General features: G+C 44.1%; 1 protein-coding gene across 6 annotated transcripts; it reads right to left on the bottom strand.

The window, feature by feature from the left end:
• Positions 1-287594: 287594 nt before the first annotated feature.
• Positions 287595-1044951, bottom strand: KCNMA1 (potassium calcium-activated channel subfamily M alpha 1). 6 transcript variants are annotated; one of them, XM_081250585.1, is made up of 30 exons: positions 1044395-1044951; positions 821203-821364; positions 665849-665910; positions 599498-599591; positions 598538-598649; positions 527089-527164; positions 519249-519324; positions 517067-517237; positions 515375-515466; positions 496638-496748; positions 494003-494108; positions 492190-492272; positions 488196-488265; positions 481597-481752; positions 452120-452229; positions 440206-440274; positions 430937-431023; positions 424284-424360; positions 413748-413921; positions 383580-383673; positions 363231-363354; positions 358987-359211; positions 355245-355437; positions 324035-324148; positions 318709-318839; positions 301928-302122; positions 299780-299898; positions 297651-297875; positions 295342-295370; positions 287595-288312 (listed from the first exon to the last, which is right to left on the bottom strand). In XM_081250585.1, exons 1-30 carry the CDS (start codon positions 1044767-1044769, stop codon positions 288158-288160), a joined length of 3867 nt encoding a protein of 1288 aa, XP_081106711.1. In that variant the 5' UTR covers positions 1044770-1044951; the 3' UTR covers positions 287595-288157. The 6 variants fall into 6 exon arrangements, with proteins under 6 accessions (XP_081106711.1, XP_081106710.1, XP_081106709.1 ...); XM_081250584.1 differs by lacking the exon at positions 413748-413921; XM_081250583.1 differs by lacking the exons at positions 295342-295370; positions 413748-413921 and having other exon boundaries at positions 288194-288309.
• Between the last annotated feature and the right edge of the window lie 108482 nt (positions 1044952-1153433).

Genomic DNA, 1153433 nt, shown 5'->3' with positions numbered 1-1153433 from the left:
TGTCACCTAAACAGTATTTTTCAGTTCCATATTTCTGTAACTTAGCCCACCATCAGGCACATTGTATACGTGCTCATGCTTATTAAATGGATTAATCTGAGGAAACTTGATCTGATTATTATGAGAACATGTTACCTCTTGGCTGTTTCCTCAAGAAGGGAGGGAAAAAAAGAGTGAGAGAAGATGTGATTGAAGAGGAAGGGAGAATACTGAATACATTTAATAGATGTCCCCTCTCCAAAACACTTAAGCATCAGCAAGCATACCCTTGGAGCATGTCTGATGATATTTCAGAGCCTCTCTTCACAGATCACCTTGCAATCCCAGGTCACAAGGTGGGAGCTGCCAGCAGTCCTGGTATTAAACCACTGCACCGGCTTCCAGTCCTCCTGTAAGTGAGGTGGCTTGCGATGGACTAGCCTAGAGTAACTATGCCAACTTACAGCTGCCCTGTCCCTGTCTCCCTGCCAAACAGACTCAGATTTCAAATGAGTAGTTTCACTTGAAGGAATGGATATTTATAAAGACAAGTTATGTCATGGTCATATTCACATAGCATCACCATCAGCTCAGCATCCAGGCAAACCAGAGCCATATCCTGTGAACAGTTGGCTTTATGGAATGCAGGAAGCCGGGAAGAGAGACACACAGGGAAAATAAGGGGCAGGTGGGTCTGACCAACTTAACCACATGGAAGCATACAACCTTTCTTCTTTTCATATAGGGCCTTTGTCAGGGGCATTTGATCCACAGTGGAAAGAGCATGCATCTTAGAATTAATGGACCTTGTTTTTGGTTCAGGGACTGCTACTTACTGGCTCTGTGTCCTTGAGCAAGTCCCTTCCTATCTCTGGGCCTGGTTTCCTTATTTGGAAAATGTCAACCTCATAAAGTTATTTTGAGGATTATAAAGAAATAATGGATGCGAGCATCCTTTGTATAATTTACATCCAATGTAAATTATATTGTCCTGTTTGAGCCATACTGGATGGAGTATGCCTCAAGGCTGTTCAGCATATTGTGTTCAACTCATGTAAATAATGTTAAAGAGAAATATTACCAAACCAGGACGAATTGCTTGTGTTAATAAACAGTATGAGGGGGAAAACTTTGCAATACTTAATGTTCTTATTTATTAACCCACTAGTCAAATATTATTGAATATATCATCACCATCAAAAAGATTTGGGTGTCTGTTATTCAGGCAGCATTTATCAAGTGCTCAAGTGAAAGGCACTAAGTTAGCTCCCATGAGTGAACTAGTAAGGAAAAAGGAGAAGAGAATCCACATTCAGAATTAGTTATAACATTTCAAGGCTGTGTGGATTAGTAATTTCTAGAATTGCAACACATCAGACATGAATGCCTATATAATATCTCACCCCATTCAACTCTTACCTAAGCCATGAATTCTGTCTATACTGCACTTTGATAATTAAAAAACTCACTCCATGGGGGATATTCTATTTCAAGTAGACCTAATTGTTAGAAAACTCTTCCTTATATTCACCATTTGGTCCTATCTTACAACCACGCAGCTAGCTTCCTTCTGTACATGATGGTCACCACTTGGATATTTAAAGATGGCCATCATGCCTTTTCCCATGCCTCCTTTCTCCATGAGATATACATAGCCCATGATCCCTTCCTCTCACCATCCTGTTCTGTCTCTTAGGGGCCTGCTCAGTTTTTTCCTGTGTCCTACTCAAAGTGTCACATTCAATCTGGCCTCAAAATTCCACGAGTGGTTCCACCAGGGCAGAATGGGGTAGGACTGTAGTCTCCATGGTGAAAGTCCTCACTGTAATTTATAGTCCTAGAGATACTGGCAGACCCTAAATTTGTTTACTATAGTGTATCTCCTTTCACATGTAGTTATACTCCCTCATTCTATATTTGTGAAGTTTGTTTTTTAGAACTACAGTCACAACTTCACAGTTATACCTACTAAATTTTATTTTCAGATGTTGACCTAAGCTACCTCTAACACACGCCATTTCCACTATAGTACTGTCCCCACTGGGATCACAGGGAGAATGATTCAAGCGTCAATGCGTAGTTTGTAACTCATGCTTTGCCTCTGAGAATTCACCGGGGATTCACTTTTAATTGCTTCCCACAGTTCTACTTATGATGTCAGTGTTCTTCAACATCCTACAGAAGTTGCCAGGGAAAGGGCCCATGTGATTTATACCAATAAGAATCTCCCATTAAAATTTTGAATAACCCTTTTCTCCAGGAGTCAAAAAACAATTAAAAATTGAAATAAGAGTCAGATAGGGACAAAAATATCAGCTTTATTGTTGATATAATTAAATGCAAGTAAGTGGAATGGCACCAGCAAAGGCTGTATAGCCCTTTTGCCAGTTGGCCACTAGAGGTGCTCTCTGTGCTCCTGTAAGCTTCCCTACCTCCTGGCAACCAGAGCAAAATAGGAAATCAGTAACCTGCAGGCAGGCAGATGGACAGCATAGAAAGAGAGCCCAGAGGGGCAGAGCTGCATAGGCTATGGCTGGAGCCCAATCTCCCACAGCAGATTCACTCCTCCCTCGGGGTGGGCTAAGGCACTACTTTTGAAGAGCAACCTTCGCCCTTTTCTGAGCCAAAGAATACTGAGCAAGGGAGAGAAGGGTTCCTCACATCTCCTTGCACTCACATAGAGGCACTGAGTCCCTTTAGCCTTGTCAACTGCAGGATGGTGAGGCTGGTTTCTGTGGGTGCAGGGACCTACTCTGAGATGACCTCCCTGTCCACACACAAGGGCTATGACCATGCCCCTTTGTCCATGGCCTGTGAGTTTTTGTATGAGGGGCTGACAGCCCCCATGTCAGCCTGGGAACTGCTCACATCTGGCCCAGCACATCATTTCCTCTCCATGGAATTTTGTACTCAGTAATAGCCAGTGTTACTTGATGCTGGACACCTGGATGTGGAGGGAAATATCTGCCCCATGGCTTTGCTTTTCTCTCTCTGAAGTCCCTGTCCTCCACTGTGTGGCCCTGTGTGAGCCTAGAGGGGAAACTGCTGGCTGAGATGAGGAACATTGCTGTTGACAGGCCCCTTCATCTGCTCCTCGGGGACCTTTGAGAGTTGCCTGTTTATATTCCTCTCCCTTCCAGATTTCCCTTTTACCCTGGATACAAAGCCCAGAGAGGCTCCCCCACTTTCACTATCACCCATTATGATCATATTCTTCTCTTTTTATTCCTGGGATCTACTAGTTCTCCTATCTTGTGAAAGTTATGTGGAGCCTTTTGCAATCTCCTGTTCTACCCTAAAGCAATTCAAATATATAGTATGTCTTTTCAGTCTCCTTACTCAAGCTGTGTGTTTCTACTTCTCCTTCACCTTCCAGAAGGTAGTCATCACTCTGTCATACAGATGTGCCTTCTGGGTCTATTTACTTGTCAGATGTGATGGTTGCAAGAAAAGCCTGGTCATAGAACCCCATTTGCAGTATTTAGAAGATATGTGTTCATACTAATTATCCAAACTTTCCGCACCCAACCACCCTCCCCCACCCCCACCCCTTTTTTTTTTTACTAGTGATAACTTTATTCTTTTCAAAATAATTTCATAACCATTATCTCAGTTGGGCCTCAAAAGGATCTCATGAGTGAGGCAAATCATGATTCTATCTTCCCATTCTATATCCAGGGACAGAGGCACAAAAAGGTGAAGTCATGAACCCAAGGCTTAGAAAAGAGTTGGGGCAAAACACCACATCTGACCCTGAAGCCAGCACACCTTCTACTGCATCTGTGTGTACAGACCTCACGGGACAGTTAGCAGTCACTAGGGCTCCATGATTGACAAGATCCCCACAAGAAGCCAGCCCCGTCAGTCCCCAGTTGAATGTCCTACTTTGAGAAGGCACATCCCCTGAGTAAATGGAAAGAATATTTATTGTGGGGGACAAAATAAAACAAAACAAAATGAAGCACAGAGGTTTGGGTTACATTTAGGTGGAAAGCCAGGGTTTAAGCGAACTGGACACTGAGGGGAGATGAAGCAGTAGAATGACACAGCTTAACTCTCTGAAACCTGTTTAGAGTGTTGTAATAGCTCAGATGGACTAAAGGAAAAACAAAACACTCATTTTGTCCAGAAAGAACCCTAGTACTATCTGTTAAATCCACTGGGAAAAATTTGGATGGACCAGAAGCAGCACTTCCTCATTTACATATTTGTCCAAATTATGTTAATGAAAAGAGTGAATTATACACACACATCCACACAGAGCTTGCAACATTGTGAAGGTTTTACTTTAATTAAGACCTGTATTTCTGCCCCTCCATCCTTTATTAAAATGAAAGCATCATTAAAAACAAGAAAGACCATAGACAGCTAAAACCTCCCACCAAGGGAACCTTGCTATTTTGGATAGCTCATATGCCAAATTATTCCACTTTAATGGAAAGAGAAAACTAATGCAAAGGAATCCATGTGTACAGATGACTTCAGTGCATCCACCCATCTCCCGAAGCAGCACATTTCCAAAGGGCACAGATAGCCTCCTGCGATGCCTCTTTTGTTTGCTTAATTTCCTCACAGCGCATCATTCTCTAAAGAGACGTGCTCAAGTTCTCTGTCTCCCACATTGTTTTCAAACCTTGTTACCACTGCATGCATTTCTAAATGTCAAGGCAACTGGGTCTAAACTTTGATATGTCGCGAAAAAACCCAACCTGACAGTTGGAGGGGGCAGAACGGGGAAGACACTGCCCATTCCCCCCTCATCCCAAACGTCATCCCTTCCTAGTGCAGGCTGCCCGGGCAGCCCTGATGAAGAAACAAGCAGACACTTGAAAGTTTCTGACAGGTGTCATGGGCCCAGGCACTGAGAAACCAGGAGTGATGGAGCTTGACGTGACACTGGCAGAGCCACTGAGGCTGGCTCCAGGACATGCAGGGTTTGGTGTATGTCAGTTCCAATCCTTGTCATACTCCCAACTCCATAATGGTAACTGCAAACGGACAGAGCCAGCGGGAAGTGTTCAGAAAACTTAAAAACACCCTTTCCTGACCAAGTGATGTTGCCAAGCCGCAGTAAGGTAGGATCAGCCACCCACAGTGGGTGCACTCCAGCTGGGTGGGGTCAGGAGCAAAAGGCAGGGCTGGTTGCACTGGTCTGCTTTGAAGTTTGCTTGTTGGCTATCTTCGTACCCTGCCTTGCCCTCCAAGCCAAGGGTTTCAATCTCCCAATTCCTTTCCACATCTCTGCATGTGATTTTTGTTCTGCCAGCATCTTCCTCCACCAGTAACTTCTGATGACTCTTAATTCCTTGCATATAATGATCTGTGCAGCAGATCCTGCTTGATCTAAAAATATTTGGCACTCCTGCTCTTCTGACCCGGCTGGAGAGTGATTTATGATGGGAGAGGAGAGCTAGCTTTTCGGTAACACTGTGCAAATAGTTTCATAAATATTGCTCCATTGCATTATTTTGAAATATTACTTCTTTTAACAGTCTGCCAAAGTCAAATAATTCTGCTAAATAAAAATCTATGGCTAGGCCTCTCACCCAGCCAAAGTAACAGGTGGTAACCAAGCTCACCTAGTGGGAGAACCTGACTTGATTAACACCAGCCCAGAAGTGATGGTTAACTCGCATTAAGGCATGATGGATGACAGCAGGTGTGTGTATAATCTTTTACCCAGGCTTCCAGCCTACTAACAGAGGGTGTATTTATTTAATAGTTCTTAACTCAGTACATTGGCTTGTAGTTAAGCATTTTCAAATAACAAAAGGACTTTATAAGTGCATTTATTTTTTAAAAATCCAACCAATAATTATTTGATAAAAAGTCAGTGGCACATATAAGCTCTGAGTCTGATTTCCAATGAAAATTCCTTAGAGCCTCAGGCAGAGTGATAAATCAACTATGGTGTGACTGTCTCCCTTTCCAAATGCCAAGAGTCAATGCTGAAGTTGAAAGAGAATTCTGGTGTCACAGTGACCCAAGTTAAGCCTGAAATTTGAGAATGGCAGGGGCCCAGAGTGGATATTTTTATTGCAGACTGCCCTGTGGAGTGTCAGGATAGGTTTAGGCCACATGTGCTGCTGTATCATAGCTGCAGCCAATTTCTCCTCCGGTTTTGTGCTTGGTGACTGGACAGGACCCTTTTAATAGAATATCTCCTTTCCAGGGGGCCTGCCTAAAAGCAATGATGTTTTCAGCTCGTATCAGGACCCGCAAGTTCTCCCTGTGTACACACCACTCCTGGAATCTCATCCTTTTCCAATAACTCCACCTCAAACATCTACAGTGTTGACTCCTAAATACGGTTTTGTAACCAGTTTTATCTTCCAACCTCTAACTTTCCACCTCTATACTGACAATAACCCCTGAAACACATATATCCTAGGCTGAAGGAACTGGCTTGCTCCCATCAGCCATGTTCTCTGCCGGGTTTCCTACTCTGGTTCTTCCCCTCTCCCTGTGGCCCCGGCTCCAAATCTCAGCAGGACTTTGAAATCTCCTCTTCTCTGCTCCTATAGTCAAGCAGTCATCCAAGCCTGTCGGTTTCATGTCGGTGCTTTGTGTCCACCTAGAGGGGTGGGATAGGGAGGGTGAGAGGGAGACGCAAGAGAGAGGAGATATGGGGATGTATGTATATGTATAGCAGATTCACTTTGTTATAAAGCAGAAACTAACACACCATTGTAAAGCAATTATACTCCAATAAACATTTTTTAAAAATTAAAAACAAATTATAAAAAGAAGTTTAAAAAAAACCTTCTACATCTGCCCCCCTACTTTAATTTTTGAAATAATGTTTTTATAATTTGTTTTGTTTGCATGTTCATCATGAACTTTTCAAACAATATGGCAAAGCATAAAGAAGAAAGAAAAGTACAATCAAAACAAAAAAAATTTTAAATAATATCCGAAATCATATAGCTCATAAAATTAGATAACATTCTTCTAGATTGCTCTTATGCACATGGATGGATGGATGGAAAGAAATCTTAATAAAACAAGATTATGCTACCCATGTTATTTTAATAAAAATATTAAATGTAATCTTATTTGATTTTGACAGGAAAAAAGTAAAACAATGTAAATGAAGGGAACTGTTTAACTTCATGTGTTTCTTTACACAAGAGGTAATAAATGTCTAAATTATCTAAGGATAAAAAGAAATGAACTTCCAACTTTAAGAGATTGTGGAAGTAATATTCTTCTTAAAATTCCACTTCGATTTTAATCAGTAGTGACCAAATTCACACTAAGGGAAGTAAGAGGGTAGCCCTTTTACAGTTCCTGTCAAGACTTCTACTCCCACTTCCCAAATTTACTTACCAAGAGGCATAACATTTATATTCTATAATCAACATGTCCAGAGTTTAATCGTCTCAGTTCTTCATTTGAATTAGTTTATTGCCCACGCTCAACACCAGTCATTTCTGTGAATTTTCTCCATTGTGGTGTGTTGTATTTTTATTCTCTCTGCTTGGTTAGTTTTGATTGTGGAGTACTTTTCTCTAGAAAGAACTTCAGTGCTGCATTCATTGAGTTCTTCACATACTAAAGTCAGACTGTCATTCTCTTAGCAAGATGTAGACATTGTACTATTGGTTTTTGAATTTGAGTACTGCATGCTCATAATGCTACATCATCACCATTCTTTTTCTTTTTTTATGTATTAACTTAATCTCTTTTATTGTCATTGCAGATTTAATTGCTCAGTCACTATGTCCCTCAGCTTAAAATGCAGAGACCAGACCTTGTTGGATGTTTGTTAATTATTATTAGAGCCCAATTAAACAGTTTTTTTTAAACATCTTTATCAGAGTATAATTGCTTTACAATGGTGTGTTAGTTTCTGCTTTATAACAAAGTGAATCAGTTATACGTATACATATGTCCCCATATTTCTTCCCTCTTGCGTCTCCCTCCCTCCCACCCTCCCTATCCCACCCCTCTAGGTGGTCACAAAGCACCAAGACGATCTCCCTGTGCTGTGCAGCTGCTTCCCACTAGCTATCTATTTTATGTTTGGTAGTGTATATATGTCCATGCCACTCTCTCACTTTGTCCCAGCTTACCCTTCCCCCTCCCCATATCCTCAAGTCCATTCTCTAGTAGGTCTGTGTCTTTCTTCCCATCTTGCCCCTAGGTTCTTCATGACGTTTTTTAAAATTTATTTTTTAGATTCCATATATATGTGTTAGCAGATGGTATTTCTTTTCCTCTTTCTGACTTATTTCACTCTATATGACAGACTCTAGGTCCATCCACCTCACTACAAATGACTCAATTTCATTTCTTTTTATAGCTGAGTAATATTCCATTGTATATATGTGCCACATCTTCTTTATCCATTCATCTCTCGATGGACACTTAGGTTGCTTCCATGTCCTGGCTATTGTAAATAGAGCTGCAATGAACATTGTGGTACACGGCCCTTTTTGAATTATGGTTTTCTCAGGGTATATGCCCAGTAGTGAGATTGCTGGGTTGTATGGTAATTCTATTTTTAGTTTTTTAAAGAACCTCCATACTGTTCTCCATAGTGGCTGTACCAATTCACATTCCCACCAACAGTGCAAGAGTGTTCCCTTTTCTCCACACCCTCTCCAGCATTTATTGTTTCTAGATTTTTTGATGATGGCCATTCTGACCGCTGTGAGATATCCAATTGTAGTTTTGATTTGCATATTTCTAATGATTAATGATGTTGAGCATTCTTTCATGTGTTTGTCAGCAATTTGTATATCTTCTTTGGAGAAATGTCTGTTTAGGTCTTCTGCCCATTTTTGGATTGGGTTTTTTGGTTTTTTCATATTGAGCTGCATGAGCTGCTTGTAAATTTTAGAGATTAATCCTTTGTCAGTTGCATCACTTGCAAATATTTTCTCTCATTCTGAGGGTTGTCTTTTGGTCTTGTTTATGGTTTCCATTGCTGTGCAAAAGCTTTTATGTTTCATTAGGTACCATTTGTTTATTTTTGTTTTTATTTCCATTTCTCTAGGAGGTGGGTCAAAAAGGATCTTGCTGTGATTTATGTCATAGAGTGTTCTGCCTATGTTTTCCTCTAAGAGTTTGATAGTGTCTGGCCTTACATTTAGATCTTGAATCCATTTTGAGTTTATTTTTGTATATAGTGTTAGAGAGTGTTCACTTTTCATTCTTTTACATGTAGCTGTCCAGTTTTCCCAGTACCACTTATTGAAGGGGCTGTCTTTTCTCCACTGTATATTCTTGCCTCCTTTATCAAAAATAAGGTGACCATATGTGCGTGGGTTTATCTCTGGGCTTTCTATCCTGTTCCATTGATCTATATTTCCGTTTTTGTGCCAGTACCATACTATCTTGATTACTGTAGCTTTGTAGTATACTCGGAAGTCAGGGAGCCTGATTCCTCCAGCTCTGTTTTTCTTTCTCAAGATTGCTTTGGCTATTCAGGGTCTTTTGTGTTTCCATACAAATTGTGAAATTTTTGGTTCTAGTTCTGTGAAAAATGCCACTGGTAATTTGATAGGGATTGCACTGAATCTGTAGATCACTTTGGATAGTATAGTCAGTTTCACAATGTTGATTTTTCCAATCCAAGAACATGGTATATCTCTCCATCTATTTGTATTATCTTTAATTTCTTTCATCAGTGTCTTATAATTTTCTGCATACAGGTCTTTTGTCTCCTTAGATAGGTTTATTTCTAGGTATTTTATGCTTTTTGTTGCAATGGTAAATGGGAGTGTTTTCTTAATTTCACTTTCAGAGTTTTCATCATTAGTGTATAAGAGTGCTAGAGATTTCTGTGCATTGATTTTGTATCCTGCTACTTTACCAAATTCATTGATTAGCTCTAGTAATTTTCTGGTAGCATCTTTAGGATTCTGTATGTAGAGTATTATGTCATCTGCAAACAGTGACAGTTTTACTTCTTCTTTTCCCATTTGGATTCCTTTTTCTTCTCTGATTGCTGTGGCTAAAACTTCCAAAACTATGTTGAATAAAAGTGGTGAGAATGGGCAACCTTCTCTTGTTCCTGATCTTAGTGGAAATGGTTTCAGTTTTTCACCTTTGAAGACAATGTTGGCTGTGGGTTTGTCATATATGGCCTTTATTATGTTGAGGAAAGTTCTCTCTGTGCCTCCTTTCCGGAGGGCTCTATCATAAATGGGTGTTGAATTTTCTCAAAAGCTTTTCATGCATCTATTTAGATGATCATATGGTTTTTCTCCTTCAGTTTGTTAATATGGTGTATCACATTGATTGATTTGCGTATATTGAAGAATCCTTGCATTTCTGGGATAAACCCCACTTGATCATGGTGTATGATCCTTTTAATGTGCTGTTGGATTCTGTTTGCTAGTATTTTGTTGAGGATTTTTGCATCTATGTTCATCAGTGATATTGGCCTGTACTTTTCTTTCTTTGTGACATCTTTGTCTGGTTTTGGTATCAGGGTGATGGTGGCCTCATAGAATGAGTTTGGGAGTGTTCCTCCCTCTGCTATATTTTGGAAGAGTTTGAGAAGGATGGGTGTTAACTCTTCTCTAAATGTTTGATGGAGTTCACCTATGAAGCCATCTGGTCCTGGGCTTTGTTTCTTGGAAGATTTTTAATCACAGTTTCAATTTCAGTGCTTGTGATTGGTCTGTCCATATTTTCTATTTCTTCCTGGTTCAGTCTTGGCAGGTTGTACATTTCTAAGAATTTGTCCATTTCTTCCCGGTTGTCCAATTTATTGGCATATAGTTGCTTGTAGCAATCTCTCATGATCCTTTGTATTTCTGCAGTGTCAGTTGTTACTTCTCCTTTTTCATTTCCAATTCTATTGATTTGAGTCTTCTCCCTTTTTGTCTTGATGAGTCTGGCTAATGGTTTTTCAATTGTGTTTATCTTCTCAAAGAACCAGCTTTTAGTTTTATTGATCTTTGCTATCATTTCCTTCATTTCTTTTTCATTTATTTCTGATCTGATCTTTATGATTTCTTTCCATCTGCTAACTTTGTGGGGTTTTTTGTTCTTGTTTCTCTAATTGCTTTAAGTTCAGGGTTAGGTTGTTTGAGATGTTGCCTGTTTCTTATGGTTGGATTGTATTGCTATAAACTTCCCTTTTAGAACTGCTTTTGCTGCATCCCATAGGTTTTGGGTCATCCTGTTTTCATATCATTTGTTTCTAGGTATTTTTTTATTTCCTCTTTGATTTCTTCAGTGATCTCTTGATTATTAAGTAGTGTCTTGTTTGGCCTCCATGTGTTTGTATATTTTACAGATTTTTTCCTATAATTGATATCTTGTCTCATAGTGTTGTGGTTGGAAAAGATACTTGATACAATTTCAATTTTTTAAAATTTACCAAGGCTTGATTTGTGACCCAAGATATGATCTATCCTGGAGAATGTTCCATGAGCACTTGAGAAGAATGTGTATTATGTTGTTTTTGGATGGAATGTCCTATAAATATCAGTTAAGTCTATCTTGTTTAATGTATCATTTAAAGCTTGTGTTTCCTTCTTTAATTTCATTTTTGATGATCTGTCCATTGGTGAAAGTGGGGTGTTAAAGTCCCCTACTATGATTGTGTTACTGTCGATTTCCCCTTTTATGGCTGTTAGCATTTGCCTTATGTATTGAGGTGCCTCTGTGTTGGGTGCATATATATTTACAATTGCTATACCATCTTCTTGGATTGATCCCTTGATCATTATGTACTGTCCTTCTTTGTCTCTTTAATAGTCTTTATTTTAAAGTCTATTCTGTCTGATGTGAGAATTGCTACTCCAGCTTTCTTTTGATTTCCATTTGAATGGAATATCTTTTTCCATCCCCTCCCTTTCAGTCTGCATCGGTCCCTAGGTCTGAAGTGAGTCTCTTGTAGACAGCATATATATGGGTCTTGTTTTTGTATCCATTCAGCCAGTCTGTGTCTTTTGGTTGGAGCATTTAATTCATTTACATTTAAGGTCATTATTGATATGTATGTTCCTCTTACCATTTTCTTAATTGTTTTGGTTTTGTTATTGTAGGCCTTTTCCTTCTGTTGTGTTTCTTGCCTAGAGAAGTTCCTTTAGCATTTGTTGTAGAGCTGGCTTGGTGGTGTGAATTCTCTTAGCTTTTGCTTTAAGGTTTTAATTTCTCCATCAAATCTGAATGAGATCCTTGCTGGGTAGAGTAATCTTGGTTGTAGATTTTTCCCTTTCATCACTTTAAATATGTCTTGCCATTCCCTTGTGGCTTGCAGCGTTTCTGCTGAAAAATCAACTGTTAACCTTATGGGGATTCCCTTGTGTGTTATTTGTTGTTTATCCCTTGCTGCTTTTAATATTTTTTCTTCGTATTTAATTTTTAATAGTTTGGTTGATATCTGTCTTTGCGTGTTTCTCCTTGGATTTATCCTGTATGGGACTCTCTGTGCTTCCTGGACTTGATTAACTATTTCCTTTCCCATATTAGGGAAGTTTTCAACTATAATCTCTTTAAATATTTTCTCAGTCCCTTTCTTTTTCTCTTCTTCTTCTGAGACCCCTATAATTCAAATATTGGTGCATTTAATGTTGTCCCAGAGGTCTCTGAGACTGTCCTCAATTCTTTTCTTTCTTTTTTCTTTATTCTGCTCTGCTGTAGTTATTTCCACTATTTTACCTTCCAGGTCACTTATCCGTTCTTCTGCCTCAGTCATTCTGCTCTTGATCCCTTGTAGAGAATTTTTAATTTCATTTGTTGTGCTGTTCATCACTGTTTGTTTGCTCTTTAGTTCTTCCAAGTCCTTGTTCAACATTTCTTGTATTTTCTCCAGTCTATTTCCAAGATTTTGGATCATTTTTACTATCATTATTCTGAATTATTTTTCAGGTAGACTGCATATTTCCTCTTCATTTGTTAGGTCTGGTGGGTTTTTGCCTTGCTCCTTCATCTGCTGTGTGTTTCTCTGTCTTCTCATTTTGCTTAACTTACTGTGTTTGGGGGGTCTCCTCTTCTCAGGCTGCAGGTTCATAGTTCCCGTTGTTTTTGGTGTCTGTGCCCAGTGGCTATGGTTGATTCAGTGGGTTGTGTAGGCTTCCTGGTGGAGGGGACTTGACTGTGTTCTGGTGCATGAGGCTGGATCTTGTCTTTTTTTTGGGTGTCTGTGGCCTTATGATTTTAGGCAGCCTCTCCGCTAATGGGTGGGGTTGTGTTCCTGTCTTTCTAGTTGTTTGGCATAGGGTGTCCAGCACTGTAGCTTGCTGGTCATTGACTGAAGCTGGGTCTTGGTGTTGAGATGGAGATCTCTGGGAGATTTTTGCCATTTGATATTATGTGGAGCTGGGAGGTCGCTTGTGGACCAGTATCCTGAACTTGGCTCTCCCACCTCAGAGGCACAGCCCTGATGCCTGGCTGGAGCACCAAGAGCCTGTTATCTACACAGCTCAGAATAAAAGGGAGAAAAAAAAGAAAGAAAGAAGAAGATAAAATAAAGTAAAATAAAATAAAATTGTTAAAATAAAACATAATTATTTGAAAAAAAATTTTTAAGTAATAAAGAAAGAAGAGAGCAACCAAACCAAAAAACAAATCCACCAATTATAGCAAGTGCTAAAAACTATAGTAAAAAAAAAAAAGCGGACAGACAGAACCCTAGGACGAATGGTAAAAGCAAAGCTATACAGACAAAATCACACACAGAAGCAGACACATACAGACTCACAAACAGAGGAAAAGGAGAAAAAATAATATATCTTGCTCCCAAAGTCCACCTCCTCAATTTGGGATGATTCATTGTCTATTCAGGTATTCCACAGATGCAGCATACATCAAGTTGATTGTGGAGATTTAATTCGCTGCTCCTGAGGCTGCTGGGAGAGATTTCCCTTTCTCTTCTTTGTTCTCACAGCTCCCGGGTCTCAGCTTTGGATTTGGCTCCGCCTCTGCGTGTAGGTCGCAGGAGGGCATCTGTTCTTTGCTCAGACAGGACGGGGTTAAAGTAGCAGCTGATTCAGGAGCTCTGGCTCACTCAGGCGGGGGGGAGGGAGGGGCAAGGAGTGCGGGCCGAGCCTGTGGTGTCAGAGGCCAGCGTGATGTTGCACCAACCTGAGGCCTGCTGTGTGTTCTCCTGGGGAAGTTGTCCCTGGATCATGGGACCCTGGCAGTGGCGGGCTGCACAGGCTCCCGGGAGGGGAAGTGTGGAGTGTGACCTGTGCTTGCACACAGGTTCCTTGGTGGCGGCAGCGGCAGCCTTAGCGTCTTATGCCTGTCTCTGGGGTCTGCGCTGATAGCCGCGGCTCGCAACCGTCTCTGGGGTCCGCGCTTTTAATCGCAGCTCGCGCCCATCTCTGGAGCTCCTTTAAGTCGTGCTCTGAATCCTCTCTCCTCGCGCACCAGGAAACGAAGAGGGAAGAAAAGGTCTCTTGCCTATTAGGCAGGTCCAGACTTTTTCCCGGACTCCCTCCTGGCTATCTGTGGCACACTAGCCCCTTCAGGCTGTGTTCACGCCGCCAATCCCAGTCCTCTCCCTGGGATCTGACCTCCGAAGCCCGAGCCTCAGCTCCCAGCCCCCGCCCGCCCCGGCGGGGCAGCAGACAAGCCTCTCGGGCTGATGAGTGTCAGTCGGCACTGATCCTCTGTCCGGAAATCTCTCCGCTTTGCCCTCTGTACCCCTGTTGCTGCGCTCTCCTCTGAGGCTCCGAAGCTTCCCCCCTCCGCCACCTGCAGCCTCCTCCCGCAAAGGGGCTTCTAGTGTGTGGAAACCTTTCCTCCTTCACGGCTCCCTCCCACTGGTGCAGGTCCCATCCCTATTCATTGGTCTCTGTTGTTTCTTTTTGTTTGTTTGTTTGTTTTTTGCCCTACCCCGGTACGTTGGGAGTTTCTTGCCTTTTGGGAGGTGTGAGGTCTTCTGCCAGCGTTCAGTAGGTGTTCTGTAGGAGTTGTTCCACATGTAGATGTATTTCTGATGTATTTGTAGGGAGGAAGGTGATCTCCATGTCTTACTCTTCCACCATCTTGAAGCTCATACCATTCTTTTTCGTTAGCCTGGATGTCATCACTGAATGGTTTTATTCCCAACCCCACCACCCCACCTCCACAAAAGGAAGAGGACTACAGGTTGCTGTATGCTCAAGTTCTGTCACATATGAAAATGTCTTTACTTTGCTCCTGTACTTGAATAACATCTTGACTCCTTGTTACATTCTTTTTTTTAACATCTTTATTAGAGTATAATTGCTTTACAATGGTGTGTTAATTTCTCCTTATAACATACTGAATCAGCTATACATATACATATATCCCCATATCTCCTCCCTCTTGCGTCTCCCTCCCACCTTGTTACATTCTTAAAGCTTGTTTGCCCCACCCTGTAATGTTTTTTGACATGGTTCCATTGTGTATTGTAGAAATCAGAAGTCCCTTTTTCTTTTTATCCACTCTCAATCGTTATTTATTTGTTTGTATGTTTTATCTTAAATGAAATTCAAGAATAGAGAAAAAAACCTAACAAGCTTGATGCAATAATCAGCCCTCATTTTCAGCAAATTTTAGCATTTTGATTTATTTACTTTGAATATTTTTAACCCTATAAAATAAAACATACAAACTGATGTACATTATCTTGTGCCCCTCCCCCATTTTATTTCCTAATACTCTTCCACAGAGAAATCTCCTGTCCTTAATTTGGTGTTTACAATCCCTGTACATGTTTCTATAGCATTCTTACATATGTATGTATCCAAGAATTATAGATACATAGTATAATATTTTACAGACTGTTTCAGATTCCTTAAATGCTATCATACAGAATTTATAGTTCACACCTTGCTTTTTTCCTCCAGTATTACCCTTGCAAGATCTGTCAGTGTCAACTAACATAGTTCAGTAATTTTCAGATTTCTCTTATTGATGGATATTTAGTTTGTTTCCAGTTTCACTATGAAAAATAATGCTATAGCAAATAAAACTTGTTCATTTGTAGTCTTTGACATGTGTGAGAATTTATAATAAGCATTCAGAGGTGGATTTGGGGCCATGTGTGGACTGTTTGTGTCTTTCACTTTGACATTTCTAAATATCTAGGAACATTTTATATCATAATCAGGGCTGTATTATACGTCCCAATAATTTACATCCTCACAAGCCCTTTAAATTGTCATACTTCTTTTTTCATATTTTCACATTTAATAAACATTAAATGGTACCTTAATATTGGTTCCTTTTACTATATATATATATATATATTATCCAGACCCTGAGACCCACGCAGGTCCAGAGGAGGATAGAGTTAAAATGAAAACTGGGTGTAGGGTACCCTCATTACATCAGAATTCACTGGGAGGTTGTCCCAAGATGAGGCCAAAGTTCACACGTCTATCAAGCTCCCAGTGAAATGAGGACCCCCGACCACTCTATGTCCTTTATATTTCTTGCATGTGATTCTCCTTGGAGAACATGGGCCTGGTCATTCTCAGAAACATCAGTGTTATCTTCATGATGTTTCAAGTCTTGTTTTCAACGTTGTATGTTGTGAAATATGAATGCTAAAACTGGAAGCCTCTACCTGAGTCTTAGAAGCAAGCTTCTGGTTCCAGAATAGGCAAAGTGAAGGAACAACCGCCTGGATAAACTTGAGCCTGAGGGATCCTTTCTCTTCCTGGAAGTGAGATTCTGTGCTCAGACACAGCATTGCAGGAATGGTCAGCATCTGGGCCATGGGACCCTTTTACATTTTTATGAGTACTGAGTACCAGTGAGATGGGGCATATTTTCAAATGTTTAGTGGTCTTCTGTACTTCTTCTTTTATGATGTATCTGCTCATATCCTTTGCCAGTTTTTCTGCTGGGTTGATTTTTTTCTTATTGATTCTTAAGGGTACTTTATATATGCTGATTTCCTATTCATTAGTAGTATTACATGCTGCAAATGTCTTTCATAATTCCATATCTAATTGTTTAACATTTCGTGTGGTATCTTTTGGAATAAGAGACATTTTAATATAGTTGAATTTATCTATTTTCTTTCTTTGTGATCTGCGCTTTTTGTATCTTTCTTAAAAAATCATTTTTAACCATGAGACTGTAAAGATAATCTTGTACATTCTTCTAAAGTGAAAACTGTGTTTTTTATTGACAATCACAGCCAACATTTTTAGTTAGCTTATTTTATATATAAATCTGGAATCATATTCTAAATAATTTTGTGTCCTGATCTTGTGAACATTTTCCCTTGATACTAAATGCTCTTTATTTTTTCTTTCTTTTTAAATTGAACTGTAGTTGATTTACAATATTGTGTTAGTTTCAGGTATGCAGCAAGGTGATTCAGTTATATATATATATATATATATATATATATACACATTTATTTACTTATTTATTTATATATTTATATTATTTTAAAGATTCTTTAAAACACAATATTGTGTTAGTTTCAGGTATGCAGCAAGGTGATTCAGTTTTATATATATATATATATATATATATATATATATATATATATATATATATATATTTATATTCTTTTAAAGATTCTTTTCCATTATAGGTTATTACAAGGTGTTGAATATAGTTCCCTGTGTTATACAGTAAATCCTTGTTGTTTTATACAATATATAGCGGTGTGTATCTGTTAATCCCATGCTCCTCACTCATCCCCACCTCTTTCTTTGTTTTCTATGTCTGTGAGTCTGTTTCTGCTTTGTAAATAAGTTCATTTGTATTATTTTTAGATTCCATATATAAGTGATATCATATAATATTTGTCTTTCTCTGTCTGACTTACTTCACTTAGTATTATAATCTCTACGTCCATCCATGTTGCTGCAACTGAAATGTTTCATTCTTTTTTTTTAATTTTTATTGGAGTATAGTTGATTTATAATGTTGTGTTAGTTTCAGGTATATAGCAAAGTGAATCAGTTATAAATATATCCACTCTTTTTTAAAATTCTTTTCCCATATAGGCCATTACAGAGTATTGAGTAGTGTTCCGTGTGCTATACAGTAAGTCCTTATTCATTGTCTATTTATATATAGTAGTGTGTATGTGTCAATCCCAGTCTCCCAATTTATACCTCCCCCTCTTAGCCGCAAGTAACCATAAGTTTGTTTTCTACATCTGTAACTCTATTTCTGTTTTGTAGGTAATTCATTTGTACCCTTTATTAGATTCCACATATAAGTGATATCATATGATATTTGTATTTCTCTGACTACTTCACTCATTATGACATTCTCTATGTCCATCTGTGTTGCTGCAGATGGCATTAGTTTGTTTTTTTTATAGCTGAGTAATGTTCTATTTCATATATATATATATGTTGTTTCCATGTCTTGGCTATTGTAAATAGTGCTGCTATGAACATTGGGGTGCATATATCTTTTCAAATTAGAGTCTTCATCTTTTTCAGGCATATGCCCAGGAGTGGAATTGCAGGATCACGTGGTAACTCTATTTTTAGTTTTTTGAGGAACCTCCATACTGTTTTCCATAGTGGCTGCACCAATTTACATTCTCACCAACAGTGTAGGAGGGTTCCCTTTTCTGCACACCCTCTCCAGCATTTATTATTTGTAGGCTTTTTGATTATGGCCATTCTGACCAGTGTGAGGTGATACCTCATTGTAGTTTTGGTTTGCATTTCACTAATAGTTAGCAATGTTGAGCATCTTTTCATGTGCCTGTTGATCATCTGTATGTCTTCTTTGGAGGAATATCTATTTAGGTCTTCTGCCGATTTTTTGATAGGGTTGTTTGCTTTTTTAATATTAAGTTGTATAAAGTGTTTGTATATTTTGGAAATTGATCGCTTTCGGTCACATCATTTGCAAATATTTTCTCCCAGTCTGTAGGCTGTCTTTTCGTTTTGTTTATGGTTTCCTTTGCTGTGCAAAAGCTGTAAGTTTGACTAGGTCCCATTTGTTTATTTTTGTGTTTATTTCTTTTGCCTTGGGAGACTTAGTCACTCTTAGTTTTTATTGTTGTAATGATAACCTAAAGGGATAGCAGTCTCTTAATTAACTTCTCTCTTAATCATTATTGCAAGACAGTGACGAGGATGACAGAATTTTGAAGGCAACTATTGTAAAAGTATCTTCTCAGCAGACATTTGCCACATTTTACTTTGATTCGGAATTAAGAGTTAAGTGCTGCATATAATCTAACATGACTCTCCTGGTTAACAAAACATACCTGGTTTTTCATCTTCAACTGGGTTTTTCTATGAGATGTTATTTTTCTCCCTGAATGTTATTTGAAGTTTGGGCTGAAGTATGATAGGCTACTTCTGCCATTAATTGTCTAGTATTAAAACAGCAAATAACTTTAGGCAGTAGTATTTCCAGATTAACTGTGTGTACATGCATGTGTGTGTGCATGTGTTGCTTTTCTTTCTTTTGCCTTGGGAGCTTGATCTAAGAAAATATTGCTGTGATTTATGTCAAAGAATGTTTTACTGATGTTCTCTTCTAGGAGTCTTATGGTGTCATGTCTTACATTTAAGTCTTTAAACCATTTTGAGGTTTATTTTTGTATGATGTGAGGGAGTGCTCTAACCTCACTGATTTACATGAATGAAAGCTTTCCCAACACCACTTGCTGAAGAGACTGTCTTTTCTCCAATGTGTATTCTTGCCTCCTTGGTCAAAGATTAAATGACTGTAGGTGAGTGGGTTCATTTCTGGGCTGTCTATTCTGTTTCATTGATCCATATGTCAGTTTTTTGTGCCAATAGCACACTGTTTTGATTACTGTAGCTTTGTAGTATTGTCTGAAGTCTGGGAGGGTTATGTCTCCAGGTTTGTTTTTTCCTCAGGATGGCTTTGGCAATTCTGAATCTTTTGTGGTTCCATATAAATTTTAGGATTATTTGTTCTACTTCTGTGAAAAATGTTATGGGTAATTTGATAGGGATTACATTGTATCTGTATATTTCTTTGGGTAGTGTGGCCATTTTAACAATATTAATTCTTCCAATCCAAGACTATGGGATATATTTCCATTTCTTTTAATCATCTAAAGTTTGAAGCCTATGGTTTTTAAGTTTATGTCTTTAATCCACTCAAGGAGTGAGATTATGGCAGATTGGCATGAGATAAGAATTGAAATTTATTTTATTTTATTATTATTATTATTTTTTGCTTTATAACAAATTTAATCAGTTATACATACACATATGTTTCCATATCCCCTCCCTTTTGCGTCTCCCTCCCACCCTCCCTATCCCACCCCTCCAGGCGGTCACAAAGCACCGAGCTGATCTCCCTGTGCTACGCGGCTGCTTCCCACTAGCTACCTACCTTACGTTTGGTAGTGTATATATGTCCACGCCGCTCTTTCACTTTGTCACAGCTTACCCTTCCCCCTCCCCATATCCTCAAGTCCATTCTCTAGTAGGTCTGTGTCTTTATTCCTGTCTTACCCCTATGTTCTTCATGACATTTTTTTTTCTTAAATTCCATATATATGTGTTAGCATACAGTATTTGTCTTTCTCTTTCTGACTTACTTCACTCTGTATGACAGACTCTAGGTCTATCCACCTCATTACAAATAGCTCAATTTCATTTCTTTTTATGGCTGAGTAATATTCCATTGTATATATGTGCCACATCTTCTTTATACATTCATCCGATGATGGACACTTAGGTTGTTTCCATCTCCGGGCTATTGTAAATAGGGCTGCTATGAACATTTTGGTACATGTCTCTTTTTGAATTATGGTTTTCTCAGGGTATATGCCCAGTAGTGGGATTGCTGGGTCATATGGTAGTTCTATTTATAGTTTTTTAAGGAACCTCCATACCGTTCTCCATAGTGGCTGTACCAATTCACATTCCCACCAGCAGTGCAAGAGTGTTCCCTTTTTTCCACACCCTCTCCAGCATTTATTGTTTCTAGATTTTTTGATGATGGCCATTCTGACTGGTGTGAGATGATATCTCATTGTAGTTTTGATTTGCATTTCTCTAATGAGTAAAGATGTTGAGCATCCTTTCATGTGTTTGTTGGCAGTCTGTATATCTTCTGTGGAGAAATGTCTATTTAGGTCTTCTGCCCATTTTTGGATTGGGTTGTTTGTTTTTTTGTTATTGAGCTACATGAGCTGCTTATAAATTTTGGAGATTAATCCTTTGTCAGTTGCTTCATTTGCAAATATTTTCTCCCATTCTGAGGGTTGTCTTTTGGTCTTGTTTATGGTTTCCTTTGCTGTGCAAAAGCTTTGAAGTTTCATTAGGTCCCATGTGTTTATTTTTGTCTTTATTTCCATTTCTCTAGGAGGTGGGTCAAAAAGGATCTTGCTGTGATTTATGTCATAGAGTGTTCTGCCTATGTTTTCCTCTAAGAGTTTGATAGTGTCTGGCCTTACATTTAGGTCTTTAATCCATTTTGAGCTTATTTTTGTGTATGGTGTTAGGGAGTGATCTAATCTCATACTTTTACATGTCCCTATCCAGTTTTCCCAGCACCACTTATTGAAGAGACTGTCCTTTCTCCACTGTACATTCCTGCCTCCTTTATCAAAGATAAGGTGACCATATGTCCGTGGGTTTAACTCTGGGCTTTCTATCCTGTTCCATTGATCTATCTTTCTGTTTTTGTGCCAGTACCATACTGTCTTGATTACTGTAGCTTTGTAGTATAGTCCGAAGTCAGGGAGCCTGATTCCTCCAGCTCCATTTTTCGTTCTCAAGATTGCTTTGGCTATTCGGGGTCTTTTGTGTTTCCATACAAATTGTGAAATTTTTTGTTCTAGTTCTGTGAAAAATGCCAGTGGTAGTTTGATAGGGATTGCATTGAATCTGTAGATTGCTTTGGGTAGTAGAGTCATTTTCACAATGTTGATTCTTCCAATCCAAGAACATGGTACATCTCTCCATCTATTTGTATCATCTTTAATTTCTTTCATCAGTGTCTTATAATTTTCTCCATACAGGTCTTTTGTCTCCTTAGGTAGGTTTATTCCTAGATATTTTATTCTTTTTGTTGCAATGGTAAATGGGAGTGTTTCCTTGATTTCACTTTCAGATTTTTCATCATTAGTATATAGGAATGCCAGAAATTTCTGTGCATTAATTTTGTATCCTGCAACTTTACCAAATTCATTGATTAACTCTAGTAGTTTTCTGGTAGCATCTTTAGGATTCTCTATGTATAGTATCATGTCATCTGCAAACAGTGACAGCTTTACTTCTTCTTTTCCAATTTGGATTCCTTTTATTTCCTTTTCTTCTCTGATTGCTGTGGCTAAAACTTCCAAAACTATGTTGAATAAGAGTGGTGATAGTGGGCAACCTTGTCTTCTTCCTGATCTTAGTGGAAATGGTTTCAGTTTTTCACCATTGAGGACGATGCTGGCTGTGGGTTTGTCATATATGGCCTTTATTATGTTGAGGAAAGTTCCCTCTATGCCTACTTTCTGCAGGGTTTTTATCATAAATCGGTGTTGAATTTTGTCGAAAGCTTTCTCTGCATCTATTGAGATGATCATATGGTTTTTCTCCTTCAATTTGTTAATATGGTGTATCACGTTGATTGATTTGCATATATTGAAGAATCCTTGCATTCCTGGAATAAACCCCACTTGATCATGGTGTATGATCCTTTTAATGTGCTGTTGGATTCTGTTTGCTAGTATTTTGTTGAGGATTTTTGCATCTATGTTCATCAGTGATATTGGCCTTTAGTTTTCTTTCTTTGTGACGTCCTTGTCTGGTTTTGGTATCAAGGTGAAGGTGGCCTCGTAGAATGAGTTTGGGAGTGTTCCTCCCTCTGCTATATTTTGGAAGAGTTTGAGAAGGATAGGTGTTAGCTCTTCTCTAAATGCTTGATAGAATTCGCCTGTGAAGCCATCTGGTCCTGGGCTTTTGTTTGTTGGAAGATTTTTTATCACAGTTTCAATTTCAGTGCTTGTGATTGGTCTGTTCATATTTTCTATTTCTTCCTGATTCAGTCTTGGCAGGTTGTGCATTTCTAAGAATTTGTCCATTTCTTCCAGGTTGTCCATTTTATTGGCATAGAGTTCCTTGTAGTAATCTCTCATGATCTTTTGTATTTCTGCAGTGTCAGTTGTTACTTCTCCTTTTTCATTTCTAATTCTATTGATTTGAGTCTTCTCCCTTTTTTTCTTGATGAGTCTGGCTAATGGTTTATCAATTTTGTTTATCTTCTCAAAGAACCAGCTTTTAGTTTTATTGATCTATGCTATCGTTTCCTTCATTTCTTTTTCATTTATTTCTGATCTGATTTTTATGATTTCTTTCCTTCTTTTATGATTTCTTTCTTTCTTTTCCTTCTTTCTTTCCCAAAAACACTTTGGGATGTTTTTGTTCTTCTTTCTCTAATTGCTTTAGGTGCAAGGTTAGGTTGTTTATTCGAGATGTTTCCTGTTTCTTAAGGTGGGATTGTATTGCTATAAACTTCCCTCTTAGAACTGCTTTTGCTGCATCCCATAGGTTTTGGGTCGTCGTGTCTCCATTGTCATTTGTTTCTAGGTATTTTTTAATTTCCTCTTTGATTTCTTCAGTGATCACTTCGTTATTAAGTAGTGTATTGTTTAGCCTCCATGTGTTTGTAATTTTTACAGCTCTTTTCCTGTAATTGATATCTAGTCTCATAGCATTGTGGTCAGAAAAGATACTTGATACAATTTCAATTTTCTTAAATTTACCAAGGCTTGATTTGTGACCCAAGATATGATCTGTCCTGGAGAATGTTCCATGAGCACTTGAGAAAAATGTGTATTCTGTTGTTTTTGGATGGAATGTCCTATAAATATCAATTAAGTCCATCTTGTTTAATGTATCATTTAAAGCTTGTGTTTCCTTATTTATTTTCATTTTGGATGATCTGTCCATTGGTGAAAGTGGGGTGTTAAAGTCCCCTACTATGAGTGTGTTACTGTCGATTTCTCCTTTTATGGCTGTTAGTATTTGCCTTATGTATTGAGGTGCTCCTATGTTGGGTGCATAAATATTTACAATTGTTATATCTTCTTCTTGGATCGATCCCTTGATCATTATGTAGTGTCCTTCTTTGTCTCTTCTAGTAGTCTTTATTTTAAAGTCTATTTTGTCGGATATGAGAATTGCTACTCCAGCTTTCTTTTGGTTTCCATTTGCATGGAATATCTTTTTCCATCCCCTTACTTTCAGTCTGTATGTGTCTCTAGGTCTGAAGTGGGTCTCTTGTAGACAGCATATATATGGGTCTTGTTTTTGTATCCATTCAGCCAATCTGTGTCTTTTGGTGGGAGCATTTAGTCCATTTACATTTAAGGTAATTATCGATATGTATGTTCCTATTCCCATTTTCTTAATTGTTTTGGGTTCGTTATTGTAGGTCTTTTCCTTCTGTTGTGTTTCTTGCCTAGAGAAGTTCCTTTAGCATTTGTTGTAAAGCTGGTTTGGTGGTGCTGAACTCTCTCAGCTTTTGCTTGTCTGTAAACGTTTTAATTTCTCCATCAAATCTGAATGAGATCCTTGCTGGGTAGAGTAATCTTGGTTGCAGGTTTTTCTCCTTCATCACTTTAATTATGTCCTGCCACTCCCTTCTGGCTTGCAGAGTTTCTGCTGAGAGATCAGCTGTTATCCTGATGGGGATTCCCTTGTGTGTTATTTGTTGTTTTTGCCTTGCTGCTTTTAATATGATTTCTTTGTGTTTAATTTTTGACAGTTTGATTAATATGTGTCTTGGCGTATTTCTCCTTGGATTTATTCTGTATGGGACTCTCTGTGCCTCCTGGACTTGATTAACTATTTCCTTTCCCATATTAGGGAAGTTTTCAACTATAATCTCTTCAAATATTTTCTCAGTCCCTTTCTTTTTCTCTTCTTCTTCTGGAACCCCTATAATTCGAATGTTGGTGCGTTTAATGTTGTCCCAGAGGTCTCTGAGACTGTCCTCTGTTCTTTTCATTCTTTTTTCTTTATTTTGCTCTGCAGCAGTTATTTCCACTATTTTATCTTCCACCTCACTTATCCGTTCTTCTGCCTCAGTTATTCTGCTATTGATCCCATCTAGAGTATTTTTTATTTCATGTATTGTGTTTTTAATCGATGCTTGATTCATCTTTAGTTCTTCTAGGTCCTTGTTAACTGTTTCTTGCATTTTGTCTATTCTATTTCCAAGATTTTGGATCTGGGAAATAGAATCTTGGATCATCTTTACCATCATTATTCTGAATTCTTTTTCAGGTAGACTGCCTATTTCCTCTTCATTTGTTAGATCTGGTGGGTTTTTATCTTGCTCCTTCTCCTGCTGTGTGTTTTTCTGTCTTCTCATTTTGCTTATGTTACTGTGTTTGGGGTCTCCTTTTTGCAGGCTGCAGGTTCGTAGTTCCCGTTGTTTTTGGTGTCTGTCCCCAGTGGCTAAGGTTGGTTTAGTGGGTTGTGTAGGCTTCCTGGTGGAGGGGACTAGTGCCTGTGTTCTGGTGGATGAGGCTGGATCTTGTCTTTCTGGTGGGCAGGTCCACGTCTGGTGGTGTGTTTTGGGGTGTCTGCGGACTTTTTATGATTTTAGGCCACCTCTCTGCTAATGGGTGGCGTTGTGTTCCTGTCTTGCTAGTTGTTTGGCATAGGGTGTCCAGCACTGTAGCTTGCTGGTCGTTGAGTGAAGCTGGGTGCTGGTGTTGAGATGGAGATCTCTGGAAGATTTTTGCCGTTTGATATTATGTGGAGCTGGGAGGTCTCTTGTGGACCAGTGTCCTGAAGTTGGCTCTCCCACCTCAGAGGCACAGCACTGACTCCGGGCTCCTCAATTTGGGATGATGTGTTGTCTATTCCTGTATTCCACAGATGCAGGGTACATCAAGTTGATTGTGGAGCTTTAATCCGCTGCTTCTGAGGCTGCTGGGAGAGGTTTCCCTTTCTCTTCTTTGTTCTCACAGCTCCTGGGTCTCAGCTTTGGATTTGGCCCCGCCTCTGCGTGTAGGTCGCCGGAGGGCGTCTGTTCTTTGCTCAGACAGGACAGGGTTAAAGGAGCAGCCTCTTCGGGGACTCTGGCTTACTCAGGCCGGGCGGGAGGGAGGGGCACGGAGTGCGGGGCGAGCCTGCAGCGGCAGAGGTCGGCGTGACGTTGCACCAGCCCGAGGCGCGCCGTGCGTTCTCCCAGGGAAGCCGCCCCTGGATCCCGGGAACCCTGCAGTGGCGGGCTGCACAGGCTCCCGGAAGGGCGGTGTGGGCAATGACCCGCGCTCGCACACAGGCTTCTTGGCGGCGGCAGCAGCAGCCCCAGCGTCCCACACCCGTCTCTGGGCTCCGCGCTTTCAGTCGCGACTCGCGCCCGTCTGTGGAGCCCCTTTAAGCAGCGCTCTTAATCCCCTCTCCTCACGCACCAGGAAACCAAGAGGGAAGAAAAAGTCTCTTGCCTCTTCGGCAGCTCCAGAGTTTTCCTGGACTCCCTGCCGGCTAGCCGTGGCACACCAGCCCCCCTCAGGCTGAGCTCTCGCCGCCAGCCCCAGTCCTCTCCCTGCGCTCTGACCGAAGCCCGAGCCTCAGCTTCCAGCGCTGCGTGCCCCGGCGGGCGAGCAGACAAGCCTCTCGGGCTGGTGAGTGCTGCTCGGCACCGATCCTCTGTGTGGGGATCTCTCCGCTTTGCCCTACCCAGGTATGTGGGGAGTTTCTTGCCTTTTGGGAGGTCTGGGGTCTTCTGCCAGCGTTCAGTAGGTGTTCTGTAGGAGTTGTTCCACGTGTAGCTCTATTTCTGGTGTATCCGTGGGGAGGAAGGTGATCTCCGCGTCTTACTCTTCCGCCATCTTCTATCTCAAGTTTTCTGAAATTTTTTAGTAAAGGAAAACAGTGGGAAGTATTTTTCTTATCCCACTAATTCTAGGCTCTTTATTCTGTTCCATTTGTTTAATTGTCTATCCCTGGGCCAGTAGTTTTAATTACTGTAGATTTATTGTTTTCATATAAAACAGGGTAAAACTCTAACCTGTTTTTCAATAACCTACTAACTTTGGCCTTTGTTGGCTTTATATGGTACAAATGTCTTCTTCCACACTGGGATTTGCCTTTTTATTCTCTTAAGTGTGTCTTTGAATGAGTGAAAATACTTAATTTTATGTACCCTAGTTTTTAAATCCTGTTTTATGTTTAGTATTGTTCTTTCCCATTACAATATCTTTGTTGCATCAGCCTCAGAAATATAGTCTCCTATGTTCATGTTATCTTCTAGAAGATTTAATGATGTGCCATTTATATTTAGATCTTTATTCCACCTTGAGGATCCATCCACTATTTGTATGGTGGAAGGTACTGATCAAACTAGCTTTAACACCTGAATATCCAGTGATCAACACCATTGATTAAAAAGACCTTTCTGTGATGTCAGCTTTGCCACAAAGTATCTCCATATGTGTGGGCCTGTTTCTGGACTCATTTTTGTGTTCCATCAATCTATTTGTCTTTCCTTGAACAAGACCACATTGTCTCAACTAATGTAGTTATATAAAAGCTCCATATCCATTAGAGAAGTTTTGTAATTCGGTTTTTTTTTTTCTTTAACATTATCTTCACTATTTTTGGTCCTTTAAGATTCCATATAAACTTTAAAATCAACTTTTAATTTCTGCAGAAAACCTGCTGGAATTTTGATTAGGATTATATTGAATCTATATATCTCTTTAGGAAGAAATTGTGTCTTTGCCATATTAAGTGTTCAGATCTCTGATGATCATATATCACTCAATTTTTTCTTTTTAAAAAATATTTCTAAAATATACTGTATTTTTTTACAAAAGTCTTCAACTTCTTTTGTTAGATTTATTTCTTTGTATTTGATATTTTTATTAAATTATGAATTTAAGTTCTACATTTAACAGTCCATTCCTATTTTACTGAAAGTTTTAAAATCCAGGAATAGATGGGTTTTCTTTTTTTTTTTTTTTTTTTTTTGCGGTACGCGGGCCTCTCACTGTTGTGGCCTCTCCCGTTGTGGAGCACAGGCTCCGGACGCGCAGGCCCAGTGGCCATGGCTCACGGGCCCAGCCGCTCCGCGGCATGTGGGATCTTCCCGGACCAGGGCACGAACCCATGTCCCCTGCATCGGCAGGCGGACTCTCAACCCCGGCACCACTAGGGAAGCCCCAGGAATAGATGTTTAATGATGAAATGTTTTTTTCAGCATCTGTGGAGTTAACCCTAAAATTTATTTCTGTAAGTCCATTAATATATTAAGTTATATTACTATATTTAAAATATTGAACCATCTTTGCATTTCTGGAATAAATTCCACTTGTTCATATTCTGTTATTCTTGTAATATACTTATAAATTGTGTCCAAAATTATTTAATTTTGGAATTTTCAATTGATATACATGAGTGAGTTTTTATATAGTTTTTTCTTATTGTGCTGTCTTCATTGGCTTATGATACCAATGTTATGCTCACTTCATAAAATAAATTTGGAACTTCCTTTTTAGTAATTTTAAATGTTTTATAGAGATTTTGAACATAGAGTTGTGTTTTGCTTTTATTTTTCCCTATCAGTGTTTATGTACAAACATGTCATTATGAAAGTTTTATAATGATCAGCAAAATTGAAAGACTTTTACAGTGAATGCCCATGAGTTTTGCTTTTTAATCCAACCCAAAATTGTGTCTTAAGAGATAGATTTAGTTCATGTGAAAATATTGATATGTATGTTCTTTTAATTTATATTATTCTATAGTTTGCTGTTTTGTTATATCACTTAAAATAGTTCAGTAAGTGCTCTTTACTCTGCTTTTTTGATTTTGTAATTCTCTAAATATTTAGGAAGTCTTGTACTTTTGCTAGAGATTACTTTCATATCTATAACTACATACTATACCCTTAATCATCTCTTTTTGGAAGTTATTATTTTCTGTGATTATCAGCTTTATGTGTCAACTTGACTAGGTTATAGTACCCAGTTATTCAATCAAACACTAGTCTAGGTGCTGCGATAAAGGTATTCAGTAGATGTGATTAACATCTGTCATCAGTTAACTTTAAGTAAAGGATTATCCTTTTTAATCTGGGTGGGCCTAATTTAGTCAGTTGAAAGGTCTTCAGAGCAGGAAACCTGAGGTTTTCCTGAGGAAGAAGAAATTCCCACTGTGGACTGCAGTATAAGTCCTGCCCAAGAGTTTGCAGCTTGCCTTTTCTGTGGAGTACACAATACACTAGGGCTTGCCTAACCAATCGTACAGTCACTGAAGCCAGTTCTCTGCTCTATGTGTGTGTATACATATATATTTTTTCACTTGTTCTGTTTCTTTGGTGGAACCCTGACTGTTACAGTGTCCTAAAATGGGCAATAAATAAATTGTTAGCTTACTTTAAATTTCTCCTCCTCCTCTGCTACCTGATTTTATTCAATTATATATCCTTCGTAATGTTTTCTTCTTAATATTTTAATTTTATTGGAGTATAGTTGATTTACAATGTTCAGGTGTACAGAAAAGTGATTCAGTTATGCAAATACAGATATTCATTCTTTTTTAGATTCTCTTCTTATATAGGTTATCACAGAATATTGAGTAGTTCCCTATGCTATGTGGTAGGACTTTTTTTGTTATCTATTTCATATATAGTAGCGTGTGTGTGTTCATCCAAAGCTCCTGATTTATCCTTCCCCTCCACGTTTCCCCTTTGATAACCATAAGTTTGTTTTCGATATCTGTAAGTCTGTTTCTGTTTTGTAAATAAGTTCATTTGTATCTTTTTTTAAAAATTAGATTCCACATATAAGTGATATCATATAATATTTGTCTCTTTGTCTGACTTACTTCACTTAATATGACAAGCTCTAGGACCATCCATGTTGCTGCAAATGGTATTATTATTTTCTTTTTTATGGCTGAGTAATATTCCATTGCATATATGTACCACATCTTCTTTATCTATTCTTCTGTTAATGGACATTTAGTTTGCTTCTATGTCTTGTCTATTGTAAATAGTGCTGCAGTGAACATTGGGGTGCATTTATCTTTTCAAATTAGAGCTTTCTCCAGATATATGCCCAGGAGTGGGATTGCTGGATCATGTGGTAGTTCTATTTTTATATTTTTAAGGAACCTCCATACTGTTTCCATAGTGGTTGTACCAATTTACATTCCCACCAGCACTGTAGTAGGGTTCCCTTTTCTCCACACCCTCTCCAGCATTTATTGTTTGTAGACTTTTTGATGATGGCTCTTCTGACTGGTGTGAGGTGATACCTCATTGTAGTTTTGATTTGCATTTCTCTGATAATTAGTGATGCTGAGCATCTTTCCATGTGCTTTTTGGCCATCTGTTCTTAGTGTTACTAAGGTTTAGTGTTTTTGTGCATACTTAAAAAAATTTCATTGCTATAAAACTGTCTCCTAAATATAATAACAAGCTTTGGGAAAAATAGAGTTAGGCTCAGGCTATTCAAAATCTATGTGACTTTGTTATCAGAACAAAAACAATTATAATCCCAACAAAAACACTTGACCAGTAATCAAGCAATCAGTCAATGATGTTATACTTCTAATAAATGGAGGAATGGAAAATAAATACAGTATTTTTAAAAATAAAAGTGCAAGTAGTTTGAAGGGAGGAGGTATAAACAGGTGTTGCATCTGCTGATTTCTGGAAACAAAGGCAAAATTCACAGTGACTGGGGAGTAATGTGCAATAAGCCATCAGAGATAGTGCATATAGAAATAGTGAGCCAAGAAGAGAGATAGTAGCTGGGCTTTATGTGTAGTCTTGTACTCCTCTGGGGCTTGCTATGTTCAGCTGCTGTTCCCTTGTGGTTTGAAATTTAACACTCTGATAAATATCATTCATGGATCTATGTGACTTCCTCAGTACGCCAGCATCATCACTACCAATTTCAAATCAGGTACATATGATCGAATTAGTGTAACAGAAATAGCATTGGGAAGAACAGACCATACTTGATTTGTGAGCTTTAAATGATATACTTTCAGTTCTGGCTGTTAAAAATCAGCAGACTTGTCTACCTCCCTTCTTTTTTGCCTTTCATTGCTCAATTTTCATTTGTATAATTTCTGTATTATTGGAGCATGTATTATTTGCATTCTGTAATGTTGTCCTAATTGCCAAGCTTATTTATTTACTTTCAGTCCTAATTTTACAGTTTAATCTTTGTTATAGACTCAGTATTTAGCTATTAGACGAAAGAGTGCATGCCTTTTGTCCCTCTTAAAGGGCCCTGCTCTGTGCCTGTCATGGACTGAATGTCTGTGCCCCCTTAAAATTCATATGTTGAGGTCCTAGCCCCCATTGTGATGGTGTTTGGAGATGGGGCCTTTGAGAGATAGGTTTATATGAGGTAATAAGGGTAGGGCTGCCATGGTGGGATTAGTGCCCTTATAAGAAGAGGGAGAGAGACCAGAGCTCTTGTTCTGTCTGTGATGTGAGGACATGGTAAAAAGGCAGCCATCTGCAAACGAGGAAGAAGTTCTCATCAGAGACTGAATCTGCCAGCACCTTGATCTTGGACTTCCTAGCCTCCAGAACTATACGAAATAAGTGTCTCAAATCTAAATCTAAATGCTGCTCAATCTATGGTATCTTGTAGCAGCTCAAGTTGATTAAGGCAGTATCCCTTCCCATGGAATAAAGAATCTACAATAACCAAGAGGAGGCACCCACCCCAAGCCCACATAAACCCATCTACACCACGTTCTGATCAAATACTCTAGAGTTGTCTGCGCAAACCACTCTGAACTCACTTCTAGGACTTGAAAACAGCCAAAATAAAGATGCATTACCTTTAAAAGAAATAATAATAGAACAGACAGCTGAGGTCCCAAGAGAAACTATAGCAGCCTAAGGATAACAGAATGATATACTTAAGGTGCTGCAAGAAAACAACTGCCACCTTACAATTCCATACCTAACAGAAATATCCTTTATACGTGAAGAGAAAAATAAAGACACTTTCCAGACATACAGAGACTGAGAGAATTTGCTACCTGCAAGTCTGGGCTAAATAAATACTAAAGAGAGCTCTGGTAGAAGGAAAATAATCTGACCATGTGTGCTGAACCACATTGACTCCATTTGGTCAGCTCCATCTTAGTCCCGCTGTCCTACCCACTCCCCTTTCCCTGTGATGGAACTTTAGCCTGACTCACAAGGAATGTGCCTACACTAGATGCGTTCCCTATCGAATCCTACCCTTGCCTTCATCTAATATGAAATCTGGAAGAATGCCTTTTGGTGAGGCATATGGTTAAATGGTCATGAGACCCTCAGGGAGAAGAAAAATCCCTGGTTCCTGTCTTGCATAGCCAGATTCTATTTTTACCTTTGGCCCCTTGTACCCCTTTCAGCTTCTCGGAGTGCAGCTGCAAACACCTCTGGATCATTGTCCCCCCACCGCCAGCCTTGCCTGTATGTAAGTTCCCCACAATAAACTTCGTAATTACACTTTACAGAGTCGCCTGCTTCATTTTTCGGTCTCAAAGTTTTTTCTCAGTTTTGGAGGATATTATTCAATATCTCTGCCTCCCAACAGACAGAATCAAGGATATGCAAGAAAGAATGAAGAGCACAATGGGAAAGGTAAACGTCTGGATAAACACAAGGGCATATTGACTGTACAAACAGTGTCTTGTGTGGTTTAAAATATATATACAAAGTGAAAATGTATAATAACAACACAAAAAACACCGAAGCTACTAAGAAATAAATGGAGGTTAAGTGTTCTAAACTCAGAGTTATCTGGGAAGAGGTAAAAGTACTAACTTAGGTTAGATTCTAAATAATGCATTTTTGTAATATCTAGGATAATCACTAAAAGAATAGAAGGAAAAAATCCATTGTAATAGCAAGAAAATGAAGAGGAAAGAAAGATAAAAATATTTGATTAATCAAAAATGTTTGAAGCAAGGAGAGAAAAAGGAACCAAAAGTTGGTGATAAATGAAAAATATCATTAAAAGATTGTAGCTATAAACCTAAATGCATTAGTAACAATATTAAATGTAAATTGCATGAATATTTCAATAAAAGGGCAAATATTATTAGACTGGATATGGTATTATACTTAAAAGAAGCAAGATAATTTATAGAGAGACTGAGAATTAGAAGGATGGAAGAGGGCTTCCCTGGTGGCGCAGTGGTTGAGAGTCTGCCTGCCGATGCAGGGGACACAGGTTCGTGCCCCGGTCCGGGAAGATCCCACATGCCATGGAGCGGCTAGGCCTGTGAGCCATGGCCGCTGAACCTGCACGTCCGGAGCCTGTGCTCCGCAACGGGAGAGGCTACAACAGTGAGAGGCCCGCATACCGCAAAAAAAAAAAAAAAAAAAAGGATGGAAGAAAGATATGGAAACACTAACCGTAAGAAACCTGATGTAATATCAGATAAGGCATGAAGCATTACTAGAGATAATTTCCTAATGACAAAAAGTCTATTAGCCAGGAAGACAGAAAAAATGTACATATTTATGAACCTAAAAATTACTTTAAAATATATTAAGCAATAATTGAAAAAAAAACTAGAAAAGAGAAAGAAAGAAATCCATAAGCAAAAATGGGAGAATTTAACATACCTCTCTTAGTAACTGGTAGAACAAGCAGACAAAAAATTATTAGGAATACAGAATCCACTAAGAATGTAATTAACAAACATGAATCTAATAGAGGAGCGAATTGGACAGTGACAGAGTCACATTCTTTTCTAGTAGGTGTGAAACATTTACCAAAATTTGTGACAAGCTAGACTTTAAGGTTAGTGTCAACAGATTTCAAGGTTTCTCATCCTGGATACTCTTGACATTTTGGGCTGGATAATTCTTTGTTGTGAGAAGCTATCCTAGGCATGCATTATAGGATGCTTAGCACTCTCCCTGGCCTCTATCCACTAGAGGCCAGTATCAGGGCCCCTCCAGCAATTTTGACAAGAACAAATGTCTCCAGATATTGCCAAATGTTCCCTGGGGCGGGGGCAAAATCAAGACCGATTTAGAGTATATTATTTTTAAATGGTTTAATGAAGCCAGTAATCAATAATAAAAGATTACTAAAAACTCCCCACAATGTGCAATTATGCAGTACAGTTGTAAATGACCCATGAGGCAAAGATATAATCAAAATGGAAATTAGAAAGTACTTTAAGTTGAGTTATTATGAAATAAAACATATCAAAAAGTATTTAATATGGCTTAAGCTGTTCTTAGAAGGAAATATGTAGAATTAAATGCATATATTAAAAAGAAGAAAGTATAAAAGTGAAGGATATGAAGGTCAAGACTTCTGGCTATGGCCAACTGAGATCAGCAAATCCTTTCCACAAAAAGTTGGACAAAATTGACAAAAATTATCAAGTCATCAAAGTCATATAACAATCTGTGATAAACTGCTGAACTTAGGGCAAGAACAATGGGAGTCTATGGCATTCAGGCTTGCTGCTGGGACTGCTCTCATTAACCCCTCCTCCAACAGGTGATGTGGATGTTGTGCCAGGTGGGGCAGACCATGAGGACTAACAGCTTCTCTGACACAGTTGAAGGGGACTCCTTCTATTTGGGGCCATGCATAATGCTCATGTTCAGTGGAAATGATGTCTCTGAGACAAACAAGTGGAAAGGCCAATGGCTTCATTCTAGTAGCTTGAGGTTGTAGTCCTGATGGAGGCAAATGTATTCTTGGCTGAGTCTGTATATGTGCTCAGTGGAGACACAGCATCTCCAAGCTATTCTCACACTCCTGGCTTACTCTGAGGCTGCACACACAAAATATGAGACTCAAAAGGGACTACAGGACAATAAAAACCAGGGCAGACTGAAAACAGCCTGGATTTTTAATGCCTCCTATTTAGCATGTTTAAATCATTCCTTTACCTAATAATAAGATAGAAATCCAATTAAAATATAGGTAAAGTATTTGAATAGTCATTTTATCAAAGAATATGTAGAAACGGCTAATAAGCACAAAAAATTCTTAACATCATTAAATATTAGAGGAATGCAAATTAAAATCACAATGAGATATCACTACATACCCACTGGAATGGTTATAGGCAAAAAGAAAGATAATATCAAGTATTGTTAAGAATGTAGAGAAATCGGAACCTTAATGTATTGCTGATGAGAATGTAAAATAATACAGGAACTTTGGAAAATAGTTTCCTTAAAATGTACATGTAAATTTACTATATGATTCGGTATTTCTACTCTTAGTAATCTAGTCAAGAGAATTATCTAAAAGAACTATGTGTTAATATTCAGAGATGCATTAGTCATTAATTCATGATATTTATAATTTATGCCTTTTGATAAGCCCCTAGGAAGATCAATCAAGGAAAAAGAGAAAAGGTACAAATTACAAATATCAGAAATCAATAAAGGGATGAAAATACAGCTCCTGTAGACATTATAATGAGGAAATCACAAACACCTTATGCCAATAAATTTGAAAAGCTAGATGAAACATTCAGATTTTTTTTAAAAAAAGCAACTCACTAAAACTGATGCAAGAAGAATTAGAAAATGTGATTTATATATCTGATAAAGAAATTAAAGTTGTAATTGAAATCTCTCCCAAGAGAAATCTTCAAGCTCAGACGGCTTCAATAGTGAATTATTTCTTTTCTATGTGGAAAATAGAATCAATAATAATCTTACATAAACCTTTCAAGAGAACAGAAAAAGTGGGTATCATTCTCATTTTATACAGCAAGCATACTCAACACAAAATATGACAAAGACATTACAAGAAAGGGAAGTTGTACATTAATCTCACTCGTAAGAAAGATGCAAACTCTAAACAAAACACCAGCAAAATGAAATCTAAAGATATAAAGAAACAAAATATATCACAATCAAGTTGGGTTTATGCAAAAAACGCAAGTTTGCTTCAACATTCAGAAATAAACCCAATAATGTGAGGAAAATTCCTTAACAAGGGTATCTAATAAAAATTTACAGCTAACATAATTTTCATTTATAGTCAAATGTTGAAAGCTTCTCCCCTGAGATCAGGAACAGACAGATGCCACCTATCACTACTCCTGTTCTAGACATTTCAGTAAGGGAGGTAAATAAGATAAATGTATGAGAAGTTTGGAAATTAAGAAATAAAACTGTGTTATTTGCAGATGATGTCGTTTTTGTGGAAAATTTAAAAAAGACCCACAGAAGGAAAAAACATTAGTGTTAATCAGTGAATTTTGCAAGCATGCAAGAAATGAAGTTGATATTAAATAATAAACTATATTATTATATACCAACAAGCATTTAGAAACTGAAATTTTAAAAATACCATTTAAAACAGCATCATAAAACATCACATTCTGAAGAATAAGTCTAACGAGTGGTGTACAAGCTCTCTACACTGAAAAGTACAAAGAAATATTGGGAGAAATTTAAATAGGAGTAAATAAAGATAGGGTTGGATATACCCTATTCATGTATTGGAAGATGTAGTGTTGTAATAATGTCAGTTCTCTTCAGATTAATCTATCAATTTAACAATGCCAAATAAAATCCCATAGACTTTTTTATCATTGAAATTAAAAACCTTCTTCCAAAATTTGTGTGGAATGGTAAAAGGCAAGAAGAGCCAAGACACTCTTGAACAAGAAAAACAAAACTTTATGGTAAACTTTCTTATAAAGCTTCAGTGATTAAAGCATACTGTACTTGTGCAGGGGTAAAATATAGGTTGACTTATGGGAATAATAATATGAAGAGGCAGGATGATTACTCTAACAGATAAGAGTCATAAAAAGTAGACTAAATGATTAGATTAACAAGAATTATTTGAAGGCACAGGAAATTGACCAATGGCCATTTCAATGAGAGGAGTTGACTCTTGCTAGACTGCAACTGCATCAGGTGAGCACTGTGGTTTTCTTCTCTTGGGATGCCCCTTAACCACCCTCCTGTACCCAGGTCCGGTGGTGGAAATCTACAGCCTTACTGGCTTGAGATGGCAGGTGGCAGAGTTCACAGCAGCAGAGCAGGTAGACATTGAAGGAATAAGTTGGGAAATGGGAGAGCCACATAAGGGCTGAGATTCAAAATCTTGCACAAATTCCCAGCTAAATAATACAAGAACCCAGGGAGTCTTTTTAAAAAGCAGGCAGAAACTAGAGAAGAAGGCCTAATCTTGAAAGATAAAGTTCATCCTCTTGAGATTTGTCAGCTTGCTGCATCATTATTTGGGTATGTTCTCCAACTTGCACACAACTCAGGCAGAAATAAAGAGGAAAACTTACATACCAGAGACATCACAGGGAAGAACTCAGGGCTGGCAGAGTAACTGGCATTTTGACGGTGGAGAAAAGCTCAGAAGGAAGGTCGCCACATGAAGCATGAGCCCTATCATCCAAGTATAAACTCTTCCCAGATTTCCTACTGTAGAGGGGTACTAAGCCGGCAGAGGGGAAATTCACTCCCCTTCCCTTTCAGTGGCCAGGCTAAAAGCAACAACTTGAGGCTAAAAACCTGTATGATGACATCTGCTGCTATACACTAGGGGGTAGGGCAAAGGAGTTTTTGCAGATTGTGTCCAGGCAAGCAAACTGTGTTTTAGTACAAAACAAACAAAATGACAACAAAACAAAAATCATTGACCCTCAAAAGAATAAAATAAATTTTAGACTTTCATCTCAGTATGTTATCTACAATATCCTATTGGCAAGCAAAATTATTAGACATTTTAAAATGTCTAACAAAGAAAGGAAAGTATAACCCCAATATGGGGAAAAAATAGACAAGAGAAACTGACTCCAAATGGGCCCATATGTTGGGCTTAGTGGACGGGGCATCAAAGCTGCTTTTATAAATATGGTCAAAGAAAATATGTTCAAAGTATTAAAGAAAAATATGTATTAATAAATGGACAGATTGGAGTTATCAACAAAATACTCTTTTAAAAAAAGAAAAAAAAACAGTAGAAAGTCTATATATACAAGTACCATTTCTAAGTTAGATGGAATAAACACATTGCATCCTGTCTCTCTCACTGAAAGCTGCTCTAAACCTTAGGAGCTTTTTGAGGACAGTGAAAAGGTAATAGGTAGAATGTGGAAGAAGATCAGAATTCAAAATACCACTGAACTAGCAGTGGGTTTACCACTTTTTTCCCTTCTGGTATCCTTGGTCTGGACTCAGTACAGTCTGCAACACAGAAGGAGATATTTACATGAACAGTGAAAAGTTTCAGAAGAAGTCCTGTAGTTCTAATGAGGAAGATGTTTCTTAATGCTCAGTAATAATGTGGAAATCTCTGGGGAGTATTTGCTCTGTTTCTCTTCTCTGTCTCTCTCTCATCTATCTGTATCTGTCTGTCTGTCACCTCTCTCTCTAACTCTCTATCATCTATATTGTCTGTCCCTATCTCTTCTCTCTCTTTCTTTCTTTCCTCTTTTCTGGATGGGGTGGTGACAGTAGTGGGGGCAGTGGAGACTGGTAGAAGCCTACGATTGTGAAGGAGGGAAACTTCCTCTCTGACTGGAGGAGTTTTACTCCCAAGAGAGTGGAGCAAATCTCCATTGCTTTCCTCTCTCTGTTCTCCTGCCACTTGGCTAACACAGTTTGTGGGAAGTGCACAGCAGAGGAATCATTCAACTCCCAACTTTCTTGTCAGAGGACTAGAAAAGGAGAGCCCCAGGAGGCTGAGAAGTCTCAGGAAGTTTACAGAGAGGGAGAACTCAGGACGATGACCACTGAAAGTTGTTCGTAATCTCCTAGTTCACCCCCTTTGCAGTCCCCAATTTGGCAATACACATAAACCTAGAGATGCAAAAATCTCAGTGAACCCCAAACAGGAGACACACACACACACACACAGTCCATGCACAGACACATCAAAAACTGAAGAAAACTAAAAACAAAGAAAATAATCTTGAAAGCAGGAAGAGCAAAATGAATCATTAATTAGGGCAGTAATTATTAGAGTGACTTGATTTCTCAACAGAAACTGTGTATGCCAGAAGGGAGTAACATTTTTAAAAGTACTGAAAGAAAAAACAAAACAAAACTGGGCAACCCATGACTCTATACCTAGCAAAAGTATCCTTTAGGGATGGAGGTAAAATAAAAGTGTCTTAGATGAAGAAAAACTAAGAGATTTTATTGCCAGCAACAAACGTGATCTAAAAGAATTGCTAAAGGAAGTTCTTCAGACACAGGGATATGACAACAGAAGAAAACTTGTAACTACAGAAATGAAGGAAGAACAACAGAAATAGTAAATATCTAGGTAAATAGAATGAACTATCCTTGTCCTATTCAGTTCTTTAAAAATGTAATCCTTTGAAATAAAAAATTAAAACATTGTCTCAAGGGGTTTTCAATGTATATAGATGTAATATATGAAAAGTATAACATAAAGAGGGGAGGGTAAAGGGACCAATATTATGGTACACTTCCTACATTACCATGAAATGGTAAAATATTGATTCTAAGTAGAATGTTAGAAGTTAATATTGTATTTTGTTAATCCCTAGAGCAACAACTAAAATAATTATATAAAGAAATATATTTAAATATACAATATACAATTTAAAATTGAATACTAAAATAGTCTAAATAACCCAAAAGAAAGCAGGAAAGAGGACCCAGAGGAAAAAAAACAGAGAAAACAATAAAATGATATACTTACACCTAAACATGTTAATTTCACTACATATTAATCATGTAAACACAATAATTAAAAGACAGAGAATTGATAAATATATGATATAACTATAAGAAACTATAGAAGTCTGGAAGTATGATATATAAGTAGGTTAAGAATTTTTAAAAAGATACACTTTGCAAATACTAACAAAAGAAAACAAAAGAAAGTCTATTTTAATATTAGACAAAGTAGGATTTAGAGAAAAATTTACCAAAGATAAAGATGGACAATATATAATAAAAAAATGTTTACCAAAAAGACATAACAGTCCTAATTAGGTGTGCAACCAACTACAGAGCTTTAAAAATGACCATTATAAGTTGATCATATCCCTCCAAAATACCTGAGTGAGCCCTAATCCAATATAAATGATGTCCTTATAAGAAGAGGTAAAGAGACACAATATGATAGATCTTTTAATAGTTGTTACTTTTGGAGGAGTAGTGACTAGAATGGGTCATGGGGGATCTTTGGTCGTACCAGTAAAGTTGTATTTCTTGATCTGGGTGGTAGTTATATGGCATGGCAGCGCCCACATTGTGGAAAACCTATTGAGCTCTACTCTGTTATGTTTTGCATAGCGTTCTGCACATACATCATATTCCTATAAAATTTTTACTCAAGATATCTAAAAACAAAGAACTAATATGCCTGTTATTACCATGCCTACCTCATACAGTCCAAAAACTAATTTTGACTTCTAATAACGTACTCCAAACAAATAAACAGATTGATGCATGAGAGATGATAGTTACACACATATGTACATACATACATACATGATAGATGATAGATAAGTGATAGATGATAGATGGATAGATAGATAAAGTGATGATAGATAAATGAAGAGATAGATGATAGATATAGATAGATGATGGATGGATGGATGATAGATAGATAGATAGACAGACAGACAGATACCCAGGGCTCCTTGGAGAGTACTCATTACATGTTTGGGCCAGGAGAGAATACCTTGATGTTGGCATAAAACAAAAATATCAGAGCAGTTCCTGGGAATAGTGTTAAAAAATAATAGAGCAGTCAGCCTGAAGAGTAGGATGCCTAGTTGTCCTGTAATAACAATTGAAGACTTTATAAAATAAAAAAGCAATTCTTACAATTACGAAAATTTGTTAACCCACGAAACATTGTAAGTATTTCTAATCTTCAAAACGGATAAATAGACTCACAAAAATGTGCAAATTGTTGCAGTGATAATTAACTGACTCGTTTGCTTGATACTGTAGTTTCTCCTCATTGTGTAGTTTAAGTGATAGCTGTATACTACCCTTAATAAAAACAGATATTTTAGAAAGACGAGACAAAACAGCATAAAAACAAAGCAAAAGCCACAAACCAAACAAACTTTTAAAAATCGACTGAAATGATAGTATGAGAGTATTGACTGTCAGATTAGATGATACACTTCAGGAATGGCTGTTATGCATGCTTGAAGCATGAGCCTGCTGGAGTTCACCAGATCTGGAAAATTAACCATTCATTTATGTGGTCCTGAAGCAGAGAGGAATGTACTAGAATGTATAGCATTCATTACTTGCATCCGATAAGCAAGCAGGACCACAGTTAGAGACTTCATATCAGGCAGGTAGGTTAGGGAAGGGGAAGACAGGACGGTATTTTTAAGAACAGGAGGGTGGCAAAAGCAGTCGTCTTGCAACTGGTTGAGTCCTCCTTCCATGGGGCATTGTTCACCACAGCTGTTTGTTCTGTGAGGGGCTTGGGAACTGGGAAGCCCCTCCCTGTATCTGGTATCTGGGGTCAAGCTCTCATCTCATGCATTGTCAGAACATCATTTCCCATCCTTGACCACTAGAAAAAGTCATACTCTCTAACCATGTTTGTTGATGTCTTTCACTCAGTATTATCATCCTACTGGCCAACCATGCATGTAGACACAGGGAACCAGGCTCTGAGACTCTGAGATTTGCATGCAGGTCTACTGGAAGTATCCTCAGGAACTAGTCCTATAAGGAAGTGAGAGGAGCGGGACCGGGAGAGAAAGTAGTTAAGTTGAATGGAGCTGCACCCTATCCCATAAGGGCCTCTATAGCTGGGACCTTCTTCAGAGTTGTCCTGCCCTGAGGCAAGGGAATCAGGCCTTTGTATCCCCCATGTGGACCAGTCATTGGACGCAAGTGCTCCAGGAAGGGTGGGTGGGGAAACTCTCTTCAGCTTAGAGCAATTCCCAAGGATGGAGGAGGAGAGGATTCGCTTCCTGGCCCTGAAGTAAGGATTCTACAGGCTGATTCCCACCAACCCTTCTCAAGTAGGTCCCATGTTACTCTTTTTTTAATGGCATGGCTATTATTTTCCCTCCTAGCTTTATTATGATTCATAATTACATATTCATGTGTATGTACTTGACTACTGTCAGTCTCCTCCAGTAAGCTCTAACAATCATGAATGTAAGGATGAAGTCAATCATAATCATCACTTTATCCCTAGCATCTAGCAGGATGCCTGCACATAGTAGATACTGAGCCAGTACTTGTTAAATGAATGAACGAGTGAATATTAAAGTAAAGAAGTAAAGCAAGAAAACAGACATGGCTGACATTGGTGGTTGGATCAGAGCAGCAACTCGGAGTGTAGCCTAGACCAGGGAAGGAGGGGCCAGTATTACGGGTCACCTGAAGCCCCTGGGAATCACAGAGGTAGAGACCACAGTGAATGAGGTAGCATAAGAGAGTGTGAGTGTAAGACATACCTGACCAGCCTTTGTTTTGTGGAAGACCAGCCACCTCTGACTTTGCTGGCAATACCAAAGGGCTCACACTAACAGGGTGTAAAGCATGAACCCTGGACCGGAAGAACAATCATGAGATGCTCTGCAGAGGTTGGTGCATCATCAACAAATCTCTAGGAGAATTCAGAGTACTTCCTGTCAAAAGATGGTTCGTCTCTCATATCATGGGGCTGACAAGTGGTAAAATGAACTGTCAGCCAAATAACTTCCTGTGTGGGTGAGTGGTTTCCCAATCTATAATGCATGTTCGCATGGTAATACATTAAGGGTGAGGTTTGACATCAAGGCTAAGACACCAGGTAATTAATCAAAACCCTAATTCATTCCCACGGACCTCTGTGCAGTGCATTGAGCTGAACGTTTTGGTTGATACAGGACTTTCTATTTAAATGGGACAGACTATACAGCTCAAGACAATATGAGGTGTGAGTGTGGAAATAATGTCATTTAGCGGGGAGTACCTTAAAGACTGAGGGCACAGGCCTCATGCCCCATTTCACATAATCTTGTGCTGCAGATTACAGCTTCGACCTCCCACCCAAGGACATGTTTAAGCAAAATATTTCAATAAGAAATTTAACCAGGCTTATAGACAGTGTAAACTCATAGCTACTATCAGTTTGGATATAAAACAAGGAATGGAAGAGGGGCATTTTTTTAAGCCCACAGCTTAAGCCCTGGTGAGCAACTCTGGGTACCTAACTGAGGCCTTTTGATTGGAGGCAGTGTCAGCAGAAGTTCATCATTTATAGCCAGCACATACACCGCGGGCTGTTCCCCCACTTGCAGAGGGTTTGTGCTCCTAAATCTTTAGGGCAATGTCTGTGATTCACGGAATCACCATCTTGGTGTCAGAAGAATAGATCCTGGTAGCCTTGCTAAAATGGTAGTATTCCTAAAAACTTACTTTTCTGTACATGTTGACTTTCCAAGTGTAGCTTCCCAATGAAGGCAGCACAGGCTGTGAACATCCCAAGGTCTGGGAAAAAAACCGAGTGTTGAAGAAAAAGCGAAAATGTCTCAGTGTAAACTGAAGACACGCCACTGCAGAGTTCTGTATGGAGTTCATGTAGCACAGTGGCAGAAGCACAGGTGTTACAGTCAGAACTACTCAAATTCAAATGCCGTGTGACCTTGGGGGTATTACTTGACCTCTCAGAGTCAGTTTCTTCATCAATATCATAGGGCGTTAACTCCAGTCTCAGGGGGACACACATGATGCCACACACTTATTTTCGTAAGAATGGTAGATATTATTATTGTTGTTGTTATTACCATCTTGCCTAAAATACAGTAAGTCTCCTACATATGAACGAGTTCCATTCCAAGAGCGTGTTCGTAAGTCCAATTTGTTCGTAAGTCCAACAGATTTAGCCTAGGTACCCAACTAACACAATCAGCTCTATAGTACTGTACTGTAATAGGTTTATAATACTTTTCACACAAATAATACATAAAAAACAAACACAAAAAGTAAAACATTGTTAATCTTACAGTACAGTACCTTAAAGAGTATAGTAGTACAGTACAACAGCTGGCACACAGGCGCTGGCATGGAGTGAACAGGCAAGAAGAGTCACTGACTGGAGGAAGGAGAGGAGGTGGGAGATGGTAGAGCTGAAGGATCGTCAGCAACAGGAGACGGAGGGTGAGCTGCTGTTTCACTCAGGCCGGACATTGATGGCACAGGTTCTGGTTCCTTGCTCAACCAGATGCACGTTCACATCTTTGAAAGTTCACAACTTGAAGATTTGCAGGTAGGAGACTTACTGTATAGGAGCTATAGAAGTGGGGCCCTCTCCTCAGCAGGTACCCCAGAAAATGGAGCTGATCCAGTGCCCCTTAACCCTTTTGCTGTCAGTCTCATGTGTGGTGTCCTACCCTTACAGCTGGGTGCTGCCTGCAGCTGCATTTCCACAGCAAAAGAGCTACCCTCGACAGAATGCAGCTTTGGAGCGAGTTTGCACTTGGCCCTGGAGACATGGAGAGTAGCAAGAATCATGGGGCTCACAGTCACTGAGGGAAGAGACAGGGAACAGGTCACTCCCTGTGACATGTGGTGGCATGGAGGGGGAAGCCTGCAGAGGTCAGAGAATGCTTTCTGGAAAAGGATGAGTCAGAAGGGTGTGACTGCCTAAAGGTTGGCACCAGCTCTGTCGTGCCTCAGTGCTCTAGCAGGTACCTGCAGTCAGCCCCTTCCTCGCTTGAGTAAGAAGGTCTTCTTCAGATCCAAGGTCACCTAGAACTTGCCATGCCTTCAAGAATCTTGCTCACAGAATACTTGGAAATTAGATGAAAACTTGGATGATTGAGATATAGGGCATCCTAGTAAAGAGCAGTAGTGATGCAGGACTTTAGTGACTTGACAGAACTAGGTAGGAATCATGGGAGAATCACTTGTCTTATAGGCTTTCTTGGTCGGCCACACTGTGTCTCGGGTACGTCGCCAATTGCTGGAATGAACCTTCATGAACTCGGTGCCCTAGCTCTGGGTCAGGAGGAGGCAACAAGTTGCCTTAAAGAGAAAGTCCCCCACTGCCATGGAGCTCTTAATTTGGTGGGTTTGGCCTGGAAGAATGTTTCCAGTGACTAGAGCAGGTGCCTCCTATGTGAATCCTATAGCAAATCCCCCAGAAATTCATTCCCCTCTCAGCAAGACCTTAGACATCTCCACATGGTGTTTCCAGAGAGGGACTTCACTTCCCTCCTTCCCTCCTCCCTCTTCCCCTCCTCCCACCCCTCAGTGGGAGCTCAGGGCCTCAGCATAGCCAGGGGCCCTCCCAATGCACCCACATTGCTTATGGTTGTGGCCCCATCTCCTTACCCAGGATCCATGCTCCTCCTGTGTTCCTCATGTCCTGGGATTCTGACATCCCTCATGGTGAGTGAGTGGTCTAATGCCAGCCAGAGTCTGGGAAATGAGTGAGTCATCCACCCCAGTTTTGGGTATGGGAGGGAGTGGATAGGGGCTGGGGGATGCAGCAGCAATCCCATTACTGGTTCCAGGGGCAGCAATCGCCCCCTCTCCACATTCTCAGCATAGTCACATTGGTTGCATAATATAAAATGATAGAGTACAACACGCTTAAATACATCACTGATTTGCCAATAATAGGTATCGGTATAGAAGTCTAACTGGCAGAACAGCCACCTGAGGGATTGATTTTACTGTCTAATGGTTGAGAGAGATGTTATCTTGATTAATTAGAAGTCAAAAACAAATGCGTCTTCTATTAGATCTCTTGTGGCATTCACCGGAAAAAAATTCTACATGTGTCTCAAAAATGTTGGAGACCTAAAAGGACAGCATGAGGAGAGAACAAAACACTCCTTCCACTGCCTGTTCTGGGTAAAGATAACATGGGTGAGTACTGGGCAAGGTGATGTGAGCTTATCGACCCAAAGGAAAGGGGCTGCCCATCTTTCTTTTCTGTCTAACTGCAGCCTTAAATACAGAAATTAAAAAGAGAAAGCACCACTGAACACAGAGCTTCCCCTGGAGTCGATACTGTAGCGTTTCTGATCTTGGCTGGATGTAACTGTTCCACTTACCCTGCCGTCCCAAAAACTGGTAAACAGTCAGGTACAGGATTACAAAGGCATTTCAGAAGCGCCTATGGGATAATTTCCACAAGTCGTAGATAGAGTGCTGAATAATATTATTCTTAAAGATGAAAGACATATGCATATCATCTGCATGATGGCTAAATTGTGGTCCAAGGATACTTATACAGGAAACACAGGGGAGTTTAAGAAAGAGAAATATTACTTGAGCATTTTCAGTGAACTTTAAAAAAATTATTCATTAGCTGTAAATTACCAATTTATCCAAGATGATAAGGCATCATATAAAACAGAACTATCATGAGGACTGATTTTCTTTTGGATTTGTGAGTTAATTTCTAAAATGCAATCTACGTTAGGTTATTGTTGTTTTTCTGTATTTTTCTTTATGATCTAAAACTTTCTCTGCTCTTCAACTTGAACCCTACCTGTATCAGTGAAGCTGAAGGTGAATCTCCCTGCCATGTAGGCATGGCAAGATGCTGAGGTATGAGCACACCTGGGAAACATTTTGAGCTACCTATGCCAAAATGTAACTGCTCTGCCATTTGTGAGCTGTTTGCCATTGGAAGAGTGACGTGGCCTTTCTAAGCCTTAGCATTCTATCTGCTCTCACTGGTTTATTCAACAAATATCTATTAACAAGTATTTATCAAACTGAGGAGAATACGGTGATACTCAAAAGATGCCTGGTCCCTGCCCATATTGGAGCTTAGTGTTAGTTGTGCCATTTTAAATGGGATAATGTATGTAAGAGGACTCAGGGGTCTGTGAAATGTTTACTAACTATAAGGTACTATTGATATTGTTATTGTAATTGCTAGATGATTTCTGTCTTCACTGGAGCTAAATTTAAGCCATTCCATATCATGTTTATTCAAAAGTCTAAGCTACAGATTTGAAACACTGTTTACCAAGTTCACTTCCCAAGTTCACTTTATTTTTTTAAGGATGTTTTTCCAACCAGGAGAGAAGTGTTTACCTGCAGAGCTCAGGTTAGAGAACAGTCACCTAGGTCAAGGTCAACTTGCTGAAGGCAGCCCTCCCCTTCAGCTTAATTGAGAGTCTGTTTTTCTTGCTAAGTGTCAGGATGCTACTCTTGCCTGAAATGCTTCCCCAATCTCCTTGCCATCCTTCAGTTTCCACATTAGCCAGATCAGATCAAACCAGATCTTGGCTTGAAGTTAATTTGTCTCTTCAATTGACAATGCCTGAGTGCCCACTTTGGGCTGGGCTGTGTGCCATGGGGCAGGGACATGGTAGACTCTTCTGCCCTCATGGGGCTCACCGGTCTAGCAGAAGGCCCTCAGAGAAGTCCCCATTCCTCCTTTTCTGGCAACTTTGAGGGAGAAGCACAGAAATGAACCCTCGGCTGCCTGGGGATGAGGTGGGAACTTGCATGATAATCTTCCCCCGATCCACCTATTTCAGCAGCTCTGCACGCTCAGTGAAAAGAATGGCCTGAGAAAGCTGCCCTCAACACCACACAATTTATAGGCAGAGAGTGGTTTAAAGGATCCAATTTTTAAAGCTTCATGTTAAATTTATGTGCGTTTTTCCAAGGAGTTTACCAGGAGAAAAAATAATATATATAGTGTAAAATGTCCACAGTTTAGCTATTCAATTATCCTCTTCTTCCTCGTGGGGAAGGGACTTCACAAAGGGAAACTCCCTTTCTCTGACCCACTGAAATCATTCACTGAAAATAAGAAGCACAAATTCCTCCCCAAAATGCCGACACATTTATCAGACCTGCCCCCCGGGCAGGTCTAATTGACACTCCATCATCTATCACGTCTTCATATCTTGGCCCATACAATGAATGGGCAGCGCCCATAGCAACCATGGGAACTCACACTTTTCCTCTGATTCTTGTGGGATATGTGTTTAATGGCAAGTGGCTTTTGATTCTTACATGTTCATCTTCTTGAGCAGAGTGCAGCCTATCACCATAATTCCTCCATAAGGATCATTCATTTGAAAATCTCTATTTCATAGAAGAAGAAATTGAGGCCTGGTGATGCAAAGAATTTTCCCAAGATCAGCAAAGAAGTAGAAGGGCCCATGATAGGCCTTATTTCTGTGTCCACTGAAACCTCACCCATTCTTCAAGATCCAATTCAAATCCCACCTCTTCCAAGATACATTCTCTGAGCCCTGTTCTTCCCCTGGGTGAGCTGCTCTTTCCCTACTTTGTGTCTGGCTGGCTCCTTCTCATCCTTCAGGACTCGTTCTCAGTGACCCATCACTGAGATCGGTCATCTCAGTGATGACCCTCAGTGATGACCCATCAAAGAGGATGATGATTATCATCATCCTCTTTGATTACCCAATAAGAATTAGATCTCAGGCTTCCCTGGTGGCGCAGTGGTTGAGAGTCCACCTGCTGATGTAGGGGACACGGGTTCGTGCCCCGGTCCGGGAGGATCCCACATGCCGCGGAGCGGCTGGGCCCATGAGCCATAAAAGAATTAGAGCTCCCCCCAAATTTTCTCTGAGGGAATTCATTACTTTCTTTTATAATACTCATTCTTTTGCTTGTGTTTTGTTTAATGTCTGGCTGTCCCATGGATTGGAAGCCCCATGAAGGCAGGAACGGATGTCTACCTGGTTCACCAAATTAAAGATGGCATTTAGCCGTGTGCTGCCTCAGAGTAGGTACTCCACTGAATGAATGAATGCAAGAACCTCCTGTTCCCATATAATATCCCCCCACAGACTCTGGTAGCATGTGTTTTCATCATCACTTAATGCTTATGATTACATCACATATGGATTTTTTTCTTATATTTTTATATATTCATGTGTTACTTTTTCTGATAATATTACTCGCTAATTATTAGTAACAATATATTTAGTGTTATTATTTGTCAAGAACTGTAGAAAGTGTCTTACACATATTAAAACAATTTGTACTTGGATAAACTATTTTGGAAGTGAAGAAACAGACTCAGAATGATTGAGAGCACTATAATGCTGGGTTGGCTAACTCTTAGGGCAAGAAAGTAGTCTTACACTTAGGGTCATTGACCATCCCAGTGGCTCAGGACTGTCTCGGTGTTAGCACAGAAGGTCCAGGGACCCATGAAATCCCTCAGCCCTGAGCGCAGTGGGACAGTTAGTCGCCCTACTTATACTCCTTTGTAAGTCAAGTTTCACTGTGCTATTTATTGGATCAATAGGTTACATTTATAGACTATCAACCCTTCACATGAAAACAAAGTTCATTTTCTAGCTACACAAGTGTTTGCTGGTTTGGAGTCAAAATATTAGGTGTTGCCTAGGTATTGAAAATTGTAAGGCTCATGTTTCACACAGTGTTTCTTCTCTCATTTGCCTTATACAACCATGAAAATCAAATCTCATGAGGCACATTCATGTCCATTTCTTTGTAGACACAGGAGCCAGTGTCCTCTCCCACATGCTTTACTGTCCTTTACTGGAATATTTGTCCACTAGGGGTCTTGGCTCTTGCACCAGCTGGACAATTAGTAATCCTAAGGACATATAATAATAATAATAATAATAATAATACTGATATATAATATATATTAATTATATTGATACTAGTATATATATCATACAAGTGCTGGGGCCTAAAGTCCATGGCAGACAGCCAAGAAATAAAGACAGATATGGCACGGGGAAATTAAGGACAGGCTGGAACCTACAAGGCTGAGCTGGAACTCAGGAGGACAGTCTGGAACCCATGTTGGTCTCTTACCTCCTATAGACCTCCAACTTTGAGCTGGGGGTGGGGGTGGGCCATAAGAGAAGCTGGTCCTATTTGTCAAGCTGGCACCTGTTCTAGGCATGAGGAAAGCTGAAGCAGAAGACCCAGCAGGAGCTTGAGATGCTGTGGGCCTGACTTCTGTCCCAGGCCACTTAGATGAGCAGACAGATAAGTGACAGTACATGAGCTGCCTCCACTGACCTCCCAAGAGTAAAGGGATACAGCCACACCTCCACTTCCCCCTTCCAAATCTCGTACAAAATGTCTTGTGTGGCCCACGTTAGCTTGGATCTATGCAGGGGAGAGATTTCTGGGAAATGTTGCAGTTTAACTGAACTCATACAATAGAAATCCTCCACAGTCCACCCCTTGTTGAGTTGGCTTCCATCAACAGGCCCCTTGGTTGTAAATAAAGACAATAGCAAATTATGTGAAGGATCCCAGTGTGCCTAAAACTGCCCTAGAAATCCCACAGTCTCAAAGGCCTTCTAAGATCTTTCCTGAAGCAAGTCATATCCAGTGATTTTCCTGCTCCAAAGCTCCTATTTCACCCTTGTTCTCATCACTCTACTTTGCAGGTATATGACAGAGTTCTTTATTCAGTGTTTTTATAATTTTTCTCAATTTATTTCTACCAAACTTTGTCCGGGAGGCAGGTTGGGTTTATTCAACGTATGCAGCAGATTTGAATTTTGACAGCTTGTGTCTTGCCCAAGGCCCACATGGAGGGCCTTGAATTCTAGCCTCCTGACTCTCCTCCCGACTGGGTAACAAAGCACAGGTGAGCCTTTCTTTTCTGAAGTGCCTTAATCTTTTAAAAAGAGAATTCATGTTGCCCACTTATTTTGGACAGCACAAAATAGAGCAAAAGTACCCATGGCAGAGAATACACGAGGTGGTATTTCCAAAGGAGTTGCATTTTGTAACGCTTTCCATCTTTCTTGTAAATGTATAACTATCGTGGGTTTACCTAATGCTTTGAGAAAAGACTCTGCATCCCTGTTTGTGTGCATGTCTTGTCTTCCAAATTAGCATGCATGCTCCTAGAGCAAGAGAATCACATCATTTCTTGTGCCTCCTCCAAGTGTGTCACACACGCGGGTGCCCACTTTTCACAGCAATGCCTGACGGAGTAAGGTGTCATGCCTCCAAAACGGTTTACTAAAATTGCATGCAGAATAAACTTGAAACACAAGGATAGTTTACACAATTAACTCACAAAAGGGCTTTTGGGTAAGAGGTGACCAGGGTAACTATCCACCTTGCCTTCCAGTAAGCCCCAAATGACCCCACAGCAGCTATACAAAGCATAAAAGGCACTTCCCCAGCTTCCATATCATCACCTGAATTGAATGCAGTTGATAGGTAAGAAGAGCTTGGCTAATTCAGTCGGCCTGGCTCTCTCTGCCCTGCTCTGACTGACAGGATGGGCCCCTGCTCATCCCTGAAAACTAGCATCAGGGAATGACATACAGTTTGATAACATAAGATGCTTAGGTTTTTTGGCTCAAGTGAGATGTTCAGAGCTAATAGCCCTGCGAGCTGAGTTTTAGCTGTGATCTGCACCTTGAGATATCTGTTATGTCTGGCTCAGGAAAAAGGGAAAAGAATGAGAGCTTATTTCTAGAAAGGTTTCCGATGAGCAGCATTTGTCATTGAAGGGAAAGATGGGTATAATTAGCTTGTCAGTCTAGTTTGGGCTGAGCAGGCTGTCTCTGCTAAGAAAGATGGACTAACTGCCAGAGCCACTGACAGGCAGTCGATAGCGCAGCAATTAATGTCATAAATAATTCCAGAACCAATTACATCAAAATGGACTCAGAGCTTTAAAAAGGTACAGAATTCTCTTATTCTTCCTGCTAACAGCAAGAAACAGCTTTCATTTTTCTCTGTAATTACTTTTCATTGTATATAGCAATACAGCTGAGCTTTTCTGTCCATATTTAAGCCTTGTCTTTCTCCCAGACTCTTCCCCCACCGCCAGGCTCCCTCCTTCACCCCACAGGACAAGGCTGTTAAAGTCGATCTTCCCTGCCAGAGCAGTGGGGTGAATGTATAATCTTTTAACTTGGCCGTTGCTGGGGAACTCCAGCTACACCTAAATGATTAAGAGCCAAGTTTTCGAAAATGTCATGGACAATGACAGCCGAGTGCCCCAAACAATGGCATTTGGAAATGAAGACATTTGTGAAATAAATGGATTTGTCTTATTATTTTAAAGGTTGCTGTGACTTTGCTTACACTGAATTTATTGATTTTTTTCTCCCTTCTCCTTCTTCTTCTTCTTCTTCTTGCCCTCCTCCTTCTGTGTAGTTGCAAGCATAGAAGCCCCGCCAAACTATTCCCTCTGCACTGCAAACGCAATTCAATACCGCCCATGTGTGCTAATGGGCATTTTTTTTTTTTTAGAAAGATGCTCAGTCTCTTTAGCATAGCGTTTTGCTTAAAAGCTATTCTCTTGAGCTGTCTCAACTCTTCGTCTCATTCTCTGTGCATTACAGTACACATGTAGATAACACAAAGGCTATTATAGCCACAATCGCAAAGACGTACCAGTTACCACTGGTGCTAATAGTCTTTTTTTTTTTTTGCTCTAGCCCCATCAGTTGCTTCCTTGGCTGGTTTAGAGAAAGGAGGGGATTGTGGGAAAGCAAATTACTGTAGTATTCATTCACAGCTTTGTTCCAGGCCTGACAAACATTTCCAACTTTTCAACCATGGTGGCATTTACTCCAGAGGGACCAGAGAAAATGGCTTATGAAGCTCCCACAGCTTCGAAACCAGAAACAGCTGCTGGTGTCGCTGGCAGTTTGCTGAGTGGGCTCTGGCTTTGAGCTCCTGCAGCTGACGGCTCTCCCTTTAGCAGGAGGTGTCACTGTGGTGAGTGGTAATTACAGTGGAAGATTTTAGAGGACATGGGATAATTAGGCCAGCCCGTGCAGGCATAAACACTGACATTTACCATATTAAAAACTGGAGATGTGGGCATTTCCCTCCCTCCCCCTCCTAAGACCACAACAATAGCAACCTCACCAACAAAGACACATTTTCAAGAGAACAAAGGGTCTTTGCTTTTGGCAGAGTTTGGGCGCCTGGTGTTTGGCAGTTGGTCTCAAATGGGTTCTGCTGACCACTTGGGAGAGGGTCTGGCTGAGGTTATGTGGCTTATGTCCTATACTCACACTCCTTCCCCTTGAGTATGCAGAATGCCATATCCTAGGCTTGGATGTTGGAGGGGAAGGTAGACATGATAAATGCTACCCTCCAGAGAGCACCTCTCCCCTTCCACTTCAGGTGGGACATTGGTAGTCTCTCTCCTCCACCTGGTACCGAGGTGATTCTATGGCAATAACATTAGGTGTATTTCCTGGCTCTTTGGCAAATGACAGTCAGGCAGGAGGAAGGTAGGAGACTTCAAACACTAGTCCTATAAACCCAAACCACCCCTCCAAGGGCTGAAGCTGTAGGGATGCCCCTCTCTCCATCCCAAGTAGAAACGGAACAAATGTCTGAAAAAAAGTTCAATACTACCTAGTGTGCAGCTGAAACCTCAGTAGGGGATACCAGCCCGCATCTACTTCTGAAGATACACTTTAAGTGTGATGCTGTAGAACCAGAAGGACCTGTGTTTGAATCCCAGACTGGCTACTTTCCTATTAAAGGGCCCTGGGTAACTCAGATCTGTAGTTTATCCCCTCTATAAAATAAGAAAATACAACTATCTAGCTCATAGGGTCGTTTTAAGGATTAAGAAGTATAATTGTATATTTATAAAGCGTTGTACACACAGAAAGAGTTTAATAAACTGATAAATAAAATGGTAGGAAGAATTTGATAAAATGGTAAAATGATTTATGGTTGCAGAAGTTCATTTGCCCTAAATAGGGAACTGTGTTTGAGCTTGCTTTTCCCGAGAAGAAAGAATGCTCAAGTCCAAGTTTTCTATGCTTGGTAGAGATGGCAGCGGTTAAGTGAGGAACCCTGGGTGTTCTCCGAATACAAGACCGGGAGAGGTGTTTGTGCTGGATAATGAAGTGGTGTGAATCTCTTCTCATATTTCTCCCTCCCTCACCCTACAGATGTAGGGGAGGCCTTTCTTCAGGCTGAGACCAGACTCTAGCTTCTTGGATGGGAACTTCTCAATATGGTCTGGATTTTCAAACATACTCCTAACCACGGAGGCCTTCATGGTCTATCCAAACGTTTAACTTTTCTACAGTGAGGGCTCAGGGCCTGCATCCCCTGAAGTGGCTGGTTGGGAATGGGGTCATGGAGGCTTGTGGTCTGGAGGGAAAAGCAGTGTGGACCCGTGGGAAGACCTGGCAGCCTTGATTTAGGTGACTATGTGCTAACTTATTACTCTGGGCAAATTACTTTAAATCCCTGAACTTGAATTTCCTCACTTATAAATGAGAGAAAATAACTCGCCTCCACCCACCAGTGCTGTGGGAAGGGTAAATGAGCCATCTCAGGTGAAACACCTGCTCACTGGATACTAAATCCCTGGCCCTTCCTTTGTGTAGTCCCCTTCTCATCTGTAAGACACCTGGCCTACCGCACAAGGAGTTTGTGAGGATCTGGTGTCAAATGGTGTATAAATATGGAGTACTTTCTTGTTATTATTCATGGTACCCTGAGGAGCTTTCTCAATGTGGCTATTCCCCTGTTAGTGATGTCTGGCTCTGCGTTCCTTGTCCCGACACTGGCAGCAGTGCAGCCCTTCTGAGAGGTCAGCAGCAGCAGGTGCTAGCAAGCTGAACTGGAGATGGGTCCTGGCTCGATCAGCTGGACTTTCCAAATGAAAAATAAGCCCAATAAACTTATTTCAACTATTTTTAGATATAAAAGTTAGCCTAAGAGTGTTTTGGACACCTAAAAATCAGAATTCCCAGAATATTTCAGTGACTTGTAAAAGACTCAGTGTAAAAGGACCGCATATTTTATTTTATTTTTTTAATTTTAATTTTTAATTTTTATTTATTTATTTTTTTTTGCGGTACGCGGGCCTCTCACTGTTGTGGCCTCTCCTGTTGCGGAGCACAGGCTCCAGACGCACAGGCTCAAGGGCCCAGCTGCTCTGCGGCATGTGGGATCTTCCCGGACCGGGGCACGAACCCGTGTCCCCTGCATTGGCACACGGACTCTCAACCACTGTGCCACCAGGGAAGCCCTGGACCACATATTTTAAATGGTTTCTTTCTTGGACAATTTAGCCCCACTGCAGATAGGCATCCCCACAGATAGGAACGGAGAGGATGGTCCAACAGTGATCTGTAACAAACAAAAGTTTGCCTGCACAGAGAGGGTCAAGGCAAGATTTGTGGTGACGCCAACAAGAGTTTGTGACCTATGAGCAGCATTCAGCCCTGGGGTGGTCTTTCTGGATGTTGTCTAAGGTGGTCCGAAAGCCATGCTCCCTGTGGCCCTCTGCTCTACTAACAGTATTTTCTGCTGTTTAGGATCTTGGGCATCCATTCTTCTCCTCTTTGGCTTGGCCCTAAGGAAGCTGAATTCTTGTCCACCCTATAGGTATTATGGCTTATTGGACAAGCACATAGGTTTTGGAGTCAAGCAAACTTGGATTGAAATTCTAAACCCACTACTTTCGTTCTAGACAATGTTGGACAAACTAATAATTCTTAGTCTTGCTTTTTCTTTCCTAGGGTAGAGTAATAATATCTGCTTCATAAGGTTTTATGGTGAATTACATAACATCCAACAAAGTAATCATGAGAGTAGTACTAAAAGTAATAGTTGTAAAGCAGTAGTAGTAATCATACTAGTAGAAGATACTATGATTTACACTCTTACTCAAGTCACAGATAAAAATGACTGTAGCTAAAATCCCAACCCATTTTCTGACTTGAAGGCCCCTTTTGAAAACACTGTAAAACATGCACAAAGCACTGGGCACACAATAATCTGTGATTATTGGTTTCCTTATTGCTTTACTGGATGACAGTCCTAGGTCCTCTGGTTGAATTTTGGATTCATTTGAGACATGTGGATCATCTGTTGGACTTTTCTTCCTCCCAAGTGGGTTTGGTGGAGATCCTGACTATGATGTACCTGAAGATGCATAGAAGTAGGTGGAAAACTTTAGCCCAGGGTCAGAGATACTGTAGAGTATTGGACATTTACTAAACTCCTCATTGTGTTTTATTTTCTTTATAATTCAGAAAGTACCCAGAGCCTACTTCCACTCCCTCCCCAGCTAGTTTCTCTCTCAGTTTTCTCATCATCCAAGTCTGTCCCTTCTTAATTCTCCTGCTAATAAAGGTGGGTCCCTCTTGGTATGTTCCAAAGTTACTTCTTTCTACTTGATTGTAAGCCTGAGAAGGGTAGGAAATTTTACCATTTGTGTTTATCAATATATCTCTACAGTGGAACATGGAAACCATTCAGTAAATATTTGTTGAATGAAGGAATGAATGAATGGCTTTAACTAGAGCCCTTTAAAATTTCAGATGCTCAAAGAGCTTCTTTTCTCAAAATGAGGAAAACCGTGTTTTCCAAGAGCAAACAAAACCCAACCTCTGAAACTTCTGGTTAAATCTAATTTTCTCCAATGACCAAGCTCTATTCGTATCAGAAATGATTCAAGTGCCTCTACCTGGTAGGCCTTCTACAAGCTCAGGTTGCTGGTGGCTGACTTAAAACTACATTGTAAGTCATATATATTCTGAATTTGAGGACTAATGGAAAAAGCATTGTAGGTATCTCTTTGAGTATAGATTCCTTCATCAAAGCTCTGTGTCATCTGTAGATTTGATAAGTATACTTCATTGTCATCACTGAAGTCTTTGTACAGGAAAAATAATATCAACAAAAACATTTTGAAAAGTTATCTTTTTTATCATCTAAGATATAATACTTATACATGTAATTACATTAAATATAAATATTTATTACTAAATATGACTACTAACTACACACATTTTCTGTGCTTCCTGACTAGGCAAAAATCCAATTCTGTGGGGTTGTTATGTTTTTTTAGATGGTAACTTACACTTTCTCACCGTCACCCTCCATAAATAATCTCATAATAGTCCAGTGTAAATAAATTTCTTTCTATTCTAACAGAACCAGCTCTCTGAATGGACACCCTAGAGTGACACTTGAGTTTATTAACCAGTGAAAATATCGTCAGGAGCAGCACCCAAGAACAGGAGCTAGGATATCATTAAGTAATGCATCCCAAGAATGCGTGCATTGTGAAGAAGGGAGACACCTCCCTCTTGAGCCTATGATTAATAAATAGAATGCAGAATTGAATTCTAGGCTTTCAAACCATCTATCTGCCAACTTACTTGACCTGACTGTGCTGCTGCTCTTGGATTTCAACCTGATTTGAACACATATATTCAAGACTTAAGAGGACATCTCAAAAACCAAATTTAGAAATTTTGTATTTCTTACACTGAACAAACTGTGTCCAAGTTTGAAGAGTAAAGAAGATGCATTTACTTGGAAACCCTATAAAAAGGAGCACAGGTGTAGGGTAGGACAGAATGATCATTCCTCTGGTTTCGTAGAGAGCAAACATTTTAGATTTCTCATGACATCATATGAGCCCGTTTTAACCCAGAAGTGTCTGAAGCCAGTCATGTGAGCCTGTAGATTGACTTGAACTGCGTTTCTGTCTCTTGTAGCTGAAAAAGGCCTAACACAGTATCAGATGGTTCCCTTTTCCATTTAACTTACATTATCTTTCTTTCTTCTTTTCTCTTTCCTTGTTCAACTCATAGGAGTATCTTACCATTTTACACCTTCAGGAAATTTGCAATCTCATTTATCACCATTGCATACTTTATAATATTGATTTTTTAATATAGATGTTTGGTTTTTATCAATAAATTGCAAGTTCATAGAAAGTAAGATCACATACTTCTTTGAATTACACCTAGTATAATTTCTTTGCACACAGAAGGTGTTCAGTTAGCATTTGGAAGTGAGAATTAATGGCAGATTCATGGAAAATTTCACATGCTAAAAGGGTTAATGAAGTCTTCACTCATTAGTTCATTCATCAAATATTTATTAGATATTTACTATATATGTGGTACTATGGTAATGAAATTTGTCTGAAGATACATGTGTTCTTCAGAAATGTCACAGATTCCTGGCGTATTTTCACGGACCATGCAGGAGAAGGAGATTTTAGAAGAACCAGATCTTAGTATCATCTCACATTCAAATACAACATACAGCTCAGCCTACTGGAGAGGATACAGATGAGAATTCCCTGTGTTTAATATCTGTCATTAAAATGACAGCAATAAAGCCTAAAACCCAAAAAGGGAAAATCAGCTGGGTCCTTATAGATTGTTGCAGCCAAGAGCAATAAAAACTAAATCAATCACAGGTCATGGCAATAGATAATTTAGCTAGTACTGGAAATTAAAGGAAAGGACATTTCCAGCACTCAGACCCCATTGTGGGAGGATGAACATGCTCTCAGAATTCAGATGGGCTCACAGAACATTCTAGGGTGAAGATCTGGGAAAGAAGGGAAAATTATTTAAATGAGATTTAAATCGCTTTGTTTCCTCATTCCTCCAAAGGTTGCCTTTGTTATTACATTGCGATATTTAACCATCAACATTTCTGACATACCATGGGTTTCTTGGCATTTCCACTCTCATTCAAGGGGAAGAAAGTAGCTCTGCTGGGAGTGGGCCTGTAGTCTGGGCAGCTAGATCCCAGTCATCAGCTTATTGCTAGGGCCAGTTTTGGAGAAGGGATTATTGGTACAGAGGCCAACGTGGAGAGGGGTAAAGATTATTCCTAGGAGCCAGGAGATCTCTGTTCCAGAACTGTTTCTGCCACTGTCAACCACAGATCAACAAATCTGGGCTTCCAAATTCTCACTGGCAAAGGGAAAAGTTCAGACTCAGTGACCTCTCAGATTTGTCTGGTGGTTAGACTTTGTGATTCCATTATTAATGATCAGTATGTGTCCCAGTATCATGGCCTTGACCTTGAGGAGTTTGGCTCTCTTGAATTTAGGAACTCCTCCACCCCACCACCCCAGAAGACATTATATCTAGAAGTAATGGATGAACAAATGACCAATGGGCAGTCTTCCATTATTTGTGGACTGGCTCTAGTTCACTGCAGTGTTCCCAGTGAGGGACCATTTTCTTATTCCAAATACAGTATCACCTTTTCCTTTGGGCTGATGTAAGGGGAATCTCTGCATCCATTTCTAATGTTTGCTTTCTCTGAAAGGGGACTTCCACTGGATATTAAGCCGCCTTCTCTGACCTGTCCAATATGGGCTATTTGCTTAGTATTACAGCATGAGGGCAAGAGAGTTCATCCCACTTTCAGGAGAAGTGGATGGGGCTCAGGAGTATTACAGCTACCTGTGCAGACAATGAACGAACAAAACACCTGCCCCCTCCCATTGACATGAAGAGTTAATGTAGGCCAGTCAGGTAAATCCAGATGAATGAACTTAGACATAACACGTGTTACCAGTAAGGTGGGGAGTCCAAGTGGTAGTGGGTAGTGCCAAGAGCAAGGAACAAAAAGGACAGAGTAGAGGAGTGACTGGGGAGACTCCTTGGAGAATGTCGGCTGATCACTGAATTTTACAACTATGTCCACGGCCACTCTGAAGGCCTCAAGACATTTCTTTGGATATGAAAGTAAATAATATTTAGTGAACTATTAGTAAAGGGACCTGGATAGCCTCTGTGAAGAACTTTAGGAAAGGGGCCCAGTTTGGGAATTAGAAAACAAGTTAGGTTCTTAGACATTCTGACTTTCATTTCTAGCTTCAGCATTGTGACATGTTTCTGGAACCCAGCAGGCTTTCTGTTCTTCCAGGACCCTGTTTTCTCCAACAACCTACATTATTTCTTTTTCCTCTTTAACTCCCATTTCAAGTCCTCTCTCAAACATGAAGATCTGCCAGATGTTCTCTGCAATCTCTTCACCATCTATTCACAGAACTTACAATAATGGCAAATATTTGGTGAGTGTAGCAGCCTTTGAGCTAGGCACATTACATGTATTACCTTAATTGACCCTATCAAGAGGAAAGTACACTTATTATCCTCATTTAAAAATGAGAAAGCTGAAGCTTAAAGAGGTGAAGCTAATTTCACCCAGTGGAGCTGGGACTCAAATTCAGGCATCCTAAATCTGGGCCCATATGTTGAACCCACTACACTACTGCATTACCTCTACGTAATGGTTAGAGCTGGCCCTTTAGAAATAATTATCCACTGTTTGCTTTTGACATGGTTTTTATTTCTGCATCCCTGTAATGCTATTTAGATCTCTTCTGCCGAACTAGCCCTAAGCTCTAAAGACCCAGGCTCGTGCCCTTTCCTTCTTTGCTACTCCCTCCTCTGTCCACTCCATCCTGCAACCACAGCACAATGACACCAGCATGGCGGGTCTCTCCAAACCCACTCTCTCCTTGGGGCCCTAACTAATTGCTCATTCAAGACCAATTTCCTTCAGAATTGTCCTTTTGTCCCCCTCCTTCTCTCTGCTAAGCTGCAAGAAGCCCAGGAGGCAATGTGAAACGATTAGTCCCCATGTGTACATAAAGCCTCAGCGCACCTGGGCTGCAAAGCCAGTTTATTATCTTAAGAAGAGGATCTGGTTTAGCCTGAGTTTACATCTCATCTGCCTCCCATTCACTAGATGGGCTCCGGGCTCAGCTTTCATTGCATAAACTCAGCTGGTATGTATACAATGCCAGCAATATGGAGGAGGCTAACATGTGTTGAATACATCTACTGCATCTTAGGTCTCTGAAGGTCACTCACTAAAGTAATATATGGTGCTAGTGTTGGTGGCTGAAGGTCAAGCCATCTTGCTTTTCATAATGCATAAACCTGAAACTCACTCAGACACCAATCATATGACCTAAACCTGGGAACAAATATTTTACTAAGTAAATCAGTGAGCATGCTGGCATTTCTATTAACCTTCAATGCACTGCTGACAGAAAATGAATAATGATAAATAATAACTCAAGCCTGTAAATCATGCTTAGCATCAGAAGCAAGAAAAAAAATGCTCGTGTGTGCTACCATCTGTTAGGAGGAGAGCAGGGGGACAGGAGGAGAGGGGTGGGAGAGGAGCAGGCTGCTTGTGGCTGGGGTAAGCACCTTTCGGATTCAATAAACTGACCCAGGAAGGGTAAGCCACTCAGAGTAGGATTGATGGAGTAAGAAAAAAACGCTTTTCCTCCTGTCTCCTGTTTGATGGACATCAGTTCCTGACTTTGATCTGCCACCCTTGGGTCTTTCCTTTTTTCCCCATCTTCTGCCTCATTAAATCTGTTTCCACTTTACCCGCTAGGTTTCATGGCCATTTGTAAAGGAGTCTTCAAACTAAGCAAAACCCTCTTGGGGACATTCCTCCCTTCCCCTCCCCTCCCCTGTCCTCCCCTCCCTTCACTTGCAGCAATTGGTTCTTCTTGCCCCATGGGCAGGTGTAAGAGCTGAATTGTTGCCCCCAGATTGCCACCCTTCCTCATAAACATCTCTGCAGAGGGCAATCCCAGGCAGAATGGCCTCCGGCCTCCCAGCACAGAATAATTCACTGTGATTCCAAACAATTTCACCAAACCAAAACCTGACCCCTAGGTCTCCAAGGCATATGAGATGATAAAGGCTCCAGTGAAACATTCCCCCTATGGGGAAACCCTCAGTTCACTTGGGTGGGGAAGTTCTAGAAGTTGATGCTTGGCATCCAGGAGCACCTCTTCCTGGGGTTGTGGACACGCATTTGCTCTTCTCTCCTCTTTCTTTCAGTGGGGTCAACCTTTGCCAAGTTGGCGTCGCCTTCAGATGCATTCTAGCCAAGAAACAAACAAAGGCATACTCTATGTTCAAATTTCTTGGAATAAAAATCCCCCCTACCATTTTTTGCGGACTCTGTGGGCACCCCAAGTGCCAATGCAGCTCTGGCCCCGGATTCATTGAGAAGTCTGCCTCGAGGTCACACTGACCCTTTCTCTTTTCCTGGTGATAATAGCCTGCCCAGACAACAGGCTGCTGGAGAGGAAGCCGGGACTTTCAACAGGCTTTCCGTCTCAGACCTCATGTCTTTTTCTCCACGAGAAATGGGGAGCAACCATCCCTGCAAGGGCACCAGCTCATTGGGTTGAAAAGGATATTGCTAAGTATAATGTGTGGCCCTGGGGTTCTGTCCAGGCTGGCTACTTTGTGAGTTAAGTATGTTCTTCTCCTTGGGAATGACATAATCAAAGAGAGAATATATTCCTTTTATTGTTTGAAACATGAGTCTTCTTTGAATGCCGGTAATTTAAAGTCATTCTGTACCCCTCAAGATCAGAATTGTGCTAAGTGCTGTTAACCCAGATAGTGTAAATGGAAGAAAAGTAGTGCTAGCTGCTTACAGAAGTTTTCGCTTTGACCTTTCCTTTATTAGCTATTGGATCCATTTTCCCATTTGGATTTGGGACCTCATCAACAAATTGCCAGGGAGATGCAGCCAAAGAGCACTGAGTGTACAGTGGGAAACCTAGTGTGAGATCCCCTCTTCACTGAGTAACTGTGGGCATCACCCCCTGGGCCTCAGTTTCCCCTTCCATGAAATTGTGAATTTGTGTCATAGGTTTTCTTCTCATTGTCTTTTTCCCCTCCCTTTCTTTTTATTTCTTTACCTTCCCCACTTTTTAATTAGAAGGGAAAATAGATGAAAGGAAAAGCAGAAAATTAGCATTTTCTTGGCTGTACATTTCAGTTATTAATATTGCAATTTGAAGTAATGACATTCACAAAATGTAGGAGGTTTAAGGTTCTCCTGGTGGGGTAAACTCTGTCTCATGGTATATGGCTTGAATTTCAAGGTGAGGTTCATTATGCAGAATGCACAATGTGGGCAAGCTAGCAATGCCATAAAACCTTCACTTTTGCATTTCTTGACTTTAATGTTGCATTACTGTAGTTTTGGGGGTTTAATATGCTGTATAAATATGGAATACCTATTTGTAGTACAGGCGCCGTGCAAGGGAGGATTTTTCTGTTTTAAATCTCAGGCTTTGAAAGCCCAACCATGTTTGCTCTCTGCTTGACTTTGTTAGAAAGCAGGTGGGAGAAAGTAGGGCAGGGTGAGTTACCTAGGAACAATGCTCATTTATGTCCAAATCCATTATGAAAGGCAGAGGCTTGCTTTTTGCCCTCACTGCAGTTTGAGGAGGATTTAGTAATGGAGACCAAAGGCTCCTGGGAGGGGAAGCATCAGGATAAAGGAAAGATTCTGCTTGGCTCATCCCTGGCACCTGCCCAGGCCAGCCCTTCCACTGGCTCTACTGATCATCAGTGCCAGCTCCCTCCCTTGTTGTCTCTCCGATTAATGATGTTGCTCCCACTGAGCAGTGGGTGGAAGTCTCTGGGCAACAGAAAAGATGAGAGTAGCTGCACAGTTTGCCTCTAGCAGAGGACTTGGTAAATTCCCTGTACCTTACATGGCGGGTCAGTGAATATGGGATGGATGCTCTACGGGGGATAATGTTGGGTCCTCCTAGGCCCCCAGCCAGTCTGACTAGGTGCTCTCCATTGGCAGAGGCAGCAAAGGGACCACTCTTTTCTCCATTAGGGACGTCATTGTCAGTCTCAGCACTCATGGTTGTCTGATAGGAGGCCCTTTGACCAATGGCTGGGCTCCTAAAGCTATTCCTATCGGGCATGGACTGAGATGGGAAAGAGTTTGATACTGTAAGAGAGACTCATGTTGCTGGAGATACTTTTGGGGGAAGAAAGGCAAAAACCAACTTCTAGAACTCAAAAAGGAGATGCTTTACGCCCCCAGGACTTCATTTGTGAGCCCTTATGCGTGACTCACCAATCTGCCCCTAGCACCGTTCTGATCCATGCCATGCCTCCAAGGTGACAGCATCTCTGCCTCTCAGCGTCACACATGCTCGGAGCCAAGGGAGGCCCTCAAGGTAACACAGCTCTTCTCAGTTCTTTCCTCCACTAAACTGCCATAACCTTTAAGACACGCACCTCTCCTAAGATGCTTGGCAACTTCTACTTTGCCTTGACCATTGGTTTACTCTCCTGTCTCCTCTACTGTCCTTTGAGGTAAGATTTTCTCATGTCCTAATCAATCGACTTAGCATTTATGGCACCTACTGTATGCCAAGCCCTTGATATCCATGATATCCATTTAATGATACATAAGACAATGGTCCCTGCCCTCAAGGAAGGATATTACATGAATAAGCGGTGCCCCATTCATTGTGATGGTGCTGTGATAAATAAGCACACACATAGGGAGGAGAAATTCTCTCTGCCTCAGGCAGTGGAAGCTGGGAGAATGAAAGTGCATTCAGGAAATGTCAAATTGTTTACCCTAACTGTTACTTAGGACAAAAGGGTGGTCCCAGTGAAGTTGAGACTGGAAAGTAGGCTGAGGCCAGGAGGTCAAGGGCATGTCTATGTCCTTGCCTAGAATTGCACACTAATACCTGGTGATCTCAGAACTGGATCTTGAGGCCTGAGAGGACCCACATCTGAAGAAGGTCTTCATGAGACCAAACTTGGGCCTTCTAGCAACTGCAGCCAACCTAGGGCGTCCCCACTGCAGTTAGTAGAGTTATTGGGGTGCTCTGCAGTCTACATGCTGCATTTTGAAGAGCATACATAGTCTCCCCTTTCCTGAAATACTTTTCTATAACCTTATCTCAAAACTCAACATTTCCATTGTTGGTGTTATTCATGTGGGCTCAGGTATGGTGATCTAAAGGCATAGGTTAGGCTCCAAATATTTTACCTGGTGAAGATAACATGTTTTGATGTTATTTGTCATGAAAACCTGAGACCTTTTCAGAACAGCTGTAGCCACCAGAAACCCAGCATGCATCGCAGGGCGTCTGGAACTAGGAGATACTAAGTCCATGATAGAAGCCCTCTTGAAGGGAGTGGAAATGTGGTCCTAGAAGCAAAGATTACTATCTGTCCTGACCTAGAACAGCTCTCAGAGCTCTACCTCCCCAAGTCAGAACTGGGGACCACCCCGGGGCATGTGTTGGTGTGTATTTGTGCTAATCGGAAGGAAATTACCCTCTCAATGCTAGAATACAGAGGCACCAGCTGATACATTAGCATCCTGATCTGACATGGCTGTCAGAAAAATTATCCATGACCCAGAAGGGCCACCCAAAAGTGATTTATCCTCTTACTTGGCTTAGGCTGAGCTCTCCCCAGAGAAGGCCACGCAGATTAAGCAAAAACTAAGGCAAATTGTGTGTGTTGTGGTGCCTGGTGTCAACTGCCTCCCAGAGAGACTTACAAATTAATTTCCTCATCGTATCCTTGTTCTGAAACCAGTTTCAAAATGGAATCCTCAGCAGTTTACCTTCTTAATCTCTTATTCCCTTCTTCATCCGCTTTTTTTCCAAAACAAAATTAAATCATTTAACCATTTTAATAAGCACTAAAAAGTGTAATGAACCAGATAATGAAGAAGAACTCACATTATTTTCTTTATCTACTTTGTACTTAATTTATTTTGTAGTTTCCTTTGCATGCCTATTCTGAGAGTGTTTTCAACATTAGGATTGTAGGTAAATGTTTTTCATTTAGTTGCATTGAAACCTGGTAAAAAATCCAGATTTGAAAGCTGGATGGACTCCTGTCCAGACCACTCAGGACAGAATTTCAAAGCTCATGCCCAGGGCATAGCTCCCCATTTTGGGACTTGGAGTCACTCAGGCTCTAGTGAATTCCCCCTCAAGATTCAAGCCAAATAGATCCCTCCTAGGGCTAAGGAAGCCATGCTCATTTCCACTTTTAATGTGAGGTACAGTCGGAATAGGAAGTGTGGCCCAAGCTGGTCTGACTTCTCCTAGTCTGTGATTATGATCCTTGGGTGAGAGGGTCCAGACTAGGATGTAACTGAAGCAACAGGATCCAAAGTCCAGGCATTCCAATCTCCTAGGAGTCCTACCACGTGGCTGAGCACCATTTTCCCATTCTCTGTAAGAAAAGGGAAATTATTATTATTACTGTTATATAACCTGTGAAGCGTGTATATTGCCTAAGGGGAATTAGGCGGGTATTCTTTCCTAAAATCCTTCAGTGGCTCCCTATAAGAATGGTCCAGGTGATAGGACAAGCAGAGTGAACAGACAACTGAAAGCGTACTGCTCTAACGGACACTGTGTCCACATTACTTACAGTCCCTGGAGTGAGGCAGACTGATCAGCCTGGGGAATTTAGATGGGATGGATAATAGAGAATATGCACCAAAGCCATCTTTTTCCCCAAGTATATAGTACTTTTGTTTAAGTAAAAAGAAAATATGAGTACATTTGTTAAACCCAATCCCTAGGTTTAAAAAAACATGAAGGAAGGGAAGAAGGAAACAAAGAAGGGAGGAAGGAAACGAAGAAGGAAGAAAAGAAGGGAAGGAGGGAGAATGAAGGGAGGAAGAAGAGTAATTCACTTATTTAGGTCACTTATTTAGTTATCTATCAGGACATTTTTTTAAGGAAAAATACGTCTATTAAATGGCAACAAGCATGACCCTGTTTGGAATATCCTTGAAGATGGAATCGAGGACGAGGTTCCCTGAGGCTGTTTAGTGTACAGGATCACTAGCGCCTCTGGAAAAATTACAAAAGGAAAAGAGGTCAATTGTGGAAGATATTTGCCTCCCAGAGGGGCAATCTGGGGCTATGTCTGAAAGGAGAAACAGAATCTGTGTAGGAGGAGGACCCCTGAGCTTCTGGACTCTTGGGAGAAGTATGGACTGAATTATAGAGAAATATTACCCAGCTCTCTCGGGGTCCTTCATGGAAGCCCGGCGTGGAGCAGAATGAGTCATACAACCTGGCTGTGAACCCTGGCTTTGCCTTTACTGGCATGCTGATTTCTCAGGGCCTCAGTTTCCTCATCTGCACAGTAGGCGTGAAGAAGATTGGCCCTATCCCACGGGCAGCTCATGAGTATTACATGGGATTAAACTCAGTGACCCAAGACCATGAACGCTGGTGGGACTTAAAGCCACTGTGGCTTGTTTGGATGCTTCCTGTTGCTCTGAGCCTGTTCCCCTTACCCAAACAAAGGCTCTCCTTCTCCCCTGCAAACTACTGATGTCCTCGGCTTTGTGCTAATAGGGTGTTTTCTGGAGCGGGGACTGATTAAAATGTAGTGGCATACCCTCATTTTGCGTCACCGCCTGTGTGACTAATAACCGTGGAATTCATGCCACAGATAAATAATTGGCCCTTCAGCCATCTTCCATGTCTTCAGAGACATGCAACCATGATCTATCACAGCCGCAGACATCTCAATGAGCATCATCTCTAGATCATAATAGATCATGTTACATTTGTGTATGCTCGGGAACATAATTTACTATTATACGGGGCCAAGATCAACTCCAAAAAAATTATCCTTCCGTGGAGGTGGACTCTTTGACTGCATTATATGCACGCTGTGCTTTTTAAAATATTAATTATATTGTAAACTAAAGGTTTACTTTATGTATCATAAATCTGAGCATCTCTTCTTTCTGTGTGCCCAATAAATACACTTCTCATCAACTTTTAATTATGCTGTTTGCATTATTCTGTCCTGAGGATGAGAGGGCATACTAAATCATGGCCTTCTAATGTGGACTACAGCATAAGTTTAGTTAATTAAACCATATATTTTATTAGTTCTTACACCTCCATCTTGTAAAACTATGCATTATTATGTTGAAGTTGGGGGGGAATAAAATAACACAGCAAGGGTGTTTTTATTGTTATTGTTATTATATCTGGAGAGTCAGATAATTTAGGAAAAGTTGAATTGTGTTATCTCTGTGTGGTCCTGCTGTCCTCTGGACTCTGGCCATGCTGTCTTTCTGAAAGCAGGAGAAGGGTGGACATATTATCAAAAGGCCAGGATGCAGTTTTGAGACCAGTACCAGAGCCAAGGATGGAAACTCAAGCATGTGGTATGGTGTAAGCCCTCTGCCAAGCAAAGAGCAGCTCCCCAGATAGATCCATCCAACCTAACTCTTTTCTTCCTTTATGTTGTGCCTTTGGGCAAATGGCCTTTGGTCTTTAGGACCATTTCTCTCTTCAGTTCACACACAGAATAACAGGGGCTTTGAGATATCATAATTCTTGTTCCAAGTTTTAGAGAGGTTGGCCATGGGTTCTAGCATGGAAGTCTGAGCCATCTCTGCAGGCAAGAAGCTTGAGAAGGGGATGAAGCGACAGAGAGACCCAAAGCCCGATTGGGTGACATTGCATGTCTGCCTCTGCATCGTAGGTCACGTGGTGCTGGTAAGTATCGATAGAAACTTAGGAGCCAAAGGAAATTGAGTTGAAATCTTGCTCTGCCATTTACTAGCCATGTGACCAAGAAAATAGATACATGGTGCTAGGCTCAGTTTCCTCATCTGCAAATGGGGTACATAAAACTACCCCTTCAAGCTATTGTGATGAGTAAGTAAGATATAATGTAAGTCAAGTGCTTAACATAGTGCTGATACACGTGTAATAATTGGGGTACCTGTTGCTGCTACTGCTGCTGCTACTGCTGCTGCTACTCTTACTGTTGACATATGCAGAATCTAACAGGTCTAATGAGTAGCCACACAGCACTGACCTGAGCTGCAGGCCCAGAGGACTAAATCTGCAGGGTCACTCAATGGCTGTACCACAGCACAGCTTGACCCAAGTCACTCTTGAGTGAAGGCGACTGACGCTAATAGGTAAAACTATTGTTTCTGGAAAATTCTCTATGTTCTCTTTTGTGCCCATGTTGACCACTGATTTGCATTGTCCTGTAAGGTCCCAATCGCTCCATCAGCCCATCCCTTGGCATTGTCTGTAGCCATTTTTCTGGCTTTCCCATGGGGACATGCATCCCCATCCTCTTCTCTGCAGGAATAGAGGGAGGCCTGTCACAGAGATGCAGGTGCCATCCCATTCTACAGTGAGAAGGTCCCTTTTGACGCCTGCTCCTTTCTAAGGGACCCCCGAGGAATGTGCTGCCTTTATCAGTTGCCATATTCCCCTCCCACTCCCTCACCACCAAAAAAGTAAATAAAGAGCAGAGGCAAGATCTGTTCTGTTTCAACTTTTAAAAGGCTTTGAAGGCATAGCTATTTGAGAACATTTTTAAAAAAAGCATTTTGTTACTTAGCTGCAGCTCAGGTGGTGAAGCCCCCCTCATCCTTCCCACAGGGAGAGGAAGAAAGGGAGGCTGTGTTTTATGGTTGGCTCAGGCTTTTCTCCTGTCCCCTCCCCCCTCAGAGGGCCCTCCATGTGTGCTGCCCTCCAGCACAGAGTCCTCAGCAGAATTTGCAATAAGTAAAGGCAGTGAGTCACAGCAACATGGCCAGGGTTGACTGGAAGAGCCTTTGCTTGCAGCCGTCTTCCCTGCGGGAATGTGGGTGGAGACCAGGGGAAGGAGTTCCCAGAGGAAGACTTCGTGCATATGATGGATCCCATATGCCGAGGGCTGAGTTCTGATATTCTCCAGTCCCGAAGCACCTAGGCTTTGATTTTTATTTTATTTTTGGATGGGTGGAGGGATAGAATCAGTGTGCTTGAGCCTCAGATCTCAAGTTGACAGTTCAGCATTAAATAAAGCATTAAACACAAATGTTAATTTTTTTCCAGTGTGCTTGCGTGTGGTCTTACCTCCTCCTGCTGCCCTGGGAAGCTCTCAACTCCCTCTCCTTAAGACTTTCTTTATCTACCAGTTTAAAAAATTACAAAGAGGTTTATGCTCTTTAACTATGAGAATGTTATTCACTTCCCCCTCATCTAAGGATCCTAAAGGGAGGCTGACACTTCCCATAATTTATCTCCCTGTGGATGGGATAAAGCTGGGAAAAGTAGGGGAGTGGAAGGGAAGGGGCTTCAAAGGAGGTCCCATACCAAGTGTCAACGATTCAAGTCCAATCGAGTAGTTGAGAGCATAAAAATCTAATTTTGGAATTTTTTGTGCCTTGAACTAAATGTTACATAGACTCCTCCCCTTTTTGTTGCTATTTTGTAGAAAGGAAAGCAAAGAAAGTTATAGCAAGTTCTAGCCTGTTGACAAATAGAAGTCTTCAACTATGTTCTAAAAGTTTATAATGAATAAGGCCAAGCAAGGGCTCCCCAGCTCTATTTTTTAATCTAATGTCAAGTTCACACCCATTTGTGAGTGTAAGGAATTTCAGTAATCAATGGCTACAGGTGGGGAACTTCTGAAAGGACATAAGCTTGAACCGTCATAGACTGAAATGCCCCCCCCCCCAATCCATTGACAATCCAAGAGGACCCGGATGGAGCACAGACCTGGAGCAGTTTGTGTTTGATCTGATGGACTCCTCCTCATCTCCGTCAGGACAAGGGGGCTTTGCAGGAAAGCAGAAGCCAAACTAAATTCCAGATGGAAAGGAAATCCAAGTGTCACCCTGGGATGCCGATGATCTGGTTTAGTCATTAAGAAGCCACAGCTAACAGAAAGCTTCAATATGAGCCGTTAAGAATTTACTAGTTTTGTCTCTCAACCCCTACTGCAGGAGACCCCTGAACCTTTATTTTCCTTCGAGGCTGTCCTGGGTTTTCTTCTTTAACATTGTCCCTGATTTATGGTATGTCCACATTTCCCTGGATAGTACCATCTTTTGAGTTATACATCATCAGAGTGACTCATTCTGATGATGTATGGCCCCAATACATCATCAAAGCTCCTTGCTCTGCCGTTGCACTAATGATATGTTAGTGTAATACATCACCGGGCTGAGCTGCAGCTGTGATGGATGGCGCCAAGGGTGATGGGAGCCCATGGAGAGGGGAGCTGTGGAACAGGAGGAAAATCAGTCAATCCCAAGTCTACCTTCTTTCCTGGTACCAATGCCCGTATTGAATTAGTACTGTGGTGTGCATCTTGCAACCTTAAAGGAACACAGAAACATGCATTATCCCCAAAAGGAGTGTTGGCTCAGGGCTCATGCACCTTAGAGGTACCTTAGAGGAGATTAGATAGATAGATAGATAGATAGATAGATAGATAGATAGATAGATGTCTATATCTATATTTATATAACCATAATTAAAAGGAAGGAGACAGCTGTTGAATTGAACTAGGCAAAGAGGAGCAAAAAAGAAGGTGTGCTCTGGAATAAGGACTTCTTCAGCAGGAGGGAAGTGAGGGCTTACAGAAGAATGCAGGTATCAGAAAGCTGCTACCCTTACTGGTAACTCCCCAGCAGAGTTTGGATGGGAGTGCTCTGTGGTTTCTCAGCTGCTTTTCTCTCTGCCTCGTTGTCAGTGCTTACTCCTGCCCAGACTGTAAACTCCTGACTAGCTGTAAACGTTGCCTTAAGGGGATTTTGAAGCATGAGGGTTTGTTGGTGGACGGACCTAAGTGCTGGACTGAACCCACGTCATCCATTAAAGAGCTGGGACTCAGTTTTCTTATCTGTAAATGGGATTAATAATATAACCTCCCTCGCAGAGCTGTTGTGAAGGTTCTGGGAGTGAAGAGCGATAAAGTGCTGGACAGAGTTTAGGGCACACGCTCGCTAATGTTAGCCATTACTATAGCAGCTGCAATACCACTGTCAAAATCAGACTTCCTAATACCACCCTAAAATCCTGTGTGTTCTATCTCTTACTTGGAAGATGTCAGTGTACACTAGTTTATTAAAACAGCTGAGGTATTCTGCCATTATAAAAATGAAATGCTACTTCTAATTCCAATAGACTTGGTACTCTGACAAATCCCCCTACTAAAATACACCTAGAACTGGGAAAATTACTGCAAACAAATATTTTTTGAGCTGAAATTCACATAACATAAAATTAACTATTTTATAGTACGATTGAATGGCATTTAGTGTATTTCCAGTGTTGTGCACCACAACCACTGTCTAGTTCCAGATTCTCATCATCCCAAAGGAAAACTCTGGACTCATTACGCAGTCACTCTCCATTCTCCTCTTTCCCATTCCACAGCAACCACCAATCTTCTTTCTGTCCCTGTGGATTTAACTCTTCTGGATCTTTGCTATAAATGGAATCATAGAATTCGTAACATTTTGTGTCTAGCTTCTTCTGTTTAGCATAATGTTTTTGACGTTTTTCCACACTGTAGCATGTAACAATACTTTTTAAAAAAAATTGAAGTATAGTTGATTTACAATGTTGTGTTAGTTTCAGGTGTACAGCAAAATGATTCAGTTATATAAATATATATATATATACACACACATATATATATCCTTTTTAAGATTCTTTTCCATCTCATAGGTTATTACAAGATATTGAATATAGTTCCCTGTGCTATATGGTAGGACCTTGTTTTTTATCTATTTTATATATAGTGGTGTGTATTTGTTACTCCCAAACTCCTAATTTATTCCTTTCCCCCCTTCCTTTTTGGTAACCATAAGATTGTTTTCTATGTCTGTGAGTCTGTTTCTGTTTTGTAAATAAGTTCATTTGTATCATTTTTTTAGATTCCACATATAAGTGGTATCATGTGATATTTGTCTTTCTCTGTCTGACTTACTTCACTTAGTATGATAATCTCTAGGTCCATCCATGTTGCTGAAAATGGCATTATTTTATTCTTTTTTATGGCTGAGTAATATTCCAGTGTGTGTGTGTGTGTGTGTGTGTGTGTGTGTGTGTGTGTGTATTACATCTTCTTTATCCATTCATCTGTCAGTGGACATCTAGGTTGCTTCCATGTCTTGGCAATTGTAAATAGTACTGCTTTGAACATTGGTGTGCGTGCTTCGAATTAGAGTTTTTGTCTTTTCTGGATGTATGCCCAGGAGTAGGATTGCTGGATCATATGGTAACTCTATTTTTAGTTTTTTAAGGACTCTCCATAATGTTCTCCATGGTGGCTGCACCAATTTACATTCCCACTAACAGCGTAAGAGGGTTTCCTTTTTCCCACATCCTCTCCAGCATTTATTATTTGTAGAATGTTCATGATGGCCATTCTGACTGGTGTGAGGTGATACCTCAGTGTAGTTTTGATTTGCATTTCTCTTATAATTAGAGATGTTCAACATTTTTTCATGTGCCTGTTGGCCATCACAGTACTTTTTTCTTTTTATGGCTGAATAATATTTTTTATATATACACACACACACACACGTATACACATATATACACACACACCACATTTTGTTTATCCATTAGTTCATTGATAGACTTTTGGGCTGTTTCCACCTTTTGACTATTGTTAATAGTGCTGCTATGAACATTCCTGTACAAGAATTTGCTTGTGTACCTGTTTTAAATTCTTTAGGGTATATACCTAGGAATAGAATTGCTGGGTTTTATGGCAATTCTGTGTTTAACTTTTTGAGAGCTGCCAATTCTTTAAGTGAATGTTAGTCCATGAAATTGTCTGGAAATCTCTCTCTCTTTCATTTTCATTCTGGAGAGTTGGTTTTTCTGGTTACACACTCAGCATTTTACATGTATTATTCATCATCTTTTGGCTTCAATTATCGGTACTGCTTTTATCTCATATCATTTTTTAGTGTCTGATTTTTCCCTTTTGCTCTTTTTAAGATCTTTTATCTTTGGTGTGATACGGCTTTTATTATTATGTGTGTAAGAGTAAAGTTCCTGCAATTTAATAGCATATATTACGTCCTATATCTGTGAATTATATTAAAGAAGATTAAATATATAATTATTAAAGAGAATTACTTGATTGTATCAATAGTTACAGAAAAGTCATTTGATAAAATTAAGCAACTATTAACAAAAAGGAAACAAAACAAAATGAACAAACAAGCCTTAGGAACAGAAGCGTTCTTCCTTAACTTTACAAAAGGTATTTTTTAAAAAAACTACAGAAAATAGCATTATTAATAGTGAAGTTAGAGTTATTCCCTAAAAAGTCAGGGGGAATAAGGGAGTCCCAATATCATCACTTCTATTAAATATTGCAGTGGAGGTCCTAGCTGGTGTGGTAGGAAAAGGGTATAAGGATGGAAATGAGGAAATAACATTGGCACAGATTGTCTAATCATTTACACTGGAAACTCAGAAGAATCTAAAGATAAATTATAAAAATTAGTGAGAACTTTCCAAGGTGGCTGGATATAAGATCCATATAAAAGTACACCATTTGTAATAACAATAAGATATACCTAGGAATAAATTTAACAAAATATCTGCAATTCCTTGGTATAGAAACATTAAAATAAATATTGTAAGATATTAAAGAAACTTAAACACATGGAAAGTATTCTTTGCTTATGAATTGAAAGACTCAAAATTGTAGAGATGTCAGTTCTCCTAAATTGGCAATGTAGAGTCAATGCAATTCCAATAAAAACTCCAATTGAGGCTTGTTAAGATACTTGACAAGCTGTTTCTAAAATGTATACAAAAGAGCAAATGCACTCAAATAGCCAAGGCACTCGTAAAGAAGACGATTAGGATGAGGGGACATTATCTACCTAGATATCAGGATTCATTTTAAACCAAATAATTAAGGTACTGTCACTATTTTGTAGAGAAAGTTAATTTGGAAGAAAATAGAGTCCAGACAGAATTCCATGCATAAATGAACACTTGATAAATGCCAGAGGAAACATCACATCACTGAGGGACCAGTGAATAACTCGTTCAGGGATGGATGGCTTTACTTAGGAAAAAATGAACTAAAATTGTATACTTACCTCATACCACACAGTCAATTCCAGATGAATTAAATACTTAAATATAGATATTAAACAATTAAAATTTGGAAGGATATATAAGCAAATATCTTCATAAACTTGAGCTAGGAAATGATTTCTTAAACACAACTCAAAAAGTGCTAACCAAAAGAGTTAAATCCAGCGACATTAAACTAAGTATTTTTGTTCCTTCAAGGATGTCATAAAGAGACAAGGAAAAAGTGTTTGTGTTGCATGTTACCAAGATTAGTATCTGGGGAAAAAAAATGAACTTCTCCAAATTAAAAAAAAGATACATTTTTTAAAGAAAATAGTTGAAAGAAACCCTAATGATCCCCCACCACAAAAAGATTGTTAGAACTAAGAAATGAATTCAACAAAGTTTCAGGATACAAAATCAACATGCAAAAATCAGTTGCATTTATATACACCAATAATATATAATCTGAAAAGGAAATGAAGAAAATTCCACTTATAGTAGCATCAAAAAGAATAAAATACTTGGGGATAAATTTAACAAAGGAGACAAAAGACTTGTACAGTGAAAACTAAAAAATGTTCCTGAAAGAAATTAAGACAAGATAAATAACTGGGAAAACATCTGTGTTCATGGATTGGAAGACTTCATGTTATGTCAATACTACCCACAGTGATCTACATATTTAAGGCAATTCCTACAAAATCCCACTGGCATTTTTTTTCAGAAATAGAAAAATTCATTCTAAAATTTAAATGGAATCTCAAGGGCCCTGAGTAGTCAATGCAATTTTGAAAAAGAAAAATAAAGTTGGGTCTCACACTTCCTAATTTCAAAACTGATTGAAAAGGTACAGTAATCAACAAAGTGTGGCACCACCTTAAAGACAGACCTACAGATCAGTGGAATAGAACAGAGAGCCCAGAAATAAATCTTGCATGTATATATATATATGTATAGTCAAATGGTTTTCAACAAGGGTGTCAAGATCATTCAATGGAGAGAGGACAGCCTTTTCAACACTATGTTTGTTATGACGATTGCTTTTTGCAACACTTGAGAAAACTGAATATACAAATGCAATAGAATGAAGTTGGATCCTTCCCTTACACCATACACAAAAATTAACTCAAAATGGATCCAAGAAAGATGTAAAAGTATAAAAGTCCTAGAAGAAAACATAAAGGAAAAGCTTCATGATATTGAATTTGGCAGTGATTTCTTGGCTATGACACCAAAAGTGTAGGCAACAAAATTAAAAATAGATAAACTTGGCTACATCAAAATTCAAACCTTCTGTGCATCAAAGGACACAATCAACAGAGTGAAAAAGCAACCTACAGAATGGGGGAAAATATTTGCACATCATATATATAGTGAGGGGTTAATATCGAGAATTCATGAAGAACTCCTACAGCTCAATAACAATAATAACAATAAAATAACCAGATTAAAAAATGGACAAAGAAATGTCTTGAATAGACATTTCTCCACAGAAGATATACAAATGGCCAACAAGCATATAAAAAGATGCTCAATATCACTAATCTTTAGGCTAATGCAAAACAAACCACAATGAGGTATCAACTCACATCTATTAGGATGGAATTTACTTTCTAAAAATTTGGCAAGAACTTGAGAAATTGAAACCCTTGTGCACTGTTGGAGGGAATGTAAAATGCTGCAGCCACAATGGAAAATAGCATCGTGGTTCCTCAAAAAATTAAAAATAGAAAATTACCATATGATTGAGCAATTTCACTTCTGGGTATACATCAAAAGAAGCAAAAGCAAGATCTTGAAGAGATATTTGTACACCCATGTTTATAGCAGCATTATTTACAATAGTTAAAATGTGGAAGGAACCCAAGTGTCCATTGATAGATGAATGGATAAAAAAACGTGGCATACAGACAATGGAATATTATTCAGACTTAAAAAGGAAGTTCTGACACATGCTATATAATATGTATGAACCTTAAGGACATTATCTTAACTGAAATTAGTCACAAAAAGACAAATACTGTATGATTCCATTTACAAGAGATATCTAGAGTAGTTGAATTCTATTAACAAAAATAGACTTGTAGCTGCCAGGGGCTAGGGGAAGGGGAATATGGGGAGTTGTTGTTTAATGGGTATAGAGTGTCAGTTTTGCAAGATGAAAAAGTTTTGGAGGTGGGTTGTACAATCAAGTATATGAATATACTTGATATAACTGTATACTTAAAAATGTTTAAGATGGTAAATATTATGTATATTTTACCACAATTTTAATGAATGGTTAAAGGACCTGAAAAAACATTTCACAAAAAAATTATTATGATGAAATATAAAAATAGGAAAAAATTGATCAAATTAATTAGTAGTCCGGGATATGCAAATTACCACCACAATGAGAGACCATTTCATACCCACTAGGTTGCAAAAATTAAGAAGTTTGACAGCACTAAGTGGTGATGGGATTGTGGAATATTGGGAACTCTTACACCTAAAGTGAGTGGGCTTCTAAGCAAATATATTTTTTCAGGAACTGTGTCTATATGAACAATTAGAATCACCCCAAATCAACTTGTCACCTCTATTCTAGCAGCCCAGTCTCACACAATCCTGCAAAAGAAATACTACGTCAAGCAGCAGAAGCAATGTGCTGGCCAGGCCAAGCCCTGGAGCAGAGACCCCACCTCTGGGCCCCAGGACAACCCCATAGATGAAAGTCTGGGAACTCCTCATGTGTGGGTGGGGCAGATGGATTGGGGTGGAAGGTTAGAGGGACAGAGAGAACCCTAAAAAGACTAAATAAGGCCTAGAATGCCTTACCAGTCACTGCTCCTGGGCTGAGCCAGTGTTAGTCACAGGAGGGAAACAGAAAATTTTCAGGAGGGCAGTTCAAAGTACACAATCCCTTGTGGTACAGGCCTGGGCAGAGACTTCTTGCCTGGGTATAAAGCCAGTACTGTTCTTATATGCTGCTCCTAGAGAATGCATCAATATAAGCACCTTAGGAAACAACGTGCTTTTATCTTGTCAAGTTAAACATGCACATTACTTATGACTCAGGAGTTCTCCTCATAGGTGTAGACATACATGCTAGACAATTTCTTGCATGTTTTCCATAGGCATCATTTATAAGGCTATTCATTCCATCATTATTCACACTGCCTAAAAACTAGAAACAACTCAATTGCCCATCTACAATAGTACAGATAAATAAATAGTAAGATTTTACATCATGGGACATTAACAGTTTCGTGATCTGTAGTTACATACAATGACAGGGATGAATCTTAAACATATAATGATGAATGAAGAAAAAGCAAGTCTTTCAAAACTTTGTACAGCATAATTCAATTTTTATAAAATTGCAAAAAAGTAAAATTAAATGTCTAAACACAAACACATATATATATACACAAATATGTATATATGTATATTATAATACATACATATATATGTACACACATACTGGGGGGCAGTTGAGGGAAACATGGAGGAGTTCACAAGTAGATTCAGAGGCACTGGCAATGTTTTCATTTTGAAGTTGATTGGGGGTTCATCAGTATTTATTTTACCATTAAGCTTCATAGCTTATATGTGCCATATATTCTTTTAATGCATCAAATATCACACATTAATTCACCTCCTTTTTAAAAAAGGAAATAAACTTAGAAAACCCTTTAACTAAGAATTTCCGGGCTTCCCTGGTGGCGCAGTGGTTAAGAATCTGCCTGCCAATGCAGGGGACACAGGTTCGAGCCCTGGTCTGGGAAGATCCCACATACCGCGGAGCAAGCAAGCCCGTGAGCCACAACGACTGAGCCTGCGCGTCTGGAGCCTGTGCTCCGCAACGAGAGGCCGCGAGAGTGAGAGGCCCGCGCACCGCGATGAAGAGTGGCCCCTGCTTGCCGCAACTAGAGAAAGCCCTCGCACAGAAACGAAGACCCAACACACCCAAAAATAAATAAAATTAAAAAAAAAAAAAAAAGAATTTCCCAAACATGTTTCTGGACAGAACATTCTTTCTAGGGGACTTCGTCAATATGCAGAACTGGTGCCCTCGGAATGCTCTAAGTGCCTGATTTGAGAGTAAGCTGAGCTTTATTAATGTGGTTTCCCAAGAGAGAGGGCCAGGATGATGTTTGGTTTTGCATCTCCTCATTTCAACAGAAGTGCCACCCAGGAGGGGACCATGTTCAACCTTGCAGCTCTCCAAAAATGGGAGAGGAGACTATTTGAGACGATGACAAATAATCTAAACCTGATGGTCCTCAGTACTTGACTCCTTTGCTTTACCTTCCTTGTGAGTCTAAAGTATTTTCTATTTAGAGAAACATTAGTTCACTCTGAAACAATAAGCACTATTAGTGCCTTTCTGCCTAAATCCAATCTATCTTGCCCTTACCCACAGCCTATCTCTTCTCTCAAAACCTAAACTGTGAATGAGAAATTATGTGTAAATTGCCCACCACACCTTCATGGTGAGCAGCGCTGGTGTTTGGAGACCCAGTGATGTCAGCCTAGTGCTGGATAAGGAGGTGTTTTGACTCTTTGATCAACAAGTAACTAAAGAAACTAGTTAGACACAATCATCCTTCTCCCCGACGTGAGAGCAGAAGACCTCCAGGGAACATGGCAGTCATGTTCTCTTCTGAACAAACTCAGAAATTTGGTTCTTGGTCGTGTAACCAATGCTTACTCATTCCCAATTGAAGTCAACAGATATCTATTGAGATTTATTGTGTGTTGGTTACAATTCTTGGACTGTGTAATGGAAGAAGACAAAGAGGAATTTGAAATTATCCTGTCCTCAAGGAAGTTAAATGAGAGACAATGTTGAAAAAGAAAGAGGTTCTCATCTTAGCTCTGCTGTGAACTTGCTGGGTGGACCCAGGCCACTCATTTTATTTGTCTGGGGTTCTTTTTCTTAAAGTGTTGGGACTGGATCATTTTGAACATTCCTGCCAAAGTTAAAAATTGATGTTTCTTTGAATCTGGTTGAGTAGATAAGACTAATCAGAGAAACTTCTGATTACAAGCTGTAAAGGTCATTTAGTGATCCAGTTCCCTAGTTTGCAAACATGGAAACCCAGGCTCAGAAAGATGATGGAACTTGTTCAAGGTCACATTAGCCACGATATAGGAAGTACTGGGGTGGGGGGTGGTGGCAGGGAAGGAAGTGTGACTGGGTGTTTTGGATGCACTGAAGTCTTTGTTTAGGTTGGAATATAGTCTGTGGGCTATGTCGGAAAGTCAGTGGACAATGGGAAGTTGAGCTGACCCTCCTCCCTCTCATATTTCTGCTTTAGAAAGGGAGAGAAAAATAGACCCTGTAGATGAAAGAGTTACATGATGAACTGTGTCCAAAGGACCATGTTGCCAAAGAGAGTTTGCGTATAATATAATGGAAGATCCTAAGGAGAATTAAAACAGCAAATGAATAGATATCAGAGCATTTGCTCTCCTTTTAACCACAGCCAGTGTGCCTTCCCCTCTTTTTGGCCTTGGCAACTCAAAAGCACTTATATTCTATTATCATCTCACTTTCATTCTGCTGATGTCCTTTCCTGACATTAACCTGAGTGAATAGAAGGCTTCACTTCCCATGAATCCTGCCTACAGTCATTTATGAACAGTGATCATAGGACATGGGGCAAAGCGGGTCAGTTGAACTCACCACAGGACACTTACAGAAAAATTCTGGAGGAAGGATCTGTGGCCTTATTCCCCAAGCCTTGTGTGCAGGGGACAATCATACAGAAAAGTTATCAAAGATTGGACTTGAGACCATGTCTGCATTGGTAAGAGTATCAGATCCCAAGGATCATTCCAGAGATTTTAGAGCAGGCCAGGAATCTCTCCTTAAGTATTGAGAGTTGGCTCAGTTAGCTGCTGCTGTGTAACAAACTATCCCAAACTCAGTGTCTTAAAACAACAATCATTTATTATTATAGCGTACATATCTGTGGGTCAGCTGGGTGTTCCTGACGAAGACTAGGTTTGCTTCATCTCAGCTGGGCTTGCACATGTGTCTGAGAGTTGTCTGGGGGCTTTGTCCTGAGGTGAGCTTAGTTGAGGCACATTGGTTATGGCACCTCAGGATTCCTCATCCTCTTCTCAGGACCAGTAGGCTGGCCCAGGCATATCTTTCCTATAGTGATGGCAGAAGCCAAAGAGACCAAGCAGAAACACACAACATCTCTTAAGGCCCAAACTTGGAACTGACACACTAAATTCCTAATTCTACTGTTGAAAGCAAGTCACAGGGCTGAGCCCAGATTCAAGGAGTAGGAACATAGATTCCACTTCTTTAGCAGCAAGAATTACACAATCCCATGATCGAAAGGTGGATGGACAGAGGAAGGTGAAGAACTTGAGTCATTAATGGAATCTACCACAGGAGCCTGGAAAGGGCAGTGCTTTTTATTTTCACTTAGTTATGCATTTATTGTTTGTTTATTGAAGTATAGTTGACTTACAACATTACATTAGTTTCAGGTGTACAAAGTAGTGATTTGTTATTTTTATAGATTATGCACCATATGAAGTTAATATATTATTCACTTTATTCCCTATTCTGTACATTACAGCCCAGTGACTTATTTTTAATATAACTTGTAGTCTGTACCTCTTAAGTCCCTTCACTTATTTAGCCCATCCCTCACCCCCCTCCCTTCTGGTTTGTTTCTGAATCTGTGAGTCTGTTTCAATTTAGTTATATTTGTTTGTTTGTTTTGGTTTTTGGTTCCACATATACGTGAAAGCATATAGTATTTGTCTTTTTCTGTCTGACTTTGACTTAGTTCACTTAGCATAGTACCCTCCAGGTCCAACCATGTTGTCGCAAATAGCAAAATTTCATTCTTTTTTATGGCTAAGTAACATTCCATTGTGTGTGTGTGTGTGTGTGTATCTCACATCTTCTTTATCTACTTCATCTGTTGAAGGGCACATATCTTAGGTTGGGTCCATATCTTGATTGTAAATAATGATGCAGTGAACATTGGGGTGCATATTACCTTTTCAAATTAGTGTTTTCATTTTCTTTGGGTAAATAACCAAAGAAAATCTTGAGAAAGAAGAGCAAGGCTGGAGGTATCATGCTCCTGGACTTCAAACTATACTAAAAAGCTATAGTAATTAAAACACTATGGTACTGGCACACAAAAAAACAGACATATAGATCAATGGAAGAGAATAGAATGCCCAGAAATAAACCCACCCACATATGGTCACTTAATCTGCAACAAAGGAGGCAGGAATGTTCAGTGGGGGAGAGACAGTCTCTTTAATAAGGCAATGCTTTTTAAGACATGTTTGAAAAATTGATAGACAATTTTGGGTGAAATATAAAAGAATACAACCTCTCCAAGACAATTCTGTGGTATGTAAAATATACTTATGTCTCTGGGATTTATTAATCCCTTGAAGTCTATTCATGGACCTCAAATTAAAATTCCTGGCCAAGGGGGTTGAGATGACTGACTAAGGGGTGGCTCTGTATTTCTGCTGTGGAGAGAAGGACACTGGCACACAAGTGAGTCTAGGAGGGTGCTCCACGTTTGAGATGTGCTAATCTATTGAGAACAGGAGGTTTTCTATCAAAGGGTTAAAAGTCTTGAGATCAAAAAGTATAAGATCCAATGCCAAAGTATGTACAGAATAAAGAGCTCTGTGTGGGTGGCTATTCTAGAATGTACCACACTGACATTCTATCTTGGCAGTATTTTCATTACATCCAGTACTTTATGAATTCCAACTTTATTGCTTCATTAGCATAGTAGCAGGAAATTATATTTCACTTTTCAAAATAAGATTGTTTCTCCTTAATGGCTTACTGCTTCTAGAGAGGACATAAGCAGTGAAAGGCAGTTTGGCCTGCAGGATAGGTACCAGAGCTAGTTCTTAAGAAACACGGCTCTATAGGCAGAGGTCCCCCCATCTCCCGCCAGCCAAGGAAAATGTGGGCAGGCCCAGTGACCCGCCAATCATGCAGTTGACATGATTGTGCAGTTGACAAAGGAAGCTTGAGCAATTCCAGTGAACTCTAAGAATAACTAGTGAATCAGTAGCTCCCCATAAACATACCTCAGTTTGTCTGTTTTCAGTGAATCAACCCTCTGAGTAAAGTAAGTAAAATAATATCAATTTGATTTATTCATCTCTCCTTGGTTAATTAAGTCAAAACAGATGGATTGTTTATGAAGATTTCATTTTAAAAAGCAGGGAATCTCAATAAACTGACTTAGGAAAACAGAGTAAGAAAGGCTACATGACAATATTCAGTTGCTTACATCTTATAGCAGCAATTGCCTTAGTCTACAAAACCAGACCTCAAGCTAGAAACATTTGCTCCTTTTAGCACTCATCATGTTTTCAATTCTTATTTTATGTCTGCATCCTTCTCTGGATGGTGAACACCATGGAGGGTTGAACCTGTACCTGCTTTTATTCCCTGTTGTATTTCTAGCACCCACACAGTGTCTAGCACACAGTGGGTACTCAACAACTTTGTCAAATGAGCAAAAAGAATACGTGCAAAGCCCTGGGAACAGTTCTTTCCACACAGTACACGCCTTATTGCATATTAGCCATTTAAAACACAAATGAACCTATATTTGTAACTAAGATCACTCTCCTTGGGTTTTGCAGTATTTTCTGGATTCCCTGGGGAGGAATAGGAACTTGAAAATTGTGGTATTATAATGGTATAATTCGGAGTCAAAAATTTATAACGAAGCCGAATTCAACCAACGATTAAAATGCAGAATTTGAAAGCTGTTTTCCCACAGCAGCTGTATATGATGAAAATATTTTTAAGGAAATTTTTTTCTTTTGACCCAGTGTTTAATCAGGAAATGTTAACGTGTTCTATTTTACATAAAAAGCTGAGCTTATTACTAACAATAGGAATATTAATTGATAGTCCCTGTGAACTCTAATACCGTCTAGCCTTTGGGATGAACAATTAATTATCATCACTTTTTTGTTTTTATTTTATTTAAGTGCTTATGCAGCACTTTACATGTTTGATGTATTTGATAACCATTAATTACAGAATTAATGCGCAAACATAAATTTTACATGTTCAGGAAAAAGAATCATCATTAAATTATGAATAAAGGAGCTGTTAAGTTTGTGTAGTTTTTCTCTTTGGGGAGAAAATTCTGCCCATATATAATAGGAGGTTCAAAAAGCATTTTCCTGTAAAGAATGACAGGAATGGTACATGTTAACTGATCGTTATTGAAAAGGACTTGTGGCAGATACTAAAAAATAAGTGGTTTAGCTTTTAAAAATATCTGTTGTTTGCAGAAATATGTATTTTTAGGAGCTTAATGGTTGATAAGTATGCCCAGTTACCCTTGTGCAGCTGAGTGATTAAAAGAGGAGTATTTGTGCATTTTTCCTCCTCAGTGGAGGATTTAGGGGAAGAAAAATGGAGACACAGTTGGAGGATAAGGTGCACCGTGCCTTTAGAAGCAGGGGAGAAACCTGGGTTTGGGATGCAGAGATTGGCTTTGTGAGGGTTTTGACTATGAAGCACAGAGAGGCAGGGGCTAAGGGCTGATGAGCTGGGGAATGTCTGTCACGAGCTCTGGCAGCCTATTTGGTGGACCCAGGAAGGAAAGGGAAGCTTCTCAGAAGGAACTGTGCTGAGAAGGGATTGGCCTTGGCTGGTAGAAAACAGTCCTTGGAACTACCCTTCCTGAGCTGATAAAAAAAAAAAAAAAAAAACACTGTGAGAGGTAAAGTGTGGCCTCTGGAATGGGGTTCAATTATCCACATGCCTTTGGGCAAGTTCTTCCATCTCTCAGATCCTTAGTTTCTTCGTCTGTGAATTGGGAGCAATAATTGTATGTATCTCATAGGGGTGGTGTGAAGGTGAAATTAGTTAAGTTGTGTGAAATGCTTTAAACAGTAGCTGGTATATAGTAAATTCTCCTTATTAGACATTTTTGTTTGTTGCAAAACTAGGCAGCTGTTTGAAAATGATGCACCAGAGTCCCTGTCATAAGAGAGCTTCCTTGAGAAAGGTGACGGTCCTGCTTTGACAGGCATCAGTGCAGGTTCTAAGTTCACCTGCTGGCTGCTAAGGAGATGAAGTATATGCAGAAGAGGGGACTCATAAGAGGAAAGCGATGGAAACCATCCTACATGAAGGGCTTTGAAGGAACTGGGGACATTTTCATTAAAGAAGAACAAACTCAGGTTCAGTTATCTGAAGGAAATAGAGTTGTTGCATGACCCCAGGTAGCAGATCTGGAAGACCTGTGTTTATAGAAACATACAGTTCAGTACTTGGAACAGAGAACCCAATATGTTTGTTGAATGGAGGAATGAATAAATGAGGAAGTAAATTTGTATGAGAAAGAACTTTCTAAAAGCACCATTGAAAGAGAATGAGCCCCTTTCACTGGAGGTGGGCAAAAATAGTATAGGACAGAACAGTGACTGAGAGTTGGACTCTTTGGAGTCAGACAGACTTGGGTTAAAATTTGGCCTGTGCCACTTAAAAGCTACATGACCCTGGGGATTTTACCTAACTCTTCTTAGCTCTTACTCCTCTACCTGTAAAATGTGTACATTAGCTGTAGCCATCTCATAGGGTTGTCGGGAAGATTAAATGAGATAATGCATGTGCCGTAGGAGTTCAATAAATCACAATCATAATAGCTGTAGGAGTCGTTATTATTGTCATCAGGCTGGGAAAATACAGGTCAAAGACATTGTAGGTGGACCTGGGGGATCAGATCGGAGACGAGACGGAATGACTTCTAGCTTTCCTTTCAAATTATAGGTCCTCTGCTTCTGTTTTCAGTAGCTCTTCTTCTCTTTTATAGAAACTTCTGAGAGTAGAAAGTACGTGCCTGTGTGTTACAGAGAGAAACAGAAATCTGTCTGGTAATAAAGAGAGCAGCTTGTGGCCAGGGAAAAGAATAACAATAATAGGTACATCTGAGGAGGGATTACCTTTGTGACCATTGTTTTATTGGTGCTGTACTCTAACTACTAAGCTAACCAGCCATACAGCTAGCCACGAGAGACCAGAGGTCAAAAGAAAAGAACTAAGAGTGGTTTCCCAGCAGCTGTGAGCTTACCTGACAAGCTCTGGGTCCCTCTGATTAGGGCCATTCTCCATGGTCTCTCTATGATTCAGCGCAGGATCAACTAGAATCATCCTCTTTCTCTTGCTGATTTGCTCACTCAGTTCTCCTTGGTGCTAGACTGCAAGCTGAAACTTCTTTTGCTAGAAGGAATCCCTTCATAAGATAGATCCAACCTGTTCTAGATGGTCCTAGACAGCAGAACCCAGGTCCAGGATGTGAGGACCTAGCAAGGTGGGATAAGGAAGAACATTCTCATAGCCATATCAGGGCCACCATGTTGCATAATTCCAGGAAGTGTCATTAACGTTGTGATTCTGTACTACAGCATCCTGGACCAGCATAGAGGTCTTCAAAGTTATTACATGCCTTGTCACCAGAGATGGCTAGGGGAGGTTGGAAGACCAGGGAGTTATGATGAATACACTGAATATTGGCTCTCTTCAAACCAGAAATTTTGGATGCTAAAGACATACATAACTCTTTCCCTCCTTTGGGGAACTCACATTCTCTCTAGGCAAAGGACTCAGTTAAGATACAGTCATGGTGGGGGCTTCCCTGGTGGCGCAGTGGTTGAGAATCTGCCTGCTAATGCAGAGGACACGGGTTTGAGCCCTGGGCTGGGAAGATCCCACATGCTGCGGAGCAACTAGACCCGTGAGCCACAACTACTGAGCCTGCGCGTCTGGAGCCTGTGCTCCACAACAAGAGAGGCCACGACAGTGAGAGGCCCGCGCACTGCGATGAAGAGTGGCCCCCGCTTGCCACAACTAGAGAAAGCCCTCGCACAGAAACGAAGACCCAACACAGCAAAAATAAATAAAGAAATTAATAAAACTCCTACCCCCAACATCTAAAAAAAAAAAGATACAGTCATGGTCATCTGTGACTGAATACCATCACAGTTGCACAGGTAGTATATTATGTATTATCTAATTTGAAATAAAATGCTATTTTCATAATCTGGGCAAGGCAGGAAAGAGAGACTTTACCAGTGATACTGCAGTTTTTTGGTGTTTTTTTTTGGGGGAGGGAAGGGAAAAATGCTTATTAACAAAACCATATCCTAAAAGCAAGAGATTGTCTTTTCACACTTAAATATTTGCCTTTTAAAAATACAGATTGATAAGGCTTGAGCAAGTGCAGTTTGGTACATACAACCTCTGGGTCAGAATCTAAGGTGGTGAGTAAAAAATAAGAAAAAAGACAAGATGAATTTGTTTACTTTGGCATAGGTTAACCTGGAGAGCCAGATGTGGGAATGGAGCTCAACATACATACAAGAGGGTATGTTATTTCTAACATGTGGAATTTATTTTGGGGACCTTTGGAGATGTTCTGTAAGCTATGGATTGTTATCCCCAGAAAAAAAGGCATATATGTGTGCATTTCTGTGCATGTAGATATCTCACACATACATATGCACTCTTACATACAGAATCTCCTTTATGGACCCTGGAATTCCTGGATTCCACATAAGGAACTCATGTGTAGAGTAACCTTCATTGCTTGGCAGTTATGCTCCTGATGTTTCTAGGGTGAAGATTTTGCTTCTGCAATTTGTCTGGACTCTCCCAAAGAGTAAGAACTTCACTTTCCTTTCTAGCACCTTGGTACCTAGTGCAATGCCAAATATAAAGATAAGTGTTTAATAACTTCAAGCCAAATGAGTAAATGTAGAAAGGCTGATTCCAAAGTTAGACCCAGAACTAGCATTTTCTCCAGCCACCCCAAGCCTAAAGAAAAAAATCGTGTTTTGATATGCTTTTCTCCTCTCATAGAAGGTACTCACTGGATAAGCAAGACCTTTCAACAGCTCTGCTTGAAGGAGCACCGCGATTTCTTCACTCTAAAAAGAATCTAAAACCTGGCTCCAAGAAGGAGTTTTCACAGCAGGGAGAAACAGCCCCAAGCATGCAAACAAACATCAGAAAATGTCAAAATAAAATGACATTAAAGAGTGACTGTGCCAGGGATGCCAAGGAGCTTGAGAAAGTTGCCTTGGGGAGGCCTTTAAGGGAGGTTCCCCCACCCAGTTCCCTGCAGTGCCCTGGTCACATGGGCTGGATTTTGGGAATGTGTCTGCCTCCTTGTTCTTGGCCAACCATCCCCTCAGCCAAAACCAACTGGGACATAAGGAATGTGTTCCGAGGGGGTGCGAACGTTACAAGTGGCTCCTTTATGAGCCTTCCTGGAAGCCCAGTGGTGCTCCAGCCCCACGGCTGGGACTCACAAGTTGGGACAGTCCTTTGACATGAACCTGGAGGCTCTTCCAGGCCATGGCTCAGACCCTGGAAAGTGGAAAATGCCATTGAGACCGTTGGGAGCAATTCAGAGAAGACAGGGTGGGAATGCTGCAGTGGGTCAGGCCCCTTCTGTGGAAGGACTGGCACAGGGTCACTGACTTGGCGTGAAATAAGAGAAAAGATGCCTACTGACTAGTTTCACTGAACAACAATGGGCCTCTTGTGGGGAGAGAGAAATAAGAAGGGAATTCAACTTTGCAGCTGCCCAGATCTGTCCTTTTGGGTCCAGGCTGGGTAAGACTGATGTCGCCTGGGGCCAAGACGCTGACTTACTCATTGGCATTTCTGCCAACACTGGGCTCTTGATCAACCCTCACAAGGCATGTTTGCGATTATTTGAATTCTCAGAATCTGGAAGACCAAGGTTTTGTGGCCCATATTAAGCATGAGGCCTTGGGGAAATAATCCACTTAGTTATATTCCCCATTTGTGAACTCAATCAACATTTACCTAACATTGGCTTTGAACAAAAATGAGCAAAACTCAGTTCTTTTCCTCTAGGCATGTACAGTGTGGAGAGGGGCGATGGATATGGACCCGGGCAATTGCAATGACAGAACATGATGATGTACAAAGGCCAAAGAGCAGATTTCAATTATAAAAATCAAGAAGGCTTCATGGAGGAGGAGGTGTTTGAACTGAGATGCAAATACGATGATGTGAGAGGAAAACAGCACAGGCTCCACCCAACCTTTAGAGGTTCTAATAATAAATATATACGTGATTATGTAGTTACAGGGCTGAGATTTCCTTGGAAGAAAACACTGAAGACCTTGGTCTTTGATAATCACCTAATGTAATGACAATATACTTGTCTGACACATCTCAATAGCCAAGCATGAGGAGCCAGCTGAGGCATGACAAATACCGTGCCATTCCGAGAAGAGAAGACACAAAGGCGAGAGTTAAAAGTGGCAACACTGGGCTTCCCTGGTGGCACAGTGGTTGAGAGTCCGCCTGCCGATTCAGGGGACACGGGTTCATGCCCCGGTCCAGGAAGATCCCGCATGCCGTGGAGCAACTAAGCCCGTGAGCCATGGCCGCTGAGCCTGCGCGTCCGGAGCCTGTGCTCCGCAACGGGAAAGGCCACAACAGTGAGAGGCCCACGTACCGCAAAAAAAAAAAAAAAAGTGGCAACACTGACTTTCAGACAGAAAGTGTCCACAGCTTTGGGTCAGATTAACATCTTCAGTATCTTTAAGACATAATGTTGTACAGTGGGATGGTCAGACTCACCTGAGTTTGAATCCTGATTCTGCCAGTGCTACATGGGTGATCTCGAGCAGACTACTTAGATTCTCTGAACCTGAATTTCCTCAACGGGGCAATGGTAACAGTTTTGTTCACCACACAGCATTCTTATAAAAAAAGTAAAAGCAGTGATGCTTGTAAAGCACCTATCAGGTCCTCAGTAGAGGTTAGTACCTCTCCTAACATGTCATAGAATTATGACTCTTGATAAGCCTAATTCAAGCTACCCATCATGATCCCCAATCTACAGCAATAATTCTCTTACTCTTACTCCAGTTTCCATTTGTATAGAGTAAAAACCAAACTTCTTGGACCTGTGTAAATTTCATGTGTGCCTTGGACTTACAGCTAATTGGGTTTAAAATGACCACATGGAGGCTGCAGCCACTAGGACCATTAGCCCTTCCCCTTATTCTCTCCCCTGTCAATTTCCCACTGGGGTCTCCCCCCAGATATTCTTTCCAGAAGGGGCTTTCATTTAGTCAATATAATACATTTTTACCACCTTTAATAACCAGAATTTGAGAGTAAAGATATCCAGTGGGGGCCAAAGCTTTTGATTTCCATAGGCTTAGATCAAGCTGTAGAAAAGATCAGAATTTTTTATGGTCTGAGAGGAGTCTATTCTCAGAGTGTTGATCCCACTGTGACTGCATCTGCCCACATCACCCTGTCAATAAATCTGTTAGTGCAGACACTACTGCCAAGGAACAGGGACCTGCTGGAGACGACCTGACAAGCGGCAGCCTTGATTCTGGAAACGTGGACCATGAACACCTTCTGTCGAATGTGCAGAAAGAATCGCTTTCGCTCCTTGATTCATATACAAGCAGATTCATGGGACTCAATGCAGGCCTAAGGGATAGGGCGGTGAATTGCATGCTTGATGTGTCCTCCAGTAGATTCTCATGCCCACTAGAGTTTGGTATTTACCATCCAGATGAGGATAACAGTGGCTTTCCACGAGCATCAAGTGATGGCCATCAACAAGCCTCAAATTCGTGGAAAGCTGCTATGGCTCAAATTGAGGAAGGTTAGAGGGGCTGGTGAGGTCATGTTTGGTATAGTGGGATGACCGGTACCTAAAGGCAAAACATGACAAGAGGTCAGAATCATGCTGAGTAGACACAGCTGAGGAAACAAAGGGTCAGAGCAAGCAGTAGGGAGCCAGCTAAGAGTAAGAAACATATACCGCCCTTTCCAGAGACTCCATGGGTCCTGTGAGGGTCCTCCAAGGTGCTTGCCCGGGCTCGTGGAGGAGGAGAAAGCAAGATATCAGATGCCTAATCAGAGAGGACTAAGATCATCTTTGGCATTTGTTCACAAAATTCTCCAGACAATCCTGAATCCCAGTGTCCAGCTCCCATCTGTCATTTAGCTCTGATCATGGGACATGAAACAGCAGCCATGGGTCACATTGGTGCAAGGAACAGAGGCATACATCAGACAGTGTCCTGAACATTTTGGATATTAATCCTGACAGAAAAATCTTTTGCATTGTATGGATTAGTCAATGTAAATTCATTAACTACTTGTCATGACTGTAATATAATCTGGCCTGACCGTAAAGTCTCGACAGCACAGTGTTAATCAAATCTACGCAGAAAACAACGCATTTCTGCTTAGACTCAGCCACTCCTCTTTTTGCCAGATCACAGGCTGGTACTTTCAGGAGGAGAAAAGGGTGCTCCTTTGCACATCCCTGGGAGGGGCCCTCCTGTCTAACGATGAGCATCACAAGCCGTGACAACTTGAAGGCACCTTCCACTTCCAGCAAACCTCTCATCCTCCATGTAATGGAAGGCCGTCAATCTCCAGTCCCCATCAGTGAGAAGTTCACAGATAATAAAGCAGAATGTATTCTGTGGGGTTGAACATTTTCTCCCAGGATGAGTCATTACCAGGTTTTAATCACACTCATTAGCCAGCCATTAGAGTCCGGTCCAGGTTTTCACCGCCAGAAATGAGAGCACAGAATGACTGTGGTGGGGCCGCACCCTACCTAGTGAAATACTCACCATCTGTTCCCAGTTGTAACTCTCTGTATGAAGCGTCTTGGTTTATGGCTACAGCAGTCTTAGATCCCCAGCACTGAATCTCCTTATTTCTCCAGATTGAGCCAGGCCTGAGCCTGTCAGAACTTGAAACAGTAAGAATGTGACATTCACTAAAATCAGAGGCAAGCCAGCACCAACTTACCAATCAGGAGCTTTCCGTTTCAGCAGAAATACGCATTTTAATTTCTGTAACTTGGTACATGAAGGATCCATCAAGAACGTGGCTTTGAAAAAAATGAGTGCAATGGATATTACAGTGAACCTGTTTTTTTTTTTTTTTTTTTTTTTTCTGTTCTGGAAGCAACTGCCACTGAATAAACCAACACGTGCCTCATAAATGCAGAGAGAGTGAATTTTTAAGATTTCTAATACCTTACTGTTTGTACACCATTCTCTGTCACTCCCCAGTTGTACTTTGTCTCTGATTGGACTATTCTATATTATCTTTATACAAATCTATGTTTTATTTGAGTAGAAAACCTGAGAGAGGGCTTCATATACTGTAGGTGTTTTATAAAGTTTTGTTGAATGACGGAATAGCACAGATGTATTTTCTTAGCTACAAATTATGAATACGAAGTAATTTCGTTTATTTCCAGCCTAAGAGTTTTTCTTTTTGTGCTTAGGTCTAGTGCCCCAAAACATCCTGCCTGAATCTTACCTTACCTTACCTATTGCAGTATCTTAGCCTTTTCATTTTATAACCTGTGCATTTAGAATTTTGTCTGTACTGTAGAATAGCAAAATTAATTAAGGTTTTCACTGTCCTTCTTTGTTGTAGCGGCTATAAAATCTCTTCTTCCTACATTTGCCTCTTCCTTAGACTCAGATTCTAGTCCACGTTAATTTCAGTGGTAAGTTTTCCTATCTTTTGTCCTTGCTCCTCATTTAATCCCCTGTAGTGCTCAAGGCAGTAAGATGGAGCAGGTGGGTAAGCCCTTGACCTCTAACTTGATGGTCTCCCCTTCCAGTGTGGGAAGTCCAGGCAGGTGGTGAAACAGAGCATCCCAACAGCATAGTGTCCAAGATGGTCCAGGAAAGAGTTTGTATATTCCTGCAGGTAAACAGGTGGAGTTTGCTAATGGGAAGTAAAGGAAAAACCACAGGAAAGTAGACCCCCCTGAGTGGAGAACAGCCACAAGAATCAGGAATAGGACACTCCAGCAAAATTAGAACATAGCCACAGTTCCAAAAGAACGTGGTATTAAAGTAAGACCTAGTCGTTAGCACTGGGCATTTGGCCTCCGGAGTGAGGTAACCAGAAGCAAACCTCATATCCAGAGCCAGTGTGTTCTCTGAATGTCAAGTTTGAGCTCTTAGTTACCTCCTGACCTAGGACAGGAAGTCAAGAGCTCAAGTAGGTTGTGGACAAAGGGTCCCAGCAGGGGGAAGAACCTAGCTGTGAAGACTCCAAAACTAGTTTTCTTTCTTTGAGAACAAGCTGCATTCCAGAAACAATATGCCAAGAGGTAAATGTTGCAGAAGGAGCCATACTGAAACTCTCCATATGGCATGATTGCTGTGAGTTCAGTGGGGTCACTTACTGACACAGAAGTACCCCCATTTCTACTTTTGGCCAAGAATTGCCTCTCTGAAAATTAAGACATGTTCTTACCAAGAACCAGTTTTTTCCATATATACTCTTTTTCCAGTGCCTGTGAATTGGTAGATAGTATGACTGGTGCAAAGTGTTTCTTTTGTTATAAAGATGGTGCTATAATTCATTTTCAAGGGAAAACTTTTAGTTCTCCATTAGGAAGAAGGACAAATAATTTTTTAAGCAAGAGAAGGGATAGTCAAAGCCCTCATCCCTACACCTTTTACTCTACCCCAGACTCAGCATCCTAATAGGACTAAGAGAAGCAAGAGGTTGGGATAGTGACTGGGGCATGGTGGACAAGGAATATAATGAGGCAGGGTGTGCTGGCAACTCCAGATCGCACCTTTACAAATACGGTGTGGGTGTTCATTGCAGCACTATTTACAATAGCCAGGACATGGAAGCAACCTAAGTGTCCATCGTCAGATGAATGGATAAAGAAGATGTGGCACGTATATACAATGGAATATTACTCAGCCATAAAAAGAAACAAAATTGAGTTATTTGTAGTGAGGTGGATGGACCTAGAGTCTGTCATACAGAGTGAAGTAAGTCAGAAAGAGAAAAACAAATACCGTATGCTAACACACGTATATGGGATCTAAAAAAATGGTTCTGATGAACCTAGGGGTAGGGCAGGAATAAAGACGCAGTTGTAGAGAACAGAACTGAGGACACGGCGAGGGCAGAGGAAGCTGGGACAAAGTGAGAGAGTAACATTGACATATATACACTACCAAATGTAAAATGGATGGCTAGTGGGAAGCTGCTCTATAGCACAGGGAGATCAGCTCGATGCTTTGTGACCACCTAGAGGGGTGGGATAGGGAGGGTGGGAGGGAGGGTCAAGAGGGAGGCGATATGGGGATATATGTATACATATGGCTGATTCACTTTATTGTACAGCAGAAACTAACACACCATTGTAAAGCAATTATACTCCAATAAAGATATTAAAATATGTATATATGGTGTGGGGAGCTCTTGAATGAGACAGTGGTGGAATCCTGTCACTGCACTCACTAAAGGATTAATGAATTAATGGATGTAATGCATTCAGAACAAAACCAGATCATAATAAGCCTGCAATCATTGTTATGATCATTACTGTGATTCTTGTATTAAAATTATATACTCCATGGTTCCTTTGTTTGGCAGGAAGGTCTTGTGGACGTGGCACCAGGGAAAGGGATAAGCTTTTTTGATATTAGTCCTTCTGGTGTTAGCAGGACTTTCAGCAGAATCTTGGATTATTTTGGAAGCTGTTGAAGGTATTGGGGAGAAGGCTGTGGGAAATGATCCAATTTAGGTATTGAATTCTATAAGTGATGTATTTTTTTTTTATTTACTGAAGTTTCATTCATATTAGTAATAGAGTCACAGTGTTATAGAATGTTGAGACCCTTCCTTTTGCTCATAAGGAAACCAAGGCACAGAGGCAAAGTACCTTCTTGGTTGTTCTTTATATTTTCTAACTCTTTGTTGAAAACCTCTAACTTCTCACTGTGTGCATCCATTCTCCTCTTGAGTTCTTTGATCATCTTTACAATCATTACTGTGAACTCTTTCTCAGGTAGATTGCCTATCTCCACTTCACTTAGTTCTTTCTCTGGGGTTTCATCTTGTTCCTTCATCTGGAACATGTTCCTGTGCCACCTCATTTTGTCTAAGTTGCTATTTGTATTTTCATCTGTGTGGTAGGTTAGTTACGTTTCTCGACCTTGGAGAAGTGGTCCTCCGTAGGAGGCATCCTATGCATCATAGCAGTGCACTCCCCTCTCATCACCCAAGCTGTGTGCTCTAGGGGTTCCTCCTAAGAGGGCTGCATGGGTCCTTCTCTTATGGCAAGCTATGTGGTTGGTCTTGTTGGCTTGGTTGGCCCCTAGTTTGGTTGGTCGTCAGGTCCTGCCTTGTGCGGAGGCTGCTGGCTGCTGCAGTGGTGCCTGGTCACAGGGTGGCTGGTTGCTGGATCCTAGGGGGCCCCGGGGCTAGTGCTCGCTCACTGGTGGGCAGACTTAGGGTCCCGAAGACTCTGGGGCTGTTGCCCACCCACTGGCAGGTGAAACCAGGTCCTGGGGTTAGTACCGGACTACTGGCAGGCAGAGCTGGGTCCTGGAGTCTGGCTGCAGGGCCCAGGGGTCCCAGAGCTGGTGTCAGATCACTGCCAGGTGTGGGGCGGGAGGGTTCTTGTCACAGTTGGGTATAGGGCCCGGGGTGTCCCGAAGGTCGTGTTGGCCTGCTAGTGGGTAGGGCCAGAGCCCAGCTTGTCCCAGGGTAGCTCTGGCCTGGGTTGCGGATCTTATTTTTCTTGTTTCTGGAGTCTGGCCCCCTGGTGGGTGAGGCTGGCCTAGAGGCTTGTGCAGGCTTCCTGGCGGGAGGGGCGGGTGTCCGGCCGCTGCTGGGTGGAGCTGGGTCTTGGCTCTCTGGTGGGCTGGGCCCAGGTGGAGGGGCGAGTCCAGAGGCAGCTGTGGGCCCTTTAGTTTTTAGCCTGTTTGCTGGTGGGTGGGGCTATGTCCTCAGGCACTTAATTGTTTGGCCTGAGGTGTCCCAGCACTGGTGCCTGCAAGCTGTTCGGTGGTGCTAGGCCTTGGTGCCAGGGAGCCAAGATACCAGCCACCAGCGGCAGCAGTGTTCACGCAGGTGAACGGTCCCCAACATGTCTGACACCAGTGCCTACGCCCCCAGGGTGAACCACAGCCGCGCCCGCCTCTCCCGGAGGCTCTCCAAGACCAGCAGGTAGGTCTGACTCAGGCTCCTGTCAAATTACTGCTTTGGGGGCTTCCCTGGTGGCGCAGTGGTTGAGAGTCCGCCTGCCGATGCAGGGCATGCGGGTTCGTGCCCTGGTCCGGGAGGATCCCACATGCCGCGGAGCGGCTGGGCCCGTGAGCCATGGCCACTGAGCCTGCGCGTCCGGAGCCTGTGCTCCGCAACGGGAGAGGCCACAACAGCGAGAGGCCCGCGTACCGCAAAAACAAACAAACAAATTACTGTTTTTGCCCTGGTCCCGGTGCATGTGAGATTTTGCGCGAGTCCTTTAAGAGTGAAGACTATTTCCCCCAGTCCTGTCGGGCTCCAGAAATTAAGCCCCACTGACCTTCAAAGCCAAAGGGTCTGGGGGCTTGTGGGAAGTACCTCCTTGGGCTTGTGCAGCAAGTAGAGACAGAGGTAAAACGAGAGCCCAGGTCTTCCAGCTCCTGCTCTGAGCCCTCTTCTCAACTGTTTTGTAAGGTGTGCAGGCCTCTGAGGACAGGCCCTGGGGGACAGCTTTTCTGCAGGGCCCAGCACAGCCCTGGGCAAAGAGAAATGCTACGTCAGACCTTGCTGGTTGATCAGATGTTTGACTAGGGCCTCTGCAATGATGCCTTCTCATTTTCCTTTCACTCAAACACCAGCCCCGGCTGCTTAAGACGCCTCCTCATTTCAGCTGTGTGGCTTCCCTTACAGCTCAATCCTTGCCTCTTGAAAACCTGGTCTCCCTTTCTGTGACTGCTTTCCTACAAGCTTGTCATTCACCTTCACTTTGTTTCTGGTGCCTCGGCGGTATCAGGTGGTGGCTAAGAGCTTGGACTGTACAATCAAGCCAGCCTAGACTGAGCTCACACTTTAGCTCTGAGACGTCAGGCAAGTTATCTAACTGCTGTCAGTCTTGGTTCCTTCATCTGTAAAATGGAGGTGATAATGTCTGTGTGTTTATGGGGTGGGGGAGGGTGAGAATTACATTAGATGATTTTTTTTAACATCTTTATTGGAGTATAATTGCTTTACAATGGTGTGTTAGTTTCTGCTTTATAACAAAGTGAATCAGTTATACATATACATATGTTCCCATATCTCTTCCCTCTTGCCTCTCCCTCCCTCCCACCCTCCCTATCCCAACCCTCTAGGTGGTCACAAAGCACCGAGCTGATCTCCTTGTGCTATATGGCTGCTTCCCACTAGCTATCTATTTTATGTTTGGTAGTGTATATATTAGACGATGTTTTAAATTGGATTAAGTTAGGTGAAGTATGAGGAATGTCTGGCTCATGCAAAGTGCTCAAAATCTGACGTCTCTTAATTATAATGTGCATCCATATTAGAGGTGGGGACAGTAGCTGGCAGGATTCAGTGCCCAAAAGCTATATTTAAAGATGTCCCGCTCTTTTCCTAATCCTGTTTCCTGATATCTAGTATTCCATGTTGCCAGTCATTTTTTCTCAAATCATCTTGAGCTCAGAGATAGGAATTCAATACTGTCCTTCATTTATTACACATTTGCCAAGCACCTGCTCTGTCAATCAAGGGGATAGACAGCAGACCCCCTGCCTCCAGCCCTGCTTCCTTTGCAAAGTTGGGTTTGCCATATTGAGGGTAGTTCACAGATTCTATGACCCAAGGGTCCTAGGAGTGAGATATGACATTTGTCAGTTGTATGGAAGGGAGTTTGTCTGAAGGTCTCCCCTGCACTTGAGAGTCACTCCCATTCTCAGACGCTGGGGCTGGGGCCTCCATTGGCTGCAGAGCCAGGTGTCATGACAGCCCTAATCAGAATAGTAAAGAAACATCACTTAGAAGACATCACCAAACCCAGGAAATGAACCACTCACTAAAAATAGTCTTACCCTTTTTGTAATTTCACGTTTCCAGGTGAATCACATGAACTGCCTGAGAACAGGGATCCCCCTTGCAAAGCCGTGCATTGCTTTTACATCCACGGTGCCTCACACAGTACCAGGTGGAGTAGGCATTCGTAAATATTTGTTAAGCAAATGATTTCCAGGTGTCTAGAGGTGATCTTCCAACACTGAAGAGCTTATTATATGCTGGATACCACTGGGCACACCTTACGCAAATTAACCTCTCCACCCTTCAATATTCTCATGAGTAAAATTGGCATGATATTAGGAATAAGACTTATTGTCACGTGTTATGAGTTAAGTAACTTGTCCAAGGTCACATGGCTAACAAATGATGAAGGCGGGCCATCCAGATCTTGGGTCTAGGGGCTAAGCTAACAAGGCCGTAGGGCCATCTTAATGGAGGAGTGGGTCTGGACCCGCTGCCCTCATAGGTGCTCATGTCTCCTGACCCCCACAGGATGGGCTCTGATAAAATAACATTTAAATTGCTTTTTTTTTGCCAACTTGATAGGGTAGGAATGTGTACCAAATTGCAAGCTTGAGGGAGGAAGTTAGTGCCAGCCTCTGCCATGTGGCAGTCCTATGGGAAACTCTGGATATGAAGTACTCCAGACCTCTTCCCTCTTCTCCCAAGCGCACTTCCCTTACCCTTATCACAGACACAAGTCATGAGCTAGACTAAGCTCCGCCAGGACAAGGGTTAAATCTATCTCATCCATCCTATAACTTCCTTGCCCAGAACAGTACCTGACAATAGCAGGGGCTAAAAACAAATTTGTTGAATGAATGAATGGTGAGATTACTGTGTGATGGATAAGGATTTTTTAAAAACAAAGAGCATCGAGTGTAACTGTTCAGGGTTCAGGGAGAAAAAGCCAGTAGACATAGTTTTCTTTTTTTGGGACTCAAGTTTTGAATCAAATCCCAGAACACAGATTCCAGAAGAGATGACAAAAATAATTATCTTTAAAACTCACATTGTGTAGTGTGACTTTTCCTTGGAAATATTCAGTACACAATTTTGAGGATGCCGGTTGGGAGGGAAGATTTTTTTTCCCCTAATAAAATAGTACAGACCACTTCAATTATCTCTAGGAAAGGGGTGTTTGTTCTTCCCTCCGCCCGTCTTTCACTGAGCTGTGCCTGCCTCGTGAGGAACTATGGGAAGGAACGGATGTGTCTGCTTCTTTCCTTCCCTCTAATAAAGTTTGTCATTTACTGAAAACTAAAATGCTGTCCTCTTCCCTGCATGATTCATACCCACCCTCTCCAAGTTTGGACCTCTGAGCCACTGGCGAGGGATGGAGCCCCATTGCCTTCCCTCCCACTGGAGCCTGTTCCGTGCTTGTATCAGCCTGGGCCAACATATTAGCCAAAGGGGAAAGATTTGTGTTTCTTTGCCCCTTACCAGGACTTCTGGGTTGTTTTCTGGCTCTCTGCAGATAGGAAAAGCTTAGATCAAAGTTGGCCTTTCTCTTCTTTGGGGAATCTAGGGAAATATAGAGCACGCCACAGCTAGCCATCTTGGACGAGGGGGCCATCCCAGCCCACATGAAAGGACATGAAGAGATGGCTGTTCAGTCTTCTTGCTGAAGCAAGGGCAGCATCCATGATATGTTGACAGCACATAAGTGCCACAGGGACAGGATCCTTATCTGTTGAGTTTACTGATGTATCCTAAGTCCCTCTACATGTGCCTGGTACCTAGTAGGTGCTCAACAAATACATTTTGAAAGGATGAATAACTCTGGATAGTTTTTCGAAAAACACATCATCTTTCCTCTCCTGGAATGTCTTTCCTGCCTGGAATACCCCTCCCTCTTCTACCCTTCCTAAGGCAAAGTCCCATTTTTATTTCCTGGGCAGCACAGTGTGACCTCCTCTGGGGCATTTTTCAGTACTCTCCGCCCCAGGTGTAGGTATTACTGCTTCTTCTGAGCCCTCAAAGCACTTGATGCATTTCACTTTTCAAGGGAAATGGGCACGTGAAGTTGCAATTATGCAGTTACATATTTTTGTCCTCCAAAAAGGTTTTTTCAATTAGACACCCCATTTGTTCATTTCTTTGTCCCTAGCATCTACTAAAACGATTACCAGTCATTCTAGCATGGTGACTAAATGCTGCCTCTGGAGCCAGAAAACCTTGGTTTGAACTCCAGCTCTTCTATTTGCCAGTCATGCAGACCTGGCCAATTTCTCACTTCATGCTTTTGTTTTCTTTTTTTTGTAAAATGGTAATATTAACAGTATTTGTCTCCTAGAAGTTGTGAGGGCTTTAATGAATTAATACATGTAAAGCACTTAGAACTCTGCTTTGTGAAAATCAAGCACTCAATAGTCACTTTTATTTTTTATTTTTTTAGAGTGGTACTTATAGTTAGTATCTTTTTTAGAATTTATTTTTGCTGTGTTGGGTCTTCGTTGCTGCACACAGGCTTTCTCTAGTTGCAGCGAGCGGGAGCTACTCTTTGTTGTGGTGCGAAGGCTTCTCATTGCAGTGGCTTCTCTTGTTGCAGAGCGCAGGCTCTAGGCACGCGGGCTTCCGTAGTTGTGGCATGCGGGCTCTAGAGCACAAGCTCAGTAGTTGTGGCACACGGGCTTAGTTGCTCAGCGGCATGTGGGATCTTCCTGGACCAGGCTCAAACCCATGTCGCCTGTGTCGGCAGGTGGATTCTTAACCACTGCGCCACCAGGGAAGCCCCTATTATCCGTTTTTAATTTCTTTTTAACAATGTACTTGTCTTTTGGTTGTTTCCTATTCAAGCAATATTTTACCAGCAGTAACCCTAAATCCTAAATCCTAAATCTCAGTCTCTGTAGTTTCCTCAGAGCTACATTCTCCCCTCCCTTCCCCAGTGCAGTGAATCAGGTCTGGCCAGTCATTTCCCTGATTCCATGATTGGGTCAGAGATGGATACCTGACCTCGTCACAGAGAGGAAAGTAGTGTGAAGCTTTTGTTGGGATTCCTGGGATGGAGGAGATTGCCGTCTCCACACTGCACTGAATCTGGAAAGATCTGAGTCGCTACTCCAACTTTCTCACCTCCAGAAGGGTAGGGATTATCTGAAAGCATCAAGAAGAAGAAGAGCTGGACCAAGAGACAGAGAGGGGAAAGCTGGATCTTTGATGATATTGTTTGAGCCCCGATCAATCTAGGCCAGGAGCCAGCAACACTCTTGGACATTCCCTTTTATGAGCCCTGTTCCCATGCTGATGGCTGCATACAGTTGCTCCTCAATTTAGTGGCTTGGACAATGGCAAACTGCATTTTGCTCATGAATCTTCAATTTGGGGAGGGTTCAGCAGAGATATCTCAGATCTCCTCCATTAGGTGTCAAAAGTGGTGGCCCGTGGGCTGGGGGCTGGGACCATATGAGGGCTTCGTGGTTGATGCTGGCAGTCAGCAAGGGGATGGGGAATCAGCTCCTCTCTTTATGGGTCTCCTCCTGTGGGTTTTCCTCATGAGCTAGTCTGGGCTTCCTGCCATCATGGTGGCAGCTTTTCCCCAAATGAGCATCCCACTCTCACCCCCAATAAAAGAGAGAAGCAGGCAAAAACTGCATCCTTTTAATGGAAAGTCACTCGGCACTGATTCTGCCATCTTGATTGGTTGGAGCACTCACAAACCAACTTAGGTTCAAGAGGAGGGGAAGGGCAATATTCTGGAAGAGCATGTGGGACTGGAAATATATAGCTGTGGCCATTTCTGGAAAATGTTATGTGTCACAGACCTTTCTGATAAAGTTTGTTGTTTTCCCCTTTAATCAAGCCACAACCTTTATCATCTTTTGTTCTGCTCCAAATTTGTTTAGGAAGAAAAAAATCTTGGATTGTAGGGAAACCTAACAACAGTGGCATTTGAATAGATTTATTCAACTAATTAGCTTTGCCAGTCAAGGCAGGCTCACTCTGTAAGCTTTAAGCAACATGGCACCCGAGATATATTTGTGCAAGCATTCTTAGCCTCTCAAAGCACTTTCATACCTATGAAATATCTTGGCCCATCCAATAAAGGGGGGCAGGTATTGTTAATTTTGACTTACCTGACCCTGTTTAAAGATTAGCAGGGCTTGATAGCTAGAGAGAAAATAATAGTACTATGTAATAGACTGTAATGAGTTTAATAGAAGTCCTAAGTAAAATTGCTATAGGCTCATATACATTTGGGGAAAGTTGGGATGAAACAAAACAAAACAAGGGTTTCTTTTTAATTTTCAGGCTAGGACTTTCAAAGTCCTTAATGTGTCATTCACCACCAGCGATTGTAGAGCACAGACTGTTCTGAGCCCTGGAACATTTTCTTCTAAGACCCTCTTGCTCAATTCTGGTGCTCCTAGGAACACAGTTTGAGAAATGATGGCATTCCTAAGGTCTTGGAGGCAACTATAAACTTTTTGTATTATTTTTCCTACTTGCTTTTTTTTAAAATGCTTTTTTTATGTTATTATTTTCTCCAGCCTATTAAATTTCATAGTTTTCATATAAACACTCCACAAATGGTGTCCATATGAGAATGACATCTTCTGATTTATTTGGGGGAGTAACCGCTATCTTCCTGGGTGGGATAATGTCTTTCATCTGTAGAATGTGAGACTCTATGGTACGTGGTAACATTGACATGCCACTGAGCAAGATAAGTCTTTCTGCCACCAAGAGAAGTGCCTTTTCCCAGTTCGGAGGGGCTCTAATTCTTTTTGACAGTCTCATGGGTGCGCTGTGTCTGGTATATATTTCCTAGCTCTGGAAACTGGATCTAATCCTTCAGACCAGGACTTCCTTTTAAAGGCAACCCTACGAGCCAACAAACAAATAGTGGATATTCACTTTTCTTTCATAACAGTGTTGCTTTGCTAATACTCATTTGTTGTGTTTCTTTAGTTATCGTTTGCTTGGCACTTGGCCCGTTTGTGATTGGTTCTTCTAAGCAGAAAGGCGAGTAGAGCAGTTCTAGAAAATGTTGGCTTCCTCTCAACTTTTTTCATTTCCCAATGAAGTTCCCTGGTACTTGCTGCCCCCTGAGCATTCTTATCAGGAAACTCCTCTATGGTTTCACATGGTATTTGGTACCTATTGTCAAATATTTACAGGCTGCCAGCACTCAATGTGTGACATGGAACAGATCCCCATTGGATTGAGCATCTACCCAGCAATTTAGAGTTCTTCTGTTGTGGGTTTCTGATGGAGAGAATATCACAAACAGCAGGAAGAAATCTTATTCACCAGATGACACAGAAGTGTTACTCTGTTCCAAATCTCCCTCTCTTTAAGAGAAAATTCAGCCCAATAATACAGAGGTCTTTAGAAAAGAGATTGTGATTCTTATTTAGATCTTGTAGGCGATGATAAGAGAAAAGGGCAAGGAAATAAACAAGGGGCAGAGAGAGAGGGCTGATATTTGAGCCTAACATTGCTCAAAGTATTTTCCAATTAATATCCATTCTTCAGAATAGTCATTAGCTGAAAAAGAGAGAGATTGTTTAGTCAGATGAATTTAGGAAAACTGCCATTAAGAACAGTTTTTAGTGTAGGACTCAGGGAAGCCCTTAATACATTAATGTGTTTATGCATCTCCACAAGGAGGTAGTCCAAAAGGACAATGTTCTAGACATTTCACATGAATTAATTTCTTTTAATCGTCACAATTCCATGAAATAGGTAATATCATTACCCTCATTTTACAAATGAGAAAGGCGAGGTGCAAAGTTAAGACATTTCTTGCCCAGAGTCACTCAACAAACAGGTAGTGGAATTAGAAATTAAACCCAGGTCATCTGACTCCAGAGCTATTGCCCTGACCCACCATACCATACAGATTTGATAAATATTGAGGAAAGGGTGAATGTACCATGGGAGTTATTTCAGGGAAATGAAAGGTCATTGCCTTTAAAGTGGTTTTACAGCATGTTTCAAAGAGAGAATCTGATGGAAAGATATTTGTGCCTTTTCACGTGATCATCATATTCCTGATTCTTTCTAATGGCACCAGCTTCTCCCACTCGCATCATGTCCTTAAGCATGCAGTGAATGGTCTATGGGAGGGTACTGTGAATCATGGCGTTGTATCTGGTGGCTCCTTCTTGACCTTGGAAAACTAATATTCAGGCTTTCCTCTTGCTTAAGATGTTCTTAAATTATACCAAAATTTCATGTGTCTTTTAAAAGCTAACAGACTTTATTTGTTAAAGCAGCCTTAGGTTTGCAGAAAAATTAAGCAAAAAGTACTTACAATTCCCACACACCCCCTTCTCCCCACTCCCATAACCAGTTTTTCCCATTATTAACATCTTTCATTGCTGTCGTACATTTGTTAGAATTGATGAACTGATAGTGATATATTATTATTAATTAAAGGCCATAATTTACATTAGTGTTCACTTTTTGTGTTCTGTGGCTTTTGACAAATATGTAATGTCATGCATCCATTACATGTGCTATTACGGTATCATGCAGAATAGTTTCACTGCCCTAAAAATCTCCTGTGCTCAAATGATTAATCCCTCTCTCCCTAGATCCAAACCCCTGGCAACTGCCTTTTCCAGAACATCATATAATTGGAATCTATAGTATGTAGCCTTTGCAGATTGTTGTCTTTCACTTAGCAATGTAAATTTAAGATTCCTTCAAGTCTTTCACAGCATGATAGTTCTTTTTTTTAAATTACTGAATAATATTTCATTATATGGACGTACCACAGTTTATTGATCCATTCACCTTTTGAAGGACATCTTGGTGCTTCCAAGTTTTGTCAGTTATTAGTATAGCTGCTATAAGCACCCATGGCCAGGTTTTTCTGCGGATGTAACTTTTCAACTCATTTGGATAAATAACTAGGAATGTGATTACTGGATCACATAGGAAGAGCATATTTAGCTTTATAAGAAACTGCCAGACTACCTTCCAAAGTGACTGTACTGTTTTGCATATCCTGCAGCAATGAATGAGAGTTCCTGTTGCTCCACATCCTTGCCAGTATTTGATGTTGTCAGAGTTTCAGATTTTAAGTATTCTAATAGGTGTGTAGTAACATCTCATTGTTTTAATATGCAAGACATATGATGTTGAACATGACATATGATGTTGAACATCTTTCATGTGCTTATTTGCCATCTGCATATTTTCTGTGCTGAGATCTGTTCAGATCTTTTACCCATTTTTAAATTGGGCTGCTTTCTTACTGAGTTTTAAGAGTTTTTTGTATATTTTGGATACAAGTCCTTTATCAGATATGTGTTTTGAAAATATTTTCTCCCAGTCTGTGGCTTGCCTTTTCATGCTCTTAATAGTTTCTCTCATAGAGAAGATTTTTTTTTTTTTTTAATTAGTTTCTGCTTTATAACAAAGTGAATCAGTCATACATATACATCTGTTCCCACATCCCTTCCCTCATGCATCTCCCTCCCTCCCACCCTCCCCATCCCACCCCTCCAGGCGGTCACAAAGCACCGAGCTGATCTCCCTGTGCTCTGCGGCTGCTTCCCACTCTCTATCTACCTTACGTTTGGTAGTGTATATATGTCCATGCCTCTCTTTCGCTTTGTCACAGCTTACCCTTCCCCCTCCCCATATCCTCAAGTCCATTCTCAAGTAGGTCTGTGTCTTTATTCTCATTTTGCCCCTAGGTTCTTCATGACATTTTTTTTTAAATTCCGTATATATGTGTTAGCATACGGTATTTGTCTTTCTCTTTCTGACTAACTTCACTCTGTATGACAGACTCTAGGTCTATCCACCTCATTACAAATAGCTCAGTTTCGTTTCTTTTTATGGCTGAGTAATATTCCATTGTATATATGTGCCACATCTTCTTTATCCATTCATCCGATGATGGACACTTAGGTTGTTTCCAGCTCCGGGCTATTGTGAATAGAGCTGCAATGAACATTTTGGTACATGTCTCTTTTTGAATTATGGTTTTCTCAGGGTATATGCCCAGTAGTGGGATTGCTGGGTCATATGGTAGTTCTATTTGTAGTTTTTTAAGGAACCTCCATACCGTTCTCCATAGTGGCTGTACCAATTCACATTCCCACCAGCAGTGCAAGAGTGTTCCCTTTTCTCCACACCCTCTCCAGCATTTATTGTTTCTAGATTCCTTGATGATGGCCATTCTGACTGGTGTGAGATGATATCTCATTGTAGTTTTGATTTGCATTTCTCTAATGATTAATGATGTTGAGCATTCTTTCATGTGTTTGTTGGCAGTCTGTATATCTTCTTTGGAGAAATGCCTATTTAAGTCTTCTGCCCATTTTTGGATTGGGTTGTCTGTTTTTTTGCTATTGAGCTGCATGAGCTGTTTATAAATTTTGGAGATTAATCCTTTGTCAGTTGCTTCATTTGCAAATATTTTCTCCCATTCTGAGGGTTGTCTTTTGGTCTTCTTTATGGTTTCCTTTGCTGTGCAAAAGCTTTGAAGTTTCATTAGGTCCCATTTGTTTATCTTTGTTTTTATTTCCATTTCTCTAGGAGGTGGGTCCAAAAGGATCTTGCTGTGATTTATGTCATAGAGTGTTCTACCTATGTTTTCCTCTAAGAGTTTGATAGTTTCTGGCCTTACATTTAAGTCTTTAATCCATTTTGAGCTTATTTTTGTGTATGGTGCTAGGGAATGATCTAATCTCAAACTTTTACATGTCCCTGTCCAGTTTTCCCAGCACCACTTATTGAAGAGGCTGTCCTTTCTCCACTGTACATTCCTGCCTCCTTTATCAAAGATAAGTTGGCCATATGTGCGTGGGTTTATCTCTGGGCTTTCTATCCTGATCCACTGATCTATCTTTCTGTTTTTATGCCAGTACCAGACTGTCTTAATTACTGTAGCTTTGTAGTATAGTCTGAAGTCAGGGAGCCTGATTCCTCCAGCTCCGTTTTTCGTTCTCAAGATTGCTTTAGCTATTCGGGGCCTTTTGTTTTTCCAAACAAATTTTGAAATTTTTTGTTCTAGTTCTGTGAAAAATGCCATTGGTAGTTTGATAGGGATTGCATTGAATCTGTAGATTGCTTTCGGTAGTAGAGTCATTTTCACAATATTGATTCTTCCAATCCAGGAGCATGGTATATCTCTCCATCTATTTGTATCATCTTTAATTTCTTTCATCAGTGTCTTATAGTTTTCTGCATACAGGTCTTTTGTCTCCTTAGGTAGGTTTATTCCTAGATATTTTATTCTTTTTGTTGCGATGGTAAATGGGAGTGTTTTCTTGATTTCATTTTCAGATTTTTCATCATTAGTGTATAGGAATGCCAGAGATTTCTGTACATTAATTTTATATCCTGCTACTTTACCAAATTCATTGATTAGCTCTAGTAGTTTTTCGGTAGCATCTTTAGGATTCTCTATGTATAGTATCATGTCATCTGCAAACAGTGACAGCTTTACTTCTTCTTTTCCAATTTGGATTCCTTTTATTTCCTTTTCTTCTCTGATTGCTGTGGCTAAAACTTCCAAAACTATGTTGAATAAGAGTGGTGAGAGTGGGCAGCCTTGTCTTGTTCCTGATCTTAGTGGAAATGGTTTCAGTTTCTCACCATTGAGGACAATGTTGGCTGTGGGTTTGTCATATATGGCCTTTATTATGTTGAGGAAAGATCCCTCTATACCTACTTTCTGCAGGGTTTTTATCATAAATGGGTGTTGAATTTTGTCGAAAGCTTTCTCTGCATCTATTGAGATGATCATATGGTTTTTCTCCTTCAACTTGTTAATATGGTGTATTACATTGATTGATTTGCGTATATTGAAGAATCCTTGCATTCCTGGGATAAACCCCACTTGATCATGGTGTATGATCCTTTTAATGTGCTGTTGGATTCTGTTTGCTAGTATTTTGTTGAGGATTTTTGCATCTATGTTCATCAGTGATATTGGCCTGTAGTTTTCTTTCTTTGTGACATCCTTGCCTGGTTTTGGTATCAAGGTGATGTCGGCCTCGTAGAATGAGTTTGGGAGTGTTCCTCCCTCTGCTATATTTTGGAAGAGTTTGAGAAGGATAGGTGTTAGCTCTTCTCTAAATGTTTGATAGAATTCACCTGTGAAGCCATCTGGTCCTGGGCTTTTGTTTGATGGAAGATTTTTAATCACAGTTTCAATTTCAGTGCTTGTGATTGGTCTATTCATATTTTCTATTTCTTCCTGATTCAGTCTTGGCAGGTTGTGCATTTCTAAGAATGTGTCCATTTCTTCCAGGTTGTCCATTTTATTGGAATAGAGTTGCTTATAGTAATCTCTCATAATCTTTTGTATTTCTGCAGTGTCAGTTGTTACTTCTCCTTTTTCATTTCTAATTCTATTGATTTGAGTCTTCTCCCTTTTTTTCTTGATGAGTCTGGCTAATGGTTTGTCAATTTTGTTTATCTTCTCAAAGAACCAGCTTTTAGTTTGGTTGATCTTTGCTATCGTTTCCTTCATTTCTTTTTCATTTATTTCTGATCTGATCTTTATGATTTCTTTCCTTCTGCTAGCTTTGGGGTATTTTTGTTCTTCTTTCTCTAATTGCTTTAGGTGCAGGGTCAGGTTGTTTACTCGAAATGCTTCCTGTTTCTTAAGGTGGGATTGTATTGCTATAAACTTCCCCCTTAGAACTGCTTTTGCTGCGTCCCATAGGTTTTGGGTCGTCGTGTCTCCATTGTCATTTGTTTCTAGGTATTTTTTAATTTCCTCTTTGATTTCTTCAGTGATCACTTCGTTATTGAGTAGTGTATTGTTTAGCCTCCATGTGTTTGTATTTTTTACACATCTTTTCCTGTAATTGATGTCTAGTCTCATAGCATTGTGGTCGGAGAAGATACTTGATACAATTTCAATTTTCTTAAAATTACCGAGGCTTGATTTGTGACCCAAGATATGATCTATCCTGGAGAATGTTCCATGAGCACTTGAGAAAAATGTGTATTCTGTTGTTTTTGGATGGAATGTCCTATAAATATCAACTAAGTCCATCTCGTTTAATGTATCATTTAAAGCTTGTGTTTCCTTATTTATTTTCATTTTGGATGATCTGTCCATTGGTGAAAGTGGGGTGTTAAAGTCCCTTACTATGATTGTGTTACTGTCGATTTCCCCTTTTATGGCTGTTAGTATTTGCCTTATGTATTGAGGTGCTCCTATGTTGGGTGCATAAATATTTACAATTGTTATATCTTCTTCTTGGATCGATCCCTTTATCGTTATGTAGTGTCCTTCCTTGTCTCTTCTAATAGTCTTTATTTTAAAGTCTATTTTGTCTGATATAAGAATTGCTACTCCAGCTTTCTTTTGATTTCCATTTGCATGGAATATCTTTTTCCATCCCTTTACTTTCAATCTGTATGTGTCTCTAGGTCTGAAGTGGGTCTCTTGTAGACAGCATATATATGGGTCTTGTTTTTGTATCCATTCAGCCACTCTGTGTCTTTTGGTGGGAGCATTTAGTCCATTTACATTTAAGGTAATTATTGATATGTATGTTCCTATTCCCATTTCCTTAATTGCTTTGGGTTCGTTATTGTAGGTATATTCCTTCTGTTGTGTTTCTTGCCTAGAGAAGTTCCTTTAGCATTTGTTGTAAAGCTGGTTTGGTGGTGCTGAACTCTCTCAGCTTTTGCTTGTCTGTAAACGTTTTAATTTCTCCATCAAATCTGAATGAGATCCTTGCTGGGTAGAGTAATCTAGGTTGCAGGTTTCTCTCCTTCATCACTTTAATTATGTCCTGCCACTCCCTTCTGGCTTGTAGGGTTTCTGCTGAGAGATCAGCTGTTAACCTTATGGGGATTCCCTTGTGTGTTATTTGTTGTTTTTGCCTTGCTGCTTTTAATATGATTTCTTTGTGTTTAATTTTTGACAGTTTGATTAATATGTGTCTTGGTGTATTTCTCCTTGGATTTATTCTGTATGGGACTCTCTGTGCCTCCTGGACTTGATTAACTATTTCCTTTCCCAAATTAGGGAAGTTTTCAACTATAATCTCTTCAAATATTTTCTCAGTCCCTTTCTTTTTCTCTTCTTCTTCTGGAACCCCTATAATTCGAATGTTGGTGCGTTTAATGTTGTCCCAGAGATCTCTGAGACTCTCCTCTGTTCTTTTCATTCTTTTTTCTTTATTTTGCTCTGCATCAGTTATTTCCACTATTTTATCTTCCACCTCACTTATCCATTCTTCTGCCTCAGTTATTCTGCTATTGATCCCATCTAGAGTATTTTTCATTTCATTTATTGTGTTTTTAATCGATGCTTGATTCATCTTTAGTTCTTCTAGGTCCTTGTTAACTGTTTCTTGCATGTTGTCTATTCTATTTCCAAGATTATGGATCATGGAAATAGAATCTTGGATCAGCTTTACTATCATTATTCTGAATTCTTTTTCAGGTAGACTGCCTATTACCTCTTCATTTGTTAGGTCTGGTAGGTGTTTATCTTGCTCCTTCACCTGCTGTGTGTTTTTCTGCCTTCTCATTTTGCTTATGTTACTGTGTTTGGGGTCTCCTTTTTGCCGGCTGCAGATTCGTAGTTCCCGTTGTTTTTGGTGTCTGACCCCAGTGGCTAAGGTTGTTTCAGTAGGGTGTGTAGGCTTCCTGGTGGGGGGGACTAATTCCTGTGCTCTGGTGGTTGAGGCTCGATCTTGTCTTTCTGGTGGACAGGTCCACGTCTGGTGGTGTGTTTTGGGGTGCCTATGGCCTTATTATGTTTTTAGGTAGCCTCTCTGCTAATGGGTGGGGTTGTGTTCCTGCCTTGCTAGTTGCTTGGCATAGGGTGACCTGCACTGTAGCTTGCTGGTCGTTGACTGAAGCTGGGTGCTGGTGTTGGGATGGAGATCTCTGGGAGATTTTCGCTGCTTGATATTATGTGGAGCTGGGAGGTCTGTTGTGGACCCGTGTCCTGAAGTTGGCTCTCCCACTTCAGAGGCACAGCACTGGCTCCTGGCTGCAGCACCAAGAGCCTTTCATCCACCCGGCTCAGAGTAACAGGGAGAAAAAGTAGAAAGAAAGAATTAGTAGAAGAAAGAAAGAGAGAGGGAAAGAAAGGAAGAAGGGAAGAAAGGAAGGAAGGAAGGAAGAAAGAAAGGAGGGAGGGAGGGAGGAAGGATGGAAAGAAAGAAGGAAAGAAAGGAGGGAGGGAGGGAGGAAGGAAAGGAAGAAAGACAGGAGGGAGGGAGGAAGGAAAGAAAAAGAAAGTGGAAAGAAGAAGGGTGGGAGGGAGGAAAGAAAAAGAAAGAAGGAAAGGAGGAGCGGAGGGAGGGAGGGAGGAAGGGAGAGTAGGAAAAAAAGAAAGAGCAGGTAAAGTAAAATAGAATAAAGTATGAAATATAGTAGCGTTATTAAAATTAGAAAGTAATTATTGAAAAAAAAAAAAAAAAACCGGACCGATAGAACCCTGAGACATATGGTGGAAGCAAAGCTATACAGAGAGAATCTTACACAGAAGATTACACATACACATTCACAAAAAGAGAGCAGGGGGAAAAATCAAAAATCTTGCTCTCCAAGTCCACCTCCTCAATTTGGGATAATTCGTTGTAAAAAGAGGAAAAGGGCGAGAAGTCTGAAATCTTGCTCTCTAAGTCCACCTCCTTAATTTGGAATAATTCGTTGTAAAAAGAGGAAAAGGGGGGAAAGTCTTAAATCTTGTCCTCAAAGTCCACTTCCTCAATTTGGGATGATTCGCTGTCCATTCATGCACTCCACAGACGCAGGGCACATCAAATGGACCGTGGAGCTTTAATCCGCTGCCTCCGAGGCTGCACAGAGAGATTTCCCTGCCTCTGCTCTCACAGCTCCCGGGTCTCAGCCTTGGACCTGGCCCCGCCTCTGCGCGTAGGTCGCCGGAGGGCGTCCGTTCTTCGCTCAGACAGGACGGGTTTAAAGGAGCCGCTGATTCGGGGGCTCTGGCTCACTCAGGCAGAGGGGAGGGAGGGGCGCGCAGTGTGGGGCGGGCCTGCGGCGGCAGAGGCCGGCGTGACGTTGCAGCAGCCCGTGGCGCTCCGTGCGCTTTCCCGGGAAAGCCGTCCCCGGGTCTCGGGGACCCCGGCAGTGGCGGGGTGCACAGGCCCCCCGGAAGGCGGGGCGGACAGTGACCCGCGCTCGCACACAGGCCCCGCGGCGGCGGCGACAGCGGCGGCGGGCCGCGGCGGCGGCGGCGGCGGGCCGCGGCGGGCGGCGGTGGCGGCGGCGGCGGGCCGCGGCGGCGGCGGCGGCCCACGCCCGTCTCCGAGGTCCGTGCCTTACCCGCGGCTCGTGCCTGTCTCCGGCGCTTCCCCAAGCAGCCCTCTTAATGCCCTCTCCTCGCGCACCAGGAAACAAAAGGGAAAAAAGTCTCTTGCCTCTTCAGCAGCTCCAGACCCTTTCCCCGGACTCCCTCCGGGCTAGCCGTGGTGCACTAACCCCTTCAGGCTCTCTTCCTGCCGCCAGCCCCAGTCCTCTCCCTGCGCTCCGACTGAAAGCCGATACCCGAGCCTCAGCTCCCAGCCCCGCCCGCCACGGCGGCCGAGCAGACAAGCCTCTCGGGCTGGTGTGTGCCTGAGGGCACCGGTCCTCTGTGCCAGAATCTCTCCGCTTTGCCCTCCGCACCCCTGTTGCTGTGCTCTCCTCCGCTACTCCGAAGCTTTCCCCCTCCGCCACCTGCAGTCTCCGCCCGCGAAGGGGCTTGTAGTGTGTAGAAACCTTCCCCCCTTCACGGCTCCCTCCCACTGGTGCAGGTCCCGTCCCTATCCTATTGTCTCTGTTTATTCTTTTTTTCTTTTGCCCTACCCAGGTATGTGGGGAGCTTCTTGCCTTTTGGGGGGTCTGAGGTCTTCTGTCAGCGTTCAGTAGGTGTTCTGTAGGAGTTGTTCCACGTGTAGATGAATTTCTGATGTATCTTTTTATCCTTTGTGCTCAGTCTAGTTTCACTTGCTCACAGGGGGTCGCGTGTAGAGGCCTCACACCCGGACACCCGACTCTTCAGAACGCCTCAGCTTGCTGAGCGTGTGGAGAAGCGCGCTGCACCACACCCCGATCCAAGATGGCGGCCAGATTTTTTTTTAATTGTAATGAAGTCTGACTTATCAGTTTTTCTTTCATGGATCATGGTTTTGCTGTTTTTAAAAAGTCATTGACAAACCCAAGATTTGTTGATTGTGTTAATGTGTACAGTTTCATGCGTACAGCTGTAATGGTATTTTGTTGTGGCTTAAATTTGCATTTCCTTTGTGAATAAAGATGTTGAGCACCTTTTTTGTGTACTCAGCCACTTGTATATCTCCCTTTTTCAAGTTACTGTTCAGAGCATTTTCTAATTTTGAATTAGGTTGTTTATATTTTGAGTTTATAAGTTCTTTACACATTTTGGATGCACATTCTTTGTCAGATATATATTTTGTAAATATTTTCTCATCTGTGATTTGCCTGTTTTCTTAATGTTGTCTTTTGACAAGTGGTGTTACGAATTTGGTGAAATCTAAAAAAAAAAAAAGTCATTGACAAACCCAAGGTCACCTAGATTTCTCCTATATTATCTTATAGGAGTCTTATATTTTTGTATTCTACATTTAGGTCTGTGATATATTTTGAGTTAATTTTTGTGAAAGATGTAACATCTATGTCTAGATTAATCTTTTTTTCCATGTGAATATCCATTTGTTCCAGCACCACTTGTTTAAAAAGCCTACTTTTTGCATTGAATTGCCTTTGCTTCTTTGTCAATGATCAGTTGACTATATTTGTGTGGATCTATTCCTGGGCTTTCAACTCTGCTGCATTGGTCTGCGCATTATTTCACCAACACCACACTGTTTGATAATTGCAGCCTTATAGCAAGGCTTGAAATTGGGTGGTATGAGTGTTTCAAATATCTTCTTCTTCTTCGACATTGTGTAGGCTATTCTGGTCTATTGCCTTTCCATATCAATTTTAGAAACAGTTTGTAGATATCCACAAAATAACTTGTGGAGATTTTGATTGGGATTGCTTTGAATCTAATATCAAGTTGGCAGCTCTACAATATTGAGACTTCTTATCCATGAACATAAAATATCTCTCCATGCATATTTAGATTTTTTATGATTTCTTTCATCAATGTTTTGTAATTTTTCTCACATATTTTTATGTTTATTATTTGTGTGTGTGTGTGTGTGTGAACGTGTGTGTGTGTGTGTGTGTATGTAGTATATGTTTTGTTAGATTTATACCTAAGTATTTCTCTCTTTTTTTTGGTGCCAATGTAAATGATATTGTATTTATAAATTAAAATTTCAATTCCAATTGTTCATTGTTGGTATATGGGAAAGCAGTTGACTTTTAATATTAACCTTGTATTTTGTAACCTTGTTATAATTACTTGTTAGTTCCAGGTGTTTTTTGGGTAAATTCTTTGCACTTTTCTACATAAACCATGATGTCAGCTGCAAGCAAAGTATTATTTCTTCCTTCCCAATTGTATACCTTTTATTTCCTTTCCTTGTCTCATTGCATTAGCTAGGAATTCTAGAATAATGTTGAATATGGTTGGGTAGAGGAGACATCCTTACCTTGTTTCTGATATTATGAGGAAAACTTCTAGCTTCTCACCATTAAATATGATATTAGCTGTAGGTTTTCTGTGATGTGTAGTTGTGGAAGTTCCCTTCCATTCCTATTTAGCTGAGAGGTTTTATCATGAATGGGTGTTGAATTTTGTCAAACACTTTTTCTACATCTATTGATATGATCATCTGATTTTTCTTCTTTAGCCTGTTGATGTGATGGATTACAGTAATTGATTTTTGAACATTGAAATAGCCTTGCTTAACTGGGATAAATCTCACTTGGTTGTGCTGTATAATTCTTTTTATACATTGTTGGATTTAATTTGCTAATATTTGGAGAAGTTTTTTGCATCTATGTTTTATGAGATTTATTTTTCTGTAGTTTTTGTTCTTTTATAATGTCTTTGCTTGGTTTTGGCATTAGGATGATGCTGTTCTCATGAAAAGCAATAGGAAACTTTCCCTCTAATTTTATATTTCTGGATAAGATTGTAGATAAATGGCACAATTTCTTCCTTAAGTGTTTGGTAGAATTCACCCAGTGAAACCATTTGGGCTTCACCAGTGAAATCATTTTGGCGTCACTAGTGAAACCATTTGGGCCAGGTGCTTTCTGTTTTAGAAGGTTTGTTTGTTTGTTTATACATACATACATACATACATACATACATACCACAACCACCCATTTCACCCACCCCTGCCTCTGGCAACCACTAATCTGTTCTTTCTATCTAGGAGTGCAGTTTTTTGTTTTTGTTTTTTAGATTCCACATGTAAGTGAGATCATACAGTATTTGCCTTTCTCTTTCTTACTAATTTTACTTAGCATAATGCCCTCAAAGTCCATCAGTGTTGTTGTAAATGGCAGGCTATCCTTTTTTATGGCAAAAAAATATATACCTATGAATATATCACATTTCCTTTATACATTCATATATATGCATTTCCTTTATGCACTTATATATAATATATATGTGAATATTTATCACATTTCCATTAAGCATTCAGCTGTGTATGAACCCTTGGTTTGCTTAGCTTGTTTCCATGTCTTGGCTATTGTAAATAATGCTGCAATAAACATAAGGTGCAGATATCTTTTTGAGACAGTGATTTCATTTCCTTCAGACAAATACCCAGAAGTGGAATACCCAGAACTACCATAATAGATTGTATGGTAGTTCTATTTTTAATTTTTTGCGGAAACTCCATACTGTTTTCCATAGTGACTACACCAATTTACCTTCCCACCAACAGTGCACAAGGGTTTCTTTTTCTCCATATCCTTGCAACACTTGTTATTTCTTCTCCTTTAGATAATAGCCATTCTTACAGATTTGAGGTGATATCTCTTTGTGTTTTTAATTCACATTTCCCATTATTCATTGTTTTAATTTCTTTAGTAGATATAAGCCTATTCAGGTTACTTATTTCTCTTGGTGTGAGTTTTGGTAACTTGTATAATTCAAGGAATTCGTACATTTCATCTTAATTATCAAATTTGTGGGCATAGAGGTGTTAATAATATTCTTTTATTATCCTCTTAATGTCCATAGGATTAGTAGTGATGGCTCCTCTTTTGTTTCTAATATGAATAATTTGGGTCTTCTCTCCTTTCTTCTTGGTTAGTGTGACTAAATGTTTGTCAATTTTATTGACACTTACAATGAACCAGCTTGTGTTTTCATTAATTTTCTCTACTGATTTCCTTATTTCAATTTCATTGATTTCTGTTCTAACTTTTATTTTTTCTTCTCATCTTATTTGGATCTAATTTGCTCTTCTTTTTCTAGTTTCCTAAGGTGGAAGCTTTGGTTATTGATTTGGATCTTTCTTCCTTTCTAACATGTCCATTCAATGCTATAAGTTTCCCTCCAAGCACTGCTTTTGCTGCATCCCACACATTTTGATAAGTTGCACTTTCATTTTCATTTGGTTCAAGATATTTTAAAATTTCAATTGACACTTCTCTTTGGTCCACGTGTTATTTAGAAGTATGTTGTTCAGTTTTCAAGTACTCAGAGATTTTCCAGCACTATGTTATTGATTTCTAGTTTTATTCCATTGTGGTCTGAGAGACTACTTTCTATGATTTCTATTCTTTTAAATATGTGAGGGCTTTATGGCCCAGAATGTGGTTTATCTTGGTAAATGTTCCGTGTGGGCTTTAGAAAAATATGTTCTGCCATTGTTGAATGAAATATTCTATAAATGTCAACTAGATTCAGTTGATTGATGGTGCTGTTATGTTCAGCTGTATCCATATATAGTGGACCATTAGATCTGTCAATTACTGTTAGAGGGTCATTGAAATCTCCAACTATAGTAGTGAATTTGTCTAGTTCTCCTTGTAGGTCTATTAGATTTTGTCACATGCATTTTGACACTCTACTGTTAAACACATACACATTAAGGATTTTTATGTCTTAGAGAATTGACCCCTTTATCATTATGTAATACCCCTATTTATCCCTGATAATTTTCCTTGATCTGAAGTCTGCTTTGTCTAAAATTAATATAGCTACTCCAACTTTGATTAGCTTTAGCATAGTATGTCTTTCTCCATCCCTTTACCATCAATATATCAGTATCTTCCTATTTAAAGTAGGTCTCTTGTAGACAATGTATAGTTGGTACTTGTTGCTTTTTGTTCTTGTTGCTGTTATCTCCTCTCACAGTCTATCTTTTTTTTTTTTTTTTTTTTTTTTGCTGTACGTGGGCCTCTCACTGTCATGGCCTCTCCCGTTGTGGAGCACAGGCTCCGGACGCACAGGCTCAGTGGCCATGGCTCACGGACCCAGCTGCTCCGCGGCATGTGGGATCTTCCCGGACCGGGGCACGAACCCGTGTCCCCTGCATCGGCAGGTGGACTCTCAACCACTGCGCCACCAGGGAAGCCCGGCAGTCTATCTTTTAATTGGTATATTTAGACCATTCACATTTAAAGTGACTATTGATATCACTGGCTTAATATCCACAGTATTTGTATCTATTTTCAATCCAGTACTCTTATTCTTTGTTTCTTTTCTTCCACTCTTTTTCTATATTCTGTGGTTTTAATTGAACAGTTTACATGATTTCATTTTCTCTCCTCTCTTAACAAATCAATTATAATTTTTTTGTTAATTAGTGGTTTCACTATAGTTTTCAGTATAAATTCACAACTTATCCAAGTCCACTTTCAAATAACACTTTACTACTTCATGGTTAGTGCAGGTATTTTATAACAGAGTTTTCCCATTTCCTCCCTTACATTTCTTATAATATTGTTGTCTTTCATTTCACTTATCTAAATGACAGTCACTGAAAACATTGTTGCTGTTATTATTCTGAACAAGCCGTCTGTTAGGCCAATTAAAAATAAGAGAAACTAAGTTTAATTTTACTCTCATTTATTCATTCTCTAGCACTTTTCCCATCTATTATTTGCTTGTTTGTTTATTCATTTTTATTACAGTTGATTTACAGTATTATGTTAGTTTCTCGTATATAACACTTTAAATATTTTACTCCACTCTTTTCTTGCTTGCATGATTTCTGTAATTTGTAATCTTATTCCTCTATATGTAAAGTGCCCCCACCCTCTGGCTCCTTGCAAGATTTTCCCCTTTTTTAAAATTTTCTGAAGTTTGAATATAATATGGCTAGGGGTAGGTTTCTTAGTGTATACCTTTTTTCACAGTCTCTAAGCTTTCTGGACCTGAAGTTTGTTGTCTGTCATTAATTTTGGAATTTCTCAGCCATTATTACCTCAAATATTTCTTTGGCTTCTTTTCCACTCACTTTTCCTCTGGTATTCCCATTGTGCACATGTTACATCTTCTGTAATTGTCCCACAGTACTTTTATATTCTGTTCTTTTTAACTTTCTTTCATTTTTCTCTCTACCTTCAGTTTGGGAAGTTTCTGTGGATATATCTTCAAGATCACTGATTCTTCTCTCAGCTGTGCCCAGTCTACAGATGAGCCCTTCCAAGACATTCTTAATTTTTGTTACAGTGTTTTTGAATTCTCACATTTCCTTTTGATTCTTTCTTATGGTTTCCATCTTTCTGTTTATATTACCCATTTGCTCTGTAGTCCACCTATTCCATTAGAACCTTAGCATATTAATCAAAGGTATTTTAATTTTCTAGTCAGAGGTATTTCAGAAATTTCTAATTTCTGCCTTAGTTGAGCCTGGTTCCAATGCCTGCTTTGCCTCTTAAAACTGTGCTTTTGCCTCTTAGCATGCCTTGTAATATTTTGTTTAAAATTAGATGTGATGTATTGGATTAAAGAGACTGAGGTAGATAGGCCTGTACTGCGAGTTTCTATGTTTATCTGGCTAGAATTTAGGCTGCATTTGCTGCTTGCTGTGGTTCTAGGTATCAGAGGCCAATTTTTCCTCTCTTATTTTTGTTTTTGCCTCCCCTGGTCTCTCTGGGTTTCCCTAGAGGCTTCTTAAATAAACTCCAAGCCTTGAAGTTCATTCCCCTGTAAAGCACTGTTAACAATACAGGAGTCTGATAGATGTGGTGGAAAATGTGGGAGCAGTGGAAGCATCCTATAGGCCTGTAATTAGTTCTCATTGTTTTAGACTGTGATCTGAACTGTGACATTCAGAAGAGTTTCTCAGCTTTTTTCTCCCTTAGATGAGATAGGAAGTCTAGAGCGTGATATACATGGACATTTCCCTTCTCCTAGATGAAGTCTAGAAGGGCCTAGAGTTGGGTATTTTCCTTCCTCCAGGTCAGTTAGTCTCCAATAAAACCCAAGTCATTAGGCTCTGATAAAACGTTTCTTTTCTTATACAAATTTATTTATTTATTTATTTATTTATTATTTAGCGATATAACTGACATACAATATTACGTTAGTTTCAGGTGTACAACCTAATGATTTACTATTTGTGTATATTGTGAAATGATCACCACATTAAGTCTAGTTAACATCCGTCACCATACATAGTGGTTTCTATGTACCACCATTCATAGTAGTACATAAAAGGGTTTCTTTTGAGGGAAGTCCTTTATTAAGCAGAATGGAATATTCTAGGAGTATTTCAAAATGGTTCTTTCCTTACTTCTCTTGCCCTCCTCCCCACCAGAAACACAAAAGGATATTTCTCCAGCATACATCCTGAGAACCTAGTGGAGCTCCTGGAGGTGAAAGCTCACAAAAGTGCGTGGTCCGTCCCCCCACCTCTCCTCAAGACTTTGTCTCTCAGACTAGTCTACATTGAGCTTCTGGAAATTTTTCAGTTACACTTTAAGTGTTCCTACCAGAACTGGCTTCAGTGGCAGCCTCTGTTCCTGGTCTTCTGCTCTAAGTATCCACCTCTGTATCCACCTCTCTCGCTAGCTTTCAGGGCAGTGATTTATCCTATACATCAATTCTCTGATGACCCAAGAAGAATTGTTGATTTTCACTCTAGTAGCTTTTTTACTGTTGTGAGGTTGAAAATGACAACTTCCAAGTTCTTTACATGTCATACCAGAAACTAGAAGTCAATTTCATGTGCTTTTGAGGAGAAACACTTCCCACACTCCATCTGCTGTCTCTCTGGATTATTTTTCCTGCTTCTGCACCTTCTCTTCTACTAGAAATTCTCTTCCCACCTGTAAATAATGATAAACATTTTACTGCTCATTTGTTCCTCCACCAATGCACAGTGGATTCTCTTCACAGAAAACATTTGTAGTACTTATTCCCTATACCCTCCGTCTGACCCAAACTTTTGTTTTCCTTTGACTTTTTCTGATCATTTTGTGACCCAGTCTTTCCAGAGAGACATGTAAAAGGCTTAAGGTGAACTAAAACAACCTGAGAGTTGATATGATTCCTTTCTCCCTAAGGGTCTCCTGAGACCTTGCAGGGTGAATTCAGAGACAGAATTCATGAATTCTGACCATAAAGGGCATGTCCTCCCTACCTCTCAATCTCAAGCTTCCAGCCACCCATAGGGTGACTTTGTAAGAATAAGAGAAAGGCAATCTTCCCTTAAGAACTCTACTTCTAGCTCTCATTCATTAGCATAGTAATTTTATGAGAGCAAGTTACTTTACTACCATCTGCAAGGAAATGTTGTAATACAGGCACACCTGAGATGCTTACCCTGTGAAGGGAGCCCTCTTGGATATGCGTGCACAATCTGTACATCCAAACTGGGAGGCCCTGCCTCTGATTGCTTAAGACATTTAAAAGGGATTCTCAATCAGAACCATAAAAAAGCAGACCTCTGAATCCCTCTTATTATATTTAAAAGCTAACATTTTATTTCTTTAAATGTTCTCTTTTTATGCTCGGTTAAATCTCTTCTCTGTTCATTTCACTATTATCTGTTCTTCAAAACCCAGCCTAAGTCCTACCTTCTCTAAGACAATTTCAATAACTGCTGCAAACCTCACTGATCTCCCACATCTCTTAAAATCTACACCACTGATCTGCCTCATAGAGTCCATTATATATTGCCATGTCTTGTTCACTGTTATCTCAGAAATGTTAACTTTTCCACCTAAGGAGGTTGGGATGCCCTGAGCACAGAAACAACACTTTTACATTGTTTTATGTCCCCCATTGCCTTTATCTAGGGGCACTGAGTGGTCTTTTTGTAAACACATTCTGGTTAGATGATAGTATCATTAGAAGACAAATGAACTGTAGGTTCTCCTAAACTTTTGTTGCCTCAGCCTTTGATGGTTGAGTCCCTGGGTCTCAGCTATAATTAATCCTCTCCATTTTTTATAACTTTACACCTGGATAAAGACATAAGACAAATCTGAACAAAGAACAATACCCTAGATTGAGAGTGTGAATGAAATAATCACAAAAATGTAAAAGTGAGCAAAAGGGGGTTCATATACATTTTTAGTGAACTTTGGTGGTTTTCTTTTTTGTCTGTTTATTTATTTAATTTTTATTGGACTGTAGATGATTTACACTGTTAGTTTCTGCTATAGAGTTCTGTCCACTTTTTTAGACTGTTTTCCTATATAGGTTATTACAGAGTATTGAGTAGAGTTCCCTGTGCTATATAGTAGGTCCTTATTAGTTATCTATTTTATATATAGTAGTGTGTATATGTCAATCCCAATTCATCCCTCCCGCCAACCCTTCTCCCCCTGGTAACCATAAGTTTGTTTTCTACATCTGTGACTCTATTTCTGTTTTGTAAATAAGTTCATGTGTACCCTTTTTTTTAGATTCCACATGTAAGTAGTATCATATGATATTTGTTTTTCTCTGTCTGACTTACTTCACTCAGTATGAAAATCACTAAGTCCATCCATGTTTCTGCAAATGGCATTATTTTGTTCTTTTTTATGGCTGAGTAATATTCCATTGTATATATGCACCACATCTTCTTTACCCATTCCACCATCAATGGACATTTAGGTTGCTTCCATGTCCTGGCTATTGTAAATAGTGTTGCAATGAACATTGGGGTACAGGTATCTTTTCAAATTATGGTTTTATCCAGATATATGCCTAGGATTGGAATTGCTGGATCATATGGTAACTCTATTTTTAGTTTTTTAAGGACCCTCCATACTGTTCTCCATAGTGACTGAATCAATTTACATTCCCACCAACAGTGCAAGAGGGTTCCCTTTTCTCCACACCTTCTCCAGCATTTATTGTTTGTAGATTTTTTGATGAGGGCCATTCTGACTGTTGTGAAGTGATACCTCCTTGTACATTTTATTTGCATTTCTCTAATAATTAGTGATGCTGAGTATCTTTTCATGTGCCTCTTGGCCATCTGTATGTCTTCTATGGAGTAATGTCTATCTAGATTTCCTGCACATTTTTTGATAGGTTTTTGGGTTTTTTTGACATGGAGTTGCATGAGCTGCTAGTATATTTTGGAGATTAATCCCTTGTCAGTTGCTTCATTTGCAGTGTTTTCTCCATTCTGTGGGTTGTCTTTTGGTTTTGTTTATGGTTTCTTTTGCTGTGCCATACCTTTTACGTTTCATTAGGTCCTATTTGTTTATTTTTGCTTTTATTTTCATTACTCTAGGAGGTGAATCAAAAAAGATCTTGTGCAATTTATGTCAAAGAGTGTTCTGCTTATATTTTCCTCTAAGAGTTTTATAGTATTCAGCCTTACATTTAGGTCTTTAATCCATTTTGAGTTTATTTTTGTGTATGGTTTTAGGGAAGTGTTCCAATTTCATTAATTTACATATAGCTGTCCAGTTTTCCCAGCATCACTTATTGAAGAGACTGTCTTTTCTCCATTGTATAGTCTTGCCTCCTTTGTCATAGATTAGTTGACCATAGGTGCATAGGTGCATCTCTGGACTTTCTATCCTGTTCCATTGATCTCTATTTCTGTTTTTGTGCCAGTACCATAATGTTTTTCTCACTGTAGCTTTGAAGTATAGTCTGAAGTCAGGGAGCCTGATTCCTGCAGCTCCGTTTTTCTTAAGATTGCTTTGGCTATTCGGGGTCTTTTGGGTTTCCACACAAATTGTAAAATTTTTTGTTCTAATTCTGTGAAAAATGTCATTGGTAATTTGATAGGGATTGCATTGAATCTGTAGATTGCTTTGGATAGTATAGTCATTTTGACAATATTGATTCTTCCAATTCAAGTACATAGTGTATCTCTCCATCTGTTTGTGTCATCTTTGATTTTTTCATCAGTATCTTATAGTTTTCTGAATACAGGTCTTTCACCTCCTTATGTAGATTTATTCCAAGGTATACTATTCTTTTTGATACAATAGTAAATGGGATTGTTTCCTTAATTTCTCATTCTGATCTTTTGTTGTTAGTGTTTAGGAATGCACAAGATGTCTGTGTATTAATTTTGTATCCTGCAACTTTACCAAATTCATTGATGAGCTCCAGCAGTATTCTGGTAGCTAGGATTTTCTATGTATAGTATCATGTCATCTGCAAACAGTGACATTTTTACTTCTTCTTTTCCAATTTGGATTCCTTTTATTTCTTTTTCTTCTCTGATTGCCGTGGCTAGGACTTCCAAAACTATGTTGAATAAAAGTGGCAAGAATGGGCATCTTGTCTTTTTCCTCATCTTAGAGGAAATGCTTTCAGTTTTTCACTGTTGAGAATGATGTTTGCTGTGGGTTTGTCATATATGGCCTTTATTATGTTGAGGTAGGTTCCCTTGATGTCCACTTTCTGGAGAGTTTTTATAGTAAATGGGTATTGAATTTCATCAAAAGCTTTTTCTGCATCTATTGAGATGATCATATGGTTTTTATTCTTCAGTTTGTTTATGTGGTGTATCACATTGATTTATATATATTGAAGAATCCTTGCATCCCTGGGATAAATCGCACTTGATAAGGTGTATGATCCTTTTAATATGTTGTTGGATTTGGTTTGCTAGTATATTGTTGAGGATTTTTGCATCTATGTTCATCAGTGATATTGGCCTGTAATTTTCTTTTTGTGTGGTATCTTTGACTGCTGTTGGTATCAGGGTGACGGTGGCCTCATAGAATGAGCTTGGGAGTGTTCTTTCTGCTGTAGTTTTTTGGAATAGTTTCAGAAGGATAAATGTTTGATAGAATTCACCTGTGAAGCAATCTGGTCCTGGACTTTTGTTTGTTGGAAGTTTTCAAATCATAGTTTCAATTTTAATACTTGTGATTGGTCTGTTCATATTTGCTGTTTCTTCCTGGTTCAGTCTTGGAAGGTTGTACCTTTCAAAGAATTTCTCAATTTCTTCTAAGTTGTCCATTTTATTGGCATATAGTTGCTTATAGTAGTCTCTTATGATCCTTTGTGTTTCTGTGGTGTTCATTGTAACTTCTTTTTCATTTCTAATTTTATTGATTTGATGAGGCCCTGTCCCTTTTTTTCTTGATGAGTCTGGCTAAAGGTTTATCAGTTTTGGTTATCTTTTCAAAGAACCAGCTTTTACTTTTAGTTTCATTGATCTTTTCTATTGTTTTCTTCATCTCTATACTATTTATTTCTGCTCTGATCTTTATGATTTCTTTCCATCTACTCACTTTGGATTTTGTTTGTTCTTCTTTCTCTAGTTGCTTTAGATGTAACATTAGGTTATTTATTTGAGATTTTTCTTGCTTCCTGAGTTAATAATATTGTATTGCTATAAACTTCCCTCTTAGAACTGCTTTTGCTTCGTCCCGTAGATTATGGATCGTCGTGTTTTCATTGTCATTTGTCTCTAGGTATTCTTTGATTTCCTCTTTGATTTCTTCAGTGATCCATTGGTTGTTTAGTAGCATATTGTTTAGTCTCCACATGTCTGTGTTTTTTACAGTTTTTTTCCTGTAGTTGGTTTCAAATCTCATAGCGTTATGGTTGGAGAAAATGCTTGATATGATTTCAGTTCTTAAATGTACTGAGGCTTGATTTGTGGCCTGAGATGTGATCTATCCTGGAGACTGTTCCATGTGCACTTGAGAAGAAAGTGTATTGTGCTGCTTTTGGATAGAATGTCCTATAAATATCAGTTAAGTTCATCTGATCTAATGTGTCACTTAAGGCTTATGCAACACAGAAAACAATGAGAGAAATCACATACAAAGGCCTTAGAAAACTAGGCAGAGGGCAGCTTAGGAAGTAGATATCAGCAAATAATAGCTAGAAGTCAGTGGAAGCAATTTAAAGATACCTCGGAGGAGCACAAGCTGGACAGAAGCATACAGGAGAGTTTGTAACATGGAGTTGGGCAGCCTTTATAGCAATGCAGCCCCAACACCAGTACTCTGAGAGCATGATGATATTCAATGGACTTTGCTTTCATTGTGGTCTCTTATCTTCGCTGTCTATTATAGTAGTCACTAGCCATATGTGGGTATTTATATTTAAATTGTTTAAAATTAAATAAATTAATTAAATTTTAAAAAAATTCAGTTTCTCATTTGCACTATCCACATTTCAAGTACACAGTAACAACATGTGGCTGATAGCTACAATATTACAGAATACAGAATAGACTGTTCTCAGCATTGCTGAACATTCTAATAGGTAGCATTGGATTAACTAGCGCTTCCATCATTTCAGTTAATTTTCCCAAGAAACATATGTGCTCAGACATCACACTTTTCTTTTGTTTGCTGAGCAGTTTAAAATAATGAGAAAAAGAGAGTAGAATTATTCTGTTCGTGATAGATCCAATATAGAATCTCCAGTGAGAGGCTTAAGCTCAAACCTGGAATTCAGTTAAAAATGTTGATTATCTATCCATCGCTACACTTATCCCCCTGTGTGCTCTCTTTTTCTCTTCCTCTGAGCATGTCCTGTCAAGTTGGAAAATAAGTGATTATTGGAAGCCAATCAGGTTGAGTAACAGACACCAATTAAGTATCTATTGAAAAGAGCAAACATGATGCTGGTTAATTCTGGCTTTTGGACTCCATGGCCCCCTATTGGTATTATGCAGACCTCCAGCAGGGTTTAGGATATGGTTCTCCAGTTCCTCTGTCAGACACCCACAGGGCACCCTGGATGCTCTTGACAGCATCAAGGGAAGCCTGGAGTTCCAGGACTGAATCTTCTTGTAATTGATGAAAAATATTTACAGCTGCCACATCCCCAAGTTGTAATATATGTTTCTTATCTTAAAGGAAATGTCATGGCACATAGAAGATGTCCTTTTGGTTTTATAAATGTACTGGAGATGAATTGGGAGTGTTTTGAAGCATCAATTTGTAGAGAAGAAACGGGGAATGAGATGGTAACAATCATGGCCAGACGCTATGCTAGAGACTTGACAACAAAGAGTTCCCATTTAAATATGACAAGAACCCTACCCTGTAGGAATTATACCCACTGTTACTGATGAGGAAACTGAGGCTTAGTGAGGTCAAGCGATTTTACAACCATTTCAAATGTTGCCATTAAATGGCAGAGGTGGGACATAAACCCATCATTGTCTGACACCAATTTTGAGTTCTCCACCTTATACTCCAGCAGTATTTGCTGTACAGATAAGAAAGCATGGCCTTTTGACTGGGACCACCTCTTCCACTTTATCAGAAGTCCATGCAGGCTCCAACTGGGAAGTCCTAAGAATTTGGGCACTGTTAAAGTTGGAAGTTTTTTACTTTTGTCAGGGGTATATATGTAGGGATCTTGGCCCACATCTTGTATTTATTGAATCATCCTTCTTCTAGCAAACAGTTATTAAGAATCTATTGTGCATCAGATGTTGGGGATATAGAGATGAATAAATAAAGCATGAATTCTGCCTTCAAGTAGCTCAGAATATCCTATATGATATAGATACATCAGTAAGCTATTACAAAGCAGGGTGACAGATGTAGTGAGAGAAGGAAACATAGGGTGCTCTGCAGTGGCGTTCCAGAGGTAAGATGGTGGGAGGAGCAGACAGGAGCAGGCAGTGAGGGGATGCATTGTGGAGACATTAAAAGTAGTAACAGAAGCAACTAAAAGTGAGGCTTCTTTTTAAATATCACCACGTGGTAATAAATTCTAGGCAATGTCAGCAATAAAAATCTCCTACTCCCCCAAATCATTTCTTGGTCTAACTTCTAAATAATTGCTGGTGTTACTGTTGAATTTAAATAATAAATACATAAACAGGAAATTGGCACATTTTTGCTACCTTTCCTTTAGGAAACCTTTCACTCTACATGGAAGTTAATTCAGAGAACTCCCAGTTGTACCATCAACTCACCCCCCACACACCTCCATCCCCCAACACATACCTAACTACACTCATTTGTTTCCAGAGTCAGTTCATGATCGTACAGATGAGCTCACCTCTGATGTTGTTTGTCTCCAACCTCTGAAGTACCATGTATTCCTGCATTTAAACAGTAGATTCAAAATAAGCAATGAGAGCACAATGGTTGGAAGGATGACAGGACTAGAGTTACTTCATGCTAAGTGACCACTTATTTGATTTAAAATTAAAAACTGAAACAGTACAAACCTGTAATAGTTTTATTACAGGTCAGGAGAGATTTTAATTCATACGTGAAATATTTTACAGATTTTGTGAAAACCTTTTAAATTGGCATTTTTTCTTTTAAAATTGTCAATTGTTTTTAAACTAGTGAACACATTAGGAAAATAATGATTATTATGAATTATTATGTGATTTCAACTGAAAATAATTTCATCATTTAGAAGAGAGAGGTGTTGGGCCTCCCTGGTGGCGCAGTGGTTGAGAGTCCGCCTGCCGATGCAGGGGATACGGGTTCGTGCCCCGGTCTGGGAGGATCCCATATGCCGCGGAGCGGCTGGGCCCGTGAGCCGTGGCCGCTGGGCCTGCGCGTCCGGAGCCTGTGCTCCGCAACGGGAGAGGCCACAACAGTGAGAGGCCCGCATACCACAAAAAGAAAAAAAAAAAAAAAAAAGAAGAGAGAGGTGTTAAAAAGAAATCTGCTCTGGATGTTTGATACACTAGGTCCAGCACTGGTGCTGGAGGTCCAGAGAAGGAGGCTCCTGACACCTTTAGGCTTGAGAGTACCCAGTGCATTTGAAGAGCTCAGGATAGTGGGAATCTAGGATAGCTGTTAGGAGGAACAAGAGCTGAGTTTGATGAGGCCAACAGGGACCAGGTAAGGAAGGCCAGAGGCTTAGAAGGTTTTGAACAGGGAGAGAAATGGTTAAGTTTGTGCATTGAAAAGTCTATTGACAAGAAGTATGACATAGGCAGAAGCCTGTTTTTTTATGTCACTTCATTTCTTTTTAACTTAAAAAATGTTAACAGCTTATTTTAAATTAACTTCAGGCTTACAGAAAAGTTGCAAAAAGACTTTTCAAATATCCTTTGCCCAGAATCCCCAACAATTATATCTTAGCAGGATTGATACAATACTGTAAATACACTACTATTATCTAATCTATAGACCTTATTTGAATATCACAAATTTCCCACTAATACCCTTTCTTTTGGTCTAGGATTCAACACTGCATTTAGTTATTGTGCTTTTACTTAGTATCTCCTCGAATTTGGGACAGTTCCTCAATCTTGCTTTGTTTTTCATGACCTCAGCACTTTTGAGAAGCACTGGCCATTTATTTTGTAGCCTAATCCTCAGTGGGAGTTTGTCTGCTGTCTCTACATGATTACATCTGATTTAATTTTTTGGCAGAAATACTGAAAATTTGATATTATGTCCTCCTCTGAACACATATCAGGAAACACTTGTTGATTTGTGATATTACTGATAATGTTAACATCACTTTGTTAAGGGGACATATGCTAGGTTTCTTCAATGTGCTTATTATTTTTTCCATTTGTCATTAAGAAGTATATTTTGTGGAGATATTTTGAGACCATATAAATATCCTGTTTCTCATCTTTCTTCCACCCATAAATTTTAGCATCCACTAATCATTTTTGCCATGATGTTTCTCAAATGATGATTTTCTATTTCCACAATTTCTTCTATATGCCTTAGTTGGAATTATGCTGTAATGAAAAGCTCTTTTATTTATTCATTTATATCAGCATATAAATGTATAAATGTACATCTATATAAGTATCAGTATATATGAGTATAAAGCCATGAATTCTTATTTTAATCTGTGGCTTATAATTGATTACTGTCATTATTTATTTTGTTCCTTAAAATTTCCCAGACTTGACCATTGGAAGCCTCTTTATATTGACTTCTGAGTCTTTGTAACATGTCCCCAATGTTTTCTTCTTGATCAAGGTAACTAGAAAAAACAGAATTTGGATATATTAGGTCTCTTTTTTCTATTATTGACATTAGATCATTTGATATTGTCTTGCAGCTCTAAGCTGCTCTGTTCTGCGTCTCCCCACTTCCATTCTTTTTTCTCCTTGTGTTTCAGTTTGGGTAATTTCTCATGACCTATCTTCCAGTTCACTGATTCTTTCCTCAGCTGTGTCAATCTACTGATGAACCCATCCTGAGCACTATTCATATCTGTTACCACGTATTTTTATTTCTAGGATTCACCTATGGGTTTTTCTTATAGTTTCTTTATTTCTTCAAAAAGTACCCACCTGTTTATGAATGCTGTTTGTTTATGAATGCTGTTTACTGGCACCTTTAGCATGTTAATCATATTTATGTTTAATTCCCTGTCCGATGTTTTCAACATCTGGTTTGCCCTTGAGCATGATTCTGCTGATCTCTTTGTCTCTTGGCAGTGGGTGCATTTTTTTGCTTTTTAGCATCTTGTCATTTTTGATTGAATGGCAGACATTGTGTATAGATCAGTTGTGGCTGAGGTAAATAGTATTTTTGCCTAGAAACAGGCATATTTCTTCTGTTGGGCCATTAGTAAGGGGGTTTAGTCAGTCTAGTTAGGACTTGAACTGAGTTTGGGTTTTATTGTTACCCATAATGTACTTTATCTTTAAATTCTTTAGCATTACTTTGTGTTTAGGTTGTTGTCTCTGGCATGGGTAGCACTTCTCAGTGCCCCTGTTCCACCTTCAACTGTCAGCCTTCCCCATGCACCTGTGCCACAGAGTGGTTTCTCTCCATGCTTTTAGCCATTCCGTACTTTAGTAACTTCTGTTTTTGATCTGTGTTATTTTCTTCCTTGTGCTTTCTTTTAGTTTATTTTCTTGTACTTTTTTATATTTTTATTGAGCTGAATATTTAAGTTTTTTACTTTGATTGTTTCATTTTAATTTATAAGAGTATTTATGGCTATGCAGTTTCTGACAGTCATTGCTTATAGATTCTGATAATCGGTGTTTTCATTACCATTAGTTTTTAAAAATTCTGTATTTTCAATGTGTACTTTACATGAGATTGTTTTCAATTACAAGTGAAAGGGCATTTTGGATTTTTTATTTTCTTAATGATAGCTAAGTGTTCATTGGTTTTTTTGCATAGTGATCAGACAGTATTAGTTATATTTCTATTTTATGAAACTTATTACTAGTTTCTTTGTAACTTAATATGGGATCAATTTTATGATGACTCACAAGTAGTTTAGAAAAAGGTATATTCTCTGTTATCAGTGTGAGATGTATGTGTGTGTTATCAGTGTGGGATGTTTGTGTGTGTGTGTGTATCCTTGAAGCTCAAGGATTTTTCTTTTATCTTTGAAGTATAATAGTTTTATATCATTATCTCAGTGTTGATCATCCATGGTTAATTTCCCAATAATGTTATGGGCCCTTTCAATATGTAGATTCAAGTTTTTTGTTTGTTTGTTTCTAGAAATAGTACTGAATTACAGTTTTAAATATTAGATATGCTCAATTATTTTAGTTTTCTTGTTCTGGGCCTCCAATTATATGTATGTTATTTCTTCTTTGCCTGTTTTCCATTACTAACAGTTTTTCTCTGTCTTTCCTCCTTCTTTCTTTACCTCATTTCCGTTATCTTGGCTATTTCCTACCTTTATTCAATAGTGTTTATTAAATTTTCATTTGAATCTACTTTCCCCTGAGAATCTTACAATTTACTCTTAATTTCTGAAATAATTTTGCTTGTTTTTATCCTTTTATTTTATTGAACCAAGGAAATCCTTTCTTTTTTTCTTTTGCTTTTTATATATTTCTGTTTTTGCTTTTTGAATTCCTGATTCAAGGTGATTTTTCATATTTCCAAAGTCTTGCTCATGTATATTTAATTAACTTTGCAATGTTGTCTTGCAAGTTATTTCTACTTCATGATTACTTTTTGAGGGAGAATTTACATCAACTAAAATATGTTAAGTCTTGCTTTTTAATTCTTATAATTTTGAATAACTCTTGTTTTCCATTGATTTTTTTTTAAGATTTGATGATATTTAGATTTCTAATTCAATGCTGCCCTTTTCTGCCAATTCTAAAGTCCAGTTCTTTAGTTGGGGGGGGAGAGGGAGATAGGGAGAGGGAGAGGAGGAGAGAGGGAGTGAGGGGGGGAGATGTGGGGGAGATGTCCCACGTCCTCTATTTTTTTGTGTGTGTGTGGTTTTTTTTTTGCTTGTTCTCTTGCAGAACCCTAAAATATTCCAATTTGTTTATTTTATCCTTTACTATTTAATTGTCAAGGGGGTCGTCTCCCTTTCTTTTTGCCTGTTCCTGTCTCTGAAGCCATGCCTTTCAAAAACTGCTGTTTCAAATCATGTGTACTTATAAGCACCTTTCTTGTCATCAATAATCAGATTTGTCAATAGACTTTTTTTTTTTTTTTTTAGTACTTTCATACCTAAGGTGAACTTTCTCTTTCTGGCTGTGGTTTTGAGAAATTTTTGTCCACCTTTAGCTTCCATCTTCTCATTTTCTTGTAGTTTTTTTCAAACTTTTTCATCTTAAACAGTTTTTGTTAGGAGCACGAGTGACAGATCACTGGGATTTGATAATTGTTATTTCCCCAGTTATTTTGAAGTTTGGTAATTCTCCGTGTTCTAGTTATGCTGAGATTGTGGGGTTTGTATAGTTTTATTTGTTCGTCTTATTGTTCTTTCTTATTTTTACAGGATATATGCAAAATGTAGACCTAGGTAGCTGCTATTGTTTTCAACTCTCCAGAAGTTCTCAATGTGTCATTGTAGAACAACACACCAATTTTAAAATCAAAGATTAAAAAAATATTTTAAGCTGTATGGGTAGTATACCCAAAATCATGCAGTTCATCAGTAACAGAAAGTGAGAACAATAGAGTGTAGCAATAAGAGTCCAAATAATACGACAAGATACATGTGGTTTTAAATACAGGTTTCTACTGTGTGACCATGCATGACTTATTTAACTACTCTAACCCTTCCATATCTTCATCCAACAAATAGAGATTATAGTACTTACCTCACTGTTCTCTAATGAAAATTAAATTAGATACACTTTTAAAAGTCTGTACTAAGTTCTCTAATATGATATGTCTCCACAGGTATAAATGGAAGCCCCTCTTTAAAAAAAAATGTTCTCTTTACAACTTTTTCCCAGAGTTTTATAATATCCTACTGCCTGTCTAGCCAGAAAGAACTTTGACCAATGCAGTCTTGGCTTACTCTAAGAAAAAGTTAAGTTCATCCTAGCATGCGAGTATTATTTGTGACCCCAGTATTTTCCACACATCAAAAGTAATGTCTCAGAATCAGAAGGGAACATGAGAGTCTAATCTCCCGTAGCATTCCTAAACCCCTCCACAGGGTCCTCAGCAATTGGTTATTCATCTCATCTTATGCGTCTCCAGTTGTAAACAAAATATCACTATTTCCTAAGCAGCCTATTTTTCATTTGTTTTGTTGTTGTATCTGTGGTTACACAGATGTCTTTTTTGTTTGTTTGTTTGTTTACTGGATATCTCCCTCCCTTAAACTTCCATCCCCTGGACCCAGTCTTCCCATCTAAAAGTCACTATAATAATTCTTCTTCCCAGTGCTCTGAGGGCCTCAGAAATAGGTCTGGCTCACAGATGTTGTGAAACCAAGTTCTCCCTTAAACCTTTCTTCCCAGGCTGTGGAGCCTTCATTGTTTTTGGTGGCTGATTCTTCTCTATTTGTAGAAATAACTAGGCTTCTGCATGATTGTCCCTAAGGTGGGTTGTAGGATGTTTTTCCCTATTTACTAATTGTACCAAACCCCTGTCAGAAATGGTCATTTTGGATCTTTTCTAGATCCCAGCCATTCCATACAGAAGTACATCTGTGGCGGTGATTTCTGCCACAGATGCTGAAGTACATTACCTAGTTATAGGATAGAAACATGTGCCCAGCAGGGCTCAAGACGAGTAATGAAAGCTATCATTTCTGATTTTCTCTGATGCTTTCTCTTATTCAGACTTTTTCTTGGGGGGTGGGGGGGTGAGTGGATGGATTCTCTCACTCTCACTCTTACTCTCTGCATTCCTGGCATTTTATTGTATATGATTGAGTAGGTCAGTAATATAAACTGATAAGTTACATAGAAACATGATGCAAATATAAAGACAGATTTCATCAAACATGTTTAGAATGGCCCCAAGTTTTAAAAATAGTTATAAATAGACTTGTCATGGAACCTCAATTTAGCAGCAGACATGACAACAAAATAGTCAGATCACTGTCTAAAAACTTGTTACCTGTATATCTACCTTACCCACCATACCTATTACAATGCCCTGATTTCAAATAAATATCTTTCACCACTTTAGGTCACAGGTCATAAAATTTTTCAGTTAGTCAGCACAATCACCAATCCCCTAAAGCATGTGACATACCTATTCCCCCAACTCCGTCATTATCATCCACAAAATTGTAGTATTGTTAGTAGCTGTGGTAATAATGATGATAGATAGCTTTTATTGAGTACTGTGTATCCACTGGGCTGAACACTTTGTATTTGTTGTTTAATTTAATCATCATAAAAACCCTTTAAGTATTCCACAGGCAATGCCTTTTCCTAAGTTTACTATAAAATATCTCTTTCTCTTCACCAAACTTCTTGAAAGAGTCTCTACTTCATGACTTGCCTTTGCAGCCCATTAGCATATGGCTCCCGCCCTCACCACTCTTTTGAGATTCATCACCAGTAATCACCTTGTTGACCAATGCACAGGCTTCTCTTTATTTCCTATCTAGGTGGACCTTTCCTGAAGCCTTTGACATTGTTGACCACTCACTTTTTCATGCAGTTTTATAATAAGTGTTGTTATCTTCATTTTATAGATGAAGTTGAAGCTTCCATGGGTTGAATAACTTGCCCAAAGGTACACAGCTAGTAAGTCAAAGATTCAAGTTTGACAAATCTAGAGTTCAAGTTCTTTACCCTATTAGGCCATCCCGTATCCCCAAATTCAAACATCATAGTTCCTTAACCAACTCTACTCCAAAGATAGTCACTTCCACTCCACCTGGGTAAGTCATCTCTGTGGCTATACTTTGCGGACTTGAGATTACAAGATCATAAACTAAAATCATGACTTACTAATCAGAGCCATCCCCATGTAACCATGTCTTCTTCTTTTTTTCCTCCTCCTTCTCTTCTCCTCCTCCTCCTCTTCCTCCTCTCCCTCTCCCCCCTCAATCCTTCTCTCCCTGGTCACATTGCTGCATTCTCCATCTCAACCCCAGCACCAGCTAGAGAATCAGTTAGCTACCCTATTTCTGAATAGTTGCCCTCTGTTGAAAAAGGGAATTATTTTGGGAACATCTTCAGTGCTCTTAATTCTTGTATTCCCATCCATTCCCTTTGCCTCTTTCCCTAAGTCCAGCACTCCACTTCTGTCCCTTCATTCTCAACATATGGAACCTTTTACTTCTTTCATAGAGGCCACAGACATATGAAACAGTATAGTTTCCTCCCTTCGTCCTCCCAACTTTTTACTCATCCTCATCTTCCCACATCTACACCTCAGAGTTAGTTGCACATTAGAATCATATGAGAAAATTTAAAGTTCTCAATACCCGGCTGGAACTCTAGACCAAATAAATCAGCATCTCTTGGGGGTGAGACAAGCATTGATAATATTTAAGGCTCCTCAGTTGATTTCAATGAACAGTCAAGTTCAAGTGGACCACTGCTCTAATCTCAAATATTCCTAGAGCAACTTCCCAAACCTACCTGATCCCCAGGTCCCTCTGTTTCCATGGTGACATTCGTGGCTATGCTCTTAGACTACATTTCTGCCTAGGCTGTGCTGCCTTAGTTGGCCCTGTGCAAATTCTCCTCAAGGTCCTACATTCCTCCAAAGCCAACCTTCTTGGAACAGATACTGGGGTAACCCTTCAGCCATACCGGCCCTTTCCCTAAGAGGAGACACTTGATAGATTCTATTTATAAAACATTTCTCGGGGCCTCCCTGGTGGCGCAGTGGTTGAGAGTCCGCCTGCCGATGCAGGGGATACGGGTTCGTGCCCCGGTCTGGGAGGATCCCATATGCCGCGGAGCAGCTGGGCCCGTGAGCCATGGCCGCTGGGCCTGCGCATCCGGAGCCTGTGCTCCGCAACGGGAGAGGCCACAACAGTGAGAGGCCCGCATACCGCAAAAAAAAAAAAAAAAAACATTTCTCATATTTTTGTCCTCCTCTCTATTCCCTGACCAATCCTAATCCAGGATTTTATTCTTTTTGCCTGGAATTATTATAATAGTCTCTGTGTAGACTTTCCTTGTGTCCACACAGCCATCTGATTACATTATTCCCCTGCTTCGTCATTAATTGCTCTCTATTGCCTATAGATGAAAAAATCTGAATTCCTTAGCTTGCCATACAGATCCCTTCATCTTGTTCCCAGGTACCTTTCCAGTCTTTTCTACAACTACTTTGTCCCCCAAAGTCTTCTTCCCCTCTCATTTCACTTGTCTTGTTTGCTTCCTGCCTCTGCCCCCCGATCTCCCTCCCTCCCTCCCCCCCCCACACACATATACACACACATACAAAAAAAACTTTGGCCACACTAAATCTGTAATACCCTTACGCACCTAGAGCTTCTTAAATGTATAGCCCTAATGTCTCCTGTTTTCTATCATTTTCTCTGACCTCTTTTGCCCTAGGAAGAATGTATCACTTTCATTTCTGTTTTTTAAACTACAGCACCTAATGTACAATATTATATTTATGCACTCAGTTAGCGGTCTTCTTCATTACACTGCCCGTTCTTCAAATGCAGGGACTATGTCTGTTCCATCCTTAACAGCTAGTCCTGTGCCTCACGAATAGAAAGCATTCTATTAATATTAGCTGGTTAAATGGAAATGCTACAATCTTTGCGGTCAAGGGTCTGCAAACTGTAGCCAGCAGGCCAATATGGTCCAGCCTGTTATTGTATATAAAGATTTTCTTGGAACACAGCCACCTCTACTCATTTACATATTGTTTATGACTCCTCTTATGCTATAATAGTAGAGTTCAGTAGTTGCAACAGAAATAATAAGGTCCTTAAAGCCTAAAATATTTACTCTCTGGCCCTTTACAAAAAAAAAAGCAAATGATGAGCCTTGTTTTTGGTTACTGAAGAGTATACTTAGCAAATGTTAAGTGTAATTTTATATATAAAATTTTCATCCTTGATATCACTGTTCTAATTTGTTCACACTAGATCCCATGACTTTAATGCATCAAGAATAAAATGTCCCAGTAAGTTAGAAAAAAATAGTAATTTCTCTCCAAGAATCTCACACTGCTCATTTCCTTCCTCTGGAGTTCTGTTCTGCCATGAGGCACTTCTCTTATTTTGCTGAACCATTGGATGGTTTGGGAAAAAATTGCTGTGGAATCATGGTCTTAGAAGATTTAAAATAAGGCAAAATGTTTCTCCAGGGAAATATATTAAAAGATCATAAGTCTAAAATAATCAACCAGTGCCAGTGGGAAGAGTGGGCTTCCCGGCTTATGCAGAGGAGGCATATTCAGTGAGTGCCTTGTGTCCTTACATGTTGCTTTGGCAGGGTGTTAATGGGATTACCCACGCTTCATTTGGAGGAGGCTTGGCTCAGAATACATATCTGGATGGTACCTAAATACCAAAGGAGAGCTTCCTCCATCATAAACATACCTGAGCCCTTGCACAGATGTTAAAACCTTGGGTGCCTTTGTTGTGGTCCTTAATTTTGTTAATCGCCCTAGGTACAGATTGGCTGCTCTTGTCAATTTAATTCAGCTTCAAACAAAGTAACAAGGTTACTATTTTTTCCCCTTCTCTCTCTCTCTCCCTCTCCCTCTCTCTCTTTGCCAGCAAACAGGATTGAGTCCTCATGTAGCTCTAATAGGCAGCGTGGGGAATCGTTAGTCCACCTCAACGCCCTGACTGATGGGCACTTCACTTCAATCATCTGCCTGAGCAGTATGGCCCAGTACTATTGACACTGTGTCAGCTGCGAGAGAAAATGCCTTAATCGGCCTTGACACCCTCTGCATTGATTTGACAAGTTGCTGTAATGACCTTCTTGTTTCTCTGAAGGATTACTATTTACTTGGGAGGTGCTGCTGACTAAATGTACTTCATTGTCATGGAAACGCTGATGGTGGATGCTGCCTCCCCACCAGGCCTGGGTGGAGGGTGACATTGATAGGAGACTCTGAATATTTCAATGAACTGGTCTGTCCCAATAGTACTAATTCCAGCCCATTAATCAGACCTACTCTGAAGAGCCAACTGGAATTAGGGACCAGCCTTGTCATGTCCCCTGTAAAAGACAGTTTGCTGTAAAACTCATTATTTTCCCAAAATTCATGTTGAGGTTTTCCTTGAAGTGAGAAGGCACTGTTCATTGTGGCCACCTCCTGAGTGCACCTGGAAATTATTATCATTTACATATTATTGAAGGAAGTTGCTTTCTCCTTCACAGACTCACCCTTGCATTAGAAGAAGGGATAAGAATGGAAGGAAAGAAAACACTTTGAACACCTACCATGTAACTGGCAATGTGTCAGCACTGTTACATTCATGAATAAGAATTGCTCTATAAATGGTAGGTTTTGTTATTATTTTATTTCACGCATTCTAAGATAGACAATTTGCCCATCCTAACATTTCTGAAATCAGGCACCTCATAAATCAATCTCAGTGTACATTTGTTGTCAGCCAGATGGCACTTGTGACACAGTTGGGAGAAAATGTTCCATTGACATTTTCTAGTAAGAATGAAAAACAACAGCATCAAAGTGTCTTAGATTCAATATTGCAGATTTTTGCAATGAGTTCTTTATACAATACTTCTTTGAATCCTTAACAAATCTTGTGCAATTGCATGTTGCGTTTGGCTACAATAACAGAACCCTGTCTACAGAGGACTAACCACAAATGGATTTTTTTAAATCAAATAACAAGAAATCTAGAAGTAAGAGTTTGTTGGCATTGTCTCGGCAACTCAAGGATGTCAGAGCCAAGGTCTCAGCAATTCTCTTTGTCTTTTCCTCATGGGCCCAAGATAGCTGCTGAAGTTGAAGACATAACATCCTAATTGCAGATAGAAAGAAGGAATAAGACAAATAATATAGCTCTCAGCTGTATCAGCCCTCTTTAAAAGGATTCCTGTACATCACTCTTAACCATTTCCACTTGTATCTCATCTACCACTTCTATCTGCAAGGAAGCCTGGGTCTTTTAAAAATCATGCATGTTGCCATCCCTCCCAAAACTGGGATTATGTCACTAAGGAAGGAGAGCGGGACAGATATTGAATAGGCAACTCTGACATATCCTATGAACAAGATATTACTATATGCCCATTGTACAGATCGTGAAATTGAAGCTTAAAGAGGTTAAGTGATTGAAGCCTCACAACTGTCCCATGAAATAAATATTCTTATTCCGATACTACAGATAAAGGATAAGCCAAGTTTAGAGATTAGGGAACTTGCCCTGATCGTCACAAGTCTGTCTTATCCTAGAACTTTGGCACCATGTACTACACCACAGGTCATTCTAGAGAAGGCTTAGATTCAGTGGCAAGACAATTTGAAGATGGAAAGAGGACTGGGCTAGGAAACATGATTGAAAGGATGTTTTCCTTCTTCCAGTGATCCAGCCAGTGGTCATGAGCAGAATCCATTTTGTGGATGTGTGTGATTTGTTTCATGTTTATTAAGTGAGCACAGAATGTCTGGCTGCTTTCCCAAGACTCTTGAATGGAGACCATCTGCCCATTTTTACTGCTTCTTTTAAGGCTTATTGGCCAGGCAAGTGTTTTGTCTCTTGGGCTCTTGTTGATTCCTGATTTCCCTGGAAAGTCCTGAGCCATGTCATCTGTAATTTAAAGGATGCTTAGGAGAGAGGAAGAAGAGAAATTGACACCTGGGTGGAGGGTAAAGGGTTGTAGAGTTTTGAATGTGGTCAAATAAGGAGAGATGACCATCTGAGGTGATCTGAGTCAAGGCACCTGGGTAGGTAAGTTGGAGAGGTGGTTTCTACTTCTAATTCCCCTTTTCTGTGAAAGCTACTCTTCCCACCCCACCCCCCAACACACAACCATTACATGTGTTTCCGATGGGGCTGTTTATCATGGAATCCCACTTAGCCCCCTGCCCTAAGCTGGCCTCAAGTCTCCAGGCTAGACCCAAAATGTAAACAAATCCAGGGATTAGTCCAATGACTGGCAGTGTGAACCTAGTAGGGCCATTCAGAAATCTCCCTGAGATTCTAAATCTTGACACTGAAAGAATGTCCCTGTTCTTTTTGTTTGTTTTTTTTTTTGCGGTACGCAGGCCTCTCACTGTTGTGGCCTCTCCCGTTGCGGCACACAGGCTCTGGACGCGCAGGCTCAGCCGCTCCGCAGCATGTGGGATCTTCCCAGACGGGGCACGAACCCGTGTCCTCTGCATTGGCAGGCGGACTCTCAACCACTGCACCACCAGGGAAGCCCTAATGTCCCTGTTCTTTTTGATGGTGAGCTATTAGTATAAGGGTCTGGGGATGCTAACAACCATCTTTCTCACCACCTGGAACGAACTTATCTGAGAATGATATAATCATACACTGGGGAGTGAACCCCCGACATGTCAAGATAGCCAGAGCCCTGACAACATCATTTGAGCACCTGCATCTAGCATCACTTAAAGTTATATATCTACAACCTATTTCAAACTAGGTTAAACAAAGCAACAGCAACAAAAGAACAACAGCAAAGAAATCCATTGGCTGGTGTAACTGGAAAGGCTCTATCACTTTTGATAACAATGATCCCAACTAATGCTCAAGGAATGAAGCACCATTGCTAAATAAAGCCAAGGCACAACCAACTAAAAAGTTTAAAGGAACATAAACAAGGCAGTTATCCAAGACTCTTTGGAGGACAAGTAAGGAATGAGTTGAGAAGAATGCCTCAAAACTGAGTTTGAGAATGTGGAAGATGAGATATAACTTTTCTTCACACAGTGAGTGTATATATTCAAGTATATATATGAAGACATATATACACACACATACATATATTTGTATATACACATGCATATGCACACACATACACATATATACCCTGTAGTATCTCATGGGTGTGTGTGTGCATGTGCAGGTGTATCTATGTGTATACACTGTTATTTTTCAGATCTATTTAAGTGCTACTGTTATTGAATTTGTAGTGCTTATAGACAAATCTGAATTTTCTCCGTTGTCCTTTTTATCATTTTCTAAAGCAACAAATAAGAAAAAAATGGTTCCTACCCCAGTCACAAAAAGGTCAGTGAATTTTTTGGGTTTTTGCTATGGTCTAGTGGCTAACTGAAAACTCTCCCCATCTCTTCCCCTAGAAAGAGCTTCAGAAACACAAAAGGTGATGCAGTGTCCCTAGTTCTTAAAGCTCCTCCTCCAGACTCTTTCCTTTAATGGGTTTAAAAACTCAATACTAACTATGCATATTGGACCAGAATCAATTGTGTCATCCTTGTTTAAGTTTTCCACTATTTTTCTAACATCTTTATTGGAATATAATTGCTTTACACTGGTATGTTAGTTTCTGCTATATAACAAAGTGAATCAGCTACACATATACATATATCCCCATATCCCCTCCCTATTGCATCTCCCTCCCACCCTCCCTATCCCACCCCACTAGGTGGTCACAAAACACGGAGCTGATCTCCCTGTGCTATGTGACTGCTTCCCACTAGCTATCTATTTTACATTTGGTAGTGTATATATGTCCATGCCACTCTCTCACTTCGTCCCAGCTTACACTTCCCCATCCGCATGTCCTCAAGTCCATTCTCTAGTAGGTCTGTGTCTTTATTCCTATCCTGCCCCTAGGTTTTTCATAACATTTTTTTTTAGATCCCATACATATGTGTTAGCATACAGTATTTGTTTTTCTCTTTCTGACTTATTTCACTCTGTATGACAGACTCTAGGTCCATCCAACTCACTACAAATAACTCAGTTTCGTTTCTTTATTTGGCTGAGTAATATTCCATTATATATATGTGCCACATCTTCTTTATCCATTCATCTGTTGATGGACACTTAGGTTGCTTCCATGTCCTGGCTATTGTAAATAGAGCTGCAGTGAACATCATGGTACATGATTCTTTTTGAATTATGGTTTTCTCAGGGTATATGCCCAGTAGTGGAATTGCTGGGTCGTATGGTAGTTCTATTTGTAGTTTTTTAAGGAACCTCCATACTGTTCTCCATAGTGGCTGTATCAATTTACATTCCCACCAACAGTGTAATAGGGTTCCCTTTTCTCCACACCCTCTCCAGCATTTATTGTTTGTAGATTTTTTGATGATGGCCATTCTGACTGGTGTGAGATGATATCTCTTTGTAGTTTTGATTTGCATTTCTCTAATGATTAATGATGTTGAGCATCCTTTCATGTGTTTGTTGGCATTCTGTGTATCTTTTTTAGAGATATGTCTATTTAGGTCTTCCACCCATTTTTGGATTGCGTTGTTTGTTATATTGATATTGAGCTGCATGCGCTGCTTGTAAATTTTGGAGATTAATCCTTTGTTAGTTGCTTCATTTGCAAATATTTTCTCCCATTCTGAGGGTTGTCTTTTTGTCTTGTTTATGGTTTCCTTTGCTGTGCAAAAGCTTTTAAGTTTCATTAGTTCCCATTTGTTTATTTTTGTTTTTAATTCCATTTCTCTAGGACATGGGTCCAAAAGAATCTTACTGTGATTTATGTCATAGAGTGTTCTGCCTATGTTTTCCTCTAAGAGTTTGATAGTGTCTGGCCTTACATTTAGGTCTTTAATCCATTTTGAGTTTATTTTTGTGTAAGGTGTTAGGGAGTGTTCTAATTTCATTCTTTTACATTCAGCTGTCCAGTTTTCTCAGCACCACTTATTGACAAGGCTATCTTTTCTCCATTGTATATTCTTGTCTCCTTTAGCACAAATAAGGTGACCAGATGTGCATGGGTTTATCTCTGGGCTTTCTATCCTGTTCCATTGATCTATATTTCTGTTTTTGTGCCAGTACCATACTGTCTTGATTACTGTAGCTCTGTAGTACAGTGGGAATTCAGGGAGCCTGATTCCTCCAGATCCATTTTTCCTTCTCAAGATTGCTTTGGCTATTTGGGGTCTTTTGTGTTTCCATACAAATTCTGAAATTTTTGGTTCTAGTTCTGTGAAAAATGCCAGTGGTAGTTTGATAGGGATCGCATTGAATCTGTAGATTGCTTTGGGTAGTAGAGTCATTTTCACAATGTTGATTCTTCCAATCCAAGAACATGGTATATCTTTCCATCTGTTTCTATCATCTTTCATTTCTTTCATCAGTGTCTTATAGTTTTCTGCATACAGGTCTTTTGTCTCCTTTGGTAGGTTTATTCCTAGGTATTTTATTCTTTCTATTGCAGTGGTAAATGGGAGTGTCTCCTTAATTTCTCATTCAGATTTTTCATCATTAGTGTATAGGAATGCAAGAGATTTCTGTGCTTTAATTTTGTATCCTGCTACTTTACCAAATTCATTGATTAGACCTAGTACTTTTCTGGTAGCTTCTTTAGGATTCTCTATGTATAGTATCAGTGTCATGTGACAGTGAGAGCTTTACTTCTTCTTTTCTGATTTGGATTCTTTTACTTCTCTGATTACTGTGGGTAAAATTTCCAAAACTATGTTGAATAATGGTGGTGAGAATGGACAACCTTGTCTTGTTCCTGGTCTTAGAGGAAATGGTTTCAGTTTTTCACCTTGAGAACAATGTTGGCTGTGAGTTTGTCATATATGGCCTTTATTAACGTAGAGGTAAGTTCCCTCTCCCCCTACTTTCTGGAGGGTTTTTTATCATAAATGGGTGTTGAATTCTGTCAAAAGCTTTTTCTGCATCTGTTGAGTTGATCATATGGTTTTTCTCCTTCAATTTTTAATATGGTGTATCACATTGATTGATTTATTATATTGAAGAACCCTTGCATTCCTGGGATAGACCCCACTTGGTCATGGTGTAGGATCCTTTTTTTTTTTTTCTTTTTGCGGTATGCGGGCCTCTCACTGTTGTGGCCCCTCCCATTGCGGAGCACAGGCTCCGGATGCGCAGGCCCAGCGGCCATGGCTCACGGGCCCAGCCACTCCGCGGCATATGGGATCCTCCCAGACCGGGGCACGAACCCGTATCCCCTGCATCGGCAGGCGGACTCTCAACCACTGCGCCACCAGGGAGGCCCTTCTGTAGGATCCTTTTAATGTGCTGTTGGATTCTGTTTGCTAGTATTTTGTTGAGGATTTTTGCATCTATGTTCATCAGTGATATTGGCCTGTAGTTTTCTTTCTTTGTGACATCCTTGCCTGGTTTTGGTATCAGGTGATGGTGGCCTCGTAGAATGAGTTTGGGAGTGCTCCTCCCTCTGCTATATTTTGGAAGAGTTTGAGAAGGATAGGTGTTAGCTCTTCTCTAAATGTTTGATAGAATTCGCCTGTGAAGCCATCTGGTCCTGGGCTTTTGTTTGTTGGAAGATTTTTAATCACAGTCTCAATTTCAGTGCTTGTGATTGGTCTGTTCATATTTTCTATTTCTTCTTGCTTCAGTCTCAGAAGGTTGTGCTTTTCTAAGAATTTGTCCATTTCTTCCAGGTTATCCATTTTATTGGCATAGAAGTGCTTGTAGCAATCTCTCATGATCCTTTGTATTTCTGCAGTGTCAGTTGTTACTTCTCCTTTTTCATTTCTAATTCTATTGATTTGAGTCTTCTTCCTTTTTTTTCTTGATGAGTCTGGCTAATGGTTTATCAATTTTGTTTATCTTCTCAAAGAACCAGCTTTTAGTTTTATTGATCTTTGCTATCGTTTCCTTCATTTCTTTTTCATTTATTTCTGATCTGATCTTTATGATTTCTTTCCTTCTGCTAACTTTGGGGTTTTTTGTTCTTCTTTCTTTAATTGCATTAGGTGTAAGTTTAGGTTGTTTATTTCAGATGTTTCTTATTTCTTGAGGTAGGACTGCATTGCTATAGACGTCCCTCTTAGAACTGCTTTTGCTGTATCCCATAGGTTTTGGGTCGTCATGTTTTCCTTGTCATTTGTTTCTAGGGTTTTTGTGATTTCCTCTTTGATTTCTTCAGTGATCTCTTGTTTAATCAGTAGTTTATTGTTTAGCCTCCATGTGTTTGTATTTTTTTCAGATTTTTTTCCTGTAATTGATATCTAGTCTCATAGTGTTGTGGTCAGAAAAGGTACTTGATATGATTTCAGTTTTCTTAAATTTACCGAGGCTTGATTTGTGACACAAGACATGATGTATCCTGGAGAATGTTCCACACACACTTGAGAAGAAAGTGTATTCTGTTGTTTTGGAATGGAATGTCCAATAAATATCAATTAAGTCCATCTTGTTTAATGTATCATTTAAAGCTGTGTTTCCTTATTTATTTTCATTTTGCATGATCTGTCCATTGGTGAAAGTGGGGTGTTAAAATCCCCTACTATGATTGTGTGACTGTCAATTTCCCCTTTTATGGCTGTTAGCATTTGCCTTATGTGTCGAGGTGCTCCTATGTTGGGTACATAAATATTTACAATTGTTATATCTTCTTCTTGGATTGATCCCTTGATCATTATGTAGTGTCCTTCTTTGTCTCTTGTAATAGTCTTTATTTTAAAGTCTGTTTTGTCTGATATGAGAATTGCTACTCCAGCTTTCTTTTGATTTCCATTTTCATGGAATATCTTTTTCCATCCCCTCACTTTCTATATGTGTCCCTAGGTCTGAAGTGGGTCTCTTTTAGACAGCATATATACGGATCTTGTTTTTGTATCCATTCAGCCAGTCTGTGTCTTTTGATTGGACCATTTAATCCATTTACACTTAAGGTAGTTATCGATAGGTATATTCCTATTACCATTTTCTTAATTGTTTTGGGTTTGTTATTGTAGGTCTTTTCCTTCTCTTGTGTTTCCTGCCTAGAGAAGTTCCTTTAGCATATATTGTAAAGCTGGTTTGGTGGTGCTGAGTTCTCTTAGCTATTGCTTGTCTGTAAAGGTTTTAATTTCTCTGTCAAATCTGAATGACATCCTTGCTGGGTAGAATAATCTTGATTGTCGGTTTTTCCCTTTCATCACTTTAAATGTGTCTTGCCACTCCCCTCTGGCTTGCTGAGTTTCTGCTGAGAGATCAGCTCTTAACCTTAAGGGGATTGCCTTGCATGTTATTTCTCCCTTGCTGCCTTTAATGTTTTTTCTTTGTATTTAATTTTTGATAGTTTGATTAATATGTGTCTTGGCATGTTTCTCCTTGGATTTATCCTGTATGGGATTCTCTGTGCTTCCTGGACTTGATTACCTATTTCCTTTCCCATATTAGGGAAGTTTTCAACTATAATCTCTTCAACTATTTTCTCAGTCCCTTTCTTTTCTCTTCTTCCTCTGGGACCCCTATAATTCGCATGTTGGTGTGCTTAATGTTGTCCCAGAGGTCTCTGAGACTGTCCTCAATTCTTTTCATTCTTTTTTCTTTATTCTGCTCTGCGGTAGTTATTTCCATTATTTTATCTTCCAGGTCACTTATCTGTTTTTCTGCCTGAGTTATTCTGCTATGGATTCCTTCTAGAGAATTCTTAATTTCACTTATTGTGTTGTTCTTCCTTGTTTGTTTGCTCTTTAGTTCTTCTAGGTCCTTGTTAAACGTTTCTTGTATTTTCTCCCTTTTATTTCCAAGATTTTGGATCATCTTTACTATGATTACTCTGAATTCTTTTTCATGTAGGCTTCCTATTTCCTCTTCATTTGTTTGGTCTGGTGGGTTTTTGCCTTGCTCCTTCATCTGCTATGTGTTTCTCTGTCTTATTTTGCTTAACCTACTGTGTTTGGGATCTCCTTTTCACAGGCTGCAGTTTCGTATTTCCCGTTGTTTTTGGTCTCTGCCCCCAGTGGGTGAGGTTGATTCAGTGGGTTTTGTAAGCTTCCTGGTAGAGGGGATTGGTGCCTGTGTTCTGGTGGATGAGGCTGGATGCTATCTTTCTGGTGGGCAGGACCACTTCCGGTGGTGTGTTTTGAGGTGTCTCTGACCTTATTATGATTTTAGGCAGCCTCTCTGCCAGTAGGTGGGGTAGAGGGGACTGGTGCCTGTGTTCTGGTGGATGAGGCTGGATGCTATCTTTCTGGTGGGCAGGACCGCTTCCAGTGGTGTGTTTTGAGGTGTCTCTGACCTTATTATGATTTTAGGCAGCCTCTCTGCTAGTAGGTGGGGTTGTATTCCTGTCTTGCTAGTTGTTTGGCATGGGGCGTCCAGGAGTGGAGCTTGCTGGTCATTGAGTGGATCTGGGTCTTAGCATTGAGATGGAGATCTCTGGGAGAGCTTTCGCTGTTTGATATTACATGGAGCCAGGAGGTCTCTGGTGGACCAATGTCCTGAACTTGCCTCTCCCACCTCAGAGGCAGAGGCCTGACACCTGGCCAGAGCACCAAGACCCTGTCAGCCACATGGGTCAGAAGAAAAGTGAGGAAAAAAGAAAGAAAGAGAGAAAGAGAGAGAGAGAGAGAGGGAGGGAGGGAGGGAGGAAGAGAGGGAGGGAGGACGGGGAAGGAAGAAAGAAAGGAAGGAAGGAAGGAAGAAAGAAAAGAAAGTCATTAAAATAAAATTTTTTTAAATTATTATAAATTTTAAAAAATCAAAAAGTAATTTAAAAAAAGAAAGAAAGAAGAGAGCAACCAAACCAAAAAAACAAATCCACCGGGCTTCCTTGGTGGCACAGTGTTCGAGAGTCCACCTGCCGATGCAGGGGACATGGGTTCGTGCCCCGGTCTGGGAAGATCCCACATGCCATGGAGCGGCTGGGCCTGTGAGCCATGGCCGCTGAGCCTGTGCGTCCAGAGCCTGTGCTCCACAATGGGAGAGGCCACAGCAGTGAGAGGCCTGTGTACCGCAAAAAACAAAACAAACAACAACAAAAAAAACAAATCCACCAATGATAACCAGCGCTAAATCTATACTAAAAAACAAACAAACAAACAAAAATGGACAGACAGAACCCTAGGACAAATGGTAAAAGCAAAGCTATACAGACAAAATCACTCAAAGAAGCATACACATACACACTCACAAAAAGAGAAAAAGGAAAGATATATATATATCTTTTTTTTTAAAAAGGAAGAGAACAACCAAGTCAATAAACAAATCTACCAATGATAATAAACTCTAAATACTAAACTAAGATAAACGTAACACCAAAAACAAATTAGATGCAGAAAGCAAACCCCAAGTCTACAGTTGCTCCCAAAGTCCACCTCCTCAATTTGGGATGATTCGTTGTATATTCCGGTATTCTACAGATGCAGGGTACATCACGTTGATTGTGGAGATTTAATCCGCTGCTCCCGAGGCTGCTGGGAGAAATTTCCCTTTCTCTTGTTTGCACAGCTCCCTGGGTTCAGCTTTGGATTTGGACCTGCCTCTGCATGTAGGTCGCCTGAGGGCGTCTGTTTTTCCGCTCAGACGGGGTGGGGTTCAAGGAGCAGCTGCTTAGGGGGCTCTGCCCGGGGGTAGGGAGGGAGGGGTATGGATGTGGGACGAGCCTGTGGCAGCAGAGGCCTCGTGACTTTACACCAGCCTGAGGCACGCTGTGTGTTCTCCTGGGGAAGCTGTCCCTGGATCATGTGACCCTGGCAATGGTGGGCTGCACAGGCTCCCGGGAGGGGAGGTGTGGATAGTGACCTGCGCTTGCACACAGGCTTTTTGGTGGCGGCAGCAGCAGCCTTTGCATCTCATGCCCGTCTCTGGGGTCTGCGCTGATAGCCGTGGCTCGCGCCCATTTCTGGAGCTCGTTTAGGTGGTGCTCTGAATCCCATCTCCTCGTGCACCCCGAAACAATGGTCTCTTGCCTCTTAGGCAAGTCCAGACTTTTTCCCGGAATCCCTCCCAGCTAGCTGTGGCACACTAGCCCCCTTCAGACTGTGTTTACGCCGCCAACCCCAGTCCTCTCCCTGGGATTTGACCTCCGAAGCCCGAGCCTTGTCTCCCAGCTCCCACCCGTGTCCCGGCAGGTGAGTAGACAAGCCTCTCGGTCTGGTGAGTGCTGGTCGGCACCAATTCTCTGTGCGGGAGTCTCTCCGCTTTGCCCTCCGCACCCCTGTGGCTGCGCTCTCCTCCGTGGCTCCGAAGCTTCCCCCCTCCGCCACCCGCAGTCTCTGCCCGCGAAGGGGCTTCCTAGTGTGTGGAAACCTTTCCTCCTTCACAGCTGCCTCCCAGAGGTGCAGGTCCCGTCCCTATTCTTTTGTCTCTGTTTATTTTTTCTTTTGCCCTAGCCAGGTATGTGGGGGGTGTCTTGCCTTTTGGGATGTGTGAGGTCTTCTGCCAGCGTTCAGTAGGTGTTCTGTAGGAGTTGTTCCACATGTAGATGTATTTCTGATGTGTTTGTGGGGAGGAGGGTGATCTCCATGTCTCACTCCTCCACCATTTTGAAGGTCTCCTCAAGTTTTTCACTATTAACATCGTGTATTTGTAAATATTTTCATGGGAGGATGCATGCATATTTCACATGCCATGCTGGATGTGCTTTCTATACAGGTTGTCAGGCGGCAAAATACAGGCACACATGAAATGTTCAACTAGATCATATGCAACTCAGTTAAAAATACTGAGATGACAGACTCTAACAGTGATTCACTGTAAAATTGCTAGTAGACTGTACGTTGTCTGTTATGCCCATATTGTGTTGCCACTGAGTCAAATTAAAGGATAAAGAAAGTTAGGTGTGTGTCACTTTAAATTGAAGCCTGCTTCAATATGCTATGGAGCATAATAAAAGAATACCTATATACCATCTTCTATTGGCATGGTAATGTATTAAGCTAAGATAAATGGGGCAGCCATCTGAAGCAGGAACTAGTGATGGCCAGAGCAGCAGTTAACAAGCTGGGGACCTGACATGTATCAGGTTTTGATAGACAGAGAAAACATTAACAGCCCTGTTGATCAAGATCTGATGAGGGTTTGGGTTTTTTTTTAATTTTATTTATTTTTTTATTTATTTTTGGCTGTGTTGGGTCTTCGCCTCCGTGCAAGGGCTTTCTCCAGTTGCGGCGAGCGGGGACCACTCTTCATCGTAGTGCGCAGGCCTCTCACCATCGTGGCCTCTCCCGCTGCGGAGCACAAGCTCCAGACGCGCAGGCTCAGCAGTTGTGGCTCACAGGCCTAGTTGCTCCGCGGCATGTGGGGTCCTCCCAGACCAGAGCCTCAATCCATGTCCCCTGCACTGGCAGGCAGACTCTCAACCACTGCGCCACCAAGGAAGCCCCGATGCGGGTTTTTTAAAAAAAAAGTTCATTGGGTCTTGCTAACCGCACACCTAAAAGAAAGAGTCACTTTTTGTATTAGCAGTGGTTACAGTGGTTGCAGTGGTTGGGAGGATTGGACCTCCTTATCCATACCTCTCCTCATGCCACCACCCCACCTATGTCATCTCAGGATAACTACCAGATGCCTTAAGGTACTCAGCGAAGTGTACCTCTTGGCAGAAGGAAAAGAAAATTCAAACTGTGAATTATGTTTCAGAGCTTAAATGATGTGGGTTTGGTTTTTTTTGTGGGTTTTTTTTTTTTGGATATTTTGGATTTTTGTTTTGTTTTTGTTTTTGTTTATATCTTGAAAGATTTGTCCGACTCCATCATTCCAGGCCAGAATGCTGTCTCACTCAGAGAGCAGGGTAGTACCATCATGCCTCTGCTGGGCCACAGCCAAGCCCACTCCTTCCTCAGCAGACTCTTAGGCCACGAGCCTGGTAAAAAGGAGTTTGCATTCAGTGCCCCAGCGCTGCCCCACCTGTTTCCTTTTCTGTCCCTCTCTCTCCCATTCCATTCTGAGTGGTCTCCATTCCTCTCTTTTTCTTCGTGCTATATTTTTACTTATTTGTAATGAGCACCTACTGAGGTACCCAACCTCCCATTCTACCCCTGAGATACACCCCCTAAAGTTTTGTTAGGAGATTGGGGCCATATGACAGTTCTGGAGAGAATGTATATATCTGCCTGTATGAGCCCCGAGGCAACTATGACATGGACTGAAATGAACTGGTCAGTGAGTATCAAATTGATTGTGTGTACATCTAAGTGATCCTGACACAGTTGTGTATGCATGTCTATCACAGTCTGGGGAGCATAACGAGCAGTGACCTCTATGCAGGTGAAGACATTTAACAGGGGCCAGATCGACCCTCTGCTCCCTCTACCCCAGTCATGGATAAGTAGATACCCCGATAAACCCTTCTCTACAACTGTATTCTGGAGGAGTTGATGGTAATAAATTACCTTTCCTGCATACACATGTGCATGTTATTAGGAGTCCCGTGGTGACTGGATAGATTAATAAGAATGCTACAATAGTGGGATTTGGAACCTCTTTAGCAGCCATTGGGACCTTCCAGTTCCTCTCAAAACCATCTGCAGAAGCAGTCACACATGTGATCCCTATAAAGAGCTGGGTTTTATCCTGGACAAAACCCCATCATTAACTTGTACATGTTTATTTTTCTCGTGCAGCAACAGAAACATGAGGTCGGTCCAGCCTGAGGCAGTTTCTCCAAGAGAAGATGGAGGAAGGACTGCTAAGTGATTGGAAGTCTGACTTGCCTTTCATGTCAGAAGATGACTTCATCTTTTGGAAACAACAGACCCTCTGTGGTACCTCAGTGGGATCGTTAGTGGTGAGTGAGCCTCTCCTGGACTGGGTGAAAGCTCTGTTACATTTACCTGGCCCCGAGCTGCCTCTTCAGCATCACCTCCTTTCCCTCACCAGCTTTACGTTTCCGGTTGCAGCCAACAGCTCCATTTCCCCAAGTGGCATCTGCCTATTGCCTCCAGATTTGTGGACATTCTCTCCTCCTGCATGTTCACCTGGAAACCTCTCAGTGATAGTCTAGGTCTAGGTCTCAGCTTCTTTTCTCTCTGCGTACAGTACTGTCTCTAACCCAGTAGTCCTCCAAGTGTGATCCCCAGACCAGCAACACTGACATCGTGTGAGAGTTTATTAGAAATGCAAATTCGTGTGAGCCTATCTTGCTTATCTTTTTGAGAGCATGGAGAGGAATAACCATGCAGTTACCTTTCATCGTGAGGTCTTATCCGTCAGACCCATTGTCCTTTTGAGCCGAGATTGTGCCTGTTCTTGCTTGTGTCCTTTGTGCCCAGGTGTTGTTGCTGGGGGAGGTCCTGAGCCTGGCTGATGGGGAGCTCAGTAAGTGTCTCTTGAATGAATGAATGAATGATACAAAAGTGATTCGGAGGCAGAATCATAAGGTGGTCCAATGCCTACGCTCTGTAGCCAGATTGCCTCGGAGCAAATCCTGGCTCCTGCATTCCTGGTTCTGTGGCCCTAGACAGTTACTCAGTCTCTATGCTTGCTGGCAAAATAAGCACGGTAATGGCCCCAATTTTGTAAGCCCGGCATGTGGATTCGATGCGTGAATACTGATAAGTACTTTGAACAATACATGGTATCTAGTAAGCACCCACTATTATGAGTATTAAAAAGGACTTTAATTATGACATATTCCAGTAGCCAGAAGGATATCATTGGATTTCCCCAAAGAATACTTGGGATTAGAGTCTGGAAAATACATATAGACAGTCTGTGACTTCCGACGGTTCGACTTATGATTTTGCAGTGTTACGATGACGTGAAAGCAATGTACATTCAGTAGAAACTGTACTTTGAATTTTTCATTTTACTCTTTTCCTGGGCAAGTGATATGCGTTGCAAGACTGTCTCATGATGCTGGGAGTGGCAGCCACAGCTCGCCATCAGCCCTGACTGACAACCAACATACAACTAGTCAGTACCCAGGCAGCCATTCTGTTTTGCATTTTCACTGCAGTATTCAATAAATTACACGACAGATTCAACACTTGATTATAAAATAGGCTTTGTGTTAGATGATGTTGCCCAACTGTAGGCTAGTGTAAGTGTTCTGGGCATGTTTAAGGTGGGCTAGGCTAAGCTGTGGTGTTTGGTAGGTTAGAGGAACTAAATGCATTTCCATTTATGAGGTACTCAACTCACGATGAACTTATCGGGACATAACCCCATCATAAGTCAAGGGAGAGCTTGACTTATGATTATATATATAATCTTCTGATTCTGTTTCTTGGCACTTTTCCATACAGTGTCTGGAGAAGAGCTTTATTTGGTGATGTCGTCTTCCATCCAATTAACAGTGTTTATAAATTTGAAGCAGAGTTGAGGAGGAGAGGATTTGCTGAAGAGCCTCTCACTACTCCCTTCACACCTCTCCTTTTGCTCAGCTCCCTTCTTCTTTTTTTCTTTTTCCTTCTATTTCCTTTTTCCCTGTTGCCCCTTTTTCTTTCTTGCTTTCTTTCTATCCGTCTCTCTCCTCTCTCTGCCCGCCCTTCTTCTTCTCCCACACTAATGACTTCCTCCTTTCTCTTCCTGTCTCTCTCCCCCAGATGCTTCTGGATCTATCACACTGGTTTCTGCCAAAACTCTTAAACGCCACAAAGAGTCTGAGATATTATAAATGACTCTTAACAGCGCATGGTTTTTAGCCCAAATGAACATGCTAAGGAAGGTTCCAGGGAAAAGAAACATTAATGCAAATGAAGTCCTCGAAGTTATTTTTTCACTGTAGCTGAAACTGAACTTCTTTACTGTGCTTTCAGCTGAGAGCATCTTGTTGCAAATTGTCCCCAAAGCAAAGGCAGGAGGGGCTGTGCGGGGGCCACTTGGGTACACCTGGTATCCCAGCCCACCAGCAGAATGCCAGTCTCACCTGCCTTGCAAAGCAGACAGACTGCAGGTTGCTGTGGCTGCTGCCTTGCATCGGATGCTTCAACCACCCCTGCAGCTTGGAGAGCGCCTATAATGGAAAGAGTCCATGGTCCCCCTGTGTTCAGAGGCTGGGTCTGCCCCTCACAAGTACTGAGGAGAGGATTCTGATGTTTAGTGGGAGGTTGGACAAGATTACCTCAGAGATTCCTTCAAAGTGGAAGTTCTGTGATCATGTCAATTCTTGACCTCCAAACTCTTGCTGGAGGGAACTGGAATTCTGCTGTATTGTGGGTCACCTCACCTCACCCCTCTAACCACGGAGTCCTTTCTTAATGGTCAGCATCCTCTCAGCCCTCTGGCAGTCAAACGAATCTCCTCTGGGTTCCACGTTAGCCCTGTACTCTTTCTCAAGTATAAACAATAAGGCAAACACCTCCCTCTGAAGTGGCCAAGAAGATGGGGCTTTGCCCACCCAGGCCAGCTGATGGTGGCTTATCAGCTCAGACAGGGTGTGGCTCGATACAGGAGGGAAGTGATGGTGACAATGGACCATGCCCTCCCTCGCCTCTCCTCTCAGCAGAGAAGCCCTCTCCTCCTCCTGGGGATGCATCCTCTTCCCTTTTTAAAAGCCAGACCGAATTTATACCCCCTTGTCTCTCCCAGCCAAACAGGTGACTCCTGCCAGGGCAGGGAGAGAAAAAGGCCATTGTCTGCATCTACCTCTGGCTCCCCTTCATTTCATTGAGCTCACGCGTTCCCTCTTCATGTCACTGAAAATGTTATTTATCGATCCTTCTGACAGCAGCAGTAAATAGAGCCCCGGCTGTTTTACATCACTGATGAGAAAGCGGGCTCCATAACTCATCAGGCCCAATCTGATTCTACATCAGTCCTCTTCCCCTTTTTTCTCTTCTGTATCTCATTACAGAAACAGGAATTAATACACATGGACAGAAGAGAAATGAGTTTGGCTGCTCTTAGGGCTTTTGTGGGAAAGCGGGCATCCTCAGTGGCTCCTTAAGAAAAATTGACGGAGGGTCAGCCCAGTTGCTGTCTGCAGGCACGCCCTCACCCTCGCTGAGGACCATTAGCTGTGCCCCGATGATCGTAGGCTGTGGGGTCATCATCACACATATGGGCTGGAGCTGAGATTTGGGGATTACTCTAGAGATAGCCCTCAAGCATTCTTTTGAATCTCAGTGTACAGCTGTGGGCCAGGGGTGGCCTGAACTATAAGAGAAAATGGCACATTTTCTTGGAATACCTATTTTCCTTTAGATTGAAGAGGAAATGTATATTAAAAGAAACACACATTTTAATGTGGGGTTGACCCAAATGGACATGAACTTTAACGGGAAACTTCCAAGAAATTTTGCTTTTGTGATGAGCCCCTTGGAGCTATGCCTCAGACCTCAGTAACGGGCAGTCCCTTTACTCAGGCTTTGGAGCCTTCTCAAATAAAATACTTTGAGAAATGAGCCAACCTACTTACCCTACTCTTCTGAAAGCACCATCCTTAAACAGGGACCTTGCTTTGTGTTGAACCCACAGCAATAGACAGTGAGTCTACCCCAAGACAAGGGGTATCAAGTGGAATCCGTGCTGGATGTAGGGTGGGAACCCTGAGATTATTTTCCAGGCCCATCCCTTTGTTGCCGGACTTCAGGCGTATAGCTCCTTTTCCCCCAAAACTCACTGTCCTCCTCTGTTTAATGGGGGTGGTGGTATCTGCCTACCTGGGCCCTTGTGAGCAATAACTGAGACAAAGAGGGGAACTTAGCTTGTCAATAGTCTCATACATGAGATTTTTCTTCAGTATTAAAGCACAATCAGGGGCTTCCCTGGTGGCGCAGTGGTTGAGAGTCCCCCTGCCGATGCAGGGGACACGGGTTCGTGCCCCGGTCCGAGAAGATCCCACATGCCCTGGAGCGGCTGGGCCCGTGAGCCATGGCCGCTGAGCCTGCGCGTCCGGAGCCTGTGCTCCACAATGGGAGAGGCCACAACAGTGAGAGGCCCGCGTACCGCAAAAAAAAAAAAAGCACAGTCAGCACCAATTTCTGGTGGCAGGTACATCATCATCATAGGGGTGCAGGAAAGGACTCCATGTTACAAACTGTCCCACTATGTAAAACACAATTCTTGTCATTATTGAGCAGCCACTAGCTGAATTAAGGCCAGGCATGGAGAATACTAAGTGGGACGACAAGACGACTCTGATCTAAGGAACTCCCCGTCTAAGAAAATCAGACAATGTCACCAGTGTGGGACAGCTAGCAAGCAATAGCTAGATTGTGCAGGTGAGCTGTGTGTTCAGGCTTTAAAATAAAGAAAATAGGACAATCACAGTGAATCTTTATGGAGGTTTAGTGTATGCTAGGCATTGTCCTAAGGACTTTACCTGTAGTTATCTCTTCTAACCTTGTAACAAACCTCCAAAATGTATCTTCTTTTATAATCGAAGAATGGAAGCTTAATGAGATGAAGAGCCTTGCCCAGGATCCTGTAGTGTTTGCACCAGATTTGTTTGACTTGAAAGCCTCTGACTAAAAGGCCTTCCCAGGGAGCTGCGATCATGTGGGGTAGGCGTGCATGAAAATTGCCAAGGAAGTCCAATTTCCTTCACTTCTTTTTCCCTGAGCACTGGAGCTCCGGGACCTCTCACTGTGCCTCCGTTTCTTCATGTGCAAACTAAAGTGACTGACTTAGTTGATCCCAATTCTGAGGCTCTAGATACACTTGTGAAAAGGGAAACTAGGCAGATTCAACCTCAGTCTACAAAAGCTTCTGATAGGTTTTGAAGTTTTTATTCCAAATGGAATGAGAAAGGGCATGATACAACCCTAAACTAGGCCTCATTTATCTCGCAGAAGATAATGCCTTTAATTTTGGAAAAATAGAGGTAGGACAAAAACTGCACAACTCATCCACTGCTTTGAAATAAATTTTGAATATATATGTGTGCATGTGTGTGTGTGTGTGTGTGTGTGTATACCTATGTATATTGAAATATATAGATGTTTGTATGTAATATATATGGTATATATGTACATAAGTCTATGTATATGCATACAAACATTTATCATTACTATCATTGCAATTTTTATTCCCCTGCTTGAATTTTAGGCTGACTCTCCCTCTCCTATACTCAGAGCTTAGAGCTGTGAGTACTGAGATATTGGGAAATCCCAGCTTTTACTCCTTTATTCGCCATCTTTAGAAGTTGCTGCTACTTGTTCTCTAGCTATTTCATAGTTCCTAACTTTGCTTAAAAGCATTTCTAATTCCTCACATTGAAAAGTGGATTGCAAGTGAAATTTAATACGGAATGTTTTGTACCAAGAAAACTAATGCCCCATTTTCCCCCCAATGAATGCCAAAATCATCACAGACTCAAGGCTCATGAATAATGTATATCATCCAATTAAGTGCATATGCTGTTCAGTTCTTGCAACTGTTATGTGATGCCAGTTCTGGCCTCAGAATGGGCCCTGATGGTGGGGATGGGAGAAGGGCGCTTGAGGACGGTTGCGGTTGTGTGTGTGGATGTCTGACAGCTAAACCCCTACAACTTGTAGCGTGCTCATTATGTCCTGGGAGCTAAACTTCCCATGCTCCAGTCCACAGAGAGGTGTTTTTTTCCAACCATAAATAGAACTTATCTTAAATTTCTAAATCCTCAGTCTCTAATAGCCTGGGAGCTCTTGCCTGGTCATGTAAAACCATCAACATTTTTTGCCTGTAAAACCATCAACTCTAATTGGCCAGCAGACCCCTCTCCCCAAGCTGAACTGCTTCAGGTGGTCAGCCTCTGGAGGCTGACCCTCCGAGGGAGATGCAGCAGTGATTCTTTGTACCCAAAGAGTACCTTTTATTCTTTTGGCTCCTGATCCAGATGTCCTTCTTCACCAAGAGATCCTGGCAGCCTTTTGAGGCTGCTAAACTGGGTGGGATTTTGGTTTTGAGGGGGTTTTTTTTGTTTTTTGTTTTTTGTTTTGTTTTAGCATTTGTTTGTTTATTTGCATACAATACTGTGGTCAGGAACTTGTTACTTCTCCAGGGAAACTGTTTGCAATGCATCACTGAGGCGACAACTTAACAATTCACACTGATCATTCCCTGTGATCTGCCATGGTGATGGTGATGCTTTCGTGTATCATGAGCATGAATTGGGTGTGTTCTTTATCTCCCACTGCCAAAAACACAGAGCCAGGAGGACATGATATCAAGTCACTGCTTTCACACACCTGGTAAAGGTGGTCATTTCACATATCTGGGCCTCAGTTTCCTCATCAGGAATAGAAGATGGTAACTAACAATTGTTTTATCCAGGTGGGTGTATAAAGTAAAAGCAGTATTATCTGTGAATCCTGAAGCCTTGTGCAAATGTTTGTAATTGCCCTCTTGGCTTTGAGTGTACAGACGTTCTCACTTGCAGCCTCATGACTGGACATGACAAATCTCTACATCTTGGGCTTGCCCAAGCCTGATTAATGTTGTTCATAAAAATATTCATTCATCAGGGTTTGCATTTGTAGCATTTAGTTGTGTCAAATATCAGAGCCAGCCAGTGGTTTCTTAGAATTACACCGCCTAATAATGAATGCTGAAGACAGAATTTTTTTCAGCCTAAAATCTCTTCTTACAACTCAGGGCTGTTGAGTACTGCCCTACATTTCACGATGGATCCAATTTAACACCAGACGAAGCAGTGACTCAGACTAACTTAAATATCTCAAGATGAGTTTCACCTTTTCCTCTGAGGCCGTATCAGTTCAATTGCATAAGTGCAAATTTATTGAAAGTGGTTTGGTGCTTAGCTTTTCTCTATTGGCAGTAATGGACTTTAAATTTATAGCAGGCTGATGAATTTCAGATAAGAGAACCATTACCTTACAAAAACATTAAGGAAAAATATATAACTACAGTTGCTGAACCTCAAATGCATATTGTTTGAATGAGGGGAGATGGATGAGGTAGTTTGACATTTGCAAATGCAATTCCTTTCCATCCTCATGGTGCTAGCCCAGGAGTTTGAAAGCATGGCATATTCCAGAAAGGGCTCAGGATAGTTAGGCATTACAAGTGCATTGTAACAAAATAGCAGGAGTAGGATATGATCTAGAGGTGAGGGATTTTTCCTTCTCTTAATTAATATAATTGAAGGTGTCTTTTGGCAGTGGACCAAGGCTGTCATAGGGCTTGGGTGGTTCATTTGGTACCTGTGACGTCCTTTCCCATATGTTATTTTCCTTTTATACATGGCTTTGTCTTCCCACAGGGTGGGACTCTGGCATTGTGTAGACTAAAGTGAAGGATGCCCAGTACAAATGTGAGGTCCAAAGAGACCTAGGCTTCTCCATTTTCTTGGGGCTTCTGGTATACTGGGGGGGTGGGGAGAGGTGAAATTGAAACAGTTATATTTTAAAATATTTTGTTATATTTTTAAATATGCTGAACAAATTAACTCTTTAACTTAAAAAACTGCAATAGGACTTCCCTGCTGGCGCAGTGGTTGAGAGTCCGCCTGCCGATGCAGGGGACGCGGGTTCGTGCCCCAGTCCGGGAAGATCCCACATGCCGCGGAGCGGCTGGGCCCGTGAGCCATGGCCGCTGAGCCTGCACGTTCGGAGCCTGCGCTCCGCAACGGGAGAGGCCACAACAGTGAGAGGCCCATGTACCACACACACACACAAAAATGCAATATAGTTGTGCTACACATAAGATAATCACAGAATTGATAAAATAGGGGTTATAGACAGTATTTTTCCACGATGGAACACAAGTTTTGGCTTGTGTGATGACCTTTATTTTTTCTCCAGTTCTGTCACGCATCTTAGCAATTATGTGAATAACCTCGTTTGGAGATAAAGTCTCTTTTTTAAAGTTTATTTTTATTGAAGTGTAGTTGATTTACAATGTTTCAGGTGAGCAAAGGGACTCAGCCATACATACATATATTCTTTTTCAGATTCTTTTCCATTATAGGTTATTACAAGATACTGATATAGTTCCCTGTGCCATACAGTAAGTCCTTGTTGTTTATCTGTTTTATATATAGTAGCGTATATCTGTTAATCCCAAATTCCTAATGTATCCCTTCGCTGCTTTCCCCTTTGGTAACCATAAGTTTGTCTTCTGTGTCTGTGAGTCTGTTTCTGTTTTGTAAGTAAGTTAATTTGTATCATTTTTTTTCTAGATCCCACATATAAGTGACATCATATGATATGTCTTTCTCTATCTGACTTACTTCACTTAGTATGGAGGTAACGTCTTAGCCTGAGATCTTTTGTGGGTTTGTGTGTCAAATAGCCTTTCTGCTTTTCCATTTCCATCCCATTCCCCTATAGGACATAGCTTTCTAAAAAGTTTCATTCTTGGGCAAGTTACTTATTTTTCTGGCTCTTGTTCTCCTTATCCATAAAATGCATGTGTGTCTGTGGCAGGGGTAGAGGTAGGGGATTCCCAGTGCCACTGTGGTCCAAGATGAGACCCCAAATTTCCCCGGGATGCAAGGCAGTTTCCCTGCTTTTGAAGAGAAAAGTCGCTTCACCCAGCCTCCAGGAAGACCCCTCTTGGGGTGGTTTCGCTGTGGTCTGGTTTCTCTGTGGTCCTCTCTCAGTCCAAGGCCGCTTCTCTGCAGTTGATGCTGTGCAGGGGGAACCAGCCACATCTGGCCCTAAGAATGAGAAGAAATGGAGGAAAAAGACATTGCATTTCTATGAATCGCCCTGACGCTCCTGAGAAGGGAGTGGCTGAGGGATGAGCCATGAAAACTGCCTGTGTCATTTTATTTATTTATTTTATTGATATATAGTTGATATACAATGTTGTATTAGTTTCAGGTGTACAGCAAAGCGATTCAGTTATGTAGATAGATAGATACTCTTTTTCAAGTTCTTTTCCCTTACAGATTATTACAAGATATTGAGTATATTTCCCTGTGCTGTACAGTAGGTCCTTGTTGATTATTTTATACATGGTAGTATGTATATATGCTAATCCCAAACTCCTAATTTATCCCTCCCCACACCCCCTTCCCCCTTTGGTAACCATAAGATTGTTTTCTATGTCCATGAGTCTATTTCTGCTTTGTAAATAAGTTCATTTGCATCATTTTTTTAGATTCCACATATAAGTGATATCATATGAGATTTGTCTTTGTCTGGCTCACTTCAGTTAGTATGATAATCTCTAGGTTCATCAATGTTGCTGCAAATGGCATTATTTCTCTCATTTTTATGGCTGAGTAATATTCCATTATATGTATGTACCACATCTTCTTTATTGATTCATCTGTCAGTGGACATTTAGGTTGCTTCCACATCTTGGCTCTTGTAAATAGTGCTGCTGGGAACATTGGGGTGTATGTATCTTTTTGAATTACAGTTTTTGTCTTTTCCAGATTGGAATTGCAGAACATATGGTAATGCTATTTTTAGTTTTTTAAGGAAACACATACGGTTCTCCATGGTGGCTAAACCAGTTTACATTCCCACCAACAGTGTAGGAGGGTTCCCTTTTCTCCACACCCTCCCCAGCATGTATTATTTGTAGACTTGGATGATTCTGACTGGTGATACCTCATTATAGTTTTGATTTGCATTTCGCTAATAATTAGCGATGTTAAGCATTTTTTCATGTGTCTGTGGGCCTTCTGTATGTCTTCTTTGGAGAAATGTCTATTTAGATCTTCTGCCCATTTTTTTGATTGGGTTATTATTTTTTTTTTTTGATATTGAGCTGTAGGAGCTGTTTGTATATTTTGGAAATTAGTCCCTTGTTGGTCACATCGTATGCAAATATTTTCTCCCATTCCATAGATTGTCTTTTTGCTTTAGCAATGGTTTCCTTTGCTGTGCAAAAGCTTTTAAGTTTCATTAAGTCCCATTTGTTTCTGTTGATGGATATTTAGGTTGCTTCCATGTCTTGGCTATTGTAAATAGTGCTGCAGAGAACATTGGGGTGCATGTGTCTTTTCTAATTATAGTTTTCTCCTGTGTCGTTTTAGACACTGCTCCTCTGGCCTTTGTCCCAGCACTGCAGGCAGGGAATGGAAGTCCACTCAAACTGCCTTGCACACGGAGGGTTCTTCCTGTGTGGCTTGCAGTCTCTGTCCTAGGACACCAGAGGCAGCCCAACACTTAAAACGCAGTTAGCTTTAAGAGAGAATCTTCAGGTTTCTATAAATAATGCCAGAGGGATTTGTGTAGAACGAGACATTAGTTTTGTAGTTACACACACAGCAAATTTGAAAGAAAGGGGGCTGAATTCAGTTGGCTGGTGGTTTATTATGAAAAAAACTAGCTATTAATTGAACTCAGCAAAGTTTGAATGAAATTAAATTGGCAAACACACGATGTTTTGCCAGCAGTTTTCTCAGCCAACAGCTATTGGTGTGGCCCAATCTTGGAAAAGTTGATACTGTCATTCTGGGCTAAAGCAACTGACTGTGGTCCCTTGTTATAACAGCCCATTAGAAAAAACACAGACTAACGTGGCCTTGAGGAGAAAATTGTATTCTAAATGCAAATTACAGAACAGTGTCCATAGCTGATCCAAGAACATCAATTATAATTTTAATGTGGAGTCTTTAAGGCTCTATCAGTAACCCCAGGTTGTTTGTTTTTAATGTAAGGACAATGGCACACACCAGAATAGTAAAATTAAAAGTAACCATAACTATCATATTACATTTTGATTCACAGACAAACATAATTTTGAAAGTGAGAGATAATGAGAGATTATTTAGTTCAATTTTCTTATTTTACAGATGAAGAAACTGAGACCTATAGAAATGACCCTGCCTTCCCTGGGGTGGAGATTCCAGCCCCATCTCCTCCTTATAGTGTCTTGCCTTACAGAAATTGACATCATGGAGCTTCATGAATTAGGAAGGACAGATTATTTTTTTGGTCCCATTTTAATTTTTCTCAAAACTCATAAAATATCATTAGAGTGCTGTTTAATTTTTTCTGAAAAGCAGGAAATCGTAAGATTGATAAATAGTTTAATGTGAACCTGATGGCTTGATTAATTAATCACCAAGCTGAGGAACCACTACAATTCATATGTCAATTCAGACTATTTTCGAGAAATGATTTGAATCAATTGCTAATGAAATTGAGAAATTTAGGAGCTGCTTTCTGACTTCCAAATGACAGGGCTCATATTTAACTCAAGAGACGTGACAGTTAATGACAACATTAAAAAGGGCCATGAATTATTTTCCAGATCATGGGAAAATTACAGCATCTCCCCATTGAAACAGCTCTCAGCTCATCAGCATGAAAATAAACAGCCTTAATCACATGCTAAGAAATCTTCAATGCTGTTTAAAATCTAGGTTCTTTTTCTGAAATAAACAAAGACCATAATCCTCAGGAATAATTGTTATATTTCATAACCTCTTCCTTAATACAGAGTTATAGATGAACCTAGTCTAACTGATATGACTTCTGAAACCCTATGGAAAAGAAATTGTAGATCATTGTTCATAAATCTAATTACTTTAAATCCTTAAAATACGTAGAGTTTAATTTTTCTTCCCTGCTTTAATTCATAGGCTGAGGTTTCCAATCCTGTTTATGTATAAAAGGGCTAGCTTTGTACATCTTTCTGTAACTTTTCATTTCCAGCCAGACTCTTTAATTAATTTAAAGTTACATCTAGATGTAACAAGACAGTTATTATGTGTTAATGGAATATCAGTGGGAAGGGGCACTGATCAATATTTAATCTAATTAAGGTGTATACAAGGCAATATTATTATGTAATTAACTCAAAATAACATAAGTAATGCATGCCTGTTTAAATTTTTATTAATATATTTGTTAAAATTTTTTAGATCATGCTGTTTTATGGGCTTTCTTGAGAGATATAAAATTTAAATGTTTGTCAAGATGCTACCGGAACAACTATTAAATGTGGCTCTTAATCATCTTAACAGTCTTTAAGGTTCCAGTGCAGTTCTAATAGTCTCACTAAGGATGAAAGATGAATTTGCCACAAACAAGAGTCCACATGTAAAACCTTTCTGGAATGGTCTTTTAATTTTTTTCTTCTAAGTTCTCATGCTGCTTTGCAAGGAGAATGTATGACAGGACTTGGACATGTAAGAAAGTTTGAAATATGTTTACTATTTTTTTTTTTTTTTTTTTTTTTTGCGGTACGCAGGCCTCTCACTGTTGCGGCCTCTCCCGTTGAGGAGCACAGGCTCCGGACACGCAGGCTCAGCGGCCACGGCTCACGGGCCCAGCCGCTCCGCAGCATGTGGGATCTTCCCGGACCGGGGCACAAACCCGTGTCCCCTGCCTCGGCAGGCGGACTCTCAACCACTGCGCCACCAGGGAAGCCCTGTTTACTATTTTTAAGTACATTCTTTAGAGAGCTACATGTTGCTGGGGAGAAAAATATATGGAACTGTAAATATCATGGGGTTACTCTACATATATCTCACGGGGTTTTAATACCACAGCTTCACAAATTCCTGTAGAATTGCAATTTGGGGGGTAAACTTTGGTAGGAGTGATTATCTCATACAAAGACCAGAATTGATTGTTATGATTTTCAGAGCTCCAAATATACCAAGTTACAATATGGGAAAGCACTTAAATGAGGATCTTGAAGCCCCAAATCCAGGAATAGGCCACTGTGCACAGAAATTAACATGGGTAGTGCCGTGGGATGCACATTTGTACTGAGTATGGTGAAGAACGGGTTCAAGGTTACAAAGTCGAAGCTCTTTTTTAGGGTCATTGCTGACAAAGTTTGCAGTGTCTCATGGTCCCCTAAACCCCACAAGCAAGTCTAGCTCTTGAACCAGAGAACCATCTACTTGAATCTACCCATTCCATGTACACATAGGTGTGGTTAGAGGCTCTCTGATCCCTGTACCCGCTGGAACACTGAAAATACAGGGAGAATTTTTATCCAAATAAAGATTGAATGTGGTGACACAGTGATTTTATTCCAAAGGCTTCCATTGCTTCCCTCCATCCTACCATTTTATTGTGGAAAGAGTATTGGAGTTGCTGGGAAAATTTATTGTTCTCCGCCATTCCTGGTATGTATATCTTGCCTAAATGTTGGGATGGCATTTCTATGTTTTTATCTCTGTGAATGAGGGAGTGAGGGATAACTCATAACTTATGGCTCCCCATCTCTCCTGTGCGTGATGACAGCAACAGGGTTGAATCATCATATATTATACACACAACATATTTTTCTTCCTCTCTCTTAAGAAGGGCTGCAAATGCTGAAGATGACAGTTAGGGAAGATGAAAAATCCATAAAAGGATGGAATAAAGATGTTCCAAATAGAAGTAAACTTTTAAATACTTCTGTGTGACCGTGTTTGGTAATGAAGCCATTGATACGTGTGTAGCAAGCTAACAAGAATAGCTGAAAATGTTTACCTTCGCCTCTGGGCTTTTTTGACTGTAGTTAGAATTATCTTGAGTCCACAATTCCTGTTGTGCTACAAATCTTTTATAGCTAGACAGATTTTAGGCCTAAGCAGCTGTTAAGGCAAGTAAGGGAAAGAAATGTCCTTCCTTCTGTAGGCTCATGTCTGATCCCAGTCTTATGGTGGGGCAGGACAATTAGTCTTGGAGTTCGTGGGGTGAGGGGGTGGACTTTATCAGCCCAATCACAAACTCCCCCTCCCCCATACTGTCTCCCCACAGAAATGAGGAAAAGAGAATACTGGCATTTCTTTACCCTTTTCTTATCAAAACTGAAATTTTAAAGGTTCTTGGCCAATAAAGGAAAAATTGATCTTTAATCTTAAGGAAAAGGAAACAAACCAGTGAAACTAGGAGAGTTTTCTAGTAGTCACTTCTGAATCTGATGTAATGAAAGTATTCCAACTGGCTTATTATATTATCCTCAGCTCTTAATTCCCAAAGAAAAATAGTTCTTTATTTCCTCTGTCATTTCTGAGCCTTTCTTTTTTATCAGCTTTGTTGAGGTGAACTTTACATAGAGAAAAAACCCACGAATTTTAAATGTACAACTTTATGAGTTTGGCAAATATGTACAGTCGTTTAATAACAACAGTCAAGATGTAGAAAAATTCCATCACCCCCACAAGTTTCCTCCTGCCCCTTTGCAGTCAGCACCCTCCCGTGACAGCCATAGGCAATCACTGATGCTTCCTATTTCTGTAATTTTGCCTTTACTAGAATTTTAATTCAATGGAATCATATAAGATGGTCTTTTGTGTCAGGCTTCTTTTATTAGCATGATGCTTTGGAGATTCATCATGTTGATTATTTCAGTAGTTTGTACTTTCATACTGCTGAGTAGTATTCTTTGAATGGATATGCCACAATATGTTTATTAATTCACCAATTAATATACTTTTGGTTTATTTTCCATTTTTAGCTATGAAGACTGAAGCCCATATGCACATTTGAGTACAGATCTTTCAACAGACCTATGTTTTCATTTCCTTAGAATAAGTACTCAGAAGTGGGAATGCTGGACCAGCGGTAAAGGTAAGTGTAAATACTTAGAAACTGCCAAGATGTTTAAAGTGGCTATATAACTTTGTATTCACACCAGGAATGTCTGAGAGGTCTAGCTACTTCACATCCTCGCTGAGACTTAGGTTGGTGGTCTTTTTATTTTAGACATTTTATTGGATGTGTAATAGTTTTTCATCTGGTTTTAATTTTCATTTCAATTCTGTAGAGATGTTTAGCATCTTTTCATTCCTCATTTAGTCATATACACTCTTTGGTGAATTATCTGTTCAAATGGTTTGCCCTTTTAACAAAGTATTTTTTCTTAATAATCCATTGTAAGAGTGCTTTTTCTGAATACAAGTCCTTAATCAGATATGGTTTTTTTTTGCTTTTTAAAAAATCTTATGTGAGTATATATGATTTACAATGTTCTGTTAGTTTCAGGTGTACAGCAAAGTGATTTATACATTTATATATATCCATTCTTTTTCAGATTCTTCTCCCATATAGGATATTACAGAATATTGAGCAGAGTTCCCTGTGCTATGCTATCCCTTCTTGCATAGCACAGGGAACAAGATAATCCTTGTTGATTATCTATTTTATATATAGTAGTATGTGTATGTTAATCCCTACCTCCTAATTTATCCTTCCCCCAACTGTTCCGCTTTGGTAAACATAAATTTGTTTTCTAAGTCTTTGAGTCTGTTTCTGTTTTGTAAATAAGTTCATTTGTATCAATTTATAGATTCCACCTCTAAGTGATGTCATATGAAATTTGTCTTCCTCTGACTTACTTCACTTACTATGATAATCTCTAGGTCCGTCCACGTTGTCGCAAATTGCATTATTTCATTCTTTTTTATGGCTGAGTAAACTTCCATTATATATATGTACCACATCTTCTTTATCCATTCATCTGTTGATGGACATTTAGGTTGATTCCATGTCTTGGCTATTGTAAGTAGTGCTGCTAGGAACGTTGGGGTGCATGTGTCTTTTTGAATTAAAGTTTTCATTTTTTCCAGATATATGTCCACGATTGGAGTTGCAGAATATATGGTAACGCTATTTTTAGTTTTTTAAGAAAACACATACTGTTCTCCATAGTGGCTAAACCAGTTTACATTCCCAGTAACAGTGTAGGAGAGTTCCTTTCTCTCCACACCCTCTCCAGCATTTATTATTTGTAGACATTTTGAGGATGGCCATTCTGACTGGTGTGAGGTGGTGCCTCATTGTAGTTTTGATTTGCATTTCTCTAATAATTAGCACTGTTGAGCATCTTTTCATGTGCTTTTTGGCGATCTGTATGTTTTTGGGTTTTTGGAGGTTTTTTGGAGAAATGTCTATTTAGATCTTGTGTGCATTTTTTGATTGGTTGTTTTTTTGATATTGAGCTGCATGAGCTGTTTGTATATTTTGGGGATTAAACCCTTGTAGGTCACTTTGTCTGCAAATATTTTCTCCCATTCTGTATGTTGTCTTTTCATTTTGTTTATGGTTTCCATTGCTGTGCTTTTAAGTTTCATTAGGTCCCATTTGTTTATTTTTGTTTTTATTTCCATTACTCTAGGAGATGGATTGAAAAAGATATTGCTGTGATTTACGTCAAAGAGTGTTCTGCCTATGTTTTCCTCTAGGAGTTTTATAGTATCCGGTCTTACATTTAGGTCTTAAATCGATTTCGAGTTTAATTTTGTCTGTGGTGTTAAACAATCTTCTAATTTCATTCTTTTACATGCAGCTGTCCAGTTTTCCCAGCACCACGTATTAAAGAGGGTGTCTTTCCTCTATTGTATATTCTTGCTTCTTTGTTGTAGATTAATTGACCATAGGTGCGTGGGTTTATTTCTGGGCTTTCCATCCTGTTCCATTGATCTATATTTCTGTTTTTGTGCCAGTACCATACTGTCTTGATTACTGTACCTTTCTAGTATAGTCTGAAGTCAGGGATCCTGATTCCTCCAGCTCTGTCCTTCTTTCACAAGATTGCTTTGGCTATGCAGGGTCTTTTGTGTCTCCAAACAAATTAAAAAATTTTTGTTCTAGTTCTGTGTAATTGGAAAGGCATTGCATTGAATCTGTAGATTGCTTTGGATAGTGCAGTGATTTTGACCATACTGATTCATCCAATCCAAGAACATTGTATAGTTCTCCATCTGTTTGTATCATCTTTGATTTCTTTCATCAGCATCTTATAGTTTTCTGAGTACAGGTCTTTTGCCTCCTTAGGTGGTTTATTCCTAAGTACTGTATTCTTTTTGATGTGATGGTAAATGGGATTGTTTCCTTAATTTCTCTTTCTGATCTTTTGTTGTTAGTGTATAGGAATGCACGAGATTTCTGTGTATTAATTTTGCATCCTGCAACGTTACCAAATCCATTGATGAGCTCTAGGAGTTTTCTGGTAGCATCTTTAGGATGTTCTATGTATAGTATCATGTCATCTGCAAACAGTGACAGTTTTACTTCTCCAATTTGGATTCTTTTTATTTCTTTTTCTTCTCTGATTGCCATGGCTAGGACTTACAAAACTGTGTTAAATAAAAGTGGCAAGAGTGGACATCCTCAGAGGAAATGCTTGATCTCAGAGGAAATGCTTTCAGCTTTCACCATTGAGTGTGATGTTAGCTGTGGGTTTGTCATATATGGCCTTTATTACGTTGAGGTAAGTTCCCTCTATGCCTACTTTCCGGAGGGTTTTTATCATAAATCAGCGTTGAATTTTGTCAAAAGCTTTTTCTGCATCTATTGAGATGATCATATGGTTTTTATTCAATTTATTGATGTGGTGTAATCACACTGATTGATTTGTGGATGTTGCAAAATTCTTGCATCCCTGGGATGAATCACAGTTGATTATGGTGTAAGATCCTTTTACTGTATTGTTGGATTCAGTTTGCTTGTATTTTGTTGAGGATTTTTGCATCTATGTTCATCAGTGATATTGGCCTATGTTTTTCTTTTTTTGTTATCTTTGTCTGGTTTTCATATCGGGGTGATTTTGGCCTCATAGAACGAGTTTTGGAGTGTTCCTCTGCAATTTTTTGAAATAGTTTCATAAGGATAGGTGTTAACTCTTCTCTAAATGTTTGATAGAATTCACCTGTGAAGTCGTCTGTCCTGGACTTTTGTTTGTTGGAAGTTTTTCAGTCACAGCTTCAATTTCAGTACTTGTGATTGGTCTGTTGGTATTTTCAATTTCTTCTTGGTTCAGTCTTGAAAAAGTGTACCTTTCTAAGAATTTGTCCATTTCTTCTAGGTTGTCCATGTTATTGACATTTATTTGCTTATAGTAGTCTCTTATGATCCTTTGTATTTCTATGGTGCCCTTTGTAACTTTCCCTTTTTCATTTCTAATTTTATTGATTTGAGCCCTGTCCCTTTTTTTCCTGATGAGTCTGGCTAAGGGTTTATCAATTTTGTTTACCTTTTCAATGAACCACCTTTTAATTTCATTGATCTTTTCTATTGCTTTCTTTGTCTTTATTTCATTTATTTCTTCTCTGATCTTTGTGATTTCCTTTTTACTAACATTGGGCTTTGCTTGTTCTTCTTTCTCTAGTTGATTTAGGTGTAAATTTAGTTTGTTTATTTGAGATTTTTCTTGTTTCCTGAGGTAAGATTGTATGGCTAGAAACTTCCCTCTTAGAAATGCTTTTGCTGTGTCCCAAAAGTTTTGGATCGCTGTGTTTTTGCTTTCATTTATCTCTAGGTATTTTTTTATTCCTCTTTGATTTCTTCAGTGATCCATTGGTTTTTTAGTAACATATTGTTTAGCCTCCACGTGTTTGTGTTTTTCACAGTTATTTTCTTCTAGTTGATTTCTAATCTTATAGTGTTGTGGTCAGGTAAGATGCTTGATATGATTTCAATTTTCTTAAATTTACCCAGGCTCTTTTTGTGGCCCAGCATGTGATCTATCCTGGAGAATATTCCAAGTGCACTTGAGAAGAGTGTGTATTCTGATGCTTAAGTTCATCTGGTCTAATGTATCAGTTAAGGCCTGTGTTTCCTTATTGATTTTCTGTCTGGATGATCTGTCCATTGATGAAAGTGGAGTGTTAAAGTCCCCCACTATTATTGTGTTACTGTCAATTTCTCCTTTTATGGCTGTTAGCATTTGCCTTATGTATTGAGGTGCTCCTAGGTTGGGTGCATATATATTTTCAATTGTTATAGCTTCTTCTTGGATTGATCCCTTGATCATTATGTAGTGTCCCTCTTTGTCTAACAGTCTTTATTATAAAGTCTCTTTGGTCTGATATGAGCATTGCTACTCCAGCTTTCTTCTGATTTCCATGTGCATGGAATACGTTTTTTCATCCCCTCATTTTCAGTCTGTATGTATCCCTAGATCTGAAGTGAGTCTCTTAGAGACGGCATATATATGGGTCTTATTTTTGTATCCATACAGCCAGTCTATGTCTTTCGGTTGGAGCATTTAATCCATTTATGACTAAGGTAATTATTGGTATGTATGTTCATAGTGCATTTTGTTAACTGTTTCTGATTTGTTTTTGAAGCTTCTCTTTATTAAACATTTCTTGTACCTTCTTGGTCTGTGACTCCATTCTTTTTCCAAGATCCTGGATCACCTTTACTCTTAATTCTTCTTCTGGCAGATTGCCTATGTCCACTGCTCTTAGTTGTTCTTCGGGAGTATTATCTTGTTCCTTTTTCTGCAACATATTTCTCTGCCATCTCATTTTGTCTAATTTTCTCTGTTTGTGGTCTCTGTTCCTCAGGCTGCAGGATTGTAATTCTTCTTGGTTCTGCTGTCTGCCCCCTGGTGGGTGAGGTTCTTCCAGGAGCTTGTGCAGGCTTCCTTGTGGGAGGGACTGGCTGGTGCCTTCCCATTGGTGGGTGGAGCCAGGTCTTGTCCCTTGGGTGCACAGGGTTGTGTCAAGTGGTGTGTTGATAGGCAGCTATTGGCTCAGGATGACTTCAGGCAGCCTGTCTGCTGATGGGTGGGTTTGTGTGCCCACCCCGTTGGTGGTTTGGCCTGAGGTGTCCCAGCACTGGAGCCTGCAGGCTGCTGGTTGGGTCCCCATCTCAGTGCCAAAATGGCAACCTCTGGGAGAGCTCATGCTGATGAGTATTCCCTAGGGCCTCCACCACTGGTGTCCTTGCCCTCACTGTGAACCACTGCTGACCCCCACCTCCACAGGAGACCCTCCAAGACCAGCAGGTAGCTCTGGCCCAGGCTCTTGTGCAGTCACTGTTTTGCCCTGGGTCCCAGTGCACGTGAAACCTTGTGTGCACGTGCCAAGAGTGGACCGACCCTGTGTGGCTCCTGCACTCAAGCCTCACTGGCCTTCAAAGGTAAATGCCCTGGGGGCTCTTCCTCCTGATGCCAGACCCCAGGCTGGAGAGCCTGACGTGGGGCTCACTCTCACTCCTGTGGGAGAACCTCTGTGATATAGTTATTTTCCACTTTGTGGGTTGCCTATCTGGTGGGTATGGGATTTGATTATATTGTGAAAGTGCCCCTCCTACCATCTTGTTGTGGCTCCTTTGTTTTTGGATATAGCATATCTTTTTTGGTAGGTTCCAGTCTTTTTTGTCAATGGTTGTTCAGCAGTTAGGTGTGATTTTGGTGTATTCAAAAGAGGAGGTGAGCACAAGTCCTTCTCTTCTGCCATCTTGTGTCCTCCTCCTATTATTTATTTATTTATTTTCTTTTTTTAAACATCTTTATTGGAGTATAATTGCTTTACAATGGTGTGTTAGTTTCTGCTTTATAACACAGTGAATCAGTTATACATATACATATGTTCCCACATCTCTTCCCTCTTGCGTCTCCCTCCCTCCCACCCTCCCTATCCCACCCCTCTAGGTGGTCAAAAACCACCGAGCTGATCTCCCTGTGCTATGCGGCTGCTTCCCACTAGCTATCTATTTTACGTTTGGTAGTGTATATATGTCCATGCCACTCTCACACTTCATCACAGCTTCCCCTTCCCCCTCCCCATATCCTCAAGTCCATTCTCTAGTAGATCTGTGTCTTTATTCCTGTCTTACCCCTAGGTTCTTCATGACCATTTTTTTTCTTAGATTCCATATATATGTGTTAGCATATGGTATTTGTTTTTCTCTTTCTGACTTACTTCACTCTGTATGACAGACTCCAGGTCCATCTGCCTCACTACAAATATCTCAATTTTGTTTCTTTTTATGGCTGAGTAGTATTCTATTGTATATATGTGCCACATCTTCTTTATCCATTCATCCAATGATGGATACTTAGGTTGCTTCCATGTCCTGGCTATTATAAATAGAGCTGCAATGAATATTTTGGTACATGACACTTTTAGAATTATGGTTTTCTCGGGTATATGCCCAGTAGTGGGATTGCTGGGTCGTATGGTAGTTCTATTTGTAGTTTTTTAAGGAACCTCCATACTGTTCTCCATAGTGGCTGTACCAATTCACATTCCCACCAGCAGTGCAAGAGGGTTCCCTTTTCTCCACACCCTCTCCAGCATTTATTGTTTCTAGATTTTTTGATGATGGCCATTCTGACTGGTGTGAGGTGATACCTCGTTGAAGTTTTGATTTGCATTTCTCTAATGATTAGTGATGTTGAGCATCCTTCATGTGTTTGTTGGCAATCTATATATCTTCTTTGGAGAAATGTCTATTTAGGTCTTCTGCCCATTTTTGGATTGAGTTGTTTGTTTATTTGTTATTGAGCTGCATGAGCTGCTTGTAAATCTTGGAGATTAATCCTTTGTCAGTTGCTTCATTTGCAAATATTGTCTCCCATTCTGAGGGCTGTCTTTTGGTCTTGTTTATGGTCTCCTTTGCTGTGCAAAAGCTTTGAAGTTTCATTAGGTCCCATTTGTTTATTTTTGTTTTTATTTCTGTTTCTCTAGGAGTTGGGTCAAAAAGGATCTTGCTGTGATTTATGTCATAGAGTGTTCTCCCTGTGTTTTCCTCTAAGAGTTTGATAGTGCCTGGCCTTATATTTAGGTCTTTAATCCATTTTGAGTTTATTTTTGTGTATGGTGTTAGGGAGTGTTCTAATCTCAAACTTTTACATGTCCCTGTCCAGTTTTCCCAGCACCACTTATTGAAGAGGCTGTCTTTTCTCCACTGTATATTCTTGCCTCCTTTATCAAAGATAAGGTGACCATATGTGTGGGGGTTTATCTCTGGGCTTTCTATCCTGTTCCATTGATCTATATTTCTGTTTTTGTGCCAGTATCATACTGTCTTGATTACTGTAGCTTTGTAGTATAGTCTGAAGTCAGGGAGCCTGATTCCTCCAGCTCCATTTTTCGTTCTCAAGATTGCTTTGGCTGTTCAGGGTCTTTTGTGTTTCCATACAAATAGTGAAATTTTTTGTTCCAGTTCTGTGAAAAATGCCAGTGGTAGTTTCATAGGGATTGCATTGAATCTGTAGATTGCTTTGGGTAGTAGAGTCATTTTCACAATGTTGATTCTTCCATTCCAAGAACATGGTGTATCTCTCCATCTATTTGTATCATCTTTAATTTCTTTCATCAGTGTCTTATAATTTTCTGCATACAGGTCTTTTGTCTCCTTAGGTAGGTTTATTCCTAGATATTTTATTCTTTTTGTTGCAGTGGTAAATGGGAGTGTTTCTTTATTTCACTTTCAGATTTTTCATCATTAGTGTATAGGAATGCCAGAGATTTCTGTGCATTAATTTTGTATCCTGCTACTTTACCAAATTCATTGATTAGCTCTAGTAGTTTTCTGGTAGCATCTTTAGGATTCTCTATGTAGAGTATCATGTCATGTGCAAACAGTGACAGCTTTACTTCTTCTTTTCCAATTTGGATTCCTTTTATTTCCTTTTCTTCTCCGATGGCTGTGGCTAAAATTTCCAAAACTATGTTGAATAATAGTGGTGATAGTGGGCAACCTTGTCTTTTTCCTGATCTTAGTGGAAATGGTTTCAGTTTTTCACCATTGAGGACGATGTTGGCTGTGGGTTTGTCATATATGGCCTTTATTATGTTGAGGAAAGTTCCCTCTGCATACTTTCTGCAGGGTTTTTATCATAAATGGGTGTTGATTTTTGTCGAAAGCTCTCTCTGCATCTATTGATATGACCATATGATTTTTCTGCTTCAGTTTGTTAATATAGTGTATCACATTGATTGATTTGCATATATTGAAGAATCCTTGCATTCCTGGAATAAACCCCACTTGATCATGGTGTAGGATCCTTTTAATGTGCTGTTGGATTCTGTTTGCTAGTACTTTGTTGAGGATTTTTGCATCTATGTTCATCAGTGATATTGGCCTGTAGTTTTCTTTCTTTGTGACATCTTTGGCTGGTTTTGGTATCAGGGTGATGGTGGCCTCGTAGAGTTTGGGAGTGTTCCTCCCTCTGCTCTATTTTGGAAGAGGTTGAGAAGAATAGATGTTAGCACTTCTTAAATGTTTGATAGAATTTGCCTTTGAAGCCATCTCATCCGGGGCTTTTGTTTGTTGGAAGATTTTTAATCACAGTCTCAATTTCAGTGCTTGTGATTGGTCTGTTCATATTTTCTATTTCTTCCTGTTTCAGTCTCGGCAGGTTATGCATTTCTAAAAATTTGTCCATTTCTTCCAGGTTGTCCATTTTATTGGCATAGAGTTGCTTGTAGTAATCCCTCATGATCCTTTGTATTTCTACAGTGTCAGTTGTTACTTCTCCTTTTTCATTTCTAGTTCTATTGATTTGAGTCTTCCCCCTTTTTTTCTTGATGAGTCTGGCTAATGGTTTATCCATTTTGTTTATCTTCTCAAAGAACCAGCTTTTAGTTTTATTGATCTTTGCTATTGTTTCCTTCATTTCTTTTTCATTTATTTATGATCTGATCTTTAAGATTTCTTTGCTTCTGCTAACTTTGGGGATTTTTTTGTTCTTCTTTCTCTAATTGCTTTAGTTGCAAGGTTAGGTTGTTTATTTGAGATGTTTCCTGTTTCTTAAGGTAGGATTGTATTGCTATAAAATTCCCTCTTAGAACTGCTTTTGCTGCATTCCATAGGTTTTGGGTCGTTGTGTCTCCACTGTCATTTGTTTCTAGGTATTTTTTGATTTCCTCTTTGATTTCTTCAGTGATCACTTCGTTATTAAGTAGTATATTCCATGTGTTTGTATTTTTTACAGATCTTTTCCTGTAATTGATATCTAGTCTCATAGCATTGTGGTTGGAAAAGATACTTGATATGATTTCAATTTTCTTAAATTTACCAAGGCTAGATTTGTGACCCAAGATATGATCTACCCTGGAGAATGTTCCATGAGCACTTGAGATAAATGTGTATTCTGTTGTTTTTGGATGTAATGTCTTATAAATATCAATTAAGTCCATCTTGTTTAATGTATCATTTAAAGGTTGTGTTTCCTTCTTTATTTTCATTTTGGATGATCTGTCCATTGGTGAAAGTGAGGTGTTAAAGTCTCCTACTATGATTGTGTTGTTGTCGATTTCCCCTTTTATGGCTGTTAGTATTTGCCTTATGTATTGAGGTGCTCCTATGTTGGGTGCATAAATATTTACAATTGTTATATCTTCTTGGATCAATCCCTTGATCATTATGTAGTGTCCTTCTTTGTCTCTTGTAATAGTCTTTATTTTAAAGTCTATTTTGTCTGATATGAGAATTGCTACTCCAGCTTTCTTTTGATTTCCATTTGCATGGAATATCTTTTTCCATCCCCTCACTTTGAGTCTGTATGTGTCCCTAGATCTGAAGTAGGTCTCTTGTAGACAGCATACATATGGGTCTGGTTTTTGTATCCATTCAGCCAATCTGTGTCTTTTGGTGGGAGCATTTAATCCATTTATATTTAAGGTAATTATCAATATGTATGTTCCTATGCCTATATGTATGTTCCTATGCCTATTTTCTTAATTGTTTTGGGTTTGTTATTGTAGGTCTTTTCCTTCTCTTGTGTTTCTTGCCTAGAGAAGTTCCTTTAGCATTTGTTGTAAAGCTGGCTAGGTGGTGCCGAACTCTCTCAGCTTTTGTTTGTCTGTAAAGATTTTAATTTCTCCATCAAATCTGAATGAGTTCCTCGCTGGGTAGAGTCACCTTGGTTGTAGGTTTTTCTCCTTCATCACTTTAAACATGTCCTGCCCTCCCTTCTGGCTTGCAGAGTTTCTGATGAAAGATCAGCTGTTAACCTTATGGGGATCCCCTTGTGTGTTATTTGTTGTTTTTCCCTTGCTGCTTTTAATATTTTTTCTTCGTATTTAATTTTTAATACTTTGATATCTGTCTTTGTGTGTTGCTCCTTGGATTTGTCCTGTATGGGACTCTGTGTGCTTCCTGGACTTGATTACCTATTTCGTTTCCCATATTAGGGATGTTTTCAACTATAATCTCTTCAAATATTTTCTCCGTCCCTTTCTTTCTCTTCTTCTTCTGGGACCCCTATAATTCTAATGTTGGTGCGTTTAATGTCCCAGAGGTCTCTGAGACCGTCCTCAGTTCTTTTCATTCTTTTTTCTTTATTCTGCTCTGCAGTAGTTGTTTCCACTATTTTATCTTCCAGGTCACTTATCCGTTCTTGTGCCTCAGTTATTCTGCTATTGATCCCTTCTAGAGTATTTTTAATTTCATTTATTGTGTTGTTCATCATTGCTTGTTTCCTCTTTAGTTCTTCTAGGTCCTTGTTAAATGTTTGTTGCATTTTCTCTATTGTATTTCCAAGAGTTTGGATCATCTTTACTCTCATTATTCTGAATTCTTTTTCAGGTAGACTGCCTATTTCCTCTTCATTTGTTAGGTTTTGTGGGTTTTTATCTTGCTCCTTCATCTGCTGTGTGTTTTTCTGTCTTCTCATTTTGCTTATCTTACTGTGTTTGGGGTCTCCTTTTTGCAGGCTGCAGGTTTGTCGTTCCCGTTGTTTTTGGTGTCTGTGCCCAGTGGCTAAGGTTGCTTCAGTGGGTTGTGTAGGCTTCCTGGTGGAGGGGACTGGTGCCTGTGTTCTGGTGGCTGAGGCTGGATCTTGATTTTCTGGTGGGCAGGTCCACGTCTGGTGGTGTGTTTTGGGGTGTCTGTGGCCTTATTATGATTTTTGGCAGCCTCTCTGCTAATGGGTGGGTTTGTGTTCCTGTCTTGCTAGTTGTTTGGCATACGGTGTCCAGCACTGTAGCTTGCTGGTCGTTGAGTGGAGCTGGGTCTTGGCGTTGAGATGGAGATCTCTGAGAGATTTTCGCCGTTTGATATTATGTGGAGCTGGGAGGCCTCTTGTGGACGAGTGTCCTGAACTTGGCTCTCCCACCTCAGAGGCATAGCACTGACTCCTGGCTGGAGCACCAAGAGCCTTTCATCCACACAGCTCAGGAAAAAAGGGAGAAAAAATAGAAAGAAACAAAGAAAGAAAGAGAATAAAATAAAATAAATATAAAACAAAATAAAGTTATTAAAAAATATTAAGAAAAAAATTTTTTTGAAAACAAAAAGCAAAGAACGGATGGACAGAACCCTAGGACTCATGGTGAAAGCAAAGCTATACAGACAGAATCTCACAGAGAAGCATACACACTCATAAAAAGAGGAAAAGGGGAAAAAATAATAAATCTTGCTCTCAAATTCCACCTCTTCAATTTGGGATGATTCGTTGTCTATTCAGGTATTCCACAGATGCAGGGTACATCAAGTTGATTGTGGCGATTTAATCTGCTGCTCCTGAGGCTGCTGGGAGAGATTTCCCTTTCTCTTCTTTGTTTGTACAGCTCCCGGGGTTCAGCTTTGGATTTGGACCCGCCTCTGCGTGTAGGTCTCCAGAGGGCGTCAGTTCTTTGCTCAGACAGGACGGGGTTAAAGGAGCCGCTGATTCGGGGGCTCTGGCTCATTCAGGCTGGGGGGAGGGAGGGGTACGGATGTGGGGCGAGCCTGCGGCGGCAGAGGCCAGCAAGACATTGCACCAGCCTGAGGCATGCTGTGCGTTCTCCCAGGGAAGTTGTCCCTGGATCACGGGACCCTGGCAGTGGCGGGCTGCACAGGCTCCTGGGAGGGGAGGTGTGCAGTGTGACCTGTGCTCGCACACAGGCTTCTTTGTGGCGGTAGCAGTGGCCTTAGCTTCTCATGTCCGTCTCTGGGGTCCATGCTGTTGGCCATGGCTTGCACCCGTCTCTGGAGCTCCTTTAAGCAGCGCTCTTAATCCCTTCTCCTTGCGCACCAGGAATCAAAGAGGCAAGAAAAAGTTTCTTGCTTCTTCGGCAGCTCCAGACTTCTCCCGGACTCCCTCCCGGCTAGCCGTGGTGCACTAACCCCTTCAGGCTGTGTTCACCCCACCAGTCCTCTCCCTGCGCTCCGACCGAAGCCCGAGCCTCAGCTCCCAGCCCCCCGCCCGACCCAGCGGGTGAGCAGACAAGCCTCTCGGGCTGGTGAGTGCTGGTCGGCACCGATCCTCTGTGCGGGAATCTCTCCGCTTTGCCCTCCACACCCCTGTGGCTGCGCTCTCCTCCGTGGCTCCGAAGCTTCCCCCTCCGCCAACTGCAGTCTCCGCCCGCGAAGGGGCTTCTAGTGTGTGGAAACCTTTCCTCCTTCACGGCTCCCTCCCAGAGGTGCAGGTCCTGTCCCTATTCTTTTGTCTCTGCTTTTTCTTTTGCCCTACCCAGGTACGTGGGGGAGTTTCTTGCCTTTTGGGAGGTCTGAGGTCTTCTGCCAGCATTCAGTAGGTGTTCTGTAGGAGCAGTTCCACGTGTAGATGTATTTCTGATGTATTTGTGGGGAGGAGGGTGATCTCCGCGTCTTACTCTTCAGCCATCTTCCTCAACTCCTATTATGTCTTGAAGTTTGGTAATATGAGCCCTTCAACTTTGTCCTTCTTGATTCGGTATTGTGGAACTGTTCTCTGTCTTTTGCTTTTCCCTATCAATTTTAGAATTACTTACCAAAAACAGCTTGCTGGGACTCTGATTGGGATTTCAGCAACTCTATAGAACAAATTGGGAAGAACTGACATCTTAACAATTATGAAACTTCTAATGCATGAGTTTTGACTCTCTTCATTTATCTAGATCTTTTTTTGATTTATCTTACCAGTGTTTTATAGTTTTCCACATACAGAGCCTGTCGATATTTTTTTGATTTACAGCTAAGTAGTTCCTTTTTAGGTGCTATTATATATGGTGTGTTTAAAATGTTTTTAATTTCCATTGTTTGTTTGCTTATGTAAAGGAAAGCAGTTGAGTTTTGTACACTGAGCTTGTATCCTGTAACCTTGCTGTATACCCCTTATTAATTCCAAGGGTTTATTTGTTTTTTATAACATGATAGAGTTTCTACATAGACATGTAATCCATGCTTCCTTTCCAAGCTGTGTAACTTTTATTCTTTTTCTTTTCTTATTGCACTACCCTGGGATTTCTATTATAATATTGAATGTATGTAGTAAGAGATGGCATATTTTTTTGGTCCAAAACTTAGGAAGCAAGTATTCAGTGTCTTATACTGTTAGCTATAGGGGTTCTTTAATATATCCTTCACTGGTTAAGGAAATTCCCTTTAATTCTAATTTTTAAAAATCCTAAATGGGTGCTACATTTTGTTAAATGTCTGTATCTGTTGATATGAGAATATGGTTTTATTCAGCCTGCTAACATAGTGAGATTGATTGATTTGTGATATCAAACTGTCCTTGACTCCCTGGAATGAACTCTGCTCAGTAGTGCTATAGTCAATTGCTATAGTCCATTTACTTGTATTGTGTTAAAAATCTTTTGTCTATGTTTATGAGCTATATGGGCCTGTAGTTTTCTTTCTTGTAGTGTCTTTACCAAGTTTTTGCTTTAGGGTAATGATGGCCTCATAAAATGAGTTGGGATGTGTTCCCTCATGAAGAGAAAATTTTAAAGATATTGTGGAGTATTGGTATCATTTTTTCTTTAAAAGTGTGGTTGAATTCACCAGTTAAATCACCTGAACCTGGTGATTTCACTTTTGGAAGGCTGTAAATGATGAACTCAATTTCTTTAATAGCTGTGGTACCATTCAGATTATCTATGTCTCTCCTTAAGTGAGATTTGGTAATTTTTGTAATTTAAGACATTAGATCATTTTATCTAAGTTATCAAATTTGTGGGCATGGAGTTGTTCATAGTACTTCTTTTTGTCCTTTTAATGTCCTTGGGAGTAGCATGACCCCTGTCTCATTCCTGATATTTGTAATTTGTATCATCTTTTTCAGATTGAGCTGTGTAGAGCCTGATCAATTTTTATTAATCTTTTCAAATAAACACTTATTGGTTTCATTCATTTTTCTCTGTGTTTTCCTAGTTTAACTTCTGTTGCTTTCTCCTCTAGTTTTTATAATTTCTTTCCTCTGCTTGCTTTAGGTTCAATTTGTTCTTCTTACTGTAGTTTTCTTAGATGGAGATTTAGGTAATCAACTGCAAATATCTGTCTTCTTTTCTAATATATGTTCTTAATGCTATAAATCTCCCTCTAAGTACATTTTGATGTTATATTTTCATTTAGTTTAAAATTTCTTTGAAACTTATTTGACCTAGTGATTACTTAGAAGTGTGCTGTTTAATATCCAAATATTGGGGAATTTTCCAGCTATATCTTTCTGTTAGTGATTTCTTGTTTGATTCTGTGGTAATCTGAGAGCATACTCTACATGATTTCTATTCTTTTAAAAATGTTAAGGTGTATGTTATGGCCTAGTATATCATTCTTTCTATTTTGGTGACTATTTCATGTGTTCTTGAGAAGAATGTGCATTCTACTCTTGTTTGATGGAGTATTCTACTTATGTCAATTTGATCAAATTGATTTATAGTGCTGTCCAGGTCACTTCTGTTTTTACTGATTTTTGGCCTGCCTAACCTAATCTATCAATTACCGACAGAGTTGTGTTGAAGTCTCCATAGTCTCATGCATTTTGATGCTCTTTTGTTAGTTACATACATGTTTATGATTTTTTATGTGTTCTTGGAGAACTGACTTCCCTCTCATTATGTAACATCCTTCTTTAATCCCTGACAATCTGTTTCATCTGACATTAATATAGTTACTGAAGCTTAATTTTGATTAATGTTAGCCTGTTATATCATTTACCATTGCTTTACTTTAGCTGGAGTCTTTATATTTAAAGTGGGTTTCTTCTAGATGGCACATAATTCTGCTTTTTTCCTCTGGTCTGACAATCCTGGACTTTATTGTTAAACTGTTTATATTTAAAGTGATTATTGGTATAGTTTGATTAAAATCTGCCATCTTTGAAACTATTTTCTAAACATTATATTTGTTCTTTCCTTCTTTTTACCTCCTGTTTCTCTGTCTCCTTTGGTTCTAATTGAGAATTTTATATGATTCTCTTTTATCTCCTCTTAATGTATCATATTTCCTTTTAAAATGTTTTTAGTGATTTTCTTAGGGTTCACAATACATAGATTACAAACAATCTAAATTGACTTTCAAGTAACATTATGCAACTTCATGTATAGTACAGGGACTGTATAACAGTATTCTCAATTCCTCCAACCATCCTTTGTGACATTTCTTTAATACATTTCACTTACTGATATGCTATAGTTACCCAATACATTGTTCCTTTATTGCTTGAACAAAAAGATGTCTTTTAGATGAATAAAGAATAAAATATTTACCTCTATTCCTTCTCTGACAGACACTCTTCTTTTCTTTAGGTAGATCCAAGTTCTTAATGTAGATAATTTCCATCTGCCTGAAGAAATTCTTTTAGTTTTTTAATAGGACTGTGCTGCTGGTAACAAGTTTGCTATGTTTTTGTCTGAGAAAGTCTCTGTCTCCTTTACTTTAAAAAAATACTTTTGCTAGACATTGCATTGAATTCTATGTTGGCCATTTTCTTTAAACATTTTACAGTATTCTACTTTTGCTTCCCTGGATTCTGATAAGAATATTCTGATGAGAAGTTTGCTGTGTCCTTACCCTTGTTCCTATATGGGGAAGGTTTTCTTCCCTCTTTAGTTTCTTTCAGGATTTTCTTTGTCTCTGGTTTTCTACAGGTGAAGATAATACACCTAGGTGTGGTTGTTTTTGGTATTTATCTTACTCAGTGTTCTCTGAGCTTCTGAAAATTGTGGTTTGGTGTCTGTCAATAACTTTGGTACCATCTCAGCAATTAGTACCTCCCTCAAACATTTCTTCTTCTGCCCCATTCTCTCTTTCTGCTAGTTCTTGATCTATCTTCAAGTTTACTGATTCTTTCCTTAAGTCTACTTATGAGCCACCCAAAGCATTCTTTAACTCTGTTTTTGATTTCTAACATTTACTTTTGAAATCTCCACAACTCTGCTGACATTACCCATTTGATCTTGCATGCTATTTTTTTATTAACATATTAATCATGGTTATATTCCAAATGCCTTACCTCTTATGATGATTGCTTTTTCTCCCCAAACTGCCTTTCGGTAGCCTTTTAATAAAAAGGTAAAAGTTGTCATGTAGCAATAGTAGCTACAGGTAAATAGACCTTTTAGGGGCAGGATTTATGGTAATCTGGATATGAGTTGGACTGTTTTAATGTTTGCTATAGCTACAGAGGAATGTGGAGTCTCTACTACCTAGTGTCATTATTTGTTTCCTCTTTTGGCTTTAAGGCTTTTCTTTGTCCTATTCATACTTCTCAGAGGGGGGCTATGTTTTATAGCTTTTCAGTTATAATTCTCTGCTATGTTTGTTGGGTGCAGAGGAGGTAAGAAATAGTCTTTTAGTGGAGCTTTGTCTCAGGGAGTGGCCTTCCCAACTGTTTCTGTCCCTCTTCAAGGCACATAGTAGCTCCTCCCATCTTCCTTGTACCAAGTTCCCAGTATATTTCCTTGAAGTTCTGTCCCCTGTTAACTTTGTCTTTCTGCTCTTAGGTGAAATACAAATGCTAGAAGGGACTACAAGGGGAAGGAAATCTCTTTCCCCAGGTGAGATAAGTCAGTCTTTGTTACAGAGAAAAAAATGAGAGGCTTACCCTTGCTGCTTTCCCCCTTCCCTTGTCAGAGCCGCAGGAGATTTTTCTTGAATCGATACTGTGCAAAGCTGTAGGGTTCCTAGAAGGAAAGCCCAAAACAGTGTAAGTACTCTCTGATTTCAGCCCCCAGGAATGTGCCGAGATTAAGCTAGTTAGCACTCAGTTTACAGCAAATTGTCAAGATTACTACTAAAGGAAGTGTTTATACAACTTGTGGCTTCCCCTCCAGGTAAGCAAATTTCTAGTGCTACATTTCTCTGGATGGACCAACCTCTCTGATTTTAGAGGGACAGTTTGCCTTGTGACTGCAGTTCTTTGATAGCCTCAAGAACAGTTGTTGGTTTTCACTTTTCCTAGCTTTTTCTTGCACTGCCAAGAGCGAGGACTTGTAAGCTCTTTTACATGTTAGAGCTGAAATAGATAAACCCATGGCTGTCAACTGGGAATGGGAAAAATTAGATGTGCTTCATTTCAAGCCTAGAGACCCACATAATTTGCACAAATTGAAATATGTACATTGAACAATTGAACAACTAACTTTATATGAGATGATAATACTTTAAAACCCAATAAATACATAATGTAATACAGATTTATTGTACCCTCCATAGAATGAAGAGAAAAGTTTAGAGTAGGTGGTGTTCGGTGGAGAAGAAGGCCAGGGCTTGCTCTTTGGAAGGTGCATTCATCATTCTGCACCTCTTTCTTAGTTAACAATTGGAGTTTATGTTTTTACGATGCAAACTCTTATGAATAAAATCAAAGAACAGAAAAGCAGCAATCTAGGAAAAATAAAGGGTAAGCCTAGAAACATATGGAAAAAGTGCACAGACTGAAGAAGCAACTCTTCATCCTTCTCACTTGGCATAAATTCACCAATAAAAATGCTGTGGCTCAGTGAACCATGACCTGCAGTTTAAATTTGTTTCATATGATATTCTCTGACTAGAAAGTGTGTCTAGCAAATTGGTGAAGGGCCCTGCTTGAAAATGTAACATCTTAGAAAACACCACGTCTCAGAGGGCATTTACTTAGTGTGTTTTTAGGTGATGTCATTATGCTGGAAAAAAAAAAGAGTAGTGTCCAAAAAATGGTATACTATTTCAAGAGCTGCTGTTATGGTCCAACATCATTAACTGAGCAGTCCCTATGCGAGGTAATTCTGTAACTTGCTGTAGTTTTTATTTCATTTAAAGTCTGGAATCAGCTAATGAGTAACCAACTATGTGTCCTCCAGACCAATGTGAAAATTTCACACACGTTCAGTTTTCTTCCCCTCGCCTCCACCCCAATGTCCGTGTGGAAAATGCCTAGAATATTAGTTCATATTATTGTTAAGATTCCTTTCTTTTCGTAATAAATACTTATTTAGACCTAGCAACGAGTAGTTCTCACTTCTGTTAACTGTATCTTCACACATACTCCTGCTTCTTTCTGGATTAACTTTTTTTCCTGATGTAATTCAGCCTCTAAAAAGTAGGTATTTTCAGACACAGCCTATAAACTCTAGCACTTCTGAGTTCAAACTCACCCTTACCTGACCAGTCTCTGGGGGCATAGAATTCTAGAATCAAAGAATTTCCATCTGTACTTTGCAAGCGTTCCACTGCCTTCTTGTTTCCAATATTGTTGTTAGAAAACCTAGTGTTGTTACCTGAATCCCTGAAGCAGGTCTGAGGCAAAGATGTGAATACGTAGATTTTTCTCTTTACTGACAGTGCCCTGAGGTGTATACACAATGCGTCAATATAGCTTTGGTGCTGTTGTGGTACTTTATTTTTTAAAATTAATTATTAATTTTTGGCTGCATTAGGTCTTCATTGCTGCGCAGGGGCTTCTCTTGTTGCAGAGCACAGGCTCTAGGCGTGCAGGCTCAGTAGTTGTGGCACACAGGCTTAGTTGCTCCGCAGCACGTAGGATCTTCCCAGAACAGGGATCATGTCCCCTGCATTCTTGACCACTGCACCACCAGGGAAGCCCTGTTGTGTTACTCGTATTGCTTTTCATTCTCTCTCTATTCTTTTATCCAAAACATAATACATATTATGTTGGGACTTCTAGCCATAAAATGTTCTTTATATATTCTGGACACAAGTCCTTTATCAGATATATGTGACTGACTGACTGAAGATATTTTCTACCACTCTGTGGCCTGTCTCTTCATTTTCTTAACAGTATCTTTAGAAGAGCAGAAGTCCTTAACTTGGATAAAGTCAGTTTCTCCTTTTGGTAAGAAAGCTTTTCTCCTACAGTTTATTCTAGAAATTTTATAGTTTTAGGTATTATATTTAGATCCAGAGTTTGAGTTAATTTTTTTAAATATTGCAAGACATGAATTTATCTTCTTTTGAATATCAATATCAACTTTTTTTCAATAGGTATTTATTCTCCATCAAGTAATTTTTCCTTCTTTGTTGAAAGTCAACTAACCATATCTATTTGTAGTTTCTCTATTCTAGTCTAGTCTATTGTTCATTTATCTTGACTCTAACATCACAGTTTTTGATTACTGTAGCTTTAGAACAACTCTTGAAGTCAGCTAGTATAATCCCTCCAACTCTTCAAACAGTCTTCTAAAGTTGTTTTAGCATTTCTAGGTCCTTTACATTTCCATAAGAATTTTAGCAACAGCTTTTCAATATCTACCAAAAAGCCTTTTGGAAGTTTGCTTGGAATTGCATTGCACTGACAGTACACTATGGCCACAACTGATAATATACCTCACCACTTACTTATGTCTTTTTCACTTACTCAGTAGGAAGAAAAATTCCTCAACCTGATGAAAAACCTACAGCTGACATCATCCATAAGGCTAAATGCTTTATGTCCATGATAGAAAAGAAAGAAACAAGGATGTCTGCTCTCACCAGCTCAATATTTAATTTTGTGTGGGAGATCTTAACTAATGCAATAAGGTAAGAAAAAATAAGTAAAATGAACAGATTGAAAAGGAATGAAGAAGACTATATGTATTTGTAGATAACATGATCATCTAAGTAGAAGATCCAAGGAATCTACAAAAAACTATGCAAACTGATGAGTGATTTTAGTAAGATGGCAGGACACAGTGTTAATATACACAGTTGATAGTATTTCTATATAGTATACTAGCAACTGATAATTGGATTAAGTAAAAATACCATTTGCAATATCATAAACATGAAATATTTACAGATGAGTATAAGACAATCTGTACAAGAGGTGTATGCTGAAAACTGCAAAATATTACTGAGAGAATGTCAAATTTTACAAAATTAATGTGGAGCCTCAATGCAATCTCAATCAAAATCCCAAGAGATTTTAGCAATTTGATTCTAAAATTTATGGAAGTGGAAAGGCCAGGATAGTCAAGGCTATTTTGAAAGTGTTGATCCTTGGAGTATAAAAGTAGTTAGCAAGACGTTATAGTAAGCTACAGTAATTAAAACAGTGTGATAGGGCTTCCCTGGTAGTGCAGTGGTTGAGTGTCCGCCTGCCAATGCAGCGGATGCGGGTTCGTGCCCCGGTCGGGGAGGATCCCACATGCCGCAGAGCGGCTGGGCCTGTGAGCCATGGCCGCTGAGCCTGTGCATCCAGAGCCTGTGCTCCTCAACGGGAGAGGCCCGCGTACCACAAAAAAAAAAAAAACCAGTGTGATAGACATATACTTTAATGGAATAGACAGTCCAGAAATAGTAGTGCACCCATATGATTGATTTTGAACAAATCTGCCAAGGAAATACAATGAGAGCAAGAAAATTCTTTTCAACAAATGGTGCTGAAACAACTGGACCTCATATTGAAAAAATAAACCTCAACCCTAATCTCACACCATATACAGTGAATAACTCAGTTATCGTGGATCACACATCTAAAACTGATAACTCAAACTGTACAATTTCTAGAAAAATTTAATGATGAAACCTTAGTGGCCTGGAGTTAAACAGAGCTTTCTTGATATGATTCATGCTTGTTTTGTGTCCTAAGAAAAAAACTGAAATAGTTTCACGAAAATTTAAGAAACACTACATAAGGAGGCCAAAGAAAGACATGTACTTTGAAAACTGTAAGAAACTAATGAAAGAAGTTGAAGAAGACACAAACAGATGGAAAGATATACTGTGTTCTTGTATTGAAAGAATATTGTTACAATAACCATACCACCCAAGGCAAGCTACAGATCCAGTGCAATCTCTATGAAATTACTAATGGCATTATTCACAGAACAAAAAATTTTACAATTTGTATGGAAACACAAAAGACCCCAAATAGCAATCTTGAGGAAGAAGAAGAAAGCTGGAGGAATCAAGCTCCCTGACGTCAGACTATATACTACAAAGCTACAGTGAGAAAAACAGTATGATACTGGCACAAAAACAGAAATATAAATCAGTGGAACAGGATGGAAAGCCCAGAAATAAACCCATGCACCTATGGTCAATTAATTTACAACAAAGGAGGCAAGAATATACAATAGAGGAAAGACAGCCTCTTCAATAAGTGGTGCTGGGAAAACTGGACAGCTGCATGTAAAAGAATGAAATTAGAACATTCTTTAATACCATACACATATCAATTTAAGACCTAAATGTAAGACCAGACACTATAAAACTCCTAGAGGAAAACACAGGCAGAGCACTCTTTGACATAAATCCCAGCAAGATCTTTTTCAATCCGTCTCCTAGAGAAATGGAAATAAATAAAAACAAAGCTAAACAAATGGGACCTAGTTAAACTTAAAAGCTTTTGCACAGTAAAGGAAACCATCAACAAAATGAGAAGACAAACTACAGGATGCAAGAAAATATTTGCAAACAATGCAACTGACAAGGGATTAATCTCCAAAATCTACGAACAGTACATGCAGGTCAATATCAAAAAAAAAAAAGCAACCCAATCAAAAAATGGGCAGAAGTCCTAAGTAGACATTTCACCAAGGAAGACATAAAGATAGCCAAAAAGCACATGGAAAGATGCTCAACATCACTAATTATTAGAGAAATGCAAGTCAAAACTGCAGCTACCTCACACCAGTCAGAATGGCCATCATCAAAAAGTCTACAAACAATAAATGCTAGAGAGGGTGTGGAGAAAAGGAAACCCTCCTATGCTGATTTGGGGAATGTAAATTGGTACAGCCACTATGGAGAACAGTATGAATAGAGCTACCATATGATCCAGCAATCCCACTCCTGAGCATATAGCCAGAGAAAACCATGGTTCACATGCACCCCAATGTTCACTGCAGTGCTGTTTACAATAGCCAAGACATGGAAGCAACCTAAATGTCCATCGACAGTTGAATGGATAAAGAAGATATGGTGTATGTGTGTGTATATATATATATATATGTTTGTACACACACATATACACATACCTACATATGTATGTATATGTGCACACAATGGAATATTACTCAGCCATAAAAAATAATCAATGCCATTTGCAGCAACATGATTGGATCTAGAGATTATCATACTAAGTGAAGTCAGAGATAGTCAAATATGATATCACTTATATTTGGAATCGAAAAAGATGATACACCTGTAAGCTGTGTGGCATGGCCAAAAATAAATTAATAATGAAATACAAAATAATGGCTATAAAAAATAAAAGATGATACACATGAACTTATTTATACAGACTTCAAAAACAAACTTACGGTTACCAAAGGGGAATCATCGGGGGAAAGATAAATTAGGAGGTTGGGATTAACATATACACACTACTATATATATATATATATATATATACACACTACTATATATAAAATATAATCACAAGGACCTACTGATAGCACAGGGAACTCTGCTCGGTATTCTGTAATACCCTATATGGGAAAAGAACCAGAAAAAGAATGGATATATGTATAACCGATTCACCTTGCTATACACCTGAAACCTACACAACATTGTGAATCAACTATACCCCAATATAAAATAAAAATTAAATTTTAAAAAAAGACATGCCTTATACTTCTTTTAGAGACAGTGCAGTTTTGGTGAAAGAATAAATACATAGATAAATGGAAAAGAATAAAGATACCACATAAAGATACCACATAATCACCTGATTTTTGACAAATGTGCAAAGGCAGTTCAATGGAGAAAGAGTAGTCTTTCCAATAAATAGTACTGAAACAACTGGACATCTCTCTTTACACATAGACATCTCAAGAAGAAAACTAGTATGATATACATTGGTTATGACCTTTTAGGTACAAAAACCAAAAGAATGATCCATGAAAAATTGGCTAAGTTGGATGTTATTAAAATTAAAAACTTGCTCTGTGAAATACATTGTTAAGAGAATGAAAGCCACAGACTGCTAGAAAATATTTGCAAATCACACATCTGATAAAGGACTTGTATCCAGAATGTACAAAGAGGAGAGTTATAAGATGGCGGAAGAGTAAGACGCGGAGATCACCTTCCTCCCCACGGATACACCAGAAATACAGCTACACGTGGAACAACTCCTACAGAACACCTACTGAATGCTGGCAGAAGACCCCAGACCTCCCAAAAGGCAAGAAACTCCCCACATACCTGGGTAGGGCAAAGCGGAGAGATTCCCGCACAGAGGATCGGTGCCGAGCGGCACTCACCAGCCCGAGAGGCTTGTCTGCTCGCCCACCAGGGCGGGCGGCGCTGGAAGCTGAGGCTCGGGCTTCGGTCAGAGCGCAGGGAGAGGACTAGGGCTGGCGGCGAGAACTCAGCCTGAAGGGGGCTAATGTGCCACAGCTAGCCGGCAGGGAGTCCAGGAAAACTCTGGAGCTGCCGAAGAGGCAAGAGACTTTTTCTTCCCTCTTGGTTTCCTGGTGCGCGAGGAGAGGGGATTAAGAGCGCTGCTTAAATTTAAGGGCTCCACAGACGGGCGCGAGTCACGACTGAAAGCGCGGAGCCCAGAGACGGGCGTGGGACGCTGGGGCTGCTGCTGCCGCCGCCAAGAAGCCTGTGCGCGAGCGCAGGTCACTGTCCACACCGCCCTTCCGGGAGCCTGTGCAGCCCGCCACTGCCGGGGTCCCGGGATCCAGGGGCGGCTTCCCTGGGAGAACGCACGGCGCGCCTCGGGCTGGTGCAACGTCACGCCGACCTCTGCCGCTGCAGGCTCGCCCCGCACTCCGTGCCCCTCCCTCCCGCCCGGCCTGAGTGAGCCAGAATCCCCGAAGAGGCTGCTCCTTTAACCCTGTCCTGTCTGAGCAAAGAACAGACGCCCTCCGGCGACCTACACGCAGAGGCGGAGCCAAATCCAAAGCTGAGACCCAGGAGCTGTGAGAACAAAGAAGAGAAAGGGAAACCTCTCCCAGCAGCCTCAGAAGCAGCGGATTAAAGCTCCACAATCAACTTGATGTACCCTGCATCTGTGGAATACATGAATAGACAACACATCATCCCAAATTGAGGAGCCCGGAGTCAGTGCTGTGCCTCTGAGGTGGGAGAGCCAACTTCAGGACACTGGTCCACAAGAGACCTCCCAGCTCCACATAATATCAAACGGCAAAAATCTTCCAGAGATCTCCATCTCAACACCAGCACCCAGCTTCACTCAACGACCAGCAAGCTACAGTGCTGGACACCCTAAGCCAAACAACTAGCAAGACAGGAACACAACGCCACCCATTAGAAGAGAGGCGGCCTAAAATCATAAAAAGTCCGCAGACACCCCAAAACACACCACCAGACGTGGACCTGCCCACCAGAAAGACAAGATCCAGCCTCATCCACCAGAACACAGGCACTAGTCCCCTCCACCAGGAAGCCTACACAACCCACTAAACCAACCTTAGCCACTGGGGACAACGGGAACTACGAACCTGCAGCCTGCAAAAAGGAGACCCCAAACACAGTAACATAAGCAAAATGAGAAGACAGAAAAACACACAGCAGGAGAAGGAACAAGATAAAAACCCACCAGATCTAACAAATGAAGACGTAATAGGCAGTCTACCTGAAAAAGAATTCAGAATAATGATGGTAAAGATGATCCAAGATTCTATTTCCCAGATCCAAAATCTTGGAAATAGAATAGACAAAATGCAAGAAACAGTTAACAAGGACCTAGAAGAACTAAAGATGAATCAAGCATCGATTAAAAACACAATACATGAAATAAAAAATACTCTAGATGGGATCAATAGCAGAATAACTGAGGCAGAAGAACGGATAAGTGAGGTGGAAGATAAAATAGTGGAAATAACTGCTGCAGAGCAAAATAAAGAAAAAAGAATGAAAAGAACAGAGGACAGTCTCAGAGACCTCTGGGACAACATTAAACGCACCAACATTCGAATTATAGGGGTTCCAGAAGAAGAAGAGAAAAAGAAAGGGACTGAGAAAATATTTGAAGAGATTATAGTTGAAAACTTCCCTAATATGGGAAAGGAAATAGTTAATCAAGTCCAGGAGGCACAGAGAGTCCCATACAGAATAAATCCAAGGAGAAATACGCCAAGACACATATTAATCAAACTGTCAAAAATTAAACACAAAGAAATCATATTAAAAGCAGCAAGGCAAAAACAACAAATAACACACAAGCAAATCCCCATCAGGATAACAGCTGACCTCTCAGAAGAAACTCTACAAGCCAGAAGGGAGTGGCAGGACATAATTAAAGTGATGAAAGAGAAAAACCTGCAACCAAGATTACTCTACCCAGCAAGGATCTCATTCAGATTTGATGGAGAAATTAAAACGTTTACAGACAAGCAAAAGCTGAGAGAGTTCAGCACCACCAAACCAGCTTTACAACAAATGCTAAAGGAACTTCTCTAGGCAAGAAACACAACGAAGGAAAAGACCTACAATAACGTACCCAAAACAATTAAGAAAATGGGAATAGGAACATACATATCGATAATTACCTTAAATGTAAATGGACTAAATGCTCCCACCAAAAGACACAGATTGGCTGAATGGATACAAAAACAAGACCCATATATATGCTGTCTACAAGAGACCCACTTCAGACCTAGAGACACATACAGACTGAAAGTAAGGGGATGGAAAAAGATATTCCATGCAAATGGAAACCAAAAGAAAGCTGGAGTAGCAATTCTCATATCCGACAAAATAGACTTTAAAATAAAGACTACTAGAAGAGACAAAGAGGGACACTGCATAATGATCAAGGGATCGATCCAAGAAGAAGATATAACAATTGTAAATATTTATGCACCAAACATAGGAGCACCTCAATACATAAGGCAAATACTAACAGCCATAAAAGGGGAAATCGACAGTAACACAATCATAGTAGGGGACTTTAACACCCCACTTTCACCAATGGACAGATCTTCCAAAATGAAAATAAATAAGGAAACACAAGCTTTAAATGATACATTAAACAAGATGGACTTAATTGATATTTATAGGACATTCCATCCAAAAACAACAGAATACACATTTTTCTCAAGTGCTCATGGAACATTCTCCAGGATAGATCATATCTTGGGTCACAAATCAAGCCTTGGTAAATTTAAGAAAATTGAAATTGTATCAAGTATCTTTTCTGACCACAATGCTATGAGACTAGATATCAATTACAGGAAAAGAGCTGTAAAAAATACAAACACATGGAGGCTAAACAATACACTACTTAATAACGAAGTGATCACTGAAGAAATCAAAGAGGAAATTAAAAAATACCTAGAAACAAATGACAATGGAGATACGACGACCCAAAATCTATGGGATGCAGCAAAAGCAGTTCTAAGAGGGAAGTTTATAGCAATACAATCCCACCTTAAGAAACAGGAAACATCTCGAATAAACAACCTAACCTTGCACCTAAAGCAATTAGAGAAAGAAGAACAAAAACATCCCAAAGTTAGCAGAAGGAAAGAAATCATAAAAATCAGATCAGAAATAAATGAAAAAGAAATGAAGGAAACGATAGCAAAGATCAATAAAACTAAAAGCTGGTTCTTTGAGAAGATAAACAAAATGGATAAACCATTAGCCAGACTCATCAAGAAAAGAAGGGAGAAGACTCAAATCAATAGAATTAGAAATGAAAAAGGAGAAGTAACAACTGACACTCCAGAAATACAAAAGATCATGAGAGATTACTATAAGCAACTCTATGCCCATAAAATGGACAACCTGGAAGAGATGGACAAATTCTTAGAAATGCACAACCTGCCAAGACTGACTCAGGAAGAAATAGAAAATATGAATAGACCTATCACAAGCACTGAAATTGAAACTGTGATTAAAAATCTTCCATCAAACAAAAGCCCAGGACCAGATGGCTTCACAGGCGAATTCTATCAAACATTTAGAGAAGAGCTAACACCCATCCTTCTCAAACTCTTCCAAACAATATCAGAGGAAGGAACACTCCCAAACTCATTCTATGAGGCCACCATCACCTTGATACGAAAACCAGGCAAGGATGTCACAAAGAAAGAAAACTACAGGCCAATATCACTGATGAACATAGATGCAAAAATCCTCAACAAAATACTAGCAAACAGAATGTACAAAGAATTCTTAAAACTCAGCAATAAAAAATAAGCCAATTAAAAAAAGAGTAAAGTATCAAGCACATCAGCAAAGTGGATATACAAATGGCAAACAAGCGTATGGAACGACACTTAACAGCATATGTCATTAGGGAAATGCAAATTAAGACAGCAATGAGATACCACTATCAAAACAAGAATGAGATATCACTACACACCTATTAGGATAGATGAAACAAAAACCCCAAAACAAAGTCTGACAACTAAATGCTAGTGAGAATGTGGAGCAACAGGAACTGTCATTCATTGGAAACAAGTTGGAAGGTTTCTTTGTTTTTTAAACAAAGCATATTTGAATTGTGGTAAAATATACATAACATGAAATTTACCATTTTAACAATCTTAAGTGTATAGTTCAGTGGCATTAATTGAGGATATTCGCATTATTATGCAACCATCACCACCATTCATCTCCAGAACCTTTTTCATCTTCCCAAACTGAAACTCTGTATCCATTAAAAGTTTATTCCCTGTTCCTCCCTCCCTCAAACATCATTCTCCAAGAAAAGAAACTAGGGCTTCCAGGAGAAATGACAGCTTTGAAAGCCAAGGCAAGGATATACAGGATGAGCCTGGAGCATCTTACAGTGTCAGAAAGTAAGGAAAACAAAACAAAACAAAACCCAGCAGGGTATGTCAGAGGGACACAGGAGCCAACTGAAAGAGCTCCCAATGTCCAAAGCTGAAACCTTGAGCAATAAAATAAATAACATGTATTAGAATATAACCCAATGTATAAATCTAAACATAAATATCTGAGTCTATAGTGATGTAATAAGTAATTTAATTAATTAATAAGAATAGGCAAATCTCCCATACAGAAGAATTCCTGACAATTTATGTAGTTACTCTCTCACCAAATAGGTGGAGCATAATTCCCCACTCCCTTAATTGTGGGAGGGACTGACTCCCTCTAAATATAGTACAGAAAAGTGAGGGGAGTAACTTTACAGTGGAGAAAGTTGACAAACGCTACCTCAGCCATGTGATCAAGTTTAACATCTTGAGTGATAAATAATATGGGAAGCATATGCACTTAATATGATGTGAAAGAGCTATCACTTTACAAACACTGTGGTCTTCCAAGAACCGGCAAGCCCAATGCAATCAAGAGAAGGAAAAAAAAAAAAAAATCAGACAAACCCAACTTGAGAAGCATGCTACTCAATACCTGACCAGTATTCCCCTAAAGTGTCAAAGTCATCAAAAACAAGAAATAGTTGAGAAATTGTCATACTCTAAAGAGCTCTAAGGAGTCATTAGGACCAAAGATAATGTTCTATTCTAGATGGAATCCTGGGACAGAAAAGGGACATTAGGTAAACACTAAGTAAATCTGAATAGTTTGGACTTTAGTTAGCAATCATGAGTCAACATTGGTTAATCAGTTTTGACAAATATACTAAAGTAAGATAGTTCCGCTCTAGAACATGAATGATTAAGGTCTCTAAAACATGATATATTAATACTAATTTTCCATATTTGACCCCCAGAAGTTTAATAAATGTAGTAAATTATCAAAAATAAATGATCTCTTCTTTCTTTCAGAATCCCATTTCTCATTTCCTCAAGGTCCAATCCTCACAAGCCAGGACCATCCAAGCACATCCCAAACCCATAGTCATTCGTACTGTGACCCAGTGAAATGGAGCTATTGGTTTCCCTACAAGTCTTCCTTCTGTAGATCTTTGTGAAAGCTTGAACATCAAGCTTTGTGAAATGACTCTGATTCTTCACCATATCTGTATCTTCTTCAGTGGAGGACATGCAGTCCTGGAGCTGATTCTAGAATCCATTTCAAAAATAAGGGAAGAGGGAGAGAAAGTGACTCCAAGCAAAATGTCCCTGACATTTCTTCATTCCTAGAGGGTGTTTTTACCATAAGAAGGAATCATAGATTACTGGAGTTGGAAAAAGCCGTGGATAAGATCCTTGTACTGGATGTAGAGATCAAGCCCCATAGAGATTAAATGACTTGCCCTAGGTCACAGTTTGTTAGTCTCTTAGAAGAAATTTTTCTAAAATAGGATGCTTCTCACATTTTAGTCTTTTACTCTCCTTAGCAAATTTAACCTTTTCCATGCAGCTGTTGAGATAACCTACTGGTTGTGTAAGCTACATCAACACAAGGGAAGTATCTCAGAAAATGCCCCCAGACTGCCTCCCTTTTCATTATTGAAAACCACGAGATGAAACTCTTTAATAACTCACTGCACAAGAGGACCATTACTGTCAGCATATACCACTCAGCCATATATTATAGCTTTTTACTTCTCCACACAAAATTGCCTTGAAATTTACATTTGCTATAAAGGATTCAAGTCCATCACCGTTAATTTCCCTCTACAAATTATGTTTAATTATCACCTCTTTCCACCTATAAAGAAGCCCCTTTTGTACTTCTGTCTCCATATAGCTCTCAAGAAGAGTTTCCTCAACATAAATCTTTGATGGTGATTTTATATCCCTTACATGCCCTTCCTTGTCAAGCTCACACAGCCCACTTAGAGATATGGAAATGAACGGCTTGCCTGGCGCCTCATCTCCTGCATACGTATGAAATCTGGTCTCCCTAAGCAGGAGAAAACGAGGAACATTTTCCAGCTTTAGCCTGTGGACAATTAGGCTAGAAACATCCCATTCTAGTATTCAAAGAAGCTTTGAAAGGCTATCCATGATTGATTGCTTAACAGGTCATATACTACGTCTAATCTTTCTGATGCTTCAAGAATCATCTTTATTCTCTCCCTCACTTGTGGAACCCTAGAAGAAATCAGTTTAAGGGAAATATTGAGAAATCCAAAAATTATATTTTACTTTTTTTCATTTAATTTCTATGCTTCCTTAGTACCATATAAAGAGCACGGTCTTCAGAGTCAAAAAATTAGCAGTCAAATCATAACTCTACCAAAAATTTACGTAACTTCAGGCAAATCGCTTATCTCTGAGTCCCTGTTCTCTCAACCTTAAACATAAAGCTATTTTAAGTTTAACTAAGATTAGCATGTATTATGCTTGGCACATTCAAGGAATTCAAATGTTAATTATCCCCTTCCAGATTCAATGAAGCAGTATTTTTGTCTATAATCTACTGTCTGCAGCTGATGGAAACTCAACTCAAACTAGCTGAAGCTAAAATGGAATTCACTGACTCACATAACCAGGAAGTCCTGGCATGTCTCTGGCTCTGGACATAGCTGGATTAAACTTCCCAAACAATGTTGCCATGGCTCTTGACTCTGTTTATCTCTGCTTGGAGTTGCTCTGAACATAAGCACTGACCAAATGACTGGCAAAATAGCTAGTATAAGTTAAAGATCTTCAGCCCCCTCTCTTAGTAGACCCTCAGTGAAGAAAACTGTCTCCTACTATTTACATATCAAGTTCAGGGAAGATTCTAACTGGCCTTGCTTGAATTGTGTGCCTGCCTCCCAGTCACTGTGACCATTGGGAAGGGACTACACAGTTTGGCCAACCTGGGTAAGGACCTACCATTGTGGTAGAGAACAGAGTGCCATGATTTATAGTCGTAGGATTAAATGGAGTGAGGGATCCTCAAGAAACCAGAAGAAGGACAATTAAAATAATACTAGGAGAAAAAAATTAAATAAATGACAACTGTAGCTTCCAGTGTGCATGTTTGTCAATAAATAAATAAGTTCTTGGTTTCCTTATTCATAACCAGATTTTCTTTTGCACTCGAGATTGCCTTGTAGGGGGGTCTGTAGTCTATGTCAGGGATTAGCAAACTACAACCCAGAGACCAAATGTGGCCCACTGCTTGTTCTGTAAATAAAGTTTTATTGAAACACAGCCACACTCTTTCCTTAATGTATTGTCCATGGTTGTTTTGACACTACATTATCAGGGTGGAGTAGTTGCAACAAAGTTCATAGAGACTGCAAAGCCTGAAATATTTACTATCTCACTCCTTTCAGAAAAAAGTTTGCCAACCCCTCATCTATGTTACAATAACAAGATAATGAGAGAGGCAAAAAAAAAAAGAAAGAAAGCTTACTTAGAATATTTGGATTCTGGAGAAGATGGCGAAAGAGTAAGACGCAGAGATCACCTTCCTCCCCACAGATACATCATAAATACATCTACACGTGGAACAACTCCTGCAGAACACCTACTGAATGCTGGCAGAAGGCCTCAGACCTACCAAAAGACAAGAAAACTCCCCACGTACCTGGGTAGGGCAAAAAAAAAAAAAGAAACAACAGAGACCAAAGAATAGGGACGGAACCTGCACCAGTGGGAGGGAGCCGTGAGGAGGAAAGGTTTCCACACACTAGGAAGCCCCTTCACGGGCAGAGACTGTGGGTGGCGGAGGTGGGGAGCTTCAGAGCCATGGAGGAGAGCGCAGCAATAGGGGTGCAGAGGGCAAAGCAGAGAGATTCCCGCACAGAGAATCGGTGCCGATCAGCACTCACCAGCCCGAGATGCTTGTCTGCTCGCCCGCTGGGTCGGGTGGGGGCTGGGAGCTGAGGCTGGGGCTTCGGAGGTCGGATCCCAGGGAGAGGACTGGGGTTGGCGGTGTGAACACAGCCTGAAGGGGGCTAGTGCACCACGGCTAGCCGGGAGGGAGTCCGGGGAAAAGTCTGGACCTGCCTAAGAGGCAAGAGACTTTTTCTTGACTCTTTGTTTCCTGGTGCACGAGGAGAGGGGAATAAGAGCACCGCCTAAAGGAGCTCCAGAGACGGGCGCGAACCATGGCTATCAACGTGGACCCCAGAGACAGGCATGAGACGCTAAGGCTGCTGCTGCCGCCACCAAGAAGCCTGTGTGCAAGCACAGGTCACTATCCCCACCTCCCCTCCCAGGAGCCTGTGCAGCCCGCCACTGCCAGGGTCCCGGGATCCAGGGGCAACTTCCCTGGGAGAACGCATGGCGCGCCTCAGGCTGGTGCAACGTCACACTGGCCTCTGCTGCCGCAGGCTCGCCCCGCATCCATACCCCTCCCTCCCCCCGGCCTGAATGAGCCAGAGCCCCCGAATCAGCGGCTCCTTTAACCCCGTCCTGTCTGAGCGAAAAACAGATGCCCTCAGGTGACCTACACACAGAGGCGGGTCTAAATCCAAAGCTGAACCCCGGGAGCTGTGCAAACAAAGAAGAGAAAGGGAGATCTCTCCCAGCAACCTCAGGAGCAGCGGATTAAAGCTCCACAATCAACTTGATGTACCCTGCATCTGTGGAATACCTGAATAGACAACGAATGATCCCAAATTGAGGAGGTGGACTTTGGGAGCAAGATATATTATTTTTTCTCCTTTTCCTCTGTTTGTGAGTGTGTATGTGTATGCTTCTGTGTGAGATTTTGTCTGTATAGCTTTGCTTTCACCATTTGTCCTAGGGTTGTGACCATCCAGGTTTTTTTCCTTTTTTTTCTTACATTAATTTTTTTCATAATAATTACTTTTTATTTTAATTATTTTATTTTATCTTACTTTATTTTATCCTCTTTCTTTCTTTCTTTCTTTCTTTCTTTCTTTCTTTCTTTCTTTCTTTCTTTCTATTCTTTCTCCCTTTTATTCTGAGCTGTGTGGAGGACAGGCTCTTGGTGCTCCAGCCAGGCGTCAAGGCTGTGCCACTGTAGTGGGAGAGCCAACTAAAGGACACTGGTCCACAAGAGACCTCCCAGCTCCACGTAATAACAAACAGCGAAAATCTCCCAGAGATCGCCATCTCAATGCCAAAATCCAGCTTCACTCAACGACCAGCAAGCTACAGTGCTGGACACCCTATGCCAAACAAGTAGCAAGACAGGAACACAAACCCACCCATTAGCAGAAAGACTGCCTAAAATCATAATAAGGCCACAGACACCCCAAAACACACCACCAGACATGGGCCTGCCCACCAGAAAGACAAGATGCAGCCTCATCTACCAGAATACAGGCACTAGTGCCCTCCACCAGGAAGCCTACACAACCCACTAAACCAACCTTAGCCACTGGGGACAGACACCAAAAACAACGGGAACAATGAACCTGCAGCCTGCGAAAAGGAGACCCCAAACACAGTAAGACAACCAAAATGAGAAGACAGAAAAACACACAGCAGATGAAGGAGCAAGGTAAAAACCCACCAGATCTAACAAATGAAGAGGAAAGAGGCAGTCTACCTGAAAAAGAATTCAGAATAATGATAATAAAGATGATCCAAATCTTGGAAATAGAGAAAATGCAAGAAACATTTAACAAGGACCTAGAAGAACTAAAGAGGAAATAAGCAATGATGAACAACATAATAAATGAAATTAAAAATACTCTAGAAGGGATCAATAGCAGAATAACTGAGGCAGAAGAACGGATAAGTGACCAGGAAGATAAAATAGTGGAAATAACTACTGCAGAGCAGAATAAAGAAAAAAGAATGAAAAGAACTGAGGACAGTCTCAGAGACCTCTGGGACAACATTAAACGCACCAACATTCAAATTATAGGGCTCCCAGAAGAAGAAGAGAAAGAGAAAGGGACTGAGAAAATATTTGAAGAGATTATAGTTGAAAATTCCCTAATATGGGAAAGGAAATAGTGAATCAAGTCCAGGAAGCACAGAGAGTCCCATACAAGATAAATACAAGGATAAACACACCAAGATACATATTAATCAAACTATCAAAAATAAATACAAAAATTATTAAAAGCAGCTAGGGAAAAACAACAAATAACACACAAGGGAATCCCCATAAGGTTAACAGCTGATCTTTCATCAGAAACTCTGCAAGTCAGAAGGGAGTGGCAGGACATATTTAACGTGATGAAGGAGAAAAACCTACAACCAAGGTGACTCTACCCAGCGAGGATCTCATTCAGATTTGATGGAGAAATTAAAATTTTTACAGACAAGCAAAAGCTGAGAGAGTTCAGCACCACCAAACCAGCTTTACAACAAATGCTAAAGGAACTTCTCTAGGCAAGAAACACAAGAGAAGGAAAAGACCTACAATAACGAACCCAAAACAATTAAGAAAATGGGAATAGGAACATACATATCGATAATTACCTTAAATGTAAATGGACTAAATGCTCCCACCAAAAGACACAGATTGGCTGAATGGATACAAAAACAAGACCCATATATATGCTGTCTACAAGAGACCTACTTCAGATCTAGGGACACATACAGACTCAAAGTGAGGGGATGGAAAAAGATACTCCATGCAAATGGAAATCAAAAGAAAGCTGGAGTAGCAGTTCTCATATCAGACAAAATAGACTTTAAAATAAAGACTATTACAAGAGACAAAGAAGGACACTACATAATGTTCAAGGGATCGATCCAAGAAGAAGATATAACAATTGTAAATATTTATGCACCCAACATAGGAGCACCTCAATACATAAGGCAAATACTAACAGCCATAAAAGAGGAAATCGACAATAACACAATCATAGTAGGGGACTTTAACACCTCACTTTCACCAATGGACAGATCATCCAAAATGAAAATAAATAAGGAAACAATAAGGAAAAAATAAGAAAAATCTTCCAACAAAAAAGCCCAGGAACAGATGGCTTTACAGGCGAATTTTATCAAACATTTAGAGAAGAGCTAACATCCATCCTTCTCAAATTCTTCCAAAATATAGCAGAGGGAGGAAAACTCCCAAACTCATTCTACGAGGCCACCATCACCCTGATACCAAAACCAGACACAGATATCACAAAGAAAGAAAACTACAGGCCAATATCACTGATGAACATAGATGCAGAAATCCTCAACAAAATACTAGCAAACAGAATCCAACAGCACATTAAAAGGATCCTACACCATGATCAAGTGGGGTTTGTTCCAGGAATGCAAGGATTCTTCAATATATGCAAATCAATCAACATCATACACCATATTAACAAACTGAAGGAGAAAAACAATATGATCATCTCAGTAGATGCAGAGAAAACTTTCAACAAAATCAACACCCATTTATGATAAAAACCGTGCAGAAAGTAGGCATAGAGGGAACTTTCCTCAGTATAATAAGGCCATATATGACAAACCCACAGCCAACATCATCCTCAATGGTGGGAAACTGAAAGCATTTCCACTAAGATCAGGAACAAGACAAGGTTGTCCACTCTCACCACTCTTATTCAACATAGTTTTGGAAGTTCTAGCCACAGCAAGCAGAGTAGAAAAAAGAAATAAAAGGAATCCAAAATGGAAAAGAAGAACTAAAGGTGTCACTGTTTGCAGATGATGTGATACTATACATAGAGAATCCTAAAGATGCCACCAGAAAACTACTAGAGCTAATCAATGAATTTGGTAAGGTTGCAGAATACAAAATTAATGCACAGAAATCTCTGGCATTCTTAAACACTAATGATGAAAAATCTGAAAGTGAAATTAAGAAAACACTCCCATTTACCATTGCAACAAAAAGAATAAAATATCTAGGTATAAACCTACCTAAGGAGACAAAAGACCTGTATGCAGAAAATTATAAGGCATTGATGAAAGAAATAAAAGATGATAGGAACAGATGGAAAGATATACCATGTTCTTGGAATGGAAGAATCAACATTGTGAAAATGACTCTAGTACCCAAAGCAATGTACAGATTCAATGCAATCTCTATGAAACTACCACTGGCATTTTTCACAGAACTAGAACAAAAAATTTCACAATTTGTATGGAAACACAAAAGACCCTGAATAGCCAAAGCAATCTGAGAATGAAAAATGGAGCTGGAGGAATCAGGCTCCCTGACTTCTGACTATACTACAAAGCTACAATAATCAAGAGAGTATGGTACTGGCACAAAAACAGAAATATAGATCAATGGAACAGGATAGAAAGCCCAGAGATAAACCCACGCACATATGGTCACGTTATCTTTGATAAAGGAGGCAAGAATATACAGTGGAGAAAAGACAGCCTCTTCAATAAGTGGTGATGGGAAAACTGGTCAGGTACATGTAAAAGTATGAAATTAGAGCACTCCCTAATACCATACACAAAAATAAACTCAAAATGGATTAAAGACCTAAATGTAAGGCCAGACACTATCAAACTCATAGTGTTCTGCCTATGAGGAAAACATAGTCAAAACACTCTATGAGATAAATCACAGCAAGATCCTTTTGGACCCACCTCCTAGAGGAATGGAAATAAAAACAAACAAATGGGACCTAATGAAACCTCAAAGCTTTTGCACAGCACAGGAAACCATAAACAAGACCAAAGGCAATCCTCAGAATGGGAGAAAATATTTGTAAATGAAGCAACTGTAAATGGATTAATCTCCAAAATTTACAAGCAGCTCATACAGCTCAATAACAAAAAAACAAACAACCCAATCCAAAAATGGGCAGAAGACCTAAATAGACATTTCTCCAAAGAAGATATACAGATTGCCAACAAACACATGAAAAGATGCTCAACATCACTAATCATTAGAGAAATGCAAATCAAAACTACAGTGAGGTAGCACCTCACACTGGTCAGAATGGCCATCATCATAAAATCTAGAAACAATAAATGCTGGAGAGGGTGTGGAGAAAAGGGAACCCTCTTGCACTGTTGGTGGGAATGTAAATTGATACAGCCACTATGGAGAACAGTATGGAGGTTCCTTAAAAAACTAAAAATAGAACTACCATACGACTCAGTATATACTTTTAATACATATTTAACAGCACAACCATCCACTAAATTCACTCAAGCTCCCGAACTAGGAGCTCTCCTTGAAGCATCCTTTTCCCTCACACTCCACTTCATCCATAACTTCAAATCCTCTCGGGTCTACCTTCACTCTACATCCTAAATGCCTCTACTTCTCTCCATCTTTCAGCTTCCTCCCTAGTGCAAGCCAACACCATTTCTTGTGTAGACTAATGCATTAGTTTTGGGGGGTTTTAATAAATTTATTTATTTTTGTCTGCATTGGGTCTTCCTTGCTGTGCACGGGCTCCTCATTGCCGTGGCCTCTCTTGTTGCAGAGCACAGGCTCTAGGAGTGCAGGCTTCTGTAGTTGTGGTTCACGGGCTTAGCTGCTCTGCAGCATGTGGGATCTTCCCCGACCAGTGCTTGAACCAGTGTCCCCTGCATTGGCAGGTGGATTCTTAACCACTGCACCACCAGGGAAGTCCCTGCATTAGTTTTGTAATGGTCTCCCTGCTTCTATTCTAACTCATCTATACTCCATAATCCCTTCAAGCTCCAAGTTGGACCCTTTTAAAAACAAAATGGATTAAAGACCTAAATGTAAGGCCAGAAACTATCAAACTCTTAGAGGAAAACATAGGCAGAACACTCTATGACATAAATCACAGCAAGATCCTTTTTGACCCACCTCCTAGAGAAATGGAAATAAAAACAAAAATAAACAAATGGGACCTAATGAAACTTCAAAGCTTTTGCACAGCAAAGGAAACCATAAACAAGACCAAAAGACAATCCTCAGAATGGGAGAAAATATTTGCAAATGAAGCAACTGACAAAGGATTAATCTCCAAAATTTATAAGCAGCTCATGCAGCTCAATAACAAAAAAACAAAAACCCAATCCAAAAATGGGCAGAAGACCTAAATAGACATTTCTCCAAAGAAGATATACAGACTGCCAACAAACACATGAAAGAATGCTCAACATCATTAATCATTAGAGAAATGCAAATCAAAACTACAATGAGATATCATCTCACACCAGTCAGAATGGCCATCATCAAGAAATCTAGAAACAATAAATGCTGGAGAGGGTGCGGTGAAAAGGGAACCCTCTTGCACTGCTGGTGGGAATGTGAATTGCAATAGCCACTATGGAGAACAGTATGGAGGTTCCTTAAAAAACTACAAGTAGAGCTACCATATGACCCAGCAATCCCACTACTGGGCATATACCCTGAGAAAACCATAATTCAAAAAGAGTCATGTACCAAAATGTTCATTACAGCTCTATTTACAATAGCCTAGAGATGGAAACAACCTAAGTGTCCATCATCAGATGAATAGATAAAGAAGATGTGGCACATATATACAATGGAATATTACTCAGCCATAAAAAGAAACGAAATTGAGCTACTTGTAATGAGGTGGATAGACCTAGAGTCTGTCCTACAGAGTGAAGTAAGTCAGAAAGAGAAAGACAAATACCGTATGCTAACACATATATATGGAATTTAAGGGAAAAAAATGTCATGAAGAACCTAGGGGTAAAACAGGGATAAAGACACAGACCTACTTGAGAATGGACTTGAGGATATGGGGGGGGGGTAGGGTAAGCTGTGAAAAAGCGCGAGAGGCATGGACATATATACACTACCAAACGTAAGGTAGATAGCTAGTGGGAAGCAGCTGTATAGCACAGGGAGATCAGATTGGTGCTTTGTGACTGCCTAGAGGGCTGGGATAGGGAGGGTAGGAGGGAGGGAGATGCAAGAGGGAAGGGATATGGGAACAGATATATATGTATAACTGATTCACTTTGTTATAAAGCAGAAACTAACACACCATTGTGAAGCAATTATACTCCAATAAAGTTGTTTTTAAAAATTGGGTAATATTGCTTTCCTCCCTAAAGCCCTCCAATGGCTTCCCACTTTGCTTAGACTGAAACCCAACTTGTTGTCCTTGGACTGCAAGTCACTATGTGAACTGCCCCCCTCTTAGCCTCATACAGTCACTCTAGCCCCTCTGCCCCACTCCAGCTATCAAAGACTTCTTTGGTTCCTAGAATATGCCATGCTCATTCCCTCTTTAGGACTTTTCCTTCCCTCCTTCTGCCTGGAACTTTCTACTCCCATCCCCACATGGCTGGCTGCTTTTGCCTGGTAATTCAGGAATCCAAAGGTTACCTCTTCACTGGAATAAAAGGTATTTTCTCATAAATTTTATAGACTATATTATATTGTGGCATTAAAAGTTTTGTTCTATTTTCTAACTGGTTACCACATACATTATGAGATTTGCATTATGTGTAATTACAAAGTAACTGACATCCATAACTTTATTGGTTATGACTTATCATCACATGTTAATAGCCTGACTTTCTAACATGATCTAGGTGGTGATTGGAGTGATATGAACATGATATATGCTAGGCAAATGACTCTTTTAATGAGATGTAGCAATACAATATTCATTTATTTTATTATTTTCATAGACTTTGACTAATTGTTTCATAATTAGCTCCAGCTTATTTACAAGTTTTGTGAGCTTGTTGTTGAAGTTAACAATCATTGGCTAAAATAGATTTGAGGCTGATGTGTACTATGAAAATATGGGTCTATACAGTCTGTTTAGATAATTAAATGAAGCTGTATATTTTGAGCCAGGAGCTTTTGACTTCAGGTAACTCAGACAAAAAAATAAAAATAAAAATCATCATTATGATCAAAGCATCAAATCTTATGACTTTTTAGAATATTGTGAGACAGGAGGTATTTACAGATTTTCTGTTATAGGACATAGAGTTTTAACTGGCACTGAATAAACTTTGATCTAACGGTGTTAGCACTACATAAAAAAAGCTTTTATTGTGCTATGACTGACCTCTGCCGGTTCATAGTTATTCTGAATAGCCACAGGTTGAAATGAATATATTAATACAGGTTAAAACTAATATTTAAATCCATACCTTTTGAACTTCAGCCAAATGCTAACCACCTTACTGAGTATGTCAACCCCATATTTGTCCACAAAGACATTTTGACGACTTGGTGAAATGCCATTTAAAAATATCCAGATACAAATGCTTGATCTACAAACAATATCAAAAACAGGAAATGGGGTTTGTCTGTCATGATTTTTTCTTAATGACCCCATCTTAGGTCCTGGTAGGAACTGCTTTTTCTCCTCAGTGCTCATAAAGCAGCTTGTAATTTTAATCAAAAATATCTCAGATCTGTAGTTTGTCATGCCTTTCAAGAAAATCAGATGTTGTCTCTCTCTTATCATCTAACACTTCTCTTAATGTTAGGGATCTTATTTGGAAGCTGCCTTCTTACCTCAGGATATAAGGCCAACCATAACGAGCTATGCACTCAGATAGAATCACAGCTCACCTCCTACAATCTTGCTAACTATCTAGGGTCTTAGTTGCCACACACTCAGTACTGCAGATTTTGGTATGAAAACAAAACAAAACAAAACATTTCTTTGACCAAAAATACCAAAGAAAATGTGAGTTTTGCCCATTATATGCATTGTTATGAAAAGAGTCAAAGAAAGAGCTCTAGATATTTGGAAAAAAACCTTAGCCTTGTCACTACATAGAATTTTTAGCATTTTCCCCACCATGGAGTCTCATCAGGTGATTGCTTCTCTTACATGAACTGAGAGCCACGTGTCTACCACTCACTGATTAACTGCAGAGACAGAGCTTTAATGGTAGACATTCCTGGAGTTTGAGTCAAGGCATATGGAAAATCTGTGTGTGTGTGTGTGTGTGTGTGTGTGTGTGTTTTGATAAATATGTGACCCATCTGGGGCAGAGAAGAGGAGAATCCCTCAACAGATAATGAATCCAGTTTCCATAAATGGATGAAATCTTGGCAATTTGGGGGTTTTTTTCCTCATCTCTACTTCCCGCTCCTAAGCTCTAGCCCTTCTCTTCTCCCAAGGGCGGGTCATGTTGCCCATTAATGGTTGCCCTGATTTCCCAAAGAGACACTTCCAAACCCCATACATAAAACTTTGTGTTCCTAATTTTTTTTTAAATGATAGACTCTTAGAAAGGAGCTACTAGAAAATTTTGTAAAAAACATTTCTAAGGACCTTGTTGTGTATTGCCAAAATGGCATTCCATTTATTCATCTCAGAACAGAGATCTCCTGTGGTTACAAAGTTTAACTCCCAGGACTGAGAACTCAAGACAGTTCTAGCAACATGATCTTACTCTTTCTTCCTGGAAGTTGTTGCCCACGAATATAAGGCTATAAAGCAATAAATCACTTCACTGTTAGCTTCAGAACTTGTCTGAAAACTTAGTTATATGAATAATTAATTTGCCCATCTAGATAAACAGACCTTCCTGTCAAAACAAGATTGTTCACAGGAGCAAACAGCTCACATATCAAATTATTTTTACTATTTTTACTTAGAAGACTTTCTTAAATATCCTTATCTTGCAGTGCTCACCAGTCTTAAGCTCTTGCATCATACTTTGGCCATTCCCTATCAGATCTTCACACTAAACCTGCCTTAAACCACTTGAGCCCAGATCCTCAAATTGTAGAGGTTTCTACCCATGACCATCCTCTTTTGTGCCATGACTAAGACTCTGCTGGGGTACGTTCTCCCTTACTGCCATAGGTTTAACCAAGTTAGCTTTGCTTAAGCCTCAGTTTATTCTAGTGACGTTTTGGCAAGTCAAAGTCAAAGTCAATGCATCCAACAAATATGTATTAACTCCCTTTTTTGGGCTAGATATGGGGGATTGAGTGTTGACTAAAGGTGACAACAGTCCGTGTAATCCTGGGAGGGAAAAATATATTTGTCAAACCATTACAAATATATACATTTCCATTGTGATTAGTGTTATATGGGACAGTTATAAGGTGTTGTGAGAGCAAATAACCGAATAATGTGACACTTTCAGGGAGAATAAGATGAATGCATTGAGTAAGTAATGTTTGATCTGAGATTTCAAGGATAAGTAAGTCTCAACTAGGAAAAGATGGAGAGAAAGGGGGAGAGGAAGAGAAAGAATGGAAGGGAAAAGGGATAAACACAGAAGAAGGGGAGGAGCAAGGAAATGGAGGGGGGGAGACTAAGGAAGAGGGGAAAGGGGGAAGGGAGAAGAGGAGGGAAATGAAGAGGAGGAGGAAGTGAGAGGGAGGGGAGAGAGGAGAAGTCGGAGAACTTTCTAGGCATATGGAAAATCTGTGTGAGGACAACTGAAAAAAATAAATAAATAAATTCCCCTCATCCTAGAACAGAGAGTAAAGGCAAAGCAATATAAGGTAAGACTGGGGAGGTCAATAGGAACAATATATAGGCATATAGACCAGAAAAGTTGTACAATTTAACCTTCAGCCTTAAGTGTATGAGAGTGTCTGTTTTATCATATTTTCACTAACATTAAGTATTATCATATTTTCATCTTTTCTAACTTGATCCATGAAAAATATCCCATTATCTTAATTTTTAATCCTTTGTTTACTGGTGGATTTACAAAGAAAAGCTAATTTAACATTTTTATTTCCTTCATTATAACTTATCTCTTTATTTCTTGACCTTAATATAACCATTGAGATTCTTGTTTTTCTATCTATTTGAACAAGATTTTATATATTGTGGTATTAGCCCGTCAGCATAATTTTTACAAATATTTCTCCTAGTTTGTTGTTGGCTTTTAATCTTTGTATTGTTTTATAAATACATAGCAATTTATCTTTATACATTATGAATATTTTTATTTGTGATTTTTCCTTTGCTTTTCTGCTAAGAGAGTCTTTCTTAATCCAAAGGTTTAATCACCTAAATATTTTAAAGAATTTTATAATTTGTGTTTCTCCATTTAAATCTTGAAATATTTGGTATTTATTTTGGAGCATATCATCTGCTAAGGATCTAAATATACTTATTCCCCTTAATAAGTTTCCAATGGTTGCAGAATTATTCATTGACTAAACTTCCCATCCTCTCTCTACAAGTTCTTGATACTTCCTTTATCATATTTTGCCTTTTCAAATACTAGCTAGAAGCTTTTACAAAGTCACCTATTCTACTTAGTCCGTTTGTTTATCCCTAGGGCTACATTGATTTAATTATTGGAGCCTTACACTAAGTTTTAATATCTGGTTGCAGCCTGTCCCAGCTCTCACCTGGTTATTCCTCCAGTAGCACTTTAGAATAACAGTATCAAGTGCTGAAGAAACAAATCCTTTTGAAATGTTAATTTGCAGGTTGTTAGCAGGTCCACCTTCTTATACTGTAATGCCATTCCAGACACTTCATGTAGCACATACATTATTTAGCCTGCTAATTCAGGTTTCCAGAGCTGTAATTAGAAATACTAATACCGAAAGACCTGTATTTGAGGTCACATTTCACCACTTTCAGCATCTACTTACGGATGCCTTCTGATTTCTGCTTTCCCATGTATAAGAAGGTGGGCCCTGTGTATCACGTGAAGCTATCACAAGGATGAAATCATGTATGAAAAAGCTTTTGTGAGCAAGAGGTCAAGATATACTAGAATGTGGAGCTAGGCTAGGCCTTCCTCTTGTGGCCATGACTGGGACACAGTTACACCAGCCTCTTCATCTTCATCACCTTACCTGGCCTCTTCAGTCTAAAACCTCCCAATTGTCAGGACCAAGTTTTGCAATTAATATTGTAAAGGCAAATACCTCAGTGCTTAAACGGTACTACAGTGGAATCCTGCTATAAAGTGAAGAGCCTTAAAAACAAACAAAACAGTGGCCCCTCAACCTGAAAGAGCTTGGATTTGAGGACATTGAGTTTTCTCCATGACCAGAGGGGAGAAAATGATGGTTTTCTGTGTGCTCATTCTATGTGAAGAAAGGAAGAGACATAGGCCTGCCATGAGGTCAAGCAAATAGCTAACAGAAAAAAGAAAAGAGGAACAGGAGAGGCCCCTTTAAAATTCCTCCGGCCCCCTCACCTAGGGGGCAGAGATGAATTTCAAAGATGAAAATCCCTACTCTTTCCTAGATGGGATCTCTCTTCCTCCAGCCCAGAGTGCTGTTTGCCCAGGTCCAGCCTTACAGGAAAGTGGATCCCAGGGAGGCATCCCTGAAGGCACAGCCACCCTCTGCTCCTCTGAGGCTGGGCTCCAGGTTGTCACACACCCCAGCAAACCGAACAAGTTAATTTGTAATCTTAGGAGGAAAATGATGGTCACACTATGTTTGTCACTGAGCACTCTCCCTGCCAGTTTAAACAGCTGATTAGTTAGCACCACTGGAATCGATCTGCATCAGTTCCACCTGCATGCACCCACCAGGAACCACTTTATTGTAAATCAATCATTCTGCAAACATCTCACAAAGGGGCCAGGATTTGCTAACAAGCCGTCCCTTCCTGCTGCCTGTTGGCAGCGCCCAACAAATGAGTGTGATCAACATTTATTTCAAAAATTCTCTCTTCAGGGTCTTTTGAGCCTGGGCAGGGGTACAAGATTGTAGACTGGTCTCCCTGGAACAAGGGCCAAGGTTTGACCACACCCTTCCTTTAAAAAAATTTTTTTAAAAAGGGCAAAAGTTTTGAGTAGACTTTTCACAAAAGAAGATATGTGGATGGCCATAAGGACATGATAAAACACTCAATATCATTTGTCATCTTGGAAATGTAAATTAATGCCTCAGTGAGATACCTACACCACGACCAGAATGGCTAAAAAGACCGACAACACCCAACGTCAGTGAGCATGTAGAGCAAACTGAACTTTCAAACATGGTGGATGAGAGTGTAAAATGAGAGAACTACTTGAAAAAAGGGTTTTCAATTTCTTATAAAACTAAACATACATATACGCCATCACCAGCAATTTTACTCCTATTTATTTACCCAAGATAAATGAAAGCATATGTGCACACAAAGACCTGTACACAGAAATTCACAGCAGCTTTATGCACAATAGCCAAAATCTGGAAACAGCCCAGGTAATCATAACCAGGTGAATGGATAAACAAACTATGGTATATCTATACATAGGGAATACTACTCAGCAGTAAAAACAACTGAATTACTGATACACACAACATGGATGAATCTCAAAAACATGCTGAGGGAGGAAACTTACCCAAAAGAGTACCTACTCTATGATTCCATATATATGACACTCCAGAGCAAACCAAACTAATCTATACTGGGGAAAATATCATAATATTGATTGTCCCCAGGGAGGTGGGGTTGTAGATTGAGTAGGATGTGGCATGAGGAAACTTTTTGGAGTAATGGTCATATTCTATACCTTGATAGGGGTTTGGATTACACAGGTGTATGCAGATGTCAAAACTCAGTGGAGGGTCCACTTAAGATTTCTACACTATTGTATGCAAACTTTACCTCAAAATTCACAAGTAAGAGAGAAGTATAAATGAATATTAAATTTAATTAAGGCTATGTGTGCTGACGTATTTGGAGTGAAGTGTACCAAAGTCTGCAACTTACTTAAAATGCACTTTAACGTAAGATGGATTGGTAACTGGATAGAAGGATGGACAGAAGGATAGATGTGACATAAAGCAAGTGAAATAAAACGTAAGTACGGGTGAGGGGGTTAGGTTATTCACTGTAAAATCCTTTTAACTTTCTGTATGTTGGAATTTTTTTCATAATAGTATGTCATGAGAAAAAAGAGAGAAGAGATAGAGGGTCTTCCTCACCTGGTCAGCATTAATAGCACACAGGGGCTTTGTGCCTTGTCTGAGTGTCCCATGGTCTCTAAATCAGTCTTTACCCTATCCGCTGACTAAATAAAGTGATTCAATTTTGACTACCCAGAAGACAAACCTGCCAGGTATAACACTGGGAACATGCTCCTTAGTGAAAAAAAATGTGCAGGAAATATTATAATTGGTTTCCAAGATACTTCTATAAAACAAGTTCAACTCTTTAATTAAGGAGATGGAACAAAAGCATTTTGCCTTGAGATATTTTCCCTCTAGCTCTGTGGCTTCTATGTGAATCTCAGTTTGTGGGCAGGAAAGCCGGAGAAAACTGTGCTCCCATTCTGGGTAATGGAGAGCTCTATTGTTTGAGTTTGGTTAGAAGGCATGAAGGTCATAACCTGATTTTGCCAAATGTGGTCCAGACAGCCTCATGCAGGAACCACTCAGCTCATTTGCTGACAGATGATTGCATTGTCAGCGCTGCATGGTTAAGGGTAATTGTGTGATGATGACTCCCCTGTAAACCTTACATCAGAAGGCAAAACTCTGGGCATAGTGTGAACAGTGGGGAAGAGGAGAATTGGACTGCAAGGGAGAGCAGCTGAATGCCTATGGTCCAGTGACTTCGATGGGGGCTTGTGGAGGCACATAGGGGAGAACCACTGGCTCACTGGGGAGACAGTTACGGTAATACAGCATCACAAGGTAATGGTTACAAGATAACATGGTTGCAAGAACCCTTGGATTGATGAGGACTTGGCAACCGAGGTGGAACAGGATTTAAGGAGGCAGTAGGTGTGTTAAGACTGCTTGGACTGGTTTAGGAGTTAAGCACCCGGCTGCTAAATTTAGCTTTACCTGGGTTCAAGTCCCAGCTGGCCATTTACCAGCTCTGTGACCATGGGCAAATTGCTCTAACTCTCTAGGCCTCTGTTTTACTTTATCTGCAAAACGATTTAAATAATTGCAGCCCATGTATGGTTATCGTGAGGCTTGTGAGCAAGGTAAAAAGCTGAGAATAATGCCACGTGTGTGATGGCATCGTGTCAGTGTTCACTGTGACTTGAGGCAAACTGCCCTTCTGGGCCTTGGGCCATCTTGAGTTACAGTAATACAGTGTTAGGCTTCAAATATTACTCTCTGTTGCTTGGCTACTGTCAGCCCTCCATTCTGGTTGGATATTCTTGTTCTGGGCATGGGCCATAACTTATCAGGGTATAAATGCAAGATATGAGCAAGTCTGTTTTAGGCTGAGCAAGTACATCTTGAGGATTCTTTTGGAGAGTTAAGGCACAGGGTCCCTAAACTTCTGGGTGCTTATCAAACGTTTCTAGGCCTTAGCTTTCTCTTGTTAGACTAGGGATAATAATGACAGGTTTTGCAGAGTTATTGTGAGGATGAGGACAATAAATTAAAAAGTGCCTGTCACCATACCTGGCTTATAGTAATTGCTTGATAAATCATATTTGCATATATATACACACACACACACACACACACATTTATTGAGCAATTAGTATATGCATATATATACAAAACAAATATATACACACATATAGCTGTAGTAATAATTATCATATATAGTTATAACCAGATGAATGAGGGTTGCAGGTGAATATTTATCTAGATATATGAGTACCCTTTTTTTCAGGCCTAGGCAACTTAGAAAGCAAGGATCCAGCAAATGATCCATTTACATATGTTTGGTAAATTTTATTTAATTCTACCTGATTCTATTTAAATATATTATGGTAATAAAACTTATGAGATATTTAATACTCCATGTAGAACAAAGGTTAAAAGAAACAATTTTCTGTGAAGCACCTACTAATAGTAATAGATTGGTAGTGGTTGTTCTGATATTGATGGTAACACAAAGTATTTCCCAGTTTAACAATGTATGTTCATTCAAAGCCTTCTCCTTCTGAACATGTTAAAATCACCAAGCAAAATAACATGTAACTTACTTCTACATATGGCAGATGAGCAAATTGAGAGCTCGGGAAAACACGGAACTTCACTCATTCTTTCATTAAACATGTTTGGTAACCCGTCATGTGCCCAGCATAGTGCACTGAGTTTAGGGCACAAGGAGGACTAAGTCATTATACCTGTGGGTAGGGGATTAAAATCTAGGTAACATAGTGTTTTTCCAGGTCCCACCAGATATGCCCTAAAAATAAATGTCTCTGGTTCAAAAACATCAGTGAATTGCAACATCCTGCTTATGCCCCTGGTGGAGATTTGCAATGCATGTGGGCATATTAAATGTTCTAAGAAGTCCTAGGAAATGTTCACTATTTAACTCTGCACTTCAACAATTATTTGACCACAGAATCTTTTTGCCAACAAGACGTATTCATATAATCTGGGAATTCTGTACTAGAAGAGGACAGACATACACACACACGTGATGGCATATGACAAAGGCTGGGACAGCTTGGTGGCCTGAGCAGCCTGAAAACAGGACAAGGGAGTCAGATCTGCCTCTCTGCATTAAGTACTTCCAGAAGTACTGGGACCATCCCAGAGCACCTTGAACCAGACTACAGTGTTTCTAACAAGAAAAGACAGACTTTCTGTGTTTACTCTTCACACTCAATAAGTATGATTTTTTAAGGTTTGTGCTCTCTTTGAGAAGTTCAGCATCGACTTCTCAACATGTAAAACAAAGAGGTTGAACTTGGTCATTTCTTACTGCATGCCGGCCTTCCATGATTCTCTGATTTAAAGGTACACACATTCTGTAGGGTTTCGTTAAGAGCCAGTGGTCCACAGGCCAGCAGAGCAAGGCATTTCTGCCCCAACCCCAACCAAGCTGAAAACCAAAGCTCTTTACAAAGAGGTTGAACTTTTTAATGATGAAATGTATTGATTTAGGCTGGAGAGGATGCCAAATTGCATCATAATGGATACCACGAGAAAGAAGCTTCCAGGTTCGATTTGACTGTAATATAGAGTTGGGAACTCAGAAAGCCATAAGATAATTGCTTTGACATCTCCACTTATGAAAGATTTCATCATACCAATGGAAAACTCTGGGTTACTCCAGAACCTAGAGTTCTGTTCAAAAGAAATACAAAGAAATAGACTCAAGGACATAGAAAACAAACTTATGGTTACCAAAGGGAAAAGCGGGGGTGGGGGGGGAGATAAATTAGGAGGTTGGGATTAACACATACACAGTACTATATATAAAATAGGTAGACAACAAGGACCTACTGTATAGCTCAGGGAACTATACTCAATATCTTGTAATAACCTATAATGGAAGAGAATCTGAAAAAGAATATATATATATATATAAAATATATATAAGATATATATAACTGAGTCATTTTGCTGTACACTTGAAACTAACATGACATTGTAAATTAACTATAATTAAAAGAAAGTAATACAAAGAAGAGGTACATGTGTGAGTACCTTGTAGCCCCATGTGTATAAGCAGCACTCCCATGCAACCATCCTCCTGTATAGGCTTCACAGAGATCATTAGCATATATGGGATACCTCCTTACTCAAACTAGGGTCTCTAACTCCACAGGCTGACTACATATTCTCAGGAGTTCATAAAAGGAGATTAAAAGAAGATAAAAAGAAGATCCTGAGGAAGAAGAACAAAGCAGGAGGCATAATGCTCCTAGACTTCAGACAATACTACAAAAATACAGTAATCAAAACAGCATGGTATTGGCACACAAACAGACATATGCATCAATGGAACAGAATAGAGAGCTCAGAAGTAAACCCACACACCCTTGGACAGTTAATCTTCAACAGAAGAGGCAAGAATATACAAGACAGTCTCTTCAGCAAGTGGTGTTGGGAAATTTGGACAGTCACATGTAAATCAATGAAGCTAAAGCACACCCTCACACTATACACAAAAATAAACTCAAAATGATTTAAAGACCTAAATATAAGACAAGGCACCATGAAACTCCTAGAAGAGAACATAGGCAAAACATTCTCTGACATAAATCCTACCAATGTTTTCTTAAGTCAGTCTCCCAAGGCAATGGAAATAAAAGCAAAAATAAACAAATGGGACCTAATCAAACTTATAAACTCTTGCACAGCAAAGGAAACCGTAAACAAAATGAAAAGACAACCTACGGACTGGGAGAAAATATTTGCAAATGATGCGACTGACAAGGACTTAATTTCCAAAATATACAAACAGCTCCTACAATTAAATAACAAACAACCCAGTCGAAAAATGGGTAGAAGACCTAAATAGACATTTCTCCAAAGAAGACATACAGATGGCCAAGGGGCACATGAAAAGATGCTCAACATCACTAATTATTACAGAAATGCCAGTCAAAACAAGAGTGAGGTACCACCTCACACAAGTCAGAATGGCCATCATTAAAAAGTCTACAAATAATAAATACTGGAGAGGGTGTGGAGAAAAGGGAACCCTCCTACACTGTTGGTGGGAATGTAAATTGGTGCAGCCACTATGGAAAACAGTATGGAGCTTCCTCAAAAAACTAAAAACAGAGTTGCCATATGATCCAGCAATCCCACTCCTGGGCATATACCCAGACAAAAATATAATTCGAAAAGATACATGCACCCCTATGTTCATAGCAGCACTATTTACAATAACCAAGACATGGAAACAACCTAAATGTCCATCGACAGATGAATGGATAGAGAAGATGTGGTATATATATATATATATATATATATATATATATATATATATATATATACACAATGGAATATGACTCAGCCATTAAAAAGAATGAAATAATGACATTTGCAGCAACATGGATGGACGTAGAGATTATCATACTAAGCGAAGTAAAACAGAAAGACAAATACCATATGATATCACTTATATGTGGAATCTAAAATATGACACAAATGAACTTATCTATGAAACAGAAACAGACTCACAGACATAGAGAACAGACTGGTGGTTGCCAAGGAGTGGATGGGGGGAGGATTGGGAGTTTTAGATTAGCAGATGCAAACTATTATATATAGGATGGATGAACAACAAGGTCCTACTGTATAGCACAGGGAACTATATTCAATATCTGGTGATAAACCATAATGGAAAGGAATATGAAAATATATATATGTATAATTGAGTCACTTTGCTGTACAGCAGAAATTAGCACAACATTGTAAATCTACTATACTTCAACAAAATTTTTCTTAAAAAGAATATATATAACTGTCACTTTGCTGTACAGCAGAAATTAAATGCAACATTGTAAATTTTAAAAAAGAACCTAATAAAACAAATATTAACTAATTTAATTCTTATAACATTATTATGAATATAGGTATTATTATCATCCCCATTTCACAGATGAGAAGACCGAGGCAAAGAGAGTTTAGTGATTTGGCCAAGGTCACATAACCAATAAATGGTAGATCTAAGATTCAAACCCAGGAAGTGTGGCTCTTGCATCTATGCTCTTACATAACATTAATAATTTAAGGTAACACAAGGAGGATCTGTGAATTTTTTAAATATATTGCTCAAGTTTGAAAAACACTGTCATAGACCGTTTGATTCCTTGAGCAAAATGTAAAGAAGATTCAGTATAACCTTCTTTTTATCTAGAGGGAAAGAGGCAAATATTCTTTGGAATTATTCATTTGTTGCCTTGTAGTGTTATTCAAGTTATTTCAATAGTCTCTGATCTCCCTATTCAGATTATGAAGAGACAGGGTTAGTGTCCTTTCTGTCTTCAAGGACCCTAGGACAGCACTGCACACAGAGTACAAAATTCACCACAGCTTAAATAGGCTTGTATGAGATTCAGACCAGTTAGAGATCTAACTGGCTAAGCAGAGCTGGGACACATTTCTCTCCTCCCAACACAGGAGGTCCTTAATATGAGACAGCACGGGCCTTTTTGGGCCACTGGGTTGACCCTAAATATCCACCCATATCAAATGCCCATTCCTTTCCTCATCCTTTCCCACTGACCTGGAGAACTCCTACTAAGATGGGAAGACCCAGTACAAACACTGGTCTCCCTCCTGGTTCTCTCTGTGAGTTAAGGTGACTTGACTTGCTGATTCTCCTCTGTGCATTCTTCATTCTTCTCCAACTATAACATCACTATACTGAGTATCTGCCTCTATTGCTACACTTCTTACACTATAGTGTAATTAACTTTATTTCTGTTTCAATGGCTGGATCCTCAGGGGCAAGAACTATGCCCCATTTATTTTTGTTGCCTTGCATCTAGTGTTATGGGCTGAATTCTATCCCCGCCCCCCTTTAAATTCTTATATTGAAGTCCCAACACCTCCGAATCTAACCATATTTGGAGATAAAGAGGGCATTAAGTCCAAATGAGGCCAATACAAGAAGAAGAAGAGGCACCAGAGGAACACACAGAGGAAAGGCCACATGAGGACAGAGCCGGAGCACAGCCAGAGCTCAGCCATTCTCAGGGAGACTGGCCTCAGAGCAAACCAGATCTGCAACACCTTGCTCTTGGACTTCTGGTCTCTAGAACTGAGGGAAAATAAACTTCTGTTGTTTACCACCTCATCTGTGATATTTTGTTATGGCAGCCCTATCACACTAATACAGTTAGTACAAGACGGTCGCATATGATTGGTACTAAAGATATAGGTGGGTATATATTTGTATTTACAATTTTTTATGTTTATATCTATGTTTTAAAATAAAAGTGACGGGGATTCTCTGGTGGCGCAGTGGTGGAGAATCTGCCTGCCAATGCAGGGGACACGGGTCCAAGCCCTGGTCTGGGAAGATCCCACATGCCGCGGAGCAACCGGGCCCGTGAGCCACAACTACTGAGCCTGCACTCTAGAGCCCGTGTGCCACAACTACTGAGCCCGTGCACCACAACTACTGAGCCTGCACTCTAGAGCCCGTGTACCACAACTACTGAGCCTGTGTGCCACAACTACTGAGCCTGCACGTCTGGAGCCTGTGCTCTGCAACAAGAGAGGCCGCGACAGTGAGAGGCCCGCGCACTGTGATGAAGAGTGGCCCCCAGTCGCCGCAACTAGAGAAAGCCCTCGCACAGAAACGAAGACCCAACACAGCCATAAATTAATTAATTAATTTTAAAATAAATAAATAAATAAAAATAAAAGTGATGCGTCCAAGGCCACAGAGTAAATTGTAAGAGACTGTGAGTAGAAAACCAGCCCTCTGTGCATCCGCCTCTCAACCCTGCCTTCAGCCCCAGGTTTCCATGATGATATGATTCAATTCATGTGATTTTCAGTTTACATGAGGACCCTCCAAGAAGTACAAAGTTTTGGCTTTGGCATCATCAACTAGATAAACAATTTCTTACATTTTGGGAGAAGATGGCTGACTGATTCGATTATAAATATTAGGATCAATTGACGTAAAGAAAGCAACAGAAGTGTGTGTGCACCCACACATGAGCTTGCAAGCAGGCTCTGGGGTGTGTGTGTGTGTGTGTGTGTGTGCGTGTGTGTGTGCAGTCACACCACAAAATTAAACTTATCAGAATCCTCATGGGCTCTTTTTGGAACCACGATCTCATTTATACTTTTAATATTTCCCCCCAATAAATGTTTGTGCTTTAAGCAGCCACTGAAGACAGGAAGTGCGGAAGGCTTCGATAACCCTCTAAGAGTAGAAAAAGAGATGGAAGATCAGCGAATGCAGACATCTGGGTTCCTGGCTGGAAGCTAGAGCCAGGACAACCAAACGCCTGAGACCTGACTCATAGGAGGCAGACATGGAGAGAAACATTTGAAGACAGAGCTGGTGGGAGCCATCGCAGCACATTTAGCCATCTTCTCTCTGAAGCACACTCATGGCTAAGTTCAGTGCTGCCCTTTCTCAGACTTCAAATGCATTCTAAATCCAACTCTGCACGCTGTTGAGTCTCAATAAGTATGTGTTGAATGGATGAATGAATCAAAGGAACCGATTTAACTGGGAACACTTTAATGCTGATCATAGAAAAAGGAGGTAGGCTCACATACTAGCCCACAGGAGAGAAAGCAATTCAATTACCGACACTAACAGACAATAAACTCAGGCTAAAACATGGCAATTTTATGAGACACTTGGCTGCAGCAACTTTGCCTTTCTTTTCTTGGTTTCTCCTTTCCCTTTCCACCCCCTATTGACTATGTGTAAGCACCACAGCATGGTATCCCAGCTTTTTTTCCCCCCCTGAATCTCTTCATCACTGTGTGGGCTATGGGAAGCCTTAGTTGGCTGATTAGTCATTTGTTTTTCTTTTTCCTTCCCATACAGTTGAATAACTCATATGGTCTACAGGCTTAGGTATTTGGCATTGCAAACACTGCACACAAAATGAATGGGAACCTTATTTGTTTAGAACTGGGAAATAGAGTCGGGAAGAAGTTTAAAGCACTGAAAGGCCAGAATTTGCCCTGACTCCCTGGTGGTTGAGCAGGTCAGAGAATAAATGTAACCTTAAGATTTCTGCATCCCTGAAAACAGGGCAAAGGCATTCAGTCCAGGGGATTAGCAAGTCTGTTAGTTAACACATGAAAATGCCTTCACAATTTTCCCTGCAGGAGGTCGGAGAAGTGGTAGGGAAGAGGGATTAGTTGGGAGGAAAAAGAACCACGAGGAAAGAAGGATGCTGATTTTTTAGAAGCAAAGAGAGGACAAAGTCAGACGCTGTTTGGAATCTGTCTTTTGGATGACTGAGGGTAGGATGGAGCTTTGATCTATATTTAGTCCCCAAAGCTCAAAGCTGCACGGCAACCTTTGTTATGCCACAGAGACTCATGTTGGACCCCAGAACAAGGGCAAGAGAGGACAGTGGGAGAGAAGAATTACAGGAGAGAGATGAGGGCTCACAAGGAGGGAGCTGCAGTTGGGGGAAGGGGAACGCTCTCTTTCCCTCCTTTGTGAATATACAGACAAGTCCATCAAACCGGTGGCAGGCTGCAGTGATGAGAAAGATACATAATATGATAAAGCTTGGTAGCAGGCATGTGTGATTGAACAGACCAATGAAGAGATAACATTTGAAAGCTTTACTGCTTGGAAAGCTGTTAGCAAGCTGGTGTCCCCTCCATCATGTTTAATTTTACTTTTACTACCCTTCATTTGCTTTGACGGGTTGATGTTGCCATGGTGCGGTTGGAATTCTCGTAAAAGTGCTGTTACCCTTTCAAGATGGCCATTTTTTTCTAGGGTTTATACCACATTTTATAGTTATGTCAGAAGGTTTACTTGGTTTATGAATTTTCCAAGCTCTAAGATTGCTCTCAAAAAACTCCGGGTTGCCTTCCATTCTTGCCGGTTAATTTGTGATCTCTTTGCAACAGTCGCATCATTGGGTGATGTCCTGACATAATTAGAAATGCATTTTTTTGGTTCATGCAAGTAAACAAAGGGCACACAGAGAAACCAAGCCCACTTTTCCTAGGTTAGAAGCCCCTGCATCTATGTAACTGTCTATATGCTTCTGAATATTGCATTTGATGCATAAAAAGGTAATAAATAAAATAACTATGACCAACTATAACATCTCATGATTAATATGTAACCATGTAACTTGATGACTCCTTGATTTCCTCTCTAACAATTTAAGGCTGGTAAACTGTGTGAGAGGAAGACACTCTTTATTAAATCCCTGAGAGGCCCAGGCTATAGGTTATGAGCAAGCCTTTGAGTAGTTCTTCAACTTCATCAATTATTACAGTCTATTCATGTATTCAAAGAAATTGAATTTCTCACCAGATCTGTGTCTAAGAATTTTAGAAAGCAGAGGAATTCAAGGCACTATGTACCACCACGTGTGAGAGGTAATCCAAACCAAGACAGCCAAAAGAAAGACAGTATGTTAAGATCAGTTACATAATTTCAGTGAATTGGGATGTGGCTTTAGGTTAAGATTTGAGGTGAGACCTCAGAAATGTATTTTAAAGCCCATCTTTCAGGGACTTCCTGGTCAATAAATATTTAGTCCATTTTCCCACATTGCCTTGCAAGGTCTGACATGTGGAAGTAGTTTTGAGAAATGACAAACTACCCATCTGTCTTAGTTTCCTATGGTTGCTGTAACGAATTACCACAAACTTAGTGACTTAAATTTACCATCTTAGAATTCTGGAGGTCAGAAGTGTAAAAGGGTCTCATTGGGCTAAAGTCACAGCAGCAGGGCAGCATTCCCCTGGAGGCTCTAAGGCACAATCTGTATCCTCACCTTTTTTATCTTCTACAGGCTGCCTGCATTCCTTGGCATGTGGCCCCTTTCCTCCATCTTCAAAGCCAGCAATGTCCCATGCCCTCTGACCATTCTTCCAGAGTCACATCTCCCTTTCGACTCTCTTCTTCTACTTCCCTCTTTCACTCTTAAGGACTCTTGTGATTTCACTGGGCCCACCCAGATAATCCAAAAATGCCTCCCTATTTTAAGGTCAGCTGGTTAGCAACCTCAATGCCCCCTGCAACCTTAATTCCTCTTTGCCATTTAAGATCACATGTTTACAGGTTTGTGGATTAGGACGTGGAAATCTTTGGGGGGCTCTTTATTCTGTCAGTCACACCATTCATGGGAGGTAACAAGTGAGTCAGAGGACCCCATAAAGCAGTATGTAGAAGACTCTCACATTAAGTTAGAGTTGGACTAAATGACCAGAGGTCAACTTTTCAGCATAGGGGTTATATGACACTTGAACATTGTACAAGGAACTGAATCTATCTTTAACTTCCCCCACTGCTAAAATGGGTATGGTAGGGCTTCCCTGGTGGCACAGTGGTTGAGAGTCTGCCTGCGGATTCAGGGGACACGGGTTCGTGCCCCGGTCTGGGAAGATCCCACATGCCGCGGAGCGGCTGGGCCCGTGAGCCATGGCCGCTGAGCCTGCACGTCCGGAGCCTGTGCTCCGCAACGGGAGAGGCCACAACAGTGAGAGGCCCGCACACCGCAAAAAAAAAAAAAAAAAAAAAAAGTATGGTAACATTTTATTACCAACAAGCAAGAGTTTCAAAAGCTGCAGAATATTTAATTATATATACATAAAGTATTTAACCTTTCTCTATTTTGCATTTTAATAGGTTTGAATTTTACTATTAAAAATAACACTGCAATATACATCCCTATAGGGCTCTGATTATTTTCTTATGATAATTTCCAAATTGTAATCATACTTGGTCCAATGGTATGAACATCTTTAAGGATCTTGATATTTTCCAAAATGGCAGCGTAGGCACAAGTGTACATCCTAGAGTATGGACAAGACAGGACAAATGAACCTGCTTATGCCCAGGCCGTGGTTCTTGAGGCCTGTCATGAAAGGCTTAATGATACACATTTTTATACGTCATGGCCAGTAAATGCAAAGGAGTCACTTTTACGGTGCTGGATAAAAGAAACTTCAGAAAGAAAAAACCCTGTTGGAGTTATTATGTAGAAAAATGGCTAAAAATGTCAAAGGTCAGTGAGGTTTAGAAATCCCCTCCCATGTTATTCATCATGTGGTCATTTTTATGACATGCAGCTCCCCATTACAAACTGTCATTGGAATCTAGCCTCTGTGTGAGATATGGTTCACTTGCACCAGTGTACATTTGCACCAGCCAAGTGCATTCAATGCATTTATTCAACCATATGTATTGAAACTCAACTATATGCCAGGTCCTGTTCTAGACACTTGTGATGCCTGAGTAAACCAAAGATTCCTGACTTCATGGGGCTTACATTCCAACAGACTACATGTGGCTACTGTTGAATACTGTTGATTGAGGAAGGCATACTTAGATCAAAGCTGATTTGACTAACCCTAACTTGACCCATAAATAAGGCTAGAGACCCAGCTAAGCCATGTCCAGACTCCTGACCCCCCAAAACTGTGAGATAATTCTTAGTGGCCTTAAAAAGCCACTAAGTTTTGTGGATAACATATTCCTAACTTATCTCCTACAAATGTCCATTGTCCCAGCCATCCTTTTGGTTGAAAGTAGTGACATAAATTGCTTTAATCTACTCAACGTGACCTCTTTTCGGGAAATGCTCCACCCCCACCACTTGTTCTGATGGGACTGACAATCATAAGACTCCTTCCCTTGACAGCAGGGTAGGATGATAATCCAAGTAGAGCTAATCAGAATCTCTCCCCTATGGATTTAAATATCGGTTTAATCAGAGAAGACATACAGGAATATGAGACATTTGGTGCCATACCTCAATATGAAAGGGCCCCAGAGAGATGGACCCACTGCTGCAAGCCCTAGAGGGGGCTTGGCTGCTTCCCTTCCAGTGGCCTAGTTATTCTACTCTTCCTTTCAGTCTATGACCCCCCCCTTATCCTTCCAATAAATTCCCTCCTCCCTCAAACCATAATTTTGAACTCTAGTTAATGAGAGTCCATTTCTGTTGCTTAGAATAGAGAACCCTAACAGATAGACACTGGATGCAATCAGCTGACCATACTGATCATAAAGAAATCCAGCAAGGTTTTCATTAGTGCTTCTTTTGATGGACCCAAAATAAAAATCATATAATAACAACACTGTAGGGAGCTTAGTCACCATCTAAAGTAAACTTCTTGCTTTTCAGAGAAGCAAATTTGGACCCACAGTGGGGAGATGACTTGCCCAAGTAGCCACAGGGATTTATTGGTAGATTCAGAATATTTTTATATATTTTAGGTCACACCCGTATCAACAGCAACTAAACCATAAGAGTTACTAGTGTAAATTCTGAGAAATAATGCAACAGTGTAATTTTAATGATTATACGGGAAAAGATTCCATTTCAAGTAGTAGCTGTAAAGATCATACATGTGTAGGTAGTAGTGGAAATGAGAAGGAGCACCTATAACTAATGATTCTATTCTTCCTAGAATGATGACTTTGCTCTAAAAATTGGGAAGGAGGCTAACTGATTAGACCTTAGCTTTTAATTATTGTATGGCGATTGGTCAAGCCTTGGAACCACATTCTTCTGTGTAGTAGATGACCTCTAAGATGATTCCCAGTGATCTCCACCTTCCTGGTGTGCACACCCCTGTATAATCTTCTCCCCTTGAGTATGGACTGACTGACCTAGTGACTTACTTCTAACCAATAGAATATGGAAAGGTGATGTGATAACAATTCTATGATTAGGTTACAAAAGACTGTGACTTTGTCTTGCTAGCAGACTGTCTAGCTGGCCTGGATGAAACAAGCTGCCACATTGGAAAGGCCATGTGGCAAAGAACCGAGGGTGGTCTCCAGCCAACATCCAGCAAGGAGCTGAGGCCCTCAGTCCAACAGCCCTCAAGGCACTGAAGATTGACAACAACCAATGAGTAAGCTAGGAAGCAGATCCTGCTTCAGTTAAACCCTGATTGCAGCCTTGTGAGAGACCCTCAGACCGACGACCTCACCAAGCCATACCCAAATTGCTGACCCCCCAAAACTGAGAGACAATAATTTTGTATTTTTTTAAGCCACTAAGTTTTGCAGTACTTTATTACATAGCAATAGATTACTAATACCGTCCTTGATGGAATACAATTTTTTTTGTTTTCCTGGGAGACTAGGGCTTTCTTATCATGGTCACGTACAAAAGGAAGTTGGGCTATGGGTTTTGAACCCAGTCACCCTGATGGCCCCTGTGCAAAGCAGCAGAAAGTACATTATGTCTGTCAGAGCCAACTAACTCTAAAGTAACTAAGGATTGTGAAACGGGGAATTGGGATGTGCAACTTTTCCATTACCCACACGCAGAGTTTACCACACCTTAAAAGAAACTTCTGCAGGAAAGAAAAGAATCAAATGGCACTAGTAGGAGAGAGAGTTTTTGAGAGATATTTGGCCTCACCAGTGCCCTTAACTGCACATTTTTATTTAGTCTTAGCCAACTGGCAGTTAAACACAATTTTAATTATGTTAGCACTAGAAAAAGAAGAGTATCTAGTTTGAGTTTCTTGTTCCAACTTCCTTTCTTAATTGCCTTTTCATTCAAGCCAAAGACTTATGGTGGCAACTACAGCCCAGTTGAAAAACAATTCATTGTATCAGTGACTGGGTCTCATAACAGAGCACCTTAATGAGACCAAGTTCTGTACTTCCTGACTCCTCAAGATGGATTATGTTCATAGTCCATTATTTGAACAAGGGCATCTGACTTATGGCAAATCTATCTGAAACAGCATTGTAGAACTGTATTTTATCTTTAAGAAATGTATTTTATAAAAGTAAGATATTTACTTCTGTTGCCGGAGGAATTTAAGCAGAAAAATTTCTCTCTAATGTCTGTTGAATCATACGAGAATGATGAGGGGGAACAGAGTGATACATCAACCCACTAACTTGAAAAACTCAGTTGTATTTTTATTTCTGGAAGAAAGGCTAAGCTAAGGGTGCCCTATGGTATTGCATGAAATACTTTTCTTCTTTTTCCAAGTCATGCATATCACCCAGGAATTCACAAGGGTAGCATCTCTGTTCTCTATTACTTAAATTTGCACAAGCATGGGATCAATTCTTCTTTCCTTTCTCTCCTCTTTAGGGCTTTTGAAAGGAGTTGAAATTTACAGTCTTTGAGGATGGCAACCTTTGTTTGGAATCATAGAATCATAGACTATGAGAACTAGAAGGGACCACAGAGATTATCTGGTCCGACCCTCTCATTTTACAAGTGAGGTAATAACCAAGGCCCTTTAACGAAAGATCTTGTCTGTAATTGATGCTTTTAATGACACCTGGGGCCCTGAACCCGGCGACACCAGGGTCAGGATCCACAAAGAGCAAGCAAATCATGCGTACCAGTAAGGAGTTTTAACTTCGTTTTAGTTTTTTCTTCTTCTTTGAAGGAAGTTAGAGCAAGAATAGAGGGACAGAGTTGCACAGACTACAGTGGCAGAGCCCTGGGGTCTCAGTCTGGCTCACCCACTCTCTAACTCTGTGACCTTGGAAAAATCACTTAATGTCTCAATTTCAACCTTGGTAAACCTGGAGAAAAACAATAGGGCCAACCTCTTGAATTGTGGTGAGGATGACAAGAGTGACTGCATGTAAAGCTCTTAGCACAGGACAAGAGCTCATAAAGCGTGTGCAATCGTTACTGTTAGTTTCTACTAGTATTATACCATCTTGGCTGTGCTGATCCTTGCCAATAGCAAATCATTTCACCTGTTGGGCCCCAGTTTGGGCATATATAAACTGAAGGAATTTCAGCCTCAGGACTCTCTTGATCTTGGGTCTTACCTCCCGCTGACCTCAACCTGAAAGCTATCTCCTCAGCCTTGAATGGCCTCTTCCATCAGCTTCTACCCCAGCTGCCTCTGCACCACTGGACCAGAGGTACATTGAGGGTAAAGCTCACAGCTGACCCTTCACTTCTTTTCCCTTAGACCTAACACAGAGTCTTTGACTCCTAGGTTTCCATTTTAAATCAATACTTAGCTATTGAATTTTTATTGCTTCTAGAGAAAAGGCAAGCTAGATAGGTTCATGCAGATGCAAAAGAGAAGATACTGACTAAATAACAGCTGAGGATAATATACGATAAATCTCCAAAGAGAGCTCATCATTAGTGCCAATAGCTCTGGGAATAGCGGGCTAGCAAAGCACACAAGGCTACGGGAAAGCTGGTAGGCGGAATATGAAACAAGAATTGGACCAAGATGTCAATATAAGAGTTGGGGTTGAATAAAAAGATCAGTTTTAATGGAGAGGGAGCCTCTAGTGGGAGGTTAAGCCAGGTTTAGTGGAGGAAGGGGATTCACAAATATTTATTAGTTATTTTTAGTCACTTATCCCTGAGGCAAAAGAAGAAATGGTGCCTTAGTTGATTTTTTAAAAAGTACTTAAACTGTAGTTGCAAGCATGAGGCTTTTTAGTTACCAGCATAGCTTATTCCATGGAGTGGCCCTGGGGTGATTTTTCACCCTTCTCTCTTGCCTTCCGCAGAACTTCCATGACAGGCAAAAGTTTTGGAGGAAACAAAGTGCAGCGTGTCCCCTACTGTCAGGGCTTAAATTTTAAATCATTCTGGCCGTTCAGTGTGGAAGCCAGCAAAGAGCCTTTGTCAGGGAAAGGTCAGATGCAGTTATTAACACAGAGTGACAACTGTACTTCAGAAAACATTTGCCCTCACCCATCCCTGCAACCTTCACAGAAGCCTTTGCTGACAATCTCTTCATTTCTATACCTTGTCAGCAGGATATTTAACAGCACTTCGTTGTCCATCTTTGCTCTCTCAGAAGCGTGGCCTGAGAGAGTGCAGTGTAACTTGGGAGAACAAAGGAGAGAAAGAACATTTTAATCACTGGCCAGGTCAATTCAATGCCACTTCAGTGAACAGTTCCCCCCCTCTGGCTAGCAAGACAGAGCCAACTCTGAGTCACAACCTTTGAGTTTTAGAGCTGGGAAGAGTTCCACCTACTCCCTGAGGAACCCCGAAGAACCCCAGGAACCTTTGACCCTGTGGCCCATGCTGTATTCTCTATGGGGTCCATTCTCCATCACTCTATCTGCCTGAGATCTCAGTTACTAGTGGAAGCTCTTGGTTTCTGGTGACCTCAGGCCAAGTCAACCAATGTGCGGCTGTGATTTCTCAACACGTTGCATCCTGGTGCTGCTTGCTGTTCTCTACCATCATGAGGTTTAATTGAAACTATCCTGAATGGATAAACGAGTGCATTTCTCTAAACTTTCAGGACTGGTTCAAAATGATCAAAGCTGAGAGGATATTTTGTCTTACAGATGGTGGGGAAGCGACAGGGTTAACCCTTCTTGAACAATCTACGTGTAGGAGATTTTGCAGTAATGCAAAATCTCGCAACTTTCTATGACTTTGAGTTATGCATCATGATCTAGGTAAGCCGGGATTACAGAAGCAGAGCAGCCAACTGTATCAATAACCTCCCGTCTAAATGTGTGTCTGTGTGTGTGTGCAAACATGCATGCGAGCATGCTCATGTCCCCAAAGCCTGTCATAGCTGGGCATATGAAGGGAGGAAGAAGACTGAAAGTGTAAGGAGGAATGACACATGAGCTGTTGGCAGCCAGTATTATTTTGCATAAATTCCCAAATCAAGTAGTGACCATGAATTATCAATTTCTGGTCCAGATGCTAGTATGAGTCAAATCACTATTCTCAGTGGAGGAATGGCCTCTGTAGCTCTCTGTTTTGTTAGTGTGCTGCTACCACGGATCCCTGAACCTGGCCAGCCCTGTCCTAGGTAGATTTTATAGGAAGCTCTTTCCCCTTTGGAGCCTGTGGAAGAAAGGGAATCTGCTCCGGAGAGCAATGTTGAAACTGAACAAAGCTGTGACATGTGATAAAGTGATGAGCTCCCTGGGGAAATCTCCACAGGCTTGGCACTAGCTCCATGATTAGTCTTGTCCTCGTTGGGGGATGTACGTTGTCTTTTCCAGCCTCTTGGAAGGAATAAGATATGATTTGGATATTACTCTGCTATTGACATGCTGGCATTTCAGCTTTAACAATTTTTAAAGAAACAAGTAGAAGTTTACGGTGCTGGGTACTTAATAACCCTGGAAGACAGCTGAGGGAGGTTGCATGAATGCATAGTATATTTTCCCCCAGTCTTCTTTAGGTCATCAAATGTACTCCAGGCACCACGTGTAGCAATTTGCACCCTATCTATACTCAAATAATAATTGCTGATGAGGTGGATTTTCAATAGATGGGGTTAGGAATTTCAAGTCAAAATCCCTCCCACATCTGATTTCTTCCTGAAGATTGGAACTTTATTGCGCTAGTGTTATATACACAGCTGATATGTTTCATACCAGTTTAGTGTCAGGGACCATAATTTCCTCCAAATCTGTACAATAATAAGTCTTGCCAAAAATGGGTTTACCTCTGTTTTATCCATCAGAGATTAGATACAGAACCACAGGCAGAGGTCATGGTTTTCAAATCAGTTTTTGGAGATGTCATTCATTGGTCATCACCTCTAATTAGCTCCTGGTTCTCTTAAATGAGTCTGAATCACTTCGGGTCAATGACAGAAATGTATGTTCATTTCCTATGTGGAGGGTGCTGAATGAAAAAAAACACTAAGTTGAGAGAATAGAAAAGTTTACAGCAAGAGGCGAAGAAAGATTTTCTGGTTTACAACATTTTGGTGTCATGAAAGGATCATTTTTTATTTGACTTTTTAAAAAAATGAACTTGTTCCTGTTTATGAAGTTTAGATTCATACTTCTTACACATTAATGACTGTTTGCTTGCTTTTGTTAGGCATAAACACTGAGACCAAAACCACTAATCCGGTGGCTCTGAGGGAGTGTGCAATCGTGGGTGCTGACGAATCTAAATAGTACTAAATTCTTGTTGCACTACCATTCCTCTATACTTGAAGATGTTATCACATGCCATGAAAACCCAAGGCTTCCATCCGAGGAGGTATTTGTTGACAGTGGTCTGTCTTGGCACTTGGACGCAGGTTCAAAGCAAGCATTCTTGATCGTTTTATCTGCCCTCTGCTCTCCAGCATTAATGGAAGTTATATTCCCTCACACATTTTGATTGAAATTGCATGTAATCTATACATAAATTTAGAGAAAATTTTAAAATTGTGAAGATTGAAACTTTTCATGATTAAACACAGTGTATCTCTCCATTTATTTAGGTATTTTTCATGTCCATCAATAAAATTTATTTCTTTTATCCGTGATGTTCTAAAAGCTTTGCTGCTGTTGGGAATTACAGTTCTTAAATTGTATTTTTGAATTGGTCACTGCCAGCATTTAGAAATATTACTAATTTTTCTGTTGATCTTCTACTTAAAAATTTTATTTCTAATACTTTGTAGAGTCTCTTGAATTTTTTACTGTAGAAAACAATTTTCAGAGAAAGGAGTTTGCTCCCTTTCTTTCCAATATTTATACCTTTTGTTTCTTTTTCTTCTCTTACTGTGTTGGTTAGGAACTCCAATAAAATATTAAAGAGAAGCGTCAATAGCAGGAATCCTAAATTTGCTTCTAACTTTAAAGTTACACCACTAAGTATGCTGTTTTTAGTAGGTTTTTGAGAAATAATATTTTATCATATAAGGGAAAGATTTATTCATTTTGCATTTTGGTAAGATCTTTGCCTTCTTTTAATATCCACAATGAATGTTAAATTTTATTAAATTCCTTTTGTGTTTATTAAAATGACCATATACCCTTTTCTTTACTCTTTTTATCTCATGACTTACATATAGATTTCCCGATATGAAATTATCCTTGCTTGTTTAACATAGATATAAATTTCTTAATATATGTACTGATTTCATTTAATAAATATATGAAAGTATTATACACTTAACACCTAAATATAATCTTTAGATACTTAATATATTCAATGGTAATATAGTAGAATACATGGGGTTTTCATCATAATGGACTATTTTTTTTTTTTTTACATCTTTATTGGAGTATAATTGCTTTACAATGGTGTGTTAGTTTCTGCTATATAACAAAGTGAATCAGTTATACATATACATATGTTCCCATATCTCTTCCCTCTTGCATCTCCCTCCCTCCCACCCTCCCTATCCCACCCCTCCAGGCATCACAAAGCACCGAGCTGATCTCGCTGTGCTATGCGGGGGCTTCCCACTAGCTATCTACCTTACGTTTGGTACTGTATATATGTCCATGCCTCTCTCACTTTGTCACAGCTTACCCTTCTCCCTCCCCATAACCTCAAGTCCACTCTCTAGTAGGTCTGTGTCTTTATTCCTGTCTTACCCCTAGGTTCCTCATGACATTTTTTTTCTTAAATTCCATACATATGTATTAGCATACGGTATTTGTCTTTCTCTTTCTGACTTACTTCACTCTGTAGGACAGACTCTAGGTCTATCCACCTCATTACAAATAGCTCAATTTCGTTTCTTTTTATGGCTGAGTAATATTCCATTGTATATATGTGCCACATCTTCTTTATCCACTCATCTGATGATGGACACATAGGTTGTTTCCATCTCTGGGCTATTGTAACTAGAGCTGCAATGAACATTTTAATACATGACTCTTTTTGAATTATGGTTTTCTCAGGGTATATGCCCAGTAGTGGGACTGCTGGGTTGTATGGTAGTTCTATTTGTAGTTTTTTAAGGAACCTCCATACTGTTCTCCATAGTGGCTGTACCAATTCACATTCCCACCAGCAGTGCAAGAGTATTCCCTTTTCTCCACACCCTCTCCAGCATTTATTGTTTCTAGATTTTTTTGATGATGGCCATTCTGACTGGTGTGAGATGATATCTCATTGTAGTTTTGATTTGCATTTCTCTAATGATTAATGATGTTGAGCATTCTTTCATGTGTTTGTTGGCAGTCTGTATATCTTCTTTGGAGAAATGTCTATTTAGGTCTTCTGCCCATTTTTGGATTGGGTTTTTGGTTTTTTGTTATTGAGCTGCATGAGCTGCTTATAAATTTTGGAGATTAATCCTTTGTCAGTTGCTTCATTTGCAAATATTGTCTCCCATTCTGAGGGTTGTCTTTTGGTCTTGTTTCTGGTTTCCTTTGCTGTGCAAAAGCTTTGAAGTTTCATTAGGTCCCATTTGTTTATTTTTGTTTTTATTTCCATTTCTCTAGGAGGTGGGTCAAAAAGGATCTTGCTGTGATTTATGTCATAGAGTGTTCTGCCTATGTTTTCCTCTAAGAGTTTGATAGTTTCTGGCCTTACATGTAGGTCTTTAATCTATTTTGAGCTTATTTTTGTGTATGGTGTTTGGGAATGCTCTAATCTCATACTTTTACATGTACCTGTCCAGTTTTCCCAGCACCACTTATTCTTGCATAGCTCTCATAAATAAGCAGCTAAACTATATACATCACATATATTAATCTTATATATAAATATATATTCATTCTACTGTATTTAATATAAATGTTTGACTTCTGTATATAATACAATTAGTAATATTATATATAGGATTCTTGCATCTATGTTGATAGATAAAACTAATGTGCAATTTTATTGTCTTGATCTATTCTCATCTGATTATATTATCTAAATTATACTAACCTAAGAGAGTGAGCAGGACATTTTCCTGTTTTATAATCTGAAACAATTTACAAGACATATGTTTCTTGAAGGGTAGCACATTTCCTATAAAAGTATTTTGCTGTTGTTGAAGGAAGAAGGGGTTTTAAAAGTTGATTCAGTTTTTGATAGTTATTAATTTATTATTAATTTATTCAGGTCTTCAAGTTTTCTTAAAGTGCAGCAATTTGTAATTTCCTTGTCTATTTCCATTTCATCTACATGTTTCAAATTTATTGTCATTACTCAGCATAGTTTTAAATGAATTTTTTCTTTCCAGAGTTATCTAGACTTCAGCCTTCTTTTCCTTTACTAATATCATTTATTTCCTTTGTCATCCCCATCTATGTGACCTGGGATTTGTCTATGCTATTGATTTTTTTAATAAAAAGCTTTTAAGTTTATTGTGCTTACTTTCACCTATTTATTCTCTATTTTATTTTCTGCTTCTAACTTTATTTTGTTCTTCACTTCACTTACTCTGCTATACACTCATAATTTGTTTTGTTTTGTCTTGTCTTACACAGTTGCAGGATTACCTCTTATTTTCAGTAACTTTTTATTTTAAAATACCTTTACAGGGACTTCCCTGGTGGTCCAGTGGCTAAGACTCTGTGCTCCCAATGCAGGGGTTCTGGGTTCAATCCCTGGTCAAGGAACTAGATCCCACATGCCACAACTAAGAGCTCGCATGCCTCAGCTAAAGATCCCACACACTGCAACAAAGATCCCACGTGCCGCAACTAACACCTGGCACAGCCAAATAAATGTTTTTTTTAAAAAACCTTTATATATTGACGTAAACTTACCTCTGAATAATACTTTAGCTGCATCTCACAAGTTTTACATGCAATATTCCTATTAGGATTCTAAATGTGTCAAAATTTCCTTGTGATTTCTTCTCCAATTCAAGTGTTAAAGACAGGAATGCTCATTTCCAAATTTATGTTCATTATCTTTAATTTTGTATTTCTAACTTTATTTTACTGTGGTTAGAAAAGGTAATCACATAATAATAATTCTAAATTTTAAGTGACTATCTGACCGAATGGAAAAAAAAACCATTCAATTACAAGCAAATGCCATAAAAATGATGCAGAAAAGTTCAATACAACAATTTGAAAAAAAAATCTGGAAAATATTACCAGAAGAAAACTAGTATGGCTTCGTCAATATCAACAACATAATTTAATATAAAAAGTGTGATTGGAAATATAAAGACTACAGACAGAAACAGCAATTTATCAAGACTATATAAAAACTATGGGGGCTTCCCTGGTGGCGCAGTCGTTGAGAGTCCGCCTGCAGATGCAGGGGACACGGGTTCGTGTCCCGGTCCGGGAGGATCCCACATGCCGCGGAGCGGCTAGGCCCGTGAGCCATGGCCGCTGAGCCTGTGCGTCCGGAGCCTGCGCTCCGCAAGGGGAGAGGCCACAACAGTGAGAGGCCCGCGTAACGCAAAAAAAAAAAAAACCATGAACTCATATGTATCCAATGACAACACACACACACACAATTACAGTGAAATATTTCACACAATTTTCTCAGAAATTATCAGATAAAGAAGACCAAAAGATTTTTAAGATATAATGTACATTTTCTCATGTTCTTTAGGTCTTTAATTTCTTTTTTAATGCCTTTGTAGTTTTTCTTGAATAGATACAAAATGAAATTGAATGACTTCTTTTTGTTGGACATTTAGTATGTTTCCAATTTTTTGCTTTTGCAAAGAACACTGTAATAGATATGCACTTCACACTATTTTGCTATAGATTCCTGTAGATTTGAAGTTCTATGTGGTATTATCTTCCTTCAGGCTGAACATCCTTAAGCATTTCTTACAGGGCAGGTCTGCTGTTGACAAATTCTTTCAGGTTTTGTTTGTCCAACAATTTTACCTTCATTTTTGAAGGATCCTTTCACTGGATATATATTTCTTTTTTTTTTCCCCCTCCCCATGTCCTCAAGTCCATTCTCAAGTAGGTCTGTGTCTTTATTCCTGTTTTACCCCTAGGTTCTTCATGACACTTTTTTTCTTAAATTCCATATATATGCGTTAGCATATGGTATTTGTCTTTCTCTTTCTGACTTACTTCACTCTGTATGACAGACTCTAGGTCTATCCACCTCATTACACATAGCTCAATATATATTTCTTAATTTCAGCATTTTAAAGATGACATTCTATTGTTTTTCTGGACTTGTTTCTAAGAAGTCATTGTTAATTCATGTTATTATTTCCCTGCATGTAAAAGTGTAAAGTGTCTTTTTCTCTTTACGCTTTCAAAATTTATCTTGAAATTTTACTCAGTAATTTTACTGTCTTCTGCTATGGTGTGTGTGTGTATCCTACTTGGGGTTTTCTGAGTTTCCTGAATCTCAGAAAAGTAATTTTTTAATCAAACTTGGGAAAAGTTGGCTATTATTTTTTCAAAATATTTTTCTGTCGGGCTTCCCTGGTGGCGCAGTGGTTGAGAGTCCGCCTGCCGATGCAGGGGACACGGGTTCATGCCCCAGTCCGGGAAGATCCCACATGCCATGGAGCGGCTGGGCCCGTGAGCTATGGCCGCTGAGCCTGCGCATCCGGAGCCTGTGCTCTGCAACGGGAGAGGCCACAACAGTGAGAGGCCCACGTACCGCAAAAAAAATAAAATAAAATATTTTTCTGTCTCATCTTCTTTCTTCCTTCTGAGACCCCTATTGCACATATTTTAGGCTGTGTGATATTGTCCCACAGGTCCCTGATGCATTGTTCACTTTTCCTCAACTCTTTTTTCCCTGTTTTAAGTTTGGATAATTTTTATTCATCTATCTGCTTTGCCTCTTTCTTCTGTCATCTGAAACTGTCTATTAAGCACATCCTTTATTTTTTTCCATTTCAGCATTTTAGATCTAGAATTTCCATTTGTTTGTTTCTATAGTTTCCAGTTCTCTGAATAGATTTTCCTTTAAGAAAACCATATTTCCCTTTAACTCCTTGAATATATATTGTTTTAGTTCTTTAAATATATTTGTAACAGTTGTTTCACAACTGTATTGTTGATGATACATTGGAAAGATTCTAGATTGTATTACATTCCTCTGCAGAAAGTTGCTGTTTATTCAAGTATACAGTTAACTTATGGGTTAATCAATTTGAATTTGTATAGGCTTGGTTTTGTACTTTCTTAGGGTAGACCTATGAAAATCCTGAACTCTTTCTTAATTAAAAATTTTTTTACTTGGAAGGACTCATCTTCCAAACTCTGCCCTCTCCATAGATTTTGTCAGGTCTTGGCTTTAGACTTTATTAGGGAGGATCTCTAGAGTAGGCTTTCTAGGGTAGGTCCCTATTCTTAAGGTTTGGCCTTTTTGGTATCTCAGTCTGATGCCTGAGATATCAACAAGGAGTTAATGAGAACAGCTGAACTTGCCATGTTCCCTAGCATTGTGTGACCTCCAGTTTCTCTGTTCTACTCTCATCTCTGATGAACTTCCTTTTTGGAAATCCTCGGCTTATCTTGTTCTGTGCAAATATAGCCCAACACTTAGTCACAGACTTCTAGGGAATTGCCATGCCTACTTCTGGGGTCTCATCTCTGCACAGCTTCATCTTGTCTCATGTCCTACTCACAGACTCCAGTCTCTTCAGCTGCCCCAAACTCTTATCTCCACCTCCTCAGTTCAGCAAGATGACTGAACTCGGTTTGGACCTTAGCTTACTGCACCATGATTTAAAAATTGCCCTCAGGCAGAGATCTAAGACAATCACTCTTAAGTGTGGCCTACTTCTTCGGTTTCTCTTCTTCAGGGACCAGTCCTGTGCTTCCTGTTGTCCAATGCTTTATAAACTTTTGTGGGTTTTTTTTTTTAATTAATAGTGGGAAGGCTAGTTCAGTACCAGTTTCTCTATCATAGCTAAAAGCTAGATCCAGATATAGTATTTTTTTTATTCTAGAAATTTTATTTGATCTTTTTAATAGATTCTGCTACTCTAGTGACATTTTCCATCTTTTATTTTGGCCATCTTTATCTCTATTGTCTTGAATAAACTAATCACATTGATTTTAAGGCCTTTGTCACATGGGTCTGTTTCTATTTTATGTATTATTTTCTCTCAGTTTTTGGTTAGATTGTCCTGTATTTTTGTTTAACTAGTATTCTTTTGAACTGATGTATAACATAAAAAATTCAAAAATCTTAAGTTTACAATTAAATGAATTAATACATATGTGTAATGACTATGTAACAACCATTTAAATCAAGATAATAGACTATTTCTAGGTCCTAGAAGACTTGTTTATGCTTCCTCCCAGTCACTAGTCCCCTAGAGGTAACAATTATTCTGATTTTCTATCTCTACAGATCAGTTTTAAATCTTGATATAAATGAAATAACATTTTAGGTACTCTTTTGTATCTAGTATTATTCACTTTATGATGTCTTTAGATTCATCCATATTGGCCTGTGTATTAGTAGTTTGTGTTTTTTCCCCCAATGTGTGTATTATTCCATTGTCTGAATTTACCACACGTTATTTACTATTCCATTCTTGATGGACACAACAGTTGCTTCCAGATGGGGGTGTTTAATTGTAGTTTCTATGATTATTCTTGTGCATTACTTTTGACATATATAAGCTCTCATTTCTATTGGCTTCATATCAGAGAGTAAAGTTATTGGGTTATAGTGTATATAGATCCTTTACTTTAGAAAATATTTCCAAATAATTTACCAAATATTTTATTCTCATCACTGTAGAACCTGCTCTTTGGGAACTTACAAATAATCTTGTCTTGTGCAAGTACAGCCCAATTCTCAGTCATAGACCTTCAAGGAATTCCCAGACATAAGGTATCCTACTTGTTCTACATCCTTGCCAACACCTGATATTATCAGTTGTTTTAATTTTAGCCATTCTCAGGGGTATATAGTAGTATATATATAGTATATAGTGGTTTTATTTTGCATCCCTCTGATGAATAATGATATCGAGCACCTTTTTACATGTTCATGTCCAATTCCATCAATTTATTTGTTTTATAAATATATAACAAAAATGTAGAGAGGCAAGCTGGTAGTAACTTCTTCTAAAGAAGGATTCCTTTCCCTTCACAGGGCAGGTAGAATGGAGTTTAAAGTGATGATTTCTCTTATAGTTGTTTTCTGTTCCTCTGACTGAAATCCTGTGAGGTGAGAATATACCTGTTCCTCCAGGCCTTTGTCCAGCCTTATTTTGTTGGAGAACTCCTCTTCCCAGGCTCCTCTCTGTTGGAATCCTATCACCACCCTAGGTGATACTCAATGGTAGAATTCTTAAATGGCCCCAGGTTCGCACTCTTTCCTCTGATGGCCTTCCGTGGGCCCATAGGAAACACACGATGCCATGCATTGTTGGGTGCAGGGTTATTTTCAAATGCAGACCTTTACTTTCCCTTGACCCTGATGCTTAGGTCAGCAGCCACAGTCCTTTCTTTGAGATTCCTCAGACATGGATCTAACAGTGGTCAAACTCCAGGGGACATACATCTACTCCCCGGGTGGTTTCCCGTAAGATATTAAGTAATGGAGCAGACACTTCGTCTCTTTTCCTACTTAGGACTCATAGCCCAGCTTTCACCAATTAAATCCTCATAATACACTCTTGACAGTTTTATGCCCAGCAAGTGGTTAAGGGTTTCAAGAATCATGAAGTCAGCTCAGTTACTTGCCTTGAAAATTTACTTTAAAGTTTAAAAGTGTCAACTTACTGTAAAATTTTATATCTGTGCTATTGTGGTAAGCTGAATAATGTCCCCACAAATATGTTTACAAAATTCTGGTCCCCAGAATTTAAAAAATATGTTACTTTACACAATAAAAGGAAGTTTGCTGAAGTGCAGAACCAAGATGGCGTAGAAAGACCCTGAGCTCATCTCCTCTCATGGGCACACCAAAACCACAACTATCTGCAGAACAACCATTGATGAAAAAGACTGAAACCTACCAGAAAAGATCTTCTACAACTAAAGACATAAAGAAGGAACCGCAATGAGATGGACGGGGGGACTCGCGATATAATCAAATCAAGTCCCATACCTCCAGGTGGGCAACACACAACAAATAATTACAGTGCAGAGGTTCTCCCTGTACTTAGGAGTGAGAGTTCTGAGCCCCATGTTGGTCTCCCCCAGCGTGGGGGTCCTGTACAGGAAGATGCGCCCTTAGAGCATTTGGCTTTGAAGTCCAGCAGGGATTAATTTCAGGAGTCCCACATGCCTGGGGGAAAGAGAGACTTCACTCTTAAAGGGCACCCACAAAATCTCACAGGCACCAGGACCCAGGGTAAAAGCAGTGATTCTATAGGAGCCTAGACCAGACCTACCTGCTGAACGTGGAGTCTCCCTGAGAGGTGGGGGGCGTGGGGGTTGCCGCTGCAGCTTACCCTGGGGGCATAGACACTGGCATCAGCCATAATTGGAAGTTGGTTCTACCATCTGGAGGAAGCCAGCACTTGGGCGACATCTTGGACTCCTCCCTCTAGCTCATTGGCACCAAGACCTGGCTCCACCCAATAGCCTGGAGACACCAGTGCTGAGATATAGAGGTATCCCTCACTTTTTAAAAGTTTGCTTTACGTCACTTTACATTTAGGAAAGACCTACATTAGTACCAATTTCAAACTGAAAGAAATCTGAAGATTTTTGCTTTTATGGAAAAGGTGAAAAACACAAAGAGCTTCAGCATTTGTTTTGCAGTGGGCCGTTATAGAGGCATCCCTCACCCCAAGTAGTGAGAGTGGCACCGCCAAGCTCTTCCGGGAACAACACTCCACATCTCAGTGTCAATCCCCCATAGCTCTGAACTGTGTGTGTGAGCATCTGTGCTTCATCTCCATTTATTTGGTGTGTCAGTTAGCAAGAGGTGTCCTAAGGTAATTGCTATTTTGCTTTATACCATTTTGGCTTATGAAAAGTTTCATAACATGGCTCTTCTTTCAGTTAGTGGGGGAAACCTGTATATAGATATATGGGGAGACACCAGCCTAGGCAGCAGTCATTGTTTTGGGGTCTCTGGAAGCCCAAGGTATGTTTTTAATAATTCACTTACCCTGTTTTTTCTGTAGAAGAAAGAAAAGTTGTTTTGTCAGAAAATGGATTTCTCGTGTTCTAGCCTAAGCTTGCCTTTGGCTGATTGCATTTGGGCTGTTTCCTAATGACTCTTTTCATCATGTGTCTAGAAAACCCATAAAAGAGTACATCCTCATTATGTGGAGATATTTTCTTAAATTTGAATGCCAGGTAGCCTCTTAAAAGCATTTCCAGCCTGTGTGTATGAATTTATGGATGTGTATATATGAACATTCTATGCACGTGTTTCATGTATATGTTTGTATATGCATGTAACATTTTGGTTCTCCCTACCTCAGCTACTCTCTCCCAGTGTCACACTCTTTACCTTGTAAAAATCAGTCTACTACCTTCAGAATCTTGATTTTTAATATTCCATTCTTGAGACTGTGCTATATTTTCAGTCCTCACTTTAATAACTCCTTAGCTCTCATCTGACCTCATCAAAAGTTCAGTCTCCAATTCATTAATCCTACCATTCTCTCATAATCCTTTAGTTTTCTGTCCTACCATTCTCTCCTCATGCAGGTAAGAGCCTGTCATCTATTACTATAATTCAGTGTTTGCAATCTCAGAAGTTTACGGGGTCAGGCAGAAAACATAAACAAGTGAAACAGGCAAGACAGAACATAGCAAGAATGTGTAGGGACATGGTGAACCAAATTGTGTTCCATTGAAAGTCATTCGAATGTTTAGTTTTAATAAAGGGGGCTAGCCAAACAAAATCTGTCTCCAGGCTAAATATGCCCATTCATCTCTCCCCTCATTTCCACTTATTGCTATCCTCCAAAACCTCAACTTTTGTTGAACTCATTCCTGCTTTCTCCACGTCTGCATCCAAGTTGCTTCAGATTGCAGAAGGGAAAAATCACTCAGTCAGGCTGACCATTCACTTTCAATTCACATCCTGAGGTGGGCACTCCACACTGAGCATCCATCCTCCCACACTTCCTAATAAACTTTCTCTTCCACTCTCAGAGATGACAATTTCATACTTTGTCCTCTCCACATACCTCCTTATTGGGATGCTCTTAGCTGCAGTAATAGAGTTCCCACCCACCATGGCTTCTATTTATAAGAAATCCTCTCTCTAACCTCAGTTACCTGTTATCCTATTTCTTTCTTTCATTGCAGTCATTATAATCTACAATCATTTGGTTTTGCTTGACTGATTTTTGGTGTTTTTTTTTTTTAATTTCCCTCCAGCAGAACACAAACTCCCTGAGGGCAAGGACCATGCCTCTCTCATTCACCAAATAGCTCCAGGGTCTAGAACAATGGCTGCCATATATTATTATAGCTACTTCTTAAGTAAGGAATTAACAAGGATGAGGACAAGGTTCAACATGTTTGAAATTCCAAGAAATTCGGGATAAAGCATTGTTTCAGGTAAAAGGTCTAGAATAAGGCTTGGCAAACTTTGTTCAACAAAGGGGCAGATCGGGCTTCCCTGGTGGCGCAGTGGTTGAGAGTCCGCCTGCCGATGCAGGGGACACGGGTTCGTGCCCCGGTCTGGGAAGATCCCACATGCCGTGGAGCGGCTGGGCCCGTGAGCCATGGCCACTGAGCCTGCGTGTCTGGAGCCTGTGCTCCGCAACTGGAGAGGCCACAACAGTGAGAGGCCCGCGTACCGCAAACAAACAAACAAACAAACAAAGGGGCAGATAATAAATATTTTCAGCTTTGCAGGCCACACAGTCTCTGTCACAACTCCTCCATTCTGCTGTGATAGCAAGAAAGCAGCCTTGAGTAATACACATTGAATAAGACTGTCCAGATTTGGACCACGGTCATCATTTGCAGACCCCTGTTCCAGATGAACAGATTCTTTGTACAAACCAAACTCCTGGGCTCATACTATTACTTGTGGGTGCTCAAGAAATGATATATGCATGCCTAAATTCACATCTGTACTATCTACTGAAAGGCAGCACATCAGAGGGGTTGAGAGGATGGACCCCAGAGCCAGGTTGCTCTGTGCAAGTCCTGGTCTTCACATACGTGTTTTGTGAGCATTCCATTTCCTCATCCTTGAAATAAGGATAAAAACACTGTCTACGTTGTAGAGGTAAATGAGGATTAAATGAGGTAATCTTCGTGAAACACTTAGAACAGAGCTTGGCACATAAATGCTAAATGTATGTGTTGAATAAATGTGGACTATGTTCTTGCTAAGCCCTTTGCAGACATTGTCACATTTCCTTCTCACAGAAGCCCAGTGAGGTAGGTATAAGTATTAGCTCCATTTTAAAGATATGGATAATGGGATTCAGAGACATTAGGTAGGATTCCATGGTCACACAGTTAGTAAGTGATAGTATTAGGGCCAGATAAATACATTTAGAAATAAAAAGCTCTGAAAAGTATAATGCATTTCTCATCCTCAATATCAATTCAAAATAAAAGTAACTAGTATAGACTGGCTTCTGCACTGCCTTTAAAACACAGCTGCAAATACTCTGATACAATTCTCATCAGGAGGAATCCCCTCCTCTTGAATCTAGATGGATTTGAGACTACTTCAACTGATATAGTACAGTGAAAGTGACACTATGTGACTTCCAAAAGGCCACTCGGATTTTGTCTTGTTCACTGGAACACAATCATGTAGAACTCTAAGCCACTATGTAAAAAGTCCAATTACCCTAAGGCCCATGTTGCAAGGAAGCCCAAGCCAGGCTCTTGCCATGGAGTACTTGGGGCTGCAGCCTGGCAACTCATAAGAGGTCATGGAGAGGACGTGACTGCCAGTTGATCTGCAGGCAGGTCCCGCACACTCAGAAGTACCTCACACGCTCCCCTGACTTAGAATGTCCTTCTGCCCACTGTTCCCTCAGTGGGAGCTGTCCCAAGGACACAGCCTTGAGAGAGCAAGGTGTTGTTGAGGCCATCTGGACTGAATACATGACTGAACCCAGGAACAAGAGACAAGATGGCAGAGGAGAAGGACTTGAGCTCACCTCCTCTCACAAAAACACCAAAATCACAACTAACTGCTGAACAACCATCAACAATAAAGACTCAAACCTACCAGCAAAGATATTCTACACCCAAAGACAAAGAAGCAGCCACAACAACATGGTAGGAGGGCACCTTCACGATATAATCAAATCCCATACCTACCTGGTGGGTGACCCACAAACTGAAAAATAATTATATTGCAGAGGTTCTCCCACAAGAGGGAGAATTCTGAGCCCCACATCAGGCTTTCCAGCCTCGGGGTCTGGCATTGGGAGGATGGGCCCCCAGAGCATTCGGCTTTGAAGGCCAGGAGGGCTTGAGTGCAGGAGCTCCATGGGAATGGAAGAAACAGAGACTCTACTCTTGCAGGGGGCACACGAGTTTTCATATGCACTGGGACTCAAGGCAAAGCAGTGACTCCATAAGAGCCTAGGCCAGACCTACCTGCAGGTCTCGGAGGGTCTCCTGGGGAGGTGGGGGTCAGCTGTGGCTCACTGTGGGGGCAAGGACACTGGCAATGGATGCCCCAGGGAAAACTCTTCAGCATGAGCTCTCCCGAAAGTTGCCATTTTGGCATGGATACTGGGCCCCACCCAATAGACTGCAGGCTCCAGTGTCGGGATGCCCCAGGCCAAACAACCAACAGGGTAAGAACACAACCCCACCCATCAGCAGACAGGCTGCCTAAAGTCATCCTGAGCCAAGAGCCACCTATAAACACACGCCTTGACGTGACCTTGCCCACCAGAGGGACAGGTCCTAGCTCCAAACACCAGTGGGTGGGCACCAGTCCCTCCCACCAGAAAGCCTGAACTAGAACCTGGACCATCTTTGCCCACCAGGGCATAGACACCAGAACCAAGAGTTACAATCCTGCAGCCTGAGGAATGGAGATCACAAAAACAGAAAGTTAGACAAAATGAGACAGCAGAGAAATAAGTTCCAGACAAAGAAACAAGATAAAACCCCAGAAGAGCAACTAAGAGAAATGAACATAAGCAATCTGTTGGGGGGAAAATTTCAGAGTAATGATAGTAAAGATGATCCAGGATCTCAGAAAAAGAATGGAGGCACAGTTGAAGAAGATACAAGAAATGTTTAATAAAGAACTATAAGCTTGGGGCTTCCCTGGTGGCACAGTGGTTGAGAGTCCACCTGACGATGTAGGGGACGTGGGTTCGTGCCCTGGGCCGGGAGGATCCCACATGCCACGGAGCGGCTGGGCCCGTGAGCCATGGCCGCTGAGCCTGCACGTCTGGAGCCTGTGCACTGCAACGGAAGAGGCCACAACAATGAGAGGCCCATGTGCCACACACACACAAAAAAAAACTATAAGCTTTAAAGAACAAAAAAACAGATGGACAATAAAATAACTGAAATGAAAAATATACTAAAAGGAATCAATAGCAGAATAAATGAAGCAGCAGAACAAATAAGTGAGCTGGAAGACAGACTGATGGAAATCACTGCTGTGGAATGGAATAAAGAAAGAAGAATGAAAAGAAATGAGGACAGCCTAAGAGACCTCTGAGATGACATTAAATGCACCAACATTCGCATTATAGGGGTTTCAGAAGGAGAAGAGAAAGGGCTTGAGAAAATATTTGAAGAGAGAATAGCCAAACTTCCCTATCGTGGGAGAGGAAACACTAACTTAAGTCCTGGAAGTGCAAAGAGTCCCATACAGTATAAATCCAAGGAGGAACACACTGAGACACATATTAATCAAAAAGACAAAAATTAGAGACAAAGAGAAAATATAGAAAGTAACAAGGGAAAAGCAACAAATAACATACAAGGGAATCCCCATAAGGTTAGCAGCTGACTTTTCAGCAGAAACTCTGTAGGCCAGAAGGGAGTGGCATGATATATTTAAAGGATGAAAGGGAAAACTCTGCAACCAAGAATATGCTACCCAGCAAGGCTCTCATTCAGATCTAACAGAGAAATCAAAAGCTTTACAGACAAGCAAAGGCTAAGAGAATTCAGCACCACCAAACCAGCTTTACAACAAATGCAAAAGGAACTTCTCAAGACGGAAAAGAAAAGGCCACAACTAAAAACAAGAAAATTGCAAATGGGAAAGCTCAACAGGAAAGGCAAACATAAAGGTAGGAAATCATCCACACACAAATATGATATCAAAACCAGCAATCATGAGAAGAGGGGAGTACAAATGCAGGATACTGGAAATGCATTTGAAATTAAGAGACCAGCAACTTAAAACAATCTTGTACATATATATACCAAAACCTCCTGGTAACCACAAAACAAAAATCTATAATAGCTACACACACACAAAAGAAAAAGCAACCCAAAACACAACAATAAAGATAGTCATCGAGTCAGAAGAGAAGAGAACAAAAGACTAAGGGAAGAAAAAAGACCTACAAAAACAAATCCAAATCAATTAAAAAGTGGGCAGTAAGAAGATAGACATCAATAATTACCTTAAATGTAAATGGATTAAATGCCCCAACCGAAAGACATAGACTGGCTGAATGGATACAAAAACAAGACCCATATATATGCTGTCTACAAGAGACCTACTTCAGATCTAGGGACACATACATACTGAAAATGAGGGGATGGAAAAAGGTATTCCATGCAAATGGAAATTTTAAAAAAGCTGGAGTAGCAATACTCATATCAGACAAAAGAGACTTTAAAACAAAGACTGTTACAAGAGACAAGGAAGGACACTACATAATGAACAAGGGATAAATCCAAGAAGATATAGCAATTGTAAATATATATGCACCCAACATAGGAGCACCTAAATACATAAGGCAAATACTAACATCCATAAAAGGAGAAATTGACAGTAACACATTAATAGTGGGGGACCTTAACACTCCACTTTCATCAATGGACAGATCATCCAGGAAGAAAATCAATAAGGAAACACAGACCTATAATGGCACATTAGACGAGATGTACTTAACTGATATTTATAGGGCATTCTATCCAAAAGCAGCAAAATACACATTCTTTTCAAGTTCACATGGAACATTCTCCAGGATAGATCACATGCTGGGCCACAAAGCAAGACTCAGTAAATTTAAGAAAACTGAAATCATATCAAGCATCCTCTCTGACCACAATGCTAAGATAAGAAATCAACTATAAGAAAAAAACTGTAAAAAACACAAACACATGGAGGCTAAATAATATGTTCTAAGCAACCAATGGATCACTGAGAAAATAAAAAAAATACCTAGAGACAAATGAAAATGAGAACATGATGATACAAAAACCTATGGGACATGGCAAAAGCAGTTCTAAGAGGGAAGTTTTTAGCAATAAAATCTTACGTCAGGAAACAAGAAAAATCCCCAATAAACAACCTAACCTTACACCTAAAGCAACTGGAGAAAGAAGAGCAAAAAAACCCCAAAGTGAATAGAAGAAAAGAAATCATAAAGATCAGAGCAGAAATAAAGGAAACAGAGATGAAGAAAATAATAAAAAGGATCAATGAAACTAAAAGCTGGTTTTCTAAAAAGATAAAATTGATAAACCATTAGCTAGCCTCAACAAGAAAAAAAGGGAATGGATCAAATCAATAAAATTAGAAATGGAAAAGGAGACATTACAACTGCAGCCACAGAAATACAAAGGATCAAAAGAGTTTACTACAGGGCTTCCCTGGTGGCTCAGTGGTTGAGAGTCTGCCTGCCGATGCAAGGGACACGGGTTCGTGCCCCAGTCTGGGAAGATCCCACGTGCTGTGGAGCGGCTGGGCCCCTGAGCCATGGCCGCTGAGCCTGTGCATCCAGAGCCAGTGCTCCACAATGGGAGAGGCCACGACAGTGAGAGGCCTGCGTACCGCAAAAAAAAAAAAAAAAAAAAAAAAGAGTTTACTACAAGCAACTACATGCCAATAAAATGGACAACCTAGAAGAAATGGACAAATTCTTTGAAAGGTAAAATCTTTCAAGACTGAACCAGGAAGAAATTGAAAATATGAACAGACCAATCACAAGTACTGAAATTGAAACTGTGATTGAATAACTCTCAACAAACAAAAGTCCAGGACCAGACAGCTTCACAGGTGAATTCTATTAAATATTTAGAGAAGAGTTAACACCTATCATTCTGAAACTATTCCAAAAAACTGCAGAGGAAGGAACACTCCCAAACTCATTCTATGTGGCCACCATCACCCTGATACCAAAACAGGACAACATTACCACAAAAAAAGAAAATTATAGGCCAATATTGCTGATGAACTTAGTTGCAAAAGTCCTCAACAAAATACTAGCAAACCAAACCCAACAGTACATTAAAACGATCATACACCATGATCAAGTGGGATTCATCCCAGCAATGCAAGGATTTTTCAGTATCTTCAAATCAATCAGTGTGATACACCACATTAACAAATTGAAGAATAAAAACCATATGATCATCTCAGTAGAGACAGAAACAGGTTTTGACAAAATTCAACACCCACTTATGATAAAAAAAAAACTCTCCAGAAAGTGGGCATAGAGGTAACCTACCTCAATATAATAACAGCCATATATGACAAAGCCACAGCTAACATCAGACTCAACAGTGAAAAGCTGAAAGCCTTTCCTCTAAGATCAGGAACAAGACAGGGATGTCCACTTTTATTCAACACAGTTTTGGAAGTTCTAGCCACCGCTATCAGAGAAGAAAAAGAAATAAAATGTATACTAATTGGAAAAGAAGTAAAACTGTCACTGTTTGCAGATGACACAATACTATACATAGAAAAACCTAAAGATGTTACCGGGAAACTACTAGAGCTAATCAGTGAATTTGGTAAGGTTGCAGGATACAAAATTAACACACAGAAATCTTTTGCATTTCTATACGCTAACAACAAGAGATCATAAAGAGAAATTAAGGAAACAATCCCATTTACCATTGCATCAAAAAGAATAAAATACCTAGGAATAAACCTACATAAGGAGGCAAAAGACCTGTACTCTAAAAACTATAAGACACTGATGAAAGAAATTTAAGATGACACAAACAGATGGAAAGATATACTGTGTTCTTGGATTGGAAGAATCAATATTGTGAAAATGACTATTCTACACAAGGTAATCTGCAGATTTAGTGCAATCCCCATTAAATTACCAATGGCATTTTTCATGGAACTAGAACAAAAAAATTTTTAATTTGTATGGAAACACAAAAGACCCCGAATAGCCAAAGCAATCCTGAGAAAGAAAAATGGAGCTGGAGGAATCAGGCTCCCTGACTTCAGACTATATTATAAAGCTACAGTAATCAAACCAGTAAGGTACTGGCACAAAAACAGAAATATAGATCAATGGAACCAGATAGAAAGCCCAGAAATAAACTCATGCACCTATGGTCAATTAATCTATGACAAACTAGGCAAGAATATACAATGGAGAAAAAACAGTCTCTTCAATAAGTGGTGCTGGTAAAACTGGACAGCTACATGTAAAAGAATGAAACTAGAACATTCTCTAACACCTAACACAACAATAAACTCCAAATGGATTAAAGACCTAAACGTAAGACCAGATACCATAAAAACTCCTAGAGGAAAATGTAGGAAGAACTCTCTTTGACATAAATTGCAGCAATATCTTTTTGGATCACTCCTAGAGTGATAAAAATAAAAACAAAAATAAACAAATGGGACCTAATGAAACTTAAAAGCTTTGGCAAAACAAAGGAAATCATAAACAAAACAAAAATGCAACCCACAGAATGGGAGAAAATATTTGCAAATGAAGCAACTGACAAGGGATTAATCTCCAAAATACACAAACAGCTCATGCAGCTCAATATCAAAAAAACAAACAACCCAATCAAAAAATGGGCAGAAGCTCTAAATAGATATTTCTCCAAAGAAGACATAAAGGTGGCCAAAAAGCACATGAAAAGATGCTCAACCTTGCTAATTCTTAGAGAAATGCAAATCAAAACTATAATGAGGTATCACCTCACACCAGTCAGAATGGCCATTATCAAGAAGTCTACAAACAGTAAATGCTGGAGAGGGTGTGAAGAAAAGGGAACCTACACTGTTGGTGGGAGTGTAACCTGGTACAAACATTATGGAGGTTCCTTAAAAAACTAAAAATATTGATAGAACTACCATATGCTCCAGCAATCCCACTCCTGGGCACATATCTGGAGAAAACCATACTTTGAAAAGATACATGCACCCCAGTGTTCACTGCAGCACTATTTACAGTAACCAAGACATGGAAGCAACCTAAATGTCCATCGACAGAGGAATCGATAAAGAAGATGTGGTACATATATGCAGTGGAATATTACTCACCCATAAAAAAGAATGAAAGAATGCCATTTGAGACAACATGAATGGACCTAGAGATGATCATGCTAAGTGAAGTAATTCAGAGAAAGACAAATCATATGATATCACTTATATATCACTTATCACTTATATCACTTACTTATATCACAAATCATATGATATCACCTAGAGATGATCATGCTAAGTGAAGTAATTCAGAGAAAGACAAATCATATGATATCACTTATATGTGGAATCTAAAAAAAATGAGACAAATGAACTTATTTACAAAACAGAAACAGAGTCACAGACTTCAAAAACAAACTTATGGTTACAAAAGGGAAAGGTGGAGGGAAGGATAAATTAGGAGTTTGGGATTAACATATACATACTACTCTATATAAAATAGATAATCAACAAGGACCCCTACTGTATAGCATAGGGAACTCTACTCAATAATCGGTAAAAACCTATATGGGAAAAGAATATGAAAAAGAATGGATATACATATATGTATAACAATCACTTTGCCGTACACCTGAAACTAACACAACATTGTAAATCAACTGTACTCTAATATACAATAAAAAGTAAATTAAAAAAAAAAAAAAGGAAGCCCAAGCCACCTGGAGAGGCTGTACATAGCTGCTTAAGTCAATAGTCCCATCTGAGCCCAGCCTTGGAGTCACCCCTGCCCGGGAGCCAGACACGTAAGTTGAAAGTCTTCAGTCCCCAGTTATGGAGTAACCCACAGACATTAACTCTTCCCAGCTGAGGCCCCAGACATCATAGAGCAGACAGACCATCCCCACTGTGATCTGAGTTCTTGAACCACAGAATACATGAACGTAATAAAATATTGATAATTGGTGGTTTATGTGACTAAGTTTCAGGGTGCTTTGTTAGCACATACACAGACAGAACAGCTTTTTTTCCAGATTTTCCTAAACTAGAATTATAATTAAGTTCACCATTGCTGGTCTTCCTTCATTTCTCAGCGACCTTGCTTTGCTGCTACCTTGAAAGTCTTTTGAATCACCCAGAATTAGAAAGAGCTTGGGGCTTCCCTGGTGACACAGTGGTTGAGAGTCCGCCTGCCGATGCAGGGGACACGGGTTCGTACCCCGGTCCGGGAGGATCCCACATGCCGTGGAGCGGCTGGGCCCGGGGGCCATGGCCGCTGAGCCTGCACGTCCAGAGCCTGTGCTCCGCAATGGGAGAGGCCACGACAGTGAGAGGCCCACGTACCGCAGAAAAAAAAAAGAAAGAAAGAGCTTGGATTTGTATCCCGGAAGTCTTCCTTTGGAGCAGGCTGCTGACCCCTACACACTACTAGATGGTCACAAGCAAATCATTTCATTTCTTTGGGCCTAAAAGCCTGCTTTGCAGGATTGCCATGAGAATCATGATACCATGGGCATAAAACTGCTTTCAAGGAATTTAGACTCCAGGCTTACGGCAAGAGACCTGGGGCAAAGGGTAGTTTTAATCTTCCTGGAGTTCCAGTCTTACAAAGAAGCACATTTGCCCAAACAAATCCATAGGGCTGATGCCACAGCCATCAGAAGAACAAGCACGCTTCTCACCATACGCTGGGGGCTCCTAAAGGGTCTGCGTGTGCACGTGTATGTAATTTTATAGTGGGCCAGCCTGGTGATTTTGAAACAACTCAAGTGTCTGACATGAAAGTGAGTGACAGTACTTGGAACCAGGGCCATGAAAGGCAAGTACCTTGCAAATCACTTGGTCGTGCTGTCAGGGGAATCGTAGTCACCATATATATTTTCTTAAATGTAGTTTCCCAGCAAACCTTTCATAAAATTCATGACTGTGACTGACCTCTGCTACGTGCTGGTCTCCACAGCTTCCCCTTTCCCCTCCAATATAACCCGGGCTTGTAATGCACTTGTGGCAAACACCATTGATTGGCTGCTGAATCGCCATTCCCAGCACCCTTCTCGCTTTCTGCCTCCTTCTAGAGAATCCTGAAAACTGATACTTGCCATCCCAGCTTCCCATGCAGCTAGGGGCAGCCAGCGTCCGTGAGGAATAAGCAAAAGTCTTTTGGGAAAGGTCATTCGTAAAATATTTTTCTTTCCTGCTATGAGGATACATAAAGTCACATAAAGCTGGCACAGCATTTCCCACTTACCCTTTCTCCCGCCTTGAATGCAGAATGGATGCAGCTGTAGCCACTTTGGGACAATGAGGGCAACTCCAAAAGCAGTATCTGCTCTGATTTCTTTGAACCAACCACCTTTCTCTGGAAGAAAACACAGGTCCAGTTTGCGTAAGCCACTGGAATTGTATTTTTCTTTTACTTGCAGATGCAGAGAGTTCTAATATAAAACTTGTACCATGAGCAACTGAACCCTTGTCCTATGTGAGCAGGTAACTTTCCTTTCCCTGCCCCTTATAAGGTAAAACCAAAAACCCTTGAATGTAAAGTCACACTAAGAGGCCACGGATTTCTCTGCCTCTGCGGTCCATGACCTCACAGACAGCCCCTCCAGTAAAGTTCTGCCCCTCTGCTTAGACCACTGCCACAGCCTCCCTGATTTTCTTCAGTTCCCTATCCTGGTGATCTCCCGTCCTCCACAATGAAGCCATAGAGGTCTTTCCAAAAGCAAATGTCCATCCATGTATTCCTGCTGAAGGGAGCAAACCAGGGCTTACTCATGAAATCCTGAACTTCTTCACTCTGCTGAGAAGGCTTGCCTTGACCTGGCCTCTGGGTCCCTCTCCAGCTTCTGTTTCAAGCAATTCTTTTGAACTTTCCCCTCTCTATTCTCAGCTCTTCAAACTCAGCTTCAGCCACACTGAACTTAAAAATCCCCCCTTCTCACTATACTAATCCCTCTGCCTGGGTAACTCACTCTCACCCCAGACTTCTCTGCTCCAGACAGACAGACACACACACACACATACACACATACACTCCGCTCTAGATTTGTTTGTCCCACCACAGGCTCCCATAGTACTCTACACCAGTATTTGGAGCAGCAAATACAAAATACAAGTAAATATCTTTCCCACAAGATGGTAAGCCAGCTGAGGGCAAGGCCTGAGTATATCTGTTCACTGTTGTGATGCCAGTACGGGTATTCTGAGCAACTCCTATGCACCCCATTGACGTGGGACGAATCCTCCACCCTAAATAGTAGGTGGCTGAGCACCCAGCACCAGACAGATTATTAGCCATAAATACTCACAGAGAAGGGGAGGACACCTCAGGCCAAGCAGGACCACACAAGGACTGCACTTGGGAGTAGAGAAAACCAGCAGGGACTGTGGGATTCAGGCTTTGTGGTGAAGAGAGTGAGGTAACCCTTCGTTCACGTGGAGGGATGTGATTGGCTTGTTTGAATAATTTCACGATTTGATGGGGAGGTGAAACCCATTAGGCTGAAGACCAGCTAAGGCGCAGCTGATTCTGCTGATCAGGGAAATTGTCAGGGAGGGAGGCTTTCCTGCTGGGCTGGGGAGGTGGGGCAAGGACAGGGAAACTCACAGCTCGGCATTTGGGGCCGAAAGAGGCTCAAAGTTGTCAAGGCAGCGCTTGAAATTTTAGATTTTACAATACAGAAGAGAGAAAAAGGGAAGAGGGGAAAGGAGGGAGGAAGGAAGAAAATTTCTCTTTATAGTCTGGCCTGACTTAATTCAGTGGTTACTGTGATAGACTATTTCAAGACCAAAAGTTAGGGTGACTTTTCAGTTACCACCTGGAGCACTTATGGATTGGCTGGCCCCAACCCCATTTCTAACCTCCTTTTCTTTATCTATTTTCCAGCCAGGTCTGGTCATGTGTCAAAGTGCTGGCCAATGGGACATGTGTAGAATCATGCTGTGGGATTTCCAGGAAAGATTTTGCTGCTTGATTTAGGCAATATGCTTTTCTCATTCCTCCTACTTTGTTCCTGCTGGAATGTAGATATGATGGCTAGAGCAGCAGCAGCCATCTTGTAGCCACCAGAAATAACCAGGAGAATCATAAAGATGTGCAACATCTCAAATAATTTGCCTTTTATTCATTACTTCTCAGGAAGCTTTTGTATAATTGGGTTTTACTTTTTTCATTTAGGATTTAATCAAATATTTTTCATATGCCACTCAGTAGTCTTCAATAAGTATCACATTGTCCACATAGCAAGAATGAAAACAGGTAATGAGAAATGGAGTCATCAGTTGGGAAATCAATGAAGCATAAAGTATGTTGTGTGGTTGCAATCCAGGATGAAGCCAAGGACACTGAGTCACACTAGGCCCTCTGTTACAGGATGCCTGCCTACAAGGTGGAAGTGGATACAAGAGGTCCCTCTTCAGCTAGATAATCTTACTCTTCATTTTTTCTAGCTATTTTTTCCAACTTTTGTATAGTGTAAAACTATTTCTATATGAAAAAATAAGTTTTAAAAATTGCTCTTACTGGGGCTTCCCTGGTGGTGCAGTGGTTGAGAGTCCTCCTGCCGATGCAGGGGACACGGGTTCGTGCCCCGGTCCGGGAAGATCCCACATGCCGTGGAGCGGCTGGGCCTGTGAGCCATGGCCGCTGAGCCTGCACATCTGGAGCCTGTGCTCCGCAATGGGAGAGGCCACAGCAGTGAGAGGCCCGCGTACCGCAAAAAAAAAATTGCTCTTACTGAAGTTGGGGGTAGGGTGGGTTGGGGTGGAACTGGCCCTATATTCTCTGTCCTTCCCTTCCTGCCCCCAGTGGCAGCCCTTGAGAATGTTCAGTGGATGTGAAGGGATCATAGACCATCCCACATCATTCCTCTGAGCAAAGCAAGGCAAGGGTAACTCACAGTCCTCTGAGAATCTGATGAAATCTACTGACCCTCTTCTTAGAGAAAAAAATGCCCACATAAAACTGCTCACAATTTCAGAGGGTTAAGAATCCCACTTTTAAAACAACAGTGAGGGGCTTGGGCTTCCCGGGTTTGCACCTTGGTTAAGAATCCTCCTGCCAAGGCAGGGGACACGGGTTCAAGCCCTGGTCTGGGAAGATCCCACATGCCGCGGAGCAACTAAGCCTGTGCACCACAACTACTGAGCCTGCGCTCCAGAGCCCACGAGTCACAACTACTGAAGCCTGCACGCCCGGAGCCCGTGCTCTGCAACGAGAAGCCACCACAGTGAGAAGCCCGCACATTGCAACAAAGAGTAGCCCCCGCTAACCACAACTAGAGAAAGCCCGAATGCACCAACGAAGACCCAACGCAGCCAAGAATAAAAATAAAATAAATTTATTTTAAAAATTAAAAATAAAAACAACAGTGAAATTCAGGGGCCATAACTGCCTCTTTCTAATTTCCTTCTGTTACTTTTTTGCTGCTGTTTCTCTACTTTTATCAGTCTGTTCTTTAGAATTATATTCTTGGATCCCAGCCTATGACTGGACATCCAGATGTGCCAAGGGTCTCAGGAAGTGCAGAGGTAGAGTCACTGTGGGACCTTGATTTCCTACCAGTGAAACTAAAGTTGCTTATATCCAACAAGAGTTAAAGATTAGGGATGAAGAAATTGGGTAAACATGACTGTGGATGGCCCCCAAGTATGCTGAGTGCCCCATAATTCACATGGGAACTCTCTTTCCCCATCCAGGTGTTGTGAACCTCTGTCCTCACACAACTTCCCCCCAGAGAGTCCCCATGCTCTAGGGGACTCCTCACACTATAGAATATGCCAACTCCCTTTGGGATAGCCATCAGGTACACAACTGTTCCTCTCTGTTCTGGGCTTCATCCTGCTTTCCCCTGCAAGGATTCTTTTTATCTTTCATCAAGCTTCACTCTACCTTTGTCAAGATGAGCTTTTTCCTGCATTGAGCTTCATCTAGACTCAGTCCCCAGCTCCTAACCTGCTCATCATCTGGGCTCCTCTGCAATTATATTTCTCCATGGGCAAAGTCAAAGTTAGAGATGCATGGAATAATAGGCCAAGGAAGAAAAGCTACCAAGTGAATCAAAAAGCCAAGACCTAAACTTGATAGAACAGACAGTAAGTACTAATTGAGTTCAGAGGAAAGCAGAATTAACAAGGGCTGTGTAAAGCAGGGTAAGGGTCACAGTGATGCCTGGATTTAGGTGAAGCCTTGAAACTACTAGGCTTTATTTAAGCATTTATAAAGCTTACCATGTGTTAAGTCTGCACCAAATATCTCACTACAGAAGTTCTTTTAATCCTCACAGTATCTCAAGGGAGGCATTATTATTATGCTGATTTTGCAGATGAGGAAACTGAAGCTCAGTATCACAGAGCTGGGATTTGACCCAGGTCCATCTGATGCCAAAGCTTTTTATGGACTCCAGAACATGTGATTGATGGTGCCTGGCACATAGGAACTGCTCTACGAATATTTGTTAAATGCATGGAGTGAGAATTAATGAATGAAGCACTTATGTGAGAATGAGAAGGCTCATATATCTTGTCACGTGGATTATACATCCATGGTGGAGGGGGGAAGCTTCCGTGCAGGAAGTGGATGGTCAGCTACTGAATCACTGATATTTATTGAGCATTTACTATGTTCTAAGTGCTTTAACACTTCAGGACAATCTTCTGGAAGTCAACAGAAATATACTGAGCACTAGACACTCTGGCTGGCCCTGTTTTGGGCCCTGAGGATGGCAAATTATCCTCAGGCATTCTCAGCCCAAATGCAAAACACAGACCTGTACTATACTTCACACCACAGATGGGGCTACCTGAGGGTTTAATTTACGTACTCCCCTCACCCTTTACAGTCGTGAACAATCCATCAGGAGTTAGATTTCTCTGGCTCTGGAGATGTTAGAGTGGTCCACGGGCTCTGAATATAGTTGGAATCCACCCCCCCTTTCCCAGTTCTCACAAACTCCTCATAATAGACTCCCATATAGTGCGAGTAATTTACAGTATAATGAATTTGTTTTATTCTAGTTCAGTCTGGGCACTGCGGACCCTGGCTGCCTTCCTGTTGTTTTATTTACTCCTCAGCCATTCTCATTTTTGTAGCTATTCCCTTTAGCTCTCTTTTTTCTGTAAGGTCATTCTAAGGACAGGATGTTGCAATGGCCAAGATGAGCTGTGAACAAGTGCAAGCCAGGTGTGTGTTGGTGATTCTCTCTCTTCTTTTGGGCTCTCTGAAATCTGGCGCATAAAGAAAAACATCACACGCTCAAGATTTAAAGCCCAAATTCCGATTTTGAGGTTGGTGTCATTCAGATGAATGCCCCTGAGCCCAGGCACAACAGAGCAGTTACTGGGAGAGATAAGGTGATTCAGTGTCATACCTTAGTGAGCTATAACTCACAAGGGGTTGGGGAGACATTTTTGTAACCACTAAGATGTGTAAGGCCAGCCTCAGCCCTATATATTGCTGTTTTCCACAATGGCTGTTTCCTGGAGAATCCATCTCTTTCACCACAGGGTGCTGGGGCATTGAGAATTAGTCAGTTTGCTATGCTGGCCTTGTTAACACCTGTGGCAGGACATTAATACAAGATAATAGTAATCACACTGGTGTTAAATATTTGCAGTGTTAGGGCAATAACTTTGAATCTCAACTCACTACATTTGATTAATAGGGATGCTGATGGTGGCACCAAGGAAGGTGGGCTCCTCAGCCTTCTCATGCAGACAGTATAAACACTCCCATGCTGAATGCTTCATTTATATGTGAATACAATTAAGATTAGCTTCTAATTATTTCTGGCACATTCTCTTTAATGCCAGAGCCTTTAAGTCACAACGGTCAAAGGGTAATGCATCATAACAGGTTACAACATCCCCAAGGATTTCTTGATTGACATAAAAATGTTTTTTTTCCTCCAACTGATTGACACTATGGCAGGTGTGAAGTGATGGCCAAGCTTCTAGCTGTCCATTAAAAGATCTTAAATCAAGGAGGATGTGACTTCAATAATTAGCTTCCACATTTGAGGGTTGAGACCAGCTGGGCTATAGATAGTGTTCTTTTAGGAGTTAGGGTACGTCAGGGATGGTGGGACAGTTTTTCAGTTGAGTCTCTCGGTGCAAGCAACTTGAGAAATTGGTTTCCAAAATTTCTGGAGTGTCTTTTTTATTTTCCTGGAGGAACATAAATTACAATAAAGCAACAGGATGAACTCGAGCTAGGGGTAGGAAATGTGCCAGTAAGAAGAGTTAGCCTTTGTCTTTGTAGAAACCCTGTGCAAACAGGTGGGGAAATGTGTTTACCTTCAAATACTGGACCACGTATTTCAACCATTCATTGTTAAAGTGAGCAGATGTAGTGTCTCAGGAACTACAATATACTGTAACCAAATGGGTATATTTGGGAAGGGTTGCAGAACTAGCATCCCACTGTGTTCTAAAGCTCTGTGTGCCAGGAGGACAACATTCCCTTGACCTTCCACAACTAGTCTCCCATTCTCCTGCAACTTGATCTATATCACTGCTTTGATTTGGACAAAGGGTCTTCAAATGCATGTTTGTTAACTGGAATGTTGGAAGTTTTGGAGGCAAGAAATCCATGGATCTGAAGTCTGCAGTCCCCTCAAAAACTCCTGGGGAAAAAGGACCTGGATTTTCCTTATGTTTGGGACAGATAAGCCAATAAGAGGAAGGAAGTAATACGAAGTAAAGATGATCCTAACAGGGCTTCCCTGGTGGCACAGTGGTTAAGAATCCGCCTGTCAATGCAGGGGTCATGGGTTCGAACCCTGGTCCGGGAAGATCTCACATGCTGCGGAGCAACTAATCCTGTGTGCCACAATTACTGAGCCTGTGTGCTAGAGCCCACGAGCCACAACTACTGAGCCCGTGTGCTGCAATTACTGAAGCCTGTGCGCCTAGAGCCTGTGCTCCACAACAAGAGAAGCCACTGCAATGAGAAGCCTGTGTGCCACAACTAGAGAAAAACTGTGCACAGCAACAAAGACCCAATGCAGCCAAAAATAAAAATAAATTTAAAAAATAAATTTATATTAAAAAAAGATGATTGTATCATCCTGGAAAGGCAAACCATACATTTTGCTTAAAACTTAAATCCAGGCGTACCTGTTCAATGTGTGCAATTGAGTTAACAGTTCTTAATCTTCTTGCCTTCAAGTTCTCTACCCAGCTAAACTGAATAAAAATTCACAGTGTCTCCTATGCATGCTGATGCTATAATCAAATGAAAAAAGGCTTTTCAAGGAGCTCACTTTGTAATGAAAGAGTAAGATATACTACATAAACCAAATAATGAATCCTTAGTGCTAAAGCACCTGGAAACTACATTCACCAAGGGGTGTGGAAGTACACAGAAGGAAAAGATTAATTTCTCAGGAAGAGAGAAATGATCTACAAATCTGAGAAAGGCTTAATAGAGAAATTGATATTTAAGCTGAGCCTGAAAAATGAGTATGATTGTGCCAGGTAGGAAACAAATGGGAAAGTGGGAAATTCCCAGCAGCATGCCTAAGGTGGTGGCATCATGGGATCTTCACCCATTGGGATGTCCCAGCAAGGCAGAGAGGAGAGCAGCAGCGAAGCCTCCAAGGGCACATTCATTTCCTCAGGAACTGCTAGTTGAGAATCTACTATGTTTCAAGCACTGGACTATGCAATAAACACTATGATGACGTTGTAAAAAAAAAAATTAATGGAAACCTCGATTAAATAGAGTCAGGAGAACAGAGAGGGAGGGAGCCCAACAGGATAAAGAAAGACTCATCTTCTTTCCCGGCAGGGACTCAGTCAATGAAAAGCCATGAACTCTTTGTTTACTACAGCCCTCCCAACTTCCTCCTTCCCTCTATAAAAGAGTTCTCTTGCCCTTGCCCTGCAAGTACTTGCATGTGGCTCACCATGGGTGCAGATTCCAAATTGTAATTATTTGCTGATCCTTAATATACTCATCTTTATTGGAGAAATATCTGGCAGCCTATCTGTTTTAGGTCAAAATTTTGGTGGCCCATACAAGGACAGGGAAGACCCCCAAAGGCTCCAGGCTGGTGAGCAAACAGGTACAATATCCACAGCTGAGCCCATTGTTACTCACTGCTTCTCTCACTGCCAACCCTAGAGCTCAAACCTATGTCTTTCTCCTGGATCCAAGCTAACTCCCTCTTTGCATTTGAAGCTCTCCAGACTTTTTTTTAGGATCTATTTTAACATTTTCTCTTTCTGGTTAAGGTCTTGTTCTGTATGCAAGTATGCATTTGGCACTTCAGTGTGATTCTCAGATCAAACTATTTCAGCTGAAGCTGACTGAGAAGCCATCAGCCCACTCCTTCGGAATAGAGGCTGTTCTCTGGAAACTGGCTGAAAAAGTCTTTGACCTGGCTTCTCCAGGACCAAGCTATTTCCTTAGAACTGGCTGGTATTAGTTTGCAGGCTGAGTTGCAAGCTGTTTGAATTGAGCTGTTTGTGGTGTAAGCTGTTTAGGCTGTTTGAAAATTGTTCTTTTACTCTGGAGAAAAATTTCTGAGAAATGGAATTTCAGTTATCTCAATATTTTGAGGGCACCCCTCCTACAGGGACTCTGGCCGATTTTACATTTAAAAACTGCAGTCTTTCCTCATGTGCATTTCCAACTAAATGGACCACCCTGACCATAGGCAATTCAGAATATCAATGGACATTATGGGGAACGTTTGAAATCCCCAAACTTAATTTCCTTAAAACCAAACTGGATTACAATAACTTCAACATTTCCAGAACGGAGTGGTATGCCTATTTTGATTGATAGTTTGAGGCTTCCAAACTTTATCAGGTGCCTGAAATTGCCTCTCTGAAGAATAAGAGTTTAAGATTAACTGAGGCAGACCAACAAAGAAAGATAAGACGCTTCCTGAAACCCCAGACTCTTTTCCTTGGCTTCTTTGCTTCAGGTTCTCCCTCCAGCACAATCTTGTGTCTCTCCCTTGGCTCCATGGCCAGGTTCTGCCGCTGGAGCTATCTTCCTCTTCACTGCCTATGATGCCTCCTCTATACCCTAAATTCCCCTGTATTAAGTTTCTCATCAGAACTTCCCCTTTTCTCGGAAATTGTTCCTACTACTTATTCCTCTGAACTTGTCAGACCCTATCCCTTTAAACATAAGCCTCCTGAGGCTCCAGAAGCTAAACCCTTTATTTCTTATATTCCCTGGACCGAAGCTGAACTGGGAGCCATAGTCAAAGATTTCCCCAAAGTAACTGAATATCTTCATCGATTTTTTGAGGCACTTAATATAATCATTCAAACTTAGCAGCCGAGTCTCTCTGACTTATGCTGGCTGGTTCATATGCTTATTGGTGAAGGCCAGGATCAGCATTGGATGAAAAACACTAACTGGGAAAATCCTGGAAGATCTCTAGAATTACGACCGGAGAGCTCGCTAACTTCCATGACCAGGCCCAGGCAATCACTAGGCAACTTCTTCAAGCAATTCCTAGAGCTTTTTGAAAGCTTGTTGTTCGGAACAAAATTCAGGCTTGCACACAAAAGTCTTGTGAACCTGTTCATGATGATTACAATCAACTGCAGATTATTTTTAAAGAAAATTCTGGTGCTCCTTCAGGTGTTGATTCTACCTACATAGCTTTTAACTCTATGCTTATTAATGGGCTGAACCGGGACTTTTCTCTTCATTAAAAAGGACCAGGATGGAATGGCAAACTGTGTCCACTCCAGATTCAGTGAATCTGGCGAACCAGCTCTCCCACACTCTAGATAAGTCACCAAAGTGGAAGACCATCAAAATTCTTAATCGTCAACCCCAGCAGATGAAGGTTCCTAAACAGAACCAAAATCCTTCTAGTTTCTGCTATTATTGCAAAGAGCCAGGACATTGGAAAAGGGACTGTTACAAATCTAAGTGCCTTAGGCACTTTCAACCTTCTAACCAGCCTTTCTAATGCCCTCCCAATTCTAATGACGGGCTCTGAGGAAGTACAGGGGCTCTTCCCAATCTTCCGTCTTAATTAGCTTGGAGAGACATTTCTCCAGAGTGGGGACGAATCTACTCCAGTCCTGACTGACACCAGAGCCACACGCTGGCTGCTCAACCCCACTATTATAAAGCAGCCCCTGCCTTGGAGTTCAAAAACAGTTCAAATAGTGAGGATCTCTAATATACCTCAAGAGGTTTCTGTCCCTGAGCCTATTCCATTTTTCTTAGACCCTTTAAGAGATACACAGTTTTTTCACTTTAGTTCCTCAGCCCCTATGCATTTATTAAGCTGAGACTTCTTAGAGAAGTATCATGCCAGAATTTCTTTCTCTCAAAAGGGGAAGCAATTCTAGAATTTGGCAGTAGTCATCCAATCAGCCAACTAGGTGAATTAAATGACCCTTTCACATGTTTTATTTGTTCCATCTTTGATGGTATTAGAGCTGATTCTGAAAACAGTCACCATCTGTCCCTATTGAATCAGCTACCACCTTCCTTATGGGCAAAATCTCCAACCGGTATTGGCAAAATTCACAGTGCACCTCCCGTCAAGATTCAAATAGATCCCTCAAAACTTCTTCCCAGAATTAATCAATACCCAATGAGTAAAGAAGACTTCAAGGCATAAAGTCCATAATAGAAGATTACAAGTCTCTAGGCCTCATTGTCCCTTGCACTAGTCCCTGTAACACCCCTATTTTACTGGTGAGAAAACCTATGGCCAAGGGTGGAGATTTGTTGAGGATCTCTGAGCACTAAGCCACACTATCATCCCTGGACACCCTGTTGCTTCTAACACTCCTGCCTCACTAGCACCCATTCCCATTGGATGTAAATTCTTTACTATAAATGATCTATGCAGTTCGTAGATAATATTCTTTAATATTTCAGTTGATGAAGCTAGCCAATACCTTTTGCTTTCGTTTGAGAAAATAAAAAATTCACCTGGACAGTAATGCCTGAAGGTTTCACGGAGAGTCCTTTGTATTTCTCACAAATCCTGAAGGCTGATCTGGATAATAAAAAGTTCCCTAGAGGTTCTATTTTGTTGCAATATATGGATTTTGCTTCTTTGCTCTCCTTCTCAAGCCTTCTCACAGGAAGAGCATCCACTTGCTAAAGCCTTTAACCTTAAAGGGACATAAGGTCACCGAAAATATTTTTCAGTTTTCTATAACCCAGGTTTGATATTTAGGGCATCTGCTATCAGAATTAAGGATAACCCAGGGCTTCCCTCGTGGCACAGTGGTTGAGAGTCCGCCTGCCGATGCAGGGGATACGGGTTCGTGCCCCGGTCCAGGAAGATCCCACATGCCGCAGAGCGTCTGGGCCCGTGAGCCATGGCTGCTGAGCCCGCGCGTCTGGAGCCTGTGCTCTGCAACGGGAGAGGCCACAGCAGTGAGAGACCCGCGTACCACAAAAAAAAAAAAAAAAAAAAAAAGAATTAGGCATAACCCAGATAGACTTCATGATGTCTTAAGTTTCCCCAAACCCAAAACTGAGTGCCAACTGTGAAGTTTTCTTGGGCTATATGGTTATTGCCAAACTTGGATTCCAAATTCCTCTCTTAACAGCCAAACCTCACTATATTTTACTAAGCTATAACAACCCTGACCCAGTTTTATGGGGAAAACTGGACAGCATAGCTCTCAAGGCCTTAAAGGAGAGTTTGATGAACCCACATGCCCTTGGGCATCCCAGTCATGAGATTCTTTTTCCTTTTGTATATGAAAGGGAAGAGAATGCTCTTGGGGTACTCACCCCAAAACACAGGGACCACCATCAACCCATTGGGTGTCACAACCAGTAACTGGACCCTGTGGCTCGAGGATACCATCCTTGCCATAGACCAACTATGACCATTGCCTTTTTGATTAATACCACCTAGAAAATTGTGGTGGGATCCCCTTTAACTGTTTTTATATCTCATGTAGTAGAAGCCCTTCTGAATTCTCCTCACACTCAACATTTCTCAGTCAGCCGCCTCACTTCCTATTAATCCTTTTGTTAACTACTCCTCACATAATCCTTTTATGTTGTAGTAACCTTAACCTAATTACTTTTCTCCCCTCCATCATTAACAAAATTCCTCATGACTGCTTAACGCTAACTGATCACCTCCTGACTCCTTGTGATGATTTACAGGAAGCTCCTCTGAGTAAACTGACTTCTCCTGCTTCCCTGATGGTTCTTATTTAAAAGGTGACAATGGCAAATATTGCGCCAGGTGTGCTACTGCAACTCCTTTTGATGTTGTTGAGGCAGCATCTTTACCTATGGCTACTTCTGCCCAACAGGCTGAATTATACACTCTTACAAGGGCTTGTAGCCAAGGGCAAAACTGCCAATATTTATACAGATAGTAGATATGCTTTTGAAGTAGCTTATGATTTTGGAATATTGTAGAAGCAATGTGACGTCCTTACTTTCAGCAGAAATAAAATTTAATGTGACCCGTATGTTCAGGAATCATTGGATGCAATACTTTACCTGCCACTTTAGCTATTAAGATTCCAGAGCATTCTAAACTTTGACTCTCTGGGAAGTAAAAGAAATCACCTTGGTGATATTTCCTCAAGGAAATAAAAGGAACTAACAGCAGCCAAACCTCTGTCATGGTCCAAAGGGATATTTCCTCAAATGATAGCTTTAGAAAACTGGCTAGAGAAGCCAAACAGTTGGACCCAGAAAAGGAAAAACAAGAGTGGAAATTCAACAGTTGTTGGTTTGATAAAAAGAGAAAGCTCTGGTTTGGACCAAATAACAACCCTGTCCTACTGGAGACTAAAATTCCCACTTCTCAGCAACGTGCATGCATTAAACCATTGGTCTACTGGCAAAAGTATAGCATCCATGAATCAATATTGGTGGGGAAACATTAACAAGGCCACAAAAGGTACCTTCCTCACTTGTCCCACTTGTCTAAAATACAACTCAGGGAAGCTTGTTGGTACTGCTCCCAGATATTTTAAACTGTCTAATGGACAATTGGAGGTCTGGCAAATGGATTTCATACAACTTCCTCTGTCTCATGGATATAAACATGTTTTGGTCACAGTCTGTTTTCACACTAGACTGAAGACATCCCTTGCAGACAGGCTACTGTCTCTTCTGTGGATAAAGTCCTTATGGAAAAAATTATCTTTACCTATGGAAGTCCTCTTGAACTTCACAGTGATGAAGGAACCCATTTTACTGGGCAGGTACTTGGAAAAGCCTGTTCTATTTGCCCAGTTTCATAGCACTTCTACTGTGCTTATCGCCCTCAATCCTCTGGATTATTCTACTGCACTAAAGACATTATTAAGACTATTGGTAAAAATTGTAGAAGTCCTTCAAATACCTTGGCCAAAAGCATTGCCATTGGTCCTTCTAAATCTCAGATTTACCCCTTTTGGAGCTCATAAAATCTCACCCTTTGAGATGGTCATAGGATGCCCAATACACTTGGCTCCTTCTTCTTTTGACTCACAACTTATAGAAGGAGAGATCCTACAACATTATAAAAGTCTAATTGCTTCTATTAAAAATAACCATGCTTTGGGACTTCCCTTGTGGCACAGTGGTTAAGAATCCGCCTGCCAATGCAGGGGACATGGGTTCGATCCCTGGTCCGGGAAGATCCCACATGCTGTGGAGCCACTAAGCCTGTGCACCACAACTACTGAGCCTGTGCTCTAGAGCCCACAAGCCACAACTACTGAAGCCCGTGTACCTAGAGCCCGTGCTCTGCAACAAGAGAAGCCACTGCAACCAGAAGCCCACGCACCGCAATGAAGAGCAGCCCCCGCTCGCCGCAACTAGAGAGAGTCTGCGCACAGCAACAAAGACCCAACGCAGCCAAGAATAAATAAAATTGATGCTTAAATAAATAAATAAATAACCATGCTTTGGTAAAGCAATCTTTTCACTGTGCACTCCCTAGGGACAAAGACCTTAAGCGTCACACCTTACCTCCTGGAGATTTTGTCTATTGGAAAAGATACCTCCAGAAGAAGTCGCCTCAACCTTGCTGGAGAGGCCTCTATCAAGTACTGCTAACCAACCCTTATGCCACCGAACTCCAAGGAATATATACTCTTGGATTCACATGACACACTTAAAGAAAGCACCGAACCCTGACTGGCCTGCACACCGTCTGGTGATCTGAAAGTACAGATTTCCCAGGACTGAAGCACATAGAACATCGGATGAGACGGATTTCCCAAGATACCCCGGCCAGGCCCCTTGGAAGTTGGCCACCAAATCTTTGATGATGATATATAACACTTCAAGATCTCCAACGTCTGTGATAAGAAAGGGCTCGAAAGTTCTCCCTCCTACCCCTCCTCGTTACTCAAATGTTAACTCAATAGGTTTCCAGTCTGTACCTTGTCCCTCCCATGTGAAACACTACACTCAGGCAAGGTCCTTCCTGGCACTGAGGGACAAAAAGCCACAGAAACTGGGAAACCTGACTCCTGATTAGTGATGTTTTTAGAGGAAGATCTTGATCGAAAGGGACAAGTGTGAAAAAATAATAATAAACAGAAACCTCAATTAAACAGAGTCAAGAGACCACACTCTCACTCCCTGCGAGGATAGCAGAGCCCAATAGGAAGGAAGAAGATGCCTGGCAGGAACTCAGCCAATGAAAAGCCATGGACGCTTTTGTTTACTATAGCCCTCCCAACTTCCTTTTCCCCTCTATAAAACTGTTCGTTCCCCTTTTCCTTGCCAAGCAAGGACTGGCACATGGCTTGCCATGGTTGCAGACTCTAAATTACAACTCTCTGCTGATCTCGAATAAACCCATCTTTGCTGGAGAAGTATCTGGAAGTCTACTTGTTTTAGGTCAACAGTGTAGATAGGGTACTGCTGCTTAGCTTTTTCTTTATCCCTTTTTCTTTTTTCTTTTCCATCATCAATGTGACGTTATTATAGGAACTCACTACCATATATTATGTATATACTATATATTATATAATATATACTCTTATGTATATAAGAAAGTAACATAAGAAAGTTAAAAGAGTTTGCCTTTTATAGTAACTTGTGTTGCTGTTGCCAAGTAGAAGAGGTGTGCTGAAGTGAGAAAAGGAAATAATTGAGGTTTTTGAAAAGCAATTTTATATATATTGTATACGTACAATAAATATATATTAATACATTATATACATTTCCAAACCTCTAATTTTTTAGTAGTACTAAAGTTCTTGTGTCACAGTACACTTGGTCGTCCCCTCAAGTTTATTTTTAGAACACCAATGTTGAGCACTGATTTGGTATGTGGGTGAAGAACAGAGGAGAAAGGGAGGAAGAGAGGATTAAAAATGGACATGAAAATTGACAGTAGATAGCCAAGGCCTTTAAATATCATTACTTGTAGGGGATGAAGCACCACATAGTTGCTCTGAGAGGATCACAAAATCACATCTAAATGTTAGAAATAGAATATTGTCAGTGGATGGCTAGAGGGTGGCCAGAAACAGGAAGGTAGGAAGGGGACCAGTTAGGAGGAAAAGATATATGAATTGTTGAGGACCTTAGCTATGCCAGTGGCTGTGAGAATAGATAGGAGGGGTCAGGATGGAGAAATATTCATTAACTGTGAACTGATTAGATGTGGGAGGTGTTGGAGCAGAATGAAGATATCAAGATCGATGCTTAGGTTTCTCTCTTAAGCAGAGTCATGAATGTTGTGCTATGACTGACAAAGGAAATCCAAGATGAAGGAGCAATCTGGGGGAATAACATCAAGTGCAGTTCTGGACCAGATGAGTGTGAGGTGTCTGTGGGTGTTCAGGAGAATTACAAAAAGTAGAAGGTTTGGGGAGATGAATACATAACAATTAAGGAACCACTAGATTTTAAATAAAAGGCAGGGAAAGTGTAGGGGAAGAAAAGCCACTGAGGTAAAGACAAATGGTCAGAAAGGTGGGAAGAACTAAGGGAAGGGAAATAATATTTATCTAGTTTCTGTTTTAAATCAGACACTGCTATGTACTTAACCTGTGTTATGGCATTGAATTCTCATAGTAAGCCTAAAAATAATCATATCCCGCTTTATACATGTGGCTGAGATGTTTTGAAACACTAATTGACATTTTTCCCACAATATCTTTGTACCCACTAGCCTTTTCCCTTGTGGCATTCATTGATTCATAGAATAAATGTTACAGAAGTAGGGGGAAAAGGCTTTTGGCTTTAAAGAGGCTATGCCTTTAATTTTCAAAAATAAATAGATATAAAGAATCTGAAAACCAAGAGAGTTGTGTCTCTGATTCTCATTTAGAGCCCTGGGGAGCAGGAAGGCCTGGCTAGAAATGACACCCTGGTGTGCCCAAGCTGATTGGCTACAGGCAGCCTCACAGAGCTCCTGGTGTCTCAACAAGATGCAAGGACAGTAGAAGGATTCAAGATGAGAGTGGCATGGAAGTGGGGAAGGGTCTTAAAGAGCCCCACCAAATTTCTGATAGCCAAAGAAAGCCAGGGAGAAGCAGACTGGCTCCTGGATACCCACAACGGGCATGAAACTAGCTCAGATAGGGGTGGGTCTGATGAGGCCTCGGGTTCACACGTGAGACCTGACTCAGGGGCAACCTGCATGAACTGACAACAAAGATTGGATGGAAATGGGCATCTCAGCAGATGTCAGTGTGGATAGATATTGACTAATCCAGGATGAGAAATCCTCCCAAACCTTAAAACTATATGAGTCCCCAAGAACAAAGGAAAAACCTTGGGAAAAGAAAAGGGAAATCCTTGAAATGGCTTATATCGAGTATTTGTCCCCTAGCCAAGTGGGGGCTTTAAACATTGGAGAAAAATAAAGTTATATTTCTTGTGCTGCTAAAGTTGTGGTCAAAGATTTGTATCCACAATAATCAGTAAAACAGCATTTAGGAGAAGAGGTTAAGATGATCTTTCAAAGGCCACGCAGGTGGGCAATGATGGAGCTTGTATATAACTGTAGGTCCACCTGGCCCCAGAATCCTTGTTCTTGCTACTATTCCATTTGCAATGCACATTCCCATTTTCTAGACTCAGTCTGGCCAGGAAAAAGTCCCTAACCTTTCCTGCTTTTATTTCCCTGTGGTGCTGAGGGCAAATCGTAGAGTAAGTCAGCTAAAGACCAGACCCAGGTCTTTGCCTGTAAACCTCACATTGTCCCTTCTACTTCAAGAAGCTAGCAACAAAGTCATTACTTCTTCCTTTGACACATGAAGGGAAAGGTTAGAGTTGGGTAAAAACAACATAAGTTTAGGAGGGCAAGAAAGTAAGTTAAAAGCATTTGTATTTTACAGTAATTTTTCTTAGTTTTGCCAAGTAGAAGAGGTCAGCTGAAGTGGGGAAAGGAACGGGTTGAGGTCTTTAAAGCAATTATATAATGAAGGTTTACAGTATGCCAGGGGCTGTATATTAGTGCTACTCAAAAGTGCAGCCCGTGGACAAATATCATTAATATCACCTGGAAGCTTGTCAGAACTATGAGTGCTTAGCCTCCATCCCAGATCTATTGAATCAGAATCTCTTAGAAGAGGGCCCAGAAATGTGTATTTTAATAGGCCTCTCAACTGGGTATTATTATGTACACTGAACTTCACCAAGGGCTGCTATAGAAATATGAAAAGCAACTGATCAGAGATGAGGAAATGGATTATGGAGAAATATGGACCCAGGTGAGCTTGGAAATCTTAAGCATGTTAAGTAGTCCATGATCATGGTTATCATATTCTCGACATGAGATTGGAGGTAGAATCAAAGAGAAAAGGCTATGTTGATCCAGAATATGTGAAATTTGCAGGATAGTGGGCAAAAGGTAAAGAAGATAAAACTAAGGAGTCTAAGAGAGTGCAGCTGATGTGATTGACCGACATTAACAACGCAGGGAGGGTAGAAGTAATCCCAGGATGGAGATGATTAATGGGAAGTCTTATCCAAAGTTAAGGAATTTAAGGATGCTGTGATGTCTCACTGCCACTTTCTTGCAGTGAATGGCAGGAGAGGTGGAGGGAGATGGTCAGATAAATGTATGGAGGTACAAGTAGTTTGCTGAATTGGAGTAGAGGTAAAAGACCGTGTCCTCTTAGTCACAATCGATTCCATACTTTTCCTGATTTAACAAGGAGGTCTGGTCACCAGCAATATGGGGACAACTTACTGGTAATACCAGAAAAAGCCATTCCCTTTCTGTAACCTCTTTCTTGGTTTTATTCATCCATGTCTCATCACTCCTCGCCTTCCTAAGATTCTAGTGTTTCCTGAAGGTGAATAAATCTGCAATCCAATTCTGTCTCCCCAACCTGTGAATTAAGATGGAGCTTCAGGATATGCACACACACACACAGGCCTTGTTTCTCCATGAAAGATTATCTTTTCTTTTGCTTGTCTAGAGAAATCACTTGACTTCTGTGTCTTGCGTTAGGCCACTGTCCGTAACAACAGTGGTGTCATTTTGATGTGCTCTATGAGGCAATGGGCACGTTGAAGTTGAAAGACAGAACAGACATGGGTAAACAGTACTCTGAGCAGACTGCTATTGCACCATTAGTGCCAGCAATTATTGCACCGAGTGACACATCTGATAAAAAGTCAGCTACCTTCCTCCGGGAAGTGTCTCAGTAGCTACAGCTAGGGACTTCTGTGGTTGTTGTTTTTTTTTGTTTTTTTTTTAATGGGCAGAGCTTGTGAATTCTCTCTTGTTAAGTCTCCATTTCTCTGGGTGGGGGTCGAGGTTTTAGATCCTGGCTTCATGGCAGCCAGAACAGATTCAAGGCTATTTCCTGGAATGGGATAAGTAGTGGCCTTTTGATTGGTCCTTTCCAGGTTTCCTTTTTACTCAGGTCCTCCTCTGCCTGTCATTATCCTTGACAGCTTTCCTTTTCTGGTTGTGGAAATGCAGATGTGATGGCTTAGAAACTAACAGCTATGTCTAAAGAAGACTTAGCATTTGATGGGCTGTTTTTTTGATCATCATACATAGCACTATGTGCATGGCATTGTCTTAAGCAAGGCTACCAATATTAACTCACACAATCTCCATAATAATGGCTGAAGGTAATTATTATCCACATTTTTTCAGACAGGGAAACTGAGGAACAGACGTGCAACAGAGGCCAACAACTCATGAACAGCAAAGTAGGATTCAAATCCAGGCAGTTTGGTTACAGATGACCCAGCTGCCTTCCTGGCTGTGCTATGCTCTGTGGACAATGTGACCTGGCGTCAATATGGGGAAGGGGGGATCTAGTGTACATAGTGATGAGTTAGAGGGGGTGGATTTGGGCTTTCTGAGATTTGCACTGAGATTCGTCCTTCAGTGCTTGTTTTGGAAGAATAGTTGCTTTAAGTGGCTGACACCAGGACTCCAACTGCTTGAATAGCGACTTCCAATCACAGAAGACCCACTGTGTTTGGGCCACTACAGCTGGGACTAGGACAACTAGCTCCTGATTAGAAAATTGTACAGGGGAAAGATCAGATGCACCCATTGACGGGGAGGTAGTTCCAATGCCAGAGATGGAGTGACTACCCACATGCCATGAGCCTATGTAACTGAGAAACACTCAGGAGCGAGGGAGTATGACCTGAGGCTGGGGGTGGTTGTATCAGGTGCTGGGAAGAGAGTTGCTGGCAGGTATTCGTTGGAGCTGGCTGCCTAATGGTTGGTTCCATAGCCACGACTAGTCTGGCTCAGTCCAAATGGAAAAGTTTTCTGAAATCTCTACATCTCTTTCCCAAATCTGACGCCTGAGGTAGTCCATACTTGTGTGTATTTTCTTTCTTTTTTTTTTTTTTTCTACAAAACTTATTAGTTAGATAGAATTCCTGCTTTAAGCGAGAGTACCAGGACCTGAGAATTTTGCCCATGCCAATTCCCTGGCATGTCAAAGACTATATGGTCTAATCAGATGGCATATTAATGACAATAATGAAGGCTGAACACTCTTACTCTGTTATGTAGAATTGAGGAAGCGTGCCTTATAAACATTAATAAACAGAAACCTCAGTTAAAATCGTCAGGAGGGGGCTTCCATGGTGGCGCAGTGGTTGAGAGTCCGCCTGCCGATGCAGGGGACACAGGTTCGTGCCCCGGTCTGGGAAGATCCCACATGCCGCGGAGCGGCTAGGCCCGTGAGCCATGGCCGCTGAGCTTGTGCATCTGGAGCCTGTGCTCCGCAACGGGAGAGGCCACAACAGTGAGAGGCCCGCGTACCACAAAAAAAAAAAAAAAAAAAAAAAAAAAAAAAATCGTCAGGAGGCCAGAAGGGGAACTCTTATGTCCTATGATGATAGGAGAGCCCAAGAGAAAAAAGAAACGCTTCTTCTTCTTGCCTGGCAAGAGCTCAGCCAATGAGAGACTGTCACAACTCAACCAATGAAAAGTCACTATACTTCGAACTCTCAATTCCTCCAATGGGCTCTTTGTTTACTATAGCCCTCTCAACTTCCTCCTCCCTTTTTATTTAATTTTTTGGCCACTCCATGCGGCTTGGGGGATCCTAATTCCCCGACCAGGGATTGAACCCTGGGCCCCCTGCTTTGGAAGTGCAGAGTCCTAACCCCTGGACCACCACAGAACTCCCCCTCTTCCCCTTTTTAAAAAGCGTTCTTTTTATTTTCACTGGGGACTTGTACTTGACTCGTCATGATTGCAGACCCTGAATTACAATCCTTTGCTGATCCCAAATAAACTCATTTTTGCTGGAGAAATAACTGGCAGTCTATTTGTTTTAGGTCAGCAATCTTTAGCCAGATTTCACTATAAATGTGGCAGAATATTTCTACCTCCTCACCTCCTTCTTTTCTTTCCCTAGTCCTACTGCTAGCTGGGAATTGGACTTTGGTAAAACTGGCTAAAGAAGTGGATTACCATCTGAAATTTTTAAATTATGTTGAAAATATGGCAAGGCAGAGGTTTATTCATCTTGTAGGTATTCCAAATATCAGTTCATTGTAGGTCTTTTTTTTTTTTTTTTTTTTTCCCGGTACGCGGGCCTCTTACTGTTGCGGCCTCTCCCGTTGCGGTGCACAGGCTCCGGACGCGCAGGCTCAGCGGCCATGGCTCACGGGCCCAGCCTCTCCGCGGCACGTGGGATCCTCCCGGACTGGGGCACGAACCCGTGTCCCCTGCATCGGCAGGCGGACTCTCAACCACTGCACCACCAGGGAAGCCCCATTGTAGGTTTTATGCCTGTATCACAATTCCCACTAATCTCTAATATGGATGGAATAGGAGCAATCTAAAGAGCTGAATTTTCAAAAGTGTTACTAAGAAATCTAAGCAAGAAGGTCATTGAGTTACAAGGAGATGGCAAATGTGGAGTCAAAACTACGTAGTGAAAACAAAACAGAGTTAATCCAAATACCTGATGCACCAAAAAGTGAGCAGACTTAAATAGGAAGTATATGAAGAATGTATTACACCCAAAGAGCAGGAAAGTCAGTTTATCATCAGCCTTGGGATCTTGAAGCGGGATGGGTAGTAAAGGTGGAATAGCTGTGGGGTGAACAAAAATAGTGTCTGCCATCTAGTGCTTAGGGGACACCTGAACCCATTCTTTCTTCTTGTGTAAAAGTCTTGTAATTTTCCTACACTTTTGGGCCCTATTAACCAAAGAGACACCCTCGTCCCCAGATCCAGAGGTGGACAGTTGATCCAGGATAAGGAATATGTATCCTCAGACTTTTCCTGGAACAATGATGAATGACAATTTGCACAGCTGCTCAATTATAAGCCTGGGGCTCCTGTTGGCTGTCTTTTCCATCACAGTGGGAGAGCCTACCTGATAATAGAGTCAACTCAGAGGAAAGCGGGGTCTAGGGACCCAGAGACAAAATTCTTATGATATCATTTGAGCATGTGAATCATGCTGCACCTGAAGCCATTACCCTGAACTTCCAGACTCATAATCAAACAGTTCACTCTTTTTGCTTAAGGTAGTTTAAGTTATATTTCTGTGCTTTGCAACTAATATAAACCTGCATTTACTCCCTTGAGACCATAAGAAGTTTTACGCTAAAAGTGTTTTTTTGTTTCTGTCCCATGATCAGGAAGATACACCCGGAATTACTAGGAAAGAAGCATTTAAAGTTCCAGGGGTTGATAAGCAACAGGATATACTGTATAGCACAGGGAATTAGAGCCATTATCTTGTAATAACCTATAACGGAGTATAATCTGCAAAACTACTGAATCACTATGTTGTACACCTGAAACTCATATAATATTATAAATCAACAATACTTCATTTTTTAAAAAAGTTCCAAGGATTAACAAACTTTCTCTTAAAGTACCAGATAGTAAATATTTTAGGCTTTATGGACTAAGAGGCAAAACTGAGGACATTATGTAAATACTTATATAGTCATTTAAAATGTAACCATTAAAAATGTAAAAAAAAACAAAAACAAAAAACAACACACATTCTTAGCTCCTCAGCTGTTTAAAAAAAAAGAAAAAGCCAGCTGCCTCAGTTTAGCCTGCTGGCCCAAGAAAACAATGACACAACTTACTTTGAACATTTTTTCTGCTCCTGTCTCATAGAAGAAAGCATTCTTTTCATTTTCATCCTTCAAGACAAACATCTCCTTACCAGGGAGCTTCCTATGAGTGCCTTGGCTGGGTCTATGGTTCCTCTTTTGTGCTCATACTCCACCAAGCTTATAACCTTTATTTTATTCCTTCACATATTTTGACATTTTTAAATTGTGAAAGTTCAGACATAAAAAAATGATATAAAATATTAAAATAAACACTTGTGGGCTTCCCTGGTGGCGCAGTGGTTGAGAGTCTGCCTGCCGATGCAGGGGACATGGGTTCGTGCCCCAGTCCAGGAAGATCCCACATGCCGCGGAGTGGCTGGGCCCGTGAGCCATGGCCGCTGAGCCTGCGCGTCCAGAGCCTGTGCTCCGCAACGGGAGAGGCCACAACAGTGAGAGGCCTGCGTACCGCAAAAAATAAAAATAAATAAATAAATAAATAAATAAATAAATAAATAAATAAATAAACACTTGTGTAACGTGTAAAACCGAGCATAACAGTTAATGCAATTCCAATATATTTGAAGCCCATTTTGTATATTTCCCAAAACACGTTTCCTCCCTCCTCTACAAGTAGCTACTATCCAAAATTCAGTGCCAGCCATTCTTTTGCATTTCATTATAATTTTATACCATCTGCAATTAGTCTTATATATGTGAGCATAACATTGTTAAATATGTTTAAAGCTTTATATAAAATAAATGGATCCTTCTAAAATTTGCTTTTTTCCATTTTCTTTTTTTTTTCCACCTCAAGATTGTGTCTGTGCATCATCGAGGTTAATTTACATAGTTACAGTTCATTGACTTTTACTGCTCTATTGAAATGCATTTGATGAATATACCACAATCCATCTATATTCCTGTTGATGGACATCTACATTGCTTCCAACTTTTTGTGCATGCAAAAAATGTGCTGCTTTGAAAGTATTTTGCCTGCCTCCTTGTATATATCTGTGAGGGTATCTCCATAGCATATATGCAGAAGAAAAACTGGTTGGTGGTACATTATGCTCACCTTCAAATATACTTGAGATTGCTATATTTCTACCCAAAAGTGTACCAATCTCCCTACTTACCAGTATCTATGAGTACTAGTTACTCCAAAACCTTACTAAAACTTGGTGTTGTCAAAAAATTTAAGTTTTCTTTATGGAGAATTTCAAACATATAAAAAATAAACAGAAGAGTATAATAGACCTTATGTATCCATCACCCAGTTTCAACAGTCAACATCTTGTTGTAGGAGGGGCAGGCTCATGATATAATCAATTCCCACAACCCCGGGGTGAGTGACCACAAACTGGAGGATAATTTTAGTGCAGAGGTTCTCCCGCAAGTGTGAGAGTTCTGAGACCCACATCGGGCTCCCTGGCCCAGGGATCCCGCACCAGGAATACAAGTCCCAAGAGCATTTGGCTTTGAAAATCAGCAGGGCTTAATTGCAGGAGCCCTGCAGGACTGGAAGAAATAGAGACTTCACTCTTAAAGGGTACGCACAAAATCTCACAGGCCCTGGGACCCAGGGCAAAAGCCTGGGCCAGACCTACCTTCTAGTCTTGGAGAGTCTCCTGGAGGGGTGGGATGGTGGGGGCAAAGGGGCTGCACCTCATGCTGGGGACACAGACACTGGCAGTAGCTATATTTGGGAGCTCCTTCTATGCGTGGAAGTTTGTGCCAGGGCACTCTCTTGGGCTCCTCCCTCTTGCTCATTAGCGCTGAGACCTGGCCCCGCCAACAGCCTGTAGGTGCCCGTGCTGGGATGCCTCACAACTAACTGGGCGGGGATGCGGCCCACGCATCAGCAGATAGGCCACGGTTGCCTCTAGACATGCTCCTAGACACAGCCCTGCCCACCAGAGGGCCAGGACTCAGCTCCGCCCACCAGTTGGCCAGCACCAGCCCTGCCCTCCAGGAAGCCTGCTCTAGCCTAGACCAGCCTCACCCACCAGGGGGCAGACTCCAGATGCAAGAAAACCACCATCCCCCAGCAGGCCAGACCCTATCCTGGGACCAGCTGGGCCCTGGCCCTGCCCACTAACAGGCCAACACAACCTTCGGGACACCCTGGATGCCATACTCAACTGTGTCAGGAACCAGGCCCCCCAACCCCCAATAGTGATCTGACACCAGCTCTGGGACCCCTGGGCCCTGTAGCCAGACTCCAGGACCCAGCTCTGCCTGCCAGTAGTCTGGCACTAATCCCAGGACCTGGCTTCACCCACCAGCGGAGGAGGCAACAGCCCCAGAGTCTTCTGGACCCTGACTCTGTCCACCAGTGAGCCAGCACTAGCCCCACGGCCCCCTGAGGTTCTACAGTCTGCTGCCTTGTGACCAGGCCCCACTAACCAGTAGCCAGCAGCATTCACACAAGGCAGGGCCCATAAACCAACCCAGCCAGGGGCATTTGAAATTAAGAGAGCGGCAACTTAAAACTATCATGTACATATATAGACTGCTATACAAAAACCTCATGGCAACCACAAACCAAAAATCTGTAATAGATACACATAAAAGAAAAATGAATCCAAACATAACACTAAAGATAGTCATCAAATCATAAGAGAAGAGAACCAAAGAAGAAGGAAAAAAGAAAGGGGGGGACAAAAAGACCTACAAAAACAGGTCCAAAATAATTAACAAAATGGCAGTAAGAACATTCATAACAATAATTACCTTAAATGTAAATGGACTAAATGCTCCAACCAAAAGATATAGAGTACCTGAATGGATACAGAAACAAGACCCATGTATATGCTGCCTACAAGAGAATCACTTCAGATCTAGAGACACACACAGACTGAAAGTGAGGGGGTGGAAAAAGGTATTCTGTGCAAATGGAAGTCAAAAAAAGCCAGCACAGCAATCACCCCAATGTTTATAGCAGCATTATTTACAATTGCCACGGTATGGAAGCAACCTAAGTGTCCATCAACAGATGAATGGGTAAAGAAAATGTGATATATTGATATATACTCCCAGGTATTCGGAACAACACAGGTATGTTCATTATACCTTTTCTATTAAACACCATACAGGAGGTGTTCACTAAAGCAATAAGACAAAAAAAAAAAGAAAAAAGTAATAGAAGTATAATAACTGAAAATAAAGAAATAATACTCCCATGTTGGCAGATATAATTGTGTATGGAGGACACACAAAGTAATAAAGCCAAATTATTAGAATTGATAAGTAAATTTGGGGAAGTCACTGGGTATATGGTCAATATACCATAATGTACATGGATCTCTATATGTGAAAAACAAACATAAACAATATGAAAATTTAAAAATGAATCCATTTAAAGTTACATGAAAAAGCATTAAATACGTAGTGATAAATCTTGACTTTTGTCACTGTCGTTGTAGCTCACCAGTGCCCTCAGCAAACATTTTCTCTTTGAAAAAGATAGGTAGATAGATAGGTAGATAGCTTTCCTAGCTATTCTCATTGGAACATTTGGAACAATTTACCAGTTTGTGATTATCAGAAATAAAAACATAATCTTTGTCTTTTGACAAGTGGATTTATGCTACTATATACAATATTTTATTATTTTTGATATGAATATTTTTAAAGTAATTTAGTTATTTACAGCTTTAATTTATGCCTTTGAATATTGTGTCATAGTTAAAATGCCTTTCAATCTGAGATTTATTTTTTATGCCTGGCATATTTTCTTCTATTGCTTTTTAATTCTTCAGTTATTTATCTGGTTAGTTGTTTTTATTTGACTGCAGTAAGAACACTTAACATGAGATCTGCCTTCTTAGATTTTTAAGTATATAATATTGTTAGCTATGAGCACAATGTTGCACAGCAGATCCAGACCTTATTCATCTTACAAGTAATTTACTTTTTGCATAAAGAGTTAGATAAGTCTTGTATTAGTTTCCTAGGTTGATAATGAAGTAACACTAACTGGGTGACTTAAAACAACAAAAATTTATTCTCCCTCAGTGCTGAAGTCTAGATGTCCTAAATCTAGGTATCAGGAGACAGGCCCATCTGAGACTCTGGGTAGACTCCTTCCTTGCCTCTTTCTAGCTTCTGGTGGTGGCCAATAATCCTTAGTTTTCCTTGGCTTGCAGACTGATCATTCCACTCTCTGCCTCCATCCTCCCATGGCCATCTTCCATCTGTGTTTCTGTCTCTTCCTCTAAGGACATCAGTCATATTAGATTAGGGGCCCACCCTACTCAAATGTGACTTCATTTCAACTAATCACATCTGTAATGACATTATTTCCTAGTAACGTAACAATCTGAGGTTATAGGGGTTAGGACTCCAACAAGTCTTTTGGGGGGGTTAGGACTCCAACAATTTAATTCTCAACAGGCAAGAAGTTTTATTTTACCCCCATGACTACTCAAGTAACTCAATATCATTTGAATTACCACCTCTTCTCCACTAATTTATCCTGTTCTAAATTACCAGATATTTGGGAGAAATTTCTGGCCTCTTTATTTCTTTACTCTGTCTTTCAAGTCATGCATCAGCACTACAGTTTTGATTGTTGTCATTTTATAATGTCTTTTGTTTTCTTGTGTGGTTTTTTTGTTTGTTTTTTTTTGTTTTTTTTTGGTTTTTTTTGCAGTACGCAGGCCTCTCACTGTTGTGGCCTCTCCAGTTGCGGAGCACAGGCTCCAGACGCACAGGCTCAGCGGCCATGGCTCACGGGCCCAGTCGCTCCGCAGCATGTGGGATCTTCCCAGACCGGGGCACGAACCCGTGTCCCCTGCATTGGCAGGCAGACTCTCAACCACTGCGCCACCAGGGAAGCCCTGTCTTTTGTTTTTTAATCAATTTTATTGAGATATGCCATATCTCAATCTCATTTTATGCCATAAAATGCACTGATTTTCACTGTGCGTTCCATTAATTGTGACAAGTTTATACAAGCACACAACCATCACTAAAACTGAGACACAGAAATTTCGATCACTCCCAGATTTCTCTCATATTGCATGCCAGTCAATCCTCTCCTCTTACACCTGTCCCCATGTACGGTGCAGGTGACCTCACCTGCCAGTCTAACATGGATAAACCATAATCACCCAAAGTCTAAGTCAAACGCATAATTATCAGATCTGTTTCTGGTTACTATTTTGGGTGTGGGCCTGGAACCCCATCGTGGCCAATAGGACCTGAAGGGAAGTGTACTGGCTTTCTCTAGAAAATATTTCCTCTATGTTGAAGAGTCCCACAAGAGAAAATGTCCTCTTCTTCACAGGGCATTGCTGTGTCTGTACATGGCTGCTAAAATAACTGCCACCATTGTTGACCATGAGCACAGATACTGCCAACCTGCTGAAGGCAGCAGGGCACAAAAATGGAGAACACCGAGACTCTTGGTAAAGATGGCTCATTCCTGTCATCAACCAGCCCTGTGGCCAACTCACCTCTGGATTTCCATGTTATCAGAGGATAAACATGGAATGTCTCAGCCACTTTAGCCAGGTATTCTGTTATTTGTAGTCAGAATCATTCTGGTTAATATCCCACATTGAAGAGGGTGTGGGAAACCTGGGTCTCAGTGATAAACGGTAAAATTATGATTTAAGACACCTCCTTTGGGGGATAATTTGGCAATATTAATACAACTAAATGCTTTTTTAAATGACAGAGCAATTCCAGTTCTGGGAATTTCCCCTACTATTAAGCTCACATTCATGCACCAAGATATATGCACAGGATGTTCATTGAAGCTTAGGTGAAATAGAAGAAGACTGAAAACAACCTAAATATTTGTCAGTAGGAGAAAGGCTAAATAAATTACTTTTTACATGGAATACCATGTAGCCCTTAGACAGATTGATGGATGGATTAAAAAATAATCTATACATTATATTGTTTTTAAAAAGCTATATAGAATGTATATAAAGTATATAGCATGTTATGCTTGGATTATGCTTATATATGCATAAACTATTTCTAGAAGGATGAAGAAGAAACTATTAACCATGACTGTCCATAAGGAGGGGAGCTGGGTGACTGAGAAATAGGAGGGAGACCTACTTTCACTGTTTACTTAATTTTATACATTTAATATGTGTGCAACTAATACGTATGCTCTATTATGATTAACTAATAGTTTTTGTTTTAATGGATAAAAGATCCTAGAAAGGCATGTCATTTCTTGGGAAGATGCCTTGTTAAAAAAAAAAACAAAAAAAACTGCAAAACAGAATAAGGCCACGATCAAGGCCAGTGTTGCCAAGTTGAAGTCTATGGAAAAAGGTAGCCTTGGAGCTTGGATTTCAGCAGCTCAGTCCAGGGTGCTGTGTTGGTGCTGGGTATACAATTACAGGAGGAAGAGTTTGTGGTAGAATAAGACACATGCTTGCTAGCCTGGCAGGTCCAGAGCCCAACAATTACAGCAAGCTCTGAAGGGAGGAGAAAATGTCACCGTGTCTCATACTTGCCTGCTATATATAGGACACTTAGAAATAAGGAACTAGGAAATGCAGAGCCCTAGAAAGGTCTGTGCAGTGAACGGAACTTCATTCCCATCCCAATAAAGCTACTTACGTTGTTTGTGGTCTTAGGCCCATATACAGTCATTTTTCCTAAAAAGAAGTGTCTTAAGCACTTTTCCTGATGATAGTTATGCATGTTTAATCTACCTACACCTAAACAAAACAGAAATGTATAAAGTGAAAAGCAAAAGTCCCTCGTAGGTCTCTTAATTTTCCCCCTCTGCCTCTGCCTTAACTTCACAATCATTGTTTATGGCTCGACCTTATTTTCTTCCAAATTTTAATGAATATATAAATATACCTAATAAGTTAACAGTAATGGGATCTGACTATATGTTTTATTTTCTCCCTGTATGCAATATGGGTCAGGAGTCTAAATTTTTTCTGTATAAAGTAAGATAGTAAATACTTTACAGATGTCATACAGTCTCTGATGTAATTATTCATCTCTACTGTTACAGCAGGAAATCAGTTCGAGATGATACATAATGAAAAGGCATTGCTATGTTCCAATACAACTTGATTTACAAACAGGCATCAGGCCACATTTGGCCTATAAGACATAATTTGCCAACCCCTGATATACATAAATCTACTTCATCCTTTGTACTGAGTGTCTAGTACTCCACTGAATGTATGAATAAATTCATTTAACTCATCTCTCATTGATAGAGACCTACGATTGTTTCTATTAGAAGCCCTCTTAACTGAGCACTGCTTATCAACTAGCTGGGTCAGCTGCCGCTCCCTCACTATCCGCCTGTGAACATGCTCACCGCTGTCCGCCGTACACTGACATCTCATGCCTTGTGGGATGCTCCTTATGCTTTTACCAGCTGAGCCTCCCAGCAGTCCCAAGCCAGCTGAAACATTTGTGCTTGTTACCGTAGTATGCAATTGAATTAAATAGTGTGCTAACCAAAGAAACAGAAGGATAAGAAAGAGCTTATTGATTCTACTAAAACAAAGTTGGTGATTTTCAGAAAGACCTGATTAAGGTAACTTGCTTTTAAAACATCTGTCAAATTAGAATTAGACTCACTGACATAGAAGACAAACTTATGGTTACCAAAGGGGAAAGGGGGGTGAGGAGGGATAAATTAGGAATTTGGGATTAAAAGATACACACTACTCTATAAAAAATAGATACATAACAAGGACCTACTGTATAGCACAGGGAACTATATTCAATATCTTGTAATAACCTATAATGGAAAGAATCTGAAAAGGAATAGATAGATATAGATACATAGACATATATATGTATATATCACTTTGATACATAGATGTATGTATGTATATATCACTGAATCACTTTGCTAAACACCTGAAACATTGTAAATCAATTATATTTCAATTAAAAAAAAAGAAATAATGACTTAGCAAAAAAAAATCTGTCAAATTAGGTATGGGTGAGATAACTACAAAAGACTGAAAACCAAGGTGCATGAGGTGGGCAGCGAAAGAGAGGACCCCTACTTTAGCTCTTTGGAAACACCAGGCTAAGGAGCCAGGATGTACCTGGGTGCAGGCACAGCCCTGCTTCCTCTGAAGTTTTCAGAAGCTGGACTGGGCAGGGGAACTGCTTTCTGCCTGATGATACCCCATGGCCCCCCTTATACAATCATTCTTTCCAGGTCTCGGGGGACCTCTTATCTCTGATTCTTAGCCTACATTGTCAGACTCTCGGAATGTGAAAGGTTAGTAAGCATGAGATTCTGTTTCTTCTCTGAAAGCCCTGGTCCATTAACATTTAAAATAGTCCTGAGCCCATATTTACATTTTGATATCATTCATGCTTTATTTCCTTTGCACCCTGTCTATTCTGTTCCCCCCAGTTTTTCTCCCAGGCAGAATCTATCCTATCTGACGTTGCAAAGCCGTTAACATTGATTCTGGTGAATGGTCTACTTTGATTTTTGCTACAGGGAGATTTTAGCACAAATTCACATATATTGTTTTCTCAACAAATAGAAAAATATGTTCCACATTCATCGTGCTGGGTATGTCGAGCCTGCTTTTTTGTAACTCACTGTCTCATCTCTTTCATTTGCTTTCTCTGTCACTGTCGATCTCTTCCTAATACTTCATCCTTTGTGCAGACTCCTTCCTTGGAGCCAAATTTGGCAGTGGAGTTTGCCTAACTAATGGGTACCATATGCTCTGCAATTACATTCCCCAACAACGTTCAGATTTGTTAGCAAATATTGGAGAAGGCAAGTTGAGAAACCAGGGTCCAAAGACAGTCAGGAATTGGCACATTCTGACAGGTGAACCTGCCTTGATGACCCCTGGGAATGAGTTCTGGTTTGGGCTGGTATTGGATTATGTAGAATAGGAATTTGTTTCTCAAAGTATCAGTCAGTTGGTAGATTGTTCTTGAAATGGCTAAGTACTTCTCTTATGCCTTCCCAATGCCATACTGTACTAACCCCTATAGGTTAATTTTTAATACATGACTACTAGCTGTTTATCCCCTCCCAGACTGGAGTGGGGTTGTGATGCTGCTCACTGTTGTATCCCCAGCTCCCAGTAGAGAGGAATGTGAACATAATAGCTATTCAGTAAATATGTGGCTGAGGAACAAATGAGACAATCTCTAGAATACATTCAATGCCAATCATTATACACATTACATACATACAACGTAGGTGGCTTTTCTCCGTTCTCTAGCTCCTTCCTTTCCTCCAGGCTAGACCAGCCTTAACTCTGGGAGTCTGGCCTCCCTAAAAGAGTTCAAACTTAGGATTCTGAATATGATTTAAATGATGGCCCTGAGACCACAGCACCAATTTTTAAGAGGTTTTTTGTTGTTGTCATTGTCTTTCTTCTTTTGCCTTGCAATAAATTTTCATTGATTTCTCTGTGGGGGTGAGTATGGGGCAGGATGAATCAAAACTTCTAAAGGCTGTCTTGATAAGCTAAATGCAAGGAAAAAGAACACTGTTTCGCTATGCAGATATCAGGAAAGGGTAACTAGCTTGGTTGCAGGTGGCTGAGGACAGACACATTCTAGCTTTCCAGGGGCCTACCTGAAGGCTGCCTATTTCTTTAGCAACCTGCATGCTGGAGGTTTCTGCAGGAGTTTGTGGGCCCTCTGGCCATGGTGTGACCCTGGAGGGACTGATTCCCAGGCACCACATCTAATGACAGCAGCTCTTCCTCCCCCCACCCCGCACCCCCCGCCATCCATTGCTGTCTTGGGCTGGTACCCACTGACAGTATCCTTGGAGGTGCAGGGCTCTATTCACACTCGAAGCTGGAAAGGCAATGGAAGGCCATTCCCATGCCTCCTATCAGTCCACAACTTTGCCTTCAGGGAGAGCTACAGCAACCTGATGGAAACTCAGAGACTCCACTCCCCCACCCCACCCCCACAGATGTGTGGGTGCTACAGAGACACAAGGCACGCTCGCCATTTTAGAACACAAATACATAAATTTTTAATCTGCGAAAAATACAAAATGAAACCATGTACAAGTTATGTACAAACCCTTTTTACAAGACAAGAGAGTTATCACTGGTTGTTACAGATGACAGAGTTGAGTAGATCATTTCAGAGCACCAGCATTTAGTCTCTTTTCCAATCCGGTTAGGTCATAGAAGTTCATCATTACCATCATCATCATTATCATCACCACCACCACCATAATGCCAACAATCAAACGTCTGAAAGACAGATGAATAAGCCATGCTCTTTTTCCTTAATGAACCCGTAGGCTGACCTCTATATAAGCATACTTTTTTTTTTCCTTTGTCCCCTGAAGAAACATTGAGTGCAGGTTTTGGTGTTAAGTGGGGGAAGGTTTCTTTTTAGCATGTGGGTGGTGGGATGTGGGCCATAAGTTTTAGGCAGGATGTGACTGTGTCACCTGGGAATGGAACATTTTTAATTAGGATTTCCAGGCAGACCTTGGTTTATGTTTGAAATGTTGCAGTTCTGGTCAAATGTGTCTCAGGCTGTGCTCAGCGGAAGGAAGGGAGGGGAGCAGGCTGCTCTGGGGCAGGGGGCTTTGGTTTAGTGTGGAAGTGGGGCTCCGTCAACCTTGTTGGCAGGGCTCCCCTACCTGCTGGCTGCCTTTCTCACACTGACCCTCAGTCCCATGTGACGGACGCTCTAGTTTGCTCTGGCGGGCGTATGACGGTGCCGTGTGGACATTTCCATCTAAGATTCTGAACAGCGGGCCCAGGAAAGCTTCCTAAGGCAGGCACACTGGAGCACTTTGGTGTCACTTTTGTCCCTGTTCTGCTGAATAGCAAGGTGGAGGAGAAGAAACACAGAAGTCCTCGAGGGGAAAAACAGACCAAAGGAAAGCTTTTTAAATTTGAAATCTACCTAGAAATTAAGATTGATTTTCACCAAAGCCAAAACCCCTCTATCCTCATGCTGCCTGTCCAGAAAAGCCACTAAAGCAAAGGGATTGTTGCATTTGTTTTAGGAATGCTGAAACCAAAGCCGCCAGTGCGTGGAGATGAGGAACAATGGAATGACATGAACAGGGAGGCAAAAGAAAAAGCACACCTCAAGATCCCTCTCTTCTGATCCTTCTCCAGGAAGAGTTCCAGTGACCTAGAAGTCTTATCCAACCTCCATTGCCTACGGCATCCAAAGTAACACAGAGCGACCAACTGACTGCCCACCCAGAGCCAGGCCTCATGACAAGCTCTGGAGATAAAACAAACAAGCAAAGTCCCTGCCCTCTTCAAGTGAGTCCTTTTACTTCTGAGTCACCATCTCCAACACCTTCATTTCCAACCTCATGCATGACCTGCTCTCTCTTTCTTAAAGTTTCCATCTCTGGTTTCCCGTTTTTCTGATTCTGGAGTACCCTAGGTCTCCTTTTCCAGGAGTACCTACTTATTCTGCTCTTTTTAGCCCTTAAAAAAATATGGTTGTAGCTCCCATGCTTTTCTGCCTTCAAAAAATCTTCCACACCTACCTTTCCTCCTTTGGAGAACCCAGCCATACACCCCACTGTGTACATACCTCTGTGGTTCTGACGTCCAAATCCACAGGACCTTCCGTAGCCCTCGTCTCAGCTCCACTTTCCCCATGCCTTTTGCCTGAAAAGCCTGCCTTTATAGATCGTGCTCAGCTTCTTCCACTTTGAACTAATTAACACAACAGTTCTCAGTTGCGTGCATTCTTGCCTATTCCTCCACAGGTTTCCTCTATTGAGGTCCCAATTAAGCGTTCCTTTCACAAAGAACCTTTTCCAGAACTACAGCCAATGACCCCAACAGCCAGCCCTCAAAGCAGCCTCCACACCAGCCCCTACCCTGCCATTTGACCTTCTACAAGTAGTAGGATCTATAGCATTTATTTGAGGAAGGTAGGACTTCATGTGCTGAGTTGTGGACTTGGAGTTTGCACCCTTGAGAACTCCATGCTGCTGAGAGAATGTTCAACTCTCTGCATATCTGCTCTCGATGACTTCCAGGAAGAACTGACTTCGCAAAATATACAACCTAAAAAATGCACAGATATTGGTGTTTGTACTTTGTTTAAAACATTTAGTGGCTTTCCATGAGTTTCCAGAGCAAGCCTCAACCTCTTAGCTTGGCCCTTAAGACAATTTACTTTCCAGCCTCTTCTCTGAAGTCTCATCTTACTTTCCCTCTGCTTCCCATAGTAAATGGATGGATTCTGCACTGGAATTCCATGTCCAATTTGAATGATGTGTCTAGTCGTCTATAAGTAAGGTGACTCACGTCACAATTGGTTTGATTTTTTTCTCTCTTTCTACCTCCCTTCCTTTTTTTCTAAACTGAGATTCTCTTTGACAAAGAAAAATGGTAGATGAAAATTAGACTTATGAATGTAAGTAGCAAAGAAATAGTTGTACTAATGAAAGGAAAAAAAATCAAATAAACAGAGGACGGGAAATGAAGTGAGAAGTAAGACTGGTACCTTCCTAGTGCCCAGACCCACATGCAGAAATAAAAATGAGGAAAACTGCAGAAATCTGGGGGTTGTGAGCCTCTAACTACATATTGGAGATTGGAGATATGGGTTAGAAATGAAGGGATTGATGGAAATTGAGCCTTGAGCCAATAAAAAAGGCAGGCCAGGATGAGATTGAGAAGAAAACCCTAGGGACACACAGAAAAATCAGATCAACATGATTCAGGTGAGTGTGAATTTTGAAATTTGCGTTTTGAACCTAAGGAGACTCCCAAATGTAAAGCAGAGGAATGAACATAACTGCTATGTGACCAGAGCAGAAAAGCCACTACCCTCAGGAGGACTGCTTGGGTGGTGCAGCAAGAAGGACCATTATTCTAGTGCAGGACAAGACTGTCTCCAGAGGCTTGGCTTGTTCCCATGCTCCCCCCCTTTTAACTCATAACACATCCTCTCAGATCTGAAAGGGAGCTTAGAGTCATCTAGATGAGTCACTTTCATTTACAAATGAGGTCACTGAGACTCAGAGAGTTAAAAGAACCTTTTTGAAGTGGATAGCTAGTTATTTGCAGATGTAGCTTGTGAACCCTTGTATTAAACCATAAGTAGGCAACTTGGACTCTTCGCTTTTCAACATGAAAATATCCCCAATGTTCTTATGCCTTCTCACTTTCTCCCTTTCTAATCCTAACCAAACAGTTCGAATTCCCTGTTTATTTAAAGTCCTCAATTAAATTTTATACAAAGTACATTATAAGATGCCCCAAGCTTTGGAAGGAAAGAGCTTCTGGGAGTTCTCCAACATGCCTTAGTCACAACCAGTTTTATTGAAGGTGTTTTATGTTGGTTCAAGGGGCTATTTTAAAATATAAAATTGCTCAGATGAAAGCAAAAGTTTTCTAAATGAGAAAGATGATGATGGTGACGATGCTTTTATCAGCAGGTGCTTTCTGCTTTTAAAATAGCCTGTTGGTGAGTTTGATTCCCAAAGCACCTGAGTTACTAATTTGAGAAAATAGCTTCTCTGGAATCCTAAACTGGGGTGGGACGTCAGAGCCTTATAACATGGACTATACCAATGATGGCCATCGTTGGTCTGTGCTGAACGTAGCCAGGAAGATAGGTCTGTCAGAGCGTGGTGAGGTGAGGATTCCCTCAGGGCCAGAGGGCTCAACAAATAGAAACAAATCAGGAAGCTCTGGCATTCCTTCAAGCCCTTCAGTGATCTTACGATCTCCTTTCTGTTTCCATTTCACTTTCCGTCTACTGGGTACCAGTTTTTGCCAAAGGAGCCACCAGCCAGTCGTTTTGTATACTCCCTTTAAAAAATGCCTTATTTCATTTTCTGGCCCCAAACAATTCATTATTACAAAGGCAAAACAGCACAACCTTGCTCTACCTTAGAAGAAAATGGATTCCGGCCAACTGGTTTTTGGAGGGCAGCCCTTGCTCCAGGAAACTATCTTAGCCATTTTGGTTTAAAAAAAAAAAAAGCTTAGATTCAAATCTCTAGCCATAAAGGGCATGGAGTTTGTACTTCTGTTTCCAATGTGCATTGGTTTGGAGAGATGGGGAAGAGAGGGCAGCAGGCATGGGACACCGTGGCCTAACTTCCTCTAATGGAAGAGCATTTAGGTGGTGGCCACCAGTGGCTGCCAGAGGAGACCAAATAGTTAAGACAAATTCAGAAATGGTTATCAAGTTATCAGGAACCCATTAGGGTTCATGAAGGAAAGAAGAGCATGGATTGATGTACTAAGAATGTACTAAGGTGAACCCAATACAAAATTGTTATGTAGAAGAAGGCCTAGCTTTCCAGAAAGTTGTCAACTCTCAGCAAGGGTTTCGCCCCACAAATCCATCTTACTTCTGTTGGAAACCAAGAAATGTTTATAAGCCTGAAGAGAATGCTGACGTCATTTTAGTCTGCTGAGAAGACTAGTGATTGATTATAAGTAATTTTTAAACAATCCAGTTGTACATACATTATATTCACGATACTTTTATAGAACTAATTCTACAAAAATGTGACGACAGGGTAACCATAGTCTGACAAGTCACTTTAGGACGACGCCTACAAGGTGGAAACACAACTACATTGGCTCTGCAGGGACAGGACAGTGGTGGAAGCTCATTTTGCCTACGTTGGTAATTGGAGTACTTAGTGGACCTATGTTTTCATGATGATTTCATTGCTTGGCTCTGATCTGATTTGCTGTAACATACTACGTACCACGGGGTCATGGCCTAATGGAATAGATAGCATGGGACTTTGGGCGATATTCTGGTTAGTTTGGTTTCTTCAAGTGTCCACAGTTTACATTTTTAAGAAAATAAAAATCACTATCACATCCATGCTGCTCCAGAGATCCTGATGTTTCTATCAAAGATTGATCATTTTGAAGTTGAAAATCATTTGGAATGGAACAATTGCTGGGACACCATTTCACTGAGCATGCAAGCAAAAGCAGAGCTCGGAGACATCGGAATTGTGTCTGATGGTTAGAAAAATCTTTTTGACCACAGTTTGAAGTGGCTGATACATTAGATTTCATTGCTGGTAATTTTCAAAGGCTTTTTCTAACAGTCTATATTAAGTGCATTCATTGCTGTCCTTTTGTTGTTATTATTTTTTAGGTTGCTGTAACAAGTTTGTGTGTTTTGTCCCAGCAACTAAAGGAAAGCCTGCAAAATTTATATCTGGGCAAAAGTCATCTCCTTGATCATGGAACTTTTCTGGCTTTTACACAAAAACTCGAATAGCATGAATGTGTTATCATATCCTATCGTTAAGTAAAACTATTCATTGGTGTTTACAAACTTTCAGGCTAAAAGCCCTGGACTTGGGGAATGGGGAGAGAGTCCACCAGACCTTTCCAAAGTTGCAATTACTGCTTGGTTGGTTTGGAGATATGAAACGAGAAGCATAACAGCATGTAGGAAGGAGTCCCCACCATTAGAACAACAAACAGAGAAATGTCTTCTGTGCATCTGGTCCTCAACTTCCATGTCCCAGGCATGCTCACAACCCTCCTGGTATTGTTAGTTGGCAGGGTAAACCCGATCTGGCATTTGTAGAAAAGCTGCAAGAAGGTCTTCCCTTTAAATATATGAACAAAAGGTGAGAAATACAGGATGAAAACTAAAACTACAAAAATATGACTTTCGAAAATAAGTAACTTTCCATTTATTAAGAGCTGGTATCAGTACAGCCAAAATGCATACCCATCTAGGAAATTCACCTGCCCTCTTTTGTCTTCTTTTTAAAATTTACTAAAATACATGTTTACATTATTGGACCATTTTAAAGTTGTCTTAATAATCCATTTCCCTTAATTATAATTAACTGTGGTGGTGACCATCATTCTCCTCAAAGAAAAAGAGAGAAAGAAGAGAAGTATGCATAAGGAGTCTGGCCACATTCCTTTTGAGTTTGCATTGTTAGATATAGGGAATATATATATGACAATGGAAAAAAAAGAAAAAATATATTTTCCTTCTAATAAATAAAAATAATTTAAAATGCTAGAGGCTATACATGACTATTTTAGTATGTTCATATATAAATGAAATCATTTTCTTTTCCAAAATACATGGAAGCAATATTCAAGGCAAAGAGAAAGATCTGTCTACTTTATTTTTCTTGCAATTCTTGCTTATCCTAACGTTTCCACCAGTGATTCAGCATGTAAGAGGAAGAAAAGTCACGTCACCATTTATGAAGTTTGTCAGGCTTTAAAAAAATAGTTCTGGTCTCCTGGGAGTCAACATTCATCTTCAACTTCTCTGATTGGTGGAATCAAGCTGCTTGTGGATTTATATTGGTTGATCTGGTTAGCCATGTGGGTACTCATGGGCTTGATTTGAATGTTTCTGGGATATGCATTATCCGGTTCATCTGTAAACCATTTCTTTTCTGCTAAAGGGCAAAACGGATAGAGAACAAGAAGGAGAAATGAGAAGTTTAATTAGTCCTAGGGCAAAGACTTTGGAAAGTTCATTGAAAAATGCAAAAAAGGTAATTGAGAGAAGCTGACAGTGAGTAATTGGTAAGAGAGACAGTGCAGTGTAGGGAGAACCCAGGAACCTGAAACATACCTCAGCTGCCCGTAGCAAGTGATGAACCAATGGGCTATTGGGACTTGGAGGCACCAGGGGTGGACTTCAGAGAATAAAGAGGGGTTGGAAGACTAACTCTGGCAGTGTTCCCTGGGGTTCATTTCTTGGCCTAAAAAGCTTTAGTGGCGAGGAGATGGTGAATATAACAAATATTAGGTATGGGCATTGCACCTAAAGAAAGATTTGTGCATCCATTGATTTGAGTGGAAACTGAGGGACATTGTCCCTTCCACAGACTGAGTGATCTAGAATCTTATGCAGGACCTCCTTCTTTGCTTGTACAAGCATACTTAAAGGTATATCTCAATCATACCACTCTTTTGTTTCTTCTGCAGCCAGTTTTGGGGATCTTAAAGTAAGCCCACAGATTTTTGCTGGTCAATGAGGGTGAAAAATCAGAATAGCAACCAATGTTTTCAGAGGCTTTTGAGATGGCTTTAATTTCAAGAAAGAAAACTCTATGTTGCTATAAAGTTATGAAAAGAATTCCTAGTGGCACTATCTTAACCGACTATAATCACCCAAGCTGTCAACAAGGGAGCTTGACGAAGTCTTGGCATTTCATTTCCACCCTAAATCCAGAGATGGCTGAAAGAGAATGCTGAGTCAGGGCATTCAGAGGCTGGGGTGAGGATGAAAATGGCCTAGCATCCTCCTGGCAGTTCAGTGCTATTTCATAAGACTCAGCCCTCATCCCCGCCTCTTTCTACAATTGGAATTTTCTGGGAAATCAGCCATGTGTACAGATACAAAGGGACTGGGGCAAATAGTGCATTCTAACTTGAGAATCATATGCCTCATTTTAGTAGCTTAGGGAAAGTAAAGAAAAAGGGAAAAAGCTTTCAAGCACACCCACTGCTATAGAGACAATGGCCTCTCCGGCCTTCTTTTCTGCCTATCAGAGCAATTCATAACTGCCTTGTCAGTGGTCCTGGATGAATACGTTAACAAAATTGCTCACCTGGCTTGATCATGATAGAGGACCGTGTGTGTGTGTGTGTGTGTGTGTGTGTGTCTCCCTGCATGGCTAATGATTTATAGATCTGGTATGTATGGTCAGCTCACAACCACTCTGCTTGTCTCTCTTTGGACCATGCTTCCTCTTGCTGTGTCCAGTGCCCTGAGCCCCCATTGTAGACACCGAGCTGGAGGCAGGACGAGCCTTGGTGAAAGCTCACTCACTAACCTTTGTTCAGCAGCTTGGTTTACACACCCCAGGAAACTTCCTGCCTCTTGGATCATTCTCCATCCCTCTCTCTCCTTCCTGCACTGGCTCTCTCACCTATTATAATTAAGTTCCCTTTGATTTGAACAGATTGGACGATACGAATTCATAATGCTACATCCTCACAGTGAAGCTAACTGATTAAGTGCTTTAAATTATTCCCCCTGACAGAATGATAAAGTTACAATCTGTTCTGAGATGATCTACAGCTTGCCAGACTCCTACAGCTTCTTTCTACATTCATTTATCTTTTTGTCAAGCAGAGCTTTTTTTTTTTTTTCCTAAGCTTCAATTCCATAGATCTTTTAAAGTCATCAGCACATCTGAATTATTAATGAGGCTGTAGAGGCAAGGTTCCTGATGGGCTGGTTAAAAAAGGTTGTATAGAAATCCGGGACTGTGTACACATCAAAATAATTTCAGCTCCATTTAAAAAAGCATTTAGTTCAAGTGTGACACAGATGAACCATTATACATTTGCGGAAACCAATTTTTTTGTGATCTACGATTAAACTAACCTTTCAGAGAGGAGTAAAGTATGATGGTTATCATGTTTTAAAAGCATTGCCAGGCCGCTGAAACAATTTCAAACTATGACTTTTTCCAATGGTGTATGTATAAAGATGATTTTCAGAAGAGCTGAACCCAGTGTCTGTGCTGTTTGCCTGAGCTGCCCTTGATTTTGGCCACGCCCTTCTGTGGACAGATTTTGCAAAGGGATTTAGTGCTAGGTTGGACATGCCAGGTTGGAAGGGAGAGTGAACTCTACTGATGGAAATGAGTAGGCCTTCTGGGTGAAAGACCTAAGACAGCTGCAATTTGCTGAAATTTTTACAACTGCTGCAGAGAATAATTGTTCAGAATTTAGTCTTTACAGTTCAATTCAAAGTTGGCATCTTGACCTTTCACGGCAGAGAGAATATCCATTTCCTCCTGCTGTCTGTAAGAAAGAGAGCATTATTTCCCCATTTAAGCTTCTTTCTCTCTTTCCTTTTACATTTCTTGCCATAAATATAATCTAAGCAGAGTTCTCCCTGTGTTTTGGCCATTCAGCTTCAACACAAAAAGGAGTTGCGTTAAAGTGTACCCTGGTGACAAGCTGAGGTTTTCGTTATGCCTGAGAAACAGGCTTTTTAATTCGGGTGCCTTGTAAGATGTAAACAGCTGTTTTGTTGGAGACTTGGTTAGATATGATGTTGAAGAAATGGAAATAGATGAATGCTCTGAGCATTTCACTAAAATGTCTGGGGGCAAAGGTGTTTCTCCCAAAGGGCTTGAGAGGAACCACACTTTAACGATTGCCAGTCATTCTGCTCCAATGGAGAGACCTTTGCTATGAAAATGACACTTTGGTTTATCGAATTGTGCCTTCCAAAGGAGCCGCACCACTGGGTGCCTACAATATTGGCCTCAAGGAAGAGTACTCAGGGAAGGAATTCACGTGAGTGCTGAAGTGGTCCAGGGTCGATCCATATCCCTGAGCTGGTCTCCTCTCTCCCTGCCTCATCCCACGAGCCAAAAAGACTTCTGGGGGCTTTATTTTCATCCCTAGGATGAGAAGGGCAATGGATCTGGTTTTGAGGGCCTCCTCCCTGCCAAAGGAAAAGAAATCCATTTGTTAATAAGCTTCTTGAAGATGTGATGCATGATGTCATCACTGTGCATAGACTGTGGCACGTGCCTGAAGTCAGGGAAGGAGTGGCATTTAACAGTCTGTGGCAAGTGATCTGGTAGAACAAGATCAAACCCAGAAAATAACTGCAGAGATGTGACACTGCCATTGGGAGGTGTCACCTATCAAGGCCAGCCATGCCATGAGCCATCCACCGCAACCAAGGAGATGGCATAGAGCAGTAGGTTAAGGTCAAGGGGAGATCTGGTTCTCTCACGTACTAGTTGTGTGGCTCCGGGTTGTTACATAATGTATCTTAACTTCAGTTTCTCATCTGTAAAATGGGGCTAATGGACCTTCCTAATGGTGTTGTTTGGATGAAAGGGGCTAGTGTCCATGAAGCACTTATCCACATACATGGTAAGTCAATGTGAACTGTTAAGACTACCAGTATTATTAGTAATATTACGGGGCATTATAGCATAAAGTTCATGGACTTTAGATTTAAATACCTCTCTGGCACTTCCTGGCTGGGTGACTTTGAACAAACCTGTCCCTTGGATTCTGTATCTTTCACATGGAAATACTAATAGCATCTACATCTGAGGTTATCTCGAGAATTGAATGAGTTAATATACATAAAGTGCTTGGAAGAGTGTCTAGCCCAGGGTAAGCACTTGGCGTTTGTTAGTTTTTAGTATAAGGTCAGCATGGATATGAGTACTCTCCGCGCTAAAGGACGGCATAAGGATAGGTGATGCCTTTTGGTGTGATTGCAGATAAACTAGGGTGGAGAACTGAGGTGTATAAACTTGGGTGCTGGCCAGAAGAAAGGGGATTTGGGCAGCAGAGATGATGGAGAAGGGTTCGGTTGGGTAGCCTTCCTTGGGAAGGTGAGGAGAGGCAGGAGTGACACCCTTCAGTGGTCCTTGTGTCTGAAATATTGGCTTTCAACTTGACAGGGGCCCTACCCCACCTGCAAGCCATCTCTGTCTTCCATTACTACTCTCATCACTGACATTCAAGGGTCTAGAATAAAGGTTAGGACTTCGTCCAGCCATGAGGAATCCCACAGGAGTAGGCTACGGCAGGGAAGGGCTTGAGACTTGGGCTGACATAACTGCCTGGGGACCCAGAAGCAGAGCAACAGGCTGCACTGTGACAACAGAGTCTCTTTGCTGGCTCTGTGGGTTGTCAGTGCTGTGGGATTTGGCCTTTTCACTTAACTACTCTCCAGAGAAGAGAGCATGAAAGGGGAGATGATGATACAGCAAAGGTACTTGGAATAATTGGGCCTTTTCTCGCTGTACCACAAGCTGAAGTTCAGAGAGAAAGGGCTTGAAAGGGAAAGATTCCATTTGGATAGAGATAACAGTTGAGAACCGTTTAAGAGCTAACAAGGAGCCCAAGCCTTCAAAGGTAACGCTGTGTGGTTTCACATCTCACGCTTCGGAGAGCTAGTCTGGCCTTCCCCCCGCCCCCTGCCTAGCAGACCCCAAGGTGCCAGAGGACCCCACTCACACATACTGCTGCCTTTCCTCTCCATGGGCAAAGTATGGTTACTTCACAGAAATGAAAACTGCACCAGAACCAGAGCAGTTTTTACTTATGAAAACTGTCTCGCTCCTTTGCAACTGTCCAGTATGACTCTCTTTGCCCCTTCGAACTGTAAGGCTGATGCTGCCATTCCCTAGGCAGAACAACTGCTCCCTCCTGGCCCTCTTCTGTGGCTTGATCCAGCTGACACCCCAAGGGTGGACTTTTCACTCCTCCCTTTCAGGCGGTAGGGGATGATCCCTCTCACCTCCCTATGTGATGGATGTACAATCTCCTGGTGGGAGATAGTCTACCAAGTTAGTGACAGGTGCCCACAGCTACTTCATCACCTTATGACAAAGCAGGGGTGGGCTGAAAGAAGCTGATTGAGACATTGATTTTTTACCCTGTCTTGATTTCCGCAGGCCCTGAAGTTTCTGCACTCTCTTCTTTCTCCTTCAGGAGCCTGTTGCTATAGGAACCTGGCAGGTTGATTTAATTGTCTCTATTGGGATGCAGACACCTTTCGGCTTTTCCCATGCTGAAGAGCCAGTTAAAAGGTTCCTCTGGTCATCTGGGATCCTGAGGATGCTGGCGGGGGGCAGAGTCAGTCTCTCCACTCACTGAACTTACGGGGGTGTTCCCCTTTCTCAGAAGCTGTGTATTCAGCTTGAGAAAGTGCCAACAACATGACAGTATTGTGAACCATCTACAGGCATTCCTTGAAATTGGCTAAGATAGGCCAAGGAGGTGAAGATAACTTGTCAAATGATTAAAGGTATAAGAATTTTTAAGGTCAATTCATTTAAAAAATATTTATTGAGCACCTATTGAGAGTAAGGTTCTGGGTCATAACCTGTAATATTCATAATAGAATTTGAAACCTCTCCCAATAATGGTAGAAATCTAACTATAAGGGTCCAAGTTTCTCTTTATCCGTTTGAACTGGCTTCAGGGAGGACCCTGGGTAGCAGGTATTAGGGATGTTGATTTCATGATCACCTGAGTGTTGAGGCTGAGAGGGTTTCACTGTGCCTCCTGGTCTATCCACTTACTTAAGGTTCACCCCTTTCAAAGCCTAAAACAAACTGAACTGAACGGCTTACGAACTGCTTCTCTTTTAGAATGGCGCAGATAATTGAGTTTCTAGCTATTGTTCTCTTTAAGTGCACATCCTTTCTCTTCAAAAACTCTTTCGCTTTCCACCCTGACCTACTTGTTTATTTTTGGGGTGGAAAGGGGGAAGAGGAGAGACGTCATATGAAAACCTTGTAAGCCTGCTTCCTAAGAGAACCTGAAAGAAGGATGAGAAGTTTGGGGTCACATGAAAACCCATGGAAGAGATTCTTCATTCAACTGAGGAAAAAACAATATAGTAGTTTGGGCTCATAAAAAATAGAAGTAATAATGATACCTTTTTCATCACTGAATATATCATTAGCCAAGTACAATCAACTCTCAACTGTACGCCTGAAGTCCAGGGAAAATCCCAAAATTTCATCACAAGTCACAGTCTGTTCCCACTCCATTCCCGTCACAAGGTCCTCTCATCAGAGCTGCTAACAGATTGTATAAAAAACATATTTTGGATTTACTTCTCTCTATCTGCCCAGTCTCTGGTTGGGATTTCACAAGTGTCTGAAAGGCAGGTGGGAGAAGAGATCCAGGTAATATAGAGACTGAATCATCAAGCCCCAGATGACTGGGTGTGGGCTATCGAGTTGATATATCCAGCTGAACAGCTTTAATTTGGGGGTCACACTGATCCAACTGCAAGGAGACCAATGCTCTTTACCATTAATAACCCTCCTGGTTTAAATTGAAAGGAGGGTGAACTATTGACCAAGAAGCAAGTTTGCCAAGTGGAAAAGCTGCAAACGTTTTCCAGAAAAGCTTATCACCTGGCATCATCACTTGATTTAGTCGGTCTTGCCAAGATAAACACAGAAATGTGGACAGACTGATGGGGGACTGGGTTGGAGTGGTGATAATGGGGGGAAGTGGAGGAAGCTGGGTTTCTTGATGGGAAAATGCTTTTGGACTTGGAGCAAGGTACCAAGGTGGGCAGGGAGGCCACGTGCAGATTGAAAGGCAAGCCAGATGGAGAGAAGTTTCCCCCAGATCACCCAACCCCAAACCCAGGAACACCAAAACAAACTCTAAGGGGTCTAGCGGTAGCAGCAGGACAGCCTCATTGCACTGAGCAATTTAGAAAGTGGAGGAAGGTGGAGAAGGAGGAAGGGAAGAGGTGGGGAGATGGGGAGGAAAAAAAAAAGCAAAATAAATAAATAAAACCACAAACAGAACAATAGAAATAAAAATAAACAAACCAATAACAGAATAAAATTTGTAACTCCTTTTTTTTTTTTAATTTCACAAAAGTTTTCACAAGGACAACGTTATAGAAGAAAACCCCCAGCAGTGGCTAGGTCATGCAGAACCAGTAATTGTCATACCTTGGCCCATTCTATTCATCCTTGTTGCACTTTAGAGAGAGAAGTAAGCTATGTGAGTTTTACAATGCTTTTAAACTGTCATATTTCCTGTTGAGCACTTTAACTGGCACATTCTTATAGTTATAAATGTTCTGAGGGTATAACTTTATAACCTCCTTTGCAAAGAACGCATGAAGAGCTCTTCATGATCCAAAACTAGGGGATATGTGTGTGTGTGTGTGTGTGTGTGTATATATATACACACACACATATATCTGTATATATGTGTATATATATAGTTATATATAAAAAGATAGTTATACGTAATATATAAATCAATATATATAGGGACAAAAATAATTTGAAAAAAGTCTTCCACTCATAGGGCTTTTTAATATACATGTATACAATGATTCCCCACCCCAATACCGATTGCAACACTGCACTGCTCTGTCTTGGGTGTGGGGACGGATGTTCTGATGGAGCCTCACCATTTTGTCAGTAAAAGTGCTTGTCAATTCACACAGCAAGCAAATCTCCAAAACTATCATGCTTGGGGGGACAGGGAATCCAAAATCTAAACCCAAAACATTCACCATAAAAACACCTTTTTAGAGATGGTTACAGCTGTGACATTTTTCTCCTCCCCTCCACCCTATGTTGTTTGATGGAATTTGTTTTCAAGTAAACATTTCAAATAGGTATATAGCAGCCCAGGGCTAGTCCATCCATACAAGAATTTGGTCATGGTGGAGTTGGCCGATTTTTAAGAACTACTGTACTGCCTAAAGCATGATTTGCATGCATAGAATATCTGACAACTGTATATTGAAAAAAGGGTTATTTTTCTACCTTTTCCCTCATGCTTACTAACTTTAAAAAAAGAAAGAAAGAAAATGAAAGAAAAAATAATTATACCAAAATGTGTCTGGCTCACTGTTGCACTCTTTTTCTACTCTCCCATCTGGTAATGACAAGGGGGTCATTCTCTATTACTGTCATTCACCTGCCTAAGTGGATTGGCTACGTTAAAGAAATTGATGATGAGGAATTTTTCCCACCAGCTTTCTGCTTTGGGACAGCCAGCATCATGCAGCTGTGCCAACAGCTGAAGGTAGTAGCTGGCTTTTGTCTTTGTTGAGTCAACTGTGGCTTGATCCTCCTACATTCTGATTTATTTAGCGTGTCGGCTCCTAGAAAAACATGATCTGCCGCTGGGTTTATCTTCCTCTCTCTACCGTGGCCCCAGCCCTTGCTCCTCGCTAGCATTGGGGCCCTAACTAATCAAACAAAGGGGAGTAAAAAGGTCCCCTGAGAATGCGTGGAAAAATACTTGCTCTTTCCTGAGCATTATTTATTCTGTACATAAGGTAAGTAATTCACCTTTTAAAAGATGTAAAAGTCCCAGGAAGGCAGTTTTTAATGACTTACATCTGATATTTATGATACATATGGCTTTTCATCCCAAATGTCAAAAGTGAGAGGAAAAAACAGCTATTCATATGGCAGCATAAGGAGACAGAATAACAATTTAATATGCAATCAAACCTCTTTTCACTTAAATAAAATGACTAGCATTTGATACTTCCACGAAGGGAACTATTCTTTCCTCCACAGTAAGGGAAGAAATGTTCATATGAACTCCCAAAGGAAGCTAGCTCTGGGACAAAAGGCCTTGGTGAGTAACTAAAAAAATCTCCAATGTTCTAACAAGCAGGTGCTTCATCACCTACACAAATGGCAAAAGCCTTTCAAATGCTTCGCGATATTTCGGCCCAGAGAGTGGAAAAAACCAATATGTTTTGGTTGCTTGTTTCAAATAAACGTGTGTATATATTATTGTGTGTATATATAAAAAAAAGAAAAACAAGAGAAAGAAAGAAAAACAACAACAACAAAAAGAAAACCCAAAGCACCCTGATAATCCTTAAACATCAGAATAAACTTTTCTTCTACATTAACTAAACTTGCTTTGCATAACGGATGTGGATCACAAGCGCTCCCTTCTTATCTGTGAACTCATTCCTGCAGTGAGCTATTTATGTCTGGAGCATGCCTTAGGGTTATTTTTCCCCTAGAATCATAAATAACTTTTGGTCCGTCTGCTTATTTGCTGTTGTGCTCAAGGGTTTTATGGTGGTGGAATAAAAACGACAACCACATGCACGCTATCATACATATGCAAATATGTGTAAAGAAAAGGGGGGGACTACAGGGGAAAATGGGAAAAGTTACTGTTGGAAACACCCACTGGGAAAATGAGTGGCAGATACAGTTTCACACACGGAGGCAGTGGATACACATATCAGAGCCGCTCTTCCTGCACGTACTTCTGTTTGTCTCGGGACTCCCGGGACTTGGGCCGGTTCTGTCGGTTTGCTGTGGATGGGATGGAGTGAACGGAGGAGCTCTTCTTGCTGGAGGACTGGGACGAGTGGGAGGAATGGGAGAGGCTGGCCCGGGACTGGCCGGCGTTGTGGTCAAACTGCATTAAGCAGAAGATCAGGTCCGTCGGCACGAGCTCAAACTCGTACGGGGGGTTGGTGATGACATACCTGGACGCGGAGAGCAAAGAGGTCATAGAATGAGGATAACTCGGTGGAGGTTTCACCTCTGAACCAAACCAGGTCTACCCGAGGATCTGGGAGATGGACTTCCAGCTGGTCCAAGGCCTTAAACAGTATCTTCCAAGTGGAACAAACTCTTCCTCTGTTTAGCTCAACAGAGGAAGTCAGCCATGAGCCCTGGCAGAGATGCTGAATTAGCTCCAGTCATGGGAGAACCAAACGGTACTTCCTGTGGTCTACGTACCCCTTTCAATACAATATCAAGTTCCCTTCTGATCCTGAGTGGCCTGAGGGCATGCAGGAGGTTTCCAGGATTGCACTGCATCTCTCATTCTAGAATGTTCTCACAATCTCAGACATATGTCACAGGATCTTTGTTTACCATGATCTAGCAAAATCTTAATCCTCCCTCCCTCTTTATCGTTTAAAAATCAACCTTGGTAGAGGATTTCACTTAATGGAAGAATATAAAACACTTCCCTGCCTATGTGTCCCTCAGGCTTTAGCTGTTCTCCTCAATTTGATCATGTTTTTCCCTGGTTAACACTAGACATAACTAAAAATCACTTTGTTTCATTTCTAGCAGGGGATTTCAAAATTGTGGTCCTCAGGCCAGACATATCAGCATCATCTGGGAACTTCCTAAAAATGCAAATTCTTTTTTTCTTTTATTGAAGTATAGTTGACTTACAATGTTGTGTTAGTTTCAGGTGTACAGCAAAGTGATTCAGCTCTCTCTCTCTCTCTCTCTCCCTATATATATATATATATATACATATATATGTTCTTTTTCAGATTCTTTTCCATTACAGGTTATTACAAGGTACTGAATATACTTCCCTGTGCTATACAGTAGGTCCTTGCTGTTAAAATGCAAATTCTTAAGCAACCCCACCCAAGACCTACTGAGTCAGACACTCTGAGCGTGGGGTCCAGCAATTTGTGTTTTAACAAGCTTTACAGATGATTCTCATGTTCACCTAACTTTGAGAACCCACTGGTGTACAGCAATTATGCTCAACTCCAGCTCAACTGTAATCTCTGGGCATTAAAACTACATATTTTCATTCCATACCAGTTAAGTCAGAGTCATCAGACTACTTTTTAAAAGTACCTGCAGTGATTCTACTATGCAAGCAGGTCTGAGAGACACTCATCTCTATGGCATTGTTTCCTGGGGTATATTACATGAACACACTGATTTTGGCAATTCTAGGATGTACTTTTAATTTTAGGCTGCTATGTATGTACTTTAATGTTTATTAGAAAAATATAGCTAGCATTTATGAAATGTTATTTTTTTCTGCTTCAGGTAATAATATATAGTTTTCTTTAAAATACATATATAAAAGTAAGTCAATTGAAAAATACATTAAGTAAAAAGATAGGTATCTATGAAAAAGAACATATATATACACACACACACACACACACACACACATTACTGAATCACTTTGCTGTACACCTGAAGTTAACACAACATTGCAAATCAACTATACTTCAATAAAAAAATTATATATATAGGTGTCTAAGACACGGCAAAGGAACCATTTACCTTAAACAGTAGCAATATGAAATATTTCTATATTAGGTACCAACAGAATTATCCCAGTAGCAGGAGTTTGGAGGACATGCTTGCCTTCAGACTTCTGTAATTAGGTGATGGATGGAACTATCCCATAAAACTTGAATTTTTCCCACAATGTCTTTATATCTGCTATTAGTCACTAAAGAAAAAAGCTTCCCACAACCAACAAACTCAGTGACGGATTTAATGTGGGCAGAGTAATTTGCACGTTGAGAGTGTGTATGTAGACCTTTGCCCTCGTTGCGGGGGACAGGAGAGGGCATTTATGTCTCTGCCTTGCGGGTGGGAGTGGAAACATACTCACCTCTTCGTGCATTGGCTGGGGGTGCTGAGGTGAGCATCTCTCAGCCGATAAATTCCAAAACAAAGCATATTATATGTTTTCAGAGCTTTGCAGAACAGATCACCATAACAACCACCATCCTGGGAGTCAACAAAAGAACAGAGAGAAAAAGCATTTTTATTTGCCTGAAAGGAGAGGTCCCGGGGAGAAAAGGGCTTTTTAATGAAAGCTCATTTCAGTGTCTCCTGAGTCGGAGGGTCTGTACCAAGGAACCGTAGCTGAAGAAGTTAGTGTGGTTTACAGCTTACACCTCAATACCGGTGATTTTTGGGGATCAGATAATAATGGGTTTTCCTCTGGTTCTCTCTAGTTTTCCATCTGCAGCGATGAGAGCTCCAAGGAGATGGGGCCTCTCCTTATTTTAAGTGATGGTATAAGCTTGAAGGTCTCAGATGTCTGTTCAGCTGAGGAGAAGAAACCAGCTCTGCAAAATGGTGATGATGTTTAGCCCCAGCTCAGCTGTAATCACTGTGATCTGACCGTGTTGTCAAAACTGCTCGAGTGATAATGAAAATCACTGCCAGGAGAAAAGACCCTACCAGGTACTATGGTGACAGACTCTTTCAGAGAAGGACTGTGTGAAAAGCACAATTTACAGACCTCAGAGATGGCAAGGGTGGAAGGGAATGTGTTTCCCCAGGAGCTGGAGGTCTGCAGGCTGAATAACTGGGATTCACAGTTCTAATCAGTTCACAGTCACCTTCCAAGGGTCTGGGGCCTGATGCGGAATGTGAAAGCAAACTCATTCACTCAGAAATGCTGGCTTCATGCAGCCAGTTGGCTTCAGGTAGATATTATTATAGGAAGGGCACCAAAGGCTGACTTCACTGGGAATAAAGTGACTGCATCTGTCCTTCCTGTTACCGAAATTTTCAGATGGGCATCACATTAGAGAACACAAAAGGAGCCAGATCTTATCATTATTTAAAGTCTTTTTTCTTTTAAAGTGTATCATTGAGTAAGTGATGATGAAAAGAGCCACTAGCTATGGAGGTGGCCTTTTAAAAAAGCCCAGTCTAGCACAGATCCCTGCCCATAACCAAACTAAAATATAGTGCAAGCTGGCATCAGGGTTTCAGAAGAAATGGAGAAAGTGACCCTTTCCTTGGCTCCTTTTCTACTATTTGGACTTTCTGGGTGGCACTATTTTTTGTACAATGGGTTTACTGGCTCCCAAGACTGGTGGCTCCAGCCCTTGAATGCATCCATGGCGTTGGGCTGGGAATAAGGGTCAAGACTGCATACTTGTGCCAGAGTGCTTGAGCCAGGCTGGTGCGTGGAACCCAAAGGGAGGCATGGGTCCCTCTGCAGCAGCAGGGGCATGGGGGAGGGTGACTGGGCCCAGCCTCAGAATTAATAGCCCACGAGGAGTTTTAAAAACCACTGATGGTTGTACTCAGCCCCCAGGATTCTGGGCATGACCCCAGCGCTGGTGGTTTTCAGAACACCGTAGCTTATTATGTGCACATAGACCCGCTGGCCAAACCAACAGCATCTCATGTGGATTCTTTAATGTCTCTAATTCCAGACCGAGGTCACCTAATTCTGAGGCTGGACCCATTCACTCTCCCCCATGCCCCCGCTGCTGCAGAGGTGACTGATGTCTCCCTCTGGGTTGCACACACCAGCCTGGTTTAGGCACTCTGGCAGGCCTATTAATGTGCAGTTGGGCTTAAGTAGCCCTGAGTCATGCTAAGACCTGTAGAAAAGGCTCCCAGCCTTGGCTGCATTTGGAACCCGCCCCCCCCCACCCCATGCCTCCCATCTGTGGCAGAAGGTACCTGAGGGGAGTCAGTAAGCCCACAGGCTCTGAAGCCAGGATCCCTAGTGCAAATTCCTTATAGGACCAGTCCTCAGTCTCTCTGAGCCCCTTTCCTTAAAGCGTCTGATAAGGGAACCTACGTCAAAGGGTCACCATGGGGACTAAAATGAATGAATACATGTAAAGCCCAGTGCCTGCTTCACAGTAAGCCATAAGCATCACCTCTTACAGTTCTTTTCCTGTAGAAAGTAGCAAAGGCAGAGGCCTAGCTTGTCAACTGTCTGACACATTTGGATCCCTTCATTCCCAAACAGCCAGCTCAGGTGCCCTCTGCCCCCTGAACTCACCCCCAGGTCCGCAAAGGGCCCGTCCAGCAGTGCTAACTGGGCCACGCGGCAGCGGTCCCTATTGGCCAGCGTCTGGGGGGTGCTGTAGCCCCCGCGCAGCGCATTCTCCTCGGCAATCAGAGCCTCCAGCTCCGGCGTGGCTCCTCCGGTCACCAGGGTCCGTATCAGGGTGAGGATGTTGTCATTGAAGTATGTCTGGGAAGAGAACGGGGGCGGGGGTTCCTTTAAGCAAACATCCTAAAGTCATGACAACCGACATTCAAATTACAACTTTCCTTGATATCTCCTGTTTAAAGTTCTGGCCTGTCTCTTCAAATAATTTTATGTGGGAAGTGAAAAGACAGCAGCCTCCAATTATTCAATTCTTTTCTCTCCTACTTGGTTCTGCCACGAGAGCCTGACTTTTAAAAACTGATTCAGGGGATTTTCATTTAAGGGCTAACGTCCAAATGGTTGGTGTTTATCATAATCCGTGCTAATTGGGATGTAAATATGGCTTCCTCTCCTGCTTGCTCAGGGACCTTGGGTGTGTGTAAGAAAATGCAGCCCGACCCAGGCAGGACGGCCTCTGAGCTCCTGTAACCCACGTGCCAGGAAGCTGCCTCTTCCAACAATGGCAGAACTTCTCTCTCGGTTGGAACGAGATGCCAAGAGCATCATGAAGGCCACACGTTCAACAATTTTATCACATGCTTTGATAACAGGCTAAACCAGAAGTCTCTGTCAATTAAATATGCCAGATCAATTTATGACAAGGTGGATCCCCTGGTGTTTTTGCTTTTACGTAACCTCAGTGGTCTGAGGTGAATATAGCTTATTAAAGAAGTTTCCCTCTACACGTGTACATTTGTCTCACATCTGAAACATAACAGGTCTGTCAGGAACAAGACAATGGGAGCTTTAAAAATTTAATAGGATGTCAAATAAAAGAGCTCAAAAAGACATTTGTCACACAGCCTAATTTGAGAAAAATGTCAGTTAAGGGTCTGTTTTCCATTTTCCAGTGTAAGAAGAAATCAAACAGGCTAAATAATATCAAGCCGAAGTTTGCCTGTGGCTTTTGAGGATGGATGGACCTTTGGGAGCAGGTTAGGCAAGACAGCTGCATTTTAACTTCAGCAGTTTTTTGGACAGTTCACCTGGCAAAAATCTAGTGGGGTAAGGATGAGTTCTCTCCTGCTTGGCCATCACTAGGCCTAGGTCTTAGGGGAGGTTGCCTAATCATTCTGGGCTTTGATTTTCTCATCCGTAAAATAAGCACTGTCATTAAGATCAAGTTTATATGCAAAGAATTCCATGAGGACTTCTGAGTTAAGATGATAGCTGCTAGCCAGGCCGGAATCACTATCCTCACTGAACTACTCACAAAAATACCCAAAGTGATACAAAATTTCAATAGCAAAGGAAACTAGGAGTGTGAGTCAGAACCAGTCAGACCCTAAGGAGAATGTATCATCTACCAGAGCTCAGATATGCCCTGGGGCAGAGAAGCAGAAGAAGAACAAGTAAGGGAGGAAATGTTGCTGGCGCGGTTAAGGGGTGAGAGGCAGGCTGGAGGTTTAACGCTGACCTCACCACTTAGTAGCTGCGTGACTTTGGAAAGTTATTTCTCATTTTTGTGCCTCAGTGTCATGATCTGTAAAATATAATAGAGTGGTTATAAGGACTATATAGCCAATATGTGCGAGGCACTTAGAAAAGTGCTTCGTGCACAGGAAGCACTGAGAAATACTTTCTGGCCTGATATCAGAGACTCAGGCCTTTGTTGAGGAGAGGTCAACCCATTCCCAATCTTCCCTTTTAAAAAATCTTTTCTGGCTTTTTTGGGTGGGTTGGTGGTGGCAGGGAGAGGGGGGTGGTGCAAACCAAGGCCATTCATTTTACCCTTGAATCTGCACTTCTCAGGCTGCCTCCATGACAAGACCCCATTTAGACTGAGCAAAGGCCCAGTGAGGGTCAAGGGGGACTGCATCCTGGACTGTGACAGCCTCCACAGGACTGGCCACCACAGGTGAACTCTGGTGGAGGCTGGTTCAGGGCACATGTAAAAACATTTCCCAAAGTCTTTGGAGGTAAATCCCCTTCCCTATAGTCCAACAGCCCATCATCAGAAGCAGAAGACCACCCCCCGACCCCAGATCTGCAGCACATTAAATGAAGGAGTGCTGGACACAGAACTGTGACAAAGGCCTTTGTGCTATAATTACCCTTCTAGATCAACACCCAGGGAGGAGTCCACTGGCATGAAATGTGGACGGCAGAACATTCACGACCTCGTACACTGAAAAACAGACCTCTCCTTGCTCCGATGTACAGAGAGAAAGAAAGAGCCAATATAAATATTTTTAAAAAGGGAGCAACAGCATTTAAGATATAAAGGAAAAGCATTCTTTTGATTGGTTAAATAGTTACTGGAAGACGTAAAAAAAATTTAGGAAGCATTTGTTTTAGAATCAAAATCAATTTAAAAAAAATATAGAGTATCTATAACAAGTAAAAGATCAGATGTTAAGAAAGCTGCCTTCATACAACTTATTCAATTATTTTTAAATGTAAGATATTGAAATTAAAATGAACGTAATAAAAAATGGTTAAAAAGAATCCAATGTTTTTTCATGACAAACACACTCAACAAACTAGTAGTGAAAGGGAATTTCCTCAACCTGATAAAGGGCGTATATTAAAAACCCACAGCTAACATCAGACTTATTGGTGAAAGGCTGGATGCTTTCTTTTTAGATCAGGAATAAGACCAGGAAGCCAACTCTCACTGCTTCTATTCAACATAGCACTAGAGGTCTTAGCCAGGGCTAGAAAGAAATAAAGTTATCCATATCAAAAAGGAAGATGTAAAACTATCTCTATCCACAGAAGACATGATCCTGTAAATAGAAAATCCTAAAGAATACACTAAAATGATATTATAGGTAATAAATGAGTTCAGCAAGTTTGCAGGATACAAAAAACAATACACAAAAATCATTTGTGTATCTATGTACTTGCAATGAACAATATAAGAATGAAATTAAGACAATTAAATTAAAACAATTCTCATTATAATAGTTTCACAAAGAATAGAATACTTAGGAATAAATTTAGGAGGTTCAAGATTGGTACACTGGAAACTACAAAATATTGTTGAAATAAATTAAAGAAAATCTAAATAAATGGAAAGACATCTCAACTTCATGGACTGGAAGACTTAGCATTCTTAAGATGGCAATACTCCCCCAAACAATCTACAGATTCAATGCAATGGCTATAAAAACCCCAAAGACCATTTTTATTAAAATGGAAAAACTGATTTTAAAATTCATGTGAAATTGCAAGCACCCCCCAAATAACCAAACCATCCTGAAAAGGAAAAACAAAGTTGGAGGACTCACACTTCCTGATTTTAAAATATACCACAAAGCTACTATAATCAAGAGAGTATGTTATTGCCATAAGGATAGACATGGACTACTGGAATCAAATTGAGAGTCTAGAAATAAACTCATACACTGTGTATCAATTGATTTTCAACAAAGGTGCCAAGACCATTCTACAGAGAAAGAATATAGTCTCTTAAACAAATGTTGCTACCACAACTGGGTATCCACATTTAGAAGAATAAATTTGGACCCCTACCTCACACCATATGCAAAAATTAATTCAAAATGGATCAAAGACCTAAATATAAAAGGTTAAACTATAAAACACTTAGAAGAAAACATAAAGGTAAATCATTATGAACTTTGATTTGAAAACTGATTCTTAAATATGACACCCAAAGCATAGGCAACAAAAGAAAAAATATATGTAAATTAAACTTCATCAAAATTGAGAATTGTTGTGCACAAAGTACACTATCCAGAAAGTGAAAAGAAACCCTACAGAGTGAGAGAAAATATTTGCAAACCATATATCCCATAAGGGTCTAGTATCCAAATATATATTAAAAAATCTTGCAACACAAGAACATAAAGAAAAGTGACTCAAATTTAAAAATGGACAAAATGCTTGAATAAACATTTCTCTTGAAAAGACATACAAATGTTAAACAAACAAATGAAAAGATGCTTAACATCACTAGTCATCAGGGAAATGCAAATCAAAGCCTCAATAAGATACCTCTTCACACCCACTAGGATGGCTAAAATAAAAAAGAAAGATCATAACAAGAGTTGGTGAGGATGTGGAGAAATTAGAACCCTAACACAATGCTGGTGGGAATATAAAATGATGCAGCCACTTAGGGAAACAGTTTGGCAGTTCCTCATATGGTTAAACAAGTTACCATATAACCCAGTAATTCTGCTCCTATGTATAGACCCAAGAGAAATGAAAAAATATGTCCATATGAAAACCTGTACATGGATTTTTATAGCAGCATTATTCATAATAGCTAAAATGTAGAAATAATCCAAATGTCCATCACCTAATGAATGCACAAACAAAATGTGTTATATCCATGCATGATCATTAGGCCATGAAAAGGTATGGAGTACTAATACATGCTCCAACATGGATGAACCTTCCAAACATTATGCTAAGTAAAAGAAGCCAGTCACAAAAGACTACATATTATATGATTCCACTTATCTAAAATGTCCAGAAGAGGCAAATCTATAAAGATAGTCAGTAGACTAATGTTGCTTAGGGCTGGGGGGAAGGAGACAGAGGGGTAGTGGGGATAGCTAAAGGATATGGAGTTTCTTTTTGAGCCAATGAAAATGTTCTAAAATCTACTGTGGTGATGGCTGTACGTATCTGCGATTATAGTAGAAAACACTGACTTGTACACTTTAAACGGGTGAATTGCATGATGTTCACAATAGCTCAATAAAGGTGTTTTTAAAAAAGAGTTAAAAGGTAACTAAACTTGTAATGGCCAGATTTTTATCTGTTAAGAAGCAGTAATTAAAAATACTGTATTGTACACTGAAAAATGTGTTAAATGGGTAGATCTCATATTAAGTGTTCCTATCACAATAAAAAAAGCAATAAGCTGTAGAACTGAAAATCACACATACACACACAAAAAAATGTGGAATTAAAACTAAGAAAATCACCTGAACAACTACATAGAGAAATGTGTAGAGATTTCCTTCCTTCCTTCCCCTTTCTTTCTTTCTTTCTTTTTTTAATGAGAATGCTGGTTGAGGAAAGACAACAGAGGTCAAATTGATAAATAGCAAGTGTTCACAAATGAAAGTTGTAAACAAAATTCAAACAGGTAAAAATGAGCAAGCAAGCAAGGAAACAAATGAATACAACCTGTCCTGAGCTGAGGAATGAACTGAGGATGAGGATGAAGATGGTTCACCGAGTGAATGCAGCCAACACCTAGACCTGTACTAGATGAACATTTGAATTTAAAATAGTAAAGGAAAAAAGTGACCTAACACAATGCTGTTAGGAAAAAAAAATGTACAAGATCAGGTTAGCCAGAGACTTACCTAGGAAAGAGCTATATCAACTGAGTTTTGAAAGGACACATTTATTCCAAGAGTTCTACACATAGCTAAACTGCTGATCATCTGTGAAATCAATAGAAATATTTTTTCTCTAGGTACCTAAGCATTTATGGATTTACTTCATTTAAAAAATACTCAGAAACAAAATCATCTTCCTTCGAGATCTTTTTAAACTTTTAAAAATTAAAAAATGAGCAAATTTTGTTTAAAAATACTGGTGAAGGGGCTTCCCTGGTGGCGCAGTGGTTGAGAGTCTGCCTGCTGATTCAGGGGACACGGGTTCGTGCCCTGGTCCGGGAAGATCCCACATGCTGCGGAGCAACTGGGCCCGTGAGCCATGGCCGCTGAGACTGCGCGTCCAGAGCCTGTGCATCCGAAGCCTGTGCTCCGCAACGGGAGAGGCCACAACAGTGAGAGGCCCGCGTACGGCAAAAAAAAAAAAAAAAAAAAAGTGCTGGTGAAATATATTAAAACATGGAATTTAATAAAGGATATGTTACTACAAAACTGAAGGCAAATGTCAAAAGTCATTCTTGAAAGAAAAAATATGACATAAAATTATCTATTAATACAGTAATATTAAATTATTTTTAAAAGTCAGAAAAATGAGGTAGGAGAAAGAGGATGAAAGTTAAGACATGTAAATTCCCTGATCTTATAGAGGGAGGAATCAAGAGCTACTACATTTTTCTAGATAATAATACTAAGAAAATATAGTTTCAAGTATAGTTATAGAGTATCTGGTAACCACTAACTAGAGTTAAAAATAGAATGTATAATTTTCACATCACTAGAGAAAAGAAGCATACAGACCATGTACCCAAAGACAGATAATTAAAGACACAATTATAGAATTATAAAGCATAATGCAAAATTTTAGCATTGTAGGTTATATAACTAAACATAAATGAGCTAAATGATTTGATAAAAGGGCAAAGATTCTCAAACTTGTTCAAAAACCAAAATCAAACTCTGGTGTCTCAGAGATAAAGAGGAAAAAACAAAACAAAACAGGCAAAGAAAAGTATATTTAAAGGGAAAAATTTTAAATATTACATTAAGCGACTTAACTCTATTTTCATAATTAAAATTTACAATAAATATATAACATATTTATGGAGAAAATATTATAACTGAAATATAGACAGCAAAACGAATTAGCCATTATAGTAAATTAAACATGGACTGAGAGTCATATGTAAAATTGATATGTGAAATATCATTGTGATTCTTGTTTTCACAGCTCAAAGAGACCAAAATATAAGGAAATGAAGGATGTAATAAGGGTATTTAGTAGATTTGTGCTAAACTTCATAACATTTTAGATAGCATCCAAACAATAATTACAAAGTATGATCGATGGCCTAAAGTATAAAATCTCAATATATATAATAAAGTATAAGCTGTATGGTCTATATTTAAAAAATAAATAGAGTAGTAGGTACAAAAGTAAATATCCCAACACTTCCAAGTTTTTTTTTAAAAGTATCCTAAATAACTGTGGGTCAAGATGGAAATCAAACTCAGAATACAAAGTACTAAAAATTAAAGATTGTTTGAAAATGACATATAAAAATGTCATGGATTGAGGCCAAAGCTACAGAGACAAATTCAGAGCCTTAAATGCTTTTATTATTAAATATGAAAGAATTTCAGCAAATAATTCTAAGTATTAAAAGAATTTTTTGTTGTTCTTTTTTATCTTAGAAAAACAGAAGGATGAAATAATAAAGCAACAATTAATGAAATAGCAAGAGGATATTTAGTGAGTTTAGTGAGTTGATATGTTTTTAAACTTGATAAAATTATGCTAAATTTCCTCTGGAAACAGTTTATAAAAATGTCCTCTGAGATATTATAATAAATATTAAAGAGTTTATAACTAAACATTGTAGGCAATATTAAAAATTAGAAGATCAACCAGAGTGAATTGAAAATCAGGGCCTTGGGCCAAATCCTGACTGCCACCTGTTTTTTTTTTTAAATAAAGTTTTATTGAGACCCAGACATGCCCATTTGTTTACTAAAATGCTTTACTAAAATGCTTTCAGCTTTTATGCTAAAATGGCAGAATTGAGTAGTTTCAACAGAGTCTGTACGGCTCTCAAAAGTCTAAAATATTCACCATCTGGCCCTTTACAAAAAAGTTTGCTGTTTCATTTCTTAATATGATAAGGAAAGCATAATGCACCATGGAGAAGGGATGTTTACTCAACAAATGATTTAGGGGAAATTGGTTACCTGGAAAAAAATTTTTTTCAACAATGTGGTAATGATTAAATAAATAATGATACACTTATGTGACTTAAATTGTACAGATATTAATATTATGCTTTCAGAGCATGTTATGTTACATGACATAACATTAAAATATTCAAAAAGCAGGATCCAAAAAACACTATGATCTAAAACTCATGTTAAAAGTGCAGGCCCCCACAGATATAGTTATAGTTATGTAAAACTATTTAGTATTATATAAATACTTAGTATTATGTAGTATTATGTTATAGTTATATAAAAATATTATGTATTTGGTACCCCCAAATTTTACATGGCGATTAATTCCTGGTAATAGAATTCTGACTGATTTTCATCTTTTCCTATAATTTTATTTATTTTATATATTTTCTACTATGAAAATATATTTATTCTAAACTTCTAAAAAAGGCAGTAAATGGAATTTATACAACTCAGTAGCAAAAAAAACCCCAAAATTTGATTAAAAAATGGGCAAAGGAACTGAATAGACATTTTTCCAAGAAGATATTCAAATGGCCAACAGGTACCTTAAAACAGGGGCCATGGACCAGTACCCCTCTGCAGCCTGTTAGGAACCGAGTCGCACAGCAGGAGGTGAGTGGCGGGCGAGCGAGCGAAGCTTCATCTGCCGCTCCCCATCGCTCACATTACCGCCCGAACCATCCCCTCTACCCCACCCACCGCCCCCATCTGTGGAAAAACTGTCCTCCACGAAACCGGTCTCTGGTGCCAAAAAGGTTGGGGACCACTGCCTTAAAAGATGCTCAACATCACTAATCATCAGGGAAATGCAAATCAAAACCACAGTGAGATATCATCTCACACCTGTTAGAATGACTATTGTCAAAAAGACAAGAAATAACAAGTGTTGGTGAGGATGTGGAGAAAAGGAAACCTTTGTATGCTGCTAATGGGAATGTAAACTGATATAGCCACTATGGAAAACAGTATGGTGGCGCCTCGAAAAATTACAAACATAGATAGCTACCATATGATCCAGCAATTCCACTTCTGGGTATTTATCCAAAGGACATGAAGTAACTATCTCAAAGTGGTAGATATCTTTTGTACCCCATGTTCACTGTGGCATTATTTACAATAGCGAAGACGTGGAAACAACCTAGTATCCAGTGAGAGATGAATGGATAAAGAAAATGTGGTATATATACAATGGAATAATATTTAGCCATAAAAAGAAGGAAATCTTTCCATATGCAACAACACAGATGAATCCTGAGAGCACTGAGCTAAGTGAAACAAGTTGCAGAAATACAAATATTGTATACTCTCACTTATATGTGAAATCTAAATAAAATGGATCTTACAGAAACAGAATAGATTGGTTGTTGCCAGGGGCAGGAGGTACAGGTTGGGGAAATAAGTGAAGGTGGCCATAGGATATAAACTGCAGTTATATAATTAATAAATTCTGGGGACATAACGTACTACAACATAGTGCCCACACTTAACAATACCATATTGAATATTTGAAAACTGCTTAAGAGAGTAGACTTTTAAAGTTCTCAGCAACAATGACAACAAAAAATTGCTGATGAGGTGATGGATTAATGAACCTTACTGTTGTAATCATTTCACAATATATACATATAACATTGCACACCTTAAACTTACAGAATGTTATAAATCAATTATATCTCAATAAAGTTGGGAGGGGAGAAGGAGGTAAATGCTATAAAATAGTTAAAGGCAAAAAATATAGCCACAAACAACCTGATGAAAATATAGCTGAATATTTAACCAATCTCAGGATACCTGATGAGTTCTCTTGTTCAGCAAGCACTTTTTAGGCATAAAAACTATAGAAGAATTCACAAAAGAAAATATGCATTTACATGGTTATACACACAAATTAAAATTATGTGTACTTCAGAACTACCATAAACACAATTAAAGGGCCCCCTAAGGAAAATGATAATCAGTGCCCGCTAGAGTGCAAGAGATGGCATTTACACACCAGTGATGGTAGTGCAACTGGTACAATTGTTTCTGGGGGATAATCTGGCAATGTCTACCAAGAGCTTTAAATATGTTCACATTTATTAAAAGCCCGGTAAGTTTATCTCAAGATAATAAGTTGCTTCTTGCTCAAAGATTTATGTACAGTAATACTTATCACAGGGTTAATTATTGTTATAATAAAAAAATTAAAACCTGAAATGCCCCACAATAGATTATGTTTAAATAGATTCTGGAACAACCATATGTCTGAGTCTCAGGAAGTCCTATGGAGGTCTTGCAGTGATACCCAAGAATATGACATAATTAAACACTCAGAAAAATAATAACTTTGAAAAGAAAAAAAAATCAAGATATAAAACTGGGTGATTCCATATTTATCTACCCATCTGGAAGGAAATATACCAAAATACTAACCATGCTGATCTTTGGGTGTTGGGAATATGGTTTGTTTAAATTTTCTTCTTTATATATATATCTGAGCTTTCAAAAATTTCCAACTGAACATGAATACATTGTCTAAGGAAAATACAGTCAATGGTTCTTAAACAAAGAACACTCTAAGTTCTGCTCTGCAACGGTAAGTCAGGAAGGTCATCATGAAAGGCTATTGTTTTGTCAAATCTTTAGGATTTGACCTTAACATGTTTCCCCTTCTGTGTTGAAATCAGTTACACTGAAACAGCATAATCTTTTCGATCAATCAGTCACTGACATTTATTGAGCACCTACTAATCCCTGGATCTTGGTTTGGGCTGAAATTGTATGCTACTCCAAGAGTGGGTCACTTTCAAAATTGCCCATCAAGGGGTATAATTTCAGGGTGGGTCAGAGCATTTTACAGGTCCCTGAAAAATTCTGGAACCACTCATGACACTGAACACAATTCTCTGCCCCTTGAGCTGGGACTATATCCCAGATCTCTCTCCTTTCTCTTTTTTCATGCAGGCGTCAAGGAGCAGTGCTTTGGGCCACAGTACCTGCTGTGGCAGAGAATAATGATGTCTGTTAGCAGAGCACTCTTGCTCCCATTTTGATGCCCCAATATTCAGCTGCAGGGAAGTACTTTGAGCACTGCATATGGGTATGCCCTGAGCATGTTTCAAGGTCTCTTTGTGATCTGAGTAACTCAGTGGAAAGACAATGCTTCTCCTGAAAAAGGATGTCCAGTCAGCCACTTTGGAGGGCACACATTTCATTATGGGGCCAGGGTACCACTCACAGAGTACAGAGCAGTCTGCAATTAAATATCATATCTAGCGCTTTCTGCCTAGGAAGTGACTGTTTCAGCATCATGGGGGCAAACCAGGTGCTAGGACTTCAAATGTCAATCATCAAAGACTATTCCTGTGCAGGATGTGGCAGCTAGAATAAACCTCTCTACAACTCACCTGACCCAGAAGGCACAATTCTTTTCTGGGTTAATGGAAACACTAGATTGAAGAAACACAGAATTCTGTAATACGTAGGTGTGATCCTTTGCCTCCTATGCTTTTATACTGCTAGTCTTTTCTGTGCCCTACCATAGCCCATGTTCACTATGCCTGTGCTAGAAGCATTGTGAGGGAGTCTCACATAGAACCTCCAACCCTGGCAGGACTAGTCTTCAGGGATGCTTTGGCTAGAGGCCTTTGCAATGGCCGTTCCTGTGTCACATGTTTGTTGGGGAACGGAGTTCTCCAGGGTCCTGCTCAGTGCCTGGGATCCAGAGACCTGTGTAGTCTAAGGAATATGGGAGTACCTCTTCCCAGTGCTAAGGTCAGTGTTCCACATCTGGTCAGGGCAGCCTATCATCTAAGTATGGCAACATGGCACCCCGGGATCTATGTATAGACTTCAGAATTCAGCTGCTGTAGTCTAAAATCCCTGCTTTGCCTTTCAATAGCTATGACAATAGGAAAGTTGCCCAACTTTTCTAGGTCTCGGACTCCTCATCCATATAACAGGGATTAAAACAAAACAAAACAAAACAAAACCCAGATTACAGGATAGTGTTAAATGAGATAGTTCGTGTAATTCTAATGCACAACAAATACTCAATAAAGGATTGTTTATAAAAAGAACAACCAGCTAACAGTGCAACCAATTTAGAAAATCCCTTTCTCCCTGTGCCTCTGCATTCTCAGCTCTAATATCAGAGAGCTGGCCCAGATCACAGGTGTGACCCCTTAGCCTCTAAACTTCGGGGATTCTCAGATTCTGTAAGTAGACAGAATATCAGACATTGAGGAAACCCAGAAATGCTGGGGAAAGGACCAGCAGATTACACCAGGGAAATCTGAGCCCGCAGCGCCATCTAGCCTGCTCCACGGAGGCCCCTCTGCGCCTGGGTCTCCAACACGCTGGAGCATCTTCCTCTTTTTATTTTTTTGAAGTATAATTACCAGAGCTTATGTTTCACAGTTAATGCTGTCAAGCCTTTTAAACTAATTGGTCTTTTATAGAAAATTTAACTGAAAATTAACACAGCTTTTAATAACATTGCCTTAACTTTAATGGCACTTTGCCTTTCGTTTATAATTGCTCTAAAATTGTCATTTTCCATGTCATAGCTGCCATTTTTTATATTTGCTAGTTTTCATGGTGTAGGTTTTTATTTTTAGTATTTTTCTTTCATGAGGGATGAGAACTATTTGATTTTCTTTTCCATCCTGGGCCTGCCTGGCCTGATGGGAGAGCAGGTGGCATATTCTGGGTCCATTTGCCACGCTGACAGCGGTGCTAGCTCACCCGTTGCGTGGTGGACTATGGACTGTCTGTCTCCTTGTGAGCTAGACTGCCTAAAGGGTGGCTCTTGAGTGGAGTGTAAGCAGTAGAGCCACAGAAGAAGAATTTGTTTATGTAACTGATGTCACATGGCACTGGGCTGCCTGAGAACTCAGCCCTCTCGGTAACGCACCTCAAGGGTTCAGCCCTTCATGCAAGTACAGTTAAGAGAGTAAATCATGTGGTTCATCTTCCAGATGGTCCTATTCTCCAGTCTTACCAACATAAGTTCAGTTACTTCTGGAAGAGAGCCCAGCTCTCTGCCTTGGAAAGCTAGTTACCCTCACCCCCAGCTGCTCTCTTCTGATTTTCAGTGTCAGCTTCCAAGTTACCTTCTAAGACAGCTTTACTCTGACCACTGTGGCTAAAATAGGTCTCCACACCCATTCAAACTATTTTATGTTCTTCAAATTAGTTACCCTTATCTGATATTATTCAGGCACCCACTGACATAGTTACTGTCACTTACCTAGTGACTGCCCACTAGAATGACAGTTCAAACCACACGAGGGCTTTATCTTTCTTCTTCACTGCTGGATGCCCAGCATGAATAATAGTGCCTGGCATTTAGTAAATGCCCAATAATGTATTGATCAATAACAGGAAATGCACATAGAGCTGGCCATGTGCTAAGCGCTGCACTCATTACTCTTTCAATCATCTCAACAGTCCTATGAGGTAGGTACTACTATTATTCCCATTTTAAAGATGAGAAAACTAAGGCACAAAGAGGTTAAGGTTATACAACCAGTAAGTGGCAGTGCTGGGATCCACATGCAAGCAGTCTGGCTCTTGAGTCCCTGACTAATAATTCTTTCTTTCTAGGGAGGGTCCAGGGAGAACTCAAACTGGGGTGAGGGTAGGGGAAAGTGGGTGCTGTGTGGGAAAGAAATCTAAATACTCATGAGCCAGTTTTACCAAGAGGCTCCCTTTCATCTTTTTCATGTGTGTATGAGCATCAAGCTGGATCATTCTGAACAATACATTTCTTCTGTTCTTCTTTTTAGAGGCATATACCCATAAGCATAATTATTCCCTCTCATCATGTGTTTCTGCTGTTGATTTGAAGGAAAAAGCCAGGAGGCCATGTCTGTAACATCCCTAGCTGTTCTAGGAATGCATGTGATGAATCAAAACATTATTCTTCTTCACAAATGAAGCAGTGAGCAGCAGGAGTTGAATTATGAAGGACAATATTCAGAGAGTGTTTAGACACATGATTAAATGGCAATTTGGGAAGGAGCGCTAGAAAAAGGAGACCACAGACATCTAAAGAGATGTGCGTGTGGATGTAGTCATACTGCTTGTAAGCGAATGCCTGAGATGGAAGCTTACCTCCAGCTCCCGCTGTTTGGAGTCTCACTTTCTCAATTTATATTCCTGCCAACCCTTTTAGTTCCTTCTACTTACTGCCTTGGTACGAGATAATCTCCTATTTTTTTCATAAATTAGGGTTGGGGTGGAATGCCAAGAAATCACAAGTAATCAGAAGGTCTAGATCCAATTGGTTCTGTTGAACCAGATCCAATTTGAGACCTCACTGTGGGACTTGCTTATCCTAGACAATGAAGACAAGGCCTGGAATAAGTGGATAGGCATTTTGAGTAATGATTTGAGAAGTCACAACAGTGGATCAGTTAAATAGGTCTTGCTTCAACACTTGAAGCAGGTTTATTCACATTATTGTCCAAAATAATACTGTCTGCAATAATAATGAAGCACTTTGTACAGTTCTGGACCCTCAATAAATTATGCTGCTGATGATCATGACAATGACGGTTACTAGATTCCTGATACCGCTTTTTCCCAGGCTGGAATTGAGAAGTGCTGCTTTGCTAGCAGACTACTGTATTCATACACGCCTTAGCCACCTTCTCCCAAACATTTTCGTTTGCATTTCAAAGGAGATTAGAGACAGATTTTTTTTTAAATGTCAAACCAATCTACTTTGATTTCTCAGCTGAGTTTCTCTCTACAGTGATGCTGTAGAGAGAATGGTGCAACTCAGATCTCGATGTGTCACTCACTCCCACCCTATGGCCACAGTGTGCCCCCTTGACTGTGTAGAGGTGAAGTGCTTTGGTGCTTAAAAACAGTTTTATTCCTTGGAACCAGGGCTGGCTTCATGGGTGTGTGGCCTGTGTTGTCACCCAGGGCCCATGCTCAGAAGAGGCCCTCATTTGGGTCAATGCCCTGCTGTCACCCTTTTGAAATTCTTAGTAACTTATGAAAAAGTAGGCTTTCAAATTATGTAGCTGGTCCCACCTGGAATATACGGCAGGTCTGATCTGTGGAAACAAGTTTGTAAGTTTGGATTTTTAAAAATTTGGATCGAGTATTTTACAGTGCTGAAAACAAAATCGACTATAAACTGTTTCATCGTCCTTTAGTGAGAACAGTCTTCTGAAATCTGTCTGATTAGGATCAGAAATAAAATGAAACTTCTGAGGAGATGAATTACAGAAATCTGTGTGAAAGGGGACTTGGAGACTGCGAGGACTATTACAGAGAATACAGCACTGTAATAAGCACATCCTGTTGCTTCCATCATGCCCTCTGGCCTGCTTAGGGAGTTTGCCCAAACTAAGCCCAACATCACTGGCAGGTAGAAAGGTGAGGCTCAGTATCCTCAGACCATCAGAAAGGTCATGAGCCCTGGCAAAGCAAGACGGCCTTCAGTAAGGACTGCTTTCTCTCCTTCTTGGCTTGGCAAGCAGTGGGATGGCATGAAGCCCAGTCAACCTTAATTCAGATGAATGTTGTTTCATATTTATTTTTAAATCTATAATTCTGATTTTTCACTAAGATATGCTTGTAGTTGGAACACATTCAGGAATATAGAATAACCTAAATTAGTCTTAAAAAGCTTTATGCTTTTTCTTTCCTCAAATAGAGGTCCTTCTGGGATTAGCTTTAATGAACAGATGAGAATAATGCATAATTAGCATATCAGTTGTTTAACACATGCAGGAGAATAGCCTGCTTTTTCTTTTTTTTTTTTTTTTTTTGAGAATAGCCTTCTTAAGCATTTGAAGAAATATACGTGTATACAAACTCTCTGGGCTACATTTATGGTTTTAATGGATTCAGTAAAACTCTTTTTTTGTGGTTTCTTCAAAGGTCAGTTTTTATCCAGCCTATGTCTGTATTTATAAAAAGAGCGAAGTTGAGAATTCCCAAATAAAAAGACTTTTCTAATACAATAAATAAAGCCACTCAGTGGGAACACTTCATAATCTCCATTCTAGTCTGCTTTGCCTTTTGTAGCTCACGATGGCTTCTTTAAGACGGGACCTACTTTTTAATTGTCATTTGATTTTGGTCTCACAAGTGAAAACACAAATGCCTTGATTGTTTGATGCATATCAAGTTATAAAAGAAACTGAAGATGCTTTGGATCCCTGGGCCAGCCCACCCTCCTCTCTCTGCCACCATTCTGCGCCTTCACTGGGGCAGAGAACAGGCCAGGCCTTGCCTCACACCCACGCCTCTCCCAGGACTGAATCTCAGTGACTGGCAGTGACCTAGGAGACACCTTTGACACTCTGTCCTCTTCTGCCTTTGCTCATATGCAATCTATTCCCAAGTCCTCTCGATTTTACTGACAAACACCACTCAAACCCATCCACCTTCCTCCAGCCCCGAGGGCTCTACCCTACTCCACGCTACGAGAGCCCCTTACTCAGACTTCCCGCTGCCTTCTTGCCTCCTGAGCCATCCTCCACAAAGCTGCGCAGGCAATCCCCTCAAAACGTAAACCTGATCACATCACTTGCCAACTTAAAACCCTTCAACGCCTCCTCACTGCTCTTAAGAGAAAGACCAAAAACATGAAAATGGGTTTCGAGGTCCTGTGGGTCCAACTCTGCCTTGTCCTCCCCTTCCCCTCTCTCACTGAGGTCCAGCAACCCAGGCTTTCTTTGCCTTCTTTGAGCCTGTCAGGTACCCTTCTCCCCACCAGGTCTTTACCTTTGCTGTCCTTCTTTGGGGGATTCTCTTCCCCATAAAATCTCCCATCTTTATTGCTCAGATCTTGAGCAATATAAAATATATATTCTTTCTTTGGAGAAATCTTTCTCTGATCCCGAGACCACATCAAGTGCTTCCCTCTATTTACTCATAGCCTTCCTTGCACTTTCAAGAATTTATAATCAGACGGTTATCTGTGTGCTAATTTAAATAACCTCAGTATCCCCTTCCAGACGGCGAGCTTGGTGTGGTTCGGCTCTCCAGGGTAGTTCAAGCTCCAGCCCATGCCCCTCATGCACTGGAGGCTGGAGGCGCTCTGTCCCTGGGTCCCCATGTCCCCCACCTACTCACCGCGCTCATGAGTGAATCCAGGACGCTGACGGCAAACGCTGTCCCGCATGCAAACGGCTGCGTGAGGTACAGCTCTGTGTCGGGGTCATCGTCATCGTCTTGGTCCAAAAACTGAACATTTGTATCGTTCACTAGGAAAAGCGTAAAGTAAGAATTAGATCAAAAGGCCACATGCGGGCAGCAGAGTCAGAGAAAGAGCAGGCTACTGGTTTAGAAACACTGAAGTCACTGGAAAGGAAAGAAAAGCATGGGAGAAGCTGTTGATGGAGCTCAGGGTGGGGGGGTCGGTGGGACTCAACGGACTGCTCCGAGGTGCTTGTTCAAGGTTCCCAGGCCTGGAGAGCAGTGACGTCAAGCAGACGTGCTCCACGGCAGGCTGGTGGAGCTGGTGGACAGTGCTGGTCAATTCTTTGGTATAGTTTTAGATCGTGACGAAAAACACTCTGAAGCATTTTTTTGGTAGCTAAGTCCTTTGAGAGATGGACATATTTTAAGGATGAGGAGCCATGAGTAGCCATGCTGAGATGGGAAGTTTAGCCACAAGGGAAAGAAAGCAATTTATTGAGAGTGAAGAGCAACAGACTGGGAGCATAGCAAAGGCAAATAGCAAGGAATCCACCCTCCGGCACCATCCACAGCCTGCCCGGGGTGGGGGGATGGGTCTGGGTGTGCCTGGTGTCTGGCCCTTAATCCAGGCCCAAACCCAACAAGTCCTGCTCAATACAAAGGAGGAACCCCTGGCTGTCTCCAGCTGCTTGCTGACAAAGATTTGCTCTGCATTCCGAGGTGCTTGGGGATGCCCACGTTCTCCCTTTCCCCTCCTAAACAGCTCAATCTTTTATGTGCTTCAGCTCAAGCAGACGCAGCATTTGATGTTGTATTTCATTTCCATCTGAGGATTCCTCAAGGACTCCTCTGGCACGCACGTGCAGCCTGATTGGTTGTGTCACCGAGATGTCTTTAACTTATTAAAAATTAAATGACAAATTAATTTCCGTTCCCATCTTGGCATCAGAAATGATCAGTTTTGCAGAGCAAGTAATGGCGGGGAAAGTGTGTGGTGGGGGAGGAGATGAGCGCTTGTGATTTCTGGAATAATTATGGTGCTTTTAGGAAAAGAATAGGTGAGGTGTCCTTTTTCTGATTCCTTTCTAAAGGTATCAGCAGCTAATTCTCTTTCCTAGTTATTAATTTTTTTTTCCGTAAGGAACTTTTGGGATAACTTCTTTTGTTGTTTTTGTTGTTTTTGTTTTTGTTTTGCGGTACGCAGGCCTCTCACTGTTGTGGCCTCTCCCGCCGCGGAGCACAGGCTCCGGACGCGCAGGCTCAGCGGCCATGGCTCACGGGCCCAGCCGCTCCGCGGCATGTGGGATCTTCCCGGACCGGGGCACAAACCCGTGTCCCCTGCATCGGCAGGTGGACTCTCAACCACTGCGCCACCAGGGAAGCCCTGTTATTGTTTTTAACTTTTGTTTGTTTATTGTATGAGGCAGAATAAATAATAGGACAAAAGGCTGGGTATGGAATTATTTTGTTTTTTTGTTTTGTTTTGTTTTGTTTTTTGCGGTACGCGGGCCTCTCACTGTTGTGGCCTCTCCCGTTGCGGAGCACAGGCTCCAGACGTGCAGGCTCAGCGGCCATGGCTCATGGGCCCAGCCGCTCCACGGCATGTGGGATCTTCCCGGACCGGGGCACGAACACTTGTCCCCTGCATTGGCAGGCGGACTCTCAACCACTGCGCCACCAGGGAAGCCCATGGAATTATTTTTAAATGACACCATCTTGTTTCCCTAGAGAAATATCCTAATGGGGGAAAATCTTTGCTCTCTGTTCTTCCAACGTTTATCATGTTTGGGTCCCCACTGTCCTCGCAGTGCTTGAGCTACAGGCTAGTAAAAATGCAAAACCCAGGATGTGACAACTGGGCTTTGAATCCAGGCCCTGTCACTAACTCCCCTGAGCAAAGCATTTTATCATTCTACACCTTAGTTTCTCTCTGTAAAATGGGGGAAACATTACTGGCTCTCCTGAGGCTGTCAGGAGGCTCCTATGAGATTCTGCTCAGTGAACCTGGCCCGGCACCTTGATAAACGGTAGCTGCTCTCATGATTTCACGTTCTGTCCATGTTCTGTTTACACTATGAAAATTCCCAGCTTCCCTCTGCCCCTCTCAGAAGCATGTAAATAAGGCCTTGCTCAGGGATCCTGCCAGGGTCAGACGGTAGCTTTTCCTCTCCTCCCTTCATTTACCCAGAAGCATGCTGTGGGCCACAGTTTAGTCTTCCTGCTTTGTGAATGGGAAAATGTGAACCTGGGACAAGATGCAGAGGCACCTGGTTTTAACTACCTGTAAGAGCTGAGGAGGGCATACTGCCTAAAGCAAGTGTCGGTTATCCCTTCTCATGACGACGGGGAGGGTTTGGTAGACTTGACAGATGACTGGAGAATGTCAGCCAGCTAGGGATTCGAGTCTTTGGGAAAGAACTCCAAGGCAGGAGCCAGAGTTCTGGGTTACCTAGTCTCAAAGGGAGAGCAGCCGGTGTTACCCGAAACCTATTTCACGGGACAGTAATTATGTGGTTGCTAAGAGGTGATGAAAACAGTCACCCCAAAATGTTTGTGATCAAATACAACTGGGAAACAGGTTAAATAGCTTCAAACAGATTTCCTTCTTGTGGAACTTCTAGGAAGCCTGGACCCACTAATATCAACTGGGACTCCCCAAGTGCGTGAAGACTGGAATATACTATACAGTTTAAAAAACTTGTTTGACCTTGAGCCACCTGTGTTTTTTAAAAGGCATTTTACTGGCCTAGTGTAATGCAGAAGACATCTCAGAACAGGTAGGTAAACAGTAAATATTTGTGGGGATGGGGGAGGTGAGGTGGTCAGAGGATGATGGTCTGAGTGCTAAAGACAGTATGACGAGTAGGAAAATTGGGCTTCAGGCAGAAGGTGAGGGTGATGTGAACACACGGAAGGTTCCCTGAGCTCATGAAAGAAATCTGGTGGGGGACAGAGGCTTCAGGAGACTCAGTTATGCTAACTGAACACTTGAATTGTTGCCTCAGATTGGGGGCACCACGCTTTTTCTCTTCTACTAGTCACAAATAAAGATATCCCAGTTAGCTGGCAGCGCATGAATTCCAAATAGACAAAGAAATTCCTGGCAGTGGTGATACTGAAATGCTGCTGAAGTTTTCTGGGACAGAGACGTTTGGATGAATTTTCCCACCAGAAGTCTGGGCCACACAAGCTCCCTGGGTCCCTTACCACCCTAAGGTTCTGAGAAGAGCAATCCAGAAGCCTACGCTTTTAGCCAACTTCTCTAAACATGAAAAAGACACCTGTCCTACTGTTGGAAACAGACAATCGTGTGGCACTCCTTGACCTGAGTGAATTTGTCCTGATAGATAGCTACATCGACAATAATGCTGTGCTGAATGGTGGACGATGTATTCCTTTGTTTCCAGACACCTGGCAAGCAAGATTACTGTGTTAAAAGCCTGCTCTATTATTTTGAAATATATTTTGGGGCCAAGAAAATGGCATGTTAGTTTCATTTGTGAGCTATTTGAAGGCAGATGATCCCTACCTCTCGATCTACCCTCCATCGAGCAGCACTTGCTTTCTCTATTTAGAAGATCAGTCCCCAGTTCTGAGACCTGCTGCTGATGGGTGCTTTTCATAAAGCTATTAACCAAGTCATGGGGAATTGTGGAAGAGCCTGACAAATGCCGTCACGACCACAGGCCTTCATCTTCTAGATAAGTCTGCTCCGAATCTCCCAGAGAGGGCTCTGGGCCAGCGGAGTGGGGGTCAGAGTGCAGGGCTGGGCCTTGGTGGCTGCTAAGCTCATCCTCTGCATCCTTTCTTAAGACCTGGCTTTAGTAAGAAAGGGTCCCCTACGAGCTGGCTGCTTTTATGGCTTCAGAACCAGAGCTTCTGAGAAAGGGCTGAGTAGGAAAAAAAAGGCAAATAAAGTCAGAATAAAGGAAAATAAACAGCTGGAGGGAAGGCACCGTCTTAGGTTTCTTATCTTAAAATTTTTATATTTCTCCCTTGACTTCCTCTGAGAGCTGTGAAGACATGTCAGTCAAACTGACAGTGTGCTGGAAAGAGGAATAGAGGAAGGAGGTGGGAGGGGAGCAGGGGGACACACGGAAGAAAAAAAAAAAAAAAAAAAAAAGGCCCAAGCCAAAGAAAATGAACTAGAGCAAAGATGCTTTGGAAACAACTGCCAGGTCAGATGGGTGTGATCAAAGGTTTACTGATGCTGTGTGGGGAAAAAATCATTAAGGAAGGCTAGAACAAGACAGTCGATTCCAACCAGAGCCACAAATAAAACACATTCAAAGCAGTGCCATGGGGTAGCCTTTCCGTTACAGCCGGTGAAATAAAAAACAAGCTGATGATGGTTGGAAACACGAACCACAAAACAAAAGGAGATACTGATGTGAAAGAAAACAGTGCTTCTTACCCAGTTCAGTTATCATTAGAATGTGCGTCCCACTGTTTTTTTCCTGATTGACTGATACCAAAGGCAACTTGCCAGGTTTAGCTAATGGGATACAGCAGTTAAGGGTTGGGGAAAGGGAGTGGAGGAAAGTACAGAAAAAGAAAAGAGTGAGGGAATAACAGAGGAGACATTCTAAAGTAAAGGGACCCAGGACCACAGGTAGTTAGTGTTTATCTTCGGGGGAAGAGACCACATAGCAGTTTTGCAAATTCACAAATAGTAGCAGGGAGTGCCATGGCCAGGTTAAAAGCTGGATCCCACTGGCCAATGATCATGGCCCTCAAAACCCCATCATTTTTTGGACCAGAGTGGCAGTCACTGAAAATGGCCTTTAGCTGAAAAGCTCAACTAGAATAGATGAAATGTAAAATTATCACATATTAGCCCAATGTTTCTACGCAGTTCTCAAAATGGGGTTGGCTTAGACCTGAGGCTTTGTACCTCCAGGGAGGGACCTTCCACAGATGCCTCCAATGAGAATCACTGGAAAAAATCCTTGGACCATACCTTTCCTCCCTTCCTCCCGCTTCCCTAATGTATGCCCCAATCTCAAACCCTTCATCTCATGCTCCTTTGAAAACAGTGACCAGCGGAAGGAAACTATCTATTCACCTCAGAGGAAAGATAGATCAGTTTTCCCTTGGGTCATCTGTCATATACCCATACCCTTCTCCAATCTCCCCCCAGACAAACCCCATTAGAGCCTACCACACTGAAAGAGCTAAGACTCAGGCCAACCTCCTTATATCCTGCATGGTCGGAAAAGAGGACCAAAAACATCCACCCAAAGCTGACATTCACTCCTACCTAGTTCAGTGATGATGGGGATGTTGACCCCAGTTGTGATGGAGGGCTGGCGTAACATCCCATGTACCGGGCTGTTATCCGGAGAGGATCTGTCCATTCCTGGAGGTGTGAACCCTAGTGGGAAGGAAAGAGAGGAAGAAGAAAAATCAGAAATGTGGAAACTTTGGAAATGATGAAAGTATAGTGTATATACACCATAAAAAAGTAACATATGCATTATTTACAAGTCAAAGATTAGCACTCCCAGGATAAACTCTGATGAGCTGTTTTCAGAAGAACGAAGTAGGAGACCATTATAAAAAATTCTAACCCACTTTGACAGTTCCCTAAAAACCAGCCTTTACACCAATTATTGATCTTGCTCACAGATTTTTGTTCCCTTCTTCCTTCAGGTACACATGAGGATTGTACCTCTGTGCCTCCTTGAAGTTAGATATGACCACGTGACATAGGAAATGCCCTGGCCCATGAAAAGCAAACAGAACAACGCATATCATCACTTCTGGTACAAGTATTTGACTTGCCATCTCTCTTCCCAGGCTGTGGCAACAGTGGGAACACAGGTTACTATGGAGATGAAGGCTGGGCAGCAGCCCTGGACAGTAGCCCAGACACACAAAGCATTCTGAGTGAAAAATCAATCTCTGTTGCTTTAAGCCACTGAGACTTGTTTTATTGTTGTTTGTGTTGTTGTTGTTACCACAGCATAACCTAACCTATCCTGACTGTTATCTTAAACCAATTGATTACTTATTCTCTTGCCAGTGAGGGACTTAAACCTGGGCCTTTGACAGGGTTCTGGCCAAGGGGAAGTGGGAGGAAATTGGCCTGGGCGCTTGAGGAGATGTTTCCTTGTTCTTAAAAAATATCACATGGGAAGAGATTCTCTTTTGATCCACTGGACATTGCTTTTGTGTCTGTAGTACCTGGAACTGTAGCAGCCATCTTGTAACTAGGATGGGCGCCCGCTGAGGACAAAGCCAACTTAATGAATTGGCTGAAGTGAATGATAAAAAGACTGAATGATAGGAAGAACTGTCCTTAGCTCCTGAATTAACCAGCCCTAGAATCAAAACCAATTGATCTCAGGGTTTCTTACTACATGAGATTTTATACATTTATAAGTGAGATTATAATATAAAATGTAGTAATGAGCTTTTATATATATTATACACATAATAATTAGATTATATATAATGTCTGTTTATATATATTTATGTATTTTGTATTATGTATTAAATATTTATGTATATACACACAATATATGTACAACTATATATATATATATATATATTTTTTTTTTTTTTTTTTTTTTTTTTGCGGTACGCAGGCCTCTCACTGCTGTGGCCTCTCCCGTTGCGGAGCACAGGCTCCAGATGCGCAGGCTCAGTGGCCATGGCTCACGGGCCCAGCCACTCCGCGGCATGTGGGACCCTCCCGGACCGGGGCACGAACCCGTGTCCCCTGCATCGGCAGGCGGACTCTCAACCACTGCGCCACCAGGGAAGCCCCAACTATATATTTTTATATATGTGTGTGTGTGTGTGTGTGTGTGTGTGTGTGTATTTATTTTCCTCCCTTTTGCTTAAGCCAAACTGGGGAGTTTTTTTTACTTGCAGCTGAAATCATCCTGGCTGCTGCATATGCCACCTGCTTACAGTGGACCCTTGAACTTCCCAGTGTGCTTGACACAGACTCCGTAAGGTAGATGTGGGCACAGTAAACTGGAGAGTAGCCTACTTGTTCTGACTTTTGCAGTTTGGGCTTCTTTGGGTCTCAGACCCAAATCTCAATACATATTAGAATGAGCTTGGCCCAACCATATTTTCAAGTTTAGGGAGGGTGAGAAAGCATCCCAGCTAGGCCAAATGGCTGCCTCTTTAAGGAGGTACATAGCTGTATAAACACAATACATTTATTTTCTTCATACATTCTTTTGGTGAAAATTAAATTTTGCCACTTGGCAAGTGGCACCGCCAGCTCCACACTGGCCGCCATGCCCAATTGCCTTCCCCACCTTATAGAAGAGGCAGACAGAAGTTCACGTTCTCTTTGTTTTCTCTTCTTTGCCCGTAGTGGATGGCTACCTGGGCTTATCAATGGATTAGGGAATTACAGATACAGTCACTTGCCAAGTTTCCAAGAACAGATTTCCAAAGATTGTGTGACCAGATAGATTAGTGACTCTCTCTGGTAATGCGACAAGACTGGGTTGTTTCTGGCATGAAGGTATGTGTGAATCTTTATCTACCAGGAATGAAATGACAGGTGTTCATAATTGCCTGTTGCTTTGGAAGTACATCATGCATGAAATGCCAGAAAAATATAAACGAGTTTTCCTGTTTTCTGCTCTCCTGTGTATAAATTTCATCAGAGTGTCATATTTTCAGAAAGAAAAAAAAAGTTTTATTTACCATTCACTCCCTGATTGCACTTAATTTTATTCTTTATACTGATACCCTGTGCACAGGGTAAGTAACTTTGAATGACAGTATAGTGTCCATCTTTCTAAACTTTGGAATGTGTGTTTTTCAGCCAACCATGTAACCAAGAACACGCAATTGAAATGCTTGCTGTTTTCTTCCCCTAGAATAGTGAAGGGGGAAAACTAAACTGTTTTCATCAGAAGTTTCATTCAAAATCATGAAAAACTGCAAGTGACAGCTGTGCAGATTCAGTGGATGTGACGTTTTTGAATTTCTTCAACTTGACAAGTAAACACCTTAAATCGGTAATGCTATATGCATAATACATGACCTGTATTTTGACATCCATCATCAAATGCTGACTTGAGAAAATATGGGTTTGTATGTCAAGGACTAGCACCCATAAAACAGGTAAAAATGCAGGTCACACGGTATTAGGAAAACTGTATTTCATTATAGAACCGGCAACAAACCAAAGCATCCTTTTATTTTATCTTATTTAAAGATTCCGTTTTCAGCTGTGAAAAGACTCAATTCCTTTGCATGAAACCTTCATTTAGAAATGACATGCTTGCCTCATAGGCCTCTTTCATTTTGCTTTCAAATTCCGTTTTCCCCTTCAGTCGCCAAGCCTGGTTCCATTAGCATCTGCAACTGACAAACTATGGTGGATGTCCAAAGACATCTCTCCATTAAATGTCTTTCTCTCTCCTACACAGGATCCCAAGAATGGGGTGATTTTGTTGGAAAGAAAACTTCAGCAATGATAATGTCACTTTTTATTTTGCTACTTTTATAGCCACACATTTTTATAAGCAAAGGCAAAGATAACAGAAATAGATTTTATCTTTTTTTGGCCCTTCCTGAAGAGTTGTGTTAAAGAGGAACAGAATTTATTAGCATTGTTTCATTTTTAGAGATCCTATAATGGGAAACTTGTGGCTTGAAACGGCAGAGCAGACCCAGATTCCCGAAGTGGCCTTGGAAAGAACAGAAAATCAGGCACCTTCCTTCCAAAGAGAAGAGGCAGTCTGGCCTTTGGTGCCATTTGATGGTATCTACCCCATTCACCATAGCAGCTGTTAATAAAGGGGCAGGTCTAAATGGTATCCAGGTCCCTGATGGTCTTGCTCCCCATCCCTTTGTTAGCTGCTGTGGGTACATCTTTGGTTGAATTTTAAGTCCCTCTACATAAAGCAGTGCTTCAGTTCTGCATGTGAAAGTGCTGGCACATGGAATATCCTCCAGGGACCCTGATCTACAGCTAGAGGATAGTGCAACTGGGAAACGCTCCTCCTGTTAGTTGAACTAACACTCGGGAAGTTAATTTTAGAAACAACCACTTATTTTGCCAGAAGAGATGATGAAGAATGTTGGCATTGGAGAGATGGAATCAGAAGTTCTCAATCAGGAAAAGATTCAAGTTTAATTAACTACAACCCAAGCTCTTACCAAGATGGCCTCCTGTTTCTTTAGATGGATTCTCTTTCCTCTCTGTTGGGCATGGACATGGGAGGCAAGTTTTGGGCTAAAGATAACTTTAAAGACTACCTGAACCCCTTACACTGAAAACTCCTCCCCATTTCAATCTTCAGGGGCAGATAGGATGGGCTTACTTTATTTGTTCTATTCCTTTGGCATCAGGCAGAAATGGGCCCAACATTGCCCCCTGCCAAGCATGCTCACTCTGTATGCTGAAGGAGAACTTTAGGTCAAAGACTGGGTTTTCTATTTCTTTAAACATCCCAGGTTGTCTACAAAATGCCTGGACCACAGAGAAGAAATGGAGCGGAAGAGCAAAGAGCATGTGCTTTGGAGTCAGATGTCTTAGGTTTAAATTCTGGCTCATCTATTTATAAACCACATAACCATGAGCATGGCACAGACTCTCCAAACCTCTGTTTCTTTGTCTGTAAGCTAGAATTACCCACTATACAGGGCAGTTGTGAGAATAAAATGAAATAGTATATTTAAAGCATTTAGTACAATGTGTGGTATGAAGAAAAATACTTGAAAATGTTGACTACCAACGTTAATATTTTACTCAGTACACAATAAATATTCTGGCTAGGAACAGCATCCACTGCCTCCCCCTTCCCTATGGATAAAGACCTGAGGTAGCTTTTGGTAGAGTTTTTTAAAAGAACTTTCACATAGAGAAAAATCCTGGAAAGTTAATGGGAAGGCAATAGCAGTGTGGATATATTTTGGTAGAAATAATCAGGTCAATCCAGTGATAAAAATACAGCCTAAAATATTTAAGGATGGAGTGTTTTGGATATTGGATGGCTAGGATTTTCTTTAGGTATGTTGAAAAGCTGGTGTCCAGTCTTCATGAAAGAAAGGTTCTTAATGCCTTATAGCAACTGCAGACTCTCTGGAGTCTTCTGTTTTCTAGACCTAATTTCCCACTTCCTTTAATTATTTAAGGACATAATCTTTCTTCTTTTGTTTCTTGGGCTTTTGAAACGGTTTTCACTGCTCTCTATATTCTTTCCCAGAATGTGCGTTCTCAACCATCACCACTGTTGGGTTCAGCTGAACAAAAGCTGTAGCATCTGATTTTCTCTTTTATGATTGGTTATTCAATGCCAGGCAGCACTTGGCCTGTGTCAGGGAAGTTATTGGAAGGTTAAGTGACCTATAGTTAAATTTGACAAGGGCATTTCAGTTTGGATGGCTTCACATGAAAGAATTTAACAAAAGCACTTGACCTATTCCTAAGAAGTTCAAGGAGAAGAGGCTTGGGAATAACAAGATCACTAAGGTTTCATTTTTTAAAGTAATTGTTTTGGGTACCTGCTGCATGCATGCATACAGACGTAGCATCCAAGGAGCACCTGTGGTTACAGGCAAAGAGAGGCTGTGACTCAGATAAGATCTACCAGAGGGCATGGTTAGAAAAGGGGTCCAGGGTAATGTAGTTGTGAGTGCATTTGAAGATGAGAAAGACTCAATGTCATGGTCTTTGTGGAACTCAAAGCAAGGGCAAGAATGTTCTGGATCTAGATTGACTAAGGTAATTCTGAGAATGAAGAAGTCAGGCTTAAGTAGAACCTTAAGGAAAAAATAGTAAAATCCAACATTTACCGAGTGCTCAGCATGTACTAAAATCTGCGCATGTTTTAACTCTAGTTCATACAGCCATCCTATGTAGATACTGCTATGTTACAGATGAGGAAGTTGAAGCACAGCAGAGTTAAGCAACTTGACCCAGCGCATACATTTAGGAATGAGCAGATCGAGATCTCAGCCCAGGTAAATTGGCTCCAGAGCCTCCTTTAAGTCTCCATGGCATATTCCTCCTTATTACGTGCCAAAGCTGTGCTAAGGGTTTTTTCACTGGCCACCTCATTTATTCCTCATAACAACCCTGTAAGTACAGGAACTGCTAATATTACCATTTTGTAGATGAAGAAAATAAGATTCAGAGCAGTCAAATAACTTCCTCCAACACCCCAGTTGGTAAGTGGCAGATCTGGGGGCTACAGCCAGACAGTCTGACTTCAGAACCCAAGGATTACCGTGCTCCATGCTGCCTTGCCTCTGTGTGTGATGGTCTCTCTTTTCTCATGTGCTGAGCTTGGCAGGCAAGTTTGAGGCCTGAGCCAGTCTCACTCTTTTATTGTTTTCACTTTTAAACAATAGCAGATAACAGCTGGGACCCACTGTAGTTATGCTTAACTTGCTTTGGTATGGTAGCATGCACGACTCAGTACATGTGATAAATGCTTTATTACAGTATTTTTCCATAGGGGAAAACAAAGTACTTTCTAAATCTTCCCTAGTTAAATCCCCAAGCTTTTCCAGGGAGAGAGGGAGATGGAAATTCTTATAAATCACCTCCCCTAAAATAGATGGAGAAATGAAGGTAAGTGCCTCCCCACCCCCATAGATTTAACATAAAGGAATAGGTTCAAATGGTGGGGCAAATTATCTTTTATTGTGTGCATATAAATGATGGTTAGAAATCCATATGCTACGTTAAACGAGAGAAATAAATTAGGCAGAGTCACCTAGGTTTGCTGAGACAGGTATTCAATATGAAGTTGTAAAAGGGAAAGATCACCGTTAAAAATGATCTATAAAGGCATGTTAAAATCAAGAGACACATCTCATATTACATCATCTAGGATATGAATTAAATTTCCTGTTAATGCCAGGAAAAAAAAAAACCCAAAGCCAAATGTCAGATGAAGTGAAGATCAATAAAAATATTTTGGTAAGTAAATGCAACAATGCTACTTAACACATGATTGGCAACTGCTGAAACATAAATTATCCAAATTTCCCATTGCTGCTTATGGGAAAATTATGCAGATTAGAACTTGATTAGGCTTATATCATGAGACTCAATTTGGACTTTTAATCTATTAAGCTCCAATAAATGAGGCATCTGAATAGCTCCCCTGAGCAAGTACAGTAATAGCCACAGCAGTCATTTTTTGCAGTATGTATTCCAACAAATTCTTCAGCAGCTGAAGTAAAGAAAATTCCAGGTACAGAAGCATGATTGCTTTCTAACTTGTAGGGGGAAAAATCCACGTGCCCAGGCTTGATTTGGGAAATAGATTTTTAAGAAAAGTCTGCAAGAGAAATCTGGCCAAGGGAAAACCTCAGTTGAACCTTGTAATAGTTTTTCATAGTAGTTTTCAGTGGCTTTCCCCAAAGTTGGAGTCCTGAGTCATGAGAGCCAGGAGCCGACCAGTGTTGACTCAATAAAAAATGATTATTTATCAAGGCAGAAACTTCTCCTGACACTGCCCAAAAGCTACTCTAACTGAGCACTTTCCACTTAGGAGCTGGAAGTGGTGCCAGCTCCCGACAGGTTGCTGGAGGTCAATGCTGGGAAAGGTGGGGCAGGGAACACCCTTGCCAATTTCAACTGTGTTTTCTGCTTTATTCCAGGTAACTCATGAGCTTGGAGCTGATCATTGTCCTCTACCCAGAGCCTAAAGACAGAGCTTAGAAATTACATTAATAGACAGTTCTGAGAAACCTAAACTATACCATTTGGGTCTCTCTTTGCCTCTTTGCCAATCACTCTGTTAGGGATGCAAGAACTTTGGAAATCTTGTAATAATTACCTCCCTTTTACAGATGAAGAAACTGAGGCTCAGAGCAGCGAAGTTACTGTGTCTAAGGTTGCGGATCAGTTGGTGGCAGAGCCGGGATAGTTGATTCTGTTGTTACGTGCTCCCCTTCAACCTCTTCTCTACATGAGGAACCTATTCCCAGTGTTTGGTGGGGGGTAGGGGAGGGGGGCAACCCTGACTCCACAGGGCCAACAATATGGATCCCCATCACCCTGGACACATGGCTGGTTTAGAGATCCACTTGTCCTCCAAGCTGGGCCAATCTGTGTTCTCCCCAAGACCTGATGAAATCGATGCTAAAGATGCTTTCAAAACCACAAAGGATGTAAGTACGGGGCTGCTGGTGAGCATTTAGCTCACCAGGGGACAAATGAAAACAGGGCAAATGAATCAAGAAGTAAAGAGAATGAGACAGAGCTCTGACATCACTCAGGCTCCTGGGCTCAAATGTGCCTAACGCCAGAGACACCCCAGTTGTATGACTTCCTCTTTATTTAAGGCTTTGGGGTTGGATTTCTATCACCTGCAACCAAAATGCCCAAATAGTATAGTAACTGAGAAAAATCTCGGTTCTTTTCTTGGTAAAATGGCTCAAGCATGTCTGAGTTTCTATTGAAACAGGTGACTATATCTTCATTCAAGGTTTCTTGTTCACTTCCAGTGACCAGGGACAAGACCTGGGTCAATTTCTTTATTTACAACAAGTAGCATTGATATATATATATATATATATATATATATATATATATATATATATATATATATATATATTGTGTGTGTGTGTGTGTTACGCGGCCTCTCACTGTTGTGGCCTCCCCTGTCGCAGAGCACAGGCTCCGGATGCGCAGGCTCCGGATGCGCAGGCTCCGGACGTGCAGGCTCCGGACGCGCAGGCTCCAGACGCGCAGGCTCAGCGGCCATGGCTCACGGGCCCAGCCGCTCCGTGGCATGTGGGATCTTCCCGGACCGGGGCACGAACCCGTGTCCCCTGCATCGGCAGGCGGACTCAACCACTGCACCACCAGGGAAGCCCAGCATTGATATTTTTAACAGTACTCTTTTCTAGAGACTGTATTTAATGAAAGCATTGGGAAGCTGCATAAGGTACTTCATCTTTTTTAGAGTTTCTGTTCTGGGTCTAAATTAAACCAAAGCAAACTAAACCAACCAACTAACAACCAATCAAGCAACCGAAGTTCTCTACAGCTATTTGTCCATTAAGTTTCATAAGATATAGTCAGCACTTAGACAAGTCACACACACATGAAACAAATATGTTTGCAAGAGTTGTCTCTCCAAGCAGACAGTCTCTTTCTTTAAAGTAAACTTAAAGAGCTTACTGTCCCTAAATAAGAACCTGTCTCTCAGAGGGGTTGGTGTAAGGAAGGAATGGGGGGAGGGAGGGAGAGAGGGAAGGAAAGAGGGAGGGAATAAGGAAGGGAGGGGGGGAGGGGAGGAGACTAGTTACAACTCAAACACAGTTAAGGCCACAGATTTGGAAAGAAACCTAATATTCACTGGTCTAACCTCTTCATTTGTGCAAAAGCTCATGGTGTCATGATGAATTTTCCACAACTTCTCAATTGCCTTTTACCCCCTCTGATTCATCTTACAACTTAAAAATAAGACGTAATTTGGCGACACAGATCAAATGATTTAAAATTTGACATACCCTTTGACCTAAGCAATTTCACTTCTAAAAATACATGCACAGCCAACATTTCTTTATAGTAAAGATTTGGTTACAATGGTCTTCATTTGTAGTTATTAAGTAACAGTATTAAAATGAAAACAACCTGAATGTCCAGTTTTAGGAAACTGATTGTGTTAAGTATGCATCCACTAAAAATAATGCAGAAAAACATTTCATGACATGGAAAAAATGGTCATGAGACAATTTTGTGGAAAAAACAGGTACATACTATTATGTATGATCCATTTTTGAGGGGTAAACTATTTATATCTGCAGGAACAAGACTAACGTTAACTTTCTTATGTCCGAATGCTAAGATTATAAGGTAAGGAATTCATATTTGTCTTCTTTTTGCTTATACATAGTTGCCAAATTTTCTAAAAGACATATATTTCATTTGTGCAAGGAGAAGAAAATTTACCAAAATTATAAATGAATAAAAGAAAAGAGCCTGAAACCTCACAACTTCACCTTATCTTCATGGGTTGAGAACAGCTGGTTGACACGGTGGAGGGCTCATGCTGATAAGCTGTAACAACCCTAAAGGTCATTTTGACCTACATGAATTTGGGGAAACTAATGCTCTGGGATAGAAGTGACCAAAAGTTACAGATTAAGGGGCTTTAGAAGAACAGAGCAAAACAGAGTTTTCAGGGTTCCCAGTTCTCTACCATTTCAACTTCCTACAATGTTGTAAGAGCCACTCAATCTCAGAGCAAAAGATGCTGAGAGCTTACATGGGTCCAAAGAGCCATAGAAACCCACAATGCTCTGTGCATACAGCTGAGGGGAGGAGCAGTCAGAGCTGGCTTCCAGCACAGAAGAGTGGCATGTGCTGATTCCCATCCCTACTCTCACCAAGTCTTACCCACTTCAGATATGCTGTCCCCTCCCTTCTCCCCTAACTCGGTTCCTGCCCCTCCTTCACCACCTCCAGGAAGCCCGCCTTGACTAACTTTTCTCCCCCCAATGTAGTTACTTCACAAAGATATCTTTGCTGCACTTTTCCTTTCCCCTTTATTCACTATTTTAAACTGTAAGAATTACTACTGATTATGTATCAATTACTACCTAATGTTTAAATGTTTCTAAAGCATCTTTCTTTTTTTTTTTTGCGGTATGCGGGCCTCTCACTATTGTGGCCTCTCCCGCTGCAGAGCACAGGCTCCGGATGCGCAGGCTCAGCGGCCATGGCTCACGGGCCCAGCCGCTCCGCGGCATGTGGGATCTTCCCAGACCGGGGCACGAACCCATGTCCCCTGTATCGGCAGGCGGACTCTCAACCACTGCGCCACCAGGGAAGCCCTAAAGCATCTTTAATGTTCTCTTTTCTTCATACCTATTGGATTCTTCATTTCAATACGGCATGAACTACATCAGCCTTTCCTTTACTATTACCACTTCTGAATTCCTGTCCTGGACCCTCCCTCTTTGCTGCCACCAGAGAGTACAAAGGCTGTTTTGCCACTAATATAGAAACTTCTTCATGCTGGATCACATTTCCAGTAAACTAGAGGCATACTATGCCAGGGAAAAGGTAGAAGTACACATTGCAAGACAGCAATACGAAGTGGATCCTAATAAAACACACAGAAACCCTAATGCTGCCAAGACTATATACCATTTTGTTTCCATTACATCAATTTTTCTCCCCCTTTTGTGAGCATTAATCAAAGAAATGCAAAGAGCTCATTAAAGTGACAGATAGACTGAAAATGTAACCACCTTTACATTATAAACAGTTTCTTTATGTTCTCAGTGTTATGGGCTTTGTTTTTCAGCATTTGTCATGTACTTCAAATGTCCTTTTACATTTAAAACACCAAATGCCAAATGGGCCCCAGTTGTTTGGTTTAGTACAAACCAATGGCCAGCGTAGCAAAAACCAGAGCTAGGAAATCACAAGCAAACTAAAACACCCGTATCTTAAGTGCACAGAAAATTAAGTAGCTGTAAAAGATGGATTTGCCAAGTGGTCCAAGGCATTGCCCTGCAATTCAGGAAGAGAAGAATCCCATCATTGACAAGTCTCAGCCAGCTGTCACTGACAGGTTCTAGAGACAGGACGCCTGGACAGAGATAGTGGCTGACGTTCCAAACATTTGATGGTCTTTTAGAAGAAAGCACTGTAAATGTTTTCTTTGAAGTTTGAAAGGCTTTTCCTGCATATATGATGCTGGCAGATGAATATGTAACTGGAATCTTGGATTTTGAGAGTCAGGCATTCCCCACACTCATAGAACTTCACGAAAGAAGAGGCCGATTGGTGCTAGTTTGATTTTGAACATCTCTGTTTACACCATGATCAATATCCTTTGACCACATCCTGAAATGAGCCATAACATCGTGAATTAAGAACAGGAATTCTGCAGCTAGACTGCCTGAGTTGAGGGCTGCCTCCTTCGGTTCCCAGTTTTATGATCTGGGGCAATGTACTTAAATTCTGTGTCTTAGTCTCCTCACCTATAAAATGGAAGAGTAATATGTCATGAAGATTAAATGAGTTAAATAATACAGATAAACTGCTTATAACAGTGCCTGGCACAGAGTAAGCACTTTATAAGTATTAACTTATTTTTGATGATGCTGATGTCAATGATAGACTGGTAATGCTGACAGAAAAACAGAGAATCAAAAGACACGGGTTTTAGCTCCAGGTCATCCCCTAACTCCCTGCGACAATTTAGATTCAATGTCTTACCCAAACTTGGTTTGCCCATCTGTAAAACTGAGGCACATAAGGCAATGTCCCAATGACTTCTGGCTCCCAAAAACGTGTCATCCTAATTCTGGGGCACTGTATATAATACTGGAATCAAAGTAACTCTGGGTTTGATCACTCAATATTCAGGAATGCCCACAGTCATTCCTGGGGTCATCTTTTGAAGAAGTGAAAGGCAGGAGCCCTCCCTTCCAGTATCACAGCACATAGTTCACATCAAAAAACACACCAGTATAGGCATACAAGAGACACGCACTAGGGCTTCCCTGGTGGTGCAGTGGTTGAGAGTCCGCCTGCCAATGCAGGGGACACGGGTTTGTGCCCCGGTCCGGGAGGATCCCACGTGTCACGGAGCGGCTGGGCCCATGAGCCATGGCCACTGAGCCTGCGCGTCTGGAGCCTGTGCTCCGCAATGTGAGAGGCCACAACAGTGAGAGGCCCGCGTATCGCAAAAAAAAAAAAAAAGAGAGACACGCACTAAATGCACTGCACCATGACAACCATGCAGCGTGCACATTACAACTCTGAGCATGAGACAACACCCTGTCTCAGGAGTAGTCCATAAGCTATAATCATCCCTCCAGGAGCCCTCCATCCAATCCACTCGCTAATAGACAATCCAGTTTCATCTCCTGCTATGTGATCATAGTCATGGCAACTGCTCTTGTCCTCAGTTTCTTCACCTGTAAAACGGGGATGACTCTAAAGTTCCTTTCAGCTCGAAAGTTTGTCTCTTTCACAACCTTAAATTTTAATAATAAACTCATACAGAATAAACTAGCAAGGAGAATCAAGAGGGCCTCTTTTCAGAGGCCCTCACAAGCTGTAGTGCAGATCCTACCTTTCAATTCTGTTTTATACCTTTGCCTGGAGAATGAAATTTCAGCGCCCAAACCAATGAGAAGGATGTACTTTCTCCAAAGTTGCTATAATGGCCAAAAAGGCCATAAATAACCATTTATTAAACAAACAGTATGGGCTGAAGGAAGAGAAACTGCCACAATTAGGCCCCTGGGGCCTGCAGGCACGGTACATAACAGTGGGACTCGCTTATAATCTTGGCAATATGTTATCAGTTGTTCCATTTTCTTGAAGTTATCTTCATAATCAAGATGCTATCCCAGCCACTGTGGGCTTTAGAACTATTTTTAATTTTAATTTAAAGAGCAATTAAAGAAAGACAATGGATATGTGGGATAATAAAGTAAGTGATTTGCAGCATGCAAATGACAGAGGCTTAATGATAATATGGTTCTAGTCTCCAAAGGGCTTGGGGAGAGAAAGCCCTTTCCACATGTGGTTGTTCAGCTAATGTGTCTCAACCCACAATTACAACATTGCTGACACCATTAACCAGTGAAACAACATCATTTCGAGAAATCCTTGTTGTCTCATTAAAATGGAAAGGGTCAGGTAATTTACCAGCGTTGTATGTCTAGTTTTGTTGTTGGTAATTAGCAAACATTACCCAGCATGGACTCCCGCTGGGAGCTGGAGAAACTTTGTGAAATATTAAAGAGAAAAGTCTTTATATTTCACTGGAAAACTGAAAAGAGGTGCAGTAATAGTCTCCCTGTCACTTATTTGCACTTAGGAAAAGGAAGGAGCAAGCTGGGACTCTTTAACTTAGGGAGAAATGTTCAGAATGCATTGGGAAGGCACTATCCAAACCAATAATACCCTGAATTGGGCTGTATACTGGCCAGCAGGGTCTGTGTCCCTGTTTCTGAAAGGGGGTGGGGAGGAAGGGAAAATTGCAAACTACATCTTTATTGTTCTTACTTAAGTTCTCTGAATTAATCTCCTTGAAATAGAGGAAAGGGGCTATAAAAAGTTTTCTCTCTGGAATGCTTTAATGATTTAAATAAGCGCCAGAATTGTTTATTCAGAAAGTTATTTATATATAGTTTTAAATGTAGACATGGAGGAAACATATCCCAGGGCCCTGACTTCCTGCCTCCTTGCTTCCTAATGAAAGCCTCTATAGATATTGGAACTGAGACTCCCACCCGAAACGCCAGCCAACACTTGGTGTGTTGTCAGGAAGCAGAATGGTATCTTATTCCTTAAATGGAACTTTTGGAACATAAAACACATTCCAATAAATGTGAACATAAAATTATGAATTCATTAAACTACTTTGGTATCTTGAGCTATATATAATATTTATATTCTGACTACCGTAAAATATGCTTTAATATCTTTAGGCAACTATAAGGACTTAAATATTTATAAAATGGCTAAAGATAAAGTATGGCCCTCTTATTCCTACATACAGATGATGTAAGGCATGCAATCAAAGACAATAACACTCTCTGCCCATTCATCATCTTAAAGGAGCCGATCAACACGCCATCCCTCGTGTGCCATCTGCATAAGAGTTGTTGCCGACACAGGCAACTCCAGAGGAGTTTGAGCCTTAAAAACTACCTAGAGTGCTATACTTCACAGAAAACAGGGCTTTCTGAAAATGGAGACAAAATGATAAATTTGCAGGCAAAACAGCTCTAAGAGGGGCTTCAAAGTACTGCTGTATTTATCTCTGGGACATTTGGGAATGGTAAGCATTTTGATTTAATATTTCATAACATAGAGGCAATTGCTTCCTTGCATGGTATATAATTAATGTTCATAAAAAGGAGGGTTTAAAAAAATTCTTCAGTATCCTAAATATAAATAAGTAAGTAAGTAAGTAAGAGACGCACCTGGGCTTCCTTTAGAAATGTGGAACAGCCTCATATAACCCAATAAAAAGAAAGCCACTGTGAATTTATAATCACCTGAGGACCTATTAAGAGTAGGTTTATAGATTAAGTGTGAAACTTCAACCCTGACATTCTCATTATTTACTGTCCTTCCTTGTCATTAGAACCAGGGTTTGATTGATTTTCAAAATTTTTCCATTTCCTATGTCAATTAGGCCTTCTGAGACCTCCCTGCCCCCACCTCTCTTGATCTCTCCCATGCACACTCCCCTGGTTTATTTCCTCTGCTCTTTCTGGATCGAGATGGTGTAAGGCTGGGGAACATGTAGACGTTCTTGAGTCAAAGGTCATTTCTCATATATACAGCATTTTCATAATGTCCATTATATACCATCCAAAATTCCTAGAAATCACCCTTAGGAGGCTGCCAGTCTATGGAGATTTAAGCTTAGTGAGTCCACAGCCCTGATATGAGGCTCACAGATGGTTACCTTTGGTAAAGAAGAGCCTAGGCCTGTGCTTCTCAACTTCGATTGCACCTTGGAATCCCTGATGCCTGCACCCTATGCCCAGAGTCTGATTTATTTGCTCTGGGATGCGGCCTGGGCATGGCAGGGTTTAAAAGTTCCCCAGTTGATTATAATGTGCAACTAAGGTGGAAAGCCACTGGTCTAGGTAAACTTCTTGAATGTGTATGCAAATATTTCTGCATACACCTACGGGGAGGTAGGGGAGGGACAGACAGAAGATGCATCATTTTACTAGGTATTTAAAAGGATCCAAAACCCCTTTCCCAATGAACAAATCATTCCCAGGGCCTCAGGCTGAGGGCCAAAATTACTTTTTTTGAGGGAAAAAGAGGTAAAGGAGGGAGGCCAGGTGCCACCTACCATCTAGCTGCAGCAGCATGAGCCCCACTCAGCCAGTAGCAACTCTGGATTGATGTCATTTCACCCAAATGTCAGGACTCCTGCCATAACCAACTGCCTCAGAGCAGATGTGCATGAGGTCTTCCGTCACTGAGCCGAGGCCTCGCCTTTCTGTTTCCTAAAAAGCTCCACTGAGTGGTACCACACTGGCCTGTCTACAGAGGGAAAATCCCAGTGGTCACTGTCAATCTGCCCCCATCCTTTCTCAACACTCTGTAGGCTTTTGTAAGTCTCCCCCACCTGGATTGCTCACCTCCCAAAGGTGTCTTGGTTTCCACCATCATCTACTTGCCATGCACACCTAATGACAAGCAGAATCAACAGGAATTCTGGCTGCTGGGTACAAATGGCCAACCCTAACTTGTTAACTGTTATTTTGGGGGACCAAATGAAAGAAAATGGTAAAGCTATCCAATATTAAGAACAAAAAAGCTAATGTTGCTTGATCTCTAACTACACCCTAGGTAATAAGTGCTTTACATCCATCCACTCAGGGCTGCCATGTATGGTTACGAAGGTCAGACACTGAACAACAGCTCATCAAAGTGGGCATCACTCATACCATGGAATGATATATTTGCATAATTATTATAATGGTTTTTCCTAGCAGATGGTAGAAAAGCATACTGTTCAAACATAATCAGTATATTATGAGAATTTTTCAACAGATGGAAGTAAAGTATCTCAAAGGAAGGAGTGACTTTTTCTGACTCACGTAAAGGTAGCATACAGACTAGAGAAAGCCCTATATCTCATTTATATCTCACAGAAATTTGATGAGCCAGGTACAATTAGTATTCTCAGTGAGAAAACGGAGGCACAGAGAGGTTAAATAATATGCCCAGGCCTAGTAGGTAGCAGAGCTGCATTCAAACCCAAGTTTTCAGTTCTAGAGCCCTCACACACCATGATTAACCTGACTGCAAAATGCGATTTCCAAAGCCCTCCATGTTTTATAAAACCAATCTGTAGTCATCATCTCCTTGGATTCATACACAATCCCTCAGGATATTTAGGTGGGGCTACTGTAACAAACCCCATTTCAGGGATGAAGAGGTGAAATCAGAGTGTTTATCCAAAGTCAAATACCACACAACTAACGTTAAGTAGGATTTAAAACTTTGTCCCTTGACCCTACACGACGGTGTCATCCCTCTGACAGCCCCACTTGTGATTCACCATCATTAAGCAGAGCAACAGAACCCATCTGATTAACTGCCCCCGCCCAGGTGATAGAGCACAATTCGCCAGCCCATGGCTGAGAGGAGTGAGCGTCCATCTCCACGTGGCCAGGGCAGTGCTGAGGAACCATTCCAAGCCCCCTAGAGCAGAAAGTAGAGATGTTTTCTGTAAATTATTGAACTTTGAAGGTCTCAATGCTATAGCCTCCTCAGGCCTTGGGCTGATACTGTGCAATATACCTGTGATGAGGCCAGTAAAATATTGAGGATCGGGAGCTATTAGCAAAGGTTAAGGGAATGGGATGATGTGCACTAGAGAACTCTTGGGCAAGTCTGGCCATAGCTCCTACTGACAACTTCAGCGCCTTCGATCTTTGGGACCCTTGCCCAGTACCCAGCTATCAAATGAATGGAGAGTGACTGAAGGCTGGAAGGAAAGGATGTGGTATTTAATAAAGGAATCGAACTGCTTTACCTCATTGGAGGGCAAACTAAGACAGAGCAGACAGCAAACAAGAGATATGGGGATTAAATCATTTATTTGTTCACTCCACTCACCTCTACTAGGCATCTACTAGGTGTGAGGTGCTATGCTAAGCATCTAAGTATATTTTTGACAGTTGGTGGGAGTGGGAAGGTCAGTAAGATGACAGAAAAGGCCATTCTTGGAGGGTCTATCCAAGTTAACAGTGACCTCCCCTACAATCATTTCCTTTGACACCCTGAGATCCTTAAGTCCCTCAGCAATGTCATTAGTAGACACGTAGCCAAGTGCCTGTCATGAATAAACTTGGCCTTTCCTGCTCATGTGGGCTTCCTCACTCTGCTCCAGCCCTTTCCATCTGCCTGTAGCCCCTTTCCTTACAATAATCATACCGATTTTCAAATTCAACTCCACTTACTCTGGAGCTACCCCCACCTGTGGACCACTGCAGCTCAAAGCAAATTCTGCCTTCTTATAACACACTGTGTGGTGACATCCATGGGGCACTTCGAATGGCCAGTAGAAATTCTTTACAGGAGATATGTGATAAGACACTCCAGGACTACTATCCTGCTCTTCCAGAACCGGGGGAATACTTTCCTCCAGAATTCCATGAAGTATAACCACTCATACCCTTAAATATTCTATCAATCCAGAACTATAGTCATTTATAAAATCAGTTGGCTTCTTTGCAGGGCCATTTTTTTTAAAGGGAAATAAAGGTTTTAGGACTTGACATGAGTTTTCACCTATAAAAGGAAGGGTAAAGACAAAAATACACTGGATGGGTTGTAGGCTCATTTGCTGGCTTGAGGCATGCGTGCTATCTTCATAGCATATGGATCACATTCATGCCTCAGCAAATTACAAATGACTCACACCATGCATTTTGCAAGGTACTCTGGAATGTTCCAGATCCCATATCGTTAAATATGTGCATTCAACTTGTGCCATACAACTTATTTTACACATCTGTGTCACTTCTGCCTATAGATGTCCTTAGTGTCATGATGGCATGGACCATGGAAAGAGCAGGGACTAACCTCAGGCAACTTTCCTAAACTGACGCTCAGGTAAAGAACTGTTGGATCCTTATCTGGAATCTCATCAGGGGCCTCAGAGAGTCTGTGGGATGACAAGACTTCTTTCACCTTCCTCTGCTTATACAACCGCACTTTGCTCCCACAGGACAATTTATCTGGACCATTTTTCTGCACATAACATACAGCCTGAACTCCTAGGCTTTGAGGGCTAGAGTGGTCTGTTCATTCTCTGTCTTCCATGGAAACTTCCACCTGGAAAGTGGGATGAGGAGATAAAACCTGGAAATATTGTATAAGTTTCTGAACAAAAGAAAGCAACATCTGGGTCTCAAACTTTCCACCCTCTTTTTGGCCGCTCCAAAATCAAGTCTATATTAACAGGGGGAAGAAAAGCTCAAGCAATTATACTGTTCACAGAGGCAGGTAAGCAAAACTCTTCTCCCAGCTCTGCCGTTGTTTGTATGGTTGTCGTAGCAATGAAGTCAGGAACCAAGAGGATCCTAGTGTCTCTGACTGCTGGGGTGGGGACGGTAAGGGACCCACAAAACAGGGATGCCCAGAGACAAGAATACTCAAAACAGAGTCAGCCCTTGACTGCAAGAAGCAGTTTGGGAGTCTGGCATGCCTTGAGAGCTTTCCTTTCACTGAACGTTTGTCCCCAGGGATGCTTCCATGACCTTGAAAAGCAGATGTATAGATTCAGGCCCGTTTTCATCAGAATAACATTTGTTGTCTTTTATGCGGCAGACTGATGTAGTGAGAAAAGCACAAGGCTTTGGAATCAGACAGTTTGGGGATCTGAGCCAAGAGACTGTGGACAAGTTGCTGAATTTTTCTGAGCCTCACTTTTCTCATCTGTAGAATGGAGATAAATCACCTCTGCCTGAGTAGCTTATTGGGGGAGATTAAATGAAATATTGTCTATGAATGTGCCTGGTGCATGACTCACCTGAAGAAAAAGGGGGAATTATAATTTTTTAAAAGGAGCCTTAACTAGGCACATGAGCTTGGAGTAGCAGAGCAGCTCATGAAAGCCTGACGCTGGGACAAGGAGCTCAGTCCCACCCCAACTCCACCCCACATCTGTTTTCTGTCTCTGAAGCTCAGATTTCCTCTCACTGCAGTTGTCCCAAGCTGGGCACAGCAGAAGTGAATTCTGCTAAGCAGGCCATTGGAAGGAATAGGCGATATCGTCCATTTTTACTTTCTCTTCCCTAATCCACTCCCCTGGTTAGACCTTTTACGGAGGGCCTAAAAACCTCCATGGGTTCAGAAAGTAGCCCTCACTCCTCAGTCTCTTGTTACAGCTATTGTCGTGACGGTGGTTGCTTTTCCTTGTTTCCTTCACTGGGAATCTACTGCCAGACTAATAGATGGCAGTCTTCAGAGCATCTCCCATGTGGTGAAATATGCTGTGTAGGAAAAAATCTCCCAAGTTGAAGTCATTTAGAAAATGGCTGCAATGGCTGCTTTGCTGAAATACAGCTACCCCACTGTGCTCAGATCTGTCTCATGATGTGTGCAGAAGAAATGGAACAGGGCAGACCCCTTTCTGCACCTGAGACCCACTCGGAGCCCTAAGCCAGATTTTCTTTATTGTTTAGTAAGCTCTTTTAATGAAATGTACTCCTCTTATTATAGAAGACTGAAAATAAGGTCTAAATCACAAACCAATAAAAGAAAGTTATTGGGCTGGGTATCTAAAGTTACTACCTAGAGGCTACTCCAGTGTGGTATTTATAAATCTCTAAACAGTTAAGTATAATTGTCTTTCTGGTTTTTGGGCTGGAAGCCAACAGCCCTTTCAGTTACAACTGAAGAAAATTATTTTAGCGCTGAGCTTTGTTCGTTGGGTGGGTATAAAGAGGAATGGCTTCTCCCCCCACCGCCAGCTCAGAATTGAGAGAGAATATTGTGGTAATGAAATGTTATAGGGGAACAGCTGAGAAAAGGCTTCTCTGATTTCAGGGAGGGACAATGTGTGTAGGATATGTGTATAGGTGTGCTTGCAAGTGAGAGCAGCCCGGGTGTGCAGGGGGTGAGGCTTGGGGGAGGGGAGGAAGGGAGAAAACTGGGAAGGGCAGGTGTTGAGGGGTGACATGGGAGTTGAAGATGGGGGTGGTCTGTCAACTTAATGGAAAAGCCAGATGTGCAGCTGCTCACCCCAGTGCAGGCCACTCCCCATCTTAGACACAAAGACAGTGCCATTCTGGAAAGATGTGCAGGTTTCCACTAAAAGACCCATTATGACCCCAATTTCGCCAAACAGCATAGCTCTCCCTCTGGAGTAAGAAGGTAGATCTTCTAAAACACAGAGCTCTATGTCATCAGAATCAAGAAAATACCAGAGACCCTCAGTTATAAAGGACCACAGAACTCCTCTCGTCTACTTTCCCCACCATCACAAAGATCACGCCAGGAACTTCCATTTGGCAAACAGTCATGCGGTGATAGGACGCTCACTGCATGTTTAGGCTGCCTTTCTTATGTGGGATTAAAATCTGGTTCTCCCTAGTCATTAGCCATCGATCCTGGTTTTGTTCAATGGAGCAGAAGACGGCCCTTTTGGTCCCCTAGCCCCGTTCTCTTAACCGCTGGGCAAGTGACACGTAGTCCAAGCATTTCCCCATTCTGGTCGCCCCCTTGGCAGCACTGCCTGTCTGTCAATGTCTTCCTTCAAATCTTCATAGCTCTTGACACACTCTCTCTCGGACTGGCCAGGATGAAACAATCACTGCTCCAAATAAATTACACCTCTATCAGCAAGGTTTATCCAGCTTGTCTTGAGTAATTATTTGAAACTTAATGTTCAGCAGTCTTCATTCCATTCCATCCCATGGATTTTGTCCCAAAGTTCCAGTTTAAGAAGGTCCTTTTGAATCCTGACTCCTGTGATCCAATATAATTTAGAGATCTTAATTCACATGATCTCCCCCATATATAAAACAGAAGTCACATTTTCTTCCCTGAAACAGTAAGAGCGATCTCAGACTTCAGGATGTACCCTTTGCCCCCAATTAATGTTGTCTCTCCAAGGACTATAGCCATACTTCCAAAGAAAAATGTCATTCCCTACTTGAGGCTCTTAACCTTTGTTGAAATTCAGACAAAGGAGAGCGTCTGCTTATATGTGGACATCACTTAGTGTAACCGTGCCTGAGGGTCACAGAGGGCTGTAGGAACTAAGGTGTGTGTGTACGTGTGTCTTGTGCTTGTGTGCCTGTCGGCGTGTTTATGTAAGTCCACTATAATTTTTTTAAACTTGTGGTTGTAAAGAGACATAAAATATAGACAAATTAATTTAGAGGAGGCAAGAGAAAGCAGGCAGCAGACATTTGTCCCAAAGTTTGAGACACATACTCCTCCCTCCCCAGGAGCACTGGGAACTTGGCTCAGCTGTGGCTCCGTGGCTTGTACCAATGGTTCCCTCTGTCCTTTCTAAGATGGTCCTCAGACTTCTGCCGTTCAACTCCCTTTCCTTTTCCTGTCCCCTGAGGCTCTTCTTGGCCCCTAGAGCATGGGCAATGGGGCGGATCTCTAACTGTGACCCTCTCCTGGATTCAGGACTTCATTTCCACCCATCTGTTTTTCAGGTTCACCTGGATTTTTCCACCAAGTCCATGCGGAAATGAATCACAACTGAAACCCAACACAACCAACACTACTTCGCTCTGCAGCCAGTCCCTCCTCTCTGCAGGCTTCTTCGCATGAGCAGCCACTGTCCTCCATTACCAGGAAGGAAGCTCACATTCACACAGTCTGTTTTATACCTACTCATCTTACACTAGATCCTCCTCTTCTTTTTCCAGTTCCAGGTTCCTGGTCTCCTCCTGGGTAACCACTGTTCCTACCCAGTTTCCCTGCATCCTCTTTTTTCCCACTCCAAACAATGCTTCACTGGGCTGCCAGGTCAATCTTCCTAAAGTTCAGGTCCAATCCCATCACTCTCTTGCTTTGAAACCTTCCGTAGCTCCCCGGTGCCTACTGAATTACTTAGAGCTTCCTAACTCACAGACTCATAAAAAATTATTTATAGCTTCCTAACTAAAAAAAAAAGAAAAAGTTTCTCAGTGCCCAACCCACACTTCAGCCTCCTGTCCCACTGCTGCCCGATATACACACTGTGTTCCTGCCCAACTGTACTCACTGCTGTCCCTCAAACATGTCCCCATGTACCTCTGCCCCTCTTCCTCTGTTCTGCTCTCTGACTGCAGCCAGATCTATTTGTTTCCAGCTGCTGAAATCCTCTGCTTTTTTCCCAGACTGTCTCTCAAACCCACTCTCTTTCTCTTCCTGTCCCTAGTGTTAGCCTCCACAGATGGTAATTCTCCCATGGGAATCAACCAGCATTCTGAAGCAGAGTTATTTATTTGCCTAGGAGGTTGCAAAGACCGGGAATGTGCTTTATGACCCCTGACTCCCCAGCAGTGTCTGCCGTGCACAGTCTGGGCACATGACAGGTGCTTAGTAAATGTTCATGGAATTGGACTGACACCTTCAGGACAGGTAGCATGAATCAGATGAATGCAGATATAACAGGAAAAAGAACACGAGAGGAACCCTAACACCAGCATCCAAATTTAGCCCAGGCATTGATATACACCAGCTCCATCTTCTTGAAGAGACCCAGGGACTGGGAGGGGCACCCTGCTGGCTTTGAAGGTGGGCAACGTTGCTGTTTAATAGCTGTGTGGTGCTGGATCTCAGCCCTGCCACCTTTCAAAGGCTGTGGTCAAGAAGAAGGCCTGGGCTTCCCTGGTGGCGCAGTGGTTGAGAGTCCGCCTGCCGATACAGGGGACACGGGTTCGTGTCCCGGTCCGGGAAGATCCCGCATGCCGTGGAGTGGCTGGGCCCGTGAGCCATGGCTGCTGAGCCTGCATGTCCGGAGCCTGTGCTCCGCGGCGGGAGAGGCCACAACAGTGAGAGGCCTGCGTACCGCAAAAAAAAAAAAAAAAAAAAAAAAATAGAAGAGCCCACTAGCCGCAACTAAGACCTGATGCAGCAAAAAAAAAAAAAAAAAAAAAAAGAAGAAGAAGGCCTGTCCACAGGGCGACTAATATCCTTTACTTATCGCCTTGAGACATATGACAGAAACAAGATGACAAATGTAGCCAGTTGGGCAAAAGCCAGAGCCTGGTTTCCCACTGCCTTCCCCTACCCCCTTTCTCCACTTAAGGATTTTCAGTATTGGGAAAGCTAATGATCATCCACAAAAATATGAAAGGAAGAAGGTAGACCAACAGGTTTAAATAACAGAATTGTTATAAAGAAGCAAAATGATTTAAAGGTTAGGATTCCCAGAAAGCCAGAAGACTCAGGTTAAAATGATTACTTAGCTTCTCAAACCCTCAGTTTCTTCCTGTTTACAATCAAAATAGTAACCCTCTTACTTCATACACTTCCTCTGAGGACCACCTTGGGCAGTGGTTCTCAACCCTGGCTGCACCTGGGAATCATCAGGGAACTTCAAAAACTCCTGATGCCCGGGTTGTGCCCCCTACCAGCTAAGTCACAACCGCTAAGGGGCAACCCAGGCGTTGATATTGTTTAACATTTCTCAACTGATTACAATGCGCAGCCAAGGGTGAAAACTGGTGATGTAAGAAATGCCTGTTGTCTTGGTTGACAAAATATCTACCACATAACAGCAGGAACCATTCATGAAGCATAAGCATTATTATTATGGTTGCTGGTGGTCGTGCTGGTCATGGTAGTGGTGGTGGTGAGGGTGACGGTAGTGAACAGATGGGCTCTGCTTTGGGCTCAGAGTCCTTGTGGAGAAGACCTGTTTTAGCGTGAACATGACCAAGATCTGTTCTGGCTCGGCAAGGAATATGTCATTCTCTGAGGTCATCACATCCTTTCTCTAATCAAACCTCCCACCCTTTGGCACTCTTCTACTCTACATGCCTGTTCTTTGACCTCGCAGAGATTTATTTCTTGCTTCGTTTTTGGCCTCTCTGCCTAGAAGCCCCATCTCTGGTTTAACTTCTCCACCTACCGTCTTAGACCCTGGGACACTCATTTTAATATTCTCTCAACAGCACCACGGAATCCTTTGCCTCCTCCGAATCTCCATCCCAAGCTAAAGCCAATTTCTAGTTTCTGTGCTTTTTTTGCAAAACACTGCAGAGAAAACTGCAGGGCAGTGCTGACTGGTTTTATCATGGTTCCAACCCCAGCTGGTCCTCACCAATGCTCATGGTGCTTTCACCTAAATCCAGTCCTTTCCTTACGTGGTTCCCATGGTGTCTGCTCTGAACTTTTACCACATCAGTTCCCTGTCCCAATTGGCCCACTTAACTCCTCAAGGAAAGCCAAGTTGGTTGCTTCATGAAGAAAGGAGGGGCCATCAGACTGAAGTTTCCTCCAGCTTCATCTTCCCCATCCAGCCCTCTGACTCGGAGGAACAAGGATCGTTCCTTCTTTTTTCTTTTTTTTTTTTTTTTTTTTTCGGTACGCGGGCCTCTCACTGTTGTGGCCTCTCCCATTGCGGAGCACAGGCTCCGGACGCGCAGGCTTAGCGGCCATGGCTCACAGGCCCAGCCGCTCCGTGGCATGTGGGATCTTCCCGGACCGGGGCACGAACCCGCGTCCCCTGCATCGGCAGGCGGGCTCTCAACCACTGCGCCACCAGGGAAGCCCCATTCCTTCCTTTTTTAAAGGACACATCATTTCTCCTGCTTCTCTCTGGTTCTTTCTTTATCGTTTAACAACTCTCCTGTAGCTTCAAACTTTGCCCCTCTATGGGGCTTCACCCTAGCCTACCATAGCCAAGAAATATGGTGTATTTCTCCCTCTTCTAAAAACAAAAAAGAAATCCTTTCTTTGATGAGCTCCTCTGAAATATCCTCTTTCTCTCCCTATCTGCACTTGAAAGAGTAATATAGGGTCTCCAATTCTCACCTCCCATTAAGGTTTGAGTCCCCTGAATGCTCACTTCTACTGGCAACAAGCTACTCAGTTGCTCTTGCTAAGATCACTGGGAACTTCCTGAGGGTCAAATGCACTGTTGCCATTTTTAAGCCCTCATCTACTTGACTTTTCTGCAGTATCTGACAGTGCAAATCACTGTTTCCTTTCAAATCAGTTCAGCCCAGCAAATTCTGCTGGCATGACAACTCTGTGTCAGGTCCTGTGCTAGAGGGACTGGGGACACGAAGATTAGCAAGATGAGGAAGAGTCTTTGCCTCTCAAAGAGCTCAGAGTCTGCTCAAGAAAACACACAGAGCGAGAAATAATTAGGGTACATTCTAGGTCGCGACTCTGGAGTTTATTCAATCCTCTTCTCCTTTACCTTCATACCACCCACTCCTACCCCCCAAAATCTGTGTCCTCAGCCCCTCTCACTGGATTCTCTTCCTCTGTTTGTCCCTTCAAGGTTGATGTTTCCCAAGGTTTCACAATGGCCCATTTTCTCTTAGTTGCCCTGCCTTATCTCCCTTGGAAATATCCACTCTCAAGGCCCATACACTGTCCATCACCAACGACCTCCGAGTCTATAGCTTCAAACCTAACTTTAACCCTGTAACCGTATGTTCTTATTTCTCACTGGATATTCTCCAGAAAATTTCAACTCAAATGAACCAGGACCTAATTGTTTTACCTTCTGCCCCAAGCTTGTTTCTCCTCCTGGGTCCTTTGCAAACTTAATCATTTTTACATCCACCGCGTGGCCAACCTCGAAACGCATTCCCAATTCCTCATCCTTGCTCATCCATACCTCCTTCCCACCAACTAGTCTTCGACAGCTACTCTCTCTGTTTCAAATCTATCTCAATTTCTGTTTTGTCCTTAGTGATGTTAGCATCACTAAGTTGTCCTGTCAGCCCTCATCTCATCCCTTCTAGTCCATTGCAGTAGTCTTCTCATATAGCTCATGCCACCATCTTTTTCCACCTCTAAACCATGCTCATATTTTTGTCTGCTATCTTTCTAAAAGATGGACTTAATCATCATCTTCCTATAAATCCAAACCCTTAGCAAGGCAGTAAGCCTGTACTCTAGACCTGCACTGTCCAATATGGTAGCCATTTGTGTCCTGTGTGCTATAGTGCCTGACACATAGTGGTCACTCACTTATTCCTCTTTCTTTCCCTTAAGACTCACCCTTCCTGGAAGGTTAAGCAGGAAGAAACTATAAATGCTCATTTCATGACTCAATATAAAAGCATAATGGCAAAAACTAAAAATAGAACTACCACATGATCCAGTAATTCCACTCCTGGTTATATATCTGAAGAAATTGAAAACACTAATTCAAAAAGATACATGCACCGCAATGTTCATAGCAGCATTATTTACAGTAGTCAAGATATGAAAGCCACCTACATGTTTATCGATAGATGAGTAGGTAGAGAAGATGTGGCATGCATACACACACACACACACACACAAATATCAGCCATAAAAAATAATGAAATTCTGCTATTTGCAACAACATGGTTGGGCCTAGAAGGTATTATGCTTAGTGAAATAAGTCAGACAAAGGCAAATACTGTATGTTATCACTTATATGTGGAATGTAAAAAATAAAACAAGTGAATGTATGAAACGAAACAGAAACGGACTCACAGATATAGAGAACAAACTGGTGGTTACGAGTCAGGAGAGGGAAGGGAAAAGGACAAGATAGGGGTAGGGGATTAAGAGATACAAGCTTTTGATACTATGTATAAAATAAATAAGCTACAAGGAATACATTGTACAGCACAGGGAATATAGCCCATATTTTATAATAACTTTAAATGGTGCATAATCTATAAAAATATTGAATCACTATGTTATCCACCTGAAACTAATATAACATTGTAAATCAACCATCATACTTCAACAACAAAAAAAGCATAATGGGAAACTCAATCACATGATCCTTCCTTTCAGGTTCTGATTCAAGTGGCTCTCTGAGAATAGACCCTTCCTCCCTCTGTTCACCCGCCTTTCCAAGATCAGACTCAGTTCTTGTCTTTTAGAACCACAGGGAGAGAGTCTGGCAAGAGCCACCGTTGTACCAGCTGATTTAAATCGAAATGTTTTCCCCAGATAAATGCGTGCTAAATAATACACCAGCTCTCCAGCCAAAGGGAAGTGACAGGCACTCTGTAAATAAAGGCACTTAGTTTCTGGTAAAGAGTTGTAAAGTGGTTCTGAGCTGATGTTTGCTGACCAGCAAGAAGTGGCTTCACCTGCTTCATATAATTGTCACTGCAGTCTTGCCTGCTGTATACTAAAACTGCATCTCATAGACCCAACCGTCACCTCAGATATACTGTCCAGCATGGGGTATGCCACCTTTCTCTGTAATTGTTTTTGACAATCAGCCATCACATTTCAGATCTTTTCAGAGAGTATCTGGTCCAGAATCCCTAGGCTGGGCCAGTCCTGACACCATGTGGGCTAGAACAGTGACACTAAAGGGGAATGTGAAAAGAGAAGAGGGAAAAGAGGTTTTGTGAGTCTAGGAGAGCAAATAACACGCAGTGGCAAGTGTCTGAACACAAATCCCAGTGAAGGCTCTACCTCCTCAATGTTAAGACACATCTTCTTGTTTCATTTCATGTTAGAACAACTCGCCATAAGGGTGCATGAATACTCTGGCCCAAGAGTACACACATCGGTCCTGGGTCCACAGTTCTGTCCTGCTGTGTTCTGGAGAGATGGTATCATAGCTCTCGAGACAAAACAAAGGAATGGGTTTCATAAGCACTACAGAATAAAGAGTGATGAAAGGTGGGGTGTCAGTGGCCAGAAATCTCTGTAGTTCCCTCTCATGGGGAAGTTAGATTTGTTCCCCGAAATGAAAAGAGTAAGACGAAATCCATTTTGTATTCTGTAATTCCAATCCACTTGGAGTTTGGTCATGCCAAATGCCCAGATGAAGGGTAACAGAAGTATTTAAACACAGTGGGCATTCCGGTGGGTCACAAGGGTCTCAAGGAGGGGGAGCAGCCGGGAATCTCAACTCGTCCATCTGACCCCATGGACTGGGATGAACCTGAGGCATGGGCTGTACAGTGAGCAGCCGGAGGTGAACTTACAACGCTCACCCATCGGGGAGGAAGCAACCTCCCGTGTTGATGGCCACCACTGGACCACTGCCTTTTGGAAGGTCAGAGTGTCACCAAAGGGGACTATTAGAAACCAAAGACAAGAGAGGAGCAGATAGAGTAAGAAAACGATGGGAAATGTGGACTCAGTGGGGCTACAGCTTCGACAGTCTCTCATTGAGAGCCAAACACTCCACTCCAACGCCAACCAGGAGTCTCTGAAAACCACCACCGGCCACAGGGCACATCCTCTGTCCCTTCTGGTGTGCGTGTGCGTGTGCGTGTGCATGTGTGTGTGTGTACAATATAAGAGCCCTTGGGCTTCCCTGGTGGCGCAGTGGTTGAGAGTCCGCCTGCCGATGCAGGGGACACGGGTTCGTGCCCCGGTCTGGGAGGATCCCACGTGCCGTGGGGCGGCTGGGCCCGTGAGCCATGGCTGCTGAGCCTGCACGTCCGGAGCCTGTGCTCCGCAACGGGAGAGGCCACAACAGTGAGAGGCCCGCGTACCGCAAAAAATAAATAAATAAATTAAATAAGAGCCCTTTTTTTTGCAGGAAGAAATGAGTCCTCTTTTCCTTTCTTCCTTCTTTCCCTCCAAGACCTACTATTCTTGCTTATTCCTGTGATAAAAACAGTAAAGAAGGCTTTTGAGGATCGAGTAAGTGTTTGAAGAGGGGAGGGGAAGCATTTTTTTTACCAGTTTGGCCATCAAAAGGATCTGACAGGCGGGGATAAGGTTTAAGAGAGCTGGAAGGAACACCTATGTCGGATGCATATGTGACTATATTATATGTTGAGATTCTAATCTAGGACCTTGAAAATCACGATTCTTGAATTGCGAGGAAACAGGCATGCTGGGGAAAGGGAGTCTTTTCCTGCCCCTCCACCCCCTATTCGGTTCCATCTCCACCTGGAGGGAGCACTTCCCCTGCTTCTACTTCTTTCCATTCCCTCTGCTAGCTGCTGCCAGGAGATGAGGAGCATCTAATGGGGTTGGTCAGTGTGCTCACTGGACCCAGTGTTGTTAGCATAAAGATTTATTGTGCCTTAAAGCAGTGCACACAAGTCACCTGGGGACGCTGTTAGGATGCAGATTCTGACCCGGTAGGTCTGTGTGGCATGAGCGTCTGCATTTCTAACAGTCCCTGGGTGATGCCCATGCTGGGGTGTGGGTGGGAAGACACACAGTGAAGATCAACTACTTGGGGGAAGGAACCAAAAGCTAGCTTGCCTCTTCCCCCTCCAAGAAGGCCAGCTAACTGTCTCCTCCCATCCTTTGTCACCTCGGCTCCCTGAACAGGTCGTGCAGGAGGCAGGAAAGAGTTAAGGCTCCTTTCTTAGGGCCTCGGCGCATTGCTCTGTGCACCGCTGAGCAAACGGAGACCAAGATTTAGATGTGGGGGAGAGGCAGAGGAGGCTGGAGTGGAGATTGTCAAAACCAAGCTTCAGGCTGTATCAGCCAGGGTTATGTCAAGAATAGAAGCCACTCTATTCCAGGTACAACGAAAATTAGAAGTTGACACAGCCACGGGCAGGGCTGGAGGAGCAAAAGTCAAAGAGGCCACCATTAGCCATTTCACTTGCAGCACCAAGGGGAAGGTTCTCTTGAACTTCACCAGAAGGTGCTGTGAACCTCAGGACCCTCGGGGAAGCCCACACACCAGTCTCCATCTCTAGCAGCGAAGCCAGTGGTTCTCAAAGCTTCCCCTGAGAGCTGCTTTGAACCCTGAAGCTGCCTCCAAAGATCAAGACTTGTTTTTCTCTTCCACTTTCCAGATCTCGCCCTAGTGCCCCTCTCTCATTGGCAGACTCCAGCCCAGAAGCAGGCAGAGAAGGGGCTTCTGGAAACTATTGTTTCTGGCTTCGCTGCAACGTCGGGGGGACCTTAGAAGGAGGTGGTGGTCATGCTGAGTTGGCAAAAGATAATGTAGCACATAGGTCTAGGCGGCAGGATGGAGCTGAGCTTTATCATATCAGTAAGATGGTGCTTCATAGCCCAGCGGCTGCAGTTTTTGTGGGCTGTACGCCCTCTATCTTTACTCCTGGAATGATGGCATTCAGGTCCCTATCAGGCACCCGATGCCACCTATCCAGTAGACCGCATATGACAATGATCCTTCAGTTCATGGCAAGCCCACACAGACGTGTTACTTGGTGGAAAATGCTTCACATCCCACCCTGCCAAGGCCCTGATGAGTGAGGTGTTTGTTGGAGGGCTTCTGCAGTGCCGCCTCTCTGAGATTCCTAGACAACATCTTTACTTGGAACCCTCTGCCCAGGGTCCCAGAGCAAATGACAGGGAAGATCAGGGCAGAGCAGAGGTGGCAGATGTGTGGCATTTAACACTGTCATGCCTCCTATAGAGAACGCACGGGCTGACAAGTGTCACCTTCTGCTAAATGACTTTCAGTGTCCATATACTCCCCACCCTCCAGAGACCACTGTCCCTTGGTCAGCCGATAACAACGCAAAGCTTAACACGCCCCATGCAGCTGTAACAACAGCAAAGCTTAACACAGGTCAATGGCAAAAACAGATGCTGGGGAGAAACACTGGGAATTGTTCAGCCAGCATCATCTCAGTGCTCTGACATTTAGCTGGCGACCCTGGTCCTAAAGCCACTGTTTGCGAAGGCTGAGGGGGTGGCATTGAAAGGCTGGATTAGTTTTGGGGAAGACAGCCTACTGAGAGTGTGGATGTTAGGGTCTCAAGCCCACTGCCCGGGCGGCGAGAAGCAGCAGCAGATGCCCCTTTGAAAGCCACGGCAGCCACGGTGTGTTTCTCTACCAGGCAGGCTGATGTGGGCCTCTATGGATTACGGAGTGAAGGATATCCCTCTTGCCAGCCCCTGTCCCCCGTAGGCACAGCAGAGAGGCTGCCCTTACCTTGGGAATTAGCCTGCAAGACCCCGATGCTGTCATCAAACTGCATAGATTTGATGTTGAGTGACGCCAAGATGCATTCCTTGTCCTGCAGCGAAGTATCATCAATATTATTCTGATTGGCTGACAGGATAACGCACATGTCACAGAGGTTGATGTTGACGGCCCTTAAATCAGCCCGACTTAACGGCGTACCCTTTGGCATAGAGGAAAGAGAGAAAAAAAAAAAGGAGAAGCAAAAGTGAGACTGAGGGACAAGAGGGAAAGAGGGGGGAAAAGAATAAAAACAAATTAAAGATTGAGCTGGAGCTTTGGGAAATTATTTAACAAGTATCTTTTTTATGCCTTGACATTAAGCTGGCCTAACTACGTTCAAGGGAATAGGAGCTGTGTGTTAATCTAAAGGGTAGTCGGTGCTGATGGCAGCATTTTAGGGTTGCTCTCGATACTCGATCAAGCTATTACGAACTAACGAGGGAGAGGAATTATGCCATGGTTCTATATCTTCTTCCTACCTGGAAATTGTCTTGATTTAAGTAACTGTCCTGTGGCAACCTCTGGCTTTCAGAATGTAATGAGGGGGTGGCTTTCAAATGCCTGTTTATTTAATAGCAGGTCACTTCTGTCTCAGGCAAAAAGACAGCAGCTCCAACTAGAATTCCCAAGGCAGCCAAGAGGAAAGAGCCAGGGAGCACGGTGTGATGAAGTGGGGCTGAATTTGGAGGATGTGGGAGCAAGTGGAATTAATGTGCATCTTGCAAAGGGGATATGGAAAGGGGTGAAGCTTCAGGTATATGATTTTAATGTATATTTTCAGCAAGAGAAAAACAAGGAAATCACCTAACTGTCCAAGAACAGAGGCATGGCTAAATACACTATCAGATATATATACAATGGAAATCTATGTGGCAGGTAAAGGGATTGAAAGACCTCTCCGTGTAGGTATTGCCTTGGAAGCATCTCAAGACAGAGGAACAAGCGAAACAAATAAACAAAAGAAACAAGTTCTAGACAATTCAAAAAGTATGATTTCATTTATGTAAAAAGAAACCCACAGAATAGAACTATATATGTATGAATGTATTTATAAATGTACGTACACTCAGAGAGAAAGTTCAGGAAAAGTACACATTAAACTAATAACAGTAATTACCCCTGAGGAGGGAAATAAGATTTGGGGTGAAGGAAAAGTTTGCTTTTGACTTTATATACATCTGCTTTGTTTGAATATTTTATAACAAGAACATACTTGTATATTACTGGAGTAATTAAAAATAAATAAGTCAGTAAACAGATTTTTTTAAAAATCCCATAACAGAAAACAGTGGAAAAAAATCCTCAGGTCAAGGAGGTAATGACAGAGGCCAGGAATGCAGCCACTGGTAAAATAGAAGGGTTTAGGATTGGAGGAGAGGGGCATGACCCCCACCTGCTCTGTGTCCTCGGGAGGGGGGGAACCAGAGAAGAACTAATCAGGCCATCCCATGTGATAGGGTCCCAAGGGCATCATTTTGGAGTTCACCGTCAGCCACCAGCCTCCTTGATCCTCCAACCTGAATCCAGCTTCTGACTTGCCTTCATGGAGACCTGAGCTGTCTTCAGCTCACCGACCGTGTAGGGAGAGGGTCTGTCAACTGCCTATGTCTCTGGATGCCTTCCTCTCGTTCTCCTTCCTGGAAATGGGGCTTTGAGAAGATTGGACTTGGCTGCAGAGATCAAGGCCATCAGCCCTCTTTTATGACTCGGTGGCAGTCATACTATTCCCAGCCTCCAAAATGTAACTGCAAAGTGGAATTATGGAGGAAGAGGCATTTAGTGCTACGGGGCTGGGAAGCTACAAATTCCAAGCTCCAGAGCAGGACCTTTTGAGAGAAGGAGAAGTCTCCCCCTTTTTACTGGGGTCTTTTGGTACAAAATAAGTCTGACCAACTTCCTGAATCATTTCACCAGTGTATAAGCCTCAGTTGCCTACATCCATATTCTTTTAATTTTCTTGTAGGGAATCCACCAGTAATTGTGATATAAGAAAATCCCTGTGCAGCTGTACATGCATGATTTCAAAACTCAAGAAATACAAATGACATACATAGAAACACCTTGTGTTTCTCTGGGCTGGTCCTATATCTGGGGCCCTGTGTATACAATGAAATATGTGGAGACATAGGTGAAGGCCCATTTTGTACCAATATGTTGTGTTCAAGTGTGATATATTTTGGAGGGTTTGAAAAGGCCCTGCAGATAGGAGAACTCATTCATATAGATGCAGGCAGATGAGTGGATGTGTACAAGAGCAAACAGAAGGAAACACACACAACAAATACACACAGAAAAATCACACCCACACCCACACACCCAACACTATACACATACACACATACATAGACTCCTGTATCCCAGAAAACTAATAAGCTATTTACAAAATACTTTTAGACCCTAGTCCATTTGTTTCCAAGGACCATGTGGAAGAGCACATATAGGAAAATAATCATGGAAAGATGTAATCACAACTATCATGTTTCTGAAATTAGGTATATATCTGTTTATGCTCTTTTATGTATATGACTATTTTTCTGCAGGTGACTATTTTTAACCACATGTGTTCACTAAGTCAGTGAATTTGGGGGTCAGCAGCCAAAAAAATATCTGTCTATATTTTTCTCAATTCTTTATATATTTATTGAGTGTCCACTGCGCCAGGCATACGTTAGGACACATGGTATTGATAGCTATGAATGGGCATTACTTGTGGATTGATTCTTATGTCTTCCTTATTGAATTATATTACTTGACTTTTCTTTTTCCATTTCCGAGGTTCTAGAAGCTGATAATAGAAATAACAAATTTCAGCTCTGTAAGTGGGAAAAAATCCAGACTTCTCAAAATATAGAATAAAATCTGTGTTCCTCAGTTTTAGGGATGGGAACTTCCAAGAAAGATGTTTGGAGTATAAGTGATATTTGCATGGATTTGTGACCTGGAGAACTATATCAAAGGTTGAAATGTACAATGCTCTACAATTATTTGAAAGTTAATGGAAAATATATTGATTAACGATTGGGAAGTAGTTAGTTATGTGACTCCCAGATCACGTATCCCATGCCCTCTCATTAAATTGTGCGGTCCCAAATTGTTCCTTTTAGATTTGGGTCCTAGTGTTTTGTAATCAAGAACATCACATGCACACATGTGCACACATGTATACACACACACAATCTCATGAAAACATTACTGGGCTTCTAAATGACTGGGAGGGAGAGAGGGGTTGGCCAGCAGAAGGGGTTGGCCTTTTGTACAACAGAAATAAAGAACTCTGTTAAATACATTTAGTTAAAAACAGAACATGGTAAAATAAGATTTCTCCAAGCATTCATAACGTCATAAATAAAGTGATATTAATAGTTCCTTATGTAAATTCTGCTATAAGTACTATAATATTGCAAAGCGCTGGGTTTGGGTAGGCAAGAGAGAGACTGTATAGACACTGATACAGTTAATACATTTGATACCAGCTAAACTCCATGCCTGGTGAGTGACTGAATTTGGCTGCAAATTCCTTTTAATAAGGTCTCCCAGGGTTTGGATATTCCTAGACAGAGCATAGGGGAAGGGCTGAGTCCTCAGGTCCATAACCAGATGAAGAAGCAGAGGCATGATCAAAGCTACAACCACTCTATCCATCTGGGGGAATTTTTCTTTTGTGAATGAAAAGAAGAAAAAAGCATTGCTAATGTGACCTTGGACTTACAGGCAATATGGACACTTTGGGGAAGTTATGAAGAGTCTCCCATTCCCGCTTGAGGTACTCAATGGAACCCACAAACACAATGTGCTTGAGCTCGTGGTAGTGAAAGTTGCTGGCACGGAGTGGCATCACCAGGTTCCGGAGGCCAATCAGGGCTGAACTGACATCGCCAAAGATGCAGACCACCACGTGGCCACTCAGGACGGTCATGGCGGCTTCACTTCGAGTCTGCCGGAGGGAGAAGGGCACAGGCATTGGAGAGAAGACCTCATGGGGTTGTGAAAAGGACTGAAAAAAATCACTTGTGTAAAATACCAAGTAAACAATTGCTGAGTGCTTACTATGTGCTATTATTTTTTAAATTTTTTCATGTTATATACATGCCATATATATTTATAATTAGAGTATGTGTGTATAAATTACATTGGTGGAATAAATATATGCAAACATATATTCACACATATCACTACCTTCTCTGGGAAAAGATTTAAGGAAGATATGCCATCCATACATAAGAGCTGAACTTTCAGGGGGAAAATAAGAGGGAATAGCAATATTTATGTCATTCGGAAAAGGAAGTCTTAGTTTCCAGGAAATTGTTGATAAAATGAGCTGTCTTGTGTGCTTCTGTTGCTGAGATGATGATAAGACAGTCAGACCCATGCTGGCCTCGGCTTGAGAAATGAGTTCCAAATTCTAGACTCATCAATGGGATCTCATAGGACATCACTGCATCAGTAGGTAGAACACGATATCCTGAGCCCGGGGCTGGCAAACTCTGGCCCATGGGCCAAATCTGGTCTGCCGCCTGCTTTTTCATAGCCAGTGAGCTTAGATTGGTTTTTATGTTTGAAAATGGGTTGAAAAAAAATCAAAAGAAGCATATTTCATAATATGTGAAACTTATATTAAGTTCAAATTCCACCAAATTTTATTGCAACACGGCCAATCTTACTCAATTAGGTATTGTCTGTGGCTGCTTTTACATTACAAAAGCAAAGGTGATTAGTTGTGACAGAGACCGTATGGCCAGCAAAGCCTAAATTATTTATTATATGACCCTTTCCAGAGAGAGTTTGCTGACCAATGTCTACCGCTGCCTTGGGGTTTCCAGGGACATGACTGGAGTGGCCACCTGTGTTAAGTCATCAGAGGAAGACTCCCAAACAGCCACTAAAAGGATCAGAACAGCAAGGGCAACAAGCCCATGTCTTCCCCCAACTTTAGGCCTGTATTTACAAAGGAGACAAATGAAAGAATAAATCACCCCAGTTAGAGCTTCCCAGGAAATGCACATGATTAGCTACTGCTGGCCCCTCTGCTCACTGTGTTCATGCAGAAAGTAACACAGGAGGCCAGTTGTGGGCCTTTCTCTGCCTCTTCCTGGTCTGGTGCCTCCCATCTTGGCTTTCTTCCTCCCTGTCCACCCACTGCATGTCTGGATGGCCCCATGTGGCTTACGATGCTTTTGGGGAGGCATATTAATGTCCCCTGCACATATCAAACTCTGCTCGATTTAATCCCTAGAATTGACCAGTGTATTGATTGTTTAAATGCCAATATTGCAATTCACGATAATGTCAGGGTTATTACAGTAACCCCCAAGGAGAGGAAGAAGCAAGCATTCACTCCCTGATCGTTAGACTAAAGCAGGGGCTGTCACCATTATTGGTTTCTCTCCACAACAGTACAGGGACATCTCAGACGGAGGCCATAGAAAATGTCTTATAAATGGTGACCAAGGAGGACCCACTAGGGAGTCACACCCCACATCACTGCTTCATGGATGATGCCTGGAGTTAGTTATCTTGGCTGCATGGAAGTGTGTGTGCCTAGGTACCACCAGCAGAGGGTCAACCAGTTTGTAATGTGCTGTGATGGGACCCCTGATTAATTTTAACTGACTGGTCATCTGGGAGGCTAGCTCCCTTCAGCAAGCCTGAAAAATACCAAGCGGGTCCAGAATAGGGGCTGGCAATCTAGAATAGGAACGTAGGGAAGGCATCAATTAGCAGAGTGGTCAAGGCACAGGTGCTGACCACAGGAAATTAGATCTGGGGACCAAAACACCAATCCTTAGACCAGCCACAGCAATATCACCTGGAGAACCTGGTAAAGATCTCAATTCCTGGGACTCAGCCTTGGGGAGACTGATTCTGCCAGGTTTAAGACACAATAGAGAAACTACTTATGTGTGTATCTTGAGTTTCCTACACATTCTTCAAGGCCTAGTCCAAATGGGGCCTTAATAGCCATAAACCCCTTCCAAGATCAACTGTTTGTATCCAATAAGACTTCCCCAGCCACTTAAACACATACTAGGTTCAAACAGCACTTTGTGCCTTGTAACGCTTAGCTTTGAATATATTGTTTCATGGTACATTTATAGCTTTTAATTAGATGGTCATTTCCTCAAAATTACGGCCATCTCACATTTTCTAACCCCCAAAGCAGATAGTATCCTGTGCCCAGAAAGCATCCTCATGTTGCTGGCTCTTCCAAGCATTCTCATCTCTGTGCAGGGTTACTTTAGAGAGGGCTTTTTGGGCCACACTGTCTAAACAGCACCTCCCAGTCCCTTTCTAGCCTATGACCTCACTTTATTTTCTTCATAGCACTTTATCAATATCTCAAATGTTATTACATATTCATTGTCTACCTGGAGATCTGGTCTTTGCCCCCACTAGAACAGAAGCTCTATGAGACCAGTCAGGAGTTGTACCCCCAGCAACAAGAACAGGGCCCAACATGTAATAGGTTTGTTATAAAGGTTTTGTTAAATGATATTATTTTTCAGGTGAGGGGAGTAGTAACTGGCCTCACTAAACCCTTTGGTGCTGGCAGGGGGCTCTGAACGTCAGTCAGCCATGCACTCCTCAGGATTATCTAGGCAAGCCATTAAAACCTTGGATCCCGCAATGCCAACCGAGCCTTTGACCTGTCCCGAGGTGGGTAACACCAGGATGAGTTTATATCCCTAGAGCAAAAGTGGGGCAGATACAACATCAGAATGTAAATACATGGAGCAGCTTTGTGATGAAAACCATTTGCACTCCTTGGACAGGGGCTGTTTCCTAAGAATTCTGACTTTCTGCGCTTTTGTCTGTAACTTTCACACCTCCCAGACAGCCTCCAGCACAGAGCTGTATTGGTTCTTAATGCTCCATTATAATTAAATTGAGAAATCACACACACATTCAGATAAAACACAGGGAAAAATCTAATGGATTAGAGCACAAAGCCATTCTGAGGAACTGGAACAGTCCTTTCTTAGGAAGGGTGGCCATGACATCAGAAATGATAGGATTTTCCTGGTTGACATAAAGGAGCAGGCCACAGCAATCTGGGGATTAGAAAGCACAAGGGAGAAAGAACCTTTCCATCTGAACTTCCTGATTATTAATCCATTTTTCATGGATTAGCAAGACAATAAACGGTAGGAGATGAAGGCATTAAAGCCTAAAGCTGTTAATCGGACAAGTCTAAAGAGTAGAATGGATTGTTAACTATGCTGACATTCTTGGGACAGACCAGAAGAAGCCCACTGCTGCTATTGAGAGGAGTCAACCAGGAAACGGGGCTCTGATCCCCAGCCTTCCCGAGGTGGACCATGGTCATCCTTGTCATCATCAGCAAATGTGATTTGCCTGCCTACATCGTGTGCTAAGAAGGATCACAAATACATAAATCAATTATCTAGAAGGATACAAGACACTGTTATAAACAAACGACAATACAGGTAGCATTCAGATTTCTTCATGGCATTTAATATATAATAATAATAATAATAGGTAAGTTTATGGAGTCCTATAAACTTATTAAAACGTATGGGTTTTAATCTTGACTACAATCCTATGAGTTAAGGTCATTCTCATTCCATCTTCTTACACATAAGAGATATAGTGTAAAGAGCTCAAGTGACTCGTCCAAGGCCACACAGCTAATGGCACAGGCAGGCTCTGGCCCCAGAGCCATGTCCACAGGACTTATGGTACATACTGCCTCCCATGATGCATTTCATACCCTACGGTAATGAGCCAATACATATTCAGTGATTGAAAATTCCACTCTCAGGTCATGTTCTGGTGAGAGCTCTAGCTATTTCAATATATGTCCTAAATATTAAGTATCAAAAATAATCAGGCGCAGGGACTATCACCCCACCGTCCAGTTAGGAAAATCTCATTCCTAGTAAACATAATTTGGGACAGAAGAGGATGGCATCAATTCTGCAATCTGTCACTCACCAGGATGACTTTCTCTATCTCCTTGGGTGCACACCAGTGAAACATCCCAGTAGAGTCGTACTTCTTCACGTTGGAGTCCATGTTGTCAATCTGATCATTGCCGGGAATTAACAAGGGGTCATGCCTGGGGAGAAAAGGACAGGAAAACCGAAGTGGAAAATGTGATAAATTATAAATGGAAAGTGCCCCCTGCGTTACATCTCAGAGGAGATGAAAGATGCAGAGGAAGTGGTTGTCACTGAAGGCCACTCTTTTGCTTGCAGAACCCATCCTTTGAAAGATAACTACCTCAAACCACCACTACCACCTCCTGGACATGCAGGTGACCTTTGCCAGGTAGTAATTCTGCCTTTCTCTCCCGTTCCCCTTTTTCTAAAATGGACTTCACATCATTTTGTGGATTTAGTCTCCCTTCCTATGGATGTCTCACTCCTTCTATTCTCATTTTACCAGCTATCCAATCTCTCCATGAGACACACACAAATGCACACACCCTGAAGTGTTGTTATTAGCACTGGCAATGAAGAGGAAGGAATAGGAATAGAGCCTCATGCTGACTGACTAGCATGAGGATGGAAAGCCAATTACTCGCTCTTTCTGACTACAACTTCTGACGTGATGCTCTTCGCAGTAAAAGCTTTAACAGGCTGCACTTTAAATATTTTAGCAATTTGCCCAATCAGATTTTGCTCTCCCTGGCTGAAGCCCTTTAAAGATTCAGCAGCATGTCACTTCAGAGCAGACTGACTACCAAATGCCCACATCTGGAATACATGATTTCAATACTAAACAACACCCTCTCTCCTTGCCTTGACAACTGTATTTGCACTAACTGTCCAATGATGCTCTCCCCTACCCCTACCTTCACCTCCCAACTGCCACACTCCTTAGATGAGAGCCTCAAGCTCAGAGGCATCTTAATAAACTTGTCGTGAATTCTCAGAGCTACAGTCACCCTCTCTTGCCTTGTTTACTGGTGGAAGAGAAAGATGCCTCTACAGAGGCCTCCCCTCCAGTGGATGGGCAGAGCCTTACCAATAACCTCAAGAATTACAATAGAATCAGGCAGCTCTAACAAGCTTGCAGCATAAGAAATATAATCCTGCATCTTGGCCCATATCCATTGTCTAGATTCTATCTCTGATAGAGATTCTGCACCTCTGTTTTCAGGGAGGCATTTGGGTTTCTACAAGAATGACTGCATAAAATTAGGACAATGTCCCAGGTATAGTTGGCTATCTGTGCAGTGGAGCCATTTTCCCTGAATAATCTTGTCAATTCAAGATAGAAAATAAAAATGAGTTGAAATTCCAAAATTTACTGAAAAGTGATTTTACCTTTTAAACCATCTATTTCAAGCATTAAAGAGTGAACTTTATTTAGTTCTTAGTATTTCTTCCTCTGAAATTTCTCTGATATTTCTCATTTGTATGTTCAGAACAAAGACAGTGGGATAGCAATCCCTCCTACATGGTCCAGAGACCTATTATTAAGTCTTCAGGATCTCTACCATGGCCCTCCTAATAGGCCTTCCAATCCCACTTAAGATGGGAAGACTCTCACTGCATTTATTTATTCCTGAGAATTTTCTTTTAGGCTACACCAAATGATAAATATCATGTGAAGCCATCCTGCAAAGTTATCTTCAATGAACACACTAGATTACTATAGGAACTGTCATATCTGATCTTAAAAGGAGAATAACAGTTAGCTCGGAACAACATCTCAGTGGATGGGTTGTTGGAATGTGAGAGGTGTTGTAAATCAGCAGGTCACCTTTCAAATACTGAGCTCAGTCAAAAATGCTAAAATAAAAAGGCACTTGCTGATAAGAATGGGTCACAGATCAGGGCAAGATCAAATTTGAATATTTTTGTCCTTGAAGACTCTTTAAGAGTTCTATAGATATCCACTACCCACCATAAAGAAGAGGTCTGAGAAAATGAACAGAATGGACTCTTTCTTCCCAGTCCTAGAAGAATGTATTTCAGTTGGAAGAGGACCTTAATAAATTTGCCCTGAGAATACAGAGCCAGGTTGTTTATTGGTTGGAGAGGAGGTATTATCTCAGGGAGGTCTGAGACCTGCCCCCAGTGTATTCAGGATTTATATTCATATAATATTAGCAAGCAAGCAAATGCTGTAGTAAGCTGGCCAAAATTCCTTTCAGAAAATATGTGCCTTGAGGGAGAGGAGATACATTTTGATTCCCTGTCTTTTGGGGAAGGAATCATCCCTTGGTTACTCTGGCTTCCAACCCTCATCCTAGGAAAGTAAATAAGGTGGGAAGATGCCGAGTTAGCATCTCCCCACAACTAGGGCACCTGCCGGCCGCTGGTGGAGGAGCCTGACACCCAAGGAGACGGGAGGAACCCCCAAGTGAACTGGTAGGACGTGGGGGGACTGAGAGGGGAGGAGAAGTGGAGGCCGGACAAGATTGGTGCCCCTGAGGCCGGGGAGATCAGGAGAGGCAGGCAGGAGGGGCCCTCCAGAGGAGTGGGAGAGGAGCAGAGGGCGACTGCCCCGCCCACTCCGGCCAGGGAGCCTGCTGGGCCCCCAGGTGAGGTCCCCCGCCCTCTGAGACCAGGGGTGGGGGGCACGCCTGGGCCCCTGCTGTTCCGTTGAGCCTAAGCCCCACCCCCCACAGCCCCCAGGGCCTTTTCCAGCCCAGTGGGTCCTGAGCATTGGCTCCACCCACCGCCCAAGCATTGGCTCCACCCACCGCCCAAACCTCACCCTTGCTTAGGCCCCGCTCTCCACAGCCAAGGCCTTTTACCCTATTTTTTATTTTCCTTTCCCTCCTCCTCTTTTTTACTATTGTGGTACTGTTGTACCTTCCAGTTGTTGATTCATCTATATTTTTATTTTTATATTCTTTCTAACATATCTATTAGTTGCCTAGTCTAATTTTATTTTTTACTGTTTCTTCTTTTGTTTTTTTTAACCACCCCACACGGCTTGCGGGATCTTGGTTCATGAGCTGGGGGTCGGGCTGAAGCTCCTGCAGTGGGAGCTCCAAGTCCAAACCACTGGACTAACAGAGAACCTCAGACCCCATGGAATATTCATTGGAGTGAGGTCTCACGGAGGTCCTCATCTCAGCACCAAAACCCAGATCTACCCAACAGCCCACAAACTCCAGTGTTGGAAGCCTCAAGCCAAACAACCAGTAAGACAGGAACACAACCCCACTCATTAAAAAAAAAAAAAAAAGTGAGATGGCAAAAAAATATGTCACAGATGAAGGAGCAAGGTAAAAACCTACAAGACCAAATGAATGAAGAGGAAATAGGCAATCTACCTGAAAAAGAATTCAGAGTAATGATAGTAAAGATGATCCAGAATCTAGGAAATAGAATGGAGGCACAGGTTTAGAAAACACAAAAATGTTTCACAAAGATCTAGAAGAACTAAAGTACAAACAAACAGAGATGAACAACACAATAACTGAAATGGAAAATACACTAGAAGGAATCAATAACAGAATAACTGAGGCAGAAGAACGAATAAGTGAGCTGGAAGACAAAATGGTGGAAATAACTGCCGAGGAGGAAAATAAAGAAAAAAGATTGAAAAGGATTGAAGACAATCTCAGAGACCTCTGGGATAACACTAAACACACCAACATTTGAATTATAGGGCTCTCAGAAAAAGAAGAGAAAAAGAAAGGGTCTGAGAAAATATTTGAAGAGATTATAGTTGAAAACTTCCCTAACTTGGGAAAGGAAGTAGTCACCCAAGTCCAGGAAGCACAGAGAGTCCAATACAGGATATACCCTAGGAAAAACACACCAAGACACATATTAATCAAAGTAACACAAATTAAATTCAAAGAAAAATATTAAAAGCAGCAAGGGGAAAAACAAAAAATAACATACAAAGGAATCCCCATAAGGTTATCAGCTGATTTTTCAGCAGAAACTCTGCAGGCCAGAAGGGAGTGGCAGGATATACATAAAGTGATGAGAGAGAAAAACCTACAACCAAGATTACTCTACCCAGCAAGGATCTCATTCAGATTCAATGGAGAAATCAAAGGCTTTTCAGGCAAGCAAAAACTAAGAGAATTCAGCACCAACAAACCAGCTTTACAATAAATGCTAAAGAAACTTCTCTAGGCGAGAAACACAAGAGAAGAAAAAGACCCACAAAAACAAACCCAAAACAATTAAGAAAGTGGTAATAGGAACATACATATTGATAATCACCTTGAATGTAAATGGATTAAATGCCCCAACAGAAAGACACAGACTGGCTGAATGAATACAAAAACAAGACCCATATATATGCTGTCTACAAGGAACCCACTTCAGACCTAGGGACACATACAGACTGAAAGTGAAGGGATGGAAAAAGATATTCCATGCAAATGGAAATGAAAAGAAACCTGCAGTAGCAGTACTCTTATCAGATAAAATAGACTTTAAAATAAAGACTGTTAGGGCTTCCCTGGTGGTGCAGTGGTTGAGAGTCCACCTGCCAATGCAGGGGACACGGGTTTGTGCCCCCAGGAAGATCCCACATGCCACAGGGCGGCTAAGCCCGTGAGCCGTGGCCGCTGAGCCTGAGCGTCCAGAGCCTGTGCTCTGCAACGGGAGAGGCCACAACAGTGAGAGGCCCACGTAGCACACACACACACACACACACACACACAAAAGACTGTTACAAGAGATAAGGAGGGACATTACATAATGATCAAAGGATCAATCCAAGAAGATATAACAATTATAAATGTTAGGAGAACCTCAGTACATATGGCAAATGCTAACAACCATGAAAGGAGAAATTGACAGTAACACAATAATAGTAGGGACTTTAACACCCCACCTACACCAATGGGCAGATCATCCAAACAGAAAATAAATAAGGAAACACAAGCTTTAAATGACACAATAGACCAGATAGATTTCATTGATATTTATAGAACATTCCACCCAAAACTGGCAGAACACACATTCTTCTCAAGTGCACATGGAACATTCTCCAGGATAGATCACATCTTGGGTCACAAATCAAGCCTCAGAAAATTTAAGAAGATTGAAATCGTATCAAGCATCTTTTCTGACCATGACACTATGAGACTGGAAATCAGTTACAGGAAAAAAAATGTAAAAAACACAAATACATGGAGGCTAAATGGTGTGCTACTAAATAACCAAGAGATCACTGGAAAAATCAAAGAAGAAATAAAAAAATACATAGAAACAAATGGTAATGAACACACAACAACCCAAAACCTATGGTACGCAGCAAAAGCAGTTCTAAGAGGGAAGTTTATAGCAATTCAATCTCACCTCAAGAAACAGGAAAAATCGCAAATAAACAATCTAACCCTACACTTAAAACAACTAGAGAAAGAAGAACAAGAAAACCCAAAGCCAGTAAAAGGAAAAAAATCATAAAGATCAGAGAAGAAATACATGAAATAGAAATGAAGAAAACAATAGCAAAGATCAATAAAACTAAAAGGTGGTTCTTTGAGAAGATAAACAAAATTGATAAACCATTAGCCAGACTCATCAAGAAAAAAAGGGAGAGGATGCAAATCAACAGAATTAGAAATGAAAAAGGAGAAATCACAACTGACACTGCAGAAATACAAAGGATTATAAGAGACTCCTACAAACATCTATACACCAATGAAATGGACAACCACAAAGAAATGGACAAATTCTTGGAAAGGTACAATTTTCCAAGACTGAACCAGGAAGAATTAGAAAATATAAACAGACCTATCACAAGTAATGAAATTGAAACTGTAATTAAAAATCTTCCAACAAACAAAAGTCCAGGACCAGGTAGCTTCACAGGCAAATTCTATCAAACATTTAGAGAAGAGCTAACACCTATCCTTCTCAAACTCTTCCAAAAAATTGCAGAGGGAGAAACACTCCCAAATAATTTCTACAAAGCCATCATCACCCTGATACACAAACCAGAAAAAGATATCACAAAAAAAGAAAATTATACACCAATATCACTGATGAACATAGATGCAAAAATCCTGAACAAAATACTAGCAAACAGAATCCAACAAAAAAGGATAATACACCATGATCAAGTGGGATTTATCCCAGGGATGAAAGGATTCTTCAATATATGCAAATCAATCAGTGTGATACACCACATTAACAAATTAAGGAATAAAAACCATATGATCATCTCAATAGATTCAGAAAAAGTTTCTGACAAAATTCAACACCCATTTATGATCAAAACTCTCCAGAAAATGGGCACAGAGGGAACCTACCTCAACATAATAAAGGCCATATATGACCAACCCACAGCAAGCATCATACTCAATGGTGAAAAACTGAAAGCATCTCCACTAAGATCAGGAACAAGAAAAGGATGCCCACTCTCGCCATTCTTATTTAACATAGTTTTGGAAGTCCTAGCCATGGCAATCAGAGAAGACAAAGGAATAAAAGGAATACAAATTGGAAAAGAAGAAGTAAAACTGTCACTGTTTGCAGATGACATGATACTATACATAGAAAATCCTAAAGATGCCACCAGAAAACTACTAGAACTAATCAATGAATTTGGTAAGGTTGCAGAATACAAAATTAATGCACAGAAATCGCTGGTATTCCTATATACCAACAATAAAAAATCAGAAAGAGAAATTAAGGAAACACTCCCATTTACCATCGCAACAAAAAGAATAAAATACCTAGGAATAAACCTGCCTAAGTAGGCGAAAGACTTGTACTCAGAAAACTATAAAACACTGATGAAAGAAATCAAAGATGACATAAACAGATGGAGAAATATACCATACCATGTTCTTGGACTGGAAGAATCAATATTGTGAAAATGACTATACTACCCAAAGCAATCTACAGATTCAAAGCAATCTACAGATTCAATGCAATCCCTATCAAACTACCAATGGCACTCTTCACAGAATTAGAACAAAAAATTGTACAATTTGTATGGAAACCAAAAGACCTCGAGCAGGCAAAGCAATCTTGGGAAAGAAAAACGGAGTTGGAGGAATCAGGCTCCTCAAGTTTGAACTATACCACAAAGCTACAGTAATCAAGACAGTATGGTACTGGCACAAAAACAGAAATACAGATCAGTGGTACAGAGTAGAATGCCCAGAGATAAATCCATGCACATATGGTCACCTAATTTACAACAAAGGAGGCAAGAACATAAATGGAGAAAAGACAGCCTCTTCAATAAGTGGTGTTGGGAAAACTGGACAGGTACATGTAAAAGAATGAAATTAGAACACTCCCTAACACCATACACAAAAATAAACTCAAAATGGATTAAAGACCTAAATGTAAGGCCAGACACTATAAAACACTCAGAGGAAAGCACAGGCAGAACACTCTGTGACATAAATCACAGCAAGATCCTTTTTGACCCACCTCCTAGAGAAATGGAAATAAAAACAAAAATAAACAAATGGGACCTAATGAAACTTAAAAGCTTTTGCACAGCAAAGGAAACCATAAAGAAGACAAAAAGACAACCCTCAGAATGTAAGAAAATTTTGCAAATGAAACAACAAAGGATTAATCTCCAAAATATACAAACAGCTCATGGAGCTCAACATCAAAAAAACAAACAATCCAATTAAAAAGTGGGCAGAAGACCTAAATAGACATTTCACCAAGGAAGACATACAGATGGCCAAGAGGCACATGAAAAGATGCTCAACAACACTAATTATTAGAGAAATGCAAATCAAAACTATAATGAGGTATCACTTCATGCCGGTCAGAATGGCCATTATCAAACAGTCTAGAAACAATAAATGCTGGAAAGGGTGTGGTGAAAAGGGAACCCTCCTGCACTGTTGGTGGGAATGTAAATTGACACAACCACTATGGAAAACATTATGGAGGTTCCTTAAAAAACTAAAAACAGAACTACCATATGACCCAGCAATCCCACTACTGGGCATATACCCTGAGAAAACCATAATTCAAAAAGAGACATGCACCACAATGTTCAGTGCAGCACTATTTACAATAGCCAGGACATGGAACCAACCTAAATGTCCATTAACAGATGAATGGATAAAGAAGATGTGGTACATATATACAATGGAATATTACTCAGCCATAAAAAGAAAGGAAATTGAGTTATCTGTTGTGAGGTGGATGGACCTAGAGTCTGTCATACAGAGCGAAGTAAGTCAAAAAGAGAAAAACAAATACTGTATGCTAACATATATATATGGAATCTAAAAAAAAAAAAATGGTGCTGATGAACCTAGTTGCAGGGCAGGAATAAAGATGTAGACATAGAGAATGGACTTGAGGACACAGGGTGGGAGGGGGAAGCTGGGGCGAAGTAAGAGTAGCATCGACATATATACACTACAGAATGTAAAATAGATAGCTAGTGGGAAGCAGCAGCATAGCACAGAGAGATCAGCTTGGTGCTCTGTGATGACCTAGAGGGGAGGAATAGGGAGGGTGGGAAGGAGGCTCAAGAGGGAGGGGATATGGGGACATATGTATGCGTATGGCTGATTCACTTTGGTGTACAACAGAAACCAACAGAGTATTGTGAAGCAATTATACTCCAATAAAGATCTATTAAAAAATGTTTCCTACTGAAAAAAAAAAAAAGTAAATAAACGAGCCTGATGATCAATTGTCCCTCAGAGAAAAGAAAAAAAGACAGCTTTTTAACGTCAAGCCTCATTAACTAGGGTAGAGATTTGGGTACACCAGGTATCATTTGACACTAGGGCTGTAAGCCAGGATTTGCACTGGAACATCTAGAAGCATCAGGGAAGTCTCAGTGGTAAGCCACGCTGCACTCCGTACTTCCTGCAAGCCTCTCAGCCTACCCCGGATCATTTAAATATAAGTCATCCAGGATGTTACTAAAAGGGGCTGATCCAAAGACCGTCAAAAACCTCCCTGAACAAAGATATTTCCATTTCTGATCAGCCATAGTACCTGAAATTTGAACTTTGGTTTCTTGAATCAGCAAAGCAATCAATAAACAGGAATCCCCTCTTCTGTGCCGGGAATGGAGGATACCGCAATGTTGAAGGTACAGTCCCTAGTCAAAGAGAGAGTTATAATACAGCGAGCGAGAGAGAAAATGTCCATCAACGGTTGTGATACACTGTGCTAAGTGCTATAGCAAAGTGAATGTACAAGGTGGTCTAAGAACACCAGGAAAGCTGTCAATTGCCTGGTACTTGAGTAACATCAAGAAAGGCTTTGCAAAGAAGATAACTTTTAATCTGAGCCCTGAAAGGTAAGGAGGAATCTCAGCATATTATAGGCATGATCCACTAGGAGTCATTCAGAGGACTGAGACCCAAAAGAAAAGAGCCAAAGAAAGGCACCCAAAACCATGGTTGGAGATGTCGTATTGCCTGAGCTGAGGTACAGAAGACCTGAGCTGCCCTCAGATGTGCGATGGCAGTCAAGTGGAAGAGATGGATTCGACTGATTGAGTATAACCAATGCAGCTCAGACTAGGGATTTAGATAGAGCCAAACTCAAGTTTCCAGAAAGGAAGAATGTTATACAAATGGAAGGTATTTTAAAAATGACATGGGTTGTTTCCCAAGGCAGTGGGTTTCTCATCATTTGAGACATTCCTGAGGAGCTGCGAATATAGAGGGGGATTTCATTATAAATTTCATTATAAATGTTGGGTGAGCCTAGATGATCTTTAAGCACTCTTCTCTCAATGAATGAGCGCTGACTGGAAGGATTTTGGAAATACTGAACCACTGTTGGGTATCAAAAGGCTGGAGGACATGGAGTAAGCATAGAAAAGTTGTTTTGGGAGCAAAGATGGGAGATAAGAAGCATTGAAGACTGATTACTAGAACTGATCCTCATTAACTAGATTCACTAGACGTCTGGGAGGAAGCTTGGAATGTGATTGATTTCAGCAACATGAGAGTCACTAGCTACCTTGGGCCAGACAGGATACATTTCTTTGCCATGTGTCTGTTCCTGTAGCAACGTAAGTGCCACAGGCTGGCTTAGGCTACTCGTCTACAGGAAATTCTCCTTCTAACTTGGACTTTATATTAATAGGAGAAAGCCCAAGCATTTGCCACTGAGCACAACAACCAATAGTGCTTTGGTTGGGGGAGGAAAGGAGGACCATCAGAAACCTCCCTGAACAAAGCATCCCAACATTATCAGTTTACAAAACGACAAAGAGAATCACTTTCATGGGCTCTCGGACAACTCCTTAAAGATTTACCTGGAACCGAGGCCCAATACTAGATATTGCCTTTCATGTCTTAACTATTTTATATATTTCCTCAACTCAGAAAGTAATCCCACCTCCCCCAAAATGGACCATAATTGATTCAAGGCTCATTTGTCACTTACCACTTAGCCAACGTACAAGCCTTATTTTAGGGTAAAACTATGAGGTGAAGTGTATCTGCTGTGTAGTTGTTATGGCCTGAATTGTATCCCCGCCCCCATAAAATTTGTACGCTGTAGTCCTAACTCCTAGTATCTCAGACTGTAACTGTATTTTGAGATATGGTTTTTAAAGAGGTAATTCAGTTAAAATGAGGTCACTAGGGTAGGCCCTAATCCAATATGACTGTCGTCTTTATAAGAAGAGGAAATTTTTTTTTTTTTTGCAGTACTCGGGCCTCTCACTGTTGTGGTCTCTCCCGTTGCGGAGCACAGGCTCTGGACGCGCAGGCTCAGCGGCCATGGCTTACAGGCCCAGCCGCTCCGCGTCATGTGGGATCCTCCCGGACTGGGGCACAAACCCGTGTCCCCGGCATTGGCAGGCAGACTCTCAACCACTGCACCACCAGGGAAGCCCCGAGAAGGGGAAATTTGGGCACAAACATGTACAGAGGGAAGAAGATGTGACGTCATGGGCAGAAGATGGCCATCTACCAGCCAAGGAAAGAGGCCTGAAACAGATCCTTCCTTCGAGGCCTCAGAAGGAACCAACCCTGCCAACAGCTTGATCTTGGAATTCCAACCTCCAGAACCGTGAGAAAATAAATTTCTGTTGTTTAAGACATTCAGTCTGTAGTACTTTGTTATGGCAGCCTGAGCAAATTAATACAATAGTGCACCTTAAAGAAAAATGGGCACAATGTACCAGATGTCACTCCACTGATGACCCTGGCTGTCTTTCTTGCACCTTAGGGCTCAGCTGTTCATTTAAAGGAGAAAAGCATCCTGCCATCAGTTTAGGAATACATGGAAACATACCAGAAGGACACAGTATCTTCATGAAAGAGTTTGGGTCACATACATACACAATTGGATCTGCTCTATCTGGAAGGAAACTTCTCCCCAGTCTTTAACTTGCATTTGAGGATCAATACTTATGACAGTCCAACCAAAGAAAACAAGAAACCCGGACACTAGCCAGTTAATTTGTTCAGTGGAACCAAGAGAGTTGACCCCCCCACAAGGGAGTGTTTGGAAGTGGATACCACTGAGGGCAGAAAACCACCTATTTCTTTAGTGATTAAGTATACTGGCTCCAGAGCCAAAATGTCTTTCATCAGGTTTTGGTTCATTTACTACCTGCTACATTGTGCCTTGCCTCAGTTTCTTTGTCTGTAAAATGGGAATGTTAAACATCATCATTAGTTAATGGATTCAATTTGAGGGTTGCCTGAGTAAAGACATGGCATGCACTTAGCACAGAACTTGACACACAGCATGCCCTCAATAACGGTTAACTACTGTTATTATTATCATTCTTTATACTTTGCTTAGAACTCACTTATATATTTGTAGCTGTTGCAATGGTGAAAGGAGACAGGAAACAGAAAGTGGTTCAATAATAAAGGTGTGGGGTTCTCCTACTATTACTTTGACTACTAGACTACTACTACTACTACTGTTGCCACTAAGATGACTAGCCATCATGGGTTGAGCTCTTATAAATGTTGCTGTGCTAAAACTTTTACCTACATTTTGTGATTTACTCATCACAATGACACTTACAGGTAATTTCTGTTATTATCACCCACTGGTACAGATGGGAAACAGAGTGGATAAGTAATGTGGAGAAGACAGTGGGAACAGAACTGCTTTGCCCAGAGAGGTCTTCTTAACTGGAAGTCAGTGCAGCGTGGCCCCCATCTCACCCCCTCCCACTTGCAGGAGGCAGCTGGATCGTGCTCATTCCCCACTGCAGCGCCCCAAGCCACAGTGCCCTCTACGTTGCAAAAAAGAAAAGCAGCATGGCGGGCATTTATGAAATGCACAGCTGGTGTGAATTATCAGTAGAAAATTTCCCCATGAGCCCCTGTCAGGACAATGTGCTAAGGAGAGCCTCAATAATCAACTAAGGCTGGGTGAGTTTTTGTCTTGTCCCAATATCTGAAGACTCCATTTAGGAATTACCCACATTTTTGTAACAACCGAGGAGCTCCAGTGAGTTAAATTTTTCATAGCTATGCTTCTTGAATCTCAGCTCATACCTCCAAAGTCTGCAGCTAGATATTAAGCATACCTCACTTCAAAAAAAGAATAAAAGATCATTGTTTTGAGGGTTTGCAGAGCAAGGAATGCTGCTTGCCCTCAATTAATCTCAGGAAGTGAACTAAATGCCCAGCTACAGCAGACACACAAAAAGCTTGCCTTGAAGACAACAGCCTAAAGCAAAACCACAATTCTCTTTTCTAGCAAACCTGCTATGAAGAAGGTAGCATTATATTTTAAAGAGCACAGTTCCCCTTGGAGGAAAATTCGAATTTTTGTGTGTGGCAGTGGGTTCAACGCTGGACTTCAGAAATTTACATTAAAGTACAAGTAACCAAACCAAACCAAACCGACAAACAAAAGGTATGAAAGAGGAAAGTTACCAAATGGTTTTAAAATTGCATCCTTTCCCTTGCTTGATTTTCAGGACCTCATTTCTCATCACATGATAAGGCCTTTCCTATTATTACAAGCGTCCCATCTAGATTGAGGCCAACTCTGCAGAAGTCTCCCTGGGAAACGGGAGGCTTGATAAAATTGGGCAATTTCTCATGCCTCTGCAGGCTTTTCACCCCAGTGGCAAAGACTGATTTTACTGAGTATCTGTTATGTCAGGCACCATAGTAAGGGTACCAGAACACTTCTGAAGCCTCCCGGTTTGCTTCAAATATTCCTCCTGTGCTGTCCTCCTCCATAACCTTCAGAGACAGACGTGGCTTTCCCCTCCTGGGAGCTCTTAACAGAAGTAAGATGCTCTTTCAGAGATAATAATTAGCACAACTGTCTTATCCATCAGTTGGTGATCTTCTTCAGGGCAGGGAAGTCCTATTTTACTCTTCCACACATTTCCAGAACCCAGCAGAGGACCCAGTAAACAACCAACTACCAAGAGAAGCTGATGAATGATCTCTGATCTCTGAATATCTCAAATCATTCAACAGAAACTCCCCAGACCCTCTATGCAGACCAGAAAAAGTGTCCAGTGAGAGCCCCTTTGCCTTTGACATCTTGTAACAATTTGTTTGAGGAACAATCCAGGCTCTTGCGCTGTTTTTCCGCTTTACAGGCACAGTACTTGAAATTAGGGCATCGTGATCGGAAGGAAGGGAGACTCTGTAGTATGTCTCTAACCAGTCAGGCTGCCTGGAATGTGCCTGAAGCCAGCTGCTGTAACTGATCAGCAGACAGGACTCATGTCTGATGTACAAGGTGGTCAACACAGCTGTTCTTAACAAATGTTTAGTGCTCCAGTGCCAGGGCTGAACATTTCTGTGAGAAGGGTCCCCATCATGTGAAGCTCCTCCCACTGCTCTGATTCCTGTAAGTGGTGGTTCTCAAAGCATGACCCCACACCAGCTGCCTCAGCATCACCTGGGAACTTGAGAGAAACGCAGTTCTCCAGCCCAGCCCAGACCTACTGAATCAAGCTCTGTTTCAACAAGGTGCTCCAGATGATTCTGACGCATGCTGAAATTTGCGGATCACTGCTGTAAAGTTTTGCCCAAATGGAGAGGCTCTGTGGTTTGAGGCAATCCTACCAAAGTTAGCAACTAGTCGCAACATACGGACTGGAAGGCTATGGTTCTATTCAGCGAGGCCGGGATCAGGGTGAGGCCATCGAGGGACCTCGGTGCAAAACGGAAGGAGGCACCTCACACGCCCCACTGTAGTCCTGGCCCTGCTATTCAAATGGAGAATGCAGCTCTGGTGACAAAAGTGCACCCAGGTCACCTGCTCTGACTCTCGCTCTGTGACTCTCTGGAACTTGAGGGGTTGTGTCAACACTTGATAGAAATTCCTAACCTGGAAGCCACGCAAATGACTCTCTTGCTGACGTCTACCTCCAAGAGCTAATCAGCAAATAAATCAGCAAAGAAAAGCAAATGAAATATTCTTTCTTATCAAGTGCAACGCTTATAATTCAGTTTTCCACCCTCCTTGCTTCCCATCGCTTCTTCCACTCCACAGAAGACAACGTCGCAGGCAGTAGCCAAGTCCTTCAGGGCAACATTCAGGAGCCGCAGGTCACATGCATGGGTTTCTGGCTGCAGCAGCCACAGGAGACCAGAGGGGGTCTCAGGTGGTCTCCTCAAAAGGGCCCATACTTAGGTTTTCAGCACCATAAATGGTTCTGACTCAATGGATCTGCTTCTTTCTTGGGTGAATTTTATTTCTGGGTGAATTCTATTTCCTGCTAGGTCGCAAGGATCCTGACTTCGGGATTCTGCCCTAACTCATCCTTCAAAGCTGCCTCCACTGTCCTATGTAATGCTCGTCTCTCCTGAGACACGGCTGCCCCCTACCCTCCACCCCCATCTCCCCGAGATGGCCAACCTTGGAGCCACCTTGAGAAAACCTTCAGACCACTCTGGCCAAACTTTCTGTATCTCTCTACTTGCATTTTTTTTTTCTGCCCAACAAGTAAACAATCAAGAACTGCGGCTCCCTAGTATGTCATCTCTTGCTAGACAGCCAACATCCTCAGAGCAAGAAGGAAATTACTGCCTTTATTGATATCTGGGAGACAAGCCGGGAGAGCTGACATGTTCTTCAGTCCTGGAGGAGAGTGGACAACATGCTTCTGAAATGAGGGGACAGGATAATGAGCCTCTACTGTGTATGCAATGTGTCCAGGGACCTGTGTCAAATCCACCGCCTTGGGATGATGAGACCCACCATTTCTTTCTTCTGCAGTCCCGTGAGGGCCTGTCATTTGCTATGTGTTTGTGCATTAAGAGGTGGATTTACTTAGCTAAGCTGTCCTGGCCTTCCTTCTTCATTCTGCCCAGCGAAAGAGATCGGGAGAGTGGCATTCTGTCCCCAACTCTGAGTGGGCTCAGGCCACTCTGCCATTTTCTATTACTACAACCTTTCAAGCTGGCAGTCCTAATAAAAAGACCCCGTGAGAGGTATGCGTCAAAAGGGAGAGGCTGGGACTTAACAAGCAGATGAGTTTATTTCATTTAATAATCAGTTAGGGCCCAAGAGGATAATCTGTTTTACTCCAATCATATTTCTACTCTGATTCAGAAAACAAATATCTAATGTTTCCTGGGTCTTATGACATGAAGCTCCTTTCACAGCATTCGGTATCTGTTTTTAGTACCGTCAGTAATCCTCGCTAGCCTGGCTGGGGGCTACCTCTTTGTGTAAAGCATCCACCCGACACATCCTGGGTAAATCCTCATAGCCCGTGGTACCTTACACCAAGTCCCCTCTAGCACCTGAGGGAAGAGGCGTTACTGTCATTATGTCAGGAATGCTGTGTGTCCTTCTTGGGAAGACTGTTTAGCCCACGTGTGGTCCACTATTCTAAAGCAGACCCTGAACGGTTTGGTACCCAGAGGTACCACGGCTCTCCAGAAGGCCCTGATGGAGGGTTCTAAACCGGTCCTTATACTTTCATCAGTGATCCTCCCAAAACACAAGTTAGGGCACTGCCTCCTCAAAAACCAGCAAGGTTTTGGCCTATGACAGGAAAGGCCTTCATGACTGGGTGCCAGAAGATGCTCATATTTTCAACTCCAGTTATGCAGCTCTAAGAATGCCTTTCTCCAGCCACATCAAGCCACTTGCAATGGCCTGAGCACTCTCCTATTTCCCCCATCAGGCAGAAGAATGAAGCAGTAAACAATGGAAACCAAAGCATCTGGGTTCAAATCTTCCCAATTAGGTAAGACTTACTAGATTTACTACTCTTTACATCTCTGTGACTCAATTTCCTTATCTGTAAAATGGACGAGAGAGCAATCCCTCCTCCTGGAGCTGTAGTTAGGATTCCAGGAATTAACAGGCCTAATGCTCTTGGAATGATGCCTGGCACCTAGTAAACAATGGACAAGGGTGGCTAGTGCTATTAGTCGAGAATTCTCCATATCCTTCACAACCTGGGCTCAGCCTCCCAGACCAGAGGTAATGAGGGCACCCTCTGCTCCCACAGCCCATGCTGGTAGGTCTCTACTCTGTCCTTATTCCGTTTTGCTGTATATGCTTGTCTGTCTCCCACATCAAACCGTGAGCATTTTGAAAACACGTAACCCATGTAACTTGAAGAGTGTAATCCATCTTACTTTACACCCCTCAAAGACCTTCCACAACATCTTGAGTACAGCAGGCTCTCTCTAAACATTTCCCAGATAAGAATTAATCTGAGAAAAGAAATAGAAGCAGGCAGCTAAAATGCATAACCTTTCGGGTTGCATTTGAGGACACAGTGTGGGAGCCTGGGCATCTCCCCCATTACCATCTACCCATCTATGAAGACATATTCTCAGCAGCCAAAAAGCATCTGTGAAGGTAACTACTCGAAGGTGGTTGTGAGAAGAACCAAATGTGATAGTAACTGGGGCCGGGATTTAGGAATCCAAGAATCTCCTTCAACTGGAGTCAAAATGGTGTCCAGTGAACTTTCTTTTTCCTAGAGAGATTTTCTAGACAGATTTCACTAGAGAGTCAGTGGGGTCTGGGAGGCCACCAAATTAAGAACCCTTGACTTAATTATTCAGAGACAAAGTTCCTGCCCTCTAGAGCCTCACAAATGAAGGAAGACAGAGCTTTCCTGACAGGGCACAAACCCACTAAGTAGGGAGAATGGGGCAAATAGGTGCTTGGCGATTTTAGAGGAAAACTAGGAGAGAGGCTCCTTAAATAATTCCCTGTTAAGAGACCCACAGGGAGATGAATACAGGGCCCCGGTTAACTCCTCAGCCTGCTCCTCTGTAGGATTTGAAGCCAAAGGTCTCTATCATGACACAAAGACCCCTGACTTGGAGCACAGACGCTCACCATTTGCTCAGTCTGGCTGTGAGGGTTGTTTTCTGTGTCAGGGTAACTACAAAACATACAGCCTCAGGATCCAGACACACAAAGCGAGGCAGTTCATCTAATGATTGCGCAGAGAGTTAAGCAACACTTAAAAACCACGGTAGACCCTGCTACCAGAACAAAGGGGAGACAAAGACCATTAGTGCAGAGTCCCTGTAGCATTTCCTGCTGGCAGATGGCTTGCAAGGACCCCTCACGCAGGAGCCTGTTTTATTTGCAGAGGCCACAGTGGTAAATTAAAGCCCAGCCCAGCCCATTCTGGGCTCTCCGGTTTCTCTTGGAACTGTCCCTATCACTGCCCGTAGGCCACTAAAACCTGCCCGCATTCAGAATGATTGATTCTGCTCAAGCAGCAAGCCACAAACTCATGTCGAAACACCCACCTCAAATGAGTCATTAGCCTCCTTTATGGATGTTCCAGGTCACAGGGAATAGGACCTGGGAGCCCTATCTTTTGTAGAGTAGAAAGGGAGTGTTGGAAGATGTTGCAGGGGAGGACCTAGAGAAACCTCAAGGTGGTACAGGAACCCCTCTGTTTTCTGTCAATTAGCAAGAGGGAGCTAGAAAAACTAAGCCCCGGCAACCTCACGGCCAGGGCCAGGGATTCAAACCAAACCCAACCAAACCGCCCATGGGCTCTTTGTTCCTACCCAGGAATTGAAGGGCAACAGAGGGAGGGCTCAACACCCTGTCTTGGCTCCCACACCAGACAGAGTCTGTAGAGTACCTGCAACACAGAAAGTCAAGGTGAAGGAGGAGTGCCTGAGACTTTCTGACTTGTCATGGGGCGGCCCGTTCCAGCTGAGCAGCCATCGAGGTCGTCGTGGGCTGGTGGGGTAAAGTGCCCTGGCGACAGTAGTCACGGCCATAGCAGCAGCCCAAAGGCACCAACACCAGAAACCCGAGTTCTGTAGCTTGGCAAGTTTCAGCTCACCGCCTGGCCCCCGTTTAGCAATTCTGATGTACCGCGGAGCAGACAGCTCCAGCCTGGGAGGACTGCCTTCCTCAGCCCCTCTCCGACAGGCAATGAAAGCAAGACCCACTTTGAAAATTCTCCCCCATCATGCAAACTGACACAGGCATGCTTTTCAAAAGCCCACAGCCAATCTGTTGATCATTACTTATTTACAAAGGCCTTCGGGCACAAAGTCCTGTAAAAACCATACTTGTTACAGTACATACTAGTTTTTTCTGCTTGTGGAAAAAAAGTCCCCCCAAGGCTACCTCAAACCATCACTTTCTATCGCACATAAAATGTAGCGTGTAACACTAAAGTATTTAATATATAGGGTATAATATATATACAGGAAAGGCATTTGTGTAGAAGTATGTTACCCTGGATTTGGTAATTTGATGTTTTGCTGAAGGCTACGACTTAAAGAAGCTTCCACCTCGTACAGAAGACCTGTCATCTTGGTACCCAAGAGCCAACAGAAGAAAGAAGTACCCTTAAGCAGCAAAACTTTGACACAGCTTTGAAGCATATGAAAACAGTGTAACTCCTCAGAATTATTATTACTCAAGATCAGAGAAATGAGCCATACTTTACATAGCAAACAGGGACAGGGAATTTGGCTCCAAAGGTTTCAGATTTTTCAGACTTCTCTTTATTTATTTATTTGCTTCTCTAAATTTAGGCAAAAGAAAGCGCCTGGGCTTTACTTGCAATGGATAAAACTATTAGCATGAGATGAGGCGATTACCTAAAGGTGAGCAAATGCAGAGCGGAGGTGAGCACGACAACCAGCATCAGAAAAGGGAGAGGCTTGGCAGTTGGCACATTTTATTCCTCCTCATAAACCGTAAACAAGCATGTAAATCAGCAACACCCAAGCAAGACTGAGTGAAGGGAAGGCAGAGAACTGTTAAGGAAACATTGAACAGGAAGAGGGGATGGTGACGGAAAAGGACACGGGGCTGGGTGAGTCTTCTCCTGGGACCTGCGTCCTCAACCATATGAAGACGGACTGCCCTCTCTCCATCCTAGAAAGGTGGTCATGGGGAGCCAGGAAGATGCAAATGCTTGGAAAAGGGGAGGAGGAGGAGGAAATCGCTGTGATTTTTTTTTTTTTTAATCAATAATCAAAGGGAAGAGAGCAGCCAATGTCAATGAAAAGAAGAAATTATCGTCAAGATGGCAGGTGTTTCCATGGCAGGAACCATTTAGGGAAAGCAGTGCAAATCTGAAATCACTCCTGTTTCATTGAGGTGCTGGAGAGCTAGGATGATGGGGGGAAAGAAGCACTGGGATTGGCAGATGAATCGAAGACAGAAAAAGGAAGATGAAAGATGAAGAGTCCAAGGAGAGGATCCAACAGAATTCTACTGAAAATTGACTTCACTTGCCATTTCCTAGAGGAAGCTGCAGTCAAGACAGAAAGAAGAGAGGGAAGGAAGGAAGGAAGGAAGGAAGGAAGGGAGAGAGAGAGGGAGGGAGGAGAGAAAGAGAGAGAGAGAGAAAAAGAGTACACACAAGCTCTATTTCATAATTAATATTGCTTTTAGCCTGAGCAGAACTGGATTACTTTTGAACTTTGCTTTGGCAAGTCCACAGATTATTAGACTTTTTTATCAGTCAAAATCAATTAACAGAAATTTGATTTCAATCGACAGGATAAAGAGAAGGTAATCTTCAGGTTCATTTTTGATTGTGATGATACATCTCACATATGGCCTTAAGTACAGAAAACAGTCCTCTCGGAGGGACTCCAGCAGAAAGAGACTTGCTGGAGGCAAACTAACCACACGGGTTCCTCTGATTGGTTGCCGCTGTCATTAGTGCCACTGCTGTTTAGGAACTACACATAGACAGGACTTGGTGACAGCTCAGACTTTAAAGCCTATGTATTTTTCAAACAGCTTTTCAAACTGTTTTTCATGACAGAATTTTTTCAGCTCTATCATTAACTGCTGACAAGCTGACAGAATAAATACTTCAGCCTTTAAGAAGCCATCTAACGATCTCGTCCCCTCCTCCGCCGTGAGCCTGCTGGGGAGGGGAGCCTCTGGGCCTGGCAAGGTGGGGAGGGGGCAAGGACAGGAGATGGAGCGAGAGGGGGACCCACCGGTGGACCCACCGCGTGGCCCGGGCCCCTATCCTTACCTCATCAGCTTGGGCGAGGAGCTGGGTGAGTTCCGCATGCCTCCGTTGCGCTGCTTTTTTTTGGGTGACAGTGTTGACGGCTGCTCATCTTCAACTGGAAATACAGGCAGCTCATGAGATTATGAACAGCTTGAGGGCAGACTGTGCAATACAGGCAAGATATCAAAGGACACACACTCACGGCTCAGTCACTCACTAGGAATTCATGGCCACCTCTTAGGACCCAAAGACCAAAGCGTTAGTCAAAGAGGCCGGCTTAGAAAAGGTGAGAGCATCACCTCTAGACACTCCAGCGTTTGAACATGCAATTTAAACAGACTAAAACAGCGTGAAAACACCCTGCCATTAGAGAGAAAAGAAATTATAATCTATCTGTACACCAATACATGTATGTGTGTGTATATATATATATGTATATATATGTATATATACGTATATATATATATAGGAACACTCCATCATTCTGCTTAGAATTTCTTTTTGGTTACTTTGTTTTGCTGGGTAACCAGATAGGTTTTCTTGTAACCAAAATCAGAAATAAAGCTGTATTTGAAGCAGCAGCATAAGAGCTGCCAGCCGGCTGCTTCTGCAAATGGACCAATGTAACCAGGTCCTAATTCCTACATGCCAGAGGAAAAAGCCTTGGAAGGAGGCAGGGATTTGAGGCCTTAAGAGCCAATGTTTCAGTCCGTCAGGACTGGGAACATTGGTATGTTCTGGTTCAAGAATCCCAGCCCAACTCAGCTCTCGTCCCTCCACCCGCCAAGAGGGAGGGCCTGTGTGCATGGGATCCTTCTCTTAATTCATTAAGATGGGAGGAAGGGGCTGCGAGGCTGCAGAACCAGGCCGGAGAAGAGCGCCCAAAGGGAGGAGGAGGTTGCCACTGAATGCTATCTCTGAGGAGGGGCGGGGAAGGAGGGCAGCAGAGGGGACTGGAAACCACAGGCTGTTGTCCAAATGTCTACACCACAGAGATCACTAAGCGATCCAAAGTTCTGCTCACAAACAACACAGCACACTCTACTGCTTTTGCCCAAAGACACCCACGAATAAGCTTTGGAGATGTATTAGGCTGTATCACGTTTCTTTTTAAGAGAGCTGCTTGATAATTAGCAGATTGCATACCCAGCCTGTCACCCAAGGGCACCAGCAGCAAAATCCTAGTCTTCCTCTCCCCACGCCCCACAATACAGGCTAAAGCTGTAATGTCAAGGAGGAAAAATAGGATCCTCGGATTCTTATTGTTGACTGCAACAGACTGGGAGGAAGCACCCCTGAAACTTGAAATAACATGCAGTTACCTTAAAGCTAAGAAGAGAAATATTAGCAGTGACAACATCAAAAGAAGCTTGATATATGTTAAAGGTGTACCAGGCTCAGGTGGGGGGAGGAAATGCCATCTCAGCTACTTGATATTATCCAGGAAGACCCGTATCAGAACATGCATGATATGGTACTTCCCTGAAAACCCTAAATACATTTAGTGTGTTATGATACACGGTCCCAAAGAGATAATAATAATCTAACTACCCTCCAAATCTGTTTCAAGGTATCACTCTTGGTACACTCCTTTATTCTACTGTCAGTCTGGGGTTGTCTAACTTCTGGCTGACACAGGGAGACGGAACAAGAATGTGGTTGGAGATAAGAGCATGACCAGAAGAAATGAAGGCAAAAAAGCACCTGCAAATGCCCACAGTCCTTACTCGCTACCACCTGCTCCCCCCTGTCCTGTTCCCCCAGAGGGCCAGGCTCAGGCTGCAACCATATCAGTCACTTAGGGCTCCAGGCAGGAACTATGTGGCCGGGAGGATATCTCATCTTATCAGAAACGAGTATCCACAGCAAATCACATAGAGACTAAATAGCACTTAAAAGATTAAAGGAAATAAATACAAGCCACATAAATGGTATTGAAAAAAATCACTTAGAGGTGATATGCATCTCTCAGCAAGCAAACAGGCACTCTGAGCTTGACCTGCATTCATCTTCCTTTCATAGGATAGGGGGCCAGGCATCCCAGGCAATAATGGGGTAAAAAGGCAGAGAGACTGAGATAAAGAGAGAGAGAGAGGAGAGAGAGGAGAGAGAGGAGAGAGAGGAGAGAGAGGAGAGAGGAGAGAGGGGAGAGAGAGAGAGGGAGAGAGAGAGAATGTGTGTGTGTGTGTGTGTGTGTGTGTAAGTGTACTTTTGCACTTTCCCCACCTTAGGATGGGGTAGAAGTCTTGCATTGACTACCCCCATAATACAAGGTCATTTTTTAATATGGACCACTTGCAATGGTTGCACTGTGTTCAGGATGACCTAGATTAGTTGAGCAGCATGATGTACTAAATAACGTGTGCATGTGAATTGATCTAGTAGGAGGTGGAAATTCTTTTCTTCTCTATCACACAAGCCTTCTTGTGTGATATCCAAAAAGGTCTTTTAGCTAACCTAGTCTATGTGGCTAGCTTTATTCAAGGCCACCAGATGTTGCCATGGTTTTGTCTAATTATACAACGAGTCTACAGTCATTAAGAAGTCACACTCACTGGCATTTCTGCTAGATTCTTTTTCTTAACTTTTCTTTTCCCATTTGCACTGGGCCAACGATACATAACCCTCTCTGGTTAAGTGCCCATTAACCTTGCACCTTGTCACTGTTTACCTGCAGTGATCTTCAGATGGAAGACTTGCAAGTTAATACCTGTTCACCAGCTCCAGGGAAACACCTTGTTCTGGTGCTTAAAAGTCAGGTCTCCTTCTATGCAAGGAAATGATTTATTTTCATCGCAACTCAGAAAGATCATCCATCATAATCATACTGCATTTAAACTGGGATTTGTTCTCTTAAATGAAACGCATGTTCAAAGGTTTCCTCCTGCACTCATGGCCTGGAAATGCAGATCTTCTCCCTGAAGAGATGGGGGGAAATGTCTCCAGCTTAAATATACGAACGTTGTGTAATGGAGACCATTACGTGCGGCTTAGATTCCACAAGAGGAGCAGTGATAACTTCTGTCTCCTAAGTAGGATATAAACCATATTTAATTATTATCCTTTTATATGGATTCTATCAATTTCTGCATATTTAAAGAAAGCAGATCGAGGAAAACTTTTAGTTAAGCTATAAAATATAATTTTCATTTCATGGCTTCTGTGACTACATGAGAGGAATAAAAATGGAATTAAAAGGGAGACTTAAATTTACTTCCATGAAAGACAAGTATTGAAGGAATGGGCCGCTACCTCACGCCAACACACGTTTCCAGGTTCATAGTTAGCCTGGTTTCTGGCTAAGTACACTACACCCCTGTCTCCAGCATGTCCACTAGAGTCGTCCTGCTGTGGTAGCCGTAGGAAGATTAGATCTTGTAAAGGAACCTGACTTACCAGTTTCCTTAAAACACAAACAAGTTCAGGAATCCAATGTGGAATTTTTATAGGAGCTGAACTCCATCCAATCTCAGAATACTAATAAAATTCAAGGGCTTGTTTTTGCACATCCCTAAGTATAACACTTAATGTGCTGCTGTAACTTCCCAGTGCTCGCTTGTCTAATAGGCACCGAATCTAACAGTTTTACAGTTTGGGAAGACTCAGTGCTCGAAAAATGTCAGGCAAGTCTAATGAGCTTTCAGATCCCTTGGTTTGCGCTGGAATTTAATTTAAACCTACACTGATGTTTTAACATGTTTGCTTATACTTGGCTAAAGAGGATTCATTATTTCAATGACATAACCTCCAGACAATGTTCTGGGAATTGATTTAAGATGTGGTGGTAATTCCAATAGCCTTAATGAAGAGTTGAACATCTGTAACAACATTTTACTCAACTTTTCATCAGCATTCTGCTTTTAAGCAAAAGCAAGGCAACATCTTCTAGAAACACTGGCCAGAACTCTGGGCTCACTTCAAGATGATCATATACTTTACTGGATTTTTTGAAAAAGAGAAATCCCTCTCTTTATTGGCCTAGCTAGCTTGCAAACACTGTGTCAAGGTTCACCAATGCCTCTTTGCGGCTACTTCGAGTAAAATGGGGCAACAATTCCAACTTTCCTAAGTAGTCCAGTGCTAACCCATGATGGACCCAATGCTCAGCTCCAGCCTGGGGGCACATTCCTCTTTCCCTGTTTCCTCAACAGGGTTTAGGGGGATGATGCCCTTTGAGACTTAAAGATGAGTTTGTTGGCTGCAGTTAAAAAATAGTTCAAAGCGAATAAACTAACTCGGAAACGTAATAAAAGGCAAACAACCCACAAACATGAGTCAACTGGCTATCTCCATTACGTTATTAATCACCACATCTGGAGAAACCCACATCTGTACACACTTAGCAGCTCATTAGTAACATCATATTCACACTGGAATCAGAGTAAGAGGCATGCAAAGTGGCTTTGAACGCAAATGCATCTAGCTAACAGGGCTTCCGACTGAAGTCTCGTGCAAGCTGCTAGTTTGGGGTTAGGGTAGTTTTAATGATTATTTATCGTTTTCTATGGGTTTTCTCTTTGGTATTTTGCTGCCCAACAAGCTAAATGCATGCTGAAATCCACAGTAGTCCATCTTTCTTCTCCCACTGAGCTCAGCATGTTAAAGTAGAACATGGAGGGGTGCAGTTATAAAAAATTGGGATGGATTCCAAAACTCCTTCACCTGGCTCGGTCACAAGCCGAGAATTGTGAGTTGTGTTCTTGAACTCAAATGGGTGTTTGGGATACCGTGATCTAGCTCCAACCTTGACTGCCAAACAATAACAAGAAAAGGAAACCGAAATTAATCCTTGGTGAAATTTTTTCATTAGAAAAGTTCCAAACCAGTTTTAACATTGACTAGAACTACAGTCTTAAATTAAAATGGAAGTTTCCTCCCTCACAGCTGAATTGCAGGGTTTTTCTTTTCTTTTCCCCTGATGACTTCTTGAAACTCTTTTTGCTGTGTTATGTCATCAACATCAGATGGGATAATATGTCACAGACAATCTTGTGTGTGTTATCATTTCCTCAAACATACAGAGTTCCCTTCTGCCCTATGACATACACAGACACAGAAAACTCAAGTTTTGCAGGAAGACCAGACCCCTTATTCTCCTGAAACCTGCTAAAAATGCATCCTACTGAATAATCATTATAGTCCAACTCATCAACCCTCAATGTGAAACTCTCGCTTTCATCTCAAACCGCTGGCTTGGTCAGCACCCTTGGCTGTGATATCGCCCGCCTAACTTGCATTAAATGCCAGGGGTTTGCCACTCCTAGGAAAGGGAGATGTGTAGCATCTCCTTGTATCATGAGTGACATCAGTGAAAACTGGGTGTGTGTTTTCAGCCTTGCAGGATGTGAATGTTGTTTTAGTGAAAATGGCAATTTATGAAATCGTTGGACTAGAGATTGAACAGTGTGCTTCCTGTTTCCTGTGGGTTTATCAAACTTCTCATCCCCCCGAGGAAAATCATGTAAGTCATAGTAGTACAGTCGTTTTGCAATAAAGTAATTCACAATGGACAAAACTTCCAAGCTGAGCCAACCTCTCTCTGGTACAACTGCTTAAGACTTTCACCAGGAAATCTGGGCTAGTTAACTCCGAGGTCTTACAATGTGGCCAGGAAAGAGCAATCCCTGGGTTGCAGCACAGAATGGCACCCTTTTTACAGAGGGATGTCTCCTGTCTTACAATCACAGACTACCAGAATACTGGCTGTCTGTCACTCAAACCAGACGGGTGAGAGGGTATGAATATTTCCATAAGCAACAAAGGCAAAACAACAGTAAGAAGAATAACAAATGCCAGATAAATAACCCATACCGTGAGTTTGGTCCTATAACTGCTGTAAAGGAGCACTTGACTATTGTTTTAGCATGAATCTCCCAGTGGGGAATGCCATGGGCCCATCAGTGAGGTTGTGCAGCTAAGATAAGGGTAAGACAGGCATCGCAGCCAAATTCTACGCCTACAGGGTCAGTGGGCAGCTCGAGATCAGAACACGGGGAAGTTAAAGTGGGTATATCCTCTGAATTAGAGTTTCAGGTCTGACAACCTTGGGACAACATATATCACCAAGAAGTCTGGTGAAGACTTTGAGGTCTTATTGATAAAATCAATCCCCCCCCAAAAAAGCTTACTTGTTTTGAAAGATCATGGTGAATATTAATACACAGATAATTAAAAAATGAAGGATGCTTCCTATCAAAAGCAATGCCAACAATAATGTAACCAACACAATATATATAACTCTCTATAATTGAACCATCACTTTACCATATACATTATCAGGCAGGGTAATTTCACAACTTCTAGGTGAGAAACAGCAAACGCATTTATTTGGAAAACCTAGAGGATGTAGGCAGGAAACAACAACGACCTGTTATTATGCAAAATGAGGATGGAAAGAATCTCCAAGCTGCCAGAGCCCAGGCACAGGGAGCAGCACCCCACGGTAGGCTGAGGGGGCAGGGAAGGGGAGGCTTGTTGGAGGCTTTTCATTTCTGGCTTTTGTGGAGCTAACAGGAGAATGGAGGGGGGAGACTTTAAGGAACAATAGGTTATGTAGAACTTAATCACAGGGTATATTTCTGGCTCTATTCAGTGCCTAGGAAACCTGAATTGTGTACGTTTGAGTCCATCAACACAGAGTAATGAGAGAATTCAGCTCCTACATGGGAGAGAGAAAAAATACTCTACAAATATATTAACAGAATCCACATGACCTGGATTGCAATGTTCTCTACAGAAATACTGTGGCCTAACATATCTTCGAGAATCAAATTTGGTGGATTAGATGTACCTGCTGTACTCTCACACCCCATCCCAAACCATAGCCTCATGTTCTATATGTATCCTGGTTAGAGTCCAACATTCATCAAAATCCCCTGCATCTGGAATCTTAGCTAAAATATCTTTATTAAAAACTTGAGCTATCATTATGACCTGCCCAATGCTCTTGCCCTGGTCAGTATTTGGTAGAAAAGTCCTTTTGAAGATCTGGTTGCCTTTGGTTCTTTTCTTTCTTCTTTTCTTAGAATAGACTGTCTCCATCACCTCAAGGGCAAAGAAGAGTCTCAAGCAAAGATCACTCGGTATTAGCTTCTCAGAGATGAGACACAGAAAAGAACAAGGGAAATCTAAAAGCGAATACACAATGGAAATGAGAAATGCAAGAATTTCTTTGAATTATCGCTATGGAGTTTGGAGATTGGGAAGGTAGTAGAAGAAAACTTTTACTCTGAATCAAACAGAAAAAAATTGTACAAGAGTTCAACCCAAACAGCCTCTTCTCAACTTTCCTTTCCTTCTCTCCTTCTGCCCTACTTCCAACACCAACAAGATGGTAAAGACTTTGAGGCCAAAAAGCGTACCTGACTCCTTCTCGTAGCCCTGACACATGCAGTACATGTTTGTGGGGCTGAGTTGCAGAATAGGGATGAAATCTGCCAAGTTCCTGGCACCAACAGCTGCCTTCTTTCTTTTTATATTTCTCAAGTTCCGGGATCAGCAAACTATACTCTGGAACATATCTCTCTAAAGCTTATGAGCTAAAAATAGTTTTTACAATTTTAAATGGTTAGGGGGGAAAAATCTAAGATGAATAATATTTCATAACACATTGAAATGATATGAAATTCAAATTGCAGTGGCTCTAAAGAAAGTTTCTCATAACATGGCCACAGTCATTTGTTTACCTGGCATCTATGGCTGCTTCCACTCTACAACGCAGAGTCAAATGATTGCGATTGCGACTGTGAAGCCCACAAAGCGTAACTTATTTACTAGCTGGTCCTCGATAGCCAAGGCTTGCTGATGTAGATATCAGCAAACCTTGGTTATCTCATGTATCTTCTCACGTTGTCCTAGCTTTCCAGTTTTCAAAAAGGACAACGCTCCCCCCAGTGTGCCGAGACAGCCAGACAATAAAAGCAACACACACGGAACTCACTTCAAGTGCACAGCTGTGGGGAATTCGGGAGGGATGGAGGTAGTTCAGAGACTTGAATGTCCTTCCCACCCAACCTGCTATTTGTCCTGCAGAAAGAACCCCTTGTACTGGGGGAGACCAGTCAGGTTGAGTTTCCCATTTTCCAATGCAAGCTAAGTTAGGTTCATCCACTGTGCACTTCGATAATGAAGGCAAACCACTTCCACCATGAGCAATTCCTTGGAGCTGTCAGTGTGTGCTCCAAGTCCACCCAGCAAGAGCCCATCCAAGACAAAAGATTAAACATTAGACTAGATCTGTTGGAAATATACAGTGTCAACCTTTCCCCAGTTAGCTCAGAGCGATATATAGATGATTATTTCAACCGTCAGCTGCCGCATAGATTTAAAGCCCTGTACAATAACTCCTGGATTCATCTGCCCCTTGTCAAACCTGCACAGCTTTACTTGGAGGATACATGGTGTGGCAGTTTCACTGTGAATCCAGAATGATCCAGACGGCTGCTGTCTTTTTGTTAACAGGAAGCCAAACTGATGAGTTTGTAATGCATTTCTTATCAAAGGTAGTTTCAGAAAAGAAAATGTGCCCCATCAGTTTGGCTAGAATTTCACATAGACTAGATTATGGGCTTAATCAGAACATCTCTGAGATTTTCTTGAGGAAATAGATAATTCTGCATCCATCCCATGGAAATCACTTTATGCCAATGAATGACGTATTTATGAATTTATAATTATCCTTGATTTCTCCCCCTCCCGCAGTATACTTAATAAAAACCATCAGCTAGAGCCTACAAAGCAGTGGTTCTTAATAGATACAAGCATGCTGATATATTTTTTAAAGTTAATGCTGATCTTTTTGAGCTGTGCGTCTAAAATGACCATTGTGAATAAAGGGATTGTAATTTTCAACTTGTATGTTTAACAAAGACAAAATGGACTGTAATGGAATTTATGGAGCCTGTAAAGGAACTCTCTAATATAGCTTATTATCAAATAGATTTGGATTTACTGTAGGACAAATTGGGTCCCTCTGAAATGTATCAAGAGAAAAATGCTTGTAAGGTACCGAACACTGTTCCTGGTACACATCAAGTGCTCACAGAGATGGCAGAGGTGCCATTTGTTGTTCTAACCCCTACTGACTTGCGAAATTCCGTGCTTAAATGCCAGCATTAAAATCGCTATTTATCCTGTCTTTATTTTAAATTCTGACATTACATGCATCACGGATATTTTTTGCATTTTGATTTTTTAAAAAACGACTGCATTGAACTATGAATATTCTTGATGATGGAGGTTTTTGGTGCCCCTTAAATGTGGTGCCCAAAGCAAGTGCCTCTTTCTTCCCACTCTGGTCCCAGCCCTGCCCTGTCCATCTCTCCAGGGTGTTCTAGGTGCTGGTTCTGCCACCCTGCCTGTCATTACAGAGAAGTTACCTTAGTTTGTCTCTGCATGTGTGTCTATATGCTCCCTTGTTCCAAACCGGACAAGGCAAATATAAAACATGAATTATTCTTTTGATCACTTCATGCTGTGTGCATGAGATTTTTCAGGAAAATCCTTGCACGAAAGGCTTCCTGGTGGATTTACAAATTGGCAGACACCCGAAGGAGTGGAGAAAAGATCATGCTGCCTCAGGAATCTGAGATATGCCACCAGCCCAGGGTGAGAAACAGAAGAGAGAGAAAGGGTCAGGTCTCTCCTGGACTTAATTTCACAGCTCACATCAAATTCCCCTGCTGAACACAATATTGATTTACATTTCCACTTTGGGGTAAAAGTTTTTATTTGCTTATATGTGTTGACTGAATTGTTACCTTCCTTCTCTTTTTGTTTTTCCTCCCCCTAAACCGCTTCAAATAAACATGACTGGCAGAAAATGTCAATCATATTTTCATTTCCATTTTCACTTTGCTGTTTACGTTTTTAGAATTAATGCTTGCCCCAATGATTCTATTTGAAGATCAGCCTAGAATCTAATTGTGTGTATGTGAAATTGTTTTCTAAACCGTAAGACACTATACAGATAAGGACCATTATTATTATTAATATCATTATTATTATCGGCTCTTCCATAAACACCCTATCTGCCATTGAGCCAGTTTTGTCAAGAGCCCCCTAGCATTCTAATATGTATTCCAGATGGTTGCACTGATACTTTCTCTGAAACTCAGATAAAGGTAAAATGCATGGGTTTTTAGTGCAACCCAGGTGCACTGCATGGCCCGATGAAGAATGTCCTGTCAGAACACTTTAGAAATACTGTATGCTTTTAACCTTGGGAGGTAAGGACCAGTCTGGATTATGATTTTACACTAAACACAGCATTTAGTATATTTCTTAAGGGCACAGTCACCTTCTAAAGATGTTCTCAAACTATAAAATCATTATCTGTATTCTACTATAATTTATCTTCGGACATAGTCTCTGCAACATTTTAAAATGCTAGTGCACGGTGGGCCCTTGCTGGTCAACACAGTTAGAGAACATGGTGTGGAATGCAGAAGCAGGGCTGGACAAGGTTTAGGGGTGAGCAGACCTCACCCTCTTTGGGCTCAAGGCTCTACTAATATGCAGACCCAGAAGCACCCAGGTTGCTGACTTCTAATCCAGATCATTTGCTGTCAGAATTCTGCCTGTGAGGATAGCATGAAGATAGGGGCTTCTAGAGTCAGGGCAACCGTCCGAGTCCTAGCTCCAACCCTCATTAGAGCTCTGATCTCAGTCAAGTTACTCAACACCCTAATGTCACAAGATCCCTGCTGGACAGAGGAGGACACCAAGATTTGGAGACGCTGTGGGATAAATGAGATAACCAGCAGCCACATGCTGACAGTCTGAGGACAAATACTGTCTTGGTGTGCTCTGCTTGATGCCACCCTGCCACTGCTCCATTGGATCTTATATGCAGGACAATCTTTGAGTCTGAAGATTATCCATAAAAATCTGGGTTTCTCACTTCTGTCTTAAAATCTTGCAGAAGACTAGGCTCGCATTGCAGGAAGGGAACTGTCTCAGGGGACATGAGCTCACCAGCTGCTCAAATATCCCCAGGCTGCCTCCTGGACCCCCCAGTCATATGGCAGGTACCCCATGGTAGCATCTCTGGCTCTGACTCCAATGGCACTCAAGTTTGCTACCCCTGAGATAAGGATTGTAAGGCTGGAAGATCCCTCTACATACATCAACTCATATTGAGCTGCAGTGAGGGTAGCGGTTAAGCACCCAGGCCTTGAAACCTGTGGGCTGTTAAGTCTGAACCTGGGTATTTGGTAAATTGCCTAAGTTCATTTTAATGAACTTAATCAGAGTACTTTCCCCAGAGGGTTATTGTGAGGATAGAGTTGAAAAAAGTGACAAAAAAGAGAATAGATTGAAAAGTGCTTAGAAGAGTTCCTGGCAGGCTCTTGATAAATGTTACCCATCATTATCTTGGCTTTGAGAAATCAAAGCAATTAGAGCTCTCTGTCATCGGATCCTTCTCCGCAGTGCCAACCTGCTTTCTTTTGACTTTGTTCTACTCAAACGGGTGCACAATCTCTCCTCTGCCCCAAGCAACTGACCCGGTATCCAGGCGCTAGAATGGGGTGAGATTCACCACCCCCATCCCAGTTCTCTGCATCCTGTTCGATGGTCACCTTTGTCCCATATTGCATATGGTCCCAAGGAACTGCTTAGGTCAAAATAATTAGGCTATGCCAAGTGTCATAAAAACAAGAAAAGCCAGAAAATGTTTAAATGGGCCTCAAATGAAGAAGGCTGGGACCGTTCAGAGCAATAACAAATGAAAGTCAGACGGAAATGTGGAGAAACCCCACTGTTTCCTCTAAATTACAGGAAATTCATGCTGCCTGCTTGTGAGGGGCTTTTCCCCTCCAGTTTCTGGTGGGAGGTCATAGGGTTGGGGCACGTACTTGGGAGGTGATGGGAGGGGCAGGGGGATGATGAGGTAGAGGGGCAGCAACTCCTCCATTCCTTCCCACCAGATCTTCCTTTTTCCTCCCTACTCTATCCACCCATCAAGAGACAAGTTAGCGTGCTTCCTCCGGGAAGCCTTCCCAGATGACGGTAACAAGGTGGAATCCCTCCTTTCTTTAAAGTGCCTTGGCACTTCTCATCTCACACCCCTCTGACGTCTCATTTTTTTTGCATTATAATGTGTTTTCCATTTCCACGCGTCCTCCCCAACTAGACTTATAAATTCCTTTACGTGGTCTCCCCACCTCTGCATCTCTCAGTAGTGCTGAGCCCTTAGTAAAGTTCCTAAGAAATAGTTCCTAGCTGCCAGAGGTGGCATTGCAGAGGGAAAAAGCACAGCCTAGTAGTGAGGAGCTCTAGGGTCTAGTCCCGGCTTAGATCAAATGTGTGGCCTTGGCAAGACTCTTCCCCTCTGGAGGATTGGCGTTAATTAAGCATAGGAGTTTTTCAGCTCTGCTCTGTAATGGTTCTGGGCTTAATGCTCTCTTCTGTTACTTGACAGATATCATAGGAACCAGCCACGGACTGAAGGCCTCATAACCCTACAGCCACAAATAATTACCCAGAACTTCCTACCAAATTCAACCCCAAAGCACTACTGAATAGGAAAAGCAGGATTCCTGGTACAAGGAAAGTGTGGTCCAGCTCAGTGGTTCTCAACTCTGACTTTCTATAAAATGGACTGGAGAACTCTACAGAACACCAGACCAATTCAACACAAATCCTGAGGAGCTAGGGGCTGGGCATTGCTTTTTCTTTTTTTTCAAAAATCTTTTTAAAGATGCACAATAGAAGAGAACCACAAGTCCAGCTGGAGAAATGAGACAACTGCATTAAAGACGCATGTATATCTCTATAAAATTCACAAGTTATATGAAATAACAGTATGATAAGTGTTGCATGATAATGTCAGGTGAGGGCTAAATGAAATGTTGTACATAATAAGTGCTAGTAGGCCTGGGTGGTTAGGGAAAATAAGACTGGAAACAAGAGTTGGATGGAGAGAGATGTCAGCCTTATTCACCTGCGTATCCCCAGAACCAAACATAGGGCCTGGCGTGCTGAAGCCCTTAAGCCATGATGCTGAATAAACTAGGGGTGGGCAGCAAAGGGTGGGAAGGGCATGCTAGGTGGAGGGGGCAGCTGGAGCAAAGGCAAGGAGGTGGGGAGGCACTAAGCTCAGGAACTCTAAGAAAGGCAGTTTGGCTGGAGCAGGAAGGTTTATTTGAGGGCATAGTTGGGGGATATAGGGGGCAGATACTATAAAGCTTTAAATTCCAGATGGCAGAATTTGGATAATTCTTGGTAATAATCTGAATCCTCTGAAAGTTATTTTTCCTTCGATTTCAGTACTCAGATTCAGAGAGGATAGTGGGTGGTTTGCATCTTGGAAAAGTCTATCAGAAATCCCCCTAACTCAGCCCACTTCCTTTCCAGCCACTTCAAAGTTATAAGGGTCCAAGATAAGATGCACACATATGTGCATGGTACTAATAAGCAGGAGGATGCTGGCAAGGGTCCAGTTCCATTGGAGGTCTCGATTTTATTCTAGAGAGTATATTTGGCAGGAAAATAAAGTTATTTAATGCCTGGGAAAGGGGTCTGTGAAACTCACAAGGCTGCTTCTTCATAGCCCAGCCAGGTAAATCCAACCTTTACACTGGGATGGTTATTTCCTGTCTTCAACTACTCACGTTGATCTCACTCCCTATAAAGAGAACTGGAAGGGAAGCTGTCAGTGTTTGGCTTTAACAAGAAAACTGACTGCAGTCAATACTTCAAAAAACACTTTCAACAAAACCAGTGCTTCCAAGTGGATTCACCGAGAAGGAATGTTCCCCCCCACCAACCCTCTACTCCTTGATTTCACCTAACCAATAACACTTCAGGATTTTCTCTGTCAAAAGCATATAAATGAATAAAATAAGAACATACATGATGTCATCTGGATCCTTAACCTACACCCCTTAGCCCAGTATGCCTAGAAAAATTTAAAAAAAAAAAAAAAAACTCAAAAGAGAAAATTCCTATTGGATACCCAAAATTAATGGTTTGGAACTTTTAACTTACAAAAAGAGTAAAATATTTGCATCCAAATTTCTGTATAGGTAGCATTTAACAATTAAGAAAGTAAACAAATATAGGAGTCATCTTAGAATGTATTTTAATTCTCCCCTTTCATAACCTCAGTAAATCCATTGTCTCCTAAACAGGCCATGTTTATAACCAAACGCCCTGTATAAAAGCAGTACTGTAGGTTAAAGGAAAAAAAAAAAAACAACTTAGTAAAAAGATGTAGTTGTGTCTTTAAAGAAATTTAAAAGATTGAAGAATAACCTGTGCGTGGATGAAAAAATAAATAAATAAAAGTAAGTTTTGCTTGTATATTTGTTTTTTTTCACTCATTGTTGCCCAAAATGACAAGTTGATCAGTCTTTGTGTGGACAACCTTATCGAAAAAAACAAAACAAACAAACAAAAAAACAACGAAAAACCTCTGATCCTGTTTGTCAGAAATTTAGTTCTGGCCTAAGGAGAAAAGCAACCTTCTTTGGTTAACTTTGATTCTAAAGTAATGCTTGATGAAAGAGCATTACATTAAAATTATTTTTATATAGTACACTAATCCAGTACAAAAGCCCCCTTTATAAAAATGTCCCTCGTTATACTGGTATGGAACGAAGCCTAGGGAATTAATTTGTGTAAATAAACAGTAGTTAAAAATGCGACTTGCCACATAACAATGATCAGATGGCGGAGGTAATCCAGTCTTAGGGGTGAGAATCTGGTATTGTGTAGTTACCTTTTTAAAACAGTAACATTTATTTAACTAGGACTTGTTCCAAATGAGCATTAAATCAAGCAAGTTGAATTTAAGGAAATCTTAGCAATTAAAAGGTGTTGTCTTATTGGAGAACTATCTCCTCAACAAACAAACAAATGAACATAGTTTTAGACATTCATTGTAGAGAACTAAAGGAGAGAGAATATGGAAAAGAAAAAGCAGAGAGTAGAGGTGGGGGGTAGGACCTAGAGTAATCCAGGTAGACGGTTTCATTTATAGAAGAGCAGTGCCACCTGCTGGTAGATTCTCATTTCGAGGCCCTCTGCAGTTTGCTGGCCATCATCTATCTTGCAATCTTTGCATAAATATACAGCAGTATTTCTCAGCTGCTGTTATACATAAGAATTTTATTACCAGTCGGCAGATTTCTAACACACTGGTTGCAGTTTAATAATGCTCTATTACCTGAAGTATGGTTATATAAAAACCTAGAATGTTAACTGTTGATAAACCGATTCTAATACGTAAAGCACTGTAAGTCACCCAGTAAATATCCAAATAAATCAAAAGGGATAGCTCTTTTTCCTCCAACAACATGTTATTAAACACCACAACTTGATCGCTTACATAAAAATAATGTTCATACATTTCGATGTACTAAGAACTCAGGAAACGTGTATTATGATCTTACCAACTGAGAGCTTTCCCTTCATTTACAATCTAGAGGAAAGTGTTTTTGCAGAGAATATTTCCCCCATCTTTAAAAACTGTACTTGAACCAAGGTGTCATTTAGGGAATTTTCTCATATAACAAAACCTGAGTTATAAATAACTATGATTACATCTATAAAATGTTATATTTTTTAAATGGCAATAGAGGAGCCATGGAGCATATAAGTCACTGATAGAGTGAGCAAAGAAACAGTAGCTGTCATTTTTTCAGAAAAAGATCACACAAATTTGATAGCAAAGGAACACAATAAAAGGAAGAACAGCCGTGTGATAGGTGACTCTGATTATATCTGCAAAGGAAACTGTGAAATAAATTAACACCCAAGCACCCAGGAAAGGCATACTGTAGCTTCACTGCAAGTGATCGTTATGCAACAGAGAAGGCTGGTGATTTTGTAAGAACAGAATCAACGGGTCGGCTGCGAAATCTGGTGGTGATAACTAATAACCATACTACTGACAACTCTGATTTGATCTCTAACAGAGAAAAAATTAAAAAAGCATTCTATAGGATAGATGTATACAATAGGAATCGGATTTTTCATTTGAAACGAATAAATCCCAAATGGGATCAAAGGGCTCGGTAAGTGAAAAATGACAGTTCCTATGTGGCCCTGATTTGATCTCAAGCAAAACGACCACTCTGATAAGAGCTTAAGAAGAAGGTTGGGCCGTTCTTGGATTGTTATTGGAAGCGAGTGAGTGCCACTGCCCATTCGGCTGATGGGAAGCCCACTCTAATTTCAAGAAGTTATTGAGATTTAATCTCTAACAACTACAATGAAAAAGATTGCTCATGCAGCAACCAAAGGGGCATCCCTTAAAACACACACACACACACACACACACACACACACACACACACTCAATGTTGTTATTTCTGATGGAAACTGTGGAATCCCTTTACATTCCGTTCTTCCACCTAAATTGGCTAAGGCATATGTGTTAAGAGAATCAAATGTCAGAGTGCCTCCTGTAAACTCAAAGCATCTCCAGTTACTTATCACATGGGACTTGAAGAGTAGGGACTCAAGCATGGGCAGAGAGCATCTCATCTCCCACCTCAGCTGCTTCCGACTTGTGTGGACCGACAGGGTTACCAGGAGCAAGTTCAGGCAGATGCAGAGGGTGTGGGGGACTCTGGGAGCTTAGGGCTGTGGAGATTTGAGCTGGGGGCTTGCCCTGCCTCAACGTAACTCCCAGTGGGTCAGCCAGTGTACAAGCATAGCAAGAGAAGGTCCCCACAGCTGACTCGGGTCTGAGTGATGAAAGATGTAAGCCCGGCCTGCAGAGCAGTTGGGATAAATTCAATTAATGGGGAGTCAGAGTTGGATGAAAGGAGCTTGTCTGAGCTAGGAACGTATTGCGGACCTGAAGGGCAGAACGAGGTCGCTCTGGAAGGAGCGAAACAATGGGTTTAACGCGCGTTCCTAACTTGCACCTCTCCCCACCCAGACGCAAAGACCCGACGACTTCTGGAAGGGAATGCGTCAACACCCCCACATCTGCCACAGAACACCACGGGCCTCAAACACGATGCCCAGCAGGAGCAGTGAAAGAAATGCGCTCTCTTCAAAAGAAGCAGTGGTTAATTCTAACCCAGCTCTTCAAGAGTGCTCCAGCAGTCAAAGGAAGCAGCTGTTCAGAAACAAGTGTTTTGGTCAAGATGGCACGAGAGAACAAGAAGCAAGACCTCTAGGCTCAAGATCCTCTTTTCTCTCGAGATACGTGCCTAAGAAGCTATGGAAACATAATCCTGACACAGTGTGCATGTTATTCAGCAAAGAGGAGTTGAATTCCTACTGTGCGCCTTGGCTGCTGTATGCAATACGTTGAGAGGAATCCGAAGACCACTGAGAGTTGTCTGTGGCTTGTTGCTTACTTCTAAAAGGCCCAAGATGAAAACTGCTCTAAATGAGGCTTATAGGAGTTGTTACAGAATTACCGAAGAGAGATCCATCTGAGTTCGGGGGGGTGGGCAGTCAAGAAGTCATCACAGAGATGGCTCCATTTGAACTGTGTGTTTAAAGCAGGAGTCAGCAAGTGTCTTTCTGCAAAGGTCAGGCAGTAACTATTTGGGGTTTCATGAACCTTGTGCTCTCCATTGCAACTATCCATCTCTAGACCTGTCCTCACATCAGGTCTGCTCAAAGAAAGAGGCCAAGGCAGGGCGTGGGTGAAAGATTTGGGCACCGTCTTGACCCTGATCTTTGCACTAATCTTACTACTGGGAAAATCAACAAGCAGCAGAGCCCAACTGCTCATAAAGAAATTTAGAAAAGGTGATGATGTGAAGCCTTAACACCATCCAGACCTCAAAGATGGTTTGAGATCAAGAACACCATCAAGAAAAGAAATTTGGATAGAATTTAAAAGAAATGTTCTCTCTCCCCAACATCTGTTCCCCTCTTGTTTGCTCTCCAACCTTCATCTTCCGAAAACACACTGAACTAACTCCATGTCACTAACTCTATGTCCATTTTAGAGATGGAAAAGTCCTAAGGTAGTTTCAGTAAGATGAGGAATGATGAGACACAGAGTCACAGTTGGTCCATGAGATAGGTCCTATTATTATCTCCATTTTACAGATGAGGAAACTAAGGAATAGAGAGGTTCTGGAGCTGGCCCAGAGCCCCACAACAGTAAGGGAAGACGTCTATTCTGGGATTGCCTAGATAAAATAAGAGGATGCAGGTGCCTTGAGAAGTATGAGGACTCATACATGTGCAAGGCATTACTCTTATAGTAGTCAGCATCCACTGAGCATCCATTTCGTGAACATATCAAAACGTGACTGCACCAGGACTGATTTCAAAGTTCCCAGAAAACACACAACTCTCACCCCTTCTCTCCTTTTCCCTGCCCTAAGCTTTCCTAGAATTTCAGGCTTTAATTTCCAAGGAGATCACTTAGTTCACCCCACAGTGAGGAGAATGGCTTGGGAATCCCCTACTATGATTCAGAGAAAAGACAGGAGATGTCTGCCTATCAGAACCCATCTTCGTCTTCATGGAAGAAATCCGTGAAGGAGTGGCCCTTCCAGCAACTAGCACCTTGCATATTTCACATCTGCATGCCAGAACCTCCAGGCCACATGACCTGAGTCTGTACCTCATCCCTGTCTGCACTCTTAGCAAGTTTCATTCTGTCATTTTCACTGCACGTCCCTTTTCTCTGCAGGTCATTGTACCTCCCTTTTCAGTAACACCTGTTTAGGGCTTTGGCTTGGAAGCATCCCTGATGGACACATTCTCTCAGTTGGTTATGTTACAAGCCATATGTGGACATTTACTCATCTGCACTGAAGAAATGGCCAGATCAACCTTGAGAAAGTGCAGAGAGCAATTCAAAGCCACTCAAAGGTAAGGGAATGCTTGGTACAGCCTGAGAGAGGTCTGTGAGCAATCAAGAAAGCTCCCTGCCCACTCCTTGTCTCGAGCAGAATACACAGAAAAATGACACGATAGAAAATATCCATGAGACACACAGCCTTCAGACACCTCAGGGTGGGAGGAACTGTCACGTGGGTGCCATACGATTGGATCTGCCCACCTCAAGTCAGAGTCAATGATCTTAATAGTCAAGCGTGGCCTCAAATGTGTCTCCACAGTTTGGCAGGCTGACTTGGTCATCTGCAAATGGCTACGGCTCTCTACAAATGGGCCCCTTTTCTCATATTGGTCCCACCTGATGCATTATTATTTTTGTGCCACCCTGACTCACATGAAAGTGATCAGGTTCATCAAAATTAGTAAAACCAAATGCAAATGTCACATGTCCTTGATTTGCTAGGATACACGCTCTACATACACAGGGACACTTTGTGTGGTGCTATCCCTGTCTCTCCTCACTTGAAACATTGGTGGGTTTTTGCCTACTGTGATTTTTTTTTCAGTCTTTGTTTCTAGATCTTCTTTCCCAATGTTTAACCTTCACAAAGAATATGGATTGTACCTCTTAGCTGATAATTTTCAAGATCCTTCAGTTACATCCTAGTTTTCCTTTTTCTTGCTACATTATCCCCTATGAATCTTCTTGTATCCTAATTATGGGATATCTCCAACTGGGATCCAAGTAGATTGGACTCACACACACACTATATATATCTATATATCTGTATCTATATCTTTATCTATATATCTATAAATACACACCCTATATATATCTATATATATACACACACTATATATATATCTATATATCTGTATCTATCTTTATACCTGTATATACCCATACTATATATATCTATATTTATATATGCACACACATATATATCTATATATCTGTATCTATATCTTTATATCTACATACACAGACACACACTATATATCTGTATCTATATGTATATCTTTATATTTCTACCTGTATCTACACACACACTATATTGTAAGCGGCTTAGAAAGTTTTAGGAAACTTCACAGATCCGGGGCCATCCTGCTTCTGGCTGACCATCTATCCCTTTAACCAATGGCTGAGAATCCCTTCATTTATCCGTTCTTTCACTCATCAAATATTTACTGAACTGGAATCCTTCAGGCCACTTCCTACTCAGGTATTCTTGCCAACATACAAAGCCCAGCCAAGGATTCTAGCACAGTACATTTCTGGCCTTGGAGGGAAAGGCAGGCAGCCCCCAGGTCTTTCCTTGACTGAGTGCAATCCAACTGGCTCCAGCCCAGAAAGCTGGCAAGGGCCCAAAGGAAGATCACATTAAGGCAAGCAGTCAGCTCCACTCCCAGAAGACGGCCCTTGCTCTGTGGTCTACAGATGCCCCTGCAGGTACCACCTTGTGTGGCTCCAGCTCTGAGGAGCAGTCTTTCTCATTTCATTTCAAAGTCGTTCAGGGCAGCTGATCATCCCTGACGCGGACCTGTCTCAAAAGCTCCCGCTTTGGGCTTCCCTGGTGGCGCAGTGGTTGAGAGTCCACCTGCCAATGCAGGGGACATGGGTTCGTGCCCAGGTCCAGGAACATCCCACGTGTCGCTGCCGCGGAGCGGCTGGGCCCGTGAGCCAGGGCCGCTGGGCCTGCACGTCTGGAGCCTGTGCTCTGCAACGGGAGAGGCCACAACGGTGAGAGGCCCGCGTACCGCAAAAAAAAAAAAAAAAAGCTCCCACTTTGAGTTCGCACAGGGTTTTCTCTGTAGCTTTTGGAGTATTTGGTGGTACTCACCCTGCTGCGTTGAACGGGATAAAAGCAGGGCTTTCAGCTTTACTCCAAGAGGCCAGAAGCATTTTTCTCTTGCTATTTCCCTTGGTTGTGGGAGGACATCTCCCGCGGATGAGCACATGAAATGGTCAGAAAAGGAAGGCCACCTTGGAATCTTCAGACCTTTTCCCCAGCTCATCTGAGCTGGGGATCAGAAGAATGTCTCCTCAGTAAAAAAAAAAAAACAAACAAACAAACAAAAAAAAAACCTACGGGCTTGTCTAGAAGCTCTCTGCAAACCAGGCACTGACTATTTACAAAAAGGTCTTTTTGATGCTCTCTGAAATTTCAACTGTGTGGGTCTGACAATGCTGAACTTGTTTCTGTCCGGTTAGATTCCCCTTGGAAAGGTGTTTGGCTAGGGAAGCAAAACTCTGGTAAGCAAATATAAGGATGGAGGATTCCTTGATTCCCTAGGTAATTCAACATGATGGACTTCCCTGGTAGTCCAGTGGTTAGGAACTCTGTGCTCCCACTGTAGGGGGCGCGGGTTTGATCCCTGGTCAGGGAACTAAGATGCCACAAGCTGTGCGGCATGGCCAAAAAAAAAGAGAAAAGAATGTCGATTCAGGAGAAAACCTCGGAGAGAATGCCAGGAGTTGGCATTCTCAGCACTCACGCTCCACCACTTCGAGGGAGCTCAGGACTCACGTGCTTTTCTGTGCTGTTTCAATGACCCTCTGGGGTCAAAGGTGTGCATAAATCTCCAGTCATGGGTGCTAACATACAGACACGATGAACGCAGATCAAATTCTTGTGCACAGAGAAATAAAAAGGAAAAGAAAATTGCTCCACGGTACTTAGAAATGCCACACGACTTCCTCAGATTTTGTGTGGCCGTACTTCACAGGGAATGTGTTTTGTATTTCCACCAGCGTCCGATGGTGGTTGGAAACAACAGCGGATTTTCAGTGAATGGGATGTGAAGCACTTTATTTTTTTCCCTCCATAGATGGAAGGAGACGTGCTATCTCCCTGAGAAAGATGGGAGGAGAAAGTCACCTTGCCATACACAGGGATTTAAAAAAGAATTCCCAGGAGCTCTAACTGAAGCCACCACAGGCAGCTCGAGCCACGACCCTCAGGGCTGGCCACATGTCCCAGCTGGTGGCCCTCATTGCTTTGTTTCTGCCGCCCAGCCTGGTTCAGGGCCATTCATGCCAGTGATTCAGAGCTGCCTGGCTCTGCCCCCATCAACACACTCAAGATGTGGGTCTTGTTGGAAATGCAGAGGCTGGTAAGGGAAGAAGAAGAAATACTGGTTCAAAAAAAAAAAAAAATAGATGGAGTGGATCCCCAAACCAGGGGCAGTGGAGACAGTCCAGTAGGTCTCCAGGCCCAGCCAAGATCTCAGGAAATTCTCCAATAAGACAACCACTCCACAGAGCCCAAATGGGAAGCACAATGACTGCTGAGTCAGCTGGGGAGAATTAAGCTCAAGAAATTTAACTAATGGAATTCAACCGCTTCAGCGCCATCAATTAAAATTTCTTTAAAATGATTTTAACTTCTTGGAATTGTATTTGGATAATGTGCTTCAGCTGGGAGTCCTAGAGGCCGTTAGATCATCTTCCTTCCTCAGGCTTCTTGGAGCAGCTCACTCCTGCCTCCTCCTAGCACATCCCCCCCCAGCCCCCTCCCCCGGCCCCCGCTGGTCTTCTCCACCCTCACAGGATGGCTCCCAAGGCCCTCAGCTCCAGCCCCTCTTCCCAGAGCCGCCATTGAAATCCTACCAAAACAAAGCCTCTGTGGTTCATTCCCCTGATCAAATACCTTGAATGCTTTCTATTGTATTACGTGTGAATACAGTGCCATAACAGGGCCCTACTCACCTTTCAAGGCTCCTCTCCCCTTGCTCCCAGGCACAGGGCTTAAGCTCCAGCCAAACTGGGTGACCAGCTGTTAGACAGGAGGCTCCAGCCCTCGGCACCCCCCTCCACTGCCATGCCTTCTCTCATGCTGTCAGGCAGGACACCCTTTGCCTCCCATCCTCCAATGCACATCTGAACTGTCCTCTCCTGTGGGACCTTTCCTCGGCTGACCAACAGGAGGTGACCTCTGGGCCTTTGCACTGCCAAGCAGTTTGCGCCCCTCTCTCACAACGCCTCCCACACTGTCTCCAGCTCTCAGGACTGGAATCCTCATCTTTCTTCTCCTTCTTTGGAGACAGACCGATATACCCATCTTCTTCAACTGAGTAAGGAAATGAGTAACTCGGTTTGCTCCCTAGACTGAAGCACCAACCGTCCAGCCTATCCTCAAATGCCAGCCCCACCACTGACTCACTATGTGACCCTTGGCAAGTCACTTAGCCTCTTTGTGCCTCAGTTGCCTCATCTGTCAATGCACAGATGCCTCAGTTTACAGTGGCCTCAGTGGCAAATAACAGTTACTACCTACCCCATGGTAAGGATTAAATAATATCTGTACAGGGCACAGAGCAGTGCCTGCAATGCAGCAAATGCTACGTGTGGGTTCAATTTGACAATAACAACAGTAACTAATGTACACGTATCCACATACACACACCTCCTTGCAGGGCTGGCAGAGTCCCCTGCATACAGTAAGAGTAGACACTAAGTCTAGTCTTAACGTGAATCCAAGCTAAGCAGTTGGCCATTTCCCAGCACCACCACATAAGCCTTGGTTCCTAGGAATACACACACACTAATAGCAGAGGTGTCAACCTCGCTTCAGAAGAGGAAAGCAATTTTTCAGCAAATCTTAGTAGGCTTCACTCTTCTTTCCTCCTCACCGATGAGTATGACATGTTTGTAATCTCTACATCCACTCTATTCAGAAAACGGTTCCCATTCCATTGTTCTGTGCTCCATCGTTTCTAGGCTTAAATGTGAATCAAAGATCCCAAGCACTGAGAACTTGCCTGTAAGCACACTGGCAAATGTCCTAAATTTGTTGGGCCAGATGACAAATGTCCATCTCAGATCAAGGCGCATCCAACTGAAATGATGGTCGCCGTATGAGAAGGGAGGATCCCCAGGTTTGACTGAGACCAGAACGATGCCCATCAACTGCTCATTTCCATCTGGATGGGATTTGGAAGCAGGATGCGGTGCAGCCTGGGCCGCCGCCCTGCAAGCCTCTCTCCGATGGCTTTACACCATCCTTGGTCTGATGCTAATTCAAGACAATGCCCCAGTGCATCACAACAAATTAGCCACAGACACGCGATAGCAATCAACTCAGGGCGCTGTCCTGAATGCGGGCTGGGGGATTCCCTGTCTCCACGAGCTGCACGCTCCCACAGATGTTTCTAAGAGCCTCTTCCCAAAGGCCCATTTAGAGAGAAATTAAATGTAACTTTGACTTAATTAACGTTTTAAATGATAATGAATACAATGTAGATTCATGGGAGGCATTTACATTGTGTTGTAAAATTGATAAAAATTTAATAACTCTTTGTTAATAAGTTATGTCTCCCCAGACCCATAAAGCCTAAGGCGCTGCAAACTCCAGCCTGGGTCTAATCCAGGCTCCTGGTGCAGGTGGAGGAGGGAAGCAGAGATGGACTTGACATTTGCTCCAAGCCTGCTCTAATTCTAAACCTCTGCTTGTTCATCAGTACTTTATTTCATACAGTAAAGGTCAGGATTTGGGCTCAAGGCACAGCCTTGACAAGAAAGCTCAAGTGAAAGGCGGGCTGGCCCTGGCATCTGTCGCCTGAGATAGCAGGGGGTGGGGGGGATGGAGAGCTAACTGGCCACTTCTCCCCTCCTCCATGGAGGTAAGAGGCAGAGTCCACTGCCTGGTGGTAGGAGCTGTCAGGGTGAGTATGGTGACAACTGGCCACTGTCCTGAAATAAAAATGCAAACATAATTTCCATGTCACCTTGCATAAGGACTTCTGCCTAGCTTACTTGTGGCATGCCAACATCTTTTCTGGTTCATCCTTGAGGAGCCCAGTCACTTATTAAAGCATCATATCCCTGGGGAGGGAGGTGTCCAAGTGATGGGGGTAAACACAGAGCACCCTTTCCTCTTTCTGACCTTTCTACTTGTTATCTCCCAGCTCTGCTTCAAAGGATTTGTGAAAAGTTGGCTGTTGTTTGTCTACTTTTCCCTTTCTCTTCCATCTACATGTGGTACCTCTTCACAGCATATTTATCTTAAAGAATTCAACTATTTTGGAGGAGGAGGAGAGTACAACAGGGTCTCAAAATGCAAGTCAATTACTTCACCTGACACTACACTGAAAAAAACCCAGTTATTTATTATGAATAAAAACATGGTTTGTTTGGAGCTCTTTAGAGATGGGCAATTAAAAGGATTCTTTTCAAAGGAAACCTTGTCCAAGCATGATGGCTGCCTTACAATGAGCTGACCACCATATAAGCAAGTAGGAAGGCATCGTGCTTCGTGTCACCCCGCTGCTGAATGTGGCTACCAGAAAATCAAAGGAGAGGCATTGGCTTCTGTAGCCTTGCCTTCTAACAACAGAAGTGCCCTAAGATGCCCTCCCAGGTCCATTACTCATGGAATGATCAAATGGCTGCCTAGACCAAGTTGCCTTCCTGTTTTCACTTCCTGCAATGAAGCGCAAATGGCCAAATGGGGCATGGGGCAAGGGTAGCTAAAGAGCTAGGGCAGAATCCAAAGCGTACTTTAGTGTTAGCAGCAGTAAATGGATATTGTTGCGGGGGCGGGGGGAGAGAGAGAGAGACAGAGACAGAGAGAGACAGAGACGGGGGGAGAGGGAGGGAGGAGGGAGGGAGGGAGGGAGGGAGGGAGAGGGAGAGAGAGAGGGAGGGAGAGAGGGAGGGAGGGAGAGGGAGAGAGGGAGAGGGAGAGAGGGAGAGAGGGAGAGAGGGAGAGAGGGAGAGAGGGAGAGAGGGAGAGAGGGAGAGAGGGAGAGAGGGAGAGAGGGAAAGGCACCGCACCAGTAAGCATGAGAAAATGGGAGAAACTGAAGACCCAGAATGAACAGGCTTTAAAAAATACAGGGAGAACAGTGATTAAACTGATTAGTGCTTTGCCTATCTGTTTTCTTACTTTCTATCACTGATGGTGGTAGTGAGAAGAGAGAGTCTTTGTTTTCAAGGTCCAGAGTAAAATAAACAATTTAGGACTGGGGAGCTTGAGAAAGTCGCCCAAAACTATACCTACAGAAAAGGACTGAGATAATTATGGGCTGTTGATTTTTAAAGACAGCTTATTAAATTAAATCTCCCTGCAACAGGCACTGGAGACTGTCAGCACAGGGTGTGTCCTATTATAGACACCTTCCTAGAGCTATTTGCACTCCCTGCCCCAGTATCTGATTTTATGTACTTCGAGATGCCATTAGTTTAGTAGAGTGACTTTAGTTCTATTGACAATGTTAATTCTCTGCCTGTACAAACCAAAGGCTACTCGGGATAAGCTGATTTTTGTTTATTATCTGACAAGACTCAAGATTACACTAAACTGATTTTGGTATGTCTCCCTTCAACCTAATCGTATTGGACTTCTCCTCTCGACTGAACCATTGGAGCTGAATGCCTCCTTGTATTATATTTACACCCGAAAGAAAAGTCGTGCACCACTTAAAATTAGCTACAGTAGTTTGCAAGTGGGTGTATGTAATTGTGCAGGTTTAAACTATTAGTAAATTGAAAGGTTGGTGTGAGTGATTACACATGTCCTTTGGCTAAAACTATCTCCAAGCACAAATTTAAAGATCCGTTTCTCTTCGAGCACATGATTAATTTGTTCATGTCAGGGTTACTGATGGTTTGTGACCAGCATCATGTCAGGCAGTCCTCAGCAGGTCTGAATCAATAGGGTCTTATGTTGTCACTGCATCATAATTTTAATTGTCCCCTTTCTATTAGACTTAGCAATCAGATATCGAGCAAGACTGAAATAACACGAATAAATTCTGAACAGAGAAAAGGTACTATTTTACAAAATTATATGGAGGGGAAGTGGAATAGATTAGAACCTCAATCTATATTGATGGGTGTGTGGATGTCGCTAGCCATATATTTTTTATGTTTGACAGTACTAGAACATAGCTACTTGTTGAAAGTCTGGGGCCCATACCCTATTAGCGTCTTTTAAGAGAGCTGGTACTTTTGCCCAGGATCATCCAAAGTAGAAACAAAATTGGAACAATCCAAAAATGATGCTCTGCACACCAATTCTAGCCCACCATATTGAATGATTCTGTCTTGCCAAAAATAGAATAGTCTTGTGATGAGCCCTTACTGGTCACTCTTTGCGTTACTTCTCTTACTGCTTTTTAAGTCTTCTGTAAAGGAGTCCTCCTTCTCTGCAACTCTTTTTGTCAGCACAGTGTGGCCTGACATCCCGTGAGCTCAACAGAAGGGGACCACCGTTAGAAAAGTATGTGACTTAGCAACAAGGGGAACGTGTAACGGGCCACACCTCCAAGGAGAGGTACATGCAGGCAGGGCTTGCTGTTAGGAAGCAGAGTTCTAAGACTGTGTGAACACTTTTAATATATTGCCATTCCTCTGGGAACTGGCTACTTCTCTTCCCACTTCAGAAAACACATAATGGGACTTTGTGTTTCAATTTACCGTCCCTTGAAAACGGAAATCTTTCCCCTTAAAAGAAAAAAAAAAATAGTAAAGAGGTAGACGAAAGGCAAGAGAGAAGGAATCGGACAGTCCCCAGAGCACACTGGCTCAACTGGGAAACTGTGACCAAAGCAAGCTCTGTAATAATATAATGACCTTTAATGAGTGTCTTGGGAAACAATACAGCCCCAGCATAAAAGACAAAGGGCAAAACGCATCACGGCTCCGCTGACACTAATTCAAAATGATTTTCAGAACAACTAAAGAATGTAAGAGAAGTAATCTGATCCACCCATCTGACCTCACTTTGATTCAAGGGCCCTTCTCCTGCCATTTCTAATTGTCAAACCCTCTACGTTTCACATCTGCTCATATTTAATGAAAAGCCCACTCTCACCACCGCTCTTTGAGGCAACCAGCTCTGTCCAATGGGCACCACCCAACCCCACCACCAGTGAGGGAAGCCCGGGGATTGCTATTGGAGCTCTGCCAGAGGAATTCTGCGTAGACGTAGACATTCTTTAATTGGAGAAGAAGGGCTTATGTGGGCCCACGAAGGGGATCAAATTGGAATGGATTTTTCTAACTTATTATTAATGGTCAAAGGTGAGTGGACTCACACAGGGATGGATGAAATCTGCTTTTGTTTGACGGAGTGACGACGGCAGGGAGACTGATGAAAACAGAGGAGGCAAACCCCACCCCCCCCAAGCTGTCAGTACCAGTTACGCCTTCCACACACAGCCCAAAGCTCCACATTTTCCACGGTGGAGCTGATGCTGGAGGGGTAGAAAGACAGCAGTCTCATGCCCAGGATGTTTCTGAGAAGACGGGACCATCCCACCCCAAGTTTTTCTCCTCCTGGCCTCCATCAACACTTGGATTAAATTGCAGAGCTGAGAAATCCCTTCAATTATGGTTTCTCCTGGATAAGATGGAAATTGCACACACTGGGTATCATGGGCCTCACGTAGGGGACACAGATTTGCTGTGATTGGTATGGGTGGCCGGTGCCAAGACATGACCACAGGCCTTAGCTTAGAGCCTGAGTGGCTCCTTCCTTTTCTCCACTGGATCCCTGGCCAAGGTTTTAGAGCCTAGCGGTTATGTGAAAGTAGAAGTTGTGCCTTAGATGGGTAACCGAGGGGGCTGGTGCTTACATTCACCACCATCAATCAAAGAGATGTGGCCAAACTGGGCCACCACAGCTCACCCCTCCACTCCTCCTCCCCAGCTCCTGTCTTTGAACCTGGTGTCTCGCCATACATCGTAAACTAACAAATTCTTTGCATGGTCGTGACCGAGTTCACCTTGGTGGTGTCATAGGAACCAGACAGAACTGTGATGAGAATAAAGGAGTAAGGGCATGTACGACGGCATGCGCAAGAAAGATTTAAAGGAAATTTCCTTCCTAGGATTTTAGGCCAATACGATGGGACAGTCCAAAATCCCTCTCAACACCACGTCTATTCAGGATCACTTTAAAAAAATGAATCCTGTCCCTTGGCACTGTTCTGATGGAGCAGTGAATCATAAATCAGAGACGATGATGATTCACTGGTCCTAGATCGAACTTTTCCAAATGCCTCTAAGACCGCTCCAAGCACAATAATGTCTCAGACCTGAACTGTGGTTTCAAACCTCAGCACGGGGCATGGCACACTCCACTGCATACAGTGACGTGAGGGCTCCCTCAGCCCTGGACGTCCCATAGATCACTGCCACACAAGCACACCATGCTGGGACCGCATACTCTTTTCCCTCCTTGTTGCCAGTATAAATTAACTGCTGCTGGTGAAAATTTAGCTCAACCAGCTCTGGGCACTTGGAAGAAAAGAGAACGGATAATATGGTTACCAGCAAACATGGTGGGTGCTTTCAAGAGGAAGGAATGAACACAGAAGGATTGTCTTCTACCGCCCATGCTACCAAAAATGTGAAAATAAGGTGACAGCCATATTTTAAGGTATCCAAATCCTCAAGCAAAGCACAACCTCTTCTGCCCTTAGATGAGGCCCCTCAGTGAACAAGCTGGAGCTTTCAGTAGCATCACCCATGTACCATGTCAGTAAAACACAAGCAAAGTCCATGCTGAAGACAAAGATAGTGTGGGGGCAGGGAAAGGTGCTCGGGAATCTGGTGTAGCTCAGCCTCGCCAGCTGCCACTGCAAGACCCTGAGAGACTCCTGAACACCTCTGAACTTGCGGGGGGCAAAGACTGACCCCAAGGCTGCACGATGGACTCAAGGAAACCACGGAGCTTCTCGGCTTATGATTTTTGTTGTTATTTGGAATCACAATTGCTACAAGATACCTTAAACAGGGGGCTATATTTCCAGGAAAAAATGAAAGATATTAATGGACTGATCCTTTGAATGAGTCATCTTTTTGAGGGGAAGCTCTAGAAACCAGCGGTCTGTATAGGTTGGCAGATTCTTTTTCAGAGCATAGTAGGCAATCTGGCACTGGAGGAATGAGATACAGGTTAGGGGGACACAGTAAAAAAAAAAAACAAAACCCATCTGCATTGAAACCCTGTTATATTTTGGAAAGTATCCAAGTTCACTAAAAGCAATTTCATGCCAGAGTTGGCTTGTTCTCTCTAAACCGTTTTCCTTCCTCCTTTCAACCCAATCCGATGTCTAACCCTTCCCCAAATAGTAAGATATACATTTCCATGCATCTCTGTATCAATATAGTGTTTGCTGTGCTTCCACATTTATTTCCAAGCATATTTACTTAAAGGAAAGAGGAATAATATCACTGGATTATAATATCACAGCCTGCACGCTCTTACAAGAAACACAACAAGTTCACAGAATAGGGAGGGAGGCCTCCCCAGCACGTACGCAGTGACACAGGCAGCGAGGGCAACACATCACCACATACACTGGGAGGAAAACATCAGCCCGACTGACTCACAGCACCACAGGGCACGACACGAGACGGGGGTGATGCCACAGACAGCACAGACATGGAACTGTATGTGTTGGGGTTAAACTTACAGGCACGGAAAGTGGTGGAGCAATCATTAACAGAGACAGAAGAAAGTGGGAAGGCTCTCTCAAGGGTGTCCACGTTACCACGCACACGGCCTGACATGCACGAGCAGTCACGCTCAGAACGTCCGCAATCAAAACAACATGCCCGTCTCATTCTCTTGTAGATGGACATCTTGGCTATAACCATGGGTTGGATGGGACGAGAGGAAGAGCGGTAGTTAATGGCAAGGTCACACACAGCAAGGCAGCTGGAAGGGAGCTGAAGGGATTGAACACAGGTCTTAGTTCACGTTAACAGTCTTGACCCAGAAAAAAAATGCAGAGAGAACTGTTGGTAACACTTTGGTTGTACATTGGAAAAAGCAGAGAAAATATCAATTGCCTGTAGAGTCCCCCAAGGCTGTTGCATATTATTTTTCTACCCTGGGTAAAGCGGGTGACCACGGGAAAGGACATGGCTGATGACAATCGGGTTGTTGGATGAGAAGCAGCACACATTAGAGACAGCAAAAATGTAACCAACATTTTTTCCCCTGGCACAATTAATACAGGAGGACAAAAAATACACACAGCCAACCAATTAATTGCTTATTGCATACAATAAATGGTTTTTGCAAGATGCAAAAATATCTAGTATGTAGGCTTTCTAATTTCCATCCATTTCTGGGCATTAGGCAGAGGCTGGGACAAGCTTTCATCCAATTAGATATGAAACGATTATGTGTTAATATAGAATCTGAGGATGCCTCTGCTGAACTTCCCCAGAGTGAGTTTACATGATGCCTACAGGAATTTAAATTTACTCTTGACAGAGCAAATACCCAAGTCTGTCCATATAAGAAATGCAGCTCCTCAAGGCTAACGCTGCCTATTTGACATTAAAGGCAGTTCACAAATAAGAAATCACCCAAAGCATATGAGATGTTGGTCTATTGCAATGCATTTAGCTACTCATGGGTGTATCTTCTGCTTGAAGCTGAGAGAATCTGAAAATCGCATCTGCTCTTCTCTCCCCCGCAAAAAAAAATTCAGAAAGTTATCGGGCTATTGGTTAACCATATTTTTTTCTTAGATAGAAAATATCGGCCAAAAATAGATGAAAAATTACAAAACATGAAACGAGAGAATAGATCCCACGTAAAATATCTTACTAAGATTTGCGCAAGGCACTGATAGCTCCTCTCAAGCTAATATCATAGGTTCTGCACTGCCTGGGAATCCAACTTGAGTGCTAACGTACAGAAGTCGTTGGACATCACTGTAATAGTTCTCAAGGCCCTGCACCCTCACCCTTCAAGCCAATTTATATTTCAGTACAAGAGAAGCTTTTTGTACCTCATTTTGACGCTACAGCAGGCAAACATCTTGGTTTATCCTTAGCATGAACCTGCCTGCTCCTTTCATAACATGGGAGAAGAATTCATGTTTATTCCAAGCATCACAGCCAAATAGTCAGCTGAATTGGAGAGGTGTTATTCCCTGTGCCCACACCTTCCACTGTGAAAATCATTTTTCCCCCATCGTTTTTTTTCTTAGTGGAGAAATGGTTGCACTCTTACTTTAAAATATGGCTAGTGGTTTTGAATGTTACAGTCACCAGGAAGAGGGGTTTAAATCTCTCCAATGGGTCAAGTCCTGTTCTAAGACCTTTATGACGTGCCATACAGTCTATTTGTCAAGCAGGGGTAACATTATGACTGTGAGGAACAGGCACTGGGGCAGATGAATGAGAGATCCCTTCAGCAGCAACTCCATTCCTGTAATCCTGGCTCACACTTTTAGCGACATGTTCTTTTGGCATCCTAGCTAGTCAGTTGTTCAGATCATCATCATGCAGCCCCAGCCCTGTTCAATGCGTGGGACATCATTCCTGAGCTTAGCTTTCATGAAAAAAAAGAAAAAAGAAAAAGTTCCACTATAGCATTTGAATCAGAAGAATTTAGAAGGCACGGTGGGATTGCCCAGACACCCCAAACAGCAGTTGTCGAAGTCGAGAAAGGCAAAACAGTCTTCAGTTGAAGACATGAAAATAAAGTTATTTTAAATGCATCCAGATCTGGTGTACAACTCGCAGACCACTTGCTTGTTTTTTCCTTCTTAGTTCTTTTACTGGAAATATTGACTTATTATTTATACAGAGGGAAACGAAGATGATTTTTTGTTTTGCTGTAGATAAATTGTTTTGAAAAAAATTTAATCAAATGCTGTAGCAGAAGAGAAGCCCATTAAACTCTGAAATGCTATGCTTCTCATTAGCAACAGTGCCTGGTTTTCGTTTCCATACTGCCATTTTGGGTTCATATACAATAATAGACTCTGACACATTTATAGGGAAAGAAAGTTCTTATATATATACCGTCTTTAAGGACAAGGGGAGGGAGGATGGGGGTGGAATAACTTTCAAAATGATTTTGTCAGAGGTAAGCCCATCATAATGGGTGGTTGAAACCTCCTACTTGATAAGGGTTCAGGAGGAAACACAACTTCAAACCAGTGCCTCTCAGGGACTGTTTGCAATTGTTATTGTTGGCTCTTCTGGAGACCATGCATTGTTCTAAAATTTCATAGTGTTAGCATGCAGGAACAAGCTGAAATTGGTAATCAAAGCAGCAAAAAAACCATTTGCTATAAGAAGATTAAATGTTAATTGTAAGCACTCACATTCCAAAGCAGTAAATGCATAAAAAAGAAAACATGCTATTTCTCTTCATTCCTTCCCAGTCATCAGTTTTACAGTCACACCAAATCCAAAATAGAAATCTCAGAAGACAAACAAGCACCACCACAAAAAGGAAAAAAAAAAAAAATCAGCAAGAATGATGGATGAGAGGCTCAAAGACAGGACAGAAACAGTTAAAAATGATTGAGCCCCACACATTGACAAACCTTTGTGAATTATTACAATGTCTAGACCAAGGTGCCACCAACTGCGAGGTTGGCTCTTTTGCTTTACTTCGGGAATAGTCCATTTTCACTGACCCCCTATCGGGTGTCTTCACCTACATACTTCTGGGTCCACTTTCTTAAAAGGTAAGGCCCATTCTGACCTCCCATCTGGTGGTTGTGATCCATCAGGCTTGAAGGATGTGTGTCCCAGCCAGGAAGAGCCTTCCTCTGGGCCATTTTGTGAGTCACAAATAAGCTCTTTAACTAAAAATGGATGAGGATTTGACTCTCTGGTGGTAGCTGTTCCAGGAGAAGTGGATACTCTGTGTGTAAAACTATACTCTCAAGTTGTAAAATAAAATTGTATCAAAATTAAGTCGTGGACCTCCGACTTTGGAAAATACCATCCCTCATCCCCCTTGACACTCTCTGCTTCCTAATCCTTCAGTTTTGTTTCAGTGAATTGTGGATATCCAGAACAACCAGTATTTTATTTCCATGTCTCCATGATTGTTTCCTTTTCTAGAGCTGATGTAGGTTCGAAGGTTAATTTCAGATATCAGAGTGCCACTTAAAACTCCCAAGGTTAGGTTTCAAGGAGCAATTTTGAAAGTCTCAGTATTTATTTAAAACAGAAGTAAGTTTCCTATCTACTCCCTGGCCACATAAAGTGCCCTCTCTCCTCTGGTGTTTGCTGATTTTCTTTTTTATCCAGTCACCCAATGCTCTCTTCCTCAATCTCCATCCTCAGAAAAGGGAGTTTTCCCCAGGATCTCAATGGTAATACTAAGTAGATCTGTGAGGACATCTAGTGGATCTATGTGGAAGTGCAGCTAGTTAACAGACCACCTGAACTAGCTGGGAGAGGATGCTGTGTACCTCTTAAGAATTGAAACGTGCAGCGTCATTTCAATTCAATGGCTTCTCCCAATCCACAGCAGATGTTTAAAAAAGAGCGGAGATGAAGGCGAGAGAGGTTCTAGGACATGGTCCTAGAGTGGTCAAAAGTGGCAACTTGCAAGCACATCGGCTCTGCAGCCACAGTCTGCAGAGCAGGACCACTTCAGCACCAGCTGGCTGGGTCTCCTTAAAGCCCTGCTGTAGCTTCCTGAGACAGGGAACAGACAAGAGTGTGTCTCTCAGAGGTGTTAATGCTGCAGCTACTTGTCATTCCATCTTAGTACTCTTGGAACTTTATGCTCAATTAATTGCCCTCATTGGCCGACTTAACTCGGAGAAAGCAGAAACAAGCCTCTGCAGACTCAGTTTTTTCCTTGGCCCACATCATCAGGTTCTTGTTCTTGGACTGGCGCCACAGATGCAAAGAGGTTATGCAGTTGCCAAGACCCTGGGTCTCACCTTTCTCCTCCAAGAACTCTGTCCTAGAAGTTTTACAGTTTGAGAAAAAGCTTTTATGTGCTTGCCTTCCCCACGATGAAGTGGATATTCATCCAATGTTTCCATTATGACTTCCTAGTGCTATTTGTAGAGACAAAATAAAAGCATTTCCCTCATGGACTTCATCAAAGCCATTTACTGGAAGATTGAGAACTGGAAGATTTCCCCTGCGTACTTTTGGACAACTTTTCTTATATATTCAAAGGTCTCAATCATGAGAAAGAAAACCTGTAGAGAAGGGGCTGCTGTAGATGTAGCTTAGTTACTGCTCTTTCCTTGTGTCAAACGGACAATCGATTGTCAAGTTCAGGTTCTCTGCTGGTTAGCCCTTTGGAGCCAAGCCTGGAATGGAAGGGGGAGCTGGACCCCATCCTGCTCTCAGCTCCATCTGCCTCCTGCACCAGCAACCAAAGTGTCAGCCAATTTCTAACTGTAGAATCTTAATTTCCAGGGTGGGTTGGAAGGGGCAAGGAAAGCAGTGCTGAACTGAAAAGCTCAGGTGACATTTTCCCAACTGCTGGGGGAAAAATATTTTAGGTTTCAAATGGAGCAATTCAAGGCAAGACTGGGGCAGAATAAAAAAAAACCTGCCATTCAATTCACAGACACTTGTCAGATTGCAACTTCCTGTTTAAAATCAACCCAATGAAGGAAGGATTATTTCCAAGCCTTAACTCTGGAGCTGCTCTTCATATGCTCGGCAGCAATACAATTTTAAGTTAAAATATCCATGGAAGAAAATGTCCACCGAGGTGAATGGTGAAGGCATTTGTTTGATGGGGCAGTGGGAATCCAAGAGCATTCTTTCAGGTCCTATAAATGAGGAACGATGTCTTCACTTAGCAAAATTCCTCTGATTAGCTTCTGGAGGAAGGAGAAAAACCTTCCAAGAACGGAAAGAAGGGAAAGAAAAAGCTGGTTAATGTCAGCAGCAGAGAGCACACCAAACTAGCTGACCCTCCCTCAACACCATATTGTGGCTGGAGAAGACAGAGGAATTTGGCACGAGAGTTGTTTGTTGATTGACATCACGGTTTCCCTCCAGTTCTGAAAGATCATTCGATACAGTAGGCAGCTCTGCAGGTAGGAACGTGGTTCATGCCCTGAAGTCATTTTTCAAGGTGTTCTGCAGATAAAGGGAGCCATGGAGTCAATTTGGGCAGAAGTTTGCTCTGAACTGAAGAAGGTCATTGTTTTGTTTTGTTGGTACATTGAGCATTCCGTACCCTCAAACTGTGAAGACTAAGCCCAAACCAGATGACCAACTTGCCTCTTCTTCTGCAAAGGAGCAGGAGAGGACCAGGTGCGGAGACATCTCCTGCAAATTCCAGGGCCGCTGGACTGGTCTGCAGGTTGGGTCTCTTGTAGGTGAGTAAAGATGGATGCTCATCGCTGGTGCCGCTGAAAGCAGCACTGCTCTAAGTCACACACAGAAATACTGGCCTACAAGCTCCTCATCGATTGCCACAGCTTGCAGGGAGAGACGGTCCTCTTCCGGGAGTAATTCAGGGGCTCAGAGACTTATATTTACTCATTCTGGCTTCTACGTAGCTCATTAATGAAATGGAATGTTCTCTTCAAGCCATCTTTTTCTTCCTTAAACAAGTAAATGGATCTTGCAAGATGCCTAACACCCAGAGAGGAACTAGGTATGTCCTAGTAGGTATTACTGAGGGAGAAATTTTATTTTAAAGCAAGGTGCTTCATAGACTATAGGAAATAATTACCACTGTAGAAATACTTGTCTCCAGTAAGGCAATTTAGATACTTACAGTCCCAAAGCTGGGTGTCCAATTAATTCTCTCTCAAGCACTTTCTCGTATAGAGAGGCACATATGGTGTAATAAATACATCACTCTCTCTATAAAATATCTCTACGCTTATATATAAAAATGTACATTTTTACATATAAAGTACTGGTACATATCATATATATCACAACACAGGAATATATATGTAGCATATGTGTTTCCTTCAGGATAGGGATTCAAGCTTAATAGCAGAGGAGACCAAGTATAATTTATCAAAGGCAAGCATGACAATGAACCCCAATTGACAAAGCATCTAGAGCTAGTGGTAATTACCTCAGCTGACTCAGTGTCCCCTAAAGGTCCTGAGACAAGGCCTTCAAGAGAAACACTGTTGTTAAGGTCTTATTTTCAAGTGGAAAAATAAGACAGCGCCAGAAGCTGGCAAGAGGCTGGCGGGGGTTGGGTGGGGGGGCAGGTGGATGAACAGAAAGGGGTTGCCTGCTCGCAGGGTTCTCCAGCTCCAGGCTACTCTGCAGACGGAGTTGGGGCATGATGTCACTGCTACATGCAACATAAATACCAAAAGAAAAAAGAAACTGCAACTGTACAGAAAATAAAAGAAGTATCTCTTCTAGAGAAAGACAGGGGGAACTGGACTCCGGGCTGCTGGGAACCCGTTTTACTCACAATATATCACTACCAGTGTGCAGTTAAAATAGAGTAGGGGCAGTATTCCAAGGCAGCAAAGAGAAAGAAAATAAATCAAAAATATGTCAATGATTAGAAGTTAAAGAAAATTCCTTCAAACACAGCAATTTAGACATGACTTGTCCCCTAGGAGTCCACCTTTTGGCAAATATTTAGAGGCTGGGGGAGAAAATGTAAATCATTAGACTGGGTTTGTTATACAGAAAAAGAAAATAGGTAAGTAGTAGATTCTGAGAACTTGCTCCTTGGCCAGACAGCTGAGTTTGACTCTCTTCCTTGATGGAGAACTATGAAGAAATGGGAAAAAATGCACAAGTTAAACTATACTACCAGAGAATTTCCAAAAATGGAGTGTGCACACTTGATATTTCTCCAGATAGTATGACGCGAGATGTTTAAGGCTGTTGAATGAAGGTGAATGGGGAGGTTGGGGGCTGGGTGGAGGGTTATTTGGAAAGGGAAAAGCCAGGTTGGGAGGGGAGGGTTAGAAAACTGTAGATAAAGACCACTGATGTCATCAGCTCTGCCCTCCCGGAAACTTATCATTCCAGGGTGAATTATTAATACCTGGACTAACAGGTTTGGGCAGTTGACTATGGGTCAGCTGCCCTCTCCAACTTAGGGCACCAGGCAATGTGCATCCAAAGGCAGGAACCCCCCCGCCCCGCATTATTAATAATTCTAGCTCTCCTTCTAACAAAAGTTTCTTTGCAACCAAAATCTATCTTCGCCAATTTCCTAACCTGCCTGGTATGCCCTAGGACGTTCATGTTTAATCATTCGTTTTATTCGGACCACAATTTACACATACACATCCACAACCCGCCCTCTGTAACACAGGCTATGACCTTTTAATGAGAAAGAATGATATTTGGACAATTCTGATTGCTATCAAACATTAACCTCACAGCTGAGGGCCTCTATGAGACAAGGAGCCCAAGGAGGGGAGAGGGGTGCAGAGAGAGACATCAAGGCCCTGTCACACCGGCTTGGCTTTGCAGAGACAGTCCTTTTGTAGCAATCTGTGCCACGCAGGATGGGAGATCATTCGATTCACCAGCTGAACCAACGTTAAAGGTAATGAGGAGAGCAGAATTATTTCAAACAATTACGTGCCTCTCTCTCCAGGATGAAGTTAAAGTCAGCTGCCCTTTGCTTGCCTGGAACCAAGATGGAAAAATATCCTAGAGGCCAAATCCTCATTTCTAGGGACTTAAAAATCAGTCTGCTGGGTTCTACTATAGATAGTGCCCTGTGAGGAACATTCCAGCATCAGAGCAGGAGTCAGAGACGCTCACTCTTCCTCCTGCCATTTCCACTCGTGCCTCCCTAGAGCCTGTTCTCTGTCCAGTCACCAGGGAGATCCTTTAAAAGAAGAACTGATGATGTCATTAACTTGTTTAAACTCTTCCAATGGCCGTATTTATCATAGCACTAAAACCCCGTTTCTTCCCAGGCCCCTGCCTGCCTTTTTGACCTCGTCTCCTACCACCCTCTCCCCAATCCCACCAGCACCACTGGCCTTCCTGCCTTACCTCAAACACCACTAACGTATCCCTACCTTTGCCCTTGCTCTTCTGTCTACCTGGACTGAGTCTCAGCTTCAGTGTCACCTCTCAAAGGAGGTCTTCCAGACCTTTCTAGCTAAAGCAGCATCCCTACCAGGTCCCTCACACCCTCAGGCAGTCTCCTCTCTCTTCAGAGCACTTGTCTCTGTCTGAAGGCATTTAATTATTTCTGTGATCATTGCTTGCCCCCATTCACTAGAGTGAAGGCTTCAGGAGGGCAGGGACTATCTCATTCACTGCTCCATCCCTAGCACCCAGAATAGTGCCTTGCACAAAGAAGGCACTCGAATATATGTGAATGACTGATCAACACGTGAAAGCAGCCTCGTCATTTCACTGATACCCCCGTGGGGCCAGGTTCTCCGGCAAATATCTGGTCAAGGGTTATGGGCCTCGATACTCTCCTACATTCCCCAACCCTCTCCACTACAAGTGTTTTCTGACATGGGTTCATCCTCTTGTATTTGTTACTCTCTCTCACGTACTTCTGCCTTGGGATGTTGTGTTCCTTCTGATGGAAGTGAGCTGGGTGATGCCTGGTCAGCTGTGTTTCTGTGTTTACAGATAACTGAGCTGGGCCGGGGAGCACTGCCTGGTGAGGAGGGTCTTTTGAGTTATGGAGTTTGGGGGATTGGTTGGGGAGTGAGTCTGTTCTGTGCCATTATAGGCCCTTGGATGCTCTTCCTGGTAGGTTGTCAGAACTGGATAGTTCTCAGGCCCCAAGAAGTTAGAGGTTCCTGTCCTGACGTACGGGTACTCATTGTGGTGAGGTGTCAGAGCTGGGTGGAAGGGGCCGTGTGTGTTAAGTCAGTGGAGAAGGGGGAGCAGAACAGTGGACCTAAGCTGCCCCAAGCTTGGGAAGCAGCCCAAGAAGATTTCTACAGAAACTGCTCTAGACCAAGAGTGTTTCTATGGTATTTGCCCACGAGGCTGAGTGCCTCCTCCATGCTCCAGCAGAGTGGTGTTTATGTCTCACTGATTTTGTACTTCCTGTGCTCCCCTTTACGGCTTCTGTGAAAGAAGCTCTTGCTCCGGTCAGCGTACCTCAGGAATGGTGCTCTTCTGTCTGGTGTGTGCTTGTGAAAAAGTATTTTATGGGGTGATCCTTTATAGTTGGGTTCTTACTCATCAGACCCAATTTCACCCACCTTGCCCTTCTCTCTTAGAAAAAAGACTAGGGCACAGCACCAAGAGAAACCTTCGGGTGAGCCTGAACCCCTGTCTGTTGGATCTATGTGACTCTCAGCAATCTCATCCTCCCAATGAAACTTGGAGCCTCAGTTTCCTCTTTTTGTAAAATGGGATTAATAACACCATCTGCCAGATACGCAGGGTTATGGTGAGGAACCACAAAAATAATAATCATAGAGAGCTTTGGAAACATTAAATCACCATGGGAAGGAAGGCATCACTATTGTTGTTTTCTCCAGGGTTGTGAACAAATTCTATTAGGCAATGCAACATAATGACTGCAAACCTCACTTTAAGCCCTAGTTTTTCGAGAGCTCACCATCCACCATTCCTGATTTACCATATCCTTCTCAAGAAGTTCCAGTGGCAAGCTGCTTTGTAAGGAGTCTGAGACGATATGTCAGGAGCTATCAAGCCCAATCTAGTCTATCCCAAAGAGCAATGGTGTTTGAGGTTGGTCACCAGGGCAATGGCAAATAAAGCCCATTGGTGATGACCAAGCTCCTTCCTTGGGTCAGTCTGAGGGTATCACATTGAAAACTCTGGCCTTTGGTACCCAAACTGGCAGGAATCCCAAATGCAAAGAGAGCCAGCTCCCGTTTGGGAGACCGAACCCTCAGACCCAGTTTCCCATCAGCCCTAGCACGGCCATCTTTACACTTGACAGCCTCCCATCCACCGGAAATCACTATGCAAAACCACTCCCTCCTCCAGGGCCTTGGCTGCCCTCCTTCTCATACACTGCATTTGCTCTGTTTGACTGGACACATCTACCTAGGCATCCCTTCAGAGTCAAGAAGTGGGGATTAGGCATGAGGCTCACGCCGAGGTGTTGATGGTGGTGATTTTCCATCCTCTGCTCTGATCAAGTGAGGACAGGTATTAATTTCATGTCTCTTTAAACTGCAGGGTGAAACATAAACATATTCAAGAATCCTCTTGATGTTTAGTGTTTCTTTAAAAGGAAAAGGAGAAGAAATGAATTTGGGGAAAAAAGGAAGGAAAGAGGGAGGGAAGGGGGAAGAAACACTACTTACGCCGTTTGCAGCCGCATTTTTTTATTCTTTTGGGATCCGTGATGTCATCATGACAGGCCTTGCAGTAAAAAAATGCCCTGGAGGAAAAGAATGGAAAAACTGACACGATTCATAATCCACCCAAGTGAAATGAGGACCACATTTCCTCCACCATGGTGCCAAATTAATGAAACACGCCAGCACTAATTTCCTTTAATCTTCTGAAAGGTTTAGACATTTACAGACGGAAATGTTTGTTGCGAGACCATTTATTTCAAACATAGGATTCTGCGATTTGAGTTAGTGCTTCTCTTCATAAACTTTTATTTGAAAAGGAGCTGGGAGAGGGACTGCTGACGTGACACACCACATCTGCTCATTCCTCTTTCATTTTGGAGCACAGCTCTAAATGCTGCTCCTCAGAACACATGGGCAACCAGCTCTGGGCCCTCGGCAGGAAGTTAAATACATCTCCAACATCCTCACGGTCTGGTCAAATAGGTATTAAAGGGGCACAAGGGTGACATTCCTCAGTCAAATAAAAATATTAGCCTACTCACTTGGAAAGCACCTTCTCTTGTCAGCCAGAGCGAGAGAGGTTGAGGAGGAAGGTGGAAAGGGAAAGTCAAAGGGGCCCTCTGTCAAATTCCCTCTGGGGTATCATAGCCCATATTTACTCCCAAACTGGCTGGACTCACTCCCATACCATCCAGGCCTGAGTACACATCATCACTGAAGGTTTTCTTCTTACTAAGGAACGCAGCTCATGGGACCCCTTGGATGGGGTAGGCAGAGGGTACTATAGGATTGGGCTGGATAGAAGGAGACCCAGAGGAAGCAGCCAACAAGAAAATCCTCTCCTGTGACTCAAATGTTAATATATGATTACAAGGTTCATTGGCTGTGTCGGAGATATTCTGGATGAGACAAAACAAGATCATTGGAGAACTATTTTTTATTTATTTATTTATTTATTTATTTATTTATTTATTTATTTATTTATTTATTTTTGGCTGTGTTGGGTCTTCGTTTGTGTGCGAGGGTTTTTTCTAGTTGTGGCGAGCAGGGGCCACTCTTCATCGTGGTGCATGGGCCTCTCAGTGTCTCAGCCTCTCTTTTTGCAGAGCACAGGCTCCAGACGCGCAGGCTCAGTAGTTGTGGTGCACAGGCCTAGTTGCTCCATGGCATGTGGGACCTTCCCAGACCAGGGCTCGAACCCGTGTCCCCTGCATTGGCAGGCAGATTCTCAACCACTGTGCCACCAGGGAAGCCCCGGAGCACTATTTAAAATGCACAAGAATACGGACTTCCCTGGTGGCACAGTGGTTAAGAATCTGCCTGCCAATGCAGGGGACACAGGTTCGATCCCTGGTCCAGGAAGATCCCTCATGCCGTGGAACAACTAAGCCCGTGTGCCACAACTACTGAGCCTGTGCTCTAGAGCCCACGCTCTGCAACAAGAGAAGCCACCGCAATGAGAAGCCCACGCACCACAATGAAGAGTAGACCCCACTCTCTGCAACTAGAGAAAGCCCGTGCCCAGCAACAAAGACCCAACGCAGCCATAAATAAATACATTAATTAATTAATTAATTTTAAAAAAAATAAAATGCACAGGAATAAATGAAACAAAATAAAATGCACAGGGCCTAGAAGAATCGCACTGGGGGCCTGTGTCCTTTCAAAACTGGGGGATGCTGTGATAAAATTCATTGGAACAGCCCTCTGGATAAGGGCATTAACAAAATCCTTGGTTCACCACCTTCACCATTCCCAACACGCAACTGAATGCCAGGGATAAACATAGTCTTTCCTTGACCCGGGCTATAAAGAAATAAACATAATTCTTGACCATTTTGTTCTTGGTCCCTTTTTGTTTTTCCACAGGACTTCATTTATGGCTGGCACTGGTTGGAAACCAACATTAAGACTCTGGGATCTGGGAGAGGTCTTGCAGATCTTGCAGTCAAAGTCCCTGGGACTCAATGTCCTCATTTGTAAATTGAGGAGGTTGTTGTGACCTGCCCAAAGCCATTCTATTCTGTCTGGACCTTGGCCGACTCCAGGACTTCTAAATCCAAGCCCAAAGTTCTTTCCACCCTATCAGCTCATCCACTATTTAAATGCCAGTTCTCATCCATCTTACAAAAAAGGAAAGGTTGCTGACAGCTTGTCTGAGTGACAATGTGGCTAAGAACCCAATTAGTGATGACCTGCCCTGAAAGGGGAAGGCCAGGAAAGGAGGAAGTGATTTTGCTTCCACTTCCTTTGGCCATTTTCTCCCCCATTTGATGCTACACATAATAATAATTGTAACAAAAATAACAGCCAGCATTTATAGAGCACAGATTATAGGCCAGGAGCTGTTCTAAGCATTTTATAAGCATTAACATATTTGATCCTCGAACAATCCTTTGAAGGAGATATTATTATCTCTGTTTTACAGATAAGGAAACTGAAGCACAGAGAGGTTAAGTGGCCTGCCCAAGGTCACACAGCTAAGAGTGGCAGAGCCAGGATTCAAATCCACACAGTCTAGTGCCAGAGCCCAAGGTCTTAACACATCTCTACTAAAGAGATGGTGAGAGGATGATGAGTCTGAAGAGACTATTGAAAAGACAAAGTATGATTACTTCATGAATTAAAGCTGGATTCTGAAAGTGAAATATTCGAAGGGCCAGACAGGTAAAGTTCATGAGTGGTGACCTGGAGACACCACCCCCCACCAACTGAAGGAAGCAGAGTACCTAAGCTCCAGCTGATTTTTGCCAAGTGGCACTTCTCTGCAGGCACCATTCTCTTCCCCACGCATCTCTGCCTCTCATGCTCACCTGGCAAAGCCCCGCCCTACTGCACACCTGCACCCAGGCAGCTGAGCATTGCTGGGGAAAGGACACACCTCTGTGCCGACTGACCTCACCTGAAATCCATGGCTGTGGATTCCGGGGGCCTTTTCACCCTCTTCGGGATTCCCCCCACCCCCGTACCTTCTCCTCCCATGTCAATCCTCTCTGCCCTCCTCACCACTCCCTCTTCTCCCACCCCTTCTCCAAACAGCTGGTGACCTGGCCCCATGCATCATCAAGACCATATCTGCATCCTGCAAGGCTGGCCTTCAGGATCTCCTTGTCCTCAGGTTCTCCTGTCGTTTGGCCAATGGGAGGGGACAGCAGGAGACTGGAGGGTGGTCACGAAATGGTAGTAGTGACATTTCTCTACTGAAGGACACGGCTCCTGCCAGGCAGCCTTTCCTACACTACAATCCCTCTCTCCGGGTTCTGACAGCCCTCCTTCCCCTTGAGTCTGCAGATCCAGGGCTGAGAGTGGCTCCCCTCTGTTGCTAGCTCTGGGGTGCTTTGCCACCCCTTGTTAGTTTCCCTTAACTCTCTGCCCACAGCTTTATATGGTTCCTTCATAAAACTCTCCTCCCTTTTCCCATTTAAGTGTGTCATCTGTTTCGCGCCAGGACCCTCACTGATACAGCACCCAAATTTACATCTCCAGCCCTCACCTTTTCCCAGAATGCCAGAATCTCAGGTCCCGCTGGCTTTATGACATCTCCATGTGCATGTTTAGTATGTCCTGCCTGCTTATCCTCGTCCAAATAGAATTCTTGATTTCCTACCACCTCAAACTTGCTCTTTCCTCCGTTTTCCCCATCTCAGTAAGATGGAGCCACCATGCCCCCAACTGCATAAGCTCCAAATCTAGGCTCCAGTTTTGATTTCTCTTCTTCCCCTCACTTCTTACATCCAGTTCATCAGTGGGTCCTACAGACTATCTAAAATATATCCTGAATTGCTCTTACTTCTCTCCACCTCCACTTACCAATCTAGCACAAGCTATCATGTCCCACCTGAACTAGTCCGTGAGTCTGTTGGCCTCCTCTCCCACCCTACTACATCCTATCCTCTACCACACAGATGGAAACATCTCTTAATAACACAAATTAGATTACATCACCCCCAGCTTAAAACCACCCATGACTCCATTTTATACTAACACAACCTCTGTAGAAAGTCCTATGGAAACGAGCTCCTGCCTTTCCCTCTAACCTCATCTAGCCCACTTTCTTCCCCTAGGTTCCCTGAACATGACAAAATTGTTCCCACCGTGTCTCCTCTTCCCTTCTGATCCCTGTATGATGGATTCTTTCCCATCACCTCCATCTCTGCTCAAATCTTTCTCCCTCAGAGCAGCCGTCACTTACCTCCAATCTAAATCAGTGGCAGCTGCATTAATTCTTTGTACCACGAATAAACAAAACTGCAGTTCTCTCCCCCCCAGAATGTGAGCCCATGAGAGCAGCATCTTCTCCCCACTGTTCACCACTGCTTCCCTGGCACCTAGTACAGAGTGGTCTCAGAAGTGAGTGACCTACACACATTTGATAAATGAAGGAGTATGAGAACGCTTGGAGGCTTTCACTCCTCTTTTCCTAAAACACTGCATCTGAAAGTTTCTCTGAGCTACACTCCATTAACTTCTTCCGTTGCCTTTTTGCAGCAGAGGGTGCAAACTCAATACTAGATCATCATAATCTACTTTTCCATTTTTACAAAACTTGTTTAGTTTCCTTCAAACCTCCGATGTCCTTTCTGTGGTTTTCTGCAGTCTTCATCTATTCGAAATCCCCTAACTGACAGCATTTGCTCTTGACACATCACACACCATGGAAAATTACAGGCTGGTGTTGAGGCTGATTGTGTCAGCATGTATTTGTGAATACCATAAAGCACTGAAATGAGACATATTGCACTCCCTAATATAGGAGGAAATTTGTTTTTTGGACTGCCTGGTATTCGTGACATTCATTAGTGAGAGATGCAATAGGAAATAGAATTACACAAATGGGAGCTTCATATTATATTTGCTATCTGGGAGGTACATGTGATCGATGGTGCCGCTGTGCTCCCAGCCCCCATGCATGGTGCTGAGATGCTGTTTCCAGCTTTTGTGCCTCGCAGTTTGGACGGGGGCACAACCTTCTCTCCCAGAAGACTTGGAGGGGCTTCAGTCTCATTTACCCTCACTTTCCTCTCTCAGGCGAGCCCAGTTTCAGAGGTACTCCTGGAAAAGGTGAGGATCCAGGAACTAGATGAGGAGGTTTTCCTCTTCCACACCTGAATAATGGCAATCCTTTCCCAATTTCCAGAAGTAAATTTAAATCATTAGATTCCTCAATCTCAAGGATATTTTTTTTGCTTCTCCACCCCATTTTTTCCTAAAAGCTTTTATAACTAGTATGGCTAGTTTGTAAGAGTGGGTGAAGAAGAAGAAAATAAGTGTCAGTTATCAAATCTCATAGGTCTGTACTCAGCGTGGCAGGCTCACCTCTTGGCAAATAAATAATTAAGAACATAAGTTCTGGAACGGGACTTCCTGGTTTTAAATCCTGACTTTACACTAGCAGTGTGGCTTTGGGCTAGTTAGTTAACCAACCTGTGCCTCAGTTTCCTCGCATGTAAATGGGAATAGTAATGGTACCTGTCTGAGTTTGTCAAGAGGATTAAATGAGTTCATCAACACCTGGTACTTGGTTCTTAGAACAGTGCAGGCGCACACTGAACTCTGCATAAGAATTTGCTAGCATTATTAAGTGTGGTCGAAAATGTGGCTTTTAGAAAAGGAAAGACCAGTTCTAATTGGGCTCTGCCACTTGCTTATGTGCTGCATGGCCTTGAACAAATCATTTGTCTCAATTTCACAGATGAGGAAACCAAAGCCTGAAGAGCTTTAGAAGACCTACCTCACCAGGTTATTTTGTGGAGTAGCATTAAAGAACACAGATCACCTAGCACAGACCTGGCTTTGAGGAGGAGCTCACTGAATGAAGACAATAGGCTTATATAAAAATGATAGATCTTGACAATTCATCATTTATTTAAAATATTTTATGTAACACTGTTGTTGAGCTGAGTGACCTGTCTGACCACCTGAGTCACATTTTCTACTAGTAAGTTTTCCCTAGTTCACAGGCTAGAATCTAATATAACAATAATTCCATGGTGTTCTGCAAAAAACCCTATGATTTCCTGGGCTGCTTAAACAAGTTTGAGGATACTAATAAGAGTGTCATGAAACGCTGAGGCCAATGAAATCCTGGGCTGTACCTACAGAGGCTTAAGAAGTGAACCTGACAACTTCAGCCACTTACCTAGAAGGCCACCAATAAAAATACAGCCGGCTTAGTATTTCATCTGAAATTAATCCAAACCTTTTGAGATTCCATGTGGCACTTAAAGTAGAAAACGGTTAATTCTCGAGTAAATCTGCCTGGATAACATTAAGTAAAGGGCACTAGAGAAGGGGCCGGTTATCCTATGTTGTGTTGTTCTGGGTCATCTAGAATCAGGATGATCTTGAACAATCACTTAGGCTCCCTGGGATGCACTTTCCTCCCACGGAAAATGAAAGAGCAGGTATCTAGGGCCTCCTAGGTCTAAAATGTTATTATTCTAATTCAAAGGTGTGGAATTGATTGTGTGAAGAGGAATCCATGGAAGCATTTGAAAGCACAGTCTCTTTTTCCTAAGATTCAGCACCATTTGATGCCCACAGACATGTTAAGAAGCTTTGGGGTTAGGGTCCGGTACACACTGAAAGCATATCTCAGAGGATGTAGATACATAGGTCTGAGCCAAAAAGGAAGGCAAGTGAAAATAAACTCTTACCTTTTAACTTCTTTGGCATCGCTTGCGATGAAAAATCCTAAAGTACCTTCTTGGATCTTAAGGTGGTTTCCAGGATTAATTAATATACTGCTCAGTGAACAAAAACAAACAAAGAAGACACAGTTACGAGGTCGTGTTCTGAAGAAAACCTTGAAGGCTACACCGTACTGTTAACTTTATAGGGGGCCCACTAGTCTAATGCTTTCCCCAAAGATTTTGTCTACAGCCTGACATCCACTGTCCCACACATTTAATTGGATAACGCCATCATAAAGGTCTGCTGCCCAGTTCCCAGGTTGGCATACTCCCAGTTGCAGATATCAAAGCAAATCCAGGTTTCAGGGCCAGGTTTGTACATGGGATTGCCATGGGCTTCTGATTTGAAGCAAAGTTCCTAGTAACATATCCTTTTGGAAATTGCTGTTGACAGTCAATGTTGAGTGTTATTGGTCTAATAGAGCTACGGCTACACTAATTTTCCATTAGATGACAGAGCATTAATGGGACCCCTATATGCATACAGAAACATACATTTATGCACACCACATACTACTGCAGGGAATGGTACGGGACACCTGTAACCAATGCAGAAGCAAACAGAACATCTGCATGACATTGATAAGGCCATGGAAGTGGATTCCATGTGCAGCCTAGGTAGAAAGAATTGGACCTACCCTAACAATGAGAAAGAAAAATGCCAGCAGTTGGAAATACTTAATGATTCTAGTCTGCTGTTTACAAAGATGTATGGGAGTGTTTGATTAAGGTATGTGTCTAGTATATCCTCACTGGGGCCAACTGTAATTAGAAAATGAATGCAAATTATCCCTAAAACAACTTCCCCTGCGGGGAAGTATGAACCTAAATATACCCTGTCCTGTTTCAAAGTGGTATAAATAGATTAGCTGACCAAGTCGTGTTTGGACTGACAGAAGAGATAAATGTATCCTAATCTAATAAATGGAAGAAACAAACAAGTTTAATTGTCTTCAGACCAAAAGCAGAATACAGGGCTATCTTACACAGAGACTGAGATGAGGCTTTGGGCTTAATGGACACGGAATTGAGGCATTGTAAATGCAGCACCAGATACAGCAGAGGTATTCTTTGATCTGAAAAGCTGGTATTTAAGGTAATAGATGTTTGGGATCAGGCTAAAGGAAGTCCTCAACTGTCTAAAACAATCAAAACAGAGAATGGTATTTAACGTGTAATCTTTTACTGCTGGTAAAACCATTACCAAAAAGTGCCGCGGCCAACAAAATGATGTGTCTGTAGCAAGACAGGAAGGACGCAGATGAACCTTTGTTCTGTTTGGAGAACTCACAGCAGATCATTACTGCAAAATGTCTGTGGTCACAAGAAGTTCCATCACTACCCATAACAAGACCTGACAGGGGGAAACCAATCCTGTGATGTTGTTGCGATTAACACTAAATAATAGCAAAAGTCCATGAAGATTTGAGTGTTCTGCCCTAGAACCACAGACAACAGCGAGATTCCTCGCCAGTCAGGAAGCAGCAGGCCATGCTAACAGCACAGCTTGCGATGGGCAGAAGCTCCGTACAGGCACCTCCCAATCACTCCTACAACACCTCTTCACCTTGGTTTAAGAGCCCTCTGACTTTTCAGGATCATGGGAGGAAAAGGGTCAGAGTTTCTTCACAGTTTAGATGGATCCCTTTTTCAAATCCAAGTAAGTGGAATGTTGTAGAAAGGCAGGATGCTGGATTTTGCACTTTCCTACCCCCTTGCCTGCATGGCAGTTCTTCTGTGCCCTGGTTCTGCCATCAGAAACTATGTCCAAATTCCAGCCCTGCCATTCAGTAGCTGTCTGACTTTGGGCAAGGTACTAAATCTTCCTAGAACTCAATTGCCTCACCTATGAGATGGAGATGAAGATAAGCACAGTCTTTTTTCAGAGGATTAAGGGAGATGATGCACAGAAAGCTCACTGCATATTAGTGGTTATTTTTATTATTTATTATTGCAAAAAAATGCCTCCAAAATGCCAAAATTATCACTTTAGCTGGCCCCATGGAATGGAACACAGGACTTCTTATCAAAACACCCTGTCTATAATGAGATAAAAAGTTACAGCGTGAAGAACTATACACTCCAGAATAATATACAGTGACATACATGAAAAGTTCTGGGTTCTTCTGAAGTTTAAAGGAACTAATTCCTTAAAGTTGGATAAGCCTACATTTTGATGTGTATTCATATAAGCGTGTAAAAAAAAGCTTCTGAGTGAAAAAAAAATCCTATCATGATTTTAACAATACAATTCAAAAGAGGAAATTTGACACTCATCAATGTCTTGGTGACATATATGCGCAAAACAAGCCTCGCACAGAACCCTGTTTCCCTTTTTTACATCATACGCTTCATTAATTGCACTCCAGTGATCAAGCCCATTGTGTCATGGTTCCCATCAATGGAAAGTTTCTTTTCATTTCCTTTGTTCTTTAGCAACAGTGAATAAGAATTGGCACACAGTGAGAATTCGGGACTGTCATTCCGGAGACGGCAGGTTGAGATAATTTATTACAGCCTTCAAGCCTTGCTTTAGTCAAGTTAGTGTGGTGGAGGGGAAAGACTTTGGGCACTGATGTAGAGCACATTTGTGTTCAAATCTCAGTTTCGCTGCCGTTAAGGGAGAAGGTGCCTGTGTCGGGCAGCCAAGCTCAGGTCCTGGCCTTGGGCATGTACCTGCTGATAAACCTCACTCTCCTCATCTGTAAAATGGGGTGAATAATCACTAGCTTAAAGTGTCACTAAGAGAATTAAAGTACATACTATGTGCAGAGTGAGGGCCACATAGTAGGTTCTTAATACATGGTCACTATTACTAGTAGCCAGGTAATTACAACAACTAAACAAGTGGTAGATAATCTCTCACAGCATCACAGCTCTCATTTTGTCTTTGGTGCTAATAAACTACCTAGGAGGCATCCCAGTGGCACTGAAAGACCTCTGTATCGACCGCAGTATCTGAAACATTTTATCTCCATGCCACATCTGGAGATGGGCTCATTTGGACTGCCTATTGGTTACACAGTGGAGTATCTCTCTGTTCTTTAAACGTTATGGCTGATTGTTAAGGTACTGAAAGCACCTCCAAGGACATCAGCGACCGCGGGATTTCAGGATGCCCTCTAGTTCTCTCCTGGACATGGGGGAGAGGCTTTACATCATCTCTATGTAATGATGTGAGGCTGAATCATTTGAACATTTGTAGTATACCGATCAGGCTAAGGCAGCCTTCTGGGCAGGAACTGAAAGACTGAGGTCAGCTCTCGAGAACAATGAAGGAAAGACATCTAGATACATAAGGAGGTTGTGCTGGATTCCACTCACAGATTTAAGTGTTTGGTAAAGAAGCAGGTGCCCCTGATTTCAGGGGACCTTTGCATATAATACTTCCTGTGTAAGGGTACTAAGTTTCAAAGTCTCTCTGAGGAAATATGTTACTCTTTTTGATATTTTAGACATTGAGTCTTCTATCCACATTCCAAATCTAGAAAGTTTAAATCGAGTAAATCCTCCTCTCTTTCAAAATATAAAAAGATAAGGATCCTAGACAGAAGTAACTTTTTTCCCTGCCAAATGCCTGCTACCCTTAGAATATGTTATTGACCTTCTAATGGGAATATGTAAATCTTGCCAAAGATCTTTGATCTCAAAAGACCATCCAATGTTAAGTTTGTTTGGCTCCAACGGCGGCCAAAAGTCTCCCTCCTTGTGCCTCACTTTAAATCAGGCTTTTGCTCCAATTTTGTCTAATTCACTAGCTTATCAGAGATAAACTTCAAGATGTGTCATGTGAAGAATCAAGAAAATCTCTAAGAAAAAAGTCCATATATCAATTAGCAGAATTCCAATGGGGACATCTTCTTGGCAGGGGTGGACTTTCTCTCAGTTCAAGGAACTAAAAATTATCCTCTTTCTTTTATGACCTTGTTAATTTCAACTGAAACCATTCAGGAACAGCTGGAGGCAAAGGGCTGGTGTGGTCCCTTCCCCAAGGATTCTTGCTGTCTCTCTCTCTTTTTTTCCTTTGCTCTCAAACTAGTTTTGTATCTAGACTTATTCTTTGGCCCCTTATCCACTCTATGAAGCAAAGATGTATTTTCTGTAGGGAACCCATAGTTAAGTAAAAGAGTGAAAAACATAATCCTATTTTATTTACTTTTGTAAACAAGTTTCTCATAGTAGCCAGTTTAGAGCCCTGAATGCAACAGGCACATTTCAACTATCTGTTGAACGAATGAAAACCATAAGCAGTGGTCTCAGTTCCAAAAGTGTCTTCTTTCCCTCTCTAATAAACAGAAAGGTAGTCACAGCTGTTCTTTCAAAGAGCAAGCTGCAATTCTTACCAATCGGGCCTATCAAAGGAGTGACCACACCTCTTCTAGGGGGTTGGCCAATGAGCTAAGAATCTCCCAGGTGCATTAAGTATAAATATGTAAATATATAGAGATATAAATGGCATGTCACTTGGGGAGCTGGAACAATTGATTTCAATATTGAAAACACCACTCACTTAGAAACTGAAATACCAGTTCCTAAACATGAAATACATTCACATGAAACTGCTAGCAGGGCTCAGTCTAACAGGGAAACATCCTGTCGGGTCCCTCCGGGAAGGGAGCTCCAGCTCGCAAGCTGCAACTCATTTCATGGTGTATCTCTTGCTGAACATTGGTCAGGTTGGAGATTTGGGGCTTGATGGGGCAAAATGATTTATTCCCTTTCTCCACCACTTATGCATAACAACTGGGAAACATCTAGCTATCCCTTCTTCAATTTGCTTTTTTTGGAGACAACCAAGGATCAGTAATTCTATGGAAACAGATATTTTTTTTAAAGGAAACTTTTATCCATTATGGATAACTATGACAGGTGCATATTTCTCTCCTCCCCACCCCCAATTTTGATAGGTGTAGCGTACCATTCCCTGAGCAATTACAAAAATATCACTCACATGAGAAGATAGTTTGTACCTGATAACATGGTAATTATATCTGTCTAGCAAGCTAATGGGACTTCATTAACTAGAGCAAGAAGAACCATCTAGAACTTCAGCTCATGCTGTGCCCAGATGAATCATGCCACTGGGAAGTGGCCTTTCTGACCACACAAGGTCATAGATGATTGCTATTGCGTGGGACTCTGTTTGACCCAATTGGTGCCTTGCAGTTTATGGACTGTGCTAGGGCACAGCCTACAGAAACCCCAAATCTCAAATCTTATTGCCTTTCTGACACTTTTCATTACTTCTATGCCTTAAAATATATTCTGCTGGAGTCCCACACAACTAGACACACGCACTTTTCTTACAGAATATATGTAAGAGCACAGTGTGTAGTCTATGCTTCAATATATTTGAGCCCAATTCACTGACACAGAGACAGCATAATAAAGATTGCTCCCAGTTGGTTTCACTCAAATGACTGCCACTGTGGTCTGCCAATGACAGGGGCAAGGACTTGTTTAGCCTGAATCCATCTCCGTAAGTTTAGAAATGGCATTTTAAAATCTATTTTGCACATAAGGAAAAGAGTAGCCATATGGGATGGGGAAGAGAGTTCATTTGGGAAGGACCATGCTGGATATTTGGTTCTGGGAGCAAGCTGTGTCACTTTCTGATACGCTTCAGGATAAGTCATGCCTACATCACAACATGCCTTCACTACAAGATAAAAGCACTCAAAGACCAAAAGCCAACAGCAGAGGTGCAACCACTGTGGACCTTTGAAGATGCAAAGTGTTGCAGTAACTTCTCGCAGTTGGATCATATCAATAATACCAAACTGACAGGAAGCCACCTCTACTCAATAAAATCACAGAAGAATCTGACTTTGGAAAGAGTTGCAGACAAATACACACACACACACACAATTACAAACACAAACACATGACAGTGATTACAATCACAGAGCAAAACAACTCTAGAGAAGATGAACGAGTAGGCATCTCAATAGTATGTTTTCAACAGTACTGTCTTTGAGAAAACGACATTGGAAATATTAACCCAAAAAGTTGAAAAAAAATCTATCGATGAGGATTTGGTCATGCTTCGTGCAACATAAAACAGCAGCAAAACAGGGTGAGGTCACATGGTGAAAGTTAAGATACTTCATATTAAGAAATATGCCCAAACACACTGGGAAGAAAGAAAGCCATGATGAGTTCATCTCAATAAACAGTACTCATTCAGTAAATCAAATGTGATGACCTGGAGATTTAGTAGCAGTGTTCTAAGTCTGTACTGAGTACTGGCCCAGAGAGAAAGTACGCCAAATGTTATCATCAAAATTAGCATACGGAAAAAGAGTTAAGTGTAAGGGCTTGGTCTCTGTTTTGTGGATAAAAGGACACAAATTCAGCTCTACAAGCTGGAAACCGGACACAGGGCAGAGGAGGTCACTGGGAACGTGGATGTGGTATGCAGACAAATGGCACCAAGACACATCAGGACAGGACAGAAACAGACACCAAGGGCTGGAGAGGAGCGTCCTCCTTTGTCAACTCTAAGAGTATTTGTTCCCATCGGTGGTGCCATGACTGAAAACAGGACTGGGCCTCTGTTTTTGTGTAGGTTTCCTGCAAAGAAGTTAGTGCGTCATCCAAAAGAATCAACAAATCAAACGAGAAAAGCAATATGCTACTTTCAATTTTTATGGACTCTGGTTGGAGAGAGGTTTGTATATAAAAATACATATATATACATATATATGTATATACTAGACAAGGGAATGAGATTATATATACATATACGCATGTATGTATAATCTCTGTCTTCCTGAATTCTTGGCAAAGGGTTAGTCCTGTGGTTAGACGTGAAGACGGAGGGTGGAAGTTGGGAGGAAAGTTAACGAAGAGAGCATACCGCTTTCGGCTTCTGCAAAACGACAAGAAAAGAATTGAAAATCAAACAGTTGGATAATAAATTGACTGACACCAGAAGGATAGAAGGAATAAAACCTTTGTTTCAAATTATCTGAAGGATGTGTGTGAAAACAAGGTTTTTCAACAAAGCATAGAAACAGTATCGTGGGATAACAGCAACAAAGGAGGCAGTTCACACAGGTCCGAGGCACGGGGTGGGCGTGGAAAAGAGAAGCAGGGTTCTCTGAATTTTCACACCCGATCACTTAGGAAATGGGAGAGGGAGGGAAATGGGACATTTTTAAATGAAAAACAAAATCAAAACTATTATCTCAGGAAGGTCAGAAACTCCGTTCTTTCTAACATGGATATTGTGTGTAAGTCCTGTGTTTTCTCGGGGGCATGATCCACATTCCCTCCAGCACACCTTTTTCCAAAAGAACCAATGTGCTTCCACACTGAGACCAAGCCACGTTTGAGGATTAAAGCTGGCAGCTGCACACAGAAAGCCAAAACCAAGCCAAACAAGTTCTTTTCTCCCTTTTCTGAAAAAGGAAATTCTAAAAAACTATCTGTATGTATAAATCTGGCTTCATTGAAAACATCTCTGATTTGTGAATTAATGGGAACATCCATCAAAGAAAAGATTGTGTCTTCAGAGAAAGCTCTGAGTTATTTTTCTTAGAATGGTGACAGTGGATTCACACCGAACCATTAACAGCCTTTCTCTCTCCCTCCTTGTGACCAAAAGGTGGCAGGTGGAAGATGGCTGGTCAAGGTTCAGGGTGCAGTTTCCTGCCATGAAATTATTCCAGAATAGTGGAGAGGTGCTATTCAGGATCACTTGCATCGTGACTTTTTTTTTTTAAGAGATGCACAGAAGTGATAAAGAGAGAACATTGAATTACACAAAGATTTACTGACTTGGCAACGTGAAGAATATCATTTGCAGAAACCCAGGATACACATTTCCCCTACACAGGTACAGGTGTGTATTGGCAACAATGTGGGCAAGCTGCAATCCCAGAAACATCCACCTTATCTGTTGAACAGCAAAGAGCCAAGGACTCTTGGATTTTTTGCAAATAATATTTTTCACTTTGCCACCACAGAGAAGGAAAATGTATATCTGCATAAATAGTTGTTAACTGCTACAACCATGGTCTACCATGTGGCCACCAAATCTACCATTCTGTCTTCCTTTTGGTTGATTTGGATTTTCAAAATAGTTTAACATGTGATCAGATTGACTTTGTGAGCAATCTGATCTGGTGGTTAAGGTAACAGAGAACATTGGATTGACTGGCTTACAATCCAGTGTTTGTTTTGGGGTTTTTTTTTGGTCATAGAGACACGGACTGCACATTGGGGCTTTACTGAGTCATTCACCCAGATAATGAAAACTCCTTAAATGATGATAGCAGGAACCTTCTAGTCTTGCCCTGCACTCTGCTCAGTTATTAAGGCGTATGTTGGAGGGTATCTGCACCCTTCCCTTGGGCACCTAAAGGAAGACTTTTTAGCATAGCTAGGAAAAAAGCATGGTTGTCCTTTCAGAGGACACAAGCCTGAGCATTTCTCAGTGAGCTCTCTTCCAAAACTATTGATAAGAACTGGGGAGCAAAAACCATCTCTCTTATATCTGTAACGCATACAGTACGTCAACAAAATTCCTTGTTAATGCAACAAAATTCCTTGTTAATGCAACGCTTCCTTCTTTCAGCGCAAACTCATATTGACTGGGGTGTTATCTATTTCGACCAGACCCAGTCCCTCATCAGTCTGATTTGCACATAATTAAGCGCAAAATAAATAAATAAAGAGGGCTCCTGCCTCCAAGCCCTGCTCTCCTGGCTAATTTACATGAAGCTGATATTCATGCCACATGGATTTCAGTTGCACCAGGAGAGAAACATATGGTACACAATAGGCTGCTTGTAATTTGGCTATCAAGAGAGCTGGAAATTCCCATCACAACTCTGCCCCATGCCTGCTTCGAAGGAGGCCAGAGTCCACCTGCTTTTTGATCACAGCAGTAAAAATGGGTTTAAGGACAGGGTCTGTCCCTGGTTTTATACTTAGAGGGTGAAAAGTGTAAGTTGGCATGATCGGTTAGAGATCTGGATGCCTCATCCCTTTCCCTCGGAAAAATACTCTTTGGGTGCCCAGTGGGGCTTGGGATGCCAGGCATGTCTGGGATAGAAGCGGCAATGTCTACCTGAACACACCTTGAAATGTGCCTTTGAGTCAGAGAGGTGTTGAATTAGGGTTCCAAACAAATAAATAATGCGTAAGAAAGAAGTGGACTGAACGTTCCCGTGCTGCGCTCTTACCGTCATGAACGTCAGCCAGCCGCTGGGTCACGGCAAACTTACCGGCTCTCTCGGTTGGCGGACTTGTACTCAATGGCTATCATTAGAAGCTTGAGCTTCACAAAACACAGCCTGCAATGAGACGGAGAAACCTCGCAGTCAGTGCTTCAGAACGACCAGAGCCACAGAACAAACACTGTTACGACCTTTCCATCTCCTGATGCGGTCATTACCCAAGGGACCCCCATTCTACAGTCACTGTGCCAGAGGGAGGGGGATGTGAGCCACACCTCCCCATCCTCCCCATTAAACTTGATTTCTCACAAGTGATAAGGTGCTGAATGTTCAAAGTGCAAATTGCACTCAGGTCTGGATGCCTAGACACAGACCTGAAGCAGGGATTTGTGCCTGGGGATTTATGCCGGGCCAGATTCATTAGTTACTCGGTTGGGTAGTAAAATGTTAACTGCAGGGGGAGGGAGGTACTTGGAGCAGCTGGACCTGTTATCTGGATTCCATTTCGGTCTTTTGTACAAATGGCTCATATTGTTGTTCTGAGCAGACCCCTGTGCGCTGGGAATGATGGTAATAATCCTTAGCCTCCGTGATGGTAATAATCCCAGCACATGACGACGGCACTGTTACTCCTGGCTCCATCCAAGCTGTCTCACCGCATCTGCCCGGCAATGAGAGGATCTGGGCAAAGAGCTTTCTAGGGAGTGGAAACAGCAAGTGCAAGGGCCCTTAGGTAGGAAGGAAGTCGGGGTGTTTGAGGACCAGCATTAAGGCCAGAGAGGCTGCAGCTGAGTGTGCAAAGTCGAGAGTGACAGTGATTAGGTCAGGGAACTACGTGGGAACAAGATCATGAAGACTTTGCCGGCTACAGCAAGGGATCTGCAGCTTATTCTAAGTGGAATGGGAGTCTCTGGGTTGGTTCTAAATAGAAAAGTGACACAATCAGATGCGCTGGACCCGTGTATGTGTTGCTTGCAGGTAAGGTGCTGGTGAAGGTCTCAAGCTCTGCAGTGGGAATAAGACCAATCGCTCATTCCTGCCTGGGAGGTCATGATCCCCTGTATTGCTGTAAACAGACAGTCAGATTTCAAAGGACCACTTCCATCCAGGCGTATTTGGGCTCTCCCAGTGATTTGCAGATTTTCTCATTCCTGCCAGCAGACTCTAATGACCTGGGTTTTGTGCTGATTATGCAGTTTGCTGAAACACCAACCCACATACCCAACTACAGCTGGAAAAACGCTCTCCTTAATTTATGTTCCATAGAGCACCGCTAACACATACCCTTTACCGGGCTGTTACCTCTGGAGCTTAAATTGTTTAAAATATCAGGTGGCTTATGCAATATTTGTTGAAACAAATGACCAGATCAAGTAACCACTTTCTAATGTAAATAACAACTAAGTGCCAAACTCAAGGAGAAGGCTGATCTTAACTTCGCACTGATCATGAAGATGCTGATTTGCTGAAATCCTATGAGCAATGGCCACTCTGATTTGGGATTCTGGTGGTTCATGGGATCAAGGATCTTAATTGCTTTAATGACCTGACCCTATTGGTGAGAAGGGAAGAAACAGTTCATAGTAATGGTGGATTATGTCTTCCTAGCTACTACGATATCATCTACCACTTAGATATAAAAAGAAAGGCGCTTCCTAACTCAGAAAAGTCAATAAAATCTACATGGCCTTGGGCATATTCCTTACCTAGCACAGGGCGGACCAGCCGATCTGAGTCCTCTTTTGTAACTTTCAAATCAATATCTAAAGTTTTTCTACATGGCCTTATAGAAGCCTCTTTTTAAGAATTCTCTGACCTAAAACAAGCCTTTGTCCACTGGCCAAAGGGACTAAGAAGAGAGGGACAGAGTGATGTAAACAAAGTGATCACAGGCAGACCTTGGAGATATTGTGGGTTCAGTCCAGGCCACCACAATAAAGCAATTATCACAATAAAGCAAGTAAGGTGAAGTTTTTGGTTTCCCAGTGTATATAAAAGTTATGTTTACACTATAGTCTATTAGTGTGCAATAGCATTATGTCTAAAATATCTATGAACACACCTTAATTAAAAAATACTCTATTGCTAAAAAAAACCCAAAACAATTACAATAGTAACATCAAAGATCACTGATCACAGATCACCATAACAAATATAGTAATAATGAAAAAGTTTGAAATATTGTGAGAATTACCAAAATGTGACACAGAGACATGAAGTGAGCAAATACTGTTAGAAAAATGGCACTGATAGTCTTGCTTGAACAGGGTTGCCACAAACCTTCAATTTGTAAAAAAAAAAAAAAAAAAAAAAAAAATGTAGTATCTGCAAAGTGCAATAAAGCCAAGTGTAATGAAAAGAGGTATGCTTGTACATGCAAACAGTGCCACAACCATAGATTTTCAGACTCAGGCACTTCAAGATTGGCTGGTCCTGCCCTTCTCGTACAGATAACAAACTGAGGTCCGAAGAAGGAAAAGAGACTTGTTCAAGGTTAAATTGGCCTTTATGGAGAAAAGCCAAAAGTGGAAATCAAACAACTTGTTCAAGGTTAAACAATTTTCATGTAGAAATGTCAAAAGTGGAAATCAAGTCTCTAGGCAGTATGCTACACAGATGCTTCTTATAAAAGCAAAGGAAATGAAGTGGTTGCCAGAAACCCAACATGCAGACATGTTCTGTTTGGTCAGTACAGCATTTAAGAAAAAAAAAAAAAATCTAGAATTAGGTACCAACAGGTGATTTCATATAAAAGTGAGCTTTTCAGCTTTCCTTGATAAATAAGATATGGCCATACTGGAGCCACATTCCATATGGCTAAAAGGGACTGGACCTTCAAAGCACTTACCCTTCTGGATGGGACATGTACTCTCCAATGTGCCACAGTCTCGACCACCCCCTACTGTCTCGGACCTCCTCATTCTAATTCTTTGTTGCTAACTGCCTGCCCCCTATGGGCATCTAAGCTATTACTCCCTACTCTAGTTGAGTATCCTCTGGATGTCTGCGAAGTACAAATCTTGAGTAATTTACAATTTACACCGGAAACAGAACTATGTCTCTCCCTGTTTAAAATCACAGGTTTTCGTGAGTTCCTGCCACAGAGAATTGGCGAAGGTCAGGGTGCTGGGCTTAAGGCTGCAGCTCAGGTACAGCCTCTGTTGTGGTTCTGGGGGGAAGGGCAGATCAAGGTGAGTAAACAGGGAGCAGGTACGGTGGGGTCTGGTAATTACTTGTTTACTTGCCTCTCTGCCCTCTACACTGAGCTTCTTCAGGGCAAGATGTATGCTTGTCTCTCTGGTAGTTTGCAAAATGCAAAGAGTAAGCTTTCAGTAAATGCTGATTAAGTAAATGTATGAAAGAATGGGGAGCAGACTCTCATGAGTTACTAGAATTATCCACAACAGATAAAGTGGTAAACGAGGAAAGTCTAGTTTAGGCAGAGAAAGCTTGGAAGTGAGCTAGCATAGTGAAACGAGATGCTTTTTAACTTGGTGGATAGAAGCAGACAGATAGGAAAAGAAGGTCGTAGACGGGAATAACAGCAGTGATATGCTCTGGGAATCTAATGTTTGCATTCAATCCGCTATGACGTGAGGTAAGTACAATTCTAAGATAAGACAGCGATTTCTCCTTGGGACCCTCTGCAGATCCTGTTACAAAGGATGTACCTTTGGACTACTTAGAATTGATGTCCTGAAATTAAATATTTACTTGCATCATTTACACCATTTTTCTGGTAAAGCAAAATGGGTTTTGCTCATCCAATCCTTAAAGTCATTCTTATGGCTTAAACATACACAGACCTGGGGTGGGAAAGAGAAAGGAGGCTTAGCATGAGGTAGAGTATAAGAGAGAAACAAGGTAGCTTCCACAATGTGATAAACAGGATGAAATCAGCCATAAGTTAGCAAGATTTAAATTCCTGGTTTCTAAAATAAAATGTCCCAGTATGTCCAATGCCGGAAGTTGCCACTTGTTGCAAAAATAATTACAGGGGAATAGAAATGACTTCTTTTTTCAAGGAAAAAAAAAAAGTTAGATTGCTCTCTTGATAATTATTAAGTAGAGGTCTACCAAATTTGACAACATTATACAAAGCCTTCTTTTTCTCTTTTTCTTTACTGCCAGCATCATCTGTTAACTACAGTAGTTTCAACCCAAATGTTCCTGAACAAAGGCTCTTAAGAATTAGAGTCCAACTGTTTCTACCTACCCAGAGGGAAATCAATTGTTCTTGCTACTAAATCAGCCCCCTTGACTAGAAAGATTGCTTGCTGGTGTGAATTAAGCATAGAAACCTGTCGTAGAGTTTGCACCTTCTAATGTGTTCAGGAAGGGTGTGCAAAGGTGTGGTTTGGGGGTGACTCACCTAGGAGTGAAGGGGCAAGGATAGAAGAGGTAGCTTTCACTGTGCCCCCCAAACCTAGCTCCACCCCAGAGCGCCAGCCCCTCTTCAGTTGTCCAGAGGGACCCTGGGAATGTCAGGCTGATACATGTAACCAGAGTAGATGAGGATGTAAGTACTGCACATTGGGGAACCAGACCTTTAGGATCTAGGGGCTAAAACGAAAAAAAGATTCACATTTAGGAGCTTTGATTTAAAATGATAGGCTCTCAAAATGGAAACATCTAGTTAAAGAAAATTTGAACCAGCGGGATTTGTAAGACTCAGCACCAGGAAAATGGAAGTGATTTAAAATGCCCATGAAAATGTTGTTCAGATTTCCCAGCAGCTTTCATAGAGGTGGAGTGGGAAGGCTTCAGAACACCCTCACCTTCGAACACTCATAATATCTCCACTCTCATAATATCTCCACTAGCACACCTAAGACACTTGAATTTAAATATAATTACATTCTTTCATATGGACAACTCACACTTGCCTACAATGTCAGTAAATGCATTTTTTAGAAAGCTTTGCTATTATTATTCATCAGAAATATAAAATGTAAACTGTGTGTTTGCTATGTGTACCCAGCATCAAGTCAAGCCCCAGTATTGCCTACTGGACTGCCTCCCTGACCCTTCCTGTAGAGAATTCTAGAATTGCCACTGCCTCTGTAGCCTTCGATTAAGGGTTTTAATAGATTTTATGGCCACTGGTTTATTCACATGTGGAAGGATTATCGGTCACCTTCTGAATCCCTGTAACAGAAGTAATCATAAACGCTGTATTCCTATCTGTGTTCATATATGCTCAGTCCCAATTATAACACCCCCAAATAATTGGATGAATAGGGCCAGTTCTTTGAGGAAAAATATGTTTTAAAGATGAGACTCAAGCCTCTCCATAAATTCTCATAAAATGTTCATTTCTGCAGCCTGGCTAAATAAATCTACCATGTAACAATAGAATCTGCTGACTTCTTTCTGCTCCATGTTCAAATTCGGGTGCCTTTCTCTAAGAACTACTGATTTCACAGAGCTCAAGTTAAACTAGCTGTAGCTTTCACTGGGCAGGAGACCCAGCTTTCTCTAGGCAGTTGTAAATTTAAGTTTCCTCACGTGGCTTCCCTGGAAAGATCTGTCCATGGCAAACAACACAGGACGAGAGCGTGATTTTCTCAACGTTAGGGCCCTTGAATGCGGGTGGATGAGGGGAAGGAGAACCATGCCCTGCAGACCCCGCACTGTCTCAACCATCACAGAAGCGTCCAGGCTTGCATTTGGGCTGGAGGGCAGAACTCCTGCCCTTTAGCGTAGGGAAGATCTGGTCAGAGTTCCTCAAGCTACCTAGGCATTAAATACTCCACATCAAATCTGAATTGTAACAGCTGCAGGGGGACACAGAGACATGCAGTATTTCAAATACATCTTTTGTCCTAATCCCCTCTGAGCTATAAAACCTGATACAATTAAGCGTTTATATTTTGCAAGTGATGACTGACTGACTGACTGACCTGCTCACCATGAGATTCAGGACCTGGCACATGGCATCCTTGCAGCAGCCAAACCTGTGAACCTGTGGCTTCCTGCACTCTTCCTTCCCCACCTCCCTCCTCTGCCCTCACTCCCCTACCCGGAGGCGGGCGGGTACAACCTCTCATTTGCTAATTCTCATAATAAAAACAGTATCGCCGTTTCCCCCTGAAAACATCACATGTCAAAAGAACTCTGATTTTTCTCCTTCTCCCATCTAAAGGGGAAATCAGCTTGTTCTCGTTGGAAAATCTCAGAGACCTGGGTGTTGAGAGAGTTCTCTGCGGCTCCCAGCCTCCTGGTTCCCTATCACTTACAATTCCCTCTTCCCTCTTTATTCCTTCTCTGAACCCAACCTCCATACAAGGTACAGCTCAAGTACCACCTCTTCCAGGAAGCCTCTCCTGGCCACCCCAGCCTGCAGGGAGCTCTCAGCATCTGTCCCCCGGCTGTGTGCATCCATCAAACACTCATCTATGGGCGCTCATCTCTCCCTGAGGATGGGTATTATTTTCTTTCACCAGACTGCAAACCCTCAGAAGGCAGCAGCTGCAGGGAAACAGAATCTTTTCCTTGGCATTTGAAAGTATTGCTATTAATCTTTTAATGAGCATATATGTGATCACATCTAACTGCACCATGCCTGGCACACTGGCACAAATACCCCAAGCTCATGACATAGCTAGCTGATTAACTGGCTGGTGACCAATGGCAGAATTTTCTAAAAGGTAAGAGTAAATAAAACGTGGGAACATCATGATATATTTCTTTCTTTCTTGGTGTCTGTATTATATTCAGTGGGCAGAATAGAAGGGTGGTGGGAAGAGGACAGGCAGGAGAGGGGGAAAGGACATTAGCTGATACTGAGAGACAAGTTCTATCATTCCGATTTTAGAGATGAGGAAACTGGGGTGAGCACTAAGCCCAAGGTCAGGCAGCTGGTAACTATCAAAAGAAGGAGGGGCTTCCCTGGTGGCGCAGTGGTTGAGAGTCTGCCTGCCGATGCAGGGGACGCGGGTTCGTGCCCCGGTCCGGGAAGATCCCACATGCCGCGGAGCGGCTGGGCCCGTGAGCCATAGCCGCTGAGCCTGCGCGTCCAGAGCCTGTGCTCCGCAACGGGAGAGGCCACAACAGTGAGAGGCCCACGTACCACCAAAAAAAAGAAGGAGGTAGGCAGAAATCAACTATCTTGTCCCAAATCACATATCCAGCAAGTAGGTTTGACCCCAGACCTTTGCGACTCCACAGCTCACACTACCTGACATCACACAGCATCCTACTATTTGAACCACTCAAAAACAGGACCCCTTCGTGGAAAACACAGCCTCATACCCCAGCCCCGGCTTCCTGCAGGCTTGGCTGGCACTGGCCATCTGCACCTTCCACAGTCAGCTACTGAGGAAGATGGGGAGTGGGAGGGAAAAGGAAGCGGGTGGTTTCCTGGTGTCCAGAGAACAATGGGTGGCACCCTCTCTTTCAGATCCCATAGCTCCTTTGCCTTGATCTTACAGCCACACAGACCAGGGGCAAAGCCAGCTATGCAAAACCAAAGGGAGACGCTCAGGAGTTGCTGGCACTTAAAAGGAACAACCTAAGAGCATCCTGAGGAAGGTCCATGACATACCCACTATGGCGTCCATCAAGGCCAAGAGGCATCTGGCTTGTTGCACCCTAAATGGTCCTTCTCTGCATTTGGTGCTTAACTGTTCTCCCCACCCTGAAATTGCTTTTATGATCCCCAGTGGAAACCTGACTGAGAGCATTAAAGGGCTCAGTACCCCACGTCTTTTTCCTATTCTGATTTGGATTAGGCGTGGGGGGTGGGGAGAGCAGTCAGCAGTTTGCCTGGCATGGTAGGGGGCAGACTCATTCCTAAATCCATGGAGATTGCAGAATACCCTTTGTGAAGAAGGAGCAATGGAGAGGAAGTGCCCACAAAGGCCCAAATCCTAACATTAGCTCGTAAGGTGTGGCCCACCTACAATTCTATGATTTGGCAAAAATCAGAAACATTCCAGTGACTGAGCCCAAAGTTGGAGTAAGAAGCTATTCCAGCCTGTGGTGTGGAGAATGGGGTTGCTGGGGGTCCCCAGTCATCAGACTGAATTAGAATCACCCCCACTTACCTATAAAAAAATGCAGATTTGGGGGCTCTACCCCAGATATTAAAATCTGGAGATGGAACCTAGAATCCTCTCTGTTTAATAAGCTCCCCAGGAGATCCTTAATTAGCCAGCCTTCATCTACCACATCCTCCAAGCTGTTCCCAACTGCATGAGGCCCCAGCATCGAAATCCGGTACTGTAACTTTTCTGCTAGGTGGCTTTGGAAGGGGACACCCATGTCCTCTGAGTCTCAGTGTCCTCCTTTATAAACCAGGGATGGTAACATTCACATAAACGTCACAGGATTGTTGTGAGGATTCAGTGAGAAAATGTAAGTGAAATATTTAGAAATGATACTGCGTTTTGTCTAAATTAGTTATTGCCTTTGGAACAAAGCTGCGTCTTCTGGTGATACACACGTGAAGGCCAAAGGCTGGTGCAGAGAAGCTGGTGCAAGTCTCACCTGAGCCGGAGAAAGCGTCTCTCTGCTCGAAATTCTTAAAAAGCTCAACTTGGGGGCCTCCTGCCCCTTCTCTCTCTCCTCCTCCCACATCTGTTCTCTTGGGAAACGACCTCAGATTGCACCCGTTAATCCTGCCTCCCTTAGCTTTTCACTGAATGACTCTCCCAGCTTCTGAAAAAACTCCAATCTTTTCGGTGCAGTGATCCTACCCTGCAAGGGGGCACTCTGCCAGCCCAAGGGAAGAGCAAATTTATTTCTTTTCATGCTTCAAGACATTATTGGCTGCATATTGTTTTAATGCCATGCATAATTACAGAGACGGCTCTGAAAATCTGTATATTTTATCAGTGCTTTATTATACCCAGAATATTCTCCAACTCTTTTTCTTCTAAGTGAGCCAGCTGAAAATCTATTTTGGCGTCCTTCATGTCATCTTGAAATTGAATAGCCAATTCTTACTGTAATGAAAATACTTATGCGCCAGCCTGGTGATATACAACCCTACACTCTAATTACGGCTGTGCTTTAATTAACCTGAATTGAAGAGTGTTATCATTAAACTGCTGGTAACTCTGAGTTATGGCTTTTCTTTAATTTAAAGTAGAAAACACAGATAATTAAGCCTCCAGATAATCAAATGCTTGAGGAGAGCTTCAATGTTTTGGGATGTTCCTAAATCTCATTAAGTGTCCTTTCTTTATTGATTATTTCTACCTCTGCTGTATCATTGTGTTAAACGAATAATAGCAGTCAGTTGAACACATTCTCACTCACATCAGAAGTTTTTCATGATGGTATTTTGTTTTTCGTTTTTTGTTTCTGTATTCCAGAAGCTGTACCAAACAAACACCAAACTCTCTGACAACAAGGTATGTCTGAGGGATCTTCTCATTCTCGGAACATGTTGTCAACATGCAAATCAGTCAAGGGTAATATTTACAGACTAGTGTTCAGCTCTTGAGCCGGCTCCAAAGGGCAGAGAAGTTTCACACACCCAACGGGTCAGAGTTGGCAAACTCACACATCGAGGGGGCCAGGCCCTGATGTAAATGCAAATCTGGCCAGTTTAAGACATCAGGGAGGGGAGGTCCTTCACTAAAACCCTCCTTACAGCGAACTGGAGTCCCTTAGCATTCAGTAGAAATGCAAGTCCCCTGTTGGTTCATCAGACTTTCAAAAGAGGCCAGGAATCTAGTTTTTATGTGAAGAACCACCTTTTTGAAACATGGGCGACTAACTTTTAAGAAATGAAACACTGTGTAGGACAAATACGTGAGTCAAACTGACCCCACAGGTATCCCAGCTGGAGCTTCTAGAGGGAGCAGTTCTAACCTTCCAGGTTAACACTCTTAAAATAAACTCACTCAGTTTCCAGAAGCAAAATAAGAGAAGCAGCAGGAAAGCAGGAAGGGGGTGGGGGGAGGGACATGGACTAAGGGATTTGCAAGGCAGCACTCAGGTTGACACCAATCAAGCCCAGGAGACTCAAAGACAAGGAAGGGGACTTCACATACTCCACTGCTAATGCCTGAGGTGCCACAGGACTCCTCCAGGTGTTGGCAGTTCTGCTGTGGGCTCAGACCACATCTACATCAGACCTAAGAGGCCTCAATTGCCTTTTCATGGGACCAGCTTCTAATATAAGTCCTGAATCCTCCTGGACTTTTTATCCTAGGCAGGCCACTCTCCAAGATAGAGAAAATCCCCTGGGACAGCCTCAGTGGTCCAGGACCCAGTGCCTGGGAATGGTTAACTCCTTTCTATGGCAGAATGAGACACAGCTCTCAAAGAAAGGAACACATGGGAGTTACAACAGGGCATCCATTTTTGGAAAATAACTCCTTCGGAATCAATTACCTATGCCCTTTTCCAGTCCATTTAGCGTTCAAACTTTCGCTTTGAGACAGGGTGAGAAATTTCAGTAAACAGTCAAACCACTTTGGATTGCTTAGGGTCTGGGCCCAGGGACAGGCAGGGTGCACCTGCTGTGCTCACTGACAGAAGTCACTGACAGGTAAACACCAAGCTATCAGGTGCCCTGGCCCCTCTCTGCTGTGCACAGAACAGCAAACTATGAGACAGAGGAACCCAAGAGCCCCCCAGGACTGTCCTCTTCAGGCCACCCTTTCCAGAAGGTGGGTTTGGTTTGCAGGCAGGCAGACAGCACAAGGGAAGAGCTCTTCTTCCTCAGCCCAGTGGGTTCCCAGATTCCCCTGTTTCTTCCCAGTTTTTGTCAGTGAGACTGAGTTTACCAAATTCTTTGCTACAGTGTCAAAGTACAGGGCTTCATGTTTCAGCATTCCCAGGGAGTTTGTGTTTTCATAGGGACAAAGCCCCTGTTTGACTTACATCCAACATCTGAGCTTCTAGGTGGGGAATCTGAGGCATCGTCCTGGTGGAAGTTTCTTGGGGTCTGGGACACCTGGAGCTCCTGACATCATACCACTTAAATGATCACCTGTTCTACCTCGAGGGGTCATGCAGGCTGGGGCTACCCCTTGCTCAAATCCATCTTGCTGAGCCAGTATAAGGAGATGCTAAGTCTTTTTATTGTTATAACATATCAGTTGTCCATCTCAGGGCTAAACCACTCAGGACTATTTCAAGACCTCTCTGTGTACATTTGGTTCCACATTGCCTCAGGAAATAGTGAAAGCACTTTGAACAGTGGCTGTCTGATGTCTTTATGATCTGACTTAATTGAAAGAGATCAAAATTTCTTTCATCAGGGCTTCCCTGGTGGCGCAGTGGTTAAGAATCTGCCTGCCAATGCAAGGGACACAGGTTCAAGCCCTGGCCCGGGAAGATCCCACATGCCGCAGAGCAACTAAGCCCGTGCGCCACAACTACTGAGCCTGAGCTCTAGAGCCCGCAAGCCACAGCTACTGAGCCCACGTGCCACAACTACTGAAGCCTACGCGCCTAGAGCCCGTGCTCCGCAGCAAGAGAAGCCACGACAATGAGAAGCCCGCGCACCGCAACAAAGAGTAGCCCCCGCTCACCACAACTAGAGGAAGCCCGCACACAGCAACGAAGACCCAACACAGCCAATAAATAAATAAATAAATATAAAATTTATTTTTAAAAAATTCCTTTCATCAAGGTGCTAGCAAGATTTGGTTTTGCCCTGGTAAAATCAGAGGCATGGGTTCATGCTACCCTTCATACATGTGTCTACATCATAGGGGCATAATTCAAGATATGCAGGAAAACTGCAGTTCATAATTTAGGTCAAATGATGAATCCAAGCCTGAGGTTCTTAGGACTGGAGGGAAAGGAGAGCCAGCAGAAATCCCCAAGGCAGGGGCCATATAATGACCCACCCTCCCCTTCATCACAAAAGGCTGAGCACAGGACACTTGGTAATTGTCGAGTGTCCCCACTGTGCCGGCCATAGGTGGGGTGCATTTCCTTCAAGAGACACGTTAAATGTTTCTGAAAGCCAAAGAGCATATGGTTAGTGGTCACTTACTCACAAACAGTAGGGAAGGACAGACCCACGAAGGCACTGGAGAGATATTCTGTGTACATTTCATTTGAGACTCCTTCCAAGTAGTATTTCTGCCACGTGTCTTCCTCAATCTAAGGGAGAAGAACACAGGAGAAGGGTTTAAGATAGGATAGTAGGGCTTCCCTGGTGGCGCAGTGGTTGAGAGTCCGCCTGCCGATGCAGGGGACACGGGTTCATGCCCCGGTCCGGGAAGATCCCACATGCCATGGAGCGGCTGGGCCCGTGAGCCATGGCCGCTGAGCCTGCGCGTCCGGAGCCTGTGCTCCGCAACGGGAGAGGCCACAACAGTGAGAGGCCCGCGTACTGCAAAAAAAAAAAAAAAAAAAGATAGGATAGTAAAAGGAAAGTGGGGTTACCCCATCTGGCAAACAAATGAATGCACTGGTTGTGTCATGGCGACCTTCCTGAACAACCAGGAACATACCCCATCACCACGTGAAGCCTTCCATGCCCCTAAACTCATAGACTAGATGGATGTCCCCTCTAAAGTAGCACTTCTTCCTAAACCTGTATGATTTCCAAGGAGGCATGGGCACTCATCCACAATTGATAAAAATTTTTGAGAGTAATTTTTAAATTGTTATCAAAATGTACAAAAGTGCATACTCTTTTACACAATTCCATTTTAAGTATTCATAGCAAAGAAACAAGTAGATAAGTATACACATACAAATGAACAAGAACATCCTTCTTGTTCTTAGAACAAGAAATTAGAAATAACCACAAATGGTAGGTTTATACCATGGAATACAAAGAAGCAATTAAAAATTATGATGAAAATGTATATATTTTCACAGAGAAATTACCTTAAAAGGCACATTACTAAATAGTGTGTATAGTCTTTGATCCTATTTTTAAATACCCTATAATTATCTGAATGTTCGTAAAGCTGTAGAAGAATCTAGAAAGCTTTATACCAAAACAGTAACAGTTGTTATCTTTGAAATGTAGAATGACACTATTTCTCTATAGATTTCTGTATTGTCTGAAGGCTTTTGCAGTGAGCATATATATATAACATGAAACAACGTATCTATTTCTACTTTGGGGAAAAAGTAGATTTTTCCAACACCACCTTGAATATCACAAAAAGTAAAATGTAGGACTTCCCTGGTGGCGCAATGGTTAAGAATCCGCCTGCCAAGGCAGGGGACACGGGTTCGAGCCCTGGTCTGGGAAGATCCCACATGCCGCGGAGCAACTAAGCCCATGCGCTACAACTACTGAGCCTGCGCTCTAGAGGCCGCGAGCCACAACTACTGAGCCTGTGTGCCACAGCTACTGAAGTCTGCGTGCCTAGAGCCTGTGCTCTGCAACGAGAAGCCACTGCAACGAGAAGGCCACGTACTGCAACGAAGAGTAGCCCCTGCTCGCCGCAACTAGAGAAAGCCCATGCGTAGCAACAAAGACCCAATGCAGCCAAAAATAAATTTAAAAATAAATAAAATAAAATAATTTTAAAAAAAGTAAAATGTAGTTTCAGAAAGGTCTTAAGCAATATGTCATTAAAATGTTCTTGTTCTTTTTTTTTTTTTTTGGTCATAATTAATCAAGTTCAACTGGTTTTCCCATCAGCCCTCTTCACGCTAGGTATTTCTGGAAAGGTTTTACCTTGGAATCGACCATTTAAAAGTATAAAGTGAAAACAAGAACGCTGAGCCCCTCTGGGAGCTTGGGGATGTCATGGATTCCCAAGGCAGGAAGAGAGGCAGGCTGTGTGGTCCTTGGGTATCTGTAAGCTGCTGTCTCCCCAGTTCACTTCCACTGGAGGTTAGATAAGGGGGAGGATGAAAAGGAGCTTCCCAGCCAACTGGAAGTGGCTCTTAATAATGTCCTGTGCTGGTATTGAATTAAAAGGCATCTTGGGACTTCCCCGGTTGTCCTGTGGTAAAGAATCCACCTACCAATGCGGCGGATGCGAGTTCGACCCCTGGTCAGGGAACTAAGATCCCATCTGCTGCAGGGCAACTAAGCCCACGCGCCACAACTACTGAGCCCACGCCTCAACTAGAGAACTTGGGTTTTGTAAACTATAGAGCCCACGCACTCTGGAGCCCTCATGCCACAACTACAGAACCAACGTACTCTGGGTCCTGAGCGCCACAACTAGAGAGAGAAAACCCGCATGCCACAACTAGAGAGAAGCCTGTGTGCCACAACTAGAGAGAGAGAGAAAAAAAAAAAGCGCATGTTGCAACTAGAGAAAAGCCCACATGCCACAACGGAGAACTCACATGCTGCAACTAAGACCAGACACAGCCAAAAACAAAAAGGTATCTTGCTTATGACCCAATAGTCAGTTAACTGGGGGAAATGAAAGAGACTTGGAAACAGTGGGAAATGCACACCTACCATCTACTTGGTGATGCTCTGGAATACAAAAGCTAGGAATAATTTAGAAATAAGTTGAATGCCCCCTGCTTCTATGCTATGCTATGTCTGCTTTGTGTTCTGGCTGGGTTATTAGATTATGTGGGTTAACCTCATTAGTTTGTGCTGCTTCTAACCTACTACCACACATTAGACATGTGCTATGCAATACTGCTGGGTATGGGTTGTTCATCTACAAATTAGTCTTCCCCAGAGTGGGGTCTTTCAAAACAAAAGGACTCAACCTTTTCTACTGCTAAACTTTATGATTTTAAAAATTAACTGCTATGTGTTGAGCTAAGCACAAACTTTTTAATTTCCCCGACTCATAAGATTTCAACTTATTTTTTCAAATAAAAGATATTCTTGACTTCATAAGCAAAGGTTATTAATTCCAACTAATTCGAAGAAAGCTTAGTCAGCATTAGTAAATAGCTTGAAATATATAATATTTGGGGCACTATGTTACCATAATTTTTTATTGGTAAATAGGATAGTATCTGAGGGATTGCCCATTATAAATCCTCATAGTTGAGTTTTATGGGCAAATAGTTTTCTTGAGTAGAAGAATTCAGCCTATTCTTTTAGCAGGGACATTCCTTTTATAATATGTTGCTTATGTTGCTAATTTACACATTCCACTTGGCTTTCAAAAATAATGAAAATATGAAGCTTTATCTCAATTATTATTGATTGTTGGTGCTATTCCTCAATTAATATGATTTTAATTTGGTTCTTTTAGTTATGGTCATTATTTTCATGCCTCTATGTCCTAATGGAACTACTCTTGAGACTAAATTTTATTGTAGGTTCATCACTAAACTTTTTAAGTAGAAATAAATTCTTTTTAGGACACAAATATTATATTCATGTTTCTTTTGAACTTAGCATAAGTTGTTCATTGATTCATTAATTCAGCAAATATTTTTAGCATATTCTGTGTCTTATGAGCCATTCTAGTTACTGACTGAATTTTATTTAAACTGGTATTTATTTTCCCATATTTTTCCTTTGCCAGAAAGAGCATCAGATATACCTGTCTAAGATATATCTGACGATATATATCTGACTTTTGCTGATTTTTTTTCCTCATTTCCTTTCCTGCAAGTTTGTGGCTGATATGAAATGCTTGAGGGCTAAAAGTCAAAAAACTGGAAAAAAGAAAAAAAAGAACAGAACTTTTCTGGAAAGCAAAATGCCTCTTCCACAGACATATGCAGATGCTCAGATGGTATGTATAATGTGAGATGCAGAAGTACTGAATGGACTGTCTAAAAGCTGAGGAGTTTAAATTCATTGTTATAACCCTTTAAGATTTCTACATCTTTAACACAATTTCCCTATTGATAAGTTAACAAATTTTTCAGGTTCTGATAAATGTTCCCACAGACACACACACACACACAAACTTACTGAAAATGATTTAAGTGGTAAAATGGTAAATTTTGTTATATGTATTTTACCACAAGTAAATTTTTTTTAAAAAACCAATACGTATAAGGAGAATCAGTAATTATAATTACACTTACACCCTTTAATCCTTAAGGGCAAGAATGACAAGTTGTGGCAGAACAATGACAGGAACAGGTTATCGCATCAGGAGAGTCAGGGATAGAGCACCCAGCCTTAAGACACTGTAATGTGTCACGAACTCAGACAACAGAACCTCAATCTTCATCCCGAGGCAAGGGCTTCAATTACCCCTTCTTATCAAAGTTTACCTTTCTAAGTCTCAAGCATGGCACCTTTCACTTATTTTGAAAAAAGCAAAAGCAAAATGCACATTCCTTTTAGTTTTGTTAGCCGTAATCAAATACATTCTTAGGGAAGGAAAAATTAGTATAAAATACAATATGTTGAGTTTAAAATACCTGACAGTGAACAAAGAGATCTAGAGACAGTAGAATGAGTTACTGTCATTAAAAGTCCCCTTTAACAGAGGCACAGAGAGGTTAAGTAACCCACTAAAGGTTACAAAGCCAATGAGTGGTACAAAGAGGATTCAGAGTTCACACTGTTAACCACCCACCATATTATCTCTTGCTAGAGATTGACAGGGTAAATATAGAGAGAAGCAGTGGTGCTAGGAGTTGGGGGGGCTTGGAGGGTTTGCGGAATATAAGTACCGAAGAGGAAAATCTCCTCAAGAACGCAAGATCTTAAACCCTGGAGCCCCTGACTTTGTGAGAAGTCAGTGAGAAGTAATACTGATTGTTAAGTCGAGCTGAAAGGAGAGTGCAGACCTCCTCTCAGAGCACGACGGCATCATTTCTATTCTATAAAATGGAACCATCCCGGCGTACAACTTCTTGCCTAAAATCGTACATGTTGTTCTCCACATTTGTGCTGCTGAAATATTTTTAACTGTAATGTGAATACACACTTCCCAGCAGAAAAGTGAAAGAATGGGACCAAACTGACTTAGGGAAAGGTGCCAAACTTAACTTGCCAGCCATTCAACAGTCAAAGGCACAGCATTTCCTGAGGCAGCGACTTCTCCTCTGGTTGTCACATCAAACTCCCGCTGCTTCAGAAGAGCACCCAGCAAAGATGAGCAGGTGATGTGCTCTGGGTCCTTATTCAGCAAACACTCGCAGATCTTCAGGGAGAACAGAGATCTGAGCCGTGGGGCTCGCTCGTCCACACTTCTCATGGTCTTATTTATCTGCCCTTCATTATCTCATTTTTCAACCAGTCTAGTTCAATCCCTTAAGTAAACGGTTGTACACCAATCTGGGGGCCGATGGCTCCACCACCAAAGGCACCATCAAACTGGAAACATCAGCCTTGGCTCTGGGGGAAGTAACACCTTCTTGCTCCCACATTTTGCATGTGTTACTAACGGTGGGTCAGTAACGACACCTTTTATATTTTATGCTTTCTCTGATTAGGGTGACACTGTGTTTCTCTAACACTAACAGCCCAGGGAACGTGAAAAATCAACCATCCCAGCTGCGCTATGTTATAATCACTGTGATTTCTGTTTCCAGCAAAGAGTCTGAATAACTGTGTTGATTACAGCCAAATAATTTTGCAGAAGTCCATCCCTACCTCCAGAGTCGTATAAATAATTCCAAAGACTATCATATACCGATCCTTATTTAATTGAAAACAAGTACATGGTTTTACTCCAAATATATGTTATGTTGTGCACATCAAATATAATGAACTAAGAAGAAATTATAAAAATCAATGACCATGATGTTAATAGCTGCAATAAGAAGAGGTGAGTTGTAACATACACACCAGCATTGCCCAAAACTGGTAGTAGAAGACTATTTATTGTAATAGCAGGTGTTTATTACATTTATGATTTTTTTTAAATCTATCCAAATTCTCGATATTCTTGCTCTAAAGGACGTATAGTTTTAAATCATAAAAGTCCTTAATTAGAATCAATTAGCTACATCTGAATGAATATTTGTACATATAAATTACACAATACATTGTCACTGTCCTTTGTAATGTGACAGTCTAAAACAGAGCGCACTGACAGGAACTGGCCAACATATCTGAGATTCCACAAAGACATATTTACGCCCACAAAAAACAGAACACCCACAGAATGTGTCAAGCTCTTAATTACAGTAATAAACACGGAATCAGCATTGATGGGCTCTAGGGTGATGAGCGTGTGGGCTGGTCACTAAAATGAGTGGGGTCCTTTATCCCCATCCCTCAACGGCATGCTCTGCCACTGGGAAAAATCTGATTCAATGTTGCATCTAATCATTTCTTGCTGGAAAGAACAATGCTAAGGACAACTGATTGTTAAGAAGACTTTATCACTGACCCAGTTCCTGGATTCTCTCTCTCCTCCTTTATTTCCCTCTATGTTCCAAGGTTAACAAACTTGCCGCAGTTTTTACCAGGGGGCATGCGGCTCTTTCTCCCTCTCTTCCTCGCCTCAACATAAACCCATAGAATTAAAAAACAAAACGTTTGAGTCTTGCTAGCTTAGCTCCTCATGAGTGCCAGAACAGAGAAAGCCTCGCTGCACAGCTTTCTGGGGTGGGGTGGAGGAAACTGGTGATAAAGTTGAAAACAAAGGAAAGAAACAGAAGAGATGAGAAACCAACAGTGATTTGCACCTTTTCAGAATATATGTCTTCAAAAAAAAAAAAAAGAAAAAAGAATATATCTCTTCTCTGTGCCAAATTGCATATCAACGCTGTCCTTCTTGGATGTGGACTCAGGTCGGCTGTCCTTCCGAGAGCAGCCCTGGATTTCAGGGACCCCATAACGATTCGGCATTCCACAATTATGGCCTGTTTCAGATTGTATTTTCCAGAATGTGAGAATAGAACGAAAGGATCTCAGATTTTTCCAAAGGCTTTGGGACAATGTCAATTAAAACACATTATTTGGAATTTTCTGGAACGCAAGATAACTGGTTGCTTCAGCACTGAACGAATAAATAAACAACTCCAGAGATTAATTCTGGGGTGGACTTCCACTGAATCTCTTAATCCCAGACTAGTGGGCTGCAGGCTATCAAATGAGATTTCTTCCATCAAGCATTATGAAAAAAAACATCAGCCCACATGAAGTGTTCAGAGCGAGATCAACAGACCACACCACATGCAAAAGAGTTAGCAGACAGGGTACTTTCCCCCCTGCTATGTAACCCCAACTTAGATTACTTCTGAAAACACAGAATGCCAGAGGAACTGAAGTTAAAGGAAGGGTTAACAGAAAGTGATGTGAGAACTTTTAAAAATAATTATTATTTATAAATTATTTCAGAAAGCCTGGCCTATGTGGCAGGAAATTGGTAATTTTTTTAATATGGAGGTAGGTTGTTCTACCCTTTTCTTTTTTTCCTCTCCAATGTAGAAAAGGTATTTATGCTTAAGTGCTGCCAGGCCTTTTTAAAGATGGGCCTATTCACTATCTGTCCAAATAGGACTTTGGTTTTGCAATCTTGATAATAGTTAAGAACATCCTCACTTGTGCTTCAAATAATAAGGTTCTTAAAATACTACTAAAAATAATTCTCATCTGGGTAGGGCAAGCAGCAAGTAAGTGTTCTCAAGCAGACGCCTGCCAAGCAATCCTCAGGAGAACATTTCAGTCCCTGGCAGGCAGGATTTTCCAGAACAGAGCTTCTCAACCCATTTGGGGTGAGAGACCAGGGTTTTGTTTTTTGGTTTTTTGGGTTTTTTTTGCGATACGCGGGCCTCTCACTGTTGTGGCCTCTCCTGTTGTGGAGCACAGGCTCCGGACGCACAGGCTCAGAGGCCATGGCTCACGGGCCCAGCCGCTCCGCAGCATGTGGGATGTTCCCGGACCGGGGCACGAACCCGTGTCCCCTGCATCGGCAGGCGGACTCTCAAACCCTGGAAGCCCCCAGGGTTTTGTTTTTATTTCTAGTATCCATCGTTTTGCAGCCTCAAACTTCTGCAAAATCTAACAGATTTCCAAAAAAAAAAAAAAGAATAGACAAGACATGCAAAATACAAGTCCAAAATTTCTACATTAGATTCAACCAATATAAAATTAATCTGTCAAATTGCTCTAAAAGTTCCTAAGCATTCCTCTCATTTTCTGTACTTGCCACTTCGTGGATGAGCAAACAGTTCATGGCACCCATCCACGGACTGCATTTGCAGTTGTGCTGGTCCTACTCTATCTTACAAACCTTATTTCTCACAATTTCCCCCAAATTCCAGTAAAGTATGATTATTCCCAACTAAGATTTCCCAAAGTAGCCTCGACAGAACTTACTAACAGGTGTCACCTTGAACATAAGAGAGTGAAGAGGGAGTTCTATGGTGTCCCCATTAAAACATAGGTTTTTAGAAGGCAGAAAAATTCACCTGAGTCTCCAGAGTTTGGAACAGTGCATGGAACATAGCAGTAGCTCAATATTTGCTGAATGGATGAAATACATCTGGGAAGTGCTGGATTTCACAAAGCCAAACTGGGGAGTTTTTTAGTGCAACTCAGAGTATTTCACATGTTACTATGAATTGTAACTCTCCAAAGGGAAAACATAGTACTAAGTCACAGAATCCTTTATTTCAAGGAGCAGCTCATGGAAACCAGCAACGCTATTCTAAAAACTTCCTCCCTCTGATCTCCCCACCACTTCGTTCCCCTGATCCTACTGTCAGAAATCTCTCTGTGGCCATTTTCAGCTGTCAAGATCCAACTCTACCTATAAAGTTCCCATTGTATGCCACCTCGTCTGTGAGGACTTTCCTCATTTCCCCAAATTGATGTGCTCTGCCCTGCCTTAATGGGAACACAAATCACGCCCACCTCTGGTGAGCTTGGGAGGGCTAAAAGAGATAATGGATAAAGAATGCTTAGAACATTCCCTGGTTGGCAGTACGCACTCAGTATGCATTAGTTGTCATTAGCTACCGTCATAGCATCTGAGTCTTCTAACATCTGACAAGAACTATAATAAAGTGGAATTCTGGAACACGAGACCCTCCCTTAGACATTCACCTTTGTATCTTCTAGAACAAGCAGCATACTACCTTATAAGGTGCTTATAAGAGGTGCTTAATTAATATTTGTTGAATTGAACTGAGCAAGACAAAACTGGAGAAAGAGACACAAAGAAACGAGCACAATTTTTCCAGACATCTAATCACAAGTCAGTGCTGATAACTTCATAGCATTTAGTGTTGACCATGAAAGGAACCAATTTCTGCCCCCCGAATGCTGAAAAATTCTGCATTCTTGGCATCTCATAGGGAACGTGTAGAGTCGGGTGATTTTTAAACTTCCCAGAACACTTCCTACTGAGCAGTACATTTCTGGGAAACTTTGTCATCACAGAACATCTTGGGCTACTTAGCAAGTGCCTTATGGTTTTCTAAATTCTAGATCCAATACCTTGGAGGCTTGAATTTGAAAGAAGGGACTCTCAGGAACTGGTGTATTTGCCAATCTAACATAAGTCCTACCTCTCACTAGCTAGGACTCCCTCCGCACTCCCTGCAGAAAGGAGCCCCCTTTGTTCCGTCTCATGACTATGCTCTCTTTCCCATGTGACCTAGCCCTCTATCTTCTGGATTGCGCTCTTTTGAATTCCAATGTAGGGTCAAACAACAATTCAACAGGAAATAGACTGAGCCCAGCAAAGGCTGCATTTGACAATTCCATTACTCCTAAATTCTAAAATTGAGACCCAAAACAACTGTTTGCTATTAACTAATTAAGAACTGGGAGAAAAAGAAAGGAGTTAGATAGAAAAGCATTAGAATCAGCCCAGGAATTATGAGGCTGCTTTTAATAAGACACACCATTAGAGAATTACCTATGCATTTGCAAGATCTTCAATATTTTAGACAATTTGGGGAGAGTCCCACTGCATCCATTGAAGTTAACACAGGATAGTTTCTCACCAGTGGGCATGTCTAAGGCTGTGAGTCCAGTGCTTCCCAAACTCTGAAGAGCATGTGAATCACCCAAGGGTGTTAGTAAAATGTGCTTTCTGTAGTCCTGGGTGGGGTCTAAGATTCTGCATTTCTAACAAGCTCCCAGGCAACAGAAATACTCCCCAAACATGGACCACACGTACAGTAGCAAAGGTATTCCCAAAGAGAGTGAAGAACATGGAACAAGTATTCTCTTTGAGGACCATGCCTTTGAGGACCAGAGAATCAATCATGGCCCAAAAGATTTGAATAAGAGATGAAAAAGGATGCTTACTACGAGTATCACTAAATATTGGAGCCAGTTACAGAGAAAGCCTGTAGATAATTAAGCACAAATGGGTATCCCAGTGTTTGGGTTGCTGTGATAATTAGTCTAAACAATATTTCAGGGATCCAGATTTATCTACCCAGTCTCTCTCCATTGATCCATTGACCCCAATAATAACTTAGTCTCCACTTCAACGTGGGCTGTGTAAAGAGAGAACAATGACACAGCTATATTTAATTCAATTAAAATTAAAGTTTCAGAAAGTGGCTCCTATTTGTATCCCTAATTTCTATTTAACTTTTCCATTTTAGGACACAGTGTTGAGTGTGAGGACAACAATGTTTGCCAACTCAGTCCTGTTTTAGTGACAGCAGATTCTGGATACTTATGTCTCATATCGCTATACAATACGGCCTAATCAAGTCGAGCCAAAGAGACTAGATTTCATTTCAGAGCAAAGGGTTTCAGCCATAAACTTTTGCTTTTTGGCTGAACAGAGCCATTCAAGCCACGAGCATAAATTCTGCTAGTTTTAGGTATCAGGGTGACTGGGAAGCCAAATGGGTTGTGAGCCAGGTACCCAAGGTAGAGGCACCTGCTTTATTGTGTATTCACTGTTACCTGGAAAAATCTCTTGCCAGCTAGAGAATATTTTCACAGGAAGTTAGAAATGACTTGAAATTCCCCTCTGCGGCTTCCTGGAGTGGATTTGAGGCCTCGTCAAAATGACATTTGGTTCAGAGACTGAAAGGGGACAGCTTATAAATTGCCAAGGTATTTAGCTGGCCTTAGCAGTTTCTGTTTAAGAGGGGCCGTGATCCTGAGTGCAGCAGCAATGTAGGAAGTACCAAAGCACATGCAGCCTCTGGGTTCAAATCCCAGCCTCACTGAACATCCCTGGGCCAGTTGTATAACCTCTCCAAGCCTCAATCCCCTCACCTGCAAAATGAGAGCAACAATAGTACCTACTTCCTAGGAAGACAGATGAAATGAGGTGATCCATGTAAAACACCTAACATCGTGCCTGGCAAATAGCTAATGTTTTCTGAGGGCTTCCTATGGGATAGGTGCTTTGGCAGCTTAATCATACTAAAAGATGGCACTCACTGAGTGTGTACCCTGTAGATGTTCTATAAATGCTCTATCATAAATAATGAGTGCTGGTGATGATGATGGTGACGCTGATTACGAAGACATCTCTACTACGCGCACAAGGGAACATAGCCAGTTAGACGTTGGGCCAGTGATTCATGGCTTCCTATTGCTTAGCTGCTACTGGAAAAATCTGGAACACCACTAATCAACAAATGATCCTCTGGACTGAGGAGAAAAACTAAGAATGTTGAGTTTATCCCCAAAAGACAGCAGTGTTCCCTGGAGGTCCCCCTTCCCCCTCCCCTTCCCTAGTGGCCAGTAAGTTCACTCTGAATAGATAGGATGATAAGAGAGAAGTTAGGTATTTGGAGGAACTGACTGTCTCCCCAAATAGGAGAAAGGTCATACATGGATATAAAGACTCAGCCTGGTCTCCTGAAAGGAGCCCTGAGACAAAATGACCCTGATGGGTAGACTGGATTAGCTACTTCCAATTTCTGGGCTTGACTCTTGCCTACATCCCTCCAGTGGAGACTCACTAGATTCTACTTTCATCTTTCATCCTCCCTCCTAGCAAATGGCTTTCCTCTTTGTTTGCCAGGTGTCAGTTCAGACTGATTCTGAACTGATACCTGGCACATCCTTGGTCCACCAGAAAGGCATGCTAATACTCTGATGCTTGTTCAAACATTATTTTTAAAAGTACTTGTTTAGGGCTTCCCTGGTGGCGCAGTGGTTGAGAGTCCGCCTGCAGATGCAGGGGACGCGGGTTCGTGCCCCGGTCCAGGTCCCACATGCCGCGGAGTGGCTGGGCCCGTGAGCCATGGCCACTGAGCCTGCGCGTCCGGAGCCTGTGCTCCGCAATGGGAGAGCCCACAACAGTGAGAGGCCCGCGTACCACAAAACAAACAAACAAACAAAAAAGTACTTGTTTAAGTTGTATTTGGAGTAGAGGTTGAGTGCTGGGTGGGGATGAAGGAGAGAAGAATGATCACAGGTCACAGCCCTCAGCCTCTATTGCCCTCAGCAATTCAATCCTGGCCCCAATTTTGCATACTCCCCTCAGCAAAAGAAAAGCCTTGCAATTAAGTGGATACAACTTTTTAGAAGGCAAATTAGAAAATATCTGTTGTTACTTGAACGTGGAGTAACATGTTCAAGGGAACTCATTCCTCCTATCCCTAAGAGTTTACCTAAGTATTCCTTCCAACCACAAACTGTATGCCTCCTGAGAAGAGTTCTGGAAGGCACATTTCCTCCTTCTTGTTGCATTTCTTGGAAGATTTTAGCCCTTGTTATAGTTCAGTATTCCCAGAAAACTGCCAGGATGGTATCCTACAGTTGGTATAAGATGAGAAGAAAGAGAAGACACGTGATAATCCTGCTTGGTCAAGGAGAGGTCTCTCTGTTCCTGTGCCCATTGGTTCTATGAGCAAGTTCAAGCCCATAGTACATATCAATCCTCCAGGCAGGACCCGGGAGGTCATTACACTCTCTGAGTTCTCCACAGGTAACACAGCCCAGCACACAGCTGTTCTCCTTCCAGGCACTGCCACTGCAGGGTTCTGTCCTGGGCAGGGCTGCACTTGCTAGCTGGACACTCATTACGTATGGAAAAGAATAGCCAGCAAATCTCCATTCACTGAGAGTCCTGGGAAAAGCCAGACAGGTGCATCCAGGTTTCACCTGTACATGCAGGTAAAATCTTCTAGCGGTGGGGGTAAGGGACAGGAAGGTTGAGGGACCCAGTGTCACTTAGGCTGATGAACAATGCTGCTGCCCTAGCAAATGTACTCAGGCAGAAAATTCTACTAATTCTGTATCTCACCACAGAGTTCCAGGGACCTCCCCCAATATCAGTCATTTACAAAGATTTTGGCAACACGAAATTATAAGCAGTATAGGGAGGGATGCCTTTACACCACCCTAGAGAGTGGCTTTAGATTAGGTTCATCCCTGTGTGTTCTCCCATCAGTGACCCAATCCTAATCCAGTGTCCGATCCCATCACAAATAGAAACCCAAACAGTACCACCAACCCCTAAGGAACAAGAAGGGGGTGGCATACCGTCATGTACTGGTAATCTTTCCAACGATCTGCTAGGCTCTTCCACTTTTTACTGTGGGTGAATATGAAGCTCAGAAAGCTTGAGCAAGCAGTGCGAGGTCTTCCAACAAATCATGTCCTAATTCAGAGGCTTACAACACACCCCCAACCCCAGCCTTCTGCCCACTGCACAGCTTCACAACTCCCCTCACACTTCACGAGTGAGGGAGAACAGGAAGGGGGAGGCTGTGCTGACACATCTGAATAACATACTGTTCCATGGATACATCTGGACAGGGGGACACCATCCAATATCTCTGGATGATCAAGTCTAATACCTAATCCAAATGCTGAAAGAGGTACCAAATATTCCTCTTTTACTGATTCTTTCCTCACTTTAAGGAGGAAAGAATTTAAGGAGAAGAAAAAATACCTAACCATTAAAATAAATGGCCTTCTCACTGCCAAACTTTAGCTGAAACAGGAAACCAATAGAAACTCCTTAAGAATTGATATTTATTTTGTCAGTCTAGGAAAAAAAGGAGAAACTAATTAAATCCATCGTCCTAAAAAGCAACACCATAAATATGGAGGCTAGGCATAAACATAGACGTCTCTTTGCAGACTGACCTCAACAAAGAGCTTCTGCACCCCAAGGTCAGTGGGCATAGAGCTGTAGGTTAGGTTTTGGTGGGCAGAGATACTCTACCTGCTGACACGGTATGGGGGAAAGGGAGGAAGTGATATCTCTCACTTACATAATGTCAATTAATTCCATCCACTTCCCAGCCTACTTCCCATCCCCTAGTGTACACAGAGCACAGCATCAAGGCAGGCAGGACACCTGTATTTCTTAGTACTTGAAACCCTAATCAGTGGGCCTGCATCACTCTTACTACCATGGGATACATGTGACAGCTGATAAAAACTACAAAAATTATACCCAGTTGAAAGGTTTTATTGCATGCCATTTTTCAAGATGGCAGATGGATGCTTAAATTGATCTCAGTGTCATTTTACAGGTGTCCCAAAGTTTCTCTAAATCAGCCAAATGAGTCTGAAGTGGAAACAGCCACCTCCCGTTGTTCAACCAGGAGATGCACAGGATCCCACAGTAATGCAGCTTGCCAGGTTATGTTATTCATAGTCTCTGATGAAAAGGTGGATTACTTCAAACTCACCCCAAAGAGAGTGATTATTGAATACGCTAAAAGGACATGATGATGATGACACTGCCTTAGAGGCAATATTCTCCCTGGTCCAGCTATAAAGGACAAACATAGAATATTGTTTCTAAAGTGATATCTGGTTTTCGGGCTCTGGATAAAATAGAATAAGGACACTCCACCCTGTGTCTTTCATTGATTGCATCTATTAAACCTGGACAAAATGCATGGAGCAGCTATTTGAAGTCTCTGAGACAAACGGTAGCAAACAGATTAGGGAAAATGACCAGAATTGGAAGTACCACCAAATCAGCAGTGAGTTTACCACTGGTTTTGCTCTGGTATCCTCTAACCTGACTTTGAGGAAGCCCAGAACCTGTAAAGGAAGACAAGAATGTGGAAAGACAAAGCCCCAAGAGAAGCTCTCATTCTGGCTCAAAGACCGGTAGAGGCAATTCCTAACACTCAGAGAGAATGGGGAAATCATGGTTTGGGTTCTTTTTGCTTTTCTTCTCTTTTCTTGCACCTCCACCCCTAAGGCACCCAGTGCTGGCAGTAGCAGCAGTGGCAATGGGAAATAAAAGGAGGTAGGAGAAACTTTTCTGGCTAGAGGGTCTGAGGTCCAAGGATAGTGAGGCAAAGCCCTACTGTTTTTTGTCTCTCTTTGTCCTCCCACTGGTTTGCCCAGGTGAGGACACAGTAGCAGAAAGTGTATAATAAACCAGGGTAGCTAAAGCCCCAGCTTTCTGGTGAGAGGATAAAAAGGAAAATCCCATGGAAGCTCAAATTCCCCCTGGAGATCACAAAGAAAGAGGACTTAAGAAAGGAGTCCCTTACAATTACTTATGAACTCCTGGGCTCACCCTGAGCTGTGCAAGGATGAAACTGACCCTACACAGCATATATAGATTTTGAGGACTAAAGCATAATGTGGACTATCACCCAGTTTGAGATTGATGTGGGACAGATCCAAGTAGCACTGCCAGTGTTTTGAAAATTCAACTCATATTGGAATTACAACCCATAGAAGCTTGGCCAGAATTTCAGTGTAAAATAAAACAGGTCATTACATGCCACAATAAAACTATCAATGTGTTTGCAAGTTTTAAACAAGACCCAGAATTTCATAATAACAAAACAAAGTGTTGAGAATACAATAAAAAAAGTACTTGGCATATGAATAACTAAAAAAAAGAATCTCAACTTGCATCCGATGCCTACATGGCACAAATATTAGAATTATCTAACAAGAGCCTAAAGTAGCTATTATAAAATGTTCCAGTAACTAAGAGAGAACACTTTTGTAAAGAATTAAAAGACAGAAAGCCTTAGTAAAGAAACAAGATAAAAATAATTATGTGAAAATTCTAGAATTGAAAAATATAATAATTAGCACACTCAGTGGATAGGCTCAATAACAGGATGGAGATGAAAAAGGGAAGAATCAATAAACCTGAAGCTAGATCAATATAAATTGTACAATTTGAACAACAAAGAAAAAATATTGAAAAAAAATGAATAGAGCCTCAGGGCCCTGTGGTATATTCAAAAGTCCAACATTTGTGTCATAGGAATTCCAGGAGGAGAGGAGAAAGAGTATGGTACAGAAAATATATATGAGGAAATAATGAATGGAAACTTCCCAAATTCTATCAAAGACAAACCTAGATATTCAAGAATCTCAGGCCCAAAAGAATAAACCCAAAGAAATAATGCTTAAACTCAGTGTAATCAGATGAGAGAAAACTAAAGTCAAAAAGAAAGTCTTGAAAGTAACCAGAGAAAAATGACTCATTACTTATAGGTTAACAATTCAAATGACTATAGATTTCTCACCTGAAACAACGGAGGCAAGAAGGAAGTGAAACAACATACTTAAAGTAGTGAAAGAAAAGATTAGTCAACCCAGAATTCTGTACCCACCAAAAATGTCCTTCAGGAATGAAAATGAAATAAAGACATTCTCAGATGAAGGAAAATTGTATTTGTTGCCAACAGACTGATCTAAAGGAATTGCTAAAGGAAGTTGTTCAGACAGAATGGAAATGATTCCAAGGGGAAAGATGGAACATCAGGAATGAAGAGAGAACAACAGAGATGGGAAATACCAGAATAAATATAAAAGACTATACTTCTCTTGAGTTCTTTAAAATACGTTTGATGACGGAAAAGAAAAAGTTATAGCATTGTCTGATGGCGTTTTCAACAACACAAGTACAACAAAAAATGGGGAGGGTAAAGAGACCTATACGATTACGCTGGTGAATCACTGAATCTAAGTAGACTTGTAAAGTTAAGTAGGTACATTACAATCCCAAGGGCAATCAGTTAAAAGACTATATAAAGTTATATAATAAGAAACACTATAAATGAAATGAAATCTAAAAATATTCAAAATAACCCAAAAGAAGAAAATAAAGAGGAAAGAGGAGAACTAAAACAGAGAAAATTGACAGAAAACAAATAAAATATTAGATATAATCCAAACATATCTATAATTACATTTTATATAAATGGTCTAGTACACCTTTTAACGAATGGAGATTCAGAGAATAATTTTTTTAATTGACCCAACTATAAGCTGGCTATAAGGAAATCACTTAGAATTTAAAGATATATTTTTAGTTTGGTTCAAACAAAAAAATCATGAGAACAGATACATTTTTTCACAAAAACACTAATCAAAAAGAAATACTGAGTGGGTCTATTAAATCAGATCTGAAGTCTTCCAGATTTCAGAACAAAGAAAATTGCCAAGGATATTAGGGACAATATATAATGACAAAAAGTTCAGTTCATCAAGAAAATGCAACAATCCAAACATATATATCCTCAGCAGAGTTTCAAAATTCACAAAGCAAAATTTGACAGAACTAAAATAAACAAATCCATAATTATAGCTGGAGACTCAGCACTCATCTCATTGTAATGGGTAGAACTAGTAGACATAAAATCAGCAAGGGCATAGAACTGAACACTATCCACCAACTGGCCCTAATGAACATTTATAAAACACTCTATCCAACAATATATCAGGATATATATTTTTTATATATTTTAAGCTCACATGGAACATTCACCAAGATAGACTGTATAAAACACACTAACAGGGCTTCCCTGGTGGTGCAGTGGTTAAGAATCCTCCTGCCAATGCAGGGGACATGGGTTCAGGCCCTGGTACGGGAAGATCCCACATGCTTCGGAGCAACTAAACCCGTGCGCCACAACTACTGAGCCTGCACTCTAGAGCCCATGCTCTGCAACAAGAGAAGCCACCACAATGAAAAGCCCGGGCACCGCAACGACAAGCCCACACACCACAACGAAGAGTAGCCCCCGCTCGCTGCAACTAGAGAAAAGCCCATGTGCAGCAACAAAGACCCAATGCATCCAAAAATAAAATAAATAAAATTAAAACACACTAACAAATTTAAAAGAAGTGAAATCATACAAAGTAGGTTCTCTTACCATAATGGAATCAGACCACGAATAAATAATAGAAATATAAGAGGAATATCTCTAAATACTTGGAAATTAAGCAACACACATTTAAATAACCCGTGGGTCAAAGAAGAATTCTCAAATGGAATTATAAAATATTTTTAACTAAATGAAAAAGAAAATACAACATATCAAAAATTGTGGAATGCACCTAAAGCAGTGCTTAGAAGGAAATATATAGCATTAAATGCTTATATTAGAAAAGTATCAAATCAATAACCTAAGCTTCATTTAAGCTAGAAGAGTAAAATAAACCCAAAGTAAGCAGAAAGAAAACAGAAAAATAAAGAAAATAATGCAACCAAAAGACTTTGAAAAGATCAGCAAAATTTACATGTATAAGACTGACAAAAAATAAAAAAAAAAAAGGAAGAGAGGGAGGGAGACACAAATCAAAAAATCAAGGATGAGAGAGAGGTTATCATTACAGACCCTGCAGACATTAGATAGGCAATAATAGAAAACTACAAACAACTTTCATACATCAATTGAACAACTCAAATAAATTAGACTAATTCCTAAATTTTTTAAAAACCTCAAACTGCGGCAACTCACTCAGGATTAAATAAATAACCTAAATAGACTTACAGCTATTAAAGAAATTAAATTAGTCTTTAAAAACCTTTGGGAAAAGAAATTGAGGCCCAGATCGTTTCACTAGTGAATTCTACTAAACATTTAAGGAAAAAATAAAACCGATTCTACACAATCACTTCCAGAAAATAGAAGGGAAAGACTTCCCAACTCATTTTATGAAGTCAACTTTACCCTGATACTAAAGCCAGACAAAGACAGTGTAAGAAATCTATAGAACAATATCTACTCACAAACACAGACATAAAAAATCTTCACAAACATATTAGCAAATCAAATCTATATATCTACCTATAAATATATATATATATATATATATATAGAGAGAGAGAGAGAGAGAGAGAGAGAGACAGAGAGAGAGAGAGAGACAGAGAGAGAAAGAGAGAAATAGATATAGATATAAATAAATCACACTATGACCAAGTGGGGTCTATCTTGGAATGCACAGTGGCTGGTTCAATATTCTCAAATCAGTCAGTGTAATCCACCATATTAACAGTGTAAAGAACAAAAACAACATGATTATATGAATTGATGCAGAAAAAGCATTTGGCAAAACTCAAAATCCATTCACAATAAAAACTCTCATCAAATTGTTAATAGAAAAGAACTTCCTCAACCTCAGAAGAAGAACATCTACAGAACACCTACAACTAACATTATACTTCATGGTGAAACAATGAATATTTTCCCTCTAAGAGTAGGAATAAATCAAAGATGTCCACTCTCACTCCACATATTCCATATCCTGGAAGAAGTGCTAGCCAGTGTAACAGAGTTAAGGATTCAAGGTCAACATAGAAAAATAATGTGCGTTTCTACATACCACCAATGAACAATTGGAAACTGAATTTTTAAAAAAATGCCACTTACAATATCTCCCCCAAAATGTAATACTTATGTATAAATCTAACAAAAATGTACAGAATCCGTTTGCGGAAAACCACAAAACACTGATGAAAGAAGTTAAAGATTATCTAATTAAACGGAGAGACCGAGTTCATGGGTTGGAATCCATGTTCATGGATGCCAATGCTCCCCCAAGTTGGTCTATGGGTTTAACACGTTTCAATCAAAAGAGCGGTAGGATTTTTTGTAGGTATAGAAAAGCTGATCCTAAAATGTATATGAAAAGGCAACAACACTAGAATAGCCAAAGCAACTTTGAAAAAGAACACATTTGGAGGAATCATATTACCTAATGCCAATTTTAAGCCACAGAGGATTATTCCCGGATCTTAAAACCCAATGGAACTTGTCTGGTTGGATTTTGAAGGTACTTGGGGCTGGTAGCTCCTTTCTTCCTTCCATTTTCTCCCCTTTGGAATGGGAATGCCTGTAACTGTTATCTTATGGCTATCCTACTATTATAGTTTAGAGGCAGAATACTTGTTTTCTAGTTTTATGGAAACTAGATGCCCTGCAAACACCCTGACTTTAGTCCAGTGAAACTGAATTCAGACTTTTGGCTTCCAGAAAAAGAAGAGAAAAATCAGTTGTAAGCAACTAAGTTTGTAGTAACTTATTATAGCTGCCAGAGGAAATTAATACATATGGTTTCATTTCTCTTGGGAAGATATCTAGGAGTAGAACTGTTGGGTCATATGGAAAATCTCTATTTAACATTTTGAGAAATCCCCCAAATTTTCAAAATTAAAAACTTTATCTGGAAAAGACAGTGTTAGAAATTTTCCTTTCTTCCTCTTCTTGGCATTGTTTAACCCTCTGGATTGCATGTCCTCTTACTGATACGACCCCCCACCCTGCCCCCATTGGAAATCTACCATACTGCATTCTGACTCACTTGCGCTCTCCTTCAGAGGGTTGGGACTATGCTTTTGAGCTTTCTTACATTCCCCCTCAGCATATAGGTCATCATCTCCCTCCCCTGATCCACTGCGGCACTTGACTTGAGCAACCAATTCTCTCACATGACGAGGCACTATGGTCTAGGGAAAACAATAGTGCCTGGGTCTTTTCCAGACTAAGGCACCATGGAGGGAATGGGTGCAGATGGAAGAATTTCCCACCTTTGAAAAATGTCTTACTTTTTATAGCATGTGGTTTGGCATGGTTGGAGAAACCTAGGATACTACTTTTACAAATATTGCAAAGTGAATTCTGCCCTTAGAAGCTACTGATTTGAAGACAAAACCAAGTTGTGTTCATATTTGAGACATTTCTCCAGGGGAAGCAACGTGTTAACAGTGGGGAAAGCACTGAGCTAAGAACCCAACGATCTAGCATCATCATGGTCCTTGCTCTATCAAATCCCATCCAGCATCATCTTCTATTTTCTCTTCTCCTATTTCTTCCTACCCTACAGGGGAGCAAGAGTCAGAAATGCCAGCTACTCTGCATTAGGCACATTTCCCAAATGATACTCGATACTTGTGTACCAAATGAAAATAATTTAAGTTAAATGCATATCTTATAAATTCTAAAGTGCTATGCACACTTAGAGTGCTATGATAACTTTAAAGATCTTGACAAAATATCTCCCTTATCGAACCAATGGTGGTTTCTCACTTTGCACCCCCTAGATATGTAGAATGGCCGCCTCAGAGTTCCAGGTTCCTCATCATTATTCTGGGCATAGATTTATATTTGGTATCACTTTAGGGCAGTGATAACCAAGAGCTTTAATAAGGGAATCTGAGATTTTATTCCTAAGAGTTTAATAGCGTTTTGAGATTTTTGCTTGAAAAATCACTGATGGTGGGTAGCACCCATAAAACCTAAGTTAGAAGTTGTAAGGGGGCAGGGGAAAGGCCAGGTGGATGCCCAGGTGTGCTCAGAAATGCACTCAATTAATAAAAGGCCAATAATCTCGGAAAGAGCTCATTTTGATGTTGGACCAGAGGCTTGGTCAAGAGGGCCTTCCTTCACATTAGTGACAATATCCTGCCAGCTGATAAGGGCCAGGGAGTGTGGCAGCTTCTCCTGGGTTTCACGCTGAGTCCTAGCCACTGCAGTTTCTGTGGCTCCATCCTCAACAGGCACAGGCCTTTGTATATTATGTAATCTTTCTGTGTTGCTTCCCCTTTGTTCAGTCCTTGCCAAGAGCCAAATAAAAGAATCCATATGTGATTACAGCTATAAAACCAAAAGGAAAATATTAGACAAAAATATAACATTTTGGGGTTTCTAAGTTTGTTTTACCTTTAATGCTAGGCAGACAGTTTACACAAATCATTTTGCTGCAAAGTAAAGAATAATGAATTAAATGTGTTCCCTGTCACCATCAATCATGTATGTTTGCCTTTGATTGACCAAACATATAAGACACATGAAATGACTTTCTAATCATGTTAGGGGGAGGAAGGAAGGGAGGGAGAGGGGGAGAAGATGGGGAAGGGGAGTTTCAACCTCTTTTATTTTATTCAGAAATTCCACTGACATTTTCTGGCTATTTTCTAACATGCTGTATGGGCTTCTCTTTGCTAATAATGTTTGCCTTGAGAATTTGTAAAGGTCTGAGAACTCTTTAATTCAATGTTCTAGAAATTACCAGGGCCAGAGGAGAACAGAATCCCTGTTAATAGTTCATGGATTAATTCTTTCTTCATTTGAAATCGTTTTCAGGGAAGTTGCTCTACGTTCAGGTGGGCGTTAGTCATGTTGGGCAGAGTCAAAGGTGTCGGGGGAGGCAGACAGAGCCCCGGATCTCATGAGATTCAAGCAGTAAGGAAAGGGGATGCACAATGATGTTGACCCAAATGGGATACTGAGGTTTAGCAAATTCATTTCAATCCATGGCTGTTTATTTTGATTTGTGAATTTAAACAACACACTGACTGGATTTTCTGGCAATCGAAATGGTTTATAACCAAATCTAACCAGCCTCCACGCATCCTCGCCAAGGACTATAAAGCTTTGCATTTCAAGTGTCTACATAGAGTCAAAGCTCTTTAATTTGGCAAAGGAACCACGTACAGTAGCAAAGGAAGAAGGTTTCCGCACCAAAATCACCCCAAATTGTAAGTCCCTGCTGGTCCTGGCCCCACCCAGCTGTCTGGGATAAAGGCTGCTCACGCCAGGCTCCATTCATTCATTTGACATGTGTGTATTGAGGACCCCTTATGAGTCAGGTGCTGTTCTAGGCATTGGGAATACAGCAAGCAGCTCTAGGCTTCAGAGTGCTTACAGTGTCTCCGGGAAAAGAGGCAATAAACAAATACCATGGAGAAAAACAAAGCCAGGAGAATCGACACGGATGTGCACGTATGGGGTGTGGCGGGACGGGGGATGCAAATTTTTAACATGCAATTTTGATGTTTTTTCACATGGAAATTTTATTCACCCCATGAAGCCTAAGAGAACATCTAGATCCTTCCTAGAGAATCTGGTGAAGGGGGACACCTACTCCCTGTAGGGACCCTCAGAAGCCCCAGAGAAATCTATGAGTTTGGTCACTTTCTTCTTGATCGCCCTGTATTTGCCAGGAAAACTGTTCATTCATAAAGCATCCCTTTATTACAGGTATACCATCTTCATAGACTGGAGAACTCAACATTTTAGAGATGTCAATGCTCCCAAGAAAGCCCCAAAACAGACCCACACATACACTGCCATCTGGCTTTAAAAACAGGGACTGCTGGGTTACTAATAATATACTGTTTCTTAATCTGGGTCCTGGTTACATGAGAGTGTGAGTTTGTAAATACTTAATAAGCTATCCATTTATCAGATGCATACTTTTGTTTGTATATTATACTTCAACTAAAAGTTTGCTTTTAATCTCTTTTTTCAAAATGCAATTCTAATGGTTTAGAAAAAGTTGCCTCTGAGAAATTAACACTGAGCAAGGACATGAGGGATTCGCTGGAGGGAAGTCATGCAGCTACCTAGGGGAAGAGCATTTCAGGCAGAGGGAACAACAAATGCAAAATTCCGAGACTAGCTAAATGGAGTGTGGATGACGTTTAGAAGCAGGAGAGTATTTAGGAGATGTGGCCAGTGAGGTCACAGGAACCCGACTGCTTGAGACCTATAGATGTTTGTAAGAACTTCATTCTGATGAGATGGGACATCATGGAGAGATTTATGCAGAGGGGTGACGGTATCTGACTCACGCTTGAGAAGGATGCTGTAATGCGAACAGACCAGAATAGGGGAGGGATAAGGGCAGAGCAGGGAGGCCAATTAGGATGCTGGTATAATACTCTAGGAGATGGACGATGGTGGTCTGGATCTGATAGTGAAGTGAAGGTAGTGAGAAGTGCTCAGATTCTGGGCTTATTTTCAAAGGCGAACCAAGTGGATGTTCTGCTGAATTGAATATGGTACGTGAGAGGAAGAAAGGAGCTAAGGTGGAATCCAAAGGCTCTAGTCTGAGCAACGGGAAGGATGACCTTGCCAATAGTGCAATGGGAGAAGACCAGGTTTACAGAAAAAGAAAAGGAATTCCACTCTGGATAGGTTAGGTCTCAGAGGAGATGAAACATTCAAATAAAGATGGTGAGTAGCAATTAAATAAATGATACTAGGACCGGGTTCTGGATAGATATATAAATCTGGGAGTCATCTATATATCTAGGACTCCCGAGAATAAACAAGATTACTGAGGAAGTGAGTATACCTGTAGTGGGAGCTGCTCTCTCTCCACTAACAAAGGATGTCTGTAGAAGCCCACTGTCACGATACCACTGGTGATCAGGGTGATCACATTGGCCTTCGGTATGGAATAAGCAACAGTTTGCATCTCACTAGCTAAGTTACACCATGTGGGTTTACTTTGCAGGCAAACCCTCTACTCTGGCACCATCAGCATTTCCTCCTGGAGCAGACAGCCACCTAGATCCCAGCCTTATCAGGTGGAGCCCTGGCCCCATTTCAGAGATTCTGTCACCCACCACTCTCCCACTCCACACAGGGTTGATCCCTGCTTCTAACATGCTTCCCTCATCTAGATGAATGTCTCTGGTCTCCAGAGCTTACACTCATTAGCCAATAAGAATCGCTTGTTATCCCCCAGAAGCACCTACTTAAGCCAATTAGCTTCACCCCCTGAATAAAGCAGAGTGTAATGTCATTTCCTTCTTGACAGCCCAGTTCATTTTCCCACCTTAACTCATCCCAGCCTAGGCTAATTCCTCACCTGTCTTGATGCAGTGACCTCTGCTGTTATAGAGCTGGCCAGAGAGAAAGGCCAACAAAACCCACAGGATGGGGCTGTGCAAACGTGTGCCCATACATCCCAGTCAGAACAGAAGCTTCCTGAAACTTATGAGCGCCTCCTAGCCATAAGGATGACAGTGTGATTAGCACACTGCTTGCAATATGGTAGGTGGCTGGGGAATCTCTACTGAATCAATATTTCCCGTAAAATAAGCTACAGAAAGTTATGAAGGTATACTCAAGGACATACTTGGAACCAGTGTACCTAGTTTAACATGTGAGTTTGTCAATTCCAAGCTTTATATCCTCACACAAGTTGCTGAACTTCCCTTAGCCCACAGTGCCTGCCACTATAAAGAGGTGATAATAATAATGCCAGGTTTGGGTGGGGTCATTGTGAGAATTAAATGATATGATGCCTATACAGCACTTAGCATAGGGCTTGGCACTAAGTTAGAACCCAGTATATTCTAGCTATTATTAAAGATTCTTGATTTCTATTTCCAGCTCCTAAACCATAATGTTTTAATACATGCATATATACAAACACACATACGCACATAAACATAACAAAATAAAGGGACTAAAAACAATTCCCTTGGCTACAATTAGTGCCAGGACTCTGCACTATTGACAGTTTATCGCAATATGGTAACAGCAATACTGAACAAATGGTTTCCAGGTCCAGCAAAGTCCACCTCAACCAAGATACAATCTGAATAAGACGAGCCTGATTTCCCTAGTGCTTCCCCATTCAGAAATAGAAAATGTGATGGAGGGGACTGTGCTGTGATCAATATTAAGTAAATTTCACCCATAAATTCCACCCATAAATTTCACCCATAAATCTTGTAAAATAGGGAAAAAACACAAGAAGTGTATCATGTACTTCCTCCAATTTCATAATTGATTTATTCAAACAAGAAATAATTATGGAGTACATACCATGTTCTAGGCTGTGTGTGTGTGTGTGTGTGTGTGTGTGTGTGTGTAAAATGGTAGATTAGCAGAGTTAAAATCATTGGCGATCCTGAGAACAATTTATTGAATAAATGTGCTAAGTTTGAAGACTCAGCGTGGATTGAAAAGAAATTTTAAGAGTTAATCACCCTCTAAAACACATAATACCCACACACATAATTTAGCATGTCCAAGGACAGCTAATCCTAGTAAAAATAACAGCACAATTCACAAAGACGGCAGGTCAAGCCCCAGCTTGAAACCAGATATGTTGAAGACAAAGTTAAGTATTACATGGTAAAACTCTAAAACAAAAACAAAAACAAAATTTTTTTTAAATCAGTGGATCTTAAATTACATCCAAGTGAGGATGCCAAGGAGAGATACATGCGGCCACTTATTCACGGATGAGGCAATGACTGATAGGCTACATAAGTTCCTTGTCTTGGTCTTTCCAGAAGACATTAGGAATATTCTCACTTGAACCTGACAGGCGGGTGGTAGGAGATCAGATATCGGTCAATGAACAGGATGTTCTGGGCCTGGTTGATAACGTAGATGTTGACAAGTCACAGGAATCAGGGCATTTGCCTGCACTCCTTCAAGGCATTCAAGGGCGAGAGCTGGGTGCTGCTGGACAAAATGCTTCACCTGTTTCCTGAGCAACAAGCTGCTGGGCCACAGGACCCCTGAGTGGCCAGTCTGAGCCTCTTTCATAAAGGTATTGTCTGTAAGGTTAGCATGGATTTGTTAAACAAACTCCAGAGCAGCAGAAACTGCACAGGTCATGTCTTGAAGGTTAAGTGGAGCAAAGGACAAATAGCCAGAAACAAGTCTTTAATAGTAATTAGGAATTCTTAAGGAAACTTAAGGAAATCATTACCCCCAAAGATGTGGGCTAAAATTAGAAATAGATTCCCAGAAAGTTTAGATCAATTCAGAGCTAGGCTTTCAGGGGCAATGATTGGCGCCCTGGGGCAAAAGTGACCATGCTGAAAGGATAAACAGGTGCTCCCCCGTATTTCCTGGTACCTCAGGGCTGGGTCTCTTTGGTAGCTTCCATGTATCAGTAGTCCCTCTCTCCTTCATAGAACCTTACTACCCTCACTGTCAGTCTTGGCTTTTTGGTCTCATGCATTCTAAAAGCCTGGTGGACAGTCACTGTGATGTATCATCCCTGTTTCAGTCTTGTTCTTTCTTCTTTCAGCAGGGCCAGAGTACCATGTATTCTCTCGGAGTAAAGAACAGATGTCATACCTGCCCAGGGCCAGGGAGAGGATGAGCTCACACTCCAACTTTGGCTTCCAGAAACACTAAGCATTCTCAAGGGACCAGATGCTGCCAAAGCCTCAATCCACCACTTTCCATCCTAACAGGCCTGCCTGTCCCCATGGAAGTGCTGATGAATTCCCTGCTGTAGGACACATTGCTGTAGGACACACTGTAGGGGACAGTGGGGAAGGAAGCCATTTCTGCAAACAGTTATCCATGTATAGATTCCCTTTTCCATTCAACACCCCAGATAAAAATAAGTAAAGGCTTTGTGATCCCTGGAATGGGAGCTAATATATAAAACAGGCCAAGGAGAGCATCATTAGGGTGTTTATTATGACCTAAAAGAGACAAGGGTCTGGGATTTGGAGAGCACAAAGAGGACACTACAGAATGGGGAGCACGTGCTTTCAATTGTCTCTATCTCAAAAAAATATATATATATATGAAGGGAAGCCTTGTTATTTCCAGGTCATGTGCCTTAGCAAATTCCAACACAAAGATCACCTGAATGTCAAAAGGCCATATTCAGAGAGCTACCTCCAAACATGGAGGAGTTGGTCCCGGACAGAAAGAACATGGTAACATAACCCTGGGAAGGAAATGTGTTTTGAGTTACACCAGGGCCTGGTTGGGCCTCTCCCACAGGTCCTCCTAAACAGGAACTTGGCAGTGGGATTAGCTGGGCTGGAGGGGACGTCCTTGGCTGCAGAGGTGAGGCCCTTCAGGGTCTTGAGGAAAGTTGGACAGAGGTTCTTTCTCCCTGCTGGTAAGAACACTGAAGAATCAGCATCACATCCATTTTATTAATTTTCTTGACAGGCAGCTCTAGTTTCCAGGCAGGCACCACAAAATCAAAACATACGCATGTCAAGTGCCCCATGTGTGGTGGGGCCCTGCCAAGGCCATGTTCATCAACACCAGGAAGCACAGCCCAAGTCCTCAGACATGTGCTGGTCCTGTGGGTAATCCCCTGCTGGAAGAAACCCCCGGAGCTTGGCTGGACGAGCCAGAGGAGCTCTCTTGGTGACAGTCCTTTATCCTGGTCTGGGCTCCTTGTTGAATATAAGAGCCCTGGGAGACACCAGGCTGCCTCTGGCTTTCGGGCTTGTCTCTAAGTCCAGCCACAGAGACCTTCCTGCCACCTCCTTTTGCCTACATTCAGCTGTAGCCAGGCAGGGGACTGGCAGCAATGGATTAAAGAAGCCATTCAAAGGAAAGCCATGTCCTTATTTGTGAGCTGGGTCTGGGCCAGGAGTTCTGCGGAGTCGAGGTCTTTGGGCATATAGTAAGTAAAGAATTTTTTAATCAAGGCACCCATTGCTAAAGTGATTGAACGGACTCCAAAACAATTTGTTCTTTTACGTAGAGTAATGTTAACCATAAATTGGCTAAATAATGAGGTGGGTACAGAGTGTGAGGACCTAGAAAGAAATCCTGTGCTAAGTCACACAGTTTATGGATGCCAAGGGTGAGCCCTGACATGGAGTTAGTTCATCACCTGCATCTTCATCCTTCCCACGCATCCCTCTCACTGCATCCAGGGCCATTTCCTCAACCTCACCGAGTAACTTACTGCCGGCGGTGGACACAGCAACAATGGCAGCAAAAGGCTGGAGATCTCATACCTTCGATTTCAGAGTTTCTGGCCCCTCTGCAGGATCTCCCGGTGACACACTCATTTCCCACCTCAACCACTAGTAATTCAGGAAGGGGAATGTAAATAAATGAATAACAGGGAGGGGAACATAAAGCCAGATCCTGAGCTAATGGCCACCAACGCCAAATCAGGGAGGCCCAAACGAGACAGGATTTACTGCACCGGCTTGCTACCTTGACTGTCTAGGCTGAGCAATCTAAGGATAAGGACTGGTGTCATCACTAAGAGCTCCAAAAGCCCTCTTAGTAGGGTCCTGGACCCTCAACCTGATGTCCTGGAAACACTCCTGGCCTGGCCTATGAGGACAGAGTTGGGTCTTTCTTTGTCTGAGTTGGTCCAGTGGGCAGGGGCCACTTTGGAGGGGCTGAGCAGCCAGCCCTGTGGGGTGAATTGCTGACCGGGGGATGAGCATATCCAGACTGCCTGTCTCACGGTGTAAAGGGCCCCGCTGCCCACGACTCAGTTAGTTCCTCCTCTGACTCTCCATTCAAACAACCATGGCATGTCAGCCCCGCTGGCCTCCTTGATTGTGCAGAAATAAATAAATGAATTATGTTGTTAGGGTTTGGGCTTCGGCACAAACACATGGTCTGCATTTCTCTGCACAGTGAGAGGTCCACCAGCCACTTGATGTAAAAGAGCAAAAGGATAATTCTTTTCTTTAGGCGCTCTGGTGCCATATGGAATGTATATAAATCATAGTTTTGTTTTAACAGTAGAGACTTTGTTGATAGATAAACATGTGGTTTATCTAAAAAAAAGAGAGGATTGTGCTTTGAACAATCATTTAATGGCCGTGGATGTGCTAAATAAAAATAAAAACATAATTTTGAAAGAAGCTGGCCTCGTGCCCAAATCTGTAACAAGGAACTTCTCCTTAACCAAAGTGGTTAAAGCCCGCCGATCTGTTTTGAGTTTAAGCTGTGCTCTCTACTCAACCCCACGACAAATTGAATCCGGGGCTAATGTGCTCTAATAGGACGAGACGTTACCTTTATGAATGACCTCATGGAGAAGAGGTTGGCAAGCATGGTGGAGAGGCCTTGAGCCAGGCAGCTCTGGGCGATGAACCCCAGCTTCAGCTCTGCGAGGCAGATTGCATCATCCCCCTCTTTCCAATTCCAGCTTGGGATGTTTAGCAGATGGGCCTGCGGAAACAAAAACAGGTATGAGACCTTTCTTCGTTAAACGTTCAATTGGTTAAAATCTCCTCTGGGAAATGCAGCATTGCCCAACAGCTCAGGGTCACCCAGACTCAGCCTTCCTTTCCCTTGCCTGGGTCTGGTGTTTCCTGCTTTTATTCACCTCTTCTGTTCATCAGACTTCAGTCTCTCTGGAACATTGCTTCTGTACCTACCAAGCCCAAGTCCTCCCCTTGGGTTTGTCATTGAGCCAAATAGAGTCCAGAGGGAGAATCCTCTTGTGACAGACACGTCAGCCCGTGCTACTAGGATGTCTGGCTAGGTTGCTCTAAACTGGCTCCTCAAAAAACCTTAAGACTGCCAGACGCCTGGGTATTTTAGATGTCGTTTTTTGTCTGCCTTCCCAGAACGCCTGCTCCATGGCTCCCAAGCTTGAGTGGGCATCAGAATCACCTGAAGGGTTTATACTAACGCGACTTGTCGGGCCTCCCGCACAGATTCTGATTCTTTGCGGGGAGGGTAAGGCTGGAGAATTTGCATTTCTCACAAGTTCCGAGGTGACGCTGAGCTGCTGAGCTAGCAACCACATTTCAAGAAGCACTGCCCTAAATCATCCGGCACATCACAGTGGAGATGTGTTACAATCTCTTGCAGATGGACTGATCCTATTCAACAGTGAGGTCAGACCCTGCGACGAGGACCCAGAGGCATGTTCATCCAATTATTTTTAAGTGGCAGGAAGCAGAGAGTCAGCGATGATACAGTGGATGAAAGAATCAAGGTTCGAAAGTTCTCCAGAGTTGGAAAAATGGGCAAAAATCAACCAGAAAAGATTTAAAAGAACTTAATATCAAATACAGCATTTAGGTTAAAAGAAAAATCAATTGTTTAAATCCAAAATGTGAAGCCCTTACTTGGCAGACATGAGGGGACAGGAAAAACAAAAACCAAAAAACAAAAAAACCTTGTGTGTGTGTAACTAAAACTCCCTGAAAGAAGTCAATCTCGTGACAGATTACAGAAAAAGCCAGCGCTAGCTTGTTAGAAATGGTCTTCAGATCATGGGAAATACAAAGGTTTCCTTCTGTTGAGAACTGGTCAGGCTAGTTCCCTGGCACTTGATCTAGTTGTGACAGTCAGATTTTGAAAGGGAAATTGATAACTGAATAACTCCCAGAGGAAAATGACAAGCATAAGACGAGATGTGGGTTTTAGAAAACATCTTTGGAGGAACAGTTAAGAGAGCCAGCAGCTTTTGGTCTGAAGGAGGGCCACTCCTCCAGGGAGACAGGATAGTTGTCTGTGAACACCTCAGGTGCTGCTATGATGAGGAGAGATTAGACTTGTCTTGCTTTGTTCCAAGTGCCAGAATTAGGAATGACTGGTGCATATTACAAGAAAGCACTTTTTAAGCTTGTTTTATAAAGGAAATCTCTAAGGATGTAATTTGTCTAAAAAATGGAGAAAGCTGCCTCCAGAAATGCAAGGTCTTTTTCCCTAAAACTCAGTGCGTGTTTCTCCAAGTCTCAGTAGATAGACTGTTGCTTTGCACAGGAGGCTGAGTCAGAGCCCTTCGAGGCTCCTGCTAATGCCAAGACTCTATGACCCTGAAATTACTGTTTCTCTCCACATATCAGCAAACACAAGGAGCAGGAAGGAGGTATATATGCAGGACAATATACGACAGGTGTGCTGCCAGGAGGAGATGGAAGACTCCACTGTGGAGCCAAGACCAAGTCCAATGGCTCTGTGCTTGGCTTTCAGAAATACCACTCTCGTGAAATTCCCTCTTGCAAAATTCTGTTCTGTAACAATCTTGTGAGTCCTAACCCAGCAGTGTTTACTCCTGGAAGATTCTCCCTGATGAGAGCTGTTAAAATAGTCCCATGTGTGGGCAGGAGCAAATGGGAATTTCTGTCAAGCTGAGTATCAGAGACTTTCCCACATCATAGACTCAATTCCAGCAATTAGCCCTGCCCTTTATCCCATTTCTCTCCCTACCCCTCACTGGCTTAAGAAGGCCACTTTTCCCCTTCACTTCCCTGGCATCGTAGGGAATACATCAGGCTAAGTGGAGAAATACTCATTTGCATGAATGTCATCTGAGAAGAATGAGGAGAAATTAAATCTAAGTCATGAACAAGTAAATCATCAAGTGTGAAAGGAGATTTGGGTGGTCCAAGCCCCAGACAGACACTATGTAACCTTCATGGCAACTTCAAATAAACAAACAAATCTTTTTAAGATGGTTTCTCACATCCCCATATGCCATCCAGGGTATGAAGTCCAGGATTTTATGTCTTAGGTCCCTCATGTACCCATCTGGTATTGAGTTCCTTAGACATATTTTACATGTTATTACACAGAAAATTCAAGTTCGTTTCATTTCTCAGCCTCCTCTTTTGGCCACCGTATCTTTCCCAATCGTGGGGCATGTCCCACAAGGGACATGCCAAAGGCTGAAAGGTCTGTGTGCACCAAACAAAGAAGGGTGACTGACCCAGGAACTCAACTTGTTCGTTTCTGGCAACTCTGTCCTTTTTCATTTGAGGGAACTTTGGGTCCAGTGTCCAGTGGAAGATGCCAGTGTTACTGCATAGGAGTCTAGAGGCAAATCCTCTCTCATCTGGAGAACCAGCCCTGCTAAGGCAGGACCAACAGGACTGGGGCTTCCCTCTGTTTGAGGTGAAAGGAACGTGAAAACAGGCTGTCCTGGAAACAAGGAGAGATGAATTCCAGCCCCAGTGCCATCTCTCACTACACATTTCCTTTAAGAGTTTTAAGCCATCTGCACTCAAATCAGACAATGTCCCTGTGCCGTCTCCTTTCCATGCTGGGAGATGGTGGGGCTGAGTGTTTCTCTCCCTGAATTCTACTGGGGGTAAACAGATCCACTTTGGAGAACCTCCATCCTTCTATAAGTCCTACAGGACTTATAGAGGAACCACAGTTTGGCTCAACAGCCTGTGGCTCTACTGAATGAGAGGGTGGCAGTTGGTAGTTCTGTCTCTTAGCTCACTGGCTGCCAAGTGACCATGAGTTGTACCCACCAGAGATGCTCTGAGACAGAGCTTAGACCCATGGTCTGCAGTCACACTGGGATACTAAAATGCACAGATGGTCAAATGAGGACTAAATGGGATAATGGATGTCAAAGCTCTTTTAAAACCATAAAATATGACACAAATGTCTGAGATTATTATGATGACAAACTCAGAACGAGTTTTATATGGAGAGAAAGAAGACAGCTTCCCTACATCCCTCTAGGTCCTAGAATAGCACCATCATTAGATCACGGGGGATTGAAATTCTTTATCTTTTAAGTCTGATATCCAATTATGGAATTAACTGTCCTTTGGAATATGCTGACAGTGATATAAGTGTACATGTATGTACCAGATTCTTTCCTAAAAGCAAGTTTTAATGGATGGAGATCTCTGGGTATCTAGTCATGGGTACAGAGAAAGTGCCAAGAGAGGAAGAAAAATAACATTGTAAGGGTAGATAGGAGGATCTTAAAAAACAGCAAAATTAAATCAAAACTACAATGCGATATCATCTCACACCGGTCAGAATGGCCAACATCAAAAAATCTACAAATAATAAATGTTGGAGAGGGTGTGGAGAAAAGGGAACCCTCTTGCACTGTTGGTGGGAATGTAAATTGATATAGCCACTATGGAGAACAGTATGGAGGTTCCTTAAAAAACTAAAAATAGAATTACCATATGACCCAGCAATCCCACTACTGGGCATATACCCTGGGAAAATCATAATTCAAAAAGAGTCATGTATCACAATGTTCATTGCAACTCTATTTACAATAGCCAGGACATGGAAGCAACCTAAGTGTCCATCGACAGATGAATGGATAAAGAAGATGTGGCACATATATACAATGGAATATCACTCAGCCATAAAAGGAAACGAAACTGAGTTATTTGTAGTGAGGTGGATGGACCTAGAGTCTGTCATACAGAAGTAAGTCAGAAAGAGAAAAACAAATACCATATGCTAACACATATATATATGGAATCTAAAAAAACAAACAAACAAAATGGTCATGAAGAACCTAGGGGCAAGATGGGAATAAAGACGCAGACCTACCAGAGAATGGACTTGAGGACACGGGGAGGGGGAAGGGTAAGCTGGGACGAAGTGAGAGAGTGGCATGGACATATATACACTACCAAATGTAAAACAGATAGCTAGTGGGAAGCAGCTGCATAGCACAGGGAGATCAGCTCGGTGCTTTGTGACCACCTAGAGGGGTGGGATAGGGAGGGTGGGAGGGAGGGAGATGCAAGAGGGAAGAGATATGGGGACATATGTATATGTATAACTGATTCACTTTGTTATAAAGCAGAAAGTAACACACCATTGTAAAGCAATTATACTCGAATAAAAATGTTAAAAAAAAACAGCAAAATTGTAAAGCAAGTGAAGAATGTCTATTTGCAGTTCTCAAGGAATGAGATGACAAATAATGACCAGTGGACTTCCTGTTCTTTCTCTGCAAGAGAAAAATGAAATGATAAAAAGAGCCCTGTAACAAAGTCACTATGGCCCTTTCACTCTCACACATCTTATAAGGACAAAGTCTCGTAAGTGACTTTTCCTAACTCTGAAACCCAAATAGATTGGGGTGGTTCTAAACAAAATGCGTTTTAAGCAAATAATCATGGGTCAGTTGATGTCTTCATCACTGTTTTTGAATAATGATAAGGCAGAGGTTTGTGAAAGATGTTCAGCTTGCTATGATAAGCTTGCTATGATCGTGTGAATACTGACCAGTGCCATCTGGATCCTAGGTCCATGGAACTACTTCTGAGTTTGACAAGAATCACAGAGCTGAAATCCTCCTTAATTCCTTGAAGATGCTGCATTAGCACTCATTGGAAGGAGAAAAAAAGGAACTGACATCCCCTTCTAAACATACAACATTAATTTTCCTATTCAATCTAAATTCAGCCCCAAATCTAAACAACAGCTTAAAGCACTCCCACACTAAATGAAATTTCAAATCACAAAGGAAAGAGGGAGAGTTCCTTGCCTCAGGAGCTGTCACCGGCCACAGCCTTGCTCATAAAATTCACCTCCACCTACGGGGGTGGGGGTGGGGGGCTGCTGTCAAAGAACTTCTCCAGATTGATGCCGGTGAGTTACCAATACCCTCACTTTCTCTCTTCAGTGTCCTGGGTTTTCCAGAGACAAACAGGACACTGTGACCTTGGGTGCCCACCACCCAACCCACTGGCTGGAGCACAGCACAGCCTGCAGTGGAGCCACCTGGGAAGGCTGGGCAGCAGTGGGCGGTGGGCAGCAGCCCGAGCGGCAGCCCAGTCACCGACAGCAGGCTCCACAGTCAACAACGCCTCCAATGGGCTTCCACACAGCGAAATGGGGCAGCACTTGCCAGCAATTAAGAAATAATGGCATGGCACTGGCGCATATGGCAGAAGGGAGTCCTCTCTGGGTCATGGGACTGCCTATTTCGTAGGGAATATGGCCCATAAGATGGGACACATGCTCACTCAAAACCCAGCAGGGAGTGATTCTATCCAGACAGGACACCTGGTGGCAGGTACTGAGCAGCCTCCGGTCTCTCATAACTGGTTTCATGTCAAACACAGAAAGGTGCCACCTTCCCTCCCCCAAAGCTGTTTTCCTGGGAGTCTACTGATGGCCGAGCAAAGGAGCATTGCCTTTGAATGAGAGACAGGACTCTGGTTTACGGAGAAATAATCACAAGGGAAACAGCATAGACTCCAACATTTGTTTTCTTCCTGATCTCCCTGTAAACTAACACTAGGAAAATTCCTTTATGTTTAATCTCTGGATAGCCAACTATTTTCCTAAATTCAACGGTGCAAATTCTCATCTTGAATTTGAGGATGCGCTTTTTCACATTCTCCACCCAGTGCGTGGTCTGTCCCGCCAAGTTCACCTGGTCTCAGATAGAAAAGTGCTCACTTGCCTGGGATACCTTACACCTTGACTGCAAAATCCCTGAGGACACAGAACAGGGCTTCACTATTTCCACCGGGACTGGGGGGTGTGGGTGAGGCCTAGTGTTGACCACATAGTAGTATTCAATAAATACCGATGGAAGAAATAAGTGCGGCACATAAGAATTCGAAGTTGTTGGAATGGGATCTAAAGACACATAAATATTTCGGAACCTAGGGAACCAACAGATGCTTTCTGAACGAATGAGTCAATAGGTGAAGGAGTTTCCCTCCAGTGACCAACTGCAAACGAGGTGTTTGGACTGAAGAAACGTCCCAGGGAGGTTTTTACCCACCACTTCTCTTTACCCAGGGCTTTGGATTGCATTGGTGTGTGTGCTCGTGCATGCATGCACATGCGTGTGTGGCTGTCTGGAAAGGGGGAAGAGCCTGGAGCCCCGTGTGCATTGCTGAGCCTGCGACAGGCTCTCACTGCCCTACCTTGTTATGATACTGCAGCATCTGAGTAATTATTCTTATCTTCGGGTGGTAGTTCTTTATGGAGATGACTCTGAAAAAGAAAAGAACAAAAGCTGAGCCAGGGTGTGCCTCACCCTTGGAGTCTGATGGGAAGATTACATCCAAATAGAGTGAATGTAGGGCCAGCAGCCTGGACCTTCAGAGGGGTTGCAGCCACTGGGCCAAGTTACACTGTGTTTCCACTGCCATACCCCGTGTTTGTGTGAAAAGGAAAGCACAGAAAGGCCACAGACCATGTCCTAGGCATAAAAGAAGAGAGAGGTCCCGTGGTGTCTTGGTGATGGCATGTGTGTACCGGGCATGGGAGTTCTGGAGCAGCGGTCATGGGCTTATTGCCCACATGGGCCTCTAAATAAAACAAGCTCAACTCATGGGGCCAACAGAGGTTTGCCATCTCACATACCCCAGGGAGGAGCCCGGAAACGATTTGCTCTGAGGCCAATTCTCCAAGTTAACAACATGAGACAACGTGACAAATCATACAAGCAGCCTGACAAATGATTCTAATTGTCACGCACACATGGCCACTGTCAGAAAAATGATTTCTGAGCAGGGCTCTTAGGATGGGCCTATCGTATCACATGACTCAGCCTGTGATAGCTAACAGCATCTAAACAATGACTTTGATGCTGGTTATAGTTAAGTGTCAAGGCCTTGGGGAGGTCATGGGCTGGTGGAAAATTCCCCCAAACTGCTCTCAGTCCCTACTTAGTATTAACTACTGCCAGCCCCTACTACTCTAACCCTCCCTCCTGTTCTCCACAACAATCACTGTGCTGCAAGGGGAGGGGCCGCAAGCAGAGGAACAGAAACACCTGCATCCCAGCCCCAGCTGCTACACTAACAAACTGAGGGACCTTCAGGAAATCCCTGGACTCTCTGTGACTGTTTCCTCATCTGGACATTGGGGGCAACGGTACCTGCTTTATGTATTTCACAGGCTTGGTATGAGCAGCACATGAAAAACCAGATGTGAAAATGCTTTGAAATCATTAAAAGCTCTCTCCACATGCAAGTTATGGTTTCTGTCATTACCCACTCTGTCAGAGATGACATTGTACATTTCCTTCTGTGACAAGGAAGGCTAAAGACTGGGATTCCACAGCAAGGCCCACCTCCTAAGCCTAATCGGAAATGCAAGTGCATTGATCATGACCACCCCACAACTTCCCACGAGGAAATGCCCTATGCTTCATCCCTTCTCGTGCAAAGATGGAGAGGAGGCAGCCGGGGAGCAGTTCTGTCTGAAAAGCTACCACTTGGGAATTTAGGAAATGGATCACGCAGAAGCCTCTCCCTGCACAAATTCACCCTTTTGGGCTTTTGCACTTGAAGGATTTCATTTTATTTTTGAAAAAGTGTTGTGTTGGCCCATGCTCATAATTCAAGGACTTTGAGCCTCTGTCAGCCCTCGGAATTCAGTTCACAGCATCAGCCAGTTTTCTGCATTAGCTCATTTCAAATGGATCTTTGACATTTTAATTTCAAAACAGGCAGATTGGTCTCATTAAACTAAGGGGAAAGGAGGATTATACAAATAAGGGAAAGACAGAGCCCTTCTTTTAACCCTGAGCTTCCCATTTCCTTTTGCTCCCTGGGCCTTAGTTCTGATTCCGTTAATGAATGGCTGAATCACATTTCTGCTACTACCTTTATCAGTCATTTTTACGCCTTGGCATCATGCCAATCACCCAGGTACCCTGTATGTCTTCATATTAACCCTACTGTAGTCAGGGCTTAAGTAAAATATTGTGATTAAGAGAAATGCCCACCTCAAAGCTATTATCATTTCAATTATTCACTTAAAAAAAAAAAAAGGCAGTGCCAGTCCTAAATTTCTCTGTGGGGTAAAACATTAAGCTTCCTCTTCTTTTGGTTTTCCATTTGAAATTTTGAAAATAATGTTCCCAAAAACCTACATTTTTGCCACTTCAAATGACACAAAAAAACGTGAAGGACACAAACCCTAATTCAAGGAAAGGGCCAACTGATGCACCCTAAGCTGGGGCTGTGACTAGTTAGGGGACAGGCTCAGGTGTGGAAGCAGGTCCCCATTCCACCATCTCCCTGCAGCCTGGCAAGCCCAGTGCTTACAGGAGTCCATGCATCAACTGTCTTAAGATGACTGCACTAAGCATACTGCTGAAGAAAAGTGAGTAGAAAGAGAACATTGTGCCAGATGTTGCTTGCCAGACGCAAGGACCAGATGCTGAGTGGAGGATGTGCTTCAGAGGAATTCTGACCCCTCACTGACGGGGAAGCTCATGCCACCTGGGGCCACTGAGTGAAAGCAAAGTGAAGGAGATGCGAGCATTGTAATGGTGCAAAGGCAACTTCCCTACCCTCTGTCTCAGGTAAATTCCCAGGACACAGTAAACCAAGCTATAGGGAGAGGGGAATCTTGGTCTAGACCCAAAGGATGGCTGTTCGCAATTAGGCAAGAGTTCCTGGGAATCTAGTGGGAGTGAAATGTTTTCTCTTGGTTCATGTCTTCTCCAGAAGGTTCTCTTTATTACCCCCTCCTCCTGCAATTTATGCTGCAGGAGAGAAGAATCCAAAAGGGTTTTCACTAAGTGGAGCAAAATATCTTAACTTTGTAGTCATTTCATAGTCCCAAGATGTCTGGAATATGGGTCTATGGAAAGAACAAAAATGGAACAATTTTCTCCTGAAATAAGAACAGAATAAGGAGCAGGAGTTGGCCAGAGAATGGTCTCAGGTGGGCCCTGCGCGTTTACGAGAAAGGCTCTGGGCAGTGTTTTCCAAAGAGCGACGCCCACTTCCCCCAGCCCTGCCAGGAGATGTTCTGTTAAAAAAAAAAAAAAAAAAAAAAAAAAAGGAGGGGGAGGGGGCCTGTAGTCAAACAGGTTTGAGAAAGTCTCTCTAGAACATTATCTTAGAAATTCATATTAGTATTCAAAGCACTGAGGAGGCATTCAGGGAAGAAAACTATTTCAGGGGACTTCCCTGGTGGTACAGTGATTGGGAATCCACCTGCCAAGGCAGGGGACACGGGTTCGAACCCTGGTCTGGGAAGATCCCACGTGCTGCGGAGCAACTGAGCCCACGTGCCACAACTACTGAGCCCACGCACCACAACTACTGAAGCCCACGCACCTAGAGCCCGTGCTCCGCGACAAGAGAAGCCACCGCAATGAGAAGCCCGCGCGCCACAACAAAGAGTAGCCCCTGCTCGCCGCAACTAGAGAAAGCCCGCGCACAGCAACGAAGACACAATGCAGCCAAAAATAAATAAATAAAGTAATTAAAACAAAAACAAAAACAAAAAACTATTCCATTTGGGGAAACTGGTCGAAACAAGCTGATTGGTTAACAAACCCCTCTTTGTGGGAGATATTCATCTATGTGTGCTAGAGACACACTCGGAAAGCTCTAACCTGGGGCTCCTCAACCATGGCACTATTGACATTTGGGGCCGGCTAATTCTCTGATGTGGGGGGCAGTCCTGTGTACTGTAGGATGTTGAGCAGTAACTCCGGCCTCTACCCACCAGACATGAGCAGCACTGTCCCCTAACTATGACAACCAAGAACATCTCCAGTTATTCCAAACTGTCTCCCGGGAACGAAATTGTTTACAGTTCAGATTTCTCAGGCCCACTCCCCCTCAGGGAACATGGTACCTTAGTTCAGGCCTACTCCCAATGAAATCTATCTTTCCTTTGCTAGTCCTCCACCCCAAGACTGCTTGTGAGCCCCAGAGCTCCTATCTTTTAAGGATGAGCTTTCAGTTAATGAGGCCTTGTGTCATTGCCCTCTGTACCCACCACAGCCTCAGTTCCCCACCCTGCCTTAGGCCTATGCGGATGGCTAGTTGTAGGGTGGCTAATGAGGAAAGAAGGTCCCACAGAGACAGTGCTCTGCAGAGGACCCAACAGGAGAGCAAGTGGCCAGACAGCACCCAGCCCAGAGCCTTCCCGCCTCCCCAAGGTTACCTCATGATGTTGGAGGCATCTTCAGCATCGGGGTCTGCGCAGTACTTATTGGCAAGGATTAGGCACGCATCTGCTGACTCTATCTAAGACACCAAAAGGAAAATCACAGAACACAAACATATAAATAGCCATGCTTGGTTGCAGTCTCTCTCTGTTGACGGCTCTGGGGGAACCTGGTGCTTTGCAAGGAAAGAAGAAAACAGTAATTCTGAGAGATTATAGTTTTTGTCAAAAGTGTAGGTTGCAAGCTCTTGTTATGATATAAACATTTCATCTTGTCGCTGTTGGAGGGGACAATGTGTACCTTGGTAACTACACTTCTCATTCTGCATAGCCTTTTACACGTAAGCTTTCTGGATTTCTTGAGATAATAATTAAGCCTTTCGGTCCCCTCTCCACCTCCTTTCCCCACCATCTGCACCATCATCCTAACTTTTCCAGTCAGGAAATGGCGTTAGGTGGGCTAAACCTCTTCTCTCAGGCTACCAAGTTAACTGAGTCACTGGGGATTCAGAAATTTAGACTCCAAAGTCCTTCACCTAACCTTTTTTCACATCTTAACCATGGCATAAGAGGACATGAGAGCCCTAACTTAGATAACAGCTCAGTACTATTTAGTATTCAATTAGCATTCAGATATTCAAAAGACAACAAATCTACGTGTATGAAATGATGTTACAGATGACCTCGAAATACAACCTACTGACTTTTCTAAACATGTGCCAACAGAGACTTATTCCTTTGAGGGGATGAGGAGTTATGCAAAGAATTGCTTGCATCTAAATCAGGTCCATGGACAATAACTGTTTTCCCCAAGTTCCCATAAGATTCCACATTAGACATAATTTGGATCAGGTCTGGATAATATTAACAGGACTCTGTAAGCATAAGAATTCCCATTCTGGCTCAGGTCTGTCCTACTTGGGATGTTATACTTATAAAAGACCATTCTTGCATTTGGTGGGAGGCCATGGTTTCCTCCATGGTATGTCACAAATTGGCTCTAGTTTTCTTTCTTTCATAAAGTAAAGAATTTACCCAAATCCTTTTGGCTTGTTCACGTTTGCCAATTACATTATTTACTGCATTATGTGGTGACCACAGGAAGCATTTAGATGTCAGTGGATTCAAAATATTAATCTATCTCCACTGGCATGCAAAGATTGAACGTGCTTACAAAATCTATGTGAAATGAGTAAAGTAGCATATGCCATTTTGCTGTATCCCTTTCCCTTATAAGCCTTAGGTGTGCTTTATAAGAAGATTCTAACTTAGTAGGTTCTAGAAAGAAAGATGAGCCCATTACCAAGTGCTATCAGATTCCCGAGTGTTTAGTTTTGCACCTTTAGTCCTTGGTGAGGAAAAAAGGAAGCTCAAAATGTGTTACGGCTTGGGTAAACTTTATTTTATAGTGTATCCTTAATGTTTCTTTCTGATGTAAATAACAGATTTCAGAGTTACACTGAGTCCAATTTAAGTATTCATAATGGAAATTACTTGATTGTTATGTTATATATTGAGTCCATACAACTGGTCTACTTCCTTTAGCAGTGCTGATATTGAGGCAACCTGTGATGTCTAGCATGTTATGTACAACAAGTCTACATGTAGAATGCTTAACACGTGGTCCACCATGTGCCAGCAGAACAAAGTCCTGAGATCAGTACAAGGATGACACCAAGGTTGGTGGTATCTGATTTATCTCATTAGGGGTATGGAGGTGACTCTTGGCCACCCTGGGACGCATGTCCCTTCACCACAGAGTCACACACCCCAGATGGAGTAAAAGCAGAAGTCACTTCTTCCTTCTTACCTTGACTCTCGCAAGATCGTGTGGATTGAGGACTGAACCCTGGTAAAATTCCACCTGAGTAAAATGTCGTTTGAACAGAGCTTCAAGCTCCAGGTTAGGGGAAATGCTGGGCAGGGAGAGAAAAAACAGCCATTAATATAACAGACTCGGGTATTCAGCCTCCATGACCTCCCTTCCCTCCAATTTTCACAGAGAGAGACATGGGAAAAAGGTTTTCACCTTCAAAGCAGCCCCCTTTCTGGCCATAAATAAGAGGCTCACACTCAAGAGAAGTAAAACCCCAGCCCAACTGAAAACCAAAACCAGTACGAAGTTAAAATGAAGAGGTTCATAACCTTTACAGAGTCTGAGACCTATGGGGCAAAATGTCTTCAACTTCATGATGAATGGAATCCCTATTTTATGAATGGAGAAACTGAGGCTGTGACATCAGGGATTAGCCAAAAGTCTTCCTGGCAGAGCCTCCTGCTGTGCCTTCCATCAAAACCCTTTTCCCTGCTTCTCCACCTCATGGACTTTTCACTCCCCAGGGCCTGGATCAAAAAAACGTCACTTCTGAGCAGCCATGCACAGAGCTAACCCACTCTCAGTATCGTTCTTGATTCAGCAATGTACACTATTCATCACTCTTGGTGCTGAGCTACACAGCCATCTTTCCCATTGCAGGGCAAGGATTAAAACATTGGTTGACCTGTTCATTCATTTATTATTTCTGCAGAGATGAAAAATACCTACTCTCTGTTAGGTACTGTGCCTACTAGGTGCCAAGAACCTACTAGGTGCCAAGGACTGAGTTAATCAACCCTTGCCTGACATTTATGTAGTACTCAGTCATGATAATAACCGCTAATGTTCCTGAGCATTTACTATGTGGCAGCCACCATCCTAAGCACTTGACAAGTATTAACTCATTTAAACCTCAAAACAACTCTACAGGAAGGTATGTTATTAACCCAAAGCTTTGAGAGGTTAATTAACTGGGCCATGGACGACAAGGCTGACACTGATAGATGCTGGGGACACAAAGGTGAATCCTAGCAACTGAAGCAGTAACAGCCAGCTTGTTGACTCAGACTAAAGCAGTGGGTGAGAGAAAAGCAGCTGCCTGTACAAATCCAACCAGTCTTCCAGATCCATGACAAGTCGGTCCTCCTTCAGGAAGCCTGCCTGCCCTGGAAATACAAGGAGTGGTGGTCTCTCCCTGATACAGATGCCCCGTGTGATTCTGCCACTTGATTAAACTGACATCAGTCCGTTACTAGATGATCCATGTTGTGCTCCAACTGCTGCACATGTGCTCATCTTGAAATGCCAAACCAAGATGAGGGCAGAACCTATACACTATACTTGTCTTGAACCTTCCAAATGCTCAGCAGAGGATGAGCCCCACAGCTGGCCATCAGTGGCTAAGCAGTTAATTGGATCTGTGGGTTCTGCTCCTGTGCCCATGGCCTGGCTGGTGTTTTCAGAACTTGGATAAGTCAGTGCTAAGAAGAAAAATACTGGTGCTCAGACATGGTCAGTTTCATATTCACAAATGCTGAAAGGAAGGAGATGCCTTGGATAGCTACAGGAAAGTCAACCTCGGTGGGATCTCAGAGCAGGACTGAGTCCTGGGTGGTCAACCCCACGTGGAGCCAACACCAACATGTGAGCTTTGTCCCTTGGCAACATGGGGCTAAGACTGGCCCCCATGATAGCCCCATCTCCATAAAAGAAGAGGGTGCCACCCACGTCAACATGCCTGTATTCCCCCAACTCTCCATCCCTGTTATGGACTACCTTTTACCTAAAAGGGGATCAGGCAAAGAACTTGCTTTCCTCACCTGTAAAACAAACTTGGTAAGACCTACCTCCTAAGTACATTGGGCAGCCGAATGTACTTTCTCTCTCATGATGACAGCTAACATTTATTGAGCACTTACTGTGTGCCTGATTCTGCTCTGTATACTTGGAATGGATTACTTCTTTTCATTCTCAAAATAGCCCAAGAAACCATTGTGATCTCCCCATCTTATGGATGTGGAAACTGAGGCCCAGGGAGGTGAACCTGTTCAGTACTTGGTTGAGTCAGGATTCAGATTGTACTCTGAGTCAAGCATGTACTCTTACTCCCTCTGTTGATTTCAGGAGAGGCTGTGGTGACCCGCACCGTGTCCTACACTGCAGGTTCCTAGGAACGACAGTTGTTGTCACTGTTGCTATTACCCTGTACCCTGCTTCCTCTTATGTCTCTGTCTTGCTTGGTCACTATGTCAGTCCTCCACTCATAAAGAATCTACACCATACAGCTAATCATCCACACCAGACACTGTGGACACACCTGGATCGCATAGATCCAGACAGCTGAGGGGACAGTAATGACGTGTTTGACCCATAATGAACCCCACCGTTACTTGTCAGAATTGCTTCCACAGAGACAGATACTGCTCTTATTCACTGAACAAGTGCATTGCTTCCTTTCCATCGGTTCCAGAACATCCTCTCCAATGAGCCCAGCAGGGATCGTGGCTGATTCAACTCTGCCCTGCCCCCCGAATACCGCCCTCACATCACCCCTCCTACAGACACTTGAGGAGTCCCCCTAGAGGTGCCTGGCTGGGTGGAGGGTCTAGAAACAGCAGGGGCCTCTTACTTGTGAAGAAAGACAATCTCCACGTTGACATCATCCCGGTCCTTGTGCAGAAAGTCCTTCAGGAAGTTGGAAACGCTCTCCAGGGTGATGTGTCCACAGACCACAATGTGCCTGGATGGGAGAGGCCAGTTAGATGAGGCAAAGCCCAGCGATTCCCCGGCACCCACCCGCGGCCAGACAGAGGAAGCGCGCAGCTGCAGGGAAGCATTCGTCTCCCCCAAGGAGGCTCAGTAAAGCCCAGTTCCCCTCCCCAGAGGGCAGTGAGGCAAAGCAGCGGGGCTGGAAGGTGCTCAGAGACTCTGACAGAAAAGCATATGGCTTCTCACCTGATGCTGCACAAAATCCTATTAAAAGCCCAGCCGATCGGCCAAGTGGTTTTATGCATTTAACAATAAGTGACATTATGCTTGAGCTTAAATGCTGCATTATCAAGTCCCTTGCAGATTCATATCTCTCCCTTTCTGCCCACAAAGCGTCCTCCCGGGAGATTTACCGAATGAGTCTTGGTTTATGACATAGAGCTTATCAGGTAATGAGATAACAAATCTTGTTGAAATGATGATTTGGTGTGTAAGAAAGCAGACTTTTATCAGGGTGGCTAATGTGCAGCTTGACACATTATGGGCTCTGCTGGCCGTAAGCAGTAAAAAGGAAATTTTGCACTTTTCCGCCATAACTCCTCTGACAACGGGGGCAGGTAACACTTTACAGTAAGTGAGCATTACTCAGGACTAAATGGGGATGGGACACCTATGGAATCTGAGATCGTGCCGCAGGCAGGCTGTGCATCCCCAGACAGCTGCTTCCTTAGGGTGCCTGGGGTTTCTATGAGAAACAAAGGAATTTACCTCAGGATGGGGAGAAAAGCTAGGAAGGGATGATGAAGATGGAATTGTCTGCCTTTATTTCGGGGTGGTTTGGACTTCTGTTTCTGGAGATGGTAACTCCCCCTGAGGAGATGAGCCCACCTTCCAGGGCTCCTGGAAGGAAGAACAGTCTCCCCAACATCTTTGGGCTCCTGGACCAATCTGACTTTGACACTGGGCTATCCTACGGCCACTTATACTTATTACATACGATGCTTAGTCAGGAGGACGCTCTTTGGTGCAAGTGTTACCCCCGTGACTGACTGTGGAGATAAAACCTGCTGGCTTCTACTGAAGAGACTGTAGCAAAAGGCTCAGCCCAGATCCCTGTGCCCCTCAGGCTGACAGTGACAGAGGCCGACTCCCTGGCTGGGCTGTGAGGCATGGGCAGGTGGTGAACGTGAAGCACGGTAATTTTGTGGGGAAATTTAGAATGGCCAGGCCCCTTGCACTTCATAATTGCTCTGTGCACATTCCAATAAGGCAGAAAAGCTCATTGGCTGGAGGCGGCTCCTAAGAGAAGGCCGTGATGATTGCTTATGCGATGTTCCATTAGATGCCATTACAAGAGCCTGCCCTTTTCGGTGTAATTTGGTGCTTGATTAAGTATGTGAGAATAATGCAGTAAACTCACTGGTGAAAGGATAATGATGCAGAACAAAGAGTAAATCAATAATATGCATGATGCACTTAATAATATCACCATTATGGACTGTTATTGTTACGGTGCTGCACTTAGCAAGTGGGCAAGTGGAGGCCCTTGGAGGGGGGATTGTGGAATGTCAATGGGCTCCCTCAGAAGAGACGTTTTAATATAATCACTTTGTTCTCAAGCCAGTACCTACTAGGTTAAGGGAGGTCCCTTGGCCACTGATTCAAATTTTATGCCCCCAAACCCATATGACTAACTTCCTTCTGAGACACACAGTATGTATGTCAGAATACACGATGTAAGTTGAACAACCGGACTATAAACATTTTCATCAGGTCATATCTTAAACTGTTTCTGGTGGCGAACGTGCATTTATATGGACAAAACAGGCTGCCAGGGAATATGCATGTTCTGAATAAGACTTCTGATTTTGAACTTGCCAAGTATGTTCAGAAAGTGGTTGAGAAACAGTATCTCCCTCCTGATATCTGACCTCTGCACAGATGACAGTGGGGCTGTTTGGGGGCAAGTCTAGTGCTTTCTGCTTACAAACTTCCATCATTGAGAACAAGGCCAGCGTGAATCCAATGTATGGGCACCTCTGCAGGACAGATACGTGACTGGAACTCTTCCCGAAAGTAAGCCAGATTTCATTCCCTGCTCTGCTACCAAGGATGTGTGTGATCCTGGGCAAGCTACTTATCCCCATTCAATTGAAGAGGGAGCTGAGAGGTTAATACTACCCATCCAGCCTCCTGCACCAGGCATTGCAAAGCTCAAAGTTCTATACCAGCATAAGCCTGGTTACCATTCAGAGCTAGAGTCAAATCAATGATAGGTCCAGGGAAATGCCAGAACGTTCAACCTTCCTATCCTGTACGCAAAGAACTGAATGAACATCTGCCAGCATTCCCTTTTCCTCTTCTGAGCTCATTCATCTCCAGGACAGATGTGTGGGAAGCAGAGGGGAAGGAGATGAGTCCACCCTCTTACCCTTGAATCAAAGATTCAGCCAGCTGATTTATTCAGCCTTAGAAAGAGACAGGGTTCTCTTAGCTGAAAATGTGCTGGGTACATATAAAATATATTCCAGTGCCATCAATATTATCCCTTAAGACTTTAATTAGCTTTCATGTCTCTTAAGAAGTAGACAAGTGTTGGCAGGAGAGGGGAGAAAAAAAAGGATTGACTTTTCTAATTTGGTGCTAGCTGTCCAATACCATTCCAGACAATTGAAAATATATATCTTTAAGCTACAGCATGATTTGAGGTGGAGAGCAGTCTTTATCAAAAAGGAAGAAAAAAAATCTTCCCTCAACATAATTGGTATTTTTGCTCAGAAAAAGCGAGAGTGATTGAAAGCAGATTGCCTTTTTGCCCAAGAAGAGTTATTAAGTACACTATCATGGCAACCTTGGAGAACCCATATTGTTCCAATCTGTCCTCTATCTGATTTGAAGATTTACGGCTTCCTCCTTTTGTGCCAATAATCATTTCCCTCCATTTTGTTTTCCATACAGTGGAAGCTATCAAGGAGCCCACATATTGAAAATGTTTGAATGCAGTTAGAATAGATGGATGGAGAGAAGCTGCCTCTCTAAATCAGCATCTGCATGAGAAGATCTGCTCCCACCAGCCCATATCTGAGGGAGCACTAGGGGCCCTGCAGGAGTGCAAGGGATGGATGGTGAAAGGGGAAATGTTATTTTCCAGAAATATTTTCAGGACTTTTGAAAATTCTGTGGGCAATAGTTTGAAGAAAGCTCTTATTGCTGGGAGAAGAGAAGCAGAATTTCTCACATCTTCAGTGATTGAAACTATAATTGAAAATACTCGAAGACTGAGAGCAGGGTGTGCTCTCCTTGGAAGCAGAGTGATGGTTGTTCACGGTGCATGATTTGAGAAATGCCAAAAAGATCTGCATCTAAGATTCTTTCTGTCGGGTTCCTTGACACCTACAAATCTACCATGTGAGATTCATACTTTGATAGCCCTGTGGTAACTCAGCTCAGACACTAAATAACCAAATAGTCTTGGGCAAGGTACCAATTCTGCATTTTACAACTATAATGTCAGAGTCTCTGAGGGGCTGGAGCTAGTGCCTGATTCATGAGGTTATCTTGAGGATTTATTTAAACAGATAATACATGGAAAGGGCCTAGTAAAGAGTCTGGGCCATTTTAAGAATGATTAAATGGTAGGAGTCATGTGATATCTGTACATCAGGATGTAACAGATATAAAGTGCTCTATGGCTCCTGGAGTCTCTCTCACCTGATCCTCAAACAACCCTGTGTTGCTACTATCTGTATCTTTTCAAATAACCTCTCTGAACCTCAATTTCCTTAAGTCACGTGCCTGACGTCCCACAGCAGGTAAAGTGACTTGCCCGGCATATGATCCAGGTCTCAGCCTCTAACTCTCACAAAGACACAGGTGATGAAATGGAGAGAGCAGAGGTTTGGGTATTTCAGCTTCTGCTCCTTCACGACAGACAGGGCTGGGCCAACAAAAGGTCCTCTCAGACACATGGTGGAAGAGACGTCGGAGGGTCCTCCCTGGGCCAGGAGAGAGGCCCTCACTTAAAGCATCACCACTTTGTGGTATCACTAGATTCTAGCTGCGTCTAATCAGCCAGGCCAGCAAGCTCAAGACAGCAAAGGCTAAGTGACAACAAACTCTAAACCAACTTTTTAACTGAAGCCACCCAATTTGGCAAGACAAAGGGCTGCAAGGTGATATAAATGTCCATTTTAGACACTCTATGCCATGTCCAGCCCAAGGGTCCAGAAGATAACAAAAAGCTAAAAGATTCACTGACAACAGAGAATATTTAGGAAAGTTAGCTATGAAGGGCTCTAACATTCTTCCCATCTGTGGCTCTGGACTTGAACTTTTTTAGACTACCAGCAATCTTAATGATGGCTGTCTACAGGGCCTGGCCACTCAGTTTGTGAAGATGGCCAACAAACCTCAATCATTAACCATTTCTGATGTGATGGTCTTTCTGGTTTTTAAAGTTCTCTCAAGTCCTGTGAACAACTCTTTCTTGGGATAAACTAATTTTAATGGCTTGGATTAAAAGATCCAACTCAGATACGTGAGGAACCATCTTAAATGCCAAAATAGTAGCCGATGGCATTTTGTGGGAAGGAGTTACTCATCCAATGTAAGCAAGCATGCCTGGTTTGGGTAAGGGCCAGAAACATGGGATGGATTGGATTAGGAGTGGGTAACCCTAGTGTTCCATGGAGCAGGCTTGGCATCAAGGGGCTTGAGTGTGACTTAACCAGAAGAAGAATAATGCTTGACTATTACAAACTCTATCAGCTTCACCAGAAAGCTGCCAGTTGCTTATTTCATGGGTACGTCTTCACTAAATACACATTGGTGTGCCCCTCCCATCATTAACCATCTCCACTTCCAGAAGGAAATCCTGCACATTATCCTCAATCTGTCTACACCCTTCTTGGAGATGAGTCAGGAATGCCAGAATGCCCCAGTTGAGTTGGAACTTCAGTTTCAGAACTCAATTCCACTGATGTCTGTCAGAATGGATCACTTAGGGGACCTGACTTACGGCAGGAGGCATAAGAGGACAGAGTGGGGTCTCCCAGACAAAGCTTCCCCGGGTTCCAGCAAATGAGGCATCCAGAGATCCACTGAGGTGGAGTGTAGCTCAATGAGAACTAATATCTACACACTTTAAAAAAGACTCCGGTAATGTTTCTTAAAGCCACTGGCCTTTGAAAAAGTGACAATGATAGGCTTCCTTCCACGTTCTCACGTTTTTCTTAGTCTCAGGACGGCCCCTGGTGTATGTTTAGTCTAGTGCCCGCATTATTTTGATATGGAAACAGAGGTCCAGAGATCAGTGCGAGGTGAATGCCGGAGCATGGGCAGACCTACCCCCTCGGTTTGATGTCTTCTAAACTGAAGCAGCTGGTGCCCCTGAAAGGAGCCTGGGCTAGGAATCAGGAGACTGGGGTGGGGGTGGGTGGGGGGTTGTCCTGTGTGACCCAGGGCCAGTCACTAGAAAATGAAAAGACCCAGACTGACGGGGCTGCACCTACAGATGCTGCTGAATCCTCTCTCGGCGTTCCAGTTCTCTGTCCCCACCCTAATCCATGCCATCCTATCTTCTCTAGACATCTGCAATAGCTTCCTAATTCAGTCTCCTGTTTACTCCCCTCCCCCCCCAGAAAAAGCTAAAGAGTGAGGACTGAGGCAAATTTGACTGCATCACGTCCCACGAGGGCAGGGAGGTCTCAGATCTCTCTTTAGCTGAGCCTCACTCTAGGAAGACAGTGTAAAATGCACAGCTCTGGGCTGTTTATTTTTAAAGATACTATATCCATCTTTACTGGAACAAGTATAAAGAACTTAAAAAACCCATAGCTATCCTGTCACAATAAATCATACAGAGTAAATTGAAAATCCTATACAGCTTTCCCTGAATACATTGCGCTCACTTTGTCAAAGAGGTAGATGAAATGTGGCATATATTGATCTAGATGCCTCTGTAAAACTATAATATTTATATCAAATACATATGCTAGAATCTTGTCTGTCCCTCTGCTGAGCCTTCTAATCATGCTTTCCTCGTCCTACCTCTCACTCCCAGTGCCTCCCACTATTGGAAATGGTATCTGATGGGAATGCATGTTAAGAAGGACCTGTCAACGGAATTCGACAGCATTTTATCACATAGAAAGCAGGGCAGGGGTGACAAAAGACCCCACGACCCAAATCACACAGTGGTCCGTACTCAAAGTTCACGCTGTCCCTCCTAGGTTGAACTGAAGCCATTCAGGGTCTACATAACTCTCTCTCCAAGACTCTGTCTCTCATGCAAGCTGAGACTCAAAGGAAGATTCTGGGCTTTACATTCGGTCTCACCTGGTAGTGCTTTTTGTGCCTGCTTCATCAGGCAGCTTCCCCTGATTTGGGGCATGTCCTTTAGAGCAACTGTTACCCAGGTTTTCCCTTAAGGCTCATGACCCCACTGCCCAAAGGAAGAAGGTTAATCCTAATCCTGCCTTCCCACTGCTGCTGGTACCAAGAGCCCGTCCCAAAGGAACTGCCTTCCACGTGGGGCAATCATCGTCAGCAAACAAAAGCTAACTCCAGGCTGTGTGGGCCCCGTCCTTCCATGCCACCCTGAGGCCTAGCTCAGGACCCCCAAAACTTGCTGGGCTTTCAAGAACTGTCTATTGACCAATGGAACAGTTGGTGAAGTGTGCCTGGCTTGGACACCCTATGTCATAGGAAATGTAGAAGAAATTTTAGTTAGTTAACTGCAAGCCTGCAGATCATTGGCTGATTCTGCCACCTCCGATCTACCACCGTGCCTCGTTTGTGAGAGGACAGTCCATGTAAAGAGGACAAAAATGAAAACAAAACAATTGTGAGCATGTATGGAGCTCATGATCCCCAACCCTGGTTTTAACTATTTCCTGTTAAAACAGATGAAGAAACAAAAGCAAGCCAACAACAACAACAAAACCAAAACCAAAACCAAGGAGGTTTGGAGATAATTGTCTACCCAGGGCCCACATCTAGTACCTTGCTAATTGCAAAGGAAGAAAATGTCTTTTCCCTCCTAGTGAGGAAGAGAATAAAGTAATCATCTTATCCAGCTGTCAATAGAGCTGTGCTGGAGGAGAAACAGCTGTTTAGCTGTTTCCCTAACAGATCCCAACAGTGCAGCAAAGGCACCTCTGTAAAACAGAGCCCCAAGGTCAGAGGACAGACTACTGATAGGCCCAACGGAGAACACTGGGACGTCCTGACAAGACCAGAGCTTTCTGCATGAAGAGAGTATATCTCATCCTATGCAGACAGTCAGGACCTAAACCACACAGAAGGATCTGTATCTGCACCTCCACCACCCCAAGTCACAATTAGACCTCCATAATCACACCAGGCACGAGGAATGATCACACACCTTTTGTAGCTTGTTGCCTAAAAGCAACCTCAGTCCAAGTCTTAAAAATAAATACTGAGAACCTCAGAGCAGGAGACGTTGGCTGTATTTACCAGTCCAGCATGTACCTTCCTTTCAACAGCACCTCATTTTTTTGGAAAAATTAAAATAGTTTATATTTAAATTTAAATTTTAAAATGATGTCAAATTAAAGAGAGTTTAGGGTTTATAAATTAATTAATTTTTGATCTTTCCTCATTGGATTTGGCTATAGGAAGAGACTGCAGTTACCTAAATGTACAGATTCTTAAAATTAGGTGCTAGATATGTTTTGGACACACACACAAAAACACACACTTTTTTTTTTTTTTTTTTGACAATGTCTTCAAAGTACTTGCAAAGAAAAGTGCATTGATCAGGAAGGACCATGGTGAGGGCCCAGTGCTCTGGTTGTCCACAATGGCGTTCATGATAAGATTAAGCAAAAACCTAAACCTTGGCCTGGGAAAAGGATGGGGGGAGAGGTATGAGAAGAGGACATGCAGATAAGCTGCTTCTGCTGCTTGTGCACGTAATTAAGAAGCCGCCCCTCATCTGGAGCATGGGTTCTGTCCAACCTAAAGAACAGTACCTCATTTTTAATTTGGGGAACCACCCGTCCCCAATCCGATGTAGTGTTGGGACCTTTAACCATGGTTCCCTGCCCAAACTAGGCCAACCAGAGCTTTTCAATCTTAAATGAAGGGACACTAAGTTCACGGTGGGAACTGACTGATCCTGATGGTGAAACCCTGTAAGGACTTTCACTGAATTGCTGCCTGCTGGATCCTAGGGCTGCTCCTCTAGGTAATCTCTGTCCTTTCCGGGATCTTCAGCTTTCCTCTGAATGCCATAAGATACTCTAACCTCCCAAAAAGAAAATTCCTTTTCTGCGGAAGTCAGCAAGAATCAGTTTCTGTTGCCTATACCCAAAGAATCCTAACTGTAGCATTTGTTTACTTTAACTTTAGCTTCTCATTGAATTCTCACAATAACCCAGTATGCAGGTTTTATCACCACCATTTTGTTTTTCTTCTCCTCCTTCCTTCTTCATGGAAGAGGACTTATACAGCTTCTTAAGTAAGCAATTCCATAATTGCCCACTTCTCACAAATTACACGGGTTCTTCCTTGTGTCTCTCCCCAACACCCTCACTCCTCTGCGTTTTATCCATCCACTACTGCAGGGCTTGGTGGCCTTTGGCCACTTTTAAGTAAGCCAATCTTTCTTTGACCTGATTCTTCCTATCCTAGGTGGTTCTCTGCTCTTACAGAGAAATCCAGGCACTGAACAGCACTTTTCTCTGTTCAGATCAGATCAGATTTGCCTGTTTCCACTTGGTAATGATGCTTCTGAACAGAGGCACCAAGAGAAGAGAGGATGAAAGCAAAAGTCAGCTACACCCTTTGAGGATGAAGGTGGAATAGAGGGAGAATGAATCCAGGCAAAGAAATGGTTCTTAATTTTGCCTTGTAGAGGGGAGGTATTCTAGCTCTGATGTGCAAAGTGAGTCACGCCTCTTTCCTGAACACCCCTGGTAAATAAGGCATCATGGCCCTAGAACATATGCTGCTGGGATTGACCCTCCCATAACAACCATCAAGTTGACACATCCTGGCCTCATTCTCCAGCCACACCCAAGGGTGTTGCCCCAGCTAGCATCTGTTGCTAGCCATCCACTTTGAGTAGACCCCAACACATTAAGCCTCCATCTGTTACACACATAAGTACTGGGAGAATTCTACCAGTTCCAGAGCTTGCTAAGGCATAATAAGATGCCACAGAAGGACTTTGTCAGATATGGAAAGGAACGGAACTCAGGGTGGCAGCAGCAGTTCCCCTACCTCCCAAATCTTTCCACACCCCTCTTTTACTGGGTCCATCGTTAGACCCATAGGTTTTTAGATGCACAAGTCACCCCACCGTTACCTTTGCCCTAACTACTCTAATGGGTACATTTAACAATGTGAATTATCAACGTGCTTTTAGGAGCATTCCCTCTAAAATGCTTGTAGCCTTCATGATTGTTTTATACCTTCATTATCGTACTGAACAAAGTTCCTGCCAAAAGAGCATTTCACGGGGACGATGCTCCTCTGTCACCCAGCTTGTTTATCGGCTACTGGCTCCTTGGATGGTTCTGATTGGTCAAAGTCTCAGATAAGCTCCAGGAGAGCAAGAATCACATTTTCTTGTTCATCCTTTTAACCACAGCACCTAGCAGAGTGCCTGGACCATAACAGGGCTCAATAATTGTTAGTTGAGCAAATATGTTGGGATAGGAGCTTTCCTAAATCTGTTCTATATACTAGCTGGCATTTGCCTTTGAGGTCAGTGGCTAAGGCCATAAAACCTCTCACAAGATGGGCATTGCATCTATCTCTGAACATGTGTCCTTACTGAGAAGGTATAGTGGGGGACATAAGATTGTTTTTACTGACAAGTGGTACCCACATTTGGAGCAGCCCCTGTGGTTTTGGGGGTGGGAGTAGGTCATTGTTTCCCAATACCAGTAACAGACGTGGAGGTACAAAATCAAGTTTCCATGGGTTTCACGTTGCGTGAGCCTCTAGAGATTGTTTTTTAATAAAAAGAGCCACCGGACTTGGCCAGTTAGAAAGCTTCCTGGTTTATTTTCAGTGTATGATGGCAGCATCAGTGGGATGAACACCAGATCTACTGGGAACCACTGTGCACAACTCTGGAAAGACTTCTATGAGAATGGATGACACAGCCGGAAAACAGAAACCACGGGGCAACTTAGTCTTGGCTGGTTGTGTTTATTCTTTACATTCAGAATCTACCCAGGAAGCATTCACCCAATCAAATGTGAGATTAAGCAGAAAGAATCTTCAGGGATTATAATTAGAAAAGTCATATTCAGAATTCTTTTTCTTTAATGAAGAAAGAATATTTGAGAATGAAAGTCTAAGTCTGAATATGACTATTTTTTAAGGTACACAGTTCATCTCCCACCTACCTTTCTATTCTTGTTTTCAGAACAATAGCTGGAACATTTTGATAGGCGTGTGGAAGGGAAGACAGACAGCAGAAAAGTGCGGGGGGGGTGGGTAGGAGGAGGGAGACAGCCTTCATTCCATTAGTATTATCAGGAGATTGATTTAATATGCGCCCAAGTCTCTCCAAATAGAGCTTCAAGTTTAAAAAGGACTGAAGATGTGACTTACAAGAATCCAAAGCAGAGGCAAAGAGAGAAGCGCCCACATCCACACCCACCAAGACCCCTCTCATTGGAAAGGGATACCTGGCACTTTACATTACACAATACAGCATCTAACAACACTTGCTTTTGGTATCTGCCCCTTGGTACTGAATTTCAGAAGTAGTCAAGGGGTCATTTCTCCAAAGTATTAGGGCAATCTCACTTTTTCTTCTTCCCCCAAAAGTTTAATGCAAATCAAAGCAGAATGCCTAATCAGTCCAAGATGGCCTGTCAACTTGAATTATCTGTTTGTCTTCCTATTTACTCTGTCTGTCTGTCTACAGTTCTTCATATCTCTGTGAAGATCAGTTATTGGGGCCTGTGTTTCCTTCTGACTAGAATGGCTACCAGATGATCCTTCCTGGTGATATGTTGATGATTTGCTAATTTATGGCTTTTAAAATCTAGGAATCTGAAAACCTAGCTGAGAGTTCAGGCTGGGAATCACGTGGACCCTGCGAGAAGGCTGAATGGCTTACTTGTCAAGGGATCGAAGTTTGTATAAAATGCAAAGCTTCAGTGACATTTCAACCAGAGGGATGTCGGTGATGCAGAAATCATAAATGGCATCTTATAGGGACCATGCCTCCCAGGAGAAGCACAGGCCAAGGGGAGGGGGAGGGGGAGGGAGTGTGGCCAGAGCTACACGTGTATGGGAAAGGAAAGGACATGGAGCTCAGCCCATGAATTAACCCCACGTCCTCTTCCCAAGCACTGGGGTCAGGCCTTCTCAGAAAGAGTAGAGAAAGAAGTGTTATTGTAGGGAGACTGTGACCTCTGGGAACCAAGTGGGGAGGTTTACACAACCTCTGAGTTTGAACTCCCCGACCACTTTGGTGGCCAAATAATGTAACATATAGCTCAAGACAGATGTGGTGTATTTGGAGATTTTTATGGGTGTGTAGAAATACATTCATCCCCAGTGTCTGGCGTGTTGCAAGCACTCAATAAACACACGTGGACTAGATGAAGATGAAGGCAAGACTCACGTTAGTTCTCTTTGGGGGCAGGAAATGGACTATGGGGGTAGATTAAAGGAGTCTTTGTAAAGAAATAATCCCTGTTCTGGTGCAGCAGACTGTTTAAGATTCCAATTCTTTTTTTAAACAATGGTCTAGAACCAGGTGGGCAAAACCTGAGTGGTGGAGAAAATGGAATTTCCTGTTGATACAAGACAGCCAGGCAGGAGGGAATAGAATGTGGTCTCAAAAAAGAACAAAGGATGCGGAGGGAGATGAAGGGCTTACTTCTGATCAGAGGAAAGACACAAAATTAAATGACCTGATAATCAGGAAGCAGGGAAGGGAAGCAGGATGTCCTCTCCTGGGTAAGTCAGCGGATAACACTACTGCAGGCAAACTAGGCCTGAGAGAGAAATGATATTTTAAGACTTAGTTTCTTGGAGGCAGAACTAAAGACCAATGGTTTCAGGAGGGGTTCCCGTAATACGAATTTTAAAACCTAGGGTGTTAGCTCCCGTTCGCCTAGGCGGCAACAAAAGCTGGGGTAGGTAGCTGATGAACAGGTTGTAACAGCCCTTCCTCTGAGTTGTCACCTCTCTGGACCACTTTATCCCTGTAAATAATCCGTTTTGCTCTATAACAGCATCTTAGGTCTTTTTCGTTTTTGCCACACATATTAAAATCTGTACTTGGCATTTTCTTTAGTCCTACCCTTGCCATTGTCTGTCAATGTCATTGCCATTGCCCCCCAGCGACTGTAACCTCCACGTGACAGGTGCCGTGTGTAACTTGCTCACCACTGAATCCCTGGCACCCAACACCACCCAGCGACCTGCCCGACACGTGGTACTGGCTGAATGTCTGCAGCCACAACAAGTGAACCAGTGAAGGTGATAACAGGAGTGGATAGTGCGGCAGGTAACTGTGCTCTCTGTTCTTTCTTTAAATTTTGTTCTAAATTATTGAATGCTTTGTAAAATACGAGCACTGACATTGAGGCACATAATAAAGCACTCTGGTTCATTTTTAAATAGAAAAGCGTGATAAAGTCTGCCCACCTCTACAGCTTTAAGGCTGCATCGTACAACCCTGAGGCCACACCTGAGGTTGAAGACAGACTGCCCAAACTCCCTGCTGAAGGACTCAGCCTCCTGAGGGTTAAAAGCTGAGGTTCCCACTCAAAGCTATGAAATAAAGCCAGGGAGTGTATGCATCTCGCCCAAGACTTTCCAGGAGGGACACCTGCTACTCTAGTTCTCACTGACCGTTAAGAAACCACCATCAAAGAAATGCCCTGAGCTGTGCAGACCAGCTGGCGAAGTGAAGGACCCAGGTGGATACGTCTGCCTGGGCAGAGAACACTCTTCTCCAGATGATAAGCAGGTAGGCTCTGCCCAGGAGGGAGCCCAAGCCTGGTAGATCACTACAATCCACCAGGGCTGGTCCCCTAGGAAATGACCTCCCCAGGAAGGGGAGGAACTTGTTGAAACCCACAAATAAGGCACAAAATTTCATTTTGGTCAATGATCTGTCTGTCCATCCTGGAGAGCCCCTCACTGTTAGACGTGTTCAAGAGGTAGATACACTTCCAGTCTAACCAAATGAGAAAAGTCAGGAAGAAATGGTTTTGTCCCATCTCCACCTTTTTGTCCTTGACGCTGAGGCCAGGCTCCTTAGAGGCACTAGGTAAGCAGAAGGGGGAGATAGGCCCAAAGTGATGCTCGTGGTGCCTTTTCTCTTCCTGGTCATTGGAAAGGATACAATGATAGGATCATGGAGTTTAGAGCAGAGAGGGGTCTCGAGAGATGATTTAGAGAAGCAGCATGGCCCAGTGGAGCAGACTGCCCCCGGGTTCAAGTCCCAGATCAACGCTTTACTAGCTGTGCGATGTCAGGCAAGTCACTGCAAATGGAGATGATAGTAATACCTTCCTCACGTGGTTGCCACGAGGATGGGGAAGGATGCAAGCGTTTGTAGATATACCTTGTAGTAATTATTACTGTCACAGAAGGCAATCCCAGGGCTTGAGGTATATCAATTCATGTTCTCATTTCCAGAAGTATGTGGCACTCCTCTGTCTATATAACGAGGAGGTCTAAGAGAAGCCACGGCATTTATGTTGCACCGTTTGGCTCTAAAACAGAACCTTAGGTCGTTTTTGTCTTTGCCACACAGCTTTCTTGAACTGGAGCTAGAGCCAGGTTAGTCTGTGACAACTATTCCCCTACCAGAAGAGGGGTGCAGACTCCTCATCCCGCTGGGGGATCTTCCTCCTAGTAAGTTACATTCAGCTTCCCATCCCCTTTTCCCTACTCCTTGTTCTCAACTGTCCATCTCTCTCTCTGTATCCTCCTAGCATTTGGCTACCAGGAATCAGTAGAATAATCCAAACCCACCCATCCTCCCCTCTCCCAAACACCTGGCCTGGGACTCCCTCAGTTTCGGGCCCCAGGAGCCCGTCATGCGAAGTACAACGTCTGGATGGCTCCCCAGCCCAGCTGCCTCTGACAAGGGGGGTTAGGGCAGATGGATTCCTCTCTCTGGCCGGTTATTTTCCATGGCCCTTGGCCACGTGACCTCGGACCATGATCTTGTCAGTTCTCATACACGAACCAGAAGTGGGCTGAGTCACAAGCAGAGAAGAAACCTCTGGGGGAAACAGCAGGGGCTGTGGGAAGAAGAAGAGCGAGCTGGGACCCCAAAGGCCATGGGAGCCTCACCCCTCCAACTCCCCCACCTCTGAGCAGCTTGGAGCTTACAGGAAGGGAAGGAGACGGAGGCAGTGGCCTCGAGAGGCAGGCTGGGCTGCAGGAGAGCTACTCTTCTGAGTAAGATCTGAGGTCTCAGCCCAAGAGACTCACTGTCCCCAAGACCTCCGACTCAGAGAGACTGCCTGCCTGGACACTGATTGGACCTTTGGTTATCAACACCCAAGTCCCTATCTTAGGAGCCCCCCTACCTCATAATGGATAAACTAGAGAAGGACTCACACGCATCTCCTCACATCTACTGTTGGCTCTGGGTATCCTGTGGGAGGTCAGGTGAGGAATGTTGATGAGAACATTGGCGTGAGCCTCTGTGGGCCCTGGATGCCGTGTTGCTGGTGAGGATGCCCTGGGGATGCTACGTGAAGTGTTTACGTTATGTCAAACACAGAGATTAGAACTGAAAATGAGGTGCCAATGAAATCTTCATACTCTCCAATATCCTGAAATTGGGTGTAGCGTGAACAAAACCCCGGGGTTCTCTACCTAAATTTTTCTTTACTTTAAATAATCTTTGAATTTCCAAGTCGTGTGTCTCCTCAGCTTTGGGTTACATGTTACCTTGAATTCTCTGACAAGTTAATGCATTGTTAGAGAGGTTATTTCTGAGCAAAATGTGCACACGTAAACAAATCCCTTAACTATGTATATGTTTTAATTACTTTCTGGGCATCCATCTGATGAAATCTTAGGGAGAAAAGATACACGTACGTGTGTCCATGGGTATAGCACATATATTTATGCATACACAAAAACACGGGGCGAAGTGCGCTATTTTAAGAGTCTGAACTCTATCTTTCAAAAAAGTTTAGCTGCTTTCCTTTTGCAAATGCATTTAATTTTATCTGGAAACTTTTTGACATTAGAAATAGAACAACTGTAGTTTCTCATTATGTTTGCTGCCAGAATCCATGCTTGGTTGCTCAACTAAAGACCTTATATTGCTAATTACTACCACATGCCCGTTTCCCAAGCGAAAGAAAACTTATTGATTCTGACAGCCCATTCTCTCAACACTGAATTCCAAATGAAAACTCAAATTTTGGCCAAACATAACATTTCATCAATCTTGTTCTACTGACTGGAAAAACAACATCAAACAAAGGGTGCTAATGGCCCTTTATTACCGTTCCTTTCCCAGGCTTATATTTTCTGATGAAAGATCTAAGTGACCAAAGGGCTTCTTTAAACTACTTAGTAATTAGCTTTTGAACCAGGAAACAATGCGTAAAGTAAAGTGAACAGTCCCGGTGCTGATGACAGAACGTACTTTCTGTCCGCAGGGTCGGAGGACCTCGGAGACCCAGAGTGAACATTAAAAGCAAAGTGTGCATTTTCATAAAGGGAGAAGAAAAAAGAGAGAGAGAGAGAGAGAACCAGGCTAAAACCGGTGATAAAAGATGCTGATGGAGCCAGAACAAAAGCTGCGGGAAGTCTGTGATCTCAAGCCGTCAGCACGCGGGGGGTTTGAGTGGAGCTGCCAAGGCCAAGGGACAACCGGATGGGACTGGAGCGGGTGAGCGACCGTGGGTCTCAGGGCCTCCTCTGGGTCACCCGTCAACAAAAGGCACCAGCCAGCAGGCCCACCCACACTGGACTATGGCAGCTATTTTGGAGAAAAAACAAAATGTACGTGGAGTGAGAGTCAGGAAATATTTTCAACGTTGACGTCAAGGCAATTGATTTTATTGACTTCTTCAGGGGCAGTGAGTGAGAGGGGAAGGCTGGCTGAGACAGTGGGGTGGGGAGGCCATAAAGGCAACCTGAGCCCTCGGAATGCCTTCTGCTTTATGGAGACCTGTCCGCACCTTCGAGGCAAAACGAACCGAGAAGCTGTTTTCCTCTTGGCACAGAAAAAATGAACAATGGAAATGTCTGGACTTATTTGGCCTTTTGGATCCAACCAATGGCCCAGAAATCGGAACAGCTTGGTTCTCATCTCATCCAGGGCTGTTATAATAATAGGAGGAGGAGGGCTCCATCAGAGTGAAGGTGGGGAAACTTGCTGCCTCCACAGAAAAGACGCCCACTGGCCTCCTCTTGCCCACTGGCCTCTGTGCCTTTGAAAGGAAACGGGTGTCCTGTGGGTAGTTCCAGAAAATGAGTCCTTTTTTCCATCTCCTCATTTTCTGAATGGAGGACTGGACACCTGAGCTCAGGATGCAGTGAGATCACTGATGGGAGAGGAGGTTGTTGGCTCCTTCCAACATGACCGTCAGGCGATGGATGGAAATGCAATGCTACCGCTTTTATGTTTCTCTTAAAAAACAAAATAGGCTATTCAGGAGTTCATTTAAAAATGTATGAAATTTAAAAAACAAAAACAAAATCCTAGTTCTGTGATAGGAACTTCTGTGATTGGGAAGGAGAATGATAATTAAAATATCCTGCATCTTTTTCAAATTCTTTTCCCAATTAGGTTGTTACAGAATATTGAGCAGAGTTCCCTGTGCTATACAGTAGGTCTTTGTTGGTTATCCATTCTAAATACAGCAGTGTGTATCTGTCAATCCCAAACGCCCTAACTATCTTTCCTCCCATCACACCCTTCCCCTCTGTTAACCATAAGTTCATTCTCTAAGTCTGTGAGTCTTTCTGTTTTGTAAAGAAGTTGAAAAAGAATAGATACATGTATATGTATAACTGAATCACTTTGTTGTACACCGGAAACTAACACAACATTGTTTATCAACTGTACCCCAATATGAAATAAAAAGTTTAAAAAAAAAATCCTGCATCTTGATCTGGGATGTAGTTCCTGGGTTTGTACATAGGTACAAATTCTTGAGCTGTACATTAAAGATGTGTATATCTTACTGCATGGAAGTTAAAATGAAAGCAAAAACTCAAAAGCAAACAAAGCTGAGCGCCCAAGAAAAAGCTTTAAAAAGAAAACAGTACAGGGACTTCCCTGGTGGCGCAGTGGTTAAGAATCTGCCTGCCAATGCAGGGGACATGGGTTCGAGCCCTGGTCCGGGAAGATTCCCACATGCTGTGGAGCAACTAAGCCTGTGCACAACTACTGAGCCTGCACTCTAGAGCCTGCGAGCCACAACTACTGAGCCCACATGCCACAACTACTGAAGCCCGCCTGCCTAGAGCCCGTGCTCTCAAAACAAGGGAAGCCACCACAATGAGAAGCCCGCGCACCGCAACGAAGAGTAGCCCCCGCTCGCCGCAACTAGAGAAAGCCCACGCGCAGCAACGAAGACCCAACGCAGCCAAAAATAAATAAATAAATAAATAAATAAATAAATTTATTTTAAAAAGAAAGAAAGAAAAATCAAAGAAAACAGTACAGAATGGTTGCTTCCGCCCTGCCTGCCTCCAACCTTCTCCTCTCCAGACGGGAGGACAGAGCAGTCAAGGCCCTGCATCTACTTAGGAGTTAAACTTCTGGTTGACAACGGACCCACACATTGACACTGATATTGACAAGATGATGCGAGCACAAACCGAAACAGTACCCAGTAAGAAAGCATTCACGAATGGGAAGCCAAACAAAAGGTGCATCAGGAAGAGCGTGCCATGCCCTGACGTATCATAAATATAGTATTTCCTGCCAATAAGGAATTTCAACTGAGTAATCAGTCCCTTTGAGGACAAGCTCGGTGCCTCCTAGCTAGAGAACTGGTTCCCCGGTGGCCACAGTGCCAAGGTGACCTCGATCATGCCCTCCTTAGGACTTCCCTGTGAGAGTAGGAGCCCATGTTATGGCTGCCCCAAAACCCCATAGGATGGCATCAGTTTCATCTGAGGGACCGGAATGCAATCACTCACCTACTTAATATAAAGAATGAGTGAGCTGGGTTTACGTGTTAGGGATGAGAACAGAAAATATGGCCCCAGTTACACATGGACCCCTTCCAGGATACATCTATCATGTCTCTTGGAAAGATGGGTGGGGAAGAGAGCTGTGAATGGGAACAAGCCTCAGGAGTTGGTCCACGTGTGATAACTTCGTGGGGTAATTCTGACATCACACCCCACATGGAATGTGGCCCTTCGGGGGTGGGGGTGGTGGTGAGGAGGGGCAGGATTCAGGCGTCTCCGCCACAGGGGCTCTGAAAGTCACTCAACCACATCTTTTTTAATGCAACTGACTTACTTTCTGCCTCCATGTTTGTTAAAAGTCCCGCCGAATTTATTCCGATTCAGGATGAGAGCAGCAATTTCGGGCACGTAGCGGGCAAACATTGCCTACATGCATGAAACAAAGAAACAAGAGCCAAAAAAAAAAAAAAAAATGGCATGCAGAGAGGATTCTACCGCAGTGGAAGCAACAAAACCTCTTGGCATACTTACTTTCTTCCACTAACCGCACTATAGGAGCCCCCGTATTTCTTGCGGTTTCCTATTAACTCTATGATTTCAGGGACGTAGCTGGCAAACATGGCCTGAGGAAAAGATAGGAGACAGAAGAGAGACTAAAAAGACAGGCCAAAGAAAGGGGGTGACCTTTTCAGAAGTGGGGGGTATTAAGATCTGAAAACACAAAAGGGCTAGAACTGCAAAGGTACATATTAATATGTTAGATTGTAAAAAATAAATAAATAAAAGCACAAAAAGGGCAAGCTCCTGAAAATACACAGGACAAAACAAACATTAGCCAACCTAGACAACTAAAAAAAAAACCAAAAAAACAAAAAAACACAGTCAAGAAAAATGTAAAGGAGACAGGAATACATAAATTGACATCTAGTTCTTCTTCCTGAATAGAAATAAGGGAATGCATGCTGGAAAAATCTCTCTCTCTCTCTCTCTCACACACACACACACACACACACACGCATTATTTCAAGAGAAGGCCTTTCTTTCTAATTATAGTTCACATGAGAATCTATGCCTTTATGAATGATTAAAGACAATAAACACCAAAAGAAGATTTAAAAATATATAAACTTTTCCACTAAAAAAAAAAATCACTAAAAAGCACAAAACGTAAATTTAAGAAATCACATAGGAAAGGATAGCAAGGAGAAACACAAATCTGCCATGTTTTGTCCAACAAACATTGTGCTTGTGGCGGGATAAAGGGGTCTCATCTGCAGGGACCTCACGGGTGCTGTGAGAACACTGTGCTAATGTACACACCACACGTACATTTATATACATTTTCCAAATGTATATGCCATATGCATACAAAACAGAGATGTGGATGCATTAAATAAATGCATGTGCGGTGTACATATGTGAAAGCTGTGTGTGAATTTAGGGTTTTAATCACTGACCTCACACACAGCAAAAATCTAAACGTCAAATGAGCTACTTTGAAAGACAAAATGCAGCCACCACCGATGAGTTGCCAGAAATCCCCCTTGAAAAGCACAATACATCATAAACTACCGTGATGATCTGCACAGAGCAGAAAAGCAAATAGTGCCACTTTCTGACTTACAGTGGGGGAGGGAAAATACCGTGTAAGGGAGTTGGTTGGCTGTTTACAAAACCATACTCTGCTCACGTAGTGATGTCCATCCAGAGGAGACCAGTGGGCTCTCCTTCCTCCGGGGTGGGGACACTCCTCTTTAGAGCAAGGCCCCAGCCACAGTGTTTGTTGGAAGTTCAGGGAGGGGGAAGGGGGCAGGGAGCTCTTGAAACCGCAAACTGTCTACAGAGTATCAACAGTGTCTACCCGGTCAGGTGACAGCAATGTCCTTGCAGAATATCAGATGCTGAATTACATTACAAAGGCACAGACACTCTCACTTGATAAGTGAGCATCACTTCCTTAAGACAATTAGCTTTGCTCCGGGCTAAATGGCTGTCCCTCACAAGGACACCACGCCTGGGTCTCAGGGTAACAAATTCAACATACCAAAGAAATATGCAGAAAAGTCACCAAGGCGTTTGGATTGACTTTACCGGATTCTAACACTAAGGCAGTCGCTTGCCTCTAGTGCAGAAACACAGTCTCAAATACACAGCTTTCAGAAAATGGATAACAGACAATATTAATGACCACAAAAATCAACATTGTAAGAAAAGAGTTTTTACCAGTCCCCCGAGGATGAAGAAGACCATGAAGAGACGGCCGAGCGTGGTTTTTGCATAAACATCACCGTAACCAACAGTGGACATGGTCACCATGAGCAAATAGACACATTCCCAGTAGGTAAGAGCCTGGTTGTTTTGGAAATTTTCCCATGGGTCCCCTGAATTCTCCACCTAGAGAAAGGAAGAACATTACAGGCGTAATAAACCAGAAACACAGAAGCTCCAGCATCTAGGTTGCTCCTGGATGCACAGCATCCTCAGCCCGGGGAGGCCTGAACTGAGCTCTGTAAGTAACGCTCACAACCTCTGAGCAGGTAGTGGAGAAAGTGGAGTGAAAGCCACACTGACACGCCTGCCCAGCTGATTGGGGCAGAGAGGGGAAGGAACTGAGGAGCTTATCCAGAGTCCATTTTCTTCTCATTGTTATAAAGATCTGAGGCCAGCTGAATTTTAGGGCATTGCCTCTAGCCATGTGAGGCCCACCCTGGCCCTTCTCTTGAGTTCCTGCTCAGTCCCAAAGAAATTCTGGACCTTCCCACAGGGGACCTCTTCCTTTCATTGTTTGGACCAAGAAGCTGCCCGAGGGACCTTGCTCCTTCAGATCATATGAACGAACCCCGAAGAGCATCCCTTGCACTCTGACTGGGCTTTCCTTGCTTTGCAGAAGATCAGTGATGGCTCTGCCCTGCAAACTGCAGAAATCTCCCTTGGAAGCACAAAAAGTGAGCTCATGAGAACTATCTCCATTTGCACACCCTTCAGACCTAGGGCCAGCAAGCTTAGTCTGTAAAGGGCCAGATGGTCAATATTGTTGGCTTTGTGGACCACAGGGTTCCCTGCTCTCTGCAGGGACAACTCATCTCTGCAGGGGCAGCAGGAAATCAGGCAGAGGCAACAGGTGTGGAGAGCTTCTGCCCCAGGGGTGCAGTTGGCCCATCTCTGCTTTAGGCTCACAAACACTTGCTACCCTCCCCTCATCTATGATCTGCCGACAAAGCTGTGAGGCAGGCAGGAGAGACGCTTTAGAGGAGAGAGGTCCAGCCCTACAATCCACTGGATGGCCAATGCCTGTGACCTGCCAGGGTGGTCCCTGTGGATGGGCAGCCCCAGGGCCCCTCACCCCAGGGCCTCCAACTCTGCCTCTGCAGAAAGTAAGTTTCCAAGACCTGGCCTCTTTCACACATCAATGCTTGTCCTCAATGTGCTCTTTTCATGGAGGTTTCCTGGTGAAGCAGAAGGTACTTCACGCAATAGTAAGGTGAGGCCACTGCTTATTGAAAACAGCCAATGAACCCTCCATATCTGTGATTTTGGGCACTTAGCAGAATTAGAGTGATTATCTAAGGGTGATTTCAGCCAAGAATACCATCAGCATAAAGGAGTGGGTGGGAAACCATCAGATCTAGTGACCGAGTGATTGACCGGCAGTCTTCCTTTGGATGATAATTACAAAAATCCCAATGGGAGGGAGGGGTAACAATGCTTCCTTCCACCCCTTATGCAGACAGAGGCCCAGCAAGAGAAAGGCACCTTTACCCAAAGCTTCCAAGTTAGATGAGGCTCCTTCTAGCTTTAAAGGTTTGTGTTTGTTTGAAACACACTTCCCACAATAGCTATGCTCCCTAGAAAGCAGGCAGAAATCTGCCCTGGGAAGAAGGTGAGAACAGCTTGGCAATAATATAAAGCTTTGGAGTCGTCAATTTAAAAGAATTAACATTTTTGAGACATGAAATAACTTGACAAGCAATCAGGCCAAAGAATCGAAGAGGGCTTTTTGTAAGGGGGAAGTGGAGGGAAATTGAGGAATCTGAATTTGCTGTTTACTAAGAGATGGGGGCTAGACTTGCAACCTGGTCGTCAACCTTTTCTGGTGATTGCTGAGGAAGCACTGCCATCTTGTGGTTGGCTTGGGTTATTGCAGACAGAAGAAAAAAAAAGGGCAACGAAAGCCCCCATAGCAATACAGGTGAGCTGAAAAACGCAGGTGAAGGGTGTGATCGTGACTCACCATCTGGAACTAGTTTGGGGTAAAAGGATTGGAAATTTAGACAACTGTGCAGTTGCTTCTCGTTTTTTTTGCATTCTACAGCTGGGCTGAAGTTTGTCTCCCAGGTAATAAAATGACTCAGAGAGGGCCTTGCTCCCAAAACGCCAGCACTGAAGCATCTTCAAGGATACTTACCAAATGGATGAACCCGGCTGCTGTTAGCCATGTGCTGATAAATATGGAGAGCAGATTCACCAGCTTGATGGAATTACTGTGCAAAAGACACAAGCAAAATCCCCAAGTTACAGAAGAAGACTCACTTGGGGCTGCCTTCCAGAGGAACAGAGCCTCTTTAGTGCCCACTCCCACGCCCAACCCCCCAGAGCCACCATAAGGGAAGGATCTGAAAGGTGGCATAAGTAGCTCAGGCCAGAGCCTATAGGAAGATGACTTCTGAGTTACTGAAAGTGGTCCCTAAATTAAGCCCTCTGACGGCTTAAAATTTTTTCTTAATTTTTATTTTGAAAATCTTTAAATCTACAGAAATAGTGAAAGAAGAATAGAATGAACACTTGGATGCCCTTCATCTCGATTAACCAGTTAACATTTTGCCACATTGGCTTTATCTCTATACATTTTCTCTTCTTTTTTTTTCCTTTTTCTGGCTGAGCCATTTACAAGCACACTGTAGACATCATGACACAACCCCCTGAATACTTCAGCACTGAACACCTAAGAAGGACACTGTGCAAGACAATCATGATACAATTGTCCTGCCTAAGGAAACTGACACGGATTCAGTATCACCATCTAATAGGCGCTCTTAATCTAGATATCTCCAGTTGCTCCGAAATTAGGTTTACTGATGCTTTCATGTTTTCACCCTGATTCAGGAAGCAATCAAGGTTCATGTGCTGCATTTGATGATTATGTGGCTTTAATCTAGGGGTCAGGAAACTTTTCTAATAAAGGGACAGATAGTAAATAGTCAGGCTTTGCTGGGTCATAAAGTCTCTGTTGCAACTACTCAATTCTGCTGCTGGAGCAGAAAAGCACCTTGGGAAACCTGTAAAGGAATAGGTGTGGCAGTGTTCCAGGAAAACTTTATTCACAAAGACAGGCAGTGGGCTGATTGGCCTAAGTAGTAATGGCCACTCAGTTTGCCATTCTCTACTTTATTCGCCTTTAATGTGTAAGTAACACACCCACCCCCAACCAATACACACACCCTTTTAAATCTGTTTTTAGTGCCAATTTAATTTTCTGTGCACCCAGGCCAGCTGTCATCCAGAATGTCCCATATTCTGGATTTGTCTGACTGTTCCCGCCTGATTAGATCCTGTTTCAATACGTCTTTTGAGAATACCCGCCTGGGATGGCATCACATCAGGAAATTCCAACTCAATTGCACCAGGTCCAGGCACCTGGTGAAGGTGGAAACGCCAGATGGCGCCACTGAGAGGTGCCCATTTCCCTTTGTAATTAATATGCCATCTGGGGAGTGGGACTCTGAGACCATATGAATATCCTATTCCCCAACAACCTTACACCTAAAAATTTCAGCATCCACCCGTGTTCCTTGAGAAAGATCGACTGCCACTCACGAGATATTTAGCTCCCTTACAGTAGGGGCCTTGTGGGCAGGGACCCTGGGAGCAGTGAGTCCCTGGTGCACAGCAGGGACTCTAAGAATCTGCACTGAGTGAGCTGGTCTCCCCTCTGTACTCGTCCCATCTGCCTTCACCCCGTTCACTCTTACTGGGTGTACAGCTCCTCAACCACTGTTGTCAGCAGGTCGCTGCCCTGTCCAAAGGCTCCTGTTCAGTAAAATATTATGTCCAAACTCCCACCTTCAACACCCTCTGAAGTTTCAGGTCCTCCTACCACGATTCTTTCTACACAGACCTTGCAACTTCCATCACAGCCAAACTTACTCACCAAGTCTTTGTTTATGCTATTACTCAGCTCGAAAGCCCTCCCCATCTATCCAAATATTTCCCTTTCTTCAAAGCCTGGTTCAGTCCCTACCTCTTCCTTAAAGTGGTTCTATACCCACAGGCAATACAAAGTGACCTACGTCTCCTTCACCTCCAGCTATTCATTGGTAACCCATCCCGCTGTCTTAAGGCATAGTTTCAGATTTCTATTTGACTCTTGTGTTCCCACCTGCATCCTTGCAGAAAAGAACTCTATCTCTTTCAATCTCCCCAGAGGGGCCTAACACTGCCCACAGCGTGGTTCAGCCCATCATCCTGGATGGATTGATCTCCGGCCGCTCCCACCTCTTTCTCAAGGGAAACCAATGGTTTAAATTCTAAGAGTTTAAGGTCACAGTGATAAGAATGGCTAACACAGTTCTTTCACAGGGCTTACCATGTGCACCGCCATTTTAAGTGTTTCATGTATATTAACTCATCAAATCTTCATAATGACTCTATGAGACTGTCCCAAGGTTAAGAAACTGACCCAAGTTCAACGCAGTAAGCAGCAGAGTTGCAACTTGAACCCGGGCAGTTTGGCTCCAGAGTCTGCCCTCTTGGCCACTACAGTGTAGAACACACTCACAGCCTGGGATCCACCAGAGTGCCTTCCTTGTTGTGAAAGTGAAGCTGTGCCTTCCCCACACCCCGTGTTGAGGATGTGAAGAGGGCCAGAGGGTACTGCCCCAGGGAGGATAGAGGCTATCGCCACAGCCCGTCCCCAACCAGTTTCTCAAGAGGAAGCCAAAATAAAGCAAAACCTCCCTGTCTCTGCCTTTTAAGCCCTCTGAGGTGCATTAACCTTGGAGAGAGAGAGAGACTGATGAGGGACAGGTAGCCAGGGGCAAAGGGAGAGATCTCAGGGAAGCCTGTGTTGTTCATCTTCTCAGAGGATAATTAAGTGCCAAGGTGGTTCACTTACACAGTCCTGGATCCTTGGAGACTGATCAAAGCTGTGTCCCACCAATAACCATGTGGGGCCCTCTTGAGAGATTACAGCTATTGGAGTCTCCGAGCCTCATGGTGCTTTGGGAAAATGACCTTATATGGTGATTATTAATCTCTGATTGTCACAGTGGTATTAATAGTACTTAAGGGAGCTCTCTGTTGTGTAGAGAAGATTTAATCACTGTTGCTGAACGAGTCCCTATGAAGCACTGAAATCTGATTATTTTTATGGCATCTGCATCATTACAGATGCCCAGTGTTAGGAATTTGCTTTTCAAATGAAACTCTATGAGCAGGCAATCATCTACAAGCTCTGTGCAAGAGACACAAGATTAACTCTTGGACTTTCTCCATATTCTGAAATTTGAACCTCACCAAGCTGAAGAGGGCTCCTTGGAAAGAGGGAAGGGGTTGCGGAACAAACAGGGTTGTGGGCTCTCTGCATGGCAAGAGGCCACTGGAGACAGTCATAGACTTCAGGGCCAAGCCCAGGGGTCTGGACCAAAGGGCAAGTTCCCAATGGTTAGAATGACTGGAACTATTCAGGTTCGAGCCCCCTCATGATAAGGGATAGACTGTGACGTTCGCATGAGAACCTAACTTCATTTTCGTGTTTTCCGTGTTCATTTCTGGGTCCCTGCCCCATGAGTTCTCACTAGCCATTAGAGTAATTTTGTATCAGTGGATACAGTGAATCATCGTCCATGGGCAGGCACAGAGACTTTTCTGTTCTTATAGATCGGAGACCTTTTTTAGGACTCCGTAGATATTGGGAGAGAGAGTCTGTCTCTGTAGATACTGGAGGAATGAATGTCTGTCTTTTTCCAAGATTATAGCTGAAAACCCAGAACCACTGGGGACCACCTCTGCTCTCAGTGTATTTAACAAGACATGTATGGGTTGAGACTGAAAACATCATCTCTTTCCAAAAAGCAATACGAATTTATCTCTGTTCTACTTGACCAGTATTTTCCTCTTTGTTTCTGGCTGAGAATAGAGACAGGTGTCAATGCCCTTATTTTGGTTTACTGTTACCTTTGCTGGACAGATGTGCAATCCCCTCAAAGTCAACTGCACTGTACCCCACGGGGATGAATGGCCTGAACTATAAGACACAGAGTGAAGCAAAATCAAGTTCTGTCCATTCTAACCCTTAAATCTCTCTCGATCCCTCTCCCTCTTCTCCGAAGGCCAGCCCCTAGTGCCACTTGCCTGGACAACTGCCTCCTGACTCGTCTCATGGTCTAAGGCTTAGATGTTTTAGACCCACTCTCTATACAACTGGTGGAATAGTGGCTCTTCCTAAAATGTAAATCTGACCACGTTCCTCTCCTGCCCAAACCCCTCAACAACTCTTCCTTGCTCTCCGAGGCAAATCCATGACATCTGAGAGCCCTCACGATGTGGCCTCTGCCTGCAGTCTCTATACCGCTTACTCTTTTCAAGAACTTTAACCTTGGAGCCATTTCTGAGGTAATATATGTAGTACAGTGATTTCAGTTTCCAAAATGTCAAAACAAAAAAATGTGTTGTTTAGGTAAATGATGGTACATACATAGAGTGGAATGCTATCTGGGAAATGGAAGTGACATGGCAGAATATTAGTGAGGTTATCTCAACCATGGATGGTGCTGAGGAAACTGGGCTTTATCCTTTTCTATATTGTTGACATGTCTACACTACACTTTAATAATTAGAGGAAACAGTAAGGCAACTACCTTTAAAAAAAAAAAAAAAAAGCACTAGGTGCTCCATGTCCCCACCTTAAGTATCTATATCTCCATCATCAGCATTAAATGAGGTATGGAATGATAGCCTTCAGACAGAGCTGCTTCCTTTGCTCTGACTGTATGAGTCTGCTTGCCAGTTTGCTGGGCAACTGAGGAACTGCCAAAAGCTCAGACGATGGCACAAGGTCTCCCAGTGGCCCCGTCCATATGCCATTTATAGGACATGGAGCCTTTGAGGCCCTTCTGTTGGCTGGCAGTTTGGGGAATGACCCTGATGCCGTCCCGTTACTGTGTCTTTCTGCTCTCTCCGTCATCCTGTTCACTGTCATCGTTTTCCTGACCTCTTCAGCCTTTCTGTCTCCCTCTTTCCCCACCCCTCTTTCTCTTTCTCTCCGCTCCACACCCCCCCCATATATTTCTCTGTCCTGTTTCTTCCCACTTTGGGCCAGGAGAGGCAGCCGAAGAACGGAACATGAAACCACAATTTCATATCATTATTTCAAATCACATTTCAACGTCTCCACTGCTACCCAATACCCCAGGTTGCTGGGGACTGGCCGCTAGAGAAAGTCATACAAAACCCCTGGAAAGATGACGGGGCTCCACCCACCCTCCTGGAAGGTCCCTGTGAAAGCAGCAAAGTACAGAGGCGTTACCAGAAAATCCCTCAAGGTATGAAGCCCTACAAGGACCAAGGCTTCTGCTTCTCTGCGGCAGAGCCTGCGGGATCTGTGCCTGGGGCTCACAGAAGGAAGGGGCCGCGATCAGCCAGGCAGCTGGAGAGGGAACGGACTCAGAGAGCTATTCTAGACTTCCAGAGTTCTTACAATCAGATGAAGGTTCAGTCTGTGCCTGGTGATCTGGCCTCTCCCTGCCCTCCTAATCCCATCTCTCTCTTTTCTACCATGGAAACCCCAGCCTCCAAGGGCACAGAATTACTCAACGTTCCCCCCAAAGCCATGTTCTCTCACTTACATGCTTTCCTGCAGCTTCCTGGATGGGAAGTCACCCCACTCACCCTTCCCTCTCACATGCCTCATCTCCAGCACCACCAGAATGACACCTGGCTTTCTACAAGGCTTACCGAAGACACCCCCTTTGCCTTGAAAAGATCCTTGACTGCCTCACACTCATGCCGAGCCCCACTTAATCACTCTCCTCCATGCCTCCCAAGCCCTGGATGTACCTGTACCCTCAGCACCAACCACACTATGGGTTAGTCCTCCCCCAGGGAGCTCTCTGGAAGTAGGACTCAATCCTGGCACCCATCTCGCTGCTGCACAAATGGGTGCTCAATTCAGGCTTGAATTCACCCTGACGCTGTCCCTGGTTGTGACAGGAACTGGGGCAATCCAAGTGTGTGGTTGTGATGGAAACCACCCTCCCATAACACAAGGAGTTTAATTCTGTGGGAAGTGGGGTGCTTGGGGAAACGCTGTTAGGGGCTTAGGATGGCAGACATCCCAGTAGCCTGCCACCCCGTGACTCTCCCAATGGAGAGCCACCTCTTTCCCTCACTCGCTGCTTCAGATTTTCCCCCTCTGCACTGGGAGAATGAACACCCATAACTGTAGAGTCATCAGGTGGAATGTTTCCCCAGGGATGCTAGGGCTATTTCCTGCATCCAGAGGAAAGGAGTCTTTTCCAAGGAATGGGAAGTTGGTGGGTCTCTTGGCAAAAGCCTAGAAAAAGATAGTTTACTCAGATGGCTTATCATTCTCCCAAGTCCAGGAAAGATCCACATGGAGTACGAGGAAGGTAAGAACACAGTTCTCTCCATGTTATTCCTCAGAGTAATGGCACCTTCTTAAAATGCTGGCATCAGAGAATTAAAAGCCCCTTAAACAAGTAAACTCGAAACAGGGAGAGAGAGGCACTATACCATGTTAGACAGTGTGGATGACTCCACATAACACCGTCCCCCCAAGTATCTCTTAAATACAGCCACTGGGTCCTCACCAAGTCTACCTGTAAAAATACAGTGTAGTGGAGCAAATATGATACAGGCAAAACTTGAGGACTGCTAGCTTTGTTGACCATTTTAATTTCAAGAGGAATATGAGTCCCTTGCATAGAAAAGTCATAAAAAGGTAGAAATGAAGGTTACTGTCACTCCGAAGAAATACGAAGAATGACAATATTCATTCTATATTAGTAATAGTATATGCTATTAAATGGAGCACCAACAAATTCTGACCCCAGGATAATGAAAGTAAAGGGTGTTGGGACACACTGTAGAAGATTTCCACGGCATTCAACGCTTATTTTCTTTTTAACTTGACTAATAGGAAGTGAATTTATTCCCCCATTCATGTAGATGAATAGTCAGAGAGGGGAAACCAATTTGAAATTAAAACAAACTAAAATAAAAAAACACACTAAGACCCAAAGAGGAAAGCCTGTCACATTTGTTGAATGTGACATATTCAGGAAGCTGAGTCCCAGCCTCAGTTACTGGGAGAACAATGCTGAATCCAAGCTCCCCCAAAATGTAGGTGTATTAATTACAAATCACAAACATAGAGATGTCCTGTTTTTCATCATTTATCAAACACATTAAGGCCAACCAAAGAGGAAATGGAACATTAGCAGTGAGCTTCTCAAAGTGTAATTTCCTATGAGAGAAATTTATGACCTGTACTTATTCTCCATTAAAGGACGTCCAACCTCTTTTATTAGTTTATTCATCAAGGCAGCCCTGGTTTCCGGCCAGCTCTGCAGGTCCTCAGGAAAGGGGTCTCTGGGGGATTTTTTTCTCCTGGTCCAGTAGTGTTTTCCAGAACATAATACAGTTAACAGAAGTAGTCATGGTGCATTCGGCGGGAGGTTTTTAGATATTCCCCAGAAGGCAATTCACAGAGCAAGCCCCAGGGGCTACACGGGCTATAAAGTGAACATCTAGAATGTACTTGGAAATGAAATGATTTTCTGTTTGCCATATGAGGTTTGTGATTGCCTCTCAAAGAGCATTGCTTCCATTGCTTTTATGGCCAGGTTCAATTTCTTATTTAGTGATGTAATAAAGGGGTGATTTAAAACCTGGGAGCAAGGACTTCCCAATCAATGAGTAGACCTATCCCTCACCCACTGTGCACCTCTCTCCATGGTGCTGCGGACGGTGTCCAAGGAACCCCACAACGTGCCTCAAAAGTGTCTCTACTTCCCCCCATACACAGCTGTTTCTTTCTCTTTACCATAGAGTCCCCGCCCTGCAGAAGACCCTACCTCTAGGCCTTCCCTGGGTTTCTGTGTTAGATCACTCTCTCTGTGCATAGGAGAAATCTAACTTTATCGTGATGAAACTACACACACCTGATATTTACAACGTGGCACTGGGGACCAGAAGGACAAAAAAAAATATGAGAAAGAACATCTTACCTTGTTTTCAGGATATTCAGAAACTGCAAAATTTCTGAAAACTGGATCAGCCTGAGAGCTCTTAAAAATCTCAAACCTGGAAAGAGAAATGAAATAGAGATGCATTATTTTCAATGTGTGATTTTAATGTCCACACACTGCCATTGGATTTACAGCTGCCAAGATTAATGGGATATGAAATCCCTGCAGAAGAATGAAGCATCCCGTACCGTGCATGTAGTTCTTCCTCCTGGTCCTTGACTGGTTTAATCTCAGCTGGTAACCTGACTTTTTCATTAAAGGGGTCCTGTATGGAGCAGACGATATTCTGGTGGGCAGAGCCCAGTTTACTGAGCTTTCTCATGCGTCCATCTCTGATTTTTTTTTTTTTTTTTTTTGCGGTATGCGGGCCTCTCACTGTTGTGGCCTCTCCCGTTGCAGAGCACAGGCTCCGGACGCGCAGGCTCAGCAGCCATGGCTCACGGGCCCAACTGCTCTGCAGCATGTGGGATCCCCCCGGACGGGGGCACGAACCCGTGTCCCCTGCATCGGCAGGTGGACTCTCAACCACTGCACCACCAGGGAAGCCCTCCATCTCTGATTTAAAGCACTATTTCTAAGTTACATGGTTGTCTGAGAGGATTCTGTCTCTGAAAAATACTGGGAATAGCTCAGGGTAACCCTTGTGCTAAGAGCAGATTAGGAACAAGTCAGATAACCTCACCTCTTTGGTGGATTTTCTTTTTTTTTTTTTTTTCAATCTTTATCTGCCGTTCTGATAAAATGAAGAGTATAGCCCACTGTGTTATCTGTTTCCTACAAGGTTCTACATTTTTCTTCCAATCAAAAAAAAATCAAATCATTCAAATATCACACCCCATATACTTCAGGATTCACAACTTATATAATTCTACTCTTACTGAGTGTCAAGATACACGCTTCTCCATTTTAAATCAGCAACCTCTCTTGAATGGAGAAGGAGAGCCAGTGTTTCTATGCAGCAGGAGAGAGAGGGAAATGGGGAAGGAAGACACACCTGAGGATTCAAGAAAATACAAATTATTGTTGTGTTTTAATAGCCATGGGTAAAATGTATTTCTGTTGAGATCAAATTTGTGAGTCAAAAACAATCTGAATGACTCATGGGCTTTGAATCTTGGCAGTTGTGCAAGAGAACGGTTTACAAAATACTTTATTACAGCTTTGAGACACTTTCAAGATCACACCCACTCCCAAGGGGATTCAAAGCATTTTATTAAGCTTCCGCATGTGACATGTGTGGAGCTGAGCACAGAGTGGGCTAAGCTGTGGACGGGCAGTTCGATGTCCACGGGTGAGAGTTTATTCGGCCCAGTATGTGAGGCAGTAAAGCGGGGAGGTGCGCAGAGTGGTGGGAAGAAGCGGTGGTGATTCTCTCGAGACCCCAGGGTGAATCAAGGAAAGGAGACAGACCGGAAGTTCTCCCCTAAACAGCTCCATATTGGGCTCGGTTAGATTACTCCTTGTTCAAGCATAAGGTGACAAGGAAAAACTAACTTAAAGCCCACAGAAGGAAAAACCCCACTGCTCAAGAGGGACAAAAGGATATGGCTCAAAAGGAAAATTTCTCATCTAAAAGGATTTACCTTCATGGACAGAAGATTTTTTCAGAAAACATCCACCTTCTATTCTGAATGATATTCATATTACTTTTATTCAACAAGAAAGTGCAGAGATGAGAAGGGATGTGGATGAAGTAAAAGTCTCAGGAGCCAAAAACCCAGTCCTAGCCGAGCGGATGAAAGGTTGACTTCACACCGCTAACAACGGGATGTGGAGGACAGAATGGAGAGGTCATCTCACGAGGCAGAGAAAAGGGAAGACAAAAGATGGAACTTAATAGAAATGGAGTGGAGATCACAGAGATCCAACCTATGAATAAAGTGTGTTCCAAAGGGAAGTGCAAACAACACACAGATGATCATAAGTAGCGGCCAGGACATCACAGGATTGAACACTCTGGATATGAAATAAAAATGACTCGAGATTAAAAGGCAAAATGAACGATTAGCTCTGAGAGACTGACACCGAGAAGTATCTTATTGTTTTTCTCTTCAAATGTCAAGTATTAAAATAAATGAAGATATAAAAATCAAAAAGTGTCAGGGTGGGGAGAGGGTTACCATGAAGGCAATTAAGATCTCATTACGTAACAGTAAGTGTTAAGCAATGACTGTGCAATAGAATTTTAAAACAAGGAGAGTCTGACCCAAGATTTTTATGCCCTGTCAAGTAGTTGTTCAACAGTATAAGGGCAACAAAAAATACTTTCAAATATCCAAGTTCTCAGAAAATATACTGTTTGAACAAAACATTTGCGAAGAAGCTCGTTAAGTCTTACTCATCAGAATGGGGGGTGGCGCAAACCCTCCTGCTGGTCCGAAGCATCCAGCCCAAACTGGATGGTTGATCTGACTGCAGCATCACCGTCACATATTGCTGGGAGGTAAAATAACACATTCAGAAGCTCGAGGTAGAAAAAGACTGGCAGTTATAGCACTGAGACCAGTCAGGGATGTAAGGATGCTTTAGTAACATATTCGCCGCTCATAGTTTCATCCTGAAAAATGGTGTGTGTGTGTGTGTGTGTGTGTGTGTGTGTGTGTGTGAGAGAGAGAGAGAGAGAGAGAGAGAGAGAAAGAGAAAGAGAGACAGAGAGAGACAGAGAGGGAGGGAGGGAGAGAGAGGGAGAGGGAGAGGGGGAGGGAGAGAGAGGGAGAGGGAGAGGGGGAGGGAGGGAGGGAGGGAGGGAGGAGGGAGGGAGAAAGAGGGAGAGGGAGAGGGAGAGGGAGAGGGAGAGGGAGAGGGGGGGAGGGAGGGAGGGAGGGAGGAGGGAGGGAGAAAGAGGGAGAGGGAGAGGGAGAGGGAGAGGGAGAGGGAGAGGGAGAGGGAGGGAGAGAGGGAGAGGGAGAGGGAGAGGGAGAGGGAGAGGGAGAGGGAGAGGGAGAGGGAGGGAGGGAGGGAGGGAGGAGGGAGGGAGAAAGAGGGAGAGGGAGAGGGAGAGGGAGGGGGGAGGGAGGGAGGGAGAGGGAGAGGGAGAGGGGGAGGGAGGGAGGGAGGGAGAGAGGGAGAGGGAGAGGGAGGGAGGGAGGGAGGGAGGAGGGAGGGAGAAAGACGGAGAGGGAGAGGGAGAGGGAGAGGGAGAGGGAGAGGGAGAGGGGGGGGAGGGAGGGAGGGAGAGGGAGAGAGGGAGAGAGAGCACTTTCATTTATGGAAACAAAAATTGAATACAAATGACCCACGCTTTGAATGGGATTTCCTTCTTTTTATCGTGAAGAAATGCCTTTTGCATCCTGCATTATTGGTTTGTTGTTTGTCATATTTTAAAGTGACTCAGAAAAATAAGATAGAATAAAAACTTTTCTTTTAATTGAGGTGGATGAAAATAAAGGTAGGAAAAAAAAAGAATGCAGCAGTCACAAGGTCCTATCCTCTCGCTAGAGGTAAACTGTAGATCTAGGTCTGAGCTCTTTCCCAAGGAGAGCAAGCAGGGAGGCACTCTAAGATTAACAAAGGAGGAAAATAAGCTGGTTCTTAGGAGAAGAGGTTATCCCAGGAGGGGGACTCAAGAGAAATGTCTCCCTGCCAAAGGGGCCTGGGGTGATGCAGGAGCAACATTCTCACGGGCTGAACAATGGTGGGTTTTGTTTATTTGACTGCTTTGTGCTGGTCATTGTCAGGGCACTGGGTTTCACTAATACAAATGAGAAACAAAGTTCTACATAGGGTTAAAAAAATTCAGTCTACATGTTCTCCTCAGATCAAGCCAGACACTTTGGAGAAATGCTTGGTCTGAAGTGTCTATCCTTCAGGCCACAGCTCACAGCAGCTCCCGAACTGTTTTCTCCCCTAGACCACTTGTGGTCTATTCTCAGCACAGTAGCCACAGTGAGCCTGTTACCAGGTAAAATGGATCATGCTGTTCCTCTGCTCAAAATCCTCCAATGCCCACATTCCACACAAAGTAGAAGTCAAAGTCCTTCAAGAACCTAAAGAAAGGCCAGCCCTCATTCTTTTTGGACCTGCTGGCCTCTTCCCCCCACTCATACTACTTTGCCTCTGATCTGGCCGTCTTCCTCAGTGATCCTTGACTGTGTACGGATGCTCCTGCCTCAGGGCCTTTGCACATGCTCTTCTCTCTGCCTGGAATGCTCCTTCCCAAATGGCCACATGGTGCCCTCACTCACCTCCTTCAGATGTTTAATCAACATAACTTTCTCAGGGAGATCTTCCCTGGCTACTCTGTCTAAAAGTGCAACTCCCCCCTCAGCGCCCCCCCCCAAAAAAAACTCTTTATTCCGCTTGCCTGCTTTATTTTTCTCCCCAGCATGAAGCACTAGCATCTTACTTATTTATGTAGTTTACTTTCTGTCTCCTTATCCATAGCACCAGCTCTAGGAGGGGAGGGGTTGATGTCTATTGTGTTCATGGCTGTATCCCATGTACCTAAAGTAGTGCCTTGCATAAGGTGGATACTCAGTAACTACTTGCTTGAATTGAACTGAATGAATCAGACTTCTGAGAATTAGATGGCAGAGAGCTAAAGGTTAGAGGCTCTGCATTCGGAACTCTTGAGGCTACACGTTGTTTACTAAAGGGAAAAGCCATGATTCTGAAAGTTCACCTGACAGAGGCCAGGGCTGACACTCCTAGGAAATATGAAGAAGTCTAACCAGGAAAGAGCCTTGACCAATGGTCACGTTGCTATACTCAGAGAGGTCCTGAAAGAGGATAGACAGCAACCTCAGATTCCATAAAGGGGCCAAGAAAAGGAAGTAGTCGGATGGGCAATGCCAAAGTGACAAATTATTCATCTCCTTTGCTTTATAACACTATATTCTTATTATTTATTCTATATAATTTAAAATCTCTGAAATAAAATTATTTTTTAGGAAATAGAAAATGGCTATAACAGAGTTGTGAAGAAGAAAATAACATATTAATTATGCTCTCCAAAAGTCTAGATAGTTTCATGAGCAAGTTCCTTTAAACTATCAAAAAACAGTAAACTTCTCTATATATCAATACTCTATTATATAGTCAAGTAATAAAAATGGACTCCTCTCTCTCTCTTTCTGTACTTTGTATTGGTTAGAAAAGTGGTATTACCTGGACATAGGTTAAAAAAAAAATGGCAAGCTCATCACACTAATAACTATTGACTAACCACAAGAATCCTACATAAAATACTAGTGAATCATATGCAAGACTATATTGTGTGTGTGTGTGTGTGTGTGTGTGTGTATTGAACTATTTCTTTTTTTTTTTTTTAGCATCTTTACTGGAGTATAATTGCTTTACAATGGTGTGTTAGTTTCTGCTGTATAACAAAGTGAATCAGTTATACACATACATATATCCCTGTATCTGCTCCCTCTTGCGTCTCCCTCCCATCCTCCCTATCCCACCCCTCTAGGCGGTCACGAGACTATATTAAATAAATAACACGCATGAGCTATAGGGGATGCTGTGGAGCACAGCCCAGATCCCTTTTCCAAGGATCTTTATTCATCACTGGCTCCTGAAGAGCAGCCTTGCCCACGGTCACACCCCTTACCAGGGGTGGCCCCCATGGCTGGTAGATGTGGGGACAAAGGTCTGCTGCCTTGCCTGGATTTGGGACAATGCTGAAGGGCCATCCAGCTGCAGAGCTGCCTGTGGGATGGACAAGGCCTTTGGTACAGCTGCACCACAGCTGAGCCCTCCACCCCATCCTAGTGCCCTTCTTCTCTCAGAGATGGGTATTATAACCTGCCCTGGAGATTGTGTGTCAGAAGACTAAGTATTCTGCTAAAGCGTGGCAGGCATGTTGGAAGTACTCAACAAACAGTAATTTTACCATATGAAGCTATGGAATTGAAACAGCATATTGTTCACAACTACACAGAAAAGTCAACAAGACGGAACAGAAAGCCCATAAAGATACACACACACACACACACACACACACACACACACGGTAAAGAGTGTTATTATTACTTTAAATTATGGGTAAAATGATGATGTTGACAATGATGTAAATCTATTATGATTGATCATCTGCTATTTTTAATTATTTCTACATGCCTAAACCTTTAGCTCTATCTTATTTAATCCATTCCACCGAAGAAAATAGCTAAGGATAAACAGACTAGAGAATGTGTCCAGCACACAGTTTGTAAGCAGCACAGCACAAATTTTAACCCAAATTTATGTAACGCCACAAAACCCAAGCTTGTAACCACTGCCCTGGCACAGCCTTCGGTCAGTCAGTTCCGACTGCAAACATCAGCACTCAGGTAAGCACTTCCAGCACTTGTGATCATCTTGCCAAACTCTCCTAACAATTCGCATTCTGTCAGTAGGGAAATGCCCTTTGCCTACACCCCCATCAGACTGAGTATTCTGATTAAGAAAAGACAGGAAGAAGGAAGGGAAAGGAAGGGAGGGAGTGAAGAGGGAGGGAGGGAGGGAAAGTAGGAGTCCCACTTTGATAGGCCTCAACCCCAAATAGAGCCCATCACTGTTTGTTTGTTTTTTTTATATATATATATATACACACACATATATATATATATATATATATATATATATATATATATATATATATTTGTTGGGTTTTTTTTTTCTCCTGAATATAATGCGCGATTATGTACATTCAACTTGAATGATTCAGGAACATATAAGGAAGAATGTGTCATCCAAAATCTTACATCCAAATATTATCACTGTTAATTCTTTTTCCCATCCCTGTTTTATTCTGCTTTTCTAGGTTAACAAATGAAGTTAACTGTGTTTTCACATAATTATTAGTCATTTTATTTTCTTATTTAAAGTGCTTTATAATAGTCTCTGCCAGATTACCTGTGGGTTCATCTTATTCTTTTATTATATTCGAGCTTGTTCATAATGAGAATATTATATGTTATATATTTTATCCCACGGTTCATCATTCTTCTTTTAATTTTCCTCAAAGTTTTTTTTCTTTCCTGTCTTAAATTTTGCTTAAGGTGTTTTGTTTTGTTTTTTTCCCCTGAATTCCAAAGTTTGTTATATGGTCAAATATATCAGACTTCCATCATTGTTTCTTTGCTTTAATATTAAAAATGGCCACCTCGAACGTAAAAAACAGATTTTTTTAAATGCATGTACATTTTATCTTTGTACTTTTAGGGTGTGAGTTCTGAACCCTGGCTGCACATTTAAATCACCTGGGAAGCTTTAAGAATTATTGATACCTTGGTCTCACTCCCTCTTCCCCAATTCTGACTTAATGGGTCTGCGGTACAGCCAGGCAGAGGGAATTTTAAAGCTCTTCGATGATCCTAATGAGCCATCACGGTTGAGAAGCACTGAAAACTTTTTCTACAAATGAGCAGAAAGTAAATATTTTAGGTTCTATCCCAACTACCCACTCTGCTGTAAATGACATGTAAATGAATGCACGTGACTGTATTCCAGTAAAATTTTATTCAAATAAATAGGCCATGGAGCCTAGTTTGCTAAGCCTGCTTTAGAGACCAGCTATTCAAATTCCATGGGCACATGAATCACCTGGGATTTGTTAACATTCAGACTCTGTTCCATGGGTCTGAGATGGGGCTTGATGCTCTGAATTTCTAACCAACTCTACAATGTCACCGATGCTTCTGGTCAGAGACCAAGCTGAGAAAACAAAACTGCAGGGCACTGGTTCCCAGACTTTGTTGCCACTGCAATCACCTGGAAATTCTGGAACAACACTGGTGCCTATCTCCCACCCTCAGATATTCTGATTTAATTGGTCTGGGTGCAGAAATTTTTTATAACTTCCCAGATGATTCTAATGTGCAGCCAAGTGTGGGAACCACCTATTTAGGGTATCTTTTCTTCTTTTAACCTTTAATTTGTAAATCCATCTTGACGTATTTATTTATTTTGGTTAATAGTGTGCCAAAGGGACCAAATTTTATTTTTTCCCCAAACAGTTAGCAAATTGTCTTTTCCCTGAGTAATCGCTTGAGTAATCTAAAACCAGTACTATATACATTAAGCACCCTGTCTCTTTACTTTTTTTTGCGGTACGCGGGCCTCTCACTGTTGTGGCCTCTCCCGTTGCGGAGCACAGGCTACGGACGCGCAGGCTCAGCAGCCATGGCTCACGGGCCTAGCCACTCCACGGCACGTGGGATCTTCCAGGACCGGGGCACGAACCCGTGTCCCCTGCATCGGCAGGCGGACTCTCAACCACTGCGCCACCAGGGAAGCCCTGTCTCTTTACTTTTAAAGAACATACTGGCTAACTATAAATTAGAAAAAATCCATAGTATAATAATAGATTACTTATAAAATAATGCATTCAGCTCAAGATCTTAGGAAAAAGGTAGTCTTAACAGCCATAGAAGAAAAGATGATTTCTACTTTAGTGTTTATACTTGAATAATCAGAGAACTAATAAAGATTAAAAGTGATAAAAATTTTCAAATCATTTTATGGGGGCAAACAATAACGACAATAAAACAAACAAACAAAACACATGCTTATCCAATAAAGAAACAAATAGAAAATAAAGTCATGCACAATTTCAGGCTAATAAAATTTGAAATCCACACTGAGAGGGATGACTTTCCAAAAAATGTAAACTTTGTAAGTTCATACACACAAAAAAGAAAACCATGACAGGACGATAATTGAGATATAAATTGAAATTTTTATTAATATCTTCCCCTCAGAGAGTTTGCACCCATGTGATTTATTAAATTTTTAAAACATTTACATTTTAATGAAACTCTAAACTATTCCATGATACACAAAAAGAGGCAAAGCTATTAAACTTGTTATAAAATAATCATAACCTGGTACCAAAAACTCCCTCTCAAAACACAAAAGTAAAATAATCTCACTAAGATTAGTGATGCTAAAGTTCTACATAAAATATACCAACATATATAATTCATCTGTGAATTAAAATAAGAATCCAGAGCATTCTGGTTAACCCTAACAGACTGAACAGAATGATTTATCTCTGCCTCCTCTCAAAACCTCACTAAAACAATATTAAAGGGGGGGAAAAATAGCAAAATCCCACAAGGGCAGGAAGAAGGGAAGAAAAACTACAGCACGTTAACAGAAAACCACAAAACGCTGGTAGATGAAAAGTGGATATTCTGTTGGAAATTAACTTGGCAAAGCGGAGAAACCTGATAACATATATAGTAAGAAACATATATATAACATAATAAAAACAAAATATCAGCAATGTTCTTGGTCAATAATTTTTTGGGGGGTCAATAAATTTGATAAGGAATTTCACAAAGACAGGTTGGTGGGGCCTGGTGGGGTGGGGAAATCATAGATAAGGAGAAAGCAACAGTTCAAAAGATGAAATGAGGTGACCAACACTGGGAAGTGGGAGGCTGGGACAACTCACTAATGGACTGGGGTACGAAATAGGAGCAGCCAGGATAAAGCAGCAAGCGTGGGCATTGTAGTTGTTAAAGCAATATCCCACGTGAACCGGTTGACTCTCAGATGAAAGCTGTAAGACCAGTTATTGGACCAAAATACACTGCCACATACCCACCCCATCACTCCTCAGACAAGGCGCATTAAGCAAAGACGGCATTCTAATATAGGCTAACAGAAAATCTCAAATCCAGAGAGGAGCACGAAATCAAGAATCACCAAATATTTGAGGAAAGTCAAGCTTTCTTTGAAGAAAGGCACATAGTCCAGCAAAATTTACACTTAATGATACAACATTAACAAAGCAACAACTTTAGAAAAAGTCTGATTGAAAAACAAAGAATTGTAAGAAAATATGTCAACTCAGCAAAGATAAACTAGAAATTTTAGAAATTAAAATTTTAAACATCAAAACTTAAAAAAGCCAACTATTAGAAGAATGGATACAGCTACATACAAACTACAGGGCTAGACTATCAAACAGAGGTCTCTTCATACAGAGCGGAAATGGGGTGAAAAGTACATAAGGGAAGTTGAGAGACATGGAAGACAAGTGTAGAATTTTTAACATTTACGTAATTGAGTTTCCAGAAGGAAAAAATACAGGCAATAGAAAGCAGGAAAACTGGAAATTCCCTGGCAATCCAGTGGTTAGGACTCCAAGCTCTCACTGTTGGAGCCTGGGTTCAATCACGGGTCGAGGAACTAAGATCCCACAAGCCTCCTGGTGCGGCAAAAAAAAGAAAGCAGGAAAACTCTCAAACATTAGAGTAAAGTTTCCCAGATCAAAGGGATGACCTGCATCCTCAGATTGGAAAGGTCTGTTAAGTGTCCAGCAGGATAATTTTAAAGGACCCAAATTGAGGCATATTACAGTGACATTTCAGAATACCAATGCAAAGATATAAACTCCCCAAAGCAATGAGAATCAAATTATTGTTAGAATTCTCCTGGCTGCACTGGATTCAAGAAAACAAAGGAAAGATATCGCCACAATTTTCAGGAGAAATTATTTTGAGCTAAAAAAGATATACTTAACCAGCTGAAAGAAAAATAAATCCAAAAGCAAGTGAGATACAAGAAACAATGCAAGAAAAGAGTAAAAGTAACTGATTAGTTTATGCGTTGACTGAATATTACAAAAACTAATAAATAATAATAATAATTTAAAAGTAAAACCTCTAGATGATACTACATGGAAGATGGAGGAGAGAGGGCAGTGAAGGTCAGAAAGTTGTGCTAAAGTTCTTGTCTTGCTTCAGGAGAAAGTATTATTAGTTATACATATTAATAGAAAATCTTAAGTTTAAGTATGTGTGTCAACAACTTAAGAATACATTTGGAATTATAAATTCCAAATCTCAGAAGGAAAAAAGAACAAAAGAATTTGATCAATCCAACTGAAGGAAAAGAACTGTGAAAAAAGAAAAGAAAAAAGCATATTAATTAGTATTAATAAAATATTACTGCAACAGCAAAAAGAATTATTTTTTACTAATCACAACAAAATTGGGTGACCTGAATTTATCTATTAATTGACAAAGCACTCAGATAATATAAAAACAGCAATAATCCATTCCAGATGCATGTAAGAGATTCAGTGAAAACAAGGAAAGTTAGAAATATGTACCAGACAAATGCTGACCAAAGAAAAAGAGGCAAACAGGGCAATAATTATATCATATAAAGCGGCAGCTACTGTGAAGATGTACAAAAGAAAGAGTAATACTTCATATTCATAAAAAGAGAAATCCACCAAGAATATGTAACAGTGAAAAAAGTTTACACACCTAAGACTATATCTTTGAAGTACATATACAACAAAATCTGGCAAGAATGCATCAAACAACAAAAACTGACAAAGCCACATCACAGTGGGAGACTCTAAGGTTCACTTTTCAGACACTAGCCAAAACATAAGCACAAATAAGAAATGTTCATATAACATTTAGTTCCTTGGGATATACTTGTATATATCTATCTGAATGGATGGACAGAGAGATACATACATATATTATACCCAGTAAATGAAGAACACACTCTTCAGTAGCAACCTTTGAACAGTCATGAAACTGACCATGTACTAGGCGACAAAGAAATTTTACCAAATTCCAAAGTACAGAGATCATATAGGCCACATTTACCACAAAGCAACAAAATAAGAAAAATCACAAAAAGATAAGCAGAATAGGGACTTCCCTGGTGGCCCAGTGGTTAAGAATCCACCTGCCAATGCACGGGACACGGGTTAGATCCCTGGTCCAGGAAGATCCCACATGCCAAGGAACAACTAAGCCCGTGCACCACAACTACTGAGCCTGCGCTCTAGAGCCCACAAGCCACAACTACTGAGCCCTCATGCCACAACTACTGAAGCCCACGCACCTAGAGCCCGTGCTCCTCAACCAGAGAAGCCACTGCAATGAGAAGCCCACGCACCGCAACGAAGAGTAGCCCCCGCTTGCTGCAACTAGAGAAAGCCCGCGCAGCAACAAAGACCCAATGTGGCACACACACACAAAATAAAATAAATAAATATTTTTAAAAAGATAAGCAGAATAGATTGCATTATATAGAGAAGAATTTAATATATGATAAAGAAGTCATCACAACTCAAGGCAAGACAGGCATGAAATAATGATGGAACAACTGGTTTACCATGAGATCAATTTAAACTGCCATCTCCTACCATTAATTGAAATTAAACTGAGATGAAAATTAAAATTAAATATAAATAATAAGCCATAAAAAACCAAAGAAAATATAATTACATACTTATTAGCCCTCTGAAGAAAGGAAGGATTTCTAGACTCAGATGTGAAAGGAATCATAAAAATTTTTAAATCAGCACCATAAAAATATCAAAATTCTACATGTCAAAAAAAAGTAATGAAGATCATAATCTATTAGAATAATTAAATCAAATATGATATAATAAGGATAAAGTCTTCATGATGTCAAGAACATGTACTAACATCACTAGTCCACAAATAGGCAAAAAGTCATAAGGAGGCTTGTCATGAAATAGGAAATATAACTAGTAAACAACATTAGAAATTATTACACTTGGTTGAAATAAAAGATATGTCAATTAAAAATATAGTAACTTTGGTTTATTCTGCTTAACTAGCAATGTATTTGAATTTCACCTTCTAGAGATGCCCCCACAATGAGTTAGTCTTGTAATTTATGGTGGAATTGTAAACTGATACAGCGCTTTCAGAAAATAATTCCACATTACAAATCAAACTACATTTCTGGGAATGAAACCTAAGATAATATAACAAAACACGGAAAGATGCTACAGAAACAAAGATGTTCCTTGCAAAATTATTCATTAAATAAGAAAAACAGAAAGCAGCTTGCTATCTAAAAATAGGTCTTCTTAAATATAGTCCATCTATGGGATATTATAGTCAAAAAATAATGTAACAACAAAGAAAATGCTTATGATATAATGTTAAGTTAAAGAAGTAGGACATAGATAGTAGAATGGTGGTTACCAAGGGCTGAGGAGTGGGGGGGGAAGAGTAGTTGTTTAATGCATATGAAGTTTCAAATTTGCAAGATGAAAATGTTCTGTTTCACAACAATGCAAATATATAGTACTTAAAACTACTGAACCGTGCACTAAAACATGGTTAAGATGGAAAAGTTTATGTTATATATTTTTTACCATAATAAAAAAAGAGCAAACTGGAAACATTTTTAAAAACTGGAATATAAAGTGTGTGTTCTCTCTGATAAAACTATGAAAACTATAGGTATATGAAAAATAAAAACTAGGAAACACAAAAAATGATCACAGTGGTTGTGATATGGAGGTAGGATTTCTGGATTTCATTAATTTTCTTGAGTTTTTAAAATTTTCTGTAATACTGACCAAAAATTCTTATTTTTATTCATAACGTTTTGCTGCTGTTGCTATAAAGTTAATGGCAAGTCAGGACTGCGGACAGGTCTTCTGACTCTGAGCCCCGCGTCCTTGTCAAAGATTCAGGAACCCGAGGCCAGCGGCTCTAGGCAGGGAGGACCCCTGGCCATTGCTGTCACTTCAGAGGGTCACACTCGGCACCTGGGACCTGAACAACCAGGTTAGGCCATCCTGAGAACTACTGTCATGTAATTTTAGTGCTGGCCAACCATAAAAGTTAAGGGACTTAGGACTTCTTTCTCAGATGGAAGCAGAATAGCTACACTGACAAGAGACTGAGGGACAGGCAGGTAAATGATGAATCATTCACCATTCAGGGTCCCCATTATCCCAAGACAGAAAGGACTCAGGAGATTCCTGCAAGCAAGGTCCCACTGGAGCACAAGACTAAGAAAACACAAAAGCAAACGCATCCCAGCCCAGGGTGGAAAGCCGGCCAGGGTTTTCCAATTTGCTGTTTTCCATTCCCTTTAACTCCTTAATCTTTAAATCCAAAAAGCTGAAAGGTTCAAATAAACCTCTGTCATTTCCAATCCCTCCACCCCCACATAAATCCTGAAGAGCAATTATTTTTGTAGTGTCTGACAAGGTCATGGTCATCTGGCCTTGCAGCTCGAGAGCTCAAATCGATGACAGGAGTCATCAGGGTAAAGAGGGACAGACACAATCCCAGGGAGGCTTCTACAGGGTGGTCCCTGCACCCTGCTGCCATCCCCAGGTCCCACTTCCCATCCCCCAGCTACATCACTGACCGGACCACGTGCTCTCACCCTCCACACAGAGAGAATCAGAGTCTCTTCTTCCCAGCTGGAGGGAGAGGACTGTCTTTCTTGCTCTCAAATGCCCCTGGGCTTTTGCTCCTCCAGTTAGAACTTGTGTTTTATACATGGTGCTTGTTTGCCTGACCTTTTCAAATATTTTCCCTCCATAATTGCTCAGGCTGTTCTGTGCCCCACCTTATCCCGGTCCTGCTTCCTATCTGATAGATGCTAAACATCAGTTGATATTCCAACTGGGATTCTCACCCATTCATTCATGCTTTCATTCATGAATTCATGCCATACATGTGCAGTGAGTGTCTCTCTGTAACAGTCACTCACTGTCCTAGATCCTGAAAGCAAAGTGGTGAAGCTTCTGCTTGACAGTTTCCTATTTGAATAAGGGTACCAGAAAGGAAACAAATTTTTAAAAAAGTAAACAAATAAATCTTGTTGATTTCACCTCTTAAATACATATAACAAATAACTCATCTTTTCCCTTTCCAGTGCCAGAACCATGGTCCAAGCCACTGTTACCTCTAATTTGGCCAGCAGCCCCCAAGCTGGTCTGCACTTTTATTCCCTCAGCCCACCATGCCCCACCATTCATTTCCTAGAAGCAGCCGGCATGATTTTTCCAGACATCAATCAGATCACATCGCTTCCAGCTAAAAGCCCTCAGATGGCTTAAGTTCAGATTCCTTACCTTGCTCTGAAGGCTTTCCATGATCTAGTCCGTATTCATTTCATTTCTACTCTCCCCATCCTCACACCTGCCACACTGCATCTCTGCTCCTTGAGTATCTCCCAGTTCATTCTCAGCTCAGGGCTTTCCCTTCCATTCCTTTCTGGAATGTTCTTCCCCTAGATCATTGCAAGGCTAGCTCAGCTGACACTGCCTTAGAGAGGTCTTTTCTAGCCACCCAATCTGGACCCACCCCCCATTACTCTGTTCTTCTCTAGAGTATTTATCACAATCTGCAATGTTCATATTTGCTTGTTTATTTGCTTATTTGCCTGCCTTCCTCTGTAGGATGTCAGCTCCACTGCAGTGGCACCTCATACACCTGTTCACCACTCTGTCCATCATCCTCCCAAACAGTGATGACGGGCACATAGTCAGCTCTCACTACTGAAAGTGAATGAATGAACCCCTTTCAAGGGTAAAGTAAGGAGAGTGAATACTAAGCTAAAGCTGTGGTTTCACTCACGTAACTCTTTCTCAGGAAATGGTCTATTTTCTCTTAGCTTAATAATCTCATCATTTTCACTCATCTCTCTAGCTGCCTTAATATCGGCCCTTGGCAATGCTGGACATTATAAAGCACAAAGCAGTTCTTTCTTGAAGTGAAGGGAGAGGCAATAGAACAATCTGGTCAGAAGATCTAGGGTCACAGACATGGGGGCATGAATATTTACATTCCGAACGAAGTCCATGCAGATGTTACAGCCCAAGGAGGCCTTTCATGCTAGTTCTAATGAAAAGGATTGACTAGCGCTCACCTATCGCTTGCTTGCTAATTGGAATTTTGCTCTACATACTTGTATAATGCAGAGATAGTTCAAGCTGGGCCTATCCATATCAGAATCTTAAGCTGGGTGTCAAAGGGACTATACTTCATTTTAAAGAAGCTACTTGTAACACTAACCTTTCTGGAAATAAAAGATATCTCTTCCTATGACTGGGATTGTTAGATACAGAAATGCAAAGTTAAGTCATTTATTTCAAACTCCCATATATTACGGATGCCCGAATAAAACCAAATCCCTATTAGAAAGCAGTTGAGACAAAATCTGTCCAGAGGATATCTCTTATGATCTCTGCTGGGTGAGAATAATGAAGTACCATCCAAGACAGGCAAGAAAACATTGCCACGGCCCAATATGAGGACAGAAGAAAGCAAACCAAAACGGCATTGTTGTCCCTGAAAAAAAAAAAAGAGTCAATAGCTTCAAACACCTCTCCTGAAAAATGCCGACTCACTGGAAATTATCACCACTTAATAAATGAAAAGGAAGCCGTTCCCGTCATTTACCAAGCTTTCCCCAACATTTCTGAAATATATTCTTTAATAGCTCAAAAACATTCAGGAGCACTAGAGACCAGTTATATTCATCTAAAAAGGAAGGACAGGATTTCTGCCTGGCCCAGCTCATCTGCACTCAGGGGGTATGCCAAGCACAGCGGAATGGAGAAGCCCATTACTTGTCCACTAGCCCACAGAGAGGGCACTTTTTTCCTGGACAGCCTCTCAGAATACAGGATGCTTTGGGGGGATCCTTACCCCAAGAGGCGCAAACCCTGCAACAAGACACCACCGACTGCCAGAAGCTCTGTGGTTCCTCCTTCTCATCAGCGCTGGGCCCAGACCTCACCCGGAAGCCATTATGGAACAAATCTCCCAGGGACTTTTTGCGGCGCCTGGTGGGTCCATAGACCTCTGTGCTGGAGCTGCTGGGTGGGTGATGGTAGACCAGAATCTTACTGGAGATCATGGTGGAGGCAGAGAGCTGGGCTGAGATCCAGGTTCCCTTTAATTCACTTCTTGCACAAGCTGATGCTCTGGAAGGACCTGTGTTTCTCTGACCTGTGCTACAGACCGGTCCTCCTGTCCAGCACAGTGTGGTTCACCAGCACCTACGTCCTGGTGGAGCAAATCAACACTCTCCCCTCCCTCACCCACCCGCCAACTTCCAAGAACCCCAGCAGGCTCTGGGCATCAGAGGCATGAAGCACGTCAGAAGGGCAGTCGGGAGGGGAGAGGGGAGCGCTCTGATCCATGGATGGATCCTACAAGCTGATCCGTCAGCTTCGTCTGTAAATTACCACATAAGCTCCTTTGGACATGGTTTAGGGGAATGGCAGGAGAAAAGGCTGTAATTCCTTAAATCAGGGGATACAAAATACAGTGTGGGAAAGGCTGCAGTTTGGGGCCTGCTGGGCCATTTCTTTTATTTTAGTGATCCTGTCTGAGGATGGATGGTCCAAAGGGAGGGCTCCTTTATAGAATACGATGCCCAACTACAGAGAAAAACCAACGGCTCCACTCCTCCCATCCTACCACCGGCATAACCCAAATATGCAAATCCTCTGCTAATCCTACGTGTAGGATTGAGGCAGGGGAGGAACTCTGGGCCTCACAGAGGGAGACAGGAGCAGACACTCTTGTTAAAGACCCTCGCCCCCCACACTCCCGTCTTGTAGTTCTCAGCATCTCCCCTCGTTACCAAGGCCAGGCCCCTCTATCCCCCAGGGCACTGAGTGTAAACAAAAATATAGCAGGGACAGACAGAGGGAAAACATGAAAAATACAAACAGAGAAATATCTAGATTCTGTAGGTTGTTAGTCAAGGCTCCCCATAATCTGGCCTCTACCTATTTTTCCAGCCTTCACACTGCCTTCTAGCAAAACTAAAATTATTAGATGGAATTTTCAAAGGGAACAACTTATTTCTCCTCAGTATAGATTAGTTCATTCACCCAACCATGATGTTTCAAGCATCTATTATGTGCCAAGCATTGTGATGGGTACTGAGTATTCAGCTTCCAACATGAATAATACAAGTCCAGCCTTGGTGGACGTTACAGTCTAGTAGGAGAAAGAAGCAATATAAAGATTTTATCATAATTTTAATGAATTAGTTATTTGGGTAAAGTGCTGCAAAGGAAAGTCATTAAATAGCTATCTACGTGAGTATGCATGTGTGTGGTACATATACGTGTATCTGGATGTGAATGGTCATGGAATATGTTGTGACATGTATATCAGAAGAGGGTTCACATTAATTCTGAATCCTAAGGGTTGAGCAACTGATGGACAGGTGAGAAGAGATAAAGGTTGTCGTGAGGGGAATTTTTTTAGTCTGCGGCAACAGCGTAACAAATATCGTAAAGAGCGAAGAAAATGATCTGCTCCTGATTTGAAAGGAATCGAATGTGAGGAAAATGAAACAACTGATGGGAGATTAACTTTTTAACACCCAGAGTCTTCTGAAAACGACAGACATAACTACAGATCCTACAGACATTAAGAAGATAATGAAGGGCTATTATGGACACTATTATGTCTATAATTCTAAAAATTAAACGAAATAGACAACTTTTAAAAAAATACAACTTTTCAAAATGACAAGAAGAAACAGAAAATCTAGACAACCATATATCTGTTAAAGAAATCAAAACGTCAGTTAAAAACATCTCTACAAAGAGAAAAGGGGACCCTCCTACACTGTTGGTGGGAATGTAAATTGGTGCAGCCACTATGGAAAACAGAATGGAGTTTCTTCAAAAAAACAAAAATAGAGCTGCCACATGATCCAGCAATCCCACTCTTGGGCACATATCCAGACAAAAGTATAATTCAATAAGATACATGCACTCCTATGTCCATAGCAGCACTATTCACAATAGCCAAGATATGGAAACAACCTAAATGTCCATGAACAAAGGAATGGATAAAGAAGATGTGGCACATATATACAATGGAATACTACTGAGCCATAAAAAAGAATGAAATTATGCCATTTGCAGCAACCTGGATGGACCTAGAGATTATCATACTAAGTGAAGTAAGTCAGAAAGAGAAAGACAAATACCATATGATATCACTTATATGTGGAATCTAAAATACGACACAAATGAACATATCTGCAAAACAGAAACAAACTCACAGACACAGAGAACAGACTTGTGGTTTCCAAAGGAGAGGGGGTGGGGGAGGGATGGATTGGGAGTTTGAGATTAGCAGATGTAAACAATTCTATATAAAATGGATAAACAACAAGGTCCTACTGTATAGCACAGCAAACTATATTCAGTATCCTGTGATAAACCATAATGCAGGGACTTTCCTGGTGGTCCAGTGGTTAAGACTTAGCCTTCCAATGCAGGGGATGCGGGTTTGAGCCCTGGTTGGGGAGCTAAGATCCCACATGCCTCGTGGCCAAAAAACCAAAACATAAAACAGAAGCAATATTGTAACAAATTCAATAAAAACTTAAAAAAAAATAATGGAGAAGGATATGAAAAATATATATATGTATAACTGAATCACTTTGCTGTACAGTAGAAATTAATACAACATTGTAAATCAACTATACTTCAATAAAATAAATTTTTAAAAAAGGAGAAATCTCCACAAAGAAAATTTCAGGTCTAGATGGTTTTCACTGGAGAATTCTACCAGCATCTAAGAAGGAAATAATACTGATATTAGACCAACTCTTTTAGAGAATAGAGGAAGAGGAAACAATTCCCAAAGTGTTTTATGATGTCAGCATAAATATGACATCAAAACCCTACAAGGGCATTACCAAAAAAAAAAAAATTACAGACTAACACACCTCATCAACATAGGTATAACAATCCTTAAATATATACTAGTAAAATTAATCTAGAAGTATATAAAAAGAATCATATATCATGACCAAGTGGAGTTTATCCCAGGAACACAAGATTAGCTTAACGAATGAAAACCAGCAATGTTATTCACCACATTAATAAATTCAAAGAGAAAATTCATATGACCATTTTAATAGATGTCAGGAAAAAAATCTGACAAAATACAACATTGCTTTATGATAAAAACTATAAGCCTACATGTGGTGTGTTAAGACAATGTTTTATGGCCTAAACAAAGACAAGCTGATTAATGAAACAAAATAGAGTTCAGATATAGACCCACATATATACAGTAAATTGATTTACAACAAAAGTACCAATGTAATTCCATTAGAAAAGGAGCTTGTCAATAAATAGTAATGGAAAATCTGGATATCTATAAAGGGAAAGAAATGAAACTCAACTCTTTCCTAATACTATACACAAAATTAGTTTGAGATGGGTCACAGACTTAATGTAAAAGCTAAATATAAAGCTTCTAAAAAGAAACAATGGAGAGTACCCTGAGGACACTGGGGTAGGTAAAGATTTTTTTAGGAAACAAAAGGTGCTGTTAAAAAAAAGTGATAAATTAAATATCATTAAAATGTTAAAACTTCATTTTACATTTAAAGATCATTCAAAGATAAGTCACAGATTGGGAAAAAATATTTGAAATATGCTTATCTGACAAAGAACTTAAGGAAATGCACATTGAAACCTCAAGGAAATCTCACTACAAATCTATGAGAATGGCTAAAATTTAAAAGTTGACAATACTAATTGTTGGCAGAGAAACAAAGTAGCTGCCACTCATACATTAATGGTGGAACCGTAAAATGGTATACCTCTTTGGAAAACTCTTTGGCAGTTTCTTTTGTTTTGTTTGTCTGTTTGTTTTAATTTTTGCTTTATAACAAATTAAATCAGTTATACATATACGTATGTTCCCATATCCCCTCCCTTTTGCATCTCCCTCCCACCCTCCCTATCCCACCCCTCCAGGCGGTCACAAAGCACCAAGCTGATCTCCCTGTGCTATGCGGCTGCTTCCCACTAGCTATCTACCTTACGTTTGGTAGTGTATATATGTCCATGCCGCTCTTTCACTTTGTCACAGCTTACCCTTCCCCCTCCCCATATCCTCAGGTCCATTCTCTAGTGGGTCTGTGTCTTTATTCCTGTCTTACCCCTATGTTCTCCATGACATTTTTTTTTCTTAAATTCCATATATATGTGTCAGCATACAGTATTTGTCTTTCTCTTTCTGACTTACTTCACTCTGTATGACACACTCTAGGTCCATCCACCTCATTACAAATAGCTCAATTTCATTTCTTTTTATGGCTGAGTAATATTCCATTGTATATATGTGTCACACCTTCTTTACCCATTCATCCGATGATGGACACTTAGGTTGTTTCCATCTCCGGGCTATTGTAAATAGGGCTGCTATGAACATTTTGGTACATGTCTCTTTTTGAATTATGGTTTTCTCAGGGTATATGCCCAGTAGTGGGATTGCTGGGTCATATGGTAGTTCTATTTGTAGTTTTTTAAGGAACCTCCATACCGTTCTCCATAGTTGCTGTACCAATTCACATTCCCACCAGCAGTGCAAGAGTGTTCCCTTTTTTCCACACCCTCTCCAGCATTTATTGTTTCTAGATTTTTTGATGATGGCCATTCTGACTGGTGTGAGATGATATCTCATTGTAGTTTTGATTTACATTTCTCTGATGAGTAAAGATGTTGAGCATCCTTTCATGTGTTTGTTGGCAGTCTGTATATCTTCTGTGGAGAAATGTCTATTTAGGTCTTCTGCCCATTTTTGGATTGGGTTGTTTGTTTTTTTGTTATTGAGCTGCCTGAGCTGCTTATAAATTTTGGAGATTAATCCTTTGTCAGTTGCTTCATTTGCAAATATTTTCTCCCATTCTGAGGGTTGTCTTTTGGTCTTGTTTATGGTTTCCTATGCTGTGCAAAAACTTTTAAGTATCATTAGGTCCCATGTGTTTATTTTTGTCTTTATTTCCATTTCTCTAGGAGGTGGGTCAAAAAGGATCTTGCTGTGATTTATGTCATAGAGTGTTCTGCCTATGTTTTCCTCTAAGAGTTTGATAGTTTCTGGCCTTACATTTAGGTCTTTAATCCATTTTGAGCTTATTTTTGTGTATGGTGTTAGGGAGTGATCTAATCTCATACTTTTACATGTCCCTATCCAGTTTTCCCAGCACCACTTATTGAAGAGACTGTCCTTTCTCCACTGTACATTCCTGCCTCCCTTATCAAAGATAAGGTGACCATATGTCCGTGGGTTTATCTCTGGGCTTTCTATCCTGTTCCATTGATCTATCTTTCTGTTTTTGTGCCAGTACCATACTGTCTTGATTACTGTAGCTTTGTAGTATAGTCTGAAGTCAGGGAGCCTGATTCCTCCAGCTCCATTTTTTGTTCGCAAGATTGCTTTGGCTATTCGGGGTCTTTTGTGTTTCCATACAAATTGTGAAATTTTTTGCTCTAGTTCTGTGAAAAATGCCAGTGGTAGTTTGATAGGGATTGCATTGAATCTGTAGATTGCTTTGGGTAGTAGAGTCATTTTCACAATGTTGATTCTTCCAATCCAAGAACATGGTACATCTCTCCATCTATTTGTATCATCTTTAATTTCTTTCATCAGTGTCTTATAATTTTCTGCATACAGGTCTTTTGTCTCCTTAGGTAGGTTTATTCCTAGATATTTTATTCTTTTTGTTGCAATGGTAAATGGGAGTGTTTCCTTGATTTCACTTTCAGATTTTTCATCATTAGTATATAGGAATGCCAGAGATTTCTGTGCATTAATTTTGTATCCTGCAACTTTACCAAATTCATTGATGAGCTCTAGTAGTTTTCTGGTAGCATCTTTAGGATTCTCTATGTATAGTATCATGTCATCTGCAAACAGTGACAGCTTTACTTCTTCTTTTCCAATTTGGATTCCTTTTATTTCCTTTTCTTCTCTGATTGCTGTGGCTAAAACTTCCAAAACTATGTTGAATAAGAGTGGTGAGAGTGGGCAACCTTGTCTTGTTCCTGATCTTAGTGGAAATGGTTTCAGTTTTTCACCATTGAGGACGATGCTGGCTGTGGGTTTGTCATATATGGCCTTTATTATGTTGAGGAAAGTTCCCTCTATGCCTACTTTCTGCAGGGTTTTTATCATAAATGGGTGTTGAATTTTGTCGAAAGCTTTCTCTGCATCTATTGAGATGATCATATGGTTTTTCTCCTTCAATTTGTTAATATGGTGTATCACGTTGATTGATTTCCGTATATTGAAGAATCCTTGCATTCCTGGAATAAACCCCACTTGATCATGGTGTATGATCCTTTTAATGTGCTGTTGGATTCTGTTTGCTAGTATTTTGTTGAGGATTTTTGCATCTATGTTCATCAGTGATATTGGCCTGTAGTTTTCTTTCTTTGTGACATCCTTGTCTGGTTTTGGTATCAAGGTGATGGTGGTCTCGTAGAATGAGTTTGGGGGTGTTCCCCCCTCTGCTATATTTTGGAAGAGTTTGAGAAGGATAGGTGTTAGCTCTTCTCTAAATGCTTGATAGAATTCGCCTGTGAAGCCATCTGGTCCTGGGCTTCTGTTTGTTGGAAGATTTTTTATCACAGTTTCAATTTCAGTGCTTGTGATTGGTCTGTTCATATTTTCTATTTCTTCCTGATTCAGTCTTGGCAGGTTGTGCATTTCTAAGAATTTGTCCATTTCTTCCAGGTTGTCCATTTTATTGGCATAGAGTTGCTTGTAGTAATGTCTCATGATCTTTTGTATTTCTGGAGTGTCAGTTGTTACTTCTCCTTTTTCATTTCTAATTCTATTGATTTGAGTCTTCTCCCTTTTTTTCTTGATGAGTCTGGCTAATGGTTTATCAATTTTGTTTACCTTCTCAAAAAACCAGCTTTTAGTTTTATTGATCTTTGCTATCGTTTCCTTCATTTCTTTTTCATTTATTTCTGATCTGATTTTTATGATTTCTTTCCTTCTGCTAACTTTGGGATGTTTTTGTTCTTCTTTCTCTAATTGCTTTAGATGCAAGGTTAGGTTGTTTATTCGAGATGTTTCCTGTTTCTTAAGGTGGGATTGTATTGCTATAAACTTCCCTCTTAGAACTGCTTTTGCTGCATCCCATAGGTTTTGGGTCCTCGTGTCTCCATTGTCATTTGTTTCTAGGTATTTTTTAATTTCCTCTTTGATTTCTTCAGTGATCACTTCGTTATTAAGTATTGTTTAGCCTCCATGTGTTTGTATTTTTTACAGCTCTTTTCCTGTAATTGATATCTAGTCTCATAGCATTGTGGTCAGAAAAGATACTTGATACAATTTCAATTTTCTTAAATTTACCAAGGCTTGATTTGTGACCCAAGATATGATCTATCCTGGAGAATGTTCCATGAGCACTTGAGAAAAATGTGTATTCTGTTGTTTTTGGATGGAATGTCCTATAAATATCAATTAAGTCCATCTTGTTTAATGTATCATTTAAAGCTTGTGTTTCCTTATTTATTTTCATTTGGGATGATCTGTCCATTGGTGAAAGTGGGGTGTTAAAGTCCCCTACTATGATTGTGTTACTGTCGATTTCTCCTTTTATGGCTGTTAGTATTTGCCTTATGTATTGAGGTGCTCCTATGTTGGGTGCATAAATATTTACAATTGTTATATCTTCTTCTTGGATCGATCCCTTGATCATTAGGTAGTGTCCTTCTTTGTCTCTTCTAGTAGTCTTTATTTTAAAGTCTATTTTGTCTGATATGAGAATTGCTACTCCAGCTTTCTTTTGGTTTCCATTTGCATGGAATATCTTTTTCCATCCCTTTACTTTCAGTCTGTATGTGTCTCTAGGTCTGAAGTGGGTCTCTTGTAGACAGCATATAGATGGGTCTTGTTTTTGTATCCATTCAGCCCATCTGTGTCTTTTGGTGGGAGCATTTAGTCCATTTACATTTAAGGTAATTATCGATATGTATGTTCCTATTCCCATTTTCTTAATTGTTTTGGGTTCGTTATTGTAGGTCTTTTCCTTCTGTTGTGTTTCTTGCCTAGAGAAGTTCCTTTAGCATTTGTTGTAAAGCTGGTTTGGTGGTGCTGAACTCTCTCAGCTTTTGCTTGTCTGTAAACGTTTTAATTTCTCCATCAAATCTGAATGAGATCCTTGCTGGGTAGAGTAATCTTGGTTGCAGGTTTTTCTCTTTCATCACTTTAATTATGTCCTGCCACTCCCTTCTGGCTTGTAGAGTTTCTGCTGAGAGATCAGCTGTTATCCTGATGGGGATTCCCTTGTGTGTTATTTGTTGTTTTTGCCTTGCTGCTTTTAATATGATTTCTTTGTGTTTAATTTTTGACAGTTTGATTAATATGTGTCTTGGCATATTTCTCCTTGGATTTATTCTGTATGGGACTCTCTGTGCCTCCTGGACTTGATTAACTATTTCCTTTCCCATATTAGGGAAGTTTTCAACTATGATCTCTTCAAATATTTTCTCAGTCCCTTTCTTTTTCTCTTCTTCTTCTGGAAACCCTATAATTCGAATGTTGGTGCGTTTAATGTTGTCCCAGAGGTCTCTGAGACTGTCCTCTGTTCTTTTCATTCTTTTTTCTTTATTTTGCTCTGCAGCAGTTATTTCCACTATTTTATCTTCCACCTCACTTATCCGTTCTTCTGCCTCAGTTAGTCTGCTATTGATCCCATCTAGAGTATTTTTTATTTCATTTATTGTGTTTTTAATCGATGCTTGATTCATCTTTAGTTCTTCTAGGTCCTTGTTAACTGTTTCTTGCATTTTGTCTATTCTATTTCCAAGATTTTGGATCTGGGAAATAGAATCTTGGATCATCTTTACCATCATTATTCTGAATTCTTTTTCAGGTAGACTGCCTATTACCTCTTCATTTGTTAGGTCTGGTGGGTTTTTATCTTGCTCCTTCTCCTGCTGTGTGTTTTTCTGTCTTCTCATTTTGCTTATGTTACTGTGTTTGTGGTCTCCTTTTTGCAGGCTGCAGGTTCGTAGTTCCCGTTGTTTTTGGAGTCTGTCCCCAGTGGCTAAGGTTGGTTTAGTGGGTTGTGTAGGCTTCCTGGTGGAGGGGACTAGTGCCTGTGTTCCGGTGGATGAGGCTGGATCTTGTCTTTCTGGTGGGCAGGTCCACGTCTGGTGGTGTGTTTTGGGGTGTCTGTGGACTTTTTATGATTTTAGGCCACCTCTCTGCTAATGGGTGGCGTTGTGTTCCTGTCTTGCTAGTTGTTTGGCATAGGGTGTCCAGCACTGTAGCTTGCTGGTCGTTGAGTGAAGCTGGGTGCTGGTGTTGAGATGGAAATCTCTGGAAGATTTTCGCCGTTTGATATTATGTGGAGCTGGGAGGTCTCTTGTGGACCAGTGTGCTGAAGTTGGCTCTCCCACCTCAGAGGCACAGCACTGACTCCTGGCTCCTCAATTTGGGATGATTTGTTGTCTATTCATGTATTCCATAGATGCAGGGTACATCAAGTTGATTGTGGAGCTTTAATCCGCTGCTTCTGAGGCTGCTGGGAGAGGTTTCCCTTTCTCTTCTTTGTTCTCACAGCTCCTGGGTCTCAGCTTTGGATTTGGCCCCACCTCTGCGTGTAGGTCGCCGGAGGGCGTCTGTTCTTCGCTCAGACAGGACAGGGTTAAAGGAGCAGCCTCTTCGGGGACTCTTGCTCACTCAGGCCGGGCGGGAGGGAGGGGCACGGAGTGCGGGGCGAGCCTGCAGCGGCAGAGGTCGGCGTGACGTTGCACCAGCCCGAGGCGCGCCGTGCGTTCTCCCAGGGAAGCCGCCCCTGGATCCCGGGACCCCGGCAGTGGCGGGCTGCACAGGCTCCCGGAAGGGCGGTGTGGACTGTGACCTGCGCTCGCACACAGGCTTCTTGGAGGCGGCAGCAGCAGCCCCAGCGTCCCACGCCCGTCACTGGGCTCCGCGCTTTCAGTCGTGACTCGCGCCCGTCTGTGGAGCCCATTTAAGCAGCGCTCTTAATCCCCTCTCCTCGCGCACCAGGAAACCAAGAGGGAAGAAAAAGTCTCTTGCCTCTTCGGCAGCTCCAGAGTTTTCCCGGACTCCCTGCCGGCTAGCTGTGGCACATTAGCCCCCTTCAGGCTGAGTTCTCGCCGCCAGCCCCAGTCCTCTCCCTGCGCTCTGACCGAAGCCCGAGCCTCAGCTTCCAGCGCCGCCCGCCCTGGCGCGCGAGCAGACAAGCCTCTCGGGCTTGTGAGTGCTGCTCGGCACCGATCCTCTGTGCAGGAATCTCTCCGCTTTGCCCTACCCAGGTATGTGGGGAGTTTCTTGCCTTTTGGGAAGTCTGGGGTCTTCTGCCAGCATTCAGTAGGTGTTCTGTAGGAGTTGTTCCACGTGTAGCTGTATTTCTGGTGTATCCGTGGGGAGGAAGGTGATCTCCGCGTCTTACTCTTCCGCCATCTTACCCGGAAGTCGTGGCAGTTTCTTTTAAAGTTAAACAGACATCTATCCTATGACCCAGAAATTCTAAGAAGAAAAATCAAAACATATGTCACAAAATCCCTTATACAAGAATGTCCCTAACTAACCATTTTATTCAAAATAACCAGAAGTCAGAAACAACCTAAATGTCCATCACCATGTGAGTGGATGAACAAATTGTGGCATATACATATGATGGGATAGTATTAACAATAAAAAGGAATAATCTACTGATACACACAACACGTATAAATCTCAAAAACCTTACCTTTGAGTGAAAGGATCTAGACACAAAAGAGAATATCTGTCTGATTCCACCTAAACGAAGTTCAAAAGCAGCCAGGACTAATCTATAGGGTTGGAAATCAGGACAATGATCACCTATGCTTGAGGGAAGAGGTCAGCTATTGACTAGAAAGGGGCATGAGGAAACTTTTCAGTCATGGAAATGTTCTGTATCTGATATGGGTGATAGACTATTTCACACTGGTGCACACATCTGTCAAAACTCATTGTACCATCAAGATCCATGAAGTTTATCTATGTCTAACATACTTTACTAAAAATATTGAGATGGGCTGCCTCGTGAGAGGTCACCGGATGTATTCAAATAGAGGCTGCTAGTACCAACTTGCGGACCACTGAACTTGATGTCTCTCCTATAGGTCCTCTGCTATAACCCTATAAATTCCCTCCCAACTCCGAGTGGACAGGATGGGTGGGAAATCCCAATGACTCAGAAAGACAACTGTTTAATGGAAAGCAGAGGACTCGTATTCAGGCCCTGCTGTGACAGCTGTGTAGCTAAACAAGTTACATGACCCCCTAGCCTCAGTTTCCTCATCTCTCAAACAGAGATGTTTTTATAATATCTACTTCACAGACGACTGTCTAGATTAAATAATGTTCCCGCACAGGGACTGACACAAGGTTGTACACAGCAACTTCTCCTCCATCAACTACCCAAGTCCTAGGGCCTGGTCAGGCTGGTCTATCTCCCACTCATAGATGCCCCATCATTAGTGGGCCACCTGGCCTCCCAGCATCAATAACCAAATCCCTTCCTATCTCCACGAAATAGGTCTGCCAGCTTCTTCATAAGACCCCACTGGAGTGGCCTTTGGAGCCGGACTGCTGAGATTTGAGTCCCGGCATCTCCATTTATGATACACATGCTCTCGGGAAATGTACTCAAACCCTGCCTCAAGTCCCTGACCCTTAAAATGGGGGAAACTTCTCAAAATAAACCTGTCTGCCATAAAAACAGGGTTTCCTATAATAATTTTTCAAAATTTAAAAAGAATTCTCTGCATACATATGCATACACTCAAATGAATTTGGGCTCATTTCTCTGGGCATATGTGTATTGTGAAAAATGGTCCAGTGTGTCCCAAGGTTGTTACCCTAGGTCATCTGCCCTAAGGAATTCAGTGAGGGTTTTATTTGTTCCTGAAGGCCCAGTGTTGCCAACATGGAACACTGTCCCTCATCTACAGAACAGGGTAGGGGGGAGTGGGGGAGTCAGTAAAGAAAATCATAAGAATATTAATCCATTCTTTTAAAAATACTGACCAAGCCAGAAACAGAGACACAGATGTAGAGAACAAACGTATGGACACCAAGGGGGGAAAGCGGCGGAGGAGTGGGGTGGTGGTGGGATGAGTTGGGAGATTGGGATTGACATGTATACAGTAATATATATAAAATAGATAACTAATAAGAACCTGCTGTATAAAAGATAAATAAAATAAAATAAAAATAAAAGTATTGACCAAGCAATTAACTCTGACACAATTGATCTCTTTGGTGAAATCCACAGATCTCCCATTTCCTAGATCCTATCCAAATTGACATAACAGTACATTTATTCAACTACCAGTTTTAATTAAGCACCTATTTAGAAGAGAGGCAGGATTCTGGACCCAGCACGATGGGATTCAAATTTCAGCTCTGCCATTACTTGGGAATGAATATTTACAAATTCCTTCTGAGAAACTCACGGTATCGCAGTTTCCTCAACTATAAAATGGGAATAGTAACAGTAACCTACCTCATAAGGTGACTGTCAGGCATAAAACAATGTATCTATAACAGTTAAAACTGTCCTTGGTTCATAGTAAGTATCAGAGAGTGTTTGCTATTATTATTACTATGAGTCAGATACTGAGCTAGACACACTGCAGATGCAAGTAAGATCAGCTATAAATCCATCCCCAAGGAATTTACACTCTTGTGGAGCAGTTGACGATCTACAGTTGTATTTAGCTAGATAGGACCACCTATATATCATTTTATTTTAGCAGAAGACCTCCAGATTAACCTCTCCCCTCACTTGTTCATTGGTGCCTGAAATTTCACCATTAGAGCAGCAGCATTACATAGTAAGAAAGACCTATGTATCAGATAGATATGGGTTTGAACCCTAGCTTCCTTCCTTACACACTCTGAGAACCTGGGCTAGTTATATGAAACCTGCAAGCCTACTACTGCATGTAAAATACAGAGATAATGATTATGCCTCTAAGGGGTTGGGAAAATAAGTTGATTTAACATGTGTTTTTAAACGCCTAACCCAGAAAATGTGTTACATAAGTACTCATTCCTGGTCTCCTCTGAAGCCTCCGTACTTGACCCCTCTTCCTTGGCTTTAATGGTCTGATCCTATTAAAATGCACAACTGCCTAGGAGTCATTGATCCCTCGGTTAGAAAATAAGGGGTTATAGGGGTGAAAGAAAAACTAGAGCTCCACCTGGGCCTGGGGGAGGAGAGCAGGTGCAGAGGACAGAGGAGAAAGGGGCAAACTGGGAAGCAAACTGTGAACTAAAACCAACTCCACTTGCAGGCAAGCCATGGCCCTATTTTTAGCTGACAAAACAGCCATCCAACCTCTGTGATCTGAAACAGGGAAGACAAATGTCAAGGGTGAACCTATGACCAGGGACATATTACTTGTACTACAGTTTATTCCCCAAATCCCAGATCATTGGAATTAACTGCCTCCAGGCCATTTCCTCACAGTCTACTCTTTTTAAAATTGGAAACTAGAAGCTTGTGGCATTTTCACAGACTTCAAATTACAAGGGAAAATGATGCTTTGCTTTGGTCCCTGGTTCAGCTGTTCAAGAAAATTTTGCCTCATCTCCAGTTCATCTGCCTCCCTGCACTGTATGCCATCTTCCCCCCTCCCTCCCTCCCTTCCTTCCTCCCTCCTTTTCCCCCCTTCCTCCCCTCCCTCTTTTCCTTCCTTCCTCCCTCCCGTCCGTCCTTCCTTCCTCCCTTTTCTTCCTTCCTCCTTCCCTCCCTCCTTCCTTCCTCCCTCCTCCTCCCTCCCTCCTCCCTCCTTCCTCCCTCCCTCCTTCCTCCCTCCCTCCTTCCTTCCTCCCTCCCTCTCTCCCTCCTGAGAACTAACCATCTAAGTGGGCAGAGCAGTCTGTGATTCAGCCCCCTCTTCCTTCACCAGCCTCCCCCTCACCACCCAGTAGCACTGAATTTCTTGGTCCCTATAGTTTCCTCCATTTCCAAAGTCACAGGTTCTGTCTGCCCTGGCATACCACGTGTGACGTTGGAGACAAATGAATCCAGCCTTGTCCAATATCCCCACCTCTTCCCCAAGATGAAAACCTGAGCTCAACAAAGAGAACTGGCCTAACCCTCCCTAACCCTACTTCCCAGGCTGAGCCCCCACTGGGAAGCTGACACAGAGCCCTGCACTTCCCCCCTGCCTGACATTTGAACCCACAGGGGACAGACGGCAGTCCCTGGTCACTGAAGTGCACACAGGTTTGATTTTTTGAGATCAGTACCCCTTTCTACTGCAAGGAGGACCTGAATCAGTTTACATGATGAAAAAAAAAAAATCAAAACCCATATATAGGGATAAACTAGGACAGGGCTCCTGCTTTCTGGAATTAGAGGGGATGGATGTTACCAGGCATCTGCCAGTAGGACAAGAGTGAGGCCTAAAAGGCACCAGGGCACAAAATTTAAGGCAGCACCCCTTTTTAAGGCCAACCCTGCCTTTCATCGCCTCGAGAGTGAGTGCCTCCTTAAATGTTGCACCCTAGGCCCCTCTCTTGCGTCACCCTAGTCCCAGCCCTGGCACCTGCAATGAGTCCATTACTAAGTTCCTCTCTTTAATTGGCTCTGCATTTTCTGTCACCTATGGCAAGAGAGAAACATATACCAGGGTTGTGACTGTGAACTGGGAAAACCGATAAAGACAATTCAGAGATCAACGTTAACCTAAAATTAAATTCAAGCAGAATTTTTGTGCCAGCGGCTTTGAATAAAGACTGAGGAACACAGTGAATTATAACTTCAATTACAGTTTACAAAGAACAGAGGCACTCCTTCCAAATGGATGCTCTTGATTTAGCTCTCTATAAAGGCAGAAAGCAGAACACTGAATCTCAGGTCAGTAAAAACATTTTCATAAGGGCCTCAGGTTCCCCGGGATTTGCCTATGTTTAATTCTGATGCTCAAAATTAATTTAAGGTAAACTGAGAGGATGAAAACGAAGTGTTTGGTTTTGGAGGAATTAATTTGCCACCAGCTACGTTGTGTTCTGATGCTTTAAATTAACAACAGGATAAACTTGGACAATCAAAATCAGGGGTGTCAACGTTTTTTTCTATGAAGGACCAATAATAAATATCTCAGGCTTTGTGAGCCACACAATCTCTGTTGAAACCACTCAACTTGGCCACTGTAGTGTGAAAACCAGCCACAGACAATAAGTAAGAAAATGGGGTTGACTACCTTCCAATAAAACCTTATTTCCAAAGATAGGTGGAGGACCAGATTTAGCCTGCACACCATAGCTTGCCAACCTCTGATTTAACAACACTTTGATGGGAGGAAGGAATGGTTAATTTGCCAACAGGTGCTTTTTCAAGTTAGTAACTCGCGGTATTTCCTTCGGTTCCCTGTAACACTCATTTTAGCGCCTGATATCATGCTCTTTTTATGTTCCTGGCTTAATTCAGGCATTTATACATAATTTCAGACTATGAACTCCTCAAGGTCAGGGGCTCTGTCTCTCTTCTTTGTGTATAACCTGTAATGCACAGCCGGGCACATTGCTCTTGCTTAAAATGATTTTCCCTTGCTGAACAAAGGTGATTCACATCTCTGGTTTGGATTTGTGAGGATCTGGAAATCTTCTTAACCTAAGAGGAGAAAGAGTTTCTGCCAAAGGATGGACTGTCATGCCCCTCCCCATATGCATCATGTTTTTAATAAGTCCTGAATACAGCTATGTGAAAGGCATAAAACAATTCGTTCAGATCAAAAGCAAGTTAGCAAGTCCCGCTTTGTGATTCCAAAGTCCTTGGCTCGTGTGCTTTCATCAGCACATTTTTTCCTACAAATAAACAGCTATATAACTTCTGTCTCTTTCTGTTCATATCCTCGGTGTCCAGCACATGGTAACATTCATTAAATATGTGTTGAAGAAATGAGGAAATGAATATAAGTTGCGCTTAGCTCGTAAACCCTTTGTTACACTCAAAACCTTTGCCAACCGGTTCAGGCAGTTACAGTATCTGTTAGGCAAGACCTTGTGCTGTGGGGGCTGCCCAGTTCAAACCGAGATTTAGCACTGCTTAGTGAAATAAGCCATCTGCAGTCTCAGCCTGCATCCTTAACCCTGATTTGTCCCTGAGCACAAGGAGGTCCCTGATCTGAGTCTGAATGGCAGGCATCACTGACCCCCGTCAGTTCCATCAGCTTCACACATCTCGGCCTACAGGCTCTGAGTGACAGGAGATGAGGACTGAAATCGCCATCCTTTCACAGAATGAGGGCAGGAGGCACAAAACCATCTGCTTAATGGTCATGTGGCAGTAGATAACATCTCGAAAGTCCTTACAGTATATGACTTCACTGATGAAGATGGATCACACTTAAGCAGTGATGCTTGATCACGAAATAGCTCATCCACAGCAGGGACAATCTCAGAGATAAGACAAACAGCAGCAAGCTGGTCTGGGACTATGAAAACGCCTGCCGAAACATGATTTATGTGAAAATAAATAAGGTGGGTCACTCCTTGATCATTAACAATAAGTGGATTCTTCCTGCCACACATGCACTGGGGATGTAAATGAACAACACACTTGCATGATTACTTATGCTGTTTTTCTTTATCCACTGCCTGAGGTGTGGGTTTGCAAATAAAATCAACCCACCATTATTCTGGACTGATTATTCAATTAGGGGGGTAAAAGAGGTCAGCCCTTTCCTCTTCTTCCATCAGATGCCTTCCCTGTGGCCATTTCACTGACTGCATGAGGGGACAAGGGAGGAAATCAGTGGACACCAGTTTCAAACCCAGCAAACAAAGGGGAAGGATATAGATAAAAGAAATGAATTAATCAGCAGTAATTCACTGCATTGCTATTACATGTTTGGTCCTTTTTGAGGAGCTGTTAGGGCTAGAAACACTGTAAGACATGGTCCCTAGTGTAATGAAGCACAAACAATAACAAAAAAGCAAAAATGAAAAACAGCAAATGAATAATCATTTTTTTGGAACAGACTATGAATAGCTTAAGGGTGCTGAGAGCATGGTCCACAGGACAGAAACCCACAGATAATGCAACAACCTTAATGCTGGTTGACAATTTAGACTTCTTTTCATTAGATTTTTATGTCAGAAGTGCTGAGAGAGACAGAGGAGACAATAAAAAGCATAAAAACTTAAGACTTCTGGTGGGTATGGAAAGAACATATGTATGACAGTTTGAACTAAGTAGATTCTAGTTTCAGGAATGCTCCAGCATACCCTGTCACCTTAGACCAGTCATTTTCTCTCCTTATGATTTAGGTTTCTCACCAGAAGGAAGGAAGGAAGGAAGGGAGGAAGGAAGAAAGGAAGGAAGGGACGGAGGGAGGGAGGGAGGGAGGGAGGGGGAAGGAGGAAGCAAGGAAGCAAGAATTAGTAGTAGATAATCTCTAGTGTCTCTTTCACATCAAATTTCTATAATTATGTGTCTCTGTGCTTCTAGAGGTCACTCATGAACGAAGAAATAATATTTTTAAAATAGCCAAAAAAGGAAAACTAAAAATCATTCTCATAAATCCACAGTTTCTGTAGCTACTTTATAACCATGAACAAAGGCTACTGTCTATGGAGCACTGACTCACTCCTGTAAACTTCCCTGTGCCTGTCTCAGAGCCTGGCCGCCCAGCTGGACCAGATGCATTTGATGCTGGAGCACTAGGCTTATTAAGATGCCTAATTTCCAAATGATCCCACTCACACCAGGAGGACAGCTTTGGAACAAGATGTTACATCTCAGTGGCCTCATCTTGTAGAATGATTTCTTTTTAGAAATGCTAACTGCAACTCATTAATTAAGAAAGATGTTACACTGAGCAGGAAAATCACTGAGTCAGCGAATCTTGCAATTTTCTCCAGCATTTATCATGAACCAAAAGACTTTATCTGATACATTTTGGGGTGGCCTAGAGGGCAGTGTAGGAGCTGAATATCAGCTCTGACACAGGGGTCACCATGAGTTTGACACAGTGACATGGGCCTCCTAGCTTAGAAGGGGTCAAATGTCTATGCTTAGAGAATTTGTAGAGTACACTGGTTAAGGGCAGAGACTTTGAAGACAGGTCTGGACTAATTTATTTCTGTTTATTGTTCAAGACAGAGGGTTCTTTTTCATCCTGTCATCTCAGCATTTAGGCTACTGCCAGGCATACTGTAGGTGCTCAATAAATGCACCGATTAAATTTAAATCTTGGCATTATCATTTATAAGCGGTGAGCTGAGCTACCTTCTGCAACGTCTTGGAGATTCTGGATTTTTTTATTATGTTTTTGTTTTGCTTTTTTGCTTTTTGTAAAATGGGATATTTTAATTTGGCTTCCTCCAAAGCAGAACCTGAGAAAAGAATTTGCACAGAGTTTATTTGGGGGGTGATCTCAGGAAACACCAGTAGGGGAGTAAGGACATGAGAAAGGGATGGGAGAGAAGGCAGCAATGAAGAGTTTATCAAGCAAGTATCACTGTGGCCCCCTGGAGCAGAATCCTGTGGGGGGACTCATCAGCCTGTGTAGAAGGTACATGCAGAGCTTTCCACTGCTTGAGGGGAGCATTAATTCCCGAGTGCTTATGACCTGGTGGCAGCCCACAAGCAGGCTTCAGTGACTAGATAAAGATTTCAGACAAAGAAATGCTGATGCTGACAATTCAAAATCCAGCCACCTCCACCTGCAGGATAGGTAAGGGCAACAGGATATGGGTAGGGGCACCAACAGGGCATGCCGCCCAAGGAATAATAAAACCTACCTCTTGGGTTTTTGTGTGGCTTAAATGAAACAGTATATAGAAATGACCTGGCATTATCACTGCTCTCTGCACTGGGCCTCCATTTCCAGAGGGCCTATTGCTATTATGAGAGAACAAGGAGATGGTCAGGCTCTTCCCTAACACCCATGGAAGGCCATGCCAGGCAGAAGTACAGTGCCCCAAGGGCATCTGAAGACACCAAAGGTCCAGAGAGATGCCATGTCCTGTCCTTGGAAATTGACAATGTGCACCAGCATATTAAAGGCTCTGAGGATTCCTGCAGTTAAGAAATCCTCTAAACTAGGAATTCCCAAACTTACTTTACCATAGTGCTCTTTTTCTATAATGCTTAGCAACTTTCTCTGTAATCCAAAATTCCATGATGCACATTTCAGGAAAAGAAGGCCTGAGATTGATGAATTTTACCCAGGAAAGCATTCCATAATTTTCAGCTCACCACCCCCCGCCCCCAATTCTGCTGACAAATAAGTTTCCTTAGTTCCACCCAAATCTCTTGATTTCACCTCCTTTCTTGGTGAACTCAAACCCACACTGATGATTCTCTTACTTTTCATTTCTCGGGCTCACGCTGGTGTTAGCTTGCAATTTGAAATTACTCTTTCTGGTACCCGTATGTTCAGATCATATCTCCGAAGAAAGGGCTCCTTGCAATCTGCAGCATTACTTAATGGGCAGGAGCCTCCAATCCTGATTCTGCCACTTATTTCCTTTGAGAGATTAAATAATCTTCCCAGTGTCATTTGTATAATGGTAAAATGACTCTAGTTCGTAGGTTGCTGAAAAAAAAAATGTCGTGAAGAACCTAGGGGTAAGACAGGAATGAAGACACAGACCTACTAGAGAATGGACTTGAGGATATGGGGAGGGGGAAGGGTAAGCTGTGACAAAGCGAGAGAGTGGCATGGACGTATATGCACTACCAAACGTGAAATGGATAGCTGATGGTAAGCAGCCGCATAGCATAGGGAGATCAGCTCGGTGCTTTGTGACCACCTAGAGAGGTGGGACAGGGAGGGTGTGGGGGAGGGAGACACAGGAGGGAGGAGATGTGGGAGCATGTGTATATGTATGGCTGATTCACTTTGTCGTAGAGCAGAAGCTAACACACCATTGTGGGGCAATTGTGTTCCAATAAAGATGTAAAATAATAATAATAATAATAATAATCTGTTTACTACTAAAAAAAAGATAGAGTAAAATACAGCACAAAGCATCCAACACTATGTAGCACACAGCTGACACTCAATGAATGTCACCTGCCTTTCAAGTCTCCTGCTCTAACCACTCCCACAAGGGTCCTGATTCAAGTTCGTACTGACTAAGATAACTGTCATGTGGAGAGAGAATGGGATGATGAGCAGGTAGGAATGCTGCCTGAATAATTCAAGCCACTTGGTGATTATCTATTATCTGTATGTGTAAAAAGTCAGCCTGCTACTTTCTGATCTCTAAAAAGTGTGTGTGTGTGTGTGTTTCCACCCAAATCCTCTAACACTAGCATAAGCCTGTGAAATGAAAAGTAAGGTATATATAGGTAGGTAAGTAGATTGATAGGTAGATATAGAAAGGTAGATGATAGAAAGATATATAGATCTATATCTGTACAGCTACCTATCCATAGGTACATAGATAGATAAATATTTTGTTCATTAACTATTTATTGAGCCCCTGCTGGTGTCAGGCATTATACTCTCTGCTGTGTAGCACTGAATAAGACAGACATGATCCCAGCCCTCAAGGAATTACAGTCCAGAGGCGCAGACAGACTATAAGAATAAATAACCAAACAAATAATTACAAACTGCTACACGTGGTCACAAAGTAAACAAACTTCTATGGGGGGGGCACATTAGACAATGTGGTCAGACAAACCAGGCCTTTCTAAGGAGGTGAGAGATGGGTGAGAACTGAGGGTGAGAAAGGGCCACCCAAGGGAGACACAGGAGCACTGCATCCAGCAGGGGGAGTGGCAGGTGCAGCGCTCAGAGCCAACAAAGGGCAAGGACGCCCCCCGCCTGCAGTCAGCGGGGCTGGGAGAGGGCAGGAGACCCTAGGACAGGCCTTGTGGGCTCTGTGGAGGATGCTGGGTTTTAGTCTAAGAACAAGGAAAGGAGAGACCTTCAAGATGGCGGAGGAGTAAGACGTGGAGATCACCTTCCTCCCCACAGATACATCAAAAATACATCTACATGTGGAACAACTCCTACAGAACACCTACTGAACGCTGGCAGAAGACCTCAGACCTCCCAAAAGGCAAGAAACTCCCCACGTACCTGGGTAGGGCAAAAGAAAAAAAGAGAACAAAGAATAGGGACGGGACATGTACCTCTGGAAGGGAGCCGTGAAGGAGGAAAGGTTTCCACACACGAGGAAGCCCCTTCGTGGGTGGAGACTGTGGGTGGCGGAGGGGGAAAGCTTCGGAGTAGCGGAGGAGAGCGGAGCAACAGGGGTGCAGAGGGCAAAGTGGAGAGATTCCCGCACAGAGGATCGGTGCCAACCAGCACTCAGCAGCCCGAGAGGCTTGTCTGCTCGGCCGCCGGGTCAGGCGGGGCTGGGAGCTGAGGCTCGGGCTTCGGTCAGAGCGCAGGGAGAGGACTGGGGTTGGCGGCGTGAACACAGCCTGAAGGGAGCTAGTGCGCCACGGCTAGCCGGGAGGGGGTCCGGGGAAAAGTCTGGACTTGCCGAAGAGGCAAGAGACCATTGTTCCGGGGTGCGAGAGGAGAGGGGATTCAGACCGCCGCCTAAAGGAGCTCCAGAGACCAGCACGAGCCGCGGCTATCAGCGCGGACCCCAGAGACGGGCATGAGATGCTAAGGCTGCTGCTGCTGCCGCCACCAAGAAGCCTGTGTGCGAGCACAGGTCACTATCCACACCTCCCCTCCCGGGAGCCTGTGCAGCCCGCCACTGCCAGGGACCCATGATCCAGGGACAACTTCCCTGGGAGAACACACGGAGCGCCTCGGGCTGGTGTAACGTCACGCCGGGCTCTGCCGCCACAGACTCGCCCCGCATCCGTACCCCTCCCTCCCCGCGGCCTGAGTGAGCCAGAGCCCCCGAATCAGCTGCTCCTTTAACCCCGTCCTGTCTGAGCGAAGAACAGATGCCCTTAGGCGACCTACACGCAGAGGCGGGGCCAAATCCAAAGCTGAACCCCAGGAGCTGTGGGAACAAAGAAGAGAAAGGGAAATCTCTCCCAGCAGCCTCAGGAGCAGCGGATTAAATCTCCACCATCAAGTTGATGTACCCTGCATCTGTGGAATACCTGAACAGACAATGAATCAACCCCAAACTGAGGCAGTTGGTGCACAATTGGGAGCAACGATATATTTATTTGTTTCCTTTTTTTCTTTTTGTGAGTGTGTATGTGTCTGCTTCTGTGTGTGTGATTCTGTCTGTATAGCTTTGCTTTTACCATTTGTCCTAGGGGGTCTCTTTTTTTTTTTTTAAGTATAGTTTTTAGCACTTGTTAACATTGGTGGATTTGTTTTTTGGTTTGGTTGCTCTCTTCTTTGTTTTTTCTTTTTTAATTACTTTTTAATCTTTTTTATTTTTAATAATTTTTTATTGTAATAACTTTATTTTATTTTTTCTTTCTTTCTTTTGTTCTCCCTTTTCTTCTGAGGTGTGTGGCTGACAGGGTCTTGGTGCTCTGAACGGCTGTCAGGCCTGTGCCTCTGAGGTAGGAGAGGTGAGTTCAGGACACTGGTCCACCAGAGACCTCCCAGCCCCACTTAATGTCAAACGGCGAAAGCTCTCCCAGAGATCTCCGTCTCAACGCTAAGACCCAGCTCAACTCAACGACCAGCAAAATACAGTGCAGGACACCCCATGCCAAACAACTACCAAGACAGGAACACAACCCCATCCATTAGCACAGAAGCTGCCTAAAATCATAGTAAGTTCACAGACACCCCAAAACACACCACCAGATGCGGTCGTGCCCATCAGAAAGACAAGATCCAGCCTCACCCACCAGAACACAGGCACCAGTTCCCTCCACCAGGAAGCCTTCACAACCCACTGAACGAACCTTACCCACTGGGGGCAGACAACAAAAACAACAGGAACTACGACCATGCAGCCTGTGAAAAGGAGACCTCAAATACAGTAAGTTAAGCAAAATGAGAAGACAGAGAAACACACAGCAGATGAAGGAGCAAAGTAAAAACCCACCAGACCAAACAAATGAAGAGGAAATAGGCATTCTACCTGAAAAAGAATTCAGAGTAATGATAGTAAAGATGATCCAAAATCTTAGAAATAGAATGGAGAAAATACAAGAAATGTTTAACAAGGACCTAGAAGAACTAAAGAGCAAACAAACAATGATGAACAACACAATAAATGAAATTAAAAATTCTCTAGAAGGAATCAGTAGCAGAATAACTGAGGCAGAAGAACGGATAAGTGACCAGGAAGATAAAACAGTGGAAATAACTACTGCAGAGCAGAATAAAGAAAAATTAATGAAAAGAATTGAGGGCAGTCTCAGAGACCTCTGGGACAACATTAAACACACCAATATTCGAATTATAGGGGCTCCAGAAGAAGAAAAGGAAAGAAAGGGACTGAGAAAATATTTGAAGAGATTATAGTTGAAAACGTCCCTAATATGGGAAAGGAAATGGTTAATCAAGTCCAGGAAGTGCAGGATACATCCAAGGATAAATACAAGGATACATCCAAGGATACAGGATAAATCCAAGGAAAAACACACCAAGACACATATTAATCAAACTATCAAAAATTAAATACAAAGAAAAAATATTAAAAGCAGCAAGGGAAAAACAACAAATAACATACAAGGGAATCCCCATAAGCTTAATAGCTGATCTTTCAGCAGAAACTCTGCAAGCCAGAAGGCAGTGGCAGGACATATTTAAAGTGATGAAAGGGAAAAACCTACAACCAAGATTACTCTACCAGCAAGGATCTCATTCAGATTCAATGGAGAATTTAAAACCTTTACAGGCAAGCAAAAGCTAAGAGAATTCAGCACCACCAAACCAGCTTTACAACAAATGTTAAAGGAACTTCTCTAGGCAGGAAACACAAGACAAGGAAAAGACCTACAATAACAAATGCAAAACAATTAAGAAAATGGTAATAGGAACATATATATCAATAATTACCTTAAATGTAAATGGATTAAATGCTACCACCAAAAGACAATAGACTGGCTGAACAAAAACAAGATCCATATATATGCTGTCTACAAGAGACCCACTTCAGACCTAGGGACACGTACAGACTGAAAGTGAGGGGATGGAAAAAGATATTCCATGCAAATAGAAATCAAAAGAAAGCTGGAGTAGCAATTCTCACATCAGACAAAAGAGACTTTAAAATAAAGACTATTACAAGAGACAAAGAAGGATACTACATAATTATCAAGGGATCAATCCAAGAAGAAGATATAACAATTGTATAATTATGCACCCAACATAAGAGCACCTCAAAACATAAGGCAAATGCTAACAGCCATAAAAGGGGAAATCGACAGTAACACAAACATAGTAGGGGACTTTAAAACATCTCACTTTCACCAATGGACAGATCATCCAAAATGAAAATAAATAAGGAAACACAAGCTTTAAATGACACATTAAACAAGATGGACTTAATTGATATTTATAGGACATTCGATCCAAAAACAACAGAATACACATTTTTCTCAAGTGCTCATGGAACATTCTCCAGGATAGGTCCTACCTTGGGTCACAAATCAAGCCTTGAAAAATTTAAGAAAACTGAAATCATATCAAGTATCTTTTCCAACTACAATGCTATGAGACTAGATATCAATTACAGGGAAAAAAAACTGTAAAAAATACAAACACAGGGAAGCTAAACAATACACTACTAAATAACCAAGAGATCACTGAAGAAATCAAAGAGAAATCAAAAATTACCTAGAAACAAATGACAGTGAAAACACAGCGACCCAAAACAAAAAGGATGCAGCAAAAGCAGTTCTAGAGGGAATTTTATAGCAATACAATTGTACCTCAAGAAACAATAAACATCTCAAATAAACAACCTAACCTTACGCCTAAAGCAATTAGAGAAAGAAGAACAAAAAATCCCCAAAGTTAGCAGAAGGAAAGAAGTCATAAAGATCAGAGCAGAAATAAATGAAAAAGGAATGAAGGAAACAATAGCAAAGATCAATAAAGCTAAAAGCTGGTTCTTTGAGAAGATAAACAAAACTGATAAACCATTAGCCAGACTCATCAGGAAAAAAAGGGAGATGACTCAAATCAATAGAATTAGATATGAAAAAGGAGAAGCAACAACTGACACTGAAGAAATACAAAAGATCATGAGAGATTACTACAAGGAACTATATGCCAATAACATGGACAACCTGGAAGAAATGGACAAATTCTTAGAAAAGCACAACCTTCTGAGACTGAACCAGGAAGAAATAGAAAATATAAAGAGAACAACCACAAGCACTGAAATTGAGACTGTGATTAAAAATCTTCCAACAAACAAAAGCCCAGGACCAGATGGCTTCACAGGCGAATTCTATCAAACATTTAAAGAAGAGCTAACACCTATCCCCTTCTCAAACTCTTCCAAAATACAGCAGAGGGAGGAACACTCCCAAACTCATTCTACGAGACCACCATCACCCTGATACTAAAACCAGACGAAGATGAAAAAGAAAGAAAACTACAGGCCAATATCACTGATGAACATAGATGCAAAAATCCTCAACAAAATACTAGCAAACAGAATCCAACAGCACATTAAAAGGATCATACACCATGATCAAGTGGGGTTTATCCCAGGAATGCAAGGATTCTTCAATATATACAAATCAATCAATGTGATACACCATATTAACAAATGGAAGGGGAAAAACCATATGATCATCTCAAGTGATGCAGAAAAAGTTTGACAAAATTCAACACCCATTTATGAAAAACCCTCCAGAAAGTAGGCATAGAGGGAATTTACCTCAGCATAATAAAGGCCATATACGACAAACCCACAGCCAACATCCTTCTCAATGGTGAAAAACTGAAACCATTTCCACTAAGATCAGGAAGAAGACAAGGTTGCCCACTCTCACAACTCTTATTCAACATAGCTTTGGAAGCTTTAGCCACAGAAATCAGAGAAGAAAAAGAAATAAAAGGAATCCAAATTGGAAAAGAAGAAGTAAAGCTATCACTGTTTGCAGATGACATGATACTACACAGAGAATCCTAAAGATGTCATCAGAAAACTACTACAGCTAATCGATGAATTTGGTAAAGTAGCAGGATACAAAATTAATGCACAGAAATCTCTTGCCTTTCTATACACTAATGATGAAGAATCTGAAACAGAAATTAAGAAAACACTCCCATTTACCATTGCAACAAAAAGAATAAAATACCTAGGAATAATCCTATCTAAGGAAACAAAAGACCTGTATGCAGAAAACTATAAGACACTGATGAAAGAAATTAAAGATGATACAAACAGATGAAGACATATACCATGTTCCTGGATTGGAAGAATCAACATTGTGAAAATGACTCTAGTACCCAAAGCAATCTACAGAGTCAGTGCAATCCCTATCAAACTACCAATGGCATTTTTCACAAAACTAGAAAAAAGTTCACAATTTGTATGGAAACACAAAAGACCCCGAATAGCCAAAGCAATCTTGAGAAAGAAAAACGGAGCTGGAGGAATCAGGCTCCTGGACTTCAGACAATACTACAAAGCTACAGTAATCAAGACAGTATGGTACTGGCACAGAAACAGAAATATAGACCAATGGAACAGAGATAAACCCACGCACATATGGTCACCTTATTTTTGATAAAGGAGGCAAGAATATACAATGGAGAAAAGACAGCCACTTCCATAAGTGGTGCTGGGAAAACTGGACAGCTACATATAAAGAATGAAATTAGAACACTCCCTAACACCATACACAAAAATAAGCTCAAAATGGATTAAAGACCTAAATGGAAGGCCAGACACTATCAAACTCTTAGAGGAAAACATAGGCAGAACACTCTATGACATAAATCACAGTGAGATTCTTTTGGACCCATGTCCTAGAGAAATGGAATTAAAAACAAAAATAAACAAATGGAAACTAATGAAACTTAAAAGCTTTTGCACAGCAAAGGAAACCATAAACAAGATGAAAAGACAACCCTCAGAATGGGAGAAAATATTTGCAAATGAAGCAACTGACAAAGGATTAATCTCCACAACTTACAAGCAGCTCATGCAGCTCAATATCAAAAAAAACAAACAACCCAATCCAAAAATGGGCAGAAGACCTAAACAGACATTTCTCCAGAGAAGATATACAGACTGCCAACAAACACATGAAAGAATACTCAACATCACTAATCATTAGAGAAATGCAAATCAAAACTACAATGAGGTATCACCTCACTCCAGTCAGAATGGCCATCACCAAAAAATCTACAAACAATAAATGCTGGAAAGAGTGTGGAGAAAAGGGAACCCTCGTGTACTGTTGGTGGGAATGTAAATTGATACAGCCACTATGGAGAACAGTATGGAGGTTCCTTAAAAAACTACAAATAGAACTACCATACGACCCAGCAATCCCACTACTGGGCATATACCCTGAGAAAACGGTAATTCAAAACGAGTCATGTACCACAATATTCATTGCAGCTCTATTTACAACAGCCAGGACGTGGAAGCAACCTAAGTGTCCAGCGACAGATGAATGGATGAAGAAGATGTGGCACATATATACAATGGAATATTACTCAGCCATCAAAAGAAACGAAACTGAGTTATTTGTAGTGAGGTGGATGGACCTAGAGTCTGTCATACAGAGTGAAGTAAGTCAGAAAGAGAAAAACAAATAACCATGTGCTAACACATATATATGGAATCTAAAAAAAAAAAAAGGTTATGAAGAACTTAGGGGCAGGACAGGAATAAAGACGCAGACGTAGAGAATGGACTTGAGGACATGGGGAGGGGAAAGGGTAGGCTGGGACAAAGTGAGAGAGTGGCATGGACTTATATATACTACCAAATGTAAAATAGATAGCTAGTGGGAAGCAGCCGCATAGCACAGGGAGATCAGCTCAGTGCTTTGAGTCCACCTAGAGGGGTGGGATAGGGAGGGTGGGAGGAAGATGCAAGAGGGAGGAGATATGGGGATATATGTATCTGTATAGCTGATTCACTTTGATATAAAGCAGAAAGTAACACCACTGTAAAGCAATTATACTCCAATAAAGATGTTAAAAGAAAAAGAAAAAGGAAAGGCATAAAAGAGTTTAAAGCAAGTGCACAACATGACTGGATTGAAAAGGATTTGACATTTTAAAAGATCCCTGCAAACGATTAGCGAAGGGAGAGGAGTATGAGGTTCTGAGAACATGCTTTCTCGCCTACTACATACTCGTCTCCAAAAAGCATGATTTTCTAATAATAGAAACACTTCCAGTGGGTCGGATACTTTTGTGAGCATTTTTAAATAACTCATTTCATCCCCACAAAACCCTAAATGAGGGGGCAGTAGTTGTCCCCATTATACAGATGCAGCAATTGAGGCACAGAGAGGTTAAATAGCTTGCCCGAGCTCGCCCAGCAATTAGGTGATGGAGCAGGGTTCAAGGTTAGGTAGTCCAGCTCCAGAGGCCAACAACACTCCTGCACTGTTCTACATCCCTGAAGTCCATGATCAGTCACTGCTCAGGCCTCCTCTCCCCTGAGCCACACCTCCCACACCAGAGATTTCATCCTGAATAACGCTGAATCCATGGATCTTCCTTCCCCACTACCATCTGCTCTAAAACAGTAAGAAGAAGCTCTGAAAAAACAGGACCTGGGGTGAGTACTTCAGACTTTAAAATACTTAACTAAGACCAAATGAAAATGGGAACTCTAGTTCCAGAAGAGAATGTTATAAAACCTTGACAAATTAAAAATAACTAATTTGTGAGGGGAAAGCATGTGGGAGGAAATGTAAATGTGGTAACTTTCTCTCCTTTCACAGCAGAAAGTTCATCATTATTACATCAAATTAACAAAAAATGTTAAAGCATGACTCCACCTCCATTAGTTTTCCTAATTGGTTTCTCCTAATCATACCCACATGTCTTAGGAACTAAAAGTTACTGATGTTTAACGATTCCTTCGGTTCAATTTTTTTCCTGTTATATTCAAATAAACTTAAATTTGACATTCTTATTTTTAAAACAGCATGTGTAGTATGAACTCATTTTATATGAATTTCTGTTTACCTAACATTCATTTATCTAACGCGTGGAAAGATGTCTGAAATGATCTTCACCTAAGGTTATCAAAAATTTTATGATGTTTTAGTTTATTTGATGTATTCTTTGCATTTTCTGTGTTACTTCCATTTCTTTTATATGACAATGTGTCATATAATAAAATGTGTCAATGTGTCATTTAATAAAAATTGTAAAAGAATTACTTTGGAAACACACAATTAAGATGTCCAGACTTCTTTTACTCAATCCCATAAAATGAAATCTTCTTCGTGTTGGAATAAAATAAGAGCTGATCTTGTAGGGACTGGAAGCATGTTTAGGGTTTTGGAGAAGCAACGAACCAACCAAAGTCAAAGCCCGGCATCCTAGGTCAAGTTCCTCAGGGATGGCCAAAGGCTGGGAGGTTCTGAGCAGGACACTGCAGTGTCCTCCAAGCCCCCCTGCCTTTAATAGGGGCAGCATCCTGGCACCCTCTCCAGGGCCAGTGCAGTGAGCAATGGCCTCTGGTCACCTGCATCCCAAATGCCCCAGCAAGGCCCTTCTGCTCAGCAATGAGCTGCCTCCATTCTCCTTGCCTCTGGTGCCCCGTGGGTTAGGGGCAGACAGGAAGTGAGTCAGGAGAATTTAAGGGTCTGATCTAGAGAAGCCTGTGATCACGTCAAAGGAGGAGTATGAACAGGTCCTACACAGGGAAGTGACTAGATTTCTAACAGGCTCAGAGAAAACAATCAGGAATAAGTGGAAAGACAGAAATGAGACTGAACAAAAGAAAACACACTGAGACGGAAGGAAGTCTCAGTCAGGTCATCATCCTTGAGAATCTTGACTGAGGTAAAAGGACTGCGTGCAACGAGAGGAAAATGAAACAGGCAGAGCAAGAGAAAAATAACGACCCTAGCCGCTGGCTTAGGATTAAAAGAGACAAGATTTCCTTTGATCTTCATAATAACTCCCTTAGGGAGCAAAGGCAAGAGCTCATGTCCTTTTCACAGGTGAGTTGTTCAAGGTCAATGAGACTGGCAGGGGCCCAGTCTGGACCATAACTGCGTCTCTGGACTCCTGTGCAGGGCTTTTCGCCCCTCATCACTGGGCTGCAGGGTCTCCTCTCCCTCCACTTTCTCACAGAAGGAAGACTTGTATGAATCTGATATTTCCCACAGTCCCTCCTCCATGAGTCCTAGCCTGCTCCTGGCTCCTTCCCTTGCTAGCTCCATAACACGGATCAAAACCATGGTGACTGAAAAAACGTGGTGAAAATCCCATTTATGGCCTCCTAACAACTGTCCTACAGAGCTCCTTCATCTTCCAGAAAGAGATGATTCCCAGAGGAAGTTAGGTTCCTTGCTTGGGTTTAATGCAAGTCAAGGTCAAGTTCTGGTGGATGCTCAGGTATAATTTCAGGAGAAGAAGGGGTTCAAGGTGATTGCTCTCTTTAGGAGAGAGTGGGTAGGATTCTATGTTCTGGATATTGCAGCCTGGCCCCCAGTGTGTAAGTGTAATAAGTAACCCTTACACTGCCACCCAGCACTGCAAGACTGTGCCGATAACCTTGACCCACAGCACACCTCCCCTCCTATCAATGCGGGTTTAGATGAAAGAATTATACATTAAAAATAACAACACTGGGTTTCCCTGGTGGCGCAGTGGTTGAGAGTCCGCCTGCTGATGCAGGGGACACTGGTTCGTGCCCCGGTCTGGGAGGATCCCACATGCCGCAGAGCAGCTGGGCCTGTGAGCCATGGCTGCTGAGCCGGCGCGTCTGGAGCCTGTGCTCCGCAATGGGAGAGGCCACAACAGTGAGAGGCCCGTGTACCACAAAAATAAATAAATAAATAAATAAATAAATAAAATAAAAATAAAAATAACAACACTTTATAAACTTCCTGTTGTGTGAGTTTTCTCCCCATTCCTTTTTAAAGCAACTGACTTGGTACATAAATCACACTGCATGCTAAGGAATATATTATACATATTATGTAATACATAATAATACCTAATACCTAATATATTATTACATAATATATGTATTACATAATAATACATAATATATATTACATAATATGTAATATATAATACATATTATGAATTACAAGGTCATAATTTTACCAGCAATTTTAGATGCTGCCATAAGCTGTCCAATGTCTAAAGAGAGCTCTAATACATTTTGATTTTTTCCTAAGCCCCCAGGCCAGTTATGAAAAGCCACTGCATTTCCTGCTTTTGTATTAGGAAAAAAATAGTACAGTATCACCATCTCCTCCTTTCTTTCTTTTCTTCTACTATATCACTGCCTTTTCTCTTTCTTCTTAAATTATTGTCCCGTTTCTTTTGTTCTTTCATTCATGTATTCATTCACTAAATATTGAGGGTTCCTTTTAGTAACTTCACTAAGATTTAACATGGTGCCTGGAGCATAGCAGGTACACAATAAATGTGTGTTGAATGAAACAAAATGACATGAAATGAAGGAGTGGGTAGATGGGTATCTGGATGAGTTCCATCTACTGTGCATCTGTAGGAGAGAGCCGAAGAGAAGGAGCTTAACCGAGTAACAGGGAAGGCTCTCCTCCAGTGCCCTGATCTTCCCCAAAGGGGGCTTCCAACAGCCTGCCGTTTAGGGGGTGAATCCATTCGAGTTACGTTCACCACCAATGCAGATCCATCAGCTACCCACACACGCAAACACTCAGATACATCCAAACTAGTCTACTTACTGGCTCCCCAAAGCAGCATGCAAATTCCTCCTGCCACTTACCTTCTCCTCTTGTCTGGAACACCCTCGCCTCTTCACTCCATTGAGTCAAACCCCACCTGTGCTTTAAGGCTCAGATCAAGTCCCATTTCCCCAGCAAGTCCCATGGAACAGGCACATCTCTCTGCTTTCAACTCTCGCATACATGTTGTTCCCAAACCAGATAATAATTCACCTCATCTGAACATACACCTAAACTAGTCAGCACTGAGAAGGCAGAGCCTCGCTATAGCTCTCCTATCAGAGTGGTAATGTGACTGGTAAAAAGACCCTTAATTCTAGCCCCGGCCATGCCACCTTCCAGGTGTGGGATATGGGACCAATCACAGGCCTCTTGGAACATCTTTATCCACGTCTGCCAAATGGGGGAGAAAAAAGAAGCCCTACTCCCAGAGTTAATTAAATACAATAGCATTCACAAAATGCTTTCATGCAGTAGAAGAGCTGTAGAAATGCTGTGTGTCTTACAAATACATGTAAACTCAAGCCATCCTGATACACCCCAGTTCCTGTTTGCCATGGAGGCCACTCCTCTCCTATGGATACTCCCCTTTGGCACTGAGACTTCTTTCAAGCTAAGAATTGAATGTTCAAGCAGGAGGCTCAACAGCTCAAAATTTAGGTCTGCTTTCACTCTCGCCATGAAATTCCACAGGGAGCTGACACCCTGCTCTTGACTTACAAGCCTATTTTTTCTAGGAGGCGCAGTCTCTCCAAGGCTCTTTCATCCACTCAATAAGGTCAGTCACAGGCTTGGCTGGCAACGCCTGATGATGGAAACATTGTCTGCCTGTTTGCCATTCCTCGCCCATGTGATAGCCTTCAAGGACAGATGTGGGGTAGGGAAATAAATAAGAGCTGTTTTGCTGATGCTGTATTCACTCACTCAGGGCAAGGTGAGCAGGACACGGAGGATTTTCCATTTGGAACTACTGGTATATTCCACTGGTTTTAATATTAGTTACTGCCTTGTGCCAACAAGATACCTGATCTGAGAAAGTCAGGCACATGAGATTCTATCATTCAATTACTCTGCTCCTAAGTTGAACTCAGTTACGTGTGTGTACAGATATGCGTGTGTCTCATGTAATCAACGCATGGGTAACGTGTGAATTATATCCAGAGTAAAAAGTGCATCTGTGTGTACAATGCACACCTTCTCATGGTTACTCTTCAGTGTTATTATTTAAATGTTTATGCATTCCTCTGTTCTATTTACCTATTTATATTTACATGTTTATATGTCAATTTTATCCATTTACATATTTATGTGTAAATATAAAGCTATACTTATATACATTTTACATAAATATATTTATGTATTAAACTATATTTAATATGTATTAATCTGTTATATATTGTTATATATATATCATACTCATCAAAGACTTTATGCTCCTGTGGTAGATGGGTATTTTGAATTCCCACATCCATAACAGGAATAAGCTACTCTAGGCTGAAACTGTGTCTTATGTTTCACAGCATCCCATGCAAGGCAAGCGCAGAGCTACGATCAATACATTATCTGTTGAATCACGTATTAATCTCAAATTACATCCCCAAATCCTGCTCTTTTCTCTCTCCGCCTTTTTCCAGGCTCCAAGAGGTACACTGAGTCTACTCAAATTATTACTACTTTGGGCCCAGTTAAAAGCACCCAAAATTGGTACTCTGAGTGGCCCCATTCCAAGCTTCCTTTTATATAAAAAGAGCTATAATCCTATGAGCAAGGAAATGTAAAAAGCAGGGGAATTTCTCCCCCACGCAGATAATGCTATGGCCCCAACAGTTCTAATAAGCAAATAAAATCTCTCAGACAATTAAGTTGGTGTTTAAGGCCATTTGCTCTGGAATCCCCACAAGTATTTTGAAAGATTGCAAAATTGTTGGTGATAGAGAAATAAACCATTAGCTGGAGTATAACAGATTATTTAATTAAGACTGGCCAGAAACAGACAGACAAGAAAAGTATTATGCAAAACCTTTTAGAATCTAACCTTGTATTACTTGTATCATTACTAATGTTTTCCTGGACCACTTTCCATTGTCAGGAAATAAAACAGACAGAGAGTTTTATTGTTTTCTGACTACAATGTAGAGATGATATCTTTGCCTCTAGTTTTGATCAAGATGGAGACTGGGAAGACCCAAGCCAACTGAGAGGAGCTAGGAATGTTTCTTCTTAAATCTTTTTTAATCTCTAAGGAAATGATCTAAAAATCACAGAGAAAGACAAATGATACCGTTAATATGTGGAATCTAAAAAAAAAAGATACAAATGAACGTATTTATAAAACAGAAATAGACACGCAGACATAGAAAAGAAACTTACGGTTACCAAGGAGAAGGGGGGAGGGCTAGGGATAAATTAGGAGTTTGGGATTAACATATACACACTACTATATATAAAATAGACAACCAACAAGGACCTACTTATAGGACAGGGAACTGTACTCAATATCTCGTAATAACCTATAAGGGAAAAGAATCTGAGAAGGAATATATATGTATAACTGAATCACTTTGCTGTACACTTGAAACTAACACCACATTGTAAATCAATTATACTTCAAATAAAAACAATAAAATGAAGTGTAAGAAAAAATGAAAACCGAAAAAAAGTAAAGAATAAAAGTCACTGGCAAAGGTGATTTTTTTGGCCTCTACCTAGATGAGAAGTATTCGGAAACTTTTAAAACAATGGTTCTTAACATGGCATTCGTGGAACTTACATGGAAAGTAAAAATAAAAATCCACTGGCACTCTCCAATGGGCAAAGAGAGAGAGAACGCACAGAAAGCTTTTGAGCACTAGACAGGCAAACTGACTTAGAGACAGTGGGAAAATCACTCCATCTACACTGATTTTTCAATCTGTAAATAGGGAATGTTGGAAAGATGCCTGTGACATTTGAAAGGTATAGGCTGGAAATCCCCAATTAATTTTAGAGTGCCTCACATACATTAATGAAATGGACAGTGTGGTTCTTATTTACTACACTGTCATGACTCCTCCTTCAAAGATCTGACCTGCTGAGGATAATGATCTTGTCTTTATACTGATGACTAATCATCATTCTGACTGCCGAGAGAGGCCAGTCATTCCAATTCTGTTTCCCCAGAGAAGTACAGAAATAATTATTCCTGTTTTACAGATACAGGAATTAAACCTTATGAGGAGAACTCTTTAAAAATTCACCAAAGGGGCCTCCCTGGTGGCGCAGTGGTTGAGAGTCCGCCTGCCGATGCGGGGGACACGGGTTCGTGCACCGGTCCGGGAAGATCCCACATGCCGCGGAGCAGCTGGGCCTATGAGCCATGGCCGCTGAGCCTGTGCGTCCAGAGCCTGTGCTCCGCAACGGGAGAGGCCACAATAGTGAGAGGCCCGCGTACCGCAAAAAAAAAAAAAGATTCACCAAAGAAGGAAGCTCGAGAGATCCAATTACCCTCTCCTAAAACATGCCCCTATTCAATATTTTCTGTGAGGGTGATGGTACCATTCATGGGGAGATATCCAACCCAAACCAATCATTCTAGATTTTTCCTACCCCCCTCACCCTCCACACATCCATCAGCCACAAGGCCTATAAGGGTCTTTCTCCTTAATCTTTCTCTTGATCCCCTCAACCTCTCTATAACTCCTGCTTCTGCATTAATGAACACATTCAGGCCCTTATGACTTCTCCCTTAGATTCTGAGTAGTCTCAAGTAGTCCCCCATCTCCAAGCTACTTCCCTCCTGATTTCTCCCCACAGCGTGTTCTCCACACGCTTTCCTGTAGACTTCTGGATTCTAAAAGATTTTCAGAGAGACAATTCCAAAATCAGACATGCACACTGAAAACTCGCTCACACGTGACTCCAAGTCCTGGCCGATATGACCCCTGCCTCCCAGGGCTGCCTTTCCAGGGCCTTGTCATCACACCTACCTGCAGGAGAGGGATTCAGGCCCCATAAGAGAAACTGCTTCGGAACCTTTCCTCACATGGCTCCTTCCCTGTCTATTCCTGGGCATCACTCAGGCCTTGGTGGTGCAAACAACACCATCTCTGTGAATGGAATAGAACTGACCACTCCTTCCCTGTGCCAAGCTTAGGTCACTTCACTATATATGTTTATTACACTTTTATTTTTACATGTATCTTCTTCAGTTAGATATTAAACCATCTGAAGACAGACACTGTGTCCTATTTCTGCTGTATGTCCATTGCCTGGTACAGAGCCTGGCACAGAGCACGTCCTCAATAAATGCTTGAATAGATGAGTCAATCAATCAATTAAAAATCTCATAAAAACTTTACTCTAACCATTAAGCTACTCCTATAGCAGCAGATGGTAAGCTGTAGCCTGTGGGACAAATCTGACCTTTCACCTCTTGCCATACAACCTGCAAGCCAAGAATTTTTTTTTTACATTTTTAAATAGTTCAAAAATATTAGTACAATAATATTTCATGGACATGAAATTGGGTGAAATTAAAATTTCAGTGTCCTCAAAGTTTTGGTGGGATATAGCCACGCCCATTCTTTCATGTATTGTCTAGGGCCGCTTTCCTGCTACAAAGGCAGAGCTGAATAATTGTGACAGAGACCACCTGGCCCCGCAAAGCCTAAAACATTTACTATCTGGCTCTTTATAGAAGTTTGCTGAGCCTTATCTTATAGAATGGAACTTGGGCACCCTTGTCATTTTATCATTCACTCAATGGGTATTTACCATATGTCAAGTGTTCTGGCAGGTTTTGGGGATAAAACATAGAGCCAAGAAAGGTACCTGCATGGTAGGACTCACAGTCGGGGTCCAGAGCAGGAGAAGGAGACTAAAAAATAATCTTATAAGTACCACTGCAAAGACAAGTCTGGTGGGTGCTAAGAAATGTTATGTGGGCTAACTTCCCATTATACACTGACAGTTATTATCATTATTAAAGATTGTCAAATCAGTGCCCAAACTGTACATCACCAAGGTAGATCTCTTTTTCTCCTTTCCCCCTTTTTCTGCCCCTAGACTCTTGGCTCTCAATCAGGTTTCGCTTTTAGACTGACTTGCGACAAGCTTCTGCTCTCTGTGTGACACTTGTCCACTTCATAACCCCGGGTCTGAGAACAAAGCCTGGCACGAGAGGCACTCAGGCATCAGTGTGGAATACATGGAAGAATCAATTAATTAGTAGAAGAAATGTGGGCCAATTCCTTGGCATCCCTGGGCCTCCGTTTTCTCGTAAGTACAATAAAGGACACATTGTTCCCAAGACCTTCCAGTTTTGCTCTCTGCGATTCCTCATGTCCTTAGAGGTGGCCCCCATCTGGCTTTCTGATTCACTCATTTCCTTGGACATAAGGCAGCCTCCTTCTGCCTCTGCGGCCTGATGCATCGTCTCCTGAATGACACATGAACTCTGCCCAAGGCAACGCAGCCCACACCAATCCGTTCCACAGATCGCTGCTGACAGAGAACAGGGAGTATACCTTGGGGTTTCAGCCAAGGTCTGCTCAAGGTCTTTGGCATAAAGGGTGGCCAGGATGCACACACACCAGCTGAGAAGAGAGGTAACACTGGCTTCATAAATTGGCCCATTTGAGCTAAGAATCACGAAGATTTTCTCTCCACACACATTTTCAGATTGCAACTTCGACATGGGTTGGCTATTTTAAAACCCACACAAATACACACAAACCACCCCCCTTGTCCTCCTGGACACGCACACACACACGCTACTGATCATTTTTGAAGATCCTGGAACCTGTAGGGCTCTGGAAACCTAATTCCGGGATGACTCAGTAGTTCTTTCCCCTCCGGAAGCAGTTGTTTTCCTTCGCTACCTACACCCCGTGGAAGCAAACTGGACAAAAGGAGATCTGCACCCACGGGTAGTTGTTTCTCTTGCCCTGCTAACTGCCTCATTCTAGCAGCCAGAGTCAGATAACTGAAGTGTCCCTTCACCAAGCACAAATGCTTCCAGGATTCCTGTTATCCCTGGGATAACATAGCCAACTGCTCGAATGTGTTTCCTCCTTGAAATCTCTAAACTTTCCATACGGCAAGGGGGCATCCAGAATTCTGTTTTTCCTTCTATTGTAGCTCTCACTCCTCTTCTGGTCTCTTCCCCTCTTTTTTTTTTTTTCCATCTAAAATATATATATTTTTCAACTTTGCTGAGATGAAGTCCAGCCAGAGAGTCAAAGGAAATGACAGAAATGTCATACCAGGAAAAATAAACAGGCTTTCTCTTCCCTAAAATGAGTTGATACAATTCAGGATAAAAAAATATTCACAACTTTTTTCGGCCTCTTTTCATATTATTCTGCATCTACTAGAGAACTGAAAGCATATTATACGAAAAGCTCTATTATCTTCTACAGAAATGACCTTTGAAACCCACCCATTGGTAGTCAATGCTAATATTCTGCTAACTTGCCTCCCAGGAGGAAACAGTAAAATAATAATACTAACACAGAGGCCTCTCATTTCAACCCCACAGTTCTGTTTCATATATAGGTGCTGCTATATTGAGGTATATGTATTATGACTACACTCAAGTTTATTAATAAAGTTCCTATTTCTGTTTAGGTTTGACAAACATGCCTATTCAGAATCTGTGAATTATTTCATTTTTGTTAGCTGACAGCTTGATGTGTGAAAAGGAAAGTGACAGATCACTTCAATATTTCTTTCAAATCCAAAACCACGTCAGTCAAAAGATGGGAGGAAAATATCCTCCTGGGCTTAAAAAGATTATGTAAACAATTGAAGATGTTCCTTCACTTTAATGAAACAGGTAACATCTTCACTCTGGATTCAGGCTAGAATTCCTCTCCTAGACTTGTGTTGGATGCCCACTGAGATTTGGTTTTGTTGGGGGAGTGGTTTCAGCACACATTTAGCCTGAATACATATGCCGCCTCCTTAAAATCCTAGCTATTGGACTGACAGTCATCTTTTTCAGGCTTCTATACATAGTCTGGGGACCCTTTGAGGGATGGGTTATCTTCTCAGCATCAAAAACTTAGACCTGGGCTTCCCTGGTGGCACAGTGGTTAAGAATCCGCCTGCCAATGCAGGGGACATGGGTTCGAGCCCTAGTCCGGGAAGATCCCACGTGTCGTGGAGCAACTAAGCCCGTGCGCCACAGCTACTGAGCCTGCGCTCCAGAGCCCGTGCGCCACAACTACTGAGCCCATGAGCCACAACTACTGAGCCCATGAGCCACAACTACTGAAGCCCGCGTGCCTAGAGCCCGTGTTCTGCAACAAGAGAAGCCACCACAATGAGGAGCCCGAGCACCACAACGAAGAGTAGCCCCCACTCGCCGCAACTAGAGAAAGCCCGCGCGCAGCAACAAACACCCAACACAGCCCAAACTAAATAAATAAATAAATAAATAAAATAAATTATTAAAAAAGAAAAACCAGCTTAGACCTAATTTCAGCTGAGGTTAATTAACCAGGATTCAAGAAGAGCAAATTCTGAGGACAGCAGCTCTTATGGTGTCCATTCCTACTTTCTCCCACTAGGTGGCAGCACCACACAGCAAATCTTTGCAGAACAGTGGCCTGGAAAACACAACGGTGCTGAAGGTGCTGAAGTGAGCGGCTGGGGAGAGCCTCTGAGTTACTGGAAGAGGACAGACACCGGGGAGCAGGTAAATGCAGGTAAAAGCATGTAGCATCTGTGTTTCTCATAGGTCCCTTTGTGCTTGCAATCGAGCCTGGCCCTTCCTCTCCACCAGACTAGAAGTGCTTTGACTAACGTGAGGGAAGCAAAGGCTTATCGCCTAAAATAAACTAAAAAAACGAAAAATCAGAATAAGAGGGCCTCAGACAATGTGCACTTTGCTCCAGTGGCCATAACGTTTGGGAAAGGATTTCTGACATGGTTTGCAAAGTCAAGTTACAGTGTCTTAAGTTGCCTAAGATATTCACCTACCACGTTAATAATATTTAGTTGTTCACCTGCTGTAACCAGTTCAGTGTTGTCAACAGATGCCAAGTCATAGGCTTTGTGATGATACCAGGCAATAGATGTAGTAAGAGGGAAAACAGTCTAAGAAGACCATATTCTATAGAGAAGACACCAGAATTTCCTGTGTCCCTGGCAGAGAAATAGCCTATATCAGTTTCTAAAAGGCAAGTCACTGTAGCCAAAAATAATTGATCTGGAGGAGGGGGAAGGGGGGGAGGGGCGGGAGGAGGAGGGCGGGAGGAGATGCAGGAGAGAGTGGGGGGGCAGAGGGCAGACGGGAGGGGGAGGGGGAGAAGTTGCCACTGGACACTGAGCAGGTGTCAATATGGCAAGAATCAGCCAAAGGTGATCAACGGCTATGCTTTTAAGAGGACTATTCACTACCCAGCCAGGCAGCCTTCCCTGTCAGGCTTCACTCATCTGTCATCTTCCTGTCCCTGTAAACATTTGGGTTTACAGCCTAGGGGGTTTGTAGACTTGTCTTTCCCATCATGGGGGAAAGATATCTTACTCACAGTTTAAAGTCCAAGCCCAGCACAGCAACTAACATATTACAGTTGTTTTAAGGTTTGTTGAGTGAAAGAATAAGTGAAAAAGATAATAACAATATAATAGGGTTCCTTAAACTAGGGCTGAGATGAGGGTAAGGTGAGTGAGGGGCCCAAGGAACAAAATCTAAGGAGGTGCTCGCTTTCAGAGCCACTGCGTCTTCCTAGTTCCCTTTTTACCATATGCCAGTTGTTTATATGCCTTATCTCCTTGATAGGGTTTTTGAAGATTTCCACCTCTCCTCACATATAAGGGCGAGTACTGAACAGTGAGTACCTAGTAGTAATTAAAAGCGCAGGCTCGGGCTTCCCTGGTGGCGCAGTGGTTGAGAGTCCGCCTGCCGATGCAGGGGACACAGGTTCGTGCCCCGGTCCAGGAAGATCCCACATGCCACGGAGCGGCTGGGCCCGTGAGCCATGGCTGCTGAGCCTGCGCGTCCGGAGCCTGTGCTCCGCAATGGGAGAGGCCACAACAGCGAGAGGCCCGCGTACCGCAAAAAAAAAAAAAAAAAAAAAGCACAGGCTCTAAGATCACAAAGCCCTGAGTTCAAATCCTTACTGCATCACTTTCAGAAGTCAGAGCTAAGGAGATAGTTCACCTGCCCCAGTTCCAGGTTCTTCTGTCTTACAAGGCTGTTAAGAGGATGAAAGGAGAAAGCGTATAAAGAGTTTGGTGCAATACCTGCTACATAATACATGGTAACTCTACTCATAATAACAATAAAACAGCAAATGTAAGATTTTGTTTTATTACTAGTACCTTTCTAACCAATATCAGAGGGAAGTTCATGATTAGTAGCTACTACATGCAGACCTTTAGAGGAATGTACAAGAATATGTAACAAAGCTGCTGATCTAGAGAGCAGGGGTCAGATCACAAACTTTCTGTAAAAAGCCAGATAGTAAACCTTTTAGGCTTTGTGAGCCCTAAGTCTCTGTCTCATTGCCAAAGACAATATGTGAATGAATGGGTGGTTGTGTTTTAATAAAACTTTATTTACAAAAATAGGCAGTGAGCCAGACTTGGCCAATTCCTGATCTAGTTGAGCCAGGACTTGTACGTATTCCTTATAAAAACACAGCCAACATCAGAAGACCGGCCATTCGAGATACAGATGATAATAGTTTTAGAAGAGTCCAGATCATAACTGGTTGAGTTCAGGTAAATATTTAGAGAGGACAGCTAAACAGGGCAACTACCAAAGTTGTGGAGATGGGATGTATCTGCAATTGGGGTCCGAGTGGCTGGTAAGTAGGGTGGCTGGAGAAAAGAGGTGAGAGACTCAAAAAGAGGCAGACAAACAGGGGTGGCAAGGGAGGCTGGATGAGAATATAAAGGTCAAAGACTGTGAGACTGAGTTTTTGCAAAAGGGAAGAGTTTGTTGTGCCCCTGGTCGGGCTGGGAGGATGTTTTTCAATCCACCCAGGAAATACTGAAGTAAACAGTGTCCTTTGTGGGGTGGGTTGCTCAGTTCTTATCTGGGAAAAGAGAAGTTGAATATAGTGATTGTCATATGGAAGCAAAGTGGTGTCGTGCTGGTATTTGGTACTTATTTCTAGTAATACAGTGTGTTTCATTAAAAACGGAGTTCTGCTCATCACCCATCATCTGCCCTTCCTTTGGCCAGCGGGCCCAGGTCCAGGCCTGGGCATCTCAGCGTCTCCAGGTAGGATGACTGGGAAAGAAGGTTTGTTAAAATAAATGATCCTGGGGGAGGAGAGGGGTCAGGCCCTAACAGAATCCTTTCCAGGAGAAGGGAGCTGAGGGACTCTATCTCAGACGAGGGAGAAGGGCACGCTTGAGGGAAGGGATGGGAGTTGGGCCTGGGATTTCTCCCCTCTCCCCACTTCTTTCCAAATCTCCAACACATCCTCTTCCTATTTTCCTTAATGAGCCAACTCCATCCCAATTCAAGGGAGTTTAGGAAGAGAGATCCACCCAAACTGGCTCTGGAGGAAATATGAGTGACTAATAAACACAAACAAAGGTCCTTTTTCTCACTAGTAACCCAGGACTTGGAATACCTTAGAATAGAGTTACATATGAAAGATCAGAGGTCTTTCTAAAGAGGGCCCCTCTGTTCAAGTTGAAATTATACTGTGGAATATAAATACACTGTGTATATCTCAAGATGTAAATGATTCAGATTTTAATTTCAAAAATATACTGAAATAAGGGATTACATCAATAAAGATACTGAAATTTTGGTAGGTAAAAATAGTAAGGTTTACTAGAATATGAGAATCCTGGAAACTGGCATAGCAGCCACTACTAGAAATCATGGTCAGCCTCATGCTAGGCTGGACTACTGGTTCCCAAAGTGTGGCCCCAGACTAACAGCATCAGCCATTCCTCGGGAACCCGTTAGCAATGCACATCCTCAGGCCCCAACCCAGATACACTGAATCAGAGACTGGGAATGGGGCCCAGCAATCTATGTTTTAACCAGCCCTCCAGGTGATTCTGATGCACACCAAAGTTTGAAAGCCACTGAACTATCTAGAATACGTAGTGTCCTTGTTCTAAAGCAACTATCCTTAATGATGACCAGAGACTGACTCAATAGATCTGGGAAGGGGATCACATGTATTTGTTCTTGTTTCCTAAGTTTTTCAGGTATTCGGGTATGTTCTTGATTTAAGAACTACGCCTGTGGAGGGCTTCTCAGACTCAGCTGAACATTGGAATTACACAGGGAACTCTAAAGCATTACGATGGCTGAGTTCCACCCTAGTGATTCTGATGTACTTGGTCTGAAGTACAGCGTGGCTGGGGGCAGGGGTGGAGGGAGGAGGTGGGGAGGGAAGTCTCAAAGCTCCCCAAGCGATTCTAATGTATTGTCAAGTATATTATAATATACACCAATATACTAGTGTATCTAATACACAGTTCAGCATGTATTGGGTTGGCAAAAAAACTTCGTTCGGGTCTTTCCATAAGATGTTACAGAGGGCTTCCCTGGTGGCGCAGTGGTTGAGAGTCCACCTGCCGATGCAGGGGACACGGGTTCGTGCCCCGGTCTGGGAAGATCCCACATGCCGCGGAGCGGCTGGGCCCGTGAGCCATGGCTGCTGAGCCTGCGCGTCCGGAGCCCGTGCTTCGCAACGGGAGAGGCCACAACAATGAGAGGCCCACATACCGCAAAAAAAAAAAAAAAAAAAAAAAAAGATGTTACAGAAAAACCCAAACAAAGTTTTTGGCCAACCCAATATGGCAATTACCTGGATAATTTATTAAACCAAATTCCTCAGCCCCACTCTCCAAAGAATCTATAGGCTTGGATGTGGTCCCGAGAAGTTTCACTTCTAACGAGCTCCCAGGTAATGTGCTGGCCAGTACTGCTCTAGAGGAATATGCTTACTTTTTAGATATCTGGGATCCACTTTGGGCTGTGATGGCCAACTTTCCTCCCTCTGAACTCCTGGACATTTATTGTTCATTCTTCCTTATAAAGTACCCACCCAAGTAAATTACCAACATCTTTAAGGCAGAGCTGTTTTCCCCATCTGTGGGCCACTCCTAGGAATCAGTGAATTGCTCACAGTAGGTGTTCAGTTGAATAAGTGCATGAGTGTCTCGGAGCTGCTTCCCAGTGTTCATTTTCTCCCTACTGGATCAGCTAGCCCAGTCAATCCATCACGGCCCTGATCTCATTGAGAAGAATCAAGGCATCTATTTTTTGAAGATGATGGGAAGGTAAATATCTGTCCAGTCCTAGAGATTTAGGTTGCTTGGGAAGACTGTTCCAATAATACCCCAGATGAAGTACAGCCATCTGGAGAGGGTTTGGCATCGATGAAAACCCTACTGCTGAGTTTGTTCCTTGAAGACATTCATTTTAGAATGTTATTTCCAATTTGGCATATCACAGAGCTGTACAAGTCAGAGAGGATTTAGAATCTCTGCTACCTACAGAGGGCATCTTATTTAAAGCATGTCCCTGACAAAGCAATATCAAGGGAACACAATTGGAAATCTCTTACAGGGGAATAATTTCCCTAGAGGCAGTTTCAGCTACAGAAACTACTGGAACAGCAATCAGCTTCCTGACAAACATCTAAAACCTTTAGCATTCCACTTTGCTGGGGCTGCCTTCTTCGGAGCCCAATCACAGGGACAGAACTTAATGAATTCATTTGTCTTGTCCCACTACAGCAATTCAGTCTCAGTGCATTGCCAAGATGCATGTGCCACTGAGGCTTCCTGCCCCCCTCCAAAATAAAATAAAGCTCAGGCAAAGAGTAGAGCCCATATTGTCTAACATTATGGTCCATTCAAGATGGACTAACAGTAGTAACATGGATGATTTTTACTCATTTGACTACTAGTATAGAATAAACCAAGAAGCTCAGAAGAGGGGGCTGGTAAAAATAAAATAGTTTGAAAGCTGATAAGTTATAGAATTTTATTAACTCAATTCTTTCAAAGAATGGAATGAGCTACTTTTCCTCTCAATTTCCTTTCCCACCTGGGAGGACCAATTCAATTCTCGTAGGATTTATCAGGGGACTGGGGCAAGGAGGAAGCTTTAGTCTTTCATCTGATTGGACAAGACTGTTAGACTAATTTTTTAAAGTGTAACTATTATGGCTAGATAAGCTTATAGCTTAAGCTATTGAGAAACATGGACCTTGGAGGTAGATTGCCCAGGTCCGAAGCCTGGCCCTGCCACATACGTACTCTGTGACTCTTAGCAAGTTACTGAAACTCTCTATGCCTCCGTTTCCCCATTTATGAAATGACACCTATTTCATAGTATTCTTTGTAAGCTTACCTGAGCTAATGATATATTGTATATGTATATGCACATATACACATATACATATACATACATATAAATGTATAATGTGAGCACATCTATTGCTACACTGGTTACAGACCTTTCCCTTTTAAAGCTCTCTCTCTCTCTCTCAACCTCCTTCTGCTCCCAAAGACATCAGACCCCAAAAAGAGAAGTCACACTTTTAATTTGCTTTATTATTATTATTATTATTATTTTAAACAAAACCACTGACTATAGGGAAGGGCTTACTTAGAAGGCTTTGGGCTTTAGAGAATCTAGATGTAGGAGCTGAAAGTCCAGCCGCCTCAGTCATGGAGTAGGTGACTTCTGGGGACTCTCAAAGGCCCTTCCTTCCACACCTTGGGCACTGTGACCTGGAACCCCCTTGGTCATCGTGGTTGAGTCAAGTTATCAGATGCCAGGTACCTTATGCGAGGGCAAAGTGAGCCTACCCACCCCCCTGCTAGCCACAAACGGCCCGTTTTGAGTTTGAGTTCACTTGGCGCCCTTTCCTCTTCCGTCTGACTTAATCTCACGCTAATCCAGCAAACTCCAGGACAGTCCTGTAGGGGGAACCAGAGTCCTTTCTTTTCAGAGCCCAAAAGGCCATTTTGGCTGCAGTAACAGAGTCCTGGCGATGAAGCTGGGGCTGGTGCCAGGGCCTCTATTATACCTTTTTGCCTACTCCGGCCTTGTGTACATTTAATTCCATTTGGGTAGGGTGGTGACGGGTTTCAATGACACCATACTAATGAATTCCCCAGCATCCGTCCAAGAAAGTTAATTACTTCCTTTCAATACAGACTTGGTACCATTGGACCTTCCACTAAAAATAACTTCAATAAATATTTGTTAAGCTTCCACTGCATGCAAGAGTGTCCCAGAGGTACAAAAAGTAAAAGTTCATGGTACTTTCCAACACAAGACTCACATCCCAGAGCAGCGGTGTCCAAGAGAATTTTCTAGGACGGTGGAAACGTTCTCTATCTGTGCTGTCCAATACCTTAGCCACTAGTCATGTGGATCTCTTAAGTACTTGAAATGTGGCCAGTATGACTGAAAAATTGAGTTTTTATTTAATTTTGATTTTAATCTACGTTTAGATAGTTAGATGTGGCTAGTGGCTACCCTATTGGATAGCACAGTCTAGGCTGGAAAGCCTTGCTACTTAAAGTCTGGTCCCCAGGCCAGAACCATTAGCATCCTCTGGAGCCTGTAGAAATGTAGAGTCTCTGATCCTACCCCACACCTCCTGAATCAGAAACTGCATTCGAATAAGATCTCCTGGTGGCTCATGTGCACGTTGAAGCTTAGGAAGCACCCTTCTAGGGAGGAATTCATTCAACAGTCATAGTTAGAAGATACATATATATGCAAGTGGTTCTCATCCTTACTGTGCTTTAGATGCAACTGGGGAGTGTTAAAAAAAAATGCTGAGCCTGGGACACTCCCCCACTCCCAACCCAGATCCTCCCCATTTAATTGGTTGGAGGTTTGGCCCGAACATGGTGAGTTTTAAAAGCTCTTCAGGGATTCTAAGAGACAACCAAATCTGAAAACCACCTGAGCACAGACTACGACAGTGGTTCTCAAAACTGGGTGGACATCAGGATGACCAGGAGGGCTTGTAAAACACACAGATTGCTGGATCAAGCTCTCAGAGTTTCTGAATCACTGGGTCTGGGTTGGGTTCTAAGAATCTGCATTTCTAACCAGTTTTCAGGTGATGCTGATGATGCTGGTCTGGCAACCACACTTTGGGTACCACTGGCTTAGTCATTTTTAAAGCACCGACTCCAGAATCAGACTGACCTGGGCTGAGTCCTGGATCCACCACTTACTACTTTGGGAAGTTACCTAATCCCCAAACCTCAGCTTCCTAAGTTGTAAAATTGGACTAACAGTACTTACTCATTGAGTTGCTGTAAATGCTAACTGAGATAATGCCTATGAATTGTTGAGCCCAGTGTCTGCTCTTAATAAGCAACAAGTTCATTATTATCATTAGCGTAAGAAGACACCCATTCATTCAACAAGCACAAACTGTGTGTCAGGCACTGTTCCAGACACTGGAAACACAGCACAAACACAAGACGGTCAAGGTCTCTGCCACAATACCCACAGAACTTGAGTTCGAACTGTGAGTAGAAAACAGACTGATTATACAGCTCTTACATTAATTGCAAGAGCAAAGGAAATAAAGGTCAGGGAAGAATTCATTCCAGCTGGGAGGATGGGAAAGCTTCCCACAGGAGGTGGGGTTAGAGCTGTGCATTCCTGAGGAGAGAGATGATATTCAGAGCAGCAGGGAACAAACTCACTCCTGAGGCAGGGACGAAGGAAGGCGAGCAGGGCAGACGCAGCCTGGTGGGGCTGCAGCTGGAAGTCTAAGGAGAAAGAGAGGCAGGGCTGAGTGCCTGGCACCGGCCTCCACTCTCTGCCCAAATCACACTCGGTTTTTGGGTTTCTGTTCTGAATATCAATACCCTAAAAATTACTGATGTCCAGAAAGTGAAACCAGCCAAAGGCTTTCATTCTTGATTACTCTCCCCCAATGCAGAGTTTAGTTAATGAAGGTTCTGATATGAACCTCACCTCACCTGTTGTGGGATTCCTCAAGCAAAGGAGGGACCTTGGGGCGAGATGCCCTATAAAGCGGATGGACAGCACAGAGACCCCCGGCCCTTCAGCCGAGCCCCCCTGAAAGACTGATCACTACAGGGGAGAGTGGGGCTCTGACCCCGCACACCGCTTTCCTTGGGAAAATGGTGACAGACCATCACAACTCATTCACTCATCTGGCATTCTCCAATTCCATTTCTCTCTACTCTTAATTCCAAAAAAGCAAGAAAGCAGGAGCTCTAAGGAAAGAGGGCTTTTAAGCAAAGGATATGCAGACCAAACACGTTCCTCTCGGTTACCACAGCCTCACAGGAAGGGGTGCCCAGACCTCTGTAACTTGCTTAAGTACAATGATAACAGGCACATCTATCTAGTAATTCATCTCTTCCCAAGAGAAGAAGAAAAAAAAAAAAAAAACTCAATCCTAGATAGAAATGCAGGGAGGGGTAAATTCTCTGGTTCCAAACAAGATCTCCCCATGGGTCTCCTCCCATGATAGGCTGGAAAAGTGCAAAGAGTCAAGGGCACAGAGGGCCCTAAATGCCTACTAGAGCTTTTGGACTCCACAGCGCTATGTAGAGCCACGGACAGTTCTGAACAGGGGCATGGGTCCCAACTCAACAGTTCCTGGCTCTCTATGACTTTGGGCAAGTCACTTACCCTCTATGAGCCTCAGTTTCCTCTTTGGCAGCATAGGCATAATAGGAATACCCCTTTCGGTAGGCAGAATAATGCCCCCACAGATGTTCACATTACCATCCAGAACATGTGAATATGATAACTCACATGGCAAAAGGCAACTAAGATGGCAGGGGAATTAAGGTTGCCCATCAGCTGACCTTGAGATGGGGAGGTTATTCTGGATTATCCAGATGGATCCAATGTAATCACGAGGGTCTTTAAAAGTAGAAGAGGGAGGCAGAAAAGAGAGGCAGAGAGAGGTGAGGACAGAAAGAAAGATCAGAGATGCAGTGTGAGAACTCAGCCCACTGTGGCTGGCTCTGAAGATGGAAGAAGCGACCATGGGCCAAGGAATGTGGGCTCCCTCTGGAAGCTGGAAAAAGCAAGGAAATGGAATCTTCCGTAGAGCTTCCAGAAAGGAGCACAGCCCTGAAGACACTTTTATGTTAGCCCCGAGAGACCTATGTTGGACTTCTAACCTACATAACTGTAAGATAATCGATGGGTGTTGTATTAAGGTGCGACATCTGTTGACAATTTGTCCCTGCAGCAATAGGACACAAACACATCCATCTGGCAGGGTTGTGAGGCTGATACCTGGCACGCCGTAAAAACACTTTCTTATCTCAGGTGGCATTACCATCCGTGGGCCCCTGCCATTCTCCAGACAGGGCAGGCTCCTCTCCGACACAGGATGCTCACTGCTTCCCACTCTGCCTGTCTCACCCATCATCACAAGCCTCAGCCGAGCCCCAGCCCCTGGACGCCTCCCCGCTTTCCTCCACCCACGTGAGCTCTTTCTTCTCTGAACTGCCACAGCCCTTACAGCCTGGACCTCACAATTTCGGATGTAATTATGTAGCTGATAGTGCTACCTGCTGTTGTTGCATGAGTGTTTATTTTGGTTCCAAACCTAAATTGAAACCTTGGTCTCAAACAGGAACTATGTTTCGTCCTGTCGTTGTTGTTGTTTTTAAGGACCTGTACTTTTTTTTTTTTAACAGTCCTGTTTTTATCACCTTTTGACACAAGAAGGGACTGCTCAGGCATGTATTTATAAGCAGATACTCTACATCATTTTAATTTCCCTATGACTGAGCACTAACTCATTTTTTCTATTTTTTTAGCAGTTTTTTCTATTTTCCAGCAGAGTTTGCTAAAGGGTCTAAGGTCTAAGGCCAGGTCTAACACAGACTAGAGAAGCACATTTAGTTTTTGACCACAGTTCAGTGACTGGGGCTCCTTACCATACCCTGATTTCATCAGAGAAGAGGGGGCAATGTTGGAAATCACAGTAAAACTAGGAAAGGAGGTGGCTAAGCATGTGTTCCTCTTATCCCAGGGCTGAGCACACAGTAGGTGCTCAATAACAGCCAGTTACATGACTGGCTGGTGCGTGTATTCTTATCTTTTCCTCCACTCTCTTCCTTTAACCCCACAAGATGACCCTCAACAAAAACACATCAATACACAAAGGAGGCACAGCCCACTGACCTACCTTGGGGACATAGTTCCCACAAGAATGAGACAAACAGACAAAAGCGTTCTCCCCAGAGCATGTTATTCGAGTCTCAAAATAAGATTCATCTCTCATTTCAAGGTACATTTATTTTAGTGAGGATTTTGTGAATAAGCTAGTGTGTGGGAACAGGAATTAAAATAAGCAGCGACTTGCTGCCTGCCGACATGGATGTCCTCACATCCCACTGCCTTATTTTTGGTTCCATTCCAGTTTGTTTTCTTCTCTGGGACTTTAAAATATGATAGGGAGGTTAGAAAGAGAGGCTGGGGATAATCATGGCTTCTGTTCATGAAGCTCGTCCTATGTACGTGGTCACTCATTACCTCACTGAATCCCCACTACAACTCCTAGAGGTGAGTGCTACTATTGTCCCCATTGGACAGGTGAGAAGACTTGAGTTTAAGACAGGGAAAATGACTGTGCTCAAAGCGACCCATTGGCAAGTGGCTGAGCACGATGTGAATTGAGGTGGTGGAGCCCAGAACAGGATACCGATTCAATTAGCTCTACTGACCTAGGACCTGCAGGAGCCCCCAGTATCCACCTATGTATCTGTTTCCCTCTCTTCCTCTCAGGTGGAGCAGGTCCAATCCCCAAGTTGCTAGGGTACCCTGGGACTCAGGAGACTGCATGCTAGCTCTATTTGTTTCCCTGGTCTTAATGGCAGTTCTAGAAACTGCAGGTAGTCGAGGAAAAGTGAGAAGAAAGGGAGACACGAGCTATGTGTGTTTTTAAGCAAGATCTCTTCCCTTCCCTGCCTGCCTGAAGTGAAGCTTCTATGAGATAGGATGAAATAGAGGGATGCCAACATAAAGCCGCCAAAGCTGCTTAGTCATTCCCAACCCAGTCCTCAAAACCCCAAATCTCTCAAGGGTAAGGACAGAGGCAGAAGAGCAGCCTAAGAGAATGGACGTGAAGTCAGACCAGATCCTGGGTAAAGCACGCCTTTCCCTACTCCCAGGCTACAGGACCCTGGACAAGAAAGTGAACTTCTTTGAGCCTCCATCTCCTTATCTGTAAAATGGGGACAATAATTCCTACCTCATAGGTTTGCTATGAGGATTGAGTTCACGTTTGCAAGGGCTTATCAGGGCGCCCAGCACATAGCACAGCTGGAATTAATACTAGCTGTTTTTATTAATATACTGTCCAATGCACTAAGATGATGCATGCAAAAAAGTAAATAAATATTGTACTATATAATATGCAACCATATATTAAGAATAGGAAATCAAACGTGATGCAAGTTATGCTCCAGAAAAGGTAAGGGCAGGGGGGAGGGGGGGCGTGGTGTTCATTGCACTTTTTATCCACGGTACCAGCTATAGCACAGCCCTCTGCTCTTGACCAGGCTCAAGAAGTGTGTGCAGATCCGGGACAGACTTCAGTTTCCTGCATCTTGTCCCAAACCTCAGCCAGTAAAGGCAGGACTTTTCATTTTCTAAGAGGAGGGCAGCACTTTCTGAAATGCCCTATTTGATGGGATTATTCCTTTTACTTTATAAGCCATACCTCATGGGAATGTTCATTTTATCTCTGGAAGCTCACTGGTACAATAATTGTTTCACGGTGTAATAACCCATGTATTAAATCAGATGCAGGAACCTCCTTGAATATCATTATACTGAATTCTCTTCCATAACAGGCAGACCAGTTTTGGATTTTACCCAAGGGGCTTAGTTACCAAAGAACCAAAAGTATTCCATTAAAGGTGTTTTCTCCTGCAAGAGGAGAAAGGTTATTAGTTGTTGTTATTATTATTTCATAGCCCCAAAGGTTGCTGGTCTTTGTTTCCAATTTCAATAGCACTTATGCTTCCTAACATACTCTGTAATTTACTTATTTATTAGGCTTGTTGTTTCCTGTTCTTCCCCCACTGCAATGTCAGAGGGTGGGGTGCTGCCTATTTTATTCACTGTTGTTTCCTAATCATCTGGAAAAGTGCCTGGCACATAGTAGGTGCTTTATAAACATTGTTCAATTCACGAACAAATTAAAGCACATTCTAGAGCATATTTTTTTGAAGAGCAACCACAACTGAAGCAAAGTGTCTCTCATTACTCTTTTCTCCCTCTCTTTTTTTTTAAACTGAACTACAGTTGATTTATAATATTGTATTAGTTTGTGGTGTACAGCAAAGTGATTCAGTTGTATATATATGTATATATATACATATATATTCTTTTCCATTATGGTTTATTACAGGATATTGAATATAGTTCCCTGTACCATACGGTAGGTCCTTGTTGTTTATCTATTTTATGCACAGCAGTTTGTATCTGCTAATTCCAAACTCCTAATTTATCCCTCCCCTACCCTCTCTTCTCTCTCTTCCATTTTTCTGTTCTCTCAGATTGATTTTCACTAGATCAGAATACACCTCCAAAAATCAGGATGACATCATCCACAAAAAGGCCTGGGTTGTTTTTTACAACATCCAAGTCCTCCCAACACTAAGATTCCAGGGAGTGTTTCACTCACAGCAAGGAGACCCGGCTCCGCACCCTGACCTGGGGCGAGCCCTACCAGCTGCAGAGAAGGGATGTTTCCACCACAGTCAGGTAGGGGTCCTCTCCATCTTCTAGGACCACAAGGAAGCCTGACATAAAGTTCAGATTCAGAAAGTATCAGGGCTGGAAGGTAATTTAGTCTAAACCTCCCATTTTTCTGATGGGAAAACTGAGGGTCCAGAAAAGTGAGTGGTTGTTCAAGTGCACGGAGGCATTAGAACCCAGCCAGGAAGAGAAGGCAGATTCCTTTTCTTCCTCCTTCCTTCTTCCTTTCCCCCCTCCACCCTTCTCTCTCTTTCTCTCTCTCTCCTCCCTCCCACTCTCTTCCTCCCTTCTTCCTTCTCTCCCTTCCTTCGTTCCTTGTCTATTTGTTTGGAGGGTGTGTTTGTGTGAACTCTTCACAACAGGATGGTTTAGAAAGAGCCCCGGTTAGCAGTCCATACATAATCTTGACCCAGGTACGTTGGTGATTTAATTCACTAACTTCCCAGTCCTCTGCAACAACCAAGATCCCAAATTTTCTCAAATTTCCATGAATGATGCAAGAGGCTTAGAGATTTTCTGAAATGAAAGAACCTTACCGATTGTCTAACCCAACCTTTATTTCACAGATGAAAAACAACAGGCTGAGGGAAGAAGAGTGAGTTCCTCAGGTCACAAGGCTGGTTAAGAGCTCAGCTGAAATGGCTGGGACCCCAGGCACCAGAGCAAACTAACAAACAAACACTCAGGATGTTTCTCAGATTGGTGTGCAGCTCTAATGGTCTCATCGTGCTGGCAAGAAAACCCCATCTAAGCAAGCACCCCTCAGATCAGGAAGGAAAACATTTCCATTGAGCAACTGAATACAATGCTAATGAGAAAACGAGTAGAAAATAGAATCCAAATAAGATACACACACAGAGATACATACATACATGTATGTATGTGATTACTGCATACATTGTATATAAAAGATACTTATTTTTAAAATACTTGATACTAGGTATATAATAAATTCACAGTGCTAGCAAGGACGTCAAAACATACTGCTAGCAGAAGCATATCTTGATACAACATTTTTGAAAAGTTCTCCATTAATATCTTCACAAACGAAAATATACGTTCTCTTTGATCCAGCAAGTCCTCTTCCAGGAATTCTATCTAGAGATAGAATTGCACAGATATGTGGATGAGAGTGTTGACTAAGCCATTGTTTATAGCAGAAGAGAAAACAATCATGTGGTGCATCATTTGGATCATGGCTGAATAAATGCGGTACAGCAACGTATGGGATTTTGTGCAATTGTCATAAAACGAATCATTACAGAGCTGAAGGGATGGCTGTCATTTATCAGTTAGTAAGAAAGCCAAACTGCAGTGCAATTGTGACTGATACAATGATTTTGTACAAAGACCACCACCTCTAAAACACTATGATGTGCGCACATCCATGTTTGTTTGTGGTGAAATCAGCATGAAGGAAAGAGGTGGAAGTCTGTAACGCTGAGCATCCCAGGGAGAGGGCAGTGATGGATGCGGGCAGAAGAGACGCTTAATATTTTCATTATGCATCTTTGAATGTTGATATTATTTTATATATATACATATATATGTATATACACACACACATACATGTATACATATATATATTACTTTGGAAAAAAATAGGTTAAGACCAAAAATTTCTGAAAATAAAGACAGAAGGAACCCACAACTAGTCCTCCAAGTCCTGTTTCAGTCTCCCCTCTTCCCCTGTAGACCCGTGACAGCAGGAACACTCTGAGGAAATTATTCAGTGTGGCAAAGAGAACCCCGAAGCTGTCTCTCTAAGCCTTTGGCTGTCATGGCCATCCTCTGAGCTAGTTACTTTTCCCACCAAATTGTCCTAATCCTGATACAGGAAGTGACCTGCCAAGCAGACACAGGAAGTGAGGTGTGAACACAGCTCCAGCAAAAGCTCTTCCTTTAACACAGGAAAGGAGCTTGATCTCCCTCAAGGTGGGGGTGATCCTAGACACTTACCTTATCTCCCACCCCACAAGGGAACTCACAACTATAAATAAACCAGGCAGGACCCACTCATCACAAAACTAAGAAGCAGACAGGAGCTAACTTTGGCAGGCAGGCCTTCTGGGGCACCTGAATCAGCTACTCAGAAAGTTGGCCTTGTGCCCATGGGCTTCTTCATCCAGTCCTGACTCCCAGTTGAATGAAAAGTGACAGAACTACGAATGAAGAGGTCCTGGCTGTGACAGTGATGACCACTGGACTTCAACAATGATAAAACATTCTCTGAAGCACTCACTGTACACATCCTTCTGGGCTAGTGCTTGCTTCCAAGAGGACTCTCACCATCAACTTCTAGAACTCCAGGAGTTGTTCATATGAATCCACAAAACTTTCCTTCTGTGGATTCCCTGTCCTCTGATGCACCCCAGATGCACCAAATTCTATATTTCAGCCATGGCTCAGAAACCAGTAAGAAGGAAGGAAGAGAGATTGACTTACCAAGCCAACTTCTGTTTAAGTACACAGACACAAACACGGGGGGGACCGTGAAGAAATCTACTACAGAGTTCACTTCCAGCCAGAACCACAGCTTATCATTGGCTGCAATAAACTGGGGGAAAGAAAAAAGAAGAGAGAGAGAAAAAAAATGTGAAGCATGGTGCCAGCATTCAAACTATACTCTTTTGCCGAAGGGTACTTTTTGGTTTTTCACGGGGGCCTGGAGGGAGAGTTTATGTTCTTCTTATATCTACACCAATCACATGTTATTTTTGTCTTCGAATTTGCATACACTCTCTAGTCTTTTCTAGAGAGTGACTGTAAGCTATGTTAGCCTTGGAGAAAGATCAGGTAGTATATTTTTCTGTGGTTTTCAACGGCATCATAGGGAAGTTTGAATTATCTCACCTTTCTTAAAGTCTCTAATATAACTATAAATAAAGCATATATGTATGCATTCATTCACCCACACAACCTCTGTAATCTACATTCTGTACAGCTCCCTTCATAAACAGGGTCTAGTATAAATCCCCCAAGCCGCAAATTCTGCCAATCTAGCCCCTTGATTCAACCCTCACAACTCACTGTTCTCTCAGGATTCAGCTAAGTGAGCACTGATAAGAATAATTTTAAGAGTAGAAGGGTTTTTTTCCCTCCTATTTAAGGTAACCATGCATTCATGCGTGACTAGAGAGATGAAAAACAGTAGACCAGTAGAGGTGTAATAGTTATTTCAATGTCTTTTTCTCCTGCTCGGAACAAAATTAACATGTACTTCAGGAAATGCTGAGCTAAGGAAAGGGCTCTCTCACAGAAAATCAGAATGCAGATCTATCGTCTCCCCTGGAAACACTGGGCTTCATCTTGCCTGCGGGAGCGGATGGCTGATGTGGAATATGGTCCCTGGGTATAAGACTTGCATGCCTCATAGTGCTACTGAGCAGTGTTGTTCAAACTTACCCGCAAGCCAAAGTAGAGAAGGAAGAACACGTTGAAAGCCATGTCGATCTGTAATGTGAAATCTTTGTAGAAATTCTGGCAGGATTCTATGGGGCTATTAGACAGGAAGAAGAAAAAGCAAGAGGTAAATGAAAAGTATCATCAAGTCTTCCACGTTGCTGTGCAGTGGTGGTGCTTGGGGTAGAGGACAAAATGAACGTTCATAAAATAAAACATTTGGTCTTTCTATCCCCTGTGATCATCAAGCAAGCATTGCCAAGGGGTCTTTCCATTCAACCATACAGTCTTTTGTTCTTTTATTTGTTTTCATCATTTTATACATATATTATTTTCATCATCATTCAACAGTTGAGCTAAGGATCTAAAGAGGATCATGCAGACACCTTGGAAGAAGGACAAGCAGAAGAAACCACCAAATCCCTCAATTTCATATTAACCCTTAAAGAACTGACTTCTTTTAGAGGACACAAATGTAAGCTAAAAGCAGTCCCTCCTACTCTCCAGCACATTAGAAATGAAGCCCATTTTCAATTAAACACAATGGCTGTGTTTTAGACCTTTTAAAAGCCATCAGGTGATTAATAAGAAAGGACCCAGGAGCATCTCAGGAAAGCTGTGGAGGAGAGGATCCTGGTTGATGTTCTGGCTAAATATGGACTTAAATGCAGCACTCTGATCTGGGGAAAGAAGCATTGCCCAACTGGTAAAATTCAAGACCATTAAACCAATATATTGAAGCAGTACTCTAAGGGTTAATTTTTTTTTTTTTTTTTTTGGCATGCAGGTTAATTGCCTTTGCGTGTGGTCAAGCAGCCAATGCGAATCCCCAGCACACTCTACTTTGTTCAAGAGTAGGCAGTTCAGAAGTGTACGACTATACAAACTGGTACATGGCTTCCATGTGCTTTCCTGCATCAAACTGATCAGAGGATCAGAGTGTGAAAAGTCCCAAGGTTTGGGCTGGGTGGGAAGCAGGAAAGCCTCATAAGCCTTTCAAAGCTGTGAATGAAAAGTCACAGTATACTGTTATCAGTAAGCAAATGGTACTACTCAGGCCAGGAACATCAAGAAGGTGAGGTGAGGGAGAGGAGGGAGGATGGAGAGAAGTAAAATACTTTCCCCAGATGGGAAGCAACATGGACCCCTGGGCCGGGAGAGGGCTAGCTTGAGAAGTGCAGGATGGAGGATTTCCGAGTATCACCACTTCGGAAATCGCTGTACACAATACCAGTTAGTATAGTTGTACTTCTGCAACAGCAGAGCTTGGTTGTTCAACAGGCAGGAATCTGTGCAGTATGAGAATGCAGGGCCCACTTAAAGGCAGGGTGAGTCAGTCTGTGGGACTCTCCGATCATGTTACATGCACCGGATTTATCCATTCTTCATCTGTATTACAAGTCAAACATGCCCTTTGTCATCTCCCAAATCACAAATACGTGGAAAACCCTCCGGACAAGCATGAAGAGGAATCTACATTTGCATTTACAAACTAAGCGGACTAAACAAAAAACAAACACTGAAAAACAGTTCTTGCATAAAGGAAACGGCAACTGCTGGGTTTTCACTAAGGGCAAGTGGGAGGAAAGACAGCATGGAGTTTGCTTAGTCCAATGCTGAAAAGAGGCAGGAGCAAAAGAGACTAAACACCACAGCCCACCCTGCTCTTTGCCTGGTCTCCTACTCAGGTATTGATTCAATGAAAAAAGGAGAATTCAGGCCTGGAGTTAACAAGTGACACTTCTACAATTCCCAAGCCACGATGGCATTTTGTTTTGTTTCAAGAACAAGACCCACAAGGTCCACATGTGTCAGAGTTCTTAGCTACTCTAGCTGCAAGGAAAAGAAGCACATGAACTAGGTTGACCAGAAGTCCACTACAGATCCCAAAGGATGAAGAGACAATGCACCTCTGTGCTATGTAAGCCACTGGTATGACGTGCTTCAGAACTAGTGAAGAGTAAACAGTGTTTGTGTGTGTGTGTGTGTGTGTGAGAGAGAGAGAGAGAGAGAGACAGAGAGACAGAGAGAGAGAGAGAGAGACAAAGACAGAGACACAGAGAGAGAGAGAGAGATTGAGGATGGGGGGGCTCTGTTGGTAAATACTGTATTGCACTCATGTCTTCCCTCGTGCCAGCAGTGACTTAGCTGTGCTTTATAAATTCGTTTTCATCAGGACTGATGTATATACAATTTAGGGGATGGAGAGAAAGTCTTGGTTCTCAAGTCTATTATGGAAAACCCAGTATCACTTCACCAAGGCCACACAATAACCTTACTATTGCTCTCACAATAGTTACTGGTGGTATATTTGAGGGTCCTATGAGTTCCCTAGCTTCTATCAATTTCATTGCTTCTGTAGTTAATTTCATAGTAACCCTGAAATACATCGAGCAGGGAAAGTATTTGCTAGGCTGTGGAAGAGAATGGAACAGTGGGGGAAGAGATGTTAGCTCAATGCCACTGAGGATATTTCGGTTCAACACAAATGGAAGTAGATGTTTGAAAGAGTATAAGGAATTAGGCTGTTGCAACTGATTTGCACTGTTTCTTGAATTCCTTGTCATTTCTGCTATTCCCTCCTATATTGCCCATCCCTAAAGGCAGCAATGAGAGGGCTTGATGCTAAAGGACACTCTGTTGAAAAATATACCTCAACAGCACTCCTGACTTACAGAGAACAATGTTGAAACCATAATAGACCTTTTCTCTAGTCTTTTATTCAAAACTTTAGAGAACTGATTTAATCATCCTTTTATATGATTCCTTGAGTCTTAGACTTTGAGCTGAAACAATAAAGGAAGTAAATTATGCTGCTGGTGTTGGAGGCTTTCCCTCTGGCTGAAGCTCACCAGTAACATGAGCCACTTCACTAAGATGAAGAAGGGGGAGAGAAGCAGGAAATTCTGGAACAGAAGAGGGCCAGCCCCCAGGAACCCAGGAGGACCAGAGTGATCAGGGAGTCTGTTTTCTATCTCTCTCAGCTCTTTCCTGCTTGCCATAAGGGCCCAAGGAGAAATGTCCTGCCTAGTTTTCTCGAGTGGCATCAGAACGGTTTATCAGGATCCCCTCCAAGATAAATCCTCTGAGCGCCTTTAGTCCATGGACTCACACAATCCAAGACCACAGAGCAGAGATTCTAAAGCCCCATCATTTCATTCCCCAAATGGAAACAACCCAGGGAGAAGTTCATTGATCTTATAAAAAGAAAATACAGAATTCAACAACAAAAGGGTTGGCCATATCAGCCAGGATTTATTTTCCTCCCCAAAAGACTTTATCTTAATGATTAATGCTCATTGTAGGATGGAGAATGAAATACAAACTCTGCCTTCTTGTGTAAAATAGAAGAGTTCCTTGTCTAGAAATTTTAAGAGCTAGAAATCACTTTATTTTTTTCTACAAAGGAAAGTGACTCTGAATTACACACTTAAATTTGGATCGCCATTCTGATGAGGCATGCCCACATCAGAACAGGCTTTTTATGGACATATGTTGCCAACAGAAAAAAAATAAATAAATGAGAGTTTTAAGAACTGAAATAAAAACACTAGACCTGGTAGTAGAACTGACTTTCCCTAAATCGCTCTTGGTTACCTAATGACTTACTAATTAGAGGAGATAAGATACTTGGTAAGCTGATGGTCTGTTCATTACTAGGCTCCCATAGTCCATGGATCAACTGTGATACTAAAACCTTAGGCAAATTAAGCATTTTGATCAGGACTCTATGATTGGGGCACCTTCAAAAGAACCTCAATAGAAAGCTGCTCCTGATGGGATAAACTTTCAGCGTAGAACAGAGGTTGGAATACGAACCCTTGTTTCCTCTTGACCATCAAGTAAGCATAACCTAAGTATTTAGATGTCTCTACAGAGGAAAATGAGACTCACCCAAGTGGGAAATATATCTCTTTTTTCACCTATTTAACAATACAGTATCCCACAAAGACCTTTGAGCAGGAAGATCCAACAGTCCTTCTTGAAGACTGACTTCAGAACTTATCTTTCCAAAGCATGAGGCAAGCAATGAAAGCAATGACTACCCAGGTTTTCTTTTAAGGGGCAGGGGGCTAAGGACAAAAATCTCACTTCTAGCAGTTGTGATGCCTGTATCTTCTCCAAGAAGGAAGTAACTGCCTCTCTTCTCAGCCTCTAAAACTTCCCTGGTATTTTCTGAAGTCTGTTTTCCTAAATCTCTGAGGCTGGCTTTCCAACCCTTGGAAAATATTTCTCCAGAACAGTGTTTCGCAAACTTTAGCATGCACCTGGAGGGCTTGTTAAAACACTGGTGGACCCCACCCCCAGAGCTCCTGATACAGCTGGTCCGGTATGGGGTCCTGAGCATTTGCATTTCCCAGATGCTGCTGCTCAGCCGGGGACCCCACTTTGAGAACCACAGCTCTTGAAGAACTTTCCTGCAACTACACACTCCTTACAGGTGTTGCTGCTCAAGGTGATTCCTATCCAGACCTGAACAAAAAGGATTAAGCATTCGAGCCCATCCCCAGACAGCCACCTGCCTACCACTTAACTAAGTGCTGAGATCAAGGGGTTGAACAGAGACTATCATTTTCAGATGTGAACAGGGCGATGGGGGCGGTGGGGAATTAAGACAATACAGGGAAGTAATTACAATGCCACCATGCAAGCTTCACCAATGACATTCCAATTAACAACCAGAGAGTGCCTGAGGAGCATGTTTTTAGTTTAAGATTAAAAGGAAAAATGACGAGGGCTGGATTGGGAGAGGTTATAGAGACAGTCATTTATGAGAGAGAAAGAAATGTTAAGCATTTTAGGAACAGCAGCAGCAGCAGCAGCAAATATCCGAGATAATTTAATAAATAACCACATGAGAGGGAAGGGACTAGCTGAGGAACAAAACAGCACTTTGTGAAATAATTTCCAACATTTAAATTCTCCTCACTCCTGTGGTGAGTCCCTTTTTAAATTGGATGGAGCCTTCTCAATTCCCACCAGGATTATGGACCACCAGAGTTCAGGCTCACACGCTACAGATGTGAATCAATACAATAAGCTTCATGATTCCAGACTCTTCTCCTAGTCTCGCCTCTGCAATGTTGCCGGATTAATTTAATTAAAAGGTGTCATTCATCCACCATCATGGCTCTCTCCTGCCTCATGCATCAATTCCCAGTCTGGCTGAGAAAAACCTCTAAAACCTAGCCTCACCCTATATCTCCCATTTTCAACCGTGCTCCACGTCAAAGCCCTTTGCTGCCGCAAGCTGGTATCTTCATAATTTCATGCATGTGACACCCCCCATATTCCTAATTTTAACTCTACGCTTCTGCTGTGGCCTCTTCAAATGCTCCTCCCTCTTTGTGTTCAAACCTCAGGCAGCTTTCAAGGCCAACCAAAAGGCATGGCATGGCCAATTATTCCTGCCCTCACTGAACTCTCCCATCTCTGAATTCTTATAGCACTAGGAGCAAGGAATTCTTAACTGTCGTTGATCCTCATTCAATTCAGTATCATAATACCTGGCAATTGTACAGAGTTTACACATACTACTGCATTTGGTCCTCACAACTTTGCAAAATATATAGTAGCAGACATTTTGTTCTAATCCCCATTTTGCAGACAGAGAAGCAGAGGCTCATAAACCTACCCAAGATCATGTAGCTAAGTGGTAGAGTTGGGACACAGACCCAGTATCCTTTCTGCCATACCACCTTACTTTTCCAGATAAATTGCCATATCCTTGGAGAGGATAAAGAAGCATAAGACACTGTAGCTGCTATCCACAGGGCCTGCCATGGAGCTTACATAAAAGCAACAGCGGTTGACAGTGGGGTATGACTGACTGAGGGAAGAGGTATAACTGCCCTTGAAAAACATGTATGTGTTTATCAAATGGTCTGGGAAAATTCAGAGGAAGCTGAACTCTCTAACCTGTATCTAACCCTCTTCTGTAAAGACTGTCATGTGGGACATTACTAATCCCCAAAAGTCCTTCCTGGGACCCTGAATGGTAGTGGTGTCATGGAGCTTGACCTTATCTGCTGAGGCTAAGTTCCTCTGCTTATAGAGAAATAACTCCTAGTTATCCAGCTGCCTAAAGATGGATGCCTCAGCCTCTCTTATTCTAGAAGAAAAAGAATGAATATGGTAATGGAGGGCTTTCCTGGTGGCGCAGTGGTTGAGAGTCCGCCTGCCAATGCAGGGGACGCGGGTTCGTGCCCCGGTCCGAGAAGATCCCACATGCCGTGGAGCGGCTGGGCCCGTGAGCCATGGCCGCTGAGCCTGTGCGTCCGGAGCCTGTGCTCCGCAACGGGAGAGGCCACAACAGTGAGAGGCCCATGTACTGCAAAAAGAAAAAAAAAAAAAAAATATATATATATATATATATATATATATATGGTAATGGATGATAATATTTAGATACTTTTAACACTTCTAATCATGGATTAGACAATAAATAAGCTTTGTATCCCATTCCATTCAATCAAAATATAGGAAAATGACATTATATAATCAGGGATATTAAGAAACCTACCTGCAAAGGAGAGGTAGTAAATCTAAGTGATTTGAGATTTTCCTGATAACATTAGGATATATCGGATAAGCAAAGTGCTTTGGTTTTCCTGCTCACAAACTAGAAATAAAAGCACCTAGCTAATCAGAATATTTGAGACCAAGACATTTTAAAAGGGAGGCAAATCTTTACAATGTACTCCAAATTAGAAATCAATTTTATTATTCATATAATTTTAGGTATCGCAAAAATATCTTGCAAGCTAATAACAACAGTGGATTTTGTGTGAATGGTGTGATACTAATTAGTCATTGAGAAAGCAAGAATCTTTACTTAGAACATTGTCTTCTAAACTGGACAGCACCTCAGGACTGCCCAGGTCTTGAATGGATCCAAATTGAAAGCTTTCTATCTGGTGGCTTTTCCCAGTGCCTACATTTTAATTCCCTTGACAGAGCTGTGTACTTAAGAGCTAATCTTTCCAATTTTGGTGCTTTGGCATTTATACTGGGTGGGGCATGTATTCAGTAAGTTGTGTAGTTTTTATTAGTTTTACCAAACAGAAGCTGGCCTCTTCTGTTCACCATCATTGTGATTTTATCATAGAACATCTTGAGGTTGTTACCTTCTAAGATGATGTTATTGCTGATGGGTAAGTTTTTGTTCAATCATTAATCAATTCTAATGATAATAACATCAGAATGGGCCCTTTGTTTTATCATAAAACACTTTTCTTAGACCTTGCAATGGTTCTAATGTGAATAGAAAACACTTTTTGTTACTTGCAGTACTGCTGTATCATGATCTCCAGCCAGCTGGTTAAATGGCTTTGCTGGGAAATCTTCAGTTATGGGTTTGTATCAATCGGCCTATTAATCTTTCTGACAGCAGCAGGCCTCTAATTATGCCTCTGCTCAGTTGATGAGATGTAATCCAAAAGCCACAAGCATATACCTCATCAGGGTCATGTTGAAATGAACTGGAACAAATGCAGAGGTAGTATATAAACCCTCACTTCTCTTTGGAATCCTATGTGCTCTGTCTTCTTGAGCTTTGAGTGATCTGGAGAACCCTGGAACAATGACAGCAGTAGACTTCAAAGCAGTTCTATGGCTCAGGGTATCTACCTGAATGATGAGTCCTAATAATTAAGCATTCTTCTAGGAGACAAAGCAAGTGACACAGATCGCTGTTGAAGAGAACAAAAGATGTCAGTTCCTTACACACTGGATTTCTCAATGAAACACGCAGACCATCTGTTTTAATGAAATCTCTGTCACTTCTTATGGAGCTCTTCTAAATTTTCTCAAAATATTTCAATATACCTATCTGAGTTTAGGTTCTCCTTCTCATCTTCATCCCGAATCTTTTCATTCACTAATGCACCCAAGTATGTAAATCAAAAGCAAAATGTGAGTTGACCTCAAGAGTGGTTAGCAGGTTTAGGTAGTTTTGGAGTTCAGTGGAAGAGATCCCAGCTCTATCACTTACTAGCTGTACGATTGTGGGCACATAATCTGACCTCTCCAAGCCTTGGTTTTCTCACAAAAAACTGGAGGTAAGGATCAAACCTCAAAGGCTGCTGTGAGAATGAAATTGGATAATGAGTGAAGATGAATTACTGAACAAGTGATAGTTATCTTAAAAAGCAAGGTAATAACAATAATGATAATAAGAACTGTTTGTAGAAAAATGCCCAAAAAGGCAGTCATCCAAATGAACAAAAACTGACAGAATCAGTTATTTCACATACTATTTTTTTGTATCTGCTTTATTGCCTCCTTATCAGGTATTGCAATATAATTCAAATGCCCAACAGGATTTGCAGTGAGCTGACATCTGGTGTGATTCTATATATTACATCATTAACTTTGGGTAATATTAAAAAAAAGAAACACCTGGAAAATGATATTTCCATGAAGGCAGCCATACAAGTCTCATAAATACTAAATAATTAACCAGATTTCCTGGCAGAGAAAGCCATGAGTCACTTTAATGAGGGGCCACAGAACATTGTGTATTCTCCTTTTACCAGGTCTTGAGCAGAGGAAAGAGTTTCATTTGCCTGGTTGGCTTAGCATGGATGTAGGAGAGGCAGGGGGATGAACCAGTCACAGGTCTTCTAAATATCTCTTCCAATTCTACGTCCATAGATTATGTATTTCTTCACTGTTGGACTCTTGGAATGATGTCCAAGACAACCTACCCACTAATGCTCGTTTTCTCCAGCTTATCTACAGACTACAATTATTTCAATCACAGTTGTTACCAGAGTGGAATTACTGTTAATATTTGCTGGAAACTTTTATGTAATAAATCAGTTAAGCTACTACATAAAACAGAGTCTTGCCAAATGAGTGCTGGTTCAGTTTTCACCAAACTGTCTGAGGAGTCCTGACCAACTGATTCTTTTTTTTTTTTCTTCTAGATTCCACATACGTGCGTTAATATACGATATTTGTTTTTCTCTAACTTCACTCTGTATGACAGTCTCTAGGTCCATCCAAGTCTCTGCAAATGACCCAATTTCGTTCCTTTTTATGGCTGAGTAATATTCCGTTGTATATATGTACCACATCTTCTTTATCCATTCATCAGTCGATGGGGATTTAGGTTGCTTCCATGACTGGCTATTGCAAATAGTGCTGCAATGAACATTGGGGTGCATGTGTATTTTTAAATTATGGTTTTCTCTGGGTATATGCCCAGGAATGGCATTGCTGGGTCATATGGTAATTCTATTTTTAGTCTTTTAAGGAACCTCCATACTGTTCTCCATAGTGGCTATATCAATTTATATTCCCACCAACAGTGCAAGACGGTTCCCTTTTCTCCACACCCTCTCCAGCATTCATTGTTTCTGGATTTTCTGATGATGCCCATTCTAACTGTTGTGAGGTGATACCTCATTGTAGTTTTGATTTGCATTTCTCTAATAATTAGTGATACTGAGCAGCTTTTCATGTGCCTCTTGGCCATCTGTATGTCTTCTTTGTAGAAGTGTCTATTTAAGTCTTCTGACCACTTTTGGATTGGGTTGTTTTTTTAATATTGAGCTGCATGAGCTGTTTACATATTTTGGAGATTAATCCTTTGTCTGGTGATTCATTTGTAAATATTTTCTCCCATTCTGAGGGTTGTCTTTTTGTCTTATTTATAGCTTCCTTTGCTGTGCAAAAGCTTTTAAGTTTCATTAGGTCCCATTTGTTTTTGTTTTTATTTCCATTACTCTAGGAGGTGGGTCAAAAAAGATCTTGCTATGATTTATGTTCTTCCTATGTTTTCCTCTAAGAGTTTTATAGTGTCTGGTCTTACATTTAGGTCTTTAATCCATTTTGAGTTTATTTTTGTGTATGGTGTTAGGGAGTGTTCTAATTCCATTCTTTTATATGTAGCTGTCCAGTTTTCCCAGCACCACTTATTGAAGAGACTGTCTTTTCTCCATTGTATACCCTTGCCTCCTTTGTCATAGATTAGTTGACCATAGGTGCGTGGGTTTATCTCTGGGTTTGCTATCCTGTTCCATTGATCTCTATTTCTGTTTTTGTGCCAGTACCATATTCTCTTGATTACTGTAGTTCTGTAGTATAGTCTGAAGTCAGGGAGTCTGATTCCTCCAGCTCCAGTTTTTTCCCTCCTGATTGCTTTGGCTATTTGGGCTCTTTTGTGTCTCCATACAAATTTTCAGATTTTTTTCTTCTAGTTTTGTGAAAAATGCCATTGGTAATTTGATAGGGATTGCACTGACTCTGTAGATTGCTTTGGGTAGCATAGTCATTTTCACAATATTGATTCCTCCAATCCAAGAACATGGTAGATCTCTCCACCTGTTTGTGTCATCTTTGATTTCTTTCATTAGTGTCTTATACTTTTCTGAGTACAGGTCTTTCTACCTCCTTAGGTAGGTTTATTCCTAGGTATTTTACTCATTTTGTTGCAATGGTGAAGGAGATTGTTTCCTTAATTTCTCTTTCTGATCTTTTGTTGTTAGTGTATAGGAATGCAAGAGATTTCTGTGCATTAATTTTGCATCCTGCAACATTACCAAATTAATTGATTAGCTCTATCAGTTTTCTGGTGGCATCTCTAGGATTATCTATGTATAGTATCATGTCATCTGCAAACAGTGACAGTTTTTCCAATTTGGATTCCTTTTCTTTTTCTTTTTCTTCTCTGACTGCCACGGCTAGGAATTCCAAAACTATGTGGAATAATAGTGGCAAGAGTGGACAACCTTGTCTTGTTCCTGATCTTAGAGGAAATGCTTTCAGTTTTTCACCATTGAGAATGATGTTTGCTGTGGGTCTGTCGTATATGGCCTTTATTATGTTGAGGAAGGTTCCCTCTATGCCCGCTTTCTGGAGAGTTTTTGTAATAAATGGGTGTTGAATTTTGTCAGAGCTGTTTCTGCATCTATTAAGATGATCATATGGTTTTTATTCTTCAGTTTGCTAATATGGTGTATCACGTTGATTGATTTGCATATATTGAAGAATCCCTGCATCCCTGGGATAAATCCCACTTGATCATGGTGTATGATACTTTTAATGTGTTGTTGGATTCTGTTTGCTAGTATTTTGTAGAGGATTTCTGCATCTATATTCATCAATTATACTGTTCTGTAAGTTTCTTTTTTTGCAGTATCTTTGACTGCTTTTGATATCAGGGTGATGGTGGCCTTGTACAATGAGTTTTGGAGTGTTCTTTCCTCTGCAATTTTTGGGGAGAGTTTGAGAAGGGTGGGTGTTAACTCTTCTCTAAATGTTTGATAGAATTCACCTGTGAAGCCATCTGATCCTGGACTTTTGTTTGTTAGAAGATTTTTAATCACAGTTTCAATTTCATTACTTGTGATTGGTCTGTTCATATTTTCTATTTCTTCCTGGTTCAGTCTTGGAAGGGTATACCTTTCTAAGAATTTGTCCATTTCTTCCAGGTTGTCCATCTTATTGGCATAGAGTTGCTTGTAGTAGTCTATTAGGATGCTTTGTATTTCTGCGGTGTCCACTGTAACTTCTCCTTTTTCATTTCTAATTTTATTGATTTGAGTCCTCTCCCTCTTTTTCTTGATGAGTCTGGCTAAAGGTTTACCAATTTTGTTTATCTTCTCAAAGAACCAGGTTTTAGTTTTATTGATCTTTGCTATTGTATTCTTTGTTTCTATTTCATTTATTTCTGCTCTGATCTTTATGATTTCTTTCCTTCTACTAACTTTGGGTTTTGTTTGTTCTTCTTTATCTAGTTCCTTTAGGTGGAAGGTTACATTGTTTATTTGAGATTTTTCTTATTTCTTGAGGTAGGATTGTATTGCTATAAATCTCCCTCTTAGAACTGCTTTTGCTGTGTCCCATAAGTTTTGGATCGTCATGTTTTCCTTGTCATTCGTCTCTAGGTATTTTTTGATCTCCTCTTTGATTTCTTCAGTGATCTCTTGGTTATTTAGTAACATATTGGTTAGCCTCCATGTGTTTGTGTATTTTATGTTTTTTTTCCCTGTAACTGATTTCTAATCTCATAACGTTGTGGTCGGAAAAGATGCTTGATATGATTTCAATTTTCTTACATTTACCAAGGCTTGATTTGTGACCCAAGATGTGTTCTATCCTGGAGAATGTTCTGTGTGCACCTGAGAAGAAAGTGTAACCTGCTGTTTTCGGATGGAATGTCCTATACATATCAATTAAATCTATCTGGTCTATTGTGTCATTTAAAGCTTGTGTTTCATTATTAATTTTCTGTCTGGATGATCTGTCCATTGGTGTAAGTGAGGTGTTAACGTCCCCCACTAGTATTGTGTCACTGTCGATTTCCTCTTTTATAGCTGTTATCATTTGCCTTATGTACTGAGGTGCTCCTATGTTGGGTGCATATATATTCATAATTGTTATATCTTCTTTTTGGATTGATCCCTTGATCATTATGTAGTGTTCTTCCTTGTCCCTTGTAACATTCTTTATTTTGAAGTCTATTTTGTCTAATATGAGTATTGCTACTCCAGCTTTCTTTTTCCTTTTTTTTTTTTTTTTTTTTTTTGCAGTATATGGGCCTCTCACTGTTGTGGCCTCTCCCATTGCAGAGCACAGGCTCCGGACGCTCAGGCTCAGATGCCATAGCTCACGGGCCTAGCCGCTCCACGGCATGTGGGATCTTCCTGGACCGGGGCACGAACCCGTGTCCCTTGCATTGGCAGGCAGACTTTCAACCACTGTGCCACCAGGGAAGCCTTCCAGCTTTCTTTTGATTTCCATTTCCATGGAATATCTTTTTCCATCCCCTCACTTTCAGTCTGTATGTGTCCCTAGGTCTGAAATGGGTCTCTTGTTGACAGCATATATATGGGTCTTGTTTTTGTATCCATTCAGCAAGCCTGTGTCTTTTGGTTGGAGCATTTAATCCATTCATATTTAAGGTAATTATCGATATGAATGTTCCTATTACCATTTTCTTAATTGTCTTGGGTTTGTTTTTGTAGATCCTTTTCTTGTCTTGTGTTTCCCACTTAGAGAAGTTCCTGTAGCATTTGTTGTAGAGCTGGTTTGGTGGTGCTGAATTCTCTTAGCTTTTGCTTGTCTGTAAAGCTTTTGATTTCTCCATTGAATCTGAATGAGATGCTTGCCGGGTAGAGTAATCTTGGTTGTAAGTTCTTCCCTTTCATCACTTTAAATATATTGTCCCACTCCCTTCTGGGTTGTAGAGTTCCTGCTGAGAAGTCAGCTGTTAACCTTATGGGAGTTCCCTTGTATGTTATTTGTCATTTTTCCCTTGTTGCTTTCAATAATTTTTCTTTGTCTTTAATTTTTGTCAATTTGATTACTATGTATCTCAGCCTGTTTCTCCTTGGGTTTATCCTGCCTGGGACTCTCTGCGCTTCCTGGACTTGGGTGGCTATTTCCTGTCCCATGTTAGGGAAGTTTTCGACTATAATCTCTTCAAATATTTTCTCTGGTCCTTTCTTTCTCTCTTCTCCTTCTGGGACCCGTATAATGCCAATGTTGGTGTGTTTAATGTTGCCCCAGAGGTCTCTTAGGCTGTCTTCCTTTTCATTCTTTTTTCTTTATTCTGTTCCACAGCAGTGAATTCCATCATTCTGTCTTCCAGGTCACTTATTTGTTCTTCTGCCTCAGTTATTCTGCTATTGATTCCTTCTAGTGTATTTTTCATTTCAGTTATTGTATTGTTCATCTCTGTTTGTTCTTTAATTCTTCTAGGTCTTTGTTAAACATTTCTTGCATCTTCTCAATCTTTGCCTCCATTCTTTTTCCAAGGTCCTGGATCATCTTCACTATCATTTTTCTGAATTATTTTTCTGGAAAGTTGCCTACCTCCACTTCATTTGGTTGTTTTCCTGGGGTTTTATCTTGTTCCTTCATCTCGTACACAGTCCTCTGCCTTTTCATTTTGTCTATCTTTCTGTGAATGTGGTTTTCGTTCCACAGGCTGCAGGATTGTAGTACTTCTTGCTTCTGCTGTCTGCCCTCTGGTGGATGAGGCTATCTAAGAGGCTTGTCCCAACTGATTCTTACTCCCGTTTCCCTACCTCCACTGACTCGAGCCAGTCTATAGTAAACTCTTGTTTTTCTAGTGGAAGGACATGATGGAGTAGATAATTCAAACAGTCTTGGTGCGTATATACTCATGCACAAATATTACAAAACAGACTGAGTTCTTCAAGGGCAGGGTCAGTGAACCATGCATAGGCGAGGGGTGGTACCCATGGGTGGGCACACACTTGTGTGCATATCTATAGCCTTCAAGCACAGAAGTCTACTCTCTATCTAACTCCAACCTCACTCTGGGGCCATCCACAAAACTGGACAGCCTGGGTGAGGTGATTAGAAATGGGGAGAAGAAGGGGGCAAAAAGAAGTCCCAGGTCTGAATGGAGAAGAAGGAACCCAGACATAGTGCCTGGCATGGGGGAGGTGGGGCAGTACCTCTGACCCCTAGAGCCCTACTCCTCTCACGCCTATGAAAGCTTAGACTTGAGGAAGGAAGAATTGAGCATTCATCCCACCACTGCCTCTGCCTCCAATGCCTTTTTTTTTTCGGGATGTTAAATATCATCATACCTGCCTTAAGAGGCCCATAAACAACCATCTCTAACTAGTAATAACCAATCATCAGGTTCTAGACATTGAGGAGCAATTGTCTGGTGTGCTTGTTTCTTAAGGAGAGAGCAACCTTGAGGAACAGCCTGGGGCACAGTCTCAAGGTGCTTCAGCCTCAAAGCTCCCCACGGAAGAAGCTCTCCTGATTGCAGAGAGGCTCCTCAGAAAAAGCATGATCCCTCTGTTGACAAAGGCTGGCCCATCAAGGGCAAGGTTGGGCAGGTGGGTTGGGATTTCCACAGCATAACAGGTTTTCAAATCATCGTGGACCTCTTTCGGCTGTTACTGGGTGCAGACTTCAAGATTCTTCTCTGCGTCTTCTTCTCCAGATGTTTGTCTTGGACTCTTCTGGGCATTTCCTGGGCACTCATTAGTCTCCCATTTAGTTTATGACCTATGTTTCCATCTCTGTCTTCCTCCCCAACATAATCTCAGTACACCTGGACAGCCTGACCTTGGCAATGGCTCCTTGCTGTGGGTCTACCTGCCAGGACTTAAGAGTGGGGAAGCCTGTACTGGGTTCCAGTCTGGCAGTCTAACCAGATGGGTGTAATAAGGATGCATGAGACAGCTCCCCTTCCTATTCTCTTTGATGAAATCCAATATTCCATTGGCCGCCTAAGAGACCTACTACAGTTTCAACCCTGCTATTCCCCCAGCCACATCGGGACCCAAGCAGAATGGCAAGCAGTCCCCTCAGTGGTCTCATTCAAAGGGCTACAGTGACAAAGAATGCCAACACTGAGGACCTGCCAGGAACCAACTGTAGGAGGCCCAAGACCCTTTGGGAAAAAAATAATGGGAAAAAATTATCTATGTAAAGAGCACTTGTCCCATTTACCTGTCACTTCACTTTGAAGACTAGAAAACACTGTCACATAACATATATATTCACCACCAGGACCCTGCCATTCGTTATAAGCTACACATGGATGTATATGTGATGCTAAAGGGATAATTATGATAGCTTTATTTCTGACATCCTGTGGTTTTTTTTTTTCGTTTGTTTGTTTTAAGAAGACACAGAGAAAGATCTGGTACACGTCTCTCTGACATCTGGCATAGAAAACAATTATACCTTTATTACACAAGGAATTAAAATAGCTGTGTCTTAGCTCTGTCTTTGGCCGACAGCTGAGGCATGAAAGTTTTGCAAGTATTCCTATTTAGGAGTTTTGTTGAGCGCCCAGCAGCCTCACGGCCAAAAAGGAGAGTCTGAGATATTGCCGATTAGAAGTCCTGAGTCTGTTGAGTACAAAGCAGACGTCGCTCCTTAGGAATGTCATAAAGCGACCTGGGCCATGGAGACCAATGTCACCCTGGACTATCAAGTTACCTTAGAAACAAATCATCATCACTAGCAAGGAAAGTGGTAACAACTTGTTAAATCCTATGATTTCACAAGCATATCTTCAAGTAGACACTTTTTTAATACCCTTCTTAACTACTTCATGAAAACAACTTCTTATCTCTTGGAACATTTCTTTTCCTTCATTTTTTTCTTTCCTGCTTGCTTCCAGGTAACATTGGAAATCACTTATTTATCAAAATAGTTCCGCTCATGCCTCAGGCAAGAAGAGCTCTTTCTACCATATCAATGGTGTCCACTTGACTTTTGGATCCAAATTTAGAAAGGAATATCATGAATTACATGTTCAATGGGTGAAGTTTCTTTTTCCTTCCTTCCTTCTGCAGGTCCTCTTTTTAATTCTATTGCCATATCTTTGATTTTCTCCAGAGTTGTTTTCCTTATCACTGTAAAACCATCTCTGGGAGGGATTTGGGAAGCCCCTAGAAATCTGATTCCTTATGATTTTCTCCTTTGTCTCTATAAATGGATCCACTTACCTCACTCTATGTTGGGTTTCAGAAATCCTTTCATTTTATCCAGAAGCACTGTGTTTTTCAGAGAAAGAGGAATGGGTCTCTGCTGAAGAACCTCACAAGAAGGATCAGTTGTTTCATTTAGCAAACTCCCAGATGAAAGCTTGGGCAAGTGAGAGCATTTCACCATGCTGGTCAGCATCACCTGCTCTGCACAGGTCTGCACAATAATTACATCTAAGCTCCTTTCAGAAAGGGAAATGCTTCCATTCAAAGGACGTTTATGCTGGCTACCAAAAGGGCATGTTATGAAATTCTAAGTAAAGCCTATTTCTATAGAGCGAGTAGGACATGTTTAACAGAATAGAGGGGAAAAAGGTGTGGCAAGTGCTTCAATCTGCTAAACCCCCCAGATATGCCACAATTCATGAGGGAAAAATAAAGACAGGATACAAAGCCTTCAATTTTGTGTCATTATCAACGCTTAGTGCATAGTTTTAATCTAATGGGCACTGGCAAAGCTAGTACCACCAGGAATCTCTAGGAACCCTCATTCATACCCTAGGATTATCAGAGCTTGTTAATGCCGACCTGTCATCTTTCTCAATTTACAGCCAACGTACATCTAAAATGTTTCTATTTATATGAAATAACAAAAAAATGCCAGTAAGAAAACAGATCCTGACAAGTATGCTATATAAAAGTTCATTCTGAGAATAAAGGAGAGTAAAAACGAGGAGACAAAAACATGTTAAAAAAAAAAAAAGAACACTTTTAAAGAAAGCCATAAGCCCTAAGGCAAAAATGTATTTCAAAGAGAGAAAATGATCACAATTATAAATTAATAATGTAAATACAATGCCAACATGCTTCAACGAACATGATACTCCTTTTTAGTACTACCATTTCGCATCTTTTAAAGTTGAATTAGTGGCATTCCTGTTTACACAATAATTTAAGAGAAAGGTCCATGATTGTATTCCCCAGGACAGTTAGCTTAAGAGATTTTGTTTTTTAAGTATATACATTTAGATCTAAGCAAAAGATTAGATCTAAATTATTGGATCTAAGCAAAAGCAAACAGGTAATTATGTTCAGACAGATGTGATAAGGTACTGTAACTCTGGTCACTTTGGGCCCACCCATGCAGAGCTGGGCATCTCTAGAACTGTAGGTAAGTTGTTACTTGGAAAACTGACCCTTACTTCTAAATTCCTTGTTGTTAGCCTTTGCTCAGCACATCCCTAAAAACAGAAGATTCATTTCCCTCTTTCCCAAGGTTCTAGGCTAGATTTTTCAAGGGACTGAGAGGCCTTTGTGATATCACAGCAAACTGGGGGCCCTCAAGGATATGCAAAGAGAACCTTAAATCCCAGAACTTCATTGTATTAGAACGCTCGCCGCATGCATGCGCCCGGCACTCACTACATTCAGGTCCGGGCCCTGGGGGAAGAACGCAACATGCATGGGCAGTGCAGGGAAAGGATCTGGTTAACCTGGAGGCGACAACCGAAAGGGTGACGTTGCATCATGCAATGAAAATCACAGCTTGGCCTTAGCTGCCATGCAGAAAAGACCTACATCAGAGAGTCTGCAGTGCGGCTCCTGGGTAAGTGTCGACATGAGAGAGGGGAGTTACTTCAGCAATGAAGGACACGGGCAGAAAAATGTTCAAACCACTCTAAACAGAACACTGTACAGAGCACTGGCATTACGCACGAGAAGAGGCAGCTTTGGGGATGAGGAGGGGAGAGGCAGAGGAGGGAAGGCGAGGATAGAACTGGTCGTTACTCTGACCAGATGGTTTCCCTGGCCATCCTTTCATAGGCAGGTCTTGCTATAGTGTATGTTGTGTCAACAGATAACCTCGTTAGGCTCTTTAACATGGATGTTTTGAAAATTCAGGAGAAGCAATGCATCAGTTACATGAAGATACACACCATGATCTCCTGGGTTATGGTTCGTGACAGAAGCAGAGCTGAGCTGGTCAGATAAATACAGACAGTTAAGCGCCAACATCCTTAACACGTTGGTTACAGAGCTCATGGTGACTCCCAAGGCATAATATGGCATTGAAGGATCCCAACAGTCACGAAAGCTCAGGGTGATGCAAGGGTAGGTAACTTTATGCTACTATGACCCCGAAAGCCACCCATGACTCTGAATTTAAACCCACTCCCAAGGGGAGCCATCTTTTCATCATCTCAGCATGCATGGCAGGTCAGAAGTGAGTTCACCCCGTATACCTTGACCATTTCATGGAAACTTAATTACAGGTGAGATTTCCCAAAAGTGTTATTATCAAAATCGATTGAACAGCAAAAATAATAATAGGAGTTTAAAGTTCTTTTTAAAGAAATAAAAATCCTACTGATTCAGCAGGGGCCCATCACGCCCCCCCCGCCCCGCCGATACCAAGGCCACAGGCCATACCTGAGGACTGCTTTCCTGGGAACGGCCTGCTCTACATAACATCTGTTTTCTTTTTTCCTCCCCCTTTGCCTCTTGTGATCCCTGACACATTGAACACAATTCAAAGGATGGTGGATTTCTCCCTCCTGATGCTGACCAGAGATAGTATTCCTCTTAAAATGTTCTGGAGCTCAGCCTTCACTTTTCCTGCACGTGTGATTACAGCCATGAGAGTGGATTCAGGCCCCGTGTGAATGAGCAGGGCGTGCTCTCAAGCTTATGTGCTCAGGGCGAGCTGGACATCCGCCAGGACCCCTGGAATATGTGGGTGGACACCAGTAGATTCCTCCCAGCACCCCCTTTCTCACGCCTCAAGATGCAGCTCTTTCCATTGGACCACAATTTATTCCCTTTTATTGATTAAAAACCTGAAAGTTTAAGTTGAATGTTTTCAAAAACATTCTATAGTTTTGAACGAAAAGATAACGGTCCGTACATTCATTCAACAAATTTCTCCGGGCTTCTTCTTCTGTGACCTGCACTCTGTTAGTTTTAGGGAAACAGACTGATATTCTCTAAAGCGACTTTTACTGTGTTGTTTAGCAGAAACTCAAGGAAATGGTCAGGATCAACTGGGAAGGCATGGCCTCATTTCAAGAGAGTGTGATAAGTCTGTGTTCCTACCATGAGTTTAGTTTATCATGTTTTCTTCTTCACAAGTCTGAGGGCAGAGGGTTCCTTTCCCCCATGTCAGCACTTGTACGCTTGTCCTAGCTTCACGTGAACTCCAAATGAGAATGGATTTGGAACAAATGAAAATCCACCAGACAAGCATGATCACATGGTCACAACAGCATATAAACAAAACTTTACTGTTTCTGCTTCATCAGCTGAGGGTACAGAGTCCCCATGACCCTTCTCCTTGAAAGTTAAGTGAGCATCAAACATACTTGGTATGCTTTCCCTTTTTTAAAGTGAAAGCATGCTATCGAAAGTGGTATTTTCCCTCTTGCTGTCTTGACTCAAACCAAAAGAAAGCTACGCCTCCCGGAATTCATATTCTTAGGCAACCCTCTGGGATCTGAGGCTATCTAAACCCATAAAAACAGGACTCTGTGAAGGAAAAACAGTTTGTCATGCTCGTAGCAGCCTCAGTGTACACAGGATTTGCCAGGCATTTAAGAGGCAGTGGAGTGTGAGGGTTTGGTGGCACTGCTAACCAAGTTCTTTGGAAAATGAGCAGAGAAAGTGTTAGCCCTAACTCTTCTACACAATACAAAGTAGAGCATTAGGGCCTCATCACCTTCCCCAGGTTACGTTCCTGGTACTTATCGGATGGAAACCAACTGGAAAATCGCAAGAGCTAAGAGCTCCTGCCCATGTTCTGAAATGTCTTCCCCAGAAACTCAGTAAGTAGGTCTGCTTCACCTGCTCCTTGCAACCTGTGCTCCTGCCAAGAAGCAGTGATAACTGTGTGTACATTCATATGTACCCATCCACCTGTGGTTTCAGATGAACATGACACGGTAAGAAAAACTTTTCAGTAGATAGCAAGTTTCCATCTTGATCAACAGGAGTGACTGAGGTTCGAAGATGCTTTTATTTGGAGAGTCGAACAAGTGATTTTTAAAAAAAACCCCACATATACTGTATCACAAGTAGTCAATTGAATTACAATAGTTTTTAGTGGCTTTCAAACCTCGATCTGTCATTTTAAAATTAGTACCATTAGTACTAATTTAATTAGTACTAATTTTAAAATTCATTAATGTGACCTTATAAAAATGTTGGTGTATATTTTTCAATTTATTGATCTTTTTTAAAATTTAGTTTCTCACAAGGGAATTTCTTCGTGCTGATGGAAGAGTTCTGTATTCTTACTGGGGAGGTTAAAAATATAAAAACATGCGATAAAAGGTCCTCAAACTATACAGAAAAAAAAAAAAGTGCTTCTAAAAACTAGCAGAAACACAAAAATGGTCAGTATGTGAGTTAAGAATATTGTGCCTGTGTCAGTTTTCTGGTTTTAACAACATACTACAGCTATGTAATATACAGTACTCTCACTGAAGGAAAGGTACACAGAAACTCTGTATTGTTTTGCAACTTCTTGAAACTATTTCAAGATCAAGTTATAATAACAAAATAATCAGTTATTTGTCTGCTTCATTTTACCTTAGCCAGGTGTCAGGCTAGTATTCTATTTGTGGTGATAGGAGGCTCAAAAAATATATACAAAATGATTTCTTTAAAAAGCATTTCTTTGGCCTCTGCTATCTGTGTAGTAATGCGTTTAATTCCAAAAGATACAGAAGAGGTACAAGAGAGACTAGCAACGCCAATCAGTATTAGCTATCCTCCTCCCTTTCTTAGAGGAGCACCAGCTAAGGCAGAGATGTCATTTATCTACTATACAAATATTCACAGACCATCTCTCAAGACAGAATCAACTGTCAAAAAATATAGGCAATTAATGTGATAAGGAAACTCCTAGAATTAACCCACAGGAATCTCCTCAGGTAAGCAGATGTCAAGTAACGAGTTATGTTGAGTAATGCTGCTGATGTTATAATGACCTCCCCCACTTAAGGCTGGTCCTGGACTAAGCTATCCTTTTGCTTGTTTTTTTCAGCCTCTCCTTTTCCCTTCCTGGAGCTCAGTGCTTCCCATACTAAGCAGCCAATAACCGAGACCTGCTTAATTAAGGTACAAGATGATATGAAAAGGTATTTAGATTTTAAAAAGCAACCTAAAAGGCTTTAAGAATGAATTCATAATTGTAGAATTTCAGGTAAATTGCAAGTTAGAAGGAGAGATATTTTGGAGTACAGAGGTCTTTGCAGCATCCCCCAAATCACCCAAGGGTAGCTATCCACTCTAACTACTAAAATGATGCCTCTCCTAGGCAATTCTATTGGAAGTAAAGTCAAGGCCCAAATATGGCAGTAAAGATAGATCCTTAGAATGCCAATGACTTTACAAGAAACATTTCAACTGTTTTATCTTTCTGAGAAGCTTCCCTTAAAACAAAAGAAAAATGGAGAAATGTGCAACGAATAAAATCTCCTGGAACTGAAGCCTCACAAATGAATGTCTAGGAAGAGCCAATTCAATCCTCCCTGAAATAGAAGGTGTGGCCTTGCTGTTAACCTCACGCTGTTATAACCTGCAGGTGGCTTGGGCTCATAAGGAGTCTGGAACTTCCATCTTCCCCTAGTTGTTTAAAGGACAAACAACCAGAACAGCTCAAACTGGAAACAAATGAGTTATTCAAACCATTCCCTGAGGAGCCAGAAGCTCCTACTATGAAGAAGGGTCCTATTATAACTGCAATATATATATTTTTAGGAATTTGTTAACCAGTGGAAAACAGAAGATTTACAGAACTATCCGGCATCTGTAAGAATGAATACCAGCTAAGAAAGAATGGGCTGCTGAACTGACCCTTCTGTTTCACACCCATGCTATTCACTTGCAAACTTTTACTTATTCACCTTGGAACACAGCACTGGTCACCTCCTATAGGAGGCCTTCCTTAATCCTCCCCTCGCCTGGAGGTAACTGAGCCCTTTTCTGGGTTTTCCCTTTCTTCATGGGTGCTTCCACTGTGGCACTCATAACTCACTCAGTGGTCATTTTTTTGTTTGCTCATCTCTCTCCCTTCTCTGCTATAGATTGTGAGATCCCTAAGGGGGGTGCTGAGGGGTTATTTTTTCATGTCTGTGTTCCTGCTAGCACAGTGCCCAAGTAGTAGACTCTCAACAAATGTTTAAGGAAGAGGAGAAACATAAAAGGATAGAATGAGGAAATGGAAGGATCTGGAGAAAACTGATCACAATTCAACAGCACCAAGATGAGTGCCAAGCCTACTAGAGAAATCCCAACTTCTCACTTGACTTTAAATGGCCCCAGGATCCTGTATGGATTGAGAACTTAAATAGTATGACAATTACTACATCAGCCATGATGTTACTACAATGCCTAGTAGATGCAGTGTCCTCAAAAGATTAATTTATGGACTCCTCCTATGTTCCAGGAGAGTTACAGTTTATCTCCCCTAAGATGTGGGAAGGAGAAGATTCTAAGCCTTAGAATGGGAATGGTCTTGGAGATAGCAAGATTCACCACTCATTGAAGCCAACTGACCCACTAGCTGTGAAAAGCCAAAGCCCTGAGAGGGTTACAGGAGATTCTGAATCCTATAGTAGCAGGTTCTCCACTGGGGCATTTGATTTCTCTGTGTCACTAGGTATAACAAAATGAAATGCCTAAAACTAAATTAAACCTCATTTTTCTCAAACGAATGGATCTGTATTTTTCTCTTTAGATGAGGATTATCCTCTATCGCGGGGAGGCCAGGATGGAAATAATACATAGAGATGACTGGAGTCTCAATTCATTCTTCTCTGTTTTCTTCAGATGATACCTATTTTTTGTGCTCTAGATCAGGAAGGTTGATCCAAACTTGACATTAAGCATATTAGCAGCATAAACTGAAAATCCAGAGATATCAACACAGGTCACACTTGCTTAACCACTTTTCCAGGAACCCAATCCAAAGAATCAAGTGTTGAAGTAAGAAGAGACAAATTAAGGATCCCCATAAAAGCACAGGGGCGAGTTCAGATGAGGATTTGAACCCAAAAGGTGTGCCTGCAAACAGACTAACTAGTCTTACTGGATATGGAACATGCGCTACTATTCAAATAATGCTGAATATAATGCATTCTAACCTCTGAAAAATACAATAACATTTAATGCAGTCTTAGACAGATGAAGATCAGTCCTATCAAAGCTATCACTCCAGACTGCACATGTGGTGAAGGTTCTCTTAGAGATGGTCTCTGAACCAAGCATTTAAATCATTTAACTTTGACTTTCCCTTTAATTTGTCCTCTCAAATCAACATATATTTTGATGGACAGCTCCTTCTAGACATCTCTCTCCCTAAATAGTAAATGGATTTTTAAAAATCAGGATTATTTTCTAAAATTGTAAAAAATTTTAAAGTTGTCACTAGCTTCTGAAACACGGTGCTCTGTGTAAGCAATTCTAAAGACAATCTGTAGTTATGTGTGAGCTAACAGCAGAGAAGCAAGATGTAATGATATTCATTTATTATGAGCAGCAACAAAATTCTATGAATCAAAACACCACTTTAGCTCAGATGAAACTATGAACAGCATGATATCATAGTGTGAACAGAGCAAACAAAACAAATGGATCCATTCAGTGGACCAATCTGCAAATAAGCCAGTTTCATGATAAATAGGAAGAACCCTAGTTTAATTTAAACCTTAAAAAAATCCCATTAAATATAAAATACTTTTCTGCATTTAAAAACGTATGTATAGGGCTTCCCTGGTGGCGCAGTGGTTGAGAGTCCGCCTGCTGAAGCGGGGGACGCGTGTTCGTGCCCCGGTCCGGGAGGATCCCACATGCCGCGGAGCAACTAAGCCCGTGTGCCACAACTACTGAGCCTGAGCTCTAGAGCCCGCAAGCCAGAACTACTGAGCCCACATGCCACAACTACTGAAGCCCGCGTGCCTAGAGCCCGTGCTCTGCAACGAGAAGCCACAACAATGAGAAGCCCACACACCACAATGAAGAGTAGCCCCAGCTCACCGCAACTAGAGAAAGCCCACACACAGCAACAAAGACCCAACACAGCCAAAAATTAATTACTAATTGATTAATTAATTTAAAAAAAAATATGTATGAGTGCTAAGGCCATTACATTAGAACAGCATCACCACTGTTAAAAACTGAAAAAATAACCCAAAAAACAAAAAACGTAACGTCATTGTGTCCTAACTCACTGTTAATTCCATAAAAGGATTTTTTAGAATTATTCACTTGACGTTGAATTCATTGTTTTTCAACTTGGTACAGATGTTTTAAAATCCACTGAGTGGAGTTGTAAAGTTTAAATGAGTTAAAATCTAACAGGCGCTTAGATAGTCCCTGGCGCCTAGTAAGGGCTCATTAGCTCATTTCCTGTTGATGATGTTAAATGTGAAGCCAGGAGCCAAGCTTCCATCTGTCTTGGGTAGGTCTCGCTGCACAGTGGAACTCTTCTGTTTCTGCCGCAAGTTTCCTTCTCCATACATCACTATCTCTCTTGCCCACTAAGATCCAACCATAATAATCTTTTTTCTGTTCCTCCAAATCCCCACATTTTTGTCCACTGCCACTGGAATGCAAGCTCCATGAAAGCAGAAAACTTGTTTTATTCATTGCTTCACCAGAGCCTAAACTAGTACCTGGAACATAGTACGTGGTAGGACTCAATAAACTTTGCCAAATGAATAAAAAAATAAAAGGAGGTCCAAAGGAAGGAAGGGAAAGAAGGAAGGGAGGGAGGGAGGGAGGGAATGGGAGGGGTGGGGAGGGAATACGGAGGGAGAGAGGAGAGAGGGAAATAGGAGGGAGGAGACAGGGAAAGAGGAGGGAGGAGACAGGGAAAGAGGAGGGAGGCGAGAGGTAGGGAAGAAGGAGGGAAAGAGGACTGAAGTCCTATCTCAACCTCAATAAGATTAAGTCTCTGGTTAACAACAGTGCTTGCCTTGTCAAACCACGATATTAGCATGAGATTGCTCCCACCTCACTTCCTATGTATATATGACTTTTGTACCCACATCAAGGGATTTTCATCTCTCTTATTCCAACATAAGGAGTCCCTTGATAATTGAATAGTCTATAATATATGCACCTGGAAAGATGTTTGACATCTAATTTTTGATTTACACTTAATCACATACTTCCAATCTCACTTGAAGGCAAAACAGAACATTTCCTTGTCAATTGCCTTCCTAGGTTATGTGAAGAAGAAATTGACAGCCTATTAATCCAAAGCTCTTCTTATTATGTACATTAATAAACGAGTGCCCCTAAATAAATTTGAACCCACCCATGCCAATCTCCCACACTTAAAATGTGCTTACAATGATGAATTATCCAGGGTTCCACAGATACTGGCATATAACAGGATGTATCATTTTGGAGTGAAGAAAAAGAACTCTGGTTCAGACCAGGGGCTCAAATTCTGGTCCCAATTAGTAACCATGTGACCTCAGGCAAGTTATTTAAACTTTGTGAGGCTCCCTTTCTTCATCAATCAAATGGAGAACATCACAGTGGTGCTACTGAGTAAAATAGTAATTGTTGCACATAGTAAGTTCTCAATAAATACAGAAACTGCTTACAGTCCTAGAGAGAGGAAATTGGAACTAAAGTCAGAATTCCTTAATGATAGCTAGCTAAGCCATCGCCTGACCTCATGACCATGTGATAAATATTGGCTATAGAAATGGCTGCTTCCTGGTGACTGGCCATGTGGGGTCCCTCCCCTCCCTTCTTTGCTGATACCTGTTCAGTTTGTGTGGTGCTTCCTGCGCTTATGAGATGCGTTTTGTAGAATGTCTTTCCTTGAGCGTATTATCGCCAGAATTGCATGCATACCATAGATGCCTAGGTAAGACTAGGGAAGTGCCTCTGTAAGACTCTGAAGCTAGCTCCTGCTCATGCCTTTACCCATCAGTACAGCACACTTGAATCTTTGCAATGGCATTTCTGTTTAGAAGAACAAACCAGGAGTGGCCAGTGCATGGCTGAGAATCTGGGATGCAGATTATAACGGCTCAGCAAGTTGACTTGTACAAACTGCTTACTTTTTTTTTTTTTAACATCTTTATTGGAGTATAATTGCTCTACAATGGTGTGTTAGTTTCTGCTTTGTAACAAAGTGAATCAGTTATACATATACATATATCCCCATATCCCCTCCCTCTTGCGTCTCCCTCCCACCCTCCCTATCCCACCCCTCTAGGTGGTCACAAAGCACCAAGCTGATCTCCCTGTGCTATGTGGTTGCTTCCCACTAGCTATCTATTTACATTTGGTAGTGTATATATATCCATGCCACTCTCTCACTTCATCCCCGCTTACCCTTCCCCCTCCCCATATCCTCAAGTCCATTCTCTACATCTGCGTCTTTATTTCTGTCCTGCCCCTAGGTTCTTCTACTCTCATTTAGAAAACAGCTTTGGCTGCCTAATAACAGCACATCTACCATTTCACACTAAGTTTCTGAGAAGTGGAGAGTGGAATGGCACACTGTTGCAAACCTGCTGATTACCATCGGCTTCACTTTATTGGATCGGGTGGATTTGGAGAGATGGGGAAAGAGATATTTGGGCCCCAAAGTTCCAGCCCAACTCCTCTTGGTTCCAGTTCCACACTTGTTGAACTTTCCAACACAGATGTACAGCCCTTTCCTGGGTGCCACTTTCCATAGCTGTGGGTTGAACTTAACAGGCATTAACCTCCATGTGGGAATGAATGCCCATCACAGCCACACAGAAAGTGAAACACAATTCCGGGATTATGGAGAAACCAAGGGACAGATGAATATGTCTAGATTAAGGTCCCTTAGTTTCCATTGTCCATATGGGGGCTTCCATAGAAGAACCCACAGGAGAAGAGAATGCATTAATATGCCTTCATTTTAGATTTAAACGCACTTTTTTTTCCCTCGTTTGTGCTACTGTAGCTATGCAGTTTGTTCATTTTTAATGCACAGGGGAGAGCTAACCCAGTACACTGATCCCCCAATCTGACCCTCAACAGCACCGAGACTTATTTTTATAGCGGTGTCAAGTACACGCACCAGCCATTATGGGTACTTTTGAAGTAATCCTCATCCTGTCAACCGCTGTAAGGTCCTGGAGCAGATGCTGAGCAAGCCTGGTGCTCAGTGGTTATGCAGTACTCGGCCAAGCCCAGAGGGTAATTTTCCCTAAGTATATATGTGCTTAAATGGCACCTACCAATTATATCTCTTTGTTGGAGCACAAAGGTGGTGGGCCCATCCTCCCAGATGGGTGCAGCTCCCACCTCCACAGAAGGCTCTCTGCCTCTCCTCTCCAGAAGCACCAGGGTAGCCCTTCTCTCGGGCACAGGAGAAGCTGGGAACACTGTGACATTTACCACTATTCTCAATTCTAGCTCTGAGACTTGAGCCAGAGAAAACTTACTTTCAGACATGGCCACTACTCTGAGAGGCCTCCACAGGAAAGAAAACAAAAACAAACTAGTCCCCTGTGATTCAGCACCCAGTTTTCAAGTTGATCTCAGCACCCCAGTCCAAAACTATCCAACAACTAGAGACAATGCAAATGAAAAATGATCATGAGTGCTACATTTATTCTGTATTCCATATTTCAAATAATGGGTGTCTCTCCTATTAATTTTTGGTCTCACATACTTAGTCTTGAAAAGACCATGCCAGGCTCCTGGCCCTAAAGTTCTAATTTCAAATAACAACCTCAGAAGGAGTCTGGGGAGCAAAACCAAGGGTGAAAGAAAGAAAAAGTCAAAAATGCCAGAGTGAGGTAGGTAAGGACTAAAGAAAGTTTCAAATAATAAACTTGAATTGTTCAAATTTATTTGATTCTGGGCTCCACATTAAATCGTACTGTACTGTTTTTAATTACTAAATGCCAAATTTGTTAATCTTCCCTCTCTCTCTCTCATCAATCTCTTCCTCTTTGCTCCCTCTTCCTCTCTCCCCTTCCCCCTTTCCTTATTAAAGAAATAAAAACTATCTGCTCTGGGGCATGGCAAAGGCGTATCAATATTCTTGCCTTTGACCTCCTCAATTCTTACCACCACACTCTGTTTGAGGAAAATATGACAGGAAACTTCTAGACAAGGTGATTCCCTGCCAGGATCCTTAAAGATCTGTCCAGACCACATCATTCCTTTTACTTGCTAATTGGTTTCATAAGCCTTCTTCCTTCACTTGTTTTCTTGCCTTGTTTTGGGTGCAATTGCCAAGGTAGGCACAATTCTGGATTTTATTTTAAGTAATTTGTAGTTGACTAACATTTATTTGTGCAGTTGGTGTAATTAACTCTAATTACATGATTGGTGAAAGCCTGAGTAATCACATAATTAGAATGTACAATAATAACTGTTGAAATCCCATTGTTATGACGTGCAACGATACAATTATGATATGTAAATAACAATGTGGTCTAATTCACAGGGCACACTGCAAAAGAGCAGAAACAGCTCTGGTCCTACATGCGTGGAATGTAGCTGAGGTTGGAGACCTGAAAGGTACCTTTCAGCATCTGGGCTTAGACTTTCTATTCCTCTTTCTCTCCTTAATCGAATCCTTGATGTTTATGTTCTGTGCAGATCAAAGGCAGCAGTAGAGGAGGCTTGAAGAAGGCACTTGTGAGGGCAGAAGCACCCACATCTCCAAGGACAGGTCACCCAAACAACCACCCTTAAAACATAAAGCAGGAGCTGCAAGGGATGGACTTGAGTTTCTGAAACTTTGATTCCTGTACATTAAGTTCGAAGCTGTATTCAAGGCACAAGAAACAGGGTGGCAAAATGTATCCTGACCACACACACAATTACAAGTGGGTCTAAAGGGTATATTGACTAAGGACCGAGCTCCTGGCTCACGTCCCTCCCCATCCACGCCACCTCCTCTCATCGTCTTGATAACTGTGACATAGATGAACCATCAGAAAGGCTGGCGTCTCAGTTCCTGGTTGTGCTTGTATCTGTGACCTTTCCCTGTACTGCATGCCACCCATCCACTTCCATGGACATGCTCTGGACCTGGCTAGCAACAGTGCCTGTGGCACATCTGATACCATGACCCCAAACAACCCATTCCTCAACCATGACCTCTTACCTCTTGGGCTCACCTGCTCAAGAGTCCCCACTGGCATCGTTCTTCAACCTCAGGGAAACCTCCCAACTCCCAAGCCCCTGGCCAGCCATTTGCTCCTGCCTCACCTCCCACCCCTCTTCATCCAGCCTAATTTCCACAATCTAGCCTTATCACCATCCCTTTGGAGCCACCCTTCATCCCTAACAAAAGTCCTTCCCCACGATGGTCTTAACTCTTCCTCTGTTCCCCCTGGGCTCCTGGGTAGCTGAAATTTTCTGGATAAAAACCACACAACTGAAGTGACTGGGTTCACTTTAAGCTCATGATCTTACACTGCGAACTGACACTCATTACTAACCGGCAAGCTGCTATTTTTCTTGAATTGGTTTGCTTTCTAATTTCCCATTATTTCATGTACTTTTCTGCACCATCATGCTCAGCTGATGGCCTCACTTCATATTGTCATTAAAAATAATACATGAAATCAGATCAAGTTTCACCCTTTCCTACCAGCAGCGCTCCACACCAGCACTCACAGCCGTCCAGACCCTCCTCTTTGCCACCTCATCCAGTGGCGCAAGTTCCCCTCCTCCTATAAAAGGCCACACCCTCCATGGATGCTCTTTCAGCTTTGTTCCGTCTGTGCTGCTCTAGCCATCTCTCCCTCACGACTGGAACACTGGCATCAAAGTATACACGTGCTCAGCTATCTTCCACTGTATAAGACAAAACCTCCCTTGATCCCACATCCCACTCAGATTCTCGACTCAATATCTTTACGGTCAAATTTCCAACAGAGCTTGGTCCTCCGTCCACCTCACCCTGGCCCCCTCCCTACCACTTGCTGAGTCTGCCCTTGTCAAGGACACCAACGACACCAGTGTTATAAACTCTGCAGGTGACCCTGGACCCTTGTCCTCCCTGATGTCTCAGCAGCATTTGGCAGTGGACCACTTCCTCCTCCCTGAAACACTCTCTCCCCCTGACTTCCATCATCCCACCCTGGTGGGTCATGTTCTTTTCTCAGTTTCCCATCCAGGCTGCTCCTGCTTTTGCCCAGTCTCTAAATGTTGGAGACCTTCCTCTCTCCACCCTGGGCCACTTTCTCCTCTTTCCCCTGCATGATCCCACCCATTCGCATGAGTTCAAAATCATCTTCTTATTTCCTGAAAGTATAACTCCAACCCAGAGTGTCTCCCAGGTTCTAGACTCTTGTATCCGACTTCCTACTTGATATCCCTTCTTCCATGTTTCACAGATTTGTCAAATTTAACATATCCATGACAAAAACCCTGCTTTTTCCCCAAACAGCTTACTCCCAATGCAGCTCTCCCGTTCTCAGTAAACGGCACTGCCTGTTATTCAAGCCAAACATCTGGAAGGACCCTTTGTTCCTCCTCTTCCTTTGCTCCACATCCGTCCATTACTGAGTCTTGCCCAGAATGTCTTTCTTCTCTTTAACTCCCTACGTTAACACCCCGCTATGTCAAGCCACCACGATCTTCTGTTTGACTGGTCTCCTCTTTTATTTTCAGAGCATGAAGGCAGAAATTTTTCTAAAATATTTTATTTTTGCTTTTTTTTGCCTGCCCCCCCACACTAGTTTATAAATGTTCCCTGATCATGTTTACTGGCTTGCTGATTTACAGTATCCAGCACAAATCAGGTAATTAAGTTTCTGTTGAATAAATAAATGAATGACCATGGTGTTAGCACCTATGAGCTGCAGAGTATGTCACTCATAGTAAACTCATAAGGGTCACTATAAAAACTGGAGCCCCAAAGTGAGAGAGAGGCATGGACATATATACACTACCAAACGTAAGGTAGATAGATAGTGGGAAGCAGCCGCAGAGCACAGGGAGATCAGCTCTGTGCTTTGTGACCGCCTAGAGGGGTGGGATGGGGAAGGTGGGAGGGAGGGAGATGCATGAGGGAAGGGATGTGGGAACAGATGTATATGTATGACTGATTCACTCTGTTATAAAGCAGAAACTAATAAAAAGTTAAAAAAAAAAAAACTGGAGCCCGAACAGAGCTGATAATAAAAGAAGCCAAAGGGTCTCCAAAAGTGAAGCATAGAGATGCATATGCTATGGACTGAATTGTGTCTCCCTGAAATTCATATATTGAAGCCCTAAACTCCAACGTGACAGTATTTGGAGATGGGGAGATAATTAGGTTTGAATGAGGTCACACGGGTGGGGCCCTCAAAATGGGATTGGTGTCCTTATAAGAAGAGATGCAGAGAGTTTGTTCTCTCCCTCTCTCTCTCTTCCCCTGCCATGTGAGGACACAGGAAGAAGGTGGCTGTCTGCAAGCCAAGAAGAGGGCTCTCACCATGCTGGCATCCTGATCTTACATTTCTCAGCCTCCAGAACTGTAATCAATAAATCTCTCTCTTGCTTAAGCAGACAGTATAAGATATTTTGTTTTGGCAGCCCAAGCTAAGACATTTTATGACCAATAATTCCACTCATAGATATATACTCAAGAGAAATAAAAACATATATCCACACAAAAACCTGTACACCAATGTTCATAGAAGCATTATTCATAATAGACAAGAAGTGGAATCATCCTAAATGTCCAACTGATAAATGGTGAAACAAAGTTTGGTATAGCAACACAGTGGAATATTATTTGGATGCCACAATATGGATGAATATGCCACAACATGGATGAACATGCCACAACATGGATGAACCTTGAACACAATATGCTAAGTGAAAGAAGCCAGTCACAAAAGGTCATGTATTATAAGATTCTATTTATGTGGCATGTCCAGAATAGGCAAGTCCATAGAGACAGAAAGCAGATTAGTGGTTGTCCAGAGTTGGAAAGATTGGGGGCAGGGGTTGGGGAATGGGTGATAATGGATAGAGAGTTTCTTCTGAGGGTGTTGAAAATATCCTAGAAGTAGATTGTGGTGATGGTTGCACAAGTCTGTGAATATACTAAAAACCACTGAACAATTTCAAATGGTTAAATTTTATAGTATATGAGATATATCTCAATAAAACTGTTAAGAAGAAAAAGAGGAAGAAGAAGGAAGAGGAGGGGGAGGAGGTGAAGAAGAAGTTATACATTACACATGTAAAGTATAACTATAGCCTCAGCTTTGAAACTATAAATACTCATTTTCAGTGAATCTAAGTTGTCATCAATAGGAGAAGATGGACCACTATTTTATGTGTCCCCAAGAAGGAAAAAATGTGCCAATTATTGCCTTAAGAAGCCAGCACTTATAAAGACGTTTCTTGATTTTTTTTTTTTTTTTGCGGTACACGGGCCTCTCACTGTTGTGGCCTCTCCTGTTGCGGAGCACAGGCTCCGGATGCGCAGGCTCAGCGGCCATGGCTCACGGGCCCAGCCGCTCCGCGGCATGTGGGATCTTCCCGGACCGGGGCACGAACCCGTGTCCCCTGCATCGGCCGGCGAACTCTCAACCACTGTGCCACCAGGGAAGCCCAAGACATTTCTTGATTTTAAAGATGTTATTAAACTATGGGAGAAAACTGTACCTTAAAATTAATGAAATATGTAGCTTTCTTCAGTTCTAGGCATCAGCTCCAAAAGCCTTCTAAATAGGAATTACTTCCTGAGAGGGAATTCATTCACCATGAACTCATTCATGAGAAAAAAAGAACAAACATTTATCAAATGAGTGCTATAGGCTGGACGCTGGCTTTGTAGGTGACTTTGAATTTGAACACATCATTCTTCTAATCCTCAACAGCTACACTTCAAGCATTATGCTCCCATTTTACAGACAAGAAAATGGGCCGCAGAAAGTTTGCATTGTTAGTACCTAGAAAGGCCAGGATTTTAAGCCCTGTCTCTAAGCCTCCACTCTGCCACAACACCATAAATGAAAAGTTCAAATGTGAAAATCTTGAGAGCAGAGGCCTCCATTATGTTGTTGAAGTTGTTTTGATAAACCCTACTTTCTCAGTATTGGCTATAGAGGTATAGATGCCAGATCAATCTCCATCACCTCATCCCTCCACTTTTTCCTTGATCATCTCTTCCCAACAACTGGTACATGTTAAAGAAAGAGGAATTATGATCCACTTATGAGCCATTTATCCAATTATGGAGAGTGTTTCTGGCTTCCTACATTTAATATGTGGGTTTGCTTTGAAGTCCCCAGAAACTGTAAGAATGAAAACACAGAGATACTTAAAGATGACACAGACAGACCAAAGTGGAAAATGAAAAACAAAATGAGAAAAAAGTGGTATGAAGTGCAGGTGCACCTCAATTTATGCTGCAGATGTTTTGCTAAAAATTATGTGTAGATCAAACTGACTTATAAACTAAATCCTATTGTAAATTCAACAAGAACACTGTGATGGAACCTTGGGATGGAACTTTTTATAATGAGAAAAATCCTTTTGTGCTGAGAATAGTGAACTCCCAATCTCCATTCTGAATTCAGTTTTGTTTTTTTTTCCTTTCCAAGTGGGGCCCACCTCTACATAAACATCCCATAACTCCCTTGGGTCCTTGGTGGACAGGAATATCATGAGACCAAAGGATTTTTAAAAGACTTTAAAAGTGTACCTGTCTACCCTATTTATAATAGAAATTTCCATTATGTTTTAATGGAAGGGCTGCAGGGATGCTTTCCAGAGAAGGATGAGGAAGTGTAAGCCCTGGAATGGAATTCTAGGACCACCACTGGCAGTGATGGGATGGAGAAGCTTGGAGGATAAGACTCTCTCCACCAGGTCCCCCAAAAGCTGTGAGTCCTTCTCTTTTGACAGCTGAGGGGGTGGTGGTCAAAGTTGAAGGAGTATAGCCCGCTGTTCCCAGATGTCACCAACGGCTGCCCTGCACATACAAAGCTAGCTCCCTGGTCTTCTTCTACAGTCAAAGGTTGCCAAGTGGTCAACCATATGTTTTTTTTAAATCATAAGTATTACATTAAAAAAAAAAAAAAACCAACAACTGTATTTCCAGAATCACTTGAATAAAAAAGAAGATCTGAAAGACTTGCTCCATGTTCCTACCGGGCAATTATTCACTACAGTTGAGTGGGTGTCCCCTGTAGACAGGTGACCCCAGTCCCCACCACTTCTTATTGTATTACGTCCAGCCTGACTCCTATGGGCATTTTCTCCTTAACCCGGGAGGAAAGAAGAAGGCCCTTCAGAGCTAAGCCCCACCCTGTGGTTCAACCACATCAACGAGACAGAGGCAATTAGCTTTGCCCAATCCCACCGACAGCCCACAAATACCCATGATCTCAAGAAGGTCCTTGCTCTCCTGTGGGTCAGATTTCAATGCTTATGAGACCTTTTCCTTTTTTAAAAAATGCGTTTTTGCTTTTTAGACCCATCCCCAAGTCTTTTCACATCCTCTGCTCTTGTAGCGCCTGTCGGGGTCTCTTCGTCTAGTGACCATCGTTCCCCTACATTGCTGCTGTCGCCAGAATTAGCAGTGGAGCCACGGCTCTGGAGCCTTTGCTTCACAGATATGCTTCATAAATTAATTTTACCCTTTTAGAGCACAGGGCCTAGAGAGGAGCATTGATTTTTTTTTCTGCTTTCCATCAGCATAATATAATCTTAAAATCATTCTTCTAAGAAGAACCCTAATACATTCATTTCTTCAAAGCACTATTACCAGTGAACTTTTTTCAACAGCACTATTACCAGTGAGCTTTTTATTTTACCAGCCCTCTTACTAGAAACTTAACACACAAAGGACACAGGTACTCAGGCTCACTGTGCCCAAACTGAGGGGTGGTGGATAGATGTGTAAATCCTATACCTAGGCAGACCTGGCATCTTGGGTGCCAAGAGACATGCTGCCCAGGCTTTGTAAGCTTTGGCACTGACTGAAGCCGCCTAGGATAGGGGGGTCAAGATCAACATTTTAAGGGCTCTGACCTGCTACAAGGTTTCTCAGCAACCTCAAGTCTTAATCCATGTGGGAACTGCCAAGACCCACTGATGCGTTTCTTGTCACTGGAGTTATGAGCACTGCTGCAAACACTGATGAGCACGAATGCTCCGCCCAGCACTGTTCTCAGCACACTGGCTGCATTATTTCGTCATCCTCAAGACAACCCCAGTATCATCAGCACCTTTCTACAAGTGGAGAACTTGAAACTTAGAGTTGAAATGATAATAATAATATCTAAAAGGAGGACTTCCCTGGCAGTCCAGTGGTTAAGAATCCACACTTCCAATGCAGGAAGCGTGGGTTCAATCTCTGGTCAGGGAACTAAGATCCCACACGCTGCATGGCGCAGCCAAAAATAAATAAATTTAAAAAAAATTTTTTTAAATAATAACAACAACTAAAATTCCTTGAGAGCACTGTTCTAATCCTCTAAACATGGCAGGCACTGTTCTAAGTGCCTCCATATGTTGATTCAATTAATCCTCATAAAAACCTTATTTGTGTTACAATTTATGTTATTATCTTTCTATTACAGAGGAGAAAAGTGAGGCACAGAGAGGAGGCTAAGACCAAGTTCGTCAAGCCAGTGAGTGGTCAAGAAGGATGTGAACTCAGGCAGCTGGCCACCAAAGCTGTGCTTTAACCTCTAGTCCTTCTTGTCAAGGTCATTCCACTGGGCAGGGCTAGAGGAAAGAGTCTACCCCACATGGTCAGAATCCAGAGCCACAGCAGCAGCCATGTGCTCCGAGGCCTCTCAGGATCACTGCAGAGTCAGGTCTCCTCTGGAGTGTCTCAGAAGACTGACCCACAGGCTCTGGGATGGATGTTCTACCTCCTCAGAGCTGAAAGATGTTTCCTGGTCTTATTTATTCCTGAAATCTCAGGAGATTGCAAACTCTTAGCAGAGGAGATAAGCCACATGAAAGAATTCTGCATCGTTGTGGTGCATGTTTACATGGGCCACTCTAATATTAGGGGGACCTTCTCCAGGCGTCTTCTCTAAATACAAGAAGCAGAGTTGTATTAAGTATCCTTCCCGGTGGGTTTGAGAAACTCTATCTAGTACTGAAATATAAAAATCCCCAAGCTCTTGGGTCTAATCCTCCTTACCTTTTTAGCCATATATTCCAGTTTCTGCAGAAAAGTGTGCCTGAAGACATATAAGACACCCACATTCATGAGGCTACCTGTTTTCCCTTTTCAAAGAAACTAGAGGGCTTCCCTGGTGGCGCAGTGGTTGAGAGTCCACCTGCCAATGCAGGGGACACGGGTTTGTGCCCCGGTCCGGGAAGATCCCACATGCCGTGGATCAGCTGGGCCCATGAGCCATGGCCGCTGGGCCTGTGCGTCCGGAGCCTGTGCTCCGCAATGGGAGAGGCCACAACAGTGAGAGGCCCACGTACCACAAAAGAAGAAAAAAAAAAGAACCTAGAGATTCCGGGCTCTGAGAAGTCTCTAGCAGTCAGTGACCCGGCCACCTGCATCTGGGTTCTACAAACACTGGCCCTGGGGAGTACAATCAAATCATCAATAGCTCACCCCCACTGGCCTTAATAGACAGTGGATAGGTGGAAAGTTTATAAATCAGGATGAATCATTTGGTTTACTGAGGGAAAAGATAAATAAACCAACACTCCAATTAATTTTAACCTGAAAGAAGAAAGTGCTTGTGAATGGTGCTTCAGCCAACTCCGGAGGGGCTGAACAACCTTAATTATTCACAGTGCAAATTGCTTTTACTGCTTGCTGGATAATTCCTTAATGCCATCCATGCTGCTTCCTCTTCCCTTCTCTCATCTCCCCTCCATCCTCCTCCTTCCCTGCTCTTTATTCCTAAAGAACCAAAAGGAAATTTCTGGAAATGGCCTTCCAATCACCCAGTCGTTTTCTTTAAAAATTGTTATTAACAATTTTTTTTATTAACAATGGATCTTTTACTTTTTTTGGTCACACCATGCATCACGGGGGATCCCAGTTCCCGGACCAGGGAATGAACCTGGGTCCTGGCTGTGAAAGCTCTGAGTCCCAAGCACTGACTGCCAGGGGATTTCCATGAATCTTTTACTTTTAATGAAGCTCCCCAAACCCTAATTAGCTTAACCTGAGATCCCAGGACTCCCCTAGGCCTACATAATCCACAGATGGGGTCCACAGTCCCCTAGGCTGCTGGAAATTGAGTGCAAAACTGTGGGGTCAAGGTGTACCCTGACTCTCCACCCACTCACAGGTCTACAATTTTCATAAAAATTTTAAGGAGGTCTATGTCCACCACCACCTTCCAAAAAAAGAGCATTAAGCATTAAAGAACTACTCCATACCTACCTAACCCCTGCATCACAGGGACATTTAGGATGCAGAATGGCAGAGTCTAGACTTTGGAGCCAGGCAGACTCAAATCCCAGCTCTATCACTTACAGGTTGTATGAATTTAGACCAGCGTCCTAACTTCCCTGAGCCTCCATTTCCTCATCTGTAAAATGATGGTCATAATAACATCTTCATTCCAGGATTATTAATTGATTAAACAAAATAATACCTGAAAGCACATAGCATTCATCTACAGAAGAAGCAAAATGAAAATCCTCTCTACAGGAGAAAAAAAGGTGAATCTAGGCTCATTAGCAGCGAACTTGCTCTCCTGTCCTTGGGAGGTGCATCTCAGGCTTTGCTACAGATAAAGGTCACTATTCTACAAAGACAATCAGGCTGGGACGGTCCCTAGGAAATCCACAAGAATCAGATAGTAGGAGCCCTCTGTTCTGAGCATCACATTAGATTATAATCATTTTTATGGATCTCATAGTGAAATGCCCAATCTGAATTCATATAAACCTCCAACCTTCTGCTTCCCCACCCACTCTAACCTACTGCCCCTCCCACCCAACATAATATAATAAGCGAGGTCTGAATATTTCAGTCACGTAAAATGTGAAGTTGCATCACTGTAAAGGTACTAAAGTGACCTGAGGGAGCCTGCATAGACAGCCACCAGGGGTCCTGCTGCAAGATCACATCTTCTCCATCCCAAAGACAGCCTGCTTCTACCTGAGCCAGCTGGCCCTCTGGGGTGAATGCCAACGGAATGACTCTAGATCCTTTGGCTGCTGGGGCTTCCAGAACAGCAGCAATAATTCCAGAAACATCCTGATTAGTTGGCTCCTGTTTTATTGGCCAGACTCCAGGGAAATGGGGCCAGGAAAACACTGGGGACAAGAGGACCCCATTTCTGCTTCCCAAGGCAAAGTTGCCCTGACCCCCAGAAAAAAGAAAAAAAAACCTTTAGTATAATTAGCTGAGACTAGGTCAGGGATTGGAGCTGATTGCCATTCTCTAGATACCTGATTTTACGTTATGAATTGGATCTGGTGTGTGCTACTGCAGAGTTGAACTGCATTTAAATACTTATGACATTTCTCTTTGGCTATGAAGAACTATAATTTGGAAGCCATTTATAGTGGTCATAGTTTTTCTCATCAGACCATGTTGTGAGAGACTATGTTGGTTTTTGGGGTGATACTGACCCAGCCACTTGCTCACCTTGGCACTGCTCAGGTGATTCCTGCCCACCTGTACTGTCATCTTTAAAGTCCTAGTTATCAGCCTTACTCTCCAGTTAAAGAAACTGTCTTTAACAAAACATGTTTAAAAGAGAGGGCAGGAGAGAGAGAATGTGCCCAGGATTAACCAAGAATGAGAATCACATGACGGTGGTGATCTCTTAGGGTACCTTCCTGATTGGACACGGAGACATGGTGGAAGGAAACCCAGAAGGCAGGAGGGTCAGGCCAAAGGTTCTAAGAGCCACTGCCAGGGTGGATGGCTGCCATGCCTCCTTTCCTTCCTCAGTTCTGGGGGGTTGTCCCCTGACCGAGGGTCACTTCCCTAGGTGGTACATTTTCAAGGAGGGTGACCTTAGGCAGAGGTTATGGGCAAAGTGAAGAGGAGGACCTTGGTGATGCTGACTCACTTGCAGAACCAAACAGCCCAACGAGCCAGAGATTCGGGACAGTAAGTATATGGGAAGTGTCACTACTTGGTATACCCACCTGACATCAGACAAGTTCCAGACAGGGTGGTCCTTGAGCAAGCCAACTGCCTCTCCCAGCACGAACCTGGTGCCACAGAAGGGTCTGGACAGCTTTCCCTGCCACGCTTCTGCTATCGGCCTGCTGCTAAAGCTGGGGCACAGACAAAGGGGAGCTTCCCGTGAGCTGGTCTGCCTCGATCTCTGCATCTGTCTCTTTCCTTTTGCCATATTTGCTATACATCTGGGATGTTACAGTTCCACAGACCTAGACACACCTGGGGTTCAGCTCATCTAATAAGCCCTAGATGTGTCTGCTCCCAAAACAGAGAGTCAGTTATTCCAATCTCTATTCTAACCAACAAGGCATGGTCCAAGGTCCATGACTCTTAACCCCAGTTTGGGAGAGGAGCCACGTTACTTCTGAAAGTTTCCTAAAAGGCTTTTGATCCCACACTACCAGTGACTTTGAAAGTCTGTCCTGAAAACAGATCTGAGCATATAGATACGCAAATTCTCCTCTCTGCATACAGCTCTCAAGTCCTTGGATCTAGAGGGAAAACTCATGTCCTTTGCAGCGTCCTCACACTACTAGAAAGGGCTGTGGGGCAATCCCAGCACCTAGAACCTGAGCCCAGTGCATGACGCCAAAGACCAGGACACCTTGGGAAGACTCAGGACCCAAGCTCAAGCATCACCTCCCTGGAGCAGCTTTTCCTCACCCACCAAGGTGCTGACCGCTCCCCTTACACCCACCCTGTCCCAGACCCACCTCAGCTGGAGTGCCAATTTAGAGCATCCATCCCTGGAGCTGGAGCTCCCAGGATTCAGGTGGTGGTGGTGCCACCCATCACTGATGTGGTGCTTGGGGAGCTCCTTACCTTCTCTGAACCCCAGCCTCCTCACCTATAAAGTGAGGATGGTGATAGCGGTGAGGCTTAGATGGGCTGATAAGAAGGAAATGCTTCGACTGAGGACGAGCACAGAGTAAGCACTCAATATACTTTTGTTGCTGTTGCTACTACCACTACCATCAGTTGTCAGATTCCATTTGAGACTATGAGCCCCTCAGGGGCAGGAAACTTTTTAGATTCTCTTCTGTGGCCCCAGCACCCAGCACAGAGCCTGGTGCATAATAAGGTTCAATAAATGTTTGATGGATGCGTGAAAAATGTCAATCCAGTAGGTGGTGCTAGGCTACTGACTCTCAGCTTTACTAGCCACGTTGCCTTACTGAGTCCTCCCCTGCAGTATCCTGAGAGAGGGGAGAATGTCACTGGGCACACCAAGCAGAGAAGATCGGAGCTGGGTGAGGACAGACAGAGGGGAATGGATGTTGCCGCAAGACAGGCTGGCATTGAAGTTGACCAACCGGGTGGTCTTGGCATGTACATTTCCGCTCAGGCCTCAGTTTACCCATATGTGTGTATAAAAAGAGGTTATTAGGAAGATGGGGTATCATTTCAGGAAGAACTAGGTGCGAGGGGCGGGCATGGCCCATCGTTCTCCACCTGCCCCAGGAGACCACCATGACCAGCAAGCTCTCAATTGGCCTGGCTTCTGAAGTCACAACAGAAGCCAGCTGGTATCCCAAGTAATTTTCTGGGGTGTGCTGTTGCCCCCACCCACCTGGGAGCCAGTTTTTCTCTAGCACAGGCCCTCAGAGTACAGCATCCCACTGTGTCTCCTCTCTGAACCCAGGCAGCAGGAGGCTTGTGACACTCCTGCAGTTGGCCACAGGCAGCTCACAGTGCTGGCCTGGGCCGTGGGTCACTGTGTAACCATCACTGGAGAGGCATTTGTGGCCCTCCTCCTGTGACTTCAGGACCAGGACCCAGCAGGCAGCCAAGGAGCCACGGTGGCCACATGCCCACGTAGAGGAGGGGAACAACCTCCTCTGGAACCGAAACTGCTGAGGTCCCGTCCACAGCTCAGACAGCACTATGGGCCCCTCCCGAAGGATCATTGTCTCACCCGGGCCCTGACTAAACAACTCCGTGATGCTGCCGTTCAGACCCCAGATTCTAGCTCTAGAGGTACCTTCCTACCAATGCCCTGGGACCTCTGTTGCCAAGAGACATGCAACCATCACGCAGGAGGCCCATGTTCTCCCAGAATCTAGGGGAGGAAGGAGGGCTCTGAACAGCTGGAACAGGCATGTTCTACCAGCCCTTTGTGATTTTAGACATGGTATTTAATCTTTTTTGAAATGCTAAAGAATGCTGAAGGAGGGCATGCTCTTTTTACAATTTTTCAGGAAGGGTCACAGACTAATAAGAGGTTGAGAACATCGCCTAGAAGGTTCATGCCCCCGCTGTGTGTACATATCGCTGTTCTATTTATAACTGATATTAGTGGCCTCACTCCTAACATGGAAACAACAGCAGAGCCCAGAACTAACAGATGTATCCATTCCTTTAGTCTATCCACTTTTTCTCTCAGATCTCGAATATTCTGGATTTTCAGATAAAAGGTTAACATCAGCAGAAAGGAGCTGAGGAAATGCACAGTCCAGAAACAAAGATCCCTGTCCCTCTTTTGTCTTCACCCAGGAGACAGCCTATTGGACCCATTCTGCCTGGAGATCCAAGCCTCCCACTCCCCCCCACCAAGCATGAGATGGCAACAGAAGGTCCCCCGCAGCCACAAACATTTGTCAGGGTGATTTGGTGAAGGTCAGCACGGAAAGCAATTTCTTACTCAGAAAATCATTTATCATGGACAGTCTGTCGAAAACAATCTCATTTCAAACCCTTCCCAGGGAGAAAAGAACTGACAACTAGCACTAAGTAACTTACAACATGGCTACTGGGAGTCATTTATCCTTCCCTCGCTCAGCCCAGGACTTGATGCTTTCAGGAGAGAAGAGGAATGAATCATATCGGCTCTGAGGAAACCTGTTCACCCCATAAGGAGGGGCTTCAGATAAAAGAGGGGGGGATATTGGGACAGCCACACACTCCTGGGGGCATAACTGGAGATTCTTATGGTCTCCATTTTACAAAGAGCCAATGTCCAGAAAACAATTTTAGTATTCTAAGAGAGAGATGCACCTCCCTCATTGCAAAATATGCTATTTTTGTACTTTTAGTTTATCTTAAAAGCTAGAATTCTCCTTCTTAGGGAGTAATTAAGGAAAAGCTTATTGCTTTTTTATATAATCCAACTTCCCCTTTCCCTGGGGCAGTATTTCCTTTGCCAGACCATAGCACGGAGTTTATGGCATTTTAGATCATTATTCTGTGCATGCCGTTAACACTGACGTCAACACCCTGGAAACAGTCAGAATATCAAGCAATTTAAAGTCCATGGAGAAAAGCCAAAGGTGGAAATTTTTCCCTGTTAAGTTCTTGGCATTTTTTTGGTAATTAGCTGCAATAGGAAAAGTGATCAATCACTTTCTCTGCTGAGCATCTGACTAAACCCAGGTTCTGGTTCTGAGGTTCACCAGGCCCCCCAAGGTGCCTGCGGACTTCAGAGTCCCATCATTCTTTTTTTTTTTTTTTTTGCGGTACGTGGGCCTCTCACCGTTGTGGCCTCTCCCATTGTGGAGCACAGGCTCCGGACATGCAGGCTCAGCGGCCATGGCTCACGGGCCCAGCCGCTCTGCGGCACGTGGGATCTTCCCGCACCAGGGCACGAACCCGCGTCCCCTGCATCGGCAGGCGGACTCTCAACCACTGCACCACCAGGGAAGCCCCAGAGTCCCATCATTCTAAAGCTCTGGCCAGTCAGGGACTGGGAGAGTACTGCTGAATGCGAATTATGATGCAATGCTAACTTCCTAGGAACCAAATTAAAACAGAACCACCTTTATAGATGGGTAGCTCCCGCCAGTTCTCAGAAACAATTACATTATATGTATACTTATACTTCCTGATTATAACCGCTTTCGCTCTGAAATAAACCACTAGGGTTGCTACATGTGATATTTTGTTCCCAAACTGCTTTCACTTGTTATCATTATCAGAGGATCTAGAATCCTGATTTTGAAAGAAATAATATGCAATTTTGCCCAAGACAAATGTAGGGATTAAAGTTAAAGATGTGGATTCAAATCCTCCTTGTGTCACATCCTAGCTGCCACTTTAACCTCTCTGTGCCCTGGTTTCCTCACCTGTAGTGGGGGTAATACCAGTGTCCACCTTACAGGCTGCTGGGAGGATGAATTAAGGTGACATTTACATGGGGCTGAGCACAATGCCTGCCACAGTGTAAGCATTTCATTAAAAACTTTTTGAAAAATTCCCGGCCAGAGGTGAATCAGGGGCTGGGCCAACCGGTCAGTGTCCTGGGGGTCAATGTATAAGATGCCCGAGAGATCACTGGAAAAGTAACACGATCAAAAAATGGGATTTTCAGCAAGAGTACTGACTACACATGATTAGGAAGAAGACATGGACAGCCCACTTGTGAAGAGGTAAGACTCTGTAAGGACAAATTCAAAGACCAACAGAGGTTCTCTGAACTGCTGAGGTGGCTGGCCAGAGCCTCAGAGGTACCTCTGCAGCGGTTTTCTTCCTCTCCCTCCTTCTCCTCCCCAACAGGAAGCTTAGTCTCTTCGCTAAATAAATAGTTAATAAATATGTAAAGAATATCAATTTGAAGGCATGCAAAATTATTAGTCTGTCCAGATGTCTCCTTGGTCTACCATGCTCTGAGCTATTTGGACATTAGGCCTAAACACTCTTCCTGCTTTTCTCATTCTCTCCCATTATTTAACCACCACCAGTGATCAGAAATTCCAGCTCAAGCCACCTGTAGTCACGAGGCACCTCCCTCCATCAGGGCCAAACCCCAAGGGAGGAGTGGCCCTCAGCACTTGCCAGGTGAGGACCTACAGCACGTGAGACCAAGAAAAAAAAATCCACCATGAAAACTGTATCACTGGGACTTATCAGTGGGTGTTATTTAGAAGATGTAGCTGAAATTTTTATGTAGGGATGCAGGTTTACATCATGAGTCACATAAATAGTTGCTGACTTTTCCAAAGTTAATGAAGCAGCTTGTGGGCCACAGCTTTTTCATTTTGTTAGAGTGATAAGAAGGCCATGTTCTGATCAATAACCACTCCAAGTCCATCCTGACCATGGACACTGTGGAAAGTAAACAAAGATGGGTCACCCACCTGAGGAATCTCAAGATCAAGAGGTAGCCCAGTTTATCTTCCTCATTTTTTTTTTTTTTTTGTGGTACGCGGGCCTCTCACTGTTGTGGCCTCTCCCGTTGCGGAGCACAGGCTCCAGACGCGCAGGCTCAGCGGCCATGGCTCACAGGCCCAGCCGCTCCGCGGCATGTGGGATCCTCCCAGACCAGGGCACAAACCTGCGTCCCCTGCATCGGCAGGCGGACTCTCAACCACTGCGCCACCAGGCAAGCCCTATCTTCCTGATTTTGTCATGCAGATTCATCCCTCACACCCCATCAACAGGTATACACATAGAGAATAAATATATTAAAATTTCAGTATTAATTTAATCCAGCATGATTTGGCAGGAAACCCACTGCAAAGAAAACACTCAATGATAAAGTTCAATACCAAAAATAATAAGAATTTAAAAGCAGATTATTTAAAATCCATCTCTTTCCCTCTACTGGTATTCATTGTTGAGAAAGAAGATAATTTATTCAGCCTACTATCTTCTAGGCATGGGCTAGGAAGTTATTCGTATCTTCACCTTAGTGTTAAGGTAGGTAGTATCATGGCCACTGTACAGGCGAAATGACTGAGACTCACAGAGATTATAACTTGCCCAAGGTTACACTCCTAGAAAGAGGTTAGACCTGCTCTTCCCACATTGCCCTGCTGGCCCACTCCTAAAACTGTCATGGTAGATGGAGCAAACCCCCTCACATGAACCAGGGTGGAAATCAAATGCTGGGCATAAGCTGCTTTTACTCCAGAAATCAAAGACAAAGAATAGTGGCTATAAGCAAACAAAAAAATAGGAAAAAAACCAAGCATTGACAAGGATGTAGACAAATTGCAATCCTCACACATTGTTGGTGGGAACGTAAAATGGTACAGCTACTGTGGAAAACAGTTTAGTGATTCCTCAAAAAATTTCAAATTGTTAGATGACCCAGCAATTCTACTCCTAGGTATGTAAGAATTGAAAATAGGAATTCAAACAAACACTTGTACACAAATGTTCATAGCAGCATTAGTCACAATAGCTAAAAGGTGAAAACAACCCAAATGCCCATCAACAGATAAATGGATAAACAAAATGTGTTATATCCATACAATGGAATATTATTCTGCCATAAAAAGGAATGCAGTACTGACACATTATGCTTGATGAACATGTTTAAGATACATAAATTCTTGAATAGAGATCCTTTCCTACTTACGCTGATCTATTTCCGCTGAACAAATTTGCATTGGCATGAGAAGTAGTGAGGTTAGTGGTTCATTCTTTCTGCCCTGCCTTGGCTTTCTGAAGTGTGTGGTTTTTATGTTGTTGCTTTAAATGCATGAGTATGCATGTAAATATGTGTGTGTGTGCATATACACAATGAATATTCTTCCCTGTTAAAAGTTACAATGAAATAGATGATGATAATACCTTGCCACCCAGCTCTCTGAAATTTTGTAGTGTTCAGGTCTAACCAATAATTCTCTCAATATTTCTACAGACTGGAACTGAAACTCTGGTCTTCTATAAGGAAAATACTAGTTATTAAGGTTCACAACCTAGAAGTCACTCCTGACTTCTATTTTCAACTAAACAGCACATTCTTTCCATGATACCCCACAGTATGTGCTCACTACCTCCACTGCCTCACTCCTAGCCCAAGACATCACCTTCTCATCTGGGACTAATGAAACAGCCTCCCAAATATTCTCTTTGCAAGATAAAAATCTTGGGCTTCCCTGGTGGCGCAGCGGTTGAGAGTCCGCCTGCCGATGCAGGGGACACAGGTTCATGCCCCGGTCTGGGAAGATCCCACATGCCGTGGAGCGGCTAGGCCCGTGAGCCATGGCCGCTGAGCCTGTGCGTCCGGAGCCTGTGCTCCGCAACGGGAGAGGCCACAACAGTGAGAGGCCCATGTACCGCAAAAACAAAAACAAACAAACAAAAAAACCTTGTGCTTTACACTCTATTCTCTGCATCACAATCAAAATGACTATTTTTGCTAACAGCTTTATTGAGTTATAATTCATATACCACACAATTCACCCATTTAAAGTGTACAATTCAATGTTTTTTAGTATATTCACTGAGTTGTGCACCCAGCACCACAATCAATTTTAGAACATTTTCATCACCTCAAAAAAGAAAGCCTAGGGACTTCCCCACTGGCACAGGGGTTAAGAATCCACCTGCCAATGCAGGGGACACGGGTTCCATCCCTGGTCCAGGAAGATCCCACATGCCACGGAGCAACTAAGCCCGTGTGCCACAACTACTGAGCCTGCGGTCTAGAGCCCATGCTCCACAACAAGAGAAGCCACTGCAATGAGAAGCCCACACACCACAATGAAGAGTAACCCCCATTCGACACAACTAGAGAAAGCCCACACGCAGAAGACCCAACGCAACCAAAAATAAAATAAATAAAAATTAAAAAATAAACATTAAAAAGTAAATAAAATAAAACAGCTGAAATTTATTAAAAAAGAAATCCTGCATCCCTTAGCTATCAATTCCCAATCTTCCCACTCTGCAAGGCCTACAGCAAACATTAACCTATCCTCTGTCTCTATATATTTGCCTATTCTGGACTTTCATATAAATGAAGTCATATAATATGTGGTCTTTTGTGACTGGCTTCTTTCACTTAGCACAGTATTTTCAGGGTTCATCCACGTTGTGGCATGTATCAGTACTTCATTCCTTTTTATGGCCAAATAATATTCCATTGCATGGATATACCATATTATGTTAATCCAATTGTCCATTGATGGACATTTAGGTTGTTCCCACATTTTGGCTATTATGAATAATGCTGCTATGAACATTCAGGTACAAGTTTTACATAAGCATATATTTTCATTTCTTTTGGGTATATACCTAGGAGTGGAATAGCCATGTCTTATGGCAACTCCATGTTTAACTTTTGGAAGAACTGCCAGACTGCCTTCCAAAGCTACTGCATCATTTTACATTCCCATCAGCAATTTTCAAAGGTTGCCGTTTGTCCACATCTTTGCCCTTGCCAACACCTGTTATGAGCTATCTTTTTTATTACAGCCACACTAGTATGTGTGAAGTGGTACTTCATTGTGGTTTTGATTTGCAATTCCCTGATGACAAACGTGTTAATGAATATCTATCCTTTGCTCATTTTCCATTGGGTTGTATTTTATTACTGAGTTGTAAGAGTTCATTATGTGTTCTAGATACAAGTCTCATCAGATATATGATATGCAAATGTATTCTCCCATTCTATGTGTTGTCTTTTCACTTCTTGGTAGTGTCTTTTGAAGCCCAAAGTTTTAAATTTTGATCAGGTTCAACTTATATTTTTCTTTTGATGCTTATGCTTTTGGTATCATACCTAAGAATTAATTGCCAAATCTATTGCCACAAGTGTTGACCCCCATGTTTTCTCCTAAAGGTTTAATAGTTTCTGCTCTTACATTAGGTCTTTGATCCCTTTTGAGTTAATATTGTATATGATGTAAGGTAAGGGTCAAACAAACTTCATTCTTTTTCAAATGGCTATCCAGTTGTTACAGCACCTTTTTTAAAAAAATACTCTTTCTCCATTGGGTGATTTTGGCACCCTTACAAAAAATCAATCAACTATAGATGTATGGGTTTATTTCTGAACTCTCAATTCTATTCTGTTAATCTATATGTCCAGAATGGCTTCTTAAAAGCAGAAATCACATGATTCATCTCTCGGTAAAACCGCTCAGCCCCCATCACAAATCACTCTCTATTGCAAAGGTTCTTACCCAGGGGCCACAGATTCCCAAGAAGTCCTTGGATAATATTTAGGAAGTCCATGAACTTGGATGAGAAAAATTACATCTTTACTTTTATGAACCTCTAACTCAAATTTGCCATTTCCATATATATATATATATATATATATATATATATATATATATATATATATATATAAGTGAATGAAAAACTAGAAGAGTATTAATGATACTTCTAACTTTGTTATCAATAAAAAATCCCAGATAGTTACATATACGATTATAACAGAGGCAGATATCTCAAAATGTCATTTACATTAATCCTACTTTAAAATTATAGGGGTGTATTAGAACTGTTACTCTCGATAATGCACTAATCAAGAAGCACACATACTCAATAATGAATTTGCTTTTTATATTCTGATAACTGTATTTCAATATAACTGGTTTTCTTAGAATCCAATGTTTTTTTATTATGCATTTATAAATATTCTGAAAGGTGGGGTCATAGTCTTCCCAAGACCACCAAAGGAGTCCTCAGCACAAAAAAAGCTAAGAAACCTTGATTTTTCCATTATCAGTTTTATTTTTTCCCAGCAATGACCATCAAATTATTTATTTATTTGTCAACGTGTTTATTGCCCGTTTCCCTCTGACACTACAATCGGTAAGTGCCCAGTGCTTAATGTCGTGCCTGGCACATAATACCCATTCAATAAATATTTATTGAGTTAATTACTGAATCATCAGTCATTTTCTAAGCAAGAGTGAAATCATCATCTTAATGAAAATAAAAATTACTGATACCAAGTTAGTGATGTATAATTCATACTGAAAATAATTTCACATTTATATTATCATCATCAGATTTAGTAAGTGCCAGTATGTCCTGTGTCCTGTAGTAAGTGCATGTTCAGTATCTCATTTACTGTTCTCAGAACTAAGGAGCAGGAATGATTATTATCCATATTTAGAGGTGTGGAAACAAAGGCTCAGAGAGGTTAATTTTTTCCCCAAGGTCACACAGCTAGTAAGTGACAGAGTCAGGATTTGTAACCAGGTCTACCTGCCTCCAGAGTATCAGTTTTTTTTACTACAACAAAACACTTCTAGGGGGAAAAAATGGGAATTTCAGAGAAAGAGAGGAGGATTTTTCTTATTGTCCAACTGAGAAAGCTGAAATCCTGTGAAGTTAAGAAATATGCCCTAGGATGTAGAGTTCAGCAGACATTTCCAGTAGAATGTTCTTTCCACTGCCCTGTTTATGAGCCATAGCAGAAAAAACCCTTAGCAAAAAATACAGCAAAACTATTGGATTTCCTCACATGAGAGGATGAATATTTGAAAAGGTTTATTTTGCAAGCACAATTAATACTAATAGGCATTAACTGAAGTCTGTTCTTTGCTTTCCTGGGGTCCAGTTTGTTTCTCTAAATATTAGGGCTCAGCCTCATTCAGGACATTAAGCACTTCATCAAGCTGAAATCCGAGTTAATTTGGTTGCACAATTACAGACTGTCCCTGGCTGGAGACTGTCTCATTTGTCAGGTGGCAAGCAGGCAGCATGGCCTGACGATACACCGGATCTGCATTTTATCCCCAGCTTGAGGTCTCAGTGTTTCCTGGTTTTGACCTCATCAAGCCTTACAGTAGGGAAGTTAAACTGAAGCAAGGAGACAGATGTTCTCCTTACCAAAGCTGCCAAGGGCACCTGGAGACCCATCCATTGGGTCTGCAAAGGAACAGGGCACAGGAAGACTCCTCGACACTTTGAGATGGCAGCAAATGGGGTAAAAACAGAGGCCCACTGCGCCCCGGGCAGCTCGGTCACGTGGGGAGCATGCATCCAGCAGCCCCCTTCCTGGCCCCTGTGCCCAGTTTCATTTTACCAGCTGCAGGCTCACCTGATAAGTTATTCAGCTTGGGTGTACACGGGGACCGAGGGGACAGATACTCACGTTCAAAATGGTGATTTTGCTGACATTAACAGACCCGGGAAACACCAGATTTTCTAAAGTAGTATTTCCCTCTCCTCTACTATTCATGCGTGTGATCGAAAGACCCACTCCCAGTCTTCTCCAAGAGAGACCCCTCCCTCCAGCCAGCCCAGTCCCCCCATTGACTCTGCTGTAAAGATGTTAGCCTTGCCCAAGAGAAGTCTGCCCTTGGCCCTCAGCTGCTGGGAGGCATTCTCTCAGTCCTTCGGAGGTCATGTCTGAACAAAGTCTTTGTCGGGGGGTCTTGGGTCAGCCAGGTAGTAACAATAAGATTGGGAGCAGGGGGAGGGTGGTAAACCACACAAGAAAGTCCAACAGTGTGATATACGTGGAGGCTTTGGGTCACAGGGAATCAATCTGTCAAGCTCCAAAGTAGCTGAAGAGTAAGGTCAGCCACGTGAGCAGTCACCCAGGTTTATGTGATTGAGTCCCAGTAAAAACTCTGAGGTTCAGTGAGCTCCCCAGGTTTGAAAATTCCTCATACTGTGTTATCCATCAACGCTGGAAAAGTGCCACTGTCGTGACTCCAAAGGGAGCTCTGTGCTTGGTATTTCCCTGTGTCTGCCCTGTGAGTCTCTTCCCTTGGCTGATTTCTTTTTTTTTCACTTTTTTTTTTTTTTAACATCTTTACTGGAGTATAATTGCTTTACAGTGTTGTATTAGTTTCTGCTGTATAACAAAGTGAATCAGCTATACGTATACATATATCCCCATATCCCCTCCCTCTTGGGCCTCCCTCGCACCCTCCCTATCCCAGCCCTCTAGGTGGTCACAAAGCACCGAGCTGATCTCCCTGTGCTATGTGGCTGCTTCCCACTAGCTATCGATTTTACATTTGGTAGTGTATATATGTCCATGCCACTCTCTCACTTCGTCCCAGCTTACCCTTCCCCCTCCCCGTGTCCTCAAGTCCATTCTCTACATCTGTGTCTTTATTCCTGTCCTGCCCCTATGTTCATCAGAACCATTTTTTTTAAGATTCCATATATAGAAAGAGAAAAACAAATACCATATGCTAACACACATACTTGGCTGATCCTTTCCTTGTAGTAAACTGGCTGTAAGCACAATAGCTTTCAATGAGTTCTGTAGTTCTCCTAACAAATTATCAAAGCTGGGGGTGGTTTGGGGAGTCCCTGAACCTGCAGTTGGTGTCAGAAGTGAGTGGTCTTGTGGACTGCTCACCCTCTCCCCTTCTTCTGTATTATCTAAGTTCCACCCATGCCTGGGGACCCAGACCCAGTCTCCCTTCCTCCCTGAAGATGCCCTAAATTACTGCAGCCCAGAAAGCATGCCCTCTTCTGGACTCAAAGCTTGTGTTTCTCAAACTGCTTTTTAGCAAAACCCACAGGAAGAAATATATCTTACATCACAAACCAGTACACACTTACGTTTACACAGTATATAGAGATCTGTATATATTACTGAAAGAAAAGTTTCACATAATCACATTGACCTTCCAGAGCAATATTTTTATCTAAGGCTGTTCAATCTCCTTTTTTTAAAGATGATTGCTGTGGCCCACTCTAATGCTTTTACAAATCAGTAACGAGTTGAGATTTGCAGTTTTAAGACACTCAGGTCTTGCCCACTACCTTGGTAATTAATCACGTTGCTGCTTTGCAATACATCTTGGGTTTTTTTGTCCCCTTAACTTTAATGTGTTCACATCGTGTCTCTTTAAAGACCTGATTTAAAGTTTCAAAACAAACCTCAAAAGGACAATAACAATCATATCTAATGCTTTTTTGGCCACTTTCATGCTGGGCAGTATACTAAGAGCTTTTACATGCATCACCTAATTCTCACCACACACTGCTCCAAGGAAGGCATTAGCATCATCCCTCACCACCATTTTCACCCTGTTGCACAAAGCTGGGAGAGGTTAACCAGCTTACTCAAGGACACACAGCACTAAAGTGGTACAGCAGGATTAAGTCCACGAAGGCCTGATTCCAGAGCCTGCTGCTAACCCCTGGACTGCACTGCCTTTCTTTTCCACCCATTCTCATTCCCAGCCAGAGTCCCCCAGCCGACGTCCCTGCCCCTCAGTGGACGGGGTATCGACAACACACATGAATGTACAATCCTGGCGCCCAGTCAGCTCGGGGAGGAGGGAGTTGGCAAAGTCTCCTCTTTACTCAATGCTCTTTTCAAGCAAGGGTCAGTGACCTTCTGCCTGCACGCAGCCCTCTGAAGCCTGTCTGTCAGGGTTCCCCTCATTCGTCTCCGGGGAATCTCCTTCTTCCAGGATGCCAGTCACCCATGCCTGCTTCTCCCCATCCTGCCTTCCCTGCACCAATTAAACTGTCACAGTCGACCGGCTTGGAGACAGGTGACGGCAGCAAGAAATCTAAAGGAGGCAGGGGACTGAGGGGAGATGGGGCTTCTCTCAGAAGCCACTCTTCTGTTTTCAGTCAAACTGGTCTGAAGACTGGTCGGATGTGCCCACTCTGGTCCCCAGCGACTCTCCAGTGGTGGGGAAGAGTCACAACCTTGCGGAGAGGTGGCAGCTGCTTTCTGCATCTGTTTGGGTATCCCAACGATGCCCAGGTCCTGGTGCTCCAGAGCTGGGTCTCAGAAGGAGTAGTTTTGGCTGGAGATTATTTGCCTCCCTGACTCACAGATCAAAGAGGAAAATTTCCCCTAAAAACAGGTGCTTACCCACAATGTATAAGAGATGCAGAAAACAAAGAGTATTTAGGCTCTGCCCTATAGACCTATCCCACTTTACATACTGCTTTCTGTGTTGCCTGGTATTAAAGAAATAGCTGGGGGGTCTAGGGCCTCCCTTCCCTAGTCTCTTTAGCATTGCCCCAACATTTTCAAGATTTCAAAAGCAGGGGGGAAAGGGTATGATGCAAGAAAAGACACTACCAAACGTAAAATAGATAGCTAGTGGGAAGTAGCCGCATAGCACAGGGAGATCGGCTCGGTGCTTTGTGACCACCTAGAGGGGTGGGATACGGGAGGGTGGGAGGGAGGGAGACGCAAGAGGGAAGAGATATGGGAACATATGTATATGTATAGCTGATTCACTTTGTTATAAAGCAGAAACTAACACACCATTGTAAAGCAATTATACTCCAATAAAGATGTTAAAAAAAAAGAAGAGATATCCACTGCAGAGAAACTCACACTGAGACGTGTTCTGTATGGCAGGAGGGGGAGGATTCCCAATCAATCTCCGCTTAATCTTTGGCTATGAAGACTGCCCTCTGTCTGCCCCCTGATCTAATGGCACAAGAAACAGGAATGAGTGAGCCGATGAGCCAAGGATCATCTACAGAGCAGAGATCCTTAGCTCAGGGTTCATGGACCAACTCGAGGGTCCCTGGCAGGCAAAAATTCCTATAGCGCTCATCAAATCCCCAAAAAGGTGCTTGACCCACAGAAGAACCACCACCATCGTACACAGTAATCTACACACAGTGCTTTCTCTCATTTTACTTGCCGTAGCTGCCAACTGTTACTCGGTCGTCCTCCTCCAAGCATATGTACACGCATGCATGAGCCGCACAGGCACCACCTGCCCCCTCCTTGCCTACCCCCCAGCCTTACCACGTACTTGATAACAGACTGTGCTCGAAGGCACAGCCAGGCTGCATGGCTGCCCAGAGCACATCTCAATTATTATTATTATTTTTTAAGATGTTGGGGGTAGGAGTTTATTAATTAATTTATTTATTTTTGGCTGTGTTAGGTCTTCGTTTCTGAGCGAGGGCTTTCTCTAGTTGCGGCGAGCGGGGCCACTCTGCATCGCGGTGCCCAGGCCTCTCACTATCGCAGCCTCTCTTGCTGCGGAGCACAGCCTCCAGACGCACAGGCTCAGTAGTTGTGGCTCATGGGCCTAGTTGCTCCGCGGCATGTGGGATCCTCCCAGCCCAGGGCTCGAACCCGTGTCCCCCGCATTAGCAGGCGGATTCTCAACCACTGCGCCACCAGGGAAGCCCACATCTCAGTTATTAATGCCGCTCTTTACAGGCCTTGCCTTATTATTCCTGTTCATGCTATTATGAAGAGGGCAAAATCCTTAATGCACTCCTCGCCCACTTGCTACCGCTGCTAGAGGAAAAAGCATGTGCCAGGTGGAGTCATTCAATAGCCTCATGTTCTTCACCTTTCTCTACATAAGGACTCTGCAGTTCCCTCCGGGGCATCAAGACCAAATGTATCTCAAACTGGGCTGTGGGTTCATTTTCTGCATTTTCTGAGGGGGCTGGAAGGACGAGGTAAAAACACTAGCTCTCAAAGGAAGAAACAGGGACTCTGAATAGGAGGTCTGCATGACTAGGAACATGGGTAGAATATCTTTGTTGAGAAGGGCAAATGCCTTACTGTAGATTCCAACATCTAATAGGTAGACCCTGGAGCCCTACCTATTGTTTCCTCCTGAGAGAATCATGATCAGTGAAAGGTGGTATGAGTATTTTCCATTTGGACATCAGACTGATGAAGCAGCTCTACTAGAATCAGGGTTATCATAATGGAATGGTCATCTCTTTTCCAGCTCTGAAAATATCTGAGCTCTGGGTTCTATATTGAAGCAGAGCCTAATGCTATCCTAAAATTAACTGCCAAGTTTCCATGTAAAAAGTGAAAAGTCAGGAGATAGCGATATAGCTCAGACTTGAGACCATATCTGGGAAGAAAGGTCCAGAGATGCTTTCGGTTTTGTTTTTGAAGGGGCCACAACATAAGAGTTTCATCAGTTGACCCTCACGCTCAGCAAATTGGGAACTTTAAGGGTGATGAAACTACAGCCAGGGTTTATCTCTGTTATCCCATGCTTTTATACCCACATATGTTAGAAATTAAACCAAGGTTCATGCAATGTGCCCATTTAGCCGAGCAAGTCAGAAAATAATCTCGAGCAATTATCAACACTGACACGCTTAGTATAATCAACTCTGTTTTGGTCAAGTTAATACATTAGTAGAACAGACAGATTTGGGCCTCTTTTCTTATAAAGAATCTGACAGTTTAAGGGGGTTATGTTCACTTCCATTTATGTCCTGGAAAATACACTCTTGTGACTTAGCAACCATGTTTAAAAAACTCTTGCAGTTCTTAAATAAACAGAGTGTATGTTTATGAGGTCCTAATGACGTTATTTTCAGGGATGATGTAGAGTTAGTGATATGTGGCTTTGGGGATTTACAGTAAGTTGTGGGTGATTTATTGCTGTGGCATACAGTATTTGCCTAGAGAAAGGTGGACATTCACTTATGCAGCGTTGGAAGACGTGTTAAATGGGAAACAAGCTGGGGCGTGTAGAGACCAAGGACTCCTCACCATGGAGAGAGAAGGGCCCCTTTTTGGGAGACAGAGGTCCAAGAGTTAAGAATATCTTCTGGCACTCAGGGAGCTGAGCTAATTCAAGACCAGAAAGAGAGACAGTTTAGAACAGAGATTGAAAACAGCCTACGGAGGTGTTTTGTTTGGCCCATAGAGGACTTTTAAAAGGGGTGGGGTCATGGGCGATATTTTAAAACTGAAGATTCAACATGAAGGCCCAATTTCTTCTCTTCTCTCTGAAACAGGGGAAGATCTGCCTGTACGAGTCTGCATTTTTGCTTGGGGACAGTCAGCCGGAGCTGGGAAGTCATTTCAGGGAAGGCTCGGGCTCTCAGCGCCTCCTGGTCCTCACATACCTGCCTGCCTCATTTCTAACATCTGCCCACCCCTTTCTACTTGAGCTTGCAAACCTCGGTGCAGGAAATGTTCTTTTTTACTGTGGTACTTTGAGTGAACAGACCTCTTACACTGGCAAGACTCATTTTCAGATATGAGAATGGACAAAGCACATGTGTCTCCAAAACGCAACAGGAAAGCAAGATTATGCGGTTTTCTTTTAAAAATTGACATATCCACGGGTGCCATTTTTGATTAAATGATGGGTTGCTGACGTTAATATTTCCCAAAGCCAAATCATAAGACGTGGTTTGAAATGGAATGTTTAGTTTTATTTTCTCATCTGAAACAATTAGATGACACTGGGAGGGGTGTGGTAAGAGGCGTCTGTCTCTGGGCATGTTTTCTTATCTGTGAAAATTTCCAGACGGTTGGGGCTGACAGGAAGGGAGGAAAAAGAGCCAACTTCTCCATCAGGCACCGCAGACTCAGGGCCGAGGGCCCACCACACTTCTAGCCAACCACAAAAATGGATGAATTCCAATTTCTTTAAAACCAGAAGAAAAAAATAAATATAACAATGAATAGGTCATAATGACTCTTGCCTGGATTATACTCATCTTTATAGGAACACAGCAGTAAAACATAACTTTTTTTTTTTTTTTTTTTTTTTTTTTTGGCAGTACGTGGGCCTCTCACTGTTGTGGCCTCTCCCGTTGCAGAGCACAGGCTCTGGACGCGCAGGCTCAGCGGCCATGGCTCATGGGCCCAGCCGCTCCGCAGCATGTGGGATCCTCCCGGACTGGGGCACGAACCCACGTCCCCTGCATTGGCAGGCGGACTCTCAACCACTGCGCCACCAGGGAAGCCCAAAACATAACTTTTAGTATTCTTTTTGGAGAAAGAGACCCAAGAAGGCAAAAGTACCTAGAGCCCACGAAAATCACTGTGAAGCCCCTCCAGGCAAATGCTGGTCTCCAGGCCAGCATCTCGGGTTGAGCCGTGGCGGGTGTGCCCATAGCATGACCTCACTTAGCCAGGACTGTCATCCCCCCATGCCCCTGGATGCTCTGCACGTGGCAAATTCATAAATGAGGCCCTTGTAAGGCACATTACACCCTGACCTCAGTTTCAAAAAGACGGAGCATCTGCCTTTCAGCCAGCCACTTCTGGAAAAGTGTCCAAAGGTTTTCATCATGTGCAATTGGAGAATAGGTATTATCACCACTAGAGACAGTTTGCTTTTCTGATTCTGTTATGCCATTCTGAAAGCATTCTAAGTCCTTAATCTTGGTGGCCAACTTCAAGGCAGGGCTTCGCTGGACTCAGCAAATACTGAAAACAAAATCCAAGAGGCCAAAGTGTGTGCCATAATGAGAGCCCCTCTTATGGATTCCTAGAGGTTGGGTGGGAGACTGAGTTTTCTGTCTCCTCAACTCAAAATCTCCCCAGGGCCAAAACACTCTATAAGATCCAGCTATCTTTTCAGCTTCTGAACCTTCAGCACTTATTGTTAGCAAAGCTCATATTAGAAATTGATGATATATAGCCTAGTGATACCTCACTTGTTATCTTTTTTTTACTACCTCATTTTTCCTATATTTATGGCTGGACTCCCTGAACCTTGTGAAAATATATATAATTTAAACATCTTAATGGAAAAAAATCTAGCCTTATACATAGTATTTGAAATCCCCTAATACCTAGAAAAATATCTCACACACAGTCAGTACTTAACATACATCTATTAGTTTATTGATACCTTTAAGGTACATGGCTCTCAGCCCCATCTCTGTTATTATGATGAGACTGGTGGCCAATCCTCCCATGCTATGCTTCCCCATCCATTTATAGGTGGGACAGGATTGTCCCCTATGTACACATATGCATGCACACACAAACAAACATACACATGCCCTTCTCCCAAATTCTGGGAACAGTGACATGTGCATCCAAAAAGTCCCAAGGGCATCCTTACTGCAATGGATTCTATTTTTACAACACAAATAACTCATCACTGACCAGGGTCTCCCCAAAGCTTTAATTTGTCAGGCTGTCAGGAAGAAGGACAAGAGGAATAAAAGCAAAGGCAGAGGTCACGCCTGTGTGCAGCCCATAAACCCCGTGATGAAGCTGTACCCGTCAACACCACACCTCAGCATAACCATGGCTGCGTTAAGCATGAGTTCTGTCCCTGTGTTTGGATTAAACCATTCTGAGCTCTAACCTTTCCCTCCAGCTGGCTTCCATACTGATCTCTTGGCAGTTTCTGAATGCATGTCTGGCTGTGGCTTTAGGTAAAGGACCAGAGCTGGGCAATGGGGAGAAGATCCAGCCCTCTGGTGGTATAAACACATGTTAATTGCAGAAGACATAGATAGCTAACTGGGTCTTAAAGGGAATGCATCTTCTTCATTTGCCCTGAAACAATCATTCTTTTTAAAGAAAAAAAAAAGCCAGAGGGCTGAGAGAGTGTCAGATAATCCAAGGGTCTCTTTTTAAATTCTAGAGAGTGGTGAAAAGAGAAGAAATAATTCATTCTAATTTTGGAGGGTAGAGTAGATATGGATTTATAGAAATAGTTGTCAGATAGTGTTTTCATAGGAGAAACAAATGAGCAGTGGGGCAAAATGTCCTCAAAAGTTATGTGTAGGGCTTCCCTGGTGGCGCAGTGGTTGAGAGTCCGCCTCCCGATGCAGGGGACATGGGTTCGTGCCCCGGTCCGGGAAGATCCCACATGCCGCGGAGCGGCTGGGCCCGTGAGCCATGGCCGCTGAGCCTGCGCGTCCGGAGCCCGTGCTCCGCAACGGGAGAGGCCACAACAGTGAGAGGCCCGCGTACCGCAAAAAAAAAAAAGAAAAAAAAGTTATGTGTAACAAATTCCAAACAGCCCAGACCAATGCATTCAGCCTGGTCAACCTTCCACAACAGAGCTGAACTCTTACTTCCCCTCTGAAATAGTACAGGAAAAAGAAAAAGAAAGAAAGAAAGAAAGAAAAGCAGAACCATAAAATCAAGAAATTCAAAGCCTCTTGCCAATGGGGATGAAATACACTAATCTCCCAAGCACCCACCTGGCTGGGTTTGGTCTTTTCCATCTGGGATTATCTTTGTTCTTTTCCATGTCCCTAAAGTTTCCCCCAAGGTAACAGCCTGAAACTCCAGAATTGCGTAAAAGGTCATTATTGGCATTGCTAGTCAATGGATAATATTCACTACCACATCTTTATTCATTTTTTATTTAGTAGAAAGAAACCAAAAGATCAAGTAGAGAAGGGACTGGACTGGGCAGGAAGAGCTCTGACTTCTGGCTCTAGTTCAGCCCCTGGCTGGCTGAGTGACCTTGAGAAGGTCACTCAGCCCTCACTCGGCAGGAGAGGACGCTGAGGCGCAGGGAACAGTGTTACCAGGCGGACTCTGAAGCCTCTTCAAGTTCTAGCATTTTATTCTAAAGTTGTCTTTTGCAGTAAGCCTGGAAGGTCTAGCTCCATCTTCCTTCCCGCTCCTAACAGCCGTTGATTTTTGCCGCAGGAAATGCCAAAGACGAGCAGTTCCCTTGATGCTTCTAAGCCCGGTCGTATGCGGTGGCTCTGTGTCTCCCTCAAAGTGAGACGTGAGCAAGGAAGCCGAGACCACTGCATAGCGTGGAAGACGGAAGGAACAAGAGTGCTTACCCCCTTGGCATACCTGTCTTCTCTACCAGGTTTACAGCCCACTGATGAAAGAAGGGCAATTTGCAAAACCAGATAAGGTAGGATGGTTGAGTTGGGGTTGCTCCCATGCCTGAGAATCAAGGGTTGCCATTCAAGGTTAAATGCTGAAAGGGGACAGGACTTCCCACTGGGAGTTATTTACAGCCTCTCTGCCCCAAAGGCGTCTCCTCTTCCCCCAGCCTGCAGTGGGCTCGCCTCCTCCACCATCTGACATGCCCTTCTTTCAACAGCTGCTGGCTCTCCTGTCGTGCTCCCTTCACAGATGTGCAGTGCTGTTCTGAACATCCTGCCCTTAAACTTTCCCTACCCATAATTTTCCAAACCAAAGCCTGGCAGTAAAAATGTCAGTGAGGGATGGAGAAAATTGGGGGGAGTATTTAAAAAGGAAAAAGAAAGAATACGGAGATGCTTTACACACACAGCGATTTGTGTTGACTTCCTCAACAAAGGTGAAATGCATGCCACGAGTTCTCGAAAAGGGCCTAAAGGCGGAGAGCTGGAGCAGATTTCTCAGAACACTACCAGAAAGATCAGGTTCCATAAAGGAGCTGGGTCCAGAATAAAATGGTGAGCTTCCTTCTCGATGCCACGGGCTGCCCAGCTGTTCCTGCTATGGGGCAGGGGGTGTGCTAACGGTGACAGGGAAAGTAGCATTCACAGTCCTTTACAGGTTACAATGCACTATCGTGGAAGTAACCTACACTGTCCTCACAGCTCTGCCAGGTGCCCACTACGAGGTCAACACCTGTGTGCACTGTGGGTAATAACAAGACTGGAGGTGGAGGCTGGATGTCTTACATGGTTTCAAAGACCTCCAAAGAAACCTCCTTGGGATCAAATTTTCCTAAAGTCCACGGGTTTGATGTGCACACAATGCACTAACTAACTCTGTAAGCACACAATGCAAAACTATAACAAATTAACTAGACCCTGCAACTCTCTAAAGAGACAAAAGAAACTAATGGGGAAGCAGAGCCTCTCTGGTTATCTAGTCTGCCAAATAACTGGCTCAGACACCTAGGTAAGGATGGGGAGGGCAAAGGGACTTTCCACCGGGAAAGAATCCCTTAAGTCGGAGGGGTCCTTAAGACATGATCAACTTTCCCTGTTCTTTGCTAACTTGACCTTAGTCCATCACAAAATGCTGCCACCCCACTGAGATGAAACGGAAGAGAGTATTTTTAGAGCCACAGTTTAGGGAGAAATGAATCAAGGCCCAAACAGACATGAGACAGCACATGGCCCACATGCCCCACGTCCCAGTGAGAAGACTCACAGGACCCTTGTGAGCACAGCTGCCTTGAGACTTGGCCCTAAAGGTGCGAAATGGAGAGATGAAGAACAAATGAGAAAACAAGACAGATGAATTGGCAGGATGAGGCTAGGTGACCTCTCTTAAAACATCTCACTGAACCCATGTAGTCACTTCCACATCTGGAATTTTACTTCCTGACTTGGAAGAGAGGTGCCTTCAGACACATGGATTCAAATCCTGGCTCCACGACTTACTAGCTGCATGGTTTTGGGCAAATGTTGCAGTTTCATCTGTGAAGTGGGAAAGGTCATAGTACCCACCCTATCAAGTTGCTAAGAGAATTTAATGAGACTGCACATAGAATTCATTTTAAAGTGCTTAGCGCTATACCTTGACACAGCACAGGATCAGTGAATGTTCTTCCCTCCACCACCCGGCCCTCCCTTCCCTTTTCAGGAGAATTTCTAGGCAAAGGGATTAGAGCCTGGCTGTGTAAAGATTTGGGCGGGTAAAATGGTGGGGTAACTAGCCAGTTCTGTTAAAGCTCTTGGTATCCCATTACATCAATGATGCCCATGTTATTTTTAGAGACTATGAAAACAATCGGGTCAATTTCTACTGCAATCTTAAAGACAGTTTTCTTTAACCATAGCCAACCTCAAGCAATATGACCGTGTGGAAAATATTCAGCATGATCACACTGAAGCTGTCTCGAATGAATGAATGAATGAATGAATGGATATAAAATGAATGAATCACTGAGTACAAATGTAAAATTCTAAGGACTGGGGGAAGGCCCCTTTCACATCGCCAACACCACTGTCAGCCTGGAATCTGGTCCAAATTTTGGATGCTCTCCAAAATTTGTGCTGCTTTTCCCTTCCCCTTCCTGATGTCCATACCCCCCAAAACAGCACTGCTGATACCAGAAGCCGAGAGCAAAGACCGGTGAAGTCAGCAGGTGCCCCCACTGTGTACCAGCCATTTTAGAGCAGATAAAGCCATTAAGGAAAAATTTAACAATGTATAACCTTTCAGCTTTACTCTGCTCACAGCAGGTAGCATGCCTTTTAGAGACACAAGCCAGCAATGAAGTCACCAGTGAGCAGGACTTGACCTTCATTTTCAGTGTGAGCAACATTAAATATTCATAATCCACTGAACTGCAGCATAAGAAGTAGTGGAGTTTAAACAGGAATCAAAGGGATAAATATCTTCACACAGGTGAGTCATCCTTTCCAAGAATACCTCCGGAAAAAATGCAAATACCCAGGGCCCTGAACCCCTACCTCTTCCAACGTTCTTCCCTTGAAATTCTAGAAGCAGCAGGAACTGATGTATTATGCAGTCCATGAATCCTGCCCTCACACTGACATCTTTGGGTCTTTTTTCTTTTTTTTCTTTATCTATTAGAGAAGAATTACTGATCCTATGTCAAAGGGAGGAAATAGACAGGGATGGGACCAGCAACGGTGACATTATCACCCACAGGGCACCTCGGGGCACTTCTGACTTCGTTGTACAATTTTTAAAAAATCTTTGCTTCACACAAGATCAGAGTATGTGGGAGTAAAGGGGGGGTGTAGGTATCGAGAGATGTCAAAATTAGAAGTTGGGGTGCCTTAAATTGGGCACCTTTAAAAAGAATGAAAGTTAAGAGAGTAAATCCTAGGAGTGCTCATCACAAGGAGAAAAAAAATTTTTTTCTCTTTAATTTTGTATCTATATGAGATGCTGGGTGTTCACTAAACCTATTGGGGTAATCATTTCATGATGTATGTAAGTCAAATCATCATGCTGTACACCTTAACTTATACAGTGCTTGATGTCAATCATATCTCAATAAAACTGGAAGGAAAAATAGGAGGAAAAAGAACTGGAGTTTTTTGGGATAGTATCTGCCTCGTGTGGCCATTTAATGTCTTTGGGGGGATGGAACTGCTGTGTGTGGTGAGCTTAATGCTTCTCTGTGTCTGTTAAGGAATTGACATCTGTGTCCATCCAAAGATTGGGTGGAACATCTCCCTCTGCTGGGGTGTTTCTAGAAAGTCTACTGCTGGGATGATGAAGCATAATGTTAACATACTTTCATGTAATTCTCTTTGGCTTTCCAATCTAGGAGCTCTGAGCACAATCTGTCTCGGCCAGATAGTAATCACTTGAGGCTGCACAAGTGATTCTTCTGTGGTGACCACTCTAAGAAAATTACACCCAAAGAAGGGCCTCCCAAACCCTTGAATGTAAAAGACCTACTCAGGGATCCATCCTGACTCAACAATGGAAAAGGAAAGAAGTCTGGGAGAAGAAGTCTTTGGAAATGACTTACCTGCTGCCTGTTGATGGTGAAATAAGCTTTGAAAGGTTAAGAAAATCATAAACCCACCAATTATGACATTTATCTGAACTGCCTGTCCACTCATACAACCTGCATTGGCCTGCCCTGACAGTGAGTTAGCAAAGCCGACCAATAGAGCCTGTTTTCTATATTAATTTGCATTCCTTGCACTATTTAAAGGGCTAGGTCAAAGAGTCTCACATCTTGAACTTGTGCTGCTGGGGCATTCCCCACCATTTTGGTTAAAACTCTCCGAGACAAGCCATTTCACGAACCACGTCTGCCCAATTAGGTTCACACAAGGGAAAGCCTATGCACTGTCTTTTGATTTATTTATCTGAAGAGTATAAATACTAACTAAAATTCATCTGAAGAATACTAGGTACTTTTATTCCAGGGTGACGATTTAGCGTAACTTCCAAGAGACGTTTGAAGCTCTCTTTCCAAGATGCCCAGATGGCCACCCAAACCACGAGTGTGTAAAACCGGTGACAGTTTTGAATGAAAGGGAGGGATGAATTTTAAGAATTTACATTCTGCTTTCTTACCCGCTTTTCATTTGCATCTTATATGTGGATAGAACTTCTTTTCTTGTTTACTATGCTTGATTATACTTTATCTGATGGGCTCTTTTTTCATTCCTGGGAATGTATCTATGGCTTATCGTGGAGGTAACTTTTAGATTCTACTTTAATTCATCCCCTTACTTACACAGTAAGCATCCTTACTGGCTTTCCCCAGGAAGATAGTAGACCCTTGGTACTGACTATGCTGATGAGTTCCCCCACAGGACAAACTCCCGGGATTTGACCTCAGAACCCAATGTAGTAATTCCAATGAAAAGTAGAAAGGGCTACACAAATAAACATAAGATCTTCTTATAAACAAAAAAGCTCACTAAGCCAAACCACTCAGTTTAGTGACAGAGAAGAAAGATGGAGGTTAGGATGAGGCTGAAACAGTCCCCAGGGAGAGTGAGGATAGTCTTGGTTCTAAGACTCTTGGCATTTTTGCTGGGAAAAGCTGAGCACAGGACCAAAGGTCCACCCTTAGAATAGACTCTTTGCAAGTCCATAAAAGAAACCAGAACCAGAGAGGGTTCCCAGTACTGGCTTTCCCAGGCTCAGCAGAATCATAACTAAATCCAAAGGACACTGAAGTGGTGCAGGGCATCCAGGGAAGAGGGTCTTGCCTTGGGAGATTCTATTCCTTTCCCTCCTTTCATGCGGAGCTGAGAACACCAAGAACTACAGAGCAAAAGACCGCCCCATAGTAGAGACTGTAAAAAAGGACACAATTCAAATCCATCTTACAAGAGCATTTTATTTCTGAGAAATACAGAGGAGCAAAAAGGAAGAGACAAGGAAAGAAGGCGCCAAGGCATCTGTCCTTCTGGCCGATCACCACACTCACCTCCACGTAAGGGTCTGCCTGCTGGGGCTCACAGACTACATGCCGGAAACTACTTTCTGAGCCCCGGCACAGAAGTTGGCAGGGTACGCACCCCATGACTTGTGAGAATACTCCTCACCCCTGGGGACAAAAGGGAGAAGTAAGACCAGGAGCTTTAAAAGATCTTTGGTTCAATTCAAATATGATCGAGAATTATTAAGAGGAGATATTTAAATGGGGCTTACCTTCAATGACATACCAATTGGAGTTTTCCAAACTTAAAAAAACTCTTCTCTTCCTCGGCCAGGAAGAGCTGATGGAAGAGTGCGTGGAATCTCAACTCCTGGAGGACTTTTAAAGGCCCCTCCACCTGAGATGGGCAAGGACAGCCCAGCCTTGTGCATGGGGATGGGCTGAAGGACCGCTGATATTCTAGATGTGGCTGGTTCCCAAAGACAGATGATGATGTTTTCTTTATTTTCCTTGGCATGATTTTGGCTCAACACCCAAATGCACAAAATCCTTTGGCTGGTGACCAGTAACTCTGAGAAATTCAGAGTTTAGGCATGCATGAAATTACTACAGAAAAAGAGCCACAGAAAAAGAACACTAAGCTCAAAATTCAGGCACACCAGGCTCTGAGCCAACAGGGATATCAAGCAGGTTTCCTCAGATTAAACTCCAGCATCCAGGTGTACCAGGGTGAGAGTTCAGGGAATCAAAAACACTCTTACCGTGGATGATGTAGGCAAAGAGCTCAAGGCCACCATCCAGGTGTCAGGTGCATGTCCCCACAGAAAGGAGTCAGACCAGCTCAGCTCCAGTTTCCCAAATGCTGTCAACTTCAAGCTTGTGACAGAACGTTTGGAACAAATGATGTACCGAGGGGGTGACACATGCAGGAACCAGGGCAGAACTGGCTGCCACCTAGCAGCTCTGCTCAGTGCCCCCTTCTGCCTCCTTCAAAGCCTTTTCTGTCCATGGCTCAGACAGACCCCGCCCCAGGCTCACCCCAGAGCACCAGTTCACTCAGCTGGCACCCCAGGGGTCTGCAGAAGTGTCCACTGTAGGAAATCTCAGATGGCCATGGGCCTCCACCTCTGGGAGTCATCACAAACTCCTCCATCCCATCTCCTTAACTTCACAAGTCAAGAAGCACCAGCCAGTGATGCTTCAGGAATATTCAGTTGGCAGGCACAAAGGATAGCATCAGGCTTTCTATGCTGACCTCCAATAAGAGTAAAGCTTTGGAAACGCTCACAAGGAAAGGATCCTACCACCACGTCAAGAATGGCTCAGACCCTCACCGACTGGACACCGTGACTCTCTCAGAGGTTGCAAATTCACATCAGAGCCCTCCTGACCTCTTGACATCTTCCATGCAAATACCGCACCAGGAAACAGCTATGTGAAAATCAGTAATACCCAGGGAAAAGGTGTGATGACCTCAGATTCCTCTCCCGCCCTCCTAGGCCAGCATAATCAAAGTAGCCTTCCTCGTGAGAGTTTGCTTTCCCATTCAGAAAAGCCGCACAGACAGCCCTGCCTTCCTCCAAAAGTCTTCCACACTCAGGAGGCTCTTGCAGAGGTTGGTGTTAAAGTAAATCAACTGATCAATGTAAAGGCTCGTGATGGTTTTAGAAAAGAGGGCAAGACAACGTATTTGAATACTCACTTTGACGAATCTATGAAGTATATTACAAGTGCACCAATGCTGAGAGCAAAGACTAAGACCACCTGCAAAAGAAGAGAAAAACACCATCAGTTAAGAGCTGAATGCTGGGAAGTTTATTTATTTATTTTTGGGACACATGCAGCTGCAGCTCAGAACATGGTGTCTTCAGGGGCCTGCTTGGCACTGTCGCCCCCTTGCTGCGCCCACACACGAACCTGCGCACAGCTCCTCACCTCGCAGTGGACAGCAATCTCACTGCTGGCCCACAGGGCGCAGGGCAGACTTTTGTATCCCTGGGCACTGGGGTTTCATCTGGCCCTGTTATCTCAGGGTCCAGCTTCTCTGCAGCTGAAGTCAACACACTTCAGTGGGAAAAAAGCAGGTAAAAAAATTGCAGTGATACCATTTTTCATATTATATGTAACCTAGGCCCCAAAGGAACTCAGAGATAGGGACATCCATTTTTAACAGCTTTGCTGAGGTATCATTTACATACCCTAAATTCAGCCATTTTAAGTGTAAAATTCAATCAATGACTTTGAGTAAATTTATCAAGTTGTGCAACCGGCAGTGTCATCTACTTTCAGGACATTTTCATCACGCCGTAAAAATCCCTCCTGCCCATTAACAGTTAATACCTGTTCCTACCACCCACCCTAAACAAACACTAATTTACTAACTTACTTTCAGTTTCTAGACAAGAAATATTAATCAAAAAGCACAAATTTGGTGTCTGTATAAATGTCCATATATGCGCATGTATGCATATTTATATTCATTGCATGAATGTGTGTGCGCGCATGTGGCTGTACTACTTCTCGGGTATTCTGGAGACAGTTTAGGCACAGGAAGCCAAATTAGGTAATACGATTGGCCAGGTATATGACAACGTTGTTCTTCTTTACACTCTTCACTCAAAATTAATCACCACTGATACAAAAGACAGTTTTGGCATCTCCTTCAAAGGATACCTGTCACAGTAAAGTCCACCAAATGAATATGCAGCAGATGAGGCTGATGCTGACACTTCTGTCCTCACTCCGCACTCTAATTTCTTTATTTAGTCCTTCACAGAGGAGGCCAAGAGTGCAACTAAAAGGATGTACAAAAATATAAAAGATGGGCTTCCCTGGTGGCGCAGTGGTTGAGAGTCCGCCTGCCGATGCAGGGGACACGGGTTCGTGCCCCGGTCCAGGAAGATCCCACATGCCGCGGAGCGGCTGGGCCCGTGAGCCACGGCCGCTGGGCCTGCACGTCCGGAGCCTGTGCTCCGCAACGGGAGAGGCCACAACAGTGAAAGGCCCGCGTACCGCAAAAACAAACAAACAAACAAAAAATACAAAAGACGTCAAGAGCCAACAATGAAGCTTGAGAACAAAAAAATAAACACCACCATCACACATAATGCCAGGGGGCAATAAATATCTAGTAGATGTGCTAATATTCTAAAGGGACTGCAGGGTGAAGGGTGTGAGAAGTGTCAGCCTCTTCGGCATATCTTCAAATTGACATCCCTGTGGCATTGGCTGGTGGATAGAGGTGAATCCTGATTTATGTGACGATTAGGCATGATGGAGTCGTGTGTGTGTGTATGTGTGTGTTCACATGCACATGAGCTAAACTGGCTGATAGAAAATGAACTCTGCATACATATTCACTTAAAACATTACAAAATTCCATGGAGCTACATCCATTCCATGGACGGTGGGCTACAAAGCAGACAACTGACAGTTGAAACAACTGGATATTATAAAAGGAATATGTGGCTTCATAGCATCTGATGAATTCCCCTTATGAAAGGAAGTATTAAAACAATACACCACCGGGGCTGATTTTATTCTTCCATTTTGTTTTAAAAACTGAAACGGGCTCCAGCTGAATCCAAGGAAACTCCTGCAGTCTGTCAGTAATGACCCTCGGCCCAGGACTAATCCCCCTGGCGGCTCACCTCAGTCTCTCTCCTCACACATGCACTCATTCATTCATTCACTTATTCATTCATTTCTTGCAAAGTTATACACAAAAACATCAAGAAGCCTCTGCTTTTCCCTCTATTATCTGAATGAGGCAGCAAATCAAGTAGCTTAAGATTAATTTTGATCTGTGCTGCTATTTCTGAGACATAAGCAGTTAGATCCCGGCCCTGACCTCATTCTCAAAAGGCTGCAAAGAGAAGGGGTGTGGCCAGATCAGAGGGGAAGGACCTCTTCTTCATTCATAAACAGCTGATGCAAGACTAATCTCTGTCAGTCTGGCTCTGTGTGTGTGTATGTGCATCCGTGAGTGCAGAGCTTCTCTCAGAGCGGGCTGTGCAGGCCTAGGCCATTAAAGCTAGAGAGAAGATGAGGGGAGAGGATGGGGGAAAGGGGAGGAGAGAAAGGGAAAAGAAAGGGAAAAAGTTCTTGCACACCGTATCTGCATCATTCTGAAATGGGCTCAAAAATCTAAGCTCTCCTGCAATGATGATGATTTCCCAGCATTGGAGGGGACAAAGTAGCTGACACTAAATGTGTCCCAGCTGCCTCTGTGATGGGGAGTAATGTGCAGCTTAAGCGAATCAGCCAGCGACAGGAGGGGAGGCCTCTTGCTCTCTTCAGATGCAAAGTCAAATATCAGCATCGCTCTGACAGGATAAGGGAGGGACAAAAACCCAGGAGTAAGATGATGCCACAGTTCCCAGGAGCTGAAGGTTCTGAGGAGTGGACCTATTCCTGGGTCCACACGTTCAGCTGGAAGACTCTCAATGAGGTACAGGGTGTCCGAACTGTCCCATCCTCATCCCCCAGCCACCTGCCTCCAGGCGTGAAATGATCAATGGGGCGGGGGAGGATCTGCTTCTCAGTATCCCCCAGCCACCTGCCTCCAGGCGCAAAATGATCAATGGGGTGGGGGAGGAGCTGCTTCTCAGTATCAGTATTGAGGCCACCATGCCAGCGACTTTTAAACTTGCTAAATGGCTCTTTATCATGTCAGGCTTGATTACATTGTCAACCCGGATCCAGATGCTGCAGATAATGAATCAATCCTTTGGATCTGGCCATGAAAACAGGAATCCAACAGAGATGAATCTTCTACAGGGCCCTAGCAAAGGGCTAGTTCTCTCTCATCTTGCATCTCTCATCTCTATCTCTCTGGCAAACACCCCACTGTCTGAGAACCCTACTCTAAAAATGAAAAACTTCAGTCCAACTATACAAAATGATTAGATTTTAGCCTAAGTGGTAATGGTTACATTACAGAGCATCCCCAAATAATCACCTAAGTATTTCACATTTGCTATGCACAAGGCCCTAGGAAAAACAAAAGGAAGAAATCCACTTGGAGTCATAAAATATGCTCTTTTTCTGCAGTAACCCTTACATAGATGAGTCCTATGCTATTATGCAATGAGTGCTCAATTGTAGGGTACAGGTAGAGTCACTATATAGTAAGATATGGACTAGATGGGACATACATAAATGGAGGAGCTAGGGAAGGGCGGGAACAACAGAGGTTCTTGTCTCAACAGCCAATTCCTTCTCAAAGTGTCCCTTCTTCCGATGTGTTATGGCTACTCTAATAACCCTTCATTAAGGGGGAGGGCCACTGGGAATCCTTCCGTGAGCAACTACAGTCCCAGGGACCAGGGGCAATGCAGCCCAAGGGACATGGTAAGATGAGATGAAGAAAAGAGACCGGGAAACACTCGCCATCTAGCAGCTGAGTTGCAGAAACACCCCTAACAATGACCAAGCACTTTACAAAGTACTGTCGCAAAAGAGAGTGTGTGGACACAGTCTGACACAAGGGATGAGGTGAGCAGTCCCTCTTAGCACACCTTGTGCCTGCCATGAGAGCCCGGCCAGCCTTCCTAACTCTTCATAGTCTGGGTTCACCAAGTCACCTTGGCTAACTTGTGTAGTGCTAACTGCCATATTCTTAGGTTTACTGCAAGCACCCGTATGCTGTGTGGTGGTACTGAGTACTGAGTGATATTTATAGAGTGCCAGATTCCTAAAAACAAAAGCAGTTTGATAAATGTCATTGGAACAATGGTGCCCGTGAGTCATCTATTTTCAAAACTCTAAGATCAAACATGACATGTGTTTGTACAGAAGAATGCTAGGTACACAGACACACACACACACAGTATACTAAAAGAATGCCTGTCCCCAACACCTGACACAAGAAGTCTGATGATATGGGACTTCCCTAGCAGTCCAGTGGGAAGACTCTATGCTTCCAATTCAGGGGGTGCAGGTTCCATCCCTGGTCAGGGAAACTAAGACCCACATGCTGGGTGGCCAAAAAAATAAGTAAATAATAAAAATTATAAAAAGCAGGAAAATTATATAAAAACAAAAGTCTGATGATACATGGTGAGCAGAGAGGAGAAAGACACAGCCATCTTCACAATGGAAATTCGAGCAGACCCTGAAAACCTTCCAAATGTCTTGGAAGGTTCAGAAAAATGCAAAACAGTATATGGCGAAGCACAGAATATCCTTCCTCAGGTCACTGAAGCTGCCCAGGGAAAAGACAGATCCATTGATGCGATATGGAGGTGAATGAATCTGGAAAGCTGGCTCTTCAGAGATACTGCCTGTTCTAGAACCTGGTTTCAAGCTTTCGGGTTTAGGCCCAAATGCTTTCAAACCCACACATAAGGCTACATGGGCCTTCAGACATGGATTTGGAACAGAGGGTCACAAAGTTTGCTGCCACTCAAATCCTATCACCTGAGGAGCTCTCCTTAAAAGCCCTCACCTCACCGGGGGACCAGATAATTGAGAACTGGGGTGAGGGGGAGGCCGCATACCTCTATTTTTAACAAGCTCCTCCAGTCAATCTGATGTGTGGCCAAGAACGGGAGTCACTGAATTAGACCCATTAGAGAAAACCACTTAGCTCAAGTCAGAGATCAATTTACAAATGTCACCTTAACAATTAGCCCATTAGAACATATGTATGAGGCCTGCACACTTTGAGAATCCTGCTAGGAGTACTCTAAAAAATACAGAGAGGAGGAAGAATTAATTCTCTCCTGAGGGGGTTTTACACATTCTACTCAGCTCACCGCAGAACAAATGACCCTAGTTAATGATTCTGCATGTTTGATCAGGGCTTAGCCAGCTACTGGCAGCAGCGACCCCTCAGAAAATGAACAGTTTTTGATATAGGATCCCAAAGGCACATTTCTTTCTTTTATTGAGGTATAATTTATACACAATAAAATTCACTATATAAAAAAAAAGACATGAGGACTCCCAAGGCCAAACAATCTGGGGACGGTTTGTTTATGAGAGATAACATCATTCCAGCATCCAAATTATAATGTTTGGTCTGGCAAATTTAACAACTCTACAATCAACCTTTATTGAACTCCTCTGCTTGAGGTCCAGAGGGGGAGAGAGGGAAATAGAAAACTGAAATAGCTAAGTCAGGCCTGATCTTTGCCCTCAACTAGCATGGAATCCAGAAGTTTAAATTACTCAGGAGTCCTTGTGAATTTTATAAATGCTACACATATAAATAGACACTTCTGCGAAGTCCAAAGAAGGAGGGGGCCTAGAAATAACACCACCGCCACTGCAAACTCCCACAGTGGAAGAGGAAGAGGAGAATGAAAAACCAAGGAGGAGGAAGGGAGAATTCCTGATGCTCCAGGCCCACCTGGCTGGTCCAGGGAAGGGCAGACACCAGGTGCATGGGGTGGCTGGCACGTGGTGGGGAGAATGCAGGACTCCAGTAGGGAGGCCCACCTGGGTTTGAATCTCAACTCTGCCCCGATAAGCAGCATGCTCTTGAGCACATCACATAATGTCTCTGGGACTCAGTCTCCCAATCTGTGAAATGGGATTAGAACAGATGCTTATCCAGTGGGGACCTTGACAGGTTACTGTAGACAGTGAAAGATGAAAAATGTTTGGCTTCAAAAGGCAGAGCTCTTTTATGCCAACTGTATGCCATTTCTGCATAATTATATTATAATTCAGCATGATAGCAATAGCGTGTGTCACTGATCTGTGTCAGAGAGGCTTGCTTCTTTCATAAAATCACAAGCATGGACTCCATGGACACTCGGATTCAGAGTCTGCGTTTCCAGTAGCACAGTTAGTTGCCCCTTAGCTTTTCATCTCACAAAACTAAAAACCTAGACCCACCAGCTGCTGCCTCCTGAGTCTGTGCCTCAACTCTGCCATCGCTACAGGGCACTGAGTGGTGATCTGACACAGGCCCCTCTCCTCCTACCTCGGTGATTCTCTAAAAAACCCATGTTTCTGCCAGTTTTACCCCGAGAAGCTCACAATGAGTCTCAATCTTTTCTCAAGGGAAAAGGGAAAGGATTTCTTTTTCTTCACTATATGGCAAGATTAGTAGTATGTTTTTCTCATCCCTGAACTATTAGCTGTTCTCAATAGGAGAAGACATCATCTTGCTACCAAAAAAGGTATCTTTGTTATCCTAAATAACAAAAGATTTGTAAAGTATAAAACCAATATTTTGACAGCACCATTTAAACAGCCAAATGTCCCCTAAGTTTCCAACCTAACATTCTGGTGCATTACATTTGACTTACGTTAAGTGCTTACACAAAAATGCCATAAGTGGATTCACTGGAAACCAAGACTCCAAACAATAGTTGAAGTGCAGATGTATTCAGGATGAAAGAAAGGAAGGAGAAAAAAGGAGCTTTCAGCAGTCGGTATTTAGAATTATAGCATTAAAATAAAATACATGGGACTTCCAGATAAGAGTAAAACTGTGCTTTATTCAAATGTAAGGAAGCCTAGTAAAAATGTGAGAATGTGTGTGTATGTATAGCTGATTCACTTTGTTGTGGAGCAGAAGCTAACACACCACTGTGGAGCAATTATACTCCAATAATGTTAAAAAAAAAAAGAATTTCATTGGATGAATATACTGATTGGAGTTTTTCAATCATTATAATTTTTAAAGTAATAAAAGAATATAGTTACTAAAAAAAATGCCTGTGATTTTGTGGGCATTCAAATCTGGTGTTTCCAAAAATGCAATACTATAAAGCCATACTCAGTGTAGAATGGACTGGATTTTCAGGACACGTGATATAAAATGGCGAGGGCCCCCCCCCCTCAATTGCTGCAAATGATTTCCATGGCTTTTGGTACGAAGAAAAACATCCCTGACACAGCTTAGAAGACCCTGAAACTCTGGCCTTTTTCCTCCTCTCTGGCTTTATCTCACACTTTCTCCCTCTCTAGACACCAATTAATGGAAATTTCAGTTCTTATTTACTGTGTGCACACCCCCCAACCACCCAACCACAGGGCCTTTGCACAAGCACTTCCTTCCTCCTGGAAGACTTACTTCCCCTCATAAACTATCCATCCTTCAGATCTCAACTCCACCATCACTTCCCTGCCCACATAATATAAGAAAGTCCCCCATGAGCACAGTCTGTACCTTGTGGCACTTAGCACAGGATCAATTTTACGTTTCTTTTTGTAATCGTTTGATTAATTCCCCTCTCCTCTACTGGCCTGCATATTCTGTGAACACAGGGTGCATATCCATTTTTACTCATCATTAAATTCCCAGGAGCTAGCAAAGTGTCTCGATCAACATTTGTTAAATAAATAAGGATATGGAGAAAAGACTGGAGAATGGGTTTGGAGACTGGGTGCAGTGAAAGAAAAAGAAAGCTGGAAGGATATGAACCCTCACTGAGTGGGACTTCGGAGTTTAAATCCTTCCCTGTGATGGCAGGATCCAAGGGACCCCTGCTGAAGTGGAGCGGGGTTGAACATCACTGCAGTCAGGAGGACAAGGATGGGGGACACACAGGGGCCAGCTAGCACATTCAAGTGCACAGACTGGAAGCTGATGGCCAGAGGGGCCTGGAGGTCGGTAGATGACACCAGCAGGGAGAGTAGACAGAATGGGGATTTAGTCAGGTGGCAGGGGCCTCAAGAGAAAAGGTTTTGCACAGGATGGAAGAGGCAATGGAGGGCCAGAGTGTCCAGTGATCCCTGGGCTATGGAGAAACAAGCCACCTCCATACAGAGAAGTGAGGGAAATTACAGCTCTAAGAAAAACAGGTTCAGTTGAGATGGGAGATGTCAGGAGTGTTATGTGAAGAGGTTGAGAATTTAGATTAGGGTCAGGACTAGGAATCAGAGGGAACAAAGGGAAGCCCAAGTCCTGAGGGGGCATGATACAAAATAATATAAATATAAATGCATAAATGGGACATGAATATATATATATATGTATGTATGTACACGTACACACACACACACACACACACACACAACAAAGAACACAAAGACAAACGGATACTCTGCTAATTAATCACAAATGCTGGACGTCTGTCAATATTTGTTAACCAACTACATTCCCAGCAATGTGTCTCTGTCCATTTTCAAATTAGGTAGTAATTTCAAAATGACTACAGATACAGAGAAGCCCTGGAAAATAATAAGGCTCCTCCTTAGTGTAAGCTAAGAACAAGTTTATTATAAACCATGCGTCTGCTGGTATACAGACAAATTAAGTACAACAGTTGGCTTTCTGGAGAGGGTGGAGGAGAAATTGACTAATACAAATAGATACGGAGGGTCTGGATTCTTCTTGGTTTGCTATGCTCCTCAAAGAAGAATCTGGGACCTAAGTGATAAATCAGCTGCCTACTCTCTTCCCCTCTGAGGATTCATGTTGAGTGTGAGTTGTGTGAACTTCTGCAGGTTAGTGTCCCCAGCTGTCACGGGAGGGTCATCTGTCTTACATCCTGGATTTCATTGACCATGCTCATCTCATTCTGCACAAGTTAAAAATACAGAAGAGTTCAATGTGTTCCTCTAAGGTCTAAATTTTTTAGAACTGCAATAAGAAACTGAAATGATGGAAAGCAATAGTAACATTAAGACAGAAAAATTTCCCTAAAACCTGTGTCCGTCCTGAGAGTTGAGGTTTAATGACACTGAAATCTTAGGCCACTGCATCATAAAATTTTAAAGGTTGATTTCTGCATATTTTAACCAATGGCATGAAAACTGCTGTCTTGGCAAACAAGACAAAAATCTTCCATTTGAGGTCTAAAGTTGGAAAGACCTTTCCTGTCTAATTATTGAAAAACCCAGGGGAAAACATTCCATCAGCTGGTGGAGCTCCCAAGACTGCAGCTAATGAGCTTTTTCAGAAATTGTCTGGTTTAAGTGCATGTGAGTTTGGCCAACGGGACTGTTAATTTAATTAGGTTCATAGGATGAGAAAACTTCTGTGGCACTGTCAGGTCACCAGTTGCCGCCTATTGTCACCAAGGACTAAATTTATGGCCATCTTTGCCCTACTTTTCAAATTGTGCCAGTTCTTAGAGGATATTAAAGGGAAACATGGAATTGAAAGCTGGGACTCAAACAGCCACCTATACACTCAAGTTCACAGCAGACAAAGGTGGAAGCACCCAAATGTCCACTGACGGATGAATGGATAAACGAAATGGGGTCTGTACATACAGTGGAATATTATTCAGCCTTAAAAAGGAAGGAAATTCTGGCACATACTACAATACGGATGAACCTTGAGGACATTTGCTAAGTGAAATAAGCCAAACACAAAAGGACAAATACTGTATGATTCCACTTATATGAGGCACCTAGAACAATCAGATTCATAGAGACAGAAGTAGAAGGGGGATTGCCAGGACCTGGAGGAGGTGGGGATGGAAAGATATTGTTTAGTGTGTATAGAATTTGTTTGTTTTTCTATAAAGAGCTGAATAGTCAATATCTTAGGCCAGCAGGCCACAGGGTCTCTGTTACAACTACTCAAGTCTGATACTATAGTGCAGTGGTCCCCAGCCTTTTTGGCACCAGGGATGGGTTTCATGGAAGACAGTTTTTCCACGGACTGGGGGTGGGGAGGTCTGGTTCAGGCAGTCATGCAAGTGATGCGGGGGACGGTTCAGGTGGTAATGTGAGCGATGGAGAGCAATGCGGAGCCAGATGAAGCTTCGCTTGCTCGCCTGCCACCCACTGCCCACCTCCTGCTGTGCGGCCCGGTTCTTAACAGGCTGCTGGTGGGCCCGGGGCTTGGGGACCCCTGCTATAGTGAAAAGCCAGCGGAGACAGCACATAAATACATGGGCATGGCTGTGCACCAATAAAACTTTATTTACAAAACCAGGGAAAAAAAGAATTTGTTTGTGCTAATGAAAAAGAAATTGAAAGTGATGATAGTTGTAAACATAGCAAATGTACTTAAACCACAGAATTGTACACTTAGAAATGGCTATAATGATAAAATCTTATTTTATGTGTATTTACTACAGGAAAAAAAAAATGGAAGAAAAATTCTGAGAAACGGCAAGTGGAATCCGGCAGTATATATTTCAAATCTCAAATACAATCACCTTCTCAGAGTGATACAAATATCTCTCCTTTCAATAGCAGTTGCTATCTCCAAGAAACTTGTATTACATACATGTGATTCTTGCCTCTCTGGGATGTTTGATCTTACCCCTTAGTTAATTCGAATTTCTCCTTTAGTTTCCAGAATCTCTCCCCATTTAGCCACAGACACCTTATATGAGTCCCCACCTTCCCCTCCCCCTCCCATCCTCATCTTTAACTGGTGCACAAAGTGGGCTATGACTTTCTCAGGAATCAGGGAGCTGACTGGAGCCAGAACCTACTTTGTCTTCCGGTAACTGTAGCTAAAGTCCAAGACATGATTGAGAGTTTTTTAAAAATGTGCCCTTGACCACAATAAAAAAAGAAAATAAATAACAAGAGTGTGCCCTTGGCTTGTAACCACTTTAAAAACACATAACAATTTCCTCTAAAAGGTAATGGACTAGACACAGGGTACTGGCATTCCAAGTCTAAACCTCAAGGCCAAGCTGCAGTAATGACTTGGTCACAGGCCCTCAGTGTGTTAGTGGGACCCTATAGTCACACCTAGAAACAACCTAAAATTTCCTTCTTCTACAGTAATGATTTTGCCACCAAAGGGGTGGCTTTTTAAAAGGATTAGCATGTACCCTAGAAAGTAGTGCATCAAAGCCCCTCAACACCAAGGGAGTTGGCTAAAGACGATGAACAGCCACTGAACTGAAATTACGACATTGACACCAACACTGACCAGGCTTCAGAACCCGTTACCCGCCCATGCTAGGTGTGGCCACCGGTACGCACGACTTGGTTCTGAAAGCATCACACTGTATTTTCTCCTTTGTAGAACTGACTCTTGACCATAACAAATGGGTTGGCGTTGGCAAACACTATCTGGGCTAAGAATGAAACTAGCAAATACCTTTTATTAAGGTCTACAGCCGAGTGAAATCCAGGTCTCCAAAGAGAAGGCACTAGATTGTCCACTTCTGATCTCTCTCCCTCCTTCCCTTACTCAGAGGGAAAAAAAAATATTTTCTATATTTACCATTGAATTCTTACAGACAATCTACCCTTTCTGAAGGAAGTAGAAGGTTTCAAGAGATAGCATTCCTCATGCTCACAAATTTCCGCTCCCACAGCCGGGAAAATCACAAGTCAAGGCATAAACCTCAACATGGATAACTATGGTTGCCCTGAGTGATGACTGGATGCCCCATCAAACACTGCACCACTACTAATTCAGAAAGGCTGGACCACAGCCCTGGCTGCCGCCCCACTCCCTGCATGGGTCTCCCGGTCACCCCATGAGGATCAGATGCTCACAACGCCGCACAGGGTAACAGGAGCTCAGGCGGACTAGAGACCAATAGTTGGAAAACCACAAGCTCCACTTTCACAGGGCACACACTAGGGGGTGGGGGAACGTGAGCATCACCAGGTAACACAAGCTGGCCTGCCTCTCAGCCTCACAACTACTCTGGGAACAGAAGAGGGCTGTGGAATGCCACGTGTCTTTTCAAGGCCATTTAAAATGAGGAACAGTGTGTGTCTGACGTTCAGGGCTGCTTCAGACTTCAGACTAGGTACACAGCCCTTCAGCAAGGCAGGGGCCAGAAAATGTGGGAAGGATGATTTATTCCCTAATTTTAAGAGCTTCGACATACTGATCAAGGAGAAAGCAGAACTGAGGTGCACATCCTTCAGGCTTCTGTATGGGTTTTTCAAGTTTTCGGTTTCCATGTTGGGAGAACCAGCACCTTCTCGGGGTTTGCGGGCTCTGTTGTCATAATCCAGCAGCACATTTCTTTTTTTTTTTTAATTTATTTATTTATTTATTTATTTTTGGCTGCGTTGGGTCTTCATTGCTGAGCGCAGGCTTTCTCTAATTGCGGCGAGCGGGGGCTACTCTTCGTTGCGGTGCGTGGGCTTCTCACTGCGGTGGCTTCTCTTCTTGCAGAGCACAGGCTCTAGGTGCGCGGGCTTCAGTAGCTGTGGCACACGGGCTTAGTTACCCCGTGGCATGTGGTATCTTCATGAACCACAGCTCAAATCCATGTCCCCCTGCATTGGCAGGTGGATTCTTAACCACTGCGTTACCAGGGAAGTCCACCAGCAGCGCATTTCAGTTCCAGCCTGATCACCAGATTCCCCTCTCCATCCACTCCGTTCACTCCTCTGAACTCCCCGTTCTGTTCTCCATTCCCTCATTCATGGCACCCATCTGCTGAGTGTCCACTATGGACTCGGGGTTGAGCTGGAAGGGGATACCAAGCTGGAGAAGAAGGCCCCTGTTTTATACAACATGAACGCCAGCTTTCATTCTTGTGCAAGGCAGGATGACAGATGCCAAGGTGAGGTTCCTAGCATCAAAAGCCTTTTGAGATGTTTGTGCCCCAGCCTAAGAGTGCTTCTCAACCTTGAGTGCACATCACAGTTCTCTGCAGGGCCTGTTAAAACACAAATTGCTGAACCCATCTCAGAGATTCTGATTCTGTGGGAGCCCGAGAATTTCCATTTCTAACAAGATCCGGGTGATGCTGAGGCTGCCGGTTCAACGACTATATTTTGAGAAACCCCTGCTTTAAAACCCTCATAAAATAATAAAATAATAAATAAATAAATAAAAGTTTATCTTTTCAGGATATTCTTTCTTTTTTGAATATGGATGGAAAAACATCTTAAGTTGGTTATTTTAGGTATGCACTATTTGGACAAATTTCCCTTAAAATATCTATAAAAACATACCTCAAAGACTTCTGGAAGGAAGAAAAAAATTGGCTAGAACTCTTTATCTTGAAACATTTTTCAAAACCATTTTCACACTCTAGTTTGACGCGCTAGTCAATGCCAGCAAGATTTTTTTTAATTAAGTTGACATATCTTCCCCCCTAGAAAGCTACCTCATTAGTATATGATGTCACTACTGCTAATAAAATGATTAAAACCCCCATTTCCAGGGGCTTCCCTGGTGGCGCAGTGGTTAAGAATCCGCCTGCCAGTGCAGGGGACACGGGTTCGAGTCCTGGTCTGGGAAGATCCCACATGCCGCGGAGCAACTAAGCCCGGGCGCCACAACTACTGAAGCCTGTGCTCTAGAGCCCGCGAGCTACAACTACTGAGCTCGCACGCCTAGAGCCTGTGCTCTGCAACAAGAGAAGCCACCACAATGAGAAGCCCGCGCACTGCAACAAAGAGTAGCCCCTGCTCGCCGCAACTAAAAAAAGCCCACACGCACCAACAAAGACCCAACGCAGACAAAAATAAATAAAAATAAAATAAATTTATTTAAAAATACCCATTTCCAATACGTAGGCTTAGATCTCTGAAGTCCTAGTTCCACCCAGGATTATAGATTTGTAAAGGCTGAGGAGATTTGGTTTCCAAAGATATCAATAGTCCCACAAAGGGAAGATGGGAGCTCATCAAAAAACGATTTCCTTTATTGCTGGAAAGAAACAGTGTGAAAGAAGAACAGCTGCCAACATGGCTTCCAAAAACAAAGGAACCAAAGGCCACGGCTCTGCCCATTCTCCCCAGACATGTCTAAGACAGAGGGAGGACAGACCAGTGCCCTCTGTTTGGGCTCCACCCATGCAAGAACCTTCTGGCAGTCGCTGGTCTGCCCCACCTTCATAAGAATGTGGGTCTGCTTGACACCATCTCTCCCACAGCAGTCACGACGTTGATCACCTTAAGTTGCCTTTGTAGATTTTGTTGTAAATGCTATCAACACAGGGTGGTTGAAATTTCTTTTAAGCCTTGTTTCTTTTTCGTTTTCTTTTTTGTTTGCTTTTCTATTGAAAAATCAAGGGCTTCCCTGGTGGCGCGGCAGTTAAGAATCTGCCTACCCATGCAGGGGACACAGGTTCGATCCCTGGTCTGGAAGATCCCACATGCCGCAGAGCAACTAAGCCCGTGCGCCACAACGACTGAGCCCGCACGCCACAAGTACTGAAGCCCGCGCACCTAGAGCCCGTGCTCTGCAACAAGAGAAGTCTCTGCTCGCCGCAACTAGAGAAAGCCCGCGTGCAGCAATGAAGACCCAACGCAGCCAAAAATAAATAAAATTTAAAAAAAAAAGAAAAGAAAAATCAAGCCACTCAGATGCATGTGGGGTGACAATTCTTAGTCTTTCTCCCAAAAGTACCCTTCCTCTGCTGCTTCACTGAGGGGGGCCTCCAAAGGAGTCTGGGGAGACTCTAATTGAGGAATTTTCCCCATTCTCTACTGTAACCACCAGTTTTCTTCTCATTCTCTCAAATATGATCTCCTTGAGGGTAGACACTATGTCATTCACGTCTGTGTCCCCACCATTCCCTTAGTCATTCCACAAACGTTTATCGAGGGGCTACTGCATAGCAAGCTATGCGCAATGCCTGGATATATAGCAGAGAATAAAAGCGGGCCCTGCCTGCATGAAACTCACAGCCTAGAGGAAAGACAGACAGTCAACCAATGGTCACATGAGTAAAAACTGCACATGGCGAGAAGGGTGCTAACGAGGAGGAGAAGCAAGGTTTGTTGACTGCGGGGTCCACGGAGACGTCCCTGAGGAAGAAGGATGAGAAAGAATTAACTAGAATAAGATGAGCATTTCACACACAGAAAACAGCATGTCCAAAGCTTCTGAACCACCATCCCATGTGTATTTGCTGAGTGAACAGAGGGCCCAAGATGGTGCTACCCATCACCATGACAGCATGGAGTGAGGGCAGGGGAAACACTGACCACACTGAGCTGAATGAAGACCCACTGTCCTCAAGAAGGAAGAGGTATCTCCATTCTGAAGGTGGAGAAACTGAGGCATGGGGAGCTTAAATATCTTGTGAAATAGGCAGACCTGGGCCTCAAATCCATGTTCAGCTCCCTGCCTTTGTTCTTTTAACCCAAGACGCCAAAGCTACTTCCTGAATTTGGGATTATGAGGCCTCCAAGGTCCCAGAAACGCTCCCCCCGTCACGCCTTCCTTGGTGGAACTCTGAAGTTTCATCAGCTTTTTCTGAGTTCCTTAGTGAAGAAGGAGCAAGGCTGAAAAGTGCTCTTGGAGGGCTGTGATGGGAGACCCCCCCCAAAATGAGGACACAAAAGGTAGTCAGTGACTCCACTGGCCCCACAAACCCTAAGCAACCCTCTCTCCCATCGCTATGGACAGTGTATGTTTACTGCTTTACTATACATTATTAGCATATTTTCCAGTTTTATACCCCATATTGGAAAATTCTTTTATTACATTCTAATCAGTAAGGGTCATCCAATAATGGAGTAGGCTGCTATATGTCATACTGAGCTTTCTGTCCCTGGAGATATTCAAGTAGATGCAGGAGATCACCGGCCAGGAATACCATGGAAGGAATTTGCTTATTATATCAGCTTCTGATCCCATTTTTAATAAGCCAAGATTAGAAGATCTTTACAGCAGAGATTGTGTTAGGTCTCTAGGCCTCTGCTGACTACACATCCCAGTCTGCCTGGTATCCTGGAATAATTATTAAGGGCACTCCTTTTCGTTCTCAGGAGTGTTCTTTGCAGAGGACAAAGAATATGGTCATCCAATTTAAGACACTTGGATGCTTGCAGAGGCCTTAATGCATCCTGACACACTGGCTGTTAAATATCCGGAAGATGGGAAAAAGATGGTTTAGAATTCTTATAGCCACATCAGAAAAATTTCTTGTTCTCTATTTAATAACCTGATATACCTGACCCAGCAACAGGTGAATGATGATGTCGAAAACCTCCATTATGTCTTACAAATTCTCTCTCTCTCTCTCTCTCTCTCTCTCTCTCGTGTGCATGTGTGCACACATACAGGAAACTGTATGACATGACACTCATGCCATTTGCATAGTACAGAAAAGACATAGGAAAGACAGAAGCTGGTAGCCTTACTATGACGCTTGTGCTACCTTAATGAATGAGTTTTCTTGAAAAAGGTCTTGGCTGGCAGAATATGACTAATACATTGCTGGAGATGATGGGGACTAATCCACTCCAACTGAATCACTGGATGTTGAGAAGAAAAAAAAATGGATATCGAGATTTCAGGTCGTCAAGAGCAGTCCATTAAAACCAGTTCCTGAGGCCATGGGAAGTGGCATATGCACGCTGGAGGAGCATCTAACACAGCATGCTCTCAAAACTGGCTCTTGGTGAAAAGGGCAACGCAGCCCCTGATCCCACGGTGAACTCTAACTCATGGGAGTTCAGGCCTGTGTCACTGTCATATGCTCTCTGCACAAAATAATAAAAAGGGGAGTGGTGGGAGCAAATACTTACAGATGCTATTTTGTTTATTTCTTTTTTAAGCTTTATTGAGGCATAACTGACAAAATAAAAATTGTGTATATTTAAGGTTTACAACGTGATGATTTGATATATGTGTACACTGTGAAATGATTACCTCAATCAAACTAATTATCACATCCATCACCTCACATAGTTACCATATTCTTGTGTGTGTGGTGAGAACACTTAAGGTCTACTTTCTCAGCAAATTTCAAATATGCAATACAGCATAGCATAATTAACTATAGTCCCCATGCTGTACATTGGACCCCAGAAGCTATTTATCTTATAACTGAAAGTTTGTACCCTTAGACCAACATCTCCCCAGCCCTCCACCCCACCATCACCCAGCCCCTAGAAACCATCATTCTACTCTCTCTGCTTTTGTGAGTTTGACTTTTAGATTCCATATATAAGTGAGATCATGCAGTATTTGTCTTCATGTGTCTGGCTTATTTCACTTAGCATAGTTTCCTCCAGGTTCACCCATGTTATTAAAAATGGCAGGATTTCTTTCTTTTTTATGGCTGAATAATATTCCATTGTAGACAGATATATAAATATAGACATTTATTACATTTTCATTATCCATTCAACCGTCAGTGGAGACTTAGGTGGCTATTGTGAATAATGCTGTAATGAACATGCAAATGCAGGTATCTCTTTGATCCACTGAAGCTGTTTGTTAAAAATACATTTCCAGGGCTTCCCTGGTGGCGCAGTGGTTGAGAGTCCACCTGCCGATGCAGGGGACACGGGTTCGTGCCCCGATCCCACATGCCACGGAGCGGCTGGGCCCGTGAGCCATGGCCGCTGAGCCTGCGCATCCGGAGCCTGTGCTCTGCAACGGGAGAGGCCACAACAGTGAGAGGCCCCCGTAACGTGCAAAAAAAAAAAAAAATACATTTCCAAATACTCTGATTCTTAAGGTTTGAGGAAGGGCTCTGAAATCTGCATTTTCAACAAGCAACACCATGCCCCCATACTCTGTAATTCTGACACATTTTGAGAGAGGTCTATTTAATGCATCAGTTCCTCTCTGGCAAGAAGAACTTAAAAGTTTTTAAAAACCAGATCACCAAGTTGCACCCCAGAGCAATGACATGAGCATCTCAGAGGGGAAGGAACAGGCATCAGTACTTTTCTGATGTATTAGAAAATAAAGCTCCTTAGGTAATTCCAGTGTGCAGCGTGGGCTAAGAGTCACTAACAGCATGTATCTGAAATCTGTGGTCACCTGAGCAGTGATTGGGAGGCATCCTAGGGCAGAAACATGCAATGACGATTGAGGGTGTGGGTCCGTGAAGCCCAACACGGAGAGTCAGGGCTCTGTGCTGACGCATGGGGAACTACCTGATTCCCCAGCATCTCCACTGGAGTGACCCTGGAAGAGCAGTCCTCAGTGAACCCAGTCATTGAGGAGGCCCGCCTCTCCCCCGACACACCCACACTCCTCTTTGAAACCGAGGCCAGCAGGGAGGCTGTGGCATGCTGAACCTCAGGGTGGTGGGGGACACAGATGACAGTGTGACGGCTAGGATGGAGCCAGAGCCTGGCACTGACTGGACCACTGCAGGTTTGGGCAGGCTGTTTCCTGGCTCTGCAGGGTCCCTTGAGCAAGCACAGCCATCTCATCCCCTGCGCCTTGGCACCTCTGGGTCCAGGTACAGGGTTTGGCCCTCAAGCATGCGGATGGGTAGACAGCTGCTTCCTGCCAGTGGCAATGCAGGCCTCAGTCCTTGCCGAGAAACAGGCAAGAGCAGAAGGTGTAAGTAGGATCTGGTTTGGAGATCCCCCAGCTCCAACCAAATCCACATCTTTTTCAGCAAAACGGGGGTCCTGTAAATGTATGAGTTTCCACAAACTTCTTGTGGCACTCCGTCTGCAAAACCTTACTAACAACAGCACATGTTGGTCTCTGGGAACTGGGGACAGGAATGAGGACAGTAAGGACCCAGAAGTCCCTGGAGAACTGCTCATCAGGATGATGGCTCAATGTCCACCAAAACACAATAGCTAGTTCCTATCTATTCAAGCACCCTATGCAGTGGCATGAGGGTGAACCGTAGGTCAGTGCCATGCAATACAAACAGAATTCAAGCCACGTTTGTAATCTTTAGTTTCCTAGTACACACATTTTTTTAAAACTTAAGTGATATTCACATTTTCAATATTTTCTATTTAATCCATTATATCCAAAACACTTAAGGGCATTAAGAGGAATGTAACATTCAAAACACAGCCTCAAGGAGCTTGTAGTCTAGTTGGGGAGATAAAACATATACACAAAAATAGTTAAATATCTATATCAAGTATTGTGGAATAGAGTGTCCTCAAAATGTGAAAAATGATATGTGCTTTGGAACATCAAGCAAGGAGAAGCAAGGGAATCTGTACATCCAGGAGGGAATTCATTCATTCATTCATTCATTACTTCAACATGCAATTATTATCAAAAATTATTAATGAGATACTAAACACAACTTGTGCACCCAACACACCCACTGCAATACAACGATTTCTTTAGTGATGCCACAGTTGTTACATTTAGTGAAAAGTAGTCCTACTAAAACAACAAAGTTGTGCTTAACAGAAAAAGATTTTATATTGCCTTAGTTTTGAGGTTTATATTGAAATTAATTGAGGTTAAATAAAATTTGAAAACTCGGTTCCCTCAGTGGCACTAGCCACATTTCAAGAGTTTGATAGACACATGCTAGTGTCCACTGTATTGGACAGAACCCAGAAGAACATTTTCATCCTTGCAGAAAATTCTTTGGGGTAGCATAGCTCTAGACCCTTAAACAATTAGAAAAGGTCCCCATTCTCTTTCTACCAGTCCAGGATGACAATGCTTGGAAGTGTCCTGAGTGACATGGATGGTCCCTCCTCTCGTGGAAAGGAGCATGATGGTTAAGGGCTAGAACTGTGCACTCAGACACTCACCACCATGTGACCTTGAGCAGATCACATGTTATGCCTCAGTTCCCACATCCATCAGAGGGAAGTAAGAAGAGCATCTACCTCAAAGAGTTAGAAGGATGAAATAAGTTAATATTTGTAAGGCACTCAAGATAGCATCCGCCATGTAGTAAGTGCACTATCGATAAATGTTAAATAAATAAATTTCCATCACGATGTCTGCCGATTGGGCACACTGAATATTACATTCCAGAATGATCTTACTGGAAGATGCAAAAAGAATCTCACCTATAAACAGCTACCAACCTTCTAGATGATAATATCATTCATTGATTCACTCAAGGAATATTTATTGAGTTCTTACATTACACAAAGTACTGCAACCCCAGGCTCAGAGATGTTTCAGAATGTCTGTCCCTTTCCCATCCTCCCAACCATATCTTCCTGGTCCTCCAAGGCAAGGATAGAACGCCACCCACCTGCAGGCTCCCTTCCTTATTCAGGTCTGAGCTCCGGTCAGCTCCTCGTAGAAGCCTTTCCTGACAATCCTTCCTAAAGCTGTGTCACGGGTGTGCCAGTGAGAGAGCCCGTACACACAGGTACACACTGCACTGGCCTGTCCCCTCACACTGTTCATTTCCTTTGTTGGCTTATCATTCCCTGAAATTACTTTGTCTCTTTACTTCTTTACTTGTTCATTGCTTACCTAACCCCGAGAGATGATAAACTCTGTAAGGACGGAGATATGGTCTGTTTTGTCCTTGCTTTATTCCCCGACACACAGATCAGTGGCTGGAACATAGTAGGTGCTTTATATAGAATTGCTGAATGAATGAATGAATGAATTCTCCCTTTGATGTATAGATTCTCCTGCTTCTTCTTGCTTGATGTTCCAAGGTACGTATCATTTTTCACATTCTGAGGACACTCAATTCCATACTACTTGATATAGATGGTTAACTATTTTTGAGTATATGTCTTGTCTCCCCAACTAGAGTACAAGCCCCTTGAGGCTGTGTTCTGAATGTTACATTCCTCTTAACGCCCAGCATAAGGCATGTCCTCAATGAATACTTGTGGATGAATGAATGGGAAGGATAAAACACAGTCCCTAAATTAATTTTTTTGGTCACACAAGGTGGACTATTTCTACAAATAATAGTTCGTAGAATGAATATATATACATACAGCTCTATGTGTGTTATGTTTCACATTCTAATTAAGTGAAGCTATTTTTGCAACTACTTTCCAATCCAAGAGTAAAACTGTAAAGAATAATGTTAAATGTTAGATCATTAAGTCAGCTTTCTTTAATTACATGGCAGTGTTTCAAAAACGCTTTGAGTCATCTTTAAGATTCTTTGCCAGGGGTACAGCATGCTACATTTAACATGGCACTTAGTTCAGTAAACGCATCTCTATTGCAAATGATTTGTTCCAACAAAGCAAATCCTTGGCAAAGAGCTGTTACTTCTTTTAAACCCCCTACCAAGAAGAGATACATGGGAACATTATAAGCACCAGAGATGAGAAAACTTGAAAAGCTTCCTTTATCAGAAATCTGTTTTAACAGAAGCAGCAATTTGTCTACCCTCTTCAATTTCCAATCCTATGACACCTACTTCTTGTAAATATTTTCTATAAGATAGCTGTAAGTCCTCAGAACTTATAATAAAGACTTAGGGATATCAATATACATCCATATTTTCTTTCTCTTTTACTCCCTGTCCTCCTGTCTCCCTCCCATTCTTCTTCTCTTTCTGTCTTTCTACAACAAAAATCTGGCAGTCGGTCACATGTATTCCTGAACGATTAAGCATACAGACCAATCATTTGAAGCAGGGAAAAAAAAGAAAGAAAAATCCCATAAAGGCTACATTATGTTCTGATGTACTTATTACATGAAGGGTCTATTATGATAAGCTATTATACTTGCGAGATGAATTGAATTCACATTTATGCAACTCATCTATTCCTAGAGAAACGCAGATAAAAATCGTACAGCAACCTGAAAATGTTTGTGAAATGGATCTTAAGGAGATCAATACTCTAAGATTTTAATGTTAAGTTGAGACCATGGAAAAGATGGTCCACAGCAAGGACTCAATTTCCAATAAAAAAGAAAAGAATTAATCAGGTGAGCAGAGGGGAGCATGGTCATTCAGGTGGGAGCTGTTGGGGAAGGAGCTGGTAGAAGTCTGGTTAAGCTATTAAGGAATAATGGGTAGAAGTGGAGGGTGCAAAACAGTCCACTTATGATTTCATTTATCCACCCATATGTATTGACCTCCTATTGTATCTTATGGACAACATTCCCAGCAGGAGGGACATCACAGAGAACAAAGGACAGAGCCCCTTATGCAGCTGATATTCTGTTGGGGCGAGGACCCTCTCTAGAAATTAGTTATGACAAAATATGCACAATGTGATGTTTATATGTACATGCAGGACAGTGAAGGACTTTTTTTTTTTTTTTTTTCTGTTGCCTTTCTCTTGAGTTTTGAAGGTTCACCTTTATGATGACATCTAAAATTTCTCTGGGCTTTGTGAGATTTGCATTACAAACAAGGAGCTTCCTCTCATGGAGTCTATCTTTTCCTTTCTCCTTCCCTCTTGCCATTATGAATCGGGGGATGCAGTTAATGACCGTGACAAATCATAAAAGATTTCTCCTAACTTCTTCAAGTGTGACTATCCTGATCAGAGCCTGTAGGTACAGCCAGCCGTGAACCACATGCTATTTATAGGCTTAAAAACCCAGGCAGGATTTGTATCACACATGATGAAAATGCCAGCCTCTCCCAGGACCTAGGATCCTAAACAAATCTCCTCTTCCCTAAATCCCTGGAGGATGCCCACACACTTCCTCCTGTGTTTAATCAGGATCCCCTCCTCCACCCCCAATCAAGGAACACACCATTACCGAGCTAATCATTTAAATGATGCTAGTAAGAAACAAAGCCATTTTCCTTGTTAAAAATGTGTCTGCTGTCCTATCCATTGATCTGTTTCCTTGGCAGTGCTCTGTATTAATTTATTGCTCAATAAAGCACAGACACCAGCAGAGTTGCTGAGCCATGCCTAGTGGAAGGCCCACTATTTCATCTAACTAACAAAGACAGCCCATAAGCCAAAGGCATAAACAAAAGCACACTGGGCCTCACAAACCCTGGCTGGTGAATCCTGGCTCCATTTGCTCTCCCAGAGACACAAAAGGGAGGCAAGGGTACAGCTTTGGGGAGAATGCAGGTGACTAATAATTATCGATTATCAGAGGAAATGGAGTATGTTTGGTCTGTTAAGCCAAGTGCCACTGGGTTTCCTTTCTATTGTATAGTAAACCTCACCACCACAGGTGACCTCGTGGTGAGCTTTGACGGGAAAGAAGCTGAAAAGGGAAATGATAAAGATGAAGATGGGGGTGGGACTTGGCTTGCCAAGGTGGCTGCCATTCCAGGAGATTCTCCCTCTAGATGAAAGTGATGCTTGTGGCTTCCTTTGCAGTTAAGACAACAGTGACTAATCACAGGGTCCCTGTTCAGATCTCTGCTTCAGTGCAAAACCTTGGCAATGATTACCTTCCGTATAGAAGGGCTTAGCATCTGAGAATCTCTTTCATGGATGATCACTGGATGGTCAGGGATGGTCAACCACATAGATGCAGGTTCTTCCTATTTGAAGACTTGGACCTCAGAGAGCCTTTAGCAACTGAAAGTTCATCAACTAAGATCTGAAGGGATGGCCGCGGGTATCAGGATTCACTTCTAGACTTCTTAACCAGCACCAGTCTAGCAGAAGGTTTCCAAGGAGAATGAGCCCTGGAAATCTGGGCCTTGCTCAGGAACCTAATAGCGAAGGAAGTTTCAAAGCCAAGAAAACTGAGCACCAAGGATAGTTCCAAGGATTCAAAAAAGTCATTGACTCTTAACTTTTATCATCTTGTCCTGGGCCTGAATTTTAGGGGAGAAAACTGGGACCCAGTGAGGAATTGACTTGTCCAGGGTCCTTCCATGAGTCGGAGACAGAGGCAAAATTAGGAGGATGGATGACAAAGAAGGAAGGGAAATGCCCAGAGGGTCTGCCTTCAACTCAGTGGCTGCTGCCCCAGAGAGGGCACACCTGGCCAAGCTACTCACTAGCAAGAGACATAAAACCACAAGAAAACCCACAAAACAGACGGACATCCTTCCCTTCTGCAGGAACTTCTCAGCAAGCTACACCGGTATCATCATCGCTCAGCAGAAGGACAAGAGTGAGAAGAGAGGCACACGTAACACTGTCACCAGGAAAGAGAAAATGGCAAGGGAGGTCCAGCGCTCACCGAGGTCTAACCCATTCATGAGACCCCCTTTCTGCCTCTCGTTGTAGTAAATGGTGAGGTTATGCTCCCTTCCATCTCTCCTCCTAGGGTCCCCTTGGTGAAGGCATAGGAAGGCAACGTGAAACAGCCTTCTCTTGCAGGGAAGGTCTTCAGTTCACCAGAGAGAGGGGGGAAATGCCAGCAGGGGTCCTCACCAGCCCTGTCACATGCCACATTCCTTTCACCTCTGAACCTTTCTTCAAACGGTGTCCCCATGCGCACTGTCCTCGCCCCTCTCCTCCACATTCATACATTGTACCAGTCTGTGGAGCTCCATTCATGAACCTTCCTCTAGCCCCTCCTGTTCCCATGACATCATCCTTTTCTGAGCATGGACAACGTGTATCACGACCTCACCAGTTAACTGGGTTGCTTCTCAGAGCAGGCACAGCAGATGTGCACAGAATCGGTGCCTGCTATGTATGCCCTTTAATTTAATTAGATGGTCACTTCCATGACCGGACTGCTCGGGAGCTGAGGTCATCCTTTTTATACACCCCCCACTGTGTGCCGGGAGTATGCTCTGAAGCAAACATGCAGATGCCGAGGCCTAACCTCAGACCTGCAAACTCAGAATCTGGATCCAGGTCAGGAATAATTGCCTCGGAGTGCTTCCCACTGCAGTGGGCGTGCAGAGGACATGAGGAGACACTTGCCGACCTGGCATTGTCAGTGCTGACCATGGAGAGGGGGCTGGGCTTGGAGTCTGGAGACCTCGTTTTAACCCTGCACGTGTGGCCCTGGTAGTTTCTTAACCCTCTGGGCTTCTGTTTCTTCACCCCTGGCACAGACACTGCAGGTGTGTGGCTCAGGGATGTGAAGTTTCTGGCACAGATCTAGGTATAAGAGGTGCTCAGTTCGAGGTGTTTGTATGAGGAGTGAAATCTGTGCAGGACTGATTGATCCAGAAACTACCCTGAACCAAATCCATAACAAAAGGCTAGTGACTGGGCCTGGCTTGGGGGTACACTAATAACATAATAACTCTATAATAACTCAATATAATAAATACACAACATATGACATAAATTAATAACATAATATTAACAGCAGGCAATATGTATATGGTACATATTTTGTGCCAGGCAACTCTTCTAAATATTTTACTTATATTAACTCACTTAATCGCTACAAAACATTTCAGAAGACAGCACCATTACTATCACACCCACTTTATAAGCTAGGAAACTGAGGCCCAGGGCTGTTGGCTCATTGGCTCAACATCCCACAGCAGTCAATGGCACAGAGGTGACATTCTTACACCCGTCACTCCTTCCTGAGATGTCTGCCAGCTGCATGGTTCATTCCTTCTCTTTGTGGTCTCTGCCCTGGGATCTGCTAAGAAGTTCTCAGCAAGCTGTCCTTGCCAAATAGAGAGCTTTGTCTTCCCCTGGAAAAAGCCCTCTGTCCCCCAGGGGAAGAGAGGAGGACGTGAGGAGCTGCTATCTTGGCCCATTCCATCCACCGGCAATGTTTGCAGGGCTGAGCTCCAGGCCAAATCTCAACAGGAAGAAGCATCCCTTGGACCTCTATGCCAGAGGCACAGGTTCCCAGCCCCACACAATAAAGAAGCTGACTAATGTGAAATGCAGAGGTGTACCCTGTTAGCTTTTCCATGATGTGGCTGGGCTCAGAACAAAGGGATTGTCGATTAGCCGATGCGTTTTTTTCATTAATAATTTTTATACTGATTATATGTTAAAATGGTAGAATTTTGGATATACATTGAGTTAAATAAAATGTGTTATTAAAATGAACTTTACCCAACTCTTTCCTATTTTTAATATTAGCCAATACATTTTTAAACTTCTGAATGATCGATGCTCTCTCCCTAGGCAGAGAAAGTAGCTGAGAGGATCGCACAATCCACATGCCAACCTGACAGAGCAGCTGGGACTGACTACAACATGGACACCAGCCCCCAAGATCTGCCCCTGACAACTCACCTCCAGGGACAGGGAGTGTCTCCAAAATAGGGTGACATTCCTCCTGGGGCTCATTCTCTGGATTCTGGCATCACTGCAAAGGCCCTGATCACTTATCCACATAACTGGTTCTATACCTTCTAAACAGATTCAGCAAATCACACTTCTCCCCACTCCCATTGCACCAAACGAATTCCAAGGCACCAGATTCTTTCACTGTTCTCCTAACTGGTCACCCTGCTTCTACACTTGACCCCAAGCACTGTGGGTTAGTGGGCAGGTACTGATTTTCAAAGCTGCCTGAGAAATCTATAGTTATCCCCATGGAAATGGGCTGTTGAGTTCTTTTGGTTTCTAAGAGTTCATCCAAGGAACAAAAGAATGTTGGAGATGTTTCCTTTCCATCTAAACAATTAAAGGGTCATAGCCTTCCATTAATAAATGCCATCTAGCTCAATTACACGGACCCCACCCCCATTCAAAAATAAAGCATGGCTTATTTCTCAAGTCAGTCTTGCTGATTATATGTATATAATCAGCGTGCTCTGATCTTTGTGACAGTCTACTTGGTGCCTGTCTAGCCAATGCCATTTGCACTTAAGAACTTGGAAAGAATCCGCTCAGCACCTATAGTAACTTGGGCTACCTGCTAGGTGATATAGAGGACACAGGAGAAACAAAATATGATTCTCTCCTTTAATGAATATATATGTCCCATGGACTGACAAAATGAATACCCAAAAAACAGCCTGACAATCATATCAGATTGTGTATGGTTAAATGGAACTATCAGTAGGACAGATAATAAAAGCCTTAGGAACTGAGAAGCAGATGATCAGTGTGCCTAGAATGGCTGGGGAAATAATCTATCAAAAGTAAGGGGGGGGCTTCCCTGGTGGCGCAGTGGTTGAGAGTCTGCCTGCTAATGCAGGGGACACAGGTTCGAGCTCTGGTCTGGGAGGATCCCACATGCCGCGGGGCAACTAGGCCCGTGAGCCACAACTACTGAGCCTGCGCATCTGGAGCCTGTGCTCCGCAACAAGGGAGGCCGCGATAGTGAGAGGCCCGCGCACTGCGATGAAGAGTGGCCCCCGCTTGCCACAACTAGAGAAAGCCCTCGCACAGAAACGAAGACCCAACACAGCAAAAATAAATAAATTAATAAATTTTTAAAAAGGTAAACAAGAAGGTCCTACTGTATAGCACAGGGAACAATATTCAGTATCTTGTGATAAACCATAATGGAAAAGAATATGAAAAAAGAATATATATATATGTATAACTGAATTACTTAAAAAAAAAAAAAGTCAGGGAGGTAATGGGGGAGAGGGTGTGGAGAAAAGGGAACCCTCTTGCACTGTTGGTGGGAATGTAAATTGATACAGCCACTGTGGAGAACAGTATGGAGGTTCCTTAAAAAACTAACAATAGAGAAGCAAGAAGAACTACAATCCTGCAACCTGTGGAGCAAAAACCACATTCACAGAAAGATAGACAAGATGAAAAGGCAGAGGGCTATGTACCAGATGAAGGAACAAGATAAAACCCCAGAAAAACAACTAAATGAAGTGGAGATAGGCAACCTTCCAGAAAAAGAATTCAGAATAATGATAGTGAAGATGATCCAGGACCTCGGAAAAAGAATGGAGGCAAAGATGGAGAGCATGCAAGAAATGTTTAACAAAGACCTAGAAGAATTAAAGAACAAACAGAGATGAACAATACAATAACTGAAATGAAAAATACATTAGGAGGAATCAATAGCAGAATAACTGAGGCAGAAGAACAGATAAGTGACCTGGAAGACAGAATGGTGGAATTCACTGCTGTGGAACAGAATAAAGAAAAAAGAATGAAAAGAAATGAGGACAGCCTAAGAGACCTCGGGACATTAAATGCAACAACATTTGCATTATAGGGGTCCCAGAAGGATAAAAGAGAAAGAAAGGACCAGAGAAAATATTTGAAGAGATTATAGTCTAAAACTTCCCTAACACGGGAAAGGAAATAGCCACCCAAGTCCAGGAAGTGCAGTGAGTCCCATACTGGATAAACCCAAAGAGAAACATGCCGAGACACAAGGTAATCAAATTGGCAAAAATTAAACACAAAGAAAAATTATTGAAAGCAGCAAGGGAAAAATGACAAATAACATACAAGGGAACTCCCATAAGGTTAACAGGTGATTTCTCAGCAGAAACTCTACAAGCCAAAAGGGAGTGGCATGATATACTTAAGGTGATGAAAGGGAAGAACCTAGAACCAAGATTACTCTACCCAGCAAGGATCTCATTCAGATTCGATGGAGAAATCAAAAGCTTTACAGATAAGCAAAAGCTAAGAGAATTCAGCACCTCCAAACCAGCTCTACAACAAATACTAAAGGAACTTCTCTAAGTAGGAAACACAAGAAAAGAAAAGTACCTACAAAAACAAACCCAAACAATTAACAAAATGCTCATAGGAACATACATATCAATAATTACCTTAAACTTGAATGGATTAAATGCTCCAACCAAAAGACACAGGCTTAGGGCTTCCCTGGTGGCGCAGTGGTTGAGAGTCCGCCTGCCGATGCAGGGGACACGGGTTCGTGCCCTGGCTGGGGAAGATCCCACATGCCACGGAGCAGCTACGCCCATGAGCTGTGGCCGCTGAGCCTGTGTGCTCCGTAACGGGAGAGGCCACAACAGCGAAAGGCCCGCATACCACACACACACACAAAAAAGACACAGGCTTGCTGTATGGGTACAAAAACAAGACCCATATATATGTTGTCTACAACAGACCCACTTCAGACCTAGAGATGCATGCAGACTGAAAGTGAGGGGATGGAAAAAGATATTCCATGCAAATGGAAATCAAAAGAAAGCTGGAGTAGCAATACTCGTATCAGATAAAATAGACTTTAAAATACAGAATGTTACAAGAGACAAGGAAGGACACTACATAATGATTAAGGGATCAATCCAAGAAGAAGATATAAAAATTATAAATATATATGCACCCAAAATAGGAGCACCTCAATACATAAGGCAACTGCTAAGAGCTATAAAAGAGGATATCAACAGTGACACAATGATAGTGGGGGACTCTAACACCTCACTTACACCAATGGACAGATCATCCAAAATGAAAATAAATAAGGAAACAGAAGCTTTAAATGACACAACAGAGCAGATAGATTTAATTGATACTTACAGGACATTCCATCCCAAAACAGCAGAATACACTTTCTTCTCAAGTTCACACAGAACATTCTCCAGGATAGATCACATCTTGGGTCACAAATAAAGCCCCAGTAAATTTAAGAAAATTGAAATCATATCAAGCATCTTTTCTGACCACAACGCTATGAGATTAGAAATGAATTACAGGGAAAAAAACATAAAAAAACACAAACACGTGGAGGCTAAACAATACGTTACTAAATAACCAAGAGATCACTGAAGAAATCAAAGAGGAGATCAAAAAATACCTACAGACAAATGACAAGGAAAATACGATGACCCAAAACCTATGGGATGCAGCAAAAGCAGTTCTAAGAGGGAAGTTTATAGCTATACAAGCCTACCTCAAGAAACAAGAGAAATCTCAAATAAACAACCTAACCTTACACCTAAAGGAACCAGAGAAAGAACAAACAAAACCCAAAGTTAGCAGAAGGAAAGAAATCATAAATATCAGAGCAGAAATAAATGAAATAGAAAAAAAGAAAACAATAGCAAAGATCAATAAAACTAAAACCTGGTTCTTTGAGAAGATAAACAAAATTGATAAACCATTAGCGAGACTCATCAAGAAAAAGAGGGAAAAGACTCAAATCCATAAAAGTAGAAATGAAAAAGGAGAAGTTACAACAGACACCGCAGAAATACAAAGCATCCTAAGAGACTACTACAAGCAACTCTATGCCAATAAAATGGACAACCTGGAAGAAATGGACAAATTCTTAGAAAGGTATAACCCTCCAAGACTGAACCAGGAAGAAATAGAAAATATGAACAGACCAATCACAAGTAATAAAATTGAAACTGTGATTAAAAATCTTCTAACAAACAAAAGTCCAGGACCAGATGGCTTCACAGGAGAATTCTATCAAACATTTAGAGAAGAGTTAACACCCATCCTTCTCAAACTCTTCCAAAAAATTGCAGAGGAAGGAACACTCCAAAACTCATTCTATGAGGCCACCATCACCCTGATACCAAAACCAGACAAAGATACAACAAAAAAAGAAAATTACACACCAATATCACTGATGAATATAGATGCAAAAATCCTCAACAAAATTCTAGCAAACAGAATTCAACAACACATTAAAAGGATCATAAGGGCTTCCCTGGTGGCGCAGTGGTTGAGAGTCCGCCTGCCGATGCAGGGGACACGGGTTCGTGCCCCGGTCTGGGAAGATCCCACATGCCGAGGAGCGGCTGGGCCCGTGAGCCATGGCCGCTGAGCCTGCGCGTCCGGAGCCTGCACTCCGCAACGGGAGAAGCCACAACACTGAGAGGCCCACGTACCAAAAAAAAAAAAAAAGGATCATAAATCATGATCAGTGGGATTTATCCCAGGGATGCAAGGATTCTTCAATATATGCAAATCAATCAATGTGATATACCATATCAACAAATTGAAGAATAAAAAACATATGATCATCTCAATAGATGCAGAAACAGCTTTTGACAAAATTCAACACCCATTTATGATAAAAACTCTACAGAAAGTGGGCACAGAGGGAACCTACCTCAACATAATAAAGGCCGTATATGACAAACCCACAGCAAACATCATTCTCAATGGTGAAAAACTGAAAGCATTTCCTCTAAGATCAGGAACAAGACAAGGATGTCCACTCTCGCTCTCACCACTAGTATTCAACATAATTTTGGAAGTCCTAGCCACAGCAATCAGAGAAGAAAAAGAAATAAAAGGAATACAAACTGGAAAAGAAGAAGTAAAACTGTCACTGTTTGCAGATGACATGATACTATACATAGAGAATCCTAAAAATGCCACCAGAAAACCACTAGAGCTAATCAATGACTTTGGTAAAGTTGCAGGATACAAAATTAATGGACAGAAATCTCTTGCATTCCTATACACTAATGATGAAAAATCTGAAAGAGAAATTAAAGAAACACTCCCATTTACCACTGCAACAAAAAGAATAAAATACCTAGGAATAAACCTACCTAGGGAGACAAAAGACCTGTATGCAGAAAACTATAAGAGACTGATGAAAGAAATTAAAGATGATACCAACAGATGGAGAGATATACCATGTTCTTGGATTGGAAGAATCAATATTGTGAAAATGACTATACTACCCAAAGCAATCTACAGATTCAATGCAATCCCTATCAAATTACCAATGGCATTTTTTACGGACCTAGAACGAAAAATCTTAAAATTTGTATGGAGACAAAAAAGACCCCAAATAGCCAAAGCAGTCTTGAAAACGAAAAACGGAGCTGGAGGAATCAGGCTCCCTGACTTCAGACTATACTACAAAGCTACAGTAATGAAGACAATATGGTACTGGCACAAAAACAGAAACATAGATCAATGGAACAAGATAGAAAGCCCAGAGATAAACCCACGCACATATGGCCAACTAATCTATAACAAAGGAGGCAAGGATATACAACGGAAAAAAGACAGTCTCTTCAGTAAGTGGTGCTGGGAAAACTGGACAGCTACATGTAAAAGAATGAAATTAGAACATTCCCTAACACCATACACAAAAATAAACTCAAAATGGATTCGAGACCTAAATGTAAGACCGGACACTATAAAACTTAGAGGAAAACATAGGAAGAACACTCTTTGACATAAATCACAGCAAGATCCTTTTTGATCCACCTCCTAGAGTAATAGAAATAAAAACAAAAATAAACACATGGAACCTAATGAAACTTCAAAGCTTCTGCACAGCAAAGGAAACCATAAAAAGACGAAGAGACAACCCTCAGAATGGGAGAAAATATTTACAAACGAATCAACGGACAAAGGGTTAATCTCCAAAATACATAAACAGCTCATGTAGCTCAATATTAAAAAAACAAACAACCCAATCCAAAAATGGGCAGAAGACCTAAACAGACATTTCTCTGAAGAAGACATACAGATGGCCAAGAAGCACATGAAAAGCTGCTCAGTATCACTAATTATTAGAGAAATGCAAATCAAAACTACAATGAGGTATCACCTCACACCAGTTAGAATGGGCATCATCAGAAAATCTACAAACAACAAATGCTGGAGAGGGTGTGGAGAAAAGGGAACCCTCTTGCACTGTTGGTGGGACTGTAAATTGATATAGCCACTATGGAGAACAGTATGGAGGTTCCTTAAAAAACTAAAAATAGAATTACCATATGATGCAGCAATCCCACTACTGGGCATATACCCAGAGAAAACCATAATTCAAAAAGACACTTGCACCCCAATGTTCATTGTACCACTATTTACAATAGCCAGGTCATGGAAGCAACCTAAATGCCCATCGACAGACGAATGGATAAAGAAGATGTGGTACATATATACAATGGAATATTACTCAGCCATAAGAAGGAACGAAATTGGGTCATTTGTTGAGACTTGGATGGATCTAGAGACTGTCATACAGCGTGAAGTAAGTCAGAAAGAGAAAAACAAATATCGTATATTAATGCATGTATGTGGAACCTAGAAAAATGGTACAGATGAACCGGTTTGCAGGGCAGAAATTGAGACACAGATGGAGAGAACAAAGGTATGGACACCAAGGGGGGAAAGCTGCAGGGGGGTGGGGATGGTGGTGTGATGAATTGGGTGATTGGGATTGACATGTATACACTGATGTATATAAAATTGATGACTAATAAGAACCTGCTGTATAAAAATTAAATTAAAAATTTAAAAAAAGAAACCTAACTAACAATAGAACTACCATACGACCCAGCAATCCCACTATTAGGCATATACCCTGAGAAAACCATAATTCAAAAAGAGTCACGTACAATATTCATTGCAGCACTATTTACAATAGCCAGGACATGGAAGCAACCTAAGTGTCCATCGACAGATGAATGGATAAAGAAGATGTGGCACATATATACAATGGAGTAATACTCAGCCATAGAAGGAAATGAAATTGAGTTATTTGTAGTGAGGTGGATGGACCTAGAGTCTGTCATACAGAATGAAGTAAGTCAGAAAGAGAAAAACGAATACCGTATGCTAACATATATATATATATATATATGTATGGAATCTAAAAAAAAAAGATTCTGAAGAACCTCGGGGCAGGACAGGAATAAAGACACAGATGTAGAGAATGGACTTGAGGACACGGGGAGGGAGAAGGGTAATCTGGGACGAAGTGAGAGAGTGGCATGGACATATATACACTACCAAATGTAAAATCGATAGCTAGTGGGAAGCAGCCACATAGCACAGGGAGATCAGCTTGGTGCTTTGTGACCACCTAGAGGGGTGGGATAGGGAGGGTGGGAGGGAGACACAAGAGGGAGGGGATATGGGGATATATGTATATGTATATCTGATTCACTTTGTTATACAGCAGAAACTAACACACCACTGTAAAGCAATTATACTCCAATAAAGATTTAAATAAATAAGGAAGGAAGGAGGGAGGGAGGGAGCAGATAAATGTGGGAAATGTAATCCTAAGTGCACTGTGTCCTCTAAAGCAAAGAATATTCAGTGCACTGGACTGAAATGCTGCTGCTGCTCCTCACTCCTGCATTTGTCTGGAAATCACAAAGCAGTCTCCAAAATCCAGCCTCTTCAGAGTATTATGGAAACTTGTCATGGCAGTGAAGACAAAAATCATTTTCCCCGCCTTATCGGGTCACCCAAAGCAACTTAGCAACTGAAGCAAGGTACAAGGGATTTGAAGTGGTAGAAGTTAAGAATCACGTGACTCAATCTGTAAAAGAATATGACCTCAGCTCAGCGGGAAAGCTGAGGGACAGCAAAGTTATTAAAGCAGCACAGCCAAAAGGAAAATAAGTCTTCCAGCCACTATTAGCCATCCCACTGCTAGTCAGTTTCATGAATGGAAGCTGACTGAGTAGACACACAGTGTATGACACTGAAAATGTTATAGACATTCCTAAATCAGTGGCTTTTTCTCATGGAGTAAAAATACACCTGAAGACCCCCTTGTGATTAATAGTAATGGAGTCATTTCTAGGTTCATAGATCTCAGAAATGTCCCTACTTTTTTTTTTTTTTTTGGAAGCTCCAACATTTTCCTTTCCGCCACCTGCAGCACTGGGGCAGGAGAGCCCTGCCTGGCAGAGCTGAAGAATTCCATAAAGCTGTGACAAGACTAATTTTGAATTTATAGCAAGTTTTCTAAGACAATGTGACACTCTACTACATTTATAATAATTATTCCATCATCTATTTACTTAAACATTTTAAAGGAAAGGAAAGAAACTGGAGTAGATGTTTTGGGCTTTTTTTCTAACAGATTTTTCAAAGGTAAATTGAAAAATCCCAAAGCAGCCATTGAAAATACTTAATCCCATGACGGGGGCCTCACTTGCTACAGTGGAAATTAATGGTGGGGAGAGAGAGGAGATGGAAGACAAATCTACCCAGCAGCAATACAAAGGGCAAGGCTGAACAAATTAATAACACCACTTCCCAGCTAACTGGTACCTTTCATCAGGGAACCTCAACGCACTTCACAAATAATACTTATTTTCCTGTCTCAAAGAGGCGGGGAGATAAAGGTCACACAGGAAGTGTGTAATTATTTTAAGAATAAAAAACTGGACTTATTCCCCAGTCTCTGGTCTAACAGGTTCCTCCCTTCAAACTCCCCTGTGCATCTCACCCTTGCTCTTTCAGCCAACCACGGTGTCTTTGAAAACGTCCAGATTCTTATTCCTCCAACAAAAGACACCACACACCAAAGGCCACTTGGGACCTGAGGGAAACATTGTCCTCATCTTGAAACCTCAAATGGAACAATAAAAGCTTATCTACATGCACCAATGTGCCAGAGATGCCACGAATCACCAGTGGAGGGGAAAATGTGTGGTTCTATAGAAAAAGATACATTGTCAGACCCTAGAGAACACCCCTTTGGGTTATCTGATTCTGACTGTATGAAAGCTACTTTGCAATTCTGTAAATTGTAGATAAATGATAGCAATGCAAATAATTCTTGTCTATAGACATGTAAATTCTGTTCTGTCCAAGAGAGGTTCAACTGACTACTCCCTCCCCCTGTAGAAAAAACAGTTTTTGCACATTTGCACATTCATTCTTATATTTCTGATCTACAAATGTGTTCTTTTCAACCGGTTATAACATCTGCCTGATTCCCTCACTGATTAGGAAGTAGAATAAAATCTTTAACACGTATTCATTTTCATATCTGACAGTCATGATTTTACCCTTGTTGTGAAAATTATTTCTGAACACCAGTTCAACCACAGAAATGATCTACCCCAAAGTTAGAAACACAGATGGAAACAGCGAGAGATGTCAGAACTCAGATGAGAACTGATGGAGAAAATAGAGAGGTTGAAAATTCCTCTTGCTCGTAGTAGAGCTGCAGATCTCCAAATACAAAGCAGGGGATGTTTTTCTTTGGGAACAAATCCATAAATCAGAATATACCTGTAATTTCATCCTCTATCTTGTCACTATCTAAATCTTAACTCCAATATAAGACATGCTACCTGGGTCTAAGATCTCAGCTCTGACAAATGCCAATGACAGGGCACCCTTGCTGGAAGCCCTGACAAAGTTTTGTGGAGGTTAGGAAAAGGTTCCCTCTTCCTTTGGATGAAACATAGCCCCATATTGGAGCTCAAGGCTTGGCATGTGGGATGCAGATTTTATTTGAGCCCTTTCTTGTGCCTTCAGCTGGGCACTTTTGGGCAGTGCTCAACCTACAAAACTGTACATGGCGGCCCAGACAGAAAGAATACTCATAGCCCAAGACCCAGAACCATTAACAGGAATGTACAGCTAGAAGATGGCTGCTGCTCAGCAGGGCAAGAGAGGAACTGAGAGGCGTGTGTCCAGGCTGACCTGATCTAGACCATGGGGGTCCAAAAGCATTGCAGACAATCACTGACTCTGTGGCACCCTATTCCAACCACACATGGGAACTGACTGACAACTGCCCCATGACTGAATGCTTTCCTCAGGCAGTGAAGAAGTAGCTGAGCAGCAATAAAAAGGAATAAAGTAGATACTACATGCTGCAACATGATAAAATTTGAAATCACTATGCTAAGTAAAAGAAGTCAGGCACAAAAGATCGCATACTGTGTGATTCAATTTCGATTAAACGTTCAGAATAAGCAAATCTATAGAAACAAAAAATACATCTGTGGTTGCCTAGGGCTGGGGGGTTGTGAGGAAAATTGAAGGAGTTTCCCTAAGAAATCCCAAGCGATGTGCCTGGATGTTGTGACTGATGATGATAAAGGGACCGGGCATTCAGGGAAGGGAGACTTCAGGGCAGGTTAACAGGAAAGCTAGCTTCATTGTTAGGCTTCATTGTCCCAACCCTTATTACTGGCTATCCTTAAATACGCTTAGCAACACTATTTTCAATTCCTATCGCAGCCTTTCGCCTCAACTTTTTCCCACTTTCCTTCCATCTCCTAGATCCAATTCCTCACCCCCTTTATTCTTTGCCTGACAGATGGCAGAACAAAATCTGTGCAGACTGAGTCCCTGTCATTGCCCTGTCATGCAGGTCGGGCTCCATTTCCCTCTACAGTTCCAGCTACAATGGCCTTTCCTCAGTGACTCAGGTCTGCCTTCCTCCGCATTCCACCAGGCCTGGGCAAATGTGATTCGCTCTGTCTAAAACATTCTCCCTGACCCCCCCTTCATCCTACCCCTCTCTCATCAGATCCCTTATCCATCCTTCAGCTCTCAAGCCAAGTGATGCTCTAGGAAGCCTTTCTTGATCTTTAACCCACTGGCTCTCAGAGAAGTACTTCTCACGTGTGTGTCTGTGTATATGTGTGTGTGTGTGTGTGTGTGCGTGTGTGCGTGTGCTTGCACATGCAGGGCAGGTGTATTTGAATTCTCTAAGTTAAACTCACACATCCTCAGACTGTTGACTAGATGATGGCCAGGGAATTGGAGGAGGGCAGGCTCCTGCTGTGGAATAATTTTTGCCCATTCTGCCTTTCTCAGCTGCCTCCCAGCCTCCAGTCTGCAATAACAGACTGATAAGAGACACAAGTGGCCCTGGGGCCAAATACATGCCCACCTCTGGCGGTATGAGCTTCCCTACCTTTGGAATCAGACCAGGGCGGACAGAAGTTTGGAAACATGTAGAGTGGAAAATACATAAGCTTTGGAGCCACACAGGCCTAGGTTTAAAGAGTCCTTTCTCTCTTTGTTGGTTGTCCGCTTCCTCATCCGTGATGATGGACGAAGGAAAGGAAACAATGGGTGTGTGTACCAGCACGGCGCCTGCAACGCAGTGAGTAGCTTATAAATGTCCATTTCCTTTCTTCAGTTGCATCTTCTTCGTTCTTTATCAATAATTTCAATAAGACTTTATTTCCTCTCCTGGCAATCTCCAAGCTATCTAGACAGAACTTAAAACCACCACAGCCTGGCTTGAGGAAGAAGGTACAAGAGGCGGGGTTTCATTTCCTGATCAGCCAGTCCACTGCGGCCTGGAGGTCCTGCTGCCCTGGCAGAAACCTGAGTGGTCCCCCAACTAGCAAGGATCAGGACAGTGACACATGGTGTACAGACTGACAGGGACGGACACTCTCCCTGTCGAGTTCTTATTAAATTCCAGCAAATGCCAGGAATTCTCTGGTCCCTTCACATACCTGCCACGTTAGATCAAAATCAGAGGCCACGCCAGTGAGAATGGAAGGAGGGTGATGGAGAGCTGGATTCCCTGACACCGAGGGCAGAGGTTGGCCAACACTCCTATCCACTTACATATTCCACAAATACTTAATTGAGTGCTTATTATGTGTTGGGCACAAAATTAGATGCTGAGAAGGGTTAAAACTGTAGCAAAAGCTAGACTGCAGCTGCCCTCAGGGAATGTAATTTATTGAGGGAGGTAGACACTCATCCCCCAGTCACCCTCAAGGAATGAGTGAACCCAAACGGAGATAAGAGCGTGAAAGTGCACAATCCTAGGAGAGCCGCTAACAAAGGAACAGGGTGAAGGGAAGTTTCCTGAGAAAGCTGCACGTGAGTTGACATCTGCAGGAGACGTAGGTGCTCTCCAGGTGAAAGATGTGCATTCGAGGGGGAGATGAGAGGAGAAAGAATCCTCTAAACAGAGGGAAGAGCATGTGCAAAGAAAGCCCAGTGACGAGGAAGTATGAAACCTTGGAGAATGGGACGAAGCCAACACGACAGAGCCCAAGTGCTGAGGGGAGGGGTGAAAGGCGGGGTTTGGGAAGAGGAGGACGCGTCCTGATGGCTTGGGAGAGGTGACTAGGGGTACACTTTAAAACTCTTAGCTGCAAATACACCCCCATAGTAAGCAACTAGAACTAAAGTACCCAGACCAAAATCCTGCAGGCTTCTTGGAGACCAGAGTAAAATGCAACTGAGAAGAAGTTGAGATTGACCATCGATACTTTTCTGTATTTCTCAAAATGGGCAACGTTGTGATACAGGCATATTAAAAAGTTAAAAATGGAGCAGAACCAACTCAAACATATCTTTGACTGATGAGGCATGGTTTTGTGATCCTTTCAGGGGAGACTGTTAAGCTAAAAACGCTGAACTAAACTGCAGTGTTATTTCTCTGTAAATGTATGTAACTGCCTTTTAAAGAATTCTCAAATGAAGGTTACAGCAGCTAGTGATAAACATTCATTTCTCACAATATCAGAGAATGGGACCAGCATTAACAAGCTGCCTTTTCCTGTTTTCTTATGAAATGGTTTTAAGTGGTCTCATTTATCGTGCGTTTCTATAAGCATTAACAATTTGTAAAATGAGTTAATTATGTTCTTGGAGGTTTAATAAAATCTACCAACATTAAGTAATATCCTGATGGTCTTGAAATTTACTCACAAAACTTATTTAAAAAAAAAAGAGTAAACGCACTCAGCTGAGCTGAACATCCTGTATATTTATAGACAGCATATATTATCCTATAATGGCCATTCTAAATATGTAAGAATACGGCTGACAGACTCTCAATCAAGCAAAGTTACAAAAGGATCCCTCCTTTAAAGTTTAAAAAACCTTCGCGTCAATGTATAAATACTAGCAGATAGCCAAGCCAAGCATTTCAAATCCAAAGGCTTTGGTGGTCCAGACTTGAGAGAAAGAATAATCAAATCTAACTGTTAATGAGCAAAGCAGCAATTTCAAGAACATCCATCGATCTTTAACAGTCATCGGCATGAGGGAAACGGGGAAGGGACAGTGAAATGGAGGTGAAAATTAAGATGTCACATGGGGATTACATACAGGTTTCAACTGCTTAATTTTAGGTTGGTATTTTCTCTCTCTCTCTTCTTTTTTAAATGTGTTTTCCGTTTTCCTCACTATAAACTCAATTTGCCAACAGGTAGTAAACTGGAATGCCTAGAGTTTTCTCTTATTCCGTTTCCCTGGTCATTTGCCTGGGGTGCTATTAGGTGTGAGATGGGATGTGGCATAAGGGTGAAGCACGAGGATGTGGAATCCAATTGCCTGTGTTCGAATGCTAGTTCTGCTCCTTCCCAGTCAAGTGTCTTTGGAAAAGTCAGCCACCACCGGTAAGCACCAGCTTCCACGTCTTTGAAACAAAGGGATCGTAGTAATACACACCTCATGGGGTTGTTTGGATGATCAGATGACATGTAGGAAAGGTACTTGCTTAGCCTCTAAAGGTTAGCAATCAGCGTTTCTCTGCTGGAAAGGGTGGCAGTATTTACAAGGTGGGAGAGGAGCCCATCCCCACTGTCCTCCCCACCCCCCAAAATCAGAGAACTCATCATCTTCGATGGCAGAGTCTCCTAACCTCCATCACTCACATCCTATCCCAACAGACAACATGTTATAACCGGGTTCCACCTGCACAATTACTTAGCAATGTTTCTCTCTTTTTTAATAAATTTATTTACTTATTTATTCAGCTTTGGCTGCACTGGGTCTTCCTTGCTGCACGTTGGCTTTCTCTAGTTGCAGCGAGCGGGGGCTACTCTTCCTTGCGGTGCGTGTACTTCTCATTGCAGTGGCTTCTCTTGTTGAGGAGCATGGGCTCTAGACGCATGGGCTTCAGTAGTTGTGGCTCGCGGGCTCTAGAGTACAGGCGCAGTAGTTGTGGAGCGTGGGCTTAGCTGCTCCGCAGCACGTGGGATCTGCCTGGACCAGGGCTTGAACTCTTGTCCCCTGCACTGGCAGGCGATTCTTAACCACTGTGCCACCAGGGAAGTCCCAATGTTTCTCTAGAAACTGCATCTTTCAAAATTTGTTTCTCAAATGGAACTTTATATTACTGTCAGGAATGGAAAGCTCGTCTCGCTTGCCATAACTAGAAAGGAACCGTAAATATACAGCAAAAAAGAAAACCCAGATCATCCAGATTCTACCTTGATACTGCTACCCCAGCAAAGACTCAGAGCTTGAGGCTGATTACTACAATTGAGAGAGGCATTAACAATATGACAGAACCAAGCTGGTGGTAAACAGAACGTAAAAGGAAACATAACCCTCTCACCACTGAGTCTATAACACCTGATGCTGGGACGACACGTCATCTAAAATCCTGGTAACACTCATCTCTCACAGTGTCATCTAGAGTGACTTCTGTTGCAACTTGTGGGGGTCTTATGGATAAACAAGCAGTGTTGCATGGCAGCTAAGACTGATTCCAATACTCCCTTGGAAGGAAGGCTCCCAATTAACTGTAGCCCATTCATTTCTAAAACTGCAGAGTGAGACATTAGAATTCATGAAATTTATAGACCTGTGAATTCCCCTGGCAAACAGCAACGTTATTAGATTATCAGTAAGTCTATGTAAATTTGGCTAGAGATGGTGTGCATATACATATACACACACACACACACACACACACACACATATGTATGTATGAGGGGTGGGCTACTTAAATTTTATGCATCCTCAGTCAGACTCCCATCTCTCCTGAGGTTAGATTTCTAAGCTGATGGTTCCTACTTTCCATCTGTCTACAAATGCCTTTGACCCAAATATCGTGTGAGTCCACCAGTACATATGTCCTTTAAAACACCCTAAGTGGAAAGCATTGCCTGTTAAGGATTAAAGTAGACATGTAATCACGTTTCATCCTGAGCTATGGCTTTCATCCAATACAAATGCCACATTCACTTAGGAATGGTGTCTGTACACCGTAAACAGCAAGGGAATAGAGGACGGTTTCCTGAATAGGCCTGGCTCAGCAAATCTCAACTCATTCAGCCACAGACCCAGTTAATTCACGCTTCAGGGTTTGCAACACTCTAGTAAGATGAATGAAAAAGAAAAGACATACACGTGGAGGGAGTCCCTTTGCTGTGCATACAATCAACTTCTGCTTTGTTGGAACGTATTACACAGATAATTCAGAAGCACCCGACAAACAATCCTTGCATTCACGGAGCCTGCCCCGGGAAAGCACAGACTCTATACGTGCATGGAGAGGCTCTGAATCCACGTTAGTTCCTCCTCTCCTGTCTGTCACATTCGCTTTAGCAATGGTAGATGATGCCACATCATCTGGAAACTCCATCAGCGACAGGAAATCCCAGTCTGGGATTCTAAATTTGACTATAGATCATTCAGATGGACAATGGGAATGATCTGATTTGTGGACTGAGCAAGACCCAAAACCCAAAACTCTAAACACCTTCTGTGCATCTAAGAAAACGTATTTCTAAGTCAAAGGCATTTATTTTTTAGATGGAAGCGGGCGTGAGTATCGCCTGCAAGGAGAGAGAGAGGTTCCCTGGAAGGGGGTGGCAGGCTGAGTGCTGAGCACGGGGACACGTGTACAAGCTGAAAGCACACCAAGTACTTTTCCCCACTACCAGGCCCTCACACGTCAGCTCAGAAGGCTGACAGGTCCCTGATCACTCAACAGGCAGGCAGCAAACTCTCAGGGCAAAGGGACTTACACGGCCTTATCTTGAGCTCCTCTATTAAGAAACTTGTCAACACTAAACCAGGTTGTTAGTCACTGGAACAATTTGATGGAAACAGGGAGAAACAAGTTCACCCAGATGGGCTGGCCGAGGGGATCAAGTGGCAATAAACTCTGTTACCTCTCCTGGTCAGCGAACAAAAAGTTCTTGCTTAGCAAACATTCCCGTTCACCGTGAACTCCTCCACATACCATATATGGCGGTCTTTATGCAGATGAATAAGCCCCGTAAAAATATGCTTAATGTGAAAACTCGACCGGAGTGACAGCTTTCTCCAGTGACTTGGGTTTGTCGATCTAAAAATTAATTACTCTTGTCTTAACAAGGCATGAGAGGCCAAGTTAATAGAGAGTTCCAGTTAACGAAGTGCCCAATTTACACAGATCATCAGCTTTCTGTTTTGCATTGTGAAGAAAGGGATTCAGAGCCAAGGGATGTCTCTAGCCCTGGCTCTGCCCCTGGACACATCACTCAGCCTTCGTAGACCTCAGCTTTCTTCTCTGAAGAGTGAGACTATTAGACTCATGAGCCGTTTTCAATCTGAACATGGCAACACCCTGGTGAAGAGTCCAGATACAGAGTCCTCAAGATTAACTTCTAATGAAAGGCTGGTATTTGTTAGTTGCTTTACATGTACTGACTAGCGAAGGAGGCACTATTACCATCCCCATTTTACAAATGGGGAAACCATGGCTCAGAAAGGTCGGCAACTTGCCTGAGGGTCACCCAGCCAGCCAGAGGCCAAGGTGGGACTTGGAACCCATGTGGTCTGGCTCCGGAGGCCTGCTCTTAACGACTCCACTGTATGCCTCTCAGTAATGGTTAATAGCAGCTATCAGTTATAGCCAGTTGACTGACAGATTGTTGATTACAGGAGATCTGAGGCTTAAACTAAAAGGCTATTCTCGCCCCCATTTCAACATGGGTGTTTTTTTGTTTTGTTTTGTTTTGAGACCAAGAGATGGGATCACATAACACAACCTGAGGCTTGTGTCACAAAAGTGAACACAACCCGCTGGCTAAACTAGAAGACAGATTGACAGGTATCTGCTGACCAGACAACACGGCTGGTTCCATGCAGGCTAAAGACATGATTCCTTGGGGCTCTGAGAAAGCACGCTGCCAACGTGCTCGCTTCCCTTCTGGAAGGACCAAAGCCCTGCCTCTCCGCAGTGACAATCCTGGGCGTGAAACAGCTGGGAGGATCTTAACAGGCTTATCTCCTCCGGCTCCTGGGGTGTCTCCTGCTGGCTGTGTCAGATCGAGATCACCAAACCAAGTCTCCCAATCACCTCCTTGGCAGGCATCCACACTGGAGCAGGGCCTTCTCTGCCTTGAACCGAGCAGCCTCTTGCCCCCCATGCAGACAGCCCGACTCTCCTGGCAGAGCCCGGCCCCAGAGGCATGGGGCTCCCTAGGGCATTCATGTGGTTCCTGCTGCCACCACAAAGAGCGTGTGGGCTGTGTTTGAGCAGCCCCATGCCTCCAGCACACTTGGCTGAGGGCATAATATTCTAATTACCAGCAGGCACCTGGAATTCCAGCCAGCCTTCCTCCAGGCACATAGCCTACACCTGACTTACATAAGACGAACGGACAGCAGCCGGAAGTTACCAAGGGCCCACTAGGTGTCAGTGTCTGGGACAGAAGTGAAGGTCTCAGAGCTGCCCGTCAACCTCTACCACCAATTCCTGAGTAAGTGCTCCTGTACGGAACCCCTCAAATGCTTCCAAGCTTAGACGAAAGGAGTAAAATAATGATACAGATGACCCCAAAGGATGAGTGTCTACTTCAATCAAAAGAGGCCCATAAGACAAGGCAACCTCAAAAGGTCACATACTGAGGATTCTACTCATGTGACATTCTCAAAAAGATAAAATTACAGTGATGGAAAACGGACCAGTGGTTTTGCCAGGGGCTATGAGTGGAAGGCAGGAGCTTTATGGGATAAAGGAACAGTTCTGCATTCTGATTATGCCGGTCATTACATGCAGCTATGCATGTGTTAAAATTCGTAGAACTATACACAGGAGTTGGGGGGGGTCCATTTTACTCTAATATAAAAAATAAAAATGTGTAAAAGGCCCATAAATAGGTTTTCTCCCAGAAGATGACTTTTCTTCATATTTTTTTTCTAAATTGAGTCCTATTTAGAATACTACTGATTATCTCATCATAACTTTAAATAGATATAGTTGCAGGAGAGATTAAAGGAAATAACATATTAAAGTGCTTTTAAAATAAAAAGGACATGGAAGATGTAATAGGAAAGAGAGTGCTTGGAGAAAGAAGTCAAATTAGGCTTTACAACCTCCCATTAGATGAGGGTCTGAGGGCCTGGGTGCCCCCAACTCCTGCAGCCCAGGACCGCTGCCCTTAGAACTTCACTTCCTTCATGTGTGGAAAGGGGCACCTGAGGGAGAATTATTTCTTCGTGACCTTAAATGCTATTTCACAATTACTTAAGGGCACAGACCCGTAATTGGGAGTTAGCTGTTTTCCTTTAACACTCAAAATAGGTGAAGTTTGTCCCTTAAAACTGAAAGTACTAAGGTCATGAATGAAACCTGATGAAATTCTAGTCTTGTGGGAAATTCCACTTTCTGACAGCCCTGATGGTGCCTCTCACAAAGAAAAACACAATGACTCTGCTTCTGAAGAGCAGGGGACAAAAAGACTTAACCAGTACTCTTCAAAGCCTGTAAGTGTCTGTGTCATCACAAGCTTGACTAAGCCCCGTCCTGTGAATTGATAGGGGAGAGGTTTGGAAAGCTGCAGCGTATTTTTCAGCAGTGTCTCATGAGGCTGACTAGGACTGGCTGTGGCACGATGATCAGGAGAGTGGACACACAGGATGTTCACCAGACGTACAGCATTTTTAAAATACGCCCTTCACCTAGCGTCGTATTAGCGATTCAGACAGAAATCTTGGGAAGTTAAACACATACGCCCTACACCACTTTCCTCCCAAACTACAGCTTCCTGTGCATTTCTTTCCCATGAATTTAGTGCCAGCTCCCACAGGCTGTCACCTTCCAGTCTGCAAGACAATCGAAGTAACTTCCAGAAATGTCTTCATTACAGGTGGGCATCATTGTTGTATTAGAGGCTTAACTAAAAGTCTCTGGACTTGAACCTGCAGAGATTTCCAATAATAAAAGGTACTGAGGGAGCACCAGTCAACCCTAACATTTAAATGGGAAAAACTGTTGTAGCTCAAAATTTAATCCTTGAGCAAAACTCTGAGGATAAGGCAGCAAAAGGTACCACCTCAGCAAAAATAAAGAGCAAAAGAGGAAACAAAGAAAAAGGAAACACACGCACTCCATAAATTACCCACATAAATCAGTTCAGGCAGACTACAATTTTTTTTAAAGGCAGAAAACCCTTAAAGACAAATTCATGGAAAACGTACAGTCATTCCTTTAGCAGGACAAAGTGTCACAACGACAAGGAGATATATTAATAAGTGGCCAACCACTGCGTTTGCCCCAACCAAATTCTTCCATGGAGGATAGTCAGCAGGAGGAAAACTGAAAATCAAGACAGAAGCTGGGACGAGCCATGGGTGGGACCTGGAATAGGGGACACCTGGGCCACCTCCCAGTTTTTTTTGGGGGGGGCAGGAATGGGAAAGGAACCAACATTATCAAGCCTCATGTGTGCTAGTACTCTACTTGGAGTGTTTCTTTCATTATTTCATGTTCCCTCCAAGGCATTCCACCCTACAGACAAATAGATGCTCCTATGCATCTAATTGAATCAATTCCCCAAGGTCACCAGACAGAGATCATAGGGAATGTGGGATTTAGCTCTGGTCCCTTAACACCCTGAGGCCATGTATAAATCCAGGACTCTGGGAAGGGTCCCAAATGTTACAAATTTTAGAACTGAACGAAGGAATGAAAGTTTAAAACTGTCTTCAAAGGAATTCCTCAAGTAACATAACTCTGCACATATAAAAGAATCAGCGGGCTCGGATTAAAGGACTCAGGAAAGAAAGTTATTTTCAGAAATAAGAATCCTTTTCCCTCCCCCACCCCGGGACTAGGGCAGCGGAGAGAGAAGACACACCAGGATCAGAACCCATCAGGCCGAGGCCTCAGAGCTGCTCCCTCTCAGGTCTGGCTTTCTAACAGGGATCCGCCTGATTAGAACTGACATCAGTAGTGATATGTGTGGACAGGTGTACGCCATTCATTCATCCATTCAACAGCAACTTACTGAGGACCTCTTACGTGCCAAGGACTCCAGAGATGCTGGGGATGGAGCAAGGTGCCAGTCATGTGCGTTCTCAGATCGATTCCCCATCTTTCCCCTGCCGTGTTTTTTGGTGACAGTGGTAACCTCCACAGACTATATGTTTCCGTGGTGGCAGCCTTGACAACTGGTTCACAGCTGGCTTCCGCCGATGGGAGCACGAGGGGCGCCAGAGGGCCGAGGGAAGGAGAAGCTGGCGAGGGCTTGTTCTGCTGCTGCCTTCCTCTCCCTCTCCCTTTCCATCGGGTGGTGCCTCCAGCAGTGAAGTGGAATCACCATCTCCATCCTTGGTCCCTCCAGGCCTAGGTTCTCTTCCCTTCCTAACCTCTGGGTGGTCCTGTGGTGGCCTAGTTGACCTTTCTGCTCTTCCTAAACCCAGGTACCTAGTTCCCCACAGTAAATTCCCTCTCTCGATCCACCCTGTTTTCCTGACTGGACTCTGACCCCTACGGGCATTGAAGATGACTAACCAGATCCCTGCCCTCTTAGAACTTACATTCCAGTGGGGAGAAACCCAAAGGGCAGGAAAACAATCAAATTGACAAATAAATAGTAGCTCCTGGCTGTGTTAAGGGTTATGAAGGAAATCAAGAGCAAAGTGGCAAGAGTCAGGGGCACAGGCTATATCAGATGGCAAGGGGACATCTCCCCAAGATCTGGACAACACGGTGGAATCTATCTATGAAAGACCAGGGGAAGAGCACTCAGGCAGAGGAGACAGCATGACAAAGGTCGGGAGGCAACCACTAGCTTGGTGTGTTCAAAGAGCCACAATCGCTTTGGCCAAGGTATTAGAGAATGTCCCTTATTGCCCATTGAGAGCTTCTCAAATCCCCCTCCCCCAAGTTGCTTCCCTATCCAGATATATTACCCCTTCCAAAAGACAGCTAACCATCGCCGTAATCAACTTGCACAAAGGAGGACAGAGGGGACAACCACCGCTCCTGAAATGGGTTTTGGTCCCCTTGATAACAGCTCCAGCGTGTTCTGAGGTCAAAGGAGAGGAGAGGTAAACACCTGTGTGCACGACAGCCTGTCACTCAAAGGTCCTGACGGCCGCCCCTCACCCCACCCCGTCAACCATTTTGGAAGGTTCCTGGTGGAAAGACAGGTGCACACCAGCATACCCCTGCATGCCGAGGTGGTCCACCGCACTGTCCAGACTCTGGGAGTCAGACTCTCTCACCTGCCCCCTTGGACTAGCAGTGCTTTGTTCTGCTTCCCAGTTCTTTCTCTGCTACATCAGCCGGCCTTTTTCTCATTTCCTCAAAGTGGCAAATGTATGCTCCAAACAAGGCTGCGGGAAAGGAGGAAAGAGAAACGCGGTCCCCATCGCGCCTTCTTTCCCGGAATGCTACTAATCTGGCATTTAGGTTGTTTGCTCCTTTAATCAGAATGCCATTAAGAAATCTCTGCCGGGTTTCTGTACACGGTTTTTCTCTAATGAAGCATCAAATCTCTTTCACAAATAATAGCTGTGTCACATCCAAGCACGCTGGCCCCAGCGGGGCTGCAATCTCTGGCACATGCAGTGCCTCTTCCAGGTCTGTTCCTTCCAGAAGGGCCCACCACTCTGGTCCTCAAGTCAAAGTCTCAACACTGTCTGGCTCTAGCAATCTGGAGAGACAAAAGCAATTGGTGGTTTTCAAGGAGACAGTGTCATGTCCCCAGCATTTGACATAGTATCTTGGAACAGGATTCTTCGTGAATATACTTTTGAACGTCCATGTTCCTCCTGGTTGCAACTCTGGGTCCAGGTCTGCAGTGATTGACCCAGCGGGGGGTGACTTGTAAATCCTGGACTGAACCCCTGCAGAGTGAGGGTGGACATGGTCAGAATTAAGTCTACAATGAGGTGTCCCAGGGGTGATCAGGAACGGACACAGCAGGGCCCTGCTGAGCTTGCCATTTGGCCACACCCAGGGGCCACAGTCTCCAAGTACATGTTGATATATTCCTCTTGGAAGGCAGTGTGGCAATAACTATCTAGGTTTAAGATGCACATAACCTGGCATCCGACGATGCCACTTGTAGGAGATTACTCCATAGATAAACTGGCACATGCGTGAAAAAAAAAAAAAAGTAAGAAGGCACTTGCTATAACATTGTTTGTTACAGCAAAAGATTAGAAACAACCATAAGGTCTCTGAACAAGGGGCTGGCTGGTTGCATATATTCTGATACATCAATGCAATGGAAAACTATGTAGCTGTTAAAAAGGGTAGGTACAAAATCCTGCTATGAACAGATCATTAAGAAATATAGCAGTATGAAAATGAGCTATCATTGTTTTTTAAAAATGGGAATTATACATATATGCACATGTATGTATGTGCATATATGTATGCACATACATATATGTGCATACCAGAAGGATACACTAGAAAATGATAATGAACACAGTTTTCACCTCTGGGAAGAAGAAATGGGGAAATGGAGCACTACAAACCAGGAGTGAAGACACATTTTAAAATAGGTTTTTGGGTTTTTTTGGTTTTTCTGCAAGTACATTTTATCTCTTAAAAATAAGTTTTTAAAAGAGCAAATGCAGTGTTCCCTGAGGCTTTGGTGAATAAAACAGAGAAATCACTGACTGGAAGTTGGGGTAGACAGGATAACAGTCCCCCAAAGATGTCCACATCTTAATCCCCAGAACCTGTGAATGTCACCTTACATGACCAAAAGGACTTTTTCTGGTGTGATTAAGTTAAGGCTCTTAAGATGGGGGAGATGATCCTGGATTATCCAGGTGGGCACTGAATATAATCACAGGGTTCTTACAAAAGGGAAACAGGAGGCTCAGACTCAGAGAAGGAGATGTGACAACAGGAGCAGAGGTCAGAGGCGTGTGAGGAAGAAGCCATGAGTCAAGAAATGCTGGCGGCCTCTAGAAGCTGAAAAAGGCAAGGAAATGTATTCTCCGGAGCCTCCAGCCCTGCCAGCACCTTGCTTCTAACCCAGTGAGACTGATTCTAGACTTCAAACTTCCAGCACAGTGAGATAATAAGTTCGTGTTGTTTTAAGGCACTAAGTTTGCGGTAATTTGTTAGAGCAGCAATTGGAAACGAATACAGAAGTATACCTTTAAAATGGTCTAATTGATGTGTCAGAAGGGGGACAGTCAGACAGGCTTACCCCAAGTGGCGGCTCGTCAGCCCTGACTGATCTTTCTGCTGGAGACATGGCAACTTTTCCATAACTTTCAGTTACAATAAAGTCCGACGAATGACAAACATCTCCCTTAGTCAGCCTGATATAGCCGCCATCCCCAGCCCCCCACTGGGGTGAACTCAGCATCCACCAGGCCTAACTGCTACTCTCTTAACAGGATGGTACCTCTACCCTAGCATGTGTCAATCCCATTTGTCAAGCAGGTGATTTGGAGATAGGAAGGAAACAGATGAGAGGTCCTACATGCCAACCTGCTTAATGGGGGTTATAAAACGTAAGAGGAATGTCTTGGGGGCTCATATGGAGAGAAACAGAGCTCCTTCAGGGGTTCTGGAGAAGCCAACTGTGAACCTGAACTTCCCTCTGCCTTTGAACCATTCACCTGACTGCACGCAAGACATCTAAAGAGGATGTAGACCTGTTCGTTGTTCCAGAAGTTAAGACCACCCCCAACTATGCGACTAAGGACCTAGTCTCTGCGATGAAGGCTTTGGCAAGATACAGAGGAGACGGTGGGAGGCAGAGTTTATAATCACAGCCTTCTGGCTTCCAGAGGACCACAAAACCCAACACAGACTCCCACTGTCTCTTGTCCCAAGAATAGAGCCAAAACAGGTGGCTCTACCATATCCAACATAATGCAACGTGGAGCCCAATCACTTGTCTCAATCCTCATTTCATCTATAGGATGCTGTTGCCAAAATTCTTAGGTATCTTAAACACGAGATTATTAAAGAGCTAAAAGATATATTATAATAGCAAGAACCTCAATGGAAATGTTAGAGCTATTTGTTTTTCCTCTGCTTGGGGAACACAAGCCTTTATCATTTTCTTTCATTCAAGTGACAGCTTCACCCAAGCTCCATGGTTGCCATGTGCGGTGCATGGTGCTGCTCTGGTGATTTACAACCCATTGAATCATCATCTCATCAAGTCCAAGGAGATTAGTACGTGAACCCACTTTGTAAACTGTAAGGCACTGCGCACGTGTCCGGTGGCAAGACTAGTAAAGCTCTAAATACACACATAATTAATTTGGCTGTGCTCTAAGACAGATGGTACAAAACCAGACAGCCTTTACCTATGAGAGGAAGGGGAGAAAAAAAATAAAACCCACTTGCTTGTTCAGCCAGGTTATATATGCTCTCCCATTCCTCAGCCTCTTTATTGCCAGGACCTGAACATCACAGGTGTGGAAAAAGGAAGATGAACTTCCTCTCTTTGTTAATTTCTCCTGCCTGGACTCCAAAAGGGAAACCCAAATGAAGAGAGCTATGCATTAATTGGCCCCCAAATGAATGCACACAGTGGTCCCAGTAGCGACACCACGTGATGCTGACTAACCCTCAGGGCAGCAACTGGCATCCATCCCAAAGGCCTTCAGCTTACCATTTCCCCACAAGACAGGCCCTTGAAGTTGTCAAAACAAACAAACAAACAAACAAAAAAACCTAGCAACCTCTAATTGTGCATCCAAACCAGCTTCATGAATTGTCTCAGAAGAATTCAACAAAAAAATGACTATAAACTAGTGTGCTCTGCAAACCAGAGAAAGCTTGTCAACAAGGAAAACTAAGGGGCCTCAAACACCTGAGTCAGGAGGAAGGAGTTCTCAGAGGGGCCACCCGAACCATCAGAAATAACCAAGAAGCGGGACTTCCCTGGTGGCACAGGGGATAAGACTCCGAGCTCCCAATGCAGGGGGCCCGGGTTCAGTCTCTGGTCAGGGAGCTAGATCCCACATGCATGCTGCAACTAAGAGTTCACATGCCACAACTAAGAGTCCACATGCCGCAACTAAGAGTCCACATGCCACAACTAAGAGTCTACATGCCGCAACTAAGGAGCAGGCGAGCCGCAACTAAGACCCAGTGCAACCAAATAAATAAATAAATAAATAAATAAATATTTTTAAAAAGAAGAAGAAATGCTGCAAGCCTAAACAAAAATAATAAAAAAATAATAACCAAGAAGCGTATTAAAAATGGAAGTTTAGGCTCCACAAAACATCCTGTAATGAGGAAGAGGAGTGTAACTCTACTGAAAAAAATCCTCAGCTGATTCTAACAGCCAGCTAAGTTCAGGCCCTACTGAATCCGATGACCTACCAAAGGTCCCCTCACTTAAGGCTCCCTGCCACTCTCTGCCTGATGTTCAGCAAGTCTAGAGAGGAAGGGGCCTCAGCATCCAGGGGTGCCCTTTCCAGTGCCCACTGGAGTGATGGCCACCAAACCCACAGCCACTCCGGGCTCCCACTGTGTGGGAGGCAGGGAGGACAGTCCGTAGGAGATCTTCCCCGTGGGCAGCTGGGCAGGGATGACCCTCGACACCCACCCTCCAGGCACCCAAGGAATCTGTACCCCAGAGCATCAGATGGGCCTCCCTGTTTAAGGAGTAATAAGGCAGTCTTTGGAATAACCGATTTTGTTGTTGTTGTAGCTCTTTCCCCACATACAACTGCTCTCCAGCTGGCTCTACGGTCACGCAGGCTTACTGCACAGGGGATCTTGGGGGCTTTTTTTTTAACATTCATTTGCAGACTGTGATCATTTAGATTGTGTGCTTTGGGGAAAGTGATAGGGACCACACCCTCCAACCCCCTACCCACCCCACTTTCTGCTGCCACCCACATCCCTCATTTAAACATCACTGTAATGCCAGCTGCATGTGTTGCTTAAACATTCCCCCCAATCTGACATTCTCCCCACAGAGCAACATTTTAAGGCTTCCAGCGAGGGTCTTAAGGAGCTGCTGCTTTACCAGCCCAAATGAGCAGCAAAAAGACCTCCCTCACCAGGCTAGTGTCTGGATTTCCCATCTAGCCCATGCCTGGAGCTGTGTAACCCACTGGCCCTCCTCCAGTGAGCCGCAAAATGTTACTTCACGTTCTGGGTCCAAATGGATGCTTCCTGAGAAGCCGGTGGAACCCATCAAGCTTCGAAAACGAGTTTAAGTTGTTTTTGTACTTTCCATTACCCGGGTTGCTCTGGAATGCAGCTCCTAACAGATGCAGTCTGCCTTCCCGTCAAGGATGCTGTCTGCCTTCCCGTCAAGCGAAATCTGCGCCAGAGGGCCTGGGGTCGGGAACTCAGGGCTGTTGGTTCCCAGTCAGCCCGCCACCCTCCCGCATTTCCACCACGCTTGTTGGAGCAAACTGCCAGGGAAAGCACAGACTTTCTCCTGACAGCACAGCAGCAAACACCCCAGAGCTAGAAGCACCTCAAATTCCTTCTCCCTCATCCTCCTCCATCAAACAGGTCCACTACACTGATTCTTCACGAAGCTGCGCACAGAGGTGAAAGAGCCGCCGGGAACGGGGGCAGAGGCCCCGCTCACTCCCACCGACTCCTCTCCTAGGACAAGTCTTCACCAGCTCACACTGAGCCCCTGTGGAATTAGAAGAAACAAACCCTTTGAGCCCAGTGCCTGGTGAGGGACTCAAACCGGATTTTCACACCCACTCATTTCCTCAGCCACGTATCCTTGTGCAGCGCACAACAGGAGCAACTGTATAGTACAGTCCTGCCTCATTAAGGGAAAGCCATCTCCCTGGCCTCTGAAGAAGGAGAGAAACCTGAGAAAGTGCAGCCTTGGCTCTCACTACATTTTCTGTGCTACTTCTGAAAACCAAAATTCAATTCAAATCCCAGTTCCATCACTGACCCATTCTGTGAGTTGGATCAGATTATTTAACCTCTCTGTTCCTTAACTCCCTACCCCATAAAACAGGAAGACGGTAGCACTTATTTAGAAGGATTGTCGTGAGGATTAAATGAGCACGTGTATTTGAATCACTGTCTAATTACGTTATTAGATCAATTCCAAGAGTCACATTTTCCAACACAGAATGACTGTGAAGTAGAGATTTATCTTACCATCAATGCATATTTTAATACATATTTAATATGGCATTTTTTCCTATCCCTTTCGTCCAAAAAAAGCAGTTATTAAATCAGTGGTGCATCTTACTAAGTGTTATATTTTAGAATCAAGGAAATTTAAGAAGGAAATATTTTATTCTATTATTATTATTATTCTTATTATTATTATTACTTTGGCCACGCTGCAGCTTGGGGAATCTTAGTTCCCAGACCTGGGGTTGAACCCGGGTCCCAGCAGTGAAAGCGCCGGTCCTAACCACTGGACCACCAGGGAATTCCCGGAAGGGAATATTTTAATGACCATTTCACGCATAGCAACAGATGCAATGCTCAAGACTCCCTTCTTCTTGGGGAATTTTGCAGCTTAGTCCAGCTCCCCTGGAGGAACAGGTGTCACCCAGCCAGCATCTTTCTCCTTCCTTCCTCAGCTCCTCCAAACCCCTTCCAGTGCTCTCAAACCCAAACCTCTAGGAGCCTTGCAAGAGGAGCATGCCATCCAGTGGTTCTTAGCCCTGACTGCTCCCTGGCATCCTCGGTAGCTGGACCACCGCAGAGGTTCTAATTAGTGGGAGTGGAGTCTGGGCATCAGGATTTTCAAAAGCTCCCAGAGGATTGGAACAGGATGCAGCCAGGATTAAGAACTATGACTCTAGTCCATCTCATCACCATCTGATGTCTGATTCCCCCCACCCAGCCTGGCAGTTAACAATAGCTGGCAGCCTCCTCCCAAATTCCAGGAGAATGGCAGCCCTCACTAACTTAGGTCACAGAACACTCCAAAAAAAAGACAGCTTCTTCCTCAGGGCGTCTTTCACTTTGAGATGAGGTTAAGACCTTGAAGGCAAATTTAAGCTGGGAAATGAGGAAACCTACTTTAAAAAAAAGAAGAAAGAAAAAGACCCCTTCTTCTTCCTAGCCAGCTAAGCTGAGATACCTGGATATTAAACTATTTTGAATTTCATGGAAATCTTTTGACTTACAAATGATCTAATTCTTGAAACCAACCTTTGCTGAGAATGCAAGACAAGTTTTATGCTGTCTGGATGCCGTAAGAAATGGAGATAATGGTAAGGATAATCGTCAGAAGCAAATTTCTTCGAACATTTTAAGTAGATCTGTTTCTAGGTAAACAAGATCCACTTTTGAGGGATTTTGTCTTCCCTCTTGCATCCACGCCAAGCTTTTCCCTTTATTGCAGACCTTGTTTCCCCTCCATCTTCTCCTTTCAGAGATACACTCCAGCAAATTATAAACATTCCTCATTTCACCAACCACAGATATACCACCCTGTGCTGAAGAATTACTGTGAGCTGGCTTCCACGGGACTTTAATTGACCCCCCTGGGGGTGTGCATGTAATTCCATGTGTATCTATCCAGCATTAGAAACTGTGATTGGGCACTAAATGTTTAATTCTCTGAGAAACATGCAAAAGCTACAAGAGGCATCCAAGATGCTTTTAAATCACAATAATGCAAACATCTCACAACGGCTTCGTGTTTTCAAGCCATCGGGAAAGCAGGGTCCCAGAGAGCCGGGGGAGCTCGGGGGCAAATCAAAACCAATTAAAGCCAGGCAGGGTGGCCTCTCATCCCAGAGTCCAGGGCCTGGGGGCAGAGTCGCAGTGGGCCCAGTGGAAAAGAGCTACCAAATATTGAAGGCACAATGTGTGCCAGGAGTTGGGTTGGGTCGTTTATATAGTAGTTTCCCATTTAGCTTCCTTGTCACCAGGAGGCAGGTCATCGCAGACCTGGGATTCAGCCCCGGGTCCCTCTGACTTCCAAGCCTCTTTTCCACCAAAAGGTGGAGCAACTTGCTCCCCACCCCACATATCCAGACCTGGGGAACAGGGTGCTTCAATGAATTGCAGAAGCTCTTGGTTGAGAATTGTTTTTGCACCTCTGTACTGCTCCCTGCCTACACTGTTCCTTAAGCACTTAAGTAATGATGTCCTGTGATCAATCTTGTGTTCAAATCCCCATTCTTAGAAGCTGTGTAGCCTTGGGCAAGTTATCTAACCTCTCTGGTGTCAATTTCTGGCCTCAGCTTCAAAAATGAAATAATAATACCCACTATGCTACAAACATTAAATGAGTTCATTTATGATGTTAGTTAGAGGAGGGAACAAGAATTGGCTGTTCCTTCTCACCATTACTGATAGGATGAGAGAGCTGTCTCTGTCTCTCACTGAGCTGTGAGACAGCTGTCTGCCTTTTCAAGGGTGTGTGTCTTGTAAACGCCTTCAGGGCAAATCCTGTTTTTCTTTTATCCCCTCAGGGCCTAGCTCACTGTAGGTGCTTAATAATCACTGTCTCATATTAGATTGTGAAATCTAAAGAGGTCACTTTCCTAAACTGAAGGGACAACTTCTTTTTTTTAAACAAGTTTGCGATTTTATTTATTTATTTATTTATTATTTATTTTTTTTTGGGGGGGGTGCTGCACCCCACGCAGGGCGTGCGGGATCTTAGTTCCCCGACCAGGGATCAAACCCGTGTGCCCTGCAGTGGAAGCACGGAGTTCTAACCACTGGACTGCCGGGGAATTCCCTGCAGGGACTTCTGACAAACTTCTACTGCCAAACCCAGCTATCCACTTCCCCACCTGTAACCCCCATTCTAGAAGGATCCATAAAGAGATGTCAGTGTAAATCTTATGTTGCCACTGGGCCTCCACAACTTTCCAGGGTGGGCCAAAGAAGGCACGTGCCCTCCAATACTAGGCTCTAAACCTGCCACTCAGTGTGGCCTCCAGACCAGGGGCACCAGCACCCCCTGGGAGCTGGCTAGAAATGCCAATTCTTGGCGCCCAGCCTATGGAGTCAGAAGAGCTGGGGCTGAGGAATAGAAGCTATTTCAACAAAGTGGCAAGGCAACTTTTATAAGACTTATGAAGCTGCAGACCCCTAGTTCGACACCCTGGCTGCACATCAGAATCATCTGAGAGAGATTTTGAAGACACTAAGGAGCAGGCCTCACTCGCAGAGATTCTGATTTAACTGATACAGGGAGTTGGGGTTTTCAAAAGCTCCCTGAGTGTCCTAATGTGCTCTGACAGAGAAAACTTCCTCACCAGCCCTCCTTGGTTCACACCACCCCACCAAAATGTCTTGGCCACATTCCTTTATATTTAAACGACTGGCTCCTAAAAATCTATGTGGTCCCGAGAAAGTGCAATTATAATTTCAGGTCTTCAAAGACAAGCTGTGTAACCTTGGGCAATAGCATTTTAGCAAATACTTATGTAGTACCTACTATTCCAGAAACTGTTCTAAATATATGTTAACCCCAAAGTATTATCTATTAACAACCCTATGATATAAGTACTAATATTACCCACATTTTATATATGAAAAAACTAAGGAACAAAGAGGCTAAATAACTTGTCCAATCTGGTGAATTCAGACGATGAGCCCATGGACTTGGGGTCTGTGCTCTTAACTATGCAGCTATACTGTTTCTTTATCAGCAATAATATTGAGAATCATATTCACTCAATCTACTCATTTTCAGCTCTATTGACTTTAACACATTATTAGCTTTTCATATTAAATTAGTTAGGTGATCATCCTTTCTTATCTGCCATATCAGAGATAAGGCCGGCAGTTTGACAGATGTCTTCATGCCTTGACCCAAAGGAGCAACACACCTGGACGTTTCAGGCCAGTGCTAAGGAATCAATGGGACATGCTGATGGACCACAGGAACATAATGGGCCCTTCAAATCACAACTCAGCTGCCTGATTTTCCCCTCTCACGGAGCAGGACTGCCTCATCATCCAGAAATATATGAAGGGAAAATGGCAGAAGAGAAAGTAGGAAAGAGAGAGAATGAGGCCACAATCTTTACCCTGCAGGCATCTTCCTCAACTAGGGGAGGTATCGGAGAATAACTGAATGTGATTAGCAGGTGATTGGAAAAATAATATTATCTTGCCATCTGTTATGGCTTAGCAGTAGCTAATCAGCATGTCTTAGAGACTCTAAGGTCTCTGGAAATGATCCCACTCAAGTCCCCCACTCACTGTGAGTCATACCTCCTGTCTTCACCTCCACAAGAGAAGGACCCCGAGTACCAGGGTCTCCACACACTCTCTGCCCTGGTCCTTCAGATGTCCTCAGTCAGTGCCTAAGGCCAGGAGCAGGCAACGCTGACAGCCAGCTGGAGAAGGACTCTCTCCTTATTTGCTTGGTTCTGGAGAATGGGTCTTCCAGGCAAGGCCAATGTGTGCTGTGATGGTAAAATGACTTAGGGAGGACATTTTGGGGCGAAGGGTCAAAGAAATATTTGCCTTTGTCTTAAGTCACCCAGAGGTGATGGTGGCCAGCTGCCTGATCTTGGTCCTTCCTGGGCCCTGAAGAACTCAGCAATTGAATCCAGAACAGCCCGAGCAATCCACATTTGCCCAAAGGGCAGGATCGACCTCAGCTACTTAAAGATGTTACTCCTGCTCTTCTGGCTCTGAAATGTGTGGTGGGGTAAGTTCCAGAAACACCGATTTATGTTCGTGCTCCCTGTAGGCTGCTCATATCTAGCAAGCGGTTTTAACAAGAAGATTTTTGCAGATGGGAAAATATAGGTGGTTTGATGACAAAGGCCCTTCTCCTGGTTCATTGGGATTCATAAAAGAGATGGGTGGTGGAGAGGACTTTTGGGAGCGCCACCCAACAGAGGGAGAGGCAGAAGAAGACTAACGAGAAGTAGGAGGTGAGCAAGAGAGTCACATCCTCCGGGTGCAGTGAGACAGCAGTGAGGGGGTGACTTCACGGTACCCTGGGGGGGATGTACCACTGATACAAGTCTCCTGTCTGCCCACAAACTCCCATGCTCCGTGGGCAACACAGATGCAGCAGAGCCCCAAAGCCAAAAGGACTCGGATGTCACAATAAGCATTTCAGCAAGGACCAGGTGCACACACGTTAGTGTCCAGAAGCCTGGGACTGGGTGCTTTCTGAGACCCAACAGCTTTGCCCAACCCAGAGTAGGGGGAACTCCCCCAAGTAAACATGTGGATGAAACTTAGTCAGATTTCAGTGAATTAGAAGATTAAAAACTAGAAATGATTTTGTTTGCCCACCTACACTGGTGAAGTGAAGCACCCACTACAAGTGCTATGGTTATGGATAAATCAATCACCCAGGGTCTGCCTGGGTCTGCCTGATTCTCTCCCAGAAAAGCCCACCCATTTGTATTTCCATCCATCAGGTCCAGCTACAGCACCAGGTCTTCCACGAAGCCCTCCCATATCCCCAGCTCTCAAGGTTCTTTCCTCTGCCTATGCCACGCAAATCATAAATTACATTCCACCTCATGTAAATGGTGGTATTATTTCTGTGACTTTGGTTCACCTCACCAATGCAAGAGCAAACTCCTGGAAGGCAGAGCCCATGACATCATTTTTTCTCCTCCTCTGCCTAGCAGAGGGCTGGGCCCAAAGCATATGCTCACTAAAGCCCTAGGCTAACAGAAGGAACAGATCCCTGCTCAAAGCACAGAGCCCAAACTTGAACTCAAAAGGTGCTCTTTGGAGGGTGAGCTGGGGCAGGGCAGCCCTGACAGGTATGGTCCTTCCCCCAAAAGAAGCTGGGCTCTTGCAGACCCCAGAGACTGGCAGGATTGCTGCACCTCAAATGCGGCATTAGGGGAAATGTCATTACCTCCCTCCTCTAATTGCCCAGAGTTAAACAACAGGCAGACCTCATCTGCATATAGGCAGGCTGAGGGCAAGGCCAAGTACAATTCCCGCAATAAATGTTTAAAGCACCTTCTCAAAAGCAAATTCAACCAACACCACCTAAAGGAACTACCTTTGCATCCTTTGCCCCTCTGCAGCTCCAACCTCCTGTTTGATGCAAAGACTCCAGAGTCACCTAATGCACTCATGCAACTAATTTGGTCTCCAAAGAAACCTCCAAGATAGAACATGCGCAGGCAGAGAATAAAGACTTCAAATGAGATCTGGTAAAGGCAGACGTTGGCTCACCTCTGAATCAGCTTTAGGAGGAATACCTCCAATGACTGCCCAAAACACGGAGGGGAAGCCCTCTAGGTGGAGGGCACAGGAGTTGGTCAGGCTACTGGGAAGCAAGTATATCTAGTGCTGTCCAGGCAAGGCCTCCTCCTTTCTAATGGGTCTATCAACACAAGAATGGTCAACACTGTTCAACTCCGAGACATGCTTTACGTCTGTGCTGGTAAAATGATGATGATTAACAACCATGATAGGCTTTCTCACATATGATCTTACCAAATCCTTCCACGATCCCTGGGCTCAGAGCAAGTGGCAGAGAGAAGGCAGGGACCACATCTGCCTGCCCCATGCTGCAATGCCCAGGCCTGGCCCAGTGTCAGCACTTGATAGACAGTAAATACCAGCAGAAAAAAATAAACATTCCCATTTTAGAGATGAGGCCAAGCTTAAACGACCTGCCCAAGGTCACAGAGCAAATTAGGAAACTTGAGTTCCAAACTCATACCTTCCATTTTACTCGAAGACCTATGTAGTTATATATATATATATATATATTTTTTTTTTTTTTTACGGTACGCAGGCCTCTCACTGCTGTGGCCTCTCCCGTTGCGGAGCACAGGCTCTGGACACGCAGGCTCAGCGGCCATGGCTCACGGGCCCAGCCGCTCCGTGGCATGTGGGATCTTCCCGGACCGGGGCATGAACCCGTGTCCCCTGCATTGGCAGGTGGACTCTCAACCACTGCGCCACCAGGGAAGCCCCAAGTAGTTACATTCTTGAAGCAGTGATGAGGAAGAGGAGGAGGAGGAAGGGGTGGAGGTGGAGGATGCTAATGGTAATAGCAGCAGCAAATATACCCAGTGCTGGTGAGGGACCGGCCCTAGAGGCACTTTTCTCACATAACTCATGTAATCCCCACAACAACCCTATAAAATAGGTCCCGGTCCTCCCCATTTACAGATGAGGAAAATGGGGCCCAGAGAGTACAAATAACTTGGCCAAGGTCACTAGGCAAGGAGGAGGCAAGGGCCGTACTACTGAGAGGCAACAAAGTAGTGGCTCCACAGACAGATGCTGCATCAGGCAACCTGGGCTCAAATCCCAACTGAGTCTTGATTTAGAATCCTGCGCTCATTCTCCCACTCCACTCTGTTCTCCTCTTGCCAAAAGCCACCTCGGTCCAAGACCCCAAGGAGGAAGGCCCCAGGGGTGACTGCTTCATGGGGAGCCAACATCAAATGTAATGTTAGGGCTGTGGACATGGCGTGCTAGAGCCAGAAGTTACCAGAGAGTAATGCTTCCCAGACTTCACTGTACTCACCAACCAGCTGGAAAACTTGTTAAAATGTAAATGGTTGGGCCCTACTCACAGGATTCTGAGTTGGGGGCCTGGGGTGGAGCCTGAGAATCTCCATTGCTAACAAGTCACCAAGTGATACTGGTCCACAGACCATACTTTGAGCAGCACCGCTTACATGATCAAATCCTTCATTTCACTAATGCAGAATCTGGGATCAGAGAGGCTAATTTGCCCAAGGTCACCCAGCAGGTCAGTGACAGAGTAGGGACCAACTGTCCTGACACTTAGTTTATACTTTGTTCCCACTGAACCAGGCTTCCTTCAAAACAGCAATCATCATTATCATTTTATTACCTATAATTCTTTTTGAGTACCAAGTACTTTTCCCGTTTCATCTCCCCTTACCTTTACAATCACCCTTTGAGGTTGGGGACAGTGGGCACAATTTACAGAGGAAGAAAAGGAAGTTCAAAAAATTAACAACATGGGCTTCCCTGGTGGCGCAGTGGTTGAGAGTCCGCCTGCCGATGCAGGGGACACGAGTTCGTGCCCCTATCCCGGAGGATCCCACGTGCCGCGGAGCGGCTGGGCCCGCAAGCCATGGCCGCGGAGCCTGTGTGTCCGGAGCCTGTGCTCCGCAACGGGAGAGGCCACAGCAGTGAGAGGCCCACGTACAGCAAAAAAAAAAAAAAAAAAAAAAAAATTAACAACAAAAATTGGCTCAAGATCACATGCTGAGGGGTAGAACTAGATTCTACCCAGTTCCGTACAACCCACCACTGCTTCTCCTCAGACCTCCTCAAGCTCTCAGAAGGGAAGCCCTCTCTACAAAGGGTTGAATGCGAAATTCCACACAGCCACTTTGCTTGCAGGAAGGAGGGCCCCTGAAGACTAAGGTAAAATTAAAATAAAAAAACAGTAAACAAAATTGTTTTTAAATGTTTAAAAAATTATGGCCAGGAGGAGAGCTAGAGGTAAGGGCCCTGAGTCTCAACCACTCAAAGACTGCTTATCCCTTCTCTTTCCAAAACCTTTCAGGGGTTGAAGGCCTTGGTCCACACGTCTGACACCACACATAGCCCTATAAATTCTGTCCCCAAGCGTCCTGGCTCTCTGCAAACAAAATTAATAGCCTGTAAACTCTAAATGGGTGATTACAATCTATAAAGCAGCTCATAAATTGACATCATGGGGATTCATATTTATTCTCTCCCACCTATTTCCACTATAAATTTGCCCAGTTTATGAGTCGACATAGCTTCTGCTCTGCGCCTGGGCATAAAGCTCATCTAAAGGCAGAAACATCTGGCTGAGTTGCCTGGAGCTCATTTCAATTCCAGTGGTTCTCTGGTCCACAGGACACATGGTGGGAACCTACGAGGAAGCTCCAGAAATCCAAAGGCTCCACCACCTCTATAAGCATGTGCCGAATCCTGCTGAATTGCAGGCTATGAGCTAGGTCCTGAGCAGTAGCCAACAAGATGGGGGTCCCTGCCCTCAGGGACCTTGTGAGGGGTCGGAAAGAGGAAAGGAGGGGAAAAACAGATATTAAATGTCAAACAAGCAGACAAACAAAAACTACACAGATAACATATGGCAATTCATGAGATGCCTCAAAGGCAAAGTTCAGCAAGCTGTGAGGTATGGGATGGGATGGGAGCAGGCATCTTGGTCTGGTAAGGGATGAAGCTCATGAAGGATGAATAGGAGGGAGCCAGGCAAAAGGTGGGGGGTGGAAGAGGAGGGGGGAGACATTCCCAGTAGAGGGATCCACATGGGTAGAGGCCAGTTGTTTTTTGTTTTGAAATTACATTATGAGAAGCACATGGAGAATGAGAAAAGTTCAGGAGCAGACAACATGTGATAAGGAGACTGGATTTTCTTCTAAGTACAATGGGGACAAATGAAGAGTTTCTAAAAGGGAATTAACATGATTAGAAAACCATTTTTAGAAAGGTCCCCTGGCCACTGTTAGAAGAACGGATTGGATGGGGAGGGGTAACGAGGAGGGAATGTCAGCAGAGTTTTAGGCCATGATTGTAGCTGTCAACACAAGAAGTGATGGTGGCCTGAACTAGGTGAGGAGCAAATGGACCACAGAGACACCTAGGAAGTTGGACTGATTGGGTGTCACCCTCGGCTTGGGATCTGTTGGTGCTCAGCACAACGCAGGGCAAGGCAGAGGAGGTGCACGAGAGCTAAATGGCCATCATTCACTGACATTCAATGATTTGCAACACACTTTGAATCCAATCTCATTAGCCAGAGTCAAAGCTGGAAACCACTCGGCAGCCAGTTTTGGTACTGAGTCAAGTGACCACCTCTCCAGGCCACCATGGCACATGTATGGCAAATCCAAGCAGTCCCCAAGCCAGATGAAACTCTCAGCTTGCAAAAGGAAGAGGCAGAACCCCTTTCCTTCTATTAAACCCAGGCTCTGTTACGGCCTCAGGCTCAAAGTTCATCAAATTCCCAGTCAGTGGAAGGGGCATGGCCCCCTGCAATAGGTGCACTTTCCAATCAGCTGGGCAGGCCTCTGGTTTTATAAGCCAGTCTCTCCCAGACTTCAGAAGTTTCTCCCTCTTCTAAGCTCCAAGGACATTTACATCAGCCCTATTCATATCTATCCTGCTTAGATTCTACTTATAACCATAATTTATACTGTCTTTTATTGTTGTCTAATATTTGCATGTTCATTAATCACATTTCCCCAAAAGACTTTAAACCACCCAGTACACCCAGCAGGGTGATGTCCCATGGGAGTGCCAACTAAATATTGGGGAATGGAATTAAAACAGAAGACACCAATGGGATATTCTGATGCCACATAAACCAGGAAGAGTGAGTAGGAAAATGGGCTCAGAGCACTGTGCTGTCCACAGTTGTCCTCAGGTACTGGCCAAGACAGTTGTCACTCCCTAGATGCCCAGAGACGGTGGCTTCCTTGAGCAACTAACCTAAAAGGAGGTCCCCCAACCAGATTCAGTCATTCCTTTTCACACACTATCTGGCCCGAGTCCCATGCCAAGCACCACCCAGATGAAATCACTGCTTATATATACTTAGAGCACAATCACAGGGCAGTCCTTTTCGCATCTCACCCCCCATGGAAGGAAAGACCTTGCTCTCTCTCTCACTCAGACATTAGCTGGGCTTACAGAAATGCATTCCCATTTCTTAATGCCTGCTGTGATTCCAGGTAATTCCTCTAAGTACACTATTAAATCCCAGCAGCTGTTCCAGATACCAGCAAAGAAGATGATTCCGGCTGCTGCCTTGTCAGAGCTCAGCAAATGAAGCAGACCAGCTGGCAGTTTCCTAACCCTGAGATGTGGCCAAAATGGTAGCCCAAGGGGTCACTTTATGTACAGGTCTCTCCACCACCATACATACTTCTTCCTGAGTTGACTCTGATGCCTGAGGCAGAAAGGCTCAAAACTCTGGGTCATTTTCCCCTGAGGTACCCAGCTGTGTTTATCCTTGGAAGCCCCATGATCAGGAACCTGGAACTTATACTGAGCCCCTACCCACAAATCAGCCTCAAGTGTTGTGGAATTGCCCAAGGCCAGTCAGTTGGAAGGCAGCAAAGTCCGGATTTGAATTCCAACCCTGTGTGCTCCAAAGCGACACGCTTCCCTATCCTATTCCGTCCCCTACTGTTCCAGGAGCCACTCTGTGTCCCTCACCCAAAGAAGCCTGGCCATCTCAACAGTCTTTTCCCCATCTGCGCCAATCACGTGCCAACCCAGTGCATAAACAGCATTTTTGTGACCAAAACTGTGTTTCCTCAATGGCTCCAACATCAGCATCTTTGCACCTGCTACTTTCCTTCGGAAGCATTTTTTCCATGATGCAATGACAGAATTTGCAGCCAGCAAAAGGGACTGTAGACACACATGCACACACAAACACATTTATCTCATAGCCTCTTAGCCTGAATAACCCCCTCCAGATGTTTCTGTAATCCAGGTGCTTCAGAGGTTGGTCAGCACTCCCCTGACAGCAGAATCAGTCTGTCTAAGGAATTTCCATTCGAAACAGGTTCTATAAAAGCTAAGCCAAGCAGGTATCTAATCAACAGTAAAACTTCACCCATCCAGGATGTGGCTAAAAGTTCGCCCCCTTGCCCAGGTGGGTAAGAATGACACCAATGCTTTTAATTTCCCCAGCACTCCAACCTTTGTGTGAGTACGGGGGAGGGGAGCTGGATGGGAGACCTCACCCACTCATACTGCCAGGCCTCAGTTTTCCCAACTGATGCATGCCATCTCCAAAAAGAGCTGTGTTTTCCCCTTATCCGCCTCCGCGCTGAATGACTCAGCAAGCATGTGCTAGGGTAGGAGGGTGCTACACAGGGTGGGGGCCGACTCTGTTCTCATTCCAGGCTGAAAGAACAGCCTCACTCATGGGGTACTGGACAAGAAGCTTAGGCAGTGGGTCTGGAGACCGAGGTTCTAGACCTGTTCTTGATGACTGGGTTGGCCTGGGGCAAGCCCCTGCCCCTGCCCCTGCCCCTGCCCCTCTCTGGCCCAGTTTCTTCATCTATGATTCTCAGGCTGAATGCTCTGTGATCCCCTGACTCAGCCAATGGCCCAATTGGCCACGCACAAACAACCTTCCCTCCTCTTTCTTCCCTCCCGGAGTAAGAAAGCAGGCCATGAGTTTTATGGGTTTAGAGCTGAATCGAAGTCATGTATGAGGTTGAATTTGAGCTGGGTCTTTTGGGTGTGATTCAAAAGGGCAGTGAAGACATGGGTGGGGGGGTACCAGTGGCACAAAAACGTGGAGGTAGGGATTTGCTTAGCATCTCTGAAGGCACCACCAGGGCTGATACTTTAGACAGGATGCACTGGTACCACCAAAAAGCCCTCTAAAATACTGAAACCTCTTGTGCCGGTTGGCAAACAGTCAATGGCCAAGCCCCAAGAGTGTCCCCTCGGGGCTTCTCTGGTGGCGCAGTGGTTGAGAGTCCACCTGCCGATGCAGGGGACACGGGTTCGTGCCCCGGTCTGGGAGGATCCCACATGCCGCGGAGTGGCTGGGCCCATGAGCCATGGCCGTTGAGCCTGCGCGTCCGGAGCCTGTGCTCCGCAACGGGAGAGGCCACAGCAGTGAGAGGCCCACGTACCGCAAAAAAAAAAAAAAAGAGTGTCCCCTCAGCTGCCCCTGCTGCTCCACTTCCCCACCCCCCCAACAACCCTATGATCCAACAACCGAAAGGTTAATACCTGAGGTCTTGATCCAAAAGGTTGCCCGTACCATGGCACCCCCAGGCCAACCAACACGGTCCCTTGGTTGAGCGTCACTAAATGTCAGGTGTCGCGTTAGGCATATTTGCATGTATTAATTCCTGTAACCTTCACACTGACCTCTTTAAATTAAGAAACTGAGTCTTGGAACAGTTAAGTGGCTTGTCCAAGGTCATTTTACCTATGAGTGGGAATGGCAAGGCTTGAACATTGACGACAGGCCCAAGCCCACACTCATTTCATAAAAATCCCAGCTGCTTCTGAGCAGCGTTGGACCACAGACAGGGCAGCTTTGGAGGCAGCGGGAGGAATTTGGCCCTGCTATAAGGAAGACGGTTTTAAGATCAAGAATTGTTAGACAGTGGAACAAATTATTGTGGGAGCTCATGATGTCACCTTCTCCAGAGTTTTATATACAAGAGGGATTAGAATAGGCCTGGAGGCAGAGAGATGGATGAGATGACCTAATAAGGCCCTTCCCAACCCCTGAACTCCTCGGTCCCACACAAACATGAAAGCCTATCGATTTTTAAAGCCCCAATTTAACTCCTGGTTCATTTAGGAGACTTAACTATGTCTGAAAGCAAAATAAATCGTTTCTTTTTTCTCTTTCCCCCAACTCCAACTCTTCAGTTTAGATCTTCTCCGGGCAGGTCTGACAAAAAGACCCTTCCAGGCAGAGCTGCTGGTAGTTCGAAAGTTTAGATCTGGCATCTGCAGGCCACACTCGGGCTCAAGGCTGATCTCTTTCTAAAAAGGTCCTTAAATCCTGTTTGGAGTCTCTGACAGAGGAGAAGCTGGTGTAAGGAAGCAACAAGAATGGCGCACAGTGCACGATGGCCCACTTTGCTAAGACTGTCCCATTTATATTAGATGTGTTCCTCCAGCTTTCTCTCCTAGAAAATACGGTAACTGGTCCCAGCGCCCCTAGCAAGGCCCAGCAGCAGAACCAGCATCAGCGCCTGTTAAAGGAGCTACACAGTTAGCGGGGAGAGCAGCCTGCACACGCTGTGGGCTGGTTTCCATGGCAATGGATGCTTCTTCTTCCCTGTCTCTTTGGCTCCGGGGAAAGACGCTGGCAACTAGCGGGAGAAGTAGCAACAGGCCTCCTTCCCTCTCGGCCCAGGCAGCTGCCACCCCACATGCTAGCAGTGACAGCTCTCACCGACCCTGGGCAAGTCACGCACTAGCTCTGCACCTTGGCCTGTTATCTGTAAAGGGAGAAGGCTGGACTAGAGGTGATCCAGCAAAACCTCTCCAGCTTCAATGTCACAGAATCCAATGGCTTACCTAACCGGGCCAGTCACTGGGAATGGCCTTCCCTCGTCTTGTAGCCCTCAGTGTAAGAGACATAAAGTAGCACAGCATTCCACGGGACGGGAATCTGTTTGCCTCATTCAGAGGCCTGAGCCTTATTCAATTCCCAAGTCATGCTACCTCCCTGACTATGGCCTGCTCTGGAGGTGATCATCTCAGTGGGCCCATCTCACACATTCCTGGGGTGCATGGGTCTCCTGGGGCTCACTCAAGCCATGGTATGGCAACTTAGCGGGAATGGCATCCCACCCAGCCACTCGCATCCCACCTCGACGACATAATTAGGTTCAGCCCTCAAATTCAGATGCGCACAGCTCACTAGGGGCTGGCCCCTGTTGTGACTGAGCAAGTGAAGAAACTCACGAGAGAAGAACACAAAAAGAGGTCATTCTGTTCAGTGAGTGGGGAGAGTGCTGGGGCGAGCCGATCACGGGGAGTGCGAGGGAAGCCCCCAGGCGAAGGGTAAACCACAAGCAGAAGCAGGGAGCCGTGAGCTCCAATAGCCCCTCAGGTTTGGGGAAGTATTTGTAATTCTGGCTGATTGGTCTAAAGTGGAATGAGGGGTAGAGCATGTGACGAGGGTAAAGAGGAAAAAGAGAAATATGGATGAAGGCTGTCAGGAGGTCTAATGACACGGTGGTATTTCCAGGGCTGGACTGAGGGGAGAAAAGGGAGTTCTCAGGTTGGGGGTACAAGCCATGTGCCAAGCGCTGGCTTTCTGAGGGGTGGCAGGGGCTGGAGGGAGAGGGTAACGGCCCTTCCTGAGGGCCAGGTGGTCACTTAGCCTTCCTCTCGAGCCTGCTAGTGGGGGTGTGGGGGGCGGACTTGCTCCCATTTTATGTATGAAGGATGAGCAACTCAGAGTCACGGAGTGATAGAACCTCGTCAGCGAGCTGCTCCTGTCCAGGAGCATATAATCTTGCAGGGCAATAAAATAATCATAAAAAATTTAGCATAGGGGTTTCCCTGGTGGCGCAGTGGTTGAGAGTCCGCCTGCCGATGCAGGGGACACGGGTTCGTGCCCCGGTCCGGGAAGATCCCACATGCCACAGAGCGGCTGGGCCTGTGAGCCATGGTCGCTGAGCCTGCGCGTCCAGAGCCTGTGCTCCGCAACGGGAGAGGCCACAACAGTGAGAGGCCCGCATAGCGCAAAAAAAAAAAAAAAAAAAAAAAAAAAAAATTAGCACATGACTCTAAACTGACATGTGGCCACCCTCAAGGGTCAACATTGACAGGGACATCTGAGGATGGGATTCTCACTACCTGGGAGCCTTAAGGAACCTCCAGTGCCCCCCCACCCTCCTGGGCCCAGTTCGCCTCTAACCGTCTGGGAGATGTTTAAACAGAGCATTTCCAGGACTCAAGTCAAGAGTCCTTCCTTAAACCCTAGCATAAAGCGAGTCTATACAAAAGAAATCTGATTAGCTCCCAACTCTGAGCCATCTTATTTTATTAGTCCCTACAAGTCAGTCCACAGGATCAGTGGTCTACGTAGGAAATTAATCAATACCCAAGTAATTAGGGTTCCTGACACATTCGAGAGGGACCAAGAGGGGACAGGGCCTCCGCAGCCAGCCTTTGTTTTCAAACATGTGTTCATTTTGAGTTTAGTTTTTATTAACAGCAGCATCTTAAGCTCTGCTATTGGACTAAGACTTTAGGGCCAAATAGTTCACCCAGGAACATCGAGGAGAATGTGCTGGAGACGAAGCCCAAGGGTCCTTCCTCCCCTAGGGGACTCAGGGCAAGCAGGAAACCTACTCAGTGTCCCTGTAACTACAAACTCTTTGAGGGCAGGAGCCATGTTTTATTTGCTTTACAAACTTTATATCACCATGGCCTAGCACAGTACCTGGTGCATAGTAAGTAATAAGTGGAATGAATGAGCAAGCAAGGGAACCAATGACTGATTAATAACAGATGGTTTTCAGTTGATCTTCTACAACTAAAGACATAAAGAAAGGACCACAACGAGATGGGTAGGGGCAGCCTTGTAATCAAATCCCATACCCCTGGGTGGCCAACCCACAAACTGGAGAGGTTCTACCACAGGAGTGGGAGTTCTGAGCCCCACACTGGGTTCCCCAGTCCGGGGGGGTCCTGCATCGGGAAGACAAACCCCCAGAGCATTTGGCTTTGAAGGTCAGCGGGGCTTAACTGAGGAGCCCCACAGAACTAGGGGAAATAAAGACATCACTCTTAAAGGGTGCACACAACCTTCATGTGCACCGGGCCCCAGGGCAAAAGCAGTTCTTTGTTAGGAGCCTGGGCCACCTGCTGGCCTGAGAGAGTCTCCTTGGAGAGGCAGTGGCAGCTGCAGCTCACCCTGGGGAGTAGACACTGGCGGCAGCCATACTTGAGAGCTCCTTCTAGCACAGAAGCCCACGCTGGCAGTGCCATTAGCTCATTAGCCAAAACCTGGGACCTGCCCCACCCAACAGCCTGTAGGCGCCAGTGCTGGGGCACCTCAGGCCAAACAACTTACTGCGTGAGGACACATCCCCACCCATCAGCAGACAGGCTGCCTAAAGACTAAAGCGCTCACACCTGCCTCTGGACACGCCCCCTAGACAGCCCAGCCCACCAGGGCACAGGCATGGCCCCACCCACCAGGAAGCCTGCGCAAATCTCTAGACCAGCCTCGCCCATCAGGGGGCAGACTCCAGAAGCAAGAAAACTACAACCCCACAAAGCAGGCCAGACCCCACCCTGGGACCAGCTGGGCCCTGGCCCTACCCACTAGCAGGTCAATGTAACCTTCCGGACACCCCGAACCCCATAGCCAACTATATCAGGCACCCACCCCCCCGGAATGATCTTAAAGTAGCCCTAGGATCCCTGGGCCCTGCAGCCAGACTCCAGGAACTGGCTCTGCCTGCCAGTAGTCCGGTACTAACCCCAGGATCTGGCTTCACCTGCCAGTGGGCGGGCAACAGCCCCAGGGTCTTCGGGATCCCGACTCTGCCCAGCCAGCCAGCACTAGCCCCGGGGCCCCTAGGATCCAGCAGCCAGCAACATCCTCACAAGGCAGGGCCCGGCAACCAACCAGACTAGGCAAAAAAGAAAAGGCCACAACTAGAACAAGGTAATTATGAAAGGAAAAGGCTCCCCGGTAAAGGCAAACATAAAATAAAGGTAGGAAACATTCCACACAGAGCTAGTAGGAAGGTTAAAAACAACTTTATCTAAGAGTCTGCTACACACAGAATTTTACACCCTAATATAGTGGTGATTTATATTGGTTTTACAGTATTTGGGGTTGAAAGGGAATTTGAATGTAACCTAATCTGGTGGGGGGTTTTTAATTGTAACCCATTGGTGGGTCATGAAATTGATCTACCTAATGAGTTTCGACAAACATTTTATAAATAAAATGGGAATGGGAATGGAATAGATCAGAATGCATCACGTGTAGTAAGGCTAAGTGTACTGGGTGTACCCTGTCTTAACAAGTCCAAATCCACTAATGATTCCAATATTCATCCATTGGTTTCACTACCTTAGAGACCACATCTGGGACAAGTGATTTTCTAGCCTTTCTGGGCTCCTCTTGTTATAGGAAATGAATTTCAGCCAGAAGTCACCTGTTCCACTTACAGAGACTCTGGCTGTGGGAATTCCAGCACGGTTCAGAACACATCACATCACATAGACACACCCATGTCCATATATACACAAACCAAAATACAGTTTCATGAAGCAATACTTACTCTTACTATGAGTAATATATTAAGATGCACTGTAATATTTTATTTTACTCTTTTTCATTTTTTACTGATGTTGGTGATGACCCATTAACTTGATTTCACAAGCTACTAATGCATCATGGACTAGATAGTGCCTAATACGCTGAAAATGGCAGAATGGGGTTGGGGGAAGAATTTCACGTCGATCCCATTTCTTTTCATTACGTCCATCTGCAGGCCTATAGTTGACTATATGTAGAGGAAGATAACGGCCTGGTGAGCTGAAGCCTGGCTGCTCTGGGGGCTCAAGAAGGAGTGGTCAGTCTCTGGCCTGTCTCTTACTGCCCCTGTGGGCACACTCATCCAGAGAAGACTGTGTGAGTCTTGTACAGAGCACGCCAATAGCTATTGCAAACATATAATTATTCTTGGTTCTCTTGCTGATAACAACAGAGTGGCCATCAGGTGTTTCCTCTTAAGATTGGAGAGCAAAAGCATTTCAAAGATTAAAGGTTAGGAGCGAAGTTTGAATGGCGATTTTTTTTCCCCGACCCAACGTGGAAGAATTTGTCTTTGGAGAACCAACCTAATCAAATAAAGTAGAATCAATTTACTGCAGACATAATCCAACGTGCATAATTGTCCTGGCTAGTTTATACCACAGCTGTTTACAAGGACACGGTTCATTAAATAATGAAGTCTTCATCAGACTCTCCTTCACTGGACTGCAGTGTTTTTATCCCACACCACCAAAAAAGCATTGCCTTCATCAGTATGCAGTATCAATGATCACCAATGGGGTAATCAGGGAATTTACTTTTATGACACTCTATTAACTAGACATCATCAACTGCATCAACTAAAAGCCACTGTACTTTCCCCAGTAGAGCATCCCGCCACTAGATAATCACACTAGACTGTGGGTTCCCTGTAGGCAGGGACCACATCCTTTCATCTTCCTATTCCCAGTCCTAAGCAAAATGCCTGGCATTTGGTGGGTGTAAGATAAGTGTCTGTTGAATCAAGAAGAAAACATCTCCAGTATGGGATTGCTAATGGCTTCACAAGATCTATGCTCAGAAGTCTGGCAGCACCCTGGTTGCATTGAACATTTGGTCTCAAATTGTGTCCCATTCCTTTCCAGTTTGCTAATTTTCCACTTGACTAGACCAGATTGTCCAAGTTCACATGAAATCAGACGGGACTCTCAGAATCCCCTCTGGCCAACAGAAGGTTCAGCAATGACAGTTTTGCTGTCTTCAAGCTCAGAGGCACACTTAACCCCTCTGGGTGCCAGAAAACCTATGCCAAACCCAAGATTCTGGAATAATTCCACTGTTAAAAGAGGCCACCAGAAGCTGGGCTGCTGAGAAGTAGCAGCTACCTTTTAAATGTCCTCGGATGTGAGAAGTCAGCAATTTGGTTTACACAGAGCATGGGAAGGAAGACTCACTCTAAAAGTGGGAAGATTTATGACTTACCTAGTTTAGACCAACTCAAACGTACTCAATTACAGATGGCCAGTCCCACCCCCAGAGTTTCTGATTCAGGAATTTGCACCTCTGATGAGTTCCCAGGTTGACACTGCTCCTCTAGGCATCCCACTTCGAGAAGCACTGGTTTGGACTGCTGATTATAAGCAATGCTCTGGAGCCAGTTGGCTAGGTTGGAGCCCTGAATCCACCACTACTAGCCTGTGGCTTTAGTCAAGTCATTTACACTCTCCCAGCCCCATGATGTCAAGTGTCAAAAGAAGGCACCAAGAGCATCTTTTTCTCAAGGTTGTTGTGAAGGTCAACGAAGAACATCCCCTGCTTAACAGGTGCTTGGCAGGTAGAAAGGTTCAATTAAATTTACCCAAATATGGAAGAAAGGTACGAATACAGTCTGATGGAAAGACTGTTCAACAGGGAAGCCAGATACCTATTCTAGTTCTAGCCCTGCCACCAATGACTTACTGTGTGATCCTGGACACACAGCTTGCCCTCTCTGGGCTTCCTGCCCTCATTAGTAAAATGAGGGCATTGGACATTTTATAATGGACCAAGGATGCCTTTGAGCTAGAAGCTTCCAAAGCACTTTGCTCCTCCATTCAGCACCACACATCAGTTCAGCCTCCCCAGACACTCCCTACCACCTCAGGCTTCCCATTGCCAGGTCATCAGCAGGAGAACTCAAGACTGCCTTGGAATCACGACCTGATTCCTCTGCCCTAGAGGGTCTTCCCGCTTACATAAATCCCATCTGACTCAGCTAACACAAGCTAAGGGCCCCACTTTCTCAGCAGTTCAACCCGGCGTCCTTCTTGCTGAAGCCCTATTACACTCCTCCAAGATGTTGTTTTCTCCTTTCATCTGCAGCCAGCTCCACTCACTGATATTCTTTTATGGTGGCACCCTAGACTGGAAGGTAAGCAGGATGCACGGAAGTGTTCAGAGGGGACAAGTATGGTTTCACCGGGAGTGTGGTGTCCAGATGGGTATTGGAGGGCATATTGCATATGTTCTCAGAGGGAAATGCAGCTCTGAAATTGACTTTCACAGCCCAGTTTGGGGGAGGGGACCCCTGGAGGAGCTTTGAAGTCCAAGTTCCACACTGAAAATACAAAACAATTCTCTTCCCCACCTACATTTTCATTAGCCCCATTGCAGGCTGCTGCACTAGCTTTCTGCTAACAGCTGATGACAAAGAAAGGGCTCTTGTTGGCACAAGGCTGCTATTTCGCTTTTATCAGATGCTGACAAAATTTCCCCATCAGGGAAGATAAACTTGAGGTGATATTAATAAACCTCCGAATGCGGAGATCAGATCTGGCTGGGACTTTTAATGATCCCATCAGCAGCAAGCCACTTCCAGCCTGGGGAGCCCGGAAGTTTATGATTCTGCACAAGGCAACCTGAAGGCTGGAGTCTCCTTGCCCTGCTCTTTGAGGAATCTGAAGCCCAACTGGGGCTCCAACGGGAAGGTGGGGCTCCCCCAGGCCCCCAGGTGAGGTAGGAGCCGAGAGAGGAGGGGCACTGGCCAAAAAAAAGCCCTGAGTAAATGTCACCAGGCAGTGTTTTGCACCCAGAAAGTGCTAAATGTTTTGTACCCATGTTCTCATTTAATTATCATAAGCTCAGTGAGGGAGGTGCTATTTTTAGGTGAGGACGCTCCCACTTAGACACTCCCACTTAGAGAGGTTACCCTTAGCAATATCAGCGTCATCATACTGGCTGACACTTACGAAGTGCTTTCTCAGTGACTGGGCTTGAGATTTTGTCTGAATTTTCACAAGCCTATCAGCTCAGCCCTATTACTGTCCCCATTTCTTAGCTGGAACTTGAAGGGTAGAGAGAGGTTAAATGCGTGGCTTCAGGTCATGTGGCAAAGATGCTTAGTGGGTATTGGAATCTATGACTGGATTCCAAAACCCACACTGCCATGTGCTGCCCTCATCACCGGGGTGCTGCAGGGGATACCACCAGGGGGGGATGTTCTGGCCTCTGTCATATCACCCACCACTCCAGGCTGCAGCACATGTTTCCCTGTGCTTCCGCCTTTCTGTAGGAAAGCTGTGTGCAGTCACGGGCCATGTCTGCTTGGAGGATGCAGCCCCAGCTTCTGCTGTAGGGCCTGGCACCTAGTAGGCACCCTTTAAATGTTGAATCTACAAGTGAACAAATGGTCAGTGCCTACTCACATCCTAAAAGACTGCAAATGTGCCTCACTCCACTCTCCTTTGGGAGGGGTGAAATTAGGCTCAGGGAAAACTGAACTTCAAGTTCACTAAGATTGGAGCAAGGTAATGAGGACGTTAAAGAAAAAAGAACCCAGCAAATCCTGCAGGAGGAGAGCTGGGCCCCGAAGCGGCTATCCGCACAGCAAACACTTCCTTTCACAGCACGTAAGCATCAAAGTCCTTAAATCCTTTACCAGTGTTAATGTAGTTCATCGTCACAGCAACCCATTTTATAGATAGGAAAAGTAAGGCAAAGCAAGGTTGAAGTACTTGCTCAAGGATCCATGGGTTATGAGTGGTAGAGCTGGGATTCGAACCCAAGCCATCTAGCATGCAGAGCCCATGCTCTGGATCTCTCCACTTACTGTCTACTGGGTGTTGGCAGTGTGCAGGGATGGGGAGGTTTTTGGGGCCAGAGAGAGCTTCCGGAGAGTCCACCCCACCAGGCCTCAGGCTCAGGCTGAGAGGAGAAAGCTCTGCAAAGGCAGCAGCTGGAGGTTAAATTCTGAGTAATTAACATGTTTATCCATGATAGCAGAATTGTTCCCCAGAGAATTCAAGTGTCATTTCACTGTGCCTTTAATTGAGGAATGCTTTTACTGTGTCTTGCCAGCAAACACTAAGGGGGGAAGGGGCTGGCAGCGCCTTGACACAAAAAGGAGGGAACAGGGCTTCTGTCTGGACCAGATGGAGCAGTTACTACTCGGACTGTTTTCAAGGAAACCAGGCTAGGGATGTAGGGGCAATTCTGGTCTGCTTTGGGGGCCCCAAGACTTGGAGCAAACAGCCTGAAGCACCTGACTTAAAAGTCACAGTCGGAGGGAGAGGAGGGACTGCACAGTCATTAGAGACAGCGACTCTGGACCTGGGCCGGGTTCAGTCCTTGGCTGTACCCCTTACCAGCTGTGTCACCTTGGCAAGTTACCTCTTTTACTGCATATATAAAATGGGAATAATAATAAGAGTCTTCAGCGGAATTCCTCCTAAAAGGAGCCCTGAAGTCCAACACCTGGTACAAGTAATTTATCTGGAAGATGATCCAGGGAAACAACGTAAGGTGTAGGGAGGTGAAACAGACAAGGGAGGAAACCAGTGATGGGTGCATTGATGAGTCGATTATTCCCACGGTGGGCAACCGGGGCTCGGTCCCTCCACCGGCTCTCTAAGGGGGGTGTCCCACTGAGGGTAAGAGTTGGGTTATCTGTCCCACTCACCCACCCATCACTGCTAGAGGGTCACTGCTGGCACTTCAGGCCTGGCTCTCACGGCGACAGAGCATCCTCGGGCAGGAGATGCAGGGAGGCACCTGTGCAGATGAAGTCCACCTTCAGAATCCACCCTCCAGAGACCTCTGGGACTGGCCATGGGAAAATGGGTGGGACACTGGGAACATCGGCTTCAAGGCTGGTAAAGTACTTAGAAGAGTGCTTGGTTACGAGGGAACACTCCACCCTATTTGCTGTCACAGTGATGATGAGGATGGTTACTATTACTACTACTGGCCTCAGGAGGACAGAAAGGAAAACGAACTATCCAAGGATAATGTGGCAATAGCTGATGGGATGCCCCTCCTCTCCCACAAGTCCGGCCCCACCTCCCACCTATCACCTGCCATGAATCGAGGGGTATCCTGCTGAGGGGAGACCTACCTCCCCTCTGTGCCCTGGGGGAGGCTCAGAGAAAGACCAACAGCCAAAGGTCAGTGATGGGATGACATTCAGTAGATGGGGAAGTTGGAGAAATACCAGGATTTCTAGGCTGCAAGCCTCAAGCCCCCATGTGAGTCTGGGGACCTGGAAGACAGAGGTTGGTTCCTGAATAAATCCACGCAAAGTCCAGTGACATTGATGAGAGGATATTCATTGGTTCATTGAACAGTCTTGACATACCATCTGTCTTTCTAGCACTGTGCTAGGCACTGGGGGTCCACAGATGAATCAGATACTGACCATAGCCAGGAAAGTGTGAAAAAGACAGAGGAGAGAGAGGGACAGGCATGAATGAAGGGAACTAAATGACTCCTTGGGGAAGGGCATCCGAGCGGGCTCTTGTCTAGCCATCATCTTTCAGGGCTACTCAGGGCTCTCTTCCACATGGCCGGCCACACCTTCCAACATGGATCCCCCACTCCCCCCCCTTTATTCACGTATTGATAAAAAAAAAAAAAAGCCTGTATAAAGTGGTTTTCCGTATCTGGCAGTGCTCCAAAAGCTTCACAAATTAACTCACACCAGCCTTATGAGGTTTTATAGAGGAGAAAAAGGAGCTCAGTCACAAAGCTGGGAAGGGGTAGATCAGTCTGCAGTCACGATCCACCCCCCTTCACCCCTCCCCCGTCCCACCCCCAGCAGAGCCCTCCCTGCCTCTCTGCCCTGCGGAGTGTGCAGTGAAGCCCACGGAGACCGCTCCCTCACCCAGAGTCTGACAGCCCTGCCCACACAGCTCTTGGGGCCCCTCACAGGCTGCCTCATTGTGTTTTGTATTTCATGCGCCTGTGGTTTTGTCACCCACTAGTTTGGGGTTTTTTTTAAATTAATTAATTTATTTATTTTTGGCTTCATTGGATCTTTGTTGCGGCGCACGGGCTTCTCATTGCGGTGGCTTCTCTTGCTGTAGAGCACGGGCTGTAGGCGCGCGGGCTTCAGTAGTTGTGGCACGTGGGCTCAGTAGTTGTGGCTCGCGGGCTCTAAAGCGCAGGCTCAGTAGCTGTAGCCACGGGCTTGGTTGCTCCGCGGCATGTGGGATCTTCCCGGACCAGGGATCGAACCCGTGTCCCCTGCACTGGCAGGCAGATTCTTAACTACTGCGCCACCAGGGAAGCCCAGTTGTTTTTTCTTTTTTTTAAGGAAAGTACTTTTTTAAAAATAATTTATTTTTGGCTGTGTTGGGTCTTCGTTGCTGCACACGGGCTTTCTCTAGTTGTGGTGAGCAGGGACTACTCTTTGTTGTGGTGCATGGGCTTATTGCTGTGGAGCACAGGCTCTAGGCGTGCGAGCTTCAGTAGTTGCAGAACGTGGGCTCAGCAGTAGTGGCACGCTGGCACTAGAGTGCAGGCTCAGTAGCTGTGGCACCGGGGCTTTGTTGCTCCGCAGCATGTGGGATCTTCCCGGACCAGGGATCAAACCCGTGTCCCCTGAATTGGCAGGCAGATTCTTCACCACTGCGCCACCAGGGAAGTCCCTCCCACTAGTTTTTAATCTCCCTCAGAAGTGAGACCATACTGTCAATTTCTATGGATTCCCAGAACATCATGAATACTTCAAAATAATAATAACCCCGTTTATCCACATGAATGCAAGCTCCATGAGAGAAGAGACCTTTGTTGGTCTGTTTGTCCTCTGCTCTATTCCCAGGGTCTGGTGGAATGCTTGGTACAAAACAGATACTCTAAAAATATTGCTGATAATTGAATGAGCAAATACATTTACCTGCACTCATCATGTGCCAGGCATTGAATCAGGAGCTCCGTATGCACTATCCTATGTTATCACTGCGGATGATAGAGGGGACGAATGACGTCATAAATAAATGAATGAAGGGGTGAGTAACGAATGAATGAGTGGGTAAGTGAAGAAAGGTATTTCAACGATGGCCTCCTATCCATTACCCTCAACACCCATGTGTCTCACTCCGCTGCCTCCCATCCCCCAACCATGTCCTGGTCCAGGGCCCCAACACTGCCATCCACCTCTCAGCGTACAGGTGGAGCCACCCTCCGGAGCCAAATGTCCATCGGCATAGGCGAGAATAGTTAAGGAAGCTTTCTATATCCCACTTCAAGAGCAGTGGGAGCCTTCGTTCCTTTAACAGGGTTAGAAGTTAAGGCTGGATGTGGAGTGAGGAGAGCTGCTCCCTGAGTGAAGACCTTTTCTGGTCTGCCCCATATCGTCCCCTGGCTGCCGGTCCACAGCATGGCTTCAGAGCACAGGGAAGAGACGCAGAAACACACTCACTGGTTTACTCATTCACCCACAAACCAGCCTCAAGCAATTGAGCACCTACTGCATCCAGAGTAGTCTGTGCTCTGCAGAGGACATGCATATAGATAAGTAGCAGTCCTTGACCTTGAGGAATTTATGATCTAGGAGGAAACGTAACAGGTACATTAACTCAGATGTTGGCCATCTGGTTTATCCAGTGCCTGGTGCCACATGTACGACCTCTGGTTTTGCCCTGAATGACTTACATCCTGGATGTGGCACTAGTTTGAGACCTTCCCTCCTGCTCTGCCCTCCACCCCATGTTCCCAGACACAGGCGTTAGGGAACAACATAGACATTCAAAGATTTCACAGGTAAGGTGGAGAAGGGATTTAAATCCAGTACCTCATGACAAGTGGGTCTAATAGGAGATGTTGAGTTTACCCAGTTCCTTCTAGGCCATGGTTCAACCAAGGATTCCTTCCCTGACCCTTCCCCACACAGCCCCTAAGGTAGAAACATGGTCCTGAGAAGCCTAAGTCCCTCAATCTCCCTCCAAAAGCCCCTTGACCCTCACCTTCCCACCAGATTGAGCTTCACCTCTATGGACATCATTAGGGATATTTACAAATATTCCAATTCTTTCCTCTTTCTGGGCAATTGGTAGGATATCTTCCAGTCTCCTTTGAAGTTATGTGTGGCCAGTGGTTTGCTCTGACCAATGAATCATAAGCAAAGTGATGTGTGCCATTTCTGGATAGAAGCTTTCCATCTAGAGGTGCACCATTATCTTAGGCTGGGATGATATGGGAAATAAATGCCAAGATGGAGCTTCATTCAGTTTGGTTCACTGAGTGACTTTAATGAAGAGCCTCCCCCTCTCCTCCCCCCTCTCCTCTGTGATTGATATTATACATGTAAGAAGCAGGAAATAAACCTTGCTTGTGTTATGCCACTGCCAGGGCTGTTTGTTACTGTAGCGTAGCATGGCCTAACCTGACTGACACAGCCTCTTTGATGCAGGACAATTCAGCCCTGCCCTGATCTACAGGCAAAGCGTCGTACTCAACTAATTCTGGTGCTCACCAAACAAAAAAAGATCCTCCAGGTAACAGAATCCACACTCTGCAAAAGGCAGTTGATGGCATCTTTCGTTAGCTGAACGTTCTCCTTGAGGTCTCACCCCTTGTTCTCAAGAGACTCGTCAACACATTTTTTCTAAACCAAATGGCAGAGACCCCCAAGGGGAATTCCAGAGAAGGAGCTTCTAACTGGCCCAAAAGAAATATAGTCTGGTAAGTGCCATGGGAAAGTGGATGTCAACACAGTGGGGACACAAAAAATAGTGGGATTAATTTGGATATGAGATGCCTTCAAAAGGGAGGTGATATCCCCCAAACTTAATGAAGGTTTTTCTGTAAGAAAGGAAGGGAACAGTTCCCTAAGAATTGAATTTGTCTGTGGCTCTGAACTCTAAAGCTGATGCCTGGACCCCAGGCAAACCTGAAGGAACAGAAGGAAGAAGGAGTTCTGCTGACTTTCTGGTGGCACTCTGTGTCACGGAGCCAAACCCTTCTCGACATACAAATGTCAGAGCCTTGGCAGGCCTACCCACTCCTGCCCTCCTCCCAGCCACTCGCCAGGCCAGGATCCACAAAGGTAAAAGCACTTTCTGATTTGGACCCTGCCTCACTTCTCTCTCCTTCTTACCTGTCAACCCCACTACATCTGAGAATAGCAGACAGATCATTTGACCAATATATGATATGACATGACTCCAGCCTGAAAGTTACAGGAAAAAACCTGAACACAGCTCTAAAACATTTAGGAAGCCTGTGTTTAATGTAAAAAAAAAAAAAAAACGACCCCTCAGGACCTTTATGACAAACCAAGGCAGGCACCCATGGCCTACCCTGAACAAATTTGGACCTCTCATTGCCCAAATGCACTTCACTGTCCAAGGTCAGAGCTCTCAGGCTGCCTGGGTCCTTCACTGCAGCATCCTGCTCAGGCTCACGCTGCCACATGCTGTCCTTAAGCAGCTCACCTCATGATTTCACATCCTCCATAAAAACGGACCCGACGGGAGAGCGGCCAGTTAGACTGAGCTCACAGTCTCTCACAAACACAGCAAAATCGCAACTATTTGCAGAACAACCATCGAGGAAAAAGACTGGAACTTACCAGAAAAGATCTTCCACAACTAAAGACCTAAAGAAAGAACCACAAGATGGGTAGGAGGGGCGAACTCACAATGTAATCAAATCCCATACTCCCCTGTGAGTGACCCACAAACTGGAGAATAATTATAGTGCAGAGATTTTCCCACAGGAGTGAGAGTTCTGAGCCCCTCATCGGGCCCCCCAGCCCGGGGTTCCGGCACTGGGAAGATGAGCCCTCAGAGCATCTGGCTTTGAAGGTCAGCAGGAGCCCCGCAGGACTGGAGGAAATAGAAACTTCACTCCTAAAGGGTACGCACAAAAACCTCACGGGCACTGGGACCCAGGGCAAAAGCCTGGGCCAGACCTACCTGCTGGCTTTGGAGAGTCGGGGGTGGTGGTGGGGGTGCTGTGCAGGTCACCCTGGGGACACAGGCACTGGCAACGACCATATTTGGGAGCTCCCTCTACCTCAGAAGCTGGTGATGCCATTAGCTCATTAGCTCCAAGACCTGGCCCTGCCCAACAACCTGTAGGCACCAGTGCTGGGACACCTCAGGCCAAACAACTAATTGGGTGAGGACACAGCCTCACCTATCAGCAGACAGGCTGCCTAAAGACAAAAGAGCCCACACCTGCCTCTGGACACGTTCCTAGACATGGCCCAGCCCACCAGAGGGCCAAGACCCAGCTCCACCCACCAGGGGACAGGAACGGGCCTCTCTTACCAGAAACCTTGCACACGCATCTAGACCAACCTCACCCATCAGGGGGCAGACTCCAGAAGCAAGAAAACTACAATCCCGCAACCCAGGCCAGAGCTACCCTGGGACAAGCTGGGCCCTGGCCCTACCCACTAGCAGGCCAACACGACCTTCGGGACACCCCGGGCCCCATACCCAACTGTGACAAGAACCCTCCCGCCCCACACCTGGCAGTGATCTGACACCAGCTCTGGGACCCCTGGGCCCTGCAGCCAGACTCCAGGACCCAGCTCTGCCTGCCAGTAGTCCGGTACTAACCCCAGGACCTGGTTTCACCTGCCAGTGGGTGGGCAACAGCCCCAGAGTCTTCGGGACCCTAAGTCTGCCCACCAGTGAGCGAGCACTAGCCCCGGGGCCCCCTAGGATCCAGCAACCAGCCACCCTGTGACCAGGCACCACTGCAGCAGCCAGCAGCCTCCGCACAAGGCAGGACCTGGCGACCAACCAAACTAGGGGCCAACCAAGCCAACAAGACCAACCACATAGCTTGCCATAAGAGAAGGACCCATGCAGCCCTCTTAGGAGGAACCCCTAGAGCACACAGCTTGTGTGATGAGAGGGGAGGGCACGGCTATGATGCATAGGACGCCTCCTACGGAGAAACACTTCTCCAAAGTCGAGAAACGTAACTAACCTACCACACAGATGAAAATACAAATAGCAACTTAGACAAAATGAGATGGCACAGGAACATGTTCCAGATGAAGGAACAAGATGAAACCCCAGAGAAAGAACTAAGTGAAGTGGAGACAGGCAATCTACCTGAGAAAGAGTTCACAGTAATGACTGTAAAGATGATCAAAGAACTCGAGAGGAGAAGGGACGCACAGAGCGAGAAGTTAGAGGTTTTCAACAAAGAGTTAGAAAACATAAAGAACAACCAAACGGAGATGAAGAATACAATAAGTGAAATGAAAAGTACACTAGAAGGAATCAACAGTAGACTAAATGATACAGAAGAATGGATCAGTGAGCTGGAAGACAGAGTAGTGGAAATCACTGCTGCTAAGCAGAAAAAAGAATGACAAGAAATGAGGACAGTTTAAGAGACCTCTGCAATACCATCAAGTGGACTAACATTTACATTATAGGGGTCCCAGAGGGAGAAAAGAGAGAGAAACTGCCTGAGAAAATATTTGAAAAGAAAAATGGATCTGACTGTGTCCATTCTCTTAGGGATTTTTCTAAAGAAATTTCATATTTATGCTGTTAATGATTTACTACTTTGCTCTCCCTAGGAAGGCATTTATATCTAATCAAATCACTTCCAGGGATGATATATCTTTAAGATAAAGAGATGCATTACTCACAGTGGAAATTTTTGCTTTGCAATGGATCACAATGGAAAGAAGACCATTCTTATGTTATGATGCACAAAAGACCTCTTCTTGAGTACCTTACACTAAACATCATTCTATCATATATGCCAAGTAAGCCTCTTTCACACAGCTCCAAGAATACCACGTGAGTACCCATTCCTAAATAAGTGACTTTTGCCCTTGTCAGAAGAGAAAGGATCAGATTAGGTAATTCTGCTACACGGTAAAATTCCCCTGAATAGAAAACCTCTTCTCCCACAGGTAGAAAAGCACCTCAAAGAAGCCCAAGTTCTGAGGATATTGTCACCCATATGTCATAGCTTGTTACTCATTAATTAATTCTCAGCTAGCTTTGTCCCAAGTCATCCAGCAGAGAGAATAAGAAGAGACTTATAAGCTGTGTGCATTCAAATTAATATTTTTAAGCATCATGAGTGCACAATTAATACTTTCAAAGAACACGTCCACACCAGATCAGGCAGTGTTGTTTTTTTCTGCCCCTGTCCATATGCCTGTATTTTTAATTCCTTTTTGGGAGGAAGATAACAGTCCTAAGTTTGTTTTTTCCTTCTGTGGCTCAGAATAACCATCTTCTTTCTGCTTCAGTAAATCACTACTGCAGCTTGAAAGGGTTCCTAGAAAGTTCTGGTTCCATTCAGTCTTTAGGAGGAGAAGGAACCTACAAATACTGAGAACTAGTGCTTCATGCACGAGGGAAGTCGGCTTGCAGATGATATGAAGCCCATTAATCAGGATAGGTAAGGTTATGCTGCAGTAACAAAGAAACTCTAAACTTCCAAAAACTTAACTTTTCAACATTTATTTCTCACTCATGCAAAGTCACTTTGGGTCTGGTGGCTCTCCAAGGTAGCTTCTTTAAAAGAGATGACTAGGGGGCTTCCCTGGTGGCGCAGTGGTTGAGAGTCCACCTGCCAATTCAGGGGACGCGGGTTCGTGCCCCGGTCCGGGAAGATCCCACATGCCGCGGAGCGGCTGGGCCCGTGGCCATGGCCACTGAGCCTGCGCGTCCGGAGCCTGTGCTCCACAACAGGAGAGGCCGCAACAGTGAGAGGCCCGCGTACCGCAAAGAAAAAAAAAAAAAAGAGAGATGACTAGGAATCCAGGCTGGTTTCATCATGTGATCCTACCATCTCAGCACACAACTTCTGCGATCGCCATGAGAGGGTAAGAGTGAGCACAGGGAAGCAGGTGGGGGCTTTTCACTGACTCAGGCTGGAAGAGACACATGTCATTTCTTTTCATAGTCCACCCAACTGCAAGAGGCCTTGGAAGAATGGGAGAATCCATGGTTATCTGGTGGTCATTAAATGTCTCTCCACAATGGTTATCCCTTTACAGTCTTGGGACACTTGAGTATGTTGTTATCTACTTAGCAACTCTTGAATTCCAGCCCTTCAAGTTTGTGCTCCAAGTTCATCATGAAATCATCACCAGAGGTAACAAGGGGATATAGAACACTATGCAGCTCACCAGGGATGTGGCACAGGTGTGTTTATTTGAATCCAAAGGTTTCTTGTCTTTGTCCTCTGAGTATCCCAGAAGTGCCATACGCAACTACCACTTGTGCTTTGGAAAGAGAAGATGAGCCAGAAGAGAGTCACCTTGAGCTTTTGAGGAGAGCCCTGCTCCTCAAAAGCAGAATAGAAGTTGTCAGGGTGACAGAGGGAGTGAGCACTGGGAGGATATCTCACTGCAAATTTTCCTCTGCCTGGGAGCCAACAGATAAATGAGATCATTGTTCCCAAACACTGGAAGGAGGACTGAGATGTTAAAAATATACACAGACTCTAGAAATTCTAATTTACTCAACGTAGAGCAGTTCCCAGGAATCTGCATAGTAATAAACACCCCTAGATAGTCCTAATAAACAACCATATTTGGCAGCCATTGCACTGGACGAAAATACAAGTTCTCCACCAGCAGTAGGACTGATTTATTCAGTCTTAAAATGATAGCCAGGACCAAGTAATTGGCTGAACCAGACTAAGATCAGCAGACCACTGGGCTCCCATCAACCTCTGATGGGGGGCAAAGGGTCTGAGGCTGGTGTTCATACTGAGAACAGACTGGCACTTCGCAGAAGTGACTGGTCCTCTCATTTGGAAACCAAAGCTCCCAGGAGTTGCATTTTCCCTTTAGTGACAAGTGGAACTCCCTGGCAGGATGTTGATGAGCTTTGAAGAATGGGCCTGAGGTGGGAAGAGACTCGAACGAACAAAGCCTTTGTCAATGGTAAGCTCTGGCCTTTCCATGGCCCTATCAACTTGGGAACCCATGTGGATACAGGCCCAGGATGGGTCCAAAAGAACAGCACTTTGCTCTGGATGTGTGGGTTTGCTTCTTATACCCTCCCTAACTGCACTCAGGGCCATCACTTTTTAATAACATAATTTTTCAGCAAGAGCTTTATCATGTACCTACTAAGCTGTGAGAGGGGTAATATGAATGTGTAGATAGCTCTGGAAAGCTAAGAGTGATAACTTAGTGACTGAAGAAAAGTTGTGTAATGTAGTAAGTATATATATATATATATATATATATGTTTTTTTTTTTTTTCCTACTTCTCTCTTCTGCCACACATATCACTGTAAACCTTAGAGGTCAGGTGTCATGTCAGGCCTGTGGGATTTCACTCATGCTGTAGAGTGAGGGGCACGGGGATTCAGGGGTAGGACTGTTCAAGTTGAGACTGGGCTCAAAGCAGCAGAACCACCCACTGGCCTACAGCTGTCATGGGTAAGAACTGGAGGCAATTTCTGGAGAGAACATTCTATGAGCTTCTGACTGGTCCTGAGGTAGATATTCAGACACTTGCCATGATCCAGTTTCAGCAAGACAAGAGGATAAGAAGCAATATCTTCTCTGGGGATTCTGGGGGCAGGGTGGGCACTGAAGCAAAAGGAATGTTTCTTCCTACTAACACCTGGACTCAACACGCACCACCCGCAGGCTACCAGAATGGATGGGACCAGAGAGCATGGCACCCAGGACACTGCCCACTCTCCAGACTGATCCATGCTCCCTGCAGGAGTGGGATGGCAGCTTCAGAGTCAGGTAGATATGGCATCTTTCCTAGCTCTGGACTTCCCAGCTGAGAAAATTCTCAAACTCTTCCAGTTTCCTCATCTATTAAATAGGACAACTAGACCCACCCCACTGGGCCCTGGTGACAATTAAATGGTGCAATGCAATAAAAGAACCCAGTACCAAGTCTGGCACATTGTAAGTATCCAGTTCTTAGTTTCTGCAGCGAGAATGGCACCCATCCTGCCCATCTCACCAAGCCACTGGGAGATGATAAAAGGGCAAAAGCCCTGTAAATACTAAAATCCTTGTGTGGCTATGTAGGCGATTTTTGTCATGTTCTTAGCTTTCCTGAAGGTACACAGCAAGAGTTCAATCAATGCTCCATCTTGTCTGGAAATGGGTTTCATTAGTAGCTGAAAAGCCAGGCCAAAGTGGAAGCATTTCAAAGTGTCCAAGTTGTCTGGGCTGGAGCTACAAATTTAGGATTATCAAAGAAGGAGCCATGGAGGGCTTCCCTGGTGGCACAGTGGTTGAGAGTCCGCCCGCCGATGCAGGGGACACGGGTTCGTGCCCCGGTCCTGGAGGATCCCACATGCCGCGGAGCGTCTGGGCCCGTGAGCCATGGCCGCTGAGCCTGCGCGTCCGGAGCCTGTGCTCCGCAACGGTAGAGGCCATAACAGTGAGAGGCCCGCGTACCGCAAAAAAAAAGAAGGAGCCAGGGAGAGGCAGATTTCTGAACAAATCACTATAGCTCTGGTGATCCTGTGTGTGTGTGTGTGTGTGTGTGTGTGTGTGTGTGTGTGAGTGAGACAGAGACAGAGAGACAAGGAGAGAGAGAGAGATTAACTTTGAACCGATCAGAAGCCTTTCCTTCATTATCATGCTGATTTAAACTGCCAAGACCTTAGCTGGGTCAGACCACTGAGGAGGAAAGACAATAGGAAAACAGAAGGTGACTCAGGAGGCAAACACCTCACTGGTGCAGCGCGGTAAATGGATTCACTCTTTTGCTAAATGTCAAGTTAATATTTCTCTTGGCACCAGCTGCGTCCCTCCCCTCCTTCCCCCCCACAGTGAGCCTGGTCTCCCGGAAGCCCGCCCTTTGGCAGCCGCCCAGCCTCAGCACTGGGACTTGAGGAGGGCACGATGGCTGGCACACTAAATGCACACACCCCCAGCTCAGCCACAGAGGGGAAGCAGCCTTTGTGTGGAGTAATATCCCCTGTTGGCCTCTGGATCTGGCTGTGGGGAGCTCTGGGCTTCAGGCTGCAGCTCTGGCAGCTGACCATGCCAGGGACTGGCACTAACAGAAGTTTTCCCTGTTCTGCTCACAGGCAGGGAATAGGCAGACAAGGAGAGAGGATGACCTTCAAGGCCAGTTACCAGTTGGGACTCTGTGCTCCCTGCACTGCCCCACAGTCTCCAGGCCATCCTCCACAGGATCAGCACTGTCTCCCCAAATGGATGACCTGTCCAGGTCACTCCCTAACTCAGAATCCTTCCCTGGCTACCTCTGGCTTTTAATATAAAGCCCAAACCCTTAGCAAGTCATCGAGGACTCAGGCTGACGCCATTCCTCAGAACTCACATGATCCCTTCACTTTGCCCCTTGTCCAGCCCTGATCATCAGGATGATGGTTGTCTATTTCAGGGTCTTCTCCCCCATTCTTTAGTGCAAGGTCTGTGTCTCTCACCTCTGTATGCCCAGGGCCACCTTGCACTTGCATGGGGCCTGGAACAGGGAATGTGCTCAGTAGCAACTGGAAGGTCATTCATTAATTCCTCAGACCATTCTACGCATTGTTCCCCGGTCTACCTTCCACCTTCTTCACTCCAAAAACCATTCAGGCACTCCTCACTCTCTAGAGGGTCCTGCCCATCCTCTTCATTTTTACCATCTTAATCAATCTTTGCAGCTTAGCTCAAGTCCCCTGCAAGTCTCACCTTCTCTGTGAAGCCTCTTCACTGTTCTGTTTTTTCTAAGCATCTATTGTACCTGATTAACTGCATCTCCCATGTGGAGCTGCATAATGGAAGGTTTCGTAATAGTTACTTAACACCTCTGAACCCAATCTGTAACCATGGTTAATAATAGGTTTGCCATGAGTTTTAAATTAAGACACAGTATAAATAAAGCACACAGCATAGTGCCTGGCACATAATAAGTGCTCAAAATAGGTTTCTTGGATCGTGATGGTGGTGATGATAACAGTGATATCTCTTTTCTTTTTTCCCCAGTATCTCAAACCCCAAATTTTCAATCCCCTCTTTGACAGGAGGACCACTGCTTTCTTTGTCTTGACAAACTTCAAAGCATACAGACCAATGCTTAACCCTAGGTGGAAGCTTTATTGATAATATTAATACCACTGATAATATTTTGTTATTGATATTAATCATGTTTGCAGGTTTGACAGCATAGTCATGGAGAGAGCATCGGATTAGGGGGTCAGACACTGACTTTTAGCCCTGCCTTCCCACTCTGGGACTCAGCTTCCTCTGCTGTATAAAAATGAGTTTTCTAGAAGGATCTGAGGTTCCATCTAGTAATGATATTGCAATTCTGTGGTTATTAATGAGATCAGTTGACACCAAAGTGAGCTGGCCCTCCATCCATAAGGGTCATCCTTTCCCAGTATGCCTGACACAAATGCAAACACACCAGTGGAGAAACAGCAGAAATTGGGATTCATGTCAGCCAACCAACAGGACACCAGTCCTCACTGCAACATACGAATGTTTTCAGTTTTAAAAGTTACTCCAGGCAGTATCAGGGTTGACATTCCCTCTCCCAGCAGTGGGTTAGCAACATATGTTGCAGCAAAATGATCCCGACTGGTGGCGCTTATTAACCCTTCTGCACGGCGCACCCATCTTTGCTTCTGGGCCCACACCTTATGACTCCTAAGGCAACTTCACCTGCCATCCCTGGCTTCTAGAGTATCACTGCCCTCCTGTCTGGACAAGCTCGGATCATTAGCAGAACAAGGGACTGAGCATCAGTCCTCTCATCAAATACAACCACATCTCCTACATTTCTGCCCAGAACAGGCTATCCCTGCCCTTCTATTCTGAGGACCCCAGAGGAGTGCACACAAGATGACCCCAAGGATCAGGGTACGGACTCTACTCCAGTGTTTACGACCTAACTGGGTTGTCGTCTCAAGTAAATTATTTAGTTTCTCTGTGTCTCGTTTTCTTCATCTGTAAGACCGCAATAGATACCCACATCGCCTGGGACTATCGTGGTTGTGGGGATTATGTAAAATAAAACATGCAGAGTACTCAAGGCATAGCCTCGTTTACAACAAGCACTCGATAAATGTGTATTATCATCACCCATGATACTGAAGAATGGGTACCTGCTTATTTCTTTCTTTGATTTTAGAACCAACCACACTGAAGGACCAAAATCTCAGGCAGGCAGGCGGCAGTGTAAGGCAAAGGATCAAGCCCATCAAGTCCCAATAAAGCCAGAAAAAGCAGAAAAAGGCCCATTATCCACGCGGCAGATTATCCTTGGAAACTGTTTAAAGCATTGTACACTCTGATGTCAGCATGTGTGTACTCAGAAAATGCTAGTGTGATTTCCTATAAGGCTTAGAAAAACGTCCCGTGGAAAAGAAATGGAGCCAAGAACATGGGTATAGCTTAACTAAAATGTCTGCCCACACCAACACCCGGGCCCCTGTCCATGGTCCTGAAAGAGACAAGTGGACAAAGGCTGGTAGGAAGTCATGACTTCTAAGTGATTGCCAAGGCGGAAAGGGAGAGAGACTCTTTGGGATTATGTTCAAATAATGCAATTATTGAGAATAAATGGGTTTTGGCTCAGTAATTGGGCTTCCCCACCTATTGTGCTCCCGTTTCCAAACTTATCATCAAAAGGAGCCTCACAATGCATACCAGAGCTAACATAAATTACTTGGGGAATCATTGGCTCCCCTCTGCTGGCCTGGATAATAAGAAATTGAGCAACATGTATCTCCTATCCTGAAATGAGTTAATTCTTCTATTCTCTAATTTACCTACTGCAAAGAGATGGCAGAGAATATTTATTAAGAGTGAGGCTAACTCCTCACCTAAGAGGAGGCACTTGGGGGCAATTTCTTTCACCTCTTCATGTCTCATTTCATTCATCTATAAAAGTGATCATAAAATAGTACTCAGTTCGTAAGGTTATTTAACAATTAAATAAGAAGGATTAGATTTGGCAATCTGTAAACAGGAGCTGAGGGTTTTAAATTGCACTGCCCCTGTATAACTTTAATGGCTGCACACTTATTATATAAAGCCACTTATATGCACACAAAAAAAAGATATTCTAAGTTTTATTTAATAAATATGGCAATGATCAAGAAGATAGATGATCTGTCCCCTCCCCCCAGATTGCCCTATGGAAGGCTGCAAAGCCTTAAAGAAATAAATTTTGGATTATCTGCTCTTTTGGCTTTTCCAGGCTGCCATGTCCTTTCATTTAGTGGATAATCAAAAGAAGTCTGTAATTAATTAAATGATATCATGAACATAGATGGGATTTACTCAAGGCTACAAATATTCAGCCCCAGGTATACTTTTCCAGGCCCTGGAAATACAAAGAGGGACAAGACACAGTCCCAGTCACCAAGGAAGTCACCACCCAGTGTGGGAAAAGGATTACAGAGGCAAATTCAGAAGTAGTGTTAATTGGCCAAGAGCTTGGAGCTGTGGAAGCACAGAGAAAGGGACACTTTGCTTGAATTCTGGGCACTTAGCTCAAAGCTGAAACCTAAAGGGGGCACAGGAGTTGGCCAGGGGAGGGGAGAAATGAGAAGTTGCCCTGAATCAAAGAAACACGTGGGCAAAAACCCCTTTGTCAGAGAGCTTGGGGACTTCAGTGCAGCCACTGCAAAGACATGAGGTGATGAGCAACAAGTGGTAATCCATAAACACAGCAACTCCCAGTCACCCACCCAATGTTGCTCTTTGCTTGCTCAGGAGCTGAAGCAGCCCCCCAGCTGCTGCCACCTTCCTCCAGCAGGGCTGGTTCCAGGTGAGCTGTTCTGCCCCAGGGTCGTGGATGATTTGGTATCTCCTTCAGGCTCAGCCCTGAAACCCCACCTCCCCACCTGCTGCTGTAACTCTCGCTGCCCCTCCACCTGCCTCCCGGGGTGGCAGAATGGACAGCCCCACCATCTGCTTCCCTCCCCAGAGCACCAGATATGGAACATTGGGGATTTGTGGGGTCACCAGGCAGAGCTAGGAGAGTCTGGAAGCAACAGGGAACTAGGAACATGTCTGTGGGATGGCAGCGAGGAAGCTGGAAAAGACAGGTTAGAGACTGAAAGGAGAGAAACAGAAACCACAGAAGCACGTGGCTCTCAGAAGAGAGTCATTTAAGCCTTGTCTTAGCTTCCAAATTTCAGACAAACTCAGAGAGATACTGGATTCATCTAGCGATGAGTCTCTGCCTTAACCTAGTTAAAGACAACTTTTCTAGTTTCAAAGATGAAGTTAACAACAACAAAAAAAACGATTCTTCACTCTTTGACCAAGTGGTGCCCTTACAAAGAGAATGCAGACTCATCAGCTATGAGTAAAATAAGCATATTATTTTCATTCTGTTTCCTGCCTGGAGCTCCAGGATGGCTTCACATGGTCAAGGTGGGTCTTGATTCTACCAGCCAATTCCAGAAGGTAAAATAGTAAAGGCACAGGTGTAATAAGGAGGATGTGAGTCTTAATACCTTAGACTGCCCTGGACAGAGGGTCTGCTGGTACCCCTCTTAATGGACTAAATGGATAAGACACAACTTGTACCAAGAATAGCCTGGCAAATGGTCCACAGATCTTTCAAACCACATCACTTCAAACCAGTCCTATGCTTACAGTTCAAAAATAAACTTTGTGCATAAATTCCAACTATCACACTGCAATGAAATTGCACCATTTTTAGCCCTCAACTCATTTTGGGCTCAAAATGATAACGAGAGCCTCACAACATTTGCTTGCAGGACCCAGCCTTCTTTTTTTTTTTTTTTTAACATCTTTATTGGAGTATAATTGCTTTACAATGGTGTGTTAGTTTCTGCTCTATAACAAAGTGAATCAGTTATACATATACATATGTTCCCATATCTCTTCCCTCTTGTGTCTCCCTGCCTCCCACCCTCCCTATCCCACCACTCTAGGTGGTCACAAAGCACCGAGCTGATCTCCCTGTGCCATGAGGCTGCTTCCCACTAGCTATCTATTTTACGTTTGGTAGTGTATATATGTCCATGCCACTCTCTCACCTTGTCACAGCTTACCCTTCCCCCTCCCCATATCCTCAAGTCCATTCTCTACGTCTGTGCCTTTATTACTGTCCTGCCCCTAGGTTCTTCATGACCTCTTTTTTTTTTTTAAGATTCCATATATATGTGTTAGCATACAGTATTTGTTTTTCTCTTTCTGACTTACTTCACTCTGTATGACAGACTCTAGCCTTCTTGAGAGGAATCTCCCCAGGCAACAGCTCCAGTACATCCTGCATTACAGGATATTTCTGAGGAGAAGCACTTGTGTTACCTGAGAATACTATAAAGTCACTCTGCAGCTGCTGAAGTGTTGCCTAATTGAGAATCTGCTTTAAAGAGGATGTGAGTGTGAAGTATAACTGGCACATTTTTCATGCTTCTGAGACTAAGCTATGAGCTCCTTGAGAGGTAGAACCCACTTCTCAGCTCACAACTGCCGGAAGCATATAAAAGGGTTTCAACACATGTATCTGTTGAATGAACACATGAATAAAAGACACATGATATTAGGTGAATTACTGAAACAAGAAGATAAAGTGAGCCCATGAGACTTGCTCACCTTCTTCAGATATTGATCACTTGTTATTTACTCGATGATGCCCCATGGAAGATTTGCAAGTCACCCACCTGACCCCACTGCACCTCCTCTCATTTGCCTGGTTTTATTTTTCTCCGGGCTGCTTATTATGCCACCTGACCTACACACATTTTACTTAGAAATGCGTTTATTTTCACACACTGTGTAAGGTCCAAAGAGCAGGGATTTTTATCTCCTTCGTTCACCGCTATAGCCCCATTACCTAGTACTGGCCCATAGCAACAGTTCACGAAACATTTTGGGACAACTTCAATCCTAAGACTTTTAAAAAATGGCTCCATCTCTAAACAGAAATGACTGAAGATATTTCTGCTCCATATAGCCTGGATCTTTGTATGTGTAAATTAATCTAGCAATTTAGATGTACCTGAGGAGCATTATTCTAAGAAATGTAACTGTTTCCTCTTGCATGGTTTTTCAAACCTTCGCATTATGGCCCCAACATAACATTTGAGCTTTATTATATCATTTTCATCTCTATCACCATCACCCTTGTCTGTCCCTCATTATTGATCCCACCCCCCACGGCTCCCACCCCAATCTTGGTTCAAGGTGAGAAACTGGGATGGGAATGAGAGGACAAAGATAACCAGGCAGGAAGCCGTTGGGGGCGGGGCAGAGAGGGTGGTGGGAAAGAAAAATAGTAGTGGATGCATCAGGAAGGGAGAGGCATCTTTCATAAAGGGCCAGTGTTTCCTGGGAGACTTTTGCAAGTACAAAGAGACTGAATATTGAAAGAGCATGTGTGGGGAGGGCACCAGTACCGATCACTAAACTTGTTTGGTATCATGGCAATGAGAAAAGAAGCCCCAGAAGAAAATAATCATTATCTGGCTTCCACAGGGGAGACTGGAAGGAAGGCCAAGGACCAGAAGATAAAGAATAAAGGGGCTGTAAATAAAGATATGCTCTCTTTCTTATAGTTCTTATCCTGTCAAATCACCAAGCAGTGAAAAATTAACTCAGTACTTTAAAAGAAAAAAAAAAAAGAAGAAATGGGGGAGGGAGAAAGGAAGAATCTGGTGATACTGGAAGAGAAATCAGTCTTGCCTGACAGTATTTAGATTGAATGTCTGTGAGCACGGCCCATAATTTTTAGCGCAAGTAGAAGCTATTAAAGCGTCAGTGCACAAGATTAAAATTTAGAATGCTATTTTAATAATACTGAATTCTACTCAATTCCAAATGGCTGTCATTTTTAAGCTCCACCAATTTGAGAACATTTGATGGATGGCGTTGGGAGCTGAGTGATGGGAAGCCTGAACTTGACAGGTACAGCTCAGCTGACACAGCCAGAGAGATGACCTCCCATCTTTAAGGAACTAAGCCGACCAGGCTGATGGGCCAACTCTGAGACTGCTTAGACACCTGTTCGCTAGCACAAATAGGATCTGCCTTACCTAAAGGAACAGGCAGAATAAGAGGATGCATGAGCCATCATAAAAGGAAAAGTACTATGAAGGGAAAGAATGCATCACATACCTGCCACGTGTGGGGCTGTGCTTGCCACTGGTTCACGGGCCATTTCTTCTGGAAGCTTCCTCCACCCCACTTCCCATTTCTAACTTAGAGAGTCAGTCAGCAAGAGGTTGGACTAGTGCTAGGACACAGGCATGCCCAGGGTATCCTGGAAGCCAGAGGCAACTCATCTGTCGCCTTCACGAGACGCACCACCCTGAGCAACTGGGATTTTGTTCTGTCTACCAGCACTATGCCTGGTACACAGTGTGGGGGTCCTCAATAAGTACTTGTAGACCTCTCATTCAACATATTCCTTGCTCTTAGGTGTTTTAACTTTACTTGGGGCAACAAATAAATATTTACCAAACAGCACATACGAGCATTAATGGAGAGGGAATCAGAGCGCTACACAAAGAAAACAGGGAAAAAAGGATTTCTCCTCGATCCTGAAAAATCAGTTTAATATCTTCATCCTTCATTATTACCACTGTGGTCATCCTTAGTGCTGTTCACAAATACCTCCTGCTCTTCACATACGGGCACATGCAGGATTATGTTTCCCTGCCCCCCTTTGAAGTTAGGCTAAGCCAGGAAACCTACGAGGGCCCATGAAATGTCAACAGAAGTGGCAGGACTCACATCTTGGCAGAAACTTCCAGAGCTGTGCACCATTCTTCCCATGCTCTCTTCCCCCACCACAGCACCAGTGGAAGCACATGTGAAAATAAGGCTCTGGGGAAAGACAACATAGGCTCCAGAAGCCTGTCCAGTATAAAGCATGGAGAACAAAAGCACGAGTGGGAAACACACTTTTGTGGCACCGCCCTACTGAGATTTGGGGATTGTTTGCTACAGGAGCCCATTTTCATTGATCATCACATCCAGAAGAGCCCATGTAACTACCTGTCTTCTGTAGAGGTACGTCACCCTGTAAGGGAAAAGGTGAGTGAGCCGGAGGGTCTTTGAAAAACAAGCAAACAAGATTCTAGTCTTTTTCAGTCACAGACTCTGCTACTTTCTTTCAGAGATTTCCCCTACCGGGACATGCTGAAAAGACCACCCAACTTCCAAAATCTTCTAAGTTAGGAACTCCAGATTCCTGCCTTTTATGTCTGCATCTCCTGCCCTAACCCAAGAAGAAAATGTCCTTGTGCCTCCTGCCAACCGCGCTCAGCATCGGGTCTGGATTCCTGGCTCAAGACCACGTTCCAACCAGACCCTGTAGAATAAACAGGCCTCCCCGGGGCTTCCTCTTGTTGCCTGGGATGGCTCCACCCTGGGCTCCCTCAGCTCCCTAGTGAGAATCCTCAGCTTCGGCCAGGGTCCCATCCAGGCCCTCAGCCTCCTACCTCCCTGCTGTCCCCACTGCCTGGCCTGCCTCCCCTTCTCAGTTCTGGGTCTTCAAAGCCTGTTCCCATCCACCTCCTCCAGAAAGTGCCAGCACCGACTCCAGCCCATTCTGTTCCCTTACCTCACCAACTCTGAACCCATCTGACACTCAGCCATACCCTGTCACAGGAAGAGTGCCACCTCACTCATCTGGGCAAGTTTGGCCTCTTCAAAGGAGGGGTGCACCTCTGAACCTTGATGCCTTCATTTGTGAAACGGGGTCACAGCTCTGACCCATCGGGTGAGATCATGTCTCTAAAGTACCTGTCTTGATGCCTGGCACATAACAGCTGCTCAAGAAATGGGAGATTCCTCCCCACTCCCCTTTTGCACAAGGAGGTCTGAGCGTAGAGGGTGGGGCCAGCTCTTCCCCTCCCCAAGGAAGCCCATATGTGCCCCCCAGAGATGTGTCTAGTGCACATATTCTCAATGGGGCATATCTCCTCCAAGGGGGCAAAAACGGGTATTGGGGCGGCGGGGGGTGTGTGTGGGTAAAAACAAAAAACACCTCACTCCTCTTGGGTATAAGCTCAGATACACATACAGTATGTAAACAGATAAACTGCACGTCTATGATGTTAAAATTTCATTGGGGGCTTCCCTGGTGGCGCAGTGGTTAGGAATCTGCCTGCCAATTCAGGGGACACAGGTTCAAGCCCTGGTCCGGGAAGATCCCACATGCCGCGGAGCAACTAAGCCCGTACACCACAACTACTGAGCCTGCGCTCCAGAGCCTGCGAGCCACAACTACTGAGCCCGCGTGCCACAACTACTGAGCCCGTGTGCCTAGAGCCTGTGCTCCACAGCAGGAGAAGCCACCATAATGAGAAGCCCGCGCACCGCAATGAAGAGTAGTCCCTGCTCTCCGCAGCTAGAGAAAGCCCGCGCACAGCAACGAAGACCCAACGCAGCCAAAAATAAATAAAATACATAAATTAATAAATAAAATTTCATCGGGGGAGGGTGGGGGTGATGATTAGGGGAAAAAAATGTACAACAAGACTCCCGAGGCAGGCAGCAATGAAAAACTAGTTGAGAAACGCTGGTCGGATGCTACCTCCAAGCAAAAAACAGGCAGCCTCTCTCACGCCCAGCTCAGGCGAGCCTCTCACCACCCGTCTCTTACATTTCCTCTCCCGTGTCCCTTCCAAACCAATAATATGATATTTTCGAGACTTCTGTCAAATCCACAGTCATTCCTCCTCCGCTCCCTTCCCAGCGTCTTCACTCCTTCACTGATCTAATCCGCTGCCTCTCCTGGGACGTGAGCCTCGCAGCTGGCTGCCGAGAAAGCAGGCAGTGGAGAGCTGAGAGACTCCAGTCCTGGTTTTCCAGACACGACAGACAGGGTGGGGGCTCATCCCCACCTCCAACAGCAGCAGGGCTGGAAGGAGCTGAGTGTCCCTGCCTCCCCCACTCCTGCCCCTCGCCTCTACCCAGCTGAGGCCAACAGTCCAGGCCCGCCTGCAACTTCCCTGGGAGCTAAAGGAGCCGCGCCCCCGCTCCCCACCCCGCCCCTGCTCCCCGGGGCAGAGAGGTGCGGGGGAGGCTTACCCGTGGGTGTGGGCTTCATTGGTTGGTTGGAATATGTCAGACACTGTAGTTGGGCTCACCCAAGGTGGATTCCTGCCTGTCCTAGAGGCTTAAAGGCTGCCTCATCACCTCTTCTGCAGCTATGGATGGCCATGTCATACACCCTGCATGGGAAGAAGGCGGATAACACGGAGGAGGGAACGACTTAACCTGATACTGCCCTTCCCGCTCTTCTTCCTAAAATACACACAAAGTCTGATGCCGCCCATTCATCTTGTGACCATGAGGGAAAAGCTAGAGAATCCTGACATCCTAGAGAGGTCAGCCTTGACATGATATAGCAGCTGAACTGGCAGCAGCAGCTACCTACGTCCAGACTTCTTTTTGTGCAGAGAAACGCTTCTCTCTGTTGGTCCCCCAAAGCATTCTAAGTAACACAGGGGTCAAAGGTGAGAGGCATAATTCTCTCCCCCCACCTGCTTTCTCTGCAGTCTCTTTACAAGTACATCTCTACTACAAACAAGAGTGCCGTATGTCTCTCACTGTGTGGGCCTGCAGCAGGGCTCAGAGGTACTCTGCCACACTGGCCACACTCCCAAGGTCATGGCATCTCTGCAGGGGGATAAGCATATGGGTTTTGTAGTCAAGTGGCCCAGGTTCTAGTCCTGAATCTCCACCAAATGCTGTGTGACCTTAGATAAGATACCTGACCTTTCTGAATGTCCATTGTTTTTTACTATAAGAGAATGAGAATGGCACTTATACCCTAATAGTACTGTTGGGAAGATTAACGAGATATACTATGCAAAGCTCACCTCGGAGCCTGGTACCTATTCGGTATGTACTTCATGGTTAACATGACCATTTACTACCTTCCTTCCTGTGAGTCCGTCTGTCTCACTGTCTGACTCTTTTTCCAAGAGTTTTCTCGTTGCCTACTCTCTCTCTAGTTCTCCCCTCCTCCATCTCTCTGCAGGTTTCTCTGTTTCTGACTTTTCCCCTTCCTCGTCCCCCACTCCCATTTGTTTTTCACAGGACGTGGCACTTTGCCTGGTTTTCCCAATTTCTGAAGATCTCATTCCTTGAAAGCAGAACATCAGGTCCCCACACAGGCCAGACCCAGTCTCTTGTTACAGCTACTGGGTTTGGCTGAGGCTGTGGGCTTGGGGGCGGGAGATGAGTGGAACCCATGGACCTTGGGCCCCAAACCTCCAGAAGGCCATCGTGCCCTCCCTCAAGAGTGGAGCTTCCAGATGTGCCTTGTGTCCCAGGACACCCAGCCAGGGCAGCCGCGAAGGGCAGGAAAGGGCTCAGAGGTAGTGCCCAGCCTCTGCTCAGCCTCTGAACCTAGATCAGACCAAACTGCTAGTGCTTTGCAGGACCTCATGGCCCCATCCACACAGGGACAAGCTGACACTGCCCCCAGGAATTCACTGGGGACAGGAAATGTATCCACTTTAAAAATCAAACAGCAAACAACTCCAAGGAAACGGGTGGGGAAATGTTGGTTTGCTAATTTCCCAGAAGATATGCTGATGGAATCCTGTCCTCTTCCAGGTCAAGGGAAAGCCCTTCCCGGGCCCTCAGGCATAGTTCTTTGGATGGAAGTCCCCCAGGGTCCCTTGTGTTCCTAAGTGCTGTGAGCGGGTGGGAGAGGAGGTGTGGCTTCCTGCCGGACAGGTTGCTGAAGGGTCAGGGCTTTTAGTGGAGAGGTCATGGGCTGGTGAGAGAGGAGCGTTGCTGCCCCCTTCACCAGGAATCACACTCCCTTCGAGGCTAGATTTATCAGCTCAGCCTGAGAGCTCTGGAAGGAACCACAGCATCCACAGACTTCACTCCCATCTCCCTTTCTGGCCTGCTGGGGGATTCCTAAGCAGAGCTCAGAACCGTATGGTAGGGAGAATTCCTTCTCTCAAGAAGCTTACTGCCCCAAAAGGAAAGCAAAACCTAGGTACATAAAGTAGCCCAGCCCGCAGAGACCGCTCTCCCTGCCTGCTTCTCTAGGCCTCCACAGTACCCCAACTTGCCCCTTTGGTGAGGGAAGCAACTCACCCATAATAACGAACAACAGCTAACCTCCCTATGCACTTACTCTGTGCTGGCAGTTTGTTCCAAATGCCTTTCGTGCACAGACTCATTGATTATCAGCTCGAGCCACCTCCAGGCTTGAACACACAGACCACGAAGGGCTGGTCACCAACATTTCCTGCTTGGTCTCACAAAATGCAAAAGGTGCTATTATCACAGAAGCCAAGGCTGCTTGCAAACTACAGAGGTGACACGAGGTAAATTCATTTCCTTCCTGTCAAGAGAGACTCAGCAAGGGTATAAGCAGAAGCTAATGTGTGTGCCTGTGACTGGGCCCATCGCCGGGGTGCTACATAATTGAACAAGTTCTCCGCGCCCAGAGGAGCAGAGAAAGCCCCATCACTGGAAAGTGTCACTCATCTGGCCAGCATAGCTCACTTTTTAATAACATTATGGAAATATCGCTGAAGGACAGGGAAAAGGACAGCGCCTTGAGGATGGGGCCTCCCTGTGCCGTGGAGAGCTTTAACCTTGAGAAAAGGACCTTCTGCCCTCATCCAGGTCATCACTTTTCTCAGGGACCACTTCCCTAGGTTGGATGGGGTCTAAGGACCAGGGTTCAGTGTGGCTGTATCTTCTTGGCCAAGGTCATAAAGCTGGCACGTTGTATTGAAGCCCCAGCAGCCTGGCTCTGAAGTGCATCGTCCTGACCATACATTCTACTGCTTAATGAGTCAACACAGCCGAGCCCTGTAGAAGGGGAGAGGGGACGGGAGAAGTGGCAGGTAGGAGGAGAGGTGCCTCCCTGGCAATTGGCATTCATTCATTCACATTCTTTTTTTTTTTTTTTCCCACTTTTAAAAACATCAAATTAAAGATTCTTAAATGTTATAGTGCTTTTACAATTTTCAGAAGTTTTGCACACATGATTTCATATAATCACATAATAACCCTTTCTCCCACTATCCTTGTCTTGCCCCTGCCCCCTTCTTGCTCCCACCCCCAGGATCCACTCGTTTGTTCTCTGTTATATGTTGAGTCTGCTTCTTTTTTGTTTTATTCATTCACATTCTTATTGAGCATCTTCTTTGCACCAGACTCTGTTCTAGGCACCGAGAAGACAGTGATGTATAAACAGACAAAAGATTATAGTCTAGTGAGAGGACACAGAAAATATATAAACACTTAAGTAAGATAGTATCACATGAATGGCAAATATGAGAAAGAAAATAAAGCAGGGAAGTCAGATACAGCGATTAGGCAGGAAGAGGTGTGGAAGTTGATTTCAGAGGGGAAAAGTTAACTTTAATAGAAGCAGGCCTATCCAAGGCTGAGCAACCCACTGGCAGAGGTTTTTGAATGCCTACAAAATACAAGGAGTAACAAGTCCTTCAGGCCCAGAGAAGCCAGGAAGTTAGTGACCCACGAAGACAAGGGGATACGGGTCTGCTCCACCCACCCATGAAGACAAGGGGATGGGGTCCAGGCTGACGGAAGCTCTGCCATCTTGCCCTGGACCACATGGGCATCCCCTGCCTCAGCCTGGAAGTGATGCTTTGCCCAGCTCCTAGGTCCCCATGTCCTTCCTAACTGTGGGAGCTGGGAAAGGTACAGGAGCCACTGGAACATCTGGTGAGCTTTCCTACCTCAGCCACAGACCCAAAGGGGGCACAAATGGAGACAGCAGAGATGCGTGAGGGCTCAAGCCCTAAGAGGCAGAACCCAAGCCAGACAGAGTGCAGAGTCTAGGAGCTGGGATTTAACAGATTTTTCCAAATGAATGGCCCTTCATTCCAATTCAAGGAGGTGAGGGGATCAGGTGAAGGAAGCCAGGTGAAAAGGATTAATCCATCTATCAAGGACCTTTGGAACTGAACACATAAAAGATGAATTCATTTGTGAGCCATAATGATTCACTACCAGGAGAAATAATTATCTTGAAGCTTGTTTGGCCCCAGTATCAATCTTTATTTAACTGTATTTATTTTGGGCTGCTCATCCTGCTTGCCTCTCTTGGAAGCTCAAGGAGTACCCTCTCCCTTCCTCTTGTGTGTGTGTGTATGTGATAAATTCCAAAAAACTTGCTTATTTCATGTTTTCCAACAGAATGATCTTTGTGTGGGTCTTGCCCTCTCCCTTCGCCCTCTCTCTGTATTATTATTATTATTTTATTTTATTTTATTTTTTTTTGCGGTATGCGGGCCTCTCACTGTTGTGGCCTCTCCCGTCCCGGAGCACAGGCTCCGGACGCACAGGCTCAGTGGCCATGGCTCACGGGCCTAGCCGCTCCACGGCACGTGGGATCCTCCTGGACTGGGGCACGAACCCGCGTCCCCTGCATCGGCAGGCGGACTCTCAACCACTGCGCCACCAGGGAAGCCCTCTCTCTCTGTATTATTGATCCTCACCCCTGATCATTCACTTCCCAGGATTCTGTTTCCTTAGACCACTTATCACTATCTTAAAATGTATTATTTATCAGTTTATTTGCTTTTTTGATAATCTGGCTCTTCCACTGGAATATAAGACTGGTAAAAGCAGGGACCTTGCCTGTCTCCACTGGCTAGATCACACCACCAGACCAATGAACAGCAATGGAACAAATGAACAAAAAGATACTAACAAACATACATAACTCCTAACCTCTTTTAGTCCTTATTACAACCTCAATTTATTATTATTGATTATTCCCACTTTACAAATGAAAAAACTGAGGCACAGAGAATAATTAAGTAACTTGCTCAAGGTTACAGCTCAAGGCTGTAAATAAAACAGCCAGGATTTGAATCCAGGCAGTCTGGCTCCAGAACCCATGCTCTTTTTTTTTTTTTTCCCCATGCTCTTTTGACTTAGGTTTTTAAGAAATGATTCTTGACTGAATGTATGAACATTAAACGAATGACTGCCATGGGTTTCCTGATTTCCTTCCCAGTGTTATTTGTTTCCAACTTTTCCTGGACCCCCTACATGTCTGGCATGGTTCTAACTTTTCTACATGTATGATTTGGTTGAACCCTCACCCCTGCCCTGCTCTCCCTGACACTTAGAACTGTGCCTCATTCTCCAGCTCAGGTCTCCTGGCTCCACTTTACCAGGTGATGCTGCCCTGATCTGCAATCATGGACTCAGTTCCTTCAGAAAGAAAAACCAAACCAAACCAAAGATTCAGGGGGAGGTGCTTCACCTGAGAAGCACGTGGCTGACGGCGGGTCTGGAAGATGCTTCCCCCTGCCCCGCCACTCCACTCAGAAACTGAATCCAAAAAGATGAAGTTATGGGCTTCATGCCTGTGTCCACCCTTCAGTCTGACGGACAAAGGCAAAATAAATACCAAATGCTAGATGCTAGGATGGGAGGGAGGGAAGGAAGAAGTAAAGTGCTTTTCCTGCTAAATTGGCTCTGAGAGTAGAGAAGAACCAAAGTGAGTTATTAAGGAAGCATCATCATCGTACAGGTCTTCAACTCCCACTGGAGCACGCACTCCCCTCCCTCTTGCTGTCTCCATGGCTGACTCTGTGAGTGGCTGAGTGTGGTCCTGATGGACACATCCATCACCAATCATCATTCTCATCCATCACGGCTTTATGCCCATGCCTTGAACAACACCTGGCACATAGTGGGTGCTCAGTCAATGCTGACTGGATCAACGAATGAGGGAGACAGCCCCATTCCCTTCCAGCCTTGGCTCTGCCTTCAACCCTCACCCCCATGGCTGCATAGTTGCACCTGGCTCCATTCCCCTGGACCCAAATCTTGGGCACATTCATGTACTGACCACCGTTGGGTATGTACTCCCATTCCCCACAGGGATGCTTACGGGACCCTGAGCCAAAGAAGGCAGAGTAGGGATATCCTGAGAAAATGTGCCTTCACTGAGTGATGAACTTGCTATTCTCCACAACCGTCCCTGAAACATGAGAATACTGCAGCAACAGTTCTTCCCAAATTGTGGGTCTTTACAGACTTAGGCCAACATCAAGTGATGCTTCACTGAGCAATTTAAAGCCCAGTCACGCAAAGCCAAGTGTGTTTTCATGTAGGGAACAAAAACATCCCAACTGCTCAGCACATCCAAGTCAATACTCCCTTAATAACCCACCTTGGTTCTTTCCCTGGACTCTGAGAGCCCGTTGAGTAGGAAAGCCATGCTAGTAATCTCAGACTCTCCCTTGCATTCCGTCCCTCCTCCTGTCTTGCATCTGAACCTCTGGTCATTTGTTTTGCTCTTGTTCCTCAAGTTGAAGGGCATCCATGGTTTTGAAATCATTAACTAGAGTTTATCTGGAGAATTCAGATTAGGAACTCGTGCAATCTCTCTCTCATTGTGCTGCAATGCTTGGGCTCTTCCCCAATCAGCTAAAAGACTGGCTAAGGACTTCCTCAGTTCATCTTGCAGGAAGGTGTCTCTTCTGGTTACCTGGACTGTTAAATAGGTAAACAGGTTCATTGGGGTTTTTCTGGGTCCTGCACTGTGGCACAGAACTCCGACCCAGCCAAGCACGCACATATGAATGGGACACCATCTCTGACGGAACTGCTGGGCCCAAGGCCAGAGTTGGTACATCCTTCCTAGGGAAACAGCATTAGACTTCCGCCTTATTCTCCTGGCCCAGGAACATTGTCTTCAAGCCCAAGTGACAGCACTGTCCCACACAGACATGATTAAAGTGTCCACTGCCAGTCTGCACTGCTGACCAAGGAACATGGCCACACACCAGCCCTGTAAGCATCCTAGCACATGGCTCTGAAGACGACGAATGGAGAAGGGGTTTCCACAGAGTAAGGATGCTGGTGTTTCAACCTCAACTTCATAATCTGTGGCCTTAGGACCTTGAGCAAGTCACTTAATCGCACAGAGCCTCAGTTTCCCCATCTGAAAAATGAAGAGTACAGATCTCCCAGTGGTGTCAAAAGGATTACACGAGATCATGCATGTAAAGCAGCCTGGGGCAAAGCCAATGCAGAGCATCACTGTGAGCGGAGACTTACTGAGCACTAATGACATGCTGGGCTTGCAGTACTTGACCCTCCACAGCATGTGCACATTGGCTTCACTGTGCACATAAGACGGGGATATTACCTTCTCTATTTTACAGCAGAGGACACTGAAGATCAGAGAAGTCAAGCAACCTGCACAAGGGCAAAACAGCTAGGGAGGGGTGGAATTTGAATCTGAACTGAGGGCTCCCTTGCCATATGAGGAGGACCCACTGGGAGGGTGCCTCCTACCAGAGCTGACACCAGCCTCCTGTCTCTGGGCCCCATCAAGGGCTGGTTGATAGGCAGCTCTACAGAGATGCTGGGGATCATGGACTTGGAGCCAGCCGGCCTGACTCTGAATCCTCCATGTGTTGTGTGACTTAGGACCAGTCTCTCTACTGCTCAGGTACGCTTTGTTTCCTCTGCCATAAAACAGGACAACGGCAATTTCCTTGTAAGACTGTTGTGAGGCTTAAATAAAACAATGGTGCCTTGCCATCTTTTCACTCAAGGTAGGATTCTTATACTATGCCACACTCTGTGACATGAAGACAGGAACAATACTCATCAGTGTTAAAAGCCTTTAGAAAATAATAATTTATGAGATGAATAATAACAGCTAATGAATATAGGCCATATTATATTTCAGGAATTGTCCTAAGAGCCTAACTAAAGCACTTAATTCTCATGACAACGTTATAAAGTAGGTACTCTTCATCATCTTCTTTTACAGATGAAGAAACGGAGGCATGCGATGGTTAGGTGACTTGCTCAAAGGCACAAAACTAGATGCTGAAAACTTCCAAGCCTGCTATTTACCTGGCTGCATCTGAGCTTTATTCAAAGGATGAGGCAATCCAGGACAGCAACATCAAGACCCCAGCATCCTGGTCTCCCTGGGAACTGCTGGGATAAACAGAGGCAAGCTCGTCCAGGTCACTTTACTACAGGACTTGCACGGTCTTTAAGGTAAATGTGCATGAAAATCACCAAGAGGGAGACAGAATATGCAGCCTTCCCATCATCTGAGGGGCACCAGTATGCTCTGAAATAGGGTGTGAGAAATACTACATCTGGATCATTTACTCTAGATAGAACAGTCCCCCATCAGCTGCTGGAAACACTAAGCATAAGGCAAAAAGAGAGAGAAGGGAAAATGAACAGCCCAATGTCCTTCAACCTCTGTCTTTTGTCCTCTGATCCAGATCTGTAGAAGTGTGTCTGCCTGCAGACCTGGACACCCACAAGCCCCTCACCGAATGGAAGACCCATGGAGGCCCCAACAAGGGGTGGTACCAGGAAAAGGAGGTCAGCCTGGCACAGTCCTGGGAAGCAGAGGCCCTGCTCACAGCCTGCTGGGAATCAGTGGCCTTTTTTAACACAAGTGTGACATTCACCTGTACTGTTGGGACTCGTCTGGTGGGAAAGGAGGAGGTTTTTATATCCCTGCTCTTACCCCCAGCAGGCTCCTGAAATGTATTTCTGTAATTCACTTAGCTGATAAGTATGAAAAAGAGAATACTGAATATTCCAGTACAGATCTGATAGAACAGGGGCACGTTCATTAGCTGCTGAGTTTCCCAGTGACTCCTAGAAATTGCCACAATTAGATCAAATTAAGTGCTTCCATTCCAAGAATAGGCAGCCACTGTTCTTTAGGGTATATCTCCGCACTGCTGGCCTTGCAAAGGAAGGTCCTGGAATTCCAGACAAAAGCAGTATCTCCTTCCTTCTTGCTCTCACTGAGCAAATCTAAAATCCAGTGCCAAATTTCTTGGAGCTGATTCTAAACCGGGAAGGCTTTTCGTAAGATTACTAAGATTGAATTGGCCTTTGAGGAGGAGTTCCTTTGCTCTGCAACTCACTTTCTTAATGCAATCGTTGGAATTCTACCCCATCCCCCACTGGCTGGGCAAAAGGGTAACATCCCCTCTCATCTCTATGGTGGATATGGAGACTCAGGGTGTTGTTCCCAACCCCTGGGTGAGTCAGCAGGGAAACCAAGTTCAGCAAATAAACTCAGTTCCTTTCCTCCCCATCATCAGCTTTCCCCTGTAAGAAACTGATCAGCAGTTCTTTGGCATACAGAGTCAATCTGAACATCATTAACAAAGTTTAGACAAGAGGTCACAGTTTTGGTTTCTCTTTTTCAGGTTCAGAACAAGAGCAGTAATGGTATTTTATGGAGCATGGCAGTTAACTGGCTCTAAGATAGAGGCCAGCCATTCCAACTCTCTGGACCTACAATCAACATTTTTAAAGACTTTAATCTTCCAGTGAGTCTTACATAGAATTATTTATATACCCATTTCACAGGCAAGAAGACTGAGGCACTGGCACATGACACGTTAGAGACAAAGAGTCCTTGGAAGACAACGTTCATTCATCCTTGTGCAAGAGCCAAATGCACCCGCTAACACTATGACTGCAGTTGTTTTGTTCCTGGTGGCAGAGTGAGAGGCCAAACGAGTACAACGGATGACCACAGCAGGGGCTTCCAGGTGCCCACGCCTGAGTCTGCAAAGCAAGAGGAACTGGAGCAGTCTGGATGAAGTTCAAGGTAGGCTGGAAAATCTCCTGAGGGTCTTCGCAGCAGAATCCCTGCGTGAAGCACACAGCCACTTTGAAGACAGGCTACATGGAGGCCCGTGCTCAAAAATTCTACCTTGCCTACGAGTTAAGAATTCTATGAGCCTAAGGAGCCAAGTTCTATGAACACATGCTCTACTCTAGAAAACAGCCTCTGAAGAATCTAGACCCTACCCCACAGTGACCTTGGACGAGTCCCTTCCACTGCATTCCTGTCACGACATACCCTCCTTGAAGGGGGCCAAGCAGTGTGCGGGCCACTCTCTCCTCATCAGCCGCCTCCCTAATTCCAGGGGCACCACATCACTGCGATGACAGGAGGACAGAACACGCACCCGGCTGACTGCGAGCACTTACTGGGCAATGCTCTGGATCATTCGTTGGAAACATGGGCTGACTCAAAGGCTTGGGGAGGGTTTGGGCGGGGGTGGGGGGGGTAGAGGTTCAGTGAGCAGGGCTCTACCCTTCCTCTCCCTGCGCCACACTCCACTTTTTTTTTTTTTTTTTTGCGGTACATGGGCCTCTCACTGTTGTGGCCTCTCCCGTTGCGGAGCACAGGCTCTGGACGCGCAGGCTCAGTGGCCATGGCTCACGGGCCTAGCCGCTCCACGGCATGTGGGATCTTCCTGGACCGAGACACGAACCCGTGTCCCCTGCATCAGCAGGCGGACTCTCAACCACTGCGCCACCAGGGAAGCCCACCACATTCCACTTTTATCTGCACTATACATTGGGTCCTAGCTATGGTTTCATTTGAACAAAGATTTTGAAGGACACCAAGAGAGTTTGAAAACTACTAGAATAATGCTTCACAGAGGCGGTGGGGGGGGGACTTTATTCAAAGGCTGCAAAAATCTAGATATTATTATGCTTATTACTGTGATATTTTTAGAGTATTGTAAATCTTTTAAGAGCTTTATCAGCGACAAGAAATTCTCATCTCAATGTCATCAGTCAATTCTGAGGGGACTAAAGGTCAAATGGCAACAAAAAGATGACCCTTAACAGGGGTTGAAATTCCCAAAATGCCATAATTAGCTCACGACTACAAAGACATATGGGGAAGATTATTCTCTTGTCCTGAGACTTCTCGTCTCTGGACACTTCTACAGATATTCTCCACCAGAAGCCAGCCTATTTGGTAAGCTGACCACAGACGATTTGGAACACAATGACCCTCATACTCACCAGAGGCTCCAGGCACTGCCAGATAAGCTTGTCTGAGGCAGGATATCAGCCCATCCCTGCGCTGGGCTCTGGCCGTCGGATCTCAGCTCTCAGGGGCAGCCCTGGATCCTCCTGCACTTTCTTGTTAGCCCAGATAGCCAGTGCCACCCTCTGCTTTTCCTTCCTCCCAAGGACAGAAGGATTCAGAACCCTTGTCCAAGTATGTGTATTAAACTCTGCAAACTGATTAAATTAGTCATTCTCAAAATTAGGTCTGGTGGGTCCCCAAGAGATCCACAGACTTTTTGCAATATTCATGCAATGATGTTTATCTCTTTGATCTGGTAGGATATGGTAATTTACTAATAGCAACAAAACAGCAAGAAGCATCATCAAAAGCATGTCTGTTCATTTCTGGTGTATGCTTTTTAAGATGAATTAGTAGATTGGGTTGTCCCAAGTAGATCTGCCCACCAAGTAGTCAACAGACAAAAATGTTATAGTTCTGATTGGACAGAAATATTTACTATCTAGTAGTTTTTCTGAACCCCTTTCTCTCTCTAATATAAGCAAGGTTCTACACTGCCTTTCTGGCCACATGCATACCAGTCAGCAATGGATTGAAACACATGTAATACGCTGTCCAAGTTCACTGTTCGTATTAGGTAACAAAATATGCATTTATATTTCTCTGTAAGAGAAAGTAAATCCCATTTTCATGGAATGTTTATGTAAGATCAGGGAACAATAGTCTCTCATTTCTCTTGGTATATGGGTGCTTGAAAATTGCAGGGGAAATAGATGCAGAGAGTTAAAAAAGAGGAGTATTTAATATTTGTTGGTCTGTGTTACTTTGTAGCTAAACTCTAACACCCATATGCCAGTTCCCTCTCCCTTTCTCCTTTATGCTAAATGTTGTCCAGCACAATTCCCTGTATCAGTGGAAATGTTCTTTCTCTGTGCTGTGCAAGACGGTAGCCACTAGCCACCTGTGGCTATTGAGCCCTTGAAATGTGGCAAATGCGACTGGGTAGCTGAATTTGTAATTTCATCTAAATTTAAATAGCCACAGTCAGCGAGTGGCTACCATATTAAACAGTGAACTGATCTAGAATTCAGGACCTTGGAGGGAGAGAGAGAGAATGTACAAGAAACACTACTCTAAACCTACCATAAATCCCTTCTGTGGGGTGTTTTACAACCCTGAAGGAGATGCAAAGACCACTCTCATCCATGTACAGACAAATATTACCACAAACATCCTTATATTCCATTGTTTTCCAAAGAACCCGTTTATCTTTCCGGAAGAAACCTATCTGTGGGACTTGCCTGGAGGTCCAGTGGTCAGGACTCTGTGCTTTCACTGCTGAGGGTCTGGGTTCAATCCCTGTTCGGGGAACTAAGATCCCACAAGCCGTGAGGCACAGCCAAAAAAAAGAAACCTATCTGTTCTTCCCATAGAAGCCAATTCTCCCCTCTCCCTTTCCCCTATTAAGTTAGATTTATAAGCCTTTAACTTGCACCATTTAACATGTTAGCTACTTTTTTGGTTGGCTCCTGTGTGCATAGAGATAAACATTTTCTCCTGTTTTTCCTTTGGTTTTTTTTTTTTTTTTTAAGAAAGAAAGAAACTACTCTTTCTGCAGTGAGCACTGTTCTGTGGTCAGGGTCTAAGGAATATGCATAAGGTGGGTAGCTGAAGTTCTAGTCTTCCTGCTGCTCTAAGGTCTTATCAAAAGAAATTTCTTGGTGCTCCCTCTGGGCAGTACAGTTTGACATTCATTAGGAAGAGGAGCACATGCATATAGAGAAGCAGCAAAAGGCACAGACACATGAGAGGCAAAACACAGATGCAACCTTGTAAAGTGGTAGATAATTCAGAAGGTGACAGCTCTCCCCGACTTAGCTGGAAAACCAAATGCCAAATGGGAAACATCAGTCTCTTCATGTCCCTGGAAAACAATCCCCTGAATGCAAAATTAGAACTTGGTGACTATTTCCTGATCCAGCCCTTTGTATTTTTCATGAAGCTTAAAAGGAGATTAATGGGACAATCAGGGTATTACAGATGAGAACCACATGCATTTCAAAAGAGGTCATGAAAAATGGCTGGGAAGCCTCCAGGCTAGGTGGGGATGGGAAGGGGACAAGGTCAGCACAGGGAAACTTCTCTCCATAGGTCCTGTCCTAGTCCCATCAGGACACCCTGGGAAGGCACTCAACCCTCTCCTGAGATCCACTGGACAAAAGAAGGAGCCCCATCATTGAGTAGTTGTGAGGTCCAAGGGGACAATATTAGCAGCAAACACCCCAGAAATGATCAAGTTCTATTGCAATGACTCACATAATTATTAAGCAGTTCAATCAACATAATTATTATTAATAATGGCTAACGTTTATCAGGTTTCTACTATAGGCCAGACAATATATATGTAATGACTGTAAGGCTCACAGCAGCCCTACAAGACATACAAGACATATCTAAACATCCTCACCGCCCGTGCTTACTAGCCGCTGTTCCAAGTGTTTTCCACATACTAACTCATTTAATCCTCACAACAACCCTATAATATGGACATTTCTCTTATCCATATTTTACAGAGGAAACAACTGAGGCCAAAGAGAGAAAAGGACAGACATCACCCTCCCAAGTAGATTGGAAGCCAAATGGCAAGAGGACACATCAGAAAACACCCCCTTGAAAGGAAGAATGAACCTGGTGACTATTCCTGATCCAGGCCTAGTAAATGGCAGTGCCGGGACATGAACCCAGGCACAGCCTGGAGACAAGCTCAGTCTCAGGCAGTCTGGCTGCAGTCGGTATTCCCCACGCCACACCCACACTGCCTCTTACAAAGGGACAGCACCACGGCTTGAGACTGGGCCTGCTCTCCTCCAACTACTCAGCCTTTCTAGAGCCACCCTGCCTCAGTTTAATCCATGACCCACCACCTCTGGCTAGTCGCCTTGCATATTTCTTCATCAGTGCAAGACATCGTGGGAAGCCCCCTTTTTTGCCATTCTATGACCAAGAATAAATTTAGCTACCCCACTACGAAGGAGAGAGTGGTGGGCTTGGAGGTCAGCAAGAGTTTTAGAAAATGCTGTGTCCGATTTTTTTACCCTTTTTTAAGAAAGACGTTCTGCAAAAGGCCTCAGAAATTAGCTGCTATGAAGTTCTAGACCATCTGGCGTGGTGTTTATGCCATCCTGCCCAGAGAACCCTGGTCTGTCCGCAAAATTCATTGTAGTCTAAGAGGGAGTGGGCGTCCTCAGACCAAATCAAAGCAAGCTGGTCCAGAAGACAAACTAGGGAGAGACAATGGAGAGATGAAAGGTAGTTCATGACCGGATTGCCCAAGGTCAAGCCCAGAGCTTGAGCATCCAAGGTTATGTGCAATAGGTATACGCCACCTTCACTGCTCAAGAGAAAGAGAATATACAAACTTGAGTGCCGTAGTGAACATTCTTTAAAGCTTTCCCAGCATCCACTGTCCACTTCTTCCTTCCATCAGTCCCCAAAATCTCATCTGAGGATTCATGTAGTTCCAAAGAAATTGACTCCATCAGCATGCTCTGTCCCTTGGTCACAGTGATCAGCTCAGGGCTGGGCCTGTGACCTAAGCCAGTCCAATCAGAGTGACTCTCAGGTCTTTGGCTGGGAATGCTGGGACAAAACCACCTTTCCTTCCAGGTGGGCATAACGAAGGAAGCACATAGCCCCAGGAGATTTGTCAGCCTTTGTAGGGCTCTAAAAGGAGCCAGTATCTGATGAAAATGCCATTTCATAAGACAGAACAGGGAGAAGGGAAGAAACCAGACCCTTGGTGAGAGTGTTCAACCAGCAGATGAAGGCTCACCCCACACCAGCCCGAATTCTGTGATTTTCAGTGAGATGAGTCATTAAATCTCCTTTATTGTTTAATCCACCTTGTACTGGGGTTTCTATTCTTTTCAAATGAAAGCATCTGAACTTACACAAATGTATATCACTTTGGCCATGCGGTAAAATGAGAAGGCAGAGTCCAAGGTGATATTACATCTCCTAAAACTGGCAGCTCCATCTCATACAAAACTCATGCATTACTCAGTTAAAGGACAAATTCCCTCTGTACTGTACCCCCATGGGAAACTCCTACTCATTCATCAAGGCCTAGCTCAAATGTCCCTTCCTGCCTCCGAGACTACACTCAGGCAAAATTAATCACTTCCTTCTGTTTTATTTTTTATGCCCAAAGAAGCATATTAGTCATTCTTTTATGTAACGATAAACACACAGCAGTTCCATACTGCTCAAAGGCAGAGAACCTTGGCTTATGCATCCCTCCTATAAGCGTCAAGCCTAGCACAAGCGCATAAGCATGCTGCCCGCTCCAGGCTGCGTGGCCTTTGACAGGTCACAGAACACTCTGACCCTGTTTCCTCTCCTGCAAAATAGGGCCAAGTGTGCATCTATCTCATAGGGTTGTTGGGAAGACCTGACTTAATGTTTACACAGCACTCACACAACTGCCTGGGACATAGTAAGTACTTAATAACAGGCAGGGGTAGGTATTTCATAACAATTTGTTCAATTAATAAAATTAAATAGTTCAAAGAGTAAAACTGGATGGATAATTTCTTAAATCTCCAATAGTTATCAGCTCTCAATTGATGGCCAATAATTAATATTAATCAGATTGCATGGAAGAGATTTGTTAACTCTAGAGTTGGGGAAGAAGTGTGGGCACAGAGCTTGCTTTGTCTTATATACAACAGATCCAAGTGGTAAATTAGGTTCTGCTTGCCTAATTTCCAGTATCTAGGAGCAAGACGGCAGGAAGACCATGCAAACCAGTGAGATACGCTGCAGGTAACCAAACAGGAAGACACTGCCTAACAGGATCGGCTGGCAAACATGCATCACCCCAGGGCTGGCTCCTCTAATCTACGTAACCAAACCATATCACAGTGAATAGCTAATTGTCTTTACCTGCCTAGCACCCACTGCCCCTCTGGTAACAAAACAATCCCTCACTCTCAATCCTCTTCGTTCAGCAAGGGTCCCAGCTCCAGGAGTGGGTGTCCACCAGGTTTATCCAAGAAGAGCAGGAGACCCATCTTCCTGGCCGTGGTAATTGGTTCAAAAACAAGCATGTGAACCAACCTGTTCCAGTGAGAGTCAGTTCTGGGATTTTTGCGGGAACTTCTGTATGTAAAAGAGAAGTTGTCTTTCCACTGAGAGTTAAGGGTAAGAAGTGAATATGAAATGCATTTGATTCCGTTGCAGGATCCCACGTGGAGAAAGTATAAAACCAACACAGAGGCAGAAATGTGAGATGGAAGGAGAAATGGAGTGAACCAGTGAGAACAAGGGACTAAGAGACATCCTTCAAGTGCCTGGAGTCAGCTAAAAGAAAAGTCAAACCTAACCTCTGGGCTTTTCAGTTACCAAAGTCATCAAATTCCTCCCTACCCTTTCCTTTTATTTTTGTTTGTGCTTAAGCAGCTTGAACCAGATTTCTTTCATTTGCATACAAAAAAATCCCAGACAGTACACGCATTCCTGCTGGTAAGACTTTCCATCCCTTTGCCCCCAGGCTTTGCACCCTGACACTCTTGGGCTTTTGGAAGGGTCCAGAAGAGGGTCTGATTGACTCTGCTTAGGTAGGGTTCACTGAAAAGGAGAGATGACAAATTTAGCCTTGATTTAAAAATCTAGTCTTGCAAATTTCATTCAGTCCTTCTTCTCCTCCTCTGTTCCCTAGGTTTTTCTATAGATGAATAAAGAATCATTTTTTAAGTAAACGGCTTCATTGTTTATCCAATCCAAGAGTTTTCTTCTTTATTGGAATATGCGATTTTTTTTAAAAAATGAGATTCCCCATGGGATGCAGTCATTTAAATTAAGGGAAAAGCTAGTATTTCTTAAACTTCAGTTTCTTGGGCACAAATGAATGTTTTATAGATTCCAGAAACTTCCATAGTTATGAAGAAGGCCCTCAGGTTTACTGCTGGGGTCAGATTCTCTCCATTACTTAAAACAACATGAGAAGGATTAGTCACAAATATAATCTGGAGAAATGCAGAAAGAACCACTTAGGAATTCAAATGTCAGCTTAAGAAGGAAAGGGGAGCCTAAAGATAAAAAGCAAGATGAGGCGAAGCGGGCTGGGGTCTCTGAAACAGCAAGTCACAAAATCAGCTTAGAGTCAGAGGGAGCTTGAGGATGATCTGATTCAGAATATAAAGAAATGTTTTAGTTCCTGATTCCCTTTTCCAAATAAAATATTTAAGCGTAAGCACAATATAAGAAAAATATGTAAGTAGAAGCGCTCTTTCCAAGAGGGGGTTCTAGGGAGGAGCAGTGAGGATCAGCTGAGAGCCAGCCCTGAGGACTCCCTGCAGCCCAGCCGACAGCCACGGAACCGGTGCTCCTCGTACTGGTCTCCATCATCCCAGAGCTACACAACTCTACCTGAGATATAACCACACTCATCAGAAGTCCTTCCACGAAGCTTTCATGATGAGACCAGTCTTCTTCCACTAGGATCTTCCATAAATATATATGGTAAAGAGTAGCACTAGGGCTTCCCTGGTGGCGCAGTGCTTGAGAGTCCGCCTGCCGATGCAGGGGACGCGAGTTCGTGCCCCGGTCCAGGAAGATCCCACATGCTGCGGAGCGGCTGGGCCTGTGAGCCATGGCCGCTGGGCCTGCGCGTCCGGAGCCTGTGCTCCACAACGGCAGAGGCCACCTCCTTCCGCACTTTCCCACGCCCAACCACCAGAGCAGGATGTTATCTATGAACCGTTATCTCCCCCACCGTTGTCCCATCTAGGGCACTGCACCGGGATACTGCCTAGGACCTAGCAAATGATTGCCCTGCCCCCCGTCCCTGGACTCACCTCTTCTTTTTCCTCTCAAAGGCCCCAGGGACCTGGCCCTCCAGCATCTTTTGCCAGGCTGCCCTCTCCCTCCAGGAGCCGGCCTAGGAGGAGGATACTCCCTACTACCCCTACATTCAACCTAGCCTTCTCCAAAACAAGTCCACAGACACCTTTTCAGGATTATTACTGCTACACCCACAGGGAGGGAGTGATAAAGTAGCAAAAACTAGGATGATTTTCTAAAGAAAGAGGAAATGTTCTACATCATTATAAAATATTTGCAAGACCTTCACACAACTGTCCAGGAAGGTATGCCTGCTCCTTCTTCTCTTCTCATCCCACCACCCTCATCCTTCTCTTCTTCTAAGAGTTGCCTCATACAAGTCTTGCTTTAGAAGCCATCCTCAGTCAAGCCTTCCCTCTATTATAATATGGGCAGAGCATCCTCAATTCCTCGTTAACACTGAACGTAAGCCCCATTTTCAGTGTGTGCCCGCACCATTCCCCTAAGCTCTCACTCCTGAAGGTAACAAGGGCCAAGTGAGACGCTTCTTCTAGGAAGACTCGTTCATATCCCAGAGGAGGTGATGTTGTTCTGTGTGCTTTTCCCATTATGCTCAGGATCAACCATCCAAGCCCCGTTGCAAGCCAGAGAGGCGGAGCTGTGCTCACTGCCCAGCAGGTGCTTACAACCTGCAATTCTGCGGAGGGACCCTTCTTCGCATCTCCTAGGCTCAAATCCTCTTGGCTCAAGTCTGCGGGGCGTCACAGCACACACAGGCGCCGTTGGTCCTGTACCTGCAGTGTGGGCACATGGGCTGGCAGGGAGGTGCAGCAAGGTGTCTCCAGCAGGAGGAAGGGCAGGTAAATGAGGGTGCAGTGTCTGAGCCAGGGTGGCAGTGACAAAGCTGCTGCTGCTGTGCGAGTGTTTACACGGGTGCTGCTTATTTGAGTGTGGCATCTGTCGAGGCTCAGTGAGGATGACAGATGTCTCTCTGCTCCAGGAACAAACACCACAGCCCCGTGGGGGTGGCAAAAACAGCCTCAGCCAAACCAGACTGGAGAGGTGCAATTCTCGGAGAATCATCGGAAGACAGTGTGTAGGGATCCAGGAGCCATCACACACCTGCTCCCCTAAAAAAGGCGTGTTCTCGTGAAACCTTAGGAGGAGGCGCCAACTGCAGGAACAAGCGTGTGTGAGCCTGGATGGCCTCATTCATTACCAGATGTATCACTCATTCAAGAAGGACCTGAGGTGTATCCAGGAAAAGGCCCCTCAAATACTCAACACGCAGGTGAGCTCCCACGGGGATCTCAGCTCCAGCAGTGACATCATTAAGCTGATGAATTAAGCCTCACCCTAAGCCAGCCCTAATTCTGTGCTTTCCAGTTGAGTAAGACAATTTAAAAAGTGTTCATTTCTGCACGTCCAGCACCTAGAACAGTGCCTGACACGTAGTAGTTGCTCAATGGCTGTCTATTGAATAAACAAATAAATGCCAAGGAGGGAAAAGCAGTGGGAAGCAAAGCTGTAAAAAAGAAACAACTAACAGCAAAATGATAATAAGAATAATTAGTAATACCTACTACCAAGAAAGAGAAAATAATCTAAGTACACAAGAGTATAAACTCACTGTGTATGCTGAATTATGCCAGTGGTTTTTTAAGTATTTCATGGGACTGACTAAGCACAGAAGAAGAGACTGTCCTGGGCTTAAAAGAGTTCACAGTCTTATATTAGAGAAAAGGAAAAAACATATATAAAGTGGCAGGTAGACTGCAATGCAGCAGATGTTCTAGAATAAGGTCTGGAGCCACAATTCTGGGGCAAGCAGAGAAGACTTCCCAGAGGAGGTGACAGCGAGTGGGCCTTGGAGGAAGGATGGGGGCCGGGGGGAGAAGCAGGAGAGTCACTGCAGACTGAGAGAACAGCTTCCAAGAACTGTCCCCTCTGTGGGCCCAGGGGATGGAGAGCTGCTGGGCCTCCCAGTCCTCCCAAGTATGGGGAGGCCCAGCTCTTGGTGGAGCATGAGGCTTTGTCCAGGCTAAGGAAGCCTTCCTGGTTTGGGTCTCTAATGACCTCAGGGAAGTATGGAGTCAAGGCTAGCAGGATCTCACACCACCTTGGCCTCTGCAGTACCAGGGAGGGCACCCCCTCCTTCCCCTCACCCCTGCCCCTCCCCCAGCTCAGGCCACTCTAAGATGGATACTTCCCTGAGCACTTGGGGAGATGGGCGCCCTCTGCACTTCTGGGGTCTTTAGTCTTCCTTTTCCCATTTTTCTTGCTTCTTCTCACCTTCCTATCCACTTCCCAGATGTGTTTCTCAGGCCTCCAAAGGGAAACTCAGGAGAAGCTGGGTCAAGCTGCTTTGACTTTCCTTCATGTCCAGCACTTTCCAAAGCCCACAGCCCAGCTCAGACAGTCGTAGAGTGGGGCTTTGTGCAGACACATGGAGGGTGAGGGGGGAACTAAGAAGCCAGGACACCGATGTGGTCAGGGGGCTGGGCCTCCTTGCTGCCAGGGTGAGGGAACTGGAATGATCTGGAGCCCTGCCAGCCCTGGGGGGGCTTCTGAGTGAGTGACCCTGGGGCTCCACGAAGTCACGTGTCAGCGCGCCCTGGTGGACAGAGCTGGGCTTGGGGTCACCAAGATGTGGGCACAAACCACAACTCAGTAACCTTCCAGCTGTTTGACCTGGGCAGTCACTCAAACTCGCTGAGCATTATCTTTCTCATCTGTAAGGTGGCTCTAATGCCTGTCTTGCAGGGATGTTGTTAGAATGAAACGACATGGGGTCTAAATTGGCACAAAATAGGCAAGTGGTAAATGACAGCTATTTTAACTGCTATTGGTATCACTATCATCACCATCATCATCATCATCATCAAGTTTGGACATATCTCAGACCAGGCCCCAGGCTGCCTAATTCTGAATCCAGAGCCCTTTGCTCTGGCAGACAAGAAAAAGAAGGTGGGCCTGAAGTGGGACAGGCCTGGAGGAGTCCCAGTGTGTGCTCCCGAACCCAAGACCTATCTGCCCGGGAGGTCCTCCATGCCACATGCCCGGGGTTCCATCTTTCCCCCAGCAACAAGGTAACTGGCTGGCCCCTGGATATGCTTGCAGCAAAGAACAGGAAGGCAGAGCAGGAAAGCACAGGAACTAATGAGATTCTGAGAGCTTGAAGATTAGAGGCAACTGGAAGGGTGTTGCCATCTAATTGTTCCACCACCTCCCACTGCAGCTGCAGAGAAATTGCAAGGAGGAGGTGAGAGCCGGAGGCGGCGAGCTGGAGGGGCCCGAGGTCCAGGTCATCAACGGGAACACTGGCTCCAGCTGGGAGCGGCTCAAGGGACTTTCTATGGCCAGACAGGACAGGGTGACCACTGCTCAAAGCCAGCCCGTGTGGTCCATCTTGCGGGCCAAGAGCTGCCCCCGGCTAATTCTGGGCTCGAAGCAGCAGGGATGAGAGGGCCCACACGTACACAGCCGGGCAGGGAGCAGCACGCCCCGGCACTCCCTCCACCGTGCAAATGGAAGCTGGTGACGTGGGCTCAGGAAACGCAGTTTCTGATGCAGCCCAGGCAAAGCATGGCCCAATCCTCAGTCCTTCTGGAGCTGAGCCCGGACCAGACTCTCCCCCAGCAGGCTGCTGGCAGTCCTGGCTGTCCATTCGCACCTCAGCCTCCTCTCCTACGCTCTCTCCTCCCTAAAGATCTTTCACACCCATTATCTCATACAGGCTCCCAGCGGGCTGGCTAGGGCAGGTCGGCAAGGTGGGTATGCTGACCCTGCTTCACTGGGGAGAAAACGATGGCCTGCTGACAGGCCAAAGGCAATACTCAGACCTCCCCATCCAATGCCCTTTCACTGCACCCGCCCCCACCCAAGGACACTGCTTTAGCATCAGGACGTGCTTGGGAGGACCGCATCACGGACCCTTTCCTCCACGTGCACACACAAAGAGGAAGTTGGAATGGTCTCTGAGACAACGTGGAAAGAGCCAGAAAGATCTGCACCCAAATCCAGTTCTACCTTGGGTCTTAGTCTGTTCGGGCAGCTATAACAAAAATACCATAGGCTGGGTGGTTCAAACAGCACACATTTATTTCTCACAGTTCTGGAGGCTGGGAAGTGCAAGATAAAGGTGTCGGCACATTCAGGATGTGGTGAGGGCCTGCCTCCTGGTTCACAGACGGTCATCTTCTCTTTGTGTCCTCATATGGTGGAAAGGGTAAGGGAGCTCTCTGGGGTCTCTTTTATAAGGGCACTAATCCCATGATGGCTCTGTCCTTATGCCCTAATCATTTCCTAAAAGCCCCACCTGCAAATACCATCACACTGGGAATTAGATTTCAACGTATGAATTTGGGGTGTGGGAGGGACACAAACATTTAGTCGATATCAACCCCTTCTTGCCCATGTGAATTTGGGCACTTTATGTGAGCCTCAATTGTTCCATCTAAAAGTGGTACATCACTGAGAAGGATAAATGTGATGGCATGAGGAAGGCCAGAAGACAGCAGACTCTGAATAAATGTGAGAACTTCTTTGCATGGATCGTGGCCAACGTCCTGCCTCAGACCTGGCCGCCAGCTCACAGGGCAGCGGCAGTCTTGCAGGACCCAGGAGCCGCTGCCTGCCTGCCTGAGCTCCCCTTATCTCACTCTGCCATATGCCCTCTTCTTAGTTAGAGGGGACTCTCCCCTGGATGGTTAGCTTATAAAGAGATGCATCTGTCCAATGGGCCTTTGATGAATCTCTCCCTGGACTCTTTGCTGAAACAAACAGGAAGAACATGGGGAAAAGAGTCCCTGTTTCTCTCTAGGCCAAGCCATTCCACAGATCAGGCTGAAGTGGGCACAGGGGACATAGGTCCCCTTTCAGAGTGTTTGGGGTCCTCCCGTCAGTGGGAGGAAAGAGGCACAGCTGGCTTACTTTGACTGATCTCCCAGCAGGGACAAAAGCACCAAGATCACTAGGCCAAGAGGCAGACAATTCTAACCCCATGCTGTCAGGTGACTCACAATACTGAGAGTCTTTCGACTTTCTAAAGACGTTTTTTTCCCCCTGAAAAATACATGGTGAGCTTCCTCAACCCAGCTTATTCCAGCTGAAGCCACAGCTTCACTGTTCCTCTTCCAAGCAAGAGTGGAATCAAATGATCAAGCTGGAATTCCAGTTCAGGCCACACAGCTGACATATTCTGGATTCCCACTCCTGGGGATTCCCGAGACATGGGAAAGTCTATGGCTTCAGATGGGCAGAACCCCACGGACCCCAGAGGCTGAGCCTGTCCCTAGCTCCATAAAGGACCAGAGTCAGGGAGAACCAAAGACAATCATCAACGGCCACCACCCTTGCCTTATGCCAGCCCTCAGCACTGAGTGCATGAGCTCTTCTCATAAATAGGCATTGTATTCTTATAAACTTTTATTCAATTCAACTGGTCTTAATAAACAGAATTACATTACTTCCTTGTTTAAAACCCTTCTACGGCTTTCTGTGGTGCCCAGGGTAAGATGCAAGGCCTGTGTGCTCTTACCCTTCTCTCCAGCCTCCTTTCAGCCAGGCCCCTCTCCTTGCTCACCACACTTGGGTCTCCCGGCCTTATTTTTCCTTCCTTGAAAAATGCACAGCTCAGGACTGGACACTTGTTCTCCCTCCTCTTTTGCCAGTTAATTCCCACCCCCCTTGCTGGTCTCAGCTCAAAGGCTGCCGCCTCAACTCCCTTAACTACTCGCCAGGACAAGTTACCCCCACCCTCTTCTCTCTTCCAGGTCTTTTAAAAAGAGACTGATCAATATGTATGATTGTACATTTCTGGGTTCACTGTCCTCTTCTTCCCTACCACGTAAGCTCTAGGAAATCAGGGACGATAACTAATTTTCTCCACCAGCTCCCATAATGTCTGACGCCTAGCAGATTCTCAATGATCTCTGATGAACACATGTGTTCATTTATTCATTCCATTCTCCACAGTCTGACTTCATTCATTCAAAGAGCTTCAGTGAACCAGGAATTAAGAAACCACTGTCTACCGAGCACTGTCCTGGAGGCTTATGTGAGCTCGTCTGTGTTCGTAGTTAGTAACGCTGCCATTTTTAAATGGGTAAATCCTGACTCCAAGAAGCTAAGTAGCTTTCACAAGTCATGGAACCAGCAAGTGGCCAAACCAGAATTGGATGCTCTGGCTCATAACTTCTTGCTTTTTCCACCCTATAATAGAAGCGACAATAACTTGAATACCTAGGACTGAATGGGGAGTAGGTCTTAACTGTGTTGGTCTCCAACCCTCCAGCAGCCAGGATCCGTCCCAGCGCGGCATGGTTCCTCCACCATAGCAGAGAGGGCTGCTTGGACAATGAAATGGAATTGGCATGTTTACCTCCCTTTCACCAGAGTTTTTACTTGACAGCAGTTGCTGAAATAACTTGGGCTATAAATAAATAGGAACTGGGCTAGAATCTGAACCTGCTTTCAAAGCTGACTCCTCTTCCAAGGGAGCTGCACAAAGTCCAATCTGCTCTGGGGGGAAAAGGGAACAAGGGAAAAAAGGCTTTCATCTCTGTGGTATTTTAACTAAAGATTAATTGAGGTTGTATGCTGCAAGGAAGCTACTGTTGAGTAGTCATTGTCAAGAAAATTGAGGTGCAAGAGCTGTCTGCATAGAAAAATCAACGAAGGTTATCAACCAAAGCACAACTGAGGGCAATGACATTTGGAGCAAATGACAGAGGCATGAAATGTCACACCCCAAAGCCTGAACTTGGGAATTAGGTCCCCCTTGTCCTGGAGGTCCCTGGCTCCTCTCACTGACATTCTAGGGCAGGGCAATGGCAATTCATGGACATCTTCCACTCCCAAACATTGAACAACCCAGATACCCTTTCCAGGGACCTTCTAGAGACGAGGCTTTCATTGACTTGTTCAAGATCCCTCAACAAGGTAGCCATCAGCTGCCGGAGGAGTGAAGCCTGGATGGTCTGACTCTGAAGAGCCTCTCATTCAACACTGGAACTTTCATGCAGGACCTCCTCTAATTGGGGGCAGAGGAATGATAATTAGGAGTTGGTGATAGTATGACTTCCCGCAGACTCGCCACTTGACAAAGAGTCATCATGTACTAGAACCTACACTTGAGTCACATTTGGTTTCCTCTCTTCTTTCCCCCTCCCCTTGCTCTTTACTCTACCTCCATCCAGCCTTTGATATTGCCATCGTCGAGCTGGTGTGTGAGCTTGCAGCAGACTCCCCGGAAGAGTCCTGAGAACCTATTGCCTGTGCTTTGTGCTCTGTGAAGATTCAGCCCACTTGACATGCCTCTCACAGGGATCCCGGGCACTCTGGTGGGTGAGAAACCAGCTTCCTCCTTATTCTTTCCTTAACAAGTTCTATGACCTTAACTGTCCAGGGTCTCGTGATTATTATCTGCAAGATAGGGAAAGGAACCCCTGCCTAGGATTCCACAAGAATGTAGGGTATCTAAAGAGAATAATACATAAGAGCTTTGAGAAAAGTAGAAAACTCTGACAGACTGTGCTGAGGTGAATAATGCAATTTTGTCTTCCTTGGACCCTCTTAACCTCGTCTAGAGCTAGTTCCAAGGAAGCGCTTTGCAAATTGTTAGTCACTAACAACTGATGAAGTGTTTGTTCAAGTCTTTTGTCATTTTTCAATTGTCCTCTTGCTAGTGAATTTTAAGAGTTTTTTTTTTTTTTTAATTGGGGTATTAGTTGCTTTACAATGTTGTGCTAGCTCCTGCTACACAGTGAAGTGAACCAGCCGTATGTATAAACATATCCTCTCCCTTTTGGATTTCCCTCCCATCCAGGTCACCACAGAGCACTAAGTAGAGTTCCCCATGCTACACAACAGGTCCTCACTAGTTATCTATTTCATACCCAGCGGCGTATATATGTCAATCCCAATCTCCCAATTCATCCCACCCCACCCTTTCTCCCCCGCTGGTGTCCACACATTTGTTCTCCCTGGCTGTCCACTGGTTAAGACTCCATGCTTCCACTGCAGGGGGTGCGGGTTTGATCCCTGATTGGGGAACTAAGATTACGGCCAAAAAAAAAAAAAAAGAGAGAGAAATCTGAAGAGTTCTTTATATGTCCTGGCTATATACAAAGTCCTTTGTGAGATATGTGATTTTTAAGTATTTTCTCACAGTATGTAACTTGTCTTTTCATTCTCAAAATAGTCTTTCACAGAGCAAAAGTTTTTAATTCTGATCAAGTCCAATTGATCCATTTTTCTTGTATGGATTATCTTTTTGGTGTCATGTCTAAGAACTCTTTGCCTAACTACAGGCCACAAAGCTATCCCCCCGTTTTCTTCTAAAAGTTTTAGAGCTTTACATTTATATATATGTGGTGTATTTTGAGTAAATTTTTGTACAACTGTGAAGTTTAGGTCGAGGTATATATATTTTTTCTTTCAGGTGTCCAATTGTTTCAACTCCATTTGTAGAAAACATCCTTACTTCATCAAATTGCCTTTGCACCTCTGTCAAAAAACAATTGGCATATTTGTTGTGGGTCCATTTCTGGACTCTATATAGACATGTAGGAACAGACCTACATGTCTATTCCTTTGCCAGTACCACATTGTCTTGATTACTGTAGTCTGTAATGAATCTTGAAATCAGGTAATGTGATTCCTCCAAATATATACTTTCTCAAAATTATTTTATCTATTCCAGCTACTTTGCTTTTTCATATAGATTTAGAAATTAGCTTATTTTTATCTACAAAAAGTCCTGCTTAGAATTTGATTAGAATTGTGTTAAAGCTATAGAGAAATTGAGGGAGAACTGACATCTTTACTGATGAGTCTTCCAGTCCATGAACATGGTATGTCTTGTCATTTATTCAGGTCTTCAGAATCTTCATTTTAACAAGATCCCCATGTAAACTCTGCACATCAGAGTTTGAGAAGCACTCTGCTCTAGACTGGAAATCACAACAGAGTCCTCTGGGAAGATTTACAAAACATGGCTTCCTGGGTCCCAACTAGACCAACTGAGTAAGAATCTCTGAAGGTGGGCTTAGACACTGGAATTTTTTAAAGTTCTCCAGGTGATTCCAAGCAGCAGACAGGTGTGAACCCCTACTCTAGACTCAGGCAAGGGCTTATGAGAATCTGGGCTCCCATGGCTCTGGCCAATGCACATTAAGTCAGTCTGATTGAGGCCATTGGTCCATTGCTTCTCGGCCCCATTGCACATTAGAATCACCTGAGGACAGGAGTTATCTCACTGAGAATTTTCAAAGAACAATTCTGATTGATGGATTTACCAACTCCCTCTGTTGGTCCAATGTGCTTCCTTGAGGATTGCCTTTCTCCACCCAACCCAGTAAGTGCAGCAAGATTCCAGAAGCCCATCTTCTGGCTGCCTCCTATCTTCGCAAATCTCTCTGGAAGTTACTGAGGCAGCAGGAGATAGAGGAGAGAGAGAACATGTGTGGGCACAAGAGAAATGTCCAATTGCATAAGTCTGATCAATAAGATCCATGACCCAAAATACTTGCTTCACGGCAAGGGAACATCTTTTGCTTTCATATCCACCTCCTTCCCCTGCTGAGTCAGAAAAACAGTTCCACATTTGAGAGAAAAATCCTCCTCTAATCTCTAAGGGCAAAAGGAAGTTTTGCTGTGCCTTTTTCTGTGGCTCCTTGTAAAGGTTAAATGTGTGTCTCAGCTACAGCAAGGTGGGACAAGACATATTGGTCCCCCAAATATGAACCAATTGGATGTTTTCTGAAGACAGCTCTGTTTCTGTTATCTTTTAATGGATTTGGGGGAGAGAGGAGCTGATATAGATAAAATAGATGTAAAACTTAATGCTTTCATTTTGGATGTGCACCAACCCCAGCCAGCCAAAAATAGACTTAACGCATCAATTATATTTCTCTTTGAAGTTGCAGGTCCTTTGGGGGGTTTATGAACATTCACAGAAGACAGAAGGGCAGAATGATGAAAACAGCAGAAGCTGCATGCTAGGCCCCCAGGTTGGGGCCTCGGTGACAGCCAAGCGGGAATATCTGTTTTTTAGATACCCTTGTACCTATTTCCTACAAAAAGCCCTTCCAAGAATGATGAGCACACATTCTTTCCTGCAGGGCTGCCAAGTTCATTCTCAACACTGCTGCCACTGCCCATCTGAAGATGACACATCTGATTCCTAGTTCTTTGTTTGAAGCTAACTGTTCAAAGGCCTTTAGAATCATAAAATCCCAACATATGAATACTTCAATTGCAGAACCATGGCACCCTGAGGTTGGAGCAATGTCAGGAAACCCTGAGGTTTCCTCTCTTGCTCTTCTGTGAGGAGATGGAAATGACCTATCCAAGGTCAATGGGTGAGATATGGAGCACAGGGAGGGACGCGGCATGCACCGGAGCAGTAGTGGTGTCCATGGGAAAGGACTTGGCCTATGGACTTAACTGACCTGGGTTCCAGTGCCAGCCTTGCCATTGATCAGCTCTGTGACCTTGACCTTGAACGAGTCACAGAACTCTCTACTTTGCCGGGCAGCTTGGAGAATTAGGAGAGGTAGTGAGAATGTGCACAAAGTGGCTGACACATGGTGGGTACTCAGTAAACGGCAGGAACTTCTACAACCCTGACCTCCCAAGTCACAGTCTACCACTTTTCTCACAATCCCACCAGATGAAGACCCTGAACCATTCCAATGAGCCCAGATGTGTTAAGGGCTAGATCCCCTGCCCTCTTCACAGATTCTAGCCAAGTACAGGCCAGTACCATCCAGGCTTCTTTAAAGACAACAAGAAAAGAAACTGGATTCGCACTGCTCACCCAACCCTGAACCAGACACCTCACTCCCTTTCCTTCAGTCTTTCTTCTGTCCTGGGGCTGTGGTTCCTGGTTGGGCTGAGCCCTGCTCGGTACTGTGACCCCTGGCCACAATTGCACATGGTCCCGACCCCGAAGCTGTCTGTTCCTTGCTCAGTTCTCCAGGTCAGCAACCCCCTCTTCCCTCCACCATCTGCCCTGTGGCACCCAAGGCTGTAAGGACCTTCGATGACCACACTGCCTGCAGAAAAGTGACAGGATAGAGCCCCGCAGGTCACATCTATTTGTTGACCCATGGAATGACTTCAATTTTTTTTTTCACTTAAATGCAGATTTCTGACTTCCCTTGAAAAAAAATCACAAAAATCACATGACCACATTGGCTAGAGCTCCGAGGCAGCTGCTCCCTCCCCATGGGAAGACTCTCGCTCCACTGATCAAGGCCACTACCAGGCCCTCTTCCCTCACTGCATGACCTTCCTAGCCCCTAACAGCATCTGAGTTTTTAACAAGATACAATATGGACCCCGGTTCCTCTGCTGGACACTCATGGTGCTTCACCACCTGGCCCATCGCACCTGTTCAAACTCTTCTCCCAGGAATCCTGGAAAAGCTTCCTGCTTCCAGGCCTCTACTGGGAGCCATTCGCCTACGCAGAATGCCTCCCTGCTCTTTGGTTTACCCAAGCCAATCAAGAGGGTCTCCTCTCTGGAAATTCTTCCTGACCACCCAAGCCACAAAGAGCTCCCCTCCCCCCAGAGCCTTGAGCCAACAGCCACTTTACCCACCATCACACACTGTTGGCTTTTCCTGTGAGTGTGTCCTGTTTCCCCTGCTAAATTGTAAACTTCTTGAGGAGTTCACCATTGCTTACATGTGTTCACCTTCCCTAGAGGGCAGCTGTAGGCTCTGCATAGAGAAGGTTCTAGGCAAAAATGAATTATTTGGTCAAGGGTTATCATCCATATCATCATTCAGCTAGAGGCCAGGCTCTCCCATCTCTCCAGCCTGACTGGTCTCCACACCACCCCACCTCTCCCCTTCTCCCAAATGTACCCAAGACTCCGGTGTCCTATAACACTCCAGAAGGACTAAGATTTGTCTTCTACTTCACCAATAAGTGGCCCCATCTCCTCCACTCCCTTCACATAGCCCAGGGTCAAACACAGAACTTGGCACATGACAGAAGCTCAACGCAGATCCATTCAATGAAAAGCACCTTACTTTTTATTCCCTACATCTCTGCATACGCCATTCACCTTGTCAAGCATGCCTTTCTTTTCTCTTCACCAACCACCTGATCTATGGGGCTTGGAAATTCCGTATCTAACCTTCCTGTCTTGGTCCTTTCTCTTCTCTTCCTCTGCCAACTAACTCCTCTGTCTAGGCTCCCGCAGCACTCTGCTCTTGCCTGTCCCAGCCATTGCCAAATGGTGGTGCAATTATCTGCACGAGTCTGCCTCTCCTGTGGATGGCATGTTCCTCCAGTGCTGGGACTACGTGACCTTATTCCATGTACCTGCCCAATGCCAAGCCATATATGAGCAGAACCAGCCCACAAGGGAGGTATTACGTTCCTCATTTTGCCAATGAGGAAATGGTAAAGAGGACCCAGACTCCATGTAGAAAGCAGAACGAGGAGGGAGCAGGGGTGGGTTTGGTGAGAAGACTTGGCTCTATCATCAGGATTGAAGCACAAGAAAGGCAGCACATCCTTTCAATGTCATATTTGGGGCACTGTTTAACAGCCACCCAAGGAATATTTAATTATATAGGGGAAAGTGCCTTTGTTTGATTTGTTGTTTACTTTCGGTTAAAGGCTCAGAATCTGTGAAGTTGCATGTTCAAGGATGGAGTTTTGCCCAGTAGAAATGCAAATTATTTCTGTTCAGTGGAAAAGATAATCCCAAAGTTTATGATTTTATGGCCCTGTAAAACATTAACTAGCTTTATATCTAATCTAGCAATCCTATTCCAATGTTCTTTCCCTAGCACCTATAACTCCGTTTTGTTATTCTGTTGATTCCCTCATTAGGGAGCTAAATGAAACTTTTGATGTGTGCACATTCTATATTTGTAAGAGTCACATTTTTAACTTCTGAAAATTATATTTTAACACTAAGCCTGCCACCAACTCTGAGAGTGTGGGCAAGTCTCTCCCTTCCCTCTTTTGGGCTCTGTTTCCTCATCAGTAACATAAGGGAGTGAGTCTAGGTGGGGAAATACAAGCCCTAGAAATTGTATATTTTAGTACAGAATTTTCAAAAGAATTATTTTCTCATCAGGTTGCATATCTTATGGAGTTATTTCCAAAAATAACAACAACAATAGCAATAGCAACCCCAGGTTATCAAGCACTACCCCATTTAATTCTCACACAATGAGGTAGGTGCTATTGTTACTAGTCCCACTGACAGATGAGATTAAGAAAGCTGAAACCTTGTGTTTTTTAAATCAGGAGGCACTACATTCATCCCTCCGTCCATGTTTCCTTCTATTCATCTCTTCACCTGTCTACTCACGCAGCCAGCCAGCCAGCTGATACAAAACAAAGATGGTTCCCACTTTCACACTGAATCTGACTGACTGAAATGGCATTTAGAAGAGGCAGCGATTGCTTCTAGCTAGTGGGTCTAGGAAGGTTTCGTGGAAGAGGTGCCATTTCGAGTTTGCCCCTGAAGGTTCGAGCAGGACTATTTAGAAAGAGGTCACACTAGCATCCTTGGCCGAAGGAACCCCTGGTGGCAGAAAGGACCGGAGGCAGGAGGAGGGGGACGTGCACAGTGACCATGGAGCACAGTGGCAGGCTGCTGAGGAGGCTGCAGGAAGGACAGATGACAGCAGACAGAGATGGACACAGATATTGATTGGTCCTGATATATGTCAATGTCTTATGGAGCATCACCCTAAGTGTCCTTCATTGGATCTTCTCCACAATCATCCAGACCTGGAGTACCACGCATAGTGGAAAATCAGTAGAGACAAACTCTTCTCCAGTGTCAAAGCCGGGCACTCCAATGACCAGAGTTCTAAACCCTTGGATGGTAGAGTTGCAAACAGCCACAAAGGGAATCTACTCCAACCTCTAGCCTCCCTTCCGGAACACGTGGCCCCGAGCTAACTGAAGCTAGCCTGAGCTCACTCTGCAAGCAGTTGTCACAAGGCGCTACATCAAAAGACTCCCAAGGCCCAAATATTTCACAACCAGAACACTCCCTAATTCTGTCCAAGGGGGAAAAAAAAAGCTATTGGGGTTTCTTTTCTGGACTGCTCATTTCTTATAAACATGCTAGGGCCATTTATAGCTCACAACTCACTGCTCTCTAAACACTGACACATTTCTCCCTCTTAACACGTCCTTGGTCATTTGACTACGTGGTAGGTCACAGAGGCTGGACATCAAGGCCTTGGAACCTTTGGGTTTTATCCAGACCTGCTTTCAAAAGCCTTTAATGCTGGCCTCCCTCCTTCAGTAAACATGGGGATCACTGGTCTCCTTCAGCCTTGCTGATGCCTTGGTCTGCCCCACATCTGCTTTCACAGGTCCATGAGGTAGGAGACATACAGACCCCTCAAGAAGACATGAGGACATTCTACCAGGTGGGCTTCTAGGGGGCAAGCCGGTGGGTTCCCCCATGACCCCTAGGGCAGAGTGGGCACTAGCATTTCACAACACCCCTATTTCCAGAGGGGAGGGTTACAGACGTAGCTCTACTGGGGGAAGGAAGCTGCCCACACCAAACGTCCTAGGTTATGAGCATGGGAGCCTCACACAAAGCCTAAATCAGCACACATACAACAGCTCTGCCCTTTGGAAGTGTGCGGTCTCCTGGGACTAGTGGGACACATCAAGTGCAGCGAACAGAGAACATAGTTATGGCCAGCTAGCAAAAGACAAGAAAAGGTAGAAGCCACATGGGCTGGAGAAGTGGGGAAGGCTTCTTGGAGGAAGCATGGAGAAATGGCATCACAGGCAGGGGAACGGCTGGAGCAAAGGCACAGCGGTGAGACTGGGCAAGGGCCAAGGGGTGGCTACTGAACCCTCACAATCGCAACTATCCTGCTGGCTCTAATTTCAGAGGCAATTTTGAATATAGGGAAGCCCAGAGCCTCCAGAGTTGGACCTGAGTTTGAATCCTGATGCCTTCCCCAAGTGGCTATATGACCTTCGCAAGTTCCTCAACATCTCAGAGCCTCAATTTCCTTATCAGCAAAATGGGGTGCCAGCATATACCTCACAGGTATGCTGAGGAGAGTCCCGGGGCTGTGGAGGATCAGGTACATGCGTGAGGTTACTGAGCAGCACTAGGTACATCCCTCCATGCCGGCATCTATCACGCCAGAGTCTGAGCCACAAGACATCAAGCACTTTAGAGACAGAGACAAGCTTTTCAACTCTACCCACAGTGGCTCAACACAGTACCTGAACCATGTGAAACTTTGCTGCCCAGCTGCTGGGAGGGCTGCGGGCAGCCTCTTCAGAGTTTGCTCAGCTGCAAAGAGCTGCCTAGCCCAAGGTCACGCCCCCTGGGGACTGCCCAACTCATATATGACCGATTGGGGCGAGGAAACAGAAGCCCATTTCAGCTCATCCCATGGCAATGCTGGCAAACCATCTTAATTCCAGCTTTCTCCATGGGGTTGGCTGAGGCTGCAACAGGCCTGCATCACAGCCCAACCTCCATGCAATCCTGCCTTGTTCCCCTCCACCTGTGGGCACTGGTCCTATGGACGCTCCCTGATAAATATCCCTGATAAGCACACTCACCTTGCCTCAGAGTCTGCTTCCCAAGGACACAGCCTGCCACAAACCCTGAATTTGTTGATTGAATACGTGTCAGGAACAAGACTCCTTGCCTGCTAAATCCAAAGTAACCCAGACCCCGTGTGCCCAGACAGGATGTTGTCCTGGCCCTTCTAGGTCCTGGGCACTCTTGCTGCTGGCATGGCCAAGGCAGCAGGGCAAGCAAAAGGGCACATGGGGGGTGCTTTGACCACCCTGAGGGCCATACTTCTACACAAGCGAAGCCCCCCATCCTGGGAAATGGGGTACCCAGTTGTATTCTAACAGGGGCTGGGAAGTTTCAGGTAGAGGTTGGGTGCTGTAGACCTTCTCCACCACAAAAGCCACCAGGTTCAATTTCCCCATGTAGCTGGGAGAGTCAGTACTGGGTGGAGAAATAAATGAAGCAATGGAACACACAAGGGGGAGCCCTGCAATGGGACACCACCCACTTTTTAATCCCAGGCATCACTGAGGACCTTGAATGGCTCAGATAAATGTAAATGATGAAGGATGGTCACCTCAGAGCATTATTTGGAAAGTCACCCTGAGGGAGGAGGAAGCGTCAACCAATACCAGAAGAGCCAGAAACCTCTTTTTCCCTAGAAAATAAATGTCTAATTTCAAAATAGTTATCTTATTGACTTCTATATACATTTGTTTTCTTTTTCTTAAGTTAACTTTTTAAAAAATGAAATGCTTCATTTTTTAAATGAAGCACTGGAACACTGAGATCTAAAATGCCAGCAAGTTCTTTTCTGGCAGTGAGGTGAGGAAGAGAGGGAGTTCAAAGAAGTCCCCAGCATTTAAATTGCTTAAAATCTGAGAAAATAAGGCATAGCTCTGAGAGCACTCTGTCCTCATCCACCAGAAGCAGTGCTGGTCACCACAGCCCCAGGGTGCCCTGGAGTCAAGGCATGAAAATAAACGCACTGACTCTCCCCTCCAGGAGGAAGGGCTTCATCGGGACCCGGCCAAGGTGGTGAGGATGCCGCTTTTCTGTGATTCCTCTGTTTGCGCCTCCTCATCGCCCAATCCCCATCTCACAAGTGCCTGGGGTGGGCCAAAGGCTCAGCTAGGAAGAGTTTAAGACATTTGCTTTTGTCTTGACTCTTCAGGGAAAGGAAGGAGTATCTGTCTCTTGCTAAGGTGAGGGGCGCAAAGCTGGTGAGCTAACCTCATCGACTTCTCTGTTTTCTACTTTCAGCACAATGGATAGGATGAGGTCTAACCTCCGCCATATGCACTCAGGAAAAAACCCTGGCTCTGGAGTCTGGAGACCTGGATTAGGTCAACTGTCACTGTTGATTTGCTGTATGTCATAAGGCAAGTGACATAACCTCTCTGATCCTCAGCTTCCACACTGTAAAGAGAGATCTTCGTGTCAATCTTCGTGTCTTGATCTTCGTGTCAAGACAGCGTATGAGAGAACACCTTGACAAGTGAACGCCACTGTATGCAAATATAAAGCACTCTTATCTTCGTTATAAACCAACTAATCTATGGTGATCACTTGGCAGGAAGAATGTAAGGAAGTAATTTCAAGACAGCATTATTATTCATTGTAAGATTATTTGTGTAATGTTGTAAATAACAGCTCTTCACCCCATCCTCTGATTCAAATTAAAAGCTTCATTCCATGGCCCTCACATGTACATTTGTTTTCACTGTTCAATTACAGTCACCAAGATGAGATGCTGATGAAACCCTTGGTGATTGTCTTGTTTCTATTCAGAAGTTCTTGGTTCACGAACATTGTTTTATTTGATGTTTGGGGAATAACAAGGCCTTCCCCTGACATTGTAAAGGAGAAAAAAATTGTGTAACGATTTCTATGTTAAACTGAGTAATAATCAAGAAAGATAATGGACCAAATTCTCTGTTTAACAGAGAACTGTGAGTCTTCCTCCCCACCCCCAACAAGGACACAGTCCACTAGGGAATCTCAATATTCTTCTGATACTAATTAAGTTAAAAAGCAATTTAATGTTATTGTATTTAAAAGAGAGACGTAGTAAATCATCAACAATTTTTAAATTACAGCATAAAACTCTTCTCTACTCAATAAGCAGTAAGAACACACTTGAATTCTTTTTCATGGGCATTTAAGGGATACTAATAGGTACAGAGAGAAAAGGGAAAAGTAAAGAAAACAGCTGGATAAATACCTAAGAGGAGAAAACAAGAGTGATACAAAAGAAAGAGACGGAAATGATTGAGAAAGGCCTCTAGGATGCAGACAGGAGGAGGAAATCAGACAAAAGTAAGCAGAAAATAATCAACCCAGTGAACAACAGTAAAATGAGAAATAAAGAGAAATTTTCATAAAGCAACCTCTAATTTTGGAAGATTAACACTAAAAGCGTTTAAAGCTATCTTACAGATTTAGAATTACAGGAGTTAAAGGGTATGTAACCTCTTGGTAACAACTTCCTTAATGAGATAAAATCATCTCAAGACTACTTCCAGCTCAAGGGTTAGCAGCTCCTCATCCCTGTCCCATAATGCCATGCTCTACCGTTTCTCATGTAAACATTTCAGTTCTACATGGGTGAGCACTTTTATCAGGGCTGCCACTTACTAAGGCAAGTGACAGCTTCCCCATGCCACAGTGTCCTCACCTATAGGGTCCATAGAATGGGGATGAACATGGTACTCGCTTCATGGTAGACATCTGAGGATTAAAGAGGTAACATAGGGAAGTCACCTGGCATCTTATGTGGCACTTAGTAAATCTTTAACATATATTAGCATCTGTTATAAGCTGGGTTACAGTTCATCTCAGATGGAGAAAAAGAAGGAATGTGTGTGGGTAGCTTTTTTCAAAGTATTTCAGAAATTTTATAGCATCACCTGAAAATTCTGCATTAGGTTGAAGGCATCATACTCAGAGCCATCCTCTTCTCATAGCCCACATGAAGAACACTCCGCATTTTCTACCCTGCATCTCCTGGGCTTCCACACCCAGCCCTCCGGCTTGGTCAGCCCCTTCCCCACCAGTCTTCTTAAGAACGCCAGCCTGGACTCTGATTTTGACAAGCACTTCTCTTATTTCAGGTCTTCATTCAGCCCGTGGTTCAGCCACAGAATCACCTCTGTTTCCTTCCTTCATTTCTCTCACAAAGGAATCCTCTCATCTAGAGCCCTCTGGAAAGACTCTCTTCTTACATTACTTTCTTGCTCAGCCTACCTTTCCAAAGAATGAAAGCACATTTTAGGAACCCACCAAAAAACATTAATCCTTCTCTCCCTCTCCTACTCACGAACGCTTATTCCCTCAAATGCACTCATACGCAAGCCATAGGTCAGCTCAGAGCCTAGCACATAGCAGGCTTCTGTGTTCACGGCTTTGATTCCAGCATCCCTTCATTTGGAACACCTGTGCCTCTTCCCCTGACCTAGTGAAACCCTACTGGAACTTCATAGGAAAGATGCCTTCTGTTTTGAAGGAATGATGCCCCAAGCATCCACCCTGTGTACTCTGTACATCAAGTAGTATAGTGAACATGATGATGGGAAATGACTTCTCTACTGCAAAAGAGCACAAAATTCCAAAACTTAAGGATCTCTTCAAAAGTGATTATTTATTATAACTTAGTCCTGGGCAACTCTATGCCTTTCTGACCTTAGAGTGCCGTTTGGGGTGGAAGTGATTTTCCTATTTCTCTCCAGGGACTCTAAACTAGCTAGATCTTTGAGACCCATTAACTCTCATCCCTTCCTTCAACAGATTCATTCATTCAGCACCTACTATATTCCAGGAACTAGATGCTAATGATACTGCAATGACCCAAACAGACAAAAATCCTTGCTTTTATGGAGCTAGTAGGAATTCTAGTGGCAATGGGAGAAGACAGATGATAAATAAAATAAATAAGCAAAGTATATACTATATTAGAGAATTGTAAATTTGTAAAGAAAAATGAAAGATGCAGAGAATGGGAAATGGGAGCAATTTACAATAGAGGAAATTTATTTGAAAATGATTGAAAGTTACAGAAAATATAAGGAAAACTCCTTCAGAAAAATGACACTAATTTGCCATGTAAACATGGGCACATAGCCTACTCCCTCCAAGCCTCAGTTTCCTTCCCTGCAGTACTCTGTATGGTACCTCCTAGCACTGAAATTCTATTTCTTTAAGCAGTAGGTAGCAATTTGAAATGAGACTAGAGTTCGTCGAGACCTAATGACTATGATCTAGGGTTCAATGACGTAAAGAACACCCGGACGTTCCCCGGAGGTCCCTTCAAATCTGCGTGTGTTCTTGGTCTCAAACAATTGCGAGGGCAAAACAAATTAACTGTGATTTTATTTTCTTCAATTGTTGACTCAGAACCAACTTTAAAGGCAGGTCCTGCCTCCCCTCAGACACCTTCCTGATAGGGAGGGCTCCTAAAAGGGGTCAGAAAATGGACTCTGAGAGCACGGATGCTGAGCAACCCAGCTTCATGCAGCAGCTCATCTAGGGAGCACAGTAGGCTTGAGTTCAATTAATTCAGACCTGTCCTGATGAGATGGCACCCAACAAGGGGTTTCCTCTTTTGGATCTTTTATTTTCCTCTCTGTTTTCCTCAAAGCTGATACAATGCTCAGGAGGAGGAGGAGACCCTTCATCTAGGAAAAGTCATTTGGGGACCATCCAGAGAAGGAAAGCCGTCCATCAGGTAGTCATCAGCCACCTCTGATTAAAAGCTCCCTGTGGGGTGATTCCTCTGCTTCTCAGAGTCAGCACTCTGCCTGCTGCAGGAGCTGTGATGAGCAGGCTCTGGAACAGCCACTGGCTCTCCCCTGCTTCTGATGAGAGCTGAGCTTTCTCAGGTTCTTCCTATGGGCCAGACTCGGTTCTGAGCGCTCTACATGTATCAGCTCAGCTCACAACCCTAGGATGTAGATGTTACTGTTATTCCCATCTTACAGACGAAGCAAATGAGACCCAGTAAAGCAGCCTGTCCAAGGTCACAAACTTTACAAACAGGAGAGACTATCCCAGACCCCGTGTTTAACCATGAATGCTACAGAGCAGCCCTGTCAAAATAAATATCATACAAGCCACGTACGTAAATTTTATATTTTCTAGGATGCCCATTTTTTGGACACTAAATTGGTTTATTTACAACTATAGCCAGGTTTAAAGACAAATAATAATATTCCAAGTAGGAGAAGGAAGTTTTTAAATCGCTTTTACCCGAAGCTCACATACATTGATTTTCTTATAGATTGTGCTTTAAGGCTGCAGTGTTGGCTACCCACCTTCCTTTAGAGAGCCCTGCTTCAGGGATGCGGGTGACGCATCACAGAGACCCTGGCCTCATTCTTCGGTAGCCCTAGTCAGTCTGAGCCAGCCAGGTGGTCTCATTCTTTTGCCAGCAGTTGGTTTAGGACCAAGCATGGGACTCCATTCTGGCTCACGAGATAAAATGGGGAGGTGTCCTGAAGGCTTTTGGAAAAATGGTCCAGACTTCTAAGAAAGAGGCCTGGAAGAGATGGTTCCTTTCCCATTGGGCATTTTTTTCTTTTTTCTTTGGTATATATAAATTTATTTATTTATTTTTGGCTGCATTGGGTCTTCATTGCTGTACACAGGCTTTCTTTAGTTGCGGCGAGCGGGGGCTACTCTTCGTTGTCATGCGTGGGCTTCTCGTTGAGGTGGCTTCTCTTGTTGCGGAGCAGGGCTCTAGGCATGCAGGTTTCAGTAGTTGCGGCACGTGGGCTCAGTAGTTGTGGCTCACGGGCTCTAGGGCTCAAGCTCAGTAGTTGTAGCTCATGGGCTTAGTTGCTCCGCGGCACATGGGGTCTTCCCAGACCAGGGCTCAAGCCTGTGTCCCCTGCGTTGTCAGGCAGATTCTTAACCACTGCACCACCAGGGAAGTCCCCTTTTTGCTTTCTTTTAATTGTGGTAAAACATATAACGTAAGATTTATCATGTTAACCATTTTTAAGTAACAGTGAAGTGGCATTAAGTACATTTACACTGTTGTAAAATCATCACCCCTATCCACCTAGGAGCACATTTTTTAAAAGTAAAAAGAAACAGGTGAATTTTAATAAAAGTTTATTTAACCTAGATTAGGTTCTGGTTAGATCATCCTAAATATTATCCTTTCCCGATATAATCAATATAAAAATTATTAGTATCAGTAATATTTTGCAGTCTTCATACTAAATTTTTGTACTAAATTTTACACTTACAGCATATCTCAATTTGGACTGGCCATATTTCAAGTGATCAATACCCACCTGGGGTTAGTGGCTCTTATGCTGGACAGCCATGTCCAGAGCTTCTCCAGCCCATGCATGCTCAGCCAGCCCATGGGCATCCCCAGGGAAGAACAACAAGCCATCCATTTATGAAAGGTACACACATCACCATCAGCTCTCCAGGGCAGTCTGTGATTCACTGCAAGACTCTACATGGCATCTGACTCTAATGGTTCCAGATGGGCATCTCCAAGTTTCCCCACCCCCGATCGCCATCATCATGATGACGTCAGCACAAGATCTAGGCCCTAAAGGAGAGCGTTCCCTGGTGCAGCAAATCTTGTGCCTCTGGCCAATCTATCTGTGGGTCCATCTCCAAACTGAGAGGGTGACCTCAGCAGTGAGGGTGGAGACGGCACCTACATAGCCACTTGAGCACTCCCAGGTTAAGCCGATAATAAACAAACACATGCCTGCGTGGAAGTCGGGAAGTGTGTGAGCAGGACTGAGGCAAGCAGTGGTTGCCATGGAAACCAGCCAGCCTCACTCCAGACTCTACCTTGACGTCTTGATTATTCGGTGGCTGATGAAGCCCAGTGGAGAGGCTGTCCCTGTACCTATGGAAACCTTCCAAATGGTCCCATTATGATGAAACATTAAAGAGGGAATGGTTACATAGCTGTTCTCTCCATCGTCACATCCACCTTTTGTCCTGGGTATTACCCAAAGGAGCAGAAACTAAAACCATCCTTGCCTCAGAGATAAATGCCTGGAGGGCATCGAGGTAAGACAATAGGGGTGAGGTGGCCCCCAAAACGGAAGCAATAAACCACTCCAACTGTCCACCATAGGAAGTGCTTGGCTAGACAAATGGTCACGGCTTCAGGGGTTTACCATCTTTCCAACCTGACTGAGAACTCATCCTATAAGGCAAATCCCTGAAATGATCTCTTCCCAGAGCCATGTGTCTTTGGGATGGTCCAATATATTCTTTTACACATTCATTCATTCCTTCACTCATTCACAAATGAGAAGCACCATGGTACGGTGGCAAGAGTCTAGGCCATCAGGTCACAGGAACCCAGGTTTAAATTCCAGTTCTGATGCTTACTGGATGTGTGGTCTTTCCTAAGTTATTTTTAAAAATCCTTGTAAATCAACTATACTTCAAGCATTAATTTTAAAAGAATCTTTGTGCCTTGGTTTTCTCATCTGTAACATGGGAATGAGAACAGAATAATGTTTGTCACTTGTCTTCCATATGGTCATAATCAATGCCTTTAGATACTGACTTACAACTCTTTTTCCCTGGACTGTGAGCTCCCTGAATATTCAAACAATATCTCATTCCATTTTGATCATTAACAGCTACCTAGCAGAGTGCCAGGTACTTCCAGATACTCAATAATATCAGTTGAACGAAGAAGTGACAAAGTGTTTTCCCTCTCTTAATTTCATTCTCACAGCAATCTGGTTCAGGATTATTTTACTATTTTATTATTTACTGCAAGACAAAGGGGATTATAATATTAAAATACATGCATCCTATTCTCAAGGTATTTACCATTTACTGTATTTGTTTAACAAACAATTTATACAATATTTAGTGTGTGCCAGCTACTGTTCTAACCACCTTATAAATATTAGCTCACTGAATCCTCATAATAATCCTACAAAATAGGCACTGTCTGTAGAACTGCCACTGGCCCAAGGTTACATTAGTACATGGCAGACCAAAAGTCAAATTCGACCAGTTTGGCTCTACAACCAGTGTTCTTAACCACTTGGGTGATGCCTTTAATAGGGCACATAGGTCACCTGCACAAGTGTATGTGACTAGTGTATAAGAGTGGTGAGTTACAGAGGAGGGGAAGACCCCGCACTGCAGCTTAAAGAGTAGTAGGATTTGAACACGCAAGAACATTGGAGAAGAGAGGGAAGGCTGTATGGAAGGAGAGTGGGGGCCAGGTGATGGTCAGCTCTGACCATCTGCATAAGGAGTTTGGGCTTCAGGCCATGAGATGCCACTGAAAGTCTCTGAGCCATGGGGGAACCTAAGCAAAGCTGGCTTCAGGGAAAGTTCATCTGACATTGGCACGCAAGGTGGACTAAAGGGAGGAGGTGGAGTAAATGGGGAGTGTGACACAGCAGCTGTTATAATGGGTCAAGGAAGAGGTCACAGGGTCTAAACCAGGACAATGGAGGCAGAAGCATGGAGGGCAAATCCACAGGACGTGGCTACTGCTATGATGTAAGATGTCTATATCAGTTTCCCACCAAATCATTCAAATTAGAAACAAGTTCTAGGGAGCACTCACTGGACACTTCCCCAGCCATCCAGAGTGGCACAGGGGCAACTTGTGAAGGTGAAACATGGGGCTCTCCTAAGCAGTGCCTGGAAATGTAGGCTGAGCTCTTCCCAGTTGTATGCAGCTGGTTACTGAAGCCAAGATGGCAAATTCAATCGTGACAAAGAATCCCAGCCACCTCAAAGGTGAAAGACAGCCTGGTACCTCAAACTGCAGTCCTGTCTGTTATAGTGCCCTATCAATCACCACCCCAGAATCTAAACCCAGCCTGGGCCTTACAGCTAATGGAGCTTTCTATTCCAATTCCCATCACACCAGAAGGGAAGGAGCAAGAATTGAGGAATGGGTGAGGAGTGTGGGGGTGAGTTATGGCTCAAGAACGTGATTTGTCAGCCTTCTCCCAAGATCTACCAGTTGTCTGAAATCCTCTAGCCAGCCACAGTGTTGCACGAATTCATGGAGAAGGTTCTTTTACATCAGAATGAAATAAATGCCAGAGAATGACATAATAGGTAGACTCATAAAACTGGTACAGAGAACTTTGCTCTGACAAAAGCTAGAGTCTTCCTTATTATTTATCTATCATATTTGAAGGCTTGGAATCCCATTTTCATCTTGATGGAGGCAATAAAAGCTCAGCAAACTTTTATGGCCCCCAGGACGAAGCTGAGGACTCTATCGCTGTTCCCACCCAGCAACGCTTACAGACTTCTCAATTCAAGTCAGGGCAGAAATTGCTTTTGGTCAGAGGCAAAATGTATTTATCTTTGCAAGCATAGCCATTAAGATGTGAGCATGAATACCTGAAGAGATAAAACATAAAGGGAGAAAACAGGAAGAAAAAGAAGGTGAGGCTTCTGAAGCAAGAGAGGAAATGATGGCAGAACAACCCCCCACCAAAAGCTTTTTACGGTGCAGGGGGAGTGGGATGTGGAGAAAGGCATCGTCAGAGATGGGGAGAATGGAACCCCGGCAGTGGGCCGAGGGGAAAGCTTTGCAGAGGGAGGACTGTAAGCAACCTGTGCTCTGTGTTAAGAGTTTTGAGAGTAGACCTAATAAATGGGAAAATTGTGCTTGCATTTCTCTTTGTCTGTAGGATCATTGTGGATCTGAAATCTACCCCCTCCCACTTCTCCAAACACTAAAGAAAGTCTCCAGATGGAAAAATCTGAAGTCAGTCTGCAATATGAAGAAAAAGAAAAAGAGGTCTCATCCAGGAAGCTGACAACTTGCTGATCCTCTGAGATCTAATCTATGGAGCTAGGGTGTCAAATACTAGACAGAGTCAGGAAACATGGGTTCTTTTTTTTTTTTTTTTTTTTTTTTTTTTTTGCAGTACACGGGCCCCTCACCGTTGGGGCCCCTCCCGTTGCGGAGCACAGGCTCCGGACGCGCAGGCCCAGCGGCCATGGCTCACGGGCCCAGCCGCTCCGCGGCATGTGGGATCCTCCCGGACCGGGGCACGAACCCGTGTCCCCTGCATCGGCAGGCGGACTCCCAACCACTGCGCCACCAGGGGAGCCCGAAACATGGGTTCTTGACCATTTGCTGCTTGGGACTGAATGACCGTGGACAAGCCTCACTTAAATCACTCATAAAGTAAACTTTAGGGAAAATGACCGAGAACAGATAACTAAGGCAGAATAAGGCAGAAATAACACTGGTACTGCCACCCTCCAAGCCATTGCTCATGGCAGACATCACTAATCAATCACATCATTCTGTAGAGCAGCAGCCCCAATTACTCTGTTGCTGAGCCTTGAATCTTCGAGCAAAGCATCCTCAGTAACCACTACTGATTAATCACAATGGGCCCCAGAGATGGAACCTGTCACCGTCCCTGGACTAGATCTCTTCTAATCCTTGAACACCACAGCTATAAAATGCTGCAGGTCACACGTATTCTCATTACGGATACCCTTAACTAAGGTCTGTCTCTTTCCTTTTCTCCTTGGTCTTTTTTCCAAGCCCTAGCAACCAAGGCTATGAAGAAAAAAACTGGCTGGAAGGCCCTTCCGTTAAACCCATGTCTGAAGCTCCGAAAGTGACCTTGTGCATTCTTCTTGGACCTCTTTACCTTAGGTTCCCTCATTCTGCTAAAAAGCTCCTCCTGGGGCCAATTTCCCCTCTCTATCCTGTTAAGGATTTCATCAAGGTAGAGAATTCTGTTCTTTTTCAAATGCTTCGAGATCACTGAAGAAAAGACAGCCTGGTGAAGTTCAAAGACATTTATTACCCTCAGTTCTTTTGAAAATTATTAAAGAGCCCAGAGTTAGAAATTCAGATTTCCTCCAAATCCCCGAGAACAAACATCTCACTTGTAAGTGGCTTAATGTGTCTGTTTCACGTACACAAAATTACCTTTCAAGAAAGCAGATTGTTTTTCATGTCATTTTTCATCTCTAAAATATACCACCTCTGGCAAAAGGACCAGGATTCAAGGGCTGACAAAATCTACAGCAGAAATAATTAACACCAGAGGCTGTGTCTAAAAGAGAGTTAACTGAAAGAGAATCGGGTTATTTATTTATTTCTGTTCTCTGTATCTGGATCTCTCCATCGTAACCCGGGGAAGAAGAATCGGATCTTTCGAGGCTGGAAGGGTGGTTTGCTGAACTGCCTCTATGAGGTTGGTCTGTTGGAGAGAATCCTGAGCCCTCAGCACAGTAACTCCCTCTGGTCCAGGGAGCTACGAAAATCTGCTTCAGCACTGAAACTTTCTAGGAAAAACCTCCAGAAAAATCTACTTGTTTACAAATCAGGCACAGATAAGAGAAACAATGATGTTTAGTCATTTAGCATTCAAGGAAGGGCTCAGTCCTAACTCCCAAGGATATGGACAGTCTTTGCTTAAATCACGTTCATCAAATTGTTAACACTTGAAATAGGCAGCAAATTGAGGGTTTGTTGTGGTTGTTTTTCAAGTTCATCTAAGAAGCCCACCTGAAATAAAGCTTCATTGGGGGGAAACTCTGCAACATCAAACCCACTAATACCTACAGTATTCATACCTTTGCTGTACATTTGGGGGTTAGCCTGGAAGCTCCCGCCGGCCCCCTGGGTACATCAGTTACCTTGCTCCCAAAGTAAAAAATGACTCTTACCATGGTAACGTTTCCTTGCTCCACAACCCCTCCTGAGGGCCTCTGCCAGTCCCTATTTTAAATAAACGTGCCTCTTATGAAATGTTTACAGGTATGAAGAGATGGAGCTGCTTCTGCCCAGAAGAGGAACAGACTTTGCAGGAACTCCGAGACTTTCTCCAACAGCACTTCCATCAAAGTGATGCAAACAGCAGAGGACAGAGGCCATATCTCAACCAGGGTCGCCCAAGCAGAGGCTGCTCAATCGAAAAGAAGGCTCTTCAAGTCGATTCTGGTGCCAGTGGGGTTACCAAGTCAAAATGTGATCCCCTCAGAGGTTTCTGACTCTCTGAAGATGGCTCAAGGAGGGGCATCCAAGACTGAAATGATTTAAAAGAAGCCAGCTTCTCCAGGGAGGAACTGGCCCTTTAGGATGTGACCCCTCCTCCCAAGGCATCCTTCCTCCTGCCCAACTCCATGGTCACAGGCCCTGCTCCTGCTGCCAGATGCTTCCCTTCTCTGCATATGGAGATGCACCTGGAAAGGAGTCCAGGAGGAAAAGAATCACAGGAGACAAATGACAGGCAGAGGCCTAACGACACAAGGAGACTTTATTATTTTAAATGAAACACAAAGCCAGGGGAGGGCCAGGCAGGATCGGTCCTTGACTATTTCCTGCATCTCTCCGGTTGCTCTGGCAGCTAAGAAAGGACTATTCTTTCTCCTTTTGCAGCTCTCCCAGTGCCTAGCACATTGCCAAGTGCACCACAGGTCTGAGATAGACCCTTGCTGCCTTTGCTGACTGAAGGACAGTAGAGGGAATGAGAAAACATAGAAACATTTTGGACTCAAGGGAACAGACTATTGCTACTCCCTCATTTTATCCACAGACACATCAAAACCTTAAAAGGGAATGGACTTGTCCAAGGTCACCAGAAATGTCATGACAAAGCCCGGATTAAGAAAGCAGTTTTCTGGGACTTCCCTGGTGGAGCAGTGGTTAAGAATCCTCTTGCCAGTGCAGGGGACATGGGTTCGATCCCTGATCCGGGAAGATCCCACATGCTGTGGAGCAGCTAAGCCCGTGCGCCACAACTACTGAGACTACGCTCTAGAGCCCATGAGCCACAACTACTGAGCCCATGTGCCACAACTACTGAAGCCAGTGAACCTAGAGCCCATGCTCCGCAACAGGAGAAGCCACCGCAATGAAAAGCCTGAGCACCGCAATGAACAGTAGCCCCCACTCGCCGCAACTAGAGAAAGCCCACGCGTAGCAACGAAGGCACAATGCAGCCAAAAAATAAAAATTTAAAAAATTAATTTAAAAAACACTATAAAAAAAAAAAAAGAACACAGTTTTCTGCTGATCACAGTTCCTCAGATGAAAGGAAGTGATGGTCACCTCTGCTCTCATATCCCAAATTGATCTCGAACACCATCACCGATCCCCAAGGCCCAGATCGACACACTGCGTGAAGCTAGGTGAGTAAACTGTTTTCCTTCTTTCCGATGATCTAAGCTTTCTTCCTGCAGAGGTCGAAGATGGCCAAGAAACCAAACCGCCCGCCTCATGGCAGCTTCCCCAGGAGCCCACGCAGGGGTCTGTGAGATTAAGCAGCCCCTGAAATCAGCCGCTCCCCCTTCACAGGAAGTTATTTGGCACCCCTGGGCCATAAGCCCAGGCAGAAGGTACTGTGAGTGCCCGGCTAGTAGAATTAACTCCAGATAGATCTCGCATGACACAGAAGATGTTCATCTGGCCCCTCCCAATGGGATCCCACACCCCTCGCCTTCCTGCGCAAGTTGGGGCCCAGAGGCTAACACACCCAGCAGCCTCATGTGGCCGCCAGGGAGCCGGCAGCCTCTGCCCTGTGAAATGCCCCTTTTTCATCATTTGGCCTCCGTTTCAAGCTATTTTTAGTGTAAGCAAAGCCAAAATTTGAGGGAGGCTGATGTGGGAACAGGGCCTTGTCTTCCTCTCTCCTTCTCAATGAGCGGCTCCCTGTTTCCCTTAGAACAGCTGCTTCCTCAACGGCCACCAAGAAATGAAGGGGAAAAAAAAGGCTGAAAGGAGAAAAATGGGGAAAAGATCAAAATTCAGCCTCTTCACTAAAGCAGTCTGGGAAGGTGATGGTTTCTCAACCCTTCAGATTAATTCTCTGGATCCTGGCTTCTCTACAGGTACAAGCAAGCAGTATGCCCAGTCCATTTACTGTCCCAATTAACCCACCTCCAACAAACAAGGAAGGCCCAGAGGTCTGCTTGCCCCGGAAGGAGGCACGTACGGTTTACAGGTAACCCGGATGTCCTCAGCAAAGACCTGTGTCCCCAGAGGCTTGTGAAGCAGGAACCAAGCTTCCACTCAGGCCCCTGGATGCTCAGCTTTGTTGTGCCTTCCATGTCAGCACGGGGCCAATTTTATGAACTACAATTAATTAGACGAGCAGAAAGATAGCCCTGGTGCTTAAGAGGCCTGGGTGCATTTAATTGAGTTTTCAAGTGCCCTAATTTCCTAAAGAAAGACAGAGAAGCAAATGTCCTGTCCTAGTTCCCTCACTACTCAAACACACAGGAACATTTTCTGCAATTAAATCTTTAGGGCAAATGGTGGATTTCTGTTGTCATTCTTCTCAAGTAGTTGTTTTTCTGGAAAAAGCCTCATACTATACCTAGAAATGAGGCTTTTAGTGTACGAATTTAGGGTGTTTGGGGCCTGGAGGCACGAGTCAGTCTGCCTCCTCCTAAACATGGCCTAGTGAATAAACTTGGAAGCATCAGCTCGCCTGTGGTCCCAAGTGTGACTTTCCAAGCACGTGCTTCCAGGCAGCGACAATGGCTGGTAACTTTGTCATCATCATCATCTCTGTTTTTGAGTCTCCCTGTTAAACAAACTTCTTCACAGCTGAAGTGGAGGCTCCAAGGAGAGTCTCAGTCCACAAGGATATTTTTCTGACAAATAGGGGCTGCTAGTTTACATCAGCGTTCCCCAAAGGCCCTGGGGGAAAAGCTAGGTGAGAAAAGTGTCCCAGCCCAAGAGGTGGGCTCCAAATACAGGTGTTCCGTTTCCTACAAAGCCTCCAGGGGGCGCCAGCTTTTACTGGCTGGGAGTGGAGGGAGGGAGGGAGGGAGGGAGGAAGGAAGGGAGGGCGTTAGTTTAACATTAGTCATATAATGTTAAACTTAGGTCCCTTGTGTCCAGTAGCAGGAAGACACAGGACATATGATCAGGATTAGAAGACCTGGGCCCCCAGGCCTGTCCAAGGATGGATGGAGAGGTCACAGACTCTGATTTATCACCAAACTACTTCAAAAACCTTGCCACCCAGAAGCACTGTAGCAAAATGCAACATAACATTTCCACTTTCAACACCTGGGATGATTTCACTTTACAGATTTCGCTAGAAGAACCAATATGTGTCCAGTGACTTGAATAGCGTCTGACACCTCACAGGTGCTCCAGGAATGTCTGAAGAAACGGATGAATGGCTCAGAGGAGATGCCTGGCATGTACAGTAGAACCTGTGTCCTTATCTTCTGGTGACTTAACACACTTCCTTGCATCCTTCCAATGGATTTGTGGTTGCTGCCTGCCAAAATGGACATTAAAGACATCTGCCCACATCAGAGGGTGCTGAAGTGCCCTCTGAAACCAGCCCTGTGTTTGTCAGTCTCACCCCACATCCAGGGATGACTGGATACGGGAACCACAGTGAGTACACTTGACCCTCTTTTCCACAAGATTCATCTGTCATACTGCCAGGGTGTTTCCTGTGACACACGTGCCTACAATGTACAGCTCCCAGGGAAAGCCCAGCCGGCCCTCCAGCTCCGCCAGCTCAGGACAGCTACATGAAGTGAGAATTTCCTCGCTGACTGGACAATGATGAGTCAGGCTGGTATGAGCCAGCTTCAGAAACGACAGAGCCTGAATTGTGTACATGGACGAAACATCATCAGCTGGCTGGACCCAAACCTGGATCCCGGGATACTGAGACCTGCCTAGGATACTTAGACCCCTTTCAGATGGCCACGCCCAGAGGTAGCTCAGCACTCTGAGATGACATCTGAGGTCTGGTGAGGTCTAAGGGCTGCTCCATCCCTGTCACAGGAAAGGGCTTATCCTCCACTCCCTACTCCTGTGTGTCTCCATACCAGCACGTTTCCTCCATGACATGGTGATTAGGCTCACTCAAGAATAACAAAAATAATAGTAGCAAATGTTTATTAAGCACTAACCCCGTAATAGGCACTATTCTGAACATTTTATATATGTTGATGAATCGAATCCTCCTAACAACATTAAGAGAGAGGAACTATTATTATGCTCATTGAACAGATGAGGAAACTGAGGCACCAAAATGAAGCAACTAGCCCAGAGGAAAAGCCCTACAGAGTGGTAGAGCTGGGATTCAGCAGAATGACTGTAGAAGCTGGGGTCCTAACTGCCCTGCAGTACCACACATAGCAGCCCTCCACGGGCCAAGGCTGCACGTCCCAGGGAGAGAGGAAAAGCAGGAGCTGGCGATTTGGGGATGCTAAGTGCTCCATCTATCCTTCTTGCTGGTTCCAATCTAATGAGACACGAGGCCAGATGGAGAGCAAAAGAGAGTAAAAGCCCCAATTCAGATGATGCTGGATCAGCCTTGGGCAGGACTCTTATCTTCCAGCCCAGACAGAGAAGCTGAAACAGAGTGAACAGAGACAAGGGAAAGCCCCGAGTGTCCTGCCTTATTTATCGGGCATCCACTGACTGGGTGCTACATTCAGTTCTGTGTGCCAGGGAACACCGATGAAGTTATGTGGATTGGATGGATGGATGGATGGATGAGTGGCCACAGATAGATAAGGAAAGAAACGGATGAGACAGAAGAACAAAACAGACACCCACTCCCAGCAAAATCCCCAGAGGAGAGAAGCAGCAGCAGCAGCGTAAGTATGGGGTTGACCAAAAAGTTCGTTCTGGTTTTTCCATAAGGTGTTATGGAAAAACCTGAACGAACTTTCTGGACAACCCAATACTTGCCACCAGAGGCCGTGGGAGCCAGGGATGAACAGCTGGGACGAAGCAAGCTGCTCCTGTGCCAGGAGGTTCTTCCTCTCTCCAGAACTCGGCGAGGATTGACTTCTGAAACTCTCCTTCATTCTCACGGTGCTCACGGTGGGAGGCCAGAGGAGCCAACCCACCAGCTAGTAAAATTAACAGCTGCTCTTTACAGAATATGCTAGAGAGGCTGGCACACAGAGCATATGGCCTGCAGACTGGAAGCACAGTCCGGCAGCTGGCATGGCTGAGGCACCTGGCCTGCAGGTCTGGATCAGGGGTGTCTTCCATGGTAGGGACTAGATGCTGGGCTGCCGGGCGGGGCCTGGGGGACACTGACTGCAGGGGATGCAGGCAGGTGGAGGGGGAGACAGAAAGTGACCCTGCTAGAAAATTCCCAGATACATTCCACTGACATTGGGAAGGGAAAATTCCTATGCTGAGCCAGCTGTGGAATTTGGGGGGCCACCTGGCTATGGCCTCTGTGTCCCCATTTCTACCGTATCATTTAGTTGAGCTTGTGGAAGTAAATGTAGAGGGTCTCCGTAAGAAGGGGCTAGATGGTACATTTTATCCACTGCCTTGAATCATGGGAACAAGTCTTGTTGGCCACTTACAGTGGCCAGTCACAGAGCGGAAGGGGAACTTGAAGATCTGGATTGGGAGTTGGCAAATGCATTCTGTTTCAGGACCAAACAGTGACTATTTTTGGGTGGCATATTTTGGACTCTGTGGATACTACTCAATTCTGCTGCTGTAGTGCATTGCAAAAGCAGCCACAGACAATATGTAAATGAGAGCATGGCTGCGGCCCAATAAAACTTTGTTTGTGAACACTGAAATTTGATTTCACATAATTTTCACATGTCAGAGAACATGTTTCTTTAGATTTAAAAAAAAAAAACCATTTAAAAATGTAAAAACCATCCTGAGCCTGTGAGCTGTATAATACAAGGCAGTGAGCCAGATTTGGCCCATGGGTTACAGTTTGACAATCCCTGGGCTGGTTAAATGTTTCCCAAAGTGTGTCCTTTGTGATGCCCACAGATGTTTCATGGGGAAAGCGTTCCGTGGTAAAACAGGAGTAGGAAATGCTGGGCCAAAGTCTTTCTGCTTTCTTACTGCAGGAATTCGTCGAGCCTCACACGCTGATACACATTGGACAATCTCAAAACGGGGATGAGAAACGAAGTCTGTTCAACTTCCAGGTAAGCATTTTTATTCTGGAGCATCTCTAACATCTTAGTTTTCTGTATAACCTAACTAAAGCCATGAGGATGAAGTCTGACCAACCGTCAGCAACGGCGTCACCAAATGAGATCCTGCCTCTCTTCGACCATCTCCAGTGACAGGCAGCTCACTACCTACCATGGGTTCCGGCTGAATTCAAGTGACTTCTCTGACTCATTTTCTCACCCCATGATGCTGGGTCCCAGGTAACAAATCTAGTGCAATCTAGTGCGCCTTTCATCAAAGACAAACTTTCATGTTTAATAATATAAATAAAGCATACCTTCTTTGATTTACTGATTCATACCCCAAATATAAACTCTGTTTATGCACAGGATAAAATAAAGAGCCATTATTAAGTCCTGGGAGGGGGTGGCTTACCACTCGGTTCCTTTAAAAGAAGCCTCACTTAGGAGAGTTAAAATAAACTCAAACAAGATCTCAATTTATTCCCAACTGCACGTAAAGCAGGATCTACCTGTTCACTATGGGGGCATTCTTAGTAAAAATACAGGCCCATGCAACCTATGATCTTTCTGCTACATAGGGCATCATCTTTAGGGAATATAGACATTTTATGTAGATTTGCCTAAAATGTTAAAAAAAAAAAAAAAAAGGGAGGGGGAAAGGGAAGGGAGCAGAGGTGAGGAAGAGCGAGGGAGACGGAACTGTGAGGTACGTGTGAATTTGCAACCAGGCAGCACTGAAAACAAAAAGTAGAGGATGCTAATGAGAACTGTCACCAGCACCATGAGGCACCTAAAGAGAGAAACAAAGTCAATGATGTCACCTATGTGATTAAGCTGTGCCCATGTGCCCTCCATTTTGTTCAACTTGTCCAATTTCAGGTGCAAACAGCACAGCAGTGAACGTATCTGTTGAACTCTATTAAACGAATAGGATTATTTCTCTTTGAAAGGGGTACTTGTTACATATTTTCTTTGGGGCCCTAGGAGATAAGGATAGAATGGTCCAAGCTATGCATACTATGTTAATACAAAATGCCACACATGCAGTATATTTAGGAAGATAAAGGGAAAGACTGGCATTTTTCTTCCTCCTTATTTCAACAAATCATCCCCCAGACAGTAAAGCAAGTAGCATATATTTTCAGTTCATGGATTAGATGTGTATGTTTCCTGGAGCAATATTTAAATGTAGTAGCATGGGGATATTAGGAAAATAAGCAAAACAGAGTCATTCTAAAGGCTCTATCTTTGCTCAAGGAGCTGACAACTATATTGGCAAGACCAGTCTTTGAAGTGAGCACAAAAGACTGAATCTGTACAGGGGCTGAGCAGCTACACAGCCCAGCCATTTATAGACTTTGCTTATACCTGGAGGTGAGGTCATGCTTGTCCACATACATAGTTTTTTTAAGGAGACAGTCACTCTGAGATTAATGTGGAAGTTAATAAGAATATTCAGAAACAAGGTGCTAGTGGAGATGGTATGAGTGTGTGTGTGCCTATATTTATCTGTATGTATCTCTCTGTCCATAAATTTCCCCATTATAAATGGGTGCACTGGCAGTGTCACTCTTATACTATATTGTCTTGGGAAATCACTTCCTAAAAGTTTTCTTCCAATTTCTGTCTCTCAGTTTCTTAGTTTATAAAATAAGGAGTTGAACTAGACCAAGAATCAGTAAACTATGGCCCATGAAACAAATCTGGCCCACCACCTGTTTTTATAAATAAAGTTTTATTAGAACACACTCACACCCATGTACTGCCTGCGCTACTTTCGAACTACAATGGCAGAGTGAAACAGCTGTGACAGAGTCTCTATGGCCTGCAAAGCCTAAAATACTTACTATCTGGCCCATTACAGAAAAACTTAACCCTGAACTAGACTATCTCTAATATTAATTTTGGCCTATGATTCTATAAAGGACAACCAAACAATACAAACGCCCACTCTGTGTGCTTCTTGCCCTTTTTATTTATATATCCAGGCATAACTCGCTTTACTGCACTTCGCAGGTATTGTGTTTTTTGTTTGTTTGTTTGTTTTTATAAGTTGAAGGTTTGTGGCAACCCCGCCTCAAGCAAGTCTGTAGGTGCCATTTTTCCAACAGCATTTGCTCACTTCATGCCTTTGTGTCACATTTTGGTAATTCTCGCAATATTTCAAACTTTTTCATCATTTCTTATGATGACCTGTGATCAATGATCTTTTGATGTTAGTAAATGACTCGCTCAAGGCTCAGATGATGATTAGCATTTTTTAGTAATAAAGTATTTTTTAATTAAGGTATGTACAGTGTTTTTTTTAAAACATAATGCTACTGCACAGTTAACAGACTCCAATATAGTGTAAACATAATTTTTATGTGCACCAGGAAACCAAGAAATTCATATGACTTGCTTTGCGATACTCACTTTATTGCAGCGGTCTGGAACCGAGCCTGCAATATCTCTGAGGTCCGCCTGTACTGCCTTACTCTTAGAAAGATTTCATTCAGCTCACAAAACTCTATGGAGCATATAACCACACATGTGTAAAGTTCAAATAGGAGGCAAAAGGGAAATGAGAGAATATACTTGAAGACGAAGCCGGGAGGCTGTGAATACATAGAAGGCAAACCCTGAGATGATGTGTATTTTCAATGGGCCACAAACTTGGCTCCCAGCAGCCACTACAGAAAAAGGGCCAGGATCCCCTTCCCAATTTAGATTGTTCACTGGAGGTTCACCAGGACGACCACAGCAAGCCTGGCACGAAGAACTTACCCACGTCTGTGCATAAGCAGATAACGTGAGATGTAGTGAACAAAGTCCCCAGCAACACCCAAACAGCTGGGAGGCATCTCAATGGCATTTACTGCAACACTGAAATGTCCCTCATTGTGGACCAACTCCAAATCCCAAAGTGGAACTGACCATCATTTGGTATATCAAATGATCAAACTGATCAAAATTTGGTATCCCAAATTTTGAATTAACCACACACCAACTTGATAATCAGAAAATAATAAATATTTTTACTTTTACAAAAAGATAAGGGAAGCAGTAATCCTTGACAGTTTGGGGGTGCACTTTGATACAGAATCCCTCAGCCATCTCTCCAAGAGAAGGCCCGATGCAGTATTGCTGTTTTTGTAAAGCTAAAGCCTGAGTGCCGAGGAGAGAGACAAGACAAAGACAGGCTATTCTGCGAACTGGTCAAGGAATGTTTTTCACTTTGATGATGAAGCTCCAAGTGTTAACTGTTAAAAGCACCTGCAAATGGTGACTCGCATTTGTCATTGTTTACACTGAGCTCTACAACTTTTTATCTAGTTTATTAACGTAAATAATTCACACCCTGGATCTCTGGTGCTCACTGCCCTATGCCCAGCGCCTGGAATAGTGCCTGGTGCAGGTGAGAAATAAGCGCTTCCTGAATGAATGATGTGCTCATCTGAGAGATCCTGGACAACCCGTGAATCTACTGATACGCTGAGGTTGTCTTGGTGAATCCTTCCCCAGCTGGGCCTTACCCACCATGCCTTGGCTCTGAAACTCTCACCTGTGACAATGAGACAGGTGAGAAAGGGGCCCAGATGTGGAGGGCCCAAGCTCCTGAGCTGTGCGTCAAGGAAAACACATTAAACATGGAAAAGGGAAACTGCACAGCTGGTGTCTAGTCTCGCCTGAGTCCCACTGTTGCAAGGATAAACACTGGGGCAGTTCAGGACAAACACAGCTTTGAGTTCTGAACAGGCAGAGCTACTTTCCCTTGTGCATGGAGCCTGCAATATGAAATCTGTTCCTTGCTCAGAGCAAGGACCTGCCTTCTCTAAAGGAGAGGCCTGTTCTGAAGGTACCGCCTGAACTCTGAAGCTGCCTGCTCTCTGGGCAGTGGGACTGCTCCATCCTGAGTGCACCAGAGCAGCCCAGGCAGCATTTTCTCCAAGGAGACCTTTGGAGAGCAGCTAGCCTCATGGGCAGTCCCAGGCAAGGAGGCCTGGGTGCACCATGCTTGTCCACACAAATGTTAAAAGAATCAGGTCAAGCAGCCTCGGGACCTAATTGGCTCAGAGACAGTAATGTCAAAATGTCATAGCCAAAGCAAGAGCTAACAGTGGCTTCAAAAAGAAGGTATTATCTTCAAATGGGAAGTAACGACACGGGAAGAGCACTGGATGGGGAGTCCGGAGGCCAGCAGGTACTAGCCTGGTTCTGTCACTTCATTGCCCTTCCTAGGCCTCGGTTTTCTCAACTGTAAAATGGACATGAATTCACTGCTAAGACTGGCTTTGTGGCTTCCTCGTCATGAACCCCTACAACACAACAGCAAAATGGGAGATATGCAACGAATACAACATGGTCCTTGCCCTTCAACCTGACTATAATGTATAGGGCTTCACGCAGTGCCTGGCTCCCAAGATGCTCTTAATAAATGTCGTTGTCAGCAGTAGCATCCAGGTGACTGCTGGGAGCACATGGCCTGTGGCTTCTACTTCCAAATATCACACACATCACCTACCTGCCTCCACTGCGTGGTGCTAGTTCAGGCCTTGCCTCACTGGGTCCACTGCAGCAATTCTCTCCTGTTGCGTCCTGACCCAGGAGCTCATTGTCCCAACCATCCTAGCATCCCTGAGCTCCCGCCTCACCAATTTAGTCTCTACCTGCCCATTTGTGCTTCTCTCGGCACCATCACCAATCATGATACCCCTCCCTCAAAATCTCCTTTTCCTGCAAAATTCAGTCCAAAGTCTTTAGCTTGGCATTTAAAGACCCGACCAGCTGTCTCCAGCCCACTTTCCCAGTCTCACTGCCCCTCAGGTGCCTCTGTGTTGGCAGCCCAGGCCTCATTCCCACAGCACATCATGCACCTGCTCTTTTCCTGCTGCTCCCCCACTGTGGAATCATTTCCTCTCCTTTGACTTTCAGGATCCTAACCCACATTGCCAAGCTCAACTCAAATGTCTTCTGTTTTATTAGGTGTTCTTCTCAGCTTCTGGCCCACTAAGTAGTCCCTTGTTTTCAAGCTCGGCTATGTTTTTATTTTTGATATCGTCTCTATCATCAAATGTGCTCGGTTCATCTTGACATGGAAGTTTCAGCTCAAAGGCTTTCCCCCCATGAAGCCCTGTGAAGGCTTTCTTGACCCTCTTCTTCCCCACACTCAGCCTCCCCACCACACACTCACACGCAATGTGTGTACTCATAGCATTTCTCATCCAGACATTCCTTCAATAGCTTCCATCCATGCTGCGATGGAATCAGGATCATTCCTTGTTTTTCACAGGGATGAAAAAGCACCTGGCCCAGAGTTGGTGTTCAGTATCTCTTAGATGTATCTCTTAGATGATGTTGATGAAGATAATCAGAATGGTCCTCGGTGGCCACAGGGAAGCACCAGGCATCACATGTGTACAACCAAACTGTCTGCTGTTTCCCATCCATCACCACCGTACATATAGAACACACTGCCTCTCTTTCATCCCATGTGAATGCCCAGACCCAGAATTCAACCTCCTTAAGTTTTCCACACAGAATCCACTCACACACAAGTGTGAAAAAGCAACAGGGACTTTACAGAAGGCTCTGGAGGGGAGATGAGGGTGGTGGTCACACAGCACAGCCCATGACTAGCCACCTTCAATTCTTCATGAGACACTCAGGACTGCCCAGTCTCTCGTGAGTCCCACCGACCCAGACTGCCCCCCTCCGTCTTCCTCCACACAGCAACTGGCCTCACCACTTTCTCTCTCCTCCTTTCCAAAATCCCAGCTTTAAGTTGCTCCACTTTCTATTTTGCCACCAATTAACATCAGCCAGGGCTTCATACCCAGATTCTTCAGAAGGCTCAGCTCCCACTGGTCCCTCAGTTAACAGAGCCCTGTTTTCCTTGAAGGCTCTTTGGCCACCACCTTTGTGACTCAAGCACAACATTCAGTGACTTACTCCTTCCCTCAAGCGGTTTGTGAGATATTTAGCCCAAACATAATGTGGAGCTCCCCCCCAAGGAGGCTTCTGATGGGTGAAATTTCACCATCTCCCAACATCTATGGTCACCTTCCACCGAGTTTTTGCCATGAAACCTCAAGAGCAGTGGCATCTATCTTCCAGCTTCCCTGCCTGATCTCTGATGCCCCCAACCATCTGGACACCCCCATTCATTCTACCTCCGAGCCCAATGACTCGTGACCGTGCCCCAGCATCAGGTCCAGGAAGGGCAGCCCATACAAAACAGCTTCCCGAATCATGACAAGTTATGCAGAATGCAACACCCTTCTCAGGGAAACTCTTGACTCTGATCAGACTCAAGAAAGCTGGTGGACAGGGCTACCCAGGGATGGAGCCCACCCACGGCAGGAGCCTGGCCTGACCAGGGTGACCGACTCATGCCTATTCGCCCCCAACTTTCCCAGTCTTTGCACCAAAAGAATCATGTCCCAGGCCCCCCAGGTAAACAGGGATGGTTGGTCCCTACAGGCTTGTACCACCCACAATCCTTGCCAAGAAGCAGGAGCTCAGGAGGCCCGTTAGTGAAGCCAAGCTCCACACAAGCAGATCAGAGAGAACGCGGGAAATGCACAGAGGAGGGGCAGGATGAGCCTGGGCTGCAGGTGGGGCTAGGAGACAGCCTCCTCAGAAGTAAGGTCACACAAGCAACGCTCCAAGCACGGGGCCAGTAGTCTCAGGTGGGCTGCCCACGAGTTTCACCACCAGCATGACTGAGGATTTCTACCAGGAGCAGGACCCTGATCACACAGGGCAGGAGACTAGAAAACTATGGAGGCCAGAGGACAACAGTAACATTCTCAGAAGGCCACCAAACACACACACACACACACACACACACACACACACACACACACACACACACTCAGAACTCCCTGGATTCCAGCATTTATGGAGCCTCTGCAGAATTCTGAGCACACGTTTCTTTGACCCTTTCTCTTCTCCAAGACTGTCAAGCTGTGTGCATGTGTGTGTCTGTGTGTGCACTGTGTGTGCATGTGCACACCTCTTCTGCTAGCAGAGGAAATGCTCTACATCCTCTCCAACAGACCCTCTCTGCCCCAAACAGTGGCCCACTCTGCAAATGCCCCAAACATCACTGGCTCAGCTGTGCACAAAGACCCCCCCATGACCATATGACTACATGTAAGCGCTCGCCCTTCACCCCCGCCTCCCAATAGCCAATGGCCTGGAGAAGACACAGTGAAACATCACATCCCCATAAACAGAGAGATCACGGACCAGATAGCAGACCTCCTCGTGTGAGGAGGGAGCTGGGGACTCACCAGGACTCTGCCGGTCAGCGTCTGGGCAGATATCATCACCCCCGCCCAGTCTTTCACGGAGGTCATCCAGCCGACCTCGGCTGCCACCGCCTCCTCTTTTTCGTCCACTGGCTTGAGAGTGCCGTCCGCCTGGCTTGAGCCATTGTTAATCTTCTGGGCCTCCTGGCAATAGAGAGAACAAGGGTTGAGACGTAGCCACCAAGTGGATTTAAAAAACACAACCTACCCAAAAGAATCAAAGCTAGACGGGCCCCCGCTGAGGTGGGCACTGGCTTGAAGGTACAGGGGTTGGGAAGAAGGGACAGATTATGGCTTTGATTGTTTTTTTTAATCTTTTTAAAAAGGATCTTTCCTTTGTTTCCTCTTAAAATATCTTTGTGAAAGAAAGAAGAATAAAATTATTCTCTTCTTATTTTAAAGAAAAAAGTCATAAAACTCAGGAGGGAAACCATCCTGTCTAGGGTCACAGAGTGGCCAGACAGGAAGTGAGGTCAGCATTCTGTAATCTCCACCTGCCCAGCCTTCATGCCCTTCTCACAGATGCACCCTACTTTCCTAAAAAAACTCCCCATCTCCTCAGCTCAGTCTGCGTGGTTCAAAAGGGACTGAAGGTCCACCCTGTCTCCAGGAATGGAGACTGGTCAATCAGACCAGTCCATCCCTCTGGCAACAGCAATTGGGCCAAGGATGGTTATGTGATCCCATGCCAACCCAGTATGATTCAAGCCTGGGACTTTTGCTGGAAAGAATAAGAAAGGTAATCCTTCCCTGAGAATGAAGGCACCACAGAGGAAACTAGGAGAAGTGGCAGAATACTGATGTCATCATTTGAACACCTGGATCCAGCTGTGCCTGAAATCCACACCAGACCTTTTTAGTTACAGGAGGAAATAAATTCCCCTTTGTAGCTAAAAATGTGCTTGAGGATCAAGGCTGACTTCATCAGATAACTGAGCCCCACATGGGGTCCTAAACTGTACACTTCTGCGTGCACTGTGCCCTCTGCCTAGAATACTCTTCTCCCACGGAGGGTCATGGTTTACTCCCTCACCTCTCTCAAATCTTTGCTCAAATATCACCTTTTCAATACTTCTCTGGCTACCCTTTTAAAATTCCAACTGTCTTCTGACAGCACTGCCTTCCTGCTTTGTTTTTCTCCAAAGCACTTAAAATTTCTAACACACTCCATAATTCTCTTACTTATTTCATTTACAGTCTGCCTCCCCCAACTGCTGAATCCTGAGTGCCTAAAAGAGAGCCTAGTATATGGTTGGCTCAATAAATATGAAAGAAGGAATAAAAAGGGTTATGAATGCCAGCCCCTCACTCACCATAGAGCCTGGGCTTAGGGATTGCCAAATAAAATACAGGAAACCCAGCAAAATTTGAATTTCAAATAAACAACAAATAATTTTTCAGTATAAGTATGTCCCAAATATTGCATGGGACATACTTATACTAAAAACACATTCATTGTCTAAAATTTAAATGTAACTGGGCCCCCTACTCAAATAACCACTGAGATTATTTTTGCAAACACAGATGTTTAAAAAGATGCCAGCAAAATTATGTTCATCATTTAAAATGCTAGAATTAATTAACAAAACAAACTGACCCTGGGGATCATTGTGAATTGGAGTGAGGAGGAAAATCCAAAGGCAGAGGTGAAAATCTTTATCTGCAGTGAGTGCGGGTGGGCCAGAATGAGGAAAGGAGAGCTGGGAGGCACTGAGTGAGTCATCCTCCTGGGGACTTGTAGGCAGGCAGGAAGCTGCTCCTGATGCCTGGCTCTCCCCAGCCAGCCACCCCGACTCAGGGACGCTGGGCAAACAGATGGAACATCAGTAACACCAGGCGCTCATGTTTAATTTCCAAGTGTATTGGGCCCCCCAGCACTGGAATAGTCCAAAAGGAGGCCTGGGGCAGGGGCACAGGGTGGGCATATTTGGGGGCCGCCTGCTGACATCTGTGGAGCCAGCTGCCCAAGCCACCTAAGGCCAGTCCCAATGACCTGTTAGGGCCCCGAGTCTCAGCCACGTGGAGACTGCACAGGTGGGTGTCCTGGAAGAGACAGAGACCCTGATGCGTGGCACCCTTTAGTAACTGGAGGTGTAGATGCAGGTCTCCTGCCCCTCCCTTGTAAGATGGGGACAGTATTGCCTGCCCCATAGGTGTTGGCCGGATTAGACAGTGTCCAACGGCACACAGTACACGTTTCATGTATTAGTCTCACCACCTCCCTCTTCTGCTGGAAGGGCAGACATTCTAGCGGTGGTTCTCAAACTTCAGCAGCGTCAGAACCACCTGGGGGACTTGTGAAAACACAGAGTGCTGGGCCCCACTTCCAAACCCCCGTTTCTATCAAGTTCCCAGGTAATGCTGCTCCTGCTGCTGCTCTGGAAACCCCAGTTCGAGCACCACTGCTTGTAATCATTCTGACCTGACTTGATCATCACTGCCCAGATGTGAAATGGAACATGAATCGTAACCCTCAGCTCAATCCTGGCCTCTCCCTGCGCCCAGACAGGGAAGAGATCAGGGCAAAGAGAAGGCCCTCAAATCAGAGGCTCTTATGGCTCCTTTTGAGCAGTGCCTCCCAGAGACATTTCTGAGCTGGTCCAGGGCCACAGCCTGGGGGCCTGAAGGACCAGCTAGCTCTCTGCTCCTCAATCCTGGGGGTGCAGGCTCCCCAGCCACCTGGCTGACCCCGGAGGAGGGAATCAACATGCAAAGGGCCGGGAGTCAGGGAGTCCTCTCCAGTCACAGTGGTTTCAATGCATCAGTGATTCAGAGCACAAGAGGTATACGGCAGATAACGCTCTCTTGCCAGCCCTCTTACCTACTGTTTTACAAGTCATTCATTATTTTAATTACTTTACGATAGGCAAGGAAAAACACAGACTAAAGGGAGATAATGCTCTCATTATTATTTGCTTACACGAGATGTTGTGAGCGTAATTAATTACTTGTGGAGGCAGGACTGGGGGTGGGGAGCTGGGGGAGCAGGGAGGCGAGCACATCACGGAGCCTGATGCCAGGCCACCACGTCAGCGCTCCTCGGCCTGGAGGGAAAGCCCTTCTGCACCACTCACCTCACTCTGGCCAAGCATCCCTCATCGGGAGCAGGTGTACCTCCTGCTCCAGAGAAAGGGGGCGGAGGCCCAGAGAGGTTAAGTGGTCTTGCTGGGGACACACGGGGTGGGTTTGGGGGGAGGAGTGGTAAGGAACAGACGCCATTACAATAGCGATTGACCACCATTTGCCAAGCCAGAACTAGGGGCCAGCAAGTAAAAATTAAGTGCCTTCTCTGCATTATCTTGCTTAGACCTTGTAATAAATACGACAGGCAGGTGGAATTATCCCCATTTTACAGACAGGCCAACTGAGAGCAGGTATTTCTCAGGGGAAGGTGCACAGAGCCTGAGAGCTCGGGCTGGAAGCAGCAAGCCCATCTGGGCTTAGGTCTGCTCTGCCACTTACAAGCTGGCTACCTGGGACACGTTAGCGCACAAGCTCAGCCGCCTCCATGTAAAACGGGGACAGGCATGCAGACCCCAGGAAGGTGGTGGTGAAGCTTCTGTGAGATAAGCAATGCACTAGTGCTTAGCACAGGGCTTGGGGCGTGGTAGTTACAGCTGCTGTGGGACGGGTTGGCTCCAAGGATATTCAGTTAAAACCGCGCCGTCAACTGGGGGCTCTGGGAGGGACACCGTAATAAATAATTACAGAACAGAGGATAAATGAGCGTCGATTCTAACAGCTATGAGGCTTCAACTAGGTAACAGGCCACCAGGAGGTAAGATGCCCAACTTCTGGACAGGTTCCAGCAGGAGCTGTGTGGCACTCCCCCAGGACAGTGGGGCCAGGGATTCCCACAGAGAGTCATCCCTGGACCATGTGACCTCTTAGATCCCTCAGACTCTAAGCTCCGTTAGATCAACTTCCCATTGTGATGAGGTGACTGAGGACCAGAGGGAGGCTGCCCCCTGGGTCCCAGTACACTGCTTTCTCTCCTGTGCCCCGCAAAGTGGGCGTCCATCCATCCATCCCCACACCTTCCACTTCCCACTGTAGAGAAGGACCCCGCCACTCTGCCGGGAGGACTCCTGAGTTGGGCCAGAGAGGCTCCCCCTGGTGTCAGGAGTTAACTGGCCCTGATTCCTGCTCATCCTCTGGGAAAAAAGAGAGACAGAGAGAAAGAGAAAGAGAGCGTGTGTGTGTAAGAGAGAACCCCACCAGTTACAGGCTCCAGCTACCCTAGCCTCAGACAGACCATCAGAGATTTTCTGAAACGGAGAAAAGGATGCCTTTGAGGGAAGAGAGGAATATGAAGGAGGGAGGAGCAGGGAAAAGATGAGACTGGGTGGGGCCTGGGGATGTCCTGGAAAGCGGAGGTCCAGTTGCAGGCACCCTCCTGAGGCTCCGTCTTGCCCTCTCTCCCACCAGAGTCTTGTGCAAAAGAAGCCACAGCTGCCTCCTGAGGACAACACTTGACAGTCTCTAATCTCAGTGCCTGGACTGGAGGATGGGGAGGGCTGTAGGGTGAGGGTGCAAGTACAGGAGGCTGCGTGGACACTGGGGAGCAGGGTGGCCGCAGCCCCCTGCCACTGCAGGCCCACATGGGCAGCCTCTCACGGGCCGGGGTTGAGCACGTGGCCTCACCCCTTCTTGCCTTCTCCCCATCCCCCTCAGTGACTTCTGACATGGCCACGGAGGGCCTCGCCCCTACTATGTCCCCTGCGGCCAAAGGCCTGACTGGACCATAGTCATCTGCCAGGTGCTCACTGTCCAGAGCACATACCTGTTGGATGTTTGGGCATTTCCCCCAAAGCACCAGGTCAAAGACCAAAGCCTGAAAAGGAACCTCAGCCATGCCTTCAGATGCCAACCCCGAATATGGAGGGCCTGGAGGGAAGTCACACACCCAGTGCCACCCTGCCTACCTGGGAACCACCAAGCCAAGACACAAACCCCCAGGTGGCTCTATTTCTCTTCCCTCTTTTTGCCTCCCCAAGAGGATGATTCCACCAAATCTAGCCCAAGGGAACACATCACTCCCAAGCAGATCCCTGCCTCGCCAGCCTGCAATCTGGAGCCCAAGCGTTCCCAGGGCCAGCGGAAGCCTCCATCTGGCCTGCTATGGGGGGTTGGGTGTGGGAACCCCACAGGGCAACACGTCTCATCTTCAAACGTCCCAGCTTCCCCCAGCAGTGGGAGCTGCCCTGGCCCAGCGTGGGAGAGCAGGCCTGTGCTAACCCCAGGACTCCACCGCTTCTGGTCCTCAGATCCAAGCTGTCTCTCTGTCTCTCACCCTTCCTTCACTGGACCCAGAATACTGGGAGTCTCAAGTCTGTGGTGTGGTAGGAAGAGCTCTGAGGATCAAAAGATACCCAAGTCCAGCTTCTCTGGATGGCCTTGGACAAGTCATTTCATTTCTCAAAGCCTCTTCTGTAAATAGGGATACATCCCGCCATATAATCTGGGGTAAGGTGGAGCACAGGACTTTCTAAAAGTACCAACTTCTTTATGAAGGGTGGGCAAAGATGGCATCATGGCTCGACTCTCATATCCCCACCTGCCTGCACCTTGCTGGGCAGGACCTGGTTATCTCCCTGGGCACAAACAGAATGTTGGCATTGCCAAGTCCTTCCAGGTGACCCGCTGTGCTGGCCACACCCTCCCTATGAGCCTCTGCCACTGCTGCCCAGCTGGGTTCATTCACCTTGGCCAGGTGCCAAGGCCACCCTGGGCACCACACCTGTAGGGAGGAGGATTCCAGAGTCACCTTGATCACCCCTGCTGAGGCCACCCACTCCCTGCAAAGCTCCAAGTCTGCCTCGGGTTTAGTTACATTTCAGTTAGATCTGGGAAGTTGTTTAAGCAGTGATTGCCTAGGAGGAGAACCACGCTTCAAAATGTAAGTCAGATCATGTCGCTGGCATGCCGACCCCCTCCCTGGGGTTTCTCATCTCAGTCGAAGGACAAGCCGTAGACTTCACACAGTGCAACCCCCGAATCTGCCCGCTCCTGCCGTCATCCTACAAGCCTCCCACTCACTCCCTTGCTCGCTCCAGCTGCACTGGCCTCCTTGTGCTTCCAGAATGTTCCAGGCCCTCTCCAAGCTGGGGCTGACTGCATTGGCTGCTCCCCCTGCCCCAGACAGCCACAGCTGCCCCCTCACCTCACACTCTGTTCAAAGCCTCATCGTATGGGTGAGCACTTCCCTGCCCACCCCCGTTGAACATGACACCCCAGCCCTCCAGCCCTCCCCGATCCCATCACTCATCTATGCTCCATGCTTCTCCAGAGCATTTATCCCACCATCTGGCAGCCTGAAGACTTTAATCGTCACTGACTGTCTGTAAGCTCCATGAGGGCAAGCATTTTCGTCTCTTTTGTTCACTGCTGTAACCTCAACAATGAAACATTATGAGCTCAGACTAAGTAAGCACTTGATACATCTTGGTGAAAGGTAGGAAGGGGGCTTCCCTGGTGGCGCAGTGGTTAAGAATCTGCCTGCCAATGCAGGGGACACGGGTTTGAGCCCTGGTCTGGGAAGATCCCACATGCCGCGGAGCAACTAAGCCCATGTGCCACAACTACTGAGCCTACGCTCTAGAGCCTGCGTGCCACAACTACTGAAGCCCGTGTGCCTAGAGCCCATGCTCTGCAACAAGAGAAGCCACTGCAATGAGAAGCCTGTGCACAGCAACGAAGAGTAGTCCCCGCTCGCCACAACTAGAGAAAGCCCGTGCACAGCAACGAAGACCAAAGGCAGCCCAAAATAAATAAATAAAATAAATAAATTTTTTAAAAAATAGGGAGGAAGGAAGGGGGAAAGGGGGAAGGAGGAAAGGAGAGGAGGGAAGGAGGGAGGGAAGGAGGGAGGGAAGGAGGGAGGGAAGGAGGGAAGGAGGGAGGGAAGATGTAGCAGATAGGAAGTCAACTGCTGGCAAGCACGATAACCAGCACAGGTAACATCACTAGTAAGTAAAGATGGTCAAAATAACCAGCCACCGTTTCAGAGCATCATCACAGTAACTCTGCGAGGTGGGTCTGAATGCACTCATTTGCAGATGAGGGGTTAAGCAGCTGGCCCAGGAAGACACAGTGGGAATTTAAACCCCGCTGTCTGACACCAAAAAGAGACAAGCACCTGAGCTGACTTCCTCCCAGGGATAACGCGCGCAGAAGGATTACGGGCTGTCACAAAGTGCCCAGGAGAGATTTATTACCGTCACAAACACTTAATTCAGCCCAGCTCTGGGTGCTGCGTGTACTGCAGAGACCCTTCTTCAGGGTCCCTGTGCCTTAAGAGGGTGGTTAAAACAAGGACAGAGGAACACGGTTCTTCTTCTCTACCAAGAACCGGCTTGGAACCAAAAATCACCCTTCATGGAGCAGCGCAGCAGATGGGAAATGAACGTGGTCGAGCTGACAGGCTGCGAGCCCCCCTGCTCAGCACTGACGCTGTCTATACAGACGCTGCTGAAGGACGAGATGGCTTCCCGGCTTCCCTCATGCCATCTGCATCCTTAACAGGGAATCCCGGTCCAAGACTGCAGGGCCTGGGGCACCCGAGGGGTGGGGCACTGACGGCGACCAGAGCATCTCCCATCCTTGGAAGCCCCAGGCCTGCACCTCTCTCTGCCCAGGGCCTTGGTGCTATGGGGCATTTCCTGGTCGCTCAACTTCCAGAGGGCTGTGGGGAAAGGAAGGACCCGGAAACCACCATCTGTCTTCCCCTTGTGTCTCACAGTCCCACTTTGTCCTCAAATCTCCCTGGTCGACATCAAAAAGCCGCTTCTCCTGAGCCTGCATTGACGGATCCTGCTTCAGTCTGCCTGAGACCCCCATCCTCACCCCATCCCCAGCAGCAGCTCCCCGCCTCTCCCTGCCCCCTCTCACCCAGCAAAACTGACCAGCAGCCTGGCGTGCAGCTGCCCTCAACTGACCACAAAGCAGGAGTCCAGAAGTCCTCGTCTCCTATTAGAGGGATAGTAGCAGGGCCAAGAGCTCTGGGCTGCAAGTTAAGAGGCCTGCATTCTAGCCCCAGCTTTGCCAGGCACACGCTTTGTGGCCCTGGCCAGTCGCTTAACCTCTCTGAGTGAGCAGAGTCCCCATCTGGGAAATGAGGGGAAACAGTGAGTTAAACCCATAGTTTTCTGTCCCTTAGAGGCCAGCACTGTGTTCTGTCAGGTGCCTTAGGGGGTTAGCAAGGGATGGCAGAGGCGGCAAGGCCCCTGGCCCCCATGAAAATCAAAGCGCCACTCCGCTGAGCAGTTTTCACCTATTAAGGTTCTGTGCTAGACTGCACCTGAGTAAAAGGGTCTTCTGAGGAAAAAACGTTTGAAATCCACTGAGTAAAAACCCATAGGCCTGTTTTAGCTTTTAGAAGAGGCTCTATTTCATGGCAATGATGATGGCATCCTGTGCCCTAAGACCCAGACATGCCTGAGCAGCAACACCTATAAACCCATGGGGCTTCCAGGACCTCCATGCAGGCCACCATCCTGTCCCTCAGCCTCAGGTCTTCACCAGGCCTAAAGGCTGGGAAACGGTCCTCCAGCCGCCCCGACTCCTTCCAAATTGGCCAAGAGGAAAATGTCCTCCCCTGCCCCCAAAGGCTCCTTTCATATCCTGGAAGGGTGGCCCAGCCCTGGGATTCTCCCAGGTACCGATAATCCTGTGTATGAGGGATTAGGCCGATTACCTCAAGCAGCTCAAGCAAATAAAGCAGCATGTGGGCACCACCAGCTGGGATTTTCACAGTGAGAGTTCTGCAAAGGGAGAGAAGGGAGGAGATAGGTACTCTGGCACTCAGGGACGGGGAAAGGAGGCACCAGAAGACTCAGGCCCCCACCAGGAACTGCCGTCAGTGGGTGGCGGAATCAGTTTCTGCCCTTGGGAAGTTCCGATGATCCAACCTCTCCCTGTCAGGACGGAGCCCTCCCCTGCACCTTGCAGCTTCCTCATCCAGCCCCCGGGACCCCACATGCACATGGGGCACCACGTTTGTGCCAGAGAAACCCATCCAGCAGCTACTGCATCTGCTAACTACAGGCTACACATCCAGGGAAGGGGCAGGGTGACTACAGATTCAGGCTGCCAGAGCTGAAAAAGCAGCTCGGACAAAGCCAATTGCTCTGGGATGTCAGAAAACCATCGTGTTGCCTGGTAAGACACCTCATCATCACGTGCGTTTTTAGCTATGGCTTTCCAGGGGCAGTGTCCAGATGCTCACTTCTAGGAGTCCCCCGTGCTGTGTGCGAAGACACAGGTCACCGCGGAAGGAAAAAGGTGACAGCAGAAAAAGGCCAGGTGCCCTTTAACAAGTCGATGACCATCTTGCGCCTCAGGTTTCCTTGCTTCAAACTCAGAGGGGCTGTATAAACGCTCCCCAAGATTCTGTCTAGCTCTGAAACCGCCTGACCTCGACATCTGGACTGTGAGTCCTGCACTTGCCCCCATCCCAGCGGTGTAAGATGCTGGGAGAGGATGGGGGTCCTTCCTGGCCCTTCTCAGGGCCATTCTAAGCTGCTCCCCAGTGCCCTGGGGACCAAGGGGAGGCAGCTGGCTCTCAGGAAATCCTTGACTCCTTGTCTCTACAAGCCATGTTCTCTCCTTGGCAGTTTTACACCATCTTATTTAATCCTCAGAACAAGCCTGCAAGGTAGGAATGTTACAAGGCTCAGAGAGGTTGGGTAATTTCCAAGATCACTCATCTTGTAAGCGGCAGAGCTGAAATTTAAATCCAGTCTATTCTAAGACCGAAGGCCATGTCTTTTTTTCTGTTCCTTGCTGCCTCAGGATAGGCAAAACGTGCAAAGAGATGGAATCTCCTTATAAAATGCTGTTTATTACTAGCACTGAAACAATCATCTTATACCCTATGGCTTCTAAGTAACAAAATTTTGTAGTACAGACATCTGGGTATAATCAACCCTGTATGGAGAGGGAGATGGAGAAATGGCCTAGGGGAAGGGGTGCCAATTTGGGTATAAACTGACCCATTAGACACCATATCCCAGGGTGAGACGTGTTCTCAAATGGCCACATGTGCTGCTTAAAATTAGTAAGTCAACACATCAGTTCAAATTTCAGGACTGATGTATCCATCTCAGCCAATACACCACGTCTGCAAAATAAACATCTCCTTCTCAATCAATTAGCTTAATAAAATGGGAACATATAAGTGACAGTCCAGAATTCACTATCTGGACCTCAGAGACTTGGAACTGGATTAGCCGGGACCGCAGCTCTGATCCCTCAGCCAGAGTGACCGGGCCGGTTCTAAGCAGGCCTGCTCACCTGCAAAGACATGGCGGTTGAGCTGCCATTCTGCAGGGCAGCCTGCCCTGGGAGAATGGCTCAAGAACCACAGACGCAAGAAAACCATCACAGGGGCCCCAGTCACAAGGCAAAAATCACATTTGTTTTCCAGTTGGGGAAGCACTTGTAACCACAGCAGGCAAGTCTGAGGCAGGACCATAAATTCAGAAAGAGTGATAATGGATATAACTTTCTGAATGCCTTGTATTCTCTTGGTTAATCCTGTTAACAAGGTTGCAAGTTAGGCACTATTATGCCCATTTTAAAGATGAGCAACTGAGGCACTAAGGCTCTCTGAAGGTCTACGGTTAGCAGAGCAGCCTTATAACTCCCACTCAGGCCCATATGCTCAATACAAATCCCTTTTCTTTGTAGGAAGAATTTGGCATTGTATGGGAAGGCAATCCAGTGTGAGTTCTTGTTTCAAGGAGAGCACTCAAACCCCTTCAAAAAATGTGTTGTTGTTGTTTTGTTTGTTTTTTAATGAAATGCATCTCACAGTCATAGATCTGTCGAGGTCAGAGCTGTGAGGGACCTGAGAACTTATGTAGGCTGATTCCCTCCCTTCAATAAGAAGCCTAGGGTCATAGAAGTGTTGGGGGCCTCTTCAAGGAAACACAGCTTGTTCATATAAGAGACTGGGTAGGCCCACACATGGCTGAGAGACGGTGCAAGAATGGTGGGAGGCACAGGTGTTGTCCCCGGAGTCCGCCTCCTGGCTTCCCCTCGTACCCGCTATGCAACCTGGCACAAGTCACTCCACCCCATCCAGACTCAGGGTCCTCAACCAAACGACGGGCTTGTAAATACCTTCCTCAGAGAGTCTCTGTGAGGAGCAACCATGATGATGAAGGCAAAGCAGGTGGTGAGAGCTCAGTAAATAGTATTATCCACTAAGTGTCAGAGTATGCACTTATGTGACCTTGGACAATGACCTGCCCAAGATCCCACAGCTAATAAAGAGCTCATCAGGATGGGAATTCAGATTTGCCAGACAGCAAACCCCATCTCTCTCCTCTTCACCGAAGTGGTGGCCAGCTTTGTTTCTAATCAAGACAGACTGGATATGGATAACTAAGACCCATAGGAAATCCTCATTTTCATTAAAAAAAAAAAAAAAGGCAGAAACCTCCAAATCACAGCCAAGTTAACTTATATGACTCAAGTTAGTGGGGAAAAGGCAGATGGAATCAAAACAAGGATGTGAACATGACTGGGGAACAACTGATTCCTACCCAAAGACACAGAGTTTCAATGTCTGAGGGACCAGTTCATCTGGTCAGGGAGGTCACGGGCTCCTCCTCTCTCCCACCTCCTGAAAAGAAGCCCAGGACAGTTTGGAGAGTCCCCACTTCTGGAGAGGAGTTACTGAGAGAGAGACAGTGGAAGGGTCAAGAGGGGAGAAGCAGAAGAAGGAAGGGAGCCCATCGCCACCTGAGGATCAAGAAGAGGATATGGCTCCCCACAGCAAAGCATCCTGGGAGGCTGGCTCTCAGACCCACTGGTCCCGTGGTCCTCACAGCAGTGCTGCTCCAGGACAGAGTGTGGAAATGGAAAACAGCAGCACAGTGTAATGTGTGTGTGTCAGTGAAAGACAGCCAACACTCCCCCCCAGGGAAGAACTGTCCTTTTCTTTGACATTATGTCATCACTGCTTGGTTGGATATTAACATGCCCTTTGAATGAAATGACAATGATGGTAGAGCTGGCATTTGACAGTTTCTTTCTTGCCTGTCAAAATAAACAACTGGCAACCCTGTGATATTCTCTATGATTTTTAAAGTTTAATTGAGTGCCCCATGGAAAGTCTAGGGACCACTCACCTAGTCCTCATGCTACAGAGGGGAAATTAAGGCCCAGAGAGGTCATGTTCATAGTAGCCAGGCCCCCCTACATGGAGCCCAGAGTGTGTCTGTCAGGTCAAACAGGGACAGCCTTGGGGCCAGGAAAGGTAGGACCCAGGGGACAGAGATGAGGTCCCTCAGGGCTCCAACAGCTCAGCTAGCGCAGGCCCAGAGAGCAGGGGAGAAGGGAATGCATCAGTTTTCACTGCTCAGGGTCATACCACAGGGTCCTGAGTTCCCAGCCTCACCGAGAGTTCTGAAGCCCTCACTGCGTCTGTAGCAGGAAATGCACAGCACCTAAACAATCTCCCCAGAAACAGTGCCACTGTTACCATGGTCCCAAACCATCCCCTTAGCTTGTTGCACTCTTCCTCATAACCATTACCACTGCCTAAACATTATACCCGGGAGTGCTTATTCCCCATCAATCTCCACTAGAGGGTAAGCTCCAGGAGGGCAGGGCCTTGGCCGGGTTTGCTCATTCCATATTCTCAGAGCCTGGAACAGTGGCCAGCACATAGTGGAGATTTAAGAGCATGTTAAAAAAAAAAAAATGATTGAAAGAATTCTGGGTTTTGTTCTATTCTGCTTTGTTTTCACTCTGTTCACATTTTCTGGAATCTCAAAATTCTCCCCAGTCCCCACTGCCCACAGCATACCACTCAGACTCTCACGGCCTGGTCTTCAGGCCTGCCTGCTCCTTCCCAAGCCCCCTCACCCACCAGGCTTCTCTCAGAGGACCTGGCCCTCCACAGCTTTGGGCCAGCGGTTCCCACCCCTGGGATGCCCTCTGCATTTCTCTCCAGCCATCTTCATCCTGCTACATCAAATCCCAGGGGCCCAGTGAAGCCGTCTTCCTGGCGACAGATCCCCCGCTGCTCCCCCTGTCCCGATTCCAGTGCCCACAATACACTCCTCTCTCGCACCACTGCACAGGCCCTGGCTGGCAGCCTTAGCTGTCTTTTCATCCATGCTTGTCAGATTGCCCCAAGTAGCCTGAAAGCTCCTCGAAGTCAAGGTCCATTGTTTTAAATATCCAGAGTGCGTGGCATACAGCAAGTGACTAACAGGTATGTACTGACTGAGTAAATTACAAGTCTGCTCAGGAGGCACTGGAAAAGCAAGCCCTTTCCCGGGCACCACTGATGTCCTGGCTCAACCAGGCCAGTTTCCGTGACTTGAAGCTTGAACAGGAGTGCTGGCTCCCACACTGCTGCCCCTCAGAGCAGCTACATTTTCAAATACAAACACTAAATCCCGAACAAGAATAGATGTCATTGGGCTTCTGAGAAGCACATGCCTCACCAGGCACGTCAGTCAAAAAAAGATGAATGTTCTTGTTTACAAAAGGATTTGTCCCATTCCAGCAAGATTTCTACCACGATTTAGGACCTAATCCAATATGTGCCTACAGACCTCACCAACTGAATATTTTTCTATCTCTTCCGTTTGCTGAACTTGGATGTGGTTTTGGCTTCAGGTCAAAAGAGCTGTTGCAATGAGGTCGTCCCCCACGGCCTTTCCTAATGGGGGACATGACCCTCATTCAGGAAACCAAGGCCTAACAGATCAGACAGACCTTGGGAGGCAGGAAGATGGCCAGGTGACCAGGCATACAGATTTACTCAGGACCCGGCAATGCTACCAGCCGCCCAGCGTGAGGACCCAGGCTCAGACCACCGGTTCTGCACAGGGGCCTGTCTCCCTGTGCTCTGAGCTTGTACCCGCCTCGGAGGCCTGGCTGGGCTCTGAAACCCCAGGCTCCCCTGCTTCTGGGTTCCCACAACCCTAGTCTGGATCTGGGTTTCCAACACAGCAGCCAAATACAATAGAGTCTGGCCTGGCTGTTAATGTGAAATAATGACAATAATTCAATAGCTGGGGGAGAGGGGAGGGGACTTCTATTTCTATCGGGTTCCGACAACTGCTTCTCCTTCTCCTGCAAATAGGAGTTAGGAGTGGAGAGCACCCCAGCACTGCAAAGCCTCAGCTCCCCCTTGGCACCCCTGGACCCATCAATCACCTCCCTGTGGCCTGGGACCCCCCCCCCAACCCTGAACACTGGGGAGAGGCTCAGCAGCTGTGAGAAACTTCTTTCTCGAAGACGGTTTTTCCAAAATTATATCAGGTTTCCTTCTACCCCAGCTTGTCAGCGGGGGACTCTCTTGCCTAACATGGTTGAAGAATGTCTTACAAACTGGTGTGATTCAGTCTGGCTTCAGATGAGGTTTTCCACCCAGACAGAGCACACCGAGTGTCTGGACGTGGCTGCTTGTGACCCCCCGGGGCACCCACACCCTTTCCCTGTCTCCGGACCTCTGTCATGAGGGCACACTTGACAAAGTAGCAGGTCCAGCCCAAAGATGAAGTCAGAAATAGTCAACAGGAAGCCAAAAGAAAGTGTGTGCAACCCACATGCTTGCAAACACAAGGGCCTCCCTCCCCACAGCAGCCCCCCTTATGCCCCCGGTTTTCTGAATTTGCAAATCTAATTGCGATGCACCCAGTATAAATATTGAAGAGCTACTGGGGAAAGTGATTCAAGAATTGAAATCTCAAAAGGCACACACCTTTCTCCTGGAAGACAGGGCAAAGCCTTTCAGCCTTCTCTTCCGATGGAAATTGTTCTTCCCCTCATGCCTATTCAGATGGGCCTCCTTCCACAGACACAAACTCTGATCAGAGAGGCGCCCAAGGCCATTGTTAGAAAAAGCAGTTGGCAAACAATGTCGGAAGGTTGCAAGTCAAGTCTGTTGGTGAATTATTACTGAACTCTTAGTTCTGCTATATTCTCACTTGAGGACCTACAATCTCCCCTGGACCAAAAGCAACATTCTCTCCCTCCACTAGTGCTCCAGCTACCATGCTGAGGTGTGGCTGCACCAGGTGGGCACCGGGAGAAAGGTAACACGAGAGAGGAAGGGTCTTTTAAATCTCAGAAGTCTCTTACTATAAGGATATAACAACTGCAGGGAGAGAAGAGCCCTACAGGATGGGAGCTCCTGTCTGAGTGCTGTGGCCATCACCTGAGCCAGCATCCTACGAGCTCACGTTTCCATAACAACTGTCAGCCGGGCCCCTAGAACTCATGGAGACGGGACCTCCTTTGTGTGGGCAGCTCTGGAAGAAAGGTCAGATGGTTGCCTGAATCCCAAGGCTCTGTTTTTCTTCTTCTGCAGCTGAATTTCTGACCAGAAGCTAGACAGAGAGTTGTTACTAGGATTTCTTAGCATTGATACATCAAAGGTGAGAAGCCAGACAAGGAGAAGGGACCCATGGAGAAGATTCTGGGGATACCGGCATATTCTATTTATTGACCCAGCTGGTTACATGAATTTTCTCATGATTATTCATTTTTATTACTTTCATGTTTTATACACCTTTCTGTATATTTGCTGTATTTCACAATTCTTGAGAAGTCTTTTAAAAATAAATCAGCCAAACTGTTTTTAAGGGACCTGTCATCATCACCCACATTTATTAAGTATCTTCTGGCACAGGATGGAAGACTCAGACTGCAAATAACCCTGTGTCACAGCCCTGAACAACAGGACCAAGAACCAGAAAGGACTTCATTGAAAGTCCTTGACAGCTGCATCATTTGAGAAAATATTTGTAAACGATGTGACTGATAAGTGATTAATTTCCAAAATATACAAACAGCTCATACATCTCAATATCAAAAAAAGCAAAAAAACCCAAGCAAAAAATGAGAAGCCTAAATAGACATTTCTCCAAAGAAGACATACAGATGGCCAAAAGGCACATGAAAAGATGCTTAACATCACTAATAACTAGAAAAAAGCAAACCAAAACCACAATGAGGTACCACCTCACACCAGTCAGAATGGCCAGAATCATCAAAAAGTCTACAAGTAACAAATGCTAGAGAGGGTGTGGAGAAAAGGGAACCCTCCTACACTGTTAGTGGGAACATAAGTTGGTGCAGCCACTATGGAGAACAGTGTGGAGGTTCCTTTAAAAACTGAGAAGGGAGTTACCATATGATCCAGCAATTCCAATCCTGGGCATATATCTGGAAAAGATGAAAACTCTAATTCAAAAATATACATGCACCCCAATGTTCACTGAAGCACTATTTACAATAGCTAAGACATGGAAGCCACCTAAATGTCCATTGACAGAGGAATGGATAAAGAAGATGTGGTATGTATACATATATATACACATACACACACACATACAATGGAATATTACGCAGCCATAAAAAGAGAATGAAATAATGCCATTTGCAGCAACATGGATGGACCTATAGGTTATCATACTAAGTGAAGTAAGTTGGACAGAGAAAGATAAATATCATATGATATCACTTACATGTGGAATCTAAAAAAAGATACAAATGAACATACTTACAAAACAGAAATCAGAAATAGAGTCACAGACATAGAAAAACTTATGGTTACCAAAGGGGAAAGAAGGGGGGTTAAACTAGGAGTTTGAGATTAATAGATACACACTATAGATAAAATAGATTAGCAACAAAGACCTGTATGGCACAGGGAACTACGTTCAATCTCTTGAAATAAACTATAATGGAAAATAATCTGAAAAATAATATATATGTATATATATATAAAACTAAATCACTTTGTTGTACACCTGAAATTAATACAACATTGTAAATCAACTATACTTCAATAAAAAGTTGTTTGTTTTGAAAAAAGAAAGAAGGGAGGGAGGGAGGGAGGGAGGGAGGGAGGGAGAAAGAGAGACAGAGAGAGAAAGAGAGAGAAAGAGAGAGAGGAAGGAAGGAGGGAAGGAAGGAGGGAAGGAGGGAAGGAAGGAGGGAAGGAAGGAGGGAGGGAGGGAGGGAGGGAGGGAGGGAGGAAGGGAGGACGGAAGGACGGACGAGAAAGTCCTTGGTCTTGAGGCACAGCCGGGGCAGGCACCCCCCAGAAGAAGAAAGTCGAAGCAGAGATGAAGCACAGTCAGACCAGCCATAGGATGAATGGGCTAGGAACCCCCACCTCCCCAGAGGACTTGCTGATACAACAGTTTGCTCTGTTGGCTCGAGGCAAGGGGCTGAGCCTGTAAGTATCCATCTTTCCTCCCAACTAAGAATCTTGAGGTCAGATACCTGGTCATATCGTATTAATTTTCACATCTACAGAATACATATATATTCTATAGAATATGCTCAATAGAATATATATATTATTAATTTTTATATCTATAGAATATAAATATATATTATAGATAAATATCTATATCTACATCTATATAATATCAATATATATAACAAGAATATATGTATTCTTATTAATTCTTACACCTACAGAATATAAATTTATATTCTACATAAACATATCTCTACATCTAGCACTGTTGCCTCATGGACATACAGTAGGTGTGCAGCAAGCAATCAATGCTTATTAATAAATCAGGTCCAAGAGGATGTGGGCCCAGCACGTAGGAAAGAAGGTTCTTCAGGCCATCACGGAGCACACAGGGCCCAGCAGGAGGGGAGTGAGCCTCACAGAAAGCCTCTGCAGCTCAAATCCACACACTTCTCTCCACCTTCACCTTCTCTCTCCTGATCGACTGCTAAGCTTCATAATTACTTATAAGGTGTCCACTCTTGCTCCAGTGCCCCATTCCTCCTCCACACTAAGCCAGAGAGATCTCACAAAGTTTCCATCACTCATATCATTCCTGTGCTTAAACTCTTCTACAACTCCCCACTGCTCTCAGGGTAAAGTTCAAAATCCTCAGCACGGCCTTCAAGGGCACTCTTGGATGTTCGGCTCTTGCTTGGCATCTGATCGCGTATGAAACCACTCTTGGCCTCACCTTCCTTATTCTCCAGCCATACTGGACTTTCTTCCATCCCTTCCATGAGTGGTTTTCTTTTATGACTCATGGATTTGCGTGTACTCTTTCCTTTAACAACCTCCTCCACCCAGTCATATTCCAGACTTCCCGCTCATCCTTAAGATCTCTCTCCAGAAAGCCTTCCCTAACGGCCCCTCCAGCTCCACCATCAGTGAGGAAAGCTCTTCGGTCATGTGATCCCTGTACTCCTCTCCTGCAGTACACTCAAGGCACCTGCAAATACTTGTCCACAGCCTCTTTGCTTCAGGAGACCAGGAGTCAGCAAACTGTTTCTGTAAAGGGTCAGACAGTGAATATTTTAGACTCTACCAGAGCCTAAAATCTCTTTGGCAAATGTCCAACTCTGTCACCCTAGAACAAAAGTGGTCAGAGATAAAATGTAAGCAAAAGAGAGTGGTTGTGTTCCAATAACATTTGTGGACACCGAAATTTGAATTTCATACAATTTTCCCATTTCATAAAATATCCCTCATTTAAAATTTTCTTCATATCTTTAAAAAATGTAAAAACCCTTCTTAGCCAGCAGGTCATAAAAAAACAGATGGCCAGGCAGACTTGGCCTGCAGCCTGCAGTTTGCCAACCCTGGCACAAGCTCTCAGTTCCAGGGAGAGGGAAACTATGTCTTCACTGGTATATTCCCCCACCACAGGGCCTGGTTCTTAGAAGGTGATTCTTAAAAAACTTGTTGAATGCCTTCATATGCAGATGAGAGCAGTGTTTCCCAGTGTGTACTCTACCGAACACCAGTCCAATGGGATACTCTGTACAAAAAGGACAGTTCTTTTATCAATGAAAGTTGGAAATGCTACTGCTTCCCTTCCTGGAAATTTTCAATGTTTGGACCATAAAGCATATCAAAAGCTCAGAACTAGTCAAGGAACTTGTTTGACTTAGACCAATACAAACTCATTTGACCAAAGAACTGTCTACTTTAACCCAAAACATCTACCAGCATCCACAGGCAACCCCATTAGAAAGCACTGCAGTGAGGACAAAAGGTAAGAATTTAGAAGAAGAGTTCTTAAACTGTAGCATCAGAACCACCTAGAAGACTTGTTACAACAGAGATGGCTGGGCTTCACCCCAGAGTTTCCAATTTAATAGGTCTGGGGTGGGGCCTAAGAATGTGGCATTTCTCACAAGTTCTCAACTGATGCTATGAGTCTCGGGACCCCACTTAGGGAAACACAGATCTGAAAAAAAGGACCTTCAAGGCTTAAGTCCTCCACCTGAGGTTTCCTCCTCCTTCCAGAGACTCCTGATCGTCAGGAGAACCCCAACTTCTTCATCTCCTCACACTGGCAGAAGAAACCCTGACCCATCTCTCCAGCAGTCAGGCAAAGCACATGGAGTGGGTTGCACTGTGTCCCCACAAAATTTGTTTAAGCCCTAAACCCCATAGCTGTAAACATGACTTTCTTTGGAAATAAGGTCTTCAGAGATGCAACCAAGTGAGCCCTTCATTCAGTATCACTTGTGTCCTCATGAAAGAAGGAGAGAAAAACAGGAAGGAGGACACCATGTGAAGACAGAGACACAGGAAGAAGGCCATGTGATGGCAGAGGCAGAGACTGGTGTGACGCAGCAGCAAGCCAAGGAGCACCGAGGATGCACGGCCACCCCAGAAGCTAGACAGAGGCCTGGAGGGATTCTCCCCTACAGGTTTCAGAGGGAGCACAGTCCTGCGAATCCTTGATTCTGGACTTCTGATCTCTAAAACTATGAAAGAATGAATTTCTGTTTATTCAAGCCACCCAGTTTGTAGCACCCTTTCCCCTAAATACAGTGTTTCTCACTATCACAGATATGAGAGACACACACACAGGCACAGAACCCAGATGAAGCTCTGGCCAAGCCCTAACCTTGGTCAGTGTCCATATGAACCTCAAGGGAACAATGGGCCTCTGTTCTCTGATCCTTTTGTCATCTCTGCATCACTGCTAGCTGGGGGGTAGTTTGAGTTAGGGTCTCTCTTTGGAAATTAGATTATCTAATTAGTATGAGGTTTTGCTGGATTCCTGCCCCAGGGCTGGTTTTGGCCAAATGCATGTGATTATTTTCTAGTCTAAAAAAAGAGTCAATGAATAAATTAAGGAGACTTGGCTTTCCCCCATCCTGGCTCTACTGGCCCCATTTCTCACTAGGAGACACTCATAAAGGGCTTCTCGCTGACAAATGAAGAGTTTTTTCTCCTCTGGGTCTGAGCTAGAAATGCCTTCTCTAATCAATATGGAAAAGTCCAAGCAGTAGATATTTTCACAGTCTGAGCACCTTGGTTTTAGTCACAAATTATACCCCTCTCCTTTTGGAAAAATAAGGGGTATAATCTTTATTCTCGAAAGAGGCAGACACAGTTATGTGCCCAATGCCGTAGGAAGGTACCAGGAAGGGAACGTGGACATAGCTTGTCACTGTTGATGGAGAGAAAGGGGACACCAGGTGATGGGGACTCTGTATTCTCAAGCTTAGAGGCCACAGCAATAAAAGAAAAGAGAGAGAGAAACAACCAAACACCTTCTTTGCCTCTCCAATCTATGCCAACCCAGGGCTGGCTGCTCACACAGAGTTGGTGTGAAATTGGAAACCTTCAGATATTTCACAGGTAGGTCACGGCCGTATTTTCCGCTGCAGCAGATCATGAGATTTTTCAGGATGCTGTTCTCCCTCTAAGGCCGTTGAGAAATAACAGAGGGGTCTCATTCTTTGAGACGGACGGAGCAGAGTCCCTCCCCTCCCCAAACCTGGAAGTTAAGTGTCCCCTCCCTCATCTCTTCCAACACCATCAAATTTCAAATGTCCAGTCGACCCACGAACAGCACACGTTAGTCTCTGGCCAGGAGAGTGGACTTCTGGAACAGCCACATCTCTGCCTCTGACTTAGAGTTGAGAATTAATCTAGCCAGAGAAATGGCATGCTGTCATAGAGGACAAATCTGCCTCATTTTTTGCTTGTTTTGTTTTATAGTAAAATCTAAATTTGCCACGTAAACTGTAGCAGATTACTAAACCCTTCAAAACCTCAAGTTTCTGAGCTGTAAGATAAAAATTATAAGAGATGTTTTGCAGGGAGTTTGTGAGGATTTTGTGAGATGTTGGATGTGTCTGGTACATTACTACTGATGCATAGAGCACTTTGCTACGGCCAGGTATGAATCTAAGCCATGCACATGCACTCATCCTTTTCATCCTTACAACTAGGACTAACATCTCCCATTCTGCAGATGAGGACCCAGAGGCACAGAGAAGTCAAGGCACTTGCCATGGTCACACAGCCAAAAAGCAGCCAAGCTGAGCTCAGGCAGGCTGGCAGTGGGCGTGTGCTCTCATCACAGGGATCTGCCATATCCCCATAAGGGGTCTCTGGGGTTAGAAATGAAGGCCTATATTTATTTATTCATTCAACAATTTACCTTTGCACTGCTCACAGAAGGAATGCTCACAGAAGGTTCTCAGTCAATAAAATACAGCCTCTCCTTCCAGGGTGTAAGAATTAATAAGAATATATATTAATAAGAATATATTAACATATATTTATTAATAAGAATACATATTAATCAATAAGTATATGCTTATATGTGTATATATTTTATATTATATAGATATAAATTTATATTTATCTACAATATATAGTCTATAGATATAAATATAAATACATATCTACATCTAGCACTGTGCCTAACGAATACGCAGTAGGTGTGCAACAAGCAATCAAAGCTCATTAACAACTCTGGGACCAAGAGGATGCAGGCCTAGCACGCTGGTGGGTCAGGTAGGCTGCCCTCTGGCTTTGCCCAGGTGGCAGGACTTCTGCTGAGAACAGAGCCGAGATCCTGGGTTCCCTGGAGCTGAGCCAGATGACTAAGCACCCTAATGATCCTGGCCGTTCTCGAGGACATTCCTCCAAAGGCAGGAGAGCGTTTAAAAATGCATGGGTCTCTGCTGGGCCACACTTCCTGTCTGGAAGTCTCTTCACGACAGCACTTCAAAGAGGGGCCCGAGTCTGTCACGGGCTCCCAGCCCAGGCAGGGCCTTGCTTCTGAGACTGAGAGAGGATGAGCCAGGCATGGGGCAGAGCAGGCTGCTGACACATCTCAGACCTCAGCACAGCCCAACAAAGCCCCGTGGGAGGCACAGCAGCTGCAAGAGCCGTCAGGAAGCCAGGTCTCCCAGTGGCTGTGTGCGTCACCCCTCAGGGTGGGCCTGGGCACTCCACAGAGCCAGTGTGCTTCAAAACCCTCCCTCTGCCCGCTGGGGAGAACAGTATCCTTTCTCAGGGCCAGGAAAGGACCAAAGCAGCCACACCTTCGAAGGAAGCAGTGGTGGCAGGCCAAGGACAGAATGTGTCCTCTGGGCCAAGAGCACAGGCTTCAGAGCCAGACCAACCTGGGTCTGGGCCCTGGCTTGGCCCCTCTTTAAACACTCCACATCCCCATCTGTAAAATGGGCATAACGAGTCCCACTTCCCTGGATTGTAGAACATACATGGAAGACTCTGCACAGTGTCTAGAATATATTAATGACAAGAAAACAGTGGTTATGGATGATCATAATGGGAAGAAGAATATTAAAAAGTAACTGTCAAGGCCTTCTCGAAGTCTTGCCTTGGTAAAGCTTTGTTAGGCACTCAAATAAAGCTTATATGCTCATTTTTATATAACATATATACATATATATATACAAACACACATATACATACATATAGATGTACACATATACCTATATACATATATATGCCAGGCACTGTCTGAGCATTCTGTGAATACTAACTCAATCTTCATAACAACTTTATGCAGTGTGTACCATTCTTATGCCCACTTTACAGATGAGAAAACTGAGGCACAGAGAGGTTAGGTGATCTACCTAAGGCCATGGAGTTGTAAGAGGTAGAGTCAAGCTGGGATTTAAACCCAGGCAGGCTGTCCTGGGGTTCATGCTCTTAACCACAGCTACGTTGCACTGCTCCATTATTATTCTTGTAGATATTGCCTGTTACATCCTCTTGTCTTCTTGGGTAGAGCTGCTCCCTCTGACTGGAAAGGAAGAACTCAAGGGCTGGCAGGGGCCTCCTCTCTGACATCTGAAACCCCCAAAGCACCAGTAGAACCCAGCTCAGAGTAAGCTCTCAGCTAACCCTTGCTGACCAACCTGCCAAGACCTGCTGTACCCTTTTTCCCCTTCAACCCATCCCCCAGCAGAGATTCAAAGAGCAAACACAGCATGCCTCTCTTTAGAGTGTTGGCTGCATGCCCAACTCCCCTCCAGGGCGGTGCTTTCAAATTTGTAACTTTCACCCAAAGCAAGAAATGTTTTACATTGTGACCCATACACATCTAGTACATAAGTAACAGCAACAAAGGACTCATGAAAAAACATCTAACCTATTACATATTTTTTTTTTTGCATTGATTGTGCCCCGATAAATTGATTTTATGATGCACTTACGGGTTGTGGCCATGGCCTGAGAAGTTCTTCTTAGGGTAGTTCAGTTCTAACATGTACACATGCCATTTCTGAGCATACAGCAATCCTTCCCAAAACTGGAAAGCCCTGTCTACTTCGTGTGAGAGACCCTCCCCAGGGCCCCGAGCCTGGAGCACTGAGGCCGCAGAGACTGGGTACAACCTGGGAGCTAAGGACCCGGATTCAAATCAGCACTCATGGGAGGCATAGAATTAAGAGCATGGCTTTAAAGTCTGCTGGAAATGGGTTCAAAGTCTAATTACAACTTGGTGGGTTCTTAACCTCCCACGAGCATCAGTTTCCTCACCCAGAAATGGAGGTTGTTAATGTCTACTGCAGAGGGTGGCTGAAAGGGTGACTGGGAGGGTAGATGGGTGGGTGGATGGGAGGGTAGGTGACTGGGAGGATGGCTGGGTGAGTGACTGGGAAGGGGTCTGGGTGGGTTAGCTGAGACACAGAAAGCACTCGGCAAAGTGCCAGGACCCGTAACGCTGAATCGTGCTGACTGCAGCGGTGGGAGACCTTTGCTGCCCCGTCTGACCCAAAACCTTACAAAGGCCTTCAGTCCCCCTGTGTCTCCATAGCTGCAGACTCTGCAACCTTCAGAAGAAAGAGCGGTACTTCCCTAGCACACGGTTAACACTCAATAAATGTCTGAATCAATTACGCAAGAGCCTGGGACTTATTCGCCCAACAAGTCACCCGTCACTGAGTGTTTTTTTTGGAAAAGGTGTTTCATACAACCCACTCCAGGGCCAGGGGCCAGTGAAGCTTGTTGCATAAATTCCACTCATTTGATCTCATTTGACATCTCTGGACACAGGATAACGCTCCCCCCTCTAGGATGGAAAAGACAGAGATGACAGATTCCAACATGGTCTCCCCAAAGCCTTCCTAAGTTGCTGCTGGTGACAGACCTGGCCTCGCTAAGCCTGCTGATCCTTGCCTACACTGCCTTCCCAGGGAAAAACAAGCTTCTTCGTAAATGGCTCTTACCCCTAAAGATAATGAGGCCCCCTGTGATGAGAATAAGCACAGGACTGATGGGCTGGGAAGCAGGAAGGAAGTGTATTTCCACCTTGGGTTGGACTGTTCATGTGGCCCAACGGTGGCAGAGAATCCTTAAAGAACATGTACCTCTGAAGCCCAGAAAAGGAAGGGATGCTACACAAAGAGTCTACCTTGAGCCATGGCAGGCTGACTTCCCTGAAGTTGTACATAGGAGAAGTCATTTCTGTGAGGGGCTAATTAGTCATAACATCGCAGTGCTTCAGATAAAACTGCACTGGTCCCATTTGGGTCTCTGTGGGTCAGCCTGTGATGGAATTTCCATTACCTATTGTGTTTTGGTTACTGGAGGAAAATGTGTATTTAGAGAAGGGGGTGTGGTCAAGAAGAAGCATGAAAAGCGGGAATATCTTGAGTATCTGTAAAACCCATCTGTGATTTTAAAACTTCATAAAGACGATGAATCTCTGTGGGCTGAAGATTCTTCTTGGAATCTCAGCTCTGTCTGTGGGAATGGCTCCTGGCAGGCAGTGTGGGCTTTGAAATGCAAGTCTCTCAGGCAACAAAGTGAGCTCCCCCAGCTTGGCCACTGAGAATGGAAACAAAACCCAGGAAAGGGAGACTTTGTGTTCTGCTCACCTGGTCACCAGCCCTTGAGCTGCCAGAAATGCAGACCACGGTTACTGAAATATTTGGGTATACGGGTATATGGCTCATGAGCGAGGTGCGCCAAGTATCGACAAGGATGGAGCAGAACCACCTCATCTCTCCTGCCTTCCAGAGAGCAATGGCATTCAAGGGCCAGACATCCCTCTGGGTAAACAGGTGTACCAAGTCAGGGAGTGTCACCAAATGACGCACTCCCCCAAGCGTTAGAGCTAGGAAGGGGATGGCTGCTTTAAGGACCACCTTGTCCAGGGTTTCTCAACCTCGACACTAATGACATTTTGGCGGGATAAACCCTTGTTGTGGGCATCTGTCCTGTGTGTTTTAGGATGTTTGGTAGCATCTCCGGCCTCCATCTACTGGATGCTAGTAGCATTCTTCCTCCCTCCCTAGTTGTGACCATTAAAATGTCTCCAAACATTGCCAGAAGTCGCCTAGGAGACAAAATCACCATGGATTGAGAAGCACTTATCTAGACCAGCAGTTCCCAAAGTAGATTCCAAGTAATATTAGTTCAGTAAGCTCCTCTATAACCCAAGTATTCCATGGTCAGCTGAGTTTGGGAATCACTGCATCTCGTACCCCACTACAGTGATTCCCCTATTAGTATATTAAGGGCTCTGAAAAGTTCCACAGTAAGAAGAAAACTGTTTAGTAACTTTAACCTAGTATTTTGCAAACTTTCTCAAACAAAATGCTTTTATTATCTATTTACATCTTTCAGAGCTTAAAGAATATACTGTGAGATTTTTACATATGTGTGTGTACAGGCACAATACACCAGGCAATCTTCCTCCCATTGACTAGATGAAGTGAAGCAATAAGCCAGTCCCGTTCCTAAGTCCCATTAACGGATGCATGGCACAGCCATGTCTAGAAGCCTGCATGCTGATTCCCAGTCTGCCTCATCCAGCGTAAATGATTTGGATGTTATCCACAATAAAGATAACAGTCCATCTTCTCACAACCACGGCACAAGTGGGTTCTACCCACACCACTGAGAACATCCACCTGGAAAGTTAAAGGTAGTGCAGTATCAGCACGATACTCCCCCGGAGAACAAACAAAACAGGCACTTTCTGGAGGCAGAGTCGAGGAGGACCTCACAAAGGGGATCACCTTGACCATGGAGGATGCAGGGAGGAGCCATCCACTCAACATCACATCCGCGTGTGCCCCACCAGCCTATCTAAGTGCAATTCCCACCAGAGTCACTCAACCTAACTCATCTTTGTCTCAGTACAATGCACCTTCCTATCAGGGCTGGCACAGAGTGGGCTTCAAGTAAGTTTGGTGCAAGGAGTATGTTAACCGACAAAGGGCAAGGCCTTGACCATCAACAGGCCTTGATTACCATTCACAGATCACCAAGAATCATGATAAAGCCTCCCCACTCCTCTCTGCCCTCTTCACGCTTTTCTTGGGGCACATTCCACCCTGGCCTTCCAGGCTGCAGAGAACTACTCTTTTTAGGGGTAGCAGCTGCCCCCTCCTCTGAACTGTCCACTGTCCATCCCCCCACCTGTACCAGTTCCAGGAGGTAAGAGATCAATTTCCAGGTCAGATCAGCTGTCCCGGTGGCCCTCCTAGAGGCAGTGTATCAAGGCGCCAGCTTCCTGCCCCTCTGGGCCCAACCAAATGCAGCTGATATTCACTCTCTTGGTGGTCTCAGCTGCCCAGGCCAAGCATTGGAGGGACCATAGATGGCTCTCATTCTCGGACTGCAAGACAATCAAAATAGTATGGAGGGGGAAACGGCTGGCGTTGTGACATTCTACAATTTTGCACGAGGACTGAAATACAATTCTCTCTCTAGGCCTCTGGCATCCCAGGAATACTCTTTCAGCCCCGGGAAGCAGAAGAGGACCTCAGGGATTGCTCCCGGCCCTTCGTGACTTTCCAAGCAGAACGGGTATAAGGACAGGGAATGGGGAGGGTTCCAAGCTGGAGGGCAGGCCTGGGACCCCTCTGCTGGTTTACCTCGGCTCCAGCCAGTCTGAAGACTCCAGCAGTGACCGCAGACCACTAAGCGGAGGCTGAGGGCTCAGCCCCAGGGCAGCTGCAGCCAACGGGTGTCTCAACAGCTGCAACATGAATGCAGCAGCAACTGCCGGCTATCTGCAGCTTCCCCCCAAAGTCTGTGCTGTTAGGCAACAGAGAAGGACGGGGAGGCCGGGGCCCTGGAGTGGAAGAGCACACAGCCAGCGCCTCCCACTTGTAGGATTCCATACTCAGAGCCACATCTTCACTACTGCTTTCTCTTTCCTTTCCCCATTCCGGCACCTTCAAGCCACTAGGGTGAGGTTATGCTTAAGGAGAAGCCAAAAGGACTTTGCCTCCTTTGGGCTCGTTTACCTTTTTTGCACAAAACTCAGACAATCACCTCGTGTTCTTTCACTCCATCAGCCTATTTTTATTGGCACTGTTATAGGCCCAGCGCTGGGCCTCTGGTGGTGAACAAGACAAAGACGGCCCTGCTCAGTTGCTGAGCTTTATTATGATACCTCCTCCTCATGAAATTCATCCACAACAAGCGGTTGTCCTGATTTTACTTCCTCATTTCACACCTGTGGAACTCAAGCCCAACCATCCAGGGTCAGACTCACAGAACTTTAAAATGGGAAGAGGCCCTGGAGATTAGCTTCGGCCTCCCTTGTCACACCAAGGAGCAGACTGACTTCCGGAAATAAAGAGACTCATTCATCTGGCCCAAATCCCTTTGATGGCCAATGAGAAAATGGAGCCCCATGAACATGAAAGGCCCCAGGTACTGAGCATGGCAAGGCGGTGGCCCTGCCAGGCCCAGAAGGCAGGGAACTCAAAGGCCCCCACTTTCAACCCAGCCTTTTCCCCACACTGTCATCTCAAAGCTGGGACATTCTAGTACAACGTAAAAAATAAAGTGTTAAACTTTCAACGTTCTTTTTATTATTAAGCAAGATGCAAAACAGACTTTGTTATCCTATGCGTGGGTGAGAGAGTCTATTTATAGAGGGGCCAGGGGTGGGATGTGGAAGAGGGATAGTGTGAAGAATGGTGTGAGGCAAGGGATTGAGTGAGGGTCATGGAGGGGTCAAGGTCAGGGATAGAGTAGGGTGAGGGGTGAAGAAAGGTCAGCGAAGTCTCTTCATAATAAGAAAGAAACAATGACTTCATATTTCAAAACTGAGGAAGGTCAGGGACTCGAGAATCAGGCAACAATCATAATGCCTGCTTTAATCTTTCAAAGAAAGTGATTTTATTTTTTGACAGATCATTCTGGCATCACCAACCTACACAGTGACATCAAGCCTGAGTATAGCACAATGTTCTACTTGTCCCAAGCCTGGATCCCAGGCCACAAAGGTTAACTGCCATGCAACCAGAGCCACAGCCAGCCAGAGAATGCCTCCCCTTTGGGAAGCGCCACTAAACGTTTGCTGGCACCAATGTGCCATCGCCTCAAAGGAACCCCTCCCTCGCCCAACACAGGACTTGTATGCCCACATCATCAGCTAGTGTGAGCTTCCTTCTGCTTCCCAGCCACACAACCACAGTACTTGCCTCGTTGAGGTAATACAGCAAGGTGAGCCTTGGAGCCGTGTGCAGCACTGAGGAGGGTGGGGGCTCAAGTACATCCTCTGACATCTGCAGCACGCCCGTCTCTCACCTTCTGGACCACTTCCCCCACAGAAGAAGCGACTGCTAAGAAATCACCTCCGCCAGAACACGTAACCCTCCTGCCGCTTTGACCAGCTCCTGGGCAAGGATTCTGGTCCCGGACAGTGTGGAACAGAGTTGGAGGCCACCAGAACCAAGTGATATCATGTTCTGCAGAAGCAGCCGTTACTGAGAACCTGGTCCCCACACACATCTCTCAGCCAACATCGAGATGCCAGGTCCACCCTCTCCTTGTGGAGAGGCCGACCTGTTTGTGTGAGGCGTGTTTTGGGTCATTACGAATGCAGCAGGAACTCTTTCATAGGAAGACCGTCCACATTCAACACAGTGTCTCAAGTGTTCTCAAGCCCTGCGAGCCAGAGGCATGCTGGCTCTCACTCCTGGACCCCCAGGACCAGCACAAGCCCCTCAATATGTGTGTTCAATAGCTGAGTAACAATAGGTCATGGTACCTGTGAGGAGCACGGGATGACAAGGATGAAAAAGATGGTGCCTCCACCTTCAAGGAACTGTTTGGCTGGGGGAAGCTGCCCCAATGGGATCTGTCAATGGTGAGGTCAGAAATGGAGTCAAGGTCAGCAGTTTGGGGGCTAATCCAGGAGAAGGACTCAGTCAGTGCCTCCTAAACTATTCACACCTACCCATCACAACCTCTGCCCTACCTGCATGCCACCTGCACCATTAACTTCTTAAGCCTTTTCTTTAAGCAGACTCATATTTTTTAATTAAATATTTTTAATAAAACCTTATAACACTGCCATATGTGAAAAACTGATGCTACTTATGAAAAAATAGAAGATAACTTTCAAAATAACCACAATGCAAAACAAAACCATGTCAGGAAATTCCAGCTAGATGCCATTGCCGGCAAAGGCTCACGGCCTGAGGTTGGCCATGCCTTTGTTCAAAGAGGACATGGCAAAAAAAAAAAAAAAGCAATATGGCAGCACGTTGAGAGGTATTCAAAACACCAAAATGAGACACTCTCCCTGAGATAATCAGGACTGGAAAAAGAGTGAAAAGGGACTCTCTTCTGCCTGGTGATCCAAGGTCTTGTCCACGTTATCACTGGAAGGTACTGACACCACCCATCGTGTGCTTCCCGCACTTGGAGAAACCCTGAAGCCTGAACTAACGTTTCCGTCAATGTCCAGAATCTGTAACACCACAAGTTTATGACTCAACGTCAAAGATATCAGCCACAAGGATGTCAGACAATGCTCAAACAACACTGGGTTGCTGGCGGATTTAGGTTTCCAAATTTTCCAGCTCCCCAAGGTTAAATATATCCTACAGGCTTCAGGTTACAAACAAACCGGGACAAAAACGACCAGAGAGGGGAGAGAAAAGAGCCCAGCTCAGCCAGCGGGCAGTGACAGAGTGAAGAATCCTCAGTCTTGGATTGTTTGGGACCCAGAATCCTGAAGAAGGAGAGGGCTTTTTAAATGATTTTATTCCCAATTGTAGACCATGATTGGAATTCCACCAAAGGACCCCCAAGAAATGGAGGCAGTGAATCAGTCTTGGCAGGTGAAGAGTGTGTCTGAACCAGGAAGGGAAGCCAGAACCGGATCCCCAGAAGCCCCTAAATGCTGCTGGAGGAGGCTTGTACAACCGCCCAGTCCAAAGTCCATTCCTAAGAAAATCAGGAAGACCCCAGCAAAGCTGACCTTCACAAGCCACGTACTTCTCAATCAAGACCCAACTGGGGAAGAGTTCCCAGAATCTCAGGTAGAACTGGGCAAAAAAAAAAACAAAAAAAACTTAACAGGTTAAACTAGAGGCTTACCGAAGTTAAAAACCTAAATTGGAGTTGACTATTTACATTTCAAGAAGATTCTTCCCTCTCAAAAAGCAGTCCTTTGTAGTCTGAGCTTCCCTGGAGCACTTAAGTGTTTGTTAACAGATCATTAACTCCTTGGCAGGTTCTCAAGCTCTAAAGAAAACCTGCAGGGAAAGGAAGGGGGAGGGAACTGGAATCCCTGCTCTGTTTGTTTGCCTGGCTTTCTGCTTAGGGCTTTACATACTGTATCTTCTTTAAGTAACCCGCCCAGCAGGGTTAAGAATGATCAGCTCCATTTTATGGAAAAGAAAACTGAGCACAGAGAAGTAAAGTAACTCACACAAGGTCACACAGCTACTATAGCACCAAAAGCATGGGCTGTTCCTAGCAGCACACAGCATGGCCTTCCCAGGGAAGTGCCATTTGCATTTTACTATGACCATGTACTGAAATATGCCTTCTGGCATACAATTCAATGACTGTTTGAAATGAACATACATACATGCTAAGAATACCATACATAGTAAAGATGACTGTATCAAGTGTACAACTTATTATGGGTCTCAATATACCAGGCTAGAAAGGGAGGGGGTTCCTGGTGCCTAAAACTCTACCATTCCAGTCCTATACCCTCCCCCGCCCACACACACACACACTCCCTCAGCCAAAATGTTACACTTGAGATGGAAAAGCAAGGGCTAAAGAGGTGTTTCCAGCTCACCGGAGGTCTAGCTCCTCCTCCTCTGCCTCCGAGGATATGGAAGTTACCTGGTCAGCCAGACGGCAGAACAGACAGCTCCATTACCAAGGGTGGGCCTGGGATGCTTTCTGAGCGGGATCGGGCGACTGTATCCTCCCTCAGGAGATAAACTCCGAATGTAGGATGGAAGCATTGTGTTACCCAGAGGTTATCAGGTGGGGAAGGATGGAATGAAAGGGAATGAAAAAGAGGGAGGGGCGGGAAGGAGGGTGGAAGGCAGGAAGTTGACTTAAAATATATATCGTCAGTGGCACAGGATAAAAATAAGAATAGATTTTTCAGTAACTGAAAGCATTTTTTAAATGAAAGACAGGGACAGCTGCTACGCTATGCTGGTGGGATTATGGTGGGTTTTTTAACTGTCTTTTAAAGTTCCTATTAAGTAGGTTTTTCAACAGGTAAAATTTTGGAGTGAAAAGGTCTAGGAACATTTGTGGATAGAAAATTCAGAGCAACTCACCAAGGGGAACTTGGTTCGTGATAATTTCATAAAACAGTTGTACATATACTACCTAGTGCAACTGTTTGGGCCCCTGAGAGCCCAAACCAACGGCCACTGGAGCAGGCTTGTGCGATTTCATAAAGATTGAATGGTGGGGGGGGGGGTGGGCGCGGGGCTTCCCTGGTGGTGCAGTGGTTAAGAATCCACCTGCCAATGCAGGGGACACGGGTTCGAGCCCTGGTCCGAGAAGATCCCACATGCCGCGGAGCAACTAAGCCCGTGAGCCACAACTACTGAGCCGGCGCTCTAGAGCCCATGAGCCACAACTACTGAAGCCCACGCGCCTAGAGCCCGTACTCCACAAGAGAAGCCAATGCAATGAGAAGCCCGCACACTGCAACAAAGAGTAGCCCCTGCTCGCCGCAACTAGAGAAAGCCTGCACGCAGCAACAAAGACCCAATGCAGCCAAAAATAAATTAATAAAAATAAATTTTAAAAAAAAGATTGAATGGGGCTTCTGGTGGCAGGGCCTAGAAACCCACAGATGGAGGGGCTACAAGATACAGAGGCAAGAGACCTGCACTGGGATCCAGGACCGTGCTCTGTGGACAAAACGGGTGACCTTGGGCATGTCCCTTAACCTGGCTGGCCACTGGCCACTTCCTAAAAGTAAGAGGCTGCATGACACCAGGGGTGACAAACTCAAATGCTTTAAAGGGTTAGGCTGGAGACATAGGACTGAAAGGGTCAGCAGAAATGATGGTGACATAGAGAGCACATGCCCAGGCCAAGGAGGCAGCTGCCACTCAGATCCACATCACTGGCAGGTCCCATGTGGCCAGATGAGTTGATTTTTTTCAAGAGAAGCTAGAAATCTATACCTTCATATGGACATTCAATTTTCCTGTTGGCATCTAATTTTTAAAATGCAGACACCCTGAAGATGGCACAAACCCTGGAAGTGTTCCCTGGATTAGATGTTCCAAAACTCCCTAGAAGTGTAGAGGGTCAAGTCCGCCGGCTACATGTCCCCTGCTTTACTACTGCACAGTGCAAGGAGCACTGGCCCCGTAGCTCCTCCAAGACACCACTTCTGTCAGAGCAGACTGACAGGAGAAAGAGCAACAGAACACTTCCGGGTGGCCCCATCTAAGGTTCCTTGACCCCAGGGAAAGGTGACAAAATGCCTGGCTGGACCATTTGATTCTGCCTCCTGACTCAGGCTGTGAGACTGAGCATCTGAGCATCCTGCCTGAACCTGGCCACGCCCTTCCCGTCTCACAGTTTGACAGTGTGGTCCAGCTCGGAGCTTCTCTAACAAGCACAAGCATTCTGCTTTTCTAACAACCTCACAGGTGATGCGGCTACTGCTGGTCCCCGGAACTACACTTTCAGGAGGAGGGCAGCACATCTATAACTTTCCTTCCCTCCTGTCCTTTTTCTCTCTTCCTGTGGCCCACAAGCAAGTCTCCTCTGTCCCCCAAATTCCTGTTCCTCTCAAGCTATCACCCAAGCTCTCTCTCCAATTTCTAACAAGCCTTCTGCAAGAGGTCTCTACTTATTGCCTTGACTTCTCCACCGCCTTCCTCTCTGTTGAAACCCCTTCTCTGGCTTCTCCTCCCCACCCCACCATGTTCCTAGAATTATTCTTTTGGGTTACTAATAACCTTCTAATTGCCTAATCCAAAGTCCTCTTCTAAGAGCCCATCCAAACAAAGCTGTCTAATCGATAATAATAATAACGCCTGAAGTGCATCACTCACTGTCCTAAGTCTTTGCCTAAAAAGTACTTCAAATGCACTATCTTACCACCCTAAAATATGTTCTTTGGTTAGCCTCATTTTTACAAATGAGGAAACAGTCTCAGAGAGGTTAAGTAACTTGCCCAAGGCCACAGAGCTGGCAAAGTGCAGAGCAGGGACTGGCTACTTGGACAGTCAGCTACAAAGTCCTCACTCCTTCTCCCCACAATGTGTTATTATAAAAAAAAACTTCAAACACACAAGGTTGAAAGAATTTTACAGAGAACACCTGAATACTCACCACCTAGATTCTATCATGAATCTCATTATATTTTACTATATTGCTTTATCACAAGTCTATCTGAAAGTTAGCACCTTTGGCTCCATTTGAAAAGCAGCCTGGAAAACACTTTCAAGGCTTAGCTCAGATGTTGCCATTACTGAACACCCTCACCTCATTCCCTCCTGGGCTAGGGGTGAGGCTGGGGGAGCAGGAAGGGGAGTATTGATCTTGGAACACTTGTGCACCTCACCACACCACATGTCCCAGCCAGCCTCTGATCTCTCCCCTGGCACAAAGCAGGGAAGGTGTTTGGGAATAGCTCACCACCTTGAAATGCCTCCCCAAGCCCTGAGGGGTCTTTCAGAAAGCAGCCAGGGGACAGAAGGATGGGCAGTATATAGGAAGGGCAGCCATGCCTACCTTCAGAGGATTTAACCTGTTCAAGTGGGATGAATGGCACCCCTAGGCTCTGACGCTTTTGCATCATTCCAGCTGCAGGAGGCCTCAGGCTCCATCACCATGCCCAGGAGTATGATGAGAGGGTTGTTGGAAATTTCCCATCCCAGGGCCTCTTTGTACACCTCAAGGGGAGGCCATTCCCCTAGAATATGATGTGAAGGATTCCCCCTGGAGTCCTGCAGGGCAGTGGTATCCCTGCCAACCCCAGTCCATCTGCTCCAGGGGAAGGGTGTTCAAGCATAAAATAACAGCTTTTTCGCAGTGCCCCTTGTAAAGTAAAGGCCCTCAATGGGGCAGCATATGCAAAGAAAGGCCTTGGGGCCCTGGAAGCACTGGAGTCTCAGTCTTGCCACCTTAGGCTCTCCACCACCTTCCTGCTGTGTGACCTTAAGAAACCTTCCTACCCTCTCTGGGCTGGAGCGTTCTCATCTGTATAAATGACAAGGCACCAAATAAAATAAATAAATAAGCAAATCTGGCCTGTCCACTATGTCCATGGCAGTGGGCTGGGGCTGCATGGAGGAGAAGTAGGCACACAAAAGATCTCAGCAGACACTACCATGCCCTGCTCTAAGCTCTTTTTTGCCTTTTTGAATCCTTACACACTCTTTGAGGTAGGTGTGATTTTTATCCACATTCTATAGGTGGGGAAACTGAGGCATAGAGAAGCTAAAACTTTCCTAAGGTCCTATGGTTAGTAAGAGGCTGAGCAAGGATGAAACACAAGAGGCTGTGGAATCTGTGCGGGGCGACTGCCACACCCGGCCGCCTGCTGGAGAAGCCGACAACCCTCTCTTCACCCTCCAACAAGACTCAGCCCAGTTGAGGGAGCAGGACAAATATGAAGATTTAAATGCTGATGAAATATTTAAATGACTCTTTGAGATAATAGTGGGGAAGATACTGCCGGGCAGAACATGATTCATTGCCAAATGAAAGCGTTTAGACAGAAGTGCTCTAAAGGTCCAGAAAAAGACTGGAGGAATCCCAGGAGACTGAATGGGAACTGGCTTTTGCAGGGTGAGCAGGATTGGAACAGGCAAAGAGGACGTGAAAGAGAATTCCAGCAGAAGTCAAAATTCAGAGAGGCAGCCCCCCTAACTAGAGATGTGGGGAGCCCTGAATGTCTGAAGGTGGCTTAGGAGAGCAGGGTTATGAAGCTGGAAAAGTGGGCTGAGTGAGGCCAGGTCTCAGATGCCAAGCCAAGAGTCTGAATTTTACCCTACAGGTAATAGGGAACCATGGAGGAGTTGGAGTGAGGGCAGTGAAGTATCATAACCAGAATGTCTTCAGGTGATACGCTGGATACACTGGGAGTACCAAGGGGGGAACCCAATGAATTATCACAGGCTTTGGCCAAGGAGCCCTTGGGTCTTGACAAAGGAAAGTAAGACCCAACCAGGGAGGGGGACACCTTAAGTCTTCTGTTGAGCTTCTTCCTAGGGCTGTTTAGGATTGAGCACACTGTGTCAGCTGGGAAGCAAGCAAATATGATACAAAGAGTCCCCCAGGGTCACATCCAGTGAACAGAATTTTTTTCTAAGTGCTATTTTTAATCCTTCTGTTGACCAAAAACACAATGGGAAGAAATGAAGCATGAACATCAACAAGAGGCTTTCCAAACTCTCCTCTCTCCATCTATTAGCCACGTGGCGGCCCTACAGACTCACCACATACCCCACCAGCCAGGTAGCCCCTTCTGATGATCCAGGACAGGTTGATCTGCTTAATTATTTGGTGGCTATAAATGGAAGGGTTGGACAATAGGTTGAGACTTTTTGTCTCGCATACAAAGATAGGGTCCCCAGCTGGCAGAGTGAGGATCGCGGGGGCCCAGTCACTCCGTCAAGGCCACAACAGCATAAGGCAGCTTCAGAACAGCTGGGGGCTCTGCTGGGGAGCCCCGTCTGCTCGAGGAGCCAGCAGTGGAGATGGCTTGGCCACTCACAGCTCTTAAAGGGGGCTGACGTGTCAGGAAAGAGATCCCCCAGGAGACTGGAAAGGTCCATTTGCTCCGAGCTACCTCCTTGCCCATGGGGTCAAGACATGGCTCCAGCCACCCAAGGCCATTCCTCTTTGCCACCCGCTGTGCCCACGTTCAACCTGCACTCTGGGCCCCACCCACTCCCAGGCTACAGCAGCCGCCCCAAGGAGCGAATTACCCAGACCCAGAACCAGGAGGTAAGCCAAGCAAACATTCAAGGGCAGGAACACCTGGCCTGGGTTCCCGGTCCCAGGGCCCCTCCGTTCCCCTCACCACCTGGACCTGTGCCACCTCCCCACCTGCTGCCCCACTGGTCCTTTCACCCTCCCCGCCGGGCTGTCTGCACTCCACATGTTAGCCCTCTCTTGCCCCAGCTCCTAAGTGGTCCTTCCAGCCCCGACCACCCAGGGGGACCCAGAGTTAAAGTCAGATGAGCCTGGCCTGGCCTTCTGGATCTGCCACTTTACTAGCCATAAGACCCTGGGCAAGTGGCTTAATGGCTCGGCGCGTCCGTTTCCTCAACTGTACAATGGGCACTGGCCTCCCAGGGCTACTTATGAGGACCAGCAAGAGAGAGCACGTAAAGGGTTTCTCCTGGAGCCTGGCACGTGGCAATGCTCCATAAGGAGTGTCACGGGCAGTTTTTATCTTCATCCACCCCCACCACCCCCTGCCCACGCATGCGCTGACTCAGCACTGAGTGGCTGGTTCCCTCCCCCCTCCCCTCCTCTCCTCTCCCCAAGCCAGAGGCAGGGCAGGTGGCCACGGGAAGCAGCACATTCGACCTCTGTACCTGGGGCTCCAGATCCTGTCCAGTGTGAATCTGAACCCATTTCCCTGAGTGTCTGACACCTGCTGTTTACCCCGTCATTGTCCCCTCCTCCCATCCTGGCTGGGCAGGGGGGCTCACTCTGCACAGGTGGCCAAAGTGTAGGAAGGACACTCCTTCCTAACCTGTTTGGTTTTCAGCAGATGTGTTTGCCCAGCGACACGGATGCCATGGTGACAGCCCAGGGTCACCCAGGATCCAGGAGTGGATGGATACACACAGAGAGAAGGGCAACCAGGCAAGAGAAAAAGCCCTGGGGGCCACCAGTTCCCCACTGAGAGGCCAGACTGCCTCCATAACGCACGCTTTCCCAAGGGAAAGGTCTTCTCAGTGGTCCCAGCAGGCTCCTGGGATGCTCCTGCTGGCAGGGGCTCTATTCCTCTTGGTCTTGAAGCTCCTGCATCCACAGAATCCACCGAAGACACTTACTTCCTTCAGACCCATCAGTAAACAAACCCCTGGTGGGCATTTTCAGAGCCACTTGTGAGTGGTGGCTGTGGCTTGGAAAATTCTTTGTAGGGGAGTTCATCTAGGCAGGGCTTCCTGGGAGCCAGAGGACAGGAGGGTAAGAGAGCTGCCCATCAGAGAGCATGACAGCCCTCGGGAAATACGGAGACCTCAGCTCACAAGGAATCAGGTCTGCCTGGCCCTGCACTGGCTCCAAGGTGGAACTGAAGGGATCGGGGTTTGGAACGAGAGACCAGAGTCAAATCTTAGCTGTGCCACTTCCTGGCTGGGTGAACGCTGGTGATCCATCTAACCTCTCTGAGCCTCAATTTCCTCAGCTGAGAAATGGGACCAGCACAGTTGGCTGTTTTGAGAATACAAGGATATACTTTAGAAAGGTGACAAGCACCTAGTAGCAGCTTAATAGGGCTGAGACTTTCCCACCTGAGGAACTGCTATGGTGACTTGTCCAGACTCCTCCTGCTCTGGGCAAAGACTCAGTCCTGAGAATCACCCAATGTTTCACCGAAGTAAATTCTCCAAGGATGAGCTGCAGGGAAGAGAGAGACCTTTCCCTTCTCTTCTTCAAAAGCTTCAGGCAGCCAGATGAAGTATGGTGTAGGTGGCCAAGCCACTATACCCTTAGAGAGTAACTAACGCCTCTGATTGGAATTACTAATGAAACGGCACCTGTTAGCTGACTTGGAGCCGCCTTAGTTTGACACAGGGCAGTTATATTCACTACCCTATCGGCTGGTTCGTGAGATATAAAATGCCACGTGATATGCCTTGGACGTCTCCATGCTACGAGGAGGAGGCTGTCCCCTAGGGTGGTTATCAGTCCGTGTTCCCAATCACCCCAGAGGTTATCCTGCAGGCTTCCCAGGAAGCCCCAAAGGCACAAGGGCTCCCTGCCCCCGTGAGCGCTGCTGGGCCTGACAGAGCAGCTGGGCGCCTTGTCCGAAGGTGAAGTCTGCCTCTGAGCAAGGGGAGAAACATCCCCCAAGAGTTCCTGAGTCCCCACAGTGGTCACCATGCTTGGCGCCTTGAAAAGCCTTGCTGGTTGGCACAGGGAATTCCCAACTCAGGCCAGAAGCAAAGAGGTCACCATCACCGTTATTCCCAGGTCAGGGGCAGCACATGGAGGACTAAAAGGGCCCCATGCCAAGTCATGAGATTGGGTTTCTATGGCAATACAACTGCAGCTGCAGGAACACCTATGAGATGCCCAAGGCTTGCCTTAAACAGGCCCAGAATGCAGAATCCTAAAAGCAAAAACCACCCAGCAGTATTTAGACACAGAAAACAAGCTTTGCTGAGATTCAGAACAAAACCACAGGAAAAAAAAAAATGTGGCAAGTATTCAAGGCAAGCTCCAAGAATATCTTGTGTGCTGAGCTGATGCAGGCCCTATGGGTTAGCTGAGCTGTGCTGGGAGTTTAAAGGGAAACACCCATTCAGGATCTTCCATAGAAAAATTCTCTCTCTCTCTCTCTCTCTCTCTCTCTCTCTCACACACACACACACACACACACACACACACACACACACGCTCACACACAATGCAAGTACATATGGAAAATTTAAAATATATCAAGATCCCTACAGTTCATTTGTAGATCAGAAAAACAAAATCAATGAAGGACCAATTTCAACAAGATCCTTCAATGAAAATTTCTAATTAACTTTACCTTCAGACACACTTCTATCACTACACTTGTAGTTATTTTAGCTATGCAACATTTCCTACGAGAACTGAGCATTTAGTGAAGGGAGTGAGGGAGGGGCTGAAACCTAAACACCATGCAGGTACAAGCTGGCACACTGAGCAGCCAGCGGTCTGGCTTCCTGACGGCCGATATGGAATAACTCAGGAAACTCAATCCCACGGGGCTGCACTGGGGACCTGCTTGCTGTCCACACGTCACTGCAGTCATCAACCAAGGAGGAGGGAAGTTAACCACAAATGGGCCACCAGGCCACTCCATCTCTCCTCCTCTGTCAAATCTCAAAATACCACGACAGCACCCAAGCCAGGGCTTCTGAGGACACTTGAGAGGAAATCCAACTTCATGCAACAAGGACTCAAGGTGTGGACCTCATTGGCCAAGTGGCAGCATGGGCTAGAGAGCCAGGGGAAGGCGGGGGGTTGGGAGAGGAACAGTGAAAGAAGAGGATGCTGAGCAGGAAGGCAGGTGCCGGGAAGGAGCTGGCTGGGCCCAGGGAAGCTGTCTCAAGGGATGATGCTTCTGTCCCCGTGCTCTTTCCTTACAGCCCCTAATGCCTCAAGAGCCTGGCTAAGGAAATCCCCAGACCACCAGTGAAGCTGATGAAGAGTCACCACCTACCAAAATACCCTCAGCTCCAGAGCTGTCTCAGGAATCAAAACAATCAAGCCATCAGGCCAAAGACCAGTCTTTCTTCATCTGCGGGGGTTATGAGATGCCCAGCAAATACAATCGCCTGGCTGGCGACTTCTCCTAGATGCCGGTCAGAGGGCGAGGGCAGCCCCTCCACACTTGGAAGGTGGGGCGCTCTATCAGGATCCCCCACACCTACCTCAGAAGAGCAGTAAACCAAAATCAGCTGCCAGGTCAAGGAGATGCTCAAGGCTCTGGTCCACTGCCCCAGCAGTCAACCTCCACCTTCATCAAGTCTGAGCCCTGAAAATCCAGGCTCTGCGCAGGAAGAAGCAGATAATCTCCCCAGTCGCCCAAGTGAACAGGCTGGAGGACACAGAGCAAAGGCCATCCTGGGGCACTTGGAAAGACACGTCCCATAAAGGTGATGGGAATAGCAGGCTTCAGAGGCTCACTAGAGAGCAAACAACTGGGAAGGTCACACACAAGATGGGGCCCCCTGGGCCATTTCTCAATGATGACAGGTCTCTACCTAGATGCCCAAGCTGCAATGATTTTCATACTGACTCTGGCTCGAGATGTGTTGTTTTCCTACCTCCATGCCTTTGCCCACACCATTCTGCCTCCCCGGAAGCTCTCCCTGTTCCCTCCATGATAGCCAAAGCCCAAGGTGTCCTTCAGGGTACAGGTGGAGCTCCTGCTCTGTCCTCAGCCGTGCCTGCCTGTGGGATGCCCTGGCCCCATACCCCACCGAGGAAGGATGCATTGCCCAGCTCCAGGGAGGGGGGTCAGCAGACAGCCTCCAGCTGTCGGCTCCGTCAGGGTCAGCCTCAGCTGCAGGGAGCAGCTTCATCCAAGATCACACCCTTCCTGGGATCGTCAGCATCTGGTGAGGTGGGGGGGATAGAGGACCAGCCCTTCTGGTCCAAAGGGACCAACTCTATTGGGCAATATTCACCCTGAGAATGCTGCTGGGCTGGCCGAGGCTTGCTGGAGCCTGTACCAGCTCTCTTCTTGTCCCTGTGGCCACTCCTGCCTCGGCCCCTCCTTTCACAGGGGTTGATCCCTCCCTATTAAACATCCTGTGCCCAAACTCGGGTCCATCTCCAGAGAACCCATCACCAGTGCCCACACTCTCTTAATATTCCGTGGTTGGCCATTAATATTACAACCTTGGTTTCTCCCACAGAAGATGCTCAATAAATGTCTAACGAACAGATGGAATAATTTCATGTTCCCACCTGTTGACAGAGCTCTCACAGAGCCCACACACCCCTCTCTTCCAGGCCCACTCAGAGTAGTTGTTGATCAGGTTGACAAAATATTGCTGAGGCCAATGAAACGGAAACACCGTTACAAGAAAATGCTTTCCTCTGGCTCCCCCAGAATCACACTGGACCCTTGCTCTTTCATCTCACAGTGCAGCCTGAGGACCACATGGGATGTTTTGGGTCCTGGGATCCAGGACAGTGATCTATTGGGTCCTCAGCCTTCTAAGTAGTGGCTCAACCTTCTTTTCCTGGAAGGTCAGCTTTAGTGGCACCTTCTCATCCGCAGTGCCGCCACTGGGTGAAACTGCCTTGCTCACCATGACACCTGAATCAGGATGGTGTGGCAGTGTGGTAAACGTTAAAAAGGTTATAATTAGAGATGCTGTTAAAACAACCCAAGGCTTAGTGTTACTAAAGATATGTGCAGAGTTTAGTACCATATAAATAGCAGGGTTTATGGTGTCAGGCCTACAATTTTGAGCAAGCTGACACTTCAAGGGGACACTCAGTGAATGCCCATTAAAAGCTGGGACTTCTCTTGCCTGACTCTTCTCTTCCTAATGTCAGATTTCTCAGGAATAGTAATCCAGGGTGTCCATCCTAATAACGGGGTGATGATTTCCTGCTACTCAAAGGGCCTGGAGGACCACACTAGGACACAAACCAAAGCTCAGTGGAACAGCTGCAGCTCCCCAAGCTGCTGGAAACACTGTCTCCTACTTGGGGAGCTCACAGCATTGTGATTCCATCAGCTCAGATTTAAAAGCTTTCTTGCGGAGAAGGGCCAGCAGTCATCAGAACGAGCGGATTGCTTTTCAGCACAATTTCAGACTGAGTCTGTGGATTATATGTCACACAGAAACTAGCAATCAGCCATTCAACAAAGACGATAATGATCATAGTGGCTACCCCTGGCCAGTGGCTACCTCTGCACACACCCATTTCCTCCTCACACTACCCGACAAGGCGATTGTTGGCACACCCATTCTACAGATGAGGAAACCACAGCCCAGAGAGTGCATAATTAATCCACCATCACACAGCTAATGAGCAGCAACATCCAAATTCAAATTCAGGTCTGTCCAATTCCCAGTTTGGCTCTATCAGGGCCTATACTTCTGAGTAGATACGGGAGGTTGAGGAGGGAGGGGTGCCTTTTACTTTTCACTGCAAATACTTCTGTGTTGTTTGAATTTTTTATAAACAGCAGGTCTTCAGGTCTTACTTTTTTAATCTTCAAAACATCAAAAAGAATTTATGGGTGAGAAAAATGTTCTTATTTCTATAGAAAAAAATGTATCATAATTTGACAGTATCTATCAACAGCCATAGAAGTTTCTGTCCTTTGCTGTAATAATTCCATTTCTGGAAATCCGTCCTAAAAAAATAAGCTGGGGGGAAAGCAAAATTATATGCAAATATGTTTTTATTTTAAAGCGTTACTTTTAATAACATAAACTGGAAAGAAATTAAATGTCCCACAGAGAATAGAGATGGGACATCTTGATGATGGACTGTGGTGGTGTCATTTAAAATATTTTTGAAATATCAGTAGCAACAGGAGGAAATGTCCATTATGTATTTCTAGGTTTAAAAAGTAACAAATAAGCCTTAACTACTGGGGATTATAAAAGCTAGTATGTGCATTTCTTTTTCCACATCCCCTCCCCCCACCCCATGGAGGGATACAAAATAATCTTTGAAAAGTAGATACCTCTGGAGAGAAATTTCAGGGATTAGGGTGGATGGGTGGGCAGAAAACTTTTACTTTTCATTTTATATCTTTATGAATCATTTGAATGTTTACCATATATGTTACTTATATTTAAAATAATAAATATATTTTAAAGCTTTACATATAGTATGATCCGATCATGTTTTCAGAACACTTCATTATAATAATAAAATACACCCCAATATGATCACTGCATTGCAGAACTACATGAGATTGCTTTCTCTTTAAAATTTCTGTATTTTCTGAGTTTTATATCATAAACATGTAATTTTATTATTATAAAAAGCCTCTCTCTTTTTTTTTTTCCAACTTTAAGACATCCTATTAGTAAGAGGATGTACTGCCTCTAATAGATCTTAGAAATTTCAGAGATTCACCAGTCATGTCCTACCTCAGATCCACACAAAGGGTCACACTGTCCTGAGTCCTGGGGAAGGAAGGAGGCACATGAGACCCATGACAAAAAGCCAGCTAATGCAACAGACCCAAACCCTCATTGGCTTAGCCCAAATCCCAGCTGACACCACTCTGCATCAGCCCTGGGCCCCTGAAATACAAGGGCCGCCTGACCCAGAGGCACCCCAGAATCAAACAGGGAAGAATCACCCTCTTATTTTTCACCCTGGGCAATACACTGGCTGGACATTAGGCAGATAAAAAAAAAAAAAAAAAAAAGGAACCACTGGACCCTGAAGGCACTCTGTCCCATTAGCGAGAGGTGGCATCTGCTACGTGCACAGCCCTGAAGGGGTCACAAAGATGACCTAGTCCTGGGCCCGGCCCTCAAAGGAGGGTGCAGACCAGATAAGCGGGTAAGAAGGTATGTAACTCAAACCCAGGCAGAAAGTGACCAGAGCCCTCACAGCAGAGAGATGGGTGAAGGACGACTGCGGTCCAGAGGAAGGAAGCTCAATTCCAGCCTGGGGCACACAGACGGCTTCCAGGAGATATGGCGAATGAACTGGGTTACACACCCTGGCTGTATTCAAATAGAGGCCAGGCGCTCACCTGCCCAGGTGTGGGCAGTCTCTGCAGCACGTGGATCACATATTTTAGTGACTGCCCCTCCTGCTTATGGGCAAGGCTGCCAGCCATCGCCATGTCGGGGCACCTGTATTTCCAGAGACCTGTGTGCTTTTTTTTCTTCCCAGGGCATATAGCTCAATGACAAACCTGCTGTCAACAAAAGTTTGTGTACTTTCACAAAAAAATTTTTTTGGGGGGGAAATTCACAAATCTTTTCACCACAGGCAACTAGGCCTAACACGTATTTTCGGTGGAACACCCGTGACTCTGACAAAACACCCCACTTAATGTATGTCTCCTTCCCACCAAAACTTCGCTAATAGTAGTGAAAATAAAAGCACAGATCCTATATTTGCTTGGTGCTCTGGACATGAGCTGGCACTGCAAGAGAGCAGTGCTCTTTTAACAAAATTCAGCGAGACTCTGCCCTCCCCTACCACTCCCTACCTGGCCGCTGGAAGGAGGAAGTTACCAGACTCTGATTTTCTCCCTGCCTGCCCCCCACCTGGTTCAGTCTGGGTCCCCCACACAATGGGGTAAGGCTGCTCATGTCTCGTGTGGTCACCCAGACCCCACACGGGACCCCCGATCAGGCGCCAGGATCACACGGAGGGAGTCACACTCAAAGGAGAGAGTGAGGCAGGCGCCTATGAGAGAAAAGCAGTTGACATCTAACCAGGGTTCTTCTCTAGATGGAGTCACGAGGGTAAACTTTTAGAAAAGTTTCTTAGAGAATAAAGTAAATGGGTTAATTTAATTGAGCGTGAAAGATTTTTTTTATTAATTAATTTATTTTTGGTTGCACTGGGTCTTCGTTGCTGCACACAGGCTTTCTCTAGTTGTGGCGAGCGGGGGCTACTCTTCGTTGCGGTGCACAGGCTCTGGGCATGCGGGCTTCAGTAGTTGTGGTGCGTGGGCTCAGTGGTTGTGGCTCATGGGATCTAGAGTGCAGGCTCAGCAGTTGTGGCGCACGGGCTTAGTTGCTCTGCGGCATGTGGGATCTTCCCGGACCAGGGCTCGAACCTGTGTCCCCTGCATTGGCAGGCGGATTCTCAACCACTGTGCCACCAGGGAAGTCCCAGAGCGTCAAAGACATTTTGATGGTGATGAGGAGGCGATGATTTATTTATAATCTACAAGGTTGTATCCATCCAGCTACTGGGATAATTATACACTTTGGAAATGCACACTCATTATACGAAAAGCCCCTTCACACAATGAAGACTGGGGCCACCAAGAGGAAATCCTGCCAGGGAAGCTGGTGTGGCACCACCATACCATGAGTGACACCGCCACAAAAGCTATTGGCCACCGGCCACTGCTAACCCTAGCTATAAGTTGGGGACTGAATAATCTCTAAGTTCCCTTCTTAAAATGAGGTATTTTCCTGGAATAAGTATTTAGTCGCCATCTGCTTCTGGGGATGTTTTCTTATCTCAATGCAGGGACAAAGAAGGAGCCTTCGTCTTGCATCTGACCTGTTGTTTTAATTTTGCTGGTTTGGGTTGAAGTTCCAGCTCTTGGATCCTCCTAATCAAGATGCTAATGAAGATGTTGGGCAATATAGCAACCCATTTAAGGGCCAGCAGAACTGAGTTCAAACCTTAGATTTGGGAAATGTCCTTCATCACCCTGCAGTTTCCTCACCTGGAAAACAGGGATGCTGGCACCTGCCTGACAGGGTTGCTATAAAGACAAAACCTGGCACAAAGGAAATCCTGGTATGTAGTAAAAACTCATAGCTGTGACTTAAGGTGAATGAAGCCCCACATGTTTACATTGGTTCCTTAATAACTGGCGGGTCCAACTTGACCTGTGTGTATGGAGACCAGGCTGGCTCCTGTGACCACCACTTGCATCTCCAAGGGCTCACAAGCACTCAGCTTAACAATCCAATCAAACATTATTCCCAGTGAAAAGCTACAACATCATTAGAATAGAAATTCCAGAATCCATCTTCTAACACCCACTGAGAACTACTAGAAACAACAAGAAGTTCTGGAACACTAGAGGTGCTCCCCACAATTCAAAGACTCCCCAAAGGAAGTAGAAGGGAGTAGATTTACCCCCTCTCCTGAAACAACTACAAAATCAGTCGTGACACTTGAAACAAGGGTTTGCAGACACTGGAGCCCAGATAGGGCAGGACAGAGATCCCTGCAAAAGAAACAAGATAGGCCCACAACTGCCGCAGCCTCCAGCCTGGGGAGTGTCTGGGCTACAGCACAGAGAAAGGAAGGGGCCCAGGCAGAGCCCAGGGGTCTTGTTGACTTGAGAAGACAGAGCTGGGATTCCAGGGAGGCCCAGGCACCCAGAGTTCACAGGGAAGGGCACCAGAGAGAGGAGAAAGCTGTCCAGACTACACTCCGGAGACCAGCAGAGGGGCCCCCTTGAGTCTTTAGCTAAGTACTGAGACTCAGCACCCAAGATTGGGGAGAGAAACACACTGAAGGAGCACAGAGAACATCTTCCAGAACTCGCGTGGGGTTGGGAATAATAGGTGATGTCGCACCAGCCAGATCAGAAAAGCTGAAAAATAAAAACACTGTTATGGGCTGAACTGGGTTCCCTCAAAACTCCTATGTTGAAGTCCTAACCCACCCACCGCCCCACCCGCACTGCGCCTCTGAACATGGCTATATTTGGAGACAGTCTTTAATGGGATAATTTATTCAAAATGTGGTCATTAGGGTAGACCTTAATCCAATACGGCTGAAGTCCTTTTAAGAGAAGATTAGGATACAGATAACACAGAAAGAGGGATGACTACATGAGGACACAGCAAGAAGACAGCCATCTGTAAGCCAAGGAGAGAGGCTTCAGGAGAAACAAGCCTGCCAACACCGTGACCTCGTACTTGTAGTCTCTCCAAAACTGTAAGAAAATAAATTTCCATTGTTAAGCCTCCCAATCTGTGATATTTTATGGCAGCCCTAGCAAACTAATACAGGTACTCAGACTGGTTATTGCCTCTGTAGTGGGGAAAAGAATTAGTCTTAGATTAAGGCATCTAATAAAGCTTAAAAGCAAAACCCAAATGGAGCACACTGTTTCCACGTCACTTAACCACATCCCAGAACAAAGCTCAGGAATATTTAGAGGAGTACTAAAATATCCAGCACGCACCAAGGTAAAATTTACTATGTCTGGCATCCAATTGAAAATTACCAGGGAAGCAAAGGAGCTGGGAAATACAACCCATAATAAAAAGAAAGATCAATCAAAAGACTCCCCCCGCTTCCCCAGCAACTCTACCACCACATCCGCACTGTATTTCAAGACCCTGCCACAGAACCCACCTGGACCCAGAACTGCATTTTAAAGTGATTCTCCAGTTCCCTGCAACAGACTTGCTCTTTTTCATTCTAAAGAGGGTCATTCTAGGTGACGACAGAGAGAAAGCACAGAAATGCTCACTTTCCATTTTGTTTCTCTGCTAACACGGTCACCTTTCCCAAGCAGAGACACTATCCCATCTTCTTCATCGTCTAACCCTGGGCCTACTGTTGTACGAAGGTCTGTGGCTATCTTTAGCTGTTTTGGTTCATTCTGTGTTAAAGCTGTGCTGAACCTCTTTCAATCAGCCCTGACTTAGATGATTCTTCATCCCTTGTTCATAAGGGTATGTTAAAATCCGAGTTTGCTGGCGATCACTGCATATGAATGTGCTCTCTCTTGATGCCTTCATCCTTTCCTTCTTCATTGGGTGATTAATTATGTAATTACTTAATTCATGGAACAGACTCAAAATGCCACGTCTGGAGCCTTCCATCACTCTTGGCTCTATTCTCTTTTATGGTCCTCCTCTGAACACTTTTCTAAAGCAGTCTAGAGGAGCAAGACATCCATGAACAGGACTAGCACCCCAGTTGTGCTTCATAGGTACCCATCCTATGTGAGCAAGGCAATCTGCAACTTGTCCCAAGACACATCATCTTGCAACGAGGGTGCCAGAAAGAGTTGGCCAAGCCCCTGGGATGGGGGATCTCCATGGGTACCTTGTAACCATCCACCTTAACTTCCTCCCTGTCACTGTCATATTAACCCTGGTTCCATATAGTCAAAGTTCTAGAATAATATACCAGCTTTTATCTTTTTTTTTTAATTAATTTATTTACTTTTGGCTGCTTTGGGTCTTCGTTGCTGCACACGGGCTTTCTCTAGTTGCGGCGAGCGGGGCTACTCTTCTTTGCGGTGCATGGACTTCTCATTGCAGTGGCTTCTCTTGTGGAGCACGGGCTCTAGGCACGTGGGCTTCAGTAGTTGTGGCACGCGGGCTCCGTAGTTGTGGCACGCGGGCTTAGTTGCTCCGCAGCATGTGGGATCTTCCCAGACCAGGGCTCGAACTCATGTGCCCTGCATTGGCAGGCGGATTCTTAACCACTGTGCCACCAGGGAAGCCCCAGCTTTGATCTCTTGCAGTGATTTGTGCATGCTTTCATTTAAGCAAACAGACAGTACCTACTATGAGCCTGGCAGCACTTTCAAGCCCTATATCCCTTTGGAGCCTCACATCAATCCTGAGAAGGAGGACAGACAGGTATCACCATCCCCATTTTAGTAGTGAGGAAGCCGAGGCCTCTCAAAGAGACCAAGTAACCTGCTCCAGGTCACCCAGCTAATGAAACATGCAGCCAACCCAGGACTCCTGGAACCAAGCCTCCTGTGGACACATCTTGCCCACTCACTGCAATCACAGCCCTAACTGGTCACAGCGATGAGTCAGAATGCCCCCTGCCCTCCCCACTCCAGGCCTCCTCAAAATTCCCCGTTTTGATGCTTCTTTGCAGGCCAGAGAATTAGTAATGCTTTTCCTCCCAATTCATTCACACTTTGTGGGTTCATAAAAAAATTAAAGTGACCTTCACCTAGATCTACACCTGCCCTCACTGCCAGGGGGATAGGGTAACATCGGGCAGGCCTAAAGGGACCAAGATGAACTCAGGCAGGGCATGAGGCCGTTACATGCTGGGACCCTCCACCCCTCCTCATGCCCTCCCTTCAAGGACACTTCCAACAAGCCTGGCTAGCACAGAAGGCCTGCCCCCCATGAAAGGGCAGGCTGGAGAAGTGACTGGCCCCGTGGCCAACACAGAGAATGCCGAAATGCAATTCCCTCCCCCCATCACTGCTGTGCTATGTGGAAACGGGGTCAGAGCCGGCCAGCCCATTCATTTAATCCAAACTCCCCCTCTCTCCATTCAGCTTTTAGTCTTCAGAGCTTTCAATCCAAGGAAGCATGATTTCCTCTGCAAAATAAACAAAATAAATTAAGCCCGTGCTCTTTGATCTCGGGGCTTTTGTGCAACTGATGGCCTGAACAAAAACAATCCTCCATCCTCCTGGCATCTCAAAGAGAAAAGAAAAATTCAGCCACTGTCTCAGGAGGCAGAATGCCAGCTTTCAGCCACCTGCCAGACACCCTGCTGAGAACGGGGCTTGGCTAAGGAAGGGGTGTTTTGCCACCCATTCACCCATTAAAGAAGATTCTACATGAGGCAGGTCAGGGCCTGTCAAAAACTCTAAGGTAGGAAGGTAGGAGCTCTCATTTGGCCCATTTTTGTTGTTGTTGTTTTCCCTCATTCCCACCCCAGGGCCTTTGCACTGGCTCTTATCCCCATCAGACATGCTCTCTCTCCAGATTTTGGAAAACTGACTCCCTCTTATCCTTCACATCTCCTAGGAGAGGCCTCCCCCATCGAATTAGCTCCCGTACTCCACTCTCAATACTCTATCCCATCACCTTTCTCTGTTACCTTCTTGGCCTTTATCACAATCAAGAATTATCCTGAGTTTTTGTTCTGTTTACTTTCTGACTCTATGTCTACCTCCATAACATCATCTCTCCTGATCAGCACTGTCTCCCCATGAGTTAGTTAGCAAAATGCCTGGCACATGGTAGGTGTAAGGCACATGTTTATTGAAGGAGGGAGACTGCATGAAGGACAACTGGGTTCTATTTCCAGTGCCAGCTCTGCCTGCCCCACACACTGTGTGGTGCACCTAGACCAGGATGCAGATCGATGCATGGCTGCCACGGGCTGCAGGAGCATGTCTGTGTGCTTGAGATCAGGAAGGTTGATGAGACACATAGCTGGTTCTGGAGGGGCAGAGAGCAGAGAGGGGACTTTTCCTAACAGGCTTGCTCAGCTGGGACAATTGAAGGACCACAGCCAGTTAGCAGAGTATATATAATAGATATATGTATACATATAGGTACCAAGAGAACAGGAACCTGTGGGTGTCTATCTGTGCCCCTGGATTTCCCAAGCGTAAGACAAGATGGTTGGATTACTGATTATGCTGAATCTTTTGGTGGTTTGAGACCAACCTGAGACTCTGAAGAAAGATACTGACTCCAGCGAAATGCACAAGCATACATAGGAAAATAGTGCCTACATTTCCTAGAGGTGCACAGACTTCGAAGCTCATCCATAGGCCCCAGGATGAGAACATCTTATCCTAAGGCTCTTCCTCAGGCCCCCATGCTAGTCGTTTGCCTGCTTGCCCTCAGACCCAGTCCTGACCCTCCTCTATACTCCCCTGGCTCCCTTCCTCCGCCTTCTGGTAGGTCTGGCTAATAGGAATCCAGGTAGAAGACTATTACGCCTGTAAGAAGAAGAGAAACTAGGGTACTTCTCCCACCTCTTGCTGCTTTGGGTGGTGTCTCCACAGTGGCTCTAACACCTCTGGGTCTCCTGCCCTCCCCAGGGAGCCCCTCCCTCTGTGGTCCTGTCCCAGCCAGCAGGCCTTCCAAAGGGCTTGCATCTCCAAGTGCTGCTGGATCCTGGGCTCCAGGAAACCAGCTCCCCACTGTCCCTCCAGCCCTAGGGATGCTCGCAGCTTCCCGCTATTGTGGTTTCCTGGTTGCCTCTGTTTCCTGCTTGACTTTGGATGTCTTCCAACACCTGTACACTCAGCTCCCCATATAAACTCCATCTACTACACTTATTGGCATAAGCAAAGGTTTCCTGAAAGTCCCTGATGGATCGGCCTCCCTCCAGCATGGGCATTCTGGAAGGCTCTAAGCTTTGAGAAAGGTCAGTCTGAGTTGAAAGAACCAACCCCTAGGAAGCTCAAGAAGACGGAGGGGGCTAGGAAAACCCACAATGCCAGCAAGCGCAATGCCCCTGTCCTGTCCAGTGCCATTTCAGGAAAAAGCTAAAAATTAAAAGCCTCACAACCACCACCTAGCTAAACTTTTTACAACTTTTTTTGTGGACAAGGGAAACAAATGTGAGGCTCTCAGCAGCCATCCATTCAGTCGTGGCCCTTCTCTGATCTAACAGCGGCCAGGGTGAGTTTTCCCAGCATTCCTGCTCAGGAGTTCATGCTAGCTGCTGAGTGCTCCCTGCCAAAGACACCCAAGTGCACAAAGGCAGGTTCAGGCACTCCCATCGGGAGGCCTGGGGAAGCCAGGGGTGCCAGTCCTGTAGCATCGAAGACACATACCGTCTGAATTCCATCATCCATGAGCCGGCATCCTTCCACCCAGAGAGAGTACAGCTGGGACCCTGCACCTTGGAGCAGCCCCACACAGGAGGGTACCTTACATTCTCACTGTGCTCATTTCTTCTAGTGAATAGCCCCTTCTATGAGCTCCCTTGTTCCTTCCAGCCATTCGGCAAGGCAGGTAGGGCAGACGTGCAGGCAGGATTATCCTCACCGAGGCACAGAGAGGGTCAGTGGCTTGCCCAAGGCCACACAGCTACTTTGATGCAGAGCCAGAATTGGAACCCAGAGCAGGGAATGACTTCAACCGCCCTCCCACGGCTTCCACACAGGAACCAACATAAACCTCGACACCCCATGTGTGAGGCTGGGTTCCCCCAGACACAGACCCGAAGTGGGGACTTCAGTGCAAACTGAATCATGAAAGTACTGACATTCAACCATTTTTTCACCTAAAAAAAAGGGCAATTTCATATGGCTTGGAGGAATACAGTTGGTCCCTGACCTGACATGGTTCAACTTATGATTTTTTGAATTTACGATGGTACAAAAGCAATAGACACTTGGTAGAAACCATACTTCAGATTTTGAATTTTGATCTTTTCCTGGGCTCGCCATGTATGGAACGATACTCTCATGACGCTGGGCAGCGGCAGCAAACTACGGCTCCCAGTCAGCCCCCCAATCACAAGGGTAAACAACTGATACACTTACCACACTGAACAAAACAACTACTATTTTTTTTACTTTCAGTACAATATTCAATAAATTAGGAGATATTCAACACTTTATCAAACAGGCTTTGTGTTAGATGATGTTGCCCAACAGTAGGCTACTGTAAGTGTTCTGAGCACGTTTAAGGTAGGCTAAGCTAAGCTATGGCGTCTAGTTGGTTAGGTGTATTAAATGCATTTTGGACTTATATTTTCAACTCACAATGAGTTTATTGGGATGTAACCCCATCACAGAAGATCAAAGAAGATCTATAGTTTATTTGGGTAGCAATTCCAGGGAAGATCCAGTTAGGGAGGGGGGATGTGAGATTCAATGCAGAGTCTGATGACAGTCAGGATGCGGAGATGGACATTCCCAGGGGCTCAGTCCTGCTGGGGACCTCTGGGAGGCACCGTAGAGTGGCCCTGCTCAACATGGCAGGCACCATGTTGGTGCCTGCTTACTGGCTACTTACATAAAAATTACTTAAAATTAAAAATTCAGTTCCTCAGTCTTATTAGCCACATTTCAAGAGCTCAACAGCCACATGGGCCACTGGCTGCCATACTGGACAACACAGACATAGAACATCTCCATCATCACAAGAAGTTCTGTGGGCAGTGTTGGGGTAGAACATGCCTCAGAGCTGTGCCACCTGAGGGCCAGAATCTGGGGTATTTATACTCCCATCGGAGTCTATGATTGGGGCTGCTCCTGGGGGCTTTGCCCCTGGGCACTTCCAGCCATCCTGGCTCACTCTAGCTCCAGGAAGAAAGGGCAGAGGCATGGGAGGTGCTGACATTAGGAGCAGCTGGGCGGGATAGGAATGGAGAATGCTGGGGAACACGGGCAGGGCACTGACAGCATCTGCTACCATCACTGGTCCCTCCTGCACATTGACTCTCTGCTCCTGGGGAAGGCCCTCTGGATACAGTCCTGATAGGACTGTGGCCCTGGAATCCCCCGGCCTCACGAGAAGCCATTCTCCCCTGGACAACACACCAAGAAAGACACAACCCAGGCCTTCCAAGCATTTAAGATCTATGACAGGCAAGTTAAGACGCAGATCATAGCACATGGCAACTGTACAAACACTGACCAGTAAACTAAATTAGCAAGTCTTATGGAGAAACCCTTGTGAGCAGTGCCCAGCCAACGGCAGGCAGGTGTTGCCTCCAAGAACTATCTAGAACTTAAGAGATACAGTTTGGAGACTGATACCCCCACCAGGCTGGCTAGTCCCTGAATATTCAAGTTATGGCAATTTCCAAAGCAGAGCTCTGAGATATCACTGCCCTGGTTCAAAGCCTGGCAAGGTCAAGGTAGTGCTCTGAAGACCAACACTCAACTTCTTCTCAGCCTATTCTTCTTCTCTGGGGGCTGCTCTCAGCACAACACGATGGCCAGAGCTTGGGCTCTCTGGAACCCAACCACCTGGGTTCACATCCCATCTACCTCCCAACTGTGTGGAGTTAAGGTACATTATTTGATATCTCTGAGTTAGAGTTTCCTCATCTGTAAAATGGGTACAATAATATCTTCTCAAATTATGAGGATTAAATGAGTCCACATTTGTAAAGGACTTAGAATGGAGTGGCAGACTTCTTCTGTAAAGAGCCAAACAGTCAGTATGTTAGGCCTTGCCAGCCATGTGGTCTCTGTTGCAATTTCTCATCTCTCCCCTGGAGCCCAGTGCAAGCCATAGGCAATATGTAAATAAATGGGCATGGATGTTCCAATAAAACTATTTATAAACTCAGGGGGTGGGCCAGATTGCCAGCAGGCTGTTTCTTAGAAAATGCCAACCTCTATATTAGAACAATGCCTGCTCTATAGTAAGCGCTATATTAATGTTGGTTAAATGAATGAATAAAGTATGCTGTGCCCTCTTCCCTCTCAGATTCTCCTTGTGTTGTTTCCTCTGCCTCCCCCCTCCACTCATCTTTCAAGACCAAGCTCAAGAAGCCTTAGCCTTCCCAGATCTTCCCTCTTTTCTCAAAACCCAGAGCACCGTGCCTGCTCTTCTATCATACTTGTCCTAGACTGCCATTTGTGGAGTAACTTGTTCAGTTGCAGAATTTAATGGTTCCTGTAGGATGAGAAGATGATTCATTGTCTTCTTTTTATCGGTAGGGAAGGCCCAGAGAGGCCAAGTTGTTTTCTCAAGGTCACACAGTGAGTGTCAGGATCAGACATGGAGTGTCCTGAGTCTTAGGGTTAGCGAGGCTACAATACTGGATGGGACAGGGTGCAGGTTTCTCTACCGTCCACCTACTGTCCATTTCCAGTGTCGCACCCAAAGTGAGCTCACAGACACACAAATTCAGACACATACACACAAGTACTTGCACACACACACTCGGGCATGTACTCACACCTGTATACACACATGCACACAGAGACACAGAAATACAGACACAGGCACACATTCGCATAAACATACACAGGCTCAAATATTCACATAGACATGCACACATATATACACATATACACACAGACACTGACACATAACACATGAGCGCATAAGTACACAGACACTGACAGATACATACACACACTGACACACAAGCACACAGACACATAAGCACATGCACACTAACACATAAACATACACACTAACATATTTACACACATAAACACAAATATGCACACTTGAAAAGACACACACACATACACACATGTCCCTATACATGCCTACATCCTCACACAGACCCATACACACCTTTATGCATGGGCGCACGCACACACCCATGCACACACACACATGCACACCCTGCCTGATGCTTTTAGGTTTTACCTTTACAGACATAAACAGCGCATTTTCCCAGAAAGGGACTGTGCCCTGTTCATTCCCCTCCCTTCTCCTCTCCAAGACTTTAACACTCTTAGCATCCTGCCTGGTGCTGTGAACACGGCTGGTGTTTGTGTTTAATTGGAAGAAAAACACGTGACGTTGTCGCATCCAGGGGCCTTGGGTCCAGGGGCAGAGCTTTGTTAAGAAGGCCCAGCTGTTGGCCGTGTCACCCCTGAGTTTCAAAGCAGCTCTCTGCCCCCAACCCAGAGGGGCCTCCCCGGCCCCACCAGCCTGGGCACCAGTCTGCCTCTTGCCAGCTGACTGGCAGGGTGCTGCTCATTAACACCTCTGCTGGGGGTGGCAGAGACCTAATTAAACTCAAACCAAGTCATCTGGCCACTTGTCTGGAGCTGCAGTCAAAGGTCCCCTGGGGTGGGGAGGGTGTGGCAGAAACCACAGGCTTAAGTGGCCCTGGCTTCTAGGACTTATATACACTACCAAACGTAAAATAGCTAGCTAGTGGGAAGCAGTGCATAGCACAGGGAGATCAGCTCGGTGCTTTGTGACCACCTAGAGGGGTGGGATAGGGAGGGTGGGAGGGAGACACAAGAGGGAGGGGATATGGGGATATATGTATATGTATAGCTGATTCACTTTGTTATAAAGAAGAAACTAACAAACCACTGTAAAGCAATTACACTCCAATAAAGATGTTTTTTAAAAAAAAAGTGGCCCTGGCGTCTGTCTCCCAGCGTGTGGATTTTCCAGCTGAACTTTATAAATAAAATCAGAGCCAGGCACGCACTCTACCTGAGGGGGACACGGCCCCCACCTGACCTCCCTTCAGAGCCCCTGCAAAACGGTGGCTCGGAGAGAGCCTGGCTCTGCTCCGCCTGGGAAGGTGCCCCTTGGCCATGACCTCTACCGGCGGGGAGGTGAAGGGCTCAGGAGTCCTACTTCTTGGCACCATCACACAGCACAGCCGGAGCCTGACTGACACCCGCTCTGGGCCTCAATGTTTACGCCACATCTACCAAATGGGGTGGATAATCTCTCAATCCTAAATGATAAGGATGCAGCGCCCCCAAGGAAAAAGGACTCTGACCTCTGGAGAGATGGGAAGGAGGAGGGGGCAGCTTGCAAAAGCCCGAGGAAGAACATTCCTTGCCGGTACCTCGCTGGTACTTCTCCACTTAGCGGAGGAGCCGCTCTGCAAGTTAAGTAACTGATGGAGCACACTCTAAAAATACAAACTGGGTTAGCACTCCGGGTGGCAGATCGCTCCGACAGGGAGTTAATTCGGGCGTCGACTCTCCATGGACTGGTGACTGTGAGCTTAGAGCAGCAGGCTTGTGAGCCAGGGGGCCCCCCAGAAACCGACTGAGACGCGACCTGAGCAAGATGAAACTGGAGAAAATTGCCCAGGAAGCACTGGGGTGACAGCCCAGGCCTTCCCAGCACAAGGGAAAGAAAACTCGGGAAAGAGTTAAGGGGACACAAACCAGTAAGGAGGTGGCGGAAGTTTCACACAGGAGAGCTCACTCCACTTGATTGGGCTGCAAAGAGCCCAGCCTCCTAGCTTTACAGAGTCCCTTGCTCCTCCAAGCCATGTCCACAGACCAGAGCATCAGCATTGCCTGGGCCCTTGTCAGAAATACACAATCTCAGGACCCACCACAGACCTCCTGGATCCGCATTTTCACAAGATCCCCAGGAGACTCTTGAATGCATTAAAGTTTGAGAAGCACCAGATCGGGAGTCAAAACCCCTGATTCTAGCCCAGCTGTTGCCACCGGATTGCTGTGTGATTTTCTGGGAATTGCTTGACCTCTCTGGGCACTGGAGTTTCCTCATCTGGGCTATGGGGTGAGTGAGCTTTGTTTCCCTCTCATGGGTTCCAGGAGGTTTATGTCAGATCCTCCACCTGCAAGCCCTTGGAGACATGGGAGGGCTTTTACAAGTAATGATTCCATTCCTACCAGGAATCCTACCCTTTCCCCTTCTGGACGTTATTAGTGCACAGAGAGGGAGGTCAGGAGATGATACTTGAAGGACGCATGGAGGCCAGGAAGATAGCCTCCTAATTTATTTTAAACCTTAATGGCTCTCAATTCAAAAAAAAAAAAAAAGACATAGCCTCTTAATAATGGGAAAGCAACAAATCTGAGGCATGCTAAGTAAGCTAGAGCATTCCATCCAGAAATCCTAGGTCTGGCACTGTCCTTTGCCTTCACGTAATTCAGGTATCACTACTGAATACCCATTTGAGAAATGAGGCTTCCTAGGCTCAGAGAGATTAAGTGAGTGAGTCGAAGTTACACAGCCAGTGAGAGGCAGGGCCAAAAGAAGGAGCCAGGCTCCCTGTCCTCTAATGCAAACTCTCTTCGGGACTTCAGGGTACCCACGTCCTTGGCAGCCAACCCAGACAGGTATGCAAACAGTAAGGGGAAAGCCATTCTAATACTGGTCTGAGTTGAACAAAATTGAAAAGATAAATCTGCCATGGGAGGAAATTACATCAGAGGGCTTAGACAGAAAGTCTCTAAATTATTGCTTATCTGGTTTCATTAAATTCATTGCTTCCCTCCATTAGCTCCACTGAGCTGGCCAAGCACCTGTCTTCCATCAATACACAGGCCTGTGGTTGTGTGTAAACCCACAGGGGAAGGGAACAAAGGGATATGGCACAAATTCTAAACCAAAACCAGACGAGAGACATAAGTATACCCAAAATGGCACACACACACACACACACACACACACGCACGCACGCACGCACGCAACCCAGAAGTTAAACTCTGAGAAGGCCAGGCCCGGATCCTTCTGGGCCCTTACCTGGAGCCCCAAAACGGTCTCTGGTGAGGCTAGAAGTAGCAGGGAGAACTCAGCAGAAACAGGGTTCTTTGCCCATAGCTTGTTTCCAAGAATGCTGGGAGCAAACTGCTTGGTCTTCCTGGACTGCGGGAAGGGCTCTGAGGCTGGAGATTCAGCTAGGGGCAAAGCTGGCAGCCACTGGCCCAAAGGCACCAGGCAGTCTACAGCTACAAGCACATTTTAATGCAAATGGAAAGAAAGACATCCTGGCCAGGCCCTCCCTTCTGGCTTCAGGATGGCACCCCTGTTTCTGGAGCTGCCTGGCTTTTCTCATGTCTTAGGAGGCATCATGATATCATGGAAATACCTGAGGGGGGGTGTGTGGAGTTAGAGGAGCCTGAGCTTGAATCCGAACCCTGCTATTTAAGAGCTGTGCCCACCTTGGGTGAGTCACTTAAACACACTGAGCCTCAGCTTTCTCATCTCTAAAATGGGGATAATAACGGTGCCAGCCTCAAAGGGCTGTAGGGAGGATTAAATAAGATACCGTATACAAAGCATCTTGTTGGCACCCAGCAAACAGCAGGCGTCTAATGAGCATTGGTACCTTCCTCCAATGTAAAACAAAAACTTTTTAGGGATGGGCCTTTCCTGGGCCTATATTATATTAAGAGAGTGGCCATCCCCTGCCAGATTTCCAGTTCCACTCCTCAGCAGGGGTGGTCTTGTGGTCTTAACGCACGGTGCCCCTCACCCAGGACTGGCCAGTCCACACCTACGGAGGTGTGCATGGGATGCTGGGAGGGAAAGGACAGACTGAAATCGGCCCTGGTAGGGAAGGAGGCCACCCCAGCAAGCGTTCTGGTGGGGGCTCAGCTAGCAGGAGGTGGGGAGTCCAGCAAAGGCACGCCCTTGGCCAGAGCAGCAGGAACTGACCACAGCTGCCAAAGGGGGAGGCAACAATGGGCCACGTGGCTCAGGGCTGACCCGCCGCCCCTGGCTCAGAGTTCCCTGCCTCTCTGAAGCCTGGCTGCCCGTGCCTCACCCCTCACACTAAAGAGAACAGGCTCCTCACATGACCCTTCTCCTCCTTCACCTGGTCTCCCCAACTTGACAGGAAGTTCCCCACGGGCAGGGGAGGGACCAGTGTCACTGTGGTCCCCTTGAATGGAACAAGCCCAGGCCTGTGTCACCTGCTGGCTAGTGGCGATGCTTTGGGCAAGCCACCCAGCTATCTGACCCATCCTTCAGCTCCAAGAGAAGACTGACATACCCACCCACCTACCACCTAGGGTGGTTAGAAAACCCAGATGATCTCACTCACTCATTTAACAAACGTGCACTGAGAACCTAGTGTAAGCCACATACTGTGCAAAGCTCCAGGAGTGTAAGAGTGGGAAAGGCAGACAGGGTCCCTGTCCTCAAAGGGCTTACACTCCAGAGAGACACAAAGATCAACCAAGCACACAAACATAAATATCATGTACGTGTTCAATTGTGACAACTTTCCAGAAAGGAGTCAGTATGCTTTATAATCAACCATTGGCAGCATCAACAGTTATAGAAAGAGTAGTGCATGAGACAGGGTAAATCTGGCTCCGGTAAGATAGTAAGGGGCCAGAGAGGTAAGAGAGAGGGGAGAATGTGAGCAAAAACCCACCTACGCCAGAGTTCCCTATGCTGTGATGCCCCTTCATAGCACAGAGGGCGTTCACATCATGACACATGGAATGGTGATGCCGACCGGCGAGGTGAGTTATCACCTCTGATTTGGAAGCCTGGAGAAAGTGAAGCCTAAATCACATAAACAGGATTCACAAGAAAAAAAGGAAGAAGGAAGGAGAGAGGAATGAAGGAGAGAAAAAGAAAGGAAAAGGAAGAGGAGGGAAAAAGTAAATAAAGGAAAAAAGAAAGATAGAGACCTGCACAGGGAAAAGCCAGCTGGAAGAATGCAGAGCCTCTCTCAAGATCTCAGGGTGACCCCTGGGCCAGACTGTGAAGGACACCATGTGATAAAGCTATTGCCACCTCTGCTTGACAGGCACACTCACCTCCCATGGCTCCTGGACTTACACATCCATCTGTTAAAACAAATCTTACATCATAGAGGCTATTGCTACACTGTTGGTAGGACAGGCTCCACACCAAATAAATTTGCTTTAACCAAGCCCTCTTGACTGATTGCGTTTTTTCACTACGGAAGGTCTGGCTCCCTCACAGTCATCCATAATGATGTTGGCAGAGAAGTGTTCAGTGGAGGTCACGCCAGGCGACTAGAAGACCCAGGGGTTCTGGGTGCCATCGAGGATGACCCAAAAGGGTTCCACACACTGCAATTCAGTTTTGCTTCATAGGCAGCCATAGAATCGAATGACAGAGCTCTTAGTCACAGCATCAGAGTCGTGGGGATGTCTGGAGCTGCTGGAGCCCATAAAGGTCACCTTTTATTCCAACACCTCCATGTGCAGACAGGGAAGGTAGGCTGGAGGCATTTGACCTTCCCAAGGTCACTCACTACTGCGTCCTGGCAGAGTTGAGACCAGAACCCCTGTTTCCAGACTTGGGAGGGAGCAGAACACAGCGGTTCGAGACCAGAGACTCGGGAGTCACCGAGTTCCAGAATGGCTGCCCGAAGCAGGCAGGGAGGTGCAGAAGGCCATGAGACAAGCTCTCCGTTCACAGGGGGGCTCGAATGTAGACCTCAAAGCTATCCCTGAGGAGGTTATATGTGCATCCAAGGAGATGCACTCATGGGTTGGGGAAAAGGTACCATTGCCTATCAAGTTCAGACTTTAACCTGTTACCAGATCGTACCCCTGTAATACTCTAGGGATTAAGTTTACATATTAAGTAATTATCCTTTGAATATCAAGATCATATTGTGTTCGATTTCTTTTTCTTTTCAAAAGCACCCTTTTTAGGCTTCCCTGGTGGTGCAGTTGTTGAGAGTCCCCCTGCCGATGCAGGGGACGCGGGTTTGTGCCCCGGTCTGGGAAGATCCCACATGCCACGGAGCGGTTCGGCCCGTGAGCCACGGCCACTGAGCCTGTGCGTCCGGAGCCTGTGCTCTGCAACGGGAGAGGCCACAACAGTGAGAGGCCCGCGTATCGCCAAAAAAAAAAAAGCACTCCTTTATTGAATTCAGGTAAACATTTAAAAGAGACCACAATTTGCATAACCCTGCTTTGGCATGTCTTCATTTTTTTTTTTCCTATATGGACGGAACTAGGGCTTTCTAGCATCAGACTGTCTGAACTCTAATCCTGTAGCTGTGTGACCTCAGGCAAGCGACTTAGCCTCTCTGTGCCTGTAATGGGCTGAACTGTCCCACTCTAAAAAAATTCACATGGGAGTCCTAACCCCCATACCTCAGAATGTGACTGTATTTGGAGATAAGATCTTTAAAGAGGTGATTAAGCTAAAATGAGGCCATGTAGGGGGTACTCCAGTCCAATATGACTGATGTCCTTCTAAGAAGAAGAAATTTGTACACAGACATGTACACAGGGAAGACAAATGTGAAGACCCAGGGAAATGAGCCCATCTACAAGCCCAGGAGAGAGGCCTGGGATAGATCCCTGCCTCATGGCCCTAAGAAGGAACCAATCCTGCTGACACCTAGATCTCGGACTTCCAGCCCCCAGAACCGTAAGAAATTTAATTCCTGTTGTTTAAGCCACCCAGTCTGTGGTGTTTGTTACAGCAGCCCTAGAAGACTCACTTTCCTCATCAGGAGGATGCAGATAACACTCGGGCCTTCCTCAACAGAGCTGTGCTGAGTACCCAGCTCCTGGCGCTTAGTAGGTGCCCGATAAATGTTTCTTACACTTATTACTAACACGGAGCCTTAACCCAGCCTGGTCTTGGCAAACTGTTTTCTCTCACTCTTCTGTGTGAGCAGAAAGCAGAATGATAAATTCTGCAGGCAAGCCCAAGTTCTTCACAGTCCCCCTCTCTCCGAACGACCCCTTCACCCCAAGTCCCTCAAAGCAAAGCGGTTTGAACCCCCAGACCGGCACTCACAGGACCTTCCTTTTGCTCCCCACTCTTGGCTAGCAGTCGCTCCCCACTCAGCACTGTTTTAGGACCTGCCTGTCTATCCCTACCCTCTCCCCACCCAACACCACGGAGGTCCCAACAGGAAGCCTGATTCTCCTCCAGCTTATCAAAGTTAGACAACACAGGATGCAGCTCCAGAAAACAGAGGTGATAGGAAAACAGCTACACAACATCCAAATCCCCAAATTATGAGAATCAGAGGCCTGGCCTTCCAGTTTATTGGAGAGGGAGGGCTTCTCTACTTTGGGATGAGCTGGAGGGCTGACACAGCTCTGGACGGCCCTCCAGCCAGCCAAGGATAACCCAGCCTGTTGGTGGCGGTTTGAGAACTGTCTCTCGTTCTCAGTTTGTCTTACAGAAGGCCCCCAAACCTAACAGTCACCAGATGGAGCTCCTGAGGGCCTAGAATAAGTTAACTGGCAGTGATGGAAAACTCTTGGGGTGTGAACTTACCTAAAACTGACTGAGAAATCACCTGGGACCGGCCAGTGAAGGAAGGGGCACAAAGACCCTCAGAAACCAGTAAGGCTTCCAGAGGGATCATCCATGAGCCCGGAAGCTTGGCCCAAGTGTAAAACCCCAGCTCTCTGCTGCTTCAGCAAGTAGCAAGAGATTTGGTGACTGCTGAAGCTTCCAAACCTGTACGGCACTGGTGATGAAAATTAAGGTCATTTAGAAACTAAAGCTGATCAGACTCTGAAGGGAATTTTAATTTGTTAATGGATTTTCCAGCTGATGGTTGATGGGGGAGAGACAGCAATTCACCGTGGGTTTGAGGCAAAAATAGGGCCCCATAAGCCAGCAAGTCACAGAGAGCTCTTTAGTCTTTCTTCAACTGCATCAAGAACAGGCTGTCCGGGAATGCAGAATTCCCCCCCCCCATTTTCATCAGCTAATAGCAGATGAACACCTGATGATGCGACCAATATTCTTTTAATCCCATCCGTCGGGGGAGGAGGGTGCAAAGGGCAGGTGCCTACTTGTGCCTCTATTGGAGGGATGTAGGATGTGGCGGTTGGGGCAGAAACCCAGGGGCCAGTTTCTCCACCATTCACAGACTGTTTGCAGGGAACCGGGAGAGAGAAGCAGGTGGAATTCTCTCATCCCTGTGCCCATTCTGTGGAGGATGTTAGAAATGGAAATATGTTCACTTATCCCACAAAGGATTATGGACAGCCTACACTATGTCAGGACTACAGCAAGGACTAAGATGGACCCAGTGCCTGAGCTCATTGACTCGATGGTCCAGCAATGAATCTGACAGAGTAAACCAAGGAGGAGATGCCACAGGACCGTATCATTAAAGGCCCTCATTAGGGCTTCCCTGGTGGCGCAGTGGTTGAGAGTCCGCCTGCCAATGCAGGAGACATGGGTTCATGCCCCGGTCCGGGAAGATCCCACATGCCGCGGAGCGGCTAGGCCCGTGAGCCATGGCCGCTGAGCCTGCGTGTCCGGAGCCTGCGCTCCGCAACGGGAGAGGCCACAACAGTGAGAGGCCCGCGTACTGCAAAAAAAAAAAAAAAAAAAGGCCCTCATTAAACGTTGCAAAGGGAGGACTGGGGTGGGGGGGACCCAGAGAGCATCTCCACATAGAGGAAGAGTGAGTCAAGAGAAGAGCTTCACCCAGGAATGTAAACCAAAGGCCACACACCTCATCCTGAGCACCCAGAGCTGCTGAGAGGCTCAGGTGCCACCCGAAGCCTCTGGACCGGACTCTCGCTGGGAACACCAGAGCTCACGGGGGTGGCTCTATGGTGAGGACAGACAAAAAAAACCTAATTCCTGAATCTTACTTTCAGCTGCAAGCCAAGCAGAAGAGTAAAAAGAAGCCACTTGACGAGAATCCCAACCGTACAGAACGAGTCATTTAATCCTTTTATAAGCCCGTCCACAGGATCCGCCATCTTGCTGGTGTCTAACTTGGGAAACTCTCATCTTATTTCAAATGACAGGAATTTCTCTAGAAGAGTCACCAAAAGCCATCTCCCCGAGAAGTGCAATTTCCAGCCATTTGTTTGTCCCGAAACTTGGACTCTTCTGTTGTGTTCCTTTAGGCAATGTAACTACGCCAGCTGAGGAGGTGAGAGGAGGAAGCTGGGGTGGGGAGTGGGAGTGGGCAAGGAGGCATTCCTGCTCACAGGGAACATTCCCGGGTTGTCCAAAGAATAAATACACACATGCACACATACATGCGCGCACACATGCGTGCACACACATGCATGTAGTACATGTACATGCATGCATGCACTACATACGCACCACACACACGTGCACACACACAAACACACGCACACAGTTTTCTTGCCTTTAATAGAAAATAGAGCTTTAAAAAGAAACAGAGAAAAAGCGGTATTTGGACCATCAGCCCAATCCTATACTATGACAGCTTTTACAAAATATGTAAAAGTCTAAAGTCTGATTTTCCCACATCTGAAAACTAATTTCTTTCTTTCTGTTCCGTTGTTGTTGTTAGACACTAAAATATAAGTATCTGTGCACACAGAGGCAGCTTCCCAATCTTTCATCGGTGACATTTGTGGAGAACTTTGGAGCTGGTGTGTATTCACAGGCATCACCGTGTTTCAGCCTTAAAACAACAGAGGAAGCAGGGAGAAGCTGGAGATCAGGGAAGTGAGGATGTTCGCTCAAGGTCTCAGGGAGGGTGGGTCAGCTGCAGAGCTGGGGCTCAAGTGCAGGTAATTCACTGTGTGACGCTGCGGGTGCCCACTGTGATCCAGGGGACACAGCCTTGCACGAGATGCACCCTAGGCTCCCCCCATTAGGAGCACCACGAGTGTGGCTAAAGAGGCTCCATCATTCTCAGGGTGGGCAGAGAGGAATGTGCAAATCAGAGCTGCCCAGGTGCTCATTTCTCAGAAGGACCACACCTCAGGGTTCTCTGGCCAATCCCCTCAGTGCTATGGCCTGAGTGGGTCCCCACAGGGGCACAGTGCTGCCCCTCACCTGGGTCAGACCCCCTCTATCGAAATCCTCAGCCTCCATCTTTCTCCTCACCAAACCAATAACACAGGCACCTGCTGAGTGATTTCTCTTTAGAAGTAGCCTGTTTTCCCCAAAATTCCTCAACAAAGGCCAGTTGACTACAAATGGCCCAGTTTCATCTGGACCCAGAATTGGAGCAGTCCCATGAGGCAGGCCCTGGGGAAGGTCCTGGACCCCAGAACTGAACATTTACATTCTTCAAAAAACCAAGGTGGAAGGCTTCCCTGGTGGTGCAGTGGTTAAGAATCTGCCTGCCAATGCACGGGACACGGGTTCAAGCCCTGGTCCGGGAAGATGCCACATGCCGCAGAGCAACTAATCCCATGCGCCACAACTGAGCCTGCTCTCTATAGCCCATGAGCCACAACTACTGAAGCCTGTGTGCCACAACTACTGAAGCCTGCGTGCCTACAGCCCGTGCTCCGCAACAAGAGAAACCACCGCAATGAGAAGCCTGCGCACCACCATGAAACAGTAGCCCCCACTCGCCGCAACTAGAGAAAGCCCGTGCACAGCAACAAAGACCCAAAGCAGCCAAAAATTAATTAATTAATTAATTAATTTTAAAAAAAACAAGGTGGAGCTATATCCTAAGAGCTGCTGCTGAAGGATGAAGCGGGGCCATCAGCCTCGAGCAGCAACGGCCAGCAGACCTTCAGCCCTGTCTCCAAGGCCTCTGAAGAGCTGCCAGATAGGGGGACATATTCTCTCCATCCCCAGGGGTGGACCCAGACCAGCAGATGCAAGATTTAAAAAAGAAGAAAGTTCCTTCTCACTTACCTAGGACAGGATGGCCGTCTTGGATGGAATATGGGAGACATTTAAGAAGAGGTTGGATGGTCCCTCGGTTGGGACACTCGGAGCAGTGATTCAAGCATCAGGTGGAAGGGTGCACTGACAGGACCTTGTGAATTTCTTCCAACCTTTAGAGTCTCCAGTGGGACAGTATAAACACAAAGTCCCTGGGAGACCTCCTGGTCACCTGCCTGCAGGGCTCTCCTCTGGGCCTAAAAATAAGATTCCCAGAGTCCTGATCCAAATTAGAGCCTTAATGATGTGTCACCATGGCTATAAATATGCCTCTTTAAGAGCCAATTAATATGATTATTTTAATCAGCTACGCTCCCTAGAAGGACTCCCAGCTCCCTCATCGGCCCCGAAATGCGTGCGTTCTGAGTAGACTGGATCCTCCTGTCCTCACTGAGCAGGTCCATGGAGCAGTCACCGTGGGGTAAGGGGGGGATGGTCACGGGCAGCCCCTTCTGCTTCCCCTTTCCAGTGCCCCTGAGATGCTCATTCCACTCTGGGATCTCTCCTGATCATTCACCAAGACCCCCAGAAAGACAGGGCTGGACACAAATGCCCAAATGGTGTAAATCAGACACAAGGTAATATGAGAAGGATTGTTAGGGGCTGATTCGTCCCCCTCAAATCCATATGTTGAAGTTCTAACCCCCAATACCTCAAAATATGACTGTATTTGGAGACAGGGTCTTTAAAGAGGTGAGTAGTTAAAACAAGGTCACTAGTGTGAGCCCTGAGCCAACCTGACTTGTGTCCTTATGAGAAGAGGAGATGAGGACACAGACACACAAAAGGAAGACGCTGTGAAGACAGAGGACGAAGACAGTCATCTACAAGCCAAGGAGAGAGGCCTCAGAAGAAACCAGCTCTGCCAGGACCTTGATCTCAGACTTCCAGCCTCCAGAACTGTGAGAAAACAAATGTCTGTCCTCTAGCCACCCAATCTGGGGTATTTGTTACCACAGCTCGAGCTGACTAATACGGGAAGTGTGCTGCATGCCCTGTCTGGAGACTTTAAATTCTTTTTTTCCTTTCTCCTACAGAACAGCCAAACAAAACAGTCCTGTACCTCACTTTCACCAGTGTATGACCCCTGATGGAATTTCAAGGAAAGAAAGGCAGTAGGGTATAGGAGAACGTGCAAGGGATTCAAGGGTCCATGAATCAGGAGAGCTGGTCATCCCAGGCTATTTCAACAAGCTATGTGGTCATGGAGCCACTCAACCACTTTAGCCCCCATTCCAGCATCAGTTAACTGAAACGGATGAGCCAAACAACATCTAAGGGTCCCTCCAGCACTAACACTCTCTCCTTGCAAGTTTAAGGCTTGAGGATGCTAACTAGCAAGGGCAGCTTTGGGGCACGAGCCCTGACGGGACAAGCCTGGAGGGCAGGTTGCGACAACAGCAAGAGAAGCACACAGAGGTTGGAGGGTGCTGCGATCGGGCTGTTGGGCTGTTTCCTGGAGGTGGAAGCTTCCATTCCTGACCTGCCCCTGTCTTGTTTCTTGGTTTACTGGTTGCATGGCCTTGGGTACCTTCCCCATATTCTACCCCATCTGTAAATAAAGTAACAAGAGTGTATATGCTGTGTACCAGTATAACATCCTACCTCTCCAAGCATGCTCACCATTACTAGTGGGCAAGAAGGAAGGGCATACTCCTAGGGGTATCTCAGGACTAACATACACATCTGAGTCCCCACAAGGTGACTCCCTGGCAAGGCAGCGTGAGTCTTCGGTTAGAGTAGGACCTGGAGCGCCCATCTTCTCCCCACCACAATCCTGGGCACCAAACTGCTATGAGGGCCTAAAGATGCTTTAGGAGAGCAGCCCTGTGAGGGATGAGGCAGTGAAGAAACCATAATGCACCTCTTCCAAAGGATGGGTGCAAGGCTGCAGTGACCATATGAAGAGCCCTCATGCATGCCTAGTGCTTTGCATTTTACAGTTTCCTGAAACTATCTTCTGAGTATTATCATTCCCATTTTACAGACAAAGAAACCAAGGCTAGGGGGAGGTTAAGCAAGACAATGAGGTAGGGTGGGAAAAAAACACAAGGCTTAGGCTCTTATCTTTACCTTGAACAAAGTTATTTAATATCTTCTTATCAAACTGCATGCAAATGAAGTCATGTGGCTGACCCAGGCAGACTCACTATGTGATCTGATGGCTCCAACTAAGAACTCATGATTTCCACATTTCATGGATTCAAATCATCTCAGAACTGGTAAGGCCCTGGGCTATCACAGATCTGATTCCCTCAGTCTATAGGAGAGCAAACTGAGCTCCAAAGAATTCACTGACCACAGTCCCACAGGCTCTGGCCAGGCTAGGACCAGAGCCCAGGGGTCTATTCCCTAGACCACCCTGCCCTGTCCATTTGCCTTGAAAATATTCCTCTTTAAAAACAGACCACAAAGAGAGGAGCTTCCGGGACATTTGTATTGAGTTCTGGGGAAAGGTTTCCATGCCTCCTCCCCAAATCTGGATCCTTCCTCCAGGCCGCACACTGCTGGCCTCCTGCAGTGACTTTCAGCAGGACAGCAAATGTGTCAAGTGCTCCTCTCACAGGATAAGGCTGCTGGGAGCAGCTCAGAGGACTGGAATTAGAAATTCTAATTATCAGAACTCTCGGAACACAATGAAGGACAATTTATAATTAGCACATGTCCAGAGACCATCCCCAAAAGGACACATTATAACTCTGAAAACAAAGATGGTCCAGAGAGGGATCGGGGAGCTAAGCTATTTGGCCCTCCTACCCCTCCCTCCAGCCCTAAATCCAATCTACCTCCTGCCCCTCCACACCTCCTGGTATTGGGCCTCTTTCCTGATGCCCTGCCCCAGCGCCAAGCATGGGGGTCCCTGTTCCCCTAGTCCTCCACCCTTTGAAGCAGAGGTGCTGCCACTCTTCTGGAAGTCCTTCTGTGCAGAGGTCCCTCTATTCGGGACCCAAGCAGATCTCACCCCAGGTCCTGAGCTGGTTAGAGGCTTGTGGCTCCTGCTGTCAAGGGCTGCAAATGAGGACTTCAGGACTAGCCTCTCTGTGGGGAAGAAAGCCTCCAGTGAACAGATAATGTCATCATTGGCTGCACAGATGCATGTGCCCGGGCGGCCTCCCAGCCAGAGCTGCTCTTGTGATGAAAGCTCAGGAATTCCACAGGAATTCCTGCCCTATGTCCAAGATTTACCCTGCTCGAGTTTTAAAGGGGACCTCTCTCTTTGCATGTCAGCACTTGATGAAGAGTCTTCCTTCCTAGGTTGCTCTGCTCACGATTTTATAAAACTCTCCTATGTCTGTGCTAATTCCAAACAGAGCTGGGCTGCAGTCAAGCCCTGAACTACTTATGCAAAAAGAGACCTGAGCAAATGAACACTGTGATCGCGGGGAAGAGGACAGGCTATGTCCAGGCCCATAAGCAGCATCTGTGCACCAGGAACGCTCCAAACACAGCCTCAGTGAGATATGGGGAAAGAGGGCCCCTTGGGTGATCTTACGTTTCCAGTTAGAACCACAGACTGGCAGGAAGCAGCTTCAAACCCATCTAGTGACTATAGACATGGAAACTGAGGCCCAGAACAATCAACCTGCCCATGGTCCTATGACAAGCCAGGGATAGTGACTACAGATAACAGCACCACAAAACTGCATGTTCTTACGTAGTGCATCTATGTGCCTCTTTGCTATTGCAGATGGTTTCCTCCTAAGTCCTTCCGTAGCATTCCCAATGTCCAACTGTCTAAAAGCCCTTCTTCTCATGGCTAAAAAGCACATCGTCTTGCACACTACAGATACTCAAAGTTTTTTAAAGAAATGAACAAATAAAGTAATGTATATAATTCTGTAGAAAGATATCCAGTGTAATTCTATGATGACAAAAAAAATGAAAGGAGAAATATGAAAAAAAGGGGTGAGTATCCAAATCATGGCATACAAGCCATTTAAAGATATGTTTATAGAGTCTCAGTAACACCTGGAAACACTGATAATCTGATGATGTTAAGGATAAAAGCAGAACACTAAATTGCACGTAGTCTATGATCTCGGCACTATAAAGAAAAATGCATAACATTGTTAGAAGAAAATGAAGCAAAATGGGGAGAGTAGTAGATGTTTCTGGTGTGATTATGAGCGATATTTCTGCCTCTTTGCCTCTTCTGTTCTCTGCAACTATTTTGCACTGTGCCCATAAGACTTCTGAAGGCAGTAGGAGGGGACTAGGAAATAGAAAAGGATGTCCTCAGATACTATGCATCCTCATTGGGATCTGGAAAGACACAATTTCTCTCTTCTCCCATTAAGCAGCTAATGAAACGAAGAGACACAGATGCTGAGCACACAGGCAGGCTCCCCCGCTACCTCCCACCCCACCCCCTGGCTCCATGGCCAGCCAGTCACTCCTGCTCTGGACTGAGTAGGTGCTGCCTTAGGACATCTGAATTGCTGCCCACGCATCTCATCTGTGAGGCCAGTACGAGTTGCTGTTGAACCTTTCCTGTGTGTGTCTCTCTCTCGCTTCCCTTGATTGACTGGAGTGGAGGCTCCTTGGGTAGGGGAGGCCATCACGGCCTGATAATTCCTGTGCCCCCTACAGAGCCAGGCCGGGAGACTTTTTTCAGTACTTAACACCTTGAGTCTCAGGAACTACTTGCTCACCGATGGACAGACTGAACAGGCTCACGAGGAGAATGGTCCCATGGGACACGCTGGCTTTCAACCAAGACAAAAGCCGAATGCACCTCCCTCAGGACCCGCTGGCCTCGCCAACCAGGACACCAAGGGGTATCAACTGTGACGCTGGCATTTGCCCCCAGCGGGACAGAGCCACCAACGAAGAAATCGCAGGGCACTCAGACATCAGGATGTGTCCCTTCCTTCCCACCAGACCTGGGCTGGTTCAGGCCAGTGAAAGGGAAGGGCTGGCCCCGCTGCCCCCCATCTGGCCACGGGATCCAATTCCAGTTTCTGACATGCAGGTGGGTACGGCACGGTGACCCAGGGCTCCAGCAGGCAAATCCCAGTCGTAAAACTCCGGTCTGATCCCATCCCACCCACCATGCTCCCTCCTAAATTGCAGCAGAGGGGCTCTTCCAGCTGAGCCAAAGGCACTCAGGCACAGGTGTGTTCACTTTTGCTATACTATTCAACACCCCAGGCAAATAAGGAACTGGTCCCCCTCTCCAGGGGCAGGACATTCAGCAAACGCAGGCCTGAGGCAGAAGACTGTATCTGCAATGGTATCTTCTAAGCCTAAGCCTGCCTCAAAGTTGCTGCACAGTAGGCTGTGAGTCCCCTCTCTAAATCCTTTTGAAACCACAGGGGCTGCTACAGGCTTCTAAGTGCTGGCCTCATGCCTTGCCCTACGCAGGTTTCCCCTCCCGGTAAAGCCTTCCTAATAACCCCACCTCTAGTGACCCCAACCGTTACGAACCTTTTCTCTTCCTGCATGATGAACGTGTTAAAACACACACACGTACATATGGAGATAGTGTAAACGTGATTTCCCCAGTGAAAGCATGTTTTTCTTAAGAGCAGGGGTCCAATTGTTAAAGAATGGACCCAACAGCCTTGAATTAATGAATAAATAAACAAAAAGCGGGCATGCTAATGGACCGATCAATCGAAAACTCCAAGGAACTGCAGGCAGCAGCCTACAAAGCAGGCCTCCAAAATCATGCCTTTCCAAATCCAAGGAGATACTCAATCACGGTATTGTAGAAATAAAGTAATAATCATAGTGAAAACTTCTTAGAACCTACTAGGTGAGGCATTTGGTATATATCACATAATCATCTTTTAAGTAAGGTATTACTATTATTCCCATTTTACAGGTAAGAAAAATGAAGACAGAGGGCTATCCAAGGTTGAGGACATTTGAGTCGGGATCCATTGGGACACTGCTTTATCAGCTGTAAAGCGATGCTGGTCTTAGAGCTGCCCTTCTTGACCACAACCTGGGCAAAGTCCAGAACTCTGGAGTGTAGAGGCGGTGACGACACATGAAGGAGATGCGTTCTACAGGACGCCAGCTGTTCCCAGGGACAAATCCCAGGCAGAAAGTAACCGCCCTGACTTGCCTTTTGCTAAAGTGCTGAGAAGACAATTCCCATCCTTCAATTTTATTTAATCAGCGCAAAGAATTCATAAGAATCTGCAAGCATTCATTCATCAGGCAGATAAATATTTGATAACCCTGCAGCTGAATTTTTTATGGCTCAGTGTGTGGGGAGAAGCATTCCCAGGGAGGCCACCACTGTCCCGGGGACAGAGCAGCAGCCAGAAGCAGACACAGCAGGGCTCTGCTCCATGCCGGCTCACCCACCCTGACCACAATAAGATGCTCGTTCTGGATCCCCGGGCCAAAGGGCCACAGCTGCTGTTGTCTAAGTTCTTAAGAGAGAATCTAGAGAAGCAAAGAGGTTGTGGGGAAGGCAGGCTGAGAACCTGACAAGATCAGGGAGGAACCCAGGTGACCCAAAATGTCCAGGTCCCGGGAGGGGGAAGCAGCCTCGTCCTTCAGCCTCTTTCCCAGGTCACCTGACCACACAGGGGAGAAAGCTTCTGAACAAACGTGCGACACGGCAAAAGGGCAAAGTCATCCCGTCCGTCTCCCTGCTGACTGACAGCACCATGCAACCATTCTGGACCTTTCCCTCCCCCTTCCAGCAACACTCTTGAGTCACAAAGGACCTCCTTATGCTCATTTCAGCCCTGATGAGGCTTGGGTGTCTACAGAGAAAAAGAAGAATTTGGAGGCATGAGTGCTTCACATCCTGAAAACTCTTTTCTCCAGGGCTAGAGAGGGTCTCCCTCCCAGTCCTTTGATTCTCTTCAAGATGAAATTCCAGCAGATTTTGTCTCCTCTACCCCAAAATGCTCAAATCTCCTTTCAATTTCTGAACTGTCCCCAACTCACCCCCACACCCGCTGTGAGACACACACACACACACACACACCCCTCCCTCTCTGCCCACCACAGAAAGAACTGGTATCTAAGCCTTCAGCTGATTCCCCCCCAGTCAACATCCATTCAATTGATTTGTTCAAGGGTTTAGAGGGGCCAGGAGAGGAGATGCCTGCATTCCAGCAGCCGGCAGAGATTTAATTTCTTTTTAACTGGCTGCACCACTAACAGCATATCAGAAATCTCTCCGCTCTGACCCTTCTCCCCTCCACTCTTCCAAGGGAAGGATATCCCGGCATCTTGCTAGGAAAGTAAAGAAATGCCACTGCAGAGCCCAACTCATTTTTCCTGCTGTCCTTATTCATCAGCAGCCTAATGAGGTTGTGACATAAGCCCTCACTTCATCAATGTGCGGCTCACTGAGGCAGGCGATCAGGAGGACAGCGGCATGCCTCTCCTCCCAGAAAGAAGAGCTATTGCCTCCCCATGGTAAATCCCAGGGTGGAGGGCTCTCTTCCCCAAGCTCTCTGGCTCTATCTCTGCTCTGCAGACACCCTCTCGGGTCCCTCAGCACTCTCGGGAGGAGACAGGAACCTTCCAGCAGCCTGTGCTGGCTGGCTCCAGGCCTCTCTGGTGATGGATGTGCTGTCATTGGACACCATCACGGAAAAAAAGTGGGAGTGTGTGGGGAAGGGAAAGCTGTTTACCCATTTTCCTCATTTAAGAATCTGGTGAAATTATGAGCAAAGCTTATCTCCGCACTGGGACAATTCACGTTGCAAAAAACAGCGCTGAGACACTTAAGGGAAGGAGGCACTTTATTTGATGTCTTGGCAGGGCCCACCCAAGCAATTATTGTAATGACAGAAGGACATGCTGGACAGTCCCCACCACCCTCCCCTCCTCCGGGAAGCCAGGCAGTGTTCATGGCTTGCAGTTGACATTTTAATAGGGGCTCAACATCTGAGCACAAGGGAATGCAAGCTGAAGACAGGATTTGGTGGGTAGGGTCAGGATGGGAGGGAACAGAAGTGGCACGGAGGAAAAACATAAAGTGGTCCTGGGGGCAAAAAAGCCTTCTGTGACCCAGCCTGAAGGTCCTGCATGGTGGGGTTTCTGACTATCTTTTATTATTTGGGGAAAGGGGATACATTTTCCAAGAGGACAAAGAACAAGCCACCCCAGTAAATAACTCTCTAGAAATTTCTATTTGATATTTTACAAGTTACAAAGCACTCATGTCATTTGATCCTATTATTGATAGATAGGTGTGGTTAGGCACATTTTATGGAGAAGGAGACCAACTTGCTCAAGGTCACAGAGCTAGTGAGGGAAGCAATTTGGGAACCAGATGTTTCTGGGTTTTTTGTTTTTGTTTTTGTTTACAGAAGCTGCTACTACCCCCATCCAATTAATGGGAAAAACTATAACTGGGGCCGGATACCAAACACTCCTATTTGCTATGCATGGTGCTCAGCACTTTACACCGATTATCTCCTATTTCCATTCTCATACTAAAGTTAGGAGAGAGGTGTTACAACCTTCATTAGTCATATGGGAAAACCAAGTCTCCGAGAAGGCCATTAATAACTCGTCCAAGGCCACAGAGCCAGCAGGGGCAGAACCAGGACTCAAACCCCATGTTCCGGCCAGGGTATCTCAGCGGTTCTCAATTTTGCTTGTGCATCAGAATCACCTGAAGGGCTGGCCGCAAGGAGGCGTGCTGGGCCCCCACCCCGAGGTCTCTGATTCCAGGAGTCTGGGGTGAAGCCTAAGCATTTGCATTTCAAACAACTGCCCAGGTGGTTCTCTATGCTGCTCATCTGGAAACCCCACTTTGAGAACCACTGCTTATCAACCACTGCCTCCCATCACTCATCAACTAACACGTTCATCCTGTTAGAGATGTGATGACACAAGGTATACGAAGCTGACTGCAGGAAGCTACCTCTGTGGTGCACAGAACCACTCTCTTGAGACTTGTTAACAAATAGGGTACACACCATCCGTAGAGGCACTTAAGTACCATCTGCATCAGTTAAACGTCAACAGAGGGATGTTCTAAGCCAATTCACACTGATACTCACTCTTCATCTGGACCTCCCCCTGCTGAAACAGATTCTAACATCTATCCTCCAGCCAAGAGATCTCATTATCATTAAGACAGCTCTTCTTCAGAAGGATGGGGAGCATTCTGGAAGAGCAGCCCCCACCAGCATACACGCCCATGTGTGCATATGTATGTGCATCACACACCATACTACGTGAATATTACATACACTATAAAGTGTACACAGAAAGTCATTAAAAGGATCATAAAATAGTAACCGATGCTTTAATATTTTCTTCCCATATTCCAAAGGACAGTTTTGTACATCCCACACTTCGGAGAGCTTTGGCCTGGAATTCAGGGTTTTCCAGGATCTGAGCATGAGAACCTGTGAATTGGCCCCTGCCCCTGCTGAACAATCACTGTGTCTGTGATTCAGGAAGAATGAGTTCCGTTTCACTAAATACAAGCCCCTAGAGCACATATATTGCTCCTCAAAGAATTACCCCAATAAACCCCCAGCACATCACAAGTGTTCCACCAGGAGCTTTCGGCCAAAGCTTCTTGATTTGGGGGGTTGTTTTTCCAAAAGAGGATGAGAAGCATCAAGGAATCCAGAGAGAAGACAGCAGCTGCCTATAAAAGCTGTGTCTTAAAAGTGCAGAGCAGGAGGGCCTCCCTGGTGGAGCAGTGGTTGAGAGTCCGCCTGCCGATGCAGGGGACACGGGTTCGTGCCCCGGTCCGGGAGGATCCTGCATGCCGCGGAGCGGCTGGGCCCGTGAGCCATGGCCGCTGAGCCTGCGCGTCCGGAGCCTGCGCTCCGCAACGGGAGAGGCCACAACAGTGAGAGGCCCGCGTACCGCAAAAAAAAAAAAAAAAAAGTGCAGAGCAGGAGACTGAGCCTCACTTCTAGAGGCTGCAGGAGGAGAGACTACTGGATCAGGAATCAGGGAGCAGCCCCTGGAACCAGCCTCCACCAAGAACCATGGTGAGGCTCGGGGCATGCTTCGGCCCCCTGCCCCGCCGCCTCAGACACCAGTGTCCTCATCTGTCAAATGAGGTATAGGGTGACCAACTGTCCTGGTTTGCCCAGAACTGACTCAGGGGTTTCCCATGATGCCAGACCTGCAGTGCTAAGACCACAGTAGTCCCAAGCAAACCAGATGATTGGTCACCCTAGGTGTGGACCAAGTACTGGCTCTGGGTGAGTCAGACTGTTGATCAGCCCCACCTTGACCTCTGCTATAAGGTGTCCTGAGAGAGCAAGAGGGAGGAGCCTGAGGCCAGTGCTTGTTCTCGAGGGCTTTGCAATCGTACTAAGATAGAGGTATAGTAATAATAGTAATCATCATCATCCAAACCAAATTAAAGGTCCATAACAGGTCAAAACAGAGGTTGGAAAGAGGGGCTAGTAGGCGGCAGCAGCCGGACAGACTCCATGGAGGAAGCCAGGGTCCAGGAGGAGCAGAGAGAGCACAAATCAAAGTCTTCTCTCCCCTCATCTTCCTCCTGCCCCTCCCCACTCTCGTCTGGAGCAGGACAGCAGAGCAATTAAGCCAGGCTCTGGAGTCTCACGGAATCCACACCTGACGCCACCCTTTTATTTTTGGCGAGATCTTGGGACAGGTACTCCAATTCCCACAGCCTCAGTATTCTTTTCTTTAAAATGGGGCCAACTGCACCCCCACTTCCGAGGTGTTTTTTTGTTTTTGTTTTTGTTTTGCGGTACACAGGCCTCTCACTGTTGTGGCCTCTCCCACTGCGGAGCACAGGCTCCAGACACGCAGGCTCAGCAGCCATGGCTCACGGGCCCAGCCGCTCCGCGGCATGTGGGATCTTCCCAAACCGGGGCACGAGCCCGTGTCCCCTGCATCGGCAGGCGGACTCTCAACCACTGCACCACCAGGGAAGCCCCTCGAGAGTTGTTTTAAAGACTAAAGGAAGGAACACAGGCAGAGTGTTTCAGAACTGTGTCTGAGGGCGTGTGCTCCATCAACACTGACTGTTCTTCACCTCTCTTAACCTTTTTCAATCTATTATGAACCTAAGGTGTTTTTAAAGAACAGGGCTCTAAACACAGTAAGAGCTATTATGAATACTTTTGTGATGAATGATGGAGAGGACAGGCTTAGTTCTGCTCCTGTCTCCTACTCCTGAAGCCAAAGAGGACACAGTGAGGGTGTATGGAGGAAAAATCCCAGGGAAGGTGGCTCTGGCCCCAGGCAAAGCCCAAGGGTTTCTCCTGGCCGTGTTCAGAACAAGCAGCACACCTTCCAACTGGAGCTCATAGCTCTGAGCACTCACCACGGAGGGGCTTTCGTCCCTCCTCAGCCCCCAAGGTTGTGAAGAAAGAAAGTTACCTGGGCCTCTTCCCCCTGCTTTGAGAGTGTTTCCCCTCAGGCCAAGACAAGTCCCAGTTGAGCATCAGCTCAGGACCACTTAAGGCTCTTGGAAATGAGCTTTCTAAGAACATGGCAGGTTTCAAGAATCCTGCAGCATTCCCCATGGACTCAGGCAGTGAGTTGATGTTGGGGACCAGGGAGGGTGCCCTCCTGCTTAAGCTGGTCTCTATCAGGTCAGCCCTAGAGGTAGGCATATATAATAGAATCCAAATCTGTAGGACGCCACAAACACTTGGGTCTGAAATTCCACCATTAGGCATTCACTTCTTTGATACTAACATGTCTTCTTTTTTGGGCAAAGACTTCTGTTGTTGTTGTTGTTTGCCTACCGTGTCCCCAGAACCAGAACACACTTAAAAAAGGAAGATCAAGATTCACCTCAGCCTCTTCCCTTACGGATCTCACAGGTCAACCGGGGAGACAAACCACACAGAAGTGCAATACACAGAGAGAAAGAAACACTATCACACTTGCCTTTGAAGAGGTCCCTCCCAATTGCCCCTTCCCCTGTACTCCTAAATGTACTTCCCACACAATACCCCAGTAAAAGCAATTAGATTAGTTGGCAAGTGTTCTTAATGTGCAGTTCCCTTGTTGCACACTGGGTTCCATGAGGCCACGTTTATCTTTTTATCGCCTAAACTTGGTGCATGGGATACAGTAGGACAATGAAGATTTGTTTAATTAGTTACTTAATGAATATTTTAATAAAAGTAGAATTGAAATGCAAGGCATTTGAGAAGGGCAATCATTTTAGCTGGTGATTCTCAAAGTGTGGCCCTGGACCAGCAGTGTCACCTGGGAACTTGTTAGAAGTGCAAAGTCTTGGTCCCTACCCCAGGACTATGGAGCCAGGAATCCTGAGTTGGGGCTGGTCTGCTTTAACAAGGTCTCCAGGTGACGCTGATGCCCGCTCAAGTTTGAGAACCAGCGGCCTCAACCTTTACCATCAGACACTTCCTACATATGGAGTTACCGTGCTTTTCTCTCTCATGTGTTGGTTCACCATGCACTTATTATGCACCTACACAGCAAAGGCCACTGGTCCTCAGGTGGCCCATGGATGTCCACGAGATGGCAGACAATATGGTAAATCAGTGACCCCCTGAAGACCCTCAAAGGCTGTCCCCGGTCAACATGAAGAAAAGCCACCGTATCAAGGTTATGGCCAACTGCTCACCCTTCAGGAACGGCCGTGGGGGTGAACTCCCCCCGCAGGAAGCTGCTCTGGGGGAGAGACAGCATCCTGACACCCAGGGGCAGCACGCCTGGACCGTGGGTGGGGAGCTGGAGGGGATGCGGCAGAGTAGCAGCTGACCTCTAATTGCTCTGGAGCCCAGGGTCTGGGCTACCAAAGACAAAGATGCAGGACCGATAGAGCGGGCAGGGCAGGGTGAGGCTGAGAGGGCAGAGCAGCCAGGCCAGCATCCCTTTGTCACCTAGCCTGTCAACAGCCTCCCCGCTCAGGCCTCTTCTAAACAAAGGGGCTGAGCTTAGAGGAGCTGGCAGCAGCTGGGCTCAGCAGCTCAGAGGCAGCTCTGTGGGTGTATCCTGCTGCCCTATCCTGCCCGGAGCTGACTGCAGCTGCCTGGCTCCAACCCCAGGGAACAGACCCAGAGCCCAAGGGCCACACAGGGATATCACCGCAGTCCTGGAAGGCGCCACGGCCCAGCTGAGCAGGCAGTGCCCACAGCCCGGGTGCTCCTCAGGCCCAGGTGGCAGCGTTCTCAGGAAGCCAGTGCGATGAAGGGGACCCTGCTCCTAATTCAGGAGTAAAGTTGCCAGGACTTCCCCAGACCTCGTGTTCCAGGGACACAGACCACTTGCTGACACTTCACTTAAACTGTTCTCCAGTTATAAAAAGGGACATCTCGGCCACCCTCTCAGCTTACAGGCCACTTCCCTTTAACCCAGTGTGGATGGCCAGTCCCTCCCTGACACCTGGGCCAGGAGTTGGGGATGCCTGATCCATGCTCAGGGTCACCCTCCTCTTTCTACCTTCCCCCTCCAGGCAGAGGGGCCTCTGAGTAACACCAGAAGCCTCAGGCAGGGGCAGAGAGGTCCCCCAGCCTGTGTGTGATCTCGGGGCAGTGGGTAGAGACCATAGGGTTTCCAGATCAAAGTAGGATACCCTCTTATGTTTTAACTTCAGATAAACAAGAAATAATTTATTAAAATAGTATGTCCCAAATATTGTAGAGGACATAACTCAAACCAAAAAATTCTATCTTGCTTATCTGAAATTCAAATGTAACTGGGCATCCTTTGTTTTGTTTTGTTTTGTTTTTTTGCGGTACGCGGGCCTCTCACTGTTGTGGCCTCTCCCGTTGCGGAGCACAGGCTGTGGACGCGCAGGCTCAGCGGCCATGGCTCACGGGCCCAGCCGCTCCACGGCATGTGGGATCCTCCCGGACCGGGGCATGAACCCGTGTCCCCTGCATTGGCAGGCAGACTCTCAACCACTGCGCCACCAGGGAAGCCCCATCCTGTATTTTTATTTGCTAAATCTAGCGATGCTTCTCTATCAGCAGGCCCAGAATATGGAAATCTGGCTTTCCCAAAGCAGAACTTAGGAGATCACAAGAGAAAGTGACTTGAAAGTGATGAAGTATAAAATAAGATCTCAGTAGCATGATTAAAGTTGATGATTTGCTTCATATAATGAGATGAAGGCACCAAGGTATAACAGGAAAAGGCCTGGCCTCCGGTCAACCTACTCAGTTCTGGGTCCCAGGTCCACCTCAGACATGACCTTGGCAAGTCACTTTCCCCTGCCAGGAGTCAGTTCCCTCAGCTTAAGCAATGAGCCTAAGGTCAGGGAGGCCACCTGACTCCAGAGCCTGTGCTCCTTCTACTATATAAACATTCCATCACATACAGCTCCTACGGGGAATGGGAAATTCACTCCTCCCTGGGCCTCCATTCCTGGTAAAACACTCATAAGGCTCTCATCTCCAGGACCCAAATCTCTAGGAACCATACAAGGCCAGCAGACACAGCAATGCAGCTGCCATTTCTCACCTTGGACCACACAGAACCCCAGGCCCTCTGGGGCTGCCACACACACACAGCACACTTGGCTTGTAAACGTTTCCTGACCTGGCTTTTACTTTAAACCACTCTTTGTAACTCCAGTGTCTACTACAGAGCCAGGCCCACAACAAGCACTCAAAAGATGCTTGCTAAATGAGTCACTGAATGTTCCATTTCAAAGATAGGGACACTGAGGCCCACCTCATTCAATGCAGCTATAACCTAAGGGAAAACCGGCTTCTGGTTCTCAAATTCCCTTTGTCCTTCAACCAAATTCCCCCCAAGTGTCTAATTCACTTTGTTTTTGTAACTGCTCTAAGGACACCCTCACTCCCTTCTGTATTATGAGTGAAAGGAGAAGTGATTGGCCTTGTGTGACCCGATCACCTGGTGGCCCCAAAGACTGGGCCTGGAGACCACTAAAGAGCCTCGGCCTGGAATGAGGGGCTGTGTTTCTGTGCCCTCCGTTACTAGGGCACCTTGAGGGCTGCCTGGCTGTTCTGTGGCCCAGTTTCCCCCCTGAACTGCGCATTGAGCAAGATTCCCCCCACCGCATATGCTATTATTACCTGGCACACCAAGGAATGAGGCCGCTGCCACAATAAGGCCACCCCGCCCCACCAAGATTCTTCAAAATTCTGCTCCTCAGAGCAGGACAACCAGGCAATGTAGGGCAGCAGCCGCTGCAGTTCGCAAAGGACTGGGGCTGGAAGAGGGCGTGGCAGGAGTGAGCCGGTAAACAGGGCTCTGGGACACCCAGTGACAACAGGAGGAATCACAGAACAAAAGGGCACCAACTGCGGGCCTCACTTAGGGGGAAATGGATTTAAAATTCTCTCTCACACACACACTCACTCACTCACTCCAGGGAGTCCAATTTTAGTAGCCACTCGCCCCAGCAAAGCACTTTGCGAGCAGTTATTTTGAGAAATGCTATTAGCCACTGGGATATTTTTAATGCCCCTTGTGGGACAGGCATTTGTGACACAAACAGCAGCTGAGAGGCAGTAAACTCGTAGCCTTGGATGTGTCCAGGATCTGGGGACCAGCCCCTTGGGATAGCAGATGGCAGGGCTGGGCAAGCATCCCATGTGCCCTGCTGTTCCCCCTCCCTTTGTGAATACTGCTCTGTTCACCAGAGATGGGCGCCCATTTAAATGAATGAGGAGTCCCTCCCAACCACGACAGCCAACTGCTAACAGGCCAGCAGACTCTGAAATGATCTGCCATAAGCATGACACCCTCCGAGTCTCCCCACGGCTCACAGGTCAAAAGTCACAGCCAAAGTCCCCAGCCTAACTTCCCAAACCCAGCGTTCCCACATAGACTGTGCTCCTGGCACCCTGGCCTCCCGGCTCTCTGCTTTCCCACCTCCGCTGCCCAAGCTGACCCCCTCATTTGGAACATCCCTGCCCCATCTCTCCTAACCCAGCCACACTGAGTTCCACACTCTAACCACCTATAATAAAAGAGCTGTATCATCCTGTGGGCATTCTGCATGTGACAGCTTGCATTTCTGGTCACCTGTGCACATGTGTTTCTTATTGAAAGAACTGCTGCCATTTACTGAGTGCCTAGGACATGCCAGGTATCCTCCAAACCCTCTACAAAGCTCAAAACTTTCTCCTAAGGGTCCCCAATTGGTACCCGCGTCATCCCAATTTTAAAGATGAGGAAACTGAGGTATCGGGAAGTTGTCCAAGATCCCATAGGTCGGTCTCTGCAAGGCCATGGAGCGCAGTGGTTAAAGGTACAGATCAGGGGGCCAGATTGCCTGCATCAAACCCTAGCTTCGCACCTTGGAACCTTAGACAGTTGCTTCTAACCAGTCTGTGCCTCGGTCTTTCCCTGAGCTCCTGTGTGGATGAAATGAGTTACCACTTATAAAGCCCCTTTAAAGGTGCCTGGCACACAGCAGGCACTGTCTCTGGGTCAGCTCTAATCACCGCAGTGGAGTTGGAGGGGCCAGAGTACCTTAAGCTAATATTTACTGGGTACCTACAATGTGCCGTGTGCTATGCGACCTGCTCACAGAAACCTCGTAAAAGTTTAAAATGAACTTAAAAGAAATGAAGTCATTCACCTCAGATCAAAGCTAGTCAAGAGGGATTTGAACTGGTACTTGAACACAAGTCTGAGTTTTAACTAGAATCTTCTGCTCGTCTTGTCTCTCTAGAAATAGCAATTGTGTTTGCACATCCCCGCAGCTCCTGGCACTGGGTCGGGTCCTTTAAACGGAAACAATGACAACTGTCGGTCTCTAGCAAGGCTAAGTGGGAGGCCGTGACTGCAGACCAGGAGCCCTGCCCCTTCCCGGGGGGCCCAGCTTCTCATCCCCTTCTCCATCAGCCCCCAGGCAGGCACGGTGCTTCAAAAGCAGAGGAGAGGCTGCAGAAAACTGGAGAAGCCTCACCTTGGGCCAGAGCCTGCTGTTCAGATGACATCAAGCTACCCATGGGGACCCAAGGCCCAAAGGTCAGGAATTTGGGACAATCTGGCCATGCCACCGTATGCTGAAGAAGTCCAGAATTGTAAGGCGTCGAGCGTGAGCTGGAGGCTGGATGGCAGAGAGAATGCAGGGCCAGCTGAGCAAGCACGCAGAGTGAATTATGTGCGTGGTTCAATTTTAGGCAGCGGGTAGATCTGTAAAGCTCATCACCCTCCTACCGTTGCCTGCAAAAGGCCGCACATCGACACCATGCCCGTCAGTCAGCACAGGAGGGGAGTGTGTGCCCAAGCAGGGCTGGGAGCCCGGGGGCTACAGCTAAGAGGTTATCCCTGTCCTTGACAGTTCATGGTCTTAGCCAAGGACACGAGCTTAGCACCTATGGAACACTAAGGGCAGCCTTAAACATGCAACTCTGATATGGTGCCAATCAAGTCACACATTTCCTGTGAACCTACTGTGTGCCAGGGGACCCCTGTGTCTAGCTCTGCTTGTGAAACAGTGAAGAAATCACTCCACCCTGGAGTCTCTTGGTTTCTTCCCCTGCACAATGAGGATGATCCTGATAAAACACCCCACACAGGCCTGCTGAAGGAGGCAAGCCCCAGGCAAATGTTGGCTTCCCCTGTGCACGAGTGAACAAGACAGGGAGAGGTTTTTGCCCTCGGGGACCTTGTAACTAATATAGAGGGGATGGAATCGAACATTGAAAAATCAATACAGGGCTGGGGGGATAAACACACAACTGACCGTGTCACTCAGTAGAATGAATGGGATGACCACGCAGAAGACTTTGAATGCCAGAGAAACTCACCACATAGCACTTGACTTTAAAAGGCGGCCTCTGTTCAGTCTGAGCGTCTCGCTGACCAGACGGTGAACTCCCCAACAACAAGGCCCTAGCTTTCACCTCCCAGCCCCTCTTGAGCTGAGGGCCAAGGGCAGGCTATGAACTGGCAGCCTCTGACCGTAGGAGCTACCTGGATTCCCTGTGGCTCAGGAGAGTAGCTTCTGCCAACCAGCTGGGAAGGGCTTATCAGGTCAGGAGGTCACACAAAGATCCCTTGACATCAGTGGAAGCAGTTTTCCAGGGCGTGGAAAAACGGGGTCTGGAAAGCTTGGTGTATTCATTTGCCAAGGGCCTGCTGTCACAAAATATCACGCACTGAGCGGCTTAAACAACAGAAATTTATTGCCTCACATTCTAGAGGCCAGAAGTCTGAGATCAAGCTGTCAGCAGGGTTGGATCCTTCTGAGGGCTGTGAGGGAGAATCTGTTCCATGCCTCTCCCCTGGCTTTTGGTGGTTTGCTGGCCATCTTTGACATCCCTTGGCTTGTAGATGCATTACACCCTGATCTCTGCCTTCATCCTCACGTGGTGTTCTCCCTGTGTGCCTGTGTTCCAATTTCCCTTTTCTATAAGGACGCCAGCCATACTGGATTAGGGCCCACCCTAATGACCCCATCTTAACTTGATCATCTGCAGATGGCCAATAGGCAAATGAAAAGATGCTCAACATTGCTAATTATTAGAAAAATGCAAATCAGAACTACAACGAGGTATCACCTCACACCAGTCAGAATGTCCATCATTTAAAAAGTCTACAAATAACCAATGTTGGAGAGGGTGTGGAGGAAAGGGAACCCTCCTACACCGTTGGTGGGAATGTAAACTGGTGCAGCCACTATGGAAAACAGTATGGAGGTTCTTCAGAAAACTAAAAATAGAGTTACCATATGATCCAGCAATCCCACTCCTGGGCATATATCCAGACAAAACTCTAACACAAAAAGATACATGCACCCCTCTGTTCACAGCAGCACTATTCACAATAGCAAAGACATGGAAACAACCTAAATGTCCGTCGACAGATGAATGGATAAAGATGTGGTACATATATAATGGAATATTACTCAGCCATAAAAAAGAATGAAATAATGTTATTTGCAGCAACATGGATGGACCCAGAGATTATCATACTAAGTGAAGTCAGAAAGAGAAAGACAGATACCATATATATCACTTATATGTGGCATCTAAAATATGACACAGCTGAACCTATCTATGCAACAGAAACAGAATCACAGACATAGAGAACAGACTGGTGGTTGCCAAGGGGGAGGGCTTGGGGGAGAGATAGAATGGGAGGTTGGGGTTAGCAGATGTAAGCTTTCATATATAGAATGGATAAACAAGGTCCTACTGTATAGCACAGAGAATTATATTCAATATCCCATGATAAACCATAATGGAAAAGAATATATAAAAAAAGAATGTGTGTATATATATGTATAATTGAATCACTTTGCTGTACAGCAGAAATTAACACAACATTGTAGATCAACTATACTTCAATTTAAAAATATTAAAAAAAATAGGGCCTCCCTGGTGGCGCAGTGGTTGAGAGTCCGCCTGCCGATGCAGGGGATACGGGTTCGTGCCCCGGTCTGGGAGGATCCCATATGCCGCGGAGCGGCTGGGCCCGTGAGCCATGGCCGCTGGGCCTGCGCATCCGGAGCCTGTGCTCCGCAACGGGAGAGGCCACAACAGTGAGAGGCCCGCGTACCGCAAAAAGAAAAAAAATAAAAAAAATAAAAAAATAAAAAAATAAAAAACAAAGACTATATTTCCAAATAAGGTCACATTTATAGGTACCAGGAGCTAGGACTTCAACATCTTTTGGAGGGGGACATAATTCAACCTACAATACTTGGGTTCGCCAAAGAAAAAAGTTTTTTAAAAAGCCAAGTTGGAATTCCTAGCATTACTAATATACTGGGGCTGCGACCCGTGAAATAGGCTAGACGTCTGAGAAAACTTCCCGGCTCCATCCTAGCACAGGACTTTGTGGCCTTGTGCCTACATCACTGGACGGACTCCTCGCTGGTTGCCCTGACTTTGGTCTGTCTCCCTTCTGTGCCCTCCAGCATCAGGCTGTCCAACCTTGAGTCATACCATCAAGTTCCAGCTTTGTCATACCACCTGTCCTGCTCTTCAGCCCCCAATGGCTGCCTACTGCCCAGAGGACAGAACGCAGCCTGTTACCCCTGGTGAGTGCTCCAACAAGAATATTACCTGACAAGGGCCCTTGACTTCTCGGGCCCTGTCTTCTCATTTGTGAAAGGGAGAAAAAGCAAACTCCCTGGAATGTTCCCCTGAGACACCCACGAGGAAGCCCAAGCCAAGGTTGCTGCCCTAGAGGCTGGTGCAGGTGGACACAGTAGCTATGCTCTGGCCCCAGCCCAAGGGGCTGAGCAGAGGGTGGGAAGAAACCTCAGGCCAGAGATAGACATCTGGTTTCTCCAAGGAGGAAGCAGAGGGCTGCTGAGCCGTTTCTGCCTTGCTGCCCGTGGTTTCTCCCAGAAGGCTTCCAGTCTCTGGAAGTCTTCCTCCCTGGGAAGCTCTCTGCCACCAAGGCTGGCTGAGACCATCTGCCAGAGATTCTCAGCAAGCATCAGTCTGATCAAGCAGCAGAGCCCTCCTTGGAGGCCTCGGAAGAAGGCTCACTGGGTGTGGACAGTCTTAAATGGCACGTAGTCTCCAGTAAGATTGCTTTGACGACTCCCTCACCCGCCTCCACTTCCCTGGCCCCGGGGTGCCTGAACTGTCCTCGATGCAGCTGTACCCACCTGACCACAAGGCCTGGCCAGCCCTCAGTTCCATCCTGGATTCCAGACCTTTCCCTGCCACCTCAAAAACAAACAACAACAAAATCCCATCTACCTATTACCCTTCTCATCAAAATCCTCACCAGGGGACAGGCCTTCCAAAGAAGAGAACTCCTCGTGACTGTTACGGAGACTATTCCAGAAAAAGCACCCTTCGAGGAAGAGATGTTGAGCACCCTGCCAGACCAGCGGGCACTCAAAGCAACACCATACTTCCTGGCTCACTCGATTTCACAACAGCGCTGCGAGGGAGCTCTGAACATTCCCACTTTATAGGGAAGGTAACTGACGTCCCAAAATGTGAAAAGTGGGTTTCCCAGAAGAGGGCTAAATAGGAGGCTGGTGCCACCCACTGCACCCCCGTGGACATATTTTCCCCACTCCTGCTGCCTATTGGCTGTCTGTACCTGGTATCTCATGGGTACCTCAAACTCAACCTCTCCAAAGATCCACTCACTGTCTTCCCCTCCTTGGGCTTCCTGTGCCCCTTTCTCACCAGACCCCCGCCCACTGACCTTGCTCTCCCTGGATTCTTTCTCCTCACAAGGTCATCACCATCTACTCTGCTGGCAAAGCACACGAAGGGACCAGGGCCCACCCCCCCTGCCCCGCTCCACCCAGGTCTTTACATAAAGGCCCATGCATGACAGCAAGCAGCATCTCAGAGAGCAAACCTCAGACTCGCCTGGGAGTTAACCACTGATCTGACCGTGCCCCCTCTTGGTTTTCTGTCCTAGCTTTCATTGGAAAAATGTCACCATCATGCTTAATGAATTTTCTGAAGGCAGACAGTGCTTTATTATCAACTGTCATTTATGAAGAATCAACATCCAATGGGGAAAGATCATCCTTTCTTGGCCTGGGAGCGAAGGCTATTTGCATATCACAATTGATCCTTCTGGAGTGTCAGGTACCTTGGTAGAAGTGACTGTCAATCAACTAAACCTCAAGGATGTGAGCGTGCCTAGCACCTGACCCAGATGGATTTGGAAATGGTACACCAAGTCCACACCCTGTGAGAGTGAGCGAGCTCACACACAGTCTACTCCTGACACTACTGTTCTTACCTCCGGACAATGAACCTACGCCACATGAGGACATCCACCTCTGGGTTCCAGAAACCCCCAGACAGGCTTCTATACCCTGAGTTCCTAGCCTGAGAGCCTGTGATGTGTAAGGAGAGCTGGCAAAGGACCTACTCCTTATTATAAAGTCTCTTGATCTCCTAAAAGAGAGCTTAGTTTTACCTGACTTCGATCACCAGGACCAGTGCTGTCACAGAGTCATAGCAGCTGAGGCTGCAATGGCTTTATCCAACTCAGTGTCAAATCCAGCGGCCTTAGTCATCTTCTCCTGCTAAGACTTAAGACTTAAGGTGGAGAGAAAGGGAGAAAGTGGAAGACTCAAGTAGAAGGTAAGTAGAGGAGAAGTCAGGCAGAAGCAGTGACCTGCCCCCATCCCCACACTCAGGAGCACAGCCAGTGGAGGGAGAAAAGCCCTTCAGCCAGCCTCATAGGGAACTGTCCATTGATGAGCCACCATGGCAACTTGGCACACGCTTGTGATGCCCTCCTGTCCAGATTCCCATTGACATAACCAAACGAGTACAGCAAGCCTGGGGAACTTGCACAGCTCAGGAAACTTGGGATAGGTGCCAGTCCTGTGCCAGAAACCTAAAAGAATCTCTGGGGGAAAAAAGGGATGAGGAAAGACAGAAAGCAGTGGGCCCCTGGGCCAGCTGTGCTGAGTGAGAAGTGGCAGAATGGCTGCGCAACCACGAGTGGAGGCCATCGAGACCCGCACAGCAGAGCTGCCCAGACTGGAGGACAGAACCGGACGGTGAGCCAGGCACAGGACAGAGAAGCCACACAGACCAGGTCCCTCTATTGTCACGAGGGAGCCTCAGCACAGCGACGTGTGTCAGCACAGCACTGGGAAGCCCCAGTAATCACATGGCAGATACACCAAGAAGAGAACTGGCTGGGGGCAGGGACTTGTCCCTGACATGGCAGGTGGCAGCTCCAGGAAGGAGCACAAGTCCAAGCACAGTTTGTACCTGGCACAGTGGCCAGGTCAAACAGTGAGCCAGATGTAAACAGTTGGTTCGTGATGCAATGGGCTTACCAAACTCAAGGAAGAAATATCACACTGATTAAGTTTCTCTTCTGGAACGACTCATAGCTCAAGCTCATTCGCTTGGCCTTACAGTCTGCTGGATCTTAGAAGACCTCATGTCATCAACCTGTGCTCTGATGGAAAAACCGAGAAGAGCACTGTATCAGCAGTGAGGTGGACAGTAAAAGGGACCCAGGAGAACTGCCCCTCCTGACTTACGGGCAAACACTGTCCACGTTCATGGATGAAAGACACAAAAACCTTCCACCAGAGCTAGGAAAGCATTCTTCAACACAAAAAGCAGAGAACATAGCACTCAAAACGAAGAAAAAGACATTTGGAAAAGAATTACTGGCTGGAAAGGCATCCTATCGTCGGGCTTAGAGCACAGCCTCTGCTGTGAAACTGGATGACCCTGAATCCCGACCCAGCACTCACTAGCAGGTGAGACTGAGCAGGGTTCAGCCTCTCTGAGCATCTGTTTTCTCCAATCTATACAGTGAGTAAGGACACTCAAAGCACATGCCTGTCAGACTTGTTCTAAGGATTATATGGGGTAAAGCATACAAATGCTTAGCACAGTACCTAGAACATAGTTCTCAGTACACAAGAACTCCTACAATACCTGGAGCATTGAGAAACCATCTATTCTCTGTCTGCAATACAAGTTAAGAGAACTTACTTCTAAAACAAGAGGCGTTTTACAGGACAAATCTAAAACGCACTACCAAAATGAAGAAGAACAAAGGTGTAAGCAGAAATACTGTAAGATCTAAGACAGCAGGTTATACAAAAAGATGGCAGATATAGAGGACAGGCAGCCAATTCAGAATGAACTGAATTGAAATGAAAATACAAGAAAACTTTCTAACAGTGAAGATAGACCTAGGTCTGAATGTCAAAAGGCTCACTGACAACTATGTATATGTATTTATTTCATGATGAAGACATAAAAGCATCCAAACAGAAGATGGCAGATTACCTATGAAAGGAAGAAAACCAAGGCGAGTATCTGGCTTCTGCAAAACTCAACAACAGGGCCAAGCTGTCATTCATATTGGAAGAAACAAAGTGCAACGAATCAGAATAAATTTTTCAGGCAGGCTCCATAGGTGTTAAGCTTTTCATATTTATGACCAAGACATTAATCAAAATAAGGAATTCAATAGTAGGGGATGCCCGTGGGAATAAAGATCTGGCAACGAACACTCAAATCCATTAGGTCTAAATAACTGTTATAACTGTGATATCACTAACCAAACGAAAATTAAAATAAAACTCCTTTAAAGAGAAGATAACAAGGTAAAAAATATAGTAATAACACAGGAGAGATTTAAAATACCAGATTACACAGTAAAAGCATGAAGGTAACATTACAGGGGAGGGGGATGAAAAGATGGAAAAGCTTATAGTTATTTGCCTCACATGGTAGGGAGTCAACAGAGGCTGCTTCATTCTGGACATTAACCGTTAGCAAAATATAGTTGCAGAATAATTTTAAGCATCTGAGAAGCAAAGGTAGAGCTAACATTCTAATTCACTGAAAAAAGTATAAAACAAAATTTTAAATGGTTCATTTTTGCAAGACAAAGGAGTCTACAAAGAAACATTTAAAAAAACACAGAAGGGCTTCCCTGGTGGCGCAGTGGTTGAGAGTCCGCCTGCCGATGCAGGGGACACGGGTTCGTGCCCCTATCCCGGAAGATCCCACATGCCGCGCAGCGGCTGGGCCCGCGAGCCATGGCCGCGGAGCCTGTGTGTCCGGAGCCTGTGCTCCGCAACGGGAGAGGCCACAGCAGTGAGAGGCCCGCATACAGCAAAAAAAAAAAAAAAAAAAAAAAAAACACAGAAGAAAGAAAGCCAAGACACAGTCACTTTTAGAATACACACATACACACATATATATACTATAAAACATATGGTATAATGTGGTGAATGAGTACATAAATTATATATTTTTTATAAAAAATGTACCCTAAACAAAGTGATAAAATGAGGTTAAAATTAAAAGAATGGACCAAAATATGTTAGCAAAAATCAAGTAAAAGGAATGATGCCATGTTGGAGGCATTGGTATCCAAATACAGAAATTTTAAAGAAAAAAAGATATTAGAAAATACAAGAGGTTTTATATTGAGAAAGAGTATAATCCAAAGTGAACGTCTAGAAGTCAGGGACTTTATGCACTGACTAAGAAAGCATCAAAACATATAACAGCAAATTGTCAAAAATAAAAGGAGACGTGACAGAAACACAGTAGCAGTAGGCAAGTTTATCAAACTGCTATTGCTCTGTCATAAATTAAATTGGCCAAAACTAAACATAATTATGAATGATTAGAGGATGGCATTCACGGTAGGAGACTCCAACCCTCTCGTTTCACAGGCAAGGAGACTGGGATGGGGAAGATTAGTATAGAATAGTGGTTCCCAAAATGTGGTCCCTGGCCCACAGCATCAGCATCACCTGGGAACTTAGTAGAAATGCATATTCTCAGGCTCATCTCAGACTCCATCAGAAACTAGGGGGTGGGACCCAGCCCTCCAGGTGGTTCTAATACAAGTTTAAGACTGACGCAGTGATTAAGCCCACAGGCTCCCAGGGCCAGGAGCATTCAGCCCCTTTTAATGATTGCTGGGTGACTTCTGACAAGATGCTTAACCTCTCTGTGCCCCAGATTCATCATCCACAAACTCAGACTAATAATAGTGCTTCCCTCCTGGGATGGCTGTGAGGGTGGGATAAGATCACTTCTGTAAAGCATGCATGTTGCCTGCAGTGTGATCTCACTTTGACTGCCCTCCTCTCATTCAGGGATACACAGCAGAGCCCCCACTCCTTGAACCCTGCTGCTCTCCTGCCTCCAAGTTCAGTGAATCTTCTTCTGCACCCACTCCTCCGAGCCTGTGCCTGGAAGGATGTGCCACCCCCTGACAATGAACCAATGCCATCTCATGGTTGGTCCCTTGCCTGCTGCATGAGGCAGTGCCATAACCCACTCCCTGACTCTCTGCAGCTAGAGCAGACGCTGAGTGACTCACTGAGCCTGTCATTTCAGGGCCTCCTTCCCCAGCCCACATTGCCCTCCATCCCTGCCTCCCAGACCCTGGTCTCTGCAGAGGAAAGTAAGCCAACACACAGGGGAGCCCTAGGCATGTCCCAGGACACAGCCTTCAAGTACCAAACAGGCACTACTACCCAGGGGGGAAGGACCAGCAGCAGGCAGAGGCCTCAGACCACAGAGCAAGTTCAGGGTCAGGTATGTCCTAGTTAAATAAAAATGTCCCAGGAGACAATTTTTCCACTCATAAAGATGTAATTCAAATTTCAGATATGGCAGGGATTTCACTATTGCTGCGTGTCATCATGATTAGATCATACACTCAAGCATTTTAGAGCTACAAGTGCCCAAGGAAATAACCAGTGTTAACCCCTTATCTGGAAAGTGAGACCCAAGAAACACAGAGAGGCTCTGGGGCAGCCCCAAAGTCACAGAGCAGAAAAATCTACCAGGGAGGACTAAAACACACATCTGAGGACGCCAGAAACTTCCTTCTGCTATATCAGGTTGCCATGAAACACAACAGCTGTGGTGCCTGGAAAGAGAAAAAGTCACAAAGGAAGTTTCTACCTGACATTCCTACTGATAATCATGCTCCTGACACTGGAAACACCTGTTCTTCATCGCACTTTTTCTCACATGGAGGAAATGCTTCTCTTACTGCTTGATTCCTAGTTAAACGTACCCAGGAAGATGGGAAGACCGAGGCCAGAATGCTTGAGTGAGCGGCCTCTGAACCCTTTTTCTCGGGTTATTTCCTCCACTCAAAATGCCCGTCCCTCACCCTACCTGCCCAAAAGCTCCCATGTTTTAGGCCCTTAAAGAGCCCTCTCCCTCCAGGAAGCCTTCTCTGCAAACTTCGTCTAACCCTGCCCTTTTCCACCAGGATCTCCCAGAGGAATCAGGGCTCAGATTTAACCGCACACCATCTGGCTCACCCTCAGACTTCCAGCTGTGTCTGATCTGGAAGGAGAGAACATGGCCCCTACAACTCTGGCACCCCCATGGACATCAAGAAAAGGACAGGTCTGTCTGATGGCAAAGCCTAAACTCCCACCTCACCGAGTTCAATTTTCACATTTACCATTAACCCCCCTGTGTAATTGGGCAGGCCACTTAAATTCTCTAGGTCTCATTTTTCCCTCCTGGAAAGTGGCAATAATAATACCTGCCTGCCAAGCTGTTGGGAGAATTAAATGAGATCACATGGGTAAAGCTCCAAGGACCCCCCCGCCATAGATACTGAATAGAAGTCACTATAATAAAAAAGGCAGTGACAATGATGAAGGTAAACATCATGAGTGTATAATACAGACCTTTCAACTTGGTTTGTTTGGCCAAGACCACTTAGCAACTGTATCAAAGAAGCATAGACAAGTGAAGACTCTTGCTGGCTAAAATGCTGCAGATACATCAACTCCAAACCTTCTAGGTTAAGGAAGGAGATAAGGTAGTAACAGTCTTCTTCGTTTAAAAGGTAATAATAAAATCCATCTTCTGAACGAAAACTAACCTAGCCACTTCAAGAATCTCAGGGAAGTATACAAAGGATAGTTTCAAAGGGGAAACCTCTTTGAAACCTCTTCACCTTAGGAATTGTTAAGTCTTTTTTTTTTTTTTTTTTTGAGTAATGAATACATAGGGTACACAAAGGCACAAAAGACTCATCACACCTGGGGCTGATATCATCTCATATCTGTCAGAATGGCTATCATCAAAAAGCAATAAATGTTGGTGAGGATGTGGAAAAAAGGGAAACCTCATGCACTATTAGTGGGAATATAAATCGGTGTAGCCACTATGGAAAAGAGTATGGAGGTTCCTCAAAAAATTTAAAATAGAACTACTGTATAATCTAGCAATTCCACTTCTGGTCATTTATCCAAAGAAAATGAGAATGTTGATTTGAAAAGATACATGCACCCCTATGTTCACTACAGCATTAATTACAATAGCCAAGATATGGAAGCAACCTAAGTGTCCATCAACAAATGAATGGATAAAGAAGATGTGGTATACATATATATACAATGGAATGTTACTTAGCCATGAAAAAGAATGAAATCTTGCTATTTGCAACAATGTGGATGGACCTAGAGTGTATGACACTCAGTGAAATTAGATACACAAATACAAATACTATGTTTTCACTTATATGTGGAATCTAAAAAAACCAACAAATATAACAAAACGGAAACAGACTCACAGATACAGAGAATCAACTAGTGATTGCCAAAGGAGAGGGGGTGGAGAGACAGGTGAAATAGGTGAAGGGAACTAAGAGGTACACTACCAGTTACAAAGTAAATAAGTAACAGGGATGTAATACAGCATGAGGAATATAGTCTATAACATTGTAATAACTTTGTGTGGTGTGTAATTATAAAAATATTGAATCATATGCTGTACACCTGAAATCAATATACTACGTACTATGGTAAGTCTACTATATTTAAGAAAAAAAGTCTGTTGGAGAAGGAGGCCAAACTCATCTGAGGAAAATACATCAAAGGTAATACACAATTGAGAGCGTCAATGATTCACTAGTAAATAGCTGATGGCCAATAACTAAAAGTAATTACTGGCCCAACAAAAGCAATCTACATGAAGAAGCATGGCAGCCTTCCCAAAGACTGACTTGTTCATCCCCTCAAACACTGGTTTTTTGTTTTTAACTCTGTTCTTTAATTATGAAATTAATTTCTAATATGTCTTCACAGTATTCCAATCTACCTGGGCATTTTAAAATAAGCAAAGGCATTTTAGTTTGCTCTTATACTTGAAAACTCATGATGAAACAATAATGAAGGATTTCATTATGCCAATGAAATGAACGCTGTGGATATAGCCAGACTGATGTTGATTTATAAAGAAAAAAATGAATTGGCCAAATTTTAACATCAAACTCTGCTTTAATACACATCGAAGTTTCTTTCTTTCTTCCAAGGCTCAGAAAGTTAGTTCAACACCTTAAAGAGAGATCACACTCATCTCTCCCCACAGTACCAGTGGCTTGGAGAGAACGGTCACTTCAAATACACTCTAGACACAGCTAGATGTGGGAACTCCCACCCACCCACCCAGCTGGAGCATTCCACGAAACCCAGTTTAGTTTAGGCTCCTAAAGACGGATCCAGAAAAGCCTGGTAGCTTTATTTCGAATTGAAGAGGTCATTAAATTCACACCATTTTAGCAAGTAACTTTCTCAGAGGTTCTGAGCACATCCTCTGGGCCCTGGCTGCCCCCCTATGTTAATGGACCCACTTCCTGCATCCAGCCATCAGATATCAGCCCAGCACCTACTCTGTGTGGGGCACTGCTCCAGCAGGTAAGGCTACAAGGGTGAATCAGGCAAGTCCCTGCCTGCATGGAAGCTGGCATTCTTTAAACAGTTTCTCAGAAAACCCCAGGGAGCAAATGACCGGTCCATCCTCATGTTGGAACTGCTGTCAGTGCTGTGGGATTCTCCAGTGCAGGAAGGGTCAGTTACAAGGTATCTAGCACCAAAAAACTTTGCTACAGCATCTTTAGGTGTTTACTTATTTTACAAGTCAGGTACTCAGGGCCAGGGCACGAGACTTGCCCAAGGTCACACGGCCAGGCAACATTCAGCACACCTAAGAGATGGGTGGTGTGCAAGGAGGGGAGGAGAACAGGTTGCTGGGATTTGCCCCTGGAGGGTCTCTCCAGAAGCAGGTACCAATAAGTGGCATCATCAGCTGAAGTGCTTCCAACTGTCCCTTTTTTTGGTTATGTTCCTGCCTGAAAGAAGTGTTTTTCTCATACTGATCCCCATGGGCATACACCTTACTAGCTATGTAACTTATTCCACATGTACTTTTCACAGTCTTACCATGATTCCAGCATTCATGTCTCGCCTCTGGGAAGATGGAGCACCAATGTCCCTTCCCCCGTCATCCTCTGGATCCAGAGTCTGTACAGCTGGAGGGATTCAAACCCAGCTCTGTGCACTCCCCAAGTCTAACTTTTCATCACAGTCTACACTCTGCTGAAGATTAGCCATGGGGTGGGGAAGCAGGTGGTGATGGGGGAACTAGCAACCAGGTGCAGGGGTGGCTGAACAAGCCAAATCATTACAGACTTTTCCATCACAGCCCCTGCAGGTGAGAAGAATGAACACCGACCTCCCTACCTCAGATCCCAGGCTGCAAACTGAAGCAAGCCTTCTGCAGGCAGGAAGCTTCTTTAAAGTGTTACATTTTCTCTTTGAAAATACCTGCATATTTGCATTCCTCCCAGTGATAACTGTGATTGAATATTAAAGAATATGTATCCCTAAACCCTCAAGAAGAACTGGTTCTCCAGGAAAATGTGCCATGTTTATACTGAGGCTTCTAGCACTCCCCATGAGGCCCTGGGGCGTGTACTTCTAAAGCTGGGAAATATGGATCCAGAAGATCTGGGTCCCCTGAGATTCCATGACCAACTCTTCATTCATGCCATCCACTCATTGATTCAGAGCCCGGAGGCGCCCCAGGTTAGCAGCAGGCGGCTGAGTCAGCTGCTCTCAAGGCGATCACCTCTTCTACCTACCCATGAGAATCGCTAACCCGCTTGCCCCTTACTACATGCCCGGAAATACACAAGTGTGCTTAAGTGAAGTGGTACCTGGGCAGCAAGTTGTCACCAGCAGGAACTGGCCCAAGTGAGAGCAGGGTGAAAATAAAGGGTGATCACCACCAGACACCCTCAGTCATCTGTACCTTTATTCATCAAATACTATGGCATATTTGCCATGCACAAGGCACCCTGCAACGGTGAATCAGAGCTTTACAAAACTCGAGGACGTAAGACCAGTATTCAGAAAACTCTAACAGAAGGTCCAAATTTTTAGCTTTAAGAGAGGGAGTGGAGGAGGAGGGTGGTGGTTAGAGGAGGGTGAGATGACTTTTGGCTTGAGCACCAAAAACAGAAGCATCCTGGAAGAGCTGGCTTTGGCCCCAGGCTATGAAAATCAGTGGGACTTAGGGGTAAACAGACAAGGAAGCAGAAAGGACAGAATATGCTACCACAGGAGGCAGGAAACAGAAGTGCATGGACAGGGACATAAAGGGGAAGGGGAGACGGGGAGGAATTATGGACATCTTTGAACACCAAGGAAAGATGTTTGGGCTTTTTGTTTCCCTTTGGCTAATAAGGAGCCAGGAAAGAGTATGTGATGAGGAAAGTGAAATCATCAGCTAACATTTAGAAAGTTTAATTGGGTAGTCAGGTGTCTGACTAATCAGAAATGAGAAAGTTATGAGGCCAGCTGGAAGACTACTGCAATAGTCCAAGCAAGCAGCAATGGAAGCCTGAACTAGTCAATGGAGAGGAGGAATGTACACAGGGAACGACTGAGGGAGAATCACTAGGATTTGGCAACAGACTAGAAAAGGCACAGAGCAAGCTGGTCCTGAAAACCATGCTGCCTGAGAGAGACATACTCTTTTTTCTCATTTCCTCTTAGGAAATGGTGGCATGGCTCCCCAGCCCTCTTTGGTGAATTCAACCCACTGGCTCATGTGGGGCTGAAAGCTAATTAGACTTTCTTCTGAAGGTTCTGAAACGACCAACAGTGAGCCTCCTTGGACAGACCTGATCGTCAGGCCCATGACTTATCCCATTTCCTTACATCGTCTCCACATCCAAGGGGTGCAGCTCAAGGGAGCCCCACTCCTTTCAAGAACAATCCAAAATCAAAAGGATGTTTTAGGGGGCCTTGTTGGGACTTCCTACATACAGAGAGAAACCAAGGACACAGAGGTGACGTTCCCAAGTATCGGGGCGGGGGGGCTTTTAAATGTGCGGAGAGAGAAAAAGGGAGAAGGACAGCAAAAGAAAGATGGAGATAGATTTCTTCCTCTAAAGCCTTTAGCTCCCAGCCATCTCCCAGGCTCAGAATTCTAAGCCCCTCCCACCACCCATCACAGAGCTTAATTCCAGAGGAACGGGCCATTCATTCCAGACCCATGTTTATCCTGTCAGCTCAGAATAAAGAACAGTGCACTGGTTCCCCAATGGGCTGGGGTAAGCAAACATTTTTTTCTACAATCCACAAAAAAACTTCTAAAATTTAAAAAACAGAAAATACTTTGCAGCCTCTCTTTTTCTTTCGTTCAAAAGGTAAATGACTATATGGAACATCATAGGAAGATATATATGCTTGCAACTTAGTTTAGTTCCCTATTAAATAGAAAAATGTCCCCGAGAAAGTGGGCACTGTTTTCTCACTCCTTAAAATGGAATACCAGGGTAAATTGGAGAAAAGCAACATGGAGATGGCTTTCAAATGTTCCCAGCCCCAACCCCGAAATAAGATCAGAGGACCAAATCAAGAGGCTCAGTGAACCCATCTGACTGGCTCAGCAGACTGCCGGCACTGCTCCAGCCCAGAACTGGCCTGGCAATCAGCCCTGATAAAAATCTCTAGACTGGAACCACAGCGCCAAAATCAAGGGATTATCCCTGAACCCGCTGTTCTTTCCCACAGGCAGGCTCAGAACCCCTGGCCGTTCACAGCACTAATCAGCCCTGGCCTGGCTCACTAGCCAGGTGCCCACTCACTGCCCAAGAGAAAACATGCACAGGCCAAGACCCAGCTCTGAGGTCTACAGGGACCAGGCTGTCTCTCCCCTTCCCCCTCCCTCCCCCTCCCCCTCTCACGCCCTCTCCCAGGAAGGGGGAAAAAGCAAATAGGAAAGGACACTCCTTCTCACACACTTTGGGTGAGACCACGTGAAAGCAGCACAACCCTTCTGGAAAGCAACTTGGCAACGTGTACAGAGATTCTTAAAAACATGCACTTCTCCACTTCTAGGAGTCTATCCTAAGGAAACAATCTGTGATGTGAATAAAAATGGACATATACAGACCTTAGCTAAAACACAGCCTGAAAGAGTGAAAAACCAAAACTTAGAGGACCAACAGGAGACGGTTACATAGGTTAGCCATCTGTTTAAGTAGATTGCGGTGCATCTACTTGAAAAACTAATATGCATCACTAAAAAGCATACTTTCAAAGAAGTGTTGATGAAATGGGAAAAGATCTCCATATGCACCTAAATGCACAGAGAAAAGATTGATATGAAACATCAAAATATTAACAGCAATCGTCTCTGGGGTATAATAGTTCCTTTCATTTTTATACTTTTTAAAAACTTAGTGGTCAAATACACATACCATAAAATTTACCATTTTAAAGATTTTTAAGTGGACAGTCCTGTGGCATTAAGTATATTTACACTGTTGTGCAGACATCACCACTACCCATCTCAAGAACGCATCTTCCCCAACTGACACACTGTACCCATTAAACAATTAACTCTCCCTCCCCACACCTCATCCTCACTCCAGGCAACCACTTTTTTACTTTCTGTCTCTAGGAATGTGACTACTCTAAGTATCTCATATAAGCAGAATCAAACAATATCTGTACTTTCGTAACTGGCTTATTTCGCTTGGCATAGTATCTTCAAGGTTCGCCCATGTTGTAGCATGTGTCAAAATCTCCTTCCTTTTTTAAAGCTGTCTAATATCCCAGTGTATATATCATATTTTGCTTATCCATTCTTCGGTCAATAGACACTTGGGTTGCTTCCACCACTTGGCTACGGTGAGGAATGCTCCTATGAACACAGGCATACAAATATCTTTTTGAGTCTTTGTTGGCATTTCTTTGGGGTATATACCTAATAGTGGAATTGTGGGATCGTATGGTAATTCTATGCTTCATTTTCTAAGCAACAGCCCTAGCAGCTGTACCACTTTACATTCCCACCAGCAATGCACAGAGGTTCCAATTTCCCTACATCCTCAACTCATTATTTTCCGTTTTTTTTTTGTTTGTTTTTTGTTTTTAATGAAAGTCATCTTAATGGGTATGCATTTTTATACTTTTCTGTATTTTTAGAGTTTCCTACCAGGAGCATGTGTTACGTTTAAGTCAGAAAAATAATTACTGTTGTTTTTTGAAACTGTGCTGAGGGCTCATCAAATGCTGCCCACCTCATCTATTATCAATGCTGCAGGGCTTCAGGCCTCCTCGTGCCTCATCCTGCACAGCATCAACTCCCAGCTGTCACCTGCGGGGTCTGGCTTTCTGCTCCAAGAGTGGCTCCTGCCTCCCTCCCCCACCAAGCTTCATGTGGTGATATCGGAAGAGAAAGGGATGTGATTTGGGGTTCACAAAGTCCCAGCTCCACCACCTACCAGCTGTAAGACAAGCAATTTCACCCTTCTGTGCCTCATTTTCCCCATCTGGTAACTGAGACTGATGGTATCAACCTCTTAAAGCTGTAGGGCCTTGCGCTCTGCCCACCACAGAGGAGGTGTTTGATAAATAATGATCCCTATTCATTTCTGGAATCATTCGTAGCTTCTGCCACAGGAAGGAACACAGCACACCTACGAATAAATACTGCTTAACTGACTGACTGAAACTCATCATCGTGAAGATCCCAATTCAATCACTTGTATCTCCCCCAGAAGCCTCTAGGGAGTGCAACGTTTCACAAACATTAGTCCTGTTATTTGCTCCCATAAAAAAAAAAAAAAGGATTTCATGGTCAACCAAAGTTTGGGAAACACTAACATCAGTATCTCCAAAAAGAGCAAAAGAGTAATCAACAATTAAAGGTCTGCAATCAAGAAACCCATGGTTCTCAAACATATTGACCACAAACACCTTTCTGGCGTAACACCTACTAACATCACATAGAACTGACTTGGGGAAAGTTCTCATCCTATCTGAAGGCTTGAAATCTGGCTCCTTGAAGATACACAGCCTTGGATTTCCAAATGCAAACTCCTGCTAGTATGTTGGGGTTGATGTGGACCAGTGGTCTCAAAATTGAGCAAGCATGAAAATAACGTGGAGAGTTTGTTAAACCACAGCGTGCGGGATAGATTTCAGCCTCAGATTCTGACTTCGTAGACCCAGGGTCGGGCCTGAGAATTTGTATTTCTGACACATTCTCAGGTGATGCTGATCTGCTGCTCCATGGACCCCACTTTGAGAAACACTGACTGTAAAAACTCCTCGCATATAAGTTAAAACACCGGACATAGATGAAATCTGTCTACTTTCTGCAACACCAAAAAAATGAAGTCTAACTCAAAACTTGAAACATCCATTCTCTTCTGGGACAAGTTCTTAAAAGAAGCATTTCACAGGAGTCTGATAAACAGACTCTGGAATCAGAAAAGATGCGCATGTGCCGATCCCCACTCCACCACCACCCAGCCAAAGGAGCACACACAAGTTACTAAAATTTACCACGGTGCAGTTCCCTCATCTCTAAAATGGGGATGATAATAATGATAACATCTAGCTCAGAGAATTTCTGGGAAGTTAAAATAAGGCATGCAGGATGACTGGGAGAGTGCCTTGCACTTAGTCAGTGCTCAATAAATACTGGATATTCTTTTTTATTTTATTTTATTTTATTTTGTGGTCCGCAGGCCTCTCACTGTTGTGGCCTCTCCCGTTGCAGAGCACAGGCTCCGGACGCGCAGGCTCAGCGGCCATGGCTCACGGGTCCAGCCGCTCCGCGGCATGTGGGATCCTCCCAGACCGGGGCACGAACCCGTGTCCCCTGCATCGGCAGGCAGACTCTCAACCACTGCGCCACCAGGGAAGCCCTGGATATTCTTTTTGGTAACTTTGCTCTTTAACCACCTGACCTGGGAAACAGCTCGTCATCTGTGTTGCTGTGAGGTGGCTATGAGAGATGCCGTAGTTTGTTTTTGCTCCCACTCACCACCTTGCACAAACACAAGGCACTTGCTCTCTTTGGGGACACCATCTGCCCTCCCATGCTTACGGCACTGGGACTGGACTCTCGCACGTGAACACTTGCAAATATCTTAATGCTGGCCAATCATCATCCTGGAGACAAACCGAGTATGGGTCCTGAGTGTTCCAGGGAGAGCAGCATCTCGTGTAAACTCCATGCTGCCTGCCGAACTGGCTCTATAAGGACAGGGGCTGTTCAGGGCTGAATTGTGTCTGTCCCCCTAAAATCAACATGTTGAAGTCCTAACCCTCAGGACCTCAGAACATGACTATATATGGAGACAGGGTCTTTAAAGAGGTAATTAATTAAAATGAGTTCATTACAGTGAGCCCTAATCCAACATGACTGGTGTCCTCAGAAGAGCAGATGAGGACACAGACAAGCATAGAGGGAAGCTCATGTGAGGACACAGGGAGAAGGCAGCCATCAGCAAGCCAAGGAGAAGGGCCTCAGAAGGAACCCACCCTGCCGACACCTTGATCTCAGACTTCCAGCCTCCAGAATCATGAGAAAATCAACTTCTGTTGTCTAAGCCACGGTTGGAAGAGGTCATGGAGAGGACGTGACCGCCGGTTGACCCGTGAGCTGCACCCGGACAATCAGAGGCTCCTCACTCCTTCCTCTGTCCTTAGAACGTACGTTCTGCCCACTGTTCCTGTAGTGGGAGCTATTCCAAGGACACAGCCTTGAGAGAGCAAGGTGTTGAGACCATCTGGACGGTGTATGTGACTAAACCCAGTTAAGGCCTCCTCAGAAACTTTAAGATTCTGGTGGGTAGGTGGGGAGATCTACTCATCCCGAGGCCGCCCAAGGCAAGCCTGGTTTGTAAGTTCCTCTGCTTACGTAACCTGCCACCTACCAATCTGGAGCACTCTGCCTCTTTCTTCTCTCTCCTTACCCTCCACGTACAGGGGCTGGTTTGCAAACTAACAGCCACCCAGTCAGTGGTATTTGTTATGGCAGCTGTAGCAAACTAATACAGGGGCTACAGGGACCCTCCCCACTCCTGCTCATGACCCAGCATCATGTCATGCAAGAGAGAGGTGGGAGGCCTCCTGAGACACCACAGCTGAGGCGAGGAGAGTGTGGAAGTCCTCATACACGGGCTCTGGTGGCAATTTTTAGCCCTGCTGATTACTGGCCATGGGACAAGTCATTGATACTCTTTGAACCTCTGTTTTTTCCTTTCTCTCCCTACAGGGGCTGCCGTAAGGATGGAGATGGATTATCTGAAATAAGCCTTAGAGCCCAATCCACGGTCGCACCATTAGCTCACCAAGGTAAGTGCAGTAGCCTCCTAATACGTCCCTTCTGCTTCACTCCCACCCTCACTTCCTGGCCTCACTGCTGCAAAAGGAAGCTTTTAAAAATGTTCATCGGATCACATGCATGGCTACTTAAACCCTTCCAATAACGCCCCATCACACTGAGCAGGAATTCCAGACTCTGCACCGTTGCCTGCAAAGCCGTACAAGAAGCAGCCCCTGCAACCGCCTCCTCCTTCCAGAGCACTTTCCCCTCTCCCATGCTCTAAATAAACTCTGTTCAGAGTGGCTTTTTTGTTGTTTCCGAAACAAGCCAGCTTATTCCTACCTCAGGGCCTTTGCACTCACTGTTCCCACTGCCTGAAAGGCTTTTCCCTCAAATTTCCACCTGGTTGGCTTCCTCTCTGGTCAAATGTCTCCTCCTCAGAGAGGCCGTTCCCACCCATCCTAAAGAAACATGTGGTATCACTTCACGCTGTTGTCTCCCTACCTGTTACTAGCAATAGCTTATCCCCACCTCCTGAGAGCAAGCACCATATCTGCCTGTTCAGGGCTGCCTCCCCAGCACCTGTCAAGCGCCTAGAAGGAGCTCAGGAAGTATGTGCTGCCCAAAAGTGCTTTGCAAACTGTAAAGTGCTGCATAAATGTGAGTGTCACAAGCACCCGAAAGAGCCAACCAAGTAATTCAAAGAAAAATAGCGTGGAAAAGGAAGGGGAGAATGGATGATTCAGGGTGAACGGGGAGGGACTTCAAACGGTGATTTAAAAAATAAACCGAGCAATTCATTTTCTTAACTATATGAGGCTTGTGGGCCAGAGAAGCACAAACCACACTGACGATTCATTTACTTCTAGTCGGGCTTTATCTGCTCCACCCAGCCATAGGACCCACATAAATTACAGGCAGCCACAGTCCTTCCGGAGCCGGGCAGCAGAACCCCTCCTCGGGGTGGCCTGGGAGGGGACCCTGGCCTGGCAAGCAGGGCTGACTCACCCTCATTGCATTAGCCCTCCCTTCCTGCATCTGGGTCCGTCTCACCGCAGTGCTGCCTGACCGGAGCCTGCACTCCCACAGCAGGCGGGCCTGTGATTCACAGATGGCCCGTCACTCCCGGTGCCAGCAGAGCACCACCCGAGCCTATCTTTAGAAGTTCCGCAGGCTGGAAAATCAATTTACCCACCTGGCACCCAGGCCTGGAGCCTCCCCACTAACATCAGCGGCGGGCGGCGTGTGGCTTCTCCTCCCACCACCCACCCTGGCTCATCAGGCCTTGTTCAAAGTCCGGAGGGCCTGGCAGTGCCACCTGCTAGACTTCTGTACCCAAAGACATGCTGATCTGCCCTCAGAGTTAGGCCAGGTCTCACCAAAAACTGCAGGCCAACACCAGACCTTGGAAAGCACTGGCAAGGAGGAAGCAAACTGCTCTGGGTCCTGGCTGCCCAACTGGCACATTCCCCAGGTGGTCATCTGACACCTAATCCACACGTGGTCCCATCAAAGCAGCTTGCCCAGGTGCTGTGACTTCTTCAGTCTCCTTCTCAGAGCACGGACCACAGAACAGAACAAGACTCCCCATGACGGTAAAGACTCAAGAGGCAAGTTCCCACTGCAGTGCCTCCTCCCAGCCCACCCCCGGGCTGCCCACTTACTGAAAATGACCATGTGTGAATCCCAGAAGCCAAAGGGAACCCAGTGCTCTGGGGCACAGGGGAGGGATGACCATCTGGTTGGACCCGGACCTTTTCAGTCATGTCTTCTTCCTTCCTAGAAAGACTCACTGGGGACCCAGCTTGGTGAATGGACTGGGATGAGAGGGCAGGTGGGGAGTAACAGAGGAGGCCTCCCTGGCGTCCCCACCCTCTGCACCCATGAGCTCTCTCTGCTCAGCCTTTGAGAAGGGACCTCTGATCTTCACATCTTGACCCACATCTGGACACCGTTTTTACAGATGCTGGGAGATGTGGCCTGTGTCTTTCAACAACGCCATCTAGAGCCCTGCCCACGCCTACTTCTCCCCCATTATTCCTGATAGACAATGACATCCACCTGTCCCACAGCAGGTCAAAACAGAGAGGGGCTCCCATCCACTGGCTTCTAGTTGAGAAATGAGAATGACCTGCAAGAGTTTGAGGGCTCAATCCCTGAGGACGTGCAGAAGCACAATCCTGGGTTTGTTTCCTTAATGCAAAAAATGGGGTGCAAGCTTGCCCATGTGGCCCCCCGGAACCAGGCTGCTATGGCAAGAAAGGGGCTTGCGTGGCACAAGCCGTAGCTGCTCTCCCTCACCAATCCTCACCACGAGAACACAGGCCCCTAAGTGTCCATCTTCCATCTTTTTTCAAGGAAAGCTAGAAACCCAGTTTTTTTATCTGAAAAACTGTTTGTTAATATAGGCAATTAGGGGCTTCCCTGGTGGCGCAGTGGTTGAGAGTCTGCCTGCCAATGCAGGGGACACGGGTTCGTGCCCCGGTCTGGGAAGATCCCACATGCCGCGGAGCGGCTGGGCCCGTGAGCCATGGCTGCTGAGCCTGCGCGTCCGGAGCCTGTGCTCCACAACGGGAGAGGCCACAACAGTGAGGCCCGCGTAACGCAAAAAAAAAAAAAAAAAAAAAAAAAATATATATATATATATAGGCAATTAATGCCAAAAAAGAAATAACCCATAAAGCTATGCAGACCACCAGTCTGTCCCCCCCATGAAAAAGAGAGGGGGGTGACTGGATCCTGAGAAGCAGATACAGAGCTCTCCATCCTTCTCTGCTTCTCCCCAGAAAGGCCTTCCTGGCCTGCCTCTCAAACAGCAACACCGGCCAGAAGGTGAGATCCAACCGATGAGACATGAAATTTGGCCCCCACCACTTTGAGGAAGGAACCAGGATGATGACCAGGAGGGATGGGGAGCAGCGTGGGTCAGGCATTCCCAGCTGGGCACTGGAGACAGGGACAGGCAGCCTCAGGACTTGCCCCTTGACGGGGTCGGCTCGCTTGCCAGGGGAAGTATTTTAGGCCTGTCTTGCTCCCTCTTCTTGGCCCGGCACAAACATGGCAGGAATGTAGGTGCGTAAACAGCACTCCCGCACCACACATCGTGCAGGTGGCATTGCCCAAATCCTTGTGGGTCACCCCTCTGCCGGCAATGTCTTTTCTTTCCTCTCATTCAAGCCTATTTCCTCTCCTTCCTGAAGATTCTGTAAAGTATCAACTCCTCCAAAGAGTTGCCCCCTATGCAGTGCCCGCCTGCCAGCCCCTGGGTCCACCAGCCCAGGCACATCCCTCTCAGGCAAGCACAACATTCACGCACCCTGCTGGCCACTTTACCAGCCAAAAGCTGCTCCAGGGAAGGGGTGGGTCTTTCCATCTGGTCATGCCCACAGCCAACACGGAGAGCTCAGAACACAGAAGCAGCCCCTTACAGAACTGAGGCAGACAAAGCATCAAGGAGCAAAGGTTTTCAGAGCTCCAGCCCTCCCAGGCCCCCTCCACACATCCGTACTTGCTGTTCCTTCTTGCCCAGTATCTCTCTGCTTAAAACTCACCTTACCACAGAGCTTTTTCCCACTGCCCTGTATAAATCAGCACCCTCCGCATCACTATTCCTTCCCTTTCCCTTTCCCACCTTTATTTGTCTGTTTGCACCTATCACCAACTGACTTATCCTGTTTACTTAAAGATCCCGTTTACGGACTGTCTCCACCGCTGGAACGCAAACCCAGGAGCGCAGGGCCTGCGTCTGCTTTGTTCTCTGCAGTGTCCCCAGTGCCTAGGACACTGCCTGACATACTGTGGGGGCACAACAAACATTGGCTAAATGAACCCAAGATCCTCCCCCAGAAGCACTGCACGAAGCCAAAGCCTCTGAGCCCCTGACACTCCCGAGAAGCAGTCGAGACCCCTGCCTCTTCCTCCCCCTCCTTTGCTATCAGTGAGCAGGACACCTGCAGAACTTTCCATTTCTCATGTCTCATCACATTTCTGTGGCTCAGGTGCTGCAAAGCAGGTCAGGAACCCCTTCTCTGTAAGTGCAAGAGGATATAGCGGGGATGCCCATGTGAGGGGACCAGGTGTGGGGTGAGCATCCGTGTGTAGTGGGCCAAGGGGGACAGGGCCCACCACGGAGGTGTGGTTGGGGAGCTGCTGGTGTGTGAGCAAGTGTGCAAGATTGGGGAGTGGAAGTATGTGGGCACACGTGAGCGGGGCAGGGGGAGGGTGTCTGTGGACATGGGGATGTGGGTGAAAAAAAAAAAGGCGAGGGGGAAGAGAGGCAGGCAAGCATGTGTGGGTGTGCACACGAGTGTGAACGCAGGGAAGGTGTGTTGGTGGGTGAAGGTGCTGGTGCTTTCTCCCCCTGCTGCAAACTTCAGCTGGAGGCACAAAGATGGGGATGAAAAGGGCTCTGCCCTGGGTCCTGGGCAAGAATTTCTCCCTCCCTTTCCTGCCGCCAGACCTATATCACGCTGTATCGGAAGGAGATAATGTAACCGGAACCCAGCCCTCCTTTATTAAAGGACCAGAAGGCAATTACACAGCTGCAACCGGGCAATCAAATCAGCCCCTGGAAGACACAGGCCAACGCCAAGCATGGCTGTCTTGAGCTCCGTGGGCATGGGGTCACTAGCGTCCCTCGGAAGGAGCCCAGGCTTCTAGTGATTTTGCACCAAGGCCGAACACGTAGATCTGGATCCCTGGAGATTCCAGGAAGCAACAGAAGCACTAGTGCGGGGTATGGGCACTTCATTACTAGCTACACATCTAACAGACATCGCAGCCTCCGGAAACAGCCAGGCTCAGAGGGGCAACGACCTGCTGGTCTTTCTGCTGAGCTGGGGCTCACGGGGCCCTCCCAGCAGGCCATGACACAAGACACAAGTGCCTAAGAGGTGTTCTCAGCCTCTCCATCACCTGTACGTGGAGGGGACGGCAGACAGGAGAGAAGATGCAAGGGGTTGCTTTCCAGAGCACAGGACCAGAAGGGAGACCCGGGGGCTCTGTGCCCACTTCTGGGTAACCTCACTCAGCATGTTTCTTTCCACCTTATTGCTGAGAGGGAGCTCTGTGGTCACCTAAGGCTTGGGGATTTCAGGGAGAGGGAATAGATCAATTAACAGAGGAGACAAGTTCAGCTGCCTGCCCACTTTGCCATCAGGGACAGCAGGTTTGTGGTATGACCTCCGCGCTGGCTCACAGTGGGACGGCAATAGAAGCAAAATGGGGAAAACCCAACCACGGTGGGAAGCCACGTGCGCCTGTATTAATGCACACTCCGGGGAGATCATCTCCCAGTTGCTAAGCACCGGCTGTACACACACAGTTACTATTAGAAAGTTAATCATGGAAAATGCTGAGGTCTCTTTCCCCTGCCTGGCATCTCACGACTCCACGCTACGATTTCATCTTCCATATAACGTTACCGGACAGTGCCATTGGCTCCGTCCACTCCCTCGTCCCCAGCCTTTATGACCTTTCCATTCCCTTCAAGCTGCACACCACGTCAGCCCCGCAAGAGCTCGAAGACACGCTGGCGTGGGGCTGGCCTGGACCAGCCCACTGATTTTCCATGCAGCCGCACAGCCAGCAAAACACTCAGGGGGGGCATTAAACCAACTTGCTCCATCACCCAAGATGCTTTAGAAAGGGGAAAAACAGCACTAGCTCCACCTTGGCTGCAGACAAGATCCACACACCATCTGTACTTGAGATGAAAGGTCAAAGCAAAAACTGCTTCTCCAACCCTGACTAGCAAAGCAGGGATTAACTCCCACCTTGCACTTGCTAAAGATCACCGGGAAGGGAGTCACATTGGAAGGCCAGCCGCATAAAAGGCTTAGTCCCTATTTGTTAGTCAACACCCCAGGGAGCAGATAATCGTTTCTGTTTCATGATTATCTGTGGGCACCGGTTCTCATTCCCTTAGCCTGGATAATAGAGAGGAGAATGCAAAAGAGTATTAACATCGAACCAAGGTCACCCAGCTCCTCCTGCTGCCTGTCTAACCTAAAGACTGAGTTATTATAGCTTTTATTAGTAATAGCAAGAACAATAAATAACATGAGTGCTTATAAAGCCAAGCAATTCTATTGTCTCAACAGGTCAAGGCCTTCCTTGGTGAAACACAGAATGCAAAATTTTTTTCTAAGGTTCAAGCTAGGCGTCTCTGACAATATAAGTGCCTTCTGCTTGGTGACACTAAAAACGAGAAAAGGGACTATGTTTGAGGGGGTGTATAGTGTGAGGTCTGGGCCCGGCAGGGGTGGGATTCCCAGCTCCACCAGCTGTGTGACCTTGGGCAAGTCCCTTCACCTGGCAGGTTCCCACATCACATGGGTGCCAGCGAGGACTCAGCGAGAGGACGCACATACAGGGCTTGGCATGGCACCCAGCATGTAGCAACACTCCCTAAACATTAGCTTCTATCATAATAGTTAATATGAGTGTAATACCGTCTCAAGCACAATGATGGGAGCTCTTTGGTCCCCACGCCAACCCAGGAATGGAGACGCGGATGGCGTGTCCTCCGCTGTCCCTCAGCCTGGCCCCAGTGCAGCACTCACCCCAGGGGACGCCACTGGGCATCCCACACCATACACTCCTCTGCTCCCAGGAGCCAGATCATGCCAAGCCTGCCGCCTTGCCCTCTCTCCTGTCCTTGACCGAGAGGAGCAGGCATCGCTGTCCCCATTTTAAAGAGGCAGCCTGTGAGGCATCCAAGAGACTCTCTCCAGGACTGCCCTGAGGGAAAGGCATGAACCAAGGCTCAGATGATGTCCCCGTGCTGGCATGGGTATCAGTTACCCCAACCACCCTGGCCTCTGGAAGACATCAAATCCCCAAAAGGCTCAGCTGCAGAAAATTCTTCCAAACTTCTCAGTACAGTTATTCCCCTAAAGGTCCAAGAGCTTTATTTCTCATTTGCTTACTCAGCAAACACTTACTGAGCATCTTTTACGTGTCAGGCTCTGAGCTGGGCACTTGGGATACAGCAGTGACCAAGGCAGCCAAGGTCCCTGTCCTCATGGGACTTACCATGGGAGGTTAGCAGACAAGGATCAAGTAAACAAAGAAAATAATTACAAATCTTGCTAAGGGCTTGGAAAGAAGCAAACGGGCTGCTGAAATAGAGAATAACAAAATCACACACTGCAAAAATTTTACTTATATGATGTGTTTATTATGTATTTTCTGTCTCCCCTCAATAGATTACGCTCAAGAGCACTGATCTGTGTCTTTACTGATTTGTGTCATTACTACATTCCATGTACCTAGAATAATGTGCATGGGCACACAATAAATATTTGTTGAATGAGTATTGTTGGGTGGTCAGTAAGGCTTCTCTATCCCAGTGGCTTTAAGCTAAGACATGACAATGAGAAGGAGCCAGCATACAAAAAGTAGGCAGAACAATCATTCTAGCCACAGAGAACAGCACATGCAAAGGCCCTGAGGTATACAATAGCTTGGAATGTTCAGGGTGAACAGGATTCTAGGGGCAGATAATGTCCAGGACTGACACCTTTGTGTCACTCTCATCCAAATGCAACCTTTAAAAAGCCACAGGAGGGCTTCCCTGGTGGCGCAGTGGTTGAGAGTCCACCTGCTGATGCCGGGGACACGGGTTCGTGCCCCGGTCTGGGAAGATCCCACATGCCGCGGAGCGGCTGGGCCCGTGAGCCATGGCCGTTGAGCCTGCGCATCCGGAGCCTGTGTTCCGCAACGGGAGAGGCCACAACAGTGAGAGGCCCACATACCGCAATAAATAAATAAATAAATAAATGAAAATAAAAAGCCACAGGAGACACCATCCTCAACTCAGCAAATCTCTCTGAGCCCTATCTCCTGTCTTCCCCTTCCACATTCTTACTCTCATCTGGTTTCCTCAGTTTCCATTCTGGTGCCTAGTTCCTGGTGACAGCAAAGTGCAAAGTTAGAGGCATGCACCCTAATGCCGGGAAGCCAAGATTTCAACCCCAGCTCTGCCACTTACTGCTGTGCTGACTTGGGGCAGGTAACTTAACCTCTCTGTGCCTCAGTCCCCTCATCTGTAAACCATGGGTACCAGAGAACCAATTCTGAGAGCTGCTATAAGGATAAGACAACTTAAAAGATATGAAGCTCTTAGCTCAGTTCCTGACACATAGGAGGTACCCAATAAACGTGAGCACTGTCATCATGTTTTAAGCATCATCGTTTTTATTATTAGATTCCCCTTCTTCACCTGGCCCGTTGGGAGTGATGACTGGGTAGATGAATGACACTCACCCACCCCGGTACCACATCCAGATTCCCAAACACCCAACCCCTCTTACCTTGGAGGTGGGTTATCCGTCAGATATGCCCATCCCAAATCCTCACTCAATACACTGACTTCTGGGGACCCTAAGGGGACTCAGGGCTTCCCATATGTTCCCGTAAGCCATTTCCAACTTGGCTCCTCGGGGCCTCCTCTAGCATCTTGGGGCAGAGGAGGGGGGATTCTGTGATCCTACAGAGGGGTTCTACAGCCATGCCTCACACTTGCACTTCTCCTAGCTGACATTCTTTAACTTTTTAAAACAACACCCCCAAGATGTTTTGCCTTTTCAAATCGTCTCTTCTCCGCCTCAACACTCCCCACCTGCCCCCAAGTCCCCAGTAGTTTCAAAATCGAGTAGCTGCTGGGAATTGCATTGAAAGATGCTAATTTAAACACACACGTCAGACAAGGCGAGCTGAAACAGCTTTCTTAGCAACAGCCCCTCACCAACACCTCACAGCTGCTGCTGCCCAGGGCTGGAGGAAGCCGGCAGGGGGGCGGGATTTGTAGGGCGCAGAGCTTGAGGGGCCTCGCTTAGGTCCTGCTTCGGCACCTGCCCTCGGAACGCAATCTCCAAAGGTTCAAAGGCTGCCCAGCTGCCAACTGCATGAGAAATGGGTCTCGGGGCAGCCAACTGTTTAAGTAAACCCATTGTATCCCATTTTGAACTTACAGAACTGCTAACACAGAGTTCTAATTTCCTGTAATAAACCCCCCATCTTCCCTCTGAGTCAGCTTCATGCATTAAATAGCAGCACCTACCCTCAAAGCACAGTAAGACTCCTTTCCCTGTTGTTCACGTCAGAAATGTAAGCTCAAGTTCCATCAATGGTCAGAGGGACGTCGTGTAACATGTGCCCTCCTTCACCAACTCTCCTGAATCCCCCTCTCCACCCTCAGGTGGGGGTGGTTTTTCCCTCCCCTCTCTCTCTCTCATAACCCTTCTGATATCTCGCTTATGTAGCAAGTTCACGGTCAAGCACATTTTGTCTCCCCCTAGACTGGCACATCCTTGAGAAGAGCAGCCATGTCTTACTCAACCTTTGATCTTGTCTCCACTGCATTCACATCGCAGATAAACACACAGTATCTGCCAAAATGCCTGGCCCATAGTAGTTGCTTGATAAATAGTTATGGGTTCCTAAGGTGAATCATTTTGTAAATGCTAGAGAGGAGTTCACCCCTTTGAACAGAAAAAATAAAAATAAAAAAGGAAAGCAACACTGGTGTTAAATAAGGCTGCCCGCAGTTGATCTCATTGGTAAATATGGCTTTTCATATGCTGGGTTTGCTTAAAATGGAGGTATATGAATACGCATACAAAAAAGACAGACAGAAGCTGGGACATAGGGAAATGCAAGCCAGGTAACCCCACGTGCGAGAGAAATTCCCACAGTCTTGTGATGAACAGGTGTGAGGGTGTCAGAGGAGTGAACACTGGACTGCAGAAATGCTCCAGAGAGAACATAAACAACTAGAGATACATTCTGAAGATGTCCTGTTTCTTGATCTCAGTGTAGGTTACTTGGGTGTGGTCCATTTGCACAGATGCCTGGACTTTATGGTATTTATGGTCACTTCTCAGTATTTTGTTATAGTTCAATTAAAGAGTAAAAAATAAATGATTAAACCACATTTCCCCCATGGAAATATACCTTCACTGTCCAACTGAAGTTGATGTGAGAACAGGATTTGTTTTATAAAAATTCACTCTACAGAGAGCTCAGCTGTTACCACCTATAAAGTAAGACGGGTCTCCACCGCACAAAGGCAAGCAGCAGGACCATGTGAGGCGTCAGAAGAGAACGTGGAATGCACGAGTAATAAAACAGATGCAGAGAACTTTCCATCTGCACGACTAGAGAAGAAGCATTGATGGTGTTCGCTCTCCCTCCACAGACTGACCGGACTCAAGGATCCAAAAGCTGAGGAAGCCAAGAATGTGCAAACTACACTCTCTCAGAATAAGAAGGCTACTCCTTTCTCCTCTGGGAACCTTCAAATATTTTGGAGCTTCTGATGACACGCTCAAGATCGCACAGAAACCAGAGCCTGATTTTAGAAACCTTGACATGGTGGGTGGGGCGGGGTGGGGGGGAGCTGTGATGTTCTGAGTTCTGAATGATTTATAGCCATGGTGCCTCGGTTCTAGAGGAGAAAACGAAAATGCCAGGCACACTAAGGCAGCTGTGGGTTGCTTTTTTGCTTTATTTAGGGTGGAACCCAGGGACCAAGGATCTGGGTCTAATTGTCCACCAGCTTACTCCCCACCTACATTTTCTGCAACTGACAGCAGACCGCAATAGACAACCAGAGCCACCTCGACAATGAGAGAAGGCTCTGAGGAGCGCCCTGAGGATTACGCAGGTGGCAAGAGGAGGAGAAACTTCCTCTGGACACTGGGGTCAAGGGCAGTCATGGATGACCTGCAGGGATACGAGCTGCAGGCTTTCTCAGCACCAGCGGGCTGCACCCACATCACTGCCTGATTCCCTAGCAAGGTCACTACCCAACCATCAAGACCACAGTCCCCAAATGAGACCAAACAGGTTCACTTTCCCGAAGGTGGCTGGTTTAATATTTTTCTTTGGAAAATCTTGTCTAGAGAATTGCTACCATGACTTAATTTTATAGCCGCCTTGTACAGGTTAAAATAAGATGAAATCAACATTTTCTGGGCCTCGTGCAGCTTTAATTGATGCAGTTCGACACGCACTTATGCAGTACCTGTTGTGTTCTAGAATCTGTTGCAAGCCCTTGGAATCAGGAAGTGAGAATATGAAAAATGAGGACAAAATGAGAACTGTCCCCGGAAGAGAACACATACCAGCTTTGGCTATGCCCTCGTGGGTTGGACTTCTCTTGTGCACACCTTGAGGCTTCCTTCTGTACTTTTCCTTGTAGCACCCAGAGAATGCAGGATTAGAGACTCAATGGTGGCTCGATACATTCACTGAATGAAAATGACGGGCCCTACAAATAGTTTCCAAAAGGCCTGCCAACACTCTCCCACCCTGGGTTCTGGTCCTCTTCCACAAGCCATGTAATATCAGCCAGAACACTCCTACCGGCCCACCATGCCCACACAGTTGGAGCCTGGTTTCCACAGTGAATTGGGTGACTTTGGGCAAGCTGCCCCGACTCTTGGGGCTCAGTTTCTTTATCTGCAAAATGAAGGGATTGGGGTAGATTGTCTCTATTTCCCTTCTAAGTTCTAGCACTCCATGATGCCCTGTACATTCAGGTAAACGGGAGCTGCTTTTTGCTACTTACGGATAAAAGAGACAGCTACACATCATCCTCTTCCTCTTTTTTAGCCTGGCCCTCTTTTGTCAGGTTCCTACCACTTTTCTCCGCTGCCCTGGGCCTCAGGCAAGCTGAGCCCACTCCCTCGCCAGCTGCTAGGTCCTGCGTAGTCAATATCAGTGGGCATTCCCATCCCACTTCCACTGATTGACTTAGGGGTGGAAAATTGGCCTAGTTCTGGTCCATGAGACAGATGGAGAACTTGCTGGAGGGCTTCCAGGAAAGGTTTCCTCTCTCTATAAAGCCCTCACCAGAAGGGATGGTCCCCATCCTCCATCTGGACACTGCTATGTCCAGATGTGATACCTGGAACTGCTGCAGCCATTTTGCAGCCACGAGAGGAACCAGATTTAGGATGAAGCTGTCCCTAAGGACAGCAGAGCAAAGACACAGAAGGAGCCAGGGCCTCAGACATCACTCAGCCACTGAGCCATCCGCACTGGAGAGCCCTCACCCCAACCCCAGCCACCTCTGTTCTACTTACGGGAGATACACTTCCTTACTGGTTAAGCTGATTTGAGTCAGCATTTCCCATTACGTGCGGCCATAAGCATCCCAATGACCATAGTGGACCACCAATTTGAAAAGAAAGGAAGTATTCTGAAACAAACTTAACACTAAAACTATACTATACACAGCTGAATCTTCCTGTAGTGTCTAGGAAGATGCTCTAGGACACCATCTGGATGGAGGTTACACTTTCAAGTGAATCCCTGACATCCCTTCCTTTTCTTCACAAGCCAAGAGCATCCAGACAGTTGCACTCTGTAGTTGCTTGGTTTCCAGAAAAATGTGAGTGGCCCAAATATTCCAACAAGAAACAGCACTGACTTGCCCTTGTCCATGCAAACAATGAGCGCAGCCATGAACTCAATCACAAGAGCAGAAGAGTCCAAATTGGCCCTTTGAACAAAGAATTCTATGTTGTATTAGTGGTTCTGAGCTTTCGAAGTGTTATTCGTTTTGTTTCACCTGTAAATTGAGAAATCTGGGACCCGTCTGCTTACTGGCTGAGACAGATTTCAGCAAAATAGCAGGGAGAGGACAGACATAGGGACATAGGTTTCCTCCTCTCCCTCTCTCCCCCCTCGACCTCTTACCAAGGTAACAAAAAGAAACAATAATTAAAGTCAAACAGCATTAAATGTTGTTACTGCTACCATGTGCAGTTAAAAAAAACACAACACACCTCCCATCTTACACTGCCATTTCCTTTTTAAACCCTTCGGGGGCATTGTGTGCAAATACAGTAAACAGCACTAGAGAGAAATAATGTCGCACATACTTCTGGGAGCATGTCATGTCCCTTTAAGACAAGCCCCCCCCCAAAAAAAAGACAAGGCCCACTGTTCAGTTCCATTCTAGGCCAGAGCTCTGGTTTCAACCTTGCGGTCCCCTTACTGCCTCATGCCATATTAATATGGCCCCTGGCATGCTCCCAGATTTGCATTGTGAACCATAATCTGGGCCAGCTCCCACATGACAAACTGGTTTGGGGCTTCCCCTTCATTTCCCAGCAGGGCTTTCCCCCTCTCCCAGGCCAGGCCATCCCTTTCCCGGGGTTCCCCACCTTCAGCCTCAGCCAGGGGAACACGCAAGGGCTCTTCAACAAGCAGTTAAGAGACCCGGCGTGGAATAGCCTCTGTAATTGCTGCTAATACAACAGCAGATGAAGCAGACTGTGCTGTGGACAGTCACAGGTGCTGGGGAGAGCTCAGACACCAGAGCCCAAGCCCGACTCAGTCACCTCTGCAACAGGCCTGGGGGTCCCCTGGGCTCTCCGCAGATCTGCTGGAGGACCACTTTCTCTCTCCCTCCCACCCCTGCCCCCAGCCCTACTAAACCGGAAGGCAGGGGCTTCCTATGGTATTACTTCTAGGAGAGCCCACAGACCATTTTCATTTATTGAAAGGGAGAGCGGTGGTGAGGCTGGCACACGGTAAAAAAAAGACACAAGGGTGAGGGTACAGCTGAATGTGCCCCAGGTGGCCCTCAAATCCAGGGGCTCCTGGCAGCTCCACGCTGCACACAGCCTCCCACCGTACAACAGGAACCCCGCCAACCCCCCAACTGGCTCAGCCTGTGACCTCATCTGTGGACACTGCCATCCTGAGGCATCATGGGGTGTGTCAGGGCAAGACGGGGGTTCTGGAGACAGGCTGTCTGGGTTCCAGACCCAGATCCACTACTCACCAGCAGCATGACTTTGGGTATGATGCTCAACCACTCTGAGCCTGTTTCCTCATCTGAAAACTGGGAACAGGAACAGCACCCACCTCCTGGGGTTACTAGTGAGGATGCAAAACCCTGCCTGGCACACAGTAACTGTTCAGTCCATCTCTCAGAGCTGGTACCTAACAGCACACGTGAGCAGGGCGTGACCCTGAGAGGGTGGAGCCAAAATGTACCCTCAAGAATCCTGCAATTTCCTCAATATGTTAAACCCAGAATTACCACTGCAACCCAGCAATTTCACTCCTAAGCATATACCCAGAAGCATTGAAAAGAGGTGTTAAGGACATCCCTGGTGGCGCAGTGGTTAAGAATCCGCCTGCTAATGCAGGGGACATAGGTTCAAGCCCCAGGAAGATCCCACATGCCGCAGAGCAACTAAGTCCGTGCGCCACAACTACTGAGCCTGCGCTCTAGAGCCCGTGAGCTACAACTACTGAGCCCACGCACCACGACTACTGAAGTCCACGCTCCGCAACAAGAGAAGCCACCGCAATGAGAAGCCCGTGCACCGCAATGAAGAGTAGCCCCCGCTCACTGAAACTAGAGAAAGCCCGTGTGCAGCAACGAAGACCCAACGCAGCCAAAAATCAATTAATTAATAAACAGGTGTTAAAATAAAAATGTGTACACAAACATTTATAGCAGCACTATTCACAGCAGTCAAAGGTGGAAACAACACAAATGTCCATCCAACAGATGATCAGATCAACAAAACATGATATATCCACACAATGGAGTGTTATTTAGCCATAGAAAGGAAGGAAATTCTGACACATACTACATGGATGAACCTTGGAAACATTATGCTAAGTGAAAGAAGCCAGATACAAAAGGCCATATATTGTATGATTCCACTTATATGAAATATCCAAAATAAGTCAATTCATAGAGGCAGAAAGTCGATCTGTGGTTCCAGGGGCTAAAGGAAGGAGGAGATGGGTAGTGACTGCTAATGGGTATGGGGTTTCCATTTGGGGTGATAAAAAAGTTCTGAAACTAGATGACAGTGATGGTTGTACAACACTGTGATCGTGTATTTTTAAATGGCTAAAATGGCAAATGTTGTGGTATGTATATTTTGCAACACAAAAAAATAAGAACTCAGAAACGGCACAGCATGCAGACCCTTCTTCCCTGAGATCTCCTACCTGATGGGGGGTTAGGAGGACAGGGGGACAGGGTTGGGGGGCTGGGGGGTAGCTGTCACATGCTGAGTTCCATTCCTGTGCTCCTGCCTGCCCCTCCTCATTCCCTGCACCACGCTGCCTGGGTTTCTCACCTATGCCCTGCAGCCTGTCCCCTCCTGGCCTTTCATGTACTATGCTTGCATGCCCACCACCATCAGCACGGCATGCAACATCCCTCACACCCCAGGACCCAGTTCAGGCCCTGCCTCATTTGTAAGCCTTTCCCTCCTGCCGCCTTCTCCCAGGCTGGGTTAGGTGGCTTCCTCCTCTGGGCCCCCACCTCGGCACCCCACACTTATCCTCATTGAAGCATGATGTTCTGTGCATTCCCGACAGCACTCCCGACCTGTCAGTTTGTTCCCGACCTGTCAGTTTGCTCGGTTATATCTAATTCACCCTTGCATCCCTAGAACCTAGCCCAAAATAATTACACACATGAATGACTGAGTTAAAATTACAGACTATTATCTAGAAATCTTGAGAAAGGAAATAAGAAGTAGTGTAAGTAAGGGAGATTCAATTCCTAGACAACCTAACCCACCTCACCCGCCATGCCAGAACCTCCCCAGGCAAAAGGACCACGAGTCCCCAAGCGGACAGGGACCAGGCCAATGCAAGGCACCAGAATGAGCCTGTGTCAGGAAAGTCGTGGGTTTGGGAGCCGGGAGGTCGTGAGCTCAGTCTACAGTTGACAGATCAACCTCAGTCTTGACTACATTGACTGAGGGAGCCAGGCACTAGGCTTTCCCCCATCTTGTCATTCAAACCTGCAGAGGTCAAACCATCTTCCAGAGGACGATACTCAGGCTCTGGGAGGTCGGCAGCAGCCCCAGGTCACATGGCTAGTCTGCAACACTGCAGGCACAAAAAGCCTACCCTTATGATTTTAAAATTCATTTCCTCTCCCTCCTTCCCAAGGGGTCTAAACCGTTGGATCTCCAATCCTCTCACCAACGGGAGAAACACAAACACAGGCAATGCTGAAGAGTAGATCCTCATGGTCATGGACTTACACATGTCGACTGAAAAAATGCACAACCTACAAGTTGAGAACTATGTTTTATTTGGCAGACTTTCTGAGGACTCAAGCCTGGGAGGCAGCCTCTCAGATAGCTCTGAGGGACGGCTCCAAAGCGGTAAGGAAGGAGCCGGGACGTATGGGGGTTTCTGCAACAAAGACCAGGTAGTTGGGACATCAAAAGATAACACAGTTAAAGAAAACCAGATATCTCAAGTTAATGAATTTAGCGCTTTTCTATGTATGGGTAGATTCAAGAGTCTGGGCTCATTGAAATTATTCCTCTGATATGCACCTTAGCTGTCTAGGGCCAGGACCCTGTTCTTTCCCATCCTGAGTCCCCTCAGGTTCGCCATGGGGGGAGGCAGTGGTAGCGGATGGCTTTATCGCCAGAGCATCCTTTGTTTGCTGACACGGCAGGCAACGCTTTTCATCCCCACACAGCTGAGTCCAGGTGGGTCCTCTTCTGAGAACACACTTCAAACAATGAAGCTATTGCCCACGATGGGAAGCAGGAGAGGAAAGAAAGATCTTCAGGTGAAAAATGCCTAAAGATTTGTCCCAGCCATTCCACTAACTACTTGTGTGTCTTTGAGTAAGTCTATACCTCTCTGGGTCCTTTTTTTTGGTAAAATAACTATTTTTTAATCACCAAAGTCTACTCTACAAAATGGAGTCGATTGTCTGAAAGATCTCTTCTAGCTCTAGGGCTCGAATTCTTTAATGACTAACACCTGCCTGGAAGGATCTGGAAAAGTGGCTGTCTTGTCCTTCCTCACTTAGCAGGACTCAGAGCTTGGAGTGGACAGCATCCCGTCAGGCTGATGCAACAAAGCTGAGCTACTGCCATTTTTCTGAGCTTCTTAGACCAGCGCCCTTCACCTTCCCTGAACCAGCAGACAAGAAAGCAAAGACACACCAACTCTGCTCCTACCATGTATTCTACAGGAGACTTTTAGTACAACAGAGCTCGGCGGTACCCAAAATTCTGTCCCACTCGCCCACCTTCCTGATTCCTGCCTGCCGGCCCTGCACTAAAATTGACTGCCCGTTATTCTTTAAATCAACTTTAAATTGTCTCACTTCTTGTAAAATTAGCATGTCCTAAGCAATAATATCTGTGAAATCACGAGCTCTGATGTGCCGTTTCTATTTTTTCCCAAGCGTATTGAAATACACAAGTATAGTAAGAAATTCATCTGGGTCCCACCTAAAAGCATCCCACGGGTGTCGGGATGCTGCAAACCCTAGCATTCGCTCACTCTGTCTTCACCAGCAAATCTCTTAGGTATGTTATTTTTTTACCATTTACAGAAGGTGAACAGAGGCTCAGGGAGGCTCGTGTTTAAGGTGACACGGCCCAAAGCATCACTGCTGGGCTTCAAACTCGGGTGTGCCTGATTCCAAATGCCAAGTTTTTGCCACTCTTGTAAGCATCCAGCTTGTCTACAGCCTATGGGGGTGAATAAAAAGTCAAGAGATTGTAAATAATGCTGGCAACCTTTATCACCTATTCTACTTAATCCTGTCCTAAGAACTTGACAGTAAGGTTTTCCATGATAATCTGAAACAAGAGTAATTCAGCTATGCATAAGCAAAGCTGACAGCCAAGAGCACCGGAATGGGGAGGAGGTGAGTCCAGTACGTGCAGCCCCTCACCCACGTGGGCAAGGTCACGGCTTATTCCCCATCTGGGCAACACTGGGTTCAGGCTAGCCCAGTCCCAAGGCTGCACCACCAGCCCTGCCAGTCCTCCCAAAAACGCACAGCTTAGTCACAAGGGACTCTGGCTGAGCCTATGTGTGACTCAGCACACATCTATCAGGCCTCCTGGGAAAACAATGGCAAGACCACACAGGGTCGGTGGTGTCATCTGTGAATGCAGGAATGCCCGGGTCTTCGCACACCAAGCCACCAAAGAAAAGGGCTTCCACCCCAGCCTGGAAATTTTAACAACTGGGAGGGTCAGGACCCAGTGTCATCTGGTTTGATACCCGCTGGGGCAGCAAGGGAAAACCAGAGCCCTGCAAGAGGCAGTGAGGGACTTGCCCACAAGCACTCGGCTGTATCAAGCCAGGGCTGGGCAGAAGTGCCCCTGTCTCAGACGAGAACCTTGGTCCTGGAGTGGCAGAGCTTCCAGCAGAGTCAGCATCCACAGGTGTAGTCCTGCTCTCTGCCACAGTGGGTGGAGGAAATCGTCAATTACAGAGCCATCCCCTAAATTCAGGAATCAGTGAAGTGTAAGTGGAGAACCCAGTTACCCGTATGAATTCAACAACAATAACAAAGAAAACTGAAGAGGAGAACTACCCAGCTCATTATCCCTCTCAAACATTTTCCAGTAACAAGTCAATATGCATCAGAAATAATCGCCTAAAAAAGTAGCAACTGGGGGGGAAATGCACTGAATTGGTGCTGAGAGCGGAAAGAGGCTTGCCACGCATTTCAGCATGACACAAACCCCGCCAGGTGTCGTACAATACGTCGGCCGCAGAAGGGTTCCCCAAGCAGGCATGTACTAACACATCATTTGTCTCCATCGAGATGCTTTTGAGTCTCCCCATGGTGTGTCAAAAGGGGCATATTGTCCCCTGCAGGGCAGGGGGCTCTCTGGACCATCTGACCAAGAGAGGAGGGCAAGAGGCCGGCAGATGAGGGACTGACCGGCAAATGAAAAGAGAGACGCACCCCATACAAAGCATGCTCCCACTGGGTGGGAAGGAACTGGGGTCAGTATATTTCTTCCCAGATCTTTTTTTTTATTCATTGAAACCTGGAAACACCGCCCTCTAGATCCCTCTGATGAGCACAAAGTAGGGTTTCCCAAGCCCTGACACAGGAGGGTAGATCGTCGCCTGCTTAAGCTTTGGCTGTGGGAGAGAATTGCCTGTTACTTGTTGACAACTCAGGGCAGAAATACCAGAGGGATGAATGTGGGGAGGTCATAAATGTATGGCTGCCCCTTCCCACCCTGTGCCCACCTCTACTGCCTCTATGAAACCAAATCCCCGAGAGGCATTCATTCTCCCTAGCTCTGTGTCTGAAAATCCTATTCCTGCCTAAAGAAGGGAGAACCCTCCCCTCTCTCTCTCCATCTGCCCCAAGGCTGGCCCACTATACTACCCAGTGCCGGCCTAGGGGCAGGTAGCCCCTGCCAAGGGAACACTTGAGCCAGGCTGCCGTGTAACCCCAGGCCAGGCTTTCCCCAGCCTCTCCTGGGCGTGACAAACAGCCAGCTCCACACCACCCCTGGAAACCTAAAGATACCATCTTCAAGAAAACTCAGCTCTAAGATGATTGTTGTTTCCTTAGTTAGAAAGCCACTCAGTACAAACAGCCTAAATACCCCACTCAAGAGAAAAGCTAAGCAATGGTGGTACAGCCATACTGAATAGCATGCAGTCACAAAAAATGTTACAGACTTATAACAGCACAGAAAATGTCTGTTATAATAATGGGAGGGGAGGCAGCATATAAAATTGGATAAACAGTATAGTCATAGCTAAGGAAGTTGAAATAATTTGAAAATCTGTACAAAGTAAAGAGGCTGGAAGGAAATCCATCAAAAGGTAACCAACCAGAGACAAAGTCCCTCCTCTATCTATGTTTGTGTATTTACAACAGCAAAAAATAAACACTACCTTTGAAACGTATCTCATTTCTCAAGGAGGAACATATCCCAGAAAGATCAGGGATCGTGACATCAAAAGATCTGGGTTCTAGGTTCAGGTGTGTCTGTTTCCAAAGGCATGTGACTCTGAGAAGTGAAGAGCGCTTTGTTCTATTTCTCACCTACAACCTATACTTATAGCCTACAACCTACACCTACAATCTATAACATTCATCTACAACTTACACCTATAACTTACAATCTACATCTATAATCAATAACCTATACTTACAACCTACACCTGTAACAACCTACATCTACAACCACAACCTACACCTACAATCTACAGCCTACAATCTACAGCCTACACCTATAACCTACAACCAATAACATATACCTACAATGCACATATACAACCTATGCCTACAAGCTATAATCTACAGCCTATATCTAACTACAAACTATGCCCATACCTATAACCTACAACCACAACCTACACCCATACTTACAGCCTATATCTACAACCTATAACCTACAGGGTTGCTATTAGGGTTGTGGGACTCTCCCAAGCACCGATCTTTACATGAAGATGTTATATGAAGGTGAGGCATGAAATCATTATAATCACTTGAGATCTACACACACATACACACTCCAGTATCAACAATGTATCAGTGCACTAAGTGAATCTTGATTCCAGAAAGAAACACTAACATACCAGAAAATTCCTATCAGGGCTCAAAAGTCCAAATGGCCACCATGTACCTGTTCATGTACCCAGCACTTCTCAGGGCCTCCCGGGTTTGGTTCAACAAGTTTATCACCTTCTTTTTGAAACTATAGAGGAAGCTTTACTTCAGCTTTAAAAAGACAAAGAAAAGGAAAACGCACCATGCAGGTGCATTGTGTGTAATTATTCAGTTTGAAAACTACTCTTTGTCTAGAGATAATGGTCTAGAACTATTCCCTCAGGTAAGGGCTGGGAGCTGGCTTCTAGGACCAGAGGGAAGCCAGCACCCTTTCTTGTTAAAATCTGAGAGCGTGGCTTTCACAGAGGGTTTACATCCTGCCGTGGCCTTTCTTCCCAGTGTTCTTCAAAACCAGCTGAAGACACTGCCACTGAGACTGAGCCCCCTAAGACAAAGGGCCTCTCTGCTCTCTATCAGATGTCACCTCAAAAGTCAAGATCCTGCCTCTTCTCCCCTATCTGGCTGGTAAGAGCAGAAGCAGCTGAGGCCAAGGCTGGGGCATGATCCCTACCCTCTGCCTCCCTGTGAAGCTGGATGTGAATTCCAGCTCCTTTAGGCACCAGTCAGTGACCTGCAGGCAAGTTCCTCACCTCACCAAGCTTCCATCTCCTCATTGGTAACAGAAATACCAATATATATAGATAGATATTTTTTAGCACTTAGAATGTGCTAGATACTAAAGCTAAGGGCCTTACATCTAAGGACATATCTGTTCTTTGCAGCAGCAGTATTATGAGGCTGGCAGTAGGTGCCATTACTATCACTCCCATTGTAGAAATGAGGAAGTGGAGGGAGAAAGAGTGAAGTAACTTGCTCAGGGTCCTACAGCTGGTTGGTGGGGGCAGGGGGGGAGGGTACTGAAACCAGGCAGTCTGTCCCCCCCATGCTTTTACCATTACACTGTCAACTGGAGGTGGGGAAATGCCCATCTGACAAGGTCATCATCTGGACTTTAAAAACCAACTACCTAAGACACCACAGTAGTTCCTCCATAAATAGTCAGTAGTGCTAGTTTCCTCCTAACAGCCAAACTCTGCACCATTCTCTCCATAGCCATCTTGACGATGCTTCCTGTTGGATACAGGGAGGATGCATAATTCAATGCAGCCAATGACTAAGAAATAGAAAACAAACTCATAGTTTCCTGTGAGTCCTAGGGGCTGAGTGTGTGGTCCCAGGGGCAAATTGTGTCTCATTCATTTCTGAGCCATTTGGACAACCAAGGATAATGATTAGCACAGAGAAGGAAATGGAAAAGCTTAGTGACCCTCATTCATTTCCTTCTGAGGCGCTCATTATTATTATTATTGTTATTACTATTATTATTATTTTGGCTGCACTGCGAGGCACGCGGGATCTTGGTTCCCCGACCAGGGGTTGAACCAGTGCCCCCTGAAGTGGAAGCGTGGAGTCTTAACCACTGGACTGCCAGCGAAGTCCCTGTGCTCCTTATTATTTTGTGTTCATTTTTATTTCCCAGAGACAGCCCTAAACACTGGGTAGCAATGATGATAAAATCTACAAGGGAACACACAGAACCCCAGAGCTGGCAGGAAATGTGTCACCTAACTCTGACACTCCTAAGATCTTCAAATTCTCTCCAGAACCAAGCTTCTCTTTTGTATCACCCTCCCTCTTCACTTTTAATTCCAGTGACAAGAAATGCCCTCCTTCTGATCCATCCTCTGCCATGCCTCACCACATGCCAACTCACGGGATGTGTACTCTTCAGCAGAATCAAGATGAACCTGCAGTGCCCAAGCCATGCCACAGGAGAAAGCCCATCCCCGCCAGCTCCCCCCTGGCCCAGCTTCCCCAAACCATGGACGAAGCCCAGAAGGGCCTGAGAAGGTCTCTTCCACAGACAGAGGCACGTGAGCCTGTTTAGAAAGTGTCTTCCATATTAGGATCCTCCCATGACTGCAGAAAAACAAAAATCACTCAGAACGCTTTTTCTTCTGAGAGCTTCAGAATTGACTCTGTGATACCTGAGATCTCTCAGTCTCTCTTATTCCCCCATCTCTTCCTCCTTCCATTCTGCTTTAAAAAGAATATACACTTTTTAAAACATCTACCTAGCACTGAGAAACTGGAAACAATCTGTTATTCAGAACATAACCGCTCCTAAGGAGCCATTAAGAGTTTTGGTGGCAACGCTGGCCCCACTGTCACCCAAATCATCACAATGGGCCACTAGGACCGTAAAACGCCGCCTGATCCTCTGCAGGTGCGAATGTTCTTTATGGCTCTCCTTCACTCTAATTTTTTGGCGGGGCTCAGAGGGAATGGAATGGGCTTCTGTTATGATGGATGAGCAGGCTACTGGCAGAGCAGGGCCGTTGGGAGGCACTCTACACACACACACACACACACTCACACATACACATAACTGTAGACCCACTCTACACCCTACACATACACAATCCCCACCCTACACACACACTCACACACACACAACTCTAGACCCACTCTACACCCTACACATACACAATCCCCACCCTACATAATCCCCACCCTACACACACACTCTAGACATAAGCTACACTCTACAGCCTACTCACGTACACTCACACACACTCTATACATATGCTATACCCTACACTCTGCACACACATTCACACATACTCAGACTCTCTCCCTTTGGCCTGCAGCACCCAGGAACTCCCACTGTGGTCTTATGGGCCAGGACTCCCTGCCAAGCTCTTCGGCCACTGAAGCAACCCCATAAGCCCTTTTCTCTGTCCCCTTCCAACCCTAGGGCCTTTGTTGGTATCATTACCCCCGGCTTACTCTTTCGTTAGCCAGACCTGAGCTCAAATCCCAGGTTACTAGCTGTGTGGCCTTGGCAAAGTCACTTGACCTCTCTGAACCTCAGTTTCCTCATATGCATCTAGGAGCGTGCCAGTACCAAACTCCACGGCTAATATGAAGCCAGCTCTCAACAGCCCAGCCAGATCATAAGTTCCTGGTCTATGAGCCCCCAAGTGCACCAACCCTGCTCCCTCCTCCACAGACCCCCTGGTTCTTCCACAGCCTAAAGACTAAAGGGTTAGAGCCTGACCCAACAGGGGGTCTCTAGGATCCTGTTCTAGTTCCACAAGCAGCATCTAGTCTGACTGGTCCATGCTAGGATGCTGATTCGGTGGGATACTGGATCCTGCAAGAGAAGGGGTTATCACAGGCCCTGGCACCAAGTCCCTGCTTAGCAGAAGTTACCTCCAAGACTAAGTTGCTCAGCCAGTGGGTCCCTCTTCCTGCAGGGCAGTGATCTGTCTCCCTCATGCCTCCAGTCATGGTCCTGCATCTACTCGTGGGGCTGGACAGATTCAAATACAGGCTGGCTAGTCCAGAAGGACCCCTGGGAAGAGGCTGGGAACTGTGACTTGCACCATCCATATGTCAGCTCCCCTCACCCTAGGTAAGAAGGAGATGACCCCAAGAAACCCTCTCCTCTTTAACTCTCTCCCAACCCCAGAGCCTGGAAAGCCACTCTCTCACCTGCCCTTCCCAACTTCCCTGGCCCAGGTAGCTAGGGCAGGTGTTGTTACATTGCACTTTGCCGATGGTGGAGCACCCATGTCAGATGGCTTATCCGAGATCACGTAGTGATGGAGTTGGAATTAAAACCCAGGTCTCAACTGCCGACCCCTGATCCACTAAAATACCTGTAATTCTACTTTTACAGGTTAGGAAACAGACAGACACCCAAGCAGGATAAGTGAGTGGCCTAGGACATCCCAGACAATATATTGTGGACATAAAGCAGAACTGAGGCTTGGGGACTGGAACTCTGTCCTCTAATGGGTCAATCTGGAAGACACCTTCAGGGATGAGACCCGGCTCTGGCAAGGTCCCTCATCCCCAACATTCATGTTCACCCTACGACAGGCCCTTGCTATTTCCAGGGTCTGTCAGAGGCAGGCAACCCAGGCACTGGGGAGCCACGGGCTGGATTCCTAGGTGTGTTTCTCTGTTCTGAGCTCAGCCTGTGGGCACCGGACATGGGCATCGCCCCCTCTCAGAGTATCTGCACCAGCTACCTCTGGGAACACTGCGGCCGCTGAGGGAAAACAGCAAAGCTCGCTGCCAGCCCAGCCCTGCTTAGTAATCTGCCCTTTGCATTACTGGGGAGCAGTGGGGGATACAGCTGCAGTACCTGATGGTACATCTAAAAAAAGCCAGCTGAGGGGGCCCACAGACTCCCACCTGTCCTCTCCCACCTGCCACTCTGGAGAGTGGCGAGGAGCTGCTGTTTCTTTTTTCTCCACAAGGAGATCAATACGTTGTGCAGAAACAACTCCATCCAACAAAGCTCTACTTTACACCTACCTCCATCTGGACTGCCCCTCGCAGCATTCTGCTAATTCACCAATAATGCCTCCCAGAATCATGATCGATTTCCCAGTGCTGGGTTGCCTCCTGCCCGGCTGTGTCCCAACCAGGTGGCGCTGAGCTGTTACCTCAATGCTCAGCCCGCAGGAGCTTTCGGTGAGGCAAACAGAGCCAGAGGGACACTCACCCAGAACTGGCTTTCAGGTGAACAAGGTAAGATAAGGGAAGTTCAGCTTGGTATCCATAAAACAGTGACCAATTATTGAACACCTACTGTGTGCTAAGCACTTGAAAAGATTTCTCACTGAACACTCAGTGGAACATTTTGTAAATGAGAAGACTCCTGACAAAAGATGTTGTCATAGGAGCCCAGACACAAAAGGCACCGAGACACAGAGCTCCTACCTAACAGACCCTCCTTTGGGAAAAACCGTCACTATTCAGACTAGAAATTCTTCTGAATAATTTTCATCATGTTCAGTATCTTGATAATGTACTCATGGATAAAAATGATGCTCAGCAGCTCTTTGGGTAAAATGATGATGTTAATGTTAACTGTAGTGTTGGCAGTAGTAAGAGCAAAACTAGTAACTGGAAATTAATATGCATTTTAATGACTGTCAGGCACTGTGCGTCCTTTATATACAGTGTTTTATTAATAATACTGTATCACTTTCAATGTTCCTAGAAAAATTTTTGGTTAGGTATGTATGCTAAGAATGTAAGAGGAGGGCTTCCCTGGTGGCGCAGTGGTTGAGGGTCCGCCTGCTGATGCAGGGGACTCGTGTTCATGCCCCTGTCTGGGAAGATCCCACATGCCGCGGAGTGGCTGGGCCCGTGAGCCATGGCCGCTGAGCCTGCGCGTCCGGAGCCTGTGCTCCGCAACGGGTGAGGCCACAGCAGTGAGAGGCCCACGTACCGCAAAAAAAAAAAAAAAAAAAAAAAAGAATGTAAGAGGAACCACTAAGAGAATAGAATGTGACCTACAGCTTGTGAACCGGCAAAGGAAAAAAGGAATGGATGTGGAACCATCCGTCCACGTAAGACAGGAAGGTAAAAGAAGAGCAAAGAAAAAAACTAGTCAATAGAAACCCATAATAAAACAGTAGAAAAAAGCTCAGAAATTAATATCAGCAATTATAATAAACATAAACAAATTAAATTTACCTATTAAGAGACAGAAATTATCAGACTGGATTAAAAACTTGAACAAAATTCAACTGAGATGATTACAAGAGACAAATCTAAAACAAAACTTTATTAAAAGGCTAAGAATAAGGAGACAGAAAAGAATATACCAGGCAAGCACTAAACAAAAGAAAACTGGTATAACATGTAGTTAATGTCATGCAAAACTAATTTGGGTCCCCAGAACAAGCCTCAAAATGGCACAAGGTAGATCTGAAATCCCTTTTTTGCACAAGGAGACTGAGGAATGAAAATGTTAGGTTACTTGCCCGAGGTCACTCAGGCAGTAGGGACACAAAGAGGATCCACACGCAGGTGTCTACTACCCCAAAGCCCACGCTTTGAAACAGAACACTCTACTGTTATAAGTAACATTATGTTGGGAAATAGTTAGTGGGTGGAAAATACATGTTCCACAACCAAGGCTTGGAGGGTAAGTAAAGGAAATGGAGAAAGGGTCATGAGTCACTAAAGAAATAAGAACAATCCATTGGTTCTCAATCCTGGAAGCAGGTTAGTTAGCTAGAACACCTAGGGGAGCTCTAAGAAAAGGCTAGTGATTTGGGCCCCATCCCAGACCAATTAACACGGCATCTCTGAGGGTAAGACCCAGGCATCAGTATTTTAAAAGCTTCTAAAGTGATCCTAATGCACAGGCAGAGTTGAGAACAACTATCTGTAACACAAACTCAAGGGCAAATCTCCTAAAAGACAGAGGGTACACTTTTAGGTCACTGTGGAAAGCAGAAATTAGATGACCCACCAACCTCATCCCTCCTACCTACCGTTCAAAAAAGAAATAATTAGAATAAGAGATATGTGACCCCTTCCTCCATGAGGAGGAGAGACCACGACTGAGAATATCTGGGGAAAGAGCTGACAGAATCCCTCTGCTAACTCCCCCTCCCTGTTCCTCAAAGAGAACAGAATGAATCACAGCATCTTAGGGGTGGAAAGACTCTTATAGGAAACTTAAAATGGATCCTACACTTGGTTGACTGTTAAAACTGCCTTGGAGGGCTTCCCTGGTGGCGCAGTGGTTGAGAGTCCGCCTGCCGATGCAGGGGACACGGGTTCGTGCCCCGGTCTGGGAAGATCCCACATGCCGCAGAGCGGCTAGGCCCGTGAGCCATGGCCGCTGAGCCTGTGCGTCCGGAGCCTGTGCTCCGCAAGGGGAGAGGCCACAACAGTGAGAGGCCCGCCTACCGCAAAAAAAAAAAAAAAAAAAAAAAAAAAACTGCCTTGGAAATTTGGTTAAAATATAGATTTCTGTGCTCCAACCCTAGGGGAATCTGAGTCAGTGTATCTTTTTTAGCATGGGAAACAATATTCTTCAAAAGATACTCAGACAGTCTTTTGGAGAAGGATGGCAGAGTGGAGCCAGATCACAATTAACCCCTGTCCTAACACACAATTACAATTAAGCAAAAGAAAACAAAAAGGAGGGAGGAAAACCAGCAGTGATCAAACAAGGAATGCGACCAACATCTAAAAGGGAAGACCTGGGTGAGGTTGGGGGGAGAGGATCTGGCATGACTTGGAGGTTCCTGTCCCCACCCCACCCCACCCCGAGGAGCATTACTGGTGAGGCCAAAATAATGAGACTTTTCGCTAATTACTTCATGTTTGGAAAGAAGCAGGCTATGGTTGCATTGTTATTTTTTCCTTTTCTAACCTGACAGGGAAAGAGATGAGGGGACAAATTGGAAACTGCTAGGAAGAGGACTATAAAACAGGGTGTGAGGAGTTAGGGATCCCTCCTGTATCTCCCTCAAAGAAGCATAGACACCAGGGCTCAAAGCTTAACTGACGGGATCATCTAAATGTCAAGGGCACCTCTTCATGGAAGATGGTAGATCCCCCATGGGTGGAATGAACCTTGGAATAGGACATTTAACAAAATCTCAGGAGAGCAGAATGTAATCCTACCCAAAGAACACACAGCTCTGAGCCCTGACCCTCCCAGATGCCCATGTTCCCCACATCAGATATCAGAAACCATCTCAAACTGCAGCTCAGATACCAAGGCAGGGGTTTTAGATAAGTTCCAAAAGGAGTCATAAAGCATTTGCCCACGGTATCAGAACAATGAGAAGGACCAGACAAAGCTACCCACGTTCAGCGTAAGCAAATTAAAAAATGTCAAGGCACTTGTACGTATACACATACTACAGGGGAAAAAATATAGACCATGACATACAGGAGATGAAAAACCCTGTCTTGAAAGAATTAAACCAAAGAAACAGAGGAAATTTCCAACTAGTCCTTAGTGCTATAGAAGAAATTCATCAGAATATATATTCAATAAAAGAAGAAAAGTCAGATTACAAAGCAGTTAGATCAAAGAAAACATACTGAAGACCAAAACAACACCATTTCAGACTGCTGAATAAATTGGAGACAGAAATAATACAAGTGAAAATTGAATTCCTACACAGGGGAAAGGCTTGAGACTAAACAACTGTGGGACTTATTAAATATTATCACCCTTAACAATGGAAAAACAATACCATTGCTAAAATAAGGCAGTGGCAGGAAGTAGAAGTATATGAATGCTAATTTCTTCATCATTTATAGTATGGACTCAAAAGTCTAAAATTGAAAATAGTTAACAGAAGTGAATCACTCTGCTGTACAGCAGAAATTAACACAACACTAAATCAACCACTTCAATAAAATTTTTTTTAAAAAGTAATGACTCCAACCTTTTAATATTTTTCATAATCTTAGTGAGATCTTTTAGAAAATCTGTTTCAATGAAGAAATATTTACCCAGAGCTCAACACTTCCTTCAGATGTGTTCTATTAGAAAATTAAGCCAAAGAAATTAATACTCTTCGTTAAAATTAGGATGTAGAGTGTGATCCTATTACTCCAAAATTATTCCTGCCAATCTATGATCTATGAATCCTTCCAGCTGTGTATATCCATAGAAAGATTCTTTAGTGATTTTTCTCCTACTGTTCAAGATGGTTATTTTGAGATGGTGAGATTATTAATTATTTTTAAAATTCCTCTATGCATGTTGGTGTTGCTTGAATTATTTGTAGTGCATATTTTCAAAAACAACTGTTTTAGAGGAAAAAAAAACCTCCCAGGTGGTTGAGATGGTCACAGCCAAGTTTGAGGACCAGTGAATCTACTTAGCAGTGACTCCTAAATCTCGCCCATATATCTCCAGGAAGCACTCCTGAGAAGCCAGCCTCCCAGCTGCTGCCAAAATCTCCAGGGATGATGATGCACTCACTACCCGCCAACTGTCCCATCCCACTGCAGCACCGCAGGGCAACTTTAATTTTATAGTACAGCTAATTTTCTTACTGCCGCTACCCTTACTATCATATGTTCCAGCAATAATGCCCACTCTTGGGGACTTCCCTGGTGGCACAGTGGTTGGGACACCACACTCCCAATGCAGGGGGCCTGGGTTCAATCCCTGGTCGGGGAACTATATCCCACATGCATGCTGCAACTGAGAGTTGCATGCCACAACTAAGGAGCTGGCGAGCCGCAACTAAGGAGCTGGTGAGCCCCAACTGAGACCCAGCATGGCCAAATAAATAATAAATTTTTTTAAAAAGGTAACAATGATCAACTAGATTAATAGAAATTCATGAATATGGGGCTTACAAGAGATACATTAGCATTAAAAAAGATATGACAAGGTTGGAAGTAAAAGAATAGAAAAAAATAAACTAGGAGAAAAAAATAATAATAATGCCCACTCTTTACTGAATTGCCCTAACTATGAGCTAATCATATTCTTCTACATTCTCCTTTCATCTTCAGAGCATGAGGTTACAATGTTTCATTACACTTCTCCCCATTTTTCTGTTGAAGAGACTGAGACCCACAGAAGTGAATTTTCCCAAGGGTCCCTAGTTAGTAGGTGCTAGATCTGGCTTTCAAGCCACACTACAGTTGACTCTGAAGTCCATGTTTTTAATCAAAATGCTTTGCTAGAAAGTGATGCCTTGTATTCATCCCACATCCACCTTACTCTGCTCTCTGGGGACACACCAAGAAAGTCTAACCCCTTTCCATACAGCATTGCCTTCCAATATAGGAAAACAAAAATCACGTGACCCTCATCTACCCAGCCTTCCTCCTCCAGGCCATCCCACACTAGACGCAAAAGATACAGGGAAAAGATGGTATTTTTTCCTGATCCATGATGAACTTGTTGAATGATGAATTTAAACAAAATCGCGAAGTTTCCAAGATGCTCTTATCTATATGCTACCGTTTAAGTTCCACTTGCAACAGTTCCTAATACTTGGGTTCCCTGGCAAGATCTCCCAAGAGAGTTTCATGCCACAGACAACTCTCCGGGTTAATGGACGGGTGTAGTGATGTGGATAAAGTAATTTATATCTGGCACAGACGTGTATTATATGCATTTTTCAATTTATCTTCCGAATAACATTTTTTTCACTGACTCATATTTAAATTCTACTCCCCTAACATGCACTGGCTGGCAGTGAGGGGACGGAAAGTAGGATGAAAGTATTGAGTAGGTTTTCCCTACACCATCACCAAGTGCTCTCTGGGCTATCAGGGAGATCGCTTTGGTTTATAATCTGAGTCTGATTTTCACATACAGATGCAACAGGCGTCCAGCAGGCAGTGTACACGGCCTGGCATCTCCTGTGCCGCGAGCCACAAGGCAGCTGGGCACAGGGGCCCCCCCCAGACCTTGCCCGGAACACATTCTCCCAGGACTGCGCACTTCCCAGCAGGGTTCCATTCCAGGGAAAGATCCCACTGCCTTAGTTTTGCACAGAGGCCAGTAGGCCTCCACCAAAATGCACACCTGTGTTGGCAGCAGGGCCATGGAACAGGGCCTGGAAAACATCACCCGATGCCTCGGTGGAGGAACACAGACCCAATATAGCTCAGCCCAGACTGAGTTGGGCTGCCGACCCCACTACCCTGGTCCCCAAATCCTCTCCCGCAGTGTCCTTCATGTCACCTCCGTGTCCTGAAATCCCAGCCCCCAGGTCCCTCGGGCACACACATCACTCTCCACTTCCTCCTGGCAGCTTTTCCCCAGGAGACATCTGAACTCACTTATCCCATCCCCTCCGTCCCTCGCAGGGGAGGGGAGACACTCAATGTCACAGCCCAGAAGGAACCGCCGCAGGGAATCAGTCAAAAGCCAGACACTAAAATTACATTTTCTCACTCCCTTCTCATTTCAAGGGAAGTCTGTGTGAGGCTGTCTGGGATCACACACTCTCCGTGGAAGTGAGAGCTTATCCCGACTGCCGTCTCCTCCCCCACCCCTCCTCCTCGTCCTGTCCCCTCTCTGGGCCTGCAAGGCCTCCCTCCTCCACTGAACTCCCAGCTCACTGCCTCCCACTGGCTCCCCGTGCGCCGGGGGGGGCACCCCGGAAACCCTGCAGAAAGCCCTGGTCCACCGGCCAGGAAAGGGTGAGCATAGCCCCCGCCCAGCACAGATTCTCAGGACACAGGGAGCAGAGGAAGTAGGCGGTGTTTGGACAGAAGGTACCTCACACAGGAGAAGAATAAGGGAACATTTCAGCCTCCAGGAGTCTATAAAAACACCGGTACAAGGAGAGGAGCAAAACTGAAAAATGGTATAGATGAACTTACTTGCAAAGCAGAAATAGAGACAGACATAGAGAACAAACGTATGGATACCAAGGGGGAAGGGAAGGTGGGATGGATTGGGAGATTGGGATTGACATATACACACTACTGTGTATAAAACAGATAACTAATGAGAATAGACTGTATAGCACAGGGAACTCTACTCAAGGCTCTATGGTGACCTAAATGGAAAGGAATCCATGGAAGAGGGGACATACGTATACATGTGGCTGATTCACTTTGCTGTACAGCAGAAACTAACACATCATAAAGCAACTACACTCCAATTAAAAAAAAAAAAGAGGTACCAACCATTATGTATAAAAGGAAATACTGTACAACATGGGGAATAGAGCCAGTATTTTGTAATAACTATAAATGGAGTATAACCTTTAAAAATTGTGAATTACTATGTTGTATACCTGTAACTTACATAATATTGTATATCAACTATACATCAATAAAATAATAAATATTTTTTTAAAAACTAGCTCTGCAAAGCTAGTAGTCCAAAATATTCAGAGTCCCAGACCACTCCTGCCCCTCTCTTCTGGAAAAGTTCACACAAGAGGGTGGTCTCAAGATTCTCAGACACAAAGGAAACCATAAACAAGATGAAAAGACAACCCTCAGAATGGGAGAAAATATTTGCAAATGAAGCAACTGACAAAGAATTAATCTCCAAAAGATACAAGCAGCTCATACAGTTCAATAACAAAAAAAACAAACAACCCAATCCAAATGGGCAGAAGACCTAAATAGACATTTCTCCAAAGAAGATATACAGATGGCCAACAAACACATGAAAGGATGCTCAACATCACTAATCATTAGAGAAATGCAAAGCAAAACTACTATGAGGTATCACCTCATACCGGTCAGAATGGCCATCATCAAAAAATCTACAAACAATAAATGATGGAGAGGGTGTGGAGAAAAGGGAACCCTCTTGCACTGTTGGTGGGAATGTAAATTGATACAGCCACTATGGAGAACAGTATGGAGGTTCCTTAAAAAAATTAAAAATAGAACTACCATACGACCCAGAAATCCCACTACTGGGCATATACCCTGAGAAAACCATAATTCAAAGAGTCATGTAGCACAATGTTCATTGCAGCTCTATTTACAATAGCCAGGACATGGAAGCAACCTAAGCGTCCATCGACGGATGAATGGATAAAGAAGATGTGGCACATATATACAATGGAATATTACTCAGCCATAAAAGGAAACGAAATTGAGTTATTTGTAGTGAGGTGGATGGACCTAGAGTCTGTCATAGAGGGTGAAGTAAGTCAGAAAGAGAACAACAAATACCATATGCTAACATATATATATGGAATCTAAAAAAAAAAAAAGGTCATGAAGAACCTAGGGGCAAGATGGGAATAAAGACGCAGACCTACTAGAGAATGGACTTAAGGATATGGGGAGGGGGAAGGGTAAGCTGTGACAAAGTGAGAGAGTGACATGGACATATATACACTACCAAATGTAAAATAGATAGCTAGTGGGAAGCAGCTGCATAGCACAGGGAGATCAGCTCGGTGCTTTGTGACCACCTAGAGGGGTGGGATACGGGAGGGTGGGAGGGAGGGAAGAGGGAAGAGATATGGGGATATATGTATAACTGATTCACTTTGTTATAAAGCAGAAAGTAACACACCATTGTAAAGCAATTATACTCCAATAAAGATGTTAAATTAAAAAAAAAAAAAAAAAGGATTCTCAGACACATGCCCCTTCCCCCTGATGCTGCCTGGCTCCCAAACTGCCTGAATGTTTTCACTGGAAAGAGAAAGGGACAGGCCAACTCTCAAATGGCCTTTCACCATGCAGTAGCCGGCCCTTTCAGGCCTCCTTCACAGTTCAAAATATTCCTGCTGGGTGGTTACTTGTCCGGAAAGCACACAGACAGCCTCAAAGATGTTGAAACAGACCTGCCTCTTACAACTGAATTTTTGTTCTCCTCTATAGGGCACCTACTGTGTGCACATGCCAACTCCCATTCAGTCCTCCAGCAACGGTGAGGATGGTGTCATCACTCTCTTGGGCAGGTGAGGCCTGAAGCTCAGAGAGATTAAGGATCTTGCCTGAGGCCATTACAAGTAAGGTCCCACATCCAAGACATAAATCTAGTCCCAGAAACCATGATCTTCCTACCACACCAAACATTTCCCCTTAAGAGTGCCCATAACTCCACACAGGAACCCAGCCCCGCCTGGATAATCCATCAGAGTAGAGGAAGAAAACTCCTCTGTCAAAATGAAAGAGGCTAACAGCAAGGGTGTTTAGGTGGGAGCATTCAAATTTCCATAAAAAAATCTCCTTGTGCAAAGATGAGCTGAAAAACATCATGCTGAATCTGCCTCTTAGAAGCCACTACCTCCTGGAGTCTGGATGTCTACCCCAAGTTTACTAAAGAGCCCCCCCTGCTTCCCCACCGACCTGCAATCCCCACCATGATTTATTAAGGAATCATGCAGGCTCAGCTAAGGGAACGGAACTGGTCAATTATATTTCACTTTACCCACTAAACCTTAAATATTATGCCCAAGTTTGGACAGGCCTTGCCTTTCATTTTTCTTGGCTTTAAGAAGGCAGGGAAGGGGTATGGAGCCAAAAACCCAAGTGTCTGAGCGTTTACAGTAATTCAGCCTCACCCAAGACTGGGCCCCCCACCCAGGCCCACCTCTGCATGGCTTTTCCAGATCAACTGGAATTTGGGGTGACAGCCAGCCTTTCCATACACGGTAAGCCTTCTGCATGGAAGGAACATGTTTCCAGAACCTCCCAGGCCCTCTCCTGAGCAGGTATTCTAGGAGAAGGGTTTTGAAGCAGAGGCTGGGAAGTCAACATGGAATTGCCTTCCCCTTGGATGATCTGACTCAGTCAGTACCCAGGTCCAGCAAGACCAAGGAAATGGGCTGACCCCAAAGACGATCATTTAGAACAAGGGTTAGCAAACTAACAGCCCATGGGCCAAATATGGCCCAGTGTTCTTGTAAATAAAGTTTTATTGGAACACAGCCATGCTCATCTGTTATGTAGTGTCTACGGCTGATTCCATGCTACAAAGGCACGTTTGAGTAGTTGCAACAGCATGGCCCACAAGGCCTAAATTATTTACTATCTGGCCCTTCACAGAAAAAAAAAAATTTTTTTTTTGCAACCCTCAATTTAGAAAAACTTTCAGAAGTGGTTGGGCCTATTTCTTGAGACCATTTAAGAGCAAACAATATCTCTAGAATATAATCGGTACAGTATTGCATGGAGGAAGAAGAATGGAAAAAATGTCCCTGGAGGGTCCTTCCAGCCCCATAGGAAGCCAAAGAAGGGACCAGGTGCCTGGTACTCAGTGCCTCAGGTGACAGATGTCCTATTTACAGGACAACAATCTGTGGAGAAAAGGGAACCCTCCTATGCTGTTGGTGGGAATGTAAATTGGTACAGCCACTATAGAAAACAGTATGGAGGTTCTTTAAAAAACTAAAAATAGAACTATCATATGATCCAGCAATCCCACTCCTGGGCATATATCTGGAGAAAACCATAACTTGAAAACATACATGCACCCCAATGTTCACTGCAGCACTATTTACAATAGCTAAGACATGTAAGTAACCTAAATGTCCATCGACAGATGAATGGATAAAGATGTGGTACATATATACAATGGAATATTACTCAGCTATAGAAAAGAATGAAATAATGCCATTTGCAGCAACATGGATGGACCTAGAGATTATCATATTAAGTGAAGTCAGACAAAGACAAATATTACTTGATATCACCTATATGTGGGATCTTAAATGATGCAAATGAAGTTATTTAGAAAACAGAAACAGACTCACAGACTTCAAAAACAGACTCACAGACTTCAAAAACAAACTTATAGTTACCAAAGGGGAAAGGTGGAGGGCATAAATTGGGAGATTGGGATTGACATATACACACTACTATAAATAAAATAGACAATCAACAAGGACAGCACAGGGAACTCAGTTACTCAGTATTCTGTAATAACCTGTATAGGAAAAGAATCTGAAAAAGAATGGATATGTATATGTATAACTGAATCACTTTGCTATACACCTGAAACTAACAACATTGTAAATCAACTATACTCCAATACAACATAAAAATTAAATTAAAACTTTAAAAACAACAACAATCTGTACACCACCTTTGGGAGGCCAAACCAACATGCCTGGTGTGACTGTGAATAAGGAATTAGGCAAAGGTGGAAGAACCATAGCCTCAAGCTTGGGTCACCATAGTTCAAGGCAAATGGTGCCCCCTTAAAACTGGTATCTTGGTGGTAGCAGAAAGAGCTGAGAAATTCCCCAGGAAACAGGTAAAACTGAACGGTCATTGACATTCAGCTACCTTTTGCCCACTTGATGTATTTTTCTCCATTGCCAATGCTGGAGGGTGAAAGTGCTCGTTTATCCAGGGAGATAACAGCTTCTCTTTCAAAAGAAGAGGATGCTAAGAGGAGAGACAATGATGAAGAAAGATGTAAGATTCAGGGGCCGTGCAGGCGCCCTGACCCTCTCCATCCAAGAGACTCTCCCGAGCCGGGCAAGGATGCTCATGGCTGAGCTGCTCACCACCAGGGCCAGGGTAGAGCGAAGAAAAAGGGAGAAGAAGGCAGAGACCGAACTGCCTCTGGGGGAAGTCTGGGTGCATCTGGTGGGGAGGATGGGGGTCGGAAAAGATGGAGGATTGGCCCTGCTCCCAGGCGGTACTGGATGATCTCTCCCCAGAGGCTCCCATATTGGTTCTGGCTGGAGCTGTCTCTCTCAAGGCCTACAGTGTAGACTTGAGCATGTTTGCTCCCCAGGGGTGCCACGGCATCCGGAGCTGTCTTCATTCTGCTGCTGGGAGCACTGGGAAGCCCCTGGGGCCTCGGGCTCCTCTGGGACTTCACACTGTTCTCTCCTGCCTTGCTTTCTCTTGTATCTCTTGGACGAACGTACTGCTGTGCCATCGACACAGTTGTCAGCATGCCTATCCTGGCAGTGTGACCTCGTGTAGACCCACAGAACAGAAGAGCTGGAAGAGGCCTTGGAAAACATTCCCGAGCAAGTATCACAGACTCGGGCATGCCTCTCCCCAGGGACCCAGGCTGTGTCTAGGCAGGAGGTGGCTGGGGAGTGTCAAGGGATGCGTATGCTCCTTCTGAGTATATTTTCCCAGGTGCGGCATTTTTAAGATAAGCTGTTGACATAATCGTTAAGTCTGGAAAGGAAAGATGCTAAAGCAGTGTGAGAATAAGACCCTGAGATAAGCAGAGGTAGTAGTCCCTGGGGGGTACTACATGCTGCCCCCTCCAATCCAAGCATGTCCCACGTCCTGCTCCCCAAGCTCTGCCTCCAGAGGTAAGGCCCCAAGATTTTGATGTCAGGGGCCAACACAGCCATTCAGGGGACAAACTGATGGAGTACAAAACTGATTCAAAGATGGAGGGCAGGAGACCAAGATGGTGTAGAAGGACGTGGAGCTCACATCCCCCACAAAAACATCAGAAGTACGTCTACATGTGGAACAATTCCCAGAATACCTGCTGAAAGTTGGCAACAGATCTCTTATACTAGCAAAGCTGCAAGAAAGATCCCCACATAACCGGGTAAGACAAAAGGGGAAAAAAGATGTAGGGAGGACACAATTTTTATACTGAATAAAACGCACATCACGCAGGGACAGAAAACCCTGCACAAGTTTATTACGTAAATGTTTTGCACAGTGTGGGTGACTTTGGATTTTGCTGCTATATTTGAGGGAAGAGATGGAGGTAGGGCTGATTTACCTTCATCCTTCTCTCCCTTTTAAGGACTTCAATAGAAAATTCTCAGAAACACCAAATTTCTTTTTTTTCCAGCTTTCTTGACATGTAATATTGACCTATAATATTGTGTAACGTTAAGGGTCATGTTGTGCACCCAGTTTCTAATGGCCCCATTTTACAGATGAGAAAACTGAGACCCAGAGAAAACAAAGAGTAGAAGCCAACTGGATCCCAAGCCCCTGAGCCCCATAATCAATGCTCTTTCCAGGAAAGTACCACCCAAATTTAGGAGCCCCACACACAGGGGCCAGGAACGGTCTCCAATTTAACTCATCCTGCCCAGTGACTGGAACAGCACGCTACCGAGAGGCAGCCTGAGTTAAATGCTTTTGATGAGTACAGTGATGCTGAGATTCCAGCCAGGGTTCAGCTGATACTGCAGCCTTGATCCTTCAGGGAAGACCCCTTCCTCCGAGGATGACATGTGTGGAGCACTGAGGGAAGACCAGGACCCTACGGTCCCACCTAGCCAGCTCACCTACTCCAGCCATCACCAGACAGCAGATGTGTATTCAGAAGTCACCCTCTCCTTCCAGGGATGGCTCTGGTGATTGCCACAAAGGGGACACTATGGTTTTCAGCTTACAGATGGCTGCACAGCCCAGCCCCACTGAAAAGCCTGAAGTGGCAAGGAGGAGGTCAAATGCCAGCGACAGAGGCCTCCCTGAGGCCTCACACAGGTGTACACCACAGAAACAGGCATTTATCAGGCATTCCCCTGACGGGAAGGGGAGGGCACTCATTCCAGGGAAGTGAGCTGGGTGTCTGGGTCATAACTGGGAGGTGGTGAGATGTGGCTGATATCCTTCAGGGGGAGGATGAGCAGGACACCTCCTCACAGGCCAGGCGACTGTATGGCAGAGTCACAACGCCTTCAGTGCTTCTTGGGCCTCGACCTGAACCCAAATAAAACTCTATGTATCCAAGGTCATTTCTGACTCTTATAAGAAGTGAGTATCCAGAACTGAAAACACTACAAGTCAGGAGAAAAAAACCCAGAAATGTAGACCTCGGAGAGAGAACCTGAAAATCAGAATCAAGGAAGAGTCAACCTCTCTTTTAACAGAAAAAAAAAAATCATTTACTAAAATGACACTTCAGTATCACATGCTTTTTAAAGCTTGTCTTTCTGAACTGAACGTAAAAAAAAAAAAAAAGCAATTGTAAAACCATAAGTTCTGCTGGTTCAGCCAACTTAATGACAAAAAAAATCCAAGAGCTTCTCGTAGCTGTAAGCAGAGCCCAGTACCAAGCATCTTGAATTGCTCCAAGATCCCAACCCCCAGGCTGGAGTTAAGAATGATGTACGAAGCAATACAAAGACATCATTTTCCATTGGGCACCGAGAAGGTGGTATAATGCTTTGGAGGTTAAACAGATGAAAAGGGAACAGTACAGAGATCCAAACTTTGCTCCCCTGTGCCCCTTGGACACACATACACTCCACGAGGGGGGGCACCCAGAGATGCAGGTGGTACCAGAGAAGCCAGAAATCTGGGCTGTGTTTTGGGCCTCCGGTTCTGTGCTGAAATCAGCCAGGTCAATCCCAGTGAACTATGACAGTCTTGATTATCACTACCCAAGAATTAACTTAGGCAAACTCTGATATTCCATAAAGAATCAATAGCAAAATGCAGGTTTTCTAAAACATTTTGAGCTCATCTCAAAGAGGCCCGGACGAGAATCCAGAGTGAATACGTGGTGTGGCCAGGGAAGGAGCCTGGGTTTCAGATCAGGGTTCCAAGCCACTTTCTACCACCTACCATCTGGGGAACTTTAGGCCCATCACCCAACCTCACTGAGCCCGTTTCTTCCTCCTTAAAAATGGAATGAGAGCCTTCAAAGTGATTAGGAAAAATTAAAAAATCATAACTCAGCTGGTAGACTTCTGTCACCTGTAAGGTGCTCCTACGGAAGTAGCTGTGCTGTTGATGAGGAAGATGCTGATACAGTGAGGCAGGGCCTCCACTCCTCACTCGTCTCAAGGCCATGATCATGCTGCATCAAGTGGAACCCAGGACACTGGAGATATGGACCAGATCCATCCAGAACTGAGGATTAAGATGAGCATGGACACACCCAGCCAAGTGCCCCATGCCCAACACCAGGGAACCATCTTCCATCAATACCCAATGGTCACACTGCTGGGATGCACATCTGTGAGCCAAAAACATCCTAAGAAAACACAAATGCTGGAGCACTGCCCCAGCTCCAGCCTCCAGCCCACTGACCACAGGCACAATCATACCTCAATGCCTCCAACCCATCTCTTATGGGCTCTGCCAGGACGGAGACTGAAAGTCACGGAGTCAATCAAGCATATGATCACTTTGATGGTCCTCTAGCAGCAATAGTTAGTTGGTTGGAGACTAAAATAAATAATTGCCAGAATTTTCTGAGTGAGTTAAGTCTGGCAAAAGAGCCAGAGATGGTTGTGACATATACTAAGCAAAGAGCAGCACAAGAGGCAGGTTTTTGGAAGGGAAAGACAGCTATGCAAGGAAATTAACTCCAGAGCAGTTTGCAGGGAATCAGGGCCTCCGGGCTCATTATTTCAATCTTGGCAGCTGTCACTCACTGCCAAAAGCAGTTTAATCCTGCCCCAAAGCTTTCAGAAGTACTATAAATCAAGGCCCACAATTGGCCCTTCAATGTTGAGTTCATGAGTTATGGGCATCCACCAGCTGGGAGGGCACAAGCTTCTCCTATATGGCGTGTGCCCTGGGCAAGAAGAATGTGTAGATAAATACAAATACCCAGACAGCCAGAGGTGACAGAAACAGTTCTATAACATTAGCCCGACTGGGTTTATAGGAAACAAGTGTGCAGTTCCATACTGTTTATGTGGTTCATGGGAGACTCTTGGGCAGTGATGGATAATGTAATTCTCATCTTCCTTAGGGTTTCCAGAGATGAACAGAAAATGTAGGGAAAAAAACCAGTAATAATGTACTACCAGAAGAAGCGCTGGGAGATTCAGGATCCCCCTCGTCCATGTTCTCAAAAGAAAAGTCAGCATCTGGCCAGGTTAAGGGCTGGGAGATTCAGGATCCCCCTCCTCCATGTTCTCAAAAGAAAAGTCAGCATCTGGCCAGGTTAAGAAATTCAGCCTGCCCAGGAAATGATTTTTTTCTCTAAACAAGCAACCTAACATCCCAGACTGGAATTACAGAAAGACTGCACCAGTCAAATGAGACATCTGGGTGTTCAGATGATAAGACATGCTAAACAGTCACAACAGTAATTAATAATAAATTCTTTTCTTTCCCCTTGAGCTGAATAATCTGCAAAGCTTTTTTAAATTCTCTATCTCACTGGAACTTCACAACAAAGCTCTGAAGCGGGTATTCTTAGCCCCCTGGTCAGGATAAGGAAAAGGCTCAGAAAGGGTTCTCACGTCTCCAGGCAGGTAACTGGCAGGTAACTCCTGGAATGTTTGTAATTCTGATCTTACAAAAACAAGAACACAAATGGAAGGACAGGTGCCAGGAGCCAGGTGATGCCCGGGCGGCACCTCCTTCAGCACATAGACTCCTAGAGACAGGGGTGTGCTGAGGACCACTCCCCTCCCAGCCATGAGTAGACAGCTATTTCATCAGATCCATTTGATCATAATGATGCTGGGGGAAGGGACCCATCAAAGCCCAGGAAGAGAGCAACTGAGACCTCCGACCCGTGGCTCACCAGCTTCAATGCAGTACCGGAAAGTGCCTTAGGTGACAGGTGTCCCAAGGGAGAGAAGCCAGGCTTCTGGCTAGTTTCAAGAACATAGGTTCCTACAATACAGCTGGTATTAACTGTATACCTTTTTGTTCTTAGGCCTGTCCCTACCAATTGAGAACACTGCCACATCTCAACAGCAGTCCTGGAACTCCAAATAAGATCTCTGCCCATCCAGGTGGAAGAGAGCAGAGACACAAAATAAACTCAAGAGGCAGAGGCCTGGACGTAAGGATCAAGCCAGGCGTCTTAATAGAACTCCTGGCAGTCCCCATTTGCTGGGCCTCAGGGCCTCCCCAAGCAATACACTCTCTAATGAGTCTTTCTTCCTTTAGAGTAGTTGCGACCTAAAAGCCTTAGATGGAGAGCCGCTGATACAGCTTCATCATAACACAGCAGTGTATATTAAGGCTCCAGTGCTACACCGGGAAATGTGGTGACTGACTTCTGGCCACATGCTTGAAAAGGCCGGATGGGTTATTTTTGCCTGGGAGCTTCAGCCCCAGAAGACCAGTCACTCTCCATGCCCTTGGTCAGCCCATGCCCTGTCAACACTCAGTAGGCATTCAGACCACCCTCAGCTGGTTCATAATGGTGGTCTCTTCAAGACAACCTAAGGCAACAGGGCATATGCCAGGGCTGAAATTCAGATGTCTACACTGGCGCAGCACTACCAGTGTTAAAATACTGAAATACTTTTTACATGTCGGTAAGTAGCTTCTGCTCCAAACTCTTGCATGCCCACCACCATGACCCTGACCCCTCCCCTGTGACCCCAGACCTTCCCAGCAACTCAAGAGTCCCACCTGGTGGCGTAGGTGGATGCCTCTCCAGGACCGAATTGGTGCCCGGGCTGTGCAGCTGAGAGAGGACATGAATCCCCTCCCTGCATGTGTCCCGTCCATGATGCTACAGCTGGGCTCATCCCCACCGCGATGGAAAGACTGGAGGCTCCAGCTTCACTGAGAAGTAGTTGGGACCACACTATCTATTGTTCTCCACGGGGTGAGAAGGGGTCACCCCCAGCTCTCCTCTTCAGCCTGGGATCCTCCCTTCATTCCCACTGGGATTGGGAATACCGGAGGAGGAACGATAACCCTACATGTATTGTAACCTTGGACTCCACGTAAATACCCACTTGTTTTTGAGGAAAAGACCAAAACAGAAGCAGCAGCTCCTGGCTCCACCTCTGGAATTAAAAATCTGGTTGGTATCATCCACTAGACATTTCACACAGTCTCTGGCCCAACAGCCAGAAGCCACTGCTCCCCCAGTGCTGTTCCAACAGAACCACAGACAGCACACAGCACTCAAGGGCCCTCAACTCTCAATTAGCCTGATGTTTTCCAACTGCGGGTTATGACCCATGAGCAGGTCACAGAATCAGTTTAACAGTCCACAATTGGCATTTTTCAGCTGAAATAGAAAACAACCTAGCAGCACAGAAAATAGAAAGGACTGCATATAGGAAGTGCTGCTACATGAAACCTTTCACTACGTACATGGATGGAAGTGCTGCTACATGAAACCTTTCACTACGTACATGGATGGGCGTGTTGGGTTGAAGAAGAATGTGGATCTCTCGTTGTGGGTCCCAAGGGAAAAAAAGTTTGGAAGCCCCTGATCTAGCTAACTCCACCCTATCGATGATGACGAACCCGGAACCAGAGAAGCAGCGTGACCTATACCAGGAGCATGGAGATGGCTTCCGGTCCACGCAGTCTGCGGCCCGCACTTCTCTTCTAAGTGGCTGTGGCTCTGGAGGCAGGTGTCGGGTTTCCTGGACACTAAAGTAGCTGGCTCTTCAGCCCCCAGGAGCTGCACTCAAGCGGTCTCTAGTGCCATTATGACTTTTGCCCACAGACTAAACCTTAGCACTGGACCTCCTGACTCTGACCAGGACACTCTAAGAGAGACATACTTCCAGGGCTGTCAGGCCCACAGCCAGGTCGGGGAGGGGGGTGAGGTTTGGGCCCAGCCTCCACCTTGAGCAGCCTCACCTGCACCTCCAAAGTCCCTAAAGACACCAGGAAACCGGGGGGCCATGGAGCCTGGGCCCTCCCTCAAACTGAGGCTTCAGCAAAGGAACTAGAGCTCTTTAGCCAGCCTCCCCGTCCCCACAGGCCCACCCTGCATCCACTGGGAAAATGAGGAAAGCATGACCTTTGGGAGAGCCTGAGACAGGTGACAGGCTCCTTCTCATCACATTATCTCACTCGATACAGAACACAGCAGAGCCCTGTGATACAGGTGCGTATATGGAGACCACACACACACGCACACGCGCGCGCACACACACACACAAAGAGCTATCCCTTCTACTATGTTTATTCTAAAGTAGTTCATATATTATTCAATCTCACCATCAGCTCGATAAAGTAGGTGCTACTACAACCTCCATGTTGCAGGCAATGAATTGAGGTAAGAAAGGCTACGTGACTTGTCCAGGATCACACGGCTGACAGGTGGCAGAGCCAAGACATGAACCCAGGTGGTCCCACTTCAAAACCCACCCTCACAATTCCCTCCACTCTATTGCTTACGAATGGCTCTGTGTTCAGGTGCAGAAACAGAGACCGAGAAAAGTTCTACTGTTTGTGCCGAGTCCACCCAGAAACTGTACTCCTAAGCCAGGGGGACGGATGGTCAATATGTTTAACGATGGTAAGTCAGGGCCACGACCATCAGGATGGATGCGAGCCTAGGATGAAGACCCCCTGCACTGCCAGACCTTGAGCCTTTAGAAGCTGCCTCAGGGGAGGTCCAGAGACTGTCAAGGAAGGAGCCGGAGTGAGGAAGGCAATCCCAGAGCTTAGGGCAATGGCTGTTTTAACCAGAAGGGGCATTTTTTAAAATATGTTGTCAGGAAGCAACCTAAATGTCCATCAACAGAGGAATGGATAAAGAAGATGCAGTACATAGATACAATGGAAAATTACTCAGCCATAAAAAAGGACAAAATAATGTCATTTGCAGCAACATGGATGGACCTTGAGATTGTCATACTTAGTGAAGTAAGCCAGACAGAGAAAGACAAATATATGATTTCATTCATATGTGGAATCTTTAAAGAGCCTACAAATGAACTTATCTACAAAACAGAGTTACAGATGTCCAAAATAAACTTGTGGTTACTGGGGCGGGGGGGTAAGGGGGAGAGGGATAAATTGGAAGATTGGGATTGACACAAACACAATACTATATATAAAATAGGTAACTAATAAGGACCTGTAGAGCACAGGGAATTCTACACAATATTCTGTAATGGCCTATCTGGAAAAGAGTGGATATATGTATCTGTACAACAGATTCACTTTACTGTACACCTGAAACTAATACAACATTGTAAATCAACTATACCAATAAAAAATTTTTTTTAATATGTTATCAATTTTGACCACTACCAACAGCCCAGATAAGGAAGAGCTAAAGCTCTTACTTGGATCTTTGAACTTGGGCTTGTTCATTACAGGGTTGGGGATCTGGAAAGGACTGTACAGCATGTATGATTAGATACCCTCATTTTACTGATGAGGAAACCAAGGCTGCTATGTGCCTCATCGTGCCCCAGGTCACATAGCCAGTAAGTAACAGCGTTGAGATGAAAACCCAGGGTGCCTGGATTGGTGCTTTGAGGGTTTGTCCATCATGATTTGTCTTTTCTCTGTGCATGCTGATTCAGCAAAATTATGCGTTGATGTGTATATCTAGAGCCTGGTCCACAGCTGATATGCCACACCCTAATAATCCTGGGATCCTAAGGGAGGCTCAGCTGCCCAAATTTCCACCAGAGACTGTGCCAGCCTCCCTAATATTGGGATTTTTTTAAGTAAGCACCTGAATTTTGTGTGACTGACTTCAGCATCCACTGGAGGCAACTTCTAAGTTTAGAATTAACATCCGAGGCAGTCTGTTGCACCAAAGTTTACTTGCTCAGAAGATGCGGTCTGGGTTTCCCTGGTGGCGCAGTGGTCGAGAGTCTGCCTGCTAATGCAGGGGACGCGGGTTCGAGCCCTGCTCTGGGAGGATCCCACATGCCGCGGAGCGACTGGCCCCGTGAGCCACAGCTACTGAGCCTGCATGTCTGGAGCCTGTGCTCCGCAACAGGAGAGGCCACGATAGTGAGAGGCCCGCGCACCGCGATGAAGCAGTGGCCCCCGCTTGCCACAACTAGAGAAAGCCCTCGTATAGAAACGAAGACCCAACACAGCCAAAAATAAATAAATAAATTAATTAATTAATTTAAAAAAAAAAGATGCGGTCAGAAACAGTAAAATTGACATACATAAAACAGTTTCCTTATACCTTAATAATAATGAAATGCAAAACTAGAGCCTCTCAAAGAAACAAAGCTTTAACCATAATATACTTCAAAATTAACTACAGTAGTCAAGGACTATCCAGAATTTTTTTTCTAATAGAAATTCAGACGTGTCCCCATCCTTATTCTCACTTGCCAATGCAATTCCCTAGACCTGACAGTTCTCTAGACACTTGTCACTACCCAATCTAGAGCTTTAGTAATTAATCTTTTGGGGGTACTAACCTGTACTTTATGTGATAAAACCACCTTTGTAGAAGTTGAAGCTTCTATTAATTTTAATAACCTCCTCCTTTGCCTATTCCAATTAGTTGTTTATATTCAATTACACACATCTCTCCTACACTCTGCATACTCAGTTGCGCCAGGAGGAGGGAGGGGGCCTTTTGCTGAGGACAGCTTAACCAAGTAGACACTGCAAAGCAGTAACAGTGGGACTCACAACTGACGTTTACACACAACTTTCCATCAAAATGCCTTAACGTCCCTTGCCAGAACAGATGGAAAAAAATTACTCTTATGCCCTGAAATTTTCCATTCTTGATCTCAGCCCAAAGGTGACTTTTTTATTTTTAAACTTGAGCAAAAAAAAAGTTCAACTATTTTTGATTCATGCCTGGGCTAAAGAAACACACTTTGTTCTTGTTAAAGCAAGGCAAGATTTTTTTTTTTTTAAACACGTAGGTAGCTCAAACAGCTGAGCTTCAAAAGCCCAAAGCATTCCAACCAGCTAGTGTTCACAGAGGCAGCACCTTCACTGTAACTGCAAAACCAACAATCAATAGCCAAGGCGAGAGGGAGCTGGGATTCCATTTTCTATTTACCTTGTCTTCAGTTCCAGTAAATACTTTAAAGAACCGCATGGAATTCAAAACTTTTAAGCTGGGTGGTCGGGACTGAAGCTTTTCCTCCTCTCTGGGTGCTAAGGAAACCCAAGGGTTCATGCAACTCCAGGGAGAGGTGACAGGTCCCCTGACTGCCTCTGTCCCCAGGCCTTGCTCACCTGCTCTGCTCATCCATCCTATCCAAGTCTAGCCCCACCTGCCAGCCCTCTATTCCTTCTCGTCTAGCTCCATCAGCTATTCTCAGTCTCCATGGAGGAAGAGAAGTGGAGCGGCTGGGCCCATGAGCCATGGCCGCTGAGCCTGCGCGTCCGGAGCCTATGCTCCGCCACGGGAGAGGCCACAACAGTGAGAGGCCCGCGTACCTCAAAAAAAAAAAAAAAAAAAAAAAAAGAGTTAGGAGAACGGAGCACCCTTTATCTAACAAGGCTAGGTCACCCCATGTACCTCCCTGCTCCTTAATGGATGCCTTGGATTTCAGTTGCAAGAGTCTCCTCTCCACTCTCTCATCCTACCCTAACATACACCTGACACCCACTGCAGGCCCAGGGGAGAGTCCACGGTGAAGGGACTGCATCCATTCATCCTTCTGTGAGGCTGGTAAGACCACATGGTAAGACCGCAGGCCCTAGTCTAGGCTCTGCCAGTTGTGAACCGTGTGCCTTACCACTCTGCAAACCAGGGCTGGTCATGTCTGTCCTGCTTGTCCCATACTGTTATTATGAGAATCAGGGGGAAACATAAATATGAGCATACTTTGTAATCAGACCCCAATATAAACACATATTCCTATTAATAGGCACATGGTGCAGCAGTGTGGTATGTTCCTTTAGGATAAAGTCCAAGAGATACTGCCAATAAAAGAAAGTGAATTTTTCAGGGCAGAAAACAAGGCACTGAAAGAGAACAGAGACTGGGATCTATAGGACTCCAGCAAAGGATGAGTTCAGCGATGGAGCCATCTGTGAGGGCTTCCTGGAGGAGGCAGCTTTGTACACAGCCTGGAGTAGTTCTCACCACATTGATCAAAGGCACTTCCATAGATGCCGCTAGCCTAGACAGAGAGCTCTTCAAGGGCAGGCAACCTATCTTGTTTTATCTGTTTTCCCAGCCTTTTCCTGGCCCTGTGTTGCCTCATAACAGAGGAGTGTTGAGTGAATGAAAGAATGAACGGAGCCCCGAACGAACAAGGACGTTGGACACCTGGGAGCGGAGGAAGGAACCCCAGGTAAGGACAAGTGTGTCAGGAGGGCTTGTTCAGGGCACTCTGTAGACCAGGCCAGGTGGAGTGGGGTTTGTGGGGGGCAGACGAGGGAGGGGAGATCGAAAAGGCAAGGGGGGTCTGAGGGCAGAGGAGCTCAGGCTTCTGGGCACAGTGGGGAGGAAGGAGGGGAGGAAGGGGAGTTCAGAGTGACATCATGAAATCAGCACTTGGGAGATTAATGTGGCAGCTGCACTCAGGGCAGCCTGAAGAAGGGAGTGAGTGCACGTAGCAGAGCAGCCAGGCGGCAACTGCAATAACTCAGGCAGGTGGTGAGAAGGGCCGGGGTGCCACCTCCTCCCCCAGCCGAGTCACACTTCTGGCAGCACCATCTCTACGACAGTGGGAGCCCCATCAAGGGCCATGCTCGGTAACTGTCCTCGCTGGCTGGACCTCAGATGTCCTCTAGTCCTCCCGCCCAACACCCGGCACCGGCTTCCTGCAAGTGGTCACCTTCCCCTTCCTGAATCCCTGTAGCGCGGAGCCAGTCCATTTTTAGATGACAGCTCCCAGAGTAAGCGCTCCCTTAAAGGAGATAAACACTGATGAGGCAGGGACAAAGCTTTCTCGGCGGAGCACAGTTTCCCAAAGTGGTATCTTCTCAACAACAGAAGAAACTAATAGGTTAATGTGACAGTTCAGACTACAATAAAAAGAGGGCAGAGAAAAAAGTGTGCAAGAAAAGGCTGGCGGGTTCAACCCACATTAAAACTATGCTGAGAAGTAAATCCCGGTGGTTTAAGAGCTAGGGGGAGGGGAGCTCCAACGTCAGCCTACCTTGATTCCTCTCAGTCCCCTGACACTTACCAGCCTGTGACCTTGGGCCACTGGACTCTGTGAGTCAATTATCCCCATCTGTAAAGTGATGTTAATGATCATTCCCACCCAACGGAAGAGTCGTGAGAATGAAATGAGTTGATCAGTACAGCACTTAGCACTGGGCCTGATTGATAAGTGGCCAGTAACTAGTAACTATCCGGGTACTGTGCTAGAGGTTGTCTGCTGAAGCATAAACTGTCTCTAACACCTGAGGCTTATGAGCAAGTCCACTGCACTGCGGCTGTTCCATAGCAGGTGCAGCGATGTGAGCTCCCACCCCCACTGGAATCCCAAGATGAAATACGCCTCCCCACAGCCCTAATTCTCTTATCAGGGGACACACAGAACGAGCCGATGCCTCTTCCCCATTACAGACCTTCAGATATGGCAAGGCAGCTGCTGCGTGTCCACAGAATAGTCTATTCTCTAAATCTGTGCTTCTCTCTTGCTTCATTTCTCTTATGTTCACCTGCTGCACAGAGAAGATTAGGCAGCAGAGATAGGTAAATAAGAAGAAAATACTTTTTTAATGGAATAGCAAAAAGAGGCCTTGAAAAGTATTGCCTAGGAAGGGATCCCATGGGCTCTGAAGACCTGTTTAAATGGAATCCCACTGACATAAAGCTGCAGCCCTTTGGGGAATGTCCCTGCATCCCACCCCCAGGAGCCCTGCCCCAGGGAAGATGGGGGCTTCACACCCCCCTGGTGTCCAGGGCAGCCACCTGAAAAGTCTCATGGCAGAAACACTTCTCGCCATGCACAAATGCTGTGGGAAGCATTTGAAAATAAAGTTTCCAGTTACTGCTGGCATTTTCTGAGTGTCCTGCTGGCTGCAGCTGTCCCACGGAAGGCAGATGACATCATCCACAGGCCTGGCCATACTTGGTTCCAAGGCTTGGCTGGGCCCACGTCACTGGGGAGGGGGGACCTGCCATTTCCTCCCTGAGACCAGTGCTGCTCAGGTTCACAACTGCCCTTCCTGAGTAGAATTCCATTGTCATGACTTGGACTCACACCAGGAAAGATCCAGAAGCTTTTCCAAGGTCCAGGACAACCCCATTGGACAGCTTCTAAAATCTTACCTTGTGCCAAGCATTGTCCTGGGTCCAGGCCATGCCCAGATGAGACCTACCCCCCAAATTCTCACTGTACTCATTTCCCAGAATGAAAAAAAATACACTCTTGCATTTCTCAGCCAGAGAGAGAGAGAAGAGAAGGGAGATAAAAGGGGAAAGAGAAAAAAGGAGAGAAAGAAAAAAGAGAAGAATGTGTGGGTAGAAAATGAAAAGAGGAGAGAGAGGCAAAGAGGGAAGCAAGGAGGGAGAAAGGGAGGGAAGAAGATCTGGACACCCCTACCAGGTTCCTGCCCTCCTCCCCCTTCCTCCCCACGGTCCAAGGCACTCAGGCCCTGGGACAGTCCTGGCAGGTCCTGTTCTCTGGGAGAGCTGACCAAGAGGACAGGACACAGGATGCCTGCAGGGCACTCTAACAGATTGGGCCTGAGCCCTGAAGTAGAGTTCAAGTTCAATGCAAAATTCAGATTTCCCAAGGGCCGGGATTAGGTTAGTTGGGGATAGGATTTGCAGGCTGTATCTGACCGAAATCCATATCTGTCGGCGTATTAAGCACACTCAGGCCTGTCTCAAAGTCAGAACCCTGCCATCCATCACCACCCTGGAATGGGAGGCCGAGCCAGAGCCTTGCTACCTAGAACTGACCCCTCTGGCTGGCGGCCTGCCTTTCAGCCATCCCAGCCCCCTCCTTATAGAGCACCCACAGTCCCCCACCAGCTTCCAGATGAATGTGTGTAGCTCCTGAACACATACAAGTCCCCGGAGGAACTCTCAGCGATTATGACACAGTCCCCTCACATTTACTTGAGGAGCTAATTTAATTAATAGGAAACTGCAGGACCCTTCCCCAGGGAGAGGGAGGTCGGGGGAGAGATGTAGTCTCCAGAATCAAAGGAAGTACAGGGAAAAGGGAAATCAAGACCCTTGCAAAAACTATCTAATTGAACCCTCAGAGCAAACCTGTGGGGTCAGATTACACAAGAGGAAACCAAGAATCCGAGAGGTTAAGAAGTAACCCAAGGTCACATAGCCATGAAATGAAAGACTGCCTGGCTTCCACATCTGTCTTTTTCTGATATATTATAATGCATTCAATCGTACAAAACTGTGCAAATTAACATTTAATGTTTTCTTTGATGTATCCTTACTCAGCATTGCTATCTTGATGTTTCTAATAAGAACCTGTGAAAACACATACCTAATGGTGAGCAGTGTATGCTCAATTTCAATTATATTTTTCATTTCTGGATGTTCTATTTGTTTGTATTCAAATTTGTATAGATTTTAAATTAGTATAGTGTTTCCTGCTCATCTTTTTCAACAACTTGTTTTACTTTATTAACATTTTAAAGACACTATATCAATATATCCAATTGGTCTTCTATCTGAAACCCTTGGGGGTCTGGTTCTTCTGTTTGTTGTTTCTGCTGACTTTCATTCATGGGGACTTGCTGTCTCATCTGTTCTGTTATTGAAGGTAAAAACTTGTGTCAGAACGGCTGGGTCTTACCTATAGGAATCTTTCAGGGCTTGAGCTATGAGTACAGCCCTCCAGAGATGATTCTCACTTGCTTCTGACAGACACGACGGGGTGCTACCAATCCCAGATTATATCAGACTAATTTCACAGCTTGGGGTTTCTTGGGCCACACAGGTAGTACAAATTCAAAGCTGAACTGGGGTTTGCCTGGTGGCGCAGTGGTTGAGAGTCCACCTGCCAATGCAGGTGCCCGGGTTCGTGCCCCAGTCTGGGAGGATCCCGCATGCCGCAGAGTGGCTGGGCCCGTGAGCCATGGCCGCTGGGCCTGCGCATCCGGAGCCTGTGCTCTGCAACAGGAGAGGCCACAGCAGTGAGAGGCCCGCGTACCACAAAAAAAAGAAAAAAAGAAGCTGAACGCAGATCTACGATTACAAATTCTCACAGGAGACACTGCTTCATCCTCCCACCACCAAGCCAAAATCAAAACAGGCAAGTCGGGCTTCCCTGGTGGCGCAGTGGTTGGGAGTCTGCCTGCTGATGCAGGGGACACGGGTTCGTGCCCCGGTCCAGGAAGATCCCACATGCTGCAGAGCAGCTGGGCCCGTGAGCCATGGCTGCTGAGCCTGCGCGTGCTGAGCCTGCGCGTCCAGAGCCTGTTCTCCGCAACAGGAGAAGCCACAACAGTGGGAGGCCCGTGTACCACAAAAAAAAAAAAACCCAAAAAACAGGCAAGTCCCCTGGTGTGTTCCCTTGGCTCTCTGGCAGGTGTCTGCTGACTACCTGCTTTCTGAGGATGGAGACCGCCTGGAGGGGCTAGTTTTTATTTAGGACTCTCACTTCCAACTTCCCGCCTGGCAAGGGCCTAAAGTTCGGTCTTCTGGGCCTTGGTAAAAGCCACACTTTAATTCCTGGCTTAAAGTCCGACGTACACTCAGCCTGATTTCTTTTAGACATGTGAGTATTTCTCAGAGCCCACCTCTGTGCCATTTCCTGTAGCTAAATGAACACTGGATACACCTTCCTCTAGTCTCAGGAGCCCAGAGTTCCCAGGGCCCTCGAAGGTAGAAGGTTTAAAAACTGAAATTTTGACTTTACTGGGAAAGAAAAAAAAGCAGCAGCGAAGTTTTAATGACCTACAAGATTAATAGTAAGGAAGAAAAGTGCACGACCATGTGCAGTCAGCAGTTTCTAGGAAGGGGCATCTGAATATTACAAAGAAGGAAGAACAAAGACGAAGGAAATAGAACAGAGTAGATGTGAGAAGAATCTACAACGAATGCAGAGACATTCCTCTGTCTCGCTGTATTTTGCTTTGTTATTCCTCATCTGTGGCTCAGCAAAATAAAGTGACATTTTCAGCCTACACACACACACACGATGGGGGCCGTTAAGTTGGAAATAAGTGCATTGTTAGAGACTACAATTCAATTTTCTAAAGAAACCACACTGCACCAGACACCTTACACAGGTAGGAACCACTCTAGTTTCCCAAATGCTTTCATAGCCATCACTCACTTCACCCCCAAAAAACCCTCCGAGCTTCATTTTGTAGCTGTTAACAGGCAACTTTCTGATAAGTTTTTCTGGTCCTCTGAATTTTCTGCCACCTAGCACTCCTTCCTCTCAATAAACATTCATTGATTAATCAATAACACACTCTCACACACACGTCAGATATATCTACAGGTCCACAATCCCTTACCCTAGGGCGGGATTCTATTTCAGATTTTAGAAAATAAATCAGGCGTACCTGTGGGGTTTGGGCCACACGCTCCAGCCAAATGCACTCCCATTTCTGCGGGGACACGTCTGGCTCTTTGGACTGAGCTGGGTGAACAAAGACCATCATCAGCCCCACATCAGCTCAGGGCAGGTTTGCCTCCACAATATGTAAAAACTCTCACTTTTCAGAGATTTGGGAATTTCGGAATTGTGAACAAGGGGTTGTGGACCCAGATAAATGAGTTCTCTCAAAATGCCTACACTGAAATCCACCATCCCCAAATCTTGGGACTGCATCTCAAAATCCACTCTGGTTCTCAGAAGGGGCAGAAAAGAACAGCGACCAGGAGAGGTGCAAAGCACTAGGATGGGTGATGGCCAGAGAGCACCTGGCCAGGCCTGGGAGCCTCGGGTTCACAGTGCATCCACGAGAGGAGGAAAGAGTGGGCACGAAACTGCAGAACAAGTCAGCAAATGGCTCCAAAAGGTTCTTGGCAAAGTCTCAGGTAGGGCAGGGTCGGCACAGGGTGGATATGGCAATCAGTAAAGCTGGACCCTAGCCTCAGATTTGTGCCTCATATGTGAGGCAAAGCTTCAGCTTCCTCTCCTGCACTGTGAGAGCTGGGCCACACCATTAATTCACAAATGGCAGGACGTAGCCCACTAGTTGATCATGAAATCTACTGAATGGGCTGTGAGCAGTATCTTTTGGAACAGAACAGAACAAACATCAAGTTGGTCCATGTGGTAAGAACAGCCATTATTCCATTAACTTTCGTTTCTGTGATTACATATATACACATAGGTAGACAGAACGATGTTTTATATAGAGATACAGACATACACACACAAATATAATCCAAGACAGTATATACATATACGTATATATATTTAATATACACATTACACATATATACACAATGTACAATGTGTTTCTTACTGTGGGACATGGTCTAAAATCTTTCAAATTTACTGTGTGTTGGGCTGCATCCCCCAGGCCTGCAAGACCTGTACGTGCCCAGCTTCAAGACTGAAGAAAGAGCCTGGAGTCAGTGACAGACATCAGTGGTTTAATGGCTGGGGGAGCTTACACATCTGAAGCAAGGTCTTGGAGCAACACCCCACCATGTGCGGTAGAAGGCAGAGCAGGACGTGGCTGCAGCCTTCGTTCCCGGGGGCAGGGGGAGGATACCAGTTATAAGGGTAATTGACATCAGGTTGGCTCATCAGTTACTAGGAAAGCTCACAGAAGGGCACACCCCTCACCGCCCCTTTGATAAGAACAATCACCAGCTGGGGAAGGGGCAAGCACGTAGGAAGGTCAGTCAGTTGAGTAGCGTGAAGCAAGCACTGGTGGAGCAGGGGATGTAGAGAGCAAGAGAACAGCCATCTTGGAAGGCTATACATTGGAAGACCATACATTTCCCCCCTACATAACCTGCATGACCCTTACATCCTTGGTCCACCCCTCTTCTGCCATATCCCTGGAGTCAGGTATGTAGGGGGCACTGCCACCAGATACCACACACACGATGCAGATAGCAGCAGCCAGAGAGGATCAAGAGTACGATACCTACCTAGTATGCCGGGTACACCTTGTATACCATACCCAGTATGCTCAGAACAGTCATTTGCCAGCATGTGGGCAAATTCTGCAGCCAAGTGCTTACGGGGTCAGTGGAGAGGGAGTCAATGGAAAAAGTGCCCTGTCCAGTTATAAGGAAGGTAAGGCCACCCCTGGTTTTCACAAACCCAGAGTCACCCCCATGTGGAAGGCAAGGCCCCGGGTCTAAAAGAAACACTCTGTTGGCCTAGCCAGGTGTCAGCAGTCACATTAAAGTCTGAATGCACTGAAAGTCTGATTAGCAGAACTAGAATTTAATACCCACTGAAACACAGTATTTTTCTCTCTAAAATTACCCTCATCTCCACCAAACAGCCAAATCAAGACTAATTTGTAAATTAAGTCTGGTCAGTTGACCACATAGGCTCCTCCAAACTGGCTCTCATGGAACTCCTAAGATGGAGCCTCAGGCTGAATTCCCAAAAGGCCTCTCAAGGCCAGGAAAGCCAACAGACTCCACCTGGGTGGGTTTCTCTCTTCTAGAGGTTCTCAAAATATCGAGATTCCTCATATGCCAGGAAACAGTTTTTCCCATTTGCCTGATAAGGCTGCTGGGAACCCAAGAGTCTCTAATTTCTGGAGGAACCAGGCAGAGAGAAAAGGAAAATGTTTCAATTCTACCCACAGGTGTGGTTTACCCAACTCCTGTTAAGTCATAACTAACTTGAGCAGAAGGGCTTCCCTATATCTGGACAACAGATCAAGATCAGTAATACTCCAGACAAAAACCATGAAAATTATAACCATATGTAACAGTTCACCCAGTAACAAATCCTTTTGTTAACTTTTAACGAAGCCATTAGGTTTTCCATCAGGATTCTTTAATTTCTTACCCAGTTCAGCAGTATAATCTGAAATTTATCAGACCTGTACTTGTCAAAAGCCCTTATGAGTCTTCTTGAAGATGAAGCACCTTCGCAAAAGCATCGAAGTACAACTATATATGACAAGACTTAAAAAGGCACAGTTAAACACCTGATTACAATGTAATCAATAAAGAGACTTGGTTACAATACCTAGAAAGATGACGGATTATAATCTTAACCCTTAAAAATCTTAATCTCTGGCAAAAACTAAGAAGTAATTGTTAACTGTTTGTCATACCAGCATTTCCTCTTTGGAAAACTTATGCTTTAGCCTTCCTCCCCTACAAAGGCAAAGGTAGGTAAACTTAGACCCACCCAGCAATTAATGTTCCAATAGTTTATCCTATTTGAAATAACCCAGCTAGTCAATGAATTCTCTTCTTTTAACTTAGTTTCAAGTTACCAGTATCTACAGAGACTATTATAGACAGACATTCCCAAAACAATTATTCCTAGAGTTTTAAAAGACTTCTCATTTTTCTTTACTCTTAGAGATCACGTAGGATTAGATTAAAGTTCCTGAGAGCCCAGGTATATCATTTACATCTTAAAGGTACAAGCAGAGAAATACCAACGCCTTCTAGAAAGCTAGCTTAACCAATAACAAAAGGCTCACTTTGATACAACAGCAGAGCCATTAGGGGCCACTCTTCTCCAGAACTCCTGGCAGCCCCCATTCATCAAGGACAGCCACCACAGGGCCCCCCATACTAGTGGACAGCCAACGCAGGATTTCCCCTGCAACCTTTGGGCTCCATGAGTTACTGCAACGAAGCAGGACCCTATGGTCCCTCCCCACCATGTCCTCCACCTGCCTTTTGTCTGTAAGGAAAAAAACTTTAGCCAAATAAGTTTAATCAGAAAAGTGAGAAAACGCAAAAGCAAAGACAAGCGTTCAAACAGTTTAGTCAGTAAGCACAGCCTTCGGTTCCTCTTCAAGGGCTATAGATAATATTCTGAGCCGTATCCTGCGAGCTGTCTCGTAAATGCTGAAACCCCCACCAGGTGGAAAAATTAACTACGTGATGACCAGACCACAGTCAGGACATAAGCTGCCACAATTCTGAGAATTAGCCTCAAGGAAATGGGAACAAACCAACCCTGGAACGGAAGGTTAACTGTACTTAAAGCAATCAAGATGATGCTGGTCAAACCACCGCACGACCGATTTCAAGACGACCCTCAGAGCTGACTGTGCTGTTGCCACATGTAGCCCCCTCCCTCCGCCTATAAAAGCTCTTGTCTAGCTGTTGTCAGCGGCGGGAAGTCAGTCTTCGGACAGGAGTCTGCCCTCCGAAATAAAGCAAACTTTCCTTCCCACCAACCTTGCCTCCTTGCTGGCTTTTGGGCGGCGAGCCGCCGGACCCCATTTTCGGTAACATCAGTGAACAGCCACCCCGCGCTCACCCCTACAACTTCCGGGCCCCACATGGTCGTGGACAGGCCCAACCTTCCACTCCCCGCCCTTCTTTCCCAACACCTCAGCGCTCACGGGGGTTTCCTCGGTCTCTGGGCTGATGCCGCCAATTGTTGGGCTGCGCCCCGCAGGCCTGCGAGGCCTGGGCTTGCCCGTTCAAGACCGAAGAAAGAGCCCGGAGTTAGTGACAGAGACGTCAATGGTTTAATGGCTAGGGCAGAAACTTACCAGCAAGGTCCTGGAGCGTCACCTCCACCGTGCGCAGCAGACAGCAGGCAGAACATGGCGGCGGGCGTCTCTCCCATGGAGGAGGAGGGAAACCTCTCCCTCTTATAGGGGGTAATTGATATCAGGTGGGGCTCATCAGTTACCAGGGAAACTAATAGAGGGGCACGCCCCTCAGTGCTCCTTTGATAAGTTACAGGTGGAGCTGTTCTGACCTAAAGATTAGGACAATCACTAGCTGGGGCTGGGGGCAAGCACGTAGGAAGGTCAGGTGAGTAGGATGTAGGTGAAGCAGGGGATACACAAAGAGCAAGAGAACAGCCATTTTGGGTGACCTGATCATCATACACTGTGTTAGATGATCTCCTGTAAATCTTTTCAGAACCAATATCCTCTGAATTATTTTTCTGGTGTTACATAATCCAGGAATTCTGTATTAAGTCATTCCCGACTGCAAATTAAGAAGACGTTTCGCTAAACCCTGTTTTTCAAGATATGCTTTGACGGTTAGGACCCGATTTCTAATTTTGTCTCTGCTGCTCACTCACTATGACCCCTGGGCACGTACCTAACCTCTGGGTCTTGGTTTTCCCATCTGAGAGATGCAGAGTTTGACCATCACAGACCCCTGAGGAGCAACTGCTTACGTAAAATGGGAGAAATAATGGCACATAGGTCATGGGGTGGTGGTTGAGGATCACATGAGGTAACGGCACCTCCAGGCGCGTGGGAAGCAGCATGCAATCTTGCTTTTAACATTAGATTATGATTACATTCCACATTTGGTTTCGAAGCCAACATAAAATGCACATGCAGCTTGCCCCTTTGTAGTTGGAACTAACGGCTTTTTCCATGAGCCCTGAGATGCCGGCCACTGCAGGGCCTAGGACTGGAGACCATAACCACCACCCTTTTTCCTGCCTTGTCCCAGCCCTTGGAAGGCTCAGCTCATCCCCACCATAAATTACAACCAGAACTCTGTGTTTGTTACCCAGCTTCCTGGGAGACGGGCAGTGGCATAGCAGAGATATTACTTTGGGTAAATATTTCTCTAAACCTCACTGTTGCCACCACCAGTGCTCAGAGGCAGGGGGCCCAGCTCCGCAGCAGGCCCCACCCATCCTAATCCAAGGGAACCCGGGATGCAGCAGGCTTCATCGTCTCCCCAACACTGAGCAAAGGACCCCACTAAGAGCAAGTGCCAGAATTAGGCATTGGGGGCAGCGAGGGCAGCTTACACTGGGCTCTCAAGGAACCAGCAATCTCCTTCCTGGAAACAGAGCTATTGCAACAAGCAGGGGATCGTCTTTACAGCACTTAGTACTTGGATCAGCCAGCCACCATGTTACAATTCCACCCCTAAGGCCGTAGTGGGCATCCCATCCCACCTCCCCTCAGCACAGGAATCTCGGTGCACCTTTCCTGACAGATGGAAGCCTGTCTCCTGTGTGCTTTTCCAAGTCCCAGACAGCTACATGAAAGGCTCCCCCAGGCCCTTTCACTGCACCGGTAGGGAAATGGGGGTTATTCTACCCAACATACAGCTGAGAAAACTGAGGCCTAGTCCATGGGCCTAAAGCACTCGTTCTTAATCCCGGGCACACATGAGAATCACCTGGGGAGCTTCTAACGTTCCCAACATCCCTGCCACACCGAGATGCTCTTCCTGACCCAAGTGTTTCCTCTTTTTATCTTCCCGAGTGATACCAGCATGCAGCCGGGGCTGACAGCCTGTGCTCCAGGTTATCAATCTCATAAGTGCTTCAGAGCCACCTAGAGGGATGGTTAACGTGCCACCCTGGCCCCACCCCAGGGGTTCTCATTCCCCAGCTTTGGAGGGGAGCCTGAGGATTTCCATTTCTAACAGGTGAGGGCTGATGCTGCTGGTCCAGGAAAGAATCAGTGCTTCCTGGGGACCCAGGGAGAGAAGCAGAACTTGGAGAACCAGGCTCAAGGCCCATAATAGCCTGAGTTTTCCCAGCAGTAGATTGGGAAGAGTGGCTCCTGGCTTAAGGAGCACTGGTCTAGAACAGGGCTCCTCCAATTTCCATGCCCACAGCTGAGCACCTTGTTAAAAATCAGATGGGGGAGTTTCCCACAAGGAATTCTGGTCTGAAATGCCAGGTGCGAGGCCTCTGCACAAAACATCCTATGAGCAAGTGGAACTAGATGAATCACAAAACAAATCTATGAAATGGAGCCTCACAGAGCTATTTCACTGCTGCTACATCTAAATATGTCTTTTCCCTCTGCCTAGTGTGAAAACGGAACTAACTGTAAAGAAGCCGTGTGGCTGACAGGGTCTTGGTGCTCCGGCTGGGTGTCAGGCCTGAGCCTCTGAGGTGGAAGAGCTGAGTTCAGGACATTGATCCACCAGAAACCTCCCAGCCACACGTAATATCAATCGGTGAGGGCTGTCCCAGAGATCTCCACCTCAACGCTAAGACCCAGCTCCACTCAACGACCAGCAAGCTACAGTGATGGACACCCTATGCCAAACAACTAGCAAGACAGGAATACAATACCACCCATTAGCAGAGAGGCTGCCTAAAATCATAATAACTTCACAGACACCCCAAAACACACCACCAGATGCGGTCCTGCCCACAAGAAAGACAAGATCCAGCCTCATCCATCAGAACACAGGCACCAGTCCCCTCCGCCAGGAAGCCTACACAACCCACTGAACTAACCTTAGCCACTGGGGACAGACACCAAAATCAACAGGAACTACGAAGCTGCAGCCTGCAAAAAGAAGACCCCAAACACACTAAGTTAAGCAAAATAAGAAGACAGAGAAACACACAGCAGATGAAGGAGCAAGGTAAAAACCCACCAGACCAAACAAATGAAGAGGAAATAGGCAGTCTACCTGAAAAAGAATTCAGAGTAATGAGAGTAAGATGATCCAAAATCTTGGAAATAGACTGGAGAAAATACAAGAAATGTTGAACGAGGACCTAGGAGAACTAAAGAGCAAACAAACAATGATGAACAACACAATAAATGAAATTTTAAATTCTCTAGAAGGAATCAATAGCAGAATAACTGAGGCAGAAGAATGGATAAGTGACCTGCAAGACAAAAGAGTGGAAATAACTACCACAGAGCAGAATAAAGAAAAGAGAATAGGGTTTCCCTGGTGGCGCAGTGGTTGAGAGTTCGCCTGCCGATGCAGGGGACACGGGTTTGTGCCCCGGTCCGGGAAGATCCCACATGCCGCAGAGCGGCTGGGCCCATGAGCCATGGCCACTGAGCCTGTGCGTCCGGAGCCTGTGCTCCACAACAGGAGAGGCCACAACAGTGAGAGGCCTGCGTACCACAAAAAAAAAAAAAAAAAAAACAAGGAAAAGGAAAAAGAATAGAAAGAATTGAGGACAGTCTCAGAGACCTCTGGGACAACATTATACGTACCAACATTTGAATTATAGGGGTCCCAGAAGAAGAAGAGAAAAAGAAAGGGACTGAGAAAATATTTGAAGACATTATAGTTGAAAACTTCCCTAATATGGGAAAGGAAAGAGTCAATCAAGTCCAGGAAGCACAGAGAGTCCCATACAGGTTAAATCCAAGGAGAAACACACCAAGACACATATTAATCAAACTATCAAAAATTAAATATAAAGAAAAAACATTAAAAGCAGCAAGGGAAAAATAACAAATAACATACAAGGGAATCCCCATAAGGTTAACAGCTGATCTTTCAGCAGAAACTCTGCAAGCCAGAAGGGAGTGGCAGGACATATTTAAAGTGATGAAAGGGAAAAACCTACAACCAAGATTTCTCTACCCAGCAAGGATCTCATTCAGATTTGACGGAGAAATTTTTTTTTTTTTTTTTTTTTTTTTTTTTTTGCGGTACGCGGGCCTTTCACTGTTGTGGCCTCTCCCGTTGTGGAGCACAGGCTCCGGACCCGCAGTCTCAGCAGCAATGGCTCACGGGCCCAGCTGCTCCACGGCATGTGGGATCTTTCCGGACCGGGGCACGAACCCGTATCCCCTGCATCCGCAGGCATACGCTCAACCACTGTGCCACCAGGGAAGCCCGACAGAGAAATTAAAACGTTTACAGACAAGCAAAAGCTAAGAGAATTCAGCACCACCAAACCAGCTTTACAACAAATGTTAAAGGAACTTCTCTAGGCAGGAAACACAAGACAGGGAAAAGACCTACAATAACAAACCCACAACAATTAAGAAAGTGGTAATAGGAACATATATATTGATAATTACCTTAAAAGTAAATGGATTAAATGCTCCCACCAAAAGACACAGACTGGCTGAATGGATACAAAAACACGACCTGTATATATACTGTCTACAAGAGACCCACTTCAGACCTAGGGACACATACAGACTGAAAGTGAGGGGATGCAAAAAGATATTCCATGCAAATGGAAATCAAAAGAAAGCTGGAGTAGCAATTCTCATATCAGACAAAACAGACTTTAAAATAAACACTATTACAAGAGACAAAGAAGGATACTACATAGTTATCAAGGGATCAATCCAAGAAGAAGATATAACAATTGTAAATATTTATGCATCCAACATAAGAGCACCTCAATACATAAGGCAAATGTTAACAGCCATAAAAGGGGAAATTGACAGTAACACAATATTAGTAGGGGACTTTAACACCTCACTTTCACCAATGGACGGATCATCCGAAATGAAAAAAAATAAGGACACACAAGCTTTAAACGACACATTAAACAAGATGGACTTAATTGATATTTATAGGACATTCCATCCAAAAACAAGAGAATACACTTTCTTCTCAAGTGCTCATGGAACATTTTCCAGGACAGATCCTATCTTGGGTCACAAATCAAGCCTTGATATATTTAAGAAAATTGAAATCGTATCAAGTATCTTTTCCGACCACAAGGCTATGAGACTAGATATCAATTACAGGAAAAACACTGTAAAAAATACAAACACATGGAGGCTAAACAATACACTACTCAATAACCAAGAGATCACTGAAGAAATCAAAGAGGAAATCAAAAAATACCTAGAAACAAATGACAGTGAAAACATGATGACCCAAAACCTATGGGATGCAGCAAAAGCAGTTCTAAGAGGGAAGTTTACAGCAATACAATCCTACCTCAAGAAACAAGAAAAATCTGAAATAAACAACCTAACCTTACACCTAAAGCAATTAGAGAAAGGAGAACAACAACAACAACAATAAAAAACAAAGTTAGCAGAAGGGAAGAAATCATAAAAATCAGATCAGAAATAAATGAAAAAGAAATTAAGGAAACAATAGCAAATATCAATAAAACTAAAAGGTGGTTCTTTGAGAAGATAAACAAAATTGATAAACCATTAGCCAGACTCATCAAGAAAAAAAGGGAAAAGACTCAAATCAACAGAATTAGAAATGAAAAAGGAGAAGTAAGAACTGACACTGCAGAAATACAAAGGATCATGAGAGATTACTACAAGCAACTATATGCCAATAAAATGGACAACCTGGAAGAAATGGACACATTCTTAGACAAGCACAACCTTCTGAGACTGAACCAGGAAGAAATAGAAAATATAAATAGATTAATCACAAACGCTGAAACTGAAACTGTGATTTAAAATCTTCCAACAAACAAAAGCCCAGGACCAGACGGCTTCACAGGCGAATTCTATCAAACATTTAGAGAAGAGCTAACACCTATCCTTCTCAAACTCTTCCAAAATACAGCAGAGGGAGGAACACTCCCAAACTTATCCTACGAGGCCACCATCACCCTGATACCCAAACCAGACAAAGATGTTACAAAAAAAGAAAACTACAGGCCAATATCACTGATGAACATAGATGCAAAAATCTCAACAAAATACTCGCAAACAGAATCCAACAGCACATGAAAAGGATCATACACCATGATCAAGTGGGGTTTATCCCAAGAATGCAAGGATTCTTCAGTATATGCAAATCAATCAATGTGATACACCGTATTAACATGCTGAAGGATAAAAACCATATGATAATCTCAGTAGATGCAGAGAATGCTTTCAACAAAATTCAACACCAACTTATGATAAAAACCCTCCAGAAAGTAGGCATAGAGGGAATTTTCCTCAACATAATAAAGGCGACATATGACAAACCCACAGCCAACATCGTTCTCAATGGTGAAAAACCGAAACCATTTCCACTAAGATCAGGAACAAGACAAGGTTGCCCACTCTCACCACTATTATTCAACATAGTTTTGGAAGTTTTAGCCACAGCAATCAGAGAAGAAAAAGAAATAAAAGGAATCCAAATCAGAAAAGAAGAAGTAAACCTGTCACTGTTTGCAGATGACATGATCCTATACATAGAGAATCCTAAAGATGCTACCAGAAAACTATTAGTGCTAATCAATGAATTTGGTAAAGTAACAGGATACAAAATTAATGCACAGAAATCTCTTGCATTCCTAAACACTAATGATGAAAAGTCTGAAAGAGAAATTAAGGAAACACTCCCATTTACCACTGCAACAAAAAGAATAAAATACCTAGGAATAAACCTACCTAAGGAGACAAAAGACCTGTATGAAGAAAACTATAAGATACTGATGAAAGAAATTAAAGATGATACAAACAGATGGGGAGATATACCATGTTCTTGGATTGGAAGAAGCAATATTGTGAAAATGACTATACTACCCAAAGCAATTTACAGATTCAATGCAATCCCTATCAAACTACCAATAACATTTTTCACAGAACTAGAACAAAAAATTTCACAACTTATATGGAAACACAAAAGATCCCAAACAGCCAAAGCAATCTTGAGAAAGAAAAACAGACCTGGAGGAATCAGGCTCCCTGACTTCAGACTATACTACAAAGCTATAGTGATCAAGACAATATGGTACTGGCACAAAAACAGAAATATAGATCAATAAAACAGGATAGAAAGCCCAGAGATAAACCCATGCATATATGGTCACCTTATCTTTGATAAAGGAGGCAAGGATATACAATGGAGAAGAGACAGCCTCTTCAATAAGTGGTGCTGGGAAAACTGGACAGCTACATGTAAAAGAATGAAATTAGAACACTCCCTAATACCATACACAAAAATAAACTCAAAATGGATCACAGACCTAAACGTAAGCCCAGACACTATAAAACTCTTAGAGGAAAACATAGGCAGAACACTCTATGACATAAATCACAGCAAGATCCTTTTTGACCCACCTCCTAGAGAAATGGAAATAAAAAGAAAAATAAACAAATGGGACCTAATGACACTGAAAAGCTTTTGCACAGCAAAGGAAAACAAAAACAAGACGAAAAGACAACCCTCAGAATGGGAGAAAGTATTTGCAAATGAAGCAACTGACAAAGGATTAATCTCCAAAATATAGAGAACTGCGGCTGATGCAGCTCAATATCAAAAAAACAAACTACCCAATCCAAAAATGGGCAGAAGACCTAAATAGACATTTCTCCAAAGAAGATATACAGATTGCCAACAAACACATGAAGGATGCTCAACATCACTAATCATTAGAGAAAGGCAAATCAAAACTACAATGAGATATCACCTCACAGTGGTCAGAATGGCCATCATCAAAAAATCTACAAACAATAAATGCTGGAGAGGGTGTGGAGAAAAGGGAACCTTCCTGCACTGTTGGTGGGAATGTAAATTGATACAGCTACTATGGAGAACAGTATGGAGGTTCCTGAAAAAACTAATAATAGAACTACCATACGACCCAGCAATCCCACTACTGGGCATGTACCCTGAGAAAACCATAATTCAAAGAGTCATATACCACAATGTTCATTGCAGCACTATTTACAATAGCCAGGACATGGAAGCAACCTAAGTGTCCATCGACAGATGAATGGATAAAGAAGATGTGGCACATATACACAATGGAATGTTACTCAGCCATAAAAAGAAACGAAATTGAGTTATTTGTGGTGAGGTGGATGGACCTAGAGTCTGTCATACAGAGTGAAGTAAGTCAGAAAGAGAAAAACAAATACCATATGCTAACACATATATATGGAATCTAAAAAAAAAAAATGGTTCTGAAGAACCTAGGGGCAGGACAGGAATAAAGACGCAGACATAGAGAATGGACTTGAGGACACGGGGAGGCAGAAGGGTAAGCTGGGATGAAGTGAGAGAGTGGCATGGACTTATATATACTACCAAGTGTAAAATAGATAGCTAGTGGGAAGCAGCCACATAGCACAGGGAGATCATCTCGGTGCTTTGTGACCACCCAGAGGGGTGGGATAGGGAGGGCAGGAGGGAGACGCCAGAGTGAGGGGATATGGGGATATGTGTACACATATAGCTGATTCACTTTGTTATACAGCAGAAACTAATACAACATTGTAAAGCAATTATACTCCAATAAATATGTTTATATATATATATATATATAATGTCTTTTGTACATTAAAAAAAAAATCAGATGGGGGCTCGGTAGGTGTAGGGTGGGACCCATGCTGCATGCCTTGAGTAGCTTGCCTAAATCCCGGGTCGGAGCTCCACTCAGGCCTCTTCCTTCAAGCAGGCCCAGGGCCCAGCAACTTGCCCTTTCTGTAATGGAACTCAGCCTCCTTGACACTTCCACCTGATATCCTTGCTCTGAGGCACAGGATGAAACGAATAGGGTCCCTCTCCCAGGAGAGCTCCCAGGTATCTTGTCCCTACCTCCACCCCTTGCCTCTCTCCATACAAAGCAAACAATCCCCGCCCCTTGAACTCTTCCTCTGTCACGACAAACACAGCTCTCCGCTGGGACATGCTTCCCACCCCATGCTGTGTCCAGGGCTAGGTACTCAGAACCCAGCTGGGGCACAAGGACAGAGACACCGGAAGCAAACAGCATTGTTAAGAGAGGGCGCCCTGGGGCCCAGCAGGAGAGGCACTAACAGCTGGATAAGAGCACTGCAAAGGAAGACGACCCGGCCTCCCATCTTCAGGCTGGGGCATCTCAGGACTGCTGTCCTCTGCCCACTAAGGCATTGGCCCCATTGTCCAGGGGACATAAATACATTAGCCTGGAGATACTGTCATAGCCAAAGTCATAAGAGAAGAATCAAGAATAACGAATTACACTGTTTAACAGACATTGTATACCAGGCATTGTGCTAAGTGCTCGGCAGGTATCATCTCCTTTAATCCTGGCAAAACTCCATGAAATGCTCATTAGCATGGTGCCCCGTTTTACTGATGAAGAATGGAGACTTACAGATGGGAAGTAACATGCCTAATGCGAAGTAACAGAACTGAAATTTAACCTATACTCTTAACTGTCACACAGCGCCCTGTCATCAAAAGCTGGGAGGGGGCTTCCCTGGTGGCGGAGTGGTTGAGAGTCCGCCTGCCGATGCAGGGGACACGGGTTCGTGCCCCGGTCCGGGAAGATCCCACATGCCGCGGAGCGGCTGGGCCCGTGAGCCATGGCCGCTGAGCCTGCGCATCCAGAGCCTGCAACGGGAGAGGCCACAACAGTGAGAGGCCCGCGTACCGCAAAAAAAAAAAAAAGCTGGGAGGGCCCTAGACTCAGCACTCTTCCAAGATCAAGGTTTCCACACAAGATGGTCACTCCTGGGCAGGTGGTGTATGACTGTCCGCATGCCATTTCAAACAGTAATAAACAATAAATGATTTTCTTATACCGAAGATGCCAGGCTTTTCTAAATATATACTCCTATATATGCATACATTATTTATATATAACTATATAATTAGTTTATATAATAGAATAATTATGTATTATAAGGAGTAAATACTTATATAAATCTATATGTACAATATATTACACATACACTCATTTAGTGGTACAGCATCCTTATTGTGTACGTATTATTAAGACTTTATTTTATAGATGAAAAAAACTGAAGGACAGAGAGTTTGAGTAACTTCTCCAAGGTCTCACAGCTGTGAAGAGCCAAGATTTGAGCTCTCACAGTCTGGTGCCCAGAGCGTGCTCTAGACCTGCCCCCTCCCGCACTGTTCACACTGGCTTCCTCTGACTCCCCTACATATTGAGAGCAAGGTTCAAGGGTTCTAGGTGCTTTCTGTGCCCACACCAGGCCCAGCCCAAAGCCTGAAGCCTTTGTAGGTACCTTGATAAATGCCTACGAATAACCAAACAGGTGCTTCCCACCCTATTTATAGCTCTCAGCACGGCCAGTGGGCTATAATTAGCACAGCCTTCCACAGGACTGGAGCTAAATTAAACCAGTGGGATGAGAGGCCAACAGCTTCGGACAGTGCCTCAGGCCACCTCCAGCCAAGAGCACCGGTGAGACGCGGGAGGATCCACTTCAAGGAAGCAGCCTGTCTTGGCCAGTGGGCCTCTCTCTCGGATGGTGTGTGGATCCGAAGGGTTTCCCAATGGCCTCTACTGGCCTATCTCAACCCTGGGGACTGATTTCTCCTGGTATTCCCCCCAGTAAAATCAAAAGATGAGTGATCTCTTTTTTCTGAGGGTCAGGAGCCCAGGATACTGGTGCTGGCTCTGCTTCTGGTCAGCCCAGTGACCAAGGGACCCAACTTCTCGGCCGACTTTGTGGCTGAAGTTCCTAGAGTCGTTCCCCAGATCTCAAAAAGGGGCTGCTGGTTAAGTCCTGGGGTTCAGATTCATGCCAGGAGCCTCTGGGGAGGGGCCTAATGGAAGGAGCGGCCCACCCCCAAGGGAGGGCTCTGACCTGGGAGCCTGGTGTGACTCCTCGGGCTGCTGACGCTCTGGGCCTGGGGAGGAGAGAAGCACTGCCCGCCTCTCACCATCTCCGCAGGCTGAAGAGCAGAAGGGGAGGGATGGCATTAGAAAAGGCCTCCTCTTTCCCCCCTCCAGAGCTCCTGTCTGCCTGGAGCTCTGCCTCATTCAGGACGTGGACGGCACCTCCTGGAGGCCTTCCTGGCTTCCTCATCTAGACCACCCGCCCCTCCACCAATCCTACCCCTCTTCCAGAGCACGAATGAGGACTGGAAAGTCTTCCTCACACGTGTGTTCATGTTCCTGTTCGTTGTCTCGCCCACTGGAATGGAAGCCCCACGGGGACAGAGCCACAGTCTGTGAGTCTCTGTGTCCACCCCTCAAGGGCATGGTGTGTCCCACCCCATCCACATCTGCTCACTGGGTGAGTCATTTCCGCCCCCTGTGCTGCTTCCCTTGTGCTGAGCTCCCTACCCGCAAGCTCTCGGGCTTCTCTCTATTTTCCTTTCCAAACAGTGAGTCCCAGAGCAGGGTGTCACTAAACCAGAGACGCAGGTCAGGAAGGCCTCCTGGAGCAGGTGATTTCTGCAGGGATGAGTCAGTGACGTCTAGCCAAGGAAGGGCAAAGATGGAAAGAAAAGAAGGCACAGAGCACAGAGGTGAAAGTGGCCCATGCAGGGGACCTCGAAAGGGGTGGGGGTTCTTAAGAGCATAAAGGGCAAAAGAAGTGAGGTAGGGGTGGGGAGGCAGGCTGGCGGCTGGCGGCAGTGACAGAGGCCTTAGGTGCTGTGCCGAGAAGCCTAATTTTATCCTACACCTCAGGGGTCAGCAAACTTTTCTGTAACCACCTGTGCAATTACTCAACTCTGCCACAGAAGATACAAAACTGAATGTGCATAGCTGTGTTCCAATAAAACTTTATTTATGGACGTTGAAATTTGAATTTCTCATAATTTTCATGTGTCATTACCGAGGTTCCCTTAACCTTCCACAGTCCTTTGCTCCAAAAGAGGCTGTACATTTCTGACACTGAACTTATCAAAGTGTACTGACACGCACCCAGCTTTCACCCTGTGACCTAATGCTCTGGGTGCACTATTATCTTTTTTTTTTTTTTTTTTTTTTGTGGTACGCAGGCCTCTCACTGTTGTGGCCTCTCCCATTGCGGAGCACAGGCTCCGGATGCGCAGGCTCAGCGGCCATGGCTCACCGGCCCAGCCGCTCCGCGGCGTGTGGGATCTTCTCGGACCAGGGCACGAACCCGTGTCCCCTGCATCGGCAGGCGGACTCTCAACCACTGCGCCACCAGGGAAGCCCTATTATCTTTTTTAAACCTCACAACAAGCCCTTGAAGGATATACGACTACCCCCATTTTACAAAGGAGGAAAACTGAGTACAATCTGTGTAGTCACACACGTCCCTGCACCTAGAAAGGCCCCATGCTTGGTTTAAGTCACCATCTTAATAGTTTTTGAACAAGGGGCTCTCATTTTCACTTTGCACTGGCCCTTGTAAGTTATGTAGCTGGTCCTGCTGAAAGGCAAGTGGCTCAGGTCACATGGCTCACTAGTGACCCCAGGCACTGGACTCTAACACCTGCCTGCCCGACCATGCATAGTTAGAAATTACATCTGTGAAGTACCTACTTGATTCCAGGCTTCTAGAAGGCAAAGCCAACACAGACACCAGGATCCATCTGACATCCCAGTCTGAACAAGGGCTCAGTGGCCTGGGCCAATCAGCCTTGAGCCCAAATTGCCTCCTTCCACCACTCTCTCCTCACGTGGCCATCCCCATTTATTCCATAGCGACCTTGGGCTGGTGACTGGGAATGCTTCACAGGGGTCACATGGAGGACGGCCTTGGAAGGACCACCTGCCCTGTCCAGTCCAGCTCTTCTCTCTGGCTCTGACTACAGGTGCACACACCCCTAGACAGGTGAAGGGAGAACTTCAAAGAGCATCTGAGTTTTAGGAGGGGTGCGAGAGAGCCAGGACAAAGACCGGTTCTACAAGCCTTCATCCGTCTCCTGTAACCAGGCAAGAAAGAGAAAGTAAAACCTCTTTTTAAAAATTCAGCAAACCTGGAGACATGCCCTTGGGATATGGCGCTGAGGTTCCACTTCTCACATTTTTCAAGGGTTGAGAAGATGGGCAATTTCTCCAGCAAGAATAAACGCGCCTCAACCCAGCCCCACCAGGGCCAAAGCAGAGCCCATCCTCAAGGTCATCGACACTGACACTGAGCCTGGTGCACGGCTCTGGAGCTAGTGGGCCTGGGGTTGAATCCAACCCTACCCTCCACTGTCCCCCCGCCTTGACACTCACTAGCCGAGTGCCCTTGGCAAGTCACTGAGCCTCCTAGCTCCTCAGCTTCCTCCTCTGTAAAACAGAAACAACCAGGCCCACCACACAGGGTTCTTATGAGGTGTAAACGTGTTAATATATGTGGAATAAGAGCCTAACAATTGCCAGCGATTAGTATTAATATCATTATCTTCAAGCTGCAATTTAGGAGCTGGAAGAAATGCACACGTGCCAGGAAGCAGGCTCTGCTTTGCCACACCCTACATCACTCCCATCTGGAATCCCCAAGACAAGCAAGCAGTATTGCCCTCTCTTGACCAACTGCAAGGAAGCACCTGCCCCTGCCAGGACACCCACAAGGGCAGCTCTCAGAGCCATGCCCCTCTGGGGGGCCTTCTTGACCTGAGTGGTTGAGGTCTTGGCAGACACCCAGGTGTTTGGTTCCATCTAGCTAAGATGAGACTCTCCGCCAACTTTATTTAACAGACATGTGACTGCTTAGCTAGGGGCATGGCCCCAAAGCATAGGGCAAGTGGCCAGCAGGGGAGGCCCCACTTCCTGTGTGCTTTGCCTGCACCCATGCCTGGCCACCAGCCCCATCTGCCAATTTTCAAGGCAGAGTTGAATCTGGCGAGGTGACAGAATTCCAGCATCTCCATCCCCTCCTGCTTTATTCAGCAGCACTGTGGGCCTCCGACCTTCCTTTGGCTACAAATATCACTCACAGGTCCAGGACAGTCATGGTTAATGGGCATCTCCGTGCCAAACTCATGAGCAGGGCTGTTCTGGCTGACCTCTGACCACTCAGAGCCTGGCCCTTGTGGTTCTGCCCACTCTGCCTTGGTCCTGACCCTTTGCTTCTGTTCCCTGGACTCTGGGATGGGTTTCTTCCTTTCAGCCCCATCGTGGCCTGACCACAGCTGACTCCATTCTGAGCAATTGGAGAGCATCAGAAATCAGGTTAATGTACATCACAGGCCAAGTTTCACAGAAAGATGGATGGGGATACAGAGGGCACTGGAATCCAGGTCCTGGCAAACTCAGGCTTAACAGAGCCTGGGTGGGTACCATTTCTCACACAGGGACACCAGTGCAGAAGGCAGGATCTCCGGGGACTGGTCTAATACCTGGAGTTTCTAATCCCAAGAAGAAATGATAATAAAAGTTTTGGCCTTGGAGCCCATGCTGCTCTAAGTTTCTAAGATCTGAAATCTGTAACACAATAATCAGGCTCATGACAAAGAAACCATCTTTGAGAGAAACTGGTCCACCATTCTCTGATCAGTGACTTAACTTTCCACACAGGCAGAGCAAGGTCAAGGTGAGTCCTGAGTTTTGGGGTAACCTCCTTGGCTCTGTGGCAGAAGACAGGGGTGTTGCCTCTTTGCTCTTTGGGGTTCTCCCAGAGACAGCCCATCCTTGTCACCCACCTTCCAAGTTCAGCCTCAGCACTGGCTCAACAGGAAAGGCCAACACATCCAACCCCACTTCCTAAAGGCCTGGTCTCCAACCCTCAGTCATGACCACATCCAGGTAGGAGACACTGAGGAGGTGTAGGTCTCATTCACAAATGACACATTGCAGGGGCTTGATTTATGGGATAGGATGATTAACTTGTTTCCTCTTTCGTTTGTCATGCTTCATCAACCTTTACCAAGGACGTGACTTGGTGACAACTGGTTGATTAGCTCAGTTACAAAAACCCAGAGAGCAGATCTTTGGTACCAGTCAGCAACTCAAGATCAGAGAATTGCTGTCAGTCTACGAGCTGGTTCTTTTATAGCCCCCTGAATGCCTGGGGCCAGCCTTAGTCCCCACCACACACCGAGTCTTCCCTCAGCAACAAGCACCAATATATATACGATAAGAGCATTAGTCTGTGAGCAATCCTCATTTGCCCCTCTAGCCACAGAATGTGGTACATTTAAGTTGTTCAGTAAATGTCTGTAACCAAGAAAATGCTCCCTGGAATCCAGGCTGTGGGTCATTCAGTCCCAGCCTCTCTCTCCGATGGAGACACCAACAAGTGAGTTGAGGAAGGGTCTGGCCATCCGCCGTCACCTCAGACGTTGGAGATTTAACCCCATCCTTCAGACCCTGAGAAAGTCCCAGAAAAGCCAGCACCCCCTGGTCCTTAGGGCCCACCACAGCCTCCAGCTACCTCTCCAGCCACCCCTCCAGCTCCCCATATGTACCCCATGCTCCTGCCCAGGGGACACCAGCCTCCTTCATTCCGTGCACTGCCCTGTCACTTACCCACTCTGGCCCTTTGTTCGCGTTCTTCTCTTACCCAGAAGTGCCCTCCCTAACCTTCTCTGAGCTGCGCCTCTAAATAAACCCAGAGGTGTGCTCCTTAAAATCTCCATAGGACACCGTTTGCACTCAGCCGGCATTTACCCAGCTCAGGCCACATGCGGAACAGTCTGCTGGACGACAGGGGGACCGAGAGGAGCGAACCGCATCCCTGCTCGCAAGCGGCTCACAGTCTGGTAGACAAGTCAATCGCTGTACCTCGGGGTGAGAAGTGGCAGTACATGGGGCCGTGGCCAAGCGCACAAGCTCCAGGGTCAGGCTAGCACCCGTGAGTCCTGGCTTCATGACACACCAGCTGCGTGAACCTAAGCAAGTCACTTAACTGCAAGCATCTCGTCTTCCTCTTCAAAAATCTGAGAACAATTATGATTCTTACGGCACGGGCTGCTGTCATGATCAAATAAATTAACGCAATTAAAGACAACGCTTATTATTCTCAATAATTTCTGTAAGGAGTGAAGATAAGTACAGGATATTGCTTGGTTTTATACCAAGCTCTTATCTCACTCTTTTCACTTGAATGGAGCTCTTTGCACGTAACAGGCTCTCCAAAATTACTCATTAACCTGCCCTGAACAAGCTGTGCACATGATCACTTTTTTCTGTTCCCTTTACCTCTTCCATCTCTGTTTGTTTATAAAATGTATATTCATCAAGGATGGGCTCAGATGCCACCTCCGTAAGTCAGCTTACATGCTTCGTGAATCTCTGGATGAATGGCTTTCCTGTCCTGTCTTCAGAGGTCTTAGGCATCCAAGAACCCAGGTCCCCACCACCTTTGGTTACACCCTTCTTTGCAGGTGTGCTGTATGTCCCATCAGACTACACGCCCTTTGAGGACAAAGACTGAGTTCACTCATGCTTTCTTTCTCCAGCACCAAGCCCCCAGTGATCAAATGATTAGAGCAGTGCTGTTTCTGGGGGGGAACACACCAAAACTCCCTTCTGAAACCTCTTTCTCACAGCGCGTGAGCCAGACTGGCCTTCCGGAACCTCATTTTTGTCAAAAATAGAAGCCAATTTGACCAAGCACACTTTCTATCACCATGAAATTGAATGTCCAGATCAAACAATGTGTTTATCAACACACATTTTCTGTCCCCTCTCTATACTAAAAGGCTCCAATTTTCATGCAACATTTTTCTGAAATCGGCATGTTAACACTCTCCACTTGCAACTCTGAAACTACTCAGTTCACAGCCATCATTGGAGAGATTCCATGCCAGACCTGTCTTCAATGAAACACCACGTGGTCACTCCACTGAGCTATACCCACCCGTGCTCTTGGTTCTGGTGACGACAGAGAAAAACTGATTTTAGCATTTAGACACAGACTGTAGTGTCCCAGGTTTGACAGCCTCGTCTTGTGCTCCACATGAAACAAATCCTGGATCCTACACAGACCACCCCTCCCCTGCTGTCCACTTTCATAGGAGCACAGCCAACAAGCCCAGTTTCTGATAGGTAATAGTTTGTGCTCCGTTTCTTGAACAAACAGGGATGCAGTAATACATTAAATGATTTGTGCCCTCATCAGTAGACAGTAAATGTTATTGTTTATTAAAAAGCTAATAATCCATTCAATTTTTTTAAATTAAGCAATAAGCCTCTAATATAATAAATTGGAACAATTAAGCCTACTATTAATGGAGCAAAATCATGAGCGAGGAGGGGAGCCAGCTCTAGAACCTACATTTTTCCCCCACATAAAACATGCTGATAATGAAACAACTGGAGAAAGAACTTTTTATCCACGTGCCATCGAAGAACTTACGTGCCAAAGTCAAGGTTCCCACGTATGCTTAGATGGTTGTAAATGTCTAAGGAAGTATAGAGAATTCTCCTAAATCGGCCCTCACTGTTGAGTCCTAGTCCTGTTCTTATTTAATTGGTTTTTATTGTTTTATCTCTTTCCACTACAGACTAAGAATTGTCTACTCCAGTGAGAGCCCTAACCAGGATGCAGGTTTACAACCCTGATGGGTGGTCTATAAACCACTGTCTTCTCACAGTACGAAGGCAACATCGTGCTCTAAATAACCTCACACAATGATTCTGAACAAAGCACTGTTTGATCATTTGTTCTGAAGCATCACCTTCCTGCCACATAACTGGAAAGAAGACATGAACACCGTGTCTGCCTGGAGACCCAGCACCGAGGCTGTGCTGTCAAACCCTGAAGAAGGCAAGAAGCCCTTTCGGAGGCCGCAGGGGGCAGGTTTGTGTAAACAGGCAGTAGAACTTGCTGAGCAGAGATGAAACATTTGCACTTCTCTCTGAGCATTTTAAATGGGAAAGCAAAACTCATTACACAAGCTAAACCCTCTTCTACATTCTTAAACGTCCAAGCAAACTTTTCCCCGGCAGCATGCACTTCTATGGCTTTGCATTATTGGAATAAATCAAAGGGGGAGGAAAAAAGAGCCTTTTCGCATCAGCCTATGGAGATCAAAGTAAAGAGAACAAAGCTAGGGAGACGCACAGGATTCTGCTTGGTGAGCATTCATTCTCAGGGGGGCTGAGTTTCTGTGTCTGGGCTGCCAAGCATCCAGGGCTCTGAGGCCATCTTCTACTGAATGAGTACAAGGTATACATCAGGCCTGCTCCTGAGGATAATCCCCTGCTTTGCAGAGCCTGTTTTGCTTTCCCGAGCACTTTCCTATCTTGTCTCCATCAAGAAGCAAACATTTACAGAGCATCTCCCAGATGCAGGGCCTGATGCAGGAGGTAATCTCACCAACAAACCACCTCCCAGCCCGAATCTCCATATAAATGTGCTACTCTGAAAAAAAAATAAGACCCAGCTCTGCCTTCAAGATGTTTCCAGTTTATGTGAAGAGAAAACAAAGAGTCCCATAAAAAGATTACTACTGCAAAGCACTCTATTTTAACTTAGCATTCCTCAAACTTCAGTCACAATCATAACCATACTAGGAGCTTGTTAAAAAAAAAAAAAGAAGCCTGGATCCCACCCTTGGTCATTTACGTCCATGGATCTGGGGTCTGGGCTTCTCGGGTTTTTTTTAACAAGCATCAACAAGGATTAAAAAAAAAAAAAAAAAAAAAAATGTCATGAAGAACCTAGGGGCAAAACGGGAATGAAGACGCAGACCTACTTGAGAATGGACTTGAGGATATGGGGAGGGGGAAGGGTGGGCTGTGACAAGGCGAAAGAGAGGCATGGACGTGTATACACTACCAAACGTAAGGTAGATAGATAGTGGGAAGCAGCCGCAGAGCACAGGGAGATCAGCTCGGTGCTTTGTGACCGCCTGGAGGGGTGGGATGGGGAGGGTGGGAGGGAGGGAGATGCATGAGGGAAGGGATGTGGGAACAGATGTATATGTATGACTGATTCACTTTGTTATAAAGCAGAAACTAATTAAAAAAATAAATAAATAAACTTAAAAAAAAAAAAAAAAAAACACTACACTGGGTGGCAATGAGAGTCACTCATGCTGGTCAAGGTCAGAGGACTCTAGCAGGGTCAGCACAAGGGGGACCTGCAAGACCAGAGAGCAGAGAAGCAGGCAGGGGAGAGGGGGGAGGGTCCCAGGTAAAGGAACAATAAATACGTAGAAAATTCTGGATGCAGCAGGTGGCACTGGAGGAGTGACAGATCAAGACAGACAGGCAGGTCAGGGTCAAATTAAGAAGGGTCATGAATGCCTACTGTACAGCACGGGGGACTCTGCTCAATATTCTGTAGTAACCTAAATGGGAACAATACTTGAAAGAGAATAGATACATGTAAATGTATAACTGAATCACTTTGCTGTACACCTGAAACTAATACAACATTGCTAATCAACTGTACTCAGATATAAAATAAAACTTTTTTTAAAAGAGTGCAAAAAAAAAAAAGGGTAATAAACGAAAGGCTCAGTGTGTACTTTCACCTGTAGGCAAAAGGAAGCCACTGAGAGGTTGGTGCCCGGGGTGCGAGAGTTTCGGAAAGAGAAATCCAGTGCTGAGCTACGTTAGAATCATCAGGAAGACGGGAAGCTAGGCCTGCAGTTCTTACTAGAATTGTCTTCTAGTATTCTGCTCTATCCTCACCATAAATCGATGAACTCAGCAAGGCAGACAATATTATCCTCTTTCTCCAAACAGAAAACTGGGGTGCAGAGTGGTCCAACAGTGGGATGAAGCCTGGGGAAGCCAGGGGGTGGCTCCAGCCCTGCACACTCAACCACTGACCAAGTGGCCCACTGCCTTTCAAGCCCAGTCAACATATATTTATTGAGCACCTACTACGAGTGAGGAACAGAAGATGCAAAGGTAAATGAAACTCCATTCCTGCCCTCCAGGAGCTCACTTTCTGGTGCCGGAGCTGGCAAACTTTCTCTGTAAAGGGCCAAGACAGTCAAAATGCAGGCTATCGGGTCTCTGTAGCAACTACTCACCTCTGCCGCTGTAGTGCAAAAGCAGCCGTGGCCAATACATAAACAAATGGGCACAACTGTGTTTCAATAAAACTTTATTTACAAAAATAGGCAGTGGGCTGGATTGGACCGGCAGGCTGTAATTTGCTGATCCCTGATCCCATACACAACTACATATAAGAGAAGTCTGTTATAAAGCAACTTTGGTCCACAGAAGAAAGAGAGAGCCATTTGGTCTGCCCAGGGATAGTTGAGGAGGTGACATCTGAGCAGAGCTAGCCTTTCAAGATCTTGGTTAAAATGATGGGGTTGAACCAGAAGCACCCTGACGTCCCTCTTGTCCCAACTGTGGTTCTGTGATTTGGATGACATGCTGCCTTCCTGCCCAGGGTGTTCCAACAGCACAAGCAATATGGCTTCCCCAAGCTCGATGATGCTTCCCCTTACCTCTAACACCAATTTTTGAATGTCACTTAAAGGAATTAAAAGTCCTAAATGATTCTGGAAGTTTAAAGCCACACACACACACACACACACACACACACACGTGTAAACATTCCTATCATCACTGTGTGTTAAGTCCAAACATAATTTAATTATTTATCTCCCTGAAGGCTTTCTTCCTCCTTCAGAATTTCTCTCTCCCGAAAAGAACCCATCTGCTTCCACAGCAGATACTCTAGTGAGACTGAAATGTTCTACCTGACCAAGGGCCAGCCTCAAGAAGAACATGGAGCCAGAAAGAAAGCAAGGGTAGCCACACACCTCATCTGCCCCCGCTGAGCTGGTGCCAGACAGGAAAACAGAAATAGAGCCACGGAGACCAACAGCAACACCTCTGACGGTGCCAGCAGGCAGCGGGCACGGCCCAGGCAAATAAACACATCCAGACAGCCTGTGCAACACGGGGCGCATCCAGGCCTTAGAGTGACTCCATCCAAGCCAGCCAAGGTCAACTCTTGTCAAAGGCTTAGTCAGACTCCTCTTCTGGGGACTCAGATCCCCTGGCCGAGACTGCTCATGGTACCGAGAAGGCAAGACAAGGCCACAGTGAGGCCAGAGGCCAATAGGGCAAAGGCAGGCGAAAGGCACCCACGGTTTGCATGTGATAGCTGTGTGTGACTGAAGCCCCACCCTCACCAGTGTAAATCCCACCCCACTCCAGCCTCACCTCCTCTTCCGTGAAGCCTTCCTGGTCCTTGCTCGTTGGCAGTGGCCTATTTCTCCTCTGAACATCTAGAGCAGTGGTTCTCAAAGTGGGGTCCCTGTACCAACAGGATCAGCATCACCTGGAAACTTGTTGGGAATGCAACTTCTCAGGCCCCACACCAGACCAAGCGAATTAGAAACTCGGCAGGTAAGACCCAGCAATCTGTGTTTTCACAGAGTCTGCTGGATGATTCTGAACCAGGCTGGAATTTGGGAGCCACTCATGTAGAGTCCAGACTCTAGACCACTAACTGTCTGCATCATGGCCACTGGTCCTTCTCATGCATTTCCCTGGGCTCTTGGCCCACAGGGAATATAAGTGCACTTCAGAGCCTGGATCCTAGGTGCCCAGCACAGGGTTCCACAGCCAGCACCTGTTCAGCTAACACCTGTGGAATTTTATGAACTTGAGCTCATCTATCACAGAATCTGATTATAAAATCACAGAATCTGAATGTTGGAAGAGGCCTCAGGGCCCACCCAGCCCAGCCACCTACCAAGGCTCTGCCAGCACCCAGCTGCTCTGGGTTTCTCTCACTCCAGGTCAGGTGCTCGGCTAAAGCTGGGGAGTTCACCACCTCATCCGTCACTTGGCCAATGTCAATGCAGCACGTGTGCCAGGCCCTCCGGCGGGGCCTGGGGTACATCAGTGAACCAAACAGGCCAGGATGCTTGTTCTGGGGGAGCCAACAGTCCAGTTCAGGGAGAGACCCCATACACAGTAAATAAAATCAGTACGTATTAACCACAAGAAGACACAAGACAAACCCAAATTGGAGGACAGTCTACAAAAATAACCAACCAGGGCTCTTCACAAATGTCAAAGTCACAAAAGATGAAGTCATGTCACAGATTGGAGGAGACTAAGGAGATATGTCAGGGAGAGGCAAAGTGGGATCCTGGATCGGACCCTGCAAAGGAAAAAGGGCATGAGTGGACAAACTGGTGACATTCGAAGAAGGTCTGTAGTTCAGAGAGTAGCATTATACCAACGTTCAGTGCTTGGTTTCCAGCCTTGCTCCCTCTGTGGTCTTTAAGATGCGAACACCAGGGGAAACTGGGTGAAGGGTAGACAGGAGCTCTCTGTACGAACTTGCAGTTTTTCAGTACATTTTGGATGGTGAATCCAGTTCAGAAAGAGAGGTCAAAGCATGGGGGTGCAAGTCACATGCTGGAACAGCAGGGTTCCTGTAGGCCTCTAGAAGGTGACATGGGAGCAAGACCTGGAATCAGTAAAGGGTTCAACTAAGGGGTGAATGAATAATGAATACGAGGCCAGAGTCAGCTTTGCCAGAACCTCCTCCCACTGGTCCCTATTCTATCTAAAGTAAGCCTGGCTGCCCTCTGAATACTTAAAGCATCCCTCAGTCTTCTCTCCAGAGGGGGCCTCCCCATCCTGCAGCTATACCTCCTGCCAGTGCCCTGGTGGCTGGTGCCCCCCAGGGAGGGCAGACAAGAGAGTCACGAGGAGGGTGGGGTCTGATAAGGACCGCAGGCAGGAGCTGGGGCACCTCTGCCTGCCTTGCTCTGGAATCGCCCTGGTCTCTCCTTTCCTTGCTGGCAAACCACTTCACTTCCTATCCCTTCTTTCTTGGACCCTATGCCCAGCTCTCTCAGCATCTGAGCCTCTCCTCAGAGCACTGTCCAAATTCGCCCAGAACCTCAAGCAGTGGAGCTCCGAGTGGGGTCAGTGTGAGCAAGCAGACATGAGTCAGAGCAGCAACTCCACCTAATGACTAAGGATAAATATCCCACCCAAAGCTCCTGGTTTCTAGCCTCTTCAGAAAGCACAGGGTATCGTTGACCCAAGAAAGCAAAACAGCCCACTCTGTAGCACTGAAAGTCGGAGTCTCGGGCTCCAGGGGCCTCAGACAAGTCCCTCCCCTCCACAGATGTTTCACCACATACAAAGTGATAAGGCTGGATGAGTTAATCCCCAAGATTCTTTCTAGTACTTACATTCCATGATCGTTAAGTATCAAACGAAATTGCACATGGTAATTGCAGTGTTGAAGTACAATGTGGGGCAGTTAATGGTAACCATGATGAGAGCTCTGACCCCAAATGAATCACCACGATTGTAAATGACAGTTAGTACTATTCATATGATACCTTGTATTGCAGCATGCTTTTCCATTTACAAAGCACTTTTATACACATTATCTCATGCGATCCTCATAAGAACCAGTGAGAATGATGGGAAAGATGCTATTTCTTCTGCACAGATGAGAAAACCAAGTTCAGTGGTTTTCGAGTCCCATTCAACTAGGCCTGACAGTGCCAAGCCCTGCACAGTGGCCTCTCGACACCTCACCTTCTTTCTGGAGCTGGGTGCTGTCTTTGCTACCTCGATGATCCATGCATCCACCTATGATTCTGTCCCTATAGGCTTTGACCAGGTTAGTTCAAGGTCCTTCACCCTACAAGGAAACCCAGGCGTCCACCGTGGAGAAGCAAGCATCCAAAGTGTGCTCAGTCCACCCAGTGGACCCTTGGAGGCACAGCCCTTACTCAAAGGGGAGGTGACGGCACCATCCCACGTTTGCGTCCCTGCTGCTCGAAACAGAACAGATGAGATCTCACAGCTCACACGCTGATCTCACTGCAGCATCAGGTGTTGCAAAACAATTAAATAAAAGGAAATGGGAGCGAGAAGAGGAGAGCCCCAATTTCCACGCTACTGTCCCAGGCAAATGATAAGAAAGGGACGGTGGACAACGTCAAGGTGAGGGACAGCTCCCCTGCAGGTGCCAGGTTTACTGCGGTTCTGTCCTACGTGGGCCGCCTCGGCCAAGCCTTCCTACCGGCAGCACTGCTGCCACCCCTCGCCATTTGGCTGGTAAGTCCAAAGGGTAAGAGACACCTTCCCCTCTCACCACACACCAGGGTAGAGGATACGCTCGGGCCAGCCTCCACTGTCCCCTTGACAAACGGCCCCGTTCTCCCACGCCCAAATGTTGGCTCAGGCGTGCCCAGAGTAGGTGACTGCTTGGTGTCATGTCAGAAAGGGCCAGCCAGGTGAGAGCTTTGTTCTTGAGCCCACTCTCCCTGCACCTGTGTCCATACCTAAATGCCCCACCTTGTGGAGGATACGAACCTCCCTGGGCCGTGGCCTCCTCGGCTCTGAATAGGGGTTAAAAACATCCATTTTACCTCTCCCTTACAAAACTGTCAAAGGATGGAGTGAGATCACACTTGAGAAGACACTTTGGAAACTTTCAAGTCCCACATGGCGCTCAGAGATCATGGCACAGCAGGCACCGGGGGTCAGGACTGACCACCCGGGGCACACGCTGGCCTCCACTGCCCAGCTTCTCTCTGGTTAATCAGGACACAAGACTGGGTTCTGGCCAGTGACCTGTGGGCAGAACATCTGACCCATGAAACCTTCCCACACACAATCCTCTTCTCTCTTGTCCCCTCTGGCAGCTGGGCACCCAGAGGCAGCCTCTGGGGACCTAGAAAGGGCAGAGCCACAGACAGAAGGAGCCTGGATCCTTGACCGGACACTTGGGGGGTTGCCCCATCGGGAACACTCACATGGTGTTAATAATAAATATCATAGAGGTGGAAGATGCCCTTTATTGTGTTAAGTTACTGAAGTTGGGGGTCGTTGGCGATAGCAGGTAAGCCACCTGGACTGGCATAGTGACCCAGTGGAGTCACTGCTTCAAAAAGTCCAGCAAGGGAGTTACTTGTAAATTCAAGCAAATGGAGAAAAAAGTTATAGTAACAAACAACCAAGTTTCCTCAGAGTTCCTCAACCCTGTGATAGGATAAAAATGAGACCACATAAAGATGTTCCCAGGCTGATGGACGCCAGGGTCAAAGAGTTCTCTGTTATGTCTGGGTTAAGCTATTTGAGGAACAGTCAGTACACTTGTCCAAGGGCGACCACGATTGAGTTTGTTGTTGAGATGTACCTCCTCTTCTCCAACACCTAGGTTTTCACTCCTGATGAAAAAGACGATGTGGATCGACCTCTAATTAGTCAGACCGATTAGGTTATCTAATCAGAGGGTTACATGTCCTCATAATGTAGACAGACCGTGCTGGAAGGGGCCAGATAAGGGACTAAGAATCCACCAGGAAAATAAGAAGGACAAAGGATCTGAAAGACGGTTCACAAACATAAAACAGAAATATCTCTTGACCGTCTGATGAAATGTTTGTCCTGACTCCTGAGAAATAGATACAAAACGAAACGGCAATGAGATACAACACCTCACACATCAGATTGGCAAAATCAAAACGTGTGACAAGACCCCGTGTGGCCGACAGCACTCTCGGATGGGGACACCGGTCCCACTCCAGAGGGAAGCCAATTTCGTAATATCTATCAACACATAAGCGGCAAATCCCTTTTGATTCAGCAGTTCTATTTCTAGAAATCTACCTAACAGATATCCTCATACATGTGCCAAAAGACTCATGCACAAGATTATTCATTGTTTGAATTGCAACAGACAGGAAACGGCCTGAATGTCCAACAGTACAAATCATCCAAGTACCTACAGCTATAAAGCGGATGAGAAGTCGGCTTCAAAGTTTACGAGATCCCACTGGGAATGCTGGGGGGCATGGGGGTAGGGGGCAAGCACATGCCCACCGCCATTCTACCAGCATTCACAGGCGCACGAGATGGGACACTAGGAAGAAGCCTTACCCTTAAGATGCTACAGGAACAGGAGTCGGTGTCCCATGACAAGGTGTGAATCTGTGGCCATGCTGTTCTTCGCTGTTGTGCTATTTTCAGCATATGGAAAATTAGCCATAATGCAAACAACATAGCAACAGCTGTGTTTTCATCTTCTCAGCTATCTTGACGTCACAACCATCAAATACAAGCTCCCCAAAGGAGCAAATGATATTATTCCCAGCAGCACACTCCAAAAGGCCACACACCTTCCCACCAGAAGAAGGATTCCAGGGCTGTCCTTTTTTTTGTAGGTGTGATTTCCCCTCTTTTCAGAGTAGCTATTTAGCAACTTGTGTACAAAGCGAGCCATCTGAGACTTAGGAACAGTTCTATCATAGAAAGCAGTTACAGCCTTTCTGGAGAGAAATCTAACACTATCTATTAGAATTAAATATACACGTGCCCCTGACCTAGAAATCCCACACTCCAACATGTAGAATAAAAGCACCAGAATGGAAGGCAACATGTACGAAGATATTTATTACAGCACTGCCTTAGTGGGGAAAGAAACAACCTGAAAGCCCATTAAAAGAGAATGGCTGACAGTGGGGAGAGGCAAGAGGGGAGGCGCAAGACAGGGGTAGGGGATTAAGAGGTACAAAATACTATGGATAAAATAAATAAGCTACAAAGATACATTGTACAACATAGGAAATATAGCCAATATTTTATAATAACTTTAAATGGAGTATCAGTTATAAAAGTTTTGAATCTATGTTGTATACCTAAATCTAATATAATGTTGTAAATCAACTATACCTCAATAAAAAGATAAGATAAAATAAAAATAATAAAAATTAGTAAAAAAATTTTTAAGAGAATGGCTGAATCGATTACGGTACATGAATATTTGGCAATTGTTTCTAAAAATGAGATCTTTATCTGTGGACCTGGAGGGATGTCTGTGATGCATTATGAAATAAGAAAAGCAAGTTGTGAAGGAAAATAGCGTAATAAGATGCCCTTTTTGCCCACAAGGCCCTGCACAGTCTTCCCTCCTCCAATTCCTACCCCCTCTCCTTGTGACTTCATTTCATACCTCTTTTCCTGTCACACACTCTGCTCCAGTTGACAGGGTGCGTTACCAGGCACAGTCCGGTCCCAGGGCCTTTGCACTTACCCTCAGCCTCACTGCCTCCCCAGAGATCTTCATGTCTCCCACACGTCCTTTAGGTCTCTGTACAAAATTTGCCTTCTCAGTAAATTCTACCCTGACCTCTTCATTCAAAATTACAAGGTGGGGTGGTGGGGGGGGTGGTTTCAGCTTTTTCTCCACAGAACTTACCATTGGCTGACACTTTAGACATTTCACTATTAGATATTTCCAACTTCTAGACGGTAAACTCCATGAGGGCAGGGATTTTTGTCTCTTGCTCACTATAGTATCCCCAGCATCTAGCACAGCGCCTGTCAATTCCCACTGAAGGAATGGAAAACCTGTTTGCACCAGGAGAAATGACTGGGAGAGTGTATATGAGGCTTTTACCACCAGTGGGGGAAGCTGCAGCAGAGAGCTGTCAAAGAAGAAACAGGACTACCTTTTCTCCTGTGTTATTATTCCACCAGTTGCAGTGAACGTATGTTATTGTTATAATTGTTGAAGAGGCATTTAAGGAAATAAGAAAGCAAAGATGTAAATCGGATTAAGAGGAAGCAGCGGAAAGCAGGCAAGTCAAAATGGAGAGAGACGGAACCCAGAGCACATCCAACAACTGCCGGCCTCTCTCCTCCCTCCTCCCATCTCAGGCCAGTCACCCTCAAAGCCAACCCCGCCCCCAGCATCTCACCCATAAGCACATTAGGAAGGACAAGCTGTTGCTCATAAAAGAAATCACAGAGTACATTCTAACCGGAGTATAAACGCTTCTGGGCCATCGCCCCCGCCCAGCTCTGCCTCTATTAGAGATGGGCAACGGAGGACGAGACCAACTGGTAGAGAAGGTGAGGTCTCAAGAGGGTGGTGGAGAGTAGCAGAGGGGAAGGAGTGCTGATCTCCCTGCAAAGCCGGGTCCCAGCACCGCCTCCTATGCACAGAGGGACCTTGGGCAAGGTCACTTTAACCTCTCAGAGCCACAGGTTCCTCCCCTGTGAAAATCAAAATAAAGGTATCTGTCTTCTATCGCACTGTACACAGACAAGTAAGGAGACAATCGCCACCATGGATGCCACGTGGATAATGGCAAAACCCCTCACTACGCAGAGCCCTGGCTTCCTCTACGCTGTTTTCCAGTTACTTGCCGTTGGTCTACGAGAAAGGCATGTGTTTTCATATTTGACCTTTGGCCACCTGGCTGAACTCTGTTGCTTCTAATAATTTATAGATTCAGAGTCTAGGATTTCCTCTAGCCAGATGATCAGATCACCAGCAAATAACCTCCTGTCCATGGCTCGTGTCTCTCTTGTCTTTCTCTTGTCTTACTGCACTGGCTCAGACCTACAGTCCAACGTCAAACAGAGGTAATAGCGGGCGTTCCTGGCTTATTCTTAACTTGAAGGAAATTTGTCCCACTTTTATCTATTAAGAATAACATTGGCTACAGATTCTAGTAGCTATCCCTCACCAAATTAAGAAAGTTCTCTTCTGTGCTGAATTTGCCATGTTTTCTCATGAAGTGTCAACTGGATTATATTGGAATGCTTTTTCAGCAATTAAAGAGATCATCTATGGGAACAGATGTATATGTATAACTGATTCACTTTGTTATAAAGCAGAAACTAATAAAAAAAAAAGAGGTCATCACATGGTTGTCTCCCCCTTAGTGTGTTTTTTTGCTTTTTTACTTTAACTGATGTATAGTTGATTTACAATATCATGTTAGTTTCAGGTGTACAGCACAGTGATTCAGTTAGATAGATAGATAGATAGATAGATAGGTAGGTAGATAGGTAGATGATAGATAGATATCCTTCTTCACATTCTCTTCCTATAAAAAGCTTATTACAAAATATTGAGTATAGTTCCCTGTGCTATACAATAAGTCCTTAATGTGTTTGAACAGAGGACTGCACAGCACTGGACACCCCAACCCAATGTTGATTTTTCATGCTCAAGGGCGAGTCTGTGACCCTAGTCATAATGATGTCATCCTACCTCGGCCCCAGTGCTCTCCTGATGGCCGCCTTCTCTCTTCAACCCTACAACTCCCTAAGCTAACCTCTCCCACCTCCACCCCAAATGCTCACCAGTCCCTAAAATGCCCCAGGCCTTCACCTGTTATGAAGGAGACATCAAGTCAAGACAAAGTTGACTGTCAACCCACCTCTACATCATGAAAAATCATCCCACACTTGTGAGAAGGGGGCCAATCATATCATTTTCTCAAGATGAACAGCCCATTATTTTAGCGTAAATACTTCACCATCCACCTTGGCATAATCCAAGATTCACATGAAGCTGTTCCCAACTGGAACAGAATGCCGCGGTGGGTAGTAAGCTCCCCACTCCTGGGGGTATTTAAACAGAGGTGGGAATGCCCCCCCCCACGATATTGTTACACAAAATGAAGAGTGGCCCAGGGTCTCCCACCTGTGAAATGAGGGTAACAGATCAATCAAAAGGAAAAGGAGGAGCCGGAAGCAGGATTTATTGAGCTTTTCCAAGCACTTTATACACATTTCCTCAGTCCTCACAATAGCCCTTTTAGGTATTAGGATACATAGAGAAGTTGCTACCACACACACACACACACACACACACACACACACACACACACACACACACACACACACACACACACACACACACACACACACACACACACACACACACACACACACACACACACACACACACACACACACACACACACACACACACACACCCGTGTTCAAGGTGACAGAGCCAGGTATGCACAAGAGTCTCTGCTCCAGCCCTTACGCCCCCTCCATGCCACCACTCTGCCTCCTGCTACAGGGCATGAAACCGCTTGTTAAGCTGCCTAACCCAGCGATAGCCACCTAATGGGCACTTAATGATTCTCCCCAGACTGAGATGGTCAAAGGTCCCTCCCACTGAGCAAAGACAATTTTCTCCTCTGCCAAGCAAAGGAGAGACTTCATCCTGGCCCTTCATGCACAGGAGGTCTGACCACGTGGCTTTACGGCCAACCCTTTCCACCTTTCCAAAATATATTCAGAAACACGATCTCATCTGAGCTTCACAGCTCTTGACAGAGAGGCTCACTGAGGCTCACATATGAAGGGTCTGCCCAAGTTCCCACGGCTGCACCAACACATTCACGTCCCAGGACACCAGGGATCATCCTGATCTTCAGCCCCACCAAGGCCTTGTGGGTGAAAAGAAAGGATAATCGCAAACATTTCATCAAAAAGCAGCAACAATTAAACCTATGTTCAAAGCCAAGTTTGTGGCATGGATGAGTGGATGACAGGCACTCCGTAACTGTTTGGTGACGTGGATGAGGAAGCAGCCAGCCCATGGTTTGGCCAATCAAGCACAAATGATGCCATCACCTTAGACTCGGACTTTTAAACCCTTGGAGTACACATTTGCACCTCTTATATAATCTAGGAACCATTGGTAGCTCATTCCCACCAGCCCCAGGATGAAGCAGCTCCTGCATTTGGAGGCCAGAGTCTAGTTCCAAAGGTATGTTTATTGTCAGAGGTCATCACCATGGTGCCTCCCCTCCACACAGGCCCTGGTAAGCATCAAGGCCGCTTTATTGGCCAGTGCCTCAACCAGAAACCATGTGGACCTCAAGGCAATTTCTTGGCCTTTGAGGACATGGCCAAAGTCAAGCTGGTCAAGAGATGTAGCCAGTTATTTGGACCAAGAGCCAAAGCAGATGGCACAGACCAGGCTAATGTTTACATCCAGGCAGCACTGAGTTCCAAGCAATGAATAGTAGATGCCCAGCCCTTGCTCCTATGTTTGCAAGACGATCCATGCAATCTAAGAAACTAACCTTGCTTCTCACCAAAACTATACCACACTAAGGGGCATTGAGAATGGGACCGTCCTTTATACGTTTCACCATTCCAGTTGGTTGATGGCCTTCTGAATTTATTCCAACTTGCGAGGCACATGAAACTCACCAATGCATGACAGCAAAATCTGAAGGCATCTCCCATCTCCACCAGGGCACTAAAGCCTGGGGTAGGAGAGAAAGATGTCCTTGTGATACTAACTTTTCAGGTTCTGATGACTCTCGTGTCTACCGTAGACGGAAGTGCTCAGAGAAAAGGACATGAGGCTCACTCTTGCAACATGACACGGAGATCAGAGAGGTCACACGTTGTATGATCCTATTTATATGAAATGGCCAGAACTGGCAAATTATAGAGACCAAAAGCAGTCTAGCGGCTGCCAGGCTGGGAAAAGGGGGAGAATGGGGAGTGACTGCCCAGGGATAAGGGGTTTCTTTTGGCAGGGGGGATAAAAATGGTCTGGAATTAGATAGTGGTGATGGATGCAGATCTCTGTGAATATACTAGAAACCATTTTAAATGGGTAAATTTATGGTATATAAGTGATGACTCAATAAAGCTGTTTTGTTTTTTTACTTAATGTTGATGGTGGAGAGGGAAAAAATGAGTGTACTAAGTTAGGAAGTGCTTCCCTGCTTCACATCCTACCATTGCACTGGGTCCCCATCTCCCGAGCACTCCGAGCAGTCCTAAAGCTGTGGGACCAGCACCCCACACGCTGTCCTTCACTTGTCCAGCCCTCAGCAGGCGCCTCCTGCCAAGCGACAGCCCTCATCCCTGCCACGGACTCAAGGGTTCTAAGCAACCAAGGCAGGCATGGGAACATTCTCAGAGCAGCCCCAGGAAACACCTCTGGGAATATTCATTCATCTGGTGGAAAAGCTGGCTGCTTTTGCTGGAGCCCAGGATGGGGGAGAGCGTGAAATCAGAGAGACGGCCACCTTCCTCCTAGGAGAAGCGGGAGCTGGTAGGAAGGGAGACCTCAAGCCCGAAGGGTGACATCATCATTCGTGTTCCTTCAAGCTGTGTCGAAGGAAAAATACAGTGTGGGGCTGGAGGCAGGACAGACTTCAGAGCAAAACAAACCAGGCATTAAAAACTGCTGGAGGTTCCATTAGCAAGACAGAGCAAAAAATAGGATTCCCCCATCCCCCTGTTACCCTCAGGGCCCCTCAAACTGCTAAAAATAAAGCAACAGGCCCTGGTATTTGTGATGCCGGAGTTCTCAGGAGTCCCTGCAGGGCCAGCCTCCCTCTGGCCTTCCTTCGATCATGCTTGCCTCCCTTTCTCCACCACTTCAGCATAGATTTCCACAGCACCAGGAGGGCAGCCAGGGTCCAGGACTGAGAAAAACGTTTCCACTGATCAGGAGGCTGGGGCAGATGTCCCCACTGCAAGGATGTGGTCCAGAGCTTGAGAATCAAACATGTAGATGCTCAACCGAGCATCTATATTAGTGGGGATGGGGTTGGCGGGTGGGATGCAGATCCATTCAATGATTGGATATCCCACCCCTACCCTCTGGGGTCCTGGCCATTGCTTAGGGGAAGGAGTCAAAAATGGGCGGGTGGAGAACAGCTGGGGCAATATGTAGGCCTGAGCTCACACCCACCCTCTCCCGTTACACAGCAGGAAGGGCCACCTCTTGCCCCTTCCGCAGACCCCCACTCCCAGGGCTGCCCGATACTCATGCAGAACTGTAGTCTCTTGGAGAGAGAACAGCCTCAGAGCAATACAGCCTGGCGACAGGAGTGCAAACCTTGCGTCGGACTGCCTGGCTTCCAATCCCAGCTCCACCCCTTCCTAGCAGGGTGACCTTGGACGAGGTACTGAACCTCAGTTCTCCATCTCTAAAAGGAGGATAAAACGCTTCCTACTTCACAGGGTTAATCTGAAGCTCTTAGAAAAGTGCCCGACACATAAAAGTGTGCAATAAACGCCAGACATTACTGGGGACCCGTTAACAGTGTCTCTCTAAGGAAGGTGCCAGCGCTGGGGGCTGGGCAATTCTTGTTTGTCCAGGGCTACCCCACACATGGCAGGACATTGACTCTTCCTGGTCCCTAGGAAGTAATTGCTCACAGCCATGTAAATGCTCCTCTAGGCCGGGTGACGGTCAAAGCCGTTGTTGAGCGGGGGGGACAGGGTCCAAACCACAATTTGTCTGACCCTAAACCCATGCCTTTAACCCTCCACCAAACTGCCCCCTGTAAAACCACAGTGGACACACAAAAAAGCCTTTCTTGTCAAGGACAGTGAGGAACAGAGAAACAGGACTTGAAAAAAAATAAAATAAAATAAGCCTCTTCAAAAAAACAATTGGCAGGCATGGCATTTATTAGTTTTTAAAAGTTATCAAATTCTCCCCTTCAGGTCCTTTGAGTTTACCTGATGTCAGAGCACACAAACCGCGCAGTCACGCCCTTCCTAAAGATTAGCAGATGGCTCTCATCAGAGGTGGGTGCCTGGAAATCCAACGCTTTTCTCTGAGGGCCTCAGGGTGACTGGAAACCCTAGGTCCTGGCTTTATGGCCTTGGTCCTCCCCCAGCCCCTTCCTTTCACGGGCAGCTCGGGGTGGCCACCATATGCCACTGGCCCATAGAGGCTCTGGGACATCCCAGAGGACTGGCCCCACCTGAGGTGTGGCTCTAAGAACACAGTGACTCATAAAACAGCCTGGAGGCTGAACACAAGGAAACAGCCATAAAAACGGGCAGTTCTAACAGCAGCCACCCCAGCATGTGGAGCAAGGAAGCCACAGAGGGATGTTCCCTCCCCAGGACCCCACCCAGCTGCTGCCAGGGACACGGGATTGCAAGGTCCTCTGAGGCCACCTGGGAGAAGAGGTCCCTCACTGGGTGCTCACTAGCTGCCAAGGGCTGCATGGGAGGCCCTCCTGCAAGGAGGGCAAGCAGATAACGCAGGAAAGAGCTGGCACCCTGCCTGCTGCCAGGAAGGACTCTGTGAATGGCACCCTCATCTTTCCTAAGCCTAAAGGCACCCCAGCAAGTTGGGCATGATTCCCACCTTACAGATGGGGAAACTGAGGCTTGGAGAAGTTACAGAACTAGGAAGGGACTGCACTGGGCTCCAAGCCAGGTCTGTCTCCAAACATGGGCTTTGCCCACATCCCTCTTCCTTGACGGCCCCTGAAGAGGCCGGGTGATGGGGCTTGGTAGCCTGTCAGCCCTCTGCTAAGTGCCCCCCACACACAGGGCAGGTGGGCTTCTGGGGCAACATCTGGCTTCTGCTGGGATAGTCCCCAGCAGGGTCTCAGGGGACTGAGCCTGAGCAGCCTCCCCATACTCTGCCATGGCTGGGGCAGGGGGTGGGCACCATCTCCCACTCCCCTTTCTGGAGGCCAGAAAGGCCTGCAGGCCATGGGGCCGCAGAAACATGACAATGTTAACAGAAGCAGCTCATACTTAGGGTGCTTCCTAAATGCCACCTGCTTTCCTGGTATGAGCTCACCACGTGGGCGCACACTCTACGAGGGAGAGGCCCATCTTACAGAAAACCAACATGTACAGATACACAGCTTGTCCAAGGTCGTGCAGCTGCAAGTGACAGGGCCAGGGCTGAATCCACGCTCCCCACAACACCACCACACCTCTGGGGACACAGCCACAGATGTGTCCACTTGTATCATTTTCCAGCCACAGTGCAACAGCTGTGGCCTGGGTCTCCTCCTCAGGTTCCACCCTCCACCCTTCCCCAGACCCCCTGGCCTCCCCTGCCCTCATCCCTTTGCAGCTAAAACTGCTAAAAGGCCAGACTGGCTCTAACTTTAGGGTCATCCTGCCCTGTGTCCCACCCTCACTGTCAGTAAAGAAAAGACGAGACAGTCAGGTACCAGCCCCTCCTCCAGAGAAACGCGCAGACCCCAAAGGTCCTTGACATGGCACCCCCTCCTTAGAGTCAAGAAAGACATGTCTGCTCTGGCAGTTCCCTTCTTCCTAAGTCTTTTCTGGGGCCCCAAGTCGAGAGGAAATGAGCAGACGGCACCACTCCATCACTGGGCCCCCTTGGTGACCTGAAGCCCTCCCTTTCTAAAGCAGGCAGAGCCATCCGTGATTTACCATGTTCAGCCAACAAACTCTTGCAAAGAGCCATCTTGGTGGTCCCGGTGCCACCTTGGGCACACTGACCAAGGGGAAGACCCTGTGAGAACTTTGGGGATGCTGACCTTCCCAAGGACCCTCGCTCTCACCTGCAGCCGGCCACGGCAGTGGCCTTGCCCCATTCTCCCTCCCTGTGACTGTTTGTCTCCAATAAATCACCCTGGCCAGCTTGGAGTCTGACTCACCTGACCCGACAGGGCATGCGACACTGTACTTAGGACACCTCCAGGGCGAGATCTTTAGGCAACCTTTTGCAAATACTTACAGGGATTTATCAAATAGAAAGGGAAACAAGACAGGAAGAAGAACTGTGGAGTCGGGAAGGAGCTGAATGTCAGAACAGGGTGTGAGTGGGATGCTTCTGAGACTGAAGAAGCAATCTAGTCTCACTCAGCAGTGAGAAGGGGGAGAGGCGGGGCAGCCCAGGAGGAGGAAGGCAGTGCTGCAGCCAAGGGGAGGACTAGTCTCCTTACCTCTGTCTTCAAGGTGCTGCTCGGTCCTCGGAGGACCTTGCAATCCCATGTCCCTGGGCTGTAGCTGGGTGGGGTCCTGGAGAGGGGACTATCCCCCTGCTGCACACGTTTCCTGGAGTCCCCTACCCTCTCCTTCCCTTCAAAACATCATTCCTTTACACGCTGTGGTCGGCATGCCCCGCCACAATGTCCATGTCCTAATCCCCAGAACGTGAGAAGGCTTCTTACAAGGCAAAGGGGGCTCTGCAGGTGTGATGAACTGAAGGCTGTTGAGATGGGGAGAGTAGCCTGGATGATCCCTAAATGTGCTCACAAGGGTCCTGACAAGAGGGAGGCAGAGGAAGATTTGACTACAGAAGAGAACGTGGGAGATATGATGGTGGAAACAGAGACCGCAGTGATGCGCTTGGCAACTGGAGGAAGAAGCCACAGGGTAAGGAACACAGGAGGCTGATGGAAGCTGCAAAAGGCAAAGAAAGGATGCTCCCCTCAGAGCCTCCAGGAGGAAGCAGCCCTGCAGATGCCTTGACTTCAGCCAGTGAAACCGATTACAGACTTCTGATCTCCAGAACTGGAGGAGAATAATTTGTGGTGTCTAAAGCCACTAAGCATATGGTCATTTGTCATCGCAGTGATAGGAAACTAATATACACACTCAGTCCACCTGAGGAGGGAGGGCGCTTTCTCCAGGCTCAGCACCATACTAGCCACTGGAGGTTAAGCCATGAGCAACAGAGACCCATCCCTGCCCTCCTAGAGCTTCTGGTTTTTCTCACCCCTCCTCCATCTCCCCTCCTAGGGTCCCTGTGGCCTGGAATACGCTGCCATCCGCCTCTCTAAGTCCTCCCCATCCTTGCAGCTTCCAGCCAACGCACGCACATGTCTGTATCAGAGGGAGCTTACCTGTTCCATCAGGCCCTGACAACGGGATTACTTGGCCCTGAAGCCAGGGATGGTGGATGTCTCGTTCACTCCTGAATCCACTCCCACCCGTGGTAGGCACGTTGCCCCCTTCCCAGAACTGCTTTATTTCCCATCTCTGCCGGAACAAGCCATCCCAGGACTGCTGGGGAATGGGTTTTATGCTGTTTGCCAGGTCCTTCCTCCCGACTATACAGACTTCCTAAAGGCAGGGACCTCATCTTCCCCTCTGTCTCCACTTACCAACAGAGCGGACTCAAGACATTAGCCTACAGAGCCCCCTCCCAGGGGCACGTGACATCGGGTGTTCATCTAGACTAGGCCGACAGACCCTGGAATTTGGACGACAACACAGTTAAAGAGAAAGAGCATGAAAGTCTTTGAATGATCACATTTTTCTTTAAAACATAAATAAATAAATAAACAAACAGCTGATCGGCACCCTCGGGTCTGAGTCAGAAACAGGAGGAAGTCTGGGCTCAAAACACATAGAGATAAAGCTCCAAACAGACAGCCAAAGCCTTCAGGGAGGAATCTCACCATGACCTTCAGGCAGTGGTCAAACCCTTTCAGAAAAGAAGATGCAGGTAAAAGAAGGTCCCAGTGAGGGAGGCACCACTTGGGAAAAGCGGAAACAAGGTAGCAGAGTCACCATCACCTCCACGCAGTCCCCACCCTCGGGGCCCACACCGGCCGCTCCTCAACCTGGAGCATGTGCCGCCCCCCAATTCCACCTGGCCGCCTCCATCCTCAAGCCGGTCTCAGCTCAATGACACCTCCTCAGAAAGGCCTTCCCTGGCCACCCACCAAGGTAGCCCCTCAAGCACCCTGATCCCATCCCCCAGTTTTCTCTGTTGTGCCACTGGAAATGATCTCATCCGTTTATTGATGGATTGTTGATTATGTGACCCCTACCCCACCCCTGCTCCCACCCCAGCCCTTTTCCTTACTGTTCTCCCAGAGCTTCCAACAGTGCCTGGCGTATGGGGGTGCTCGAGAAAGCAGAATGATCGCTCATTGTGGACCTCTGGAAGATACTGGGGTACAGAGACCCCCCTCACAGAGCCCCAGCCTGGTGGCTCCCCAAAAATAAACAGAGAGCCCATCTGTGGAGCCTCTCTCCCTCTCTCTCTAGCACAGAATCTCTTTCTTCCCCAGCCTACCAGCAGCACTGTCCGTTTCACGATGGGTAAGATGGGAACGAAGAATCCTGAGGTCAGGCACAGCAGATTCCAGTGAAAAACAGCTTGCTGGCTAAGTGAAAGGAGTCAGACACAAAAGGCCACATATTATGTGATTCCATTTACATGAAGAGTCCAGATGAGGCCCATCCACAGAGATAGAAAGTAGATTAGTCAGAGGCTGGGAGGAGGGGCAATGGGGAGTGACAGGCCTAATGGGTACAGGGCTCCCTTTTGGAGTGACGAAACTGGAATTAGATGATGGTGACGGTTGCACAACTTTGCAAATATACTAAGAACTACTGAAATGGTGCACGTTAGAAGGCTGAATTTTATCTCGGTTAAGAAAAGAAAAGAAAAATGCCATGAAGCGGTCAGAATTGCAGGCTCAGAGTCAGAAGTCAGAGTCAGAGTCAGAGTCAGAGCCAGAAGCGGTCAGAATTGCAGGCTCAACTCCTGGCTCAAGCCACGAGCTGTGTGAACTCAGACAAATTACTTGGCCTCACTGTACCTCAGTTTCCCTATCTGTAAACGGGAGTAGTAACTGTGCCCACCTCGAGAGAGTGCTATGAAGATTATATTCGACCCTGATGTGTAGGGGACTTTGGGTGACTGCTTTCCAAACATCCATCTTCCCCTTTCCTTGCAGACCCTATTTTCCATTCAGGGATCTTTAATGTTCTGAAGACTCTGACCGTACCCCCTGGCCTCAGCCTACCTGATTAGAGTGACCCTCAGGACCTGTGCAAGGTATGCTGGAATAAAGGTGCTTTATTTCCTGCCATGCATGAACATAACAACACGTACCCTCTGGAGCTGTGGCAGCCATATTGGAATCCAGAGGCAAAGCAGCCTCAAGATGAGGCCACCTTTAAGGAAAGTAGATTGGAGAGACAGAAAGAAACTGGGTCCTTGGAGACATCATTGAACCTCTGGATGAAGCTTCACATGAAGTCACCCACCGTTTTAATTATATGAGCCAATGAAGTCCTTTAAATGTTTAAGCCAATTAAAGTCATCATTTCTGCTACTTGCAATCAAAAGTATCATAACTGATTCAGCTACATAAACTCCTTCATTCTGGGCCTGGTACATAGCAATTTCTCAAAAGTGTGAGCTCTTGCAATTTTTTTTTCTCAACCTGTCCTATGCTTTTCACCAGGGTCAGTGTTCAGCCAGATGTCTAGAGATGAATACTACTGGCTTGTAACTAGATATCAGCTTATCACCTTATAATCCAATTCCATGTCCCTGTGATGGCAAACCACAGACAACTTCACCAAAGACACTAAAATCAGTGCACACAACAAGCACTCATGGGGTGATTTACTGTGTGCTCAGACGGTACCCGGAGAGCAGGGGGAGGAGAATGAGAGAAGAACAAGGCATGTGATCACAACCCAACAGAGGAGATCAAGGTCTGCAAAACAGTCAAGCATATAGTTGCCTCCTTACATGATTTAACTGATTCTACGTTGAAAGCTAAAAGGGTTCAAGGAAGAAAGAGATGGGAGTCCTGGTGGCTTTCTGGTTTCTCCTGGTTGGTTCCCTCTGGTCCCACTCATGGGTCAGATCCAAACACACTCCTTCTGAGAACGTATGGAGGAAACAGCACATCAGGCTCAGTACCAGGCCTCGTTCCCACAAACCCCAAAGACAACGTACACATTCCATGTATGCGGCCAGAGACCAGCACATCCTTAGACGTGTGCACAAAGCTGACTAAAATTCAAGGAGTCCAGTCAATTTCTCTTCCCCTAATTTCTTTTCTTCTCCCCTTTTCCTCCCAATGCAGGAAAGATGTGATGCGTGAAACAATTATTCTTCAGAACCGAGGGGCAGGTGGGGAGCCTCAAATCCAGAGAAAGCAAAATGTAAATGATACAGAAAGAGATCAAGATCCATGAATATTCATCTTCCTTTCCCTTACGATGGAAACCAGATTTGTGGAGGATCATCGAGCTCCATTTCCTCTGAATTCCTCAGAGGAATTCACGGTGGGGCATCTCATCATTCTGCCTGAACACAGAATGCAATGCGGCGTTCCCGCCTCCAAGAACTGGAGGTTACACAGGTACATACGCACCTGAAAATTCACTCACCTCAGTACTTAAGATCTGTGCATGCCCTGTGTGAATTTAGACCTCAATTTTAAAAACGAAAGTCGAAAGACTGGCAGATTCCTTCTCATGCATGCTTCAAGGCATGTTTCAAATGTGACATTCTAAGGAGGAGCCTTCCTCTCTCACCACTGAGAATGAGTCTCTACTGCCTCGCCTTGCCCCGCACGCATCCCTGACGCAGCTCCCGGCCCCAAACGAAACAATGAAAGTGAAGATTCCTCTAGAGGCTGTTTGCTCCCAGGAAGACAAAGCTGGGGCTGATTCATTTCTGGATCCCCTGCACCAGACAGAAGCATACAATAACTGATAATTGTGGGAATAAACTACAAACGGTCTGGAACTCTTTCCCACACAATAGGGCTGGAAGTTCTCAAGATCTCTCTTCCACCTCCTGGGACGTCTGTGTGACCCTGGAGTGATGACTTAACCTCTCTGAGTCTAAGCTCCCGAACAGCACCTGCCCTTCAATGTTGCTATGAAAATTTTACCAGCTAAGCTGCAAGGCAACCAGCTCAGAAGACAACACATTTTAAGCTCTCAAGAAATGCCAACTCCCCTGCCCCAACCTTCCCCCAGTCACAGTACAGGGTTTAAAACTTCCCAGGAGCCCAATAAACCCTGGTTGTCCGGAACTGAGCGGCCCCACCCCGGGTGCTCTGTGCCTCTCTTCAATACACACTGTGCCTCCTTAAAGAACACAAAGCCAATCAGGCCCGAAACAATGCTTTTGTCTAAAATCAGACCCGGGACTTCCCTGGTGGCACAGTGGTTAAGAATCCGCCTGCCGGGGCTTCCCTGGTAGCACAGTGGTTGAGGGTCTGCCTGCCGATGCAGGGGACACGGGTTCGTGCCCCGGTCTGGGAAGATACCACGTGCTGCTGAGCGGCTGGGCCCGTGAGCCATGGCCACTGAGCCTGCGCATCCGGAGCCTGTGCTTCCGCAACAGGAGAGGCCACAGCGGTGAGAGGCCCGCGTACCGGAAAAAAAAAGAATCCGCCTGCCAATGCAGGGGACACGGGTTTGAGCCCTGGTCCGGGAAGATCCCACATGCCGCGGAGCAACTAAGCCCGTGCACCACAACTACTGAGCCTGTGCTCTAGAGCCCTCAAGCCACAACTACTGAAGCTCACACGCCTAGAGCCTGCACTCGGCAACAAGAGAAGCCACTGCAATGAGAAGCCCGCGCGATGCAATGAAGAGTAGCCCCCACTCGCCACAACTAGAGAAAGCCTGTGTGCAGCAACAAACACCCAACACAGCCAAATAATTAAAGGAAAAAACCTCTTAAAATCAGACCCAGTGGGGATAACAGTAAATCAGGAAGCCCATGGAGGCATCTGGGCCGAGTTTGGGTTCCAAGGGGCCTTCCTTAGGGGGGGTGGCTCAGGCTGCAGGCTGGCTTGGCTCATGCAGCAAAAGTGCCCACCTAGGGGTTAATTAGTATAAACAGATGCCTTGATTCTCCTCTGTGCGGTCATCCCCACCCCCCCAAAACAAAAATGATAATCGCCCTGTTCTCTGACAGGATGTTTGCATTCAAGCTAAAATTGCCTTCTCCGTCCCATTTGCGGTAATTCTGCTCAGCCCAGTGTGATGAGGAGCTCGGCTCCCCTCACCAGAGCTGGTGGCTGGCCTGACAGAGGCCCCTTCACGTGGGGAATGAAAGAAGGAGATGGTGGAGGACGGGAGAAAAGAACGAATTTGTCATTTTAGCAAAACACAGGCAAAGGCTGTCTGTGGAAGGGAAGCTGCTGTCTGACACACACACGGAGCACACAAAAGACCCTTTCTTCTGGGGAAGCCGGGCGTGAGACACTTCAGGACCCCGGGGCCAAGCCACAGGCAAGTGGGGTGGGGAGAGGCTACCTTTGAAGGCTCACCCCAGGCGCCCCACCCCCTGCCACCACCCAGGCCTGGACAAACGCCTGTCTCCTCTTGGTGGAGGTGTCCTGAAAGGTTCAACCTCAGCTTCAAGAGGGAATTAAATACCCTCAGTGCTCAAGAAGCCACAGACAAGAAAGAGACTCAGTGCCCAAAATATAAATGTAACCAGTGCGCACTATTAGTCATCTCATCAGGAAGAGTTTGTTGAATGCCCATTTGTTCATTCATTCTCCAGTTTCCACCAAGTGCCCACTTTGTATCAGGCTGCGTGCTTGGTTCTGGGGATACAGAGGCAAATGAAGCCCACAGGCCAGCGTGTGCCAAACCCCAAAGGATCCAGAGTTAGGAGCTTAAAATCTAGCCAGAGGGCTGGGCAAGTGAAGCAATGTGGCATTCTCTGGGGCTGGTCTCCATCCCCCACCTAACACAGTGCTTTGTATAAGGTGACTCATGGTGGCTTGAATACATTTGCTTCTGATAAATGACATCATTACACCTGGACCCATAATCAACATGGTGGCCACTATCTATTGACTAGTTCTCATGTGCTAGGTAGAACTTTCTCTGTGGTCTTCATCTTACAAGCAAAGGAAGCTGAGGCTTGGGGAAAGCAGACAACTCGCCCAAGACCACACAGCCCATCAGTGGGGAAGGCAAGAGCTGAGCCCATGTTCTGGCGCCCAAATCCCACACCCTTCCCACCTCACTGCAGAGGCGGAAGAAAGAACACCCATGTCCGTCCCCCGCTCAGCCCCAAATCAACTGTGGGCTCCCCCGAGGAAGCACCACCATGAGTGATGCCCTTCAGAGCCTACCCCAGTGTAGGACAAGTTGCCGAAAAACAAACTATTTGCTTATCTGAGTGACTGTGGCAGGATACACTTGAGACAAGAGGGCGTGGGAGGGGAAAGAGGGACGATCTGGAAGTCTTCCTGGAGGAGCTCGGTGTACAGAAAGATGTTTTTGGTGCCTCAGAACACATAATCCCCAATGGAGGAAAAAGTCTGAGGACAAATACTAGAGGTTATATAAACCTTCAGTCAGGCACCTGGCCTGCCTCAGTGCAGCAGTAATATGTGTTCCTCAGCGGGGGAAACTCAAATAACAAGTAACCCCGGCAGGAAGGCTGAGGCTGGAGAAGGGCCTTCTTCTTGGCCCTTAGAGCCCCAAAGGTTCCCTGGTCCATTCACAGCTCACTGGGCCCCGGTGGGCATTCACAGGATGGAAAGGTTGCCCAGGAGAGAAGACAGATGAGACCTCCAGACTCAAAAGCCTCTTCGCAGACCCTCAGCCTTCTGGTAGAAGCACCTTCTGGGCCCTCCAACACTTTCCATCCCTTTTATCCCTCTGCTATTACCTCCATCGGCTGAGGTTGAGGAAAGAGGTGGTGCAGGGCAGAACACATAGAGGCAAAACCAAAATCCTTACAAAAACACCAGGGACCCTCGGAACTGTCTCATCCAACCCTCATTTGGTACTCACTGCTGGCCCCTGGCTACCATGCACCCTCAAATGGTCTCTGCCTCCTCATCTCAGTGGCATCTTCATCCATGGCTATGGATCGAGGAGAGGGGTCAAAATAACATTCCATCTTAACATAACAGGAGCCATCTATTAAGCACCTAAGAGGCACTAAGTGCTCGAGGCGATCATCTCATTTAACCTGCACAAAAAACCCTACGTGTTGGCAGGTATTTTCAATACTCACATTTTACTGATGAAGAGAGTGAGCGTGCCAAGGTTAATTGTCCACAGCTACCGAGCTAGTGCAAGGTGGAGCTGGGATTCAAGCCCACCTTTGTCCAACTCCAAGGTTAGGCTCATAAAGTTCACAAGCCTGAATTTAAAGAGGCCAAAGGTTAACATTCAAAACAAGTTCTGCCCCTATGCAGTGGGGAGGGGGGAGGGGCAATGACACATTTGCTCCAATGCTGCCAAAACTCAAAGCATTTCCAGAACTTTTCTTTGGAAATCGCCTACAGAGGTAATTTACACACCACCCAGAACTTTCAGATTCTTATGTGCAATCATAATTACACATTTGAGAGACCAGAAATACCTTACCCACACTGGCTTCCTCTCTTGTTCATTATACTTGCCTGCAAACTCCCTTGGACAGTTTTCTAAAGTCAAATTGACTTTCAAATGCTGAGAGATGTCACCGCAGCAACATTCAAAAGAACGCACCGATGCCATCACCAACCTGTTCCCAAGGAGAGACCTTCATTTTCCAAGTAAGGATGAAACCATTTGTTCGTTCAGTCCTACATATATTCGAGAAGAATATTGTGATGCTGGATACCGCTGTAGGTTGCTAATGAAACAGAGATAAACATAAAAAGGTCCCTGTCATCTTGGAGCCCTCAACATGAGGACAATACTTCAGGCAACTTTTGCATAGGACCTCCAATCTCAAGCACCACAGATGCAAAGATGGACAGCATAGAGTCCCAGACTTCAGAAGGCTACATCCCAGCAGGGGGACAGACATGCCAGCCATCCCTCTGGAAAACAGAGTGACCACCTAGGAGGTGACTGTCACGGTCCATGTTAGGGAGAGTCAGTCTCCCAAAGGCGACCAAAGTGAAATCACAATAATAACTAACACTTATCTAGCACTTGTGATGTACCAGATGCTACTCTAAGTAACTTACACACATTATCCTCCCCACAACCCCATGAAGTGATTACTAATACTAGTCCCACTTTCCAGGTGAGTAAACTGAGGCTCTGAGAGTTTAGGCAATTCATAAATGGTCTAAAAGTCAGCAAGTAGCGAACTACGATTTGAGCCCACAAAGTCTGGCTCCAGAGGGCATGCTCTTGCTAACTACATCGAGCTAACTGGAATGAGAGATGCTGTCCATTTGGACACGTACGTTCCGGTCCATTGGGTTTTTTTTTTTTTAACATCTTTATTGGAGTTTAATTGCTTTACAATGGTGTGTTACTTTCTGCTTTATAACAAAGTGAATCAGTTATACATATACATATATCCCCATATCTCTTCCCTCTTGTGTCTCCCTCCCTCCCACCCTCCCTATCCCACTCCTCTAGGTGGTCACAAAGCACCAAGTTGATCTCCCTGTGCTATGCGGCTGCTTCCCACTAACTATTTTACGTTTGGTAGTGTATATATGTCCATGCCACTCTCTCACTGCGTCACAGCTTACCCTGCCCCCTCCCCATATCTCTAGTAGGTCTGCGTCTTTATTCCCGTCTTGCCCCTAGGTTCTTCATGACTTTTTTTTTTTTTTTAGATTCCATATATATGTGTTAGCATACGGTATTTGTTTTTCTCTTTCTGACTTACTTCACTCTGTATGACAGACTCTAGGTCCATCCCCCTCACTACAAATAACTCAATTTCATTTCTTTTTATGGCTGAGTAATATTCCATTGTATATATGTGCCACATCTTCTTTATCCATCCATCTCTCAATGGACACTTAGGTTGCTTCCATGTCTTGGCTATTGTAAATAGAGCTGCAATGAACATTGTGCTACATGACTCTTTTTGAATTACGGTTTTCTCAGGGTGTATGCCCAGTAGTGGGATTGCTGAGTCATATGGTAGTTCTATTTTTAGTTTTTTTAAGGAACCTCCATACTGTTCTCCATGGTGGCTGTATCAATTTACATTCCCACCAAGAGTGCAAGAGGGTTCCCTCCATTGGGTTTTAAAAGAGCAGCCACGTCACTCACGTTATTACTCACGTTCGATATCCCCTATTGTCTCAGCAGTGAACTCCTGAACTCACTCTGCTAAAACATGACATCTGAACTGGATGGAATGGGCTAAAGGGAAGTGACATTTCCAAGGGTGAAGCATTTCACCATGGTGGGGGAAGGCAAAGGGACCTGGGAACCAGCCTCTGACGTTCATCCCCCTTCTGCTTTTGACGTTCCAGGCAAAGAGCCCCTCAAGGTAGTACTCAAAGCGGGAGACAGCTGAGGGGAGGACAATCCTTTCACATCATAGAGAGGATGTCAATTCACACCACCCCTTGCACTGGTGGAGAACAAGAGCCCATGTCACCTGGTGACAGCCAAGACAGCTTTCTCTTTGTTCTCCTTGGGATGTGGAGGGAGGAGGCATTTAAGCCCCTTGGCCCCTTTGTTTCTGAAGGTGTTCAGGAAGCAGAATAGTTTACAAGCTGAAGGCAGGGGCAAGAATGGGGAGAGTTGAGGGAACCCCAGAGCAGCAAGGAAGTGGCTAAGAGTTAACACTCTGAAGCCAGAAAATTAAGAGTTTAATGGAGTCCTGCCACTCACTAAGTGACACCCCTTGGACACATGCTCTCCCACTGCAAGCCACAGCATTTGCTCAGCTATAAAATGAGGATGATGGTAATATTATCTACGACAGGCTTTTTGAGAGGATTATGTGAGATAAAGCATGTAGAGTGCTCAACAGCGTATGTGACGCCTTACAGCACCCCATGTTAATATTCGGTATTATATTCTGAATATTCCATTTTAACACTGAATATTACTATTCAGTATTAACATCCAGAGTTACTACTGGGCCATGGTCATCTGGTCATCGTTAATTATGGCAGAGCCAGCTATGGACGGCAAAAGCCCTCACCTAGTGGCACTCTGGAGCCCCTTCTGCCATCTGGGTGTTCTCTAAATCCATTTCCTACTCCTCCTGGGTGCACTACATTCCCCAGGATGCCCTGCAGTTAAGGAACCACGTGAGAGTTCTGACCACTGGACTGTGTGGGCAGAAGTGATGTGAATGACTTCCAGGACTACGTTCACAAAACCACACCTCATGATCCTTACTTCTCATTCCACATCTGTCAGATGGATGCAGGGGATTCAGCAGAGACCTTCAGGGCCCCCTAGAAATGGCAGGTCTACAGGTATAAGGAGCCAACCCTGAATGACTGCTTGGAGCAAGTCCCTACCCCATCCCCCCAAACCTCCACATACACTATCAACGGTACTTTATACGAGCAATACATAAACTTCTGTATTAAGTCCTTGACAGGTTGGGGTTCTTATTACAGCAGCTGGCCTAGCCTAATACACATAATTAATCAAGCCTCAAAGTAGACTCACAGGCCCCTCTTAGCTCACTGCTTCCGTGACTACTGCATGAACCACAGAAGAATCTAGATACCATAATATGGTCCAGTAGAGAAATGAGCATCTGTGACTGGTTAAGTGTGGAAAGCACGAGGAAGAGCCAGCAGCAACTGAAGAGAAGCAACGGAAGGGCCACTAGTCTAGAAGAAACGGGACAGCCCAGCAGTGGTGTCACCTTTGCCCATGGTGGGCTCCAGGTCCTTCATGAGAACAAAGGAGGAGAGTGGAAAGAGCATGGGCTTTGAGGCCAAGCAGACCAGAATCCATACCTGCCCATGATTTACAGAAGAAAGTAAACCTCTGTGAGCTTCAGCCTCTACATAACGTGGATAACATACCCACCTCCACGTTCTGTGCCATCAGGCTGATATCTTAAAATCAGCCACGGTGAGTGTATTTACACTACGGGAACTGACGAATGCTACAAATCGGGGCTTCCCTCCTCAGATTAAACACTTACCAGCACATCACTGGATAAACAGGAGTCAGCTAAGTGGTACAGGAGACAGAGGATAAGGAAAGAGAATTCCAGCTAGAGTGGACGGCATGTGTGAAGGCCCAGAGGTATAGAAACAAAAAGTTTAATGAAGTGAAGAAAGTCCTATATGGCTGGGTGCAGGGAGCTTGGGAAGAAAGTCTAAGAGGAACCCAGAGAGAGGACAAGAGCCAGATCTTGTGGAAGGACCACCCTTTAAGAGTAATTATTTGTTCTAATCATCTACCGCTGCATAACAAATCACCTCAAAATGCAGTGGCTTAAAACAATCATTTTATTCTGTTAATGCTTTTTAGGAATTCAGGGAGGGATGCGCTGGCCGGCTCAGCTCTGATTCCTGTGAGCTGGGGTTGGACAATTCACTTTCAAGATTGATTCTTCCCACCATGTCCGGTGCCTTGGTGCTCCTTGGGGAGTCTCTCTCCCCCCCCACAAGGCAGCACATCCTCCAAGCCTCTCCAAGTGACCTGGACCTCTCACAACATGGTGCTCTCAGGGTAGTCAGACTTCTTTATATGGCGGCTGGTTGCAGGATCATTGCCGCCATCACTGCTGTGGCCTCTCCCGTTGCGGAGCACAGGCTCCAGACGCGCAGGCTCAGCGGCCATGGCTCACGGGCCCAGCCGCTCCGCGGCATGTGGGATCTTCCTGGACCGGGGCACGAACCCGTGTCCCCTGCATCGGCAGGCGGACTCCCAACCACTGCGCCACCAGGGAAGCCCACCGCCACGTTCTATTGATTATGAGCAAGTCACGGAGCCAGCCCTGATTCACAAGGGAACACTACCCAAGAGCATGAATACCAGGACTCATGGTTCACTGGGGACCTTCTCTGAAGACAAGAGAAGGCCACACCGTTATTGATCAGCCAACACCCACTGCCCACTCCCCAGGACTACCTGGAGGAGGCACAGGAGCTCAAAAAAGGAAAACCACCAGCCCTGTCCACAGAGAGCATTTGACGGACGATGCTCACACCGATGGAGAGGACAAGGTGGGCGGATCAGAGGAGAGGGTGAGCCCTGACTCAGGTGAGCAGGGAAGGCTTCCCAGGAAGCTAACCTTCCCAGCACACGAGCCAGCCTTGAAGGAGGTGGGAGGCACAGCGCAGAGTTGGGAGGGAAGCAGCGGGCCACCCGTGAGGTCGCTACCAGCCTTCTACCACGTCTGGACCAGCCGCGGAACAGGCCAGACCATCTCCACATTTCCCAGTCCCGGCATGTCGCCCAGGCCTGGGCAACCTGCAGCCATGGTCAGGCAGCTCCAGAGCAGAACAGCGCCCGCCCGTGCCAGCCCATCACCAGGCCCGTGAGTCTGTCCAACCCACCAGGCTTCGGGGAGGAGCAGTGAACTGTGGCCCTGGTTACTCGGGCTCAGCCTCCTCACCCAGAACCAGCAGCAGCCTGCCAGCCTCCGAGATCCAGCCCGGCCACTAGGCCTGGTGGCTGGACTGCGGCAGCCTAGCAGGCCGGCCCGGGCTCCCACTACCAGTCTCTGGGCAGGCACAGAATGCTCTGCTGACAAACACCTGGGGACAGCAGGGGCCATGGGAAGGAGCTGAAAATAGCACAGCTAGCAACAGAGGACTTCTCCAAATCCTCAGGGTCTTGTTATTCTTTGTCCACGGACCTTAGGAACACTCATGGGCTGGCACCCGAGCTTTCACCTTTCTCAAAGGCTCAGGCTAAGAACAAGCATAGGGGCCAGGGAGGCCTCCTATGTCACACTGCTCAGAAGTCATGGAAGCAGCCTGCCCTGGGGGCTGGGCCTAGGGATGGGCAGGCTGGGTCCACTTCCACACCCCCACCACCCACAGTGGGCTCTCTCTGGCCACCCCACTCGGACCAATTCTCAGTGTTCTCCACCATTCCTGAATCTCAGGTTCTTGATGTTTCTCTTACTCGTTTGGCCGTTAAGAATTACGGGCCTCGCGCTGTATTTTTAATTTCTCGTGAGAGTGTATTATACCCACCCAGCCAGATGCCTAGAAAAGTCACGTGTATGGACGTGCGAGCTGCATACTGCACAATTCCAGGGGCATCATTCATGGCTGTGATGTGAATGGTGCCCCTGGAATAATGCAGTGTGGCTACTGGTGTTGCCAAGGAGGGAATGATATCTTACACAACCCTGTGTCCATGGAAAAAGGATAGCCACGGTAATAAAGATTTGTGGACCGACCCATTCATCTCTGCTACTAAATAGTCTGTGCATGGGGTTTGGCAGGCACAAGGCCACGTTGCCCAATGGTCTAGAAAGAAATCCATAATGTGATACAATAATGTATTTTCAGGCCATGGAGGTGGAGAGGGGCAAGCAATCGATCTTTCTAAGGGAAAGATTCATAAACACTGAATAAGCTACCACTACCTCCTTCTCAGTGTGCAGATTAAATTCTCTGTCCCACCGACATTCAAAATGCACTTTATTTGTAGCAGACCAGGGAATTCAGAGATATTTATTTGCTTTTCATAGAATTTCCATTCTTTTAATAACATAGTTTTGGAGCTTGAGATATGAGCAAATAGCATGTGGGAATAATAAGGCATCATTCCACATTAGGATGCTTGGTTCAGAGTTTACTGATAAGCCTTTGCAGGTGGGTGTCAAACTATTTCACTACTCTGCACTCTTCTGCGTATGAGTGTCCCCGTAACCCCACACATACCTCTCAAGGTTTCTAAAATACGCGTGAATTCTGCATCCTACTCTCATAATATCTTCCATATATGTGTTAATATTAAAACTATGTTTTTATCCAAAACTTCTAGGAAGACTGATACTCAGAAAAATGCCCCAATATGTATTCTGCGCCTCCACCTACTCCCCAGCACAGGGATATGGTATATGTGCCCTGGTTCATAAACTGCAATCATGTATCATTTGATGTGAATCTCATAGCAGCCCTATAGTTGTGCAGTGAGCAACCTGCACAACTGCACACGGCACACCTGCCTACCAGGTAGAGAAAAGGTGAATTAACCTACTTTCCAGCAAGGGAAACCAAGGCATAGAGAGAGTAAAAGGACTAGACAACCTTTAAGGTTCGTTTCTATCTGGATAGTATAGAACTCTCTGAACTTGCCCAAGGGATCTCACATCTCACCTAGGGATGGATGCCTGAGTCTCCACACAATGACTCCTCTCCTCAGTCCTATGTCTTCACAGTTTCCTTCACTCCGTGGCAGGGATGAGCTGAGCAGAGCCCACCTACCACTACAGGAGGTATGACGTATGACTGTAGGTGAACAGTGCAGGGGTTAGACACGTGAGCTCCACTGCCCACCTGCCTGGATTTACACCTGGCTCTTCCCTCACTAGTGTGCGACCCTGGGCAAGTCACTCAACTTCTCCACGCCTCTGTCCTGTAAAGGGAGGATGATGATACCACCTATTTCACTGGGTTGTTGTAAGGATTAAATAATATAAAGAGCTTAGAAACTACAAGAACCATAGTAAACACTCAAAATTTTTTATCCAAAAAAAAAAGTATTATGTATGCCTTGGTCTTCTAATCTATAAACTGGGAATCATAAAGGTGTTCACTCCACAGGACTGTGTTGAGGTTTAAACACCATAATAAACATAAGGAGTTTTAAAAGAGTGCTTCATGCATAGTAACTACTTTCAAGAGTTTATTAATTTTTTTCCCTAAAAAGCCAGTTACTCCAGTTCACATAGAAAGACTTAGCAAAACAAAAGTGCCAGTAAGTGTGGAGATCAATGCAATGTCTGAAGAGGGAGAGAAAAGGCCAAGAGAGAATGTTTGAGAATCAGGAGCTGTTTTCTAAAACAGGTGGTAGGGACTCCCCTGGTGGTCCAGTGGCTAAGACTCCATGCTCCCAATGCAGGGGGCCCAGGTTTGATCCCTGGTCAGGGAACTAGATTCCGCATGCTGCAACTAAAGATCCCGCACGCAGCAAAGAAGATCCTGCGTGCCACAACTAAGACCCAGTGCAGCCAAATAAATAAATATTTTTTAAAAATAAAATAAAGGGCCTCCCTGGTGGCGCAGTGGTTGAGAGTCCGCCTGCCGATGCAGGGGATACGGGTTCGTGCCCCGGTCTGGGAGGATCCCATATGCCGCGGAGCGGCTGGGCCCGTGAGCCATGGCCGCTGGGCCTGCGCGTCCGGAGCCTGTGCTCCGCAACGGGAGAGGCCACAACAGTGAGAGGCCCGCATACCGCAAAAAAAAAAAAAATAAAATAAAATAAAATAAAATAAAATAAAATAAAATAAAACAGGTGGTAGACAGGCTGTACTAGCAATTACAGCTCTCTTTTTTATATAAATTTATTTATTTTACTTATTTATTTCTGGCTGCGTTGGGTCTTCGCTGCTGCGCACGGGCTTTCTCTAGTTGTGGCGAGTGGGGTCTACTCTTTGTTGCAGTGCGCAGGCTTCTCATTGCAGTGGCTTCTCTTGTTGTGGAGCACGGGCTCTAGGTGTGCAGGCTTCAGTAGTTGTGGTGCGCGGACTCAGTAGTTGTGGCTTGTGGGCTCTAGAGCGCGGGCTTAGTTGCTCCGCGGCATGTGGGATCTTCCCGGACCAGGGCTCAAACCTGTGTCCCCTGCATTGACAGGCGGATTCTTAATCACCGCGCCACCAGGGAAGAAGCCCTACAGGTCTCTGTTTTAAGCGAATTCTTTCAGAGGTCAGGAAGCAAAGTGAAGCAGGGATGAAAAGTCACTGGTGGGGCAGGGAGGAAAGAACGGAAGCGCTCACTTGCTGGCTTCTCTTTTCACCATTAAAATTGCTGTCAAGCCTTGCCTAGCATTTTAAATAGCATCATCCCTGGAGATAGCTGTTTCAGTTTCATCACAGTCTGTGTTCAAAGAGTACAAATAGAAACCTTCGTGATTTTATTAGTTTCCATGCAACTCAGGAGAGATTTGCATGATGACATTTCAGCTCCTGACTTAAAGAAGGGACCAATTAAGAACAGAGTGCTTGCATTGCCTGTTGCTGGAAAATGAAAAGCTTCCCAGAGTTTTCAAAAATCTCTGTCCTATTGGTTCATGGCCATAAATCAACTGTTTGGTCCTGCAGATACAAAAACTACGGTCTTAAAATTTTAGTTCATTTTGTAAGGAATACTTGCAGGATGTCTGCATCCTCCAATAAGAATCAAACTACAATATAGAAAATCTAAGGAAGTATTTTTTGTCTGGGCCTCGTCAAGTCCTACCACCATCACCAGTTTGCTCAATAACACCCAAAAACTACCTGGCACTCTGTGGATCTGTGAAGTGTTAATGTAATGTAGCTGTGACAAGTTGAAATTTAATACATGGCCCCAGTAGCATAATCTGATTAATGTTATATAACCTAAGCGACTATTCAGCAGGTCTGATGTGCTATAGCTGCTTACGATTTGCGGGAGAGGCAGGTATTTCAGAAGTTACTGACCCCATCAGATACCCTCTCCTTTGCCACAGAAACTGTGGTCATCTTATTGCTGATTTTGGCAGCTGGAGTGCTTTGTGGAACAGGGCTGTGATGAACATTCTCGCTCTGGGGTTGCCTTTTGGGGCGAGTTAAGGAAAAGCATGAAAGTAAGTGGATTTGCATGACCTCCTCTTTAATCAGATGTTTCTTTTTATTCCCAACCTCAACAAAGCCAACCTATCATAGTGTACTGTTTATAGTCTAGTCTATAATCCAAGACCTTTTCAACCTCTCCCCCAAACCAGAAATTAAAATTAAAACCTCAATAGTGGTGTGGCCATGTCATTAGAAGTAATAGCACAGGGACTTCCCTGGTGGTGCAGTGGTTAAGAATCCACCTGCCAATGCAGGGGACACGGGTTCGAGCCCTGGTCCGGGAAGATCCCACGTGCCATGGAGCAACTAAGCCCGTGTACCACAACTACTGAGCCTACTCTCTAGAGCCCATGAGCCACAACTACTGAGCCCATGTGCCACAACTACTGAAGCCCGCGTGCCTAGAGCCCATGCTCCACAACAAGAGAAGCTACCACAATGAGAAGCCCACACACCGCAACGAAGAGTAGCCCCCGCTCACCGCAACTACAGAAAGCCCGTGCACAGCAACAAAGACCAAACACAGCCAAATAAATAAATATATTTATTTTTTTTAAAGTAGTAGTAGCACAGTCACAGAAAACTATTTGAGTTATTTTTTTTCTTAATGACAAGTTTGACTGTATCTCCAATGGGGCCTACGTCCCCAGACTGTAATTCTTAAATATGCCACCTCATCGAAGTCAATATGGAAGTTTTGGGGACATGTCAATCAGATTTCACTCTTGGGATTCATAGAGGCACCAGAACTACTCCCTGGGCCCATTGCCTTGAGTAAGTTAGTCTTGGGTTCTTTATCAGGTAAAAATGATACCTTTGAAATCTGGTTGAAGTAATGGCTGTATATTGAAATCACTGAATCAGAAAGCATGTTACATATGAGAAAACCGGGGCCCAGAGACAATCACTTGCCTAAGATACCGTAACTACTCATATGTCAAAATCAAAAATCCAGTGGTCCTTTAACTTCACACACCATCAAACCAGACTTGATGGGCAGAAACGTTGTTCGGTCTGTTCTTCTGCTCTCACTGTGGGTACCATCTAAATCAAACAAGGCCAGCCGGGGGCACTTCTCCTGGGACTGCCATTTACCAATCCTCAGAGGAAAGAAATCAGCTTCCCCACCAACAAACACAAGCACCACGGTGAAGAATGTGTCTGAAGATAATGATAGTCATCTCCAGGAAGTGGGGTTTAGAGGGACTTTTTTTCATTTTTTAAAAAATTCTAATTGTGGTAAAATAGACATACCATAAAACTTACCATCTTAACCATTTTAAGTGTACAGTTCAGTAGTATTAAGTATATTCATACTATTGTGCAGAGCCTTTTCGTCTTGCAAAACCGAAATTCTCTATCCATTAAACAACGACCCCCTGTCTCCCCCAGCCCCTGGTAACCACCATTCTACTTCTGTGTCTGTGCAACTAGGTGCCTCATGTAAGTATTGTAGGGTCACACAGTATTTGTCCTTTTGTGACTGGCTTATTTCACCTAGCATAATGTCCTCAAGGTGCATCCATGTTGTAGCACACGTTGGAATTTCCTTCCTTCTTCCAAATGAATAATATTCCACTGCACGTAAATACCACATCTGTTTATCCATTTATCCATCAATGGACATTTGGGTTGCTTCCACCTTTTGGCTATTACGAATAATGCTGCTATGAACAGGGATGTGTGCAAGTATCTTCTTTTGGATACGTACCCAGCCGTGGAATTGCTGGGTCATATGGTAGTTCTATTTTCAAATTTTTTTTTTTTTGAGGTACGCGGGCCTCTCACTGCTGTGGCCTCTCCCGTTGCGGAGCACAGGCTCCGGACGCGCAGGCTCAGCGGCCACGGCCCACGGGCCCAGCCGCCCCGCGGCATGTGGGATCTTCCCGGACCGGGGCACGAACCCGCGTCCCCTGCATCGGCAGGTGGACCCTCAACCACTGCGCCACCAGGGAAGCCCTTCAATTTTTTTGACAAACCACCATAATGTTTCCCTCAGTAGCTGCATCATGGTGCATTCCCACACACGGTGCAGCAGGGTTCCAATTCCTCCGCATCCTCATCAACACGTGCTGCTTTCTGGGTTTTGATGTAGTAGCAATCCTGGTGGTTGTGAGGTGTCCTTTTTTTCTTTAAACACCTCTCTGTCTTGTCTACATTTTCTACAGTGAATATATACACACTTAGGACGAAGGACAAAAGTGTAAAACATATTGAAAAAGAAATCTTACAGGGAAAATAGGGTTGCACATGAACGTAAGAAATGGGTTTCTTTTTTAAGACAGGCAAATTATTGACTTCTCTTATGGGTTCAGCTCGAGACACCATTCCTATACTCTTCAAGAGTCTTACCACCTGGTCAGCTCTGGCTGCCACAATCTATGAGGGAAACGGCCGTAAGTTATGGGTAGCTAAAGCAATTCCTCTAAGCACTGGGAGGAAAGTGCTCCCAGGTGCACAAAGAAGAAAAACAATGTATTAAGCGGTGGCCAGCTAATGTTGGTCATGAAAATCCCCGGCCCTCAGATAAACCCTTTCATCTTCCAAATCTTTCCTCCGAGCCTTAAGGGCCCTTATCTCTGAGTTCTCCATTTGCTACTCATTGTCCATCTACTTTTTCCCCTTCCAGAGCCACAAAAAGTCTACTTTCCAAAGTCACGTAAAGGGAAAACAAACTCATGCAGCAATTTCTCCCAAAGAGAAGAATTCTGCTCCTGCATAAACAGGTACACGAAGAGGAAGAGTCCCCAGAAACCTTATAACCCCTGGCGTCTGGGCCACAGGGCCACACAGGCCCCACACTGGCAGTTCACTAGAGGGAACTCACTTGAGAAGCTAAACTCTTCCAAAAGGGAAAGCACTCTTTCCACTGGTCTTTATATAATGCTAATGCTGCACACCTTGGGCATGAGGTCACTTGTCATGATTTATTCATTAAGACAAAGGGGAAGGGACTAAAAACAAAATCCATCCAATTATGTATTTATCCAACCTCCAGCTCCCAGACGAGAACTTCTACTTTTCTTTGTGTGAACATCTCCCTCTCCCCACTGCCCTCGCTTACCCTCCCCTCTTGTATGTTCTCTTTCTTTTCTGGTTTCTTTCTGCTCAGCAAAATAGGAGAAATGGCAGCAGTAGCGTATAGAAGCCCAGAGGAGATGAGATAAGATGAGCAGTTGGAGAGGAATAATCTTCAACTCTAGGAGCAGCTGTATTTAAGTGATCCAAAAAGAAGCTCAAGATCACTGTCTGTTCTCTCTCCTTTGGGAAGAGCCAACACCTAGAGAGCAGAGTCCAACGCGGGCTTCTTAACAAAGGATCTGCACTCTACGTGTGGATCCCTAGTATCGCCCCCAAATCACATCTGCTCTCGTCCAAGCTCAGCACTAACCTCTGAAAGAAGCTGAACTTTGGAATCACCGGGCACATTCCAGTGACAAAGAGGCGACCCAATGGCTCAGGGATGGCCAAATCCTCACCCACAGCTTCTGACAAGACCTGACACATTGCACAGGACAAACCACCAGAACCAACAGCCAGGATGGGCTGCTGTGTAAACCCTGGGGAAGAGGGCACGGAGAAACCTCACCGCCTCTGGGGAAGAAGGACATCGGGCAGTCACAAGAGAGAAAAAGAAGGTGGCTTGCACGGTAGCAACAAAAGTTAAGGGCGTTCTACATCTCAAGAACGTTGCTGACACTTAAACCCCACCCAGCTCTGGGCCTTCTTGGGCGGGATTTAGAATTTGAAATCTATCACCTACCAAGACATGTTCTGTGTGTCCTAGAAACAGCCGAGAAGCAAAGAGGGGTTAGTGCAGGGAGAAAGACCTTTCCATTCATGCTTAGGTGGGTTTGTGCCCCATGGAATGGTGGCCTCAGAAGGCCATGAACACCCCTGTCCCCTCTGGAGATGGGGCCGAGGGCTCCCAGCACTGGCGCTGGGGAGGAGGTGGGATCCCGACCCCAAAGCACCTTTCTGCCCCTATGATGTCACAACTCCACGTGCTTCTCAGCTTGCGAGATCAAGCCTCTATTTGTTGTCCACTAACCTGCAAAGTTCAGTCCCTCTGCTCCTGGACTTGGCAGGAATCACCAGGAAAGAAAGGAAATCAAGGAAAGGATGAAGAGCAGAAGGAAGGAACACAGCGTTTCTGTTAATTACCTTTGAAATGCCCAGCGTCAACCGGATCTGGTCCCCGGGAAAACCTGGTAGGGAGGCCAATGAAACAGCATAAAGAATACCAACTAAATGAGATGTTTTAAATAATTTCGTTTTCGGCCATGTAAAGAAGCATTAGTCATACAGGTAATGAGATCTTATAGGGAGATGATTCAGAGGCTCGGCTTAACACGGTGAAGTATATCCCTTCTGGACCTGGAGTGCCAATTACATTTCCAAATTGGCAATTAGACATAATGCCCCAAATAATGCCAAAAACAAAGCAAATTCCATCTTCAAGCAGCCATTCCTTTGAAGCTGTCCTTCTGACCCCTGCCTGACTCATCCACCTCATGAACAAGTGCTCATCGTGAACAAATTCTTCTTACCCACCGGTCAGGGGAGGCCGGGGTGGCATGAATAATTAAAATCCAGAGATGACTCAAGCCCATCCCTTTCACCCAGAGTTTCTCCATAGCGTCTAACAAATTACCCAAAAGAGCAGCAAAATGTATTTGCCCCTACAACATTCCCATGCAGCCTCCCACAGATCACTGTGGAAGGGCCCTCCCAACATATATCTCTGCTTGTATTTATATGACTCAGTTCCTGCCCTCAGGGGGTTTGCAGGCAACTTGGAGACCAGACATGTGCATACCCCATGAGAAGATAACTGAATTTTTCCATCCCTTCCATCAGACAAACTGGGTCTTATTTTTATCCCTAGCACCTAGCTTGGTTCCTGGAACAGAGGATGAACTCCCTATGTAATAAAAGCCAAAACAACAACACTATTAACCACAAGATGTATGTGAGGACCTACTGTGTGCCGGGCATCATGCTAAGTCCTTCATTTAAGCTGACGATGCTCATGATAAATGTTTATTCCAGGTTCTCCCCTTTGACAATGGAACAACCCAAAAAGCACATCTCCAAGAAAAAGCCCCTGACAGTATGAGCTGTGAAAACCCTGATAGTATGTTGAGAAAAGGAGCTACTTCCAGCTTCATCTGCTGGAATTCTCGAAAAGCACCACTGGAGGGTGGCACAGCACAGTGCTGCACGTCTCTCCCCACTCCGTGATCAGGTCTTGAGCCCAATCCTTTCACACTGCACCCTCCGTTTGGAAAAGCCCACCGAGGTCCCTATGGAAAATCAGGCTGGCAGTTTTACTGCCTGCTGACTTCAAACAGTCCGGAGGGAGCGGCCAACAGCTGGCTTCCCGGAGCATCGCCACAGTGCAGCCCTGGCTCCACCACGAGCCTCTAATTTTGCAAGAAGGTGGTTTGGCTGAGTTGCCATCTGGGACTGCGGAAAGTCCCCTTGCAGCGTGACCCACTGGCACGAGGGACAGCCCACAGCCTGATGGGCGACGCACAGACCACACCCCCATCTGCAGGATGCTGCTCTGGTCACCACAATGCAACCCCAAACCAACAGCACTGTGGGTTCCTAGGGAGCAGACACCCGAACAACCAGCTTTAGCAGGGAGCACCCAGGCTGAACAGCAGCAACGCGGGGAGGCCTGAGCCGAGTTTTCTCCACCTGGCTGTCCTGGCACAGGGAACCTTCCTCTTCTCATCCCTTCCCACTGCTGAAGAGCTGAGAATTTCCATATTTAAAAATAGCCCTGACTTCAGAGAGGGACTGCCTGGAGACTAAAGCAGTGACCAGATCCTTACTTCCCAAACCATGGTCTGCTCAGCATCGGCATCACCTGTGGCTTGTCAGAAATGCAGGGTCTCAGGCCCCACCCTGGACCTTCTGAATCAGAATCTGCATTTTAATGGCTCTCCAGGTGATTCGTGTACATGTAAAGGTGCGAGAGGCCCCAGAAGTAGACGGACTGGATGCTCTCTGGCCGTGGGAGGGAGAGATCTAATACCCGAACTGAACATCCCTTGAGCCTTCTCCCCAGAGTGCTGGGAAACCCCTGCCTCTCAGGCTGGGGCCCCCGAGCTTCCTCCTCCATGTGCCCAGGGCCAGGGTTCCACCCACTCAGAAGCATCTCAAAAAAGGGCACTCTCTTGATCTGCTCCCTGCTGTGCACAGAAAGGCTGTGTGATTTCAGAGGTCCTGTGGGACACTGACCTTGCCTGCCCCCCAAGCAGGTCTCATGGAGACCAGTGCTCCCCCCAGGGCTCCAGGAGCTGCGGCATCACGGCACAAACACCGGCCTTTTCACCGGAACCACAGAGACGTCCTTGCAGGGGCTCCACAGCTCTGAAGTCCCAGGAAGGTGGAGCTGGCTGCTGTGATTCGCAGGCTAGCACGGTCACTGCCACCGTGAGCTGGGACACCGCTGCTGCCCACATTGGGAAGGAGGCCCTGGCACTGGAATCTAATACCAACCTGAATGCTTCAGCACCAGGCTCCTTTCGCCCTGGTCAGAAAGAGATACCCAAAGCAAGCACTCTGTACCAGGCACACAGTGAATGTCCCCATCCAGGGAAGAAGACAGCAGTGAGCCTTGCCCTTGGAATCCTTTCTCCCCCAGGCCAAACACAAGGGCAGCTCTTGCTTTCCTCCTGATGCATGTTTGGACAAGGACCCTGGGCACCTGGAAATAGGGCCAGTGCATGGCTTGCAGTCACCAGTGTCCTCCTAGGAAATGCTATAAAGTGGGGTCCCTGAGAGTACCTACCCCAAAGGGCTGAGCTCTACTAGGACCCCCAGTTTACAGATGAGGAGACTGAGGCACAAAGCGGTGACGTCCTTGCCCAAGGTCACAGGCTGACTTCCGGGTGCTACATGGTGAGCGTGACATCTAGGCCCTGTTGCTCAAAGTGAGCACGGCCAAGAGCAGTTTAACCAATTCCTCTCCCTTGGGACTTCTCCCAGAGCATGATGTGACTGACTGTCCAAGGGGGGGTTGCAGATATGCCCTGACTTACAATTTTGTTTCACAAGGTAACTGCAAGGGCAAGTGCTCCACAGAACACACTTGGGGAAATACTACTCTGGAGGCCATCAGGGTAAAGCTGGTCTGAGTAGAGAGCACGCTGGCGGGGAAACCGTTACATCGTCAGGGGAACAGGTCTGTGGGCTCTGGAATGGGGAGAACAGGGGTGGAGTTCATCCTTTCTCAAGGGACATTAGACAGCCACACCTGCCCACAAAACCTTCCACTTCTGCTAGGTCTGCAGCTCCTGGAGCCCCACGATGACAATGCTCATCCACTGACTTGCCCGCCATCAAAGCACTAGCCATCCTGCCAAGCCCTCAGCCATGGAGCCTTCCTAGGCTGCCCCTCCCCGACCTGCCAGCCTTGCAACAGCCAAGAGCCATGAGCCCAAATCTCAATCTGACCCTAACTGGTTGTTTGACCCAAGGACAATTGACTCCAGGGTCTAGAGGTCCCTTTTGGTTCAAAAGTTCTATTTGTTGTAGTCTGTGCCCTTCCAGGGCCAGAAGTTCGAGGAATCAAGGAGAAAATTTAAAACCTGCCACTTTGTGGAGCTATGATAGCTCCTATTTACAGGCCTGCTAAGTGCCAGGCATTTCCTGGGTGCTGTATACCCAGCATTGTCACTCCTTATACGAATTCTACAAAGTAAGCATCATTACGCTCTTCTTACATGTGAAGAAACCACGCTTAACAGGGCTGCCAGCCACAGATGCCCAGCTAACAAGTGTGGAATCCGCGATTTGCACTCAGGTCTGTCTGACTGCAGCATCTCTACAGAAGTGTGCATTTCCACAGGGAGAGCCAGGAACAAGAAGCAAAAGGTCTCAGGACAAGGGAAGGTCACCTGGAACTCCCCTGTGTCTGGGACCTGAGCACTTCTCCAAGGCCCCCTTAAGTGATCCGAAGGAACATCTGAAGTTCGTCCGATGCAGACTATCTCCAGGATGAGATGAGGCACCGGGGCCAATCTGGAATCAAGAATTCTGAGGCACTCAAGTTTCCAGCCCTGATTGGATGATGTGTCAGGCCAGACCCTGGGTAATTACCAAGCCGTAATGGGATCTGATGTTTATATTAGTCACGAGTCTAACAGAGAAAACGTGTTGTTTTCTCAGACACAGCCATGGAGACAAACCTCCATAATTCATCACATGCAGACCAACCTTAATCAAGCCCAAACTTCTACAGGGAGGACAGCTCCACCTGAGAGCAGGATGAGTCTATGACCCACAGCAAAGCACAGCTCCATAGGAAGCTGGCCTCAGTTTCCCCAGGCATTTAAAGAAAAGCAGACTGTGGGCTGGAGGAAGAGCAGAAGATGGGCATAAAGACACATAAGCACTCTGAGGCTGGAGAGTTACAGAACATGTTCTGAGCTAGAAACTTTACCCATAGATCACCAACTCCTTCTACTGTCTTCCACTGAGTCCCAGAGCAGGAAGGGACATTAGCACTCACGGAATTCAATCCCACATTTTACACACCAGGAAAGAGACCAGAGAGGTTAATCTACTTCTTCAAGGTCACAATCTTATTCAGGCTGCCAGAGCCGCTCCTTGTTCACTACAGTCTACGACTGGCTTAGACTTTGAAACGTCAGGGCCAAGTAAAGAGAGGGCTCTGATGAAACCCAACAGAGAAAGAAAAATGATGTGAAAAAGTACAGCACAGAATATAGTACTGGAAGGACTGTGCCCAAATTCCCAACTGGGGGAAAATGGGATTCTCTTTCTTCTTTATTTCCTAAAGAAATCCACAGAACTATCCTTTTCAGAATAGTAAAGTCATTCACGATTTGAGATTCGGAGGCCAGAGGAACTAAGGAGGAGATGCCTCATGATGGACGTCCGGTTTCAGGTTCCTTTCATCAGAAAGGATGGTGCAGTCCCAGAGGCCAAATGCTTGTGATTCTGGAGCTCCTGCTGAAACTTCTTCCCCTAGAATTTCAGATGCTAAAAAGACCAGCCTTCCTCTGGACCCTAGCTCCGGGTCAAACCATCTTGGGGCTGAACCAGGATCAGGGTGAACATATCTGCGGGCTGGTAGAATACTAAGGAAAAGCAGCCTTAGTTTGCTTGAGAAACCCAACACTAAAATAATTATTCCAAACTGAAGCCAAATGCATTCTTGTGAACAGCGTCTTGATGACTACCAAATACTTGGAAAGCAAAAAGAATGAAGGACAAAAAAAAAAAGAATGATTGCAGTAAAAAAATACAGACCTCAAGAGTAGAAAGAAAAGCTTATAAAAGGCCTAAGTAACTACTACTGGTCAAAATGAGATGGCTACACAGACTGTTTAATTGAGCAAATCAAGGGGCAAGTATTAAGAGATTCTGGGCATGTTTTGAAGGGGACTCTAATGGTACCAAAAGTGACGTGATCTCATTCTATACTGGCCTCACATCTTCCCAACCCACTGCAAGCATCTCTCGTCCCAGATGATTCTTTGTAGAAAGTTCCAGTTTAGTCAACTCGGCATGTCTTGGAGCTACAAGATATAGCCTAACATCTAGGGATTGTTTCTTTTCTAATGATCATTGCCAAAAACGTATTTTCTTGAGAAAAGTTACAGAGGTTATGCTTGGTCATCATTTAAGAAAGAGACTCTTTATGTGAACGATCCAATCAGCATTTCATCAGAAGCACTGCAGTAGCACTGATGTACCCGCTAGAGTAAAAAGACTTTAGAAGCTGTGTTTAAAACCCCAGGATCACAAAAACACTGAAACTTATTTTGACTCACTGAAAAAAAGTTTTCATTATGATCTAGCCTACCCAGTTCCTGAAGGATAAGGAGATTGTTAAAAAGTTCCCCAAAATCACTCAGTCTAGAAAACGTTTGAGATGCATGCAACTACAAGTTCTACCTCTAAGGGTAGCACGGAATCTCAGTAAAGGAAAAACACTCCCAGACTCAAGACTGGTGGGGAGGCAGAGGAGAGGGAATGTGTGAATAAGAAGGCTATATGAATAAGCACTGGTCAGGAGGGCTAGGCAAGGGGCTGGGTCTAGGGGGTCTCAGGGTTAGGATTTTGCTTAACCTAATGGCTTCTCTGGAATGTGGGTGGTTTTCCACCTTGACAAGTGAGAAACTGCTATGGCCAAGAAGGTAACTCCAGAGAAAACTGACTGACTAACATCTGGAGGTCTCCGGAGAAGTAGGTGGAGGAGGAAGCGAATGATGGCTTTTATTTTTCTCCCTTATTTCCAACACACCAGTATTTTCCAAAACACAAATGTGCTACCACAAAACACAGCTGAGCTCCAGCACCCAACACAATGTATAATTAACGATCAGGAGACAGAGAGAGAGAGAGCTTCCCTTCACCCTTGTGTGTCACCCATAGCCCCCATGTTACCTACTCCCTCCCCATAGCAACTGAGGCTGCTACAAGTTGCTGTGCCCCGTGGAAGTTTGAGGTGTCCTCGGATTAACTTTATTAGAAAAGGTGTGAGCATTCCCACCGAGATGTGACACGGCCTTGCACTGTTCCCTATCTCTCTTTGAGCTTCCCTCCCTCTGAAAATGCTGGCGCTGGTTAGTCCCCTAGGTTAAAAATTAGTCAAACAGAAAACAGCTTGGTCACTCTTTTTTCCAGTTCTTTCTTTTTTATCCTGCAGTTTTCTATGAAAAACTGCCCGCCACCTCTCACCTTCAGCCAGTGTGTGGGGGGGCGGGGGGGGGGAGAGAACATCTCTAGGGACACGACGGCGACAGACCAGGCAGTCAGCCTAGCAACCATACATAAGGTGTAGTGAGCCTTCTCTGCGCCAGGAATAGTTTAAAGCCGACATCCAGCCACCTCAAAAGCGTCGGGGAGGAGGCTCGCGTGAAAACCTCGGCCTCGGCGGGCTCTCGGGCGGACCTCCCGCTCTAGCTCCACGCTGCCGGGGGCATTTCCGGGGACCTGAAGGCGGTGGCAGGGGGGCGAGAATACAGATGCCGAAGAACTTGCGGTGGGGGTGGGGGTCTGCTCCAAGAGTCGGAGAGGGAGGGGACATCAGTTTTGCGACCTCGCCACATTCCTAAAGTGGCAGCATCCGCGGGTTGCCTCCAAAACTGGGATGCATCTCCCCAACTTTCTCTCGCCCCTCCAGGTCCCCCGCACGTCCTCTGGTCATGTTCCTCTCCTGGGATTCCCTAGTCCAAAAGATGTCCTCCCTTTCTCAAAGGATTTTCCTGCCCTTCTGATTTTACGAACTCATCTCCCCAACAGGTTTCTAAAGTGCGGGCTGACGTGTTCCCCCTCGCCCAACACAAGGAGCCGAGCCCGGGCAGGTGAACCGCGCGGAACGCGCACCGAGCGGCCCCCAGCTTGCTCGGTGCCCGCCGAGTCGCCTCTCCCTACCTCCCACCCCGGCCCCAGCCGCAGCCACAAACAACCCTACAATAAACAAGGGGACGGGATTGGGCGTCCGCGTCCCGGAGCGCAGCGGTTGGGGGCAACTCCTCACCCCCGGCGCGCCGCCCGAAGCCCCAACAGGCGGCCGCCAGGAGAGCGGAGGGAAGGGAAGGCGGCGAGCGGAAGGCAGGCAGGGATGGAGGCACTGCGCTGTGAGAAGCGAGGAGGTGGGCTGCAGGGGACGCCGAGAAGCGGCGGGGCTGGCGCAGGGGGGAGGCGCCGGGGCGCGCGTTACCTTCGTCTTGCCCCCGCAGTGGCAGCAAACGGTCCACAGGTACTTGAGCGTCCGCCAGAGCAAGATGATGAAGAGGCCCCCGAAGAAAGTCACCATGGAGGAGGCCAGGAAAGCCCACCACATGCGCTGGCCCCGGCTGTCGCAGGGCACCTCCATGGTCACCGGGATGATGAGCGCATCCATCTTGGGCTCGTGGACCGAGGACGAGGAGGAAGAGGAGGAGGAAGAAGAAGAGGAGGAGGAGGAAGAGGAGGAGGAGGAGGACGCGTCTAGGCTGAGAAGGTTCGCGTGGATATTGCTACTCATTCTAAGAGTGCTGCCTCCGCCGCCGCCGCCGCCGTCGCTGCTGCCGCCGCCGCCGCCACCATTTGCCATAGCTAGCAACGGGCAGCCGGCGCAGGGGCTCGGGGGAGCTCCTCCCGCCGCCAGCGCCACCCCGAACACCCATCAACAGCCATATTGCTGCTACTGCTGCCGCCGCCGCCGCCGCGGAGCGCGGGGAGGGGGCGGGGAGGCGCCTGGGCTCGGGGAGCTGTGCGCGACCTGGCGGGGTGCGCGGAGATATATACAGCGGGCCGCCGCCGCCGCCCGCCCTCCCCCCGGCCGCCGGCCCGCCCGCCCAGGGGGGAGGGGGACGGAGCGCGCGGGCAGCTCCCCCCCTCCCCGGCCCAAGCCCCGCTAGCCCCGGGCTGCGCGGGCCCAGAGCGCCGAGAACGAGGGGGAGCCGCGGGCCGCCCCCGGGCCCGCCCCGGCTCTGCGCGCCGGCCCGGTTGCCCTCCGCGTCGCGCCGCGCCGCCCGCCCGCCCGCGGTGCGCCACGCGTTTGCGCCGCGTTCCGGCCCGGGACCCCTCCCCGCACGCAGCCCGCGCCGCTAGCCCGCCGCTATGGGCTTATTAGGCGGCGACTCGTTAATATTGTCTCATCAGCCCCCTCCCGGGCGCCCCCGCGCCAGCCCTCCTCTCCCGGCTGCGCTCGGCTCCCGCTCGCCGCCCCGGTGTGCGCCGGGCCCCGGCAGGTTCACCGCGCCCGGCCCTGCCCGCCGCCGCCGCCGCCGCCGCTAGCCCATGTTCCCGGGATCCCCGAGCCGCGCCGCCACGCCGCTGAGCCTCCTCGGCCTTCGCTCGATCTTCCTCCCCGCTTCCTCAGGCTCCTCCTCGTCCCCGTCCTCGCCGCCCGAGCCTCTCCTGCGCGCGCCCCGCGCTCCCCGCAACCGCCAGCAACAGCAGCTGCAGCAACTGGAGCGGGCGCGGGCTCAGGCCGCCCGAACGGGAGGGGAGGAGGTTCGCCGCGCTGGCTCGCCTCGGCTCCGAGCTGGGCAGGGGGCCGGCAGACCCCTTGGCGACGGCCTACCACGCACCCCTGAGCCGCAGTGCGAAAGGTAGAGAGCCCCAAATCCAGGTGCGGGACCCGACACCTCTCTCCAAGGTGCTGCGACCCCAGCCGAGCGCCCTGGGGGACCCGAGGAGGATGGCCGGGCGCCCGTGGCAGGCCATTTTCCCCAAGGGAGCCCCCAGTGGGGAGGGGAGAAGTGACCAGCTGTTGATTGCACAGGCCGGACGTCCCAAGCTCCTCGGGCTTCGGGAGTGAGGAGACCCTTCTCCAGGATACACACTCTCGTTCGACCCCTACCAACCCCTGTCGCTCTTCCCTGTCGCCTTCCTAGGTGCCCCAGTGCCCCCTGTGTTCTGGAAAGCAGGGCCATGCAGGGGCCTGGCAGGTGGTCTGTGGCCTTTGACAGCAGCAGGTGGTTTTTCTGCCTTTTCCTTATTAAGCGACAGAGGCTGCCTAAGAGAGTAGGCAAATATGGGCAGGGCAGACCTGACCTCAGGGACAGTGAAAGCTCCTATAGACAACAGAGTTCCCTAATGTTACTCCCCTTTTATTCAGCCTCAGACTCCATCGTGTGAGAAGGGCAGCTCCAAGCTCCATTAAAGCCCACCTTTCCCCATTTAGGGTCTTCTGTCCTCCCCACTTAGAGGTGAAGAAGGTGTCTGGGTTTGTTCAGCAGCCTCTCCCTAACCACCAGGGGAAATCCCCCTTCTGATACTCTCAACCTTTGCTCCCTCTGGACACTCCCCTTCCTTATGCTACCAGCTGGACCACAAGTTTTTCCAGCACTAATTAAAAGGAAGATGATCACATTCTCCCCTCATTGCCCACAGTGGTCTCCCCAAAGTTTCCAGCTCATTAGTTTAAGCCTAATTGGAATTCTTGGGTTGCTTTCAGGCCTTTCTGTGGTGAAGGCCAAGTTAGCATCCTTCACTGTATAGGCCTGTGCTGTTTCTGCCTGAGCCACAGTTCAGCCCCTCCCCTTGCCCTTGGAGGCCCTAGGATGCAAGGGAGGATGGGGCAAGGGAGGCCAAGCTGGGCAGAGAGGCTCAAGGGGATGTCTGAAGCTTCCTTCTCCTGCTTGATTCATAGTACATTCATTGGGCTCAGGACACACATCCATTAGTACAGTCAAGGACAAAGTCAAAGGGGAAATGGAATGAGGTAAGAGTGCTTAAGTGTTTGGTCCTCAAAAGCAGTATGTAAAAGGGAGCTCCAGACAATATTTTCCAGAAAGTGAAATTGTCTCTCACCCACATGGTACCTGCAGCCTGGTCCTCCCTCCATGTTCAGAAACCACTCTGAGCACATCCCTGCCACAACAGCCCCATGCAGGCCCTGCGTCCTTTCCAGCACTGGGGTGGGGGGGATCAGCCCCAGAAGTGCTCGGGGGATGTGCAAGAAGGTGGCTGAGGCCCTGTGGTTCCTTGGTTTATTAGCCTTCTAGATGGCTGTACTTTGCTGCCTTTGGGCCTCAGCATATGCCAGGAAAGTTAAGGACTTTCCTTACATTTTAGATTTGAAATTTAAAAACAAAACACCCGTAACACGAAAAGAGCAGCAAAGGATAGGACTGTCTCCCCAGTGGGATATGAAACCCCCAGAATGGATTCACTCCCCCCATATAATTGAGCTTCCACAAACCAATGAATGCCCTCCAGGCTTTCCTGGACTTTCCACACAGCCTGGGTTCCCTTCAGGCACCAGTCCGGGGGCTAGTAGCAAGAGGCCACTGACTGCTGTGACTTCTATCGCCCCAACTGCAGAATCCCCAGCTGTGTTTCTCCTCCATCATCACCTTCATCATCTCATCATTCTTCCAGAGGTTCTGGGAGGCCCCTGAGACATCATCTCCACTGCTCTCTTCATCACTCGTCCCTGTGCTGACTGAAGCTTGTAGCAACTTCCATGTTACACAAAAATGAGGCTTAGTCAGGATTCTCAGAGACCCTCACCATCAAAGTCAAGAAACTACTATTCCTACAATCCCCAGTCCTCACCACCTCCTGACTGGTGGGCACCAAATGAGAGAGTAGCCACCATTCACCACCACCCACCAGAAATAGACCTCATCAGGCCATGGCCCAGCTCTCCTGCTACTTCCTTACCAACCACAGACTTCAGAAAACCTGGCACCTGACCTCACCAATTTAGGCCTCAAAGGGAACCTTAGGTACCACTTCATTCATTGTGCTTTCTCATTTGTAAATTGGAATAAAAATAACAACTGCCCTGCCTACCTCAAAGGATTGTTTGTAAGGTTGAAAAAGAAAACATACAGATCTTCTTTGTAATTACTGTGATCCAAAAACAAACAGCCAAACACAGATCAGAGCTTCTGACCACCCCCACACACAAGCCAGTCACTGTGTTTGTGTAGCGGGGGAGATGGGTACAGGCAAGATTGTCGCTCCCTGACCCACACTGCTGTCCTGCACCCCATGGGGCCCCTCAGTTGGGATGAGAACTGAAGCCCAGTGCCTCTGCCTTCTGCTGCAGCCGTTACTTAGCAGGCCATGTGGACCCACAGACAGCTGGGTGCGAACAGACTCCAGGGCATTACAAAGCAGCTCCAGGCCGGTGGGCCCTCAGAACCCTGACACGCACGCCCACTCCCCACCTTCCCACTCCCTGGGATGGCCTTGGGAATGTGAAGGCTACAGAGAAGCACCTACAAATTGCTCCAGTGCATTTCACATCTTGTAGGTGTGTCTGCAGGCTGGGAATTGAGAGCCATTGCACAAGAACTGAAAGTCTTTACGAAAGTACAAATTCCAACCTCCCCCGTTCTGAAAACAATACAAGCCACTTATTTATTTCTAGTCACATTTATAAGCTTCTCAGTGAGGAGGGCAGCCTCTTTATCATGTCAACATGTGCCTATGGCAGCCATCACAGAAAACTGGGGTTTCACGTTTCTAAATTATTCTACTCTGAACAATCCCAACCGATTAAAAAGAAATAAATAAAAGTGCATGAACACACAAACTAAAAAGGCAGAGAGACTGAAGTAATAGCCAAGGAGAACAAAGAAGCTTATTTACTTAAATGTCGGCCCAACATCACAATTAACGTATACAGATTTCATTTTTTTCAGGCCTGGATCTACTTCCCATACTCTTGACATAAATCTGGGTGATTCCGCTCTAAAGAAGCCAGGTGAACTCTGTAAGTGATTTAGCGCCCTCTGGTGGTTCTTCTTGGCACATGACATTATTTTGTGAATTCAAAAAAGGGGCTTATTAAAACAGAAATTTGAGATATGAAAATTCCAAAGAGAAAACTCTGCTGTAAAAACCTACAACCACAATAATATTAATTATCCAGTTGTCAGTCCTACTAGCATATACACTGTTGTGATAAAGGCGCTAACAGGGTTCACGTTGTTACCATGATTTGATGTCAGATCTTCTAAGCTATAACTACTATTGGTAACCTAACACTCCTTAAATTACCACTGTGTTATCTTCTGAACGGCTAATAGTACTCTCACTTTCCTTACCCTAGTCTTTATAATCTCTTTGTAGTGTCAGAAAGGGCAGTAGCTATTCTCCCATTTACTGGCAAGGAAACTGAGGCTTAGATCTGTCGAGTTTTCACGAGAGACTGTACCTTTGGAGAAATTTATCTCTTTGTGATTTATAACAAAAGAAGAAGACCACTGCAGCACATCCCTTGAAACCATGCTCAAGGGCCTTTGAGTACCAGAAGGGAGCACTTGTCCCCAGGATGGAGAGAGGGACTCAGAGAGCAAGCTTTGAGGGGTTTGTTTACTATAAATATCTTTTTCTACTTATAAGAATAATTCAGACTCATAAAGTTTCATAAAAGAGTATAAAAATCACCTAGAGGGCTTCCCTGGTGGCGCAGTGGTTGGGGGTCCGTCTGCCGATGCAGGGGACACGGGTTCGTGCCCCGGTCCGGGAGGATCCCACATGCCGCGGAGCGGCTGGGCCCGTGAGCCATGGCCGCTGAACCTGCACGTCCGGAGCCTGTGCTCCGCGGCGGGAGAGGCCAAAACAGTGAGAGGCCCACATACCGCAAAAAAAAAAAAAAAAAAAAAAAAAATCACCTAGATATATACAAATATAATTGTCTTTTATCTGTTGACCTTATACCCTTATCAACCCATCTTTAATTTGGGAAAAAACCCTATATTTCTCAGTTTCCCTTGCAGTGGGAGTGGACCATGTGACTACATTTTAGCCAGTGGAATCTGAACAGATACTACATGCACTCTATAGGTTGTACGGTTAAAAAGAAGAGACATTCCCCCTATTTCCCATCTCTTCTCCCCACTGGCTGGAATATGGAATTGATCTTAGTTCATGAGGTTGAATAACTGCCTCTTTAGCACGCAACAGATAGAAGGAGTCTGGTCCCCCAAACACCAAAGAGCTAAGACATCAGCCCATGGTTGTTTAGCTCACCCTATTAAGTGAGAGGGGAAAACACTCTCACTTTGTCACTGTTATATTGTGGTTTGGAACAGCAGCCAAAGTATATTTCTTAATAAAGGAACTTATTATTTTCAGTTGTTTAAAAAAAAAAGCCACCTAGAATCTCACCATTAACAGATAACCATTATTAATAATTTTTTATAAATTTATTTATTTTTGGCTGCGTTGGGTCTTTGTTGCTGCTCATGGACTTTCTCTAGTTGCGGCGAGCAAGGGCTACTCTTCATTGCGGTGTGAGGGCTTCTCATTAGGGTGGCTTCTCCTGTTGCAGAGCACGGGCTTTAGAGCCCAGGCTCCGTAGTTGCGGCACACAGGCATGTGGGATCTTCCTGGACCAGGGATCGAACCTGTGTCCCCTGCATTGGCAGGTGGATTCTTTAACCACTGAGCCACCAGGGAACTCCCACCATTATTGATATTTTTATATATTTCTTTCGTGTGTTTTCTTGAGTGTGTATTTTTGCAAAATTAGGGTTAGACTGAACATCTAATTTTTATTCTACTTTCCCTTCACATTACACTGTAAGCATTTTCCTCCATGTCATTAAATATCACAGATACTTTTTTTTAAATAATTGAATAATATTCTATTAGATGGCATACTGCTGACACTTAGGTTATTCCAAAACTTATTAAATAAGTCCCAAACCTGTGTCAGTGATTTATATTAGTCAAAAAGATGCCCTGAAGATTTCCACAGACATTCTTACTCCTAGCCCCAGCACCTGTCCTCTAGAGAGGGTGCATGTCCAAGCCAACCTGCCTGTGGGCTACCTCCCAGCCTTGCCCTATATCAGGGACCTCATATCAGCCAATTCCCAGTGAAGAATTTGGGAGCCAGGACATGGCACCCACAGAAAATTCTCCCCTTTTCTCACACATGAAAGCCAACAGTTCTGGGGAAAATAGTGTCTGTGGTCCCACCATATCTTTCTCAGTCATTGTTCCCAATGCCAGCCAAGATACAAACTGAAAGAATGTAGCCTTCATTTCCCTAAACTACTGATACATCCATGGCTGGGTCAAAGTAGGCCCAACTCATGTACCATGCCCTGCTTAGAATTCATCTTCCACTTCCATCCCATCAGACTTCTGGAAATTCCCGCCTCCCTTTCATCTCCGTGAGCAATGTCACCCCATCAGGACATCAGTACTGTGGACCTTGCCTCTGGGAGGTAGGCAGGGCAAAAATTCATCCACCCATTTTCACGGTGGGAAAAGAAGGCACCAAAGGAAAGAGGTTCTCCTCGGTACTCCTCACTTGTTCTTCTGACTCCCAGACCAATAGACTTTCTCATTCTTTTCTTAGAAGGTCCCTGATTTGATCATTGCAAAAGCTCTGGTTCAAGATCTGGGCAGGGGCTTCCCTGGTGGCGCAGTGGTTGAGAGTCCGCCTGCCGATGCAGGGGACGCGGGTTCGTGCCCCGGTCTGGGAGGATCCCACATGCCGTGGAGCGGCTGGGCCTGTGAGCCATGGCCGCTGGGCCTGAGCGTCCGGAGCCTGTGCTCCGCAGCGGGAGAGGCCACAGCAGTGAGAGGCCCGCGTACTGCAAAAAAAAAAAAAAAAAAAAAGATCTGGGCAGTCTAGAACTCAACTCCTCATCCCTCGTGCTCCAAGGTACTCGACTGACTACATTATAAAAGGGATGGAGGGACTTCCCTGGGGGCCTGTAGTTAAGACTGTGCTTCCACTGGAGGGGACACGGGTTCGATCCCTGGTCGGGGAACTAAGATCCCGCATGCTGTGCGGTGCAGCCAAAAGAAAAAAAGAAGAAAAGAAAAAATATATAAAAATAAACGGGATGGACTGTGCAGATGAATCAAGGGGTTTAATCCTGCCTCTGCCTAGAGGCTCTTGCCACTTTTGCAAAAAAGGACAATGCTGAGGCCATCCTTGCCACTTACAAACCCTCTTGAGAATAAGGAGAATAAGGAGAGATGAGTCAAAAGTCAGACGTCTCTGTGGGTTTCACTGACTTCTAATTTTGACTTATACTGTTGGTGTCTGCTTTTGGCGTAACATTATCCAGAGCAGGGTCACTTTGTTTCACACTGACAATTGGCCCCCCTTGAAGTCACATCCTTTCTTTGACTTTAGTATCTATCCCACAGTTGCCAAGCTTCCTGCTTCCCAAAGATGAGATAATAATTTAATGGCTTAACAAATTATAAACCATGGTATGTTAATGAGAGTTAAGGCTACCTGTGTGAAACCAAGAAATTCTGCTTTTGCAATATTTTTGCAAAAACAAACAAACTAAGACAAAATTCCAATCCAGCAATATCCTGGGAGTCGCAGAAGAATAAGCCATTAAGGAAACACAGCTCCAAAAACTGGTGGCTGAGTTCAAGAGGAAAATTCATTACAAGTCTTTATGGAAGGAGCTTGCCATGTTTCAAGCTGAGTCCTTGAGTCTGCCACCAAGGGGAATTCTGCACAGTTGTCCTACTAATCCAGAGAGAGTGCTGTGCCACTGCCTACAAGTCCAAACACAGAGAGCAGTGACCTCTGGTTCCTCCAGGTGCTGAAGCTGTTTGGCGGCATCCGCTGAGTGCCCCACCAGCTCCTCCTCCCTGGTGGCCTCTGACATAGGCTTATATGAGCACAAGCTTTGGACACTTTAGATACTTCTAGAAAGTATGCACTATGCAAAAAGTATGCATCCCTTGCACTATGCAGCTGGGACAGAGCAGACTGTTAGAGGCAGATACCCCCGGGGCACATGGCTGAGTCTTTGCATTCAGAAAGCCCCGGGGGGACCCCCAGGATGCTGTGCTAAATGCATTCCCTGCAAGTCGCTGTGCCGGATTGCAGGCTTACAGAAACATCCCTTTGCTTATCTGTAAATCTCATTTTGTTCTTCCCTCCTTGTAACAAAATTGAAAGCTGTGAGTTGAACAAAGTAAGGCACACGTTGTCCTAACCATTCTGGGAACTCCCTGGGTGATGGATAGTCATGGACTTAACTGCTCCTGACTCTTCTGTCAAGATCTGTCTTGGTGACACTATACTGAGACATACTGGCTGATATGCATGAGTGGCATTTTCTTCAGAAGGTAATACATGTTCTGGTTAAAGTACAATGGCTCAAGTGGGAATTCCAACCCCTTTATCATTAGTGTAGAAATTCAATGGTTCATAATCTGGTGACCCATTGAAATGACTTCCCATTAAACTCAGTGGGAGAGACCATTTGAATCAGAACCAATCTAAAGACTGAACAGGATTTATCCCCACACTGCAATGCCCAGAAGGCTCATTCTGGGGAGATGGTGTCATCAGCACCACCTGGGAGCTGAGGTGACAGGCAGAGAAATGGCATGTGGCAGTACATGCCCTTCCTTCAAGGGCAGGAATAGTCATGATTACCCACTAAAGAGGTCAGGTACCATAGGAAGCACTTGACATGTCCCCAGATTTAATGCAAACATTTCCCCCAATTCCGTGTCCCCTGCATCGGCAGGCAGACTCTCAACCACTGTGCCACCAGGGAAGCCCCTCCCCCAATTCTTTATATCACCTTCACAACTTTTACCATATCATCATGCTGCCTGTACTATTACTTAATATTTGTCTCCAATTGATTGCTTTTACTTACTCAAATTTATATCAAAAGGATATTCTATAACACTACCTTCGTGGAAACCAGCATTGCTATGTACAGAAGGTAAATAAATAATAAGAAATAAAATTAAAATAAATAAGATAAAATACAAACATAGAAATAAATAATAAATAGAAGGAAAGTGTAAAAACAGACATAATAAATTAAAACGATGTTATCAAGTCCGAACTTGATGTTGGCAACAGCCAGCCCTCACCCTGAGGCCTGGACTCCCTTTGCTAAACGGAGAAACTGGCGAGTGATATTGATGTGTTGCAGTCACTCCAACTATCTCCGTGACAACTGGGTTTGAGAAAGGATTGAGGAGGGCCTGACTTTGTCATTGAGTGCCAGGATGGAGGATGAGCTAAAGTCAGCCTGTATACCACCTGGGGCTGCACAGCTCATCCTTTGAGAAATGCTATGTTTTCCTTCTTGGTTTAATTCTAACAGGATCCCACAAGTAGGTATTACCCTCACTATACAGATGTAGAAACTGAGGCTCAAATAGGTTATGTACCCCCCTCATCCAGAGTCACACACAGAGCTGGTATTTGTTCCAAAGCCTTCCTGGGGTCAGTGGACAACGTCAGCCTCGTGGTCAACCAGCCCTCAGCCCCTCCTGGGACCATCCTAACTTTAGAGCTGGAAGGACTCTAAAGATCATTTTCTCTGACTTTTTCTTTTGAAAGGGAGGAAAGTGAGGTTTGGAAATATTATATAACCTGCCCAAATCTTTGCTCACCAGTGACTGAGCCGAAGTTGCAGTCCAACTCTCCCCCGTTCTTATCTGTGCCTTTCCTGCCCTCTCAAATGCCACCTGGGCAGCAGATGGGCCTGCTGGGGGCCTGGGGCTGGTGAACTTCCCTGGCCATCATCCCCTCTGTTCCCAGCAGGTCTCAGAAATCCCTTCTGGCTGACCTTTCTTTAAAATGCTGATCTGGGTCTCTGAGCCCCATGGGGCCCTTTGCTCCATTGGGAGCCCACTGCCAAGGGAGCCCCCGACAGAGGGCCTCGGAAGTCCCCTGGGCTGATAGCAGGCACCCAGGGAGTTCTTCACCACAGTATCGGGGCCTCTGGGCACCCTGCAGGGGCCAGGCATCCAAGGTAGCCCAGGAAAAGCTCCCCAGTGGGGGACTTTAAACTCAGCAGGTGCATCTGGCAGCCCAGCTCCTTGGCCTCTCCCTGGAGCCTGGATGTAGCCTGAAGCCCAGAAGGGAGCTTTTTTTTTTCTTTCTTTCTTTCTTTTTTTTTTTAACATCTTTATTGGAGTATAATTGTTTTACAATGGTGTGTTACTTTCTGCTTTATAACAAAGTGAATTAGTTATACATATACATATGTTCCCATATCTCTTCCCTCTTGCGTCTCCCTCCCTCCCACCCTCCCTATCCCACCCCTCTAGGTGGTCACAAAGCACCGAGCTGATCTCCCTGTGCTACGCGGCTGGGGAAGGGTAAGCTGTGACAAAGTGAGGGAGTGGCATGGACATATATACACTACCAAATGTAAAACAGAAGGGAACTTTGAAGGACCTCTGTGGTCTGAGCCCTGGGGCTTCAGGCAAGCCAGGACCTTCTCAGGGCATTCTGGGGCGAGAGAGGAGGGAGGACTTGGCGCCGTGCTGTGCCTTTGGAGAGAAAGAAGGTGTCGGGAGGTGGATGGAGCAATGGAAAAGTTCACAGAAAGCAAAGTGTGAGGCATGGGAGAGGGCCTGGGAGAGCAGAGAAGGAGAGGGAGAGAGATGGGAACAGAGAGAGAGAAAGACGCAAAGAGGGAGGGAGGGAGGGAGGGGGGAAGGAAGGAAGGACAATAAGGAGACCAGAGATACAAGGAAGACAAAGGGACACACAGTTGCCCAGTTGGTGGCCTCTTCTGGGTGCTCCGCTTCCCTGGCAAAGCAGACAGCTTGCAGCTGTAGTATAAGGGGGCTCTGAAGCTTCTGCAGTAAGAAACAAATCGTTTCCCTTCTAAAGGAAAGACACAGAATCCCGGTGGCAAATTCCTGGCAGTGCACCTTCCCACTATCCCCCACCCTCCTAACTCCCATCACTCTGGGTTTTCTCCTTTCCCAGGAGAATAAATACTTGAGATGCTGGGCCTACCTGCAAAGCACTGGTCTGGGGAGACCCTACAGCTTGGACATTCCAACCCGAAAGACTCGGGGTCTGCACTGGTTGGGGCTGAGCCTGGGCTCTGTGTGCAGGAGATGGGGACAAGGGAGGAATCTCTTCATTATGTGGTCTCTTCTCGCCACCAAGATGGAGACTGATAATCATAGGACTGAGCACGATTGATAGCTAGAAACTGTCACCCAGCCAAGAGAGGGTCAAAATGGCCAGGCAGCAGCTCCTCATCACCGTGTCAGCTGCAGTATGACACGCTTCTCAAAAATCCCATCCAGGGGCTTCCCTGGTGGCACAGTGGTTGAGAGTCTGCCTGCCGATGCAGGGGACACGGGTTCGTGCCCTGGTCCGGGAGGATCCCACATGCCGCGGAGCGGCTGGGCCCGTGAGCCATGGCCGCTGAGCCTGCGCATCCGGAGCCCTGTGCTCCGCAACGGGAGAGGCCACAGCAGTGAGAGGCCCGCGTACCACACACACACACAAAAAAAATCTCATCCAGCCCAGCCTCCTCACCAGGAAAAGTGACCAGGACACTGGTATCTCCAGGGGACTTTAAAAGAGGAGGACTTTAAAGCCAAGGGAGGAGCCGGGGAGGAAAGCATCTCAACCTAACACATCTTTTTCCACTGCCCCAGGACTCAGCTCCCCAATTCTACAAAGGAAAAAACCTAGTTGTTTATTAGGCAAATATTTATTAAGCACCCACCACGTGCCATGTGCTTTGTGCTCTTCTTTCCATAAACGGGGTCTCCCCATCCTCAGCAGCTCTCCCTACCACCGCATGTGGGTTCCCTGGAGGAGCTACCACCTATATTAAAGTATTTTGAATCATAACCCAGTGCAAGTGCTAGCTCAGCCCTGACGTGCCTACATGTTCCTGCTCTGGAGTTGGACAGAGCTGGGTTCAAATTTCATCTCTGCTCCTCTCTCTGGCTGTGGGGTGTGGGTTACGCTTCTTAGCTTCTTGAATTTCAGTGTCCTCATCTGTGTATTAGGGAGAATAGAAGTGCCTCCTCAATGAGTTGCTATGAGGATCAAAGGAAAGAATCCAGATAACGCTCTTAGCACAGTCCCTGGCACATGGTTAACTCTTGGCTTTTTGCTGTGCTCTGCTATCATTAATAAAAGCAGAAACATGGGTATATAGCTCTTCCCACTTTCTCCAAGTTCTTATCCTCCACACAATGAGATACTTGCCCCCCTCTTTGGTCCCTTGCCATGTTACCCTTGTCTTTTTTTTTTTCTCAACGTCTTCACTGGAGTATAATTGCTTTACAATGGTGTGTTAGTTTCTGCTGTATAACAAACTGAATCAGCTATATGTATACATATATCCCCATATCCCCTCCCTCTTGCATCTCCCTCCCACCCTCCCTATCCCACCCCTCTAGGTGGTCACAAAGCACCAAGCTGATCTCCCTGTGCTATGCGGCTGCTTCCCACTAGCTAGCTATTTTACATTTGTTAGTGTATATACGTCAGTGCTGCTCTCTCACTTCATCCCAGCTTCCCCTTTCCCCCATGTCCTCCAGTCCATTCTCTACGTCTGAGTCTTTTTTCCTGTCCTGCCCCTAGGTTCATCAGAACCATTTTCTTTTAGATTCCATATATATGTGTTAGCATACTACCCTTGTCTTTGCTTCCCTCTCTCAACCCAGAGATTACAGTAGTCTTGTTTACTCCTCTTTGTTTCCTGCTCAATGTTTTCTCTCTTCCTGCGACTGAAGGATTGTTCCATCCTCTTTTCCCCCTTTCCAGAACTTTTGCTCATTTCTCTTCTCCTGAGGCCAGCCACATTCTCTTGTCCCACGAATGTATGTCTCAACAACAGTGAAAATCTCAGATTCATAAGCAAAAATGCTTAGAGGGAATGTGGAAGAGAAACAGGTCCGCTCCCAGTAAAAGGAGGGGGGCGATAAGGAGATTTATTTATCTTTTTGTAAGTTGTCCATATCATCAACAAAGACAAGACTTTGTTGGACATCTGGTATACACGTTAAAGCTTACTAATTGACCAGAATAAAAAAAAATTGTAAAAGAAGATACACATCCTCAACTCAAAATGAGAAGGATTCCCAAAGATAAAGCTTCATTGAATAGGAATTCACAATCCAAAATCTCAAAACCCATGAAAAAACAATCACATCAGGGGCAAATGTCAATAGATAAAAGGAAAGCAAGATCAGCTAGGGCTGTCAAGAACTTCTGGTAAATGAATAATAAGAGAGAATATAAAATTAGTTATTTTAAATTATCAAAGGTATAAATGGTACAGATGAACTTATGTGCAAAGCAGAAATAGAGACACAGACGTAGAGAACAAATGTATGGATACCAAGGGAGGAAGTGGTGGTGGAATGAATTGGGAGATTGGGATTGACATATATACACTGCTATGTATAAAATAGATAACTAATGAGAATGTACTGTATAGCACAGGGAAACCTACTCTATGCTCTGTGGTGACCTAAATGGGAAGGAAATCCAAAAGTGAGAGGATATATGTATACGTATAGCTGATTCAGTTTGCTGTACAGCAGAAACTAACACAACATTGTAAAGCAACAATACTCCAATAAAAATTAATTTTAAAAATTATTAAAGGTATAAAAGAACAAAATAGAAAAACTGAAAAAATGCAATGGAACAAAAAAGCAGATTTGGAAAAGAACCAAAAAGAATTTATGGAAAAAATATTTAATAGCCACTGAAATTTTGAAACTCAGTGATTAGGATAAATAGCAAATTAGACTCGGTTGGACTATAAGAATTAGGCAAATAAAAATAGACCTGAGAAACACACCCAGAATGCAGTACACAAAAAGAAAAAGACAGAAATAAGAGCACTGACTTGGCGGGCAGAGCAGATAGAAGGAGAATGTCTATCATATGGTATCTAGTGAGAGTTCCAGAAAACGATCATGGAGAATAAGGAGAGATAATATTCAAAGAGATAATGGCTGAGAACTGATGAAAAACAAGACTTCATAAATTCAGGAAGCACAAGTTCTGGTCAGGATAAATTAAAAACCAAACCCTATAGATGCTTTGTAGAGAAACCATAATTCACCAACGTCAAAGAGTAAAATATGAAAAGCAACAAGAGAGAAAAGAGAAATTACCTATGGAGGAATGACAATTAGCAGACTTCTCAACAGCAAAACTGAACCCAGGGACAGCAGAACAGCATCTTCAAAGGACTGAATGAAAATAACTGTCAACCTAGAACTCTATGCACAACTACACTGTGACTCAACCATGAGGCTGAAATAAAATGTTTTTAGACAAATGAAAACCGAAAGCATCTGTCACCAACAGATTCTCCCTGAAAGAATTTCTGAAGGGTGAACTTCAGGGGGCAAGAAATGGAACACAGAAGGGAGGAATTAAGAAGAAACGCTGATGAGCAAAGATATTGACTACCTCATGGGTAATAGTCTGCACGCACTAATTTCTAAAACAACCACAGCAATATTAGTGACCAATTTGGGCAGAACCAAACAAGATGGAACCAAAATACCAGACCCAATAACACGTTAGAGAGTGTGCAGCAGGGTTGACCATATCAAGATTCTTAGATTTGTCTGTAAGAGGGTTAGAGGTATGAATCAAGTTGAGATTAAGTCAAGCGAACATGTTAAAATTTTAGGAGTAACCACTGAAAGAATAAAAATGGAATGGATTGCTCCCAAATCAAAGAGGGATGAAAGGCAAATAAAGAAAGTAGAAAAGGGGGTGGGGGAGAGCAGCATAAGGTAGGATAAACAGAAATAGTAAAAGAAAATGATAGAATGTATTCAAACAGATCTGAAATTTCAGTAAGTGTAAATAGATTCAACCCACCAATTAAAAGAAACAATCACCTGAGTGGGTTTAAATTATTTAGGAATGTGCTATTTCCCAGAAACACATCTATAATTTGAAGATCCAGAAAAGCTGAAAGTAAAGGACTGGGGGAAGACGCAGCAGACAAATTCTAACCAAAAGAAAGCAGTTTGGCTGTTTTATTATCAGGCAAAATAGACTTTAAGATAAGAATAAGTAGAACTGACCTAAGTGTCTTGGTGGGTAAAGAGGGGCAGCCATTGCAAGCAGAGAACACTGTGTGAGCAAAGACACAAAAGAAGGGTGTACCTAACACATTTCAGGAGCCCAAATTCAAACATGGGGTAAATAGAGATCCTTCTTAATTGTAACATTATTTTTTGTTATTTTTTTAAATGCATATTTTTAGTATCTAGATGCCAGGCACCTTGTTAACTATTCTACATATATTATTTCTATTTCTTTGATAAACCTCAAAATGTAGGTACTTTGTTACAGAAAACCACCTCAATTTAAATCAGTCTAAGTGGAAAGTAAGGACCGAGATGGAGCTCCCACTGGAAAAAAAAAAAAAAAAAAAAAAAAAAAACCCATGGAAGGGCTCTGCCTGGCTAAGTGTGAGTCGCAGCCCCACTCCCAGCCCACGAGTGAGCTCAGGAGGACAGGCCACTGTGACGTGAAAACATTGGTCAAGTGTCTGCCTAGCCTGGGACGTGGGGTATCACAATCAAGACCCCCAATTAAAACCTCACGACCAATGTAGGGAAGGGGCATTTCTCTGATAGAAGGGGACTGACACAAGGATGGGTTCCACAAGACTAGAGTTTATTAGCATCATTTTACAAATGAAATTCTGAGACTCAGAGGCGAAGTATTTGTCCAAAGCCCCAAGCTCCCACATGGCAGAGCCAATGGGAAACCAAGCTTTTTTTCCTCTAAAAAAGCTGTACTTTTTCTCCAAGTAATAGACCCAGAACTTTGTATACAGCAGGTTCTCTAGATATATATGAATCGATGTTAAAGAAGCGATCACAAATAATGATAATTAACCACTTTTCTTCCTAGTCAGTAAAAGTTTTGGAACAAAGAACCTGAAAACCAACAGCCCTACAGCATATGGGCCTTCCCAGTGTCCTCCACAGACACCAGTGAACTTGGCATCATAATTGATCCTCCTGTCTAGAACCCCTTTGCACTGATAATCTGCACTGTGCACTTCAGCCCTGAAATCATCTCTCATTGTTTCATAGCTAGTCTGATTCTAGGGCGTCCCTGTGTCTCCCAAAGCCCTCAGCTGAGCCAGTAGTAGGTATTTAGACTGTTAGCTCTAGGTTCTTTGGCTAAAGCAATTATTTGTAACAGGTTTTCTTTTGTAACAGTTTTTAACTCATGGATAAATCTGGAAGATAGATGAAAACTGTGGGATCCCACCCCCAGAGGGGAAAAAAATCAATGCCTGTTTGCACTTATACACAAAACTTTCAGTGGCTCTGCAGGCCCCCTGAAGTGCATTCATGAAGAATGCACTTCATGAATTAAGGGGGTTAAGGCCTGCCTCAGCAAGAGTAGAAGAGAACTTTATTACCCCCAAGAAACAGTACTGCATGCTATTTAATCAACTTCAAAAGCATGGGGCCAATTCACATGTGACCATCTTAAGTGACCAGGATGTGCCAACCCTCAAATGAGGATATACCCCTAAGTCTGTGGTCGGCTACATGGCTCCTGCTCAGCTGAGCTCCTGCTATGTGCCAAGTACTCTGCTGGCCACGGGGGCTACAAACTAGACTAGGGACCCTGTCCTGGATCCCTAGGAGCTCAGACAGATGCGTAAGCAATGGCCACTCTAACATGGTCAAAGCTACCATAGAAACGTGCAGAGGTCCTGTGTGAACGCTGGCATGAATGGGAGGTAAGGGAAGGATCCCTGGGAGAGAAAGTTTCAGTGGAAAGAGGATCAGGTGGCTTCTTCTCTGGGGTGGAGAGAAGCATCCCTGATGGTAGGAACATGAGCAAAGACCCAAATACAGGTGGAGTGACCTGTGCCGGGAACCCTGAGCAGGCATCACTAGAGCTGTGGTTCTCAACCAGGGTGATTTCGCCACCCCACTCCCAACCCCCCACCAGGGACATTTAGCAAAGTCTGGAGACATTTGTGGTTGTCACATCTAGTGGGGAGGGGTGTTGTTACTGGTACCTCGTTGGTAGAACCCAGGACAGCCGCTAAACATACCTCAATGCACAGAACAGCCTCCAACAACAAAGAATTATCTGGTCCACAATGCCAATAGTGTTGAGAAGCCTGCCCTGGAGGATGGAGTGTGAATAGGAGAGCGGCCACCTGTGGGAAACCAATATTCCTGTATCTGGGGAGCTGCTGCCATCAGACCTGCCTTCCCTAAAGCAGAGATACAAGACCTGCACCACATGAGCAGAAGAAAAGAGTGGGAGAGGTCTATTCTGGAGAGTGAAAGTATAAATAAATTCTTGGAGCCAGTTTGACGTCTGCACTCATACCTCAGTTGTGTTTGTTGAACAAGACTCTTGCTGTACCAACAGAAAGTAACCTGGGGGCCATGATGGAGACGATTTGTACACCCATCCCAGGGAGCAGCAGGTCACCCAGTTTATCCATGGGATTTGCTTCTCCTGGTTAGCCCACAGTGGGACACAAGAAGGAGAATTGTAGCTATTCCCAAGGGCCATCTGGGATCAGACATGATCACCAAGGACTGTGGAATTCCCTCTGCAAACCCGGGAACATTTCCTTCGGGAGAAAGAAGCTCCAGGTGTAACTGTCTCTACAGTGAGTTCCCAACTCTAGGAATATGGGAACACTTTCCTTAAAAGAGCTGTCAGGAAATGCAAATCAAAACCACAATGAGGTATCACCCCACACTGGTCAGAATGGCCACCATCAAAAAGTCTACAAATAATAAATGCTAGAGAGGATGTGGAGAAAAGGGAACCCTTGTTCACTGTTAGTGGGAATGTAAATTGGTGCAGCCACTATGGAGAACAGTATGGAGGTTCCTTAAAAAACTAAAAGAGTTACCAGATGATGCAGTGATCCCACTCCTGGGCACAGATCTGGAAAAAAAAAACCCAAAACTCTAATTCAAAAAGATACATACGGGCTTCCCTGGTGGCGCAGTGGTTGAGAGTCCGCCTGCCGATGCCGGAGACACAGGTTCGTGCCCCGGTCCAGGAAGATCCCACATGCCATGGAGCGGCTGGGCCCGTGAGCCATGGCCGCTGAGCCTGTGCATCCGGAGCCTGTGCTCCGCAACAGGAGAGGCCACAACAGTGAGAGGACTGCGTACAGGAAAAAAAAAAAAAAAAAGATACATGCACCCCAATGTTCATATCAGCACAACTTACAAGAGCCAAGACATGGAAGCAACCTAAGTGCCCATCAACAGACAACTGGCTTAAGAAGATGTGGGGTGTATATATATATATGGAATATTATCCATAAAAAAGAATGAAATACTGCCATTTGCAGCAACATGGATGGACCTATAGAATATTATGCTTAGTTAGGTCAGACAGAGAAAGGCAAATACTATATCACTTATATGTGGAATCTACAAAATAGTACAAATGAATCTATATACAAAACAGAAACAGACTCACAGACATGGAAAATAAACTTATGGTCACCAAAGGGGAAAAGGAGAGGAGAAGGGGTAAATTAGGAGTATGGGATTAACAGATTCAAACTACTCTACATAAAATAGATAAGCAACAAGGATTTACTGTATAGCACAGGGAACTGTATTCAATATCTTGTAATAACCTATAATGGAACATAATCTGAAAAAAAAATAACTCAATCACTATGCTGTATACCTGGAACGAGCACAATATTGTAAATCAACTATACTTCAATTTAAAAAAAGAGCTGCCAGGAAGCAGGCTGGGAACTCTATGTAAGATCCACAAAATTGCAGAAGCAGCATCTCACTGAGGTGTTTACTGAAAGTTGCTGCAGGAAAGAGGAACTCCTCCCAGCATAGGCCAATGGGAGCGACCACTACCAACTGTCACCAACCAGGGGAGACCTCTGGGCCTCACTAACAGCCCACAGCTGTGCCCGAGAGCAACACAGGAGCCAGTGCTTCCGAAGTGTCTGATGCAACCCCCCACCGAGATGGTCAGACAGAGTATCTACTTTCAGGGAGTTGTTTATCAGAGTTCTCTCTCCCCATCCAAGCACGGGCCACCCTAGACATCTTTGTAGGAAGTATCATGGGCTTTCAACATACCCATCACTGAGAGGAAAAGCCAGGCTACCACCAACAAACTTTACCAGGAAGAGGTCTAGAAACGCTGGTTTAGCCAGGAAGACTTGAACTGTCACCCTGTGCTTGGAGCCTGGGTGGACGAGATGGCCTGAGGGGAGATGATATTCTGAGATACCTTGGCTGACAGTTGTGGCCAAAAACAAAACAAAAGAAAACACTACTTTTTCTTTTTCCTACCCCAATGCTATGTCCAAACCTGCTAGTCTGGCTGTGGGAAATCAGCTGAGACAAGAAAAAGAGAACACAATAAGGCCATTTATCCTGAAACAAACTGGTCCTTCAGTTTCCACAAGACATCACATAACTCACCCCTCCAGGGAAGCACTTGCACGTCAGTTGCCTCGCTCTCTGGGCACAGAGCACCATTAACTTAAAAAATGTATAAACTGTTGTGGCAGAGACAGGTCATAAAGCATGGTGCTGGGGAAAGGGTGGTTTGGGGTCCATTTATGGAAACATGCCAGGGATTCGCAGGCTGCAAACTTCCCCGATGGAATCTTTTGAAAAGGTTTCTCCTTCCCTCTGGCAATCCCACCAGCAGCAGACATGTGCCCTGGGAAATGTAGCCTGGAATTTCCATCTGCCAAACACCAGGGCTTTTGCATCTCAACTTACTCTCAACTTGGGGTCCCTTCCGTGAAGTCATTTGAGGATGCAGCCTGCTGCTCTACCACTGGACCCTATTTTTAAATATCCTGTGATCTAATTATTTTTACAACCAAATTTTCATTTGACTGTTCGGCCTCCTCTGAGACTATGTAATTACTCAGCCCTATATGCAGGTTTAAGTGCACGGCTCTGAGGTTGCCTGAACACAGGAAAAGGTTTTGTTGTGCGTATGTGTGCATAATGCCTTCATTGCTAAGTCATTCCTAAATCATTAACCGCTTTAAAGACGTGTTCCATAAAAACCTGCTTCTGGGCTCCATCCTAGGCGGTGGAGCCAGCATGGTCCTGGCTGGATATTTCAGGAAATTGAGGAGCAACCGCGAAGAACTGTTGTGCCTAATCATGGCACCCGTCCGGATACCGTAGGAAAATTGCGACCAAAAATACCTCCTGAAGACAGAATGACTACATGGCCTGGGGCCGACTGGCAGTGTCAAGGTGTTGGGTTTTTCCAAGAATGGCACATAGAAGAAGACTACTAAGGGTTGAGCTTTTCTTGGAAAATGGCCCTGTCAATGCCAGAAGAAACACTGGCAGTGTGGAAAATAAAGAAAGCTCTCGTGTAAGAGAACCTACCATGGGGCAATGGCATGATGGGAAGTATGGCACAGTCAAGAGCCACGTGTGGCAGCAGACAGATCTGGGTTCAAATCCCAGCTCTGCACCTTTCTAGAAGTGTGGCCTTGGACAATCTAATTAACTCCTCTGAATGCCAGTCTCCCATCTATAAAAATGAAGATCATTGCATAAGGAACAAAGATCATAAAGTATTTAGCATAGCACCTAGAAATAGTAGCTGTTAAAGCATTATTATCATAATTATTTTCCCATATTAACTTCTTATATCTGTAGAGTGTTTTAGAGTTTGCAAAGGGCCTTCCTAATCATCCTTTCTTTTTTTAGGAAAACTAACTAGGTAATTTATTCATGCAATTAAAAATTCAAAACAATATACAAATACCCAATGAGAGTCTAGTGCCCACCTGTGTCTGTCCGCCCACTCCCTTCCTCACTGCTGCTCCTTCAGGCAACCACTTTCTTTAGCTTCTTATGTATCCTCCAGTGTTCCTTTTTTTGTTTTGTTTTGTCTTTTAAACCCGGACCTTCGGCAGTGAAAGCGCAGAGTCCTAACCACTAGACCGCTGGGGAATTCCCTCCAGTGTTCCTTTATGCACACACAATACGCATGTATTCAGATATTTCCCCTTCTCTTACACAAAGGTAGCATTCTATTTACACTCTTCTATTCTTTGATGTTTTTACCTTACGATAAATCTTTACTATGGACAGATCCTACAACTAAATTGTATTCCATGGTGTGGCTCTATCTGAGTTTCTTTAACCAGCCCCTTCTGGGTGGACACGTGGGCTGTTCCCAAGGCCAGCCTTCCATTACTCCCGACACTGCTACAGTGAAGACCCTTGTCCATTGTCATTTTGTACAAGAGCAGGCACGCTCTTAGAATAAATAGAATAAATAGCAGTGAGATCAAAGGGCATGAGCATCTGTGATTCTGATCAATGTTGCCAATTGCTCCCCATCAGGACTGTACCATTTTGTACCTCCTCCAGCAATGGACAAGATTTTGACAAAGAAACAATCCCTTTGAACACTTTCACTGTTTCTTCTGCTAGCTACCCACCCCATGTCTCCAAATATTATGACTAGCTGCTGTTTCTTTACTTTTACCATTTTAACCATTTTAAATGTACAATTCAGTGGCATTAAGTACATTCAAAATGTTGTGCAACCAACACTACTATCCACCTCCAGAATTTGTTCATCATCACACACTGAAGCTCTGTACCCATTAAACAATAACTCCCCGTTCCTCCTTCTATCCATCCTTATCCTGTCCTGGCACTTATCCATGTAGCACGGGTTGAAGGGAACCAAGCCCCCTGAAATAATCCCATTTGCTCTCAGAACCATAACATTCTTTCAGTAATAGGGGAACAGAGATTTTCATCGTATTATGAGAAATCAGCTTGGTAGAAAAAAATCGCCCTGGAAGAGGAAACCATAATCTTAAAATGACACATAAACTGGTGCATAACTCATTTCTATGTGCAGCTTTCCATGCAGGTTGGGGTGGAGGATGCTGGAAAGGGGAGTGATGATGGTATATCTCATGGCATGTGCAGCTAAGAGGATCAAAAAGGGAAGGCTGAGCCAAAGGACACATTTATCTGCTCACTCCACTAAGGACAAGGTCTAGTTATCAGATACAGAAGGGTGAATCTAGTTTTGCAACAGGCAAATACTTTGTTTCCTAAGCCCTACAGTTCTATAAGCACCTCCCTACCAGGACCAATCTCTCCCCAGACTCTCCAGCCTTGTCCAGATTCCTTGTTCCAATCTCCAAACCTCTCCAAAACTACAAGCCGGAGGGGTTAGGGGATAGGGAGAGAAAAGGAGGTGACTACATAGAAGGGACGCTAACTGAGATCATGCAGGTGAAGTGCTTAGCAGAGGGTCTGGCGCCCAGTACGTGCTCGGTAAATGGTGATGATGAGACAGATGATGAAGACGCTGATAATGTAAATCATGGACAAGCTTCCTCCAGTCTCAGCTGCTTGAACCATGGCTCAGCTCCTATCTATGGTAGCTGCTAACTTCCTTATTCTGACCTGGACCCTGTCCCCCTCCAGCTCCCACCCATGGATCTTAGTTCCACCTCTGGAGCCACACAAAATCTGACTACCCTTAAAGGTATACACACCACCTACCAGTGGGTTGAAGAGAGTGATGATGGTTCTTCCTGGCATCTCCTCTTCTCCCATTGGAATGTGCCATAATTCTTCACACATCCTTCATAAAACTTGGTTTCTAGAGCCTCATCAAGCGTTTTGACAGATTGGAACAACGGAGGCAAGGAGAGAGCGGTTCCTGTCCTGTGAAACACAGAGATGGAACCCAGCTGAGGAACAGGTAGAACTTGATGGACACAGAGGCTGAGGAAACAGGATGAAAAGTGAGGGACTCCCTGGGTCAGAGGCTCAAAGAAATGGTTCCTGATGTCTCCCTCCAGAGTGGAGACCCATGAGGGCACCAACACTGGACTCTTGGCTGGGTCAGCCCTGGACCAGGGCTTGATAGGGTTCCATGGCCGAATCCCCGGAGATTCTGTTATTTCAGTGTGCTACTTCTGAGGTTCACCTCATGTGAGCCCATCTAAGTGGGATATTAAGGAGACACCCTCTCAAAGCCACCCTCTCTATCTTTAGGTAGAGAATGAAGCTGGGGTAGGATAACTTTGAATTTCACCTTCCAGGGGCCAAGTTCCACTTTGACCAGAAGAGATCTCTCTCTCTTTCCTGTGATAACCTGTTTGCAGGACAGGACAGAGTAGAGGAACAAAGTGCCGTAGAACAGGGAGGAGACACTGAGTACAGCTTTCCTCTCCTCCCCTGGAAACCCCTGCGGACTCCACTGCCTGTGGGCGAACGACAGCATCGGCATCAAGATCTACTAATCAGTAGTGGCTGGTAGGTTGGCAGAGTCCTGGTGCTGAACCCCAATTAGATTATACGTCTACACACATTTTTTTTTGTCCCATGTGATTTTGCAGCTCAAATTATCCAAGTATGTGTTCACTACCGCAACGCAGCAGATTAATGTCCTAAACTTTCATTCCTTCCTTCCCATGGAGGAAATCTCCTCCATCCATTATCCTCCCCCCTCACATCACTCTTCTAAAAACCTCCCTAGAGCAAATGCCCACAAACACCCCCTTTTCTGTTAAGCCCAGCAACAATTTCAAGAGTGAAGGCAGAAGTGGTCTTTGATACACAGAACACAGCACCAAGAAGGTTCATGGCCACTGGTGTCTCCTCTAAGGGTGTCACCGAACACCTGTGAGCAGAATAGCCATCATCGGCTCCCTGCTTCTCCCAGTTCACTAACCACAGGGTCGTGCAGCCAGTTGCAAGACACCTGGTCGGTGGGAACAGTCCCCATGACATCACCAGCTGGGTTACTTGTGCATGCCAGGACAGATCCAGGTGGCTCAGCATTGGGGCCTGGAGGATTCTCCTACACAGTGTATGGATGTGGTGGTCAAGTTCAGGTACCGTGGCTCCAGGTGCAGGATAGGTGTTGCTGCACAGAGCCAGCCTTGCCCTCCCCAGGCTGTGGCCGTAAGTTCTTCCCAGCAGTGTACCATCTTTATTGATTCTGCCTAATTTTTCTCCCCATCCACCTTCTCTTTTCTTTTTTGGATGGTAGTGACTGCCTGAGTTAGCCCTTATGAGTCAATTCCACCTACTTTTGGTCAAACTCCACTCCTGGCTTGGTGATCTTCCAAGACAAATGCAGAAGCCACAGGAGGCTGGAGAGGTGCCCTGGCAGAGAGTTGCCTAACAGAACTTCAATTAATTTCTCAAGTTGCCATGAGGATCTCCAACATGGGAACAGAGCTCAGTGTCCAAGCCTGGCGGGTCACCTGGCTGGCATACTAGGCAGACATTTAGGATATCGGGGCCTCTTTACCTCTGCCTTTCAATACTAGAACCAACTCCTGATTCCAACACTCATACACACACGAGAGGGAAAGAGCTTTTGAATTCCACATGCTTCCTAAGTCAAGAGACAGAATGAAATGAAGGCGAGAGATGCAGTGAGGAAGGCAGACACAGAAGCAGAGAGAACATCACTTCAAGTTTGGCTCTGGTCTATCTCTCACACTTAGACCCTTGACTGTGCTCACTCCATACTTCAAACTTACAGCCCTCCTGTTCCCCAGCACCCACGGTGGCTCTAGAATTTTTATATAAGAAGTTGAGAATCTGATTGGAAGAGGAACTAGGGAACTGGTTTTGAGGCCACAGTGGCTTATTAAGCACAGTATCTTGATGTTGAATAAATACTTCTTGGGGGTGACTGAGAGGCATGATCAGGGTATTCCCATTGCCCAGCAGTTGCCACTCCAGTTGGTTGAGTCATTCTCTTTCCTCTCAACTCATGATGTCCATGCCATGGACTTAGCTTTTCTCCTCTCCCTTCCTTCCCCTTACCCAGAAGAACACTACACAGAACTTCCCATGCTCAGCTTCTCAATGAGACCCAATTAAACACATTCAATGAATATTGCTTATTTACTTGGCATCTGGGTATGGTACCTGGATGGATGCCAGGCACTGCCTAACAAGCCCTGAATCTATTCAAGACTTTACAGTTTGCAAAGCTTCCACATTCAGCATCTTTTTCAACTCTCACAACTATTTAGAAGAGAAACGGTCCTTATCCCATCTTAAAGATGAGGACAAAAACAAGCATGGCAACACAAAGTTTAGACACAGAGACCCGAACTGAAATTTCACCTCTAATAGCTATTGCTCTGTGTGAGCGGGGACAGGTGTGGGCCTCAGTTTTCCCATCTATGTAACTACCCCCCTTGTAAGATTATTGTTAGATCTAGAGATAACATATTTAAGGTGCCTCACAAAGTATGTGGAATGGAGTATAAGCTCTTAAATGGTAACAACTTTGATGACAATGAAGATGATGGTGGTGGTGGTACTGGTGATGAGGATGACTACCCTAACCAAGATGTTGGTAGTGGTTTTGTTGTTTATCTATATTTTCTAATTTTTCTACAGACTACCATCATCTAAGAAAAAAAATGATTCAAGTCCTTTCAAATCCTCCTGATGAGAGCCTGATTCCTCTACTCTAGGGCATCACGTTAATTCTAAGAAAACCCACTAGGAAGCCAGCAGCTTTGGGAAGCTGCCATCTTAATGCCTGGCCAAGGCCTCATTCCCCTTGCTTGGTCTCACTCACCACATATTCAAGTCCAGGTAATTGTGCCCAGCAGCCACGAGCCCCATGTAATTGTCCCTAAATTGCTCCAGTAGCCTTTCTAGGCGAGAGTTCTTCACAATTAGTCCTCGCACCACGATGGTGAAAGACAAGTGGTTATTTGGAGGAATTACTTGTCAGCAAGAAGGCTCTGATAGGACATAATAGAGGCCATGTGTTAATTACAATCTGCAAGATGTTACCACATCATTTCTTAATCCTCAGCTCATTAGGCATTCCAGCCTCAGCCCCCTGTCGTTACTGTGAGCTTGTTACACATGCAAAGAAAAGCATCTCAAATGAGGACAGTTTCAGGACTCTGAGGGTGCATCCATATGCAGGTGGTCAGCAAGCATCTTCTTAATGAGCCTAATTTTGCCTTGGATCCAGAGTACCACACGTGTATCTTTGAGGGCAAGCACGCCCACACGTACACAGAGGCAGGCACTCTTAGAACATCTTGTGAAAAATATCCAAACACTTCCTGATTACATTCCTTCTATTTCGCCTTCTTGGGGTTTTTTTTTTTTTTTTTTTTAAGCAACTATGATTTCTTGAGATAGGAAACCAAAATTCTCAATCAAGTATTCGGTGTATCAAGTATTCTCAATCAAGTGTTCAAAATTCTCAATCAAGTGCCAAGCCTGACGTAGGCACAGGGGGATAACAGAGAAGGAGAACACATGTCCTCATGGAGTTTGTAATTGAGTTAGAGAGAAGTGCTCAGTGCCCACAGAACAAGGAGCAAAAAGAGTGCCAGCAGCAGGAGAGCAGGAGGGTAAAATCATATTTCAAATGTTCCTTGCATTCTGAGAACAGAAGGAAGAGTGCATCGGAGGAGACCTAGGGGAGAAGTAGACATTGGGTTTAGCCTAGAGGAATGGGTCAGGCAGGAGGTAGGAGCAGGGAGGATGGTCTTCTGTGAGCAGAGGGAAAGAGAAGGGATGAGAGAGAGAGAGAGAGAGGACGCGTGTGGAAATCTTGATGAGCAACGCGACAGGTCTGCGTGGCGCTAATCTGATGTCCTTGTTCTCTGGGGTAGATTAAAGAGTTGGGGGTAAAACAGACAGGGCTTAGGAAGCTAATGAGGCCCTTGCCCTCAGGAAAGTTTAAGGGGAACTGGCTCCTGCAATCTTGTTTATAGCTTAGAACCCCATCTTCCAATTTGGCAGGACTCTTCTGTGTCAGTTTCATCCTTGACGGGGCGTTCTTCGTGCTTGCTGAGGGTGTCCATATTTGGGGATCACTTGTTCCCTACAGCTTAAGGAGAGCCAAATTCCTAAGGGCAGTGGCCTCAGATTTCGTCCCTCTTTGTCCATCCCTTAAGTGGGAGCCTCCACTTTCATTCTGCCCCACCTCCCAAGCCAAGTCATTTTAGGACCTAGCCACAGGGGGCCAGTGCTGGGTCAGCTCTCAGCGATGGGCAGGAGGCTTACAGGGATTAAGGCGAGGCGGGGGACACCAGATTTGGTTTCAAAGCGATCTTCACCAGGATATTGGATGGCGTGTAAGGAGCCACTAATGGAGATGGGGGCGGGAGGTGGCCGGCCCTTTGGAAAATAATAACCCCTGAAGATTTTCCATCCTGATACTGAAATCGAGTCGCCCAACGGCGGGCCACCACTCGGGATCGCTGCTCCACTTTGCTTGGTTAGAGGGGAGTCAATGACACCAGGAGGCCTTATACCAGGCCAGGGAAGGAAAAAGCCACCAGCAGTGCTGTCTCCAAGTCAGCATCGGGGCAGGACAAAGGCCTCATGGGATCAGAAGCCAGTCTGGGCTCAGGAAGGGGATGAAAAAGTAGCTAATTACCATTTTGCCAAGGTCGGCATTCGGGGAACGTGGCCTTCAGGATTGCTGAGTCAGAAATCACCCTCTAACACAGAGCCTGGGCTTAATCCCTCTCAGCTCTCCTTCCTGCCAGACCAAACTGTTTACCCATCCTGCTCAGAGCCTGCTGCAGCTTCCTTTCTGCCTTTCCCCAGGGCCATGCATGCTCCTCCAGTTCGCCTTCCAGACAAACCTCCCTGATTCCGTCCCCTGGTGGGACCCAGCGCTGCCACCCTGGATTTCTCTGTCTGCATTAGCGAACTCAGCAAGGTGCAAAGAAAGAGCACGGGCGCTGCAGACCCAGGGCTGGAATTCCAGCTCTGACACTGGTGTGCGGGGGGATCTTGTAATCCTCACTCCCTGAGACTCTGTTCATGGACATCCTTACAGCTCACTCCTGATTTGCAGCGAGGACTAAGTGAAATGTGATGGAAGTGAGGTGGCCAGCCTCTGGCCGGGCACATGGTAGGCGCTACATTATTTCTCTCTCTTCAGAACACGGGCCCCTGAGAGTAAGGACGGGGTGCACTTCCTCTCTCCTTTGTGCCATCCCAACGGAGCTAGAACAGTACTGTGTGGTAGGGTGGGCTGGTGGCCAGCGCCCAGAGGTCTGCATTACCCTCCATAGAACCACCAACCCAAGGGGCCAATGTAGCATCGCTCTCTGGGCTCCAAGACATGGCAGCACATCTGGGTAATGAGTTGAGAACTGCCCAGGCTGCCACCCCTCTCACCCACCAGACTCACCACCCCCAGCCCTACCCCACATTCCCAGACACCCACACAAACCTACCCTTTGCTGGCAGGGGAAAAATCAGCAGCAACTTCTGGGGGGGCACAACTTCCCTCACTCACTCCCTTCTTCCCCCTGTGCTGACAGCTTTTTTAAAAGTCACGTTTCATTATCAAGACGGAAGATCTCCAGAGCTGCTTCCCAAGGAACGGTCAACTAAGCAGCAGAACAGCTCAATAGAAAGAACCAGAAGGCTATGACAGGATCCTGCTCTGCCATTTATGGGCTGAGCAACCTTGAGCCAGTCGCTTAACTTCTCTGAGCCTCTTTTTCCATATCTGCAAAAAAGAGAATTAAGAAGGAAAAATTGGAAGGGTTTTCAGTGAGAGGATAAAGCAAGATAACGTATATGAAAGGGCTTTGTTACCAGAAAGGGCTGTAAAAAATGGGAGGGGTGGTTGTTTGGAAGGACATTTTTTTTTTTTTTTTTTGCGGTACGCGGGCCTCCCACTGTTGTGGCCTCTCCCGTTGTGGAGCACAGGCTCCTGATGCGCAGGCTCAGCGGCCATGGCTCACGGGCCCAGCTGCTCCGTGGCATGTGGGATCTTCCCGGACCGGGGCACGAACCTGTGTCCCCTGCATTGGCAGGCGAACTCTCAACCACTGCACCACCAGGGAAGCCTGGAAGGACATTTTTTACAGGACATTTTTTACTATCTGCCTTCCACGTACAGATTATGTGCTTCCTATGTGACAGGCAGGGCACTAGGCTGAAGGAAAACAAAGGACCTGTTTCTGCCCTGGAAGAGCCTCCATTCTCACGGAGGAGAGACACAGTGAATATGTCCTATGCCATGGGAGCAGGGCTATGAGGGGTGGAGCAGGTGGGGCTTAGGGAGCTGAGGAGGGTGGGGTTACTGGTGTGTAGGGTGTGGTCAGGGAGGGCCTTTGCAGCAGGACTGCCTGTCCGCAGACGCCTCCCACTGCCAACTCCCTTCCCCTGAGAGAGTCTGATGGCAGCCAAGGGAGGACGAAAGACCCCCTCCTATTGGTTGGCAGATTCTTGCCACCAACAGCATTGTTGAACATCGTCCCAGAAGTACAAGCCAGTGCACTTAGACAAGGAGAAAAATAAGAGGCACATATACGAGAAAGGAGGAAGCAGATGTAATATCATTTGCTGATGATATGATTATATATCCAATTAAACTGAAAAACTTTAGAAAGAAAAAGAGAATTGAGGGCATCCCTGGTGGTGCAGTGGTTAAGAATCCACCTGCCAATGCAGGGGACACGGGTTCGAGCCCTGATCCAGGAAGATCCCATATGCCGCAGAGCAACTAAGCCCGTGCACCACAACTACTGAACCTGCGCTCTAGAGCCCACGAGCGACAACTGCTGAAGCCTGCACACCTAGAGCCTGTGCTCCGCAACAAGAGAAGTCACTGCAATGAGAAGTCCGCGCACCGCAACAAAGAGTAGCCCCTGCTCGCTGCAACTAGAGAAAGCCCACGCACAGCAATGAAGACCCAACGCAGCCAAAAATAAAATTAATTAAACAAACAAACAAACAAACAAAAAACAGCAGTTACCTCTGGGGTTGGGGGTGGAATGACTGGGATGGGACATGAGGGAACGTTCTGGAGTGATAAGATTCAATGTATGCAAGTTTTAACTCAAAAGAAAAATAACTGTAAACAAATATTAAACTCGGAAGCAGCGCTGTCCAACAGAACATTCTCAGTGAAGGAAATCGTTCTGCGTCTGTGCTGTCGTCAGTCACTGTGGCTACAGAGCTCCTGACATGGGGTGACTGAATCAGGTTCTGTGACACACAGGCTCTCCCAGATCCTCCCAGCCCTGTGGCTGGCAGGGCAGGGCGACCTTCACATCAGAGACGAAGGTGGTTTTGGACAGAATGGGTTAGGGACTCACCCAAGGTCACACAGAGCAGCGAGACGACCAAGGGAGACGACCAAGGGCAGAAAGTTCTGAATCTCCAATTCTGAGGTGTAGTTTCACTTCCCTCACATCCCAGAGGGAGAGAAAAGCCTTAGAGCTGGGGGTAAGGCCAGATCTGGAAGATGGAAAAGCTCCGGGAGTCTTCACAAGATGCCAGAGATGCTGAAGGCCCAACGTAGAGAGGACAAACTTCTTTCTGAAGGGGACAGAGTCTGGTCTAACAATGACAATATTCTAGTCCATTCTGACACTTTAAACATGTAAATGCGGTTTCACACAGAGAGCCTTTCATTCCATCCTCGCAACTCGCAGGTTCCTTAGTTGTAGCATGAGAACTCTTAGTTGAAACATGCATGTGGGATTTAGTTCCCTGACCAGGGATCGAACCCGGGCCCCCTGCATTGAGAGCTCGGAGTCTTATCCACTGCGCCACCAGGGAAGTCCCTGTGACACGGCTCTGTAAATGACAAGGCTAGAAACTGGAGTTTGGCGAGGGCCAGAAGCCCAGAGGACAGCAGAGTCCTGACAAATCAGAGCTGAGCTGGAGCTGTCCAGACCCCACAGGAGTGGGAGGATGGAGTCATGAGCAGGCCCTTCTTTCTCACAGCAAGCAGCTGAGCTGCGTTCTGCATTTGCCTCTGAGGCGTTTGCCCTTAGAGAGGGATTACCTTTAGCTCATGAATCTCCCACGTTCCTGACATCACCCTACTGGGGTGATGAATCACTAGGATCATCACCACCATATTTAATGAGCCATCTCCTTTCGCCCAGCAAGCAGCATGCCGACCCCTTCTTTCTGGAGGCTGCGGTCAAGAGGGGAGCTTTACAGGATCGTATTAACATAGGGAAAAGGGACTTCTGGGCTCTCCTATCTTCCCACCAACCTGTCAGGATGGAAGATGGAAAATTCATCGCTAGTAAACCGTGTGCACACGCGTGCGCGTGCGCACGTGCGAGAGAGAGACAGAGACAGAGAGAGACAGAGAGAAACAGAGACAGAGAGAGAGAGAAACAGAGACACAGAGAGAGAAACAGAGAGAGACAGAGAGAGACAGAGAGAAACAGAGACAGAGAGAAACAGAGAGACAAAGAGAGAGAGAGAAACAGAGAGAGACAGAGAGAAACAGAGACAGACAGAGAGAGAGAGAAACAGAGAGACAAAGAGAGAGAGAGAAACAGAGAGAGACAGAGAGAGAGACAGAGAGAGAGAAACAGAGAGAGACAGAGAGAGAAACAGAGAGAGACAGAGAGACAGAGAGACAGAGACAGAGAGACAGAGAGAGAGAAACAGAGACAGAGAAACAGAGAGAGAGAGAAACAGAGACAGAGACAGAGAGAGACAGAGAGAGACAGAGACAGAGAGAAACAGAGAGACAGAGAGACAGAGAGAGAGAGAGAGAGAGAAACAGACAGACAGAGAGAGAGACAGAGAGAGAAAGAGTCTTTACAAAACCTTAAAGGGGCGGGTGTTTTTTATTCCTATTTTTTTGAGATGAGAATTGAGTCAGAAGGGACTAAATGACCTACCCATGTCAGCTGTATTAAGTCTTGCTATGTGCTATTAGCATCCCATCAATTATGGGACATGCCTGGAAAGTTCCCTGAAAGCACCACTTTTAATCAGAAAAGGGCATTGCTGAAGTCACAGCCAGGTGTCTGTCTGACAGGGTCCTCCTTGGCTTCATTTTCCTTGGCCCCAGACTCAGGCATTGTCACTGTGCTGGTCCGCTGGAACACCTCCCCCAATTGATGGATGGCATACTCAGCTCTAGCGAGCAGGCATTATGGAGACCCCTACTGTGCTAAGCACTGGGCCTGGGGCAAGATGGGAGGGGGTGGAGACTGGGGGATATAAAGACACACAGAGGCAGGGGCTGGGTTCCAGAGGCTTAGACACCAGGGCTCCAGACTGAGCTATCAGTCATGTCCACAACCGGAGAGAACAATTTGTTGATATTTGGCCTGCAAAGATAATACCTTATAAGCTTAAGTGAGATTCTGTGTCTTAAATATGGTAATAGCTATCATTATGGAGCAGCTCCTGTTTGCCAGACCCTGTGCTAAGTGCATTATACAGCACAGCCTCAATTAAGCCTCGTCTGAATTGAAGAGCTTTGTGAAACGGACGCCGCTATCATCACCGTCTTACACATGAGGAGGTTGATGCCTGCCAGAAAGCCACCCAGCTTGGCTCGTAGGTGGTGGAGCCAGGATTTGAACCCAGGCAGTGCGATTCCAGAGCCTCATGCTGAACTGTCAGTGGAGGTCTCACCCTATAAAAGACTTTTTCCTGAGCCTCTGTGCATCTAACACACATATGGAAATTCAAGGAACATCTCATTTAAAACCTATATGATTAGCTTTAGCCACGAAGGTGCAAAGTCCCTCTTCATTAGTTTACTAATACCCTGCCCACACCCAAATGAATGCTTTGGCCACATTTTTGTCCATAGGTGTGACATAAAACAAACAAAACGGGCTTCCCTGGTGGCGCAGTGGTTGAGAGTCCGCCTGCCGATGCAGGGGACACGGGTTCGTGCCCCGGTCCGGGAAGATCCCACATGCCGCGGAGTGGCTGGGCCCGTGAGCCATGGTCACTGAGCCTGCGCGTCCAGAGCCTGTGCCCCGCAACGGGAGAGGCCACAACAGTGAGAGGCCCGCGTACTGCAAAAAAAAAAAAAAAAAAAATCCTTGTCTATCTCAGCGTACAGGGGTTCCAGGCTACCCTCTGGGTCCTGAGCTTCATTGTCTCATTTCGTGGTCAGTTCAGAGGACCCCTAGGCTGGACATCACCTCATACCTGGAACATATTATCTAGTGTAGGGGGCACTGGGGCTTGAAAATAGGGCTCTGTCCTTTAGCAGCCTGTGTCCTGGGGTAACCTGTCAAATAAGCTCTAAAGCCCTGCCCTGCCCTCAGTACAGCAGAGATGACACTGCAGGTAACAGTGATCTGATAACAGATAACTCTATTGCTGATTGATCAACTGCTAAGTGCCAGGCACTTCCTGCCTTATCTGATTTGGTCCACACCTGGAAGGGAGGTACTACAAGAAACTGCATTTTACAGATGGGGAAGCTGAGGCCCAGAGGGATAAATGCTTTGTGCAGAGTCAGATAACTAGTAAGTGCCATGCCCATGTTCATTCTATGCAAGGCCTCGCTCTTGAATAACTGGCAGGTCTGTGGGCAGCCTGCAGAGCTCTGCAGAAGATGAGGGCCCAGCAGGTGAATGGAAACACATCCCACCTCCCAGCACCTGGTCTTACTGGGCAGCCTGGGCTCCTGCCTAATCCCGTCCTCTTGGTCTTAGGCTGACTCATTCAGAGGTATAGAAGAATCCATCTCTTCCTGCCTTTTTTTTTTTTTAATTTCCTTTTTATTTTTGGTTGTGTTGGGTCTTCGTTGCTGGGCGCGGGCTTTCTCTAGTTGCGGCGAGCGGGGGCTACTCTTCGTTGTGGTGCATGGGCTTTTCATTGCAGTGGCTTCTCTTGTTGCGGAGCACAGGCTCTAGGTGCACGGGCTTCAGTAGTTGTGGCACGTGGGCTCAGTAGTTGTAGCTCACAGGCTCAGTAGTTGTGGCTCACGGGCTCAGTAGTTGTGGCTCATGGGCTCAATAGTTGTGGCTCGCAGCTCTAGAGCCCAGGCTTAGTAGTTGTGGTGCACGGGCTTAGTTGCTCTGCGGCATGTGGGATCTTCCCGGATCAGGGATTGAACGCTGCACTGCCAGGCAGATTCTTAACCACTGTGCCACCAGGGAAGTCCCTCTTCCAGCTTTAAGAGACCACTTCTGCCTGATGGTATCCATCTCCGGAAACGATACATACTCCTTGATTTGGCAGCCAGCTTAGTGCAGCTCTCAACACAGGACAGGTATCTGATGAATGTTGATACAGGAACCCATTAATGTTCCACCCCTCTGGAGGTGGAATCCTGCCCTGGTGGTGTGTGGCAGCCCCATCAGACGCTGCTTCTTCAGGCGCCAGGGCAGACTGTTTCGGCGTTTCCCCAGCTGGCCCTTGCAGGTCTGTGCAACCACCTGAAACCAAGCCAGTCCTGAAACACATCAGACAGATCAGTTGTGGAGCTGCCACCGTAGGAGCTCATTAAGGATTTGCTTCCTCTGGGACCCAGAGAGCCCCTTGTCCCCAGCCATCAGCCCATTCTCATCCCCCTTCAACCATCCTCATGCCAAACATCCTTCTAAGTGCACATATGTAGTGCCAGGCCCTGTTCTAAATGCTTGACATGTATTAACTCATTCATCCTCACAATCACCATTAGGCTAGGTTTGCTAGGGAAAGCCCTGGTTTATGTTATTGTATTATATTATCACATAGTGTCACATCATATCCCATCATCTTATTCAATTTCATGGTGAAAAATACAAAAGAGATAAAAGGATATGTCAGCCCATATCCAGGATGGGCTACCCTGCAACAGCTTTTAAATGGGGACCAGAATGGGCCCCTGCTTTCTCCCTGCAGCCCAGTCAGCTCTGCACTGAGTCCTGGCTGTGACCCAGACCAGAGCCAGAGACTTGCAGCCCTTGGGACAGGATGGTGGAGCCTGGGCTAAGCTGATGTTTCCCAAACTTTGGATCTCCCCAGGACTTCTGTCTCAATTTTTTCCCTGTTCAACTAGTACCTCTACTTTTTAACTCTTTCCTTAAGAATTAATATTTAAATTGGTTCACTTTAATTTGAAGAATTTTTTTTTTTTGCGGTACGCGGGCCTCTCACCGTTGTGGCCTCTCCCGTTGTGGAGCACAGGCTCCGGACGCGCAGGCTCAGCGGCCATGGCTCACGGGCCCAGCCACTCCACGGCATGTGGGATCTTCCCGGACCGGGGCACGAACCCGTGTCCCCTGCATCGGCAGGCGGACTCTCAACCACTGCGCCACCAGGGAAGCCCCAATTTGAAGAATTTTTAAAGGAAACAGCATCACTGTCCCAAAGGAGGTGGTATGGAGTAGCTGCTAAGGGTTGTGGACTGAATTCAAGCTCAGCCCTTTCCTCCCTGTGACTCTCTGGGTATTTACTAAAATTCTCTGAACTACAGTTTCTCTAACTGAAAAATGGGGGCTTAGAACCTCTCTCATAGGGTTGTTGGTGAGGATAAATCCACAACAATGCTTGTAACTTGGTGTTAGCTGCTACTTAGGAGATAACTGCAAAAACAAACACAAAGAAAAGCAAACAATTTATTAAATATTATTAACCAGACACTGCCTGCCTGAAGCCCAGTTTTCTCTTTGTCAGAGACAGAGATGAACAAAGGTTAGAGCAGTTTTGAAAACTTATAAACGCCAAACGAGACTTTCTTCTTACTGTGTTCAGAAGTATTGAGGAGAGTGGAAAGGGGAATAATTATCTCGTGCTGTGAGACGCTATTATCAGAGCCATGCCTGTGTCCCATCTAGAGCCATCTTGTGTACTACCTGCGTCACTCAGTCCACACTCTGGGAAAGGCTGGGGCAAGCAGTGATTTCCTAGGGGCGGGGAGGGGGTGGAGGGAGGCCCCTGTCTCTAGCAGAGAGATCTGCTGATCCTCCCAGGTCCTCCTCCTCCCCCACCCCTGCTGGGCTGTGCCTGTCTTCCCCAGGTGAGAATTACTATGTCTCATGAGAGCTGTCATTTGCGGGGGAGTGTCACTCACGTGAACGGTCCAGAGGCAAAAATAGGGGCTGAGACCAGCGTGTGAAGGGGCACCTTAGCCAATTTAGGCAATTGATATTAAGATGGAGCCTTAAGGGTCGTTTGCACCCACCCACTGCAGCCCTTTCTTACTGAGTTCACCAACCAAGTGAAAAGTTCAGGCAGATGATGATAAAACCAAGACAAAGCACAATTAGCTTAAATTGGACAAGGTAGTAGATGGCAATAAGGAACTAACGTTAATAGAGCTGGATATGATGATTTCACAGCTATACTTTTTTTAAAAAAGTCCATATCTATTAGAGAAATACAGTAATGTCTGTCATTTTTTCCCTTTTTGTCAATTTTTAACTTATTTATCTGAGGCTATGTTATTAAGTGCAAATGAATTTGAACTGCTTCAGTTTTCTGGTTCATTTGCCTTCCACGTAGAGTTTAACTAACCATTTAAAAAGAAATAACACTGGGGAATTCCCTGGTGGTCCAGTGGTTAGGACTCCATGCTTCCACTGCCGAGGGCCCAGGTTCCATCCCTGGTCAGGGAACTAAGATCCCAGAAACTGCATGGCATGGCCAATAAATAAATAAATAAATAAACAACAACAACAAAATAAAAATTTTAAAAAAGAAAGAAATAACACTGATCTTTACAAATTTTTCCAGATATTAGAAAGAAAGAAACATCATCCAACTCATATTATGAGGCCTATAAAATATTGATACCAAAACTGACCAAAAAACAGGATGAGATAGGAAAACTACAGGCCAAATCTTGTTCCTGAGATTTAATATTATATTAATGCAAAATTCACTAATAAAATATTAGCAAGTTAATTTCAACAGTGTATAAAAAGGATAATATGCCATGACCACACTGAGTTTATTCCAAGAATACGAAGATGATTTAATATTGTGCCATATACCACATTAAGAAAACAAAGGATAAAAATCATGTTATCATCTCAATAGATTCATAAAAAGCATTTGAGAAGATCCAACATCGATTCACACATTAAAAAAAAAAAAACCTCAGCCAAAAAGAAATAGAAGGAAACTCCCTTATCTGATAAAGGCAACCTACATAACAATGTACAGTAAACTTCAATTGCTCTGGACACCCAGCAGAAAGCAAACGGCACCCTCGGATGGGGTGACTTGAAGAGTTGTTTTTTTTTTTGTTTTTTGTTTTTTGGCCACACCTCGAGGCACGCAGGATCTCAGTTCCCCGACCAGGGACTGAACCCATGTACCCTGCAGCGGAAGCACAGAATCTTAACCACTGGACCGCCAGGGAAGTCCTGAAGAGAGTTTTATACAGTAACTGTTTACATAGGTGGCACAGAATTTAAAGAAACTAACAATGGATAATGTATCATCCTGGGCTAGTAAATGGGTGAAAGGACCTGGAGAGGGAAGAGAAGAGAGCAATTACTAAAAAATGGAAAAAGTGGCTGTAGGGAGAAGGCTACATGACATAAGCTGTGGCCTTTGGTAGGAGGACACACCTAATCTACATGACATGGAAGTGAGGTAGTATGGGGTATAAATACCACAATTCAGGTTTCCTCCCTCCCTACCCTATCTCACATCAGTGTCTTTAGATTGGCCACAACCAATCTAAAGCGAAAGGGCAATGGAGACCATTGATTCTCTGTAAGTTGCCTCCCAGGGCACAATGCAGAGGGAAAAGTGTGGAGAATGAATCTGGGAAAGTAAACAAAAAGTATACAACATAATGTAATTTACTAGTAAAATGTGGAAAGTTGGTCTTTTGAGATTTGGAACAAGACAAATATGTCCATTTCTATTCAACACTGTACAGGAAGTAGCCAGTGCAACAAGGCAAGAAGAAGAAATAAAAGGCATTAAAAGAGATTAAAAGAGAAGAAATTTTAAAAAAGGAACAGATTATTTGATTGTATACAGAGAAAATCCAAAATAATGTGCAAATAAATGGTCAGAATTAATCATGAGTTTTTAGCAAAGTTGCTCAATAAAAGATCAATATACAAGAATCAATTGCATTTGTATATACTAGCAACCAAGAGGGGAAGAAATCAAATATCTAGGAATTAATCTAACAAACTAAAAGACCTTGCAGAACATGATGAAACACTATGAAGATAAATATAAGAAGATGCAAATAAACAAAGTTGTATACCAGGTTCATGAATTGGGAGACCTATATTTTAAAGATAATTCTTCCCAAACTGATCCATAGATTTAATGTAATCTTGATCAAATCTTAACAGGGAGGGGCTTCCCTGGTGGCGCAGTGGTTGAGAGTCCGCCTGCCGATGCAGGGGACGCGGGTTCGTGCCCCGGTCCGGGAAGATCCCACATGCCGCGGAGCGGCTGGGCCCGTGAGCCATGGCCGCTGAGCCTGCGCGTCCAGAGCCTGTGCTCCGCGGCGGGAGAGGCCACAACAGTGAGAGGCCCGCGTACCGCAAAAAAAAAAAAAAAAAATTGTTTTGCTCAACTGTATATTCATTAAAATTGTAATAACAACTACTGAAACCCACGCGCCTAGAGCCCGTGCTCCGCAACAAGAGAAGCCACCGCAATGAGAAGCCCGAGCACCTCAACGATGAGTAGCCCTCGCTCAGCCGCAGCTAGAGAAAGCCCGCGCGCAGTGAAGACCCAATGCAGCCATAAATTAATGAATTAATTTAAAAAATTATAATATGGCTGAATGCGGGACACATATTCCATCTTTGGAGATATATGTTCACAAGAAATAAAAAAACATTTTCATTCGTGTGTGTGTCTAATTTTATTGCAGAGACACAAGATGTAATCTATAAAAGACTTTCAAGCATAAAAAATACGTTAGGGGCTTCCCTGGTGGCGCAGTGGTTGAGAGTCCGCCTGCCGATGCAGGGGACACGGGTTCGTGCCCCTATCCCGGAAGATCCCACATGCTGCGGAGCGGCTGGGCCCGCGAGCCATGGCCGCGGAGCCTGTGTGTCCGGAGCCTGTGCTCCGCAACGGGAGAGGCCACAGCAGTGAGAGGCCCGCGTACAGCAAAAAAAAAAAAAAAAAAAAAAAAATACGTTAGAAAGAAATTCTGTAAGATACAGAGTTTGTTCATGTATCTTTAAATAGATGATGTCAGATTCCTATGAAATTTAATGTCTTTAGGTACGTTTTAAAGTGATGTGACAGCTTTAGAATGTTAACAGTTTCAATAAAGTCAGAAATTACATCCTTTGCAACTACTTCAACTGATCAAAAAGTTTGATGTCAACTTAAAAATGTACACGGGGGTATGTAGTTTTTTAAGCCCAGTGGCTTAAATAGACAAATGGTTTATTCTTCTACATAAAAGAAGTCAGAGACAGACAGCCCAAGCTGGTGTGGCAGTTCCTTGAAATGATCAGAGGCTCAGCCTCCTTCAGTCCTTCTGTTCTGCCATCCTTGGAAGGTGGCTTCTACCCTCAAGGCCACAATATGGCTACTGGGGCTTCAGCCATGACCTGGGAATCCCAGGGAAGGGCACAGCAGCTTTCCAGAAGCAGGTCCGCTATGTTCTTACACTAGGTTAGAGCCTCCAAGAATACAAGACTGAAGGTAGTATTTTACTCTTTTGTTTTTTGTTTGTTTGTTCTTTAATTTTTTTAAAGAAGGATATTTATTTGTTTGTTTGTTTAGTTATTTATTTATGGCTGTGTTGGGTCTTTATTGCTGCACGCGGGCTTTCTCTAGTTACGTCAAGCAGTGGCTACTCTTCGTTGTGGTGCTCGGGCTTCTCATTGCGGTGGCTTCTCGTTACGGAGCAGGGCTCTAGGCGTGTGGCCTTCAGTAGTTGTGGCACATATGCTCAATAGTTGTGGCTCACGGGCTCTAGAGTGCAGGCTCAGTAGTTGTGGCGCACGGGCTTAGCTGCTCCGCGGCATGTGGGATCTTCCTGGACCAGGGCTCGAACCCGTGTCCCCTGCAATGGCAGGCGGATTCTTAACCACTGAGCCACCAGGGAAGTCCCACTCTTTTGTTTTATATATCAAAATTTGAATGACTCAGATGGAGATAAGGAGTGCTACTTGCTGGGGGGCCTCCCCAGAGACCATTACAGACACATGACCCCATTCAGACCTGGAATCTACAAGGGCAGGTGGTGGATGACTTGGGGAAACTTCTCCCTCCTCAAGGATCTCTTTTTCTGTGGCTGTAGTGAGAACAAGGCTTCCTGCAGCCACCTCCATCCGAGCCTCAGGATGAAGCCAGCACCAGGGGGAGGACAGAGCTGAGAGAAGCACAGAGAAGCCATGGTGCCAACACCCGCCCAGTCTTTGGAACTTCCCAATTATAGGAGCCAATATATCTCCTTTATTATGTAAGCCAGTTTGAATTTTGCTTTCTTTTACTTGGTCAGTGAAAGCATCCTAGCCAACATAAGCCCTATTCAGTTTAAAAGTACTTTTACTTTTATTATCTCATTTGATTCTCTCTAAGTGGGTCAAGAGGAGAAATTGAGAGCCCCAAATGTAAAACAACTTGCTCAAGATCACATGATAGAAAGATGGTGGACAGGGGTGGTACTCAAACCCAGGTTTCCTTACTCTGAGTTCAGTGTTCTTTCCACTGGAGCACACTGCCTGTGTGGATTGCCAAGCAGAAGGTGTTCTGATGACCTGGAGGTGTGGTCCATACTACAGACAACATACTAGGAATGAAACCAAGGCTTTGAGGCTGACATCAGAAAAGGGCAGTGGTCGTGGTCTCCCCAAGTCACACCCCTCTGTCCCCGTTGGGCCTGGGATCTCAGACTGGGTGGCCCCCAGAACCAAGCCCCCAACAATGGAGATTAGGATGGGGATCTTACTTGCTAATGGAGACACCCGTGGAGGAGCCAGGGAGGGGTTTCCAGAGCACAGGGATACCAGAAGTCAGTGATCAAGGAGACTGGGAGAGCCTGGTGAGAATCCATTGAGTATGGGCCTGAAGGTAGGCATTTGTAAATTAAACCTAAAAGCTAAATAAACATATTTTGAGAACATCAGCAGCATCAGCATTCAGCCGCAGAATAACCCTCCCCCAAGCCACTCACTGACACTTGATATTCCACCCATGGAGTCCATTCCCTTAACTTTAGAGTTGAAATGCAGCTCCCACCTTGCCCCTCACCACCCCTGGGGAGCAGCGAGCTGTTAGGCATTGCCTGCCATTTGTTCTGTATTGTGAATGGGTTATCACTCCTTTCCCAAAATACAGGGAGAGTGAGTCTTGAGCAAGATAGGAAGGATCCCCAAAAGGAAGGTAACGACTCCACGGCACCAGGAACACCTGCTCCCTGGGTGTCGCTGGGCCTCTCTCTTGTCTGACAGGCACAGGGCCATCATTATGGGCCTGGAGAAGACACAGACAAGCTCGCTGAGCTAGTCTGATGCTTGGAGGACCCACTCCTTCCCCTCCTACCTTTCCTCCTCAGTCCTCCCCACACCCAGGGAACGATGCCAACAGGAAGAAACACGTCCATTTCTACCCACCGTTCTCAGTCTCCTTCATCCCAACGTCTGAGTCCTGCTGTGCCTGGGAGGGGCTGGCCCTGAGCCAAAGGTGGAGGCTATAAGCAGTTGACTTGCCTGTGGTTCTCTTGGGGACATTTGGGTTCCCCCAGCTTTATTAGGCAGAAGGGCAAGAGCAGGAGGAACAAAATGTGGACCGTCCAGTCTCCTGGGGAAGACATCACCACCAACCTTAAGTCAGAAGCAGAACACTGGCCATGTCAGATCAACACAAGGGACAGTAAAAAACAAAAAGAAGTCTCTCCAATAGAGTCTTACAGCCCTGGCTTTGATCTGGGCTCTGCCACTCCTTAAGTGTGACCTCAGACCAGCTACTTAAACTTCCTGTGTCTCTGATCACCGTGATGATGATGACACAGCCTCACAGAGCCCTTCAATGAGACGATGTGCACTTAACACAGTGCCTGGTGCACAGTGGGTGCTCGTTAAATGAAGGCTCTTAGTTTTACTTGCCTTGGGTCGGGGAGAAGGGCAGGAGATGGGAAATATTGCAAAGAGAAGGAAGATGAAATTGTGGGTGGGGAAGATTGCGGGGCATTTTGTGAATATTAATAACATTGCAAACAGTGAACAATGGTCACCAGACTTAGGTTTGGGCAGGCAAGGTGTTCAGTAAGGTTTTCGATTTGATTTGAGGGTCCTTCCAGGACTTTCACAGAGCCTGGGGCCAGAGTCCACCTTTATTGTTTGTGATACCTGCGGCTGACCCCCCAAGAAAGGAGCATCCCCACCATCGAGTGGCGGAGAGTGTGCTCGTTTGCAAAAGGCCCTCAGTGATTTTGAGTCACTGCCGCTAAGGACCACACTCTCCTTGGGGCTGAGAATCATCGTTGAAGAGGATCAGTGGGATTTGGGTCCCTTAGGGAGTCAGATCTCGGACCAGGTCCCCATCGTCCCCCGTCATCACTAACCTTGCTCTCCTCCTTTATTTCTCTGCCCTCTGCATCTCTGCAGACTGTTTCCCTGGATGGACCCTTAGGGGTGGTCTGGCCCAGCCTCCTCACTGACAAACACTGAGGACCAGAGAGGACATGAACTCAGTCCAGGTTTGCACAGGAGGCCTGAGGTTGCTTTGGGGCTCAGCTAGGTCTGGGGAGCCCATGGCAGCGTTCGTCCCCTCCCCTCAGTAGCCACGTGCTCTTCCATATGTAGATGGCTCACAAAGGCTCACACATATAACCCACGTGCATGGTTCATGTATGGAAAGTCCTGAGCATGGAAGCTGGCATGGCAAGCATTGATAAGTGGTAGCTATCGTTGTTACTGGTAGCTATTGTTATTACTGGCAGCTATTGTTATTACTGGTAGCTATTATTATCTCCTACCTTCATAGCGTCCCCAAGTCATGGTGAATATTAGCATTTTGTTATACAAGGGGAAACTACGGTTCATACAGCGCCTGAAGGACTTTTTCCAAACCCAGCAGATAGTAACAGCTCAGCAAGGCCAGCACCACAGCCTTCGCACTCTGAGCCCTGAGACTTCTTCTGCTCCGAGGTGCTGCCTCTCTCTGCCCTCTGGTCTGGGACACAGAGCCTCAGAGGATGAGATGCTGGCCTGGTGTGATGACCGTGAATCTCTGCTCTTAAGAGCCGTCGTCATCCTCAGCACTCTGTCAGGACTTGCTGCAGGGCCCTTGAACAAACAGCAGGACAAAAGAGAGCAAGCCCCAGCCCACAGTGGCCCGGAGATGGGAGCGCGGAACCTGTCCTGCTGAGTCCCCAGATGAAGAAGCAGGGAGGCGGCCCAGCCAGGCATAGCTCACCCAGTCGTGCCAGCCCCGGTGGGGACCATTGCATTTTGCAAAAGGCATCCTGTGGGCACTTACTGGGGGCCCAGAAGGGGGCCTGGCTTCACCAAAAACATGTGAATCCCTGGGGAGGAGGCCCACCCAGCAGAGCCGTGCCAGGGCAGCAAGCAGAGAAGCCAGGCACCTCCACCCCCTCCCCACCCTGTCCATACAAGGGGGGCAGCAGATAGGACCCTCGGTGTCAGAGTCACTGGAGCTGGTAGGCGGGCGGCTCAGAATGGGAGGCGCTTCCCAAGTGGAGCACGACGCACCACCTCTCCTGCCTCTATCCATGGATCCTCTCCAGGCTTCTCTGTGCGCCGCGGAACCCTGCAGTGTGCGCCGAGTTGGGGGCGGACTCATACGGATATATTTTTCCTGTGGCGAGGGCTGACAGCTTTTATAAGATTCTTGACCCTTCTGCACAAGACACTGCAGTGACATGGACAGATGGAAACAGACTTCCTGCCATCCCAGGTCATGGGTCCCTGCAATGAGAGTGGCCAAGAAGGGAGAGAAAGAGGCAGGCCTTGCCCCAGCTAAACAAGGAGGCTCTGAAGTCCTGTGTCCAACTCCACCCCTCACTTCTCAAGCCTGGCTAATTTCCCCTCACCTTAGGTGCCTCTTCCTCCAGGAAGCTCTCCTTGATATTCCACGTGTACTTCCCCCATTGGAGCACTTCTCATACCGTGTGGCGATTGCCTTCTCAATTGTCTGTTTCCCCCACTAAACCTCAGATCCCACTGAAGCAGTATCTGTCGGGTTCAGCCCCTGACAGGGGGCCTGACACATGGCAGTGACCAGTCATTCATGAATGTGTGAATGGATGAATAGTAGTCCTAACTTAGGTGACTCTCAGAAGCCCCACATCTCTGAGAAGGGTTCTGCATTTTATTTTTTAAGGAAATAGAGATACAGGGGACCTTGGAGTTATATAGTTCCCTCCTGCCATGTGAGGGAAGACCAATCGGGCAAGGGGCCAGGGCCTCGGGTTTGCCTGTGCAGAACGAAGGCGGGGGAGGGGACACTGAGCGCCCTGGGCTCTGAGAGGCGGGTGGAGGCCCAGGCCTCTTCCATTCTGAGGCCTCTGACATGCACAAACATGAAGACGTGTGATAACTGCCTTACAAAAATGATGGTCCATTGTAAGTGTTCATATTTAACAACTGGACTTGTCTTGGCCTGTCATGTACCCTGTCAGGGGAGCTCCCTCATCGTACACATGCTCTGATTTGGAGATTATGTCTCAAGCCTAATCTGTGGCCCTTTGTGACTGGGGGCCTGGGTCCAAGGGTCCTCTCCCCATCCCACCCCCTGCACATCCCCAGCCCCGGGCTGGGATATGCCTCAGTTATTATTTATTACTATCCGCATTCAGGGTGCAGGCTGTGCTCAGAGCATCTCAGGCTTAGAAAAGTCCTCACGCCCAGGCCAGAGTGGCCCAGCTCCCTGAGTACTGCAGGGCTGGGGCTGCACAGCCATGCTGGCTGTCCCCAAGAAAGCAGGAGCCCTGAACCCTCGCTGCACTTTAGGGCGGGGCTCACGAATGGTCGCACTCCATGCTACTGTCTTGCTGCTCCCCTGGGTCTCTCTCCTTGCCGCTCACCCCACAGATAATGCCAATAACTGGTGCTTCTTCAGATGGGGGCCCTGAGGAGGCTTGGGGCTGTGCTGCCCCCTCCAAGCCAGGGACAGGGGCTCTGGGACCAGGTCTGAGCTGCAAACTGGCGCCATCGCCTGGAGAGGAACGGGACTGACACGCTCCTTTTCATCTGCCTCCTCCACCCAAGTCTCCAGAGTCAGGGGGCTTTTTCAGAGCCCTTGCCATGCCCCCTGACCTCTGGGAGGGATGTGAGGGGGATGGAGATTGAAGGCACAACGTACGGCACGCAAAATCTATATCTAGTTGGGGAAAGCTGTCAGGCCAAAGGAGGGCAAAGGTGAACAAGACGAAACCCCAGCCAGCAGAGGATCAGCTTATATACAAACAAGGACTGCGACTCAGAGTAGAGAGGAGAGACAGGCAGATGGGAGGGCCTGGCTCAGCCTCCAGCAGAAGGTGCCTCTAAGACAGGAGTTGAGCATACGCATGGGCTTTGGAGCTGGACAAGGAGATTTGAATCTCAGCTTCTCCGTTAAGCCAGACGTGTGACCTCTAGGAAGTTACTGTTCTTCCCTGAGGTGCGTTTTCTGAATCTGTAAAAGAGGGTTAAGAACACTTGCCTTGCTGTGTTGTTGTGACAATTAAATTAAATAATGGATGTGGAGCACTTGACACAGTGCTCAGAATCCAACCTTAAAAGCAATCCATTAATAATAGGGAACCAAGGCTCAAGAATGATTACTTTTAAAATGTAAATTAGAAGAGATTCAAATTTATTCCTGTAAGAACATCTTGGCTCTTACTCATGTTCTTGAGTAGCAGAGAAAGGAGTAGATTGGCAACCAGCGGAGGAGAGGATGGCTCACCAGCCACCGTCTATTCCACTTAAGCAGCAGGCATGGAGAGACCCTGCAAAAATGTCATCAAGAGCTAGGGAGGGAGGCAGCAAGGAACAGATGGCAGCACTGATGGCTTGGGAGATGCACGCATTACTCTACATTCTTTAGGTGCACGAGCTCATTTAATCCTCAAACATCCCCATGAGTAAGTGCTATTATTGTCCCTATTTAGAGATGAGGAAGCTAGGGCACCCAGAGGTTGAGGGACCAGCCCAAGGTCACACTGCTTCTGAGTAGGAAAACTAGGATCGGAGCAGGGCAGTCTGGCCCCAGAGCCTCTCTACTCCCAACTACTAGGCGATAACTGCCTCTGATCTGGGAACTGTGTTCATCCCCATTTCTCAGATGAGAAAACTGCTCTTCAGAGAGGCAAAGTAAATTTTGCAAGGTCACACAGTAGTCACTGGCAGAGCTAGGACAGTCATGATTTTAAGCTATGATTTTGAGTCAATTGAGTTTCCTATTTAATTCAACTTTGGGATCCAGAAAGTAAAAGCCAGCCCCTCTCCAGTAGTGGGAACTGCAAGAGATGAGCCAAGGGCCCTGTTGGCAGCCATATCTCCCATGCACAATGTGGCAGAAGCTAGTCAGTGTTGAGAGACAGTGAAAACCATCACACAGAGAAAAGCAAAGATGAGACTGCCAGCAGATTCAAGCCCTGGTTCCAGCCATTCCTGAAGTCTAGCTGCATCCTCCCCTTTGGAAGATTTGGTTGTTCAAATTTAGGACTTGATTCCAAGAGCCAATAAAGCCTCTCTGTGTCCCCAAGTTGTTATGATTGGGTGTCAGTCATCTGCGGCCAAAATGGGTTCTTGCAGAGAAGGCAGCATGCAGAAACAAGAAGCTGAAACCAGAAGACTGGGAGACCAGGAAGAATGACGGAGAGGCAAAGAGGAGGTGAGAGAGGCAGACGGAGCACCAAAGGGCACAAAGATAGGAGAGCTGTTAGCCCATCCTTCCAAACCCCAGTGCTGTCAGGTTCCTGACTTTGGTTGGTTCTCCAGCCCCCAGACGGCCCCCAAACAGCCACGAAAACATCGTGAACTGGCGCTTTTGAACACTTCCTGTTCCAAATGTATGTGAGTTTCACAACCCTTCTGAATTCCATGTGTGGACACTCATTTATCCAATTTCTCCTTAGAAAAGTCTCACTTCCAATAAATTTTCACACCAGCTACAAAAACTCCCCATCCTTCAGAACCCCTGTGTGCTCTCCCTAAATATCTATTCTTCCTGCCCGCACTCCACCGCACCACCCCAGCAGGGTGCTTCTGGGAAGGCAGATGGTACTAGCTCAGAGCTGACCCCAGCCCAGCCCTCGGGAAGGCAAGGCTGTTGATGAGTCAGCAGGGTCTGCACCGAAGCATCTGGCCCCAGTTACCAAGAGGGAGACTGCTTCGTCAAATCACTCACAGCCCAACAGGCAGCATCCACGTGGGCCTCCGCAAGGCTGCTCTTAGTCACAAAGGCATTTTAATTTAGCTACAGAAGAGGGATGAGCCAAGAGCACAGAATAATCCTCTCCTTTGGAGAGAGAAAAATGGGACCTAGGGAGGTTACATGGCTTTCCTAAGGTCACCGGCCAGTCAACAAAGAAGCTCTCGCTGGGGCAGGTTTCCCAGCGGTTGTTCGAAAATCCTGGTCTAGGCAAGACGCTTCTGATTCTGGCTGGAATCTGTACCGAGTCACACTCTTCACCTTCTTTTTTTTTTTTTTTTTTTCCTCCTGCCTTAATTTTACTTTCTCTTGGAGCTCAGGCTAGAGGAGACCTGGTTCAATTCCATCAATCCGTCATTTATTGACTCATTCATTCAGCATGTGCCAGGCTGGAAGGGACCCATGAGTCATCTGACCAAATCTTTCCCATCCAGTGTCAGTGGGCTCTTTGATTCTAAGAAACAGAAATTGACTCTAGCTAACTAGAAGCACATTTTTTTAAAAAAGAAAGAAATTAAAGAGCTTATTTGGAGATGGGGAAGCTCATAGAATTGAAGAAAACCTGAAGACTTGGGTCCCTGACAGGACAGATTCCAGAGATCTTAGGAGCAAAAACCCCTGGGCAGTGTCTTTTTAAAAATTTATCTTTTATACAGCAGGTTCTTATTAGTCATCCATTTTATCCACATCAGTGTATGTATGTCAATCCCAATCTCCCAGTTCATCCCACCACCACCACCCCCCGCCGCTTTCCCCCCTTGGTGTCCATACGTTTCTCCTCCACATCTGGGTCTCGATTTCTGCCTTTGGGCAGTGTCTTGAGGGTCACACCCCCGAGCCCCTACACCCCACTCCCCACCAGTGGAAAACGTGGTGCCAACTGATTTCAGCGTTTGGGTGGAATCAAGAGTCAACCCTCAGATAACGGTAAGACCCACTTTAACATCAGAACGCCCTGCAGGCTTGCTAAAACACAGATTGCCGGGCTCTACACCCCAAGTGTCTGATTCTGAGGTAGGACTCCAGGATTTTGCATGTCTAATAAGCTCCTAAGCAGGGCTGGTGCTGCTGGCCCGGAATCCATGCTATGAGAGCCACCGCTCTGGAAGAACCTAGCCTGAGTTGTGTGTCACTCTGAGACGGGGAGCCCAGGGCTCCTTGAGAAATGGTCCCACCAAGGCTGTACTCAATGGAATCAACTAGTCCCACAGGGTTGTCCTCAATGGGATTCCCAAAATAAAGTCAGGATACTGTGACTAAAAGGGGGAATGGATGTTAGCTAGGCAGGAGAAAACACAGATGTGCGTTATTCGGATATTTGGGGAAAATTCTCAGGGTTTGCTGTGTAGGTGGGTTAGATATCCACGAATTACTTCTGCTGCTCTTCATGAGGCTGACAACCCTCCTTGCAATCTTGAAGGAGAAAAAGATCTCCCCCTGTCCGGCAGGCAACAGATTTATTGCAAGCCTGGTATCTGACAGGTGCAATGTTCTTATTGGCAATACAGTAGCAAAAAAGGCAAGCACCAGCTCTCATGGAGCCTTAGTGGGCAAAATGAAACTTAGCTAGACAGATAAGGTCTCTACAGCATGCAACAGTGAGGTTATCACCTACCTCATGCTACTTAACATGCTTCTATTCATGTGGCCTGAGATGACATTAGGTTTCTCAGCAGCCACATCCTACCACTGGCTTATTACCAGTATTCAAAAATATTTAGTGAACATTTACAGTGCATCCAGCCCTGTGCTATACCTCTGAGGAGCGCACGTCAAGAAAGAGGCCAGTCTCAGTCCCTTATGCGCTGCCATCAGTTGTCAGTTAAGCAACATTAGTCTTGCTGAAATGTTGCTTAACTGGCAACTGGACAAGATCCCCCAATCCCACGCCGGACACCCAAGGAGTGATCATCACCTAACCCATTAGGAACCCTTGGATCCTCTGCATCAGCAGAACCCAGATTGGGAGGCAGGACCCACAGGCTGAGCATCTGGCATCACATCTCTACGGTGTGATGTGGAGCCTGGCGCTCTTGAGGCTCCCTCAGCCGCAGCAGGTGGGGGCTCCCCCTGCCACTCTCTTTAAGGGGTTGATGAATGGTCAGATCTGAGGCAGCAGTGGGGGGAAGAGCTGAAGCATCAAAGAATCCCAAGCTGGAAGATCCTTAGCAATCACCTTAGTCCAACCGTCTCATTTAACAGAAGACCCTGGGCCCCAAGAGATGAAAGAACTGCTCAAGTTCACACAGTTGATAGGCGACAACCAGGATCCAGAGCTCAGGTCCCCTCCTGTCTTAAAACCCAAAGCACTCTCAACTACACCACGAGAAGCAAAGGTGGTGAGGCAAGGGACACACAGAGAAAAGGGGGCACATTTACTCACGAACTAGTCCACTCAGGGGACAGGTCTGATCTTATGGTACCCAGTTTTCAGAAAAACAGCACTGAGCTTCCTGGGTTGGCAGTAATAAGAGCTAACATGTGTGTAGCGCTTACTACTTGCCAGACATTGTTCTGAGAACCTTGTAGATATTAACACTTCGCAATAACACTATGAGGGGTGCTATTATTATCCCCATTTTATAGCTAAGTAAGTTGTCGCAGAGAGGCTGAGGACGTTGTCCAAAGTCACACAGCCGGTGCAACTAAGCTTGGATTGAAGCCAGGTAGTCTGGTTAGCAGACTTGCTGGGTTGCTGCGGGCACCCCAGCATGCCCAGAGAAACCCTCAGAGTACCCCAGGGTTCTGGCTTCTCACTGCCATTTGGGACCTGCCTAAGCTTTCCAACTTGAACTGTTGCTGATATCACCACAAAGTACCTCAATAAATTCTGGCAATGATAAATTTTTTGTTTGTTTTGCTTGTTGACTAGAGAGCTCTTATATAGACCAAACTGCAATGTTTTAGGTTTCTTAAAAGATATAGAATTGGCACATCAATATAGTATATAAGGGTCATTTATTTTCTTCCCATCCCTTTCATACTACTCATGATGCACTGAAGAGTTGCATCTGACCCTAAACTCAACGAGTGGCCACCTCTGTATCCTAAATGAGCCAAAGGATGATGTGTCCCATTCATCAACACTTCCTAACCTGGTGCCGTGCCAGCCACTGAGGGACACCAGCAGATCAGATATGATCTCTGCCATCAATGAATCCACAGTCTCCTGGAACCACTGAGTGCAAACAACAGTTAAAATATAACACAGTAAGTGGTACTGTAGAAGGGTCCAAATGCTTTGGTTACAGAAAGAAAGAGAACCTGCTCTTGGGAGAGTAGCAGGAAAAGAAGCTGAGGAGACTGGGGTTTGATTGCACACAGTTCAACAGTCTGGACAGTCTCAGAGGAGGTGAGCAGACACTGGAAGCCTTGAGAGGGGGTACAGTTTAGAAAGACCACCCTTCTAGATGTGTGGAGGGGAGAAGGGCCAGGAGGAGGAAAACCAGTTAGGAGATGACTATAGCGTCCAGGTGAGAGATGAGGGTTACACTAAGGCAGAAGCACTGAAGATGGAAAAGAAACAATGGATCAAGGGGAAAAAATCAGAGGTGATATAAACGGGGCTTTTTTTCTTCTGTGTGGTTCACTTCAGCTTCAGGTTCATTTGCCATTAAAATAGCTTTGGGGGCTTCCCTGGTGGCACAGTGGTTGAGAGTCTGCCTGCCGATGCAGGGGACGCGGGTTCGTGTCCCAGTCTGGGCAGATCCCGCATTGCCGCGGAGCGGCTGGGCCCGTGAGCCATGGCCGCTGAGCCTGCACGTCCGGAGCCTGTGCTCCGCAACGGGAGAGACCACAACAGTGAGAGGCCCGCATACTGCAAAAAAAAAAAAAAAAAAAAAAGCTTTGGATCTGACTCCAATCGTGCCTGAAGAATCACAGAGACCTGGTTTTTAGGTTAGGTAATTTCAAGCTTTCAGGAAACACAAGTCAGATCAGAGGACCAGAGTTCAAATCATGTCCATCAGATCATGCGACATGCTCTTGAGCAAGTCACTTTCATTCTCTGAAAGCCAGCTGCATCATCTGCGAAGAGAGAATCAAGGCTTCTGCCTCTGAGCTTGTTATGGCGTCAGCTCACTTGGGCACCAGTATCATCTCATCTCTTTTTATCTCTCCTAACAACGTCATCAGCCTGCACAATTTCCTGAGCACTCACTATGTGCTAGGCACTATTCTAGCAAGCATTAACTCATTTAACCCTCACAACAACCTCAGGAGATAGGTACTATTATTAGCCTCATTCTGCAGATAAAGAAACTGTGGCAGAAAGAGATGCAGTAACTTGCCAACTCCTCAGAGGCAGAACTAGGATGTGAACCCAGTATACCACTTGCCATAACTGCCTAAGCACCCGCCTACCCTTCTCTACCAGAACTCCAGGCTCTCCCTCTGGAGCCCTCCCTCCTCCCCTGCACTAAGAATCCTACTCCTTGGGTGCTGCTTGCTGGCACTAGGTGGATAAGGAAAAAAGCTCAGCTCTCTGCTGCCATTGCTAGAGGCCGCCACAAGGTGTCGCTATTGAAAGTCAATCCTACAAGGTTGGTTAGGTGGTCTGCTCGTGGCATGATGCTCTTACTGGCTCTGAGACTTCACTTCTTCTGTAGTTCTCATCCACGCACTTAGCTATCATTCACCAAATCACTCTGGGGGTGGGGGCCTCTGAATCCAACAGGGCTTCCAGACTCCCCTTTCCTTTCTGGCTGGTCTCTTTTTGGATCCCCTGGGGTTCTTCCCTACCAGAATGCTGTGGGCAGGGCCGTGTCATTTGACCTCACCAGGTCCCCCTAACTTCAAGTTTCAGGGAGCCACTGAACTTAAGGTCTAAATACCCTACACACAGGAGCCCCACCACCCCCCGCCTACCCCGAGGCAGCTTGTACAATTTGGTCTACCCCCTCTGCGATTTACTACTAGAGGGAAAAGGAGCATTTTCTAAACACGCACACACACACTCAAAAACAAAGCAAAACAAACAACATGCCCTGTTGTACCCTTTTCCTGGGGTAATGGGCATCAGCTCCCCTTACCTACTCGTAGCTAACGGGTTCCGGGGACTGCTGTCTGAACAAAAGCCTACTCCATAGCACATGTTCTGTTCACTGGCAGGCAGAAGTGCTAGAAGATTCTTCCTCTATGTCTAAAGAGGGGATTGCATACCTTATGGCCATGAGGAACCCTCTGCTACACCAAGTAAAAGCTTCCCACAACAGACATTAGGACAAGCCAAGGGGCCACCAAGACCTCATGGAGTGTGTTGAAAGTTTCTTTGTGGACTGATTTCAGAAGGCTGATGAATGTAGCTTTCTGTCCCGGGCAGAGAGAATCTGAAGCTGAAACTTATTATAAATACAAACCTCTTAAGAAAACAGACAGTCCCAACACCAGTCCTCAGTAAGAGCAGGGGAATGCCACAGAAAATCAGGTTGTATCCTGAAGTATAACTATGATAAGCACAGCCAGATTTAGCAAATAAAAATACAAAATATCCAGTTAAATTTGAATTTCAGATAAACAACCAATAATTTTTAGGATAAGCATGTCACCTGCAATACATGGGACTTACTTTCTCTAAAAAATTATTGGCTGTTTATCTGAAATTCAAATTGAACTGAGCATCTTATATTTTATCCATCAACCTTAGTTTTGAAGTATAACCATGATCAGAAGTAAATCCAAGTCCTAAGAAAGCAAAGATCAAAGGTACTTAACAGGTCAACAGTTAAAATTCATTTGGCTACTAGACACTGACCAAACATTTAAAAATTTTAAAACAGTGGTCCTTTAAGCCTGGCTACACATTGGAATTAGCTGAGAATTTTTAAAAATATAGATATATAGATGCCCATGACTGTCCCTGAGGAGTCATATTAAACTGAACTCATATTAATTCACATTAAAACATTCATGTATTAAGAATTAATAATATTCCTTTGAAATAGGCGATGCTAATGTGCAAAGGGAGTTGAGGACCATTGTCTTAAGGTGTTGTCTGTACCTGCCTACTCAGTTGACGACTTTTCTGAAGTGGTAAAGAAATAAGACTGATGCACTTTATTTGCAATTATAAGCTTCCTTAAACTTATAACTCACTGTGAGTTCAGACTGACATGAGCCCTGACTGTACTGAGGAAAAATTGGCAAAAAGATAGATCAGCTTTACTAGTAGTTGCTGTTGTTGTAACATAACATTTCTAATCATATTCTTTGTCCTTAGTAATTCCACTTTAGAGTATAAATCCTAGGAAAATATTCAGCAGTCCAGACAAATAACTATACGCAAAGATGCGAATCATACTATAATAATGAGGAAAAGTTGTGCTTCCTGTAAAAATCATTTCCCTTTAGCCTGAGAACTTCGTGATTTCTTGTAATAGATGTTTACTAGAGCCAAGCTCTCTCAGCTTTTTTATGTGGGAAAATGTCTTTAACTGTTTTTTCATTTTTGAAGTATGTATTTTGAATGATTTTTTTCTTTCAGCATTTTAAAGAAGTCATTCCAATGTCTTCTGGATTCTACTGTTTTTTTTATTAGATGTCAGCCATCATTCTTATTATTGTTTTCTTAAATGTATGTGTCCTTTTTCTCTGACTGTGCTTAAGATATTCTCTTTAATTTTGGTTTTCAGCAGTTTGACTATGACGAGCCTTGGTGTGGTTTTCCTTATACTTATTATTTTTTAATTAATTAATTTATTTTATTTTTGGCTGCGTTGAGTCTTCGTTGCTGCGCGCAGGTTTTCTCTAGTTGCGGCTGAGCAGGGGCTACTCTTCGTTGCCATGCACGGGCTTCTCCTTGCGGTGGCTTCTCTTGTTGTGGAGCACGGGCTCTAGGCGCGTGGGCTTAGTAGTTGTGGCGTGAGGGCCCAGTAGCTGTGGCTCGTGGGCTCTAGAGCGCAGGCTCAGTAGTTGTGGTGCACAGACTTAGTTGCTCCGCAGCATGTGGGATCTTCCTGAACCAGGGCTCAAACCTGTGTCCCCTGCATTGGCAGGCAGATTCTTAACCACTGAGCCACCAGGGAAATCCCTCCTTATATTTATACTACGTGGGTTTTCATGGGCTTCTAAAATCTGCAAATTAATATATTAGTATTTCTCATTAATTTTTAAAAATTCTCAAGCACAATCCCTTCAGATATTCCCTCTGCCCCGTTTTCTCTCTTCTCTCTTTGAAGGACTCCAAATATGTATATACTATAGTGCTTTATGTTGTCCTACTGTTCTCTGAAACTCTGCTATAACTTAAAATTTAATTTAAATTCAATTTACTTTTTCTCTCCATATGCATTAGTTTGGATAAATTTTATTAACCTGTCTTCAAGTTTCTGATCTTTTCTTCTGCTGTATCTAGTCTGCTGGTAAGACCTTCAATTAAAATTTTCATTTCAGTTCTAGAATTTCCATTTCATTCTTTTATAGGGCTTCAGATTCTCTGTGGAAACTTCCCATTTTTTCATTCATTTTTCCCATCTTTTCCAGTAAATACTTCAACACAGTTATACTTAAAGATTTTGTCTGCTGATTCCAACATCTGGGTCATTCCTGGTTCTGCTGCAATTGGCTATTTTTTCCTCTTGATTATGGGTCACATCTTCCTGCTTTTTCACATGTCTTCTACCTTTGACTGTGTGCTCACTGGTAAAGAATTGGTGGGCATATGTGCCTTGAGGGGTTCTCCTCCTATCTTCCTTCCTGTCCCTGCTGTTGTTTTGTACTCAGTGAAGACTTAGAAGGAAACAATAGGTGAGTGCTCCAAAAGAAATCTCTGTCCACCCTCATTTCCTGTCCTTCACCTTCACCAGGCCACGGTCATGGAGTTAGTGAAGCCCTACAGATAAGAATTGGCAGATAGATGCCATATAGCATTTAAGTTTGGGGGTGGGATTTTAATACATCATGCCAGCTCATGGAAATTTTAGCTTGTTCAGCTAGTTTCTCAATGCACATTCAAAAATCCCCTGTCTACGGTGGGTCTGTTCTTCTATCCGTCATACCACTTTGATGAAAGCAGCCTCATGTCTCACTCTCCTAGCAAGGGCTCTTTCCACTCTGGAATTTAGTTCATTTTAAATTCTGGTGGATTTTTTTTTTTTTTTTTTGCGGTACACGGGCCTCTCCCTGCTGTGGCCTCTCCCGTTGAGGAGCACAGGCTCCGGACGCGCAGGCTCAGCGGCCATGGCTCACGGGCCCAGCCGCTCCACGGCATGTGGGATCTTCCCAGACCAGGGCATGAACCCGTGTCCCCTGCATCGGCAGGCGGACTCTCAACCACTGTGCCACCAGGGAAGCCCCTAAATTCTGGTGGATTTTTAACAACTAAGATTTTGCAGTTCATCCAGATTACTTGCATTGTCACAAAGAGAGTAATGATCTCTTGCAAATTTCTATATCCTGGAAATGGAAGTCCAAACGTTTTTCAAAAAGATTTATAAACTGAAAATACAGAGAGAAAGGGTGAGAAGGAAGCCTCTGATATCTGTAGACTATAAGTTTATCCATTTCCTCTCCATATTTAATTGCTAAATTGACTCAGGGGAAACACCCCCAGGTCACTTGGCAAGGTTTGTATGCCTGCTGAGAAAGTCCAGGAAGGCTAATGTATCAAATGCCCATTGCCAAAAAAACATCTGTCGTTAAAAGGCCACCTGTTTTAAAATGGGATGTGGGGGAAATGGAGTAGAAACTAGTTTGCCCTTATTTCACCAAACAGGATTTCTGATATCATTTAAAATGCCCTTTATCCTCATTTCAATATATTTCCACTTCTTAATCCTGCTGAATTGGAACCAAATCCAGAAGCCCACTTCTCTAACAAAACTGATGAGTATGAAGAGATAGTTTCCTTAATGCACACCAAAAAAACTTGCACACAGCTAGAGTTTATGCTATTTCACATGAAGAAAACTAGAAGAAAAAAAGCAGGCTGACATGAGAGGCGCTTTTTAGCAACAACTTTTCTGATGCAGGAGAGAGAAGACAAAATCTGAAACACAAACCTTCTTCCTCCAGAACACTCAGTCAACTGCTCTAGGTCTTATTATGTAGAAGGATACAATTGGTAGATTCAGTAAGAAATTACCTAAAAATCCACACTTAATTGGTTTTAAATAGTCCAAAACTTTATGGTCAAAAAACCCTTTTTAACATCTGATGAAGAGACACAATAGAGGGGGCTACACCTGCTCAGGTTTTGAAATTCCTCAGTGCCCTCCCAGGAACAGACACAAGTAGGACTGTAAAAGAAAAAGAAATTGTAGAATAGGTGAAGCAGTGCTAAGAAGGAAGAAGGTCTAAAAGCAACCATCTACGCTTCCATAGTAAGAAAGTAGAAAGAAAAGAGCAGCTTAAGCCCAAAATAAATAAAGTAGAAAATGAAGGCAAGAATAAGAATAATGAAATAGAAAATTCACAATCAGTAGCATAAACCAATTAAACCAAAAGCTGTCTTTAAAAAATGTGATAAAACTGATAAACCTCTAGACTTACCAAGGAAAAATCCAAAATCAGAAGTTAAAGAGGAGTCAGAACTACAGGTCCTACAAACATTAGCATGATAAAAATGAATAATATAAACAAATTTATGCCCCCAAAATTCATCAACATAATGAAATTACCTATTCCTTCAAAGAGGCAAATTATAAAAACTGACTTAAGAGAGATCATCTAAATGATACTATGTCTACGAAAAAATTGAATTCTTTTGAAAAAGGAAAAGAAAAAAAATAGCCCAGATGGCTTCCCTGGTGAAATCTATCAAACATTTAAGGAAATAACACCAATCTTACACTATCACTTTTATAAAAGAGGTGAAGGGAGCACTTCCCACATCCATTTTATGATGCCAACATTATCCTGATAAGAAAAAAAGTTATTATAAGAAAAGTAAACTCCAGGCTAATATCTCTCATGACCATAAATCCTTAACAAAACATTAGCAAATTGAATCCAGCAAAATATAACAAGGATACTACATGTGACTTAGTGGGGTTTATCCCAGGAATCCAGAGTTGGCTTAACATTTGAAAAAAATCAGTGTAATTAACAGAATAAAACAGAATAAGAGAATAAAGGAGAAAACAGAATAAAAGAGAAAAATTAACAGAATTTAACAGAATAAAAGAGAAATTAACAGAATAAAAGAGAAAAATCATGATTACCAACAGGGACACGAAAAAAACTTAACAAAATTAAACAACTGTTTATGATTTAAAAAAACACTCTCAGGTTTCCCTGGTGGCACAGTGGTTGAGAATCTGCCTGCCAATGCAGAGGACACGGGTTCAAGCCCTGATCTGGGAAGATCCCACATGCTGTGGAGCAACTGGGCCCGTGAGCCACAACTACTGAGCCTGCGCATCTGGAGTTTGTGCTCCGCAACAAGAGAGGCCGCGACAGTGAGAGGCCCGCACACGGCGATGAAGATTAGCCCCCGCTCGCCGCAACTAGAAAAAGCCCACACACAGAAACGAAGACCCAACACAGCCAAAAAATAAATAAATAAATAAATAAAATTAAAAAAAAAAACACTCTCAGCAAAATATTGGAATAGAAGGAAACTTTCTCAATCTATTTTTTTAAAAAAACCTTATAGCTCCTGCATGTCAACAGAAAAATAAGCTGAGGGAGGAGAAAGAGTTGCCTAAAAAAGAATAGAACATTCCCCCCAAAAGTATTTTTATTCCCACAGGAGACAAAAATAATTCATGATCACAAGCCACTTATGACACTAAATGCTCAAGTGAAGAGACAAAATCTGTAGATAAAAATCCTTATAAGGATCATGAGAAGCACATCTTAGAAGCAAGGAACGACAACGAATCAAGTAGCAATACATTACGTAATACATATTCTTAACCCACCAGACACACATTGAAAATGTGCAGATTAATGGGCAAATTGGCAGGAATGCTATCCAGCCTAAACCCCAGCTAAGCCACTCCTCTTGAGCTTCCTCCGACTTAACTAGCGAAACGGATGAAGCTGCTATTGAACCAGACTATAACGAAGGTGATAGCGCAAGTAACATATCTGTAAGAGAAGAGGAAACTTGTCTAAGGAACCGAAAAATAAAGTGATGGAGGAAGCAGAAGAGCCTGGACACGGCGGCAGTCGGCCAGGAGCCAGAGTCAAAGCAGCCCCAGCATTAGTCCAAGTAGAAGTCATAGTCCTTCTGGAAGCCCAGCCCGAAGCCACAGTAGCATCACAAACCATACAATAATTAGGAATGAATTTAACAGAATGGGTGCACAACACCTGTATACCAAAAAACTGCAAAACATTGCTAAGAGAAAGTAAAGAAGACAAATAAATAGAGGGCTATGCCATGTGCATGGGTTGGAAGACTCAGTATTGTTAAGATGTTGGTTCGCTCAAAATTCACCTACAGATTCAACATAATCCCATTCAAATCCCAGCAGGGTTTTTTTTGGTAGAAATTGACAAGCTTATTTTAAAAGTTATAAGAAAATGCAAAGAATCTAGAATAGCCAGAAAACTATTTAAGGGAAGAACAAAGTAGGAGGACTTACACTACCTGATTTTCAAGTCTTCCTATAAAGCTACGGTAATCAAGACGATGCGGTAGACCAGTGACTTCCATGAACGCGAGCTCAATGCTGTACTTCATTGGCTGTAAAATGAGTTCCTCGGTCACAAGTAATGCAAGGTGGAATAACATCTTGGTGAATAAGGTATTTTGTCAGTGCATGGATACCAGTTTGGGAAAAAAATATTGCAGGCAGGAAAAGCAAATCTATATCAAAAGTAGGTGTCTGGGGCTTCCCTGGTGGTGCAGTGGTTGGGAGTCCGCCTGCCGATGTGGGGGACGCGGGTTCGTGCCCCGGTCCAGGAGGATCCCGCATGCCATGGAGCGGCTGGGCCCGTGAGCCATGGCCGCTGGGCCTGCGCGTCCAGAGCCTGTGCTCCACGGCAGGAGAGGCTGAGGCAGTGAAAGGCCCGTGTACTGCAAAAAAAAAAAAAAAAACAAAAAGTAGGTTTCTGTGTCAGTGAGATTAAAATACCACCCCTTACATGGAGGAGGCTGCTCACTGATTCTCCCGAAGAATGGTGCTATGTTGGGGGCTCAGTGTTGGTCTTTGCCGTTGGCGGGTTGGCCTCTCAGCAGTGACTATAGCGACTTTAGGAGGTGGACAGTCCATGTTGTAGAGCCTATGCACAGTCTCCATCACTGCTGACTTGGCCACTTTGATCATGAGGACTTCGTAAGGAGAGAGGTTGCTGGGGAAAGAAACTAATTAACATCCAGAGAACAGATGATTTTATCCACCTGATTATCAAAATATTTCTCTTGTATAATTACTCTTAGGTGACTATTGGGACACAGATCTTCACATTCTGTGGTCATTCAAAGATATCTATTCAGGGGGCTTCCCTGGTGGCACAGTGGTTGAGAGTCCGCTTGCCGATTCAGGGGACACGGGTTCGTGCCCCGGTCTGGGAGGGTCCCACATGCCGCAGAGCGGCTGGGCCCGTGAGCCATGGCCACTGAGCCTGCACGTCCGGAGCCTGTGCTCCGCAACGGGAGAGGCCACAACAGTGAGAGGCCCGCATACCGCAAAAAAAAAAAAAAAAAAAAAAAAAAGATATCTATTCACACACCTTTTCCCCAGAACCTCCCCATTGTGATCATTTAACTGTGTCCTTTCCAAGTCCCTGACCAGCCAGCTAAACCATTAGCCACTGCCCCTGAATCAAAGTAGATCCATACCTCTGGTCACCTCTAATTTCAGGCAAATGAATAGCCAGTTGCACTGGGTGAGTTCTACCCAGTGGGAGTGTTTTCCTCCACTGCTGTCCTGTAGCACCACATCAGAATGGCTTCTTATTCAGATCTCAGTACAAATAAACCAACTGCAAAAAGACATTCATGAGAGATTGTAAATGGAATGTGCACTGATACTAGATTTTATTAATATTATTAATTCACTAGATGTGATAATGAAGTGGTAGCATGTCCTGTTTTTAAAAAATCCTTTATCTGTTGGAAATATATTCTGAAGTATTTGAAGGTAAAAAGATAAGACAGGGCTTCCCTGGTGGCGCAGTGGTTGAGAGTCCGCCTGCCGATGCAGGGGACACAGGTTCGTGCCCCGGTCTGGGAGGATCCCACATGCCGCAGAGCGGCTGGGCCCGTGAGCCATGGCCGCTGAGCCTGCGCGTCCGGAGCCTGTGCTCCGCAACGGGGGGGCCACGGCAGTGGGAGGCCCGCGTACCGCAAAAAAAAAAAAAAAAAAAAAAAAAAGATAAGACATATGGGGGATTTTACTTAAAATTTTTCATGGGAAAAAAGTAGAAGGAGAGCTCAATGGAAGAAGGATAATTGTCGAAGCCAGGTGATGAGTATGTACATGGGGGATCATTAAACTGTTTTCTCTGCTTTTATATGTGTTTAAAATGTCACATAATAAAAAGCCTAAAAAATATTCTAATGAAAATTATAGACAACTTCCCCTTATAAATGTACCTAAGAATGTAATCTGAATGTCACCTAGCCTCACCAGTCTGTGCCCTCAAAATAAGGTTAAATTTCCACCTGGACCCAATTTATGATGACTGTAAGCCCACTCACCCATCCCTGTGCACCAGGAGCATATTCTCACCCTCTCCAGAAGAACTGCACTATTCCAAGGAGTCCTCAAAAGGGTTCCACATATTAGGCCACAAACTAGGCCGAAGCTGACAGGCACCCCTCAGGCTCTGCTATTCTAGCTCCCACTTGCCTACATCTAGACAATGTCTCAGCATTCCTGAGAAGCTGCTTAAAGAGGCTTCATCACTGACGCTGTTGACAAAAAAGAATGGCCTAGGAAGCATTCCAAATTAAAGGAAACTAAAATACACATTAAAGGAAATTAAATGCAACATATGCTCCTGAGTTGAGTCTTAGACTCGGGAAAAAATGGCTATTAAGTCATTATTGAGACAGCTGAAATTACCAAAATATGGACTGTGGATTGGATGATAGTATATTAATGCAAAATTTCCAGATTTTTATCATTCCATGGTGGTTACATAAGAGAAGGTCTCACACTTAGCAAATACACACTGAAGTATTTAGGGTGTAAAAATAAAGCAGATACATTGAAAATTCTCCCCCTCAGCCCAGCCTCTCAGCCACACAATTTCCCCCTATCCCAAGAGGCAATAAATGTTTCCTCATTCTTGTATACATCCACCCAGAGGTATTTCATGCTTTTGCAAGCTAACACTTGTTCTAACATCTCCTTTACACCAAAAATGGGAGCATTCTCTATACTCTGTTCTCTGCTTGGCTCTTTCTTAATATATCATTCCATATCGGAACATGAACCATCCCCTCACTATTTTCTACAAATATGTAGTATTCCACTGGGAGATGTACCATAATTTATTTAGGCTCCATAAAATTGGTTTCCAACCTTTTGCTGTGCTTTATTAAGATCTGCAGAATAGCAACCTTCAAGGGACCCAGGAAGATTTGGGAACACAAGCATACAACAAAAGTTTGAAATTAATATGGTGATAATTGTGTCAGGGATTATATTTTAAATGGTTACTAATGAATGCAATGTTTTTATGTTATTAACCAGGGAAACAGACTTCAGAATGAATGATTAGTGGGTACGAAAGAACAAGAGTGTGTGTGGGGAAGTCAATGTTAACAGCCCTCCGTCTTAGCCATTAAACCTGTCTGAAAGAGCATTTTAACACAATGGAATTTTGTTTTTTTCATAACTCTAACAGACGCTGAACGCAATAAGCGACGATCAAGAATAGTAGTAGAGGGCTTCCCTGGTGGCGCAGTGGTTGAGAGTCCGCCTGCCGACAGAGAGGACACGGGTTTGTGCCCCGGTCCGGGAGGATCCCACGTGCCGCGGAGCGGCTGGGCCCGTGAGCCATGGCCGCTGAGCCTGCGCGTCCGGAGCCTGTGCTCCGCAACGGGACAGGCCACAGCAGTGAGAGGCCCGTGTACTGCAAAAAAAAAAAAAAAAAAAAAAAAAAAAAAGAATAGTAGTAGAGCCACTGATGATGTTGTTATTGTGTCATTAATGAAAGTACCGACAGAAAAAGAGTAGTACTTTGGGTTCATTAATAAAAGACCTGAAAAAATGTAATGGCTTAGAGTCACAACAACAAATAAAGTTGCCTTTCACTTCACTCTGCCAAATAAGGCTGTCTGGAAGGGGAGGAGGTTAACAATGAACTTAGGGCTTCCCTGGTGGCACAGTGGTTGAGAGCCCGCCTACCAATGCAGGGGACGTGGGTTTGAGCCCTGGCCCGGGAAGATCCCACATGCCGTGGAGCAACTGGGCCCGTGCGCCACAATTACTGAGCCTGCACTCTAGAGCCTGTGAGCCGCAACTACAGAGCCCGAGTGCTACAGTTACTGAAGCCCGCATGCCTAGAGCCCGTGCTCTGCAACAAGAGAAGCCACCGCAGTGAGAGGCCCGTGCAACGCAAAGAAGAGTAGCCCCCACTCGCCATAACTAGAGAAAGCCCGCGAGCAGCAACGAAGACCCAGCTCAGCCAAAAATAAATAAATTAAATAAATAAATTTATATTAAAAAAAAACCCAATGAACTTAGATAGCAGGGTGAAGTGTGTACATCCATATCTATACATACACTGAGTTTGGGGTTGTAGGGGCTTCCTGTTGTTGTTAATAAATATAATTTCTGTGCCCATTTTTATCTTCAATATTTGTCCTTAGGTTCTTAAATTACAGAAGATAGTGACTTAATTTGACACAGATTTAGACAATATCCCAGAAACCCAAGAGCACATACGTCACTCAGCCTGACCTAAAAGCTTCTCTCTTTGCAGGAATCAGAGTCCAGCATCTCTCTTCTCTCACAGACCCACCACCTCCTTTGCTGTTACAGTGGCCTTTTATGAGTTCTCACTCCTCCAACTGGACAGTTGGCCCTTTGAGGGCAGGACTACCACATCATTATCACCTAGGCTGTGCAGACTCCACTACTTGAGCAGGTGGGGGGCAGCCCCCGCTCTCCAGATGCGGCCCAGCAGAGGCTCCATCCACAGTGTCCACTGGTTGGTGTCACAGTGATGGTCATGTAAGTCAGTGTATCCACGCTGGCAGCGGTAGCATTGATATCTCCACGGCAGCAGCTCTGGAATATGATTTAGGGCATTGTGCCTGAGTATGAAGGCACCAAGCCTAATCTTCTAGCTTTATTGGTCAGAATAGGCTAGGTCATTCCAGAAAACAAACCCTGACCTCTCAGCAGCTCACACAGTGAGTTTATTTCCCAATCACACGCAGGTCCATGCAGGCTGGGCAGCTCGCGGGGCAGCACTCATCCCAGCGTTGACTCAGGGCCCAGCTGCTTCTACAATGTAGCTCCCCTGTCCCAGACTCCCTCTCACAGGAGAGTGAAAGCCAAGGATCTGGCGAGAATTTTAGGGCCAGGCCTGGAAGTGCTGTACATTATTTCCCATGTTCCACTGGCCTAACTGAAAGGTAGGCTGAGAAACATTGTCTTCCTGAGTGCTTAGGGGCAGATATGGGATCAGATCCAGCCAGAGTCCACCCTCTCAGAGATTTCACGAGCCCCCCTTAGCCTTCAGAAATCCATTTGATGATTATCCCAGCCAGGCTTGGTTTCTCTATCTGCACATAATCTCCCCAACTGACATACAAATTGGAGGCACAGTAGAAGGTGGGGGTCAAGAGCACAGGCCCTAGCTCCACTCCAGGCTCCTGCCCTACTGCGTGCTTTGGTAGGCAGGCAGGGCTCCTCTGAAAATTCCAGATTAAGTGGAGTGTCTGCCTCAGGAAGTTGTCGTGAGGGCTGAGTTAATGCGAGGTAGGCACCTAGAACTGTGTCGCCTGCACTCAGCACTCAGTAGCGTTGTTTATTATTTATTCCCCCCATAGTCTCCAGCCCTCAGAGACTTCTAGGAGGAGGTAGTCAGGAAGACTCCAATGAGTGAAACAATGGATTGTAGAGGATTGAACAAAGGAAGGGACCTTAAAGGAAAATGAGTTTCTCCAGGCAGGACGCTGTGTTCTCTTTGAATTAATATAACTGCTGAGGACTTCCCTGGTGGCGCAGTGGTTGGGAATCCGCCTGCCAATGCAGGGGACACGGGTTCGAGCCCTGGTCCGGGAAGATCCCACATGCCGCAGAGCAACGAAGCCCCTGCACCACAACTACTGAGCCTGCGCTCTAGAGCCTGTGAGCCACAACTACTGAGCCCACGTGCCGCAACTACTGAAGCCCGTGCACCTAGAGCCCGTGGTCTACAGCAAGAGAAGCCACCGCAAGGAGAGCCCTCGCACCGCAAGGAAGAGTAGCTCTCGCTCGCCACTGGAGAAAGCCCGTACGCAGCAATGAAGACCCAATGCAGCCAAAAATAAAAATAAATTAAATTAAATTTAAAAATATATATATATATATAAAACTGCTGAGCCCCAAAGAAAGGGCTCCCCAGGACCTATGTCTGTCATGTGCTCCAGGGAGCCTCCTTGCCTGAGTCCAGACAAGCTTCTCCTTTTATTTTTTTTGGCCACGCCATGCAGCTTGTGGGATCTTAGTTCCCCAACCGGGGACTGAATCCAGGGCCATAGCAGTGAAAGTGCCGAGTCTTAACCACTGGACCATCAGGGAACTCCCCAAGCTTCTCCTTTTAAAGTCCTACCTTTGGGAGCTGGACTTACAGCCAGCAGGGCCGGTTATCTTGCCCAGGCTGTCCTCTGCCTCTGGGGTTGGGGTGGAGGTGGGCAAGCCTATGGGAGCCACACCTGCATGGAAAGAGCAAGGCTGCTGGCCCCTCACCAGGCAGGTCCAGGCCTGGGCTTAGGGCGTCCAGAGGGAAAATGGTCATTCTGAAATCCCAGGCGCAGGCTGAAGACCTTCTTCTAAGTGTAAGGCATCTGGGCTCACTGTGGGGACAGGTACAGGGTCTTTGCTGCAGAGCAGAGGTGATCAGGCCTGCCTTCACTCCCGTGTTTGCCAAGTTGCTTGCTGAGGCTGTGAAAACCCCATCCCTAGTTTTTCCACCAACATCTCCTCTGTTAATGCAGAGACCACACTATGAAAGAGACAGTTTCCTGTGCCAGAGCCCAACAGGCCCAGCCCCACACCCTCAGTATGCTCCCACGGAGGACATGGTGACAGTGGGGAAGGTCTCTCCTCGGGGCAGCTGTAAAATATCCCTGGGGCATAAGGCTTCCCCTGGAATGTGGCCTTTTTCTAGCCAAGAACAGTTCCAGGTAATGAGCACGCTTCAGGCTGAATCCTCTCTCTCTGGAGAAAAATTTTCCAGATATGAAAGGATCGAGGTTCCTACTTTGAGAATCTCTTCCTAGAGGGTGACAGCCCAAATTCTCCCTAAAATAATAGTAGCCCGCAGAAGAAAACAGAGCGGGGAAGCACGGAGGAAGTAGAGGTATGGATGTGGGGGACTCGATGACACCGCCAGGGAAATGGACAAAGACTCTCAGCATCAGGCATTCATTCAACAGGCTGGGCCAAGGGCATTCAGGGTGCCCGTCCACTGCTGGGTGTCAGGGTGCTGACGCAGCAAATGGCCAACACTGGACTCTAGATCTGTCATTTACCAGTCATGAGCCTTGGACAATGTCAACTGTCTGAGCCTCAGTTTCTTCATTTGTCAACTAGAGATAAAATTCCTTGCCCAGACTGCTTCACAAGGTTCTCCTGATGAACTAAAAAGAAAAAGGCCACGAGAACACTTTATAAACCAGAAAGGGTTGTCTTAAAACAAAGCATTGTTATCATTGCAGTTGTTAAGACAAATCTTAGCTCTCCAGGGACCTACAATCTAGTTGCAGGAATAAATCAAGATACCTGGAACAGTAAAGTGGTAAATCATGGCAGTATTCACTGAGCATAAAATAGTGTTAGCAAAATTATATGCAGTACGTTTTCTGAAAGACAGTCAGGTGTAGAATGAATCAGACAACAAATTTCATGAAAGTCGTGGTAAGAACTGAAATGAGTCCTGGAAAAAGAGAAAGTTGTAGAGAAATTGGAAGAAGTAAGGCATTAACTCTGTGTGTGTGTGTGTGTGTGTGTGTGTGTGTGTGTGAGTAGTAGTAGTAGTAGTAGTAGTAAAAAAGCGCAGCCAGGACATGTACCATTCTAGGCTATAGACATACTCAGGAAGTGAATGGTGGGAAACGGGTCTAAAGCAGAGGCTGGCAAACTATAGCTCCACAAGCCAGTTTTTGTATAGTGTGCAAGCTAAGAATGGTTTTACAGTTTTAAAATGTTATACACTTATTAGAATGGCCAAAATCAAGAACACTGACAACATCAAATATTGGTGAGGATGTGGAGCAACAGGAACTCTCATTCATTGCTGTTGGGAATGTAGAATGATGATACAGACACTTTGGAAGACAGTTTGGCAGTCTCTAACAAAACTAATTATATTTTTACCATATGATCCAGCAATTATGTTCCTACTGAAAGGAACTGAATACTTGTGTCCACACAAAAACCTGCACACAGATGTTTATAGAAACTTTATTCATAATTGCTAAAACCTGGAAGCAACCAAGTTACCCCTGAGTACCTGGACAAATACACTGTATGGTATATCTGAAAACTGAATGTTACTCAGAGCCAAAAAGAAATGGACTATCAAGCTGCGAAAAGACAAAGACGTATCTTAAACATATATTACCAAGTGAAAGCAGCCAATCTGAAAAGGCTACATACTATATGATTCTAACTATATGACATTCTGGAAGAAGCAATGCTATGGAGACAATAAAAATATTCATGGTTGCCAGGGTTGAGGGGAGGGAGCAGAGAGTAGGTAGAGCACAGAGGATTTTTAGGGCAGTGAAACTACTCTGTTTAATACTATAATACACATCATTATACATTTGTCCAAGCCCATAGAATATACAAAACCAAGACTGAACCCTCATGTAAACTATGAACTCTGGATGATATGATGTGTCAATGTAGGTCCACCAATTGTAGCAAATGTACCACTCTGGTCAGGGATGTTGATAATGTGGGGGCAGGAAGTATATGGGAAATCTCTGTACCCTTCTCTCAACTTTGCTGTGAGCCTAAAACTGCTCTAAAAAAATAAGTTTATTTTTTTAAATGTTATAAGGGGAAAAAAAATGATGAGTAGGAGTGACATAGATCATAGTCCCACAAACCCTAAGGTATTTACTATCTGTCCCTATACTGAGGTTTACTGACCCTTGGCCCAAAGGATGAACACTAGACTGAATGACAGTGGAAATACAATATAACGCAAATTTGTGTGATGCAGCTAAAGTAGTGCTGATAGAAAAATTTATAGCACTAAATAAAATGTTTACATTTAGTAAAAGCCTCAAATCAATAGTTTAATGCCCCATAATAAGAAACTAAAAATAGAAGAGCAAACTAAACTAAAAGCAAGCAGAAGGAAGAAAATAATAATAATAATAATAATAGCAGAAATAAATGAAATTGAAAACAAAAAACATAGAAAATCAATGACACAAATACTGGCTCTTTGAAAAGCTCAATAAAGTCAACAAACTTCTAGCAATACTGACAAAGAAAAAAAGAGAGAAGACATATATTATCCATATCAGGAATGAAACAGACGATATCACTACAGACCCAGCAGACATCAAAAAATAAAAAGGAAATACTACAAACAACTCTACACACATGAATTTGACAACTTAGATGAAATGGACCAATTCCTTGAAAAACATAGACTACCACAAGTCACCCAATACAGTACAGATAATTTGAATAGCCCTGTACCTATTAAGGAAATTGAACTCAAAATTTTAAAATTCCCAAAAACAAATTTCCAGGCACAGATGGCTTCACCACTGAATTCCGCCAAACACTTAAGAATTAACACCAGTTCTACACAATCTCTTCCAGAAAAGAGAAGATGAGGAAACTTGCCAATTCAGTTTTTCCAGCTTTACTAAGGTATAATTGAGAAATAAAAATTGTATATATTCAAAGTGTACAACATGATAATTTGATACATGTATACACTGTGAAATGATTACCACAACCAATTTAATTAACACACCTATCACCTTACATAGTTACCTTTTGTGTGCGTGTGTGGTAAGAACACTTAAGATCTACTCTTTTAGCATATTTCAAGTATACAATAGAGTATTGTTAACTACGGTCACCATGCTGTACATTAGATCCTCAGAACTTATTTCATCTCATAACTGAAAGTTTGTATCCTCTGACCAACATCTCCCCATTTCCTTCAGCCCCCAGTCCCTGGCAACTATCATTCTATGTCTGCTTCTATTAGTTCTACTTTCTTAAAATCCACATATAAATGAGATCATGCAATATTTGTCTTTTTGTGTCTGGATGATTTCACTTAGCATAACATCCTCCAGGCTGATCCACGTTGTTGCAAATGGCAGCATTTCTTTCTTTTTTATAGCTGAATAATATTCCATTGTATATATAAATATATTTTTAATCCATTCACCCATCAATGGACATTTAGTTTGTTTCCATATCTTGCCTATTGTGAATAATACTACAATGAATAGAGAGGTGCATATAGCTCTTCAAGATCCAACTTCATTTTATCAAGTTAGTATTATTCTGTTTTTTTTTCTTTTTTTTTTTTTTTTTGCAGTACGCGGGCCTCTCACTGCTGTGGCCTCTCCCGCTGCAGAGCACAGGCCCCGGACGCGCAGGCTCAGCAGCCATGGCTCACAGGCCCAGCCGCTCCGCGGCATGTGGGATCTTCCCGGACCAGGGCACGAACCCGTGTCCCCTGCATCGGCAGGCAGACTCTCAACCACTGCGCCACCAGGGAAGCCCGAGTTAGTATTATTCTGATGCCAAAACAAAACAAACACATTGCCAAAAAAAAAGATCAATATCCTTCAAAAATCCTTAGCAAAATATGAACAAAGGGAATTCAATAATATGTTAAAAAAATTATACACCATGACCAAGTAGGGTTTATTCCAGGTATGCAAAGCTGGCTCAATATTTGAAAGTCAACGCAATCTACCATATTGACAGGCTAAAGAAGAAAAACTATATGATCAGATCTACTGATGCAGAAAAAGCATTTGACAAAATTCAATACTCATTCATGATAAAAACTCTCAGAATACTAAGAATAGAGGGGAACTTCTTTTTTTTTTTTTTTTGCAGTACGCGGGGCCTCTCACTGCTGTGGCCTCTCCCATTGTGGAGCACAGGCTCAGCGGCCATGGCTCACGGGCCCAGACGCTACGTGGCATGTGGGATCTTCCCAGACTGGGGCACGAACCCGCGTCCCCTGCATCAGCAGGCGGACTCTCAACCACTGCGCCACCAGGGAAGCCCGGAACTTCTTTTTTTAAAAAATAGTAACAGCTAACATTTATTGAGCCCTTTCTTTTTTTTTCTGGCCATGCCCCACAGCATGTAGGATCTTAGTTCCCTGACCAGGGATTGAACCCGTGCCCCCTGCATGGGAGTCTTAAAAACTGGAGTGCCAGGGAAGTCCAAGGGGAACTTCTTAATAAAGAACTGGGGTGCTGCTTTTTTTTTGGAAATGATAAAATTGACAAAACTTTAGCTAGACTAAGAAAAAAGAGAGAAAAGATGAACATAAATAAAATCAGAAATGAAAGAGGAGACATTACAACTGGTACCATGGAGATACTAGTGGTCCTAAGACTACTATGAACAATTATATACTAATGAATTGGAAAACCTAGAAAGGTGGAATACTTTCCAGAAATATGCAACCTTCTAAGGGTGAATAATGAAGAAACAGAATATATGAACAGACGAATAATGAGTTACAAGATCTAATCAGTAATCACAAACCTCCCAACAAAGAAAAGCCCAGGACCAGATGGTTTCACTGGCAAATTCTACCAAACATTTGAAGAAAAATTAATGCCAATCCTTCTCAAACTCTTCCAAAAAAACTGAATAGAAGGGAACAGTCCCAAACTCATTTTATGAAGCCAGAATGAAATCTGATACCGAGCCATATAAGGATACTACAAGGAAAAAAAAAAACAAAAAAACTAGAGACCAACATCCCTGATAAATATAGGTACAAAAGTTCTCAACAAAATATTGACAAATCAAATTCAATTGCACATTAAAAGGATCATACACCATGATCAAGCTGGATTTATCCCTGGGATGCAAGGATGGCTCAACACATGCAAATCAATAAATGTGATACACCAACTAGTAAAATATGTAAAATCATATGATCATCTCAATAGATGCAGAAAAAGCATTTGACAATATTCAATATCCTTCCATTATAAAAACCCTCAACAAATTGGGTATGGAAAGAACATACCTCAACATAATAAAGGCCATATATCACAAGTCCACAGCTAACATCACACTCAATGGTGAAAAGTTGAAAGATTTTCCTCCAAGATCAGGAACAAGACAAGGATGCTCACTATCACCACTTCAACATAGTACTGGAAGTCCTATTCAGAACAATTAGGCAAGAAAAAGAAATAAAATGTATCCAAATCAGAAAGGAGGAGGTAAAATTGTCTCTGTTTGCAGGTGATATAATCTTATTTATAAAAAACCCTAAAGATCCCACCAAAAAAGACAAAGAATACACGAATCCAGTAAAGTTGCAGGATACAAAATCAACATACAGAAATCAGTTTCATTTCTGTACACTAACAATGAAATATCTGAGAAAGAAATAAAGAAAGCAATCCCATTCATAGTCATATCAAAAGCAATAAGATAGGAATAAATTCAACCAAGGAGGTAAAAGATCTGTACACTGAAAACAACAAGAATTTGGTGAAATAAATTGAAGACACAAACAAATGGAAAGATATCCCATGTTCATTAATCAGAAGAATTAATATTGTTAAAATGTCCCTACTACCTAAAGGCATCTATAGATTTATGTAACCCCTAACAAAATTTCAATGGCATTTTTCACAGAAATGGAAAAAAATCCAAAAATTTGTGTGGAATCACAAAAGACCACAAGTAACCAAAATATCTTGAGGAAAAAGAACAACACACTTTCTAATTTCAAACTATATTACAAAGCTATAGTAATCAAAACAGTGTGGCACTAGCATGACAATAGATACAAAGATAAATGGAACAAAATCAAGAGCTCAGAAATAAACCCTTACATATATGGTCAACTAATATTTGACAAGGGAGCCAAGAATACTCAATGGGGAAAGGAGAAGCTCTTCAATAAATGACATTGGGAAAACTGGATAACCACATGCCGAAGAATAAAATTGGACCCCTATCTTACATTACTCACAAGAATTAATTCAAAATGGATTAAAGATTTAAACATAATACTGAAGTCACAAAACTCCTAGAAGAAAACATAAGAACAAAGCTCCTTGACAATGGTCTTGGGAATGATATTTTGGATGTCAAACCAAAAGCATGAGCAATAAAAGCAAAAATAAACAAGTGGGACTACATCAAGCTAAAATGCTTCTTCACAGCAAAGGAAACCATCAACAAAATGAAAAGGCAACCTACTGAATGGGAGAAAATATTTGCAAATCATATACCTGATATGAGGCTAATATCTAAAATATATAAAGAACTCATACAATTCATTCGGAAAAAACAAACAATCTGATTTTAAAATGGGCAGAAGATCTGAATAGACTTTCTTCCAAAAAAGACACAGATGGCCAACAAATACATGAAAAGATGCTCAACAACATTAATCATGAGGGAAATCAAAACCACAGTGAGATATCACCTCACCCCTGTCAGAATGGTTATCATCAAAAAGACATGAAATAAGTGTTGGTGAGGATGTGGAGAAAAGGGAACCCTGAGCATTGTTGGTGGGAAGGTAAACTGCTGCAGCCACTATGAAACACAGTATGGAGTTTCCTCAAAAAATTTAAAATAGAATTACTACCATATAATCCAGCATTTCCACTTCTGGGTATTTATCCAAAGAGAAAAAAACACTAACTTGAAAAGACGTACGTGCCCCATGTTCTTTGCAGCATTATTTACAATAGCCAAGACATGCAAACAACCTAAGTGTCCATCGATGGATAAGTGAATAAAGAAATTGTGGTATAACATATACAACGGAAACTTACTCAGCCATAAAAAAGAATGAGATATTGCCGTTTGCGGCAACATGGATGAACCTCAATGGCATTATGCTAAGTGAAATAAGTAAGACAGAGAAAGACAAATACCATATGATTTCTCTTATACGTGAAAACTTAAAAAAAAAAAAGTTGCACTCATAAAAACAGAGTAGAATAGTGGTTACCAGGGGCAGATGGAAAGATGCTGGTCAAAGGATACAAGCCTGCCATTATACGATGAATAAACTCTAGGGATCTGAGCATGGTGCAGCATGGTGAACATAGTTAACAACACTACATTGTGTACTTAAAATCTGCTAAGAGAGTAAATTTTTAGCATTCTCACAACAGCAACAAAGGTAACCATATGAGGTAATGGTTGTGTTGACTTGATTGTGGTAACCATTTAACAAAGTATAAGTATGTCAAATCATCACATCATGCACTTTAAATATATACAATTTTAATTTGAGATTATACCCTAATAAAGCTGAAAAACATAACATCTATAAAAAATACCCTATAGCTACCATCATACTTAATGGTGATAGATCAAACGTTTCCCCCCTAAGATCAGGAACAAGACAAGGATGTCTGCTCTGATCACTGTTAGTCAACATGGTGCTGAAAGTTCTAGCCAGTGCTTAACTAACATATGATAAGGAAATAAAAGGCATAAAGATCAGAAAGGAAAACATAAGACTGTGCCATCTGCAGATGACATAATAATCTACATAGAAAACCTAGGGAATATACCAAAACAAAACAAACAAAAAACAACACCCATCTCCTAGAGCTAATAGTAAGATTATAAGATACAAGTTCAACTTATAAAAATCAATTGTAGGGCTTCCCTGGTGGTGCAGTGGTTGAGAGTCTGTCTGCCGATGCAGGGGACATGGGTTTGTGCCCCGGTCCAGGAAGATTCCACATGCCGCGGAGCGGCTGGGCCCGTGAGCCATGGCTGCTGAGCCTGCGTGTCCGGAGCCTGTGCTCCGCAACGGGAGAGGCCACAGCAGTGAGAGGCCCACGTAGCGCAAAAAAAAAGAAAAAAAAAATCAATTGTATTACTATATAGCTATGGAAGCTGAAATTAAAAAATACCATACTATTTACAACTGCTTAAAAAAATTTTAAATACTTGAGTGTAAATATAACAAACATACAGGACTGAATATAAAACAGAAAATGCTGATGAAAAAAATTAAGAATGTTCTAAATAAATAGACATAGAATGTTCATGGATTAGTACACTCAACACAGTGTTAAGATAGATAGATAGATAGATAGATAGATAGATAGATAGATAGATAGATAGATAGAAAGAAAGAAATTCCTATCCAGATCTCAGGAAGATTTTTTTCAGATATAGACAAGTTATTCTAAAATGTATGGAAATGCCAAGGAATTAGAATGGCTAAAACAGTTTTGGAAATGATGAATAAAGTGGGAGAAGTAACTCTGCCCAATTTCAAGACTGATTACATAGCTCAGTAATCAAGACTGTGTGATATTGTTGGAGTAACAGACACAAAGATCAATGGAACAGAATAGAGCTCCCAGAAATAACCCCATACAAGTACAGCCAAATGACTTTTTTCAATGTCAAAGCAATCCAATGCAGGAAGGATGGTCTTTTCAACAAATGGTGCTGGAGCAACTAAGACACCCGTAGGAAAAAAAATGGACCTTGACCTAAACCTCACATCTTATGTGCAAAGTAACTCAAAATGGGTTATAGATTTAAATGTAAGACTATAAGACTTCTAGAAGAAAACAGAAGAAAATCTTCAGCACTTGGAGCTTGGTGAAGACTTCTTAGACATAACACCAAAAAAGAGTCCTTAGACATGACAATTCACAAAAGAAAAAAATTGATAAACAGGACTTATCAAAATGAAAAACTTTTGTTAAAGAGATGAAAAGACAAGCTATAGACTGGGAGAAATTTTTGTAAATCACATATCTGACAAAGGATTAATCTCTAAGTATATAAAGAATGCTCAAAGTTCAACAATAAAAAAGCCAAATAATCCCATTAGAAAATGGGCAAAAGACATGAATAAAAGTTGCAGCAAAGAACATATAAAGATGACAAATAAGCACATAAAAAGATGTTGAACATCATTAGCCATCAAAGAAATGCAAATTAAGACCATAATGAGCTTTTAGGACATGGAGAGGCTGAAGCAGTTAGAATTTGCATGGCAGAGTCCTGGAGAGGAGAGAGCTTTGCAGAGAAAGAGCTCCAAAAATCTGCAGAGGCGTCTAAATCTTTGGCTGAATATAAATCTGAGCATGCATAGGGTAAAACTCAATGAGGCTGGTAGGAAACAACTAACAAGGAAAGACAATTTTCCAGGGAGCTCTAAGCCAAACAATTCTCAGACCTCACACAAGGCTGGGAATCATTTTAGCTCCTACAATAGGTGGAGGAACTTTGTTGAATACATAGGGGATTGAGTAGAAATCACATAAGTGTCATGTCCTAATAGTGTGGCTAAAATAGCCCTACAGTACAGGAAAATCTAGACCTGCCCTTTAAAACGTAAAGATAAGCTTGAAAAGGATTGATACGAACCATGAGTATCTTAACTGCCTGCTACAACAAAACCAAACACTCTTTAAAGTAATGCAACAAAATAAAGCACTACTAAACACAAGATTTAAAATGTCATATGCAATAAAAAAATTAGGCGTATGAAGAAGAAAGAAAGTGCTACTCATAATAAGGGGGAAAATCAGTTAGTGAAAAGAAAAACCCAAATCACATATATGATGGGAGCATGTCAAGTTGTCAGGAGCCAAATTAAAGGAGCACCCAAAGGCCAGGTCAGGGATATTTTAAATAACAAAATATAATAGTAGTAATGGATTATAATGCATAGAATGAAATAAATATCCGTGAGTCCACATAGTTATAATGAATAAATGAAGGAGAAGGGCTAGCTCTTCCTTTCAGTAAAATTCCAATTTATACATGTAGAAGAAATGAAAATAGAAAATCATTTGGGAAATACCATGGTAATAATTATTGCTGGCAAAACCTTTCAATGACAAATAGAACTACCATATGACCCAGCAATCCCACTACTGGGCATATACCCTGAGAAAACCATAATTCAAAAAGAGACATGTACCAAAATGTTCATTGCAGCTCTATTCACAATAGCCCGGAGCTGGAAACAACCTAAGTGTCCATCATCGGATGAATGGATAAAGAAGATGTGGCACATATATACAATGGAATATTACTCAGCCATAAAAAGAAACGAAACTGAGCTATTTGTAATGAGGTGGATAGACCTAGAGTCTGTCATACAGAGTGAAGTTAGTCAGAAAGAGAAAGACAAATACCGTATGCTAACACATATATACGGAATTTAAAAAAAAAATGTCATGAAGAACCTAGGGGCAAAACGGGAATGAAGACGCAGACCTACTTGAGAATGGACTTGAGGATATGGGGAGGGGGAAGGGTGGGCTGTGACAAGGCGAAAGAGAGGCATGGACGTGTATACACTACCAAACGTAAGGTAGATAGATAGTGGGAAGCAGCCGCAGAGCACAGGGAGATCAGCTCGGTGCTTTGTGACCGCCTGGAGGGGTGGGATGGGGAGGGTGGGAGGGAGGGAGATGCATGAGGGAAGGGATGTGGGAACAGATGTATATGTATGACTGATTCACTTTGTTATAAAGCAGAAACTAATTAAAAAAATAAATAAATAAACTTAAAAAAAAAAAAAAACCTTTCAATGGATGCTAAAAAGTATGATAAAAAGGAGATATTTCATTGGTCTCAAAATATGTCCCCATGGAAGCAACCTAAGTGTCCATCAACAGATGAATGGATAAAGAAGATGTGGCACATATATACAATGGAATATTACTCAGCCATAAAAAGAAACGAAATTGAGTTATTTATAGTGAGGTGGATGGACCTAGAGTCTGTCATACAGAGTGAAGTAAGTCAGAAAGAGAAAAACAAATACCATATGCTAACACATATATATGGAATCTAAAAAAAAAAAAGGATATGAAGAACTTAGGGGCAGGACAGGAATAAAGACGCAGACGTAGAGAATGGACTTGAGGACACGGGGAGGGGGAAGGGTAAGCTGGGACGAAGTGAGAGAGTGGCATGGACTTATATATACTACCAAGTGTAAAATAGATAGCTAGTGGGAAGCAGCCGCATAGCACAGGGAGATCAGCTCGGTGCTTTGTGACCACCTAGAGGGATGGGATAGGGAGGGTGGGAGGGAGGGAGACACAAGAGGGAGGAGATATGGGGATATATGTATATGTATAGCTAATTCACTTTGTTATAAAGGAGAAACTAACACACCATTGTAAAGCAATTATACTCCAATAAAGATGTTAAAAAAATAAAATAAAATAAAAATTCCAAAAAAAAATGTCCCCAGAAGATATTTATTAATTGTAAAAGGGAAATGGCAACTTTACAGTGGACAAACCAGGTAGACAACGCCTTAAGCAAATGTTAAAAGTTAACAACACGAGTAATAACATATACTGACACCTTGTACCCCCTGATAAAATGCACTGAGAGGCACAACATGACTTCTGCAGTGTTCTTGCCAAAACTGCATAACCTCAACCTAGTCAGGAGAAAATATCAGACAAAGCCAATTGAGGAACACTGGGCAAAATAACACTTTACAGGGCTTCCCTGGTGGCGCAGTGGTTGGGAGTCCGCCTGCCAATGCAGGGGACACAGGTTCGTGCCCCGGTCCGGGAAGATCCCACATGCTGCGGAGCAACTGAGCCCACGTGCCACAACTACTGAGCCCGCGCACGTAGAGCCTGTGCTCCGCAACAAGAGAAACCACTGCTATGAGAAGCCCGCGCACCACAACGAAGAGTAGCCCCCGCTCGCCGCAACTAGAGAAAGCATGCACGCAGCAACCAAGACCCAACGCAGCCAAAAACAAATAAATTATTAAAAAAAAAAACAAAACAATGTGGGGGATTGGCTTAAGGGCAAGCCATGTGATTGACGGAACATAAAGTTCAGAAATGGACTCCATTCAAATATGGTCAATTGACTTTCAATGGGGGAAAGGAGAGTCTTTTCAATAAATGGTGCAGGAACAACTATACACCTTTACTAGCTGAGGGGAAAAAAAGGGAAACTCAATCCTTTCCTCATACCACACACAAAAATTAACTTTGGATGGATTGCAGAATGGTTATAACAACTTTATTCATAATAGCCAATATTTGGAAACAACCCAAACCAAATCAAGTGAATGTATAAATAGAGTCTTGTATATCCAAACAATGGACTATCACTCAGCCATAAAAAGGAACAAACTATTGATAAATTCAACAACATGAATGAATCTCAAAAACATCATGCTAAGCAAAGAAGTCAGACACAAAAGAGGACACACTGCATAATTCTATTTATATGAAGCTCTAGAAAGGGTAAAGTTAATTTGTTGGACTGGAAAGCAGATCAGTGGGTCTAGGGCTGGGGGTGAATGGTGGGGAATGACTGAATGAGGGAAAAGTCCTTTATCTGGATTGTGATGATGGTTACAAAAGTGTAAACATCTGTCAAAGCCCTTCAAACTGTACATTTTAAATAGTCATATTTTATTGTATGTAAATTATACCTCAATAAAGTTGATCTTTAAAAAGTAACTGTAAATATTATAATCTTCTGCTCATCCCTGCATATCTATATATGCAGATATATCATCCCCCAAATCTGTGGTCCTCAAAACAGCAGTCACCTGGGAGGCTTCTTTAAAAATTCATCTTCCCAGGCCCATCCCCAGGAGTAGGTAGGGGGCCTGGGATTTGACATTTGAAACAAGCATTCTAGATAATTCTGACTCAGGCAACCTCACGTCCACACTTTGGAAGACTTGCCCTAAGTGGACTGTGGCATTAGATTTTTCTCCTGGATCAGAATAAGACCATGTTTGGCCATCTGGTAAGCGCATCTCTGAGATTTACTCAGGCCTGGCATTTCCAATTTACAGCAGGAGGTGATACTGGAGCTATCATGGCAGATAGTGTGATACACTCTCTTCATTTTAATCCCAGCTTGAATGACTCTGATCAAGCCACGCCCCTCATCTGTGATATGCAGTTAGAGTTGCTGCCCTGGCAACCTTTCTAACTGGTGCTGACCAACTGAAAGTTTTTGAATAACTCTCATCCATTGGTAGGCTTAGCCCCACCCATGCTGCCAGGGCAACCAGGCCTGCTGAGACTGGCCCCACCTCCCAGGCCCAAGTCACCAGTAGAGAGAGGAAGGCAAGGAAGAAGAGCTTACAAAGAAACCCTCACGGTGCTGTTCTCCCCACCAAGGCAGAAAAGACGCTGGGAGATGGGGAGAAAGGGAAACAGGCAGTCCTTTCAAGGGTTTAGGGAGCCAGGGCCTAACATGGGTCCCACAAACGCAAAAGCCTCCTAAAGCTGTTTTTCAGAAGCTGGGTCGGAAGAAAGCCTCAGAGCTGCTGTCAGGCATGGAAGGAGCCGCCACGAGAAGCCACTGCTGAGGAGAAAACACTTCTCAGTCCTGAAGGGAACAAAGCTATGCCACCATGGGTCCCCAGCTGGGGGTGGGCCCAGGTTTCTCATAAAGGGAGTACATGAAAAGGCATGGGGAATGGTGAAATGAGGATTCAGCAAAAGCTTCAAACGGACCTATATAAATCTATTAAAATATAACAGAACCGGGCCTCCCTGGTGGCGCAGTGGTTGAGAGTCCGCCTGCCGATGCAGGGGACACGGGTTCGTGCCCCGGTCCGGGAGGATCCCATATGCCGCGGAGCGGCTGGGCCCGTGAGCCATGGCCGCTGAGCCTGCGCATCCGGAGCCTGTGCTCCGCAACGGGAGAGGCCACAACAGTGAGAGGCCCGCGTACCGCAAAAAAAAAAAAAAAAAAAAAAAAAAATATATATATATATATATATCTAACAGAACCAAAGCTTGTTAACACAAAATGGGGGGGGGCAGTGCGGGGGAAGCCAGGTGGTAGAGAGGGAGTAGAGAAATAAAATGCCAAAGAATTAGCCTCAGGGGACTGGAGTTAACTGCGCACAAAATGCAGCTCTGAGCTTCTTGGCAGTGAAAGCAGAGAAAGGAGCAGGTGGGTGACATTAGACTCTTCGACTTCCCTAGTAGAAGGCAGCAATAAGTACCAATTTTTTAGGAAAGGAAATTGATTTCCTGACTCCCAAGCAAGACAGCAAGCCACAGCTTCTCCTTATATTTCTTTCCACTTGAAATGGGGATTCAGCATCGGTAGCAAAGGGAACTCTTCAAAGAGATGATAGTGAGGGGTTTCAAATCAAGGGAAATGAGGAACAGTTTAGCTCAAGAGGAAGAACGAGGTTGACTAGAGGCTACAGCCTTGAAGCTAATGAAGCTTAACTTCAAAACCCCACACACATAGGGCCTCTCCCCAAGTTCTCTCCCCTTTTTCTGTCTGTCCAACGAAAACTGTAGAGATTTGGTGTTTTGCTCTTTCACTGATTTTACAAACTCAAATCGATGCATGGGCACAGAACGGGATTTAGAAACAAAAGCAAGAGCAGTATAGGGAGGGTGGGAGGGAGGGAGACGCAAGAGGGAAGGGATATGGGAACAGATGTGTATGTATAACTGATTCACTTTGTTATAAAGCAGAAACAAAACAAAACAAAACAAAAGCAAAAGCAGTAAGTGCTCTCCTAAAAGCCCGGCACGTTGGCAAGCTATCCTGGGAAACACTTTGACCTCGGACCACGAGTTGCTGGGGAAGCCAGGAAGGAGCTGGCTGGCAAGGCCAGGGACACAGGGCCTCATGAGCTACTGTGGAGGGGTCCAGGGTTGGAGGGTGGTGGACCCAGCACCAGGAAGAAGCTCAGTCTCCCCCGACCACCTTACTGTCAGTCTTGAGGCCTGGCTGCTGATCTGCCCCCTCCCAGCATATCCAGGATGCCCTGCTGGGATGTGGGGATACTGTGGGTACAACACCAGGCCCAGGAGTGCACTATGTGTAGTTCTCTTATGGTACTTACCTTCCCTCCTCCTTTCATAATCATGTGTACTTAATCTTCCCAACAATATGTCCCTTGTTGCCAAGGGCAAAACTGTCCATATCTCTGCTCCATCCAGGAGCTCTTAAATTTTGCACAAAATACATGTCAACACACTCTTGGGGCTTTGATCCAAATGGAAGTAAAAGAAATAGGAGACTGTGAGCTCTGAGCTTCCAGAAGTTCCAGTCCTATTGTAATAAGACACTTGTAAGCAAACTCAGCCCCACAGTTACTCATTTGCAGTGCAACTGTGCGATCAGTTACACAGCAAATGAGTTTCCCATGGTCAGGAGCAGAGAGGGGTGTGGGTTTGGTGGAGGCTGGAAGTTTATAAAATTGGGAGATCTTCTCTAAGAAAAATAATGTAAGATTACAAATATAAAATAAGGCCCAGAGCTTGGAAGTGTGGGGTCCTGAAGGTTAAGCTTCAAAAACTTCAAGGGTAAATAGCCTGTGGTCTTTGCAAGTGGCTGGCGCTAAGGGGGTTAAAGAGATGGGACCTGAACTTGCTGACCCTTGACCGGGCAGCCTTTGGAAAGACCCAACAAAAAGGGCGGTGTGGCAGGATGAGATGTAAGAAAGAGATGTAAGAATGCCAGAGACCTGCTGGGGGAGCCAGTGAGCAAACCAGTGCAGCCAGACAGGAACTTTGCAAAGTACAGGTACAGAGAGGGAGGCTAGGAACCAGCTAGTCAGACTGGGGAGGCCTTGAGTGCAGGCTAAGGCATCTGAATGGTATTTCGCTGGTTACGGAAGCCGTCAATGTTTTTATTTTTTAAATGTGGTTGAGTGACTTGAATAAAGAAATGTTTTAGGAGGATTAGCCCAGTTGAATTGTACAAGGCAATGAAGCAGAAACCTTTTTACAAGAGTCCAGGCTTGGGTGATAAGAGCCTGAACCTAGGCTGTGGCTGTATGGAAGAAAAAGAAAATAACCAACTCGATGCGCTTTGGTGATTTAGGTACCAAGAGAGGAAGGATTCCAAAATTATTGAGGGTTCTTCTGGGAAAGTCAGGAAGGAGGGCAGATTCGAAGGAGAAAATCAGAAGAGGAGAATTTGAGACATCCTGGATTTGAGGTGATTAAAAAAAAAAAACTGGATGTTGAGATGGTCACCTGATGCCTGGGAATTGAGGAACAGAGTTCTTCATTGGTACTCAGAGCTCTCATTCATTCATTCATTGAGTCATTCATTCAAGATGCATTTGTTGGTAACCTCTGGCACACCCAACCCTGTGTTAGGTGTCAAAGGAATGTAAAAGATGAAAGTGTTCCCTCCCTCCGAAGAATTAAATTTAGGATCTCAAGAGAGAAGAGACAGAGGTGAAACTAGTTGAGTAAGGCAGGGTCTGTTGTGTCTACAAATGAGCAACCTGGAGGTGCGGGTGGGGGACTGGCTGTGACATTTGTCACTGTGTTGTTCTCTAGAAAGTATTCTGCTCAAGTGACTCGCTGTCACGTGGATATCCCCTTACTTCTCCTCCACTCCACTCATGTTCCTCCCCAAATGGCAGACTTGTCTGAAGAGAACAGTGTTCCCAGAGGCCACAGCTGTCCTCCGGTCAAGGGTCCCTTGAGTAAAATGAGTGGTGCAGACAATAAAAGCGATGCCACTTCTCAGAACGGTGAAATCCCCATGAGAGGAGGCACAGCTGGGGCAACGCTCTTGGACCCTGGAGAAGGTGGGACTGGATCTGAGTCCTAAGTGATTGAGGGGCTGGCTTCAGTGGAATGGAAGGAGGGGGAGGGCAGACCTGGCCCTAAGAGATAACTGCCAACTGCCATCTGCTAGAAAGCAATCTGATATTTGGGAAATAGTCTTCAACCCCAAAACCTCAGCTACTAGGAGGAGGAAACAGTCTTCCCAATGGCAGCTGTGTTAAAACACAGAAGACGTCCCCTAGGAAGGTGACGTGAGACCACGGGGAAGCTCTCCTGACTTTCCACGTGCTGCTCCCTCTGTCTGGAAAGGCTTCACCAAGAAGTAAACATGGGAAACGAAGAAGGGGAAATGAGGACCAGAGGTGGGCAGACAGGAGCAACAAGGTCCCGGGAGGAATGGGCAACAATTCCAAGATATTTCAGTGAATTGAAACTCCCAAATTCAACCCTAAAGACGTTTTCTTAGCAGCGAGCTCACCAGAGCTGTTTTTGCAGTAATTTAAAATGAATACAGATGATCTCCTGCATGGGTGTTTTTTTTAACTTCTATCACTGAAGTATGTGTTTCAATTTCCTTGGTTCATGATACCCTTTCCTGAACTTTTTATGTGAATGTGTATAACACATACATTTAAAAGTAGCCACTTTAGAGGGCAATCTGAAATCGACAGGGCTTGATTTTCCTCTTAATTGCTAGTCAAGCAGTGTGTCCTCACACTTTTAAGAAAAAAACTGATTCACTGCAGACCTCCCAAACATACCTGAGAGACGGTAGTATTCCCGGAGATGCCACATCTAACTGTCCTAACTCTGTGTCTCCTTGGATGCCTTTAGTCTCTTTAGGAGTTTTATTTACCTGCCCTGAATAAAGTGAAGACAGGAGGGATCAGAAGAAGGAAGGAAGTAGCAATCAAATTAATTTTGCCACTTATTCCCACCTGGCCACCAGGGTACAATCTGATGCTGAGGCTGCGAGTAGGATGAGGGTTTGCCGTCATTTCCCCAAATGGTCACACCCCATATTGATGGAGAGATGGCCCATCTGATGAGAAGAGCTGGTTACTTCTTGGACGGTTGAATGTATACCCGGTGATGCATGCTGAATCAACTCCCACTCCTTCAGCCAGAGATAAGGGGCTAAGGTCCCAGGGACTTTGCCTGTAACTTCTACTGCCCTGTATCCACAAAGCCAAGCTTCTTGTCCTGAGCCTTGAAACATTGCTCACACCAAAGAATCCTACCCTTCCTGCTGCAGGGGGAAAGTTGCTCACAGACTTAAAGCTCTTCCTAATTGGAAACAGAAAGGGGCCTTCGATATGCAGTAGGATCCCTCTGTTTACTGAGTAGGAAATGTTTTAACAAACTGAAAAATACTGAGTAGGAATGCCCACACACCCCTACCTAACTCTAGCAAACCCAACTATTTTACTCTTATGGTTCAGATCTTTTTTTTTTTTTTTTTAAAGTAAGATGCCGGTGCCCATGAGGCTTCTATTCTGGCATGAGGGCAAACAGGATAACCAGAAGAGCTTTCTGTAACAAAACACCTAGAAAATGTTGGGTATAATTTAGAAAACTTAATTTTAATGCATAGCTGAGCTTGCAAGAAGGTAAGGGAAACACCCCCGGGGGCTGGAGCACCAAGGGAACAGAAGTCCAGAGCACTGACCATAAGCAGCTGCCATACGTAGCTGCCTAAGGTGGGAGAATGTCGTAGGAAGGGCTATGTTTTAGGAAGCTTGACCTTCAGTGCCCATGCAGGGAGAGGAGACAGAGCCTCTGGCCTTGCCAGGGGGTGTTGGAACAAGACCCTCCTCACACAGACACAGAAAATTGGGACTCTCTAAAAGCAATACTTACTCTCAGATAAAGGGGAAATTAGAAAAGTTCACACGGGAAGACAGTCCCCAGAGAATTCTTAACCAAGGTCTAGGACTCAGAGGCTTTGGAGTTGAAATACACACTCCCCTCATATTTGGGGAACTCAAAAAATTGACACAGAGCCGATGATGTCCCTAGGTTACCCGGCAGAAGCAAATGAAATATCTCTGTACAGGACCCACCCACAAGCTAGGCCTTACAAGGATCCCACAGATAAAGCCCTGTTAAAGATGAGCTCATAGTCCAGGCGGTAATACACTGAAAGAAACAATCTACCCCTTGGCTTATACCTTCCTCCACTTTTTTCAGCTACAAGATGCCCCTGCTGTGGGATACCAACTGCTCCTGTTATGCAGCAGAATTAGGCCCTAAGAACTGTGTGCCCCTCCCCTAGTCTATTCCCTCCCTCCCAGAGAGTAACCACTAAATCCTTGCTAATTCCCATGCATCATTTTAAACTACACTGAGTGATTCCATAAATAACTATACATTTGTTTGCAATCTCAAGCTTACAGAAGATGACAGTGATGCTCAGTAAAAGGCCTGTTTTTGCTGGGAGCTCATCTCTAAATGAAGTGCACATTCCGGTCTCGACAGAGGCTGAGCTTTCCCCATGACTCTCTGTGTGAGGGTGATGAACCCTCCTAGCATCGGGATCATCAAGGAGCTGTCTGCAACTCAAGGGCAGAGCTCATGTCTGATTCATGGGCCCTTGTATCTTCAGCTCTTAGAAAAGACCCTGGCACACTGTCAGTGCTCCATCAGAAAGCCAACTGGAGGATGCATGACCTGGGCAACAACACAGCAGGGTCCGTCCAGAGGCAATGGAGTGACAGCCGCTCCCCCGGCCCAGCATAACCTACAAATCCCTGACTCTGCAAGTCCACGTTCAAGGCAGCCATGTGGCAGGAGGAGAAGAGAGAGTCCTGAGATGGGGCAGGCTCTGAACCCTCTATCCACAGCCACCAAGGCTGGCAGTCCAGGTGGAGACCCCGAAATGGGCATGGCACTGATGGCAGTGCCCCTTCTCAGGGCTCACAGGTCCCCACCCCTTGGCTTATGTTTTCTCCCCACACTTGTCAGCTACAAGTTACCCTATGATACCAACTGCTCTTCTTGTGCAGCTTTTTCCCACCCTGATCTACTGTGGTTTCCATGAAGGTTTTTGCCATGACTGAGCTGATGATGCTATGTGCTTGGAGAGCTGAGCCCAGAGCACAGGGCCTCTAGAAAGTGACAGCCTGCAGGAGCTGAAATGCAGCTAGGCGGTATCAGCTTGGGTTCAAGGCCTCTTCCCACTCCAAATGCTAATGGCAGAGTGCCTGCCCCGGCTGCCGCCCCAACCTTGAAGGGGCACCACGGAGCCCGTCTCTTCTGTTATTATCATACCTTGTCTCCTGTGGAGTCTCTCTGAAGTGATGTTCCTCCTGCCGCTGGACTTGGCCCCTTGAGCCCAAACAGCACACTGTGCGTAGCCTTTCAAAACAATGTTTACAGATATGGAGGCCAGGAAGAGAAGGGAGGAAGCAGGGAGTTCCAGGAAGGAGCATTTTGAGTTCTGAAATAGACAAACATTAGCTCTAACCTGGCATGAGCTTTTCTGAAACACAAATGTGATTGTATAAGTCCCCTCACTCATCATCGTGAAATTCTTAGACTCCTAGGGAAAACACCACATTTCTGTCTGTCACCGTTAATTATCCCACTTTCTCCCTTGTACATGCTTTTGTCCCACCATCCTTAAAGCTGGTCTCCTTCCTGACCCCATCAACACCCTGGCCCTCCTGGCCTTTCTACCTGCACTGCCCTCCCCTCACTACCCCTCCCACCCAGCCTCACTGTTGGTGCAGCAAACCCTTCTCACTTGTCTCATGTGTCATCCAGGAAGTTTTAGCTTCCCTGTGAAAACTTCTAAAACTGGCTCAGACAGATGGAAGTAATTTTCTGTCATCACGGTCAGTGTACCCTTTTGATGGTCCTTGTCCTTTGGGGTCCCAAAAGTGACTTTAAAAAAGAGAAGAAAAGACACAAACCAAGAAGGCTGGTGAGCCCTTGGGAGACACTCCCCTCTCCCAACTAGGGCATCACAGCAGAATGACCTGTCTCGAAGGGGTGTCTCTGACCAAAATTCACTCAACTCACGGGAATCCCTTTCCCCAGACAAGCAATTCACCACCTTGCCCCATTTCTACCTTCTTTCAACTACCATGGCCCCCACCAGCTCAAATGATGCTGGCAAGGAGGGGCTCACTCTGCAGAGATGGGCTACAACACTTGCCCACTGCCTATCTCCTGCTTGTCACTCATCTTGTGACAGAACCTCTGCCCAGAAGCACTCAGGGATCCTGCCTGTAGGAGCCATCGTGGCCCTAGGGCCTGCCCTTGTCCCATGTCCAGCATAAACAGGACAGCTGGAAAATCCCTGAATTGGAACAATCCTCAACAGAGCTCTACCACGGAACCCAGGCGTCCACGCATAGCTGTGTGGCAGGCCTGTCTCCCCACAAGGCTGTGAGCTCCTTGGGACAGGGACCATGTCTTATTCACCTTTGTTCCCCTGTGCCCAGCACATGCAGGTGTTCAATGAATAAGAGCAATGACTGGCACTTGGAAGGGCCAGTCAGGAACAAGGGAGGGTGGGAAATGACAAGGAAGGATTCTCTAATCCAAATCTGCACCATCAACCAGGACTGAGTGGGTCTTTGGATGGAAGAGGCAATGCGGATTTAGGCGATAAGTAACAACCTGGTCCACCCAGCCCAGCGTGAAGACAGGCTGTCCAAAAGACGGAACAGAGAGAGCTGGGCTTCTGATAGTTATCCCCAGAGACTGCTTCTCATTTCCTGTCCTCTTACCAGATGCTATGTGCATAGGTCAAGGCCTATTTCAAACACACTTTAGCTGGGAAGTCTACCTGACCCCTTCCAACCACCACTTTCTACCTCCCAAGAAGGACTTTGCCTTTGTCTGACCTCCTGGAGCCCGGGGCCCAGAGGGCCCACTCAGGTGTGAAGGCAGGATAGACATCAGGAACCGAAACAAAAACACCAGTTAGGTAACCAAGGAATTCGGGCACACATCTGCTTGTTGCTATTTGCATGTACTCTCTCTTGAAGAATTCCCTGGAAACATAAGCAGTTCTCATTGAGACATGGTGGCCTCTGGGGAAGGGGACAGGACCGGGGGCTGAGTCCCAAGAGTGAGCAAGGGAAGCATATCTGAACTGCATGTTCTTCAGAATGTTTGGGTTTTGACCATTTGCACGCAATACTGTTAAAAAGGACTCAAGAACTAAATATCAGACCACAGAAAACCGCAAATTCCAAAATGCAACAATCTTTTGAGGCTAAAATTACAGACCTAGTCATAAATGACTGAAGTCTCAACAACACTAAAACAAGATAAATGACAAGAAAACAGAAGTCTAAAAGTCTCTCCTCAAGCAGCAAACAAAATCAAGACTATAATGAGCAACTACTCTGAGAGTAGAATCACTATATATTTAAATGGGTTGAAAGCAGGATTTCTCAGAGGAAAATTCTTTGTTTTTAATGCTTATGTATCAGGAAACACTAAGAGAAAATAAGGGAAGAAAAAAGGTCAGAAAGGAAGAACTGCCAGGAAACCACAAGGAAGGAAGAAAAAGTTTGCCAGCCACCCCGAATCCATAAGATATTGCATTTCTAAGCAGATTCATCACTGAGGTGTCATCATTAGGAACACTCAATTTATTCTTGTCTTACCAGTAGCTTCCTAACTGGTTCCTTCCTCTGACCCAGCGTCACTCATCTCCAATCCATGGGGAAGACACCCCCCCCCAAAAAAATCTGATCCTGCCATGCTCATTTTAAAACTGCAATCGTTTTCCAAATGATAGCCTATGGAATGCACTTCCAAATCTTGTCCCTGTGTCTACCCCTCTCTACCCCTCTCTCCTGGGCCCTTGATTCCAGCTCTCTAGACATAGCTCTTCAAGGCACCTTGCTTCTCCATGAGAACAGATCTGTGTACCAGCTGTTCCACTGGCCCATCCCCACCCTGCCTGGCCAATTTGACTGTGTTTAAGTTTGAGCTTAAATGTGAAGCTTTGCTAGGCTTTCTCTGCGCGTTTCTCTCTCACAGGGCTCGCGTGTAGCCATTTTTACATGTTTTGTAATGCCTGCCTCGCCAATGGGCTCGGGCAGAGACTACGCCTTGTTCATCTTTGTATCCTAGCTCCTTCCACCCAAGCACAAAGCCAGTTGCCTCGACTCACCTCAGTGAAGGTTCATTGAATGCCTCAAGTGACTTTCTTGTACAAAGCAAAAGAAAGCTAAAAGCCCCCTCTGCCCGAAGACGTCCCATCCACCCACCTTAAATTCTCCTTCCTCCCTCCGTGGATTTCAGTCTCACAGACGTTGCTGTTCACGATGGTACCCAGACCTCGGCTGGCTGACGCTATTCCACTCACTCTTTAGGGTGCAGGGGCATTGCCAGGGATATCTGAACTCCACTCTCAAAAGACAACCCCCTTTCCCTTACAATTTCTCCTTCTCTTCGATGGGTCTTGCCCACATTGGATCTCAGGTCCTTTTATACAAATGTCAGTAGCTCCATATCCTGCCCCAAGACTTGGATCTGGGTTGAGGCCCTATTCAGCTCCTGATACATGTCTCAGACCTAGAGGAGAAAAGCAGATGCATTCAACTATGCATCTGGTTATTTTCTACATTCCTCCTAATCGGGCACCCTAAACTGAAGTTTTACCTGAAGATACTCTTCCCCAACCTCAAGAGAAAAATGCCGTGGATTGGCTGAGTGTCCACCACGACTCTGTGTATGGTGATGGACCTCTGGCATCACCAGCCTCAGATAGCTGCCAGGATCTTAAAGCCAGGGCCCTTGCCTCCTGAGTACTCAGAAGAGATCCTGGCATAGTCAGTGCTCCATCAAAATGTCAGCTGGAATGATGTGTTACCCAGGCAACACAGAAAGGTCCATCCAGAAGCAATGGAGTGACACCCGCTCCCCCAGCCCAGTATAACCTTCAGTTTCCCAGCTCTGCAAGTCCACGTTCAAGGCAGGCAGGTAGGAGAAGGAGAAGAGAGAACCCTCACCAGGGTTTGAGCCACATGCTCAATCTTTCAGAAGCCCAAGTCCAAAAGTAGCTTTCTGGTACACATTTGAATTTGAAAAAAAAATGAAAACTTTTCCAGTCTTCAAAAAAGTTTGTTTTAAAACACAAGCTTCTAGAAGGCAGATATTCCTTTCTATGTAACAGCAAGTACAGCACTTTTTATTTATAAATATTATTTGATAAGGATAATACTTTACTAGATGAACAAATATTCCAGGTTGGTTATTTTAGGAAGTAACTCCTAGAACAAGAAGTCTCCTGCAGGTCAGGTAGAGAATCCTTTATTATCTCAACAATGTGCTTGCTTCCCATGCTTAATCCTGAAAAGGAATCCTTTCTAACAGTAGGGAAATTAGAGTGTCCTCTCAAGGCTGTATATAGGATTTTTTTTTTGAATGTTGAGCCTTCTTTTAATTTATTTATTTTTATTTTTGGCTGTGTTGGGTCTTTGTTTCTGTGCAAGGGCTTTCTCTAGTTGTGGCAAGCGGGGGCCACTCTTCATCATGGTGTGCGGGCCTCTCACTGTCGTGGCCTCTCTTGTTGCGGAGCACAGGCTCCAGACGCGCAGGCGCAGTAGTTGTGGCTCACGGGCCTAGTTGCTCCGCGGCATGTGGGATCTTCCCAGACCAGGGCTCGAACCCGTGTCCCCTGCATTAGCAGGCAGATTCTCAAACACTGCGCCACCAGGGAAGCCCTGTATATAGGATTTTAATTTTAGATCTAAGTTTGGTGGGGAAGCTCAAACTTATTAATTGCCCTACTCTTCCCATCCAGTGTTTGACTACACCTAAATCCCTACAGGGATAGAAAGCTCAGTACCTCTCAAGGAATCCTGCACCATTTTCAAACATTTCTACTAGAAAACCTTTCCTTACAGCCATTCCAATTCTTTGTCCTTAGAATATTGTTTGCCAGCCTTCCCTGGTGGCGCAGTGGTTAAGAACCCACCTGCCGATGCAGGGGACACAGGTTCAAGCCCTGGTCCAGGAAGATCCCACATGCCGCGGAGCAACTAAGCCCGTGCTCCACAACTACCGAGCCTGCGCTCTAGAACCCGCAAGCCACCACTGCTGAGCCCACACGTCACAACTCCTGGAGCCCGCGCGCCTAGAGCCCGTGCTCCGCAACAAGAGAAGCCACTGCAATGAGAAGCCCGCGCACCGCAATGAAGAGTAGCCTGTACTTGCCCCAGCTAGAGAAAGCCCGCACAGAGCAACGAAGACCCAACAGAGCCAAAAAAAAAAAAAAAGAATATTGTTTGCCAACCAAAAAAAAAACAAAAACAAAAACCCAAGAGTCAACCCCAAATGCTGGCATCTAAACTACCTTCCTGCTTTGTAGGGGTGGTATGCATGTGGCTATGTGTTCCAAACCCCACAGCCAATCTCTGCCAAAGTGCCCGGGCACATTTTTGAGCAAGAAATTTGATCTCATCTTTCTGTAGAGAATGTCTGTTGGGGTTAAGCATGGGCCCTTGGGCTCTTCGTCTCTTGAGTTCTTACTTTTCTTAACTTAAAGAAAAGATGCTGTATTGAATACACATTTAAGTTGATTCATGTTAGGGATGGCTGATTATATTTGACCAAAACTCACCCAACTCACAGGAATCCCTTTCCCCAGACAAGCAATCCATCATCCTGCCCCATTTCTGTATTCTTTCAACTACCATGGCCCCCAGCACCTCAAATAATGCTGGCAAGGAGAGGCTCTCTCTGCAGAGATGGGCTACAACACTTGCCCACTGCCTCACAGGCCCTTGGTTCCAGGAGCTGCCCACCCCATCTCCTGCTTATCACTCATCTTGTGACAGAACCTCTGCTCAGAAGCACTCAGGGATCCTGCCTGTAGGAGCCATCATGGCTCTAGGGCCCTTGTCCCATGTCCAGCATAAACAGGACAGCTGGAAAATCCCTGAATTGGAACAATCCTCAACAGAGCTCTACCACGGAACCCAGGCGTCCACACATAGCTGTGTGGCAGGCCTGTCTCCCCACAAGGCTGTGAGCTCCTTGGGACAGGGACCATGTCTTATTCACCTTTGTTCCCCTGTGCCCAGCACATGCAGGTGTTCAATGAATAAGAGCAATGACTGGCACTTGGAAGGGCCAGTCAGGAACAAGGGAGGGTGGGAAATGACAAGGAAGGATTCTCTAATCCAAATCTGCACCATCAACCAGGACTGAGTGGGTCTTTGGATGGAAGAGGCAATGCGGATTTAGGCGATAAGTAACAACCTGGTCCACCCAGCCCAGCGTGAAGACAGGCTGTCCAAAAGACGGAACAGAGAGAGCTGGGCTTCTGATAGTTATCCCCAGAGACTGCTTCTCATTTCCAGTCATTTTACTAGGCGCTATGCCCATAGGTGAAGGCCTATTTCAAACACACTTCTGCCTGGAAGGGTTTGGGATTTTTTAATGCAGTGTCATGAAGTTTAGTACATGGGCTTTGTGGCATCTGTTTTCACTGCTTTTTCCTTTTCCTTTTTTTGACTGTTTCAGACAACTGAGGTTGCTAGGTAAAAGAATCTTTATACAAATGAGGTGTTGTTAAATATTCTCAACTATGATATAAACTAGGGATCTTAAGCTTTTTTTAAAAAAATTAATGTAATGGTATAAAAAAATTCAAACAGATCTGAACCATCACTAGCCATCACAGAGATAAGGGGTGAGGTGCTCTGGAAACAGTGTAAAGGGACAGGTGTTCCAAGCAGGGTCCAGGCCATCAGAGAATGAGACCTGGAGGCTCTGCACTTAACCAGCAGGGTGTACAGAAGAGACATCAAGAGGGATGGTAAGAACATCACATAGGAGACTTCCGGGTAAGATGGCGGAAGAGTAAGACGCGGAGATCACCTTCCTCCCCACGGATACACCAGAAATACAGCTACACGTGGAACAACTCCTACAGAACACCTACTGAACGCTGGCAGAAGACCCCAGACCTCCCAAAAGGCAAGAAACTCCCCACATACCTGGGTAGGGCAAAGCGGAGAGATCCCCACACAGAGGATCGGTGCCAAGCGGCACTCACCAGCCCGAGAGGCTTGTCTGCTCGCCCGCCGGGGCGCGCAGCGCTGGAAGCTGAGGCTCGGGCTTCGGTCAGAGCACAGGGAGAGGACTGGGGCTGGCGGCGAGAACTCAGCCTGAAGGGGGCTGGTGTGCCACAGCTAGCCGGCAGGGAGTCCGGGAAAACTCTGGAGCTGCTGAAGAGGCAAGAGACTTTTTCTTCCCTCTTGGTTTCCTGGTGCGCGAGGAGAGGGGATTAAGAGCGCTGCTTAAAGGGGCTCCACAGACGGGCGCGAGTCGCGACTGAAAGCGCGGAGCCCAGTGACGGGCGTGGGACGCTGGGGCTGCTGCTGCTGCCGCCAAGAAGCCTGTGTGCGAGCGCAGGTCACTGCCCACACCGCCCTTCCGGGATCCTGTGCAGCCCGCCACTGCCGGGGTCCCGGGATCCAGGGGCGGCTTCCCTGGGAGAACGCACGGCGCGCCTCGGGCTGGTGCAACGTCACGCCGACCTCTGCCGCTGCAGGCTCGCCCCGCACTCCGTGCCCCTCCCTCCCGCCCGGCCTGAGTGAGCAAGAGTCCCCGAAGCGGCTGCTCCTTTAACCCTGTCCTGTCTGAGCGAAGAACAGACGCCCTCCGGCGACCTACACGCAGAGGTGGGGCCAAATCCAAAGCTGAGACCCAGGAGCTGTGAGAACAAAGAAGAGAAAGGGAAACCTCTCCCAGCAGCCTCAGAAGCAGCGGATTAAAGCTCCACAATCAACTTGATGTACCCTGCATCTGTGGAATACATGAATAGACAACACATCATCCCAAATTGAGGAGCCCGGAGTCAGTGCTGTGCCTCTGAGGTGGGAGAGCCAACTTCAGGACACTGGTCCACAAGAGACCTCCCAGCTCCACATAATATCAAACGGCAAAAATCTTCCAGAGATCTCCATCTCAACAGCAGCACCCAGCTTCACTCAACGACCAGCAAGCTACAGTGCTGGACACCCTATGCCAAACAACTAGCAAGACAGGAACACAACGCCACCCATTAGCAGAGAGGTGGCCTAAAATCATAAAAAGTCCGCAGACACCCCAAAACACACCACCAGACGTGGACCTGCCCACCAGAAAGACAAGATCCAGCCTCATCCACCAGAACACAGGCACTAGTCCCCTCCACCAGGAAGCCTACACAACCCACTAAACCAACCTTAGCCACTGGGGACAGACACCAAAAACAACGGGAACTACGAACCGGCAGCCTGCAAAAAGGAGACCCCAAACACAGTAAGATAAGCAAAATGAGAAGACAGAAAAACACACAGCAGGAGAAGGAGCAAGATAAAAACCCACCAGATCTAACAAATGAAGAGGTAATAGGCAGCCTACCTGAAAAAGAATTCAGAATAATGATGGTAAAGATGATCCAAGATTCTATTTCCCAGATCCAAAATCTTGGAAATAGAATAGACAAAATGCAAGAAACAGTTAACAAGGACCTAGAAGAACTAAAGATGAATCAAGCATCGATTAAAAACACAATACATGAAATAAAAAATACTCTAGATGTGATCAATAGCAGACTAACTGAGGCAGAAGAACGGATAAGTGAGGTGGAAGATAAAATAGTGGAAATAACTGCTGCAGAGCAAAATAAAGAAAAAATAATGAAAAGAACAGAGGACAGTCTCAGAGACCTCTGGGACAACATTAAACGCACCAACATTCGAATTATAGGGGTTCCAGAAGAAGAAGAGAAAAAGAAAGGGACTGAGAAAATATTTGAAGAGATTATAGTTGAAAACTTCCCTAATATGGGAAAGGAAATAGTTAATCAAGTCCAGGAGGCACAGAGAGTCCCATACAGAATAAATCCAAGGAGAAATACGCCAAGACACATATTAATCAAACTGTCAAAAATTAAACACAAAGAAATCATATTAAAAGCAGCAAGGCAAAAACAACAAATAACACACAAGGGAATCCCCATCAGGATAACAGCTGATCTCTCAGCAGAAACTCTACAAGCCAGAAGGGAGTGGCAGGACATAATTAAAGTGATGAAGGAGAAAAACCTGCAACCAAGATTACTCTACCCAGCAAGGATCTCATTCAGATTTGATGGAGAAATTAAAACGTTTACAGACAAGCAAAAGCTGAGAGAGTTGAGCACCACCAAACCAGCTTTACAACAAATGCTAAAGGAACTTCTCTAGGCAAGAAACACAACAGAAGGAAAAGACCTACAATAACGAACCCAAAACAATTAAGAAAATGGGGGGCCTCCCTGGTGGCGCAGTGGTTGAGAGTCCGCCTGCCGATGCAGGGGATACGGGTTCGTGCCCCGGTCCGGGAGGATCCCATATGCCGCGGAGCGGCTGGGCCCGTGAGCCATGGCCGCTGGGCCTGCGCATCCGGAGCCTGTGCTCCGCAACGGGAGAGACCACAACAGTGAGAGGCCCGCATACCGCAAAAAGAAAGAAAAAAAAAAAAAAAAAGAAAATGGGAATAGGAACATACATATCGATAATTACCTTAAATGTAAATGGACTAAATGCTCCCACCAAAAGATACAGATTGGCTGAATGGATACAAAAACAAGACCCATATATATGCTGTCTACAAGAGACCCACTTCAGACCTAGAGACACATACAGATTGAAAGTAAGGGGATGGAAAAAGATATTCCATGCAAATGGAAATCAAAAGAAAGCTGGAGTAGCAATTCTCATATCAGACAAAATACTTTAAAATAAAGACTACTAGAAGAGACAAAGAAGGACACTACCTAATGATCAAGGGATTGATCCAAGAAGAAGATATAACAATTGTAAATATTTATGCACCCAACATAGGAGCACCTCAATACATAAGGCAAATACTAACAGCCATAAAAGGAGAAATCGACAGTAACACAATCATAGTAGGGGACTTTAACACCCCACTTTCACCAATGGACAGATCATCCAAAATGAAAATAAATAAGGAAACACAAGCTTTAAATGATACATTAAACAAGATGGACTTACTTGATATTTATAGGACATTCCATCCAAAAACAACAGAATACACATTTTTCTCAAGTGCTCATGGAACATTCTCCAGGATAGATCATATCTTGGGTCACAAATCAAGCCTTGGTAAATTTAAGAAAATTGAAATTGTATCAAGTATCTTTTCTGACCACAATGCTATGAGACTAGATATCAATTACAGGAAAAGAGCTGTAAAAAATACAAACACATGGGGGCTAAACAATACACTACTTAATAATGAAGTGATCACTGAAGAAATCAAAGAGGAAATTAAAAAATACCTAGAAACAAATGACAATGGAGACACGACGACCCAAAACCTATGGGATGCAGCAAAAGCAGTTCTAAGAGGGAAGTTTATAGCAATACAATCCCACCTTAAGAAACAGGAAACATCTCGAATAAACAACCTAACCTTGCACCTAAAGCAATTAGAGAAAGAAGAACAAAAACATCCCAAAGTTAGCAGAAGGAAAGAAATCATAAAAATCAGATCAGAAATAAATGAAAAAGAAATGAAGGAAACGATAGCAAAGATGAATAAAACTAAAAGCTGGTTCTTTGAGAAGATAAACAAAATTGATAAACCATTAGCCAGACTCATCAAGAAAAAAAGGGAGAAGACTCAAATCAATAGAATTAGAAATGAAAAAGGAGAAGTAACAACTGACACTGCAGAAATAGAAAAGATCATGAGAGATTACTATAAGCAACTCTATGCCAATAAAATGGACAACCTGGAAGAAATGGACAAATTCTTAGAAATGCACAACCTGCCGAGACTGAACCAGGAAGAAATAGAAAATATGAACAGACCAATCACAAGCACTGAAATTGAAACTGTGATAAAAAATCTTCCAACAAACAAAAGCCCAGGACCAGATGTGGCTTCACAGGCGAATTCTATCAAGCATTTAGAGAAGAGCTAACACCTATCCTTCTGAAACTCTTCCAAAATATAGCAGAGGGAGGAACACTCCCAAACTCATTCTACGAGACCACCATCACCTTGATACCAAAACCAGACAAGGATGTCACAAAGAAAGAAAACTACAGGCCAATATCACTGATGAACATAGATGCAAAAATCCTCAACAAAATACTAGCAAACAGAATCCAACAGCACATTAAAAGGATCATACACCATGATCAAGTGGGGTTTATTCCAGGAATGCAAGGATTCTTCAATATACGCAAATCAATCAACGTGATACACCATATTAACAAATTGAAGGAGAAAAACTATATGATCATCTCAATAGATGCAGAGAAAGCTTTCGACAAAATTCAACACCCATTTATGATAAAAACCCTGCAGAAAGTAGGCATAGAGGGAACTTTCCTCAACATAATAAAGGCCATATATGACAAACCCACAGCCAGCATCGTCCTCAATGGTGAAAAACTGAAACCATTTCCACTAAGATCAGGAACAAGACAAGGTTGCCCACTCTCACCACTCTTATTCAACCTAGTTTTGGAAGTTTTAGCCACAGCAATCAGAGAAGAAAAGGAAATAAAAGGAATCCAAATCGGAAAAGAAGAAGTAAAGCTGTCACTGTTTGCAGATGACATGATACTATACATAGAGAATCCTAAAGATGCTACCAGAAAACTACTAGAGCTAATCAATGAATTTGGTAAAGTTGCAGGATACAAAATTAATGCACAGAAATCTCTGGCATTCCTATATACTAATGATGAAAAATCTGAAAGTGAAATCAAGGAAACACTCCCATTTACCATTGCAACAAAAAGAATAAAATATCTAGGAATAAACCTACCTAAGGAGACAAAAGACCTGTATGCAGAAAATTATAAGACACTGATGAAAGAAATTAAAGATGATACAAATAGATGGAGAGATGTACCATGTTCTTGGATTGGAAGAATCAACATTGTGAAAATGACTCTACTACCCAAAGCAATCTACAGATTCAATGCAATCCCTATCAAACTACCACTGGCATTTTTCACAGAACTAGAACAAAAAATTTCACAATTTGTATGGAAACACAAAAGACCCCGAATAGCCAAAGCAATCTTGAGAACGAAAAATGGAGCTGGAGGAATCAGGCTCCCTGACTTCAGACTATACTACAAAGCTACAGTAATCAAGACAGTATGGTACTGGCACAAAAACAGAAAGATAGATCAATGGAACAGGATAGAAAGCCCAGAGTTAAACGCACGAACATATGGTCACCTTATCTTTGATAAAGGAGGCAGGAATGTACAGTGGAGAAAGGACAGTCTCTTCAATAAGTGGTGCTGGGAAAACTGGATAGGGACATGTAAAAGTATGAGATTAGATCACTCCCTAACACCATACACAAAAATAAGCTCAAAATGGATTAAAGACCTAAATGTAAGGCCAGACACTATCAAACTCTTAGAGGAAAACATAGGCAGAACACTCTATGACATAAATCACAGCAAGATCCTTTTTGACCCACCTCCTAGAGAAATGGAAATAAAGACAAAAATAAACACATGGGACCTAATGAAACTTAAAAGCTTTTGCACAGCAAAGGAAACCATAAACAAGACCAAAAGACAACCCTCAGAATGGGAGAAAATATTTGCCAATGAAGCAACTGACAAAGGATTAATCTCCAAAATTTATAAGCAGCTCATGCAGCTCAATAACAAAAAAACAAACAACCCAATCCAAAAATGGGCAGAAGACCTAAATAGACATTTCTCCACAGAAGATATACAGACTGCCGACAAACACATGAAAGGTTGCTCAACATCTTTACTCATTAGAGAAATGCAAATCAAAACTACAATGAGATATCATCTCACACCAGTCAGCATGGCCATCATCAAAAAATCTAGAAACAATAAATGCTGGAGAGGGTGTGGAAAAAAGGGAACACTCTTGCACTGCTGGTGGGAATGTGAATTGGTATAGCCGCTATGGAGAACGGTATGGAGGTTCCTTAAAAAACTACAAATAGGGGCTTCCCTGGTGGCTCAGGGGTTGAGAGTCTGCCTGCCGATGCAGGGGACACGGGTTCATGCCCCGGTCTGGGAAGATCCCACATGCCACCGAGAGACTGGGCCCGTGATCCATGGCCGCGGAGCCTGTGCATTCGGAGCCTGTGCTCCACAACGGAGAGGCCACAACAGTGAGAGGACCGCGTACCACACAAAAAAAAAAAAACTACAAATAGAACTACCATATGACCCAGCAATCCCACTACTAGGCATATACCCTGAGAAAACCATAATTCAAAAAGAGACATGTACCAAAATGTTCATAGCAGCCCTATTTACAATAGCCCGGAGATGGAAACAACCTAAGTGTCCATCATCGGATGAATGGGTAAAGAAGATGTGGCACATATATACAATGGAATATTACTCAGCCATAAAAAGAAATGAAATTGAGCTATTTGTAATGAGGTGGATAGACCTAGAGTCTGTCATACAGAGTGAAGTAAGTCAGAAAGAGAAAGACAGGGCTTCCCTGGTGGCGCAGTGGTTGAGAATCTGCTTGCCAATGCAGGGGACACGGGTTCGAGCCCTGGTCTGGGAAGATCCCACATGCCGCGGGGTGACTGGCCCCGTGAGCCACAGTTACTGAGCCTGCGCGTCTGGAGCCTGTGCTCCACAAGAGAGGCCGCGATAGTGAGAGGCCCGCGCACCATGATGAGGAGTGGTCCCCACTTGCCGTGGCTGGAGAAAGCCCTCGCACAGAAACGAAGAGCCAACACAGCCATAAATAAATAAATTAATTAATTTAAAGAAAAAAAAAAAAAAAAAAAAAGAGGAAGACAAATACTGTATGCTAACACATATATATGGAATTTAAGAAAAAAAAATGTCACGAAGAACATAGGGGTAAGACAGGAATAAAGACACAGACCTACTAGAGAATGGACTTGAGGATATGGGGAGGGGGAAGGGTAAGCTGTGACAAAGTGAAAGAGCGGCATGGACATATATACACTACCAAACGTAAGGTAGATAGCTAGTGGGAAGCAGCTGCATAGCACAGGGAGATCAGCTCGGTGCTTTGTGACCGCCTGGAGGGGTGGGATAGGGAGGGTGGGAGGGAGACGCAAAAGGGAGGGGATATGGAAACATATGTATATGTATAACTGATTAAATTTGTTATAAAGCAAAAAAAAAAAAAAAAGAACATCACATAGCGCTTTAGGACATGGAATGGCAATGTCGCAAAGACCCCATTAAATGACAATTTCTCCTTTTTTCTATATCAGAGGCACATATAATTTTTATATTGGCATTCTGATAAAAAGCTTTTTTTTTTTTTTTTTTTTTTTTGCGGTACGTGGGCCTCTCACTGTTGTGTCCTCTCCCGTTGCGGAGCACAGGCTCCAGACGCGCAGGCTCAGTGGCCATGGCTCACAGGCCCAGCTGCTCTGCGGCACGTGGTATCCTCCCAGACGGGGGCACGAACCCGCGTCCCCTGCATCGGCAGGCGGACTCTCAACCACTGTGCCACCAGGGAAGCCCAAAAGCTTTTTTTTATATATACTAATTTGAAGGAAGAGAAATATAGTAAGTAAAAAAAAAATCAAGGAATTCAGTTCTTATCTATCAAAACTTTAAACTGTGTACCATTCAACCCAGAAATTCCACTCTGGGCATCTATTCTAGGGAAACATTCATGGTAGATAAAGTAGCTTGCACTGTTTTTATAACATTTTATGGCAAAAATGTCTGTATCAGTAAGGGAATAATGAACTAGATTAGGACACACCCAAACTATTAGACTACTAGGCAGCAATGAAAAAGCAAACCCTTCTGAACTCCAGATCCTAGGCTTATATCAAGCACACATCTGTTACCACCAGGAGAGCAGCAGGAAACTCTTTTCCGTCCATGACCAAGTGCAGATACAAGGCAGAGTTTGGCTGCCTTGAGGAAGAGAAGCGGGAATGCTGGAAAAAAAACCAGTCCCCAATCCACACGCACAGAGCCTGTCTAAGACTAAGGATGACCAGGGAAACAGAAATCCCCCTACCACTCCCAACATGAACCTGGCACCAAGTAATAAGTAACATCAGTCTACCACTGAAGGAGAGGCAATGCATGGAGAAACCCCCTCTCTGTGTCATGGGTATGCAGGGACTTCTCAAACCTGATGGTACAGCAGGAACACTGAGAAAAACCTTCTGGCACCCCAGAAACCATTCTCAGCAGAAGGTAACAGCAGCCCACTGCTAAAGGAATCTGAAATCTGTGATACACCGGGGGAATGACATCACTAAAGAAATCAAAACCTAGTCCATCTCATGATTAGATTGACTCCACGCACCATACTAATAACCTGACAGAAGAGGCATGCCCATTTTTGGGCACAAATACTGCTTACCTAGTCTCTTCTAGTCTTCTAAAATGATGTTTAGCATTAAATTAAAAATGTCAAGACACATTTTAAAAGGAAGATAAAGTAACTTGTTATCAAAAGAGTAAAGTAATCATCGGATCTGTGCTCAGAGATTGCCCAGATCTTGGAACTATCAGAGAATTTAAAATAACTACAATTAATATGTTAAATGATCCAATGGAAAAGGTGGAAACCTGCAGGAGCAGATGGGGAACTTCAGCAGAGACACGAAACTGTAAAATAGTCAAATGGAAATGCTAGATATAAGAAACTAATGTCAAAAATGAAGAATTGCTTTGACAGGCTCATAGAAAACTATATACAGCTGAGGAAAGCATCATTGCACTCAAAGAACAGGTCAATAGAAATGGTCTAGGGCTTCCCTGGTGGCACTGTGGTTGCGCGTCCACCTGCCGATGCAGGGGACGCGGGTTCGTGCCCCGGTCTGGGAGGATCCCGCATGCCGTGGGGCGGCTGGGATCGTGAGCCATGGCCTCTGGGCCTGCGCGTTCGGAGCCTGTGCTCCGCAACGGGAGAGGTCACAGCGGTGAGAGGCCTGCGTACCACAAAAAAAAAAAAAAAAAGAAATGGTCTAAGTTGAAACACAAAGAGAAAAGGAATGGGAAAAAATAATACCCAGAAAAGAACATTCAAAAGTTGTGGAATAACATCAGTCTAGCATAATAGAAGTTGACAAGAAAAAGAACATATAAAATATCTGAACTAATGGTCAAAATTTTTCTAAAATTAATGGCAACAAATCATATACCCAATAAACCCAGACAACTCAGAACACAACAGAATGGTATATTTAAAGCAGAAAGAGAAAAAATCCCAAAACTATCAACCTAGAATTTTATGACAATGAAAACATCTTTCAAAAATGAAGATGAGGGACTTTGCTGGTAGTCCAGTGGCTAAGACTCCAAGCTCCCAATGCAGGGGGCCTGGGTTTGATCCCTGGTCAGGGAACTAGATCCCACATGCCGCAACTAAGAGTTGGCATGCCACAACCAAAGATCCCATGTGCCACAACGAAGATCTCGCACATGGCAACGAAGGTCCCACCAGCCACAACTAAGACACGATGCAGCCAAATAAATAAACAAATATTAAAAGCAAAAGGAAGATGAGAACCTACTCAACCATGAAGAGCAACATTCTCCCAGCATCAACAAAACAACTCCTTAAAATATAACATTCCTTCTTGATCTTGTAAGGGGCCAAGATGACGCTTAAATCTGAGGTGTGTAAACTGTCAATAATACATCATTTAATGTACAGCCCTCTGTCTCAAAAAACTTATATGACTGTGCCTTGACTTCTAACAGTGGAACAGTTCTCAGAGCTTTCTGAGATGCTGTTCCTGGGTTATAATCCTCAATTTGACTCAAATAAAATTTTGCATTTCTTTCTTTAAAAAAAAGAGGTTCATCAAAAAGTTAAACACAGAATTATCATATGACCATAAACTTCACTCTTAGATACATACCCAGAAGAATGGAAAACAGGTATTCAAACAGATATCTGTAAAAGAATGTTCATGGCAGCACTATTCATAATAGCCAAAAAGTGGAAACCACCCAAATGTCCATCAATGGATGAATGGATAAATAAAATGTGGTATATCCATACAATAGAATATTATTCAGCCATAAAAGGAATGAAGTACAATAGATGCTACAATGTGGATGAACCTCAAAAACATTATGTTAAATGAAAGAAATCAGAAATGCTGTGTGTTGTATGATTCCATTTATATGAAATATCCAGAATAGGTAAATCCATAGAGATAGAAAGCAGATTAGTGGTTGTCAGGGGGCTGGAGGGAGGGAGAATGGGGAGTGACTGCCTGGGGATGATGAAAACGTTTTGGAACTAGACAGAGGCGATGGTTGTACACAATGTGAATATAGTAAATGTCACTGAATTGTAACTCTAAAATGGTAAGTTTTATGTTATGTGAATTTCACCTCAGTTTTTTAAAAGACAGAGAAAATCAGAGACAAAAAAGTAATTCCATGCTTTGAAATAACTAAGTACAGGTACTTAAGCTTTATAGTATGGAACACTGTGAAAAGACATATCTATGTCATTAATAGATAAATACCCTCAGAAGTAGCTTCACAAACACTGACTGGCTTTAAAATTACCACAAAGAAAATATGACAATTAAATTCACTTGAATTTTTTTTAAAGAAGATGAAAGACTTTTACATGTCACCAAAAATTAAGAAAAGTCATTGTCATCAGACCTATACTACAGAAATGTTAAAGGAAATTCTTCAGGCAGAAGGAGTATGATACCAGATGGAAACTTGGATCTACACAAAGAAACAATAAGTGCCGGAAATGGTGAAAAGAAAGAAAAATTCCTGCAAGTCAATTTATTCAAGTCAGTTGCAAATTACTTTACAATTTACTTATCCAGACTCATTTCAAGACTCTCTCCTCACTGTTACCAATCTTAAACTATTGTCCCATGAACTGTGCCAATCTGAGTTTCCAGTCTGTCTTAAACCACTTGAGCCTAGAGCCAAAGCTTTACAATTACCCAACTTCTGACTTTCCCCTTCTGAGACACTGCTAAGATTGTCAAAGTGATGGTCTCTCTTACTGCAGTGAGTTCACATAAATTTCGTTTGCTTTATTTAAAAAAAAAGAGCAAGTAATACAGTAAAGTATGATCCTACATAAGTGTAAAAAGACCATACGCATGTAAAAGCACTGGGACAATCTGGGCAGGTACCCACCAAACTCTTATAGCAGTCACAGTGGGAAAGGAGCATCCTGGAAGGTTCTGGAAACAAAGGGAGACTGCTTCACACTATACTCTTTTGTGTTATTTGAATGCTCCACAGTAAGCATATGTTATTTCTGTGATTTAAAAAAATCCAATTTTAAAAAGAATCAGAAACTGAAGCTCACTCAGGCCATATTGTTATAAGTTCAGAGGGGTATGTTTAACTCAAAATGTATCATGGATCAGAAATAATTTTTTGCCGGTCAGTATAACTTGGGCAGGGAAGTGCTTTTATTTTCACAAAATTGTGTCTTAAGTCGTGAAAAAGTGTAGGAGTCATAATCAGACTCTCATTCAGCCCACTGGACCTTAGGAGGAAATTAGCCAGTGAAGTGGAAGACTTGCCCCTACTGCAATAAGGCCTTGGGAGGGGAGAGAGTGGAGTGCCAGCTCTGCTCTAAGGCTCTGGAGCCAAGCACAGGGGATGCAGGAGGGAGGCCTAGCCCTAGTCAGAGTGCAGCTGCTACAGGCAGACCCTATTCTGAGACCCAGCTCAACCCCGAACGACTTTCCCCATGACCCCAACTCAACCCATCCCAGTCCAGGTCAAGAGGCATCACTACCATCACTGCCAGCCACCCTATCCGAAGGGCGAGCAGCGCCTGAGCCAGTGGGCAATCGGCATCAGTTTGGCGATGGGCTCCTCCCCAGACTCCACATCATCAAGGACTCCTCACGAGGCTGACTGCTCACCTAGGGGGAGTCTTCCATGTTCCCTTTCCCCAAACCCTATTTTTACAGATGGGAAAACCGAGACCCAAAGAACTGGGGTGACTTTAGCAAGGTCACAGTGATTCAGAGGCAGAACCCTTTTTAACACCAACTCCCTTGGCTTGAAAGAAAGAATAAGTTCTGGCATCTAGAAGGGATGTCTGTTTTCAGCAATATTTCAATGCTTCATACAAAAGAGAAAATTCAGATGGTTTACTCAATATACATACCTTAAGCTAGGTCAGAATTCCCACTAATTTCTAGTTTAGTCAGGCTTATTAAGGAAGCCAGGACAGCAGGTGTCAGTCATTCTTTGAGTCTCTCTCTAGAATGCAGCCTCGGGTGGAAACATACCAACAATCCTCTTTGCTGCTGTTTCTCTTACTTCCAAGGAATGTCATTAAGACTTCATTAAGAAGTCATTTTTAAGAAGTAGGCACTAACTGGTCATCCTAGGCTATGTTCTCAGCTTCTCCCAACAGGGCTTATCTTCAGGGACCCAAACATGCATTCCCAAGAGTCAATGCAGGAGAGAATTTGAAGTCTGTCTCATCTTGGGTTCCCTTTTTTCTTTTGTTTTTTTTTTTTTTTTTTTTTTTTTTTTTTTGGGTTCCCTTTGATGGAAGCAGTCCTGCCCTGGGGACTGGGGAGCCCAGAGAGCAGACAGAAGGGTCCCATGTCATCCTGGACATGGGGTCCTTCCACCTGAAAGGAGCCATGGAGGAACATCTGGGGAATGGGGTCTGGAGCTGTTGTGATTCCCCAGACTAGTTTTGTGTATAGGTTGGGAGTGGCAACCTGAAAACCCAGCCAGGAACGGGCCCAGGGTGAGGCGGGCAGTATGGGGAACACATGGCCTAGCTGATTCACGGGCCAGCCATCACCCGGCCTGGGGTCTCAGCACTGCGCTGCACCATGAAACAGGTGTGGTGGCCGGGAAGCGCTTCTCCACACTGAGCAGAAATCTCCTCTCCCTCTGGGAACTTCTCTCCTTGGGCCTGGTTCTAATGGTCCTTCAGATGTTTGAAGCTCAGCATCATGTCTCCCTAAAAAGTCTTAGGATTCATCATCAGGGTTTGCTGTAGGGCTGAACTGTGCAGAGTCTTCAGAGGATAGCCCAGGGACTCGGGGAACCTGACTGTCTATCTCCTACCTCTGTGTGAGCATTTGGCCTGCTCTATGAAATCAGGGTGGCAGTACATTTTATTGTAGCATTTTTATGTAGACCTACGCCTGACCTTTTGCTTTCCAGATTAGTAGGCCTGCCCAGGATCTCTTCCAACTATCACACTAAAGTTGCCCAAGAATCCCGAGGTTGCTCAGCCTGTTTTCCCCAGCCTCCTGGGGGCGAGAATCAGGAATCAGCTGCCATTTTTAGCTTCCATGACTTCTGCTGCTTCTATACAATGTTGCCTCTGACCACTGACCCCGAACAGTAAGACACACTCTTGCCCACAAATAAGATGGTGCTCCTGACGGTTCAGATCCCCACCGAGGTCACAAGCAGATACCAAGATCCCATGTACCCTCAGCGGCTCTGTCGTGTCCTCAGCTTGTCCTTGGGGCCAGCCAAAGCCCTCACCATGACATCATCTCCCTGGAGAGCCTTTCTTCACAGTGGCTTTCTGCTGCAGAGGTTTAAGTCTAAGGGCAAATCCAAGTAACTCGCCTCCCCAGAGGAATGCACATTGAACCACCTGGTCCCTGGAAGCTTGGAAGTTTTGTTCGAGACCTTTTACACACACAGAGGCAAGGCTGTCACTGATCTCACATGGATACAGCTAAGAGGGGCTTCTTGGGAGGTTTTCCCCCAAGCAAAGATCCTGACTTGGGCTCCTACCTACACACAGCAGTAGCAGGACACCCAAAAATTGCAGCTTTGTTGATAAAACATTTGAAAAATACATATACTCCACTAGGAAAGTGACGGTATATTTCTAGCAGTCCCTTCTAGTTAAAATCTTAAAAAAAAGAATTTCTTGAAAATAATTCCTTAAAAGGATTTTTAAGGGGCCTACCTCTTTCACAGTCAATGGTGTCCACTCTGGAAATGGATCACCTCTACTTCCTAATTGTCCACAGGGGGCGAGGGCCAGAGGAGTGGGAGGGAAGAGGCCATCAAGCTTGGCAAGTTTCAAAAGCTGAGGGCCTCTCGTGAGACGATATTTTAAGTACTGGTGTCACTGTCCTAACTGAACAGATACTTCTGTCCGCAGATTGGGCCACAATGACCAGGGCATGGGGTCACAGCCTCTCTGGCCCTTCCCTAATGACGAATGCCGAGCCTGCTTCCATGTGGAAGTGAACATTGGCAAGGCTGGCTATCTCACACCTCCAGCCATGGCATCAGTCAGCCAGCAGAGAACTGCCCCGGGGGATCACATGCCCCACAGCTAAGCATGACTTTGGAGCAGGACCAGCTGAGTTTGAGGATAGCCCCTGCTCCTGCCTGGTTGCCCTTTCCTCTGGCTCCCACTTCCCTTGGCCAAGCTTTGTCCTTTGCTGGATTAGCTCAACCACTTACTTCTCGGGACCTCTTCCCGGGCCTGGCCCAGGCACCCAGGTCTGGGTTGGGAATGACCACCTTCTCAACTGCCTGGCAGGTGTTCCAAAAGAGGAGTTAAGAACAGACTCTGGCATTGCCACTGATTAGTGTATGACCTTAAGCAAGTTTCTCAGCTTCTCTGTGCCTCAGTTTCCTCATCTATAGATGGGGATAATAGTACCTACCAAATAGGGCTGGAAGTGAATACATATGAACTACTTAGGGAAGTGCCTGGCACATGATAAGGCCCACATAACTGCCTTCATTGCTATTATTACTGTTTCCTCAGGATATCTTAGCTCTTCGTCCCTCTAGTTGCCCATGGCTGTGCCGTACAAATATGAGAGCTTCTGACTGGATACCTAGAGATCAGAGAGACTCACTTGCCCTTACCAAGGATCTGACCTCTCCTACACTTCTTTTTGTCTCTGGGTGGAAGCACTGACAAGGGATAGGGAGCCCGCACCTGACCTCAAAAGGAGCACAGCCAACCCCACTAACCCTGCGGTCACATTGATGTCAGGAAGGCCAGGAGACCACGTCTCCTAGGAAGCAGCAGAAGCCTTCGAGGGCTGAGACCTCAGGCAACTCCACAATTCTCTCCAGAAGCTTTCTTCCTTATTCTAATTTGTGAGGCTGGGACCAGATAATCTCCAGTTTCCTTTAAGTACTGACATTTTAGGATCTGGCTTATTCTAAAGGGTCCCCGAGTTACCTCTGGATCTTTATAATCCACAGAACCTAAACTCAGGGACGGTGGGATCTGCCTGACAGAAGAAGAAACCCTCAGAAGACATGAGGGTTTGAAATCTGAGTTAATTAAAATCAGAGTCACAAAATGAGGTCCTCCATACAAATGGTCTAGTTTTCCAGATGACTGACCCTCACCTGTCCAAAGCACCAAGATGTATAGCTCAAAGCTAAAGAACGGTAGAAAAGAAAACAGCTTTAGTGTTTTCAGAAACCTTCTCACTCTCTTTTAAGGCAAATTTTCATAAAAACCGAATTACAAACTGAATTTTAAACAGTGGTACATGGGGAAAGAGAGCAAACGCAGGTGGTAAAGCTATTAAGGAAGCACAGAAGCAACTGCTCTACCTCCCGGGCCCATCCCTGTGTCCACAGAAGGGGACCACTTGGGCTCCAGGGACGGGGCTGGCAGTGTTCTGCTTTCCACCCGACGCTGGTTACACGGATGCTTGCCGGGTGATTGCTGTCCACACACCTGTAATCTATGTACACTGTGCACATGCGTGATATTTCCCAGCAATAAGGGGGTCAAAAGAGTAGCAAATGGGTTACTCAGGCAGTTGTAATAACTGTCGTTTGCTACATGGTATTTCTTGTGTGCAAAGCACAGCTCAAAAGTCACCCTCGTTTTATCAATGTGTTGTGGTGGCCAGGGAGGTGTGCCTCTCACTCTCCTTCAAGAGAGCCTGCTATGGGCACACAGTCCCGCAGACTGACAGCTTCCAGCTACAACCCTGTGACCCTGAGGCCACGCTTCCCCTGGGCTGCTCCCAGGCAGTGACAGGGCGAGGCACAGGTCGGTCATAGTGCTGGCCCACTCCTGCCAAACACGGGACTCTTCTAAAGAGCAGCTTCTGCTCAGGGCCTTTGGCCTGGCTGAGATTTTCTCTGAACTGTGCTGCGGTTTGAGGCTTTTCCTACTCAGCCCTTGCTTCCTCTTTTCTTTCACGGGAGGCAGACTTGCCTCCAGTCTGAAGGCTTTTTTGCATATGCCCAACTCCCTCCCCCTCATCCTTCACATCCCCCTCTTGTATGTCTAATCCCATGTTGGCACCTGCTTCTCAGGGGACTCAAATAGACACAAGGCTTTTCCCCTATGCATTCTTTTAAAAATTGAGACCATCCTCAACGTACGGTTTTGCATATCTTTTCATAAAACATTTTGAGCATTTTCACATGCTGTTAAATGTTCTTCAAAATATGTTATAAAATGGCCGCATGATATTGCATGTTATGAATGCACCATTATTTATTTAAAGACATTTAGATTCATGGTATAGATTTGTTATGCTTGAAGCTGCTCAACTTGTGAATATCTTTCCTCTATGTGGGAAAGTCCTCACATTAGTGGGTCCTGCCTCTCCAAGCTAGACATCCAAATTTGTTTTCTCAGGCTCCCTTGCAGCTAGAGGCAGGCAGATGCCTCTGCCAGACACACCTGCAAGAAACCTGAATCAGAATGAGAG

The sequence above is a fragment of the Mesoplodon bidens genome (assembly GCF_964165515.1).
Source record: "Mesoplodon bidens genome assembly, chromosome: 1".
Classification (NCBI taxonomy): domain Eukaryota; kingdom Metazoa; phylum Chordata; class Mammalia; order Artiodactyla; family Ziphiidae; genus Mesoplodon; species Mesoplodon bidens.
This window is presented reverse-complemented; position numbering and strand designations above follow the sequence as displayed.

What these genes read in the sequence shown, in the direction of transcription:
- KCNMA1 (XM_081250585.1), bottom strand. Translation starts at nt 1,044,769, where the DNA reads ATGGCAAATGGTGGCGGCGGCGGCGGCAGCAGCGACGGCGGCGGCGGC. An exon ending in TCCGCCAACCGAGAGAGCCG is followed by an intron (nt 431,024 to 440,205) that starts GTAAGTTTGCCG and finishes TTCACTGAGCAG; the next exon opens with TATATTAATTAATCCTGGAA. An exon ending in GATGCCAAAGAAGTTAAAAG is followed by an intron (nt 424,361 to 430,936) that starts GTAAGAGTTTAT and finishes CTTTTCCTCCAG; the next exon opens with GGCATTTTTTTACTGCAAGG.